The sequence below is a fragment of the Canis lupus genome, chromosome 8, assembly GCF_048164855.1.
Source record: "Canis lupus baileyi chromosome 8, mCanLup2.hap1, whole genome shotgun sequence".
Classification (NCBI taxonomy): domain Eukaryota; kingdom Metazoa; phylum Chordata; class Mammalia; order Carnivora; family Canidae; genus Canis; species Canis lupus.
The window spans coordinates 63583973-64710471 of record NC_132845.1 but is presented as its reverse complement, the minus strand read 5'-3'; the positions used below and the strand labels follow the sequence as shown (position 1 = coordinate 64710471).

General features: G+C 42.7%; 1 protein-coding gene, 5 long non-coding RNA genes and 3 pseudogenes across 36 annotated transcripts; 4 read left to right on the top strand and 5 right to left on the bottom strand.

Annotated features, from left to right (window-relative positions):
- Positions 1–16088: 16088 nt before the first annotated feature.
- LOC140638831 (uncharacterized) lies at positions 16089–22650 on the bottom strand. 13 transcript variants are annotated; one of them, XR_012035787.1, is made up of 6 exons: positions 22349–22650; positions 20329–20434; positions 20026–20197; positions 19346–19927; positions 18444–19090; positions 16089–17929 (listed from the first exon to the last, which is right to left on the bottom strand). It is a non-coding gene; the product is annotated as an uncharacterized lncRNA (long non-coding RNA). The 13 variants fall into 13 exon arrangements; XR_012035788.1 differs by lacking the exon at positions 22349–22650 and adding an exon at positions 21670–21743; XR_012035786.1 differs by lacking the exon at positions 22349–22650 and adding an exon at positions 21265–21629.
- A 35381-nt stretch (positions 22651–58031) lies between these two features.
- LOC140637666 (uncharacterized) lies at positions 58032–95265 on the top strand. Its single transcript, XR_012034731.1, has 2 exons — positions 58032–58281; positions 94067–95265. It is a non-coding gene; the product is annotated as an uncharacterized lncRNA (long non-coding RNA).
- A 104063-nt stretch (positions 95266–199328) lies between these two features.
- On the bottom strand, positions 199329–1094982 carry SDK1 (sidekick cell adhesion molecule 1). 18 transcript variants are annotated; one of them, XM_072836827.1, is made up of 46 exons: positions 1093172–1093295; positions 736003–736162; positions 724637–724743; positions 722214–722361; positions 564366–564499; positions 445487–445598; positions 444581–444771; positions 435938–436021; positions 432404–432598; positions 429892–430008; positions 428265–428432; positions 426268–426370; positions 423938–424114; positions 414502–414638; positions 392634–392781; positions 391590–391730; positions 386584–386765; positions 360228–360343; positions 358249–358441; positions 351240–351338; positions 345239–345430; positions 342075–342196; positions 318149–318258; positions 316421–316571; positions 315582–315819; positions 306735–306850; positions 305457–305646; positions 303574–303672; positions 288712–288906; positions 285552–285753; positions 277769–277872; positions 275264–275334; positions 267111–267246; positions 265508–265567; positions 263377–263478; positions 244380–244495; positions 242187–242373; positions 240151–240288; positions 233745–233906; positions 232827–232952; positions 222100–222264; positions 219084–219221; positions 215783–215903; positions 215231–215360; positions 202946–203067; positions 199329–202111 (listed from the first exon to the last, which is right to left on the bottom strand). In XM_072836827.1, the coding sequence occupies exons 1-46, from the start codon at positions 1093278–1093280 to the stop codon at positions 202054–202056; spliced, it is 6372 nt and encodes a 2123-aa protein (XP_072692928.1). In that variant the 5' UTR covers positions 1093281–1093295; the 3' UTR covers positions 199329–202053. The 18 variants fall into 18 exon arrangements, with proteins under 18 accessions (XP_072692928.1, XP_072692927.1, XP_072692936.1 ...); XM_072836826.1 differs by having other exon boundaries at positions 199329–200609; XM_072836835.1 differs by lacking the exon at positions 1093172–1093295 and adding an exon at positions 1094838–1094982 and having other exon boundaries at positions 199329–203067.
- LOC140638830 (uncharacterized) lies at positions 273746–286355 on the top strand. Its single transcript, XR_012035778.1, has 3 exons — positions 273746–277367; positions 278429–278555; positions 281405–286355. It is a non-coding gene; the product is annotated as an uncharacterized lncRNA (long non-coding RNA).
- Positions 416724–435871, top strand: LOC140638828 (uncharacterized). Of its 2 annotated transcripts, XR_012035775.1 has the most exons (5): positions 416724–416921; positions 417143–417228; positions 417473–417563; positions 434626–434683; positions 435752–435871. It is a non-coding gene; the product is annotated as an uncharacterized lncRNA (long non-coding RNA). The 2 variants fall into 2 exon arrangements; XR_012035776.1 differs by lacking the exon at positions 417143–417228.
- LOC140638826 (dnaJ homolog subfamily A member 1 pseudogene) lies at positions 666067–717463 on the bottom strand (annotated as a pseudogene).
- Positions 761058–763798, top strand: LOC140638829 (uncharacterized). The gene is made up of 3 exons (XR_012035777.1): positions 761058–761431; positions 762445–762521; positions 763017–763798. It is a non-coding gene; the product is annotated as an uncharacterized lncRNA (long non-coding RNA).
- LOC140639272 (U4 spliceosomal RNA) lies at positions 894804–894877 on the bottom strand (annotated as a pseudogene).
- A 31367-nt stretch (positions 1094983–1126349) lies between the features above and the next one.
- LOC140639197 (small ribosomal subunit protein uS2 pseudogene) overlaps positions 1126350–1126499 on the bottom strand; it is an 877-nt pseudogene continuing 727 nt past the window's right edge.

Genomic DNA, 1126499 nt, shown 5'->3' with positions numbered 1-1126499 from the left:
CAAACATCCAGATCAACTATCCGGGGACCCACGCTTGGCACCAGCTTGAGGGCTGCGGACACCGCCTGCGCTTTAAATCGCCTACCGGCTGGCTCATCGGGGAGGCCAGTGGGGCATCAGGGCTGCGGCCCCTTTACTGCTTCAGTGTCCTGCTCATGCCTTCCTCCTTCAGCCAGGTCCCCTAGGAGAGGTGGCAACGTCCCCACATTTCCATCCTTTAATAATAATGGAGCATGAGAACCCGGACCCTCCCTGGTGGAGCTAACGGTTGGGTGGGAGCTGCAGACCTGAGTCAAGTGTGCATACTAGTAAATGCCGGGAGTCCCGTGAGGCAGTGCTGGGTGGGGACCTGCGAGTGTGCCCGGAGATGCCCCCCCTTCCCATGGGAAGCTTGGCTGCTTCCTCCGTTTTCCAATGGACCTGCACTCTATATATTGGGCCAATCACCATCTGAGTGAATTACATAGGTACACAGAGCTGGGTGTGTGTGTGGGGTAAGTAACACATTTTTATGAAAAGCTGTAAGAAGAGAACCTACTTGACGGAGAAGGACAATAAAAATGAGGTCAGGGATCCCTTCCCTAAGGAATGACACTTACTACAAGGATGATTGCCAGGGGGCAGGGGGATGGCATGCCAGCGAAGGAACAGCATGCCTTAAGGAAGGGAGCATGGAACCCTCAGAGGATTGATAGGTCACTGGGGATGGAAGAGAGAGTGATCACGTCAGCTGGACCCGATTAGGCAAAAAGAGGCTAAAGGGCCCTTTGGGTCATGTAGGGATTTAGGTCTTATCCCACCAGCCATGGAAACCACTGAGGGGTTTCTGGCAGAAGGGCAGCATGCGGAACCACATACTTGAAATGGAATCACTGGCTGTTGTGTGGAGCCTGAATCTGGATGGGGTGAGTGACTGCAGGAGGCCACTTGGGAAGCTGGTAGAGCCCAGGCCAAGGGGGTGTTCAAGGAGCAAGGTGGACAGAAGATGGGGGATTTGGGCAATATTTATATCATACAAAGGCATTGACATCCGCTCTGGTGGTAAGAGGTAAAATGGTGCAGTCACTTGAGAAAACAATATGGCAGGTCCTCAAAACATTAAACATAGGATGACCATACTATCCAGCAATTTGACTTCGATGTATAAAACCAAAAGAACGGAGAGCAGGGATTTGAAAAGGCATTTGTGCACCTATGTTCAGAGCAGCATTATTCACAACTGCCAAAAGGTGGGAGCCATAGTTCCATCAACACTTGTGGGATATGCAGCCAATGGAATATCACTCAGCCTTAAAAAGGAAGGAAACTGTCACCTGCTATCGCATGAGTGAACCTTGGCACTGTGCTAAGAGAAATCACCTGGCTCCAGAAAGGCAAATACTGTAAAATTCCCCTTCTAGAAACTTCCTAGAGTAGTCAGGTTCTTAGAGGCACCGTAGTAGAAGGGTGGGTGTCAGGGACTAGGCGAGGGTATAGAGGATGGAGAGTAAATGGCGACAAAGTTTCAGTTTTACAAGATAAAGAAGTTTTGGTGATGGATGGTGGTGATGGTTGCACAATAACGTGAATGTACTCAACACCACCCAACTGTATACTTAAAATGGTTAGGATGGGAAAATTCATGTGGTGTATCTTAAAACGCTCTCTCTCTGTGTGTGTGTGTGTGTGTGTGTATAGGGAGAGAGAGAGAGAGAGCCTGAGTCTCCCTCTGCCTATGTCTCTGCCTCTCTCTGTGTCTCTCATGAATAAATAAATAAAATATTTTTAAAAAAGATATACAAATGACAGATAAGCACAGAAAAAGAAGCTCAACATATCACTTTTTAGGAGAAAGTGAAAACAACATCGAGATATCACTAGACATCTATTAAAATTATTTAAAGGAAATGATGAAGTCAACCATTGTTGCCAACTTGGAGCAGCAGGTGCTCTCCTACATAGCAAGCGCTTGAGGAAATACTCTGGTAGTTTCTCATGAAGTTCAGCAACCTGACCTGATGGCTGGCAGTCCCATCACTAGGCTTTAACCCAAGTGAAATGAAAACTTGTGTTGACACAAGAACCTGTACACAAATACTCACCACCAAACACTGGAAACAACTGTCCAACTGAACCTCAACTGGGGAATGGATAAACAAACCGCCATACAACCACGTGATGGGATTCACTGCATCAATGAAGAAGAGCCAAGTGCAAACATACAAAACACCATGGATGAACCCTGAATGCCCTGGGTATACTTTCATTTATAGGACATTCCGGGCAAAGCGAAACTATAGAGACAGAAACAGAGGAGCAGTTGCCCGGGGCTGGTGTCTGGGGAGAGGCTGACCACAAAATGACATGTGGGGATGTTGAGGGTGAGGGGTGACTGTGATGGCGATTGTATGATTCTGTGTACCTGTCAAAAGTAGCAAAACTGTGCACTAAAAAAGGTGAATTTTCACTCTATGTAAATAGTACCTTTTTACAAATTAAAACAACAACAACAACAACAACAACTCTACAGAGCTTGTGTTTATAGACATCCCCTTCCCCAAAGATGAGGAGCCATGCTGCCCAGTTCAGAAGCCAGGAGCCACAAGTGGCTATTTACATGTATATTCTAATTCAAATGAAGTAAAATTAAACATTCAATTCCTCAATGGCACAAGCCATGTTTCCAGGGCTGGATCTGGAGATTTGTGTGGTTGCTGTGCTGATCCCTGCAGATAAAGGACATTCCCATCATTGCAGAAAGTTCTACTGGCCAAGCTGCTCTGAGGGTGGGGTGTGGCAGGGCTAATGCCTCTGCCCTCTCCTCTCTTTATCTTCCAACATCAGGAAGCATGCCAGGCAGCGCATGCCAGGCACATAGTAGCTGCATAAGACCCACAAAGAAGCAATGCCGTGGGCCCCCCAAAGCTCCAAGGGGTTCTCACTTGGACTGGAGTGGATGTGTGCCAAGCAGCAGAGCCCCAGCACAAGACCGGAGACTTACAGGACCCTCCGCCCTAGAGTTGGCTGGTCTCAAGGCAGGTGGATGGGGCTGAGGAGGAGAAGCCTCAAAGTCTGGAAGCTGCCGGTCCACACTAGAATCCTCAAGGGGCTGGATTAACATGCGGGAATGCCTGGGGAACCCAGACCCTTGTCTTCTCACACTTTTCCTGTCTGCTGAGTGTCACTTCCTGCCACGGCCATATCCTTCTGGGATCCTTCCCCGGCCCCAGTACTGCTTCCTGCCTGTTTGCTGAGTTGCGAGGCCCTCATGTCATGCAGCCACTGGACCTCTGGCCGTTACTAAGCGGGACTGCACTTCTGTACAACTGCAAAAGACAGCCGCAGAAGGACAGAGAGAGAGAGAACAGTATTCTATAGAAACACCTCCTTCCCCATTTGAGACTGCAGCCTAAAAATCCGAGAGTCATGAACCCTGTGTCTGGAGCTCACTGGGAGCAGGCTGACTTGTTTTTCTTTTACATCCTACTGGCCCCAGCTACCCTATCATTCCTGAAACACCAACACAGGGAGAACGGTGTCTGACTTTGACAGCACAGGACACTTGTTGAAACCAAGGCATGGGTGGAAAGTACTCTTGATGGAATACACTAGTGTGGGCACTTAGAAAAAGAGATAGGCTGTGGGTCGCTCATCTCCTGTTGTGTGATCAATGGTTCCAACATGCAGTGGCTTAAAACAGAAACACACGTGTCACCCCACAGTTTCTGTGCATCGGGAACTGGGGAGCGACTCTGCTGGGCAGTTCTGGCTTGGGTGGGAGGGATTCTCTCACGAGGTTGTGTCTGGCAAGATGTTGGTCGGGGCTGCATCTTCTGCAAGTTTGCCAGAGCCTGGAGGATCCGCCTCCAAGGTGGTAGCTCAGGCTCCTGGCAAGTCAGTGCTGTTACTGCCTGGAGGCCCGAGTCCCTTATCAGCTGGGTGACCTCTCCGCAGGGCCGCTCGAGCATCCTCCAACACGGCGGCTGGCTTCCCTTGGAGTGAAAGCTCCCAGAGAGAGCAAAGAGGGGGCTGCGAGGTCTTTTTATGATCCTCAGAAGCCCTGCTCTGCCATTTCTACAATATCCCTATGGTTACAAGATCAGCCCAATTCAGTACAGGACAGGACTCCACAGGAGCATGACCACCAGGAGGGGAGCTGAAAGGAGGAGGAGATGCTCCATACATCTATTTAGCCACCAGATGATATGCGGGTGATGACAACGGGAGCAGTCTGAAGGAGGCCAGCTCTGAGTTGGAGTTGAGGTGCCACATTAAGATGAAGCAGCATGAAGGTACGCTGGAGGGGCCAAAGACTTTGGAGCCTGCTCCTCTGTTAACCAGCTGTGTGACTGTGGACAAGTTATTTGGCATCTCTGGGCTTCAGCGTCCTCTGCTGTGACATGGACTTAGGGGCGTGTGGGAGAGCTTAAAAGAGAATATCAATGGGGCTGCAAGACCCTCAGGAACCCACTGCTGTCACTTCAAGAAAGGCAGAGTGTTTTACAAGAATAGACTTGGAAATGAGGAAAGCAAGACTCTGAGCCCCAAGGCCAGCTCCATGGAAGCTCTCAGAAGCTGCTCAGCCTGGCAGGCCTTACAAAGTCGAGTGCTCTGCACAGATTGCAAGGGGATGTGCACAATGGATGTGCCAGCGGATATTTTTTTCTGGTATTTACTGTGAAGACCTGATGGGCCTCTGGCAGGGAAACTCATGAGGAGAGTCAGGACCCCCCAGGAGTGAGTTTTTAGCTATCAGACTTGTCCTTGCTGAGCCTCCAGCACTGCATCATGGAGGGGTGGCCTTTCCTATACCCGCCCTGTGCCCCTGGTGCTTCCTGTTCTCGGGCTTGTGCTCTGGGAAGTTGTGGTTCTCTGCACCCACTGTCTCCCCAGTTTGTGGACAGAGGTTGGTCCCAAGGCCTTGCTTTTCTGATGGATCTAGGATGAGGCTGTTCATTTTCTGTACGTTCAGCCTTTCTCATGCAGCATGGATGGAAGTGATGACATCTCAGCTCCTGGCACGAGGGACTGGCAACAGGAAGTAATTGTAAGTGATCATTCAGCAGCTCTGTTTCTGCTTCTCAGCCGAGGTTCTGTGCCTCTACTCCCACCACTAACAGCTCAGTTCCCTAAGAGCGCAAGTGCCAGCTTTTCTAGAGAGCGGTCTGAAGGGCCCCATTAATCACCTCTGTACCTGGTGAACAGGATCAAGCCAGGTTTGCTGTCCTTGGGTTAGTGAAGCATTATAGTCTAGGGACGTGGTGACCATTCTAAGGCTGCACGATCCCGAATACATGCAGGAATGCCTGAGGGATAGTTTATCGCCCCTGTGTTTCCAACACGCAGCCACCAGCCACATGTAGCAATCGAGCATTTGAAATGTGGCTAGCCCAAAATGAGATGTGCTATAAGTGTAAAATACAGTCTACATGGATTTCAACTACTTAACGTAAAAAAAAAAAAAGCCAAATACTATTAACATATTAATAGCTTTATATCGGTTACAGTTTGAAATGATAATATTTGGGATATACTGGGTTAAAGTATAATACTAAAATTAATTTCACCTATTTCTTTTTACCATTTTAATGTAGCTCTAGAAAATTCAGAATTACATCTGTGCCTCTCCACTAACACACTGCATTTCTGCAGGACAATGTGTTAGCGGCCAGTGGAACTTCTTTGGTCCAATAGATGTTTCTGTCTTCATGATGATGCTTTCGATTTGTGTTTGAGCAGAGCAAGGGCTCCTAGCTATCAATTTGGTATCTCTGTGTGGTATGTATTTCTTCCTCTTTTACTTGTGAAATCTCCTTATGCAGGGTCCAAGCGGCCTGCGCCTGTAGCTGAATCTGCCTGAGGGAGGCGCAGATACCGAAGGAACATGCAGAGTGTCTGGCAAGCTGCATGCCGTGTCTGCCCTGGGGTGCTCTGGTTTTCAGCCACGGAAACCAACACTAGCCAACTTAAACAAGAAGGAATTTATCAGCGTGATACTGGGCAGTTCACAGAACCAAAGAAAGCCAAGAAAGACCCAGGTTTCAGAAAAGCATAGGAATCACCGGCCATGGGGATTTAGAGCAGCAGCACCCCAAGGCTGCTCTCTCTGCTGGGTGGGGGGTTGTGTGCGGCAGGGGCTGGTGGGGATCCATCAGCTCAGGCTTCTTGCACCATCCATTCCACACAGCCAAGCTGAGCGGAGCAGGAATGCCCAGGAGACAGAGGCTGATTGGCTGGCAGGGGCTCTGCTGGGCCCAGGTCTGGGCCAAAGGTGGGCAGCCCCTGAAGACGCAAGCAGAGGCTGGCTCTTCCTCAAAGCAAAGTCTGGCCACTGTTAGCGGAAAGGGGAGGGTGTGCTGAGCAAGCAGAAACAATATGTATTCACTGGCTCATTCCAACCCGATTTCGTCAGTGACCACTGGAGCACTCCGCCAATTCAGCTTTTTTTTTTTTTTTTTTTTAAGAGACTCTTAAGTTCATCTTTGAAAACTTTGAAACATGGAAACGTGTAAAACATGTACAAAAAAAGGACAGAATAATAAAATAGTCTCCACGGATCCATCATCCAGCTTCCACGAGGATCAACGTATATGGTCAGGCTTGTTTCATCTGTAAGCCATCCAGATCCTCCTGAATTATTTCAGAGCAAATCTCAGGCATTATATCATTTCCTGCAGCTCTGTGTGTATCTCTACAAGGGTTTTTTTTTTTTTAAACATAACCACAATATTATCACTCATAAAAGAATCCCAACAATGCTGTACTATTACCACATTTCTGGCCAGTGTTTAGATTTTCATTTTTTAGCAACTTTATGAAGGTGTAATCTCCATAGCAAATTCTCACAGTTAGTGTAGTCCCATCCCGTCTTTAAATATTATCTAGAACGTTTCTGCCACCAAAATGCTCCCTCATGCCTTTCTGCCGCCAGTCCTCACTTGGGAAAACAGTCTAGTGAAAAGTTAAACATACACTCAGCGTGCACCCCAGCACTTCTATCCCTAGGAATCTACTCGAGAGAAATGAAAGCACATGTCAAAGACTATCCCATGAATGTTTAGAGCAGACTTATTCATAAAACCCAAACTGGAAACGATCCATATGTCTATCAACAAGTGGGCTGATTTTTTTTTTTTTTTTACCAGCATATTCCTACAATCAAGCGCCATCAGTACTAACAAGGATGGACTGTTGATACATGCGACAGTGTGGATGAACCCCAAGCCTGGTGTTTAGTGAAAGAAGCAGACAGTGGAGCACATAATGAATGATTCTGTGCATGGGAAATGGGGAAGAAGGGAACACTTCAGAGGAGAAAGCATATCGGGGCTGTCTGGGTGCCCCTTCTGGGAACTCTTCCCTAGCCTCACTCCTCGGAAGCTCTAGCATAACCTTCCACACTGGAAGCTGGTGCTTTCAGTTCTGCAATCCCAGCTGCCCCCAGACAAGGGCACCCTAGGCTTGGCTACTTCCAGAAATAAATGTAGAGAGAACAAGATACAAATTTAGATACTAGGAAATATCTATCCTGCCCACATGCATGTTAAGGATCAGTATTCATGTCTTTTTCTTTTTTAAAGATTTTATTTATTCACTCATGAGAGACACACAGAGAGTCAGAGACATAGGCAGAAGGAGAAGCAGGCTCCCTGCAGGGAGCCTGATGCAGGATTAAATCCTGGGACCCCGGAATCACAACCTGAGCTGAAGGCAGGTGCTCACCACTGAGCCACCCAGGCGTCCCATGTCTTCATGTCTTAAAACAATACTTTGCTTCTATCATGTTCAAAGTTGTTTTTTTGCTTTTGTTTTAATCTGATTTGCTAGCAGATGCCAACAGGGAGGGAGGCATCATCACGTCTATTTACAACCGGGAGGCCACCATTCAGATGGAGTGGGTTAGGGGCCCTAGTCTCGTGGCTCTTGGCTTCTCATGTGTACCTATGGTGCAGGATCTTCTTCATGACACCCTGCAGCTTCACCTCCTCGTCCATCCTCATGAGGTGGTTAGAGACCATTGTTGTCCTATTTGACAGCTGGGAGGATAGAGACTCAGGCTCCAAGTGTCTCATCCCAGCTCACGGTAGCTGTTGGAGAAAAATTAATCAGACTTGTCCCAGAAGCAGGTCTCTTCCTTTGGCAATATGCCGTGTCATACTTTATTTCAGCTAACATTTACTGAGCTACTACCGTGGGCCAGGCCCTGTGCGAGGCACCTTGCACATCTCATTTCATTCTCTGAACAACCCTGTGAACACCATCACCAGCCCTGTCTGACAGCACAGACAAGGGAACAGAGGTTGAAAGAGGTGAAAGGGGGGTCATCTGTGGGCTGCTGCTGGTTTAGCTCCCAGACCACGGTGTTGTCAATTCCCACTTGGGCTCCTTGTAGCCTGCTTCTTGCCAGTTGCTGAAATTTATTAGTCGGAGGTGAATTTTCAAAAATACGTAAGCACAAAGTATTTCATCCTTTAAATCTTTCCTACAAAATGCTTTGTCACCCACACAGGTGACAATATGCCTCTGCCCCGACGTTAGGACAGCTGATGGCACACAGGTGCAGTGGGTGCAGGGACAGCCCCCTCAGGCTTCAGGTGCAGCTCCCACACTTAACACCTGCATGATCCTGGGCAAGTTACTCGGTCCCTCCCCATGCCTCAGTTTCCCCACTTCCTGTAAACCTCCAGATGGAATGGGGGTCATGGGTGTAAAGGCTCAGTGCAGCGCCTGGCAGGTGAGCCAGACCTCAATCATGCTACTCATCATCATCAGGCTGAATTGCCCTACTGCCATTCAGGAGTGGTCGACTGTGGTCAATGGTCACTAATTTCCTACATTTCAACCTAAAAGCGTAATTGGAACTCAAGTTTAAAAAAAACAAACCAAAAACAGACCCAAGTGTCAGAGTGCAAACTGAAATCCTCTGAGGTCTGAAGAGGGAAGATGACAGGAGCAAAAGCAGTGAGACGAAATGAAATTGGGACTCCACGGACTCCCTGCCACAGGGAGGGACTGCCTGGATCTCACTCTCCTCTGGACGTGCATTACTGTCGTCCCTGTTTTGAAGTGGGAGAAAAGGAAAAAGTGAATGCAGCTTCTCACATCTGGGAAGAAATTTGTAGCCTAGAGAAGGAAATGGGATTCAAGAAGCCCTGGCTTCCAGCCCAATTCCCAGCCATTTATAAAAAGTGCGGTTGTACTAGACACACTCGGCGCTGGGGTAATTGGAAGCAGATGAGATGTGGCCTCCTATTTTGTGTGTACCTTTGCAGCTGATGCGGCTCTGGGAGGCCGCAAAACGCACATGAAATGTGCACAGCCCAGCATCTCTTGGCTGTCCAGTACCCCCCCGATCAGATTTCCCCTCCACGGTTTAACCAATTAAGGCTTCAAAAGGGAAAACCAGCTGCCTAAGAGAGTTTTACAAAGCTTACGTTAATCGAAAAGATTAAATCTATAAGACATAATTTTGCTTCCCTCTTTTTATGTTTATCAGTGCCATGATAGAATGAGCTGCTGAATTTGAAGTGAGTGGGCATATTCACTTCTCAGGTTTGAAATCCTCCCTGGCAAGCATTTTCTTACCACACCAATAGTTGCAAATGTAGGTCCTAAAGGATATTTTGAATAAACCTAGAATAAAATGATAATCAATGTCTGAGGAAAGCACCAAATAAATAAAAGGTATCCAAAAAAAAAAAAAAAAAAAGAGTACAGGACCCAAGATTTCTGAACCTGTCTCAAAATTAAGAATGTAAACCCCAGGTTCCCACTTGGAAAAAGCCATGCTTGACCCTAAGCGCAGAAAGACAAATGGAACTTCTATAAAACCTTTCCTTTTGGGGACCACAATCGCTCAGCAGCTACCCTCTGTGGGCGGGCAGGTGTACTGCCCAGCCCCTCACCTACAGAATTTAATTAGCCACCCAAGATTTATAACGCTCCAGGGGGGCAGCCCCGGTGGCCCAGCAGTTTAGCGCCACCTTCGGCCTGGGGCGTGATCTTGGAGACCTGGGGTCAAGTCCCATGTGAGGCTCCCTGCATGGAGCCTGCTTCTCCCTCTGCCTGTGTCTCTGCCTCTCTCTCTCTCTCTTTCTCTCTCTCTCTCATAAATAGGTAAAATCTTATAAACAACAACAAAATAAAAAAAATAAAAATAAAATAAAATAAAATAAAATAAAATAAAATGCTCCATGGTAGAGATAATTCTCCTTTCCAGGATGCCAGAAGGGAAGCAGTGCTCGAACGAAGGGACCACCGTCAGAAGACCTGGTGTCTGGTCACAGCTCTGCTGGCAGTTGTGTGCTTGCTGGCGGTGTTGCAGGGTGGTTAATCATTACAGTCTGGAGTTAAAAGGGCACAACCACTGGCAGCCTTGTCTGTACCTATTCTGCACTTCCTCCTAATTAGCACAACTCTGATTTTGCCTGGGATGGTACGGAGCCCAGCTAGAACACGACATGTCTCCACCTTCCCTGAGGCCAAGGGTGGTGGTCATACAACATCACTGTGGTTAATGTATTTAACCAGAGGTCCCAGAGCTCAGGATGACCAGCAAACTGGAACAGCTGGCCATCCTCCAAGCAGGCTCTTTGAAAGCAGCAGAGGCTGCTCGCTGGTGCATGTCCCCTTTGCCTGTCCCCCTCTTGCTGCACAGGGTGATAGCCTGTGAGCTCCATTCTAGGGGTTACCATGAAGCATTGAGTGTGAAGACAAGAGCCACTGACTGATTTTAACAGACAAAACTTGATGTAAAGAACTGTGTGCTAAGGTATGAGGCCATGAACTAGGTAACTGAAGCATAAAAAGCTAACTCTGGGTATCTCTTGGAAGTGGCAACAAAATGAAGTGCAGGTTACCCAAGGGGACAAAGTGACAAGGTTAGAGTTATTGAAACTTAAGAACTTGGAGCAGTTGAAACTCTGGTTTGTGAGGTGGTGGCTGGCTGGTGCTGTGATTCTGAGGGGTCTCTCAGAAAAAATAGCAGACAGGTGCTGCAGTAAGGGGCAGAGGAATCAGGGGTGAAGAAACCTCCCTAGAACAGACCATAGGAACAGGACAGGTGGAGACCCAAATGGAAGGAACCAGAAGAAGGATGTTCTTCCTCCCTCTTCCAGCCTGGCAGGCATTGTCCAGCATCGCCTACTGGAAGATCTAAAGAGGGATCCGAATGGCTGAGCCCAAGTGTGGAGTGCAGCTTCCAGTCCCGACATCACAAAGCTGATGCAGAAGGATGGGTTTGGTGCCAGCAGGCCATAATTCCGTAACCAGCACACTTTCCCTGGTGACACTACTCACTCTCCCCTTACCCCAGAGGAAAGCACCACACCGACTTCTGCGTTGTTTTCCTGCTTTCCCTTAGAGTTTTATCATGTATGCATGCACCCCTGAATTATGGGCTGCATTTACCTGCTTTGAAGGTTTTTGTGACTGGAATGATACCGTTTAGGGTCTTCTGTGTCTGGCGTTTTACATTCAAATGGTTTGGACGATGCATCCGTATTTTGCAAGTGGTGTCGGCCATTCATTCCCAATGCTTTCTAGGATTCTGCTGGATGAACACACTGTATTCATTCAACTGCTGATGGATGTTTGCAGCAATTGACTCCAAGAACGCCTCCTGTCCCTGTATCCTGGAACACGTGAGCACACATCTCTCTAGGTGTTACCCAAAGTGTGGTCCCCAGAGCGGCGGCTTCAGCAGTACCTAAGGACTTGTTAGAAATGCAGATTCTGGGGTCCGACCCAGACCTTCGGACTCAAATTCTGGGAGCGGGGCCCAGAAGCCCTCCAGGGGGTTGGGACACCTGAGAATGAGTGTCCTTGGTTGTATATCTGGAAGTACACTTGGGAGTCACATGATACCCAAAATTCAAATCTCCTAGAAAATGTCCAACTATTTTCGGAAGCCTTTGTACCAGACTGCACTCCCACCTTCTCTTGCTCTGTATCTCAGCCAGACTTTTAAATTTTTGTCAGCCTGGAAGATACAGAGATACCCCATCATAGTTTTAATAGTACTTGTGTGACTTCTGATAAGGTGGAATACCTCTCTCAAATGTTTACCGGCTATCCAGACAACTTCTTCTGTGCAGTGCCTGGTCCAGTGTTTTACCCATTTTTCTCTTGGGTTGTCTGTTTTTTCCTCATCTGTTTGAAGCTCTTGAAATATTTGGAAAATGGGCCTTGGTTGGTTGTATACCTCTTTTTCTTTTTAAAATTTTATTTATTCATGAGAGAGAGAGAGAGAGAGAGAGAGGCAGAGACACAGGCAGACACAGGCCCACAGAGAAGCGGGCTCCATGTCGGGAGCCTGATACGGGACTCGATCCTGGGACTCCAGGACCGTGCCCGGGGCCAAAGGCAGGCGCTAAACCGCTGAGCCACCCAGGGATCCCCGGTTGTATACCTCTTGCAGGTATTTCCTTCCACTCCAAGACTGGCCTTCTCATTTTCATGTTCTTTTTGTTGCTACATATTGATAAGCAACTTCTTGATTTTAATTTAGTTTGATTTGTCATTATGTATGATTGGTGCTTTTATTTTTTTAAAAGCTTTTATTTATTGATTTGAGAGAAAGAGAGAGTGTGTGTGTGCATGAGCAGAAGGAGGGGCAGAGGGAGAAGCAGACTGCCCACTGAGCAGGGAGCCTGACAAAGTTGTGGGACTCGATCCCAGGACCCTGGGATCATGACATAAGCCAAGGGCAAATGCTTAACCCACTGAGCCACCCAGGTGCCCCCGATCAGTGCTTTTAATGACTTAAGAAATCATGAAGTCATGAAGATAATTCTCCTGTTGTGTCTTTTGAAAGTCTGTAGCTCTGCCTTTCACATTTAATTCTTTGATCCACCTGGAATTGACTTTTGCATATGATGTGAGGTAGAGGTTCTGCTTCTTTCACAGATGTGTATGTACATAATTTTCTTCACTCCACTGGCTGCAAACCAAGTCTTTCCCCTACAGCTCTGCAGGCCCACCCCATTCTGTCACACATTAGGTGCTCGCAGGTACATGGATCTGTTTCTGAGCATTCTGCTGTCTCCTCTGCATATTGGTGTATACTTGGACCAAGACTACACAGTATGGAATGCCCTACCTCCTCTGCTGCTGCCCCTCACAGCAGGATTACTCCCCTCAGAGGAGCACCAGGTACCCTGGAGTTGGACTCTTCCCTTGCCTCCATCTCATTGGGTCAGGATGAGTTAGCAGTTGTCTGTAATTTTGCCCTTGGCTCATGTTTCGGGCCCTCTCTCCAAATATCATCCCTTCCTCGATCAAGGCTCCTCTCAAATGCTGACACCTCGGATCACCGGCAGCCGGAGAGATTCCTTCCTTCTCAGATGCAGCCTTAGGTAGGTTGACTGTACATGTCCTGGGATTGTCGAAACAAAGTACCACAAACCAAGTGGCTTAGTCCACAGTAATGTGCTGTCTCACAGTTTGGAGGCCAGGAGTCTTAGATGGAGGTGTCAGCAGGGCCATGTGCTTCTGCAGGCTCTAGGGGAGGATCTATCTCCAAATTTCCCCCTTTTTATAAGAACCCCAGCTAGATTGGATTAGGGGCCACTCATTTTAATGAAGTACATCTGCAACAGCCTTATTCCAAGTAAGGTCACATTTTGAGGTACTAGGGGCAGAATTTCAACACATGACTATGGCAGGGACACAGCTTGACTCAGAATGATGACCATATAATTGATCCTCAGAGACTACGACACTCTGGAGAGTAAAATGGGGCTCCTATTGAAACTGTACCAGAATCATGACGTAAACCATGAGTGCTCTGGATGATCCAGGACAGGTGAGCCACCCTCTGCAGCGGGTGACCAGGAGATTCACATCACTCAAACATGTCTAACTTTGGCACTGGCTCAGTTAGAAGGCTTTGGCTATAAATAGCAGAAACCCCAGCCCAATGTGGCTCCAACACAGAGGGGATTTATGACCTCACATGTAAGGACTTAGGAGAAAGGGTGAGCCTAGGGTGTGTTGATTCAGTGACTCCGTGGTGTCGCCAAGGATTCCCTTTCTCTCCACCATGTGGCTCTGTGTCCTTGATGTATTGAATCACATGCTTTTGAGGTGGCTACAGGGGCCTTACAACCCCTATCTTCCCAAACTGGGATGTGGAGACCATGTTTGATTCATGTATTGCTTTTTAGGAACAATGACACTTTTCTCCTACTCCAGCCCACCTCCCTTCATGTCTTGTTGGCCAAAATTACCCTCTCCACCTGTGCCCAAACCACTTCCTGGCAAGGGGTGTGAAACTCGCCACCACACTTGTCTTAGTTCAGTCATGATCCTCTCTTATGAGCTGGGTCCTGCTTCTCCTGCAGTGGATAGAAGGTAGGTATCTGGACAAAATCAGGGTTCTCTTTACGGGAAAAGGAGAGAGGTCGGGAGGGAGCTACTAGGAAGGTAGCCAGAAGGCATTTGCCACAACAGGGCAAAGAACAGACATTGAGGACCAGCAGCACATCAGGGGTAGGATAAAAGGAGAGATTTTCATGGCTGCACATAGAAGCAAAAACTAGGGCCCTCGAATCTTCAAGGTGTTATTCTTGCTGGGACATTAATGAAATGCAATGTTTTGGGAAGCTGGCAGTGGCACTCACATCTCATTAGGTGGAAGGTGTGATCACTGAGGTTAGATGGTCTTGGTTATTGCCCTGGATGGAGATAATTTCACAGCAGATCGTGCTGCAATGCAGCATTGCTAACGAGTGCTGACGAGAAACAAGCAATCAGTAAAAATGCTTGTTACCAAGCAACAAGCCAGCACAAGAATGGAGTAAAGGGGACCTAAACGGGCCACAGAAATCAATCATCAGAAAAAGGTGGCATGGTGGGAGGGGTGGGGGGAGAAATATTGGAGAGCCATTTCAATGTCTGCTATACTTCATTGTAAAAAAAAAAAAATGACACATCTATTGATTTAGAAATACAATATATGTCCATTGGAGAAAATCAGGAAATACTTATAAGAAAGAAACTAGCCACATGCTCAACCTCACTACTGACTACTTTCAATAGTTGGGTGCATTTCTCTGAGAGTGCATACACGCACACACATGTGTGCACATGCACTGTCTCCTATCTGTTTTCCATGGTATTTCTCCACGTTATCAAAAATCCTTAGTTGACATCATTTTAAATAACTGCATGGTCCATGCATCGATCAATGACTCTTTGCAAAACCCCATAAATCTTTGCCTCAGAAGGCCTCTCACGGGTGGAAGCGGGGAGTGGAGAACCTAAGTTCCAACATTACTCACTGTGCTCACAGCCTGCATTGTGAAGGTAGGTCAGAGGCTTAGCTGGCTCCTGGTCTCTTCGTCACTGGGGGAAAGACAGCCCATGTCAAGGATGGAATGGGAGGAACGTGTCTGATTTGTGTGTGGGGGGGGGTGCCTCGTGGCAGGGGGTGGGGTGGGGAACCTGCGCATTGATTTGTGCTACAGACCATAAAGCAAAACATAAAACTCTCTAATTATTAGCAGCATTTTTCAAAGAGAAGAGCCATCAAGTGCCTGAGCCCTTCCTGGAACAATAGTGAGTTGGCCCCCCACTGTACCTTAAATTTCCTCCCTTTACTGGTATGATGGATCCTTAGGAAGCACTGTAGAACCATTATCATAATCATCTTTCCGATTAAGAGTGTCATTTTTTTAATTAAAAAAAAAAAAAAACCCTCACAACAGCAATATTGCAGAAGTACTTTTTAACTGCCCTGGTAGGATTTCCTCTGCTATTTGATCACAGCACATGCTAGGCTGGACTATCCATACTCCAAACATGGATGAGTGCCAGTCATTTCATTCCGTTAACCTTTAAGGAGTGAGCAGGCCTTGCCGATCACAAATCAAGCCATATAATCTGTTTCTCAGGCTTATTATTTGTGTGAGGAGAGCTCCTGCCCTCTTGGATTGCAGCACCTTATTGATCACCCAGTGCGATGATGCTATGTGTTCCCCCAACCTTCCTGTTGTCTGTACCAAACCTGTTTTAGATTCACAAGACAACTGCTATATCCACAGCGTGCCAAATGCTATACTTTGAAGAACGCTCCCTATACTGCTAGCCCAAGGATGATGCCTTTCCAATGAATTGTTGTATCTTTATTAATCATCTGATTTTCCAAGCTAATATGATGCATTTGTCTTGGATAGACTTCTGCCCTCATGTGAATGGATGGCACACAAGTGTTCTTTGAGCCAGCTTTTTTTTTCCCCTTCCTTCTTTTTTTAATTAAATTTTTATGAAAAAGAATGTGCTTTCATTCAGAGGCATAAAAATCTAGGACTATCCTCTGATAGAGGCCACAGCATCTGTACAGAAAAGCCATTTCTCTCTGCAGCAGGACGATCCAAATGCTGGCCCACAGATAACAGGTCTGCTCCTTGGGAAATGAAGACTTGTCTTGGTGAATGATGGCTCAGTGTTTGGCCTTGGTGTGTCTGTTTAAAAAGAGAAGCCAGAGGTGCCTGGGTGGCTCAGTCAGTAAAGAGTCTGCCTTCGGCTCAGGTCATGATCCCAGAGTCCTGGGATCGAGTCCTGAATTGGGCTCCCTGCTCAGTGGGGAGCTTGCTTCTCCCTCTCCCTCTGCCCCCACCCCCCTGCTTGTGCACACTCTGTCAAATAAATAAAATCTTTAAAAAATTAATAAAAAGAGAAGCCAAACTTCATATTTATAGAATAATGAATAATGCAATATTATCAGTTCATGCAGGATGGTGACATTAGAAGAAAAGACAGACAGAGGAGTTGAGAGTCAAGGTCACACCAGAGAAGGGAGAGAAATGAAAATATTTTTCTTCTGTCTTCCTAGTATGTGTCTGCTTAAAAAAAAAATCATTTAATTGGGTCTTTTTAGGTTTTAAAATAAGGAAGGGGCTGCGTGCAGGCTTGATAGCTCCCTCACCGGCCCTGCCTCCTACATGGAGCCTTTGGAGCACAGGAGGAGCCAGTCACATTCCAAGTCCCCCTCCAGCAGCCAGGCAGCGATTCCGGTTTGTTTGTGTGAGTCCGGGAGGCCCCAGCATCTTGTTAGTGTTAAACTGGAGAACGGTTGAGGAATCTTGCTGCTCAGGCCTCTGCAAAGCTCTTCCTGCTTAGCAGAGAGGTTTTGTTTGACTCCTTTTGGCCTCTGAGGCACCATAAGGGAGTGATTAATAGGGAACCACCTCGGGATTTCAATGGAGTGGCAGCATGAGCTCCCAGGGCCGGCAGGGCCTTTGTTTGGCAAAACACGGCCGATAAAGCCGAGGCGGGCTGCGGGCTGGGAGTCCAGTCATCGGCCTGCTCAGTTTCGTCACTGCTAGGCCAACCTTGAGACCCGTGCTGGTCTGGGAAGATTCATCTATCTGCATACTGGGCAGTGTGATTAGCAGGAGCTTTTTCCTCTGGGGCGGGCCCTCAAGTCTGGCTGGCAAAGTGGGAGGCCAGGCTGGGGCCCAGGGACCCTGTTCTCTTTTGTGCGATTCCACAGGCAAGAGAAGAGCAAAGGCTCCAGGGGTAGCGCTGAGGACGTGTAGTCCTGGGGGAGGGGTGAGAGGGCCCCTCCATGGAGGTGCTGAGGCGGCCGGACCTCCAGGTCTCTGTGGCAGGAAACAGAATACAGGCCTGTGATCAGGGACAAGGCTCCTAGAACCACAACAGAATCTAGGGATTGCTTGGGATGTGGGAAGAAGGGGACGAGGCATAGCAGAGTTAAAGCAGGAAGCCAAGCAACAGCCAGGAGGCCCAGGCCCAGAAACCATGGTCCAAGCGGGTCCCACACCAGCTTGAACTTTCCTCCGGTGCATGTGTCCCTGAGGCTGGATGGGGGGCATCCACAGGTAGTCCTAGTCACATTACAGTGAGGGGCAGTGGGGATGTTTCCCTTCCTCAGAGCCCAGACTCCTTCTCCTCACAGCTGCTGAGTGCCAGGCAGGATGGGAGCGTCCTGTGCAAATTCCAAAGTCAGGCGCTCAGCATTTGCAGAGCCTCTGCCAGCTTTGACCATGTGGGAGGCCCGACGCAGAGGGCCAGTGCTCACACGGCCAACAGTGATTTCGCTCAAGCACAGAAGTGCTTTGTGACAAAACTTCAGAAGCAATGGAGCATACCGGTTGATGTGGGGATTGTGTTAGCTCCGGCTGCTGTAACAAACATCACCACCTGGGGCCACTTACAAACAATTGACACCAACTTCTCACAGTCCTGGGGGCTGGGAGTCTGAGATCAAGATGCTGGAGGTGGCAGCCAGCACAGAGAAGGCCCCCCAGGGCTTCAATTGTGATAAGATGGTTGTCAGTATGCCACGCCCCCCATACCCAACTCTAAGAGGAGCTGCAGACACCGAATCCAACACCCGTCATCCACTGTCCCTCATAACCCCCCCAGCCCGCCCTCCCCATTGTATAGCTTTATGTGATAACCTCATCAGGATGCAAGTTCGGCCAGAAAACTCAACTCACAATAGTTTAAACAACACGGAAATGTCTCAGTCCACATGATTGGGATCTGGATGTAGATGGAATTTCGGAGTAGCTCAACCCCATGGCTCCAGCTCCCTCAGTCAACAATGAGGCCAGCTCCGCTCTCATCCTGTGGCAGCCTGGAAGCCCCACGGCCGCCACAGCTCACCCCCTCCCGTGGCATCTGGAGAGGAAAGGCCTTCTGTTCTCATGGCTGTATCTTAAAAGGGAAGAACCCTTTTCCGGAAAACCCTGTCAAATGGAGGCCTGACCTCTCCTAGATGGCTCAGGGAATGGTAGACAGCTACTTAGATTCCTGAATCACTCACCGTGTATGGTATAGACCCACCTGGGCCCAGAGCTGGGGTCAGCCCTCTGCCCCCTGATGGCTCCTTAATGGGTGAGGGCTGCAAGGGACAGTGGCCATAACATGGTCTGTTGAAAATGTTTGCCTCACCGAATCCTGTCCAGCTGTGCCCTGACACCAGTACTACGGTCATCTCCGCTTTAGAGGTGAATAAATGGAAGCACGTTGAGACACACAGGTAGGCAGGGAGCTCTGGCACAGAGGTGAAAACAGGGCCAGCTCCTGACCTCAATCCCGCTTCACAGTGTGGACAGGCCACGGAGGCAGGACAGTGAGTCACCTGGGGAATAAACAACCCCAAACATAAACCTACCGCTCCTCAGTCACATGTCTGAGAGCACTCTGGCCAACATCTGAGTACGTTCGTTCCTGCTATTTTTATTGTGTAATGTTTACATTTCCTCCCCCAACCTTCTAAAATTGAGAAATGTGACACACACGCAGAAAGGCACATAAACGTAGCGAATAATGTGTTCATTTTCTGTTGCGGTATAACAAATGACCACAAATTTGGTGACTTAAGAAACGTACTCACTGGGACGCCTGGGTAGCTCAGCGGTTGAGTGTCTGCCTTCAGCTCAGGGCGTGATCCCAGAGTCCTGGGATTGAGTCCCACGTTGGGCTCCCTGTGATGAGCCTGCTTCTCCTTCTGCTTGTGTCTCTGCCTCTCTCTGTCTCTCATGAATAAATAAATAAAATCTTAAAAAAACAAAAACAAACAAACAAACAAACAGAAATGCACTCACCTCAGCTTCCATAGGGCAGGAGTTGGCCCTTGGCTTTAGCTGGGTCTCTATCATCCCCTCAGGGTCTCCTGTGGCTGTAATCCAGGTGTAGGTTGAGCTCTGTTCTCATCTGGAGGTGCTACACTTTCAAGCTCATTCAGGATGCTGGCAGATGTGTTTCCCTGTGACTACATGGCCAAGGGCCATAGCTTCTTCCTGGTATCTGGCTGGAGGCCACCCTCGGGTCCTGGAGGCTGACTGCCCACAGTCCCCTACCACGTGGCACTATCCAGGGGCAGTTAACTTGGCTGTTTGCTCCTGCAAGGCCAGCAGGAGAGGCTGTCTCCAGTCATCACAGGAACATGAGCATGATGGGCGAGAAGTCCACCATCCTTCAAGTACAACATGACATTGTCAAGGGACTGACATCCTACCCCTTTCACTGATTTCTGTTGGTCAAAAGCACAAGACCAGCCCGGCCCCCACTCACCAGGAGGCTGTTGACTCATTGGGGGTGACCTTGGGGTATGGCCAAGTGGAACCCAGGTGAAGTGAACATCGATCACCAACCGCCATACCCACTGTCACCTTCCCTTAGAGGTAAGACCAGTGCTGAGCTGCAGCTGGCTCACGAGTACGAAATGATAAATTCTGTGGGCTTGCTGTTAAACAAACAGTATCAAAAATTAAATTATATAAGTTTACAGTGAAATCAGTACTATGGACAACAAAGTCTCAAAACACATTACTTCCCAATTATCCTACCGTGACCTATGCTCTGAAGATTATTTACCTCTATTGGATCCACATGCTGGAAACAGCGTTCCCAACCCCGCGCTCAGACACTCCACCTTGGTAGCCTGAACTCATCCATCTGAAAATTCTATATAGTTCAGAGCCTGAAGGTTGAAAAGGGTGTTAAACAAAACAAAACAGAATATGTGACAGATTATGTGTATCTGGCAAAGCCTAAAATATTTTGGCCCTCTGACCCTTTGTGGAAAACACTTGCTAACCCCTCTGTCTAGACTTTAGGAAGTAATAGAGAAAGTTAACAATGTAGTTAAACTAAACTTTGTGTCAAGCCTGTAGCCTTTCTATTGTAAACAGCACAACACATTGAGGAAGAATAGTATTTGTAAACCATCATCAAGAAGATGCTCGTACCACTGATGAAATTCCAGGGTCTTTTGGGCTTCACTTCTTACTTAATGCAACCTCAACCGTGTTCGTATCACCTATTGCATTTTTTTTTTTTTTTTTTTTTTTACGATAGTCACAGAGAGAGAGAGGCAGAGACACAGGCAGAGGGAGAAGCAGGCTCCATGCACCGGGAGCCCGATGTGGGATTCGATCCCGGGTCTCCAGGATCGCGCCCTGGGCCAAAGGCAGGCGCCAAACCGCTGCGCCACCCAGGGATCCCTCGTATCACCTATTACGTTTAATCCAAGTTTATGACATTTAATGTGGGAGGCTGGGAAGCAACTCCGTTCTGGACAATCACCGGGGGGATTTCAAGCACAGGCTGGCGGCGGGTGCAAGAGTCCAGCGAAAGCAAGCAGAAGCATTCTCGGTGCACCAGTGGACCACACGAGATTTACAAGAAAGCCTGCGGTTTAGGATCATTCTCAGCACACGGTGCTCGGTGCTCGGCGCAGGCCTGAGACCCGCGAATGCACGCGCCCCGCCCCGGCCCGGCCCGGCCCCTAGGTCAAGGCCAGGGCCTGACCTGTGGGCCAGCACTCGGGGGCTTTCCCGGTAACTCAGGCGGGCTGAGAGCTGCCCCCTTCGTGCCGAGGGCTGGGCGCCTGGGCGCCGTGGAGCGTGCAGCTGCGCGGGCACACCGTAGACATTCGGCAGGTGCTGCTGGGCGGGCCACCTGCAGAGAAGACTAACGGCTAACCGGGCAGCCAGCAGCGGCGAGGCGACTCAGCCTGTACGAGAAAATGGCAAAAAAAAAAAAAAAAAAAAAAAGGGGGGGGGTAGCGGAGAGAAAAAGAAGCCGGGGGAGGGGGGTGCGAAGTAAGCCTCCCCAAATCTTTTTGGAATCGCTAGGGCATGAAGTCAAAGGCGCGGGCCGGGGAAGGGGGAGCAACAGCGCCGGGCAGGCGGCAGCGGAAGCCGGCCACGTCACCTCCCCGTCCCGGTCGCCGCTGGCGCCGCCCCCTCGCAGTAACCGCGAACCGGGCCCCCCGCGAGCGCCCGCGGGGCCGCAGCGCAGAAGCGCCCACTCCGGCGGGGAGGGAGGGCGGGGCCGAGAGCTCCGCCTCCGAGGCCACGTGGACCCCGGAGGCCCCGCCCCCGGCCGCGGGGTCCCAGGGCCTCCCAGGCGCCGCGCGGGTGACCTTGGGCGGGTCGCCCCCCCCCTCCCCCCCCGGGACCCCGGGACGGCGGACGCGCTGTTGTCGCGAGGACGCAACCGACCCACGCCCGGCCCGCGCACAGACCGGAAGGCGCGTCGTGACGCGTTGTGCGCAGGCGCGACTCGCAGTGAGGCGCGGAGAGCCGCCGCCAGGGGGAGCTGCGGGCCGCCGGCGCTGTTGGGGGAAGGGAGGCGCCGCGCCGGGACCGGACCACGTGCGCACCACGTGGCGCACCCGGCAGCCCCCGACCGCGGTAGGGTGGCTGGGCCGGCCCCACCGCGCAACCAGCAGCCGGCAGAGGCGAAGGGACCGACCTCCCCGCTGGCACCCCTGCTGACCTCTGACCTCCAACCTCACTACCTTTAGGGTTACCCCTCGCCTGTGGCCGCGCGGTGTGTTTATAAACAGAGCTCCCGGCGGGGCCCAAACCCCGGATCCTGGATTGCTTACCGGGGAGCGGAGCCTCCCGCGCATGCGCCCCGCGCCTTCCGCGCAGCTCTTCCTGCGCAAGCGCACTGGAGGACGGGGCGCGCCGCTGTGCTGGCTGGGGACGTGTGTCCGGGAGGGAACGTGTGTCCGGGAAGGGGCGGGTGGCGGCCGGGAAGAGCTGGGCTCGGCGGCTGCAGCCCTGCCAGACCCTGCCCTGTCCTTCCCGGGCTGCGCCCCGTGGCAAGCCACCCAGGTGCCCTGAGCCCGGGCCTCACCTGTGAAGGGAGCACAGGTGGCAGGTCCGGCAGGTGAGCTCCGGACCTGCCCTGGCCGCCCTCCCTGGCCCACGTGGCCGCCCAGGGGAGCCTTTAAACACAGCAGACCGACCCCCCCCGCCCCTCCCCCCCCCCCCCCCCCCGTGCTGATGAACGCATGAACAAAATATGTTTACACGCCGCGGGGTACTGCTCAGCCTTAAACAGCAAGGAAGGAAATTTTGTGTTAGGAGTATTTCATCACAAAAAAGGAGGACAATTCTGACCTAAGCTAAGGGATAGGTGAACCTAGAGGATATCAAGCCGAGTGACGACTACTGTCGGAGCCCACTAACAGGAGGGATCTAGAAGAGACCTGCCCAGGGGATGGGGATTCTTTGATGGGAACAGTGTTTGGAATGATGAACAAGTTCTGGAGGCATTCAGGGGTGACAGCTGCACAGCAGCCTGAACACGCCTGATGCCCCCGAACCCTGCACTGAAGAATGGTTAAAATGGCAAGTGGTATGTGGTATGTGTTTTACCACATCCTCCTTGCTCAACATCACATCAAGTTCTGCCCAACAATACCCCTTTTTATGTTCTAAAAGGCCCCACCTGTCTCCTCATCCCTGCTCGCATCATCCTGAACCCCTTGGGTCCCAACTCGCCACCTTTCTTACCCAGAACACACCATCCTCACTGCTCCTTGCTGTCCTCGCTGATGGAAATGCTTTTCCTTCTTCACACAGCAGTTTCCTTCTGGTGAATTCATTCATTTAATAGACACAGATCCATGCTGATTTTCTGCTAGACACTATGCAAGACCAGGGGATGCACAGGTGATCAAAATAGGAAGGGACTCTCCTGAACTTTATATTCTGGCAGAAGGCATAGTCCATAAACACCAACAAAATGTCAGGTGGTGGAAGTGCTGTAAAAATCAGAAGGCAGCTGGGGACCCAATATCTAAGCTAGATCGGGTATAAGCCCCAGGGACTCTGAGTGCTGGCGGCTTGGGCTGAGACCTTCAAGATAAGGAGATGTCTGTGGAAGATGGGGTGGGGGGAACAAGGATTTTTCTGGAGAGAGAGGACAGCTAGTACAAAAAGCCCTGAGGCCAGAACCATTTTGCTGTGTTTGAGGAGCAGAAAAAGACCGCTAGGAGGTAGGAGCATGTGAGTGAGGAAGAGGTTTAAGAAACAAAGGCAGTGAGGTAGATGCTCCTGTTACTATAACTACGGGAAGTGCCCTCAAACTTGCAAGTGTAAAGCAATCATTTTGTTGGCTCACAGTTTGGTAGGTCAGGAGCTCATTTGGGGCTCAGGTAGGCAGTTCTTGCTTGGGGTCTCATGCGGTTGCCATCAGGTGTTGGGGGTGTGGGCTGGACGTCCCAGGTGGCTGGTTCATGTGGCTGGCAGCTGGGAGCTCAGAAAGGGTTGCTTTGGGCATGCCTACCTGTGGCTTCTTCAGCTTGGTGGCCTTAGGGTAGCTGGACTTCTCGTATAGAGAGGCTCCCAAAGGAACCAGGCAGAAACTATATGGCCTTTTAGAATGTATTCTCAAAAGTCTCAAGTCTTGCTTCTCTCGTACTCTGTTGGGTGGAGTCATGGATCCACCTCTTGAGGGGAGGAGTGTCCATGATTTTTGGAGCCATGTTTAATATCACTACACAGGTGATCTTAGCTCCTTTTACAGATGGAGAAAATAATGCCTAAGGTAAAGTGACTAGGCCAAGGTTGTAGAGCAGAGCAGGGCCTGGAGCTAAGAGTGAGGACTTCAGACAGCAGTGCAGGGTCCTCTCTCCCGTATCCATCCCACAGCCTCTGCTCCAGCCTTAAGGAACAGGGCTTCAGGATCCAAGTCCTCTGGACCCAGTTTTAGCTGAGATGTCTCCTCAGAGAACAGTCTTCTCCTAAAGTAGCACACAGCTGTCTGTTCATGGTCCTGTCTCATTATCTTCAGAGCCTTGAACGGTGGTTAACTGCGCTTTGCACTCTTCTGAGAGCTGCCTTGCTCCCATGCAGAGGCGTGCTTGCTGCATCCAACCAGGTCTTACCCACCAGAAGTGCTCCGTAAATCCTGTGGAAGGAATCTGTGGATTCAACTTTGGATTCATGCAAGCTTGTTTATGGGTTAAAGAGGTGGTGAGTCCGAGGCTTCAGTTGGCTGTGGGGTCCTACTGGTTTCTGGTGAGGAATTCTTACTCAAATGTGTGTGTGTTTACATCACACCCTTTGGTGGCAGCTCCTTCCTTACTGGCACCAGTGGTGGATTTTAGAATGAAGAGCATCCAGCAGGGTGCCCACAAGTGGTCTATCACTGCTGGCTGGCAAGGTGGGAAAAGCGAGCGGGGCTGTGGATCCTGAGGATCTCACAGGGACAAATCCCCAGGCCTCCATATACTTCATGTGACCTGTTCCCCTGCCAGCAGAGTCATGGTCCTGAGTGGGCCTTGAAACCTTGTAAGACACATGGTGGCCATCATATAGTCACGGGATCCCAGATGTGGGAGCACTTCTGCTCCAGCAGGAGCAATTAGGCCATTAATGCCTCTTGTTGCCCTAATGTAATCGTAAGGCAAGACATCTTAACTGAAGGATCTATTTTTAAAAACTTATTTCCCATGCCCACCAACTTATAATTTGCTCAGAATTTTATTTTTTTAAAGTTTTTTTTAAAAGATTTTATTTATTCATGAAAGACACAGAGAGAGAGAGAGAGAGAGAGAGAGGCAGAGACACAGGCAGAGGGAGAAGCAGGCTCCATGCAGGGAGCCTGACGTGGGACTTGATCCGGGGACTCCAGGATCATGCCCTGGGCTGAAGGCAGGCGCTAGACCGCTGAGCCACCCAGGCTGCCCTGCTCAGAATTTTAAAACCTTAGTTTTGGCCAAGCTTCTTCCCATTCTTTCTCTGTCTTCCAAATTTGGAGAAAACCTGTATCCATATCTGTATTTCTCTCTATATATAACTTCCAAAATCAATATCCCTAAATATCTATTCCTGGACTTTTGTCCTTTCTTCCTCCTTTTGTTCTGGTCATAACAAGTCTATCTCTCTCTTTCTCACGCGCACACACACAGACTAGGTACTATGTAACTTACTGACCCAGGGTTCCTGGATGTTGGTACCTGAGCTTGGAGAAGGAGCTGCAGGTGTGGAATTGCAACATCTAATGACAGTAGAGAAGAGTAAAGCAATGACATGCAGAGTGAGCTTGCAGACCACTCCTGGTCTGCCAACTGCTTACAGCTCCGTGACCAAAAAGTACAGACATTGGAAATAAACATTTAGAAACTTCTGTAGGAATTTGACATTTTAATGACATCTGAGAGTGGATCTTGTGGACTTGTCATCTGTTTTACAAACGCATCAGGAAGAGGCCCAAAGCCAGGTCCTTCACTGCACATAGCTTGGAAAGGACTGGAATAAGGAACTCACCTCAAATTTCTGGCCATGGCATGAGCCATACCTAGAAACCTACCATACGATGGGTGGGTATTTTTTTTAAAAATCAGTAGTATTCCTATATACAAGGAGCAGCTCTTCAGAAAATACAATGGAAGAAAAGATCCCTTTTGCCATGCAAAATAAATGAAGACACCCAGAAATAAACTAAAAAAAATGTGTAAAACCTGTAGGAATGATTTTGTCTCTTTGAAAACGAAGACACAAGAAACTTCCATGACCAAATCAAGTTTAAGAAGGACCCTAACTCACTTTGCAATAGGCCTAGAGGATATCCAGGCAAGTCACGGTATGGTTCTGGGAGCTCATGGCTTTTTGAAGAGACGTATGAACACATGACTGTGTCCTTGGGACTGCCTATTCTAGATACTTCATGAATATGGAATCATACAATATTCTTTTGTGTCTATCTGGCTTCTTCCACTGAGTGCATGTTTTCAGGGCTCATCCATGTTCCAGCACGTGTCAATGCTTCATTCCATTTTGTAGCCAAATAATATTTCATTGTACAGATAAACTGCATTTTGCTTACCCATGCATCTGCGGATAAACACTTGGGTTGTGTCTCCCTTTTGGCTCTTAAGAATAATGCTGCTGTGAACATGTACCTACAAGTATCTGAGGCCCTGTTTTCAATTCTTTCAAGTATACAGCTGGGACTTGCCAATTGCTGGGTCACATGGAAATTCCATTTCAACTTTCTGAGAAACTGCCAGGCTGTTTCGTACAGTGGCCACACCTTTCCACATTCCCAGCAGCAATGTAGGAAGGTTCTAATTTCTGGACGTCCTCAGTAGCACTCGCTAGTTTCCATTTTAAAAAATTATATCCATCCATGGTATCTCATTGTATTTTGATTTGCATTTCCCTAATGATTAATGATGTTGAGTGTCTTTTCATGTGCTAGTTGGTCATTTTCTCTGGAGAAAAGAAATGCCAATATATATTAAGAAAAAAATTAGTAAAATTTAATACAATATATTTTTTTGTGTTTTATCTTTTCATGACAGCCCAAGGAACAAAGTTCAATACGTATTTCAGCAAACCTTATAAACAATATTGCAAGATAACAGGAACCTATACAAATATTGGTTAACATGCAAGATAGACGAAGAGCCTAGAATCTACAACAGTCCTGGAATGGTGAGGGTATCTAGCACCCAGAACGTGACCCTTTTTAAAAAATAAAACACTGAGAAAATATTCTAATATAAAGCAAAGCCCTCAAACTTTGCTTGATGTTGGAATGACAGGGGAAGTTAAAAAAAATTCCTGATAGGCAGGTTGCACCCAATGGAGATTAAATTAGGGTCTCTAGGAATTCCCACAACAGCATTTTTTTTAAAAGCCCCACAGTTTGTTTCAACATGTAGATGGACCCAAGGACCAGCATTCTAGAACAGAGTATCTCACACTTGACTGTGTCTGTGAATCACCTGGGGAACTGGATCAAATGCAGGAAGTCTGGGGTGGGGCCAAGGTTCTGTTTTTAATGAGCTCCCGGGTGATCTGGACACTGCCAAAACAGGACTGCATTTTGAGTAGCAGAAATATTCCAGGTGATGCTGATGTGGGTGCTGATGTTTGTTGGATCACATTTTGACTATCAAGGGTCGACTGTGGCATAAGACCACAGCATCTGGGGTTTTGCTAGAAATGTCAGGTTCCACCCTGGCCCACTGCCTTGGAGGTGGCATGTGACAAGGTCCCAGGAGTTTGCCAGGCCCGTTACCCTGGGATAAGCACCGATGTAGGGTACTGCCCCCTGTCTTGGCCCTGTGGTCTCACCAGCTCATACTGGAGGGGATGGGCAGTGGATGTCTGGGCTTCTGGCTTCTGTCCCTGGTAACTCTGAACAACTGCCCATCCCTCCACCGCCGCCAAATGGAGAGTAATGATGAGTGAATGTTTCTTAAGTGTCCTGACCTTTCTCAGATTGAAAGCCCCTATTAGGAGGGTGATTTTGTGTTTGCTGGTCAAGTCTGCGGCACCTTCGATAATCCTGAAGAGCGCTCCAGTGCCCTGGAGATGGCAGTGCAGGATGAGAATTGAACAAGGCCATAGCTGCAAGACCCAGCGGCTCCTCCTGGACTGACTGAGGTGCCCTAGGTCCCCCTGTGATCACCAGAACTGGCCTGGAGTTCTCCGCGAGGTTCCAGCCCTGAGACCTGGTTTCCTGGCCATGTGGGGAGTGTGAAGCAAGCACCCCTCCCTGAGCCATCCTCTGATAGGACAATTTGGGTGGACGCTGGCAGGAGGTTCATGTTTATCGGCCAGAACAGGGGAGCATTCGATATTTGGTCAGCATTAATTGAATTGCCTACTGTGTGACAAGCAGCCTGCTAAGTGCTGGGGACATAGATCCAATGCAAAGAAAACAAACAGAGAGCAAGCCTCACCCATATCCATGTAAACTATGAGTAAGTGCTACAGAGGAGAGCTTCCTGGTGCTCAGGGCAGATATAAGAGTGCTGTGACCTCATCTAGGAGGCAAGATCTAAGGGATAGATAAGTAGCTCCACAGCAGAACAGGTGGGCAGGAAGCACACGTAGTGACTTTGAGACAAACCATATGCATGTCTGTACAAATGGCAGATTTCCCTATACTTTCCCCTTATCGCTAGTTCAAACTAGTCTGAGCCAATCAAAGCTAGAACTTATGGGACATTGTGACACTCAGAAAGCACATAAGCGTTTCTGCAGCAATGGCCCCAAATTTTGAGGAAATATCCACCTCCGAAATAATAAGCACATGTTCCCTGAGTGTGCACCATGTGTGAGATGTGTCCCGAGGTCATGTGGAGAAGCAACAGTCCGGCTCTTGTCTGCAAAGAACCACCGATTTTATCAAAAAGATTGGAAACTAGGCAGGAAAAGACAAAGAATAGGCCAGTGTGGTTTAGGAAGTGGCAAACAGGTGCTGGAGGATGTGTGTGTGTGTGTGTGTGTGTGTGTTTCTGTGGAGTTCAGAGGGAAGAGGGTGGGGTGCTGGGGAGGAATGGAGGTGGCCTAGGCAGGTGAGGGGAGAGGAGGCGGCAGGTGAGGGCAGTGTGGACAAGAGTCCCAAAGTGAGGTGGGCAGCAAGGCTGATGCTGGCAGCAGGGAGCCAGGTCTCTCTGGCTCATCCACCCCACTACCCTGAGGGAAAAGAGAAAGAACACCTCAGGGCCCACCTTACCGAAATTCCCCTGAAACTTCCAGCTTTATCTTAAAAATGCTCATACATTTTGCATTCTACTTTGTGATAGAGGCATGTTTAGCATAAAAATAATGTTTTGAATTACCAGCTAAATTATTAGAATTTTCTTCCTTAACACTTCAAGACAAATGGAGGTTTTGGGAAGGCAGGCATTTCACTGACCTACTCCTCAGCTGGACAGATGGGCAGGACAGAGCTACTTCCCTGGGTGCATGGGGGCCTATGGCCTGGGTTAAAATCCTGCACGACTTTCCCATGGGACCTGGTGGGGACGGCCCTCCTCCCAGTGGGGCCTGGGCTCCCTGAAAGGGGATGAGTCACAGGACCCACCTCACAGGTTCTGGTGAGTATTGAGTGAATGAACACATGGGAAATACTTAGCCCAGCAGGTAGCAAACAGTTGATCAGTGTTAGATATCATGATACTACGTTAGTCAATAAGTGGTAAGTGTTCACCACCAAGTTCACCAGCTGGAGAGAGGAGGGAGAGGCCTGGGTGAGGGACTCCAGGGAGTGGCAGCTTGCCCGTGTGCCCTGGAAATTGGGGTGTCATGAGGTGCAGCTGCCCATTGGTTATGGACAGATCCTTGTGTCTCTCTGAAATTCATCCGTCGAGCCTGGCCCTCAGTGTAGCTGTATTTGGACATGGGGCCTCTGAAGAAGAATTTAAAGTTAATTAATTCATGGGTGGCCCCTGATCCCATATGTTTAGTGTCCTTTTAGAGGGCTTCTTTCTGTCACGAAAGGTCACGGCAAGGAGATGGCCATCTGCAGGCCAGGGAGCGAGATCTCACCAGAAATGGGCTCTGCTGGGCTTGATTTCAGACTTCCAGCCTCCAAAACTGTGGAGAAAATATATTTCTGTGGTTGAAGCCATCCAGTCTGTGGCACTTTGTTTGGGCAGCTGGAGCAGATTAACATACCATTTAGAGGATAGGTGGTACACAGAAAGAGAATGTCATTTATTAGACACCTACTGTGTGCTATGCTTGAAAAGCTCTGCACGGATTATTTTTTTTAAGCTCAGAGAGGTGTATTCTGACTGCCTCCCGCTTCCCCCAGGTCTCTCCTTCAGTTTGGAATCATATGTTCTTTAGCTTATTTGCCCATTTTAATGGCCTGTGTGCATGTGATCCCTCTGCTGGATACTCAGCCTCTCAGAGTACTTGGCACAGATAGATGGTGGGTCTGGGTGCTTAAAGTACACAATAGTCCTTACCGAACCCTCGAAACAGTGAGGTAGGTGTTGTCTGCCTTTTACAGATGCAGAATCTGAGGCTGAGGGAGGGCAGGAGTGAGTGCTTTTTCTCACATGAACACATTTGGACAGCTGGATGGCAACCAGGTTCAACTGGCTGCAAAGATCTTGTGCCTCCCACCAAACCCTGCCACCTTCGCAGGGTGAGCTCACTTGCAGAAATGTTGAGTTTGCCGAGATGGTGGGTGGGGTAGGTGGTTCTGGGTGACGTGTCTAGAGGCTGCTTCCAGACAGGAAGGATGCTTGATTTGGAAAGGATGTCACTACGCCCTTCATCCAGGACTTCACATCCATGGAAGGTGGTCATGGGGGCTGTTCCCACATACCCGGTGATGGGATTGTCTACTATTTCTTTTTTCAGATTGCTTAAATTCTTCTTTATCCTGAGCTGATACCTATTTCCTGGTTTTGTTTTGTTTTTTTAATGATAAACAGGACAGGGTCACAAGGAGAACTGTGGGTCTCAAGACTCTTTCTCTTGCTTGACATCAACCCATTAATCAAAACTTTGCGTCTGGTCCTTCGGCCTCTCCTGAATCTGTCTCACTTGACTCGTCTCAGCTCATATTTGTCAAGCCCACCCACGGGAGCCTCCTGAGGACCTCTGCCAACGGTCTGGCTGAACCCCAGACACATGGTCTCTTTAGTCTCCTCCCAGGAAGGCAAATAAGCTTCCTCTGGTATGAATGGTCTCCGTGGATCCAGGCGGACCATCCACTTGTGCCTTCTTGTCCTAGGCTTTACAAGACTTCAGAATTTTTGCCCAGCCAGGCGTTGAGTTCTGCGGCTTCTAGAATCTGCCTTTCCTTGCTTTTCTTGCAGAGAGGGACAGATGTTCATCTCTCCTCTCCTGGCACCTTCCCACTCCTCGGGGCTCTCTGAGGATGGGGGCTACATCTGTCACGGTCACTGTCCTGTTCGCTGCAGCGCCCCCAGAGCCTGGCAAAGAGCATGTGCTCAGTAACTGTCGATTGGCCCTGTACTGAACTGATGCCAGTTCTGCAAAGGCGTCTGTGATGCTCCCGATGTCCCAGAATCCAGCCTGGCTCCTGCATTAGCTCTTCTTAAAACACAGCATATTATTTTTTGTCACTATAAAAGTAACACATATCTACTAAGGATCCTAAAAATAACCAAACAAAAGGCAGCCCATATTTCAGGGCTCCAAGGCAATGACCACCAAGACTTTCTTCCTGAGTTTTGGACTCAGATTTCCAGCTACTTGTAGAACGGTTCTGTCGGGGCGTCTCTCACACATCTCAAACCCTACCTGACCCCAATCAACCTCGTCGTCTTCCCCTTCACACTGCTCCCGAGCTCTCAAGATTGGCTAATAGCATCGCTATTCATCAGATCACCCAAGACAGAAATCTTGCATTATCTTCCATTTGATGCTTCCCCCCGCGCCCCCAATGACGTCCAATTACTCATCAAGACTTGCCTACTCTTGTTCCCTGGAATGTGGTTTCTCATCATTACCACAGCTTCCCTGGACTCTGAAATAGCCCCTTATCATTGCTCATTTGAATTACTGCAACCACATTCTTACTGGTCTCCTGACCTTTAACTTCTCCCACTGGGGCAATCTAATCTCTACCCTCCTGATGAGATAAGATCATATTATATCCCTCTGCTCAAAAACTTTCAGAGACACTCTATTTTCCACAAGAAAGTCCAGCACAACATTCAAAACTCCCCATCCTCTGGCCCAAGTCTCTGTCTTCATCCGCATCTTCTACTTAAGTGTCACCTCCTCTTTCAGAAAGCCTTCTCTGGTCTTCAGGGTCAAAATTAGCTCAGTTTCTCTCTTCTCTCATGGTGCTTTTGCCAGGTACCTTTAATAGGTCTTAGAATCACCTTATGGTTTGTCACTTATATCTCTTGCTCCCTCTCTGGGCTGGGAACTTGTCAATGCCAGGGACCACTTCACTCATCTTCGCGTGACCTGAGAGAATCACAGAATTGTTCAGGTTGATTTCAGCAAAGGATTCATCTGGGCCTAGAAATTTGAACTCATAAATCACAGATATGCCATCTGAGCATCACTTCCCTTCCCTGGAACTTTGGTTTTTTTCTTTTAAAAAGTTTTAAGTGGAAGTTTTAAATTAATTTGTCTTTTGGGATGCCTGGGTGGCTCAGTGGTTGAAAGTCTACCTTTGGCTCAGGCTGTGATCCTGGGGTTCTGGGATGTAGTCCCACATCGGGCTTCCCATGGGGAGCCTGCTTCTCCCTCTGCCTATGTCTCTGCCTTTCCCTCTGTGGATCTCATGAATAAAAAAAATATAAAAAAAATTAATTTATCTTTTGAGCATTTAATTTTTATCTATTTAAAAGTTAAGAGAGTGTGTATTTCCCAGTTACCCGTTCCCTCTGATTTTGCTTGAGGGCTCACTTGTCTCTTTCCCACTGGGTATAGTTCAGAGGCAGTGGGTGGGGTTTATCATTAGGTGCTAGCCCTCCGCCACAAGACCCAAACTAGACCCAGCTGGATGCTTCTTCCTCTGGAAACAGACCCCAGCAAAAGAACAAAGAGGCTGTGAAGTAAGTGGACTTCTCTTCCATGCCCCTTCTTATGGGACTTTCTTTCATCTTAAGATGTGCCAAACCGAGGGCTCCATGCTTTGTAGGGTTAGGTGACTCTTAGATTTTTGATGATCACCAAAGGAGATGGGATTTCTAGAGCTCCAAAGGGCTTTGCTAATAAACCTCTTCTTCCTCGTGGAACACCATATTTAGATGTAGCCCACGGTACTTCCAGCTAGCTCTCTGCCGGAGGCAGGCCTCGTCACTTTTCCTGGGCCTCTGTGCGGGCAAGGGTTAGCTGCTGGGGTTTGAGCACATGCAGTTGCCCAGAGCTTACAGTGCAGCATGGAGGGGAAGCCTTTCATATGGAGACATGCGAGCACATCTATTCATAATTTAGGTTTTATTTGAGGCACTGAGAAGGTGAGTTTCTCCTGGAAGCATTATAACAATAAGCAAGCAGAATCTCCAAAGGGGGACTTTTAGAAGGCAAATTGAAAGACCTATGTAATTTTCTCCTTTTCCCAGCCTATAGCTTAGCTTCCAGGAAAGGATGTGGTTTGCTTTCAGACACAGGTGACTGTTTACTAATGTTCCCTGGAGGAGGAGGATCTTCACAGGCGGGTGAGGAGACACCCATAACCTTGTGGGTGTGGTTCTTGCTTCTTAACTCTTGAGTTGCCTACGTTCATGCCTGTTTTCAAGCCTGGTTCTCCAGCTTCTTGTCAGTCCTGGGAGTCCAGAATTGCTCAAGAAGTTTGCAGGCAGTGGAAAAAGGGTGGTTTAAATATCAGACAGGCAGCTGGTTGGCTCTATGGCTCCACAGAGTCACTACTGTCCCAGACTCCTCCTGTCTTTCTTCTCCAACCAGCTTCAGTGTGTGGCTTCCATCCTCAAGTTCACAATGTCATGACTGCTGCTGCAGGACCAGCCATCATGTTGATATTCCATACAGGAGGGATGAGGAGGGAGGAGGGACAAAAGGGCATTGCCAGCACAGTCAGCCACTTAAAACAAAACAAAACAAAACAAAACAAAACAAAAAACCAAGAACTTTCCTAGAATTTGAGCCCAGTGGACTTTCATTTATACCTGGTCCTCCATAACAATGTCACATGTCACCCAGAGTTTTAAGGGAAGCTGGGAGGTACAGTTTAACTGGACACATTCCCACCCTGAATAAACCAGTTTTCTGTTAGGAAGGAAGAGAGAGAGAAGGAGAGAGAAAGAGAGAGAGAGAGAGGAAGGATGTTAGGTGGCCAAATCTCCCTCTTTACCTCAGCCCTCAACATCCTTCCTAGGACTCATTTTTTTTTTTTTTTCCTAGGACTCATTTTTGTTCAGATTCATTTGCGTTACTTTCTGTGACCTTCAACTAAAGAAAACTGACATCGTAATTTATTTTTTTCTTCTTATAAAAACAGTGCATTCAGATTTACTGTGGGGATACAGGGAAAATACAGGAAAGAAAAAAAAGATCAAATACCTGTAATACCTGTAATACCACTACCCAGAGGTATCATTGATAATATATTCATAACAATAAATACCGACTCATGGTTTCTAGCTTTTAAAAAATAAACAGGATCTTAAAGGGATGCAGCCTTCCATGACACATTTGATGCCTCATTTGGCTTCACCCTGGGGTCTGTGCGCTGCAGACAGGCCCATTACGGGGCTGGCCACACTGGTTGTTCATGGCTGGGCTCTGTTCCGACTGGTTAGTGCTCAGGCAGTAGTGGCTGCTCAATGTTTTTTGTAAATAAATGATCTGTTTTTTTTTTTTTTTTAAGATTTCATTTGTTTATTCATGAGAGACCCAGAGAGAGGCAGAGACACAGGCAGAGGGGGAAGCAGGCTCCTCATGGGGAGCCCGACGCAGCACTCGATCCCAGCTCTCCAGGATCACACCCTGAGCTGAAGGCAGATGCTCAACCACTAAGCCACCCAAGTGCCTCAATAAATGATCTGTTTTTAAAACACTTTTTATTTCGAACAAACTGTAGATTCTCAAGAAATTGCAAAAAAATATATGCAGGGAGGCCCTATGTACTACATCTGGTTTTCCCCAGTGGTAGCATGGATAATTATAGTACAACAGTGTACCCAGGAAATTGATATTTCTTGTACAAGCTGTAGAACTCACTCAGTTTCACCACTTACATGTGGTGTGTGTGTGTGCAGTTTTATGTAATTTTATCTCATGTGTAGATCTGGGTAACCATCACCACAATCAAGACACAGAACTGCTCCGCCACCACAAAGATCCCCCTCATGCTGCCCCTTTATGGTGTCACACCACCCACCTCTATTCCTTCTCCTAGAAACCACTCATCTGTTGTCCCTCCCTATCATTTGATCATTTAAAGAATGTTATATAAATAGAATCCTAGAACATGTAACTTTGGAAGATTGGCTTTTTTTTTCTCCACTCAGCATAATTCCCTTGAGATTCATAAAAGTTATTATGTGTATCAACGGTTTGTTCCTTTTTATTGCTAAGTAGCATTCGTGGTGGATATAACGGTTTCCTTGAAGGGTACTGGGTTGCTTCCAGTTTGGGGCCATTATGAATAAAGCTGCTATGAACAATTTGCATGGATTTTTGTGTACACGTAAGTTTTCATTTCTGGGTAGATGCCCAAGAGTGTGATTTCTGGGTTGTATGGTAAGTGCATGTTTAGTTTTGTAAGAAATCGTCAAATAATTTTCCAGAGTGGCTGGCCTGCTTTACGTTTCTGTCAGGAACGTATGCAGGATCCAGTTACTCCACGTCCTCACCAGCTTTGGGGGGCGTCCCTACGTTTTATTTTAGCCACTCTGGTAGGTGTGTAGTGATATTTCATGGTGGTTTTAATTTGCATTTCTCCAGTGGCTAATATTGACAAACCCTTCTCATGTGTTTGTTTGCCATCTGTTTTATCTTTTTCAGTGTAATGTCTTTTTGTTTCTTTGGCCCATTTTCCAATTCAATTTTTTTTCTTACAATGGATTTTTGAGCGTTCTTCTTAAATATAATCGAAATACAAGTCCTTTGCTAAATAAGTGGTTTGCAAATATTCTAAGTCTGTGACTTGTTTTTTACCCCCTTAACAAGGTCATTTTTTTTTCCTGTTGAGATATAATTGACATAAATTCACCCTTCTAAAGTACACAATCCACTGGTTTTTGGTGTATTCACAAGGCTGTATAACCGTTCCCACTATTAAATTCCTGAGCACTTCCATCACACCAAAAATAAACTCCAGACCTGCTAGTTGTCCCTCCTCATTCTTTCCGTCCCTCCAGTCCCTGAATCTACTCTGCCTTTCTGGATTCGCCTTTTCTGCATATTTCACATAAATGGAATCACACACCATGGGACCTTCTATGTTCACCCTCTTTCCCTCAGTATCATGTTTCCAGACTTTGCATGTCGTAGCAGGTGTTGGTGTTTTAGGCTCTTTTAGGACTGAAGAGTATTCCCTTGTGCGGATAGAACATTGTTATGAGTTGAATTGTGTCCTTCCAGGAGGAGATGTTGAAATCCTAACCCTCCGTACCTCAGAATGTGGCCTTATTTGGAAATGGGGTGGTTTGCAGATGCAACTAGTTGAATACAGTCATACTGGGGATTGAGCCCTTAATGACTGGTGTCCTGATAAGATACGCAGAGAGAAGCCGGCCATGTGATAGCAGAGACAGAAACTGTAGTGACGCAGCCCCAAGCCAAGAAATGCCGAGCATGGCAGGCCACCAGCAAGGGCTGGGAGAGGCAAGGAAGCTTCCCTGCTCCAGCTCCCGGAGGAGCATCTGGTCTCCGGAGTGTGAGCAGTACATTTCCATGGTTTGAGGTCGCCTGTTTGCGGGGATTTGTTTCGGCAGCCCCGGGAAGCTCACACACATACTCATTGTTTGAGGGGCATTTGGACTGTTTCTACCCATTGGCTGTTAGGAATCATGCTGCTGCGAACGTTCGTGGGGAGGTCTCCGTGTGGCCATATGCTTTCGCTTCGCTTGGCTCTGTACTTAGGAGGGGAATTGCTGAGTCATATGGCAACTCTGCGTTTAACTTCGTGTGTGTGGCAAAACACACGGAACATGAAATCTGTCGTTTGAACCATTTTAAAGCTCACAATTCGCTAAGTAATTTGCAAATTGTGCAGCCATCACCATGATGTAGTTCCAGAACATTGGCCCCAAGCTGAAACCCCGTACCCACTCCTCGTTCACATTCCCCCAACCCCTGCAAATCACTAACCCACTTTCTGTCCCTATGGATTTGTGATCCCAAGTATTTAAGTAGAATTCCACTGTATATGTCCTTCGTGTTTGGCTTCTTTCATTTATGCTTTGCAGCTCAACCACATTCTGGCATGAAGCAGTAAACACTTTATTCCTTTCGGGAATAATATTTTACTCTATGGATAGACTACATTTTGTTTATCTGTTCATCAGTTGATGGACACTGGGCTGTTTCCACCCTCTGGATCTTGCGAATCATGCTGTTATTGAACATTCATGCATAAGTCTTGGTTTGAATGCCTCTTCTCAACTCTTTTGGTTACTTACCTGGGAGTGGAATTGCTGGGTCAGTCTATGCAAAGGCGTCTGTAACCTGGAAGAGGGTCCTCGCCAGAACGCAACCACGCTGGCAGCCTGATCCTGGACTTGCAGCTTTCAGAAGGGTGGGAAATAAGTTTCCGTTGTTTTATAAGGCACCCTGTCTGTGGGACTTTGTTGTAGCAGCCTGAACTAAGACATTTTTACTTGTTCTTGGACTCAATTGGGCTTCCTTGCTCAGCAGTGTCTGTGAGACTCATGCATGTTGTTGGGGAGGTGGGTTGTTCCTTCTCACTGCTGTATCAGGTTCCATCACCAGAATACACCACATGCTAAAACCCATTCACTGTTGAGGGACGTCTGGGTTGTGTCCAGCTTTTGCCTGTCATAAATAAGGCTGCAGTGGATATTTTTGAAACATGCCTTTGGGTGCATCCAGGCCCTTATTTCTCTTGGGAGTAGGCGAGCTTACTAGGACATGGGGTATGTGGAGAGTTAGCTCTAGCAGGTGCATTTCTGAAGTAGTTGTACCATGTCGTGCTCTCATGGAATGGGAGACTCTACTTTTGCTCAACTTATTACAGAATTGTACTTTTTATTTGCATTTCTTTGATGTGTAATAATGTGGAACACCTCACAGGCCAGATTCCCACTTAATATTATCTATGAATAATACTATAAATAATCCTGAAAGGTTGGCATTCTTGTGTCCATTGGACAGATGGGGACATCTGGATGGCAGAAGGAGCTGGTGGCTTGTCCGAAGAAGAGCAGCTGGTAAATGGTGGATCTCGGGTCTATTCAGATGACCAAGTGTGCACTCTTACTTGCGGGACAGCAGACAAGCCTTGTTCTAGGAGAGGAACCAAGTCTTTTCCCTCTCAAACTGGAGGAAGACTGCTAGAACCCAGTGTAGCACTTTATTTTTTCAGATTAGCACTTTAATGACAAAAGCTCGGCAACACATGGGTTAAGAAGGCTGTTTGGGGAATAGGCTTTGTCAGTTATGGTGCGCTACTCCATGTTAGCAGTTGCTGTTACTTTTACGGGAAAGCATGTTCCAAGTTCCAAGCCAGGGACTGGGCCCTGGTGCATAGCCCGTGGGAGCACGTCTGTGTACCCAAAGAAAACATTACAACTTGAGTAATAGCAAGTCCTGGAAATGATGACAGCTGCTTGCAAGCTTGTTGCAAGCCACTTGCTGGCCTTTGCAGAAACCTGATATACAGGCATGTGTGTGGGAGGCAGGAGTCCCAGCCACAGCCATCTCAGATTTCGAAATCTCCAAGATGCTAGAATCCACATCCCCCACTCTTCCAGGTCAGGCTCCAGGAGCAAACACTCGGATGGAGATTGTCATGCAAGTCGTCTGTTAAGGTCTTGGTCTCAGGGTGGAAGGTGTAAGGGGGGCAGGAGGCAAAGAAGCCAAGTGGGGTCAGGGTTTTTTGGCAGTGTCCCAGAGGGTCTGTCCAGGTCAGGCAAAGGGACTGGGCTTTCATATTCAACGGCCTGTGTGTCACTGACCAAGGGCTCACCGGGGATGAATCCTCCAGGCACCTTTCAATTTTCGAATGTGTAGGCAAAGCAGCTGTGAAGGTACAGGCCATTAGAAGCAAAGCATCCTGAAGCCAAGAGAGGCCAAAAAAGAATTGTGAGACTTTGGGGGAGCTCAGCGCACGCTGTCATCCTACTGGGACATGGGGGACATGGAGTCCAGACTTTGTCCTCATGCTGTTTCCTGCCGGAGCATCTCCCTTTTGGAACTGGGGGGATGGGTGGCTGCCCATCTTGCTCACAGATCACAAACCACAAATCAACTTCATCAAACTCCAAGGGTGTGATAAATTGTTAAATGTGTACCGATAACTTGTAACATTTGCATTTCCTCCTGGAAACAAGAGGCCAGCAGTGCTTTCCCGTGACAAATGCCAGAAGCCATGGCAGCCAGAAGCAAGGACTCCTGGACACAGATATGGGAAGTCAGCCTGTTGACACAGCCAATCCAGGGAAGCTGGCTTTCCTCTGCAATGACAGCATGTACTATGATTCCCGGCAGTTTGGGAAAGAACATTCCTTCCGGAGACCATTTGACGGTTGGTCTGCTGGTTTTCTCTCCCTTTCTCTTGTGAAGCCCTTCCCTGCCCGATGCGCATATGGGATTGTCTACCATGGCGTTGTTTATTAGACTACAGCATGCTTATAGAAAAGAGCAAAAAGTATGAGTGTGTACGGATGGACAGATCTCCCCAGATGAGCCCGTCCATGTGACCACCACCCAACTAAAAAAATCAGAACCTCCCAGCACATTGGGAGATTCCTTGTGTGCCCTCCCCCTGCCACAGGGAAAGTGCTATCCTGACTTCTGATGCCAGAAGTGAGCTTTGTCTGCCGTTTACATTTTATACAAGTGAAATCACACAGGATGTGTGTTGTGGCTGGATTCCTTTACTCAGCGTGAACTTTATGAGATTTGTCTGTATTATGGTTTGTAAGAGTGGTTTGTTCTTTTGCATTGTTGCCCACGATGCTGCAACTTACTGATCCTTCTGATGGCGGATGGGCATCAGAGCTCTTTCTGGTTTGGGCTATTAGAAACCATGAGCATGAGCATGTTCTAGAACGTGCTTTTGGGTGCACGTAGGTATGCGTGCTGTTGGGGATACACCTGGTGGAACTGCGGGCTCACAGGTATTTGCATGTTCAGCTTGATTAGGTGCTGCCAGTTTGCAAAGTGGGGGTGTAATGATTTATACCGTCAGGACAGTACAGCAGTTCTGGAGCCTCCAGAATCTCACCAATGTTTGGTATTTGGAATTTTCATTTTACAACCCCGTCAGAATGGATGGGATCATACACTTCAATATTCTCCACCCTCAGGACTGCAACTGGTTCTTACAAATTCTTTGTGGGAATTAGAAAAAGGATAGCCCTGCCTTAAGATACTTGCCCGTCTCTGAGGGGCACCTGGGTGGCTCAGTGGTTGAGCAGCTGCCTTTGGCTCAGATCATGATCCCGGGGTCCTGGGATCAAGTCCTGCCTCAGGCTTCCTGCGAAGAGCCTGCTTCTCCCTCTGCCTATGTCTCTACCTCTCTGTCTCTTTCATGAATAAATAAATAAATAAATAAATAAATAAATCTTAAAACACAAAGACACTTGCTTCTTATGAAAATGTGATAAAAGCTGATTTTGTTAGAGCATGACATGTGACTGCCCTCTGCTGGAAAACTGTTGAAATTCACAGTATGGACCTTGGGATGCCTGAGATGGAACCCGTAGTCTCTTAGGTGTGGTATCTTTGGGCAGTGCACACCCTGGACAACCACACATGGTGACCATGCCATTCTTCACATTGGTCCACACACACTGGAGGTGATGAAGTGGAGGCGGCCCAATGAAAGCTCACAAAATGATGGTCCGCGGCTGACTCTTGTCTGCAGTTTTATTTGACCTACACAGGGGAAAAAAAAATCAAGATAATATTTTAAAATTTGGCAGATTTTGTCAAAAAAACCTGGAAAAATCCAAGAAAGTAGAGAAATTGGGCCCTCACTCCCAAGTTATAACACAGAGGCTCCTTTGTATGTGTCTCCCTCCAATTAGCTTCAATCTCCACCATGCCCTACTGTCCCCTAAGCCCAAAGCCTCTGTCAATGGCTGTAGCAAAATGGAACTATCATGCTAATGCTAGCACCATATTCCTTCCCTGAGTTTTCACTTATTTATGGGAACTGCTGCTAAATACATATAAATTTGTGATCACTAGTCTTGACACTGATATGGAAAAAAAACAAAAATCCATCCCAAGCTGATCATCAGATTGTGAGATAAAATAACTCCTATTTTCTCTGTGTGAAAATCCCATCGGACAAAGTTTCTATGGAATTATAGGGTCAAAAGGCTGGAGTTTCCTGGCAGGGCCTGCCCAAAGGGGTTGGCGCCTCACACACTGGTGGCCAAGCACTGGTGAGGGTGGAAGAATATGATAGGAGGGCTGGGTGAGTGGGTGAGGGTGAGGGTGAGGGGGTTGCATCTAGAGCTTGCTCAGAGAGAACTGGTGTCCCAGGGATCAGGGCTGTGGTGGTGGTGGTGGTGCTGGTGGTAGCAGCCTAACCAGTTGTGGGACTGAGACAGAATCCAAAATGTCAGATCTTTCTGTTACGTTGTTTTAAGCTAGTCTCTTCATTAACTCAAGAATTTTTCTATCTATCTATCTATCTATCTATCTATCTATCTATCTATCATCTATCTATTGGCATCTGGTGGCTAAATCAGTGAACTTTGAAGTAACTGTTTTGATAATTTTTGTTAAGTATGAAGATCATGACATTACATGTGTTTATTGAGCACTTACTACCTGCAGGCGCTATGTCATCTGGATCAGCCCTCACAACGATGCTACCTGCCCTAGTGTGCACATTTCATAAAGCCTTGTTTCGTGGACCTGCGTTACAGGTAAGCGGGCTGAAGCCTAAGGCCCAGGATCACACTCAGTGGTGGCGGGAGGCTGGCTCTGAACCCAGACCTTCCTGACTGCAGGGCTCCAGCTTCAGATGCCTCTGCTCTTCTGCTCAGATACTGTCTGACTAGAAGCAGACCTCGTAACTGGTGGCAGATAGAATCTAGGTTGGAAGCCGGTGCTTTGTAATAATTACAAATGTGTTGGTACGATACTGCTGCACTCTGGGAAATGTGGGTCTTTTTGATTTTGGGATGTCATGAACTTTGAGAGCCTACGGGCCAAAAAGCACCGATGTCCTACCTTATCTTCTTCTTACAGTGCCTCCCCAAGTGACCTGACACTTTGCACAAGGTCACACGGCCCGTCTGTGGCAGAACCGGAATTAGAAGCCTGGGTCCTGACTCATTGATTTTCTCCACCCGATATCAACCCTCAGAGTTTCCAAATCTGGCAGGCAGCAGAGCACGCTGCTCTTTAGAAAGATGAGCCAATTTACATTCTCGGCAGCAGGACGTGGGCTGCCCCCTCTCCTGGAGAGGCCTTTCTCAAATTGACAGATGTCAGCGGCCTTGATCCATGCGTGGCTTCTCCAAGCAGTCCTCCTGCTTGGGGACCTCGGCTCATCTTTGATTCCAGCCGTGGTATAGAGACAGCCCCTGCCGGCAGGCACTTGTGTTCCAGTAAGTTCCGTCTTGCCCTTGCTGCGAGGGCTCTGCTGGATAGCACGGTGGTAACCAGGCCTGCATTGTACCCTTGCAGTGGTGTGGTAAGGATCCCATGAGATATGGGCAGGGAAGTGTTTGGAAAAATAGTGCCATGCTGGGCAAACACAGAGCATTGTGATTGCAGTGGGTGGGAAAGCAGGCAGGAGGAGGAGGCAGATGGGAGGGTGTTGCGGTTTCTCCTCTGGAGTTGGGCCCAGAGCCTTCTCCCCGCTTCCCTCTGACATTGCAGGGCTTGCCAGGTTCTGTGCTAGCAAGTGGAGGGGGCTGCTGGAGCTCCCTGACACTGTGGCTCTGCGTGTTCAGCTGCACTAGAGCCTTCCATTTCAGACATCTGCCACTAGATTCAAGGAAAGCTTTTTTTAGGCCGCGAAGAGGTGATTATTTTGCATTATGTAAGAGTAGCCATCCAGGAGAATGAGAAATTTCCCTCTGAGAAGAAAATCAAGAGACGTTGCCTGAATCCTGTCAACTCTACAACTCACAGAGCGTTCTTCACCTTTATAGGGAAGGATGTTGGCGATGGGCAGGGGGAGGTTACATGTGAGGAGCCCTTCTCCAGGCAGAAGTCAAAATGGATTGGACATGTTCACTCATTTACTTCCTCATTAAAAAATAATGTTTTGAATACATGCCTTGTCTTATGCATGGACACAGCCCTTGGGGGTCCAAAGTATAGTTAGAAATGGATACCCACGCGAGTGACACAGTACTGGAGGGGCACCCGACCCATCCACAATAGCTAAGTCCCCGGGGAGACTGGAGCCTGGAATGCCTGGGTGGAGCAGAGCCCCCAGCCCATCAGGAACACTCTGGCGTTGGTTTGGCCCATGAGTGAGAAGGACAATCTTACTGCTTTAAGCCCCAGCACATTCCGGGTCGGTTTGTTACAGAAGCTAGCCCGGGTTTGATGAATTAGGTATTGGGAGCAAAAAGTGCAGGCAGGAAGAGAGGAGGAGAACTGACCCATGAAAGAGACTCCTTCTTTGGGGTCTGTGCAGTGTAGCCCCAAACATGCAAACACACAGGAAACAACATACTGACCACTAGGGGGCGCCCTTGCATGCTATGCATCAAAGGTCTCAAACTGGAAGCTTTAGGTAAAAACAGAAAACACACACACACACACACACACACACACACACACACACACACACACCCCATCATGCAAACAATTCCAGTTTTGCCTCAAATCTGCAAGTTTTGTATTTTTCAAAGAAGGTAACACTCAGTGATGTGCTGCCCTAGAACTTGAAAACAGATTATTTGGGGTTTGGATATGTTGACATACACCATGTTGTCTCTCCTATTTGCATAAATACATGATTTGTCAGCAGTTGCCTTCCGTCTCCCGACAAAACTCTGAACGTGTCAAAGTGATCTTAGACACTGTACCATACACGTCCCATATAAACCACTTGTACTCAGATCAGCATGTCAGTGCTGCCTCTGGGAAAACCCAGACTAAGACAGCCCACTGTGCTCACCAATTACACAGGACATGGTGATAAGAAAACTCATGACATTGAGGGCTTATTTAGAATTGTGTTTCCAGGTCTGGGACTATATGTCAACCATAGATCTTGAGAGTGCAGTGGACACTTGTGGTCTTATCTACTCAGGCTTCCGTTTTTGGATGGAAAAAAAGGCTGCCCCTTGTCCCCAGCCTGTGCCTTCAACATCCAACTAATGGTCACAATGGGAGCCGTCATGCTTGTTCAGCATCTGCTACTGACACAATGTTTTGCTCTGGAGGTGATTTCTGACCGTGGCTGGTCCAACTAGAGATGCCAGGTTGGTTGGAGTTGAGCATGGCTCTCTGGACCCCAGGGAGAGAAGCCCTGTGTGCCTCTGGCAAAGGAGATCTTCTCCCAGGTGACCAGGCATGTCAAGAAGGCCGACTGATGCCTGGATTCCTTCAAGTGTTCTGGTTCCTGGCTGTGGTCTGTTCTGGAGGCTACCCTCACCACTCCTGCATCCTTAGTATGCAAATCCTGTCTGCGGTTGGTTGTAACCCAGAGCCAAAGAAGTCCTACCTAACATGGAAATAGAGGCTCCCTGGAATCCAAAAAGGTTTGTCATCAAAGTGGGATCCAATTATGTTTATTAGTCGACACTTACGGAGTCTGGAGAGTAGAAAGCCTTACAACACCAAGAATCAGAGCAGAATGGCTTCAGCTCAACTCTGTCAACCAGAAACACAATTAATCAAAGCGGTGCATTTCCCAAGCTCCCTGTCAGCCTGATGCTTTACTGTATTGGGATATGATTTAAGAGGAAGCCGATGTTACAAAGCAAGGGGACTGGCGTGTGTTAAATACGAAAGAACAAACAAGGGAGGGGATGGGAGGTCACTCTGATTGCTCCAGGCTACATGTAAGGTTCCAAGAGTGACATTGGATCTTCTACCACCAGATGGGGAATCTAACATGGGACGTTTCCTCCCTGCTCCACATACAGCACAGCTTCCCAGAGAACAGGGCAGGCACGGGGCACAGATTCGGTGTTGGGCCCACCTGGCACCTTGCAGACATTACCTTGGATCCTCATGGTCGACTTCCTCCAAACAAACCAGGGAGCAGCTCATGAAGGAGGAATCACTCTCCTGAAATGCAAAAATATGGAGGCTTAAGTATTTGAAGTCTGAGTGAAGATGCTGGGCACGTAGGCGGTGCTCAATAAATACGTATAAAATAAATGAATGAGTGAATGAAGTCTAGACTTCCAAAGCTGCCCGGATTCAAAGGGAGGGGACACATGTCCCATCACTCCACAGGAATGTCAAGTTAATATTTTTCAAAAGAGCAGGTGGGATGGAAGATATGGCTATGGTCACTTTTGGAAAACACAACCTGTCTTAAACCCGGAGGGAGATAGTGACACTAGGGAGTCAAAAGATTTGGAATCACCCTCTGCCAATCCCACGCAGGGCCTGTGCTTATGATCTATGTAAGAAAGATGCAGTAGAAGGGGCGTGTCTGTGGTCCAAACTCAGCTCATCCACTTACTCCCAGAGTGGCACTTGACCTGCACCTCCCTGTGTCCATAACGGCAGGCATGTGTGATGAGAGGTGGCCAGGATGCCTGTAAGGGTCACTGCTACTAGTTCCGGCTGGTCAAGGCTGTTGCGAGGCCCTTTGCACGTCTTAATCACTGTGTGTACAGTCTGTTTGTGACATGCCCTGCATTGTTAGGGAGACTGACACTCTCTGGCACCAACTTTGTCAGGACAAGACGCATTCTGTGGGAGAGTATTGCCCAAGCAGGACCATTTGGGAGAGTCCTATGACCCAGAGATCCTGTGTTTGTTGAGAGAATAGTTTGGCACCAGGGAACCCCAGGAACCAAAACTGGGAGGGCACCCACTAGGGGTAGGTCTGGGCTTGGGACTTGTCCCCGGGTCTATGCTGTGTGCTTACAAAGTTAGAGTCAGGGGATTTAGCCTCTGACTCAGAGAAATTCCACGATTCTCTCTGGGTGTGCACTCTGTGTGTTCACGTTTCCATTTATGATCACTCTCCCACCACAACCTCTAGGATGAGTCTCTGTGTCAGGGCCAGGATGGTGTAGATTTTGTGTTCCGCCTTGAAAAGTGCGGTCGGACTGACTCTAGATTGCCCCAGGCACGGAGGGAGTGAAGGAGGGGGCAGTGCGGTGGGGGGCCCACACCATTGTTGGGACGCGAAGATCTGGACTGACCTGTGGCCAACACTCGAGCCATCTTCTGAGAGCAGCACACTGCGCACATTTTGTGCCTGTGTATTTCCATCTGAAGTATCTCTTTTCCTTCCCTAACTACCTCACAGGGGTATAATATGCCTGCAAAGTACTTTTTCGTTCATCAGACAAAAAGAAAAAAAAAAGCAGTACCGAAATAGAAGATATTATTAATACTGCACGATTGTAAAAACGGTGATCAGGGAATTGAGAATTAAGGCATTATGGGACAGCCACAGCAGTGAATATTTTAGAAATAAAACATACATGATAAAAGAATTATCAGAGCTGCTAATTATAGAACAGGGACTATTAAGGGAACAGAGGAAAGTCTGCACTGAGGGGAAAACGGGAAGAAAATCGGTGAACGGGGAAAGTGGAAACTGGAGCGGGAGAGAAATATTTATGTGCATCGTCTTTTCTGTTAGTGCCATCTGAGATGTGACAAGTGGAAGGGAAGGCAGTCGCTTGCAGAGGGAAGGGATCTTTGTTGAGCAAGAATGATTTATTGCCTATGTTTACAATGAAGTCAGTTTCATAGTGAAATCTGCGCTTGTTAGCGCGCAGTTCTATGAATTTTGACAAATAGATATTGTCATGGTCCCTCCCCCGCAATGAAGATCTAGAACATTCTAGCATCCCCCAAAGCTCCATCTCCACTTCCTCCTTTTTACTAACTCCTCCATCTACCATGATCTGCCTTTGGCCGCCATCACATCCTGGAGATGTCCTGCTCAAGGCCAGGAATGAATGGCTTCTTGATGACCAAATTCAGCAGATGTCCTTGAGGGGGTTAGATGTTTATTTGACTGAACGGGGCGAGGAAGCAGGTTGCACAGGACGGAGGCACAGGCAGGCACTGGTGGGGAGGAGAGGAGACAGGGAAGATTTCAGACCTCAGGGTCTTGATCCCCTTGAAGGGAGAGGCCAGGCTGCCCCATCTGAGTGACGAGTTTGGGACCTTGGATAAGGTGTAGGGAGGGTGGGGAGAGTCAGGAAGGATTAGGAGGAGGAGGGGGTCACACTGTTGGAGACTGGAACTGGTCTCTGAGTTCCATGCGGCCAAGGAAAGGGGCCGGTGCAGGGAAGGACCAGAGGGTTAAATGCGCAGCAGGACTGCGTGTCGGGACAGCTGCCAGGGACAAGTAGTGCAGATGCACAGATGTGGTGCTTTGTCAGCTTTGCCCACAAGACTCCTGTCACCAGGGACTTTTTTTTTTTTTTTTAAGATTTAATTTTTTTATTTGACGGGGGGGCGGGGGAATGTGCACAAGCAGGGGGAGCTGCCGGCAGAGGGGGAGGGAGAAGAAGGCTCCCTACAGAGCAGGGAGCTCTATGTGTGGCTGGATCCCAGGACCTGAGCAGAAGGCAGAGTAAACGACTGAGCCACCCAGGCGCTGCCACCCGGGGCTTTCTGAGTGCAGTGGGGAGGAGCAGGAATGGAGCTCCCATTTTCCAAAGCACCTGTCTACCCTCTTTCGTTTCCTGCTCAAATTCACCTTGAGCAGACAGTCCAATTAGATTCCCTCCGCACCTCTGTTCTATCGCCTTGGATGGGTGGATGCGTGCACACAGCTCTGACAAGAAGACTTCTAGTGTTTTCTGTCTCCACATCTGAGAGTGACCTTGCACAACTCACATGACAAGGCCGAGAGGCACACGCCTCCCCTGTTGTTCGGATGAATTGAGGAGGGAACTTCTCAGGGCCCTGCCCTTGTTTCTTCTCCACATACACTTGCTTCCTTGGTGACCTTGGTGGCACTCACAGCAGATGTCCAGTTGGAGCTCTGTCCTGTGCAGCTCCCGAGACCATCCTCTGAGAGTCTGCCCGGTGTATGGCTCCCCTGCAAACCCCATGCCCTGGCTTCCCTCCATGACCCTGTCACACCTGTCCGCCCCCACCAGGGCCCTGGTCTTTCATGTCCCTGGCGCACCTGTCCACTATTCATACGTGTCCCAGCCCCTCTCCGGGGGCACTGTTACACCTGCACACTGTGCCTTTCCAGGCAGATCTTGGCCGACGTTAGCATCTTCCTCAGCTATGGGCGGCCTCCTAGCCACCTCAGCAGAGAGAGTTCACCAGGTGTCTAGTGGCTGGTTGGGTCGAAGATCCAAGGTCAAGACAGAGCTGTCTCTTTGGGCCTCATTGAAATCAGTTCAGGCCAGACAGACCAAACTGACAAACTAAACAAAGCAACTTCCTGTAAATCAGACTCAAGTGACAACTCTCCTTGCCTGTGCGTGTCTGGAAGAATATGTCAATTTCATTTAGCCATTTTCACAGCCAGATGACCTAATCTAGAAACATTTTTTACTCAGTTTAAAACAGATTGTTCAGTTTATTTGTCATTCAAAATACTGAACTTCAGAGTAGTTTCCATAGACTCAAAATGCTGTACTAATGGTCCAGGATGAAGGTAGATCCAGGTACTCAGGGATCTGCTCACCCAGGGGAATGGGCGACTTCACCTCCTGATTACAAGCAGTTCATACCCAATGCAAAAAAAAAAAAAAAAAAAAAAAAAAAAAAAAGCTTGGAAAAAACCCCCGAAAAACAAACAAAACTTCCAAACCAACCTACAGAAAACACAAAGATTAAATATCTCTCATGTAGCCTGCCACCCAGAGATAACCACTACTAATATTTTAAAAGTAATCCTTTGGTTTTTAAATATATGTATTTATTTATATATAAATATATATTTATATATATTAAAAATGTATATCACTGTATGTATACACACACACACACACACATATACACCCATAGATACACACATACATTACGCATACTTATAGGATGATTTCTGGATAATTATAAAATTATATATTTGTATAAAATTATAAAGAGCACATGTTTATAGAGCTACTGGCTTACTCATCAGCACATTTGGATGTGTCCTTTCTTCTTTCTGCAATAGATTACGAATTTCTATGCATCACAAATAGATTTTCCTCAACATCAATTTCTACAATTTCTATAGCAATATTGTGTTAATTGTCCAATTATTTTTTCAAGGGGAAGTTTCTTGCGCATTCTTTCTATCCTCAGGCATGTTCCCACTTTCTATCTCATTTGGCTCTCAAGGCAACTGGTAAGGAAGTCTTCCTGCCGTTTTGCAGGAAACATGGCTAACAGAAGCTCTATGAAGCTATGTGTTTTTTTTACCTGGAGTTAGAATTCCTTGCCGGGTACCTCTGACTTTAACCAATATTCTCTTTCACTATATCTCAGCTGCCTTTAACTCACAGACAAATTAAAATTCTCCAGAAGTTATCTCTAAGGCGATTTTCACTTCTAAAATGATCTTTTAATAACTTTGAAGAGCCTAAGCAATCTCTCCAGACTTTAATATACATTTTATATGCAAACGATGCTGGAATTCATAAAGAAGTTTTATGTGTTGTCATGACTTAAATCGCTGGTTCTCAAACTTTGTTCCTTGGAGCTGGGGTGCCCTGGAGCCATCACAGCAAAAGGCAGAGAGGGAGGGGGGCAGGTGGCAGTGTTTCCTGTCCTTGTCCACTTCAATTATACCAGCTCTGATTGCCTGTGACTTTTCACGTGATGGAGGGGGGCTGTCTCTGATTATATCCATAGGGACATTCCTTTTGACAAAAGTGCTTTGCTGCTAATAAATAAAATACAACAGAATAAGATGTTCTCTGTGAGTTTATGAAAGAAAATTGAAGACCTCAGATTCTATAATGAGATGATTAAAAAGGCATGATCTTGCAATCCAGCCATACAGCCACACTCAGTCATTCCAAGGAACAAAGCAGATAATTGGTCCGTGCATGGTTTTAGGTGGCTTAGAAGAATAATGTGTACTATAAATAGGAGCACATACATAGATTAAAATCAACCTTGGAGGACAAGCAGAATAGAGCTTGACCCTGATGAAGAGCTGCTCTTGGAGTGAGGAAGAAACATAGAGAGCAACATGGGGACAAGAGCATCCACTTCAGTGGCTTCTGGCCACACGTGGCTCATGAGCACATGAACAGCGGCAAGTGTCACCAAGGCACCTCTGTGGGGGCTGCAGCGTAGGGATCGAGAGGCACGGGTAAAGGTGAAGGGTGTGGCGCTGCTCAGAGCACCTGGCTAACCTGGTAGCCATGGTTAGGACTTTGGACTTGGTCTTCAGAAAAGTGGAAGCCACTGATGGTTGTAAGAGGGCCTCCAGAAGGAGGGAGTGGTAACAGGATGTATGTGCAGAGACCAGTGCAGAGGGCCAGGAGGGAGAGGAGGACAGTGTGGGCTCAGACATGGTGAGGAAGTGGAGGGGAGTCAATGGAGTCTGGAGGTCTTTGGGAGGTGAAATTGGCAGGTCTCGGGTTAGGTTTGGTTACCCTGAGTAAGGAAGAAGACAGCGAAAGTGCTTTGTAAATGGAGAAACTGAGAACATGTTGGTTCTTATGAGCATTGAAGGACTATCTCAGATGATGAATCTTGCAGGGGTGTGTGTCTTTTTTCTAGAGCCTGGGTGAGAAAGGCAGGCATGGCTTCCATGTTTAGATGGTTTTATTTTATTTTTCGTTTAATTTTTTAATTGAAGAATAATTAACATACAGTGTTACATTAGTTTCAGGTATACAATATAGTGATTCCACAGTCCTTTGCATTGCTCAATGCTCATCGCATAAGTGTACTTCTAATCTCCTTCATCTACTTCACCCACCCCCCCACCTGCTGGCAACAGCCACGTTGTTATCTGTATTTAAGAGTCCGTGTTTTGTCTGTTAGTTTGTTTTGTTTCTTCAATTCCACATATATAAGTGAAGTCATACGGTATTTGTCTTCCTCTACTTCCTTTAGCATTATCCCTCTAGCTCCCCATCCATTGTTGCAAATGGCCTCAGTCTTTATGGTTGGATAATATTCCATCCTGTGTATTCACCACATCTTCTGTATCCATTGATCTGTCAGTGGATACTTGGCCTGCTTCTGTATCTTGGCTATTGCAAATAGTGCTGCGATAAACATAGGGGTGCATGTATCTTTTCAAATTAGTGTTTTCATTTTCTTTGAGTTGATGGTTTTGTTAATCAGCATAAGCACTGCCAGCTGCTGCAACAGATACACCTCAACATCTCAATGCTTGACTCCTCTTTAGGTCACAGGCTGATGTAGGCTGGGCTTTCTGGAGTCACTGCCAGGTTCCTTGTTGGGGAGCAGCTCTGCTGAGAGATGGGGTGCCTGCCTTGGGCATGCTGAGGTGGGGCAAAGTGTCTCTTCAGTAGACGCTGAGTAGCAGATTGCAAAGATGGCCACAGTGATATCACTAGTTCTGTGTGTTCTTCTAGAACCTTGCCTCCCTTCATCAGGGTCCACCTCACCTTCTGAAACTGAGCAGAAGGGATGCTATGTGGCTTCTGAAGCTAGGTCGTAAACATGGTGCACTTCTGCCTTGTTTATGGGACACTTGCTCTTAGATGTTGCCACCATCCTGTGAGCAGGCCCAAGCAGCCACACAGAGACCACACAGGGATACCAAGTATAGCTGCTTCAGTGGCCTGGTGATGTCTGAGCCAATGGACCAACTGCCAGATGTATGAGCAAAGATCCCCTCGGGTGATTTCAGCCTCTGGCCTCTAGCCGAGGCCCCCACACCGTGGAATAGAAGATCCTTCTGTCCCTGCTCTGTCCTGCCCAATTCCAGACTCACAGAATCTATGCACAGAACGATACCATTGTAGCTCTCAGGTTTTGAGGGGATGGGGCCTTCTGGGATGCCCCTGGCCTCTTGGCCTGCCCCGTGAAGTCTCACCTCCTCGCTGCCTTCTCTGGGTGAGGAGTCTGTGCAGGCAGCCGCTGTGAATGCCTTGGTTTGGTTAGGTTGAGCCTTATGTGGTTTTGTCCCGAGAGAGCCTTTGGAGCTGTAGCACACCCTCTAAAACTCAAACTAATTAAGCTTCAAATTAATTAAAAACATAAGGAAATTGATCTGAAGAGCAGTGCACATGGAGAGGAGAAATGAAGTGGAAGTGAAGCCCGAGACAGAGGGCCAGAGGCTGCTCTGCCAACTGAGGCCTTCCTGTTGACTGTTTCCAGAAAGGGCCCCTGCTGTTTCCTCAACGTCAAGATTCTGGAATGCTCCACCATGCACGTGAGGTCCTTGCTACTGCTTCTTGGAGCCAGATGACCAGCCCATCTGTTGGATGGAGGGAAAGCTGGCCTAGAAGAGGCCGCAGAAGTTACCCTTGCCTTGATGCAATTAGAAAAGGTCCTGATAAGGAGTGTTGCTCCCATGTCTACAGGGTGCCTGTGGTCCTGACCCATCACACGGGTGGGCTCATTCTGTGCCAGAGTTGGGGGGGGCTCAGCCTTGGGAGGGCAGTAGATGCCCTGAATGGTTCAGCCGAAGGTGGTTCACTTTAGGTGATGTGAATATCACCTCTGTGAATGATTGCAACATCACCAAAAACAGACACTAATGTCTCTGTGGTGTGAACACTATTATAAGTCATTGGACGAGGAGGACTTTGGGCTCCGAGGTGACCAGTCTGACTCCTGGCAAGTTCTGGGGGAGCCAGGATCTGAATCCAGGACACTTACCCTCAGAGCCGGAGCTTTACCCACATTCCCCATTGGGGAATGTTTTACAGGGAGAAGGAATCCTTCTTTACACAGACAGGGGAACATCCTTGGAGTTTTTTTTTTTTTAAGATTTTATTTATTTATTCATGAGAGACACACAGAGAGAGGCAGAGACACAGGTAGAGGCAGGAGCAGACTCCCTGCGGGGAGCCCAACATGGGACTCGATTCCAGAACCCCCGGATCATGACCTGAGCCAAAGGCAGATGCTCAACCACTGAGCCACCCAGGCGTCCCCCTTGGAGTTTTTTTTAAAGAAGTTTTCTAGAAAGTACTTTTCTTCTATGAGGAGAGGGGCCCATCCTCACTTTATTTCCCTTTGCCACGGCCACCTCTGCTTGTCTAAATGTTCACTGGACACTGAGCGGGATCCACAAAATCGGTCCCATCTGAAACCCAGAATCTGACTTGGGCTTTGCTTGGCAAATTAAGATTTAAGTCAAAATAACACCTGGGTGGCTCAGTCAGTTGAGCATCTGACTCTTGGTTTTGGCTCAGGTCATGATCTCAAGCCCTGCGTTAGGGCTCTGTGCTCAGTGGAGAGTTTGCTTGAGGTTCTCTCTCCCTCTCCCTCTGGTCCTCTCCACTGCTTGTGCACTTACTCTCTCTTTAAATAAATAAAATTTTAGAAAACAAATCTATTTCAAACACAATAATTATCCTGAAGTCACAGTTTCCAGAAATGAAGCTCCATGCAGGTTACTCAAGCTTTTAGAATCTTCTATCCAGAACCACAGGTAAGTTGGTATCTTAAGTTGATTATGTTCTACATGTTGATGGAGGTTGGGTTATACAAGGGGACATACCTTTGTCCAAATCAGTGAACTTGCATTTAAAATCTGTGCATGTTGTAGTATATAAATTTTACACAAAGGACAGTAAACAGATTTGGACTCCAGATAATGATATGCATGCCAATGTATCTAGGAAAAAGTGTGTTGATGTATGCAGTTTCTTCAAAATGCATCAAAAAAAATTAAGGGGGGGGTTGGGTGAAGTGATGGATAGATGTGTGAGAAGGTAAGCATAGTTGAGTGTTCATGGTGGAATCCAGATGTTGGGTAGATGGATGTTCACTGTAAAATTCTTTCAATTTTGCTACTTGTTTGAACCATTTCATGATACAGTGTTGGGGGAAAAGGCACCCTGGGACAGACTCGGTCCCGGGGGCCCAGTTTAGCAAGCCTGGTGCTGGTTGGTTTCCAGCTCCACTCTGCTCCTTGGCGGGGGGGGGGGGGGGGGGGGCCGGGGGGGGCGGGGGGTGGTGGTGGGCTGTGATGCAAACCATTAGCTGGGAATTCAGGGAACCTCTCTGTCCCGCCTGCCTTCCTGAGAGCCGTCAGATACCATTTCAAATATTTTTTAATGTTGCAGACATTCTCATTTCCTAGTGAGATGAAAATTCCCAGCTTAGGGCTTTTGCTTTTCTTCTGAGAGGCTTCTCAGCCTCTGCTTATCCCTCTGAGTCATTTCCACACTTAGTTACTGTGGCTCTATAATAAGTCCCATAGTAGAGTCTGACCCTCCAACCTGCTCCTCCTGATTTTCTCTCTCCTTCTCCAGCACTGCCCCATCCCTCCTGGCCCTCTGCACTTCCCTGTGAATTTTAGTAGACTTCCTTTAGAAAACGGTGTGGAAGTAGCTACCTAAGCTGAGCCTACTGATGCCCTGTCATCCAGAAATCCCACCTGAGGCATGCACTCAAGTGAAATGCAATGTTCCTGTTCAGCAGCGCTGTTCATAGAGGCCCCAAGCCCCAAACTGCCTGTCTGCCAGTAGGGAGACGGTGAGTGTGACGTGCACGGTCACGCTTCAGAATGCTACACAGCCATGAAAACGAAGGGATCACTGCCACACACAGACTAATCTCACAAATGTAATGGATCCATCCTGTTGTGATTGCTTTTATATAAAAGACAAAACCAGGGAATCCCTGGGTGGCTCAGTGGTTTAGTGTCTGCCTTCGGCCCAGGGCGTGATCCTGGAGACCCGGGATCGAGTCCCACGTCGGGCTCCCTTGGAGCCTGATTCTCCCTCTGCCTGTGTCTCTGCCTCTCTCACTCTGTGTCTTTCATGAATAAATAAATAAAATATTAAAAAAAGACAAAACCAGCCCCAACTCATCTGTGCTGTTGGGGTTGAGATAGAGGGTATGGTTTGGGGGGGGCAGTTAACTGGAAGGGGACCTAGGGATTTTTTGGGGCTCTGCTTACATTCTCCTTAATCTGATGGCCACATTTGGTTTGTGAAAATACACTGAGCTTTATGATTATCATCTGCGCACTTCATGTAGGTGATGCCTCAGCAAAAGGTTTTTTAAAAATGGAGGGGACGGGATCCCTGGGTGGCGCAGCGGTTTGGCGCCTGCCTTTGGCCCAGGGCGTGATCCTGGAGACCCGGGATCGAATCCCACATCAGGCTCCCGGTGCATGGAGCCTGCTTCTCCCTCTGCCTATGTCTCTGCCTCTCTCTCTGTGACTATCATAAATAAATAAAAAAAATTAAAAAAACAAAAAAACAAAAAACGGAGGGGACAAGGTGGCAGGGCTTCACTGCTTTCCAAAGGATACAGTAACCTGTCCCTCAGAAGCCCTGGGCATAGGGCAAATTGATGGCCTTGGACATGGACTCAGCCTCCATACAGCTCCTAGCAGCTGACCCAGGTGGACATGTGGTGGTCCACGTGGTTCCTCCAGATTCTGTCCTCTCACCTTTCTTTTTTTTTATGATTTTATTTATTTATTCGTGAGAGACATAGAGAGGCAGAGACACAGGCAGAGGGAGAAGCAGGCTCCCTAAGGGAAGCCCGATGCGGGACTTGATCCTGGGGCATCAGGATCACGCCCTGGGCTGAAGGCAGGCACTCAACCTCTGAGCCACCCAGGCGCCCCTGTCCCCTCACCTTTCATACCCTCTTCCTCTCTCCCACCCTGTCCAACAGGGAAGCCTTTCTGGTCTCAATGGCGGGATGCCTTCTTACCCTAGTCAGCTTGCTTCTCCAATCTCATTCACATATGAGAGAACATTCTGGGTCTCTGGGCATAGAATTTTGCAACTCAAAAGCCAAGAAAGGACTGTCTCATCTATTCATGTTGTCCTGGCACAGACTTGGGTGGGGGGTGTCTTATAAACAATAGACATTTATTTCTCACCATCCTGCAGGCTTGGAAGTCCAAGGTCAAGCTGCCAGATGGTGTGTTCTGGTGAGTTCCTTCCTGCTTCATAGATGGCAGTAGTCTCACTGTGTCCTCACAGGGTGGAGGGGGTGGAGAGCTCCTTGGGATCTCCTTTATGAGAACACAAACCCCATTCGTGAATCCCATTTTATAAGAACCCTCCACCTTCACCACCCAAGCACCTCCCAAAGGCCGCACCTCCTAATACCATCCCCTTTGGGGGTTAGGATTTCAACATACACATTTTGGGGGCCACGTTCAGAGCACAGTTATAGCTCACTCTCTTTCTGCATTTCTGCTTTGGCATTCATTATTGAAGCACAACCAGCAGCGCTGGGGAAATATCAGGCATGATAAAAGCACCAATTATGTTTTGAAATCAGGTGGAGGTGATGGCTACACCCCATTGTCAATGTACCAAGCACCACCAAACTGTACACTCTAGAAAAGTTCATTTTATGTAGTATGGATTTCACCCCAATAAGGAAAAAAAAACATTCGTTAATAATTCAAAAACAGTATCACCCTGCATTATGGCACAATCTCTGAACCAGGTGCAGGGAGTGAACCCAGCACCTTTAAATCCATCTTTGCTAATTGCGGTGAGCTCAGACTTCTGGCCGTGGCAAACCGACTTTATGTGATTAATTTAGCAAATGTCATGGTCAAGAGGACAAGCTGTGGAGCATACTGAATGGGGTCGAGGCTCGGCTCTGCCACTTATGAGTTCTGTGACCTTGGCAAGATTTCTGATTAAAAAAAGATTGTTCATTTATTATCAGCGCCCCGAGAGGGAATGCCTGACTCTTCTCCCATAGTCTGTGTTTAACTTTTAACGTCTCATGAACCTTCCCCCTGGGAAATGGCAGATCTGGCCACAAAACGTCCAAAAAGGAAAGAGAGTAATCAGAAGTCATAACATCCCCCAGATGATTCCTAATGCTAAAAAAAATGAACCATAAGAACGCCTCTGGGAGTCACAGATCCTGAAATTCTCTGTGCTTCGGTTTCTTTACTGGCGAATCGGGAGTGATAACCTGACCTGACTTGGTGCGGGTGTGATGGGACACGGGTGTTGGACGCCCGACCTAGCAGCTGTGAGCTTTGCTGCTCTTCTTGTAATTATTACCACTATTAATTCACCCGTCAGCTCTGAGTGAGTTCAGTGAGGGCAGAAAATTACTTGTTTTCTCCCACACTATAGACTTTGAATAGCATGCCTGGCATTCGATAAGTAGTTCAATGAGTAATCGAATGAATATTATTAATATTCAAAATCCAAAAATGTCTATGCTTCCATCTCTGGAGTCTGAGTTTGAGCCCGATCCTTCTGTTGCTCTCATATCCAGTTCCTGAATTCCCTGTGACCCCTTTTTGATGCCCAGCAGAGCACCCAGGAGACTCTGAGAACGTGCTCGTTGAATGAATGGCCACATCCCGGACACTCATTTGGCTCTTTGAATACAGAAGATTTTGATGAGCGTTACTTTGTGCTTGGAGATAAGTATTTCCTGGGAGTTGAGCCTGGTGGCATAGAGCCACTGATGCTCTGGGTGACTCTGGAGAGTGCAGGGTGGGTGGGACGGGAAGTACGCAGTTCTGACTGGCTCCTGTGTCGGGGACACATCAGCAGAGCAAAAAACCTAGTTTCTGTGTCTTTTTCCATGGATGGTCCGTCATAGCCCTTGCAGCGGGAGTCACTCATTGCACGCGGAAACCTGCCAGGACTGGAGGGCTGGCAGAGATGGCCAGCCGGGGGCGGGGGGAGGGGTGTGGAGGGTGAGCAGTGATTGCTGACTGGTGGCCAGCTGCGGAGCTCCGAGGGGCCAGCGTGGACAAGTGTGCATGGCTGAGGCTGCAGCAAACCCATGGCTGTGAGCATCTGAGGCCTGAGGCCTGAGAACCTCCCAAGAAGATGAGGCTGGTGACCCAAATAGACCAGGCTGGGGAAGCAGCCAGCGGTGGCTGACACACACTGTCTGTCACCTTCTACTTGGTGGCGATGTTCTATCTCCAGCTCCTCCTGCCATTTATGTAAGTACCTCTGACTTTTGCAGAACCCTACCTTTGTGCACGCTTCAGTGGTGGCCCTAACAGAGCTTCCTCTCGATGGTGACCCATCTGTCACCCAGGAGAAGGATGTTTTAACCTACTGCCCTGCCAGGTCAGTATGGGCAGCCCCACCTTCATTTTCTGATCAGCAGGTCTTGTTTGCCCAATTGTTTGAACAATTTAATTGCATTTTACGTTCGTATTTCACAATAAATTACCCAGTGCTGAAACTAGAAGATGTATTTTCACACAGTTTTGAAATCAAGGTGTCAGCACGGCTGCATTCCCTATGAGGGCTCTGAGGGGGGAGGTGGGGATCCTCTCCTGCCTCTTCCAGTATCTGGGCCTCCGGCGTTCCTTAGTTATGTCCACATAACTTCACTTTCTGCACCCCCATCTTCACATGACCTTCTTCTGTGTGGCACCCCATGTCTCATATCTTCCCTCCTTCTTTTACAAGGACACCCATCATCAGATAAAGGACCCACCCACAACCTAGGATGAGCTCATCCCAAGATCGTTAATTACATTCTCATGGACTCTGGTTCTGAGTAAGGTCAGATTCACAGGTAATCAGAGTCAGGACTAGGGCATATCTTCATGGGGGATGCCATCCAACCCACTACGACATTCTGGTTGCCCAGGGTGAGAAAAGCACTTGAATTGATCCTCATTCAGCGTCTGGCAGGTAGTTGGGTCATGTAGCCTGGAAAAGCAGGTCAACTATTTCCACTTAGGATTATGGCAGCGACTTCTGTCCACTAATGTGGCATTCCTCCCAACCTTGGTTGACCTATTTATGAATTTACACACACCTTTACAGAGCAACCCCTAATGTGTTAGATCTAGGCTCCTAGCTAGATTGGGTAGCTGGAGATCCCATCTGCGCAGCGGGGTGTTGGATGGGGTAAGGGGAAGGTTGGGTTGCATCCAGTGCCTAGAAGTGGGTGTTGAGGCCCCATGTGCAGTGGGCAGGCACTAAATTCTTAGTGACGACTCTGAGTGTGATAAGAAAAACACAGCTGCATCAGGAGATCCAGGCTTTCTATCATCCACACGTGGAATGCCATCTGGTAGGACTGAAGGGACAGTAGAGGACATGTATCCAGGAATGACAGCGAGGACAGATGTTGCAAGAAGAGATATTTACCCATTCTCTCCTTTAGCTAAAAAGTTGTTGGGAAGCAGGAGGTTCCTTCCCTCACCTATTTCTAAATCAGACTGATTTTCCTTTTAATACTTTTCATTTTTAGAGAGAGAATGAGAGAGAAAAAGTGAGAGTGAAAGGAGGGGCAGAGGGAGAGGGAGAGAGAATCCCAAGCAGACTCCATGCCCAGCACAGAACTCCATACAGGGCTCTATCCCCTGACCCTGAGACCATGACCTGAGCCAAAGTCAAGAGTCAGATGCTCACCTGTCTGAGCCACCCAGTCACCCCCAGACTGATTTTCCTGTTTATATGTCAGTGAAAGTTTTGATTCTTCATGATAACATCATTCATTAAGGAAGGCCCAATGTGGTTCTCTAGGGATGGTTGCTATCTGCCATTGAAATTTATCCCCCTTTGCATTTCCTTTGGGATTTGAGAGCCTGGATGGGTCATAAGCTACCTGGTTCTGCCTTTTTAAGCTTGGATTTACTGTCAGATGCAGCAACAGAGAATGTGGGCAGCAAATCCCCACGCTCACCCCTCAGGCCCTGAATCAGACATCTGAAAATTCTTCATCAAAAATCAGATTCAGACATCCCTTCTCCATATTCAAGTCCAGTGACCTTGAGCAGTCTTGTCATCTGTTTTTGCAAGGTTTTATCAAAACCTCTGACTCTGGAATATTTTTCAGGTTGCAAATCCAAAAATATGCGTAGTGTGAAAATACTACATTCTTGGCATTAAAACATTATCCATATTTATAATTAGCCTCCTATCTGCACCCAGTCACTCCCACTTCCCTGAGACGTCTCCAGATGTTCACTTATTTCCTAGGGTCACACAGACGTACCTCACGTTGTGTTTCCCACTTCCCCCCTTCTTCCTTCCTATTTCTCATATTATGACCTCAATTCATGTTGCTTCTCCTCTTGACTCTCTCATTGAGAAAGCACATCATTGCCGCTTGTGGTCACGATGCTCTGAACATCCGTCTTTTCTTCCTTCTCCTAAAACTGTTTTTGTAGACATGCCTTGATGATTCTGTTTCTTGTAAATTTTACTTCATGGGGCCAGAGATTCCCAGGGAGATATTAAGGCTGCTTAGAATAAAAGACATATCCAATAAGATTATGGGAAAAGAAAAATAAATCAAAGCCATGAAAAGGAACAAATAAGCTCCCTCAAGGACTAAGTTACTGTGATTAAATTTTAAATTTGGCACCGGAAATCCTATTGGTCTGGGCGATAAGGGAATCAGCATTGTCTGAGTCACATTATTTAATGGGGAATAAAGCTGGCCCATTTGTCATTTTCTGGTTTTAAACTACCTAAGGACTTTCTCAGTGGATGTCATACAAGGGATACTGAGCAACATAATGTGCAACACAGAAACGATCTCGACCTGAGAGGTTCCTGCTCCCCACCCCAGGACCTGGGACATTCCCTCCTTGGGGATGCTGCTGTGTGGCTCACCTAGAATGCCCCCCATGGGACTGATCGGGCTGATCGCCAGAGCAGAGAGGACGGAAGAGCCTGTTTCCTTGTGGGACCGCACCAGCCGAGCTCCTGCATAGACGCTGCTCTCCACGGAACTTCTGCTTACTGTTTGCACTGTGCGGGGCGGGTTCCCAGCCGACAGCTCCCTGGAGCCAACTCTGGGTTTCTGCTGATAAGACCAGCTCATTAATTTTACCTGGGACACCAGCAGGTGGGTTTTTGCACACACCTTATCCTGCTTTATGTGTCATGCAGCCTTACAACTCTGGCTTCATTGCTTGGCCCCAAATCACTACCTGGCCCGAAGGAAATCATCAAAAATGCTGCTGCTGCTGCTGCTGCCCACAACACATCAGCAAACCTCACAGCTCGCCTTGGTTTACCTGTTATTGGATCCCAGGGCCTTCTCTTTCGTGGTTTCTTCCTTCCTGTTGGTAGAGAGCACCTTCTTATTTGTTTTCCTCCCCAGCTTTATTGAGATACAATTTACAAATAATGTTTGAAAGCATGACAATTCGATGTGTGCATGTGTTGCGAGACACTTCCCACAAGAAGGCTGGTTAACACATCCTTTGCCTTACATCTGGATTTTTCTGAGAAGTGATGCATAGGAGTAAATATTTTTTCTTTTGGAACTTGCATGGGTGAATATAATTCTGCTTGATGGGTAGTTTAAGCATAGAATTCTGGGCAGGCCAGAACTTTCATTCTGAATTTGAAAACACAGACTCTTGCTGGGAAGGTATTTTTTTAGACATGATTCACATGTAGATCAGTAGTTGAGATAAAGCATATCGCTCTCTATAATGTTGGGGGTGCCTCATCCAGCCAGTTGACCAAAAACTAGGCACTGCAGCTTAGCCAAGTTGACCCATAAAATAAACCATCACAGGAACAAAAAGACATTCTCTATCCCCCCTTTTTAAAATTTATTTTTAAAGATTTATCTATTTATGAGAGAGAGAGAGAGAGAGGCAGAGACACAGGCAGAGGGAGAAGCAGGCTCCATGCAGGGAGCCCGATGTGGGACTCGATCCTGGGACTCCACGATCGCGCCCTGGGCCAAAGGCAGGCGCTAAACCACTGAGCCACCCAGGGATCCCCTCTCTGCCCCCTTTTAACCTAGAAGAGAACTCATCTAAATGTTGAAAGAGTCAACACCTCTGCCTTTTCTGGAACTGTGCTAGGCTACCACCAGATAAGTGTTGCTTGAGCTCCCCATTTTGCTTCTTATGGTTGCAGATTCCAGCTTAGTTTCATGGTGAAAATGGTCCTCCTCAGGAGAAAGTTCTTAGGTTTCAGACTTTCTAGAAACGGTGTCATAGGCCCCACCCAGCGCATGGCCAGGTCTACCCCAGGGCTTTACTGTCTGCTGCTAGGAGCACCCATGGCCAACTGTAGCTGGGGCAGCTCAGCTCCCTGGCTGATAGATTCAGCTTGTGAGCATCATGAAGAGGCTTTTGTTTTTGGCAGATGCAGATTCCCAGGAAAGCATCATTGTGCTTGGTATTAAGAGAAGAGCATCAAGGGAGTCCATGCCAGTGGTCCATTAAGATGTATACCCTGGAGTCAGACTTTTCTGTTCATAGCACCATCTTAGGGTAGCCTCATTTTCCTGGAAAGCTCTGGAACTTCAGTTTACTGGGCAGCCCAAGATTCACCTTTGGGGAATTTGCACATACTTGAATTTCTCTCAAGAATTGCCAACCTTCAGCAGTTATTTCCAAGCTCTAACTCTCCCTTTGCTAATGGTGACATCTCTGGGGATTTGAGAGGTTGAACCAGAGGTCTCTGCTTTACTTCTCTACCTTCAAAGGAGGCACCTTCTGGGTGAGGTGAGCAGGGAGGGAGTATTACTGAGGGGAGAGATGGTGTTTGTCTATCAACTTCAGATTTTAACCTTTGAATGAGTCGTGTGTGTGTGTGTGTGTGTGTGTGTGTGTGTTTATACAAAGGTAGAATCACTTATACACTAAAAAAGAGATGCTTTGACAATATTGAGAAATTAATGTAACTGAATGGAATGTACTAGTGGACATACAGACCGATTGTTGGTTGAGTTGTTGGCTCATCCAGCTCTGATGCCTCACCTGAGGCCTGGCCCCTGGGCAGAAGGTTAGGAGCTCACGTCCACAAGGCCAATAGGCAGAGTCTCACGCTCGGGCTGCTCTCTGCCTCGGATTTCCTTTCCCGCAGACCTTAGGCTTGTTTCTCAGATCCCATTTCTCCTTGCTGAGACCCTCGGTGCCCAATTACTGTTTAAGAACTCCTGGACTTTTCCCCTCTGAAAAGCAATACTATCCTTTCCGCTTTTCCCAGATCAACTCCTTAGTACATGCATCCAAGATCCACATTTCTGGGACCCTGTTTTGCACAATTAAAATATCATAATCACAGCTGAAACTCAGAGATGGGAAGTTTTGTTTCTGTTTTTTTTTTTTTTTTGTCTTTTAAGAGACAGAGGTGAAAACTCAGAACAAGTGTTTCTTTTGTTTTGTTTTGTTTTTAAGTAGGCTCCATGACTAGTGTGTAAACTATTTTTATTTTTTAAAGATTTTATTTATTTATTCATGAGACACACACACACAGAGAAAGAGAGAGAGAGAGAGAGAGCAAGAGAGGCAGAGACACAGGCAGAGGGAGATGCAGGCTCCATGCAGGGAGCCTGATGTGGGACTCGATCCTGGGACCCTGGGATCACGCCCTGAGCTGAAGGCAGACACTCAACCGCTGAGCCACCCAGGCGTGCCAACTAGTGTGTAACCTAATGCAAGGCTTGATCTTGTGACCCTGAAATGATCTGAGCCGGGATCAAGAGCGGGACACCCAACTGACTGAGCCACCCCGGTGCCCCACAAGGCAAGTGTTTTAATTGGCTCTGTCCTTTGTGGAGTGGCAGTACCATCCCCCACTTCTGTGTTGAGCTGGACAACTGGAAGATGAGTCCACCTCGTTATTCATTCATTCACTCATTCATTCATCTCTCATTTATTCATTCAACAAACATGCCTTAGGCTTATGTAAATCTGCTAGACTAAAAGAGGTCACTGGTGTCTTAATTCCCTAAATCCACTGGAATTCTAGCAGGGCTCATGAGCTCAATAATGACGATGCTAACTGGGACTTCAAACTTTTCCTCAGCTCGTTTTCCCATGTGGCCCTGGCGGTAATAATTCAGGGAGTTCTGAGACTTAGAGACAACACATGCACAAGCCAAACACATCAGACAGACAGGATTTACACAGTCCTTACAGACAAAGTAGGATGTCCAGTATCTGCAAGACTCAGAATTCAAGAGGGACTTAAAATTCTGTTTCCATATCTCCTGCTTTCTCTCCCTTCCTGTAAGACACCTCTGTGTAAGAGCTTCCCTCTAACTGCCAGGGAGAGGTAGGAAGTCACATTTCATGCGATCTGAGTCATTTCTGTCCCCGTTAGAAGTAGGGCTCTGTAACTTAAATTAGTAACACGTGTTGTTTCTTGCAGGGTTTTTGTGATTTTGATGAGAAATGTTTTAGGAAGTATGCTAGAACGTGGGGGTGAGTATTCTGGAAACTTACATTGTTATGGTGGGCTTGTTATGGTGAGGCTCCCATGGTGTGGACAGTCTGTTGAGAGCCCCTTGGGATGAGACCTGCTATAGTAAAGCTTCTGGAGCCTCTACTTCCTGGGATCCTGTGTCACCAGGTACGCATTTGTGTCCAGGCGTCTGTGTGTATGGGGGCATGTGTGTATGTGTGTGTGTGGATGTGAGCACATGTGCACGTGTGCGGTGCATGTACCCTCATGTAAAGGATTCGGGTCCCAGCAGTTGTTTTGGTGGGAGGAAGAAGATTCCTGCTACCAGTAGGCTGTGCTGGTTGAGGGGCAGACTCTCTTTAGGTTCATTAGCCAGGTCTGCCACCTAAAAGCTGGGGGATCTAACTATTCAACCCTGGAGGGCCTCAGTTTCCCCATCTGTGATGCAGAGATGATAACCGCACCTACCTGGGGGTGTTTTGTGAGGATCAAGGGCATTGATGCAGATGATGCTCTGATGCGACTCCAGGCATGAGGTGAGCCACCGACCCTGCTCTGCTGGCCAAGGTCACTGAGATTCACACTTCCTGAGCAGGCTCTCAGGAACTATAGAAGCAGTAGAGGTCACCCAGTTTAGCACAGGTCAGCTTGCTGAACGACTCAGTCACTGAGTCCTGAGGACATGCTTTGAGGTTTCAGGTCTTCCCCCATCCTTGACCCCTGTGATAGGAACAAATGAGTTTTCCTGTAAACACACTTTACTATATCAGGCTTATGTCCTGCCCCAACATGTGCCCATACCCTGCACTGTCCCTTCTTTGGGTCACCCCACTGTCCCCATTCTGTGTACACACTGGTGCTTTGGTTGGCTTTCCCATAAGCTCACTTTACTGTCCTCCTGATTTTTTAAAAGATTATATATTTATTTGAGAGAGAGAGAGACAGAGACAGAGAGACAGAGAGGGAGAATGAGCAGGGAGGAAAGGCAGAGGAATACGCAGACTTCCTGCTGAGCAGGGAGCCTGATGCAGGATCATGACCTGAGCTGAAGGCAGACACTTAACCAACTGAGCCACCCAGGTGCCCCCGTTTTCTCTATTTCTGTGGAGTTATGTCCCTGTCTCTAATAGAGAAATGAGAGTGATGGAATATCCTAGGTCTTACTCTCTTATGGTTTGGGTGAATTGACTTATCTTGAATTAAGAGCCAGAAGGGGGACACCTGGGTGACTCAGTGTTTGAGATTCTGCCTTTGGCTCAGGGCTGGGACCCAGTCCTGGGATCGAGTCCCACATGGGTCTCCCTGCGGGGAGCCTGCTTCTCCCTCTGTCTGTGTCTCTGCCTCTCTCTCTCTGTGTCTTTCATGGATAAATAAAGAAATAAAAATTTTAAAAAAGAGCCAGAAGGAAGCACTGGGCCTAGAGCCATCTGTTCCAGGTGTCACTATAGTCACGGCCATGGCCACATGGGCCAGAGCTTGAGCCTCCCTATTCCAGTGACTTACCAGAGGCTCACATCATTCTGCCTCACGACCGTGTGTGTGAGCCCCACAGGAGCTACTCCTGGTGATTATTTAATTGGTCTGTTTACAGAGTGGTGTGACCTCTGCACTCTGCGTCTGTTTTGGCCCATTCTGGCTTCTGTAACAATACCACAGACGGGGCGGCTCATACACAACAGACGTTTATCTCTTCAGTGTTAGGTGCCAGACATCTAGGGTCAAGGCTCCAGCAGATCTGGTGCCTGGTGAGGCCACGTCCTGGCCCAATCACCGGGTGATGAGGGTCACTGGGGTCTCCTCTATAAGAATGTGAATCCTAGTATTTAGGGCTTGTGGCCCCATCATTGCCTCAAGGCCTCCTAGTACTGCCACCATGGGGGTTAGGATTTCAACCTGTGAATTTGGGAGGGACACAAGCATTCCCACTGAGTTTAGAAGGTGGCCGCGCAAAACAGAGATGATTCCTTCATTCACGGATTCATTCAAATCTCCATGGCCACCGTGGTGCACTGAGAGCCCAGGAATGCAGAGATGAGCAAACTGTAGATCCTACCCAGGAGGGTCTCACGGCTTAATGGGAAAGACAGCAATGTTATTATTGTACATATGGTGTGACAAATGTCACCATAGCACATTCGTGAGATACCACCAGGTTTTAAAGGAAGAAGTCAGAAGAGGGGGCGTTAAACCCCCATGGTCCCATGCTACCTGCATGGGAAGTGGTCAGATGACTGCATTTTCATGGCACTTCACTGCCAGGATATCTGGCCTGTGGGACTCACCAGCTAACAGTGACAGAATTGAGAACCTGTCATAAAAGGTGGTGCCTCAGTGTTTCGAAGGAGCTTTTGAAATATTGAAAAGCATAAAGGCAAAGATAGCCAGCACCATGCCCTATTACTCAGAATCCAGAATTTAAACCATTTATGTGTTGCTATTCTAATTTCAAATAAATATTTTTTAATATTTAAAGGAGCTCGAATAACACGATAAAGACAAAGTACCCTCTATACCCTCTCCAGTTTCAATCTCTCTTTTTCTCTCTCCAGAGGCAGTATTATCATGAATTTGGTATGTATCTGTCTACTTTATTTAAAATGATTTCATCATGTTTCAATGAATATTTCTCTACAGTATTGCAGAGTATCATTTCATGCATTTTCAACCTTTACAGAAGTTCTACGTTATGCATAACATCCTAAAGCTTGCTTTTTAATACAACATTGTGTTTTCCAAGGCACAGCCATCTTGATACATATATTAGCTTATTAATTTTAAATGCTGGATGGCATTCTTTTATTGAATGACTGGTCTATGATTTGTTTATGAATTTTTCCTATGGATGGACATTTAAGTTGTTCCTACTTTTTGCTCTTACGAACAATGTTGCAAAAAGCACTGGTTCCAGAGCTCCTGGTGGAAGCCTGCAAATAGTTTTGGATTGCAGTTTTTGTGTTTTACCAGGTAATGTCGCATGGCTCTCCAAAGCAGTTGTGCCAATTTACGACCCAGTACCTTTTAATGCATCTTTCTATGAAACACTTGGTGTTGTCAGGCTTTTTGATTTGCTAGTTAAATGTATGAAATGGTAGCTCATTGCCAGCCATGAGCTGGAACTGGTCTGGACCCCCAGGAGAGCTGATCACGTGCAGCTTTTCCCAGCACTGGGTTCAGAGACGTTAAGATATTAGCTTGAGGGATCCCTGGGTGGCGCAGCGGTTTGGCGCCTGCCTTTGGCCCAGGGCGCGATCCTGGAGACCCGGGATCGAATCCCACATCGGGCTCCCGGTGCATGGAGCCTGCTTCTGTCTCTGCCTCTCTCTCTCTCTCTCTCTCTGTGACTGTCATGAATAAATAAATAAAATCTTAAAAAAAAAAAAAAAAAAAAAAAGATATTAGCTTGAAATTGGCCCTGATGGGAAAACCTGCACCACGGAAACTGGCAAACACTGCAAATCAGAATTTTCCTCTCGGACAGCCAGGTGATAAGCATTGACCAACATGACACTGGGGTCCACTTTCCTCCTTGAACCCCATGTTTTTGACTCCCAGGTTATCAGATTGAGGAGACTCCTCCTGTTGGTGGCTCTGAGTCCTGACACAGTGTAGATGTGGCAGCTGTCACTGTCACAGAATTAAACATGGGCTCGGCCACATGGCTGTTCTGGACTGAAGGGGACACCAGCAAGAAGCTCTCCTGGAAGCAAATTTTAAAATCTATATAGAATGCAATGGTCTCTTTATTGAAAGGAATGCAAACACCTATTTAAATACATCACTACCCCCCTGTTCTTAAACTCCTTTACTACAAACTCTTTTGCAGCGTTGTTTCTCTCATTTAACAGTATTTTTGGGAATTTGTTTTACAGGAAATGCCATAATCTGCATCATTCCTTCTTGCAGGTGCTGAGTATCCATTTTATGGATTTACTACAGCCAATCAGTCCTCTATTGATGGACATTTGGGGTGTTTCCCATCTTTTGCGTATATAAAAAATGCTATAGTAAATAGATTGATGCACAGGTCATTTTGCATTTTTGCTAAGGTGAATTAAGGATAGATTCATAGGTGTAGAGTTTCTGGGTAACATACAGAATACTTCTTTTGGGAAATGGCTTTATTGAAGTATAATTTATATACCATAAAATTCAACCACTGTTAAGTGCAGTGTTCAATGATTTTTAGTAAATTTATACATTCTGCATCCATCACTGTTATCTGGTCTTAGAACAATTCCATCACCCCCCAAATTTTCTTGTGCCCATTCCTAACCTCAAAGTCAGACAATTATTGATCTGTTTATCATCTCTGAAGCCCTATCCTTTCTAGAAATTTCCTATAAATGAAATTATTATGTAGACTTTTGGGTTGAGCTCCTTTCATTTAGCAGAAAGCTTTTGACGTATTAGTCCATGCTGTTTAACCTATTAGTAGGATCTTCCTTTTCTATTATTGGGTCATATTCCATTGTGTGGATATATCACATTTTGTTTATCCATCCACTAGTTGATGGACAATCAAGTTGTCTCCAGGTTGGGGCTGTTATGAATAATAGTGTAATAAACATTCTTGTACGAGTCTTTGGGTGCACATATGTTTTCATTTTTCTTGGGTAGATAGGTAGGAGTGGAATTACTGGCTTATAAGATAAGTGTACGCTTAACATTTAAAGAAACCAAGTATTTTCCCATTTTATATTCCTACTAACAGCATGTAAGAAGTGCTGCCCCTCTGAGTCCTTGCCACCTGACAGTCCTTTGTAGTATAGCTGTTCTAGTAAGTGTAATGGGATCGCATAATGGTTTTAATTTGTATCCCCTGTTGACTGTCTAGCATTTTTTACTTGTGATTATTAACTATTTGCCCAACTTTTTGGTGAAGTGTCTTTTCAAGTCTTTCACTCATTTTTAACTGGGTTATTTGTCTTCTTACTGAATTATGGAGGTTCCTTATATATTCTGGATACCAGTTCTTTATCAGATCCAGGATTTGAAAATACTTTTAGTCTGTGGCTTGTCTTTTTGTTTTCTCCGTGGTGCCTTTTGGAGAGCAAAGGTTTTTCATTTCAATAAAGTCGAATTTCTCCCTGTTTACAAGGATTGTAATTTTGTTGTCATATGTAAGAAATTTCTGCCTAATGCAAAGTCACAAAGCTTTCCTTCAATGTTTTTCTTCTAGATGTTTTAGGGATTTAATTTTTACATTAAAGCCTATGATCCATTTTGAGTTAATTTTTGTACACAGTGTGAGGTAAGGGTTAACTTTGTTTTCCCCTCACGAGTATTCAGCTGTGCCAGCACCATTTATGGAAGAGGTGAGTTCTTTCTCTGTGGGTGGCCTTGGCACTTTTGTAATAAATCAATGGACTACCTGTATGTGGTCTGTTTCATAATTTATTTCTTCCTGCTATGTATCTCTCTCCTTTCAATAAGCTTTTAAATATCCCTTGGGTGGAGTACCATTTAAAAAAAAATTGATCTCCTTTACTGTAGAATCTCCTCTTCCTTGGAATCTGGCCCAGGTATCCTTAAGGGTTGGGTAAGATGAGGTGCACACAGGTGTCTAGGATTATCCTTTGAAAGCATTTTCATTATTCAGCCCATTGCTCCCAATCCCAGCGGACTGCTGCCCCACTGGACACAGTTTATCAGGAATCTTAATCCTGAGCCAGGCCAGGAATCCACCCATCTCCTGTGGGTTTTGTCTTTCCATGGAGCCTTCCTGAGACCATAGAGATGCCTAAAATTATGGTGACACCGTCCTAGGACCCTCTGCTACACTTACAATATAGGGAGATAGATGCAGCACAAAGTCATGAAGTGTGCATATTTACGGCTAACATAATCCCATTCGAATTACAACCCATCTCCCAATATTTGTTTTTTATTCTTTTATTTTATTTTTAAAGATTTTATTTATTTATTCATGAGAGACACAGAAAGAGAGAGAGAGAGAGAGAGAGAGAGAGAGAGAGAGAGGCAGAGACACAGGCAAAGGAAGAAGCAGGCTCCATGCAGGGAGCCCAATGCGGGACTCGATCCCGGGTCTCCAGGATCACGCCCTGGGCCGAAGGCAGCGCGAAACCGCTGAGCCACCCGGGCTGCCCCATCTCCCAATATTTGGATCTTTGCTCTGTCCTAGGTGGCTGAGAACTGCCTGGATACCATTAACCATGCACCCTCCCCACAACAATCCTTGCTTATTCTGGAACCCTTCCTCTTGTAAAACTGGAGTTCTGTCCCCATTAAACCCTGACATCCCCCACCCCTCCCCAGCCCTCGGACCCACCTTTTACTCCTTGTCTCTGTGAACTTGGCTACTCTGAATGGAGGAATGCTTTGTAATAGAATCTCACAGCATTTGTCTTCTTTACTACCATGTCCTCAAAGTTCATCCCTTGTGGACCAAGTGTCAGAATTCCCTTCCTTTCTAAGGCCGAGTGATATTCTTTTGTACACATAGGCCACGTTTTGCTTATTCATTCATCCTTCAATAGGCACTGAGTTGCTTCCATCTTTGGCTATGGCAAGCAATGCTGCTGTGAGCATGGGTGTGCAAATACATCAAGACCATGATTTCAACTCTTGTGGGTGAATGCCCAGAGATGGAATGGCTGGATCATATGGTAATTCTATTTTTAATATTTTGAGGAAACACCATACTTTTTCTACAATTGCTGCACCAATTTTACATTCTCACCTGCAGTTCATGAGGGTTCCAATTTGTCTACATCCCGGCCAACAATGGTTATTTTCTGTGTGTTTTTCTCCCCATTGAATAGAAGCTATCCTAATGGGTATGTTCACTCCCACTTTTGATAAGAGACTCATTTATTATCTATGAGCCACTGGATTATAAAGATTGGTTCCAGATAATGATTTTTTTTATATTTTATTTTTTTATGACCAAAGACCTGACTGAGGTCAGGCAAGGCTTGATTCTTTGGATATCAACAAGTCAGTGAGGGTCATTTCTGGATCCTCAAACACCAGGTGATATTTTCATTACAAACCTCACCAGATATGTTCTATTTCACTGGCCAGGCTCTGACTCCTGCTGCTGCCGAGCCCCGTGCTCTGTGAACATGCTCTTCTTCCTTTTGCAACAAGAGAATAGCAGAGAGTACTGAACAGAGGGAGGATAAGAGAGCAGATGAAAGTTAGGGGAAAGTGAACTTATTTCCGAGCATTTCCACTGAAAGCTGGAAAAGGTTACTTTCTGTCTCTTTTCTTTCTCTTTCTTTCTTTCTTTCTTTCTTTCTTTCTTTCTTTCTTTCTTTCTTTCTTTCTTCTTTCTTTCAGTGAAATTGTGTGAATCCTTGGCTCCCTTTAATTGGGTGAGAGAGTGTTGAATGTTCTTGACAAGCTCATGGGACTGTTATAAGGATCAAATGAGATCGTAGATGAGCAAGTACTCAGGTTTGAAGTGCTACATCAATGTATGGGATTATTATTAATCTCTCATTGATCTCTTAATACAGAAAAAAAATAAGCTTCCTCCCATGGGATTTCCATGGCAAAGAGATGGCTGTGACTCTCCTTGCCCCTGCCACACCTCCCTTTCTCTGCTGGATCCAAAGTTCTGGCCCCAGAAATTTAATCACCTTTGAGATTTATTTTCCACTAGACTTCACTGAAATTGGAAGTTTCTAGTCTATTCTGAATCAGATGCATGTATCTATTTGGCTCATAGAATGTTTACAAATTATTCTATTTTGTTAGCAAACTACAGAAGTCAGGAGAATCCCAGACAAAAACCAAAAATTTAGGTTTCTGACTTTTTGGGAAAAATTGGAAAACAGGGGCACCTCGGGACAGCTGTTTCTACCTGGTCACAAAAGTCCTTTCCCCACCTGCCTGGCTCACTCTGGCTATTGGAACTGAAACTGATGTGAACCAAGAACCCGTGTAAGGATGGCAAGTGTGAAACCCACAATCTCTGGGGAATTGTGAGCAACACTGAATGGGTTTGGAGAATGTTTGATTTTGGGGTATGTGTGTGTGTCCCCCCTGGGGCCTGGATGTGGTCATTGTCCTCACCTCCTGGTGATTTAAATCCCTCCAAAATGCTGGGAAGCAAAGTCCACTAGTGGATAACAGTATCAAAGCTCAGAAAGATATTGAAAAATGGTGATTCTCAGGGTAAGCCTACCCTGAGTGTTCTGTTTTAAGAGGAAAAAATCCCAGACAACCTTGAAATGTAATTAGAGAAGAGGATTCAGGATGATGAGGGGGTCCAGAAACCAGTATATGGACTAAAATACTGGGATGATGACAGCAAGACGGTTAAATAAGATATCCCTGTGCCTCCAACAATATGGCATCAGTCCGTGGACAGAGGTATCTTTGTGGGAACCCTGGAATCCAGGTAGGAGACTGAAGCCTCAGCACAGTCCAAGACCAAGAAGAGGATTTTGAGAAGGAAGGGCTGAACCCAGGCAGCTGGTTCACCAACTGTGGTCTTGGCCACAGCCAAAAATAGCTCCATGCCCCTGAGACCTTGGCTACACCTTATTGCACTTGGTCCTGTCATCGGCACCAAAGGCCAAGGGACCTGGGAGGGTTCATGCCCACTCTTGTATGGGATAGTAGGCATGCAGACCTCAGTACTGGCTATGGACCTCGATGTTGTTGGTGAGTTGGCCCAGCCCCTCTTGGCCATGGTCAGGGTGCCCCTGGAGAGAAGCCCGCCAAACTCGGTCACACTGTAGATTCTGAAAGTGCCCAGAAATCTGGGCTCCAGAAATAGACAAAACAATCCTAAAATTTGTATGGAACCACAAAGAAAGCCCAAGCAGCAAAAGCAGTCTTGGGGAAGAAGAATAAAGCTGGAGGCATCACACTTTTTGATTTAAAACTATACTGCAAAGCTACAGTGGTCAAACAGCATGGCACCGGCATAAAAACAGACACAGAAACTGATGGAATGGAATTGAGAGCCCAGAAACAAATCCATGCATATATGGTTAACTAACATTTCACAGGAAAGCCCAGAATATTTAATGGGGAAAGAGAGTATTTTCAATAAATAGTGTTGGGAAAACTGGATATTCACATGTGAAAGACTGAAACTGGACCCCATCTCACACTATTCTCAAGGGCAAACTCAAAATGGATTGAAGACTTGAATTTAAAACCTAAAACTGTAAAACTCCTGGAAGAAAACAGGAAAAATCCCTATGACATTGGTCTTGGCGATGATGTTTTAGATACAACAGCAAAAGCAGAAGCAAAAAATAAAAAAAAGAAAAAAAAGAAAAAGAAAAAAGAGGGATCCCTGGGTGGCGCAGCGGTTTAGCGCCTGCCTTTGGCCCAGGGTGCGATCCTGGAGACCCGGGATCGAATCCCACGTCGGGCTCCCGGTGCATGGAGCCTGCTTCTCCCTCTCCCTGTGTCTCTGCCTCTCTCTCTCTCTCTCTCTCTCTCTCTGTGACTATCATAAATAAATAAAAATTAAAAAAAAAGAAAAAAGAAAAATAAACACACAGGACTACATAAAACTCAAAAGCTTCTGCACAGTGAAAGAAACAATCAACAAAAAGAAGAGGCAACCTACATAATGGGAGAAAATATTTGTAAACCATATATCTGACAAAGGGGTTAATGTCCAAGATACATAAAGAACTCACACAACTCAATAGCAAAATAATCATAATAATGATTGAATAAATAAAACACAAAGGACCTGAACAGACATTCCCCCCGCCCCCCCACCAAAAGACATCCAAATGATTCACAAGTGCACAAAAAGGTGCTCAACATCACTCATCACCAGGGAAATGCAAATCAAAATCAGAGTGAGGTCACCTCATATCTGTTAGGATGGTTGTAATCAGAAAGGCAAGAGATAGTATGTGTCCATGAGGATGTGGAGAAAAGGGAATCCTAGTGCTCTATTGGAGTGAATATAAATTGGTGCACCCACTACAGAAGGCAGTATGGAGGTTGCTCAAAAAATTAACAACAGAACTACCACATGATCTATCAATCTCACTTCTAGGTATATGTCAGAAGGAAATGAAATCACTATCTCAAATAATTGTCTGCACTTCCATGTCCATTTTAGCATCATTCACAGCAGCCAAGACATGGAAACAACCTAAATGTCCATCAGAGGATAACTGGATAAAGAAAATGTGGTATATACAATGAAATATTATTCAGCCTTAAAAAAGAAGGAAATCCTGCTATTTGTGACATGGATGGACTTGAGGCATTATGCTAAGTGAAATATGTCAGATGGAGAAAGACACGATACGATCTCACATGTGGGATCAAAAAAAGTCAAACTCATAGGAATGGAGAGTAGAATGGTGGTGATTAGGGCTGAAATGGGCAGATGTTGGCCAAAGGGCACAAACTTCCAATGATGTGGTGGAAATATTCTGGGGATCTCATATTCAGCATGGTGACTACAGTTAATAATGTTGTATGATATACTTGAAATTTGCTAAGAGAGCAGATCTTACATGTTCTCTCTCCAAAATAAAATTGTCATTATGTGATGTGATGGGTATGTTAACTAATCTGGTTGTGGGAATCATTTTGTATTATGATATTCAGACTTTTGAGGCTGTTGGTCTGTTGCCTTGTAGCACCATTGTTGCCAATGAGAAGGCAGAACCAAATTTGATATTTGTTCCTTTGTAGGCAATCTGTTTTCTCCTTCTGCTTTTTTAAATTTTTATTTATTTTTTTTATTTTGCCTGCTTTGTAATCTTTGAGGACTTTCCCTTTCATCCTTGATGTTTTGAAAGTTCCCAGTGGTGCGCTGTAGGTGCTTATGTGTTTCATGCATTCTGACCAACTTTCAGTGAACTCACTCAACCCCAATACTTGTGTCTTAATTTAACTCTGGATAATTTTATTATGAATTTTTTCCCTCCTTAGTTCCCACAATTCCCTACATATGAAATTCCTATTAGGTGGCTCTCAAAATGGTTTGATTATCCAGGAAGTAATTCATTTTTAGCTGCAGCAATCTACTGGTCATCTGCTCCATTGAGTTTAAAATATTTAGTATCCTATTTTAAATTTCTTCAACTTGTAATCGGTCCTTTTATAAAATTCCTGCCCCACCCCCAGCCTGGCCTGCACACACATATCTGCTTTACTCTCACCAGGCATTGCTTTATCTGGGCAACAAAATACTTTATGAGAAAACGGAAACCTTTTCGTGTTACCCAGTATTTGAAATAGCTTGAAAATTATGTATTCGTGGTTGACCTTCACCTTGGTCAAGTGGGGAAAGATCTGAAGAAAGCAATGCAGCCAGAAGTGCTACTATTTTAAAAAAATTACTCCTGTCAAGACTGTTATCAATCTTGAGATTCATTTTAAACTGAAGCAACCTGGGACTTATTCTATTTCCCAAAGAGAGACAAGTAAGCTAAATAGACATTGTCTAAAAAGCTTTAGGAACTCTGCCATTGCTGTTCTGACTTGTCACACAGCTCTATCTGTACACCTAAATTTAGATTGTTCCTTGTTATGAAACCAGGACGTTCCGTTTTTGTTCAAAGAGGAATGACACAGAAGTCAGTTCAGCTGCTTTTAATTCATAAAACAGATTTAAATTTAGCCGAGGAAATAAAGATGTTAATTACAGCATTATTTATAATAGCACACATTGGAAACAACCCAAGTGGTCAAAAAGAAGGAAAGCAGAAAATAGATCATGATACACTCAATCAAAGTATATTATGTAGATATAAAAAATGAGAGTTATGAAGATTCAGTGGCAAGATGGGAAATATTTCTATAAGGTTAAATGAAAAACGGGACATAAAATTGGATGTGTACTACTGTTATAACTATGCATATATGCATAAAATACACTTGAAAATGGGAGGATATAAAAGGAATATAAAATAAAATGTAACGAATTGGGATTTTTTTATGAGGGAATTTTTTGTTCGTTTTTTAATTTTTTAAGATTTTATTTTTGAGCAATCTCTACACCCAACATAGAACTCGAACTCACAATCCTGAGATCAGAAGTCGTATGCTCTACTGACTGAGCCAGCCAGGCTGCCCTTGTTTGCTTTTTAAAGCCAAAATTTTGTGCTCCTTTCTCTTATGTTCATTTATTTTGTTTCTTAAATTCTACATATGAGTTAAATCATTTAATATTTGCCTTTCTTTGACTTATTTCACTTAGCATAATACCCTCTAGTATTGTGTACTTCCCAGGCACATCTTTGCAAATGGTAAGATTTCATCTTTTTGACGGCTGAGTAATAGTCCATTGTGTCTGTGTGCAAGCATGAGTGCAAGCACGCACGCGTGCACACACACACACAGACACCCTACATCTTTATACATTCATCTGTTGGACATCTGGGATCTTTCCGAATTTTGGCTGTTATAAATAGTGTTGTTATAAACACTGGGGTGCACATACCCCCTCAAATCACTATGTTTATATCCTTTGGATAAATATCTAGTAGTTCGATTGCTGGATCATGGGGTCGCTCTATTTTCAAGTTTTTGAGGCAGCTCTATACTGTCTTCCAGAGTGGCTGTACCAGTTTGCATTCCAGCCAACAATGTAAGAGGGTTCCCTCTTCTCTGCATCCTTGCCAACATCTTTTGTTTCCTGGCTTATTAATTTTAGTCATTCTGATTGGTGTTAGGTGGTATCTCACTGTGGTTTTGATTTGTATTTTCCTGATATTGAGTGACATTGACCATTTTTTCATGTATCTGTTGGCCACTTCTGGTCTTCTTTGGATAAATGTCTGTTCATGTCTTCTGCTTATTTCTTGACTGGATTATTTGTTTTTTGGGTGTTGAGTTTGATAAGTTCTTTATAGATTTTGGATACTAGCCCTTTATCTGATTAGACATTTGCAAATATCTTCTCCCATTCTGTTGATTGTCTTTTAGTTTTGTTGATTGTTTCCTTTGCTGAGCACAAGTTTTTTATCTTGATGAAGTCCCAATAGTTTATTTTTGCTTTTGTCTCTCTTGCCTTTGGAGATGTGTCTAGAAAGAAGTTGCTGTCGCTGAGGTCGAAAAGGGGAGGTGAGTGGAGAAGATGGGTAACTGAGTAATGGTCATTAAGGAGGGCACTCGATGTCATTGGGCACTGCGTGTTATATGCAACTGATGAGTCATTATATCTCTGAAACTAATCATACATTATATGTTGATTTTTAAAAAGCCAAAATTTTATAATCTGAGATTACTTTTAAAATATTATATTGGGACACCTGGGTGGCTCAGTGTTGAGTGGTTGCCTTCAGCTTAATGCATGATCCCAGGGTCCCAGGATTGAGTCCCACATTAGGCTCCCCGCAGGGAGCCTGTTTCTCCCTCTGCCTCTCTCTCTGTGTCTCTCATGAATGAATAAATAAAATCTTTAAAAATATTTATTATTAGGAAAATCTTTAGCAGAGAAAGGGAATATGATGGAGAAGTCAGTGGCCAGCCAGGAGTTCTGGGTTCTGCTCTGTGTTTGGAGTGCCCCTGAACTGCTTCAGCTTTTGTGTTGCCTTTGGGCTATTTTTTTGTTGTTTTTTCCACCTCATTAGATCATATCCCATATACTTTCTATACTTCAAAAATATTCTAACGTTCTGGTCTAGTATCATTATGTATTTATTTTCCTTAAAATTGTATTTTCTGCCATTTCATGGGATTTGGAGTCAGAGGAAAGTGATGCTTAGTACAGCATTTTGCTTTGTCTCTCTTGTTTATGTTTTGTGGATTAATCAACAATAATAAAGGCAGGCTTATCCACAGTCTTTATTCTTCTAATGGTAATTCTCCCATAAATCTTTGTTGCATCATGAAGCCTCACCGATTGTTTCTAGAGACTTAGCTTAACCCAGGAGGCTGGCACAGAATAGTGTATGCTATTTCTAACTAAACTGTAAGATTTATTTCAGTCTTTAATAATTTCTTTCCTCTTCGAGTTAAATAAACTTTGTATTACTCATGGTATTGATTATAGAATCTTGCTCTTTGCTCCGTGTAGCTTGGGCAGGAGGAAATGTTAAGCATTGATTATGTAACATCACATTGAAAGTCACAACTCGTGGGCTCCGCTTTCAGCTGAGACTCCAGCTTATAGACCAATTTAATCTTATTGTGTCAAGTTTTGTTTTACTTAACATGTATTTCATGATGGCCCAGCCTCTGTGTTGGCCAGCCTGGACCTATTCATTAAAAGAGTCAGCACCAGTGGGTAAATATTCGTGGCTGACTAAACTGTGGGTTTTTAAGATGGCAGTCCCATAGCTGTCCTTCTTTGAATATGTGGCTACTAGAAAATTTAAAATAACCTATGTAGCTTACATTTACATTTTGCATTATATTTACATTGGACTGTGCTAAAATAGAGAATCCAAAAATAGATCCATACATGTGTGATTAATTACTTTTTTGACAGAGATGCCAAGGAAAGCCAGTGGGGAAACAGTCTTCCCAACAAATGGCACAACAGTAATAGGATATCTGTGTGGGAGACAAGTGAGCATCATATGACAGACAATATGAACTCAGAATGGAACATAGACCTAAATGTGAAGGTAAACCTATAAAGGTTCTAGAAGAATGCATAGAGCATGCAAGAATTTTTAAAACAGGATACAAAAAACAAATTATGAAATTTTAAAAAATGGATAAATTGGACTTTATAAGATATTTAAAACTTTCTATTCGAAAACATTATTAAGTAAACAACAGGGCAGGTCACATAATTGGAGGGCTTTTTGTTTGCAATATTTGTAATATGAATATTTTACAAAAAGGACTTGAATTGTATAAAAATTATTACAACTCAATAAAAAGAAGATGAATTGCCAAATAAAAAATGGGCCAAATATTTGAAAAGATAATTCACAAAAGGTGACATTGTTGGAAGACAAATCTCCATGGATTTCTTGTGTTCCTGCATAGCCTAGGCCTTGAACAAAGAACATACTTGAATAGCAAGCCTGTACTGGAGGCTAAAGAGAATATGCCACCAGAGAAATTTAGAGAAATACCTCCCTGGTGATGTCTCTGGGTAGGAAAGATATAATCTCCTTCGTCTTTTTGAAATACTTGCTTACATTCCAGGGTAATGAATAATCTTTCTCTTCAGAGGAGAGGATAAGCAGATATGCCAGCAGCCACATTAAAGGTCAGAGTCTTTTAATTTTAGGGTCCTGTGGTACACCTCTGTGCACGTACAGATAACATCTGGCCCTCAGTGCCTGGCCCTGTGGGAATTAGGGTATGGGGAAATGTACAAGATGCTGCTCTGTTTATCATTTTTGCTGTCAGTAATAAACTCTCCCTGTCTCTGCCCCAGGGGTCTTGTGTCCTTCTGTCAGGATATGTATATAAAATTGTGGCAAACTAAACAGTTAGCATGCAAATAGGGTAAAAATCCCAGGTCCTTCCCAGATTCTGACTTAACACTTTCGGCAATGAGGTTGGAATATGGCCTTCTAGATGAGGCAGATGAGGGCCCCAAAGATCAATTAATGGAACTTGAGGGAAGTTCATGAGAATTGGTACTTGAGGCTGCCCTGGTGGCTCAGCGGTTTAGTGCCGCCTGCAGCCCAGGGCCTGATCCTGGAGGCCGGGGATCGAGTCCCATGTCAGGCTCCCTGCATGGAGCCTGCTTCTCCTTCTGCCTGTGTCTCTGCCTCTCTCTCTCTCTCTCTCTCTCTGTGTGTGTCTCGTGAATAAATAAATAAAATCTTAAAAAAAATAAAGCTGGTTTATAAAAAAAAAAAAAGAGAGAGAATTGGTACTTGACACCTTGACCGACCTGTATGGTCAGTTGTGTCCTCCACTTTGTTGTCTGTTAATAGGATGGTTTGAAGGTGGCTGCAGGGTTGAAACAAGTAGCTCAAATAGTGCTTTTGGGTTCTGTCCTCTCCTCCAGGTAGAGGGGAAAGGGTTGTGCATCCCAGAGCTGGCTCTGGGTGCATTATTGGCATGGAAAAATTGGTCAGTTGAGCGACAAGCAGTTGTCATGTTGTTAAAACCTGGATGCCAAAGACACTTTGTCCAGTTTGCCCTCTGCCCCTCAGCCGCTTTCAGGATGGGGTACGGTCTCCCTGTCCCAGATCCTATAAGACTGCCTGAATATCTTGTGAGGAGAGGATCTCAACTTCTCTTTCCTTGTTGGATATGGGTTCCTGAGTCACTAGCCTACCTGGTCCCATGAGGGATGGGGCCCTAAGCAAGGTAGGGGAGGGACAGAGACACTGTGATGGTTTATTTTATGGGTCATCTTGGAGGCTGTGTTTGGATGAGATTAACATCATAAGTGGTGAACTCTGAATAAGTAGACTGCCCTCTATAGTGTGGGAAAACTGTATATAAGGAAATACAGTGCGTTAACCCCCCTGCCATTTGCTGTCAGAGTCTTGTGGAAATGTCTGGCACCTCAGTGAAATCTTTAGCTGTTGGGGACAGAACAAGTATGAAGATCTTGCTAATTGTAGCCTTTGAGCTCCAAAGGGAGGCAGCCTCCCCCAAGAGAGATTTCCACCCCCTCGACTGCCAGGTACCCTATGGGATTTTGGACTTGCTGTTTGGACACAGTTGCTAGATATGTGACTTTTGAAAAATAGCTATTAACTTGCTACTGAGCTCTTGTGGAAACTGGATGCCTGACCTCTAGATGTCTGGGATTAGCTGGCTGATACTCCAATTTTTAGGGAGTGGGTCAGTTGAACTCTATGGCCAGTAGAAGGGCCTTCACGCCTTATTCAATGGACATGGAACATTCAAGCTGCAGATAGCCTGGCCCCAGATGTATTTCTGCTTTGTATGAGAACATGGCAGCTATCTTTGGGGGAACCTTTATCTCCCACTCTGGTGCCTAAGGACAAACATAAATTGCTAGCTCTTTGGGGGTCCACATAATTTCCTCTGAACACCCAGGCCTAGCTAAGCCGACACCTGGAAGTGTCTGCTAGGGTAGAGAAGCCTTGGCATGGGCTGTGCTGGCTGAGAACAGACAGGCCTGCTGCACCAGCGAAGGCAGATCAGACTCTCAGACCAGGGCAGATCAAGGACATCCCAGCTTGGGGTCATGAATGGTGGAAACAGATCTTGACTGCTGATTGAACTGGTTGGATCCCTCCTGGAGTTGCCCGTGACAAAGGCCATGTCAGGGGAGGGACAGGATTCCTGTCGTGGATGGTAAGGTCTGCATTCACCTGGCACTTGCTTTATTTTCTGACAAGACCCATGGGAAGCATGAGGTAGATGAGGCCTGAGACTTATTTTCAATTTTTCAGAAACAAAGCCATGTGAACATCCGAGGGCATGCCTTCTTGTGCATGAGAGGAAGTGTGGATCCAGAGAGACAGAGCTGTAGGGTTGGAGGGTATGAGAATTTAAAATGTTTACAGATGCTGATAAATTGCTTTCCAAAGTAGGAGACAAATGTTCTCCTCCCCACCCCATCCCGCCCTGTGCTTTTCAGTATAGGGTTTAAATATAATTTACTAAAATATAGAGCATCTGACTTATGTTTTATAATACTGTTTTTATTTGAAAAGCTCTAGGAAGCCTAACACCTGATGCGTTGCTTTTCACACAGAAATATTTTCAGAGCACCTAGTCTCTGCCGGACGCTGTCCTAGATGTGAAAACGCAGCTGGAAGCAAAACAAAGCCCCTTTCCCGTGGAGCTTCAGCTGGGAGTGGGTCGAGTGAGCAGCACAGAGCATGCCAGCAGAACAGGCAGGGGCCGGCGCTAGGAGGAGAAGTAGAACAGATCCAGAGGGTGGGGAGTGGATGGGGGCAGGGGGCACCATTGTCTCTAATGTGGTGCCATTTGAGCAGCAATCAAAAAGAAGTAGTCAATATTGGAGGATCAATAGATATTGACTAAGTGAATGTACGTTGTATATAAAAAATTCCCCACTTAGAGCAGCATGTGTCCAGGAGATTCCACACACAACTGGCTCCAGCCAGCAGCCACAGATCGAGGACCGTGGGTTTGGACATACCCATACCCTGCTTGGACCAAACAGCGTTTTTCAGACCAGGGAGCGATGGAGCTTGTTTTAACCAAAGGTGCATACACCTATGGGCTCATTCTGTTCTAGCCACAGCAGAAGTTGTCAGTTATTAATTAGCCCTCCCCTGTCCAGAATTAAAACCTCGAATATCTGCTCAGTGCTTTTCTTCACAGGCCATGCTCCTACTCTGCGTTTGAACGGACTCTGCTTTGTACATGTTGTTTAAGCTCTCACAGTCTTTATTTATTTATTTTTAAAGATTTTATTTATTCATTCCTGAGAGACACAGAGAGAGAGAGAGGCAGAGACACAGGCAGAGGGAGAAGCAGGCGCCATGCAGGGAGCCCGATGTGGGACTCGATCCCAGATCCCAGGATCACGCCCTGAGCCAAAGGCAGACGCTCAACCACTGAGCCCCCCAGGTGTCCCTCACAGTCTTGTATGGGACTGTGGTATTTTTTTGATGGTATCCATTTTGTTTTGTTCTAAATAAAATAAAGATACAAGTAGAGTCAAAGATGTGAAAAGGTCGAAGTTGATTTTTACTTATCTGCAAAGCCTTGCAGGTGTGAGGATTAGTTTAATTTTGGTTTCTTTGTTGTCTGTGGTCTCTAAATATTTTTCCTTACTGCCACTGATCCGTGGTGAAACGTGGTGCCCTGCATCCTCACTGGGTCATACCTTGACCCAGGTTGAACGATGACCACCAGTGGAAACTAACCCCCAAAAGCCTTTCTGAGCAAGTCTTTAACCCAGTGGAAGGCCAGAAAAACATCTCTATGAAACTGGGGAAGCAAGAGACAGTTTACTTTCTGTAGCAGATGAACTGCTAGAGGTTTGCAATGGGGCTTTCAGTTGACTGGGTTTCTGAGGAATGTTATTCTGGTGCTGACCCAGCGTCTACTTGGCTGCTCCGGACGCCCAGTGAGTGGATGTGCATGGAGCCAAGAGCTGAGCCATGACTCAGCGACTTTTGCTTATGATGCTGAAGATGTTGGTTAGTGTAGTATCACTTGGGGCACAAACTTTGTCTTCATAGCCTGTAGTACTATATTATGCCATTCAATAAGAATATAAATTGAACATGAAACAGACTGTCCGATGCCTCATGTACTTCAAAGTAGAATTTATATATTATGCGGCTCTCTAATATAAATTAATATTGTTGTGTTATGTTTATAATATTATGATATAATAGAATAGAACACAACATAATATAATATTCATAGGATGACTTGGTTGTTAGGTCATCTCGATCCTTGGAGGAATAGCTTTAAATCAGATAGAAAGAGCAGAAATCCAATTTGATTGTTAAATAGCTGAGATTTAATCCACCAAAACTTTGCTCACTAATTAGGTTGGAACTTTGCGTCTTGAGCTTTAATGAGCACATAAATCAATGGTGATCCTGTTTAAAATGCAGAGTCTGGCTTGGAATGTCTGGGATGGGCCCTGAGAACCTGCGTCTCTCTGACCAGCTCCCTGGTGGCTGGGTGCCGCTGGCCCGTGCACTGAATTCTGAGCAGCAGGGGCTCAGGGCCTCCTCGTGGCCAGCCTGGAGACACTGGTGTGCCGGCCATGGGTTTCGGGGGTTGAGATCTCTCTCTGCAGCAGGCCCCAGGGCAGCTGGAGCCCCTGCACAGCCCCTCTTGAACCAAGAGCAGCCCCTGCTTGTACTTTAGCCGTTCTGTTTTTCTACGCATGTCACATGGGGCTAAGAATGAGCTTTGGCTTGAGAGACATTGGACCATATGTATCATCATCATATTCTTTAGATTTCAAGGAACAGAAAACCACAATCCAAAATTATTTTGCAGAAGAGAAGACATTGGTTCATGTATTTGGAACACTTGGGAATAGGCCTGGCTTGAAGCATTTAAGTGATGTCACCTAGACCCAGTGTTTCACTACATTCTCCTGGTTTCACTTATCACCAGTGGGGGGCGGGGAGGGTTGGCCCCCTTGTGTCACACATGTGCAGACTCCCATCTATCCCTGACAGGCCCCAGAAGGACGGGCCACATCAAACCTTATGTCCTCCAAGTTGCAAACCAGAATCTTAGCAGCTTCTTACTGTATCTGATTGGCTCCTGTTGGGTCACAGGTGCCCATCCATGCTTATATGAATCACAACTGTCAGCAACTAAATTATGATGGAATTGTATCTCCCAAAGAGATGCTGAAGCCCTAATCCCCAGTCCTGTGAATGTGACCTTATTTGGAAATAGGGTCTTTTGCAGGTGTAATTAGTCAAGATGAGGTCTTGAGGAGGGGGGGGCCCTAATCTAATATGGTTGGCGTCCTCATAAAAAGGAAATTTGGGCACAGAGACAGAAGAACACACAGAGAGAAGACAGAGATGGGGGTGGTGCCTCTAGAAGCCAAAGAACACTTAAGATTGACAAAGCTGGAGACCCTCTCTCACAGCCTCAGGGGACCCCACCGTGCCATACCTGGCCCTTGGACGGCCAGCCTCCAGATGGAGACAGTACACGCATGTGGGTTCAGCGACGCAGTTTGTAGACTTGTTCAGGCAGCCGTAGGAAAAGAATGCTGCAGGGTAGGGTGGGCCCACCAACCTCTGGACTGTCCACCCCATGGCCACCCCGGGGCTGCCCCTCCTTCTCTGCTCTGCAGGCTGCTCCAGCTCCTTCAAGCGCCCAGGGGAGCAGGTGTGAGCACTCATCACACCCCTGAACCTCCAGCTGGAACTCCTGGGGCCGGGGGTGGGGGCAGCTAAGAACCCAGGCAGCTGGGCCCTGGCCTGAGTGTCTGCTTCCCGGAGGCCTGGCTCATGTCATGGGCACCCCTGACAAGTGCCCAGGCCATGCCGCCCCTGCCACTGTGAGGACCGTGCTTTGAGAAGCCTGCCTGAGCCGTCCCGTCCTCAAGTCTCCCTCATTTGGGATGCCTGGCTCGAGGTCTTACTCTTCCCCGCCTTGTGTGACTGCTCAGACTCCCTTCCCATCCCGGCCAGGCTCAGCCTCGTTTAGAACACAATAGACGCGCAAATTGCCAGTTGGTGTCTAGATTTGGAAGGAAAAAGCTGAAAGTCTCTCTGCGGTTTGTGCGTCAGCAGACGGACCCTTTTACCCACGACATCTTTCCTTTCGGCGTCCCCAGCATTGTTCACGTTTATACACATTTTGACGGGCCCCACCGCGGTTCCCGAGAACCCGGCCTAATTTATAATGTTAGAAAGTAAAATTGCACTTGCTTTTCCCCGAGATTTGAAGTAAGGAGTCATTAGTGTAAGTGCTGTTGCTCTTCGGCAGTCTGAGGGCCACGGGGCCACCGCTCCTCCACTGGTGGCGTGTGTAACAGCTCAATGACCGGCCCCCTGCCTGCTGCTGGCCACCGGCCATTGCCACATGTCTTCTCAAACGGAGGGAAAATGGGCTCTGTTCTTCCTCAGCCTGTAGCACCCGGGCTGTGGGGCCGGCCGGTCCCTCTGTGGCTCTGACCCCTCCGGGCTGGCTAGGACTAAGGGATGACATGCTTGCCCCGACTGGGGAAGGGCCCTTCCTCTCCAAAGAACCTCAAAACAGAATAAGGGCTTGGTTAACAAAACATCAAATCTGTGCTTTGTTTGCCCAAAAAGGACACCCAATTTACCATGCAGGCAGGGCTGGCTTTTCCTTCAGGAGGAATGAGTGGCTATATAGGGCTGCACAGAAACGCTTGTTGACTCAGGAAGAGAGGAAGTCGTGTCAAACACCTGTGTTAGTGGAGGGTATGGCAGGTCCAATCGTTGGTCACCATTCCTCACTTTCCCTGAGTGCTCCCTCCTGTGGGCTTCCCACCCCCCCGCTGTTGGGCATTTGCTCTGGCCAAAGGGGCATTAGCAGACATGACACGAGCAGGTACCTCGCGTGTGCTGGTATGATTATGCATACACTCTTGACCTTGTCCTTCTACATTGACAGAAGAGCTTCCCCTAAATTGCTTCTGCTCTTTAATCTGGACCCCAGGCGAATGCACGTGGTGCAGACTACAGTTTGAATCCTACAGGTGTCCGGGAGAGAGGCCAGCCTGACCCAGAGACCCCTCGATGACCCCCAGCAGACCTAAAGAAATGCCTGCCATTTTTCTTTGCCACTGAGATTTTTGTGGCTGTTCCGTTACACAGCAACTGCTGACTGGTACAGAGGCAGAGGCACTGATGATGAAGCTGAGATGCAAAAGAACAAAATTTTATCACTTCAAATTTGTCCAGACGGGCCCTGCTCCTGTATCAGGAATCATAGGTCCATGCATGGATTTTTCAAACACCAGACTCGTTTTTGCCTCCCTCGTTATGATTTGCAGGATAATGATGTCATTAAACAGCTTTTAAAACTTTCATATTAGCCAAGTGATGGGATCGTAACCAACACTTTGGCGAGATTTCAAAACTGAAGGGGAGTTGTGAGGTGGGTTCATTTGTAATAAAATGAAATGACTCGGAGGTTTTAGTTTTCAATTATAAAAGTTCTAGTGCCAAAGGCTCAGCTATGCAATTTAGTCCTTTGCAATTTTCACTAATATCTCCTTGGTACTTGACCCCCAAATACCGAGCCAGTTGATGCCCGGCTGTCGGGGAGTCTGCTGATGCACAGGGCTGTGGGTGGAGCTGGGGAAGGAACGTGAGCGAAAATGCTCCCCGCTCTCAGGGAGATTATAACTTAGAGTAAACCTGTGCTAAATAGATCAATTATTCATTTAAAATGCTGAAAGAGCTTTCACAATGAGCTCTTTAGGAAACTTCTTTTTATAAACCATTATAATGATTTGTGTTTATTTTAAATAATTTACCAAATATAAAAAGGCACAAAGAAAATACAGCTTGTCAGTAATCCTAACATTCACATAACCATTATTAGCATTTTGATGAATAACTTCTCAGACATTTTTTTCCCAACACATATACAAGGTAATTTTGTACACACATTTCCTTTTTTTTTTTTTTTAAGGTATTATATTGCCTTTTTCACTTAGTATAACACAGCCCACTTTGCTGGTCAGTAACATGATCTCTGGCATAATTTTAGTGGCTACAAAGTATTCCTCTGCAAGGATATGCCATGATTTGCTTCATCAATTTTCTATCAATTTATTATATCTGATTTTCTGGTTATAAAGAACAATGCAGTTAATGTCCTCACACGTTTGCATATGTCCAACGGTCCCCTTATGACCTGAAGGCAAATGGCCATGCATGGAATTTTTAGGTCAAATGTAAGCTTTTTTGTATCAAGCACTGAATATATTTGGGTACATAGACTTCCAAACTCTCCTGTAAATGTCTTCTCGAAACAATGTTAATTATCTTGATTAGATGATTATTTCACAATTCAAATGCATAATGAATCCTAGTCTTGTCCAAGGCAGTTCTTTTCAAGTTTCTTTTTTAAAGATTTATTGATTTATGATAGAGAGAGAGAGTCAGAGAGACAGAGAGGCAGAGACACAGGAACAGGGAGAAGCAGGCTCCATGCAGGGAGCCCGACGTGGGACTCGATCCTGGGTCTCCAGGATCACGCCCTGGGCTGAAGGCGGTGCTAAACCATTGAGCCACCCAGGGATCCCCCTCTTTTCAAGTTTTTAAGTTGGTGTGAAAAGGTTGATGTCCTCGTGACTCCATCAAAAACTTCGAGTTTTGGTTCTTTCCCCTGATGTCGGTCAGTTCCTCCCTTCGCTGTAGGAAGCTCTGGCTCCGAGGGACAGTCCTGCACATGCAGGGGGACGGCACAGGCCCCATGATGTCTCTCCGAGGACCTCAGCTCTAACTTGCTCTGTACACCTCAGGCATCTCCTCCCAGCCCACTGGCCCACAACAGGGGTTGTTTTCAGCAAACCAGCACTGGTTTTCTCTGAACAGCTGGAAAATTCCAGGGGTTGAAAACAGGCAGCCGGTAGACCCCCTCAGTCCCCACTGCTCCCCATAGTGAAGGCTCCTTGCTTCACCCACTTTCATTCCTGCCTTGTTTCTCTGGGTACATGAATGCGGTTCTAGATTTCCTTTCTTCGGGTTTGCAAAGAGAGGGTGTTACAAGCGAATAAGGGACTCTTAAAGTGAATTATATACGCAGTGGATTTCACAGAGCTTTGTAGGATCCCAGGGTCTGGAAGGAAGCACTTTCCACCTCGATGGGGAGTGCTTTCCTCTGTGTCTCTTAGTTATCCTCTCTTCATGGGTCCCCTCTGGTCCCTGAGTCCCACGTCTGACCCCGTGGAAAGTGAAGGCAACTAAAACAGGATGGAATATAGGAAAAGAAGAGGTAAAGGCAGATGGAGGATGTGATAAGTGGCTTCTTCTGGCCCTTCTAATGGAGTAGCTCAAACTTGCCCTTCCCCTATGGCGCCTATGATTCTGTCTGGGGAGCCACATGGGGGCTGGTGCAGGACACCGACCCCCTCGTCCAATCCAGGCGGTGTCCACAGCAGCTGGTGACTTAATAACTCGCTCTGAGGGTAGGGGGGCTGTTCTCATGATGCCCACTCTTTCCCACCCCGTCTCCTGTCTCTAAGAGGCACATCTAAAACATAAGGCCCATAGAGGTTGAAAATAAAAGGATGGAGGGAAAGACTCATTGATAATGGTTTTTGCATTTTTGTGCTTTTTGCTGTTTAAAATGTCCCCAAAGCAGAGTGCTCGTGTGTGCATTCCTACTGAAGTGCCTCAAGGTTATTTGCAGAGAAAACATGCAAGTTAGTTAAGCTTCATTCGGGCATGAGTTATAGAGCAGTTGGCTGTGGGTTTGCTGTTAATGAATCAACAATATATATTAAATAAGGTGTCTTTAAACAGAAATACACATAAAACAAGGTGATGTATTGATCGGTTGATGAAAATGTTGTGACCAGAGGCTGGCAGCGACACAAGCCGGCTCCCCCCAGGGAGCAGTGGTTCGGCGTTCACTAACTCAGAGTTCATGATGACTTTATAAAACACAGACGCCGGAAGAACCAACATCAACTGTATTTGTTAATAGCATTCTTTTATTTTTTAAATAGTAATAATTCTTCATTTATAACATGATTTATCTGGGCCTTATCTCTTTTTTCTTGAGCAGTCTTGCCAGAAATTTATCTATACTGGTTAGTTTGGGGTGTTTTTTTTTCCCCCCTAGAAAGAATCAACTTTTGGCTCTTTTACATTTCCAAGTAGATTTCTCCTCTAACCCACAAGTTATTTAGCAGTGTGTCATTAAATTCCCAACCAGTGTGCATTTTTTTAATTTGTCTTTTTGTATTAGCTTCTGGATTAATAGCCACATGGTCGGAGGACATGGGCTGTGAGCATATGTAGATGCAGGAAAGACACTTGTTTGTACTACGAGAACCGAAGTAGAGGCAGAGAGAGGGCTGGCTTGCTCAGCTGCAGCCAAGAACACATGTATTGTCTGAATCCCATCTTTGGGACTGTGTCTGTGTCCCACACACCCAAAGCTCTGCACATGTTTATTCTGAGGTTACAAATAGGTTTCAATTGTATAGGCAAATTTGGAAATTTGGAATATTCGGACAAGGAGGATTGACTCTATGTGCCAACAATTTTTTTTGGAGACAACTTTTTTAGAGCAGTTTTAGGTTTACAGCAAAACTGAGAGGGAGATGCAAAAGGTTTCTCATCCACTCCCTTCCCTGCCCCCCAACACAATTCCCACCATCAACATCACTCACCAGGATGGCACACCTTTTACTGAGAATGAGTTATAATGACACATCATCATCACCCAAAGTCCATGGTTTGCCTTAAGGTTTGTCCTTGGTGTTGTACATTCTATGGGCTTGGACAAATGGATAATGACGGGTATCCATCATTGTAATATAACACAGAGTATTTTCACTGCTCTGAAAATCCTCTGTGCTCTGCTTTTTGACCTCTCCCTCATCCCTGACCCAAGAAACCACTGATCTTTCTGCTGTCTCCATAGTTTTGCCTTTTCCAGAATGTCACATGATTGAAATCATATGGTATGAAGCCTTTTCAGACTGGCTTCTTTGGCTTAAAAATATGTGTTTAAGTTTCCTTCATCTCTTTTCATGGCTTGATGGCTCGTTTATTTTTAGAGCTGAATAATATTCCTGTCTGAATGGGTCACAGTTTATCCATCACCTACTGAAGGACACTTTGGTTGCTTCCACTTGGACAATTATGAATAAAGCTGCCATAAACATCTTTGAGCAGACTTTTTGTAGGGGCATAAGGGTCCAATTTGTTTGCGTAAATTTCCAAGGAGCTCCATTGCGGGATCCTATGGTAAGGGTGTTTTTTTTTTTTTCTTTTTTAAAGATTTATTTATTTGAGAGAGAGTGGGAGAGAGCAAGAGTGAGAGAGAGCACAGAGGGAGAGGGAGGAGTAGACTCCCTGCAGAGCAGAGTCTGACTTGGGGCTCCATCCTAGGACCCTGAGATCATGACTGAGCCGAAGGCAGACACTTAGCCGACTGAGCCACCCAAGTGCCCTGGGTGTGTTTGGTTTCATAAGCAATCACCAAACTGTCTTCCACAGCAGCTGTGCCATTTTGCATTGCCACCAGCAGTGAATGAGAATTCCTGTTGCTCCACATCCTTGACAGCATTTGGTGTTGTGGATTTTGGCCGTTCTAATAGATGTGCAATGGAATCTCATTGTTGTTTTAACTTGCATTTCCCTGATGACTCATAATGTAGAGCACCTTTTAAATGCTTATTAGCCATCTGTAAATATTTTGCTGAGGTGTCTGTTAAGATCTTTGGCCAAGGTCCACTTTTATAAAGATGAAGTAAAGCACTGAGCTGAGAAGATCTGAAGAATTCAGTCTAATTCCTGGACTCAGTTAGACTATAATCTGAGGGAGGGCGAAAACTTGTGTTTTAGTTACTGCTGAATGTCGAGCCTAGAGAACGGTGCTAATCACATCTGCCCTATCTGCTGAATGAATCTTGATCATTAAATAAGACATTTGTGCATTTGTTCAGGAGTCAGCAAATGTGGCCTGTAGGACAACTCTGGTCCTCAGAATGTCATTATAAATAAAGTTTTATTGGGATATAGACACACTCATTTATGTGTTGTCCAAGGCTGATTTTGCACTATAATGGTGGAGTTAAATATTGTAAATGGGACTGTTTCCACAAGCTTTTGAAAACTCTTTACTATCTGGCCCTTTACAGAAGTTTAGCCAGCCTTGGATTATCTGTCAGATAATCCTGAGCTGGGCAGCATTTTGGAGAAGGAATGAGGCACCTATTTCAATTCCTCAACACTTCCTTTCACTTTATGTATCATTGATTTAGTCACACATTGTACTGAGGCTTCAGATTTTATGGACAGCTAGGGAGCCAGCATCTCTTTCCTGTGTTCAGTCTGGTAGGCTAGAAAGATAGGTTTTTATACAGGTCCACGATCCTCATATGTAACTCTGCAATTCAAGAGTTCTGCAAACTGAAAGTTTTTTGGAACTGTTTTGGTTGCAAAACCTGACCTGAACTGATGAGAGACTATTTATAATCATTATTTTCCCCCACTTAGTCTGAATATTCATGTGTTTTCCTGTGGAAATATTAATGGGTTTGATTACAGGGTGTTGCCCCTGGAGCCTTCGGGGTTTTTAATGTAATATAGAGCATATGCAGTGCATTATCTTTTGAAAGCTGCAAAGTTCTGAATTCCAAAACACATCTGGCCCAAGGGTTTCAGAGAAGGCATGTGGGCCTCTAATGGCAACATGACATGATACAGTTATAATTCAGTTGTAATCAGTGCTCAACATCTAGCGGAAGGACAGTTCTGTGAAGGTGGGGTTTGGGGGACTCGGGGAAGCAGCACTTGGTGGGCACCTGGCAGCTGAGTCTGGGCTGTGAGCACATGTAAGGGATTCAAAGCACTTTGGGGAGAGACAGAGGAAGGATGGGGCAGTTGTGGTGGAAGGAAATGTCTGTTTTTTCTGTTTTTGTTTTTGGTTTTTGTTTTGTTTTGTTTTTACGGTTTCATTTATTTATTTGAGAGAGAGAGTACGAGCACAGAGGGAGAGGGAGGGAGAGAAGCAGACTCCCCATGGAGCAGGGAGCCCAATGCAGGACTTGATCCCAAGACCCTGAGATCATGACTTGAGCTGAAGGCAGATGCTTAACCGACTGAGCCACCCAGCCATCCCTGGAAGGAAATTTCCGACTTTTCATCTCCAAGCAAAGTTGTGACGTTCATAACTACACTGGTGTTCTTCTGACCATGCTCCCGTTTCCAGACAGTCAGTGGTCTTGAGCTGGAGAAACTCCCCTAACCACACTCCAAAACGGGGTCTGCGAGGACTCTGTGCCCCTGGAATGACAGAGAGCCTCCCCTCCCTTGCTCCTGATATCACCAGCCCAGGAGTCAGTGCTGGCAGCATGTTGGGGGCTGAGCCTGAGCTGCACGTGGGCAGGGAGAGTGAGAGCCCAGCACTGCAGTCTTCACCCCTTCCCACCCCACTGTGAAGGGGGGTCCTCGCTGAATGCTCAGAGGGGCCCAGATGCTCTCTGAGAAGGATGAACAGCAGACTTGGGAGTGTGTTGGAGAAGCAGGATGACAGAAAAACAAAATGGAACCAGAAAACCAATGAGATCATCCACTACTGTTTGGTGTTGGTTTTTCCTTCTTGTGGGTGTCAATCTTTAATCTTTTTTTTTTTTTCTCTTCTCACTTGGGATCAAATTATGCTTTCAAAAGCTAGTCATTTTTTATGGACTGATTGAATGACTTCATTGACTTGAAAGAACTTTCTGCCAACTGCCTTTAATTGCTTTTTTTCCTTTAAATCAAAGGTGCTTATATTCAGTCCTGGATCTGCTCCAAATTAAGTGATTATACGTTGTTGTCTCTAATTTCCTCCAAGTAAATGGACTATTCACATCCCTGCCTAAAAGTAATGACCCATTCACAGAAGGAGCACCTGTCAGTGTGGGTGATTGGCTTCCTGGGGAAGGGAGAATTTGCACAGGTAGGAAACTCCCTCAGAATTCTTATAGAAAGGACCAAAAAAAAAAAAAAAAGACACAAAAAGGTAAGAGGAATGGTTGGTTGCTAGGATGACAAATTAAGAAGCATGGTGGCTGTGATCAAGTTGCTTTTCTTTGGATTCAATTCACTAAAATGTGGGGAAGAGACTGAGCACTCATCTTGCGTGTAGCAGAGCCATCAAGGAAGACTTGGTGATACCCCTGAGGAGGCCAGTCCTGGGGGAGGCATGGCTCCAGTGCAGACACAGAGGCAGCCCTGAGGCAGGCGTGATTGGGTTTAATTACCAATCACTTGATGCCTCAAGTGGTGATGCCATGTCTGGACTCATGCCCATTCTTCTAGCTTCCGTAGGTGCAGCTTCCTGCGTGATACCAAACCCTTTGGAAAGTCAGTTTCTGGGGTGCCCCAAAAAGCAAAGAATACAAGTTGTTATCATGAAATATAATCTAGTTAGAACAAATTGCCCAGGCATGAAGGTGAATTAGCTACAGAGACGCCGACTGGCGGGGAACTGCCTGATTTGGTGATTGCCATCTGCTCAATTATCAGGGCGATAATTATTTGAAATGACCTTTCAGCCCATCTCTAGGAGAGCACAAGAGTAAATATATTCCCCAATCCATTAACTGTTTTTTTTCTTCTAACTTTTGTGTCTTAGCCCAGATCGAATGCAGGGAATTTGGAACAAACAGACAGACTGGATGGAGACACACGGGTGCCTGCGTAAGGAGTTAGGAAATGCGCCCCAACAGGTGTTCCTCGGATAGGAGGGTTCTGACTGATGGGGACGGGGAGGAAAGAATCCAAGAAGGTATCGCAACAGAGGGAAGAAAGAGGAAGCCAAGTTCCTGTCTTGTGACAATTGTGCTCTACTCCAGAGCCCCTCGCCTCCTGCAAACATTGCCTCTGTTGGTGGCCTCAGGGGACATTCCTAGAAGCCCAACCTGCAACACGGGTGCCTTCCCTAACCTCCTCTCCCCGTCTCCCTCCAGTGTTTTCAAGATGGCACCATGTGAGGCGCCAGGGAAACAGTGCTGCACCAGAAGCAGATGTGATTCCCTCAAGGCTTGCAGCGTAGAGGAGGAGACAGAGAAAGCCCTTGTGAATTATGAATAAATCATGTAAATACAGACTGTGACCAGCTACAAAGGAGAAAAGGCAGTGAAGTAGACCAGCAGATGGAAAATGCCTTTTGTAGGAGCTAAGGGTGAGTTTCTCAAGCCAAGGCTGGGGGAGAAGGAGCTCTTCTTGCAAAGGAGGGAGGTTGTTCCGAGCAGGGGGAGAAGCAGCAGCAAAGGTCCTGTGGCAGAGTGCCACCGGATGTGTTCTGGAAACTAAAGACAGAAGCAAATGTGGCTGCAATGACATTTCATAGGTGATGGATTCATCTAGAATAGATTTCTTCAGTGGTTGTTAAGTTCCCTCAGCATACAGATTGTATCCAGTAATTTCTGGGAATTTCTCCAATTGCTAGAGCAAAGGGAGCACACAGCGGCAGTGAAGAAATATTCATGGAAGGGATTTGTTAGCACCTTTCCAGAAGTGGCTTGGGAGGCTGACATGCCCACCTTTGGCTTTTCCTGCAGGTGAATTATTTTTCTTGTTCCCATGTTGGGAAGAAAAAGAAGTAAATGAATAGCATCTATGAGAGCATGCCAGGGCCTTATGGCTTTTATTTAAAGACTTAACATCACCCATTTGCAACATCTTCATTAATTTATGAGGTTACAGTGCTATTTGTTACCTAAAACTCTTGTAGAGACATCGTAGGATGGGAATAAATACGAAAATAATTATAATGATCATGTCTTTTGAGCCTAGGGTCGGTGAAAATAAACCATCAACTGTTTCAGCCTATTTGCTCGACTGACCACAAACTGCTGCTCTGTTGTAAGTAAGTTCAGTAATGGAAAGCTTTGGAGGCATCAGGAATAAAACATAGCACTTGGAGAGAACTTCATATAAATTAATGACATCAGGGAGTGATCCCGGGATCTGGGATTGAGTCCCATGTCGGACTCCCTGCATGGAGCCTGCTTCTCCCTTTGCCTGTGTCTCTGCCTCTCTCTCTCTCTCTCTCTCTGTGTCTCTCGTGAATAAATAAATAAAATCTTAAAAAAAATCAGTGACATCACACTGGAGGTGGAGAAGTGATGGATAAACACCCAATATATATGGTAGCTGGAGGCCAGTCTAAACTGTGTTAGAAGCTGGGCTCCAGAGGCAGACCCAATCACTGCTCTGCCATTCATGGCTATCTGACGTTTGGAAGTCACTCAAACTCTCCATGACTCAGTTTCTTCATTGATGAGGGGACAACTTCAGTACTGCCCACCCTCACGGCATAATGGAGCCTGTTGGCCAAACCTGATTTGACACCTGTATGGGCTGTGAGCTAAGGATGGTTTTTGCATTTTTAAATGGTTGTAAGAACAAAACAAACAAAGCCCCAGAAGAATAGTATTTTGTGACACGTGGAAATTGTGTGAAATTCAAATTTCAATGTTTGTAAATAAGGTTTTGTTGGAACACAGCTGTGCCTGTTGGTTTACATATCATCTGTGGCTGCTTTTGGGTACACAGCAGGGCAGGTAGTTGGAGAGAGACCACATGCCAACAAAGTCTATGGTGTTCTCACCAAACCAAGCTGCCCATGTTTTGGAGGTGCTAGTCTGCACCTGGCTGTCTGCAACACGAGCTGGAGTTTGATAGAAACCGCTCTTCATGCCACTCAGTCAGAGCTGCAACAAAGGTTAGTGTACAAATCATGTTGTGAACACTTAACTATTGAGCAAATGAAGAGTAAGAATCACACCAGAAAAAAAAAATTAGTCAACTTGAAACACACACACACACACACACACACACACACACACACTCTTTTAAGTATGGATTTCAATAACAATATAAAAACAAATCACAAATAATTTTAATTTGTTCGTTGAGTTCAGCAGGACCTATATTTTCTTTTTTTTTAAGATTTTATTTATTTATTCATGAGAGGCACAAAGAGAGAGAGAGAGAGAGAAAGAGAGGCAGAGACACAGGCAGAGGGAGAAACAGGCTCCATACAAGGAGCCCGACATGGGACTTGATCCCAGGTCTCCAAGATCATGCCTTGGGCTGAAGGTGGCGCTAAACCGCTGAGCCACCCGGGCTGCCCAGGACCTCTATTTTCTAATGGCTAATTTTTGAACATGTATCAGGTTAATAAAACCCCTTCTTAACTGAATATCTCAAAATGAAAGTTTTCATTGCATCTGAAACCAGCTTTCTTTGTAACCAGTGCGCATGGACATTTTTGCAGCATTAATTTGCAGTTGTGTGCTCTGTTGGGGCTGGAACTTTACCTTCACATGACCTTCCGTGTTCACTAGGTTTTAGGCTCAGGCAGTCTTAGCGTTTTACCATGTTCTGTTGGTGGGTTTTCTGTGACTTGCAGGAGTGGGGCCAGGGCACACAGGACTCTCAAGGATGGGCATCCAGTGGTGCATTCCCGCAACATACTGAGCCATGATGGCTTATCAGAGAGTTAGGGCAGGATGTTTCTACTCCTTTCCCTGAAATGTCTGTTTTAGGTAACTCATGGTCTTCTTCTGGAAATTTGAGGTTCTGTGGTTTTAGTTTTTCCAAAAATAGTTTCACTGTGGCTGCTTTCCAGAGTCCCAGGCAGCTGCCTTTGGATGTAGGGCTTATTTCAAAGAAATAGCAGTCATGCTGCTTGGGACAGTTTTGCCCTTGGAATGGATGTATATTCTGTCTGGGGTCTTGGTGCAAATAGGCAAATTCCTTCTGCATTTCAAAGTTCCTAATCAGCCAAAAAAATTTAATGGGTGCTCACAGCGATGTAGTTAGAGATGCTAGAATTTCTAATACAAAGGAATCGTTGCCCCAGTTCCCGCATGGCTCACGATTCAGAGGGAAAGAAAGGATATTGTGGACTTGATTCTAAAGAGTAAACCACCGTGTTATCACAGGACATGGAGATGGAAATCTTCTATCTTAAGAGTTTTGCCAGGACAGACAGGTGTTGTCTGGTGGTTCTGTCAACAGCTCGTATAAGAGAAGGCAGAGGATTTACACGGGATTCGAGGAGATGGGCAGGGGAGTGTTCTTTGGAGGCAGAGGATTGGTGTGCCTTTGCAGGAACACGTGGGGGAACCTGACGTGAGCCACATGGAGTGGGTAGGTATCAGAGTCCCTCCTGAGAACGGCAAGGTGACAGTGGTGTGGAGTGCCCCCTGGCAGCAGGGCAGAGAATGAGGGTGCCTTGGGAACAGGCTACTCCTCCAACAACCTGATGGGCCCAAATGCATGTGCTGGAGGTGGTGGTGGCAGCGAATGGACAGTGACCAAATGTGGACTCAAGCAGTGAACCACTTGGAAGGTGACTCTCCTCCTAGGAAGGCTGCCTGGTGGGCAACATGGCTCAGCAGACAGGCAGATTGTAAGAAGTCTGGGGTCATGGGAAGCAGTCAGATGGAAGATGGACTGCCTGGGCCAGGGAAATGTAGTGAGATTTCCAGCAGGGAATACCTAGGGGAATCCCCAAAGTGCTTGGGGTCATCACTCTCAGGGTTCCACAGGTAGGTTTCAGAGGTTTTCCAGACTCCATGGAACTGCAGGCAAAAAGTTTACATGTCTTTTTTTTTTTTTTCTAAGATTTTATTTATTTGTTCATGAGAGACACACAGAGAGAGGCAGAGACACAGGCAGAGGGAGAAGCAGGCTCCATGCAGGGAGCCCGACGTGGGACTCGATCCCGGGCCCCCAGGATTGTGCCATGGGCCAAAGGCAGGCCCTAAACTGCTGAGCCACCCAGGGATCCCCCAGAAGGTGTGCAGACTTTTAAAGGGCACCACATCTGAGGTTCGGATCACTACCTTTCTCACGAGAGACGCACCATTATAACTTTCAGAATTTCCCCATCACAGTTTCTGAAGTGGCAAAGAAGAAGCAGAACACTAGACAGAGTGACAGGAAGAGGCATCTGTGGCTCCTTCAAGCGCTGACCTGCTCCGCCTGGTGTGTCTGGAAGCCAGGGCTTCCCCTGATCACAGCGGCCCCCAGCCCAGCCAGCCTCACTCGTGACCCGTTTCACCTTCACCAGAGGTGTCTCTTGCAGGAGGAGGCGCGAGCCACCCGGAAGAATGCTTGCTGTTTGCCTTTTGACCTTCCCTGCTGCCAGCTGCATCTGCATCCCTTGCCCTGCTGGCGGGAGCAAGGAGGAGAGAGGAGCTCAGCTGTCAGGGGCTTCGTGTCAGGAGTGTCAGGCCCTTGCGGCTGTTTTCCCCAATTAGAGTGTTTTCTGGATGGTTTGCTTGAGAGCTAGGTCACCACCTGTTCAGCTTTCTGCTTTTGAGAAAGCCCTCCAATTCTCTCTGTGTCTGCATTTAAGTATTAGAAATAATCCCTCTTGTCTACTTTCAACTTTTGATTCAATTTGGAAAAACTGAGTGTGTTCTAAAAATATGAATATGATTGTACTAGTTTCCTAAGCATATTTATGGTGCAAGCAGCTTCTAATGTTTAAGAACAAAACAATAGATAGGAAAAGATAGAATTTAACTTTGCCTTTGATTTTTATAAAATGTGTACATTCACTTATTTTTTTTACATTCACTTATTTTTAAATTTATTTTATTTTTAATGATCTTTCTTTTTTTTAAGATTTATTTGTTTATTTATTCATGAGAAACAGAGAGAGAGACAGAGACACAGGAAGAGGGAGAAGCAGGCTCCATGCAGGGAGCCGATGCAAGACTCGATCCTGGGACCCTGGGATCACGCCCTGAGCTGAAGGCAGATGCTCAACCCCTGAGCCCTCTTCCTGTGTAATCTGGAACCTATTGGAACCTATTGGAAAAATGGAGATCACATTTTGCTCAAGAACTGCTCATGTTTATTCGTTGTTCATCCAGCAAGAAACGTCTCTGTCCTAGCAGAGAAAGGGTCATAGGGAACAATTTAGAAAATGGGATTTGGGAACTCTACCTTGATTTTTTTTTTTTTTAAGTAGGCTCCTTGCTCAGTGTGGAGTCCAACGTGGGGCTTGACTTCATGACCCTGAGATCAAGACCTGTTCTGAAATCAAATCAAGCTGGTTAGATGCCTAACCAGCTGAGCCACCCAGGTGCCCCACTACAATTACATTTGAATCAACGTGGGGCTACTTGGCTACATACGTCTCTCTCCATGGCCTCTGTGATGGTCTTCACCTCATGGTGCTCATCGTGGGTCCAGCCTCTTCCCTTTAGGAGTCATGACAGAACCGACAGTGCCCTTCCCAAGTGATCCACTGGCTTTGGTATTTAAGACGGAGTTCTTATTGGTAGGAATCCTACTCATTTCTTTAGGAAATACTTATAGGGCCTGAGTATGAATGCCACACTATGGAGGCTGAATATACATGGAAGATGCCCTCTGTCTTCAAGGACCCAGTATGTTCCTAGGGAAGGTAAAGCATGCCTACCGATAAGTATTATCCAAGGTGTCATGGGACAAATGTTACAGGACATCTGTAAATGTTATAGACCCCTGGGAAGGCAGAGCTGACTTCCAGCCATATATAGGATTTGTGGGCCTCTGAGCAGAGCCTACCTGAAATCTAAGCATCTTCGGTTCCTCCAGGCTTCATTTAATCTCCATGGGAAATGGATTTCAACTATGCTGTTGTAACAAGAAGTATTTTCTTTATTGTCAGGTGGCACTGTAACCTATAAAATATCATCTTTCTCCATAGTCTTGAAGAAAATAGCATCTTCCAGACGTTTCCTTTGGGAAAGGCAGTCTCCTGCGGGTAGCATTCCCACCCCTACTACCTCATGAGCACAGAATTGGGTCTGGGGCGTGTCCTCACTAGAGACAGGGTGCTTTGCCTATGCCCACTGATGGCCTCGCATGGGAGCCCTTTCCCTTGTGCAGACTCAGCACGTGCTCCTCTGCTCTGCTGGAACGAGTGTGTCATACGGCATCTGGCCAATCTCACTGCTGCATCTGTCCCCTTGGGGTGAGGGGACAGGGCCCTCCCATTTCAGCACAAGACAGGCACATGCGGGCCAGTGCCCAGCATTGGCTGCCAGGAGGGACCGGAGGCCACGGGGGACGGATGCCCACTGCTGAAGCTGATCTTGCTAAGCCTCTTCTCTATATGAGCAGAGCATTCGGCCCAGCAGCTGACTGCGTTGTGTTTTCCTTGGCAACTCTGATGCTAAGACGCAGTGCGCACAAGTGCTTGGACTTCTATGCCAGGTGCTACATGCCCAGCAGTCTCACCCTGTAGAGCGCCCTGTGGAAGCGCTGGCACAAGAACACCCAGCAGGGAGTGAAGGAAGGTGAGGAGCCATATATGCAAAAGAACTAGAATATATCAGGTGTTACCCAAGTAAGCCATATGTCATCGGTGGCATTTCGAGAGTCCTGGCCCAGCTGTAGGATACATGGAACTGCTTTTATTTCCTCCAGCAAATAAGTTCCAGGCCCATAAATTTCATGGAACTGTCGCTGGTATGTAAATGAGAAACTCTGACCAATAAAGTTGACAGGAACTCAGGATTCTCAAATCTGATCTGAAGAATCACACAGAAAATCTAAGACTTTGCCCCATCCCCTCATAATCATGAATTTAGATCAGGATTCTCGGTCCACGGGGTGGAGTTATACTGAGGCTCAGAATGAAGTGAACTTGGCGGTTTTGCTTCTCTGTTGTCAGAACATAAGGACCAGTGTGTGACTGGGGTGGGGGGACTATTGATCCCTTGAATAATCCAAGCATTGGGTGGAAAACTCATTTGTAGATTAGTTATCATTCTTAGAAAATTGTGCTTAGAAATTGGACTCTTTTACTGCCTTGCAGTTGTAGAGGAGGAGGGAGACTGATATTTACAGGTCAGCAGGTCCCAGGGCACGTGTCAGGCACCACACGGACAATTTCCATACCTGTTACTGTATTCCTAATACCTCTGATTTAGAGAGGGGAGAGTGTGGGGCCCAAGCAGACATGTGGGAAACCAGCCCCACTCACATTCAGCTTCCCAGAGCCCTCGTCCTTGAGCCCTCTGCTAACCTGGCAGTCGGAGATGTAGGCTCTCGTGGGAAGCTAGAGAGGACCATGTCTGATGTCAGTCCTTTTCAAGAATTTTAAAGGCAGCCAGCTACACAGGTGTAGGAGAGACAGATGTCACTTGGCAACACTTTTGTGAAAAAGATCTCTGAGTTTCTTAAGCTTTCTTCACAAGCTTAATTTGAGCCAAAGTGTTTTGTAACGTCCAAGCAGCAATACTACTTCCTGTAAACAGATGGATAAATTGGTCCTTAATCACAGGAACTGATACCACCAGTAAAATATCTGTTTTCCGGAATGCATTGAGAGTGTTGAGTTCAATTTCTCCTTTATACTTCAAGGGAGACACTGACAAATTAAAGAGAATAGTGAGGTAGGGGCCGAGTCTGGAAAGCACATGGGAAAGGAAGAAAGGAACTCAGACATTTGTTTGGTAAGGGCTAACGTGCCTGAAGGAAGTTATTGGGTAGAGGATACTTGTTATTCAACAAGTGTCTAGAAAATACCTACTGTGTGCTCAGCTCTGCTCTAGATGCCAGGATACAGCAAGAAGCAAATGGATATGATACCCACCATCAGGTAACTGGCATTCTGGGGGAGGTTGGGGGGGGCACAACATAAGACAAATAATTAAGCAGTATGCTAGATCGTAGTGAAGTGGGATATGGCCTGTGGGGGGTGGGGTGAGGTTGAAATTTTAAATGAAAGGGTGAGGCAGGACCCTATTGATGATGTGACACTGGAATGGGCCTCCAAGAGGTGAGCAGGAGTACCACCTGGTGATGGAGGATGAGCACGCCAAGCAGAGGGGCAGCTAGAGCAAAGGCCCTGAGACACAGTGGCCTGACCTCCAGCAGTGGGGCAAGTGGGTGAGCAGAAGGAGGAGGGGTGGGGCCCGAGTCAAGGAGCTCCTTGTGAACACTGCCCTGCATGTGAAGCTAGGACCTTGGAGGATGTGGGCAGTGTGGAGGCCGGAAGGGGAGGCTAAACCAGCAGAAAGGGGACGCGGGCTGGGTCCAGGAGTGGAAGTGGTGAGGAAGGCGTCAGTCTGAAGGGGCTGTGAGGGCAGAGGGACATCAGCTGCTGCTGAGTCCTCACACTTTGGGCCTGAGCAGCATCAGGACGGAGCCGTATTCACGGAGCTGGGAGCACATGAGGGTGCGGTAGCCTGTTGGAACTTGAGGGAAGGAGGTTGGATTTCATAGTGTGCAATTCTTGGTGGAGTCCACAGAGAGCCATTGAGATAAATCGGCTGGAGAGGTGGGAGAGGGGGAACTGGCCATGGCCCCAGAAGCAACATCAGGCCCAGTGGGTGATGTTTACAGGAAAGAGCATCTGCCCTCCAGGGTTGCCCACGGTGGACCCTTGTCAACAGGGCCCTCCCCGTACCAGACCTGGTGCAATGGAAAGTGATGTGCACATTTACCATGAACATCGTAGTGGGATTTTTGCAGCACATGGAAGGTGGCGTGGGGAGATGATTTATGAGGTCACTCACAGCCCTAAGACTCTATCATTCACTTTGTCGTGGGCTCTGTGAAAGTCGCCTGCAGTGGCCACAGAATCGCTGGGTGCAAGGACATCTCGTGCCAGTGATAACATCAAGACAGACAGATGCTCTTGTGGGAAGCCTCTGTTTCCGCCGTGTGTTCTTTTTCTTTCTACAATTGTATTTACATTCCCAGCTCTTCTTCTTAAACTGTTGAATGTAATCCAACTCCCCAAAGAAGGACAAGAATTCTTCATAGGATCAATAAGCAAAATGGAAAGAAAAGCGTCAGAAAGAAACCTGCACAGTAAGCAGGGCCTCCTGGTGGAGAAGAGACAAATGTTCTTAAATGAATAATGAGGATGAAACTCATTCTCAGATGGTGCTGTGCGGGGTGCTCACAGGTGGAGCACGAAGGGCCGAGGAATCTTTGTTTCAGAGGAAGGAGGATTTTTGGGAGCAGTGGAGAGCCATGTCGGGAGGGAGGCAGAGTCACAGCATCACTTTCAATTAGAAGCAGCTGGAGTTTCAAAAAATAGGCCTGGTGTTTGGTATCGTTTCTCACAAATATTATTTTTATATTTTGGCCTGAGTTATTCACGTTTCTGGCATCACCACCCCATTATGCCCTTTTATTTCCCAGAAGGCAGGTATCACAACTTCAAACGATCACATTTCCTTAATGCCTACGTTGTTTCTTGCCTGTATCCTCCCTGAAATGTACGTTCAACAAGGAACCTTAAAAGCCTTCTCTGTCTTGTATATGTATATGGCTTGGCATTTCATATATGCTCCATGTGAATGTGTTTACTAAATTTGATTTTATGTGGTTGAGGCTCTGAGACCAACCTACTTTTCCAAGTTTGGGAGGGGGGTGAAGCTCTAAGATGGGCCCTAATTAAGAGATATTCTCTGCCAGACAGCAACCATTCCCTCTTTTGTTTACTTTCCACTTTCAAGAATGGAAAATGGCCAGATGTTGGCTTTCCAGTTTTGTTTTGTTTTTTTCCACAAGGTATTGTTCTATATCATAATCCTAAGGGAACACACTGATGGGTGTCAACAAGTTTTTCCTCTGGTGATAATACATAAATGACCTCTTGCCGCTGCCCCTATTTGTTTCTTACTTTTGGGGTCATGAAGTCTAGAGTTGCAGCAGCCACCTTGTGACCATGAAGCAACAAGTATGAGATCGAAAACTCACATTCTAGAGATGAAGGAGCAAAAGAATGGAGTGATCTTGGATCTTTGACAACTCTTTTAGCTAAGGCCAGCCACCACCGAAGACACTAAGTCACAAAAGAGTTACTAACTTGTTTAGGTTCACCTAGCAAGGATTGGGCCACCAGAATTTGGCTTCAAATCTGTGTTCCAACCAATTCTAATTTCCTGTGGACTTTGCACCCATTGGAGGTAACTGATGAGAGAAGTGCCAGCCTTGTGGGTTGGGTGGGTATGGTCTATAACAGATGTGGAGCAGCTATTTCCAAAGTGAGTTTACCTCCCCCTGGTTCTCTGGGAGGTTCACTACTAGCACCAGCTGCCACTGACAGGGAAGCCCAACTAGGACCTGCTGAGAGATGGCACGGAAAGATCAGAGGTAGGCATCCCAGCAACCGGCCCAGCAGGGGTGGCAGTGAATGGCCAGCATCAGCTGCCAGCCACAGGAGTGAAGCTGACTCTGTATCTGTGCCCTCCATGTAGCTATCAGCCATATGTGGCCATTTAAACTTCACAACTGAAATTAATAAAGTTTAAAATTCAGCTCCTCAGCTGCACGAGCCCTGTTTCAAAAATGCTTAAAGGCCATTAAACACACAGCTTCCCAGTTTGCCCAGCTGAGGCCTCAGACCTGGTGGAGGAGCAGAGATGGGAGACAAGCTGTTCCAGATGACCTGTGTCTGGATTCCTGAGACCCATGGAACCTGGGAGCATAGTAAAATGGTTACTTCCTGTCTCTATGTTTGGGGTGGCTTGCTGGAACTCCAAGGAAGGGCATGCTGGCATTAGCACAGCTGGATGTGCACGGGCAGTGCCCCGGGACAGGCACCGTGTCCCTGCAGCCTTGTACATCTGTATAGGAGTTGGAGGGGACACGAATTGCTTGGCCAAGGTTATGGCTGCTCCTGTGTAAAACGTCCTGTTCTTGGATGCCGGTTATCAGGGATGTTTGCATTCTGGCTTTGTTTTGGCCATGGCCTTGGAGGCTCTCTGTGAGTCATCAGCGGCTGGGTCACCTAAGAAGGGTCATCCTGTGGACAAATTGGTTTGTACTGGCACCATTTTATTCCCCTGTCTGCCACTAACAGAGGTTACCAGTGATTCTTTTTTGTTGACTTTTGGATAATAGCAAAATATATATATATAAATTTCACCTTGGGTGTAGTAAAAATCACATATATTTTATAAATAGGAAGGCAGTTGCTATGACCAAGGTGTTTTTTTTTTTTTTTTTTTGGCAATAAAAATGAATGTGTTTGAATGTTTTTTTTTTTTTTTCCTTCTATGATGCATCCTGGCTATCAGAAAATCTGTCACTTGGAGTAAAAAATCAGTAAAAAGAATACAGAAAGCTGTTGATTTGGAGTAACATTTAAAGTATAGGAGACAAAGCTTAGATCTATTATAACTACGTTTTTGGTAGCTATTTTTCTCTGTGAGTTTCTTCCCACCTGTAAAGTGTGCAGATGTAGAAAGGGGGGGGTGTCTGAATATGGTAGTGTGCAGCCCTTGCCACACACTCTGCTGCATCCAGAAAGATGAGTCACAAGACCACTGACGCTGGCTGAGTGACTGGCCCAAGGGAGAATGGCTGTGTCTCCACTCCTTTCTTTTATGGTCATCTAGAACATGGGATGCAGTTCGGCGGAGGGGCTGAAGCATAGCATGTGTGTAAACGGGGGTAATAAAAAGCCTCTGTGTTTTACACACATTCTGTTCACAAGCTTGGTTAAGAAGACATCAAACAGAGAAGGAGCTTTAAAGATCTCTATCTGTATCTATCTAAAATACTATGGTGGTTAATTTTATGTTCACTTGACTGGCCATGGGATATCCAGATTGAACATTGTTTCTGGGTGTGTCTGTGAGGATGTTTCTGGATAAGATGAGCATCCGAGTCAGTGAACTTAGGAAAAGTAGATGGCCCTCCCGAGTGTGGGGGAGTCTCACCCCATCCTTTGAGGCTCCTGGATAAAACAAAAGGTAATTCTTCTCCTCTTCATCTTCCTCTTCTCCCTCCACCCCCCATTCTAGTCTGGTAAAGGTTTAGTAAAGGATGCAGAGAATCCCATTCAGTTCCATACACAGGTGCCGAGCATGGGCTGCGTGCAGGTGTCAGTCCAGGTCCTAGGGGTGCAGAGGCCAAGACCTGCTCATGGGAGCAGCTGTTCACCCACTCTGGGGTTGGCCCCACACTCCTGCGACACAGCACAGCAGGCCCTTACTGGCACAGAAGTCACTATCATGATTGCTGTGATCTACTTCCTTTGCAGGGAGGGCCAGCTAGGAAAACAAACCAGGATCATTGAGATAATGCACTTGTTATCACTATTTCCTCCTTTCTTTCTTGATGAATCCATGTTTGTTGTAGAAAAGTCAGACAATAAACTCGACAGAAAGATATAGAAGGGAAATTGCGAGAATTCTGTTCCCCCAACCCTGCAGCCCACCTTTAGTGTCTGGAGATTTTCTCTTCGCTACCTATTTCCATGCAAATGTGCGTGCAGTGTCTACAACATCAGGATTACACTGCCTATGTAATGCTGTGATCTGTTTCTCTTTTTTAAAAATATATCTACGTCCCATGCAATTTTCTTTGAAATCAAAAGAACTTTCTAACCTAATTCAAGGAGAACAGAATGAATAATCAATGCTTCTTATGCTTATTTGCTGGTTGAAATTTTTAAAGATATGGACTTTTGGGTAAGGGTCACAGAATACAAACCTATTATCCGAAAAGATGTTATTAACTGGAGGATTTAAATAGGTTCAGCAAGAAAAGGAATTGACAATATGTGTCTCTAAAGGGTGCCGTTTGTGTGGCTGGGTCAGTTCTAAAACAACTCTTCCAGATGCGAACCAAGAGTACTGAATTTAGCTAGTGGAAGCAAGAGGGCAGTCTGTAGTAAATGTTCTCTCCAGGATCTCTTTATTAAAATTTAGGAAATCCTGGCTGGTGCTATGGGGTTAAGGCCCTAGCATTTCAGAGTGAGGGTGAGGGACACGCATGATTAGTGGTTGCTATGGACTGTTTGAGTCTCCTCCAAATTCTTATGTTGAAATCCTGAATGTGATGGTTTTAGGAGGGGCCTTTGGGAGGTGACTAGGTCAGGAAGGTGGGCCCTTCTGAGCAGATTAGAAAAACAGGAGGTGGCTTGTTTCCTCCATTTCTTTCTGCCACGGAGAGGACATAGCAGGAAGGCATCCATCTGCAAACCAGGAAGAGGACCCTCATCAAGAACCCAACTCTGCAGGCACAGCAGTCTCAGACTTCCAGCCTCCGGAACAGCGAGAAATGAATGTTGGTTGTTTTAGTGCCCAGTCTAGAGTTCCAGACTGTTCCAGCATCTGCACAGAATCAGATGGTGGTGAACAGAGGGGTGAGGCAGAAGGCACTTGCATTCATGCGCTGTGACTGTACACTGTGTGGTGCTGCCGTCTGGGGGCCTCCTAGACTGTGCTGGGTCCCAGTGACTCACTAAAAGTCTCAGGAACCAGAAAAGATCCTACAGTCACAGTTAGGGTTTACTGCAGTGAAAGGGTGCTAGCTGAAATCAGCAAAGGGAAGAGGCACATGTGGCAGCACTTCCCATTGTCCCCTTGCAGTGAAGCCTTACAGACAGCACCGATTTCTCCCAGCAACGATGCATGACAATATGCGTGGAGCATTGCCCACCGGGATGCTCGCTCATGCCTTGGTGTCCAGGGTTCTCCTTGGGGGTCTGTTACATAGGCATGGCTGACCATCCATGTGGTTGAACTTAGTCTCCGGCCCCTCCAGAGGCCAAGCTGATACTGTGTAGCCCAGGGATGCCCCCATAAATCATGCTGTTAGTGTAGACTCTGGCAGGGCCCAGGGCCTCTACCTAAACAGGCACTCTTATCAGGCAGGACATTCTAAGAGCTTTAGCAGTGACCTCCCAGGAGCCATTCAAAGGCAAACCTTGAATATGCAGGGTCTGGACATCCCAGACGTGCTGCTTAACCCTCTCCAGCACGGGCCTCCCATGCACCAGTGGTTCCCTATCCATTTGCACTGTAGTTTAGGCTTTGGTCTTGCTGTCTGTGCCCTTGACTTGAAGTTTGTTCCAGGGCTGAGATGACACGATAAGAGTGACCTGACAGGGATTCCCTCCTGCTCAGCTGCTTCTCTTATCTTGCTCTTGAATTGAATTCAGAAACTAAGATAGGATATATATATATATTTTATATATATATATATTTTTTTTGGGGGGGAGGCAGGTGGTGATGCTCTGATACATTGATAGGCAAAGAATAGCTGGCTAAAAAAGGGAATGCAAGCTAAACAGAAGCAGAAAAGCTTGGATTATGGTCAAAATATAAGGGAGCTATTCAGAATCTCATGGAACCACGCAGAATTGGAAGGGTTTAGACTCCCCGGGTACTCGCATGGTTTAATGAATACAAATGTAGGCAGTAGTACAAGGGAGAGATCACTAAAACGATGGGATTGTGATGTGGTGTTGGGGAATAGAGCTCTATTTTTATCAGGATCTTACTGTTTATACCTTTAGTGTTCTAGTGGTTCAAATCATTATTATGATCTCCATAAAAGGCACTTTTAATAACTGTCACAAGTATTTTCCCTAGGTGACTTGAAGAATTTTGCTTGAGAAAGTCCTCAAGGTGAACAAAGAATACACACACACACACACACACACACACACACCCTTCCCATGTCACACACATGGGTTTAAGGAATTAAACACCCAATATCAGACTCCATTTTTTCTTGAAGCATTCAGTAGACAACAACCAAGTCCTCATTAAAAATGATGGAAATGCAAATGAGAGCCTCACTTACCGGTTGGCAACCCTTGGAGAGACAGAGTAGGAAACACTGGTGAGGATTTGAATCAGTAGGAATATTCATGAACTGCCAATGACCTTGCAGGCCAACAGCCAAGCAAATCCAGTGCTGGGGGCAGGGCGGGTCGCCCACACCCAGTGGAGAGCTGAAGAGCCACCTCAGGGCAGGGGCAGACCCTGGAGGGAGCCTGGCTCCTGGTCCGCAGGGACTCCTCTGAGAACATGCACAGCAGCTGTTTCTACAAAGGCAAAAGGGTGGGAAGAACTTAAGTGTCCGTCACCAGGATATCGGGCCAGTGCACCCTGCGGGCCTCACAATGGATACCACAGGGTGGTTCCTGTGGATGTGGATGGACCCTTTTCCAGTTGCAGGCACCTGTAATGGGGGCCCAACTAGCCCCCGTGCAGCCAGGTGAGAAGTTAGCAGCCCCTGAGAGCCATCTCCCACAAGGGGGGTGGAAGTTGGTGGCTACGGAACTGGCTGTCCTGTCCTGTGCATCTCTGAGATGCCCTTGTGGGGGGAGCCCCAGTGTCTGTGTCAAGCCGCTCTCCTTTCCCTTGTTTATTTGGAGGTGATCCAAAGAGGTGTGTGTGGGGGGAGAGACTTATTATTATTTATTTATTTATTGCTTTTTATTTATTTTTAAAAAGATTTTATTTATTTATTCATGAGAGACACAGGCAGAGGGAGAAGCAGGCTCCATGCAGGGAGCCCGACGTGGGACTCGATCCTGGGTCTCCAGGATCATGCCCTGGGCTGAAGGTGGTGCTAAACCGCTGAGCCACCCAGGCTGCCCTATTATTTAATAGTTATCACTTATTACTATTATTTTTATTTCCTTCTAGATAAATGACCGAGCCCCCAATCCTTGTCCAGGGTTGGCCTTTGGGAAAACACAGGCTTAGACATAGCTGGCAACATGCTGTCTCTGGGAATATTCCAGCAATCCTTTGCAGATGTCCCACAGGCTCCACTGCAAGAAGCATTAATTGTCCTTACTTCACTCGGTTCTCTCAGCTGCCCCCGTACCCTCTCTCTGTAGCCCCCAGCCAGGAGAGGAGGGCTCTGACCTCCCAGATGTGCCCTCATCTGTCTCCAGACAGGAGGCCCTGTGGCTATCAGCTCTGCTAACTTGCTAACTACTTGACGAAGAGAGGTTTATCTCCACACAATGCCTTTGTGCAATCCTGCAGCTCTTATTGTAAAAATCTCTTTTCCATTCTTGGATGTTCAGATACCTTAGTACAGGCTGGACTTCTATCCAAACAAAAGCATGCAGTTTTACCCAAGCGTTTTGATAAAGGATTTTATTCACTTGTGTCCCCTCATCCTCACATTCTAGAGTCTGGCTATCCCACAGATTGGGAAGGGGTGTCCCTGCCAGGGTGACTTATTTTTTAAATAAACGTGTATGCAAGATACAACACTATATCTGTAATTTGCTTCCAGGTTAGTAAGGACCAGTCAGATAAATTATTAAGGATGAAATAACACAAAAACTATTCAGTGATCCTAATTTTATTTACAGTAGCAGTTAATCAAGCCGATGTCATTCTAGCTGAAACTGGTCATTTAAAAAATTTATTTATTTATAGATTTTATTTATTTATAGATTCTACAGTGGGCAGAGAGGCAGAGGGAGAGGGAGAAGCAGACTCCTGCTGAGCAGAGAGCTGTAGGTACACATGTACATACGTATATATGTGGGGCTCAATCCCAGGACCCTGGGATCATGACCTGAGCTGAAGGAAGACACTTAACCAACAGAGCCACCCAGGTGCCCCAAAACTGGTCATTTTAACAAGTGTAGGACAAAGCCTAAAAAGGACTTTGAGTCCCCAACATATGACTGAGTGATGTTAAGAGCTGGGTGGTCCATGTCTTTCTCTGTTGCCTCAGTCTCTTCTGGAACAGCAAGGATTGTAAAATGTAGTAACCACACATTTTTTTTTTTTAAATCTCAACTGGTAAAATTATGAAATGAAAAAACGATACTAAAATATAAATAATTTTAAAAATATTTAATTTTGTGGCTGACAAATTAGGTTCATTATCTTGGTTGGATTATAACATACAAAAACTATTTCTAAAACATAAATGTTTAAAAAAAACCCATGAAAATCTATCTGCATTAAAGGAAAAACAATTTTAAATTATTTATATTTAAAGATTTATCTGTAATATATTTAAGGTCATGTTTATCTGAACACTAGGTAATCACGTAGGAAGAATAATTGTCCCTTGGCAGCTATTCATGCATTTCTGTTTTTAGCCAAATCTTCTCCTAATGCGACATTAATATTATTTTTCTGAAAAACAAAGTTTTTCAACGTTGTTCTATTTTATTTTTCATCAGATTGCCTGCAGACTTCTTTGAAGTGGTTTTTATGGTCCATGAATTTGAAATCCTCATCCCCTTCAGTCAGTCCTTCTCCTTTATTTGTAATGTTTTAGATTGCAAGAAGACTCCCCTGTGCAGGTGCTGAGGTCTCTGGTGAGCTCAGGACAATTCCAGTGAACGGAGGCCACGATCAATTCTATTACTTTTGTGTTAAAATGTATGAACATTTCAGTCCAAATTTTTACAGATCCTGTTTTTTGCTTCCATTCAGAATATGTTCTATTGACAAATATTTTTATGAATCAAAGTTCATAAAGTAACTTTATGATTCTTTCGAGTGTTTTGCTGATCAAAGATGCTGGGAAATTGTATGTACTAAGTATCGATGTATCTAGTTAAAAATAGGAGCTTCCTCAAAAGAGTCTTCCTGCAAGCTTAGGTATTCCCAGACACAAGTTTAGAATTTTAAAATGAAATCTTGTCATGGTTTGAACTCATATTATTTCAGTTGTTTACTTCCGCGCTTGCTTTTGTGGGAACACATTCAATACCATCCTGATTGCTGACTTTATTTTCAATAATTGCATTTTGCTAAGATCTTCAAGTGCTGAAGATCTTTTAGAACTCCTTGATTACTTTAATTAAATATTTCAAACTGATTTTTTTTAAATGCACCCAAGACTTGGAGGATTCATATATTTACAAAAAGTCACTTACCAATGTAGAATACTTAATTTTCTCTAAAGGTTCAAACATTTCTAAAAGTGCATCTATGGGAAACAAGGAGACAAGAGTGCTGAATTTTTTTAAAAAGTTTCTCATCAGTTTTATTTTAGCATTTTTGTAGTTCAGTTACTCTGCACATAAATAAAATACTGTAAATTGTGACAGGCACAGTTTCTGTTTGTGTTGGCAGGATGTTGCCACATATTTGGAAATAATTATGAGTGTACCACAACCAAGATGCAAGCATAGTTTTGCCCCACAGATCTTACAATATGGTATGAATGTTGTTTTTACCTTGATAGCGTTCTCCATCAAGTGTGTATTGATTATCACAGTCCCCACAATACGTATTTCCAGTGTTTAATTTTTTTCTTTTTTTTTCAATGTTTAATTTTTTAACTGTAGTTTCCACGGCATTTGTTCGCTATAGTTTTAGATGTTTCACCTTCAACAGCATGCATTTTCAAAGGGAATGGAAAAAAAATCAAACTAGTCAGAATGAACCAATTTTCTGTTAGCAACTTCTCATGGCCCTGACACAACACTGGTGTCATGTAGCTGCCGTGAAAATCTTCAGCTGAAGAAGTGAACACATTAGCAGCTATTGGTCACTTCTGTGCATGTGATAAAACAAGGGAGTAAAAATGAGCAATACTAATTCAGAAGAATGATCATTTGATCTAGGGGGAAAGTCATCCTTCAAAGATGAGTATGTAGGGCAGCCCCGGTGGTGTAGCGGTTTAGCACTGCCTGCAGCCCAGGGCGTGATACTGGGGACCCGGGATCGAGTCCCATGTCGGGCTCTCTGTATGGAGCCTGCTTCTCCCTGTGTCTCTGCCTCTCTCTCTCTCTGTCTCTATGAATAAATAAATAAAATCTTAAAAAAAAACAAAAAACAAAGATGACTATGTAAATGCACATGCACGTGTTGTTACATTGTGTCTTGGAGCAAAGTTCAGTGGGAGTGAGCTTTTGAAGCAGATGCTGAGCTTCTCCAGCAGGTTTGTCTTTCCAGTTTGCCAGTGGGAGGTGCCATCACAGGGCCCCCCGTGGTGGGTGGTCATTGTTGACAAGTATGGTGTGTCAATGGTCTTTGTCATCACCTTTCAGGAGAAACGGAAATCTAATTTGTATTAAACATGCACGTTTACTTTTTATTTTCAGTTTATTGCTACTCTAAGAGTTCGCTGAATAAAAAAAACCATTACCAAACAATACTACATTACTAGCTGTTGATTTACTCTGCATAATAAATGTCCACGCTAATACAGTAGGAATGTTCGGGTTATTCTAACACACCTGCCAGCAGGGCTGCACACTCTGTGTTTCCCACAGGAATTTTTCCTGCATCTCTGCATTTCTCACTGGCCTCACCAAATGGGGACCTGGTAGTTAATACCTTCTGCAGCCAAAGTACAGACAGCTATGCTGAATTCTTTCCCCTACCCCCAAACTGGAAGCAGTTGGCTGTGTCTAGCTTCTCCTGTCTGAGTTTACTAATTTACTTAAATAAGTACTCATGGTACTTATTTACATTTATTTATTTATTTATATTTTTTAAGTATTTTATTTATTTATTCATGAGAGACACACAGAGAGAGAGAGAGAGAGAGAGAGAAAGAGAGAGAGAGAGAGGCAGAGACACAGGCAGAGGGAGAAGCAGGCTCCATGCAGGGAGCCCGACGTGGGACTCGATCCCGGGTCTCCAGGATCACGCCCTGGGCCAAAGGCAGGCGCTAAACTGCTGAGCCACCCAGGGATCCTTTTTTTATTTTATTTATTTTTTATTTATTCATGAGAGACACACAGAGAGAGAGAGACAGAGACACAGGCAGAGGGAGAAGCAGACTCCCTGCAGGGAGCCCGATGTGGGACTCGATCCAGGGACTCGATCCAGGGACTCCAGGATCACGCCCTGAGCCGAAGGCAGGTGCTAAACCGCTGAGCCACCCAGGGATCCCCCAAATTTACTGTTTTATTGGCAAGCCGGCTTTGTTTGACCAGTGAGTTCCCCGCATGCTGTCCTTGGGAAAGGTAACTGGTTGTGCTGGCAATGCCTGGGAAGCAAGGGGCGGATTATCACTCCGGGTGCTCCATGCGTGTCCACACACTGCTGCACGACAGTTTCCAGTACACCCAGTCTGCTTTCCCAGTGGGCTTCTTTGAATGCAGCCGCTGTAGCACTGTGTTGTTAGAAGTGAGAAATCCCAGGCACAAGCTAACCTGGGACAAAGGGTGTAAACTGGTAGTTTCAGGTGATACATAAATACACAGATGACAGATAATACGCAGATTGCATACAGATGATAGATGGCACAGGTAGGAGACAGATGATGGGTAATAGACACATGACAGACAGTTTTGACAACTGTCAATTACTTCTAAAGCCAATTATGCTCCAGCTGACCACTGATACGTGGCAAATCTGCTCTTTTGTGAGAGGTGTGGTTGTACTGTGCACTGAGAAGGCTTCTATGCTAGGAATTTATGATTACCCTGAGTTTTAGTTTCCTTATTTTAAAAATGAAGCTAAGATGCACTTCCTGGTTGTAATATGAAGGTGTGATATCGAATCAGATGATGTTTATGAGCGTGCTTTGAGAAATGTGAAGAAAAGCATTCCCTCTTCCTAAGAGAAGGATGTCTGATGTAAGAGCTTGGTCATTCCAAACTGCGTCCTCATCTCTACCTGATGTAGCAGGGAGGAAAAATACAGTATTTCTCATTCTGGTGAGACAAGAGATACAGCATAGAGATGGCTGTTTTGCTATATTCTTATATGTGTTTCATCTTCTTCCAACTAAAATATACTATTTATCGTGTTTGATTTTTTTTAAAGATTTTATTTATTTATTCATGAGAGACACACAGAGAGAGAGGCAGAGACACAGGCGGAGGGAGAAGCAGGCTCCACGCAAGAAACCCAACGTGGGACTCGATCCCGGGTCTCCAGGATCAGGCCCTGGGCTGAAGGTGGCGCTAAACCGCTGAGCTGCACAGGCTGCCCCTGTGTTTGATTATTTTAAAAAAGATTTCCTATTTATTTACTTTAGAGATAGAGGGAGAGAAGGGGAGTGGAGTAGCAGAGGGAGAGAGACAAGCAGACTCTGTGTGGAGCCTGACATGGAGCTTGATCCCATGACCCTGAAATCATGACCTGAGCCCAAGTCAAGAGTTGGATGCTTAACTGACTGAGCCACCAGGAACCCTGTGTTTTTTTTTTTTAATTAAAATATTTACCTGAATATTACCTACATGTAATTAAAAAATCAAATAGTATAACAGTCTTATATGGAAACCTAGTCCTCCCTTGTCCCAAGTCCTATTCCTCACAGATAACCACTCATAATGTTTTTATAGCAAGATACACATAACATAAAATTCACCACATTCACACTGTTGTCCATCCTTTGCCGCCTTCTGCAGAACACTTTGGTCTCCCCACATGGAGACTCTGTCCCAATTACACTGACCCCTACTCCCTTCCCCTCCCCAGCCCCCTGGCAACTACCATCCTACTTTCTGTCTCTGTGAATCAACAACTCCTGGGACATTACAGAAGTGTGAGCCTACAGGATTCGTCTTTTGTGACTGGCTTATTTCACAGAGCATGACGTTGTCAGGTTCATCCCTGTTGTAGCAGGTGCCAGGATTGCCCTGCTTTTTAAGGATGAGTAGTATCCCATTTACATGTAAATATAGGTATAAACGGAATGTGCTATTTATAAAACACCATATAGAGAATGTATAGACCACATTTTGGTTGCCCATTCCTCTGTCCAGGGACACTTGGGTTGTTTCCACCTTTTGTCTAATGTGAACAGTGCTGCTGTGCACATTTAGGCTTTGGAGTAAGTGGTACATTCAAAACCTAGGTTTACATTAGTGGCCAGCCAGTCCCTGACTAACAAGATAATTATTCTCCAAATCTTGACCAAATTGGATGTTTGGAGATCACAGCGTTGCTCCTTGAGGGTGCCCACTGCCCGGAAAATTCATTACTGTGAGTGAAGCCACGTGGTGGTAAAGCAAGCCCTGTTGAGGGATTGGCAACATCAGGAGGTGTGAATCTGAGTGGAAGCCCACAGTGGCCTCAGATACAATGAGGTGTACTCGTTCCCAATTTCTCTTTCAGGTGCTGGAGTGTCTGGGGGTCCAGAATCCAAGCGATGCTGTGAAGAGTCTCCCCATCCGCCTCCCCACCTGCCAGGAGGGGAAGCCCATCAGCAGGGAGGGACTAGGGGCGACAGGATTCAGTACACCTGTCAGCAAACCTGGCGAGGAACCGCCTAGGGCCGCCGCGGACGATCACAGATCAAAGTAACCAGAGATGATAAATGAAGTTGTGGTGGAATCTGGAACCTCCAGGGCCCCAAAAATGCTGACTCCTTTCCAATCCCTCCACTCAGGGAACCTTAGAGGTACTGTACCCGTAAATAGTGCTTTTGTGGACTATCATTTTTTTGCATTTCTCAGCAACACAGGTGAGTGGCCAGGCAGATGCTGCTCCTTTCCCTTTGGGACACAGGTTTTGGGGAGACATAAACTATGCTGTTGTGATTCAGGGGCAGGACAGTGACCTCATCTCTTTGCACAGTCTCATTAGATATGTAGGCCCACTCCAGCCTCAGGGGATGAAGGGACATTGCCAACCCTGCCCTTTTGCACCCCTGGGCTCCAGCAGCACTCGGGGAGACACCGTGACCCCTTTCTCAAAAGAAAGTTAAGTGGGCAGAGGTGATGCTGTTCTGTTTCCAGAAAGAAATCCCTCTGGCTGATGAGCCGGAGACAATGCTTGTAAAGGCTAGGGAAACTCAACGACCCCAAGACTAAGGGCATCTTGGGTTGGATCTTTATTGTCCAAGAGGACAGACTGTTGGGGAAAGTGGAGGGAGGGCATACACAGGGCCGGAAGCATGGGCTAGGACCGGCCAGGTGTTTTCTAGAACCCCTGTGGAGCATGAGTGACCGGCTCCATATAGCCATGGCCACTGTTGGCTGAACAGGTAGGTGATGCTCTATAGCACCTTTTGGCAACCCCGAAGCCTCCTTGTCTGTGGGCTTCTCAACATCATTTTCATGGTGCATCTTCCACTGTGTCTCCATCTCCTCTCCTCGTGACTCCACTGGTTCCTCCTCTTCCATTTATCCTCTGGTGTTGCTGTTCCCTGGGGTTTGGGCCTGGGTCTCTCTTCTCCTTGCTTTAGGTATAGAATTCCAGTGGGTATTCCACAAGAAAAGAATAAAATCCTGAGGTGAAGTGACTGTGGGAGGAAGCAGGTTACACATCAGGTTTCTCCTGGCCATCCTGGCCTGTAGGAGAGCATCAAATCTCCCCCCGCCCCCCCTCCCCCCGAGGTAGGATCCGAGGAATCTCCATATCAAGGTTGCTTACATGACCTGCTAGCATCCTGTTCATCATTCTGACAATGCCAGCTGTCCCTTCCCCTGGGACTCCCAAATCCCTTCTTTCCACCCCAGTCAGCTAAGCCCTGATCACATTCCTACTGCAGTGTCTCAAATGTTAACCCATGCAGACACTCATGTAAAATGTGGCTTCTTAGGAAATGTGGTTTCCTACTCTGGGTCTAATTTTTCTTGGGAGGCTCTACCTGGCTGGAATCGAGGGTGGGAGGGAAACTTTACATTGCTCTAACCAGCCTCTGCCACCCTAAATACCATCTTTTGGGCGAATATTCAATCTTCCCTCATCCCTGATCTCCTAAGAGGCACCTGTGGGTACAGGGGCATCCTCATCCAGGGCACTGGGTCAGGAGTGCCCCTGGCCTCACACCTGCTGGTCTCCAGTAAGAAGGGCTGCTTTGCACTGTGTGCATCCTCTGGCTGGTGTCCACTGCAAAGTCATGCTCCCTGTCCCACTCCCAGGATTCAGCTAGTACCTGAAGCTTATTCATAGCTAGGATAATCTATGTTCTGATTTCTAGCCATGCTTCCAGGAAGCCTGGCCAGTGCCATTCCCAGCAAGGTGGCTCATGGTAGGGTTGGTACTGAGACCCCCATCTCGTGTTGGATACCAGTGATGTCTCACTTTGGTATCATTGGCATCAGAACTTCTCCAAAACCAACTTATCTGAGCCATGGATTTCCCAAACAGAAACATTCTAAGACATGAGATAGCTCAACTAGGCAAAACATTGGCTTCTCAAACAATGGTATTTATCAAAACTCCTTCTAGATCCTTGCCAAACCTAAACTATTATGTCGAGGACTTTGTACCATCTCAGTGTGGTCCCCCTATTGGACAAGAGCCACCCTAAACCACTGAAGACAGGCAATGGGCTAGATGGTGACCCCCAAAAGATATGTCCATGTCAGTAATTCCTGCAATCTGTGAATATGACCTTGGCAGATGTAATTAAGGATCTTGAGATGAGGAGATCATCCTGAGTTATCTTAGTGGCACCTGAATCCAGTGACAAGCGTCCTTACAAGAAACACAGAGGCAGGAGAGAAGGAAGCACTGTGGCTGTGGAGGCAGACTGAAGTGGGGTAGCCACAGGCCCAGGAGTGCCAACAGCCACCAGAAGCCAAGGAACAAAGGATGGATTCTCCTCTAGGGTGCCTGAGGGGAGTGTGGTCCTACTGATATTTAATTTTGGGCTTCTGGTCTCCAGAACTGTGGCAGAAAAAATTTGTTTTCTTTTAAAGCCACTCAGTGTGTGACAGTTTGTTACAACAGCCACAGGAAACAAATACAAGCCTCAACATCCAAACCTCATCCACGACAACCCTTGACCCCTCATCTGGGGCATAGCCAGCTGAGGAAGGGTGATGAACAACTGCCAGGGGTTGTAAACTCAGCTCTGCTTGGTCAGCACCTACGTGTGGGCTTCTGGTAAGTCCATGGACAATCACTCTTTTCCTTTATCTTGCATGCTTTGTCTTAAGCACCGAGTTACTGTGGCTCCCAAGACCCTGCACAGAGACCACCCTTATGAGTGTGAAGACGTACATGAAAGAGAGAAAACCATCCTGAGAACAGCCCTTCACATAAGGTCTCTCTTTGGGATATACTTGCATTCGCTCTGAGGCATCTTGGTCCAGAAAACTGATGAATTAATTCATCTGTTATACGTTTGCGGGATGTACTTTTTGTTTGTTTACATAACATTTTACTAAGATTCTTGGGAAACTAGATTTAGTAACTAGAGTTAGTAGTAGCAAGGAGACTGGAGAATACTTAAGTAAAACAGGTTGAGTGGGGGAGAAAATACACATCCAGAATGTGCATGATAGATGCTTCGTGGCCCACTATTATGTTAGTACTGTTGATGCTTCAGCCGATATTATGTCGCCTCCTGCTAACAGCAGTCACCACCAACAAAAGGAGGATCACGGCATGCTTAAAAACACAAAGAAAGGGAAGGAAATGTGGACACTTCAAGGCCTCCTATTGTGTCAGGATCGATAAAGATAGCTGTGGCACCCACACACCCAGATCCTCCATGGCAGTCTGGCTTTCAAATGCTCATCTTCTGTGTTGTAATTTAGCTACAGGAAGAAGCCCAGTTAACCATGAGGATGATCCTTTGGTCTGTTCAAGAAATAGCTAAGTGACACCAAGTGGAGAGTCATGGATTTTGGACATTTTTTTTAAAGCCTTTATTTATTCATGAGAGAGAGAGAGAGAGAGAGAGAGAGAGGCAGAGACACAGGCAGAGGGAGAAGCAGGCTCCATGCAGGGAGCCCGACGTGGGACTCGATCCCTGGACTCCAGGATCAGGCCCTGGGCTGAAGGCGGTGCTTAAACCGCTGAGCCACCCAGGGCTGCCCAGGATTTTGGACTTTTGACACTATACTACCTGTGACTTGGGGCCAGTCATTCACCATTTCCCAAATCTGTTTCTTCATCTGTAGAGTAAGAGTGGTAGCTGGTAAGGGGTAAATGAGTTCACTCATGTTTAGGGAGGATTGTGTGGAGAATTCGCCATGTTCCTCTTCTGTTAATTCTCAAACACTGTCGCTTAGAACTCAAGGATCTTCCTTTCAGCCTCTAGCCCAAGGGAAACTGGATAACAAATCAAATCATGGAATTCCAACTTTTAAAGAACTAAAGACTAGATATAAAGTAGAGAAATTTAGTGTAAATATTGTGGCGTCAACATCCCCAAACTTCATGTCGCTCTGGAGGAAATACATCTCTGAATCGGTGGTGGAGGGTGGCAGTTGGAAAGAGGGCAGAAGTTTAGATGTTTGGGAAATTTCTGCAGCCCACATCCTCTGCCAGGTGGACAAAAAGGAGATAATCTGGAAAGTTTTGGGATCTGAGCATAGAGGGGGTGCATACATACACTCCTTCCAACTTGGGAGGAGTCTTCTTTGTTACACGGAAAGTGATAATTACTACAGCCTCTCTCCTGGTTACTTCTGGGCAATCTTGAGCATGCTACTTCCCATTTTCATCTGTAAAATGGAGACTTTGACATCAGTGCCCACCCACATCCCCTTGGCCCTACAGGGGTCCCCAAGGGTAGGTCCTACCCTCACTAGCAGTTCTGTGTCCCCACCTGAGTCCACTCTCATGCTACAGGAGGGTCCCTGGCCCATGTACGTTAATGCCCCAGGAGAGACCCTTGGCCAGTGCAGGAAGGGGGCTGTGGATGAACACCCCAGCTCCCTTGCTGCTGGGGGGAGGGCACTTCTGGGTGTTGTGAACAGCCTCTCTGAGAATTCTCACAAGAATTCTCTCAAGGGGATAGCCTTCAACTCATACACCCAGTTATCCATCTTCCTTCTCTGTCTCACTTCCCCACTCCCTGGCTGTGCTCCATGGGGCCAAAATACTTGTACCTAATTCTTTGTCTCAGGCTTTGCTTTACAGACAACTCAACCTAAGACAGGGACAATAAGCTGCTCTCTGCATCATTGTCCTGATCAACTGAGGTATCGTGGGTAAGGGTTAGTTCTCTTTCTCTCAGGGAGACTGGCCAGGAGTGCTTGGAGGTGAAGGTGCTGCCCCTGACACACCTTATTGATGGGTGCTTCAGCCATAGTGGGGCTTGGTCGTGGGTGACTTACTGCACATGGAGGCCCTTCCTCTCCCCTCCCTCCCTTCCTCTCTCCCTTTCTTTCTTCTTTTCAATTCATCTTGTGCTATTTCTTTTACATGGAAGAAACAATACATAAACATGGAAAGTTCCAATTTGAACAAGTTGATGCATAAACAGAATGAGCTCAAGGAATAGCTTCCCAGATACCTATAATCAAAGTCTTTCTTTGCTTGGTGGTTCCTCTTCTAAAGAAGCAAACTGTACCATACTGATTTTAGGGAAGGCTTTGCAACCTACATAAAAGGAGGTTATGAAAACACCTGGACATTCAGGCTATGAGTGGTGAGAATTATTTGGGGCTGGGGCAGGCAGGCAACAAATGAAATAAGGAAGCCAAAAGGCAGTTCAGTGCATCTCCTTCAGCCTGAACGGCATCAAGCTTCAGTGGGTTCTAAGTTACTCGTAGCTGTGTCCCGTGAAGTTATTATGAGCACCAGATTAGCAAATTCTGGACTTTTTCATGGGGAAGTAAAGGGTCAAGTTCCTGCAAGCCTCTGGTCCCATTTTTGTCAGTTGGTCAATACGTTGCTTGGTGTTATGTGTGTTTGTGCTTATGGATGCCTTAGTTAGGGTCTGTAACTTAGCTGATTTGTTAACTTTGACCTCTGGATGACGGCATTGTAATGTAGACCTGAACAATGCTCACCTAACACATGTGCCTCGTCCGTAAGGCACAGGGCAGCCTCCTGAGCTTGGAAACATGAGCCAGTACCTCAGCGCCACGCCTGAGGGCTGTTTTAATAGCAAAATTCCCAACAGAAAGCACAAAAAATGTGAATTGGGTACACTAAATAGACTGTGAAGAGGACACTTGTTTACAGCGTGACAGCTGCCACAAGCAGGCAGAGCGTGGCCTTGTTCAACTACAGCTGGAAACGCATGCACCGCGTGACCAGATGTGACTGTGAGGGGCCAGGCTCTGTCCCCTCTGCAAGCTCACACAGCAAAGTCCCAAGGTCGAGCACCTCAGAAAGTGACTGGACTAGGAGACAGGCCTTTAAGAGGAGACTGAGTTAAAATGAGGCACTGGGATGGGCCCTGATCCAACCTGACTGGTGTCCTGAGGGGAGACTGGGGGCACACAGACACACCAGGGACACTTATGTGCAGAAGAAAGGCCACGCAGCACACTGGCAGGAAGGTGGCCGTCTGCAAGCCGAAGAGAGGCCAATGCTTGATCTCAGATTGTGGCCTCGAGACCTCAAGGGAACAAATGTCTGTTCTGTGATGTTTTGTCACAGTGACCCCCGCAGATGGACAGGAGGCCCATTTGGTTGCTGGCCTACATGTGTTCCTGGGTGAGCACAGAGGCGCTGTGACCATGATTGCGGGGGGCGGGGGGGTTTCCAAATGATCTTAGAGAGGATGCAGATTCCTGAATACCAAGTTCACACATGGTAAGGGTCAGCTGGATGGCCGCTGAGTCCAGTGCCCAGAATGTTCCATGCTGCCACAATCAGGAACCCAGGCTTTGACTGAAACACAGTGCCCCACAGAGAACAGGACAGGATCGTGGAGGTGTTGAGTGGGTAAAACAGGGCCCAAAGTAGAGAATTTCTCACCAAGAGCCCAGCTTGGTTAGAGTTCTGTGGGGTTTATTGTCTCTCGACTCAGTTACATTTCAAATTCCTTCCACAAATGTCATTTACTTCATTTTAAGTGCTGAACATATTTTAGGGGGTCAGAGCCCAATAGAGGAAGTAGGACAACCTGAACCGGGGCGTCAAGGATCCCTCCAACCCCCACCCATGCAGCAACGCCACATGGATGGGCACCTGGTCATAGACCCCTGGCAGCCACAGCACTGTGCCACTGAGCATGGACCACTGTGACAGCCTGACCCACAGCCAGACAGACACATCCCCAGGTTGTTTCCTAGCAGGAATCAATGATTTACACGGACACATCTGCCCTCTTACTGGCAACCCTCAGATTGTTGGCTGGGACTTCGAGGGTGACTGGGAGGGGTGAACAGTTCTTCTCATGATTCCCCAACACAGCAACCTCCTGACACCTGCCCCGTCACATGTGCTGCAAAATCAAGGATGTGGACCAGCTGGAGTCCCTCCTTAGTGACACCTGACCGTCCCATGTCTGGGTACAGCAGAGAGCCTTTCCCTTCATTCCCTCAACTGCACATCTCACACCACTTTCTGATAGAAGTGCACCGACTGCTTAACCGACTCTTTTTATTTTGGACAAACTCTCATCACTTTAGCAAGGACCCTTTTTTATGAAATGCAATAATTATTTTAAAGTCACCGAGGTGCAAAAGCATATATTCTAAAACTAGATTTTTCCTTTTTCTAAGTTGATTGATCAGCAATTTTTAAATAGATAATACATGCACAAGTTTCAGAAATCAGAGGATATAAAGCAGTACATAAGGAAAACCCTCCTTCCACCCTTGTCTCCTCTACATAGTTCTTCCCTAACGAGGAAACCGATCTTACCTGTCATCGTATATACAGACACATTTCCACACAACCTGTTACATGCAGGTGACCAAGCAGTGTCTGTGAGCGCATGCACACATATGTGCATAGACACACACATGTGCTTGGAGTGTAAGCAGATTTTTGTTGCATATCTTGTTCATTCGGCCACTCTCATTATTTGCAGATTTTGTATTTGGGAATTTGCCTACTTGCTAAAATCTATTTGTAACCCCCAAATCATACTCATGATGGTTTGTAGACACTGACAGAGCAGGGAGAAATTTGAGTCTTTCCACATTTTCAGCTGAGATCCAGCAAAGCTACACTCTGCTTTGTTGTCACTGTTACTGTTCTCTTAGAGAATTAATTCTTCTGTTATGTATTCTAATTAGTGATTGTTTTATACCTTTTAAATCATCTTTTATAGAGTAATAGTCTATTCTTTTTTTGCCTGTGGCTTTACAGAAGTGTAAGTCTCCTTTTCTACTTGTAATTCCCGTTTCGCCCTACCTCCTCTGCTGATCCTCACCATTCATCCTGCACTTCCAGAAGAACTTCTCTCTCCAGGGCTGACCCTGACTTGCAACAAGCCAGGGTCCTCTTTTGCCAGAAGTCTCCTTTGTGGCTCTTCCTGTGGTGTGTGGCTGTGGTTGGCCCTATTTCTTGTCTGCCAAGACAATCCCAACCAAAAGAGAAGACAAAATGGTGACAGCAGAGCTTACCAATGAGGTTGGGCAGGGCCTGAGAACATCACTGAACCTCTGAACCGGGATGAGCTCTACTTTTGGATTTTTTTAAAGATTTCATTTATTTATTTATGAGACACACAGAGAGAGGCAGAGACATAAGCAGAGGGAGAAGCAGGCTCCTTGCAGGGAGCCTGATGTGGGACTCGATCCCCTGACCAGGATCACACCCTGAGCTGAAGGCAGATGCTCAACTGCTGAGCCACCCAGGCGTCCTTATCTTTGGATTTTTGTAAGGAGCCAGCTTGACTTGACCTATCTGGCTCCTACACGAAAATCTTCCCCAGTGCCTCAAGAATGACCCTCTACTCATCCTTGCAGCCACTTCTTAGGCCTCCATGTTACAGACCCTCCACTCTCACCACCTGCAGACTCTTGCCTGTGGGTCCGGAGTAATAGTAGCCACACAGGGTTCACGGTCCCAGTCCTCTCCACAGCCTGCCTAGAGCATCCCACTGACTTGGCTTGTAGCTGACTTTCTGAATTTCCCCAAAGGAGCCATTCGCCTGCTCTGTGCTTTGGGGGGACCGCTGAGTGATATCTCCTTGATCTCCCACCTTTGTCCTCCATCTGTTCATCTTCCCAGCTCACCCACATGTGTGTAGGGTCCAATGCCTATAATAAACCCTTATCCCATCATACTTGTGGTGGATCTGCTCCCCTGACTGAACCCTAATGGATACAATAAGAAAAAATGTGAAATGGTTAAAATCTCCAAGGTGGTTCCTATGATTCACAATATGCTAGGAAGCTCCTAACTCCTGCTAGGAAGGTCCAATGACCTTTGGAACTCTTCAGCAGTTGCTGCTATTGTGCATGAGGCAAGGTGAGCAGGAATCTTGCCCTGAGTGCAGAATCTTACATTTTGGTCAACTGATATTTTGTCCTTTTTTTTTTTTCCTGCTTGGAAGATCTCAGCCTACTTACAAGACCTTTTTTTTTTTAAAAAAATTATTTATTTGAGAGAGAAAGGGAGAGCAAGAGCAGAGAGAGGGGCAGAAGGAGAGAGAGAGAGAGAAGAAGACTCCCCACTGAGTAGGGAGACCGATCAGGGGGTTTGATCTCAGGACCCTGAGATCATGACCTGAGCCAAAGGCAGATGCTTCACCGACTGAGCCACCCAGTTTTCTCTTTTTCCCCTTTCCAGTTCTTTGTTGACTTTCAGATCCTGTCAGCCTGGATGACATTATCTGCTTCTGAGATCCTTGGTCTGTCTATACCAGCCAGAACCTAATGAGCAGGCCTCATCTGGAGGTTCTAGCATTTTTAAAGTTGTAATTTCATTTATTATTATATGGATTTCAGGTCAAATTTTTCTTCCACTATTTCCAAGTCTCTCTTTAATCATTTTCAGGTTTTTACATCAGGTTTTTCTGCATGGATCGTGGGGGCAGATGATGCTCTGGTTGTAAGAGGGTGCCGGGTGGTGTGACCCCAATTTTAACTCCATTCCTCAGTAGTCTTTCCCCCAACATCTCATGCTTTAGTCAGACTGGTGGCAGATTCATGGATACTGCATACCCCTCTTTTCTGCTTAAAAGGCCCTTTTCCCTCCCGGATCTGCCTGCTGACTCTCAGTCTAGGTCATCACCCTCTGGGAAGGCTTCTCTGGCCCCCAGGGTGAGCAGAGCCCTCCACTCTGTCCCTGGGTCTCTAGCTCCTCGCTCCTGTATGTGAAACAGTACCTCTCCAGGTTGTGCATCTATGTACAAGTCAGTTCCCCTACTCGACTGTGAGCTCCTTAAACATTGGGACTTTTGAAAATTAAGCTTTTAAAATCTTTGCACACCTAATTTGGGAGTAATATAGGTGCATATTGGTCAGCTACTGCCACAAAAACGTTGCATAACAAATAGCCCCCAAACTCACTGGCATTCAGTAACAAGCATCTACTTCTGGTTCACATGTCTGCTGGTTGGCTGAGATTTGATCCAGGCTAGATTGGCTCTGTGTGGTTCCAAGCATGCATTCAGTTCAGGTCTGTTCTATGTGTCTCTTTCTCTTCTGGGATCTTTATTCTTCAGGGTTACCTGAGGCACATCCTTCACATGGAGATGGAGTGCAAGAGAGGAAGTTCAACTGGATGAGCGTATTTTGAGCCTTTGCATCTCACTGCACTGGTCCAAACGTGATGTATGGTTAAGCCCTGTGTCCAGTTGTGGAGAAATCCTATGCCTATGCCTGCCATGAAGCTATGGCAAGGATGTGGATATATGACAGAACTACAGGGAGTAAAGAATTCACACCAGTGATTCAGTCTAACCCATGGTACTTAAATTATTTGTTGCATCAACAAATAAGGAACATTCAAGACATTCAGGACGATTCCCCACATTTGTATAGAATTTAGCAACTGCAAATTTACATACATGTGAGACCAAACTTCGGGAAGTGGCTTCCAGTGTGTCTCCAGCGTCCCCTATCTATTTCTAAAGCAGCAATGACGGTCTCAACCCAACCCGGAAGGTCCACATTGTGGGGCTCAGCCTTGTAAACTGACAACAGTCTTATCTGATATTGTCTAGCCGCATCATGGAGCTACACAACCCAGCACCATCTGGGTTATCTCACGTCAGCCCTACTGTTTCCTCCATTAACATTCCCACATGCATCAAATAGGAGCAAAAGGCTGAAACCATATTAAATTTTTGGAGACCATTTTATTTTATTAGACCATCACAAAACTCATCGGAAGATGAGTTTTGGCATATGCATGGCATTTTAAACAAAAGCTTACAAAAGAGCAAATATTTTGGTTCTTTATTGTTCTTTTCTTAATATTTATTCTTTTGATTATTTGTGAAATTCTATTAAAGAAAACCGAGGAAGATGGGCCCTTTCCAGCTCCCAGCCCACTGACATTAATCCTGGGGATTTTTATGCAGTGAAATTTGTTTTTCAGGTTCATTTTTGTCGAGTTGGTGCAGATTTTTCCTTCACAATTTGTAGAGAGGCAGAGGTCAGGAATCATATGCATAAATATTTATTTCCTAAACAGTTAATTCTTACTCTAAAAATGATTTTGGATAGTTGAGAGGAATAAATTTTCATTATGTAGCAGAAAATGTTGAATAATTTAATCGGCATTTTCAAAGACCTGCCTATGAAATAAAGGTAAGGTGCATAAAGAGAGGATGTTAGGGACTGTTCAGATGGGCGAAATCTGCCTGGTACTGAGGGTCAGAAGGTGACAGGCACGGACAGAAGGGATCACATCAGGGAGTGACTACAAAACTGCTAAACCTACTGATCTGGTCCTCATCAACTGAAGCTGGAGAGGAGAAGTAATGCGCAGTCATATCACTAATTACCAGTGCTGGGAGGTTCGGCCCTCCAGCGTGTCTTGTATACTTCGCTCTAGAGGGCAATGCTCCAGTACTTGCGGAAGGAGATGAGGTTTTGCTGGGAAGTGTCTCGTTATCATCATTTTCTAGAAAAACCACATGAACTATTTTAGGGCAATCTTTCTCATTGCCAGGGTGCAATTGCACCACTACATTTTATAAAGCACATAATGAGTGCAGGCATTCTTAACAAGATGCTCAGCCTTGGCACTGCTGACCTTCCTTGTTGTGTGGCCGTCCAGGGAACAGTGGGGTGTGTAGCAGCATTCCTGGTCTCTGCCCACCTGATGCCAGGAGCTCTGATGCCTCAGCATGACAACCAAAAATGTCACCAGACATTGCCAAGTTGTTCCTTGCGGGGGCTGAGCGCCGCTGGTTGAGAACCACCGCTCTAGGCCAATCTAAAAACAATTATGTGGCTGGTAATCAGGAACATGCAAATTAAAACAGGAATTAAATATTATTTACTCTACTAGGTTTGCAACCACATTAAGTTGGATAATGTAGAATGTTGGCAAATGTGCAGGGAAACAGGTTGTTCCTAGCAGGAGCGTTGGAACAGGTATTTTTTTGGGGGGGCACAATTGGTAGTTTCTAGTAAAATTAAAAACGTACGTATCTAATGATGGAGACCTCCTTCCAGTATCAGCCCAGAAGAAAAAGCAATACTTTTAGATGAGGAGGCATTTAAACAACGTTTACTTCAAAATTACTTGTTAGAGTGAAAAATGGAAAGCCTACGTGTCCGTCAACAGATCAGTAGCTAATTATGCCACTGTGACTGGTGCTACTGACTATTTTGCAGCAGCTAAAAATAATTAGGTGCATCTGTGTGTACTAATATGATGGAACAGCAAGACACAGCATTAAGAAATAAAAAGCAGGTTACCAAATGAAAAGTCCAGAATAATTTCATCTATGTTATGCTCTGACACACAAACACCCCATTTTCTTCAGCTGCACGTTTGTGTATGTAAATAGGAATACATAGAAAAAGATGTGGAAACACTGGGGAGCAGCAGGGCCACTATGGCCCCCCCACACCTCCTTTGCCCTGGGGATTAGTGAGAGTTTAGTGGTGAGTCTGGAAGAAGGATGGGGGTGGAGGGTTAGTTGTGGATGAAGTGAGGGTTTTGACAGCCTGCTTTTCAGAGCCTGCCTTTCAGAGCCTTAGCAGCGGCTGAAGAAGCAGAGGAAGAGGGGCTCTGAGGAGAGCGAGCAGGGGGAGGTATTTGGGGAGACAGTGCAGGGCAGCATTTGTTCAAAAGGAGGGCATCATACACACGTGTTCATAGCAGCATTATTCACAACAGCCAAAAGGGTGGAAACAACCCAAGTGTCTATGGATGGATGAATGCATAAACAAAACAGAAACCATCCAAAGGATACTCTTCATTCATAAAAAGAAAGAAACACAACACCCACTATGATGCAGATGAATGTTAGAAACATGATACTCAGGGTAAGGAGCCAGACACCAAAGGCCACATGTCCCATGGTTCCATTTATATGAAATGCCCAGAGTAGGCAAGTCTATAGAGACAAGAAAGCTTACTGGTGGTTACTGGGGGTGGGTGGGGTGGGGAGTAATTGATAATGGGGGTGGGATCTCCTTTCAGGGTGATGAAAATGTTCTAGGATTAGACAGCTGTGGCTGCATAATGCTGTGGATGCCATCACATCCAGATGTGAGCCAGAGCTGATGACTTTAACGTGATTTTGTTATGTGAATTTCATTCCAAATATATACAATTTTAATTAAAAAGTATATTTTTTAATAAAAAAATAAATAAAAAAGTTCTCACTTATCCTGAGAACAAATGAGGAAAAGAGCCCAAGTGACTTCCGTAATACCAGACCTCAGGGTGAACGCTTTACGGGGTTCATGTTTGTTGTCAAAGACATGGAGAGATTTTCACTATTAGTTAACGAAAGGCAAATAGTTGGATTCCTGATAAAACACCAAGGTAATAACTCAACTTTACCAAATGCTTGGTTGAAAAACATGGAGAAGGAGCTGACTCGGCCCTACCTAGAGTAGAAACAGTCTCGAAAACAATCATGTGATAAGCAGAGTGTCAAGGATGCTTCCCATTTAGGAAAAACACAAAAGAGGGATTTCTCAACCCCCAGGGAAGCTCCAAAGAGAAGGGAACTCCTGAGGTGGGGATTTCATTTTGCTGGGGGGTGTGGGGGGGTGGTTTGGAAGGGGAGAGGCTAGGGCACCTTGAAGGGCAGACAGAAGCACCCAGTTCCAGTTTCCCTTGCAGGTGGACCTCCAAGGGGGCAGGCAGAAGGGGAAGGCTCTCTGGGCTCCAGCACATCTGCTAGGCTCCCGTCATCTGCTCCTTCATCCACTATCGCATGACAGTTTTGGGTCTCTCTTCAAATCCCACAGCCATTGTCCACCCCACTCCCACCCTCATTTTAAGAAAATGACTTTGTGTCCTTCACCACTGAGAAATCAGAAGCCACCAGTTAGAAACACCTCTGACTTCCCAGTTTGTGTCCTCAGGTCTCCCTCCTTTCTGCCTGCTGCGCGGGGGCTGGGGTGGGTAGCTATCCCAAGTTAGGGCCTGGCCCGCCCCTGGCCCCCATCCCCCACAGTCTCCCATGCTTTACATCTTACATCCATATGGCATGTTTGTTACAACTGATAAGCCAACATCCTAGGTTATTAGTAACTCAGGTCCGCAGTTTACATAGGGTTTCCTCTTCGTGTTGTATATTCTATGGGTTCTGGCCAATGTGCAATGACACGCATCCACTGCTACCATATCATGCAGAGTCAGTTTTCTGCCCTGAAAATCCTCTGGGCTCAGCTGCTTGATTCCCTCCTCCACCCGGCAACCACTGATTGTTTACTGTTTCCACAGTTTTGCCTTTTCCAAATGTCATATCGTTGGAATCATAGAGCGTGCAGTGCAGCCTTTTCAGGTTGGCTTCTTTCACTTAGCGATATGCATTTAAGGCTCTTCCATGCCTCTCCATGGCTTGATGGCTCATTTCTCCTTATTGCTGAATAATATTCCACTGTCTGGACGGGCCATAGCTTGTTTATCCATCACCTACTGAAAGGCGTCTTGCTTGCTTCTGGTTTTGGGGCAACTCTGAATAAAGCTGCTGTAAACCCAGGTGTGGGGATTTGCCCTGTTGGACCTCCACAGGGCAAGATCGACTCCTCATTCCTGGTCCCGCGGCTCGTCCTCCACTGGCCTCTCTGTCTTTCTGGCCTTTCTTCCCTCATCTCTGACTCACTTCTCAGCTCGGCCCAGTCCTGCCGCCTCTCTTCGTGCTTCAGCGCTGAGGTTCTCCTAGAATGTCCCAGGAGCAGCGGCAGCTGAGAACCCATCAGGAATGCGTCTTGGACCCCCTGATTCAGGCAGTGGGGCTGGGCCCGGCTTCTGCGTTGTGACGCTCTCCCTGCTGATGCTGATGGGCATCTGGGTTTGACGACGATGCTCCTAGACAAATAGCTCTGGGTTGTCCCAGCATGTCCCTGCTTAAAAACCACTCAAAGACAATGGGACACCCCCTCACGCTCCCTGGAGCAGACTGAATCAAACAGACAGGCAAACGCACCCACACATAAACACGCACACCCCTGTTCAGAGCACACTGTTCGCAAGGGCCAAATGGTGGAAATAACCCCGCTGTCCATCGATGGATGGTGGACAAACAAAATGTGGTGGGTCCATTCACACAGCTAGTGTCACTCAGCCACAGGTGATGGAGCACCGACACGTGCTGCATCTGGGAAATGCACTGAACTGGGAAAACAGGAGGCTCCGCAAGAGAACCTGCGCACAAAGGAGCCCGCGGTGTGGGATCCCGTTTACAGGGAATGTCCAGAATAGGCGAACCCATGACAGGACTGGGGTGGGGGTGGGGGTAGCAGGGTGACAACTGAGGTGGATGGGACTTGTTGAGATGAGGAAGATGTTCTAAAGCTGATGACGGCTGCACAGATCTGTGAATATACAAAGAGCCACTGAAACGGTACACTTTAAATGGATGAGTGGTAGCTCAGTGGAGCTGTCCAAAAGGAAACACTCGAAGGTTCCCCCATTGCTTTTATTACCAGGCTGGGCATCTCTGTGGCAGCCTGTGGAGGGCAGCCCAGCTAGACTCCACCCTGTTCCAACTCCTCTGATGCTGCCCACATCCTGGGCCCTGGCTCTGCCTGGCCTCGCTACCCTCCTTTCTCGGGGTCCCGTGTCTTTTCCTGTTTTGTTTCGTTGGCGCCTGATTCTCTCCCAAAACCCTAAGCTCCACTGAGCCAGGCACCAGCTCTCCTATCTGCAGCACCAAGTATGGTGCCTGGCACAGTGCCTGGCATGGCAGAGAAAGTGCTGGAGAAATACTAACCACATTAACTAATATTAATGGAAATGCTAATTTGCTTCCACACACCTGGGGGGAATGCATCAATATTCTCTAAATGTGTGCAAAAAATCATTATAATTGCTTTCTTTCTTCTTAGCTGAGAATAAATTTCTTATAATTACCCATCTTTTGAGTTGGAAATAAGTTTGGAGGAGACACAGTCATTGATTGTATCAGGCTAACCAGCCCATAATCTGAGCTGACCTTTTCGTCTGTAGGCTCCTGGTACTAGAGGAGCGGAAGGACGGGCGCTTAAGTTGGTAATTTTATAGACACTCAAACTAGAACGTGGAAGTACCCCCTTCATTAGCCTGTCTGTTGAGATCTTGACGTGAACTTGTCAGACTTACTCATGTCAGTCTTAGGTCTCAAGACATGTATTATTTCCTGAGAATCTAAGAGGGTCACAGAAAAGCATGAGAAGGGAGGATTGATGTCAGGGCAATAAATTTTCCAAAGATAAAGTCAAACAACACTTACAAAGATATTCTCTGACCCAGCCTCTGTCCAACCACCAGCCTGTATCAGCCTGCGCAGGCTACCATGACAAAGCACCACACACTGGGTAGCTTGAACAATAGATGCTGGTTTTCTCACAGTTCTGGGGTCTTAAAGTCCAAGATCAAGGGGTCAGCAGGGTCAATGTCTCCTGAGGCCTCTCCTTGGCGTGTAGACAGCCATCTTTTCCTGTATCCTCATGTGGTTGCCCCTCTGTGTCTGTGTTCTGACCTCTTTTTTATAAGAACACCAAGTTCTACTGGGTCAGAGTCCACACTAATAACATAATTGTAATTTATTTACCTCTTAAGAGATCCCATTTCCAAGTAAAAGCACATTCTGAAGTACTGGAGGTTAGGGCTTTAACATTTGAATTTGAGGCAAAGACACAATTCAGCCCATCACACCATCTATGTGAAAAACCAACAGACAAGGTCAGAGGGGATTTAAGCGTACACATATAACTCTTTCTAGAGTAATGGCAGAATTAGATATTCTTTGAATGATTTTTGGATCAAAAGTAGAGAAAACATGCCATTACTCAGAAGACACATACTTTTATCAGTATGACATGTTTACTTACTGTCTAAATAAATTTGAGAGCAGCCTCCACAATTTTGGTAAATGTGACAACATAGTCACTGGTACAACAAAGATACGTAGCAAATGTTTAAAGAATTAATCAAAGACCTTCTCATCAATGGCTGGCTCACTGCTATTATAAACAAAGAATGCTTCTCATCTGACGGCAGGATGGGACACAGTTCTATTCTCTTTGATTGGGCATCTTCACATGCCTTTGGATGCAATTTCTCCCACCTCATTTTTCAGCCCGCTGGCTGGTGAGAGTTTTCAAGCTGTGCAGATTGGTTAAGATATATTTTTAGGCAAACAGAGCCTGTGGACTTCCTTGGGTCTTTTCTCACAAAGGATCTCCAACGGTGCTTCACCTGGCTAGGGGCTGGGGCTAAATTATCCTACTTAACATCTTTGCTAGTTTTTGAAAAACAAAAAATATTTTGCCTCTAGGATTTTCCTCAGCAGAAGACCTAGGAAAAACCCCATTTGTTCCATCCAGTATGCTTATGGAATCACTAGTATTTGCCAAGCATGATGTAAGGTGCTCATCTGGCTGGATCCCTCATCTTGTCTTGATTCAGGTCAAGTCTCTCCATTAAGCAGTGAAAAATTTCTAGATGTTTCTCAAAGGTGGCCCAAAGATTTTAGTCAACTGGGACACTTATTAAAAATTCATATTAGAATTCTCTTATGAACATATCTGTGCTCAATCCCTCCATGCTCCAATAATAATAATAATAATAATAATAATAATAATAAAGACTAGTAAAAAATGCAAACTTCATTTTCAGCAATGAAGGTGAACTCCAACACAAGGGTAGATTCCCCTGAAAGCAGCTGCATTGTGACAAGAGCTGCTAAAAGCAAATGGAGACATGCTGAGGACACAGCTAAGTGGTGGCAGCCCAGATGCTACAAAGCTCAGAGAATACCAGCAAAAACACTGTTCTGGAGGGCCAGAGACACACCCTGATGGGCAGATCCTTTCATCTACTGCTCTGATGTGGGCAGGAAGAAAAGAGACTGACAAATGCCCCCAACTAAGAACCACTCAGGTTTAGAGATATCTGCACAAAGAATCATGAAAATATGTCATATTACAGGAAGCAATCTGTTCTTTTTTTTAAAATAAATTTATTTTTTATTGGTGTTCAATTTACCAACATACAGAATAACACCCAGTGCTCATTCCGTCAAGTGCCCCCCTCAGTGCCTGTCACCCATTCACCCCCACCCCCCACCCTCCTCCCCTTCCACCACCCCTAGTTTGTTTCCCAGAGTTAGGAGTCTTTATGTTCTGTCTCCCTTTTTGATATTTCCCACACATTTCTTCTCCCTTCCCTTATATTCCCTTTCACTATTATTTATATTCCCCAAATGAATGAGAACATATAATGTTTGTCCTTCTCCAATTGACTTACTTCACTCAGCATAATACCCTCCAGTTCCATCCACGATGAAGCAAATGGTGGGTATTTGTCATTTCTAATGGCTGAGTAATACTCCATTGTATACATAAACCACATCTCCTTTATCCATTCATCTTTCGATGGACACCGAGGCTCCTTCCACAGTTTGGCTATTGTGAACATTGCTGCTAGAAACATCGGGGTGCAGGTGTCCCGGCGTTTCATTGCATCTGTATCTTTGGGGTAAATCCCCAACAGTGCAATTGCTGGGTCATAGGGAAGGTCTATTTTTAACTCTTTGAGGAACCTCCACACAGTTTTCCAGAGTGGCTGCACCAGTTCACATTCCCACCAACAGTGTAAGAGGGTTCCCTTTTCTCTGCATCCTCTCCAACATTTGTGGTTTCCTGCCTTGTTAATTTTCCCCATTCTCACCGGTGTGAGGTGGTATCTCATTGTGGTTTTGATTTGTATTTCCCTGATGGCAAGTGATGCAGAGCATTTTCCCATGTGTATGTTGGCCATGTCTATGTCTTCCTCTGTGAGATTTCTCATCATGTCTTTTGCCCATTTCATGATTGGATTGTTTGTTTCTTTGGTGTTGAGTTTCATAAGTTCTTTATAGATCTTGGAAACTAGCCCTTTATCTGATATATCATTTGCAAATATCTTCTCCCATTCTGTAGGTTGTCTTTGAGTTTTGTTGACTGTATCCTTTGCTGTGCAAAAGCTTCTTATCTTGATGAAGTCCCAATAGTTCATTTTTGCTTTTGTTTCTTTTGCCTTCATGGATGTATCTTGCAAGAAGTTACTGTGGCCGAGTTCAAGAAGGGTGTTGCCTGTGTTCTCCTCTAGGATTTTGATGGAATCTTGTCTCACATTTAGATCTTTCATCCATTTGAGTTTATCTTTGTGTATGGTGCAAGAGAGTGGTCTAGTTTCATTCTTCTGCATGTGGATGTCCAATTTTCCCAGCACCATTTATTGAAGAGACTGTCTTTCTTCCAATGGATAGTCTTTCCTCCTTTATCGAATATTAGTTGACCATAAAGTTCAGGGTCCACTTCTGGGTTCTCTATTTTGTTCCATTGATCTATGTGTCTGTTTGTGCAAGTACCACACTGTCTTGATGACCACAGCTTTGTAGTACAACCTGAAATCTGGCATTGTGATGCCCCCAGATATGGTTTTCTTTTTTAAAATTCCCATGGCTATTCGGGGTCTTTTCTGATTCCACACAAATTTTAAAATAATTTGTTCTAACTCTCTGAAGAAAGTCCATGGTAGTTTGATAGGGATTGCATTAAACGTGTAAGTTGCCCTGGGTAACATTGACATTTTCACAATATTAATTCTGCCAACCCATGAGCATGGAATATTTTTCCATCTCTTTGTGTCTTCCTCAATTTCTTTCAGAAGTGTTCTATAGTTTTTAGGGTATAGATCCTTTACCTCTTTGGTTAGGTTTATTCCTAGGTATCTTATGCTTTTGGGTGCAATTGTAAATGGCATTGACTCCTTAATTTCTCTTTCTTCAGTCTCATTGTTAGTGTATAGAAATGCCACTGATTTCTGGGCATTGATTTTGTATCCTGCCACACTGCCAAATTGCTGTATGAGTTCTAGCAATCTTGGGGTGGAGGCTTTTGGGTTTTCTGTGTAGAGTATCATGTCGTCAGCGAAGAGGGAGAGTTTGACTTCTTCTTTGCCAATTTGAATGCCTTTAATGTCTTTTTGTTGTCTGATTGCTGAGGCTAGGACTTCCAGTACCATGTTGAATAGCAGTGGTGAGAGTGGACATCCCTGTCTTGTTCCTGATCTTAGGGGAAAGGCTCCCAGTGCTTCCCCATTGAGAATGATATTTGCTGTGGGCTTTTCATAGATGGCTTTTAAGGTGTCGAGGAATGTTCCCTCTATCCCTACACTCTGAAGAGTTTTGATCAGAAATGGATGCTGTATTTTGTCAAATGCTTTCTCGGCATCTAATGAGAGGATCATATGGTTCTTGGTTTTTCTCTTGCTGATATGATGAATCACATTGATTGTTTTACGAGAGTTGAACCAGCCTTGTGTCCCAGGAATAAATCCTACTTGGTCATGGTGAATAATTTTCTTAATGTAGTGTTGGATCCTATTGGCTAGTATCTTGTTGAGAATTTTTGCATCCATGTTCATCAGGGATATTGGTCTGTAATTCTCCTTTTTGGTGGGGTCTTTGGTTTTGGAATTAAGGTGATGCTGGCCTCATAGAATGAATTTGGAAGTACTCCATCTCTTTCTATCTTTCCAAACAGCTTTAGTAGAATAGGTATGGTTTCTTCTTTAAACGTTTGATAGAATTCCCCTGGGAAGCCATCTGGCCCTGGACTTTTGTGTCTTGGGAGGTTTTTGATGACTGCTTCAACTTCCTCCCTGGTTATTGGCCTGTTCAGGTTTTTTATTTCTTCCTGTTCCAGTTTTGGTAGTTTGTGGCTTTCCAGGAATGCGTCCATTTCTTCCAGATTGCCTAATTTATTGGCGTGTAGCTGTTCATAATATGTTTTTAAAATCGTTTGTATTTCCTTGGTGTTGGTAGTGATCTCTCCTTTCTCATTCATGATTTTATATATATATTTTTTAATAAATTTTTATTTATTTATGATAGTCACACACACAGAGAGAGAGAGAGGCAGAGACACAGGCAGAGGGAGAAGCAGGCTCCATGCACCGGGAGCCCGATGTGGGATTTGATCCCGGGTCTCCAGGATCGCGCCCTGGGCCAAAGGCAGGCGCCAAACTGCTGGGCCACCCAGGGATCCCTCATTCATGATTTTATTAATTTGAGTCTTCTCTATCTTCTTTTTAATAAGGCTGGCTAATGGTTTATCTATCTTATTAATTCTTTCAAAGAACCAACTCCTGGTTCTGTTGATCTGTTCCACAGTTCTTCTGGTCTCAATTTAGTTGAGTTCTGCTCGAATCTTTATTAACTCTCTTCTTCTGCTGGGTGTAGGATCTATTTGCTGTTTTTTCTCTAGTTCCTTTATGTGTAAGGTTAGCTTCTGTATTTGAGTTCTTTCCAGTTTTTGAATAGATGCTTGTATTGTGATGTATTTCCCCCTTAGGACTGCTTTTGCAGCATCCCAAAGATTTTGAACGGTTTTATCTTCATTCTCATTGGTTTCCATGAATCTTTTTAATTCTTCCTTAATTTCCTGGTTGACCCTTTCATCTTTTAGCAGGATGGTCCTTAACCTCCACGTGTTTGAGGTCCTTCCAAACTTCTTGTTGTGACTTAGTTCTAATTTCAAGGCATTATGGTCTGAGAATATGCAGGGGATGATCACAATCTTTTGGTATCGGTTCAGACCTGATTTGTGACCCAGTATGTGGTCTATTCTGGAGAAAGTTCCATGTGCACTTGAGAAGAATGTGTATTCAGTTGAGTTTGGATGTAAAGTTCTGTAGATATCTGTGAAATCCATCTGGTCCAGTGTATCATTTAAAGCTCTTGTTTCTTTAGAGATGTTGTGCTTAGAAGACCTATAGTACAGAAAGAGCTAGATTGAAGTCACCAAGTATAAGTGTATTATTATCTAAGTATTTCTTCACTTTGGTTATTAATTGTTTTATATATTTGGCAGTTCCCACATTCGGGGCATATATATTGAGGATTGTTAAGTCCTCTTGTTGGATCGATCCTTTAAGTATGAGATAGTGTCCCTCTTCATCTCTCACTACAGTCTTCAGGGTAAATTTTAGTTTATCTGATATAAGGATGGCTACCCCTGCTTTCTTTTGAGGACCATTCGAATGGTAAATGGTTCTCCAACCTTTTATTTTCAGGCTGTAGGTGTCCTTCTGTCTAAAATGAGTCTCTTGTAGACAGCAAATAGATGGGTCCTGCTTTTTTATCCAGTCTGAAACCCTGCGCCTTTTGATGGGGTCATTAAGCCCGTTCACGTTCAGAGTTACTATTGACAGATATGAGTTTAGTGTCATCATGATATCTATTCAGTCCTTGTTTTTGTGGATTGTTCCACTGAACTTCTTCTTAAAGGGGAATTTGAAGAGTCCCCCTTAAAATTTCTTGCAGAGCTGGTTTGGAGGTCACATATTCTTTCAGTTCCTGCCTGTCTTGGAAGCTCTTTATCTCTCCTTCCATTTTGAATGAGAGCCTTGCTGGATAAAGTATTCTTGGTTGCATGTTCTTCTCATTTAGGACCCTGAATATATCCTGCCAGCCCTTTCTGGCCTGCCAGGTCTCTGTGGAGAGGTCTGCTGTTACCCTAATACTTCTCCCCATAAAAGTCAGGGATTTCTTGTCTCTTGCTGTTTTAAGGATCTTCTCTTTATCTTTGGAATTTGCAAGCTTCACTATTAGATGTCGAGGTGTTGAACGGTTTTTATTGATTTTAGGGTGGGGGGGGAATCTCTATTTCCTGGATCTGAATGCCTGTTTCCCTTCCCAGATTAGGAAAGTTTTCAGCTATGATTTGTTCAAATACATATTCTGGCCCCCTGGCCCTTTCAGCGCCCTCGGGAACCCCAATTAAACGTAGGTTTTTCTACCTCAGGCTGTCATTTATTTCCCTTAATCTATCTTCATGGTCTTTTAATTGTTTGTCTCTTTTTTCCTCAGTTTCCCTCTTTGCCATCAACTTGTCTTCTATGTCACTCACTCGTTCTTCCACCTCATTAACCCTCGTCGTTAGGACTTCTAGTTTGGATTGCATCAAATTCAATTGATTTTTAATTTCTGCCTGATTGGATCTAAATTCTGCAGTCATGATGTCTCCTGAGTCCTTTATGCTTTCTTCTAGAGCCACCAGTAGCTGTATAATAGTGCTTCTGAATTGGCTTTCTGACATTGAATTGTAATCCAGATTTTGTAACTCTGTGGGAGAGAAGACTGTTTCTGATTCTTTCTTTTGAGGTGAGGTTTTCCTTCTAGACATTTTGCTCAGTGCAGAGTGGCCAAAAACAAGTTGTATTGGGAAAAGGAGAAAAAGAGAGAGAGGAAAAAAGGAAAGAAAAGAGAAAAAGAAAAAAGAAAAAAGGAAAAAAAGAGAAGAAAAAAGAGAAAGAAAAAGAAAGAAAGGAAAAAAGGGGTAGGGGAAGCAAACAAATCAAAAAGCAAGCAAACAAACAAAGAACAACAAGCAAACAAACAAACAAACAAAAAACCCACGGGGGAGTATCTTCTGATTCTGTGTACTTTAAGTCCCTTGGCTTCCCCTGGAAGTTGTCCGTCTAGCTGGTCTTCTGGGGGAGGGGCCTGTTGTGCTGATTTTCAGGTGTTAGCACTTGGGGGAGCGGCTCTGCCCCCTGCCTGGTGCAGGGCTCAGTGGGTGTTGTTTACCCCGTGAGGCCGCAGGAGGAACAACCCCAGTGGCGGGGCCAGCTCTGGAGCCCTGGATTCAGCCCCCCCAGTAACTCCGGAGCTCTCCGTCTGCAGGGCCTAGAGGCTCCGGGGCGGGGCCACTGATCTGCTCAGCTCGGGGCAGGAGCGTCCTCGCTGTCCTGGGCCCTCCCAGCCTCTGCCTGTCCCGTGGGGAGGCCGGATCCTGGGCTGTGTCCCGGCGTCCTGTGTTCCGGGGCCTGCGCTGTTGGATTTGTGCTCCCGCCCGCAGCCCCCTCCGCGGAGCTGCAGCCTGAGCCCCTCCGAGCTGCTCCGGGTCCCGCCGTGCGCGCTGCAGCCCTTAGGGAGCTCGGCCGCGGGGTGTGGGGCTCTCCCCGGGGCGCAGGTGTCTGTTACTGTCCCAGGGAGCCCGAGGGCATCCCCGCCCTCCTGGGGTCCTGCTCTGACTCCCTGCGAGCCCCTTTCCGCCCGGGAAGGTTGGTGCAGCTCCTGCTTCTCCGGGACGGGGCTCTCCTGTCCTGGGGACACTCGCCCCGGCCTCAGCCCGGCTCCTCGCGGGGCTCCTCCCCCTTGGAGGCTTTTTATTTATTTATTTTTTTTTTTTTTTAAGATTTTTATTTATTTATTCATGATAGTCACAGAGAGAGAGAGAGAGAGGGAGAAGCAGGCTCCATGCACCGGGGGCCCGATGTGGGATTCGATCCCGGGTCTCCAGGATCGCGCCCTGGGCCAAAGGCAGGCGCCAAACCGCTGTGCCACCCAGGGATCCCATTTCTTTATTTCTTTTGCCCCGTTTTCCTACCTGATAGAAGCGCGAACTCTTCTCACTGTAGCATTCCAGCTGTTCTCTCTTTAAATCTCAGGCCGAATTCGTAGATTTTCAGGATGATTTGAAGGTTATCTAGGTAATTTGGTGGGGACAGGTGATTTGGGGACCCTACTCTTCTGCCATCTTGCCCCTCCTCCCCCGAAGCAATCTGTTCTTGTAGCAGTTCATGAGTAAGACCTGGCATCACAAAAGCCTACAAGGCTACAATGCTATGGGACCTCCCTGCCTTAACTCATTCAGTAATGAATATACACACATATAAATATATACATACAAACTATACGTTTGTGTATATATGTCTATACATATATACACACACCTACATATTATGTACTAAAAGAAAAACAGCAGCAAACACAAAGAATGCTCAAGATATTTTGCAATATACATTAGTTTCCCATTGCTGTCATAAAAAAAATTGCTACAAAATTAGTGGCTTTAAACAACACAAACTTACTACTTTATAGTTCTGGAGGTCAGACATCTGAGAAGGGAGTCACTGGGCTGTGTTCCTTCTGGAGGCCCAGAAAAGGACTGTCTTTTCCAGCTTCTGGAGGAACCCACATTTCTTGGCCTATGGCCTCTTCCTCTAGCTGTAAAGCCAGAAATGGCCAGTTGAGTTTTTGTTGTTTTTTTTTTAAATCACTTTGTTCTCTCTCTTCCACATTTAAAGGTGCTTGCGATTGCATTATGCCCACTCAGATAATCCAGGGAAATATTCCTATGTTAAGGTGATCTGAATAGTAACCTTAATTCCATTTGCAACATTTATTCCCCTTTGCTACAAAACACAGTATATTTACAAGGTCCATGAGTTAGGACATGAATATTGGGGGGGGGGGCATTATCCTGCCTACAGCACCACAGCAAACTGAGGAAAACTGTTATCTGCAAACAAACATTGCACCATGAGTTTTTTAAAAATTTAAGCAAGCAATCTTAAATAAAGGAGATGGCAAATACAATGTCCAAAACATCAGGTGAGAGAGAAGGAGGGTAAAGTGGAAGGAAAAAAGTGGAAGAAGGAAATAAAACCACCTCAGGGATGTGGATGGAGCTGGAGGGTTGGGCAAAAGGGATACTGTCAAAGCTAAAACTAATACAAAATAGCAAAGTTGTAGCCTCCCTCTCAAGTAGAGGACAGAAAATAAATCTAAAAGAGACACAGTTTTAAAATGGGAGTACAGAGTAGATAACACAGAAGTTACAACAGAAGAAACTACATAAACCAGAAGAAATTACATACATATGTTGTAACTAGAGTCCCTGAAGAAGGAAACCAGAAAGGAAGAAATATTTGAAGATACAGCTTAAGAAAATGCCTTTGAAATAAAACAAGGCTTGGGCCTGTGTAAAGAAAGAGCATACCATGGTACCTGGAGTAGTTAATGCTGGAACATTCCTAGCTGGTTACTAAACTTGCAACATAAAGAGAAGCTCCCAAAGGAGTTTGGGCAGCCATGTAAGAAAAAGAAGGCATGGAGGAAAGAAACCCACCGCAGATCTCAGATGTTTTTTATAGTAACACTTAAAGCAAAAGAGGTGAATGGGGAGAGAGAAAGAACAGAGAAATTCTTACATTCTCATGGGAAGAGGATGTAAGCCATGATCTTACAACAGTTCTTAAAGTATAAAGGCTACCCACAGAAATACCTCTGACATGAAAGAACTAAGAAAACATCATTTTATTAGTCTTTCTTGGGGCAATTACTAGAGGATCTACTCCAGCCATGCAACATGCACCCAGAAAAAGAAGGAAATGTTTCAAATTCTTTTTATGAAAAGAGCATAACCTTGACATTAATACTCTCTGGATTGCAGTGGGAGCAGACATGGTAATGGTAACAATAAACTCTCACTCACAAATGCAGATGCAAAAATTCTAAATAAAACACATTAATGGCAAGATCTCATTCTTTTTTATGGCTGAGTAATGTTAATTATACTTCAATAAAAATATATTAATGAACTAACCTAGTAATATTTTCAAATCCATCATGACCAAGTATATTATTATGAGAGGAATATATGAATTCAATTTCAGGAAATCTAATAAAATAGTATAACTCGAAGGAAATGAAGAGATCATCTTTATTTTAGGCTAAGAAGGCATTTGAAAAATTTCCATATCTATTCCAATTAAAACAAAAAAAAACAGGGTTAGATACATCCTACCTTATCCACCATGGATATGTAATAAAATATATTTATCCTAGCTCAAAATCCAGCATCATTTCTAAGGATAACCCCCTAACAGTGTTTTCACTAAAATCAGTAACAGGATGCTTGCTTTTACTATTATTAATATTGCACTGGAGATTCTAGCCTATGCAAGTAGACAAGAGATACCACCTACAGTCTTGTCAAAGGGATGAAACATGTACCTAATCAATCCTCTGGATCCAGCTGCCAATTTGCAGGAAATACAGAGACTAGAGGGTCACACTGAATTGCACTGTGGGTTGCAATCAGCCAAAAATACCCCAGAGCTTTCCACAGGTAAGTTATAAGAAATAAAAAGGATGGAAGGGAAATCATGAAATTAAATGAGACTTAAAAGTCATAGCATGATTTTTTAAAAGTGGGAAGACTGAATTATAGCGTGCTAGAGATATGCACTGGGTGACCAATCTATTCAAAAACACAAGGAGGTGATGGCCACCCAGCTCAGGAGAGTGGTCACTTTGTGGAGGTTGGATGTGGCAGCAGGATAGCTGAAGATGGTTTCTGAGGAGGCTTTTGTTGTCCTGGGTGCTGTTTACAAAGGTGTGTGCCTTAAAATCACTCATTAGGCTATATATCTCTTTTGTGCCCTTTTCGGTACCAATGCATAGAATTTTATTTTACAATAAAAAGGTTTAAAACATGCCTAACTCTGCATGTTATAAGCCACCATAAAACTATCAAGTCAAAAGACAAACTGCAACACTGTGTTGGCACCTTACATTAGAAGCAAAGCACTGAGGAGTTCCTTCAAATTAATAAGAAAAACTGCCAAAAGTTTGTTACAAACTGCCAAAAGATATGAGCAAAAAAGCTTAAAAATATATAAGATACTGCGCTCCACTTGTGGGGGTATCCACTGACAGTGCTCGTCAGTATTTCTGCATCCCCTATTTTCTGGCCCCTGTGTCTTTGAGGTCATGTGACTGGCCCTGGCCAATGGCATTCAGCAGAAGTGAAACCTGTCACTTGCAGGTGGAAGCATTAAATGCCAGTAGAAGAGGATTCGGTCCTCTCCCCTGCTGCCAATATGGTCCTGGGAGCACGTTTACTGTAGAGGAGCAGAAATGAACCATTACATGGAGAACAGCTGCAGGGACATCACTGAGTTCCACCAGGGACTTCATGTGAGCAAGACACAAACTCTTTCTGTTCTAAGCCACTGAAATCCGAGGGTGGTGTGTTGCACTGCATCACCTAGCCTGAGTGTTACAGATGTCCTCAGTGTACCCTGTGACAATTATTATCTTGGTCCAGACTAGGGAGAAAAATGCTGCTGTTGCCAGCAGTAAGTCATCAACTGCATCTACAAAGTGGAGAGGCTTCTAAATGCAGCTGATAAGATGAAAAAAATGACAACCATTTTCGTAAAGCGGCATATCTTCATATTTCAAAATGCTACAACACAGACAATAAGTTTTGATGACCACACGATTTATTTTGTGATCTCAACAAATGCACTCTATTATGAAAGAAATAGCCGACACTTTCTTTATTTCACTTATTTATTCAACAAATATTTATTGAGTGCTTACTCTGAGCCTGGCACTTTGTGGGTGATATATCAGGGAATAAAGGAAGTAAAAATGCCTTCTGGCCTAGAGTTTACATTCTAGTGGGGAGATATGGACAGTAAACACACATGGTACATAAATAGGGAGCACAGAGTGACAGAAGGTGTTAAGGGCTAAAGGGAAAAAATAGAGCAGAAAAAGAAAAATCAAGAATGCTGGGGGAGGTGTTGGTACTTTAAATGAGTAGTCAAGAGAGAACTTATTGAGAAACTGACCTTTGAGCAAAATTTGAAAGTAGAGAGATGCTGAGCCAAATGGCTGCCCGAGGAAGTGTGTTCTAGGGAGATGGGGCAGTCTATGCAAAGGCCCTGGGACAATGGGAGGCTGGAATGGAATGAATGAAATGTGAGTGAGAGACAGAAAAGGAGAGAAAGAGAGACCAGCTGGAGGACCCTGCAATAAGCCGGCATACAGAAGCAAGGGAAGGGATGTGGGAGCTCAGATTCTAGGTTCCTACTTTCAAGGGGGAGGCTACAAGATTTCTTGATGGTTTGACTATGAAATGGGTGGGGGAAAGAGAAAGAGAAATTAAGAATGTCTCCAAGGTTTTAGTGTTAGCAACTGGAAGGAAGGAGACCACCAACTCAGGAAAGATCCTCAGTGCAGTGGCCTTGGAAAAAATCAGGAGCTCAGTTTGATATGTCAACTGTGAGATGCCTGTTAGCCAATGCTCTAGTTCTTTGTGGCTGCCCTAACAAATTCCTGTGAACAAGGTGGTTTAAACAACAGAAATTTCTTCTATCACAGTTCTGAGAACTAGAAGTCCAAAATCCAGCAGGAGGTCCAGAAAGAATCTCTTCCCGGCCTCTTCCAGCTTTGGGGTGATCGGTATTTCTTGGTCTGTGATGGTATCATGCCAGTCCCCACCCCTGTGGTCACAGTGCTCTCTCCTGTGTATCTTTTATAAGGGCACTTGTGATTGGATTTAGGACCCACAGAGATAATTCAGGATGATCTCATCTCAAAGTCCCTCAAGTATATCAACAAAGACCCCCCTTTTTTTCTAATTAAGGTCACATTCACAGATTTGAGGGATTAGCACACAGACATATCTTTTGGCGGCCACCATTTAGCCCACATGTCTTCAGTGGTTTAGGGTGAGTCTTTCAATGGGGAGACCAATCTGGGATGGCACAAGGTTGTCCATGTAATAGTTCAGGTTTGGTAGGCACAGTACAACAAGGACATATCCTTTGGGTAAATCCCTAGCAGTGCAATTGCTGGGTCATAGGGTAGCTTTATTAATAACTTTTTCAGGAACCTCCATACTGTTTTCCAGAGTGGCTGCACCAGCCTGCATTCCCACCAACAGTGAAAGAGGGTTCCCCTTTCTCTGTATCCTTGCCAACATCTGTCATTTCCTGACTTGTTAATTTTAGCCATTCTCACTGGTGTGAGGTGGTATCTCATTCTGGTTTTGATTTGTATTTCCCTGAGGCCGAGTGAGGTTGAGCATTTTTTCATGTGTCTTTTGGTCATTTGTAGGTCTTTTTTGGAGAAATGATTGTTCATGTCTTCTGCCCGTTTCTTGACTGAATCATTTGGTTTTGGGTGTTGAGTTTGATAAGTTCTTTATCGATCTTGGATACTAGTCTTTTATCTAATAAGACATTTGCAAATATCTTCTCTCTTTCTGTAGGTTGTCTTTTGGTTTTGTCACTGTTTCCTTTGCTGTGCAAAAGCTTTTTATTTTGATGAAGTTCCAATAGTTCATTTTTATTTTTTTCTCTCTTGCCTTTGGAGACATGTCTAGCAAGAAGTTGCTGTAGCCAAAGTCGAAGAGGTTGCTGCTTGTGTTTTTTAGGATTTTGATGGATTTCTGTCTCAAATATAGGTCTTTCATCCATTTTGAGTTTATTTTTGTGTAAGGTGTAAGAAAACAGTCCAGTTTCATTCATTTATATGTGGCTGTCCAGTTTTCCCAGCACCATTTCGTTGAAGAGACTGTCCTTTTACAAACATAGTGATCCAAAAAGGCACCTGCACCCCAATGTTTATAGCAGCAGTGTCCACAAACTATGGAAAGAGCCAGATGTCCATTGACAGATGAATGAATAAAGAAGATGTGGTTACACACACACACACAGAGGAATATTACTCAGCCATCAAAAATGAAATCTTATCATTTGCAACAAGGTGGATGGAACTAGAGGATATTATGCTAAGCGAAATAAGTCAATCAGAGAAAGATACTTATATGATTTCACTCCTATTTGGAATTTAAGAAACAAAACAGAGGAGCACAGGGGAAGTGAGGGAAAAACAAAATAAGGTGAAATCAGATAGGTAGACAAATCATAATAGACTCTTAACTCTAGGAAATACACTGAGGGTTGCTGGAAGGGGAAGGTGATGGTGGGGGAGATGGGGCAACTGGGTGATGGGCATTAAGGAGATCATGGGTTATGATAAGCAATCATGGGATATGATCATGGGTGTTATATGCAACTGATTCATCATTGAACTCTATCTCTAAAATGAATATACCATATATTAATTAATCAAATTTAAACAAAAAAAGACAAGGGTCTAGAATGAGTTTTGATAAATATACAGCTACTTGAGAAGCAACTGTGTTGCCCAGTTAGAAGGATCTTTTTGGGAAATCTATGGTTTAGGTAACTGATTTTGAACAAGTTCCTCAAGCAAGTAATGAGTCCTTCAGCCATATGTGCCTGACCAAGAATTTCCAGTTTCCAGTTAGGGCAATTAAGCTGAGTGCTTAGTAAAGCTGGACTCAGCTTTCAATGGGGCAAGATGAATATCCTGACCTCCTGCCTCCGGGCCAAAGTCTTAGAGCAGAGGCATGTTACACACAAAGGAGAAAGCTGACAGTAGAGAGCCTCTGCCGTGTCTCCTGCTCTAATTCTTGGTGGATATTGCTTCTACCAGGGGGTCCACATACCCCCAGGGTAGGGTTACTATAGCAGGGGACAATGATACCACCTATCCATGAAGGACAGTCCTTTAAGTGGAGACACCAAGTCATATCAGATATTACCTGTTAGCTACAATACCATAATGTCTTTAGAGCTGGATGAGGTCGTCAGGTCATTTGCTACAACTCTTGCATTCTCAGGGAGGAGCCCCAGGGACATAAGAGCAACAATCTCACTGCGCTTATCCAGGGAATTAATGAGGGCTGGGTTTCAGATCCCAACCTTGGTCCTCTCCGTTACGTCTCTGCATGGCTGCCTGCAGATCCACGGAACTAACACTTAGAGCAGAGTACTGTTTATGAAGGATTTTAGTTATAGGCAACAGAAATTAAATCTAGTTAATTAAAGCAGAAAAGGAAATATAGAGGGTTTTAGGGAGCTCACAGATCTCCATGAGGTCTAAGAGTCAGGTATAGAGGCTGCTGTGCTGTGAATAGTGCCCCAGTTCATACTGGCTGGAAGATGCTGTGGCTCCCACCCTGCGGCACGGACAGGTCTGCTTTCCCCACTGGTCTCTTCGGTCCCTAACACTATAGCTTTGGACACTGGACATGGACATGCTGTGCTATGACCATTCTTGGAAGACTGTTCCCATGAGGTCCCTGCTCCTTTTCCTACTGGCTCTGATTCCAAGCTGATTCCAACCCCTCCCTGGCTGCCTGGGAGATGTGAAAGCAAAGAGCCGGCACTTTCAGCCTGTCTGATGGCGGGTCTAGAGGCACCTCTGCCTGATTCTTCAAACACAGAAAAGATGCTCAGATGCATGAAGGCCAGAATTAGCAGCAAAGTTCCCAGCAAAAAGCTGGGATGTGTCCACTTGGGATAGTGACAAAATAATCACCCTCCTAAAACACAATTTGAGTCACATCACACTCTTAGACCAAAACTTCCAGTGCATCTCCTTTAGTGGCAAAACAGTCCCATCACCTGGTCATGGCTCCATGGTCAGCTCCAGCCTGCCTGTCCAGGCTAGCTCTCGGCAGAGGCCCCTGTCCTCCTTCTGCTTGGCTATAATAGGCCATTTCCTAGCCCCACTTTCCCTGTTCGTTGTTGTTGTTGCTTTAGTAAAGTTTACATACAGCAAAATGCACAAGTCTTAAGTATTATTATCTGATGAGTGTTGACAAATGCAAATACCTGTGTCAGCCAAACCTCTATCAATACCCAGACTTTTCTATTACCCAAATCATTCTCTCATGTCTACTCCCCAGTCAATCCCTAGAAACAACTACTGATTTGCTTTCTGACACTACAGATCTGTCTGTTCTACAATTTTACAGCCACGGAAGTCCTTTTTTCACATCCAGCTTCTTCCACTGGCAAAATGTTCGTGAGATTTACCCACGCCTTTGTGTATGTTCGCAGTTAGCCTAGGGTTTCTGCTTAGCGGGACAGCATGAAGTGGTCCCCGGCAGATCACAGAACAGCTGGCACCCCCAGCACTTTCACCTGAACAGGGATGGTTGTGATCCCTGAGACTGGCTGAGGAAGGAGGGCAGCTGGTCACAAGGGTTCAGAACCACCTTGGAACCATGACAGTCAGGCCTGATTTTTGTCGTTACAACTGAGACGCTCTGGGTAAAGTTCTGTTTGAGGGAGAAAAGAATTTCTTCTCTATACATCATGTGGGGGAACACAGGCTGCTCCCCTTAGGTAAGCGCAGGAGTTAAGTTCACTGTTCTCTGAACTAAGTGCACCCTCCAGAGACAAATCATTTTCATAGTCCTGGGAGTTTGAGATTTTTAGCAAGTCAGCGAACAAACAAGTGGCTGCCAAACGTCAAGCGTGCATCAAACCTCAAGACCCCATCTGCAGGGGCCCAGGGCCTCCCTGGGGATACGAGAAACAACACTGGTCAGGAGCCCTTGCTGCGTTCCCACCGTGAGCTAGACTTGGTCGCGTTCATGGAGGGCGGGTCTCCCAGGAAGCCCCAGCAGCTCTCGCTGAGCCCTGTGAAACACAAGGGGAAGATGTGAGGCGGGTGACACGCGAGGTAAGCTCACCGTGGGGTTGCTGCCTGTGTTTCTGCATAGTCGGGGCTTTCCGGGCGCATGCTCCAGAAACTGGCCATCCTGGATGAGGAACAACTTTGGAAGTTAACTGCGAAGTAGGAGGATTCCAGAGACATTCGCCTAATTGTGGGGCGGGGGGAGGAGTGGCCCAGGCCCCCCAGTGGGCTGGGCGAGCGTTCCCACGGAGCCTCTCCGGGCGCCACCTGAGCTTCCGTGCGGGCCCCTCCTCACTGGTGGGTGCATGTTTCCACAGGGGTACAAACACAGCCTAGGGGTCCTGACCTGCAGACCGACAGCCTGCGCGGGGCCCAGGCCCGCCCCTCCCACACCACAGTCCCAGGTCCTCTATCCTGGCGGAGGCAGGGGTCTCCGCACTGCACGAGATCGCCCCAGACCCGGGCTCCTTCGCTCCTGAGGCTCCCTCATCCCTGGGCTCCTCTCTGCCCCGGACACACTGGAAGCGCCACTACCGCCGCATCTGCATTCCAAAAAGAACAGCCTCATGCCGGACAAGGTGCACGTCCCTTCTGCTCGCTTCCCATTGGCCCGTCTTAGTCACCTGACCACAGGGAACGCAGAGCGAGGCTAGGAGAGTCCCTTCTGCTCACTCCCCATTGGTCCCTCCTAGTCACATGACCGAAAGGCGCTGCGAGGGAGGCTGGGAAATTCCCTTCTGCTCACTCCCCATTGGTCCCTCCTAGTCACATGACCGAAAGGCGCTGCGAGGGAGGCTGGGAAATTCCCTTCTGCTCACTCCCCATTGGTCCCTCCTAGTCACATGACCGAAAGGCGCTGCCAGGGAGGCTGGGAAATTCCCTTCTGCTCACTCCCCATTGGCCCCTCATGGTCACATGACAACAAGGTGAATGGGGGTTGGGTGGGTGGAACAGTCCCTTCTGCTCACAACCCTGTAATTGGCCTCTAATAGTCACGTGACCACATGATGCCAAAATGGACGCTGGGAGGTGTAGTTTCCACGTGGGTGGTCCTATGCCTGGCTGAGACTCCATTAACTTGGGGAAAGGACAGGAAGATTTGGGAGGACCAGGAGGAGGCATACAGAATCGGTCTCAGGCAGCCACATTCATTCCGGAAGGCGATGGACTAATTTAACGAGTCACTTTATTCTGGTTAGGAGTCAAGGACTTCGCCTCTCGGGAGACGGTGGGAAAAGGGATTTCTCTGGGGCATGAAGAGACTGCGGCAAGCAGCGATTTAGGCTGGTGGCGGAGAATTGGCTTGATGAACACGATCCGACAAGGAGGGGAGAATGCATCTGGGCATCACGTTGCTCTGGGCAAAATGTGAGCTGGTTTTCCTGCACAGAAATTGGTCCAGAGGCACCTTTCCCAGGATTATAAATAATGATACTATTAAAAAAGGTGAACCTTTTAAGGGATGCTTGGGTGACTCAGTGCTTAAGCGCCTGTCTTTGGCTCAAATCGTGATCCCAGGGTCCTGGGATCTAGTCCCGGCATTGGGCTCCTTGCAGGGAGCCTGCTTCTCCCTCTGCCTGTGTCTCTGCCTCTCATGAATAAATAAATAACATCCCTTTTTTTTTTTTTTAAGGTAAACACTCCAGGGAGGGAAGGTGTAAGTGGCACTGCATAAATGCAGAGAGCTCTCCATGCACAACCCATGTTGGGCCCGGCAACCATGACTCACAGGGAGGAAGACTGCAGAGGCCTGGAAGGTGCGCTGTCAGGGGTGCCGTGACCCCCGCTATGGGATCTCCAGCCCACTCCAGTTCCTCGAGGCTGTGGCTTGCAAGACGAGACTTTCTCTCCAGCATGCAGATGTGTGGTATTTTCCTTCTGAAGCAGATTGCTGGTCTCAGGCCGGAACGGTGCACACCCGTGTTCCCACAATGTAAACCACCATCAGGCTAAGTGTAGACATTTTGTGATGCATTTAGATAAGGTAGCGTAGCATGGCTTTCTTCCAGGAAAGCCAACATTCGGGACATCCTCAGTAAGCCAGGTACCCTACCGGATGCTGAGGATGGGGTGTTCCATTTTACAGGTATATAGCAGACTCACAGGCCTCAAGTGTCTTGTTCAGAGTCACTAAGACATGAAAGTGGTCAAGTGGCTTGGGAGGATACTCACCTTCTTCCTTGCTAGCAGGAACTACAGTTTAAGGCTGCAACACACCCAGCCCGAAGTGATGATTTATGATTAAGACAATCATGATAAAGCTGTTTTCCAGTTCCTCAGGCCCTCCTGCAGTTAGGGGGAGCCATGTGATCCAGTTATGATCCATGAAACCTAACAAAAACACTACTATTCCATGTGGCTCTGAAAAGGCCTTTTGCTTTTTGGAAAAAAAAAAAAAGTGGTGGCTGGCAAATGTGGCTCGCATGACTTCTTACACTTCTTCTCATTGCCTTGTTAGCAGATGTAGTATTTGGTGCTACTGCAGCTGTCTTGTGACCATGAGGAGATTTTTAAAAAGGAAGGAAGGGAGATAGGATAGAAAGGAGAGAATGTAAGGAAAGAAGGGAGGAAGTGAGGGAAAGATAGAAATGAAGGAAGGGAGAGAAAGAAGGGAAATGATGAGTCTCAGACTTAACCAACCTGGGGCCCTGGTGACATTATTAAAGCAGTTAAAGCAATGCCAGCAACTGCCTTCTCCGGATTTCTGTAAGATGATCCTGTCTTTTAAAAACTCATGTTGTCCACATTTTCTCTTAATTGTAGCCCAATGCACACCCAGTAAAGTAGCAGAGCAGAGTTGGACTGTCTTCAGAGCTGTCTGACCACAGAGTCCTTATGGTTTCCACTCTACCATGGTAGCTGCTTGGGGAAAGACTCCTCAGCAGGTACTTAAAATCCAGTGGAATATGGCAAAAATGTCATTCAGGCTGAAGGAGTCACACGCATGATGCCAAGTATCACCTTGCTGGGTGAGAGTCACCTAAATTCTCACTCAGCCCCAGGGGCATGGTGGTCTCAGAGCTGTTGTATTTTTTAACATGGAACAAGCATCCAAAGAGAAAGGACTTTTTCTGACCTGGCCTTGGAAGTCACACAGCATCACTTCCAATTCATCCCATTGGTCACAGACAACTAAGGTCAGCCTTGCTCTGGCTGGAGAGACATAGAATCAAAGAATTCTAAGCAAGTGTTTTTACAACCAAGCACAATCATTTGGAAGAAGGTTCTGCTGGAGAACCATCTAGAAGGGAAATGTTTTGTTAGCCAACAGCACTGTGCTAAATGCAGAGATGCCCAGAAATTGTAGACTATGTTTCCGAACAGCCATTGTCTTTTTTTTTAGTTAGAAAATAATACTGTTAATTGTGGAAGATTAGGAAAGCAGCAAGTTAAAATCATGCCGTACGTAATGTCACCTGAGATAGAACCATGGGTAACATTCTGGAGTGTTTCCTTTCAGTTCTTTTATCCCCAAGATAATCTCAGACCACACTTAGTTCTGTGCCAGAAATCAAACCAGATAGGGGCTGGTGGTGTCACTGAAGCCAACATGATAGAAAGACTTAGGGAAAAGAACAGCAGGTGCCAAGGCCCTGAGGTAGTGGAGGATCTGGTATGTTTGGATGAGAAGGGGTTCCAGTGAGCCTGGAGTGCATTGCATTTTAGGAAGAGGCATAAAGTGGGGTAGATGTCATCAAAGGCTAGGCTACATGGGGCTTGTCTGCCTTGGTAAGGAGGGTGGATTTTAAGCAGAGTGGGGAAAGGATCCAATTGAAAAACAATTTCTCTGTGTGTATTCATTTGCCGAGGCCACCCTAACAGAACACCACAAATGATGTGGCTTGAGGAATAGAAGTGTGGTGTCCACAGTTCTGGAGGCCCCAAGTCTGAGGTCAAGGTATCTGGGAGATAGGTCCCTTCTGAGGCTGAAAGGGAGCGTCTGCTCCAGGCCTCACCCTCTCTGCTTCTGATGGAGCACCATCAATCTATGGCATTCCTTGGCTTATATGGGCATCACCTCGATCTCTGCCTTCATCTTCGTGGCCTTTTCTTGTATGATGTCTGAGTCCAAAGTTCGTCTCTTGAGGACACTGGTCATATTGGATTAGGACCTGCCCTGATGACCCCATCTTCACTTGATCATCTGCAGAGACCCTATTTCCAAATAAAGTCACATCACTGGTACTGGGGGTTAGGGCTTCAACATCTTTTGGGGGTAAAGGGTACAATTCAACCTATGAAATTTGTGTTGTATAGGTAGATGAGTTTGGGAGCAGGAGTGCAAGACAGAGGTCTGACTTCATTCCCTGAACATTCTTCTCCTCTTTTCCTCCATGGTTGGAGGCCAGAGGCAGGCAGAGTCCCTGCAGGGCTGACAGCATCTCCACAGCTGCCCTGCCCCCAGCCTGCAGTTATGAGGCTCCTGGGAGGAAATTGGGCTAATAAAGGTCACCAGGGACAGGCTGAGCAGCAATTACTGCAGCCCCCCTCCCCTGCCCGAGGACTCAAGGTCCAGGGTTCCCACTGGGTGTGAGCCTTGTTCTGGTCCCGCCACGGACCCTGAATAACCGATGTTCATGGGACAGGGTGACCTACACCTTGCTGGCAGGTTTGCTTTGTCTGCTTTGCTCTGCATCTTCATCTTCATCAACGGCCCAAACCTGGTAGTCTCTTCCCAGCTCTGATTAGAAGAAAGCCCTTTTTGATCACACTTAAAATTCAACATCATAACTCTTGAGAGAGGAAATATTTAAGATCCTGACATCCTGCATTGAGATAGTAAATCCATGTGGTTCAGCAGGGGCTTGAGGGATGGGACTCTTAGGGCCTGAACTGTGACCTCCCTGAAGTCACACTTTACAGTCCTAATAATGGCCAGTATCTCATAAGGAGACTGTATCTGCAGGAGAGGGCTGTGAAAGAGGTCATTAAGGTAAACTGAGGTCACAAGGGCAGGTCCTAATCCAGTCTGACTGGTGTTCTTGTAAGAAGAGGAGACCCAGTCATTCACAGAGGGAAGGCGATGTGAAGGGGAGAAGATGATCATCTCCAGGCCCAGGGAGAGAGGCCTCAGAAGGAACCAGCCCGGCTAGTACCTTGATCTTGGACTTCCAACCTCAAGAACTGTGAGAAAATACATTTCTGTTGGTTAAGGCCCCCATGTGTGGTGCTTTGTAATGGCAGCCCCAGGACACTGATACAGGGACACAAGATGGAGAGATTTTGATAGGGAAGGTATAAAAAGGCTTAGACTGTAGGGTCTACCCTTTGGCAGCGGCTTTATAGAACACTTTATAGAAGCAATGTATCTTGGCTGCTTGTGTTGTGAAGACAGTGGTTTGGGTTTGCATGCAGACCTCATCTACCCATTCTTTTCCATTGTTTTGGTCAACAGGGATGAGAACTTCATTTTCTTTCTACATAATTCAGTCCCAATATCAGCATTTTTGGCAGTAGGGTCACCTACTGGCCTTAATTTTCTATCAATGACCATTACTGGAGAATATGGGTTGTGCCAAGCTAGAGGCTAGGATATCTTTGTGTGTAAATGGCCAAAAGCCCCAGTGCCACACAGTGGGTTTGGGGGATGGGCACCTGCAGTTCTGGTAAGATGGAGGCATCGGGCCACTATTCGCATTCTGAGTTGGACAACAAATCTGTTGCTCTTGGAGAAAAGTTTTTTGTTGCTGTTGTTTTTTTTTTTAGCTATTTGTTTGAACTTTGCTTTTACTTTTGGTCACCTGGGGGCAGAGCTATCTTTTCATAAGATGAACCATATAAATTCCCCAGGAGATAGGTGAGAGAAATCCAGCAGATTTCTAGAAGGGAGGACTATTTTAAAATAAGGGGTTGAGAGTGCATTTCACTGGAAAGGGAAGGAGAATAAAAATCCTTTTATCCCTACATTAACTCTGGATTCTGAAGTCTGAAAAGAAAGTACCGCCAAGGTCTCCCCATTTCTCCCAGATAAAGGACCTGGAGCCACGTGACTATTGATTACAGACCTTGGAAAGGCGGAGAGGGAGCCGAAAGTCAAAATGAAGGGCCATCAAATAAGGAGAAATACATTTTTCCTCTATTGAAATAAGCTCTGTATTTTAGCCCAGCACTCATTTGGAGATATAATTAACGTTGGGCAGGAGGACAAGACAAATCACAGCAAACTGATTCAGCAGAAATCATATCGGAGCTGGTTATTGACCTCAGCAGGGGAGAGAAAAACCAATCATGGAGGCTCGTAGCTGCCAGTAAATGAAATGCACCCTCCCCACCCCCCCCTCAACACAGCCCTCTACTTGGGATGAACAATTGTTAATCTGCGCGCAATAAAATAAGAACAGCACATAAACAATATTCAGTGTCTTAAAAAATGAAACCATTAGTATAACTACATATGCTGCTCATCCTTTCCCTCCTGAAACGTATGAGAAATTCCTTTGCCAGGGCCAATTAGAATCTTCTACCCCTTGTGCAAGAAGGCGACTCATTATAGGTGACAACATAATGCTAAAAAGATGCTTAGAAATAAAATCCAAGCTGTAATCATTTGGCTGAATAAGACTCCCTGGCTTGGGCAGCCTCCTCTATTTGCTGAAAATCCTCCTTTCCACAAAGGTTATGTCTCTGTTTACTATTTATTATTGTGTGCGTGTGGTTGGCTGGTGGTGGTAGTGGGGGGTGATGGACGGGAAACTCAGTCCACAACTTGGGTGTGCCAGAAATGTTTTATGTCTTCAGTGTCTTTAAATCAACTTAATTTTATCTCCACTTGGCTGGTGGGAATACAAGAGGCATTTTTTATGACATTCTCCCACTGTAGCTTCTTCTAGAAATTGAGTCTTGCCTTTGGAGTTCCAGGTGGGGGCAAAGACAGCTGAGAGTGGAGACACCCTCTGCCAGCTCCTGTGGATCCTTCAGAAGCTCTCTTGCTGCCTCTGAACTAGGTTTGGGGTGAGATCCACATCCCTGGGACATCTGTGGCTGCTGTCTCTGAGGTTGGGGCACAATTTGGAGTGCCCCTGCCTGCCCTGTAGCCTCTACCCCACATGCCCAGGAGATGTTCCTTTTTTATCTGAGAGAAACTCTCTGTCTCCACATTTCCCTCTTGAGGGAAATTTGTTTGCTTCTCTCTCCGAACTCTATATTCCCAATGAGCTTAGGCTCTTGAAACTAAACTAGGTTGGGAAAAAAGTATTTGGCAAGCATTTCTTGACTCCCTTCCTGCACCAAATCTCTGGATGCTGATGGAACCATCAGGGTCCATGGCTTCCACTGCGTAAACTCTGCATTTCAAAGTGAGGACTGTTGCATTTCTGTTTTCTGACCTCTCCTTGTGTCTTGCTAGGCCAGCTCTTAAAGAATCAATAGGAAGAATCAATACATGTGCATCTAATGATGTGATCTAATGTTTTTTAATTAATGTTTTTGGAGTTGGCATTGGCATCAACCTTCTTATCAAAAATGGAAGTTTATATATAAGACTATGGGTTTGAGATAATCCTTGAAGGACCTCGGCTATAGAATCAGAAGGATCCTGGAGTATTCGGATTATGAGACATCTTTAAAAAACAAGCATGTCTCTGAGAGTCATTTGTTTATTTATTCAACCCAGTCTAGAAGCAGCTGGAAATTTCATGAATATGAATAATTCTTTCAAATCAAGCAGGATTAGATAAAGATATGCTTGGGCATACAATTTAGATGACGGTAATGAAGCCATCCTTTGTAGATGAAGATAATGTGGCTGTCCTACATAGCAGACAGCAGACAGGGTTTAATTATCTTGCCAGTAAAAGTAATGGATTCGCACTAATCTGTGTTTCTCTTTTACTTCTAGTTTCTAAAATCCACTTCAGGTTCCAGTTCTGGATATGATGGAATAACACTTCACCTGTATTTTCCACTGAGTCTAGTAATAAAATCAGAATCATGGAACAGCTACCGGAGGACCCTGAGGATAAAATAGTGCTGAGCAGACTGGGGAAGAAGATCAGGATTTAAAGTACCTCCAGTAGTAGCGAGTTTGCCATTTTCCCCTCCAGTGTCGTAGCTGGAGACCCACATGTGAGCTGGGGCACAGGCAGAGGGTGCTCAGGGGAAGCTGCTAGCACTGGCTCTAAGTTGAAAGAAGGGACTCCTAATCCTCAGAAAGTACAGTAGTGTCCTGGGCTTCCTTTTCTTTCTTCCTTCTTTTTTTTCCCCATCCTCTCATATCCTGGCCCTCAGACAATCCCAGAGGTGATGGCTGGTGAAGGGGCCAGCAGGAGTCCAGACTCAGGGAGGGGAGCTTCCTTCTAAATTCAGTGGAGCTGTGACCCTCAAAAGGGCACTGACCCCAGGGACTTTTCTTTCCCTGTCCTCCCTCTACATGGATCTACATGCAGTCTTGATTGCAGAAGTGGCCAGCTGACTGTAAGGACTGGGGCCTTCAGCTTTAGCCAGAGGACTGGAAAGGGGAGCCTCAGAGAAGCAGAATGCCTCAGTACATTTAAGGTTGAAACCATACCAAGTACACTTTCTAACAATAGTAGAATTAAATGAATGATTACTGACAGGAGACAACTTGGGAAACTCATAAAGGCACTGAATCAAAAACACACTTCTAGAGCAAAGAAGGGCAAAGGAAGAAATCATAAACAGAATCAAGAACTATTTTAACATGAATGAGAAAAAGGTGCAACATGCCAGAACTTAAAGAATGCAGCTGAAGAGTACTTAAGGGAAAGTTCTAGCAGTAAAAAACAAAGAGGAGGGATGATTCAAACCATTCTAACCTTTCCATCTTAACATACAAGAAAAAGAAAACCAAGCAAAACCCAAAGCAAGTAGAAAGAAGGAAATCATAATGAATAGAGCAAAATATGATAAAAGAGAGAATAGAAAATCAATATAAAATATCAACAGAACAAAAATAAGTTCTTGAAAAGATCAACAAAATTGACAGACCATACGTAGACTGGCCAAGAGAAAAAAAAAAAAGAGTCAAATTATTAAAATCAAGACTGAAAGAGTGGGCATGCTTAGGGACTTCACAAAAATAAAAAAAGATTATAAGGGAATTCTGTGAACAATTATAGAGATAACCAACATAACAGATGAGAAAGACAAATTCCTGGAAATGAGTAAACCACCAAAACCATCTCAGGAAAAAAATAGAAAATCTGAATGACCTATAGCAAGTAGAGATTGAATTAGCAATAAAAGTTCCCAGGATGAAAAGCCCACAACCAAATGGCTTCACTGGTCAATTCTGTAAAACATTTAAAGAAGAATTAACACTAATGCCTAACAACTCCTCCAAAAAATAATAATAAGAAGAACATTTACTAATTCTATGAGGCCAGAATTACCCTGGTAATTCAGTATCATTACCCGGATACAGAAACCAGACAAAGACATCACACACACACAAAAAATACCCCAACACTACACATCTATATCCCTTATGGATAGAGATGAAAAATCCGTAAAAAATCTTAGTAAATGAAGTCCAGAAACATATGAAAAAGATATCCTATGACCTGTATACCAGGAAAGTGAGTTTGGTCTAATATATGAAAACAAATCAATATAATAAAAATATTAAGAGAATAAGGGACATAAACCATATGATCATCTCAATGGACATAGGAAAAGCATTTGACAAAATCCAATACTCTTTCATAATTCAAACACTCAATGAACTAGGAATGGAAGGGAACTTCCTCAAACTGATATAGAGCATCAATGAAAAACCTGTACTTACGGCAGTTATTAATAAAAAATTGAAGGATTTCCCACTAGGATCAGTAAAAAGGTCATTATGCCTGCTTTTACCATTTTTGTTCCACATTTACTAGAAACTTCAGCCAGGGTATTTAAGGAACAAAAAGATATAAAAACATCCAGGTGTGAAAGGAAGAAGTAAAACTATCTTTATTTGCAGAGATATGCTCTTGTATTTGGAAAATTTCAATCAAATACACTTTAAAAACTCTATTAGGACAAATGATGAGGTTAGCAAGGTTTTAGGATAAAAGATACACACACACACAGAAGTCACTTGTATTTCTCTACACTAGTGATGAACAATCCTAAAATAAAATTATAGAAAACAATTCCTTTAATAATAGTGCCAGAAGTATAAAATAATTAGGAGTACACTTAATAAAGGATGTAGAAAACTCATACACACTAAACTATGAAACATGGTTGAAAAAAAGTTCAAAAGATCTAAAGGAATGGAAAGACATCCCATATTCATGGATTAAAAGTCTCATATTATTATGATAGCAATGCTTCCCAAATTGTCTACATATTCAGTGTAGTCCCTATCAAAGTCTCAGCTACCTTTTTTTTTTTTTTGGCAGAAATCAACATACTCATCTTAAAATTCACACGGATATGCAAGGCATCCAGAATAGCCAAAACACTCTTGAAAAAAATAATAAAAATGAGTTCTAACACTTTCTCATTTGAAAGCTTATGACAAAGTAACAGTAATCAAGATAATGTTGTACTGGCATAAAGAATGACATTTGGATCAAGGGAATGAAATTGAGAGTCCAGAAATAAACCCTTATGTTTATGGTCGATTGATTTAGAAAAGGCCGCCAAGACAATTCAGTGGGAAACAATAGTCTTTTCAGCAAATGATGCTGGAACAGGTAAATAGCCACATGCAAAGGAACAAAGTGGACTCCTTCCTCACATGATCCACGGGTATTAATTCAAAGGGATTATAAATCTAAGTGGAAGAGTTAAAACAGCAAGTAGGAGAAAACGCAGGAGCAAATCTTCATGACCTTGGGCCAGCCAGGGGTTCCTTAGATATGATACCAAAAAGCACAAGCAATAAAAGAAAGAGATAAATCTGACTTTATCAAAATTAAAAACTTCGGAGCTTTATTTATTTATTTATTTTTTTAAAGATTTATTTATTTATTTATTCAGAGAGAGCGAAAGAGAGGCGGAGACACAGGCAGAGAGAGAAGCAGGCTGTACGCAGGGAGCCTGACGTGGGACTCGATCCGGGGTCTCCAGGATCACACCCCGGGCTGCAGGCGGCGCTAAGCCGCTGCGCCACCGGGGCTGCCCAACTTCGGAGCTTTAAATGAAGACTTCAAAAAAGGGACGAGACAACCCACAGACCAGGATAAAATGTTTGCAGATTTATATCTGCAGATTTATATCTGATAAGGAACATAAAACCTCTTACAACTCAGTAATAATTGATTTTTAAAAAATAACCCAATTTTAAAAACACAAGCAAAGAACCTGAACAGATATTTCTCTGAAGAAGACATATAAATGGTCAAAAAGCATGAAATGATGCCGAACATCATTACCATTGGGGAAATGGAAATAAAAACCTCAATGAGCAACCACGTCCCACTCTCCAGACAGCTGCTGTCACCAGGATAGATGACACAAAGTACTGGCAAAGATGGGGAGAAATCAGAACCATCGTGCAGGGCTAGTAGAAATGTGGAATGGATCAGCCACTTTTGAGAGTACTTTGGCAGTTCCTCAACATGCTAAACACAGAGTTATCGTCTAGCCTGGAAGTTCTGCTTCTGGGTTCATACCCAACACAAATGCAAACACAGAAACTTTGTACATAAATGCGCACGGCAGCATGACTGGTAATTGCTCCAAAGTGGAAGCAACCCAAGTGTCCATCTACTGATGACATTGTAATACGTGCTATATCCAGGCCATGGAATTTTTTTCAGTGATGATAGCACAAAATGAATTACTGAAACATGCTACTACGTGGATGAACTTCAAAAATATGTTAAATGAAAGAAGCAGTCACAAAATACCATCTTTCGTATGATGCCCTCTATCTCAAGTGCCCAGAAGGCAGCAGATCTATAGGGAGAAAGTAAATTAGTGTTTGGGTGGGGTTGGGGTTGGGGTGGAGGTGACGTGGGGGGTGAATCCCAAGGTATACCTGGTCTCTGTTGGGGGTGATGAAACTATTCTAAAACTTGATTTGTGATGGTTGCAAAACTGAATATACTAAAAACTATTGAATTGTACTCTTTAACTGGTGAATTATATGGCATATGAATTCTCTCTCTCTCTACTTATGCATACATATATATTTAAAGAATCAGCTGATTCCGGCTGATTTCTTACGACCTCTTTACGGTTGACATCAGAGTGTGTGAGTGTTAAAATATCACAATATTCTGGGCTGAGGTCTTATTGGTTAGACCTCATACATGGCAGGTGTAATGGCACTGGGCTTTGGCCCTGCTCATCATGATGGAAGCCTCCATTAATTTGGGCAAGACCCAGCAGGTCTATGATGAGTACTGTCAAGCCCCAAGCAACCCCAAATCCTACCCTAGTTGGAAGTGCCACCTCTCGAGATGACCGTGGGATAAGCCTGCTGAAAAGTAGAAGTCACATCTTAGGGGTGCCATGGTGCACAACTCCAGAGGGCACTGTTCATGTCATCTATGTAGGTGGTGGCTTCTTGTGTGAACGGCTGGAGTACTGCACAGCATAGGAGCTCACAAACTGTGTTTTTACGTACTCTCTGAGAATTCTCTAAGCAAACAATTGCCACCAGGGAGCTATTTATTTATTCCCCGATATTCCTGTGGTCATTTGAAACCGAGGGAAAGAAGACGGTATACTATACTGAAGCTCATGAAACCTCCCTAGGTTTATGACTTTTGCAGCTTCTGGTTGCTGCCACCCTGTACTGCTTGTGGCCCCTATGGGAAGAAGAGCAGAGACTTGAAGACATTGCCCATTGTCAGAGCTGTGGTCCCTATGAGGTGTCTCCTGCTGATGACTTCGGGGCTGGACAGACGATGGAAACATGAGATAGAACACAAGGTGTGGGGAGGAGGCAAGGTTGAGGCCAATCTCCAGGGTCTGCTACCCCTTGGGTGGCCAGCTTGCACTGTGCCACATGTCCCATGAGATATGGGGCTTCTCTTGGGGGAACATGTTCAAAGAGAAACAGGGAGCCCCTGCTTCAGCATCAATATTTGTGTCAGCTGTGGTTTGAGGTCCTGATCTTCTGGGGGCGTGAATGAACATCTGAAGTCCTAGGAAAATGTCACATGGGGGGTTCCTGAGGGCACCCTGGGGGAGGGAGATGTATTTCATCAGCCATCTCTTCCTAGTTTCACTTTTATGCACCTCCCTCCCATCGCAAATGACCCTGGTTTGTTGCAGTTAGAGGGAGTGCTACAGCTGCTACACTGTTTCACACTTCCCCAAACATCTAGACTTGGAAGCCATGGTTTTAGGACCATGAATGTACATCCAAGTGAAAGAAAAAAAAAAGTCTGGAGTAGGTGGTGGGATAAACTGGACAGAATGACTGGGTTCATAATGCAGCTGGGTAACATGAATCACATTATTTTGTTTGGCTCAAAAACAATCCTAAATCTTGATTATCCGTGCCTCAGCCACCCTCCAGAACATTTTAGTTCCTCTCGTCACATGATGACACAGCCTGGCTCCCCAAGCTAAACAGGTTTTCGGATTTTAGAGTTACATTTTGTAAATTTTCACTCTCTAAGAATTTGGGTCATTCTGTGCGTTATTCAGGACTTTCCGCTGTGCATGTTCATTTGCTGTGGCCAAAGGGTGGAAAGTAATCCAGGATTACGTGCAGCCAAATTCAAACGCCGAGGAAGAGCGTTTTTCCATTGCAAGCCAGTGGCCTTGGAGGACCAGCTCCCTGCCTCTGTTGTCCACGGGGATGCCCCGGCCTCTGGAGTGTTCCTCTGGTTTCTGACAAAACACCTACCATGAACCAGGAGTGACAACCTCTTCTGACAGAAGAGACAGTAAATTATCGACTAGGAATCAAAAAGGAAAGAAAACCCATGGAAATGTTTTGTTGTTGGTAACAGTTCAGTTTTGTTCCACATAGCCACACGGGACTTAACGTGAACCCTGGTCTCCATCGTTAGAGACGAAGGTCCTGTGTCCTCGTCCATCTCCGATGTCCATCTGTTCTGCTTTTGCTTAGTTTGGATTTTTACTTGATTGTTTTCACCTGCTCATGAAAATATGGGCAGTCTTTATTTCACTTGGAATATCTACAGATCTTTAAAATCGAATCGTGATTTTCTGATTATAGGGTCAATTTGTATTGATAGTAGAAAATTGAGGAGATGCACAAAATTGTGGGCAAAACAAAAATTGCCCTAAATCACACTTCCCCAAAGCCAGCGTTCCCATCAGAGCATTTACTGGGCTCTTATTTCCCACCATTGCACATGATTATCAAGTGTCTGCTGTACATCAAGCACTACTCTGTTCATTATTTTTTCTGTGCATTTGTCTCTGTATTTACTTATTTCAGATTCAGATTTTGCTTTCTTCCCTGTACTGTTTTATTGCTTGCATTTTCCCATTGGAAATTCGGTAGTGTTTTCACTGGTCTGTAGGATTGTCATACAAGCTTATCATGGTTTATTTAACTGTATACTTAATTTTACATATTTAGGAGATTTCTCATTTCTGGTCATAACTCATATCTGTATCTAAACCTTTGTGTGTTTGTTGTATTGTTACTTGGGCATAAATTGCTAAGTGAGATTCCTAGTCCAGGGTATAATAAACATTGTGTATGTATATGCCCCAGTGCAGCTGCAGAAATACCGTGGGACTTTCTCTTCTGTGAATAGTCGAATGAAAAGTTCCTTGTCATCGCAATTATACTCACATGGGATGCCATTTTCTTTAAAGCTTCAAAATTTCAATTAAAAATTATTTATTTGATAGAGAAAGCAAGCACGTGCATGCATGAGCGGGGCGGGGGGAGGGTGGCGTACAGGGAGAGAATTCCAGGCAGACTCTTTGCTGAGAGCAGAGCCTGATGTGGCGGTTGATCTCATGACCCTGGGATCATGTCCTGACCAAAATCAAGAGCTGGGTGCTGGGATGCCTGGGTGGCTCAATGGTTGAGCATCTGCTTTCAGCTCAAGGTGTGATCCTGGGGTCCTGGGATCGAGTCCTGCATTGGGCTACCTGCTCAGCAGGAGCTTGCTTCTCCCTCTGCCTGTCTCTGCCTCTCTCTCTCTCTGTGTGTGTCTCTCATGAATAAATAAATAAAATCTTTTAAAAAAAAGAAAAAAAAGAGTTGGATGACCAACCGGCTGAGCTACCCAGGTGCTCTGAAATTCTGATTTTTAACACTTCATTTTGCATTGGTTTTATATTTTTGATGAATACATCAAATTTTGTACATGTTTGCTAGCTATTTTTTCTAGTTAGAAATGGCTTTAAAGCCTTTGTTTTTCATGCACACTGCAAATGTTTCTTCCCACTTTGTCTTTCCACTTTTAATTTTGTTCACGGGGTTTTCCCCCCTAATTTCGGGATGTTAGTATAATTCCATTCATCTCTGGTGCCATTTGTTTCATGTTGTTATGCCTGGAAAGTCCTCTACCTCAAGGCTCCCTGTATTTTTTTCTAGATGTTGGCTTGGTTTTTATAGTTAACTCTGTAGCCTAACCAACATTTATTTGGTATATAATACATGGAAGGAAACCAATCACTTTCATCCATTCATACCCTATCTTGCTGCATTTCAGCAGTGAATGGTGGGGGGCGTGAGATGCGCTGGCAGATACAGAAATAATGATGAAGGATCTGGGGCCATGCTGCTGGGCTTCATGCCCCTCAACCTCTCTGTGATACTCCTAACATGCAGAGAGTGGTAGAGTTGTTAGAAGCATTAAATTACTATTTTTCAATAGTTCTACTTTTGAGATGTAATTCACATACCTATGAATTCACTGATTCAAATTGTATAATTCAATGGTTTTTATTTTTATATAATTTTTTGAAGATTATTTATTTGAGAGAGAGCGAGCGTGAGTGAGGGAGGCAGAGGGAGAGGGAGATTCTCTAGGAGACTCCCTGCTGAGTGCAGAGACAGATTTGGGGCTTGATATCATGACCCCGAATTCATGACCTGAGCCAAAATCAAGAGTCAGACACTCAACTGAGCCATCCAGGTGACCCTGTATAATTCAATGGCTTTTAAATACACTCATGCACATCTTTCTGCATCCAATACCATAATTACCACAATCGATTTTAGAACATTTTTATTACCCAAAAAAGCCTATTCTGGATGTGTTTCATTTGGATGGAATCACACGATAGGTGGTCCTTTATGATAAGTTTCTGCCACTTGGCATGTTTTCAAGGCTCCTGCATGTGCCAATACCTCATTCCTGTTAATCCTGAATTCTGCTTAACTTCATGGGTATGCAATATTTCTTTTATTCATTCACCCAGCTGATGGACATTTAAGCTGTTCCTACCTTTTGGCTGTTATGAATCATGCTGCTATGAATATTCCTGACAAATTTTTGTGTCGCTGTATACTTTCACGTCTCGTGGGCATATACCTAGGAGTGGAATCGCTGGGTCCTAATGTCACTCTACTTCTGATTGTTTGATGAACAGCCAGGCTGCTTCCCAAAGTGGCCGCACCACTTTATGTTCCCATCAGCAGTGGGTGAGGGTTCTGATTCCTCCAACTCGTTGCTGTTTGATGACAACCATTCTATCTGATGTGAAGTGTTACCTCCTTGCGGTTTTGATTTGCATTTTCCTGATGACTAATGAAGCGCTGGCCATTTGTATATCTCCTTTGGGAAAAAATAGAGAATATATAGACAACCATATCCTTTGCTTGCTTTAAATTGGGTCATTTGCTTATTATTTAGTTGTAATAGTTCTTTATATACTCTAGATATTGTCCCTTATCAGATCTAGATTTATATCCAAGTGCAGACCCAGTCTGATGTAGGATTAGCAATATTTTTTTCTCCCATCCTGTGGATTTTCTTTTCAATTTCTTCATGGTGTCCTTTGAATCATAAAAGTTTTAAATTTTGATGATACCTTAATATATCTATGTGGTCTTTTATTGTTTACTGTTTTGGTGTTGTACCTAAGAATCTATCCTAATACAAAGTCACTAAAATGTACACCTATGTTTTATTCTAAGAGTGTTATACTTTTAGCTCTTATAGTTAGGTCTCTGATCCATTTGGGGTTAATTTTTATGAGATGTAAGGGTTCAACATTCTCAGCACCATTTGTTGAAGAGACTATATTTTTTCCCCATTGAATAGTCTTGGCACCCTTCTCAAAAATCAACTGCCCATAGACCTAGGAGTTTATTTCTGGGCTCTCAGTTCTACTGCACTGATCTTTATGTCTATGCTATGCCAGCACCACGCTTTCTTGATTGTCACAGCTTTGTTGTAAGTTTTGAAATCAGGACAAGTGAGTTCTCCAATTTTGCTTTTTTTCAGGACTGTTTCTGCAATTCTGTGTGCTTTGAATTCCTACGTGTGTTTTAAGATCATCTTGTCAATTTCTTCAAAGAAAGGGATTCGGGAGGAATTTCGATAGGGATTGTGTTGAATCTGTAAATCACTCTGAAGAGCACTGCTCCCATAAAAATATTAAGTCTTTTGTTCCATTAATATGGGATAGCTTTCCATTTATTTAGATCTTTAATTTCTTTCAACAATGATTTATAGCATAAAGTGTGAATGTTTTACACTTCTTTTATTAAGTTTATTGTGACTTTTAAAAATTCTTTTTGATGCTATTGTGAATGGGATTGTTTTCTTAATTTTTGGATTTTTCTTTGCTCCTGTATAGAATTTTAACTGATTTTTTTTAATTGATTGGTCTTGTATCTTGGAAACCTGTTGATCAATTAGTTAATATTTTAACCAGCAAGTGTCTGGCCCATAGTGTGATGTAAATGCTTAAAATAATGAAATAAAAATAATATAGTGAAATGCTCAAGGGACACAACAGAATGGTTCCCATGACTTTTTGGCATGGTAGAACTTGGGCTACTTTTTCAATTTCTTCTACACTTTTTCAGTTATTCTAAATATTCTTGAATTAAACTTTGGTCATTCATAGTTACCTAAGGAGTCATTAGTTTCATCTAAATATTCAAATATATTGGTTGGATAATTAATAATGATTAATTGTAAATCCATGGGTATTCTAACAAATATTGGGAACTGGATGACAGAATGGGGAGAAAGACCATGCCTGTTTCTTCACCTTATGTACAGGAGCCAACAGACATTTTATTTTTACTAAAAATAGTGGCTCAATTTTTATTTTTTCAAACCAGCAGTAATCAGTAAGGGAGAATTAAAAAACACTTTTAAAAAAATTTGAGTGTAGTTGAGACTAAGGAAAAATTTCTAAGTCCAGGTGGAGTGACGTGGTCATGGCACAGGGTTGTTCCCGGCCTGTGGACCGCCACTGCTGTGTCATGCTCATCGGTTTGTTTCATGTTAACGCCATGTCCTACTCCCATCACCTTCCTCCAATCCTATCATGGGTGAATATTCTTTCAAAGTGTATCTTTTTTGTTTGTGTTTTTGCAAAATGCACATTGCTTTGTGTGGCTGGGTTTTTAATTTATATAATTGTTTTGTGCCCTATTACCACTTTTTCTTTATGTTTTTCACTGGGCAACATGCACATAATTAAGATCCACTCATGTTTCTGTTTATACCTCTGACCTGCCAACTCCTAATGGCTGTGTTATGCCATACTGTGTGATCCACCCTCCCAGCATGGCTTCTACCTCCCGGGCATCACCAATAATCCTGCAACATCCTCTTGTACATGCCTTGTGGACTGTAAGAGAAGCGCTCTGGGACATGTTTTCTGGGGCGAGACTGCTGTGTCATGGTAGTGAGAATTGTCAGTGCTCTTCACATTGGCTGCTTCACTCCGTACTGCCACCAACAAATCAAGAGGACTCCTCTATCCCATCCTGCCCAATAGGAATGATTGAATTCACTAGCATCCCCAGCTAATGGATATGTGGATCTGACCAATAAGAGGTCTGGCCCTTACCCCTCAGCTCCGGGAGGTGATCTCAAAGCCCTTGGCATGTCGTGCCTGATAGAAGTGTGTTTGTTTCCCCAGGGACTTTGAGTCATGCCAAATAGTCACAAAGATATGAATTCGGGTGGGGGGCTGTGGGTCTTGCGTCATCAGCTTGAACTTCAAGGGGGGCGGAGACAGAGGTCAGCCAGCAGGGAGTAGGTCAAGCTTACGTGATGGTGCCCCAGTGAAGTCCCTGGCTCAGAGGAGCTTCCCTGGCTGGCAATGCTCTGCATATTGTCTCACATCATTATCAGGAAAGTAATGCTGCTCGTGACAACCAGAAGCTCTGTGCTTGGAACTTTCCTGGCTTCTGCCCTGGGCTTATTTCCACTTGTGTCCTTTCATTGCACGGAACAATTCCCATCAGCAGAACAGCTTTCTACGAGTTCTGTGAGTCCTTCGACAGATCATTGAACCTACAGGTGTTTTGGGGGTCCCCTGAAATTGTAATGGGTATCAAAAGTGAGGGTAGCCTTATGGACGGTTCCCTGAGAGTACATTCTCAAACCAGCCCCGCTTCTCCCTGACACAACCCAAAGCCCACAGGGACTTCCAAATGGAATATGACTAAAAGTAGAGAGTGCTGTGTCTCTGTGGTCTCTCTGCAAGACTCCAGGAGAATGACCCGGAATGGGCATGACCTGGGATGACCTCACACCCAGGAGTGCACACCTCACTCAATACAGTACCACAGGGAGGGCTGCCTTGGGCTCCAGCAGTTCCCGGACATCTGTGCTAAAGTGAGGCCCAGGCAGGAAGAGAGGGAGCATGAGAGAATGGAATGTCTCTGCTCCTGGACATTCATATAAATTCCAGTGATTGAAAAAAAAAAATAAATAAATTCCAGTGATTGAAGGAGGTCATTGGGTACATCACTCACTGCTCCCCTGTGCCTGGTACGTCCTAGGTGCCCTGTCAGCCTACAGATAACACACATCTTCACAGGGCACCTGCAGTGTGTGAGGAACTGTTTCAGGTTTCATGGGCTAAGCTGTGTCCCACCCCACCCAAGATTCGCCTCTTGAAGTGTTAATCCCCAGGGCCTCAGATTGTGCTTGAGTTAGGAAATTGGGTTGTTCAGATGTCATTAACTGAGATGAGGCCATGCTGGAATCAGATAGATCCTTCATCCAGCCTGATTGGTGTCATGACACAAAGGATGCCACAAGAAGAGACATGCATGGAGAATGCTATGGGAAGGCTAGAGTGATGCCACCACAAGCCAAGGAGCTCCCAGAAGCTGGGATGGACCCCCCCCAGTGCCTTCAGGGTGAAGCGTGACTCTGCCAACACCTCGGTCTCAGACTTTAGGCCTCTAGACTGTGAGACAATATTTCTGATGGTTAGGTCACTCATTTGGTGGCACCTTGGTATGACAGCCCTACCAAGGTTATATGATGCAGAATGGAGATGGATGAGGGGCATGGCAGGCAAGGTGTGCATTAATCCAGGGTACATGGCAATGGGGAGAGGGAGCCGTTGGGGCACTGGGCGAGCCGGCAATGGTTGCACCAAAGAGCTGGCATCTCAGGCAGACCTTGAAGGTTGGTGGTGCATGGCAGGCAGGGAGGAGTGAATGGCCAGCGGGGCAAAGGAGTCAAGGTCGCGGGTGCAGGCACATCTGCAGAAGACAGACGTGTCCTGGCCACGGAGCCAATGAAAGGGTGGACGATGATGAGTCCAGGAGCCGGGCTTGCTGTGGCCACGTACTCAACCGCACGGCTGCTCCGACCACGACAGGCTTTGGCGCAAAGGCTGGGTCTGCCTGGATTGTGACATGCTTGTTCCTGGTGAGTACAGAATTAATTCCTGCTGTGCCTGACCTGTTGTGTGAAGCGATTTAGTAAAATAGGTTCCAGGTGATTCCTCTGGTTGTGACCAAGAGGATTTATGCAAAAAAGGACGCAGACTTAACATCCTTCTTTGAGGCTGTGCTTGTTACGGATCCAGCTCACACATGGGGCTGCTAAATCTTCCTTGGTTCGCTGCTCGCCTGGGCTCGGGATGCCTCCGTGCCTGCCTCATTTGTTAGGCTGTGACCCCACAGTGAAGCCAGAAGAGGACTTGCTCATAACCACAGCTGGAAAATTAAATTTTATTTTCAACACATCTTTACCCTTCTTGCTGCTGATTTGTCTGGCTCCAAGCCAGTCTCCCTATGGCTTTGGTTTTAATATGTGGCCATAAACCCCTTAGTGTTACAGCCACTATAAGCTGGTCCTGGTGTCACTTTCCTCAATGCAGTTAATTAAATTCCGAGCACAGTGTGCAAACGAGATTGTAAAACTCCTTGGCTGGAGAGAGTTGGTTGGATACATCCAGGCGAACACTCAGATTATCTTTTTACAATGGTGTCAGCACAGAATGGGTGGAGGCCATCTGGGATTGGACAGGAAGTAACGCTTCTAAGGTCCTTTCAGAAATTCCACGATGCTCCCACCTTTAGATATTTACCTAAGAGAAATGAAGACACGGCCTGTGAAAGGCTGTCCCAAGAATGACAATAGGATGTTAGTGGTTTTAGCCCCAAACTGGAGACAATTTAAGTGTCTGTCAGCAGGAGAGTGGATAATAAGCAAACTGTGGTACATCCACGCCATGGACTATTGCTCAGTCATAAAAAGGGACAAACAACAGAAAATGTACATACTGGATGATTCCATTGTATGAAATCTATCGGCCAGCAAGACTAATCTGTAGTCACAGAAACCAGAACCCTGGCTCCTTCTGGTGCGTGCAGACCTGCCTTGGAACAGGTGCACCCCTTCCTGGGGTGATGAAAATAGTCCATGTCTTGACCATTGTGGTGATAGCATTGGTATATATGTTTATCAAAGCTCAAGCTTGATCAAGTCTGCACTTATGACCTGGGCGTTTCACTATATGTAAATATTACCTCATAATAATAAAAAGTTCCATAATGATACAACCCTGAGAGTTACCAGAGATTAGAGTGCTCAGCTAACTTACCTCTCAGGACAGGACTCCTCCGGCTCCAGCCAGTGCATGGGATGGCGGAGTAGACGGTAGATGGGGATCATCACCAGCATTCCCTCAGGAGTTTTCTTCCAGACCCTTCCAGACATCCCCCTGGAGGTAGAGCCTGAGGGAGTCATTCACACCGTGACTAGATACTCCACCTGGAGGAGAACCTCGCAGGTGGGGGCCGCCTGCTGGAGGGAAAGGCATTTATGAAGTGGCTCCTGAATGAGCCTGGTTCTGATGCTAAGAAAATAAGGAATTCTATCTTTCAGAATTCTACATGGGCCCATCTGTCTGCCCAGGACCGGTTAAGTGACTATCTGTGGAGCAGGTGCTGTGAGCTGCTGGTCACACTGGGTGGAACCGACCCCGCAGCTCATTGGACATCAGGTGTTTGTGAGAGTCTCTTCCACTGGGTTAGGGGTGGTTTGGGCATGAGATGGAAGCATACTGATTGCCTTTAGGGTTGGTATAACCTTTCCTTTCTCAGATGGTCCATGCTTATATGCTCCGCATTTCCCTGGGATGGCCAAGTCAACATGGCCAAACGAAATTCTCCATCTCCATCAAACTGTTTTTTCAGATTCCCCTTCACCCCACTTTTGTCAGTGGTCCAACCGTCAACTCATGGCCTCAGGCACAAAACCTAGAAGTTTTCCTTGATTCTTTCTTTTAAAACATATCCCAATCTAACACATTGGCAGTCTCATCAGCCCCACCTCCCAAATATCTCTTGAATCCAATAGGTTTCTTGATGTCCACTGCTGCCTTCTTTCCCACCTGGACCTTGTCCTCCTCACTGGCTTCCCTGCATCCATTTTTTGCCCCCTTCACCTATCTCATCACATCACCTGGCAAAGGCTCATGGGGTTTTATAAGCCAGAGACAAGAGCTCATAAAAGCCAAGCCCCTGAAATTACAAATCAAAACCATAATGACATACCACTTCATATCCATTAGGATGGCTATTATAAAAAAAAAAAAAACAACCAGGAGCATCTGGGTGGCTCAGTTGGTTAAGCATCTGCCTTTGGCTCAGATCATCATCTCAGGGTCCTGGGATGGAGTCCCAGGCTGGGCTCTCTGCTCAGCGGGAAGTCTGCTTCTCCCTCTCCCTCTGCCCCTCCACCCCTATTCATGCTCTTGCTCTCTCAAACTCTTAAAAAAAAATCCCAAGCACACAGACAACCCAGCCAATAACAAGTGTTGGCAAAGATGTGGAGAGATTTGAATACCATTTATTGCACCATTGGTGAGAATATAAAATGGTATGGCCACTGTGAAAAACAGTATGGCAGTTCCTCAAAACATTTAAAACAGGACCACAGAGCCCAGCAGTTCCACTTCTGGTTATACACTCCAGAGAACTGAGAGCAGGTTCTTATTTGCTCACCCACGTTCATGGCAGTAATATTCACGATAGAGAAAAAGGTGGAAGATCCCCAAGTGTCCACTGATGGATGAGCAGATAAATATGTCACACACACACACACACACACACACACACACAGATACACGCACGCACACAAATGGAATATTGTTCAGCCTTTAAAAGGAAGTAATTCTGATACTTGCTCCCACATGGATGAACCTTGAGGACATGATAGTCATGAAATGAGGCAGACACAGAAGATAGTACTGGCCGAATCCACATCTGTGAGGTCCCAGAGGGATCAGATCACAGGAAAAAGGAACAGGATGGGGCCGGGGGACCCCAGGCTGGGACAGGGAATGAGAATGAGTGTTTAATGGGTCAGAGTTTCAGTTTTATGAAATGAAAAGCTGTAGAGATGGATGGTAGAGGTGGCTGCACAAAAGGTGAATGTGCTCAGTGCCCCTGAACTGGTCACTAAAAAATTGTTAAAATTGTATATTAGGTATATTTCACTCCATTTTAAAGAACAAGCCAAGTCTCGATCTGGGAGGTGCCCCTGGGCACCTCTGTGACACCCACTCTGGGGGCATGGTTGGCTGTGCGGAATTCCTGGCCCAGCTAGGCATGGAGCATTGGCTCTAGGAAATCCATCGGGTCCTGCCCAGAGCTTGAGGGGGAGAGGTGAGGATGGCAAAGCTGATAACAACCAAGTCCTGGTCGCTGCTGGCTGCTCCCACGGGGAAGGGGGCTGCCCCCTGCTTCCTAGCCACCTGCCCGCCCGTGTTATATCTGGGACCGTCCCCGCAGAGCCAGAAGCTGGCCACCCCTGCTCTGGTCTGCTACCTGTCTGCAGCCCCGCACCCCCACTCCCTTTCCAGAGCCCAACTTCAGCAAAAATACTAAGTATGAATTTATTTTTATGTGAATTACTTTTTAGATTTATATATATTTTTGAACATTCAAAAATGTTATAAAGAACATAAACCAATACTTAAAATATATGTTATTGTGTTTTTCTTTCTTCCTAGCCTTTTCTTGAGCATTGTTTAGAGAGATAAGCTAAGACTGTGTGCACAATTTTGTCTTTCGACGTTCTCCACCCAGCATTTTCATTTTGGCATTTTCCCACACTGTACCAATTCCTCAGCGTGCCATTGGCAGCACCCATTTATATCACTCCTGCTTTGTTTCTAATATTTGATATTTTGCAAATAATTTTCCAATAAGCAAATGTTCTTGAGAATCTTTTTTTTTTTGTGGGGGGGTACACATTTCTAGTGACCATATTGGAAGAGACTTCTGGATTGTGCTTTGGAAGGAGACTCACCAGGTCAAAGGTGGGAGTCCTTTTACAACGCCTCCCACACAGTGCCACGCTGTTCGGCTATTTGAGTAGGCTTGCTTGCCATGTATTTATTCTATTGTAAAGTTGTATACAAGCATGATTATTTTCTTGGTAGTAGCAGGGCTCAGACAATTTTTTTCAGTGAGTGTGAACTGAACACTTCTTACTTTCTTATTTATTTTTCACTGTCTTCGAGGGAGTCTGTACCAATTTACAGTTTCACAGAGTGTTCATGCCTCCAACTCTCCCCATGTTTCATATATGTATTTAATGTCTATAATACATATTATATAATAGTCGTATAATCGTTATTATATAGGTGTTATAATATATGTTATTTTATAATATATGCCTATTATAATACATAATAGTTAATAATAATTCAAAATTCCAATTTGATAGTAAAAGACAGCATTTAAAAGATTACATTTCTGGTTACTAGTGAGGTTGAATGTCCTCCCATATGTTTATTTACATTAGTGTTTCTTGTTTTTTGAACGTCTACCTGTGGGGCCTGGTGTTCTTACTGATTCACACAAGCTTTTCGTAAATGAAGCCTAGAAACGCCTCATTTGTCATATTTTTGTGGACATTCTGTCCCACATCACTTGTTTGCAAGTTTAATGAAGTGGACCAATGGTGTTCTTGGGTTGTCTCTCTCCTCCTCCTGCTGGCCTCCTTGTGCTCCGCTCCCGCTTCCCGAGACGGTCACCGTGAACAGGTGCCGTGAGCACACCACGTGGGGGCGGCCGGGGTGGGACGTGGGACCACGGGGAGTCTGGGCTCTCCAGACCCAAATGCAGGTAGCGGCTCAAGCGTGGGTCTGGGCAGGCTGCGTGATTCATCTCCGCATCAGGGAGACGTGCAGAACGAGGTCCGTCCGAAGGCGAAACGAGAAATGTGAAAACACCCAGCCCTCGTAAGAGATCACTAGAAGCTACAGCTCTGCCTTTATAACCAGCCCCAAATGACTAGAAAGGGGCTAATGTATGATCGCATTTAACAGTGGGCAATGCTGTGTGTTGGACTGTGTCCTCCAGAGACATGTGCTGAGGTCCCCACCCTGGTTCCTGTTTGGAACTAAGGTCTTGCACATGGAATCTGGTTGAGATGAAGTCATGTGGGATTCAGCTGGGCCGGAATCCTGTCTCTGGGTCTTTACAAGGAGGCCGCGTGAAGTCACACCGGGAAGTAAGGCCACGTGGTGGTGGAGGCAGTGGTGGGAGCACCCCGGATTGCTAGGGCCACCCGAAGCTGGCCTTCTAGCTTCCAGGAAAGCCAGAGGCAAGATCCCTGGTGTTGTAGGGCCCTGGTCTATACAGTGTGCTGTTATGGTGGCCACAGGGACTGAGGTGACAAAGGAGGGGCCTGGCCTGTCTGGGTGCTGTCACACAGGTCATGGAGCTGCCTGTCAATGCCTCGATGGCCGCACCTTGCCCCCTGCCTGGTCTTCAGCAGAGGCGCTGGATCGATGCTGCCCCCTGCCAGGCCTGCATCCGTGGTTACGGCAGAGTCTATGCGATCACACCCACCTTCCCTTCAGCAGACCGCCTCTGTGTCCTGCTCACTTCTCCGCTCCTCAGCCTGCCACCCCGGCACCAGGCTGCTCGGGCCACCCCAAACCTCCCTGAGTCACCAACATTCGGGTTCAGTTCTGGAGACCGCGGCAGCTCTGGGGGATGCTGGGAGCTGGCTTTCCTCACAAAAGCTCTGTGCCCGTTGAGTGTGCAAGACCCACCGGGGCCAGGATGCCTCCAATGGCCTCAGCTCAGCATCTGGAGGCACCCAGTGGTGTCAATCCTCCTTAAGGTGCTGATTGCCACCCAGGAAGTCCAAGCCCTGCTCGTCCTGGCAGCGGTGCAGGCGAGAGTGAACGGGGGAGGCGCATCAGGGTCTCCATGTGGGGGACGGAGTCCAGGGCAGGGCCTGAGCATGTGTGACTGAGCAAGCCTGGATGAGACAGCGTCAGGGACATGTGGGTCTGAGACTATAGGAGCACAGAGTGAGGGCTATGGCTGAGACTCAGGGGCTCCCACATGGTCCCCTGTGCTGCCTCAGCACCCTGAGGACACCACAGAGCTCCTGCATCATTCTCTCCCATCTCATGGACGAGGGAAGCGGAGATGACAAAGGCCCTGAGGTCACATGGGAGGCCAGGGCCTGTGCAGGCCGGGTCCCCGCTCTGAGCACTGCAGCCTCCTCTACCTGTGTCACCTTCGAGCATCATTTCCATTTTGGTAGCTGGCCGGGAGGACAGCATAGCTGCCCTCAGAGAGGGTGGTGGCGAGGTGAGAACGCACAGCAAGAGGAGAAAGCCTCTTGGGTAAAGTAACTGGGTCTGCTCAGAGGGACCTGCTGCCAACAGAAAGCTTTTTCTGACTCATGAGCCTCGTCATTAAAGGGACACTGGTGTACTGCATCGGGGGGTAGGCGGGACAATCCTGCCTGGATTGGCAGTACCCAAAATACCTTTAAAACTTCTCTTTGCATTATTTTTCTTTTATCCTCCAAACGAATACCTATTTTGGGGTATGCTTTGGGATGTACATAATGTATTCTCACAGTAGTATATGGTATGCTTCATAAATAAGTAAATACACATACACTTGTGGTGCATGCTCAAAATACTGTTGCTCACACAGGCGTGCAGGCAGCTGAGCTTGGAGCCCCTGGAATACTCTGGGTGTGTATATTAGGGCTTTGCTCTACTTTAATCTGCTCCTGCAAAACCACAGTGCAATATGCAGAATTTTTTCCTAGTGATGTGAAGCATCTTCTTTTAGTTCTTTATTTGTAAGCCTCAGGCTTGCAAATTGTTTTCCCACACTTGATCTTATTAAATGCTCCCAGAAGCCTGGAGGGGCGGGCGGGTCTCGGGTATCCTCCAGGGCAGCCGTGAGGAGGGCTCACAACCGGAGGTACCCGAACTGCATTAGGATGGGAGGAGTTCTTTGTACCTTGAGGAGGAGCAGAGGGCTCAAGAAATGGCATGTGATCTCCACGGTGGCGGTGGTGGCAAACGCCACGTGAGTTACTGATGGGATCTGCTTCCACACCAAAGGAGATGCTGATGATGACATCCCGACTGAAGGCCCCCCCCCCCCCAATCCTGAACTGAAAAACATGAATCAAACTTTAAGGAAATAAAGCAGAGGCAGCAAAGTGGCCAAGAGCATCTGGGGGCACCTGGGTGGCTCCGTACACGAAGTGTCTGCTTTGGGCTCAGGTCATGATCTCGGGGTCCTGGGATCGAGCCCTGCACTGGGCTCCTTGCTCAGCAGGGAGCCTGCTTCTCCCTCTCCCTCTGCCCCCAGCTCCTTCTCTCTCTCACTCTCAAATAAATACATGAAATCTTTAAAAAAACAAAACAAAAAAGAGTATCTGGCCATCTCGTCACCGCACCCCTCAGCCAACTTGCTGGCCCCTGAGCCCTTGCTCGGAGCTCAGTGGTGTTGGACTCACGGGGCAGATCAAGAGAATAAAGGAGACCTTCTTTCCAACATGAGAGCCCATGGTGTAAAGGCTGCTTGGTGCAGTGAGTGATGTTGTGACGTGAGTGTGGGAGAGCCAGGGGACACCCAAATTCTTGTCTGGGGGTGGTGGGCGGCTGTCTGCTTCTCTGCAGAGGGTAGAAAAAGGAATGCATCGTGAAGGTCAGTGTCAGAAAGAGCTTCATGGAAAAGGTGAGCTATAAGTTGGGCCTGAATAGTGGGAGAGAATTTCTGTAAGTGGGACAGAACAGGGGTGCGGTGAGCATCATCATCTATTAGGGAAATGCAAGTTAAGGCATAATCGGCTACCCTGGTGCAGCCCACCAGGTGACCAACAACCGGCTCTAGGACGTGCTGGCAGGAATGAGCAGCTGCTGGGACGCAAAGACAACACTGATCGGAATGCAGACTGGCCCTCAGGACTTTGGGAAACAGTTATGTGGTTTCTCCTGAAGCTAAACACATATACCTGCTCATGACCCAAGAAACCCTCACCCGAGTAGGTACCCAAGAGAAATGGGTGCTTACGTCCTTGAGAAGACATGTCCAAGATCTTGTGTAGCAGCGTTAACTATGAGAGTCCAGACGGGACGCTGCCAACCATTCACGAACAGTGGGATGGGGCGGGTGGGGTGGGGGTGGTGGTACCTGGGGTCTATTCCCAGGGTGGATGCAGCCACACGCGGATCTCTCTCAGACATGACACAGAGTAGAGGAGAGCGGATGAGTAACAGCAGCAGGACAGCACTAGTGCGTGGTCATGTTTGCACGGAGTTCAAACACAGGCAGTGCTCGTCCATGGTGAAGTGTAGAGAAGTAGTGACCTGGCAGGGGGTTGGGGTGCAGGGGGTGGAGGACAAGTGGCCATGAGAGAACCTTCTGGAAGCTGGAGATAGTCTATATCTTGACGTGGGTGATGGTTACACAGGTGGGAACACAGGTAAAAATGTGCCCACTGTCTCCTGGAGATTTGTGTGGTTTACTGTACTGGAGTTATTAGCTCAATAATACTGGAGTTTTAAAAATAACCAAAAACTGGTACACCTGGGTGGCTTAGTGGTTGAGCATCTGCCTTCAGCTCTGGACATGATCCCGGGGTCCTGGGATCAAGACCCACATCAGGCTCCCCACAGGGACCCTGCTTCTCCCTCTGCCTGTGTCTCTGCCTCTCTCTCTGTGTCTTTCATGAACAAATAAATAAAATCTTTTTTAAAATAAAAATCTTAAAAGAAATTAAAAAAAGAAAAATAACCAAAAATAATAAAGAAAAGACAATTCAGGCAACAAGAAAGAACCACATGCGCAGTAATTCACTGGGAGGAACTTCTTCCTTTGTTTTGAGGAAACCAGAGTCTGATCGTTTGAGTTATTCTCCTCCTTACATCCTCCCCGAAGCAGAAATACACACCTCTGCAAACACGTGTGTCCACGTCGGTGCCTGGCTCCCATCCTCGTCGCTAAAGGCTGTAACATGTCATCCGTCCTGGGCTGCGGGGGAAATGCTTTGAAATGCATCAGTATTCCAGAGCAAAATCGCCCTTTCCTTGAAGCTTCATTGAGCAAGATGTGTTTCGGAGATTGGAAATATGTAGATTTATTTAGTTTCTAAAACAACACCCTGTACATGAGGGCCACCGAGCGAGTCTGCAGAGGGAAGGATTTGAAACTGTTTTAACATGCAGAAAACTGTGGGCCGTGGCTGTGGGGTGCACCTGTCACTCCTGCTGGTCGGGCGGCGACAGAAGAGGGCAGGCATCTTTCCTGCTGTGAACTTTCCACGGAAGAGGAGGAAATAGCGAGTTAGGAGCGATCGCCGGGGGGGCGCGGGGAGGGGCACTGGACTCGGGGCCCGTGGGAGGCCCTCAGTGGTACTCACATGTTGCAGGAGTAAAAGGAGATTAAGTAGAACGTCCAAAGTCTTTTTTCTGCAAACAGCACGGAGTCAGCTCTGGATAAACCGTCCAAGCTGGAGGACTTGACGTCCCCCTCTGGCTCTGGGGTTCTGGCCCCGCGGCCTCCCTCCAGGGAACCCCACACGTCCAAGGCACACCGCATTCCCTCCTCCAGTCTCCCCGGCAGGTCCTCCTCTAGGCCCCGTGCTGACAGGTCTTCACGGGTATGTGCTGAGCGTGGTGGGGAGAGGTGAGGCCATGGGGTGCAGCAGGGATTTGCATTCTCAGAGGGGTCAGGGCTGGGGCGCGGCCCCATATGTTTGTCCCCTTGCAGAATCCCAGGCATCCACCCAGGATGCACGTTTGCACAGCTAGATCCGCCTCTGTGCGTGGCGGCCTGCCTGCAGGTGCCGGAGCTAGCAGATGACCGAGGCCTTGGGTCATAATTTCTGGCTCCAGTAAAATCCTCACATATATTTTTTATACCTGTTCTAAATTCATTTGGGCTCTGGGCCTCTGAGGCCACGCTAATAATGTGCGGGGCCGGGAAAAGGCAAATGGGGCTCGGCTGGCCTCATACTGTCGTCTATAAAAAGGGGAAAAGAAAACCCTGAATATTTATGCCTGGGCTCTTGGACCCAAACCCCCTCCATCCATCTTGCTCCAATTCCCGGACGCCGTAAAGAGCCAGCTGCCGCCCCTCTTTCCCTGATGGCCCCACCGCTCATGTCCACGGATGCATTCCCGGCCACTTCCTTCCCGGTGTTTGACACCAGAAACTCTCCACGGCATTTGGTGTGGGGAAGCATCTGGGGGCACGATCCGAGCCATCCGGCATTTGGTCACTGGTGCTTGCATGGGTAACCAGTGCCAAAAAAGACATTTGGGTGCTCGAGGATGCCTGCTTTCGAAAGTTCATGACACGCACCTTGAATTTACAGATCTACATCAGTGCCTGTTTTCACCAAAGAGGATTTCTGCTTTTACAAGAAAAGCTGGTTCCTGTACTGAATGTAGGCCATTGTGGCTTACGAAAGGTTTTATAGAAACGCCTTCCTTCCTGTTACTAGGGGAAACCTGCATCTAACACAAACCTTCCGTCAGCCACCACTGTGGAAGTAACAGGGGATTCAGGTGAATTAAAAGAGGCATGACATATTCTGATTAATTCAATTAGAGCAAGAAAAAGACTTTTATTTCATTGTGGTCCTTAAAATGTTTCTGGAGCTTGAAGTGACTTCCCTGCTTCTGCAAATCCCATCTACAAACATAAATCTCTCTAGGACGAAAGGATCATCTTAGTTTAAGGAATCACCAGGCCAGAGAGGAAACCGGCCCGAATTCTAGATGGAGGGGTATCTCTGGTGCGCTGGCAAACGTTCATCGGCTGGCTCTCCAAGGGTAGAGGCTCCGATTTGTGGCGTTTACCAATTTCATGGTGTAAATACTCATGCATGGCGGACTTCAAGTGGCCAGTGTGATGTCCCTGAACATGAGTGGGGATGACACGTGTGTAATTGGCTCTTACAGCTGGTAGGAGCCAGCAGGTGTGCCACTCACAGGAGAATTTTTTTTTTTAAATTTCAGCTATGAATTTATTCTGGCAGTAGAAACTGTCTTTTCCTTTAAGATGCTTTTAGTTGACTAAGAACTAGTCCAACAAAGCTAATTGTGGAGCTTGGAGTTTCACATTCATTGCTCTCTGCTGGCCTGGATTGGACGGTGTTGCTCACTCATCCCCCACCTTCCTTGTCCTTGAGGAAGGGCTCGGCTGCTCACCCAGTACAGGTTCCCAGGTTCTCCCACCTTAAATTCATTCCTCTCGAGAGGAGCTGCTCTTTGAGGTACTTTGCATAAAGTTGCATGAGCCCACAAGAGGAACCTCTTCCCAGAGGGGCAGGGCCCAAGGAAGCTCCTCATCCCCAGCTCCAGGCCGGGACAAGGGAAAGGCACATGAGTTCTCCGCTGCTGGCTGTTCCTGTGTCGTTGGGATCCGCCTGCAGAATTCCTAAAACACGCTTCCCTGAGTCCCCCTGGGCGAGGGAGGGGGGAGCAGCAGGATGCAGATGAAGATACAACAAAACATTAAGGCCACCACTATCCTTACATTTGCAAACTTGAGTCCTCTGTACCTCCTCCTTCCCCCACCCTGCCCTTCTTAAAAACGGGGATTCAGGTATGGCTAACCCATTTTGGTACACACATTAGTGATGTAATGATGTTGTCCACATTTGCCTACAATCTAAGAATTTTTGTCAGATGGGGAATTTGAAGTCAGATATGTAGTTTGTTCAACTGAGAGAAGCCAGAAAGAGGAGAATGTTCCACTCTCAGGGAGACCCCCTGGATCCAGGTTACCTATGCTCGCAGAACATCCAGGGTTCTTTCCCTGCGGCGCCGCTAGACACAGACAGACGGCATTTATTAGTGTCTGCGTCTGCTGCTGCACGGTAAGTAGTATGTTTAGGTGTGTCCTTACGGCGCGGAGTAAAGCTGTGTGGGAGAAAGAGAAGCCATGTGGAAGAGGATGGCAAGGAGGAAGGAAACAAGGAAGGGAACCTAATGATGGAAAATGAGAGGAGTTTTAAGACCCTGACACCCCTCCCCACCTGCCCAAGCATCTCCCTGTCCCCTGCCCCCAGCATCCCTCTGTCTGCTCTTTGGAGCTAGCTTGCCAAACACTCACCTCCTGGAGCTTTCCCACTGGCGAAGGTCCAGGAGATGACAGTTCTGAGCCAATTCCATTTGTCACCCTTGGCGAAGATGAGGCTTGATTCCAAACTTCCATTTCAACCCCAGCATTCTAACTCGGATTAAGTGATTGAAAACAGGTGCAGTTTGGGGCAGAGAAATGGCTTGGAGTTTCTCCAAGGAAGGATTAGATGCATTACCAAGAGAAGAAGAAGAAGAAAAAAATAGTATCAGATCATATGTGATGCTCCCTCTTTCCAGAGCATTCTGAAGGAGCGTGGTGGCAAGATGGCGGGTTTGAGTGCTGAGTGCTGACAGCCAACACTGAACACCATGTGGCAGGCCGACGAACCCCTGTTACTCGTGTCCTGGTCTCAGACGAGTTCCGTCTGCTGAGCTAGCTGGTCTGTTTCTTTGCTGGGTGGTGGTGGGGGGTCAAACTGGGGAGACATCATGAGGCAAGAGTACTTCTCTCTACGTAACAGGCCTGAGGGAAGACTGTTGAAATCTTGCATGAAGAGGAGATAATCCCTTGGACTGTATAATCATCTTGGAAATATGAGGAAACCCAACTATCTAAGGGGACTGCAGCTGACTTGAACCAAATTTGAGGTTGGGAACCAGATTTGGGACCTTGACCACTAATAAGACATTGAAAATACGGGAAAGAAATCTGGAAAATTGACATCCAGCATGACTCAAGGTTGTCTGATGTTCTATAACTGTGCTGAAGGCGGGAGGAAGGATGTTAGGGAAGGGATTAAAATATGGTCTTGACCTGAAACTCCCCATCAAATTACTGTCCAGTGGTAGAGATTTAGTTGTCACGACCGGTGGGGGTGAAGGAGATTTTTGGACAGAGGCCTGCTCGGGACTCCCCAAAGCCCCCATCCTGGAGACCGCTGCGGGTGATGGCTCGTAATCCACTGAAACCACTCAGATCCTGGCTACCTTGACATATGGCTATTTTAACTCCAGCAAAAGGATAGACGGTGTTACTCTGGATGTCACCATTGGGTATATCGAGTCATTTCCACATTAACCTGCCTTTATTTTCCAGAAATGACTGCCAATTTACAGGCAACTGCTCCAGATCTTAGATGCTGGCACCGTTGCAAAAAGCCACACCATATTTTTCAAAGCCATCAGAGTATGAAATGAACCTATGAATATGAAAAGGGGCTTCAAGCCTATTAGCTGATGATTAATTCCTATCTCGGGTTGAGAGGGAGGGATAGGATATTACCAGCATAGAAAGCTCATTTAACTAGCTTCTGGTCAAGAACACGCATGAGAGAAGCAACCACGCTTCGGTTGGTAAAAAGGATGTAAAACTCCTTCACCAGAACACACATGAAGAGGAGAGAACCCAGGATGACCAGGACGGGCTGTCTGCCTCTGTAGATGCTGCTGCAGACACCAAGACCAAAACAAAACGGGCAATGCCATGTTTATAAAACATGCCTCTAGCCAAAATGTCCTGGATGGCTGGCCTGGCATTTTGATTATTTCTTCTCTGAGAACTTTAGTATTATGCAAGCTCCTATCATTTCCCCCTTTATACCATTAAAAAATCTGACTATTCAATTTTAAGGATATAGCCTATTAGGATTTCTCTCACCATCTTACTTCCAACCACTTGCCATTTTATCAGGCATCTTATGCCCCAGTTGGATGAAATCCTTAGTCTTTACTATATGCAGAATATTCCAGTACCTTTTATCCTCACTTAGCTTTGGGACATGTAATCCTAAGAGGTCAGTTTTAACAGTTTTGGCAATCGTGATCACCACCACGCAAAGTAAGATGTAGACCTAGAAAGGCATGTTCCACTTGCCACCCAGCTTCCCACCCCCAAAACCACCTCCTGGTTTCTATCACCATGGATTTGTGGTTTTTTTTTTTTATCTGTTCTTGGACTTCATAGGATGACATCATATTATTTGTATTCTTTTGCTTCTGGCCTCCTTTATATGACATGATGTTTGTGGGATTCACCCACACTGTGTATCAATACACAATACGTCAATAGTTTGTTTCTTATTGCTGAGTAGGATTCCATTGCCTGCAATTTGTTTATCACTTTCCGAACTAATCCACAATTTATCCATTTTGTGTTGATGAACATTGGGATTTACGGACAAGGCTGTCATGATCATTCTTGTACCCATGGTTTGTTCTTAATGTATTTTAATTTCTCTCCACTGAACACCCAGATAAAGACTTGCTGGGTTATAGGTAAATGTGTTTAATCTGATTGGTCCTTCTATGTGGCTGAGCCATCTTACATGCCCACCAACGACATGGGGGTTCCAGGAGCTCGGAATCCTCACCAACAATTGGCAATGCCAATTTTTTATATGGTTAGCCACTGTAGTGGGTGAGAAGTGCTTCTCTCCTTTCTGTTTGGCCAACTGCTCTTCATCCTTCAAGATGGCTCAGATACCTCCCTTTCTGTGGGGCTTTCTGGCTTTGCTCTGTTCCCTCCAGAACTGGTGTGGCCTTGGTTCTGAATTTGAACCATCTGAGAACCGTCTCCTTCCTTCACAGCTGTGAGCTCCCTGAGACAGAATTTTGTATCTCTGCCCCTCCAGTGCCTAGCTAGCAACGTGCCTGGTTCATAGCAAATGCCCAAATGAGTCTGATGAATGAATGAGGAGTAGAGACAGAGTTTGAAGCTGGCTTCTGATTTTGGAATCTTGGCATTTCTGGGGGCACCTGGGTGGCTCAGTTGGTTAACTGTCTGCCTTTGGCTCAGATCATGATCCTGGGATCCTGGGATCGAGGCCAATGTTGGGCTGTCTGCTTGGTGGGGAGTCTGCTTTTCCCTCTCACTCTGCCTGCTGTTCCCCCTGCTTATGCTCTCTCTCTCTGTGTCAAAATAAAATATTTTTTAAAAAAGAAATGTTGGCATTTCTGATTCTTTTAAAAAGGGAATTTCAAAAGACACTGGGGTTAAACTGTATAAAGTGTTATCAATATATTGATTGATGGTGTCCAATACCGTCTTCCTGTCCTCAAATTCCTTAGCAGATCACATTGGGCAGCAGCACTAAAATTTGTTTTGTTTGAATCCTAAGAGGGTAGAGGGAGAAAACAAAGCCTGGGCAGCACTGTCTACAGCACAGAGTGCTGCCTTGATTGTGCCTTTCATATGGACCTTTAAAAAAAAAAGATTTCATTTATTTCTTCATGAGAGACACACAGAGAGGCAGAGACACAGGCAGAGGGAGAAGCAGGCTCCATCCAGGGAGCCCGATGTGGGACTCGATCCCAGGACCCGGTATCACAACCTTAGCTGAAGGCAGGCAGATCCCCAACCAATGAGCCACCCAGGTGCCCCCATATGGACCTGTTTTAACGAAGAAGTCAGCCTCCGTGCACACTGGAGAAGTTGCTCGTCGTACTGTGGGGCAGAGGTCGCCTCTGCTTCATCCTCATGGCGATCACCGGCCATGGTCACCTGGGCCAGCAGGGTTCCTGGCTGACTCCGTGTTCTCCATGCCCTGACCCAGTGTGTCATATGTGAGTGAGACCAACGAAGATGGCACACAGTGGCTGGAGTCCACACGGAGGGAAGGCCACACGGCCCACTATCAGGAGGAGGAGTGGCGTCAAGGGCTACAGTTTCATCGTCCCCCCTCCTTTGCAAGCAGGACTATGAGACTCACACCTCTAGCCAGTGTGCAAATGGACCGGGGCCTCAGGGCTGCCCCACTGCGGTGGGCCGTGGGGGTGGGACAGGGGTGGGGGAAGTGGATGCCACCCTGACATGGGCCATGATCCAGCATCAATTCTCCCTGAAAGGTGTGTATTTTTTTGTGCTTTTTTTTATCATTACACATATAACCCACAAATATATTTTCTTTTCTTTTTTCAACGTTAGCAGCTTTATTGAGATATAGCTGACATACAACAAACTCCATACATTTATAGGACAACATGAGATACTACACACGCATACAAAGTCATCCCCACAGTCAAAGCGGCCACTATATCTGCTCCCCGCAAAACGTTTCTTTAAATCACTCCCTCCTGCCCACCACGAACTGTCTCTCACCTGCCCATCCCCAACAAAAGGACCTGCCTTTGGCTGCTATGGATTTGCCTGCGTTTCCTAGAATTTAATATAGGATAAGATCCTACAGCACGTTCTCTGCTTTGCCTGGTTCTTCACTCAGTGCGTTTGTTGGTTGAGATGTGTCCGTGAGGCTATGCGTACTCTACCTGCCGTCTACATCCTTTCTGTGCCTGAGCAACATCTCCATACGAATGCGTCACAGCTGGTTTCCCGGCTGATGGGACATACAGGTTGGTTCCACTAAGTACCCTTTCATTTTCTGGGGCAAATAGCTGGAAGGCCTAAATTATATTGTATGTGTGTATTTAATGTTTTTAGGAAACTGTGAAATTGTTTTCTAAAGTGGTTGTACCACTTGACATTGCTACCAGCAGCGTACATAACACTGGTTTACAAGTCAGCTGCTTTCATTTTAGCCCTTTGGAGAGGTGTGTAGGGGTATCTCACTGTGATTTTTTTTTAAGATTTTATTGATTTATTCATGAGAGACACAGAGAGAGAGGCAGAGACACAGGCAGAGGGAGGAGCAGGCTCCTCGCAGGAAGCCTGATGTGAGACTCAATCCCTGGACTCTGGGATCATGCCCTGAAGATGCTCAACTGCTGAGCCACCCAGGCATCCCACTTATTTATTTATTTATTTATTTATTTATTTATTTATTTATTTATTTATTATTTTCTTTATTACTGTGATTTTTATTTTTATTTTAAAAAATATTTTATTTATTTATTCGAGAGATTGAGAGAGAGAGAGAGAGAGAGAGGCAGAGACACAGGCAGAGGGAGAAGCAGGCTCCATGCAGGGAGCCGATGCAGGACTCGATCCTGGGACCCTGGGATCACGCCCTGAGCTGAAGGCAGATGCTCAACCGCTGAGCCACCCAGGCGTGCCGACTAGTGTGTAACATAATGCAAGGCTTGATCTCGTGACCCTGAGATGATCTGAGCCGGGATCAAGAGCGGGACACCCAACTGACTGAGCCACCCTGGTGCCCCACAAGGCAAGTGTTTTAATTGGCTCTGTCCTTTGTGGAGTGGGATCAGGCCCTGGGCTGAAGGCGACTCTAAACCGCTGAGCCACCCGGGCTGCCCTATTGATGTCATTTTTAAAACGGTCACAGATACACAGGGAATTACAAGGTGATCACAAAGAGTTCCAATACACCTTCACCCAGTTGCGCCCAATGGTTTCCTCCTATACGGCAAAATTGCAGGCCCAGGAAGCTGACACTGGTACGACGTGGGTGTGTAGCCCTGTGTGCTACAGAATAGCACATTCTGGATTTGTGGAACCACCACGGCAATGGAAGCACAGGACTGTTCCATCGCCACAAGCTCTCTCTCCCATACCTTTTCACAGTGACCGCCATCTCCCACCACCCATTCCTACACCCTGGCAACCACAGATCTGGTTTCCATCTCTAGAACTTCGTTGTTTCAATGTTGTTACATGAATAGGACCATACTCTCATCTTCATACTCATGCAGTACTTTGACGAGATAGTTTCTTTTCTCGTACTGTCCTCATAAAATTTGTTGGCAAGTGTTTTTACCTCTTCTGTTTTTTGGAATGGATTCTACAGAATTGGTGCTAATTTTCTTTAGATATTTGGTTGCGCTCTCTAGTGAATCCATCTCAGTGTGGGAAATTTTTTTATAGGATTCTTGAAATTAGGAATCAATTTCCTTGATGCTACGAGGCTATTCACATGATCTATTTCCTACTGAGTGCCTTGTGGTAGTTGGTCCTTTTCAGGGAATTCATCTACTTCATCTGAGCTGTCAAATTTATGTCGGTAGAGGTGTTTGCAGTATTCCCTTATTATCCTTTTGACGTTTGCAGAATCTGTAATGCGTTCCGTCTTGTTCATAATAATTGTGTCTTTTTTATTAGTCTTGCTGGAGGTTTGTCCATTTTCTTATCTTTTTCAAATAACCAGCTTTTTGTTCTACTGATTTTTGTTGATTGTGTTTTTAAAATTTCTTTGATTTCTGCTCTTACCCTTATTATTGACTTCCTTCTTCATATTTTCATTCATATTTAGTGATATGTACCTTTAAAACTTCCCTGAGACTCCTTTGACGCATGGATTATTTAGAACTGTATTTTTTAGATATCAAATATTTGGAGAATTTCCTATTACCTTTTAGTATGGATTTGCAGTTTGAGTCCAATGTTCTCAGACTATGTACTCTGTACAGTTTCAGTGCTCTTAAATACAATGAAATTTGTTTTATGGCTCAGGATATGATCAATCATGGATAATGCTCCATGAATAGTTGAAAGAAATGTGCTAGCTTTGAATGGGGTTTTCTATAAATGTCAATTCATCCTGATAGTTGATGGTGTTGTTGAGCTTTTGTGTAACCTTATTTTTTTTTTGTGCGGTTGTTCTTTTTTTTTTTTTTAAAGATTTTATTTATTTATTCCATGAGAGATACACACACAGAGAGAGGCAGAGATACAGGCAAAGGGAGAAGCAGGCTCCATGCAGGGAGCCCAACGTGGGACTCCATCCTAGGACTCCGAGGTCATGACCTGAGCCAAAGGCAGATGCTCAACCACTGAGTCATCCAGGTGCCCTGTCCAGTTGTTCTTTCAACTGTTGAGAGAAGGGTGTTGAAGCCTACGACTAAGATTGTAGACTGGTTCTTTTCTCCTTTCAGTTCTATCAGTTTCTGCTTGTTATATTTTAGTTCTGTTGTTCAGTGCACACATATTTAGGATTGCTGTATCTTCTCACTGAACTGACTCTTTAATCTAACGTCTCTCTGTCTCTGATAATTTTCTTTGCTCTGAAGTTTACTTTATCTGGTTTTATATAGCCATTGTTTTTTTAATTAACATTTTCCTCTTCTTTTACTTGTGACTTGCTTATTATATTCAAAGTAACTTTACTATAAATTATAGAACACTACATCAGAAACTAAGTATATACTATATGTTGGCCAATTGGATTTAAATTAAAAAATTAAGTAACTACTACAGAGAGCAAATAGTTTGGTCATCCTCTCCCGTCAATCTCTGGCTTATACTTGGTTTATTTAGATTACTTAATTTTATGTAATTACTGAGATCTTAGCACTGCTATTTTATTTTTTGTTTGCAGTTTGTTCTGCCTGTATTATGCTTTTCTGTTTGCTTTCCCTGCCTTCCTGGGGGTTACATGAGCATTTTTTATAGAACTCTGTTTATAGGAGATCTCTGGGTGGCTCAGCAGTTTGGTGCCTGCCTTTGGCCTGGGGCGTGATTCTGGAGTCCTGGGATCCAGTCCCACGTCGGGCTCCCTGCATGGAGCCTGCTTCTCCCTCTGTCTGTGTCTCTGCCTCTCTGTCTCTCTGTGTCTCTCATGAATAAATAAAATCTTTAAAAAAAGAACTCTTTTATTTGTCTACAGTGATTTGAATCTCTTTCAAAGTTTTTTAGTCATCGATGTAGAGTTATATATATATATAATATAAATATATGTATATGTATATTAAGAGTCACATGCATGTTACATACATCCCATGTACATAACTTACCACAGTCTATTTGTGTGTTGACATTTTATGAGTTCAGATGACGTGTAGAAACTTACATCTCTTTTCATCCCTTCCCCTCCCCATTTATAAAATAATTATCTTAAATATTTCTTCTGCTTATAATGAGAACACATTAAAAAGTGTTACCACTTTCGGTTAATAAGTTGGAAAACCCAGAAGGGAAGAAAGTCCGTCATATTTACCCATGTTTCTTTCTGCTTCTTTCTTCCTTCCTAAGGGTCCCAGGGCTTCCCCCCCCCCCCCCCCGCCTGGTTTCATTTCCCTCTTGTCTAGAGTTTCCTTTAACAATATTCTTCTACAAAAAACAAAACAAAACAAAACAACAACAACAAAACAAAACAATATTCTTCTACAAATCTTCTGGCTACAAATGCTCCTAGTTTTCCTTCATCTGACACTGTCCTTAATTCCTCCTTTGTTCCCAAAGGTTACTTTTCGCTGGATATAGGGTTGTAGGTGACAATGCTTTTCTTTCAGCACTTGGAAAACATTCTGCCATTTGTTCCTGGCCCCCGTGGTTTCTGACAAGAAAACACTGTCATTTGAATGCTTTTCCCCTAGAGTTCATGTCCCATTTTGCTCTCGAGATTTTTCTTTGTTTTTAGTTTTCACAAGTTGGACTATGACGTGTCTTGACATGGATTTCTTCGCATGTATCTTTTTGGGGTCACTCGGTTCTTTGACATTTATATCTTTTACCAATTTGGGGAAATTTCAACCATCATTTCTTTAAATACTTTTTCACCCCATACCCTTTTTCTTTCCTCCTTCTGGGACTCCAATGATTCAAATCTTTTATTATAGATCTTTTCTTGTAGCTTCAAATGTCTCTGAGATTCTGTTCATTTTGTCTTTCAGTCTGTTTTCTTTCTGATGTTTGGGTTGGGTAATTTCTATTATTCTACCTTCAAGTTCACTGATTTTTTCCATGTATCCTCTCCATTCCTCTCCCTGTACTGAGACTTTAATTCAATCATTGTGTTGTTCATTTGGTTGTTCCTTATAACTTCTAATTCTTTGCTGAATTTTTCAATTTTTTCATAATATTTGTAATTGCTCATTGAAGTGATTTTTTTTTTCCTTAAGAAGGCTGCTTTAAAATCTGTGTCAGAAAATTCTAATATTTGGGTCATCTTGGTGTTGGCATCTGTTAATTGTCTGTTCTCATTGTTTATGATTTTCCTGGTTCTTGGATCTGAATCTCCTTTAAACCTTGTGTTTCACCTGGCCGCCTCTGACACCAGTCCAGACAGGGGAGAGAGACAGTGTCTTCTTACTGCCAGGTGGGAGTGAGAATCCAGGTTCTCCACTTGGCTTCCATTGTCTGCTGGATGTAGAGGTGTTTCTTATTATAGTTGAGAGAGTGGACTTTCAGGCTCCCTGTTGATACCACTCTGGACAGGGGATGGATAGACACTTCATTACTGTTCTCCAAGTGGCTTCTCCTGACACTGGATGGTGGTAGAAGTCCTGACTCCCCATTATACTCACTTAGCACCACCCACACGCTTGTTGGGGAGGTGGAGGGCCTCTGTGTTACCTCTAGGTGGTGGTGGAAGTCCAGCCTGCCCGTGTGATCTTGGCACAGTCTCAGCTCTCTCCTTGGCCTGATCTGAAACCACCAGGTGGCAGAGGGAGGGAGAGAAGGTGGTGGGCCATCTTGCCCCAGCCTGGTAAGGTGGGAGTCTGAACCCTCACTCTGTCTTTGCTGGGAGGAGTAGGAGAGCCACAGTTTTTTTCTGTGGTATTCAGCTGGAGTAGAACAGTCATTGTCTAAAATGTATTTACCTACACGTTTGCACCTACAGAAAAGTAGTACGGTTTTGCTTCTACAAGTAGTCAAAGGCTGACTATATTGTTCTGTAATTTGCTTTGTCTGTTTATTTATTTATATTTATTTATTTATTTATTTATTTATTTATTTATTTATTTATTTATAGTAGGCTCCACTCCCTACATGGCATGGGACTTGAACTCATGACCCTGATGTCAAGAACTGAGCTGAGATCAACAATCAGATGCTTAACCAACTGAGCCACCCAGGCTCCCCTTGCTTTGTCCATTCACTATGTCTCAGGAATAAATGGGGACTATCCCCATTTATTTTAACTGCTGTTAAAAAGGGAAATGTTTTCCATATTATAAATAAATGTATTTTATGTAACTACTACTGAATAACTTCACATTACTTATAATTTTTTTGCTATTATAAATGATGGTGCTATTACTATCCTTATTCCCGGCTGTTTCAGCACAATCCCAGACTGGGCAAAAGTACTGACAAGTCACATGTCTGATGAGGAACTTGTATCCAGAACACATAAACAACTTTTAATACTCAACAACATGAAGACAACAGAGCTCTGTTTAAAAATAGGCAAAGGATTTCAATAATCATTTCTCAAAAGCAGATAAATGAATGTATATGATGTATGTGGAAAGTTGCACCACAACACTGGCCTCTGGGGAAATGCAAGTTAAAACTACAATATACTATTTTATGCCTACTGAGGTGGCTTGGATAGGAAAGACATGATTACAAGTGTTGACGAGGATGTGGAAAAATGAGAACCCTCATACTTTGATCATGGGAATGCAAAATGGTGCAGCTACGCTGGCAAACAGTCTGGCAGCTCCTCCAGATGTTAGAGTTGCCCTACAATCCAGCCATTCCACTTGTATGTATACACTCAAATGAAATGAAAACCTATGTCCACACAAACATTTTTACACAAACATTCATAGTAGCATTATTTGTCATAGACAAAAAAGTAGAAATGATCAATGTCCATCAACTGCTGAATAGATAAACAAAATCTGGTCTAACCATACAATGGAATATTATTTGGGAAAACAAAAAGGGATGAACTACATGCTACAGCATGGAATGATTTTGAAAACATGACACTCAGTGAGAGAAATCAGGACAGCAGGCCATTTGCAGTATGATTTCATTTCTATGAAGTGTTTGGAAGAGGCTCATTTGTAGAGACAGGAGGTAAATTAGTGGTTGCTGAGGCTGGGCGGGGGGGTGGGGGGGTAGGCTTAGGGAGAGCTAGTGAGTGGCCGGCTACAAGATCTCCTTTTGGGAGATCTTTTGAGAACGCTCTACTGCTTGAATAAGGTGATGGTTGCACAACTCTGTACACTATCAACAGGTGAATTCTATGGTGTGGCATGCCAAGTATTTCTCAATAAAGCTATTAGCAAAACCCGGCAGTGGGCCTCATGCGGCCTCTGGCTGTGGTTTGCCAAGCCCTGATGTAGACCAGTGTGACCTCACCCTCACCGGTCCGACCTGGCTGTTCTTCCAGACTTGCTTGCTTGTGTAAAACCCAGTGACCTGCCCATGAGGCTTGCAGAAACCTCTGCCCCTTAACAAATTCTCGGGAAGCATTCGTGGTACAAGCCAAATAGCACAATGGGCTGTGCTCTGGATTTGCTCATGTTTTCTCCAAAGAGCTATGTTTATCTTCTTCTCTCCCCATAAACCTCATACTTTGTAAGATATTATCCACTTAGAAATGTCATTCCCTTTTCCTCAAAGAACAGTATGCTTAGCTCCTTTGAGTTTGTGGTGGAAGGCTGTCTTTCTCCTGAGGCCTTAGTAAAAATGAAAACTGCCCTCGCCCCAATACCCCTCACCCTGTTCCACTTCTTCTTCTACTTCTATCACACCTATCACCCTGAGGAGCCTCTGCAATATCTGGATCGCTTATTGCTTATTTCTGGATCCCCTCACTAGGAAGTCGGTTCCACAAGAGGGGGTGTGTTCCATCTTGCTCAGCAAGTACTGAGACTTCACATCTGTTCAGAAGCAAGTGACTGTTACCGAGCACTGGCTTTCCTTTTTGTTTTCCAAATAAGCTACTACAAGAATAGCTGCCATCTCCTGAGTATTCCAAGCGTCCACATTTTATAGATCGGATAACTGAGCTTGGCATCCGTAGGAACCCAGCCCAGGTAACACAGCCGGGAAAGATGGGAGCCGGGTGTGAACCCAGACGGCGGGTCTCTGGAGCCCATCCCTCAGTGCCCGCCAGGGTGGGGCTGACCCCAGCACGGCCTCGGTAAGGAAGAGGAGGTAATTTTCTGTTGGGACCTCTGGCAATGCCTAATAGGAACGGGCAGTTTAGAAACAAGTCATAGACAGTGAGAGTCTATGGCTCCAGGGAACGGGTACTAATATGCAGGTGCATTTCGATTTAGACGCATGTCAACAGTCTGTTTGCTCGCACACTACAGTTACAATCAGTGGGTGGGTGCAAGCCTGGGAGGAGGATCGCCCCAGGACTGCGACTGCATCTGCCGTGGGGTTCCAGCTCCTGGAGACCCTTATGGGGTTTATACTGGGAAGACACCTCGGCAAAGGCTGTGCCTCTAGGGGACGGAGGCAAGCACAGAAGTCTCTTGATCCCAGACATCTTGCAATGTCCTCATCCTCTGTTTGGCTGCTTCCTGCTGACCTGGCTCTTTCCTGAGCCCGGCACGGTGAGGAGTCCCTCCTCCTGTCAGCCAGATGGGAGCAGGGTGTCAACAGAGGGTAGACAGATTGGCAGGTGGTGGTTTTACCAAATCACCACCACCTCTCTGAGCGCAGATAGGGCATTGGGGGTTGCGATTACGATATCTTCATCTAACCGAGTGCTTTGTCTTGCCCAGCATTAATCTTCTGGCTTTCCAGTCATCTCTGCTTGTAGCCACCAGGATTCTCTGCAGCCTCATTGAGATTCTAGTGTGTTTCCAGTTTGAGCCGAGCTGGATTCTGAGTCACTCAAAGGCAATAGAAAATTCAGAAACCACATTTAGTGGTGATTGTTCTTGGCATGATGAGAGCCCATTGTGAGTAGAGGCTGCTACTAAGGAGGCCAGGAGGAGGAGGACATGATGGGAGGTTGGAGGGGGGGTGGGGCAAGAAGGGACAGACAGGGCAGGGGGAGAGCGGGGCTCGGCTACCTGTGTTTTCAAGTCATGAGTTCAATACACAAATATCTCCAAAGCTTCATTAATAATATTAAGAAATGTATGATACTTCCCAGTATCTAAAATTCTAAATGAAAGATGGGATTGACCCAAGGTATGATTTCTTAGCTGAAAGAGCATAAATTGTTCCAAAGCCAGGGTGGTGGATTTTGTTTTGAATGGGGTTACTTTTGCCTAAACCCCTACAAGCAGGAAGGGGTTGATGGTGAAGGCTTGGCGTGGTTGGCATGGGGCACATTTGATCCTCCCGTGCACCCCTGGGTGGCCAGGGCCCCCACTGGAGGGGGCCCCTCTGAGCTGGTGGTCATGGGGACAACAGGAATAAAGTGACAATCACTTATCTTTGGAGACTTCGGATTGCTTTCCCACTCACTTCTCACTTATGTCTTCAAACAGGTTAGTGTTATGTTACAGAAAATAAATATATCGGGGCACATTAGCGATCTTCCCAAGACCACGTGGCTAGGTCATGGCCCACCCTCTTCAATTCATGTCTGTGACCAGCGCCCAGAAGCCCACAAAGGACAGGCACTGGGGTGGGGGCGTCAGCCTAGATGCCCTGGCACTCTTTTCCTCTTCTGTTTGAAAAGATATATATGTGTGTGTGTGGTGACAACTTCAGATAGCGCCAAGGTTAGAGGCAACCACTGTTACCAAGTTCATGTCCATCTTTCCAGAGATGGCCTCTACACACCCTGATGTGTGTGCATGGGTGTGCACATACACACACGTGCGTACACACACGTGAGAGCACACTTATTTTTGCTCGTAAGGGTATAACATGAAGATTGCTCTGTGCCCATAGATGTCATCAAACAGCTGCGTAGGCTCCAGTGTGTGGACATGGCAAATTTCATTTCCTACCTCAGGTGGCCTGGGGACATCTGTGTCAGCACCGGGCCAGGAGGGCTGAGTCTTCAGGTCCACACAGGAGGCGAGTGGGCACTGTGGGGTGGATGATGAAGGGGCCTTCCCCTCATTGGCATCCCCAGGACACGGTGTGGCCTCTCCATCTGAGATGCCCCTGGAGACCTTCTGAGGGGCTTGTTTGGGTTTCTGTTGCTTCCATCACACTGTATCCCTGGAGCAGCCAGTCCCCAACCTTCTGGGCCTGAACATTCTTGAAAAAATGTTCCCTAAGACAGAGAGCACGGGACTCTCAGCTGCAGGCTTTGGGCCTCCACCAGCTGAATGGGACTTTCCTTTGGGCTCTCTTTGGGGACCCCAACTGGGCCCCCTAAGTCATCAAGCTGATTATACCATCTGTTGGCTGGAGAATCCCATAGAAACATCTCAGAATGGCTCAGAAATATGATTTTTTTATTAAAATATTTGAACCTGGATCACATTCAACCCCATAATGTAGTGGTTTGCTCAATGACTGTAGAATATGGTCTTATCTGAAGAGAAGCAGGACATTTTAAGACCTTGGAGCCCAAAATTAACAGCTTGGAATTTTCGCCCATGCTGGCTGTTAATTGACTTAAACCATTAAAGGGAAAGAAATTTTGGCAAATCCTGAAGCACTTGTACAAGTGAAGCCACGGACACAATCAGACCATTTAACAAGAGGCATCTGGCGAACCAATCATTCTAGGAAAGTGGACTATTTAATCAGAAGGTTTGCAAGAGCTTCTGTGCTTCCCAAAAATGGTGTCTGAGAACGGTTCCACTTGGAGACAGAACCGAACCTCTAAAACCCACTGTGAATGTCACATTAACAGGCAACCAGTTCATCAAAATTCAGTTTTCTTAGGAAATGTGGTGAGGCCTTGTCACCAACCTCCAAACCTCTTTTCTGCTTTGCCTTTTCCTTGGCACTATGGGGCTCGGTGCCCGAGGTCAGAACCGGGGTGAGTAGAGTCTTGGTGGGGTCACCTCTGATCATCCCGAGGCGGAGGCTGCAGGGTCAAGGCCACCCGTGATGCAGTCAGCTCAACCCCCTGGCTTATCTTTGCTGCAGGTGGATGCCCGGTGAGGTCCAAGGTGGGGCTTCGGGGCTGACAGGGTCCCCCCTCCTGGTCAGGGTCAGAGGCTGTGGCTGCGTGGAGGAGGAGCCACAAGCCCACAGGTGTGCCGGCAGGAGGGCACTGTTTCTGTGTCCTCATCTGCATGAGTCAACCCCAAATACTCTGGTTGGGTGGGCATAACACTGCAGACCTACAGGGATAGAGCCCCACCAGGCTAGGGCCATTTAGAGACAGTTCACAATTTTCACTGAGTGTTTTTTTTGTCCCCCAAATACCTCATTTAGCAGAAAACACACTTCAGGCTTCCAGCCATAGCTCACTGCGAACAAGGGCCCTCCTTGGTTGGCAAATCGTTTCAGTAACGACCCACTGTTTGCCTTATCCTGAAGCCCAGCCACACTGACCTTCCCCTGAGCCCAGGCAGCAGTGTGGCTGTTACTCCTCGGGGTGGGGGGCCCTTCTGCAGCCTCCGCAGCCCCACAGGCAGGCCCCTTCCTCCCTGCAGGTGCAGCCCCGGTGCTCAGAGCTCAGGCCTGAGGAGGAGGAGGCCCTGCCCCAGGTGCAAGAAGCAAGGTTCTTCCACTGCAAACACGTGACCAGTCTCAGGTTAACCTAAGCAAACGGAACTCATCGAAAGAACATTGGGAGCTTGCCAGGTCGACAGGAACAGTTTGGAAACTGGCAGAAAGCAAGACGATCTCCCAGGAGAGATTCAGAGGCCCCTCCAGCTTGCTCTTCTGTTACTGTGCACAGATTCACTGTGCATGGAGAAGTCAGCCACGCCACCCTCGGCCTAGCCTGGGCACTTGTCGGCCATCTGGGAGGTGGCCTGGGGGACAGGGATGCCCTAGAGTCAGCGGGGGTGCAGGAGTGCTGGGAAAAGCAGCCAAAGTGCGAACCACCCCGGGAGCCCAGGTCTGCTCAGAGGTGCTTTGCTGAGGGCCTTGCCAGGGGCCCCAGCACCCTAGCGGTGTCTAGGTCCGCATATCCTGTGGATGGGGCTCTCGGTGAAGTCGAGGAGGACGCAGAGGCCCAGTTCCCTTCCATGGAAGGCTGACTCCTGGAGATGCAGGTCCCTGCACCCCTGCAGCCCACCACCACCACCCGCCACCCCACCCCGGCTCCCAGGGCCACGGATGTGAGCTCTGGGCCGTCTGGGGCCAGGCTCTGCAGGGCTCAGGGTGTAGGAATCCCTGGGCTCCTCACAGGCGGGCACGGGCCCCCAGCAGGCCACCCTTCGCTGCTACCCCTTCCCGGTCCCCACCCCCCACCCCATCCTGCCCCCAGGAGGCAAGGAAGCGCAGTCAGGCCTTTGCGTCCGGGACTCTCACCCATGTTGCTTTTCCTGCCTAGGGCAGTCCACCTACCTGTCACCCACACGGCAGTGGGGGTATCTGTTCCCGGTGATAAATGTTGCGTTTACAAAGGCCTCCCATGAACTTTCCCACGACGACAGTCACCACGACGAAGCTTTCCAGGCACAGGCCAAGCAAACACGCACCTTTTATCTGCGTGCAGGAGCAGAGCACGCGGGGACACGGAGCCTCCCGTGCCTGCACACTTTTGCGCAGGTGCCTCTCCGCCACGAGGCTCCAAGCTGCGGGCAGGGACACCAGCTTCCCCAAGGCTCTGCGTCCCAACCTCCTGGGAGAAGCTGAGGGGGAAGCAGACCCCCGCCCTGCAGCCCCAGCCACCTGGTTCGGAGCCCGACCTGCCCCTCGCCGGCTGGCTTCCCCGGGCCAGGTGGCTGCCCCTCTCTGGGCCTTTCCTCATCACAGACTGGAGCCCTGACTGTGCCTGCGGCACCAGGGCCTGCGATGAACAGGCGAATCTGGCAAGCGGTGGTGTTCAGTGACCATCCGCTGACTTGGACACGCAGCCACAAGTCGGACATCCTGGGCACAGAGGGAAATTCGCAGATTTCAATTTCATACTTAGGGAGGGTGGAATGTAGGCGGTCAGTGGCGGGGAAAAGAGCAAAATGAAAACGTTCTTACCTCTGGCTCGGTGATGGCAGTGCTGGCTCCTGGAGCAAGAGGGCAAATTGGAACTCCGGCCCGGTGCCCCGGTACCCCCAACCCCCGTGCTCCCTGGCCTTTTCCCAGGCTGGCCTGCCTTGCCTGCACATGGGAATCACCTGCGGAGCTTTCAAAAAAGAAGTGGGTGTCTGGGCCCAGCCCCTAGAGATCCTTAGTTGGTCTGGGTGTGGCCGCAGCCCTGGGATTTGTGCGCACTCAGTGATTCACAGAGTGCACAGGGTTGAGAGCCCCCCTCCGAGGCTGGCAGGACAGGAGAGTGTGGGGGGCCACGCCTCTCTTGGGGGCCCTGCCCAGAGGGGAGACCTTGCCTGGGCCCCACATTCCCACCAACCAAAGCTAAGTTTGGTAGGGAGCAGTCTCCTCTCTGGGCTCTGGGGGCCTTTTGGGGGCACGGCCAGGTGGTGGGGCTACATGGCCAGGTGCCCCTGGTGCGGGTCTCCCCAGGAGAGCGTAAATCCCTCTGAGCTCAGCCCCGCTGTCTGTGCATACCTGCATCTCACCAGGACTGGGGTCAGGGACCACTGCGTGTGTGGTTTAGGACTTCACTGGGGCTAATCTTTACAGCCCTAGAATTCATGAGTCATTTCATCGATACTTGTTAAAGAAAACCACAAGCACGTAAGGAACAAAATGATGTTTTTATTAAAAATCATACCCATAGCACCTCTCTGTCTTCCTACAAGATTTTTTTTCTTTTTCCTTTTTTTTTTTTTTTAAAGGACATCTGGTTTTCTGCACAATTCCAGAAAACATTGTTGGGAAAACTTCAGGACTGACCTAAGCTCTAGAGAACCCAGAAGGCGACGACGTTGAGAGGAGATGAGCATGCCTTGGCAGACTAGCTCAGTTCACGGGTGGCTACAGTGTCTCTGCCTTCCTGACCCGATCCATGCTATAGGGATGCTGCCCTAAGGAGAGCCCGATTGGGATACGCGGATGGATTGCTCATTGGGAGAGTAACTACACTGTGTGCCAAGGATTTGTAAAAACTAGAAACCATGCTACGTTCCATTGCGCAAACACCATGCTTCAATCCAGTCGTGATCAAGTACAAGCACAGCATCAAAAGAAGTTTACAGAGCGTGCACGTGACCCTTCCTCCCGGCGGCGTGGAAGTTGTACCTGGCAGAGGGCCACTTCCATCGCTTTTGGGGGGTGTGGGTCCCCACACTGCCCTAGGCCACACCGTCCTCTGCTAAGACATTTCATTCAGCACTCCTTAAAGCATGGCAGTGAGAGAAGCGGAAGGGAAGGCTGGAGGAGGTGGGGGTTCGGTTTGGGCTGATTTATCCAGGGGGAGGTGCACGAGGCCATGCCGATGTGCTTAATGCCCGTAGCTGCCCCTGCCGCTCACCTGTCTGGGGAGTGGTGCCCTGGTGCCTGGCAGAGAGGGCCGGCCCCGTGCATGCCCAGCCCTGCAGCCCCCACAGAGAGCACGGCCTCCCCGGGCCACTTTGCTGGCCCACCCTCACACGGGAAGGGCAGCTCAGCCGTCAGCACAATGTCCAATGGCCCATACGAGGGTGGGCATGGGATGGGGGCTCGGCCACTGCTCCCTGTGGGGCCCCTGAGTGATGTCACTACAGAAGGCGGCAAGAAGAGGACATTTCATCTTGTCTTAGTTAAAGGAATGTGGTTCGTTCGTGTGATGTATTTTTTTCCTCCCTGAAGTAAAGGTGAGAGGCCGGGAAGTGACACTGGTCCATGTGCATACTGCTCGGGGAGGCACAAGCCTCACTGCGAGCACCTGCTCTTCCTTTGGAGCAGTCTGCCGAGGGCCAAGGGCTGGGCTGGAGCGCAGATGCCAACAGTCCATAAGCAGCCAGTGTAGACTCAGACAGACGGTTCCACACAAAGTGAGTTCAGGGAAGGTAGAGAAAGCACGGAAAATAGAATGAACCTGAAAAAAAAGGTGTCGTGTCGTCGCAAAATCCCCAAAGCAAAGAACACACCTCAAACCAAATCGTCCTCATTCCAACACGTCATAACACTCTTCCCCCATGGTTTAAAGCAAAGTCCATATGGCTTAGAGAGCGAAGTGCACGGAAGGCGGTGTTTGTCCGCGTTCTCCACTGGGCGCCTGTCTTCCAAGAAGCTCAGTTTGTAAGCCTTGCCGTTTCCTGCCCCCTTGGCCGCTGACTTGGGGCCGAGAGGAAGGAGCGCCTTGAACCCAGGGCGCGTCCTGGCCGGTGAACTGTGGGCAGTGATTCTCACACACAAGTGGCTTTGGGCAGAGCATCAAGGATTTTTGGTTTAGAATATTTCTGCCTCCACTCAGAGAAAGAAGGCAGGACACAGAGAAGGAAGGAAAAGGAGTGGGGGGAGAGAGAAGGAAAGGAACCCTTCCACACCCTCTTGTTTTGGAAAAACTGAAAAGGGGCTTTTCACCCACCACAAAACTCTCCTTGGTCTCCTGGGGCCGCAGGAGGCCGCTCTGAAAGCAGGGGGCCCTGTGGAGCTATAGAAGGAATACAGCCGAGGAGACGCCACAGGCTGTCCACGTGGCCACGACACAGGCTCCCCCACCCTCAGGGCGCTGGCAGGCCACTCGGGAAGACTGCACCTGCCTTGTTGCCCTCGGCCTTGGGGTGTCCACAGAGTGGCTGGGCACTGTCATGGCCCCACTCCCGCTGGCGAGGTGGGGACACCCGGCCCCCCGAGCTCTGGGCGCACTCCTGCTGGCACCGGCACCACACCCCGCACACCCGAACCTAGGCTCAGGCCTGTCGGGTCGGCCACCTGCTCCTCAGCCCTGTCAGACACCTCTCGCAAGAATAATGTGATGGCTGGAGCCGCAGCTACAGTTTGGACTTTCAGATTTGCAGCGTAGTTCATGCTATTTTCATGTAGCTGAAAAACGGAAACAAAACAATAGCAAAGGGGGGAAAAGCATTTCCAGAAACCCAGTTAAGGCTAAAAGCTGGGCTGGGGTCGGGGAAGAGAGAGCAGCAGCCTGGGGTTGGGCAGCGGGCAGTGGGCAGCGGGCAGCGGGCAGGGTGGGGAGCCCGCGGCTGTGCCAGGGGAAGGCCGGCGCCCACGAGCGCTGCAGGCCTGGCCAGGGGGGCAGTTCGGGGCCTCGTTTGCTCAGAGCTGTTTTGCTTTATTTGGAGACACTGACGCTTTTCGTCTTTCTCATGTACAAAGCTAAACAATTAATAAAAAGGCACCTGGAGACAGCAGAGACTCATTCATTTCATGTGACATATTTTAAAAAAAGATAAAAAGATTTAAAAAATACTCTGGTTAACAATGCACACCTCTTACACAACAAGCAATTCTGCAAGCGCCGTCTTGTTCTCTCTGGGTTAGCGGGGTTGGCTGTGTGCTGTGTTCTCGGGAAGGAGCTAGCTTGCTGGGTGAGGCCGGCGGGGCGCCTGCCAGCCCTGGGGGTGGTTTCCTGCTCTGCACCGTCGGGTTTAAGGGAAGAAAGGAAGAAAAGAAGGCCGGATAGTTCACCACGGGAATGACACAGGGTGCCAACCACTGAGTCGTCACCGAGTCAGGGGACCCCACCTCGCGAGCTCTGGCCCCCTCGCCGGGAACTTGACAGCTGATTCCTTGCCTAGAAACTGCGGGGGAGAATATTTTGGAGGTGGATGCGGTCGGGTGGAAAAGCGCTGAGCCCAGCGCAGACTTCGCTCTGCGGACCCCAGGAGGCAGCGAGAGCCCAGCCAGGGGTGTCACCGATGGGGACCCCGGCGCAGCTGGTTCTCCGGAGGCACAGGAGGTGGAGAAGAGGAAGGAGCGGCCTGGACGCGGGCAGACAGCTCCCTGGACCCCTGCTCTGCCTCCCCCGTAGCCTCCCTAGTTGGGCATCGGGGTGGACGAACCCAGGGCTGGGGGGGGTGTCTGAGGTCTTCCCGCCATTGCACCACTGAAATACACCTTCTCGTAAAAAGAAAAGAAAACAAAGAAACCCGCTTCCTGCAGCGATGTTACAAAAAGCCGTTAAAAAAACCTTTCTAATTGAAATCTAGTGTCCACAAGTAGGTAAAATCATCACTTATCAGAATTCTTTTTAAACAAAAGCTTGAGCTCAGTTATTGGAGTTGATTGTCTTAACAAAAGTAGGCTGGGAGGTCCGCGGAGGGCCCCCGCTGGGGCCGTCACACGAAGGAGGAGAAGCCGGTGAGTGGAGTCCTGGCGCCGGGGCCCGCGGGCGCGAACACGGCGCTCTGCGTGGTGACCACCGTGTGCAGGTGCGGCCCCGCCTCGCCGCCCGCCACTGCCTCGTACCTGTGCGGGGCGCGCCCGCCCGGGGCCCGCCGCTTCCACGAGTTGTAGTAGGTGGGGTCACTCATGTAGTGGTTGACGAAGGAGTGCTGGGGGGGCACATCCTCGGACTCGGAGTCGGTGCCCTGGGGGGACAGCAGGGTGTGAGCGGGCACCCGGGAGGGAGAGGACAGCCTCTGGGGGCAGGGTGGGCATGGGGGGTGGGGTGGCCTGGAGGGAGAGGGAAGACAGCCACAGGGTGGGTGGGCATGGGGGGTAGGGAGGCAGGGGGCGGTGCATGGGAGAGGGGAAGTGTGGCCATGGGGGCATGTGGGGGGCAGCCATGGGAGACACCGGTGGCCACAGGGGGAGGGTGGCCACAGGCAGCAGGGCTGAGCCAGGAGTGGCCAGGAGGCAGGAGCCGCATTAGTTACCCAAAGTTGGAAGGTTCGAGTCAGTTCCCGCCCTCCTCCCCTTCCTCCCCTAGGCCTGCCCTCCACAGGAGGTCCGACCCCACTTCCCCAGCCTGCCCCCACCCCCAGACACCCAGCTGAGCTCAGTGTCTCCACTGCATTTACAAAGGGAGGATGTGCTGTCCCAGCTGTTCCTGAGCTGCTGGACCTAATCCCTGTCTGTCCGAGCCTGTCCTCAGGAGGGGTCTACACTTCAATCTCTGCCCAGGGCAGGTCTACACAGCCTCAAGGGGGTGCTCTGTGTCCACATGGGGCAGAACTGCATGGTGGGAGCCAGGAAGGCCCAGCGTCCTCAGCTTGCCCCAAAGGGAGCCGGCCCTGACCACATGTGGGGGTGCAGATGGGGTGTTCTCTGTGGGATACACATTTCTATGTGATGTCTCATGCACGCAGACCTCTATGGGTTGGCTGCCAAGGAGGGAGGCCCTGGTGAGCCATGATGTCTAATGTCGCCGTCCACCCCTCCCTCCCCAGGCCGGAGAGACCTGATCCTGGCCACACACTACAGAAGAGCCTGCCCTGTTGACGTCTGAAGGTCAGTCTGAGAGGCTTTCTCTCCCTTTCTTTTAATAAAATAAATCAGGAGTTTCCAGTAAGAACATTTAGTCCACATAGCTTCTATGTTCATATTCTTAAAGCCAAACTCGATTTCATGGTTTTGGGGGTTGACTTTAAATTACTGAGAGCACTGCTAACAGACAGTGGAGGCTGTTCTCCCAAGAGAATGGACGCTCCTGCTTTCCCTGCCTCAGAGGTGCTGTGTGGTTCTGGGAGCTTCCTGCACCCCTGGGAGCCCTGCCACCTGCTGGGGTGGAGCCGCAGGCTGGTCAGGCTCTGCTGCCAGGCCCCACTCGGAGATGCCCAGTCCCTATACCCTGAAAATACAGCAGGTTCCTCCATGCACCCCCAGGGACCTAGCAGAGGCCTTGGACACCCTGAATATGCCAGAAATGGGTCCAGAGACATGACCTCGTCCAGCTTTCAAGTTCAAGGTAGGAAACAGGAGCCTGTGGCTGGGTAAAGCCTCTCCCCCTCCAAGATATCTCCCCACCCCGGGGCTCTGTCCTTGAAACTCTGGTGCATCTCTTCTTGAGGCTCTGATGCCTGAGCTCTGTCCTTCTTTGTCTCCCTAGACGGTGTCAGGAGGCCCCCAAATGCTGTCTCAGAATCACCAGGGAGCTTTGGGGAGAGCACAGATTCCTGAGCGTGGTTCCTGCTGTCTTGATCAAAAGGCTCTGGGGTAGGGCCAGGGAATGTGTCTTCCTTAGAAGCTCCTGCTCTGCCAGGCTGGAGTGAGGGTAGGGAAGGGGGGGAGAGCTGACTGCTTGCCCCCATCTTACATGTGGTCTGTAGAGAGACTCATGAAAGCTCTGAGCCATACGCCTGAGCCACTCTCCTCATCTGATGGGGAGGACATGGCCCCCATGCAAGAAGCTCTATCCGGGGACTAACAAACAGTGGCCTCCACTCAGGAAGCCAGGCCTGTGTCCCGCAGGCCTGTGAAAGCTGGTGGCCTCTTGGCTATGCAGAAGTCCCTCGTGGACGTGGGCAGGGGAGCCAGAGACTCCTGGGATTCTCCAGACACAGGCTGAAAATCTGGCTCTCACTGGATATTTACAGGAAAGTAATAGTAAGTCACAGATTCAGGACTTCTCAGGACATTAAATGTAAACTGTTTATGTTATGGCACAATCAACTGCTGGCAGCTGAATGCATCTGTGGTTCCTCTGCTTTTTTTTACTGAGTCAGAGCTCATGTAAATGCGGGTCAGATGAATGTCCCCTCCTGACACATCCCAAGATGCAGAGAGTATCCAGCTCTTCCATAATGAGACAGTGATGGTGACAACAGAGCCATCCAAGAGGAGCTTCTTTTTAGCAGATGCTACTGCAGACAGAGTGACCCCCTGCATGATCTCTGACACTGCAGAGTGGCCTGTGAGGTGGGGATTTTATTCCTATTTTAGGGGTGAAGAGAGAGGCTCAGAGAGCAGGCAAGCTGCCCGGTGTCCCAGGAGGGGTGGGAGCCCTGGAGCCCTGCAGCCCGGAGGCTCCTGCTGCCTCAGCAAACATGGAACTGGCTCTCTGCTCCAGCTCTCCTTTGCATCAGCTGATCCCACTCACACCGGCCCACCCGTCAATCTCAGACCCACCGTGCTCTGAAAGCCAAAAGCTGTTTTCGTGACCTCATCTGGTGGCGAAGCCTGACTTGCGTTAGGCTCATTTGGCAGCTAACCCTGAGCTGAACTGATGTGAGACTATTTAGTGTGAATATCCTTTGGTTTTGCTGCAGAAATGCTAAGGTGTTTGATCAGAGATTGCCGCCCTGCCCCTGCTGGGGACTTGACATAGTATCTGATGGATTCCTGCACCTGAAAAATGCTGAGTTCTTCAATGGTTCTTCTGGCCTTGGGGGTTGCTGATAAGAGATGGGGCACCTGAAATTCTAGTAGTTAAGGTTTGTTCTTCCCCTGTTTTCCAGAGGCTTTGAGGGGCTTACGAGCTCTATGTATACCAAGACCGGCAAGGACGAGAACAAAGGTCACCTGAAGGAAGCAGGTGGAATCTATGTTATTGCCCCCAGAGTTGGGTTTGTTCCTTCTGAGACATCCATCCTGGTTCTAAGAAGCTTGGGAGAAGAGAGCTCACGTGGAGGTATGTCAGGGAGAGGAGGAGATGCATTCCTCTCTGGAGAAACGCAAAGAACACTCAGGATGATGACAGTGGGGATCGCACACTCGGGTCAGGGGTCATGGTTTTCTGGAGATTGAACATATGGTTCAAGATTTTCACCCTCTTCACACTGTACCCTCTGGTGCTTGGAGGCCGCACCGTCCCAACCATGAAGGATGTGCATGAGCACAAATGTGAGAAGGAGCAATTGGATTCAATCTCCTTGTTTTGTGTCTGAAAGAACCAAGACCCCCATAAGCATGTGACCTTCTCAGGGTCATAGTGGCGGGCGACAGAGTGGGGCCAGACCCAGCGCTGCTATCACAGCTAAGGTGGCAGAAATAAAGCCTTTTTAGAAACACTTTGGTACATTTTCCAGTGCAGCTGTATAAAAGGTTAGAGGAACACTTTACAAGGTAGGCCTTCTGTGGGGTCTCTGTGTTGGGGGAAATGGCCATAGGCAGATGTCGCTTCAGCACACCTGTCTGGCACCCACATCTCCCCCTCTTGCTACCCCTGCCCACCCTTCCTCCTGCAGCTGTTGGCCCATGGAAAAGTTAGCGCATGATGGCCAGGTGGCAATGCAGGGAGAAGGGGTGTCTGGTCTAGAAGGGACTCTCATGTTCTTGCAGGAGGTAGCCTCTCCCCAGGCATGTCCAGCCTGGCTTAGAGGATGGATGTGTCTCGTGTCCCACATCTATAGGCCCATTTACTTGACGAACAGTCTCACTGGAGACAGCTCAGAAGCTACATCATTGTATGTTCTCTCAATCATGGACCTCAAAGTCCTACAGTTATGGAGAGAGGGGTCTGAGACAGATGTGGGTGCTGAGAAGAGGCCTCGACAGGAGAAGTTGGGTGGCTGTCTGGCTCACAGTGATGTCCCAGTGTTTGTGTGTGGGCTTTGACCTTCCCAAATGAACTTCAGGAAGTGATCCTTCTCTGCCTTGTCCCTCATTAGTGATTGGCTAATGGGCACACATGTGATTTGATCAGAGCCAATTGGAAACCTCCCTGGGACTCTTTGCACTTCATCTGGAAGAGCAGAGTTCTTTATGTGGCAAAGCTGGGCACCTAGAGACCCAGCCAAGAGCTTCTGTGAGACCACCCTGCAGAAACACAGGAGAAACAGGAGCCTAGGAGTGGAGGGTCACATGACACATAAGCTGGGCCTCCTGGTTTCTGCTCAGCCCTTGGCGTCTCCTCTATGAGAGAGCACTGGATTAAAATGCCATCCTTCCTCCTGCTGCTGCCTGTTCTGTTTATTGTTTATATGACATTATTATTTTTTAATGCGGATATATTTTAGTGAGTTAGGATTATTGACAAAAAGGCAATGCTGCAGGGTCCTTTTTTTTTTTTTTTTTCTTTAAGTTTCCTGTGTGATACGAAGTAGTGAAGTGTGTTGGTTTCCCAGGAAACCACAGAAGGACAGCAGGTGATTGGATGTGGTGGCAGTTTCTAAAGGTGCACAGATGCCTGGCAAGCAGCTAACAGAGATAATCTCAATACTTTTGGTATTATATTTGCAAGATGAAAGAGTCAAATATTATTAGGGAATTAATTAGGTATGAGGGGGTTGGTCTAAGTTGGTTGGAGCAGGAGAGATTTTGAAAACCATTTATTTGGGTTTCGAGAACAATTTTTATAGTGTGATCTGAACAGTAGTCCTGATATAGTTCATAAGCAGTCGTGTGAAAAGCCGGTGACAGACCCTCTTATTCCTAACTGGAGAAAGATAAAGAGCCACAGCGTGTGTCATGCGACAGCGAGAGCCTAACTCAGAGTGGTTCCAATCAGGCAGGTTCCCGTGCTCCTGTGAACCTATCTGCAGAATTTCCCCTTTAAGCAATATTTCTGAAAATGGTTAAAAATATACCCTGGGGAGAAAAGGACAGCATCGCTAGTTTCTTAGTGAAAGATTAACTTCACAGAAGAGCTCTTCCAGCCAAGACCTTGCAAGGTTTCTGCTTCCTCATTCTCTTGAGCTCTGCAGAGGAGGGTGGGCAGGAGGGGAGGGCATTACCCTCCTCACTCCTACTTCACTCTGTGTCAAACCCTTGGCAAAGCCCAGGGACCAGACTGTGCCATACTCTCCACCACTGGCATCTCAGTGTGCAGTGTCTTTAAACCCAGAAGCTGCCACCGGTCAGGAGGGTTAATATCAAATCTAAATCGAAATACAAGGCACTCATTAGTTAGTCCTATTTGAGATAAGTGCTTCTGGTGTATTCTGTTGCTATCCACCACTGGTTTGTTCTTCCTGCTTATCTCTCTAAGGGCTCTGTCTACAGTTCTATAAATTGACTCTGTTTCTGTGAATTTGAGGTTAAGGGACTGGGCGGAAGTCATCACTACATTTACCATCAATTACAAATGCAAAAGGCATTTCCAGAATGGCTGGTGAGGAGCTAGCAGATTCTCTTCCTGGTGGAGCAATGATTTAACTGGGGAGAGTGATTTTATAAACAGGCATTTATAGTCTCTGAAAATAGTGGCAAGGACATATAGCAAATGGAGAAAGATTTATTCCAGAAAAATCTAAATTTCAGTAAGAACAACAAGAGTCGGAGGCACTTGAACTGTGACCTGCATCACCCGCCTCCCCACTCCCATCCCCAGCTCAGTGTGATGAAAGCTCTATCTCAGGCAGGTATGGCTAAGAGAACCAGGTTCCCTTCCTCACCCTGTCCTCACCCACAGGCTGGATGGTCTATACCACTTGTGGCAGGCTGAGAACACTGAACCCCAGTTTCCTTGCCTAAACTGGCTTGTAGGGAAGACATTTTACCCTGGGAAAGGCAAGCTCAGAAGACCAGGGACTACCATCTCCACCCAGTGCCCTACTTTTACAGCAGGTGTGTCACTATGGGATAAGAGGGCCACTGTCTCCACCCTCAGCTTTGGTGCCATGACACAGAAGTCCTGCACAGTGGGGAGAGACAGTCCATTAGAACAGAGAGCTCTGGAGGGGATGGCTTTGTTTGTAACAGAGCATGCCTAAGGGCATTATTGAAAATAGCAGAGTCCTTCAGGATGAGAAATTAAGAGGAAGTTGTTAATTCCATGATTATAGCAAGCGAAGTAATAAACCTGCCAGAAGTTTAACAGAGGGAACCAGGGAAAGAGACATAGCTCAGGAGAGCCCTCTTGGGATCAGAGCAAAATTCAGATTGACAACATCTTGCCTCTACAAAAGGGCTGCATTTTAATTGGATCAAGCCATGAAGTAATGTATAGCCCAGGGCACTGTGAAAAATAATTGAGTCAACAAGTGGTGGAGGTTAAAAGCTGGGTGTGATACCAACCATGACAGACCATCCAGAATCTTAATTGGGGGAGAAAAGGGTACAAAGAGAGCCTGGCTGGGACCATTGTTATCCCTGGTATTCAGGGGGCCTGAATGCATCCCCAAGGCTGCATCTCTCAGGAGCGGCATCGGAGAGTCCACACTGTGAAGGCACCGGATTTCCATTGAACTACTCCAGCCAAGTCACTAAATAAGAAATAAGCAAACAACAAGAACAATCCTTGGGGTGGAAGAGACCAGTATTCCAAATTGGTACAATATATTAACTAAAATGACCTGTTTTCAAAAAAGTCCAGGAGAGTGTGTGCCATACAGGGGACAAAAAGCAGGTAGCCTTTGGAGGAGGCCCGAATGTTGGTTGGCAAAGATTTTGAAAGCAGCTATTATAATCTATCCATAGAACTAAAGGAAGCTGTGTTTAAAGAACAGAAGATGACAATATTGCACCAAGTAGAGACTATCAACAGAGACAGAAATTATTGCAAAAGAACCAAATGAGAAGTTTTGGCATTGAAAAATACAATAGCTAAAATGAACAATTCACAAGAAGGACCCTGCGGTCTGCTGGGTCTGGCAGAGGAAAGAATCAGGGCACCAGGAGATATTGACAGAGATTATGCAATCCAAAACACAGAGAACACACACATACACAATAAAGAGCAACCACAAAAGGAAAGAGCACCTGATAAATGTGAGCAGGTGCTGGGAGCACGACCACATGAGCCAGTCATGACAGCAGTGAAATGAGAGGAGAAGGCAAGAGGCAGAAAAACAGGGGAAAAAATGACTTCAAACTTTCCAGATTTATCAAAAGCATTAATCCACATGCCCAGAAAGCTCCACAAACACCCAGTAAGAAAAATGGAGCAAAGTCCATACCCAGATGCCTCACAGTAAAAAAGACAAAGACAGAAACTCTTGAGATCATGGACAAGGGAACTTGAATAATAGTAGGAGTTGGCTTCTAATCAGAAAAAAGCTGGGGGACAGAAGGCAATGGGGTCGATGTAGTCAAAGTGTTGAATAAAAACTGCTAACCAAGAATCTGTTCAGCAGAACTACTTTCAAAAAATGAAGGTGAAATAGACATTCTGAGATAAACAGAAATGGGAAAATTCACTGTTAGCCAACGTGCCTTACAAGAGACACTAAACGAAGACTGTCAGGTTGAAAGCAAGTGACACAGACAGAAGTTCAAATTCACATGAAAAGACAAAAGGAAAAAAAAAAAAAAAAAAAAAAGAAAAGACAAAAGGTATCAACAAAGGTGATCACACACAGGTAACTATAAAAGATAGTATGACTGCATATTTCTTTTTCTTTCTTCTTTTATCTGAGTTAAAAAGCAATTTCATAAAATATGTATATGATTGTATTGTTGGGCCTATAATGTATAGAAATGTAACATACTTAACAATAATAGCATAAAGGAGGAAGCTGGGTGAAGAAATGGCACCCAATGGTGACTTGAATCCACAGGAAGAAATGAAGAGGACCAGAAAAAGTACATAAACAGGCTAAAGTGGTAAACTCCAGAAACATACTTGCTCTCCTTTCCTCTCTTGACTTCCTTAAAAGACATATAGTTCTGTAAAGTAGTAACTATCAAAATGTATTCTTGAGTTTGTAACCATATGGATATACGGACATAACATGTATAATAATAGCATAGAAAGGGGAGGAGGCTGTAGAGCTGTATAGGAGTAAAGTTTCTATATATCACTGAGATTTAGTATAAGTCTTTCTTAAAAAAATATTTGTGTGTGTGTGTGTGTGTGTGAGAGAGAGAGAGAGAGAGAGAGAGAGTGAGCGAGCGACAGAGAGACAGAGAGAATGCACTTGTGCATGAGCCAGGGTAGGGGGGCAGGGCAAAGGAAAGAATCTCAAGCAGACTCCCCACTGAGCATGGAGATTCATGTAGGGCCTAATCCCAGGATCCTGAGACAGACCTAAGCCAAAATCAAGAGTTGAATGCTTAACCAAATGAACCACCCAGGTACCCTAGTATAAATCTTAAGTGAATGTTGATACTAGAGCAACCAGTAACAAAAATAACTGGAAAAACAGAGTAAAAGCAAAAGTTAAGCAAATTAAAATGGTACATTAGAAAATTTTCCTTAAAAAAAGAACAAAGTGGGATGCCTGGGTGGCTCAGCAGTTTAGCACCGCCTTCAGCCCAGGGCCTGATCCTGGAGATCCGGGATTGAGTCTCACATCAGTCTCCCTGCATGGAGCCTGCTTCTCCCTCTGCCTGTGTCTCTGCCTCTCTCTCTCTCTCTCTCTGTGTCTCTCATGAATAAATAAATAAATAAAATCTTTTTTAAAGAAGGAAAAAGTAAGTGGGGGAAAAAGAGGAATAAAGATATGAGACATATAAAAGACAGTTGTCAAAATGCAGATGTAAATTCTACCTTAGCAGTAATTACATTAAATGTGAATGGGTTAAACAATCTAGTCAAAAGGCAGAGACTGGCAGAGCAAAAAAAAAAAAAAAAAAAAAACCCTGATATGCACCAGCTACATACTGTCTATAAGAGACACATTTTAGATTCAAAGATACAAAACAAGTTGAAAGTGAAAGAATGGAAATGATATACCATGTCAACAGTAACGAAAAGAGAACCAGAGTGGCTGAGTAATATCAGACAAAGTAATCTTGAAGACAAAATTGTTACCAGAGACAAAAGAGACATACTATACTACTGAAAGGGTCAATCCACCTAGAAGATGTAACTATTATAAACATATATCTACCTATGACAGAGCCGCAAAATACACAAAATTAAACTGACAGAATTGGAGTGAGAAATAGACAGTTCAACAATAGCTGGAGACATCAATACATTAGTGGATGGCAGAAGGTCAAAAATCTAGGTGACTTCCACGGTGCCGTAAATCAGCCAGGCCCCACAGACAGAGTACTCCACACAACTGCAGAGTAACATGCTCTTTTCAAGTGTGTATGGAACATTCTTCAGGCACAGACCATAAAACAAGACCCAATAAATTTAAAAGAATTTAAAATATACAAAGCATGTTCCTAGGCCACAGTGGAAGAAAATTAAAAAATCAGTAACAGAAGGACATTTGGGAAATTCACAAATATGAGGAAATTAAAAACATACTCCTAAATACCCAATGTTCCAAATGGGTGAATTGTGTGGTGTGTGAATTACATCTCAATCAAGCTGTTTAATAAATGTGGTTCACAGCAAACTCCCATCTGAGCTGGCACTTCTGAGATGATGAACGTCCCCAGGTCCCTCTGTTGGGATCCCCATGAATATTTAGTGCCTACAAATCTCCCAAGTGTACAAGGTTCAAAGACAGGATCTAGCAAGATTATAAAGTGATGAACTCTGGAAAAAAAGATGGGCCTCACTGTTTCTACCCAAGGACCCAGAGAGAAGACAGAAGCCAGGCATAGGAATTCTCAGCTGGACTCCATGGGGCTTCAGCTGGAGGCGACTGTCAGAGCTTCCTCGGAGGGGAAGGATCTGGACCTCCAGATCCTAGATGAAATTCTGCATGTACATAGAGAGAGCATCTACACCTCTCATCAGGTTCCTGATAGAGCTCTTGACCCAGAAAGCATTGGGAACCTTGAGAGGCACCTGTGGGAATTGTAAAAGGAGCCCCTTCCTCCTAGGACAGGGCTTGCTGAGAGAGGAGGGCCCGCCCCTCTGGTGGGTGCTTAGCCACAGTCATAAAGCTAGGACAACTCAATTCTGTGCAACAGGTCTTCTGGGCAAGACAGAACTGGGAGCCTGGCACTCAGGTCTGCCTCTCAAGGCTCCCCCACTCCCACACACCATCAGCACATCCAGGGAAGACATAAAAACTTCCATAAGTTTCGACTCTGCCCTCTATTATATGAGGATCATCACAACGTCCTTGCAGGATTTAGAATCAATTCCACACCCCTCTCTCTGACACCTGCCATCCTCCCTTCTTCCCTTCCTCCCTTCTCCACTCTCTGTGCCTGTGTGTGTATGTAGGTGTACATGTTTTGCACATATAGGCATGTATGTATATGCGTAGCTCAGTGCCTCCAAAAAAGCTTTAAATCCTCCATAAAAAACACCTAAATTTGCATCTCAAAACAACCTACATGTGTGAGAGGAGAAATAGGCTAAATGCTCCCCATCAACCCATTTTGAGAATGCTTTCATGAACAGAGTTCAAAAATCATGCGTCCAAGTCTGGCTACTGTAGGAATGGGTGCTGAGCTGGAGAAGACGGTGGAGGCCAGGGCTCAGCCAAGCTCGGGATGACCTCAGACTTAGTCTTGCTGGTTGGCCAAGGAGGAAAATTGCTCTACTTCATGCGGCTGGTATGAGCATGAAATCAGTGTGCTGGCCCATAGTAGGTGCTCAACTGGTGCCTAGCATCTGTTGGACTGTCACTAGGTCGACCTGCACGGCTAATATGTGAGGGCTGTGAGCACTGAATGTGGGGTCTGAATGCCCTAAACAGCCTCAGGCCCCAGAATTACAGAAGACACCCCTGGCAGGTGCCATGCGAATGCGTTTCTAATTGCTGAACCAGAATTGTCTGCTGCAAGGCCATCCCTACTCATTCCCAACACGTGGCTTTTGGTGCAAGCAGCTAGACACAGCATGAAAAGAGCTGCTATTTCCTTATCACAAAAAGGCAGGTCAGTTTTGCAGCATTTCACTTGACAGCGCCTTGATTTCAGACAAATGTACCTTTCTGGACATCTGCAGCACTGCTTGCTGTTTTCCCCATGCCCAAGGCTGAAGTACAGACAGGGCGCCCCGTGTCCTCTGTAAACAGAAAGCTCGAAGCAGAGCAGACTCCGTGTCACACTGAAGCCCACCTGCTGTCCCCTCTCACTTGGAGTTCATGTACAAAGCACAATTTAAAAGAAGCCATTTTATTGAGCCTCGGGGCTTAATCAGGCCTGAATTCGGGTCCAAATGAAGGTGAGACTTATTTTAGATTAAATATTGATTTAGCGTATGAATGCCAAGAGGTGGGGCAGCAAACAGCTTGGTGATTTTCCTCTCTCTCAAGACTTGGCATATGTGAAATAAAAAAAGTTTAGGACTGATAGAAGACCACCTCTCTAATTGCCACTTCAGCTGGGTTTGCTCATGTAACGCTGACACAGCACCGCTGTGGGGAAAGGCACACCCGGGGGTGGAGGTAGGGGGAGTGCTGAGCCCCTGGGTGGTCCTCCCCCGCCTGCTCCCCTGACAGAGGCCTTGCCCCCGGGTGTGCTCAGCTTCACGCTTTAACACTCAGATGCTCAGCAGGCTTCATACCTGCAGGCCCCTGGGTCCTGGGTGGGGAGAACCTCCTGGGGCAAGATCTCCCTGGTGCATCTGCTCAGTGAGGACAGGGACAAGTCAGAGCTCACCAGGCCCTGTACCTGTCCCAGAATGGCACTGGCTCATCCCCCTTCACAGAAGGAAGCCAGGCAGGTGGGAGGGGCAGGGGTTGCGGCGGGGGGTGGGGGGGGGAGCGGTCCCAGATAAGTTGGATTTGGCAGGCTCAGGCCATCTGCCACTCCAGCTGGGGTCTAGACACCAGGTTCTACAATCACCACCAGAGATAAAACACAGTTATTCCTGGAAGCCAAAAGGAAAGTGAGCCAGCTTCAGGATCAGAAGCCTCTGGGCGAGGTAGTGACCTGAGAGCTGGCTGGTACCAGGACCTCCAGGCCTGAGGAACTGAAGCACCATACTTTACTTATCTGCAAAAAGGAGTCACTCGCCCCTGGCCCTGCTTCCCTGTGCGGCTGCGGCGAGACTCAGCTGGGACCAGAGGGCACCTTGGGATGGCAGAGGGCTCCTCCCGGAGGCAGGGGATGGCGGCCACAGCCACTGACCTCTGATTCTGAAGCGTCCACCGACTTCTCCTTGAGGTTGGCACTTTCGGTCAGCACAGTTCCGTTGTACTTGTTGCAGATGTCTTCATCTGAGTAGTGCAGCCCGCCGGGGCTGGGCCGGGGCGGCGACCTAGGGCAGGGATGGGGCCGCCAGGGATGGCGGGCGCGGGCTCAGGGCAGCTCTGGGACACAGGTACCTCCCCTGCCCCACCCTCTGGCCTCCTGCCCTGCTCTCTGGCCACTGTCATGTCAGTGGGAGGACATTGCACAGCCTCACCAGAGGGCCAGCCCACAGAGGACCAGCCTGGGGTGGCCAGGCCTCCCGAGACCACTCCCCTCCTGCCTGGGACACAGCTTCCTTTTGTATCTCCAGAAAAGGATGCAGATGCCCTTCGCCCCTGCCATGCTCAAACCCCTAGGCTCAAAGCCACCCTGCTGGAGTTTGGGGGTGCCCATGGACACGGTGACATCGTGGCTGGCACCCCCAGCCCTGTCTGGTTCAGATCTGTGGGCAGATGTGGCACACTTGAGTTACGGCTGCTGTGTCCCTACCTGGTCCCATTCTTCTTCGAGAAGGTGTTCTTGACATTGAGGTGACGGCTGTTGAGTTCCAAGGCAGCAAACCCCCCGTTGTCCAGGGTCACAGACTCCTCCATGTTGGAGATGCTCTTACCTACAGCCGGGACGGGAGAATGGGTCCAGATGTTCCAGTAAAGGGCTGGCTGCAGCTATGCCGAGCCCCCGCTGCCGGCCTACAGGTGTTCACGGGCTTCCTGCCGAAGCAGAGCCCAGAGCTCCCTGCTGGAGCTCACGAGGCAGGCAGAGGCGTGCTGGGGCCGAGGCTGCGTGTCCAGGACAATGGCGGACATTTCCGTGTTTATGTTTCCTGATGCCAAAGTACTGGTATTCTTACCGGTGTTTTATGAAAGAGTCTTCAGAATGCATAAACTTTTTTAAAATCGGGAAATTAAATATTTAATACATGTCAAAATAAAAAACTCACGGCCAGGTAACAAAATAGTAAGTAGAAAGTAGATTTACAGGGAGTGATAGCAGAGGGAACAGGGTATTTTGGGGTGGAGAAAATGTTCTAGAATCGGCTGTAGTGATGACTGCACATATCTGTCAATATACAAAAAGCCACTTAAAAACAAGTATATAAATACATATGAAAACATATTCTGGGCAGCCCGGGTGGCTTAGTGGTTTAGCGCTGCCTTTGGCCCAGGGTGTGATCCTGGATACCCGGGGTCGAGTCCCACGTCGGGCTCCCTGCATGGAGCCTGCTTCTCCCTCTGCCTGTGTCTCTGCCTCTCTCTGTCTCTCTCTCTCTGTCTCTCTCTCTCTGTCTCTCGTGGATAAATAAATAAAATCTTAAAAAAAAGAAAACATATTCTAAGATATATCAGCAGATCAAACAAGTAACAGTGAAGTTGTGAGAAACCAAAGGAGCAGTAGAGTTTCTGATGGCTTCTGTCCCATCCAGGCTGTCCCTGCGCTGGGGCTGTCTGCCCTCTTCCCCCAGAATTCTCTGGGTTATCCTGTTCTTCCCGCAGCTCACAGAATGTCAAGGACCAGAGGGAATCTCCCAGGCCTCCTCCTTTACTCCCAGAGGCCCTCAGAGCCTCCCGCTGTGCATTTTTTACATATTTGCTTCCCTATGATCTGCCTTACACACACACACACACACACACACACACACACACACACACACACACCCTGGCTGGACACAGCTCCTGGAGGCAGGTGAGGACCTGTTTTTCTCCTGCTGTCCCAGCCTTCAGGACAGGGATCTGCTCCAGGTTTGTTAAGAACCTCATGGCGCCCTCTCTGCTATGAGCCCAGTACCCCTGGACCGGCCCAAAAGCTGGAGGTGTGCAAGGGGTGTGCAGCAGAGAAAGAGGACAGAACCGAGATCAGCAGGTGGGGGACAGAACTGTTGGCTGGCACGGATCAGGGCAGATGAGAGGGTGAGCAGGTAAAAACTGCTCTTGGAAAGGAAATCCCATGAGGACGGTGGTGTGAGGAAGCGCAAGAAGGTTCTGCACGGCTCCAACAGCAAGGCAGACATGCTAGGAGACAAGTAGCTTTTTTTTCCTAGGCTTCAATTATGATGTTAAATTAATACTCCAGGGTGACGCGGAGTATCAGAAGCTGCAGGTCAGATCTGTCTTTTCAGGCCTGTTTTCCAGATGCAGAAGGAGAGTGAAAAGCGGGGAGATTTTCTATGCGCCAGACACAGGATTCTGTAATAGCATTAACTCAGTAAAATGACATGCCATTCATACATAGTAAATCCCACAGGAATAAAATCTGATTTACGAACACTTGTTAGAAGTGAATTTATACATAAAAAAATAAATCCTTTCTTGGAGGAATGAATTGCTTAATGTTAGGAAAGCAAATGGCGAGGTGCCTGGCTCTGTTAACCCTCTAGGCACAGTGAGAGATGCTGCGGTGGGGGTGGGGGTGGGGGTGGGGGGGTCAGTGTGGAGGCCAGGGGAGCCGCTCAGCCCAGTGCCTCATCCCCAGCGGCCCACGTGCCCACTCGTCTGAGGGAGAACCCCATTAGGGATCTGCCTTCCTAAGAAGCAAAGGCAGGTGGGCTGGTGGAGAAAGCTCCAGCTGTGTGACCTGTCCTGCCTCTGCAGTGACACCAGAGAGCTGGTCATGCATGTGGCCCAGCTACAGCTGTGTGGGGTGGGAACGGTCCAGAGCACAATTACATTCTAGTGGTGCAAAGAACGGGTCTCAGGGGTAATTATGACAATTTTTTTAAAATTGAGGAGAATAGGGACACCTGGGTGGCTCAGTGGTTGGGCGCCTGCCTTTGGCTCAGGGTGTGATCCTGGAGTCCTGGGATCGAGTCCCACATCAGGCTTTCTTCATGGAGCCTGCTTCTCCCTCTGCCTGTGTCTCTGCCCCTTTCTCTATGTCTCTCATGAATAAATAAATACATTTTAAAAAAAATTCTCAAAAAATTTAAAAAAATAAAATGCATCAAGTGTACTAATCTGAAGCCTTTGGAGTGTTTTGTGTTATGTGTATAACCCACCGTTGGCATAGAGATACAGAACAGAGCACTCCCAGAACCCCGAGGGGTTCCCTCATGGAGCTTCTCTGTGCTTCTATGCCAAGAGACAATCACGTTTTGTCTTCTAGAAACCCCCACCCATTTGGGTTGTTCCTGACCTTCCTATATATGGAGTCCAGCTTTGCGCCATGTCCATTTGTCCATTTCTCTGATGGGGGTGATCCATGCAGCAACAAGCACTTATTGAGCACCTACTGTGTGCCAGGCCTGGCCCTTATACTGAGGAATGCAAAGGTGAGCCAGGCGTCAGAGGGCTGGAAGCTGGAATGAGGGGCATGAGGCGAGGGATAAGCTGGTCTGTGGCTGTACCCATAGAGTGTTTCCACATGTGGCTCCAGGAGCCACACCTACATTTCTGAGATGCACCCAGCTCACTGTTCTCGTGATACTGAGTAGTGTGATTCATCTGTTTGACACTTTACAAGTCCTGTGAAAAAATACTGTTGCATTTGGGCAGTGGTGTAGATGAGGCAACAGACTGAGGGAGGCCCAAACCACCCACATGACGGATCCAAGACATAAGGCTCATTGGCGGGCAGAGCCAGGTCCAGAACCTGGGTGTGCTACGCCGAGCTGCCTCCCAAAGGAAATCTGCTGCACCTACTTTATCACCCACAGGCCAACAAAGACAGAGTGGATGCCCACACCATGGATCCCGGGTGGAGAGAGAGAGAGAAAGTCAACATTTTGGCTTCCCAGTGCCCCGGCACTTTTGGAGGCGGGGGGTAGGGGGTAGGGGAGTCAAGGCAGGCGTCCCACCTGTGCTGCAGCTCCTGTATCTTCTATTCTGTCCGTGCAAGACCAGGGCAAACACCACCAGCAGGATGACTATCAGGCTGGAAAGCGCCATCACCAGGAGAAACCACCACTCCTCGTAGAACGGGGTTTCCACTTGAGCTGCAGGGCACATGAACACACGGTCACCCATGACAGACTCCTGCCACCTGTCTCCAGACCAGGTGGTGGGGCTTCTAGTGCAGGGGGGTGAGGGAGGGTGTGATGGGCAGCCCTGGAGTCACAGGAAAGATGAACCCCCCACCTGAGATGGGTTAGGTGGCTGATTGGCTGGCTTCCCAGACATAAGTTCGGCCACGATGGGCCCCTCAGTGGGCTGCTCCTCCTCGGTGGGAACCGGCTCTGGCCCTTCTGGAGCCCAGCTCCTGTCTCAGAGCTCGCCCTGTCCTTGTCCATCCACCACCCTTCCCGTGACTTCCCCTGATTTCATCTGCTTACAGCTGGTGTCCGGGGTAAAGGGAGGAAGGTGCCTCCCAGTTGGCCCCTGGGGCCCCTCACGCTCTCCACCATGGCCACCACCCTACAACCTCTTTCCAGCAGCTTCGCCTCTTTCTGACTTCCCCCAATCCCTTTTGCACATTGTTGCCAGAGAGATCTTCCTCCGATGGAAACCAACGGTCCCTCCCTAAAAGCCTTCAGTGGCCCCACATTAGCCACAGGGCACAGTCCAAGCCCGTGAGGCCCCGTGGTCTGACTCCTGCTCACTCCTGGTGCTGGATCCCCACCACACCTGTGTAGAAACCTCTCGTCGAAAGCGTTCCCCACTGGCTACCTCTGCCACAGCAGGCCTCCCCGAAGGCCGGGGCTGTGTTTTATTTATTATGTGCCTCCAGCAAAACTGAGCAGAACAACTGGCCCCATCCTTGGATATGTTTTTTGAGAGACAAACAGAAAAGGTTCATTTAAAAGTTGCTTTGAAGAAGGATATCCTTCTTGCTCATGTTTTATTCTGTTTACAAAGAACAGAAAAATGGGAAATGTTTCTTGGTAGGTGCTGGCTGGCCGTCGGGTCCCACTGGTGCCTTCCACATGCCCCCCTGCAGGGGAGCTGGCTGGGAGGCAGCGGACACAGGACGGAATGGAAAGCCTCTTGTGGGCAAGGCCCACGGTCCACCTCCCAGCTACTGAAGCCCACAGAAAACACATCTACCTTGTGCTAAATCTCTCCCTCATGGAGAAAAATGTGTGCACACTGGGGATAAAAGGGGGGGGGTTGTTGACTTTGGATCATGCAGCTGCACAGGGCTTCTTGGGAGATGGCAGGATTCCAAATCCAAACATGTGAGTGGTTTTCAGGCTGCACACAACGTGCTCCATATAATGAGCCAACAAATCCCAACTGACCACCCAGTCAGGCCTGGAAAAGAAAGGCCTCGGTGGCCGCAGGAGGCCTCCCGCCCAGGGAGCACCGCAGATCTGCCGTCGGGCCCGAGGCGGAGCAGACAGGTGCTGACCTGTTGGCTGCTCTGAAGGACGCAGGAAGCTGACCGCAGCCCCCCAGCTGCCTGGCTACCAAGAGTGTGCAACGGGCTTTGGGGGAACGGCGTGCCCACGGGCCCAGGAACAGAAGGGCGAGGGGGCCGTGTTCTCCCGCAGGAACCAGCCTATGCGCTCGGCTGCCTTCGTGTGGGACAGCGAAAGGCTCTGTGCATTTGGAATTGCTTTACGTGGATTTTTTACAGAGGAACCGAGAAGCGCAAACCTTGAATCTCTCAATTGGGGTGATGGGTGCCCAGGGATTCCTTATTCTCTTGTCTCTCTTATGTTAAACTTTTTATAAGAAAAATGGAGGAAATGAGAAAATTTTGATTTTTTCTAAGTCTTACTGTTAAGCAAGCTGGCAGTGTGCTGGGTCTCCTTCTGGCTGCCAGCCCCGCGGGGCCCCAGCCTGCCCACGGACACTGTGCTTCCTCCAAATTCATGGCAAAGAGCAGACAAAAGACGTTTTCAATTTAAACCAGGGTAGTGGGCAGCTTAAACGAATCTACGTGCAGGGGAAGTACGACATGTCACTCTTGATCAGAGGGGCGTCAGTCTGGTTTCTGGCCTTGCCTGTGCCCCTGCCTGCGCCGCTCTGCCAGCTACCTTCCTGAACCACCTTCATGCTGCTCCCTGCGATCCCTCCAGCTGCTGGGCTGATCCACTGTAGGGCCCTGGGTGGCATGACACTGTGTTTTGTGGGGTCCTCGCAGGGGGGGTCCTCCAAGCCGCCCCCGTAATGCCAAGTGTAGCTGGGGTTGAGGCCGGCCTCCTCGGTCCTCCCTGCCTGGGGTCCTGCTGCTGGGACTTTATCTCTGCTGCTCCTTTCTCCTGTGTCCTCGCCCCTATGCACCCCTCACCACCCAGCTGCACGGCCCCCCTCTTCCAAGAAGTGCTTCCTGGCTCCCGGAGGGCACTTCCCCCCATTGCCACACCTCTTGCCACATGGCTGGTGAGGGCAGCTAGTCTGTCATCTCTGGGAAAGAAGGGGGCTCATCATCCCAGGTGGCCCCTCAGCCATCTCGGGGGAGGCCCTGATCAAGCACAACTTGGGTCCGGCAGCTGCTGGGGTGGTCTCTGCATTTCAAGCTTCATACAAGGCTCCCAAGTAAGGAAACTTCAGCCAGTGGGAGGGGCTGGGGACTGCACTGGGCCTGGGGATGCCTTCACCCCAGACAGCACACTGCTTAGCTCAAGCTGACTGCTCTGACTCTGGCCTGGGTCTCTGATTACGAAAAAATGAGACGGAAATTAAGACTTGCTCAAGCACAGTGTGGTGAGGACAGTGAGGGGTCTGGTGGTGGTGGTGGTCACATGGGCTCGGGTGTACACCTCTCCCCACCAGCACCGTGTCCTCCAGGCTGTGCCCCCGTCTCCTATCGAGTCTGCACAAAGCCTAGTGCATCCCTGGTTCTTTCCACCGTGGCTCCAAGTCACCCCCTCCCCCCTGAGAGGGAAGAGCTTCGCCCTGAGAGTTCCTTCCTCTGGCAGGGCTCCCTACCTGACACGGCCATGGAGGGGCTGCTGGGCTCCCCATAGCCCGCCTGGTTAACGGCCACCACCCGGAACTCATAAGTCACTCCCTGCCTGAGCTTGTCCAGGCTGACGCTGTAGGATGTGGCACTCCGGGGGATGTCCTTCACAAACATATCCCATAGGCCTTCATCTGAAGAGACAACAAGAGAGCAGAGGTTAGGTTTGCTTTTTTCCTGCCTTTGACATGGCGCCTGCCCTGCTGTGGATTCATAGCCACCCTGGCTGAAGGCCCCTGATTTGAGAGCCAGAGGCCAGTTAAGTAGCATGGGGCGGGGGGCTGGGGAGGAGGCCAGCCTCTCCCATGGACAGACTCTGCTGAAGCTGCAGGCTAGGCAGTGCTCCTGAATGTTCTCCTCACCATCGGATCTCACCAGATCCCACTGGATCCCACCAGACTCCAGGCCTCCTTCTGGTTTCTGACTTGTTGTCATCTTCTGTTGTGGATTTCTGACTCCCTTCTGGCTGGCTGTGGTCCCAGCCGCAGTGTGCACCCCTCCTCAACTCCAGGATCTTGCCTCCCTGGCCCACGCACTGATCACCTGCCCTCCTGTGCACCCCTGCCAGGCTTCTGGATTCTTTGGAACACCTGGGGGGCTCCCCTTGCATCCTAACTGGAAATGACAATATCACCAGGGACCCAGAGATGACTTCACACCACAGTGTCTTTTACCAGCCAGCTTGCCAGTGCAGTGAGGCCATCACACATGCCACGCAGCCTTGGAGCAGACATGTCACTAGCTCTCCAGCAGGAAGGGTGCTCGTGACAGCTGGCACGGGGACGTGGGCTCACCCCGGGGACTCTGACCTAACCTTGCACACCACACTCCCAGAGTGTGAGGGCATGCTTGCTGCCCTCCACTCTGCTCATCCTTTGGGGTGGCTGCTGCCTCCAACCTGCCCTATTCCCTTTTTATTCTATGCCCCAGTGCTACCAAATCCAAGTGTAAATTAGACAATTATACACTGAATTTTGAAGAGATACTTGCACACTCGTGTTCATGGCATTATCCACAATAGGTGGATAGTCAAAAGGTAGAACAACTCAAGTGTCCATCAACAGATGAACGGATAAACAAAATGTGGTCCATCCGTACTGCAGAATATTATCCAGCCTTAAAAAGGGAGGAATCTTGGCACCTGCTCCAACACGGATGAACCCTGAGGACGTGGTGCTCTATGAAAGAAGCCAGAGAGAAGAGGACAGACGCTGTGTGATCCCACTTCTAGGAGGTCCCTGGACTCGTCAAATTCATGGACACACAAGAGTAGACGGTGGTGCCAGGGGCTGGAGGTGGGGGGGTCAGTGTTTAATGGGGACAGAGTCTCAGTTTGCAAAGATGAAGATGTTCTGGAGACAGACGGTAGTGACGTCTGTGTAACATTGTGAATGTTCTTAACGCCACCGAACTACACATTCGTAATGATGAATTTTATGCTATGTGTTTTTTGCCACAATAAACATACACGTTTCAAATTTATCTAAACCTTGACATGTAGGAAAACGTTCATAAATTGAAATTAAAGCCACAAAGTTAGGATGCAGAGACACAGGAAGAAGCCAATAGATCTGATTCCGGGGCATTCTACCAAAGGGGCAAGGAAATGTGATCAGCGATGTCATCAAAATTGCAGAGACAGAAGAGCACTGTGGCTGAAGGAGGACAGAGTCTGGAGCTAGAGAGTCCTGGCGCCAAGCCTGGCCCCAGCACACCTCAGCTGTGTGACCTGAGGCAGAATTGCTAACCTCTCTGGGCTTCAACTGCAGAATGGTGACAACCAATGGTGACAACATAGATTTGTTTTGAGGGTTAAACAAAGGTAATACTCATAAAGTGCTTCTAACAGTGCGGTACACAGAGCAAGCAGCGTCCTACAAAGTGTATATAAATCCAATCTCGAAGGAGGTGGTTTGGTAAAAAGTGGGCTCAGAGGCCAAAATGTTCATTTGAAGTACTGATCCTCCATGAATTACAATTTCTTTTACAGGCACAGGTATGTGATCTTTTTAAAAGACCAGGAGATCTGGAGAGGAAAGGCACGTTTGAATATGCATGCGCACATGCTGACAGCCTTCCGGGGGCTGAGGGTTATCTGGCTCCAACCTTATCATGCACCTCGGAACACCAGATATGCTCAAGTGGATTAGCCCAACAGTACACAGAAAGAAAATTGCTAGTGTATAAGTCCGTATTTGCATAGGATTTAGAGTTTGCACCGATTAAGTCCTTGCAGCCACAGGTTAATGAAGGAATGGCTGTGAATGAGATTTTAAAGGTACAAATTTCTGCACAGGCAGAAAAATAGCATGATGATTATTTATTTCTAAACATTCGCATTTATACTCCTTTCTTACCAAGGTACCCATTACCATTAATAATGTCAAAATGGCAAGCCATAGCTTTAAGTCCACCCCTCCCTCCGCCTGCCCCAATAGATTGAGGTTTGCACATGGAATAACTGCTAAGATGTCCATTCTGAGTTTTGCACAAGAATAACCTTGGAATAATGGGTCCAGAGGGAGCATTTTCTCTACATATGCTACTCCCTGTGCCTCGGGAGCACTATGGCTCCATCTTCCTCTCTGCTGCCTTCTACCCACCCACACGTTCATCCCACAGATACTGAAGTGCTCACTCTTTGCTCAGGCCCTGTCGGGGAATTAGGTGAGATTTCTGTTCATATAAGCAATTCATAGTCTAAGGGCAGGGGTGGAGGCAAATCAACAAGGTCACTTCTCCTTTCTGACTCCTCTTGACCTCACTCCACACTCCAGCTTGCTTCCTACCAATGGGCTTTCTGAGCACTCCTTCACATTTACCTATTCTCATCATTGGGTCCTTGAGTTTTTCAAGAGTTCAGTAAATATCTATTGATGTGACCCATCTCCCCATCCATCCATCTCTCCATCCATTCATCCTTCCACCTATCCAGTCATCCATCCATCCACCCACTCACCCTTCCTTCCTTCCTTCTACCATCCATCTGTTCACCCACCTATCTGTCCATGCATGCATCCATCCATCCACCATCCATCTACCATTCATCCTTCCATCTATCCAGTCATCCGTCCCATCCACCCATTTATCCTTCTTTCCTTCCTTCCTTCCTTCCTTCCTTCCTTCCTTCCTTCCTTCCTTCTATCCATCTACCCTCCATCTGCCCATCCATCTATCCATCCATACATACATCCACCCACTTACCCTTCCTTCCTTCCTTCCTTCCTTCCTTCCTTCCTTCCTTCCTTCCTTCCATCTGTCCATCTATCTATCCATGCATCCATACATCCAACTATCCATCCATCCATCATCCATCTGTCCATCCATCCACCATCCATCCGTCCATCCATCTACCATCCATCCGTCCATCCATCTACCATCCATCCATCCATCCATCCATCCATCCATCCACCCATTTTTGTATCTCCATAGCCCTTTGCAGGGCCTGGCACAAGCAGGCTTCTAGTAAATGCCTTTAGCACTTACTATGAGCAAGTCATGAGGAAGTAGTCTAAGGGCTTTAAATGTTGACTGAATTATTCAGTCGTTTTTCCTCTAAGAGGACAGACAAGAAGCAACTGGGTAGTTCAGTCAGTTGAGCATCTGACTCTTGATATTCAGCTCAAGTCCTGATCTCAGGGTGGTGGGATCAAGCCCCATATCAAGGTTCTGAGCTCAGTGCAGAACCCACACTCTCTCTCTCTCCTCTGCCCCTCCCCTCAACTCTCTCTAACTCTCTCTCAAATAAATAAAATCTTAAAAAAAATAAAATAATAGACAATTTTATGCTGTAAGAGACTCAAGAAAAAAAGGGCTCTTTTAAAATTAATGTTGCTTAAACCATTGCAATTAAGGGACTTGTGTGAAAGGTATTCTCAGACTGTTCTGAGTAGGTCTGAACTCTTCTGGAGTGGGTTCTCTGAGTGTCTTTTGCATTAATGTTTCTGTAATGCTTTCCTGCTACTGAAGAAAAAAAATTATTTCCTCTTCCTCTGCCATCACCTAAAGGCCACATTTTATTTTAAGCGCTCTGTCATAGCTCCAGGAATTGTGTTCATTTTTCAAAAAAAAAAAAGTTTTAAAATATTGATATAGAATCTCAACACAGAACAATTTAGCGATCCGTTTACATTGAAAAATACTGGGGGAGGGAGAGTCATAGCAAGAGAATTTCCTTCTGAGCTAACAGAAGAAAATGTTCTCGTTTTTATTTTGCTAATTTTTCTTTGCCAAAATTAGCGCATTCGGCATTTCAGACGTCGCTTGTAATTCACTGGGCGATCTGTCTATACTATCATTTCCATCGTGGTCCTGAGTGGGTAAGGAAAGCCTGCCAGCTGTTGAAGCGTCCACTCTGTGCCTCCACCGTGGATTGTTTTTCTCATTTGTTTTATGCCGTTAAATATCTCAATAAATCAATGATGGAGAAAAGTATCTCTACAAATTAGGGGGGAAAATAACATTACAGAACTATTAGCTATAATGAGGTTTGTGCAACTGATTTTCCACGCACCAGGATAATCCCCAGCGCCGGATTCCCATCTCAATCAACACGTGGGAGGCACACATGCCTTTGTACATTTTACGGGCCATTCTGGGGATCCAGCTCAGCCAGTCCTTAGACCACAGGCGAGGCTCACCCCTACCAGGAGGCTCAGGGGATCCCAGCCTGGTTTCCCATTCCCACTCAAGGAGTTCCTACATTACCATCTTGGGTTTCTCAGGATGGAAAAGAGTCGAAATGTCTTCTGAAGCTACATTCCTGAGTGTCTGATGCCTGGTGCCATGCTTTGAATGTCCTGGGGGTCCTACTGACCTTCAGGATGGGGGGGGTCCATGGCGGGGAGGGAGCCCAAATCACACTTATGTGTGGGGTTCCTGGATGCCCAAGGTAACACCTGCTTGGACTTCTGCTTCTGAAACACCTGCCAGGGAAAGGACACCCCACAAGGTAAGCAGGTGGGACACCGCTGAGAAACTTCCCAAATATTCCTAAATGGATCCCAGTGATCACATGTCCCAAGTCGGGCTGACCTCAGGGGAGGCGATGAGAAGCCACATTCTGACTCCTCAGTGGTTTGGTGTTTCTTTGAAGAATATGAACTCTTTGGGGGCACCTGGGTGGTCCAGTAGTTGATTGCCTGCCTTTGGCTCAGGTCATGATCCCAGGGCCCTGGGATCGAGTCCCACATCGGGCTCCCTGCATGGAGCCTGCTTCTCCCTCTGCCTATGTCTGCCTCTCTCTGTGTGTCTCTCATGAATAAATAAACACAATGTTAAAAAAAAAAAAAAGAATATGGACTCTGCTTTGTCTTTGCTGCCTCGACTGCGTTATCTGTGCCCTAAACACAGGAAGTGGCTGAGAGTAAAGATCCCTGAAGAAAGAACCCTTTCGCACCTAAATAGGTTTCGTTGCCTTAGAACAGACCTGCCTGCAGCCGACAGAGCGAGTCTGTTTCCATCTCGCAGCCCCCGCCTCTCCCCCGCCCAGCGGCGGGAGGCACATCTGCTCCCAGACAATGTCCTAATAAACCTGGAAACATGAACACTTCTCTCCTGAATTGAGACAGAGCCCAGCTCAGGCACATCCGAGGGTCGCTCAATTTATCCCTCCAACGCCCAGAACCGAGCTGCGTGCCGCAGGTATTCAGACAGACGCCAGGCCAACAAAAGTTTGATTTCATGGACAATTAAACAGGGTCTCCATGCTGAATGAAACTGTCACTCACGGGCCCCAGATTTCTGGTTCCACTAACTCACGCAACCAACAACGTGACTGTCAGCCTGCAGCTCTGAGCAAATGGAGGCCTGTCAGCTGTTTATTCCTTAAACACTGCCTTTTCTCTTTGTATCGGTGGTCAGTCTCAGTCTGAAATTTAACAGAAGCAGGGGGTGCTCATGCACGGGGCTAAATATCTCTGAGAAGAAAAAAAAATCACCTTTTATCTGATCCTGGTTTAAGGAGGAGACAGAATGAGGTGGATGTCTAGAAGCAAAGGACACCTGTGCCGGGTGAGCTCAGGAAGAGGAGGCCGCAGCGGATACAGGGGTGGGTGTGAGGCGGGCAGGACTGACTGCCCGGCCGGGGAGGGTCAGCAGCCGGCCGCCGCATTTGCTGACTCAGGGATTTCTGTGAATTTTAAACCTTTGGGAAAAGGTTGGTTTTTTTTTTTCTTTGTTCGATTGAAAAGTCCCAGGGCCGAAGACCCGAATGAACAAAATGAGTGGGGAGGGAGCTGGGAGATGCTGGAGGCGGGGGGCAGGGGGGGCAGGGTGGCGATCAGGGACCAGAACTAGGGGCCTGTCCTCCTGCTGACCAGCTCTCATCTCTGGGCTATCTACACTCATTTGTGAAAAAGGCAGAACAATGTCTGCCCGCACCGAGTACGTCCTAAATATGAATTTCACGGCTGCTTCGGAGGGGAAAATATATTTATAGTTCCTTTCGTGCCATTCCAGTCTATTGTGTAAATATGTAAATTCGGTTTCGTGATCTACACAATAAACTGCCTTGGGATAATTTGTGTAAATAAATCATCTGCATAAGCCCACTGCATAGTTTCCTCTGCCTTCCAGGGAATTTTGCAACACCGACGAAGAGGAAACGTACGCACAAGTGGAGACATGCATCTTTGGCAAGGCTGTCCTTGGGTCTGCACTCACTGACCGTCCTTCCCAGGAATGTTCCAGCCCGAGATGCAAATCTCATAGCTGGGATCCCTGGGTGGCACAGCGGTTTGGCGCCTGCCTTTGGCCCAGGGCGCGATCCTGGAGACCCGGGATCGAATCCCACATCGGGCTCCCGGTGCATGGAGCCTGCTTCTCCCTCTGCCTATGTCTCTGCCTCTCTCTCTCTGTGACTATCATAAATAAATAAAAATTAAAAAAAAAATCTCATAGCTGCTGTTTGGTTCTATCTCCGCGTTAGGACAGCATGGGGAGATCCCACAGAATTTGTAGGGGTTACGGTGACCATGCAGGAGAGCCAGAGGCTGCTCTGCCATCTGCCCCCACCTGCCTGGGCTGCCCCGGCCCTGCTGGCCACCTCACGACACCAGCCACTAGCTGACGAGCCACCTGCCTCCCGGGGGCAAGATGGAGATTTGGCTGGGTGAGAAGATGGCACGCCGAGCAGACGGGCGGGTGGGGGGTGGCGAGGGGCAGGGGCCACCTAACACAAAGTGGCTCAGGCTCCCCAGACACCCATTGGGGAGGAACCCCCGTGTGCTGCATGGATCCCATCAAAAATAAGGCCTGCTCATGAAAACCTGGGTCCATCTTACCAGATCCGCGCTCCCATTGAAAACCACTCCCCTGCGAGGAGAAAGTCTTGCCAGAGAGCTTCGGTGGAGAAAATAAGATAGAGCGTTTAATGTTTTGTGTAATGAGGCCTGTAATAGATGACAGCTGAGATCCAAAGCCCTAAGGCACCAGCAAGGTGTTTAAATATTGACAATCCATAAAAGCATTTCATTTGCCTCTGAGCTGCTGCTGGCCCCAGTCACCGGAGGCAGGAAGCGCCCTTCCGAGGGGAGACAGGGAGCCCCGCAGCCGCTCTGGTTCCGTCCACGGTCTGAAAGGGGAAATCTGTCTCAGAACAGAAGTGGAGGCCAAATTTTTAGCGCTCATTGAACAAGACAGCGTCTTGGAGGTCGGTTTCCTGTCACATCATAGTCCCTGGGGGCCGGTTTCCACATAGCGGCACCAACCTGCCCAGTTCAGGGTCCTGCTGATCTCAGGAGGTGCCCATCTGGCCGAGGACCTCGGGGTACGGGGCTCCATGAGAAACCCAGGCCCGCATCCCAGTTAGCTCGTCTTCACACCACCATCCACGCTCCCTAAAGCTGCATTTCTGGCCAATAAGCAACCCGCTTCCTTCGTTATGGTGGATGAATGAGCACATGATAACCCAAAGAGAATAGCTCCCCAGGCAAGCCTGAGAATCAATACCTTCTCTTTACTCAGAAAGTGCCAGAATGTGCTCTCCACTGTTCAGATTCTGAGCCCATACACCCGTGTCTGGCTGCTGATGTGATACATTCCCCACGGCTGATCTCTGACACGAAAATGCTCGTTTCGAAGATGTGCTGTTGCACTTGATTGAACAGGACACCATCCATGGGATATATATATTTAAAATCTTAAGCTGAGCTTTTTATTTTGCGATAATTATAGAACCCCATGCAGTTATGGGGAATAATGCAGAGAGATACCATTTGCCCTCTATCTGGTGTCTGCCAATGGGATCATCATGCAAAACAACAGCACCAGCATCACAACTGGGAAGTGACATTGACACAGGCCAGACACAGAGTGACCTGCACCCCAATGACCCCACTGTGGTCCTCTCACAGACACGCATCCAGTGGGGTTCTTAACACTCTAGTCGGGGACCAAGCTCTCAGGCAGAAGGAAATGAGTTGGCAAGGGTCTTCTGTGTGTGTATCCTCCAGGGCCTCTTATCTTTCCTTGGTGCCACAGACCCCTTTGGCAATCTGCTGACACCACACCTCTTCACCTCTGAGAAGGTGAAGGAACACCTTCTCAGAATGACTTTAATGCATAAAATAAATTGTAAAAGGAATCAGTTATGTTGCTGATGCCTATAACTACCTAGAGGTGACTAGAGGTTCACAGCAGCCCCATATCACAGATATTCAGATCCTGTGAGTCATGTGCGGTTTTTGTTGCACTACCTGGTGGACTACATACATGGTTCTTTGGAATATGGGGTACAGAGGCTTGGATTTTGGTGAGTGCCACTAGGCCAGGGTCACACCGGGTAACAAGGTCCGGGAAGCGTTCAAATGATAAGGTCAACCATGCTGGGAAGTGCCTGCCAGTCCAGGATGAGATGGAAAGCAGTGGGATTTCTATTGCTGACAACTCCACAGTTTCTACAGCTACTTATGTGGTTTCCTACCTACTGTTGTGGGTTGAATTGCATCCCCTCAAAATTCATGTGTTCAAAGTCTGATCCCCAACATCACAGTATGTGATCTTATTTGGAAATAGGGTCTTTGCATGTGTCAAGATGAGGTCCTGAGTTGGGGCCCTTCCTAATCCTGTATGACTGGTTGTCCTCGTAAAAAGGAGAAAATTGAGCACAGGGACAGAAGGGTACAGAGGAAGAAGGCAGATATGGGGGTGGTGCCTCCAGAAGCCAAAGAATGCCCAAGATTGACATAGCTGGAGACCCTCCCTCACAGCCTCAGGGGACCCCACTGAGCCACACCTGGCCCTTGGATGGCCAGCCTCCAGATGGAGACAGTACATGCATGTGGGTTAAGCCACCCAGTGTGGGGTCCATGCAGCCAGAGTAGATGAACATGCCTGTGTTTATAAGGGAAGGAAATGCTGAATTTCAGTTAGAGGTCAGTGATGTCCATGGATCTCCGTAATTCTCTCAGAAGCCCTTGGTGGGCCTGGAAGCTCACAATGTAACCTTTGCAATGAATGCTCTCCCTAGATTTGGGGAGAAAAGCGTCGAGTTGCTTCTCTGGTGTCAGTGTAGCTTCTGCAGCCCTCGACTGGGCCCAGACCTGACCGGGCCTGTATTCCAAGCTCCTGCCAGTCTCTGCAAGGGCTCAGGAATTGGATGTTCTCAGCAGAGAGCTTGCTGTCTGCTCTCGGGGCCACCTGCTTCCAGAGGGATGGGGGGGGGGCCAGTGGCCACAGAAGGCCTGTCACTGATTTGAGACCCTCCACTTCCAGAACAGACCAAATGCCTTGCTCAACACAAGCTACCAGGACCCCTCAGCCTGACGCACTGAATGTGTGAGTGCTTGAGCCAAATAATTCTTCATATTGCCTTTAACAGATGCTGTTTTGGTCTCAGGCACCAGATTTTCTACCTGGAAGTTTCTAGGAGGTGTTTACAACTAGGAATCTCTCAAAAGCAGTTTGGCGGGCAGTCTGTCTGGCACAGTGATGTATGTGACCCTGCAGACCTTCCCTCTCGGTCCAACAGCTTCTTTAAATATCTGACTGCAAGGATGCCTAGCACCATGGACGGGCTCTGGCAGCGGGCTTTCTGCATGCAGCCCTGGCGCACCGTGTTTTTTCATGCTCAGATACTTGCATGACCATCTGAAGGTTACAGCGGACATGCTCAGTGTTCTCTGCATTTGGTGACACCCTCTAGCTCCAAGGAGTAACATCCAGCTCAGTGCGGCAGAAATTGATTTTCTAATAATGTCCGTGCTTGGTTATTACTGTTGAATGGGAGGAAGAGAGCAAAAACCCTCTTAGGGCACACAGGGTAGGGAATGACCTTAGAGTCATTTCAGGAGCCTGAAAATGGGGCAGAGGACATGTAGGCTTCCTGGGAACAGGCATCTTCATCATGACCAGAAAGGAGCAGGACTCTGTCTATCCGGGTGCAAACACACAGAGCCTGGGATGAGCCCCTGGAAGCACTCTTGAATCCTACTGATGAGTTGGAAATGTCTCTAAGTGTCCCTAAGTTTGCATGTACCTATTTCTGAGGAAGACGATACCACGTTCCCAGAGACCTGCACTGTGGCGCAACATGGAGAATCTCAGACCCGCAAGGTGGTGGAGGAGAGGGAGAGAAGGGCCCGACATTTCATCAGGGTGCCCTCATCTCTGTATCGTTAGGGAAAGGCTGAGAGGAGCCCAGGGGCTCTGATATTCAGACTCTGGGGTTGGGAGGTACCCAGACCCCCCCCCTTACCTGAGGGCCTGGCCTCGATGACGTAGCCAGTGGTGGGTGTCCTGCCTGCGTTTCCCTCGGTCCACTGCAGGGTCAGTTCAGAGGCAGACTTCGTGACCAAGACATCTCTGGGGGAGCCCGGAGAGCCTGTGGGATCAAAGAGGCAGGGGACGGTAGAGACTGGGACAGGTGGAGCCAGGCCTAGGTGGCTTAGCCTTGCCACATCACACTTTTCTCATCCTAGATGTGGGAAGGCTACATGGGTCTCTGGGATTGACCAGATGGAACAGAGATGAGCCATGCCATGGGCCCAGTCCTGTGCCTGATGTGCAGGGGCCTTGTGAACCTAGATTCTGCTACCCTCATCTTCCTAGGTGCCCAATAGTTTAAGTACAAAGCCATGTGGCTCCTCATCATGATGTGAACACTTCAAACTTCTCTTGTGTATCTGGTTGACAAAATTCATGTGTGTTTGGGGTGCCTGGGTGGCACAATTGGTTGGATGTCCGACTTTTGGCTTTTGGCTCAGGTCAGGATCTCAGGGTTGTGAGGTCAAGCCCTGAGTTGGGCTCCGTGCTCAGCAGGAAGTCTGCTTGGGATTCTTTCTCCCTCTCTCTCTGCCTCCCACCAGAATAAATAAATAAACCCTTAAAAATTCACTTGTTTTCTCCCAACTTTTTCAGAAAACAACCCAAAACGTTACATGTTTAACACCTAAGAATTTGCTCATCTATATTTAACCAGTCCATCCATAAAAGATGGTGCTAGCACATGCTTTTGAAGTCACCCATGCTGCCAAAATGGTCCTGTGTTCCTGCCCACTCTGAGTGGGCCACGGTCGCTTAGCTGACGGCGAGGATGGACCCCTAGGTGGAAGGGGCACACCACTCGCCTCTGGCGCTGTACTGGGCACAGGCCCCACCACAGAGCTCCACTTACCCTCAGCTGGCCCGGCCGTGACATTGGCTTGCAGTTCGGGCCCGTAGGCAATGGTCCGTGCTTGCACGCGGAAAAAGTAGGTGACTCCTTTGGTGAGGTCCCGCACCTTCAGCCAGCGCTGCCAGTTCCCGTTCACGTCCACCGTTACCACCTTGCTCACCCCTGGAACCAAGAGCAAAGGCCAGGAGAGGGCCACATTTAGAGAAGCAACCGAGCACCAACTATTTCTCCATGGCAACAGGGACAGCGTCCCCGGCTTGCTAAGGAAGTATTGCTTACAATTAGGAGGAGTTTAAGTGGTGGTAATAGCCAATTTTCAGCACAGATACGTGTAATTAGTGTTTAAGTCTCATAAGTGGTGCTGGCAAAGGGAAGACCCAGCCTCATGGTGCCAAGCGGGGAGGTGGCCCAAGTGTCCCACACAGCACTGGGAAGACCGCCGTCCTCCTGCACCCAGGTCACTCTCTCCTCCCCTGCGCTCTGAGCGGCACCAGGATCTGTGTCGCTTGCATAGGTGACCTGGAGCTTCCTGACTTCGGAGAAGAGAACAGAGAAGAAGATGCAGGAGTTTTCATTTCAGCTAAAAGATGGGCTTCCTGCAAGAGGGGTCTCCAGCCCAAATGAGTTGGCCTAGCTGTGGCCTAAAGAACTCAAGCCACTGGTGAAAACTTTATCTTTGGATTTTGAAGCATTGATGAAGAAAGGCTGTCATGGCAAATATCGATGCCCTGCACTTGGAGAACCATGAGGACAGGGAGACATTTTCACTCCTAAATACATAACTGAAGCAAAAGTGTAGCTGGTAATTAGAAAATTGAGATTTAACATCGGGAGAGGAAGACACATAGTAAAAATTATACAAATGCAGCATTTTTCCGGGACAGAAATGGGGCTCTCTGATTAAAGTTTGAAGGTGATGTGTTAGAAAAAAGTCTTGTAAGCTCCTGACACAGCATGTGGGTGTCTCTGGGCATCCCTCGGGGTGGGGCGATGAAGAGGTGGCCCCTCTGACACTAGTCGGCAGAGCTGGTCGGGAGTGCTTCCCTAGCACCTGCCCCTGCCCCCGCCCCCGCCATTGGCCAGGCGCTCAGCGTGAATGGACGGGCCTGGGAGGTCATGGCTGGGCCTGCCCTCAGTGTGGATGGTTGGTGCCCTCGGACCCTTCATCCTTATATCTCTGTGACCTCAGAAGAGCCCAACAAAGTGTTAATGACAAAACGGGTTCATCCTTCAAAGTCATCAAAGCCAATGTCTTTCAACCTACAGTTGTCCAAATACCTTCCAGCTGATTCACTGTTTTCATATTATGCCTTTTGTAGAACACTGATTCAGCTAAATGATTCTCTTCCAAACTATGTCAGAATGTTTCTGTGTTTGAGTGACCTCTGAATTTGAGTTTTTCTATTGAGGAACAGGGCCCTTTCTGCCCAGAGAACCTGCCCTCACCTTGCGTGGCTCAAGAAAGGGGCTTCAGGGTGACAGTTTGCACATACAATGACCACCATCAGCAAATGGATGGGATCTTTTTGGATATAAAGTTATTCTGGATGGCACCCCTCCTTTTTTTTTTTTTTAATTAAAAAATGCCTTTCTTTTCCCCAGAGCAGAACAAACCCATGTGCAGATTTTGTGAATTCCAACCCACTAGGAGGTAGAGTTAGTCTGGCCTCCCCTGCATCTCAACTATGTCAGAATCTTATTTATTTAGTCAATTTTTAAACCGTGCCCTGCTCTACAAAGCCCCGGGGTGCAATCATATAAAATACTACCATTTAAAACATTTAAAAAAACATAAAAGTAGCTTTTCCATAAAATCCGTTCCCTAAAACATGAGAAGTGGCTCATGCTCCATGTGGTTCGGTGCTCCCCACCGTGACCAGGGGGCTGGCCAGGGGCGGCGAGGGGTGAGCCAGGCCCATCTTCCTGATGGAGTGACCACAGGGCCATTGGCACTGAGTGGATGCTCTGCTCTCTGCTCCCTTGGCCAGGGCTGATGAGCATCTGGCTAGCCCGGAGTCTGCCCCGGAGTCTGTCCACGTGTATCCCAGAACCGCCAGGGCCCAGGCGAAGAGGCAGGAAAAACAGCCAGGAAAATCACTACCGGCTGACATCACTGTTGTACAGCTTTTCCTCCATCTTCACCACACAGGCATATCTATGTGTCTAAGCACACATGTCATGTCTTTGGCAATCTTCACCAAAGGACTGGCATTACTGCAGATTAGTGCGATTCTAGCCCTTGCTAAACATGCCTGATGTTTTCACTTCATTTGCAGCCACATCTCTGGGAAACATTCTTGGAGGCATTGTGAAGATCTGGAAATTGTTCAGAGACCCACTTGCTACTTTCCTGATTTCCTACTGGGAATCCGGATAAAACATGAAGGAGACAGGGGTTGGTTTTCTCTAAGACACCCCCCACTCAAGAGGCCCGTACACCGAGCTGATGGGCCAACTGCTGCCCTTGGGAAAGGGATGCAGCAAAGGCTTTGTGGAGGAATGAAGGGGGCCCCCACCCCCACCCCGGGAGAGCAGGATCTAGGTATGGAGGTGGGACGGCGAGGGCTGGACCAGCGGCCAGAGATGCTGGACAGTTTGACCTCCGCTGAGTGTGTTCCCCGTCACTGCCTTCTCTGGCTTCGTCCCTGAGCGTCTTGTCCTTTTCATGATATAACAGCATAGTCCTGTGGTCAACTGACATTTCCCTTCCCTCTTGCCAGCCAGAAGTCAAAATGCCCCAAAGGGCGTACGGGCAGAGAGAGGGCACGGGCAACCCTCTCCTGCTCTGAGTTTCTGCCCTTTACTGGCCTGTGTTCTTTTCTGGGCTGGATGGGGTCAGGACCTGTGGCTGCTGTCTGGCCAAGCCAGGGGCTCTGGCAGATGCCATCAGACCAGACAGGCACATGGCGGGGGGGGGGGGGGGCATCCTGAAAAGTGATCCTGGCATTAGTGGCAAGCAGTGACAGCCCGAGAAGGTCAGGTCACGGGGTCGACCACGCGGCACTAAGGAACAGGGCTGGTGAGCTGGTGGCCAGGGACATGGGAGGACCTGGGGGCCCATGACTGGCTTCACCCTCAGCTGGAGCAGGGGTAGTGCTGCTTCAGGATGGCTTCTGCAGTTGACACAAAGAACCCTCAGACTCGCGGAGGGCCTGGCTCAGTGGCGGCTTCAATGCTTCCCATCACCCGCCCTGGGCCTGGACCAACCAGGAGACATCAGGGAGTGTGGGATGCGCCGGAGCCATCCATCCATGGTCCAAGTTTGGGGGTCTGGATGGTTTCTTCTCTAGCACCCAGGGGACTTGATGAGGCTGTGCACCCCGAGATTCTGGAGAAATGCATGAGCCACTAAGCGAAAGTGCTTTCTCCTGAGTTCAGAGAATAGCACACTCACTGCCGAAGCAAGGAAAGCAGGCAGGAAGAACCAGCCCTCTTGACAGACAAGAGACGATGCTGATGACGGACAGACTTATTCCTTGTGGGAAGAGGCAAAATAGTTGCAATCAAGTGACTCTGCCTATTGTCACTGGAGGGAGAATGACAAGCGCCACTGGTGGCCATGAAATGCTTTGATGACCACTCCTGCCGCTCTTGGCGGTGTTCACTGCGTGTTTACTTGCAGATGTGCAAGCACTCCAGACACATCCCCATCACCGTGGCTTTCGAACCCATCCACTGGGGTTCAAACCCCACGCGTGTCCGCATTCCTTACCTGCAGGCCCTGGGATGTCATCTTAAGGGCTCAAAGCCTGATTTCTTGTGAAATGCCAGTAAAAGTGGCCCTGACACTGTGCAGCTTTGTGAGGACTTGGAGGGCATATCTGCAGCTACTTTGCTTGGGCCTGGTTTGTAGTAATCCCTACCTCAATGCACCTGAGAGGTGGGCATGTGCGTTGGGGCTGTGTCTACAGGGAGCAGAGAAAAAGCTCATGTCAGCTGCGCATGAGGGACCTGAGTGTCTAGCTGGTGTCCTGTGAATGATGCCAACATTGCTGTAGAACGGCCACGTGACCACAACCCTGACAGCACCAGGAAACCACATGTGCAGGATCATCTCTCTGGAGGGGGAGGCAAGGCCATGGGGACAGATGTGTTGTGAGCCAGCAGGACTCTGGGACATCAGAACTGGATGTGTGGGGGATCACGAAGCAGGGCCCGCCATGGCTCACAACCAAGTGGTGATGATGGCCATGGTCTTGCCTGGCCAGCAAGTACTTTTTTACAAGAGTAGGGGAGCCAGCCTGGGCACCAGACCCAGGGGTGCCCACCACAGAGTTTCTAGAAATTCTACAAACCCATCAATGTACTTATTTGAATAAATCACTTATTTGAGGAAGTATGGGAAGACTACTGTCTTGATAAGGAAGGACTCTAAGGTCACTCAGGACCACAATTCTTGGCAATCCTTTCTCCTTTCCATGTCACTAGTTAATCTGCAGGGTTGGCTCAGGAACCAGTGTGTGTGTGCAAATGTGTGCGTACATGGGAGGGTGGAGACAGTCCTGGGCAGCAGGATGGATGTGTCCAGTGGCTCCCTGCCCTTTGCCCATGCAGAATGAGCATGCACAGAACCTGGCTCCTTCTGGGCCCGTGCTGCTGGGACTCCAACCCTAGCCGTGCCCAGGCCACCTGGTCCCCAGCCAGGCAACCGGTACTGAAAAGAACACAGCATGTGCGGCCATGAGCCCTCTGCCATTTCACAAACTATAGGCCTGCCCTATCTTTACTGTTATTTACCAAAGTGCCTCAATTGTCTGAAACTCTTCCCTCACGTTTTTGCATCTTTGATTTGGGATTGATGATGCAAACGTATTGGGCCGCAGTTTACTGCAAGCATTTTTTCTTTCTTAGCACTTCATAAAATAACAATGAATCTTAGAGTCAATAATGGTATTTTAGATTCAATGACATAAAATCTAGTGCTTAAATTTTCTTCAAATCAACCCCCTGTTTTACTTGAATGTACTTATTTTAAAAGGAAACTTATCATGGCTTTAAATGGAGCGCCAATATTATTTGATGTGTTGGTTATATTTTTTCCTCCTAGACATTAAATAATCTATAATGTTTACAGCCTGGCTGTGTGTTTTACCAGGGGAAGCCCGCCCTGGGCTAGTCTCCCTTCCCTGGCCCCGGTGTTGGGCACACAGTGGGCGAGAAAGGATGTCTGTGGACCACTCCAAGAGCACCTCAGCTGTGTGTGGGGAGGAGGGATGGGTATACCAGAAATCGAAACAGCGCCAGAGGCAGTAACACAGCAGGAGCAGAGCAGTGCTCCCCAATGACAGAACCAGGGTACGCTCCTGTCTCTGCCCTCTTCCTGTGCAGTCGGAGGCTCCCCCGGGGCCCCACTGCAAATATGTGCATCCCTGGTCCCCATTCCTCACACCGAGACCCCTGGCTCCAAGCCCCTTCCCAGGTGCTGTGGCTGCTGCTGGTCTTCCCAGGCCTAGGGCCACAACCCCTTCTCTCCAGAAGCTTGTGTATCTTCTCTTTCCATCTATGATTCATCTTTATGCGTTAGTCACTGTGTCTCTCAGGCTCCTCTGTGTGTAAACGCTTCCTCTGCTCTTCTTGGAGGGTCTGTGCTGCTTTTGACTGATCCTTGGAAGTTTGGAGCCAATCAATAAATCTTTGCAACCCACGGCGATGAGACTGTGATTGTAGCCAGAGGGACCCTGGTCTGTGTGAGTCAGACCCTCTCAGGGCGTTTCCACCACAGCCCTCATGACCCAGCCCGTTGCTCTCACACGGCCTCCTCCCCACTCCTCAGGCTTGACCTCAGGATGCTGGACCCCATCCCGCAGTGGCCTGTGGAAGGCCTGAGCTTCCCCAGGAAGGCCTTCCCCCAGGGGTTCAGCACACCTGGGTCCTCACAACAGTGGTCACCATGGTATCGTGGATTGTTTGTGGGTAAGTTGGTTCTTTTCTCACTGGAATACAAACTCATGGATTCAGGGAAACAAGGATCTCGACAAACAATTCGGTAAAGATCCCTGCTTCCCTGGATCTATAGATTCCAGCATCTAGAACAGTACTTGGCATGCAGAAGTTGCTTCATAAAGACTCAAGTGAATGAATAAATGAGGGTGACAGCAGAAAAATCTCTGAGGATGGTGGGTGGTTAGAGGCCCTTCCAGGACGCCCACAGAAGCTGATGGGCCGATGCTTTCTGTGTGGTCTTAACAAGTGGTGCCCATGACGACTAAGATCTCAGCAGAACAGGAGAGAAATGTGAAAGGTCAAAGGGTGTCCCATTGCAAGCCAGTTGGGAGAGGCCTGTGCTGGAGCCCAGGGTGCAGAGGCTCACAGGCATCCAGCGGGCACGCTCCTCACCCTGCAGACCTTGGAGTGCCGTGAGCACACCTGTGAAGCCAACCCTCCCTGCGCTCCCCTCTGGCCTCACCTTGGACAGGCGCTAAGGGCTCGTAGACCACTCGATAGCCCTGCAGGACGCCGTTGGCTGCCGCCGGTTCGCCCCAGGAGACATTAAGCGTGGTAGATGTTATTTCTGAGAACGCCAAAAAGCTGGGGGTCCCAGGAGCTAGAGGAACACAGCATAAAGGGACTTTGAGTAAAGCTCCTTTATAGATCATTTACATATATGTCTACGCCTCCACATAGAATGAAAGTGTTACTAGATGTTATTTTCAACTCAGTAATAGTCTCCACGCAGTGGGATGAAAAGATTTATGGACCATCTCCAAACTTCCCAGGATCAACCAGAAACCTGGACCCTCCTGAGAAGAGCAGAGAAAATGATGGGGTTTAAAAACAAAGGAGCCTGAGAGACGCAGGGACAAAGGCATTAAGATGAATAATAGATGGAGGCGCAGAGGGAAATGCAGAGGGCTTCATTTCCCGGCCACCGAGGCCGCTGGAGGCTCTGCCCACTTTCTTGGCCTCACCCTGGAGTGTGGGAGGGGGCCCAGTGAGCCATCCTGGGCAGAAGCTGCCTGTGGTTGCAGAGGGCCAGGCATGTGGTCAGGATGCTGAGCCTGCTTGCTACCCCTTGCCTGGGCTCTGGGCGGGGGCAGTGCCCAGGACTGCCCCTAGAATCACCACCACGTGTCCCCCAGCTGCTCTCCCTCCAGTCACCCCTGTGACCTGCCAGGTCCCTGGTGCCCTGGGAGGAAACAGGGGACCCAGCCTGGATTCCAGAAACAACTCCTCCCCACTGGATGAGGCCCCGAGGAAGCAGCCCTTGCATGCTGGGCAGGGCTTCATAAAGAAGTCTTTGCTTGACCCCAGGAGATGGAGCACCTGGGGGGGTTCAATGCTTGAACCCACAGACTGCCCGGGAGCCCTGAGTGGGACAGGTCTCCTTGGCTTTCTGAGCCTTACACTTCCTGGGTCCCACGAAGTGCCTCTCAGATCCCCGGGACGAGCACTAAGCTGCATTCCCTTGGAATTCCTGACCACTTCCTAATGACCTCCAGGTCACTGGGAAGCTGAGAGCCACAGGAGAACAAGTGCTCGAAGCTGCTTCTGGAGAAGAGCCTGAACCAGGCCCTTCTGGATCTGCATGCCCTGGGTTCTGCCCATGCGGGTCCCCATCTCTGTGACTTCCTGGAGAACCACTTCCTAGATGAGGGGGTAAAACTCATCAGGAAGATGGGTGGCCACCCCCCAGGCTGGGCTGGGCGAGTATCTTTTCAAAAGGCTCACTCTCAAGCATGACTAGTAGCCTCCGGAGACCAGCAGCCTTTGAGGGGCTCCTCTGGCACCTTCCCACCCCTCAGTGCCAGGGCTTGTGCCTGAACCTTTTCCCCTGCAGCCACCAGGCAGCTTTTTAACCATCCTGGAGCCCTTTCCCAAAACATGGACCAAATGGAGATAATAAAGCTTTTTGCAAGAAACAAAACAAAACAAAACCTGTGTGTGTGGAGGTGAGGCCACAGGCCATGTGACACCTGACAATGAAATGCTTTTAGGCCAGTGTCTGAGAGGCAGCTGTGAGCCATTCCAGGTCGTTTGTGGCCCCGAAACCCAGGGAGTGCCCGTACTGTGGCCTGGGCTCAGTGCACTGGCACTCGTCCCCTAGGGCTGTGGACATGTGGAGCTAAGAGCCCAGTAAGAAGCTCCCTGAGGGAATGGGAAGGAGGCCTGGGTGCAGATGCAGAGCCTGCCTGCCCTCTGTGATCCTGGAGAGTCTGGAGGGAGGCACACTATGCTCACTGTTGTCTCGCGGGTACCAGGGGCCCCACCACGCAATAGGCCAAGGCCAGCCCCTGGGGGAAGCAAATGAATCGCATCCAGGCCTGCCTCTCTGGAGATCGAGATCCCCTGGCACACATCGGCATGTGTTCTGGGTCAGGCGAGCAGAGAGCTGTGGGGATGGAGAGGAGGGGCCCCTCGTTTGTCTGGGCTCAGGGGCTACTGTGGCCATTGAGAGGGGTGCCCTGTGGAAGCCTGTGGGTTGGAAACACATTGCTCTCTTACCAGCTTGATGGGTGCGCCCCTGCCTGGGGTCACTCTGGGGCCCATCTCCGGCGGCATTGAAGGCCGAGATGCTGACCAGGTATTGGGTGTGGCTGGTCAGGTTCTTCAGCTTCACCATCGTCTCCGGCAGGAACAGGACCTTCATCTTCTCTGTTTCGTTCTGGCTCTCTGCCTCCCAGTAGTAAACCTGTTGGAAAGAGCCAGAAGTCGGAGGCAGGTGGTGGAGGAGTGGCTGCCCCTGTTCCTGCGCCTGTGGGAGACAGAGGAGGCCCGAGTACAGGGTGATTTGGGACCTTGGCCCGAGCATGCCAGCCCCTGGGTCGGGCTATGCTGTGGCATGGAGGGCAGAGAGTCTGGGTGGGGGGGCGGGGGCTGAGGTCAGTGCCAGAGGGAGGGGAACTCTTGGCTGCTAATAGCGTTGAGGAAGCCAATAATTTGCATTTCTGAGTTGTTCTTCTGGAGTTTGAGCTTTGCCTAACTGAATAAAACATAGGGGCCTGAAGATGGGAGTGGCACTTTCTCCTAGGTGCCTGTAAGTAGAGTTCCTTTTCCCTTCCAGAGCTTAGTGCTTGTATTTACGGCCTGCCCCTTCCCTCAGTCTCCTGGAAAGGAGGGAGGCCAAGCACACCCACCCCTGCACCAGCCTCTGCAGAGAACAGGCACCCGAGCCTCTACACTGTGCTCCCACAGCAAGCTGACATCTGAGTCTTCAATCAATGTGGCAATAAAAATAATATGAGGAAGGGACCCCATTGGGCTCAGCCCTGTGGTGACAGCCCCGTGTGTCTCCTAGATTCATCTCCTGTCACCACGCTTGTATGTACTCGTGGGCGGACTTGATGCCCAAGTACAACGGCTGGAGGAGGCTGCCAGGATCGCTTCCCCGGACGGCTGGCCGAGAACCACCACCTCATGCCAGGGCCAGCCAGACTGCACGAAGACGAGACTCGCCCGTGCATCCGCCTTGGCTCTGTGGGCTGAAGCCTGGCCAGGCCCTGGGAGCTGCCCCCCCACAAGGTGGCAGGCCGCTGAGAGCCAGGGACAGCATTCCTGCCTCCCGTGTGGGCCTGCGCTCCTGGCCCTGCTGCGCTCACCCTGAGCGGGAGCATTGCTCACTTGCACCAGCAAGTCGTGGTGCAGTACTCTCCGAACTGTGCCAATCCAACCCTGCGCTTGGATAGGCCTTACTAACGTGAGATCAATACCCAAGTTCAATGTCTTTATCATTAAGGAAATTAGAAAACATATTCTGGACATCCATAAATAGCATTTTGCCTCCAAGCTCACAGGACTTCCCATTACCTCATCAATCATTGGAACAGCCCTGCCGCGGAGGAAGGTGTTTATTTTCATAAAACACTGACAAAAATCATTTTTAAATGGACATTTAATTGGCCCGATAGTCATCAGGGCAGGCTGGCCCACAGAGGCTGATGACTGACCCAGCTGGGCCACCGAGGAGTCATTCAGGAGAAGGAAGGGGCAGTTTGCAAGGGACGGGCCCGGGGCTGCTTTCTTCAGGGTGGGTTTAGCTGGTCCTTCTGAGTTCTCTGCACGGACATGGCCTTGTAGACGGCTGTGGGGGCTTCCTGCCCCGCACAAACCTGCTCTGGGCAATCACTCATCAGCCCGCTGCCTTTCTTTTGCCCCACGTCTGCAATATTTAGCTAATATGACATCATAAGATTTTAGTGTGATGGATCTCAAACTGGGCTTCCTAGGAACCCCAACCCCTGGAGGAACTTGTTAGAAATGCAAATTCTTGGCCCTCCCAGCCTGGACCTCACGAAATATCCAGTAGAAACCCGAGGGCAGAGCTCCACTAGAGAACCCACTCTTTTTAACCTGCCCTGTTTTATTGTCAGCAAAGATACTGGATGCTCCTGGCCGGGCCTGGGGTGGGGTGGCGTGGCTGCTGGGCACAAGCCAGCGGTGCCATGAACCAGACCGTCACCCCCAGGCTGAGAGGCCAGGTCTCGCTAAGCCTGCTACAGCCGCTTGGTATTGTCCATGGCTCTCTGCCCTGATGGCCAGCTGTGTGTCTGCCAGCAGGACTTAGAGAGCCGAGGGCAGCAGTCCTGGAGTGTGACCAGGGTTCCAGTGAAGCCCTTAGGAACCCTGGGGATTTGGGCCACTTATCCTGGCCTACAAGTGACCTGGAAGGAAGAAGCAAACCATGCAAAAGGGCATTGCCTTGTAGCCCTGGATGTTCCCATTCTGGCTCTCCGGGGGCGGCGGGTCCCACGTGACCTCCAGCTGGCTGGCCGTGAGCGGGGTCACTTGGATGTTCTGCGGGGCCATGGCCGGGGCTGGGGAGAGAGGAGCACAGAAGAGGAGCTGTGGCGTCTATTGACACGTGCAGGACACCTCACTCCAGAGTGGGCTGCCTGAGAGCCTGCCCTGGGCCACTCAGCTTCTAAGCCAGGGAGCGCTGCAAACCCTTCCCAGAATCACGTCTAGAGATGCATAAAATACAATTGGAGACACAATTAGCAGAGTGTTAAAAAACAGAGGTGTGATCTGGTCATCTGCTTGCCTCGGGAGTGCGACGTGAGGCTATGCTGGCGGGCTGACCTAAGGGCTGCTGTGGGCATCAAGGTGTGATGAGTGCTGGAGGATCCGAGGTCTTTGCACCAACTGTGACTCGTCGCTGAGAGAGCAGCAGGACCTGCGGGCCCTGTGGGGTGTGTTGCGACATTCACAGTGGAGGAGGCACTGCATTTTGGATGGAACATGGAGAAAAAAGGCATCTGTGTGCCCATTCCAGGAACCTCTTGCTGTGGTGCCCTGTTCCCCGGGTCTGCAGGCGCAGGGCTGCCCTTCCAATGGGGACAGGAGCATAGATTGCACGGTTCCCCCTGCCCCTGCCCCGAGACCCCTTATGGCTCAAACTCTGAGGACCCTGTCCTCCTGCCCCTAGGGCCACACTGCCGGAACGGTGGGGAGGACACCGTGACTGCCTGCTGAGCCGGACGGAATGTGGGAAGCTGGGACAGCACAGAGAGCACGTGTGCACACGCAGAGCACATCTCCTCTGTCTGCCAGCTCCGAGCCGTCTCCGAAGTCCTCGCCCCACACTTGTGCATGACAGGCTGCTCCCTGCCTCCCGGGAGCTACTCCCTGTCTCCCGCCCGCCCATGCGTGCACCCCAACAGGTCTGCGCTGGGCTGGGCCCAGAGCCCTGGGAGCCGTCTGGGGGCCTCGGCCTGTGGGCCCAGGGGCTCTGCCTTTGGACTCAAGTGTGTTTCCAGGCCATGCATGGAGACGACTAAACAGCCACTGTCCACTGTCTGAGGGTGATAGCCCTGTGCCCTGGCTCTCAGGAGAGAACGACCTTCGAGGCTCACCCCTTCCCAACCCCCCCACCCCAGTGTAGAATAAAATAGTAATTAACACCCACTCAGCCTGACACCGACTATTTATTTTGTTCTAACTGTGTGGCTCCCATATTATCGCTGCCCACCCTGCCGTTAATGGAAATGTTAATAACCCACACCAGGTTGTTGTGACAGATGCTCGGCCTCATTATCAGAAATTCTTATTTACCGCTCCATTAAACAACAGAATCACACAAAAAAACAATTCAATCAAAACTAACTGGAGGAATTTTAACAGCCACATTAATAATCCAAAACATAAATAAAGTTAATGTCTTTTGCATGTTTGCCATCGGCAACTCTATCGCAAAATTACTGTTGTACAATTAAAACGTGAAAGGCAAAATTGAGCACGGCCATTACCCCGGTAGTCGGTTAGAACTGTCTGTGCGCGGTGCCCCCCCAACCCCAGAGTCTCCTTTCCAGACCCTGGGGCCTGAGACTTTTCTCTGGACACTGAGGGCCACAGAAACTAGGGCTTCTGGGGGCTCGCGGTGGCCCCCGGAATTCAGGGGCCATGTGCCTCGGGGCTGCGGTTGACACGCGCTGGACAAACCCTGCTGGCCCCGTGCACGGGGCAGCTGAGCCACACGCGCTGCCGTCCCCAAGCTGAGATGCTCTGATGTGCCCACCAGCTATTCTGCAGCACAGAGCTCTTGTGCCATAAAAATGCTGCGGGTAACAAGGACTTTTTTGATGCTGACACAAGCAGGGAAGAGAGAAATGTGTGTAAACACAGAACAGAGCATGTCAGTTTCAAGATGTATTTTTTTGGCTCCTGAAAGCTTCTGGGTCTCCACGCCCGCAGGACGACCTGACTTAGGCACTGCTGTTTACCAGCCCACATGCAGTCTTGCTCATCATCGAGCGTGTTCGTGGGGAACTGATGGAACGTCTCGTGAGCCCTTGTCGGCGTGTTCTCCCCCTATTTGCACCCGTGGTGTATGGTAAACACAGATATCAGACCAGAATGCTTTCTTAACGTGCATGAAATCAGTTTCAAAAGGCATTTTAGCACAGCAGCGTGTGGCATGTGCTGATACACAGATTGCTCACAGGCAGCACTAGAAGGGGGCTTGCAAAGGTGGAGGTGCAGAGTGGACACTCTCCACGTGTCTCACATCAGGGCTGACGATGCTGCCACACAGCAGGGATCCAGTCCTTTGTGGGTGGCTCCTGCCAGCCTGGCCACTCAAGAGAGAGCGAGTGAGAGAGAGAGAGCAAGCGAGAGACAGAAAGAGAGAGAGAAAGTTTGCCAAGGCAGTGACAGAGGAACTCTGAGACTTCTAGAGTCACCCTGCACCTGAAGATTTCTGGAATCTTCTGGGATTCTGATTTTTCTGGGGACTCGACACTGGCAGGCAAGCCCCACACAGCAGGAAAGGCAGCACTTTGTCTATCTCATGTGACCCCCAGGTGGATGTGCTGCCCCCGCCGTGGCCATCCAGCATCAGGTGGAGCAACAGGCAGTAGAATAAAACGGCTGTGCCTGGCTCAAGCTCAACTTGCTTAGCTCAGCGTGCTGGCTCCTGGCTGCCTAACTCCGTGCCCACCAGACCCTGAGTGGACCTGGTCACTCCTGGGTCCTGAGCCACAGACCCTCCCACGGCACCTGCCATAAGGTGAGGTAGCTGGACAGGCACAGTGTAGCATGCTCACAGCATGGAAAGAAGGAGAAGACAGGTCTGTAAAAATATTTGGTAGATGAGTGCACACTTGAGAGAGCAACAGAACATTTTCTGTGCCATAGGAATTAACTCTGCAGACTCACTCACTACTCAAAATACCCACTGCCTTCCTATAGGAGGGTCATCTCTCTCCTAAGGGGGCCCACATGTCTCCCCTCTCTGATCCTAGTGTGGTGATGACAGGGAAGCAATAGCGACACGTGGGCAGGAGTGACACAGACCACCTTCCGGCAGAAGCTTCCAGAGGATTCCCCAGCCTGCTACCTCCTCTCCCCACTACCACCTGACCAGCAGGTCCCACACGGGGGCTGATCCTTCAGTCTGTGTCTTGGAGAGAAGACTGCAAGAAGCGGGAGAGACACAGCTGGCCAGGAAGGACGGGGCATGTGAGAGAGAAATTACTGCTGGTGATTAAGCTGCTGGGACTCAGTGGCTGGTTGTTGCCACAGCGTGATGTGCAACATCTTCCTGAACGTAGACCAGGCCCTAGGCTTGATGCTGAGGGGTGGGTGGATCCAAAGGCACAGTGACATGTGTAACAAGAGAGAGAAATCACAGTAATGATGATATAGGGTGTAATTGTGAGGACAGGTTAAAAGGGCCATGAGAAGTCATTTCTGGCTGGGGGGCACGGGGTCTTTCCTGGAAACCGAGTATCCTTCAATAATGGGGAGAATTCAACATGTGACAATGAGCCAGGGAAGCAAAGGCTAATGTAAGAGATGAGAGTGGGAAGGGCAACAGGTAGGGTGTCTGTTGGGGTCACATCAGACAGATGGTCACCCAGGTGCCAGTGCCACCTGGGGCCATGCTGGGCATCTGCTAGTGCTAGGCCATGCTAGGCCATGCTAGGCCATGCTAGGCCACGCTAGGCCACACTAGGCTATGTCAGACTGTGCTAGATCATGACAAGCCATGCTAGGCCATGTTAGATCACGCTAGGCCATGTCAAATAGTGCTAGGCTATGCTAGGCCATGTCAGATTGTGCTAGATCATGACAAGCCATGCTAGATCATGCTAGGCCATGCTAGGTTTCTTTTACTTTCTGTAACCCAGTGATTTATTATTTGGGTAGAGCAATTTTTAACTGATAACTTGAGGATCATTGCTAATATTTGCATATAACAAGAGAGGTATTTGTTTATATAATAAAAAAAATTATACACATTCATCAGTTCACTTTAATGACATCAACATTTTTCTGGCAAGCAGTTTTTCTGATGTCCTGTTGAAGTCAACAGGAACTAGAATTCTCTAATGTAGTTTATCTTCTCAGCAAACTTTGCCAACACAATCTGTTCCTCTAAGCCAGGATACCTGGAGACAGACTCCAGCTCTGGATAATTATCTAACCTCTGGGGTCTCCGTAATACATAAAGGAGGCTTAAGTGGATCATAGTTCTTCAACTCAGTGGGGGACAAGTCAAGACAGAACAATGAGTCAGTGCAAGAAAGTGGAAAAGGAGGGGACTCTCAAAAGGCGAGCAGAGCCTGGAAACACAAAGGCTTCATTCACTTCTGGGCAGGGGCACCATCCCCAGAAGAAAGACAGGAGAATCACTGCCGTCACCGAACATGAAGTCCAAGGCTCAGGGCTTTGCAGGTGGCCGGGCGGCTGCCAGCCCTGCCCTGAGAAACTCTGGGTCTGTAAGCAAGCCTTCAGTTAGACACCACACAATAATTTTTTTAAAAGCCTATAACAGAATTCAAAATGAGAAGACAATGTTTTATAAATCTGTAATGAACACAAAGACATGGATCTCCTTTTCTCAAACCAAAGTACCCCGTCTCCAGGAATCCACAGGGCCTTTTGCCCTAGATGAGAACACCTAGTTTGCCGGCTGCTGGGGTCGCAGTGACCCATCTGCAGGGCATGAGCACAGTGCTGAGGGCGGCGCGGGGGTGCCTGTGCAAGCCTTCTGTCTGGGCTCACCTCACCTTCCTAACCCCAGGAAGTGGAGCCACCTTTCATGTAGGGGAAGACCAGGGTGAAGAGAGGCCTGGCCCCAGGTCCTGACTCACACCACACTCCCAGCCTCTCGGCCTGGCTCCCAGTACAGTGCCAGGGGAGGGAGGGGGTTCAAGGCCACATTCCTGGGGTTTCTGGAGTGGCTGCCCTGCCCAGCTCTATCTCACACAGCCTGATGCCTTTCCCTTGAGCTTAAATGCCTGTCTTTTCTCCAACCACCTCACTGCCAAGCCAGAACCAACATGACTCTAAGGAAGCTTAACAAGAGGAATCAGGAAATGGGTCCCAAAAACTGTTCTTAAAAACAATCAATGCCATGGACTCCATGCTGCAGAGGTTGCAGGTGGGAGGTCATAGGAAAAACCCTGGGTGGTGAGTTTTAAGATATGGGCTCAGACTGTAGGGCTTGGGACACAGGTCAATCTCTCAGAGCCTCAGTTCCTTTAATAAAATAGAAGAAAATACCAGATGTAATGGGTTTCAGAGACGAAATGAAGTACATTTTGAGAAGACAAAGTTTAGTGGCCAGCAAGGAGGAGGCATTCTGGAAGGTGGCCTGACAGAGTGTCTTGCTCCAAGCTCACTCCCTGCACTCACTGTCCAGTGAATCGCCCAGCAGGGGCAGATGGTGCACTGGTCCTGCATGGGTTGTGTCCCTGTAGGGACTGTCACCATGTGCTGACATGTTAAATGTCTCTCCCCTTGCAGTTCCTCCACGAGCCAGGAGCAACACAGGTCTGTCCTGGGCACTCTGCCTTCCACAGCCTTGGACACCAGCATCTTGGCTGGTGGAGATGCTCCACGGTCCCACCTCCTGGTACTCACACCCTCCCTCATGTAATCCCCTCCTGTGAGTACTTGTTTCTGACCAACAGATCGTGGCAGATGTGGCAGGTGGTGGCACCATGATCGACTTATAGGACACCGTGCTTCTCCACAACTAGAGCCTGTCCTGCTGGCTCTCTGTCCTGTCCTCTCATGCACTCACTCTGATGAAGCCAGCAGCCATGGAGATGCCCCCCTGGAGAGGCTTGCCGTGGCAAGGAGCTCAGGGAGGTTTCTGTCCACTGGCCCATGAGATGGAGGCCTGCCAACCACCACGCAAGTGAGCTTAGAAATGGGTCCTTCCCTGGTCCAGCCTTCAGATGAGATGGCCGCCCTGGCTGCCAATTGGATGAGACCCAAACCAGAGACACAGCTAAGTTGTGCCTGAACACCTGGCACTCACACACTGTGATGTAGCACACGTGTGTTGTTTCAAGCAGCTGTGTAGGGAAAATTTGTTATGTAGCGATATAACCAACAAGCATGAGTTCCTCTACGAACGGCACCCAGCTGAGGCCCAGTCGCTGTACATTCTGGGCTCTGACAAATGGGCCTGAATTTGGGGTAGCCCCTGTGCTAAATGTGGGATTTCATGGTGTTTGAGCGATAACCCACTGTTGTGGCCAACCCAGCCCAGACCCAGCGCAGGGCCTGGCACTGTGAGTTCAGAGGAAGACGGCTGCCCACCTTTGGGATGGTAGATGTGTTGCAGGAATTACAGGAATCTGGAGCAGTGTGGGGATTTGAGAGGGTCTATCACTGGTGCCTCCAGAGCAAGGACAACGAGGAGATCGGTGGGGTGGGTGGGGGCTCAGACAGAGTGAGCTGGCCCATGTGGGGAGGAGGAGGGGTGCCCCAGGCCCAGAACTAAAGGCAGCGAAGCTTCATCAGCTTGAGATATGGGCAGTCAGCTGTCACATGGCACTGAAACCCTAAGATGCTGGCTTTACAAACTGTGGTTTAAGAATAGTTGTTTAAATAAGAAGGGGGATTGGGGTCCCTGGGTGGCTCAGTCGGTGAAACGTCTGCCTTTAGCTCAGGTCATGATCTCAGGGTCCTGGGATCGAGTCCCATATCACACTCCCTGCTCAGTAGGGACCCTGCTTCTCCCTCTACTCCTCCCCCTGTCCATGCTCTCTCTCTCTTTCTCTCCCTCACACTCTCTCTCAAAATAAATTAATTAAAAAAATAGGAAGGGAAGTTGAAACCAGAGTTTCAGACTCATAATAGCAAACACATTTCTCTCACTGGTATTTCATTGATTAAGGTGAGTGCTGGGCACACCCAGCGTCTGATCCCCATCAGTGATGCTCTCTGCTTTCCATCGTCCCTGATGCCATCAGCAGCACGGCAGCTCAGTTGCTGCCCCACCTCTGGCAGGAGAAGCAGCGGTGAAAGCCACTCAAGCAAATCAGCTATGTGGCCTGCACCTTTTGTTGGGTTTTCCTCCTTGCCTGTAGGGTGAGTTCCCATCAGAGCAAGGCCCAGGCCCCAATAGGCCATGACTGCATTGTGACCACCGGCGGTCTGTGTACCACAAACCACAGTCCCCAATTGATCAACTGTATCCTACGCAGTTTGTATCTGCAAAACTCAAGCTGGGGGGGAAGATGTTTGTTCTCGTTTCACACCTTAGAAAACAGTCTGAAGGGGCTTAAGCTGTTTATCCCAGAACAGGTTGGATGTGAACTGGAGTCTGCATAACTGGAAGGCTCTGCTGATCTTCAAGGACAAGCATTAGGAAGCTTTCCGTGGGGGTGGCCCGGGTGGTTCAGCGGTTTAGCGCCGCCTTCAGCCCAGGGCCTGATCCTGGAGACCCGGGATCGAGTCCCACGTCGGGCTCCCTGCATGGAGTCTGCTCCTCCCTCTGCCTCTCTCTCTCTCTCTCTTTCTCTCTCTGTCTGAGTAAATAAAATCTTTAATCTTTTTTTTTTTTTTTTTAAAGGAGGAAGCTTTCCCGTGAAGAGCCAGAGAACACTTTAAGTTTTGAGGGACACACGTCTCTGTCGCAGCAACTCAACTCTGCCTTTGTATGGCCAAAGCAGCCACAGGCAGAATGTAAACGAATGGGCATCTCAATAAAACTTTATTCACAAAAACAGGCACTGGCTGGAGTTGGCCCCTGGGCCTGGTCTGGGGACCCTGCTCTCTGAATCAGTAAAGCGAGGATGCAGGGCAGGGCTGGGAAGAGGGTCCTGCTAAGCCACTTGGTCAAGTACAACGAGTGCTGGAATGTCCCTGGCCGCTAGCCTTATGAGCCCGTCCCCATCACGTAACCCTGGAACTGCCATACATGAGAGCCACCAGGTTCTGGCCGCTCAGGACGCTTGTGGAGATTGAGGGAGAGGTGAGTCTGCACATGCTTGGGCAGGCAATGGGGGCCCTAGGGAGTCTGGGGAGGCAGGTGACATGATGCAAGAAGCTCCAGGGAGAGTGAGGCTGGCCCAGACTGGCTTAATCCATGGTTTTCTCAATTTTGAAAACCTACGTCCTTCTCTTCTGATTCTGATCCCAGTAGGAGTTATTTTATAAGAAAAATAGCTGCCTTGGATGAGGTGGCCACACTGGTGTGTCCTGCTACCACTGACCAGCTGGGCATTCTTGGAGAACCCTCTGGAAGCTTCGGTGCTTCAGTTTTTCTCACCTATAAAATGAAGGTAAACTCTGAGCCCTGCACCTGCTGGGATGCAGAAAGTCTGAACTAAGACAAAGGACACTGCAAGAGGGGGACAGGGTGTCTCCCCGCAATTCCCACTCTTCTCCTACATCCCAACATCAGGACCCACTGTGTCAGACCCCCAGAGTTCTCCAGGAGAAGCTCTAGGTCAAAGGAACAAGGTTTAAGAAGTAAGTGTACGAGTAAGGCTGGGGAATTAGGTCCCCAGCAGGGAGAAGCCTCAGCAAGCATCCAGCCTTGGAGAGCTGGGGAGACACTCCGGGGTCCGAGCACTTTCAAATCCACTGCTTCATCTGGTGCTGCCAGAAGCCGGGTTGGTGGCACGAACACCCCGTCCCCATGTGGCCAGTCTGCTTAGTCACACACGTGGCGATGATGCTACCCTCCTTCCCAGGATGACCCAGTGTCTATGCATCCAGCAGGCATGCCAGACCACACGGGGCTCTGTAAGGTGCGAAGGCCCCACAGCCCGTAAGGCTTGACCCTGGACACCCTCATCCACTTAGAGATCCCAGGAGAGGCCATCTCTCTCCGCCCAGAGTGTGGGTTGCTTAAGGGCAGGAGCGGGTCTTCCCCGCTCAGGGGCCTCTTGAGCTGTGGAGTGAGTGGGCTCTCAGCAGAGATGTCTCCACCCATCACCCATGTGGTACTGAGAGGAATGTCTTGAGAATCTGGCCGAGAACTTGGTGTCTGGATTGCGTGATGTTTGGGATCCTTTCCAAAGAAAGCATTAGGCCTTCGAATATTCTCTATAACCTTCCTACATCGATGGAAATTAGGTTATTAGAAATGTCATTTATCTACCAACATTTCCTAGGCCCCACGTCCACTAGGGAAGGCAGTAATCCAGGCTGGGAGGCTGCACAGGGAGCACGTGGCACAGAAGAGGGTCACACAGAGCTGGAGAACCAGGTGACGCTCATAGTGGCCAGAGATGCTGCTTGACAGGAAGAGTCCCAGTGCTGGTCTCAGGACCAGATTTTATATTTCCCCTACAGACAATGGGGATCTACTGGGGGGTTGAAACAGAAATGGGATGGGATGAGACTAGGTTGGGGAAGGATCCCCCGCACAGGGTGGGGAGAGTGGGGGGCTGTGGCGATTCTGGAGGTTTCCATGGGTCCCCATGGCACCCCAGCACTGACCAGGCTGTGGGAAGTGCCCTCCTTTCCTGCCTCCTCTTCCAGGGCCGTGTCTGGCTGCACTGCCAGCTTAGTCTTCGGGTCCCTCCTGCATCAGCCGCCCCCTCGCCTGCTCAGCACCCCATCCCCCCCATGCACTTGCAGGGGCTTTTGAACCAACACAGCTGCTTGGTTCCATTGTCTCCTTCCCCTGTGGCCTCAGGATGGGGTGTCCTGGAGTATGGGATGCTGAAGACAGCCTGGAGGAGGCAACAAAGGGAGCAGGCCCTCACAACTCTCCCTGGCTTGAGGAGAGGATGGGCATGCTTCCCACTCCCTTACCAATATCTGCCCTCCTGCTAGGGCCAGGCACAGCGATGCTAGAGGATGCCCCTCTGCGGGGACTCTCCAGTCTGCACTCAGAGGCCATGGCTCCTCAGGAGTTTGTGCGTCAAGGTTGCAAACCACATGCTGTAGCCCCAGCAGGTGAGAAGGAGCCCCAGGAGCTCCCAGCACCTTCAGACTGAGTGATGGCCTCTGAGCATCCACGGCTCATCTGGGAGCCAAAGACAGCAATCCTGCCTGGCACACAGCAGGCTGTCACGTCCCAGCAGATACTCGCTCTGTTGTGATCACCTGTGTGTGAGTCCATGTCTCCACCTGCACACCATGCAGTCCACCGCACAAGAGACGGGACCTGTCACCTACGCTTCATGTTTTCATGCTGTCACGACTCTGCGTTCCACCCATTAGTTATTACCTGGAGATCACAGTAGGTGATGACAGGGAGATGCCGTGGGCCAAAGTGCCATCGACTCTGGGCTGCACACCGTCTCAGGCCAGCAGAGCTCCAAAGCCTTCTCTTGTCACCTGAGGCTGGAGCCCTGCTCTACGTGTCGCTAGGGGGAGCTAAGACAGCAAGAAGCGGTGCCATCTCTCTCTTCCTCCAACCAGCAGCAATTAAAAACCCGGGACTTACAGGAAAGGTAGGGCTCGCAGTTCACAGTAAGTTTCTCATTCTTTAAAAATGAGCCAACCAGGGATCCCTGGGTGGCGCAGTGGTTTAGCGCCTGCCTTTGGCCCAGGGCGCGATCCTGGAGACCCGGGATCGAATCCCACGTCAGGCTCCCGGTGCATGGAGCCTGCTTCTCCCTCTGCCTGTGTCTCTGCCTTTCTCTCTCTCTCTGTGACTATCATAAATAAATAAAAATTAAAAAAAAAAAAAATGAGCCAACCACACGTTCCAAGATGCTTTGCAGTCTTGTGAAGCAACACTCAGGCCCAGAGCGACCTAAATGGCCCCTAAAGCACCCGGATGACTATAGTATGTGACCGTCTGTGTTCCCTTTTTGGCAAAAGTTGTGACAAAGAACAAAGGTCCCACATGGGGTGGGCTGCTGACCTGACCTCTCATGGGCGCTTCCCACTGGCCTTAGGAGAAAGTCCTGACTCCCTCTTTTGGAGGAGGAACCAGTCAAATCCTTTTTTTTTTTTTTTTTGAAGCCATGCCTCGACAACCAGGTGGGCCTCGGGGCCTGGCTGCCACATGCGGGCCAAGAACAAGCTGTCGGGCTGACAGAGCTCACAGTGACAACACTATGGGGAGGAGTCTAGCAGGTGACCGGTGGGGAGGAGCCAAGTGCAGCTTGGGGAGGTGAAGTGGGGGGGGGTGGTGAAGGGCAGTTCAGAGAGGGACAGCGAGCAAGATGACCGCAAGGCACACTTTCCCGCCTGTTTAGAACATAATACACATTCTGGAAAACCACCAGCAGAATTTGCCAAAATGATTATAAAGTTCCTAAAAACGGCTCAGAAGTTCTGGAAAACAAAAAGTAGGGCAAGCACCAGTGTAGACGAAGAACGTATAATGAAGTGGCGTGACAGCGGGGTTGGCGGCACCGGGGGGAGCGCAAGTCACAGGAACCTGAAATGCGCTTGAGAACCTTGGGAAGAGAGGTCAGTCCTGGGGTGGCATCTCTTAAAACCATCCACCCACAAGCTCTCCTTGACCAGGCACCGAAACAAATCCGGAGGCATTAAAGAGTTTATGGGAAAACGGAACCGTGAAAAGTTGGGAGACACTCCAGGTACTTGCTGGGCTCCTGGTCAGGAGACGATGCAGCCGAGCGACGGGTTTGAACATACAATATTAACACACTAAAGTGAGTGGAAAAGCAACAGAAAGGGGAAACAACGGGCCACAAGTAGGGTCGGACGGGATGTGCTTAATGCATACAGAGCTCTGACAATCCCCTCCAGGATGCTAAGACCCCATGAGAAACGTCACCATGTACAGTCACGGTCATTTAATGGCAGAGTAGTGATTTAAGGGTCTGCGGATGGAACAGTAGGGAGATAGATTTTCACCTGACAGATGAGACAAGATCTAAAAGTGGAAGCAGAGGGGCCATAAGACCCGTCCTGGTCCCTGTTGCACGAGGTGTCAATGAGTTTAAGTTTCTCCAGACAACAAGCGCTCCTGTCCTTTGAGCCAGGGACTCTGCTTCTGGTATTTTCTCCCAAGGAGACAATCAGCGAGGTTGTAAAAGATTCACAACACTGTTCACAGAGGCTTCACTTATGACAGCAAGGCCCTGCACCCGGCACCCCGCACCAGTGACCCCACCCACGTGAAACAGCAGGAGTAACCCCAGGGGTGGTTTGCAAGGGTTCCCACCACCTGGACCCAGCGCCGGCCCACCCCATTCAGTACCACCTGCCTCATCCAGGGAGGCATCACCTGGCCCTGGCCCCCATTCCTTATACAGCAGTGAGCCCCACTTGCCTGCTCCCCCAAGCCCCTCCTATGGAGAAATTCTGGAGTCCCTGCTCCTTCCAGCCCCAGGAGGAGGCCCCAGCTGCCATCTCAGACCTGACTTAGGTCCACCACTGCCAGACCTCGATGCAAGGGGCAAGATCTGGAGAAGCCTCTGGAGGCTAAGATGAGGCATCTTCCCTGTCCGCTGAAGGGCTGTGCCCCATGCTCCCTGCAGAGGCCATGCCCTGGACCAGCGGGACAGAGGGGACTGGCGGGTGTGGAGGAGTCTCTAGCCTCTCCCTTGAGCAGGAGCGGCTGTGGCTGCCCTCAGAGCTTCCATGAACAGGCGGGCACACGTGGGTTACATTCACACACATTCATAGGAAGGTGCTGGAGACGCTCACGGAGGGAAGGAGACACAGCAGCCAGACTCAGGGGAACAGGTGGCCTCAGGCAGTGGGCAGGAGAGAAGGGCTGCACAGGCCTGGCCATGCTGACTCTAGGGGGATGAGACCTGGGGGTACAGTCCCAGTCTGGCTTTGCCTGGGGCTTACTGTGTGCCGAAAGCCCTTGGGAGTGGTGACCTGCCACCCTGGCCTACTTCTCTAGGTGGCAATCTCTATGATGGCAGCTTTTCTTGGTAGAAAGTCAAAGGGTGAGACTGACCTGTGTTTCCCGCCCTGGAGCAGGACCACCTCCCCAAGAGGCCCCTGCCCATGCACCCCTCCCCTCCATGGTAGCCTGCCTTTCCCCAGGGGCCCAGGGGCCCACGGTTCTCCTCCCCCTGCGTGCCCAGTGATAGCTGGAGGCCCCACAAAGCCATCCAATGGCAAAGTGGACTGACTACTGACTTTGTGGACTGTGCAGTGTGGCCCATCATCCGGGGACCAGACCAGAGTTCTGGGCCCATGGCCAGGCTCTGAGCATCAGGTGTGAGCGGGCTAGCAGCTCAGGCCTGGGCCAAGCACTCGGCTGCCTCAGTCACTTCCTGGGCCAACACTACTCCTGGCCGCCATCACCCCATCTGCCCAGAGCTTTCTGGGGTTTACACTGGCTTTCCTCTCCTCTGCCACGACCAGCTTGGCTCTGTAGATGGGCCCTGTTTGAATTGGGAGAGGGAGCACATTCTGCCTGTAGAGCTAGCCCGAGGCTCAGAGGGGGAGCAGCGCTAGACGCTGTCAGGAGCTGCTCCCTAACCCTCCAAAGTGCAGATGGACCTACAGCTGTCCGTGCATCCCTGGGCCAGGCGCTAGGCCAAGTACCTTTCATGCTCAGTCTCACTGAATCTTCACCATGACCCTATGACAGAGGCACCTGGGCCTGCTGCCTCAGGAATCACACCCCAGTTCACAGGGGCTCTAGCAACACCCATCAGACAGCTTGGTAAGAGCCCACCAGCTCCAGAGCCCTTGGCCCTTGGCCCTCGGCCTGTGCAGCGGCCGTCGGCAGCAGATGGGAGCAGAGTAGAATCCAGTGGCTGCCAGGTCCTGAGTGGGTAGCTGGGGTGGCAGGCCAGGGCAGGCACCGATGGGACGAGGAGCCCCTGCTCTGTGAGAATGGGGCTGTCATGCCCCTTCCCTGGCAGCAGCGTGTGGGTGGGGTGGTCTCTGCTTCCACAATCCCCACCGTCCGAGCAGGGAACAGTGCTCTGCCCCCGCTGGCCCCCACAGAGTGTTCAGGGTGAGGTCAGTTTCTGGTCAAAGCAGAACAACAGTCAGAATAAAAAGCCTTGGACTTGGTTTGGGGCCAGTCAGGTCTACTGTGCCATGTTTTGTTAGAAGCCCTCATGGTTTCCGAGCTCCTGGGTCCTCAGATGTCTATCCTCCTTGAATGGGCAGGGGTGACAGGGCAAACGGGAGCTGGGGCTGAAGACTCCCCACTGGGAACTTCCTGTGGGTCCCTGGCCCCGGGGGTCCCCACCCTCTGGGATGCTGCATGCTGTCATTTGTCTCTGGTGTCTGTGCTTCTGAGCAGGGGCGCCAGGCTTCAGAAAGGAGATTCCTTTCTGATCTGCTTGTGTCCCTCCCTCCCCACCCCTTGCCACAGCGATCCAGGCAATCCAGAGTCCCGAGGATGTCGGGGCGGGGGTGGGCTATTGGAGGGGCTCTCTGATTCGTGGAGCAGAGAGCACAGACAGACCACAGTTGGCAAGTGCAGAAAGCTGTGTGTACAACGTGTTCCGGACAGAGGAGGGAACGCACAGGCTGTGCCTGGAGAGGAGGAGACCGCTACTCCTCACCCGCAGCCCCGGCCCCTGGCCCGAGGTGTTGGCCCTGAGGCTGGGCTGAGGAAGCCTGGGGATCTTCCCAGAGATGGGAGGCAAGACCAGGGATTCCAGGCGACACAGCCGGAATCTGTTCCAGGGCAGAGTAGCCTGGGAGGCCTGGAAACACCGCGAGGTGGTGATGTGCCCACCCGTGTCTCAGGGCAGGAGGGTAGCCTTAGCCTGAATGTAGAGGCCCATCCTTGAGTAGCACGTGGCTTGAAGGCTGGAATGTGGGCAACACCTGGAACCTGGGAACACACAGATGGGCCTGGAGACATCACTGGGGACCGCTGGGACAGCAGCTGTGTCCAGATATACACGGTCTCTGCACCTCTCTCAGAAGCAGCTCTGGCCACTAGGCAAACACTGCCATGCACACTGCTGCAGGAAGCACCAATTCTCCCAGGATCCTCCCTTCCATTTGGTTCATATGGCCCAGGTAGAGATGACATTGTCACTTGCCTTTGGGGACCTCAGGCCATTGGCCACTGCATCTGGTCTGCAGATGGGTGTGTCACTATAGGCAAACTCAGGAGAACCAGTGGGTTTCCTCTGCAGACATTGTTGAAGGGAAGCTGCCTTTCTGGTGCCTGGAGTTGCAGGGGCACCGTCACAAGGAGCCTGCCCAAGATAGGAGCAAACTGACAGGAGAGTGGAGCCAAGAGGGGACATCAAACCAGCCAGTTAGGGTGCTGGATCCAGCCATACTTGAAGCTGTACCCAGGATCTTCAAGTTTTCTGTTACTTGAGTTAAGAAATGATTGTTTCAGCTTAAGCCTGTTTGGGCTGGGCTTTTATCTCCTGTAAACTGGAGTCCACACTGATGTGTAATTTTCACCAGTTTAATGCTTGGGCTCAGATATCAATTTCAATGAGAAATTTCCTCAAAATTACTTTGTCTCTGTAAGGTGAAACAGACTTAAATATTGCATATTTGGGCTAGACTCAGAGGCCTACTGTAAACACCTTGCTTTACAAATGAGGCCAGGGGGAATCAAGTAACTCACCCAGGGTCTCAATCTGTCATTCACAAATACTGATCCACCCTGTGCGGTCATATTCTGGGCAGGACAAGTGTGTTAGGGGCAGGTAGAGTCAGCATGCAGACCTCAGTGTCCTTAGACTTAGCTCACAGCACTCATGTACCATGATGCCTCAAGGCTGGGGCCCAGAGTGGTTAAGTGACTTGCTCAGTAACTGAGAGCCCACTACGCATAGCAGACTCCCCTGCGGCTCCAGAGTGGCTAACATGTACACTGAGAAGCCTGCTTCCCTGTCTTCTCCACCCAAATACCAAAGACTTCCTGATTTTAGCACCTGGGGCCATGGCCCTGCTCCTTCCTGGGATCTACATCTCAAGGCCCAGAGCAGATCAGTGCCCGTGTCCACCTGACATGGGCAGGCAGGTCTCGCCCTTTCTCCCCCAGGGTGCACAACACACCGTCTCCTGGTGTCCCCTGGGCTGCTCTGCCTCGGTGCTCTGAGTCCTCGACTGGAAGGCTGTACCCGCATTTTGGTGGAAGGAGCCAACATACAAGTTCCTTCCCTAACTCCATCCCTGCACCCATCTGAGGTTGTGTGAGGGGAGCAGAGCTGCAGGGCCATGAGCATCCGATTTTTCCTGTGTGGTTCTTTTGAGAGTCCCCTTTGCACAGATCCTAGCCCTTAGCAGGCTTCTCTGGTCCCTGCTCCCGCTGCTGCCTATGGGCTCAAGGGCCAGCATTCCACCTGCCTGCCTTCCAAAAGTGTGCTCCTGCATCCTGGCCAGCACCGCCGCCCCCTTGCCCAGGCACTGTAGGAGGCTTGGGAAGGACACTCAATGGAGAGACACACCCACTGCACAAGTGTGTGGGTGGCAGCAAGGGTCCTGGGGTCACAGCTTTCATGGGGCAGATGCCACCATCACTTGTCACCTTGCTTCAGGATGAGGCATCTCTGTCCCCCCCCCCAACTTATTCCCACCTGCTCTGAGATGTGAATTCCACCCACTTTGTCTCATCCCATCTGGGGGCTTCCCAGGATCCTGCAGCTGCTCTCCTGCCTTGTCCTCATGGGAGTGTTTGGGGACCTCTATTTGCAGGACAGTAAAGGCATTTATGTCCCCTCCAGTCCTAAGCTCAGGATGAGGAGCATTTTGAGATGAGTGGTGGTGGTCCCATGAGGAGGAAGACCAGACAGTCCCATCCGATAATGAAAGGCAGAGATGTTTTCACAGTGCCCGAGGATCTGGGCACAGTGGAAGACACCTGGACATATACCTGGGGAGGGGCTCAGAGAGAGCTTCCTGGAGAAGAAGCCCCCGGAGTTGGGTCCTGGGCCGGGACAGGAGGAACTGGGGTACGAGGGTGAGCAGTGTTCCACGCACTTTGAGTACAAGACTGCTCAGGAGACTTTAAAAGCACTTCTTAGCACCTCCTGCAGGTGCACTGAGCGACACAGCTGGCTCCTCAGAGAGAGTGCATCGGGTCAGATGGTCCAGGAGTCCAGGCTGGATGGGTAGGGCCCCCTTTCCCTTCTGGGGGTTATAGGACCCAGGAGGCTGATGGTGGGAGATGTGGGGAGACAGCATGTGGAGCAGGTGCGTGCCAGGGGGAGGCGGGCCCTGAGGAGGGCCTCTAGGGAAGAGCTGGGGAGTGGACCCCTCCCCGAGAAGGCAGGGTGATGAGGGGCCCCGGGGAGCAGGAGGAGCCAGCACCTGGCCTCAGGGCCTGCCTGGCTCCCCCCCCCCACCCCCCCCAGCCCTGGCTGCAGCCTCCATGGAGCCTCCTGTCTGCTCGGATGTGATGTCAGCTCAGCGCTGCTAGAGAATGCCCAGTGCCTCTCCTCACAGAACTGGGATGGCGGGGACAAGCCAAGTGTCCATCCATGGATGGAGAGAAACAAAACGTGGTGCATGCCTACAGCGGAATGCTCCCCAGCACCCGTGAGAAGGGACGAGGGGTGGACACGCACTCTGAACCTCAAAAACGTGTTCGTGAAAGCAGCCAGCACAAGAGCACAAATACGGCGGGATGTTCAGAACTGGAGATTCACAGGGTCACTTCGGGGCTGTGGCACCGGGGAAGAGGGACGGGGAGGGGGGACAGCTGGTGGCCACGGGGCCTCTCTCTGGGAAGGGGGAGCTCTGCCCATGTGGGGCCTGACAGCGGTGCTTCGGGGTGTTGGGGACGGCAGACTTCACACTGCAGGCATTTTACCCAGAGACCACCGACCTGCTAACGCGGCAAGGAGCGTGCAGCTGGGCTTTAGGCCCATGGCGACCTGGCTGGCTGACAGGCTCCTGGGGCCTCCCTGGCTCTAGTCCTTTCCTCTGAACATCTGCCCTCACCCCTGGGACTCAGGACTCTGGCTCTGCCTCCAGTACCGGAGGCCTTGAGAGTAGGCCACTGCCGGGCCGTGCAAGTGCTGTGGGTTCCAGCCAGCCGGCTGGGTGCCCCCCCTCAACCCACCCCTGTGGTGGCCAACCTGGGCCTAGATGCCAGATAGGACTGGAGCCCTGCCCTTCCAGGAAATGTGTGCCACGTCCCCTCCCAGCCCATGCTGCTGCTCGGTCGGCCTCGGTGGGCTCCTCTCTGAGGCAAGGTGCGTCTGCCCAGCCCCCACCCCACAGGCCCTGACTAACCCCTGGGGACAAACGTACAGAGACACCAACAGAAGCTACGCTCCACACATCTCAATTCGCTCATTCTCACTTGGTGCAAATGTCGCTTGACCATTCTAGAAAAATCTTGCTAAGTTACGCCCCCAGGAGTGTCATTTGGTTTCTAACAGTAACGTCTCTAAGTTTCAAAAGGTCACCTGACTCGTTTCTGCAGGCTGGCCCAGCGGCCGAACCTCCATCTCCGGCAAGTCTGGGATTCTGTCCTCAGAGGGAATTCCGCTGGCTCCTGGCCTGAAGCACGCTCCCGACTGCCCCAGCTGATGCAAGCAGGACCCCGGCAGAGGCAGAGGGGAGTGGGCAGGGCCCTCAGGCGAGAAGGGAGCCCGATCTGCTCTCAACACGACATGACGTCTCTCTGTGAGCCTCCAGAGAAGGGACAGGCCTGGAAACAAACTCAGGGGTCGCATCTTATCTAAAAGGGGTGTAAGCAATGATCCATATGGGCTTTCAGAGACCCGAGAAGGGGCCATTATCAGGAGGTCAGGCTGACGTGGGTGCTGGGCCACTGCTGTGGCCCTGCCAGGGACCATGGGAGACTGAGCACAAACATCCCCGGCAGATGCCAAGGTCCCCACATGCCCAGAATCCCGTGGAAGCAGCAGCTTCTCTCCTGGAGCACGTCCTGGTACTCACAAGGGCTCCGGGTTTTAAATAAACCTTCTGGTCTAAAAGCAAGACTGGACGGCTTCCTCTGGCTGCCAGGATGGCCCAGCCTTTGGCAGATCCCGTCCTTCCCAGTAGTGACCTGGAACCTCCTGGCCCGCCAGCACCTCAACACGGGCACACTGCTTGAGCCCTGAGAGTGCCAGACCGGGCCTTCCGGAGGGCACCCCTGCCCGGAGCTTACCGGCCTCGCCAACGAACACCTCCACAGGCGCGCTAGCCGGGCTCTCGCCGATGATGTTGTAGGCTGTCAGGATGACCTCGTAGCGCCGGTATTTCTTCAGATCTACAGGCGGAAGGAGACAGGGTCAGCTGGCCCAGAACCACCTCCCTGCCTTGGAACCACACGGAGGGGGTCCATGTCTGCCCAGGAACCCCGGGGCAGGCCGTGGGGGATCCCCAGGGGCCTGCGGAGTGGCCTCCTCCTTCCCTGGCCCCGGAGTAACAGCCACGGTGCTAAGCAGCAGACCTGTCCCACTCTGCGCTCAGGATAAAGGTGGCAGCAAGGCCCTGTCCCAGAGGGAAGAATGGAGGCGCCACAACCTGATGCAGGCTTGCCTTTGGTCCGGACTCTTTCCATAAGAACAGATGGAGAAAGATTCCAGCATTTAAGGGGGAAATATCCCGGCAACGTAAACGCCTCTGAGTTTTTAACAACTGCGTCCTGGGAACACAAGGGCGTGTGAAGCCATGTATATAGGGTTACACAGGCCAAGCACGAGAGATAGGGTGAAAGTAGCTGATTGTGGAACCTAAACATTCTGGAAGGTTCTCCTGCTGGTTAATATTGCTTCATCATTGCTTGGCTTGCAGGGGAGGGGGCGCTGCCCAGGTGTGGCCCCCTGAGCGAATGGTGACTCATGCCAGGCTTCAGATGTTGCCTCCCAGGGAACCACTGGTTAGCAGAGGTTCAGTGAATGGGAACACAGGTTCCTGCCCCCGCTGGCTTTGGGATGTGCCCGCAGAGTGGGGCAGGGACTGTCCCTCTCCTCCTCTCAGCCTTGCTGAAGCTGGGCTGCCTTCCGGGGTGCATGCAACGGCTTGGCCTGTCAGTGCCCATCCGGGACTGTGCGGCTCCTCAGTGTCAACTGAGACAAGCCAGGGTGGACATGGACACTGTCGTGGTCAGGTCCCTCTCCTTCTTCATGACCTGACTGTAAAGCCGGGAGTGAGGTCCAGCCAGGGAAGCCTCATCTCTGGAACCCAGGCTTCTGACTCTCTAAGCTGCTTCTGCATCAGGAACGTCGCAGGAGACAAGGTGATGGGTGGAGTGGTGGCTGGATGGGGACATGGGACGGTAGAGCCATGTTTGGGGGAGTAGTGTGGAGCTGAAGATGGCTGGTGTGCTTCCCACCCTGGCCCCAAGGGCGGGGCCAGCTACCCAGCACTGCTGGGGATGCAAGGGGATGCAAGGGGATGGTGCTGGCAAGCCCTGCAAGAGTGCCCGCACATAGTAGGGCCTTGGGAAGGGCCAGCTCCTCTCCCTCCCTTCCTTTGTTCACGTTCCAGTCCTGGAAAGTTCGCCACATGGAAGGGAGTCACACTGTGGAGCCCCCTTAGCCCTGCATTTGGACCATGGAGCCCTTTGAGGACCAGGAATGCGAGGACAAGCAGCGTGCCATGGTCAGAGGCAAGGGACGATGAACGGGCAGCCAACGTGGGGTGAGTGCATGCCGTGGGGTGCTACTCAGCCTTGAAGAGGAAGGGTTTCCCGTCTGCACCCCCCAGGGATGAAGCTCGAAGGGGAAGCAGCCAGACACGGCAGCACAGGCATTGCGTGCAGTCCCTGGAGGCCTCAGGCACAGGGACAGAAAGGAGACGGTGGGCGCCAGGGGCTGGGTGCAGGAGGGTGTGAGGGCTTAGCGGGGACCGCGCCGCACCTGGGAGGAGGGGAGGGCCCCGAACGTGGCCTCTGATGGTGGCACAGCAGCACGATCGGGCTTAATGCTCCTGAATTGCATGTTCAGAAATGGCTACAATGGTAAATTTTATGCATGTTCTAACACAATTAAATAAAGAGTAAAAGGAAAAAGCAGAAGGGAACCAGACAGGCAATCTGGCTCCTTCGGACTTTCCCAAATTCTAATGTCAGCTGTCAGGAAAACCCCTTCCCAGCCTCTGCTTCTAGAAGTTTCCTTTCCTGTCTCCCTGATGGTTTTGGTGCGTTGAGGAGCATCGTTAGAAAGGGGGAGTTCCAGAAATTAGAGCCATTAATCCAAGCTGCTTTTCACTTGGTCCACTGAGAGGCCAATTGGCGCCGGCCCCAGCCTGCCCCGCGGTCACGGCGCCTCCCGCTGAAGGCGGCGCGCACTTACGTGTTAATTCATATGTCGTTAACGTGGAGCTGCTGTTCACGGTCTTGAAGCTGCTTTGGGCTATTAGGGGTAAGCAAAGCAGAAAGGCAGTTAGCACGCAGGGAACAGTTACTGCAAATGATGTCTGCAGGAACGGAGGGCTGGCGCCTGGCTCGGAAACCGCTGCCTGTCCACACCGCAGCCTCTACACTTTCCATTAGCTCTCTGGGCTTCCTGTGCTGCTTCCCGAGACAGCCGGGCAGCCCGGCCCGCGACAGGTGGGGCCCATGCTCACCCTCTGACGGAGTGGATCACACTAGTTATCTGGCACATAACGCAAGTAACACTAAAGAAGACAAGAAATGGGTTTCCCCCAGAGCGGTAACTTTTCCAGATACCCTGCGGCAGGCAGCAGGCACAGCTGTTGGCTTACCTGTGCTCAGGTAAGAGCCCTACTCTGATGGGGGTGAGCCAGCCACAAAGTGCGCCTGAGGCCAGGTGTATGGACCTAACCGCATCCTGGGTCCTCTCACTTTGTTGTTACGATTTCACTACAAAGCCCAGGGAAATACTGTCAGGCTCTCAGCATGGAATTCCTGGGGGTGGGGATGGGGTGTGTGGCCAAGAGCATGGGAGACAAACGAGCCACAAAAGAGCACCACTCCTGGGATAGGCAGGGTGTGGCTGCTGCCGGTCTGCGGCCCCGTGGCCCCAGCAGGCCCAAGGCACAGCCTGCTCTGGGGTGCCAGGTAGCCGAGAACAGGGATGTGGTCCCTGAGCCACACATTCTGAAGCTACAAGGATGTTGAGGGGTAAGAAAGATCTTCTGTGACAGTTTGGGGGATGCCCTCTGACCTCCTGAGAGAGGAGGATGGGGGAGAGCCAGTGGCCTTTCCAGAAGTTCTGGAAGCTGCCTCAGCTGCTGTGGTATCCGAGTCATACCTGAGCCAGGGGGACTGGAGAGCATGGCTAAGCAGGTGGATCGTTCTGGGTAAGAGGAGCCACCACTCCACATGAGGGCTGTGTATGCGCCAAGAGGCCGGGGAGCCCCCTGACTTGACCCCATCAGTGCAGCCGGCACTGACGGCCTCTGTCCATTCCCTTGGTCCTCTGTCCACTGCTCCACTTGGTGCAGCAACATGATGACCCTGGAGGGCCTGGCTTGTCTCCTCCCTCCCTGCACGCCCCCACCAGCCTCATGCAGGCAGGTGCTCCTCGCTGGCTCCATCCAGGAACCCCTTGGCTCTCCCCATCTCTAGACCATTTAGCTTTCCCAGGCCTTGTAAATCACACCTTCCCTGTGTCCTCGGTGAAATCCCTTCCCCTTGACAACCTATTTCAAATGGTTCCTCCTCCACTGTGAAGCCTCCCCTGATCTCTGCACTGGGTGGAAGCCACCAAAGCGCAGGAGCCCTCTATGGGCCACCATCTCTCTGTGCATGCCTGGGCTTCCCCAGAGACCTGTCCACTCCAGTGGCTATGCTCACTGGAGGCAAGCCACATCTCCTCTGACCCTCCAGGGCATTTCCCACCATGCCTTGTAGGTAATGAACATGCACAGAGGTTGCTCTCCTGGGTGCGCAGCGTGGTGCCTGTGCAAGGATGGATGGGGAAAGCGTCTCACCTGTGAGCTCGGCCCGTAAAGCCGAAGGGGTTTTGAGTGTCTTGGACACAGTGGCTGCGGATGCCTCTGACTCCAGCTCCCGGTAGTAGATCCGGTATCCCTGAAGAAGGCCGTTCAGGCTCTCATCTCTAGGAGGCTGCAAATAATGTAATGGTCAGCCCACGGGGCATGGCCACCTCTGCTTCAAGTTGAATCAGCCAACGGCGGAGGAAGTCAGTGGTTCTTGGTTGCAGACCAACAGGTGGTTCTTGGTTGCAGACAAAAAGGTAGGTGCCATGTTCATGAAGAGGAGTGCAGGGAGCTCCAGGTAGAGGGTCAGGTTTTGAGAGCCTGGGTTTTCTGGCGCCTGTGTGTGGGCACTGGGCATCTTATCCCATGTGCAGCCCGAATATTTGTATGAGCCCCGGGCTAAGGCAGGGCATTATGGCCCAGGTCGCAGATGGGTGAGGAAGCTGCCCTTGCCTGGTGAACCCAGAACTCAAGGGGAACTATGCATATGGGCTGGTTCTGCATCATCCACTGGCTGGCCCCACACTGTGTCTGATGGCTACCCAGGCTCGTGGCAGCCCACTTACTACTCTGCACACCAGGTCACCCCCACTCTGCCATGACTCAGACCTAAGCGGGAACCCCTGTGGCCCCTCCCATGTCGGCTGGCATACACAGGGCCTAGGGTAGGGTAGGGTAAGTGCTCATTCGATGTTTAGATACCCTGTGGAACATGAACAGTGGTAAGACAGGCCCTGAGGCTCAGAATTTAACCCACGATGGGATGCTCATCCCGCTCACCGGGATGCCCAGCCCACATTCTCCCTCTTGTCAATTTCTGTTGATTAATGAGTTTGGGGAAGGCTGCAGCCACCATAGTGCCAGTCAGGGGTCAGGGTGTCTGGGACCCCTTTCTCCCCTGGGATACTCAGCAAATAAGGACAAGAACCATCAAGGCTGTGACCAGACAGATGAGCAAAGTGCATGCCTGGCACCCTGGTGCCAGCAGGGTCATGAAGCTTGTCCAGAGACAGAGATGCACACTGAATTTCCTGAGACTCCTATCCTGTGGTCTCTAGGGTGCCCCCAGCGCCTTAGTAAACTCTGTCCTGGTCCCACAGTAGAGGCCACAGCTTTGTTGCAGAAAACCCCCCTTGTTGTGGGTTGAACTGTGTCCCCTATAAAAATAATGTTGGTGTCCTAACCCCCAGTACCCTTGGATGCCACCTTATATGGAAACAGGGTCTCTGGAAGTGATGCAGTTAGGAGGTCACAATGTAGTAGGGAGGGCCCTAATCAAATGGCTGGTTTCTTTTTTGGAGGGAAATTTGGTTTTATTTATCAAAGTTTTCAATGCACTTGCAATTACACACTTCTAGAAATCTACCCGCCATAGATGTTTGCATATATGCAATCCTGAGCAAATACATGCTTAGGCTGCCAATCCCTCAGTAAGCCCCAAAAGAAAGTCTCTCTGGGTCTTTTCAATGACACCCCAAAACAACAGGACTACCTTCAAGCTTGGAGGTCACTAATGGCAAAGCTGTTTGCAAATGTATTGGCAAACTTTGGACAGATGAACATGAACAAGGTATTTTAATAGCTAATTCAGACAGGGAGTCCAAGTTTCTACCAACTTTGATGAAGTTCCACATTATCAGTTGCTATAGATGAAGACAAAGCATATTTTGAGAAGCAACTTAGTATCCAGCAATCATTTGACAAATACTGAGGCAATAAGAACACCCAAAGGTCCTTCTAAGAGGAGGGAAGTTTGGACACACCCACAGGGAGAGCTTCACGTGAGCATGGAAGCAGAGGCTGCAGCGATGCATTGAGATGTTGTGACTTATCAGAAGAATATCTAGGTAGTCGCTCAGATGAGCAAGATATTTTTCTATACACGTCTTTGGTCCAGAGTGGCAAAGGTGTCTCTTGTCATGTTAATGAGTGACATTTAGATGTCACCTAAGGATATGGGCTGGCCTCCAGGAGAACCAACCTTGTGATCAGAAGGTCCCACCCTGACTTCTGGGGAGGGGAGAGGTGCTGGAGGTTCATTCGATGGCCAATGACCAATACTTTAATCAGTCATGCCTGTGTAATGAGCCCCCACAAAACCCTGGAGGACGGGATCCGAAGAACTTCCGTGTCGGTGAAAACATGGAGATGCAGGGAGAGGGGCACACCTGGAAACCCCCCATACCTTGTCCTGTGCATCTCGTCCATCTGGCTGTTCCTGTTCATTATGAGCTATATCCTTTCATAATGAACCTGATCTCATCAATAAGATGTTTCTCTGATTCTGTGAGCTGCTGTGACATATTGGTCAAGCCCAGGGAGGGGGCCGTAGGAATTTCTGATTTACAGCCAGTTGGTCAGAAGCACAGGTGACAACAATACTCATGATTGGCGTCTGAAGTGGGGGGGCAGCCTTGGGGACCAAGCCTTTAGCCCGTGGGATCTGGTGCCTTCTCCAGGTAGAGAAAGGAGGTGAGAACTGGTGGTGAAGCCTAGTCTGGGGAGTAAGTGACAGGCTGGGGTTCTCTTATGCATTTTACTATTTTATTAAATTTCCCCCTTTCTACCAACTTTGATGAAACCTTAGTGTTTGAGAGGCCTGGCGTATGACTGTGAGGGTGTACCCTTGCGTCCCTCGTATCCGGGGTGTGCCCCCACCCACAGACTGTAGTATGCCAGACCCTCCCTTACACGGGCTGTTGGTGACAGGGTTTGTGTTCAAACTACTCCCTGCAGCACTCACAGAGCTGCCCTCAGAACAGCTTTTAGGTCCCTCAAACCCTGCTTTGAACACTGGTTCTAAGGAGGTAGGGGCCCTTCAGCATTATTGCTGATTGGTGCCAGATATGGTGTCAGTGGGTGTGCCTCCCGCAGACGTGGATCATGCGGGGACTGTGTGCATACACAACGTGCATACACGCTCGTCTCTTCATAAGAAGACAGGGTGGTCGAGGCAATTGGCCACCTCAGCTCTAAGCCTGGTTTTCTGACTGGCCACAGTGGAGAATGAAAATCCTAATCCCACAAGGCATCCTTAAAACATGGCTATTACAGCATTGCAATAGCTTATTTAACCCCCTTCTTCAAGAAATACGGTGCATGGAAAAGTTGGAAAAAATTGATGTGTAAGAATTGGTTTCTCTTCGTCCTATCATTTAAATTTTACAGAAAGGGTATGGGAAGTGACCTCCCGCCAGGAGGGCAGAGTGACATGCTCCTCAGATCCCAGTGCCTCTGTCCCTTGGGATGGTGGCTCGGTGCCCGGATGTGGCCGTGGGGAACCGGGAGAGCTTGGAGCCCTGGTGTTTCCCAGCAGCAAGGATGGGTAACCAGGCAGAAGAGCCCCTGCTGGTATGTGTCTGCTCACACCACATGCACCATGGGAGCTCAGGGGGTACCATACGTGGATGTCTCCTGTCCACATCCAGCCTTCCTGGGTACGCTGGGAGTCTCGGGCCATCCTGGCTGAGCACCCCCAGGCACTGTGCTCGAGTGGAGCAAGGAGGCAATGGCAGGGGTTTGGGCAGCAATGATGAGACACACTGCAGTTCCTTCCCTGGGACCTGAGCTGACCTGAATCCATGAGATGAAGAGGCCAGTGGGCAGAGGACCCTTGAGCGGCTGGGTCTATTTAAGTACCAGCACAGCAATGTCACCACTGGGTCACCTCCGCAGCCTCCCTCACAGTATAGTCGGACCCCCCGTAGGAAGGCTGTGAAGCCCCAGGGCCTGACTCTGTAGAGGCAGAGGCCTGAGATTTGATGGCTTGAGGGTAATTCGCTCTTCACACAGAGAGAAGCTGAGGTTTAACTCACCACAATTAACAAGCAGGAAGTTGGGAGTTTGGTCACTGGGGACCAAACGGGTTTCTGCAAATAGGCAGCAGACACTCCATATACATTCTGGGGCCAGCGGGTACAGGGGAAGGGCCAAGGCCACGGATCCTGGGCTCATGAAAGTTTCTAGCCAAAGAGGAGAGATTGATTTCGAGGTGCAAGCAGAAGAGGCTCCACAGAGATTCTGGGACCTGCCTGCATGGGACTCAGAATTGGGCTTAACCACACTTTCCATTCCTAGAATTTGGAGTAAGCCCATCTGTCCTTTGTGAAAGACTCTGGATGTCCTGGGAGGTGTCTGTAGGGCAGCTCCATGTGCCACACAGAGAGTTCTAGAAGCCATGGGCCATGTTTAGGCTCTGGATTCAAGTTCTGGCTCCTTGCAGTGTGGGATTCAGCTGGTGGCTCACCCTCCCAGGCTCAGCTCTGTAACCATGGTGAGTGGAAATCTGGCCAGATTGTCTCTAGAGCCTCCTGTGACTAAACAGAAAGTTCTCTTCAAGCCACAGACCTGTTATCCAAGCCCTTGGCCCTGGCCATACTGTGCCTGATTCCACGCTGTTTCTGATTCCACGCTGACCAAAGGCAAGGCCATGTCTGTGTTTTTTTGTTTCTATTTCCCTGCAGCATCTGTGAGAGGCTTTGGTCACGGCAGATGCTCACTCAGTGCTTGTGGGAGTGAGCTGGATTTGCTGATGTCCAAGATCACCCGATTTACAGTGACTTTCATCCTGGACTGGCCATCTGCCCAGAGATGCTTGAGTGCAGGAGGCCCTAGAAAATCTGGCTCCAACATGCCTCCCTTTGATGCCTGGTGCTGAGTCTCAGGGGCTGTCACACCTCTGGGACTTTGTGACAGCTCTGGGTGATCCCCAGATGCCTGTCTCTGCCTTTTACCTGGGATATGTGTGTGGGAGCATTCATCCTACAAAACCCAGTCAAAAGTCCCTCCCAGCTCCCCTGGCCAGGGCTAATTGCTCCCCCTCCACTGTCTTCCCATCAATGCATCATAGGGCTCAACGCCGGAAACAGAAGTTCTGTAAGGCCTGGAGTCTGTCTTGTCCACCTTTGGGTGCTCGGCACCCTACACATGAGCTGGTCTTCTGTGCATGATGGAGTCTATGTGAGAGAAGGTAAAAACCCTAAATACGTCCTGAAGAGGCCATGCTGCCTACTCCCTTCTGTCCAGGCAGCGGTCACGCTCTTCTTAGTAAGGCTTCTATTACAGCATCGAGTCCACCCTCTGCTAAGTCCAACAATGTGCATGATATGATTTATTGCTAAGATTTTTTTTTTTTTTTTGCTAAAAAAAAAAATGGCCTCAAAATCCACTTAGGGAAGTCTACAGCCACACAAGGGGGACTGCACTTGCATGACAGGCTATATGAGCCACTGGAAGTTTCAGAGCAACCAGCTGAAGTGTTGTGACCAATTCAGAAATGCTGATGTCTATTATGAGCTACATTCAGTGTGAACACAATACTGCCACTGTCTAGAACACACGCTCAAATCCTTAGATTTCAAATAGCACTGGACCTTGTGAAAGGCAGAGATTGATTATCCTACCAGGAAAAATCAAACCTGACAGTTTCTATGGAGGAGACATTTAAGTGGGTCAGCAGCCTTGAAATTACAGACGGTGTTTGCATTTTTAAACAAATTACTGGGAAAAAAGGGGGTTTACAGGTGAAACATTTAATTTGGAATGCAAATCTATATTTAAACATAGTGTCTTTGTTCTATTCACTCTGATTTAGTAAATTACTCATAATTTTAATTATACTTCAATTGCCTGGCAGTTGACAGGCATTTATTTGTACAATACATCATATTGACCACCTCCTGCTCTAGGCTTCTTGCAATTAGTTTGTTCTACTGGGCTCCGAACAGGGACAGCTGATGGACACACATGCCAAGTTTCTTGGGTACAGCTACCCGCCACTCACAGAGCTGTCCAACCGAAACCACGGGGCTCGGAGCTCTGCATGCTTGGGGAGGGGGTGGATAGGATGGCGGGGGCCTGCAGCCACTGTGTGGAAGTGATGGTCCGTCCCAAGCCTCTGTGCTGCCTTTATAGAAAAGGAGCTTACCTAGTTACTGGCAAGTCAAAGGCCGTGTCTATAAAGAAAATGCTAATTTTGTGGTAGAATTTAGCACTTTTCTACTTGCCAGTAGAAAAGACCAATCTTTGGTTGATTGAGTTAGTGGAAAGTGGGAAACAGAAGCTCTTGGGACCTTGAATTTCCATTTGGAATGTTTCTCACCGGCCCTATTGGGAGTCCGGAGTGTGAAGACCTAATGGGCCTTGCTTCAGACTTTGGAGGTCACCTTTGACCTGTTTTTACAGAGGAAGAAGAGGGAGCCAGAGAGGCCTGTTGGGGCTACAGTCACCCATTGGCAAACTGGGGCCTTTAGACCTAGAACCAGGCCCTTTGTCACTTAACTGGGGCCCCGAGATAAGCTCAGGGGACACGGCTTTTCAGAGGCAGGGATGGCAGCTAGTGCCCATCCTGTCCCCACACTCTGATGAGGCTGGAAACTACAGAACACCAGGTAGCAAATTTCCATGTTCATTGGGAGACATTTGAAACTGTCTCTTGATCACCTTCAAGGGTTCCCTCCGAGATGCATCACTTGGCAGTAGAGTGAAGAAGGGGCCCACAGCCACTCCAGCAATATCCAAAGATTATGTGTGTTTCACGGAGCCCAGCTCTGTCCCTCGTGGAGCAGCTGTGTTAGGTTCTGTTCAGTTGAACTGCATGGAACTTCCACCTGCGCTCCTCACTCCTGGTCAAACTGCACATGAGTGGAACTAATATCTACTGATGCCACTGAGTTGCCACATAGGGAGAGGCAGCGGGAACCTTCAGTAGTTAGGAGCCACCACCTGAGAGTTCAGGAAGCCTCCTCATGGCTGGCGTAGGCTCTCCAACCCTGGTCTTCCTGCCCTGACTTCCTACCTGTTAGCAGCCCCAGGCAGCCAGGGGGTGCTCCTGACTTGGCACTGCTCTCCCCTTTGCTCCTTGCTGGGCACCAACTCTCACTTGGAGGGGTCTCTAGCATGCTCTGTCTCAGCCAACAAGGCCCGTGGAAGACAGGCTCCCTGAGGGCGCCCATAGGCCCACCCATGCTGTTTGGCCCCTCCCTTTCCAAGGGAAGTCCTGCCAGCCCTCCCCTCTTGCCAGCCTCTGTTTCCAGCAAAGCACGGCCTCTGCCTCTCCAAGGCCATGTCCAGACCACAGTTTGCACTTGGTTCCAGCATCACCTGGGCCCCTACGTCTCCTGACCCTCAAACTGTCCCCTCTCTCCTGCTTGGTCTCTGTGTGATGCTGGCACTCTCCTAGACAATCTCATTAACCTGGAGGGAGAAGCCCAGCCGCACAGACCCCTCTGTGGACTGCCAGCCTGCCGTGGTCACTCCTAGGCAGACCTCACCTCACTGTGGCCATGAACACAGACCATGGCACCTGCTCCCACTTCCCTACCCCATGGTCCCCCAGCTCTAGGTGCTGTGCTCCCCCTCCCCAGATGGCCACCCCATTCTGGCCTCAGGAACTCCCCTTCTTGGCCAGAGCTCCCACGACATTCTCATCACTGCCCTTGGCCCTGCCTGTTGGTGTGCCGTGCCTATCTAACCTGGCTCCAGCCTGGCTCCTGAACCCGACACCCCCACCTGGCTGAGCCCCCTCCCACAGACGCGATGAGCACCCTCTGGGCTTGCCCTGGGACAGGGCAGTTCTCCCCTGTTATTTTTGTCTTCAATGCACACTGCTGTTGGCAAAAGTACCCAAATCAGAAATAAGGCAAACAGAGGGTAGAGTATCCTTTCGACATCATATCCTAGTGCTATTCACGGCCCACCAAGATTACTTGCTGGTCTAGGATAATGTGCCTTGATTTGACTGTTCACTGAGGATTAACACCTGGGACGTAGGGAGGACACACGTAACTCCATGGGCATTTTGTCTGGTTGTGAATGATTCCTGTAGAGAAGATAACTCCACCAGCTGTGGTTTCCCAGCCCTGCAGGACACCACCCAGGTTTTGCCTGTGCTGTGGAAGCCTCGCTGGGCCACCCTTTCCCAGAAGCCTGGATGCTCTGCACCAGCCCTGCTGTCCTGCTGGCCCTCCCTGGTGGGCTGTGCTCAAGCTCCTTCCCATGGTGTGGGGCCCCCTCCCTGTGGGTCTGTGGGCCACACTGTTTCCTCTGACTTGCCACCAACCCTCCGACGGTGGGGGTCAGCCCGTGGTCAGGTTCCAGCCTCCGACGCTGGTTTAGGGAACACCCTGCCCTTCCCGGGCCCTTACCCGCCACTGGATCAGGACAGAGGAGGTGGTGTGCGGCGTCACAGAGATGAAGCTTGGAGGCTCTCCCGGAACTGGAACCCGAAAAAGAAGAAAGCGAGGATTAGCTGGGTCTGCTTGTACTTGCCCGCTGTTCTGGAGCCAGCTCTCTTTCTGTTCTGGCAAGGAGGCAGGGCCCAGGCCTGGCAGGGGAGGGGGACTCGGGAGGCCAGCACCAACATCCCCGCCTCCCTCCCTCCTTCTCCCTTCCATGAATGCCCTTGTCCACCTGCAGAGCCTATGCCCACCTGGGTGGAAGGGACCTGATCCTGGGGAAGGTGACAACATAATGCCCTGCCTTCACCCCCTTCAAACCCGACTGCACCCCCTGGCAGACCCACACAGAGACACACAAAGGTGCTTGGCTCTCCTCCCTGGGGACCCTGCCTAGGGAGCCCCCTGCTGTCGCATAGCTTCTCAGCGGCCCACATCCCTCTCTCCAGGAGAGGCATCATGTTTTTGAGGCACGTAGTTCAGAGAGGCTCTGAGCAGGACAAAGGATCAAGCCAGGCCAGAGTGCTCTGGCTTCATACTCTGGACGTGACTGCCATGGAGGGAAGCTGACTGCTGGGGGTTGGGGGACGCTTGCTGAGCTTGGGCATCGGTGGCGGCTCTACTCTGCTCTCTGGAGGGATAAGGTCAGTTTGGCTCTGCCCGCGGATATACCCTGCAGGCTGGAAACTGCAATCCTGCAGCCATCCGTGCATCTCGTCCAGTGGACCTCTCTGACACCCCCTCCCTACCACTGCTCCCACTGAACCTGTGTGGTCCTGGCTCAGCATACTGGCTTGGCCTTTCTGTGGCTGCCTGCTGTAAGGTCCTGACACTCCAATAGTCAGTGGGTGCAGAGACCAAAGCTGCTCTCCCACGCCCTCCGCACTCGACTACCTGAAACTTGGTCTCTCGGGCACCCGCACTGTGAGTCTCTTCTGCACCTGCCAGGGCACCTGGCCTCTGGGAGACACCTGCATCAGCCGCACCTCCAGCCCTCCATCCTGCCTTTTGGGGAGCCTCTACCTAATGCACCCTGGCCTCCCACTCGTCTGTCTGAAGTCCACAGAGTATCACGCAGGATGACAATTATGGGGAGGGGTCTCAATATTCCAACCACCATGATAGGAAAATGTTTATCAGCAGACCATCCATCCATTGAAAGCCCTCCATCCTGTCCCCCCAGCCCAGAGCTCCCGGAGCCCTGCAGTCTGCCAGTCTCATTGAATCTGTGATTCTGGAGACAATACAGTGCAGACACAATGCAGTCAACTGCAAAGAGAAATTGCAAATCTCAGAAGAGGGAGATAACAGCATAGGTTCATCAAAAGAAATGATTTAAATATCAAAGGATTAAGACAGGGCTTTGGGAGCCTGGAGTGGTCCTTGGATGTTTTTTTCAAAACAGGCCAGTTCTGAGGGGGCTCTGTAAGGGCAAAGGGAGTCTGTGGTGTCCTGCTCACTGGCTTGCCATTTCCTCAGTGACTCGCCAACAAAATTAGCTTGTTGTGTTTGCTTCTTTCTTCTAAGAATTAGCGCTTACTTCCAAATAGAACCTCAGCTGTGTTAAATGTAAGATTAAAATATGAGCCACAAAGACAACCATGGTTTCTCGAGGGGCCTGTCCAAGCGGCAGGTGCCCTGGCTGTGCAGCAGAGGAATCTCTGCTCGAGGCCAAGAAGCTGCTGGAAGGGCTTCCGCATCCTCATCGGCTGGTTCCTCGCTCACCTGAGGCCTCATGTTGTTAAGGCCATGCTCCCAGGCTATAAAAGAGGAAGATGGAAACTTGGGGAATTGGTACTCAGTGCTGTCGGGTGGTGAGGGCTGAGGCTCACAGCCTGGAATCCAAGCCCCGGCATCTGTTAAGCAAGAGCAATCCTCCTGCCCTAAAAGTTGGGCCTACCACTGGGCGTGTTGGATGCCGCTGGCTCCTGGTGCTAGGGCCTGGCAGGATCAGCACCCAAATTCACCAGGGATCTTCAGGCCTGCTCCTCTGAGGTGGGAGACAGTGGGTAAAAACCACCTGGAGCTTTCAGGGGACCTCACCTCCATCACTTACCTGTGCTTCTGTCAAATGGTAAAGCTGCAGAGTGGTTTGTGAATAAGGAAAAATGGGGAAACCTCTCAAAACCCAGCTACCCTTACACATTTATTTTTAATGACCCTATAAATTATTCAATTTCTAGGATGCTAATGGATCGTAGGGGATTGGAAGCCAATCAAAGAAACCTCCATTCCATTTGGGAAGCCCTTGAAGTTGGCTTCACAGCCACAGGCTGTAACGGGGTGCCCCGAGCTGTCTGCTGCTAATTGAATTCTATGCTCGCCAGCCATTGCCTGATCCCCCTTGGGTGACCCCTTCCTGGCTTGGGATGAAAGCGGGGCCTCTCTCCTTGGGAGCCCAAGTCTCCGGGTCCCAAGGCGGCAGCTGGGAAGGGGCCAGTATCCGCACACCCGCTTGGGTCCCAGCTGGCTCACCATCCTGCAGCGTGGTGACTGCGTCCGTCTCGGCACTGAAGTCACTGTCCCCAATATCATTGGTGGCTTTCAGGCGCAGCTTGTAGGAAGTGAAGGGCCTCAGCCTGAAACACAGAGGAGCCATGAGTGCCTGAGCCCTTTCCCTCTGTCCCGCCCCAAGCTCCAGCCACAGTGAGCGGGCAGCCGGGAGGAGGTGTGCTCAGGGCCCCTCAACCAGCGCTGCCCAGGGGGGCCCTCAGCAGCCAGCACTGTCTTCTGAGCGGGCCCCCGGGGACAGCAGGGTTTCCAGACGGAGGGCAGCGTGGAACTTCCCAGCCCGGGGTGGCGGCTGTACTTCGGGCTCCTCCTGTAATTAGAGCCCCTCCTGCAAGGCAAATCACCGCTCTCTGAGGGACGTGAGAATTTCTCAGGAGGAGCTAATTACTGCAGCCCTCAGGGATTCAGGGCGTGAAACGAGGGCGCCTAACCACTTCCTCGCTCACCCACAAGCACTCCTTTGTGGAGGTCCGCACCGGCCGGCCGCCTGGCTCCAAGGCCTGCCCCCCTGCCCCGCGTCCCCACCATTTGCCAGGCGGGACACGGCGCCAAGCCCTGGCCAGGCAGTGCCCAGTTAGGCGCCCAGCAGCTCTTGGGGGAGACTCATTGTGATTCCTATTGCAGGGATGAGAAAACAGAGGCTTGGTCGCATGAAGTCCCTTGCCCTCTGCCAGAGGACCAGCCATGGCTTGGCCAGGATGGGAAGAGGATCTTGCCCTGAGGCCGTCCCTCCACTGTACCCAAGACCGAGGTAATGTCAACTGTCCATGGGGGGAAATGCGCCCACTTGCCTGCTGACGGGGACTTAAGGGGCAGTAATGCTCCGGGCGCACCACCACTTAGGCCCACCTCCCTCCCTCCCTCCCTCCCTCCAGCCACTGTCCTGTGCTGAACTCTGTACCACACAGACTCTGGACAAACTTCTAAGCAGATGACGCTCCCGTCCTCCTCGGGTCCCTGGCTGGCCTGCCCCTGGCTGTCCTTGCCATTACTTCTGAGAGAGCAGATGAGGAGACCTCCCGCCCTTGCCCCGCTGGCAGCAGCTCTGTTTCGGGCCAGGCCCAGCCCCTGTGTCCATCTCCCAGACCAGGAAAGCAGGAGCGGTCTGCACTCCGCCTCCCCGTCCCTCAGGTCCACACTGCCGGCTTCCTCAGCTACAGTAGATAAAGGCCTTGCCGCCTCTAAGCAGGTCCCCTGTCCTCCCTTCCAGACCAATCTGTAATCTCATGGGTTTCAACCCCGGAGGCTCTGAGGAGCCCTTTAGGAGACCAGGGGGTCCCCAACTCCCCTGCATGAGCCAAGAGCAGCCCACTTCCATTTGGTTTGCAAGTGGATCTGGGTAATACTTTGCCAGGAGGAAAGATTCTACATTTTTAAGCAATGATAATAACCATCTTTGGACGTATCTTCCTCTAATTCTGTTTCTGTACACCCTCCTGCTTAAGACAGGATTACGGGATTCTCTGTCGGCCAGCATCTCAAAGGATGCTCTTCCCTCAAGCCCTCTGCCCCGCCAGCTTGCCCAGCTGTGGCTGGTCTGCGACCGCAGGCCTGTCTCCTGGCCTCTCTGTGCCCCCACCGCCCAGCTAGAGAGAAGCAGTGCCGGGCGACCTTGCTTTGGCCCTGGCTGTCCTGGGTGCTTCCAAAGTTCCACCCTTAAGAATGATCTTTATACCCAGTTTCCAGGGGAGATATCCTTTATTAAGACAAATAACTTTCCATCTGTTCCTGGCTTCCTAGGAGCTACTTTATCTAATTCTGGTGACAACCACATGGTTTTCTTCTTTGGTTCCTGCCTCACCCACCAGAGGCCCCACATTTGCATTAGTTTCTTCTCCTCGGATTAGAAGGCAGTGCAGGGCGGTTGCCAGGAGCGTGCACTCCGGAGCCAAACTGCCTACACACTAACCCCCACATAACCTCGGTGGGTCGGTGTGCCACAGGCTCCTCACCTGGGCTGACTGGAGCGCCGACGTTGCATTTAGGAGAAGCACTAGGAAGAAGCTCTGGCACCCACTGCGTAATCACTGAATCCTGCCTGTCCTCCTCATCAGGACCCTCTGACAGTAGCTCGAGTGGCTCCAGGAAGAGCCTGTCCCTGCACGCCATCCTCTAGGCCTGTCCAATCCTTCACCAACCCCACCTTGACAATTGTCTGCGTTTCCCACAGAGACAGGGACAGAGGTGGCCTCATTTATTGCTTTGTGTGACCCTTGTCCTTGTATTTAGTGCTCACGTTCATTTAGCATATGACATTCAGGACATGTGTCAGCCCTGTCACTGATCCTTCGTGTTTAGTACCTCACTGTTGTCGAAAGCTCTCGGAGTCTGAGGCTGGTGCTGAGCCCTCCTTTCCCACCTGGGGCACAGAGCAGGGGTGCAGCACATGCCTGTCAGGTGGCTGGAAGAGTCAGCCTGGTCTGAGGTCAAGGGGAGAGTACCAGAGAGCAGGAAGCAGGTTCCCAGCGTTGGGCCTGTTTCCTGGGCTTGTGCCATTCACAGAACCATTGGCCTTCTGGGGAGCCGCAGGGCATACCAGGGGCTCAGGTGCAGGGGCTTACCCTCGCCTCTGGGTAAGAAGCCTGCCAGGTGCCCTAAAAACAGGCCCAGAGAGACTCAGCAGCTGTGAAGGGAGCCCGATGAGAAGTGACAACAGCTTGCATGCCCTGCAAGCTCATCCTGCCCCTCCTCCTCATCCCTGCATAGCTGGGCCTTCGGACCACTGGTCTACTACCCCCCCACCCGTGCTCCTGTCATGCTCCCCCCTGGAGCAGAGCAGCACTTCAGGGCTGATGACCCCTGAGGAAAGGCACAAATCATCCTGGACGCCCTCCCTCAACACCCTTCAACACCTGTAAGCTCCCTATTCACTTGCTCAGGCCTACCTCAGGGTCAGCCCAACCAGAATTCAGAGTCTGGTCCTGCCACCCCCCAGCCTGGGCCAGTCAGTGACCTTCTCTGAGGATCCCAGAGCTGCTGTGACAGTCACATGACATGACCTTCTTATGGAGCATGGTGGATCTAGGCACACAGTGAGCAATTCCTAAGCATCATCTCTTCTTTCTCACGTTCCCAAAGGCTTTCCCCTGTCCCCTGCCCGTGGCAACCTCACTGTCCCCAGACACACCTGCCACGTGCAGACTCCCTTGGCCTCTTTGCACCTAGCATCCCTTGCCTGCCAATTTTCTGCCTTCTGAACTTGGACACCGGCTGGATTTAGGTAAACATTTGAAGTAACACCTTTATCTAAATTCTAGCCATCCCAAACTGAGGAAATGAACAGATTTGGGTGGCATGGCACCTCACTGTCCAAGCTCGCAGGAAGGAAGCACAATTAGAAAGCAAGCTCGTGCTTGACCTGTGTGCCATCGCTACCCTCTTGCCTGTGTTTAGCTCCATGGCCAAAGTACTTGGCTGGGGGTGGTGTGGATGCGGCTTCCAGTCCCTGTGCCTCCCATGGAGCCAGAGGCAGAGTCTCATAAACAGAAGGAGCTGCCTAGATTCATTCGCCTGGTTTGGTTATAATAATAAAGCAGGAGTCCAGATCATTTTGGAAGCTACCTACCACTGCCTTTATGTATTGATTTATTCACCTTTAAGGTACTGAAAAGATCTATTAAGAACTCAAGATTTGCATCACAAAGAGCAATGAATATAGAACCATGCATAATATCCTTGGCCAAATTTACCTGCTTTTCACATGACTTCATTTTTAAAGATGACACAGAAGAAGAAAAGAAAGAACTGGCCGTCTCCCAATGGAGACGGGGCCAGCATCCTGGCTTGAATGGAATCCCTCTTGTTCCACATGTAATCCCCTTCTGCCCCCGTGGTTGCGTTCATAGTGTCCCCCGGGGATGCTCAGAGGAACAGCAGGACCTGCTATCAGTGGGTACAGGACCATCGCCTGAGCTCACACTGCCGTTGTTGCCATCCTAGTGACACCCAGAATGTCCATGTGGCTCTGGGCTCACGGGCCACCTCCTTCTCAACTGTACTGCATTCCCACTAGGAACGGATGCTGCCCTGCTGTCCCTCAACCCGGCGCCTCCCCTCCTGTCCCCACACCCACTAGATGTGGGGACAGCCGCTCGATGCAGATTGTTAAACTTTTTGCTTTGAACTTTTGTTTAAACTTTCATGCTTTCTGGTCATTAGCAGACTTCATGAAACTGGCAAAAGTAAATCGTGAAAAAAAAAAAACACATAGAGAAAAAGAAGGAGAGAGCAGCTCTGCGGCTATGGGAATGGGAAGGAGGTCATGTCGTGGCAATGTGCAAAGCTCTGCTTTCCTGGAACGTGATGTGTTCCTGCTGGCGGCCAGAGGGGGCCCTGGAGGGGCCCCACCACAGCTTCTCCCACACCAAATCAAACGTCTGCCGGGAGCATGGGCCCCTCCTTTCCAATGTGAAGTCCCCTGCACTCCATTGGTCTGTTTGCTTTTAGGAGGCCCCAGGATAGAAAAGGCCACTGGATTTTGTTTTTCTCCTTTCTTTCAGATGGTTACACAAAGGAGTGATGCTATTTTTTTTAATCCCTAAGCACATTCTGATGAAGCTACGCACCCAGTGCAACGGAGTGTGGTTTATGAAGCCATCTGGTCACTCTTGGCCATGCCACCCGACCCTCAGGGCCTCCTGGGGGAACTCAGGGCTCTGGAGGGGGTGGTGCAAGGGGCTGAGAGCTGGGTCTCCCAGGTTGTGTGGCTGTCATTCAGAGGGGGAGTGGGATGCTGGTAGGATCTGAGCGGGCAGAGTGGGACTACTTGGGATTGCCTTCTGAGATGGCAGCTGGGTCACTGCCATCAGTAATGGAGGCAAACCTTGGGCTCACAGAGCTGAGAGGACCAACAGGGTCACCCCTCCATCTCTGTCTTCCACAGAAGAGGGAATGAGGCTTCACAAGCTAACATGGACTTTCCGCGGCCCCACGGCCACTGATGGGCAGACAGGTGGTGAGGGCTTGCTGCCTAGGTGACAGCAACCGATTCTTCACCAGCCACAGTGTGTAAGTTAGCTGGGTGGTCTGTGGCTGTGAGGCTTTGGGCTATGGGCCAAGCAAATGTCCCCAGAGCTGGGGACCCTGAGGGCCTCTGGCTGCCACCTGGGGGAGCACGCTCAGGACTACACCTCTACCTCCTCGTGTGCAAGGTCTGTGTGTCTGCAGGCCTGCTGCCGACAACGTATAGGGCAGCACGCAGAAACTGCTTAAGAGGAGAGGCTGTCTAGCATTGGGGTGGCAGCGGTAATGATAGTGACAATCACAGTAACCACGGTGGGAAGAGCCCGTGGGAGCTTTAATGCCCTGAGTTCCCAGACCAGGTCACAGAGGTGAGCATCCAGTCCTCTTCTCCTCCGGTGAAGAGTGAAATAAAAGATGTAACTGTAACCAGTTTTCTAAAGGTCAACTCCCTCACCACCACACACATCTGAGCTACTGTGGCCCCTTCTAGTGGGGAGCCAGACGGTGCCTCCAGCCCTGCTGGAAAGAGTACCTGTGCTTGGGACCTTTCGCCCTCCACTCAGAGGAGCCGTGATGGAGGGGGTCACTGTGCACCGAGCAGATTTGGGCCCCGAGCAGCTGGAGCTGTAAGCTGATGAGCTGCCTTCCTTCTTGGACTGTCACCCTCTCTGAAGGCACAACCTGGGCATTAGGTCCGGGAGCCGCGATGGAGATGCTGGGAGATCCAAGCGATCTGCTTGGGGCTGCCCCACCCGCGGATGTGCTATGAAGGTGAACGCTGGACACGTAGCCGTGCCTCCCGGGTGGGCAGTGTAGGGGGGCCGCCACGTCCTGGGCCTGGTGCCACCAGGCACCACACGGCCTCCAAATGGTGCCACAACCCCGAAGGTGAGTGCCAAGGAGCTGCCTAAGACCACCACATGGCAGGTGGCTGGAAACCAACCTGAGCCTGGATAGTCTCCCTTCCCATGATGCCCCAGTGTGACAACCCACCTGTGCATCACGCGTCACCTCAGTCACATGCTTACGCGGAGCTCCTTTTCTCTATAAACCTTGCTGTTGCCGTGTGTCAGACGCAGTGACAGAGCCATGCATCAGCCAGCCCTCACCCCTCCCTCACAGCCTGAACTGTGCCCAGGGTGGGAGTGGGGATGCCTGAGGATGCAGGCTGCTGCAGGAGCCCCCTGACCCCCGCCGCCCCAGCTGCTCCACAACCCCCCTTCTGCTCAGGTTCAGCAGAGTGCAGAAGCAGAGCCTTGCAAAGGAGGAGGGTCAGGAGATGCTGGGGCTGCAGTGAGTGTGACCCTTCTGACCCTCAGCTCTCCTCTGCAGAATGGGGATGATGATGTCCCCCACTGGGCCATCATGCAGGGTCAATGAGAAACGTGTGTGAGATTTCCCAGCACGGTGCCCAGGTTGGGGGGCAATGAGTATGTGTTCTGTCTGAAAGGTGAGAGGAACGCTGGCAGCCTGAGAAATGGGGTCTTGGCCTCCTCCACCCTCCCCATGGGAGCTACTGGCCAGGGTCCTGGAACCCTCGGAGCCAGTGGGACTCACTCCTCAGTGGCCCCCTCACAGCCTGATGTGAGCTTCATGGAAAGTGACCCATGTCAGGGCCAGAGAAGGAGGACAGGGAAGACGCCCTGCCAGCTTCATGGACAGGCCTGCCCACCGTTCAGACCCAGGGGGCTTCTGCAGGTGCTGTGAACCTGCACAGCCCGGGCCCCCCAGGGAGGGATGCAGGGCCTGAGGTCACTTCTGAGAACTCTCACCTAGATGGTTATTTAGCCCTTGTCCCCCAGCATAGAGGAGGTGCCTGGTCTCCCATTGTAGAGGGGGGTACCCTCATCCCCCAGCATTGAGGGTGGTGTCCTAGTCTCTAACTATAGTGGAGGTTGCTATAGACTCCCACCATAGAGGGGGTGCCCTGGTCCCTCACTGTAGAGGGGGTGCCCTTGTCCCCCAGCATAGAGGGGTTGCCCTGGTCTCCCACTGTAGAGGGGGTGGCCTCGTCCCCCAGCATAAACGGCAGTGCCCTGATCTCTAACTATAGAGGGGGTGCTCTGGTGTCCCACTGTAGATGTGGTGTCCTCATCCCTCACTGTAAAGGAGGTTGTCTTCTTCCCTCACCGTAGAGGGGGTGCCCTCATCCCTCACTGCAGAGGGGGGTGCCCTAGTCTCCTACCATACAAGGGGGTGCCCTTGTCCTTCACTGTAGAGCGGGGTGGGGAATGAGAAGGGGCCTAAATAAGACCGTGGGTGCCAAGAGCTCAGCTGTGGTGGTCAGCATCACTCCCCTCTGCCTTTGCCTGGTGGCTCACTCAGTAACTGGATAAATGCTGGGTTCTCATGGTGCAGTGGGGATGCCCCTCCCATGTCCCTGATCGGCCATCATAGTGGATGACAGCAGGAGGGGGAATTATCTGCCTTGTTGACTAAAAGAGAGAGCACAAGAGAAGGTGCAACCCTCTCAGCCCGTGACACCCCTTCCCCACACCTCCCCTCCTCCACATCCGCCTCTTAGGGGATAGGGTGATGGAGCCTACATGTCCAGGCTCACTGTCCCTGTCATCTGTGCCTCATCCATCCCTGGGACCCGGAGTGTGCAAGCCGCCTGTCCAGGGCATGCCTGGAAGGACAGACCCGGGGGAGGGGCCTGAGCAGGCTCCAGGATGTGGCAATCCTGGTCCCTGGCACTAGAGAGACGTGAGCGGTCAGCCTTCCCAGTCCTGGGCAGGAGCGGCAGGGCCCATTCCCCGGGGCACGTCCGCCTGGCTCTGGGTACCTTTCGACAGCGCAGGCTGTGGCCTCGTGGCTGATGGACGAGGAGTAGGTCTGCCACTCTCCGCGGGGCAGCTCTCGCACCTGCACCGTGAAGTAGCGAATGGGGGAGGCCCCGTCGCTGCCCGGGACCCACTGGAGCCGGAGGCTGCGCGCAGTCACTTCTGCCTGGGGCACCAGGAGCTCCCGGGGGGGTGCCGGTCGCTCTGCAACCAGAAGAGAACAGACCAGGGACAGGTGAGGGGCTGCTGCTCCACATGAGATCCAGCATGGGGACTGCCAGCTGCACACGAGCTCAGACCATACGGAGACGATGCCCGGGCACCTGCAGCTCTCTCACTGCTCACCCTGGACCCACCCAGCTTGGATTGGACTGGACGCTCTGGCTTGCTCCCCGAGTGCTGCTCTTGCAGAGACAGACAGACAGACAAGAGGGTGAGCCCACACATGCTCCTGGACGGCCACACGTCCCTGCGGGCGTCACTGAGGACACCTGGGCTCTCCTGCGGACTTTCCCTCTGATCACAGGCTCAGCGCATCTGTCAGACTGACTTCCTCTCCCCAGAAGCCAACTGGAGCCTGAACAACCACAGTGTCCTGCTCAGCTCCTCCAGGGGCTGTCGCCACTGCTCTGTGCCTACAGCGCTGGTGACTGGGAGCGCAGGAGTCTGGGACCAGGCCCCTGAGCATGGATCGTTACTGTGGTGCGTCTCCTCACCCCATCGATTTCAAGAGGGAAACTCCACAGAGGGAGGAATAATTGTTTAATTGTTTATCATGAAGATTATCGATCCTGTTGAAAATGTGTGGTGGGTAATAAAGCAGCAACTGGTTGCCAGCCTGCAGTGAGGGGCGGGAGGAGCTTTTCCACCTTCTGTGGTCGGCGCTCCTCTGGGAACACATGCTTGGGCTGCCCTGTCCCTCCTCGGCCCGTGTGACAGACAGCCCTGCGGCCCCTTGCCAGCTGCGAGGACCACGCTCCTGGGCATCGTGGCAATTGGGGAAGTCCTGCTGGGGGTGGTCTGCAAGCCCTGGCCCAAATCCCCTAAACTCTATGGGCCCAAGGCAGGTGGAACAGGTGGTCAGGGCGTGGGCTGGGTGTGGGCATGTGTCCCCTAGCCCCAGCAGCAGCAGCCCTGCTGTGGACCAGGGTGCCTCTTGGAGGGCACTTGTTGTTAATGCTTCCACTTGGATTTAAGTCACATCAAATCTTTAGCAAACCTGTGTCTTGTCCCAGTGCCTCAGAAAGTGCTAGATTTCCCTATGGGCTTCATCACCATTGAGGAAGAAGGCAAGAGTCTTTGGGAGAGGCACTCAGGGCCCTAGCTGCTCCCTCAGCCCTGGCTGCTGACCCCGACCACGTCCCGGACAAGGAGGAGCCCGAGGACCCTGGCCACCACTGCAGGAGGGGGTAGTCCCGGCACCAGTGTCCTCTGTCCAGGGCCCCTGTGCTGGGACCATGGGCCAGACAGCATTGTGTGTTGATGGTCAGGGGCCCGAGTATGCATGGCTGTCTCCCCATCTGCTTCACGCTTTGGCATCTCTGGTGACTCCAAGCCTTCCATCCTCCAGTTAACAACAGAGGTAACGGTAGCCAACGGAAGAAGGGCTACGCGTTTGGTGCCGCTGGGCAGCTCCGGGGTGGGCATTGTCCTCCTCCGCCACCTGGGGCTCAGAGGTTTGGGGTTTGGGGACTCACAGCAGGCTGAAGGGTTTGGCCTTCCCCTGGAAGGCATGGAGTCCTTGGAAGATTCGAAGCCACAGATAGGTGATGACAGTGTCCCCCCCGTTGGCCATCAGGAGGGTCAGCCATGTGCCTGGGCCAAGCAGCCCATTCCTGGGCAGCCAGACATTCCACCCAGTGTAGCCACCGAGCTGGACCTCAGCAGGCTTTTGCACCTTGTAGGGCATCAGTTTCCCCACCCATTTGACCTGCTTGTGTGGGAATTAGACAGAGAAGTGGGCTGCAATGCCTGGAAGGTACCAGAATGTGGTGAGGGCTCAGTGCACGCCAGCCTCCTTTGCCTTCTACCTTTTGTAGATTTTGGATTGGCCTTTCAGATTGTTATTCAGGCACCCTGGGGTCAGCTCATGTGTCCCTTAGATAGACTGCTCTAGATCTTGTCATAAAGTGATGATGCAGGCAGCAGTGATACTGGCTCCTACTCTGAGCATGGACATCGCACCAGCTCTGGGCTGGAGGTCTGATGGTCATGCTGGCCCTCGGAGGCCCTGCGCTGACCCAAGTGCTTGCTAAGAGGTCACCAGGTGGTCGTCAGGGCAGAGAAGGGAAGGGCCTTGCCTAGGGTCACACAGCTCCAGAGCCTGGTGCTTGGGGACTCCTAGATGGGAGGTAGGGTAGGTCATCTCTCTGAACATACCCATGTGTGCAAGCGCCTTCCTGTCCTACTCTTTCCTGAGACTGCTGGGGTTGGCCCTGACCTCAGAACCTGCAGTGGCAGCCAGAGCTGCTTGCGTACGAGGCCCCCAAGGCCCCCAAGGCCTTGTAGCAGTGGGCCTGGAGAGGGAGCCTGCCAAGACAGAGTGCAGAGCGAGGCTCCAGGGCATGTCAGGGGCTCACTGAAATGGGAACCCGCAGCAGATTTCTGCGGGAAGAAGTGGCCTGGGGGTCTATGGAGGGTGTCCTCATCACTGCCTCACAGCTGTGTCCTGGGCAAATGACCAATCTGTCCGGACTCCCCTTTCTCTTCCATAGAATTGGGCTCACAGCGCTTTCTTCCTCAGGCTTTGGTGAAGAGGTACCAAGCCAATGTACCTCGCCAGGGCTTGGAACAGAAGAGGCGTCCATGAGGACAGAACTCCCTAGGGCTGCTCAGTACAAACTATGTTTATTGAGGATCCGCTCAGCTGGGCACGTGGTTTTGAACATCAGAGATCAAGTGCCTGGCTTCAGGCAGCTGCCCTTAAGCACGGTGACTCGGAGCAACCCTGGGCCAGTCACACAACCTCTCTGAGCCGCGTCTCCATCTTTAAACCTGGGATGTTCTTGCCTGTCTGGTAGATGCTGGGTTGTGTAGACATGGTAATGTGCCCGGCTGCAGGTGTGGCCACCCAGGGCCTGACCCAGCAACCTCCAGGCTCCCACTCAGGCCCACTCTCCTCCCTGTAGCACCATGACAGCGGACTTAGGCCTGGGGTCTTACCTCTCTTCTCAGTGGTGATGACGGTGGCCTCCAGCGGCTCCCCCCAGCCCTGCCTCGTCTTGGCCGACAGCCTGAAGACGTACGCCGACTCCGGGGCCAGCTCGGTGGCCGTGAACTGCCTCACCGTGGCGCCCACCTCCACCGTGGTGAATGTGTTGGGGCTGCTGCTGGCCAGGCGGTAGGCGATCTGGTACCCTGCGGGGCGCAGGAGGGCCATGCATCAGCCACGTCCCCGGCCCCCAGCACAGATCCCACATCCCCGCCACCCCCACCATCACTCTGCTTTGTTTCTCCTACTTCCTTCCTTCTCAGCCAGCATCTGGGATGGACGGCAGAGCCGCGGTGACAGACGGAGCCTCTGAGCGCTGGGCCCCCAGGACCCTCCTTCTCCTTCATCTTTCCCGCCAACAAGGGGTGGGAACAGTTTCACCTTCCCCGTGGCTGCAGGAGCCCAGAGAACGTGATGGGAACTAGCCACGCTCCCGAGGGGCAGGCCCAGCGCTCCCTGCCATTTCTGTTCCTTCTCACCGCTCCCACCACCTGCCCTTCCCCTCCCAGGGCCAAGGGCAGTGCCTCCTCCTAGAATGTTCCCTCAAGTGTGCCCTTCTCACATGGTTACTTGCCCTTCCTCTGGGTCATCTTTCCCGTCTGCCCACGGGTCCCAGCCTTGGGAGCAGGAGCTGGTGCTGGGGTGGCTCGGTTTCCTGCTGCTGGCCCCTCTTGTGCACCCACCCCCCAGGAAGCCCCAGTGTGGTCCCCGAGCTGGGGGCTCCCCTGCAAACAGTCCCCCTCCCGCGAAGGAGGCAGCGGGGTGTGTGCAATCAGTTCAGGGGGGCTCCCACGGCTCCAAACGGCTCCGAACGGCTCCTGAAGTTCCTTGATTATCAAGGGATTATGGTTGATCAGACGTTATTAATGACTGAGCCTCCCAACCAGGCTGCGCCCGCATCTGAAGAGGCAGTGCCAACTGTCAGCCCCAGCCCGGGACCCAGCACGCACGGCCTCCTCGCGGGCGCAGACAGCTGTGCTCCTACGCTGATTAAAACCAGAACTGGCGGGGTGTGGTGGCATCCACAAACATCGATGACAGCCACCATGCTCAAGTTAAACAAAGACCTCCCGGGGCAGGGGGCGGGAGGGGCAGGCCGGCAGAGCGGAACTCTGTCCTCCACCGGCTCTGCCTTCGCTGGCCTCCTGGGGGTGGACAAGGCCTCAGTAATTCCACACTGCCCGCCTGCTTCTCCGGGTGAGACAGTCCTGCTCCTTTGTCTTCCTCCTTGAACCGTCTTCGGCTCCGTTGTGCCGAGCTACTGGCATCTTCCCAGCTGCTGCACTTTGTCATGTGTCCAGCCACATAGGGAGCCTGGCCAGCCATATGTGAGGCCACGCGATCAGGTGTGGAGTGCGCCCAGCATTAAACCCCTGACCACTGCTGGTCCCCATCATCAGTACACAGACTGGAGGTACAACACACCCTGCCCTGTCCACGGTGACGGCCATTCACAGGCCTGGTGTTTGTACGACTCTGAGCTTGGCCCCTGAGTGGCTGTTACAGATGCTACTCTGCCTCTCATGGCCTCTTCTCGCCGGGACAACCAGCTGTCTCCCGGCTACCAGGGGTGGTCCAGCTGGCCTCCAGCCTCTGGCCAGGGTGTCCTGCTAGACGCCTGTCCTTTTCCACTAAGTGACTGATGACCAGCAGCATAGAGAAGCCAGGTCATCCTTCTCTGTACTCTCCTCCCACCTTTCTTTCCCTTACCCAGTTGTAGGTGGGATGCCTGGGATTTGGGTGCTACAGGAACCTTGTCCTGAATCTTCTGAGACTCTAGGGGACCTGGCCTCCTGAGGGTGAGGGCACCATGGTCACTGCAGCCACCACATGGGGCTCTCCTGCTGACCTCCTGGCAGTCCTTACCCCTCTAAGCCCTCACCATGGCTGGGACAGGTAGCCTATGCATCCTTCCTTGGCCATGAAGCTCTACAGCTCAGAGAGGGTAGGTGGTCTGCCTGAGGTCACAAGGTAAGTAACCAGCAGAGCCGGGACAGGAGCCCCATGTCTGTCTCACTTTCTACTGAGTCATCCTCTTCGTGCAAGGAGAAAACATCCACCCCAATCTTCCAACAAAGGGAGAGTCCCCTTGCCAGATGCTGGATACTCGAGACCACACATCTCAAGTGCCTGCACCACACGAGCGTATTTCTGAGGGAGAACAGCCTTCTGTGATGTGATGAGCACATGCTTTGGAAGCGCACCTGCCTGGGCTGCGATCCAGGCTCCAGGAAGTCTCTGCTGTGTGACTGGACATGAGGCTGTATGAGGCTGTGTGAGGGGGCAGCAGGAGGGGCTTCGTGGGGATTGGGGTGCCGCCGGCCCGCCACGGGAGGGGAGGTTCACAGGGCCCCGGCACAGGCTGAGTGCTCATGCACACTCATGCACACTCACACACACTCACTCTGTAACGTGACTACAAAAAGGACCAGAGGTAGTTCTCCACCAGTCTCTGTGGCTGCAGGACTCAGGGTTCCCCTCCAGTCCCTCTGCCTGCTACTCTGGACATCCTCTGTGATGCAGCCTCCAGGGAATTTCATCCTTAGGGCCTCTGGTCCTCACCCAGCCTGTCTGACTGCTCTGGGACAGGGGGGTGAACACCAGGCAGCAGCAGCCTAGGGACGAGACCCAGAGAGACATGGAGCTTGACCCAGACAGCCCCTTAGGAGCTGGGGACAGGTACCTAGACGTGGGAGGGACACCCCAGCCCCACCAAGCCTGTCTCGTTTGCTGTGTGCTGCGCACTCTGCAGTGTCCTGAGGCTGGGACCGTGCTTCTAGGGCCCCCGTCTCTGGCCGGCTGCCTTCTGGCTGGAACGGGGTCTCTTGTCCTGGAATTAACATTCATCTTGGAGAACTCCTAGCTTTAAGCTGCCTTTTTTTTAATGAAGGCATTAAAATGTTATATTGCGATGTTTTGTCATTACTCTTTGAATTGTATTATACTCTCATGGCTCACAAATAACACAAGAGTGTAAGGAAGTAGTTTAAAGAGATCTCTTCCCTCCCAGGCCCAAGATTGCCAGATCCCCTCTGCTGGCTTAATGTGCATCTTTCTGGTGAGAATCAGACCATGCAGAGGTGCTAAGGCATCCATGAAGAGGCTCCATCCTTGTCTGAGCACACGGTGGCATAGCGTGCATCCTTGCCCTGTGCTGGGCTCTCCAGCAGTGTCTCTGGGACAGCGTTTGCTCTGTCAGATGTCTGGTCCTTCTCAAGTCTTATCATCTGCTTGTGGTTCTTCTAATATTCGTGCCTGAGCGTCATGACATACTGTCCCTGATGGTCATGATGTTGGCAAGGTACTCAATCCCTCATTCTTCCTACAGCCCCATGGACTCCTCCCTGGGCATGGAGGTGAGGTCAGTGTGTTTTCTCCTCTGGCTCGTCAGTCACACACTGTTGATTGGTTATAGTATTGCTTTTATTTCTCTTCTGGTCTGTACTTTTAACTCTTGAATACATTCCTAACTCTGTTATCTGAGCTATTAACTCTGAACTCATCTCTGACACTCACCTGCTGCTATGAAAGTTATGTAAATCAATCTTCTTAAAGCATCTCTGACCTCAGTATGTCCCCCTCAGGCTGTTACGAGTTGTGTTATTATTTTTATGTTATCAGGATTTGCAGTGGGACCATGGATGAATAGCGATGCCCCTTCAGCAAATTTAAAGCGGTGCACAGGATGGATCAGAGCTTGGGTGGAAGCCAGCCGCTGTCCCAAGGCAGTGCTGCCCCAGTGGGGTTGCCCTTCATACACAGAGGCTGAAGCAAGCCTCATATAGGACTGTGGTCTGCCAGGGCTCTTGGTGGCGACCCCTTCTTCCAGCTGAGTGCTTGGAGGAGGGTCAGTCTGTGCCCAGAACAAAAGCAACTAACCAATGTCATTAACACATGCATATTCCTACACTAGAGAAAGGAAATAAGGAGCTACTTTGCAAAGACAAACTGAACTTTGCAATCAAGGGCAGAGGCCACACTGGCAGACACAGATGTCACATATAAGAACACGAGCAAACATAATATTTTTAAAACCTCAAGAATGAGGTGTGACCCGGTGCCAGTGAGTTCAGCCACCTGAGTATCGTTCCTGGTGATGAAGAGATACCAACACCCCTCAAAGAAACAGAAATCAACTTTGTACTATAAGCAGGCTAATGTTCATACACCTGACCTCAGGGGCTTGGGCTTTGTCTGTGTACATGCTGGATTTCTGGTTTGGGAGAGCTGAACAGGTTTTGTCTTCATGGGGCAGGAACATGTGCCTATACATCTAAGAGAACGAGGAGAAGCAGAAACCACCTGCTCGCACACACTTTCTCAGCATCTGTAGTGGGCAGGAACCTGGCCATGCATGTGCTCGTCTTGGGGAGACTTCCCAGGTCTCCTGGAGCCCAAGACTGCTTGCACCTGTAGCCGGCAGGCTCTGACTCCGAACTCAACACCTAGAGTACTGGGAGGTCCTAAGCCAGGCTTCACTTCCAACCCCAATGTGATCTCAGCTTCTCATTTCTAGCCACCAAAGTAGAGTAGCTTAGGCTGCCCCCAGATATGCCATTTTTACATACTGATTATTTTGGATTAAACTTACTTAAGAAATGGCCAGTGCCAGAAGGACACTCAGAGCCTCCTCTGCCTCCACCCCCACCCCGGGGAAAAGGTGCCTTCGCTGATTTGGGAGGAAGAGAGGCAGCGTTACCAGCAGCCTCGGGCAGTTTAGGGCTGGGTGGCTCCATAAACCTTGGTAGCTCCCTATTTACCACCCTGAGCCCAAACCCCTTGTCTTATCAATTCTTCTCAAATTTACTGTTTCTTTGACTCAGAGGCATTAAAAACAGCCTGTTTTGGTCACTTTCAAGCTTCTTATCTTTGGGGCTCCTGTACATACAAAATTAAATTTGTTTTTCTCCTGTTCACCTGTCTTAAGTCTCAGACCAGCTGTAGAACCCAGAAGGGAAGAGGGAGAAGCTCTCACCCCTACACCACGAATAAAGAAAACAACTAGCCCCCACTCACTAGCACCTCTGCATTTCAGGCACAAGATATAGGTCCCATATTAGTGGCCCACTTTACTCCTGAGGGCCAGGCGGGAAGCCAGTGAGCAGAGGACAGGGCTGGGTCTCCAGGGTGAGAGCCCCATTCTGCCCAGGAGGCCTGCTGCTTCCTGCAGCTCCCTCCTGCTCTTAAATGGTAGAATCCTGATGATTCAAAGAAAAGAGAGACAGTTGGGAAATACACTGATCACTCTAGGATATTTGCGAGGTGATTGTGAGGGACTGGGAGAGACTGCAAGGCATTTAGCAACAGCCAGGGGGTCGAGGAGTTGTTTCGGAAAGCAGACAGCAAATCTAGGGCTGTCTGCAAGAGCCTTGCAGTGCCTGCATTGGGAGTAAGGTCAGGGCAGTGGGTGCAAGTCCCCTGCAGCAGAGCCTGGAGTCAGAGCCGCTGCTAGGTCTGGGGCGAGCACGACAACCTGTGAGGGACAGCCCCAACCTGGTGCGATGCCAGAGCCCTCTGCCATCTGAAGCCAAAGCACCAAGGAGGGTAGAGTATGTGCCAGGATGGCCAGTGACACGAGGCCCAGGACCCTCTGAATGTCCCATTCCATAGGCTGCCATGGGTCATCGTTGGCCAAGCCGGCCCGGAGATGAATATGGAGCCGACTGAGCAGGGGCAGATGCCCCTGGGAGCTCTGCCCACACTAGATACTTTCTGTTCTGTGGATGTTGCTGCCTGAGGGACCCAGTCAGCTCCAAGACAGCCCAGAGCCAAGAGTTTTCTCAGGAAGTGAGCCCAGGAAACAGAGGAAGCTCACAGAAGGTGCAATGAAGCAGTTGTTCTGCCAGGCCCCCTCTGTCATCCCTCGAGCCCCCAGCAGTCATGGGGGCAGTCACTCCTCCAGAGGCCTGGCCCCAGGGCAGAGGGCACCCTAGGGCACAGCGCACTGCTGGCCCCTCAGACACTGCGGGATTGGCCATGGGTAGGGGGTGCCGGGGCCCCAAGGGCTGACCACGCACAGAGTATCCGCCACAAGGTGACTCTGGACCTCACTGCCCAGAGGTCCCTGTTAAGTCAGAATCTTAGCGACTGTTTGTGATCATCATTTTTCTACGCATATGAACTTGAAACAGAACTGATTTTACTCCAAATGCAGGCCTTTCATTCGTGTCTTCTCACCACATCTCTAAAGCATTATTCTTTTTCTTCAGAAACGTGGGTTCCAATGCCTGTGTAATATTCCACCACATGGACCTGCCCCTTAGCACTGGGCGGGAAGGGGCGTGTTTGCAGCAGGACTTCCTTGGGCTCCTCCACCACCGAAGCATGAAGACAACAAGGCCCACTTCCTACAGCCACTCCAAAGCAACGCATGGGACAGCAAGGCACAGTGTCATCTGTGTGCAACTGCAGGAAACCTGGCTCATCATCTCTGCCTCTGCTCCAGCTCTCATACAAGCCACTGGGAGAAAACCCCCAGCCTGTGGGTTATATTTGTACCTTCCTCTTATTTGCCTTAAAATCAGGGTGATAGTCTCCAGTTCCCATTCTGTGGCCTGGAGAATGTGAAGACTGGCACCTGACACATCCTTACCACGTCCTAGACTCAATGCACAGTAGAAGAGAGCCTCTTCCTGTACATAAGTGGCAAAAGGGAGCAGCTGAGAACCCATTCTTGCAATTGTGGAGAATAACGAGAGAATGTTGAGGAAGAACAGGGTTTCGATGGAAAAGGCTAGTTATATAATTACAGTTAGAGCAAGATCAGAAACATTAGCATGCTGGATGTCAGCAATGCAAGGGCAGAAGGCTGTGCTGGGTGTTAGGAAAGAATGTACAAGCTGAATCAATTGCAGGAGGAAAACATGGCCCGAGTGAAGTCTGATTTGTAAGGTTATGGGTGAATTATGATAATACAGACATTCAGAGGGTCAAGACCAAGTACAAGCCACAGTGATCCAAGGCTAAGATTGAAACTATGGTGTGAGAGAAGCTTATGTTGTCTCTGAACATGCCCAGAAGATGGAAAAGACAATGTGCATCTAGAAAATCAGAATCGGGAAAGGGCATGTGTTTCAAGCCCAAGACAAGTTCTAGAACCTTCAGCTGCAGCAGATGCAGAAAGAGGTTCTAAGATGCTGCTGTTTCTGGGAGCCTCCTTGGGGGGGGGTCTCAGCTGCCTCAGTCAGATGGGGTGACTGTAGACAGACACCCAGAGCCCTTTGGGGGAGCTGCATATAATGCGTTGGGTGGTTGCTGGCCTCTCCCAGGTTGTGTGCTTCCTGGGGCAAGCGAAAGGCACCAGTCTGAGAGTCGCCTGTTCAGTGGCATGTCACTAGGGCCTGATGCTCAGGGGCGCGAAGCCAAGGCCTCCAGTGGGACATGGTGCTGCTGACTCCCTCGGCAGCCCGTCGGTGGGTGTGAGTGGTGACAGCCCTGCCAGCACCCACTACTTGTTCAGAGAGCCCAGCAGCAGAATGGCCTGGGAGCACCCAGCCCAGGCACTGTGTGGCTTGTTGGCTTTACAGCTTATCTGCTTGAGGGCTGGGGGTGGACAAATGCAACAGTGGATCAAAATTATGTATTTGCAAACATGGATTATATTCACTTGTGCTCCTAATTCTCAGCAGAGTCCTTGCACACCCTTCTGTAATAAGCTAAAGGTAAATGTTAGGCCATCAGTAGGCAGGTGGAGGTGGGAGGAGGCTATGTGTGTGGCAGGGCAGACCCATGTGCGTTTAAAGAGCACATGCATCACGTTAGCTTCATAGCATTTAAGGGAGTGTGGAGTAGTCAGGGAGTGAGGGAGGGTGGCTGTGCTCAGGTGGCTCCCGCCGCATCCCCCAAAGGCAGGCTCTAAATGCTAAAAGCTCTCCACAGTAAAATATTTACGCAAATAAGCAAGTGTTTTTCCCCGTAGGCGCCTGGTGGTGTTTCATGCTGTTAATCTTTTTTTGGAAATGCAAGAACATGTTTTGATATAGATTACAAAAGCATGGGCTGCAGAGGTGTTTATATACTCGGAAGGCCGCGCTGCCCGAGTGGGAGCGTTGATTTAAGGTCTCTGGGTGTGAAGCAAGTCTCGTTTCCCTTTCTCGCCCACGAACGCCGATCTGAATCTTTAGAAACTGTTTTCTCATCCTTCCTACAGCATCTGCAATTTGGTGTGCCAGCTATAATAATATCCAGGTGACAGGTTACCCAGACAACATTTGTTACCATTACAACAGAAGATGCTCAGATGTGGTGTTTTTCTGCATTACGGGCAGACATAGCACTATTTTACTTTTTTGTCTGCTTCGCCATGGTTGGAATGCTCTAGGTATTTAAATGCTACCCTCTCCTTACCTGAATGGTTATGATTCTTAGTGATCCCCCCCACCCCACCACCAGAGATTACAGGTAAACTCCCAACTTCTGAATGTCCCTTAGGAGCATCTCATAACCTGACTCCAACCTGCCTTTCCTGGTTCTTCTCCTTGTCTTGTCTGTGCAAACCTCTGCTGAGGGCCAGCTAGATGCTGGCACCAGGCAAAGCTTTGGGTGACAAGGAGAAATTCACTGGCCCAGAAGACATGGTGAAATACTAAATAGCCATGCACTTGAGCGAACATCTGTTGAGCGCTTACCACATGGAGGGTGTTTTCGTAAAGTCCTGACGTACAACTCATTCAACCCTACAAGGGAGTATGAGTGTTGTTCCCATTTCAGAGATAGCGAAACTGAGGCACAGGGAGGCTTAGTAATGTGCCCAAATTCACCAGGCTGGGACACTGCATCTGCAATTTTGTCCACACTGCCCTCAGCCTGTCCGGAGCATGGTACAACATAGGGGAGAGTAGAGCCAGCACCTCAGGGTTCATGAGCTTATCATGTAGAGCATGCTGGCTGGGGATGCAGGGGATAGAGAATCATGTCACGTGGGGCTGTCAGAGAAGCTTCCTGAAAACAGCTGGTTGCATCAACTCCCAAGAGATGGTGAGGTTGGGCCTTTCCTCTCACTGTGTCTCACCCTCTGCAACCTGAAGAGGCCAAGCCCTGTCGACCCTCCCGCATGCCTCAGTCCTGCTGCGAGTCTGGGGTGGGAAGAGGGGCCGCCACTCAGAGTGAGGAGCTGAGGGAGCTACAGTGGCCCTGAGAGGCCGGATGTACACTGAGCCCGGCCTATAGGGTCTGTGTGCAGGTGACAGCACCTGTTTCACCCACCGTGGAAATGGCAGATGACCAGAAGACACATGTTTGCAGTCTACATGAAAGTTTCTGTGGCCAAAATGAACAGGGGGAACTTCTGCAACACCTGTGACTGTGAATGTTGTTTATGATCCTGTTAGTTGGTGTTTACTGGGCTAAGTTGTCCCGACTCCATGTCATGGCACTAAAACAGTGGAGCCAGACCTCCAACTCAGACTTGGACTTTGGGGTCAGGTCTCTTAGCCCCTTGGTACTTGGATGGCACCAATGTACAATGGATCTGAGAGCCACGAAGGAAGGGGTAAGTCTCTGAGAGAAACATGGCCAAAGGATGTTTTACGGGCTAAACTGTATCCCCCCAAGTTCCCATGTTACAGTTCTAGCTCTGAGCATCTCTGGGTGTGACTGGATTTACAGGGAGTATTGAGGTGAGATGAGGTCACTAGGGTCCTGGTCCAGTGGAACTGGTGCCCTTGTAAGAAGAGGTCAGGACACAGACACGCATAGAGGGGCAGCTACCTGAGGGAGGCTACAGGGAGGACAAGGAGACACCGGCTCTGCCCACACCTGGATCTTGCACTTCCAGCCTCCAGGGTTGACAGAAATAGATTCTTGTTGTTTAAGCCTTATGCTCTGTGGTTCTCTATGTCAGCCCAGCAAACGAGTACAGAACATCAACTGGAAATTCCCAAAAGTAAAAAACAATAAAAGCCCCTTATGGCTAGTAAACTTTAAAATGTCCCCCCCCAAATATTCTGCTTTTAATCTCAAACTGGCCAAGATAAAGAAAACAAAGCATTAATGTCAACATGGTGAAGCTATGTGGACACCCCCATCAGGAGTGCTGACTGATACAGCGTATCTGGAGGGAGAGTGTGAAATGTAGATGAAGAACCTTGGAAATGTTCTAGCACCTTCTCCCAGTTATTCTGCTTCTGGGCCTGCATCCTAAGGAGATCATGAGAAATGCTGTGAAGATTCACCTCTAAGCACATCAGTCACATCGTTATTTCTGATTCCACAATTTGGGAGATGATCTGTATTTTTTTAATTTCAATTTTAATGTATTTGCATTTAAATGCTATGTTATCAGGATGAATGTGTCTGTACCGTGGAAGTCCAAATAGTAACTGAAGTATACAGAGAGTGTCTGCTTTTGGCAATGCAGTAAATCAGATGTCCCAAAACATCTTTCTATTAAGTCATTCAAAACTAAGAAGTATCAAGAAAAGAAAACCTAAATGCACAATTGAACTGGGAAGAGAGGCAGAGAAATTGTAGAGATTGACAAGGAAACAGGAATAACAATACAGAGAGGTTGAGATGAAGCCCAGGGCAGCCCAGGGATGGGAGCAGCTGACAGACTGGCTGGGGAAGCCGCTGGGGAAATCCAACATAAAACCACAACGAGACACCAGAATGGCAAAGAAGTTTAGATTCTGAGCCTATGGAGTGTTGGCAAAGCTGTGCAGAGCCATGGGGATCCTCACACATGCTGGTGGGAGTACAAATTGGTATCACTGCTCAGGAAAATGGTCTGGTGTCATTGTGCAAAGTTGAAAGCATGCCAACTCCATGGCCCAATGAGGCCATTCACGGGTGTGGCCCAGGGAACCCTTCCACATGTGCTCCACGAGGCAAGCACCAGGACACGTGTGCTGCAGACATGCCAGAGGTGCCGCACACATCCCGGTTGGGTGTGTGCGGACACGGACAGCCAGGGTGTCTATTTAGCAAAGATTCATGATGTGGGAAGAGAAGAGCAAAGTCACAGAAAAACACATGAAAGGAGTTTATATGAAATCTAAAAACGTGCAGCACTAATATTAGATTTTTTAAGGGTTAAATTTAACTCTAGAAAAATCATACAGAAAACTAAAGGAGAGATAAACCCAAACCCTCTTGGGGGGACTGGCGCTCTCTGTCATAGATTGGGGAACAGGGACACGTGCAGTTCACTGCCTCTACATCATACATGTGCTAGAATGAAGAGAGTCCTTTGTAAGTAGGATATATTTTATAATTAAAATGTTAGGAAAATGATTAGAAGAAAAAACATATTAATGTTATTTTGGGGTGATGGAATTGTGGGTCATCCTGTTACTTGTTTGAATTTTCTATTTTTTAGAAGTTTACAGTGGATGTGTTATTTTTATTTTATGATAGTCCTTTTTTATCACAAATCTTTCAAACATACAGAAAATACTGGGAATAATATAGATCAAATACCAAATATTCATTGCACCAAGTGAAGAAATCTTGAGATTTTGCCAAATTGGATTTTTTTTCATATACAAGAGAAGATGAGACAAAGTTGAAGCCGTCCTGTAGCCCCACTGGATCCTCCTCCTCAGAGGTAACCTCCCTTCTCAATTCGGGTTGAGTTCCTGTCCACGAGTTCACACTTTCACTATATGCGCGGACCCAGAAATGACAGATAATAATGCTTATAGAGTTGTTAAATGTACGGGAGCAGTCTCACACTGTGTATATTCCTCTGGAACTTGTTTTCCCCCCAATTGGATGTTTGTGAGGCTTACTCATGTTGATATATATAGATCTTGTTCTTGACTTTATCTGCTATTGTGTTTTCTGCTGTGTGAAGAGCCCACGATACACCTTTTTGTAGCCTGATTGATGGACATGCAGGTATCCGGCTCCTTGTTTGCCCTGTTATTCAAAGTGGTGCTGCCAGGACCATCCTGGTGCGCTTCTCCTTGGGTACAGGTGAGAGAACTCCAGGTTTGAGACCTGACGGGAAGGGCCTCTGGCATGCAGAGTGCAGGCCTGCTCACCTTGCCCAGCCATCACCAGATCCTTCTGCGGGATGGTTGTGCTGGTTCAAACTCCTAATGGGAGCATATGAGTGTGTGTGTTTGCCCACTAGCCCGTCTCTCCTGGGTATTACCAGACTTTCTATGGCTCTAGGTGTAAATGATGCAAAATTCTATTCCACTGTGGTCTGAATTCTCTGTTTGTGGTGTTTTTTGCAATTAGAGGCACAAACATTAGAGATGCCCTTAAAAGTAAGTGATGAGATTTTACCTTTGGACAGTGAGACTCATGGGATGATGCTGGCACCACCAGGCAGGGATGGGTGTGGAGGGAGCTTGTGGGTAGAGATGCCATTGAATGTGACTTTAAAGGCACAGAAGGGACAAAGGACTAGGCAAGCACAGTGGGCTGGCACTGGCTGAGGCCAGAACCTCCCCATGTTTGCAAGGAGGACCCGGGATGAGTAGTTCAAAGCCATGGCTACAAAATCAGCACACATCTGTCTATGGTAAGAGAGAAACACATGTGAAATGCTCACTTGCCTCCCAACCATCTCCTGTGGGGACCTCCTGTTAGAATGATTCCTATCAGCCCAAGATGGCTACAGTGAGCACAGAGGTGGGCACAGAATGAGCACCAGCCACAGTACTGGGGCAGAGGGCAGAGGACAGAGGCTGAGAAGGGAGCAGTGGGAGCAGGAGCTACCAGGCCTGGGGTGGGGATGGGCGCTCCCTCCTCAGCAGGCCAGGGAGACCCTACTTCTTTGGAGATTCCAGGTACTGGGACAGGTTGGAATTCACATTTTGTGCTCCAGAAATGTTTCCTGTCTCACAGCAAGCTGGTGATGCTTCCTGGATCATCAGATGTTTAGCCCTGCTCTGTCCAGAAGAGGCAGCAGCTGGCGTATGGTGCCCAGGAAACCTCTGGCCTAGCCACGTGCTACGCAGACCATCTCCCACCCCAGGCCTGGAGCACAAGGTGCAGGGTCCAACAGGTGTCTGTGATCCCGTCTCAACCAGACAGGATCACACTTCCGCAGCAGCTTCTTCGGTGGCTCATTGTGATTTTAAAGTAGCAAGAACCTGCAGTTCTGAAGCTCACCCAATTCAGAAATACCATACTCATGCAAAATACCCCACCTAGCAACTCCAGAAATCACACAGGAAAAGTCAGATGAAGGAGGGCCACAGTCTTTGCGAGTAGACAACTTAGGGACACCGCTGGCCCTGTCTTCCCATCTTCATGAAACAAGAACTCAAAAAATGTTTGCCTGTTTAGTTATTATCTAAAAGGCAAAACTGAGTATGTCACAATGCTGCTCAAAGTCCTTGGGTGACTCCCCACTGGCCTCAGCACAGATCTTTTAAAAAAAATATATCTTGGGGGCAGCCCGGGTGGCTTAGCAGTTTAGCACCACCTTCGGCCCAGGGCAGGATCCTGGAGTCCTGGGATCGAGACCCATGTCGGGCTCCCTGCATGGAGCCCGCTTCTCCTTCTGCCTGTGTCTCTGCCTCTCTCTCTCTCTCTCTCACTCTCTCTCCGTGTGTCTCTCGTGAATACATAAAGGAAATCTTAATATATATATATATATTTTTTTTTTAATGAAATGAAACCCTTTTCAAACCGAATCTTAGGAGCCTAACGTCAGAAGCACAGGTGTAAGTGGTGAATTTTTACTGTCTACCTATAAGCTCAGGTTTATAACCTTACTGTAAACCACCCAGCACACAAGCTAACACATTTGGGGGTCTGCTGCAGGTTTGGATTAGGGATATATCCTATGGGAGTGCTGGCCTGGGTCTGGAGAGTATACCGTGCCTGGTGCCCTGGCCTTTTGATGCCTGATTCACACATCTGGGCCTCTGGGCACTGCCTGTGTGGTGTAGCTGGCCATCCCCAGTAGTCCCCAGCCTGGCCAGGCCCACGTCTCCAGGCTTGGATCTGCCTATACTCAGACAGGCACAAGGCATTCCATCTGGCTGAGTGGATGTCCCTCTTCCCTTTCCTTCCTCCAGGACGTGGGAGGCCACCTCCCTGCAAAATCCAGCTCCTGCCTTTGGTCCAAATTGGGGACCTGCTTGTGGGACATGTCACAAGCCTTCATCATGTCACCTATCATGTTGCACCTGTGCCTTTCCCGGATGGCACCTGAGTGACTTGCATCCTGAGGACAGGCCCATCTTATTCACTCCTTACTGCCCGCCATGTACATGGTGTTAGGCATATGGGCGGCCCTGAATTTGTTATGGTGAAAGGCTAAATATAAAAGGGAACTGATGATGTTTTTTAAAATAAAACTTGCTACCTTTGGGGAACTACGAAACATGAAGGCTTTTCATCAATGCTATCAGAGGGGCCCCCCAAGTGAAATGTTAAAAGTAAACAATTTCCCGGGGACCCAGGGCACACAATGCACCCTGGAAACTTCTTAAAAAGATTAGGTGAAGGCTCTGCAGCAGAGGATGCTTCCTGGTTCTGGGGAGCAAAGTCCAGGTCTCTGGCTCCCGTGAAAAATGAGCCTGCTGTTTCCTGGATACACATAGAAACAGCCTGGTTATTTCGGAGCTGAAGGAAGGACCAATTACAGATGGTTTTGTTGTGAACCATGAACAAATGGAAGAAATTCTGGGGTAACGAAATGTAAATTTCAGTCTGCAAAGAAACTTCAGCACAAAGCTCACAAAATAGTAGAGGGTCCTCACTTCTTAGCATAGAAAATGCTGGGCTGTGGCAGGCAGGGTTTTTTTTTTTTCCCTAACCTCTTTGACATGTCATAAAAACAGATGAAATCAATCTAATTGCTATTTCCCTCTGAGCTATGATCTCTTTAATCACGACCGCTTCCTTACCCAGAATGATGCCATTGGGCTCCTCCGGCGGCTGCCACACGATCCGCACGGACGTGAGTCTCACTTCTGGGAACACAAGCCTCACTGGTGGGCCTGGGGCTAGAGAAAGTAGAGCAAACCCGTGATCCAGGTGCCACCACTGTATCACTTGGGGACACGACAAGGTTACATAGGACTCTGTGGGCTGGCCCAGCATTCACTACTATGGGTGACTCTGTTCATGGATGAGGTACTCCAAGGCTGCAAATGACTTCTGGAATCTAGCTGGCTGTGTGGCCCCCTTAGTGATTTTGAGAAAATACCTCATTTTGAATCCATCTCATCTGCTGTCCAAGTTCCAGAAGGAGTGCTCACAAACTGCTGGGAATCCTGTGAGTGCAAGGTGTGTGAAGCCCAAGGCCAAGATCTTGCCAATCTGGGCTGAATTCTTTTTGGGGCTTGACACCTGCTAACAGGTGTTAGATAAATCAGAACTTCTTGTTGGAACTTAACTGACTGGTTCCCAGATAAGAGGCAATGAGTAGGGAACGTGGAATACAGAGATGAAATGATGTGTGTCACAGTCATGTAGAGGCTGTTGAATTCTGCCTCTGGCTATTAAGTTGAGAATAGTATTTCAAAATTTAAGCCTTGTGTTTAAATAAATCTGTGACCCTTGCTTTTGGTAAGAGGCTTGCATGCCAGGACGGATTTGCACAAATATGCGAATGTTGACATCAGCCTCAAGTGGCATCCTTTCCCTGTGCTGTCCCGAGGCTGATCATCTGGATTACCCTGAAAAGAGGGAGCGGAAAAGATGCTTATAATTGCACCATGGGAGAAGAAGGAAAATCTGTGACTTCTAGTCTCTACTTTAGGACGAAACACTTGTGAATGACCAAGGTTTAAGGCCCCTTATACTTTCAGTTTGTGTAACCTGGGCTGCCATGGCTTTGCATAGTTTTGCAAACAACCTTGAGGTCACTGCCCCTTCAGACCTCAGCCCCCCACCCCCACTCCGAGGCCCTGCATCCAGGAAAGGACTAACAGGAAGTGTGCAGAGCTCTTTCCTCTCCTCGAATGAAGCCCGGCACTAGGGCTGTCTCCCAGTAGAACACGGAGAATGGTTCCTGGAGAACGTTCCCTGGAGAACGGTTCCCGCTCAGCAGCCAGAGCCCCGTGGAGGCTGATTTAATGATTTCAGTGGACACGTGTAAGGAAATCGATAGTTTTTCCACTTCTGCGAGAAGCTTCTGATCCCTAAGGTGGGTTTGGGGGGGGGCAGGGAGAGCAGTTATTTCCCCCAGAATACACCTCCCTTCCAAGATATTTGCTACAGTCAGTGTAACAATAAAAATGTAAAAGAGATAACCTTTAAGTGTTTGACATCTGCAAAGTGGAAAAACATATTTGCGGATGATTTAGACTTCCATAAAAACAGAGCCATCAAGATGTACTTGTTATTCTGGCCTGGAAACAGGGGTGCGGGGCACTCCGGGGGCCCATGGAACACACTGTACTCCATGCGGGAACTCCTATTGACCTTTTGGCCTGCAAACGATGGAGGCGGGTGGCACAATGAAAACCCAGGCGGGGAGGGGGGTTCTTAGCCAGATTTGTGCAGACACCGCCAACAGGAGCGGCCGTAGGTTTTATGGCCCCAGCCCACCGGGCCTTTATAGCACTGCCTCTTGCAGAGTTACGGCTGAAAATCTCATAGGTTCATAATTAGGCTGTAAAAATTCACTCCAGGCTGAAATTGGCCATATAAACACTCAGTGGCTGAAAAACAATTCTGTTTTGTTTTCCTCCACTGAAATAAAGGGGGGGAGTGGTTTGTAAATTAAATTAAAAATGCCAACCATCCAGATTTTTTGGGTTATCCAAGCACACCGTCACCGTACCGTCATCCTTGGTCCGCTCCAGGATGAGGGGAGAGCTGGGGACTCCGTTCCCGATGCGGGTGAATGCCAGTACCTGGAGCTCATACAGCACAAACTTCCGAAGACCTGCCAGCAGTGCCGACTGTGAGTGGTTCCCTCGCACGACATGACTGCGGGGCTCGGGATCCAGATCTTTGGCCCGGAACAGAACCTGGAGCATCAGGACACAAGCCCACGGTCATGACTCTGCAGCGTGCCAGGAGCGGCCTCGGTGGTCATGGGGGCTTTCAACCACAAGGCTAGCACCAGCCAACTGTGGTTTCTCCCCCAGAACAGCTGTGTTTAAGGCGTAGGGATCTTGTTTCCGTACGCTGGTATTTTGTGGGGAAGACAGACCCCAGAAGAGAAACCCAGCCCGCAGCTAGGGGAGCGGCCCCTGAGCCATAATTTACAAGATCTGAGCACATAGCAGTAGCCACACCAACTGCAGACCCCAAAACCAGGACTCAGTTATGAACAAAGACATTTTGCTTCCTACAGAAGGAGCCAGCGCCCCACTCAGGGTTCCCAGCTTATTGGGAGGTTGGGCATCTGCTTCAGGAGAACTGCTTTAATCCACCTGAACAAAAACACAAGTGGGTGAGTGCAGGTCAGACTGGACCTTGGGTGGCTCAGTGGTTGATCGTCTGTCCTGGATCAGGTTGTGATCCTGGACCTTGGGTGGCTCAGTGGTTGAGTGTCTGTTTTTGGCTCAGGTTGTGATCGAGTTCCACATTGGGCTCCCTGCAGAAAGCCTGCTTCTTTCTCTGCCTATGTCTCTGTCTCTGTCTCTCTCTCTCTGTGTGGCTTTCATGGATAAATAAATAAGACCTTTAAAAAAAATAGACTGGACCCAGCAAGGGCTCCCAGAGAGGCAGGGAGACGTGCAGGGAGGCGAGAACACCGACCCAGCATGTTCTAGCCTCAGAACGCAGCTTACAAACTAAAATCCCCTTTCCTTCTCAGACCAACCTCGGAGCTAGCTACCATGATCACTCCCATTTTACAGGTCAAGAGGCCGAGGCCAATTTAAGTCACTGGCTCCTATCAGTGCCTTGCTTGGGAGGTTAGACCCAGGCCTCAGCCCCAGATTGGGAGGTTAGACCCAGGCCTCAGCCCCAGATGGTAATGAAGTTTAGAGAAGTCACAAGATGTGCAAATCACAACTTGGGCTGGTGTGGGAGGTCCGTAAGACCATGCAAGTGCGCTGGTTCAGGGGACTGACATGTGGTAGCACCTGCGCAGCCTATGCACACATACCTTGTAGCCCAGTATGAGCCCGTTCTGGTCCTGTTCGGGCACTGAAGCCCATGTCAGTAAAATCTGGGTGGAGCTGACAGCCTCTGCAGACACGTTTTCAGGGGCCGCTGAAGGAACTGAAAAGGATGAGCAAAAAAGATCGGTAGCCAAAGTCCAAAGGTTTCTAGAAATAAAGGTCCACTTTTCACTCAAACAATCAAGTTATCTTTGAAAGAGCAATGAATTCTGAGCGTTTTGGAGTGATCAGATTAAGCCTGTGGAGGTATAACAGAAATGTAAATCTTTTTCATATTAGCGACAAATTCCACAAATCCTGGGTATTTAGGAGCTCAATTTTACCTGAATCCACCCAGCAAGAAAATGTGCTTGGTCTGTTTTTATATTAACTTTTGGGAGCTACAGACTTTTATCTCAGATGGGAAATCCTCACTCCCAGACACCAGTTGAGTGACATCTGTAAATGCAGTATTCTGACAGGGGGCTGGGGGTGTAGGAGAGAGGAGGTGTCATCATGAAGGGGAGGAGAGGGAAGGTTTCCTAGGTCCCAAGCGTGCATCCTGTGCTAGAGGTCTTCAGATCCACACTTGCATCTAATAGCCACAATAGCCCAGCAAGGCAAGGTGATTAGCCCCATTCTGCAGATGGAGATACCAAGGCTGGAGGACGCTCCATACATCCCATTCCAGTGAGTGCTTTTTTACAACAAGGTGGGCCCGTGGAGGCGAGCTGTGGACCTCTTGACCCATGTACACGTAAGATGATGTCTTTATCTCTTCTGTGTATGGATGTGACTGAACCTACATTAATTTGTCATATGCATTTGCAATGGTCCAGATAGAATGTGTAAAGACAACAGTTAAGCTTTAAAAGGCTTTATAGTCGAGATAATCTCAATTTGCTTTGATAATTTGCTTGTGAGCCCATTTAAACTTTATGCAGATGGAAAAGATAGATCCAGAGTCCCCTGGTAAAGACAGGTGATGCCCCGAGCAAAAGGCAGCTGCTGGCTGTGGTGCCACCTACCATCCTGCAGGGCCTCCGTGGTCAAAAAGGAGGAGAAACACTTCAGGTTCACTGCGTTTCATGGCGAGTAATATGGGATAGGATTTGGTATTTTACTCAACCTCAGGACAAGCCCGCGGGAGGGATCACTCTGCAAAGGGGGAAAAGGGGGCTCTGAGAAGGCACATGGCCTGCCCACATCACTAATAAGTGGCAGAAGCCAGGAGGTCATGAGGTGTTCACAGGGAAGAGACAAGCTCATGGGCTCTGCAGCAAACTCAGACTCCACAAGACTCCTGAGCCGTGTGACCTGGGGAAGCTGCTCGATTCCTCTGTGCCTTGATTGTGCCATCTGAGAAACAGTCAAGCAGAGCCCACACGTCCTGGAGCCCATCTTCTCCCTCCCCCATCCTGGTACCCATCACTAGGCTCCGTAATGAGCAGGTGATCAGCGGCTCTGTTCGAAGACAGTAAGACAACACTATGATCTCCTTGCTCTACGGAAGGAGGGGGAGCGAAAGGCTACCGAGCACCCTGCACCCTCAGTGTCTACTCCGCAGGCCCACCAGGGCTCCACAGACTAGGGGGAAGTAGTGCACGAGCACACTTCAGAAGCAGGAACACTTCGCTCATGGGGGCTCTCTCCACCCTCCATCCACAGACCCACTCATTCATTCATTCATTCATTTATTCACACAAGTGCTCCCTCCTCGAGCAAAGTGACTGGTCGTAGCTAGGTCAGTCATTTACTCTGAACACATAAAATGACAGGGTTTGCACAGTAATGCTGCCCTCCAACATTTGATTCCGGATTTTCTTCACTGATGTGATTTGGTCTTTGTTATGGGTTGGGTTGAATTGTGTCTGCTGCTTCCTAGCCTTCATAAACTGAAGTCCCAACTACTAGTAGGTCAGAATGTGACCTTATTTGGAACTAGGGTCACTGCAGATGTCATTAGTTAAGATGAGGCCATACTGGAGTAGGCAAAGGAGCATGGCCCTGCCAACACCTTGGTGTCCAACTCTTGGCCTTCAGATGGTGAGAGAATAAATCTTTGTTTTAAGCTGCCCCGGTCTGGACTGCTTTGTTATGGCGGCCGCAGGAGACCAATACTGTCTTTAGGAAAAAAGTGCCAGGACTCACCTGTTACCTTTTCTGGAAGCACGGCCAGGTCACCACCGCAGTCAGTGGTTCCCGCAGATAGGGATCTGCTGAGGGGACACGAGCCTGAAGTGAGGCAGGGCACTTTCTGGTCCCCAGAGAGGGGAGTCATAGAGGCAAAGGCCTGGGATGCTAACCCTAAGACAGGGTGACTTCTCCGGCCTCCACACCCCAGCAGTGGTCTTGTCCTCTGCTACTCACCACATGACCATCTTCAGGACTCGGGCATTAGACTGGCTGCCAGTGGAGGCAACCAGCATGTCCCCAGAACAGAAAAGCCACCTGTTTGTGTCTGTTTGCATTAGGGTTCAGGGGTCTTCCTCATACTTTTGGAGAGAGAGAGAATGCTGGTCAGCCCACACCTGGTAGATACACTTCTTCTTCCCAAATATGTCAGTCAAGAATCATTCATTTGGTTTGCCAGTCATTCAATAAAACACTTTTATCTGAGAAGCTAAGTGTCACAAAAAAGAATATTTTTATAATTTCAAGTTTACTCAGCCCTCTAAGGGAAGTGTGCTTGCCACCCATGCCTCTATGTGTCCCTAGTGTCTTCTGGTGGTGGCTTCCACAGGGCTCATTCATGCTCTCCCTGCCCGGCTAGGGGCTCCCACCATGGCAGTCATGAGGACATCACTCACACATATGCTTATTTTATTTAAAAAAAAATGAGCAATACACTGCTGCCTCGAATCAACTGTGAATTAAAGGAGTCACGACTGCACGAAGGAAAGGTAAACCTACAATTTGTCTGAATTTATTTAGAGTAAGATGAGAACTCCAAAGGTATTGCGTGCTCATGATAGCAGTGCTGTGTTCTGAGAACTGTTAGAGAAAGGCAGAGAAAGGCCACTATCATAGCAACACAATGGGTCCGCCTCTCCAATCCATAACTGTTTCCTGCAGGCCAGTCTTTGACGCCATGAGTGTTCAGTCCTCACCGTGGATCTACAAATAATAATGATTTTCCAGGTGTGGTAATATGTGCACCCCTTTCCTGAAGGGTACCCACAGCCCCGGAGAAGGAAAGCCAGCTGGTGAGAGGGGTGATCTGTACGTGGCACCCAGAGCTCAGCTGGGTCTCCAAGGACAGAGCCACAGAAAATGGTGGCGTTCAGGATGACAATTTCAGTGAACCAATCTACCATTTTGTAACAGAGGACCTATGTTTTTAAGATTTGGTTAAAACAAAACAAAAAACAAACAAACAAAACAAACACCTTTCCCATTATCTGGTTTTGAGGGAGATTCGACTCCCTTTCCAACCTGTCATCTCATGTCTGGGAGCAGTCCCAGAGATTCCCTTTCATTAAGAACAATCCTGATCAAAACACTTCTCTTTTCCTTCGTTTGCTCTCACTCCTCTATAGGATTCCTCACTGCTCAGTCTTTTGATTTTTAGGGCCACATTTATCTTATAATATATCATAATAAATCATAGGATGTCATGAAACTCAAATTGTAATTCAAAATAGGAAATGTCATTTAAATGTGGTTCAAAATGTTCTGCTCTGTTCTTCCCACACCAGCTTCCTGTATGCCTATGACTGTGTATAGGTACCCATGTGTGGCCATCTCCATGAGACACGGGTCTGCACTTTCATTCTCCCCATCAACTGCACTCCACCACTGGGGTTCACCACCCCTGCATCCTCTCCTACTCCCCCCACCCAGGGCTGAGTGGTGCCTGGCAGGGTCTTTTCTCAGAAGGGGTGATTTCTTCGCTGGGGAGGCCATGTGTTCAAATTCATCAGGACCAGGGAAGGCAAGACATCAAAACTGCTGTGACAGGGAGGGGCTTGCTCATCAGAGGTGAGGGGCTGCCCCCAGCAGGAGGTTCTGGAAGTGCTGTTCAGATGTGGAGGTGCCAAAGCCCCACAGGACCAGCAACACTGGAAGGGGTGCCAGAGAATGCCCCAGGTTGGGGAGGAATGATGTCTGAGCACCAGTACTCTTGGGTGGGGGTGGGTGGGGGGAGAACAGCCTAAGATGGGTCCTGAGGAGCTCACTTTTCTAGCATTAAAAATGTCTGAAGTCTGAGTCATCTCATCTAGAAATGAAGAACAATAACCCTATTATTCAATTTATGATGAAAACACCTGCAGAACTAAAACTCTTCTAATTGAACAAACATCCCATTAAAAACTAAAAAAAAAAATGTAAGTCAGAACCCTCAACATAAGAAAGAATGTGATAGTATAGAGCAAAACTTACATTGCAAGAACAATTTTTACTCTAGATCAAAAACTTTCTCATCAAGTGAATGATCAATGTGGCAATAATGAAATCAATGCAGTTAATTCTGGAGGCTGGTTATGATTCTCCTTAGCCACACGTACATATGTTTGTGTTAGATTTTGTCAACCAAGACGAAAACAAACACATTATGCCTTTTTTTTATACAAAAGCTTTACCTTGATATTACAAATGGTATCATTCAAGAGGATCGCCTTAGAGTTATTGGGTAGGAGATGATGCAAGATTGTCTGAGGAGAAGAGGACTAGAAGAAAGCATCTGGAGTGAGTTTATGCATAGAGTGATCTCCTTAGCATTCTCTTGACCACTGTAAAGGGAGCTTTGTGGCAGCAGCAAAGATTTTTTTCAAAAATACAGTCTCATCTCAGCATTTTGCCATTGGTTTACTTTGTTTTATAGGAGTATTCTTTGGAAACTTAACAAAACAGTATTATTTTCTATTTTTATTATTTTATTAATCCTTATGTGTCATTTAAAGTTTACAGTTTTCTGAACAAAATCCTTGAAAAGTAATGTAGCCAAGTGTAAAACTTGAGGTTAGCAGTTATTTCCTCTCAGCTTCTTCAAGATTATTCTTATTCCATTACGATTCCATTGCTCCATTGTCTTCTAGCCTCCACTGATCTTGAGAAGTCCACTTCAAATTGTCTTGCCTTCTGGATATAAGATGTCTTCACACCAAGTGTTTTTAAGATTTTCTCTTTGGCTCCCATGCTTTACAGTTGCAACATAATGCATTTTGGTGTAGATTTATTTTATTTATTCTGCTCAGGATTCACTTTTCTTCAGTCATCAATTCTGAAACTTCTCAGCTATTATCTCCCATATTTTCTTATTCTCCTTTCCTCCTTCCTTCTTCTCTGAGTCTTATTAGGTATAAAGAGGACCTTCTTATTCTATTATTTATGTCTTTTAGCTTCTCTACCATGTTTTCAGTCTCTGTGTCTTTGTGCTGTATTTTAAGTTACTTACTCATATCTAGCTTCCAGTTTGGTAATTCTCTCTTTAGCAGTGTCTAAATTGCTTTTCACTAATCATAGTGTTTTATTTTCAGTGGCTGTGTCCTATATGTTTTTCTTAAAAAGCATTTTAAAATTAGCATCTTAATCTTTACCTAAAGTTTTAATGCTTTCTTTTCATAATTTAAGACTACAGTCTTATTTTATATTTATTCCAGCTCTATTGTGATATAATTGATACACAGCATTTTGTAAGATTAATGTTACAGTGTGTTGATTTGAGACACTTATGTACTGCAAAAAGACTACCACCGTAACATTAGCTAACGTCGCTAACAATCACAAAATTATTGTTCCTTTCTGAGAACATGTAAGATCTACTCTCTTAGCAACTTTCAAGTACATAATACAGTAGTATTAACTATGATCACTATGCTATACATAATATTACTTAGAACTTACTCATGCTACAACTTAAAGTCTTTAATAATTTTAAATATACTCATTACATATTCTCTTTCATACTAGTATGTATTTTAAAGTAATCAGGACCCTATTTCCTTCCCTCTCATGATTCTTAGTCATGGAAAAGTATCTCCTTGTGTGTTTGAAAATTGTGTCCTCATCTTTCAAACGTTGATCTTTATTTGGGACAATGTGGCTGTGGTGATCTCTCTCCAGAGATGTTTCCTTCTTTGGTTACACCGAACGTCTGGCCTTGAACCATGTTTCTATTTCTTTTATCTTTTTTTTTTTGTCATTTAAAAATTTTTCTGTTTTGTTTTTGGAGGACAGTGAAATGATTTATTGGGGTGTAATATATAATATTTCAGGAGGAGTGGGTCACTGTTTCCCCTGGGGTAATATTTTCTGGTCAGTGAGGATGCTCCTCAAGGCCCTCCAATGATATATGAAGTACACAATCTCTGAACCATACTTATTTTAATAACAATTAACACTGTTATTGTCCAGCTTTTTCAATTTTATGTTAACCACCTTGGGGATTGAACTGATATCACATTATCTAATATCACTAATATCACATTTGGATTTTCATTTTCCTGGCAGTGAATAATGTTGATTAAGGATCCTTTCATGTGCTTAACTGACCATTAGTATGTCTTCTTTGGAGCCATGTCTGTTCAGATCCTTTGTCCAGTTTTCATTTTTTTATTAAGATTTTATTTATTTATTCATGAGAGACACAGAGAGAGGCAGAGACATAGGCAGAGGAAGAAGCAGGCTCCCTGTAGGGAGCCTGATGTGGGTCTTGATCCCAAGACCCTGGGATTGTCCTGAGCTGAACGCAGATGCTCAAATACTGAGCCACCCAGTTGCCCCCCTTTGTCCAGTTTTTAATTGGGTTATATTTTTACTGTAGAGTTGTAAGAGTTTTTTTATATACATCTTTGATACCAGCCCCTTATCAGATGAATGATTTGCAAGTATCTTCTATGACTGGAGGACTGTTTTTTTGGTTTTGGTTTTTGTTTTTTTACTTTATGGTATGCATTGAAGCACAAAGGTTTTCATGTTAGTAAGTCTAAATTTTTCTTTTGTTGTTTGTGCTTTTTGGTGTCTGGAATCATGTTTTACATTAATTTCTTTTCTAGGAGTTCCTGGACCAGACAGAGTAAATTCAGAACCCAAACCTGATTTGGGCACAGGACTTAGAGTTACCTTTTTTTTCCTATTTAGAGTTCAGGTGGCTAGGTGGACACAGATAAACTATCCTGGCAGAGATTTTCAATCTCCCCTTTCAAAGGGGGCACCAGGAGCTTTGTCTACATGCAAAGGCCCTGATTCTAACTCCCTTCCTTGTGTAGACTCGTGGCAGAACCTCCAGTTCCTGGGTGGGCACCATGTCCCAAGTCCTGAAACTCCTGGGATGGATGCACCCGTGCCCACCCCGCAAGGCAGCGACAGCACCAGCTCAGAACCTACTGCTTGAGTCCCTTTGTGCCTCTGACATCTGCGGACTTTCTCTGTTTTTCTAATGAGGACATCAATAAATTCTAAATCTCAAAAAATTATATTCTGTCTATAATTTTCTAGTTAGTCACAGCAAAGATTTTTTAAAAAGTATTTTCTCAGTCTGTCTGCCTATCACTGGGGTTAGAACAGTCCTCTCAGAATGTTTCAAGTCCTCTTCTTTGTCACAAAGACTCAGAGACTGAATAGAGCTTTTTAGAAATCCAAGTGATCACATAGCCACAAGCTGAGCGTGGTGCCTCAATCTTTTGTTCCTAATGTAATAAAATCTACAGCCTGAAAGAAAGCCAGGAAGGCATCTGAGGCAGCCCCAGCTGCTCCAGCGAACCCCTCTTTAAATATCAGTCCTCTTGGAAGAGGCGTGTATGGTACATTTCCTTCTTTTCAGGAGAGAACCCTGCCATTTCAGACCAGGTGGAAAGAGCTGGTCTGTGTCATGGTGTGTCTTAAACGTGACACCAGCCCTCTCTGTCACTCCACAAACTCAAACCAGGCTAACGAGGGTCCTCCAAACCACAGGTCAGCACTCAAAGGCCTGCAGGTCAGCACAGACTCCTGAGGGCTGACCTGAAGTACTTTCCCTTTCCTCCCTGGCAACCAGCAGCAACCCTGAACCTGGGGCTCTGTGCACAGGGGAGGGTGCCATTGCTGGACAGGTTTTAGGGGTCAGGCGTGCCTGCTCTTTGCTCTTTCTTCTTCCTTGGGTAGCTGGGCACAGATGAGGATTAGGCCTGTGGCATAGCACAGTCTGGGTCCTTGTATCACAAAGAAGAGAGCCACCAGTGAACAGAAACACCTGTCTTCCTCGGTGATGAGTGAGAAATGAACCTCTATTGTGTTAAAGCAACTGAACCTTCGAGGGGCTATTTGTTAGTGCAGGAGACTATCTTAACACATCCCACACACTACTTTGTCAAGAGGAGGTCTTGAGGGCCTTGTGTTAAGACATCCGTAGAATCCCTATACACTTGGGGCACCTGGGTGGCTCAGTTGGTGAAATATCTGCCTTTGGCTCAGGTTGTGATCTCAGGGTCCTGGGATTGAGTCCCGCGTCGGGCTCCCTGCTCAGCAGAGGAGTCTACTTCTCCCTCTCCTCTGACTCTCCCCTCTGCTCACGAACACACTCTCTCTCAAATAAAGTTAAAAAAAAAAAGAAAATAAACTCTTGCTTATTATCACTGATAGTGAAAATTACACCTAATTTAAAAGATAATACCAAGAGTCCAGCCCCCCCCCCCCCGCCCCAACCGTAACATCCATGATTAATTTCAAATTAGTGGTGTGGACTCCAATGACGTTTTACTGAAACTACCATCGAGATTGATGTAATTACTGGGTTAATAAAGTGTCAGCATAGACTCGGGGTGGGGGCAGAGCCAATGAGATGCAATGAGAGGACCGGGGGACACCGAGCTCTGTCTCGGGAGACACAGGTTGGGGCTGAGCCTCCGGGGCGGGAAGAGCCTCCTGCTCACCTGACTCCCGCGTGCGGCCCCGCACTGCCACGCTCCAGGGCCCGGCCCCGATGGCGTTGAATGCCTGCATCTGGAGCTCGTACTCCGTCCACTCCTCCAGCCCCTCGATGGTGAACTCCCTCTCCAGCCGGTCGTTGATGACTTGTGTGAGCGACGGAGCCTGGAGGTCGGGGCGCCAGTACTTAATCCTGTAGCCCACTGACTCGGGGTTCCCGTTGTACTGGGAATCGGGCAGGGGCTGGAAGCAAACAACAGCCGTGGTGAGCGGGCGTCTCCAAACCGCCACCTGTCGAGGTCCTCCAGTGCGGGCCTGTCTTAGGAGGCCAATCCCGCAGAAAATATTTCCGGGGGCAGGGGGGATATTCTTAGAACCTTTACTACATTTCTCCCTGGAACTTTTCTTCTGTTAATTAAATGAAATCCTGTCAGTAACTTGGGCTGGACGTAATTTCTTTTAATACATTTTGGCTTAATTTTGTGGGGGAAATGTTCTGAATAAATATCAGGCTGGCTCTCCTACAAATATTGAGTATTGCCTCCATGTTGACCTAGCTTAAGGACTTATAGGTCCAACCTGGGGCACTGCTGGCTTCCCTCCCCCAAAGAATATTCCTCAGCACCAAGAAGCCTGTGAGTAATGCTCCTAATTAACAAGATCTCCTGGGCTGGTCTGTGACCCAACAGCAACTGTAAAATGCAATACTTTTGGGTTTAACGAAGAGATAAGCTTTGCCTCGGACAAAGCCATGACTAACAAAACACTAAACTCTGGCTTCACATGCACACCATGAATACTCAAGGCGACTATCCCTGCAGCCCACTCCCAGCCCCCAACTCACCACCCAGCGGAGCCGTAGGCTGGTCTCACTGGCTGTTCGCACGGTGACGCTGGTGGGAGCCACGTCAGGGGGCGCCTGCAGTGTCTGGATGACCCGGGATGATTGGCTGACGGGGCTGGAACCGACAATGTTCACCTGCCTCATTCGAAATCTAGAGGGAGAACCATGGGCATGGTTATTCTGCAGGAAAAGACAATGTGGAGAGATGGATGGAACAAAAACCCATAACCTTCTCAGAAGGTGAGGCTGTGTGTCCGTCTGTGTCATGAAGGCTGTTGCTCAAGGATACCTTCTTTCCACTTGGTTTCATTAAAAATGCAAATTGCATATTTGGCCCTTTGGCCTCAAAGCCTCCCAAGAACAATAAATTTGTTCCAGTGCAAAGATTTTAAATTCCCAAGTGAAGCATAATGGGATGGGTTACATGGCCAGAAATCTGTGTCATCAGATGCCATCAGCTGATTCATGTTTAGGGTAGGGTCAGGGGATTAGCTGTCAAGGGGCCAAATGACAGCCTTGACAGTCTGGTGTTTCAGTGAGCACAGGTGCCTGCACCTAGGGGATGAGCCCTGGCCCCAGAGTCCACACCCTGGGACTCGGACCCCATTGGTAGCTGAGACCTGAGGCCAATCATCTCCTTTCCTATAAAACGAGGTGGGGTGGATGTGCTTTAGAGTCTTGATGAATGTTCTCAGCTCTCTCTTCTTTGTTTATATGTACAATTTCTTGGAGTGAACTTCTACACAAATGTGCCCTGAGCACACATGCCTGTTCACCACAGAGGCTGGAAGAAGACAGGGACAGGGGTCTCTAGTCACAGTTTCTGATCTTCAAAGCAATAATATAGCTGGTACCAGCTTCATGTGGTAAGCCTGAAGCCCCTGTAGCTAGTTTTTTTGAGAAATATTTTCCTCTAAAAATGAGTATATGGTGCCCTGATTATCTGCTCTGGTCTCAGGGAGGATGTCACAATGAACAGGAGCTGAACAGCATCTCTTATTAAGCATTGTTTTAAAAAGCTCTAATGTCAGTATTATACCAAAAAGGATGTTCTTCACGAAGATGTCATGTCACCTTTTACTCTCTGAATTACTCATTCTTAGTCTTTTACTCCCTGATCTTATGGAACGTATCTGTTCTGGCAGAACAATGACATTATCAAACTCAACATCTGATGATAACTGGAAATTTCATCTCGGTCAACGATCTTACGGGAAGTTATAACGTCTCTAACAGCTTGCGATTGTGCGACCCTTTGTTAAGGCCAAGGATTTACTGCCTGGATAGGTTTCAGGATCAAGGAATTAAAGGTTGCATGGCAGGTTAAGTGCTTGATTAGTGAGCCCCGCCACTCCTGGGTCCTGGAAGGGGGAAGCAGAAGACGTTCCCAGGACAGCCGCCCTGTTTACACACAGCATGTTAATAGTCCCAAGGGGTTGTAGAATTTATAAGGAAAACCCCACATCTCGGCTGCCTGGGGCTCTTAGTTTTGAGCCATTGCAGCTAGCGTTGACGGAAGGAGCACTGCTAACCTAGCATCGGGGATATACTCTCTCCAGGAATGATACTCAGCTGTGTATCTTGCTCCTAAGGTTCAATGTACTGTTATTACCACTTGGAAATGTCTCAATTACATGCACATAACTGGGTTTTGTTCTTGCTGGCTGAAGCCATCTGTTGGAGTTGCTAGCCTTCTTCCTGCGGCAGTTTATCACTGGCTCCTCTCACCTGTAATGAGTATAGGGCGTGAGGTTTGGGATCTCCAGCGTCTGGGCATCAGGCTCGTTCTCCTCCTCGTAGAGGCTGACCCACTCCTCCTCATCACCGATGGCTCCAACCTGTGGGAAAGAAGATCCTTGGATGGGATGGATGAGCTGCAGAGCAGAGGCTGCCATTTACCGGATGTGCAGCTGCCTGGTGTGCATCAGGCTATGCAGACCCACCCCGTGTCCTCCATAAGTGGATCTTGCACACACACCCTCAGTCTAAGCCCTGGAGCTATGGCTCCTGCTATTCCCTCAAAGGTCAGGACCTCACATACTATCCTGTCCTTCCTCTTGGTTGACAGGTGAAGACCCAAAGAGAGGGCCAGAGAGAAGACTTGGTCAGGGGGACTGACCGGGGGACTCAGTCTCTCCCTGTTCCGACCCTGCCCATTCCTATCCCAAACACACACCAAAGATCCAGCGCAGGCCTTGCACAGAGAAGGACTGCCTGCTGCCATGGGAGCTAGACCAGCAGGCCAAATCAAGAGAGCCATGAGGGGAGATATTGTGACATCATGTCAGCCAGGAAAGCCCTAATTCTACCACACAGGTTTCTGCATTCCTATGCCAGGCACACTGGGCCTCGTGCAGCCTGTGTGGCTCTGGGGGCCCCAGCAGATGCATATGGAGGGAAGGCTGGAAGCACCAAAGGGGTTTCAGGCCAAACAAACTGGGGTGAGGTGGGTCCGCCTAGGGCCCTTTGCTTTTAACACATCGTAAATGTGTCAAATGACAGCGCAGAAATGTGCTCGTGAAGCTTGCAGAGGACCAGTCGGCAAGGGCCAGGTGGCTAGAGGATGGCATAAGAATTTGAGATCTTGGAAACCTGGAGGAAGGTCCAGGAGGGCATAGAGGAGGCAGAGTGCACACAGCTGGGCAGCCTACCTCCTCCAGAAGGCTACATGCAAAGTCAAAGCTCTAAATACTCAGCGTTGAAACATGGAAACAGTCTGGCAGTTCTCAGTAAGTTAAACATAGAATGATCCTATGGGCCAGCAATCCTACTCCCAGGCAGACACTGAAAAACCTGGAAGCTGGTCCCCTAGCAAGTATAGGAGCACATATGTTCACGGCGGCTCTATTCTCAACAGCCAAACGGGAGGCCACATGGAGCCCGGCTGGTGGATGCACAGATAAACACCTGTGTAGCGTCCATGCGGGGAAGTACTAGCCAGCTGTAAAAAGGAACCTACAGTGCGGTGTCCTTGAAAACATGAAGCCAAATAAAAGAAGACCCGAGAGAACACATTTATATGATTCTACTTCATACCATTTACAGAATAGGTAAATCCACAGAATCAGATGCAGGTGGGTGGGTGCCAGGGGCTGAAGGAGGAGAGAATGGGCAGTGACTGCTGAATGGCATACTGTTTCGGGGCGCTGAATATATTTGGGAACCAGGTAAAGGTAGTGGTTGCACCGTGAGTGCACTCACTTGTGAACCATGCACTTGAGAACAGTTAACTTTCTGTTACATGAATTTCACTTCACTTAAAAAAAATAGTGTTAAAATAAAATGTGGGACAACTGGCCAGAAACGCATGGGGAGAAAGATCCGGAGATCAGAGCCGATGAGTAGCTGGGGAGTCAGCGAGGCAGCTGAATGGGGCAGTGAGATCAGGAGATGGAGCAGTTTACACAGCTGGGGGCCGGGTGCACAGCCCCCAGGACCACTGCATCAGCTCCAGTCCCTCCAGTCCTCAGCACTGCAACCCCCAGCGGAGCCCCCAGACCCTCACTTCAGAGACATGGAAATGAAAAAAGGAGAAAACGGATGTAGATCGAGGATTGATCTGAGTGGCACAGAACACCTGTCTTGGAGAATGGGAGTTAGACGAACTATAGAAACAGTGCCAAGTGCCCCCAGGGCCCACGGCTGCCACCTGCCTCCTCCACTGTCCCCGCGGAGCAGGAGAGGGCCAGGAGGAGAAGATCGCCAGCGCTGACCGCGGCCTGGGTCTGTGCAGTGCTGCTGGTGTGACGTTGGGGGGGCACTAATGTCCACTCAGGAGCCCGGCCTGGGGCTCAGAGTCCAGCCGAGAGGAGATGCAGTAGGTGTCTGTGGGATGAAGGGCAGAGGGCTGAGAGAGGAACCATGGGGCTGGAGGAGGTTAGGTCCTGTCACGCCACAGCTGCACACCAGACAGCTCCGCACGGCTCCCAGACACCCTCCGTGCTTCCAGATGAGGGCCCCGGGCACAGCAGCGGGGTGGGGAGGCAGGGAGGCGGGGAGGTGGGAGGGCTGGGACCAGATTCTCTGCTCAGTTAGCATTATTCTAGGCGTTACCGAGATTTATGAATGCCTTAACGTCGAAATGTCAACAACCCAGCTGAACTGTATTGAGTGTGAGCGCCCCCCCAAATGGGGCCTCACAGCGTGTAGTGGTTTCTGAGGCCCAGGGAGAGGGATCCGTGAGAGACTGAATCAGAACATCTATACTATTTCTTGGGAGACGTTTAAGAAAAAAGAAGGAAAGGAGGAAAAAGAGAAAAGGAAAAAGAGATGACTTCAGTTTCAGGGCAATCAGTTCAAGACCTTTTATTCACAGCTCCATCCCAGGCTGAGATGCTGTGGAGGGTGCTGGCAAGCAGGGTGGCCGGTGCTCACGGCTCCGGCTCTGAGTGACCCAGGCAGGCGCAGGCACCTGCTCACCACCGTCCAGCCCTGTGGTGCCCTTGCTGCTGGCGTGCATTCGCATCCTTCCACGTCAGTGCGTGTGTGGGAAAAACCTGCACGCTAAGTGCCACTTATCGTCCAAATCCCCAGGCCCAACTGTGGAGGCCGCTGTGCTTCTGCAAAGCCACTCCTTCCTTTTCCGCCTCTCCCCGGGCCCCCAGCGCCACCCCTCCAACGGTGGATGCTCTGTTTGAGCTCCGGGTGCAGATGAATACTCCAGGCTAAGAAATAGTGGGGCCTGGTGCCGGCAGGCTCTGGGCCTTGAACCCCAACATGTTTGGATTCCATCTATCTGGTTGCCTCGCTGGCCTACAAGCATTCATCTGCCAGCCTGGGGGGCTGCCCTTACCCCATGGACACCCACTGGCCTGCCTGGGCACCAAGAGCTCAGGGTGTGGCCTTGGTTGACGAGGCTCAGCAGGAGGCCTCAGCAGGGTCAGCAGAGTCAGCCGCCCTGGGTTCCACAGCCTGTTTTACCCACATGCCTGAGAAGATTGGGGGAGAACTGGCACGGCCTCCTGCTGATGCCTTTGGAGGGACAGACACCCACTAGCCATCCATGGGCGATGTAAAGGCAGGACAGGTTGAAGCCGCAGGACACCACAGGCTACTGCGGTTCTTTCAGAACACTGGTCTGCAGCTCCATTGGCAGAGGGTCCGGGAGATGCTCCACTGCCAGGACGTGCGTGGGGCCAGCAGGATGATGATGCCTACTTAGCTTCTCCAGGGAGAACCCCTGGGATTCTCTGAGGAGGGAAGGCTCTCCTTCTGGAGCTCCACTGCCCTGCTGCTACTCTCATGTCCACGAGCTCCAATGTGCTTTTTGAAAAGGTCGCTGCCGGCAGAGTGCAGACAGGGCTTCTATTTTGCCGAGGGTAGCCGCCAGCTGTAGGGTGAGGATGAATGGCTGGGGACACCCAAGGTTACACTTCCCTGTCTTCCCATGGGGTGCTCTGTCTCCTTTTTAAAAGACCTGGATTTGAATGTGTGGCAAATCAGTGGCGAGCCCAGGTGGGCGCCGCATGGCTCCATTTGGCTCTTTCTGCCACCCTCCCTGCAAAGCCAGCCTGTCATTACCTGGAGGCATCACTTAGTCTCAAACACTTGTACCTTACACACCTGTACCTTACAAATGCTCTTCCCTCTCTCTGAAGTGTGCGCTCCCCCTCCCTCTCCAGTCCTTGCTGCTGATGAGCTCCTCTGGAATCTGGAGTGCATCTGGGCCTTTGGGAGGCTTCCGTGAACAACAACCCCTGCCCCCGTGTCTTCCCAGGCTGCTAATTCTGTGCTGGTTAGGCATCTTCTGCATACCTGACACACAACAGAGTGCTCCTCCTACCTGTTGCATCCCCTTAAAAACATGACATTCAGAGGAATACACAGTATGTGTCAAAGATTCCTTTTGCTCACTGATGTGGAAACCAGAAAGGTGCTAACACTGGTTCAGAGAATACCAGACTCAAAGTATTGAGTATATGGAGTCCAAAGTATATGGAGTCCACCAACAAGGACACTGCAACAAGGTGGCCAAGTTAGAAGTAAAACCAGTTATAAGAGCGCGACGATCCTAACTTCTGGGTGTGTAACTTTCAATCTTCTACAAGGGTCACATCTAACTTCACAGAGGGTGGGACAAATCATAAACAGTAAGACAAACACAATTATAGTTTTCAAGACAGATGAGCTGTAGGCAGGCTTCTGAAACCAGGCCCTAGTACAGGAGTCAGCACACTACGGCCCGAGGGCCAAATCCTGCCCACCTTGTTTTGTAAATAAAGTTTTCTGGGAACATGGCCACACTCCTTGGTTTGTGTTTTGCCAGTGGCTATTTCCATGCCCCGTTGGTAGAGCCATGTGCTTGCAGCAGAGACCATCTGCCCAGAGGCCTGAATTATTAACTCTCTTGCCCTTTACAGGAAAAGTTTGTCAACCCCTGCTCCAGTGTTTTCACCAAAAGGACATGCAGTCCTACCTCTGCCTCCGTTCTGAGGTGTCTTGCCGTGTTTATTCTCCCTTTTGTCAGTGTGAGAGCTGCCAGGCAGATTCTGGGTCTTACTCCTCACCGAACCCCCAGCATCTCCCCCAGGGTCCAGCCCCACTGTTGGCTTGTGCACAAATGAATATACAGCGGCCACGTGCATGATTTCAAGATCGGTATTGAAAATGGGTTTTCTTGCGCGGAGCTCCAAAAGCAAATGATTACTGAAAATGTGATTTTACTTACGGACCTCTGAAGGTGGGGAGGGGCGCTTAAATTTCTATAATAAAAGGTTTACATTTTGATCTAAGGAGACCAGAATTCTTTTTAGTGGGAAACAGAAGTCTTTTAACACTTGCTGGGCTCCTCTGGCTCTCTAGTTAGAACACGACAAAGTGTTCTAGAAGTAACTGGCTGTTCACTAATGATGCGCTGGACATACCGTGTGGCAGAGCTCTTTAAAGATGAAACAAATCAGAGCTCCATGGGGAAGCTGGGATTTTGACAGGTTTTTTTTCTTCTACTTCTTTTAAAGCTAACAAACAGCACTTTGCAATACTTAATACAAAAGCAGAAATGCCACACATTTCAAATACCACTCATCGGGGGGTGGTCCTTAGGACCCATTAGGGAGCTGCTGTCCTTCCTAAAGCACCAGGACTTGCTGCCCTGATCACGTTCCTCCCTAAAGGCTCCGACTGGCGAGTCTGCTTCCCTGTCTGGCTGGGAGGCTGGGGGTTCATTCAATACCTGGGGGTCCCAGACCCCGCCACCCTTATCAAGTGGGCTTTTCCACCAGAGCTGCACCTGTCTGTCCTAGGAAAGCCTCTGCAGTTGGGGTGGCCTCCGAGGAGGCGGATGGAGGACAGTCTTCCCCAGGCAGGACTGCCAACACTCTGCCGAGGCCCTGGTGGCCACAATGAAGTCAGTGTCCTGGAGGCTAGGAGATGAACGGCTACTCTGAGGACGGTCATTAACCTCATTCTATGAAAGGCAACAGCAGACCGAGAGCAAGCACAGGAACCTGAGTCTGTTCCTATGAACAGGGAGAGGAGGGAGGACGGGGCTGGGCAGGAGGAGACAGCTCTCCTTTCATCCCCAGCTAAGAGAGGGAAAAAAGATTCTCCAAGAATCCATTCCATGGAACCCCACCAAGCCACTTGCACCCTGCTGGCTGAAACTCTGGTGTCAGCAGGAAACCCTGCCTGTCAGGCAACTTCCACAGTTACCGAGTAGCCTCTTGTTCTGAGGGCTGGCCCCCATGTCCCCAGCTGAGTGCAGCCCCCCAGTGAGGATGGGGGGCGCACAGGGCATCTCTGCATGGCGCTGCTGGCAGGTCATGCATGACCAGGAAGGCACTTGGGCCTGAGCGAGGTCCCCAGTTCCCAAAACATCTACGATCCTGCTGAGTGGTTGGGAAATTGTCCCTACACTTGACCAAGGAGGGTTCATGCTTTGCAACAGCCTGAGCTGTGTTCCCCAGCCCTCCCTCCATTCACAGCCCTGCTGGCGGGTTATTTATTTATTCTTTCCTCATTGTTTAACATTCTCTCCATCTTCAGATGCAGGAGGAGTGGGAAATGATGGTTGTGTCTTCTACTATGTGGGGCATCAAGAACATTGGGTTCTCCTGGCCTCCTCTGGCCTCGCAGTTGTCTCTTCTCTAGAAGGTTCCTCTTGTGCCTCCAGTGACCTCTCCTTTGTCTCCCTCAGCATCGGTCTCCTTCCTCCCAGCATTTGGTGTCCCTCCATGGATGGCTCAGACCCCCGTGTGTGGCTTTCATTCTTACTGACCCCCAGGCAGACGCTTCTAAATTCTGGTCATCTCTGGGCCAGTCTGATGGCACTGGGGCCTGCATCTCTGTGAAGGAGCTCATTCCTCATCAGTCACCCTGCACAGACCTCTGGTCCTGTACAGGCCCCAGAATGCTAGGGCCTTGGCTGCCGCAGCCGTAAAGGAACATTCGGCACCAGCAAGGTCATCCCTGCCGCCCCACACCCCAGGCATCCTGAGTCTGTGCCCACCTGGTCCTCCCTGTCTCACCTCCCCTGAGCTCCCTAGGCCTCCCTCATCTTACACACAGTCCCCAAATGCATCCCCTCCCAAAATCTCCTTCTAGGGACAGTTTTCCCATGAAGTGTTCCCCTCCCATGAAGAGGCTGCTCCTGCGGGTCATCTGGGCCCCCCTGACAGTCCCCATTCCAGGATCCCGGGTTCTGAGCATGGCCGCCTCAAATCTGGGGGCCCCTTCCCTCCCCACACTTGCCCGGGCTTATTTCTGAAGCGCATGTGGTCTCCTCTATGTCTGCGCCTTCTCTCTCATTAGACACAACACCTCTCAAGGGCAAACAGGAATGCTCACACCTCCCTGTGCCACTCAGCAGGATTTTGTGCCACTTCCAAAGATGCTGAAATGTCCACGAGGACTTGGGCCCCATCATGCTCAGAGTGGGGTTCAAGGGGAGTGGAGGGGAAGGCAGGGGGGCGCAAGAACCAGCCTGCTACCTGCCTTGTGATGTCAGGACCTCAGCCCTGCCTGTAAAGCAAGGACAGCAGCGACTTCCCCCGAAGGTCACGGGAGACTCTGATGGGATGGGGTATGTGAAGGGCATGGGGCACCCCAACACATGGCACTGTGCTCCGACCCCAGCAGCTGGCTTCCCACAGACACTTGTAGCCAGAAGCTAACCAGGCCGCTCCTACCAGCTGCCCTTCCTGTCGCCCATCCTGCTTAATCACACACCCTGGCTCTGCAGCCACTTCCCCGCAGGTGTATCAGCCACACTGCTGGTTTCCCTATCTGATCCCTGACATCTCGGGCTTTGCCCGACACTGGGGGAGCCACCCCAAGGAGGGACTCAGCCAAGCCCTAGAGACAGCCAACAACTCACCTGAGGCACCTTTCAAATGTAAACCACCAGTCCAGAGCCCATACCGTACACCCTCTTCCATGGGCTCTCACGCTCTGGCCCACTGTCCCGCTGCCCTAATCACCCAGGGTCAGGGATCAGGCAAATAGCCATTGTGCCCTGGAGCCCCCCGAATCACTCAGATTAGCCGGTCCCCAGCCTGCTCATCCTAAGCCTGCTCACCTCGCCTCGCCCCTCCTCCCTGCAGAAACCACAAGCAGGCTCTCCCCCCAACAGTGCCTCCTGACCAGCCCTGATGCTTCCCCGTGTGGCCCCACGTGGCATCCCAGGCCCCCCACTCCTGGAACTGTGACTACGACTATATTTTTAGTGAGTCATTTCCTGATCTGCTGGCCTCACCACACCTGAATAAAAAACTTTATGTTTTAAAACAACAAGTGCCATGCAACTTCCTACCTCTGCCTTTCATGCTGCAGTCCTCCCTTCACCCTGCCATCCCCGGCATCCCCCCCGCCCCCACAGGAGCATTCTGTGGCAACTGCAGCCTGGCCCCATCTGCTTTGGGTTCTCTTTCAGCAGCGCGCCTCATCTGTGTCAGCCAGATTATAGGTCAGCTGTCCCTCCTGCATCCCCCCAGGCTATGAGGTTCTGGAAGTCTTTAAAGTCTAACATTGCGCATGAGACCCCAATCCTGTAAAACAGTAGGTGCTTAATAAATGCTTCCTGGGTGAATGGGTGACTGAATGAAAAAGTACAAAACCTGATGACCAGAAAAATGAAAGAGGGGTGGACCTAAAAATCCAACAAGGGAATTAGGATGGAAGATTTTGAGCGGTCCTCAAAAAGAATAGGAAAATATTTCTCGTAAAGTTTAATTTGGTTTGATGGTTGTGACTTATCTATACATTGACCTCTATTTCCTGAAAACGACACTTGTAGTAGAATGTTTCCCTCAGCCCTACCTGCACTGCCACTGACAATATGACATTTTCTGCTCTGTGGTATTTTTAAAAGTCCCATAACAGGACCTAGAAGGATCTGATAGACTAATGAACAGGATGTCCAGTTTGAACCATTCATCTTCTATAGATTTCCCATGCTGGTCAAGAAGTGAAAGAGAAAAGTCATTGTCAGGGTGTTATTAGGGATAATCAAGCCAACAGTTAACATTCTGAACTATCCGAGTGTGTACTTTGCCACCGCCTGTCACTTGGGGCTGGCGCCCCTATGCTTAGGCAGAGGTATTGGCCCTGAATAAAGAGAGGCCCATCTCGGCACTTTAATCCAGGTGACCGAGTCATTGGTGAAGGAGCCATAGAGGCTGGTGACAGCCCTCCTCTGTGTACTCAACAGACCATTCAGAAATAATGTCACTCTTTTTCTTCCTATTATGACAAAGAAATTCAACTACCGGCAGAGCATATTACAGCTGAGATGCTCACAGATTCTTATGAAGGGGGCCACCAGCAGCCCTCACCTCCAACCATGAGGAGGAGAGAGGAGACAGAATTAATGACTAGAAGTCCCCACCTACAGATCTCACAGTGATGAGACAAAAAACATCTGGCCTATGACCCTGCAGGAGACAGACACGCTGGAAAGCCTTTCCAACATCAGAGGTAATAGCCAGTTACATAAGAAGGGGAAACGCTTTGAAAGCATGGGAACTCTGTCCCAACTGGCACTTGTGCCATGACCACCCCCCACCAAACCCCCCTGCCAACAGGTAATGGGCTTCTCCTGGCACCTCCTTTCACTTTGCAGGCCCTGTTTTGGGTCAGAGGTGAGCACTGGGAACAGGACATGCAAGGTCCCCAGGAGACTCTGTAACCATGTAACCAATGGAGAAGAGCATTTCTGTGACAAAGCTGAGCAAAGTGAGAGGCTCTGGGCCCTCCTGGCTCGTCTGCTTCTCAAGTGGGTGGGCCTTCGCTTGGAGATAGGAGCCCCGGGCTGCGCTGGCCTTGGTGGGTGTGGGGTGGGAACAGGCCACCCCTCTGCGCACATGGGCTGGCCTGCACCCTCTAGGCCAGGTGAAGCCTGAGTGTACAGCACACTGTGGGGGATGTCCCCTTGCTATTCACGGCCTCATTTATACTGGGGAAAAGGCCAGGGAGAGCCAGACTGGACGTTTTTCAGGCTGTGGGATTCTGGTTCTGCGTGAGTGAGTTCTAAGTACCAGCAGCTTATTCTCTGGTACTCTCAACTGACACTCTGGGTGTTTGAGCCTGGGCTGGCTTCCAGTCCCGGGAGCTCAGGCCTCTTCCCAAGCCGCACACCCTCCCGTCACTGTCACCGGGGACTCAGCCCTCCTCAGTTCTCTGACCACAGAGCACCTCCTGCCTTGAACTTGCCTGGGCCCTGGTCCCACTCTGACCTGGGCCTGGGCCTGCTTGACTGTCCAGGTGTTTCCAGGCGTGGCCCTACATCCTCCCTGTAGGCCTCCCCAGGCACACAGCCTTTCCTCAAATGCTTGCCTTGACTTTATTATTTTTACTATATGCTTCATTTATTAAGTGCTTAGCATGTGTGAGTCCCGTGCTAGAGCTTTCAATGCATTGTTCTTCCCACCACGTGTCCCAGTGTGCGTGGGCCTCACCTTCTCTGGCCAACTAGTGTCCACGGACCCTCTGACAGCCAGCAGCCTGGAAGCCAGCCCGTCACAAATGTGCTGATCGTCCTGTTTTGGTGCTGGGCTTTGCTGGTTGGCCTGTCCCTCTCCAGTCTCGCCTTGGGCCTTAGGGGCCCTCACCGTCCCACCCATCCTACAAAGGTCAAGGACAAAGCTGCAGCTTGGAGGATCTTATTGCAAGAAACCTCAGATCTCTCTTAGCCTCCACATTTCCAAATTTGCTCTTTAATACTCTGATGGATTCTTAAAGGGAAAGAAATCACTGAAAATAGTGATCATTATAGAGAAAGGGGACAGTTTAGAGCAACACCTTAGGGGAACTGATTATGCACACCTCCACTTTCAGTTGCAAGGTCTTCATAAATTCAGCCTCTTCAGAGCCACAGCCGTTTGTTTCCCCCTGTAAGGCTGGGACATGAGTGTCTCTCCTACTTGTCCAGGTTGGCACAGGACAAGCTCAGCAAGGACCACAGGGAGTGGACAAAGGTGCAGAATGGAGGTAAATCCAGCAGAGCAGAGAAGAGCTACAGTTCCAGAATTCTCAGGCAGCACACTTGGCTTTGAAGCCCCGGAGAACTTGGACATGAAGAGAAACACCCAGGCTGTTTGGGCTTCTACTTGGGAGGAGAGAAAGTCCACCTGGACGTCCTCCCTGCAGGTCACCACTGGGAGAAATTCACAGCGAGAGGCCTGGCTTGGGCAGGTTAGGGCACATCTGGTAAGCGATGCTCATAGGTAAGCCTGCCAGCACACGGGAGGTAAAGCAAAGCCTAGCTGTCCACTCATCAGCCCGTGACCCAGTCTCTCAGTGGGAAGGGCGCTGGGCAACACAGAACATTGCCTAGCACCTCGACTTCTTCCAGGAACACTTCTCTCTGAATGCCACCGCCGTGGACCCTGGGGCTACCTGGGCCATTTGTGATGCCCCACCTGCTCCATCTCCACTGCTCTTTAGTTACTGAGAGACCACAGTTGGATGGGTTGTGCTTTATTTTATTAGGCCATAACACTCTCTAAAACAGGTCCTTTTAAGAAAAGGGTACTATTATGTACAAATAAGCACTACATGGGCTCTCTCTCTCCTTCGCATTTTCGGAATGAAAACAGTTTTATCTGTGCCACCAGCATCTTCATTACAGGAAACCTGCTCGAAGCAGCCTTTAGAGAAGACTAGATGTTATTTTGGCTTTTAGAGCACAGCGAATGGCTGCAGATGGCAGGGGTTTACGGAGGGAGTGAGAAGGCAGACAGAAACAGCAAATGAAAACATATAACACTTGCATTCTTCCCTTCTACATGCACCATAAAAATGTGGGAAGAGATGTTTTGCTCACTCTACAGTCAAAGGTTACTAATTAAACAAAGCATTACTGAGCCAGATATACCTATAAAAGCTGCTTTCTAGAACTTTAACCTACATCTGAGCATCAGCTTACTACAGGGCCTTGCAATGCACTCCTCCAGGGATTAGGGTCTTTCCTTCCATAATTCACTGAAGATAATGCTGAGTGATACAACCTTCCTGGTGCACTTTAAAAGCAGTCAGAATTTAAAGGAAACTTTTCTGCAAAGATGGTATGATTGAGAAGCAGATCAAAGGGAAGAAAATACCATTATCCTGCCATGAAGTGCTTGGTAGAAGCCAAATCCTCACATCTGGAAGGCTGCTGGGCTGTTGCCTGCCCTGACCGACAGACGTGGGGGCTCCTCGCAATGGAGCACAGATGCCATTTCCTTCCTGGGCCTCCACCACCACCCGAACTGGTGCAGTCCCTCCTTCCCACATTCTGCCGGCACCCGGGGCTCACTCTGAAATCACGCCCTGCTTCCAGAGTGATGAGTTGGATGGCCAACTTCTCACTGGACCTGGTGCTCCAGCATCTTACTCCTCTCTGAACTCTGACCTGTACCAGGCACAGGGCAAGAGGCTGGGCCAGGGATGCTGGAGTCTCAGGGCACAGAAAGCCTGGGTTCAGCTTGCATCCATCCAAAGAGAATTAAGTGAGGAATGTTCTGGAGGTTTCACTTAAATCAGTTACAGTCTCAAGGGCCCTGTTGCTCTGAATTTAGGAAAGTTGGAGATTGCCTAGACCACAGAACCCATGACATGTTCTCAGAAAAGTAACTGGTGAGTTGAAGAGAGGCTTCATGGAGGGAATGTGACATGAGTGGACAGTACACATGAAGGCTAGAGACATGGCCCCTGCTGCCCGGAGGGCTGGAGGGTATTCAGAGGAGACTGCATTTGCAAAGTACCTCATGCCTAGATAAGGCAGAGGCATGCACATCTCAGGTAAGTAAACATGACAAAGTATTTTAATTTTCTAGCAACCTCTCAAGACAGGTATTAATATCCCTGCTTCACGGCCAAAGATCCTGAGCTGGGTGGCCTGCCTGAAACCACCCAGCTGGGACCTGGAGGAGCTGGGATTCGAGGTCCAGTCTCTCTGACCCCAGTGCCTGTGCCATTTGTCCTCATGTCACTGACCATTTCATCCGGGCACCGTGTATCCTTGGGGAACTTTGGCCTTTCCTGGGGGACAAATGGGACGGTGAACCATGGGAGGTGGCAAATGCCCAGGAGGTGACACGGGAGAGGGGCAGGATGGGGTTTCTTGAAGATCTCGTGGCCAGAGTCCTGGCACTAAGAGTGAGAAGAGGAGCTGCAGATCTGCTCTTCCCCTGGCTGAGGTGTGAGTGTTGGTAGGTGATGGGGGTGGTTTGGAGTGTATGCTGCCTAGAGTGTGCTGAAAACTAGACTCTCGCCCAGTAGTGAAGTGTCTGCCAAGGCATTTAGAGAGACTCCCCTTCATTAAGTTTTCAGGGCACACCCTCTGCAATATGCCTTTGAGGTCAGTAGGAACAAGTCACAAATAAAAGCAGGATTGGTTTGGCAAAAATTTTTTAAAAAAGGATATTCATATTCATGCTAGCCTTTGCAGCATCATCATGAAATAGTCTTGGGGATGACTTACTGTATCACTGAAAACCAGTCCAACATGTTCAACCAAAACTGAATGGATTAGGACAACATAAAGAAGGGTAGCAGTCTATCGATGTAGTCAATCCAGATGTTTGAGGAAAAAGGCATCTCTTTCATGTGGCCAAGCAGTCACAGGAGCAGGGCACGCTGGCTCTGTGACAGAACCAGCTCAGGGCTCCCAGCACACAAGCAGTGAAATGTCCATTGCCTGTCTTCTGTCTTCTTTCTTGGCCATTATTCTGTCCTAAGAAGCCCAGAAAAAGTCTATAATCCTTACCTTCTGGGGTTTGGAACTAAACTTCTTTTTATAGATGAATGATTACTCTCTGGGAACATTTAAACACAAATGCTTCGGATAATGAGCTTTAGGGGGAAAAATTCTCTTTTGGTTTTGAAGTTTCAACTATCTGCACCACTACCAAACTTTAAATTTTTTTTTAAATTTTAAAATGCCTTAGAATATTTGTAGGGGGACTTCCAGTTCTGGCAATATGACAGACAAGATAACTTTTAAGGTTAGCCTCCTGCCCCAAAGCCAGAGAAGTGCTAGTTATGGTACAATAGATGCCTGGTCAAGTACTAGGGGAGCAAGGGACTTATCCAGAGGCTGATACATGTGGGAAGTGAAGCTGTGACCAAACTCACAGCAAAATCTAAGCAAGCACTTCCTGAGGGAGAAGAGACCTGTAATAATCACAGCCTTTGAGGATAGAGAGAAACACAGTGGACTTGAAATACTGGACATAAGAACAAGTACGACTGGTTCAGAATTAAGGAATTTTAGGATCCTGTGCCACTAGAAGGAAGAGAGACATAATGATTAACTTTAGATTCTGATAACCTACCTTTGCATGTTAGGTTATTTAGGACAGTTGGTGGTGGGAGGCAGGGTCAGGACCTGCGCAAAGGTGTCCAAGCTGGTGGAAACCCACTCATGTGGGAGGACTGTCCACATACAGGGGGATTTGGCAAATAAATAAACAACTGAGGTTAGTGGGAGCCAAAGAAAGGCTAGTATAGATGTGGAAAGGAGTGGCTTGAATAAACAAGCTGGAGGTACTAAACTGTATTTGGAGGTGCTAGTGTGAATGAGTGGTTTTCAGCATATGTAGATAGACACAGAAATAGGCCAAGGTGTAGATGTGTGTGCACCTGAGGGTATGTATTTCCTAGCTGCAGGCACTTGGAGAAGGCCTGAACATAGTGACATCCAGTGGCAATGAGCACATCTAGTGCCCAGATCTTGGTTTCTAAACACTACTCTCCATTGAAAAGATCCTAGTTCCTTGGAAAAATGGCTAAAAACAGAGAGGAAAGAATAAAAGGAGTTTAGAACACCTTGTTGTGCCAGAACACAAGTGTATGCTTAGAGTTACAGGGGCATGCGAGGAGAACACGAGAACCAGGTAGAAGGGCGGGAGAGCCAGAGCACCAACATAAGTGATGATAGCACTGCATTAGTATCTGCTAAGTAAAGAAGGAATCCGTAAGTCTACACTGAAGTCAACAAATAAATGAACAAATGAATGGGATGAAAAAACTGTCCACTACAGTAAAAGTCCAATCAATAAATGCAGAAGAAATAACTGAATTAGGTCACTATTTGGTGCCCTCATTGTGCTAATTATTTCAGTAAAGAAACTTTAGTTGATGACAAAACTAGTGGATGTGAGCGGGAAGGGGAATGAGATTTTCACAGTATCTTGCAGCGCCTCCCACAGAATACTTACTGTGAAGGGGAGGAAAGGAGCTCTGTGTGGAGAAACCAGGCAGATGCCGTTTTAATCACGTGAGCTAATTAACTCCACCAATCATGGGACCTACTGATGTCATATTGAACCCAACAGGTTCAGTGCAGGGTGCAGTGGGAGAAAACCACTTCTGTGACATTCTGAGCAAAAAAGGATGACCTTGCTCTAATCATAAAGAAATTGTACAAATCTGAATTGAGGGATATTCTAGGAAATGAATGGCCTGAGCCCTCAAAAGTATATAGGGCATGAAATCAGGGATTGGTGGGGGAATGAATCCAGGTCGAAGGAGATGGGAGAGCTGTGACAACCAGGGACAGTGTGTCATCCAGGGCTGGATCCTTTTCCCACCGAGGACATGTTGGGACAACTGACCAAACTTGTATGGAGTCTCTGAGTCTTTGTAGTATTCTTTCGATTTTTCTTTAGTTTTGAAATATTTTTGAGGTGAAAGGCAAAAGTGAACTTCAGGGAAATCTCAAACTCCTTTAACCAACGGCTACAAACTGAACCAGTGGTGAGCATAGCAGCCTGGGGCGCACCCCCGGGGAGTCTGTGTCGCTGGCTATGGGCACTGCACCCCAGGACCTTCACTACATGGGACACTCTCAGACAGATCTGGGGGAGCATGACCGCTGGGGAAAGGCATGAAACCTACCCAGACCATGCTTCCCTGGGGAAACTGGAGCCTTTAAACCCATGTGAGGAGATGTGGAGAGGCTAGATCACCGTGTTTGCTCGGAGATCCAGTGCCCAGAGTCCCTGTGATGGGACCAGCACAGCAGAGACTGTAGCTTTTTAATCCACTGTGCCACCTAGCAGTTATCACCCATAAGGCAGTGCCCCCAGTCCCCTACTCGTTAAGGCTCAGCCAGGACTGGGAAACCCAGAAAGCCTTGGGATGATGCCCTAGAGGCTCTGGGTCTGAGGCCAAGTTCTAAGTCAGCAGCCCTGCCCCTCACACTGCCTGGAGGGCAATCAAATCTTTGTTTATGAAAACTGGTAAGAAAATAAACTATTGATCTTAAAAGCCAAACCAACAGCAAGAAAAGGCCAAGTTCACTTGCGAACATGAATACAATAATCTTAGCTCCAAACCAAACCAGACCGCCATCGTGATCAAGCTGTGTTTATACCAGGAACACTGGAATGGTCAAACATTAAAAATATCAACATATATCATCCTTCCAACAGAGAATGGAAGAAAAACCATGAACATATCAATAGATGCAAAATAATGTTTTGATAAAAATAAACATTAATGATTTTCTTTAAATCTTAAAAAGCACAAAAATCAACTCCTAGCAAACTAGGATTAGAAGAGTTGTCTTAATCTGATACAGGCTAGCTATAAAAATAAACAAAAATACCGTAAATTGTACATGTTATAATTAATTATAAAATCTTAAAAAAAATCTTAACAGAACTTCTTGAAAGTTAGTAATAAAACAACAGTTCTATCATGGCTCCAGTTCAATGTGCTATGGGAAGACCTCGCCCTCCCACTGAGCTTACAGAATAAATAAGTTAAAAGAAACAAAAAAAAAAGAGAAACAGAGGATATGAAGATTTCAAAAAAAGAAACAAAGCTGTCACTATTAATGGATGATAGGACTCCTCTGTAGAAAGAGAGAGTAGAATTAATAAAGTAAGAAGAGAATTCTCAAGAGTTTCTGGCTATACCCTCTCCCACAGGCTGAGTGGCAGCTTTGTGCTGGTCATTAAAAGAAGAAAAATATTCAAAAATAAATTGTTATCCTATATGCCAGCAGAATGTCAGAAAATGTAATGAAAAATCACACACACATTAATTAATCCTCATGGTGATCTTGGAAATGGTATTGCTGACCCCATTTCACAGGTGAGGAGATTAAGGCTCATAACGAACTTAAATACATCAAGGCTCACAGAGCAGGGAAAGAGGGTAGCAAGAAGTGGAGCAGGTCTACCTGAGGCAAAGCCCATACTCCTTCCTTTTTCAAAAAAAACTTTTTTTTAAAAAGATTTTATTTATTTATTCATGAGAGACACAGAGAAAGAGGCAGAGACATAGGCAGAGGGAGAAGCAGGCTCCCTACTGAGCAGAGAGCCTGATGTGGGACTCGATGCCAGGACCCTGGGATCACGCCCCGAGCCAGAGGCAGATACTCAACTGCTGAGCCACCCAGGCGCCCCTCCCATACTCCATCTATCACAGTTTTTGAGGCACGCTGATTGCCCTGGACTTTTCCTGCATGTTTCAGAGCAGAGGGAATAGCCCAGTACTTTTGCCAAGAAGAAAAGAGCTGACAAAGATGTACAGGCCATGTTCCTGGATAGAAGTCTCACCATCCTAAGACATCAATGAGAGTTGCCAGAAAAATCCTAAACAAGGTGAGTGGTGTGTGTGCATGTGTGTAGCTGCAGAGGTGGGAAGTGGTCAGAAAGCGCTCAACAGATATTCAAACACATTTTAAAGCCTCTATTATTAAACAATGTGGTATCAATGCATGAATAGCCAGACTAATAGAACAGAATAAAAAGTTCAGGAATAAACCCAAGTGCACATGGGAATTTAATATCACAAATCAGTGGGAGAAAAAAATGAGACTTTTTATTAAATGGCTTTGGGATAATCACATAGCTATTTTCAAAATTATAAAAATGGATTCATACCTCACTCCACATACAAGGGCAAATTTCAAATGGTTGGCGAGCTAAATGAAAAAAGTAGCTTTAGCAGTGCTAGGAGAAAGGTGAATTCTTTTATAACCTAACGGTGGGGGAAACCTTTCTGTGGCTGACAACCCAAAAGCATGCAAGAAGTGATGGATAAATTAGACTTCTACTTCTTTTGGCATGGCAAAAGAATTTACATAGACATTCATTGTCTCATCCAGCAATCCCAGTCCCAGGAATCCATTCCAAGGATTCAAGATGACTATGCAAAAGACCAAAGACAACCTTCTGGGAGAATAATGCCCCCACCTTGGAACTCCACACTCTAATTCCTGGGACCTGTGAGTACAGTTTCCTGACATGGCAAAGCGACTCTGCAAATGTGATTAAGGTGAAGAGTTTTGGAATGGGGATATTATCCTGGATTATCTGGGTGGGTCCAGTCTATTCACCTAAATCCATAAAAATGGCAGAGGAAGACAGGAGGCTGGTCACAGACAGGAGATGGAAGGAGGAGGAGGAATGGACCCATTACTGCCAGCTGGGAGGGTGCAGGAAGCAGGGCCACGGGACAAAGAGCATGGTGGCTGCTTGGACACTGGGGATGGTGACAGCCAGGCTCAGTTCTAGGACCACAGAGGGTGAATTCTGACAATACCTGAACCAGTAAGGACATGGATCCTCCTTTAGAGCCTTGGGATGGGGATGGAGCCCTGCTGACACCCTGATTTTAGCCCAGGAAACCCATATTGGATTTGCGACCTACAGAACTGTGAGATAGCACATAAGTATTGTTTGAGCCAAGAAGGTATTGGTCATTTATGATGGCAGAAAGAAAAGGGGTGTGCACTGCGGGTGCCTCCCCTGCAGCAGAGCCCCAGCTGAGTCAATGAGCTCTGGCACACAGACATGGGGAGGACTGTGTCTGTGGGAAGGGATGAGGAAGATCTGCCTGCAGGATCTTCAGGACGTGCTGTCAGGTGAAGAGAGCTGGGGGCAGTGTGCTGCATTCTGAGTGAGAAGAGAGGAACCCACTCGAGTGTATTTGCCAAAAAAAAAAAAAAAAAGGATAAACCAAAAACCTAATATGGGGCTTTTGGGGGACAGAGGCCACAGAGTGAAGGGGGAAAGAGGAACTTCTCTGGATACACCTTTTCTGTGGTTTTGACTTTGAGCCGGCGTGAATGAGTTACATGTTCGAAAATAAATTTCAATTATTTTAACAATTTTTTTTAAAGTTAAATGATTTTTAAAGAAGGCAGTCATTAAAAATGGAAGCAAAAGAATGAAACAAAACACAACCCTGAAATGAATGAACCTTGGTTTGTATTAAGTTGTAATTATTTTCACATAAAGAAAATAATTTAGAACTCAGTATTTTGACCATACATCGGTAGCGTAATATGGCTCAAGGACAAATACTAACACCGCATTCAGTAGTCTTATTGTGAGTAGTACCATTGAAATTATCATTGTGAAACTCTTGATACGATAGTAGGATAATGAAAATAAGTGATGATGTTAATATTTCTAAAAGCACAATTTTAGAAAAAAATGTATTTCAACTGTAAATTCCAAGTTAAAGTTATCTTAAATTTGCCTGGAAATAGCAGCATGAACTCATGATGTTTCCTTTTTCTGTCCCTGGGAAAGGTCTAGAACGTCCAGCTGGAGGCAATGAGCACCCCTTCTCCGCCCTCAGTGCCCAGACTCTGGTCTTTAAACACCATCTGACACTTAACGAAACCAGGTGGGAATGATCCATCTGAGCTTCAGCTGCAGGACAGGAAGGCACTGGATGATCCCGGGACATCCTGCTGTGTACGAAGTCATCAAAGATTGGTAACTCCATGTCAGAAAGCCCAGAACATGACATGCTCCCCACTGGCCAAGATGGGTCAAGGTTAGATTCAGAAAGAATAATGACTGTAGGTGATTGAAGTGCACTGAATATATTTTTAAAAACTATACTTTCATATTGATAATTTAGGGGAAGAGATAGTAGAGATGAGGGAGGGAGGGAGAGATGGAGGGAGCAATGAATGAATGAATGAATACTGGGATAAGCGGGGACCAGTTCCTTACTCTGAGGCTGGGAATTCAGGAAAAAGACTCAGCATTTATCCCACCTTCCTGTGTTCAGGGTAACTTGACCTGCCTGAGGGATGAGGGGACACACTTCTTTTCAGATGACAGAAAATCACCATTTTGAAAATCTTAGGAAAATACTTCACTCAGGAAAGACCATCGATGGCTGAGACCAGTAAGTGTGAGGTTGAGGGGGGACCTCACAGCATCCTTGGTGTCCCTGAGAGTGGGATGCGCGGCCACTGTGTGTCCTGGCGTGCTGCAGAGTGGGGCACATGGCACCATCTGGGGACCGCATCAGAGTGGCCCCAGTCTGCAGCAGTCAGTCCTTCCCCACGGCCCCACGTCCTGGGGTTCCACCCACATTCACCCCTGGGCCAGAGGCAGGGGACCCTCTTCCTGATGCCATCTAATGGGTCTACATCATTCCCCTCCTTCATCTCATCTCCTGGCATTTTATCTTCTCACATCATAAGAAGGGTAGGCACAGGACAGTGAGCCGTTCTGGGAGAGAGACCACATTCACACACCTTTCCTACGGTATGTTGTTAGGATTGTTCTATTTTACTTTTGGTTATTGCTGTTCATCTCTCATGGTGCAAATGTATAAACTAAACTTTGTCATAACTATGTACATCTTGGGAAGAACACAGCACACACAGGGGACTGCACTACCCTGGTTTCAGGCATCCCCTGGGGGTGTTGGGATGTGTCCCCCGAGGATATGCTCATTGAGGATTTGGAGTGAACCTTCCGTGTACAGGAAACAGGAGGCTGAGGAGCCAGGGACAGCCAAGGAGGTAAAGGGTGCCCCTCTGATGCAGGACAAGCCAAGGGACAGCTGACTGGGATTCACAAGCCATTGCTGGGGCTGGGCCAGGGGTAGGGGGAGGAAACTTCTAGGGGTGATGGATTTGCTCATCAACTTGATCCTGGTGATGGTTTCACAGGAATGCATACATCTAGGTCAGAGCTTATCAAATTGTATATGCTGGAAATATCAAGTTTATTATGTGCCAATTAACCCAATAAAGGTGTTAAGAAATTTCCTTAAACAGTTTATGAGTCAGGACAACCAAATGCATAGTGTCAAGTTTGTGTGGATCTGGTTTTCATCAAAACCACAGTAAAAAGATGTTCTTGGAAATTTTCAGGAAATTTGAATGTGGACTGATTATTAGATGATATTAAGGAATTTTTAAGTACAATAATGGCATTATAATTTTAAGAGTATGGATGTTTTAATGTAAAGGTTTTCTGAAGGAAATATAGACATACAGACGAGTATGCCAACCACAGGTGGACAGACAAGATAAGCACATCCCAGACTGAAAAGCAACATTCCCAGCATTTGGGAGGCTCTGTCAACCCCTCCTGTACTGCGGAACCACAAGGCCCCAAGGGGAGCTGGAACCCCAACACCAAAGATGACTTCTTGTTTTGGAACTTATTATATAAGTGGAATCAAACAGTGTCTACTCAAAATGTGTGTCTGGCTTTGTTTGCTCAACATTACGTTTGTGAAATTCATCCATATTTAGTTTGCACATATAGACAGAGACACACCCTGAAAACTTCATGGTGAAATGACATGTGGTCTGAGATGTGCTTTAAAACACTACAGCTGGGGATCCCTGGGTGGCTCAGAGGTTGAGCATCTTTGCTCACGCCTTTGGCTCAGGGGGTCCTGGGATTGAGTCCCGCATCGGGCTCCCTGCAGGGAGCCTGCTTCACCCTCTGCCTGTGTCTCTGCCTCTCTCTCCATGTCTCTCATGAATAAATAAATAAAATCTTTAAAAAAAGTAAAATAAAACACTACAACCAAATCAAACCATCATGCTGTATGCCTTAAACTTAGACCATGATGTATGTGTGCCAATTATTTCTCAATGAAACTGGGGGGGATAGATGTATAGAGGTGTATACAGATATAAAATTAGGTCTATGTGTAGCTATGTATCTATAAAGAAGTTAAACTAAGCAGATTAGCCACTGATGTTATCATTCCATACACAAATATGACCATGTAATTTTGCATAAATGACTTCATATAAGAGAAGAGATACTACATTTGATCTGCTTGTTTGTGCATCAAATGATATGCACGTGAACATCTTCCTATGTCAGTGAGTCAATAAACGTAGACTTTGCCATTTTTTCATAGCTGCATTTTATGGCATAAAAGCATTTAAAAAAAACACTTCAGCAACAATAAAAGGGGAACTAGATGGATCTAGGTAATGGAACAGGTGAAGCTAGATCATGGGCATGTAAGAGTTTGTTTTGTCATCGTCTTTCCTCTTGGGTATGTTTAAAACTTTTTAATGTTAGAAATCTAAGGACATGGTTGTGGGATGGCGGTGCAGAGCAAATGTGCTGCTGCAGAGAAGCTGCTCTGCGTCCACCATGCTGATTCCTCTTCTCAAGGAAACTAAGACAGTTCCCAGACCCCGTCTTGTGTAACTGGAGGTTCACGACTGAGTTCTGGTAAACAGAACACAGACAGGAGTAGTCTGATCCTGGCTGGCCCTGGAGGCAGGGAGTAAAGGCCTTATTTGGGAAACCAGAAGACGTTGGCATTTCCATGCCACTGCAGCCTATGTGAGTCTCACACACAGGTCTGAAGCTTGAGACCTGTGTCCTTGGCATGCACAGGGCTCAGCTGTCCCAGGACAAGGGATGCCAAGGGCTGTACCACGGGATTCTGTCTTCCCTGCCCAGCTATTTCTGATGGACCTTGAGACTCCAGAATTGCTTTTCATGAGATAAAGTGATTTTTCTCCTCCATTTTCCTCTATGTGTTTTAAAGTTCACTTTTATCATTTTGGTTTTCATTCACTGGGGACCTATGTTTCCTTTTTTTTTAATTTTTTTTAATTTTTATTTATTTATGATAGTCACACACACAGAGAGAGAGAGAGAGAGAGAGAGGCAGAGACACAGGCAGAGGGAGAAGAAGGCTCCATGCACCGGGAGCCCGACGTGGGATTCGATCCCGGGTCTCCAGGATTGCGCCCTGGGCCAAAGGCAGGCACTAAACCGCTGCGCCACCCAGGGATCCCGGGACCTATGTTTTCAATTTGATGTGAGGTAGGGACATTCTGTTGATTTTTTTCCTAAGAGTCGTTCTAGCCCCTTTTATCAATGGGACCCAACCAGCTGGTTTGCACTTTCAGATTCCTGCGTGTCAGTTTTCAGAAATAGTTTCTTTTCTTTTTTTTTTTTAAAGATTTTATTTATTTATTCATGAGAGACACAGAGAGGCTGAGACACAGGCGGCAGAGGGAGAAGCCGCTCCATGCAAGGAGCCTGATGTGGGACTTGATCCTGGGTCCCCAGGATCACACCCTAGGCTGCAGGTGGTGCTAAACTGCTGCGCCACTGGGGCTGCCCTCAGAAATAGTTTCTTAATGAAAGTTTTGAGGATGTATGTGGACTTGGTCCCCAATTTATGGCCAATTTCCAAAAGCAAGTCTTTCAACAGAGCACAAGCAAGTCTTACAACAGAGCACAAGCACAGCTCCAAAAGTTACTGGGATTTTACTAGAGACAAGAACTGTTCTGACACTATACTCTTCCACACTTTGTCTCTTCAGCTTTTTATCTCCTGCTGTTGTTGGAACATGAACTGTGCCTTGTGTGGTGCCCCAGCCCCATGGAACCCCATGCCCGTGACCCCATGGGATCTGCCCCCGGGCTCATCCGAACCCAAGCCTCCCACTCTTCTCCACACTTGCTCCAGCCCTCGGGCCTCCCTGCCAGTCCTCGACTGTGACGTACATGTTCTTTTCTCCCAAGACGGAAATTTGTCCTCTTTGTGTCCTGCCTGGAACAGTGCTTGGGAACACACCTGCTCTCTACACAGGGCGCGTTCATTCACAGGATACACAAGTTGTACCAAAAAAAAATCTTATTTGTACATCTGGTAGCTTATTGTTACATGGAATTAAAAAGAAATAAATCAACTATGCCATTCAATTTAGGTCCCTATTTGGAGCTGAAAATTGAATGTTAAGCCTTCTCATCATTTCTTCTATGGTCTTTTCAGACCCCAACCTAACATCCTGTCTCTTACCTTTCCATATCCTGCCCCTGGCAGCCCATCATCTCCAGTCTCTGGCTCACATCCGGCAAACTTGACCGCCTCTCAAACCCCCTGTCCTGAGAGTCTCTGTGCCCCTAACCAGCCATTCTGCAGAGCATCAGTCCCCTGTCTGGAAACCCTGCTGTCCACTCCCAGGAGAGCATACCTGGCCCTCTACGATCCACCTGGAGATGGAGGTCTTCCCATCGTAGCCTGGTCGGAACTGCAGCGTGGCTGAGCGGGGGCTGATGTTGGAAATGACCAGATTGGATGGGGCGCCAGGGAGCTCTAGAGACAAAGGAGAGGGAAAATGTGGAGATGCAAGTTCCAACAGCTCACGAAATGCACCAAACATGTCAGTAAGTAAGTGGTTTCAAAATGCCTCGATTTGTTTTCAAAACCATGTTAGTGAGAAGCCTGCTTGTGGGAACATGACCACAGCATGATCCTTACTTTCTGGGGTCACCCATCAGGCATCATGGCCTCTGAAGTGGGATGAGGACATATCCCATGTGGGGACACATTTTCACGTGGCCTCTGGATGATCCACTCTGAAGGTCAGGACTCACTCATCTCTGTGCACGGCAGGTTATGGTTGAAGGACGAAAGGATGAATGGATATCATTCTTTCAGGCTCCGAAAAGAACACAACCAAATGTCCACCCTCCCTTTGGTGGTGACCATGATGCTGGGGCAAGCCGAGTGGGGTGGGCGGGAGAACGCAGGTGCCACATTATCTGCTGCCAGGTGTGTTGGTCCTGAGCCTTAGGCTCCTGGGTCTGGTTTCCAAGACAATAGCATTCAGGTGAAAGTGCAGAGCCCTCCCCACTCCGCCTGAGTTCAGTTGCTCCGGCAACTAAATGGGAGGAGGGGGGCTCTGAATGGGCTTTCATCCTGTGAGGTTACCTGGGGCTTGAGCCTACTCACCGAATACGGCTCTTCTGGCTGGCTGCTCCCCCAAAGAGCCTGTCCCACTCAAAAGTGAAACATCGTGAGTTGGAAATGGCAGGGGCTCTTATCTTACTGTGCTACTCTAGAGAAAGACAGTGGGATGGAAGGGAGGGGGGAGGGATGCCAGGCAGGGAGTGGAAACACTTTGCTGCCTTCACTGCTCTGGGGAACACCCTCGGGTCCTCCGGAGCTAGGAGTGCTGGAAACCAGGACTTGCACAGAACAGTAAAACCACTTCAGTGATCAGGTCAGCACTGGCACAGCCTGGGTCTCTAGGACCTCGAGGGGCCTTTCCACGTCTCATTTAATGAATCTGAAGCAGAAAATGTTTACATTGAAGGACAAGTGACTCTTGTCTTTGGATGTGTCAGCTCACTAGATCCTTTAAATGGTGCTCCAGACATTAATGGATGTGCACTTCAAGCTCAGCAAGCAGAATACAGTCCTCCTGAGTGATGGTCATTGTGAGATTGCTTCCAGCCGACACTCAGGGCACTCAGGGACACCCCGGGATCCATCCCTGGCTATGGGGGACCCGACCTTGACGTGAAGCAGCAGCACCTCCACTGCTTCCTTCACCTTGGTTCATCAAAGTTCACTGGGCGCAGTGGGGCCCTGTCCTCCTGGTGTCCTCATTCTGCAGGTCCACCCGCCTGGACTGAGCCCAAGCATCTCAGGGAAACCGGCTCACACATGCCAGTGCCCCAGAGTTACTGTTACTGTCAGTCTGTGTGTGTGAGATGACTCTAACAATGACACTTTACAATGCCAGCATCACTAGGTATTAGAGTGTTATCAATGTAGGTTTTTTTTTTCTTTTTTCTTTTTTTAAAGAGAGAGAGCGTGTGTGCACAAGTGGGAAGGGGCAGGAGAAGGAGAGAGAGAATCTCACACAGGCTCCAAGCTCAGCCCGGAGCCCATGATCTCACAACCCTGAGATCATGACCTGAGCCGAAATCAAGAGTCGGATGCTCAATCAACTGAGCCACCCAGGTGCCCTGGAGTGCTAACAATGTTTTAAATGTGTGCTGTGGGAATGCACTGTTTGTGTAGAATAAACAAATCTTTCTGTCAGCCAAAGACTTCTTTCTTTAAAAAAGTAAACTTATTTTGTAAATGCCTTTAAGAAACACCGGATTGCCTTTGAGTGTGGTCCCCGATGAGCAGCATATGCACACCCAGGGTACCTGCTCCAGAGGCAAATCCTCCAGCCTTGCTCCACACTTGGCAGCCTAGGCATCTGCTTTATGAGAAGCCCCTGGGACACTGCTATGGGTGACGGTGGCCAACTGCTGCCTCAAAGGGAGGCTACTGGCCTCCAGACAGTGTCCTAAGAGGTCACCTTGCTCAGGGGAGAGTGAATGCTGTGCCCTCATCCTTCTGCCACCACATAGAGCTTGTAGGGCTGCCCAACTCTCTCTGGATGCAGTCTCTGTGAGGAGGACACACGCATTCATGTGCATGTTTCTTTCTTTACTGTATGCATTTTATTTGCTTTGCATCCCGTGCAGATCATGAGTGGCCCCCTTCCCAGAAGACAGCTGGGCTAGGAACATGGGTCTGGAGGCGGATGGTGCTAAAGGAGGACGTGCTGATTTCGGAGGGAGCTTCAGGGCTTTAGCCTCAAAGACCAACTGACACAAGGCCAACAGGCATCTTCTAAAGAGCAAGAGCCCCACAGCTTTAATTTCAGAACTGAACCGAGAGCCCCAAATACCTCTTCACATTCCCTTGTATTTGTGAACTCCCAGGAAAGACACTTTTATTTTAAATGTAAATTTTAAAATTAGAGAGGAAAGAGTGAAGTACAGTTCTCTGAAGCCGAAATGAGTGTGCTGTGTGTTTAGGGAGATAATCTGAATCTCAGAAAGGACCGGAGGGTACGGGCAGCCCATGCCCACATCACAGAGTGATAGTCCGCAGCCACTGGCACCCACGAACACCCTGCTCTCCCTCCCACCGCCTCCTACTCCTTTTTCTTATCTCAGACCAAATCTCCACTGTTTCACTGAGTGAATCAAGGTTTATGCTTCCTATTCTTGGTTTTAATATCGACGCCTCCTACTGCTCGCTCTTGGAGGAAGCCTGTGTCTCCGTATGTGGGCCCTGACTGCTGGTCTCCCTGGAGGGCAGGACTTTGGGGCCAGCTTGCTCTCTGGGGCACAGAGAGCACACCCTCAGTCCACACCTTAACAGCAGATAAGGCTGGAGGACAAGGCTGACGTTGAGTCCTAGTACACTTGCCACCCCACTGCCTCGGCAGATAGCAGACACCCATCTTGTAAAGGACCCTGGGTGTGCACAGGGCTGCCATCCACCCAGAGCGCCTGCAATATCTGAGCCCTGCCCTTAGAGACACGGCAGCAGGGTTTTACTGACCTGGGGGCACTCCAGAAGAAATGGTGGATGAGGTTGCCAGGCCGGCTCCCGCAGTGGTGACAGCAGCCACATCAATGGTGTAGGTGGTGAGTGACGACAACCCTTTGATTTTGTACTCATGAGTTGTGTTACTGAGGGTGTGGGTGAGCCGAGAGCCGTTCCTACCGTACACCTCCCAGGAAACCTGGTAGCCTGAGGAGCGAGAACACAGGATTAGCAGGGCCACCTGTGAGCTGAGGGTGGGGCTGGATGCCACTGTCGCTGTCACAGAGGATCTAAAACAGCATGAAAGCCCAGCAGATGTGCTGAAGCTGGGAGAGAACCTGCTGCTCTGCCCACATGGACTCTGAGCTGGGCCCCTCCTCTGTCCACAGTGTCCCCGTCCCCCTGACACCTGGTGGGCTGTGGGAGCCCGGGCCCACCTGCGGGTGGTGACCCTGGCACCCGAGCTGCCTTAGGGAAAGATGAGTGACGGCGCCAGCCTGCAGTGCTCAATTTCACCTCATGGCAAAATGTGGATGCATTTCATCAATATTTCCGTTTTTATACGCTGATATTTTCATTATGCACTGCTCTAAATCAGGAGCTTGCTCCTGGGTTGCAACTAATTTGTGGAAACACTGCCACTTTTTCCCTCATGAAGTGATTGATAGAAGCTCTCTCCCGTGTAAAGTGCTTTCTCTAAAAAGTCCCTCTGCCTAAGCGCATGAGTTCTGCTGCCTCCCCAGTTTCTGAACCCTCTGTTTTCCTGCCAAAATCTGATTTTTCCCTGGTCTCTGTTCAGTCCAGTGGGGCCTTGTGACCACAATTTATTCAGCCTTGGACTCCACTGCTATTTTAAGCTCAGAGAAGAAAAGCCCCAGCAAGATCCTGAATTGACCCCCATGGAGGGGAGTTTATGTGGTTAGAGACCCTGCAGAGGGTCTCCTAAAGTGGGAGACACTGATGGAAGGCGGTTGAGGGCCCAAAGGAAAGGGGAACTGCTGAAAACACTTGCACTTCCTTCTTTCCAGTCAATAAACTCACAGATACCGAAACACCAAGAGGCATCTTAAAGCTCATTCTGATGAAAGCAATAAATATGGTTAGAAACTTGCACTTGCAGGTAAACAAGAATTTAAAGAGTATCTCGGGACTTTAATATTTTGAAAAAAAAATTAATGTCAGAAGCTGCTGCCCATCTGCGGTCCCACAGCCCAGCTACTCCCTACTCCAGGACACTAGGACACCAGGCCCCCAGGCTGACAGGACATCCAGGGGGGAGCAGCAGATGGGCACCCGGCTGCCGGCCACCTCCCTGCACATTGCACCTCCCCTGTTACCTTCTGGTCTCTGCACAGGTCCCTGTGCTCTGCTCAGCCCATCTGGGCTGTGGGCTGCCCACCTGCCCCCAGACCTCAGTGTTCCTACTGGCTAACCACCCACTGCCCTACTCCCTCTGGACCCCAGACTCTCCCTCCTCATTGCCCACCCGCCCCACGTCCAGCCTCCGTGCCTCACTCAGTGTGCCAATCAGTTCTTTTTATTTTGTTAATTCAGAATTTCGGATCTAATCACACAATTAAAAATCCAGCCTTCTGGGCAATGAGTATGAACAGCTTCAAGCACACACAGTGCTCCCAAAGTTCCTGTGGCGTTCTGAGCACTTCGCTGACATTAGTTCATCTAATCTCATAGCGGAACTGCGAAGTCACTACCCTATTTATAATGGAGAACGCCAAGGTGCAGAGCCGTTTGTGAACTTGCTGGAAGCTGGCAAGGACTTCTAGGGTTGGCCGGGCCCCACACTTCCCATGGAACCTCCCGAGGCCTTCTCTCCGAAGCCTTGATGTTCACGAGCAAACCCGACCACTCCCCTGACCTCAGAGGTTTCCACCGAATACATCAAGAGACAGTTTGATCCTCAGGGTCATCCCTGAATGTACAGGAGGAGAAGACTTTGCTTTATGTTTTGTTTTTGTTGTATGTTATGGTTTTATTTGCTTAATTCTGTTCTTCATCAGAATTTACAAAAATACAGCACATTGTTTGTCACAGTGACCTGGAATCCAAACTTCCAGCACCCTCAGTGGGGGCAGCAGCGCTGGGATCTGCTGTCACATTGGGTATGTGGCTGGGCTGCTGTCGTGGATGCAAAGCCCAACGGCCCTCACCTCCTCAGGAAGGGTGTAAGGGAAGCAGTGCCCTGAGGCATGGCTCTTTGGGCTGTGCGTGGATGTCTCACTGCCTGCTCTAGCCTGCGGGGGGAGGGGCAGCCCCGCCAGCACTGGGCGTCTTCAGCGGGGGTCCTCCTTGCTCCCAACGCTGCCTGAGACTAACGACCCCAGGAGCTTCAGAAATAATTTTCTGTTGATCTGCAGTAAATTCTCTACAAGAGAGCAGTACATCCAATCACAAGCTGTCTGTCTGCATCCAGGCCCTCATAAATCAGAGTTTACGCAGGGAGAGTGGAAGATGCTGGAATTTACAATAAGCACAGTGGGCAATCTGCTCTTGGGCACTCTGCCCCTCCTCAGGATGGCCCTCTCTTTCTGGCCCCAAACTGACAGGGTGGCCTGGGGCTGCTCACTGCGCTTGGGGCTGACGAGGTACGGCTGGCAGCAGGTGTCTGGGGCATCGGGTGCCCCGTGCAGAGGACCAGGCCTGGCCGTTGTCATCTGCCCCAAAGCCGTTCCAACAGCAGCTGCGTTAACAGGAAGGCTCCAGGATAGTCTGTGGTTTCCCGAGGCTGGGTTTGCCCATAGACCAGGCTTTTCTTCTGCCTCTTGGTTAGCTACTCTGCCTGGAGCCTGGGATAGACCCTGTGGTGCTGCCTGGAGCCCCGTCAAGGGAGGGTGTGGAACCGTCAGTTGGGGGCAGAGCATCTGGGTCCAGGGAGGGCCTTGCCCAGGGCAGGGGTCACTGGGGCTGTGGCTGGAGAGATGTGCAGCTAGGCCTAGGAAACCACAGCCGTCGGGTTCAGCTCCCGTAGGCCCTCTTCCTCTGCAGCCTTCACCAGAGCTCCTGGGACCCCAGACAGATAATGGCACAGGTCAGACACAGCGAGATGGGGACCGTGTGGCTGCTGAGAGGGACCAGAGAGCACTGCCCGCAGCTCTGAAGTCGTAGCAATGCCTCCAACCCAGGTCCACAGCACACAGGAGTCAGAAGGCCAAGCTCCACGTAAACTATAGGCTGCTGCTTGTAACTACACGTATTTGTTTAAATAAAATAGGAAAATGAGTTCATTAAGCTCTATTAGCTGGCGAGAACAGAGGATCATAAATTGGAAGTATTGGCAAGCACCACTCAGCCGGGAGATGCTGGCTCTGCTCAGTGATTACGTGTGCCCATGGGCTTCCCTGAAGATTTACACGAGGAACGAGGACCCAGTGCATATCTGAAGGAAGGGGAGTCTCCGTGTCCATTCGCCTACCAAGGAACCCTAGCCAGATTTCTGGGACTCGGGTCCTGAAACCCACAGGCCAAGCAGGCAGCCGCGGACGCCCCGGCTCAGAAATCAACAGTGAGCAAGCGCAGCTCTCATTCCGGCCACAGCACCGACCAGTCCCTGAGAGGTCTGAGCTGGAGCTCTTTGCTTTCCAGGGCAGCCTCCTTCTACGCGCTTCTGGTGTTTTTGCTTTTTTGTTTTCCATAAGTGCAGCCTGGTTTGCTTTTTCCTCCCTTCGCATGGCTTAGAGCAAAGTTAAACCAACCAGGCTTCCTTTCTGCCCATCCCCCACGTGACTCCCCAGCCTCTGCTCCAGGCAGCAGGAGGCCTTTGTTATTTCACACACTCACACTTGGGATCCTGTGCTGAGAGGCTGCAGAATACCGGCCAGATCCTGGCTCCTACAGTCCCCTTTCCTGGAGCTGCAATATTATTGACAGTGGGTATTTCAAAGCATTAGCTCTGAGGACCGAACCAGACCCATACATGTACTCTGGTTAAAAGTCAGAGGGAGAGGAGGCATCAGGGCAGACGTCCCAGAGGACATAGTGGCCGGAGCACACCATTCTGCAGGGGGTCGGGAGGGGCTGGCTCCAGGGGGTTTCCCCACTAAAGGAGAGAAAAAGGGAGTTTAGGGGAGGAATGCAGTCCCCAGGCTATGCCCCAGGCGACTGGGGACACTGTGCGGAGGCCCAGAAACAGCGTGGGAACATGGTGATGCTGGGTGCCTCTTGCCCGTGTCCCCGGGATGATGGAGACCTCCAGCCTTAGCTGTTCCCAATTTCAGGATCAGGGCGGGCCACGTGTCTTTGCACACACCTTGTCTTTGCAAAGCTGAGGTTCTGGTGGTGTCTGTGATACAGAGGCAGGTACAGCATGAAGACCAATGTGGGGAATTAAGGAAATGAAGGTGGTGGGTCCACTCTGACTCCATGTTTAAGAAAGTGGGCAGAGTCAGATTCCCTTGGGAACATCAGAAACACACAACATATTTGTGTGAAGAAGGAAATACAAATGTTTTTCTTTCTGTTAATTTCAAACAGCTATTAAGTTGTTAGCATATTAATCAGCTGTTTGTACCAAGTAACTTGACAAACAGCTGTCAGGTGCTTCTTTGACCCTGGGGACCTTGAGAGACTTGGTGAGAGACTGTCACCCCAGGAAGACGGGAGCCTCTGGGTTGGGTTAGGAGCAGGGTTCGAATCCCATTGCCGGCACACTGAGGATGTAGAGGCCAGAATACGGACACTTGCATCCCTGTGCTGGCCTGGTTGTCTGCTGGCCATGTGACCATAGGACATTGCCACCCACGGTGGCGGACGGAGATTGTAGGAGGTGTTTTGTCTGGCTGTTTGAACAAGATCCTGTAATACTAAGGTGCTTGCCTGTGGATGTACCCAGGGTGGCCCTTGATGCTCTCCAGACATGGGGTTGGTAGAGCCGTGGGAGCTGAACCCCGAGGCCAGGCATCAGGGACAGACATCATTCTTGGACTCTCTGGTACACCTGTTAGCATGAGTGGGCTTCTGGATGGCTGGGCACATGAGGGCTTCCACGGGCAGCATAGGCTGGTTGGCTGAGGGACAGCGGACACAGCTTAGGCTCCTGGCGGACTCAGAAACAGGATGGACATGGCTCACTCAGGAGCTGGGTACTCCTAAAGCCTCAGGGTCCAGGCTTAGGGGGCAAAGGCAGGAGCCCTGGATATGACAGGAGGTTTTGCAGGTAGAGCCCCAGAGAGCACCTGCCACAGAGTATGTGTCCCAGACCCAGTGGCTGAGCAGTGGGAATATGAGTGGCTGGCTTGACATTTCAAGTAATGCTTGCTAAACAGAAGGGGCCTCTGGCGGCTGCTGCCCTGGTGCCTCCTCCCAACAGCCCCACGAAGAAATGGAGGGTCTGAGAGGTAAGCTGAGGCTCCTACCTTTCCCTGAAGTCAGAGCCACCCAGAAATTTTTTTTCAAGCCAAGGATAAAGCTCTCTGAAAAAAATCATCAAAGCCCTACAAAAGACCCCTACAGCCTGAGGGAGTCTGTCTGGGGACATGGCAGGCTGGCTGTCCTCACCTTGGGTCCCCCTAGGGCACTGAGCCAGGGCACCCAGGCTTTGCTGTCGGGCCCATCCTGGCCGGGGACGGACCTGGCCGTGGGCTGATTTGCAGTGTTTCAGTGAAGAGACTGCACACGGTGGACTTCTGGTGCACGACTGCTAAGGAAGGGCCTCTTGGGGCCTGTCTCCTCTCCGCATGGCTAGGAGAATCGTGGGGGACTGAGAGTGTGAGGGGATGTGCCACAAAATGCTGAGTCTCCCTGATCAAAGGCTTTAGAGGTTTGTTAAGCTAACATAAGGAGGCCACAGCCCATGCAGGGCAATGCCCCCAGGAGGTAGGGTCCTGGGGACATGGTATTGGGTGTGGTGATGGAGCCTTCTGCCCAAGGTCCGGCAGACATGCCGCTTCCTGGAGAGGCCGTGATGCCCTTTTACCCGGCCAGCTGTGTGGCTTCCAGCGATGCCCATCTCCCCCATCGGGGCGAGTGTGTTTTTCCTTCTCCCAAGCACAGGGATACTCACCTGTAATGATTCCATTCTTCTCCAGGGGCTCCTGCCAGCTGACCTTTAGGGATGTGTCCAGAATCTCCGTGAAACTCAGATGTCCCACAGCACCTGGTTCTAGCAGGTAAAAATAAAGTCATCTGTTAACACAAGAGCCCCTTCTGTCCAGGTCAGATTTGTGTGGAAAGTTCTAAGCAGGGAAGGGAGGCAGTTCTAAGCGGGGAAGGAAGGCCAGCGCTGGGCCCATAGGCCAGAGTCATAGGCAATGCCAGTAAAACCCAGAAGGGGCAAGGGAATTCGAGGTGTGAAAGGCATCCTGGCTCTGGGCACATAAATAATTTTACTCTGCTGCATCCCAGCCCCGCCAAGAACCTTAAGACAGGTAGCAGGAGATTGATACACACTTCCTTCTCCTTGATCTACTCTAATGAGAACAACCAGGCTGCCTGGATCCTGAAAAGCCACGGCTGGCGCCCTATGTCCTTGGACATGCCTTGCAGCCGAGTGTCCGGCTGGCGTGTGGTCACTGCTCTGTGCAGCCAGGGCCGGCCCACACCCAGCTCCATCCAGGGTGATGCCCTCAGGCCTGACCTAGAGCTCCAGGCTCCACGCCCCCACCCCTCCCTGAGGAACCCCACGGTGGGGCAGGGGCAGGATGCTGTTCCAGCAACAGTATGCTCCTTCACTAGGAGTTTCTTTGTGGGTGACTGTTCTCCCTACTGTTGGAGGCAGAGGCGTTTCTGGGTCTGAGGCCTGTCCTGGACGTCAGCTGCTACTCTTAGATATCTCACTGTCTCAACACAAAGTCATTTCTGAGATGAGCTTTCTGGCACTTTGTAAAGCACCCAGAGATAAAGTCCGAGAGGCCCAACGTGAGGTGAATAGTCCAAAGTCATAGACTCTCAGGGCCCAGACCCCTCGTTGGCTTTGTAGTTGTGGCATCAAGGCCAGGCCGGGTCAGCGAGGAGGCCAGCAAGGAGGCATTGGAGGAGGATGCAGAGCCCCCGCTGGCCCTGTCCTAGAGCTGCTTCCTTAACAGCTCCAGGGGCAGAGACAGAAGAAGTGCTTTATAGGAGACTGGAGTCTGGGACTGAGTGGGTATGGGATGTGGGGATGAAACAAGGGACGGGGACAGAGATGGGCTCCACTGTTGGCAGAGCCAGGCATGGGTCCATCAGTTACTTCCTCCAGCTGGTGGGGCTGCTTGCTGGGGTTTGCTCTGCATGCCTCTGCCAGGCCCCACGGGCCTATCCTTCCCCATGCCCAGAGTCCGAGTCAGGGAAGAAGGAGGGGAGGCTCGTGGGGCAGAATCAGAGACAAAGGAGGAACTGAAGGAGAATGGAGAGGAGCCAAGGAACCCATTCCCTCAGCACAGACGGATTAGGCAGGAGCCCCAGGCCCCTTGGAGACACCAGGCTCCTCCTGAGAGGCTGTGCCTCTGACTCCCCCATCAGGCCCTGAACATGCCACACTGAGGTCTTTTTAATCATACACAATTCAATCTTTCAAGTTTAAAATAAGAGAGCATGAAGACAGGGTCATCCTCCCGAAGAGCAGATTTCAGGGGATCCCTATGGAGAAGCCTTGTTCCTGTTTGGGCCATTGTTGCCTTGTCTGCATAGATGGCGGATTCAGTACCTGGGACTCAGCTGATACTTGGACAAAGCTTCCTAACACAACTTCTAATTAAAAAAAAAAAAGGAAAAGAAACAGTCTCAGCAAATACGCTCATCTGGGTGAAACTTTCAAAAGACGTTTTATGGATAATCTCAAACACCCACAAATGCCAGTCTCCGAGCCGGAAACACGGTAAAATAGAACGGCTGTCGAAACCAGCTCATCTTCCTCCAGTTTTGAGTTTCCAGAAAGACATTCTGATGGATTTTCGAACTGACTTGTTCTTTTTTCGATCGATAGAGCAGCAAAGAAAGCTTTTTGCTCCTTTTATATTCTCAGTGTTTCTGCTTCTTGGATTCTTGCCCAAATATGCTGTCCTCTAGCTCTGCTGGAACCAGCTGGCAATGTCTTGGCTTAGAATTTATATTCTGTTTCCTCTTTACTGCATTGCCTGCCCTCCCCACCCCACCCCTGAGTTCTTATTGCGTTGGAGCTTCGGAAAAGGAGTCCGGCTGGATGCGGATCGAAGTGAGGCGCCATAACCCCGAGAGCTCGGGTGGCTGTGCTTCCAGCACCCACGGGGCCATCAGCCCTACCCCAACCTTTCTGTGAGATAGTCCACACTCCAAACAGCATCAACAGGTTCCCCAGCTACTGAAAAATTGTGACTGCATTAGAAAACTCTAAAAGTACAAGATCACTTCCAGTTTTCTCAATTCCCAAGAAAGAAATTTCCAGTTTCTCCTTTTCCCTACTAATAGTGGGCAAAAAATGCATTTAAGGTTCAGCTTCCTGGCCACAGAGCTTAATGGGATATTTTTCTTTCTGCTTGTTTAACTGGCAACAATTGAGGTTTTTCTTTTCGCAAAGAATTCCGCCAGGAGTGTTCACTCTTTTCTTTGGAAGGAGTTACCTTCTTCTGCCACTTTGTATTTTTAATAAATATCTTCTGAAAGTGAATTCTGATATCCAGTTGGACCTGGCTGTGGCTTGAGCAGAGACATTGCCCTTGCCTCTTCCTCAAATAAGTGAAATAGAGGAAAATCCCTCACCACTGTCCACGTAATGAAGCGCTATAAGGAGGATGCTCATGAACTTTATCCCCATCAGCTACCTCTCCATCCCATCAAAGGCGTAAGGGGGCTGGGTTGTGCTTCCCTACAGATGACTGCACACAGTACACTTCACCCAAGTGAGGCTCCCTCTTCTTTCCCTGAGACCCTACGTGGCCCCCTCTGCACCCTCGGTCCCACATGACCAGGACAGAGCCCAGTGGCTGCGCCTGTCTCTTTGCTCCCTTGTCTTAGAGTTTGCCTGCCTGATCCCTAAGGTGACTTCATCTGCTTAGGCGGCTTTACCTGCTAGCAACCCTGTCGCTCAGACACCCTGAGATGGAGTGGATTTCAAATACTTCTGTCTGTGGTTAGACCACATATTCAGTTGCCTTCCCTAACCCGTCCTTGGAAAGTAAGGTCATAACTGTGACTTGCTAGGACTCCCAGATCCACTTCAGACACGTAGGCCCAGAGGCCCCACAGCCACCACATACCTCACGTGTCCCACATCAGCCCGGTGTCCTCACCCTAGACCCATTTCCCACATTTTGATCACTGACATCATCAACTCTGCAGTCACATAATCCAGAGCATGGTGGGTCATCTTAACTCCTTTCTCCTACTCCATAGCCCCGTGACATGTCTTTAGGTTCCATGTCCTCTCACCACTGTCCCCACATCATGGGCTCCCTTCTTCTCAGCTTCCTTCATCTTTACCTCCACTGCGTCCTCACAAGACCCCTACACAGAACTTCTGGAACATGGATTCATTCAGATAACCCCATCATGGAGAACCTTCTGTGGGTCCCCAATGCCCAGAATGTCTTTGTCCAAACTTCGCAGCCAAGACTCTTCTGAGTCAGTTCCCAACTTCTTTTCTGGCTCGTCCCTCCCTCGCTTCCACGTGCTGTGCTACTGCCACACCAAATAGCTCGCTCATGTCCTCTCACACTTGAGTCCTCTTCTCACCACGGTGAATGCTGCTTCTCCCACATAGAATGCCCTCAGCTGTTCTCTGCACGGAAAGCTATCTGTCAAGAGCTGCCTCAGCTGCTGCCTCCTCCAATACTCACCTGATGCTCCTCCACAACGCTTTTTTGCTACTCTTCATGAGCAGTGTCAGCCACTTCTCCAGACCTCCTCTGTGGCACTGGCCTCAGACACGTGCCTCATGTCAGACTAGGCTATAAGCTCGAAAGGCAGAGGCCTTATCTCTGCAACCCTTGCACTGCCCAGCTGGCTACTTCACACAAAGTAGGCATTCCACAGACATCTGAGCGTAAATGTGCATAGCTTGTCTCTGTGTTGGACAGATGGATGAGTGAACCAATCAAGCAACATTTAATTATAAGATAATTATGTAGAAATGAGACTTGATGAGATAAGCATACTTTAAAAAAAAAAATGGAAAAGCTGAAATTGATCAACTGGCTCCTTAATCCTAAACTCTGGTGGAGGGTGGTATATAAAATATATAATTGAAAAGTAGGTTTTACAGCAGAATACACATTATTCTTTTCAAGCCCTCATGAAACATTCACCAAGACTGATCACATGCTGGGCCCTAAAGCAAACTTTGATAAACTTAAAGGGATTGAAATTGTATAGTGTGCTGACAGCAGTGGAATCTGGTTAGAAATCAGTTGCAGAAAGACAACAGGAAAATCTCCAAACACATGGAAACTAAACAGCACACTTCTAAATAACTCATAGGCCAAATAGGAAGTCTCAAAGGAATCAAAGTATATAGAACTAAGTGAAAATGAAACCCAATATGTCAAATTACATGGGATGCAGCTAAAGCAGTGTAGAGAGGAAAATTTATAGCCTTAAGTGTTTGTAAAAGAAATGAGGACAGGCCTCAAATCAATAGTTTAAGTGTCTACCTCAAGAAATTAAAGGAAGACCAAGAAATATACTCAAAACAAGCAGAAGGAAGGAAATATTAGCAGCAGAAATCAATGCAATTGAAAATAGGAAAACAATGGAGAAAACTCAATGAAATAAGAAGCGTTCCTCAAAAAAAATCAATAAAATTGACAAATCTCTAGGAAAAATGACAGAAATAGAAAAAGAGATCAGCAATATTAGGGATGAAACAAGGAACACAATAACATACCCTGCAGCCATGGGAGGAGACTAAGGGAATACTGCCAGGGGTGTTATATGCACAGACTCAACAACTTAGAGGGTCAGTTTCTTGAAAAATCAGACTGCGAATACACAACCAAAATTAAACAGACAACCGAATAGTACTGTAATCATCGGAGACAATGAATTTATAATTTAAAAGCTCCCCTAAAAGAAATATCCAAGTCCAGAAGATTTCACTGGAAATTGCCACCAGACATTTAAAGAAGAATTCATACTGACTTTACACAATCTCTTTTAGAGAGCCAAAGAGGGGCTGGGGAGCCTGGGTGGCTCAGTTGGTTGAGCATCCAACTTATGGTTTTGGCTCAGATTATGATCCCAAGGTTGTGAGATCACCCCTTCATTGTGCTCTGTGCTTAGCATGGAGTCTGCTTGAGATTCTCTCTCTCCCTCTGCCCCTCCCCCTGCTCAAGCACTCAAATAAATAAATAAATAAATAAATAAATAAATAAATAAATCTTAAAGGAAAAAAAAAGAAAGCAGCAGAGGGGAACAATACCAAGCTTATTTTATGAAGCCAGCCATTACCCTGACACTTAACCAGACACATAGTAAGTACAGAAATCTCTCTTATCAACCTGGATGCAAAAAAATCACACACAAAGTATTAGCAAATGAAATCCAACAACATAAACAATAATTACAAACTAGGACCAAGTGGGATTTACTCCAAGTGTGCAAGGCTGGTTCGACATTTGAAAATCAATCTGCTCTATCAACAACTCGCCGAAAAAGAAAAACCCACAGAATCGTATCAGTCGATGTAGTTGCAGCAGCTGATAAAATGCAATGGTTGTAAGGAGGTCACCATCCAGGGGTGGGGTGAGAGCTGTTGCTGAAGGTTATGATGAGTGTGAGAGGTTAGGGGTCCAGTAATAGCTTCTCTGGGAAGGAAGTGAGCTCACCAGGAACACAGGGTGGGTAGGGAGTTGCCACTTTCAGATGAGAGACACCTGGGTGCATTTGTGGGTTGACAATAGGGTCAGACTCCATCTTCTGAGAGAGGCAGTGGGGTGAGAATGAAGGGCCTGAGGGGGGAGCTGAGGGGGAGGAAGCTCATCTTGGATGGCCATGACCTCTGTACATGTTGCCTCTGTGAGCACAGCAATAATGAGGCCTCAGCGAGTAGGGCCCAGCCACCGCACCATTGTGCCACTGTGCCATCTGTGGCACAGGAGGCCAGCCATACCCAGAGTCCCGTGGCCTGGATGGGAGGACAGACAAGTGGCAGCCCTGGGTGACTTTTTCTAAACATGTACTAGTTTCAATTCTCCTTATAAAGAGAGTACGTATTCACAGCGAAATGAGAACATGGGGCAAAATCCAAACAAATGTGGAGAATCTCCATGATCACATCACATAAAGATAACAACTGTCAGAATTGTGACATCTTTCCTTCAAGGTCTCTTCTCATCTCAGGTAGTTTTATACAAGTGTGCTACTATAAAATTTAGATCACATGTAGTTTTACATATTTTTTTTCACCTAACACTAGATCATGACAATTTTCTCTCAAAAGTTTTTAATAATGACAAAATGTTTAGTATAATGTCATTCTATAATTTTTAAAATTATACCCATCTGGGACATTTGCATACTTTTCTTTCTTTCTTTTTATCCCATTACAAATAACCACAATGAACCTCCCTGTATGCGAGTCTTAGTGTACATCTGCGGTCATTTTCTCAGATAGCTTCACTAGATGATGCTTTCCACAGGTGTCAGCTGGCCTGGAGGCCGAGAAGGAGCTGGTCTGAGCTGACCAGATGGAGGTGATGGCAAGTCAGGATGCTCAGAGGAACTCAGGAGAGATGCCCCAGGGAGGGTCAGGGAAGGCATAGCTGGGAGGCCTCATGGGGTGTTCAAGAAGAAGGTAAGGGGATTGGAAGTTGAAATCTGTGGATAGAGAAGTTCAGCAAGACCACAGGTGGACACATGGCTGAGTCCAGACTGTTTCTCTTGCCCTCTGAGATCTTTCCACTAGCCTGGCTTCGAATCCCAGAAACCACTTTCTGCCACTCATTATTAATACTGCCCATGACCTATCTCACTAGGGTGCACAGTCTGTGAGCACTCTGAGGACATGAAGGCTCCTCATGACCCTCCTCGGACCTCATCCAGCACTGGCAGTGAGGTAGTCTGGACCTCCTTGACACCTGACTTCTGACTTTTGAGAAGACACATGGCAGAGGAGTACTCACTATCTTCGTGAGTCCATATGAGCTGAGGTGTGCTTGGAGGCCCATCCCCTGGAGTGGTGAAACACAGAACTGATGCGAAGTAAGCAGTGAACTTCTTCAGATTTGTTATATACCCGTGGTGGACTCCGTGGAAATCTGGTGCAATGGTGACCACTGTGGTGGCCTCGGGGACTTCAGCTGGCCATGCCAGGAGCTGTGAGGGGACAGGTGGACAAAGAGATCCTTTTAAACTGCACATCTTCACTCTCAAGTCTGTATCCAAATTTTTATCTTGTAATTACTGTATCTTCAAAGAAAGCAATGTCATGATTAAGAAACTCCATAAATCCTACATTTTATAATCTCACTTAAAAATATGGAGTTGAAAGGCTATCTCACAGATAATTGTACACAAATATATACATTTGTATATATTTTATACATGTATATATAAATAAAATATCTACTTTAAACATGTTGGAATTATAGACACTCCTCAAACCTTCACTTTCTCTTCACTTAAAGATGTTGTGGAGCATACATGTTTTTTTTTTTTTTTAGCACTATGCAATAAAGACAATGCCATCTTTACTTAACTTAATCGGTACAATAAAACAAACACAATTATCAACGAAACATGAACACAGATATTTTTTCCAGATAGGCACCTACTCTGCCTCAGAAAGAAGCCCGGGATTCAATGAGAATGAATCTTAATTATTTATGATTTATGTCACACTAGTTTTCTGAAAATAATTTAGGAAGTCGATCATAATTTTAAAGAAATATAGTATACATACATATTCCAAGGGAAGTTGTTTTAATGTTTGGGCAACATTATGTATGAGTGTGACTTTTAATTCCTTTGATACCAAACATTTCCAGGGTTAATTAGGTCTGAAGGTTGACATGCTGCAGGACACAAAGCGTATTTATATAGATCAAACCGACACTGAGCCATTGAATGAATGCTCCAGTCTTGCCAATAAGACTTGACAGGAAAGTCAAGGAGGCAAAATCATCTTGGTTGATCAATATGATTTTCTTTCAAAAAAGCTTCTGAGTGTAGATTCCTCTGGGGGAATCTAAAAGGAAAAGAAAAGGCAGGGCAAATTTCTAGCTACATCTGCCTTTCTAGTGAAAACAAAAAAGTGTTTTTGTAACTTGAATCCAAACGGGAAAAAGAAGTGAACCACGTGTCTAAGGAAATAATACTCTCTGAATTTGAAATTACCAAGAATTCAAGCAGACTAGATAGAGTCTTTTCTCCATAAAGGTCTTCCCTGAGCTTACCTGCTATTGCAGAACACTAGTGACTGTGATGTAGGTAAAACCAAGACGGGATCCCAAGTCTAACCAGAAGATGATCTAAAAGGCACGATGAACTACACTTTTGGAAATTGCATCCAAATACATCTATGAAGGTAACATATTCTGGTCATTAAGGAAAGTTATCTGGAGGTTATATAGTGGGAATCTGGGTATCTAATTCAAGCCAGGTAGGTGCCCTGAATTCACTGGTCTTGGTTCTATATACAGAACTCTCTCTGAACTTGAGACGGGGAGGGAATAAATATCTTTACCTGACAGAAATATCATTCACTGCATCTAGCACCCTTTGTTCTAAGTCTGGTCCTCTAAGAGGACTTCTCTCCAAGAAGAAGTGGTTTGTACAAATGCTGATTCCAATCAATTGAGATAGGTTTTCCACTGCTAATTTTAAAATAAATGGCTTTTCTCAAAAGAAATTGCTCTGTTACGTATGAACCATCCACTTGAAAACTAATAATTTGAGTTTTTGAACCAGTAGAGCAGATAAGGGCTTGGATAAATGGTGACCCCCTCATCCCCCCTCCCAACCACTAGCACCAAAGCCAACACACTCTGTAACTTGATGCAATGGGTTCTTTATGAAATGAGGAGTGGGCAGCCTTCTCATTGGTCACAAGACCATGACATACCAGGACGGCCACCCAGGGGTCTGAACTAAGTCCATGTACCTTATATCCCTGGTTGATGCCGTTGATGAACTGCTGAGGTGGGGGATTCCAGAGAAACTGGATGGTTGTGGAATTCACAGCTTCCATCTGCACGTTCTGTGGGGGCGCAGTAGGCACTGTTCCAAGGCAGTCGTGGAAGACAGCAAAACAAACGGTAGGAGGCACGGTAGGGAGAAGAGATGAAAAAGAAACTCTTAACTGCCACTCCTGATTCACAGGCCATTACAGCATTGAGAACAGGGAAGTGTGATGAATGTTTCTGGAAGCTAATAGTGGCATTATGAAGAAAAAGAACTGGGTTATTTCTCATCTTGTGCTGGAGAATTCTTTAAGGTGTTGGTGTAAAAGTGGACTGGATCATCTCATTCCACGGGTGAGGCTTTCCCAGGAATCCCAAAATAAAAAGCTAATAAAAGTGGGAGTGAATGGGTGACGGGCACTGGGTGTTATTCTGTATGTTAGTAAATTGAACACCAATAAAAAAAAAAAAAAAAAAAAAAAAAGCTAATAAAAGCTTTCTCTGGTTCATTTCTCAGTGACTCAGTGTTTGAGATCCAGGCAAGGTTTCGAGAAACCCCTTCCCCCCTAGGTACCACCATGTTTCAAGCCCATTTATCCTTCGTATGGGAAAAAAAGCATCCCCTCCCATATGGATTGTTCATTCATTTGGAGACTAAATTTCTCTTTGTCTATTACAGGGATCACCATTTTGTCTTCCTGTTATTGACCAGCTACACCAAATGGCCTGCCTTCCAGGAAGTCATGTTGGCTACTCATGCAACTGAAACAGGTGCATTGTTCTGTGGAGCAGCAGACACCTAGGACAGAGCAGCCAACTCTGCCCTATGAAAGCATGGAAGGCTCTGGCCAGGAGGCACCTAGACTAGGTCTGGCAGAAATGTCTGAAGAGGGAAGGCCTTGAGAAAGGCCTTCTCCATTGGGGAAATAGAGTGAGCAGGACCTGGGACTATAAAACCCCGGCATACTGTGAGGAAACAGTGAGCATGACTAGACATGGGGTACATGGGGGCAGCTGTGCTGAGGATGTAGATAGGTTGCTTTGGGCATTGCTTCATGTGCCAAATACAATGGTTGATAAAGTACACGGCAGACCATCAGGAATCCAAAGGGTTTTGAAAAAGGCAGCCATGACTGGCTGCTGGAGGACAAGAACCTCACTGGCCTCGAAGGAGGGGATGAGCCCACTGGCTGTGACATCCAACTTTCTGCAAAAGAAGGTCCTGTTCTTTCAGAGCTTGCTTCAAAGATAAGACACAGAAGCCAAAAGGATCCTCTGGCTCAAGGTAAAGACATAAAGACAACAGTTTCCTGGCACAGAACACACGGGGACAGAGCATGGTACTGTTAAAGATTACTAAGCCTCTCATTATTCTCTTCTCCAAAAGCTCATCTCATTAGGCAGAAGTGAAAAAAGCATAAAATTCACCCCAGCCCCTCAGTGTACTCCTCAAGTAACGCTCTTTTCCCAGCCGCTCTTGATGCTGGCTGCCAGGCCAATAGTCTGGTTCCCCACTCAGCATTTGTGGATTAAAAATAACTAAATAAAAATGGCCAGGGGGGATCACAGTGCTGAGGATGTAGAATGCCGGGAAGAACGTCACTTCCCAGTACTGAAGCTGAACTAACTACTAAATCTTAAATTTCCTTGAGCCTGGAGGAAAGCCAAGGTCAACAAGGCAACCAGGGAGTCTGAAATGTTAAGAAAAGATGGGCCTCTTGGAGGGGTGAGGGTGCAAGTGCTGGCTCACCTGCGACAGAGAAGGATCAGGGGACACTGTGCAGCCAGGTAGGGGAAGCTCAGTTAAAATTTCTAATGAATCGCCAGCACCTGAATGCGGGCTGGCAGGGCAGGACAGAGCATTCAGAGGCTGCAGATGCCCAGACAAGTTCGGTGCTACCGAGAAATGAAGGAGGGAATTACAAAGGCCTTCCCATTGGAAGCCAAGTGAGCCAGGAAGCTATGGAGTAATATGTTTAAGGTACTGATGGGAAAATCTATGGTCCCAGGGTTCTTGTCCTGTGAAAGCACCATAAAGGCGTTTTCAGGGAGATGCAGATGGGGAGAATTCATTACCAGCACACCAGCACTGTGAAAAATGCTGGAGGAACATGATACCAGACAGACACCAGGCCTAGCTGTATGCAGAGAAATGGTGATTTCCAGAAACAGCTAAGATGAAGGCAGATAGAATGGATTTCTTTTCTTATTTTGACTCACTCTCAAATATAGCTGATAGTTTAGAGCAACAAAGGTAGTGTTTCATCAGGACCTGTAGCGTGGGTACGAGTGAAATGAGTGGTCCTGACAAGATGAGAATTGGGAAGGAGGCTCTGGAAGGACACACTGACCAGATTCTTACATTATGCATATGGTATGCCTCAAGATAAACTGTGATTCATTAAGGATGTCTGTCATAAACTCTGGAGCAATCACTAAATGAGTTTGGAAAAGATATAAAATAAGGCAAGCATGGGGAAAATGATGTAAATATGAAAATACCTAATTAATCCCAGAGCAGGTAAGCAAAAGGAGCAGAAAAGGAGAAAACAGGAGAGGGATCAAATAGAAAGCAATTGTCTAGATTACAGATTTTAACTTTATCAAGTCACATAAAATGTAAACAGTCCATACATACCAACAAAAGACAGGCCATCGGATGAAAAGCGAGACCTGACTTTGTGGTGTCTAAAAGAATCTCACTTTAAAGGTGAAGACATAAAGAACTTACAAATAAAAGAACAGAAAAAATACACTCTGAAGATATAATCCCTCTGGAGTACAGAGGGGCAGCACATGGGATTCTGCGGGTGATGGAAATAGTCTGTGTCTCGATCACGGTTGTGATCGTGGACTATGTGTGTTTATCGAAACGTACACAACTGTACCTTAAAAAGGGGGAATCAATAATTTTCTGTAAATTATATCACAGGGAATCTGACTTTTAAAAACTGCTGTAAGGGGGCACCTGGGTGGCTCAGTGGTTGAGCGTCAACCTTTGCCTTTGCCTCAAGTCATGATACCGGGATCCTGGGGATCAAGTCCCATATTGGGCTCCCCGCAGGGAACCTGTTTCTCCTTCTGCTTATATCTCTGCCTCTCTCTGTCTCTCATGAATAAATAAATAAAATCTTAAAAATAAAAACCTGCTGTAAGTTTTTTGATACTTTTCTCCCACCATGAGGTGATATCTGTGCCTGGGATCCTGGCATGCGGGCTCAGCAAATACTCTGCCCAGGACCCTGACACCACCTTGGCTATCCTGGGGGAGCCCAGCCTCGAGCCTTCCCTGCCATGGCCCCGACATGTGAGAGGATCCATGTCCTGCCCTCCAGCCCAGCCCAGCCACCCTCAGACTGGGGGCCTCCCCTCCGGCCCCACAGCACCAGGAGGTGCTGTAGGACAGTGGTTGTCTTAAACCTCTAGTTGTCTCCACTGAAAGAAGGGAAGACATGAAGAGGGAGAGACGAGGAAGGAGGAACAAGGAAAGGGAAGAAAAGTATCAGGGGCACCTGGGAGGAGACTCTGACGTGTTGGCTGCTTCTCCCAGAAGCCTCATTCTGCCCTCCCTTCTCATCAGCTGGGGTCACATCAAAGCACCAGGTTCAGAGTGGCTCTGCCTGCGGCACCCCTGCATCACAGCCCGTGAAGCTAGAGGCACAGTCCATCCCAATGTCCCAGGAAGGAGTTTCTGGAGCCCCAGAGTCCTTCCTCTTGCCCACCTGGGGCTTTGTCCAAAAAAATCACCAGTTGTCCTAGCCTTCCTTTGGCTTCTTGTCACCCTAATTATTGTCATCGGAAATGACTCATGAATACAAGGACGATGGAATTACAAATTCCCTAAAGTGAAAGAAAGAGCTACAGCCAGAAAATCCTTGTCGAAAGTGTTTCCAACAGAGGCTGAGAGGCCTTAATTATTGAGGGCTATGGAGCCCTCCTCTTGCGAGGAAAGGCTCTGGCCTTGCTCCCAGGTAGGGCTTCTCTGCAGTCTTCACAAGAGATCTCAGTGCCTCGGTGGCCTCCCATTGCTCCCAATAAGGCCTCCAGGGACATTTTCTCCCCAGATAATTAGCATTTAAAGTGCAGTTCTTCCCTTGTCCCTAACTGCAGACCTTGAAGAGGTCTGCTAAAGTGACAGGTGTTATGCTCTTTTGTAGTTTTCATCGCTCAAAAAGAAAATTCATTTTTTCTAGATAAATCCCCCTACAGTGATCCTAGTACACTCTCAGTCTTAAATTCAACACAGCTTTAACTCTGTCTTGATTCTCACAGCCAAGGACAAGGAGCCCTGTCGTGAGCACCTAGCACCCATGCTCCCCTAACAGGGGAACGGAGAAAGCACATGAGCAGTTTTAGAAACAGGAATTAATCTGATACAGAAAAGTCTGTGGCCGGGATAAAGCAATGGCTGAAGTGGGATTTCTTGGAATGGGCAAGCAGGAGGCACCACATGGCAGAGGAGCACCAGAGTTAATGATGTCTTGTCGATTCTCCACAGTGGTCAACCGCTGTTCACAGCCGCTGAAAAATTTACAACTATTGCATTACATTTGAAAACTTTATCTGTGCATTGCATACTACTAAGTGAAATATGCCAATCTGAAAAGGCTACATCCTGTGTGATTCCCACTAGAGGACATTCTGGAAACAGCAAAACCACAGAGGTAGTCCATTAGTGGTTGTCAGGGGAGGGGAGGGAGGGACGAGTAGGCAAAACACAGGATTTTTAGGGCAAACTATTGTGTATGATGTCACAGTGGATGCACGTCATCACACTTTTGTCAAAACCCACAGAGTTTATGGCACCAAGAGTGAACCCTGATATAAACTACTGATTGTGGGTGACACTGATGTATTGGTGTAGTTCAACAACTATAACAGATGCACCACTCTGGTGGGGGATAGTGATGGTGGGGGAGGCTGTGATGGGTAGGGGGTACGCAGCCCATGGGGAACTTTTGCACCTTTTGCTCAGTTTTGTGGTGAACTTAAAACTGCTCTAAAAAACAAAGTCTATTAAAAAAAATAAAACTAGGGGCACCTGGATGGCTTAGTTGGTTAAGCAACTGCCTTTGGCTCAGGTCAGGATCTCAGGGTCCTAGAATCGAGTCCCACATCAGGCTCTCTGTTCAGCAGGGAGTCTGCTTCCCCCTCTACCTCTCTCTGCCCCTGCTCCCCGCTTGTGCTTGAACTCTCGCTCTCTCTGCCTGTCTCAAATAAACAAATGAAATCTTAAAACAACAACAACAAAAAACTAGACATGACTTTACTATGCACTTGCTGAACCCAGCCATTGTTACACATTTTTCAGGAGCATCTGCAGGGAGGTCTCAGAGCAGCACAGCCCACAGCACTCTCCCCGACATCCCCATTCACCCAACCTCTCAAGTTCACTTTTACGGTAGTTCAAGCTGCTTATCACCAGTGAATTTTGTAGTTATTGTTAAGTGTGCATGGAATTTTTTTTTCAATTAATTTGCTAGTATTTTTGCCTGGTCACATATAGAGGGCGTGTGTGATTATGCTTATTTCCTGGTGTTAGGTGTTCCTCAGTAAAATATGAATGACTTTTAAAAAATTCCCTTCTACCTCCTTCCCTTTCTTTCTTCCTGGCTAGTCATGTAAATTCAGCAAGATCTGATCCTTGATGGATTTCAAAATGAATCCTTGGTTTTAGAAATTTAAAAATGTTTTAAAATAATAAGCTACATAAATAAATCAACTCATTAAAGAGGACTGCAGCATTTTACAGCTTCAAATAATTGACTTTTTGAAATATTTGGGATCAGAGAGTACATAATTAATATTTATAGGTCATGAATCTTTCAGAATTTTAGTTCTTTAATCAAATAGAAATGAATGTGTCAATATTGCCTACTGCATGCTTTTTTTTTTCTTGGATTTTTCAACTCAACTCATTTGAAAACATCCTTAAGAATGCATGCAGCCACAACTTTCTGAAAAGCTGATTTCTGAAGTCATTAAGCCCACAGTCCACTATATGTACTTTATATTTAATCATATAAATATATATTAAAATCATTTATGTCTGTATTAGTAATACCATTTTATATTTATAGAGACATATTTCCCCAGCATAATGAACAATTTTCTAATTAAAGGGAGTCATTGGGACGCCTGGGTGGCTCAGTCAGTGAAGCGTCTACCCTTGGCTCAGGTCATGATCTCAGGGTCCTGGGTTTGAGCCCCACATTGGGCTCCCTGCTCAGCCTCTGTCCCTCTCCCTGCTTGTGCTTGCTTGCTTTCTTTCTCAAAAATAAATAAGTAAATAAAATCTTTAAAAAAATTAAAGGGAATCATCAGGTAGTAAAAGTCAGATAGTAAAAGAATTTTCTGCCCAGGGAATGTCATGGCGATGCTCTGGAATTGAGATTTGCATGCTCAGATCATCTTCTCCTTTAGCCTAAATTCAGTATCTGATGGGAAAGGAATTGGATGAAGTGATGATGCCAGGCAGATCATGCCAGCACCTTTCCCCCAATAGCTGATCTTACCCAGAAAAGATTAGAAGTGGGAAACTGGATGCAGCTACAAAATTGGAAGAAAGGGTATTTATGAATTTGGTTACAACTGTATCAGATTGAATATGAGAAGTTGGTTACAACATCCTGCTGTTGAGCACTAAAGCCAACACTCCTCCTTGTAGCTGCAGAATCATTCCTCTTGTCAGATTGTGTAGAAGCTGTAAGAGACATGTCTGGGACCAATGGAGCACGGGAAATAGGACAGGTATGGCTTCTGAATAACACTGGTAGAAGGTGTGTGGATGACATGTCAGATGACCCAGGGACAGACTTAGTTGGAAGACTATTAAAGCAAAACTTTCTGATTAACTCCTTCAAAACAAAGAGTGTTACTTATGTTGTAAAATCATATACCTGTGTTAGATTGAGCATCCTGTTTGTGAGGCATTTCCTGTATAAGCTTTACTGGGGTGCTTAGTAGATACACCCAGAAGGAAGTGAGGAAGCCAGGACAGTGCAGAAGAGGGCATCTAATCCCTTCCAGTTGTCCTCAACTGAGGCCAAGGGACTGGGCTTTTCCATGCCCAAAGCAGCCAGCCACTAGCCAACCATAGGCTGACCTGGGGGAGGAGGTGGGAGGTTCCAGAAGGGTCACAGCAGTGAACCCTGAGCAGACCCTGTGCCAGTGCTGGGGATGGGGAGGCGGCCCAGAGGCAATGATCGGGACCGGCACCGCAGTATACCACATATCAGTCATGCTAGGAAGGATGATATGGGCAAAAAGCTAAATGGATATTGGGAATAAGTAAGGTGTCAAAGAACACATTTATAAGTTTAATATACCAAAGCTAACAGGAAGGCATAAAGATTGTACTGCAAAAGTCAACCTGAAAAGCCTCAGATTCAAGAAATTCATTGTTTTATTCAGAGACATTATTTGTAAGAGGTGGCCTGTGGCCTTGAACTCTTTATTAAGGATGCTATTGGGATGGTAAATCTACTAAAATCCAGGACACTACAGTCCCACCTTTTTTTGTTGTTGTTGTTTTGTGAAAGACCAAAAAAAAAAATGGCATCCCTTTTGACAAAAGGATGTCTTTTAGGGTTTGATGATAATGCTACATGTCAGGTGAGGTTAGAACTATCAGTATCATCCATCCATGATGGAGGCTTTGCTGATTTAATGATCTGAATGAGTTTGTCTCTGGGTCATCTAACTGCCATCCGTTAGTCTTCTAATAGCATTACTCAAAAGTGGGAACTTCGCTGTTTCCTATTTCTTTTGTTTTTTTTTTAAGCTTTATTTATCTGAGAGAGGGAGAGGCAAGAGAGAGAATCCTCAGGCAGATTCCCCACTGAGCGTGGAGCCAGTTGTGGGGCTCAATCTCATGACCCTGAAATCATGACCTGAGCTGAAATCAAGAGTCAGATGCTTAACGGACTGAGCCGTCCAGGCGCCCCCCTACCCGTTTCCTATTTCAATTGCAGATGGAAGCCTATGGGCTGTCAGAAAGAAGGGTCCCAAGTGTGTGAACTAAACAAAGCACTGTTATTATCACTGTTGCTATTAGTTTTGGTGACTTGGAGTCACGTTGAAGATTTGTGGAAGCATGAGTTATTGGCACCAACAGTGGTTCCATTAACTGACACTTCTGAGCACCTGAGTGGACATGGTTGAAACCTTGTAGAAGCATCCTGACACATACGGGGGTCAAAGCAGAAACTCACCTTGGTTATGGAGTTAACTGTGCACTGGAGAGAACAGGATCAATTTTATAATTCTAAAGGAGTCACTGTTTGAACTCTGAAGGGAAAATATTAAGACTGGCAACAACATCTATGTAGAACCATAGAAATACTCATTATTTTGAAATACTTGATATGAAAAACATTTGCTCAGAATCCAATCCATTCACCTCAACTCAAAAAAACGTTCAACATTATGTCTGTCAAAGAAATGAAAGGAAGAGCTGTTAACCTAAAGAAACATTATGCCCGTAAAGTGCTATTTAAAGAGGCTGAATTATCTGCATTCCGGTTAATGGCAAGGAAGAAGTTTCTCCTAACTGGGGAAAAGGTAATAAATAATCTTCTAACATGTGACTACCTACTTGTGCAAATACTTTCTCGTCAATGGTAGCTTCCATGTATTGGAAGAGGTTAAAAGTCTGCATGCAGTCTGAATGGAGCCATCTCAAGAATAAAACCAGATATTAAAACCATGACGTTCACCAATCAAGGTCAAGTATCTCACAATACATCTTGAGAGTTCTGATTGGGAAGGTTTATGCAAATTCATTATATAATAGTTTCTCTTATATTCTCCAAAGGTGACCAATGAGGCTTAAAAAAATACTGTTATGAATCCACAGACTGACAGGTATTTGAAGCATTTCACTTCATTGCAATTATTAGTGGTATTGATTTTCATATTTTCCCATCTTTAAGTAGGGGGAGTCTCTCCAGGTGAGGATGAGTCTTTTTGACAAGCTGTCCCTAACATTTAATAGTTTCTTTGCTTTCCGAGAGGTCAAGATCTTGCAGGCTCATCTTATATATTACCTGCTGGATACCTGACCTGGAATCTCTGTTTACTTATCCAAGAATGCCTGTGGTTTTTTTTGTGTGTGTGGTTACTGGGAAGCCCAGGGCTACTGCATTGGTTCCTATATCTATGACTTTTTTAAAAAATTCTTTTTTTTTTAAGACAAAATCATCATACTACTAATTCAAATTCAAAGTTTCAACTTTCAACAAAAATCTCAGTTCCCAATAACATCAACATAATACTTCTTTGCTTTACCTCATAACTCTCACGCAATAGTCTTAAAATGTAAACCCAACACCATCATTACCATGTGACTGCTGATAACAGTCTCAGACCTTTTTCTCCCCATTTTTTAAAAGATTTTACTTATTTGTGTGTGTGTGTGTGTGTGTGTGAGAGAGAGAGAGAGAGAGAGAGAGAGAGAGACCCCAGGATCATGACCTGAGGGCAGATGCTCAACCGACAAAGCCACCCAGGTGCCCCCCAGTTTTTGTTTTTATGCCTGGAGTATATCCTGTTAGGGATGTATAGTCAAGTAATCATAGTTTAAAGTGACTTGAAGTAATCGCTTTCTGTTTGGTTATGCCACCAATTTAATATATGCTTGTATTCATTTCTTTGAATTTTACCTTCAATTTTTTAGTATTTTACAAATATTTGTAAGTTAATTTAGTTTTATAAACAGATAGATAGATGGTCTCAAAGTTACTAAGAAGCCCTATTTCTGCTATTATGCTCTCTTCTTTCTCTGCAGGGATACCGTGGAATTTCTAGGAAAACCTAGAAAGCAGCACAGCACAGTGGTTTATGAGCCAGAGTCTTGCACCAGGACCTTGGTGAGGGCCTTTCAGTAGGTCTCGCCTTACCATGGAGGTGGACAGTCTCACGTATGGGCCTTCCCATCTTTCCATTTGTTTGCAAGTGTCTCATTGGAATAAGTTTCTACAAGTCAGGGGGTTGACGGTTTAGCCAGGTATTGGCATCAGGAGTTCTACCAGTTTGGGGTAGAACATGAAAAGGAATTAGCAATATTTTTAAATGAGACAGATAATTTGCATTTTGACATATTTAAAACTTACAAAGCATTTGAAGTAATGGAAAGACTTTCCGCCCCAAACTGTTTGATAGTGAGCTACCAAGGTAAGTCCCTCAGTCCCCAGAATCTGTGGCATGTAAGTCATAGAAAGGACATTGACCACCTGACCACAATACAGCCACAGAACCCAGAACATCAGAACTGCATCTTATCTACAATTTCTCCTGTTTCTCCTGTAAGGTCCTCCCCTCCATGGTAGTAAGAATCCGGTCCAGATCCTGTGCTGCTTTTACTTTTCACGTCTCTTCGGTCTTCCACCTGGGGCTGTTGCTCAATTCTTCCTCGACTTTCACAGCCTAGGCATTTCAGGATATTACAGGCTAATTATTTTCTGTGTATTGTCCCTCGGTTTGTGTGTGTCTCGTGTCTTTTCTCAGGTAGGTTCCAGCTATGTCTCTTAGGAAGGGGGAGCACAGAGGTGGTGCTCTGTTATTTCATAGAGTCCTCTCTGCTGCACGATTTTGCTTTGTCCCATCATGGGAGGTTCACTTGAACCCTCTGTTGCCTGAGGTTTCTCCTCAGCAGAGTTATCCCTGTCCCTCTGTAATTCCTATGCATTTTGGGAGGAGATGCTTGGAGACTACGGGTACCCGTTCCTCATTAAATGTCCTCCCACTAACTGCGGCATCCACGGATGTGTGCTGATTGACCTATCAGTATTCGTATCATGTTGCTTCCCCACTAGCACTGAGCAAGCGTGTCTGTTTCAAGTCTTATCACAGAATACTGTCAGATTTTCACATTTTTGCGAAAATGATAGGTGAGAAATGGTGTCTCTGTGTAGTTTCCTTTGTGCTCCTCTTATTATTGGCAAAAGTGAGCACCTTCTCATGTGGCTAAAGGCCACTTGCACTTCTGTTAATTCTCTTATTTCTTGACCTCTCTCTTTTGCTTACTGGTCTTCTACTTCTCTATTTTAAAACTCTTAATAGACAGCTTAATATACAGCTAGTAACGACTTCTCTGGGATATAATTTGTCTGCTGTTTATCTTTTTTTGACATACAGAATACTTTAGCTATATAAACATATAGTGAAATTTATCAATTTTTTTTCATTTATTGCTTCTAGATTTTAAATGATAGAGAAATTTTCCCTGCTTCCAGGTTATACAGAATTCACTGTTTTCTTCTAGTACTTCTGTGGGTTCCTGTTTTTAATATGGATCTCTCTGACCCATTTGGAATGCAATGTTGAATCTGGTGTGGAGAATGGCTCCAGTTTCATCTTTTCCCATAGAGTAATCCACTTACTTCAATACTACTTATCAACAATTGTGTTTTTGGTTAGTCATTTGAGATGCCACTGTTTTTGTGTACTAAGTTTTCACATGTAATTGAGTCCATTTCTGGATTTCCTGCTCCTTTCCATTCATCTTCTGTTCCTGCACTGATACTGCACTCTTTTAATTACAGAGCTTGGTAATATATTTTCATTCCTAAAGGACTAGTCCACTCTCATTGCTTTTCCCTTTCAGGATTTTCCTAGCTATTCTTGTTCATTTCTTCTGGATGAACTTTAAAAATGAATTTCTCTAGCTAGAAAAAAGATTCTGATACTGTTTTTGTTGAGATCATGGGACATTTCTAAATTAAGGTAGGGAGCACACAATCACTGTGATGATAAGTCTCCTCACCCAAGAACACGATGAGACTATCCATTTGTTTGTGTCTATTTGTATGACTTTCAGAAATATGTGTAGTTGGACATTTCTTGTTGAGCTCACCCCCAGATTTCTTTCCTCTCTTTTCTTTTTTAATGTTATTCAGCTATATTGAAGTGAGGCCTTCTCTCTGTTCTTTTTTTTTAAATTTATTTTTTATTGGTGTTCAATTTACTAACATACAGAATAACCCCCAGTGCCCGTCACCCATTCACTCCCACCCCCCGCCCTCCTCCCCTTCTACCACCCCTAGTTCGTTTCCCAGAGTTAGCAGTCTTTACGTTCTGTCTCCCTTTCTGATATTTCCCACACATTTCTTCTCCCTTCCCTTATATTCCCTTTCACTATTATTTATATTCCCCAAATGAATGAGAACATATAATGTTTGTCCTTCTCCGTATTATGCTGAGTGAAGTAAGCCTTCTCTCTGATTATAACTTCTAGCTGTGTTTTGTTTGTGCTCATGGAGTCTCCCATTTCCTTATGCGGATTTTGTAACTGGCTAGTTTGATAAATTCTCTTATCATTGACAGTAGTTTCTCCATGGGCTCTTTTAGTTTTCAGATATCAAATCTTATTGTCTGTAAGTAGAGATAGTTTTAGCACTTCCTCTTCAGGTCTGGTGCCTCTGATTGCTTTCTCTTGTCTACTGCTTTGGTGAACAGTCTCCCTGCAACATTCAAGGGTGGTGGAGACTGTGAGCAGCCCATCATTCCTCATTAGCAGGAGCACCTGCAGTGCCTCCACATTAAGCGAATGGAGAAAACAGACTTGGGGGCTGAGGTACATATGCCATTTATCATACTGAGTAAATATGTATGAATTCCTATTTTATTACATATTTTTACTATGGAGAGGTGTTGAATATTGTCAAATGCCAAAACTGCATTCTTGGATTAAACCCCACTTGCATATGATCTACTACTTTTTCACATGCTGTTTGAGTTTTGCTTGATAATTTTTGCATTTTTGCATCAATATTCATAAAGTGGAACACCAGTTTGTAACTTGGCTTCTTTGATACAATCTTTGCATTCTCTGAAATCATTTGGGATTTTTCGTGGCCTACGACACACTTGATTTTCATAAATGTTCTCTGTCCCCCTGTAAAATGAGGTGTATTTTCTCTTGTCAGAGTTCACAGTTGGTACATAAATTCTACCTTATTTATCATGTCATTTAGGTATCTATACTGTGACTGATTTTACTTTTTGTCTACATCTGCCTTGGGCTGAGAGACATGTTAAAGTCTCCTTTCATTAGTGTCTCTGTTTTCTTTGCATCTCTTACTGTTTCTGCTTCATGCAGGTCATTGCTACGTTCCTAGGTTCATAAGTGAATGTTACTACTTCACAGTGAACTGCAGCTTTTGGCATTATGACATGCTCTCCTTTCTCTTTTTTTATTTTTTTATATATGAGATCTAGGGGCCAGAAATCAAGATTATGACTCCTGCTTTCTTTTATTTGTATTTGCCTGTGTATCTTTTCTACATCTTTTTACTTTTCTACCTTTCTAAGTCTCTTCCTTTTGGGTATCTTGTGTTTATAGTACCAGTTAGATTTTGCTTTGCCAGCCAATCTGGAAGTCTTTTTTTTACAGGCTAATTAATTTCATTATATTTATTGATATAATCAATAAATTTGGCTTCAGTTCTGTATATTGTATACACACATATGTTACATACATATTATAATTATACATATGCTTATTGCTATGTCTCTGTGTATATGTACACATGTGTATGATTCACAATGTGGTCTGTTTTCTTTTTTGATATATTTTGGTAATTAGGAATGTTTGTATTTTTGTTCTAATATTTACACACACACACACACACACACACACACTAAAGTATTTACATAGCTCTAAGTCCTCTTTTTTGATACAATCTCTTGATTCCCTACTATAGGCAATATTGCAATGTATTCTTTCCTCTCTAGAAACACTGTGATGTGATCACACAAACTGATGATACAATAAAACACACCAGTTCAATATACAAGGATTAGTATAATGTGCTGGAAGACTTCTTATTTTGGCTTCAGATTCTCATTTACACAAAGAGATGTCAGCTTTATCTCTGGTAAGGGCATGCTAACACAGAAGTACACATGCGTATGTATACGTCTATGTGCATATGCATGTGTAAATGTGCATATGTGTACTATTATCAAACCAGGTCCTTTCTTTGTGTTTATGTGGTGAGTATAGGTTTGCAATCCCTGTCTTCATGGAACTTAGAGTCTAGTGGGATATGCAGACATATGTGATTCCATGTAATAAGTGCTACTCGGAAGGTCAACACAGATTTCCTTCAGGTAGACTCTATGGAAGAGACAGTTCCTGAGCCAAATCTTTAAGTATAAGTAGGAATTGCCAAGTGAAAATGTGGTTGGAAAGTTATTGGCTGAGTATGTGCCTGAGTCTGTACCTAGGCATGGACACAGATTCCAATACATGCATTTGACTCAACATCATGGTTCTGTCCTATGATATTATGCTCACCAGATCTTTGATACATAATGCTTCCTCTGTGAAGCTTCATAGAGGCCAGGGCCATGCAAGACACCCAGATGGGTACAGATCGAGTTGTATAGACTGGAAGAGGAGATGCAAGGGCCCTCGAGGCCATGAGATCACCTGCAGCACCCAGATGTGTGGTCCCTTAGCTACAGTTGGCACAGCTTCTCAGACAAACGTCCCTGCTCTTTAGGTGATCTTGCACCTCTGCTATGCCTGATAAAGGGGCTTTTCCTTATGCTCAACTAAAATCTTGCCTTCCACAACTTGGGCCCAGTGGTCCCTTTCTGTCTCCTGGGTAAACTGTCCCTTGCACATAAAGCTGTTGGACTATTTGAAAATCACAACAATATCCAGTTAGGCTTTACTACTACTGGCTAAACAAACATCCTGTTTCTCTTTGTTTCCCATACGGCAGGATTTAGGGAGCACTGCCCACTGTGTACTGGCTGTCTTCCTCTGAAAAGCCTTGGTTTTCTTATCATCCCTCAGGGCAAGGCACCTGGAACTGAGCTCAGTGCTCCAAGAGACATCCAGCCAAGATACGATTCCATGGTATTGTGATCTGCCTTGATTTGGAAATATGTGATCTACACAGGGAGATTAAGATTATAGTCGTAGTTCTCCTTGGGTGACTCACCTTTCCCCCAGTCTTTCTATGGTGACAGTTGGCAAGTCCTATCTCTCCATCCCATGGTCACATGATTGGTGTGTTTGTGCGTAAATGTAGTATTTGGCTTCTATGTCCCAACTTGATTTCAACCATCAATCTAAGAAAGCAATTTATTTTTTATTTCTGAGCTGAGAGAGAATACATGAATTACCTCAGCTGTGACACCTGAATATATGATAGGCATGCCATATCTCTGTTCCCTCCAAGTCTCTGACAGAAGTGCTGGCCTAGAAGAGCCAGAAGAACGATGGGTTTTACACCTGTGAGTCAGGTAAATTGCACTCTATGGGCAAAGCTGAGCCCTGGGAACACATCTAATTATTTTCATCATCCAATCCATATTTCCCCACCTTAGCCACAAGGGTACTTATTTCATGAATTAATAAATGAATGAATGAGGGATGCCTGGATGGCTCAGCAGTTGGGTGTTTGCCTTTGGCTCAGGGCATGATCCCAGGTCTGGGGATCAAGTCCTGTATGGGGCTCCCTGTGAGAAGACTGCTTCTCCCTCTGCCTATGTCTCTGCTTCTCTCTGTGTCTCTCATGAATAAATAAATAAAATCTTTAAAAAATGAATGAATGAGTGGAAATGACTATGGTATTTGGATCTACTAAGTCAGTAGCCCTCCTCCAAAAGGAAAAGAGGTTGGTAGGATATGGCTAATTCTGAAAGACGAAAGGTGAGTCCTAGTGACTGCTTCCTGAGAATTACAGAGCCATGTTTCTCTACTCCTCTGCCCTTGAGGTGGAAGCCACAGTCTGGCCCTCTAGCGAGTGTTTTTACAGTTTTGGGTATGCATTTCTTCTCTGGCCATAATTTCTCACCAGTTTCTGTTGAAGATGTTCTTCCTATCCTTTGGGATGACACCTATCCCTTGTCAGAAGCCTATTGTTCTAACACAAATCCCATTAACCTTGACAGATCAAAACGACAAGCAAAGGTTCCTGAAATATGACCAGGCTACTGGGCTTGAAATAAGTGGGGCCCTCGTAGTCTTACTTCCTTCAAAAATGCTGGAGACATAATGTGGAAAAGAAGCTATTCTGAGATCCTGGTCTTCTCCAAACATCCATGTTATCCTCAGTGACAACCTTGGTCCATACAACTCACTCCTTCTGAGGAGCCATTGACCACTGCGTGGATCTTCCTTTCTTTTCCAAGTCATGACCTTTATCTTAGGGAAGACTCTAGCCTCCTATCCAGTCATCAGAGTTTCTAGAGACACAGCTGTAGCTGCTCCTTAGAGACACTATATTTCTACATTCCCCAGCACACATGCCTTGGCTCACAGAGATTACTGCTTTTCTTTAGCATATGGTCCTGACCCTCCTTGGGCATGATCCCCCTTTGAAAATGCCAGAGACATAAATATGGAGAAGAAGCTGTTAGGGTTGGTGGTTTCGACTCCTTGGTACCACCCACCAACCCCTTGGGGAGTGGTCTCAGATTAGAGTCATCAGAATCATCTGGGGGGGGTGGGGGGCGGAGATGCCTAGGTGGCTCAGCAGTTGAGCATCTGCCTTCAGCTCAGGGCATGATCCCAGGATCTGGGATCAAGTCCCTCATTGGGCTTCCTGCAAGGAGCCTGCTTCTCCCTATGCCTAGGTCTCTGCCTCTCTCATGAATAAATAAATAAATCTTTAAAAAAAAAATCAGGGATGCCTGAGTGGCTCAGTGGTTGAGCGTCTGATTTTGGCTCAGGTCATGATCCTGGAGTCCCAGGATCGAGTCCCACAACAGGCTCCCTGCATGGAGCCTGCGTCTCCCTCTGTCTGTGTCTCTGTGCCTCTCTCTATATATCTCTCTGTGTGTGTCTCTCACGAATAAATAAATAAAATCTTTTAAAAAATAAAAAAGAATCATCTGGGGGAGCTCGTAGAACCACGAATCATAGACCCTATCCCCCAGACTTTCTGACCCACTGGATCTGAGGTGACCTGAGAATTGGCATCTCTAACAAGTCAAGCAGGTGCTGCTGGTCCAGGGACCAGACTTTGAGAACGACTGCTCTATGGCATCATTTCTGCTTATTTTCTCTTTCCCTTCCTGCCCCCATCCTTCCCACGGTTATCACTTTCATTCCATCTAGAACCTGGTTAATGGGTTGGCAGGAAAACCCCACTTGAGCTCACAAGCCTCTTTTACACCTTTTCTACCAGGAATGTGTGTTGCTGTTAACAACCCAGAGAATCTGAGATTACGCCGGGTGAGCACTTTTCCTGGACCATTCTCTGCGGCTGACAGAGTAGGTCTCAGGCAAGCGCTCAAACAATATTATGCAAATTATGTAAAGCTTATGTGCAACACCCTTGAGTAAATTCTAGTCTATCATCACAATTCATCTGTGACCCAATCTACATATATGGCAGAATCGGTTTACAGGAATTGTTAATCTAAAGAAAGCTGTGCTGACCACAGAGCTATCTGACATTGTGGAGATTCACAACATGTCAGATACAATGAAGGACATGACACTAGGAAGTGCCAGCATAGAAATTCGTGGGATCTCCTGGGACAGGGGCCATGGGTATCCAGGTCTCTCTGGTAGGACAATTATTGTCTTCTGTACCCTGCTTCTTACCCTCTGTCAGACTGGTGCAAACCCAAGCTAAAAGTGCCAGGCAGCCCCTGACCATGCTGCAAAATTAGCTGAACCTCACATGGAATGAAATTATGGTGCTTCACCTGATGCAATTTTTATCTATTAAAGTAGCACTGCCTTATCTGCTACAGATAAACCAGGAAAGTCAGTGTGCTGCCGCAGAAACAGTTTATCCTGTGTGGCCCTCAAGTGCGCCTTCAGTTTTCCCAGCTGATGAGCAGCATGGCATGGGGCCATTAGGGACCCACCTTGCCTGGGAAATGGTCTCCTCCCCTTGGACCCACTTGCTGCCGGGCTGGCAGCAGTGAACAGTGGCACCTATGTGCTACACAAGGGCGCATGGGTCTTTATGTCTTCATGACAACTGCACATTGTTTTTCATTAGCCTTAAAGTAGATGATTTCAAATATTAAGGACTTGTAGTGTCTATCTGGAACTTAGTGGGGATTCATGGGCATCTATGGGCATCTAGTTCTCCAGGCAATCCTACAGAATTAAATGTATATGCCTTTCAAATAGGGGAGAAGCAAGCTCATTATTTGGAAGAATTACTGGCTACGCATTGCTGCATGGATGTATATATTACAATTTGTGTGTCTGGTGTTATCGTTAATTCCAGATCGTTATAGGCTGTGGATGAGTTCTTGTGTTGTTATGGTTCTTGCAGTTTTGATACACCTGAATGTTCCCATCGAATTAAACATTCCTAACACATTATTAGGATAACAAATCTTGGACAAGTAAGCTTGAGTGCCTTTTTTTTAATGGCCTGAATAAAAAAATACCTTAATACTTTAAAAGCTTTGCATGGCCCTTTCTGAACTTATTTTCCCCATTTTTTTTTTTTTTTTTTTTTGCCAGGCATTGAGGCGAAAACATGTGCGACCAGTTTTCAGGCTAGGGAGGTACGATGTGTGGGGCAGAGCAAGCAGCCACTGGGCTTTCCTTAGCACTTCTGAGATAAGAAACAGCAGTGGGGGAGGGAGGGCACCAGGTTGAATATGTAGATTAACTTGGCACAGCATCAGAAACTGAATAAGAAACAAGAAGCATCTGTCTTTAATCAGACATCTATTTATGCCTTGTTTATTTACATATCAGGCATTGTGCTTGGATTTGGGGATACAGATACAAATCAGACAAATCGGACACAGCCCCCACCCTCGGAGATTTCCCAGGCTAGTAGGGAAGACCAGTCTGTACCTGACAAATAATATGCTGGCCACCGCAGTTTAAGACTGGTCTGATTTCTCCCTGTGTCTCCCAGCCGTAGCTGGGAAGCCCTCCTCCCTTGTGAGGTCATCTGCACAGATTCAGGTACTAGAACCCTCTTCCAGTCCCCAGATCTTAGCTTGAGCCCAGGTGGGTCACCCCACTCATGCCCCCACCCGGACATGTGTTTGGTCTTTTATCATTGATTTCCGTCGTCACCCTCAGGGACCCTGATGCGTCCTACAGGCCAGTGAGAGCCTCTTCTGACAGGGAGGCAAGATCAGCAGAACCAAATGCCCTGTGTTGCTTGAATTCAGTGTTCTTCAAACTCCAGGTCACCAATGCATTAGCAGACCAGGAAATCAATTTAGTGGTCACAGCCAGCGTTTGTTAAAGAATGGGAGAATGAAACAGAATGAAATAGAAGAGAAAATATCAAAGAACATCACACAGTGTGTAAAGGTGACTACTGTTCCATGAATCTTTTGTTTCAGCTGTGTATGTGTGTGTACATGTGTTTGTGTGTACATGTGAATTTGTGTGTGTATGTGTGTTTGTGTGTATGTGTGTGCTTCTGTGTTTGTGTGTGCATGTTTGTGTATATACTGGGTTTCCATATCAAATAGATTTCCTATTGTAGACTGCAATCCAAAATGTCCACAAACTACTGCAAATCCACCTGCCACGTGAACACAAGTAAGATAAGATCTCACTTCCTTTCTATTCTATATTCAACCTGCACTGGAAACCTGGAAGTAATTTCGGTCCATGTTTGATACACGCAGAATGAAAAAAGCACCATTTGTAGCATTTTCCAGCTATGCGACTCTGGGCAAGTTAGTTACCTCTCGGAGCTGCCATTTTTCTCTGTGAAATAGGAACAACAATGCTTGCTTCTCTCTCTCACGGCTGTCGCGGGGGAGGTGGTGACCAAGGTGAGGCATGTCGTATACATGCACAGCAGAGGGCAACAAAAATTGGCATAGAGTGGCTTCCTCCAAAATGCCAGTTTCCTATTCTTTCCTTTCCTTTCCTGAAAATTCTAAAAGACTGAATGAAACCCATTCCTGATGGAACACCCCACATCATTTTGTTCAGTTCATACTTAATGTAGGTGATTCTGGGAGAATCTGCAACATTATCCTATTCTGTAGGCACAGCCTGAGGTCTGGAAAGTCTTAAGGATTGAGAAACAAATCTTTCGTGCAATGCCATTTATGCCACATTGAGAATTTCCCAAGAGGAGACACGAATGGAGCTTGCAAACAGAGTGTTCATTTATAACCCTTACTTTAGGAAACCTTTCAAAGCCCAAGTGAACATTTAGGAGCTTTTACTAATGTTTTAGAAATGTGGATAACCAAATGTTTTTTCCATTTCTCTTTAAATATGAAATATTTCTCTTTTATTAGAAGGTAATGTTCTGAAACTGGGATAAATCATTATAGCACAAAAATACCTGTTACAGGAAGAAAAATGATAAAGAAATAAACCAGAAAAAATTAAAACCTTGGTGTGTTCAAAATGATGATTTATAGTATAATTTGTCTTTGGACCCTTTATAGAAAAAACTAACATCTGCATCTTTGTGAACACAGTTAAGAAACAGAAAGAAGCTTGCGTATTTTAGGATGTGGGTGTCACCCTGCACACTCCAGCAGGAGTCCATGCTCAGGCTCACTGAAAACCTCACGATCACCTGTGTCTGCATAGGGCTTTTGAGGGGAGCTGAACTGTTTTTAACAAAACCTGAATTTGGAAGCCAAACACTGCATTGGTGTTGGATTTGGACCACTCATTGCTTCAATTGACTACAGGGCTCTGCTTCTCCTACTAAATGATAGGAAAGTTGCTGAAGTCGACATTGGCAGTAAGAAAAATGCCTGTAATTATACAAGACGTTTAGTTATGCAGAACTTACACGCTATGGCTTTTTCCACTTGCTACGGAAAGCATATTGATTTCCAGAGCATTCTGAAAGAAATTCAAGAGTCAATTTAAGTTATTTTCCATTTCATCTTGGGTAATCATGATGGAAATGTGACGAGTGGGCTCCACGTGTGCTGGATTTTAGGCTGCAGTTCCTATTACAGGAGAGACTTGTCCTCTTATCCACTGTAAAGTTCATGGGGCTGGGACTGCATTAGGGTTTTGCTGCTCCATTTGTAGGTTAATTATGTTGCATCTGAAAACACCTAGAGCAGAAGAGGTCATGGACGCCCTGCTAGGAAAACCTCTTCAGTGGGATTGGTGGACAAGAATGGTGGATGGTGTGTGTGTGTGTGTGTGTGTGTGTGTGTGTGAAGAGCAGGGGGAGTGAGAAAGTTTATATTGCATAATCCCCACATGTCCAAGGCATTAGCCCATCGAGGAGGCGAAGAACCAAAGTAGACAAACCAGGCATTTTTAATAGCTCTCAATAATAAATTGGGTTGAAGAGAAAAATGGGCTATGTGACAGGTGAATAGTAGGTTCAAATTACTTTGGGGATCGATAGCACATCCTATTGAACTCAGGGTACAGATGACTTGCTCATATTCCTTTGGGAGCTTCTGGGAAGTAAGTATACTCAAGAGCAAGCCTGTGTGCTCAGCAGCAGGCAGGCCACCTGTGCCCCCCAGGGGCTAATGCCTGCCCGTGTCCCCAGGTCTGCTGCCTGTGGGCGCCTGGCTCTGTCCCCATGGTCAAGGCCGTGACATCCGTGAGCTCTTTGAGAGTGACCCTCCACCATGTCATGGCGGTGGGAGCAGCACCAGCTCTCTCTGGCATTCTGATGCTTTCTCAAGAGGAGCTAAATCCGAATTGCTTATTAAAGTCAGGACAAATTACATCTCATTTCCCCTGATGGATCAGGCTTGCCGCTTGGCTGGAGGGAGGAGGAAGAATCAGGCGGGCTGGCCGGAAGCTTTATTCTTCCCAAAGCTGGGTGTTTCCTGCTGCTCCTGTGCTGTCCTGACAGACTCCAGAATTATGTGCATAAACGTCCCAATAATTTTCCAAATTAGGCTGACAAATCATTAATTTTATGAGTTTTCTCTTCCCCTCTAATAGGCGTTTACAGGGTTCTCTTTTCAGCTTCAAGGGCCAGTTTAGTCCTACATGCTTTGTCAACCCATGGCCCTCACAGCCATGGGGCACCCCAGGCTCGCTGAGAGGGGCCCCCAGTGGCAACAAGCACACCCAGCTGGTGCCCAAACAAATGGCAAGTGGAGGACCCTTGGGCCTGGTTTCCGTTCATTCTTCCCTGGGCAATTCCAATGCAGCCATAAGCCAGAAGGTCATAGGATTTCGTATCTAGAAAATACATATCCTCTGGGTTTGACACCTCAGCAGGGGCCGCTGTAGAGAGCGAGCAAGGCAGAAACTGCCAGCTGCCCTCCATGATTTCTTCCCCCTTCCTCTCTTAGCAACAGGCAGAAACGCATCCAGCCACAAGAGCACCTTCCTAGACTTTCCAGCACAGAGATACTCCATGAATTGTCAGCATAAGTCAGCAGCAAATGAAGCTTCTAAGAAAGTCCTCCAAATAAAAGCAAACTTCCAAACTTGGCCTTTAGGCATAACCCTGTGCCTTCCCCCTTCCAGAATGTGCATGTGACATCTGGCATTCCAGTAGCCAGCTTGCAGCCAGGAGGCAAACGCTAAAGGTGGCAAAGCAAAAAGGAGCCTGACTCTCTGGTGGCCATGGAGCTGCCACAAACACCCTGTACAGCCCAAGGCCCACTCTTGATGGGAGAAAGATAAAAACACACCTCCACTGTGTGTATTTTGGGTTTGTTTCTAGCATCTTGACTCCATTTCTAACCACTACAGACAGCTGAACCCTAACTCCTCTGCTGCAGTCCCATCACGTAGACCCCAATAAAGCCCCTTGGCACATCGATGGTGCGTTCCTCTGAGTCTCTTGACTGGCAAGTCTTTGCAGCATGCTCATGACACTGATCTTGTGGACAGGTGGGGAGTGACTGCAAGGCTGGCTTCTTCTGAGTTCCTGTTTCACAAACGTTGGTCTTTCTTCCCGGGCAAGGTTGCAGGTCCCCAAGACTGACGGCATGTCAGGTGTCTTCCCTACTCTTGCTTCTGTGACCCATCATGCAACCCTGAGCATACAGTAGGTGCTCACATCAGTTCTTGAGATTTTCCCATAAGCAGAGAGACCGACCCCATTTCTTCCTGTACAACTGCCACTGCAGAAACATTCAAATATGAAGTAGATGCTGGGTGTTGCCACAGAAGGAGGAATGGGGCCAGGAGCAGCAAATTAGTATCCACGTAAGAGTTCAGGGCTTCTCAGGTCTTGCTGTGTGATCCACCTTGTCTTCTCTCACAACCGCCCATAGAGGAATCAGGGCAGACACCGCTACAGACGATCATTTTATAGTGGGGAACGCGAGGCTCACAAAGGTTGATGTGTTTTTTGAAAGCAGATAAGTAGCAAATATTGAGCCTGACCCTGACAGACTAGCAGGACAGGGCTGTGTCTGGATAGATGTGGGTGAGAGTGGGTGCAGGAAGACATCTCACAAACCTATGCTCTCTATCACCATATCCCTAAATTATTCAGGGCTCCTGCTGTTGCCATTTTTCTTCCTAATGCCTCACCTTCTAATCAGATCATTTTTTATCTGGTTTATTCCACCCCTGCTCCAGACTAGGCCCCTACCCCCACTCTCCAGTTCTTCCCAACTACATGTCTAAATCCTCTCTTATTTGTGTCCTGTCTGGGGTAGGAACATTGGTTCAGAGACAGAATTTACAAGCCGGGTCCCCTCTGCTCAGTTGTGGGTGGTTGACCAGGATGCTCCCGAGGAGCAGGGCTGGGCCAGCGCCGTGTGAGTGCATGTTATGCTGGGGGGGCCGGCTGCCTCCCCCATAGACGTACCCCTCCCGACACCTGTCACATGCCACAGCCATGCCCAAGGGACAGTATCCCAATGCTGTGGTCAACAAAGGTCTCACTACCAATTTGTCCTGGGGCTCAGGCTTGCCCCTCAAACAAAGGAGGGTCAGGGTGGGCCATGCATCCTGGTCAAGACTCAGAGGCTGTCACAAGCCTGAGAAGCTCTGTTGAGTGGCCAAGGGACGGGTGTAGGATTAGGTGTAGGGCAGTCTGGAAACAGCCATGAAATGACCCACTGCATTCCAGAAGCCCAGGGTCTTTTTCCCACGGACCTTACAGTCATGTGAGTGCACAGGAAGAGTCTAAAACACGGGCAGAGGAAAGGGATGTGTCCCCCCAGATGGAGGACAAAGACGCCCATGTTTCCTGAGGTCACCCCAAGGTTAGGAGGGACTGTCAAAGCAGAAATGCCTGCATTGAAGGAGAATGTGAATTATGACCATGTCCCCTGGGTGTGCCTGCAACCTGCTGGGGCTCCAGGCTCAGTGCTCCAATGTCAGCCATGCAATGCCCAGACAAAGGAAAGATAGCCGAGCTGCATAAACTGAGCTATGGACAGGAAAATCCACACACTGGGCATCATTCAGGGATGTCAGTTCATCAATAGTTTCTTTAAAAAAGAGCAATATTATGAACCATACTTGTGCAGAGAGCTAACAGAAGTCAGGGGCTCACCTAGAGGAGGAAAGCAGATCCTTCCACTGAGCGGAAGCATCTGTAGTTAGCCTCCCCATCAGGCGGATCCCCTGACCCAGAGTGGGGGGCCCGCACACCTGTCACCTCTGCCTAGCCCCGCACACCCCGTCATTTCACACCAGCTAAGTTTGAGCTAGCCAGGGTTTGGCTCCCTAATGTGTAAGTGGCTTCAAGCAAGCCTGCCCTGTTCTAGCCTGTACCTGCCAGCAATCCGAGGCCAGGGCTGGGCCCCAGCAGTCCTCATGCCCAGGCCCAGGCCCAGGACAGGGCACAGTGGGAGTGTGGGGCTTGTCTGCCCTCCTAGGACAGGCTGTTGAGAGGTGCTCAGAGGGAACAGAGGGAAAGCTAGTTTAAAAACGATGACGCACCACCCAACATACCAACCCACCCTTCTCATGGCCAGCATCAGAGCTGCAGAGAACTCATCAATTCATGGCCCAATCATTGCCCTTTGGCCTGGGTCACTGTGGTTGCTGGGGTTCCCCCTCAGCTCACCTGCAAGCCCACTGACAGGTTTGGCCTCCTTGTATAGCATTTTGCTCCCGTCACTCACTGCTCTCAACCTTTAACGGCTCCCCAGTGCCAATTGAGTCAAAGCCAAATTCTAAGGCTGCAAGCCCTTCTCTGCAAGGTGGAGATGTACTTCCCTGCACTCTGCATGGGACTCAAACTCACCAGTACTAAAATGAAGCGGTCTGAGTTAATAGCAATAGGGGAGTGTTAATAGCAATATTCATTATTTTAATTATTTCCAAATTTATTGTTATTTTATTAAGTAGATGAATTAAAGCAAACATTAATTGTCCAGGTGCTCAGCTGCCTCCATTTTTCTGTGGGTAATCAAGCCTCATGTGCAGATGAGTGGGTCATCCCTGGCTGTCTTGCATTTTAAATATTTCTGCCAGTGAAATATTTCACTACGGAAGCAGAACTGACTGAGCTTCATTTATAAAGGAGGCTTTATGGACTTAGGAATGATGACAGACAGCCAATCGATAAGGGGTGATGATAACAGTATGTAATATCAAGGAACATTAGGTCTCTGGCATGATTTGGGGAGAGAAGTGGGCAGTTAGAAACCTTATCATTTGAAGAAGGTCAAGGCCTGGCGGCAATAAAAATGCCTATGCAAATAAACTCACACCTGTGAGTCAGAAGAGGCTAAAACTGCTGAATGAAAGAAGTTGTCGATTTTGTGGGGAGACGGCCTCCCTGGATGAGGACCTGGGTGCTGTGGGCACACATAGCTATGCCATGACAGGGTCCGTCTATTCCTGTTGATGGTACCAAGAGCGAAATGTGTTTGGGGACACCAGCTCTCCCTGTGGCTGAGACCCGGGTCCTCCAGAACACAGAGGGGGATCAGTCTTCAAATGATGAGGTTGGGTCGTAACACAGAAGGTAGGCCCCACTGGCTTTAGGACTGCCTGGTCATTTTTGGAGGGGGCAGTGAGTGCGGGGACAGGTTTTTTACTGATTTAGTAAATTGTTTGGCTTGTGTAACTGAAAAAGAAAACCAAAAAAAAAAAAAAAAAAAGTACCAAGTTGCAAAATCCTTTACCAATAATCATAGTGCATTACTAAAGACAAAATTCCAAATAACCATTCTCTTTGAAAAACATTCATAGTATCCTCAGGACTCCTGATGGAATATACCATCATTCCATTCAGAAACAGGTAGTCAAACAGATCTTTTCGAGTAGACAGTTCCTGGCCTTAGTACCCAGAAGAAAGCAGATAGAATGTTCTCTGTGTCCCTTCCACAGTATTGCCATAGTTTAGGGACAGAGAGATTGAGTTACATAGTTGATGAGTTTCCTTCTAATTGTTCCCTAGAGGCTCGAGCTCTTTGATTTTTATTTCTTATATGCTCTAGTCAAACGTAGTGTGTCCTACTCCCCAGCAAAGATCGGCCAACATGGCAGGAAGGCAAACTCACCTCCTTGTAGGGTGTACTCGGTCACGGCCCTGCTGAAGACGCCCAGGCCTGCCCCGTTGTAGGCTGCCACCTGGATTTCATACTGCGTCCAGATGATCAGCTCTGTCACTAGGCAGTAGTTGACTTCTGGGCTGGTGATGTTGCGCTGCTGGTGCTCTCCTGGCAGGCCAGCCAGGCGGTACCTGCAACAGAGCATGGAGAAATAGTTGGAATCAGGGATCGGGCGTACCCACAGTTACGCCGCATGGTCAGAGGGAAAGGAAGTGAACACACAGGAGTGAAGCTAGAGCTCAGCCCCAGACCACATGGCTTCCTAAACCAACCATTCCAAAGAGATGTCGTTGAATCTCACAGAGATTATAAGCTCTGGGCAAAATGGAACTGACATCTCAACAGTGTAATGGTTAAGGAGAAAGGATAGCTTTTTACGTGTAGCTCATCCGGGGAGCACAGTGACTTAGTACCAAAAATCCCAGACATGATTTCTGCCTGGGTGTTGCCATAAATGACAACTTGGGAGCACACTTTTCTCCTGTGGCTCTGAAATGTGGGGAGAAGCAGAAAAGCTGTGGTCTCCTGCCTCTTGGCCTCCTCTTCCATCTGGGGGTTCTAGATTTGTTCACAAAAGTCCCAGAACCAAAATGAGTGGCTCTACATGGTGTTCCCACCTCTAAAATACTGGTCCAGTGCTAAGTAGGCCAAGCTGCTCTTTAGGGGATCTTTGCAGACAAAATGGGTGAAGGGGTCAACTGTATGGTGACAGGCAGTGGCCAGACTTGGCATGGCAATCACTTTGCAGTGTAACAAAGTGGAATTATTATGGTGTACAGTGTTATATGCCACTTTCTTTTTTTTTTTTTAATTTTTATTTATTTATGATAGTAACAGAGAGACAGAGAGATAGAGAGAGGCAGAGACACAGGCAGAGGGAGAAGCAGGCTCCATGCACCGGGAGCCCGACGTGGGATTCGATCCCGGGTCTCCAGGATCGCGCCCTGGGCCAAAGGCAGGCGCCAAACCGCTGCGCCACCCAGGGATCCCCTATATGCCACTTTCGATGTAAAAAAGGAAACATGTAGAATAAACAATCCCCCTCCCCACAAAAGACATAAGTTTAAAGTTGTATTTATTTTAAGTGATGTACAGGACTCTAGACTGAGAAAATGTATAATTTAAGAAATTGCCATGTACACTACAAAAGGACTTTTGCAGCACTATTTGGGATAGCAAATGGTTTTTCCGATTTTGTTGTTAGAAGTGAATTGGTTTCCCAGGACAGGGCAAGGGGTATGTGCTGGGAGTAACTGCCTTGGTTATCATGAAGCTTCAAAAGCACCCAAATCCTGGCCATGAAGTGGCTCTTGCCCTGGGAAGTGGCTTTGGGAAGACGTGGCTTTGTTTGATGAGTGGGGAGGAGTGGAAATGGGGGGAACCCTGAGTGAGGGGACTCTTGACAACAGGTGGGGGTAGGGATCCCCACTGACACTGAGCAGCACCGCGGGCTGCAGAGTCTGGCCCATCCCAGGTGGGGCCTCCAGCACAAGGGTGAAGGTGAGCATGGCTGCTGCCATTAGGAGAAAGAAGGAACCCCTAAACTCAGGCCTTCCAATGGAAAACAGCTCTCTGAAGAGAATGACAGCTGAAAATATGGTATGGAAGCATGGAGAAGGCAATAAAAGGTTCTTCACGAAAATCCAGATTTTCTGAGGGCAGTCTTTCACCTCCTCTTGCTACAGACCATTTGTACAGGTGAGGTCTGTGTGGTGGGAGAAACACATGATCAGGAGCGGGCAGCATGGAATAGCAGGCAGGTCCCAGGCCTCCTCATATCTCCTGCCTCAAGGTGGTAGCAGCTTGCCCGGTGGGAGGTGTGGGGGAAGGACATGCTCCTTTTTGGCAAAAACGCAAGCTAATGCCTCACACCGCTTTGTTGCTTCATATTCCATCCACTGCTGACACCTACTGAACTGACATTCCTTTACTGAATGGCCTGCACCAAGCAAGTGTGGGTGCACTTCCTAGCAGCGGTTCAGCTTGTTTATACGACATCATGGTTTTCAAGGCAGCAGCCCACAGGGAGAGAGGCCTCTCATCGAATAACTCATATGGCAGATATTCCCACTTAAATTCCCCGTCTGCAAAATAAATGGCACTGCGACAATGAGACAGCTATTTGGAAGAAGGCAAGGATCGGCCCCACTCCCACAGGGGCACCAAGGTTATCTGCATATAAATGGCACCCAAGACCACTTAGGACCAATATGGTACATACTGGGCAAGATTGCTTACGAAGAGCTCATTAGTGTGGACTCATCAGTACCCAGTACACATTCCAAGGAAAAGCAGAGAAGTTGGCTTCAAAAAGCTTAGGTTGGGAAGAAGACTGATGAACTAGGTGGCCTCCAGTAAAGCTTTAATTTCTCTGAGCCTTGGTTTTTAACTCTCCAAAACAACAGAATCATAATGGCGTTTCACAGGATTGTCACAAGAATAAAATCAAACATTGGGTGCCAAAGAGATGTGACCGTGTAAAGCACCCTGTAAATATTTATGGTTTGAAAACACTTCTCATCTAGGAAGTATGCTAAGTGAAGAAACTAAGCCTGCATGAGCCATATCCTTTCCTAGACCTCCGTTCATACGATCATGCAAAACAAACCCTGGGATTCATGTCTTGGAAACAGGCTGCCCTCCTTTCTGTAGCAGGCAGGCTGGTCCACTCTGACCCATGGCTCAGGGTGCTTTTGTAATATTCACAGGATGTCTGGGAAGGTCACAGTTAATAATGAAAGTGCAGGGCATTGTCCTCTGACTGGTAGGATATGTTGCCCGGGAGACTGTCTTAGACAGAACAAGATGATTTTTTTTATATGGAAATAAACAGGAGAATGTTTTTAAAGGACATAACCCCTATGCTCCTCTCAAAGAAGCACCCTGCCCATTATTATAAATATTTTATGACTGTGCACACATCCTAACTACTTCTTATGGCTGGAGCCACGAAGATGATTTATTTCCATTTTGTTCTTCCGTGGATTCTGTTGTACATCTGACACAGAGGCTTGTGCCCTGGAGGATACACACTTACAAACAGTGCTGATTTGCAGGCCGGAGGATTATTTGGAAATGTTTCCAAGCAAATTCATTTTGGCATGGGTCTTTAATTTCTGAAAACTTTGATATTCACAGGCCTTGGGTTAGTGCACACTCATTTTAGGACTTTCTTGATTTAAAACCCTACATATACAGACACCCTCTTTCCTAGCACTCGACTCTACTGACACCATCACAGAAAATCCTTTTAACAGTGATAATCCCACAAAATAGAGAAACGTGCAGTTCCTGATGGGGCCTTGTAACATCAGAGAGATTTTATTATTAAACTCCTCACCCCGAGCTTGGTTCTGCAGGCTGACTTTTAAAGTCCTTACTTGGAGTCTGGAGCATGAGGAACCTTCTCTGTGTGCTCAAGAAAAGACAAAGGCAGACGGGATGACAAATGTGCATAGGGCTGGGAAGGGAGGGCAAGGAAATTATTTTCATTAGCTAACAAGCTTGGGACAAGAGTGACAACTGGAGTGAGGGGCAAGCAGCACACAGAGACAGGAAATCAGGGCCTATGGCAGTGGGAAGCCCCAGCCTGTTTTCTGGAGGCTGAGAACTGCCCTGAGCCCATAAAGGTCAGATCACAGTCTCTTGTTGAAAGCAGAGAGAACACTTGGGGGGCAGAGTGACCAGAGGGGCCCTGAGTGCTCCAGCCACTGTGTACCCCTAGGGATGGCCACATTTAAACCACTTCAGATGCATAATTAGAGGATAATCCATATGCTTGTGGAAGACCCAAGAATAGCAGTGAAGTGGTTGTGATGGGCTAATATGACGTACACGTGGAAAAAGAAAAGGTGTGTTAAATGACGAGTAGAGGATTATAGCAGTAGATACTGGAAGGAGCAGTCCTCCATATGCAAAGAGAACAGAGCTAAAGAAGCTACACTTCTATAACTTTTCACATTTGTCTAAGACATTACATTTAGCTACTTTAAACCTTTGTTAACCCAGTATTTTCTGATCACATGCTCAGAATGGGCATGGGCCAGGCACTGGGAGGAAGATAGTGATGGGACACCCACAGTTCTCACCCCATAAGGCTGGGGAGGGAGACAAAGTGCATGTCGATGAATGAATATGTCCATGGCTATCCCGTCTATTAGAAGAGATTTCCTAAGTACCCTTTAATATCGCTTTGCTTTTTCCTGTTCACTACTTGTGTCAACAAACCACTGTAATTATCACATGTGGTGAAAGAGTAGCAGTAGTTTTGGCAAAACAGATTTCTTCTTTCCAACCCAGTCAAGTTCTTGTAGAGTCCCCACAACATTCTTAGAAGCCTGACTACCTCTTATAAGGCAGAGAAAGCAAACTGGCCATCCTTTGGGCCTTATTTGGCCTTTGATGTGTGATTTTGGGCTGCCCAATGTTTCCAAACATACTGACTTCATTTCCAACATTTAAAGACTGTGAGGTCACATGTAGAAAGCTAGATTTTTAAAAATTTCTTTGAAACATTAGAAACCTGGCAATACTGAACAACATAGTAGCTAGCATAGTAACAACTGGTTAATAATGAAATCAACTGCATTATTATTAATTAAAAATGACTCTATTAATAATGCATGCCCCTGGTTTAAAAAAAAGGAAACAAAGAAAAGAGTTAGAATGAATAGCACACCTTGACACCACCTCATAATATCTCTCTTCATTCTTCTACCACAATGTAACCATTGATACTGGACATGCTATGGTTGGATATGAAGAGGCCACCCCTGCAAGGCTGCCCATGGTCACTTGTTTGCCATAGTCTCTACCACTCCCTAGAATCTGACACTGGCCAGATTCTCTTGATGACTGTTGGGCTTCTAGAGACCTTTGAGTTTGTGACCCCAGCGAAACAGACCCCTGACTCTTTATAATGACAGTCTAAAAATGGCCAAACACAGGTTACTTGCCTGAGGATGTACCCACGCAGCACCCCATTGTGCTCTGTTTCTGGGGGCGGCTGCCACTGGACCATGATGGACTGATTGGTACGCCCACTGGCCACGATATTCTTTGGGGGAGCACTGGGTGGCTCTTCAGGTAACATCAACCTAGAAATAAAACAGGAGGAGAGAAAGAGAGATCAGCACCCGATACAAATGGTCCCCAGTTGCCATCTCTGGCTGAATCTGGGGCCTAATGATTTATCAAAATCAAGCGATAAATAAAGAAAAGCACACAGCTGATCAAACTCAAAGGACATGCATGAAATAGGTACAGCAAATCAACATAATAGAGAATCAGTTAAGCCAGCAACAGGAAGACACAGGAGGTGACCTTGTTCTGTCTAGATAACCCACAGCACCCCCAGTCCTAAAGGGATTACAAGCCTGAGTGAGCCAGGCTTCAGGTCCATAGCCTGAGACTCCTTTCAAATTATTTTTTATTTGGCTCTTTCACTATTTCTCATCTCAAACTCCCACATTTTGAAAAAAAGTCCTCTGGATCCCAACTATGCCACAACTCAGGTCCAGTGAATGCTCAGGTCGGTTGGGAGGGCACACTGGAGCACCAGGTCACATCTGAACAGGCTTCCCAGCAGCCACCCCAGGGCTGGGGGAGTATGGGGACCGCACAGAAGGCACTGAACCCTGCTCAGTGTTTGCCTGTCAGGATGGTGGCACCAGCTCCCATCCTGCTGGCAGTCAGGGTGGAGAGAGGACATGAAAACACTGTCAGCTCCTCATTTCATGTGTACAGGAGGCTCTGCTCTCAGGAACACTTGGTGTCAGCACAGACTTCCCTCAGAGCAATTAAGGAAAACCCAGCTAGCCCAACACATGAGCGACTGTGTTTCTCTCTTCATTACAGCCTTTCCTGCACACAATTCTGCCCATATCCAAGGGATGGAGGTTGATTACTTCGATCAAGCTCCTCCTCCTGACTGGATGCACGGTTTCGCTTTCAGGCCCATGCTCCCCCTCATCGGCGCTGAGGGCTACACCATCACACACCTGCTTGTCTCTGCGCTGTACTGGCCCCTGCCCACTTGATTCACAGCACACACCCTGAATTGATAGGTGCGAGCTGGAGTCAGTCCACGCACGGTGATGCCTGTCATCTCAGGGCCGACATTTGACAGATGTACTTTCCATGGAGAGTCTGAAAGAATGAGTAAAACGAATTCAGAATCATATCAGCACATGTCTGAATGACAGTAAGGGAATGCAAAATACATTCCTATAAGTTCTCTCTTTGGTTTTCCTGGGCAAATGGAGCGGTTGTCCCCATTTAACAGACGTGGAAACCAAGACTCGTGGCCACGTGGCTAGCGCTTGGTAGCCCCTGGGCCTGCCTTTAAACTTGGGCGTCCACCTCAAGTTCAGTGTACCTCCTGTCATACTCATGCTGCTGTCAGCAAGTAAAGGAACTGTTCCTTCAACCTGCCTACAACACTTTGAATGGAACCAAAATATTCCTCATTCCCGTGTTCTCTGTCAGCTCACACGGTTAGGCAGATTGCAGATTTGTCTCCCAGAAAAGGATGCCGCACATGTCACCAAATGATAAATAAAAACTATATTCATTAACATTTTAATAAAAGAGGAAATGAGCATGATAAAGACAGATGGGCTGTGCATTTTGCAACCCATCTGCGTGGCGGCCCATTACAGCACCGCACCCCTGAGTGGCTTTGGCTGGAGAGAGACGTAATGAAATTCACAGCTAGTTTAGAATATCTTTGCACCCAGCTTTCCGGCAGGTGTGGAAGAGCGGCTCTGCCAGCCAAATGGGCTCTCGCATGCAAGGCTTCAGAGGATTCTGCTGGGCTTCTACACCTTGGTGGGATTTTTTTTTCCCAGAGTTTAAACATGCTTTTTGGCCTGATCGTTTTATAGAATGATGCCCTGGAATGAACAAGACCTGGCAATGACTTTGAACACCCACAGTCACTTCTCATTTGGAATTGTCATGATGCCTGAACTGCATTTTCAAGTTATCAGTGAAGTGAAATTGGGGGGTTCTTGTGGAAATCAGACCGTCTGTCTCATTCTCTGGACGTGGTGCTAAAATCCCTTTCACCCACATCGGAGATGGTCAGAATGAGGAGATGCATGACTTCCACTATGGCGTTGGGCAATGCTCAGATTGCAGACAATGCAATGGGCACCCTCCACACACAAAATCACTGCCACTTTGGCAAAAACCTAAAGACCCAACTGAGGATTCACAAGACTGTGCCAGGAGCTCATCAGAAATGCACTCTGCTTCCTTATGAGTCACAAAGACGTAGCCACAAAGTGCTACGAAATGAAATGAGACTCTCAAGAGCAACTCGTATTGACTATCATACAGAGCCGTCTATCACCAAGTTGGAGTTTGTTAGCTGGATTCCTCGACAAAAAGTTATGCTGTTCTGGAGCATGATGCCAGTTGGGCTACAAAGGCTGAATCTTTTTAATTATTTCAAATAAAGCTGCTTCCAAAAATGGCTTTCTGGGAATGCAGTCCTCACCACCAGCTGGGCATTTCAGTGTTCTTGGCTTTTGATTTTCAGTGGTATAAGTAATCTACGGTTGATGAGGATCCCCCCGCTCTTCATGTTTCCTTAAAAGTGCAATGCGTGCATCCCCAATTAACTATGGAAAAACTCACACCAATTTCTCTTTTTGCTCTGGGAGTCTGAGACCCTTCTAGAAGCATCAAATAGCTCATGGCGATTTGGTTTGCTAAGCATGCTCCCCTACAGGAAAGAGCCATTTGTCCACATAGATAATGCAAGAGCCTTCCTTCATATCCATGTAACTGGTTGGTGGGGAGCAGTGCTTCTCCCCGCCAAGTCACACTTCATAGAGATGGTTTTCATTCTGAATACAACAGATACAGAGTAGTCACAGTTGGCTACAGCTCTTCCACTTACAGTTGTTAACTTTTGTTTGAGCACGTCTATAAAGGGGAAGCAAGTCAAAACCACAATGAGATCCACATCACGAGCATTGGGATGACTACTATAAAAGAAGCAAGAAAATGGCATGTGTGGCCAAGGATGTAGAGAAGCTGGAGCCCTTTGTGCGCTGTTGGTGGGGATGTGAAATGGTGCGGCCGCTGCAGAAACCAGTATGGAGGCTCCTCAAGAAGCTAAAAATAGAACTACCATATGATTCGACAATTCTACTTCAAAATATATACCCTGAAGAACTGAAAGGAGGGTCTCAAAGAGATATTTGGTATGAACTCATGTTCATAACAGCATTATTCGTAACAACCAAAAGGTGGAAGCACCCCCAGGTGTCCATCAATGGACAGATGGATGAACAAACTGTGGTCCACCCATACAGTGGAATAGTATTCAGCTTTGAAAAAGAAAAAATTGACACCCACACCCACAACAGGGTTAAACCTTGAAAATAAGGCCGTCACAAAAGGACAAGTAGTATAGTATTCCACTTACAGGAGGTCCCTGGAGGAGTCAGACCCACAGACACAGAGCCAGGGGTGGGGGGAACGGGAGGTGGGGAGTCACATGTAGTAGACTCAGGGTTTCAGTTTGCCAGATAAGAATTCTGGACTGGTGGCATAATGTGAATATACACCACTTAACTGTACATTTAAAAATGGTTAAGATGGTCCATTTTATGTTATGTGTATATTATTACAATGACACATTTTCTTCAATGGTGACAAACCAGGGAAATAACGTATAGCTTCTGAGACCGTCATTGGTCTGAAGTAAGAGCTGTGTGCTGACCCATCAGCGCAAAGCCTGGCCCATGGTGGGTACCTGTGCTGGAGAGGCCTGTCTGTCTCCCATGGCCGCCTCATCCCTTGCCGCCTCCCCACCCTGTTCTGTGCCCTGGACAGCCTGCCTGGCAGGGCAGGGGCTCTGTCTTCCTCACTACTCAGGGGCCCCGGACTATCTCATTCTTCACCAAGAGGTTCTCGCTCTTCTCGTGGGGGCAGCGCCACACCACCTCTCCCTCTCTCCCTCTGGGCTTTGCAATTCCCCTTGCCTGCGTGTCCTGAACCAGCCAGCTACAGCACCTCGACTGTTCTAATTTAATGCCACTTGCTTCCTGGGGGGACCCCGACTAATGGCAGTGCTTAATAAAACTTACCTTCCGTCCCTCTCTTTCTGCAGGTCTCAGGGTTTGTAAGCGAATGGCTCACCTGCTCAGCCAGGTACAGAGTATATGACTGCAAGGTCAGGACGGTGGCAGAGCCCACAGACGGAGACAGTGAGGGTCAGCACCTGCCGCCGCCTTTCCTGCTTCCAGCACCCTCCCTCCCAGGTGCTGCCTGGTGGGACTCAGAGTGTGTAACCCGAGCAGTGGGATCAGCTGCCCAGTCTGACTTGGCAACAGGGTCTGTTCCTCTGCCCTGGACCTGGGGCTCCATTCAGTCCTCCGGATGCATCCACAGAGCTCTTTATTCATTCTTTTCCCACTCTCTACTAGAAGATAAAAAGTCTGGCCGGAAGAGAGATTAAACCGAAAACTAATACAAATGAACTCGATCCATCTCATGGGCACTCTGATTTGTATTTTTTTTTAAAGTGGTTTGGGAAGGATTGGCTCATTCAGAAGCCTCTGAACTGCAAGCTTGCTGAGAACTGTTAAAATTTAAATAGCAAGTCTGTTCCTGACAATCTATAAGCAAAATCCCTTTAAAAGATTCTCCTCCTGGTCCTCAGAAAGGAGTTCTACAAGATGCTTGTTGTCAGAGGGGCTGGAATGTGGAAGATTCTTTTGATAAAGGAAACCATCCCATAAAAGTTTCAATAGCTTTTTTCCTTGCCTTCAGAGATGCCTCTTGCTCCTCTGATCTAGAAGCCTAAGGAATTTTAGTCTTCCCCAGTCAGGCTATTAAACAAACCTCTGCTCCACATGGGCATCACTAATCTTTTGCTCAGTTTCAAGTGCCCAGAATCTGCGAGGAGTTAATCACTTCTTCGGTCTGTCTGTTGGTGAAAAGCTGGTGGTTTTCAGTCTTCACAAATGTACTGGAAGATTTTTTTTCAATAAAAAAGAGCCTTACCATATTCTCAATTAAAGGTATCTGAGGAAAGAAAATGCTTTCTCAAAGAAAATTTTAATTGCCAAAAGGACCATAATTATTGACACCTGACATCTGCATGGCAGCACGCAGTTTGGGAGTGCATCCCCATCTGTAACCACAGGAATCTTCTTGGGGAAGAGGTATTATCTCCTTTCTTATGATGAGGAAACCAAGACTCAGGGATGTGTAAATAACATCCTCCAAACCTTCCAGGCTGCCACTTCCCAGACTCTGGGACAAATCGAACATCACTAAAAAGCAGAGCAGTTGGGCCTCCAGTATCTCCTTGTGAGATGCAGTGGGAAGTATCCAGCAACATCCAGCCACCACTGACATTAGCACACATTTTTTCTCTCTCTCTCTCTCTCTCACACACGCACACATACACACACAGACACACACGAACACACACGCACACATGTGATCCAAGGAATCACACAAAAACCAAAGCTGAATGCAAATTCATTCTGATCTCTTGTCAATTAAAAAGAGAGATGGAACAGATTAAATGACACCAGGAGGAAAGAGTTGGCTTGGGACATCCTGCAGGACAGATGTCCTGGCCTCTGCACCAGACAAGAGCAGGGGACAGAGAGGTGGGGCTCTTGTCAATGAAGAGACAGAACCACCAAAGCAATGGATGGACCTTGTTTGGATCTGGATTCAAAAGTATCATCCATGAAAGGTCAATTTTTAAAAAGGCATTTGAAGATGACACAAAGAAATAGAAAGACATTCTATGCTCATGGATTGAGAGAAAAAATATTATTAAAATGTCTCTATGACCCAAAGCAATCTACACATTTAATGCAATTCCTATCAAAATACCAACAGCATTTTTCACAGAGCTGGAAAAAACATTCCTAAAATTTGTATGGAACCACAAAAGACCCTGAATAATCAAAGTAATCCTGAAAAAGCAAAGCAAAGCTGGAGGCATCACAATTCCAGACTTTAAGCTATATGACAAAGCCATAGTGATCAAGACAGTGTGGTACTGGCACAAAAACAGACACATAGATCAATGGAGCAGAATAGAGAACCTAGAAATGGACCCACAACTATATGGCTAACTAATCTTCAACAAAGCAGGAAAGAGTATCCAATGGGAAAAAGATTAAGGTCCTTAAAAATGGATTAAGGGCCTAAATGTGAGATAAGAAACCATTAAAATCCTAGGGGAGAACATCGGCAGTAACCTCTTCAACATCCACTGTTGCGACTCCTTTCTAGATATGTCTCCTAAGGCGAGGGAAACAAAAGCAGAAGTAAACTATTGGAACTTCATCAAAATAAAGAGCTTCTGTACAGTGAAGGAAATAATCAACTAAACTAAAAGACAACCTATGGAATGGGAGAAGATATTTGCAAATGACATATCTGATAAAGGGCTAGTATCCAAAATATGTAAAGAACTTATAAAACTCATCACCCCATAAAAGTTAAAAAATGGGCAAAAGACATGAATAGATGTTTTTCCAAAGAAGACATCCAGAGGGCCAATAGACATATGAAAAGGTGCTCAACATCACTCATCATCAGAGAAATGCAAATCAAAATTGGAATCTCACACCTGTCAGAATGGCTAAAATTAACAACACAAGAAATAACAGGTGTTGGTGAGGATGCAGAGAAAGGGGAACCCTCTTGCACTGCTGGTGGGAATGCAAGCTGGTGCAGCCATTGTGGAAAACAGTATGGACATTCCTCAAAAAGTTAAAAATAGAAATACCCTATGATCTAGTAATTGTACTGCTAGGGATTTACTCAAAGGATACAGAAATACAGTTTCAAAGGGGACATGCACTCTGATGTTTACAGCAGCATTATCTACAATAGCCAAATTATGGAAGCAGCCCAAGTGTGTATCGACTGATGAATGGATAAACAAGAAGTGGTCTATATATACAATGGAATTTTGTTCAGCCATAAAAATGAATGAAATCTTGCCATTTGCAACAAGACAGATGGAACTAGAGAGGATAATGCTGAGTGAAATAAGGCAGAAAAAGACAAATACCGTATGATTTCATTTATATGTGGAATTTAAGAAACAAAACAAATGATCATGGGTTGGGGGAGAGAAAAACTAAGAAACACTCTTAACTATAGAGAACACACTGAGGACTGCTGGAGGGGAGTTGGGTGGGGAGGAAGGGTGAACTGGGTGATGGGCAGTAAGGAGGGCACTTGTCCTGATGAGCACCAGGTGCCACATGTAAGTGATAAATCACTAAATTCCACACCCACAATTAACATTACACTGTATGTAAACTAACCAGAATTTAAATAAACACATTTAAAAAAAGCAGTTAGGGACATTTAATTTTGTTGCATGTGATGTCATTACTTGAGCTATTTACTGAATCATTTATGGTTGAAATGATATAATGTCTGGGATTTCCTTAAAAATACCCTAGCAAAACCAAGCAAAACACAGGTCGGGACTTGATGAAACAAATATGGTAATATGTTAATGGTACTGAAAGTGAGCGCAAGAGTTCCCTGTACCTTTGTGATGTATAGCACTTTTCATAACAAAAAGTTTCTAGAAAGGGACTGTTTTATCACAACATTGCCAGCATTGAGCGTTGTGACCATCTTAAATCCTGTTTGGCAGATGAAATATGCGATTTCACTGATGCTTTGCCTTGTATTTTTTTATATTAATGAGAATGAACAGTCTTGCATTAAAACAACTTCCCTAGGTTACAGAGCAAGTTAAGTGAAAGAATTAAGATGCACATTTATTTTTTTCCCTAATTCTGATTCTACTGCTGTTTTGGCTACAAGTGTTTGCATACTGCATCTCCTAAAATATAAGCTGTAAGTTATAATAATAATATACATAATGAATACCACCCATTTAAATAGCCACCCACAAGATAAACTCCATTAAATCAATTTTACTCACTGTTAGATGCTTTGCACCTAGAAGAATGTCTGACATAGAGCAGGAGCTCAAAAAATAGTTCAGTGAAAGTACCTGCCGTGTCCTGGGCACTTGGGGTGACTTTATAAGTACACAATTAACCTTCACAATAACCTTGTGGCAGGTATGAATATCCTCATGTTCATATGAGCAAAGGAGGTTCAGAGAGATGAATCAGAGATTCTGGTCTGATCTTTCCACCTTGGTAGACACCCCCAGATAAAGGCAACTTTGTTTTGGACTCATTACTGGTCATAGTTAGTATTCAAGCTTGCAAGGCAAGGGTATAGTCACAAGATGACCCAGAAGCAGAGCAATGCTCTTGGCCCATCTTTCAAGGGTTTCAGCCATGCCACATTTGTGAGAGGCTCTTCTTCCCCACACTGGGCTGTTCAGACACTGAATGTGAGTACTCTGGGCTTCTTAGAAAGATACCACACACTTGAGATGGGTGAGAATCTAGCCCTGGGCACAAATTAAGTTGCTCTTCCCAACAGTTAAAAGGCCTCTCCAGTATCAACAGTGGTAAGGATGCTGATGGCACTCTCCCCACCCATATGAAGGGACAGGGGGTGGCACCACCTTGGCGCTCTTTCAGAACTCCAGAAAGCTGGTTTAATCATCATAAAAATATCCTCAAATCCCAACCTACTGACATCCTACAGAGCACCTGAGCAGCACACCTCAAAACTGTTAAGGTCATCAAAAACAGGGAAAGGTTGAGAAACTGCCCTGCCAAGAGGAGTCCTAAGGAGACACGATGGCTAATGAGGTGTGGTGTCCTGGATAGGATCCTGGGGCAGAATGAAAAACTGAGGGAATTCAAAGAAAGCATGGACTGTAGTTAATAATAAAATGTCAACATTGGTTCATTAATTGTGACAAATGTACCCATGGGTGCAAAATGTTCATAATTGGGGAAACTAGGTGAAAGGCTTTTGGAAATTCCCTATCTTCACAATAACTCTGTAAACCTAAAACTGTTCTAAAATCAATCATAAGAGAAGAAAAGGTCCATCAGGAAGGGGATCAGGAAGGGAGTGGATCAGGAAGGGAGGGACAAACTGTGACAAGCAGAGTGCGACCCAACCTGGAAGGCCCCTGTGCTCTGCAGAGGGAGAGAATGAGGCTGGGTATGTGACTCACACAGGTAGGCACGGACAGCAGACTCAGAGCTGCCGTGGGGCAGATACGATGGTCACAGTGCTCAAATAGGATGTCACCAGCACTGTGACCCTTCCTGATGCTGGAGCCTGGACAATGGGATGTCCCAGATGCAGCTCACTTGTAGCTCTTGGTGTTTGGGGGCCTGCTGTCTTGGGATGGAGTGACAGCCAGGTGCTGTGTCCTCCACAGCTGTAAACAGTAGCACCAGCTGCCCATATGGTAGGAGTCTAGCAGCAGCACTGGAAGGAGGGACAGAGGGACCTTGAGCTCTCAGCCTGCATCTGCCCTTGCCCTAAGGCCTAGCAGAGGCCCTTCTGCTTCTGAATAGTTTTCCTTAACAAGACTTCCAAAACTACATAAGCCATCCAAAATCTGAGTCCACCCACAGAACCATATGCCCACAAAGTAATGTGAGAAGGTAAAAAAAAAAAATATATATATAATATTATATATAATTACATATAAATTTTATAGACACATATTATTTATATATCTACAAAACACATCACAAGATACATATTCATTAACAAAAACTTGGAAAATAGAACATGAGAAAAAGTGAAACAAAACAGGCATAGATGCATTCCCCATTTTTTTTTCAAACCATTTTCATGCTTTTTCAAGTGGTTTGTGCTATTACTTTCAAGCTTTTCAGAGACCACTCCGGCCTCCATTTCAGCATCCAGCTCACTGAGTTACTGAAATTAATTTGGTGGGATGATCACCGTTTGCTTCTCTACATTCAAGTACCCTAAAGTTCCTGTCATCATGTGAACCGAGAAACGTGGTTTTAAGGGCTGGACAACAAATAACGTGCACGCCTGAACAGCTCAGCTGCTCTGCCTGAGAGTTAATCCCCTCCAAGCCCCTCCATTCAGGCGGGGGCAGGGACTCACAGGCAGGCACAGCCCGTGCTAAAGAACAGTTTCTCTCAGCTTATTCAAAGCTCATCTGGATATTAAGAGAAGCACAGATAATAACTAGTTCTGCAAAGGTTAAAGAAAGAAGACTCTTTTGTAGGGCTCTGGTTAGGAATTGCTATGAGACGAGAGGACTTGAATTTGTAGCAGTGCTGCAGAGTCAGGCGTGGCTGGTAGACGGCACATTTGTAGAATGGGCTGTGCTCGCGAAAGGAGACAAAGTCCTCAGGATGGACAGGATGCCACAAAAGCATCATACATATCCAAAATGAGTGAATTGAAGCACAAGTTTGAAAGAATGGTGTGACTCAGACCTGCTCATGGCAACCCTGGGAGAGAAGCCTGAGGTCACAGGAGGGATGGTCATAACCTGCTTGGTGGCATGGGGGAGGCCCACAGAGATCCACCCGTCAGGGAACTTCCTTGGCCTGGGAGGGGGTAGGCAACAGGTGGCTCTGTCCTACCTGAGACAAAACACCCAGGAGCAGACAGTTTAAGTACAGTTTGACATCCTCCATTTGGGAAGGGCTTTCTCTGTTGTAGACTTCTTTGGAGCAATGAGAAAATATACAAGGCCAGAGGGAAAAAAGGCACCAAGTTTGACCTTCAAAGTTAAGAATGAAAGCGCTGAGCATTTGGGAAATAAATGAGCCCCCCTCCCCTCACTGGGGAACACAGCCAAAGCAATGCTGGGAACAGGCTTTGGGACCTTACACTGTTCACATCCAAGGGCCTGGGGCCTCTGAACTGTGGGTAAAACTCCAAATGTGCCTGAGGCTTAGGTCCACAAGGGGACACACACTCCTGGTAATGGGCTGGGCACTGAGTTGGGGAAGCAGAAGCCACAGAGGTTGGGAACAGGGATTGGACGGATCCAGAAGTGTAGGCGAACTGGGCTGTGGGCAGGAGCCATGTCAGGATGGTGGTGGTGCACCCCATACAACTGGTCAAACCTCAGAGAGCTCGAATTGTGGCTGGCAGGTGACAAAGTAGACACAGGTTGCCCTCTCTGCATAGAAGCTGCCCCAGCCTTACGGAAGACACATCACTGGGGCCACTCTGTATTTCGCACTGAGTGGTCACAGCAGGCAAACTGGTGCAGGGATTTACATCGGCGTGTGGGACAGGCTCTGAGAGAGCCTGCCACGAGGTGAGCACCAGCAAGGGCTGTGGGAGAGACCTCGGGTTCCCTGCATCTCACCTGAGAGCAGTGAGCTGAAAGGGAGTGAACCCCCAAGCCCTCCACCTCTGCCCCTTTCTGGGCCTATGGCACAGCAAGATAGCAAAGATGAGTAAGTGTCTGTGACACGCTCTGTCTTCCTGCATGGACTTTAAAATGGGAGCAAATGCCATTAATGTGAAGGTTCAGTATGCAAAAGCCCAGAGAAAAATGAGCTGAGACATAAAATACTTCCTAACAACTCTGAGGCTATTAGTAGATACCTGTGTGAGCTATGTTTCAAAGACAGCATTAAAACGATTTGAAGTATAAAGAACAAAGTCTTTGCAATTTTGGCAAGCAAAACAGCACAAAGCCCGTCAGCCTTTAAGCACATAATAGCAAGTGGGGATGAAGATGTTGAACATATTGTGTAGTGCCAGTCAGGAGCGGCCTTCACACAGGAGCAAATGAGCTCATGGAGAGCAGTGTGCAAGATAGCTGCCTGGCCCTTTCTGAAAAGACTCTGTGGCCACAGAAGAAAGAGCTGAGCCACATGGCTTAGAAATAATCACTGTGAAGGATGAAGCACCCTTCCTGACCCCGCCAAAGATGCTGGGAGGGGGTTTGGGGGAGGCCCTGGGCCCCAGAGGATGCTCCCCCAAAGCTGATCTTAGCCCAGCAGCTGATAGAAGATACCCAGCTCAAGAAAGCTGTGGCCACTAGAATTTTCTATGCTCCAGGAAAGACACATTGCCTGTAGGAAATTGCCACCTGAACCCCAAAATATCATCTCAGACTCAGCATGCTCCAGCCTAGTGAGCTGATGATCCATCCAGATCAATGCTTGTCAGTGGGTTTGCAGTCTCCAGGCCCAGCCCCTAGTTCCCAGGCCTCCTTCCTTCCAGGGAAATTCAATCACCAATTCAGAATAAGCAGCCTTCCTGCTCTCTTCCATCGCCTATGAACCTCACACCGACAAAGGACAAAGCTGCCTTCACACCAGCATCATGTCAGCCTGCCAGTTCAGGTTGTTCTCACGCGGCATTGCTCAGTGATCTGGTATGGCTCTTTGGAGAGGAGGACTTTGGTCTAGCATCGCTGGGGCACTCCGTGTGTGTGTGCACATGCATATGTGTGTGTGTGTGTGTGTGTGTGTGTGTGTGCATGCACAGAGAGAGAAGTCTAGTGCTTTTAAAGAAGACACACCTAAAGTGAAAATACACATAGAATTGGATATTAAATGAAAATACAAATAAACAAATCTGAAATCATTAAGGAGGAGAAGACAGAGCCATGTCTTAGCACCTGGGATGACTCAGGTCATCCAGCTAAGCACTCAGTTTAGCTCTGGGTTTCCTGGAGACCAAAGGGAAAAGGGACTGGATGGCAGAGTTTGAAAAGGAAGCTGCTAAATCACTCGGGAGAAACAGGTGTTTTCTTGGTGGCATAGACACCCACCACATGGATCCTCCAGCTGAGACACCTTAAGAGATGCAGAAGACCCAGGCATGTCCTCCCAAACTCACGTTTTTTCTAGCATGTCTTCAAAAAAGAGGAAATGTGGTATTAACTCATGGAAGAGAGTGTTCCTTTCCAAGTGAAGGAAAAATACATTCATTTGGAGTTTGAGGCTCAGGAATCTGGTGTCATGATGGTGACCAAGTCCCTTAGCGTGTCACCTCCAAAAGCTATGTGGAGGGTGGGACCTGGAGCACCTGGGTGGCTCAGTGATTGAGCGTCTGCGTTCGGCTCAGGTCGTGGTCCTAGGGTCCTGGGATGGAGTCCTGCATCGGGCTCCCCACAGGGAGCCTGCTTCTCCCTCTGCCTGTGTCTCTGCCTCTCTCTCTCTGTATCTCTCACAAATAAATAAATAAAACCTTTAAAAAAAAAGGAATTTGCCTCAAGGCTGTGGAGCTGAGGATATTCATGTATAGAAGTTGTGAGGTATTGTCAAACAGAATGTTGTTATTTTAGGAATAATTTGCTTAGAAGAAATTTCCTTAAAAATATTTTTAAAATCATAAGAATCATGAATGGGAAGAATATACTAGATCATAAAGAACTTGTTTCTAATCAATATCCTGTTCATTTATATGAAGTTCAGAACAGGCTGCATGGGGAAAGAGGGCTGTTGAGGGCTTGCCCTTGCAGGAGGAGGACAGGCTGACCTGAGCCACAGAGGAACTTCCCCGTGGGTGGAAACGTTTTGTACCTTACCTGAGGTATGAGATACATGGTATAAGTGTATTTGTAAAAACTCACTTAAGATCCCTCAATTTCATGATATGCAAATTATATATCACTAAGCAACAAAACCCCGGTATCATATGTAACAGTAAACCCCTAGACATTCCACTGAGATCAGAGGACGAACAAGAGACTCACAACTACACTGATTATTCTTTTAAATTATTCTGACCAACCTGGTAAGATTTAAAAAAAAAAAAAGGAAACAGTAAGTGTTTGACTGGAAATTCATTAGAATAGTAAGAGGATTGACTGGAAATTCATTAGAATAGTAAGAGGATCTAGAAAGTGGCTGGAAAGAAGACAAACACCCGAACATCAGGGCTGTTGCAGTACCCCAACAATGATGAGCTGGCTATAACATGGAATGGATGGAATAGAGAGAAAACCCTACCTGCAGTAGGAACAGGACGGAATCTTAGCACAACTATCACAAAAACCTGCAAACTTCCCTATGGGATGTAAACAAAGAGCTAACGAAATGGAGAAGCTGTTATCTTCTGGGTAGAAAGACAGATTCTCCAAGAAGTCTGTTCTCATAAAACTCATTGTAGATTTAACATCACTAAAAAGACGATGGTACTATTATTGAAACCTGACAAAATAATCCCTACTTTTTTTTCAGAACAATAAACAGGTGACAAGAACTAGCAAAATTCTGAAAAGATGAAGGAACTTGCTTTATCAGCTATTCAAACATGTTTCAGAACTGAAACAGTTAAAATAGAGACCAGGCAGGAAAACAGATGATGAATCAATGGGTCCAAATAGACCCCAGACAGACCTTGATAGAAATAGGTCTTTCAAATGTATAGAAAAGGGAAAAAAAATCCATAAATAAATGGGTTGTTCAATGAATTGTGTTGGGAAAATGAGGGTCATTTGGAAAGAATAAAAATCATATGCCAGAATTTTCATATAAATTCTGGATGAATTTCAGTTAAATGTATGAAAATGTAAAGCTTTAAAAACAAGGGGGAAACTTATAATAATGTGAAATCTATGCTTGTGTTGAAATATGCAACCAACATAAAAGTAATGAAAGAAATCACAGAGGAAGATATCAATAGATTTAAGTACATAAAAATCAAATACTTCTGTATGTCAAAAAGTAATGCACAAAAATTAAAAGTAAAAGGCAAAGTGAAAGAATATGTGTCAGAAATGACAGAAGAAACCCTAAGGCTCTGATACAAAACCAGAGGAAAAGAAACTGATAGATCATAGACAGGAAGCACAGAAAGCCAAGGAACTTGGAAAAATGTATTCAGCAGGACCAGTAATCAAAGAAATGTGAAGTAAAAAATCTTCTGAATGGAAACTTTCAGTATTTTTTGCAAGCTTGGGAATAGGAAAAATATTCTTAAAAGTTTCCGTCTGGATATTTTCATGTGTTGGTGTCTTGCCTTCATTGTGCCCTAAGGGCCTGATTTGCCTACTGGGTAATTCAGCACTGCTGGGGCAGGAGACCTAGGACAGTGCCCCCTCCCCCGCCCCCAACCCAGGGGAGACCTGGAGACTGCCCACAGAGAAGGTGACCTGGGACAGCGCACTTCCCCAGAGAAGGGGACTGGGAGACAGTGCCCCAGCCAGAGGGGGAGACCTGAAGACAGTGATCTCCCCAGAGAAGGTCGCCTGGGATAGTGCATCCCCGCACTGGAGTAGGAGACCTGGGACAGCCCCACACACACACCAGGAGGAGACCTGGGACAGCGCCCTCACCCAGAGCAGGAAACCTGGGAACAGTGACCCCTGGAAGGGAAGACAGGGGACAATGCCCCCCCCAACACAGAGTGGGACAGCTGGGACAGCACACCCCTCCCCAGAGAAGGTGACCTGGGACAGTGATCCCCCCAGAGAAGGAGACCTGGGACAGTGCACCCTGGAAGGGGAGACAGGGGACCCTGCTTGGAGGAGATGGGACACAGAGGGGCTGGGACGGGGAGAGAATCCTTAGACAGGTGGAGCCTGGTTGTCTTGGCCCTGGCTGCTTGGTGTTTGCAGAGATCCATGAGCAATGCTTTGTTGCTAAAGCTTAACAGGCAAAGCAGTGAGTGGCTGGAGATAAATCTGGAGAAGCAGGTGGCAGGTGGATGATGAATAGCGCTATATACCATGCTAATCAGCCTTGAATCTATTCTTTAAGCAATGAAATCTCTATGGTGGAATTAGGGCTGGCAGTGTGGCTGGAAGATGGGCTGGGGACCAGTCTCCAGGCTGTGTTGAGCCCTACGCTTGGGGAACGACAGAGACCATGAAGGAAGTCCGGGCTCACACCCTGCCCCACTGCGACACCTCCTCTGAGAGGCCTCTGAAGGGCTTCCAGAGGTGGGACGGGGGCTTCACTCAGGCACATGTACATTTGGGGGGCTCCAGTGGATGGCTCAGGGAGGGCAGACCTGAGAAGGCTAACTGGAAGGACAGGCGCTCTGGGGATGGAGAAGTGTAATGGCTTGGATACACATTTAGGAGGCAGAACTTACTATTTGTGGGGGCAGGAATGGTGAGTGAGTCAAAACGATGTCTGTGTTTCTAACTTGGAGAAGGAACAACTTCAGGGGAAATGGGATGAATCTATCTTGACTGTTTGAGTTTGCGGAGCCCATGGGACAGCAGGGTAAGAATGGCTGGGGGACATGAGGTTATATGCATCTGGGGCTAAGGACTGAGGTCTAGGTGGCAAACATGAAATCAGGGCATGACAGCACATGGGTGACAGGTGAGCCACAGTGGCACAGGGTCATTAGTGGGGTCCCAGATGGAAAGCTCTGGGGACTGAGCAAGTAAAGTACGGAATGCCAGCAATTTAGGGGAGGATGGGAAACCAAGTCTCCAGATGAGTCCGATGGAATGGCAGACACAATGGCCCAAGAGACGTAAGAATAATGGGTAAGAAGCAAGAGGGCGGTGGGAATCAAGCTAACAGCTGCTCGGAGGACCATGACTGTTCAGGCATCTGTCCTTCAGATGATGTTCTGGCCTCCGCCGAGAAGTGCAGGCGTTATGGTGGAGAGATGAGGAGGCAGCAGTGATCCTTCGGTGAGGTGAAAAGAGCCAGCAGGGAAGGAGGGCTGGCAGACAGAAGGTGGGCAGGCATGAAGTCCCAGAGGACATGGGACAGAGGGGCTGGCTTTCAACTCACAAGGGACCATCCTGATTACTATCTCTCTCTGTGCTTCAAGTAATTTCTAAATTTTTATTAGTGAGCATGCCTAACTTTAATAATAAAAATGACAATTTATCTTTTAATTAAATTCAAATATTTTTAACATGAGATGGCAAAACTGTGAACACCCATATTTATTAAGAAAGGCTGATAGAAGAACTAAGCCTGGGTTTTTGCATATGTGTGGTTGTTACCTGCTTACCGAGAGACCTGCTAAGGTTTAAAAAAGATTCATAGGAAAAAGGCAATCTTTCTAGTTAGTGAAAGACCTCAAGGGTTCGTGTTATCAGTGGAGTAAATGCCTTGGTCTCACATGCAAAGGTTTCAGTCTGAGGATTAGATTAAGACAAGGATTGCCTCTCCCAAATATCAGGGTTATCGCACAAGCTCATTCCATGAGTAGATGTGTTTCTAATACCATATGAGGCCAATTCACTCATCTGAAAGGATCCAATTCACTCATCTGAAAGGATCCATTTTTTAAAAGTAAAATCATGGCTCTCATCCAAATACAAAATGAACATGTGCTAAAGATTTTAGGTAGATCACTAATTCATGAAGGAACCAGTAAGGTGCTAGGACTATCTCAAGATGGAATTCAAAGAGCACACTCTGAATTTACAGCTAGATGCAAAACTGGGTAATATCTACAGAGTCATAACCGGTTAGTACAAGAACTGCTTATAACCCAGACATTTTTTTTTTTTTACAAATTTTTAACATCCTTTATTGATTTAGGGGCCTAACAGGGCAGCATTTGGTTGGTCATTGAAAATAATACATCACAGTGCTGACAAGTGATCCCACTCACAGGATTTGAGGATGGAAAGGACAACCTTTGGATGATGTTGCTTAGGACACTTGCTCTTCTTATTAACAAGGGTCCCTTCCCACATCGTGGATGGAAGATGGCAAGAGTGCAGGGATGCTGAGTGGCTACTGAGAACTGAACCATGAGAACAGATGGACCAGTACATAGTGGTGCATCATTAAGGAGGGAAACCAGCCCCACTTTCCCCACAACTCCAGGAAACTTGATTAGCTGAGCCACTGCCTCCATGAACACACCCCTCCCCCCCTCAATTTCTTTCCAATGTGGAGACAATCTTTTGATCTCATGGTGCAAGGAACTAGGGCCAGGAGTCCAACTCTCCCTGTTCCAAGCTTTAAGAAGGTCAGGACAACAGTTTGATTTCCTGCATTCTTAGGCTGGCAATCCATGAGGCTCTGAGATAAAAACTGAGGTCTTAGGGCATTTGGCTTTAAAAAATATTGTCACCAATCCACAGTAAATGAAACTTGGATTCTTTAGAAACAATACTGCACCTCCCTATTTCTATTTATAGCCTCTAATCAGTTGTTGTTGTTTTTTAAATTAATTTCCCCCTTCTTCTGTGCAAATGCAAATGGATGAGAATTATTTGCATTACTCTTAAGTTTTGTACTATCTACAGAGTTGTGAAACAGCTTGAAAGCTGTGAAAAGTGTGGGTCTCTATAGAGGCAGCCAGCCCCAAAGGCTGCTGGATGAGACGCCTGGTAATGTGTGTTTGATCTGTCTCTGAGTCCACTTCAAAGCCTCTCACAGTTTCTTCTGGCAGTCTCCTGCGTTGTTATCATAATAATCTCAAAGAAAGATTATTTTTGATCCAACTCAAGGAGCACTTAAGAGACTGGGCCAAATGCTCTAGCTGTTCACCAGAATTCTCGACCAGTTTACAGGGTCCTTGCTATCAAGGCCACGAGAATCCCTGAGCTCTCTTAACCCAGGAACCCCAGAGTCCCCTTGCCCGTGGACCCTGTGTGCTCTTAGCCCCCAAGACGTGTACCTAGAAGCAGGCTGTGGACATGGCTGCCCTCTTTGGGCCCCAGCTCAGCAAGGAGAACTATCAAACTCCAGAGAGGCGATCCTCAGGATGCCTGAGAGGCCCAATGTGCTTTCTGCAGAGAGTTCTGACTCCAGGCAAGAGCACAAAGGCTCAAATGAAACTCCAGAGCTCTGCTTCATAAAAGCTCTGGAGAGGCCCTCTAGTGATGTCTGGCATGTGGCAAGGGCAAGTGTTGCAAAGGGCCTGCCCCTGCCACAGAACCATACCAGTTTGGCCCCTGCAGGAGCCATGGCTTCCAGGAGAATGGCATCCTCATCAGCCTGCCAGGAGAAGCTGGCTGCAGAAAGTGTCCCGAGCAGCCGGATCGATGGACTGCTGAACGGAGTTATTCAGAATTATCCACTTGCATAGTACAGAGTGTAGGCCAAATATTTCCATTTTAGTGTATTGCTGCTAAGCTGTTCTTTCTGACCATAATTAGCTAGTGGGTTCAGCTGTTTCTTAAGGGCACTGCTTCCTAATAAAAATAAAAACCAGATCCTTGGCCTGGGGGACAGTGCTGGTCTTCCCGTTTGCCGCAGCAGGAAGACAGGCAACCATGTGACTGGCAGTGATGTGAACTATTTCAGGAAAGCCCACAGACTTATTTTGCATAGTAGAAATCAGAATCATCCCAGAGATAACCATCTTACCACTCTGGCTTCTTCGTGTAATAATAATACTTTGAGCAACAATAATAATAATAATAATAGTGTAGAATACTCTAGAGTAGTCTACACTATTCCACATCACAGTCTCTGAAGGAAAAACAGATGGGAGTCTGAGCCAGCTCCAGAAAGGTCCAGTGGAGAGAGCCAAAGGCTAATGAGGGACTTACGATGTTCTTAGAGCCTTTCGAAGTGACGTGAAGCCACTGAACCCCACAGAGTCAACCTGTGCATGCCAGGCTCTCCGCTGGCTGTCACAGATACAAAGAGAACTCGGGCCCGGCCTGCCCTTACGGGGGTCACAGTCTTGCTGGGAGACACACACACAGACCAAGAACTATTATACAGTACCAAATACTCCAGGAGAAATATATCTAGGGGTGTAGGGACCCCGAGGAGAGAAGGACAAAGCCTGCCTGGGCATGATGGAGTTCTGAGTCAAGAAGAGATACGGAGGAGAGCCATAGTTGAGCTGTGGCACGAAGAGCAAGAGAGATTCTCCCCAGGCAGACACTCCTATAGCACTGGGCAATGTCCTGGCCCCACTCCCCTCTTGTCCCTGTAGAAGCTGGCTGCTCTCTCCGCGCCTCCATGTTTATGCTTTGGGGCTTTGCTGATGCTGCCGCCCCCTCTGCCTGGCCCAAGTCTTGGGGCCTGTCCACTCTGAGGGCTCTGTGATTCACCTCCCAGCCGGTCCCTCTCCTACCATGCTCCCACAGCAGTGATACAGAGCTCAGCGGGAGCTCGTTACATGGCCCCATGTAGAGATGAGCCTGACCTTCCCCTTGCTGTTAATGCCTGGAGAGCAGTCACCTCAGCTCTGCATCCAGCACTGAGAAGAGCACCTGGGGGAAGCAGATACCCAGCCGGAATTTAGTGTTGAGTGAATGAATGCATGGGTAGGACGAATGTTTGCGTAGAAAGCCTGTGTCCTACTCGGGCAAGATGTCTGACTGAAAGAACTTATCACCCATGCAATCTGTTGAGAAAATGGTGGGTATGGTGTGTTCAAACAATGTCTTATTTTCATAAACCAAGGGTGGTGGAGCACTTGTCATTTGGGAGAGGGTCTAAGACTATAGCCTGAGTCCATCCCAAAGGTGCTTTTCCAGAGAGATCCATTTCAGCTCATTTGCTGAGTGCCTACCTGGTGTCAGGACCGAGGACACAGAGATGAGGGAAACCTGGTCCTGGTCTCAAGGACATGGACACCCAGCGGGACTCGTGTTTGTCTGAATTTGAATGGCTAGAGTTCTGTTCATGTGTCTCTGTCTTCACACAGACCATCAAGCCCTACGTTTCTTACAGGCCGCATGACCATGAGATCCTCAGGAAATCCTTATTTTCTCAGAAAGGTTATTTTAATAAATAACACCAATGCCTTCCCACTTTGACCAGAGCCGTTGGGCTGAAGAGATGATGGACGGCGGCACACAGACCAGTTTCCATTCATACTCCTGCCCCACAATTTGGGGAAAGGGACCAGATGGGCCATCAGAGAAGTCCACCAGAAAGGGGAACCAGGAGCTGGATCTCAGGCACATGGTTCTCAGATGGTGCTCAAGACTGAAGCCCACAGAGAGAGCCATGGGTGTAAATTTAGAAACCCAGGAGATGGAACTAAAATATTGCTTCTGGGCTCTCCCTCAGTGGACTGGTTCGGGAGCTGTCCCACTCAAATAAAGGCAGCTTCGCAAAGTGGGTCCCTTTAATCTCCACACAGACGGAGACCAAAGTGCACCATCGTGGGTCGGCATTTACCTTAATGCTGCTGCAGAAGTGCCGTAGAGGAGAATGTGCCCCATGGAACTTCTTTGTAGATGCCTGATACTCATTAAGAGGCAGATAGCCCTGGGTGGAACCCACTGTCACCTCCTACCAGCTATGTGACCTCGGCCAGTGACTTACTCTGCATGTCAGCTTCCTCTGTTGGGAAATGAGCGTCACACAGGGCCTGCTGTGGTGTGAGCATGTGATGATCTGAAGGAGGATCTCACACACGAGACGAAGGGGAAGTATAAAAGATAATTAGAAGAGACTTGGTGAGTGAAGTCACTAATTATAGGAAAAGCGGACGGGTAGGCTTGGGAAGAGCTGTAGCAGAGCTGTGGGACACCTCCACCTGCATGGGTAAGCAGTGCCAATGAGCCACTTGGATTTCTGCCAGGTTGACTTGGGTTTCAGTGGAGGTACCCCAAGAGAGCACCATGCCTAGCTGTCCTGAACAGGGACCCATTTATGATAACAATAGCATGACAAGACAAGCCATGGGCCCCATTACATTGACCATAATAAGAGTCCAGCTCCCTGTGGTCTGGCTCACTGTCCCTCAGGGGAGGCCCGGGAAGGAGTTTGGAATAATGCATGAGATAATATAATAAAGGGAGGATGACTTTGTTGGGTAGTAAAAGCGTAAACTGAACTGGTGTGCAGGAAGGCTTCTTCTGGGAGGTTCTGGGTAAGCATGAAGGGTAACAGTCCAGCCCTGTGGGCATTCCAACCAAGGAAACCAGGCCTGTGAACACAGCCAATGTGAAACCAGTGCAGTTGGCACATGCGTGGCAAAGAGCAGAGTGGCAGGGGTGGGGGTGGTGGGGTAGATGACCCCACTTGGGCTCTGAGGGTGGTGGATTTCATCCTAAGCCCTGTGGGGTATATCCAGGGAGGACACATCCTTCATATTTTAAGACCAGTGTTTCTGCTTGTGTAAGAACACTTTGGAATAGAAGAGTAGTAGAAGCAGGGGGACCAGTTAGAGGCTGTCCTGGTGAGAGAGACGGGGTCTACAGAGCTAGAAAGGGAAGCAGGGTCCAGCTCATCCTAGAACACAAATCCACAGGGTGGCTGAACTGCACTGGAAGCCTGGGCCCAGTGAGGGAGAAAGAGCCGAGGACTGTTCTTGGCCTTGCAGCTCGAACAGGCCTCACTAAGGGTGTCTAGGGGTTGGAATCAAGATATGAAGGCCCACAGGCCCTGTGGTGAGGACCCTCAGGGTTAAAAGGAGTCAAAATCACAGTGTGAAGAACTCACACTGGAAGCATGTGTGAGACCACTAGACAGAGATGAGGAGGGATGATGCTCTGTGCAGGCCTCCCGAGGTCTGGATAAGGATGCTGGAGACCAAGATCTTTTTTGGGGGGAAAAGATACCCCTTGAAATCACAGGTGTGCACCTGACCTCCTAAGAGGAGGCTGCCAGAGGCAGAAGAGGAGAGGCGCTGGAGAGCACATTCCATGGCCTGTGGAGAGGACATAGCAGCTGCGGGGGCTGGAGCAAAGATAGGATGTGCTGGCTGGGGCCAAGAGGGGAGAAGGGAGGGTCCTGGGAATACTCAGCATGCTCGACACCAGAGGAAGCATGCAAAGATGCCTCACTCCCAGCCAGGCCCAGGTGGAGGCTTCACTTCTCACGCCCGAATTAGGCCTGGGGACAGGGGTGTGCATGGCCTCCCTGGGGAGCCCCCAGATCTGGGCTCTCACAGGAAGCTCCCCAGGCTCCCTTCTCATCAGTCTCAGGTTTCCACGTCCCCTTCTATCTCTCCTGAAGCCAGAGCAGGGATTTTCACTGAACTCTGTAAAGCATCATAGCATTTGACTAGTTGTTCAGGGTCTGAGCCCGAAATAAAGGCTGAGGACAATAATCGTGCAGAGAGCAATGTGATTATCATCCAAGGCGACAACTCTGCTTCACTACTTACTGTTCTCAGATAGCTCCACAATGTAATAGAGCACCGGGCTGTTTCCATCAAAGGGTCGAACCCAGGACAGCATCACGGTGTGGCTGTGGGAAGAGTTCAGGGTGGCCAGCAGGTTCTGAGGTGAGTGAGGCAGTTCACTTGGGTACAAAGGAACAAAAAGAGAAGACAGTGCATATCAGAGTCGATGGTTAGCCTGGTTCCTATGCCGCACCGTCCTGGTGGGCAATGTTCAGAAAATGGGAGAATATAAAGTATGCCCCAAACACAAATACTGAAACCCCAGAGCTCCCCGCCACCCCAACCCCAAACCCTTCCCTGTTCACAGTGTTGTTTTCCTACCAAAAGAAATCTGATCAAATCCTTCTGGTGGAGATTACACAGCAGATGATTCCATAACTTAAAGCGGGTGGGGAGGGCCAATTTCTACACAGTATGTTATTTAATTGAGAAAACCTGGGTCAGCAATTAGTTCTTAGAGCCCAAAGCTATTAATGGAAATGCAGGAAGCCGTGTAAACAGTCAAAGGCCTAGGAAATAAGATTTAACATTAAAGTTTTGGACACTAGCATGTGAGGTCACACCAGCCAAAATGCCCACATGTATTTCTAGAGAGGGGCTGGCTCTTTATTGACAGCATGGAGCTGTGCTGTCGTTCTGTCTTCTGCTGGGTAGCAGAGTTTGGGGGAAGGACTCAGGAGAATGTGGAGAAAACTCTAATAACTCCTGGAAAAAGCAAATAACACATCAGCAAGGCTATGGAACGGAAGCACAATTAAAGCAAATGCATACTGAAGACTGTATATTGGGACTTACTGGTGACAAAACTTTAAATTCCAATGGCATGATTTCTACCAGCAAGTGTCTGCAGCTGTACAATCCTAAGGACCTTTCCATCTCACGGATCTGGGAGCAGCACCCTGTTATGTGGCTTCTAGAAACATCCCATGCGGTGCTGAGAGGAGGGTGCTGGGTGGACCTGATTCACCCATTGGCTAGTTTTTGGTCTCTCTTAGGCATCAATTACTGCTGGCCCACGTAGGTCAGCACTGAGAGCCATAATTATACTTGATATTTTTAATTTAAAAAATGTACTCATTACACTGTGAAATTTATTAAGCTGTTACATACTCACAGCCACCTAAGAAACACAGGTCTCTATAACCCAGGCACACCGTTAATAAACAAGCTAATATTTCCAGTGTAGACTGAAAGTTTAAATTAGTACACTAAAGAATCAACTTGAGCTTGAAATGTTGGCTTGTTTTCTCTTTAATTGTGAATGAGGTTCTAAATCAGAGAGGGAGTGAATTCTCCAGTAACTGATTCTCCCTTAAATTCCCAGTGAAGATCAATATGAAGGAAATGCCAGGATAAAATACCTATTTTTCTCCCACGCCCCATTTCCTATTGAAATGAGTTTGTTCTGAAACAGACCAAAGTTGTTCAAACAGTCCCCCCTGAAAACAAACCAAGATACACTTGGATAAATATGTCCAAATAAGACTGTGGTATCATACAGAGTTGGTCTGGTCTTTACCCAGGTTGGAATCTCCTGAAGGGCTGTCTTAGCTGTTTGTGGGGGGCCCATAGGGCCACAGCTAAGTTTATGCTGACGGTAGCACTCACGGCCACGAGTGTCCCAGGAGGGGACTCGTCAGGCTGGACCAACCCTGTGGTTAGAGCTTGGAGTGAGCAACATCAACCAAACCTTCTGATCTCCTGGAAGCAGAGGGGTGGGAGCTGGAGAGTGAGCTCTGTCATGTGGCCAGTGATAGTGACACCCCATAAAAACTCTGGATGCCAGGCTCAGTTGAGCTTCCTGGTCAGTCATCGGACATCTGCATGCCGGGAGGATGACGTCTCCTGAAAACGTGGAAGCTCTGTTTGTGGGACCCTCCAAGACCTTGCCCTGGCCTCCCTTCTGGTGTCTGGACCTGACTTTATCCTTTATGATAAGACTGAAATCCTAAGTAGGGCCCTTGCCTAAGTTCTGTGAGTTGTTCCAGACAGTCCTCCTTCCTCCTGGGGGGTGGGAAGCTCCAAAAGTTGGTGAGTCAGTCAGAGCCAAGGGTCACCTAGGAGCCATGGGGCGGTGGCTGGGGTCTGAGGTGAGGAATAATGCCATTCCCCCAGGGGTGCATGCTGACTCCAGGGGCTTAGAATTGCCTTGTAAAGATTCCCCTAGAATGTGAGGTTCTCTGACACGACAAACACTAGGAAGACTGACAGGGCAGGTTGGTGTTCTGGGTCACTTTTCACATGTGAAACTGCCCCACATGGGCCTGAGGGGAACCACCCTCCGTGTATGTGTAGCCCCCTGGGTTGGAAGCGGCCACAGAAGCTGTGAGAGGCTGGAAGGCCCCAGGCTCACAGAGATGAGGCACTGAGAGGCTCTGAGAGGATCTTACAGTGGGCAGGAGGCAAGTTCAATGACACTTTCAGGGGAGTGATCTCTGGGGCTGACAGTGAGCCATGAATCATTCTTCTCACCAGAACCACCATGTTGGTTTGCTCATCCTTCTTTCAGTGGTTACACTCCCATCTCCACTCCCTTGTCCACTCTCATAAGTGCCTAAGTAGTAGCCACGTCTCACCTACTGTATCTTAAGAATGTCATAACATCATCCCCTCATTTCCACAGATCAGCCTCAGCCCAACCGACATCACTTCTTCCAAGACCCATAACACACAACCCTCTGGATGGTCCTGCTTGCTGCCATCGTACAGGTCATGCCATGAGCCACCCCCTGCATCACTATGACTCCTTCCCATCCCACACTGGATGTCCCCTCCAGCAGCTTCCTGAGTTGAGCCATTCTGTGACCTGTGTGTGGGCACACATGATGTCCCATTGCCTGAAGGCTCATGCCATTCAGAAAATCAGCCTCCAAGGCTCAGCCTCCCTCTCACCTTTGACTAATTCTTGAGCAGCACCAATCACTTCTACCTCTTTTACGATTGCAATTTATAGGTTTTTCAGTTCACCAAACATCTCAAAGTCCTACAGAAACAGGAACTCCACTGCATCCTGTCTGATTATGGATCTGCCTCCCTTCTCTAGGGTAGGAAATTTCTCTTCCCTCTTCTTTGCCTCTTTTCCTTAACCTTGGCATTACCAATGCCGGCACAGAGTGGGCATGCAGTAAATGCGGGATGGATGGATAAATCAGCCAACACAGGAGTGGATGGGTTAACAAATGGCTTAACACCTTGCAAGCCTGGTGCCATACGTGGAGTGTGGGCACACGGAGAGGCTGCCACTGCCCTGCTCTCCCCAAACTGAATTTCTTAAGAAGGGGCACAAGGTCCACATACAGACTGGGACAGGGTAAGGCACCTCGGATCAGGAGCCACAAGATGGTTCTGAAAATGTTGGGTGGGAATGCAGGTCGGGGCTGCATCGAGGGTCACCTTGTGGGGGCCACATGGCTGGAGGAGTCAGGACGGGTGGAGAGGGAGGAGAAGCTCCCTTGGACTGGAAGGATAAGGAAGGGGAATGGCCTGCTGAGGGCATGGGTAAGACTGGCGGGGGGATGCTGGGGGCACTGGTGGGAATGCAGGGTTTGCACTGGGTCACAGAGGAGGGGAAGTAAGAGACACAAGTTAAAAATTTCTGGGTTATCTGTGTGACACTGGCTCTCTAGGGCTGGAACCCCAAAGGCAGCTCATTGGAAAATGTCCCAGGGACTGGACAAAATATCATATGACATCCGCATAATGGTCAGGAGAAAGGACAGACCCCAAGACAAAAGCTGAGCTAGAGGTTAAGGAGCCAGGGATCCATGGCCAACATATACATCCAGGCTCTGAGAGAGGATGGTGGGGGTGCACTGTTTGCTGGGGACAAGCTTTGCAGGGTGGCCATGCTGGACCTTGAGTTGGGATGAACTGGACCCAAGGCTGTAGAGGGACAGGCCCCTCCTGGACAATAGGAGTGTTTAACCTGGTCCCTTAAACACTACTGTGTCTCTGCACACCTTGTCTTATGGTCTTGCAAGGGCCACACTGGATCCAGTTCTAACTCTTAAAAGTACATCTTTCCCATAGCTAGGAAAGTATGGGATCTTACACTCCATTTCAGATCATGCTTCTCTCAGCCAAAAATGAGGGCTAAAGGGACATCTGTGTGGCTCAGTGGTTGGGCAACTGCCTTTGGCCCAGGGCCTGATCCTGGAGTCTCGGGATTGAGTCCCGCATCAGGCTCCCTGCATAGAGCTTGTTTCTCTCTCTGCCTGTGTCTCTGCCTCTCTTTTTCTCTGTGTGTCTCTCATGAATGGATAAAGAAATCTTTTTAAAAAATAAAATAATATAAAATAAAATGAGGGCTAAGAAATGATCCCTGTGACAGGTGACCAGACAGCTTTTTTTCTAAGGGATGGAGCATTTTGTGGATTGTGGGCAAGTTACAGCCACTTCTGGAGTGAGAGGGTACTCCTCAAACACTTGCCCCTGGAGGATGCTTGTGCAGTCTCTCTGTCTGCCCCTCAAAGCTTGCTGATTCTCACTCCGCATGTGATTCTAGTAAGAGGGGTTTCTGGCGTCCCTCCTCCTAGCTGCTCAAAAGCCACCAACAAAAAGGCCCTAGAGCCTGCAAAAAATGGCAGCCAGAGGCCTGAGATGGAGGGAAGATTGAAAAGACTTTGGAACCGTGAAGACAAAGTAGCCTTGAGACATTTAACATAGGAACAGGGAGCCAAAAGCCGAGTGGTGCCCAAGGACATGACATGATGAATCAAGAAATAACGAGCCCCCCTCCTCCACTGCCCCACAGAGTCTTCACAGGCTCACAGTCATGCCCAAGATGGTGGCCCAACACACAATGTGATGTTTTACACACATCACAGGACTCAGAGTCAGAAGGAAACTGAGATTTTTCCTAGTTCCAGCCTCTGTCCTGTAGAAAAAAACCCTCTGTAATATCTCCTGTGTTCAGTATTACCCGTTTCTCAATGCAAATAGCTTTTTAATATGGAAATGTAAACTGTTTCTTTAAATGATAAGTTTTGGTTATCAGGAAAATTAAGCTTTGTGCAATACTTGACTGACCCATCAATAACCAATAAATGAGGCTTTAATATATTCTGAATTCATTTGAGAGAATCTTATCTAATAGGAATAGATTGTGTCTTGGCGTTTCTCTGCCAACTTTGAAAGGAAATAAATGATCACCAGAGTGACTCACAGACAGGAATATGCAGACAGGGTGACAAATGAAAGGGATCTGAGAGCAATGGGAGTGAAGCAGGTGCTGAGTCACTCTGTAATTTCAAGAAAGCTAGGAGGGAAGTCCCCATCAAATGAATTACACTGCAAGACCATCGGAGATTAACAACAACAAGGAACCAAGACTGTATGGGAAGGAGATTAAGCCAAGTATGTTTGGGGAAAACAGCTTTGAAAAAGATTTGAAGCAATTGGCAAAATTGTGGCTGTAAGGGGACTTACGATGTGATAGAGGGTCAGGTGAGTATTTTTCTATGTGGAAGCACTGCCCCTTTAACACACAAATGATAACCCGGTCAAAGCCATCTTCTCTGACTTCGCTCTGTGGATGAAGATGGTGGGGGCCTGACAACTTTATAGAAATGGTATTAAATTGTTCTCTCCTTATTATGGCTTTGTCAGGTGTAGCTTTATTGAGAGAAACCTCTCCCACTGCCTCCAAGTCTGGGTCTGCAAGTCTGCTCCATAAATTAGGTTTTCTCTGTACTTAAGGCTCCTAAGAATTAGTCTCTGATCTCAGAAGGAAAGATTCAAAGCTAATTGGGTCTTTAAATGATTAATAATTACTCTATACATAAAGCCCTAGAAGCCTGGTCCCCCTGGTGTGTTCAATACAGCAAGACCCTTTGGGGGACGCTACAAACACACACCCTCTGCTTTAGCACTAGCAAACTAGTGGGAAAGACACAGCCAACCAATCAGTGACGGGCATTTCATGATGACTTGCATGTGGTTCATTTATAGGGAACATCCTGGGACCGTGTGGATTTGTGGGAGCCTTTTGTGGAGGTGATGAAGGCAGACCTCTCATAAATTAGTCCTTCTCCGTGATACCAATTACACAAGCCTAGTTCAACCTCATAAGGGGGGTGAGGCTCACTCTGACATTTGTTGGACATTTATGCACCTGGCACCATTCCAGGCATCAAGGGCTTAGCACCAAACACACAGACATAGTGTGTCCGACACATACCACAGAATGTGGTAAAAAATAAGGCAGGATAAAAGAGAAACTTCCTGGTCCCGGGTGTGGGCGGATTGCTCCTGATGAAGGAGTAATGGCACTCCTGCTAAGACGGTGAGGGAGTAATAGGAGCTATGATTTATTGAGTACCCACCTGAAGCTGGGTTCCAGGCCAGGGTTTTACAAATGCTGGTTTGGTCAAACATGACAGCCCTATAGGGCAATGATAACAGGTACAGCTTGCAGTTGAGGAAACCGAGGCTGAGACGTGGTGGCTAACCTGTCCATAGTCACTCAGAGCTGGAGAGGGGTGTCCAGTCCCAACCTGGCTGGTGGGCAGCACCTCCCAAGGCACCACTGGCCCCTGTGGCCCACCTGGGACCGTGCCTCCTGCTGTGTCCGCCCAGGCTGGCGCAGAGAATGGCGCTGGAATATGCTACACACACCCTCTGCTTTAGCAAAGCCCACTTCTGATGCTCCTCATTTCTATATGTAACAAAGTAGCTTTTAACTCAAGTAGGGAGGCAGAGGAAGCAGGCTTTCAGCCTCTTTCAAAGGGCACTAGTTAGCTGTAAGTACCTCTCAGTCACTTCTGCAATATGAGACTCCTTCCACCTTTTTTTTTTTTTTTTTTTTTTTTGTCATCTGAGTAAATCACAGAAATGTTACTGAGCTTGATTTGAAAGTTCTCTGGGAAGCACAAAATGCCCTGCAATGGTGACTTATGACTATTATCATTACTGTTGTCATTACTGATGTCGTAGAGTTAAGACCTATTTGGATCTAAAGATAGGCCACGCTATAACCTACGGCTCCCTCAATTCATTCAGATTTGCAAGAGTGGAGTGTTTATTACACTCACAATTCACAAGGAACCACTGTCTTCCAAATCAGTTCTGCAACTCGGTTGTACCTAAATTGGTTTGAATCACAAATCTGCAAATATTTCTATATTTAGAGATGAGGTGTTTTACCATTACAGAAAGCCTATTATTTTATAGATACAGCAACATTTGCTGAAAAATGTATTTTACTCAGAGGAAATCAAATAAGCAAATAGAAGGGAAGATATGTAAATCAGTAGAATATAAAAACTGTGCAGAATAAAAAAGCATGCACTGTATTGGAAGCATGCAATTTGGCTTCTGCTGACAGAGTCTTTATGAAATGCTAACACTTATTTATTTGATACGAATGATGGATGATCTAAGAGTTCTCAAAGGTAGTTTTAAAAATGTGAAGAGCACAGTGGATTATGTGAATTTGCTGGTCATGTACTCCAGTATTATCAAAATAAAAAAAAAAAGATTTTTTTTAACATGACAAAAGGAGGAAAGATGGGAGGAAGAAAGACACAGGGTCAGAGCCAAACAGGGGTTTGTTTGGGCACCAGGGGCCTCCACAGTGGCTCCACCAGGGCTCTCCACAGTGGGATCTGACCCTGTGCCCTCAGGAAGAAAAGCCAGGGGCGTGTGAGTCTCAGAGGGAAGAACCAATCAGAAGGAGGACCAGCCAATGGCCAGTCACCTACACACATTTATTCATTCATGTGTGCCTCAACTGACCAACATGTATTTATTGAGCCCCTATGGTGTCCCAAAGCACTGCCAGACACTCATAATGCCAAACTGTGCATGCCATTTTGGTGCTTCTGCTTCATAGGAAAGAAATGGTGAAAATGGGTGCTTTCCACCCAGGACGATCAGTGTTTTGACAGAGGGTACAAGCAAGGGCTGGGAGGCTGGGAGACACCCGCAGCCTGGTGTCCCACACAGGGGTGACCCTATGGCTGAGCCCTAGAGGAGGTGTGAGCCCTTCGGGTGGGAATGGCCGAAGACAGAAGCCAGGCTGTAGAGGCAGCAGCAGTCTGAAGCCCTGGATGGAGAGCTGGGCAAAAGTGGAGGGCAGAAAGGGCCCCGGGTCAGCAGGTCCAGGGCCCAGAGGTGGGCGGGGAGACCTGGTACTTCCACACACACTCAGGGAGCTGAAGGGGTGGCTGTACAGGTCCCCTGGGACCACACGGCATCCGATGTTCCGAGACTGACAAGGGACTAAAGTCTAGTCAAGGGGTCATCCTACAGAGGCCAATGAGGAGGTAGCATAGGGCTTTTCCAGGTCCTAGAGGCATCACATGAGGCTTTTCTGGACTAGATGCTACACGTTAACCCATCAAATCCCACCAACAGAGGCTAATGCAAAGCTGCCTGTCTGCTCATTTGCTCATGTATGCGTGCAACAAACACAGGAGCCTATGTGCTCAGCACGGAGCCAGCATTTTTCTCATTTTAATCCCCTTGGCTGGAGTCTAGGGATCCAAAGACAAATGAGACTTGGCCCTGTATGCAAACCGTTCACATTGTATATTCAGGGAGTGGCTTTTGTCTATAGAACCTATCCTGGATCAAGGTGGACAGAGACTAGTAAGAAAAACTTCTCAAAATTGCCTTTTCTAATGGCCCAGCACAGCCCATGTTAGCTGCTGGCCTGTGCCCCTGGAGCTGGCTGCCGCCAGGACACCAGCCCTGCTCTGCTGCCTTATTTCCAGATTTTACCGTTGCTTAGATGTGCTCAGGCACTGTCCAGGAGGACGCCGTTTTTAAAGAACAAATAAATATGTGTCAGAAAAAGAGGAATTATCAGCAGGCTCCTCAGCCCCTGCCCGTGAACAGAAAGCAGATGTACTAAAGAGCTCCCAGAGATAGAGGAGGGTGGTGGTTTCCCACCTGGGCCCAGGAGACCCCCAGGGAGTCCAGATCAGCTGCTTGTTATTTTCAGGATTTCCAGAGATTTAGTGGAAAGTGTCTGTTTACCCGCAGAGATGCAGCTGGCTCTGCCCTCAGCACAATGTTTTGTGGGCTCTCATGGAAAGGTCTCGCCTCAGTGAGCCGGCCCTGAGATTCCGACCGGAAGTGCTGATGGGCACCACATGGCAAAGTGGATGCAGTGTGGTAAATAGGGCCCACCATGACGTGGTGCCAAGTAGGAAATAATAAAAACAGACAGGAGGAGGAGGAAAACCAAGCATCAAATCATCTAAAAGAAGAGCGAAATTTTGAGGTTAATTTTGAGGTTCCAACAAACCTTGTAAGTGTATGCCTACAAGGCGTAAGGCCATGGCCTCTGACCTCTGGCTTGGGACCCACTGTGGTGTCAGGCATGTTAAGTGCCAGTCACTTGGAGTCGGGAGAGCTGACCATAGTGCTGCAGATAATGGGCAGCCAGTTAACAATACACAGAGGCAACACTCACATCACCTCCAGCCGGGCGGTTCTGGAGTCATTCCCTCCCTCAGAGATGATTTCACAGGTGTAGTCTCCGATGTCACCCGACCACGTCTGACTAATGAGGAGGGAGCCGTCCTTCTCCACCACAATCCTGGAACTGCTAGATGGGGTGATGACTGTGTTGTCCTTCTTCCAGACATAGCTGTGGGCCAAGCAGGGAGTCATGAGTGAGGCAAGATACCCAGTTAGGATCCAGCCAAGAGTCTAGAGTTAGGATCTGGGCTGCAAGCAACTGACCATCTTGTGAATGTACCAGAAGCCACTGAACAGTGCTCTTTCAATGGGTGAATTTTATGACATGTGAATAGATCTAAAAGAAAGAAAAAGGAAAAGCAACCAGGTATCTTGGTCACACTACAAAAACAGATATTAAAGTTATAAAGAGGTCAGTGAAGATCACTAAGAACATTGATCTGGTCTTTAGGTTTAGAGACAGGAAGTCTGTCGTGTCATGATCATACTTTATTTGTCATTTACTATAACTGATTTCACATTCCCACCCAGGAAGGTGCCTGGAGGAGAGGAGTGTTGACTGGATAGGAGGCAATGACTGTCCACAAACTCCTGAGTGGATCTACCCAACTTCTAGAAAAATAGATTATATCCCATGAACATGTGTTCTTGAAACCCAACCATTCTGGCAGATTGTCCTTAAAAATTGCATTTATTTCTCATTTGGTTCTTTATTTATGAAAATTTTAGCACATTTTTCTTTTCAAACATAGAAGCCATTTGGAACCTGTCCAGACTTTGGGTGTCGGTGAATGGGATGAAGGTGCTAGCTTTCCTTCCCAAAATAATTTGCTTAGATTTGCAAAATGTACCCATTTCTTTAAAGGTTTAATGGGCACAGAGCATAGAGATCAATAAACTGTTTATCTGGAACTACTCTGAGACAACAGACCTGGTACCCCAAGAAGGAAAGGAATAAACTGCTTACTTGAGGGTACAATGTTAGCTGCGGATTGTCCCTTAGGCCTGGTGCTCTTGGGACAGAGAAGCCCTGGGACAAAAAGTGCCCTCAGAGTGAGCAATCTAAGCCCTTCTCAAGAAGAGTGCTCCAATTCTGTCTGTCTAGTCACATATAAAAAGCTCCGAGAAAAACACACAGATCCAGAGGGATTCCATGTAAGCTCTCAGAGTAGCAGTAAACCAACTTATTTGTCCTTCTTTCTCTCTGGAATCATACTCCCAACCCATTTAGAAATGAATGAGTTCTTTTCTGGGCATGACAACTCTCTCTGAGATGGCCTCCATGGATTCTCTAGGTAATCTTGAACCTGTTAAGTTTTTGTTGGTTTTGCATTCAACATTCTTATGACTAAACCAAACTTGGTTGTTTGAGCTCTGGAGAACTCCAGAGAGCCAGGTGGAGGCACAGAAATTCACGATTTGCCAAACACCTGCCCAAGAAGAGTGAGAAAACAGATTAATCTCCGAATCCAGTTAATAATGTATGCAGCGGCAGCCACCTCCCTCTGCTCAGAGTGAGATGTTCCAGAAAAAAGGAAGGCATCACAATTCCATCCATTTGGCTAACCGTGTGCCTTCTGGGCTAAGGCCAGAGTGAAAATTCTGGGATGACTGTATCTTTCTTTCTAGATTGATTTTCAAGGCTGGTTCTGAAAATTAAAAACTATTCTGAAAGTGGCAGCTCTTGGGGAAGAACCTCACCACCCATAGTCACCCATGTCTGGGGCCGTGATTTACCCGGGGGGCCATGTTTTCCACCATGTCTTTCCTGTGTGAAAGCGGGAAAGGATGGGATATTATAATTCTTTAGTGGAGCTTCAAGACATCTAGTTCTCCTCTTTACGAGTATTTTCCTTGACGTGCACCAGGTGATTGTGGTTGCCTTTCTTCTGGGTGTGGGTCTCCCTTGCTCCCCATTTCACAATGAAACCATCCTGGAGCAGAGAAAACTCCTCCCAAGTATCACACAGCCCAGGGTAAACACTGCTGAAATCCTATTCGATCCCCCCGGATTTTTCTCTCATTAAGTATCAGCCTCTGACAAGTACGTTTTACAGATAGTGTATTAACCTTGGCAGAAAAATCATGAAAAGCTGCACTGAAGTCATGAAGTGGAACATAGCTCACTGTAAATAATACATAAGGCTGGAGTGGAAAATGGGATTTATGTGATTAATGATGGAGCCCAGGACCGTGAGATGTCGTAATCAGGGATCTGTGACTGAAATCAAAGTTCCCCAAATTCTGCTTTCTTATCTCCACTTTGGTTCCTAAGCTCCCAGAACATAAATGAGCCCCAGACACGTGAGTAACTGAGCTGACCGGAGAGTGATCCGGGGGTCGTGAGTGGCTCCGCAGCGCAGTGTGGCTGTGGTCCCCTTAATCACCACACGGTCCTCAGGAGGGTTAATGATGAACGTGCGATCTGTGAAGACACAAGTCACAGTTCAGACAAAACTACATGCTTTAGAGTTTCCTCCCTCAGAGGGTATGGAACTGGTCATCTGACATAAAAACCTCCAAGTTTTCTCTCATCTTGGCAAAACAAGTGTAAATGGAAGTACTGGGAAACACTCAGGGAATCGGAAGCCAGTCCTTCCCAGGCAGCAGCCACAGGAGTCAGGCCTGCCCTCCCCAAACCTCTAAGCCCTCTGAAAGACATCAAGAATGAAGATCATGTGCAAAGGTTTATTAGCTTCTGTAGTCTTAGGTTAAAATCTTTGTTATTTCCCAAGATCATTAACATTCTGGTCATTTCTGCTGTCTGCACAGCACTTCATGACTTTGCAAAGTGCTTCCATTTATATTGTTTTATTTAATGCTCACAACAACCTTGGGAGGGCTGTGAGAGCACTGCTCCCAATTTTCAGGAATAGAAAGTGGTGCTCAGACCCACAGTGGCTCACCCAACACCAGGCTCTGGTCAGGGTAGCGCCCAGTGTGCCCTGCAGCCACCACCCCCACAGCAAAGGCTCCAGCAAAGGCCCCGTGGTAGAGGTCCCCTGCCTGCACACCTCTGAGATGGATGCTGTTTTGGTCCTACAAACCAAAATGTGGGAGCCCGAAATGTGGGAGTCATTAAGACTAGTTGGGGCCCAGCCTGTTTGTAGTGGGGTGTCCAGAAAAACAAGTGAACTTTAGCTTGTTGTCTACGGGGAATGTAGGCCACAAGAGCATACCTATCAGTCTAGTGACATGAGAATGTGAATCTTTGCGGATCTACAGAGCTTTCTGGTGAGTGACCTACAAAGATATAGACATCAATTCTTCTCAAGTTGTTAAATATAAGGTTAACGTGTTAGAGACACATGCCAAATGGGAAGTGGTGGGCAGAGTGGGCCATGAAATGGGACAAAACTTCTCTTTTGGCACCTGATAATATGGTGGGGGGGGGTTGAATTTATTCCTTTTTAAAACTCCTGGTGTTTTTAGAATACCTAATAAATTAGTAAGGGTCATATGAAAGTGGACACAGACTATGTGATAGAGAGCTAAATGGTACAAAATAAAGCATGATAATTCAGTTTCTCTTCCGGGATCATATTTTCATAAATCCATTACTGACGCAAATCAAAGAGAAAATTAAAAATTTCCTCTCTTTAGATAGATAACCTTTATAAAAATCTGTAAGCACTGTCTTTTGCTTTTTTGAACAATTTTTATTTATTTACTATTATTTTTTTAATAAAGCTATGGATGAAGCAAAGAAGAAAAGGTATGCTGGCAAGTAAAGCTAAGAGTGAAAACTGACCAAAAGGTGGGGGGCTGGGAGCAGAAATACTTGGTTATGAATCCTTATGTCTGGGGAATAATCTATTCTCCATTTCAGAAAACTGTGTGCTTGATAAAGAAACAAAAGTTGGAGAAATAACAAAGATTTTTCTTCAGTTTGCTTCTATCATATAAAAAACACTCATATTTAATATACTAGGAGTGTTTTAGTGGGTTTTAATGATATTATTGAAAAAGCTTACTTTCTCGAAAATGTTAACTCTTGATGCTATTTCTTCTATGAAGCTCACAAAATTAACCCGCTTATCACTTTAGTTTTTGGACTAGTTTGGGATAATATACTCTATGGCACTGTTAAGAGTCACTCTTCTCACTCTCCTGAAACGTCCCCATTAAATATTTGAATACAGTTTCTAATTATGCTTTCAGAAACTGAAAAATTAATTACTCAACAGATTTCTATAAATTAGTTGTAAAAATAATCATTCTCTTATGATTCAATTAGAGAGTCCAAGGGCATATTGACATCCCTAAGCACAGCTGACATGGTGATTAACAAGAAGTTCCACATGGCCTGTGGTCCTTACTCCATACGGTCAGCGCTGCGGAAGCATTCAGGGACCCTTCCATGTTGGCTGCATAGCAGGTATAGTTGCCAGCATCCTGAATGGAGACGGGGGCAATCTGCAGACCCCCAGACTCCAGAAGCATGAACCTAGGAATCCGCACAGAACCACTGGCCAAAATATGCTTTCCTGAAGAAAATTAGAGAAGACAGGAGTGTTAGCACCAAAACCAAGAAAATAACTAGAAATAATCATAATAAAGTGGAAACTGTATGTACAAAAATAACCAAAGCAGTTCCTTTTAGTGTTATTTAGGATAACAAGACCAAGAAAATCTTAATTGTCCAAAATTGAGAAATTTGGTTAAACAAATTGTGACTCATGTATGCAACTGTTATTTTTGGGTGACTAAATCTCAGTTTCCTTTATATCTGTATGTATTTATATCCATATAAAGTTATTGTTATGTTCTGAACCAGGAGAAAAAACTATGTAGAACACAGAAGAATGCCCTCTCGCTTAGTGGCCTGCAGCTGCTCTGATCTTCATGTGTAAGAGCTACCATCTGAGGGCATGAGTTACACCCAAGGGAGGTGAGAAGCCTATGTAGGGTTCTCTGGAGAGACGACAAAGATGTAGGTCTTGAACTTTCACCCCAACAGGGCCCAGTGACTGTGACAGGTCCATTTACGTGAAGTGACACAACCCAGCACATATTTATTAAGGAGGGACTGTGTGTGCTGTTTGTTTAGTGACACGGGTGCTCACACGTGGAAGGGGCTGAGACTGCAGAAAAAGTCCTAGACGTGATGCTTCTCCTCACTGGGTCTGAAAACAGGTGGAACTGAGAGCGTCATGTGTGTCAAGTGAGCCGGAAGCATCTTTCTCTCCCTGTGTCCTACTTTATTAAAGCTCATTCCTTTGCCACCACTCTGCTAAGTGACACACAGAGAAGGCACCTTGGCAGAAGCCGGGCTTTGGTGTCTCTGCCTTTATTCATTTATTTATTTTAAAGATTTTATTTATTTATTCATGAGAGGTAAACAGAGAGAGGCAGAGACACAAACAGAGGGAGAAGCAGGCTCCCTGCAGGGAGCCTGATGCAGGACTGGATCCCAGGACTCTGGGATCATGACCTGAGCCAAAGGCAGACTCTCAACCACTAAGCCTTCCAGGCACCCCTAAATTGAAGTATAATTGGCATACATATCCTATTGGTTTCAGGTGTGTATCTTAGGCATCTTTCTTTCTTAAAAGAATAAGGATATTATTCTTAATTTTTAACAGGACCTTCATTTCATAAGTGGGGATCCTGGGTCCTGATGGCACTCCCCCAAATACCAGGGGGAGCCCCTTCACAAGCCTAAGGTGCCCTATGAAGGCTTAAGTAGGAAAATAAGGATAGTCACAGGTTTTCAGACATGTCTGTTTCATCATGTGGAGATAAACTCCATGAGGCTTACGGGGGCCTTGCCTGTCTTATTCATGCTGGAAGCTTTGGCATCTGGCACCTGGCAGGTGCCCCATGGACAGCTTCTAGTCTTTACTGAATGAATGAAGGACTGTGGGAAGGAAACGACATGAGCCTCAGCCCGATGGACTCATGTCCCATGTTGGTCAGGCTGTAGAGGCCACAAAGGCTACCTACCTCTCCTCCACGTGATGGCAGGTTTGGGGGCCCCGGACACCTCACACCTCAGAGTGGCTGTCATCCCATCAGTAACCGTGGTGTCCACAGGAAGCTGAGTAAATGCTGGAGCAACATCTAAGTGGGAGTGAAGAGTGAGATGCTCAGTGGACTGCCCCTCACTCATGCTCAGACTTGCCTGCTGGGGCGGCCCATATGGACTTTCCTAGGACTAATCACAGAAGTAAGTGCAGCGATGAAAGAGGAAAACCTTTCAAGAGTGACTATAACCTTCTATCATGTGTCCCCCAGGAGCTGCCTGTGTTTACAGCTTAAAGAGAAATCCAGTTTCATGATGTGATGGACACACAAGGGCAAGAGTGGGGGAGCCCCGAGAGTGCTGTTTTAGATGAACATTAATGAGATAGGAGACATTTATTTAGATAAATCTAACAAGTTCGCTTTTATTACTTTTAAAAAGTAGAAAAAGCTGATTTTTGAATATTAAAAATGACCCAAGAGATGACACTTTCATAAAATAACCAGATTTCAGGCACTTCATGAGGGATTTCCAGGAAGTGTCCTAGGCCCAAGTGTTGGGGGCTCTTCTTGTCCTTGGGGGACCGGCCTGGGCCTCCAGCTCCCAAGAGCCCTGAATCAGACCGAGACAGTCGGGGTAGCTCAGGCTGGCTTCAGCAAGGCTCATGTGACATTGTACTACTTTAATAATGATTACACTGGAAACCTCTGAAGAATGGGGATCTGCATGTCCCAAATCCTGTGCGGGCCCGTGTGGAGCCTGCACTGGGGGATTCGAGTGGATGGGATTCGAGACCAAAGCACTGGTGTTACCTCTCCTTTCACCAGCAGGAATCCCTACAGCATGTAAGTCCCACGGGTGACGCCCCTACAGCAAATCCCAGAGCCCACAGTTTCCCTCCATCTCTGGGGCTACCACGTGGACAGGACAGTGGCTTCCTACCAGGTCCCTGCATTGGTCGTTCTACACTCAGCCTTGGGTGCCCTTTGGAAGCTATAAAGGACACCTTGCCACTTCCTGATAAAATCCCTTGAAATCCACCCACTGGCTCTTGGGCCTTTGTCCTGCTTATCCCTCCAACCTACCTCCTACCATGACCCCTGGCTCCTCCTGAGACTGAGTCCCTACTTGTCTCCTTGCTCCCTGTGCACACATCACCCCAAGCCTGTCCCTGGAAGGCACTTGTAGCACCCCCCCCCCCACCTCACCCCATGACATGCACATCCCCCAAGACTTTGTACCTTTGGGCTTCAGTTCTGTTACCATCTCAGGGAATGTTCCCTGACCACCCTCAGAGAGGCTTCCCTGATCACCCTGGGCCTCGCCTATTTGCTTGTTTCATTGCCCTTATCCCTGACTAAATTATCTCCTCCTCTGCTGTCTCCCTACTTCATGACCTCTATCATGGAAGCACAAGAACCTCGCATGTCTTCCTCAGAGCTCTGCTCCCAAGCGTGACAGACCCAAGTGTCTGACACGGATGCTAAGTAAATGTTTGTTAAATGAATGAATTAATCTAACACTGTATGTTGACTATACTGCAATTAAAATAAAGTTAAAAAAAGAGAGGAAGAAAAAGTTTGCTCATCTGTGCCCCTCCCGGCTGACACTCATAACATATGCTTTAAATAATTCTAATTGATCGAAACTCAGCTTCCAGCTTAAGTACCCAATATTTTTCCTGCTGTTTGTAATGATACTGGTTTCCTATGCTCCAAACCAGAGGCCAAATTTGACCCCTGGGTAAGGTTCAAGGAAGTGACTCCTACTTGACCAAAATAGATGCATGGAATCCTTAAATTCATAAGTTCTGGTAGATAAGAGCCATCTGCATACTTAAATGATTTACTTTTTCAAATGGCTCTCATACCTGAGGATATCGGCATTTTGCCTCCAAAAGGGCAAACATGATTCTACTTTATTTTAGAAGAATAATATTACAACCATGGAGATGAAAAAGGAAACCCACAGATACAGTGAAAACCTTTGCCTTCATTTTATTTTTCAAAGACAGAGTGCCAAAGTATTTCTGCTAATGGGATAATAAAAGAAACTTAGAGAAGAACTATAATTGTTCAATAAAACTAAAATAGAAAATGAATATTAAAAATGGGGAAAAGATCAAAAGAAAAAGATTAGGGATGAACTATTCACTGAACAGTCCTTCTAGTTCTGTCCAGAAAAATGGAGATTTTTTTTCCCTGCTTCTCAGTAGAGAGGAGGGCTCGGCTCGCATGAGACCAGGTTGGACTCCAGGGCTTGGGGACAACAGGCTGTATCTGCTGCCCAGGGGCTTCTGTGGGGCTTAGCAAGTGGGCTCCTATTGGCCTGAGCTGTGGCTCTTCACAGATGGTCGCCTCTGGCCTCTGCACCCTGTCCATTGGCTGAGCAGATGCTGCCATTTTCTGAGCATATCATATACACAAAGGCCGGGAAGCTCTGGCCTGAGGGCCCTGCCTGGATGGTCTGGCTTTGCTGAGGGGCAGTACTCACTGGTGACATCCAGGTAGGTGTAGGTCTGGATCTCCCCTCCTTCATTACTGGCAAAGCACTGGAAGATCCCGGAGTCCTCTGGGCGCAGCTTCTGGATGCGCAGGCCTCCGCTTGAAAGCATCTTGTATCGGGGATTCTGGAGCTTGCTGATGGAGATGGCATCCTTGTACCACTGGAGGGTGGGAAGAGGGACTCCTGTGTGGAAGTAATTGGGCATTTGAAAAAATTAAATCTCAAACACTTTACATGAAGGTTGAGGTGAAATGTTTCCAAGGCTACGTGGCAATACTTCAGTGATATCTTTAGTCTGATTCCCTTTGTGCACCCTGTTCGGTGTTATTTTTCTCATTTCTAGGAAGAAGTAGACACGGTAAAGCAGCAAGAGGAAGGGCAGGGATGAACTCTTGATGCCGGGCTACAGATTGTTCTGGACCCACCCCCCTCCCGAGCCTGTGCTTGGTCTCTGCACCAGTCTGGAGAGAAAGGGATTCTGGCCATGACCGTGACAGACCTGGGGGCAGACAGGGATTGGGAGGAAGGTCCCTGATGCTCTGCAGTGCCTGACTCTGCCACTCGAGGTTTGGGGAAGGGCCACCAGGGCAGAAGACACATTTGGAAAGGAAGTAGTCATTGCAACCTTAAAAGGCTGTTGGGAAGATCAACCACATGAGCGTCCTGTCTTTTCAGCTGCCCCCTGCTGAGGATCTAAGCAGTGGAGGATGGCTGCAGTTAAAAAGATAAATGGGGGGTAGAGGCTGAGGAGACATGAGTGACATTCAACTGTGCACGCGGGAAAAGCTGCCTCAGCCCCCGAGACAAATGTGAGACCATCAGGTGGTGAGAGGTGCCATCTTTATCCTTAGTACCTGGTGGCATCCAGAGCTAGGCTAATGCTTTGACCAGGAGGATGGGAGAGTCAGACTGAGGCTGGGCTTGCCTTCTTCATCCTAACAATGTCATGGTGAAAGCCCAGGCCTTGGTCATTGGGACCGGAGCTCCATGCCACCCTGTGGGCCCGCCTGATGGAGGGTGAGGCTGGGTTTGGGAGGAAAGCAGCAGGAGACAAAGGACAAGCTCACGGGGGCAGAACCAGAGTTGTAAAGGATAGGACTGTCCTCAGCCTCAGAGTGTGAGGACCTCTGTTGCTTGGTTGCCACATGGCTGTGCCCAGCACACAGAACCTGGGCAAGGATGATGCACGGGACAAGCCCCAACCGTGGAGATGCCAGGCTCCTTCCCTGGGAGGCCTGTGTGATGAGCAGTAGGGGACACTGCTTCTGTGGCACTTCTCTGACCGTCCTAAGCCACCTAAGAGGGCTAAGTGGGATAGACATGACAGATTGTACACAGAAACTCCACCAAAGCACACAAGACAACAAAGTCCTGAACTATGTAGGGGGTGTGTACACTTGCTCTGGGCCCATGGGAAATGCACAGGAATGTCTAGGCTGGCTCTGAACCTTGGTTTCCCTACCTAGGAAATTAATTTAAACAAAACACCTCTCGACATGATTCATGGTGAAAAGCACACCCAAGTGCCTTGATTTCAGATGCTATGTAGGTGTAAGATGTCTTCTTTAATAAATAAAGTTAATGTGGAATATTTCAAGATAATGTATTCTCAGATTCTGTTCTTTGCCTTAATTATGTTTCCTGTCACTTTTCATTAAATCAGGAAATTAAAAAAAAATCCATTTCAAGGTAAAAGCATAACCAATTCATGTAAAATCTCCTAAGAGCAATTACATGATGTAGCTTTCATGAAGAGTAACCACTTCGCATGCTGCTATAGTTTCATTGTCAAAATTAAAAGAAAGCAGTAAATTATCTGATGGCAACGTTGAAAGGCCTGCTCAGTATATATTTACAAGTCTGTATTTAACAAGCAGTTTACCCTGTAGGAATCATGCAAAAGAGAACATTCTCTTGTCAAGGGAAGAGCTTAAGATTGTCATTTATCGAAAAATAATTGTTAGTATACAGGAACTGCAAGTCTTTCTATTTTGGGGTGATGTAGTGTTATTAACAGGAGTCTTATCCACTGCAGTAGCGTAGATCCTGGTTTCTAAAATCTGAGCACTCTAAATACTGTGGAGCTTCACTTCCAGACCACCACTGACCTTAGAAACCTGTGTTTATACCAGGAAGAGAGCAGTGCTACCCACAGCGAGGGAGCTATTTCCACATAAAGCTCACATTCCTCTCTCCCCACCCCTCCCCAGGATCCTGAACAGAGAAGGATGGCAGCAGAGCTGATCTGTCAGCAGCGAACTCGAACTCGTAAGCTGCCCCGGGGCTGGGAACCAAGCCCCCCAGGAGACATGCTCTGGGCCAAAGCACAGTTGGTAGAGAAGGGTGCCTACAGCAGACCCCAATCTCTGCAGGAGCCATCAGCACTGTTCAGAGGACACCCCAGCAACTTCTCAGAGATGGAAAATGGCATGCCCATGGCTGTGGATCGGTGGCATGGGTTCAAGGACCCAGGACCTTGGCTCTCCTGGAAAAGCCAGGTGCCGTGGCCAAAGCCCTTGCTTTGGTAGTTGATGGGTCTCGGTTTGGATCCTATCTCCGTTGCCATGTGACCCCTGGCAGGTTGTCCAGTATTTAATGAGCAGCTCCTAAATGCCAGATGCCCAGCCATGATTTTAAAAAGTATCTCATCTCATCTCCCTGGCTCTGTGCCTCGAGCATGTTACTTAACCTCGCTTTCTAAGGTCTTATTTTTGTATGTGTACTCTGAGATAATAGTATCTGTTTTATGGAGCTGTTTTGAAAATTTACAAAATTGTTAGTAATCCTTACCCTCTGAGCTCTTATAATAAAATATTCATCCTTAAGATGGACAGCTTAAACAAAACAAAACAAAACAAAAAAAGGTCCTTTTCACTGACAGTCTCCAGGGCACTAACATATCTTTTGTTAATGAAATTGCCTTCAAAAAGCCTGTCTCTGTTAGGGGGGTTAGTATAGTTATTTGTGCTGCCTGACAGGGTACTAGTGACAGTGGATAGCTCCCAGTCATGGCGTGGGGATGAGGGGCGAAATTACAGGAATAACAAAGAAAAAGCAACCCAAACCTGTAAAAGGAAAAAAGAAAAGAGAAAAAGTGAAGAAGATTTCCTGTTCAGAGAATTTAAAACAATCTCTCTTACTACAGAGCACACCTGGTCACCAGTCCCAATTACCCTGCAGACGAGAAAGTGTTTCCTGCCCTAAGTCCTGGGGAGTCATGTAACCAGGGCACTTGAAGGGGTGGAGAGGACAAGGCTGTCCCTCTCTGTCGAGACGGATGGGGTGAAGGCCTCCTTGTTGTCCTCTTGGGTGAGGATTACTATCTCTGCTTTGCAGGTGAGAATCAGCTCAGCAAAATCAAGGTCACCTTCCTCAAGGTCACATGGCCAGTAACTGAGTTCTACTAGGATCCAAAAGCCCTGTCACTAACATCACAGTCAATGTGTGTCCCTACGATGATGAAAGTGCCACTTCCATTCTTCTGTCTCATGACAGCCTATGGAGCAGCCTCCCCACACTCACCCATGGCTCGACACACGATGTCCACAGTTTCTTCCACTTCCACTAAAATCCGACTCTCGGGCTCAGCAGTGAAATACGGTGGCTCTTTAAAAAAGAGAAAAACAAAATAGCCCCTAAGCAAAAGGTGTATTTCGGGAGATCTGCAAGAGTTGGAACTCCTTTTAAAAACTATTTCTGGAAAGTTCATTAATCGCCATTGTACACACAAACTCAGAATTCAGTCCAAAGGTGGTTTATGTTCTAGGGTTTCAGAAAGCAAATTACTACTCAGGGTGATGGCTACTTTTCCGTTTACGGGCTTGAATCATGGAATATCTTAATTCACATTTTAGAAGGACTATCCCGGGAGGTTCATAAAAGTTTATATTTACAGCACAGTGTTTTATAGGCTAGTTTGTTTCAGTATCTAAACCAAACTCTGATGCGTGGAGCATGTCAAATAAAGCGCCACAGCCGGGGACGGGGCCTGTGTCAGGGAATGGGGTGGCCCATTAACATATTTTTTTAAAGTCTTAGCGGTTCTTCTTCTCCAAAATATAGATTTAATACTTCAATGGAAAGCTAAATAATAGCTAAGAGAAGAAAGAAAAAGGGCCTCTCATCCATCTTTAGGAGCAGAGAAAACTCCACCGCTTGTATATCTCTAGATACTCCCCTCGCCTTTTCAACAAAAAAATAGTGGGTGTATTAAACAGTGAATCTCCTTGGAGAGTAAATTGCAATATTTTTCCTCAGTTTATTCAGCAGAACTTCCACAGTGGCATGGGCAGATTCATCCAGTATGAAGGTGCTAGTGATTTCATTATTGTGGTAACAAAAGGCTGTTGTATTCACTGTCTGTGTGATAATTAATTTCGGGGCACTGTCTTCCTGTGTGGCTGATTTCCACTGTGGCTGTGTGTGATGTGGGTAGTGCAGCCTGGCATGCCTCTTGCACTGACCGGGTCTTTTTTTTTTTCAAGATTTTATTTATTTATTCATGAGAAACACAGAAAGGAGAGAGAGAGAGGCAGAGACACAGGCAGAGGGAGAAGCAGGCTCCATGCAGGGAACCCGACGTGGGACTCCATCCCAGGTCTCCAGGATCATGCTCTGGGCTGAAAATGGGGCTAAACCGCTGAGCCACCGGGGCTGCCCTGACCGGGTCTTTAAAACAGGGTCGAACACACAGGAGAGCAAAGAGCGATGAACACTTAGTGTTTCAAAGACACAACGAAGGAGAGAAGGCTGGAGGTTTCTCCATGGAGATGGAGTTTGGCACCCCGTCTGCGATGACCTGGGTCACTTGGACTCAGGTCGTCTGCCTGAGGCTGGGGCTGTATACTCGCCAGGAGGCTGCAGAGCCCTCTAATGGGTTTTGGGTGTGCGCGGACTGGGTTGAAAGACACACTGCAAAGATTCATGGTCTCTTTTCAAGCTGGTCTCCACTGCACACTCACATGTTCACATTCAGCCATGTTTCCTTCATTAATAATCATGACAGCAGCAAAATTTATATTCCAACTATACAGGAGCTGCATCTTGTCGCAGCCCTCGTGTGCGGGTCATGCCCTATATTCATCAGTGAATACTAAAGTCGATATCTACCTCCATGGTGTGATGAAAGGGATGTGAGGGGAAAAGAAAAAAAAAAAAAGACTAAGTGACAGAGTCAACATTTGCCCGTGGCTAATTACGGTTGTCCTTTTTTAAATTAAACATTTTATTTTGAGATAATTGCAGAGTCCCACACGGTTGTAAGAAATAATAGAGATCTTAGGCATCCTCTGATTTCCCTCAATGGTGACATCCTGCAAAACTACAGCCCAACATCACACCCAAGACACTGACAGCAAAACAGGGGACCTACCCTACTCTCACCTCCCTGGTTCTGCTTGTACGCATATGTGGGCACGCATGGGTGTGTGCAGGTTTGGCCCTAGGCAATGTCACCAGTGCGTGGGCCCATGTACCCACAGTCAAGAGGCAGAATGGGCCCATCACCCGAGGGTCTCACACGCTTCCCTTTTATGACCATGGCCACCCCAACATCCCATCCTTCACCTCTGGCAACCACTCATTTGTTCTCCATCAGTAATCCTATCATTTCAGGAATGATATAAGCATGGAATCATGCACAGTATGTAACCTTTTGAATTGATTTTCATTTGGCCCAAATCCCTTGGGATTCATCCCAGAGTTAGTACACTTTGATAACAAAACCCAGCACATATAAATGGTAATACCACCAGGACCAAAAGGCCTTCCCCCAGGCACTGGGCACAGATACTATCTGGCACCATGGCCAGTGTCCTGATGCCACTCTTCCTTATTCTGCAGTGCCACCCAGGCTCCCCCAAGTGCCTGGGGAGGAACCTAGCGTGGGGTCAGAGACAAGAGTGCTCATCACACAGTTGCCCGAAGCATGCTGGAGCTGAGCAGAGGCAAGGCTCTGGGGCAGGGACACATGAGACGCCTGGCCAAGGTCACTCGTGTGAACACTGCTATTCCCCATCCTAGACAGTTACCATGGGAGCCTGGCACAAACTCACCTGCCCCACATGCTCTGCAGTACCAACTGCAGGGCCGCCAGGCTCCTTGGGCACAGTCTGGAAGGGCATCCTGCCAACGCTTGCAAGGTGCCATCTCTCTCCTCTGGAGCCAATGATCAGGGAGGTTTTAGTAGCTGACAACTAGGAAGACCGGGAGTGGCGTGGGCAAAGCATGTTTGTTCATTCACTAATGTTCCCGCCTCATTCCTGAAACTTTTCCAGGTGGGTGAGTGAAGCAGAGTAGGTGCACAGCTGCCAAGGTACTGAAAGGCCCATGTGGCTTCTGATGGTGATTTTATTTCTTTTCGTACCATCCATGTGTTATGAGTTCTCTCACTGCTGACCCTTCATATCAACGTAACTCAACAGGTACTCAGAAGATTTTTTTCTCTTGACCCACAGCTACTTTTACACGTAGTCAGCTGCAAGGACAAAAGTAGGGGGCACACCAGGCATATCCACAATGAAAGGGCTATGGGTTGAATAATGTGTCGTGAATTAGTTGTCTTGTGCACAGACTCTTGCAACCAATTAACCTCCGAGGGGGAAGTGTGTGTCTTAGCTAATTGGCAGCAACCCTTTCTAGAAAGGGCACACTGCCAACATCGGTGCACACCAGACTTAAAAATTTATCACAACTGTAGCCAATAAAACTGAGGATTGAAACTCACACTTTTACCCCTCTTGAAACAAGATGAAGACATCAGAAAAACGTTCCCATCCCGTGTTGAGAAGCAGCCAGCCATGCTGATCATGCTCCACTGTCCTAGTCTCAGAACAGGAGATGGGATGCCTTCCAGGATGCCTGAACCTGGGGCCTCTGTCAATTCCCCCATTCTCCCAAATGCCAGGGCCTTACAGCACTCATGATGGCCTCATGGAGGCAGCTACGGCAAATGGTCCATGTGTCCCAAGGATTCCTCATGCTCTCCTGCCAAAGGCCTCACATGTAGGACTTACCACAAGACCCAAGGATGCTCCCTATTCTTTTCCAGAATGACCATCTCATCCCAGGGTGTGTCCTTGACTTGTCACCATCAGCCACACATGGTATCTTGGTCCACTGGGAGGGGAAGAATGGCCTCCAGGTGTTCACCTCCCTGGTCACCAGGACCTGTGAACACGTCCTGCTACCTGGCAAGATGGCCTCTGCAGGTGTGGCTAAGGGTGTCAATCTTAAAATGGAAAGGTGGTCATGGGTTGCTGGGCAGGCCCAGTCCCATCACCAGAGCCTTTAAAAACAGTGGCCTTGCTGCCGCTGGAGGAGGAGATGAAGGAGGGAATTCAGAGATCCACAGCATGAGAACTGGCTGGTGCTGCTGGCTGTGGAGAAGGTGGCCTAAGCCACAGGGAGCAGGGCGCCTCTGAGACCTGATAGTGGCCCCAACCAATAGCCAGGAAGGATGCGAGGACCCAGTCTCTCAATCCTATGCCCTGGATCCTGCCCATCCTGAGGAAACCAGGAAGCGGATTCTCCCTGAAAGCCCCCAGGAAGGTGGTCATCCCAAAGGCTTGACGCTGGATTCATCAGGCTATGGCAGAGAAACTGACGGAGCCCACCCCCAGGACTGTGGGGCCCAAGCAGCCCCACAGCCACACTGCCTCCTGCACAGCAGACACTCGCCTTGTTGGCAAATCCCGAGTCGGCCTTCAAGATCAGCCCTAGAATTCCTTATTTGGCAGGGTCCTCCCGGCTTCCTTGCACAGGATGCCCCCTCCACACTGGGCCTTCCTCGGAGAGTGCCTGGCACAGTTTTCGAGGAGACACTTTTTTTTTAAGATTTTATTTATTTATTCCTAAGAGACACACACACACACACACAGAGAGAGAGAGAGAGAGAGAGAGAGAGAGGCAGGGACACAGACAGAGGGAGAAGCTGGCTTCCCACAAGGAGCCCGACATGGGACTCGATCCTGGGTCTCCAGGATCATGACCTGAGCTGAAGGCAGATGCTCAACCACTGAGCCACCCAAGTGTCCCTCCAAGGAGATACTTAAAAACTATCTGCTAGAAGGAGAGCTACAGATTACCAAGGATCTTAAATCCTTGAAGCCCTCCAGGGGAGCAGGTGTGTTCCATTCATCTTTGCAAATCCTCCCTTCATCCTCTCTTGCCAGGCTGGCACTTTAGCAGTGTCCTGCACACACCGTGGGGTCCACAGATGGCTGGCAGATAAGCAAGGGGCAGAGACAGCCAGGGAGCCGGGAAGGACGGATGGTACATGAAGGCACACCCCTGTGGCTCCCTACCGAGTGCACCCTGCTCCGTCCCACAAGGTCACAGCTGGCCTGCCGATCCTGTATTCAGAGCAGACAACCCAAGCACCACTGGTGTTTGCCTCTGGGCTTCATGTGGTCCTAACCTGCTGTACAGGTAAGTTCCAGCTGTGACAGGGCACTGATGATTAACATGGGCACTGCCCATGCAGGCCATATGTAAAAGCGGGAAGAAGACATTTTGAGTTCATCCAAACCAACACAAATGGGTTATAAGACAGGAGTAGAGGGTTTGGCCACCACAGGGCTCTGTTCTGGCCACATGCTCAGATTCCCAGAGGGCCTCCGCCCCTGGTACTTGGTGCACGAGGTCAGGTGCCCCTTCCCACCATTGGTGTGCCCTCTGTGCTGCCATAAGCACATTGTGACAGCCTGCTTTCCACACCAGAGTCCTTGATGTGGGGGCCACGGCTACACACAGTGTAGAAGATGTAAACCCAAGGAGTAGTAGTGGGAAAGGAAGGAAGAGAAGGAGGGGAGGAAGGAAGGAAGGAAGGAAGGGAAGCATTTTATGTTGGGATCCAAACACTAAAGGGTAGCTCAGTCTCAGCTCTAGAAGACCTTCTGGAATAGATATACTTCTTGATTGTGGTATTCCTATCAGCCAGGAGATGATACACATAATCTGTGATTTTTTGATAGTTATGGTACTGTAACTCCTGAATGATCTGTGTATGCAAACCAGAACTGACCGAGACACACAGAGACTCACCCTGATGTGTGTCTGAGTGCGCTGTTGGGGGTGGGGGGTGGGGAGCCAGTGCGTGGGGATGCGGCCACTCACAGAAGCAGGTAAGTGTGTGAACAGCAGTGACAGGAGACAATGTCATTTGTGAGTCTGAACGGGAAGACATACACGCTGCTTCTCACTGAATCTGAGATGTTGCAGTTGTGGGTAAAAGCCATTGTCCTTTTACTTATCCCTGAGAAAAAAGGCTTCCAGGGATTGTGAGACACATCCTGATTTCAGGTACAGTAAAGGTGGAAAATGTGTGTCAACTAATTGTTGGTAAACAACTAATTCAATGCCACAGGTGATATAACTACCAAGAACTAATAAAGCTGCCATTTCTGTGCTTCTGTGGCCCAAACTACTTTTACTGTCCACAGTATGAACCAGTCTCATTTCCTACCTCGTCTACAGTTTATAGTTGTAGAAACTGAGGCCAACAGAGGCAGAGGAACTCGTTTGAGTCCGTGAGTGGTGCTGAGAGAGTCTGAGCCCAAGTGTATCCCCACAGCCCAGCCCATCACATACGGTGTGTGGCTGACCCCCAGGGTGCCCACACGCTCCGGAGCACAGCTGAGAGCAGGGCAACAGCTGGGAGAAGTGCTGAAGGACAGACAGATTCACCAACCAGGTAAGGTGAGTCCTGGGGCGGAAAGGCATTCATCTCAAGCACAGGCATGCACGGATGCTCAGAGTCTGATGGATGACACTCAGAGCCTTGGGTTGGCCTCTCCAAGAAGCAGACAGGAAGACAAGGTTCGCTGCCCCTGGTTTATCTGATAGGTGATAGAAACACCACCAGGAGAGGGAGGTGAGCTGACATGAGCATGCGACCAAGTCAGCTCATCTACTGGGGACACTAGAAGCCAGGGGGAGCACAACCTCCAGATTGCATCTCATCACAGCAGGGAGAGAGCGCCGCTATTTATCCACCTGTCCATTAGAGCCAGTTCTTCCAACCCATCTGGCTCCAGTGGCCAGATGGGGGTATGAGGAGGGAATGGTGGTGCCAGGAGTTGAAGCCAGGAGGGGAAGGGGGCCCGTCAGGTGTCTGCCTCAGCACGTGGGGTGTTGAGTGGCGCAGGGAGTCGGGGGCTTTCAGGGAGCAGGTGGACAGCAGGGCAAAGAGCCCAGGAATAGCAGCAGGCCGGAGTGGAGCAGAGACAGAGGGGAACGTGGACCCAGGAGGCCTGTGCCCCCTGCTGCATGGACAGCCACCAGGACTGCCCGCGGGATGACGCTGCCTGCGCTCCTGTTCAGGCCTTGGAAATTAAGCAAGATGCCAGGAGAGTTGACAGGCGGAAGAAACAGCCGCCACTGCCCTGTCTTGTCTCGTCAGCTGAGATGAAAGTAACTGAAAGGCAGCGTGTTTCCGCCTTCTGACATCCGCCTGCTTGCGGGGACAGCTCCCTGCCCGGCCTCATAGCGTGCAGGGGACCCTCTCTCCCAGACCGCCACTCGGGATTCACAGAGGTGCTCTCAGGGCTCTTCCCAGATGATTCCACCACAAAATCCTACCTGTCAGAGCACATCCTTGTAAATAAGAGGGAATGTAAATCAACATCATAAAGACACAGAGTTGTGTACCTTTCAAAGCTGGGACACAGAGCAATGAACAGTCTGCTTCAGAATTCAGTTGTAAGTGCAAAACCAAAGCTCATAACATAGATTCAAATATTTCTAAACGGAAGTATGATGGAAACAAATGTTCTAGTTTACGGGAAGATAGATTTCTTCTCTTGTTTAAATTACCTTACGATGTTTTAAGACAATCTAGTCCTGTCTCCTGGAGATTGACATGTCACACATTTTAATTTTGGTTCAATCTATAATGTGCTGTGCTCATGTCGCTATGGAAGGGCCGTCATGGGAAAGTCTTCACAGGGAATTGGACCTTGGTGTTGCCCTCCATGTGGAAGTACAATGAGAGAGGCAGCAAGAAAACTGGTTCAGTCCCCTCATGCGGAGTTAGCCACGACGTGTGACTCAAGGCCTGTTCTCCTGATACTTTAAAGATTTTTGTGCTTCATTCAGAGGGACCGACAGGCTTGTGTGTATTTGGTAGAGTTGTTTTCAGGCCACTCCTTTCATGATTGAAAGGAGTGATGCATGCAAGGCAAACTGCCTTTTATGCAGTATTTTTTGATACTCTTGCTCATTTCATAGGAAAATACAAGCTTTTATTCTTTTTTAGTTGGTAAAGTGGCAAACCGCAAAATATGTCATGTGAGGAGCCACTGGTCTCCCCAGGGCTCCTTGCTGATTTGACCTTTCTCATCCTTTTCCCTTCTTCCTGAAAAGGAGAGAAGAGGCAAAGATTCTGCTTCCTGGGGTCAGCTGCCATGGCACCTCTTATCTGCAGCGGCCACCACCCTGCTGGATGGGTCACGGCGATAGTGACCACAGCTACTTAATAAGACTAAAGGTATTACAGAGGCTGAAGAAGCATGAGAAATAAAGGCACTTGCTTCACAATGTAATGTAATCTTACCATAATCTGAAAGCACACTGAGGATCCCCTTAGCCACCGTACAACACACTCACCCTGAACATGGACATGTTCCAGTGTCTAGAGCGAGTCCTGTGTGCCCAATCTCATCTTCTTGCTCTCCCTGGACCCTTCACACATGTCCTGGGAAGCAGCTCTATTCTCACCTTTTAATTTAATAGAAGCTAGTATTCCAAAGGTTTTGTTTTGTTTTGTTTTGTTTCTGGGTCAAAAACTACCAGTAATAGGATAATCTCTGAAAACTGACTCTAACAGCCCCGTGAGGGCTACAGAGAAGCTTAGTGGCAAATAGGCCAGTACAAGAAGGGGATATATGTGACAAGGACATTGCTACACCACTCCCCAAGCTTGGTGATCATTAGTATCCAGAATAACATTTCTTGGAAGCATTTAGAACATCAGTGCTTTGGGTCTAGCAGGCTTATATACTTGGAAAAAGAAGAATGGGGTGAATCTGGAAGGTAGTCTCCACTTCACCCTCATTTTCTGAGTTACAAAGGGAGCAGGTGAGGCACGGATGTTCCCAGGCTGCTTCTGAGGCAGCACCGTGTGGGCTGCTCCCCAGGGACTGTGTGCCGTCTGCCGCCCAGCATTACCTATGATAGACAGAAAGGCTTTTGCTGTGGCTGCGTCGAAGGTGCTCCCACTCAGCGTTGCCTCGCAGACGTACAGCCCAGTGTCTGCAGACGTCGGGTTGCTGATGGTGAGGCGCCTCCCAAAGCTGTGGAGCCCACCACTGATCCTCACTCCGTTCCTCTTCCAGTTTACATGCAGCTCTTGGATGGGCCTGGGAGGACGCAGGGCATTAGTGACAAAGATGGTGAATCATGCAGATGGCAATAATAATAATTTCAGGCCCTCAGCACAAGCTTGACAAAGCTAATTCTACCAGGAACCATGGCGGGTTGAACAATGGACATTTAAAAATCAATCCCGATACGGCCTGACTCCCTTACGGCATGCATCAACAATACATTCTGCTCAAGGGCTATTGAGCAAGGATAGCTAATTGCAGCAGCAATGGACCATAAGTGCTAATGATTCCATTTGCTCAGGAAAAGAATGTTTAAAATAAATACTATTAGGGGACCTGGCTACATGGGAGGCACAATGACGGGAATGGTATTCTGGAGAGACCACTCACTGGGCCAAGAACACCCAGGACTGCAGAAGAGAAGAGGGATTAACTCTTTCCTTTGTATCCATGGGATTGAACTCCTGGCTTGAATTCAGCTGGACTCCCAGAGGCCCTCTGCCAGCACCCACAGCTAAACTGAAAGCAGGGCTTTCCAGTATAAATGGTACATTCAACGTAAGTACTGGGATACCAGGCTTGGAGATTCAGTTCCCCATCTTCCCATGCATGTTGTTCATGTAGACTTGGTGGACCAACCAGACCACCACTGCTAGAGGGGAAGCACATGGTGATGTGTCTTTCCACCAGAGTCATCTCATTACAGTAATAATGGATTCATATCCTCAGGGGATGACTAACCACATACCTGGCATTGGCTATGCATTCCAAGGTGATCTCGCTGGACCCAGCCACAACGCTTCTGTTGCCAGGGGGGACCACAATGACGGGAGCCATGGTTTCGGGTGTGCCAACATCTCCTATGGCAGAGAAAGCAAAAGTCCACGGGACTCTCCTAAGTATGGAAGATGTGAAGACTGGCACATAACAAATGTGGGATCATGTCAAGCCACTCTGATAGGACACCCGAATGTCCCAACCCCACCCCAACCATTTGTGGGAGCCCTTAGGTGTGGTCACTGTCACTGGTCTTCATCAGACTGTAGGAGTCTGCAGTGGAGTCCACAGCCTGTAAGCAAATATTATGACTGGAAATGAAGGGAACCAGAGCCTTACATTGACACCTGTACCTTGTGTGCATAAGGGCTTTAAAGTGGTGAGCATTTTCCAAAATGCTTGCTGACTTTATTTTTTTTATTGACTTAAGACCTTGCTTATTGAGTTACCTAGTCCACCCACTATTTTCAAATCTGCTCAATTCCACAAATATTCCATGTATCAGGCCCTCTGCTGGGCACGTGTGCTGTTAGAAAGTGGCCAGCTTTCTCACTTGGGCCCAAATTTGACTCCCTGAAGCAAACAGATTCAATCAACAAAGTTTTCTGTCCTGTGTACTTTCAATCCCTTTTTCTTCTCTGAAAAGTAAATATCCTGAATCCACTCTGTTTTTTGTGTATCAAATTATAAATAATTTAGCTCCTACTTCTGGTGACAAGGGAGAAAAAAATATAACATGTTTTTACTACTTTTCTCTAAAATACATGTAATATCAAAATTAAACTACCCACAGCCCACTTGATTGTTGTTTATGAAGACTGATCAAACATTTTTGGACCAGGGATTTCAATAAATGGTAGAGAAGGCAGAGACTGGAAATAAAAATAAATTTAGGTCCCACTAACGTGAAATGTTTCATCTAGTACCTGGCACTGGAGAGCTGTGCCCCTGTGCCTAGCACTGGGGACAGCTCTGGCAGTGAGGCTCTTGCCAGGAGCTGCAGTGGGGTTAGTGCTGCTAAGTGAGCACAGCAGGGAAAACAAGAACTGGCCCTGTCTGTGTTCTGGCTTCACTGCTTAAGTAATATGTGATTTTTTTATTTAAAGGTTCACATGGGAGCTTCTGGGTGGCTCAGTGGTTGAGCATCTGCCTTTGGCTCAGGTCATGATCTCTGGGTCCTGGAATTGAGTCCCATACTAGGCTCCCTATGGGACCCTGCTTCTCTCTCTGCCTATGTCTCTGCCTCTCTCTGTGTGTCTCTCATGAACAAATAAGTAAAATCTTTTAAAAAAATATAAAGGTTCATGTGAATAAAAAAAAAAAAAAAGCTTGATGTGGGCAGAGCTAACACATTAATTTTTTAACCTATACACTGATTACGTGGATAGAGACCAGTTTCCACGAGTCTGGGCCTCCCCAGCCTCTCTGCCTCCAAGGCGAGCCCAGCAGGACCTGAAAACCTCCTTCTGATGCTCTCTGCTACCAATGTCCTAGAGGCCGCTGAGATGCTTGTCGGATTCCTTGGGAGATGCCCGAGTGCAGATACTTTCAGGATGGGGCAAAGGACAGAGGCTGACTGCCAATCAGATTAACAATCTACCTGTCATCTGTGAAAGTTGCTGATGAGGAGAAATGACCTGAGAAGCTAATATTTGCAAATAGTTATGTGAAGTGAAGGAGAGCAGCAGCGAATGCTCAAAGGTCACTGAGCAAGGTGCTAATTTGGCATTAATCACCACTCAGCCACAGTGGCAGAAAAGGAAGCCCGTGCTCAGCACTTGTCACCGCCTGGGGAGGGAGGACAGGCCCTGGCGCACGTGGACCCTGGGAGATGGCATGCCATGCAGAGCAATGCCAGGGCTGAGCTTGCGGGCCCTCAGGGGTGCAGGGGACAGGGCAGTGCCATCCTGTCGTGGGTGCCAGCTACACCAGCAGATGGAGCAGTCCTTCGTTAGGCTTCAGACACAGCAAGTGGTATTTAAGTCACACAATATTCCCCAGGCGCCTCCCAGCGGGGTCGGCAGGACAAGTCCACTGACAACTCGGATTTGAATCAGGGCACAGGACACTTGTTGGAAAAGTAGGGGTAGGAGGTGCAGATTAACACATGGTTGCTCCTAGGTGGAGTATGTATGATACTGGTGGCAAGGTGATCTTGACTCCTGGGAGCAAAGCCATGCATTTGCTATTGACACTGCTGTCACAACTTTTAAGTAAAATTTTACCTAGTGCCCAGAAAGCAGATCTCCCAACAGCAGAGACATTGCTCATGACAGGACACCATGTTGGGGGCACTCTTCTGAAGCATTTAAATTTCAATTGAATTTGCTTGAGCACATGGGTGAAACAGACCAGCACAGAGAGGCTTCAAAATGCACCTGCCCCTGCATGACCACTTCACTTGTCACCTGGCAGCTTCGGTCATGTGGGAGATTCACTGTTATTCTGAAGAGACCCTGGGTCTCAGATGCAGGGGTCTGTCCTCTGGGCCATTCATCTTCAGTGGAGGAGACCCTGACCTATGAGTCCCTCTGCCTGTCCTATTGAGTGGCTGCATACAGTAGCGGGGTAGGAAGTAGATCGGTCTAGAGACAAACTATTAACTCTTCCCTCCATCTCCAGCTCCAGGTCATAACTGGCCCCTCCATGGCCCAGCCCACTCCAGCTGTCCCCAGGCATGTACCTCTGCCCCCATGGCCCCCACTCCTTCCTCCTTGAGCAGTTCTCCAGAAACTGGTTTCACCTGCCATCTGTGAATCCGTCCTGTCTCCTTGTCATTATGCTCCTCAGTCTCTTTTTCCTTTACCGCTTTTCAGAGGTTTTTTTTTTCTTTTTTTCAGTGAGAGGCGGTAATAGAGGTGCTTTATCTGCCATTTTGAACCTGCCATGCTGACTTATCTACCCATTTTTCCCCCCACATTCAATTTTTAGAAGAGAGATGTAAAGAAGAATATCTAGGCATTTCAAAAAGAATAAAACAACCTCTTTATTTCTGCTCTTCCATAGCACTGAGATACAAAAGCACTCAAAATCCTTAATGATTGGTTATTTTTTCATAAATATTTCATAAATATTCCACAATAATGAGTCACTGCTCCCTCCTCCACCAGGGATATAACCCCTTCCCTCAATGGTCTACATTAACACAACATGGTTTAAACGCTATATGCCAGTGTATTAAGAATTATTTCCGAGAAGAATGAAAACAGAAGGAAGCGGGAGGGGAATGCACTTTTCCAAAGCTCCCGCGTAGCCACCACACCTCCTACTAAATAAATGACTGCGAACGTTCAATCTAACAACAAGACAAGAGAGCTATTACTGCTCCCCTTTTACAGACGAGAAAATTGAGTGTCACATGAATTCAAATGGCAGAGAAAGGGCTTAAATAAAGGAAAGTCTCCATCCGAAATTTGTCAACTTCTTTTCCCATAATGATGTCTGCTCCTAATAGAGACTTGGATGGTGCTCAGTTAACCAAAAATTAAATTAACTAGAATGCTCCTTCCCCCAACCATTTCCTTGAGACTTTACTATAGTTTTTCACCAGAACACGTCCTAGGCTGGTTTTAGGTGCTTGGAAGTGAAGATGTGGAATCAGAAGAGGCTTTCTGCAGAGGTCAGCAGCAAATGGACCCCAGGCAGCTTCAGTGGAGGCCTCTTTGTAGTTGCGGGAACACAGCATTTGAGCCCGGAAACAGCACCTAATCCTAGTCAATCCCCCGGCTCAAACCCCTTAATCGCTGGAGAGCTGAGTAGGGAGAAGCTGTCTAGGTTGCATTTAATTAAAAGTACATTTAAAGAATATCAAATCTCTCAAACAACAACAAAAAGGTTCAAAGTTTGCCTGAACTCCTAAGCTGCAGAACTGCTACAGATGAAGGAGGATAAATGGCAGACGCCCTGCTGTGCTGCTTTATGGGGAGAGAGACGGGGGATCAGGAACCCAGGAGTGGTGGGGAGTGAGGAGGAAACCTAGCTATCTCTGGGATGCCCAAGCAGAGGGCATTCCAGGCAGGGGACACAGCGCTGAAGGGCCCTCACTGTACAGCAGCTCGGAGTGCTGGAGGGGCTGCTGGGGGTTGCAGGCTGGAGCCCAGAGGGCAAGGGGAGATGTGGGGCGAGGTGTGATGATGGGAGGGGTCAGCTCAGGGAAAGCCAAGTACCTGGGGAGACTTCTGGGCAATATCCTAAGGGTGGATGGGAAGGTACTGGAACGTTTGGGGCAGAGGGTGATATGATGTCAGTTTTAAGAATCAAACTCTGGAATCCATTGCAGGGACCAAAGGAGGGCAAGAGAGGTCAGCCAGGAACAGAGACTGTGTGCTGGAGGTGGAACTAGGTTTGGAGCATTTTTCAAGGGCAGAGTCAGAGCTTGTTGATGATTGGATATGGGGATGTCTGTGGAAGAGGAGCTGTGGAGAGAGAAGATGCCATTTCTAAGGGGGAAAGACCAAGCGGGTGGACTTTTGGGAAGCAGTTCAGGAACTGGGTTTTGGATGTATTGGATGGAATGAGATGCCTACTGATCTCTAGGGTCAGCAGCGACCCCAGTGTACTCCTTCACACTTGGGTTTTACCTTTCTGCTCCCAAAGTTCATTTTGTGTCTTGTTTTCAACACCACCTCTGCCCATTCCTCAAAAGATTAAAAATACAACTACCATATGATCTAGCAATCCATTTCTGGGTATGAACCCAAAGGAAAAGAAATCACTAACTCAAAGAGATGTCTGCACGCCCATGTTCAAGGCAGCATCATTCACAACAGCCAAGATATGGAAATGAACTGTGTGTCTGTCTGTAGCTAAATAGCTAAAGAAAATGTGGTGCATTTATGAAATATAATTCAGCCATGAGAAAGAAGGAAATCTTGTCATTTGGTACAACATAGATGAACTTTGAGGGCCTTGTACTAAGTGAGATGAGTCCGAGAAAGATAAATATTGTATGATCTCACCTACATAAGGAATCTATAAATGTGGAACTCCTAGAAACAGAACAGACAGGTGGTTGCCAGAAGCAGGGAGGAGGAGAAACCAGTAAAGGTAGTCAAAAGGGACAAACTTTCATTTATAAGGTAAAGAAGATCTGAGGATGTAATGTTAAAAAAAAAAAAAAAAGTATGTAGGCATCGCCAAATGTCCACTGCGTAGCAAAACTGTGCCCGGTTGAGAACCACTGGTTCTAGGTCATACCCCTGGTCAGTGATATGGGCAGGAATAAAAATGAATAAAAATTCTTCCTTTAGAGTAAAAAAAAAAAAAAAAAAAAACAACAGAAAAAAGAAAAGAAAAAGTAAAGGAAAGAAAGCAAGCCTTCTGCTGTGGAGTGATAACTAGATAGACTCTCCTAACTGGGGTCTCAACGTCCACCTGGGCACTCTTCCTTGTCCCAAGCACTGCAGCCTGCGGGCAAGCCCGGATGACCCCATTCAGACAGCTGCCCGGGAACGCCGCCCCCACGGGTTCGGGCCCAGCAGGGCACACCAGACTAATGAATGACATCCAGCATCGGTCTGGGCACGCGGCTTCCTGAGCCTCTCTAGGCCCAGCTCCGTCCTTACTGGGCAGAGCCTGGAACGGCCCGAGGCCCGAAGCAGGGTGTGCCACTTACCTCGGAGCCTAACACGCTCGGACATGCAGCTGGTCTCCCCCTGACCCATCCCCCCCGCCCCGGAACTGTCCCCATAACTGTGACTTCCTTGCTTCCTATTTCCTTGCATTCCACTGTGAGGAGAACACGCAGTGATGATGTGCTTGCTGTTGACCGTCAGCCCCTTCTTCTCAAGCTGTTCTGTTGGACACGTAGACATAGTGACGTGGGGTGCTGGCCCAGTCCCTGGGAACAGACTCCATCAGGCTCCCCTTGCCCTGCGCCCCTAATCCCTTGGTCCTTCTCACTGCAAGCTTCTCTCCCTGCCCCCAACTATCCGTGACGAGGTTCCCACGTGCCCAGCACCTGAAAGGCACAATTATGACGAAAACAGTTTTGAATCCAATCAACCTGGAAATGCCACCACAGCTCCTCATTGGGAACAAGGCACTGAACTTCTCAGAGTATTTGTCAAATGACAGGCATTTTGCAGGGCCATTACCAGGGAGGGTAGGCATCTGCATGTCCATAGGGATGCGCAAGGAGCCCAGAAGGCACTGTGAACCTGGAGGCTAACAGCACTATGGTGGGATTGAGAAGGAAGCCCTCATCCCACCCCCCAGCTCTGTGCCCCAGCTGCCTCTGTCTGTTTTGCCAGTGCTGTCCTCCCCACGGGGCCCTGTCCTTGCTCTTCCCACCACGGGCGTAAGATGAACACCCTGCAGCCCCATTTTCAGCACAGAGGCACAGCCTACACTTGGATCCTCAGCACAGGCACATTTCCCCACCCTCTTCTTACAAACATATCAACATCTCCTTAAAAAATACAGACTTGTCTCTTTCAGGAAAGAGCCTGTGCCTGAAAGCAGTGGGATTTTCTAGGACATCTGAGAAAGCGGATCTCATGTTTGGGTTTCCTCTATAGCACCACTGTCTTGAGTTTCCTGATTCATAGGTGGGTGCCCCTGGCAAATACGCCTCAGGAAAGCTTTGCAGCAGCCAGCTCCAACAGGGCTGAGGCTGTAGGCTCGGCTCCCTGCATGCCACCCCAATCTTCTCCGGGCCACACCAGAAAATAATGAGGTCGAACGCTGCCCTCAACCTAAAGGTGCTGAGTCACATTTGCCCTGAGATACAAAACCCAGGCACAATTGCCACATAAACATGTGCAAGATGAGCAAGCCACGCGCCCTTCTGACATACAAGTAGACTTCTTCTATGAGAGACGCCTTTGTTAGTGGAAAAAATGTTAGTATGACAGCTGCCACACTTTCTAAGATTAGAAGGAAACTCTGGCTCTTCGATTCTTAGTATGTCTACAGCTACAGGGTTTTTATTTCTGTGAAAATAGGATCTCATCAAGAAGCTGGCAGGTAATGCAATCTACAGGACTATTTGAAACCTCAAAAGCTTCCTGCTCCAAAAACAACTGGCCCCCAAATTTGGAGGAACAAAAGAGAAAATAGGGTTGAAAACAAACCAGGGAGTAAAAGACAATGAAGGCTCTCAGTATTGAGCAATCAATCTTTAGCTTTTCTTTTTTTAATCTTTGTTCAATACTATTAATAATAACATATATGGGTTGTGCTGAGCAGATGACATAACAGTTACAGAAATGCTTTAAAATTCAGGCAACTGGCTATTTGGACAGAGCAACAGTGGCCTCTCCCGAGCCAGCACCATAGGTGCCCTGGCTCCTCTGGCACATGGTTCTCAGCTCACTGCAACATCACGATGCGCTGGTAGGTCTATCTACCTTTGAAAAAAATTTTTTAGAGATTTTATTTATTTGAGAGAAAGACCACGAACAGGAAGAGAGGCACAGGGAGAGAGAGAAAAAGACTCCCCGCTGAGAAGGAAGCTTGACCCAGGGCTTGATCCCAGGACCAAGATCATGACCTGAGCAGACACTTGACAACCTGAGCCACCCAGGTGCCTATAGGCCTGTCCACCCTTTGGAATGAGGGACAAATGCACCATTCATCTTGGTATGAAACAGTGTGCCTTGGCCTTAACAGCCGTTTGGCAAGTACTTGTTAAATGGAGAATTAAGTCTTATCCAAATAGAACAGGGTTGGTTACCATCAGCAGAGCATCACCCGTTCAGGACAATGCTACAGAGCATCACAGCAGAGCATTACGGCTATATGACCACTACAGAGCATCACAGCAACAGTAACAATGCCCTATTTCAAGTGCACTGCAACCACGCACTCCACTAGCACTGGGGATTCCAAGTTTTAATGGCACGAGGTCAGTGTCATCAAGGAGGTGTGTTTAGCAGAGGAAGATGTCCCGTAAACAGAGTATCAACAGGTTGTTGGGCTAGAAGAGGAACAGGGAGGGGCATAGCAGGACCTGGTTGGTGTGTGGTGGGGAGCTTAACTCTTCCAGGGGAATGAGGAAAGCCTAAGCCATGTCTTTGGAAAATGGATAGGCACTCATCAGGGGGAGGAGAAAGGAAAGGAACAGGAACAGGAAACAAAGAAGGGGGAAACCCATCCAGCCTATGTGGAAAAGTGCAAGTCCTTCTGGAGGTCAAGGGGAAGTGGGTCTAAGTGTGGCGTGATCAGGGTCCACACGACCCGCGGACTCAATCCAGTAAGGAATGGAATTGTCACCAGAGGACCCTAAGAAGGGGGCTATAATGAGTAAGAGATGGAGGGATGACACAGGGAGGAGGTAGAGGCAGCTGGTTTATGCACAGGAGGGCTCCAGGTTGCTGGCTGGAGTGGTCTGGGTGGATGGCAGAGCGACTCGGGTGAAAACTTGGAAGAGAGAAGGATTGGGGGTGAGGACATGGGCAAGTTAGGATGGAGATACAGGAAGGAGTTTGCAGAGAAGGCTATGCTCAGGTGCCTGTGGGGGGTCTAGGGGGCAGGTGCAGGGAGCATGGGCTGGTCAGCGTGGGAGTGGGGACAAATCCCGAGACAGGAAGGCCTCTCTGGGAAAGCAGGGGAAGCGAGGATGGAGGGCAGGCCTGGGACAAAACCCCAGCAGCACCTTTGCCAACCTTTGATGGGCAGGCCAAGGCCACAAAGCACTGCGAGGGGAGTGGTCAGAGGAGGAGGTTATAACACTACAGAAATGAGACTTTGTGCCATTCTTTTTTTCCAGGTGGACTGGAATTCACATTTATAAAATTGAGGCTAAAAAATTCTGCTCAGCTTTTAAAAGATTTTATTTAATTTTATTTAAATTCAGTGAATTAACAAATAGTGTGTTACGAGTTTTGGAGGTAGAGATCAGATGCATCAGTTGCGTTTAGCACCCAGTGTTCATTGTATCACATGCCCTCCTTCATGCCCATCAGCCAGTTACCCCATCCCTCTACCCTCATCCCCTCCAGTGACCCTCAGTTTGTTTCCTATGGTTAAGAGTCTCTTAAAGTTTGTCTCCCTCTCTGATTTCATTTTATTTTATTTTTCCCTCCATTTTTCTATGTTCCTCTGTTTTGTTTTTTAAATTACACATGAATGAGATCATATGAGAATTTCTCTCTGACTTATTTCGCTTGGCACAATATCCTCTAGTTCTGTCCACGTCGATGCACATGGTAAGATTTCATTTTTTGATGGCTGAGTAGTATTCCATTGTATATATATATATACACCACACCCTCTTTATCTATTCATCTGTCGATGGACATCTGGGCTCTTTCCATAGTGTGGCTCTTATGGACATTGCTGCTATAAACATTGGGGTCCAAAGGCCCCTTAGGAGCACCATGTTTGTATCCTTTGCTCTGTTCAGTTTTTGAAGATGAATCTTCGAATTTGTATTGTGGGACAACTGCTGAGGAATGCAGAGCTATATGTAGATAAAAATCCTGATTCTCAGCAACAAGGGTTTCACTGCACCACAAAACATATGGAGAACCGTCGAGCTGGAGACATTCTTTGTTCAGTTTCTGCAAACGGGCTGGTTCTGACCCCTCTCAGCCTGCTCTCTGACAATAAGAAGCCTCATTTAATTGGTCAGTCTTTTGTGATTCTTGACCTTCTCCCATGCACAGCAAGGGATACCGGTGCTCTTCTGAGGGGATGGGTAAAAACAGCTCCAAGATATTCTATTTAAAGAAAATCAGGTGGCTTTTCTGTTTATCAATTGCTTTTGCAGCTACTTGGAGTCTATCATCCTTCCCTGCATTATTAAAGTGGCCTGGCAAAGGGATTAAGTGCTTTCCTGCCTGCAGAAGCATGGCAACAGGTACATCTGATCTCTTGCCACCCTGGGGAGCCAGCATCTCAACAGCTCAAATCCTGTAATGCTGAACCAACCCAGGATACATATTTTTAAGAGACTGACATACACATATATATATTTATATTTATATATATCTCCAAGAATTCATAGAAATCAATATTACTTTTTTCATTAAAATGTGCTACAGTGCAAGGTATGTCAGCAACAGACAGACCAGGTCATTCTCTAAGACTGCACAAGCTGATTTCCTCGCAGCAGAACCTGGGCAATGTCAATGGGCACTGTTTTTTGACAATGAATAAACGGCATGATTTCTTTCCTGATGGGGGGAAAAATAACCCTCTTCACTAAGTAGAAGGTTCCTCTACTTCTTACTTTGGCCAAGTTCACTTTTTAATTTGGAGTCAGCCAGCACCTGAAGAGGTGAAGCTGGAGTATTAATTTCTGGGTTAATAATCTGTTGTGTGTGGAGGTATCTAAGGATACTTTCCTGTTCTTTTAGATGCCATGTCCCTCATCATTTGTCAGCAGAACCTGGGCACAAACCACAATGGCATCACACCAGTGCAGGGAGAAGGCAGCGGGGGGTGGGAGTGGCACTGGCGGCATGCTTATGGGGGCAAACCCAATCACAAATGCTCTCGTGGTTTTCTGAAGAGGAGTGTGCACCAGCTGACTCGATTCTTCTTGTTTACTGTCCAACAGGAGGAGGGAAAGAAAAATGGGAGGAAATACAGCACTCTGGGCCATTTACAATTTTATCTTTACATGTACTTCCATTTTTATCTCAATACACTTCTGGACTTTTTTATAGACAAGAGACGATAAATAAAATAATATGACAGTTTGACAAACAATCCAGGAGTTTCTTTTCTTCTCATTTATAATATATTTGAAAACTTGCACATTTGGAAATGAATGGAATGTAACAAAGAATGTGTTTTCATCAGCTTTGTACTGGGCAGAGAAAAATGAAGGTAATAGAGATAGCTCTACAGTGGGCTTATTTATCTATTTATTTGGGGATGAGCGCAAATTGGTATACAGAAGACAGGATTTAGGAACTGCATGACTGGACACTGGAGTGATCCAAATATCTGATTCAAAAGATAGGAGCTGATAACCTGCCTTTTATTTAAACACATAAATGCATAATCTGCCACTTAATAGAAGAACCATAACCAATAGAAAAACTGGGACTATAAGCAGTTTGGGTGGGCCAGAGGGGTAAGATAATACGTTTTTCACAAGATTAGGTCAATTTTCTGAATGGCATTCTAAAATTATTGAGAATGTAATTAGGAACAATAACAGATTACTTTTAGCTTTAATGAAGAAATTCCCTTGAGTACATTTGCCAAACATGCAAATCTGGGCATGGAGTCAAGCCCACCGGGGCAATCGCTGCCCATCTGAGGCTGTTAGCAAGGACAATGTGAAAATGCAGACACCTTGGAAGAGGCCTCTGAAGGCTCAGTCCTCCTCCACCCCCCAAGCTGGAGGAGCTCTCTCGCAAAAAGTTCTCTTCAAAGTTCAAATAAGAGACACAAAATATTTAGAAGTTGGTAGATCTGTAGGAAGAACAGCATTGCACTTACTAAACTGTAAAGGAGGGATCAGAGCATTTGATTTTTCCCTAATGGCCACCAACCCATCATTTTGAGGATAGAAGCTATGCTGCCTGGTGATCTCTGCCTCTGCCGGCTAGAGAGCTCCATGACGAGGAGTTCCAGTTCTCCTGCCCTGCTCTGCTCTTCCCCTGGTCCTTCACCTACTGACGTACTGCTTGCTGGACTTGTTTTGTCTGTGTCTTATGATCTCATGAGATTGAAAGACCAGGAGCTCAGGCGTTATTATCAGTTCTGTTTGGGCCATACTCCCCCTGCCTCAGACAAGGCATGATGCTTACTTAGGTGTGCAGTAAAAACCTCGAGTGATCTCAGAGAGGAGGCCTGGGGACAAGTCCTTCCTTCCTGTGTCTACAGGAGAACTCCACCAGGCTGGACATAACAGAACTGAGGAGTAACATCTTCAGATCACGAGAGAGGTCTCATTGAGGACCATCCTACTCTAGACCCCTAGCCACTCTGCAAAGAACTCCCAGATATGCCAGCCGAGGCCAGGCCCCAGTGACCACAGACATAAAGCCAGCCAGGTCTTCTCTGGGGTGTCTTCCTCATGGCTCCATATTCCTGAGCTTCAATCACAGACCACATAGCAGCACCCTGAAGTATCCTGGCTGCCCCCTTCTGACAAGAGTACTCTCACCTATAAAACTTCCTCCATTCCTACCTTCCCCAACTCGCACTGGTTCCTCCTGAGTCCCGCCCATGTACCCGGGCCTGAGAACATGTCACTTCCTCCATGAAAGCTTCCCAAGCCCTTGGTAATGATGATCCTCCCTCTTTGTTATATGTGGTGCACTTTTTTATTATTGTGGTTAATATACATACCTGAAGGTTACCATTCTTAAGTGTATTGTTCTTTGGCATTATTAATTCGTGTTGTTTTACAACCATCACTGACATCCTTCTCCAGAACTTTCTCATCTTCCCAAACTAAAACTCTGTGTCCATCACACCCTGATCCCCTCTCACCAACTCCAGCCCCTGGCTCCCACTTTCTGCCCTCTGTCTCTGTGAGTTTGACCCTAGGTCCTCATTAAGTGGAGCCACATGGCATTTATCCCCTTTGTGACTGGTTTATGCTACTTAGTCTTCAAGGCTCACACATGCTATAACATTTGTCAATTTTTCCTTCCTGTTTAAGGCTGGGTAATGTTCTGCTGTATGGAAGGACTGCATTTGTTTATTCAAATGATTAGTGAAGTTGAACGTCTTTCCATGTGTTTGTTGGCCGTTTGTACGCCATCTTCAGGAAGGGGTCATCAAGTCCTTTGCTTGGTGTCTCAGATTGGGGTGCTGTTTGTCTAGTTGGTTGCTTGTTGTGTTGTAGGAATTCTTTACGGATTCTGGATATTAATCCCTTATCAGACATAGGGTTTGCAGATATTTTTCCTATTTCATGGGTTGCCTTTTTCCTCTGTTGATAGTGTCCTTTGATGTAAAACTTTTAAATTTTGATGGATTCCAATTTGTCTATTTTTCTTTTGTTGCCTGTGCTTTTGGTGTTGTAGCCAAGAGATCATCACCAAATCCAACGTCATGGACTTTTCCCCTGTGTTTTCTCCCAAGGTTTTACAGTTTTTGGCTTTTGATCGTTTTGAATGTGAATATGCTGAACACGGTATGAGGCGTGTGGTACACGTTTTACCTTTGTTAAAACCACTCTGTGGCAGGTGTTGTGGTGCCCTGCCTACAGTCTGTGTCACTCACCGCTCACATGCAAACCCAGGGCTTTCTGCTGGCTCCTGTGGGTTCCCACCTGAGGTTATTCTTTGGTCAGGGGTATGGTTGGTCGTTTGTACCAGTCTCAGCTTATCAGGCTTGGATTGGCCCTTGTGGGCCTTATTGTGATTGGAAAACACCCTTCAACAATGACCATTGGGGCTACTTTAACGAAATGAAGGTTTATTACTCACGAGACTTGGGAACTACACAGCATACCTGGGGCTATGCTGGCAGGCTACAGGTAGAGGGAGACTGAGAGAGAAAGAGAGAGAATGCACAGGCTAGGGGTTCTGCTTCTATTGGGGAAGAGGGTGGGGGCCTGTGGTTGCATAGGCTCACTCTTCAGAGATGTATTATTTTAAAATATTATTTAATTTATTTATTCATGAGAGACACACACACAGAGAGGCAGAGACAAAGGCAGAGGGAGAAGCAGGCTCCATGCAGGGAGCCCGATGTGGGACTCAATCCGGGGTCTCCAGGATCACACTCTGAGCTGAAGGCAGCACTAAACTGCTGAGCCACCCAGGCTGACCTTCACTGATGCATTTAAAACATAAAAGCAATAACTTAAAATACAGGAGGAGAAAAAATAAGTGGCCCAGGTGGTCAGTGATCAAAATCAACTCAGAGCTCTACAACACAGCAGCCTCAAAAAACAAAACAAAACAAAACAAAAAAAACACAGCAGCCTCAGTGTGGGAGGTGGTTTGGCTCTTTAGTCCTGTGGCTGGCAGTGTGTTTATTCCAAGATAGCCATCTTTGAAATGGGTGCCCGGGCATCACAGCTTAAGTCAGTCACTTGTATTACAAAAAGGAAAAACAAAAACACCTGTCAGGGCTTTCCACTACATTGGCATACAAGGCTGAGGTGTATAGACAGGCCAGAATGCCAGTATATTAATGTCCCTGAAAGTTGTTCTCAACTGATAAAGCATAAATGGCATTAAAGTGGCTTCTAATCTCTACTTGAGATCTCCTGGGTACTGAGAACAGGTGTTCCCAGAGGTGATGGGCTCACTGGTGCTCCCTGTATTGGTGTCTTGCTCTTCCCCATCTCCTTTACACACTCCTTTACCTGTACACACTGGGACCATGACTAAGTACACTACTGCCCTCACATCTTCATTGGACTTAAGCATTTAGTTTCTAGAGGGAAGTAGGATGAGAATCTCTCTCCTCCAAACAAGAGCATCTGTATAAGCATATCTGCTCCATCCACTATAAACTCCTTAAGGGTATGCGATGCTCATAAACCCCTTTATGCTCACAGCCCCGGCAAATATAAGTGCCTAATAGATACTTGACAAATTGAATGAACCTAACTCACAGTTTTGAAATAGATTTCAGTATCTATCCCTAAAATATCAACATCTCTTCCCAAGACAAGAGTTTTACATATAGGTGTCTGGAGAGCAGCACAGCTCGGCTCCTGGGGTATGTCTGTGACCATGTGCCAAGCTCACATCTTGCAGAAAAATCAGATGTTCTTTACAAAGCATGTGACTCACAAACAGAATCTGGAACTAGAAAAGTGTCTTTAATAGATAAAACCAAGAACAAAGAAATTCAATCCTGAGTCCCTGGAGAAAACAGAAAATTAACTTAACAAATGCTTTTGAGCACATGAGAGCAAGAAAAAACTAAAAAGGAGATAAATAAGAGAGAAAAGGGTCACAGTCTGTTCAGCAGAATAGATCTCGAAATCACAACTGTGCCCTCCTTAAAATACAATAAGGATCTTTAGAAAACCAGACTAAATTGAAGTTATTTTCCCTTGCTACAGATACTACTGTTCAACTCACGGACTAGAAATTACGGCAATCGAAGCTCAAGGTAAATTCATAGTCTATTGTAAAGAAGCCTGCTTGAGAAGCCATGCTGCTGGCGAATAGTCCCAGGGCTGTTAGGTTTTGAAGACTTTGCCTGATTGGAGCAATATAAAATAGAAAGCTTTGTATTTTATATCCTTCCCCAGCCATGTGAAAACACACAGAGCTGAGGGCCAATACTGGGAGAAACAGGTTTCTCGAGGCTCTGGTTCTTACCAGGAGCACTGCCCAAGGGCCAACAGATGACCCTCTTAATTTTTCCATATCAGGCTGATATCTTAATAAAACCAGAGCCTCTTAAGTTAGAAATCCAAAGTCAGATAAACCTCTCATTAACACATTTAGTGTTTTCACGAAACTAAAATTCTCAAAGGTGGTTATACACAGAACTGAAGAAAGATTTTATCAATCTTTGCATTTTCTTATGTATCCCCACCTTAAACACAAATATATATATATATATATATATATTTTTTTTTTTATGATAGTCACACAGAGAGAGAGAGAGAGAGGCAGAGACACAGGCAGAAGGAGAAGCAGGCTCCATGCACCGGGAGCCCGACGTGGGATTCGATCCCGGGTCTCCAGGATCGCGCCCTGGGCCAAAGGCAGGCGCCAAACCGCTGCGCCACCCAGGGATCCCTAAACACAAATATATTGATGAACATTTCCTCTGCCGTGTTTCTAGGTCATCAATTTCTTATTTAGTTCATCCTGGAGGAGGGCAAACTCTGAAACAGAAAATCTTGCCAATTTCTATCCTAACCATCTCAAAGCAACTGTGAAATGTAAATGTTCCCAAACAATAAAGAGTAAGTAAACAACTTGAGAGACAACCAAGTCCTTTGGTCATATGCATTCCACAATAAGTTCAGGAATGGAACAGCCTTCTGTTTTCTGACATTAGGATGAAGGAGTGGGGACTCCACCTTACCTCATCCCTAGGTGGGGCTAGCAAGGGTTGTACCCTTCATCAACATGGCAGCACTGACCAGTCCCAATGCACCAGGGCAAGTCCTGGGCATGGCCTCTTTGGTCATGTAGCATCCTGAGTGGAGAGCCCTGACCCCAAGCTGAATAAATAACTGGGCTCAGCATTTGGCTGCAGAACAGTGCTACATCTAGTCTGAGCACAAGGTAGGACAGAACTACGGCTCTTGGCTCTCTCTCTCTCTCTCTCCCACTTTCATCGTGGGCACTCCTCCCTCTCTCTCTCTCTGGGAATTAGGTGGGTCATTGTCCTTGATGAGGAGACAGCAAACAAAGCCACGGAATGAAGCAGAGCACTCAGATGCTTTGAGAGTGAAGAATGAGAAATCATAACTGTAGGGTAGTTCCCCTTCTGCTTCCCATCTCTTTTCTTTTTGTTGGAAGTTGCTATATCAGAATTACCCTTGGGTGTCACAACACAGGTACAAACAAATCAGGAAATCTTAAGAGAAGAAAATATTTCTTTTCCTGTCTGCCCTAGCTTCCATTAAATGAATAAAGTCAGTCCCACAGTGCAAGAATAGAATACTCAGCTAGAACAAGACATTTTCTGATATGACCCAAGGTTATCTATTTAAACCAACTGGTTCTCTACTCAATCTGTTATGAAGCAAGTTTTTTAAAATGTCAACACAATCTCATTTATATTTTGGTCTAAAATCAACACCAACAATAAATCTAAGGTTGATGACAGAGACAGAATATATAAAGCAGAAGCTGTGTATATAAAGAATTAAGTGTACAAAAACACAGCTAAGATCCCTCTTAAGATACATGCTTACAAATACATTATCACAAGTGTTATTGAGAGGGGAGTGTATTGTTGGTGGAAACATAAGAAGTCTGTTCACATAAACAGGAGGGCAGGTGAATAAAAAATAAAGTCCTAATCCCATTTATACAATTGTTCAAATATATCAAGAAAGAAGCTGGTCAGTGTGGGCCTATTTAAAATGTGGAAGGTCGATGATTACTCGGCAATTCTGGACTGGGCAAACTATCAGCTCAAACAAACGAACAGTAAGAGCTCATTTCACATACTTAGCAGCCTTCTGCAGTTTTAAAGTAGCGTGGGTGTTTGGCTTTCTGTAAGGTGGCATGAACAAAAGATTTATAGGGAATTTATAGGAAATCCAAAGGCAATTATGACAAATCATTAAACAACAGGCACTCACAAAGCTTCCAATAAGAGGATGCCATTTATTTATTTAAAAATTTGACTTAGTTTCTGTTCAATCCATGAGACAACTCATCAATAAGCAGTAAAATGCCCGATAAGCCTGTTCCTGGGGAAACAGGGAAAGGGGTTGAAGGAAGGACGGTGCTCTCTGGGTAACCAGCACGGGGTCACTAAGCCTCAGGATGCTTGGGGAAACTCACTGAGGGAGACAGAGGAACCTGGAATAGAAGTCAAGAATTCTCCCCAGAACTATTCTCCAGAAAGAGACACCTGCTTTTGGTTTAGTCTTTGCAAAGTGTCTCAAAGAAATAAATATTTCTTTATTTTGAAATTTAAGTACTGTCTGGGAAAGGCATGATAGCCTAAAATAACCTCAGTTGGAGCTTGTGGTGGTTCCTTGAAGGAGACAGTTTTTAGAAAAGGCACAGAAATTTAACACAAGCTTATTAATTATTTTCTGGGGCAATGACCTCTCACGTGTAAGTGTTGGTTATTGTTGTGTAAAAGACTTTTAAATGTCATTTGAAAAGCAAAATGTGAATGTGGTGCATCCACCCTGCTGGATGCTGGGCAGCTGAAAATATGCTGAGAAAGCTCTTCACAGGCCGACACAGAGGTCTCTAAGATACATGGATAAGTGAAAAAAGCAAAGTACTGCAAAGTATGTACAATCTGTTGCTCTTGCGGTAGGAAAGGGGGAAGAACTAAGACTACACATGCATATTTGTTTTTACATAAAGAAAAATAAAAAAAGAAAAATAAATAACAAAATAAAAATAATTCAGTAAGCCAGGTGAGGAAATCATTATTCTTTTACAACCAGATTTTTCTAAGTAATGGAAAAATCTTTGTCTATAGACGAAGATGCTCCTAAATAATGATAAAAGTAACCAGTCTTAAATACATTTATAAATATATTTTTCTTTTCCCAAACCTGGCCCAAAATGTGTTTTCCTCAGAGGGTCTTTTCTGGTTAATTAATTTCAACCCACTCACTAATTAGCTTAATCTGACATCAGTATTTTCAGTTTTCAGAGCACAGAAAACCACATATGGTTTTACAAATACTCTGAAGATCTTTTTATTTATGTCTTCTAAGTCAGCACTTCTCAACCCTTCAAATGAACGTGTGGGGCCACTTGCATACCCTGTGCACATGGAGTTTCTAAATCAGATTCTACATCTAATCAGCTCCCAAGTGAAGTCTGTGCTGCTGGCCACGCTCTGGTAGCAGAGCACCCACGTCATCGAAGGGAAAGTTCGAGCTATTCGGCACATGGCCAAGTACTTTATACAAGGCAACCAATTCCTTGCTCCTCAAAGTGGAGCTGGGACTAGAGTACAGACCTCCTCTGGGAGCTGGTTAGAGGGGCAGAGTTTTGGGCCCCAGACCTAGTGAATCAACACCTAATTGTTAACAAGCTTACTAGATGATGTACATGCTTATTCCATTTGAGAAATTCTGCACTCAGAGATATTATTCTTCAAGTAGGATTATAGTCACCTGTTCACCAATTAGGTCAAAGAAAACACATGAAAACACTATGTTCTCATGAACGTGACTTATTAGGAAGCAGTCCTGATGGGTGTGGAAGGAGGCAAGGCCTGGGATAAGCACTGGGGAGAGGCAGGAGGAACCTGAGATGAGCCCAAGGATTTCTGTGCAGCATTGATGTGCCCAGAGAGTCTAGACAACACCCGTCTGTGGAACTTCAGCCCAGCAGGAAAGGAAGCAGGTAGAAGACAGGCAGAGCCTTGACAAGGTAGGCATTCTGGAAGGCCAAGAGAGGACTTATGTGCACAAGGAAATAATTAAAATGTGGATGCCATGGTGTGCAAGAAGAGACTACTGGATTGCGTGAGCAAACACAAGTTAGGTTTCAACTAGGCAAAGAGGGCAAGGGTTAGGGAAGGTAGGAAGGAAACTGAACAATTACAGATCCCATCAGTGGAACATTTTCAGAGATTATAAGAATTATAGCAAACATTTATTTACTGCTTGGTATGGGCCAGACACTGTACCAATCACATTACACTTACCATTATGTATATTTTTTATTGTTCCCATTTTGACAGAAAACAAAGACTCCCAAGATAGGTTACCCACCCAACATCACAGGGCAGAGCTGGGATACGAACCTAGGGCTTTCTGGCTAGAATCTGTGCTCTTCACTGCTACCCCATCCTGACTCTAATGAAAAGGTCCAAGGTACAGCCATGCCTGAGGAGCAGAGGTAAAAACCCACAGAAAAGAGAATGAGGAACTCTGCAGCTGGAGCAGTCATTTCTGAGTGGAACTCAGGCTGATCTTCCTGGAACACTAGCTCCTCATAATCTTCCTGGAACACTAGCTCCTCATACTCAGACCCTGACAACTGCCCCAACGCCAGCCAACTCAAGCTTCACCCTTAGCTGGAGTGGAAGACATCACTCTGATGATGCTTGCCACAGTTCTGAGTTCTTTTCTCCCTCCTGGCTTGAGGGGAAGATCATGCTCCCCCATCCCCTATGAGTGGCGAGCACTCATAGGGGACGTGGCGATGTGACAGGTTTTGCCCATGTTTACGAGTGGACAAGACCTGGGGCATTTCCATGCAGACACATTCATGGAATGCGAGACCTCTGTGCCCTGTGTGAGAGCCTAAAGCCTCCTGTAGACATGGCTGCATCATGGAACAGTGGCATGTGTGACAGCCCGGATCTGAGTACCTTACTTACCATGAGCAGACCCGGGTCCCCTATAAGACCTTCAGTATGTAAGCAATATGAGTGAAAAGAAACTTTCTTGTCTAAGCCACTGAGATCTTCAGGGCTGTTTATTCTGACGGACTCACTGGACTTCCCCTTATATCCATCCCTACTCCAATAACCCAGCCATATTCTCCATGTTTCTTCAGTACCCCTGCTCAACAGCACTCACATTGCTGTTCCTGCCGGCCCGTCCTTGAGGGCCACTGCTTCTCAGCTGCTTGAAATGAAGGCTACATAAAATCAGTCTTAGAATTTCGTGTCTCTTGACCTGAACTGTGCTAAGCCACACTCTGGTAGCTGCCTTTTTATTTAAAAAGATTCATCACCATAATCAAATATTTGTCCATGTAGGTAAAATGTGCATATATTAATAAAGGTAACTTGTGAAAGGTGTTTAATTATGTCATAGAATTGAGGCATTTTAAACTAAATATTATTATTAGCTCACTATAGGGAATTATATACTGAAAGCATAACAAAAAGATTTGTTCAATTATCCAGAGAATTCAGACCAAAAAAATCTACTTGGACTTTAATCAGTTGGCTTGGCAGTCCTGATGGTTCTGGATACAGTAGATAATGACTATAATTTATGTGAACTGAAAATTCTGTTAATTTTCCTATACCTTTTTTGAAGTTATATCATTAATTGCTACTAATGCTTCCTAATCAAGATGGAGCCAGTCACCGAAACAATTAACCTATTTCTGAAGGTGCAAATGGAAAGATAATTCATCAATTTCCTAATTTTTTCCCCCTGCTGCAACACCCGCCTGGCTTTTGTCACTAAATACTCTTCTACTCGGAACACACAGCAGCCGCTGTCAGCAATCAGGAGAAAACAAAGAATGTGTTCATTTGTATGGGTCACTCCTGTAGTTTTGCGAGAAGAATAATCATTTGTTAACTTACATAAGAACCTCAGGTGTGACCACAATTCCCACTCTAAAGACATTCAATGAGTAAGATTCTCACAAAGAAATATGCCTCAAAATCCAATCTGTTTATGAAATTAGAGGATATTGTTTTTACTGAACTCTCTGAAGGGGCCTAGGGAAAGTTCAGACAAACAAGCTGGAGTGATGACGAGTAGGGGCTGTGGCAAACGAGTCCTCTCCAATGGCAGCCAGGGCCTGACTGTGCTCTATGGCCATGGCATGCCGTGGGCCCTGTTTGGTGATGGTGCCAGGGCGGGGTGGGTGGAGTCCTGAGGCCCGGCAGTCAGAGTTCTCACATTTTGACTGACCAGCTCTCTGTTTACCCACCCCTAAGCTTCTGTTCACTGTGGGAGAAGTAGGTTATGCTGTCTGTGGATTAAAGAAAAGAACATATGCAAGATGATTATAACACACATCTGGCACACAGTAGGTACTCACAAACTGAATGCCCTGAAATATCTGAGTAAAAACAGGATGTTAACTAAAGAACATTTACTGAATGAAAACAGATTCTCTTAAAAAGTCATGTGATTGCTTTGGAATGTCATATATTTTTAAAAGGGTTCTTAAATACCAACATGTTAATAACCTTTACATATATGTAACGTAAGGGCAGACCTGGTTCAATAAGACACCCCAGACCACGCTGTAAAATCTAAGGGAGAAAGAATGTCAGCCCCTAGCAGCCCATCATGCAAAACATGAGCCATTGGAAAGCCACTGTAGGTGGATCAGGAATTCATCTGTGGCCCGAAACCCAGTACTGGGTATTCTGAGAGGACCTAAGGGTGACCAGGAGATCTGGGCCGGCTTTCCTTTGCATTTAGGTTCCCAGGAGTCCTGCTGGAAATCTGGCTTTTGCCTATTCTCTCTGACAAACACTAGGAATTATTGTTCCTGTTTTACACATAAAGAAACTGATATATAGAAAGTCGAGCAATTTGGCCCACATCTCCTAGTGACTAAGTCGTTGAGCTAGAACGTGAACCGAGATCCACATGACCCAGGGCCTGTGTGTGTAACCACCAGCTTTACTGCCTCTTAGAAACCCCTTCAGGGACAGCCTGGGTATGAGCGGTGAATCTGTACTCAAGACCATCTCATGACATTTCTCTGCAACCAACCCCAGAGAACGGTGGGAACAGAAGACAATGATGAACCCATATTTTGGGCACCTGCTCTGCACCAGGCTGTCTACACCTTGAGGTCATTTTCGCTGACCCAGCTTGCTCTCCCAGCAATGGGAATTTGGATGAGGCAGGAGGTCCTCCTGGTGAAGACCATGGACAGGTCTGCTCAGCACCACGGCCACTATCCTTTCCACCCAGACTCCTGGCCCCGGGGCCTCCAGTGTATGTATTTGAGGTGGGGCTTATTCCTGTGAGCAGGTGGCACTGACCCCTCCCCCGGGAGTGGCGGCAAAGACTCCTCCCAGGCTCTGGGCCCACATGGTCACACGCTCAGCAGTGTGATTTGAGGACACGAAAGGGGCAAAGAGTTTGTAGGACTTACTATTGTAAACATTCACTTGTGGAAATACACAGCGTTGTTAAAACCACAGCTCCTGGGGTGCCTAAATGGCTCAGTTGGTTAAGTGTCTTCCTTTGGGATTGAGTCCCACATCCAGCTCCCTGCTCAGCAGGGAGTCTGCTTCTCCCTCTCCTCCCTCTTCCTCTCCCCCCTGCTCATGTTCTCTTCTCCCTCTCAAATAAATAAATAAAATCTTTAAAAATAAACATAACCCCACAGTTCCTAAAAGACAATTTTCATCTCATCAATGGGCAATGGGAGAAGAGCAGAGCAATGGCCAGCCTGTAGGAGATTAACTGGAATTTCTTTTCCACTTTTAGGGAAAACTTTGGGTGTCTTCCTAGCAGATCATAGAGCATATCTCTAGAGCTTGCCCGCAGCAGTTATTCACATCAGCTTTCCCCCCGAGACAGCTACAAATCCTATGACACTTTCCTTTAGCACTTCTTAAGCTGCAGAGAAAGGAAAGGATGTGTCCCAGAGCATCCTGCCCACTGCCAGGAAGCCCCGGCGGGCCTGCTGAGAGTCCTGCAGGATGGCAGACTGGCCAGTGAAACATGAGGCATCCATGGAAGCATCTCCTTGTGTTCCTTCACCTCTGTTCTATTTCTGGATTAAAACTGTTTACTTTAGTGACTAGAGATCATAGTGCTCATCTCTCCTGATGATGGACACACCATCACTCTTGTCAATTACAACCTGAGCATTAGAACAGGTTGTGTGTGCATCAGTGACTACAGCTTCCATCTGGAAACGTGAGCATACTTCGTCCTGTAAGCAAGCTCAGAGCGAGGGCTATCTCTCAGTTTCTCCTCATTGCTTTTCCTTGTTTTCCACGCCAGTTGTGTTCACAGAGGGTGCAACATTCCCAAGCTGTCGAGAGCTCTTTGCAGATAACGTGGTCCGCATTTCTGCCAGCTTCAGCGTTCTGACCCTTCCCTGGCAAGAGGGCGCCAGGCTTTGATTCTAAACCAGGCAGTGGTGAAGCCTGAGGGCACCTGGATTCGGCCTCACCGGCTCCTCAGAGAGCGGGCTGTCCCATTTCCTTTATTATATGCTCAGTGTAAGCAGATATATCTTTAAGCCACAACTGGACACAGAGAAAGAGGGAAAGTAAGCGGACAAAATTAATTGTCAACGGTCAAATTAAGAGGCTGGATGTAGCAGGTCATGGAGCACTTGAGACTCTAGCTGACATCCCCACATCACAGCCAGGTGAAAATTACCATGGCCATAATCAAGACTGAGGATCCAAGAGCGAAAGGACCAGGCGGGAGGGATACCTCCTGCCAAGGCTGCCCCTTCACCCCCATCACACACACACAGGAACAGGAAAACAAAGACTTGGAGTGGGAAGAATTACAACAGACAGGAGGAGGGGAACGGGTGAAGAAAGTCATTATTAACATCGGAGCCACTTGATAAACTTGAAAATTAACATGCCAAACTCCGAGGGATGGCTTGAGGGAAAACTTCAAACATGGACACAGCAGAGGGGCTGTGAGCCTGAGGGCATTGCGGTTTCTCCTTGTGTCTCCCAGGAACCTGGAGAACATCCTCAACACTATTTTCATTGCAACACACCAGAAGAGGCCCAAAAGGAATCGTGGGTGCAACGGCTCTTCATCTGGTTTGTGTACTTCAGTACACAAACCTCATAACCAGGACCACTGGTGATGTGCCTGAGCAGGTGAGGCTGTACTTATTAGCATGACATGCACCTGTTCATCCTGATGACTCAGCTATGTCACCCCAGGTCAGGAGTGGTCTCCTCCTCCCATTCCCACATCCAGAGCCACCATTCTGCTGAAGCTAAGTCCTGTTTGCCTCTTTTCCCAGAAATCATCCAGGGCCATAGCAGAAAACATAGTCCTCCTGGCCTCTGTCCTCTTTCACACTCCTCTCATCCCACTGTTAATCAGGCTGAGCCCTGCCCTCAGACACTTGTGGGGACCTGGCTTCTCCCCGTCCCCACAAGACTCACTGCTCCAGGCCGTCCTCACCTCCCACCTCAAGATCACAGCTTCCCACGGCCCTGTAAGTCTCTGAGGTTACAGTCCTCAGAGCATCCTAAACACTGTCATTACAAAAAAAACCCAAACTTCTGTCCCTAGGACATTTGAACTTACCTATTTTTGCACTTCTTAAATCCCTACAGAAATGTCTGGAGGATTAAAAAAAAAAAAAAGGAAATAAATGTATTAATACTGAGAATCAAGATAACCACTGTGCACAAAAGAATTTTTGCAAGAGGTCCTAAATGTGATCTGTCTGAGGCAGAGCCACTCTGATCTGAAACTCCCCACCTGTAAAAGGAAAGCCAAAAGGATGGCCCCCAGCTTCTGCTGGACAACCAAAGGAATGTCACTCAGGTCAGAGCACCAGGGAGCAAGTCAGAGCAGTCTTTGGGGCTGGGGGCCCATCTGTGACCTCCTCAGGACAGTGCACTGGGGTTGGTATGAGGAGCTAAACATAAACTCACACTTGGTGTGAACTCCCTCTGTACAGAAATCCGGTGACAGCAGGTGAGCAGCTCCCCATCCCTGAAGGCCATCACATCCCCAGAGGGCTTGTGAAGGCACAGATTTCCAGGCCCTGCCCTCAGAATTTCTGTACCAGTAAATTTGGGGTGAAGTCTGAGAATCCGCACTTCTAACATGATCCTCCTGGCCTGGGTACCCCACTTTGAGAATTTCCTGAGCACAGTGAGCACAGATGAGAGAAGAGCAGGGCCCTAGCAATCTCTGGATTGTTAAAACTAAAGAGGGAAAGAATTCTATTAGCCTTGAAATAAGACCATCTTCATCCCATTAGGGTGAACTATAGATACCTCACAACAATCTACATGTTCATTATTGTGGCAAAATAAAAGCTAAATAATCTTAATAATAAAGCGTGTAATGGAAAAAGTCCATAAGAAAGAGATCGATTAATTTGAAGACTATGAAGAGGTATCTCCTTTATAAAAAAGAACACTTCAGGAAATTTCCAAATCAAATTGATTCAGATGAATGAGAAAATCTGAATTGAGTAAAAGCTCCATTGAGAGAGGTTGATAACATCCTATAAATATGAAAACAGAAAGATCTTAGATCAGGAAAGATGTTTTTTTGATGAGAATACAAATTGCCAAAATTAAAAATGCAACAGAAGTCCCAAAGAACAGACTGGATAGTGCATAAAATCAGATCAGTGAATTTGGCTGGAATTGAGAGTTTTTCCTAGAATTTACAGAAAGCAGATTAAATGAGCTATGATGACTAGATGAGCAAAATGGAAGACTGATCCAACAGATCCAGTGTGAGCACAATAGGAATTCCAGAAGGTGAAAATAGAGTCTGTGAGAGAAACACATCCATCAAATTAACAATGCAGAAACATTCCCCGACGTGAACAAAGATTTGCATCTTCAAATAAAAAGGGCTTACTGGGTACCAAGAAAGAGAGAGCCACTATAGTCATACGCCAGCAAAGTGTCTGAGCTTCAGTACAAATAAATAAAACTTACAAAGAGTCCAGATAGAAAAAACATGGTATCAGCCAGAAGAAAACAAAACCCTTCAATTTCTTCTCTACAGTATGAAATGCTAGAATAAAGTAACATCTACAGCATTTAGTGGAGTTAAATTGTCAAAAACAACCTTTTAAAAAAATTTACATTTATCCTTTTTAAAAAATTTACATTTAATTTATTTTAGGTGGGGGAGCGAGGGAGATAGAGTCTAAGCAGATTCTGCACTGAGCACAGAGCCAGACTCAGGGCTAGATCTGATGGCCCTGAGATCAGGACCTGAGCCAAAGCCAAGCATCAGATGCTTAGCCAACTATTCCACCCAAGCGCCCCATCAAAAACATTCTAAAGGTGCCAGTCACTGGTCATACCTTTTTCTAAAGCAGTCTCACTGTTCCATGGGACACCCAGTGGGTTCCTGATAAACAGGGAAAAACCAGCCCTGATCCACAGTATTTGCTGATTTCCAAGGTGCAAGCACTCCCACCATGGCAGATCTTAAGCTGCAAATCTGATGTCACGAAGTGTGGATTTTGGAGGAGCCTCGGAGGAGACACCCACAGTCATCTCTCACTATTCCGCAACTGACCAAAACCCTTCTCTCAACCCCCAGGTCCGGGGGCTGCCCAAAGTTACCTGGCCAGAACTCATGATTATAAGAATCTGTTCATCACTCTAACTAAAAGACACAACTATCAACCACCAAAGATGTGTGGTTATGATATAAAATTGAGTCTGATGGCAAAAGAAGTAAGCATAAGAGGCTTGTGAAGAAGAGGAGGGAGTACAGGTGTGAGGTCACATGACTCCTGAGTAGCCAAGAAAGTGCTGGAAAAGTGCTCTGGGTTCAGGGAGTTTGTATTTCTGCCTTCTCAACCTGGGGGTATCTTGCTCTCAAGTTCCATGAGAACCCCCGCTTCATTTCCTTTTGTTCACATAAGCCCCCTGCCTTCATTTTTATATGGAGCTAGCAAGTCTGTATGGGTGTCTATTTCTTGTAACTCAAAAGATTGACTACAACATCCTTCAACATAACAGCTCCACTTCTAGGAATTTATTGTAAAGAGATAATTTTGATGTTCACACAGATGGAGCTAAAAGATATTCACCATTCTGTCTCTAACGGTGAAAATCTGGAGACAATCTAAATGTCCAACGGTTTAGAGCTAGTTGATAAATTATAAGTTTGCTTAAGAAAGCAAATCAGGCAGCTATTTAAAACGATACTGTAGTCAACATTGTATAAATAATGAAATATTAAGTAATAAGTCTTACAAAATAGTATCTATGATATAATTCTGTTTTGCTAAAAATGTTTGTTTTCTATTTGCATGAAACTGGTAAATGTTAACTGTCATGAGTCTGGGCTACAGAGTTGCAAGTTACGGATATCTTTTTTCTGCTTTTCTCATTTTTCCACAGTTAACATTTATTACTCTTCTAATAATAAAGAAACAAAGAAAACTTTCTGTTCCAATAGCCTCTTACTTATATCTCAGCAACAGGAAGCAGAGAGTTGAGCTAAAATTTCTAAGTCTCTGCTGCCTTCACCTGAAGACAGGGATGGTGCTTGCGTACCTGTGCCTGCAGTTCCTGGGACTGCCACAAGGGCACCGAAGCCACCTCGAAGCCTTCCTTACCTCAGCAAGGGTCTTTCCTCCCTCTTCATGCCATAGCTCCATAGCCCCTGCTTTGTGCTGTAGCTGTTGGACACTTGCCACCTACTGCTTCCCACCAGTATCTGTCCTCTTTCTTCACTATTCAGTATTGGCTTGTCCTTCACACATCCTCCCACCACCCTCTTCTTGGGCTATCTTCTCTGGGGTCATCAAAACCACCCTAAAGTAATGACCCCTAAATCTCTGTCTCCAGCCCCAGCCTGGTAGCTTAGGTGCCAATTGGCTTTCTGGAAATTTCCATCTTGGTTCTAAAACCCAGAGTATCAAAGCTGAATCCACAGTCTTGTTCTTCCTATCCTGCTTCCTCCCTGTGCCCTGAACCTGCTCCTGTGATGACCCCTGGGAACATCACCTGAGCAGCCACTCAGGCTGGAAACATGAAAGTCATAGAAGACACTGCCCTCTCTCTAGCCCCATAAACTAATATGTACAGATTCTACAATCTCCCCCAAACTCACAAGTGTATTCCTCCCTTAACCCTTACTGCTGCTATCTTGGCTCAAGTCCTATGACCTTGCATCCACATATTCAAAAGCCTGCCTTCAAGTTGGCCCACATGCTATAGCCAGAATGATCTTCCTTAAACACTCCTAGTTTTAAAATCCTTCCCTCTTGAACTACTGTGACTTGAAGAATAAAGTCCTGAAGTCTCAGTACACACACAGCACTATCTTTCCCTCCTGATCCCAGACCCCTCTCCCAGCTGCTGCAGGGGATCATCATCATTCCTGGGATGTTGTTGCCTGTCTGCACAGGGTTCTCTCTGGCTTCACTGTCCTTTCACCAAGCCCTCCCTGCTGGACCCCTGTATCCAGAAAGGCCAGCTAATTGTTGTTTCCTCTGTAAAGCCTGCCCAGATCTGGCACTTCCCTCGGGCTAATGAGGTGCCCCTCCTCTGTGACCCAAGAGCTCCTGTGCTTATACTAGTGTCACAGCACTGACCACGTCTCTAATTGTGGTTTTGCTCTCCTTCCCTTGGAGGACTGCAACCTGTCTGGGGTGCAAGTCTATCTGACATGTGAGGTCTTGTGCAGCCTGACATGTAGCAGGTCCTAACCAATTACACCTGATGGTCCCCAAGTAGACTCTAGGTCCCTGCAAGCTAATAACCATTAACTTCCCCACTGGGCCCACCACAGCAGTGTACAGACAGTTGATAAATCAGACTTTTTAAATGATTGAGATGCTGATACTCTTAGAAATAGAATCTATGGAGCATAAAACACATGGTGATATTTTGGTCAATGCTCTGATATTATTGATTCTCTCCCCAACTCTTCAGTTTACCAGGAGTGAGGGAATAACTCTGGTCCCCCTGACACCTCCACTGTTACCCTTCAACTGCCATCTGCCATCACTGGAGGAGGGGCAGGCAGGGCACATGGCCTCTCGGACTCCTGATCTGCAACATCAGAGAGGCCCCACAGCCTCAGCAAAGACAGAGTCTGACTTTAAGACAAGAGCAATGCTGGTAGTGCTGGTGCGCCCACAGGAGTCACAAAGCCAGAAATTCACCCTACATCTTGCCTTGCTCTGAAGACAAACCAAGTGCCGCTTGGTCACCAGCACACTTTCACTCTGGGCCGGGGGAGAAGCCTGGCTCCTGGGATCTGCAGGGAACACAGGCAGGGAGAAGGTGAAGAGAAGTAGAGGGTGATGAGGCAGCAAAGACAGATTATGTGAGAGGAAGTATAGTTAATAACAGTAATTATATTAGTGCTAGCATGAATTATTCATATTTAGTTAATAGTCATTGTATTAGCAATGATAGTAATAGTCATGAGTTAGTGGGCTAATGAGGATTGCATTGAAAGTTGTAATAATAATGGACAGAAGGATAATTCTATGCCCACAGATCAATCTGAAAAGAAGTGAAATATAACACTGTCAGTGATGTGGCTGTGTCCCTGGGAAAAAGGCAGTGAGAGGCATGTATGTGGAAAAGTGAGCAGATGAATCAGGCCATATGAAGGAAAGCTTTCCATAGAGCAGCTCATCTGACGTCATTCCTGGAGGCCAACTGGAGTGACACACAGTTGATCCCATGATGCCACTGTATGGAGATGGAGGATGCAGGGGCCCTCACTGCTCCTGGGACCCGACCTGCCCTGAGTTTGAGGCAGGAAGGCAGCACCTGCACCAGCAAATGGAAGACCCAGCAGAGGAAATGCTGCTGCCCTGCCTCTGCCGACCAGGTAGTGTCTACAAAACCACAACTTCCACGCAAGGCCTGTGAAATGAACTTCCTCAGGCCCTGAAATAGAGAACTAGAATTGCAACAGAGGCCATTTCAGCTTTACTGGGGGTTTGATCAGAATCCATGGGCCCTAACTCTACTCCTCTTCCTGTGGCGACCATGAACCCTGAGTGCAGGAAGAGGGGTGTGTGTGTGTACAAGTGGGAAGGTAACTTTGAAAGTCTCTTAGATGTCTTAGTCTCTCTCTCTCTTCAGACCTCCGGAAATAAAAAGCATGACTTACATTTTTAATTTTAAAGTAGGAGTTCCTCTAAGCCTGGGTAAGGGGCTTGGCAGCTTTCCAACAGGAGCCATGATGTCCTTCATACCACTTCTACCTACCCTGCAGGGTCCTGTTCATATGTAACTCCCGTCATGCCCCTGAACATGGGGTAGCTCTCTCCTCTGGGCACTCAGAGCATCCCTAGACCTCACTGCGGGAAGCCTGTTACATGCTCCTTACATGCTGGCTGCAAGGACACTTTCCATCTCCTGTGGGGCAGAGACCCTCACACCTGGACACCCCACACTGCACTCGCCCTGCAGCATGCACAGGTCCTCACAGAAAGCAGAGGCTCAATAAACATTAGCTGAATGCATGACGAACAGTGACTTGAAATAGAGACACTTGTGCACGAGACAATGGATAGGAATTTGAGACTTAATGCTATCAACCGTTTGATTTTCATGCAGTGCCAAATTAGATTCAAAATGATAAGCCTGAAAATAATGTTGTATGCATGTAGTCCATGCCACAGACTAAATCTTTCTATTCTACTTCAGGAGTCCTTTGATAAAAACCAATTGATTATGCTGTATTTGGTTTGTTAAGGGGTGATGGTAGTGTCTTCAGATGGAGAGCTGCCTTAGGCCTGTGAGCCTTTGGGCCCAGGAAAGTCACTGAAATGGAGATATGCCATCAGGCATCAAGCCTGAGGAGACTGGGGAGAAACTTGGTAGGGCAAGTGTATGTCTGTGCCTAAGTCAGGAATTGCTGGAGAGGCTAAAATCCAATGTCTGTCTGTCTGTCTGTCTGTGTCTACTTATCTATTATCCATAACTTTTCCTCTTTCATCACATGGAAGATAATACAAAGTGTACAGAATTTGGGAGGAATATTGTTAAATTTCTCTAATACCTAATAAATCAGTAAAAAATTGCTATTTGGTATTTTTCCTAGAAATACAATGCATGTGTGTATGCATGCACATGCACACACACCCACAGAGACAAAGTGTGTAATACAGGAAAATATGAATAACCCCAGCCAGTCTCTAAGTGATTATTTGAGGTCATGTTGAACCTTACCTTGGAATTGCTTAAAATGACAGATCTGTGTATAACACATATAAGCAGTCAACTTTCAATTGTCTTTAAAGTCTAGGGCAACAGGAGTACAAATAATCCCTGTTTCTACCAGAACATTAAAAAGTAACAGGATAGACTTCTGAGAGTCCAGCTCTCCTCTCATTTAGCAGACAGTATGGGATAAATATATGAACAAACAGTAGATTGCAAAATAAAGAAAAAAAGTAAAATATCTAAATATCTAATGAATAGTTATCTCAAATACACCTGGCCAAGTCAGGGTTTTTAATGGAGTGCTCCAGGTAGAAGGTGCATACAAAGTGTGAGGACTAAGGAGTTGCAATGTGGCTCAACACTAAGCTCCTGAAGGCAGTTTATCGATTTTCATAACTTGGAGTTGGCTGCAGGGAGAGAGTGCTTGGATAGAATATGTGCTTTCCGTGCACCCCAGGACAAGGACTCCCTGCTCCATCTGGGTCCTTCCCTCATGGCCACAGCCACCAGCTTTGCCAAACTGATGGTGAGAGTTGGGGAGAAAGGAGGCTCATCCCACTGCCTGCCACTGACTGATGGTTCATTCTGTTATTTGAAAAATATCCTTGACCCCTGAGGCTCCAGGGGCCTCATAAGCACAGGGTCTGTAACGGTGAGTAATCAGTGACTCTGAGATTTCCAAGAGACACGTGCCTCACAAACCAGACCAACATGGCACACGGCTCAGGCTCACTACCTGCAGCCTGTCACCAATACCCATGCAAAATGGGTCAGTCTTAACAGGCATTTAGACCACCAAAAATACATACTTTTGGAGACTTCTGATATGACTTCTTTTTAAAAGTTCAAATGACGCCAGGGGTCTCATTGAAATTCTCAAAAAGCAAGTAAATTAACCAATTAAATTGTCTGGACGTTTTCTCATCATTCCATTTAGCTTTTAATTACCCAAAGGGCTAGAGCTGTCAGCCCACCTCATGGTGTTTCTCGCAGATTCCACTATCAGTTTGCCCTCAAGCAAAACATCACTGTGAAATGAGACTTGGGAGAGCACACTGCATGTGCAGGAGCAAGCCTCAAAGACCTGCCTCCACCATCTGACCGTCCTCTGTGAACCTCGCGGCAGCTAAGAAGCCTGTGTCTGTGTGGCCGTTGCAAACATAGTATTTCTGACTTCCAGAAGCAGGAAAACACCTCAAGTGGCTAACCTCACTTTATCTCATCTCTGCACAACCTCGCCGTGACTTCGGTGCAGTCTCTCTACGTGTGTACATATGTATGCACATTTCTTCATTTCCCTGAATTTCTGACATAGTCTGTGCCTCCCCGCCTGTTGATCTCAGAAAGGGGAATATTATAACCATTTAAAAGATTTGACATGAAGCCAATAAGATGAAATAGCATAAGCAGATAAGCAGAGAAAAGGCAAACAGGGTAATGGTGCAACTTACCTGCACCTAATTATAATAAAGGCATAAATGAACTGTGTAATGCGCACACTTTAAGCCACATATGAGGATAAACTGCAAATGGGCTTTTGCTAAATGCAAAATGTGAAGCTACCTCTAGTCTGGGCTTCTGAAATTGTACCTTACCTTTCCTCAACATTTGGAGGGGACTCTTCTATCTTTGCAATGAAAGCAGGGAGCTTCTGGAAAAGCAGGCACTGCCAAGGAAGAGTGTGAGGTACAACAGGACAAGCTCTGGGATGCGGCCCTAGCACTGCCACACGTGTCCTCTGGGACAAGCCAGTCATCCTCTGGGCCCTGTTTTCTCTGGCTCACCTGATTCTCACATGGCACATCAAGAGGTGAACAGAAAAAAAAGCCAGGGTAAAACATGAAGGAAAACCCAAGAGAAATGGGTAGAGGCCAGCATCGGTCTTGCCCCAGATCAGGTTCCTTATTTTCACCACACACAGAGGTGGCAAGAACAGATGAAGAGATAACTGGAGGTGAACTTACCCAGGCAGGTTTCAGGGAGCTGAGGGTTTTGATGAGGGAAGGGTCGCTACCACAGCATTGATACATTCCAGGGAAAATAAAGACGGGTGTGGGGGCCCAGGCAGAGGAGGAAGGTCAGAGGAAGGGAGAGAAATGGACAGATCAGAGGAGGCCAGAGACCTAGAGCTGCCCCTGAACCAGGGAGCTTCCAGGTGATGCCCTGAGGGGTGGCCTCGCCCTCATCCTTACTGACACAATCCCTTTGGATCACAGATTTGGGATTTAGAAGGGATGGGGGAGAGCCACCTGGAGAAACTAGGAGGGTACAACCTGCTTTGGGCTTGGCCTCTTCCCTCTGCGGCTTCTTGGGCCCTGCATGCCCACATTGTTCATCTGCTGGGACGGCCAGGGCAGGGCCGAGGCACATGCTTCCTCTATCTCTCCAACAAGCCAGTGGGTAAGGGAAGCAGCCAGGGTTCCCCGCGGCCTTCTCATTGCCCAGACCCAGAGGTGCTCCTTCTCTGTGCCCCCGCTGCCTGCCTGCTGGGAGGAGGGCACAGCCAGACGAGGACGCCCTAGAGGCTGCTGGGGGCTGTGCTGGGGGCCTGGTGTCCACAGTGGGCTTTCAGCACCAGCAAGCGCTCCTTTCTTCCTGGGTCATGGCCAAAGCCTGTCACCGTCAGGGTTCTTCCCTCTCCAGAATGCAGCACCCCTGAACCATATTTTGTGGAATACTGGTGTCGCACTTGTTTATTTGTCTACACACACACACTGAGGACTTACTAGGCACTGTTACTGTGAAAAAGAGGTTTCGTGGTCATATAAATATAAGAACTCTCCTTCTCAGAATTCACCGTGTGCGCATTAGCATACAAAAGCAAAATCTGAAAGACAGGAGGGCAGCTTCACTTCCTGTGTCTGAGGAGACACAATCTGAAGCTGAGCCCCCGGCGCCCCCTGTGCACACCAGACCCACCTCCCTAGAACAGACCCAGTTGCCATCACAGAGCTTCCGTCTTCACACCCTTCCAGGATGACACAGGATCCAAGCTCCTCCGGCACCTGCTCGTCCTGCACACTTACTTCCTGCCCTTTGTTCCAAGCAAACGGGCCACTTGCCCTGCTCGCCGTGCCACCCCCATTCCTTTCCTGGGATCTTCTCCCCCACCTCTAAATTCTGCTTCCTCCCAGTCTTCAAGATGCATCTCAAATGTCTCCATAGCCAGATGAGCTCTTCATCCCATCCCTTGGGTCCCTGTATGTGCACCTTGGCCCCAGATTACTCCTGTAAGACACCATCATGGGGGAGTTCACATGATCCCCATGAGCGCCTCCAGCCCGGAGCCTGTTCCAGATGCATCCCACTCATTCTCATATCCATGTGACCTCTCTCCTCCAACACCTGATAGAAAATGGGACAAATTATGGTCCAGTAAAGGAAGTGGCTGGCCTGGGCCACTTACCAGCTGGAAGACCTTGAGTAGGTCACCTAAGTTCTATTGCTGCTATTTTCCCTCATGGGGAGTACAGACATGGTGTCAGATAAGCAGGGGTTTGACTCCTGCTCTTCCACAGGCAGCCATAGTGGCTGAGTGAGGGCATGTACATTCAGGTTGAACCACGTTTTATTTTCGTGTCATTTCAATTTCTGTCCCAGTTAAAAAAGACAGGCCCCACAGAAATGCCCTGGCGGGGCCACTCTAGCCACCACAAAACAGGGAGCTGGCACAGGGTCAAGGGCACATCTTGCCAAGGCCCCACAGAGCCAACATAAGGAGGGCAGAAAGCCAGGGGAGCCATGATGTGAACCTGAGGAGGGAGGAGCCATGGGGTCCCCACTGAGGAAGAAGCCCACTGTGCCTCACAGCATGTGTCACGTTTATGGAATACAACAGGACGTCGATTATCCAGACTAATTGGGGATTTAACGATCTGAATAATCAATTTTTCTGGGTAAGTGCTCATGATGGCTTTGAGAGGAAGAATCAACAGCTATTCAGGCAGAAGGGCCAAAGGCTGGTCTTTCAGGTGACCTGTGCTCCAGAAAGTTACATTGAGGACTACTTACAACAGGCTACAACGGCAGGGCGATAGGGAAATAAAATGCTCACTTCTACACCTTCCAACGGGATGTGCCCAGATTCCAAGCTCGGACAAAAAAGCCCCGCTGGGGCAAAGCGCAGACCTTAGAGGCTTGGGAAGGCTTCCGACCAGGACCATAGCACCAATGTAACAGAATGGTTTAGTCAGTTAATACTTCCAGTAACCTTGGAAAGCTCAGGCACCTTCCAGAATACTAAGGAAACAGATTCCCTGGCCAGAAGAAACCGGCCTCTTCAGGCAATATTCTGCAACAGGCAGTTCTTTTCCCTACACGTGCAAGTTCTCCCACACAGACAGCCTTTATAGGCATACTACAGTTTAAAAATGTGCCTCACATGAGGCAATTCTGAACAGAGGATTGTGCTGTGGTGAGGCGGCAGCACAGCAGAATAATCTGGTTTTGTTTCGTCTCTCTGAAATGTTCCGATTCTCTCTCTGCTATGGTTCTGTGAGCTGGAGAGAGAACAGAGGTACAAAGCACTGCACATTCCACCGAAAAATAATGTGACTGCCTGCTGATGCAGCAGGAGGCAGGAGCCACTCATACAGCATCTCATTGTTTTCTCTGCAAAGAAACAATGCTCCCACGTCAGCATCACCCAAAAAGTGAACAGTCCTTTCAGATGGTCTTTCAATCCATGAGTGCTTTCATTATTTTTATACATTTTAAATGAACCTTACCCTTGGTGTCTACTTCCTCTCATTTAAAATAGTCACTTCTCTGGGGGGTATAAGTGTGCAATGATCGCTACTGCTCATTTATGGTTTCAAGGATGTGTTTTACATTTAACTTTTACTCAAAAGGGGCTGACTTATGTCTTAAAGTATATTATTTTAATCAAGTAAGGTACTCAAAAAAGATAAAGCCATACATCATTCAAATTAAGAGAAAATTCTTTAATCATTGAACTTCTCTGTGGTAACTTTTAAAATATTTAAATCTAGAGGATCCTGGGTGGCTCAGCGGTTTGGCGCCTGCCTTTGGCCCAGGGCACGATCCTGGAGACCCGGGATCAAATCCCACGTCGGGCTCCCAGTGCATGGAGCCTGCTTCTCCCTCTTCCTGTGTCTCTGCCTCTCTCTCTCTCTCTCTGTGTGTGTGACTATCATAAATAAATAAAAAAATATTTAATCTAGAACATGCATATTTCTTTATTCTTAGACATAAGCTCATATTACATAGTGCATACAGAGCAAATCCAAATATACACACTTGATATCTGGAAGATAATGCACTGGGCACCAAGAGGACCACGCACATGGCTCCTGCCTTCTAGGTGTATCACCAGCCTGTCATGTTTGGGAGAGCTGGGACACACTAAAGTAAGAATGGTGGACTAGCGCTGCAAGGTGGCAATGCCGATCTAAGCAAAAGCCACAGCAAGAGAATTAGGGATAATCCTTGGGATGTGCCCACCCCACCCTATACTGGGTGTTTCTCACACTGGCTGATAGCATCACTCACAGAGCAGATGGGGCATGTGCCCTGTGGCAGAGGCAGGAAGTAAGACTGGAGTTACTGGTGGCCATGTGGTCCCCACTGAAGACCCTGCTTGAGAATGGAGCCAAGCTAGAGGACAGATGAGCCTGACAAGGAAAGAAACCTGGTCTGTTGAAATCTAGTATGTGGGCCTAGCTATGTGTGAAGACCATCTGCCCCTGGGTCCTTCCATTACCTGTGACAAGAAATTCCATATTTATTTTTAAAGTGACTTTCAGAAAACTCAGGACAACCAAGAGGAAAATGGGCCAAGATGGACAGCCAAAGGGCTGCCTTCCTAACCTATTCCCCACCCCTGTCTGGCTGGGCAGAAAAAGACCATCCAGATACAGTCTCATGTTCAGCTCCTGATGGACCATCCTAGAACTCCAAAATGACCTACAGTGGTAGAAAGAATATCTTACAGAAGGAGGACACTTCAAACCATGTCTCTCAAAAGCATCTTATTCCTTCTTCACTGAAAGGCATCCAAAAAATGGTTTCTTTCCCTTCTAGATCCCCCAAACGATGCTATCTTTCCCTTATACTTGCTCTAGATACCTGGGAAGACATGGGTAAAATATATTTATTATGTATTCACTTACAAAAGAGAATGATCTCCCTTTTGACATCAATACATGTATTAAAAGTGATATGGAAGAAAGAGACAATAATCTAATGGAAGCTTACATGTGATAAGATATGACCTGCTGCTAGAGTACTTAAAGAAAGGGACTGTAGTAGCTGGTTGTGTTGGCTGGAATAAGCATCAGAATATCCTGAGATGTCCATCACAGTCTTTATGGGGTTGCTGCATGGGAATCACTAAGCTGTTTCCACATGACCCACACATTCTGGTCACAGCTGACTGGACCTGGGTGGCCATCTAGCCAGCAGCCTGTAAGGTCTCTGCCAATGCTGCCAAGGCTCATGTCAGGTGACCAGACCAGTACTCCTCGACCTGGATGAAACAACCTTCCCTTCAGTCCTGCCTTCCTTATCTCCACATGTGCTTATGCAATGAATGTCCCGTCACTTGCTGGAGCCTAGATGAATGTTTGCTTTTTGCAGCCCAGCATTTTAGACACCTGGCACCCTCTGGGTTAAGAGCAGAGCTCCACAAGCATGTGCTTGGCTCTGCTCAGCCTTCCTCACCCTGTGCCATCATCTTTCCTCTGCCTGTCTCACTGACTAGGACCTGTGTTTTATTGTACTGCTATCATAGAACCGAGCACACTGTGGGTGCTCAGTAAATGCTTTTCAAGTTAAGGAAAACTAAGCAGCAGTCAGAAGAGCAGGGAGAAAGACTGGGAAGCAGTGTATTGAAGGAGTGAGTATGGTATCCAGGTATCACCGCATACCCTAAACAAACAAACACCCACCTGAAGGAATAATAAAATAAGCAATACATCCACAAGCGCACAAACTATTTTAGTTCCATCTAATATCACACTGGATGCACATGGTGCACACAGCTGAGCAATACATAATAACTGGGCAATCTGGGGCTAAGAAGTATTGGTTTAAACCCTGAATGTCCTAAATGTTATCCAAAATAGAAGCAAGTTAAGATAAGACCCTCACTACCTCTGCTGTTTGAGTGCTACATCTCTATGACTCATTTTATTTTTTTAAGAACATATTTTTAAAAACCATAGAATTACCATATGATGCAGCCATCCCACTCCTAGGCATATACCCCAGGGGCCTGAAAATAGACTAAGACAGATAGCTGTCCATGAATGTTCACTGCAGCACTATTCACAAGAGCCCAAACCTGGAAATCACCCAAATATTTATCGACAGGTGAATGCATAAGCAAGTTCTGGTACATTCATACAATGGAACATTATTCAGCCATAAAAGGAACAGACTTCTGACATGTGCTACAAGGTAGATGAACTGGAAAAATGTCATGCTAACTGAAATAAGCCAGACACAAAAGGACAAATATTGTAGGATTTCACTTATATGAAATATCTACACTATGTACATCCCTAGAGGCAGAAGTTAGATTAGGGGTGAGCAGGGGTGGCAGGGGAGGTGGGAATGGGGAGTTATTACTGAACACATGCAGAATTTTTGTCTGGCGTGATGAAAATGTTTTGGAAATTGATACTGGTGACAGTCACGCAATATGAATGTAGTTAATGCCACTGAATTATACACTTAAAATGGTTAAAATGTCTGTGTTATATACATTCTACCACAGAAGAAAAAGAATATATTTAGATTTCTGATTTTAGCAATCATGAGCCCTACTCCTGGTATAAATGCATAAAAATCTAGGTGAAATACAGGAAAGACATTTAAAATTCAGAGTTAAGCTTGATAGAAAGAAAAAGACAAGTAGTGTGTGCCAGAAAATAACAAAGATCAAAAAGACAAAGAAGTACCACCTGTGTTGTGTGGGACTCCTTAACTTGAAAAATTAATTTAAACCAGTTTCAGATCAATAAAACCATTGGGACAGTGGCCCAAAGAAACACAAAACCTTTCCATAACAACACATCTACTATCCATGAAGGTAAGAACTGATTACTAATGAGGATGAGCTCACCCATGGACGATACGTAGCTACCATTAGGAAGGGCCAATATATTAAACAGCAGGCTTCACACACCTGAATTTGAGATAATGGAGTAATCTGAGAGACACTGCAGAATAAGGAAGTTTGAAATTATGAAGAACAAATGAAAAATGGAAATTCTTTTATTTTTTATTTTTTTATTTTATTTTATTTTTTTTTGAAAAATGGAAATTCTAACAAAAAATACAATGATATGAAAGACAAAAGGTAGATTTTGAAAGTAGCAAATAGAACTTCCACAAGTGAAAAATGCAGCCATCAGAATAAAAAATTCGAAGTAAGGATAAATGCCAGATAAGACAGAGCTAACGTGAAAATAATTGAATGGAAGACAGATCAAGGAAGTTTCCCAGAATGTAGCAAAGACAGGTAAAGAGGTAGAAACTATGAAAGTGAGGGTAAGAGAAAGCAAGGTGAAATGAGGAGGTCTGAGATACATTTACCTAGGTGTTCTAGAAAGAGAGACAACCAGAGATAGAAAAGCAATATTTGGAAAAAGGAAAAAGCTAAGAATTTTGGAACTGATAAGACATGATTCCTCAGACTTAAGGAGCACAGTGATTGTGAAGTAGAAGGACATAAAGCACAGAGTGAAACTGCATACAGCAGAGATGAGGAGAAAATCCTAAAAAGCAACCATAGAGAAAGCTGACTTGCAAAAGAATATTTGAACTGGCAGATTTCTAATCAGAAAGATAAAGTGGCTAGAAGAAAATAGAGTAGTAGCATCAGGGGATTAAAAGAAAGAAAACTATCAACCTAGAACTTCATACACATCTAGACTATCATTCAGCATCAAGGTTAAGATCACTTCCAACAGCACACAAATGTGTGTAGCAAGTATGCACTGAGGCATTACTTATAATCGAAAAATACTGGAGATCATTTAAGTATCCATATAGAGGAGACAGGCAGAATGAAGTGCGGTACAGTGAGCATTATAATGCTGTAAAAAAGAACGATGAAGGCCTCCGTGAACCAGTGTCAAGGACAGTAATTGGAAATAAAACAAAATGAAACCAGATGGTGATGAGTATCTAAGAAATGAAATGCTTATATTTTTATTTATATAATTCATATGCCATAAAAGTCACCATTTCAAAGTCTACAAGTGAGTGGTTTTTATCATATCTACAAGGTTTGGCCACCATCAATACTACCTAATTCCAGAACATTTCACCACCCCAGAAGAAACCCTGCACCTTCCAGCACTCACACCCCATTGTCCCCAGACCCTGGAAACTGCTAATTGACTTCCTGTGTCTATGGGATTCCCTACTCTGCACATTTCATGTCAAGGAGATCACACAGCATGTGGGTCTTTTGTCTGGATTCTTTCACATAGCCTAATGTTTTTGAGGCTCATCCATCTTGTACCATGTAGTAGTATTTCCTTCCTTTCTGCGGCCCAATAATATTTCATAGTGTGGACAGGCCACATTTTGTTTATCCAACCATCTGTTGTGGACACTGGGTTATTTCCACCTTTTGGCGATTATGAATAATGCTACTAAAAACATTCACATATCACCTTTTGGGTGAACACATGCTTTCTCTTTTCTTGGGATATACCTAGGAGCAGAATTGCTGGGTCATATGGTTAACTCTGCATTTAACTTTTTGAGGAGCTGTAAATGTATATCTATACAGCTGCACCACTATGGTCCCATAAGCAGACATAAGCATTCCAATTTCTCCTCATTCTTGTCAAAACTGGTCATTTTCCATTTAAAAAATTATAATCATCATCCTAGTGGGTGTGAAGTGATATCTCATTGTGATTTCTTTTTTGTGTGTGTGATTTCATTTGCATGTCCCTAATGACTAATGAGGTTAAGCATTTTCTCATTTGCTTACTGACCATTTGTTTTTCTTCTTTGAGAACTATTAAAATCCTTTATTTTTACCTTAGATTGTCTTTTCATTGTTCAGTTGTAAGAATTCTTTATATGTTCTGGACAAGATTGCCAGAACATATGACTTGCCAGACATATGACTTGCAAATGTTTTCTCCCATCCTCTTATATGCTTATTTTCACAAAAAGAAACATAGAAAGGATATACCAGGAACTTATGAAGCTGTGTATGGTGGGGGCATGGTTGAGAATGGGGTATAAGTTACAGATAGGGAAGGGGTAGGACTTCTCTAAGTGTGTCTTTTTGTGTAGTTTTGACTTTTGAACTATTCTGATTTATGTTTCCAAAAATATATTACTGAATCAATGGGGATAGAAAAGTTTTCCTACAATTAATTCATGTAGAAATGAATGAACCTAACAGTCCATCAAATATATAACATAATACACAGAAGAAAAAAAAGAATTAATCCAAGAAAACTTAGAATTCAGTATCTGATTATAACCCTCAAGAGGATATCTTCTAAGCACAAAAAGAACAAGAAAGAAATCTTGAATTGTGCTTAGTGACTCTGAAGTAGGTGGTTGTATTGGTATGGCAATTCCAAAACAATTTAGTGTGAACTGTAGGATTGAGAAAATGAGTAAATAAATTAATGCTATTGGAAATTGGTTTTTTCATTGTGGAAGAAGGGAATACAAATATAAAATGGGGAAGAGAAGAAAAAATCGTAGGATATTGATACTGAACTGGAATTTTGAGATGCCAGTATCAACTCATTATTAAAACAAGAGCTTCAGGCATGCCTGGGTGGCTCAGTGGTTGAATGTCTGCCTTCGGCTCAGGGCGTGGTCCCGGGAGTCCCAGGATCGAGTCCCGCATCAGGCTCCCCTTGAAGAGCCTGCTTATCCCTCTGCCTATGTCTCTGCCTCTCTCTCTGTATCTCTCATGAATAAATAAATAAAATCTTAAAAAAAACAGAACTGCATATATATATGTATATGTGCATACATATACATATATACACACATACACATAATATACACTTAAAAAGATAAAAATACAACATGTAGTTATTATATATCATACATAATATTATATATATATTATATACCTATCCTTGTTCTGTCCACTGAAAGAGTCTAGAAGAAATAACACCTCAGTAGTAATGAGCACACCTAGTTCCCAGATCTTGGGCTCTAGGGGCCACACCCCACTCAAAGGAACCAAGGCTTCTTGGAACTATGGCTGACACCAGGGCTCTGGCAGGGAAAATTCAAGGTGAGGCTGGAACACTTTGTTCTGCTGGAAAGTGAGAAACACTCAGAATCAGATCAGAGCACATTGAAAAGATAGAGCAGACACTTTGAATGAACTCCCACCAACCAAACATGGATCACTGGAGACTCAAAGTAAGTAATTGCAAGATTACATCATATAATATTGAATTAATAAAAAGAACACACGGGGCCCTTGTAAAGAATTTTAAGGGTGGAGATATGGAGAAGGAAGGGTAGTTCTTTGCAAAAGAGTGTTAACCTAACAAACACAGAGAGATGGTGGAAGTTCAGGGTATGGTTGTGGTGGTACCCAGTTGTCATGGTAGTATCGGACTGAGGCAAGAGTGTTCCCGGAAAGTTGAACAGCCGTGTACAGACTACTGGGCAACCCAGGAGTTACAGAATGTTGAAGTATCACCACACAGATTTCTAACTAATTACAAAGGTGAAAGGCACCTTCATTTTTGGAGAAATCTGCTGGACTCCATTTGACCAAGTAATCACTTCACCCAAAATCATCAATAATGAGACAAGTGATACCCAGCAGCTCTGGTGTAGGGCACAGTATCACCAGGATGTTTCACCTGAACCTAATACAGATACATTCAAGATTGAAGAATAGCCTACAACACAGCAGATCTGAACTTTTCAAAAACGCAGAAGACCAGGGTAAGGAGACAAAAGGACATGAGAACTAATGCAGAGCATGATCCCTGACTGGATACTGGAACTGAAAACAAGCTCTGAAGCTCTTTATTGCTATAATTAGGGACACTTGGATGTAGGCTATATATTAGATAATAATGCTAAATAAGTCCTAAACTTTAAAAAGTGATAATTCTGTTCTGGTTATGGAGAAGAAGGCGTTTTTGTTTGTTTGTTTTTTTGTTTTTTTTTGAGAATGTTCTTTATCAGCGTCTATAGATGCTGGAGTATTTAGGGTGGAGGGGGTCTATGACAAATTCTCAGATGCTTCAGGGGAAAAAAGTGTGTGTGGGTGAGGAAGAGACACAGACATACAGACAGACAGACAGAAATACAGAGACCAATACACAGAGACAGAGAGAGACAGAGAGGAAGCAGAAGTGCCAAAATGCTCACAATCACTGAATCTAGCTGGAGGGTGTAAGATACACAGTTTATTCTTCTTACATTTCTGCAGGTTGAAACTTCCCCAAATGAAAGGGGAGAATGCGAGTGAGATGAACTAAGATTTCCAGGCTTTCCACAGGAAGCGACTTCTGTAGGAAGTACTTGTAGGCGAGGGAGGAGGGGCCGTGAGAAGCCATGAGGAGTAAACCATGTTGGCAAATCTAAATAAACATTAACTGTGAAAAGTAATTTTGTATATTATTATAATTAACCTGGGGATTAAAAGCAAGACAGACCCAACATAGAAGACCATAGAGAGAGGAAATATAGGAAAGAGTTTGATTAGTGTGGAAGTTGGAAAGTCCATTTATATTCAGAAAGTGCTGCCTAATTTTAGACTCCATTAAGTCAATTGTGCATGATAAATATTTGAGTAACTGCTTTATAAAATTGAAATATTTATGTAAATTTAAAAACACACAAATGCTATTCTATAGAATCATGGGGATGGAAATGTGTAATAAAATAGGAAACCCTGGATTAGGAGGCACACCAAATTCAGGTTAATGAATCAGCAAAGAGAGAAGAAGGGGTGGGAGGGGTTTGTTTTCCCATAAAAGCACCTTATTTAAAATGTTTGTATTTGTTACATGTTGGTAGGGTACACCAGTACCAAATTACAGCTTCTTCCGTGTCAGAAATATTCCACAGTTAAAAATTTTAAAAAAGAATCCACTCACATACTTTCAATTCATGCGGTTGGGCAGAATGTGAGCAAGAGAACCAAAGGCTGAGGGGAGAATTGCCATTTGCTCTGACAATTTGTGCAGTTGAGATTTGCATGAGACCTGCGGGGAGCAGGGTTCTCCGGATCGGGGATGGCCCCTGGAGGAGTGTTAGCCTACAGTGACACCTGAGGACATGTGACAATGGACAAAGACATCAGGGCAGAGAGAAGCAGGGGGGCAAAAACAGATGCAACACAGCAGGACATTCAGACCACGGCCTGTGGTAGGAGGGGGAGGTGTCCTAATCAGCCTAGACCGTGTAGAAGCAGCCACTCCATTTCCAGAGAGCTTACCCCGGGACCAGAAGCCAAGCTGCGGGCTTTACCTGCATTTGTACTCAATCCCCCCAACTTCATACAGACAGGGAGACAGATGCCCAGGGAGGATGGCTAGTTCTCTGCAAGTCACATGGGACTGAGAGACACAGGACTTGCATACAGGTCCTTCTGAGCCTGGTATTCAAGAACCTTCAACAGAGGAGGGCATGAACGATGTGCCTTGGAAACTCCTGGTGGATGTTCTGTGGCAGGATACTTCTATAGAGGATTGAGAGTGTGATATCAAAAGTGAAGCCTGGGGATCCCTGGGTGGCGCAGCGGTTTAGCACCTGCCTTTGGCCTAGGGCGCGATCCTGGAGACCTGGGATAGAATCCCACGTCGGGCTCCCGGTGCATGGAGCCTGCTTCTCCCTCTGCCTGTGTCTCTGCCTCTCTCTCTCTCTCTCTCTCTCTCTCTGTGTGACTATCATAAATTAAAAAAAAAAAAAGTGAAGGCTGGCTTGCCAGGCCAAGGAGGGCGAGCACCTGTTTACCAAAACCATTCTCATGTACACTGATGCTGACGCTGCCAGCACATCTGGGAGGATTACAGGAAAAATGATATTTTAATACATTTCTCATAATTGAAACTGAAACCAAAAAGAAGCCTAGAATTGTGCTGATATAATAATAAAATGAGGCATATACGAACTGTTTTACCTTACTGTATAACTGGAAAACCATTAATGCAGAATTTATGATAATTCATTTAGGGACTGGGCTAAAGAAAATCTACATTTGTATAAAAATAAAATTTTCTCTCAGCAAATCAAAAATATAAACAAGATATCAGAGAGTTGAGAACTTCTTTGCACTTGTAAATGAAAAACGTTCACTGAAATAAAATCACCATCTATTTATTAAAACATGTTCCCAAAGAGCTCTAATTGCTAAGACTTAGTTTGACAATCAAGCATGACAAGATGCCTTGAACACAATAAAACTAAAATTCTAAATTAGTCATTCAAACTTTTTATGAATTCAGATGACTTATCATTAGTTAGAATTACTGAGTGCCTGCTCTTTTGTTTCAGGAGCCATTGTTTTCCTAAGGACAACAGCATGTAAAAAGCAAAAGACAAATGATAAAGTCAGAAAACACATTGGCAATACACATTGTCTAAAACCAATCAAAAATGGGCAAAGTGCATGAAAAATAAATAATTTTCATTGTCTTATTTTAGCTATCACATGCATATGTAATTTTCCATATTTTATCTGAAGTTTTAAAAGCTGGTTAAACAGAATTCTTGGCAAAGAAATGGGAATGACGTAGTCACAAGGCCACAGGAGGAAAAAGTGGAAGGTTTCTTCTGGCTCCGCTTTTGCTCGCATCACTCCTTTCACCTGGGGAACCTCTCCCACTGCAATGCGCCCGACGGTGCCTGGCTCCTGGGCCTGTGGTCCATTGCCAGCCCTTCACCCCGGCTTTCCTGGATCGTCCCCAGCCAGAAACAACCCGGCTTCCCCAATAACGGAGGTACCGGAGCCCTGCTCCTCCAGCCATCCCAGCTCCTGTCACAGCCAAGGATGCTCCTGTGCGGACTGCGTAAGCTCACTGCTGAGAGCCAGCCGCCCACGCTCACCCTGCCGTCCACCCACGCTCACGGCCTACACGCCCCTATGCTCCCTGGCACCTGTGTGCGCGTGTCTGCATGTGGTAAGCACAGCAGTGGTGCGCTGGAGCAAGGCGGGGGGGGGGGAATCAGGGAAGGAAGAGCAGAGAGAGGAGGAGGGAGAGAGAGAAGGAGAAGGTGAGAAAGAGGAAAGAGAAGGAAGGGAAAAGGAGATGAGAAGGGTGAGGCAAGGGGATGTGAGCACAGGTGGCCAAACTGCATCCCTCCGTGTGCTCTTCTTCCACAGGGCTACATGAAAATGCATGCACTCTCACACACCTACAAACACAGACTGGACAACGTGGCTGCTTGGCCGTGTGCATCTGAAGAATTTTAACACATTTGTGGAACATTTAGAGAACACAGAAGATAGCATTTTTCATAGTCGCTGAAAGGTGGAAGCAACCCAAATGTTCACTGACAGATGAGTGCATAGAGTGTGGTCCACACACATGTACAATGGGGGTTCAGTCTTTAGAAGGGAGGGGTTCTGACACGTGCCAGGCAAGGATGAACCTTGATGACGTGATGCTGCGGAAAAATCAGCCAGACAGGACAACTGTGATCCATCTCTGTGAGATCTCCAGAGGAGTTAGGTTCATAGAGTCAAGATGTAGGTGGTAGCATTGAGGGGAGTGGGGGGCAGGTGGGGAGTGAGTGTTTCATGGGGACAGGGTCTCAGGTGGGGAGATAAAAAACCTCTAGGGGTGGATGGGGGAGCAGGTGTGAATGTACTTGGTACTACTGAACTGTGCACTTAAAATGTTTAAGATGGTAAACTTAGTTATGTGTATTTTACTACAATTAAAATTTTTTATTTAAAAGGCAGGTGGAGAGGACTTTTGCTTTCAGCCATGAAAGAATAAGAGGAATCCGATTTATCCTGCCACCTTAACCAGAAAATCAGACAAAATATATGAAATGATGATTTTTAGATGCTGGACCACTGGCCTCATCACAGGACAGTGATCCCTGAATAAAAGAAAACAGATGGGTGCCCCAGCTCACTACTTTAAATGGGTTTCCAGCCCAGTGGGAGGGAACCCAAACAGATCCCAGTGGGCCTCCTGAGTTGACACAGAGTCGTGCCGCAAGGAGGCTAAAGACTGTGAGGGCAGAACCCAGGGAGGAGCCAGTGTACAAATAGCCCCGGAGACCTGCCTCCAGTCTCTGCTGAGGGCTGAGCTGTGCACCTGGAGTCTGTGTAAAGCAGAAAACCACCAAGGCTGAGGGTGCTGAGAGAATGGAGGAAGGAGGCCAGAGCCCAACAAGGCCAGAAGGTCTGTACTCCCACGACGCCAGGCACTGGATACTTTATCACCAGCAGACCAGTTCTTCCAGAACTGTTAAAGCAGTGCCTTAAGACAGAAAGAAAAGGATGCTAGACAGAAAGCTGGATGTACACAAGGGATAAAAAGAACCATAGATGGTAAATATGTGAATAAGAAGTTTTTGCTTCTCATTAAAAGAAGTTCTTTAAATATCAGAGGATTAGTAAAGATACAGAAGACTGGGACAGCTTTATAACCTACGTGACCTAAGTGATATTTACAAAACATTCCATCCAAAAACAGTAAAATACAAATTCTTTCTAAGTGCACACAGAACATTTGCCAATATATTCTGGGTCATAAAACAAATCTCAATAAGTGTAAAAGGGTTGAAATCATGCAAAGTATATTCTCTGACTACAACAGAATTAAATCAGAAGTCAATAACAGAAAGCCACCTGGAAAATCCCCAAATAGTTGGGAGTTTAACATCACACAAATAACCCATGGGTCAAAGGAGAGATTACAAAGGATATTAGAAAATATTTTGTCATGAATGAAAATGAAAATCCAACATATTAAAAATTTGGGATGCACCTAAATCAGTGCTTAGAGAAATATGTACAGCCTTTATATTAGAAAAGAAGAAAGGAAAAAAAAAAAAGAAAGAATAAAGGCCTCAAATCAGTGATCTAAGAATCCACTTTATGCAACTTCAAACACAAAGATCACTACGATTGGAGAAGGAGAGGGAGAGTGAGCTATGGTGCCTAGGTCCTTCAGGGTGTTGGCATTTGTCCTCAGGCTCACTGGTTCTTAGTGGCAAGATGGTTGCACTGTCCCCAGCTTTACAGACTTGTTACAGGCAGGAAGAAGGGGGAATGGCAACGTGGTGCTACCCAAGTCTTTCTCTCTTTATTCTATTTTTTTTAATGTTTTTTTTTTTAATTTTTATTTATTGATGATAGTCAGAGAGAGAGAGAGAGAGAGAGAGAGAGGCAGAGACATAGGCAGAGGGAGAAGCAGGCTCCATGTACCGGGAGCCCGACGTGGGATTCGATCCCGGGTCTCCAGGATTGCGCCCTGGGCCAAAGGCAGGCGCCAAACCGCTGCGCCACCCAGGGATCCCTCTCTCTTTATTCTAAACAGAACATTTTCCTGGCAGTCCTACCTAACAGACTTCCACTAAATTCTCATTGGCGAGAACTCTGTCACATGGTCATGTCTAGCTGGAAGGGCCTTGGGACTGCACCCTGGGCCAGGCAACCTAGTGTTGACTCCATAGGTGAAAGTACCAAATTCACCATAAATAGCATACAAAAGTGAGGATTAGCCTAATTATGCCCCAATAACCAAACATACGAATCAATTGTTATGTAGTGATTATAAAATTGAATCTATGGGTACCAAGCTCCTGAACTACCTTTTTTTTTTTTTTTAAATGAGACACACAGAAAGAGGCAGAGACATAGGCAGAGGGAGAAGCAGGCTTCATGCAGGGAGCCCGATGTGGGACTCGATCCCAGGTCTCCAGGATTAGGCTGCTGAGCCATCCAGGCTGCCCCTGAACTACTTTTTATCATGATCTCTTTCTTCAACTATAATGGTTTCCCTCATACCTGTTGGGTATTTTGTGCTATTCTTCGTATCCTATAATAGAAACTTACATCATTTTCAAAGCAAACACAACAAAAGACTTAGAAGAATGAGGGAAACCTATACTGTCAGGGATATGTTGACAACAGGCAGGTATGAAATAAGGATAACATCATTCTTCCATTAACCCCGTATATAGTAAAGCACATCTGTTTTCGTGGATTCGATGCCCTGACATTGTAGCTATCCAGGGAGATGCTCCCATGGATCTCCAGGAGATCCTGATGCATCACAAGGCTGCTAAGGCAGGCACAGAAATCCTTTCAGTAACTGAGTCTACCTGGGGAGTTTTCTTTCTGGAAAGGCTTTGTGGGAAGGAAGCCCCTTCCTACCCCATGGGGGCCTGGCGCTAAAGTTCTGCAAAGGCTGTAAGGAGGTTTCCCTACAGACACAACCCATAGCTTCCCTGCACTCATCAAACTCCCAGGTGCAGACTGTGATGCCCCCAAGCCCAGAAGGCTAAAGGGAAGCTATTAATTTAGCAGGAGCCATGCACATTTTAAAACTGCTCCTGATTTAAGTTACATGGAGAAGTAAATTAAATTTTATGAAAGCTTTGACTTTTAATACTATCAGCAGTATATTAAAATGTTCTGAAGATTATTTATGATACATATTTTTTAAAACTGGTCTAACTCCAATGATGGAAAGCATGAACAGCTCCAAGCATGAAGTACTTAAAGCCCTCCTTGCCATATTTAGAATGGGGGACCTTGGGAGACATTGCTTAAGAACTTCCCATGTCTTTCGGTGAAATTATTCTCATACCTTACCCATCGCTGCAGTGGTGGCCATGGCAAAACCAGTCAGGATCATTGTCACTCAAGCTTAGAGAGGCCCAGAGAGGAAAATGCTGGGCATGTGGCGAGGTGCCACAGGTGGTGCTTAGAGCACATCTGCTCCTGATGCTTCTACCCGTGTAAAACCTGCATTCCTGGAGTAGACCATGCTTCCTGTAAGGCAGCTGAGTTTTATATAAATATTGTGGGAGTTAGCTGTTCCTTTAGAATGCTAACATGGTTTGCTTGATATCTAAAAATAGTGATTTTTTTTTTTTAAAGAAGTTTAGGTTGACTTGTATGGGGATAAAATGCTGAGTTATCAACCCCCACTTTAAAAATAAGTAAAGAAATAAGTGACCATTGCATAAATATCAGAAAGATGATATATTTTCCCCTTGTTCTCCACTTCAGAAAGAAACCAACAGAACTTGAAATTTTCTCTCCCTGTTTGATTAGATTAAGTCTTTTAGGGACCCACTCAATAAGTTAACCATTCTAGAACATTAAAGTAGACACTGGCAAGTAAGAAATGCACCCTAATGGAAAGAATGAATACATGGTTTATGATACTATGATTAAGAAATCCATTGAAGGGAAACCTGTAAAATCCTTAATAGCAGCCCAGGGAATCAAAGTTAGGCAAAAAATGTCAACTGACAAGTGGGTGGTCCAGGAGCCAGGGTCAGATAAGGTGAGGACTGGGATAAGTGAGTGGGGTCATGAAGTCACCACCATCAGGAGAGGGCAGGGTGAGGCCCAAAGCCAGGGAAGCCAGCCAGGGGGCAACAGGTGAGAGCTGTGGGCAGACTCTGAGTGTCTGTGGAGATGTCCAGAGGCGTCCAGAGTGCGACTAACCCTGTGGGCAAGAACTCCAACTTGGAATTCACCCTCTGTTCCTTCACCTCAACCAGAGCCACTGGAGCCGTTTACAAGAGGAAAGCTGGGCGGGCGACGAGTGCAGGAAGCCTGACATCTGGGGGACACTGGGGGATGGAAGCTGCCCAGCCTAAGAGTGTTGGGAGGGTGTAGAAGGCATAGGAGTTGGCTTCAGGCACTCGAAGAGCTGCTGTGTGAGGCAGAGACAGCAATCTTCCTGACAGTCACTAGCACTAGCAGGTTCCAGCACATTCGTTCTCATGGGGGGGACCGTGGGGTGCAGGTCATGGTAGCTCATGTACAGCTAGGTGTCCTGAGGTCAAAAGGCACAAGGCATCCTTCCCACAGCCACCCAAATGGGAAGCCGGCAGAGCAGGGTTCAGAACCAGGCCGTCGAGTGCCCATGCTTCTAACAGCTTTGCTTTGCTGTCCCTGGATACAAGTGGAACTGGGGCCAGAGTTCACTGGTGAGGGTCCGATTTTGACTATCCACAACAAAAACTTTTCTCACAATACAAAATGTACAAAATAATAATTCTAACAACAGCCCTATGAGTGAGGTTCCATTATGTTTGTTTCCTAGGCAAGGAAACAAACCCAGAGAATTTAAGATGGCTCATGTTCCACATCTGGTAAATGGCAGAGTGAGATTAAAACTCAAATCAGCCTGATTCCTAAACTGATATTCTTTCTACTGCAGCCCCAGCTCCTAATGGTGTAGCAGGCTCCCCACCACGGTTTAGCAGAGAAAGCATCATCGTCAACAGCAACCCAAGGTGCCATTTAATCCAACACTCTGCTAATAGTTGAGAAGGACTTGAGATCCATGGAAGGAAAGCTGCAGGCATAAGGTGTACCTGTAAGTGGTGGCTAAGCTGAAGCCAGAACTCACCACCAGGTTCTTTCTGCTGGACCGAGTGGGATGCACAGCTGGATGACTGCCTAGGCTGGAGCTCTTCCTGTCTGTGAATTTTATCATGCCTATGATTCTGCCTCTATAAAAATGCAATCCAGCGTTTCTGGATGATTCACCACCAGGTTCCTTTATGGAGTCTATAGCTATGAGAGACTGTACCACTTGTTCAAAATCATTTGCTTCCACCCTGCCCTTATGGCAGCTCCTTAGAGGGTGAAGGGCACATCCCACCCCATTAACTTTGGGCTTGCCATGTACCTTGTGGGAGGAGGTAACGGCATGCCAATTCCCAGCAGAGGCCTTCTCAAGTAGTGTGGCTTTCCACTTGCCCTCTGGAGCTCCTGCCCTCCACCACTAGTAGAGCACAGTCCAGATGGTGGCTGCTCATTCAGCCCAGTCTTGGCATGAGAAGGCATGGGGAGCATAGCCAAGCTCAATGGAGCTGCAGCTGACTCACAGGAATCTTAAGTGAAAAATAAATATTGGTCGTTGAATGCCACAGAGATCTGGGGCGTTGTGAAGTTACTGCAGTAAGAGCTGACTGATGCAGTGATTGGTACACAGATGTAGGGGCTGCCAGAACACAAAGCCTGATACACAGGGCACTAATTTTGGGTCTAGGTGATGGGAAGCCAGAGAACTCTTATGGGAAGTCGGAAAGATGGCAACCCAAAGTATGCAGTACTGGAACAGCTGGCAAAAAAATATCACCCATGATAACTTAGAAGGCAGAAAATGTACCTACTGAACTTGTTTCAAAACAGAATGTTACCAGTGTGAGTTGGTTGTTACAGGATGCCTTTACATCCCATGCAGGAAAGAAATGACCCTTTCCCTTCAAAAAAATAATTTCACTGCTTTGCAAACACCATTGAAAGGGAGTGTAGAAAATCCCCCAATTCCAGGACTTGCAGTATTTGAAAATGGAACTATTTCTTGGCAAATCAAGGGTGGCTATGAAGGCACAGCCTCCCAGCAAAGGCCAAATCAAAGGGATGGCTGTTACCTGCTCTGTTGGAATGTCCAACTAGGTTAGTGTGGCCTCGATGAAATCTCTCAGTTGCACAAAATGGCCTAGGGAAAGAGACCCAGAATTTGGTCTCTTGGAAGCAGCAGGAACTCAAAGTACTTGTGCTTGAGTCTACAGAGAGAAAGCCTTGGGATGGAGAGAACTGTGAGCCCTGCATGCATGTGAAGCTGCCTGCAGCCACAGATGAAAACAAACGCAGTGGTTTCATGAAGCGCTGAACATACTGGAGCCTGAATTAGAATAGGCTGTGACTACCTGAGTTCTAAAATTACCCTTAGCTTCCATCTTTTCTGTGGAAACAGGCTAAGAAATCTGCTTGGCTGTGAGGGAAGGCCTATCTCCTCGTGCCCTCCTCAGAGGCAAGCAGCAGACTGGGTTCTCCCAGTGGCCTCATTGAGGACCAGTCCTCACTCTTTGTGTCCCTAGGGGCCTCCAAGTATTTCCCCAGCAGGATATTAGGACTCACATGGACTGTTTTTTTTTTTTTAAGATTTATTTATTTGTTTATGATAGACAGAGGGAGAGAGAGAGAAAGAGAGAGAGAGAGAGAGAGAGAGAGAGAGAGAGGCAGAGACAAAGGAGGAGGGAGAAGCAGGCTCCATGCCGGGAGCCTGATGCAGGACTCAATCCCGGGACTCCAGGATCACGCCCTGGGCCAAAAGCAGGTGCTAAACTGCTGAGCCACCCAGGGATCCCCTCACATGGACTGTTGTGGGGCTTTCTCCCTTCCTCCAAATGGGAATGCTATTGAGTTCATCTTGTGTTTGTTCCAACACTGAATATGGGGGAAAGAAGGAGAGGAAGCAGTTAACTTGCTTTTTGGGTTCATGAGAAAGTGGGTCAAGAGGAGCTATATCTGGATATGCTGTGGATCTTGACAGCCTGAGCTTTGACACTGATGCCATACACAGACCTATGATACTTCTAAGCTGTTTTGAGGTAAGGAGGAGTATATTTCCATGTGGGAAGAGAGTAAACATGTGTGACTAAGAGGGCAGAGTGTGGCAGGCTCTATCACATGCTCACAATCATTCTTCATGTTCCTGCCCATGCTGTTTTCCTGGCAAGCAGGGTATACAGCGTTGCCATGTTTACTTTGGCCTTGGGCATGTGACCTGCTTGAACAAACGGAATAGGAGATGAAGCGACAGTTGGCCAGTAATTCCCAGCAGGAGCTTTAGGAGGCATTGTGTGTTTCTGCTCACCCTCTGGAGCTTCTTCTTCTTTTTTTTTTTTTTTTCTTTCCACCCTCTGGAGCTTCTACAATGAGGAGCACATGACTCAAATAGTGGCTGTTCCACCAGAGCCTGGGTCCCCAAATAAGAAGCATGTGTACCAGCTAAGTTGAGCCAAGCTTGGCCAAGCCCAACAGAGCCACAGCTGACTGGAAGACCCACAGTGAGAAATAAATACTCACTGCCTGAACATTTGTAGAATATTTATTATCACAGCAAAAATGACTAATATAATATTCAGGCATAATAACTACAACAGACCCAATGCTCCCTGTAGAGGCTCAGTGTCATCTTCTCTCATGATTTTCATTCAGCAGCTTTATTCAATAAAAATATAATCTGAGTCACACATGTAACTTTAAATTTACTGGTAGACATAATGAAAAAATAAAAAGAGGTAAAAAGCTTGCAAATATATTTTATCTCACCCAGCATATCTAAAATATTGTTTAAACATGTGATCGACTAAAAAACATAAACATGAGCTAGTTCATCTTTTCTTAACTAAATCTTCAAAACTAGAATGCACTATGTACTTGTAACATATTGCAACGTGGATGAGCCACATTTTGAGTGTTTGGCAGCCACATGTGGCTAGTGGCTCCCATGCCAGACAGCACAGGCCTATGGAAAGACCCTTCTTCCTGATTGGAACTTCCAGAGTGAGGGAAATGCCTGGTCCTAGATGCATTGAGGCCAGGATAGGGAGAATCACTTCCCTTTAAGGCTCAGTGTCATCATCACCAATGTGAGGGTTTGTGGACATGAGGCACCTGTCCTTGTATTAAGAAATATGCAGGAATTCGGGATCCCTGGGTGGCTCAGCGGTTTGGCGCCTGCCTTTGGCCCAGGGCGCGATCCTGGAGACCCGGGATCGAATCCCACATCGGGCTCCCGGTGCATGGAGCCTGCTTCTCCCTCTGCCTGTGTCTCTGCCTCTCTCTCTCTCTCTGTGACTACCATAAATAAATAAAAATTAAAAAAAAAAAGAAATATGCAGGAATTCAATGAAATACTATTTATATCCTTTAGGATTCTATCATCTGGCTGGATTCTGGAGGCAGTCCTCAGACATCACTTTCAGCCTCCATTCTTAGTAGACTTCAGGGAGCCAAGAGTGGCTTGTGTGATTTTTTTAAAATTTCAAGGTCTAGAGGACAATAAGCACTATGGGTGATTTTGTCAGGATCCTTGAAGTAGTATCAGTAGGTCTCATTTAAAAATTAGTAACAACACAGGGCGCCTGGGTGGCTCAGTGGGTTAAGTGCCGACTCTCGATTTCAGCTCAGGTCATGATCTTAGGGTTGTGGGATGCTCTATGCTGGGCATGGAGTCTGCTTAAGATACTCCCTCTCTTCCTCTCCCTTTGCCCCTAACCCTCTCCTCCCCTGCCAACTCATGCCCTCTCTCTCTCTCAAAAAAAAAAAATTAATAGCAACAAAATTATATTATTCCCATACATCCACTTAAAAGAAATCAAATTTCAGGGGCGCCTGGGTGGCTCAGTTGGTTGAGCGTCTGACTCTTGATTTTGTTTCAGGTCATGGTCTGAGGGTCATGAGATCGAGCCCCATGTCAGGCTCTGTGCTGAGCCTGCCTGGGATTCTATCTCTTCCTCTGCCCCTCCCCATCTCTCTCTTTCTAAAAAAAGAGAGAGAAAGAGAAAGAGAGAGAGATGAAATTTCATAGTTTCTTCTTAAGTTGTAGCAATTTTCAGAAGTATGCATAGATTCATCTTTAGATAAAATGAAGAAAACAAACATGAACATAACATTATATAGAATAAAAAGAGAATGAGTCAAAAGAGGTGAAAACCTTGCTAATTGTGCACCAGTAACTTACAGTGGAAAACACTGTTTCTCATAATACATGCATTCTTCCTCTTGGGATTTTTTTTGTTCTTCGGTACAATGCAAAATTGAAATCTACTGTTCCACAAGTCCTGATAACCCCAAATTAGATCTACGCTAGAATTCTAAGATCCTATTCGTGTATAATTTATCAAAGTCATTTCCACTGTGGTGATATTGCTATTGTTTTGCGATGATATACTGTACAAAATGCCATTATCAAGGAATTACATTCTGTGAACAATGAATACAGTAGTAGTCTGTTAATACATCACCATTGATTTATTGGATACATTTTCTCTTTGGGCTTTCAAAAGCCTTTGTCAACCCACTCTACACCAGGGCAAATAACAGCATAAGCTCTCCAGAGGCTGGGCGCAGTGGGGGTCCTGTACTGCTCTCAGTGGAGGCTGCCACCAACTCCATCCCAGAAGCCGATGGCCAGGCTGTGGGATAGGGCAGTGTTATGAGAATAGCATCAGATTAAGGGACAAGTCATTCTCATTTGGAACGAGGAATTATATCCACAGTTTTCACAACAAAGAGCCAAGGGAGGACAACAACCTGGGAACAGCTGTAAAGTTATGATTTCCTTCTTTATCATCAGCTGGAATCTGTGCAAGTCAGGCAGAAGGCACGGTGTCTGTTACTCACTGATGAGAGAGGAAAGTCAAACTTCAAGCATCCATTTCAGTAGAACACATCCAAGGCCTCCCTAAATCTGTTGGTCTTCTTTTGGCTGAATCGTCTATTTTTTTAAATACCCTTTGGAAAGTATTTGTACATCTTTTGTGTTAAGGTGATAAAAACTACATAATTGTCACTTTGTTTTTCTGTAAAACAATCAGATGGAGCAAAGAAAGAGACTGCCAAGTGTAAATGAAAATTTGCAAGTTCCTACACCAGCAGACCTCATATCAGGTGCTGGGGGGGTGGGGAAGAAAGGAGTATCTGAATGCATTTTTTAGTTGTTGAGGTTTCAAAACAGCTGTGCAAACAACTGTTGATTGCTACCCCATGATGATATATTTCATGCCAAGGAGATTGATCTGTAGCCGTAACTTGGAGAGAGAGAAGGGAAAAGGTGTTCTAACTAATATGATGTACAGGATGCAGGGTATTCATCACATAAAGAATCCTCAGGATAGGGGAACATGACAACATGCTTTTTTGATTTGTTAAATAACCAAACAAATATATCTTATTAGTAATAGCAACCGTGGCTCTGGGCATTTCTGACGAGTTAATGAGCGACTGACATTTACAGCCCACGGCAAAATTCTTTCAGCCTTTTGGAAACCCCCAGGAAATGCCCTAGGCGGGCCTTGATCATGATTGCTTAATTATCATTATTGCTCTGACTGGGGAAGACAGTTGTGGTGCTCACTAGTGCCCAGCTGTCCCTCCCCAGCCCTTTCTGGGCACTCGGGGCTGCACTCCTCAGCCTCCTTGTGACTCCTTGGGGCCATGGGACAGGGCTGGGCCAATACAGTGGAGATAGAAATGGCATTATCATTTCGGGACTGAATTAGTGAAAGCCCAAGCAGGAATGTCCAGTTGAGTTGCTCTTGTGACCTGCCACAGGTGCTGGTGTGCTTGGGATAAGGAGACACAAGATCAAGGCTGCCTCATCCCTGAGTTGCCACGTGGTCCTGCAGGGGGCTCTGTGGGTGAGAATCAAATCCACGTGTGAAATCACTGGGATTGTGAGCTTGTTTATAACAGCAGCAGAGCCAAGCCTATTTATTACTCAAAGTTTGGATTACAAATGCATCACTCCAGCAAGCATATTTGCTAGGCTCATCGGTTTCCCTTCAACCAGGCTGAAATATCTACTCTTTTGCGGAAGTGAATACCTCTTTGTACCTCAAGCGCCAACTTCTGGGGTACAGGCAGGTGCCAAAGACATCCAACCTAGACAGAGGCAGGTACGAAGCTCACAAAGCAACTACTGAACTGAATTTCAAGTGAAATATCTGAATTGGCAGGAAGGAGGGGAAGTTCCTACTGCAGGAAGAACATCAATGACTCACAAGTGTTACCTGAAGCAAGTTACTTAGTCCACTAAGACTGTTTTATTATCTGTCAAATGGAAATAATACGACAACCTAATGCAGACAATGCTGTAAATGTGGGCCTCTAACCAATCTCACCAACCCCCTGTGGCCAACATCTGGATCGTGATGCCTGCCAGCCTCTCTGGTGGCTGGAGCCTGCCCTGCCTTCATCCAGAGGCCACATATGCCAGAGAATCAGCCTCTGCCCTGTGCAGCTCTCAAACAGTGGCTGCTAGGAGAAGTTGTATAAACACCCGGGTTCCCTCCCTCAGCCCTGTACTGGGACAACCACACAATACATGTACTAGCACCGAGCTCTGGTCTTCCAAGTGCTGCCAAATAATGAACCTCCAACTGGCAGCCTTGCCTTCTCTGTGTCACACGTCACTCCCATCCTAGGACTGCCTCCTAAATGAACTCCTTGCACTGAAATCCTTGTCTCCTGGGATGCCTCTGGGAAGGTAAAAGCTCAGAACTCAGCTCAGGGTCTAAGTGGGAGAATTCAAAAGGAAACAACATGCAAAATGTACTCCTGTACCCTCTCTTCAGAAAGAGCTTAATAGATGTTAGCATCTGTTATTGTCATTGTATTTATGATGAACTCTGGGAAGACATGAGGGATAGGAAAGGCTTTGGTGGAACTCTATGCCTAATGAAGGTTGGCATAATGGTATAACGGGAAATGAAGGAGGCCAGGGGTCAACTAAGTAATTAAGCAGCATCTACCGTGTTCATTCAAAGATGTGATGATGATGCCAAAGCATTCGCCAATTTAGGTGAGAAACAAGGCACACCAAATTCTCAGTGCCATTAAGAGGAAAGGGTGAAGGGCCGGGAGTGGCAGCCAGGACGGATAGCCGGGTTGCTACACCCAGCTGACCTGACGCTGGAAACCATCATGGGTGCTCAGTAAGAGACACATACCTAAAAGGCTTATGTATAAATAAACACCCAGTGTATAGAGGTCTGCAGTGCATTCTCTACAAAATGTGAGGACTGTGTGTCCTGAGTTAGTTCCAACCCCATGCCCCCGTGCGGTCAGCCCAGAGTTGCTGCACTCAGGGACCCAATCCCACCGGCATCAGGGAGCTAACCTTCATTAATTCACAAAGCAGCCAGCCCTGAGTAACTGTCAGTTCATTTACAGTTCTCCCTCGAAACCAGCCATTGTTGGCTGTCACAACCCAGCATGTCAGGCCACCCTCATTCAGAATCCTTGTGTTACACTTACTGCATTCAAATCAAGCCACAGCAGCCTCACATGTGGGCAGGTTCAGCTCAGGGACACCTGACCTGTGCTCCCACCAGGAGGAGAGCAGCCCCTAGGGGCTAGTGTCAGAGAAGCCCAGGGCCCAGGTGGTCAAGGGAGGGCACCTTCCTCCCACCCTAAATATCTTCCAGTTTGTCCACCCGGAGTGACACGGGCCAAGGGCGAGGAGAGGGAGAGAAGCTCTCACCCAGCCCAGCCTAGGTTTCAAGGCCAAGGCCCATTCATCGGTAGAGAAGCCCCTCTGCCTAATCTGTAATGACTTAAAGGGGAAGGAGACAGGGTCACCTTTTCTTCTGGGACATCATAGGTGCACCTTATTTATAGAGACCAAGTGTGTTGGCCCACATGAGGCGGGGCTGCCCTGTGCTCCTGCCTGTGTTGGGCCTCCCCTCCAAGCAGCACTGCTCCCTCCACCCTGAGCCTCCCCACGGAGGCACTGTCCTCAGCCTCTAGCGTCTGTGGATGTTAAATAACAGTAAGCATAAAGTCAGGCACCGCACTGAAGCTCTCTGGAGACTAAGTTTCCTCATCCAGGAAGTGGAATTAACTCCTCCTTCTGCTTGAGGTTGTTGTGAGGCGTTCGAGAGAGGCAGATGTCTGCAAGGGGTGCCCGGTACACACACTTATGTCAATAAACAGCAGCAACAACAACAAAGGAGAATATCCACTGGATTCAGTTTCCAGCACACTGAACACTCTGTGTGGGGCACATGGAATTCAGATGCCAGAGGCCCTCTGCTCGGTGAGCCCAAGTGTGGAAATAAAATCAGCACAGCCATCAAAAAGCAGTAAACAGAGAAATCACTTAGGAGACTGTACACCTTATTCAGGGGTACAGATGCTATCTCTGGAAGGGGAAATAATGAAGGATTTATCTGTAGGGGTGGTGTCTTGAGTGCACCTGTGTCTTAAAGGTAGGATTCTGGAGGCCATGTGGACCGTGAAGAAAGGGAAGGGGCTGGGGGTAGCAGAACCATGATGATGCTGCGTCGGTGAGGACGATGAGGTCCAGGGTGGCAGTGGGAGGAAGGGAGGGCCAGATTCAAGACCCCTGTCTCCAGATCCCAGGCACAGTGATCTCTAGCTGGATGCACAATGGGAACCAGGTCTGCAAAATAACTTAGGTTATTGGTTCTGCTGTCACGATGAAGTCCACATTTCTTAGAAGGGACATAAAAGGCCTTCCTATCCTGGGGCCATCGAAATCCTCCCTTGGCCCATGTGTCTGGCTCCCTGGTTACTCTTCAGGGTGACTTTCTAAAACTCAGCTTTGCAATGAGGCACCTCACATGATAAAGAGCTTTACACACACACACACATACACACACACACACACAGATGGAAGACACACCTGTGACTGCCCCAAGAACTTCCTCTTTCAGACACAACCTCTTATTGTGAGACCAACTTCCTTTATATAAGTTCCTTTGAGATAGAGCAAAGGACGATACAAAAACGGCCGTACAAGTTGCTAAAATTTTAAGAAACATTTTCCCCCAAAATAAATCTTAGGAGAGCTTCAATATGGAAAACAGAAAAGTGGGAGCCTCATCGGATAAAGCATGTGTGGGGCCATTCCTGGCACCCTGCCCACTAGCCACCCAGCACATCTGCTTCATCTTCTCCAGGACCCTCGGGCTCTAGTGAACCCTGAAGAAAAGGCTCTGGGCCCTAGAAGTCATGCTGTAACCCAGACTGACAGCTCCTATGCTCCAGTTTTTTATGAGGGTCCCATCTGTGTGGCCCTCCCAGCCAACACATGTACCAACTATGGAGATGGAGCAAGTGCTCTGTGACCAAAATGATATTTGAAGGGAACAAAAGGCAGAATTATGGTATGCATGACTAAATTGTTTTCTGCATCCATGCGGCATAGTTCAGAGGAAGTATAAAAGTCTAAATTATAGAATATTTTTTTAATAATCCAGTTTCATTCATTGTAACTGCTCAAATGAATTGCTAACAAAGTGGTTCCAAGGAGAGGCCCTGCTAAGCCTGCTTTAATGACCAAAAAAAAAAAAAAGGGTTCATTTGTAAATAGTGACATCAGTGGTATCTGAATCTTTAAAAAATAGTTTGTTCGTGTAAGGAGGCAGAACATGCCCCCTACGATGCTATTTATATTCTAAATTAGCTCTGTGTACAGTCTTCTCACAGTACAAGGGTAAATTTCATTCCAGACCAGGCTAGATGGTCATAAATTCTCACTGAGTAGAATCCAAGAGGAGGTGTTTACTGAATTCAAGCACAAATTCTAGAAGGCCAGAATTGGTATTTGGGGTCATATTACAAAGGAGAGAAGAAAGATCAGAGCCCTGAGAGAAGGATGCCTTCAGGATAAAGAGAGTCTCCTGGTGAACACTGGCCTTGACCTTCACTCCCAGCATCCCTTAGCCAACCTGCCTGCATGCAGCATCCCAGGAATGGAGGGCATCTCGGGAGGTCTACTGCCACTCCTACCTGCTAATCCCTTGATGAACCCCTCAACATGGAGGGAAAGTACATGGACAGCTCAGGAGAAGGTGAATCTAACACATTTTTAAAGACCTGTGAAAAAAAAAACATTTATATACACAATCCCTCTGGTGTGCAGGCTAGCTGTAGAACTGCCCTGCTGGACTGTTCTGCAGCCACGTCCCTCAGAGGGGAAGAACATCCTCCCGTTTCCAAGGGTGAACAGCTAGCCACCTGGTTATGCATGGCCTCCTGACCGTCCCATAACTATATGTGGCTCTGAAGCCTGTGCTCAGTCCTGCCTCCAGTCCGACCTTCCCCAGGATCGATGACCCAAGATGCACAAGATTTCCTAATGAGTCCTGCCCTCCCCTGCCGCAGTTCAGAGCCATGGCCGGCCTTGCCGCAGGAGCTGGAGCCTCCATAGCACCGGTGCTTGCTCTCAGCCCTCTGTTTTGTGACTTTCTGTCAAGGCTGTGTCAGCTCCTGTCATGTCACCTCGAGCAAGAGAACATGTCTGGGGGAAAACCAAATAAGAGAGGAAGTGGGTGGAAGAAGCACAAGCAGCCACCTGGGAATGGGCTCAGGTGCTTCTGAGCTGAAAGGATTTTTGTTTTTCACTTGCCTGCATGTTCTTTAAAAAAAACAAAAAACAGGGCATTGTTTTAAAATGTCACCACGCCTCTGTGCCTCGCTGCACTTGTATTTTGATCTTGGCAGCACTCCAGGGAGGCGTTGAGTTCACGCAGGGCCACATCCCCGCTGCTGTGGTCGTGGGCAGTCGGCTGTGTGGCCCACGTGCTAATCACAGGGTCAGGCCCTCCTCACCTGTTGCCCGCTGCTGTGGCTCTCTCCCGAGTTCCTCAATCTCTCATGGCTACGTGTAGCTGGTCTGCAGCCCCAACCAGCTGTTAGGAATTTATTTCTAATAGAGCTAATTTTTAAAAATCAGTCCTGCTAAAAATTGAGGCATGCCTGACCATCTTGAAGTTGTGGGACAATACTCTTCTCCCTGCAGAGCAGAGCAAGAATTACGTTCATTAAAAATCGTTCCATAATGACATCCTTACTATCAAAGGGCACAGAGATGATTGACCTTGGCATCTAGGATTAAGGCAGCATTATTTTTCTTGATTACCAGCTGCAGAATAGAAGGGAAATTATAAAGCCATTGAGAGGATTAATACAGCCTTGATCTCTCTCTCCTGGCTCTTTATCTCAAGTGATTAAAATTCTGCAGAAAAAAAAAAAAATGGTCATGTAGCATACGCCGGCTGCCACAGACAGATACAGTATCAGCTCCATGCATCAGCTCGCCATGACAGCCGCGCAAAGGTTAATTATGCATGCTGTATATAGTTTTAATCACTTTAATCAGAGCACTGTTCCACTACAGACTAGGCTATAACTTTTCTACAAGCAGGGGAAGTACTTTGGGCATGGCGGTGTTTGTATGAGGGAAAAAAAGAGAAGAAAAATGGTACATTAACCACAAAAAAGAAAGATAATGCAGAAGCTATTGACTGAACAACAAGATTAAACCAGGTGTCCATCCTGAACACTCCCAGAATGGCTAAGTGAGACTTCAGGACTGGCCTCCGAGCACACAGCTGGAGTAGGCTGCTGGCTGCTGTGGGGAGCTAGAGCTCTGAATCTTCTCTGCCAGAATTCCCGGGCACAGCCTGGCACCTGAGGCAAGGCATGGCCTCCAGGAGTCAGGGGGTGAGTGTGAGGGCAAGTGCTTCCCTGATCACCTTACAGGCACTTCTCATTCCCTGCAGGTTCCCTGATGCAGAACACATGGTTTGTTGTCGTTCCTCTACCATCATCTAGTATCCTCGAGGTCAACACCAAGTAATGGCGGGCGCCAAAACATTCAGACCTGGGTTTGGACCGACTATGTGCAGCAACGTACTCTCAATCACATACTGTTGCAAACCACCATGTTTACACTTCAAATTTCTTGGTTTGGTTTCACCATCAAAGACCAGAACTATTAAGAGCTTTTCCAGTGTTGTGGATACTCTAAAAACCAGGCAATTTATTACACAAAGAATATTGAGAATTCATTGTCCCCGGAGAACAGAAGAAGCAAGATCAATGGGTACATTTTCCCAAAGAAACATGACTGACCATCTGACATAAAAGTTGTAGTCCAAGGGACTATCAGGACAATTTTACATTTTTCATTATAATCACTTGCATTAAAAAATGCTAATAAAAATATTTTTCTGATCTAAACCTGGGTGGCAATTATACAGGTGCATTTCCTTTATAATAATTCATTCAGTTGAGATTTTTTTACTTTTTTGTATGCATATTATACTTCCATTAAAAGAAAACTTAAATGTCACAGGGTAGTCCTGAAGTTAGGAGAAAAATAATGGATCTTCCAGGACTATCCTACATAGGAAGATGGGGGAAAAGGAAAAGTGGCTGGCAGGACTCAGAATACTCTTCCTCTCAACCCTGTGACTTCAAGCCTCACTGTGTGCACCTGTAAAGAAGTAGGCTACCCCAAACCCCAAGATTCTGAAAAATGCAGTTTTGAAAAAACTTGCTTTGTAATTAAAAGCATTTGTTTCAAACTTTAATATGAAGACATTTTTTTAAAGGTGTTAATTTTAAGGAGAAAATGCTTTTAGTTATCAAAGAACATAGAAACATTTTATTTTATTATAAAACCCCTAAATATGGAAATATAGACATTACCTATTCGTTAAGGGGAGTATAATTTGGAACCAACTTTTCCCAAGTGAATTTGGTCACCTGTTTTATTATTTAAATACACATTCTCTCTGTCCAGCAGATTCACATCTAGGAATGCATTCTAAGAAAGTGTGTACAAATGAAAAGATAAACATCTAAAGCAGTTCACTGGAAGTCCACTGATGGCCATTAACCCCAGTTGATTTAATTTGGAAAGTTCATATAATGGCATTCTATGATGATGTTATTTACTGACAGGACATTTGTGATAAAGCAATTGAGTGAAAAGGAGGTTTCAACACATCATGTTTAGTATGTTCCCATTCTCATAAACATGAGAACATCCTTTTTTTTTTTTTTTTTTTTTTAATTTTTATTTATTTATGATAGTCACAGAGAGAGAGAGAGAGGCAGAGACACAGGCAGAGGGAGAAGCAGGCTCCATGCACCGGGAGCCCGATGTGGGATTCGATCCCGGGTCTCCAGAATCGCACCCTGGGCCAAAGGCAGGCGCCAAACCGCTGCGCCACCCAGGGATCCCAACATGAGAACATCCTTATATAAAAGGATAAACTTTGAAAGCTGACAGTGGTTAACTTTGTAGGAGAGGATTACGAGTGACTGCATTTCTTTTCCATACCTTTTCTGTATTCTTTCTTTCTTTCTTTCTTTCTTTCTTTCTTTCTTTCTTTCTTTCTTTCATTTATTTATTTGAGACAAAGAGAGAGAGAGAGAGAGGCAGAGACACAGGCAGAGGGAGAAGCAGCCTCCATGCAAGGAGCCCGATGCAGGACTCGATCCCGGGACTCCAGGATCATATCCTGGGCCAAAGGCAGGCGCTACACTGCAGAGCCACCCAGGGATCCCCCTTTGTTTTATAGCTTCACAACAAAAATTTAAAAGGAGGAAATCACCTAAAGATTTTTAGCTGGAAAATAGAGAAATGTCTCCATTAGATATAGTTTACGTCTCTTAATCAATTAACTAACCCCAGAAGGATATGAATTTGAGAGTAGGCATATGGAAGTATGAGGCAGCAAAGAAGCACACACTCTTTCTCTGTGGTCTGAAACCTAACAATGTCATAACAGCAGCTACCTTCTGCTGAGGGCCTCTGTCTGCCAGGAACCACTGTACTTCAGGCAATCCTCTTAACTCTACACAGCAGAGATTATTATCCTCACCCAGGAAAGAAACCAAGGCTCAGAAAGTATGGCTGCTCAGTGCATAGAGAGTAAAGAAAGGCTGATATCAGCTGCCGTGGGTCAGAGCAGTCTAGGGCTCAGGGGCTCTGGCAGGTCAGATGGCCATTGTGATTAGTCAGACACTCATCCTGATAGATCTGGTGGCCATTGTGATTGATTAGGGTATGTTCCTGGCCATAATTTGAATCCAGAGTGTCTGATTCTAAAGCTGGATCTTTTAACTGTGCCATTTATAATATGAACACATTGCCTCTGAATCTAAGAATTAAGGTGTCCACATAAGAGAGAGAAGGGGTAGTGGGAGGGAAGCTATTTACTTAAAAAAGTCTTTGCTTTATGAAAAAGAGTAGAATTCATTTAAAAAGAAAATCCCCATTAATATTACAATAAATTTAGGGACCCTGTATAAAATATGATAGAGCTGTATTAAAATTCTAAGGTTTGGAGGTATCTGGGTAGCTCAGTTGGTTAAGCATTCAACTCTTGGTTTTGGCTCAGGTCATGATCTCATGGATAGAGCCCCAGGCTGGACTCTGTACTTGGGGGGAGGGTCTGTCTGAGGATCCTCTTACTTTTGTCACTATGACAAAAGAAAAGACAATAAGTATCCGTGTCCCTTCAAAAACTCTTTCCTTTGGCCACTTAAGATATTCCATAGCATTGCATTTTGAGTTTTGAAATCTGAAATCTCAAATGTAATTTTCAGTATCTTAAACTTGAGATGTCTTAGGATGTTATGAGCTCTCTATGCATCTAACAGTTTTCACATCTTAAAATTATAAAAATAACACCCAGATAAAAAGCACTGTTTTGCAACCAGTTACTAAAAACATCTATTCGCTTAAATAGAACAAGCACTGGTAAGAAGATGTTTACATTGGATTCCTCCTGTCTTGTTGAGAGCCCAGGAAATTTAAGTCATGATTCCTTCCACATCTCACCATACAAGATCCTCAAAATAGGGCTTGTAACACTGGATGTCAAAAATGTTTCTTACGATTTTTAGCTGATCACAAATTCCCAATCTGAAGGAGATTGGTGAAAATGGCACCCAAAAAAGCTAGAGATAAGAAGAAAAATTGGGGAGATAGCTGTCATAATGCTGGGACTCTGACCCTTACCCCAGTTCACCTCAAGTCAAGTGACAGTACCTCTGGGAGAGTGTCCATGTGTCCCTGGCAGTTTAGGGGAGACAGTAGACTGGTTTATCAAGGCCCAGGGACCAGCTACTGTGAATGCAGCTCTCCTCCCTCCTGAGGCAGCAGGACCACCACAGTGGACATTTCCTGTAGATCATGTAAGAGCTTTTACAAGAGAAATGCCTGGAGAACAACAGAAGAAAGAAGCCAGGAGCATAGCACCTGATACCTAGGGGCTGAGAAAAGGGACACAAAGACACACAGGTGGAGGACATGCAGTTTTTCGTTGTGAGAGACGCTAGGGGAATATTCCCTGGCATGAATGGGACTCAGGAGTATCCTTGGGGCTTTCACAGGAGAATGTCACTTTAAATATCTACGCCAGTTCAAGAAAGTACTGGTCAAGTAAGAACTTTCCTGCATCCTTTCTTTATACTCCTTCTCCTCACCCAACCTCTAGCCCTTTCTGGCCCTATCCCTAATCTTCCCTCACCCTAAACTGTGAGGGTTCAGTAAAAGCATGGGTAGCCTGGAGGGACAGAGGAGAAGCCAGTCACAGTCCCTTCTCCCACTGTAGCCAGTTCAACTCAAGCCTGAAAGGGGAGGAGGGTTAACTAGCTCCATAGCATTTCCTGTATGTTTTACCAGATGATCTCATTTCTGAATTGGTGACTGTCCAGAGTATTCAAGTGAGTGAAGGACTATTTATTGTTCTGAGAGATTTGAAAGGGAAATGGCAGAAACTGGGTACAGGGAATCTCTAGCTTCAGGTCCTGCAAGTAGAGACCTGGAAAGACCATCACTCCCACTCACAACAAGGAAAACACTGGACAAAGGGCAAACTGACAACTCTTCTTGAGCCGGCCAGAGAATAGAAGTTGCAAGGCAAACAACTCCAAATCTTTTTTCTTTTTAAAAGATTTTATTTACTTATTCTTGAGAGACATAGAGACAGAGGCATAGGCAGAGAGAGTGAGAAGCAGGCTCCTTGTAGAGAGCCCAATGCAGGACTCAATCCCAGGACCCTGGAATCATGACCTGAGCAAAAGGCTCAACCACTGAGTTACCCAGGTGCCCCCAAACCCCAAATCTAGAAAGAGATAGGCACCTCTGTTGAGAAACAGGACCCAAGCATTTGCTCATTTGGGACAGACACAACTGAATAGGACTCAAGCACAGCTGAAGATTCGGCTAAAAGTTCTAATGAATTGCCTAAGGCTGAGAGTGGGCTAACATGAGTGTGTACCATCCCAGGGGTCATAGACAGAAAGGGGCTAATGGCCTAGTGAAGGGTTTTCCTCCAGGAATCCAATCAGGTGCTCACAGGGAGGGTCAATGGGGATCCTAAGAAAAGCTCCCTCCATGGTGCTGGCTGGGGCTGGGGAACAGCAGGCACTGCTGAAACTGCCCAGATTTCTTTCTTCTGTCCCCTGAAAAACCAAAGTCATAATATATAAGGGAAAGAACAACAAAACATGGCCTTAAGGCACTGCAGGAAATGTGGTGCACCTGGGAGGGGAAATGGCAGCCATCACTACTAATGCTCTAGCTCCTAAATCCCCAAAGGAACAATAGCCTTAATAGACATGAAGAAGAGCAACAGAACCATAGCCTGTGGGCACTATGTGAATCCCACTAAGTAATCCTAGTAACCAGGGCAGGGAAGTGAGGGTGGGGGGTGAGGGGAAACTCTACCCCAGAAGGAAGACTGGAACATATGCTAGGTCAGTAGGATACTTAGCAGAGAAGCCTCAACAACTTATAAGGGCCACAAGCCTGAGCCTAGGTTCACAGGGCCTACCTAAGAGTGAGGCTTAATCAGACCACAGCAGAATGCCCTCTGCCCCAGTACTCCACCCCACACTAAAAACCAGGGAGTACAAATAAGTGAGGAATACAACTGGAGATTCTGCTAAGAGACAGGTTCCCTCCAGGGAGCAGTGCAAAGAGAATACTCAAAGGCAAGTGGGAGCAGAAAGGGGAACAGAAAAGCCCTTGGAAAATGAACTCACGCTGTAAACACAAGATATCACTAAAGGAATTTGAAACCTCTAGTGGAATGAGGGCAACAACCCTAACAATGGCAAGCTTTAAACCCAGCCCAATCCCTGACTGAATTAACACACCCTCATACTAAAGCACTAGCAGAAGAAAAGGCACACTTTCTCTGAGCATAAAAAAAAAATGGTACCTAAGTATCTACCATATGACATGGTAGCTTTCGACAAAAACTATGAGGCATATGAAAGAGGCAGAGAAAAACACTCCACGAAGAGATAAAATAATCATCAGGACTGGACTTAAGAACGATGTTGATGCTAGAACTATCAGACAAGAAATTTAAATTAACTCTGGTTGATATGTAAAGGGCTCTAATGGAAAAGGGAGATAACATACAAGATCAAATAGGTAATTTCATACAGAAATGAAAACTATAAGAAAAAATTAAATGGAAGTTATAGAAATAAAAATAAAACAGTATTGTGATGAAGAATGGCTCATGAGTACTTCTGAAAGAAAAGACAATTGAACTTTAAGAGCGATAAATAGAATAACAATCACCCAAACTGAAATTTAAAGAGAAAAAAAAGGTGATAAAACAGAAGAAAGCATGTAAGAATTTTGGGAGAATACGAATAGTCTAACATATACATAATTGAAACCTTAAAGACAAAAGGAAAAGAAAAGAAACAGTTGAAGAAATAATGGCCAAGCATTTTCCAAAATTAGTGACAGACTCCAAACTACAGATCCAGAAGCTCACAGAACATCAAAGAGCATAAAAGCTAAACTATATTTAATATATTAATATAATATAATATAATATAATAATATTATATGAATGTAATAGTTATAAATAGAACTATATTTAATATAGCTAAGCTGTATTCAAACTGCTGAGGACCAAAGACAACAAATCTTGAAGGAAAGAAGAGGGGAAAAAAGACATTACCTACAGAGGAACAGGAAATATCGAAGACTTCTTATCAGAAACCAGGAAAGCAAGACAACAATGGAATTTAATCAAATGTTGAAGGAAAAGCAATGTCAGTATAGAATTTTATACCAGTAAAACTCTCCTCTCAAAGTGAAGAAGAAATAAAGACATTTCAGGAAAAACAAACAACCCTCTCCTCCAAAATTCAGAAAATTATTGCCAGGAGACCTCTGATACAAGAAGCATTAAAGAAAATTCTTCAGGTAGAATATGATAGATATAAGGAATTTTGATACATACAAAGAAGTAAAGAACATCAGCAAAGGAATAAACGAAGTTAAAATAAAATAAGGTACATTTTCTTATTTTTAAGTTATCTAAAAGACTACTGTCTAAAGCTGTCATAGCAACAATATATTGGTTGGTAGCTTATTTAAATATATTGTGTGTTGATAGCACATTTAAAATTAAATATGACAATAGCAGTAAAAGAGATGAGAGGGAGGAATTGGGAATATTCTGTTTTAAGGTTATATGTGAAGTAGTACACTATTATTTGAAGGTTGACTCAGATTATTTTGAAATGTATATTGTAAACTCTATTGCAGCCATGAAAAAAGGTTTGCAGAAAAGAGGTATAGTCAATGAAACCAAAAGATATTTTTAAAAATATCAATAAAAGCAACAATTTATAAGCAAGCTGATTGAGAAAAAAGAAGACACAGATTACAAATATTGAATGAGAGAGGAAAACATCAGTGTTGATACCATATACTTTAAAAGGATAATAAAGAAATACCACAAACAATTCTATGTCAATAAATTTGGCAATTTAGAATTTTTAAGGACCAATTCCTTGAAAGAAACAAACTATCAAAACTCCCTCAAGGAAAAAAAAAAACATGAATAGTCTTATATCTATTAACAAAATGCATCTGTGACGGTAAAGTTTAAAAACAAAATGAAACAAAATAAAATTCCAGACTCAGATAGTGTCACTGGTGAAATCTTCCAAAAATGTCCACTCTCCTATGTAACTCCTATAGAAAATAGAAGAGAAGGAAATACTTCTCAACTCATTTTATGAAGCCAGGATTATTCTAATATCAAAATTAGATAAACACATTACAAGCATAGTAAATTACAGAAAAATATCCTCCATGAATATAGATGTAAATATTTTCAACAAATTATTAGAAAATTGAATACAAAAATATATAAAAGTGTACAAAAGAATAATATATTATTACCAAGTGGAGTTTATTCCTGTATTGGAAAGTGGGTTAAATATTTTTTTTTAAATCTACGTTAGTTACCATATTAACAGACTAGCTAAGAAAAACGATACAAACATCTAAGTAGAAGCAGAAAAAGAATTTGAGGAGATGCAACATTCATTCATGATCAAAACTTTCAGCAAGTGAGAAATAGAAGGGAACTTTATTAAACAAACAGGATATCCAGAAAAAACCTGTACAGCTGACATCATACTTAATAATTAAAGACTGAGGACTTTTATCTTAAGATCAGGATCACAGAAGAATGTCTTCTCTCACCATTCCTATTCAGTCCTAACTGGTACAACAAGGTAAGAAAACGCAGTAATATGGATCAGAAAGGACGAGATAGAACTATCTCTCTTCACAGATGTCTATGTGGAAACTTAAAGAATCTATGAAAAAGTTCTGAGAATAAGTGAGTTTAGCAAGAAGGTAGGATACAAGACTAATATGTGAAAGTCAACTGCATTCCTATATACCAGCAATGAACAAGGTGAATTTGGGGGAAGGGGTAGAATCCATTATTTACACTAGCACCAAAAAACAAGCAAACAATAAGGATAAGAAATACTTAAATATAAATCTAACAAAACGTGCAGGATCTGCATGCTAAAAACTATAGACACTGATGAAAGAAATCAAAGACTTACATAAATGGAAATGTATACTATATTCATGGGTTGGAAGTTCAACGTTGTGAAGATGTCAAATTCTTTCCGATCTGATCTATAGATACAATTCACTATCAATCAAATAATCTCTACAAATATCTGACCAGTACATTTCCAAAATATCAAGGACATGAAGTACAAGGGAGGAATGAGAAACTATTACAGATTGGAAGATACTAAGGAGACATAACAATTAAGTGCAATGTGACAGCCCGGAGTGGTTACTGCAACAGAAAAAGAACATGGAGAAATAAGTGAAATCTGAATAAACTGTATTTTAGTTAATGGCCATGTACCAAAGTTAGTTTCTTAGTTTTGATAAATGTAAAGTGTTTATATAAAATGTGAATGTTATGTGGGAAACTGGATAAAGTGTATACAGAACTCTCTGTACTAACTGTGCACTCTTCTATAAACCTAAAATTACTTAAAATTAAAAGTTTACTTTCTTTTAAAAATAAGTAAATGCCATCTGCTGGAGATTTCTCCCAAAGGGTCAGGGAGAGACTAGTCTAAGGAAAGTTTTTTTTTTTTTTAAGATTTTATTTATTTGAGAGAGAGAGAGAGAGAGAGAGATAGTGAGAGGGAGAGCACAAGTGGGGAGGAGAGGGAGAAGTAGACTCCCCGCTGAGCAGGGAGCACAACATGGTCTTTATCCCAGGACCCTGGGTTCATAACCTTAGCCAAAGGCAGATGCTTCACCGACTGAGCCACCCAGACACCCCTAAGGATAGTGTTTTGAAATGATATTTAGAGACCAGAATACAAGCTATTTACCTAAAAATGTTTACATCCTTCTAAGTTCTACTTGCTCAATGCAACAGTTATACCCATATTGAGGACTTATTTTATTCCTAATAACCACCATCTTCCCCCTGGAAATTGGCACATAAGTTCAGCTGCCTTAGCTTAAAAGAGCCATGTGAAACATGGGGAATTATTAAGAAATTATTTGATATATTAGAATGAGAGAGTTAAGTTTAATATATCAAAAACTCACAGAAACTCTGGCCCCTACACTGTAATATCTTTATGAAGTTTTTTTTTTTTAAGATTTTAATTTATTTATTCATGAGAGACACAGAGAGAGAGGCAGAGACACAGGGAGAGGGAGAAGCAGGCTCCATGCAGAGAGCCTGACGTGGGACTCGATCCTGGGTCTCGAGGATCATGCTCTGGGCTGAAGGCAGGCGCTAAACCACGGAGCCACCCAGGGATCCCCATCTTTATGAAGTTTTTAAAATGAAGCATTGTATAGCTTTACATAAACTTGTCTGAGTGCTGACAAAGACTTTGTATTAAAGAATACTGCAAACTGAGTGGGGAGAAAATAAGAGAGGAAGACAAACCATGAGAGACTCCTAACTCTGGGAAAGAGACAAAGGGTTACAGAAGGGGAGGAGGCTGGGGGGATGGGGTGACTGAGTGATGGGCACTAAGGAAGGCACTTGAAGGAATGAGCACTGGGTGTTATATGTTGGTAAATTGAATTTAAATACAATTTTTTTTTAAAAACTACAAAAAATAAAGAATAATGCATTTTTAAGTGCATTTTATTATTTTGATCATTTTTTACTTTTAATGACAAAAGGACATTTATACAGAACCTTTTACATTATACTTAGATGGACGATCTGAAATAAGTCCCCAAGATATTTTAGTTGTAATACTCAGGGAACAGTAAATATCAGATGGCATTTCTTTTGATAAAATTATTTAAACAGAATTTTCACTTTCTACCCCATGGGAACAAAAGGAAGCCACTTGTGATCTGTAAAAGGTTACAGGCTCTGTGTCATGTTGGCTTTTAATTTAACTGTACACTTTAAGCCTCCTCCCTTTTGCTGGGCAGCAGGATATTCCCATGCCTAGGTGACTACCAGAGAGCCAATGTCTTGCTCCAGGAAAGGTCTAAAAATCTTAAATTTCAAAGAGTTAAAAATAGCATGTCTACGTTTTCTTATTTGCAAAGAAAATTCACCTGGCCTGTGGAAGCTGAGTGCTGTGTGTGCAGGGGGAGGAGGAAAAGAAGAGGTTGCTGAGAACTAGAGTCAGTGGCTTTGTTCAGTTGTGTTGACTTCAGAAAGCTGGGAGCTTGCCCTGACTCCTAGCCACCCTACTTCTCTCTGGGCTTTGCTCTCAATTGAGATCTTAGAGAAATGAAAAATACAGCAGTGCCTAAATGTGCACAGTGCTCATTTCCCCTTATTTTTTAAAAAAAGAAATCTTCAATTGACAATGTTCTACAGCCAAGTAGAATGCCCCACACAGAATGACCGGAATTAGCTTTGTTTTTCCCAAATGAGAAATGTCAATCGACTTCATATTTCCTGTTTGTATTATTGCCCTTCAACAATGTAACACAGTAATTTACACTTTCTTATATAGAGCAATGATACTGTATGTGTCAGTTATTCATCTCAGGCAACAAAAAGCAAACGATGTAGAAGTTTCTGTCCTGAAGGCTAAAATGATGCCAAACGAAACTCCTTTTATAAACAGCAGCTCTTGAACACATTGCTATGTGTGCAAGTTAACAGAGTATTTGCAGTTTAACTTTTGTTATGGGGGAAGGTATATGCTATTGCACATATAACTTTTGTGCACAAGAAACCTTTAGTTTCTGAAGAAATATAATAAACAGGAGTGTTGGTTTACATTCATGCTAATGTTTGATATTAGGATGTAAGTCTAGACTCTTTATCATGGTAGAATGAAGAATTAAAATATGAGTAGATGCTTGTAGAAGGAAAGTATAGAGGGAAGAATAGGGTTTGACCATAGTAGCAGATCATATTATATTATCTGGTTATGAAGACTTCCACATATTTTTAAATATAATAGTAATGCAAGTTATGTTTCCAACAAAAATAGCAAATTTATTAACCAGATGTCACCCAGTCTGTAAAGCCAACTTTGATAAGGTAGCTTTCTTTTCCTATTTCTTTTTTAATAAAGGCTAGTTCCTCTGTACAGACAGTTTTAATCTCATTATATCAAGGGTCTGCTTGATGGTATTTAATAATCACTGCACTTCCCTGCTCTGACAGTACCAGTCACTGCAGTAAACTAAGTAGCACATTTTTCAGAGTCAATGATTGGTGACAGGTTTGTTTATTGTTCATTAATAAACAATAAACGATAACATTCCAAGTGGGTAATGTCAGGTTACTTGATTGTATTTCTTTCCAATTTATAAGGCTGACCTATGACTCACCAGTTTGGGCATTTCTTCTTAACTTTACATGCCACTCACGTGCAATCCATCATGGCAGCTAAATATGCCAGGATTAACATTCTGCTAAACATTCTAATCAAAATTACTCCTGAGTTATGAAATAGGGTTTTTTTTAATGAGCTTTATGTAATCTCTGAACTCTGATCATCTCTGGAAAGATAGAAAGGATAAGTAATGTCTGACAAAAAATATTTCTCTCTTCCATAAAAGAAAAAGAACACATTAATACTGTGGTAAACCATGCATAGCCAATGAATGATAGCTAAGAAATAAAACACACTATTATTTCTAAAGAAGATTGTGATTAAGATAAAAAACATCTCAAAGATGAAAAATAGCCTAGAGATCAAAAAGTGTATTTAAGTTTTAAAAAATGTTTTAATCGAGGATCCCTGGGTGGCTCAGTGGTTTGGCACCTGTCTTTGGCCCAGGGTGTGATCCTGGAGTCCTGGGATTAAGTCCCACGTCGGGCTCCCTGTATGGAGCCTGCTTCTCCCTCTGCCTGTGACTCTGCCTCTCTCTCTCTCTCTCTCTCTCATGAATAAATGAATAAAAATTTTTTAAAAAATGTTTTAATCAGGGGCACCTGGGTGGCTAGTTGGTTAAGCATCTAACTCTTGATTACAGCTCAGGTCATGATCCCATGATCATAGGTTCAAGCCCTGTGTCAGGCTCTGCACTCAGTGTGGAGTCGGCTTAAGATTCTCTCTCCTCTCCCTCTGCCCCTACCGCAGGATGTGGGCACATGTGTGCACACTCTCTCACACATGGATAAATCTTTAAAATAAAAATGTTTTAATCAAAAGGAGCTCAATTTTTATATATCTCTAATCCTTAATACCAAAATGATCAAATTCTAATTTCTTAATGTGCTTGTGGAAAACACATTTTCAATGTAGAGTCCATTTTCACTCTCTTGGGTTGAAGGTCTTTTATTTGTCAGGTGGTTTGAACTCCTTTCCTTAGACAGACTGACCAAAGCTGATTTTTATTTCATTTGAATCTAACATGATAAAATCATTAAACATGCTTTTTCTGTGTTTGGTTTAACCTTAATTTGCCTTCATTCTGTGTCATCACTTGGAAGCTCATGACTTTTCTATCAGCCCCAAGAATGAAAATCCACACCCGTATACACTGGCCTGTTTACACTCCCCTAGTGCCTAGCCCATCACTCTTAACTTGCCCTAAGGACAGAGGAAGAAGGTGATGGGCATGTCCCTCCAGTCTGAATCCCTGCAGGTAACCTACAGCCAGGTCACCCCACTTGGGGTACACTCACTGTCTTGGTGACTCAGCTCCCACAACCGGCTGGATCAAGTCCAAACTCTTCAGCTTTCTCCCCAACTGCTTCTCCTTTGTTACCGTCCTTAAAACAGGACATGTTGTTCCCATGCACATGGGACAATGGTATGCTCCCCCAGTTTAATCAGCTTGTTTTATGTGGATGCCAAAACCAAAGTTCAATTTCTCCCTTGAATTAATCTGTGGTTTATGGATTCTTGGTTGTGAGAGCCCATAACCTCTCTTGAATTGAGTGAAATGTCGAGTATGTGTGTTGGTAGCCAGTCTATAGCATTCATCATCTCAGACTATACTTCACCTTGGTAGCTACAACCCAGCTACTCTGGCCTTCTCTCCTTAAACCTAATAAATTCCTTTCCTCCTGGAGCCTTTGTACTTTTCTTCTGTATCCATACTCATCATTCAAAGCATGCATTACTCTCTAGAATGACTGCAGTTAGATACTTGTTGACTTGCTTGTCATCTGTCTTCCACTCTGGAATGGGTGCTCACTAGAGCAGGTTCACCTTTGTCCTGCTCACTGCAGAATTCCCAGAGCCTGAAACAGGCTAAAGGAGTAAGAGATGCTCAATCAATACTTGCTGAATTAATGAACACCTGAATGAATCAACTTTTCAAAGTGGCTTGAAATCTAAGAAACCTCTGATTTGGTTGTTCTACATGATGGAAATCAGCCTCCCAATAATCAAAAAGGCTGTATGTCATATATTCTAAAATATCTAAAAAATCAACTAGCATAATACAATCATAATCTTCTATTCTTTGTCTTCTGATCTATTCTTGTGGATCCCTTTCTTTTCAAATGTGCATCTGAATCACCTTTCAGATATGCATGTCGCCTTGTTCATTGTTTTTCAATGCATATTTAAAGTTTGTTTAAAGTTTGTGTTTAACTTATGATCCCAAGGGCTTCCTTTCCTATGAATTCCAAAATAGCCTCTGGAAAGATGTGAGTGGTTTCTGGGGATCTTAGATTGTACTTAAGTGATGCAGAAGAAAATCCACAAAACTGGTGTGTTAAGAATAGACGTGAAGTGGCCTCCTGGGTCTAGCTGGCTGCTGTTCTAGCCTTTCTTCCTGCAGGCAGAAGTTTTTGTAAATGGCCAAGTCATATGTGGAAAAAAAAAAAAACAAAAAAAAAACCACCACCAACCAACCAACAAACAAGCAAAAGCCCCATTGAGTCTGTGGTCCTATTTCTACCACATTCCAACATCCCTCCAAAGAGAGATGAATGAAATGCCCTTCTGTACCCCCCTCAAGCTAATTCTGCCCTCACTTTTCCAGGAGGATCCACACATCTAACCAAACCTCTGCTTTTACCACCCTCTTATCTCCCCTACTCCTGTCCACTTTTTAGGGTCCAATATGACTGCCTGTAAATCTTGTCTCCTTGGACATGCTGTACCCCTAAGACCAGGGGCTGAGACATATTCTTGTTTCAGTAAAACATGTGGGAAGAAATGAAGCCTGGGGTCAAAGGGCAGAGGTGTGAGTAGTGGGAAGCTCCATAAATGAACGGAGAATGTGGTCATGGCTAGCAACTCCCAGATGCCAGTAGCTGAGATCAAGTTCAAGCAGGGACAAAAGATAGTCTGTTAAATATGGAGGATTCCTACTGGACAAAATATTTCTAATCTACTTCTGTTTTTTTGTGGAGAGAAGTCCATTCTTGATGTCTTTCTTCATCTCTCTCTGTCTCTCGTTCTCTTCCTCCCTCTTTATCTCCCTCACTGCAGAAAGAGATAGAACTTTAACTAATTAGTGAATTTGGGAAAAATAAATAAACAAGATGTTTAGCTTAGCTCCTCACTCTTTCCTACATGGCTATCCCCAGAACATACACCTGCTTTGCTCCTTCATGTCCCTTGTGGCCTAGCACATGTGCAGTCTAAGACTGAGTGGCTACATTCAACACTTGTTTTGGTGTTAGGAAAACCCATGTTCTTGCAGATTTTAGCCGCATTTTCAAACTCTGCCTTATTAGTTATAAAGATAATATTTTAACCTCTTATCCACCCAAGCATTTGTCGTGTTCTCCAACAGATTAAGAACTTGGGTTGGATGGAGAAAGTGCTGTTTACTGTGCTCCACAAACTGTAACAGTTGTTAATATATATTTATTTTCTCTCCTTCCCAAAACCCTCCTAAAATGATAGTAAAAGATTTTTAAAATTATAGCCTATAAGTATAGTGCAAAGCAGAAGAGGAGATATAACACATTTTTGGAAAAAAAATGATGGGAAGGTACAACTCAAGTGCTTTTTTGAAATGCCTTTATTTTAAAAAACATTTTTAATTTTTTTAGAGGGGGAGGGGCAGAGGGAAAAAGAGAGAATCCCTTTTTTTTGTACATTTTTTAATTGGAGTTCGATTTCCAACATATAGTATAACACCCAGTGCTCATCCCATCTAGTGCCTCCATCAGTACCTGTCACCCATCCCCCCGCCCACCTCCCTTTCCACTACCCTTTGTTCGTTTCCCAGATTTAGAAATCTCTCATGTTCTGTCACCCTCTCTGATATTTCCCACTCATTTTGGAGAGAGGGAATATTAAGCAGGCTCCACACCCAGCATGGAACCCGATTGCAGGACTAGATCCCACGACCCTGAGATCATGACCTGAGTTGAAATTAAGAGTCAGACACCAGGCACCCCTGTTTAAGATACCTTTAAAAGGTGAGGCAATTGGGGATCCCTGGGTGGTTCAGCAGTTTAGCGCCTGCCTTTGGTCCAGGGTGCAATCCTGGAGTCCCAGGATCGAGTCCCACGTTGGGCTCCCGGCATGGAGCCTGATTCTCCCTATGCCTGTGTCTTTGCCTCTCTCTCTCTCTCTCTCTGTATCATAAATAAATAAAAAAAAATCTTTTAAAAAAATAAATAAAAAAATAAAAGGTGAGGCAATTTACAGTGTAGAATCCAGAAAAGAGGCAGACCTTGTAGAATGCAGGGGTCACAGAAAGTTTGGCTGAGCTCAAGGCTGGAAATGTTGCATATCTCTATACAGAGTAATTGGAGCCTTCTTTCCAAATTTTACGTAAAAAGAATCTCTTTGCTGCATGTGAAAATATTAGAGGCGAGGCAGTTCTAGACAGAATCGTATTAAAAATGGACCATTCAAGGGGTACACACACACACACACACACACACACTATGGAATATTACTCAGCCATAAAAAAGATTAAAATCCTGCAACAACAAAAGATGATCTGCAACAACATGGATGGATCTAGAGGGTATGATGCTAAGTGAAATGTCAGAGAAAGACAAAGATCATATGATTTCACTCATATGTGTAATTTTAGAAACAAACAAATAGACAAAGAAAACAGAAGAGAGCTACTAAGAATCAGACTCTCAACTCTAGAGAACAAACTGATGGTGACCAGAGGGGAGGTGGGTGGGAGGAGGAGGGAAGTAGATAATGGGGATTAAAGGACGCTTAGGATGAACACTGAGTAATGCATGAAGTGCTGAATCACTATATTGTACACCTGAATCTAACACAACAACACTGACTGTATGTTAACTATACTGGAATTTAAATGAGAAACTTAATAACAACAACAAAAATGAAAAAAAAGCCAGCCAACTACTTCATACCCATTAGAATGTCCACTATGGTTAAAAAGGAAATTAAGTATTGGCAAGGACGTGGAGAAGTCGGGTTCCTTAAGTATTGCTAGTGGGAATTTAGCTGTTATGGAAGGCAGGATGGAGGTTCCTCAAAAAGTTAAATACAGAATCATGAGATGATCCAGCAGTTTCACGCCGGGACACCTGCACCCCGATGTTTATAGCAGCAATGTCCACAATAGCTAAACTGTGGAAGGAGCCTCAGTGTCCATTGAAAGATGAATGGATAAAGAAGATGTGGTTTATGTATACAATGGAATATTACTCAGCCATTAGAAACAACAAATACCCACCATTTGCTTCAACGTGGATGGAACTGGAAGGTATTATGCTGAGTGAAATACATCAATTAGAGAAGGACAAACATTATATGGTCTCATTCATTTGGGGAATATAAAAAATAGTGAAATGGTCCAGCAGTTTCAATTCTTGGCATGTGACCAAAAGAAGTGAAAGCAAGGATTTGAACAGGTACTTATATAGCCATGTTCACAGCAGCATGATTCATAGGAACCAAAGTGGAAGCAACCCAAGTGTCCCGGACAGATGAATGGAAAAACAAAATGTGGTCCATATATATACAAGTGGAATATTGTTCAGCCTTGAAAAGGAAGGATGTTCTGACACCTGTTACAACATGGATGAGCCTTGAGGACAGTATGCAAGTGAAAGATGTCACAAAAGGACAAATCCTGTATCTCACCTATATGAGGTACTTAGTTCACCAAATTCACAGACAGAAAGTAGATTAGAAGTCCTGGGGAATGCAGGGAGGGGTAACAGGTATTTATTTGTAATGGGGATAGAGTTTCTGTTTGGGAAGATAAGAAAGTTTTGGAGGTGGACAGTTGTTATGGTTGCATAGCAATTTGAATGTGCTTAATGCCACTGAATTGTATATGCAAAAAATGGTTAAAATGATAAATTTTATGTCATGGATATCTTACCACAATTTTTTCAAAATAGGGACTTGCCAGGCAATCAGGTGCTGAAAAGGGCACTAAGCTATCAGTAGAAATGCTGAGGAGTGGGAAGTAGTTTCTTGCAGAACTCCTCCCAGAAAAAAAATGTTTAGTAAATCCATTTATGTGAGAAACAGGGCACTCAAGGGGCAACACCTGGTCCTGGCATTCCTCCTGACATGTTTGCATCATTTTGCCAAATAGAATACTACAGTGGCTCTGGAATATGGAGCTAAGAGAAAGATGCTTCAGATACACAATCCATAATCCAAACTCCAGTTTTGTCAGAAAAAGGCTGACATTTCTGGTACATGTAAGGAATATCACTCACATGCTATTCACTGATATTGTCGAACAAATAATTCAGATGATGACCTTTTCCAAATTAAGAATTAGGAACCATTATCTGAAAAAGGGATCTTCCTGATTTGTAAGTATGAGACATGTAAATATGAAACAAAAAATCTGATAAGGTTGCAAAAGTTATCTTTAGTTAGACACTTAACACACAGCTTTATTGAAAAGAACAAATTGTCAAAAATAATCCCATTCTAAAAAGACATGGTCATCGTATCCTAAAAAGGCAGACAGATTGCACCAGGCTGGAGAAGCTCTCTCAACCAGGAGTTCTTCATCTTGGCTGCGGACTGGAATCACCTGGAAGTCTAACAAAGTACCCACACCTAGCATCTTCCCTTGATATTCTGATTAAATGGCTCTTGGAGGATTCTGGGACTTTCCAAAGCTCCCTGTGTGGCTCTAGGGGGCTGAGCTGTTCTAAATAAAGGAAACCAATTTCCTGATTATTGTGCAAGTAGATAGATCTGTAGATGCAGTAATTCAAATAAGATGTTTGTGAAGGAAACTCCCACCACCATTGGCAAGGGGCTTTTTGGAAACTTGTTCTCACAAATGTTTATACAAAATAATTCCCTGGAGCCTTTGTTTTATGCTGCGTCACTTAGAGCTGATAGCTGGCGTCTCCTGGATGCAGACTCACCCTCGCTCTCAGAAGGTCTGTGGGAAGGGGCCCTGGAGCCAGGAGCTCCTGCACCTCACCAGCTGCTGGGACTGTTTTCCACAGAAGAACCTACCTTTACAGCGGGACAGATAAACATAAACTTCTAATTCAGTAATCAGGACAGATAATTGCATCCTCCTAATTGTCTTCTTTTTTCAGCTTAGGTTCACATTGATGGGAGACGGTAAAATTAGTCCACAAGCCATGTGAAGTTTGCTACTTTGCTGATTAAAGCCTTAATTGATTCAGAATGTTTTACAAATCAATCTCTGTGAATCACTTCAGGCAAACCAAGGCATCTTAGAAAGAAGTGTTAGCCCCAAACAGGATCCTGAATGAGCACCAAATAACAGACAGCCCTTCTGGTGAAGACATTCAAGTGCTCCATGGGATGAAAATGAGTCTTGCTTTCTCTCATTTGTGTTCAAATTACTCATTCCATTTCTTTTTGGTGGTACCCAAGCAGCAGGGGGGTCAACTAAACCTCTTCAGTTTGAAGCACACAAGCACTCCCTAAACCCAGAAATGTCTATGTGGTGATTACTACCCTCCTGCAAGTACCGCGATGCAAGCACTATAACAAGGACATACAGAGATGTTGATTTTACAACAACATCAAATGAAATGGGTGGATTTTGTTCACAGAAAACAGCTCTCACTTGAGCAACTATCAGTAATCTTTCTCCATCTGTATGTGCGGTGTTGCACCAAACTTTACACAAAAACACTGCGTGCTGGACACATAGTAGGTCGCCTGGCTGGCCTCTATTCAAGAACATGAGGACTTTTTCCAGTTGACATCAGTGTGAACAGCCTTCCATATACTCCCCTGTGATCACACACAAGTATTTCTCAGAGCAGTGAACCAAAGAGGGACAAAGCATGGAAACCATCCTTCATTATAACAGATAGGATCTAATTGCTTATTGAAATGCTCTTCTATACAACAATTTACAGCATTTTGAAAATTCCATTATCATATCCCCTGCCCAACAGTGGATATCAAACTTCTCAAATGTTCAACAATTTAATGAGTGAAAATTTGTACTCCATTTTAATTTGTATTTCTTAGATGAAGAGTGAGATTGTTCATCCTTGCATAAGCTTACTAGCAATCCATATTCACCTGCTATCAACTGCCTTGTCATATCCTTTAGTTACCTTTCTTCATGGTGATACTTCTAGAATATTAAGTCTTTGTAGATTAACTGTGTTGCAAATATTTACTTCCGGTCTGTCTCTTAATTTTGCTTATAGGGCTCCTTATTACAAGGAGGTTTTAATTTTTGATGCAACATTTTCCTAGTTGACTCACTGCTTTACATTTTTATTTCTTAAAAAGGTCTTCACTAAACTAATATTTTCTAAGGATTTACAGTTTTAAATTTACATTTATATGTTTAATTTATTTGGAATTTATTCTGTTAAGTATGGTGTGAGTGACAGAGGGTGTCAAGGACACTGCACTTGACTCAGTATTAATTCAACCCCTAAAAAACTGGTATAAACCAATGACCAGGGCAGCCCTGGTGGCTCAGCGGTTTAGCACCGCCTACAGCCCAGGGCCTGATCTTGGAGACCGGGGATCAAATCCCATGTCAGGCTCCCTGCATGGAGTCTGCTTCTCCTTCTGCCTGTGTGTCTGCCTCTCTCTCTCTTCTCTGTGTACTCTCATGAATAAATAAATAAATAAATAAATAAATAAATAAATAAATAAAATCTTTAAAAAAAAATAAACCAATGACCATTTGGCTCTTTCCTGGTGACCATAGTTGCAGTTGATCTAGTAAAACAAAAGGGAAGGAATTTTCATGGTGTGGCTTTGTCTCCTGATGAGGAGGCATGGTAGCATGACTGCTACCAGCAGTCACCTTGATTTGGGATGAAGCTGATGCTGAGGATGCTACAGTAGAAAAGCAAGAAGAATCTGGGGTCCTGATGAAATATGCATGAGCCACACCAGGCACCTGCTCTGTGTTTGGACTTGGTGATAACAAATCTCCTTAGAGTTAAAACCAAGTTTGAATGGAGGTTTTCTGTTGCTTCAAGTCTAAAGTAACCTAATTGAGAAGTGGATTTTACCACATATAAGTGCCACTACCCTGAAGCCACCAAAAATAAAGGCCCCAGAGAATGAGACATCAAAGAAAAGCCACCTTACAAGGAGACCTCTAGCCCAGACACTCGGCTGATAACAGGTGGGTCAGAGATAAACCTCTCAGCTAAGTCATTCACCAATTCATGAACCATAAGGTTGTGAGCAAAAAGAGAGGTTGTTATAAATAACTAAATATGGGAATAGCTGCTACCCTAGATAACCAAACAGTACATTTGTACATGCCTGTTCCAATGTGACAAATTTATTACCCTATAACAGGGATATTCTTTCCTTTTTTTCACAGCCCTTGTGAAGCTTGTGCTGGTGACTTGTGCTTCCAGGAAGATGGCTTAGACACATTTTCCCCAATTCCTCCTGCTAACAAGCACACCTGAAAACCCTAGGCTTTATGTAAAAAAAAAAACCCTGAATGGAGGGTGAAACATCCTTTTGAAGTTTTTCTACATTCTGTCCTCATCATCCCTCTCCAGAGAAAGCCATGGTCAATAGCTGAGTGTGATTTCTCTCTGGATCTTTTCCAATTCATTTATCTGTATATGCATGTACTAGTAAAATGTATAAAGGACTGTCTTGTGTTTTTAAAAATAAACCAATCAGGGGTGCCTGGGTGGCTGAGTAGGTTAAGCATCCAACTCTTGATCTCAGGTCAGGTCTTGATCTCAAGGTCTTGAGATCAACCCCTGCATTGGGCTCCATGCTGGGCGTGGTGCCTACTTACAAAAAGAGAGAAAGGAAAAAATAAACTAATCATACTATATGCATTGTTCTATGACTTTCTTTTTCCACAGAAAAATATGTTTTGGAGTTCGAGCCATACTCATATGTACAAATCTACCTCATTACCCAGAACGGATCTGTTGTATCCCATCATATGGAGGTACAAGGGTTTATTGAAGGCTTCCACATTCATTCTTTAATAAACTTTGTAAGTCTCAACATTGTACTGAATTTATAGATTAATCTGCGGAGAGTCATTATCTTCACATAATTGACTTTTTTTTCCATTCATGAACATTTTATACCACTTCATTTGTCCCTTCTTTCAAAATCTTCAGTGAAGTTCTACAGATTATGTATGTCTTGTTGGATTTATTTTAAAAAGTATTTAAAAGTTTAACTTGCTATAGTGATGGCATGTTTTAATTTTTATTACCTTTCTGTCTTTTCTAAATTGCTATTCCTGATGAACAGAAAAACTGTTATTTTTTTTCTATGTTGATCTTGTATCCAGGCATCTTTCAGGGCTCTCTCATAAACCCTAATCCCCAATAGATTATTTTAGATTTTCTGTGTCAGCAATCACACTGCCTGAAATAATGATATTCTGGCCTCTTTATAGTATCTATAACTCTTTTCTTTCCTACCTTTCTGCCACTACCTCTACTCCCCCACCTCCCACAGTTATTTCATTTACTGTCCTCAGGCTAATATAATAGCCAACATTCTTGCCCAGATCCAGACTTTGAATTCAAGTTGTTTCTAGTAGATTTTTGTTAGATACCCTCTATTTTGTTAATATGCTTTTCTTCTATTCCCAGTGGCTAACTTTGACAATGAGTGGGAATTGAATTTTTTCATAGTGTAATTCTGAACCATCCTTCTGTTTTCATGTGTTGAGCCTACCATATTAATTATGACTGTCAGACTGTCTTGGTAGAGACCTTTTCAGCATGAAATCTCCTTTGTTGTTCTTTTTCTTAAAAAAAGATCTATTGATTTATTTTAGAGAGAGTGAATGAGAGAGGGAAGGGGCAGAGGGAGAGAGAGAGAATCTCAAGCAGACTCCATGCTGAGTGTGGAATCCGACTTGAGGCTTGATCTCATGATCCCAAGAGATCATCAGCTGAACTGAAACCAAGAGTAAGAGGCTTAATGACTGAGCCGCCCAGGCACCCTCTTTGTTTTTTTTAAAATACCATTTGACATGAGTTCTAATTTATCTAATATCTAATATAATATTATTAAATCAGATTGATTATGGTTAATATTTGTCTGATATGTCTTTGTGTCTCTTTACTTCAACCTTCCTACTTTAAGTGAGAGAATATTTCCTGTAAATAGCATATAATTAACTGCTTCTTAAAAAACCAATCAGAAAGGCTTTGTCTTTCATAAAGGTGAGTTTAAATTAGTCACATTTACTGAAACTACTCATCTGTTTGTAGTGGTCCTGATATCTTGTTTCATATATTTATTTCCCATGATTCTTCATTGTTTTTTTCTAATCCTCTTTTCCTATTCTTTCTTGGATTGATCTGATTCATTCCATTTTTTCCTCTAGTGATTGGAAGCTATGCATTCAGTTTCTATTCTTCTAGTGGCTATCCTCAACATTTTAACGTTTACTTAAATAAAATAAATTCCAAATAAATTAAACATATAAATGTACTTTTTCCTTATGTCTAGACTCAAGGTATGTCCTTCTCTTGAGCAAAATAAGAAAATTAGTACACTTTTTATTCATTTTTCCACCACTCCCTTCCTCTCTTCAATACCTCTCATTGTTGATGATCCTTGGAATTTTGTTCTGTGTTGACAGTCAATATGAAACATTCTTTAGATTTAATAGTAAGGTTTAGCAAATTCTTTATTCATTTTTACTTCACTTGTATGTAGATTTTCTTACTGCTGAGATATATCCTTTATCAATTCTTTCCAATGAGTAGGGTAGCAAATTTCTGAGACCATGGATGTCTACAGATGTCTTTGTCACTCGAAAGACTATGGCATAGAGTTTTACATTCAGTTATTTTCCCTCAGTATCTTGACTAGAAGTATTTTATTTTTCCTTTCAGGGCTCTTTTAGAATATTGTGCTGGGACATTTGTTGCTTTTTTTTTTTTTTTTTTTTTTGCTATTTCTACTTGTACTCCATGATCTCTTTATTTTGCTTTGCTTGGATTATGGAGAGTCCCTAATACTTCTTTGTGTAGCACGCCCTCTCCCCCATCCCACCGCCCTGCCCTGGCCTTCTCTTAACACAATGTCAGCTGTATTTTCTATGACCGTTAGCTTTTTCCCATCTACATAATATCTCACAGTCTGTGGCACATTCTAGGAGGATTCCTAACCTCGTTCTCCAATTATGTCCACCATTTTCCTTCATCTACTGCATTTTTGTCTCAATGGCCAGTCTTTACTTTCCAGGATGGATGAAATATTTTCTTGTATCGTCCTAAAACAAGAATCTGTGTCTTCTCTATAGTTCTGTTCCATTTGCTCTCTTCAGGGCTTCCTTGAAGGAGTACTCTCTGCTGAGTTCGTGTCTCTCTTTCCAGCTTCCCAGGTGCCTCGTGCCCCTGGATGTTATGCCCATCTTTATTTGGGAAATTTCACCTGAGAGCATCTGGCTGTGCCTATCCACTGCCATGGGACAAAGGGTGGATACACTGCTGACCAGGATGCTTACCTAGATGATCTTCTGGAAGAAGCACTCTCCTTTCCTCCTGGCATATGGCCAGAACCGACCACTCTTGGGACTCCACCCCCAGGACACACAGCTTTCACCATAGGCAAATGCATCTGGCCAAAGGGTAGGTGGGATTAGGAAGTACAGTGCATAGAGACTCCTATGGACAGAGCTGCCGGAGCTCAATCAGTCTCCCTGTGTGGGCACTGGGTCCCACCGACTCCCTATCTCCCACTCCAAGTGCTTCTGCCACCCTTTGTAGGCTTCCTCTCAGGCACTCCCACTTGCTTTTGCCCTCTAGGAATTCCTTGTAATATATTCCTTTACATCCTTTCTGTGCTCTCTATCTATCTATCATCCACCTGTCTTCTTTTTTGTTTCTATTATCTGCAGCGAGAGGGAAAGACTATGGTAGAGTCTTAGTCTGCCATCTGGCCTAACCTCTCAAATACTCTTTCTGTATTTTCAGAAGAAAATATTGCAAAATAAAGTCAACCTGTCATTTTTATGTTTTTTAATAAATACAGGCACTCCAAGTACATGACTCTTTAAAATTTCATGAGCAAAATATTTCTTAAGTTACATTCCATTCTCATTGTCTGTATTCTGGGATATGGTCACCATCTACCCTAGGATATCAGATCATCTTCAGTAGTTAATAATAGGTACTGGTAATAAGTACAGAGACTTGAGGTGAGGAGATGAGAGAGGAGACATAATTAACATTTACAGAATGTCTATGTTCTAGGGGCTCTAATTACATAACCTGATTTAATTTGCACAAATACTCTGTGAGGTGTGGACTGTTATGTTTATTATTCACGTTTTACAGATGAAGTATCTAAGGCTTGAAGGTTGCAGTAACCTCCCTACACTCACAGGACTGGGAAGAAGAGGTGAGATCAGAACAGAGGTTAGATGATTCCCAAACCCTGCTCCTCCACCAAATGGGGCATCAGATTGGGCTCCTACAACTTTCCTAAAAAGTAAGATTTACCGTATCACTCTCAAGAACTTTATTCCTTGGAGTTATAATCCCTATTCTCAAATTAAGAAATGTATAAGGCTTTATTTTTTAAGAAATAAAAGTAATGCATACATACACATGTACATATACAAAATCTAATTAGAAAATTTTCCTATCAAACCTTTCAATTTTAAAATAACTTGATTAAAAAAACACACAAAGATTGTGCAACGTAAGACAGAATAGGTTATGAAGTCCTTGAAGACAATCATATTTATTACTATATCCCCAACAGCTGACACTTAATAAATGCCCTCCAAAACTGTTGAATAAATGAGCAAACTCCAGAACCTACACTCAGGACTGCAAGAGCAGTCTGAACAACGGATTGCTTTCCACCATTCCAACACAGGGCATACTCCAAGTGGCGCACACCCTCTTACCCACGCTGCTGTGCAGGACTAGTTAGTGTAACCACAAGTTAATGTTCTGACTTCACATGAGGTGATTCCCTCTGAAGGACTCAGGTTGTCAGTGACTACTGTGACAAGGGTACATAGTATTTAAAGACAAAAGAAATGTTTTTTCTTTCCTTAAATAGCATGTTTTAAAGGAAAAGTCAATAAACAAAATAAATTGTACCTCTCTCACCTTTCACAAGACTCCTACAACTGATGTATTTCCAGTTCTGAGCCCTGTACCCACAGCAAGGCACCCACAGCTTCCAAACAGGCAGGGTGGCTTTCAAAGACATTCTGCCCTCATCCCTCTGGGCTGGTCATTTCGATGCTTCCACAGGATATTGGCCAGAACCATCTTTGTAATCAAAATTTCAAAATAACTTCAATAATCCCAAGAAAGGGCAAGAGTAGACCCCTGGGCTTGCACATCACTCATCATGAATAAGAGGAACCAGAAATTCTTATTTTTGGTTGTCCAAAAAATGCTCTACAGAGCTCTGGTCCAAAACAACACTTCCTTCTCCTTTTGCTCATCTAGATTAATTCTATTTCTACAAGCAAGCTCTCAATGCACCAGCAGCTATAAGTAGTTTAAAATATACCTCAAACATGTATTTCCTATTAGGGACACATTTTTCTCTTATTTGTCAAAATCTGCCAGGGGTATGAATGAACTGCTTTACTTATAGATCTTATTCTTTAATAACAAAGCTTTAAATCTTATTTTTCTTCCTCTAGGGGGTGTCTGAGGCAATTCAGCCACTTAGCCTCAATGTCCAATCCTTCTCCAAAGGCCACATCCTCCATGTCTACCATGCCCACCTATGAGGACAGTCTCCTGGGAGACTAAGTAAAAACATAAGGAGGCTTCCTGTAAATCACATCCACCTGCCCAATGCCAGTGACTGTCACTTAGTGAATGAGGCACTTCTTAAAAATACACATCTTCATAGCACTTGTATGATTGGCAAGTTTTCAAATCAAAGATATTACTTATCTAAATTATTATTTCCTTGGGATTGGTATTTTCAAAATATAGCTCCATTAAAGGAAACACTGATGACAGAGTGAGAGTGATATACACATGATACAAAGAAGCATATTATGCTTCTATCTTTATGGAAATATGAAGCATAAATTAGTTTTAACTGAGATTTTGAATATGCTAAATACTTATAACATCAGTAACATGAAGCCTAAGTTCAATATCAGTTTCTTAAAAAATATGAAAAAAGGATAATTCCTTCATTAAAATGTTAATTATCATCTAAATAATTCAATTCCTAAAAAAAGACTATATCATATCTTCAAGAAAGACATTGTTTCCTAAAAGCTTATTATTCATGGTAGATAGTATCTTTGTCTGCTTTTAACAAGCTTTAAATGCATTTTAATAAAACGATAATTTTTACTCCAACAAGTGAAACTTCCCACATATATTGTGAGTTACTAATAACACACACATATGGGTTTTTTTTTAAGCTGGTCCATCAGACAATTTTTAGAAAATTGTATTAATAATAGAAATAATATACAATAATTAAAATAAGATAATAGTAAAATAAGTGTCACTGTACTTAATTCTAAAAGAGTAATAAATAATAATTAAAATAAGAATGACTTTACTACATGTCAGGCCCTGCTATATACTTTACATGGACTTAATGAACAACCCACACACTCCTGTGAGGCAGGTGTCACTGTCCCCCACCATGAGACAGATGAGGAGCTGAAGCAGAGGGGATGCTTGGGAGCCCAGGAAGGCCATGTACATGCTGGCGGTGCAGCCAGACTCAGGCAGGGGGCCTGTCCCCATGGCTGGTATTCCTCACCCCAATGGGCCACCCCTGCTAACTTGCTTTGGGTACAGGACAGCAGTATGGAAGACAGTGACTCAATTTTAGAAGGATATGTCTTCCATATTTTTTAAAAGATTTTATTTATTTGACATAGAAAGAGAGCAAGCAGGGGGAATGGCAAGCAGAGGAAGAGGGAGAAGTAGGTCCCTCCTGAGCAGAGAGCCCAACATGGGCCTCCATCCCAGGACCCTGGGACTAGGACATGAGCTAAAAGCAGACGCTTAACCTACCACCCAGGCGCCCCCTGCCTTCCATATTTTAACTTGCTAGGCAACATCGAACAACCTGCTATGCCTCAGGTTCCTACCCAACTTGTGAATTATTGGTAATTTCAACTTGTGAAAATATATATTATTATTCCTAACTTCTGAATTCTCTTTCTGTAAAGCTAATACGTTACTGAGGTGCCAAACACTGCTTTCATAATTAAAGGTCTGTTGGCTTCTCTAGTATACACTCCCGATGGGCTCTGAACAGCTTTTTAAAAAAGATTTATGATTTTTGAAAGTTACATAGATAGGTACAATAAGAAGAAAAGAAAAGAAACCAATGATCCTACTACCCAAAGGACTGTGTGTTGTATTATAGGTAATGGCTGCTATCAGCAACATTCCAATCTATTATCAAAATGTGTGCCCTGTCAGAATCATTCATCAAAATGAGTTTTACTTTCTGTTTTAAACTGAAATTCACCAGTCAATATAAGGCTCAAGAGCTCTTCCACATTCATAATATTTTTCTTGCCATATTCTCTCAAGTCAAAAGTTACCTTCTCAATGAATACAATATCAAACTATTTAAATAGATTTTCCTCAAAAAATGATCTTCCTAAAGAATAAGGAATTTTCTTACAAATATTCAAGAATATTAATTTCTTGGCATCTGAGACTATCCATTCCATTCTAAGTAGTATGTGGGGCATTGTGCTTAACTTAAGAATCCAAGGTCAGAAGAGAGGTAATGTCTGGAAAGGAGCTAAGGCCTTGACAGGTGAGGAAGGTACACTGACTGCCATGTGGGAGGCATTAGGACAGAAGTATGAAAGTGCTCAGGACTAGATACAATTTCAGAAGAGGGGACGTGTGAGCCATCTTAAAGATGTTGAGGGCAGAAATAGGGGACTGAGGGCAGGCTGGGGGACTTGTTCAAAGAATAACAGAGTAGGAGAGGGGTGCATTAATTTGGGGAGAGGAGGGAAAATTTGGAAAAACTGAAATTCTATATACAGGCTAGGACAGGTGTGAATAGTCTTAAATACAGGCAAAGAACAAAGATTATAAGTTCTGAAGAATGGAAATAGCATGTTTTAGAAAGAGAACTCTGCTGCCTGGTGTTGGGTACCTGCCAGGGACAAGAGAGGAGGCCACTGCTACATCCAGAGTATGGTCTTCAAACCAGGGCACCTCTGCCCTGTGGGTAAGGTGACCTAAGGGATGTTCTAAGCACAGGCAGTTTTAAAAGAACCAATCTCTAGATACTCAACTTCCATATGTATGTTTCCCTAAAACTATCTGCCTGAGAGGTCTGAGCTTCAGGCTCTCCCTCCTGCCTTCCTCTTCACCACTGCCCTGCCACTTGAAAAGGAAAGGCTAATCTCTTTCCATACTGAATGGTAAGGACTTGCCACGTTGAATAAAACCCTTCTAGGTCCCAAGCTGAAGAAAGAATTTGAGTTCCTTTCATTTAGGTGCCAAAACACAAATGCCCTTGAACCCATCTCATTAAGAGATGTGTTTCCACTAAAATTTTGTTTAACATTTATAAAATTTGTAATATACATAAGGGTATTCTGATTGACCCTTGCAAGAAACTATGGTAGGGTGGCCAATGACAATTTTTGAAGCATAAAAGAACATTAAATTGGGATAAAATTCCATTGGGCAGGGGAGCAGAAGTCAATAATGTACCAGCACCACCTCCAAATGTCCAAGAAAACATTTTTCACATAACTCTGGAAATAGATGTTGACATCAAATCACTATGGTAATTAGCTATCCATTCAGAAGAATGAAGTGACAGTTTTAATTGTCAATACTTATAATATCCCTCACAACCATTTACACTTATGAAAGTCATTAAAAATGTGCAAGGAAAAAAATGTGCAAGGAAGTAGATGGCTTTCACAACTTCTTTCAGGAGGAAGACCAGCAAAAGTGTCTGGAGTCCCACTCTGGAGCCCTGGAGACGATAAGAGCCTGAGCATGGCCATCAGGATGCAGCAGGAAACACGAAAGCACATGGAAGGCTGAAATACTGGGCTTTGCTGCTGCACAGGTTGGAATCCTGCCTCCACCACTTACTAGTCTTGTGGCCTTGACTAGCACTAGTGTGTGACTAGCACTAGCACATCTGCAGGTTCTGCTATAAAATACCTCCTTCAGCATAGCAAGATACAGGCCCCAGGAAATGCTAAATAAAATTACTACTATTTCAAAAATAGAACTGGGTATGGGAGCCTCATGGAACTAGGTGAGGAATTTATGATGATCCTCTGATTTCCAGTTCTAGTGAGAGAGCACAGGGTCTGGGCAAGAGATGAGGCCTTGCCTTACGCAGACATTGGTCTGAGGAGTCCGTGGGACATCTGGCCTCATGAGGCCCTGGCAGCAGAGTGCACAGTCAATCACCTAAGCATACCTCGGGCTCCAAGCCTCAGTGATTCATGCTAACAGGAAAGTGCTTTGAGGCAAGGACAGCTCCCCCACCAGGGCATTTCATGGGGAGGGGGTGCAAAAAAGAGAGTCAAAGAGAAATACTGAGCAAGAGCTTCCTGCAAGTTAGAAAAGCTAGAGGAGGGGGCGCCAAGGAGGGCAGCCAGCCCCACTGCCCAAGATCTAGAGACCACTTCTGACCTGTCAGTGGCAGTGCCAGTGAGGGCCAGACCCCAGAGGACCTTGGAAGGCGAAGGCTCAGGACCAGGGAGTCTGAGGGTATCTGATGGCAACCGGGGGTTCAGACAGGATGTGGAGAAGGCACAGACTGTGCCTACAGGTTTGCAGCAGGGAAGGGTGAGGGGACAGAAGACAAGGCAGAGATAAACCCTGGAGAAGACAGGGTCAGGGAAGTGGGGGTGGGGGGTGCAGGTCTCAGGCTGGATCTGGAGGGGGCAGCCCCGGTGGCTCAGAGGTTTAGCGCCACCTTCAGCCCAGGGCGTGATCCTGGAGACCCGGGATTGAGTTCCACACCAGGCTCCCTGCATGGAGCCTGCGTCTCCCTCTGCCTGTGTCTCTGCCCCTCTCTCTCTCCGTGTCTGTCATGAATAAATAAATAAAATCTTAAAAAAAAAAAAAAAAAAGAAATACCTCTCTGGGACAGGAGGGAGGCAAACAGGATGTGTCCACACAAATGATTTGGAGGGACTTTGTAGAGTGATGGCTAGGTTTTTCTCAAAGAATTGGGCAGGTGACCAGGAAGCTGGGGTTTGGGGGATGAGCATTCAAATGTCAGCTCTGCTGGAAGATGGGCATTCTACATCATATTTGGAAATGACCTATTGCAGATAAACTACTTAAAGAAATGTCCTTCTCTTTTTCAAATTAGAGGGCCGAATTCCCTTAGCACATTTAGAATTCAAACCTTATGCTCTTATTTTTATGCAATAAACATAATTTATAGGAAATCCTTATTGAGATCCCTTTAAGCAGTATATTAACTACATACCCAAAGGGACAAGCCAGCATGTTTTTTCCTGTGTATATGTACATGCATGTGGTTGGGTGTGTGTCCCCTGTGAGCTCTTTTTATTATTCAGCTCATGAAAATGAGAGTATCATTTATCAGCAACCTAAACTTATAGTTAACAAAATTTCTATGGCTCTCTTTCCTCCTGCTCTGTGTAAGTTACTCTCATTTACTTCAAACAGAAACGCATACGCGTTATCAAGAAATACAAACCCACCCTTCTTCTTTAAGTAATTGGGAATATGGCCTAAAATTATTAAATTGGATTTCTGTAAGGTTGTATATAGAAGAGCAGTTCAAATAAAATATCATTTCTACTGAACTTATTTCAGAAACCACAATTTCAATTCTGTTTATACTGATGGATCCAGTCACTTTCTAAATGTATGCAGTAATTTTCTCTATCCACTCAAATATGTTATTTTATTTGTATTATTTTGAGGCTTGTGAAGCAAGCAACCTGTTCAGTGTTAAATAAATATTCACTGCAAATGGAATTTAATTGACTAGAATGCATTTGTTGAGAAGAAAAAAAAAACACATGTGTCAAGAGAATCCTATCTGGAATGCCAGAGGGAGACCCACAGCTTAGGGACACTGAATCAAGAACTGGATTTTTTTTTTTAAAGGCAGGTTTGTGGCTCTGTTTTCAAGTGTGAGCAGCATGCCCAGCATGTACAAAGGTGAGGCCCTCTGACCAGCTCTATAGCTGCTCCTGCCTCTGTTCTGCTGGTGGGCTTGGCTGGGACTTGGGAGTCTCAGATGAAGCTTTCACTCTTCTCCCACCCTCCCTCCTGAAGTAGCTTTGTCTCCAACTCTGCTCCCTCCCTCTCTGCTGTCATCAACTGGGCATGTCCGTGAGAACTTTCTGGGTCACTGCTCTGAGCCACCCCGGTGCTTGGGACCCCCTTCTCTGCAGATGCACTGAGGGCTGTCCTGCCTCACCTCTCTGGACCAGGCCATTAGCCCTGTATTTTATGTGATAATAGATGTTCTGCTGAAGCATATATTCTGACTAATAAAGTATTATGCTAAAAGCCCTTTTCTTAAAACAACAACAACATTTATTGGGTAAGTAATGAATGGATTAATTCAGGAGGTTCTACTCATAATGGATTTTAAATACAGGATCACACATTTTATTAAAATTAAGGCTCTTGTTTAATCAGACCAAAGCAGAAATGTGGTAGGTAAATAGATTTGACTTTTGTCTCCAAGGCCTTAGGCAAACATCGATGTCAAATGCATGCTGAAGAGCTGCATTAAGTGGTACTTTTAAAAGTGTTTTTTTTTTCTCTCTCTCTAAATTCTTTATTATTGAAATTATAATTAAGGAAGTGGATATTTCTTTGGCTTTACTGAAATCTGGTTTCATAGTTGTCTGTTGCAAAAGAGATTAAGTGGCATGAAGCTGGCTATCTGGGGAAGAAGATCAGTAAAGGTGTCCCCTGAGGGGACAGGACAGCACATCCGGGCCCCTCCTAGGTTTTAGTCATTAGTTTGGGGTGGACCTGATACCAGATTGAGTCTAATGTTCTCCTCTCATCATCTACCCATCTGTACTTTTCCCTAGGCCTTTATGACTTAGAATTTTGACTGCCATTCTACGCTGGGCTAAGACAATGTTTAGTCAGTATAGCATTTACATAACCTTTGCATATATATCTTCATATATATATATCTTCATATATCCTATAAAAATTTAATTTTGTCAGGCCCATAAAACAAAAGTTTTGGCTCATAGTCCACTTTTTAAAGATGAGAAAACTGAGGCTCAGATCACCAGCAGCCAAATGCCAGCAGAGCTCCACCCCACAGTGGGCTCTCTCTGAAGCAGATGCACAGTCTTGACCCTTAGTCTGGCCTTATAACAGGGCCCTTTTTTCGAACATTCTCTGAGTGCCCATGATAGTATTGTTTCCTTTCTTGAAGAAACTAATTAATTTTCATCAAAAGTGTTATGAATAAGAAAAATCAGATGTGCTTAAAAATGAATTAAAACTAATGAAGGAATATCATCAATCGAAAACAGGGTGATTTTAGTTAATTCGGAGAAGAAAGAGCCAAGTCCTACCTGCAGGTGATAGGGTTTTAACAATTTCTTCTTCACAATAAAAGCTCTTTTTTTAAACAGCTAGAGACGTAGTTAATAAATCATATCCTGTCTGTAGTCATAAAGAAGACCATTTGAAAGCAGAATATTCAACTTAGTTCAGAACACAAAGCAATGTGAGCCCACATTATGCGGAATTCTCAAGTAAATATAAGTCAACAGAAAGTTGAGTAAAGTGGTCCTGGTTTTCCCTGTGGGATTAGCATCGGGCTCCATGTTACCAGGAGAACCGACCTGCAAGCCTATTGGCCCAGCTGCAGCTCAGCATTAAGTCAAGGACATGGGAAAGGCATGGCTGCCCTGAGCTACAGAAGCTCCTCCATCACCAAGTACCTGAAAGCTGCTCATGAAATTCATTTTTTCCTAAGTCCCACCTGGCTGAGGGGCATAGGTGGGTGCTAGCTGCATCTTCACCAAATAGGACTATGAGTTGGGCCCCCTTCCTTTCCATTGTTGACCTATGTTCTTCCGAGAATCCTTTCCAGTGAAACCCATTTGGTTTATGCTGGACCTCCAAGAATAGCACAGAAAATTTCTTGGCTGTACTTGTGTTAACCACAATGTTGTACCATATTTTCTTTGCTAGACAGCTTCAGATAGTCCCATCTGCACTGGGGTTAAGCATTGTGAGGGAGGCACATGCCAGTGGCATTTCAGCTGGCCTGGTGGTTTATCTGGCTGGGTGACCCAGAGCTTCCTCGCAGTGTTCAGCTGACCTATTCCAATTGCTAAGACTGTCCACTGTCTCTTGCTGTTGGATATGAGGCAGTGGGGACATACCAAGAGTCACTGGGTTTCAGATTCCTCCCTGCCCCTCTTGTGTGGCAATGCTTGAGCTCTTTGTGGTCACTGGTGCCAATCCCACATGCTCCCATGCATCAATCTCTGGCCTTGTCTGTTGGTCCAAGGAAACCTGGTGTACCCCCTGCTAGAGGCACTGTCTCCCATGCTGCAGAAGCTTCAAGGGAGCAGAGCCCAAGGTTCAGGAATGGGGAGCATAACCTCAGGACTAGGATGGGGGGAGGATTCCCCTTTATCAATATCTTCACAGAGAACCCCCAGATTATGCAAGCACATTTCAGTTGGGGCCAGCACATGGTTCTGACCCACCTAGGAATCAGCCCCAGGGCTTTCACTCCTTTGTCATTTGGTTGTAAGGACCCTTTCCCACGGAGGCTACAGTCATGAGATGGGGAGGAGGTGTCAGTGTTAATGAGGTGAGTGACAGGGGAATAGGGGGTTAACTTTCATGTAACTACTGCCTTCCCTACCTGGCTGGGCCTGGCCAAGAATATGCCACCTCCACCTGATCATCCCCATGACCTAGAGGATCTCACAATACTTGGCTTATAATGGGCAGTTCTGGGAACTGGTCACCTGGTGCTCAGTGTCTATGAGGGCCCAGAAACTCATTAGAGTGAGATGTCTGTCCTCAAATAATGAACAGTTCTTTGCTGCAGAAGGAAAGGGCTTGCTTCAGTCTGGGGCCCCAAACTGTAACTCTTCTCGGGCCTGTCACAGACACACACAGAATCCCTCTCCAATAAGGATGCCTCTGACACCATCAGATCTGCCGGCTCAAATGATGTGAGCCATGGGGGAAGTCTGCACCTGAGTCTACTGGGCAGCCCTCTCTGATCTGGTCCCTCTCCTTCTCAAAACTGACAGCCTTCTGAATCACCTAATACATAGCTAGGAGCAATGTTTCCAAGGACTGTATGTGCACGTGGCACAAGGAAAGATATAAGGTGCTATCAGGTTATGCCTGTAAAAAATCGATCATACAACCAGGGCCTCTGGTAGAACAGATGCCTGGGGGTTGGAAACAGGTGGAGCTTGGGATGGAGGTTTAGCAGTCACTCTCTCATTAAGCTGAGCATCTGGGCATCCATCTCCTAGCCATCTCCCTAAGTTTACTTGAGGCTCAGAGCTGGTCCATGTCGATTCTCTCTAGAGAACTCCTTCTCAAATTTTAGTGAGGACCAGAATCACCCGAGAGTTTGTTAAAACCCAGAGTCCTGGATCCTACTCTCAGAGATTCTGGTCTGTAGGTCTGGGGTGGGACCCTGAGAATTTGCACATCTACCCAATGTCCAAGTGATGCTATTCTGCCGGTCCCTGGACCATCCTTGGAGCAGCTCTGCTCTAGAACTTTGCTATTCAACCAGCAGCAGCAGTAGCAGCAGCTTGTTAGAACTCCTGTCTTTGTCAAACCCGAATGTGCATATGAATCTCCTAAGTATTTAGTTCAGATGCAGAATCTGACCCAGAAGGGCTGAAGTGGAGCTCAAAATGATGCATTTCTAACAAGTACCCAAATGATGCTTATGTCCCTGGTCCAAGGACCACACATTGTCTTGAACCAAATAACTCACAGGCCTGGCTATATAATAAAATCACTTGAGTGCTTTAAAGAAATGTCCTAAAATACCATGGACTTTCTTCAGAGAGTTGGAACAAATTATTTTAAGATTTGTGTGGAATCAGAAAAGACCCCGAATAACCAGGGGAATATTAAAAAAGAAAACCATATCTGGGGGCATCACAATGCCAGATTTCAGGTTGTACTACAAAGCTGTGGTCATCAAGACAGTGTGGTACTGGCACAAAAACAGACACATAGATCAATGGAACAGAATAGAGAATCCAGAAGTGGACCCTCAACTTTATGGTCAACTAATATTCCACAAAGGAGGAAAGACTATCCACTGGAAGAAAGACAGTCTCTTCAATAAATGGTGCTGGGAAAATTGGACATCCACATGCAGAAGAATGAAACTAGACCATTCTCTTTCACCATACACAAAGATAAACTCAATATGGATGAAAGATCTTAATGTGAGACAAGATTCCATCAAAATCCTCGAGGAGAACACCGGCAACACCCTTTTTGAACTCGGCCACAGTAACTTCTTGCAAGATACATCCATGAAGGCAAGAGAAACAAAAGCAAAAATGAACTATTGGGACTTCATCAAGATAAGAAGCTTTTGCACAGCAAAGGATACAGTCAACAAAACTCAAAGACGACCTACAGAATGGGAGAAGATATTTGCAAATGACGTATCAGATAAAGGGCTAGTATCCAAGATCTATAAAGAACTTATTAAACTCAACAGCAAAGAAACAAACAATCCAATCATGAAATGGGCAAAAGACATGAACAGAGTTCTCACAGAGGAAGACATAGACATTGCCAACAGGCACATGAGAAAATGCTCCGCATCACTAGCCATCAGGGAAATACAAATCAAAACCACAATGAGATACCACCTCACACCAGTGAGAATGGGGAAAATTAACAAGGCAGGAAACAACAAATGTTGGAGAGGATGTGGAGAAGGGGAACCCTCTTGCACTGTTGGTGGGAATGTGAACTGGTGCAGCCACTCTGGAAAACTGTGTGGAGGTTCCTCAAAGAGTTAAAAATAGACCTGCCCTACGACCCAGCAATTGCACCGCTGGGGATTTACCCCAAAGATATAGATGCAGTGAAACGCCAGGACACCTGCACCTCAATGTTTATAGCAGCAATGTCCACAATAGCCAAACTGTGGAAGGAGCCTCGGTATCCATCGAAAGATGAATGGATAAAGAAGATGTGGTCTATGTATACAATGGAATATTACTCAGCCATTAGAAACAACAAATACTCACCATTTGCTTCGACATGGATGGAACTGGAGGGTATTATGCTCAGTGAAATAAGTCAATCGGAGAAGAACAAACATTAGATGGTCTCATTCATTTGGGAAATATAAAAAATAGTGCAAGGGAATAAAGGGGAAAGGAGAAAAAATGAGTGGGAAATATCAGAAAGGGAGACAGAACATGAGAGACTCCTAACTCTGGGAAATGAACTAGGGGTGGTGGAAGGGGGAGGTGGACGGGGGGTGGGGTGACTTGGTGACGGGCACTGAGGGGGGCACTTGATGGGATGAGCACTGGGTGTTATTCTATATGTTGGCAAATTGAACACCAATAAAAAATAAAAATAAATAAATAAAAAGAAATGCCCTGAACCAGCCCCAGTGATTTTCATGAGCACCTAGTGTTAAGAAACTGTCATATATTTAAAATATTTTATTCTAACTTTGTCACTTTCATATGACTATTGTTAATATACTGGCCCAGCATGTTTACAGCTTTTGTTAGATTTGTCTTGTCTCTCTGACCTCTGGTTTTCCCATTGTCCTGGCACCCTTGGCAGGACCCTTTGGAAGTTCTCATATCCCCTTCCTCCAGCTTCACCTTTCATTTACAAACCAAGCATACAACTCATATGGGGTATTTTTTGCCAATTTAATCCATAAAAGAATTTTGAAAAACTATATCTTCCTCACATAAACTTTACTTTAAATATTTATATTTAATTCTAATATATTTTAAATGAAACTTTAGATTACTCTTTTAAATGTTTCCAAAGAGAACTAAGATTATGATTTCATACCAACTAACATTCATTCTAAAATTTCCTTTTTTAATACCTGGAAATTTTACATCATTCTTTTTTCTCAATTCACACACAATTTTATTTACTGTCATGTTATATTTGAAAGTCTTTTATCACACTTCTCTGTATAAGAAAGGATAGATGTTTCATTTTTTTTTCCAAATTCCATGACCTAAAAACTCTAAATGTTAAACAATTCTGATTGGTCATCCATTATAATTATTAGTAATAATAATCACACCAACATTTATCATGATAAATTTTGACAGATATTGAACATGAAAAAGGACAGTTTTATTGGAAATCCATCTCTTAGTGGATGAATGGGGCTTTTTAAAAAATTAGTTCATGTATTCATAGATGAATATTATTTCCAGCTAAAATGAGAAGGCGTCCAGTATCAATTTTATTTCCATTTTTTGTTTTTATAAGTGTATGCATTGAGAAAACTTATTTTCATAAAGAAGCATATGGAGTGGAAGGAGTTTGTTAGAACAGTGTCAATTCCTTGATATCATTCCAATGATGATGCCCCAAATCACACAGTAATTTATCATCAAACATTATTTTTAATGATCTATTGGCTGACAATTTGATGAGGTCCTCCTTCAATTTTGTTGAAAGCTGGGAACTGCAAGCTGCCTGACTTTCAATAGTATTTCTTACCCAGTTGTTAAAGTCTCAGCACTGGCTCGTCTTTGAAATTGTCCTTTGTCTGGCAAGCGGAGGGCTTGACAGTCCGGAACAACAGTCCAGGGAAGATGAGAGTGTCCTAGAAGGAACGCCCCTCTGGGCTATGAAGGCAGGTGAGAGAGGATGTCATGGGAAGAGGCACTTCCCTGGGTACAGCCCTATGATATGTGTGTCTGTAGTGGAAGCCAAGTTCCTCAGAGCATCCATCAATGCAAGTCCCTGCAGTGACAGCCCTGATTAGAGATCCCTGATCTAGATTAGCCCACCAGGAAGTGGGGAGCAGCACTGATAGACCATCGCCCAAACTCCTACCTGCAGGTACCAAGCAGACAGGCAGCACAACCCTATCAGGCAGCATGAGATACTCTCCACCTTCCTTGTCTAACTTTTATTTTCCTAATTTTGATAGAGACTGGGTAGATTTCTCTACTATAAGAGAAACAAGAAGATGAACATTGTAATCAATCGTGTCTGGCTGGTCTCCTTATTAGGGACACAGCCTGGGAGAGTTGGGCCCTGGGCCAGAGGAAGGGATGCACCATGGAAAGTGAGCTATATCTACTCAGCTCAAGCTAACTGTGTCTGGAGGGGATGTGGATTCAGGTCACCAGATCATCAACATTTATGTGGAATCCCCTGGTTTTTAAAGCATTATTCCTATTTCCAAATAGTTATGTTTGGGCCCTCTGCTAGTACAGAGCTTTATTCTTACCTTGGAAGCTGGAGTGTCAAATGTCTGTGATAGAGAAATCTCTGTGGCCCCCAGGAACCCCTACCCTTTATTGGGGTGGCCTTCCTCCCCAGCTCCTCATTCTACGGCTCTTACTGAACCTTAAGATCATATTAAATATCAGCTCCTCAGGGAAACCTTCCCGGTCTCCTCAGACCCAGCTGGGTGCCCCATGCTTGGGTTTCCAGTTATCTGTGCTGCTTTCTATCCTGGCTCATATGCTTTTGCTTGAATCATCTCTTTACATTACCATCTCATCCTGGTTCCCCAAGCACTCAAGGCCTTGCTCAAGGCTTGGTGCACAAGAGATAGCCTAGAAGTAACTGTGGAGTAACTGTGGAACAAAGTGATTGAGATTGCCATGTACATCCAAGCAGGCTGTGCACTGACTACCCACTTTTAGGGGTGCCATTAATACAGACTACTACAGACCTTGAAAATATGAGAGGCACTTGTGTCGCATAAGTGATGGACCAACCATATGTGCTCCCAGCACAAACTGCTCCATAGCCCAGACCTTTGGTAAATGAGCCTTTGGCATCTCTCCTGCTTTTATGTACACATGCTCTCCAGGGGCCCTGGGAGTCAAAGTATTGCTGCTCATGCAAGCCTTTACCACTCCTAGAGAATTCCATCTATGATGGGACACATGGATAGTTTCCAAGGGAATTCTTTTTGTACATCTGCAATAATTTAGGGGCACCTAAATTTTAGGGTGGCTCAGTTAAGTGTCTGACTCTTGATTTTGGCTCAGGTCATGATCTCAGGGTTGTGAGACCAAGCTCCACCCAGTGTGGAGCCTGCTTAAGACTCTCTCTCTCTCCTTCTGCTGTTCTCCATGACATGCACCCCCCCACACACTAAAAAAAAATAAAGAAAATAAAGAAAGAAATCTGCAATCATTTAAAATCCGCAATGAATATTTTTCCCAAATCCTGCACTCCATAGGAAAACAGAAGCCTCGCCCCCAGAGAATGTGCTCACCTATGACCGTCCAAACTGGGAAGGTGGGCCCGGCACAGTCAGCTCATTAGGTATTTTTTTAAATTGGATGAGTTTCTCTCAACTTTTAAATACTGGCTCATGTATTTTTAAGGTATTGTGTGGACTAAATGAAACACAGCCCATGTTTCATTTAGTGGCTAAAGTGACGTATGATCTAGAGCAAGACTGTACCTTAGGAAAGAAACTACCACAGGGATGAGGTGGTTGTTAAAGTCATATGTGGAAGCCCTAATCCCCAGTGTGTATTTGGAGAAAGGTATTGTGTGGACTAAATGAAACACGGCCCATGTTTCATTTAGAAGGCTAAAGTGGACTTATGATGTAGAGCAAGACTGTACCTTAGGAAAGAAACTACCACAGGGATGAGGTGGTTGTTAAAGTCATATGTGGAAGCCCTAATCCCCAGTGTGTATTTGGAGAAAGAGCCTCTAAGGAGGTAATTAAGGAAAAATGAGGTTATAAGTATGGGGCCCTAATATGATAGGACTGGTGTCCTTATAAGAAGAGGAAAAGGTATTAGATCTCTCTCTCCTGCTCTCTGTATGCACAGAAGAAAAGCCACACATGCAGAGGAAAAGCCATTGGCAAGCCTGCAGAAGAGATGAATTCTGCTGGCACCTTGTTCTCTGACTTCCAGCCTTCAGAATTGTGAGAAAAGAATATAAAGTCATCGGTTTAGAACCCCAGTCAGTGGTATCCTATTGTGGCAGATCTAGCTGCCTGATGTCATAGTTTTAACTTATACATCTGAGTTACTTTATGTATAAGTATATAAGTTATATACATAACTTAAATGTAAGTTATAAGGAAATCAATTTTTACAAATCACATATTGAATGGCTTAGAGATGAAGAACCTATATTAATAGTCCATTTGTAAAGCAACTCATCTTTTAAATTACAGTCTGACATACTGGGCTTGCAGAGCATGGGTGCTAGCATTCTTTCTGGTGGTTCAGGCAGTTTTGCCCACAGAAGGACCCTGGTTGTGAGAATAATGAGGCCCAAGGCTTGAAGGTTGTAATTCTACTGACTGGTTCTATTTCTCACCTAATCCATCTTTTGAAAAATTTCCCTATTTTCTCTATATAAGTCTATACCACTGGCCATTTAAATAAGAAGTATTATAGGTCTTCCTCCTAGAAGTATGCCTTCAACATATACAATATACAATCCTGCATATCTTTATATTTACCAACCCAGTCTTTTGCAGCAGGCAAAGGATTAGAAATGGAAGTGGCAGAAATGCAGGATGAATGGGACAATTGCTACTCCCTAACTTAGGACATCCCACACCATATTAAGCATGCTTGTTTGCCTTTCTGTCCCACCAACATAAGTTGTGATGGCAGAAACCACTCTATCTACATCATTGTTATACTGTCAATGTCCCACACAGTGCTGGCATTTACTAAGTACTTGATAAATACATGTTGAGTAAACAAATTAAAGGCTGGATTGGTGGAGGATAAATCTGGAAGAAGCATGGCTTTAGGTGAAATGTTCAGGGACAGGAAAGGGATGGAAACACAGGCAGAGACAGGCCTCCTGAGGGAACTTAGGAGAAGAGCCTGCTTTGGATAGGAAATCTAAGAAGACAGGCAAATTTAATTTCCCAGTGAAACTGTGCAGCGGCACAGTGGATGTCATCCTCAGGGCACAGTGTCCCGAGCACTGCGTCAGGCTGGGCGCCCTCAGCAGCAGGGCCAGCTGGATGAGCAACACTGCCACACAGAGGGAAGCCAGAGAGTGACCAGCGGGCCAAGCGAGGTCACGCACAGGAAGAGAGGAAGTCAGTAACCAAGGACACGCTTGGGGACATGCCTTTCATTTCAGGGTACCTGACTAAATCAGACCAATAAGGTGAGCATATAGGAGGCAATCGGAATCTTGTAGTCATAGAGGACTTATATCATTTCATGCAACTTTCCACTTGAAGACTGAATGCTCAGACTTGCATTCTGGTCTGGAGATAACATTTGATCAAAATGATACATAAAGTCATAAGAACGAATGAGTTTTCCAGGGAGAAAACCAAATGGCAGGAAAACAAAATAAAATATTGCACCAAAAGTCTGAACAAAGGAGCATCCTCATAATTGGGGGTAAGGAGAAGCAGGAGGAGCTATGAATGCCAAAGATAAGGAGCCAGACGAAGGACCTAGACAAAGCTGGTGAGCAGGTCCAAGAGAAGGCAGAGACGGAGGGAAGATCAGGACGGGGTAGGTCCATGGAGAGCCATGTGACCCAGGGTGGAGGAGCAGAGATGAGAAGGCAGTGCACTGAGTTCTAAGTGCTCTCGCCCTTTCACTGAACTAGCACTCCTGAGGCCCTGCTGGTTCTCAGGCATGCTTCTCGCTACTTGGGGGATGAGAACAAAGGCCAACCCTCATGGAATGTGCATTCTGGTAAGAGATTAAGACGGGACACTTACTAGAACAAGTGTGTCAGAAACGAAATGAGTCTGGCTGGGGGCCCTGGTATCGAAAACAAGGAGCGAACAACAGGACAGCAATTGCCACCATCCTTGGTCGTAGAGAACCTCCTTGCCTTCATCATGTCACTGGGGGTAGCATCTCTCCAGAAATGAACTAAAAGATTATAGAGTTCTGCTAATGATCCTTTTCCAACCTGGGAGCAGAATTTACTGCTCGCTGGCCTGTGCTTCCACAACACTTCTACCTACGTCCTCCCACTGGGCATTCCACACATCACATCCCTGTCACTCACTCGCGCCCGGCCTCTGCTGAGCAAAGCTTGAGCTTGTGAATGGCAAGAATGTGTGTCTTAACTCATTTAGTTTTCTCAGCATCAGGCACAATGCTGGTACATACTAGATGCTCGGTGTTTTCTGAATGCAACAGCAGAAATTAAATCTGAATTTTTAAAAGGAGGGATTATATACTTTGGAACAGAAATGAGATATGAGGATCCTAAAGATGGAAAGGAATCACACTGCAACCTTTCCAGCAGCTGCTTGCTGTCTAGAGACGAACAGCAGCGTACAGAGGAATGGTGCCTGGTGACTCCAAAACAGCAGTCGAAGTATGCAGGATGTTTCCACAATGATGAGAAGTGTATTTTTTTTAATGAATCCCTGAGTATTCTTTCAGGCTGGACTGATATTCAAAATATATACTGACCAGCAGTCAAAACAGAAGCTGGTGGGGGAATAACAGCTCGGTACCCATCTGTCAGGTACAGACTTAAGAGGTAGACATGATCCAACTAATCTTCATGCCAGTGCAGGGTTCAGTTAACTAGAAATCCTAGATTTTTATCAAGAACACGCTTACTGTCATGATTTTTTGAATACTATAACTAAAATGAACAAAGACATGAAAGGCTCAGAACATTGCCTACTCATTTTGTACTTCTTTATGATAGTAACATTTTTGCATGATTTTTTTCTGAGGCTATTTTCTCATTTCAGAAGTTTCCCTACATAGGCTAAAAAAGTGAATCCACGTTAACTTTCTGAAATGACCTGGTAACTAAAGGTCAACTCCTGCATATGGTCTCATACATAAGTTATTCTGATGAAGGTGCTTCCCAGAGTCTTAAGGAGTAGAAAGGGAGAAGTTTGAATTCTGAAGCACCTTTGTGCTGGAAACCTTCCCACTGGAGAGCAAACTTTGGTATAATCAACCCTGTCTGCATTAACATAGTCACAGAGTGACATCCTGATGGGGAAATAAATTAGAATGTGCTACAGTCTGTTGAGGGAAGTGAAGGGAGCAGCACAGTGTAGGGCCTGCCATACCAAGTGGGATACAGCCCCCAAATCCATTCTCAGTAAATGGAGCAAACAACCAACGAACCCCAATGGGCCAAATGAGTGGGTCACCAGGACTGGCTTCCTGCCTTTCCAGCTCTGACACGGACTCCTAAGTCCACATTGGGGACCAAATGGAATACCAGCTATTTTTTTGGGAGTTTCACTAGGAGCTTATGCACCTCTGGGTTTACTGTCTGAATCTTGCTTGCTAGGAAAATCACAAAACCATGACAGCCTTCAGACTTCCCAGATGGTCATTCAGGTGTATAGGCAGGGTAAACCAGAAAATTCTCAGCTCATGTTTTCCTACTCTATGGAACCATGTAAACTAATAGCCTTTGGGATTCCACCTGAAAATGCTACACTAACCAAACATTCCCGGGCAAACAGCAACAGACAATGACAACGAGCAATCGTGTTTCTTACAGCCCCTGTAACTTGCCTTACCAAAGACACAGCTACACTAGGCTCTGTCGGTAGGAACTGACTTTGTGCAAAAGGATATTCACAGAGATCATGAAAGATGAGAGGGTACAGGTGGAATAGTTAGCTGAAAGAACAAAGAGTCATAGGTGGGGCTATTGCTAAGAGCTTGCTGATTAGAACATACAAGGTCAGGTGCCTGGGTGGCTCAGTGGTTGAGCCTCTGCCTTTGGCTCAGGTCGGAATCCTGGGATTGAGTTCTGTATCAGGGTTTCCCACAGGGAGCCTGCTTCTCCTTCTGCCTCTGTGTGTATGTGTCTCATAAATAAAGAAAAAAGTCTTAAAAATTCAATTGGTTTTTACACCTCAGATACAAGGGTTGTGGAAAAGCAGGGAGTCTGGATCGCTAGATTTGGTAATGGTCTTCTGAGTTGCCCAGTGACCTTTTACTTTAACAGATGCTTTATACCTGATTTTCTTAAGGCTTGATTTAATGTTCACAAGCACATTGTAAAGATCTACAATTTTAATTACCTGCTATAATTGCCTTCCATAAGAGCCAAAAGAACATCATTTACAGTGATCAGCAATAAAACATTATGACGAAGTTGTAAAGGAAGAATGGAACCATTATCAGAAGGTGACCAGTTGTTAGGCTGCAAACAGAAAAGCAGTGACCAGATTAAGAACTTTCAACATGAGTTTAAAAGCCAGAAATGATCTGTAATATAAATAATCTCAACAAATAAAATGATGAAAATCTCTTTGGGAGCAGACAGACTGGGGTTGAAAGTAAAGCATGTAATTAACTGTGTAGCCTTATACAAGCTATTTATTCCCTTCGTTTGCTTCCTCATTTGTAAAATAGGTATAATACTGACCCCATAGGGCTTTTTAAAAATGAGGGCTGAGATTATGTATAATAGTTACACAGAGAGACACTCAGTAAATGACAACTGCTTCTCCTATCACAGGGCCCTGCATTTTCATGTCCCCTCTAAGTTCTGATGTTGAAATCCTAACCCCTGCCTAACCCCTGATGTGGAGACAGGAGGTAATGGCATCAGGAGGTGGGGCCTTTGGTGTATAATCAGGTCATTAGGATGGAGCCTGCGAAGGAGATCAGGGCCCCTATAAGAAGAGCCCTTCCTGCCGTGTGAGGAGGTGTTGAGAAGTCTACAGCCCAGAAGAGGGTTCTTACTGGAACGTGACCACATGGGCACTCCTCAGCCTTCGGAACTGTGAGAAGGAAATGTCTGTTGTCTGTGGCATTTTGCTGCAGTGGCCCAAACTACAATCACCACTATCACATGCTTTCATCACACATTAGGCTAGATCATGACTTCCCAACCTTACCTGACTGCTCAAAATCAACATTAGGATCCTGAGTATCAGGCCTGCCCTCCAGAACACCGCCTATTACTAAAGAGGTTGGTTGCACTTTCCACATTCCCTCCAAATCAGAAAATCATCTATTCTCATTTTTCTGAAGGATGAACTACAAAGACTTGCCCAGGAAGTCAGACAATGTGGAGCTTGCAAACCTCAGAAGTTCTGAAGGAAGACATGGAATAGGTGTTTCCTCAGAACACTGAGCCCATTCACAAAAGGAAAGAGGACATCAGGAAGAACAGTGTGTGATTATCTCATCCAAAATGGAGTAAAAAGCTCACACACCAGGGAACTAACCATGGTCGTCATCTGTATCCAGCTACTGAGTAAACATAGTTTTTCACAGAAAACTCTATTTACAACTAACAACTGGTTATGTGGCCTCTTCTCAGCTCATAACCATGAGATGGCTAGGATTTCCCCAGACGAGATGGGTGATGGATGTATGTTAGAGCTGATAAAATGATTGCAAGGAAAATTCAATTTTCCATCCCCCTTGTTTGTGCCCTATAAAAATTGCTTATCTTTTCATATCAATTATAGAGATAGGGAAAGCAGACAAAGCACTTCCATGAATGTGGCATCTGAAGGGATCTGGGCTGGTAAGGTACTTACTGCAGGAGTGAGTCACAGTGTGGAGTCCCTTCCAATACATGACAGGTTTTGAAATGTTATGCTTAATTATTAAGAGCCTGCAATGGCAGTCCGCCTGAATGCGGGCATGTGGCTATTTGTTGGTTAAGATGAAGAAATGAGATCCCACAGTCAGGAGGAGAGGTGGTTTTGAAAAATAGTAAAGATGGGCTTTTGATGGAGTTTTAAGATCTGATTAGGTAAGTCACTAACAGATGACAATTTGTGCCCTTAAGGAATCATCTCATATTGGGAGAAACAAATGAATACCGATGCTTTGTCTACTGAATCCACCTGGCCCACTGCTCCCCGCTGTGGCTTACTCCCAGTGCAGAATCTGCTGCAGCAGGTCCCCAGTAATGGCTGGGAAGATGAGGACCACTGTGCATGTCACTGGGGCAGACCATGTCTTACTGTATATCGTGCATGACAGGTGACAACATACGTGCTGTTATGGATCGTAAGTTACCACCGGTGCTGTTCTGTCAGTGCTATTTCCAACCCCCCAACACCCTTCTGCAAACCTGTGCTCAGGGAGGCGGAGTCTCATCACAGCCACCACATGTACCTCTGTTGGTTGCAAAAGGGTGCCAGCCTCTGAGCTGTCTGCGCATATACAATATGCTGACTTTACTGAGACTGAATGTTTATTGGGAATGGTTCTGGCATCAAAACACCCTCTCTTTTAATTTTTTATTTTATTTTATTTTTTTAAGGGGCATCTGAGTAGCTCAGTCAGTTAAACAGCCTCCCTTTTTAAAACAAAACCAAGCTCCTCTGAGGTTTGAGTGCAGAAAAGCTCTTAACCAAATCTTCCATACAGTGAGAGGGCTACTTCCCCTGAGCTCGGCCTTCTCCTCCTGCTTCCCTCACTTGGACTCTGACACCAAAGCACACCCTGCATCCAAAATACATGCTGTTCCCTTTTTACAGGAAAACCTAGGTGGGTTGGGGCTCAAAGAAACCCTGTCTTGAATCCGTAACTCCACATTCACTATTTTTGTAATTCTGGTGGATCCCTAACTTCTTGGGGCCTTGGTACCTACAGCTTTGAAATGCTCTTGATCACTGACTCAGGTGGTTATGGAATTTTAACATGGAAAATGTGAACCACTGATCTAGAGCTCAAGGCTCATCATGGCCCTACTTCTGTCTTTCCCTTGGGGAAATCACTGAACAGCACATTTATTTATAAATTATCATCAAATCTGCATATAGCTTGGAATAGTTTCTGCTCCTACATCACCTAGAAGAATTTTGCAAAACCCCGTGTTATTCCACAGTTGACGTTAACAATGTTAACACCTCATGTTTTCCAAGACCAATTTGAAGGTCTACAGAGAACAGAATTTCTCATGTATTTTAATATTTGACTGTGCTGGTATATTTTAATAAAATAGAAGTCTATGGCACTCTTTTATGTGTCCAAAGGAATCTAGATATTTTGATATCAAATCGAAGATTTGATACACATCACCTAGCACTGAGAAAAATACATGACTTAACTCTAATGTTTAGTGCCCAGAAATCTGACCTCATTCCTTTTTCTTCTTGAACCTGTATTTTTGTTCTACACTTCCCACAGAATTTTATTCTAATTTATTACAGTTAATGATTTGAAGTATTTTATTGATCACCCTATCATAGCCTCTGATAAAATATGCATATAAATTAAAATTTCCCAGCAACCATATGGCTCTGGAGTTGAAAAGAAAAGTTATCTTGGATTGAGTTACTGTTACAATTTTTATTTGTACTCAATTAATCAAAACACATGTATAACCAATTTTGATGAATATTACATATAAAAGAAAAAAATCCTTGAAAATATATCTCTCTGTGAAATGGATAGAGGTTTACCCTGATTCTAATCCTACTTCTTTTTTGTAAATACAACTCCTATGAAATTATGTTCATGTAGAAAAGCAGGTGCCAATGGAAGGAATTCTATTCAAGGATTTCTCTCAATTCTTTTAGCCCCTTCTGAGTTCCACATGTAATTTATTAGTTAGGATAGATTACTTCTTGTTCCGATAACAAATAAAGCCTGGAGTCTCAGCGCTTAGCACACAGAGGTTTATTCCCTACTCTATAAAGCCCCTTTCCATCAGGATGACTCTCCAGGGCTGCTCTTCCCATGTGCTGATTCAGAGATCTGGGCAGCTTCCAGCCTGTGGCTCCATCATCTCCAAAAGTGGCCTGGCCATGGGGGAGAGTGTGAAGGTGACTTGCTGTCTCTTAAATCCCTGGCCTGGAAAAGACCTGAAAATGTCTTCCTGTCTTACAAGTAGATGCTGTACTGTATTAGCAATCTTCAAAAATTATTTGTAATAAGATGTCAACTGACAATGTGTTTGGGTCCTGCCTCATTTTGTAGACAGCAAGAAACTGAAAACATCTAATTTGTAAAATGATTTATTTCCCAGTTATTAGAGTACTTCACTTGCACAATTCTGACACTGACAGAATTCTCCCTTTGTTTGGCGCCTGGACATTTATTCCCTCACATAAATGCTTGTATTAAAGATTCAAGATGTGTGTGTGACTTGTACCCTGTAAGAGAAGCAATCGGGGAAGAGAGCCCCTGGAACTCAGGCACACACACACAGACCTGGTTTTAGGAAAACAATATGACAGCACCTGGAAATAGATTGTCCAAAGATTAGATGTGCCTGCTTGCCCCCTCAGAAATCTGCATGCCCCCTAAGAGGTCTGCATTATCCAGTGTGAAGATGGCTGCTTTGGGAGCCTGGGGATACTGGGCTATCCCAAATTCACTCAAAAGTTGAGGGCAAATTACAAATCACGGTTTAACCTAATTTCCTAAGATCTACCAAGGAAGAGATTAGGCTCAAATCAGCCACAAAGGGGAAAAGCAGCATAGGAAAAGAAGATGGGTGAGAGCAGGGGTAGGGAACAGAAATAACATAGTTTTGTCTTGTGGGCTGGGGAGAGAATTATGGCCTTATTATTGTCTCCATCATTTTTGTTCTTTTCTTTTTTTAAAGCTGAAGTCCGGTTGCGAACCACCAGTTGTACCTGATTCTAAGCCTATTGTTAACCCATATAAACATATATCTGAGGTTCAGAAATGAAATATTAGAATTGGCATTTTTATCTGTTTTTAAATCAGAGAGCTAAGAAGAAAACCGATCTTTAATAATAATGCCATTTATTATGCAGATCAGGTCTCCCAGTGGGATGGCCCCATGTCATACACTGTAATGCACGTTATCTCAAGGGAAGAGCTAAAAATGCTCACTTTCAAGAAGGTGGACAGGATGCCTTTGTGTATCTGTCTTCTCTCAGAACTCGCCAATGAGTAGGTGTACTTGTGTATACTGGACCCTTGAACAATATGGGGGTTTGGGTTGCTGACACCCCACACAGTCGAAAATCTGTGGATAACTTCTCCAAAACTTTACTACTAATAGCCTACTGTTGCCAATTACATAATGGTCAACTAATATATGTTTTGTATGTTTTATATATATAAAACATACAAAACACACACACACACACACACACACACACACACACACACATATATATATATGATGCTGTAGTCTTACAATGAAGTAAGCCAAAGAAGAAAATGTTATTAAGAAAATCATTGGAGGGGGATCCCTGGGTGGCTCAGCAGTTTAGCGCCTGCCTTTGGCCCAGGACATGATTCTGGAGTCCCAGGACTGAGTCCCACATCAGGCTCCCTGCATGCAGCCTGCTTCTCTCTCTGCCTGTGTCTCTGCCTCTCACTCTCTCTGTGTCTCTCATGAATAAATAAATAAAATCTTAAAAAAAAAAAGAAAAGAAAATCACTGGGAAGAGAAAATGCATTTGTAGAACTATACCATATTTGTAGAACTATGCCATATTTATTGGAAAAAATGTGTGTATGAGTTGACTTGTGCAGTTCAAACCTGTGTTCCTCAAGGGACAAATATATTTGGTTTTAACTAAACTAACTCTCACAGAACAGATTGTTGGATATAAGTGCCCCTGGGAAGAAGCACAGACCTGAGTTACTCTGAGCACAAATGAAGATAACAAATGGCAGCACCAGGGCTTATGTCATGTGCGGGCTCCTCCTCAGCAACGATGCCAGATAAATAGTTCTCCTCAAACAGGTATCACAAAAATTCATCCAAAAACTAAACATCATTAGGAAGACCACAGAAAATACGGATTTCTACTCACAAAGTGTCTATTGTGCCATGAGACATCAACTAAAAATAGAATATATCTGGAAATTAATTAAGGGGAACCTCACTAAAGTGGGCTCAGGAGGCTAGAAGGGGAGGGTGGGAAGGGGGAGCTTACCACTTGACATCAATGACAGGAGGAACTGTCAATTATAGAGCCAAGAGAAGAATGGTCAACAAGAAAGAACTACAGAGCCCAACAGGGAGAGATGTGCAATGTATCTCCTGCAAGAAGTCAACCACCCTGTGCCTGGGTGGCTCAGTTGGTTGAGCATCTGACTCGTGGTTTTAGCTCAGGTTGTGATCTCAGCGTCATGACATAGAGCCCCGAGTCACGCTCTTTGCCTGTGGAGAGTCTGCTTGGGATACTGTCTCTCCCTCTCCCTCTGTCCCTCCCTCATTTATTCTCTCTCCTAAATAATCTTTAAACAATGAAACAAAACGAAAAAGAAATCAACCATCCCTGCAACTCAGCCAATCAGGAATGGTCACCACTATGAACTCTTGCTTTTCTCCCATAGACTTTTGTTTACACTCTGATGCAATTTCCTCCATATTCTCCAAAAACAATGTTCCTCTTTTGTTTCTTGGACTTGCCTAAGGTTTTGCCATAGTTTGCCTGTCCTGAATTGCAATTCTCTGTTATTCCTGAATAAACCCACTTCTGCTGGTAAAATAACTTATTTTTTTTGAGATTAATAAGATGGTCATGATTAGCAAGATACTTAAGATACCATTTATTTCACCTTTACCTCTTTTGTATGATAGTTATGTGCTTAGAATTTATAAACAACTGAGCATGCATATGTTAGGGGTGAATGCTCAAGACTTATTTACTGATGGAGGGCCTATAGAATTGCTTTAGAGATCATAGCCTATGCTCAATTCTGCTCATGATCAGCTCCAGGATGCCAGGACTGGAGCATGTCTTATGCTTCATTACACACCCCACTTAGAAGGTTCAATGCATCCCAAATGATTAACTCATTTCTCTACCGTAAAGTACATTTCCTGTTTATGTTTTTGAAAATTCTGACAGTAAAGTTCCATGTAATGTATAAAGCTAAATTGATTATTTGTGCTATGGACACTGTCTCTAGATAGGTTTCCAGTAATATTTCAAATTGTTCCTATTGCTTTGGGAATCCAACTCATGTCAGAGTACACTTGAAAGGCATCTGCCTTGCCCCTTTCTCCCTGAAATATTTAAGGCACAAAGAAAATAAGAGAGAATTTTATCTGGGCACACAAAAGCCATGTTTTACAGGGTGGTTCTCTCAGAGGATGGTTCCTGGACATTATTCTCAGGAATCCACTTTCAACTACTAAACATATATGAGGTCTGCAGTTAAATTAGCATTATAGAGGACAAAAGAATGTTAAGTGGTCTTCAATATGAAAAGCAAGGGTTTGTCAGCCTAAGGGAGGATCAGCTGAAATGATATCCTATCTGCTGATGTTGTTTGAAGAGGAGGCATTAAAATGAAAGGTGAAACACAGGAAGGAGACAGGTACCGCTTCCTTTTCAATCCTCCTCCCCACCAGAGGCTCTTATTACACTGTACATCTTGCACATTGGGTCAGAACTGGTGATGTGTCAAGGTGTGCACAGTGGCATTTACACAATGACAGACTAATCATCATCAGAATTCCTCTCATCTCCTGACTGTACTCTTTTTTTCTGATTTTAAGAAGAAACACTTATTCACATATTAATTCAGTTCAGAAGATCTGATTCACAAAAGTTAACTCAATGTAAAATCTTCAAAGTGAAAACCAAAAGCAGGTTGACAGGTTTATAAAGCTTGCCTGGGTCTGACCTCAGAATAGAAACGTCTACTCTCCGGTGAGTTCAGCCCATTCTTTTTCTAGCACGCACCTGAGCTGCAGGAGCCAGCTATGAAAAATTCATGCAGGACGTTTCAACAGTCCCACCTATGTCCTTAACATCTGCTGGCTTCACGTCACATTAAAACTTCAAAGTGAATCTACCCTGAGATGGCAGCAAGCTTTCACTGGGGAGCAGGCGAATGGATAGTTTGGAGATGGCCTCTCCTTCTGGACAGGAAATATCTGTGCAGAACATGCTGCAATTTATCTTCTTAGCCACACAAAAGGGGAAGAAATGTAAAGAGATAATAATGCCATCAACTAAACATTCAGAGAACAGCAGGTGGCACAGGGAAGGGGCTGCATTTCCCTTGTAATTGTCAAGCTTTCTTAAACATTTATTTATTTTTATCTGAATCCTCTCTATCTTTTGCTTTCCATAAGCTTGAAGTGTAATCAAAACCTTGAGCAACTGAGAAGGTGGTGAGGTTCTGAACTCTCAGGTCCACTGTTGTTTGGGAAGATACACGATTTCCTCCTGTTAGCTGGGTGTTAGGGCATCACTCACATAGATGCTTTTTTTTTTTTTTTCCCCACATAGAGGCTTTGAGACAAGGCTGGCCCCTGGGAGCTATTCACTTGGACTGCTGTCCTGCAGGAGGAGCAGCTTTATTATTATGACAGGTAACAAGAGGTGGGGCTCCCTGGTGCTCTCTAATTTTAAATTAATTATGGTATGATCCACTAGGAATTTAATTTCCAGTACCTTATCACCTCAATCATATTCACTAAAGTTCCTTGATGCTGAGGAAAATTTATCTTTGTTAAATGATAATTGGCTATAATATCTTTTGATTCTTCAGAAATGCTGGCTGGCAAGTTTTTCAGAAATTTCATCAATCTTGTTTGGTGTTTTTAACAAAGCCTACCTCAGAAAAACAAACAAACAAACAAACAAACAAATAAAAAACAAGTTGTCTAAGTCTGCAGCATACCCTATATCCTACTACCAGCATGAACAGGTCCTGAGGATACCTAATCTCACGGTAAACTTAGAGGTGTTGTACCTCTGCCCCTCCCCAGCCCCATCTAGTACTGGTGGTGGTCCTGAGTACAGGTACTGTTGCTGATAGCATTTGATGCAGTCCAGAAAGGAACAATCCTTACACATACAATTCTGGCAGCTTCTGCAGATTTATCAATATTTCTGATCTTTAGAGGTTTCAAAATAGAATTTTTAGTGAGAAAATGCATAATTGAGTACCATTTAACTTTTAGCTAAATCCAATATGTCAACAGAATGTTATCCTGAAAAAATCAAAATAAGGCTGTTTCCTCAACCTTCTGACTCTTCACATGTTAGTTGGTCCCAATAAAAAGCAAAGAATATATAAGGAAACAGTATGCAGGTTTTCTCCCAAGATTTAAAATAAGTCCATCCACATCATCAATCTTTTTATATCTCACCTTCTAAACATTTTACCTGGTGCCAATGAAAAGATAAATATATACAAGGGAACAAAATGCAAGACAGTTAATTATAATATTTATAAGCTGTTTCCAATATTCTTCTTGGTTGGAGTAGAATCTGAAGTTATTGAAAAAGAATTTACATATTCCAATTATCTAACGCCCCGGTACTGCATTAGGATGGCAACTTGCAAATTCACTGTATTAGTTTTATTTCCTACTGGCCTTTCTAGAAGAGGCATGTAGGAAAGCACAGGTACAGATGATTTCACAACTCTGTGATGTTAGCATCGTGTTAACCAGGCTACTTGAGGAATTTTTTCCCCATCTTCCAACAGGCTCAGACCAATTTCCTTGCTTCTGACCTAGAATTCTACCAATATGGTCAATTATTATACTGGTATGTATATCACAATTGAGTGCCTAATTAATTTTCTAAACAATAAATGGCTCTAATTGTAAAACTCAGAAATCACTAAAATAATCAATTTGATAATATAATTTCCATCCTTTATTATCAATAGTCTTGATAAGTCACATTTATTTCTATTATGATTCTTGATTCAGAGGGTCCTTTAAATAGCAGCACATCATGGCCTGTAGTTTGTGAACCCCACACCCAGTCAATGCACCTAACTCTATGGTGACAGCCCAATCCACACCCTGTCTGTGGTCTGGAGATCAGGATTCAACTCCTAGGAATGGAGATGCTGACGGAAGGATGATGGCCACCCAGGAGCATTTACCAGGGAGGTGACAGGCATGTGAAAGCACTCAATGAATCCCGGGGTCTCCTGCCCCATGTTTGCTACGGACATTCACCTAGTCAGTCCTGCTTGGCTTCACGCAACTATCCCTCAGGGAGTATGAGGAGCAGCCACTAGGATCCTATCTGAAGTACCACATGAAACTTTTCAAACCACTTGAGGGGAAAGCCATTCCTTTGAGGTGCTTCTTAAAAAGATGACATCTACTATGAGACAGATAAACTCATTTAATTCCCCCTTGTTTTATGTGATCATCAAATTTTGAAATTTACAACCATTTCCCAGCTGTGTGTTCTCAGGCACAGAGTCACAGCATTTCATCCCATGAAACATCACTCTGCCAACAGCTGGTTACCTGCCCTGTGAAGTGCTTGCTTTCATCTCTTTTAGCTCAGAGTTTTTGTTTCTGGACACTTCCCCCTTCTCCAGCAATCAACTCTGGTAGAATTTTAGAGCCTCCTTTCAAAGTCCAAATGTTTAAACTAAGTTTCCTCAAACTAAAATTTCCTTAAATAAACTGAAAGTGTAACTGTAATTGGTGTGTATTCTCATCATGATTCAGTTAAGTCAGGTAGAAAAAATGGTCAGTAGATTATAATTAAGAAATACTGCTAATTTCGGGTACCTGGGTGGTGCATTCCTTTAAGCAACTGACTCTTGATTTAGGCTCAGGTCATGATCTCAGGGTCATGAGATCAGGCCCTGTGTCAGGCTCTGCACTGGGTGTGGAGCCTGCTTAAGATTCCCTGTTTCCTTCTCCCTTTCCCACTACCCCCACCTGCATTCTCTCTCTCTCTCTCTTAAAAAAAAAAATACTGCTAATTTTAACACAATATATATATTTTCTCAAAGATTTTATTTTTAAATTAAACATAACCTGTGTTTAGTTTCAAAGTTCACAGATAAAATTCCTTATGAATCAAGGTTTTTTGTTATCAAAAACAATATGCAATAGCAGTGTGTAAAAGCAAAAATAATTTTTTTAAATCCCCCAAACTAACAGGATCTTGCAGTAGGAATTATCTGTTGTGCCCACATTTTCTGCATAGCACTTCAAAGAAAGCAACTATTGACACTGGATCAATGTTAAACCATAGCCACTATCTTAGAGATTTATTGCAAAATGCCCCATGAGACATATATTAATTAAATCAAGATTTTATTGCTTTCAGAATTATCATTTGGAATTTCAAAACTCACTCGCGATGCTCAAGTGAATGAGTGGGCTGGTCTTGTTCTCTCCATTTCGCTCATTGACGGCCTGTGCATAGTAAGCCCCGGTGTCCCCCGCTGTCGTAGCAAGGATCACCAGTTGATTTTCCAGCGTGATGGCTCTGTGTCAGACAAGAGACAGTGTCAAAGGCACTCCATAGAACTTCTGGTTTGTAAGGCAAATTAATTTAGTAAGCCAAGAAAGAAATGTCCAGGGTTTATAAAAAGATCTGGAAGGACAAAAGCGAACGTATGGGCGGACCTCAGAAAGATGGCGGTGGCTAAGCCTTCTCTGCCCCGGGGTTCACACTCCTGTGGGGAGCCTCTGAGCCCTCTGACCCTTTGTTGTTATGAGGAAGACAACATTTTGGAACATATGTATCCAAGGTTTGTTAAAACACAGAGCTTCCTCTGGGACTTTGTAACAAGTTAGAAGACATTCCAGAAGAGCTAGTCTTTTGCTTTCAAGCAGGGCTGTGTGATCACACAAGGGTCACAAACCTCTCAGGTGGAGGACTGCACTACCCCAAACCTGGAATGGGAGCAATTTCTTCCACCTCCTAAGGTGCCTCATTAGAGCCTCTATACCTCTATTTCTCGACTAGTGGGTAGAAGAAAAGTTGCCAGTGGGCATGGTGTTGACCCCTTCGATTTGATTTTCCATCTGGGCCACCTCCTCACATTCCGGAGGTGCAAACAGTCTAGTCCATCATCACTGAGACCTTCTCGTATACCCTAATTCTACTGCAGAAAGGAATCTTGGAGACACATTTGACCCACTACCTTCTCTTTAGAAATGAGAAAACTGAGGTTCAGACAGGTCATTTGTTCAAGGTAACATAGCAAGGTGACAATACCGGAGGGAGGACCTGCCTTCCCACATGTGGACTGCTGCTCTGCCAGGCAGATCACACAGAGACTCACCAGATGACTTATTTAAAAGAGGAGGAGGAAAAAATAACAAAGATACAACTTCCATAAACCTAAGCAGCTTTTAATGAAAATATGTGTCCTACTGTCTTTTGCTCTTGCTAAAATTTGCATAATTTGTTAAAAGAAAACAAAACGATACAAAGGGCAGTCTGGGCATTGCAGGTAAAATACATTCTGAGCACCCACGTGCCATGTAGGCCCTGCTCTTATTCAAACGCCAGAAGTACCTGGGATCCAGACTGAATTGCTTTGCTACCCACAGGCTGTTACTTTACAGGGAATACGTTTCTTTGTTCATTTTAAATCCTAGATAGTCATAGCCCTTCCAAATTCAGATAAGATCTCTGTTCTGGTAACATAAAAAACATGCAAACTGTGTGACCTGTCATGGGGAATCTTTCTATGATAATCATCTTTTTCTTCCTGATACCTTCTGGAAAGCTTCTTCAGACATTCACGACTTTTATGCATTATACGAGATTATTTTACAAAGTTACTGCTTATTCAGGGTTCCCATAGGATATACTGCAGTTTGAGGTCTCTTACTAACTTATCTCCTCCCACTTAGGATAATTTCCCTATTAACAAGTTTTCAATTTTCAGTCCCATAAAAATACCTCAAAGAAGTTTTACTATAATTATTTATGACTCTTTTATAGATTCCTTTATAGAACTGTAGAAATGGTTCCATTTTATTTTAGTATATGTTACTCTGGCACCTAAAATTAAATATGAATATTTATTACACACGAAGTTATACATTTAATAGTACAATTTAAAAAACTGAGTATGTCATAACTTTTTTCCCTAACATCTGATTTTCGCCATCGTAATTTCAAATATGCCTATTATTTCTCAGAATTATTCTCCAAAAATGCCTATTAATTCTCTGTATTATTTATGACATTGTCTCAAGGGTACTGAAAATATAAAGTACATAAGGAATAAAAATATTAAAGTTTACATCCATTATAATTTGTATCTTTAAGCTCATTTTTTTCTTCTAGGTTTTAATTTCTAGACCATCTTAAGTCAAAATTTATAAAGAAAAACTTGTCTATGCCAAAAAAGACAGCACAAAAATGCCAAAGCTTTCCAGAACATTAGATTAATGAGGATCAGTTCCCAGGAAGACTTTTTTCTTTCTTCCTATCCAGCTCTTTCTGAACAGAACACTTCCACAAAAGAAACTGAGTTTAAAATGAAAATTAAACAATCTAAGGACATTCATCTTAATTTCAGATAATTCAGATAATTGTTATAATGCTTAAGAGAAGAGCAATTTTTAAAGACACTGAAGTGGGTACCATGCATTGGTTCTCTGAGTCCTCCCTCACAAACTGAATCTGCTGTGTTCACACCTTGCCCACCACCACATACGTGAGGAAGCTGGCCTACTCCTAACACCAGGTTTGGATTTTGGTCATCAGAGGCCAGTACAGGTACCGGTGCCATCTAAGACATGAGGAATTGGCATGGGACTCAAGCTGCCCGGTTGGACAAAGGGGAGAAGCACGCCTGGGGGAGAGCCCTCACCCCTGCTGGAGGCCAGGCCGGAAATGTGCTGTCCCACATTTGGCAGCCGGCAGCCACCGTTGCAATGCTGAGGAAGGCAATGTGTAGGCAAAAGCCGGAAGAGAGAATTTTGAGAGTCAGAGCAAATTAGATAATAGCCTGAAGGTGATGATATGAAAGTAAGCTAAATGATCCTTTAGCGTTACTCTTACATGTGGTCCAAAAAATATTATGTGGAAATGTTGGGATCCCTGGGTGGCTCGGCAGTTTAGCACCTGCCTTTGGCCCAGGGTGTGATCTTGGAGTCCAGGGATCGACTCCCCCGATGGGGAGTCCCTGCATGGAGCCTGCTTCTCCCTCTGCCTGTGTCTCTGCCTCTTTCTCTCTCTGTGTCTCTCATGAATAAATAAATATTTTATTTATTTATTTTATTTATTTTTTTATTTTTTTTATTGGTGTTCAATTTACTAACATACAGAATAACCCCCAGTGCCCGTCACCCATTCACTCCCACCCCCCGCCCTCCTCCCCTTCCAACACCCCTAGTTCGTTTCCCAGAGTTAGCAGTCTTTACGTTCTGTCTCCCTTTCTGATATTTCCCACACATTTCTTCCCCCTTCCCTTATATTCCCTTTCACTATTATTTATATTCCCCAAATGAATGAGAACATATAATGTTTGTCCTTCTCCAATTGACTTACTTCACTCAGCATAATACCCTCCAGTTCCATCCATGTTGAAGCAAATGGTGGGTATTTGTCATTTCTAATAGCTGAGTAATATTCCATTGTATACATAAACCACATCTTCTTTATCCATTCATCAAAAAAAGTAGCCCTCAGGCTACTGAGGTGGGCGCTGACTTCTGACATTTATTCCATATCTTCATTTTATAGTAGTAATGTGATTTAAAGAATTAACCCTAACCAGTCTAAACCAATCATGGTAATCCCTTCCCTCTTGCCACGACTGACAAGAGGAAACCAGGCTTGAACCAGCTGGTCCATGGCAAGTATCTGGTGACTATCATTGCACTTAGGTACCCACACCTAAGTGAGTCCCACCAGATGAAAGGGTAGGATTTTTATTCCTTGGTTGGGGGATCAGGCTTTTTCTCCCTCTACCACATGTGAATAAGGAAGCATGCTGTCTGGGTGTTCATAGTGGCAATTGTATGGCCTGGAAGGAAACAGCCTTAACATGAAGTTGATGATGCTGGTGGCCGGAGAGAGAGAAAACAAAGTCCCTAGGTCCTTCATCTTGAGAACCTGAGTTAATGAACCAACCATACTGCAGCCCATCCTATCTCTGGGCTTCCTGTTTCGTGAGATGATGTACTTCACTCACGTTTAAACTTGTTTAAATAGGGGTTTCTGTTTCTGGAAGTCATATGAATCCTGATACAGATGGAAAACAGCATATGCAATAGCATCCATCTGGGGTTCAAAAAAAGAAGAGTGTGTCCTCAGTGCACAGAAAATAATCTTCTGTGTATATTTCTCTATATGTGTATATATAAGATGGTAACAGCAGTTAACTTTGAGTGGTAAGATTATAACTTGTTTTCTTTTGATCTCTGTATTTTAAAACATTTTTCCGCAATAAATCACTTTTGTTACAGAAGAACAACTTTCAAAATGAATGCAAGGGCATGTGTTTAATATTTTGCCCAATGGATGCCTGGGTGGTTCAGCAGTTAAGCGTGGATCAAGTCCCACATCAGGCTCCCTGCATGGAGCCTGCTTCTCTCTGCCTATGTCTCTGCCTCTCTCTCTGTGTATGTCTCTCATGAATAAATAAATAAAATCTTTAAAAAAATACTTTGCCCATGATGCAGACTACTTGGCTTTTTTATTACATAATTCCAAAGTACTAATTTAAAACTTCACATTGACTTTACAGGAAAATTATAACATTAAGCCAGAGAGATTTTTCTTTTATTTTCACATTGTTAAAATAAATGTATATATGGTTTTACATAAAATTATTTCCTTAGTCTTCCCCATCTTAATTCTACATTTCAAAATGAAACCTTCTAACTTCCAGTTCTGTGGGATAGTAATAAAAAAAATAGCACAGAGATTTAAAAGCTCAGTGCACTATGGCTAAGATGGACCTGAGCTTGGAAAAGCAGAGCGCTGGATTCATGAGAACACATGGAAGGGTTGCTTACTGCTGATGGTAAGCACATGGATGGTTCAGAAGATGACTCATTTGAAAGGGCACATTCCAGGTGCTTTCAGCTCTGCACTTGATTTTCTTGAGGCAGTTGACAAAGTAAGAATTCTCTATTTTGGTAAAGTTAAAACCTCAGAGGAGATCCCTGGGGTCTTTGACCATCAGCTCTGGTCAAGATCACCCATGAGGGGAAATGCCCCTGGGTGTCTAGGTCCAAGGGCTTACACACTTGATGTATGGAGCCGGTGGGGGTGCAAGCAGTGGGCGTGTCTACAAGTGAGCTTCCTGCCACACCTGCCAATGTCCAGGGGATATCACATTCTCAATGCCACAAAGAACACTGACTTTCCAACCTGTGGCACTCACATATTAATTATGGAAGCACCAGCCTGGTAGTTGATGAAAACAGCTTACACCTCTCCTCACAGCTGCCTGTGACCAGGAAAGAAGGTAAGGATAGATGTTCATCCGGATTGCCATGGGAAGAGAACCAAATAATTGTACTCATTATTTAATCAGATGTGAGTCCCCAGGCCTAACTCAGAGTGGAAGGCATATAAGCCTGAACCATGTACACAATGCCCATGTCCCATGGAGCTTAGATTCAGTGTTTTTATAAACTATAAGAAGTAATACGAACACTTCATGGACTTTCCCTTAAGAATGGGAAGATGCAGAGACAAGGAGGGGTCATTCAAGCTTTCCACCAGCAGAGTTACCATCGTGGTCCATGTCTTGCCAAACATTTCAATTTAGTACATGCAGGGCCTCTTTTCTAAAGCATGTATAGTTAATTTCATTAGGGAAAGTATATGAGGAAATATAATTAAATTTATATAAATTCTTCAAACTAACATTCTATTCTACGTTAGCTGTCAACTCTAAATTAGAGATACAAGTGGGGATACGTTATAGGATACGACTTCTAAGATGGTAATTCCCTTAAAACCATTTGGATCTGAAGCATATTCAATACACACATGTTCTGCCTTAGACACAGTTGCCCCCTAGCATTTAAGCACAGAGACTGATAAACAATATGTAACCAATATATGCATGTTAAATGAATAGAAAGAAGAAAACATGCACCTTTTATTCATATTCACATTTTTTCTCTGACTGCTCATTTTTGAGCTTGCAACTCCATCTTGGTGCCAATATGCAGGCAAGGAAAGGAGTAATCCAACCATTTAGTGAGTCTGCATGGAGCACCTGTACGATGCGTGGCCCTGTCCAGGGAAGGTAACTGGGGAATACAACTACTGAACACAGGGAGGTGGCTCAATGGGAAGAACACATCCAAAAGACAGAAAAAGAAAATGGTAGATCTCCGAAGTCTCAGATATATATTTTATAGAATTCTAAAGGAGTAGAGAAGCCAAAGAGGCAGCTGAAAATGTGGAGGTCTGACCACATCTATCTTCCTGGTGACAGCTGCTTAAAAAATAAAATGCAGATGAGATGCCATACAGAAAGATAGGCAGGTTTCCTACCCCAGAATGCATGTTCTAGTTCAGGAATAGGAGGGCTGTTTCTGGAGGTGACATGGAATGAAGTACCATCCTCACCTCAGTTGAGCCTCCTCCCCACATGTTTCACCTTCCACCTGAAGCTCTGGTTAAGGGCTCTATTCTGTACTGTCCCAAAGGACAATGCATCCAACTTTCCCCCAAACTGTGGGCCTGGACTGGGGCCTCCCAGACTGCTCACTAGGAGCACAGCACTGGGTGAGCATCAGGGTCAGCTGGCCTAGCTGTGGCAGAGAGGGAACTTCAGTGAGCCATAAAGAGAAGGAAAGAAGGACACCCTCCTGAGTGCACAGTATCTGTCTCTGAATAAAAGCAGAAGGGACACCAGAGCTCAGAGCTCATTCATCTTCTCCAAGACCAGCTCCTGGAGGCCTGAGGTAAAACATGGCCTGCCTTCAAATTAAAATCTTAAGTGGTCTACAGAGAAGACATCCTCTGTTTCTACCAAGACAAGATGATTACAGGTGATAGGCAGTAAGTCCACAAGTAAACCTAGGCGGAAGTAATCACAATACTCTGGAATGATAAAGAAAGGTCCTTGAAATGTGCAAGTGTGACCTGGATGAATCAACAGGCCTGGAATCAGGTCTGGCTCTGCTTTGTTCCTTCAGGCTCACTACTTGGTTTGGTCATCTGTGAAACAGGGGTGACAGTACTCATATCAAAAGGATCCTCGTGAAGTGCAAATCAGGCAGTCACCTGAGTGGGACTGACACTAGGTCTTTCGCTCAATGTTTGCCGGGTCTGAATGCAGGTGGGATGCATATGGATGGCAGGTGGGATGCATATGGATGGAAGGTCGTCAAATAATACATGCAGTCAATAGGAATACATCCTCCTTCTAGGGCTAGTATCAAATACTTTTTAGAGTTTTAGTGAACAGACTACCCTGCAAATATGGCCAAGTCACTGAATTACCAGATTAACGTCATAAAATCATCCGAAGCTGCTACTCCCTAAAGTCATGTGCACTGGAGACAGAGTAATGCTCTGGCAAAGAGGCCCAGAAAAGCTACATTTGCAGGTATTTCCACCCACCTACCACTCCAACTGCAATACCTACGATACAAGACTTTAATGCTAGGAAATCCCTGGCCTCTTCTAAACACATATTGATGTGTCATAAACAGAATCGATCCTTTTCCTGTTGGAAAGATACCGGACAACAGGAGAGATGGGAAAGAAACAGAGAAATTTCAGGGTAACCTGATACAACTGATGGGGTATTCCATCGGGGATTTTCACCCAGGAGAAACATATTTATTTATACAGCAGTGTTTCTTAAAATTTCTAGATACTTTTACTTATTTAGTTTTCAGAGTTCACTCATTTTATTTTGCTTTTTATTTTTTTCTGGCTACTTTTAAAAAGCATTTTAATCAATTTATACTCTATCCAGGGCCTTGTGTTATTTTAGTTAGTGGTCCCAGCTCTGGGCACAAATAAGAGGTCATGCCCAAATTCTGGCATGGTCACGTGCAGGAGAATGAAGTTGAATGAGGAAGCTTCAAACAGAGTTGAAGTTTAGGCATAAAAATTCCCAGCCACTTTTTTGTTTAGTTTTGTTTTTATTTCCTGCTAAAACAAAACATTTAGAAAAAGAAACAAGATTCAACAAAATGTGTAGAATGTGTAGTCAGGTCCTTAAACATTGGAATTTACCCAGACTGTAAAATCCACTCAAACCAGAAACCATTAAAAAAGACGGCAGAAAGATATATGGCACCTGGATAGGCCCCAGTGAAGCCCTCCCCAGAGGGGGCTCTTCTGAGATCCTCTCCAAATAGCAGACAAATCTGAACTAAGTTCACTTTATATATAGCATAATAAAAACAATACATACGTCAGCCCAGAATTAAACGAGCCACGGCCAAGTGAGATACTCTTGCCTGAACTGATGGCATGCGGGATGGGGAACTGCCAAGCAAGTGGAGGCCCCTGCAGGGCATGTGCAGTTCCCCTGCAGCCCCTGTGACTGCCAGTCACCCCCACTCAGCTATCTCTGCCTCGTAGGTTGTGTCAGGAAAGCAGAGGCTGGCAGTTCAAGCATCCAGACAAGTCAGATCTCCTTTTCTTCAGAACAAGGCACATGGAGGCTTTCTTCCTCCTGCAGAACAGGGGCAATGGGCAGAGCACTTGACCCTGGCTCCACATGGTAGCACCTGTGTGGGGTCATGTCTTCGTGACAGGATCAAGCACAAGGAGTAACGGCCGTGAAAAAGAGAGCTTCTTGAAGAGCAAACAATAGCAAGGAAGGCTGTCAGATCACTGGGGGACAGACTGCTTCTGGAACGTTCTCTCCCTTGCAAGTCAGTCACAGCATTAGTTCCCTCTTTAAAGGAACATAATTATTACAAAGAGGTTCTACTCTTTGTTAAACTGTCTTTGATGACTAAGGGACAAAGCTGTGCCCGCAGAGCACACATGGCCACAGCAGAGTCACATGCCTCGAGTTTTACAGCTGGCACTCAGTGTAAAACTGAGTGGTGGTGCCCCTCCACGTGCTCCTGGAACACACACACACCGCAGACGATGGGGTGAGAGCCTTGTGCTCCAGGACAGAACTCTGTCAGCAATGGAGATGAATATAAATCTAGAAGAATACCCAACTTTCTTTTAACTATTTTTTCTTCTGGAAACTACCAGTACAGGCCATGGCATTTGTGTATAAACAGACACTCCATCATACGACCCATGAGCCTTCTGCTCTTACACACACAGCCTGGCAAACAGGCGCAGGGAAATGGTAAAACAGTCAACAGAGAGCAAGTAATTTATAAATAAGGCCAAGAGGTATTTAAAACCCAGGGTTCCTAAACTAAACCCTCAGAAAGGATTACTGCATCCCTTGTTAATGCAAAATGAAAGTATCCCCTGGGAGAGGCGCCACCCCTTTACAAGCTGGGCCAAGGGCCCAGGAGGCCTTGCATTATTTACCCTGCCCTGGGAGTTATTCCAAAGATGCCAATCAGTGAATCCAACAGAACCATGAGCCATAGCTGGGAGATGGACACTGGTGTTTTTTCCTGAGTTCTAACAGCCTTTTCTGAGCTCCCTTTCAGCAGGGGTAAACCTGTTTGTTCCAGATGTGTCTCCTTGAGAACTGACCCCTGGCCACTCCTCATTTGTCCTACTACCTGGAACTGCTTATAGTTTCACAGAAGGAGCAAGAAGCCCCTTTCAACTAGCCTCCTCCACAAAACTGCTCTGCCCTCCTCACAGGATGATAAGATGCAGACTTTACTGAGCATGTTCTCTGGGCCTGGCCCCGGTGCTCAGTGCTCCGTACCCATTACCACATCTGGTTCTCCCAGCACCTGGTGGCTGCCACCAAGAAGTGGACAGAGGGATCACTGCAGGAGAGCCCTCCTCCACCCACCTGGCTGTGGGCACTGAGCAGGCTGCTTGTCTATCGGTGGGAATAACAAAGGCACCCATTGCTTAGCGTTGGCATGAGAAACCAATAAGATTACATAAAGGCTGAGTAGTGCAATGCCTGGCATATGCCCCCAATCCTAAAATGCTAAGCTACTACATCAGCCCCATTTTACAGACAGAAAACAGAAGCTATTAGAGGAAAAGAAGCTTTCCCAAAGAAAGTGGAGGAATCAAGACTCTAACCCAGTCCTTTCTACCCCACCCACCCCAAATTCTCTCGAGTTCCCTCACCTGAGTCTAGCCGCCTTCCCTATCCCTAGACCTGTTGGGGCATGAGGCCAGAACAGCATTTGACACAATCCTTTGTCCCGGCACTCAAATGTGTTGCAGCCTGAGTGTGTACCTCTCCCTCTCTGTCTCTCTCCCCTGCTTCTCTCAGACTCACATCTGTCTCCTCAGTAGCTAAGACAGTGTCCAGCATGAGGCAGAAGCCATGGAACTGGTGATACACCTGGGTTTGTCAAAGTCCCATGTATTGACACTTAGCAGGAGGAAAACTGCCCCACAACAGGCCATATCTTGATGGAGGAATCCCGTGCCTCTGTGGTATATAAGCTGGAGGTGAGGGGTTCCCCTTCCTATCCTGGCAGAACCTGAAAGCCAGGCCTCCTTGATCATTCTGTTGGGAATTACCTTCCCCACTAGATCCAGCCATTGCTTCTGCTAACAAGAGGCAGAAATCGGAGGCTTGGGGTCGACTATGAAGATTAGTGATCATTTCCTTTGGAGACAGGCAATCTTTTTTCACAAGAACTACCCACTTCAGACTTTCCCAGGAAAAGCTTTATAAAATCATTTGATTTGGACATTAGGATGTATCTAAAATGAGAAAACAGGCAGGCAACTTCAGATTTGCCAAGGTAAATGGAGATATGTGCAAAATAAAGCCATAAATAATTTAAAGAGGACCATTTTGGGAAAGTCTAAGAATATTGAAAACATTATTAACCATGACAATACACCTGTGAGATACAGTCAGTGTGCATATTTAGGTAGTATCACTCATAGTGCCTAGACACCCCACATGAAAACGAAATGAGGAAAATGGATAAAAATAGAAAAAAGGGTAACAGCTGCTTTTCCCTACTGTCTCCACTTCCTGTCATTGTTAATGATCATGCAGTTCATTTCCATGACAAACATAACACGGTAACATAAAATGTAATTGCCTCCATTTGTCTTCCTGGAGAACCGCACTGTTGTTCGTTAGGTGCTGATGTATTTGTTCTCAGTCCTTGGCCACGTTTCTCAACAAGCATTTCAGGTATGCCAGAAGCAGTTTTCAGCCAACACCCTGGCCCAAAATGATCACCGTGAACCAGGCACTAGGTTTGAACAGAGTGAAAGACTACAGCAGATTCTTTGCCAGAGCTACCCAAAGTTAAAGCCCTGTGAGATTCCCTGAAGGAGAGGCCAGTCTTGCAGGGTGAGAGGCAGGAATAGGTGTGACCCAACTCTTAGCCCCAGTGTAGAGTGTATGCACTTTCCCTGAGTCTACAGAATAATGGCCCCAGAGCTGGTCACATGCTAACCCCCAGAGCCTGTAAATATGTTACCTCATACAGCAGAGGAACTCTGCAGATGTGCTTGAGAACCCTGATATAGGAAGATGATACAGGATTGTCTGGGTAGGTCCAAGTAATCACAAGAGTCCCTAAAAGTAAAAACAGTCAGGAGAGTCAGAGCCAGATAGAGATCTGAAGGTACAACTCTGTTGCTTGACAATGGATGAGGGGCTACAAGTACAGGAACACAGGTGCCTCTAGAGCTGGAAAGGTAACAGATTCTTTCCCAGACCCTCCAGAGGAATGCAGCCCTCCAAACACCATGATGTTAGCCTAGTCTGACCCATTTTGGACTTCTGACCTCTAGAATGGTAGGAAAATAGATCTGTGTTGTTTTAAGCACTACGTTTGTGAAAATTTATTACAGCAGCCAAAGAAATGCCTTAAAAACTTCAGTTCTCTGGGCTCTGTTTCTTTATCGCTGAAATGAGAGATCTTTACCTTTCTCACAGGGCCATCTTGTGTATTAAAAAATAAGTTTGAAGTACATACATGTGCTGAGCATATATTTACAATGTGTGTCCCTCTATCACACTGCAGGACGGATGCAGAGCTTCCTTTGATCAAGGGTCGGCATCCACATACTTATTTGTGGTGAATATAGAGAGAAGACTTTCAATCAAGAGCATCTGCAATCTCTCTCCTCCTTTCCTGCGGGGCCTTACCAAGCAATTTGTGCTAGCAGCAGAGTCTAGGGAAGGGAGAGTGTTGTGAATTCACACCAAGGAGAGAAACACAAAGTCTAGAATGAATTCAGAAAGGAAGAGGGAGAGCCAAGAGGCCAGGCCAGTGGGGAGAGGTCACTGGGAGGAAGAAAGGTGGAAAGAAGTTCTGTGGTTGAAGGAGTTCTGGACTTCTTTGAAAGACTGGCAGTGACTTGAATTGCTTTGACAATTTCTTTGTTGGATGGGCCATATTATATTTTTTTTTTATTTTGCCACCATCAGAGACTAGTACAAGATGTTTCATTCATTCATTCACTCACTCACTCACTCACTCACTCACTCATCTAACAAATGAATATTGAACCCTTACTAGGGAATTTCCTTATAGGTAAGAGAATATCAAGGAGTTTAATTAGGTACCACATTCCAGCAGATAATTGTGGAGTCATGCAGTCTCTCACAGTGGTTAAAACTGATGGTTCCAATTCCTGATACCAGATGTGGTCTCTGAATGCCATTTCCACATGAAGAAACCAGTTCTTTGTGGAGAAGTGGTTTGTGATGGGTCTGTGCCAGGAAATGTACAAGATAAGCCTTGAACATGGTGTATCACACAGGCAGGAAACCATCAAAAGCTAGGTCACATCTCAAGGACTCAGGATTCAACTAAGGAATTTCCCAGGACCCTAAAAGGGCATGACTTCAGCATCATAAATCAGAAATGAAGGTTTTAGGATATAAGGTAAGCAAGCACACAAAAACCAACTGTATTTCCATGTAATGGCAACAAACATTTGGAAACAAAAATTAAAAATATAAAATCATTAACAATCACTCAACAGATGTTAAAATTATACTTACATGAAGATCTGACAATCATGACAAGGACTTATATGTGAAAAACTACAAAAACGATGGAGGAAGAAAACAAAGTTCTAAATGGAAAGACATACCGATTTCATAAATTGAAAAACAACAAAGATATTGGGTTTTTTCCAAACATATATATATATTTGATGTGATTCCTATCAAGCTCCCAGAACCATTTTTTTTGTAGCTATATGAAAGATTTTTCTAAAATTTGTGAAACAGTATAGTATTGGTAGATAAACAGATACACAGATCAATGGAACAGAATACAGAACCTAGAAACATACTCATAGATGTCTGTCCAAATGGTTTTTCACCAGGGTGAAGACACAGTTCAATGGAGCAAGAAGAGTCTTTGCAACAAATGGTGTTAGAGCAACTGGACACTCATGGGGGAAAAAATTAACCTGAACTTAACTCTCATACACCTTCTATAAAAATTGACTCATAATAGATCTAAAAGTTCTATGTAAAATGTAAAACTATAAAATTTCTAGAAGAAATTCAAGAGAAAATCTTTGAGACCTATAGCTTGGTGCTGAGTCCTCAGATATGACAACAAAAGTACAACCCATAAATGAAAAAAAAAATCAATAAACTAGACTTGAACAAAATAAAAACTTCTATAAAGGAAGAAAAATCTTCTAAAGCAACAGACATGTTACAGATTGGGAGAAAATATTTGCAAACCACAAATCTGATATAAGAACATATATCTAGAATATAGAAAGAACTCTCAAAAGTCAACAGTGAAAAAAGAGCAATCCAATTAGAAAACAGGCAAAGGACATGAAGAGACATTTCACTAAAGAGGATAACGGATGGCAAATGAGCCCATGAAAAGATGCCATTAAGGAAATGCAAATCAAGACCATGATAAGCTATTACCACAGACCTATTAAAACAGCTAAAATTAAAAATGGTGATGTGGAGAAACTGCATCTTTCATTTGCTGCTGGTGAGAACATAAGATGGTAAAGCCACACCAGAAAATTGGCAGTTTCTTAAAAAAGTCAAACATATACTTACCATTTGACCCAGTAATTGTACTCCTGGATATTTATCCCATATAAAAGGAGAATTTACATTCACACAGAAGCCTATATATATGCAAATGTTCACAGCAGCTTTATCTGGAATAGCCCAAACCTGGAAACAACTCAATGTCCCACAACAGGTGAAGAGTTAGACAAACTTTGCTACCACACTGTAGAACACTACTTAAGCAATGAAACGGAGCTACCTGTTGATATACGCAGCTTGGATGGATCTCAAAGGCACTATGATGAGTGAAGAAAGCCAATCTTGAAGGGTCACATACTGTATGACTTCACTTATATTATTGTTCTTGAAATGACAAAATTACAGAGATGGAAAACAGGTTAGTGGTTACTAGTAAAGGATGTTGTAGGGGAGGAAGCAGCATTTGGGAGATCTCTGAAGAGGTGGGGCATCTCTGTGTCTGTACTGCAGTGGTGGGTACACAAATATGCAGCACATGTGATAACAGAGCACAGGACTAGAGACACACATGGTACCAATGCCAATTTTCCAGTTTTGAAATTCTACTGTATTTATGTAAAATATAACCACTGGATGAAAGATACATGGGGCCTCTCTGAGGAAAGATGATTTTTTTGCAACTTTCTGTGAATATATAATATATAATTATTTCAGAATAAAAACAAAACAAAACCAAAAAACCATGCCAGAGAAAAGCAAAAGAAGCAACAGTCCTAACTCATTCTGTGGGATAGAATGGTTTGGAAATGAAAACCAACAAGCTGTTTTACCCTACTAGAGCATACCAGTGGTCCAGAGTTCTCACTGCAGTTTCCTAGGAGAGACAAATGGTGGAATTTGAGAACTGAATAATAAAACAGGATGTGCCACATGAAACCAAGTTTGGAAGATCCAGAGAGGCCCCAAGAGAGGATAGGCTTGGTGCGTTACAGGATGTCCAAGGAAGCCAAAGAGGTGAGAGCACCATGTCATCCAGATTCTTTCAGACTTTATCAATGGGAAGCCGATTTCTTCTTTGATCAAGTTTGAAGACAGACCCCCGGGGCTGAGGAGGAAGGATTAAAGGTTCAGTGATACTGTCAGCACAGTGACAATCAACGGTGGATATAAAAAAGTACATAAACGTAATTACAAGAATGCAAAATGCACAGCTGAGGCCAGTTAATGAATTTAAGAAAAAAAGGAACTGAACAATTCTATAGACTTTCAGGGTCATGAAACAGGAATTTATGCTTTTAATTATAACCTTGCAGTGATATTGAAAAAGAATAAATTATATGCACTATGTTCCAAAGAAAGGTAGAGACATATTAGAAAAGTTTTCATTAAAGCTATCACAAAGAAAAAGAAAAAGTATGCAAAAAAAAAAAAAAAAAGAAGAAGAAGAAGAAGAAAAAGTTATGGTGTTAAAAAAGTTATGGTGTTAAAGTATTACGTTTGGCTATTTAAAAAAATACTGTTATATGAAATAGCTAATTACACAAGAATGCCCCCTAAATGAAAAAGGGATGTATCTTATGTTGTCATCTCCATTTGTGTCTTCCTTTGCTCCAAAACGCTCAGCTTAGTATAGCTTGTTCAACTGTGCTTGGATGTATTAGTAAAATAAAGGAATTTGCTAAAAACTATATTTCATGTACATTTCACTACAAAGATCTGAGTTTGGGACATTTCAGTTAGGGCAGGAGGAATAAAGGGGTTGACAAGAAGAGAAAATTAAAGGGAATTAGCTTAACCAGAACCCAGACTTGGGACAGGGACAAGTCAAGGAAAGGCGAAGCCAGCCGGCTGTTATACCTGGGCTTCCAGCATGCCTCTGCAGGTGGATAAGATATCTCAAAGGGCACAAAGGACTTTCTTCTTTTGATGTAGGAATAAGCTGTGTAGGAGTGATACTGAAAACTCTGAATACTGTGGTCCTTTATGAATCATTTGCTATGTGATAGCAGAGGAAGCAGCACTTTGCTTTACAAAAAGAAAAGATAACTCACAGCTAAGAGCATATCAATGCGGCTGGACATTTTCACCAATGAATAATAGGAATAAAGATATGTATATCATTACTCAAATACCAAACTGGCTAAGAGGTGACAGGACAAGATTTTTTAAAATTTTTAATTAGAAAATAGAATCGCTCCCTTCCCTTTAGTTCATCAGACTATAAAACAAAAAGCCTATCGTACTAAAGCCTGCTCATACACGGTTGGGGATCCGGTGCTAAATCCACACCTCCATTTTAATCTAAGCAAAGTCATCTGATTTTTATTGTACATACTTGAAGGTTTTAATGAAGCCCGTGCAAAAACCTAACTAGTTACATCAGTCTGGGAAAGGTATATTGTTCCATCTCATAGAGACAAGGAACCAAAGCTTAATCCAGAAAAGGAAAGAAGAAAAGTGTAGAATAAAGTTAGAAAAAAACATGAACTCAAGTACCCATGATATAGCCAATCTAGTCAGTAAGATAAATAAATGTCTAAATAGATACCGAAAGCAGAAAGCTCCAAATTCATCATCCTGAAGAACAAGTAAACCCAGGCAAGGGTAGAGAGAAATTATGGAGCCTTGTCTGTCAACCTACAATAAATGATATCTAACAGGGTCCTGTGCCTTCATGGAAAAGCCAAAAGAGGCCTTAGGAGAAGGTAGGGACACAGAGAGGTGTGCCACATTTTCAGGTAAGATAGTTACTGGATTACAATGATACAATTTCTTTCCAGATTTAGTTGAAAAGTTTAACAAAGTTCTAAAGAATACCCCAGTCAAACTTTCTGAAAATTGAAGATATTTTTTAAGTTTGTAAGAAGAATGAAAAAGTAATAAAAGACCCCAAATTGTTTTTAAAGGAAGAATAAAGATTCTATTAAGTTTTAGAATGACAATAAACCCATACTATTATAAATAATGATTAAATAATAGAAGATTGAAGGAGGAAGGATAAACTTTCCTTACAGGAGGATTTGGATTACTAAAGGTAGAAAGAATGGGAAAAACCTCTGCAAGGAATTCACAGAAATAGTTAATGCAGGCAAGAGCCACTGATGAATGGTAAAATTAGTGAGCAGAACTTTAAGGAAAAACAGGATATTTGTATAATCGCAGTATCTACCCCAAATATTTATTGTTTGTGGTGTCTTTAACTTATGTTCACAAATTCTCTCCAGTGGGTGGCTTGCATGTCGCCAGACCAAGGACACAACAAGGGAAAGAAGAAACAGGAACTTTACAGGGAATGCACCCAGCTGACATCACCTGGACCAAGTGACCAGGGTTGACGTCAGCAGCAATCACTGGCACTGGTGTCATGGGCCCTGATTGCCGAAGTGAGAAGTTCACCCTCTGGGATTCTTTCTCCTTTTCTATAATACAGTCTAAATATAAGAAAACACTAGATAAGGGATCCCTGGGTGGCGCAGCGGTTTGGCGCCTGCCTTAGGCCCAGGGCGCGATCCTGGAGACCTGGGATCGAATCCCACGTCGGGCTCCCGGTGCATGGAGCCTGCTTCTCCCTCTGCCTGTGTCTCTGCCTCTCTCTCTCTCTCTGTGACTATCATAAATAAATAAAAAAAAATAAAAAAAAAAGAAAACACTAGATAAGCCCAAATTGTGGGACGTTTTATAAAACAACTGGCCAGTGCTCCTCATCAAGAATGTAAAGGTCATGAAAGACAAGAAATGACAGGAAAGTGTCACCGTTTGGGGGGAACCAAAGAGACATGAGGACAAGATGCCATGCAGGGTCTGGGAACCTGAACCAGGAACAGGGCATGAGGAGAAAAACTAGGACAATTTGAACAGAGCCTCTAGTGCAGTCAGCAGCATGGTACTGAAGTGAATTTCTTAGATTTGATCAAGGCACCAGAGTCAGGTAAGATGTTAACAGTAGGGAAAGCTGGGAAAAGGGAATGCCAAACTCTCCTACAGCTCTCATTATCACTGTAAAATTATTCCAGAATAGAAAAGTGCATTCAAATGAAAGTGAACAAAAATGACAAAAAGTTGACATCTGTACAGACAGCCTCCAAAGAGACCATGACACACACACAATTAACACACAGAACAGGAAGAGTGCAGGTCACCAGGATAGGAAGAGATGATTCAACAAAACATCAAGGAAATACTAGCAGCCATTCAGGAAAGAAAATTAGATCCTTACCTCATGCCGTACAATGATATAAAATTCCAACGAGAAAAGAAATTATGAAAGAAGATTTTACAAATTATGACATGTACACGCAGTATGTCACAAACCATTTAAAAGACTGAATTGAGGGGCACCTGGGGGTCTCTGTCAGTTGTGTGCCCGACTCTTGATCTTGGGGTTGTGAAATGGAGCCCTGCACTGGGATCCATGCTCAGTGAGGAGTACGCTTGAGATTATGTCTCTCTCCCTCAGTCCCTCCCCCACCTCTCTCTCTCTCTCCTCTCTCAAAAAAAAAAAAAAAAAAAAAAAAAGACTGAATTGGAGCAATACAAGTTGAGTTCAATGTATAGGAAAGCATATAATATGTCATCCAATTTTTACAAATGGTGGCAATAAAAATTGTGTGTGTGTGTACATGTGTATGCATGCGTGTCCGACTACATGACTATACAAAAAAAAAAGAGAGAAGATAGAGTTTAGGCTACCAACATGGGACGGACAAAAAGAGAAAGAAGAGAAGCAGGGAAGGCAGCAACAAGGAAAAGAGGAAAGGATGTGCTAAAGAATACAGATATGAACATATTTATGCACACTTAAAATTATGATGTATGTGTTTAAAGCTATTACATTTTAAAAATTAAACATTATATAAAACAAGAATAAAATTTAGTTAAGAACCTAACAGCTAAAGGTAAATGTACTTTTACATAGTATGAAAACTATGTAATATAACAAAGGAAGATTTATAAACCTGATGACATAATATTTGTAATTTTAGTTTATCTAAAAAAAACAAGAAAATCAAAGGGCAAACTGGCTAGAATGCATAAAACAAACACAAAATTCATTAAAAGATTAAAAATGAATATCACACATTTGAAAAGTGCTCAGCATGACAAATAACCAAAGGAAAACAAACAAGAACAGTGAATAAATATGGTCATCAAACCAGAGGGGCACAGACCATCCAGGGGTTAAGACCTCAGTGGCTATGGAGAGACAGTCAGAAGTGGCTGTGTCCCGATGTCTGCTGAGGTGGGGCCACCAGGAGTGCTCTGGGCTGGGGGGTCCAGGCTGAATGGGACCAGCACCATGCTGGGTATGAGGCACAAAGCATACCCCTATCTTCAGGGAGCTCTGCTTCCAGTGAAGGACACCAACATGCAAACAGTAAAGTATCTCAAAGCCTCTGCTACCTTCTAGTTCTTTTTTAAGGAAAAAATGCTTTTTCACTGCCAAAGAAACCTCTCTCTTTGATGCCTCTTCAATTTTCACTGGTCATCTGTGGGCACCCCATTCTCTCATTCATCTTCCCTTTACTAATCTATACTAATTGCAGAAGTATTTTCTCTTCCTTTCATCATTTTTCCTTCCTCCCTAACATGTCACAGGAAGCAGAACTTAGGCCTCAGAGTGAACCCAGAGAAGGAAAAGAAGACTGCACAGACTGTCATGCTCCATGTTACTGGCCCCCCGGTAGGCCACCAGGGCCCACAGAACAGTCCGTGGTTTTTAAAGCCAAAGGTTATAAATTCTACTTCCTTGCATTCTCATGATGTCTATGTACGTGCCTGATCATGAGTCATTACCTTCCCAGAAACACATTTTATGAGAGCTGAAGCTAGATTTATTGTTCTCACTGATATTATTCTGAGTGTAATCAGTCAATTTCACAGATTTTACTACTTGACTCAAGGAAGAATACAAATGGGTACAAACCCACACTTGTGACTTTATCCTGTAACCATGTGGTGTTGGGAGAACACCTGCCACTCCCTAGAGCTGACACTTTAGAAAGGGACATTTCACATCAGGTCTCAGCTCCCAATCTACCATGATGGGTTATAACACGGGTGTGTCACTTTTCAATTCACTATAATTTAACTTTTCATGATAAATACTAGAAAGGGGAGAATGCCAGCTCAAAGGCAGACACTTAACAACCAGATGCCCCCCAGTGAGGGTTGAAAGAAGATTTTCCTTGAGTGCAGCCAATCCTCCTCCTGTTGCTCTTTATAGGCACCAAACGCCCCTCTTGGGCTCCATTTCTGAAGGAGTTCTATGCACTTTGTATCTGTTTCTAGGCCCTTACACTGCCCTCTCTGTCATAAACTCACAGACATATTTGTAAGACTTGACTGCTCTTCTGTAGGAAGGGCCTGGGGGTGTGTGTGTACTGACAGCCAAGTCTTGTATGGCTCAGCATGCTGGGTGGCATCAGTTTACAAGACATCATATCCAATATTCCTATACAGAAAAAAAAAATCACAGCATAACACATTGTTCCATGGAAGTGTGATGCAAGGTGGAGGAGGCTGAAGGCTGAGTCCCCACTAACAAAGTCCATCTCCCACGTGAGGACTTTTGGGTGTGGCTGAGAGGCCCTGGAGTCAGGCAGCTGGCCCACTAACCTTGGACAAGCTACCTGATCTCATCAAGGCTCCATCAGCCACCTGGGAAGCAGAACACAGATGCTTCCTAGGACTGCCAGAGAGAGGATATGACTGGCATGGGCAGAGCATCCAGCACAGAGTTCTTACTTCGTAGCCTAATAGTAATGACAACAGCAATACAATTCTACAGATATTTTTTATAATCAGCCGCCCACTCATCTTTCCTTAAAGGACAAGTTGAGTACCTAAGAATTCATGTAAGGTGACATAGAGTCTAAAGCAGATGCCTTCTGGGCCTGCTGTATGGAGGAGTGATGATGAGGTCCAAACCCTGAAGCAGAGTGGGGTGTGCCCCAGAGCTCCTCCCCTTGCTACATGTTATTTTCCTGCCTTCATTCTTTCCTTTTTTTTTTTTTCACTTTCAAGAGTTTTCCAGCCTTACTAAGGTATAATTGGTATATTAAGATCTTTCCTTTATTTAAAAAAAAAATTACGGAAAAATGAAAGGAGCAGCAGCCAAAATGGGCATGTTAAGTAGGAAATTCAGGATAATGTCTGTGACCTGAGGCTGGGCTACCTCACAGGGCCAATGCCTTATGCCTTCAAACTGCAAGCTGGTAGATGGGCATTCATGACACACACCTTTAAATTCTTTTTGTAGAATTGAAATAATTTATAACATATTTTTAAAAGGAATTAGATAATAAAACATAAAATGAACTCAAGGAATATACTAGAGAGATTTTATAAAGATAGCATGTTTATATAGAGAACACTGATGGTTTCCAGAGGGGATGGGCTGGGGGCTGAGGGCATAGTGGGTGGGAATGAAAGAGCTCACTTACCATGATGAAATAAGATAAAATGATAAAAAAGATAACATGTTTATTAAAACTAGGACAACTGGGGGACACCTGGGTGGTTCCGTGGTTGAGTGTCTGCTTTGGCTCAGGTCATGATTCCGGGGCGGGGGGTCCTGGAATAGAGTCCTGCATCAGGCTTCCCATAGGAAGCCTGCTTCTCTCTCTGCCTATATCTCTGCTTCTCTCTGTGTCTCTCACGAATAAATAAAATCTTTAAAAAAAAAAAAAAAAACAACTAGGACAATTGGGCTTGTGCTATTCTAGGATATCCCACTCTCACACAAAGGCTTCCAGAGAGGATTTTCTTGCTCTCCCAAGAGCAGAACAGGGAGGGTCCTGTTCCCACACATCCCTTTTAAAACTTAACAGGGAAGGGTCCTAATCCGGCTCAGGCGACCAAACTTTGGTTTCCAAGGCAACTGCAGCCAAGTAAGAATGCAGCCCTTCCCCCGCCCCCCTGCGGACTCAGTCCCTTCCCCTTCCATGATCCCAGGATAACCGAGCTGCACAGCCATTAGCGAACCGGCATTCTGAATGCTGACACCCATTTATACTTTAAATCCCCCTTCCAACAGCTCACTAAGTGGCAGAGGAGTGGAAGGTTACAAAAGATCCAGTTTATAGCTTCCCAAGTCTGAGGAAAAAACAAGATTGCTGACAATAGCTATAGAGCAGACAGACAAGGAGGGAGCGAAAGCCATAAAGGGCAGAGGCTCAAGGGTCCACTTAAAAGTTTGCACTCAGAAAGGAACGTAAAGACTAAGGCACACGGAAGACTTTCACAAGCTAAAAGTGATCATCATTGTATGAGGAAAGATTTGGTGTTAGTCATGTCAATGGCTGGGCAGGCTTCTCTTTGTAGAGCATGAAGATCTTCAAATACACACAGCTTTTCTACTCATTAGAAAATACATCTGTGTAGCTGATTAATCTATTAATAATGATCACATCTTTTCAAAGAGGAATATAAGAAGACAAGATTCAAAGCTAAATAAGTGAATCATTTATAGGATCTTACAATAGTGAAAGATTGCCTTCAAATTTAGAAATTTTTCTTTTATAGAAACAGACCACAGTATTAAACCTATACCCTTTACATGTTACTGTTACTTCTTTTAAAAGGACACTGGGCAGAGATTTTCATAAAAAGACCACTCTTCTTAATAGTAGCAATTGAATCCTCGTCCTGTTTGTAGGATTCTAGCCTTTGACCTTTCTTTCATTATTTCCCACATAATTCTGTGTGTTATTGTGAATTTTTTCTTTCCCATCTAAGAAAGGCTCAAGGTAGTACAATGTTAATATTTCATTGTTTCAAAGCTACACCTAAATGCATTCACTAAGCTTTCTCTGTCAAAAGCTAGACTAGAATATGTGCAGAAGAGGTTACAGTGTATTGGAATATAAGCAGGAGTCCGAAATGGCTCTGATATTAAGTAAACAAGCTCAAAGTGAGATGTACAGAGAAACAGGATGTATGGATGGATTAATGGATGGACGGATGGATGGATAGATGGACAGATGGATGGGTGGGTGGATGTGTGGATAGATGGATGGATGGATGGATGGATGGATGGATGGATGGATGAATGGAAGATGGGGTGGGGAGGTGGGTGGGTAGATGGGTGAGTGGGTGGACAGATGGATAGATAGAAGGGTGGGTGGATGGATAGGTGGGTAAGTGGATGGATGGATAGAAGAATGGGTAAATGGATGAGTGTGTATGGGGGTGGATGGATGGATAGGTGGGTAGGTGGATGGATGGATGGATGGATGGGTAGATGGGTGGATAGAAGGGTGGGTAGATGGGTGGATAGATGGGTGGGTAGGGGGTGGATGGGTGGACAGATGGATGGACAGAAGGGTGGGTGGACAGGTGGATGGATGGGGGGTAAGGGGTTGGATGGATAGATGGGTAAATGCACAGATAATAAGTGGATAGATAAATGGATGGATGGGGGAGAGAGAAGAAAAGGGCATTCAAATGGACAGTGGGAAAGAGAGTAACAGCATAAAAGGCTGGTTTTTGTAACTCATTTATTCATCAACAAACAAGGGTCAGCTCTCTGCTGGGCCTACTTGGCAGGGAAACATATGACACAGCATACCTTCAAGAAAATATATCTTAGTAAGGCAAATGAAAAAATGAAGCCTTCAGTGTTCACTAGAAATGATAAGAAGAAAGGGAGGAGGAATGCAAGAAGGGATAGTGGGAGTGGAACATACAGGCAGGTGCTTAGGCACTCTGTGGTTCAGGAGTGCAAGGCTCCCATCCTCAGAGGCAGCAGAAGGTTAGGATCTAGCTATTAGTGACAAAAAGTAGGGTTCCAGGACAGTCTGGAGCCAGGTATTTCTAAGAGGCCTACTTCAGGTATCTGGGAGCTTTGCTCTGGGTTTGGCCAAAGGATCCAGAATTGATTACATCCCTGGAGCACATCTTGCACTGATCACCCCTGAGTAAGGTCTATTTCAAAATGGATTCTCCTTTCAGAGACAGGGAAATGGAGGCTTCTTGCAGCTGAGGGGGCACTTAGTGTGAGTCCCTGCCGGCATCATCCCACTCATTCTCAGACTGGCTCTTGAAGGAATGAAGAATCACATCAGCTGCCTTATTCTACTACCTAGTCGGATCTGGAACACTGTACTGCTTTGGCCTCATGACCAATGGGCCTAGAGGAACCTTAGAACAACAGTGGTCACCAAGTCTTTCCTCATGTCTGTATCATGATTCGGTCCATATGACATGGTTTCTGCCACAATTCCCTCATAGTATTTGAAGCCCTGACATATGTCTTATTTAAATCAGTTCCCAAGGGCTAACTGCTTCCAGATTCTCGAATTACTAGCTGTAGTCCTATTAGGTGGGTTGATCTAGTGACGTAATGCTCCTGCTTACCTAAATTTTGGTTTTGTCTACCAGCTCAGCCCTCAGCAGTATAAGCTATGGTTGCAAGGGTTGCTTAGCCAGCATTTACATAATATTTACCAAGTATCAGACACTGCTCAACCCCACAAACACAATGTATTCCTTATAATTCGCTGGGGGCTAGGCACTGTTATTAGATATTAAGGCTCAGAAAGGCTAAGTAACTTGTCCAAGGTCACATTGCCAGTGAGTGGTGGGGCTGTGATTCATACCCAAGCACAGGCTCTGGAGCACAGCTCCTCTGACCACTGTGAAAACTCTAGCTAATTTCCCCACCTTATAACCCTCTCTGACCACAGCAGTCCCCTGTCCCACCTCTTTCCTGGTCCCCAAGCCCACTCTCAGGGACAGTCACTTTCATGTCTTTTAGCCTTGGCATTTGTTATTTGCCTCTGTGTGGGCCAGTTGCCAATGATCTCCCAGGCCCAAACCCACCCTGGGATGGTCCCCTGCCCTGAGATGCTGGGCTAGGGCTCTGCAGACTAGTTGCAGACTCCTTTGCCAGCCAGGAAATGGCTCAGTTCTGTCAACAATCAGCCAGAGAGGCACTGAAAGCCAGAAGAAGGGAAGGGACTCCTCCTAATCAGCTGTTGGGGCTGTTGGCTGTGGCAGTGAGCCCCAGGAGCCCTGCCACTCCACTCCCCAGCTTCCTGAGCAGCCTGTTTCCAGGACTGGCCAGGAGGCCCATGTAGCCTGAAGATTCAGGCCCAATCTCTGCCTCTTCATCTTGTACTGGGAGATGCCATGTCCTTATAAAGTAATGCTTTCTGAGGGGCATTCAGAGAGCAATGCTCAGTACAGCATACAAATAACCTAAAGGTATAGAGATGATGTGCAGAAAACAGTGCAGCATGCAAACTTCTAATGGAAAGCATTATAAAATATGGCTTATTTGCCTACAGGAGCTAATTGTATTTCAAATGCAGATAAGGTGGCCAATATCACAGATGGTTACTCCACTTCATCCCATTGCCCTGTGGCAGACACTCCTGCTCGACAGAAGCTAGAAAGCTCAAGACTGCATGTGCAGACTCTAGGTTTCACATGTCAACTGCATGCATTGTTGCAGGTGGTAGAGAAGTGAGGGGCTCACATGTCTGCTGCTTCTCTGGACAAGCACAGACATGGGAGTTTCCCGTTGTGAGCTGTAGCAATCCAGAGGTTTGCTCTACCATGGAGCTAGCAGGCTGCACAGGTAGCCTCCGCTTCCCATCCCAGCAGAGGGAGTGTGGTCCTGGGGCCAGCACCTGTAGCACTGCTTTGAGACTACCCACCAGGAACCCCACTCCCCGTAGAGGGCCAATCCCTTGGCAGTAACCTGGGAATCATTCTCAAGCTCCATCCAGAGCCTGCCCCTGAAGCCCTCCTGATGGCTCTGTGAGCACCTACCTCTCATTCACTTCCTGTCTCTGCTGACAACTGAGGGTGGTTTCTATCTGTCTGTCTCTGACAATGGCAGCAACAAAACTGCTGATCCTGAGGGAGGAGTACCCCAATGAAATGACATCTTATGTTTAGAAATGCTTTTATGCAGAACTTCCCCAAGCACCCAAATGTCTGAGGCATAGTAGAGAGAGCAGATATGTTACATTTCCTCCAAGTGGGTTAACTTCACTGGGGTTTTAGGAGTGCATCTCTGAGTTAACTGGCCAACAACATATAAAGAAAGGGCAAATGTGGATACGGCCAGCCTAAAAAAAAAGGAATCATCACCTAGAGGAACAAGTCTTACTGTTATAAAAAGGTACTTTGGGAATCCCTGAGATACAGAAATTGGGGGAATCAGAAGAGATTTTGCACCAGTGTCTTAGAAAAACCAATGTTTTAAAACTAGTTCCTATAAGTACTTATTTCTTCTATTTATATAGGTTCATGTCTAGGCTAAGAAAATGCTCTTCAAACCAGTGAAATAGGACAAATTCAAATATGTCTTCAGTGAAATCATTTTTACTTTGTTGCTATGCTTTGCCATCCTTGCCTTTCTGTAAATGAAAGAAATATTTTCTTGTACTTTCCCGAGTTAATCAGAATTTAGATGCAGATATTTATTTATTTATTTATTTATTTATTTATTTATTTATTTATTTATAGATTTTATTTATTCATGAGAGACAGAGAGAGAGAGAGAGAGACAGAGACATAGGCAGAGGGAGAAGCAGGCTCCATGCTGGGAGTCTGATGTGGGACTTGATCCTGGGACTTGATCCCAAGACTCGATCCCGAGACTTGATCTCAAGACTCCAGGATCATGCCCTGGGCCAAAGGCAAGGGCTAAACTGCTGAGCCACCCAGGGATCCCCCTAGATGCAGATATTTAGAAAACAGTTTTGTCAAGTATAATTAGCATTCAAACAATGCCAGAAAATTTAAATTAAGTGAGCAAAAAAAGGAAAGAAGATTAAGGACCACATACATGCAGAAAAGTTTTCTTTATGGGATTTAAAAAATGATTTCAATAGTGAGTCTTTTCAGGGATGAGAGAAAATGACAATGAACATATTGTCAAGAGAAGTCACGTTTCTTATTTGCCACTTGAGAACAAGAGCAATGTTTTCGTCAGCCACCACCAAAGTGTCAGGGAAACTATCAACTTGGTTTGAGCAAATGCAGACAACACAGTTTAAAACCTACTACTACTTCCATTGCTATTGTTTTAAAAAGCTGATGCAGAGTTCCAATGATGGTTACATGAGCCAGTGTATTTTTGGAGGAAGATAAGAAGAGCCAAAAGGATCTGTAAGGTACTAATTGTAGAGTAGCACTACTTATGTATGTTCAAAAAAAAATTTTTTTTAAAAGAAGACCAAACTGTAAAGTACTCAGGAACAGGTAAGCTTACCCTTTTTCTCCCTGTAGGCTGGATGCAAGCATGCATTATGTCAGAGAAATAAAGACCATAAAAAGCATTTATCGTATAAAGTTCATTTGTTATCAGAGCAAACAGATGGCACATGGCTTCAGTCCATCCACTGTACATGAGAATAGCTTCACTAATCACAAGACAGCCAGTGGTATCCTTTGCATCTTTAACTGCATCCTTTAATACAGAGAGGCTTATAAGGGCACTCACTAGAATCTTCTCTCCTTTTATGTTCCACATACATGACTGCCACTAGGCCAGAATTTAAGATCCTGAACCCAAAACTATCTGGTATGTGTTTAGGTGGGAAAGAGAAAGAGTACTAAGTAGCAGCTACAAAACAGGTGGTCTATTTCAAGTGTTACCACTCTTCCTCTATCTTAGAATAGCAGGCACTAGAAAACACTATTTGACCATGCAACAGTGGACAACACCGGTTCCTGACTGTCCACGAAGATGGCAGTTCTATGAGAGGACTGAGCCCCAAGTCAGCCTCGATGTGCTTCTGTGAACCTTATAAATGTTGCATACTGGAAGGAGTGAAGGGAGAAGGAGAAAGATAATGAGGCCAACAGACAGAACCCAAAGAGAAAAGCAAAACAAGGGAAACAATCTGCCCTCTGAGTGCTCCATGGTGATACTAGCTTTTCCTGCTCGGAACACGTGTGTGTTACATCCCTGATCACAGCCGTAATATCTGACAACACCAGAAGACAAGATCCATGACCTAATAAAAGGGGGCAATTCGCTAAAACTGTGTTTATCTGAGATTCATACTGTATTTACTCAATATTTACCTATGATTCCGTATGGGGAAGCATGATTAGGTCAGTGATGTGAGTTCCAGGGGGAGCACCAACCATGGGGGGTGGCTTCTGAATCTGTGGTGCTATGGGACATTTTTGAGAGACTGCCTGCTTCTTCCTTATGCTCTTCAGACGCAGAGCTTGGAAGGGTGCTTGTAATCATGGGCAATTGTGTTTTTCAAGCTAAATGTCTGCTCTTACTGAGTAATTTCCCAAATGTATTCTGTTTCCTACCCCCCTTTCCCTCCAGCAGACAATTACTTTATGAAGCATTTACACCATTATTCTGTTAACAAAATAATTATTTAATTTGTAATGTTTTCCTACATTTTCTTTCTTGTTTTCACATTTTCTAAGTGGACTGGCCTCAGCTGATTAACTATATAATTTTTCCCCCAGATCTTCACTTAGAAGATTTCCTTTTAAGTGGCATTAAAAGAGATGCTGTATCAAGATCATCAGTATCCCAATATGAAAACCGGTTTTCATTCACGGATGCTTACACAGAAACCAGGGTGGACTTGCCTGACTTTGCGTTTGCCACACTAAAAGAGTGTGACTTCATAAGCAAAAACCAAGTGCTCTTCAGTGCCTCCTATCTATCTTTAGAGCCATCTGTAACTCTGCTGGCTGCAGCGCAGAAGACAGGTATGCCTGGCCCTCACCCACTCAGGGATGGGTATTTACTGCAGACCCTCTTTAAACGACGTTGGCCCTGAAGGAGTAGCTTCCCAAAGCTCCAGAGAGACACTGTGGCTAACTTCAACTACGCACTACTTCTAGTCAGAATTTCTCAGACCAGATGGTACCCTTAGTCTTAAAGGCAGTGTGTTAATTTTTTTGTATCAATCAATTCAAAATAATATAATTAGAGAAGAAACTTTGTAGAATTATTAGCCAAATGATAAAAAAGGAACATCCATAATTTAATACTGTCTTTGTTAATTTCATTTTACTCCAAGACATTCAATTAAAGTGTCACACAACGAAGCTGTGGCTGCAGTGAAATCCCAAGTCCTATTAAGTGTCAAGGATGTTAAACGTACAAAACTAACAGATTCTTTAGTCTGAAACCATTCAGGTGCTTTATGGCACTGCCGGCTAACCTCCCACCCAAGTAGCGAGTAGTGTTTCACCTGGAGAGGTGCTCTGCAATGTGTAATCACCGAAGCCCTTGAAATAATCGACCCCACAGGGCCCCTCAACCTTACTCAGTTTACATTAAATAATTATGAGCTCATCATTTTGTTCTAGCTTATGTTTAAAGCCAGCCCTTTCATCAAGTCTATTCTGTTAAGCTTAAATATATTTCAGTTTATGGATCTTGCTAGATTCACGTTTGATCTAAATATACTGGAGCCTTACTGGAAACATATGTGGTGTACTAGGCAATAATGAAATATGAAATACACACTCATGTTTTCTATGCATAAATACAGATGCATGTAGGCCGTCTGTTCGGATGTGTAGAAATAACTGTTAGGTGGAACAGACACATTCTCTGACTATATTTGTCAGATATAACAAGATAAAGAACATGAACTTTAACACAGCCAGCTAAATGGAGTTTCTCAAGGACATTTTTGTTCAAAGTCCAAAGCACTTAACAAAAGAATTATTTTTAACATCTAAGCCATGAAGCCTTGTTCTAACATAGAGCATCACCTTGCTTCTTTGTGCTAAAAGATCTTTTTCATGAAAATGCTATTAAGACATGGACTAATGTGAGTACAGAAAATTATGGCTTTGGATGAACCTTCTTTATTACTAGGGAAAACAAATTTTCTTGGATGTAGAAAAATCTCTCATCTTATGCATGGGTAGTTGTCCCCAAGATGGTGGTCATAATGTCATGGAAAATGCTTGGCACCATTTGATTTCTCTGAACACAGGCAAAAACATTTTCTTTGCCTGAAAGGAAAAGGAGAGAATCATGTCCAGAAAGACTTCCAGCCAGTCACTTAAATCATACCATGTCAACAAAGGCTAGCTACCAAACAACTATGTCCATTGTCCCCTGCTGATCACTTCTCAGCAGGAAGCCAGCACTGATACAACCAACAACTGGGCTGGGGTGAAGGACTGCATCTCCTTTCATAATCTCCTTAAAGTAGCAATACTTTAAAGACTTCTGCAAAGTCCCTAAGCTTCAGAAAGTCAGTGCAAAATAATATGTAAACACATCATAGGATGGCATGAAAAGCTGTAAAGTGACAGTTAATCAAAAACCTTGGCAAGATTTCTCTGGGCTCAGGGTAGCACATGAGTTCCCTATGAGAGGGAACAGGTGGGAGAAAGAGGGGTCAGACTTGACAAGTCTGTAGTGGCAGCATCAGTACAAGGACACAAGCCTTGGTTCTGGTTCCAGCTCCACCATGGATCTGCTAATCCACATCAGAGGATATTCCCCTGCCTATAAAATGACAAGCACACTACCTGCCCTGACTACCACCCAAGGTGAGGATCAAGTTGGATTATATGAGTAAACACTCTGACAGCCATAAAGTCTTATTCAAACATTAGACTATTTGTAAAAAGACTTAGGGGTATCTATTAAGCAGCATACTAATAAAAGCAAATTAGCGCAGTCATCTGAATATAAAGGATGGGACAAAAGTCACTTGAAGATCAAACTTCTGTTTCACTTATGTCTGCAGTTAAAACACTCATTTTGTGTGTCAAGTGTTTTTATCATGATACAAAGTTTGCAGCCCTACGGTGACACCTTTATCTCGTCCTACAGAAGTGCCAAGGGTGTAGAGAGTAACGCCAGAAAGGGTGAACTAGGAAATAGGTTCTAGACAAAAATATCATCATTATTAGTGATGAGGAGGCCAGTGTCTGAGCTGCTGGGAAAGCGCAGAGATGAAAATGAGCAAGTGCTGAGTGGGGAATAGATACAGATCTCCTGCTGGATTGGCATTCACGCAGGTATACACTGCTCTCAGTGATACAGCTCTCTGCGTGTTACCATGGAGATTTTGAGAAGTTTTACTATATGGTTATGCAAGACTATTTCATGGCATTCTTAGGTCTCTGTAACAAAACCAAGGTCAGTTTCTGTTGTATGCCCTTCCCAGATTCATCCTTGGCCAGGAAACCATCTAATAGGTATGTGGTTTAGTTCTCTGCTTTCATTCTTCCAGAAAAAATATACATTAGCAAAGTACTTCCTTTTCTTTTTTTTCTAGTGGTTGTTCAGGTTCTTTATTATTGGCCATTAATATATTTACTTTGATCGACTGCTATCATAGTGATTGCATACTGAAAATCCATGCTGGATGCTGGGTGGTTTACACCCAGGTCTGTATCATTTCCATCCAAGCTTTATAGCAACTCTGCAACAGGTGGAGGAGGGCACATGGTAGAGAAGGGTTACACAATCATCCACCAGACCTGGTTCTTCACGCGGTGTGAGAAATGTCAAATGAGATAGAGAAACTGGCCTGATTTGTTCAGGTGATAAAAAGAGAGGCCTTAAATGATCCAAAAATGAGTCTAAATGAGTATCTTTTCAGGATGTATTTGGGAAGCAGCATGTGGGTACTGTATGTATGAAAAACAAGTCTCTGTGCTACCAAAACACCCTGTGTGTACAGCTATTACTGTCCTCTGCACACTGGACTGAAACTGCTTATAAGTTTATCTCCCCGAAGGAGAGAAAGCTCCTCCAAAGCAAATAGCTTTCACTCACTTACTTGCTCTCATATATTCACTCAACAAATGTTTATTGAGCACACATGGTCTATTTCCTATCATATTCACTACCCAAGGGACTGGCCTGAGACCTGACTAAGGCACAGTAGGTGCCAAATGAAGGATACTAGGGAGAACACCGGGTGGGGAATAGAAGACAACTGACTAGGACAGCAAATAGGAACATGCTTTGTGAATCATCGCAAAGACTGGTCACAAGCAATTAGGTTGTAGGAGAAGGAGAATCAAAGACATTAATCAAATAATTATTTCATTTAAAGAGGTAATAATGACTGAGCATAAGAATTAACAGGAAAAAAATGAAGAGAATAAAAATGTCATGGAAGGCTGGAAACTACTTTAAAAATATCAGCCTGGGGATCCCTAGGTGGTGCAGCGGTTTGGCGCCTGCCTTTAGCCCAGGGCGCGATCCTGGAGACCCGGGATCGAATCCCACGTCGGGCTCCCAGTGCATGGAGCCTGCTTCTCCCTCTGCCTGTGTCTCTGCCTCTCTCTCTCTCTCTTTCTGTGTGTGACTATCATAAATAATAAATAAAAAAAAATTAAAAAAAAAATCAGCCTGCATGGCCTGGGCAGACAAGCATGTTTGTCAAGGATAGAAAGATGATGGGCCTGGGAAAAGCCTGCTAACAGATAGTAAGGACGGGCTTCCCTGGAAGGTTGGGAAAGCCACCCAAGCAAAGCCACAAACTGCTTCAGGTAAAATGTAGAACATGAGGTTGAATCGTATGCAATTGCCAATTTCAATTGCTTTTGATCTACAAACTGGCCACTGCACAGGGTTCAACTTAATAGAATTTAAGATGGCCTAAAAAAAGGCAAAAAACAGTGAAGAGAGACTATTAGGAGCTCATAAGAACAAACACCCAGAACTATTTCTAAAAACCTCTAATTTGACCTGTATTTACTGAAAACCAGCACACGCAGAGCAGCGACCCAGGTATCCAAAATAACTGAGACTGAACATTCGAGAAGCGGATTTCTTCCAGGACTGGTGCTGCCTGCAGAGCTGACTCTGACAGCCAGCATCTGGGCACTGTTCAGCCTTCATGACTCCTTAGCTTCCTTTCCTCCAGAAAGGATTACCACAGAGGCAACAGGCTCCCCTCAGAGAAGAAAGCATGAGTTTGACAATTTCATAATCTCATTTAGTGGCTCATCATGGTTTGTCAGACTGCAGATTAGAGTTACCAGGATATGAATATCACAATATAATTTTAAAAGCTCAGGCAAAGAATAGAATTCAGAAGATCATAAATCCTGGAAAAACACCTCCAAGTTTTAGAATTATATTTTAGATTATGAAATCAATGAATACTTTCCTTAGAAAACTTGGAAAATGCAGAAAACTGTCAAGAAATAATCTGGCAGGGAATCCCTGGGTGGCTCAGTGGTTTAGCTCCTGCCTTTGGCCCAGGGTGTGATCCTGGAGTCCCGGGATCAGGTCCCACATCGGGCTCCCTGCATGGAGCCTGCTTCTCCCTCTGCCTGTGTCTCTCTCCTCTGTGTCTTTCGTGAATAAAATAAATAAAATATTTAAAAAAAAATTTTTTTTTAAAAAGGAATAATCTGGCAAAGAGACCAATTTTGTTTGTTTAGAAACCAAACCCATTCTATGAAGCAAAGAGAAATGCCACAGATGTCGGCCTCTGTAAGCAGTCCCCAGACCGGTTAAAGTGATTCAGAACCCAAGACACTAACACAATCACTCATATGGGTGGCAGGGAGGAGGAGGTAAATTTATTACAAGAATGGCCTCCATTCTTCATCCTCCCCTGGATCTATACTCTTTGCAATGATTTTGAAGTGCCTGCACTTCATGAGAAGATGGAACCTATCACCCGTTCCCTGGAATCTGGGCTGGTCCTGTGAGCTGTTCTGGCTGACACAATGCAGCTGAAGGGGTGGTGTGCCAGTTCCAAGCTGAGGTCCGCTGTTCTACAATGCTGCAACTGCCATGTAGACAAGGGCCAGCTGGCCAGCTAAAGGATCAGAGACCACACTAGGAAGAGGACTGCTGCCTCCACTGAGGCTGCCCTCCATTGGCCCACAGCCAGTCAATCCCCACATGTTTGGGAGAGCCAGTTTGGATCAACAGAACCACCCACTTGACCTTCAGCTGACCACAACCACATGTTTGAGCTGAGCTCAGACCAGAAAACACACTCAGGTGACTCAGAGATGCATGTGCAACAATAAATGTTTACTGTGAACAGGAAGGCCAACCATCTGAGACTCTAGAAGGGAGGAAGATAGCATGACACCTTTATCACCACCCCAACCAACAAAAGAGGGTGACTCCAGCTTAGTTAGTGTTGCCCAGTCCCCAACATGGCAACAGAAGGCAGTCAAGGCAGTTTCCTCCCTCTTGTGAATTGGACAAGAGTCCCATCAAGAACAAAATGTGAGCCCAGTGGCTCCTATAAACAGGCAAGAGGTCCATTAGTCAGAAGCCCACTAAAAAAAAGCAGCCAAAATAAAGGCTTTTCTTCCCTACCAGGCCTAAGATTCCTTTCCTCACCAAGAGATAGCAGCAGGTGGCTGGCAGTCAGGACAAGGGAGATCTTTCCCCAAATACCCAGGCTGGAGAGTCCCATTGTTCTCACAGATCTCACACCTCCTCCATGTAGTCAGGCAGCACAAACCTGGGAAGTGCTTTTCACTCCCAACAGGCAAAGGAATCCAATCAAAACAAGAGCTCAGTATCAGAAGTTCTGTCCTTTCCCCCAAGCTGAGGAATGCTCTCCCAACACAGAGGTGCCAGGCAGCCCAACCTAGGAGATCTCTTTCTGTCCCATTAGAAAGTATCAGAAAACTAGTGGGAGACCCAGAGGCATCAGACAAACCCAGCAGACTGAAATAGCATCACAAAGGCTCTGAAAATCAAACTGTCATTGTCATAAATTTGCCCATGCAAATGAAATGACCTAATTCTTTTAATCACAGATAACCAAAATTCAACCAAGATTAAATAGACAACCTGAGTAGTCCTATGCCTTTAAAGAAATTAACTTCGTAAAAAACAAACAAAATAAACCACAAAAACCAAAAAACTGGAGAATTTTACCAAACACTGAAAGATGAATTAACACCAATTTGATATAATCTCATTAAGAAGATAGAAAAGAACACATCAAACTAATTTTATGATGCCAGTATTACCCTGATACCAAAACCAAAGATGGCACAAAAGAGGAAAATTATGGATGAGTATCTCTCATAAACTCTGATGTAAAAATCCTCAATAAAATATTAGTGAATTGAATCCAAGAATGTATAAAAAATTACATACATATAAGATGTAGGACTTATACTGAGTGTGCAAGTCTGGTTCAACATCTGAAAATCAATTCATGCAATCCATTACAGACAGGCTAAAAGAAAAATCACATGATATCAATTGATACAGAAAAACCATTTGACAGAATGCAACATTCCTGATAAAAACTCACAATGAGTTAGTATAGAGTGGAATTATCTCAACTTAGTATCTATCACAAACCTACATCGAACTTGATACTTAAGGATGAAAGATAATGTTTTTTCTTGAGGTTGAGAGTAAGGCAAGGATGTCTGCTCTCACCACTGTTATCCAGTGTAGCACTGGAAGTTCTAACCACCACAGCAAGGAAAGGAAGAAGGAAAGTAAGGAAAGAAGAAGAAATAAAAGGCACACAGATTGGAAAGGGAAAAGTGAAATCATCTCCATTTGAAGATGACATGGATATGTAGAAAATCCCAAGGAACCAAAAAAGAAAAAACCTCCTGGAACCAATAAAAAATTGAGCAAAGCCACAGGATACAAGATAAACACACACAGAAATCGATTACATTTCTATTTCCAAATACTAACAATAAACATGTAGAAGTTACAATTAAAAACACAGTATGATTTACATTCCAAACAAAATGAAGAACTCAACTATAAACTTAACATCTATAGAGTCTGTATACTAAAAATTACACAATGTTGATGGAAAATCAGAGAAGAGCTAAATAAATGGAGAGACACACTGTGTTCTTGGAATAGAAGATGCTACACAGGAAAGATGTCGGTTAGTTCTAAAGAGGTCTGTAGGGTTAGTGCAAATATGGTCAAAATCCCAGCAAAAATTTTGTTTTGCAAACAAGAAATATAAAAATATGAGCGATTAACTTTTGACAAAGGTACAAGAGTAATTAAATAGAGGAAGGACAGTGTCTTTAACATTTGGATATTCATAAGGAAAAAGAAAATTAACCTCAACCTAACTCTCACATCTATACAAAATTAACTCAAATGGATCATGGACTTAAATGTAAAACACAAAACTACACAACTTTTAGGAAAAAAAATAGGAAAAATACTTTGGGTCCTAGGACTTGGTGAAGAGTTCTTAGACTTGACTCTAATAGCATGATCCAAAAAAGAAAAAAAAAAAAGATAAATGAGACATCATCAAAACTTAGAACCTTTGCTCTGTGAAAGAGTCTATCAGGAGGATGAAAAGACAAGATACATACTGGGAGGAAATATCTGCAACCCACATATTCAAAAAAGGACTAGTATATAGACCATATAAAGAACTCTTAAAACTCCAAGAGATAATAAAAAATCAATTAGAAAATGGGCAAATAAGGGGAGCTTCAGTGGCTGAGCTGGTTAAATGTCTGACTCTTGGTTTCAGCTCATGTCATGATCTCAGGGCCAAGGGATGGAGGCCTGCATTGGGCCCTGTGCTCAGCAGGGAGTCTGCCTGAGAGTCTCTCCCTCTCCTACTTGTACACGTGCATTCTCTCTCTCTCCTCTCTCTCAAATAAATAAATAAATATTTAAAAAGAAAATGGGCAAATGATATGAAGACATATATTAAGGGAAAGGCAGATGGCCAATAAGCATGTGAAAAAATATTCACATCATTAGCTATCAGGGATATGCAAATTAAAACCACAATGATACAGAAATGCTCATTCATCAGGATGGCTAAAATGCAATGACAATACCAAATGCTGGCAAGGATACATGGAAACTGGATCACTCAGACACTGCTTATAGGAATGTAAAATGGTACAGGTACTCTGGAAAGCAGTTTGGCAACTTCTTATAAAACTCGACATACAGCTGCGATGAAATGCAGCAACTGCACTCTTGGATATTTATCTCTGATAAAAGAAAGCTTATGTTAATACAAAATTTATACACAAATGTTCACGGAAGCTTTATTCATAATATCCCCAAACTATAAATAACCCAGGTGTTGTTCAGTGGCTAAATGATTGAACACACTGTGGTGTATTCATACCCTGGAATATTACTTAGCAATAAAAACGAATGAACTATTGAGACACAAAATAGCATGGATGAACTTCAGGGACTTATGCTGACGTCTAATCTCAAAACCAGTATCAAAAGGCTACATGAAGGCCATATGATGCCATTTATATAACCCTGAAATGATGTAACTATAGAAATGGAGAACAGATTGTGGTTGCCGGATGATAAAGGGGATGAAGTGGAGTCAGTACAGGTGAGGTGGCTACAGGACAGCAACAGGAGGGCCCCTTGTGGTCTGGCACCATCTTAATCGTGACCGTGGTAGAGGCACACGAGCCTACACATGATGAAATCTAAACGCGTGTGTACGCGCACACGCGCATGCACACACACACACACACACACACACACACACACACGACGAGTACAAGTAAAACTAGGGAACTCAAATACAACCGGTGAGTTTTTTCACTGATGATATCCCAGCTGTGACACTGTTGTACACTTAGGCAACATATCACCATTGTGGGAAGCTGGGTAAAGGGGACACGGGATCTCTCTGTATTATTTCTTACAAGTGCATGTGATTCTTCAATTATTTCAAAATAAAAGGATTCATTTAAAAAGCTCTATTGTCCAGAACTGTGTAGAACTCTGTGGAAGACACAGATAGGGCACTTGCAGTGAGCAATGCCACTGCATGTCCCTCAGCACACAAATTGTGAATAGACCCGCTGGGGACTGACAACCCCCCAAGGAAGTGCTTCATTCTATTTTGTGGTGTTCCCACAGCAGGTGCACCAAATAGGATCTTAGGGAGGGGGAGGGAAAAAGTGGAGAAATGACAGTTTGGGTCATGGGAGAGAGTAGAGGGAAAGAGGGAGAACAGGCTTCAGAGGGATGGGCCTGGGGGCTTCAGAAAAGGTGAGTGCTGCTGACTATTTCTAGTCATGTTTTCAGGACTCCTATAGCTGTGTACCAGAACTTTGGGCTCTGCGTAAGGCAGGGTGTGAAAATGTCTGGCAGTATGTGAGACCATGCATATACTTCACTGCAGACATCCGGTGGTGCTAGAGTTTTCAAGCAGCAGCTCTAAACATTCCAAATGTAGGACCCACACCTGCATGCTCCTATCAAATTATCAGATAGCCTCTGAGACGGCTGCTGGGCCAAGTAGTACTGAGAAGTTTCACAACCAAGACTTACCTATTGAATGCCATACTGTCTTTGAAGTTACTGATTTTTTTATTTCATTTCTTTAAAATTTAAGAATCAGGATGATCATGAAATATTTAATTGGCATGCAAAATCTGCTATATGTGCCCATGACAATGTTCTCCTAAATCTGGGGGCCTTTACCCTCTAGTTTTTTTTTTTTTATGATTTATTTTAAAAAGAGAGAGCATGTGAGCAAGAGGAGGAGCAGAGGGAGGATAGAGAACTGTTAAGCAGACTCCCTGCTAAGTGCAGAGCCTGACACAGGGCTTGATCTCACAACCCTAAGCCTGGGACCTGAGCTGAAATCCAGAGCCAGATGCTTAACTGACAGAGCAACCCAGGCGCCCCTACCCTCTTTATATAGTACATCTATGCTACCACATGCCCTTCAAAACAACGTCTCAAGTGAAATTTGGGTAGAGGAGGGTAATCATTGCTACAATGGCAGACATAGCCATCATAAGGAGAACAAAACTAACCAGCCCAAGAATGGAGGGGGTGTGAGTGACTGCCAGTCTGCGGGTAGGGGCCAGGACCGCACTGGGCTTCCACGACTGCTCTCTGCTCTCCAGAGGTGCGAGCAAGGGTGGAAGCAGCAGTGCCGACTCTTCCCTGTTCTGAGGGCTATAAGGGGAGTGTTATCCAAATGACACAAATAGTAACTTGTCCCAAGTAAGTGTTCAGAAATCATCTCTCCTTGCTTTGATAAGAAGCCACCCCCCAACAATGATAACTTTGAAGGAGGAAAACTGTAACTTTGTCTCTCTGCATTTTTTTGTTTCCTTCTAGAGAACTCCAAAGTTTTCTTGTCTTGCTTTGTTTTATGAGGAGGCACATCACAGTTTTTTTTTTTTTTGAGGCATTATCTCAATTTTATTTCAATTTTAATCACTTTTAAAATGATAGCTTCCATAAATGTGCATCTTTTGTAAAGTAAGATTTCCTGTTTTTGTCCTACATGTACCTTTTCCTAGTCAAAAGTATCCAGTTCTAGCACTTTTTGTCTTGAATCTACAGATTTTTTTAAAATTTTTTATTGGTGTTCAATTTACCAACATACAGAATAACCCCCAGTGACCATCACCCATTCACTCCCACCCCCCGCCCTCCTCCCCTTCTACCACCCCTAGTTCATTTCCCAGAGTTGGCAGTCTTTACGTTCTGTCTCCCTTTCTGATATTTCCCACACATTTCTTCTCCCTTCCCTTATATTCCCTTTCACTATTATTTATATTCCCCACATGAATGAGAACATATAATGTTTGTCCTTCTCCGACTGACTTACTTCACTCAGCAGAATACCCTCCAGTTCCATCCACGTTGAAGCAAATGGTGGGTATTTGTCATTTCTAATAGCTGAGTAATATTCCATTGTATACATGAACCACATCTTCTTTATCCACTCATCTTTCGACGGACACCGAGGCTCCTTCCACAGTTTGGCTATTGTGGCCATTGCTGCTATAAACATCGGGGTGCAGGTGTCCCGGCATTTCATTGCATCTGTATCTTTGGGGTAAATCCCCAACAGTGCAATTGCTGGGTCGTAAGGCAGGTCTATTTTTAACTCTTTGAGGAACCTCCACACAGTTTTCCAGAGTGGCTGCACCAGTTCACATTCCCACCAACAGTGTAAGAGGGTTCCCTTTTCTCCGCATCCTCTCCAACATTTGTTGTTTCCTGCCTTGTTAATTTGCCCCATTCTCACTGGCGTGAGGTGGTATCTCATTGTGGTTTTGATTTGTATTTCCCTGATGGCAAGTGATGCAGAGCATTTTCTCATATGCATGTTGGCCATGTCTATGTCTTCCTCTGTGAGATTTCTGTTCATGTCTTTTGCCCATTTCATGATTGGATTGTTTGTCTCTTTGGTGTTGAGTTTCATAAGTTCTTTATAGATCTTGGAAACTAGCCCTTTATCTGATATGTCATTTGCAAATATCTTCTCCCATTCTGTAGGTTGTCTTTGAGTTTTGTTGACTGTATCCTTTGCTGTGCAAAAGCTTCTTATCTTGATGAAGTCCCAATAGTTCATTTTTGCTTTTGTTTCTTTTGCCTTCGTGGATGTATCTTGCAAGAAGTTACTGTGGCCGAGTTCAAAAAGGGTGTTGCCTGTGTTCTTCTCTAGGATTTTGATGGAATCTTGTCTCACATTTAGATCTTTCATCCATTTTGAGTTTATCTTTGTGTATGGTGAAAGAGAGTGGTCTAGTTTCATTCTTCTGCATGTGGATGTCCAATTTTCCCAGCACCATTTATTGAAGAGACTGTCTTTCTTCCAATGGATAGTCTTTCCTCCTTTATCGAATATTAGTTGACCATAAAGTTCAGGGTCCACTTCTGGGTTCTCTATTCTGTTCCATTGATCTATGTGTCTGTTTTTGTGCCAGTACCACACTGTCTTGATGACCACAGCTTTGTAGTACAACCTGAAATCTGGCATTGTGATGCCCCCAGATATGGTTTTCTTTTTTAATATTCCCCTGGCTATTCGGGGGTCTTTTCTGATTCCACACAAATCTTAAAATAATTTGTTCTAACTTTCTGAAGAAATTCCATAGTATTTTGATAGGGATTGCATTAAACGTGTATATTGCCCTGGGTAACATTGACATTTTCACAATATTAATTCTGCCAATCCATGAGCATGGAATATTTTTCTATCTCTTTGTGTCTTCCTCAATTTCTTTCAGAAGTGTTCTATAGTTTTGAGGGTATAGATCCTTTACCTCTTTGGTTAGGTTTATTCCTAGGTATCTTATGCTTTTGGGTGCAACTGTAAATGGGATTGACTCCTTAATTTCTCTTTCTTCAGTCTCATTGTTAGTGTATAGAAATGCCACTGATTTCTGGGCATTGATTTTGTATCTTGCCACGCTACCGAATTGCTGTATGAGTTCTAGCAATCTTGGGGTGGAGACTTTTGGGTTTTCTATGTAGAGTATCATGTCATCAGCGAAGAGGGAGAGTTTGACTTCTTCTTTGCCAATTTGAATGCCTTTAATGTCTTTTTGTTGTCTGATTGCTGAGGCTAGGACTTCCAGTACTATGTTGAATAGCAGTGGTGAGAGTGGACATCCCTGTCTTGTTCCTGATCTTAGCGGAAAGGCTCCCAGTGCTTCCCCATTGAGAATGATATTTGCTGTGGGCTTCAGTCTAGCTCTTTCTATACTTGATAGGTCTTCTAAGCACAACATCTCCAAAGAAACGAGAGCTTTAAATGATACACTGGACCAGATGGATTTCACAGATATCTACAGAACTTTACATCCAAACTCAACTGAATACACATTCTTCTCAAGTGCACATGGAACTTTCTCCAGAATAGACCACATACTGGGTCACAAATCAGGTCTGAACCGATACCAAAAGATTGGGATCGTCCCCTGCATATTCTCAGACCATAATGCCTTGAAATTAGAACTAAATCACAACAAGAAGTTTGGAAGGACCTCAAACACGTGGAGGTTAAGGACCATCCTGCTAAAAGATGAAAGGGTCAACCAAGAAATTAAGGAAGAATTAAAAAGATTCATGGAAACTAATGAGAATGAAGATACAACCATTCAAAATCTTTGGGATGCAGCACAAGCAGTCCTAAGGGGGAAATACGTTGCAATACAAGCAACCATTCAAAAACTGGAAAGAACTCAAATACAAAAGCTAACCTTACACATAAAGGAGCTAGAGAAAAAACAGCAGATAGATCCTACACCCAGGAGAAGACGAGAGTTAATAAAGATTCGAGAACTCAACGAAATCGAGACCAGAAAAACTGTGGAACAGATCAACAGAACCAGGAGTTGGTTCTTTGAAAGAATTAATAAGATAGATAAACCATTAGCCAGCCTTATTAAAAAGAAGAGAGAGAAGACTCAAATTAATAAAATCATGAATGAGAAAGGAGAGATCACTACCAACACCAAGGAAATACAAACGATTTTAAAAACATATTATGAACAGCTATACGCCAATAAATTAGGCAATCTAGAAGAAATGGACGCATTCCCGGAAAGCCACAAACTACCAAAACTGGAACAGGAAGAAATAGAAAACCTGAACAGGCCAATAACCAGGGAGGAAATTGAAGAAGTCATCAAAAACCTCCCAAGACACAAGAGTCCAGGGCCAGATGGCTTCCCAGGGGAATTCTATCAAACGTTTAAAGAAGAAATCATACCTATTCTCCTAAAGCTGTTTGGAAAAATAGAAAGAGATGGAGTACTTCCAAATTCGTTCTATGAGGCCAGCATCACCTTAATTCCAAAACCAGACAATGACCCCACCAAAAAGGAGAATTACAGACCAATATCCCTGATGAACATGGATGCAAAAATTCTCAACAAGATACTGGCCAACAGGATCCAACAATACATTAAGAAAATTATTCACCATGACCAAGTAGGATTTATCCCCGGGACACAAGGCTAGTTCAACACCCGTAAAACAATCAATGTGATTCATCATATCAGCAAGAGAAAAACCAAGAACCATATGATCCTCTCATTAGATGCAGAGAAAGCATTTGACAAAATACAGCATCCATTTCTGATCAAAACTTTTCAGAGTGTAGGGATAGAGGGAACATTCCTCAACATCTTAAAAGCCATCTACGGAAAGCCCACATCACAGTTTAGAGCCTAGAGTCAGGCCTCTGACTGCCTGGTTGTAGCCCCAGCAACTCTGCCTAAACCTGGTTCCTGGGCCCAAGACCTGGCATCCCTGTGAAGTTCCTGCCGCCTGGGGTAGCTGGCAGCGAAAGGATCTGAAGTCTTTAGACAAGAATGGTACCTGTGTCCAGTAGGCCTTAGTTATCATGGATTTCACTTTGTGTCAAAATGAGTAATTACAATGAAAATAATGGGAAATAAAGAGGAAGAAACCTTACCATACCCTTACTCTCTCCAGTTTCCTCCTCGGGGGCTCTCAGCACCTTCTTGGACTTTTAAAAACACATCTTTCTGGGCTGCTCTATTCTCATTCTCCACAGTGGTGATTTCAAACCTCCTCCATCGGCCCCCAGGTCACCTCCTTGAAGCCTTTCTCAGAGCCTAAGTGTGATTCCCAGCCCCAGCAGGTCTCATGGCCCTCAATGGGCCTGTCCAACCCTTTCTCCCCAGGGCCTCCATGGCAGTCCTGCAAGCCTGCATGGCCCCCACCTTCTGCTCTCCCATCTTTATTACCAAGGGACCTCTTTGATGACCATTCCATTCCATTCTTCTCTAAACTTCCCAAAATGGAGATAACTGTTTCTACTTCCTTCCTATTCCAAATTCCTCCTAAGATTACTAACAGGCTCCTAATTTCCAAATTCAAGCAGCAACTACTGGAATCTAACACTTCACCTTATATTACTACTTCTTTTTGGTGATATTTAAATACAACCACCTTTCGGTATGTTGTTGTAAAGGCAATTTCCTAGGCTTGCTCCAAGGAATAATCATTATCCCTTCATATCTTTAATTCCCAAGTGTCTACACATAATAGGCTCAATATATATTTGTTGTCTACTGAGAAATCTAATTCCAAAAAACTCATCAGAGCAACACAATCCCTAATTTCACCATTAATTACTATTTGTGATTAAAATAAGTAATAACCGGGGATCCCTGGGTGGCGCAGCGGTTTGGCGCCTGCCTTTGGCCCAGGGCGCGATCCTGGAGACCCGGGATCGAATCCCACATCAGGCTCCCGGTGCATGGAGCCTGCTTCTCCCTCTGCCTATGTCTCTGCCTCTCTCTCTCTCTCTCTGTGACTATCATAAATAAATAAAAAAAATTAAAAAAAATTAAAAAAAATAAAAAAAAAATAAGTAATAACCAAAAGCTATTTTTAATACATTATTTACTAAAACTCAGGCACTGTTTTGCATTATATGATTCCACTTAGTAATTATGACAACCATATTCAATAGGAATAATTACCCCCATTTAATGGATCAGAAAACTGAGGCAGAGATGTGACCTGTCTGGTAGAGCCAGCATAAAAAAATCAACCTGCCTTTACTTCAGAAATCTCACTTGTAGCTACCATTCTTACTTCCCAAGGTGAAAAATACAATAACATACTTTGTAATTCATGGTGGCTGGATCATTTTCTTGGAATAAAAGAACTTCCTAAGGCAAGAATTCAGAAAATGTTCAGACTGAGAAAAAATGCATAGTTTTCTTATTTTATATTAAACAATGCAAATCAGGTACTGAGGAGATACATATAACCATACAAAACAAGAATAATGCCCTCTATAAATCAATATGAGAATTTTGTACATAACTCAAGATGCCACTCCTCAAACATGACATTTCTATCCATCACTTGCAAATCTTGGCCAGTTGGCCAGAAATGTCATCTCTTGGGAAAATGCCATTTTAAAATAAATGATGCACTTATTAAAAACAAGTCCTTATGTTTTTTTTTAAACAAGTCCTTAAAAAATAAATAAAATAAATAAACAAATCCTTATGAAGCAAATGATTCTTTGCATTGTGATGTTATTGCTACTAGGTTCTGTATTTCAGTGAGGATGATGAGCTAAGAAGAAAATAAATAATTTAAACCATGATCCAAGAAGTATTCTCAATCCTAATGGACCCAATGCCCATGCCTTTACAACAAATATTTAATAATGCCCACTTTACTCTTCTGAGATGAAATTCATGGATAAAATAACCAGCCTTCATATATAATTTCAAAAAACCAATATAATACCTAAATGGCAATGGAAAGGAGGGGGAGAGGGAAACAATGTACAATGACCATGCGTTTCAACCTGAAAATGTATAAGCTCAATGACACTAGAGGCATAATAAGGTTGGTGCATGCTTGTACCTTTTTATAATGAATATGTCTACATGTAGAAATAGAAGTTTAAAAAGCATTCTATATGAAAGTACAGGAAGGGGATCCCTGGGTGGCGCAGCGGATTGGTGCCTGCCTTGGGCCCAGGGTGCGATCCTGGAGACCCGGGATCGAGTCCCACATCGGGCTCCCGGTGCATGAAGCCTGCTTCTCTCTCTGCCTCTCTCTCTGTGTGTGTGTGTGTGTGTGTGTGTGTGTGTGTGTGTGTGTGTGACTATCATAAATAAATAAAAATTAAAAAAAAAAAAAGAAAGTACAGGGAGACAAAAGAGTAGAGGTATCTAAGGTGGACCATAGAGCAAGAACCAGTGTTGGAAGTACAGAAATAGAGCATGTGACCATTGTACACATCAACACAGCAGCATCTCTCAGGCACATGCCGTGCTAAGGAGACAGACATAAAAGTGAGTGTATCCCTTATTTTCCATTCACAGGAAGTTCCTAGATGTCAGAATAAAAGCTACCTTCAGGGGGTCAGTCATCATGGAAATCTTTATATTTCTGTCTGGACAGGGTTTTCATGGATGTATATATATATTTAAAAATTCATTGGCAGTGGTGTCTTCATACAACAGATTATTATTTACCAATAAAAAGGAACTAACTGCTGGTATACTAAACAGCATAGATGAATCTCAAAACCATTATGCTGAGTTTATTTTACTCAACTGCTTATTTTACTGTACACATAAAAAGCATGAACATTCATAGGATTCCATTTATATGAAGTTCTAGTACAGTAAACTGATAGTTTTCAGATTTTTTGGTCTGAGTGTTATCATGCAGCCCTAAAATTATGATTCTGAGAACCCCCTGAAGCTCTAATTTATGTTGATATCTATTTCTATTTATCATATTAAATTTTAAACTGAGACACTTAAACATATTTATTAATTCATCAGAAATGATAATATCAAACTTTACATATTAATATATATTTTATGAAATATAATTATAGTTTCTAAAAAATCATTAAGAGAATGGTACTGTTTTACATTTTTGAAAATCCCTTTAATGTTTGGTCTAATAGAAGACAGCTGGATTCTCGTATCTGCTTCTGCATTCAATTTACATATTAAAATACATATTCATTACAAATTGCTTTCTTTTATTTCTCCTTACTATCAAGGCAAGGACATTATATTGATTTTCTGAAATTATATGTGTAGGCTTTTTTTTTAAATCTATGAATTTCATTGCAGAAGAATAAGGAAGTGTGATTAAATATTTGTTATTAAAAAGGGGGATTATTTTGTCCAGGAGGATTGAGAATAGTGCCTTGGATAATGTTTTAAGTACTTCTTCCTTTAGCTCATTATCCTCACTGAAATAAGGACCCTATCAGCAAGGACACCACCACACAAAACATGGGAACTGGGAAACCCCACTGGACACTCAGTAGGGAGTGAGATGGAAAAGGATAAGAAACATCTAAGTAGTATTACAAAAATAGTTTTGACCCTGTGATCTCCCTTCAAGGGTTTCATAGTCACCACAAATCCCAGACCACAGCGAAGCTGACCAATGACCACAAAATCCAGAAGAGCTGTTTCCTCTGGCAGTCAGGACAGGTTTGACGGGAAAGGGGCATCAGGAAACTGTTGAGGGTGATTGTGATTGTCCATAGTGTTGGGGCTTGCTATGCACACAGGCATGCATTTGTAAAAGTTATTCAAATGGTACACTTACTATTTATGCATAATTGTGTAAATTTTGCCTTTAAAAAAAGTAAACAAATACTGACTCTGGTTAATAGTACATGTGGTGAAGTGTTTAGGGATAAAGTGTACTAATGTTTGCAACTTTGAAATGCATCAAAGAATAAGATGGACTGGTAGAAAAACAGGAATGGTTGGACAGATAGACACATGATGAAGCCAACATAGCAAAATGTTAACTGTAGAATCTACAGTGGGTGTAAGGGTGTTTACTTTATAATCTTTCTACATTTGAAAATGTTTGTAATAAAATGTTTAAAAAAGTCATTGAGCTGTATACTTAAGCTTTGTGTACTTCAGTAATTTTTTCTTATTTTAAGAGAGAGAGAGCGAGCGAGCATGAGAAGGGAGACAGAGGGAGAGGGAGAGAAAGAATGTCAAGGAGCTCCATGTCCCAGTGCAGACCCCAACACAGGGCCCAATCTCATGACCTTGAGATCATTACCTGAACCCAAATCAAGAGTTGGACACTTAACCAATTGTGCCATCCAGGTGCCCCTGTGTACTTTATTATATGTAAGTTATATCCCAAGAAGAAATTTAAACTATTAAAATATTAAAAATACCAAGGTTAGCCTAAGTAGTAACAGGCTAGGCTTATTTGCAAATGGTAAGAGAAAGAAGAAATGATATTTATTGAAATAAAGTTCTAGACAAATGACACATTACTTAAGCGAAGAAATATATGGCATTCTCAGGAATAATGAGGGTTATTTTTAAATGCAATATATCAAAAATTTTCCATGTTGACAAGGGATTGGCTATGGATAAAGGATCCTAGAAAACAGCTCACATCTAAGGGCACCTGGGTGGCTCAGTCAAGTTAAGCATCTGACTTTGGCTCAGGTCATGATCTCAGGATCCTGGGATGGAGCCCTGAGTTGAGCACCCCTGTTAAGTCCTGCATTGAAACCTCACATTGGGCTCCATGCTCAGCAGGAGGTCTACATGTTCCTTTCCTCTGCCCCTCCCCCCCACCTCAGATAAATAAAATATTTAAAAAATATATATACAGCTCACATCTCGAATCCCTGGCACAGCCAACCAACATATCAGATCAGGTCTCTGAGACTTAACAGGGAAGAATCGAGAGGCTGTAAACACAATGACATTGTAGACTATGGGGGGCAGTCCCAGGAGAAGACTGAAAAACAGTGGGCAACCCCCCAAATCAACCACTGAATTATGTGATTTTTTAACCTATTTCATGGGAACATATGATGGCAATCAATGACATCTTAAAAATATTTATTGATACAGGTGCTTTTCTTTAAAATGTAATATCTTCACACTTCATGCTCTTCTACTAATTAAAAAACATTTGGTTCTAAGTCTGTTACAGTGAAATTCAAATCCCCTCTGTTACATATTTGCATGCCACAGCCAGAAATGAAGATGGATACAGGTGTGTTTTACTGGCAGCTCACACTCCACAGGGCATTGCTGAAATGGTGAGTGGCTCCTGGTAAAGTTCCCAGCAAACAAAGTACAATTTTCCCTCAATTTACTCAGTAATTGCATTTGTGGAGAATTTCAGTACATGTTAACACACTGCAAAAGTGCTATATGTTTATTTAAAAAATGGAATACTAGGCTCTATGATGAAGAGTTTAAAAAAAAAAACTCTGTAAACATCCAAGGGGACATGTGAAAGACATATGAGGGCACAGAGCCACCTTCATCATGCAGGACCATCCTGGGCCTTGCAGGTGGTCTAGCCTGGCTCCCATCCTCTCAATGACTATCCTCACTGGAGTCACTAGAAATGACTCCACCAACATCCCATAGGAGGCAGTACTATCTCTAGGAAACACTAATCTAAAGTGAATAATGGATTGTTGTAGAAACATTTAGATTTTAATAGCCTAGATATATTCCCCAAAATAGATTTAAGAGGCTAGCATGTGTTCATTTTTATCTCATCCTATCTTAAACTATTTTCAGTCTCTTTAAACAATCTGTGGTGTAGTTGTGGTTGAAAATAACACAACCCAGGAACCCTGGGTGGCGCAGCAGTTTGGCACCTGCCTTTGGCCCAGGGCGCGATACTGGAGACCAGGGATCGAATCCCACGTCGGGCTCCAGGTGCATGGAGCCTGCTTCTCCCTCTGCCTGTGTCTCTGCCTCTCTCTCTCTCTCTCTCTCTCTCTGTGTGTGTGACTATCATAAATAAATAAAATTAAATTAAATTAAAAAAATAAAAAGCAAATTAAAAAATATATCCCATTATCCTTCTTAATTTAAAGCTTTCCACACATCCATTCAGTTCATATTTTGTGTAATTGTGGTTGTGGTGTAGATATATTTCTCAGTACAAAGAAAGAGACTACATGTGCATTAGACCCGGGCCAGGTCCTCAGAGGCCAAGAGAACTCTGACCTGCATGACAAGTCAGGAGACAAACATGTCCTGTACACCAATGGCCCATAATGCTTGGGACTTGGTCAGTGACCACTGACTCCTCTACTTTGGTCCCCCAAATCCCTTCCAGATCAAGACCAACCAGAGGAAGCCAAATATGTTCCCGAAGCAGTCCCCTGGGCTGCTTCCTCCAGTGTCCCCAGGCCCACAGCCTCGGATCAGACAGTGAGTCTCTACTCCTCCCCTCACAGAGCTTTGCCACACCTGGTCCTGCCTCCCTATGCCGGCCTGCCTCTGTATGTCAGCCTGAAGCGAGGATGGGGCAAACTATGAATCAATAGCCTCTGTTTGTTCTCCTTCACTCTTGTTTTATTTCCACAAGAAGCAAGCCCACTTTATAAAACAAAGTCTTATCAGCAATTAGATAAAACATTGTCCTGATGCTAAAGAATCAGCAATGCAAGAAGTTCTGGGCCGCAGCCTAACAGTAGAAAGGACACTGGTGAAGCTCTCTGCATTGCAATTCACTTTCAAAACCATGAAACCCTTTGAACTCCTGTATTTCCTCAACTAACGCCATCATTGTTTGCACTCTCGCTGTTCACTGAAACAGGTACAATCTCGTCAAATGAGGCTTTCTTTCATCATGTCTGAATTATTCACTGAATGCTGTAAACGCCGATGAGGGACTCTGTTGTTGTGACTCAGAAACCAGGTCGGGGGCTGTTGGAGTCAGCAATCCTGGGAGGACTGGGAGAGGTAGGAGACAGAAAGGAACGATGGCATCAGGGCAGACAGGGAAAGAGGAGGAGTGGGAAGAGACAACTGGCTTTGTTTAGTAAAAGTTGCTTTTTCTTGAAAGGATACAATGGAATTAGTAATGGACTGCCTCCCAGGACAGATAAAATAATTTCACTTCACAATAATTTAATGTTTTAATGCTTCCTCTAAAAGAGTTTTCTTTCTCACCACCTATAACAGCTGGCCAAGCTATCTGAATTTCAGGGGAAATATTAATATAAGCTAAATTAGCTGATGTAAAATTAAATTATTCTGACAGAACAACACCAAGCAAAATTCGCTGAAAGAAGCAATAAATTAAGGAACCTTCTTAAAAATGCAATATTCAATTATAACTTAAATATATCCCTGGGGTATAAACCAAGACAATTGTATTAAAAAGTAATATGAATTTCTCAGAGAAAGAATTTCAGTTTGGTTGAATAAAACCTCTCCAAGAGGCAACTTCATTAGCCAGCATAACATCAATGTATGTGATGCTCCAAGACTCTTGGAGAGACTGGGTAATGCAGAACATCTTTTACAAGCAATTTCCATATGGCTTAGTCATTTATGCTTACACTTTGGGCAGAAGTCTTGAATGGAAAGCTAAGAGGAATACTAGAAATATCAAGTTTTCTTTTAGAAAGAGTTTCATCAAATTTTTTTTCGTATTTTATTTTTCTTCAGAATTTTGTCTTTTTAGGTAATGTTGAATTCTTCCTGACATGTTATGTAAAATATAGTACAAAGGTGAATAAAAGGACAGTTATTATTACCAAAGGGTCAAGTTCTAGCTACTTCAAGGCATACCTTTTAGAATATGTTATTTGTAAATCAGAGCCATATTCAGCCTACAAAAGCCACTTCACGAACCTAGGAGTGTCACCTCAAGCATCTCATTGGTGAGAAAAACTGCCATCATCAGGCTCCTTGGAACTTTCCTGTGATGAATGTCTATTTACAGAACAACCACTCACTCTAATACTGCAGGTTGCTAGGGGGAGGGTTAAGAGCCAACTGCATAGTCTGCAAGAACTTTCCTGTCTTGGGATGGCTGCAACCCCACCAGCCTTATTCCTGTTTTCTCTCCTACAAAAGGCTTCTGCCCTGCATTTCTCTGCTTTTGCTATTAAGATTATGTGGCACTAAGTCTAGGTTAGAAAATTTTCATTTCTTGTTTCTCTGGTACCGATGGTGATGTTTTTGCTTTTTTTTTTTTATTATTATCAATGATGTTTTACTACAATGAAATATGGCTTGAACATCTAATGTTTGTTTCAGAAATCAAGTTCATAAAATGACAGTTTATACTTTTTATTTCCAAATTTAGGTTATAAAAATAGGAAAGAAATTACTATGAAATTCCTATTGAAATTATACTTTTCCAGATACGTTAAGTTATAAACTAGTTAAGAAATCTAGCTTATGAATGGCTGTATCTGGAAATAGTGCCCCAACCCTTGCTTCTCTCAAGTTTTGATCATCACCCCAGACATCTTATTGATCTGACAAAGACCATGTGGGAGCTCAGTGCCCGTCTTTTCATTTAATTAGAGAATTCATAGCATCAGTGCTGATCTTTATCTTTTAGGGCCAGGGGCTGGGGGACAGTAATAAGGAAAAGTTGGAATTTAAAGCTGAGATAACACAGCTAAACAGAAAATATTCAAATACTTACAGTGTATTTATTACAAATACTGTTAAAATTCCAGAGGGAGAGTTAAGATAATAAACTGTGAAAACAAACGCATGCAAAATGGAATGGAGAAGCCATGAAGGAAAGGCTGTCATGCACACACCAGTCACTCCATGGCAGCCTACCTCACATGTGACAGCAGGAAGAAAAAGATCTCTTAGCCAGGAACAACCCAGCCAATGAGAAAATATGCCGCTACAACCTCGAACTCTCACTCTCTTCCAATGAACTTTCATTCAGAAGGACCCCTCCCTCCGTGTGCTCGTTTTCCTTTATTCCAGAACCCTCTCTCACTTTGTTCTCTGGACTTGCTTGTGCTTCAACATGGTCTGCATGCCATGAACTGTGGTTCTTCTGTTTACTCCTGAGTAAACCTGATTTTGCTGGCTAAACCACTTTTTTAGTGGTTGCAAATGTTGACAAGACTCACTACTTATTTATAAGTAACAAATCAAAGAGTTTTTCACACATCGTTTTCAATAATTTTTTTTTTGTTTTTTGTTTTTGTTTTTGTTTTTTGCCTCGGAAGATGAGTCTCTTGATTTGTAACAATAAAAATGCAAAGAAAGAAGTGAACCCCATACAGACCCCGATGAAATCTAAAATCAAACTCCCCAAAAAAGCAATTTCTATAAATGCTGCTTCTAAGGCCATCTCCTGGCATATTTTTTAATTTCTTAAACACAGAACTGCCCTTTGACCAAGAGTTTCAAACTTCTCTCAATGTTCAGTAACAAATAAAGTTTCCCCATGACCCTTGTTTTCTCATCTTGTTTGCATTTAATTCTATTAAAATCCTAAGGTCAGATGACATTAAAAGTATTGAGAGCTCTTGCAGAATAGTAGTTACATATCAAAGTGAAGGCACTGAAGCTGTGATGTTCAGGAAACCATTTAAATGAAAGAAAACCAAAAGAAAGGGGTCTTTGAAGTCTTAAGTATGCATTTAGATAAAAATAATTGATCTAATAAATTCATTACACAGATTGCAGTTCTTAGTAACAGTGAATAAAAGCTTACAGAACACAAGTGAACAAAGTCAGTTTCAGGATCAACCATCAGTCTGGGCAAGATGAAAACAAAAATTGCAGTATATGTTCATCCATATAGGCAGCAACGTAGAAAGTGTTATAGTTAACCTTTTACCAAAAGGTTGTTATGAAATGTAAATCATAGAAGGCAAGAGAAATTCTTTTTTGCATTAGTAGAGAGTTCACTTTATCCTCTGCTTACTGGAAATATGCCTCACATTAAATACTGTCTTAGTCTCACCAGTCATTCGTGATGTTTTTAAAAATTAGATGTACCCACACAAATTTTACAACTGAACCAGGGAAAGAAACAGAGGTAGGAACCAATTTTCCCAGGACTTTCAGGAAAGAGTGGTCACCAGAGGGAAGTGACCAGGAGGGCTATTGCAGCCCATGAGTGCCCACTGCTGAGTAAGGCAGCTCCAGGATCCTCAATAAACTCCTTCCTAGAACCTGTGTCAGCTGTGTCTGATCAGAGTTCTGCACTGTCGTCAATGAAGTGTTAAATAATTTCTTTTGAGAAAAAGGACCTTTCAAGAGAAAGCCTGTATGGCTGTCAGAGAATCCTCACTGGATAAGACTCAATCCTGTGAAAATAGTTCCTGCTGGACAGTTAATGATGACTAAGTTGCCGTTAGGCTTTTGAGAATTTAACCACACTCACTGTCCGCCCACTTCCCTGCCCCCCTTCCCCTGCCCCGCCCCAGGCTCTCCTTTCTTGCAGCTGACATATCTGGTCCTGCCCTTGTGTTCTGTTTGCTACACGCAGCATCCTGGGGTGAGCAATTGTGGTGAAGCAATGAATTATGAATGCAGGCACTGACTTCAAGGTTTATAGGACAGGAAGTAAAGAGGGCATCAACCTAATTTTATAGCCTCTTATTTGATACCTTGAGGAATTTAAAACCTTCAGAAGGCTGAAATGCACATGAAAACCATTGGCTGAAATTTAAGTTTTGTGTCAATGAGTGCCTAAATATCCTATAATGTCAAAAGGTTGGCAGCTAGGCAGGGAACAGCAGGGAGTGCTAGGGACCCAGGCTGGAAGGGGTTCCCAAGACTTCCCCCAGGATAGCAGCTGCCAGGTGCAGCTTCAAGGTACTGCTGTGGATGCAGGCCATTCCAGAAAGAAAAAAGTAAATGCTCAGAAAGGAAAGGTTCTGCTCATGTAGGAATATGAGATCTTTACACAAAAGAAGTCTGCTTCTCTTATGTGAAAAGAAGCTTCACATATCTCCCCTCTGCTCTGCAGTCACCACCATCAGGCATTCTCACATGATTTAAGCAGAAAAAGGTGAGGAGAAAGGTGTGAGTAGATGGCAGAAACAGGAATCTTTTATCCCATTTGACTTTACCAAATATCTTTTATTTCACTAGTATTACCTATAGACAACATTACCTACAAACTACACATTTAAATACTTTTATACTTGATTTGGCACATGAAAGCGGATGTCATAATTAAATAGTTTGCCTTACTTCTCACTTGTCTGCAATGCAATTAACACCTCTTTCACATTTTTTTTTTGTCCATCTACTCACTTTTTTTTTTTTTTTTTTTTTGCTTGAATGAAGCACCTTCTTTTGGAGATGCCTGTGAGATTTTACTAAATCTCTAAAATTTACTAAATTTTTACTAAATTAAGAACTAATCTCTAGTTCTTCTTAGCAGTGATAAACTGCTACTATTAAGTGATTTTTAACTGAAGCAAGTCAAAATATCTTATCTTCTGAGAGTAAAACATTCTTGCCACTTTTGTTCAATAAATTAGGTCAATTTTGTCCTGGGCAAATAAATCATGTCTTGGCCCCTAAACACACATCTTACCATAGGCTGTAAAAGTCAATGTGAACTTTGTATTAAAGAGTATAAAGAATGCTTGAATGTTAGCAGCAACTCCTGTTAAACCAAGGTATGTTGGTACACCCAGATGGGAAAGTGAGGTTTTGGTTTTATTTTTTTTCTTCTTTTTTGTTTTGACTCGGTCCAAATTAATGTTTATTGCTGCTTTTTACACCAAGATGGCTCCAGCCTTGGGGGTTACAGGGCATGTTACTGCCTCTGGTATATGGGAGACTGGAACTAAACCCCAGCCCTGTACATCAGGCAAAGAGGAACCCATGCCACTGTTCCTGGCACCCTACAAGAGGAAGAAAGGATACAAGGTGCTTTTTTTCTTCCTGCCACATCAGGGTTTAACTGTGAGCAAGCTGTGCAAAGGAAGGAGCTAGACTAAGCAGCAGGGCCTCTTCCATCATTAATCGGAACACTGCTTTCTTTTCTTATTTCAGATTAAGAGGTGGTGTTCTCCTCCTTTACTGCATTCATCCATTAGACCATCTGATTACATTCTGGAGGCACAGAATAGTGAGAATAAGATCTATCAAAATATTCCCATTACTGACATATTTCTATCTACATATGGTTTGTATCTTTATTCCTCACTATCCTCAAATTTATCCTACACGAGAATATGATTGTTACTGAATTTTTGCAGAACAGAAAAAAAGGCTAGATATGACAAACTAGATATCCTTGAACTATAGTGATGCTGTGAATAATATTGAAAATAAAAGCATGCAATAGCTGAGATTCTGAGTTGATGTATAGTAATTATATGGTTACACCAAGTACTTTTGAATTTTAAGATTTGTTTTTGCTCCCAGTCAAATAAAACAGGAATGAGATTTAATTCACCCTATTATTTTCCTATGGTAACAAAACCAAAATTTTTACAGTTCCAACACATGAAGCATGAAGAAACTGAACATGTATTAGAATCTCTAAAGCAGGACGCCTGGGTGGCTCAGCAGTTGAGCATCTGCGTTTTGGCTCAGGGCGTGATCCCAGAGTCTCGGGATCAAGTCCCACATTGGGCTCCTTGCATGGAGCCTGTTTCTCCCTCTGCCTATGTCTCTGCCTCTCTCTCTCTCTGTCTCTCTCATGAATAAATAAAATATTAAAAAAAAATTTCTAAAGCAGCTGTCTGAGGCTAGCTGGTTTCAGTTTCTCTCTCAGATCTATAGGATTGAATAATATATTTCAATAAAAACGTTGAAGCTTAAGGGTCCTTAATGGAAAAAGTGGATGCTGAAGGAGACCTCAAAGGGACAGAGCCAGCTTTAGCCTAGATGCTATGCCATCTAGCGGGTATTTGTCAGTATCATGTCATAAGCCCATTATAATACATAAAGACTATTCACTTAACTGCTCCAAGATAAAACTGAATGCATCTTTCTAATATAATACGTATTTTTCTAAGTGAACAGTAATACCTATCCATTTTAGGGAATTTAGAAAATAAAGGAGAATATAAAGAGCACCTTTCATCTAGCACATAGAAAATTCTGGCACAGCCACTAGAAGTTACTCTCAGCTTTTGCATGTGCATATATGTATATAGATGTGTGTGTATATATACACACACATAATATACACACAACTTTCTTTTTCAAAACTGAGATTGAACTGCACCTGCTTTTATTATTTCATATATCAGTAACTATTGTATCACTGTGCGTTATTAAATAATACCATGTAATATTGATGATTGTAAAGTTATCAAATGATATACAACATAATCATAGTCACTATGACATATAATATTGGCCATATACTCATTATCATTAAAATTACATAATGTAATATTGAATCACTGCCTTCTTTGAAACATTATTTTTCCTATCAGTTTCTTGTTTTGAACCTTTAATGTGCATGAAAAACCTTGTGCGATATGACCCCTCCTGCCTTCCCAGGGCTATCATGAGCCCTTCTGCTGTGTCCTCTCTGTCTCATCCTCTTGTTTCTTCATGCCTGTTTGACTGTTGGCTTCACACACACCACTCCTCCATCCTCCTCTCCCTGACTCCTACTACTTTCCCATGTTACAGTCGTTACTGCTTTTCCGAGAGCTCCCAGATTGCCATTCTGGGCACATTTGGCTACTCACACTCAGGCCAGGCTAAATCCTCCAGTGAAAGGTGCTCTTATCTCTAGTGCTTCCTCTCTGAACAGCACTGATCATTTCCTTCTCTTCTGTCTTATGAGTCTTTTATGTTTGTCTTGCCTTCAACAGCACACACTTGCTTCATTCCCTACCTACTTCATTCCCAGTACCAAGCATAATGTCTTAGCAAACAAAATCCATAGTGTGTCTGGGCAGTTTTCAGAATAAATTCCTGAAAACAGAACTCTCAAAAGTTATCTAATTTTAAATGCCTCCAGTAAATATTGCCATATATCCCTCCAGAAAATAGCATAGTAAGCATGATATTCCACCCTCAGAAGTACACACAAACACTAATTATTAGACCAGTATTTTCTAAATGGTGTCTTATTTAAAAATAAACATGATATACTACCAATAAGATGCTTTTTTCCATATAGTTACCTGCTAGTTGTGGTTCTTCTGTGATACCCTGTTTGTCAGTATATCTGCATCTCTCCATACCCTAAATTTATTTAACATCGTTTTCTTAGGGCAGCCCTGGTGGCGCAGCGGTTTGGCGCAGCTTGCAGCCTGGGGTGTGATCCTGGGGACCCAGGATCGAGTCTCGCATTGGGCTCCCTGCATGGAGCCTGCTTCTCCCTCTGTCTGTGTCTCTGCCTCTCTCTCTGTGTCTATGAATAAATAAAATCTTAAAAAAAACCAAACAAACAAAAAAACATCGTTTTCTTAGTTAGCCATCTGTCTCAATATTTTTTGAAAAGTAATTTCTATAATCATTCTTTGATATTCCACTTTTGTTGCTCTTAAAGTGAGCCTTTATTTTGTTTAAAATTTTTGTCTTATTATTTTAACTTATTTAGTGTCTTCAGAACTTGAGTGTTATTGTATCAAAGTGCCACATGTATCTTCTAGGAGTTTAACTGAAATTGCATTAAATCAATTTGGAGAGAAACAGTATCCTCACAATGTTGAGTTTTCCCATTCAGGAAATGGGATTATACAGTCAAGTTTTCATTTTTTTCTAAAGTTTGTTTGTTTGTTTGTTTGCTTATTCATGAGAGACACACACAGAGAGAGGCAGAGACACAGGCAGAGAGGAAGCGGGCCCCATGCAGGGAGCCAGATGCGGGACTCAACCCTGGAACTTCAGGATTACGCCCTGGGCAGAAGGCAGGAACTCAACCCCTGAGCCACCCAGTCGTCCCATCACAATTTCATTTGTATTCCTCTGTAAATTTAGACGGACTTCACAGAGGTCTTATACACTTCTTGATATACATGTTCCAAATATTACACTGTTTTGAGAATTTCTTTCTGTGACATTTTCTATATGGTTATCGCTAATTATACAGGAAAGATAGCTATCTGAAAAAATGTTAATTATGAAATAACAGGGGCTCAGTTGGTTAAGTGTCTGACTCTTGGTTTCAACTCAGGTCATGATCTCACGGTCATGAGATCCAGCTGCACACTGGACTCTGCTCTGAGCATAGAGCCTGCTTAAGATTCTTTCCCTCTCTTTTGGTCCTTCCCCTTGCTCGTGTGCTTGTGCATTCTCTCTCTCTCTCTCTCTCTCTCTCTCTCTCAAATAACTAACTAACTAACTAAATAAATATTTTTTAAAAAAGTAAACTGTGAAATAACACACTTTTAAAAGAGTATACAAAAGTAAGTATTCATATAACTATGGCCCATATCAAAATATAGAACCTTGGCAACATTTCTGCCTGGTGCCCCTGCAAGAATTACCCCTCTTCACACCAAAATGAACAACTCATAAATGCACTGATGCATTTCTTGGTACATTTACCATCTAGTATTCATCTCTACACATCATAATTTAGTTTTGCCTGTATTCTGAGCTTTATAAAAATGCAATTATAAAATAGCTATTAGAGATACTGACCTTTTAAATTAAGAATATAAAACTAAAATATTTTATTTTAGATTAAATTTATTCCTTCTATAATTCTCTTCCATTCTTTATGTAGATCAAAGTTTCTGACCTATATTACTTTCTTTCCCTCTAAAGAGGTTCTTTAACATTTCTTGCAGGCCAGGTCTATTGGCAATAAATTCTTCAGTTTTTGTTTGAGAGTATCTATGTTTTGTTTGAGAAAGTCACTTCTGAAGGATAATTTTTACTGGATACAGAATTCTAGGTTGCTGTTTTATAATATATATTTTTACATTTTTTAAAATTTATTTATGAGAGAGAGAGAGAGAGAGAGAGAGAGAGGCAGAGACATAGGCAGAGGGAGAAGCAGGCTCCATGCACCGGGAGCCTGACGTGGGATTCGATCCCAGGTCTCCAGGATCGCACCCTGGGCCAAAGGCAGGCACTAAACCGCTGTGCCACCCAGGGATCCCTATAATATATTTTTTTAATTTAATGCTGTAGTTATTACACTCTACTCTCTCCTTGCTTGAATGATTTCCAGCAAGACTTCTAATGTATTTCTTATTCTTGTTTGTTGCTAAGCAATGCATTCTCCCCACTCTTTTTTTCTTTTTTTCCAGTATTTTCTCCTTGTCCGGTTTTCTACAGTTTGGATATGATTTGCCTAGTAGTAGACTTTTTTGGGATTTATCCTAATTGGTGTTCTATCAGTTTCCTAGAATAGCGATTTGGTGTTTATAATTAATTTTAGAGAATTCTCAGCTATTATTAATACAAATAGTTTTTCACTTTCTTCTTCTTTTAATGTTTTCCTTATTCTTATTATCATATGCTATACCTTTTGTTATTAACAAAAGAACAAAAGTTCTTGGATATTTTGTTCCCTTTTTTCTTTTTTCCCCCTTACATTTCAGTTTGAGAAGTTCCTGTTGCCATATATTCAGTCTCATGGGTTTTTCCCTCATCCATGTCCAGACTACTAATGAGCCCACCAAAGACTAATGAGCCCATGAAAGACTGTTTTATATTTCTGGCATTTTTTGTAACAGTATTTTTTTTTCTTGGCATTCTCTTTGATTTTCTTTGAGTTTCCATCTCTCTGCTTATACTATCTGTTGCTGCATGTTTTTTTTTTTTTTTCATTAGGCCCTTAAAATAGCAATCACAGTTATTTTAAATTCTTTGATAATTCCAAAATCTTTCTCATACCTGAGTCTGGTTCTGATGCTTGATTTGACCCTTCAGACTGATTTTTCTTGCTTTTTATTTAGCATGCCTTGTAATGTTTTTTGAAGCCAGGTAAGACAGATGAATAACAGAAACTGATGTAAGGAGGTGCTTAGTATGAAGTTTTATATCTGCTAGCTAGTAGCTAGACTGTGTTTGACATTTGCTGTCACTGGAGTGCCAGAAACAAGTTCTCTTGTTGTTGTCTAAGCTTTCCCTGTTGTCTTCAAGGTCCTAAAAACTTCTTAAGTAGAGCCTGTGTCTTGCAGACTCTCAGTTGTTATCCACTGTAATTACACTGTAATTACACTGTTATCCCTGCTGATTTGCCGATAGGTGTTTGGAAGGAAAAGTATCTACAATCTTATGATTACATCTCAGTTTTTTTAGTGGACCTAAGTCCTAGGGTTGAGACCTTAAGAAGTACATCTAGGCCATTTTTCTCTTCCTTTACACAAGAAGGCTAGAGAGAGGCTGCAGCTGGCTAATTGCTCTGCTCCAATGTTAGATAAGACTCTAGTGAGTTAGCCAGAAGAATGTTGAAAAAGAAAACCAAAGCTGGGGCATCATAATGCCTCACTTCAAGCTATATTACAAAGCTGTGATCATCAAGACAGCATAGTACTGGCACAAAAACAGATACTCAGATCAATGGAATAGAACAGAGAACCCAGAAATGGACCCTCTACTCTACAGCCAACTAATCTTCAACAAAGCACGAAAGAATATCCAATGGAAAAAAGACAGTCTCCTCAATAAATGGTGTTGGGAAAATTTTACAGCCACGTGCAAAAGAATGAAACTAGACTATTCTCTTATACTATACACAAAGATAAACTCAAAATGGATAAAGACCTTGTGAGACAGGAATCCATCAAAATCCTGAGGAGAACATAGGCAGTGAACTTTCTGACCTTGGCTGCAGCAATTTCTTGTAAGGCATGTTGCTAAAGACAAGGGAAACAAGAGCAAAAATGAACTACTGGGACTTCATCAAGATAAAAAGCTTCTGCAGAGCAAAGGAAACAGTCAACAAAATGAAAAGGCAACCTACAAAATGGGAGAAGGTATTTGCAAATGACATAGCAGATAAAGGGTTGATATCCAAGATCAAACTCAACACCAAATAAACAAACAATGTAGTCAAGAAATGGGCAAAAGACATGAACAGACATTTCTCAAAAGACCCACACACGACCAACAGGCACATGAAAAAATGCTCCACATCACTTGTCATCAGGGAAATACAAATCAAAACCACAATGAGATACCATTTACACTACTAGTGAGAATGGCTACAATTTACAAGACAGAAAACAACTCCTACACTGTTGGTGGGAATGTACTCTAGTGCAGTCACTCTGGAAAACAGTATGGAAGTTCTTCAGGAAGTTAAAAATAGGGCAGCCCAGGTGGCTCAGCAGTTTACTGCCGCCTTCAGCCCAGGGCATGATCCTGGAGACCTAGGATCAAGTCCCACGTCAGGCTTCCTGCATGGAGCCTGTTTTTCCCTCTGCCTGTGTCTCTGCCTCTCTCTGTGTGTTTCTCATGAATAAATAAATAAAATCTTTAAAAAAAAAGAAGTTGTTAAAAATAGAGTTATCCTATGACCCAGCAACTGCACTACTGGCTATTTACCCCAAAGAAACAGCTGTAGTGAAACGATGGGACACTTGCACCCCAATGTTCATAGCAGTGATGTCCACGATAGCCAAACTGTGGAAGGAGCTGAGATGTCCTTCAACAGATGAATGGATAAAGAAGATATGGTACATACGCACAATGGAATATGGCTCAGCCATCAGAAAGGATGAACACCTATCATTTACATCGACATGGATGGAACTGGAGGGTATTATGTGGAGTGAAATAAGTCAAATGGAGGAAGACAATTATCATATGGTTTCACTCACATGTGGAATATAAGAAATAGTATAAGGGGCCATAAAGGAAGGAGGGGAAACTGAGTGGGGAAAAATTAGAGAAGAAGACAAACCATGAGAGACTCTTAATTCTGGGAAACAAACTTAGGGTTGAATGAAGACGAGATGAGTGAAGGAATGGGGTTATTAGGTGATGGGCATTAAGGAGGGCACATAATGTGATGAGCACTGAGTGTTATGCTATATGTTAGTAAATTGAATATAAATACAGAAAAAAAAAGAAACACAATTTGTCAGCGGTGCCAACCAAAAAAACAAAAAAAAAAGTCTGCTTCTTGGGTTGTCTCTCTACTCTCCCTCATCCCCCTTGTTCATTTGTTTTCTTTCTGCATTGTTTTTAGGTGAAACTAGATTAAATGGCCAATATCCAGCAATTTCCTATTATTTAAACTATTATGTAGTTGGTATAGTTCTAAATGCTTTACATATCATTTTCATTAATCTTTAAAGCAACTCAGTGAAGTAGGTACAATTATTATCCCCACTTTACAGATGAAGAGAACTTTTACAGAAAGGTTAATCTGCCAAAAAATGTATAGCCAGTATGTGGTGGAGCTGGGATACAAACCCATGCAGTCAGGATATATGTTCTTCATCACCACAATATAGGAACTCTCAAATTAATAGTTTTCAATCAATTACATTGGATTTTTCTTGAGAGACAAATATATCATTTGCCAACAATGACATATTTTTTCTCCCGTTTTCTTTTCCAATAGTGTTATTACTACTTACCTTGTCAAATTATATTAGCCATAAATTGGTGTTCTGTCCTTTCTATTTCATGCATTAATTCTGAAGTCACTAAAAATGTGCCACACTTACATACACTGCTGTGGCATAGAAACTGCAACTCAAGAAAACATGCAGAAGATTAAGCTCCTAGTCAACAGACTTGGATATTGGTAGTCTCTCTAAGTCGGTAACCAGGTATATCTTTGGGAAGTCACTTACTGTATGCTCCTTGGTTTGCACAATAGTAAAATTAAAATGATCAAGAATGCCCATCCCAATAGTTCAATCTCTTTCTTTAGTGAATTAGTGACATAGTAACATGGGATAAATGAGATTGTAAATGCTAGGGCTCCTAACTTAAAAGCTTTATATAATTTGCATAAATCTGCATACTGAGTTCAAAAGGCACAAATCTGTAATACTAAAGTTAATTAGGGCAAACTAATATTATATATGAAACTAGTATTCAAGAATAACAGATAAAATACAGAGTAGTTTTAACAACCCATTGTTTTAATCATTTCCTGATTAAAATAGCTAAAATAAGCTTCCTACCCATATGGTACTATCAGCGGGGTACGCAACTCACACAGACCACCGCAGGAGAGCAGAGTAAAGATAAAGAGTGTTTCAGGGAGCTGGGATGGCATAAGACTGTAGATTACTGCTCAGTGCTCCAGCAATGTAAGTGGGTAGACAGAGTCTTCCTAAAGTTCTGAGTGCTCCAAAGACTCTGAATAGAGTAGCTTAAAACACTGCAGATGGTCCTACAGTTGGTGGAAGGCAGACTGTCCCAGCAAACCCTTAACACCTGTCCATACCTGATTGAACCATAGGACATCACCTGAGAGAAGCATCTTCAGAATAGAGTAAAAACTTCTGAAAATGAATTCTTCATTAAATTAATGAGAACATTGCCAAAACCTTTTTCAGAACTCTGGAAATTAATTAGGGGCTTACTATAATCCAAGGAGTGTTTATTAAAGAAAAACAGATGACCCTTGTTAAAAACAGGACATTTTGGGTGTCTCAACTTGGCCTATTCCTGTTCCCTCTCCTTGCTTCCACAGAATCCTGAAAACCAAGAGCCTTGAAACTACAGTACCCATAAAAACCAAGTTGCCTTGAAGCCACCAAGCAGAAAAGAAGAACAGTTACTATTTTATCATTCAAGAAGCTCCCTAGAAAAGCTCCATTCTTAGTGTTTGCCTTTATTTGACTTAACTCAGACCTCACTCTGTATGATAAGTACTATCCCTAGGGCATTTGTTGAAAATAATCAGTGACACTTGTTCAATATGCAGTAGCCTGAGGCAGCAATACCAGTGGGGGTTGGGGGGCTACCAAGAAACAGATCAAAGAATTTAAAAGGTAAAAAACAGGGAATGAGACATCCATAGGGAGTTTTGAAAAGTTCAGACATATTCCAGGAAATTTAGAAGGCCACACAGATGTGCAGGACTTTGCACATATGCAGAAAAGACTTGAAAAAGTCCCTAAAATTTCACCTCTGCAAGAATTTAGCAGTATGTGAAAATTAATCAATATAATATATTAACAGAATGAAGGGGAAAACTACATTATTATCTCAATTGATGCAGAAAAAGAACTTGACAAAATTCAATCTTTTCATGATAAAAATATTCAGTAAAGTGGAAATAGAAGGAAAATTATCTCATAATAAACATAGTAAGATCATATACGAAAAGCCCATAGCTAACATCATACTTAATGATTATAGATTGAGAGCTTTTCCTCTAAAATAGGAACAAGACAAGGATACCCACTTTAAGTCACTTCTATTCAACACAGTATTTTAAGTTGTAGCAGAGCAATCAGGCAAGAAAAATAAGAAAGCATTCAAATAGGAACAGAAGTTGCAAAATTATCTGTTTATAGAAATGATCTTCTATAGAGAAAATCCAATGATCCCACAAAATAAATAAAAATAAATTTAAAAAAAATTTAAATTAAAAACAAAAAATTTAAAAAACACCCTGTAAGAACTAATAAATTCAGTTAGGTGGTAAGAAATAAAGTCAACACACAAAAATCAGTTCCATTTCTATACACCGACAATGAACAATCCAAAAAGGAAATTAAAGTAATTCCACTTAAAATAGCATCAGAAAAGGATGAAATACTTAGGAATTAATTTAACCAAGGAGATGAAATACTTGCACATTGAAATCTGCAAAACTATCGCTAAAAGAGATTAAAGAAGACACAAATAAATGGAAAGACATTCTATGTCTAAAGACTGGAAGACTTAATATTATTAAGATGTCAATATTACCCAAAGTGATCTATAGATTTAATGCAATCACTATTAAAATCCCCATGCTGTTTTTGCAGATATAGAAAAATCCATCCTAAATGTCATATGGAATCTTAAGGGACCCCCAAAACTCAAAACAATTTTGCAGAGAAACAAAGTTGGAAGTCTCACTCTTCTTGATTTTAAAACATATTTCATAACCATAATAATTAAAATACTGTGGTACCAGCATAAACACAGAGACCCATGAAATATAATAGTCCAGAAATAAATCCTTTCACATATGTAGTCAACTGATTTTTAACGAGGATGCCATGAGTATTCAATAGGGAAAGAACAGTCTTTTCAAAAAATGGTGGTAGGAAAACGACATCCACATGCAGAAGAATGAAGCTGGACCATGAACTTATTACCATATACAAAATGAACTTGAAATGGATCAAAGACCTAAATGTAGGACCAAAAACTATAAAATTCTCAGAAAGAAAACAGAAGAAAAACTTCATGAAATTGGATTTAATATGATTTCTTGTATATGATGCAAGAAGCATAAGCAACAAAAGTGAAAACAGATGGGGTTCCCCTACAGGAAAATGCAAATCAGAACCATGAGATCACTTATATCCACTAGCATGACTGGTACCCAAAAGAGGGAAAGTAACAAGTGTTTGTGATGATGTGGAGAAAATGGAACCTTGTTAAATTGGTGGGAATGTAAAATGGTATGGCCACTATGGAAAACAGTGTGGCAGTTTCTCAAAAATTAAAAATAGAATTATCCCATGATTCATCAATGCCACTTTTGAATACATATCCAAAAGAACTGAAAGCAAGGTCTCAAGAAAATATTTGTACACCCATGTTCTTAGCAGTATTAGCCAAAAGATGGAAGCAACCCAAGTGTCCATTACCTGATGAATGGATAAACAGAAGGTGGTCCATACATATAATGGGATATTATTCATTCTTAACAAGTAAGGAAATTTGGGGGTGCCTGGATGGCTCAGTCAGTTAAGCATCCAACTCTTGGTTTCCTCTCAGGTCATGATCTCAGGGTTGTGAGATGGTGCCCCACGTCAGGTTCTGTGCTGGAGGATGGAGCCTGCTTAGGATTCTCTCTCTCCCTCTTGCTCTGTTCCCTCCCCTCCACTTGCTTGCTTGCTTTCTCTAAAACAAAACAAAAAAAAAGTAAGGAATTTCGGACATATGCTATCATACAGATGAAATAAATCAGTCACAAAACAACAAATACTGTATGGTTCCACTTACATGAGGTTCCCAGAATAGTCAAACTCAAAGAAACATGAAGTACAATGGTGGTTGCCAGGGGTTAAGGGAAGAAAGGAGCAGAAAGGTGGTTGTTTAATGGGCACTGAGTTTCAGTTTTGCAAAATGAGGAACTTGTAGAGACTAGGTCCACAACAATGTGAATATAATTAACCCTACTGAGCTGTAGTGTTAAAATGGTGAAGATGGTAAAATTATAAGTGATACATACTTTACCACAACTAAAAATTTTTTTAAATAAATGAAAAACAAATAAAAATGGATATACAATGAAGTAAATGAATGAAACAAAATTAGTAGAAGCACAAAGAGAAAATCTAGAGGGTCTTCTAGGACCTGATTCCATGCTCTTCCTGACTTCCAGCTGGACTCCTGCCCTAAGATTCTGAAGATACCTCACAGTGTAATGATAAATTCCCCTTGGGCTTAAACCACTTTGAATAGTTTTCATGCAACCATAGGAGTTTTAACCAGCATGTACACAGAGAGGAAGGTGAGGGACATTTGAAACTAAAGAGATGTTGTTTACTTCATAATTCTGCCAAGAACCTGCTTTGTGCTGAACCTGGAAAATACAGACTCAGGGATGAAACACTCGGCCCAAAAAAGATGGCTGAGACTAAAGATATTACAATTTGTTTCCAAGAGGAAGGCTTTTCACCTCAAAAACTATGTAGTAGATTAAGTGGCTTAGATACACATCAGCCACACTCACAACTGTCCCCTACATATCAGAAATAATTTGGCTTCCAGCCTTTGATATTTACATTTACTTCCTCCAATTGGAAAAGAGCTAGTGTTTAATTAATGGCTATTTCATTTGATCAAGTTTTAGAATAAACATTATTTAAACTGCAAATGGAAACTAATTTCAAATAATATCTTTAACTGATATGTTTAACCTCTTACTGAATTACTGACAATACTTACAAAGCAGCTCCATTACAAATTTTAAAATGAATCTCTATTCAAGTATCATTTTTATCATTTACAGTGAATCAAAGTCAGAATACAGATTTCATGACCTTTTATTAATTTGGATAGATGTGTATAAAGACAAACTCAACATTCTTTTTCATCTAGTTATGCCAATGTTGATTCATCCTCAAGCAGGTCACAGAATTCAGGTATCCCTCCCCCAGTTTCTTCCAGAGAACCAACTGTGCATTAGGCTGCTGCTCAAGAGGGGCAGAGTCTAATGATAGAAATAAATTTTAAAACAAATATAGTTAAATATCAGCATGATCTCATAGGTAAGTGAAGAGAGCTACTGCTTCTTAATTCCAATTACCTGTTATGAGGATGAAACAGATTCTATGAACCTTCATCTTACTGGAAACTTGGGCAAGAGGAACAGAGCTTTCAGTATAGGCTCAGCCAGGGCATGTGGCAGGTCTGCATCAACAGTTCCTGACATGTATTCTCAGTGTAGATGATCTGAAATATCTTGGAGCCTTTTGCAAATTAAACTCTCGAGGCCTACTCCTCAGAGAGCCTGAGGGATGTGACTCCAGACCAAGTGTCCTAGGTCATCTTGATTTGCATTCAAATTTGAGAGCCATCTGTCCTGAGAACAGTCATTGTAGGGTGTGAGGACAGGATAAACTCCATGCAGAGAAGACTGTGCGACAATACCTTTCTGAAACACCGTTAGGGGGAGACTCTTCCATCCCTCCACATTATTCCATTCATTTCTTCATTCAGTAATCGTGTACTCCTCTCTCTATTGCTAGTCACTATACCAAGGGCTAAGGAAGCAAGAGCCAAAGCAGACAGACATAGCCTTGGGCACTCAGGGACTGGGGGGGTGATACAGATCAAAATGGGTTGGGGTTCTAGGAGGCAGCCAGGACACCAGCCACAGCTCGGCAGCCACTTATCCATCAGTGCTGTGACCCCAGAGTGAGAAAACCTAGAACATGCAGCTCTGAAGAGGACCAAGTGAGTTGATTTAAAGCAAAAAGCAAGCTTCTATTACCTGTGGTCTCTACATATCAATGGTGAAAAAATAACTCATGAGACAGTCTCTGTTGAATGAAATACTACAAATAATTTATTGTGTGCAGAATCTAACTGAACATTCAGAAGGCCTCCCAATGTAGTTAACTATTTTCATAGATAGCATCCTGTTCAAGTTCTGGGAAACTAAATTTGACCCAAGAAGCCTATTTAAATACACAATGTGATAAACTGAAAGATCCTTTAAAGACCAAACACATTACAAGGGTAGCCATTCATAGTCATAAACACCTTCGTTTCAAGAAACTTGCCAAAGTCTTTTATGCTTATCATTGTATGGCCTAATGTGTGCTCTATTTATTTGGGGAAAAAAAATACAGAGCCCCAGGGATGGGATTACTTGCCAACATGTAGAAAAATGACCAAAATGCAAGCCTGTAATTCACGAGATCACGTCCTAGAAACTGGGTTGTCCCGCTAGACCCATGGTAGACTTCTAAGCAAGGTACTCCTTCTCTACAGCAAGGATGGCCACTTGAAAAAACATTGAATAGCACATAATTGAATAGCACATAAGGTTAATCTAATCGGCACCCCAACAGTCCAGTGAGGGTTAAACCTTCAGCTGCTGCACAGGCTCTGCCTTGTAATGCTTATCGTAGTAGGTATGGAATCCTAAATTGAAGGATTCACATCCTCTCTGCTACTAAATTCCTAGGCATTTCAGTGCTTCAATTAAATAAATAAAGAAGACATATTGCAAGGATTAATTAGTGGTTGCCTCTCAGTCTCACGTGGAGAAAGCAGAGAAATGTTCTGCTAATAAGAATATAAAAGTAGAGTTATTAGCACTGAATAAAGTATATGTGGCTAGACAGACTTAAGACTGAGAGAGGACTGATGGAAATGAGTAAGTATGAATGGTATAAAGCAGTATAAAGTTTTAGAAAAATCTTCCTTGCCTTTACCTTACCATGGGATTTTAGAAAGTTCCACTTTATTCTATCTAAATAGTTCCAAATGATATGTCAGCTCTCTCCTGAAAAAGTGCAAAAATGTATTTTTACATTCATATATGTTTATAAATTCTTCTGTGTCCATGTGATCACAACAATTTGGAAACAGGCAGTTTTCCCATGCCCTACTGGCAAAACACACAAACAGCTGGGGTTGGTTCCCTAGTTCACTATTTTGTACCATATACTCCTAAAAACCAGAAAGCCAAATGGAATGGACACTTCCTTCATCATTTCATTTTAAAAATAAAATTAGCAGGAGGCTTTTCTCTATGGGAATTCCATCCTGTTTTTCTTCATAAATCTATATGCTTCTTTTATTTAGTTCTCTGAACATGCTGCATAAGAGTGGTGTTTGTATTCCTGGGGTTTCTGTCATCATTATGTAGGTGACAGAATGATCACAGACAGAATGGGTTAAGAGATAGAAAAATTATCTACTTAAAATGCCTACTGAAGATGTCCACTGAGATGGATCTCAACCACTAAGTAGATTAAATAATGTGCTTTTCTCCAAAGCAACACTATCAAAAATAAAAGAATATGCAGGAGAGGGCAGCCTGGGTGGCTCAGCGGTTTAGTGCTGCCTTCAGCCCAGGGTGTGATCCTGGAGACCCGGGATCGAGTCCCATGTCAGGCTCCCTGAGTGGAGCCTGATTCTCCCTCTGTCTGTGTCTGTGCCTCTCTCTCTATCTCTCTCTCTGTGTGTGTGTGTGTGTCTCTCATGAATAAATAAATAAAATATTTTTTAAAAAAGAATACGCAGGAGAAAAGTCATTCTGACTACTAATAGGTATCAACTGGCTTACTTAGTATTTCACCAGTTCTGGTACATATCTGCCTCCCTGTATCTACTTTCTGGAGTAATGTCCTCTTTTATGGATGCTGGACTCAGTAATGTGACTTACTTCACAGTGCTTCAGTAGCAAATGTAACACAAGTGGCAGCTTGAAAAAGCACTTGTGAGTTTCTCCCTTCTCTCTTGGATTCCTACTGTGAAAACATGCCTATGTAAGCCTATGGAAGGATATGGTAGACATGTGGAGGAGAAATGAGTCTATCTGAGGTCATCCTTGATCAGCCATTCCCAGGCATCCTGCTATCCATGACCATGGATGTGTAAGTGAGCTCAGGTCAGCAGAACAACCTAACCATCCCATAGACTCATGAGAAATAACAACTTTGAAACCACTAAGTTTGGAAGTGGTTTGTTACACAGTGATAGCTAACTGATACACTACTCAATGAAAAAGCAGAAAATATAAATTGAGAACCAAAATTATCAAAATAAAAGTTATCCTGAGGTTCATCCAGGATATGATGCTGTATTTCAAAGTCTGGTGGCAGAGCCATGAAAGTGCCTCTAGTTTGGGAGCCAAAGCAAAATCTTCAGGGCCAGAGTGTGGTGGGTACAACTGCCAAATAGCTGATTTACATCTTCTCACTCCCTTACCACATCTGAGGCTCTTCTACTTGGCTGTCTCTTGATCTGTTTGCTCTAGCTAGTTTCCTGGAAGGAATGTGGGCCTTAATTTTGTAAGTAAGGAAAAATGATCTAAGATCTGGAAGCCAAGCCACAACTCTCACATGTCATTGGCTTCCTTCCCAGAGAAAAAGGCCATTTGTCACCTCATCCTCTCAGTCCTGCTGCCAGGACACTTAATCTTCTGATCGGCTCTTCCCACTGGCACCAGTCCCCTCTCTGACTTCCTAGAGTCTTCTCATTCACATCTCTATTAGCCTCCATGTCCTACACTCCTGTCATTTCACAATCTGCTCTTTGAAAAAGTAGACACAGATGGTCCCAGAAGATTCAGAGTCTTGGCAATAATCTCCTCTATCCACTGACTTCTCTCCCAAGCTCCTACTCTAAAGAAAGCAGCCTGATGCCTCAGCAGCCAGATTCCTTAAATGACAGGCGATAAGGCATAAAAAGTAGGGGAGAGCCCACACCTTCATTTACAGACGTTTAATAAGCAGTCATTCACTGTGTGTGGATTCAAGATATCCCTTCTATATCCCAGACTGACCATTTGTTTAGCTACAGATGTGAGTATTTTCTAGGTCACCTATGTCTCAAAGGAATCCTCATTAATTATCCCCATTCCCAAGCTGTAAGCCATTTCCCCTTATGAGGACAGAGATTTCCTTCCAGCGGCCATCAAATGTATATGCAACCAAGCACTAACTAGAGACAATATATAACAGGCCTCACACAGGTACGTATGGTTTTGTTGTTTTTTGAATGTTGTGATTAACAAAATAGAAATTACTATAAATATTGCACTAAATCCATAGTCACTGTATGTGTGTGTGTGCATGTATACATATGCACTAGAACAATTATGCATTTTCTCAATTGTTGGATGATACGAAATCCATAATTATGTGGGACTCCTTAAAGTTTTTGGTCATGGAATAAAAGGTCTTCATGTTCAAACCACTGTTCTAGAATTATTCTAGAACATTCTAGTAGTTTCATTCTTAGGTTGACCTAGGGTCACATTCTCTGGGGTAACTTAACATCTCTCAGATTCAACCAAATATAAACAAGTCTCAGGGTCTAGGGGAAAGTGTGCAGACAAAAACTGGAAACAACATAATCAATCATGTGTTTCTCAACCCTGGCACTATTGACCCTTTGGCCTGGATAGCTCTTTGCTGTGGTTGGCTGTTTGTGCACTATAGGATGCTCAACAGCATCCTTCACCCTTCACCTGGCCTTCACCCACAGATGTCAATAGCACCCTGTCACCCAGCTGTGACAACCAAAAATGTCCCCAGATGTTATCAAGTACCCGAGGGATAAAATCCTCCCCTGCCCCTGAACCACTGATCTAGACTACCATGAATATCTGAAGATAGTACTACTAGAGTGAAGGCTTCCACATAACCCAGTAAACTGTATGTTCCTTTGTGAAAGACTTTTTTCCTTTGGGCTAATAAGCACTTGAATATATGAATGTTTGCTTCTAAGTTGAAAACAAAACATTACATGATTTACAAAGATAAAAGACACTTAATTTCACTGGATCTCAATCCATACTTCCATTAATACTCTAAAATAGTTTGATGCTGTGTTAAAATAAGTGCCAATATTATTTAGGCAGGACAGTGCTGCCCACTGAGACTAAACTAAGTTATCAAGTGGAATCCTACACTGTCAGAAGCTAATCTGAAAAACTAAGGTCACAAGGTCCAGGGGGATTCTATATTCTCCCTCAAATTGTCTTCCTTCATAATTTTTAAATACAAATTTTCCTATGTATCTTGTTGACATGAGCAGAGTCATTATTTTTTAAGATTTATTTATTTGAGATAATGAGTGAGAGAAAGAGATCATGTATATGCACATGAGCAGGGTGAAGAGCAGAGGGAGAGGGAGAAGCAGAATCCCTGCCGAGCAGACGCAGGGCTCAATTCCGGGATCTCAGAATCCTGGGATCGCGATCTGAGCTAAAGCCAGACACTTAACTGACTGAGCCACCCAGGCACTCTGAAAGATTCATTCTTGAATGTAGTCCTTTGGATGGAAATTTGAGGTTGCTGTATGCTGCATTTCTTCTACAAGCTATAGAAGGACTTTTGTTGTCGCTGTTTCTGTTTAGAAGGTCTGGTTTGTCCTAGGCACTAGACTGGTGCTTGGGATATATAATTCTCAGTTCTTATGGCACAGGCAGATGTACTCCCTAGTGATAACACAATAGGACATGTGGTAGAAACAGAAGAAAGAGCTTTCAGAACATATCCACAAGTGCTCAGTTCTGTGCGAAAGCTTGGAGGTTATAGTCATAAAAGACATCGTCTCTGACTGAAAGTTAATATAGGGGAAATTTTCAGATAAAATAAGAGGCAATATCATAGGCTATGGACAATTAAAAGCTCAGAGTTCTAGGGAGCAGGATTCCAGAGAGGTCAACCTCTGTGGCAGACAGAGCTACACCTGCACATCATGTATCCTGGCAGTTGGCAAAGGCAGACCAGTAAAGTGACAGATCCAGAATATTTTCTCTGGAAACACTGGCTCCCTCTCAAATATATATCTGCACTCCTAGAATAGCCTTTGGAATTTGCTAGCTCATGACTATTTAATCTCTCCCCACACCTCCCCTCAGTGCTATAAGGCCCTCCTCTACTGTTGACTGCAAAGCAATTCTTAGAGGAGTTCTGAAGTTTCCCCCCATGTGTAAAAGAAAGACCATAATTCTGATATGTTGTGGAATCATAGTGTGGGTCACTCAGCTAAGAGATAGGTGAGCACTTCCTACCTTCCTTCCTAACTCAGTTCTCAATAAATAAGTCTTGTTTCCAATATTGTTTATGGTCTAATAAACTCACAAAATTGGTCAGATTCAAAGAAATATATGTAGAAGGAGATGAATCCTGAGGTAGTCTTTGTGGTATTGGTAGGACTAAAATAGGTAAAAGTAGTAAAGAAAGGGGGAAATACACCAACATTGCAGTGGAGAAACCAAACACACACTTGAGTGAGGTGGTAAAGGTCAACATCAGCAGGGAAGAGTCATGTTGACAGGGTGTGCCCTTGATGAGGGCATATGATGAGAATGTCACATTACTTCTGTGGTCCTTTTTCCACATACTTATAATCTCTGTCTAACCATCAGAAAAAAATATTAGAAAAACCCAAATTAAAGGGCATTTTACATAATATATGACCAGCATTAGCCCAAAACTGTCGAGGTCATTAAAAACAAGGAAGTCTGAGAAACTATCACAGATTGGAGGAGCTTAAGTAGATAAGGCAAGTGTAACCATGGGGTGCTGGAGGTGATCCCAGGACGGAAAAGGGACATAACGCAAAAACTAAGCAATTCTGAATAAAGTATGGATTTTGGGTAGGGCAGAACCAGCCTCAGGAGAGGACAGAAATAACACGTTTGGCTTTGGTGCCTGGTGGTGGACATGATGGTGGTAAATTTTAATGGTAAATCCAACATCACACTTTTCTTCCAGAATACAGAGCAATGGAATGAAACCATTTCCTATTTAGGGATTCTGATTACACATTAGATCAGTAGACACAAACACTGATTAAATCAATATGGCAACAAGGTTGCCTTTTAAACTAAGAGTAACTTGCTCCTCTATCTGCCATGTAAACAACCAGTGAGGGATACTTTTTCCAATGCCTATTTACCATGCAAGTGAAAATTTTAAGAATCAATTCCCTTCAATAGAGGGAAACATTGATGTCTCTCTAACAGCAAGCCAGCTTTCTTGTCACAAGCATGTCACGGCTGTAAAGACTGAAAGGCATGTTCCCGGGAGTGTCACTTCAGAGCCCTATCTTACTCATGATCTATTTATCACAGAGACAGGCAATTACAGTTTGATTAGTGTGTAATGAATGGCATTTCTTTCCAATATATCTTAGCAAAATGAGTGAACAAAAACCTTTTGTTGTGATTTACACCCCTCTGGACTACCCAGGGAAGGGTGGTTAGTGATGAGGTGTTAGGTGAAGGGAAGATCTGGGCCCGGTGGTAGACAGTTTACTAGAAACATGGAACCAGGGATCCCTGGGTGGCGCAGCGGTTTAGCGCCTGCCTTTGGCCCAGGGCGCGATCCTGGAGACCCGAGATTGAATCCCACGTCAGGCTCCCGGTGCATGGAGCCTGCTTCTCCCTCTGCCTGTGTCTCTGCCTCTCCTTCTGCCTGTGTCTCTGCCTCTCTCTCTGTGTGTGACTATCATAAATAAATAAAAATTAAAAAAAAAAAAGAAACATGGAACCAGGAGGTCTTCTGGCTCTGTGGTGAGCTGTGACTTCCCTTAGCTCCTGATGCTGTCAGAGAACCCAGAGTGTGATATGCCTCACTATCTACATTTTAAAGTTTTTGAGGTGTTAAATGTGTAAATCTTTTAAAACTTCATTTGTAATCCTAGCAATGGTTCAGTAACAAAGAATAAAATCAGAAACAAGTGCAATACAATAGATTAAACCAAATAAAAACAAATATTCCAGGAAATTTACTAACAAAATACAAAATGAAGAATTCACTTACTCCTTTAAATGAAAACATGCAAAGAAGTAACACTGGGCCTCAGAACTTGCCATAAAGTTATTCCAAAAAAATCAAAACCAAAACACTACTATCCTGTAAGTAAAAAATGCCTATAGCTGAGTTGCTATTTCCAATTTTTTTTGTTTGCATCTACCATCTATCTTAATATCCAAAACTCTTAACTTTGTTCTTCATTAACTGATCAGAATTAATAGATTTTAGTAAGCCTCCCTCTAAATCCAATCCTTAAAAAACAAAGTCTCTGTCAATACAGTGGCTGTCCCTTTTTGCTTGAAGTAGCGTGAAGATCCTTACAAACTGGGTGCTGGTATTAGGCTAATATGTTCTTGGCCAATTACTTCTCAGATTCTGAGACTCTTTCCCTCTGAAGTGAGAATTCCTACCTTGTCTCACAGGATGCTGGGCTGGTAGAAGGTGATATGGCTTCAAGCATACTTAGAAGATCAGCAATTTATTTCCCCCTAAAGAATTTTAATAGTATCCCTCTTGCTCTGAGATATTGGCGCCTGAATACAACCTTATTTTTCTCAAACCAGTCATTATTTTGTGATGTAAGCATGTTTCAGCCCAGAATCAATTGACTGTTCAATACAATTGAATTCCTTCTGCAGTAATTTTAGAAACTTTATTACAGTAGTAAATTGTGGTTTCAAATCAGATGTCATTCATGGCCAGACTTACAGGGGGGAAGACTACCGACCATATACTCTCAGGCTGGCATTGGCAGTTTTTTTTTCTTCCAATGGTCTTGGTTTGGGCAACTGCCAAGTTGGATGGCTTTGGGTTGAATTGCTGGGAGCGAGGGCTTCGTTACCTCCTCAGTACGGCTGCCCTCTCTTACTGGGGCTTGTGTCTCTACTGGTTATTTATGTTAGAGAGTGGAAGACAAGGGATAGACTGAAGTTTTGAAATCACAGTAATGTTATTGATGGTATTAGTGATCACTTAAGGGGTTCCTTAATTATAGATTCCTTAATTACAGAATCTTGTGTCATTTTAATTGGAAAACTTTTTTTAAATGTTAAATTTGTCAAAACCTTTTGTTGCAGCCAGGATCTCAGCTTGTGAAACTCCCAGGAGTGGCACCCAAAGACTCCTGTCCTTAACCCTGCATTGTTCTATCTCTCTGGTACATTTTTGTGGAATTTCCAAATGCCCTAGCAAATTTTCTTTCTTGACTAAACTCTAATCAGAAAAACCAATTCCTCTACCAACTGAAAGTGAATTCTAGAACTATTCTTCTAGAACTAATTTCTAGAACTACTTTCTAGAACTATTTTTCTCCTTAAAGTACTTTTGTAGGCCCATATTTTAGGGGAAAGAATACAGCTAAGGAGGAAAGTATAAGCAAATGCAGCTGAAATAAGCTTCCACGGCAGCTGGGGTGGCTGTCCACCAAAATCCTTTTTTTGTTTGTTTCCACCTGGGGAAACCACTCCCTGGCCAGAAACCGTATGTCCAGGCCCTTTCTCAGGTAGGTGTGGCCACATGACAAGTTCCCTTTAGTGGAATGCTGGCAGGGATGATGTGTGTCACTTCCAGGCCAGGATTCACTAGAGAGGCACTCCTTCAAGCTCATCCTCCCTTCCAAAGCAGTGGATGGAATGGCAGAGTGGAGTGAGCCTATGTCTCTGAATCGCCTCATGGAAGCCAGCAATCTGAGGACCAGGAGCATCTCTTCTGAGCTTTTCTATAGAACTATTTCACTGTGTCTGAGTCTCCTTGTCACCATAGCATGACAGAGTACATTGTAAGGAACCTCACTTCAGAAGATGTGAACGCAATCACATAAAAAGTTTTCTCTTGACCTCACCTCTGGGCACACAAATAAATTCTGCTCAGATATAATAAGCTGACAGTGCAATAGAATGGCTACTTAATATGCTGGGCTTTACTTTCTAAAAGTGTGAACTGTCTCCTTACAATACTCAACCTTCAATAATAGAGTACAGTTAGAAATTCAGGTTTTATAATGAAAAGTTATATTATCATTAGGTCAACAAAACAGATCTAATTCTCTCACTGATTTCTCTCATTTTGTTATTACTGTGTGAATAAAGAAAACTGAAGTACTCTTTTTCAACTTCTGCACTTGTTAAATCAGCAAGACACTGGAGCAGCCCTCGCAAGTTTATTTTAAGCAACAAATACCATATTTTTCAAGAGCTCATATTTAAGACATAAAGATTTTGTCTAGTATTTCAGAAAAGTACCCTATGATTTCTACAGTGATCATACAAATTTATGTCGATAACTCAGCACATTATTTACTTTCTCATTTTGAACTCTTAATTTATTACTCAATAGAGACAAAGGTAAACTTTGAGTTCAGAAGTTTTTTATTTTAGAACACATTTGAAAAAAGCCTGAGAACAGAATTATATAGTCACAAATATCTTTCTAACGGATACACTATCTGGCCTTGCAAAAGTTACTTAACCTTACTGTTTCTGTTTCCCAAGTGTGAAATTGAATATTATATGTTACCTCTTTCTTCTCCGAAAGAGTAATGTGAAGTTTAAAATTTTGTAAAGCAATTTCAAGGTGAAAGGAGTTTATAAATACTAAGTACTCAGGCTGCTTCTCCTCTCTGCCTTGGGGAAATACATATTTCCTGAGAGTGGAAGAGAAAAGGCCAGAAGGGGAATGAGTGTGTTACCCTGGAAGCCAGAAGCTCATCTGCTCCAATGCTGGCATGACCCAAAGGATGGGTTGGGGGATATGTGATAGTCCCTGTCTCCAAAGACCCTGAACCAGGGGTAGGGGACACTTGCTTTGCCAGCACACATGCCTGGGCACTGTGGGGTGGGGAGGTGCTATTAAATACATTATGGCTCTTAATTAAGCACCCTTGCATAGCCAGCATTGGGTGGTGTGCTATGGAGCATACACAGTGCCTCTGTAAAGAGCTCCCAATTCTGAAAGAGCACACAGACATAGGAAGGAGGCAACATACAGGGCAAGGCGCTCCAGCGTGCTTGCCCCCAGTGGTATTCCCTTTGGCAAGTGGGAGAGCCAGGTGGCTTTTGCAGATTAAAAGCTTTGCATATACTGCTATACCCTGTGCAGATTTCCTGGGAGAGCCACATTTTCATGGCTGCAGTGCTAGAAGATAGAAATTGCTTTGACTATTTCTTCAGCTCAGCCATTCTCTCTGTTCTGGGGTTCCTGTCTTTTTTTTTTTTTTTTTAAGATTTATTTATTCATGAGAGACACAGACTAAGAAAGAGAAGCAGAGACACAGGCAGAGGGAGAAGCAGGCTCCCTGCAGGGAGCCCGATGTGGGACTTGATCCCGGAACCCGGGATCATGGCCCAAGCCAAAGGCAGGTACCCAACCGCTGAGCCACTCAGGCATCCTGGGGTTCCTGTCTCCAATGGTGGCTTCAGCATAGGATGTGGCCTTCAGACCTCCCCTTCTTCCATCAACGCTACCAAGCCAGAACCTTCTTTTCATGTAAATTCTCTTAGTAAGATTTACTACAAATAATTAGGAGAAAATCAGCAGATGACTAACATACGAGGGAGAGTTGAAAGGATGGCAGACAGTCCATGAAGTTGTTCCTAATCGTAGTAAAATGGTGCGGAGTACATTTCCACGAGCTTCCAGCTCTGGGTTCTCTTTTCTTATGGGGCTTACCTCCTCCTCCCTCTTCTTCCCCTTCCCTGGGGAGAACACAGTGCATTCTCCAGCCCTGTCCCATCTTCCTCTAGAAATTCCAGATTCCACTATAGCAAACGTCTGGTTCCAGCAGAACTGGCAACACAGGTAGTTTGCATCATAAGGGGACACCAACAGAGGTATGAACAAATCCCTGCAAGACCAACTCCAAAATTTAGAAGCTTATACTTTGAAACCATATCGTCATTTGATTTTTACACATCCAAATACCATTTGTAATAATAAAAAAAAAACCTCCAAATGTGAAATACAGAGTTTCATAAAACGTTGCAAAGAAATGTACTAGAAGTTACTCCCCCTAACCAGGTTGCTTTTTATCATGAAAGAGTGCTGGATTTTTTCAAATGCTTTCTCTGTGTCAATGGATACACTCATAAGGTTTCTCCATTAGTCTGTTGATATGATCGATTACATAGATCAATTTTCAATATTGAACCAGCCCTGCATACCTGGAATAAAATCCACTTGGTTGTGATTTAAAGTTCTTTTTATATTTTGCTGGATTCAATTTGCCAATGTTGTGTTACGGATTTTTGCATTTATATTCATTAGACACATCTGTTGCTAGTTTCTGTTTTTGTGACTTTTTATTGGCCTCATAAAATGAATTGGGAAGTGTTACCTACTTTTGTATTTATTGGATGAGACTGGGTAAAATTGGTTTTCATTCTTTTTTTTTTTTTTAAGATTTTATTCATTTATTCATGAGAGACACAAAGAGAGAGAGAGAGACAGAGACATAGGCAGAGCAGGCAGAGAGGGAAGCAGGCTCCTCAAAGGGAATCCAATGTGGGACTCGATCCAGGACCCTGGGATCATGCTGAGCAGAAGGCAGACGCTCCACCACTGAGTCATGCAGGTGTCCCTGGTTTTCATTCTTTAAATGTTTGGTAAAGGTCTCCAATGACAAGATCTGGGCTAGGACTCTAGGGAGAAGGAGGTTAATTACAAATTAAATTTCTTTAATGACTGTGCTGCTATTCAGATTATCTCATGTAGGTTAAGTTTGGGTACTTTGTAGTTTTTGAGAATTGGGTCCAATTAATCTAATCATGCCTGTATTTTTTTTTTTTTTTAAAGATTTTATTTAGGGCAGCCTGGGTAGCTCAGCAGTTTAGTGCCGCCTTTGGCTCAGGGCATGATCCTAGAGACCCAGGATCGAGTCCCATGTCGGGCTCCCTGCATGGAGCCTGCTTCTCCCTCTGAGACACACACACACACACACACACACACAGAGAGAGAGAGAGAGAGAGGGGCAGAGACACAAGCAGAGGGAGAAGCAGGCTCCATGCAGGGAGCCCGACGTGGGACTCCATCCTGGGACTCCAGGCTCACGCCCTGGGCCGAAGGTGGCACTAAACCGCTGAGCCATCCAGGGATCCCCCTGTAGTATTATCTTTTTAATAGTTGTAGGAACTGTAGTAATATCTCCTATTCATTCCTAATATTAGTTATTTATGTCTTCTTTTTTCTTTTTCTGGTCCTTAAAGTGAGTCCTTAAATTATTGATTTGGGAGCTTTCCTCATTTCTTTTTTTATTTTTTAAATATTTACTTATTTATCTTGGCCGGGGGCATAGAGAGAGACAGCATGCAAGTAGGGGGAAGGGCAGAGGAAGAGGGAGAGAGAGAATCTCAAGTAGACTTCACACTGAGCACAGAGCCTGATGCAAGGTCACCCTGTGGTCATGACCTGAGCCTCCAGAACCAAGAGTCAGACACTCAACCGACTGAGCCACACAGGCACCCCTCTTCTTATCTAATATAAACATAATGCTATAAATTTTCCTCTTAGCACATCTTTAGATGCATCCCACCATTTTGGTCTTTTTGACTTGATTTTCATTCAGTTGTATGTATTTCTCTTATTTCCTTTAAGATCGTGTCTCTAATCTATGAATTATGTAAAAGTATGTTGTTTAATATCCACATGCTTAGAGATTCCCCTATCTTTCTGTTATCTAATTCTAGTTTGGTTCCATTATGTTCATAGAACATACTTCATATGATTCCAATTTTTTAAGATTTGAACTGAGGTTTGGTGTTATGAGCTAAGATAGGTCTATTTTGGAAAATGTGCCATTCTTTAAAAGAATGTGTATTGGGTAGAGTTGTTCTAAAAATGTCAGATCCTGTTGGTTGGTTGATGGTTCAGTACTTCCAGATCTTTGCCATCAACTATTTCTGTCAATTGGTGAGAGTCCCCAAATAGAATGTGGCTGTGCCTTTGTCTCAGGTCAGCTTCTGTTTCCCACACTTTGAAGTTCTGATGTTTGGAGCACACACAGGGAGGATGCCTATGCCTCTGTGGTGGGAGTCATACTTTCATCCTTAAGTAATGTATGGTTCTTCCCTTTGTAATCATCTTTGATCTAAAGTCTAACTCATCAGATAGTAATGTACTTAGTCCTGCTTTTTTTTTTTTTAAATTGGTGCTTGCATGATATAACTTTCCACTTGCTACTCTCAACCTATATAGATGTCATTATGTTTGAAGCGGCTTTTGTAGTTACGCAGTTGAGACATCCTCTCTGCCAATCTCTATCACTTAATTGGTGCATTTAGAGTGTTTATTCACTCTCTTGTTTTTTCTTTCACTTCTATTGCTTTACTATAGGTTTATTGAATGATTTCTAGGATTCCATCTTTATTTATAATGGTTTTTAGTATACCATTTTGTGTAGTTTTCTTAGTGGTTTCTCTAATTATTACAGTAGACATAAATAACTTGTACCAACACCCCACTATTCAGATGAAGTATGGAGAGTCTGTTCCCTTCCTCACTGCTTAAATATAAATGTCTTAAGTACCCCTCTCCATACACTTAGCACTTCAGATGGTATTATATTTTTTTCTTCAGATTCCAAATATAACGTTAGAAACTCATAGGAGAAGGAATCTGTACTGTTTACTTTCATCCAACCTATCTCTTTGTTCTTTCCTTCGTGCAGCCTCAAACCTCCTTCTCTGCTCTTTCCTTCGTGTTTGGAGAGCCTTGGTAGGCCATGCTTCAAGGACAGGTGTTGTAATGACAGGCTCTCTGAGTTGCCCTCTTCATTCCTGAAGGACATCTTTGCCAGATGTACATACAGAATTACCAAAACTGGAAGCTCCTTTTGTCAGCCTGAAGAGCTTTAATTTTGCTTTACCTTTTATAAGTATGATACATCTTTGAATTGATTTCTTTGATTTTTATCTTCTTTGCCATCCACTCCACTTCCTGAATCTACAGACTGGTGAGGGTTTTCCAGTCTGGGAAGGTTTTAGCCACTATTTCCCAGAAGGCTTTTCCAGTCCCACTCTCTTGGTCCTTTCCTGCTGGCATCCCAACTACCTGAATGTTAGATCACAGATTGTGGAGGACCTCTTTTGTAGGTCTATTTTTCCTTTGTTGTTCAGACTGAGTAAATTTTGTTGATCTGTCCTCATATTCACTATATTCTATATTCTATCCTTGTCACCTCCATTCTTCTACTGAGCTCATCCACCCATCTATTAATTTTGATTATTGGATATTTCAATTCACTAATTTCTATGTGATTATTTTTTTATTCCTTCTTAGCTGAGAGTTTTCTATTTCTTCAGTTGTTTAAAAAGAATCAATAAATTGCTATTGAAGCACTTTTATGAGGGCTGCTTTAAAATGCGTACCAGGCAATTTCAACATCTGATTCATTGCAGTGTTGGCTATAGTTGACTGATTTCTCATCCTGGTTCTTGGTATGGTATGATTTTCAATTGTATCCTGGACATTCTGGATATTATGTTGAAACTCCTGATCCTATTTAAATACTTTATTCTAGCAGGCAAAGCTAGGCTTTATGTATAAGGTCTAGCCGACTTTTGTGTCTGTAGCTCTAATGATAATTTATTTTGCAGAGCTATTCAGGTCTCCTCCGTTCTATGGGGTCTGCACAGGCTCCTACTCTATGCTTTTGGCTATCTGTGGGGACAGAAGGTGTTTCCCTAGGCTACTCTGTGTCACTGGTTCCAAGGTGAGGGATACCTGGTCCTGAACTGAGAAAGCTTCTTTAGGCCATCAAGTGCTAGTAAGCTTCTCAGTCACAGTCTTGGCTAGTACTACCTGAGGAGGGAAGCCCACCTGGTCCACCTTCTTCCACTGGGGATGGATCAGAAAATGCTGAATCAAACAGTTTTTAATTTAATAAAAACTCTGGTAATATAACGTTCATTCATTTATAGTCTGCAGTTTGCAAAAAGTGAAATAAAACCTTAAGTTTGCGATTATATTTGGACAATTTATGACATTCTAGTATACTTGTGAGTAGTGTAGTTTAATATCTGTCATTAACTAATACTAATTACATGTGCAATTATTTTGGAATATAGTGAACAATAAAGACAACTACAGTCTTAGCATTTAACAGATTTTAAGTCATCATCTGAGAGGTGGAACCGAGAGATGAGCATTCTTCCTACTTGATTCTTCACTTATTTTTTGAGTTTTAATGGTATATAATATTGATTCACAACCTAAAAGATCAGAATTATAATCAATCTGAGCCCACACTGCATTCTCACAGAGCCCATTTTAAAGTCTAAAAAATGGTGTCATTCATTAATTTCATTGTAATTTGCACTTAATTAGAACCTCCCCTGTTTGACCCTTATATACAAAACAATTCATTCTGGCACAATTGGGAAATAAGATAACTTACAAGAGCAAATTTCTCAGACATTTAATGCTCAATGCTTCAAGCATAGAAACTTGTTTTAGAATGACTATTTAGAGAAAGTTTTGGAAATTAATTGTACAGCAGTTCTCTTCTTTCTTAAATAAAGTGTACTGATGACATTTAACCTTTTTTTGATGTCTCTGGACCATTTTCGCAATTTGTAGATTGTTCTGTAATGTAGTGATAATGACACCATCTACTTACATGATATGTACAGAACACATAGCACTTTAAGAGCATCATCTTACTCGTATGAAATAGGCAAATAGAATAGTTATCAATCTCAATTTGGGAGGAAACAAAGTCTCAGGGAAAGTGAATGACTAGCCGATAATTAAATAGCCCATCAAAAGGCGGAAAAGAGGTTCAGAAAGCTAACATTCACATTGTGCTTTTATAGACAGAGCACTTTTCCTAAATATTTTTTCACATAATTTAAATAACACTCATTGGGGATGCTTGGGTGGCTCAGTGGTTGAGCGTCTATCTTTGGCTCAGGTTGTGATCCTGAGGTCCTGGGATCCAGTCCCACATTGGGCTCCCTGCAGGGAGCCTGCTTCTCCCTCTATGTCTCTGCCTCTTTCTATGTGTCTCTCATGAATAAATAAAATCTTAATAAACAAATAAATAAACAACACTAATTACTACCCTTCATATTTTATATGGAAACTGAGGCTGGGAGATTTAAAGCAATGGTCTGGTCACAAAGGGAGCAAAGCAAGGTCTCTACCTCCTGATCCTGGGCTTTCTGTAGCTCGGGAGTTTTTAAAGCCCTTTGGATCTAAAGTCCAGAGCTGCTTCTGCTGTACCATATCTGCAGGGTTATTCACACCTTCATGATGTGGCTTCAAACACCAGCCGTTCTGTGATCCCCGGCTCCGCATTCCACATTCTTCCATCCCCTCTGCTGCCGCGGGGCTGCTGCCTCACTCCTTGCTGCTGTCTGTACCCTAGACTCTCACTGTTTCTGATCTGATATTTCAAATGTGTTTGTGGACAGAGATGAAACAGCCTTTGAATTAGGGTCTGAGGAGCTCTCCCTTTTAAATCAAGCCATGAATTACTGTGACGTCTCTCTTGGTTGTATAAAACCTGCTTTGCTGATGTCTGGTTTTCATTTATGTTCTTAAAGGCAGTGATTACAAGGTATAGGACTCATTAACAAGTGACAGGTTGTGACTATATCATCTTATAAGCAATATTACACAATAATTAGTTAAATATTAAATTGAGGAGTGGTTTTGCTTTCAAGGCTAGGGTATTCTCCAGATGAAAGCTCTAGTTCACATTCTGTGACTTAACGATCAAACACTATTACAGAAAGCTGTGGAGAGATACCTGATGACTGAATGGATCTTACTCTAATCGAGTTGACAAAGGCTTAAAAAGGTAAGTTTTTGTACTTTCTGTTATAAATACTAACATCTAGACCAAGCCTCATTCAATGGTAAGAGGCTGTGTTGGGGAGAAAGAAGGAAGGGATGTCTAAGATCACGAAAGCAACCAACTCCTGAGGGGAAGCAGAGAACGTGTGTGATCATCTGCGCCTTCCCTCCCCAAACCCTTTCTTTCTTTAAATTCTTTGGGAACCTTTTTTCTCCCCTGAGGATTTTTCCACGCATGGACAGAAAAACAGCCACAACTGTACTTTACTGAGAGTCTCAGTTACCAAAGGACTTTGAATTAAACATCATTATCTTTCTATCCTAACAGAGGAAGACAGTGTCTTCACCATCAGTTTGTGGCCAGATACAGGCCACTTTGAAGCAAGTGTTTGTCTCAGGGGAGTGGTGGAACTTTCCAGCTTGTGGAGGGGTTCCTGGAGCCCTCTACTGCCTCCCATGGCCTGAGACCCCTGCTCCTGCAGGCCAGCTCCAGCCATGGCCCAGGTGACAGTCTGTTCTCCCCTGGCCACATGGATGTCTCCTTGGTTCTATCTCTCCCTGAAAGACAGGTTTGGGACTAAGACGACAATTGGTATTCTGGGTACTGAGTGTGTGGGTCTGCACCTTCATAGAGGCTTTAGGAAATGCTCTAACCTACAGGAGGGGACGGAGTGCTATGACTAAAGGTTATGTGGGGGAGATGCTGGGAGGTACCTGGGCCCTCACAGAGCCACTCGGTGGATATCCAGCCACATGTAGACTCAACTCTTCATGTAACCTTTTCTGACCCTTTCCCCCAAAACAAATTTCCATTGTGTCCAGGTATATCTAGTGTGTATTTCTAACAATAGAATTACTGCATGCTATGTGTCTATTTACATGCCCACTGCCGTGTAAGTCATGAAGCCAGTGAAATGTTATTCATCTTTATAACAATGGATGACAAATATGGTTATGACATTATTGAGCACTTGCTTTGTTCCCAACATAAGCCTTTCACAGACATTTTCTCACAGAACCCTCCCAATAACTTTCATGTAGATACTGTCATTAATCTCAATTACAAATGAGGAAACTGAGCTTTAGAGAGAGTAGATAACCTGCCCACATAAGACAGCCACCAGAGAGAACTCTCCTGGAGAGTCAACCATGCCAGACTCCTCCCAGGCCTCTGCTTCCCATGGCAGCCAAGCTCACAGATAGGAACAGGTCCTACCCCACTGAATGGATGCTCAGAATAAACGTTGCGCTCAGAATAAAATTCCAAATGATACAAATGACCCAAAGAGTCCCAAGGAGTCTAGTCTCTGCCCTCTCCAACCCTACTGCTGGGAGGGACTCTTCCCCTGACTTACCACACTCCCATCCATTTATTTCCTCCTGCTTCTCTAGTAAATTTAGCTCTTTTGCTCTGGAGTCTCTGAGCTAGCCAAGTACCTCTATGGCCTAAAATGCTCAGACCCTAGGTATTTGCTGGCTCATTCTTAAACTTCTGAAATCTGTGCAAATGTCACCTATGAGAGGAGCAGCCTTCCTTGACCATCCACCAAATTACCCACCACCCATGTTACACAAATCTATTTCCTTCATACAGTTTCTAGCCATCTGTAATTCTCATTTATTCATTTATTGTCTCCCTCATTTAGACCTTATGTGGTCAGAGACATGATCTGTCTACTCTCTGATGTATCCCTAAAGTATAAGCCCAGAACTAAATAAACATTTAATGACAAAATAAATAGGTCCTTAACAGCAAAGTTGATGGAGAGTAAAGGATCCCTAATTTAATGGAGAGTATTTTCATTTATTTATTTAAAGATTTATTTATTTATTTTAAAAAGAGCAAGCAAATGACAGGGGGGAGGAGTGGAAGGCTAGGAAGAGAAGCAGATGCCCCACTGGGTGTGGAGCCTGACATGGGGCTCTGTCCCACAACCCTGAGATCATTATTTGAGCTGAAATCAAGAGTCAGATGCCTAACCAACAGGGTTACCCAGGTGCTCCTGAGAGTTTTTCCATTTTAAAGGAAAAAAAAAAAAAGAAAAGTTGCAAGACTGTTTAGAAGTACCTTTGTGATGTCTAAAAAAGTCAAATCATTTCATTTCCTGTGATAAAAGAGATGGTATATCAACTTTCTTAAATTATATAATTCGAACTTTTGGACACAAAGCTATTCTACCTTCTGAATGATAATAAAAATTGCTATCAAATTACAGTTAATGAACTCACAAAAGCACCTTCTGAGAGCTCTCTGGAAGTAAAATTTAATTTTTAAAGTTTGAAAATGACATGAATGTAAAAGAACAGCTTTCAAATATGCTTGATATTTTAGAGAAAAATCTCTATATTACTACATGAAGCCACAGTAATGAAGGTATCAGCCAGGTATATATTAATGGTTAGCATTCAATAAGCTAGATAACAGCATAATGCAATTTGAAAACAAACAATTAAAGGCCAGTGCACACATTCCCAGGGCATTTTCTAAGATGCAGATGGAGGCTGGCTCCTGAGACTTTTGACCCAACCATCTCCCTGTTGCTTTCTCCATGGATCAGGATCCCTTCTGCTCAGGCACTAGCACAGCCACAGTTAACGTGGGATGTGCAAGCACTCCCACCTCTTTGCCTCAGCGGCCACTCTTCTAACATGTGACAAGACACAGTAAGTGTATAACAAAATCTAGACACTAGACAACTATTGCAAAGCACTGAAACAACCTGTTCTCATATCAAAACTAGAAACAACTCCAATCAGAGCTCTGTCCTTAATAATGCTAAAATGTGAATTTTAATAATAAACAATTCTATTTGAGCAATGGATTTTCTTTCTGGGATGGCATCGGATAACCAAATAACCAGCGAACAAACACATTCCTGTGTGTCCAGTGGGTGATGATCTCACATCAGGGTGGTCATCCTGAGGGACACAGAAGTATTTCACATGACCCCTCTTATGAGAAACCCAGGTGGGAAAACAAGATGCAAACATGGGACAGAGTGGTATGCTAATTACAGCATACCACTGGCTGTAAGTATCACAGAATCCATCACTGAAAGAAAAGACAAATGTCAATTCTCTATCTGTCCTGAAGGGATTGAAAATGGGAAATATGTTATAAGCAGTATCTAAAGTTTAGTAAGAAATGTTTAGAGTTTTAATAAAATCTCTTTATCTACAGTCAAATAATATATCAAATAATTAAAAAATAACGTATCTGACATAAAAAAATACAAAGAGGAGGAGAATATTCAAGTCTCGGGGCATCCAGCACATATTTTGTTCCACTGAGCTTCCAGTTAAGCTCATCCCTGAGGTCCTAGGTGTCAAGCATCAGAAGAGAAAACCTGGAATTTCTAACCTTTGTACATTCTAGTGAGCCAGGATCTCCCCTTTGATTTTACAAGTTTAGTTCCTCCCACAAAGTAACTAGAAAGGTTTGCAAAAGCCAAATATCAAGATAAAGATTTTACTTAAAAAACAAGGAACCATTTGTTGATGCAACCCAACAAACACACAAAATTACACACAACAAGGGAGTGACCAAAGCAAACTGCTTGGGAAAGGGGACAACTCTGACCAAAACAATATCTAAGAAGACTGCTTTTTAAACACAAAACATTTTATTTTGAAATACTTATAGATTCATAGGAAGTTGGATAATGAGTACAGAGAAAATCTGTGTGACTTTCATCGAGACTCCTTAGACACATCTTAAGTGCAGTGTAATGAAAAACCAGGAGGCCGACATGGGGACAAGGGGTGGCACTTTATTACATGTGCAGCTAGCCTCTCCTATCCAGTCAGGATGCAGAACTACTCATCACCACAAACACCTCCCTTGTGCTTGCCCTTAGAGGACATATCCACCCTCTCCCCTCACCTGATATCCACTAACTGGTTCTTCAAATATATAATTTTGTCATTTCAGGAATGTTCTATAAACACAGCAGTATGTGACCTTTTGAGACAGGCCTCTTTCCATTCAGGATAAGTCCACAGAGATCCACCAGAAGGGGGCAGATAGGTAATGGTTCATTCCTTTATAATGTAGAATAGCATTCTTATGGGATGGATACCCCACACTTTGTTTACTCATTGTCCACTCAAGAACATACAGATCATTTCCAGTTTTTGGCCACTATGAACAAGGCTTCTGTGAACAGGTGGGTGCCTATTTTGTGCAGATGTAGGTTTTCATGTCTCTGGGATGAATTGCTATCTTACAATCAGTGTATGTTCTGCTGTTTGTAGAAACTATCAGACTATCTTCCAGTGAGGCCAGTGAGACAGACTATCTTCCAGTGAGACATTTTACCTTGTCACCAGCAATGTCTGATCGACCCAGGTGTTCCAGATCCTTGGAGGCATTTGCTATTTGTCAGTACTTTTTATTTTAGCGGTTCTAATAGCAACATAGGGATATCTCATCGTGGTTTTAATTTGTATTTCTCTGATTGCCAGGAGTGTTGACTAGTTTTCATGTGCTTGTTTGCCATTTACCTGTCCTCTTTCATGCAATGTCTCCTCAGTGTTTTGCCCATTTCAGAATTGGGTTTTTTACCACAGTTTTGAGAGTTCTCTCTGTATCCTGGACATGGGTGCTTTCTCAAATATGTGGCTGGCAAATATTTTATTGCAGTCTGTAGCTTGTCTTTTCATTCCCTGACAGGCTTTTTAGCAGAGCTAAAGTTTTAAAATTTGAAGAATTCCAATTTATTGCTTTTTTTCTCTTATGGACTGTGCCTTTGGTGGCATGCCTAAGCACTCTTCACCAAATCCTGACCCCAGATATTTTCTCTTCTATCTTCTGAAAGCTTAATCATTTTACATTTACCATTTAAATCCAACATATTTTGAGTTAATTTTTATATGAGGAATAGGGTTTAGGTCAAGGTTTACTTTTTTGCCTAGGGATGTTCAATCATTCTAGCAATGCTTGCTGAAAAGACCATTATTCTTCCTTTGTTAAATTCCTTTTTATCTTTGTAAAAAATTGGTTGGCTATACTTGTGTGGCTCTATTTCTGGGCTCTCTGTTCTGTCCCATTGATCTGTGTGTCTATCCCTATGCCAGTACCACAGAGTTTCTCTTACTGTAGCTATGTAGTAAGAATTCAAATTGAGTAGACTGATTTTTCCCACTTTGTCCTTCTTTTCAACATTGATTCAGCCCCTTTGCTTTCCCACATAAATTTTATAACCATCTTTTCTATATCTACAATTTTAATAGAAATTGTATTAAACCTACATATACATCAGTTTGGGGAAAAATTGACTTCTGTCCATCCATGAACATGGCACATTTTCCCATATATTCAGATTATTTTTCTCATTAGTACTTTAGAGTTTTCTTTCTTTTTTTCTTTTTTACTTTAGAGTTTTCAACATCAGGCCTTAAACATATTTTCTTAGCTGTATAACAAATTATACCTTTTTAAAGCAACTCTAAATATATTTGTATTTCAATTTTCATATGTTTATCATACTATATAAAAATGTTGATTTTTGTATACTATTTTGTATCTTATGACCTTGGAATTTTTTTTTTGTAGAGATTATTCTAGGTTTTTTTTTTTTTTTTAATAGATTCCTTGAAATCTTCTAGGTAGATCATCATGTCAACAGCAAATACAAAATTATTTTTCTTCTTTTCCTATCTGTGTACCTTTAGTTCCTCCCCAGCCCCATTTGGAGCTGGCTACAAATCCCAGTGCTGTTGAAGGGGTGTGGGGGGAATGGACACCCTTGCCTTATTTTTTATTTTTTGACACCCTTGCCTTATAACCACACCTGGGGGGAGTACACTCAGTGTGGCACCACTGAATATGATGTGAGCCATAGTTTCTGTACACACTACTCATCAAATTGAGAAAGCTCTATTTCTAATTTATCAACAGTTTTTTTAAGGAATGGGTGTGGATTTTGCCTAACAACTTTTCTACATCAATTGATCTGATCAAATGACTTTTCTGCTTTAGGCTGTTAGTATGCTTGATTGCAATGATTTATTTTTGAATACTGAACCAGCCTTGCATAACTGGCATAAATCCCATGTGATCACTATGTATAATTCTTTTAAATATATTGCTGAATTCTATTTGGTAACAATTTGTTAAGGCCTTCCGTGTTTGTACTTATGAGGAATACTGGCCTGTAATGTTCTATGTGTGCATTTGGGTGTGGTTTTTCTGGTTTGGGTATCAAAATAATACTGCTGATTCATAAAATTAAGAAGAATTTCACTCTCTTGTATTCTCTGAAGAGATTGGGCAAAATTGCGGCAGGGAGGGTGGTTTGTTTTTGTTTTTATTTTTAAGTTTGGTATCATTCTTCAGTGAAACTATCTGGGCCTAGAGATTTTTTAGGAAGGTTTAAAATTTTGAAATGAATTTCCTTACTATTTGTAGGGCTTCTCGAGTTGTCTAGTTCATGTTGAGTGAGTTGTGGCAGTTTGTGTTTTTTGGGGAATTTACTTACTTCATCTAACTTGTCAGACTTTGCATGTAGGGTTATCCATTGTGTTCCATTATTTTCCATTTGATACCTGGGGCAGGTGATGTGATGAGCACTGGGTATCTGACATGCCATCACTTGTTTCAGCCCAGATATATGTTGTGTCCTCTCTCTTTTCTGTGTTAGTTTAATTAGAAGTTTGCCTATTTTGATTTTTTTTTTTACCTAGCTTTTTTTTTTTTTTTACATTGATTTTCTCTTTCTCCTTGTTCATCTTTGTTCTTTTCCTTCTTTCTGCTTGTATTGGGTTTACTTTGCTCTTGTTTTTCTAGCATCTTAATGTTGGAGCTTTGATGGATTCTAAACTTTTATTCCTTTCTGATATAAGAGTTTAGCACCATAAGTTTCCCTCTTCATCTGCTTTAGGTGTGTCCCATTAGTTATAATATGTTGTGTTTTAATTTTCCTTTAAAGTATTTATTTTGTGTCTTTGACCCAACACATTCTGAAATGTGTTGTTTCCAAGTGTCTGGATATTTTCTTGCTACCTTTCTGTTATTAATGTCTAATTTGATTCAGTTGTGGTGAGAGAACACACTCTATGATTTCAATTATTTTATTTTATTTTTTTTTATTTCAATTATTTTAAACACGTTAAGGTTTCTTTTTGATGCAAGACAATGACTATTTTGGTATATCTTTAATGAGAACTGAAAAGAACGTATACTTAGATGTTGCTGAATGAAGTGTCCTATAAATATCAATTAGATTCTGTTGGTTGATAGTGTGGCTGAGTTATTCAAATCCTTACTGATTTCCTTACTAGTTGTTCTATCCAATATTGAGAGAGGGCTGTTTAAGTCTCCAAATATAAGTGTGGACTCTGATTTCTCCTTTCACTTCCATTAGGGTTGTTTTACATATTTTGCAACTCAATTGTTACACATATTTGGAATTGCCATGTCTTCCTGCTAGACAGGCCCTTTTTCATTATATACCTTCTTTGCTCTAAACTCTATTTTAGCTAATATTAATCCAGCCAGTCCTGATTTCTTTTGATTTATATTTTCATGGCTTTTTAAAGTACTTTTACTTTCAATGTACCTAAAACAATTATTTTGAATTTAGTTTATTGTAGACACCACATAGTTGGGTCATGATTTTTTAAAAATTACCCACAAATCTCTGTCTTTTCACTGGTATATCTTTACCATTTATACTTACTGCAATTATGGATATTTTGGGGTTTAGGTCTATCATTTATTTTTTGTCTGTTGCTTATTTTCTCTATGTTTTCTTTAAAAAATTTCTCTGATTTCTTTTTTGGCCCCCTTGAATGTTACTTGAATATTTTTGAAATTCTATTTTTGATGTATCTGGGGTTTTTGAGTGTATTTCTTTGCATAGTGTTTTAGTGGTTGTTCTAAGTATTACATTTTATTCACATAACTTACCATGGTGTGCTAGTGTCAACATTTTACCAGTTTGAGTGAAATACAGAAAGCTTACCTTGCTTTAGATTCCTTATCCTACCCCATGTATAAGATCGTCATAAATATTTCCTCTACATTCCCTATAAGCATTTTGCAGTGTTGTACTTTTTGCTTCAACCATCAAACATAATTTAGAAAATTCACAATTATCCTTAAACTATTCAAAAAAAAATGTGAGAGGAAGGAAAGCTTCCAAATAATATTCTATGAGGCCAGAATTACCTTGATACCAAAACTTGACAAAAACACCACAAAATAGAAACCTACTGGCCAATATCTCTGATGAACACAGATGAAGAAAACCTCAACAAGGTATTAGCAAACTACATACAAAACATTAAAAAGATCATTCACCGTGATCATGTGGGATTTATTCTAGGGATGCAAGGATGGTCCAATATTTGTAAATCAATGTGATACACCACATCAACAAATTGAAGGATAAAAATCATATAATTATCTCAATAAATGCAGAAAAGTATTTGACAAAATTCAACATTCACTCATGAAAGAAAACTCAACAAAGTAGAGTTAGAGAGAACATATCTCAACATAATAAAGGCCATATGTGGAAAACCCACTGCTAACATATACCCCATGGTAAAAACAAAACAAAACAAAACAAAACAAAACAAAACAAGAAAACAAACGTGACAGCTTTTCCTCTAAGATCAGGAATAAGACAAGGAAGTCCACTCTTAGTCATCACAGTACTGGAAGTCCTAGCCAGAGCAATTACACAAGAAAAGGAAAAAGGGGCATGCATCTATGTTGGTAAAGAAGAAGTTAAAATGTCACTATATGAAGATGACATGATGTTATACATAGAAACTCCTAAAAACTCCACAAAAAAACTAAAAGTAAAAGGAGTTCAGTAAAGTAGCAGGACACAAAATTAATATCCAGAAATCAGGAGCATTTCTATATGTTAATAACAAAGTAGCAGAAAGAGAAATAAAGATGTGGTATATACATACAATAGAATATTACTCAGCCATCAGAAAGGATAAATACTTCCCATTTACAGTGACATGGTTGGAACTGGAGTGTATTATACTGAGCGAAATAAGTCAATCAGAGAAAGATACTTATATGGTTTCTCTCATATGTAAAATATAGAAAGCAGCCCAGAGGGTCATAAGAAAGAGAGGAAAAACTTAATAGGAAGTCATCAGAGAAGAAGAAAAACCATACGAGACTCTTAACTATAGGAAACAAACAGGGTTAGTGGAGGGAAGGCAGAAAGGGGGTGATGGGCGTTAATTAAGGAGGGCAGGTGATGTGATGAGCACTGGGTATTATATGCAGCTGATGAATTACTGGAAACAAAGTATGTACTATAGGTTGGCTATTTTGAATTTTAAAGAAACTAAAAAAAAAAAAAAGAAGAGTAATTAAGAAAATAGCATTTACAATTGCACCAAAAAGAATAAAAGACCCAGGAATAAACTTCTAAACAATGAGGTAAAAGACCTGTACTTTGAAAACTATAAAAAATGATGAAAGAAACAGAAAATGACACAAACAAATGAAAAGATATTGCATGTTCATGGAGTGGAAGAATTAATACTCTTAAAATGTTCATATTATCCAAAGCAATCAACAGATTCAATTGTAATCCCAATCAAAATACCAAAAGCATTTTTTTACAAAACCAAAACAAAAAATACTAAAGTTTGTAAGGAACCACAAAAGACCTTGAATAGCCAAAGCAATCTTGAGAAAGAACAAAAAATCTGGAGGTATCATAATCCCAGATTTCAAGATATACTACAAAGCTATAATAATCAAAACAGTATGGTTCTAGCACAAAAATAGAAACATAAATCAGTGGAACAGAACAGAGTACCCAGAAATAAATTCATGACTACATGGTCAATTAATCTATGAAAAGGAGGTAAGAATATACAATGGGGGAAAGACAGTCTCTTCAATAAATGGGGATGGAAAAACTGGACAGTTACATATAAAAATGAAACTGTGCCACTTTTCAACACTTTACACAAAAATAAACTCAATGTCAATTAAAGAACTATATGTGAGACCTGAAACCAAAAAAAAAAAGAAAAATCCTAGGAGAGAACACAGACAGTAATTTCTCTGATATGAGCCATAGCAACATTTTTCCAAATACGTCTTCTAAGGAAAGGAAAACAAAAGCAAAAATAAACTATTGGAACTAAATCAAAATAAACGGCTTTTGTACAGCAAAGGAAATCAGCAACAAAGCAAAAGGCAATTTACTAAATGGGATATTTGCAAATGATAAATCCACTCTGGGGTTTAAATCCAACTATATATATTAAGGACTTACACAACACCAAAAAGCAAAAAATACTTTTAAAAAATGAGCAGAGGACCTAATAGACACTTATCCAAGGAAAACACACAGATGGCCACAGACACATAAAAAGATGCTCAATATCACTAATCATCAGGGAAATGCAAATTAAAACCACGGTGAGATATCACCTTTTATCTGTTAGATGGCTAACATAAAAAAGACAAGAAACAACAGGTGCTGGCCAAGATGTGTAGAAAAAGGAACACTCATATGGTGTTGATGGGAATGCAAATTGATACAGCCACTCTGAAAATCAGTATGGAGATTCTTCAAAAAATTAAAAATAGAAATACCATATGATCTAATAATTCCACTATGGGTATTCACCCAAAGAAGATTTAAAACACTAATTTGGAAAAAAATATGTACTCATATGTTTATTGCAGCATTATTTACAATAGCCAAGATATGGAAGCAACCTTAAGTGTCCATTGATAAACAAATGGGTAAGGAAGGTGCTACACACACGTGTGCATGTGTGTGTGCACACACATACACACACAGTGGAATATTACACAGGCATAAAAAAGGATGAAATCTTGCCAACTGAGATAACATGGATGGACCTGGAGGGTATATGCTAAGGAAGATAAATGAAGCTGAGAAAGACAAATACCATGAGGAATCTTTAAAAAATGAACAAAAGGCAGAATCAGCCCTGTTAATACAGAGAACAAAGTGATGGTTGCCAGAGGAGAAGGGGTAGAGGGTGGGAAAAATGGTTGAAAGGCTTCCAGTTATGGAATGAATAAGGCACAACATGGAGAATATATAGCCAATGATATTGTAATAGTTATGTACAAGGACAGATGGTAGCTACACTTGTGGTGAACATGTTGAATTGTATAAACTTGTTGAATTACTATACTGTACATCTGAAAATAATGTAACATTGTGTGTCAACTATACTCAAAAGAAAAAAGAACATTCATATGGAAAAAGTAAGTCTATCTTATTCATCCATTTTGTTCTGTTTTTTCTTCCTGATATTCTAAGATTCCCTCCACCTTTTTTTCCCTTTACCATTTCTGTTTTTTAGAGTGCTTCCTTTAACTATTCTTTAAGGGTAATTACCATAACAATACTCTGATTTTTCATCTAAAAGTGGCTTAATTTTTCCTTCATTCCCAATAGTTTTACCAGATACAGAATTAGTGGTTGACAGGTCTTTTCTTCTAGTACTTGAAAAATGTTCTGCTACCTTCTTATGCTCTCCATAGTTTTTAACAAGAAATCTGGTGTCATTAGAATTTTTTTTTCCCCTATAGGTAAGGTGTTATTCTGTTTGGCTGCTTTCAAACCTTTGTCTTTAGTTTCAGAAGTTTAACTATTATGTTTCTTGGTGTGCATTTCTTTAGATTTATGGTACTTGTAATTCACTCAGATTCTTAAATTGTAGGTTTGCATGTTGAGTCAAATTTGACATTTTTCAACCATTGTTTATTTAAATACTTTTTTATCCCCACTCCTCTTTCTTTCCTTCTGTGATTCGGATGACACAAACATTAGATTCTTTTTTAAAAAAGATTTTATTTATTTATTCATGAGAGACACAGAGAGAGAGAGAGAGAGAGGCAGACACACCAGCAGAGAGAGAATCAGGCTCCATGCAGGAAGCCTGATGTGGGACTTGATCCCAGGACTCCAGGACTATGCCCTGGGCCAAAGGCAGATGCTCAACTGCTGAGCCATCCAGGGATCCCCCAAACATTAGATTCTTTTTGCCACAGTCCCAGAAGTCTCTGAGGCTCTAGTTTTGTATTTTTGATTCAGTCTTATTTTCTATGTTGTTCAAATTAACTAATTTCTATTTCTATCTTAAAATTCATGGATTCTTTTCTTTGTCCTCTCCTTTCTGCTGTTAAGTATGTCCACTTAAAGGTGTTTTAAGTTGTGTATTTTTAAGTTCTAAAATGTTTGTTTTGTACTGCTTTATCTATTTCTTTGCTGAGACTTTCCATTTCTTTCATGTGACAATATCCCCTCTCCCTCTTTATTTCCAGCATGCTTGAAATTGCTCATTGAAACATTTTTATGACGGTTGCTTTAAAATGCTGGTCAAATATTTCTAAAACCTGTGTCATGTTGGTGTCTGTTGATTATCTTCTGTCATCCAAGTTGAGACATTCCTGGTTTTTGTTGTGGTGAATGATTTTTCAATTAAAACATGGGCATTTTTAAAAAAGATTTTTATTTATTTATTCATAGAGACAGAGAGAGAGAGAGAGAGAGAGGCAGAGACACAGGCAGAGGGAGAAGCAGGCTCCATGCAGAGAGCCTGACTTGGGACTCGATTCAGGGTCTCTAGGATCATGCCCTGGGCTGCAGGCAGCGCTAAACCGCTGTGCCACCGGGGCTGCCCAAAACATGGGCATTTTGAATAGCATGCTATGAAATCTGGATGTTACCTAAATCTTCTCTTAGCCAGTCTCTTTTGAACTGCTTTGGTGGAGGAAGGGTAACCCTTCCCCTCATTACTACCAGGTGTGGGTAGAAGGCTCATTAGTGCTGGGTTGGGGTGGGGACTCAGGCCCCAGACTAGGTTTCCATTGATACATCTCTGGGGAGGTGGAGAGAGGTCTGCCATTGTTCCAGATCTTGCCTCCAATGACACTGTCGGGGAGGGGTTTCTTATTACCAATGGTGGAAGTGAGAGTCTAGTAGACATTACTCAGTGAGAAGAGAAGGGTACCTTGGTAGCACCAGGTCTGAGAAGTCCAGGCTCCCCTGGACTGATCCCCTCTGGAACCAGGGAGGGATCTCCTCTGGAACCAGGGAGGGAACTCATTACTACCCAGAGGGATCTAAGTCTTGGCTACACACTCAACTTCTTTTTCACCACTACAGTCAAGGGTGGGGGATGGAGAACCTCATGACAGCCTGGCAAAACTGGAAGTCTAGGCTCCCCACTGGGTCTTTGCTTGTGGGGTCTGTGGGTTTTCCCACAGAGTTTTCTGTGGTGTTTACTGCAGTGAGGTGGCTATTGTCTAAAAGTTTTTTGTCTTGACAGGCTGTTCTCTTTTTATGGTCTTTTGGCTAGAAAGGGTAGGGTTTCTTGGAAGCTTTTATTTATATATGTGCACTTTGGCTTCTCTGGCCCCCAAGCTAATAAATATGAGGAAAACATTAATCTCAGGGAATCCACCACTGTGTCACTCATTGAGTCTCAAGGTCCCCAGGCGGTCCACCTCCTTCTCCACGCCATTCAGAGTCTTCTTGTGGTTTTCATATAGAACATTCAGGGATTTCAGCTGTCCTTTGAAGGAGGAATAGAAGCAAGTGTGTCCACTCCATCTCTCCAGAGACATGAATTGGGAAGATTCTCTTAACAGTTTTTCTTTCTCTTCCACACATTAATGATCAGCAAAATAACATTCAAGGATCATTAGCACATAGAAATGCCAGAGGAACAATAACAACAGAAAAGCCTACACAGGAGTGAAACAGGAAGAAGAAATGAATATGAATAAATTATTAACTCTACATCAAGTTTAGAAGTAAAAAAAAAAAGTGCTTCATATAAAGTTTAGCTTAGGGCAGAAGATATGAAAGAATGGCAGAGATGGTGAAAGAACTGGAGCCTGATTTGGGGCTCAATCTGAGAAGCCTGAGATCATGACCTAAACCAAAATCATGAGTTGAATGCTTAACCAACTGAACCACGCAGGCACCCCAGGAGACTTTTTTAAGGTTTCATGTCAACGTTTAAGGCAGCAAAGTGGAGGAGAAGTTCTCCACATCATTAGCCCAGTATCGCTCAATTCCATTAGTTGAAGACAAAACCTAATTGCTGAGAAAAAGCAGAGGCAGAAGTTCCAAATCAGCAACTGACATCCTAGAGATACACTGTGAATTACAGCAGGAGAGAAAGGGATGAGTAATTAGCACTACACATATTTCAGTACCGTGGCTTTTCTTATAATTAGCAGTCACATAATTTGAAAACCACCTTGTACAAAATCATTATTATTTTCCAAAAGTAACAGGAAAAAAAAAACATAACAAGGAATGGTTGACATTCCCTTCATTCATTCTACCTCGCTTTATTATAAGAGTTGGTCAAAGACAGCTAGAGGAAGCAAATCAAGAAAATAAAAGATTTCTTTCACATTGCAGTGGGTATACCCCTTTGAAGGTCTTCAAAGAACTTCTAAACTACAGCTTCCCTCAGCACCACAGTTCTATATACACTTGACACATTACTTATGTTTTCTTTTAGGGATTGCAACTGTAAGTATTAGAAGTCTCCTGTCTGCTGGTGTTGACACCCTAGGGTGTTAGAAACAATGAGATGCTCCTCCTTTAGTGGATCAATTTTTATAATTATATTTTAGTATTTAAATTTAATAAACTAGTATAATAATTAGATAAGTCATAAAATAATCAAATGTTATTTATTTAATTCTTTAATTTTCTTAATGTTATTTAATATGTTAGCAGCTAGGAAGGACTAGAAAGAATTTCTAAATAAACCTAAAAACAGACGGTGTTGCAAAGGAAGAAAGAAAAGTATACTCTGGAGAAAAAGAAAGTTGGACTACATATTTCAGAGCACCATCACCCAGTCCTGGGGCAGAAAATGAGAATTAGCAATTGGTGAGGGAGGAATTTTCATCACCCCTGGTCAGTCCTTTGATCAACCACCAATCATTCACTACCAGTGCACTCCACACCCCAAAGGAGGCAGGCACAGCAACACGTGTCCTACAATCTGCAGAAGTAGAGTGTGTGTGACCCAAGGAGTCTGAGGCAAGAAGGCTGGTTAAGATCACAGAGAGGAGCATGGATTTGAACAAGCACAATGAATTGCAGGTTCTATCTGCGAGTACCAAGGCAGAGAGAAGAGTATAATATGTAAGTTGAGGACATCATCTCTAGGAGGCCACTAAAGACATGAGAACAAGAAGGAATCCAGGGAGATTGCTCAGAATGGGGGAAAAAAAAAAGAGGGTCAAATAAAGAATGCACAGGAACACCAACATTTTAATGACAAGGCAAAATAGTAATTAAGAGAAAGAGTTCAAGGAAGACAGACAAAAAAATAATATTGAGGAAGGCAAAAGAGATGTGTCAGAAAGCTGAAAGTCATAGCAGTTCCAAATGCTGCAAAAGCCAAAATAATGTAAAAAGCAGACACTGTCCATTAGCTTTGGTAACTGGGCTGTCAGTACAGAACCAAGCAAAGGCAATTTCAGTGGTGTCTTCTGAGTGTTAGCGCCAATCATCCTCAGTGTCACCCACTGCACACACTGGCTCCTGGCTCATATTGTCTTCTCTGTTTACATCCAGCCATTTATATTATTTGAATTAATAAACACATTTTACAAAGGCAATGGGAAAATGTACACATGACATAAAGCTCAACTAAATATATTTAGCTGAAACACTTAATGCGTTGGCAATACATTTCTCCATGTTTTGTATTTCTGATTTTGTGAGGTACTCACATCTAAGTATGGCATCTTGCATCTAAGTACAGCAAACTTATTATTCAGCTGTTAAAATTATTTTTTTATGAAGTTCTTGATAAATGAAAATACTCAGGATATAATCTTACTTTGAAAATATTTACAAAATAGTTTATTAAATAGGATCTCAATAATAAAAACATACATAAAAGAAAGTAAACATAAGACAAAATATTTGTAACTGCCTATAGAAAATAGTATTATGGGAGGTTTTTTTCTGCTGACTCATATTCTTCAGCATTTATGTAAGTATGTGTTTTGTATAATTTTACTAATCATGAAAAGGAATAATTAAAACCTATTAAAAGACAGAATCAATTTCCTGTTCTCCCACAAGTGTGTAGTAACCAAGTTCTTCTAGGGAAATACCTATTTAATTTGGGGTGTGAAGCAGCTATACATCACTGTGCCTTAGAAGAGAGCTGTCTTTCAACAACTCTAAGATTACATGCCATAAATATTTTTAGCAACCAGGAAAGTGTGAGTTCTACAGGAAAGTCGCATATTATAGTGACTCTGCCTCTAACGTGTACAGTGCCCAAAGAGTCACCGTGTGCTTGCTTTCTTAGACAAAGTATTTGCATACTAAAAAAGTTTCAGATTTTGATTAATAAGATGATGAAGAGACAGTAGAGCACTGAAAAGCCTATTATTGTAGGGGGTGTGCTTGTACATATGTCTATTAACTTTTCATTTCGTAAAAGTAATGATTTGCAGCAAGGATGCATGTTATTATGAAGAATCCTGCTGTTCTAGTGCACTGTTTCACAAACTTGCCTGATGGTATGAATTACCAAGGACACTTGTAAAAATGTAGATTTCCGAGCCCAACCTCTAGAATCAGAATCTCAAGAGAGAGGGTCTAAAAAATCTGTATTTTTTAAGTTTCCTGGAACACCAATCCCAACAGGATCTGAGTATTTTCCTGAGAGTGTTTTAAAAGCATCTATTGAACCATTCACATTCCCAATTTCCTACTTTCCCCTTTGCAACTATTCCCATCAAATTATGCACATGCTTTCCAGACTAGCATAAGTGCCGATGATAATCAGTGATCTCCAGGTCTGTAGCTGTCATTTCAAATTTCACTACCTGTCAGTCCTCCTTCCATGCATCCTTGCAAAGTCTGCTAGAAGTCAGCTGCTATCCCATTGCCACAACTGGCCACCCACTGGTTCCATCTAATTGAAAGTGCCCACAATATCTACATCCTTTTAGTCACTAATTCCAATCCTAGATTATTTAATAATCAGAAATGTGACAAAAATTTACACTTTCATCATCACATCAGTTCCATCATCACATCAGGTAAAACAAAACAAAACAAAAAACCAAAATACACAACAAAAATCAACAGGATATAACTGGAATGTGACCAAATAGAGAATAGTTAAATAATTTATGGTACATAACTAAAAAGTCATTCAGCAAACCTAAAATATGTTTTTAAAGACTATTTAATAGTATGAAAAATTCTCACTATTTAGTGATCATTTATTTATTTTTTGAGCTTTTATATTTGAGTTTATTCTTCATTTAACTTTTAAAACACTACTATAGTTGAATATTAAAACAAAAATGATAGCAAGTAGTGAGCCATGATTATAGTCCTTCACTCATCCACTACTACATATAAAATGCCAGCAGCAGTGTTATTCACCGGCCCCATTAAGAGGCCCCATTCACTGACCACCACCCCTAGGATGATGTTCATCATCCTCATATGCTTCCCCATTGTACTGGCGCCGTCTCTCCTGATTGGGATCAAAGTCCACCAGTTCTACCTGGTCCATTTCATCAGCCTCTTCTACTTCTTTCCTCTCAGGTAGGAGTTTTTCCAGCAAAGAAAGTTTATCAGGAGAGAGAGCCGTTCTCGGGGAAGTTTACCTTAAATTCGATGATTAGGTGACCCTTCTCATATGGTCTACGATAAATTGGCATGCCTTCATTTAGCACACACTTGATATCCCCATGCTTGACAATCTGACCTGGATGAGAGGTGATGATGTCAAGAGTAGATATTGGCTTTTGAAAGCCACACAGGGCTTCAACCAGCTGTATATCCATACATATGAAAAGATCTTCTCCTCCTCGAGTAAAAACAGCATGGTCCTTCTGATCTAAAACAATGATAATATCTCCTGATTCCAGTCCTGGTTCTTGGTCTCCCTCACCATGGAATGTTATCTTCTGGCCATCTTTCATGCCTTTGTCAATATGCACTTCTAAAATCTTCTTCTCTCGAACTATCTTCCTTCCATTGCAGCTTTTACATCTATCTTAGGACTGATCCGTTCCCCATGGCCCTGGCACTCCATGCACACAGATTGAATTTGCTGAACCATTCCAGGTCCTATCTGATGAATTCTTATTTGCATTCTAGTACCTCGGCAATTGGGACAACATTCGACTGCTCCTTTCTTACCACCTCGGCCTTCACATTTATCGCAAATCACATTCTTTTGCAGAGCTAGTTTTCTTATTGTGCCATTATATAAATCTTCTAAGGTTACTGAGAGCTGATGTACAACATTTTTACCTCTCCGTTCTCTCTGTATCCTGCCTCCTCCTCCAAAACACATATCAAAGAGGTCCATGGGGGAGCCAAAACCACCACCAGCTCCACCTTCTTTAATTGCCTGTTCTCCTCCTTTGTCATATAATTCCCTTTTCTTTGCATCAGAGAGCACTTCATAAGCTTGAGAAATCTGTTTAAACTTCTCTCCTTCATTTGGATTTTTATCAGGGTGGTACTTCAAGGCCAGTTTTCTGTAAACCTTTTTCAATTCCTCCTGGGTGGCATTAGGTTTGACCCCCAAAACATCGTAGTAAGTGGTTTCTTTCACCATTTTCTACAGCCGGTGAGAAGGCTGAAGCCGGTGTGGGGAAGCGGAAAGGAGCGCGTTGCTGGGCGCAGCTTGGGCCGCTGCCGCTCCTCCGCATCTCACCCAGCGTTCTGGAAAGTTCCCTTAGTGATCATTTAAAGGAAATAGCAAAACAATATACAATATGGCCCCAGATGCATGCACATGCACACACAAACAGAAACAAAAAAGGGGAAGAAAATATAACAAAATGTTAACAGCAGTTATTTGGGGTGATCTTAGATTATGTTTTCTTGATATATTCCTATATTTTCTAAATTGTCTATAAGGCCTTGAGCTCACAACCCTAAGTAAGCTAAGAGTTGGTCACTCAATCTAGATGACCCCAGAAAGAATTATTTAAGAAAAAAAAAGTAGTCAGAAATTATTTGGAGTCTCTGAATAGGAATTAAAATTACAATAAAATTTATTTATACAATTGCTTATTTGGCTCCCTCACTCATCCATAAATAAAATTAGAGTAGGAATTATATGCATCTTGCTCATAGCTATACTCTGAGTGCCTGGCACATTCTAGGAAGTGAATAAATATTGATTATGAATAAATGAAAGAAAGGAGGAAAAACAGGAAGGAAAGGTAAGAGGAGGGGAATGAAGGAGCAAGGTCCTGGTGAATCTGACAGACAAGGAGCTTGTCAGTCAACTTCTTCAAGCATCCTTGCTGCCTAGCTGCTGTCTGGCATATAACATATCCTGAACATGTTGTATACATGAATACATAGATAAACTGAGATTTACTTCTTTCAAATGTTTTTCAGCTTTACTGAGGTATAATTGACATTGGAAACTGTAAGGTATTTAAAGTATATATCATAGTGATTAAATATATGTGCACCTCATGAAAGGACTCCCCCATCTAGTTAATTCACACACATGAATTCATTTTACCTGTCAACCTGATGGGGCTAAGAGATGCCCAGACAGCTGTCAAACACTTCTGGATATCTGTCAGGGTGTTTCTGGAAGAGATTAGCATTTGAATCGGTAGCCTGGATGAAGAAGATCTGCCTTCTCCAGTGTGGGTGGGCATCTTCCAATCTGCTGGAGTCAGGGTGAATGCACTCTTTTATCTTGAACAAGGATAGCTGTCTTCTCATGCCCTCAGACATCCATACTCCTGGCTCTCTGGCCTTCAGAACCACAATAGGAACTTATACTACCTGCTTTCCTGGGTCACCAGTTTGCAGATGGGACATCGTGGCACTACTCACCCTCCAAAACTGTGGGAACCAATCCCTCCTAATAAATCTCTTAAATATCTCTATGTATCATATTGGTGGTTTCTCTGGAGAACCCTTACTAATACATCCAATTCCCTCCAACAGCATCCAACACCCTCTATCATCATGCCTCGTCTGTCTTGGCATCTTCATGTTCTCCAGCCCCAAACAACCATTGCTTTTATCACCTCCATATTGTATTTCTCACACAACTGCTATTGACTTCTCCCGTCCTTCCCAAGCCCTGTTTCTTTACGGACACCGTTAAGTACAATGTTCCCACCTGATTTTTCATAGCCTACAAGATGCTATAGATTAGACGTTATATTATCTCAGGGTCCCCTGTACTTTTCCCTCAGTGTTTATCACAATGCAGTGGCATCATTATTTTGTGGTTAGCTGCTTAATGATTGTCTTTTCCACTCTGCTATAAGCAACTCAAGAGCAGGGATCATATGTCATTTGCGTATTGCTGTGTCCCCAGACCTGGCCCAGTGCTTGGCACGAGAGCAAAGCTGGGTTCCAATCTCCAGGGAATAAGCCTGTGGATAAGGTCCAGTGGGAGAAAACAGAGGGAGGCACACCTATGAAAGGGGCAGCCCTAGGATTCTTTCATAGGCCTCTGGCCCTGTTGTTGCTGCTTATCTTTTCATGAAACTTAACCATCATCAAATGAACATATTACTCTACTATTGTTGAATATGTTCTACTTTAGGAGAATGTGCTCAGAGGGTGCCACTCATCTCCTTACATACCTCCTACTCCTCACCCTCTCCTCCCCAAAGCATCCACACAATCACTTATTCATCCAGCTCCTCTCTCCTTCTCAAGGTTAATCTTCTTGCTAAAGCTACACCCCTCCTTTCCCTTTTCCTCTTCCCATCTGTCATGTTTTCCCATCTCTGTCACCCTCATGCATCCTTCCAGCCTGGAAGAGTGGGGAACTCTCCAGTATCTCCTTATTTTCTGCTTCCCTTCAATGCCAAAGTCCTGGAAAAACTGTCTCTGTCTGGAGCACTCACCTCCACCCCACCCACACACTATTATCATTTACTCAGTTTTTTTTCAATAGTTACTATGTGCTAACAATACAGAAGCCAAAACATTCCCAAAAGTTGCAATAAAGCACCTTCCTGCCATTGGTGTCCTCAAGCCCCACACTCCCCTCATGGGCAACCCTGCTAGCAGTATCTTATGTATCTTTGCAGAGAGCAGATGTACACATATATTATTTGTATTCTTTTATTCAAATGGAGGCATTTGTGCATTTTTACCCTTTGATTCTCCAATTTAAATATCTTGGAAGTATCTTACATAAGCATATCCAAAGCTTCTTCATTCTTGTCCCCTTTCTTTATTGAAGTAAAGTTGACATACAATATCCTATTAGTTTAAGATTTGCTTAATTAAGCCAAGAACAAATACTACGAGCACCTATTGCTTTTCTCCTCTAACTTGATGGTGTCCTAAGCACAACTGAAGCCAGATCTCACAGTAATGGATACGCGCTTGTGTTGCTGCTGGACAAGCAAGGTCACAGTGGGAAAATCAATAAGATTGGTTCCCATGGATCATGTCAGATAATAATCTTTTTATTTCTTTCTAAAATATCATACCACCAGAGAACATTTGTCTTCTACTTTTTATTGTGAATACCACTGCCTCCTTATGTAGGTTCCTGAGAAGAGGGTATGCTTTTTCTGAACCATTTCCAACATGTGGTTGTTCCATGGAACTGTTGTTTGTAGATTTCTATAGCTAAAACAGGGAAGTTGCCCATTTTAGTCCAAATTTCAGTCTGTGATTCACCTTACACTTCAGGGAATAGCCTGACATCATTAGACATTAGCCATTTTTATTCTATGGCATTGTTACTCTGCTTTATGATAACCATAAAACTTAAAAATTTGAGCCATTTCTTTCCTTCACAAGTCTGAAATTCAGAAATTTCTAATTGGTTTTCATATACATTTGAATTTATTCATGTTCAAAGGTAATTCTACATATGAAACACTGTTGTAATTGTCTGAAATAAATTGGTGAGCTTCCTGCTGCTAAATAATAAAAAAAAAAAAAATGAGAGACGAGTATCTTTTTTTTTTTTATCTTAAGTTGAAGAAATTTTCTTCCAAATGATTTTCCTTGAAGAAGAAAATTATCTGACAAGGACAAACACATTATATTTGAGTATTTCTGGTGGGTCACAGTCTTGTAAGGAAACATTAGCCCAGTGAATTGCTTGTAAATCCAGGCTAACATATTAGTGTATTTTATTTCTAAAGTGTTTTGAGACCACACATTATGAAAGGTGTTATATAAATGCAAAGTACTACTTTTAAATTAAATTTTCTTGGAACTCAAAAGTCATATGGCTTTTATTAATGTAAAGTTTATCTTGACCTTGCAGCAGAGAGTATAATCAAGTTGAAAAAATATTGGTATAATGTTATAGGGGTTAAAACTAATGTGGAATCTTATAAAGAAGAAATGCTTTCCTACTTTCCAAACAAGATTGACTGTGTGACACTGGCTTGGTGATTTATCTGTAAAAGTTATACCATGATCTCATAATTCAATATTGGTAGGGATGCTCAATGCATGATTTATTGGGTTTCTCTTTATCCTAAATGCCAGCAAAAGAAACAGGCTATCCAATGGGCTTACTTTTTCATTTACTACATGTAAAATGTGAAAGAGAAGCAATATGAGAATTGTAAAAGGATAAACCCTTGCTACTATCACTGAAAATTAACAATAAGCCTCAAGTGAATTATTACAATTTTGGCAAACACAAAGAAAATTCTATTTACTCATGGCCCTCAAAGAAAAAAAAAATTACTGTTATAGCAAAAAAAAAAAAAAAGTCAACATTGTCTGGTGCTTGAGACAGGAGTGTAACATGTCAGTTCACAGTAGATTCATGGTAATCACCACGTGGAGGCTCATCCAACTAGTGCTGGACATAATGTGAGAGCCACGAGGAGCAATGTGGATCGCTTCATTGACAGCCACCAAGCTGTCTATCCCAGCTGACATCCCCTATTTGTTCAAAAGGTTAGATCTGCTCTGGGTTATAAACTGTAAACCTTTCCTAAGAGTGTAATTGTCACTGGGTACTTCTTCAAGGCAATATTCTAAGAAATGGACAGATATATTTATAAGAACATTTAGGAAATATATTTTGTAGCTTAACAGCTCAAATAAAAAACATTCATCCCTACAAAGATGATCAAAACAAGTATTTTTAAACTGAAAATATTTTTGTTTGCAATAGAAACATGGGTTCTGGCTGTCAAAACATTTCTAAATAAAACATGATTTTTGCAAAAGATATTCAATTTGGCAAATATGTGCTTGTATAGAGAGACTCAAAGTACTTTAAAGTTATGGACCCATCAAAAATAAAAATAATATTTCCTATTATTTACTAACTCTATGAAAAGAACTGAGCAAAAGCTTCATATTTATCACTAATTTAATCCTGGTTATTATTAAATGTGTGAAACAGATAAGAAAGCTAAGGCCTGGGGAAGTAATTTGTGCAAAGTTTCATGAACAGTTGAAGAGTGGGACTGCACTGACTCGCAAGCGGTAATAATAACAAAGAAGTTTAAGAGACTTTTGAAAACAGTTCATTTTCTCATAGAATAAATGCCTAGGGGAAAGGAGCCGAGGACTAGAGGTTCCATGATGTCAGTCAACAATTCTGTCCCTTCTATCCATGAAGGGAAGCTAGGAAACCAAGACACAGAATTAGTGTAATTTTTCTAGAGGAAGGCTTGGCCAACATTTTCTATAAATAACCAGACAGTAAAAGTTTCAGGTTTGCAGGCAAATGGTCTCTATCCCAACTACCCGCCTCAGTCCATGTAGCTGGAAATTATCCAAAGATGATGCATGATGTCCACAATAGCCAAACTGTGGAAGGAGCCTCGGTGTCCATCAAAAGATGAATGGATAAAGAAGATGTGGTCTATGTATAAAATGGAATATTACTCAGCCATTAGAAATGGCAAATACCCACCATTTGCTTCAACATGGATGGAACTGGAGAGTATTATGCTCAGTGAAAGAAGTCAATCGGAGAAGGACGAACATTAGATGGTCTCATTCATTTGGGGAATATAAAAAATAGTGAAAGGGAATAAAGGGGAAAGGAGAAAAAATGAGTGGGAAATATCAGGAAGGGAGACAGAACATGAGAGACTCCTAACTCTGGGAAACGAACTAGGGGTGGTGGAAGGGGAGGTGGGCGGGAGGTGGGGGTGACTGGGTGACAGGCACTGAGGGGGGCACTTGATGGGATGAGCACTGGGTGTTATTCTGTATGTTGGCAAATTGAACACCAATGAAAACAAATTTATAAAATAAAAAAATAAACAAAAAACAAGGATGATGTATGAACGAACAGGTGGTGTATTGACAGAAACACAAGGCTGGCAGAAGGCAGGGGTGCCAATTGGCCTCGGCCAGCTGTGCTGACCCGTTGCAGGGCAACCAGGACTTGGCACAGGGGAGAGCAGGTGAAGTAGGTGCACGTGGACAGAACCACGGGCCCACTGGGAAAGCTGACCGGCTGCCGAGCCTGGCACACACCCATCAACAGAGGCAGGACTCACACCTAGACCTGGAAGACTCGGAGCCCATGCTCCCAACCACAACGCTACTCTATCGTCTCACCTCCTACAACTTCAGCTCAGAAGCCACACTCATGAAAGCTGGAAGGTACTCTGCACACTGCTCCAAAACAGGAAGATTTTAAATGAGGAAACTAAGGCCTGGGGAGGACGGGACTTTGTAGAAGTCACAGGGCGAGTCAGAAGTGGAGATGCAACTTGTCTCCTATTTCCCTTGCACCACTGGTCCCTCTCCTGCTTCTCATCAGACGAGAACAGCGGCAGCCCCAGCATTTAAAGAACAGTCAGGAAATGCTGTCTATCCAGCCCCTGCATCATTTCTCATGACACCCTTCAGTATAGACAACTGCAGGTGCTGGATGGGCAGCACTTCCTGACTGCTCTCCACGATTTTAGAAAGGCTTGGATCTGACCTGGGTTCTCCTTCTAGCTCTAGCGCTTCTTGGCTATGTGACCTGGGCCCGAGAACCGAGCGGTATAACCGCAAACCACCAGCCTGGACCGAGCGCCTCCTGCACACTGCACTTCTCTCTGAGATTTTATAAAGGCTTGGAACACTCCAAAGAAACACTCAGACAGCCTCAGGTGCTATAAATAGCAATAATACAATTAACGTGGTGTACACAGCACTCAGAAAGGAGTTAGGAAGTGGCCGCATCATTACCACAGTAAGCACTGATTGTCCTAAAGCTCTTAATGCTCCAGCTGCCCTGAATGTCGTTAAAAATAGTTTCCAGAGTAGTTTCCTTTTGGAAATATTCTAACCTTTGGAGTAAAATCTAACATCTTTGATGAACGTGGCATGGCTCCACTCTCATTCCCTCACTCTGGGCTATTGTGGGCTCTATACTCCGATTATCAATGTGCTGAGCCCAGTTCACAGAAAAAAAGGAAGTGATTCCCATTGTGTTTCCAAAGCAATTTGAAACTAGAAAATTTAATTACGATTTTCCTTTTTTCCATGCATCCTGAGAAGCCATAGAAAGTAGAACCCCATCTCCCTTCTGTCTTTTTCAGGGAGAGACAGTTATCTAGAAAGGCAAAAGTCCTTCCTGTACCTTCTAGAAGGCCAAAGTCCTTCCTGTACCTTCTAGAAAGGCAAAAGTCCTTCCCATACCTCCCTTCCTGCTTCTTCACAAGTGACTTCATACAAGTTAAGTTCAATGCCTACCTTGAGGCTATATCCCAGGAGCATTCCTTCCTTTATCCATTCAATAAACACTTTAAAAAAACTTAACCTTTTTAAGATAAAAGCAGATTCCACTTCAGTGGTAAGGAAGAGTCAGCACACTGCAGATGCAGAGCATCCCCAGCACCTCAAGGACCCCCTGTGATGGCCTTCACAGTTACCAGCACTTCTCCCCACCTCACTGACCCCTGGCAACCTCTAATCTGTCTTCCATCCCGTTAACTTCATCATTTCAATAACGTCATATAAACAGAATTATACAGGATATGGCCTCTGGGGTTGAATTTTTTCATCACCTTAATTCCTGGAAGAATTGTTGCCCCAAGTTGTTCATTCCTTTCTATCGCTGCATTGTAACCTGCAGCTTAATTAACGTTACCAGTCAAGGGACATTGGGTTTTTTTCAATTTTTGGTGATTATGAATAGAAAATGCCATGAATATTCATGTACTGATTTTTATGTGAACATGATTTTTCCATTTTCTGGGGAAAAAATGCCCATACGAAGTTGTGTTTGTTTTAAATGCTGTCATGCTTCAGTTCTGAGGCCCCGACTAGAGGCCAGTCAGTTCCTCTAGAGCAGTGGGTGAGACCACACCCAAACACGTCCCTGATGGGGCTCTCATGTGTTAGGACCACTCTGCACTAGCCCTCATTGCTCTGGGGCCAGGCACCAGCAAATAGGGACAGACTCCAGATCTGGCAGGCCACTGAATTATGCAAATTAGCCAATGCCAAGGTGCCCAGGAAACCTGGATAACCCCACCCTGCTTGACACAGTATCTGCCCTCCACAGCTCCAGCTTGCAATTCCCTGCATGGCTTTCCTGGGTCCTGGCCTTCTCCTGTGGAGTTGTAACTATGACTCTGTCTTTCTACCTGTCCCAGGGTCAGCACATTGTTTCTAGCTATGAATCAAATCTTTAAATCTTATAGAACAATCCAAGAGTGCATTTGATGGGTTGTAATTGCGTTTTTAGGTTTATTTAAAAACAGCCAATTTATTCCCATTAGTTGCTGTACCATTTTATCTTTCTGCCAGCAAGGTATGTGAGTGATGATAGTAGGTTTCAGATTTTTTCTTTTATTTCTTGATGCTTTTTATCAATTTAAGGAAGTTCCCCCTTCATTCCTAGTTTGCTGGGAGTCATCACCAGGAACAAATGCTGAAATTTGTCAAAAGTTTTTTCCTGCATAAATTGATTCAATCATGTGTTTTCTCTTTTAGACTGTTGACATAATGGGTTACATGAATTGACTTTCAATGTTGAATCAGCCTTTGATAGATAACTGAAGTAAATCCTACTTAGGATATGTAATTTGTTTTCTACGTTGCTGAAACTGATTTAATAGTATTTCTTAAAGATTTTTATGAGTAAGGGTGTGGGAAATATTGGTCTACAGATTTTACTTTTTTTTTAAACTGCCTTTATCTGGTTTGGGTATCAAGGTCATATTATTCTCATAAATTGGAAAGTATTTTCTCCTCTCCATTTCTTTGGATGTGAAATTGTCATTCTTTAAAAGGTTCATAAAACTGGGTTATCTTCTCTGGCAACTCACTTCAAATGTGATGACACTGGAAACTGGAGGGAAATCCCCCTTTCAGGCAGTTTTTCATGGCAAATTCAATTTCTTTATTGGTTATGAGACTATACAGGTTCTCCATTTCATCTTGGTTGAGTTTCTGTGGTTTTTCCTTCTTGCGGAGTAGTCTGTGTCACCTAGGTGATCAAATGTATATGTGCAGAGTTCTTCATATTATTCCTCTCATTTTTTGCAGGGACTATTGTGATTCCCCTTTCATTTCTCATATTGGTAATTTGGTATATTTTCTTTCTTCATTATCAGTCTTGCTGTGGGTTTGTCCACTGTACTGATCTCTTCAAAGAATGAGCTTTTTTTTTTGGTCTTTTTCAGATTTTTATACAAATTCTAGTTAGTTAATATATAATGTAATATCTGTTTCAGGAATAGAATTCAGTGATTCATTATTTACATACAACACCCAGTGTTCATCACAAGTGCCCTAATACTCATTACCCATCTAGCCCATCACCCACCCACTTTCCTCCATCAACCCTCATTTTGTTCTCTATTGTTAAGAATCTCTTATGCCTTGCTTTCCATTCTTTTTTTTCCCCTTCCCTTATGTTCATCTGTTTTGTTTTTTAAATTCCACATGCAAAAAAAAAAAAAAAAAATTCCACATGCAAGTGAAAACATTTGTCTTTTTCTGGTGTATTTTACTTAAATACACACTAGCTCCATCCAAATTGTTGCAAAAGGCAAGATTTCATTCTTTTTTTTTTTAAGATTTTATTTCTTTATTCATGAGAGACAGAGAGAGAGAGAGAGAGAGAGAGAGAGAGGCAGAGACATAGGCAGAGGGAGAAGCAGGCTCCACGCAAGGAGCCCGATGTAGGACTTGATCCTGGGACTCCAGGATCACGCCCTGGGCCGAAGGCAGGCACCAAACCGCTGAGCGACCCAGGGATCCCCCAGATTTCATTCTTTTTGTTGGCTGAGTAATATACATTCCATTGTATATATACACATCTTTATTCATCAGTTGATGGACGCTTGGACTCTTTCCATAGTTTGGTGATTGTTGGTAATGCTGCATTAAATATCAGGATGGAGGTATCCCTTTGAATCTGTATTTTCATATTGTTTGGGTAAATGCCTAGCAGTGCAACTGGAACCAGCTTCCTTTAATATCAATTTTTCCACCATTTTTGTTTTCAGTTTCATTGGTTTCTGCCATGACCTTTATCATTCCCCTCCATTTCCTTTGGGTCTATTTTGTTCTTCTTTACCTAGTTCCTTGAGGTTTATTTAACTGCCTTTATCTGGTTTATTGAGACTCTTCCTTTTTGTAATGTACGCACTTCAGGCTATAAATTTTCCTCTCAGCCCTGTTTTAGCAGCATCACAAAAATTCTGACATTTTGTATTTTATTATCATTCACTATTCTGCATTTTTTAAAAAAAGTTCCTTTGGTTTTTTTTTTTTGATTCAAAGACAATTTTTAGAAGTGTGTTAATTTCCCCAGGTTTGGGGGATTTTCCTGTTGTCTGTTATTGACTTTTGATTCCACCATGGTCAAAGAATATTTCTGTATGATTTCAATCCTTTTCATTTTTTGAGGTTTGTTTTATGGCCCAGGATAATGTTTATCCTTGTGAATGTCCCATGTATACTTGAAAAATCCATTTACTTTGTTTTTTGTTGGGTGTTTTATATATGTTAATTAAGTTCTGTTGTTTGGTAATTTTGTTCTCCATCACAGCTGATTTTCATTGGCATGTTTATATCATTTACATTTACTATAATTATTGATATGTTAGGGTTTAAATTTGCTATTATTTGTTTTCTGTTTAATCTGATTGCTACTCTATTTCTCTTTTCTTATCTCCCTGTAGGTTATGTAAACATTTTTTGGAATAGATAGTGATTTCTTTCTAGTGTTTTTCAGTACCTTGCTTTGTATAGTTTTCCTAGTGGCTGACGTAGGTATTACAATATACATATATAACATCACTCCAAGTGAAGTTTAAAAACCTTACTTTCACTAAGATCTCTTTACTTCCTCTACTTTTTTAAGGTAATTAATATTTCCTCTACATTTACTAGGCACCATATCAGATGTTGTTATAAGTTTTGCTTCAACCATCCAATAACGATTTAAGAAATTCAAGGAAAATAGAATAGTCTGATACAATCTACCTCTATTTTTATGCAATGTTCTTCTTTCCTTTCTGAGGTTCCATGTTTTCTCCTTTTATCATATTTTTTCTGTTTAGAAAATTTCCTCTAGCTATTTCTTAAGGATAAGTTTGCTAACAACAAATTCCCTTAGTTTTTCATCACCTGAGTAATGTCTTGATTTCCCTTTCATTCCTCAAAGATATTGTCACAAAATATAAAATTTGCTATCGACAGTTCTTCTCTTTCAGTATTTGAAAAATGTTCTGCCACTTTCTTCTAGCACTCACGGTTTCAGATGACTGTTGTCATTAGAACTCGTGTTCCCCTAAAAGGAATATGTCATTTCACTCTGACTCCAAGACTTCTCCTTTTCTTTGGTAGTCAGAAGTTTAATTATAATATGTCTTGGTGTGAATTTCTTTGCATTTATCTGATTTGGGGTTGCTCAACTTCTTAAATTTATAGGTTTATGTTTTTTGCCCAATTTGGGATGTTTTCAGAAGTTATGTCTTCAAATACTATTCAGCTCAACCCTCCTTTTCCTCTCCCATGGTGGGTCTTGATGATATGAATGTTAATTCTTGTTATTGTCCCACAGAACTTATGGATCTCTTCCTCCCCACCCCACCCCCAGTGTATCTTTTCTCTGTTGCTCAGATTGGGTAGATTCTTGCTCTATCCTCAAGTTCACTGATTCAACCCTCTATCACCTCTCCTCTGCTACTGAGCCCAAAGAGTGAGGGCTTTTTTGGTTATTCTCAGTTCTTTAATTTCCATTTGGTTCTTTTTTGTTATACTTCTTTGCTGAGCTTTTCTATTTTTTCTTTTCTATGAAGAAAATTAATAATTATTTTTGGGAGTACTTTTATGATTAGCTGCTTTAAAATCTTTTCCAGATAGGGGGGCCTCTGTGGCTCAGTTGTTTAAACATCTGAATCTTGATTTTAGCTCAAGTCATGATCTCATGGTTGTGAAATCAAGCCCTGTGTTAGGCTTCATGCTGGGTATGGAGCCTGCTTAAGATTCTCTCTCTCCCTGTCCCCCTCCCCTCCCCCTTTTCTAAACTATAAAACAAAATAGAAATAAAATCTTTTCTAAGTAATGCCAACATCTGATTTCTTTCTGTATTAGTGTGTTTACTGGCTTTTCTTGTAAAAATTGCGATTTTCCTGGTTCTTGGTATGATAAATCATCTTCGTTTATAGCCTAAACATTTCAAATAAAATATAATAAGACTTGTAATCTATGTAATCTCCTTTTTGCAGGCACAACCTTGGTTATTATGTAGCATAAGGGCCATATGGGTGTGTATGTATAGCTTTGCACCAGGCTCCGCCAATATTACCCTAGCAAAAGGGGGGTAGAGACTCCAACTACCTCATTGCCTCTGAGAGAGAGTAAAGATCAGCTCTGCTATGAGCCCCACAACCACCAGGAAGAGGGAGAAAAAGGCTGACTGCTTTGTTGCTGTACAGTGGAGCTAAAGCTCCTGCTCCACTGGGCCCAGCTGAAACAAGTGTGGGGTATAAGGCCTAACGGTAATTAGCTCACCTCTCATCAGCTCCTTTGGTCTCTTTGCTGTTGTGTTGGGGTGATGCTCAGCTGTTGTAGAGCCCAATGTGAGGGAATCAGAGCATGAACTATTTTCACTGGGCAGAAGATGGAGGATCAGTTCCATGCTCAGTCCTGCCAACACCACTCAATGGGCAGGTCAGAGTACCTGTTTTGATAGAGTGGAATAGGGGCAGAACACTGACTTTCACATGATGAGGCAGTGGGGGAAGGAGGGAGCTTTTTTCCCATTCCTTAGCTAGAGTAGCACAGATCTTATCAAGAGAAAACTCTTTTGGTAGGCCACCCCTTTCCTAGACCTTAGGCTAGAAGCAATAGGCTTTTCTTGGAGCTTTCATGAGTGTGTTGCTGGTTCAGTCAGAGTATCTGCAGCTCTTTGTTCAGGATACATGGGTAGTAGTAAGAAAACTGGGGAAACTTGCCAACACCTTGATCCTTAAATGCCAAAGTTCCCAGGCATGCCTCTTCTTTCTGCCTTTTACAAGACATCCTATGTTTGTCTGCTGTGGTGTATCCAGGGAATTTTAATCATAAGAGGTGGATATGGGAGCACTGGGGCAACTCCACCTTGGCAGAACCTGAAGTCAATAAATAATTTCTGAATGCCTGTTATATGCCAGGCACAGATGAGTTTCTTGTCCTCATGAAGCTAACTAAATCTTAAAAGATTACACAAAAAATAATGGTAATAATCTGTGATGAGTGCTCTCCTAGGGCATGCCAAAACCTACCTGCTCTCCATAGAAATCTTTTTACTTCTTCCAGTCTGAAATTGTTTTTTAACAGAGCTTAAAGGCATATATCTCTTAAAAGTAAAAGGCATATACAATCATTCATTTATTAAACAAGCACAGAGAATGTGTAGGGTCCTGTTATAGATATTGGGAAAGCATTAGAGAATAAAATAAAAAGCCTTACACGGACGTGGCTTACTTCTATTGGAAGAAACAGGCAAATGCAATAAACATAATTCATAAGAAGTCTGAAATCTACATTCATTCAATCAATTCACTCAATGTCAATGTCTTACCAGGTAATACCTTGCCTGAAAATCACTCCCAGTAATATCTGGTATTTAATTTATAAATCCAGATGTCTTATTTCAGATCCTTCTGTTTTGAGAGAGGAGAGAGGAGAGAGGCTGAGTGTAATGGGTGGCATTGTGGAGCTGATGTGGGAAAAGAATTCTCAACAAAGAAAAGAGAGAACACAGGAAGCGATGCTGAAGGCAGACATCCCTGTGTGTGGAGGGTCAGAGCTTTCACTGCAGCAGACAAATGAATGCTGACCCTAGACAGTCCAGCGCATACATGTGCCTCGGTGGGAGGACTGCCATCAGCTCTGTTCCAAATCTCAGGACACTGTGCATGATTTATGACAGCTTCATTATGAAGCAGCTTTTCCCCCTCTGGAAATGTTAATTTATGAATCACGAAAACTGCCACTTTCATCAATGAGCAGCAGCTGTGGCATTGCTGAAAAAGTATTCGAATCATAAGACAAGGTTTGTGTTTTAGCTCTGTTGTTTAGTAAAACTTGGGGTAAGATCCTTGTTTCCTGGTGACTAAGTTATCTCATCTGTAAAGTGAGTATAATCATATCTATGCTGCCTATCATCTCCCAGAGTTGTAAGGAAAGGTAAGACACTTTTTGTAAATTTTAATGTCTATTTTTAGCATCAAAATTTTCATCTGGTGATCTGACATGTAGATCCTTTAAAATTCTATTAACCAAACAATTGCTTTAACTGATATAAGGCTTTTTAGAGTTCTTCTTAGCTCATTCAGTGATTGTCACTGGCTATTACTAGTAATGATGCTATTAACGTTGGTGTGCATGTTTTTGTATGGTCCTAGTTCTTCACTTCTCTGGAATAAGTGCCAGAAGTGTGATCACTGGGTCATACAATAAGTGTATTGATATTACTGATAAAATGATTATAAATCCTTCAAAAGATGTGTGGCTTGCCCATACTTCCTCCCAGTCTACGGTTTCTTGCTTCAACCTCTTCACAGCATCTGTTACACCGCAAAAGTTTTCAGTTTTGATGAACCCCAATTTATTTACTTTTCTCATTTACGAATCATGTTTTTGGTGCCATGTCTAAAAAATCTTCACTAACTCCTAGGTCCTGAAGATTTTCTCCTATGCTTTTTCTAAAGACTTTTCACAGGCTTACATGTTATACTTACATCTAAAGTGCACTGATTTTTTTTTGTTTTATTTTGCATAAGGTATGAGTTTTAGATTGAGGTTCATGATTTTTGCCTGCTGATGCTCAGTTTCTCCAGCACCATATGCTGAAAAGATTATTTTTCCTCTGCTCAATTGCTTTAAGCTTGTAGTAAAATAAACATAAAATTTGTCATTTTAACCATTTTAGTGTACTATTTAATAGCACTGAGTATATTCACAAAGTTGTACAACCATCACTATTTCTACATATTTTTCAACATCACAAATGGAAACTCTGTGCCCATTGAACAAGCCTCCCAATCCTCTCCTCTCTCAGCCCTGGTAACTTACATTCTACTTTGTCTCCATGAATTTGCCTGTTCTAGATAACTGCTATAATTGGAAGTATACAACACTTGTCTTTTTGTGCTTGTCTTTTTTCACTTAGCATGCTGTCAAGGTTCACCCATGTTGTAGCATTTTTCAACAGTTCATTCCCTTTTATGGTTGAATAATTCCCCAATGTATAGATCACATTTTCTTCATTATTCAGCCACTGATGGACACTTGAGTTGTTTCTACTTTAGCTATTATGAATAACACGGCTATGAATAAGTGTGCAAATATCTGTTTAAGTCTCTGCTATCAATTCTTTGGGGTACATACCTAGGAGTAAAACTGCTGGACCATGTAGTAATTTTATTTAATATTGTGAGGAACCACCAAACTTTTCCACACTACCTTCACTATTTTACATTCTCATCAGCAATACACAAAGGCTCCAATTTCTCCACATCTTCACCAAAATTTATTTCCTGATTTTTTTTTAAAGTAATAGCTGTCCTAATATTCGATAAAGGAGGAAAGACTATCCATTGGAAGAAAGACAGTCTTTTCAATAAATGGTGCTGGGAAAATTGGACATCCACATGCAGAAGAATGAAACTAGACCACTCTCTTTCACCATACACAAAGATAAACTCAAAATGGATGAAAGATCTAAATGTGAGACAAGATTCCATCAAAATCCTAGAGAAGAACACAGGCAACACCCTTTTTGAACTCGGCCATAGTAACTTCTTGCAAGATACATCCACGAAGGCAAAAGAAACAAAAGCAAAAATGAACTATTGGGACTTCATCAAGATAAGAAGCTTTTGCACAGCAAAGGATACAGTCAACAAAACTCAAAGACAACCTACAGAATGGGAGAAGATATTTGCAAATGACATATCAGATAAAGGGCTAGTTTCCAAGATCTATAAAGAACTTATCAAACTCAACACCAAAGAAACAAACAATCCAATCATGAAATGGGCAAAAGACATGAACAGAAATCTCACAGAGGAAGACATAGACATGGCCAACATGCACATGAGAAAATGCTCAGCATCACTTGCCATCAGGGAAATACAAATCAAAACCACAATGAGATACCACCTCACACCAGTGAGAATGGGGAAAATTAACAAGGCAGGAAACAACAAACGTTGGAGAGGATGCGGAGAAAAGGGAACCCTCATACACTGTTGGTGGGAATGTGAACTGGTGCAGCCACTCTGGAAAACTGTGTGGAGGTTCCTCAAACAGTTAAAAATAGACCTGCCCTACGACCCAGCAATTGCACTGTTGGGGATTTACCCCAAAGATACAAATGCAATGAAACGCCGGGACACTGCACCCCGATGTTTATAGCAGCAATGGCCACGATAGCCAAGCTGTGGAAGGAGCCTCGGTGTCCAACGAAAGATGAATGGATAAAGAAGATGTGGTTTATGTATACAATGGAATATTACTCAGCTATTAGAAATGACAAATACCCACCATTTGCTTCAACGTGGATGGAACTGGAGGGTATCATGCTGAGTGAAGTAAGCCAGTCGGAGAAGGACAAACATCATATGTTCTCATTCATTTGGGGAATATAAATAATAGTGAAAGGGAATATAAGGGAAGGGGGAAGAAATGTGTGGGAAATATCAGAAAGGGAGACAGAACGTAAAGACTGCTAACTCTGGGAAACGAACTAGGGGTGGTGGAAGGGGAGGAGGGCGGGGGGTGGGAGTGAATGGGTGACGGGCACTGGGGGTTATTCTGTATGTTAGTAAATTGAACACCAATAAAAAATAAATAAAAAAAAATAAAAAAAAATAAAAAAAAATAAAGTAATAGCTGTCCTAATAGGTGTTAAGTGGGTATCTCTTTGTGGTTTTGATTTGCATTTCCCAGATGACTAATGATGCTGAGCATCTTTTAATAAGCCTTTGGCCATTTGTGCATCTTCTCTGGGTAAGTATCTATTCAAATATTTTACCTATTTTTTAATTGGGTTGGGTTTTTTTATGACTGAGTTGTAGGAGTTTTAAAAAATACATATATTCTGGATATTAATCCCTTAGCAGATTTGAATTTGATGTATCTATTAGATTTCCAAATGGAGATATTTCATAGGCATGATAAAATTTATAGCAATAACTCGCAAACTGTGGCCTGTGGGACCCAATCCATCCCAGGTCTGTTTTTTGGTATGTTCCAAGCTCAGGGGCCTGAAGTCACTGTACCTATATCCATAGAAGTCAAAAGGGATTCCAAAAGCTCCCTATGCTCTACCATTCACATTTTTGGCCAATTATCTGGCTTTTCACAAAAGTGTTAATCCAAGTATGCCCTTTATCCAGTGTGGCTGAAGCCAGCTTCTGTTGGCTAACATGTGCCAATTTTATGCTTTTCTATCTAAATCCATATGAAATGACGCCATGCTGGTAGTTGAAATCTGCATTGGTGGGAATGTTTACACCATGGAAACTGGAAAATGCTACCAATTAGGACTTTTCCTTACTAAAACACAGTTATTCAACATTTAACAGCAAGCACATCACAGCCTTTATTCCTGTTGATGGGTAAAATCCCAGAATCTCTCGTTTCCTAGACATCTCTGTACCTCTCCTGCTTTACTATGTCCCTCACTGGTCCCATATGCCTTAACCACTCTCAGCTCACCTATAGGACTCACAGTTGAAGCCAAACCAAAGCCTCTGTCTGGTCGGTCCACCTCTCCTCTGAACGTCTGCTTCTTCATCTTGCTCCACTTGGAATCTGATTCTCCCCTGTTGACCCTCTAACCCTGTAGCCCTCTCTAGACTTCCCATAGCCTCATACACTGGGCTTAGAGCTAAGGCAGTTTTGGCCATTTGTGCATCTTTTTTGGATAAGTGTCTATTCAAATATTTTACCCATTTTTAATTTTTTTTATGACTGAGTATATCTTAGCTTCTCCACTCTGTCCAGTCCACTCTACCTTCTTCTTCCTTACCTGCCTCCATCTCAAAACCTCATGTGATCTGACTTTATTTCCCACTATCCCTTCATCTTCTAGTCAACGTCTGACGCTGTCTCTCTCTTATTTTTTATGATCTATCTCTTGACTCACAATTTCCACAGGCACATTGATAGTCCTTCAATCCACATATGATTAGTCTGTGCTGTCCCTAGATATTTCCTCATTCTCTTTTTGCCTGAACAGATTTCCAAACTTCTAAAGTCCTTAAAAACTCTATGAACAAAGAAATCTCTCTGTTATCACCTATTAAAACTCTTGAAATAATCCCTTATTCTCTACAAAATTATATATGAGCTTTAATGAGGTAAGAACTTTGTTCTTATTTCTAAGAATGATTTATAATCATTTTATCAATAACATCAATATTCAAGAGGTACTTAGTACTGAATTTTATAATTCTCAAATGAAATCAATATTTGAGACATATTTTCCTACACATAGGTGAAAACTATTGTTAGCCATATAATGAAGTGACCATGCCAGTAACCAAATACACAACACAGCAGGAATACAGTCATGAAGAGAAGTTCATGTTGATGATGGACCTTTTATCTTCTCACAGTAAGACAAAACTGCTTAATGCTTTAGGAAAGCATAACATTCAAAATAACATAAGACAGAAATAAATGAAGATGACTATACCAAGGCATCTCACAATGGTTCTGGATCAATTCACATGGCAACATGCCAGCAGGACTGAGGTCTGCCAATATTTTGACATTTTAAAATACTGATTATAAGTTATTAGGAGCTTTAAGATTATCACAGGAACTAGTAAACAAGGAGAAAGGATAGGATACTGAAAAGAAGAATCCGTTAACAAAAACCATATGACTCAGGGGAGAAGACTCTTCCAGAAGGCTAATGCTTTCATTTTATCTTTCTTCTCTATTGACACTGTCCAGCTCTCAGACATTTCCATCCAATGAATGATACGATTGATCATGAAGAGGTCCCAGAGGATTTATTATTGCAATGCTTCATTCTAGTTTCACACTTCCATTCTATCAAATGTAGTCAATATCCTGTCTGTAGGATGAAAGTATTGCAGATAAAAATCAATTCCCTTTGGAACTCATTTTCTGAGAAGCTTGGTGTATCACTGAAATTTAGGAACCACTGCCTTTCAAACTGGTCAAATGCTACAAAAAGGTATCTTAGTACTGTAGGAATTTATTTACTACCAGCTTGAGCTATACCATAGCCAAAAGAAGTAAAAGAAAAAGTTTATCCTCTAAAAATTATAGGAAAAAAGGAAAAAGAAATCACTTAGAAACCCTAAAAAGTATATTGAAAGACGTACCTAGAAAAAAATTAAATAGTTTTGAAAATTAGAGCTTTTATGACCAACTTATTGCAGGTAGTCCAAGGTAGGTACTCAGCTAGGGTCTGTTGGGGCCCGAGTGTGTCCCTGCACACTCAGAACTCTCTCAAGTTCTCTCAGTCCTTCATATCATCTCCTCATGGAGTCAATTCTAGAGTCCATGGATGAGATTACTTCTGGACCTTTCTGAGCACTGCTTTCCAGTGCATCTTTTTCTTATCCATATGTCCTCTCTCTCTTGATGATGCCTCAGTTTTTGTCTTAAGAATTCTCAGCAGAAGGGTAAATTTAGATAAGTTTAGTTTTTCATATTGGCCTACATCCAATAAGGCCAAGAAACAGGAAGGTACTTCAAGGTGTTTAGGATAGGGTGGAGTACATGAATAGCTTGCCATTGTAGAATAATGCATGGTACACATTCAAGATCATCCAGCACTATGGAAACAGGACTGGTGTGGAAGCCATTTGAGGGGATATTTCCATTCTCACTGGAAGTCATAGGCCTCCTGTTTATAATTCTTGCCCCTCAATCCTACAGTCCTTCAATTTACACAGTCACTGCACCATGACCCACCATTCCTCAGAGTTACCAAGAAAATTTCTTAAAGACCTCAGGAAATTTTATAACCCAAAGCACTGTTAAGCCCTCCCAGAAGCCCAAAGTGACTTCAGAGTAGCCATTTCTCAGTTTCCAAGTCTTCCTGCTTTTAGCTATAAGCAACTGTTAAGTATGCATTTATCAGTTGGAAAGGGAACAGTCAGTTTTAGCAGATTTCCTCACATTATTAAATATAAACAACAAGCAAGCAAACAAACAAAAACCTTCCTAACCTCACAGACATGTTGTGAGACCCAATTAAATTAGAAAAAAAAAAAACCTTATAAAAATGGTTTCAAGATTTCCCACTAGTGTTATAGATTTCATTTCCTGCTTTTACTTTCTACTTAATTTCATTATAAAACTCAATAAAAATGCTTTCGATTTTTCAGGACACTCTCTCCTCAAGGATTATTTTTTCTGAATGACAACAGCAGCAGCAACAACAAAAAGTATCTTTAACTGGCTACCTACCTAGAGAAAGACAAACTTATTTTAAATAATTTTAACTTGGATTTTTTTTACCATATTAGCTCAGTTTTCAACTTGTTACCAGGTATGGCAATGATCATATAATTATACAGACTATATATTCTTCTCCTATATATTGAGAAAAAAAGGGATAAATATCATAGTTTACATATTAAAAGTCCATAATAAGAAAAGGGATAACAACCAGGGCTACATTCACTAGGTAATATATGGATATTAGTCTATTTTATGGGGGAACTAAATTGATTCCATGTATTTCTTAGAATTCATGATTCTAAATATTAGAAAACAGGTTAGAGATTTCTTTGATGTGCCTATATTCGTAATGTAGAGTCAAAGGAGCTTTAGAGAACATTAAGTCCAATTTTGTCATTTTTCAGGTAAAAGACCAACGCCCAGAGAGGGGACGTGACTTGCCATTTAATGGGAGAAATAGAACAAAGGCCACATCAGATTCCTAGAAGATTGTTTCTTCTAAGAATACTTAGGGAGCACTAACTGCAAACAAGATCAATGCTGCAGAATCAGTGATGATGCCACACAGTCCAGTCCTCATCCTCAGACAGCTTACATCCTAATGGGAGAAACAAACTTCAAGTAATGAGTTATACCAAGACCTGTTAATAACTACTGCAAAGAAAGATGCAGGGATGTGTGTTATGAGAACAAATAATAGGGCACCTGACTTGCTGGAACTGGGAAAGTTCCCTAGAAAAAGTCACTTTTGAACTGAGTATGGAAGAGCGACCATATAATTTACTGCATAAACCTGCAGTAAAGGGAATACCCTAAAAAGACATGAACTGGCTCTGTCCTGGGCAAAAAGGTCCTCCTGGAGCAGAAGGATAAGTCCATATTAACCAGATGAAATAATGGGAGTATTCTGGGCAGAGGGAAGAACACATATGAATTCCTGAGTCATGAAGAACATGGTTCATTCAAGGAAATAAGCTAACATCTACTGGAGGCTTACTAAATGTCAGGCACTATGCTACCACTTTACACATTTCATCACATTTAATTCACACACACTCCTACAAAGTAGACACTAATAATTCCATTTCAAAGAAGAGAACCCTGATACATAGAAGATCAAGAATTTGTCCAAGATCATAGCCAGAGTAAGAAAAACAAAACAAAACAAAACAAAACAAAAAAACCTAAGATTCAAATTCAGGCAGTCTGACCCTAAACACTATAAATCTGACCATTATACAAAGTGGCTTGGCTGTCTCTGAAGAGACAGAGATGAAGCAAAGAAATCAGGCCACATGAAGAAGTAAGGAACCATATTAGGCCTTGTAGGTTACATTAGGGATTTGGTTACTCATTCAAGATACTAATGGATTTTAAGCAAGGGACTGGTACCATATTCACATTAACAAATTATTCTGTTCAAAACATGAAGAAAGGATTAAAAAACAAAAGCAAAAACAGGGAAACAAGTTATAACAGTCAGGCAGAAATTTATGAGAGATAAAACAGTTTAGCTAGAGATGGTGACAGAGGTGGACACAGAGATGTGAGTGAGTTTGTGGGATATTAAGTGGTACAATAAAAAGAACCTGGTGATTGGCCAGATATAGTAGTGGAGAAAAAGAAGTATCAAGGATAATTCCCTGGTTCTGCCTTGAACAATTGTTGGGTGGTTATCTACTTGAAGAAAGGATTACTAGATGAGAGGCAGGATCTTTGTGAAGTAAAGCAGGACAGAGGGAGAGCAGGGTCTTTTTTCTTTTTACTTTTTTTTCATTTGTTTTTTCAATGTGCCTTTGAAAAAGATCTAGGAAAATGCCACAAAGAAGGTATTGAATATAGAGGTTTGAAGGTCAAAGGAGTAGCTTGGGATGGATAAATAAGTTTGCAAGTCATCTGCAAATACTACAGTTGGTAGGTGAACTATGGACTTATGTGAGATTACCTAAGAAAAGAAAATAAGGTGGGAGGTAAAGAAGTCCTAGGACCAACTACTAAAAAAATCCAATATTTAGAGGAAAGTGACCTGGCAAAAGAATCCAATAGACAGGAAAAGCAAATAGGACTGTGGTTTTATGGAGGTCAGAAAAAGAGTGTGTCAAGAAGGAGGAAATGAACCAAATGGTCAAGTAAGTCAGCTAAGTTTAAGTGGGGTAAGAACAGAAAAATGATCCCATTTTAGTGGGAGCAGAAGTATAATGTCATGAGTTGATGTGAGAAAAGGAGGTGAAGAGATACTATAGAGCCTGCTCATGTTCTAAATATTCTAATAAAGAATCCTATAATGTCATATGTCAAATATACCTCAAAAAACTTAATTTTTTTAAAAAGGGATTCTGTAAGTCCAGAGTCAATAAGTATTTATGTCATTTCATTAAACAAAAAGAGAATTTTGACAAACCTTTACTACCTCTGCTCCTACATTTCCATTTTATTATGAGATTTTAGTTCCAAATTTTTAAGTATAAAAGATCAACATTCAATTAGACTAACCAATACATTTTACCATTTTGTTTTTCATTATCATTCCTTATATTCTACTTTTTTTCCTGATTTATTTTTTTCTTATATCCTTTTTAAATTCTTTCAAAGAGGTTTGGCAGATGGTAAACTTTTTTAAAGATTTTATTTATTTATGCATGAGAGAGAGGCAGAGACATGGACATAGGAAGAGGCAGGCTCCTCACAGAGAGCCTGATGCAGGACTCGATTCCAGGATGAGGATCAAGCCCTGAGCTAAGGCAGATGCTCAACCACTGAGCCGCCCAGGTGTCCCCGGATGGTAAACTTCTTGAGGCATTATCTGGCATATTTTAATTCCCAAATGGGTCTCAACAATATTTCCTACATGACATGCTCATCCAGATCCTTGCTACTCCCTCATAAACAATGAAGTCTTTTCTCTTGAACCTGGGCAGGCCTATATGACTATCTCAACCAATAGCATATTGGTGAAAATAACACTATGTGACTTGCAAAGGCAGTCATAAAAGGCAATACAGTTTATAGCTCTTCCTCTTGGATGCTTGCCTTTGGAATCTAGCTATCATGCTCTGAAAGAGCCTAGGCCAGATGAAGAGGTCTATGTGGAAATGAATTGAAGCCTTTGGTCCTCAACCCTGCATGAACTACCCATGCAGAGTCAATACCAACTTGCTGGCACAAGAGGAGTTATCTTGGAGAAGTCAGCTGCCATTAGCTGAGCTATCTCAGCATGTGGAGCAAAGATAAGCCTTTCTACTCCTACTCAAATTGCAGATTTGTGTAAAAAATTTTGTTTTGTTTTGTTTTGTTTTAAGCTACTAAACTTCAGGGTGGTTTATTAAGCTACAATAGCTAATAAGGGCACATTGCAGGTCTTAAAATGCTATTAACACCCCTCTCCCTTGCAGGCAAAAGATAATTTGGCTAGGTATAGAACACTAGGTTTCTGCCACTGAAAACTTTGAAATTTCTTATAAGTTTACACAATTACCTTGAGACCCACCAGGGGGTCCAGGAACTTAACTCTGTGAAATAAAAACTGTTTGCACATGGGAAGCCCAGGTGGCTCAGAGGTTTACTGCTGCCTTCAGCCCAGGGGGCAATCCTGGAGACCCAGGATTGAGTCCCATGTCAGGCTCCCCGCATGGAGCCTGCTTCTCCCTCTGCCTATGTCTCTGCCTCTCTCTCTCTCTCTCTCTGTGATGACTATCATAAATAAATAAAATTAAAAAAAAATAAAACATCGAGAAAATATTCTAATATAAAGCAAAGTCTCTGCCTCTCTCTCTCTCTCTGTGTGTCTCTCATTAATAAATAAATAAAATATTTTTAAAAAACTGTTTATACAAAAGCCTATTTATGAATGTTTATAGTAACTTTATTGTAATTGCCCAACTGGAAATATCCCAAATATTTCAACTGGTGAGGCAAATAACACATTTAGATACATACACAGAGTAAAATACTCCTAAGGAATAACAAGGCACAAATTACAGGCATACCCTAGAAATACTGTAGGTTCAGTTCCAGACCATGCAATAAAGTTAATATTGCAATAGAGTAAGCCAATTAATTTTTTGGTTTTCCCAGTGCAAATGGGAAACGAAAAGTTATGTTTACCCTATATTGTAGTTGATTAAATGTGCAATAGAATTTTGTCTTACATACCTTGATTAAAAAATACTTTATTGCAGAAAAGCACTAACCACCATCTGAGTTGTAATCTTTTTGCTGATAGAAGGTGTTGCCTTAATGTTGATGTCTTCTGTTGTTGGCAGTGGCTACAGGTTTGGGCGACTGTGGCAAGTTCTTAAAATAAGACAATACTGAGGTTTACCACATGAATTAATTAATTCTTTTCATGAAGGATTTCTCTGTAGCATGTGATGCTGTCTGATAGTATTTCACCCTCAGAAGAACTTTCAAACTTGGAGTCAATCCTCTTAAAACTTGTCACTGCTTTATCGACTAGGCTTATATAATATCCTAAATCCTTTGCTGTCATTTCAACAATCTTCATAGCATTTTCCCTAGGAGTAGATGCCATCTCAAGAAATCACTTTCTTTGCTCATTCATAAGAAGCAACCTCTTATCCATTAGTTCCTGAAATTGCAACAATTTAGTAACATCTTCAGGGTTCCACTTCTAATTTTAGTTCTCTTGCTATTTTCACCACATCTGCAGTCTCAGGGAATAGAAAGGCCCAAGGGCAGAAGAGAGATGGAGGAAATAGCCAGTTGGTAGTCAAAGCACACTCAACATTTGTTGATTAAGTTTGCCATCTTATATGGGCACAGCTCATGGCACTCCAAAAAAAATTATAATAGTAACATCAAAGATCACTGATCATAGGTCATCATAACAAATATAATAATAATGAAAAAGTATAAAATGTTGTGAGAATTACTAAATGCTATTAGAAAAATGGCACCAACAAACTTGCTCAATGCAAGACTGCCATAAACCTTCAATTGTAAAAACCCCAATATCTACAAAGTGCAATAAAGCAAAGCACACCAAAACAAGGTATGACTGTACTGATAGACACAATACAGATGAATGGAAAATGTACTGATAAGTGAGAGAATCCAGATTCAACAGACTATATGCTATAAGATTCTGTTTTTAAGATGTTCAGAAAAACTCAAAAGTATATGAGGATTAGTGATTGCCAAGAGCTGGTGAGGGAAGAGTTCAAAGCACAAGAGAATTTTTGGTGTGAGGGAAGTATTTTATACCTTTACTGGGGTGGTGGACTAAGAACTTCATGTGTTTGTCAAGATTCACTGAACTGTACCCTAAAGAGGGTGAATTTTATACCTTAATTTTTAAAATTAAGGAAAAGCATGTTATTTCTGGGTAGAAAAGACTCAGGTAGGAAGAGATTGGGAGAAAGATGTGCCTTCTGTCCCTTGTCCATAACATGAAGACACAGATCTCCTGGAACTGGAGCACAGCCACATTCAAGAGGATGGGCATAGGGACACAATGTGCTGAGCCATATGGGACGAAGGCAGCATTTTGTTTCTCTCTCTCTCTGGGCCTCACACCTCTCATTTCCCTTTTCCTGGTAGTACCTTGTCCCATATTGATGTAGGAATGAGTTAGGGGCAGATGGAGCTAGGCAGGGAAAGATAAGGGAAAGGCCCAGAGTCAGGCTCCTGCCCAACCCAAGAAAACAGAGATAAGACAGTAAAAACAGAGAAAAATAATAAACCTGGCTCCCTAGCTCCAAAATGTTAGGGAGTATCTCCCTTTAATGGCCACAAAGAAATCACAGAAATTCACCAGACCACAAAGATATCATTAAGGTGTTATCTCAATAGTCCCTGCTCAAACCAATACTGCACAAGAGTCTCAAGGCTGTGGGCTCCCTGGCTAGGTTCTCAATAAAAGACTGCCACTAAAAGCCCTCAGTGGTAACCCTATCGGGACCCCTCTGACTTGTGAGAGCTTTCTCTGTATCTCTGCTTAATAAACTTCTATCACTTTGCTCACTTTCTGTTGTCTACAAGATTCATTCTTCAACTCTGTAAGACAAGAACCAAGCTCTCCTATATCAATATCACCCTTTGCAGAACTGCTTCCTGTATGTATTGTGGCTCCTCTATAACCCCATAACTCCAAATGATATGTGGCTTTGGTTTTTCCAAGAAACAATTCTATGGGCTTCATGGTGTCAGGATTTCTTAGCACAGCTTTCTTTAAATATTATGATTCGTCAATGACCAGACAATGATTAATTGCTACTTCAGAGGAAGGAGTCAGGTGGTTCAAACATGGCCCACCAGGTTCTGCCCTTCAGTAGGAAATGGGATTATAAGGCATTTCCTGGAGAAGTAGGAATGAACTGGCAAGATTCATTACATGTCATCAAATAGGATTCTTTAGAAGTTATAGATTTAATGGACCCAGAGACAGGGTAACTGAGACAAAGAAATGACCTAATTAACCAAAGGTAAAGAAGTGAGAAAAAAGATGTGTTTCAAAAATATCAAGTGGCCTGTTCTGCCTAAAGCACAATATTTTTTGTAGTAGGACTTAAAAGAGATAAGCTGGGATATCCACGTGTCCCTGGGTGGAGAGAGGGAGCCAGAGGGTCCGGGGCAGGAGCTGAAAAACTATGAGACATAATATCTCAGAAGAAAAGGCTACTTTCAGAACTAAGGTGGTAGAAGTTGATTCAGTTATACTCTGTTCTTCCTGATGGAAGAGTATAATTAGTGAGGGTCAGGGAGTAGGCCGGGTCATCATGCAGCCTGAAAAAAGAGTGGTTCAAAGAACAAAGATTTGGCTGTGCTTCTCTGGCCAAATCCAAGAGAGAAAAAGAGATTGATTTGGATGCATACAAAAAACCCAGGTAGACTGCTGAAAAGATAGAACAAAGTGTCTAGCCTCACTGTGGTTCAGAATAAATATTTGTTAAAATGTCCTAGCTCCTTTTGTCTGCACAGAAAGCAATTTTGTAATACCAACTTGGCTTCCTAGATACTGTGATACTGAGAGAGTGGCCTGGAGAACAGATATGAATATAATGGTTGTTGGAATGTGCTATTCTTCATTGTAAATGGGTGTTTGGCTCTTACATTACTCTCCTTCCTCTGAGTAGGATCAATTCCAAGAATTCAGACAAAAAGTTAAAAAAAAAACAAAACTCCAACACTTTGGGATGTGCAGAGCTGAGGACTGATTCTGGACGTGGTGATAATCGCTCTAAGAGCCAGCTAATCTTCCCTGATGAGATGTTATCTCTTCTTGGTGAAGCTACAAATAAGAACAGACTTTTGAGTAGTTCTAAATACCAGAAAAATAGAAAAAAAATTTAATCATGAATGAATAAGTAACACTGTGGGAATATTTTAATTCACTATACAATTACCAGAGTAATATTTAGGAAAATCTACCTACGGAAGTAAAATGGACCATGAACTGGAAGAGGAAGGTAATAAAGTAATAGCCAGTCAAAAAAGAATAAGAATGTAAAATGATGGTGGGTGTGGAACAAAAGGAACAGAAAAGAAAGAAAAGAACAGATAGGGTTTTCCTTCATGACAAAAATCAACATTATATAAATTATGGACTCAACTGTGAAAAGTGAAATCCTAAGGCTTTCAGAAAACAATTTAAGAGAAAATCATCATGCCACAGGACAGGGAAAGATATCTTAAATAGAACTAAAAAGGGAAGCCCAGGTGGCTCAGCGGTTTAGCGCCGCCTTCAGCCCAGGGCCTGATCCTGGAGACCCGGGATCGAGTCCCATGTCAGGCTCCCTGCATGGAGCCTGCTTCTCCCTCTGCCCGTGTCTCTGCCTCTCTCTCTGTGTCTCTCATGAATGAATGAATGAATGAATGAATGAATAAATAAATAAATAAATAAATAAAATCTTAAAAAAAAAAACTAAAAAGGCATTAACCATAAAGGACAAGACTGATGAATACAACTATAGTGAAAGTAAGTTCTTCTCATCAACAGACACTCAAAGAGGAGCGAAAAGGCAAGCCACAGAGATATGGACTTGTGCCCAATGTCTATAAAGAACTCTTACAAATCAATGAGAAAGAGATAGGTAACCTAATGCAGAGAATGAGCAAAAAATCTGAAGATTTAACAAGCACTTCACAAAAGAGGAAATACAACTCACAAATGAACATATAAAAACATACTTAACCTCATTAAATAATCAGGAAAACGACAATTGAAAACCATTGTGAAGTGTGACTGTACACCCATTGGATTGGCAAATATTTAAAAATTTGACAATTCCACATGCTAAGAGTTGGAGCTTTTAACTCCTGTGATGATGGCGGGAATGTAAATTGGTTCAATCACTTTGAAAACTGTTTATAACACCCAGTGCAGGTGAAGATAGGAATCCCCAATGACCCAGTCATTCCCATGCATTCCCATGCATCAGGAAGCATGTGCCAGGGTATTTACAGCAGGGACATTCATTATAGCCATAAATACAAACAATATTAACAATCATTCACAATAGAAAGATAAATTATGACATTTATACAATGGAAAGTGATACACCAGTGAACATAAAAAAAACACCTTACAAATGACAACATGGACAAATCTCAGACACACAATGTTGAATTTAAGAAGCAAGATTTGAAAGAATACATTTTATTTGATGCCAATTGTTTTAAAAGAGGTATAAGTAGTAAACTTCTAAAGAGCAACAAGAAAGTAGGCCCATAAAAGTCAAGTCTTCTGGAGAAGATAGGTCATGTTTAGTGTTAAAATGAGAGGTGGTCACATAGGTGTTTGCATAATCATGTCTTGTTCTCTACACTTATGTTTTCTGCATTTTTCTGCATCCATGTGTATTTCATAACTAAAGTACCCTTTCCTCCCCCTGTCCTACCCAGTAGGAGAATCTGAAGGAATGACAGTTAATGTAATGCAGGGGAAAAATTGAAGCAGGAATTGTCAAGCACAGAACCTATGTGACTGGGAAGCCATTGGTGCCGTTAGTTGAACCAGGGACATTAGCAGTATAGCTGGGTTGCAGAAGATAGATAACAAATTAATGAGTTTAAGGTAACAGTGTTTTGATACTTGTAGAAATACAGAGAGGTTGAAGAAGAAACAAAGGCAGATATGAGAGTTACAGTAGTAAACATGTTTAATTTTTTTCTTAATACTACCACATTGTATTAATTCCACAGAAATGCTTTTCTAAAATAAAGTAGTTTATATAAAATAAAGCAGAGAGGTGACACTTTACATGTGTTGGTTGTTAAAATCTGAATGCAATGTGCCTCTACATCTTAACTGAAAAAAGCGAGGAAGAGTGTAATGAATTATGGCTTGTTGGAACATTAAACCTGCAAGTTCTTTCACTTATGTGAAACTCCCAAAGTTACTGCAGGGCATGTTCCTGTAACACTATCAGTGGTAACCAGAACTACCAGTCCTCATGAGTCAGCTACTTATGGTTTTCCATTTAGCCCCAATTTTTCAAAAATAGCTTTAAAAAAAATCATTCTAGGCCAAAATGTTGTTCTACAAACTACTCATAAAAAAAAAATAAATGCATTATCATTTTAATAATGGAATAAAGAGAAGCTAGAGTCCCAAAGATGCATTTTTGATAATAATGTAGTTATAATAAAATTACATTTGAACAACTATATAACCTTCATGGATATATATTTCTCAAATGAGAATTTACCTACAGTTAGGTCAGAATAACCTGGCAGGGTACATAGATAGGCATAAGAAATTGCATATGTCATCATTCATTGGGATTTTTATTTCTTTTATCATTTATTTTTCTTCTGGGAGCACTTAATCAAAAAACAAATCCCTACCATACAATTTCCCAGACTATAAGAGCACCCAAACTAACAAAGCACAAGTCCTTAAAGAGAAAAGTAAATTAAAAATGCAGTTCAATCCCAAGCTTAAAAAGAGCATGAAGAGTGTCACATGACTGCACCAGCAAACCTTGCTAGTAACTCAGTGGATACAGATAAGTGGAAGTGTGAGGCATTTATCCCTCATTTCCATTCTGCAAGACCTGAGTTAGAGAAGGTGAAAGTCAGGAAAGTCTCCACTGACATCGTTAACATGTGTTCTCACTCTTTCATTTCTTAATTTCCACAAATGTACTTAACAGACACATATTCTGAAAAGAAAAGGTATATATCAAACAATTCTTTCAAATAAATACCAATAACTCCTATGTATCAGGAACTAATTTAAGGTATGAGGAAACATGGGCAACTAAAGCATGGTCATCAGCTTCAAGAAAGTCAGACAGAGTGCAGACCACTCCATCACATGATTGATAGGCCCAACAATGGAGGGAAGGAAGAACAGGTGACATGGGACTACAAAAATCCTCTGCACCTGGTCTCAGGGATCAGCAAGGCTGAGGAAGCGATATGGAAGATGCAGTCTGATGCCAAACTAAGCCACAGTCGGGGGATGGCATTATACGCAGGGAAGAGCATTTAGAATGGTCTGAGACAAAGAGAGCCTGGAGCAGGTGGGGCAGCATAGAGTGTGGGTATAGCTGTGGCACTAGGGTGAGCAGGCCAGAGGGAAGCAGAAGCCAGAAGACCACAGCTCAGACTTCATCCTGAAGCCATGGGAAACCACTAAGGCTCTTTAAAGCAGGGGGTCATGTGTGACTTGCAGGAAGGTCTGCTCAGCCTCCAGGGTAGAGGCTGGACTGGCGGGGGTGGGGAACAAAGGACAAAGTTGGGGATCTGGAGATCAGTTTAAGAGTTTTTGCAGGAGTCGAAGCAGAAGAACTGATGACCTAACCAAAGGTGGTGGCAGGGGAGGAGGAGAACTTTCTGGCTGACTGGGATTCTGAAGGTGAAGCACCAGAAGACTCCAAGGAACATGGCCTAAAGTGTTCTAGATTTCCCGGCCCCTTTAGTCTGCCTCTATCACTAAAAATCCATCTAAATCTGTTAACAGAGGGAAGAAAACCAAGGCAAACAATAGTCAATATTTCAAATACAAATAAACCGTTCATCCCTTTTCTCTCCAACTCTGAGCAGGGTAGCACTCGAAAGGCATCATCAGTGTCAGACTAAGGGCTGCTTTTTTCAGAGGTCCTGCTCCATATCCCAGAACAGCCTCAAAGCACCACTTCTTGCTGCTGCCTTTGGCTGTAGCATGTGATCTCTCCCAAAGGTAAGTGAGGCAAAGAAGGGAGGGAGGGAAATGAAAAAGATGAACTCACACGGTATCAGGCTCAAGATAAAGCTCATTCCTTCACTCAAGCATTCATTAAACCAATCACTCCTTCTTGCCCACCCGTGTGTGTATGCAGGAGATGCAAAGGTGAACAAAATACATCCCTGCCCTCAAAGAATTCCAACCTAGCTTGACTTAAGGTAGTAGTAGTGGAAACAGGAATAAAACCAGTGGTATTCATTTGTATTAACTGATATATTAATTCATAGAAATTATCCCGTATGTTAAAGAAAGCTTGCAGAATTTGCTTGAGGCTTTCCATAGGTCAGGCTATTAGTCGTTAAGTGTGGTGGAAAAGGGGTTGAGGCATCGTTCCAAGGTAGAGAGGAGACTGGAGGCTCTTTGGGATGCATAGTGGGTCTTCCTGCATGGGGGCATGTGCCAAGAAGGCAAGGGAATTCAGGTCTGAAACCTACTTCACAGATGAAAGGCCTATCCACAAGTTTTTTATAGGTTTGGGGAAAACAATAGAGTGAAAGTCCACTCTTTCATAGAGACTTATATCATCAATTTATTTCTCTACTTTCATGCGAACTCAAGTATTTCTGAGTCAGGCAAAAGAATCCAACGAACTTATAAACGTCTTAATCATTCTGGTGTTAATCTGATCCATATCCTTCCTGAAAATGGTAGACTGTTCTTTAAAGTCATCATTATTTTTCAGGTATGAGGATAGGAAAGTACAATTTGGATTTCTCGGAGGCAGTATTCCTTTGTCTGAGAGCCACAGCAAGATGCAAGTTGTTAGAGCTCATGCAGATTTTATAATTTCTACAACCAGAAAAAAAAAAAAAAAACAACGAAGTTTCCCTAGAAAGAAATATAAGCATACCAAAAGCTGAATCATACCATTTGTTTTCCAAATTTATAAACACAACAGCAAAGGCTTTAAGATGACCACAATAAAGCGCACATATGAGAACAGAGTATACCTATTAGGTTTTCTCATTACACTTTTTCACAGCACAATTGCATTTTAGCTGGAGTTGCCCTGAACTGTGGGAGCAATTAATAGCCTGGCATTTCTCATTATAACAAGTTCTGTGACTAAGAGTATCCCAGTGACACAGCTTGGTGGAACCCCTCTGACTTGCCTCATATTTTACATCTCCTTCAAGGCTTGTGTGTTTTTGTCAAGCATTCCACCAAGAAGGAAGAAAAATGTCTCCCTGTGAACATGAGGGAAACGTTCACTGAGCTCATTTCAACAGGTGTGTTTCAACAAGTGTGAGTGTTGTTCAGATGGAAAATTCTCTAGAAAGGTTGTAAAAGGCGTGACCTAGTCACCGGCTACTCTGGGAGACCAAGATGAGATACCGAAGTCATTGAAAATCTTATAGCTGATTTTTCTCAAATCTACAACACCTAGCATACTATGGAAGCATATCAAGTTTTCTAGAGTGACAATGATATATTAGTCAGCAAAATAAATACTTTGAAAATAAATTAAATTCTGTCCACAAAATATTTCTGCCTTGCTTAGCATTTACAGGATAGTTAGCTAATGGTAGATTTCTTTCTCTACTTTTCATGCTTCCTTACAGATGCAGAGCCTTCGACACTAGTAGGTAAAATGTGTAACTGGCTTTAACATGGTAACTTTTATACCCACAGGAGCCATCGACAACAAGCAGTGTGGCCAATCACCTGGTTTGCCAAGGACGTTAGCAAATGTGAGAGCTAAGCTGAGGTGGTCCTGGGAAAGCGAACAGGAATGAGCTGGTCACCTACATGTCACACATGCTCCCTTGCTAGCCACATGGTATAAACAGTATCTGTTTCCTCACCTGATGCAATGTTTTCTTGTACAAATCTCTCAATTCCAGCACGAAGCTCTCAGAGAACAACTTCACAGAAAGTAAACAAACAAAACCATGACAGGGAGACCCAAATCAAGATGTGTCTCAGACATAAATTCAACTTCTCTAAATGGTTTACCTACTTAAGAACTTAAAGAAGAAATAGGATGCATGAAACAAGCTTTGGTTTTTCTAATATCCCTCTAAAATTACCCCACTTGGAAGACAGAAACATGGATGGTTCCTTTCTCTGATCCAGAATGTTTTATTAGTATTATAAATCTTACTCTAAAAGTCAGTATCATAACTTCACTCACTTTATATATGGATAAGAGTCAAAACCTTTTACCACTGTAATAGATTTTAAAATATGGAAAAAGGGCAGCCTGGGTGGCTCAGCAGTTTAGCGCCGCCTTCAGCCCAGGGCGTGATCCTGGAGACACTGGATAGAGTCCCATGTCAGGCTCCCTGCATGGAGCCTGCTTCTCCCTCTGCCCGTGTTTCTGCCTCTCTCTCTCTCTCTCTCTCTCTCTCTCTCTGTCTCTCATGAATAAATAAATGAAATCTTAAAATAAAATTAAAAAAAATAATAAAATAAAATAAAATAAAATAAATAAAATAAATAAAATAAAATAAAATAAAATAAAATAAAATAAAATAAAATAAAATAAAATAAAATAAAAAACATCTGGGGTTCTTGGGTGGCTTGTCGGTGAAGCATCTGCCTTCAGCTCAAGTCATGATTCCAGAGTCCTGAGATTGAGCCTCACATTGGGCTCCCTACTCATGGGGAGCCTGCTTCTCCTGCTGCTCCCTCTGCTTGTACTCTCTCTTTAATATAAGAAATATAATCTTTAGTTTGAGTACATTAACTAATTTAAGACAAAATAATCTATGTATTCTTTCAAAGTCCAAAATGAAATCAAATGTGTATTAGCTGACATTATGTGCATATACAAATACATACATATCTATGCATGTATACATATATGTACATACATGTTTGTGTTTATTTATATATGTACTTGTGTATAGACATGTATGTACACATGGATGTGTGCATGCACATATATACATTTATATACACATGCATGTATAAATGTTTGTATGTAGACATAATGTGTGTATACATGCACTCACATATATGCATCTATATTTACATGTGTATGCCTGTGTGTGTACACATGTATGCAAGTATGTACAGATGTGCATGTGTGTATGTATGCAAATATTACATAATACCCATGACACACATTTCAAGGACACAGAAACCTAAACACCTGTGCTCTCAATAAATGAGCCACTCTCCTGACCTGGAGACCTGTGAATTTCTGACACCCTTGGTAGGGCTTTGGGGACTCAGGAAAGACTGTCTGACTCTTAGTACCTTCTCCATCTTGTTCAACAGAGTATTGAAATAGACAAATAGGGCAGCCCGTGTGGCTCAGCAGTTTAGCACCCCCAGGGCGTGATCCTGGAGTCCAGGGATCGAATCCCACGTCGGGCTCCCTGCATGGAGCCTGCTTCTCCTCTGCCTGTGTCTCTGCCTCTCTCTCTCTCCCTCTGTGTCTCTCATGAATAAATAAATAAAAAGTCTTAAAAAAAAATAGACAAATAGCTTGTTCCTTTTGGGCTTGAAGCACAAAGCACAGAAAGGAATAGGAGGAAATGACTCTACTCCAGATCTCCTACCAGAAACATTCCTCTGCTTCCTATTCCATTACCAAAGAGGATGGGTCCGTCCTCAATGAGCGCTGTGACATATCCTGATCATATCTTTAAAATCTTCACAACTTAATTACAGCTCACTCCATAAGACCTATTTTACTACTGCTTCATTACCTTCATCTTACCCATGGCTATTGAGAATTTGGACTTCTATTCACATAAAGGATTAAGGAAATAACTTTCACGCCTCCAGATAGGATGAAAGTAATCAGAAATACAAAGTGAAATTTTGCTTTGGAGGATTTACTTGACAAGAACTAACACTGAGAGAATGATACAACCATTCCTCTTCCTTTATTTGAAACATTCAAATTCATAAAAATAATAATGATAGTTAATGGGAACTACAAACAGTTATGATAGCCATCTGTGACCCTGGAGCTGGTCCAAGCCTTCTAATTTCACAGGTGATGCCCACCCTCCAAAGAAACAAATATTATTATGATACCAGCATCATAGATAACAGAGAGGTTGAGTAACTTGCCCAAGGTCACACAATTATGAAATGGCAGAATCAGGGCTTGAACACAGGCAGGCTGATTTCAAACTCTCAGCCATCACTCTGTGTTGCTTCTTTGTGAGCTGTATGTATTATCCTCCTTAAAGATACTAAAAAGAGTAGTAAGATCATAGAAAATGCTAAGACCAGGGCATTTTCCAGTAAATATTTACCAATAGTATTTTTCTATTTTAATCATTAGATGCTTTTCAAAAATTCCCTGATTGCCACAATTCCTTATGTCATCAGTAGATCAAATAAATTACTAAATTTTATCTGGGGCATTTACAATGTATTTAAATTCATATGGAGTTTGTTAAGATGAAAGCCAGACATCACACTCACAACCAAGGACCAGAGATAAGCCAGTGGCAGGCTGTCAAGTCCCCCCTCTCTCCAACTTTAATTAATACAGGTACTGTTGCACATTCATTTTCATAGACAGAATTCTTAATTTTTAACTAAATGTAGTTCAAGAATATTAATCCATAGATAGTGGCTTCAAGCTGTATTATGACTTCTTTGTCCACATCAAGTTTGAGAATAAGAAAAGGCTACTAAGATTATTGACAGTAAATTAGTTTTTCAAAGAACTTGGCATGACACAGGTTTCAGATAGAATACTAAGCTCAACAAAGTATAGGTAAGTAAATGGTAATCTGGATCTTCAGAGTAGGCAATAATGGTTTAGCAATGACTTTACTGAATGAAAGGTACATGTGAAAATGACTGTGAACACCCGTACACTTCATGTGGGTAATTTTTCAACACTGGAAACTGCTCACCATAGGTAACTCCCAGAACTGCTTCATGCAGGGAACTACAGACTCTGATTATGCAGGTCAAGTCTGCACACTGCAGTATGACTGAAGGACAACATTTTTCTCTTGGATATAATAATTTACCCTGTCTAATCATGAAGGGACACAGCCAGACTGAAGAGGAAAAGGCTCATGCTCTCAAAGATGAATGAGTTCTAAGGATTCCTCCCCATTTATAACCTTCCAAGGTAAAACAGTGCAATTCCGTCAGTGGTGATAAAAACCAAGCACAAAAACACGAAGAAAAATCATTCTGGGTGAAGTGTGTACTAGTGCTATGATGGTTGTTTGATCCCAAACTTTCTAATCTGTCCACACACATTTTTTCCAGAGGGCCTCCTAATCTGTGTTTATGACAGAGAGGGAAACTGGACTGATTCCCAGCCAGGCAACACAGCTGCATCCACTATGTGCAGGTTTTACCAAGAAAGTGGTGAAAGCTATAGAACAAAGGGCTTACCCCTGGCTGTTCCCTTCTACCTTTCTTTCCTGTGCTTTGCTGATCTCTTCTTCCTCTTCCTTTGTTTCTACTAGACTTCAAGACCACGTGTAGGCTGAAACCAGGTAGAAAGTTCTCTTCTTGGAGATTCTACAACATGACTAATCCTGGCTACCCCTCCCTTTCCAGCTGTCTCTTTCTTCTCGTGGGCATCTTATTCCTTGATCCTTCACTAAAGTTGGAGTTCCTCAGCTGCTTCTCTTCTTTGCTGTCTAATATCTCTCTCCCTCGAAAGGCTCATCCACTCCTGTGGTTTTACATACCAACATGTACACACTACCTGCATATGGATGGCTCCCAATTTCACATCCCCAATCCAGATCTGCACTGGAGCTCTAGACACAAGATGATGTCTCCATCTAGATTTCATAAACATCTCACATTAAACAGGTCCCAAACCCAGCCTTACCCAGTTGTCATTGTTTCAGTACATATATACCCAAGGAATCAAATCAGAAACAAGAAGCTTGACTCCACTATATACCCACTCCATCTGTAAGTCCTATTGTTTCTACTTTTTAGTTATCCTTATTTTAATATTTATTCATACCATTGCAATTGATTTATTTTTTTTATTTTTCAAAGATTTTATTTATTTATTCATGAGAGACACAGAGAGAAAGGCAGAGACATGGAGGGAGAAGCAGGCTTCCCGTAGGGAGCTTGATGCAGGACCCCATCCCACGACCCCAGGATTATGACCTGAGCCGAATGTAGACGTTCAACCACTGAGCCACCCAGGTGTCCCAATTCTGCTTTAACTTATTACTTTAATTTGTCCATTTTCCCCTATTTCCTCTTTCCCATCTTAATTCAGGCTATGTAAGCTCCTCTTGCCAGGATGTTTGCAAGAGCTTCCTAAGTATTGTGGTTCTACTCTTGCCCCCTTACTATCCATTCTTCACAAAGCAGCCAAGTTTTCTGAAAGCCAATCAAATCACATCCTCCATATCTTACTGCTACACTTGGAAAAAAACCCCAACCCCTGGCCATGCACACATGACCAGGACTCACTGACCTCCTCTGGAACTACTTCCCCCTCCCATAGCACTGTGACCATGCCAGCTTCCTTTCAGGTCTTACATATCACTAGGCTCTTTCCCATTTCAGTTTCTTGGCAATGCTGTACCCAAAATGTCCAGCCCCATTTCTTCATATTGTTGGCTTCTTCTCTTTCTTTTTATTTTGTTCTAAATATTATATCCTGGAATAGGCGTTTCTCATCACTCGATTCTCTTTATGTGCTTGTTCACTAGCCCATTTTTTTGGTCTGCTTCCCCTTACTACTGTAAATCCTGTGAGAACAGGGACCTGTGTAACATCATAGGAATACCTGCCAGAGTGCCCAACACAAAGGAAACATCAGACAAATGTTTGTTAAAGAAATGAAGGACATCTTTTCTTTACCCTGGTAGAATTTAGCTCAGGAAAGATACCAAAAAAAGATCCACTAAAATGTTTAATGATGATCAATAAAAGAGGTTAAAAAAAATCAATTGAATAAAGACCACGAAGTATCATAAGACCACATAGTGTATAATTCCTTTTATATGAAATGTCCAGAACAGACAAATGCATAGGGATGGAAAGTAGACTGACCACTGTCAGCGCCTGCGGGGAGGGGAAGAGGAGTAGCTGCTAAGGCATCTGGGGTTCTCTTCTGAGGTGGTGAAAATGCTCTGTTAGAGAGTGGAGATGATCACACAACTCTGAATATACTAAAGACCACTGAATTATACACTTTAAAAGGTGTATTCTTTAAAAAGAATTTATGATAGATGAATTACAGCTCAATAAAGCTATTATTTAAAACAACAAAAAGCCTACACAGGATGAACTCCGAAGAAATAGCTACAATCCCCCCTCACTAGATTGTGAGCCTTTCAGAACCAGGATTGTGTTATTGATCTCTTTATCCCCAGAGCCTCATGCCTGCTGACTAGTGGACAGACCGAGTGGATGAATGACAGCTTTGACATTAGGGACTGTCCTCTGGATGCAAATGTTCAAGCAATTGGATCTTAACTAGGCTTTGGTCAGATCTGATTACAGCAAGGAAGGAGCCCACATGAGAAAATGAGTCCACATCACATAGGATACTTTGTAACTCATCATAGGCTCTTCTGTTACCATATATGATTACCACAAACAAAAATAAAAGTGCTATGAGGTAAGCAGGCCAGTTTATTATCACCTGTATTTTACAGAGAAAAAAAAAGTAGCCTACAGATGCTGCAGGCTTGCCATGGGGCACCAGATGCCACATGCCATCATGGAGCCGAAGCAGGGGTGCCAAATGCCCAGCACAGGACCCCTTTTGCCATATCAAATCCAGTACAGGCAAGCTGAGATCAGCTATCATAAACATTCAAAAATAACCAGAAAGGCGTCATTCAGGTGCTGAACCATCCCTGGCTCTATCACTAACATCATATTTGACCTTAAATCACATAGCCACTTTCTTCCCCTGTGCAGTCATCCACAAAATTGGTGTGATAAGACTTCCTCTGCTTCCTTTACTTGAATGCCATGAAGGTTTAGAGCAGTCTTGCAGAAAGATGAGGAAACGCATGACCCTCCATAGCACCTGCATTGGCTGCACATCACTTAGCCTACCACTAGGAACTTCATCCTAAAGCCAGCCAGCACCTTCCCTGGCTCACTGGAGCCTGGCCAACAAACGGGCAATGTGTTTTCACACTGCACATTCACAGGACTGCTTTTACCCCATGTCATATGTGACAGAGCTGAATCCCTCAATTAAGCTGGGCCTGCCCAGAACTAGAAAATGCTTAAAGAATACAGCTGGTTCTCAGTCAGCCCATGTGCTTTCTAAAGCCTATTCTGTTCTTCAGCCAATCTCCATTTATGTGGGGTCTTCACCTCACAGTTCATGCTCCTCTATTGCCTTTGGAAACGTAATCTCAAGGACTCTGTAGGGTATACCGTACCTGCCCCCATCCCTGGAAATGCTTCCCTTCTCACCTATGGACACAGGCTGCCAACTGTAACCACACTTCTGGCCAAGCTGACCTGGCCCATCACTCATCTGTCTCATTTTTCTGTTTCCCCTGGGCCCCCAACTGCCTCAATTTCTGCATGTCACAGCCTCTTCAAAGTCCTAGCCCTGAAGTGCATACACACCCTAGAAGAGGACACATAGCATGTGACTTTCCCTGAGCTCTAACCACATCCCTTCCTTCCTCTGTTGTGTGAGACAACTTCACTTTGGTAGCCAAGATTTCTGCCTAAGGACTCTAGGGCAAGACCAGATGAGACCTGGCTTGCCATGACACAGAACCCCCAACGTGCCCATATAAACTGAACTGCACTCTGACTCTTGGCTCTCCATGGATAAACAAGATGATATGCATCCTGGAGTATCACCAGAAGCTGCCCTTAGGGACCATGTCCTATGTCTGGATTAGAAATGAAACAGTATTACAAAGTTTTCTTGACTTATTAACTACAACAGTATCCCCTTGGGCAGAGTCCAAAGCATATTTCCTTCCTAGGGAATTTGGTGCTTCAGGAGTAACTTTCATGGATGATGCCAGGGCAATTGGTTACTTGTTAAAGGGTGGCGCAGCAGTTTGGCGCCTGCCTTTGACCCAGGGCGCGATCCTGGAGACCCGGGATCGAATCCCACGTCGGGCTCCCAGTGCATGGAGCCTGCTTCTCTGCCTGTGTCTCTGCCTCTCTCTCTCTCTCTGTGTGTGACTATCATAAGTAAATAAAAATTTAAAAAAATAATAAAATAAAAAAATAATAAAAAAAAAGAAATAGACAAGTGAATGAATAAGTGGCCGGTATTTGGGAGACAGTAAGTAGCAGTGATACTAATAATCCAAAAGAGATGCAGGTAAAAGTCACTTACATTTCACTGTGTAATGAACTATACATTAGATGCACAGGCAGCACTGCTTCCCTAGTTACCCAGCCAATATTAAGACTGGCTGAAATTTCCCAAGGACATTATAACTGGGGAGAGCTGAGGAAGTGAACTTATTGTATTCTGTATACCAAGTACCACTTGTCTGAGGACTAAAGATTCATTATGAAAACTACCTAAAACTCCACAGTTCCAGATGAGCTGATAAATAGTTGACTTTCAATACTAATGCATGTTAATGTGTATGGAGAGTATAATGAGCAGAGGTTGAAATGATAAAAAAAAATAGCACTATATTACATTTACATCTATAATCTTACCCAACATGTTCCTTGTAGGAATTCCAAGAGCTTGATAGGGTAGCTACTACTGTCTCCACTTGAGATGTCCCACTGTATTACCTTTGTTGGTAATACAACAAAGGTAAAGGACTTGCCCGAGGTCACACAGCTCCTAAGTGATGGAGCTCAGACTGGGACCCTAGTCTTCTGAGTCTTAATTTAATGCTCACTGTCCTGCACCATCTCCCCAGAATGAGTAATAAATACTATTTACTTATTCATTCAGGATATACTTATCCATTCATCTAATAAACATTCACTATTTAGGATGACCAACCACTGTGCTAAGTTGCCAAGCCTTCAAAATCAAAGAAACAATCCAATTAAAAAATAGGCCAAGGAGCTGAGTACACATTTTACCAAAGAAGATATTCAAATAGCCAAAAGGTACATGAAAAGGTGCTCAGGGATCCCTGGGTGGCACAGCGGTTTGGCGCCTGCCTTTGGCCCAGGGCGCGATCCTGGAGACCCAGGATCGAATCCCACATCAGGCTCCCGGTGCATGGAGCCTGCTTCTCCCTCTGCCTGTGTCTCTGCCTCTCTCTCTCTCTCTCTCTGTGACTATCATAAATAAATAAAAATTAAAAAAAAAATTTAAAAAGAAAAGGTGCTCAATATCACTGATTATCAGGGAAATGCAAATCAAAATCACAATGAGACCTCACCTCACACCTGTTAGGGTGGGTATTATAAAAAAGACAAGCAGTAACAGGTGTTGGAGAGGAGGTGGAGAAAAGGAACCCTCCTGCACTGCTGGTGGGAATGTAAAGTGGTGTAGCCTTTATAGAAGGCAGTTTGGAGGTTTTCCAAAAAATAAAAAGTAGAACTAGAGTACAATCCAGCAATTCCACTCCAGGGTGTATATTTGAAGAAATGAAATCACTGTCTCAAAGAGATGTCTGCATTCTCTGTTCACTGTAGCAGCATTCACAACAGCCAAGACATGGAAACAGCCTAAAGTGTCCATCAACAGATGAATGAATGAAGATGCAGTATATACTTATACACACACACACTCACACTACATATATGGTGGAATATCATTCAACTTTAATGAAGGAAGAAATCCTGCCATTTGTGACAACATGGATGAACCCAGAATACAGTATGCTACTTGAAATAAATGAGACAGAAAAAGACAAATACAGTATGATCTCACTTATACATAGAAACTAAAAAAATCTGAATTCATAGAAAGAAAACAGATCAGTGGTTGCCAAAGGTGGGGGCAGGGGGAAAAAGGCTGAAGGGGTTCAAAAGGTATAAACTTTCAGTTGGAAGATAAATAAGTTCTGAGTATGTAATGTACATGGTGACTATAGTTAAGAATGCTGTATTATAGGGGCGCCTGGATGGTTCAGTTGGTTGAGCACCTGACTCTTGCTTTTGGCTCAGGTCATTATCTCAGGGTCGTGAGACTGAGCCCTAGTCTGCTTGAGATTCTGTCTCTCCCTCTTCCCCTCAACACCACTCATGCTCTCTTTCTCTCTCAGAAAAGAAAAATCCTGTATTGTCTATTTGAAAGTTGCTAAGAGAGTGGATCTTAGGGGCAACATAAGAAAAAAGTTGTAACTGTGTGGTGATGGATGTTAACTAGATTTATTTTGATCATATATTCACAACGTTGTTCACCTAAAACTAATACAATGTTATATGTTAATTATATCTCACTAAAACTCAGGGAAAAACACAAAGGAAAACTTTCCCTTGCTTCTAGGTTTTATAACTAGTAGCAAACAACCAATAATATGCAAGGGGGACAGACAGATATATTACAGCTACAAAGAAATATTATAGGCATTTAAAGAATACCTCTTGCTCAGATTGTGGTCATTGCAAAATGTAATGTGGATACCGATTTAAGTGCTAAAAAGAGAGCAAAGTATGACGCAGGTAACACATTCTAGGCTTGGCAACTTTAGAATTTATTGTTCATTAAAACTGTATTTTAATTATCCTAGTTTTAATTAAAGTATTATGTAGAGTTGGTGAAATGCAATTATGTGCAACTGACTTGAGATGTATAATAGGCTAATATTTGTAAAGAAATGCATTATTGTCACTAGATCTGCTCATGTAAAATGAAGTGGTATTTTATTTTCAAATGAAAAATTGGTACATAAAATATTAAAGTCTTGTCATTAAACACTACACTGCCAACTCAAATGGAACCAAGTAATTCTAAGTTCCCCACCCCTGCCCTTTGGCTATTCACTTTGCTCAGGAATGGTTCCCTGGCTGGGATATAGCCTTATCCCAAAGCAGTAGGTACAGTAGAAGTTGCCCACACAAGTCAAATAAAACTTACTACACAGAAGATCCTCTAACAACCTTTATCATGTCCATCTGCATCATGTGGTAGTGCCAGCCTCATTGTCAGTGTGGACTACCACCAGCTACACCCCATCACCTGATCAAATGGTGTTTAAAGAGTGACCTTTCATCCAATAGTGTCAAAACTGCCTAACAATCTGAAAGGAAACATGAAATTCTCATAGCCATCTTGGCTCTCCTCCCATTGTGCACAGCGGGGTCTGGTTTGAAGCACTGGATGGTGAAAACTTAGAATTCTGTAGGCCATTCACTGAAGCAAAGTCATGCTTCCCATTTCTGTCTACAGACACTGATTTGCCTGCAATAATATCAGCTCAGACAATGGGACCCTAATAATCCTCCAGGAAATTCCCAGCTGTCTTCAAGTTAATGCTTTGCTAGAGGGAAAAACAACCTTAGCTTGACAACATAAAGGCCTCCGGTAAGCCCAAGAGTCTTCTTTGGCATATCAAAGTCCCTTTGGACACCTCTTTTTTTTCCTTACCTCCCCCAACTCTCGAATATATAATTAGCCATTCCTTATTATAACCCAAGGGCAGCTCTTGGTTAAAAGCCCATGGGGGCTGTCCCCATGCTTTAATAAAATCACTTTTTTGCACCAAAGACATCTCAAGAATTCTTTCTTGGCTTTCAGATCTTGACCCAACACCACCACCAATGCTACTCAAAACTACATCACTAGGACTCCTTCTCCTGCTGCCATCTCAGGTGGTTGAGCACTCTCCTGCTTTGACCTTGGTGACTCACCTTCTCACCTCTGCTGAAACTTTCTCATGTGACATCTCAGTCCCACACTCAGGGTCACCCACTCGGCCTTGGCAAACCCCATGAAAGTTCCATTTCATGGGGAACAGAGCCTTCCCCATGAAAGCTTCTATGTGGGACTGCTCCAGGTGGGTGAGGTTGCTGGTAAGCATGAGAAGAGAGAGCACAGTCAAAGGAGGGTGGGACCCCACTGGCCTCAGCTGTAGCTGCGCTCAACTCACAGAAGGACTTCAGAGAGGTCTGCCTGAAGCTATGTGTCACTGGACAGTCCAGCTGTGGTGACGTGGCAAACATAACTGCTGGCCTGATCTCTCTCCCTCCCATATACCCATTCTCAGATTCCCTAAGGTCAAAGTTCACCCTACAAAAATTTAACTCAGGTCACCATTCTGCATTGTATCACCTACTCTCTCCCTTCCAATGGGAGGAGGCACTTGGCTTCTGGGGCTGGAAGGAGTGGCCAAGGTGAGGAAGAGAGAACCTGGGGGCCTAGTGTAGTCACTTTCACTCGCTTCTCCACTCAATCATTCCTCTACTTCACAGACTCCTATAGTCTGACTCTGCCATATAGGACCATCCCACAGACAATTCGGAGACAACTGAGAGCCATCACTCTCTTGCAAACACCATTGACATTCTTGTTTTTCCACTCCCATGTGACAGGAAAACTTCACCTTCTCTGAATCCAACTAGCTGTCTTTCCTACAACTGCAGCAGTACTTGTAAGCCTTCCTGAGAATTCCATTACCACAAATTGCAACTATGCACATGCACTCAAATGGTCCCACGAACCTAGCGTGTTTCTCCATTTGCTTTGACTCCCTGGATGATCCAATACCTTCCTGTCCCTTCTGGTGCCATACTCCACTCTAAATTTATATCTCAAAAATAAAATAAAATAAAATAAACTTATACCTCCTCCCGCTATTCACAGAAGAAAGAAAAATCTATAAGCACTCAATTTCCCACAAGAGCATCTGCCAAATAACATGCAACCACATGCCCATTAGGCATCTGTTATTACAACGGAAGCTCCCCTTGCTTTTCTTGAAGGTTCCCTGCTGAAGGGCCAACTGCATACGGGTGTAAGCCTGTGGACCCCACCATGCCAGGGCACTCTCTCTCACGCTATTTCTGTGGGTGCCCAGGCTACCTGACCTCTCATTTTCTCTGGATTTTGTTCCTCTAGCTTTACTCATCCTCCCCTGACTCTTCAATTTCTCCTTTTCTCATGGAGAACTTTCATTAACATATGAATATTTTCTGGTATTTCCCACCTTAAGAGAAAAACCACCCTACCCTCCTTGATCTCAGGTACCCACTGTGGACACTCGCTGAATCTCTGCAGCAATTCCCTGTAAAAAAAATATGTCCAAAGAACTATCTCCGCTTAATTATTTAAACATAGTAAAACTCCAATTACTAAACATTTCCTAGTTAGGAAAAAAAAAATCAAAGATCAACATTCCTAAGATTCTAAGTCCTTTCTAGATTCAGAGTCCTTTTTCTGCAAGCCCACTGTTGGTAGGTCTCTCAGTAGAGCTCTCAGAAACATAGGTTCCCAATCTTGTCTGAAAATATCCTCACATCTCCCTCAGTTTAGGACACGAGTTTAGCTGGATATGGGATTCCATGATTTTGAAGCTATTAGTCCATTATCTTCTCCACAATCGCTGTCCACTGAGATCTAATTGCTGTGCCTTTGAGGCAACCTGAATAACATGTACTGTTGCTGTTACAATTTCGTCTTTGTCTTTGAAGTTCGACAGTGACACTATAATATGTCTAGATTTGGATATATTTTCATTTATTCTACTTGCAGCTTAATCTGCCTTTTGACTCTGAGGATCCATCATTTTAGGAAATACTATGACAATTATCTCTGAATGTTATCTCCACTCATTCTCTCCATTCTTTCCTTCCAGACTCTTCTTAGAGCTCAAGTGATTTTTATATCCTCTTTATCTCTTAGCCTGTCTTCTGCATTTGCCATCTTTTTTATCTCTTTGTTTTATTCTGAGTTTTTTTTCCTCATACCCACCAGGACAGTATTTTTCATTTTAGCTGCATATTGTCTGCTCTTTCATGGATTCAACTGACTTTGTTAATAAATAATTATATTTATCACTTCAAGAAGTTTAGTTTTTTCCTATTTGGTTCTTTTTAAAATCAACACATTAAAAGGTATTCGACATCATTAGCCATTAGGGAAATGCAAATTAAAAACACCATGAGTTATCATTACTCACCTATCAGGATGAGTAAAATAAAACACAGTGAGAACAGTAAGTGCTAGAGAGGATGCTGAGAAACGGAATTGCTCAGACACTGCCAGGGGGAAATATCATGGTACAACCACTCTGGAAAACAGCTGAGTGTTTCCTTACAAAAACTAGCCACTGAATTCCTGGGCATTTATCCCAGAAAAACGGACTTCTATTTACACAAAAACCTGTACACAAATGTTTACAGAGCTTTATTCTTAACACTGGAACCCTGGATACAACCCACATGTCCTTCACTAGCAGCTTCACAGGCTGTGGTTCGTCCATACCATGGAACACTACACAAGGTGAAGCAGTCAGGCAAGGATACGGACCGTGATGGGAAGCAACCAGAGAATGAGGACGAGTGAAACAAGTCGACCCTAAAACACTGCATGATCCCATTTACACAGCATTCTCTAAGTGATGAAGCTATAGAAATGGAGACCAGATCTGTGATTTTCAGGGAGTAGGGCAGGTGTGAAGGCCAGAGGAAGGGGTTGTGGTTACACATGGGACACAGGAGGGACCCATGGTAATGGGGATGTGTCGTGTTTTGACCTGTTGATATCACTATCCTGGTCCTGACATGGTGCCACAGTGTGGCAAGATCTCACCAACTGTGGGAACGGGTTAAAGGGTATATGGGCCTTCCCAGTATTATTTCTTACAACTCCATTTGAATTCACGATTAACTCAAAATACTAAGTTTATTTAAAAATGGAGAAAAAGGACAAATACTGCATGATTCCACTTACATGAGGACCTGTATGAGGGAGAGAAAGCAGAGGGGTGAGTGCTGGGGTGTGGAAGGTCCAATGGGGAGTTACTATTTAGCAGGGACAGAGCCTCAGTGTGGGACCAAAAAGAGTTCTGGACATGGATGGTGGGGATGGCTGCACAGCAGTGGGAATGTACTTAACACCACAGAACTGTACACTGAAACATGGCTAATAGTAAATTTTATGTGACATGTATTTTACCACAACCTCAAAACATTTTCCAAAAAAACCCACCAACTCCTGCAAGGACTCCCTACTGGATATGGAATAAATCCAGATTCCTTTGAAGACTCTGATGCCTCCAGGTCCCATGTCCCTCTTCCTTTACCACTCTCTCTGCCTCTTTTCCACACCCTGACCACAGGAGAGCCCCTTCAGCTGAGCAAATACAACAAGCCCTTTCGTGGGTTTACAAGTATTTGTCCTCTCTGTCAAGAATACTCATCCTCCAGAGAGAGGCTGAGAAAGCAGCACAGCAGAGCAAGTGTGGGGCATGACACTGACCAGCTGCTGGCAATTCTCCCCCTTAGGCTCCATCAGTAAAGCAGGGATAGTAACGGGAGGACTCATTGGGCTGCTGGGAGGATCTCAGGAATCATTCCATGGAAAATACTTAAAACAATGCTAACATTCAGAAATATTAATAATTATTGTTACTAAATATCACCTTGAGAATATCACAGAAATTATCCAGACACAAAAGATTTCATATTCTATGATCCTATGCATAAGAAATTCTATAATAGACAAACAATACTATGGTAATAAAAATGAGACTAGTGTGCAGGGCTGGCAGGGGACACAGGAGTACTACTTGACTGGGCAGGAGTTGACATTTGTCACATATTTGTTAAAATTCATCAGTTTGTGTGAAGATCTGTTCATCGTATTGTACATAAATTATACCTCAATAATGTGGTTATTAAAATGTTGCTTGTGCAAAGCAGCTGTCCTCGGACACCCAATGTAGAGTTTAGGACAACTCTCTCCCTCTCCTGCTTAGCTCTCTTGTCCCCATCCCTCATGGTGCTCCTCCTCCCCTGAAAGTACCCCATTTATTAACCTGTTTCTATGCAAGGTCATAGTTCATTGATGGCAGGCCCTTCAATGCTCATTCTCCTTTCTGCCCCTGACAGCTGGAACAGTGCCTGGCACAAAAGTAGCACTCAGTAAATATCTACTGAATGCATGAAGGAAGACAGAGGGAGAGGCAGAACTGGCCTGCCCTTCTGCGAGCATTGCTGAACGTGAACACCAGAGAGGACTTCAGTGGTCATTTAGCACACCTTCCCCATTTTGACATGAGAAAATGGAAGCAAAGCAAAGTAATTTGCCCAAGGTCAGAATTAATGGTGGAAGCAGGTCCAGAGCCCACATCTCCTAGTCTTTTTCAGTTGTACCAAATATGGCTCAATTCACACGTATAGACATACTCTATAAACATTCACAAAATGCCTATAAAATATAATATAAAATTTTTAAAAGCATATTATTTTGAAAGCCCAGTTAACTATAAAAATATTATTACAACCAGATCTACTTCATCCAAGCATTAAGTTGTGACTTCCACTACAAGTGCTAATTTAAACAAATCTTTCTTGAAGCGATTGAAATGAAATGGTAATAAGTTAATGGACATTCAAGTATTTAAGCATGGACAATTATGAGTCAGGCTGTTTGCACGTTGCCTGGGATGCTGTTTACTGCCCATACTTCACAATTCACATCTTTCCTGGCAAGTCATCCTGCAAAAGCTGACTGGAGGTTGAAATATTTAATCTATAAACTTTGCATTCCCCAGAAAACACATGCAAGTACACTGTGCTTCCACATTCTTGTCAGGTAGGCTACAGCATGCAATCTGAGCACGAGAACCTGCAATTAAGCAAAAGAATGGCACTGTACAAAACAAGTTTTTGCGTCCTAATCTGATAACTGCCGACATAAATTACCTCCTGGAGGTGAGAGAAATATTGCACAACTTCAACATTCACATTTCACATTTTGAGAAATAAAAGGAAACAAAGAACATATATCAAAAACAAAATAACATAGAACAATTTTATTATCAAATTAGACTATATTTATAAGACAAGGCTATACTCATCTTTGATATGCAAAGGTAGCAAACTAACTGTTTGGATTCAGTAAATCAGAAAAATAAACATGCATTTTTTTCATCTTCTTAGATAAATAAAACCTATAATCACCTATTCAAAATTCTAACTTATTCTCATTTCTTTCAAAGTATTGTCTGCCTTTCCCAAGACACATTTCTCTTTCATCAATAGCATTTTTTTCTTGAAGTTCGTTATGCTTTCCTCCCCCCTTTTTGGTGAGTAAGTTTACAAACATTACATGACTTTTCTACAGATTTCTTCATACATTCAGCCATTCCAGGAGTGCATAACTTGCTACGTAAGACACAGTTCTCAGAACAAGGATGTTTTCAATGGTCAACACCCAGGGGAGGCTAAAACTACTAGAGGACATGACCTAACATGCTGCTTAAGGTCTTGACTCTCACCCCGTCATGTCTGAAGGCAAGATGAATGAGCGCTGCCAGCAGCTGGCATGGGCCAGTCAGGAGGCACTGGCATTTAACGCAACAGTGCCAGTCATGAGACTTTGCCCTTCCTCCTCTGTCCCACCTTCCCAGCTTCCAAGTCCCCTCCTCTTCTGTAGCCTTCTCCCTGCTCCACCAGGTTACCTGACATAGTCACAAGCTCCAGGACATAGGAGCTGACATCCCTGGGAAGCCATTCAAGTGCTGACCACTCTCTGCTCTTCAACCTCAGAGCACAGCCCCAGTAGCCCCTACCCTGTCTCCATCCCTATTGTCTCCTCCTCCCTTCCCTTCTACTCGCTTGGTTCTAGAATTCTGTAAGTACTCTAGTGCATGGGCTTTTAGCTCAGCCAGTGCCATCCTCTGTGACCTGCAACCAAGAGCATCTCAAAATGATAAGATGGAGCTATTTATTTGGGCTTTGCTAACTGACTTACGTATTTCACACAGAGCATTAAAGAGTTTTAAAAATCATGAACACGCTAACCCACAAGTTTAGCTTAGACCTCTTTGCCTGACCTTCAGTCTGATACAAACAACTATCTTATGACCGGATCTTCTTGACCATTTACTATGTATCTCAAACATGTACAAAACAAATTTTAGACACCCTCCTCCCCCAATACAGACAAAACTTGCTTTGCCTGCAAATCAACTCCCCCATTCAGGAGACAGTTAAGTCCATGTTATCAGTTACTCAGGCCAAAATTCTTAGAGTTTTCCAATGGCTTCTCTCCTCTCCTACCCCACATCTAATCCAGCAGAAAATCCTATTGATTCTACATTTAAAATACATCTGTATCTGATAACTTTTCACTACCTCTCCCCCAACCAAACTGCTCAGTCTCAGTCAGCTGAACTACTGTGGCAAATGCCTAATGGGCATACTGGTTCCTGATTCTGCTGCCCCGTAGTCCATTCATCACAGAAGTCCTAACAGAAAAATCACAATGGAGATCGTACTGCTGCTCTGCTCAGATCCTCAGAGTAAATGGCAAAGTCGTCACTCTGGCTAAGTAACCTAAGTCTAGGAACCAGCCCAGCTACCTCAGTGACCTCATCTCCAGCCCTCTCCCTCACTCTACCCTGTCTGCTCCTCCAACACACTGGCCAGTCTCCTATCCCAGGTGCTCTTCTCACTGATTTACTCCCAGGCCTCCTCCCCAGATTGGTTCAGGTCTCTACCCAAAGAGGTGATTATGGGAGAGGACTTCTCTGATTCCACATCTAAAATAGCAACCCAACTGACCCCTGCATTCCCCACTCTGTCCCTGCTTTATTCTCTCTTCACTATTACCACCAGCTGGCATGTCATTGGTTTTCTTCCACTTGGAGATAGGCTCCCTGAGGACAAGAACTTTGTTTCCTGCTGCATATCTGGTGCCTGGAATAGTACCTGGTATGTAAATACCCTCAATAAGTCCTCAGTGAATGAATGGGGGGGTAAGTAAAGCCCAAACATCAATTGGAACTTTTTTTAAAAAAGATTTTATTTATTTATTCATGAGAGACACAGAGAGAGGCAGAGACATAGGCAGAGGGAGAAGCAGGCTCCATGCAGGGAGCCCAATGTGGGACTCGATCCCGGGACTCCAAACTCATGCTCTGAGTTGAAGGCAGATGCTCAACCACTGAGCCACCCAGGCGTCCCATCAATCAGAACTTTGTGAGTTTTACATTTAGCCTCATTCTGATGTGAATGTGAGGTAGCTCACGTTCACCACTGGCACATTCGTTTCAGCTACTTTTCTGGGATAATGATGGATTTCTGCTGCTCCTTTTGCTACACAACTTAAGCCTCCTTATTTAACAAGTATGTAGCTCAAGAATCAAGAGGCTGCAGTGGTGAGGTGCTGGGTTCTGCACATGGCAGCTGCCCTCTTTCTCCTGCTGCCCCCACCCTGTGCTGTACAGACATCATTTCCACCCCATCCCCCACTAGGTCTCTGAATGTCATAAAGCCCATGCCTTAATTGGAAAACCATGTTTGCCTTCTCTTTTGTGAAAAAATTCTCAAGTTAGAGACTTATAGACCCAATGCAATGGATAAATAATACACTTGCAGGCATGCTCAACGCTATGTGGGCACATGTTTCTGTGTGTGCCTGTGGCTCACGGCAACCTGTACTATTTCAAATTGAAGGCTGGTGTTCTTAAAAGGGAGAAATAGGAATAAAAGCAGTATTTGGAAAAATAAATCAAAAGAAGAAGGCTCAGCAAAATAAAGTGAAAAGAAGAATTAGCTTAGTGCAGAAGACAGCTGAGACTTAGAGCCAGACAGGCCTGGGGTGGAACCTCAGCTCTGCCATTGGTCAGCTGTGTGTCTTTGGGTGAGCCTGTTAACATCTCTAATCTTCAGTCTGATCTCTAGAAGCACAACTAACTATACTCCTTCGGAAGGCAATTGTGAGAATCAGGGAAGATGTGTTTAAAGAAGGTACTCATAAATAACAGCTGCTGCTAAAATTATGAATAGGCTATTCAACTGACTTTTCAAGTTAGGAAACATTAAAATCATTGTTTCCCTTGAAAATGAAAAAAAAATCACTTAATTGTAAGCCAAAAGCTCACATTCCGAAGGTCATGGTTTGGGGGTAGGGGGAGGAGTTGGGAGAGTGCCTGGGGGCTGAGTTGTTAAGTGTCTGAGTCTTGGTTTCAGCTCAGGTCAGATCTCAGGGTCCTGGGATCAAGCCCAAGTAGGTCTCAGTGCTCAATGTGGAGTTTGCCTGTCCCTCTTCTTCTGCTCCACACCGCACCCCATGTGCTAACTCTCAAATAAATAAATAAAATTTAAAAAATATATATTAAGGAGATGGGGCTGGTAAGATGAGGCTCCTCCTCCCCATGGCAAAGGACCATCTCCCCAGCTGTGTTAGGGAACTGACAAGCTTACAGCAGGTACAGAAGCTTGACCTGTTTCAGTATGAAACACTTTGAGCCAAATGTTTCAGTGTTTAAATGACAACACTGGTGGTGCACAACAAATCTAATGCCATCTGACTTTTGTCTGCCAACCATCTAGGCAGGGGTCATGCAGAAATTCCCTTCCAACTGCTGTCCAAAGCCGAACTTTATCAGAAGTGTAAAGCAATGTATCTTTGAATAAATTTATGAAGAAAACCATACACAAATTGATTTATGACATCTCGCATAGCAGGTACTTAATAAATATAGAGGTGATGATGAGGTAGAAAATATGAAACAAAAGGCCTTACGAACGTGGAAATATCCATAACCAATCTCTCCTAAAATAAAGGATTACAGGCATATTATTCTGAGATTGGAGATTTATCAATAGCTTCGCATACCATTTGTTTGATAGGACACTAAGTTAAAGCCTACTTAGCATCTTTACATTAGTAGCTCAACAGGAATTAAACAGTCTTTAGAAAGACTGAAAGTAAAAAAAAAAAAGCTTAAAAAATTAAGAGTGGTTATTTCATTTTATGTCCTTTCATACTTCTTGAATAAATGTTGTCTTATGATTATGGCTAGACCACAAGTCAACAAGTGAACTGCTATGCAGCGGCTTGCTCCTGAGTTAAACTAATCCTTCTATTGTGGACTGTGCTCCCATTGACATTAATTAGAAGCTCCAATGTTGGAGAAGAAGCTTAGTTCAATCTACCCACCCTCCTAGCAACCATCTTCCCCAGCATTCATCCCAAATTGGCTGAGGCACACCATGCTCAACACTAGAACCTTCCAAAATATTTCACAAGAGTCTTCCTCTGCTATCTTTTGTTCAGCCTAACAGTCTTCTAAAGGATTTAAAATTGATCCCTGTTCTTTGTCTCACTGACCTCAAGAAGCATCTGTTATCACTGGAAACAATACAAATGTGGACAAGCAACTCTTAACAAAATAATAGGGAAAGCAGTTATCCCATTTTCTAAGGTAATTAGTCTTTTACTAAAATGTTTAAATATGGCCTGTCTACACTTCGATATTTTTCCTGTTTCCAACAATAAGAATAGAAACATTTGTTAAATAAGCTCAAGAATGGTCTGGGGTCAGGCAGGTTCAGATGCCCAGGCAGAAGAGCCATGACACCTGGCTTCGAGAAGGGATCCCACGGATGGGCAGGTATGGGAGAAAGAAGTTTACAGGTCACAGTGACTTTCAGAGTTACAATGAAAACCTATCCCATAATCATCTTATATATATCCTTTTTGGAAAAACAGAACAAAACAAAAGCATTTTCTCCTCATGAATTTTTGTATGAGTGCAACCATCTGATGGCGTATTTGACTTTTAGCCCAAGCTTATAAGCATTTCATGATTCTTTTAGAAATGTTCATCCCTGAAATGTTTATATTTAGTATATTATCCTTAAATTGTATTATAAAATGCCCAGTTATGAAATATATACCAAATGTTCTTTTTAATCACCTCAAGCTCTAAATGAAGAAAATTTGTTTGGCATTAGATAAATATCTTGAATGCAGGATAGGCAGGAACACCTTGAAATAATGCTTAACTAATCACAAAGCAACTCTTCCGCAATAGATGGACGAACCACTAATTAGATGAAGGGAAATAAAACTGTCACGGTAGGATAAAAGGATAAAGAGAAATAAGCAGTAATTACTGTTTTATCGTCAGAGAAAGTAGTATCAAACATGGCTCAGTAAAAAGAAAGTAGTATCTATACGTAAATACTAGCACTCATTAAATTAGTACTTGGAGCTAAACACAACTCAGAGATGATAATGACATCTCAAAAAGTACATGCAAGAAAGGGAAAAAAACGGACCATAATAACTGAGTAAGGGTGCTTTATTCAGGGCACACAACCCACTCAAGGGTAACTTTACATGATGATTTCTGTAAACTGCTTGAACATTTCCAAGCCAAGTCTTCCAAACAGCTGCTTAGTAAAGACTGGGGAAGGACTACCAGAGTATGTTATTCTTTTCAAGGCTTAACTGATACAGTGAAGTTCATTAAATAATATGTAAATGATGCCAACAAGTGTAATGAGTTATATTTTATAGTTTGGGGCAACTTACATTCTGTGGCTGGGAATGATCTTGTGCCCTTCTCTGAACCAAGTCACTTGTGGCCTCGGGCAGCTGGTGATGGGCAGTAAGTTGAGAACCGCTGCATGTCCTTGAGACACTGTTTTCCTCTGGTCTGTATCCATGAAATTTCCCATATCTGCAGAGAAAAATCAGACTTTTTAAGTTCTAGAAAACTTTTTTTTTTGGGGGGGAAGGGTCAAAGATGCAAATAACTATATATTACAGCAAAGTCACTGACATTGCTATAATTAAGCAATAAGATGAGAGATTGAGTGGTAATGCTGATGAATGCAGATCAACTGGTGAAGTGAAGCATGAGACAGAGCCATGTGCCTCCAAAGTGCCCATGAAATGCATTAATCAGCAGAACTTCATGGTCTTTGTGTCGCTGCAACAATACAATGAAACGTTTGCAACTGATTTTAATATTGGAATAAACAGTGGAAAGGGATCCACCACAAAGACTGTAATGAAGCACTGTTAGCTATCACCCCACTCCCCAGGGTCTCAAGCTAGTTCCACTCAGGCAGCCATGGTCCCCTGTTCAGTTTTTTTTTAATTTGGGGCAAGCAGGCTTTGTTCCAATTCCTGTGGTACTGGTTAACAGCATTCTTAAAAAATGAGGGTTCCCAGGAAAAAACCCAGTCATTAGAATGTAGGTATAAGAAGCCAATTAAAAATTGTAAATTGATTTGTAACATTTGAACCTTTCAAAAACTGTCTTTGTTATGCTTAGATACAGATATATGTGTATACACACATACAGCATACATACTATGTCCTTGTCTCGAAGCATATAAATTTGGACAGTCCACAGAAAATCTCTATTATCCATGGATTTTTTATTCAAAGGAAATTATTTCCTATGTAATAAGCAGATTTAATATTCTAGGAAAGAGATGAAACTAATGAAACATTAGGAAAACAGTCACGTTTATTTTCAAAGTAAAACTTATTATCAAAAAGAAGGAGAAGAGATAAGAGAAAATCTAAGAGCCAGAGATAAATGATAGAAACAAGAGTATAAGTAATTAACCAAAAGAAGCCCAAAATTTAATATTACATAATAGAATTTAATACATTATAATAAATTCCAAACTGCTAACCTATTCAAATATGTTTGGGGTATTGATCTGAACTTTGCATTTATTAATTATGTTTTCAATTATTCAATTGAGTAGAAGTTCTAAATTATTCTGCAGAAAGATTTAGCTGAGTGACTTCACACTTTAGAAAAGTTCAGCCTCCCTAATTAAAAACATAACTAAACATGTACAGCATTAGCACCTCACCTGGTCATTAGTAATTACAGAATAGGAGAGTAACGAGCAATTATTTTATTCGATATAATAAGGCTGAAAACTATAGGCCTTACCTGTGGTCAAAAAACAAATAAGAAAATATTGTCATCGTTGGTTGGCAGGCCAATTTAGGAGCTCTCTAGAGTTCTCTCAAATCTGTCATAACTTTTTTTTTAAGATTTTATTTATTTATTCATGAGAGACACAGAGAGAGAGAGAGAGAGAGAGGCAGAGACGCAGGCAGAGGGAGAAGTAGGCTCCATGCAGGGAGCCCAATATGGGACTCGATCCCGGGTCTCCAGGATCACACCCTGGGCTGAAGGCGGCGCTAAACTGCTGAGCTACCCGGGCTGCCCTTGACATGTAATTTAAAGCTTCATTACACTTTCTGCTTTCTTTTAAATGAGGAGACATTTTAGTAGTAAATTCAAAATGTAATAAAGCAGATAGGCCATTTTAGATGGACTCGACTCTTCACAGATTTTGGACTACAAAAGTACTAAGTAAGTATTTGCATCAGTCAGCTCATCTCTCCAATTCCTCCTGAACATGACATCAAATGCAAAGTCCTTGCATTCTGGTGTCTCCTTCAGTTACTTTTACTCCAAAATGGGTCTGCCCCACAGAGAATTCATCAAGTCACTAACAGTAATACTGTCTAGGATGTTATTATGCACTTTTTTAATTGTGTGGCTAAAGGATTTCTAAACAATTTCCTGGAAAGAACTGGTTATGAACTGATAAAACTTTAACTGGGTTTAATTTTTTATTTGAAAAACACATGAACCTGAGTATCATAAATGCTAAGAGCAGCTGATCATAAAGCAGAAGGCATCTAGTTAATTTTCTTGTTTTCTCTCCTGCACAGGGCCTGACAAAGTTCCTTACTGAGTGGCCAGGAGTGGCATTTACCTCATTAGCCAGGTCACCATCGGAACAGCCTTACTGGCTGTTTATCTCCCAACAACTTTAGCAATTATTCTATTCCCAATAGAATCCAAGACAGAATCTCAATTCCTACAATGGTTAAAAGTGATTTTGATCAACATTTTCCACAGACATTTTGTTTCTGTTATTCATCATATGGAGACTTTTCCAATGCACACATACATGCGACTTGAACTTCTGATCTTCTCTGCAAGAGAGCTCCCATCCTGTTCCGCACCACACAGCGGTAAAACCCAGCATCAAGCCTCTGTAAAGACGGGATAATATACCTGCCAAATACCAAAAAGAAATGTTAATGGTTTTATATCCAGAGAAGTTCTAGCATCACAAGTGCTCAACAAATATTTTATTTTTGGTAAACTAATGTTTATTCAGTCTTTCTCTGTAGTCAACACACCTCAACTGCAATTTATCTGGGAGATTACATAATAGCTGTCTGTCTCCCCAACTAGGCTGTCAAGAGTACATGAAGCTAGGTTCTAGACCTGCCTTGTTCATCACTATGCCTCTGGCAACCAGTACACTGCCATGCATGTAGTGGATAACACTCACAACGAGATGAATAAAAACAAATATTAAATAGCTATAGGTCATTACACTTAAACTAGACCTTTCAGCTACAAGTGTGTATAATTCTTTCTCTCAGAATCTAAGTTATTTCTAGAACTGGCAACAACCTTTACATCATAATGTGTTGTGTCACTCTACCTAAAAATTCAAACAATGTTTACAGGATGAGATACAGGTGTCATCAAAACAAAGAGAGCAGTAGCATCATGACACATCCCCTCTGCACTTACTGCTGTAGACCTCCAACACAATTCATACACTTCCCTCACTTTTCCACATATGGCCCTGACATTAACTTTAAAAATGTTTTGGGTAACTGAAAGGTGATTTCATAGGTATTTTCTATTGCTGTGACTTTAAGTAATCACGTCCTTCAGATCAATGCCTTTCTAAAAACTTCAGGAACATTTTATAGAAGGAAAAAAGTAGTTAGAGGATACAGTTTCCATAAAAGCTCTGCTTTACAGGTTTACTGTTAGTTTTATAACTTAGGATATTTTGATATCCATAAGCAAGTACAATTTATAACCAAGGACCACTTGAAGTGAGTTTTACAGCCCCAGAGCCCAAATATTTTACAATACCTAAGAAAATACATTAATTGGTTTCTAGGCCACGTTCACAAACACACAAGAATAAGGCTGCATCCTGGATACTTTTTACAAATAGGAAGTTGCCTACCACAAGAAAGAAAAGGGAAGCTAACATCCAATCTAATGGAAGCCTATTTCCTGAAAAAGAGAAAACTCAGTGATGCTATCCTTTATTATAAAGATGTTAATAGTTATCTTCAACTTAAATATACTTCTCACAAAGGATAATCAGAGAAACTTCTAAAAATTAGGTAAAGAGCACCATGTATGGTATGCTTTATTGGCTCAGTTCCTAAGCATAGCTTGAAATTGCTTATATTCAACTGATTGCTCATCTTCAAGTATGTCCAATTAACCTGAAAAAGGAACTTAAAGGCATAATTTTTAGTGAATAAAACATTTGGACAATATAGGTAATTCAGCACTAAGCAAATATTAATCAAAGTATGTTTTCCCTCTGATAACCATCTTGATATTCCCATGACAAGATTAATAAAATCTTTTATGAAAAAATATTGCTGAGTTTTAATCTTCAAAATTTTATTCTGAGGAATGGCTCATCTCAAACAAAAAATTAATTAGTGTGGATAATAAGAATAATATCAAATTGAACACAAAGAGTCAATGCCATTTATTTAAATTACAAATCAAGACTAGAAGGACGAGCAGCTCTGTCACATACTATGATCATAATAAGGAGGAGTTTTGAGATTAAGTTATAGTCAACAAAACTTTTTGAAGATGAAATTACACAAGTTATGGGAGTACATATTTGAGAAACTACATGAACAGTTTCATCATTGCAACATTTCCATATTTATATAATTGTTATCCATTCCATTTTCCCTTTTTTTGTAGTATCCTAAATAGATTTTAAATTCTTATGAATTTCTATAGTAATCTTATGTACTAATGCACAAAAATAGCAGTGTTTTCAAACCACAGGGAGGAGCAGATACAAAATTGAATATTAGGCATATGCTGTTTTGTACCATCTCTTTAGTCTAATGTCTCACCAGGGAAAAAATATACAGAAAAGTTGCAAAGTACTCCACCTATTACAGGAATTCCTACACAAATTATGTTCACCTAACAGATGGGAATATTCACTGCAAGCCTATTGTTTATAAACACACATTTTTAAGCAGAAAAAGTTTCCTGGCTCTTTATAAGAAAGTATGATAAAATCTTAGTACCATATGCCACTAAAATATAGAAAATGCCTGCTCCTATTTCAAATAAACACAGCAGGGAATGTTTGTATTCACTGTATAAAAGCAGAATTCTACTAGACAAACAGAACATTTTCCAGGGCTAGTTCATTATCAGGAACAGCAAATTAAAGAAAATCAAACACAAAATCACAGCAAAACCAAGAGTTTTAATGTCCATTTCTGCTAAGTAGGACAATACCTCAGTTCTGAATTGCCTCTCAGATGAGCCACAAGAACCACCCCAGAGTTTCCATAGCAAGCAACTCTAGCTCCATTTCAGTCCATAAACAACTGCTTGACTAGCCCTGCCTGAAGTGAACATTTTACACTTTTTTGTCTGTCTGAGGTCTACAACTATTTTCCTGTGTTCTGAGAATTTTTTACTTGGTGAGTCTCAGTGGAGGCAGACTCCTGGACACAGGATGAGACAATGCATGACCACTGGCCACATGTACTCTGGATTTTTAGAACTGAGGCTGGTGATGCACAGGAATAGGACTTAAAGGAGACAGAAGTGGTGCCACGTACAGTGGAGCCTGTAACCAGGGGAGCACTGTGGTGTCTACTGCCAGGCAGGGCAGTGGCTCAAACAGCAGCATCCAGGCTCCAGTTGAACTAGTGCAGGACTCTTGCAGGACTGGCTCTTGGGCTGATGTGGCTCTAGCTGCCTCATCTCACTCCCTTCCCAGTGCCCAGCCTGCCTGGTGATTGATTCTAACAGCAACCCAAAGTCCATGCAATAACTTCCTGTTCCATTTCAATAAGAAAGAGTTTGTTTCTGTGGCTTGTCCTAGAATTCCCCAAATATCTACACTACAGGACAAAGCCAAAATAATTTCAGTTGAAACTTCTGAAGTTACTAAGCACTTACCATGATCACAGGAAAAACTTAATAATGCCTCTTTGAATCCTCTCTCTTTAAAAAATCATGGCTTCCTGGTAAACCAGTAAGAATCATTAGGTGATTAACAGTCCCTCCAAAACTGGGATAAATTAACCTGTTATGACTTTTACTGAACATAAAACACTAAAATTTTAGAAAATATCTGACACTATACTGCCTGCTTGCAGACAAGCTACTATGGAGCAGTTCTTCTAGCAACAATAATATAGTATGACTGAGGACACAGGTCTACAAAGACCTACTCTGGTTCTGAATAATGAAGGCACATCTTCAGTTCTTCCTCTCAGGTCAGGCAATATAATTCACAAGAGAGAATTTTCATGCTCATTAAAATTAGATCTAAAGCTTTTTCTTTTTCTTTGAATGGGGGTCCACATCCATTTTATGCCATTCCAGGTAAGATTATTCCCCATATCTTCAAACCTTTTATGCTGGTATAAAAATATCTATTTTGCATGAAAACAAACAACTAAGTTCTATTATAAATTTTCATATCTTGGCCCAAAGCCCAATCTTATATTCACAGTGAAAAAAAAAATGGTTAAGGAAAAAAACAAACCAAAACAAAACCTGGTAAGCCATTTATACTCTTGGAACTAATTTGATTCTTCTTTTGGAGATGTGAGGAGAAATAATTAGGCTTTCAATTTTATTTTTATGTTTCCTTTTATAAGTAAGTTTCCTATTTTTATAAGTACATGAAATTAAAAAGAATAATAGTCAAAAGTGGGATCAGTCTATAACTTTTTTCACAAGTAAAATACTGAAATGAGAAATCCAGACAGAAACATGTTAAGAAAAAGATTAAAGGACCCAGAGCCTTAAGCAGTGTGGGACTATAAGGGATTCTACTTATTTTAGCCAAAATGTGTAATGCTAGTTCATCTGAGCCAAAGTACAACTGCTGGGCAGTTCAAAGAGGACAGAATCAATGAAGAGTTAACCAGCAGAAGAGTGACTATAAAACAAGTCAGGAAAACTGAAGCCAAACAACTTGGGGGAACTAAGCCCCTTGTGGGAAGACCCAGGCAGGAATCACACTTAGTTTAATGGGATGATAAGAAACCAATTGGTTACATGTCATCTAACAAAAACAGTTCTCAATTAAATAGACCTTTCCTCCTGATGAGTAGGGGGCAGAGCAGATTAAAAACATAACACAAGTAGAGGAGTTTTTCCCATTGCTTAGCGATGAAGCATAATTACATGCTTTGTCTCTGGGTCTTAAGATTTTTAAATACTGATCTTGTATCCTTCTAAGGATACACTGCTAAGTCCATATATTAGTTTTAGCAGCTTTTTAATAGATAATGTCACATTTCCTACATAGATGATCATGTCACCTTCAAAAAAAGATATTTTTATGTCTTCTCTTAAAATCAAGATGCCTTTTCTTTCTCTTGTATTTGTTTTCCTCATTGCACTGGCCAGTAAATCTGCTCTTGGGATCTGCAGAGCTTCCTGCATTGGTGGGTTTGTAGTTTTCATCAAACATAGAACATTTTCAATATTATTCCTTCAGGGATCCCTGGGTGGCGCAGCCGTTTGGCGCCTGCCTTTGGCCCAGGGCGCGATCCTGGAGACCCGGGATCGAGTCCCATGTCGGGCTCCCGGTGCATGGAGCCTGCTTCTCCCTCTGCCTGTGTCTCTGCCTCTCTCTCTCTGTGTGACTATCATAAGTAAATAAATTAAAAAAAATAAAATAAAATAAAATAAAATAAAATAAAATAAAATAAAATAAAATGATGTCCTTTTAAAAAAAAATATTATTCCTTCAAATATTTTTCTGCCCCTGCCTTCTTTGGAATTCCAATCACACATACATTAGGCTGGCTGAAGCTGTCCTCTAACTTGTTAATGCTCATTTCATTGTGTTTGATTCCCTTTTTTTTTTTTCTCTATCTGCCTTTCATCATGGATAGTTCTATTGTTATAACTTTAAGTTTACTAACATTTTCTTTTGCAATGTCTAACTGATATCCCATCCAATGTGTTTTTCATCTCAGACATTAGAGGTTTCATCCTCACAAGTTTGATTTCTGCCTTTTACTATCTTTCATGTATGTATTTGGATTTGATCACTTGGAATATATTTATGATGTTTCGTTGTCTTCCTCTACTTTTAACATCTGTGTCAGCTTTGGCTTGATGGATTAATAGACTGTTTTTCTTGTCCTTATGAGTCATACTTTTCTTCCTCTTTATGTGCCTGATAATCTTTGATTCCATTCTAGACATTATAGATTTTATCCTGTTTGGCGATGGATATTGTTGTATTTCTATAAATACTCTTGAGTTTTGATCTCCGAGGCTTCAAAAATACTTGAAAGTCGTCTGACCCTTTCTGGTCTTATTTATAAAATCTGAGGCATGATCACAGTTGTATTTGGTCAAGGGTTAATAATTCCCACTACAAATCCAAGATAATTCTGTATCCTCTATCCAATAACCCCATAAATTATGAGGTTTTTTTGATATGCCTGTGAGAACAGCCCACTCCCACTCCCCAAGGTGGTGAGCATGGTAAGTACTACCATCACTTCTGGGCAGTCCTCTCCCAGGCTTGGGGAATCTCCTCATGTGAATGTGCTGATGAATATCCTGCCTAATACTCAACATAGAACCTCTGCAGATCTCTAGTTCTCTCTCTCTCTCTCTCTCTGGTATTCTGTCTTGATCTCTCTGGATTCTCCAATCTCTTCAACTCAGGAGTCCTCCAGACACTTGTGCACCCCCGTGTCTGGGCCATCACCTAGAAATTCTTGCACAGCATTAAAGCTGGGGAAATCAGAGGGCCCACTGATTTTCTGTTTCTCTGGCATCACCACCTTTGGCTGGCTAATATCCAGTATCTTGAACACAACTGTTTCATATATTTTGCCTGGTATTGTGGTTGTTTAGATTTCCTATCTAGGCTTCTCTTTTATATCTCTTAGGTTTTCTACTTCATGTAGGTTCTTATAGAGGTTATTCCCAAGTATTTGATCATTTTCATTAATATTATGAATTTTCTCATCTTTTTATAAAACATAAGAAAAATTACTTCATACTTAATTAACCATTTCTATTTTCTTATTGAAATAAAAAAAATAATCATCTTTCAAACTTCTATTGTTAATACTGTCACATAAATTGAACCACAGAGATAGGCCATATAAGGAGATGGTAAGATTTTTAGCAATTCACAGTATCCAATTATTTTTCCCATTAGAATAATGAATCTCATGCCTACCACTAAGAAATTATGAGCATACATATCTATTCATATATATATACACATATATATACACACACACACACATACACACACACACACATACATATATATTTATTTCAAAGTAGAAAATAATTGAGGAACATTTTCTGGGGGGTTAAAAAAAAAGAGACAAATCTCCCCACAACAGCTATATAAGCTTGGTTTAATTGTTGAACTACTACAATTTTGCCAATACAGTCACCTGTACCTAAATGTGAATACTAGCATCAATATGAAAAACATCTGAAAATCGCTGGTATTCATTGTGCAGTTTGCAACATATGCAGCAAAGGAAATGCTATTTTTGATCAAAGCTGGAAAAGCTGAGGTTATATTATGTGCCCTTTATAGGATTAGTATTTTCTACTGATACCAAAGTGGGGGTGGAAGAAGAGAGACTCAATTTCAGAGAGAAAACAGCTACCATTTTCATAAAGTAGCCATGTTTTTCAATTTGAGACTGAGAATGGTCTCATGAAGGTTAACATATGATAGCTGAAGGTGCTTACTGGAAGGAAGTAGATGAAAGAGTAATTTGAAAAAATAGCATGAGATTTTTGGACAGGTTTTATATCTAAAAAAAAATGATGACAAAATACAATGGATCCCTGATAACCCATCTCAGTGTCTGAAGCCCTCAGTGAAAAGTATATAATTTATCACATCTACCCAAACCATTCTTGCTTTAGAATAACCCATTTCTTCTAAGTTTCTAGTGAAATGAGAATGAAGCATCTATCTCATTTTAATGGTCCCTATATGAAACACCCCTGCAATCTAACTTCAATGACCCACAATGCTTAGTCTTCCTGCGAATTATTCAGTGTGCTAAATTAACAGGTAAATCTGCTAGTGCAAAGAGCAATGCATAAAAAGCTCCATCTCCTTCCATATTTTAAAGTGGGCACCAAAATGGTTTTATCATAAATCTAAATAGTTGCATATGTAATAATGGCATGGTGTCTGCTATAGCATTTTTTTTTTTTTAAGATTTGTTCATTTATTTATTTAAGAAAGAGAGCTGGGCAAGGGGGAGAGAGGAAACAATCTACAAGCAGACTTCCCACTGGACATGGAGCCCCAAATGGGACTGGATTCCAGGACCCCGAGGTCATGACCTGAGCCAAAACCAAGAGTCAGCCACTGAGCCACCAGGGCACCCCTGATTTAGCATTTAATTTTTTATTTTTATTTTTATTTTAAGATTTTATTTATTTATTCATGAGAGACACACAGAGAAGTAGAGACACAGGCAGAGGGAGAAGCAGGCTCCATGCAGGGAGCCCAATGTGGGACTTCCCAGATCTTGGGATCACGCCCTGAGCCAAAGGCAGACGCTCAACCACTGAGCTACCCAAGGCGCCCCTGATTTAACATTTTAATATAAAACTGTTACACTTGTTTTACATGTATCTAACAGAATCTAAATAACGGTTTGAAATCCACATTATCCATTTTTTATTAATGAACTCTTTAACAGAACCTTCATATTGTTCCTTTTTACTCTTTGAACTTGAGCCGTAAATCTATTTACCCCATAGAATTTTATTCTAATGTAACATATTTCTTTGCCTGGAAGATACTTATTGATTATCCATCATACTTCTCTGAAGTAAAAAATACACATATAATTGGCAACTTAAAAAGGATGTCCTTTGATCAAAAGATTCTAGGTGCTTAAAAAAATTCTGTATTATATGTTCATTGTAATTATTACACAATCAAAACAACATAAATGTGTTAATTTTGTAATATAATTATTTAAAAGTTTAGAAAGAAAATGTGACTCTTAATGACAGGAAAGTGGCTGTTTCTTTTCAATTACATTTCATTGAATGGGAATTATTTACCATTAGAATAAACAGAAATGGATAGAAATTAACAACAAAGGAAGGTATTGACCACATTTTTGTGATCATTTAAATGTTCATTTAAATCTAACGAGTACATGGAAGAAGTAAATAAACAAGGGGAGAAGAGGCTGAAGCATAGCAGCAAGCAAAACACAGGAAAGTAATAAAATGGATATGATTTAGACTATCAAATAATCTTTTTTGCAAAAATTGATGAAAGTTACTTTTGAATAAATGTTGGAGAAAACACGAAGCCCTAACTTTCCTCTCCTGCATGTTCCTTCTACATCAAGATAGAACACTGATCTGCTGGAAGTAAACAGCACTTTTTACCTCCTCCTCCCTAAGATCTGCAACTAAGGCCTTACCAGGCTCTTCTCATTTCAGAGGGTGAAATACAGACAGACCGGGCTTCATAAAAGAATATTTCTCAACTTCATTTTTTTCTAACAAATCCTGAATATTCTACATCTACTCTGTGTAAATGGAAAACCCCCAGGGCGCCACTGTGAGTTTGCCACCTAAATAAAACAAGGTGCCTCTGCCTGCCATGGATCTATCTTGCATATGCTCTTTGCTTTGTTCTTATTACATGTTCCTTAAGGCACAACATATTCTCTAATAACAGTTGGATAATGGGAAAGGTGGGGTTGTTAACAAAAAATTGGTATAGCTCTTGTTGCCCACCTATGCAACATATCCAAATTTTTAAAGATGCAAAATTGGTCAGAATATCCCATTTCCAGTGTCTTCCTTTCCCCTAAATGGACTATGTGAAAGGCAAATAGTTCTGGGGTTGTTTAAAAGAGCCTAACATTTTGTTCAATCCAAATATCCTGAACTATGGACTTGTCCTGCAACCTTGAGATGCAGTTCCATAGGAAGACAAAGACAGGGAGAGTGAGCCTTCCTTCTGTGAACTAGGAAAAAGAATAGAAAGAGGGTAGGAAAAGAGAACCATAGGTGCCTACACAGAGACATGTTCTTAGCTCAATCTCAGAAAACACATATTTGGAAACTGAACATCTAGAAAACAAATCCTTTTTCATTATCCATGCCCATGTTCCCCACTTTGAAGACCATTGTTGTGGATCACTCATTTCACTACTTTTTATAGGGAAGAACAACCTGGAGCCTTCTGAAACCTCATTCCTTTCATCCTGGGACATACAAAACATTATGTCATTTCATTTTTATGAGAATCCTTTGAGGTGGGTTTTATTACACCCATTTTACAATGAGAAAAGCAAGATCAAACTGGTTAGGTCGCTTGTCCAAAGTCACAGAAGTTAAACGGAAATATTTAAATTCAAGGCACCTGCTGTTAGAGCCCATTACTCACATGTGTTCTCATTTCTAAACTTGCTTTTTTTTTCTTTCTTAGGCCCCTCCTACAAAACTAAGTCCTCTAACACCTCATTATAATAATATATAATGTCCACTAGGATTTATTAGATTGCGTGGGTCAGGAAATAAACTGTTTTATCAGTAGAGCCTTTTAATGCTTACAACACCACAAATGAGGTATGATCATGCCCATTTTACAGATATTGGTGGCTTGCCTGAGATCACATTACTGACACTAATTGGTAGTCAGCTGGATTCAAACCTGGGTCTATTGATGTCAATATGCTCTTAACTATTATGATAAATTACTTCCACAACAGCAGACACTCTTACTCTTATTAGGCCTAATAATCAAAGAGGAGGTCACAAATTCTAGTGTCTACAAAGAGCAGATGGATAAGGGACCTGAGCATAGCAACTGTGTCTTTATGTGGTATGGGGACCAGAGTGCTAAGAAACAAAGAGGCTGTGCCCTTCCTAAACAGTAGCACAGGCCAGTGCCTGCTTCTCTGTGGGGCAGCATTGCCATGGCTAGTCAAGAGGGACCAGATTTATATGGAATTTATTTCTGACTAGTCAAGAGGGACCAGATTTATATGGAATCTTACAATTGTTAAATTCTAGCAAGCAATTAAATATATTCTGTGTATATATCTGTATATATTTTCAACTTATTTTTTAAATCTATGCACACATACCACATTCTGGACAGGCTGGATGTTGTTCATGGACCATCATATAACCTCTGACTTAAAAAAAATTATGGTTTATTTATTTAAGTAATCTCTACATCTGACATAGGGCTTGAACTGACAACCCTGAGATTAAGAGTCATGTGCTCTTCTAAAAGCCAGCGAGACACTCCTAACTTCTGACTTTCAAGGTGAGTGATGGGCTAATGCCCCATGTTGAGAAGCCAGCCCATTACTCTATTTAAATTGACTGCCAGCCAATTCTCTTATTTCAATTCAGTAAGAGCATGACATTGCTGACTTGGGGACCTCTTGGACTTTTTAAGCAGTCACTAATTCTCTGTCCTACTTAGACCTACAGCATCTGTTATAATAATCCTCATACAGAAATGGAAGCTAATAGATTCAAACCAGAAAGATCTGAGCACTGCAGGGAGACAGGGAGGTTTGCAAGCTGGTGCTTCTGGTCCTGGGAGAAGCCACACCTCAGGTGTGACCTCACCTCGGCCTCCCCTCACCTCAGAGCTTGTTCTCTGCCCCCAGCACCATGCTTACTCCTGCACCCCACACCTAGCACATGCAGGAGTTCGTATACAGCTTTTTGGGGGGCTGGAATGAGAGGCTCTCCTCTTTCTCCCCTCCTCCAGCTCCATCTTCTCCCTTCCCTGACTCTAAAAGTTAGCCAGGTAAATTTTCTGTTGACTGCTCAGAGCTCCAAAAGCTACTGATTTAAAGATCCCTGTTTAAACATTCATGCTTGTTAAATACGAACAATACTGGTGGGCAGGGCTGTTGCCATAAGACAGCAAATTTATCATGCTAAAGCTATTATTTGCATTCCTCTGTAACTATAGCTTTTTTTAGTCTAGTAATTTCACTAACGGGCTTCCTTTTACAAATTTAATGATAAGACTTCCTAGGTGTAAATACAATGTAGATCAGAATATTAAATCACATTCTAATTAATTCTATTCTTTTAATCCAAATGCATTAGAAATTCAATCAAATGTTTTCACCCTTTGTGCTATTGTGGCCAATAAAGCAAATATTCTAAACACATCAACCTGAAATAGAATCTTATTTTCAAGCAATCAATTACTTATATTCGCTGGTATAGGTGGTGAGCTCACTGTCATTGTGCATCCACTTAAACTCCAAAGGCCAACTCCCTTCTGCAAGGCAAGTAAGAACAAGGCGGTTGCCTTCCAGGTGAATCTGGGGTAAGCCTGGCTCCGTTTTAAAATACGGCACAACATCATCTGAAATATTAAAAAAAGAAAGAAAAGTGAATGAAGTGCACATGAAAACACCATTTATCCAATTAGTCAATCACTTATTTAAACAGATCTAATTTTAAAAAGCATAAATGATGGCTACTTAACCCAATTAAGTAGCCAATAATCCTTGACCCCTTAGAAGCATGTAATACCCTAGATGATATTTCAGAAAGCCAAGAGCTCAATAATCAGCACCATTTGAAAACATTTGACAAGTTTATCCAAGTTATTTCCATTTATGATTAATACCTGTTTAACAAAGGGGCATACTGGGCAATTTCTGGTTATGCAAGCCCTGGTTTTAACTAGGCATTATATTTTCAAAGTAATAGCCAACAGTCTATATGTAGGCTCTAAAGGAAATTTCTTCATATAATCTTCACCTGGTTAAAAAAAAAGTAATTAGGATAAGCAAGACTAACATGCATACATAAATGACAGGAATCACCAGCTAGCTTCCATCTCACTCTCTCTCACACACACATATCCTGTCTCTTTAGGGCCTTCTGGTGGGCTATAAAACTGGAAACCTATGTGTATTTAAACAACAAAATCCTACACAGCAATGGGAATGTAACAATTATTGCCACACACGCCCTCAAAGATAAATATCAGACATATGTGGAATGAAAGAAGCCAGACAGAAAGACGTTTATAGCATATGCTTCCATCCAAAAGTTCATCAAAGTTAAAATCCAGGCAAAACCTATCTGCAGTGTTAGAAGTCAGGATAAATGTTACCTCTGGGGGATAGGAACAGTGTAAGGGTGTAACAAGGTGGCTTATGGTGAGCAGGCTAAGACCTATTTTTTGATGTGATTATATGGGGCACTTAGTAAAAATTCACAGAAATTATTCTATGTAAGATTTGTGCAATTTCTGTACATACACTTCAATAGTTAAAAATATATAAACATGAACCTGGGGCACTTAGCTTGTAGTTTGGGCACCATTACTAATTTTCTACATGACTCTGCACTATAATAAACAGAGTTACGACTTCCCACTTTTCAAATATGATCCCCTGGCACAACTGCCTCATCTACTCCTCTCTCAGGCCCCTGAACCCTCTCTACTCCTACATAAACACTGGTCACACTCTAAGTTTGAAATCAGGCTGAGCCCTTTCCTACATGGAGCCTTCCTGTGTGCTCCTTCCCAGCCCCCATGCACCCCTCAGTTCTGTGTGAGCTGACTCGTTCTCATCCTTTCATCTGACAAAAATCTCTCCCCACCAACATGCCCCAACAAACCATGACATTTTTTTTTAAACCATGACATTTGTTTCAGTCATGGCACTTATAAGATCTCGAAATTAGAGTGCTTGTGGATTACATCAACACACTCTATGCCTTATTCTTGACCACTTCTGAATCCTAGCACCTAGAATAATGCCATAGGCAAAGTAGACACTGAATTAATATTTGCTGAATAAACAGAATAACAGCATAGATAACAGCAGTTGCTAGTATTCACTGAGTATTTACTATGCGCTAGAAACTAAGTGCTTTGTATGCACTACCTTATTTAATTTTCACAAACACCCTATGAGACAGATGCCATTATTATATTCCTTTTACAGATGTGTACAGGGAGACCCCACAGAACTAAGTAACTTGCTCAAGGCCACCCAGATTGTGAGTGGTGAAATCATCATTTAAAACTCAGATAATCTAAAAAACATTTAAGAATTTCAAAATAAAACTCAGATATCTGCTCCAGAATCCCTCATTTCTATATATTACGATTCTAAACGTCATGAGTTTATCATTAAGGAAATCTTCTCATGAACCTATATCTTAACTTCAAATTTTGGATAAATTTGTGGAATTTCTAAACTGGCTCTTAAATTACTGTATTTTTAACAAATTAAGCATCAAAGAGCATATTAACAGTGCTAAAATTGAGACTGTATTTTTACATTACACTGTAGTGCATATAGCTGGTTTCCTTTGTACTTAATATATAGAATTTATTTTTTTCTTAAGATTTGAGAGAGAGAAAAAATAAAAAAAATTAAAAAAAAGATTTGAGAGAGAGAGAGAGCACATGTGCATGTGCTTTGGGAGAAGGCGCAGAGGGAGACTCCATGCTGAATATGGACCCCAATGCTGAGCTCGATCATATGACCCCGAGATCATGATCCAAACTGAAATCAAGAGTCAGATGCTCAACCTACTGAGCAATGCAGATGCCACAATATATAGAATTTAAATAGTTGACCCTTGAACAACACAGAGGTTAATGGCACAAATCCCTCACACAGTCAAAATCCAAATAAAACTTTTGACTCCCCCGATACTTAACTACTAATAGCTTACTACTGACTGGAAGCCTTACCAATAATTATAAACAGTCAATTAACACATTTTGTATGTTATATGTATTATATAGTCTTACAATAAAATAAGCTAGAGAAAAGAGATGTCAAGAAAATCATATGGAAGAGAAAATATACTTATTTGTGATACAAAAACCCACATATAAGTGGATCTACCTAGTTCAAACCCATGTTGTTCAAGGGCCAACTGTATAGAGTTTATTTTGCTATTGTTCTCATCACTGCATTTTATTACTATTATACTGATAATATAATATTACCAATCTCTTACTAGTATTCATTCAAATAATTAAATGTTACATTTCATTTGGGATAAGAGCCTATATAAAAATATTTATCCTACTAAGATGTCATGCAGAAGCTAAAACATCAGTAGGGTCCAAAAACTCAAGTATACCATGTGCAAAGGCCCTGTGGTGGTAGTGAACATGGTAAGTGACCCTGAGAAGTACAAAAGACTGAAAAGCAATTCTGTAGGCACAGAGAAGACAGAGTGAATGGAGGCAGAGTGAACAAGGTCTAGGCCTTACATGGGGTTGCAGGCAAGGCAAACAAACATCCTTGTTTCCATGTCATTCCTGTGTGATTTTCAATGGCACCACTTCACATTCAAAAGCGGCCTGTACTAATGATAAATTATACAGCCACCCTACCCATTGGCCTTGGTCAGAGTAGTGCCAGTGTTATGATGATAATGGTGATGAGCTATTATCATAGAAGGACAGCAGACAGCCTGTGAAGGGACTATGCTGTTAAAAGCTCATCTGGCTGCACTACGGAAAAGGAATTAAGAGGAACCAGAGCAGTAATCAGACCTGTTAGGGCTACTGTGGTGATCCAGGCAAATACTCTCAAAGGTGACTGTGGTTTGGGCCAAGACAATAGCAGTGGTTGTGATGGTGGATAGAGATGGAGAGAAATGGGTGGCTTTCAAATAATATTTAGGTGGCAAAAAAAAATGAGTGATGGACTGAATATGGGACTGAGGGAGAGAGATGTCAGGAACGATTCTTAGCTTTCTGACTTGCAGGATCTTCTGTTCAATACACACACACTGATTCTGTTATTAGTGCTGGGAATAAGTCACAGTTGCTGTCCTGTAAGAGGTCTACTGTCTAGTTCTGGTGCAGGAACAGAGATGGCAAAGTGTCAGGGACTGTGACTGAAAGACCAGGAGGGCAGTGGATCCTTCCACCAAGCCAGGGTGCTGCTGCACACCACCTGCTCTGACAGTGCTGCGAGAGAGCATCAGTAGGCTGACTGCCAGCAGTGACAGAGTGTCCAATGTCCCTCTTTGCTACATGCATCAGTTGAAACTGGCCACTCTCATGGCCTCATAAGGCTGAACTGTGAGGACTGTAGCTTTGACCCCTGGGGGTTGACTGAGCTGTATTCATGCCCAGCCGTTTGCACTATCCTTAAAAATGGAGAGAGAATGGTCACTTCATATGGCTCTAACATCCTACAATGAGGCATAAAAAATACATCTTTTGAAATAAAAAAGCTTCAAAATAGACATTCAAAAAAGTGAATCTGGTTATATACTTGACAGACAGCATCATCAATTTAATATATTATACAACTGTTTTAACTGTAAATGATACTATAATTCAGTTTTTCCTAGAATTCATACTTTACTAAACATGCCTATACTCTACAAACTATGCTGCATACTCTGATCTAGCAGGAAAAGAAATCTTCATAAAGAGTAGTTGGCAAGGAAATATCTTGTGATCCAAATGATCACAAAAGTGTGGTTAGCACAGACACTAACATTTATGATAGAAGGAAGGGAGGCAAATACGTGTCAGTGTTCTAGGATCTTAAGTGTGTAAGCTACAATCATTATACGAGTACTGTAATAAAGATTAGCCAGTGTGCAGAACAACAGGGTTATCTCTCTGAGCCTAGCACTATTTACCACTGAAATACATGCAGGTGATGAAATTAAGAGAGCATAAAGGTAACAGAGCACAAAAGCTCTGGTGACAGAAAAAGACATAGAAGGGTTGGTATTTAGGTCTACACAGACCCATACAAAAGCATGTGATCTTTATATACCTTAAATGGAACAGAGAACAGTCTGCAAAGATCCATAAAAACAAAAATGATGGAGTTACCTCTGGAATAAGATCATTGAACTCTGACCTGGGGAAGAGTTAATGGTCTACCTGGTGCTCACTGAAGTAGGGGTGTGTGTGTGTGTGTGTGTGTGTGTGTGTGTGTGTGTGTTTTCCTAAGTAGTGACTAACAGTTTTACCTTTCCTTGGGAAAAATGAGTAGATATTAAGTATGCTTCTGTGTCCTTACAATGAACACTGTAAGACCCTAGAATGCACTACCATGAAAAACCCTGATATTTCCATTTTCACATATTTTTAAATAGAAAATAAATCATTTATGAACAAGAGAGTCTCATCAGTCTGGATAACACAGATTTAAGAGCCATTCAAAGGAGATGAATGGATGTAGTGTTCTCTCAAGATAACATCACCATTTTATGATGTAGAAGTCACTTCCCTAAATGGACTGTTAAGGTTCTGACATAATGTAAATGGATTTAACTTTACCTATCGAATGTGGAGATAATCTTCTGCTCATCTACAAAGGGACCACAACCCATGTGCCACAGTAAAGATCATTTACTTCCGTGGGAAGCCAGGGGATAAGAAGCTCTGAAACAGAAACACGTCCTATGACTCCAGGTTTTCCTACCATGAAGAAGGGGGAGCTTGCCATGGGCTTTAATTATCTGCTCCACAATGGAAAACCATGGATCTACCGTCAGAAACTCTCTCATGGGAGAACAGATAGAAATCAACTACTACTTGCCAAGTCCAACTTCAAGATCTGCTGTGACTCTGCCAACAAGAGACGTAAGCCAGCATAATGAGCATAATGGTGATCAGTTCTGGGACCTCACATTTCTCCTCCACTTAAAGTGATAATGAATATGAGAAATAATAACTTCCACATAGCAGAGGAGCCACATGCACCACAGGCAAAGGGGTTCTAAGGCCACACATTCTGGTAAAGTGAGGATGAGTGCTATTAGGCGTTGGTAATCAGCAGTGTCAATCAGGCAAGGGTCCGGCGGGAAAGATTAGAAATCACAGCGTGAATGGAGCAATCAGCTGGAGCAGGACCTTTTATTACTGAACTCTGCTTTTTCGACAGCTGAATTTCCCAAGGCGGCTAATCTTTTGGTTAAAACCACTAATCTTCCTTTCAAAACTTCTTTTATATCAAATTCAAACATTTTCATGCCCCAAGCTTATGAATTTACAACTAACAGAAAGTTTTATTTTTCAAATCCCAGTGAGAAACAAAAGCACAGGGCATAATGTATCATTTGTGAACACCTATTCTGAAAAATACAGGTAGAAGATCCTTTACTGGTAAATACAGTCATTCAAATCCCAGCTGCTGGCAGGTCATTATGTACACCTACTGAAGCTGGGAGTTCAATCTCACAGTGTGTTGTGCTTTTTCGTAATAGTAATATTAATCTTTTTAAAGGCAACAATTGTACATTTCAAGTGTATTTCTGAGGTAAAAATGTAAATATGACCAGGTATGCTCTACTAGAATTAAATATGCAAATATGGAAAGGTGCCCTTCAATGATGTGAGATGATCCTTTAATATAATTCCCTTTAGACCAAATCCTCCACATGCTTTAGGACAAGTTTATTCAAGCTGTGCTTTCTGGGACCACCTACAGAAGCCCTTGGTAGCTACAGGTGAAATGAAGGAGAAGGAGGCAGCTCTATCATCAGAGCTAATTCTCAGGCTTTGTTCTCCTAGCTTATCAGAAATATTTATAAATACTTACCAGTGAAAGACTTTCAGATAGAGTAGGTTGTATCATTATATTCTGTGGGTCTAAAAACTATCAGCCAACCTCTCTGTATGTCACTTTATATATTTCTACTATTGCCTTATAAAATAAATGAGTACGAGAAATTTCAGAGCAAAAGGTAGTTGTAACTGAATATATATATGTGTGTGTGTGTGTGTGTATATATATATATGTATTTTTAAAACATAATAAAAACCTAACATGATGACCACAAACATAGCGTGTTTTTCATATTTATACTCTAGAGCACGTCTGATGGGGTGGGACTGCAAGTTTCACTGGAAGCCAAGTTGCCATTCTGCACTTCAGAGACAGGAGACCCTTACTACCCTCCCAATGTCCACAGAGCACAGCACAGAAGAGGCACAGGCAGAAGCACATGGTTGCTGCTGCTCTGTGGTTACAAAGGCCCTTCTCTCTTCTCAAGCATTCACTGAGTGTCTCCTGGTTTCTCAGCACTGGGACACAGCTGGTCCCCACCCTAAGGAGCAAAAGTCCAGGAAGTGAGATGCTGGCCAACAAGCCAAGAGCAGTATCAGGAGGCAAGAGGGCAGAAGCATGGAGCCATTGCCTGAGAGGGGCCTTGATGAGTTCACAGCCATGGACCTCTCATGGCTGAAGTGTCTACAAGTCAGCAGAGGAAGCGGCTGAAGGGGCGCCAGTGCCCAAAGAGCCTGGAAGAGCCTGACTCAAGCTTCACAGAAGATGAGACTCCAAGACCTCACAGAAATGTAAGGGCTCGGGTATATCTGTCAGTGCTGCTTCAGCTGCAGAGGCTTTCATGGGCATTGGAAGGCCTGTTAGAGAACTGTCCCATCCTTAATGACAAATGAGAATATTTTTAGATTATTGCACTCCTCCACCTCAATTAGGAAGTAACCTTGTCCAAGCTTGTGTATGTGTTTGTGCCTGGTTGTGAAAGGTGAGCAGTGCTGCAGGAGCATTCTTGCAGCCCTGGGGAGGCCTCTGAGGGTGAGGGATGATGGCCTGGTGTGGGGTGGCAGTGACTGCTAAGCTTGGTCTAAGACTGACCTGGGGAAGACAGGGGCCAGGATCCCTGAGCATACCATACCACATAAGCAAATACACCTCACTCCTCTGCTGGGGCTCTGTCCCACTGTCTTCTGGAGGGCATCAAAGTCAGAAAGGAAAAAGCAGGACAAAGGTCACAGTACAGATTCCCAGGTCTCACTATAAAGTCATCATTTAGGACTCAAAAGTTTGACTAGGAAACGTGGGCTTTTCTCTGAGTAGTGTGTCTGTAGTCTTCTCTTGGCATCTAGATCTGTGCATGTGAGAACCAGAAAGCAGGAGGAGCCCTCAGGTTTCCATTAAACAGTACTGCAAACAGCATGATGATGCATTCAGTCCGGGGGACGTCAAACGGGTTATCTCTGTTCTCTCTAAAATCAATGCGAATTAACAGCATATTTAAGGGAACTCATGGGGTAAACCTACCCTTCCAATATTTTCCCCTAAGAAACCATTCAAGCTTTCAGTGAGATTAATATACAGTGAAGCTTATGGTAGGAACATAAATGGTTGTGTTTATGTACTCGTTTGATCCTGCACTGTGCTAATATATTTCAGCATATAAATTAATAATAATAAGAGGCAGTGGGATACAAGCAATTTTCCTATTTCTCCAAACTGAAATAAGCTTCCAGCTTTCCAGTATTTTATTTCAAAGTACAATTGCACTAAATTGTCATTTCTATGGTTTGTAGTGAAAAAGTATGACCAACCAAAATGAGAGAAGAGCTATCTGAAATAACCAACATTTTCCTCGAACATGGTACAGTATTTCTTTCAAATAATCCTAAAAGTCTAACTCAGATTAAATAAAAAGGCTGAAAAGCCCAAGAAAAGAAATTCAGAGGTGATATACATTGCCCTGCTTAGATATTTACAGTGAATTTATGCCACATGTGTATTGACATCAAAAGTGGGACTCAAAAGATATCTAAACAGTGAAGATTTAACTTTAGACCAAGAAAATTATATGGGAAAGGAACTTTTTAAGGATATCAAAGTACCAATAGATAAGGCCTATTGATTTTAGCAAAGTTACACGACAGAAAGCCTCCTCAAAGAGAAATACTCGTGTATGGTGGCAGCTACAGAGAGGATCCTGGAGCCTACCACCCAGGTACACATCTCAGCTCTAACTATTTCTCTAGCTCCTGAACTTGGTAACCCTGCCTCCTACACTTGGGTTTCCCAATCAACAAAATAATAGAACCAACTTCTTTTGCAGCATCAGAGCTCAGAGTTTCTGATCCCAGGACCCCTTTACAATTTAAAAAAATTATTAACCCCAAAATTCTTATGTGAGTTATATTTTTCTATATATATAAGAGTAAAACTGAGAACTTTTGAAATATTTATTAATTCATTTAAAAATAGCAACAAAGTTATCACAATGTTGTAATAACACAGCTTTGAAAAAATAACTTCCCTCCAAAACAATTATTGAAAAGAATGGCATTGTTGGTTATTTTTTTTCAAATTTTTTCAATGTCTGGCTTAATAAAAAATGACTAGATTCTCATTTGTGCTCTTGTCTTTAATCTCTTGCAGTACGTTGTTTTAATTGAAGGACATGAAAAAAATCCCACCTCCCACAGACATGTAGCTGGAAAAGGGAGGAGTATTGTGAATATTCTTGATACTGCACCAAAACTGAAGGAGTAGAAAGGTTAGTTGCCATGTAGGATCTGTAACTCTTATCAGTGAAAATCTGGTGCTCTCCTACATTTAGAATCTTTAGGCCTATCTCACACTTTGAGGAGATCTCTTATGTCTGTATAATTTGTTGGTTTACTGAGTTATGTAGCTCTTCCAAATGTTGACATATTTCGTTATGCAATATAAAAAATATTACACATTAATACAGCTCTGTAAGTCATCGGAAAAATCCCTAAATTATAATGGGAACTGTCCAGCTCAGGGTGGCATATACAACATTCCTACAAGTCTAATTTTTACTTACAAGCTCAATTTTTAGGGGTACTTGGGTAGTTTAGTCGGTTAAGCATCCCACTCTTGATTTTGACTCAGGTCATGATCTCAGGGTCACAGGACTGAACCGTGTATCAGGCTTCACACTGAGCATTGAGCTTGCTTAAGATTCTCTCTCTCCCTCTCCCCACCCTCACTTGTGCTCTCTCTTTAAAAATAAAAGAAAAAGAAAAAAAAAAAGAAAAAGAAAAAAAGAGAAGCAAAACAGAAAATCAGATAAAAAACCTGGTTTTTCAAGGAAAAAAAGTGTAAAGCTCTATCAATATTGAAAGAAATTTTTAAAGGACACAAATCATCAATACCAGCAATGAAATAGGTGATATCACTACAGATCTTGCAGTAACTAAAAAAGGAATACAGTGAGTAAACTCATTAATTTGAGAATTTGGAAGATGTGAACTAATTCCTGAGAAACTATAAACTACAAAAATTCAGCCAAAATGAAATCCATGGCCTGAACAGTCCTGTAACCAATTAAAGAAATTTAATTTGTAATTAAAAAGCTTCTGAAAGAAAAATCTCCAGACCCAGATGGTTTCACTAAAGAATCCTATCAAACATTTAGAGAATTAACATTAACTTTACATAATCTTGTCCAAAAACCAGAAGAGAAAGAAATGTTTCCCAACTCATATTTTGAGCCTAGTGTTACTCTGATATAAAATCTTGGCAAAGATAATACAAAGAAGTCAATTATACACCAATATCTCTACTGAACTTAAGACACAAAACTCTTCAACAAAATATTAGCAAGTCAAATACAGTAATGTATTAAAAGAATTATATATGAAGATTGAGTGGAATGTATTCCAGGTATGCAAGGCTGGTTCAAAATTTGAAAAATCAATCAGCATAATTTACCATATCAATGAGATAAAAAAAAATCTGTGATCTATCGGTTGTGACAGAAAAAGCCTTTGACAAAATCCAACACCCATTCATAAAGTTAAAAAGAAAAAAAAAACACTCTCACCAAACTAGGAATAGAGAGGAACTTTTTAAAACTTTATATAGAAAACCTACATCTAATAGCATCTTAGTTAAAATCAAAGACTAAATAGATTCTCCTAAACTTGGTACCCAGTCAAAAATGTCTGTTCTCATCAGTCCTATGCAAGGTCTAGCCACTGAAATAAGGAAGAAAGAAAATAAATACATTAAAGGTATACATATTGGAAGGGAAAAATGAAATTGTTCCTATTTGTAGATGACTTGACTGTAGAAAATCCCGAAGAACCTACACAGGCACACACACACACACACACACACACACACACACACACCTTCTAGAATTAAAAAGTAAATTCAACAAAGGTACAGGATATAAGATCAACACACAAATCAATCACACTTCTATAAACTACCAATGCATAAGTAGAAACCAAAATTAAACACAAAATACTATTTACAATTACTCCAAATAAAATGAAATTCTTAGGTATAAACTTTATAAAACATACCATGATATTTATGCTGAACATTATAAAATTCTGATCCCAGAAATCAAAGAAGAGCTAAGCAAATGTTTATAGATATATCATGTTCATAGATTAGAAGACTCAACATAGCAAAGATGTCAAGACTGTATGGTATTACTAGGAGATAAGAAGAAATTTGAATATCAATCAGTCCAGAAATTCTAACCACTGTGTAACAGAGTTGCAGAAAAAGAAAACAGAGTAAAATAAAGAGGAAATTATCAAATTTGGATACACAAAATATTCCCTTAATTGAAAGACAAACATTCAAATTAAAGAGAATACTGAATATACAGCATAATAAGCTAAAAAAAAAAAATCCCCATATCAGGTTACACTGCTATGAGATTTCAGAGCATTGGGGATAATGAGAAGCAGCTAAAATCTTCAAGTCATAAATAAGTAGTTCATCTCAAAAGATTAGAAATATGAATGTCCTCTGACTTTTCAACACAAAGTGTGAAGTCAATGGAGCAACCGCTTCAAATTTTGAATAAATATTTGCAACCCAGGATTCTACATTCAGTCAAATTATCAATTAAGCATGAAAAGATACATATATTTTCATATTAGTACATGTTAACACTTTCAGGGCCTCAAAAATATTTCTCATGCATACTTTCTCAAGAAACTACTTAAAGATGTACTGTACTAAAATTATAGTACATATTAAGATGAGAAAGAGTTGGAATTAGGAAATGAGATACATGTTGGAGAAGAGCAAAGAAAAGGGCCAAGAACACATTTGTATGGAATACCTAGAGCACACTTAGGTAAGGCAGGAAGAACATGTGGATGGATGACTTCCAGAGCAACATCTTTAGGAACAAAGAAAACCTGATGCTTTGGGGTAGATAGAAAAATTATAATCAGTAATAGGAACATAGACAAATAGATAAGGGGGGTGGGGTGGGGAATGAAGTAAATATTAACTCCAGAAAGCAAAATATTTTAAACAAGAAAGGAACTGTAATTACAAAATATTGGACAGAAAATTATTTAAACATTTTACATTGCTTTAACTAAAAATTTTGAAACAATTATATTTGGAAAACAGGGGAAAGCAAAGAAGTTGTATCATATAAGGATGTGAAATCCTCACCTTCATAACAAAAAGCCAAAAAATAGGGGGAATATGATAAAATTTGATAAATCAAGAGCTAGCATTCAACTAAAAATAATTTAGGGAGGAGTGGAACAGGGCACTTCTGATGTTTTCCCTTTAACAGCCTTCCAATTCTATTTGATTTTGGTAAAAATTTCAAGTGACTTTAAATATGAAATCAATTGTCACAAATAGCCTGATCTAAGTTAGTGGTTATACTGGAAGTTTTCACCTAAAGAGTGAAGCATGCTACAATCAAGTTAGAATGAAAAGAGAGAGAGAGAGAGAGATAAAGGAAGAGAGGAAGGGAAGGAGGGAGGGAAAGAAAAGAAAGAGTATGATATTGGCAGAGAGACAGACACTTTAAATCAAAGAAATGAATAGAGAACCTAGCAAAAGCCCAACACAAGTACAGCCAACTGATTTTCGACAAAGGTGAAAAACAAATTCATTAGAGGAAAGACAGGGATGTGTGGGTGGCATAGTTAGTTAAGTGTCTGACTCTGGGTTTTGGCTCAGGTTGTGATCTTAGGTTCATAAGAGAAAGCCCTGCATCTGGCTCTGTGCTCAGGGCAGAGTCTGCTTAATTCTCTCTCTCCCTCTCTGTCTCTCCCTCTGCCCCTCCTGCTTGTGCTTTCTCTCTCAAATAAACAAATTTTAAAAATAGAGGAAAGATAGTCTTTAAAACAAATGGTGCCAGAGCAACCAAATATCCAGAAGATTAAAAAAAAAATGAAACTCTAAGCTTCTTACTTCATATGAAAATTAACTCAAATGCGTTATGGGTTTAGGTGTAAAACCAGAAAATTGTTAGAAAAAATATTGGAGAAAATCTTTAAAATCTACAGATAGGCAAAGAGTCTCAGACCTGACACTAAAAGTACAATGTATTAAAAACAACAACAAATTGAATCTTACCAAAATTTAAAACTTTTGCTTTGCCAAAGTCATTGTAAAGGATAAAAAGACAAGCACAGATTAGGAGAAAATATGTCCAAACTACATATCTAAAAAAGGACTATTATCTAAAATATATAAAGAACCTTCAAAAGTCAACAGTACAAAACAAATAATCTAAATAGAAAATGGCCAAAAGATAGACATTTCACTGAAGAGGACCTATGGAAGTCAAATATACACGTGAAAAGATGTTCAACATCATTAATCATTAGAGAAAATCAAATTAAAACCATAAGTTATCAGTATATGCCTATCAGAATGGCTAAATTTAAAAACAGTGGCAACACCAAATGCTGAGTGTAAAAACAAAAATAAAACTGGATTACTCATACACTGTCTGTGGATGCATGAAGCAATATAATCATTCTGGAAAACAATTTGGCAGTTTCTGATAAAACTAAACATGTATCTACCATACAGACCCAGCAATTGCACTCTTGGGCATTTATCCCACAGAAATAAAGACTTCTTTTTTTTTTTTTTTTTTTTAAATTTTTTTTTTAACTTTTATTTATTTATGATAGTCACAGAGAGAGAGAGAGGCAGAGACACAGGCAGAGGGAGAAGCAGGCTCCATGCACTGGGAGCCCGACGTGGGATTCGATCCCGGGTCTCCAGGATCGTGCCCCGGGCCAAAGGCAGGCGCCAAACTGCTGCGCCACCCAGGGATCCCAGAAATAAAGACTTCTATTTACATAAAATCCTGTACAAGATGTTAATAGCAGCTTTAGTCAAAAAAGGCAAAAACTGACTAGAACCCAAATGTCCTTTGAAAGGTTAATAGTTGCACAAACTACAGCACATCCAAACCATAGTATACCACTAGGTAACACAAAAGAACAAACTATTGATATACGCAACAATCTAATGAATCTCCACAGAATTCTGCTGAGTGAAAAAAAAAATCTAATCCCAAAGGTCACATACAATAGGATTCCTCTCATATAACATTGCTGAGATAACAAAATCATAGGAATGGAGAACAGATTAGTGGTTGTAAGGGCCAGAAATGAGAGTAGAGGGGCAACACAAGGGATTCTCTATGTTGACTGCACTGATGTCAGTTGCCTGGTTGCCAACGGCTGTTCAAGATATTTCTATGGGGAAAAACTGAGTAAAGCGCACAGGGGTACACAGGATCTCTCTATATTAGTTTTAATAACTGTATTTGAATGTACAAATATCTAAAAAAAGTTTAATTAAAACAAATGCACTGTAAAAGTGCATTGTTAAGGACTGAATATGAAAGCCACAATGTGGAAAAAATTATTCTGGTTACATATATCTAGAAAAAACTTGTATCCAAATTATATAAAAATATCCACAACTCAATGATTAAGATGCAAAAAAACACATAAGTAAAAGGAGCTGGGGTGTGGACTTCACAAAGGAAAATATACAAAGAGCTAACAAGCCCACAGGAAGTGTTTAACACCATTTGCCACCACAGACTATATGGCTCAATTGAAGAAGACAACACTAAATGTAGGCAAATGTATGTTGCCATAGCAGCTCTCCTCTACTTGGGGAAAAGGTCAATTCCTTATAAAATTAAACAAATATCTACCCAATGACCCAGAAGTACCAAGCCTAGATAATGCTTCCAGAGATAATTCTTGAAGAAAGCACACATCCACATAGTAAGTTTACATAAATAGTCATGGTAGCATTATTAATAATACCCTAAGCTGAAAACAAAAGAGATGTACATCAATAAAAATGAACAAACTGATAAACTGAACACCATGGAGGAATTTCAGACATCATATCATGCTGGGTGAAAGAAGCCAAGCATAAAACCGCCCATATTACATGACTCCCTTTATATGAAATTCAAGCACAGGCAAAATTAATCTATGTGAAAGGAAATCAGAAAAATGGTTGCCTACAGGGACAGAGATTGATTGGAACAGGCATGCATGAGGAAATCTGCTGGAGTGACAGAAACGTTCTCCATCCAGACTGAGGTGGTAGCTGCATGAGTCTAGATACTTGTCAAAATTCATTGAATTGTACACTTCACATCTGTGAATTTCACTACTTACAAACTTTACCTCAGTTAAAAGTTCTTAAGGCATACATCTATCTACCATTTCAGAATGGAGACACACCTTCCTCAGTCCCTGCCTTGCACTGCTTTAAGGCAGTAACTACTGACCACACTGGTGGTCAACGGCACTTTAAAACGCTAGGTCCTGCATGATCATGCTAAAGACCTTCCTATCTGTTACTGAGCTTCGAACCCTCCTAGTACCATTTAACTCTTCATGTGCATCTGATCTACCAATAAGATGGAGGCACCCATAAGATTCTAGTTCCTATGTGTACAACTAGTGTTACTAACAATTATTGAGCATTTACTGTATACCAAGGAAGAAATATTTTAATAAGCAAAATCTTAGGTATTGCCCACAACAACTGCATCAGATAGAGGTCATATTTTTATGCCCATTATACGAATGAAAAACTGAGAAAGAGATTAGGTAACTTGTTCAAGACCACAGAGATAGTAATTGGTAGTATCAAGGTCAAACCTTTCTTGCTTAATTAATTCCATGATTATGCACTCTGCTCATTGGCCTTCTGGTTCAGAATGTAAACTAAAAGTGAATAGAAAAAAATAAACAGAAATAGAATTGCATGACAAAATACTAACATTAGTGTTGGTGAGTTTTATATCAGAAAGAGTGATTCATGTTTCTGTTTCAAAAACCACAAAAAATGCACCAAATATGCCTCTTACCCAAGATCAACCTATGGGCAGATAAGCACTATTAGAAAAACCATCAAAGGTAATCAGTGCCCTAGCCATAGATTTCATGCAGGTAACATTCAATGGACAGGGTAAATTGAGATATAAAAATGAACATATACAATTTCCTACAAGCAAAACTACATAAACTCACCAATACTACAGAAAAACCACTGTTAAGTGACCAGCTGAATAGTCTACATAATACAGTCAAGATGGGGAGGTGGGGGGAAGGACCACCTTTAAAAAAGGGGAAAAAATGACCACATCTGACTTCAATATTCTAACATTTGCTGAGAACAAATTGGACCTCACTGTGTGGCAACAAAGGCATTTTCTACGTTACCAATTTAATTTGTAAAAATTAAAACACAAAAGTAGAGATGAAACCAAACAAAATGATCTCTCTACACATAAACCTATTAGGAAGTGATTAAACTCGGGATCCCTGGGTGGCGCAGCGGTTTGGCGCCTGCCTTTGGCCCAGGTTCAACATCAGTCATCAGAAAAATCAAAATTATAAGGGGATAATCCATCCCAAACCATTCACACAAAGGGTTATCATCAAAAAGACACTAGGAATTGAAATTCTCATACACTGCTGGTGATAATATAAGGTGGAAATAGTCTGCCAGTTCCTCAAAACGTTAAAACAAGAGTTACCATATGACCCAATAATTCCATCCCTGGGTATATATCCAAGAAAAATGAAATGTGTGGGTTATGTCCACACAAAAATCTGTATGTCAATGTTCACAGCAGCATTATTCCTAAGAGCCAAAAAGCAGAAGCAACTCAAATGTCTGTCAAGTGATGGCTGGATAGACAATATGCAGTAAATATCTACGCAAGGGAATATTATTCAACAATAAAAAGGAATTAAATACATGACCCATGCTGCAGCATGGATGAGTCTTGGAAATATGTGGAATATAAGCAGCCAGTCACAAAGGACCATATGTTCTATGACTGCGTTGATATGGATGTCCAGAACAGGCAAATCCATACAAAGTAGATTGGTGGTTACCTGGCAGACAGGAAAGCAGAGCCAGGAGGGGGTGGGGATGGCAAGAGACCGCTAGTAGGTAAAGGGATAATTCAGGAATGTTCTAAAATGTTAAGAATCTTGAATTGACACTTTAAAGGATGGACTTTATGCATATAAATTCCATCTCAATAAAGCTGTTAAAATAGTTATTTAGGAAATAATAATAGTTATTTGTGTTAAGCATGTAATTACTATTACTTTTACTTTCTTACAGATGAGGAAACTAAGGCACAAAAGAGTCAAGGAAGTTGCACAGCTGGGAAGTGTCAGAGCTGGGACTAGTGTCCAGGGGACCTGTCTGCAGAATTCATCCTCCTGCCCCCTGCCACATATGCTCTTGAAAAGAGCCAAACTTCTGTGTGTGGTATCAGCCGTGGCAGGTGAGCAGGAGGAAGGGCTAGAGGGACACAGGAGAGATGAGAAACAGGGAAGGACAGTTGCTGTAAGTTTGCACGTACAATCTTGAAAGCTAACAGGCTCCCCAATAGCTAGGGTTACCCTCTTATGGATCAGGTTCTTGGACAATCTGGGGACAGGATGGAAAACATCATGGAAAGGTGTCTTGGAAGTTTTCTTCACAGTAATCATGTTCCAAACAAGGAGAATTATACCAAGATGAGTTAAATACTTTCAGAGCCACCAAGGTCTCCAACTAAAGCAAAATTTGAGGAAAGGTGGGAAGCGATGGCCCAGGCAATGTGGTCTACACTGACCCCAATTCCTCCACACTAAAAAGGGAGGCAAGGGTTGGCAGCCACTGGCCAGGGCCCCTGCTGGAAGCCCTGCATGCTGAGAGAAGCAGCATTTCTGCCTGAGAACATTCTTAAGGTCAACAAATAAGCCTAAGATGAGTAAACTCTTTAGATAGTACCTAAACCCTAGCTTGTTGTCACAGGTACTAACTCAACTCAAATACTACCCCCCCCAGGTCAATGGAAGCAAGCTCTCTACTGTACCCCCATTAAGTTCCAGTGGCAACACTATTTTGCATGGGCATCAACAATATTTTTATAGAGGAGCTCTCCTCTCCTAGGTCCATGTCTCAACTCCCTGTAAGCCTGAGAAGGAAAGTGGGGCAGGAGGGCATGGACTCCAGATTACTCATCCCCAACTGGCTCCTTTCCACCTTCACCCCAAGGACATTAACAAGCCATGAATAAAAACCCTACACCAAACTAGTTAGTGCTTCAAAATGGTACAGCAAATATGGACTTTCAAATTGTCAGATAAAATGTTTAAGATGTGGCAGTCTAAGCTGTTTCTGGATTTGTGATTTGGCCAAGTTTCTCTTTGTCTGAAGAAAGAGGTGACATTTACCCAAACAGGGCTCCCACAGCAGGAGTCCCCAAGCTCCTTCTGCCTGCTGTGTATTACACAATGGCATGTAAAGGAAAGTCTGGTGGCAGTTCAGAGAGGAAACAGAACACCAAGATAAGGGATCCCTGGGTGGCGCAGCGGTTTGGCGCCTGCCTTTGGCCCAGGGCGCGATCCTGGAGACCCGGGATCGAATCCCACATCGGGCTCCCGGTGCATGGAGCCTGCTTCTCCCTCTGCCTGTGTCTCTGCCTCTCTCTCTCTCTGTGACTATCATGAATAAATAAATAAAATCTTTAAAAAAAAAAAAAAAAAAAAAAAAAAAAAAAAAAAAAGAACACCAAGATAAGTAAACAGAGGAAAAATCCAGCTCAGGGAAAAATAAATAAATAACCTGCACCGGGCAGAACTCATCAGCAGCAATAAGCAATACACAAACTGCATCATTAAAATGTCGCAAGAATGACCAGGCGGTAGACAGAAAGAAAAGGGCAGTAGGTGGAGTTATAATTATCTGGACTATTAAAAGGCTTAAAATAGAGGCAGTTTCTCAAATTTGCAAGGCTTGAACCTTGAGTGCTCCTTCTCATTCTGCAAGGATTCTGTTATTCTGAAATGTTTGGATGTAAGGGGGAGCGGGAAATGGCAATTATATTTTTAAATGGCGTGTAATCTTTTTACCATAGATAGCTGACATTTTATAGTAAGACATTATTTTCATTTCAAACCGTTGGGTGATTCTTATAATGACTTGAGGAGCTCTAAGGAAATAAAGTGCCAGCAGGCGGTCAGTCAAATACTAAGAAATTCCTCACTCCACAGGCAGTAATCAGGTTGAAATACTTCCTCCATTACTTCCAAAAATAGAGCAGATAGTGATATGTAGGCCTTCTTGGTTTCAAAACTATGATTTCCACAAATGGTAAAAAATATATTTATTTGTTTTTGTATGGAACCATCAATAGCCTTGTTTGTAATCTGTATCAGGGTATCCAAGAAAAGTAGCTTTGGAGGGAAATTTATTTAGATCTTTCCCTCTAAAACTTGAGACCCCATCATAGGCTTACTATATATGATCCTGATACACCAACAAAAATTGGAGAATCACCAATTTCCTCTCTTTGGACAAATTGTGCAAGCATTTAAAAAATTAGCCTTGTGTTTGAAATACAACAATAGCATATGTGCATCCTAGTCCATCCATGTACACACACACAAGCACACACACATCCAAATGAGTTCAAAGATGTTGGACAGCTCCAGTACCAGTGGCCCCAACATGACCATTTCCCACCTTTTCCACCAATCAGTACACAGCAGGCCCACTACAAATTCTATCAAGAAATCCACCAAAGGCCTTTGGTGCATGTTCTTTCAAAAGAGAAAGCCCCAGCCATTACTGTGATTGTTTTTCTGAATGTCAGTGTGAGCAGCCAGTACAAGATATTTCTTTAATTTTATGACTTTCACAACGTACCCAATGCCAAGGCCTCTGGGCAGACACACAAAGGACATCCAGAAAGGAATTAATAATTCGAAGGCCTCCCTTAGGTGGCCAGTGATCCTCCCCACGTCAATCAGATGAAAGTACTGAATTAACAGCTAGGTCCTGCCATACCCTGCAGGCTCAGAACAGTTTAAAAAGGGTCTACTGGGAGGTTTCAAAAACTTGGGTCCTGGCACTCAGTATTATGATGCTGCAAAAGGAAAAGGGTAATCCTTACAGTAACTGCCATCTAAACATAAAAACTTGGGAGATAAAGGTCAGTGCTTTAAATTGCCTGTAAGTTGATCTGAGCTGCCTGCCTCAGAAGACTACAACTCTAAAGTCCAAATGCTAAAATGCAGAGCTCCATCTATAAAGACATAACCAAATATAATTAAAGAATGATTATAATATAAACAGTGGTTCTTAACTCTGATGCACATTAGAACCTCCAAGGGAGTTTTTTAAAAATGCTGCTACCCTGGCTATGCCCCAGGCCAATTAAATCTAAATGTCTGGAGTGAGGCACTGGCATGGTCTCCCTTGTGATTTCAACGTGCAGCTAAGGTTGGGGACCCCTGAAAGGAGCCAAAGGATATGACACACAGTTGAAACTAGCAATCTTCCCTAAAATATGTTGACTTTTTTTTTTTAAGATTCTATTTATTCATGAGAGACAGAGAGAGAGAGAGAAAGAGAGAGAGAGAGAGAGGCAGAGACACAGGCAGAGGGAGAAGCAGGCTCCATGCAGGGAGCCTGATGTGGGACTTGATCCCGGGACTCCAGGAGCATGCCCTGGGCCGAAGGCAGGTGCCAAATCGCTGAGCCACCCAGGGATCCCCTTGACTTTTGATTGTAATTAATAGAACCCTGCTGCATAAAGCAAGAAGTTGCTGACTTAGTGATTTCAAATTTACTAAGTATTCATTGTTTAGAAGCTAAACAGCATATTTTACATTGTCAATTCACTCTTTGATATCATTTACCTAATTAAGTTTGCTGTATAATTTTAAAACAATGTTCCACAGTTTGATTTTCCAGTTTATTCATAATCTGCCCTCTTGTATACTGTCTGCACCATCATCCATTCATACTTCAGTTGAAAGAATGGCAAAGGACGTGGAAACAGGAAAGGAGGTAAAAATTCTAAATCTATTTCTTTACTTAACAACTAGAATTATGAAAGACTATGTATGTTACTACTTCAAATCCACTGAAGTCCAACTTATACCTACAAGTGCCTGAGCAGGTAAAGAAACTGGACAGGCACCCTCAAAGGTCTGGGAGCAGTCTGAAGCCACCTGCTACAGGTGATCCACTTCAATTTCAGTTTTTAATTTTATAAACCCACCCACAGTTCACCCTCTATCCCTAACATTTATATTGATACTGACATCAAAGCCAACTTTCCACTCATTACCACTTCTGCATATATTCTAGCATTTAGCACTGTACAATTAGCTCAATAAACACAAAATTCTGGTTAAGTAGAGACTATAATGAGCACAAATACTGAAAGTTTGGATAATCCCTCAAATAGTGTTATTTTGGGATTATTTTAGAATTATAAGATATTATTATGTAAGTAATATCACAATGTCTTCAACGATTTATTCATTTATTCATTCATTCATTCATTCATTCAAGAACAGGGGAAAAGAAATGAGACAGGTAGGGAGTGAATACCAAAGCAGACTCCTGGCTTAGCATGGAGCCCTACACGAGGCTCGACCTCACAACCCCATGATAATGACCTGAGTCAAAATCAAGAGCCAGACAATTAAGTGACTGAGCTACCCAGGTGCCCTGTACCACAGTGTCTTCAAAAAAACAAAAACAAAAACAAAAACAAAACAAAAAAAAAACAGTAGTCACAGCAGCCAACACTAATACTAAATGTAAAAACTGAAGGAAGACATTCAGACAATGCAGACAGTGCTGATGAACAGGATGACTTATGGCAAAGGACCCACACACCCATGAGATCCAGTTTTGTTATCCCTCTGGGTTTTAGTTTGCACATCTATAAAAGGGTATTATAACATCTACCCTCACAGAGTGGCAAGAACTGAATGGGTTATCGTCTGCACAACAGCTGTGAACTAATATCAATACAAATTAACTCCTGCCCTCACATCTGATTCAATGTTTCATGTCAAGAAACTAAAATCCCAAATGAAAAGGAAGTGTCTCTTGTAGTAAATGACAACTTCAAAATCATTTTTGACAAGCAGAAGCCATGTGAAAACAACTATGAAGAGAAAGGAAAACAAATCAAGTGCACAATTTGACTCTCTTGTATCTTTTATTTGGTTCATTCAAAAACAGTTAATTCAAAGTAGCTCTAATTTTTTCTTCAGGTTTCTCATGTGTAATACTTAATTCTAGAATGCAGCAAGAAGAAACTAAATCAACTCAATACAGATGTTGATAAAACCTGATCAATTTAAAATGAATAATTCAATCAGAGAGGTATCCAAAAGGTTTCATTAATTTTTTTAAACACCTTTCTTAAACTTAACATGAAGCCAGTGACTGAAGAGATTTCCATCACCTCCACAATGAATCTGGGAGCACACCCACAGGACCCCAAGACCCGGCACCCATCCAGCACATTCATCATCTTCACACAAGTCACAGAAGAAAAACTAATGCTTTGAGCCAGGCTCTTTTAGAAGTAGTTTTCTTAGCCAGAAGCTTTTTCTCGTTGTACGTTCTTTTGTTTTTGTTTTTTATTTCCTAACCTGCTATAACCTGCAAAACTGTTCAGTACAGACTGTGGTCATTAGTATATTACTGAAATATAGCTTGATTTACACAAATCTACTAAGTATCTACAGACTGAAATAAATACTGCTAAAAGTATGATGTTATTGATCTGACATTATACATCCTACAGCTGAGCTCTTCACCAAGTCACTCTATATGTAAAGTAACAGGAAGACTTCAAGAAGCCTTATATTTGACAAGATAGTGACAAGTTACTTAATTTCTCTGTAACTCAGCTTCCTTCTCCGTAAGATGTGAAAAACAATAAACAGCTCTTGGATTCCCAAAAGATTCACCTGGGGTCCCTTTAAGTGCTGAACATCCCTGGTACATTTGAAATAAGATTCAATTTACAAAGAATTGATTTACCCATAGCTTTTCAACAGCAATTCTGTATTGGCACAGACATAAGTTTATTGGATCAATGAACCATCCAACACATTTTTATTGAACACTTAGTACATGGAAAGTATTGTGTCAGCTACAGAGAACACAAAGGAGAAGACAGGGTCCCTGCCCTGGAGAAGCTTACAACTTGGAAAAGGAGATGTGATGAACACACTTGGAAGGCTAGATAACAATCCAAGAAAGGTCATGGAGCACTGTGATGGTTAATTTTATGTATCAACTGGACTGGGCCAAAGAATGTCCAGATAGCTGGTTGAACATTATTTCTGGATGTGCCTGTGAGGGTGTTTTGAGAAGAGATTAGCATTTGAATTGACAGAGTGAGTAAAGCAGATGGCCCTTCTCTTCATGGGTGGAGATCATGCAATAAACTGAGGGCCTGAATAGAACAAAAAGACAGGAAAGTTGGATTGCTTTGCCTCTGTCTGACCAATGGACTGGGACACTGCTATTCTCCTGTCCTTGGTGGTTCTGGTTCTGTGGTCTGTGGATTCGGGCTAGAATCTACATCATCAGCCCTTTCAAAGTAACTACACCAGCTTTCCTGGCACTTCTCAGCCTCCATAATCATGTGAGCAAATACTTATATCAATCTCCCCCTTTCTCTCTGTTTCAGATAGATACATGCTGTTAGTTCTATCTCTCTGGAGACCCCTGAGTAATGTCAGCAGCAAACGCTGAAAGTCTCAAACCCCGTGACCCTCTGAGCACTGATCTCTGCCACCTTACCTTCTTTCACCACTCCCACATACCTATCTTTGGTGTCAGCCTGACTGCCCCATCCTCAGTTCTTCCTGCTGTGTTATTAGGACTCAGATGTTGTGTCTGTACCCAAAACCAGCCTTTTCAACAAAATTTCACATAAGCCCAAGCATCCTTCCCCAACCTACCCTTGGCCCATGCCCACCAATGCCAATAGCCAAACCTCTGTACTGTGCCCACTGCCCTCTCTTCCCCTCCTCCAGCCAGCAATTATGCTGACTGCTTCACCGTGGTGGTAGCTATCTCTATTTGGACCCTCACTGCTTTCAAAAGAAATCTCTCATGGAGTCCTTATCACATTGGCTCTCTCACGCTCCTCCAGCATGTCACCTCTGCAGAAGTGGCACCATCTCTGTCTCCACGGAGTGCTTTCCCCTTGTCTGCACAAACATTAAGAAATCCCCCATGACATCCAGATGACAGTTAAGGTTACTCTCTCCTTGGACAGAGAAATAAAATTGCTTCTCTTGTCCTTTCGCGCATACTGTGAGAAGTCCAGAGCCCTCCTCAATTTTGCTGCTAATCACCAGAGATGCATTCTCAGGGTCACATCAGCTGTTCACACTTGCTCAGCTTACTGCCGGTAGCCTCAGGGTGGGGGTTCATGATGTCCCAGTAGAACTTAGCCCCCTTTTTTGGCATTATTTAAATTCCTCCTCTTTGCTCCCCCTGCCAAGGACACTCATCTGTGCGTAGACACACAGAAAGTTAGAACAACTGAGCAGTGGTTCTGCCCTCTGTCCCTAACAATCACACACTTCTCTGCTCTCCCAGGCCAGGCCACTCCCGAAGTCAGTCCCCTCACTTTGGAAAACACACCAATTCAGCTTCTTCCCTCCCCACCTCCATCCACTCTGGAGCCTCATGTGCCTACTAAACGAAGACCATAAAGTCTGTCTCCTTGGACAACACAAGAATGGCAGATGCCCTGAAATGTGAGTCTGCCTTGTAATCCCTCTGCCACTAGTCTTGGAAGGTAGAAGAAACGATTTATTTCCCCACTGACAAAAATTACAGCACAGCTTTGGAGGTGAAAGTGGCTATAACCTGCTCTGCCTTTAGGTTTTAACCCTCTCATTTACTTGACCCTTTCCTTACCCCTGGATGTACCTTCTAGCTACTCCCCTCCCACTACCAAGCCTCGAATCTTAGCACCACCAGAGCAGTGCCTACTGTCCCACCTAGAACTGGCCAGTGACCTGTGCTTAAGGCCACCCTCTTCCTTACAACACTTGCTCCTCCAAATGCTCAGGGTGCCACTCTTGCTTCTGTTGTTGGCCCTCGTTCAGAGCTGCTCCTCCTCTCCTCCCAGGCCTAAATGTCCCTATTGCGCATGTCTACATTCCCCCCACCCCCTGCATCTTTTTAGCCATCTGTAAGAGACCTCCCCCCCCCAGATCTTGACCTCCAGTTCCTCTATTCCCAGTTCTGATTCACTTCATCAACTACCTACTTGGCATTTCCTGTCCTCCTTGTTCTCCCTATTGTTTATCTGGACTACTGGGAAGCTGGTCATCCTCACTGCTCAGTGCCACATCTAGCCCATCAGACCACTGCTGCCCAAGGTGAGCCCTGGGAGACATCAGCCTCAAATGGTCAATGAAAAAGGGATTTTGCCTTTGTCCAAGTCCTCCAGAACGGAAAGCCTGAGGCAAGGACTACATGCCAACACTTAATTTGGGAAGTGTAAGCAAGGTAGAACATGTTTAAGAACATAGACTCAAGATAAAGAGAGATGTGAAGTAATGGGTCATCCTAGGTGTGGCGATGGCACAGACTCAAAAGTGTATCAGTTCACCTGTTAAACACATCCAGGTACATGGGGGCATCTCTGGAAAGTTTATAGAAGCAAGCACACTTTGGAGGAGTCCACAGAAGAAGAAAAGATGGGAAATCCACCAGCCTGACTCCCAATTTCCACTGATGGAAATTCATCTCTTGAAGAGGTAATACTCCCTGGACACCCAGCCCCTTGGGAGCCACTCTGGGAACATTGGGGGTGTGACATTTCATTCAAGTCCAGACATGGAGAGGCAACTAAATCAGAACTGAGCCCAGAGTAAGGGGCCAGGCAGGGCTGGGGCTGTAATTTAAATCAGGCAGGGAGTGCTGTGCAGACAGTACCTCAGAAAGAAAGAGGAGGTCAAAAGAATCCAATAAGGTATCCCACTTAGGTTCCATGGTCAAATATGTTTGAAATAGCACATAATATATCCCCCTTCAAAAAGTCACAAGGCATATTAAAGGCTCCAAGAAATCTTCTAACAAAGACTTATTTCCCAAACTAAATTAAGCACAGAACCCTTCTGGCTCAAAATACCCCAAATGAGGTTTGTAGAAACATACTTGAAAAAATTATTCAAGTCAACTTACGTTCCCAGTTGCACAAACTTTAAAAACTTCTCCATCACCAAACATCTTAGATGAGCATGGATGCCTCCAAGATGGTGAGGAGCAGGGTATCTGACCCCACATGAGGCTTCCAGCCATAGACCATGGGCATGTAACCTTCAATTCCAACAAGACTTAACCTCTTACTGCTCCACAGGTCCCCAGGCTTTCCCCTGCTGGTATATTCTCTCAGCTGCAAATGCCCACCATCTCCCACCCACCCTGAATTGATCTGCTGTCACATACCCTGCCTTCTCTGCACCACTTCCTCGGAATGTACAGGCGGACACAGTCTTCCCCTGAGCCATTCCCTGTGTGCCAACCTCTCAGAGGGCACGTGGGACTTTTTGCCACTTATTTAGTACTTGTTTTATTCTCCTTTTCAAAGTTTAGAGGCTCAAAGGCCAGAGACTAATCTGTTACTCATTTCTGAATCTTAAGGAGACCCTCAAGTATAGGGTCTTGCACAGAATAGCTGCTCAGTGAATGATACAGATATAAGTGCTATGAACTGGAGAGAAACAACCTCTCAAAGACATAAATACAGTTGTGGATTCCAATGTTTTAGCTCCTCACAGATCTCTAGTGATGGACTGCTGACTCTCCTGTGTTTTAACACTGTTCTAAACAGAATCTGATTTCAAGGTAAATAAAATATTCTTTATGAATCAGTCACCTTTAAGAGCAATTTGGCACCAGAATAAGAAAGTTTCTAAATGGTAACATAATAAACTGAAAATTTGTTTACTAAGAAAGCAGTTTACTCCCAGAAAGATGGAGAATGTTATTTTAGAGCAAGAACTGCCAAATTTACATACTCTCAAGCATAAATGATAATCCTCATTAGTCTGAGAGCTGTAAGCAAGGTCCTGCTGATATATGGCCCGCTTGGCTACCGCCAGGGCCTAAATGTAAGAAACAACCAGAGGCTTGAAATATGTTTACACCAATCTATCCAGGGTCTCCAATTTGGCTTCTTTATCAAAATGCTTTTATTCCCCCTGTCCCCCCTGCCCACCCTCCTTGAAGCCAAAGCCTGAGTCACAGAAGGGAGGACCTCAGGACACAGTCTGCTGTTGGGCTTGTGAGTTCCTAGACATGTGCCCATAACCTGTGCTGTTCTTTTACTGCCCTCCACAGCCCTCCCCTGTATGCTGAGTTTTCCCCTGTGGCACCCAGAGATCCCATGGAGCAAAGCCACAGGCCACAGAGCTGAGTCGAGAGAAGACACTGGCACTCAAGTCCATTACTTTCAATGAAGCCCCCTTTTGATGAGAAAAGTAATTCCAACTACAGGGAAAATATCTGAAGTGCATTCATACAAGGGAAGGGGGGCAGGGAGAGATCCTCAGCACCTCTCAGCATTATAAGGTAGTGGCCGCCTCTCATCAGTCCTGACAGCCTCAGGTTTCCTTCATACTTGGTTGCCTGTCTCTGTGGTCTGTGGGCTTAGGCAGGATTGCCTGAGAATATAGGAAATGAGGAAATTCTGACTCTGCCTTCAAGAAGCTTCTACCATGGTTGAGGAATGACATAACCAAACAAAACATTATTGCCAGCCAGTTCCCTCTTTCGTAAAAGAGAGAATGCTTTCCTCACGGGAGTGCTGAAGAATAAAGTTCAGTTTATTTCACTTCAATTGAACTTAACAGACATAACAAGCACTAAGCACAGCTCCTGACAGACAGGGCTCCATAAATAGCAGAAACATGAAAGAGTTCCATGGGGTTTCTACGGAAGGAGGGAAAGTTCTACGAAAAATAGCATAGAAGGTTGCACTGGAGCCAGGAAGGCATGAAAGAGCCCATTCCTGGGACACACAGACCCCCAGAAGCATGACAAGTCCAAGGTGGCCGAGTGATAGCACTGCCCTAAGAGCTCCCAGAGCCACATCACCAGAGAGCCAGACCCCCTGGTCTGCTGCTACAACCTGCCGTCCCTGGGATGCTGGGTTGGGCACCTCCTTCTCCTTGTCTGTATGATGGTGTCAATAATAGGACCGACCTTGGAGTACTGTTACTAGCTATCGCTATTGTTACTGGAAGGAGACGACTTGTAGAGAAGCCTCAGGAAAGGAAACACACGGAGAGCAGTGGTGGTATTGCAGTGAGTCTGGGATCCAGATGGAGGAGCACAGGTTTAATTTAGAATGGGCTCAGGGGCAGGGGAATCTCTTCGGTGTGGCCAGGCTCTGGGGGGATTCATGTGCAGCCCAATCTCTGCAAGGTGGACCTAACATAGGAGTCACGTCAGTAGGCAGCCACAAAGGCACACGCAGAGGAAAGATGATGAGAGCCTGCCCATGATGGCAAAAGTGCAATTGGAGGCATGCCAAGAGGGTGCCTTCCCAGATTCTTGCCAGCCAGCAGGGCAATCAAACCACAACTCTCCATGAGCAGCTTTAGGCAGCCCAGCAAAGGGCTGCTGACCTCTGTATGATTCACAGGTACCTACCTTCCACCTGAATCAAGGAAGCATCAAGAACAAAATGTGGAAACTCTAGTTTCTAGGACAATAAAGAAATACACCTTTTAGTTTCTGCACATAGGCTTAACAGGCAACATGTAGCCACACACAGGACCATGCCTAAGTGCCACAGGTATAAATACGCCATGTCTCCTACACTAGAGAAAATGGAAACTTAATTACCACTTGTTTTTGGTTTGGTTTATTTCTAGCAAGTTAAAGATCTGGCATCTTTACTACAGCCTGACTAGAATACTCAATAATGAAGTTATTTGCTAGACCAGAGAGGGAATGGCGTCCATGAACTGGGCCAGTTCCCTAGCAGATCCCATGGGATAGTGTCAGGGATGGGCAGTTATCACCACTGCCATTGGCTGCAAACCGAGACTGGCTTTCCCTAAGGAGGCAGGTGAGGCCGATCTTGCTCCACAGGCCTTCCTGGTCCAGAGTCAGACTGAGGTGTCTGGTGTCCTTCCAGGAGCCCTCACCTGGGCCAGGCCACTGTCACCCTGTAAACAATGGTGCCTTCTGGGGCCCTGCTTGAGGGGGATGGCCATAACAGAGATGTTGGAATAGCACAGCATTATCATTCTACATTATGTATAATGATCCATAAGAGATCCAAGGCACAAGTGGTTTGATGGAAAATTTTGTTTAGAGCTAGAAATGATCATGTAGCTTTCTCTAATTACAATTTTAACTCTGCTCTAAAACATAAAGTCAGACTTGTCATTTTCCTCATTTTTCCCTTTCTTTTCTCTTTACCTCTGAACATAGTCCAGGTACACAAACACAGTCATAAGAGTAGCAGGAACACTGAATCACTGCTGACCTGGGTCACATGGGGAAAGACTGGGCAGAGATGAAAGGCTTCATCTCCTATTTCTCTTGGCCATTCATGGGCCTCACTGGGGAGCTTGCACCTTTAATAAAAAATAAATAATAGATTTACAGCCTCTTGGTTTGTAACAAGACAAATGCTATTGTGTTTTGGGTTTCAATGATACATGATAGACTGGGAAGCTTGGTTTTAATTCATTCCCATAACTTTAAAAGAACAAAGAAAACCTGATGGGCTTGAATGCTATTAATAAGTTGATGCCCAAAACTTTCTCCAAACAGATTTACTGCCTTTACTAAGATGGTCCCTTTGAAGCTCCTACTTAATGGAATTCTATTGTTTACCTCTAGATTTATTTCACTTGATCTTGAAAAATCAAAAGCCAGCTGAAGCCACTATTTATAGCCATGTGGGGTTTTTCTCCTCCAGAAAATGTATAAATGTATTCTTTTTGCTTAAATAAAAAAAAAATGAGATGCTCTGGATTGAATCTTTCTGTCCTCCCAAAATCCACATGCTGAAGCCCTAACCCCCAGGAGATGGAATCTGGAGCTGAGGTTTTGGGGAGATAATGGGGATTAGGCTGAATCATGAGAGTGGAGTCCCCATGATGGGATCAATGCCCTTTTAAGAAGAGACACCAGAGTATCCTGTATCCTCTTCCTTTCCCCACCACATGCCAAACTGCAGGGAAGTGGCCTCTGCAAGCCAGGAAGAGAGCTCTCACCAGAAACCAAGTGGACCAGCACCGCAATCCTAGACTTCTAGCCTCCAGAACCGTGAGAAATCTATTTCTGTTGTCTGAGCTGCCCGTTGCCCCAGTCTGTGCTATTCTCCTACAGTGGCCCAAACACACACAGATGTCAGTTCAAACTTGGGACCTTTCTTCTGAGACACAAAAAAAGGTTTCTTTGGCTCCTCATGAGGATAAAGCAGTAGTAACTCAACAACTTGAAGCAAGTAGAAGAAGAAACTGAGAGAATTACTCCCCTGTACTTGGAGACACCAGTGGCTCCAACAGGACAGCTCATGCTCAGACATTTGTTATTCACAGGAAGTGCCTTTTACACTCTTAATTTGTGAGCCTGTCCGTTATTTCTTTTCTTAATCCTAGAACTCTACAGTCCTCATTCCAGTAGATTTTCTTTCCAGCTTCCACCTCTTATCACTTTTTTCTTTATTCCTTTATTTGGTTTAGAAGTTGGTATGCTTCATACCTTTAAATGAAATGTTTTCCTTCTGAGTTTCATGAAGCCAGGTTGAGCCACGCTGCACCCATTACTCTCTACCCTGTTTGAGCTGCATGGAATGCCCATGTGTGGAGGGGTGGGGCATGGAGTGGGAGCAGAGGTCTCACTTTGCAAGTGACAGGCACCCTGCACACAGCACTCACCAGAGTTAGGGGTGTGGGAAGAAGGCTGCAGATGCTTCTCAAGTTTATACAACCTCAGCAACAAGAACATTGGCCTCACTGGCTACCTTGAACCCAGGTTCTGGCATCAGTGAACAACAGCAGAAATGTCAATTCACATACCAGATCGAATCTAGGACTAACCAGTCTGGTCTGCTCTGCAAGGAGAGCTGGGCGGCCAGTCTATCCAAGTCATCAAAGTCAACTATTAGGACTCCTGCTCTATCTTCAGAACCAAAGTGAAAACACCAGCTCTGCAAAGAATGACACCTAAAATAGAGCTCTTTCTTTAATATGTAATCAATAAATGCACTGAGAATTGATGAGGAGATCAGAAAAAAAAAAAAAAAGATAAAAAACACAGTGTTTAGGTGTGGCCTCATTACAAATTCAGGTTTCCTTCCTTCCTTCTTTCCCTCTCCCCTCCTGTCTGTCTGAACAGAGGCTTCCAGGGGTCTCCCTGAGCCCAAGAACAGAACAGACAAGCCGAAATCGAAATCACCATGGCACCTGGCCACAATAGAAGGACATAGCCCAGTTCCCAGAAAGCCTTCTATTGTTTAGTTAGCTTTGGCCCTGAGCTAATCTGGATAACCCACCCAACCCCTGGGGACAGGATCATTTGGTTATTATTCTTTCCATTCAAAGGCTGGCTCTGGAGGAAGCTCGCTAACCAGATGCCAGGGTGACTGAAGAGACACTGCCACTGTGTCTTCACCTGAGTGCTACAGTTCCCCAGTGGCCAGCTGCATCAACTGTCCTGGGACATGGCTCCCTGACGCCTGCTCTTCCCTGGGCCAGGAGCAAATAGATGCAACCCATTTCCTGTTGATAAACCCCAGGCCTGGCCCAGCAGAGAGGGGCCCTCTGCTCAGTCCCTTCGACTCACAACTCTGCCCACTGTCCATGCCCCAACCACAGCTGCTCAGCACCAACCCCCTTGCAGAATCCCAGCCCTGGTTCCACAGTGACGAGTCCATCAAGATGGCCCATTCTTGACTGAGACCATGGAAAACTTTCTAAGTTAAGGATTTTGTCAGATCCCGGCAATATTTAAAATTAATTTATAGCTCCTCCACTGCTCTGGGATAAAGCCCAGACTCCATCAGAGCAAGCTCAAGGCACTGTCCAAGCAGCACCTACTTGGCCCTCTACCCTCACCCCCTCTCCCTGGGCTGTACACACAAGCTCCAGATGCTCTGTACTTTCCCTGAGTGGTCACACAGGATGCTGCTTCTGCTAGAACACTGCTCACCTCCAATCCTGCTCTCATCAGCTTCCACCCACCTTTCAAGGCACATCTTCCTGTACTCTTAGTTCAGGGGAATACAACCAATTGCACCCTGGACTTCACTCCTTTCATACTTACCACTGTTTGGCCTGTGCACTTGCATAAATGGTCCATGTAACTAAAATTTCTACAGGGGCACTGAGGATGTCTGTCAGGGTCACAATTAAATCCTCTATACCTTCTACTGTGCCCCAAACAAAACAAGCATTGGATAGTCATGGATGAGTGGCTGCCCATCTTCTCTAAAAAAGTTGACCAAAATAAAAAAATAATAATAGAATAATAGAAGCCACCATTTATTGAGCTCATACACTGTGAGGCAATTTGCTAGGCCTTTTTATGTGTTTGGCTTATTTAATCCATGCTCTTTCTGGTACATTCCAGTGGTCTCCGCTATGGTCAGTCTGTGAAGTGTGTCTTTCTAGAACACATGGGGAGAGATTAGTCCAGTCAGATATGATGCCTATGCCAAGCCCAGGTTTTCATACCTATTATGAATACAATCTCTACACTATTGCCCCGAGGGTCTAGAAGATCCTAATCCCTAATAATAGGCTCCACATCCTCTCTGATAAGGCATTTTTGCCTAGGACTACCACAAATTAAAACACCTTACTTTACAAAAATTCACAAAATACCACTACACAAATTAAAGGTTTATCAAAGTAATAGAAAAAAGAATGTAAATTACTTAAAATTAGGAACTGGTGATTTATTAGTCTTCCTATTGTCTATAGTATTCTGATAGTCAATACCCAGTAGATGTGTGGTAGACTGACTTTAAAAAAAAGATATTAGTCCCTTCCTGCTGACCTGAAAGTTTAATTTAACAGGTCAGTGCTCTTCCTTTGATGGTTAGGCAGTGGTAGTTAGCCAATTAATCCTGTGTACTTGGGAGGTTCAACAAGGAGATTTTGAAGATTTTCTAACAGGATAGTGAGTAATTTAGGTAAGAGGAAGGAATAAGTGAGTAAGAAAAGAATGACTGAGGGCTTTTTAAGGGCTAGGCACCGTTTTTAAAGATTTACCAATTAGCTTAAAAAATAGATTTAGCTCAATATTAAGACAACAGATTACTTTACATCTCTTCATAACTCACACCAGAACTCCTTGTCCAAGTTAAAAATTTGATCCTATTCTTTGATCACCAAGAATGCTATATTTGGTGAGCTCACATTTCTCAGAGCTGATTATTTTAAAAAGGGTTTTAGATGAGCTACTAATTTTGAAAAGATGTGTATTTGGGATTTCCTTTATAACAAACTCCTAAACAAAAAGCTGGTTACCAATAAAGATAGCTTGGAAAACCGCCAGTAACATCACAAACAAGATTTTGCAGGTTGATAATATAAAACATCCAGAATAAGTTGAAATATACAGAGAAAGGTATTCCAGCTATTGCATTTAAGTAAAAATCAGCTTCAATAATCCAACTCTAAATCAAATAACAGGACACTTAGCTGAAATATTTAAAACAAACATTCCGATGGGAAAATCTTAATTTCATTAAATATATTTGAGAAAAATATAAAATATCAGCTCCCTGGGAAAACAAAAAACAAATTTATGTCCCGTAAGTACAAATATCTCAGTACATGCTCTGACAGGGAAATTTTTACTACAGATGGTAAACACATAAATCACCATAGATTAAAGAAGCATGCATGAAAAGCAAGCAAAATGAATTCTAGGCATTTATGTATTGACAAAAATCACTGAACAAAATAAAGAACATTAATTTGTGTTAAAATAAAGTACTTTGTGTCACAAAGCTTGCAACGCCTTTGGGGACCCATCGGTGCAGGAAATCACACCTACTCTTGCCTGCCTCAGCACGCCATGCTAGGGAAAATGAGCAGGCCACTGCCATCTGTTGACTGCGACAGAAGTTCATGATCATGTTTTATAAACAAAACGATCATTAGAAAACAAGAAGTACCTCCAGATAATCCAGAATTTGAGAGATTCTCACAGAAGCAATAGATTAAATGGGAATCCTCATCATCGTGAGAGGAAGACAGTAGTTTGGTGAAAGGGCAGAGAAGCAACACCCTAAGGCGTGTCCCAATCCAATTGGGTGCTGGTGTTACACAGAAAATGAAGCACCAATGGTTTCTGTCTCTCCTCTGTCAAACAATGGAGCTGTTGTACAGGATTTAGGATTGTGAGGAAAAGAGAGTGAGAAGCAGAAAATGTTGGTCTGAAGGCCTGTGAAAGACACTCTGAGCCACAGCAAAGGAAGATGGTGGTTTCTGACACATAAGGCACACCAAGGAACACAGGAAAAGTGTAAGTGTTAACTGCATATCACAGAAAACAGACCCAACAAGTTTAAGGTCAAAATCTTCCTCCGAAAGTAACAAATTTGTAATGCAGAAGGACAAAGTGAAAATTTCCTTCAGTAAGTGCAAATCAGAAGCCAATGACTGCTGAGTGCACAGACATAAAGCCCACCCAGCCCAGGATTGCCGAGCCGTCATTGAGAATAGCACCTTCACTTCTGGTCCTGGCTTCTGTGTCAGGGCCACCTCACCACCTACGTGGACAGGTAACCCTCTGGGACTCTTCATAAGGCTTTATAACCAGGACACTGCTCATTAAAACACCGTGGCCACCACATCAAACTTCTCAAGAACAAAATCCTCTGGTCCTGGCATCATGAACAGCTGTGCTTCTCTGCAACAAAGAATCTGCTTTACCTGATGAGTCTTGGGAAGCAGAGCACAAGCTGGGATTCCCTTGTCCTATGGGCTGCTGTGTAGCATCACCACTAAAATCAGGTGCCTTCAAGGCAAAGGACCTAGACTCTGCATCTTTCTACGGTCTCACATCCAGTTCTAGTATGTGGGCCTACTTTTGTTTTTCTTGTTTTTATCATTTCTAACTGATGTATTTTCTTTGTACTATTTGTATCATTTCCCAGTTTTAAGTGCATTTTAAAACTGAGGAAGATATAAATTTTAAATGAGTAAATAAATATAAAAATACAAACTTATTAATTTTTCAAATGAGAAAATTAAGGTCCAAAGAACCGCTGATAGCAATATGCAGAAAAAACATGCCATGCTAAATACTCAGTAATAAATTAGAACAGCTCAACTAAAAATAAATGTTTATTTGTATAATGAAAAAAAGATAAACAATTTGTCTAATTCCTTTGAGAAAATATTTTCTATTTATTTACAACGTAAAATGGATATATGCTCCCAAGTCAGAACCAAACTCATTGGAATCTGAATGGTGTCTGAAGGGATCTGGTGACCAACAATACCCATCACAGATAATCCAAATGAGGTCAACATAGAAAAAAAAAAAAAAAAACACTTTATGTTAGGAAATCTGATAAAGGTAAAGTCACCAAAGGTATATATCACCAAAGGTAGAGTCATTAACTGTAAAGTTCTGTCTGCCAATGGTCTGCTCTTGCTATAGACTTCTGGTACAAATAATTTCTGAGGTCTTTAGGAATGTGGTACTGAATACACTTGGGGGTCATGAAATACTTATCAGAAAGAAACCCAAAGGATACCAGAAGGTCAAAATTCAACTAGACAAAAACTCCTTGAATGTTGACCATTTTAGGGATTGACAGATGAACCACCCACAGTCCCTGATCAGAAGAATCTGAAATCTAGTGAGAGAAAAAATTTATGTACACCATAATAGAAAATATAGTGGTGATTACTATTCTGACAGAGGTGTAGAGTCATGGAAGCAAAAAGAGGGATGACATTTTCATCTGAAGGGAAGTTAGGGAGGACATTATCAGAGTTGTCTCATGTAGCTAACAAAGATTGATACAATAAATGAACTGCTCTTTATGTTATTAGTGACTCTGGTTCAAACAACCAATCTCTTAAGGATCACTCTCTTGAGATCATGTAGAATGAAAAGGTAAGTGAACGACCCAGATACTGGGCAAATTTGAATCAAAGTACCATGAAAACTAACCACAGCTTTATTGTTATCTATGACATGTACTATCACCTTACACATTTCATTACTTTTGTTGTTGTTGTTTACTGTGATAGTTTAGCTCCACCAGGGCAAGGATTTTTGCCTACTTTGTCTAAATGCCAAGACATATAATGGGCATTCAGTACTTATTGAATGAGCAAACCAATGATACACCTTAAAAAAAAAAAAGGTATGCACCAGGGGCACCTTGGTTGGGTGTCCAACTCTTGGTTTTGGCTCAGGTCATGGTCTTGGGGTCGTGGGATTGAGCCCCATGTCGGGCTCCATGCTCAATAGGGAGTCTGCTTAGGATTATCTCTCTCTCCCCTCCCCCCCTCAAAATGGTAAATAAATCTTAGAAAATTAAAAAAAAAAAAAAACCTTCATATCAGTCAATCCTAAGTTTTGTTTCCAGGAACAACGCTATAGTGACATCTGTCACTCACTGCCAATTTATGATATACCACACACTCTTCAGATTCTGTTGTAAATTCAAGCCATCTAATCCTCAGGACCCATGGGCAAGTCAGGCACAAAGGGATCAACATCTTGCCTGAGGCCAGAGCCAGCAAACCAAAGGGCACTGCTTTCCCTCTCTAAGCAGATGACCCGAAATGTGACCCAATAAATAAATGTAAGGATGTTCATTGTACAGGTTTTTAAAAACCCTAAAACAATCTCCTGTATTTTGTGGGTATAATTTTATTTGAATGTGCTCTTAAAAACCATATATTCAGGGCACCTGGGTAGCTCAGGCAGTAAAGTGTCTGCCTTCGGCTCAGGTCATGATCTCAGGGTCCTGGGATCGAGTCCTACATCAGGCTCCCTGCTTAGCAAGGAGCCTGCTTCTCCCTCTCCCTCTGCTTTTCCCCTTGCTTGTGTTCGCTCTCTGGCAAATAAATAGTCTTTAAAAAAAGAAAAACAAAAACTGCATATTGTTCTGTGTGCATGTACTTTTAATTCAAATGAATGATGGTACTATGCTACTCATCCCATTCAGCAGCTTCCTTTTCCAACATTGCTGTGTTTTGTGACACCTCACACCTTGCTCAGTGTACAGTAGCCACAGTTGCTTCTGATTGCTCCCTGTGCATAACCACCACAATCTACCCAGCTGCTCTCCTAGATTAGCACCCAAACTTCCTGCCTCTAGAAACAAACATTGCCACAAACACCTCGTCCACCTATGTTATTCAGTTACTGACAACATCCTTAGGACATATACCCAGGAGAATAAATTGAACCATTCTGTGTTCCTAGTTTGATTAAGAACTTCCAGGCTGTTGTTCTCCATTATAGCCACAGAAGTCTACATTCCCACTAACACTGCATGAGAATTCCTATATTCATTTTTCAGCTAATTATTACTAGTTTAATAGTGATTATCACACTGTTGCCTCCATTCTTATTACTCTGGTTACTAATGAGTTTGATGACTTCATATGCTGGCAGCCTTCTGGTTTACTCTTTGGTGAAATATAAGCTCACATGCCTTCCTTCTTTTTCTACTAGGATTGCTAACTCCTTCATACCATTTTGAAGGAGTTTCTTGCAGTTCTAGACATCAACTTGCTATTATTCTCTTACAGGTTTTGGACATTGCATATATCATCCCCTGCTCTGCTACCTGGCCATCTGTCTACCAATGCCTTCATGACATAGATATCAAAACTTAATCAAATTTGTCAATTTTTTCCCTATCACTTTACGCTTTTGTTGAAGTTTATCAAATTCTTCAAAAACAGGGATCCCTGGGTGGCGCAGCGGTTTGGCGCCTGCCTTTGGCCCAGGGCGCGATCCTGGAGACCCGGGATCGAATCCCACATCGGGCTCCTGGTGCATGGAGCCTGCTTCTCCCTCTGCCTACGTCTCTGCCTCTCTCTCTCTCTCTGTGACTATCATAAATAAAAAAAAATTTTTTTAAATTTTAAAAAAATTCTTCAAAAACAAATTTTGGAAGAGATTTAATTGAATTTAAAGATTAATTTAGGAATAACTTAAAAAAAAAGGAATAACTGATTTCTTCCTAATACTACATGCAAGAGAATAAAAAGTCTATTACATAATCTTCTTTGTTATTAAAATTAAAATTTTCTCTGAAAAGATATGCAGTCTTGATTAATTTGTAGATACTATATAGTTTGTTGCTAATATGTTGTTTTATTACATTTTTAGTTGTAGTTGAATACTACTAATGAAGAGAAATTACATTGATTCTTATAGATTGAGCATATATACCCAATGTCACCATACTTATTAGTTCTAATAATCAGTTTATTACATTCTATTAATCGCGATGACCTTATTATCCATAAATATTATCCTTTTATTCCTCCCAATACTAAGCTTTTCTTTCCTTTTCTTCCTGGATAGCATTCCTCAGGACATCAATGCTTGGCCAAGCAGCAGCAGAGATGGTGAGATAATGTGGCAGATACTTCTGACTGAATCTTTCAAACTCCATTCCGTTCTACCTCTATCTAGATGGGTCTGAAATCCAGAAACTACATCTGGATCTACTTCTCAGGTTTCCTTGCAGATAAGGTTGTGGATGCAACTTGGAATCTTGTCACTTGAGAGGCACTCTCCAAAGGATTTTGGAGGAGGGAGGCAAAGCAGAGGATGCCCCCACTCCAGTGGATGCTAGAAAGCAAGGATGGGAAGATGTGCTTGTCAGGCCAGAGTCTGCATTTGGGTGTCTAGTTATCTGCTTGCAGGGGTAAAAAGTGAATGGTAATGAAAATGGCAGCAGCAGCAGCAACTTCCTGTCTTCTGGACCCCAACTACTGTGGGGTGACCTTGAGATCGGCCCCCAAACTCACTCCTCCAAGCCCTTCCAACAACTTAAGTACCTAATGCACTACATCTCTTTCTGTCTGGAAACCAAGAAGGTTTTGTTGTTTCCTGCATTAAACTGTGATGGACAACAGTATATTTATTCCCAGTATTAGAGGGAATCGTTCAAAATTCTCCATTAAGTTAATCTGTGATATAGGTTTTGGCATGAAACCTTAAAAAAAGACCCCTTCCCTTCTTAATACATTACCTATGTGTATTTTTAAAATCACTTTATCAAGTGCTTTTGCTACACTGTTTGAGATAACCACACTTTTTCCTTAGTTCTCCTAATGGGCAGGACTGCATTTATCAATTTTCTGATAGTGGCTTCAGGAGCTGGACATTGTTTCCTATACCTTCTACTTTCTGGAAATACTTGTAAACGATGGTAAGTGATTGTTTCCTAAAAGTTTGCCAGAAAACACCTATAAAATCCTTCTGGATATTTTGGGGAAAAAAGTCTTTGACTACATGTCTATGTACTTGTCTGATCATATGTTGATCTAATCGTGTTATCGATTTTTTCTCATGGCAATTTTGACATTTTATATTTTTTTCTGAAAATATATTTTATTTCGTTTTTTCCCAAAATTTATTAGTATGTAATATTTGTTCCAATATTTTTTATCATTTTAAAATATCTTTGGTCTATGGCTATATCGTAATTTTTTGTTCATTTTTTTCTTCTGATTCAGTCTATCCGAGATCTTATTCAGCTTTCAAAGAACCAGCTCTTGATTTTCTTAAACTTCTGTATCATTTAATGTTATTATTCTGTATTTTATTGCTTTTAGTACTTAACTTTATTTCCTTCCCTCTTGTTATTGGATTTTGTTTTGTTGTTTTTTTGTTTTTGTTTTTTTTTTACCAACTCTCAAGAGGACTGCCTGGCTCACTTATTTTTTAACTAACCTTTCTTGTTTGCCAACAAATGTAAGACTTTAAAACCTGTTTAAGCACCACATGGACTCCATCTCACAGTTGGGACATTTTAGTTCTCAAAAGATCACAATTCCATTTTTTATTTCCTTTCTAACCCTAGGATTATTTAGAAATACGATATTTAATTTATAACCACAGGGATTTTACAGGAGGCAGGCTGTCATGCTGGTAATTCCTTGTCATGTGGTGCCATACTGATGGACCCTGAAGTTTATCACTCCTGTTCACGGGCTTCCTGGATGGCATGACAATGGCTTGCTCTCTGTAACCATTCCCTACAAGCCCCCAAATGCACACTCTGTTGACTGTCCAGTTTTAGGCATACTTTTAATAGCAAGTGCTCACTAATTGTTGCATCCAACTCTTCTCCGTGTCTGCTCATTTTTTCACAGCAGGGTTTAGGCTTCTGAGAGTGGAGTGTTGAAACTCTCCCAACACAACTGTTGATTTTCTCTCTCCCTCTCTGCAGTTCTGTTGTTGCTTGGTATATTCTCAAGCTGAATCATTAGCAGTCCATATTTCCAATGAGTACACTGTGTTCTAATGCTCCTTTAATCAGTCTAGAACATCCCTCGTTCTCTCTTATAAGTTAAGTTACCTCTACTTTCCCTGGGTTCCTGTTGATGTAGATCTCTTCTCTATCCTTTTATTCTCAGCCTTCCTCTGCCTTTCTTTTGAAGTATGTTTCTTGGAGAGAACTCATTTCTGCATCTTTTTTTTCCCCTTGGGTCTGAGAACTCCTCTTTATAAAAGATAACCCGGTACCATACATCGTAATTACTATCACATTAGATGCTGGCCACTCTTTTCATATTTCCCATTTAGTGTAGTCCTTTGTCTTCTCCTCCCCAACCCACCCCTTCCCTATTTTGGATTAGACAAAGCAAGTATCTTCCTGCTAGTATAAAAGCCGTACCTCTGTGTTTTGTGAGCGTAGTGGCCCCACAGACAAGTCTCTTTGGTTTCCCCTCCACTCAATACTGCAGATAATGTCTGGAATCTCAGTTCCAGGTTACTTGGCCTGTGGTCTCTTCTCTTTGGTTCTTGACATTTTTAAAGGTACTGATAAAGCTAATTCCCATATCAGGACCCACAAAATGGAGGCCATTCCCATGGACCCTATCCACAGCACAAATCAAATCCTAAGCCAGCCTGTGCTGTGGGAAACACCTATCAGAGAAACCTAACACATACCAATCACAATCGTCCAGCAACACTTTAGCTAGCTCATCTTAGTCCTAACCTGTCAGACCCTGTCTCAGCTCTGCTGCTTCCAACACTCTACCAAACTGCTCCAAATCCCTAAGGAACTGCATTCAACTGCCTGTAAAGATCCTAGTAAACAATCCATTGACTGTCTTCCCTTGAATAAAAGACATCAGACTTCAAACTAAATTGGATTATTCTGTCATTTGACAGCATCAATAAACATTCCTAGGGGACCTGATCTTCCTTACTTCCCATGTCTGTTGGAGATGCTCGCTTGTTTACCACCTTGCATATTTAAATACTTCCTCCAAACACACTTCAGCAGAGGTCTTCATACCTAAAGCCTAAGGACTTGTACAGCTGAAGATAATTATGCCCTCATGTGTGTATGACAATTCGGCTGCCAATAAAAGCCAATGTATTAGGAAAGTCAAAAGCAGAGCTTAGTATAAACAAACATAATGCCACTGAATTGTACACTGAAAAATTGTTAAAATGGTAAATTTTATGTTATGTATATTTTACCACAATAAAAAAAAAAGAGAGAGAGAAAAAGAAAAAGCTTTCTTCTAGACTCTCATGACACTCCTGGCTGCCTCCCCATTTCCCAGTGACAAGAAAATTCAAGCAGACTTCAATCTCCACAAGGGGTCCTCATGTTTTTGTTGTTCCTAGCACTAGAGATTTTATACTTTCTCAAAAGTTAACCTGGGATGAGAGCGTCAGGGTCCATGCTACTTTACTTGGTTGGAACTAAAAGCCTGTGTACCACTTTTTGCCTCTAAAACCTACACTGGAATAGGCCATATTTTCTATGATGATCATATCCTACATGAATAAACAGAAAATGCGATTCCAAAGCTAGGGGTCAAAGCTGATAATGGCAAGTTATTTTTGGAAACTGTACAATATGGTCTGAAGTCCTCAGAGATAGGATCTGCCTTGCACACGAAATCATTTTTCACTAGGGCACCAGGTGAGTTCCCAAACATCCACATTATAATACCCACGTGAATGCTGGCTCTGAGGCAGCATATTGCGGCATTACAGCATTGCATTCTGTCCTAGATCAACTATGTAAACATAGCTGTAGATTGTTGAATAACACAGACCTAAAATATATATTATGGTTGCATATTTTCTCTGTATTTTCTCCACTGGCATTTTTGTTAATCTTTCTCAATACATTTTAACAAGAAAATGGAAGCAAATGTGAATTTAAAAAGAAAACCATGAAAAGAAAGTGAAATATTCATAATTTACAGGTTCCTTGTAAAAACATTTTCCAAATGCAAGGTCAGCCTAGAATGAGTCTTGTTTAAATACATATTCGAAAAACTTACTTAGCTTACTTGTTAGAGACAGCATATCCTGGAAGGAAACACAGGCTCATTGTAACGTGGCCTCTGACAAAGTCTCCTGCAGCTTCCATATGTAAAGGTGGAAAATCCATGAGGCGGCCACAGAGGGAAACACTAAGTAATCAAATTCAAATTTAGGGGTCCAGTCTTGATTCAAAAACAGTTTACTGAGCACTTCCTATGTACCAGGCACTGTGCCTGGCCAGCAACTAGCACTGAAGGAAAACAGATGTGCCACAACCCTGAGAAGCAAGTCTCCTCAGGAGTCACTTGCTCAGGGGAGACCCAGTCCCAGTGGTCACTGGGATGTTTAGAGTCTCAAGGACTCTCAAGTTCTGAAATCATACTTACAGCTTCCAGTAAGGGGAAAGGCACTGGGATATGTGGGAATAAACAGCCAGGAAGGAGATGGTGTCTTTGCTTTCCTCCACGAGAAGTTCTGTCCCTGATGCCTGAAGAATGCGACAGTCACGGACAATTAGGTGGGTGACTCCAGAAAGTTAGCACAATGTTGCCCAAACATCCGAAAGAAAAGAAGTAAGCCTTAGACTTTGGGAGTAAACACTAGAGTTCTGAATCAGAGAAGAGAGTGAGGGACAGTTAAAAAATAGTATTCTAATAAAACTCTGGACACAGATTAGGAAAACAAAGATTTCCTGGCATGCCTGATATATATTCCATGCCATCCTATGCCACTCTCCTCAAGTTCATGATCTAGAGATATATTTTTTAAGAGAAAGAGGGGGCGGGGGGAGGAGATAATAAATGCCTTCAAGACATAAAACAGATGGTATATCAGATACAGTAAGTTGTCAAGGAAAAAATAATAAAGTTCAAGGAAAGGGGAGTGTGTTTGGTGGTAGGTGTGAAGATTTAGGATGAATGAAGAAGACCTAATACAAGCATGACTTCTGAGTAAAGATCCAAATGAGGTCCAAGAGCTAGCCATCTGGATCTTTAGTCAAAGAGCAGGTCTGGTCGAGGCAATAGCACATGCAAAGCCCTGAAGCAGCAGCAAGCCAGGCACACTGGAGGCCAGAGTGTCTGGGCCAAGATGAAGGAGGTGAAGTTCCAGTGAAGGCCACAAATGGCATGCCATGTAGAGCACTACCATGGCCTGACACATGTGTTCATGCCACCACGTGAAGAGGGGGCTGGGCCAGGGGAGACATACACACCAGGTGAAAGATGGCAAAAGATATACTGAGGCATATGAAACATTTTAAGAGTTTATTTCAGCAAACCTTGATTGGAGCAGCACCAAATGGTGAGTGGTCAGGAGCCCTCTGCCCCTGGCGCCAGGGGAAAGACAGAAAGTGCAGAAGCAAAGAAAAGGCCAAAAGGCTAGTTGGCTGTTTACTTCTTTAGTGTTTTGATTTTGTAACCTCAAGGCATTTACAGGCTTCAATTTCAGTATACTTACATAGGCTGCTACTGCATTAAGGCTGTGTCAGTTGAAGGGCCTCCTTGCCAAATTAATTTAACAGAGATAATGATGCCAGTCTGGTAGCAGAAGGGGTGGTTACAAGTGATCACATTCAGGATATATTCTTAAGGTAGAAACAACAGTATTTCCAAATAAACTGGATATAAACTGTGAGAGAAAGAAATAAATCAAGAATGATGCAACAGTTTTTGACCCAAAAAACTGGAAAGAGTTGCCATGAACGAAGATGATGAATTCAGGGGTAAGGAAAAGGTGGAAGGCATAAATTTGGCTCATCATCATATTGAGAGTCCTCAGAAAGGATGTAATTAATTGGACATCTGTATTTTTCAGAAGCAAAACAAATACCCAAACATAGGTTAGTTAGGGGGTATTCAGGATACATACAGCACATCTCCCAGAAACATATTATTTTAGGGTAAATAACATTTAAAATAATTTTACAATTAAATAAACATTTCTAATATGAAGCAGAATTCAAAATTTGTATGAGTTTTTAAGATTAAACACCAGACTTCAAAGAACTGTGCTTGTGACAGGTTGTTTTGAGCTACATTCTGGTCTCCTGGGGCTGTGTATTTCTCTTTTCTGCCAACACAAGTTTTTCTGTGTTCTTCCAAGTCCTGAAGAACTTAGTACTTTTTATGTTTATTCAACATCAATCATCTTGAAACACTGATTGAATGTCAAGCACTATACTGAGAGTCAGGGCTAGCATGGTGAACAGAACAGATCCCTGCCCTTATGAAGTCTACAGTCTATGTTGATGATACTAGGCTCACCTGTTCTTGTTTCTGTTTAGACGGGTTTTTAAAGGAAAAAGCATGGTGTCATCTTTGTCTATACTTTACAGGATTACCTTGAAGCTCAAATATTTATGACTGCAAAAACAGTTTAGAAACTGTAAACAGGTATGCAAGCAATGTGAACAGACATTGCTCTGAAATGGGGCTGCAGACATAAAGCAGAATTACTGCAAGATACTCTGGATGAATCAGAGAAGAGTACAAATGAACAGCTACATCGGAGTATGCTGATTAGTACATCTAGGCACTGAGTGGGGCTCCTAGATGTGCTGGCACTAAAGAAAACCTTACAGCATGTGTTTTTTCATTTCCTAACAAAAGTAACATAAAATTTCAGTGGTAGACAAAGTACTATTTTCTGGAGATGGACCCAAGCAAGGTTCCCATGGGTCTTCATGTAAGCCATGCTGGACACCGGGGTGGGCAATCACAGTCACTACCATTTTATAAAGGCTACAACTGCACTGCTCAAATGGGGCCTATGCTGATGAGCTCTGAAGTCAGAGCACACAGGGGCAAACTAATGAATCACCACGTTCTTGCAAGAATCAGTATCCTACACCATTCAGGTTTTATTCCCAAGTGCCCATCTTATTTTGTAGTAATAATCACTTAGATACCATAGCTAGGTTCAGCATTTGAGCCATAAACTAAAAGCTTCAAGGAAAATATCTTCAGTTGGAGAGGATATTTGTGTCTTCTATTTGCATTCTTAAGTTCTCAAAACACACATCCTATATGTAACAGGAAGCTTTAAAGCATTCAGCCACAGCTTCTCATACCCATTACTCACAGGTCTGAATTCAAATAGTCTCTGCTATGAGACCTCAACTGTGGTAGAAAAAAGCGACTATGTGAGGGGCACCTGGGTGGCTCAGTGGGTTAAGCGTCTGATCCTTGGTTTCAGCTCAGGTCATGATCTTGGGGCCATGGGACAGAGCCCTGAGGTGGGGCTTTGTGCTTCATGGGGAATCTGTTTGAGGATTCTCTCCCTCTGTCCCTCCTTCACACACTCACATTCTCTCTCTGAAATACATAAATCTTTAAAGAAAAAAAAAGGGGGACCATGTTAATTTGTAGTGGAAATTTATTTGCCTAGTAAAAATGTATATTAAAGGTTTATAAATATTATGCCTTGTTCAAATGCTACCTTTGAAAACATTCTGATAGTCTCCTAATTTTGATAGGCTGGTCATTAACAGAAGAGAAAAATTCTCCTGAACTCAAAAGCTGAACAATTAGGTCTAGTCTTGAGTCATTTTTACATTCATGATTTAACTATCATTTAGATGTTCTGCCCTGATAACAACAAACACAGGCTGCAGTGGTAGCTCCTGGCTCCCAGTGGTCACCCTGTTGGCCATGTCTGGGTCAGCCTTCATATGCTCTCCTCCCCTCCTTCTTCATGTAGGAGCAATCTCTGGCTCCCTGTCCACACAACTCGTGCTGCACCAACCATCACCCTTTGCCTGATGATTGGAAAATGGTCAGGCATGTGACCCAAACCAAGCTAACTTCAATCTACCCCAAACTTTTTTTTTTAAAAAAAGATTTTATTTATTTATTCATGACAGAGAGAAAGAAAGGCAGAGACACAGATAGAGGGAGAAGCAGGCTCCTCGCAAGGAGCCCAATGTGAGTCTTGATCAATCCCATGACTCCAGGGTCATGCCCTGAGCCGAAGGCAGATGCTCAACTGCGGAGCCACCCAGGTGTCCCTACCCCAAACTTTTTTCAAACAAATCTCAAATAGTTTCTTTCCTTCTCACTGAAAGACTGTTAGGCTAAGATGCTGAAGGCCACCATATAGTAGGCAGTATAGAGAATGCTCATCAGCAGAACTTGAAATTTAGGAAGAAATGGAAATAAAGAGTACGTGTCCCTGGTCCCAGTCACCCCAGGGCTCTCTTGTCCTCTCTGCAATTCCTTTGATCCTATGACCTACTCTAAGATCCTTCCAAGAAATCCTTTATGCAGCAATTTCTTTGAACCATATGAAATTACTATTTCTTTAAGTCAAAATGGTCTAATCTGGCAGCCATTCTGGCAGTTTTAATGGTTCTTCTTACTAAGCTATGTCCAGTTTTTGCCACAACCTAAAGAGTCTTCAGTGACTATAACTGCCAATATTTAGTGGAACTTTCAAACTATGTGACAGAAATAGGAAAACATATATATATATATGTATTACCTAATATTGATCATTGCTGGTAAAGATAAAAGATACATATGTACACACATATATATACACAAAATACACTTTTAAAGCTACACATAGAAGGATTCACACGTGATTGCACCAAGCTATTAGCAATGCAACGTCTCAGAGTAACATAGCAATACACAGATATGCCACTGAGAATGCAGGCTCTGGAATCACTGTCAGGATTCAACTCCTAAAGGAAACAAGTTAGATTTTTTTTAATTGGAAATTTTATAGCAGTAATTGGAGATATGCATGCAGTTGTGAGAAATAAAAGAGATCCTGAGTACCTTTACTCAGTTTCCTGCAATAGTGACATTTTGCACAACTACAGTAGGATATTGGGACCAGGACTTACATGGATATAATCCATTGCTTTTACTCGGATTTCCCAGTTTAACATGTACTTGTGAGTGTATGTGTGTGACACTATACAATTTCTGCACATGTGTAGCTCATGTGTCTATCATGACAAGGGTCCCTGGCATTGCTCTTCTGTAATCACAACCACTTCCTCCCATCCGTTTCCTCAATGGTTAGAAAACACTTCAGATGATCTATTCTATCTTGTTTGAATTCCGGTGGTTTATAGTTGTAGACAAATTGTCTGTTTCTCCTTAGTCGGCAGATACATGAGAAAATGCTGTCCCTTATTATTCTTTTAATGGCTTCAGGATCTGTAGTGTTATCCCATTTCATTCCTGATATTAAGTGATTTGTGTGCTGTCTCTATCTTTCATCATGCTAGAGGCTTACCAATGTTATTTTTTTTTGCTTTTTTTTTTTTGCTTTTTTTTTTTTTGCTTCTTGGATTTTCATTTTTCTTTTCCTATTTTCAATTTCACTGGCTTTTGCTTTTTATTATTTCCTTCCTTCTGCTTACACTTAGATTTGGTTTCTTTGTTCTTTTTTTGGTCTTCTTTTCCAAATTTCTTGAGGTAGGAATTTAGATTACTGATTGGAGGACTTTCATCAATTTTTATATAAAATTTAGTACTATAAATTTCCCTCTCTAAACTATGTTAGCTGCATCACATATACTTTAATATGCTGTGTTTTCATTTCCATTTGGTTCTAGTATTTTTTTATTTCCTTTAAGATCTCTTTGACCCATATATTATTTACAAGTGTAAATTTTTACCTGTCTGGAGGTTTTCCTGCTGTTCTTCTGTTACTGATTCCTCGTTTGACTCCACTGTGGTCAGAAACACACTCTGAAGGAATTCAATTGGAATGTTCATGTTTTGAACATGCCGAAGTCTGCTCTATGGCCCAGGACAAGCTCCACCTTAGCAAGTGTCCTATGAACTCTTGATAAGTCTATATACTGTCATTGTTGAATGGTATGTTTTAGAAATGCCAATTAAGTCCAATTGGTGATTGGGTTGTTAGGCACTTCTATCTCCTTGGTGAGGTTCAGGTCTACTTTTATGGACTATAGTTCCAAAAACAGCCTAATTTTCATAGCCCTTAACACTGTTCTTTTGGTCTGCTTTATTTATGTGATGCCAGTGAGACTCCCATTGGTCCTCCTGGTGCTGAGAGGGTAGAAGTTTCCCCAAGCCTGGTTGCCCCATATGTCACAGTGAAAAGGAGGTTGATCAGGCCCACAGACTTTTTTTTTTTCCTGAAAATATCTTGCCTTTTTTATTAATCATGTCATCTAACACCAATTAAAAAAACAAATATGTGAATATGATATAAAAATACGATCCCAGAATTAACACTTTGTTGCAGGCACAGTTATCTCACAGAGTATATGTTTGGAGGGCCAGGGGGAAGGAGTTTATTTTTTGTTTTTGCTTCTCTTAAAAAAATCCACAGCAGTGCAAGTAGGGTCAGGAAGGGAGTGGGGAAGGATTCTTTAGCAGCAAAATGCCCAAGGTTCTCTAATCACAATTAAATCAACGGATACTGGATTTAGGGGAGAAAAAAAGATGAACGGGATGCTGCCCAGGCCCATTTGTCATCAATCACTAAAAGACTTCCGTTGCAAAAGCCCCAAATGGCGACACGTGAAGGACGAGCTTTATTACACAAGCAATTGTAAAGTGTGTCTCTCAAGCTTTTGATCATGTTTATCACTTAAATATATGTACAGGAATTGGACTCCTCTTCTCATTCACGTCCTTTCGGATCTCCACCGTCTGGTCACTCTCAGGGGGCTCTCAGGGTCTTCTGCGGTGCTGGGCCTCCAACATCTGAACAGTGTCTCTACCAGAGATGCCGCTTCTGGTTGCATGGCTGGCCTTGGCTGTGTCGAGCAGAGGGTGGGCACGGGGGATGCTTACTAGGACAGGATCCCCCCTTATCTGTGCCTCCTGGCCACCTAGTGTGTCGAGGCAGGAGAAATGAGTCCCAGGTCCATGTGGACAAAGGGGCTACTCAACTGGGTGATTTGTTGTGGTACTATCCTACAGCAGAACTGCCTGATGCCCAGGTTTCTCTCAGTGAGAAGAGATATCTCAGGCCCAGCAGGGAAGGAGATCACATGCCCTAGCTGATGAACACTGGAGGGGCTCCTACTAATCTTTTTTTAAAAAATTTTATTTATTTATTCATTAGAGACATACACACACACACACACACACAGAGAGAGAGAGAGAGACAAAGACACAGGCAGAGGGAGAAACAGGCTCCATGCAAGGAGCCCGACGTAGGACTCAATCCCGGGACTCCAGGACTGATCCACTCAGTCCTGGGCCGAAGGCAGGCACTAAACCGCTGAGCCATCCAGGGATCCCCTATTAATCTCTCTTGCTGCTGATGTCAGGCTTGTTCCAGTCTGACCTAAAGAAGGGGGGAGAGGGTGCCCCCACCTGAGCTGCCTTCTGTTGCTAATTTAGGGATCAAGAAATGCCAGGTATGGCTGGTTCTTCCTGGCTAAGGGAATGTGATTGGCTCTGCCACTCTGTGGTTCCTCCAGTGCAAAGATCACAAAACCCTTCACCTTTCAGTCCTCCTTTTTTGCCTCCATTATTTCTAGGGTTTATAGTTGTACTTAGTAGGAAGGAGGAAGGTGAAACAGATCTATACTCTCTTGTCCAGACCAGAAGTCACAAGTTTCTAACTTAAGTCTTAGATTCATCACTAGAACACAATGGTCTCATAGACTGCAGTGAACATGAAATAGATACCACATGTAAAGGTCTTAGCTCACTTACTGCTTCCTATGAAATAAGCACTCAAAATATTAGCTATAGTTACACAATAGAAAGCAATAATTAAATTTTGTGAAATACAACATATGAAAAGGCCAGAAGGAAATCCATTAAATAATTATACTTCTAGATGGTAGGATCATGGGTACTTTTAAATTGTCCTCTTTTATATTTCTCTGTATCTTCCAAAGGTTCTACAATTAGCAGGTTTTAGTTTGAGGATAAAAACCATTTAAAAAATAATGATAGGGATCCCTGGGTGGCGCAGCGGTTTGGCGCCTGCCTTTGGCCCAGGGCGCGATCCTGGAGACCCGGGATCGAATCCCACGTCGGGCTCCCGGTGCATGGAGCCTGCTTCTCCCTCTGCCTGTGTCTCTGCCTCTCTCTCTCTCTCTGTGACTATCACAAATAAATAAAAATTTAAAAAAATTTAAAAAAAATAAAAAATAATGATAATCTAAATATGTACCTTATCACTCTTAAGGTACTTAAATACTTCTTGCACGATCTTCAGATACAGGAAGGAAGATGATGAATGCTACAGCAAGGTCTACACCTTCCTTTTCTGCGTTTGAGACAGAACAAAATGACTGGGCTTTGTTCTCAGAAAGCAATCATTATTTCAGTCTTTCATTTCCCTTCACCCCTAGACTGACCTAATTAGCGCACTGCGTGACAGCTAAGATAAACAGCTTCACACGATTCACAGCCATGAATAAGGTTAAGATCCTACTCTGTGGCCAGTCCAGCTCAGAAACATTACTCAGAATTCACTCAACAGAAAGGAACTCTCTGAAATGTGATCCAGCAAAATGAACATAATTGCTCATAAAGAGAAAAATATGTATCATGTACTAACATACCAGCAAATTCTGCCTTCCTTTCAGACTGTGTCAGCTAAGATGTGAGTGCAGAAGAGTCAGGTAGAAACCCAGCAGGCTTTGGAAAGTGGAGTGGCCCCACGGGCATTCACTCAACAGATAGCTCCTGAGGCCGCAGTTGTGATTTATTTCAACCAGAAAACCTGATCTTACCCTTAGGAGTTGTATCAAACTGAAATCTGAATGAAACCAATGCTCAATCTTTCTAGCTTAAGAGTTTTTTAAAGCTTAGTAATAAGATTCACAATTTCTAGGTCTAAATAATTCCATTGAGAAAAATTTTCTATATGAAAACTTTTAAAGATGTTTGTTATATAAAACTTCTAAATTTAGGGGAACAGTGAGGTCAGCTAAATCGATGTTTCTGAGTTTATTTTTGGATAGCATTAATCCAGAAAAAAAGGACAGAAAAGGCATGCAAGCAAGCTGGTAGTTTAACTGACTTGAAAATTATTAGCATAATGGTGTATAAATATATACATAATTATCCCATTTTGAAGCAAGAAAACTTCACTGAAGGTTGTGTCCAACTTTAGGCTTGGGTGACCTATAAAGTGAGGGAGAAACAATGCAGCTGACTTCCCATTTGGATTTGAGCACTTTTACCAGGATAATCTTGGCAGATTGTATTATGTATGAATATTAAAAATTCATTTTATTTCAAATATCATAGAATAGTACACAGATGCTCATTTTAAATAATTCATGTACACATCAGGTGCTGATATAGTAAAGTAATATGACCTATATTAATAAATACTGCATCATCAACACAGATGTGCTTTGTTTTTGTTTTGTTTTGTTTTGTTTTGCCCAGGTTGTAACTCTAAAAAAACATCTACTCCTGGCAAACAACTGCTACAATATATAAAACACAAAAGAACAAAAAGGAAAAAGTTTTTTTTAAATGGAAAAGAAAATTTAGTTTGCATGATTTAACAGTAGGTAAGGCCATTAAGTGGGTTGTTCTTTCTTCTACCATGCTAAAATAATTAAAAGCTGGTTGAGTTTATCCAACACTTGTATAATTTATTTTAACCTCTATTTCTTTTAAGAATCATAAATGGTAAATGAAGATTTAAAATGAACCAATCATGTTCATTTCAACTAGGCTTTTGACCAACATTGCCAAAAAAATTATAAAAAGCATATCTTTTAAACATTTCCTAGAAATATCAAAACATGAAAATAGAAAGAAATATGACAAGAGTTCTTTTGTTTTTCAATTTTATTTACTCATGAGAGACACACAGAGAGAGGCAGAGACACAGAGGGAGATGCAGGCTCCCGGTAAGGAGCCCGATGTGGGACTCAATCCCTGGACTCAGGATCACGTCCTGAGCTGAAGGCAGACGTCCAACCGCTGAGCCACCCAGGCATCCCTATGACAAGAGTTCTTACAAGAAATCTTTTCTTTCTTAAACCATCACTTGCCATAGTAATAATATTAACAACTACACAAAGCATTTAAAATTTTACTTTACATTTTAATGACTATGGAAAGTTCCTGAACATATCTGTCAATTAAATATAATTAGTACAAGAGAATCACTGACTTGTTCCATGTGTTCTAAAAATTCACATTTCATGGCCACTTATCAAGTGTAAGGATGTAAGAAAACTCAACTATTAGTCATATGGATAGGCATATAGATAGGCAAAGAGATATTCTAATTAACTCTATTCCAATAAAATCAAGGAAGGTATGATAGTAAGTATCCAGCAATAACTAAGGAGAGGTTCTATGGATGGAGGGGACATGACCTATGTGCTCTAACCAAGTGGTCCTCAGGACTACTCTAACCTAATTATTGGTAACATGTGCAATATCCATAATTTTCCCTTTGTTGTAATACATTGATTTTGAGTATACTAATTCATCTGCAGAGTATATTAGAAACGAAAATGCAAAGAAGTAAAATATAAAGTTTAAAAAATTCCAGGCACTGATATATTGTGGGGTTGTTTAAACATCACATGATACCTAAAATTTGCAGCCTTTCTAAAAAATCATTGGTCTTCTGTTATCTCAATACATACTGAGATACATATGTATATAAATATATTGAAATACATATGCATGTGTATATATTTATATGTAAAGCTAAAAATTCACATTGACATTACAAATATTATCAATGTGGTAACTGTGCTGACTTTTAACATTTTATATACTTAAATATTTATTTTTAGATGTGAATTTCAGGAGACTACAAATGAAGCTGCATTGTTTTTAGTGTTATATGCACCAAAATAGAATTTTTTCCATTCTGGCTAAATTTAACTGGCTTATGCAAAGAAAAGTAAGTCATGATTATAATCTGTTTGCATATTAATTGGTCTGCAATAAGAAGAAGGACAATAGTAAAAAACAATGCCTTCATGTGTATTAATAAAACTGTTTACAAAAAGACTTCAACAAGGGTTATTGTTTATAGCCAACTTGAACAATGCCTGTACTTTTCACCTTGTAGTACAGTAGGCTAAGTCTGTGCTAAAAAGTAAAAACCAAAACCCCCACTGCGCAGACCAGGTAACTGTTCACAGGATGCAGACACTCTAAATTTAGTCTGGAGTACACTGTGATTGATGATGCACCTCCACCCTTTTTCATACAGAATACTGTAGGACATAAAACTCCCTGCCCTGAAAAGAACCTTCTTTTATTTTCCTTCGGCACTAGGGATAATATTTAGCACAATATATTATTTTAAAACTTTAAGTAAAATGACAACTCACAAGGAATTCTATGTACATCAAATAATTCATGAGAGGTCATTATTTCAACTCTGTATCTTGTTGGTTGCAGATGAAGGTACAAAAAAAGTATGTGGAAGAAAAATAAAGAACCTGTATCAACACTGTGGTGGCTTCCACAAAAAGAATGTACCCTCACGGAAGACCAGAATTCGTAGAAATCACATTTCATGGCCTTCTGAATCAACACGGTAAATTCTAGATTCTGAACTGTGTGCATGAAAGGTAACAACACATAGGAATAAGTCTTAAGACAGTACATGTTTTTATACAACTTGGAAGTATAATGTACTTTCACTGAGTCGATAATGGAGAACAATAGAAATCAAGGGGCCACAAGCTTTGCCAAGAGACAGGATTCAGAAACTGTGAAGGTGCAGGGCTTTTGGTGATGGTACCTTTGCCACAAAGACACTATGGAAAGCAGAATCCTACCACTGCTGTCTTTTGTGACAGCATCCTAACAGAGCCCTCTAAATAATGCTAGAGGAGACACATGGGCTCAGAGAAGTGCTATTTTCCTCATGAGCTTATTAATACGTTAATTTGTAACAGATGATAAAAGGGATACAAAATATCAACTACACATTTCACAGGAAGTCCAAAGTTCATTAGAAACTGGCCAAAAGGGCAGCCCTGGTGGCACAGCGGTTTAGCGCCGCCTGCAGCCCAGGGTTTGATCCTGGGGACCCTGGATCGAGTCCCACATCGGGCTCCCTGCGTGGAGCCTGCTTCTCCCTCTGCCTGTGCCTCTGCCCCTCTCTCCCTCTCTCTGTGTCTCTATGAATAAATAAATAAAATCTTTAAAAAAAAAAACTGGCCAAAATAAAACGAAAATAAGGGCACAATACTTCTAACAAATGATAATCTATCTTGAAGAGAAAAATAGTAAGATACTGAGTACACCAATAAAATAAAATCATTCAAACCACACAACGTTTCTGAAAAGCAATTTAAAAAAATAATTTCCAGGGCAATCATGGGTGGCTCAGCGGTTTGGCACCTGCCTTTGGCCCAGGGCGTGATCCTGGAGACCCCCGATTGAGTCCCACATCAGGCTCCCTGCATGGAGCCTGCTTCTCCCTCTGCCTGTGTCTCTGCCTCTCTCTCTGTGTTTCTCATGAATGAATGAATGAATGAATGAATGAATGAATAAAATAAAATAAAATAAAATAAAATATAAAATAAAATAAAATAAAATAAAATAAAATAAAATAAAATAAAATAAAATAAAAATTCATTTCCAGGGGCGCCTGGGTGGCTCAGTCAGTGGAGCGTCTGCCTTCAGTTCAGGTCATGATCTTGGGGTCTTGGGATGGAGCCCTGGGTAGGGCTCCCTGCTCAGCAGGGGCTCTGCTTCTCCCACATCCTTTGCCCCTCCTCCCTGCTGGTTCTCTCTCTCAAATAAAAATTCTTCAAAAATAAAATTCATTTCCCAAAGCCTTCAAAATGTGAGTATCCTTTTGACCCAGCTATTTCACTTCTAAGAATTTAACCAAATAATCATGCCTCCGTTTACCAATTTATATATGAAGATGTTCATCATAGCATTATTTATAATGACGAAATGGAAACAATCAAATGTTGAGCAACAATCAAATGTTATTTATTTCTGCTTTAGGAAATAGAATGACAACTAACAATATGTAGCATGTGGCTTTTTTTTAAAGATTTTATTTATTTATTCATGAGAGACACAGAGAGAGAGGCAGAGACAGGCAGAGGGAGAAGCAGGCTCCCTGCAGGGAGCCCAATGTGAGACTCGATCCCAGAACCCCGGGATCATGACCTGAGTCAAAGGTAGATGCTCAACTGCTGAGCCATCCATGTATCCCTGTAGCATATGGCTTTGAAGTGAGTCAGAAGTGAACTTGAATCCTACCTCTATGACTTACATATTTGGAATGTTTAGAATAACTTACCTGAAATTAATTTTTGTACACAGGATACAGGCCTAAAATTATTTTCCTCCAAAGTATGGTTATATCAATGATATTTATTAAATAAACTAACTTCTGTGAAACGATTTTTGCCAGCGTGATCATACATCAGATCTTCATATATACCCAGATCTTTATTCAATTGATCTGTTTCAATGTTAATTCAGTTATTTGTGGATAATTGATAATACATAGTGCAGGGTTGATAACTGTCCCACACGAAAATTTTCAAGAATTTGGGGAAAATTTTTTGATTTATTATTTCAGTAGTACTTCAGAAATAAGTTATCTTTAAAAGAATAAAAAGAGGAGTGCCTGGGTGGCTTAGTTGGTTAAGCATCTACCTTTGGCTCAGGTCATGATCTAAATAAAGGTCCTGGGCAGGCTCCCTGCTCAGTGGGATTTCTGCTTCTCCCTTTCCAGTGGACTCTCCTCCCTGCTTGTGCATGGGCACTCTAGGTCTCAAATGAGTAAGTAAAATCTTTAAAATATATCTAAAAGAATAAAAGGAAAAACCTTGGAGGGCAAATTTGGTTGTGCTTTTTAATATTTTCCAACAAGGACATGTGAGTCAACATGATCAGAGAAGGTTTTGAGAAGGAGGTAGCCAGCTCGAGAACAAAGTAGGGAAGCAAAAAGCCATCTTCTAAGACTAAGGTGTATCTGTGCCCTGAGAGTGTTGATATGCTCATATCTTCAAACTAGTTTATGTTCTTATTCTTCTATCCTGGCTTACTTTTTAGAAGCTCTATATGATTCTAGCCAGTCAGGTAAGAAATATTTAAGACACGTGTTATGAGATGATCTATGAGACAGTCAATATGAAGGGACTGGGTAATATTATTGCATATAATATTATGACCTGGGCCAGGGATTCTCTATCTTTTTCAGGAATGAGGATTTCTTTTTTAACGTCAAAAATCTAAACAGAACTCATATGGTAGTAACTTGCCTTTTAGTATTCATTGGCTGAAAAATACATAAAAACTATTGAAATTGCAGTAAAGTTTTTATATAAATGGGTTATATTACTCATAATGGTAGCTAGTATATATAATTATACTTCATCATCGAGCTCAATCTATTATCCAGATACACTTTTTGCCCATTTAAAATCAAATTTTATTGTCAAAAATTAATTTGTTTACCAGATAAATTGTTCTGACCTACAAAATTATTCTATATTTTCTATTCAAATCAATAAAAATTATAACTGATAAATTATAATTTTTATTTAATCTTAAATTTTGGTTTATTAAATCACTAGAAGTAGAAATAAAAATGTTAATAATTGCATTCAATATTAATTTCTAAACCTACTATTACGTATAACTTTAAAACCTTATGAATAAACCATAATAAAAATATCTAAAACTCTAAGAATGGACAAGGTCACACACCTTAAAAGAAAAATGGCAGTGCTGGTCAACTATGTATTAACTATATATACTATACATTTTAAAGGTGAGATTCTCAGAGATTTTCCTCACCAAGTTCATTTGGTTCAATCAAAAGTGCTCATCCCCCAAATCCATTTGTAAACTAACTCCCAATGTGATAGTATTAGGAGACAGGGGCTTCAGAGAGTGATTAGGTCATGAGGGTGGAGGTTTAGTGCCCTTATAAAAAAGATGTCAGAGAACTCCTTTGCCCCTTTCACATGTCAGATCACAGTAAAAAAAAAAAAAAAAAAATGACTGTCCATGAACCAGAAAGGGGACCCTTAATAGACACCAAATCTGCCAGTGCCTGACGAAAAACACGTCTGGTGTTTGTAAACTACCTGGTCTATGGTAGTTTAAAGCAGCCTAAACAGTCTAAGAAAATGATTTTTTGTATCTTTCTGGTATTTATAATTTTAACTTACTGACATGATGAGTTTTAAATGCTGTAAAATGAGTAATTTTATACTTTTAATTTTACCAAAGGTTAAGAGGCAGATAACCTCTTGAGTCTATGAAAGGATAACTTTACTCAAATGCACTAACATTACAGATTTCTATGTTTCAGGATACTACCTCCACAATAAAACAGTTATACATCAAAGAATGACCAGGGTCTTCTTGTGAAATGATGGTCTTTATATGGTACAGAGAGACAGCCCACTGCAACCTGTCCTGCCCTGAATTCTAAATGTCCCCTTCATACACTTGGTACTAGACATAAGCCACATTTGTGCTGCTTGTTTTCTTTCCATGTCCTGCCCTCCATTCCTGTGCACAGTGCCCTGTATACATCTGAATACACATTAAGCATTCATGGTTCATAATATGTAAGATATTGTAAGAGAATGTTTTTACAGAGCATAACTCTTTTTTTTAATGGCTCTATTATACAATCTTATCTGATGCTATGTGAGCTCAATCAGTTATGACCTTCATTTTCCACAAGAAGGAAACAGAGGACGGGGGGGGGGGGGTTAGTAACTTACATAAAGTCAAATGTTTATTACATAGCATCACAGTGCTTTAAATCCATATATTTCTACCCCATTTCCTTCTTGGACATCACTGCTGGTCAAAGTGTGGTCCCAGGGCAGCAGTCTCACATCTCCTGGAAACCTGTTAGATATGCAGATTCTCAGTCCCCACACCAGACCTACTGAAACAAGCTCTAGAAGAAAGACCCCTCAATCTGGGTTTTGGCAAATCTTCCAGACAACGCTGACACACACTCTCACTCTGGTGAACCAATGCTCTACATTGCAGAGATTCAAAGTTAAAGTGCTTATCTAATTATGTGAAGACTTTATGAAGAGTTGTTAAATTCTTTAAATAACTAGGTCATACTAATTTGTATTCATTCTAATACAATCTATGTTCAAAAGAATGAGACAAAAACAGAACACACATGTATTAGGTACAAATTTACTTTGTCCTCTGCTTCTCAGCTCTCCAACACTATTTATTAGCCCACCCACTTGCACAGGTCTCACCAAAATGAGCAGAGCAGAGGCAGGAGTTCTCAGAAATGCCATCTTGCTTCAGCTGCTCCCACCAGCAGCAATCCCCTGTGCCAGCTCATGAGATGCTGAGCATCTAAAGGTGTTGCAGGCCCCTGGGCACTGCGGGAGAGGGCTGCCAGATGGTTCTAATTCATTCACTGAATAATCACATATTGCCTGTGAGCATATGCTAGGCACACAGGACACAAAAATGGCCCCTCATCCTTCCTTGACAAGTTCATATGTGAGTGGGGAAAAATACACTCAAATAACTAGTAATTAAATTAAGCCTTGAGGGCAGCCCGGGTGGCTCAGCAGTTTAGTGTCACCTTAGGCCCGGGGTGTGATCCTGGAGACCCAGGATCGAGTCCCATCCAGCCCCCTGCATGGCGCCGCCTTCTCCCTCTGCCTATGTCTCTGCCTCTCTCTCTGTCTCTCTGTCTCTCATGAATAAATAAAATCTTGAAAATAAACAAATAAACAAACAAATAAATAAAGCCAGCCTTGAAGGATGAAGAGTAAGAGTTCCAGCAGTTGAACAGCTACAAGGAAGCCCAAACTGCACCTTGCTAGAATCAACTTCACATTTCTTTTCCCAAATTTTCAGTTATGTCGGCCTAAAATTGATTGTTAATAGTAGGCCATTTGGCATTCTGCCAAACTGCTTATTTGGTGCACTGCTACAATTTTCCAAACCCCTTCATCAATTCTCTGCTTTCCTGTTTATTTTTTTCCCCATCCCAAATAGCTTTGACACCAGCGACTGTTCTCATTCTGCACAATGTGGTAATGTCTCTAGCAAAAAGTTATTACCAATCAGTTAAAATTCCCCCCTAAAGTTAGCCTTGGTTGGAAGATGTCTGTCAATGTGTGGTTTCAATCCTGCTGCCCACAGAATGTTCTGGGCCCATGGTGGGACTGCATGTCCTGCCTGCTCAGTCAGGTATGGCACCTTCCTTCAGCCAATGAAATGCAAGCAGAAGTCACAGGGCTCACTTCCAGGCAGAAGCTTAGGAGCCTGTGAGCCACATACTTGCATTGCTGCACTTCCTCCTGACATGTATCAGCAACATTTGATACAGTGACTCCTCCAACAACCTACAACTGCACTGAGCAGAAATCCCCTTGCCCGATCACAATGGATATGTAGCCTAAGCATGAAATAAACTGAAATTTTATAAACTCAGAATCCCAGGGCAACACTTCCTGGGTGCCTTGCTCTGCCTGTAAGGGTGCTGGAAGTCTAAGGCTGCTTGATCCATGCTACTTCCTACACTGTCTTGGCTGACAAAATGCGGTCTGCTCTAAATTAAGTTGCAAAAGAAAAAAAGAGAAGTCTTTTAAATTATTCTGGCAGTTATAAACTGTTGGAAACCCAGACAGATACATATGGTCCTTGGAAAGTGAAGAATTTTTACAGAACTATACTAGAAAATTTATAAGCAGTCAAGCATGTCTCTGTAGGCATTTAAAAATGAAATTGATGCTATAAAGGCCAGATAGTCAAAAGCATTTACTAAAAGAGAAAAAAGCCTTTAGCCAAGGATAACATAATTTATGAGCAAAATAATTCAAATACAAAAACTATACAATTGTTACAGTTGAGGAAGGAATTAAACAAGTTGAAAGCAGAGACCGCTAGTGGTAACCATCTATGCATAAAGAAGTGATCATTTCTCAAAAACAAAAGTTCTTCTTAATGATAAAAACAAAAACTATATAACTCAGGTTGCTGTTGGTGTTTATACTATCAGATAACTAATCAATGAATATTTTGAAGTAATTTAGAAGCTAACATTCATTAAAGCTCTGAAAATATTATCTTTTTGCACAGAATACACCAAAAATGAAATTCAAACCAAAAAACATCAATAGAATTTAAAATGCATTATAAGAATGAAGTTCTTATAATTCTTGCCCATATCTGTAAGCATGCACAGCACAGTCTCAGAAACATACTGAATGCCATTCCAAAGCTTTTCTAAAAATAAACAAATGGCCATCTTCTAGGTTTTCAGACTTGCCTTTGTGCAGTTGTATCCCCTCTTGATTCCCTACTATTAGGAGTGGCTCCTGAAAGGATACTGCTAGTCAAGTGCAGACCATGAGAAAAGGAGTCATCCCCCGCAGGACCTGCCTAGCCCATCCTGCATGGGCTCCTTTCAGTCTGGAGAGCTCCACCTTATTAGTAAGAGTAGCTGCCCAACAGGGTAGGAGTCTGGCCTTGTGGCTTTACTCACAATCACAACAGATAATGACTGTATGCATAAAAAAGAAATAAAACACACTGAGTAGAACAGGAAGACCAAGGAGAATGGGACCTCTTTCTTCAAAAAGCCAAATCCTCTCACAAGTGCCATCTTGATGATAACTCCTCTATGCTGATATCTCATTTTTTTCTAGAAACATTAGTTTATCAGTTTTTAAAAATAAAATAAAAATGAGGAATAACCTCAGTTAGCTTGGAGACATAGCTCATGTGTTGGCAGGAAACTTTTAAACACAAATAGGAATGACTCCTAGGCTTGTCCCAGATGTGAGGATGACAGCAGCAACAAGAAATGCAAATTCACATAAAGGCTAATCTCCCAAAGGAGGCTCCTAGCACCAAGGAGAGGGAGGAGCACTGAGAGGATAGAGGATGCTCTCAGTAAGGCTGCCCATCCCCTTATTTCTGGTCCCCTTTTCAGGGAAGCTTCTGATGCAAGGATAAATCCTTTTTTACTTTCCTTCTCAGCGTTTTCCTCTTTGATTTTTTTTTCTCATTTCTCCATTTGCTCTTTAAAAAGGCCCCTTTTGGGATCTCTGGGTGGCTCAGTGGTTTAGTGTCTACCTTTGGGCTCAGGGCATGATCCTGGGATCGAGTCCCAAATTGGGCTCCCTGCATGGAGCCTGCTTCTTCCTCTGCCTGTGTCTCTGCCTCTCTGTGTCTCTCATGAATAAGTAAATAAAATCTTTAAAAAAATAAAATAAAATAAAAAGGCCCCTTTTGGGGCTCTTTCTCTTAAGGTACTTCTAGTAAACACATAATAAAACCACCTCCAAATTACAGAGAACAAACTGGTGATTGCCAGGAGAGAAGATGATGAGCGAGATGGGTGAAGGGTATTCAGAGGCACAAACCTCCACTTATAAACTAAGTTACAAGGATGAAAAATACAGCATACAGAATATAGACAACAGTATTGTAATAATATTGTATGGTGACAGACTGTAACTACACTTATCATGGTAAGCACTGAGCAATGTATAGAACTATCAAATCAACTGCTGTACACTTGAAACTGATGGAACACTATATGTCCATTACGCTTAAGTAATAATAAAAAAAACTAAGCCTATCACATCACTTCTAAGAGAGGTTCAAAGAGGTACAGTATCAGATTGCCAATAGCTACTGCAAGGCGTTCTTATAGAGTAAAATATCTTCTATCTTAATGTTTTAAATATTTTTCCTTTAATATGTTTATTGACTACAATATTCCCAATCTTTACCATTTTATTGGTGTTCAATTTACTAACATACAGAATAACCCCCAGTGCCCGTCACCCATTCACTCCCACCCCCCGCCCTCCTCCCCTTCCAACACCCCTAGTTCGTTTCCCCGAGTTAGCAGTCTTTACATTCTGTCTCCCTTTCTGATATTTCCCACACATTTCTTCTCCCTTCCCTTATATTCCCTTTCACTATTTTTTATATTCCCCAAATGAATGAGAACATACACTGTTTGTCCTTCTCCGACTGACTTACTTCACTCAGCATAATACCCTCCAGTTCCATCCACGTTGAAGCAAATGGTGGGTATTTGTCATTTCTAATAGCTGAGTAATATTCCATTGTATACAAAAACCACATCTTCTTTATCCATTCATCTTTCGATGGACACCGAGGCTCCTTCCACTGTTTGGTTATCGTGGCCATTGCTGCTATAAACATCAGGGTGCAGGTGTCCCGGCGTTTCACTGCATCTGTATCTTTGGGGTAAATCCCCAACAGTGCAATTGCTGGGTCGTAGGGCAGGTCTATTTTTAACTCTTTGAGGAACCTCCACACAGTTTTCCAGAGTGGCTGCACCAGTTCACATTCCCACCAACAGTGTAAGAGGGTTCCCTTTTCTCCGCATCCCCTCCAACATTTGTTGTTTCCTGCCTTGTTATTTTGCCCCATTCTCACCGGTGTGAGGTGGTATCTCATTGTGGTTTTGATTTGTATTTCCCTGATGGCAAGTGATGCAGAGCATTTTCTCATGTGCATGTTGGCCATGTCTATGTCTTCCTCTGTGAGATTTCTCTTCATGTCTTTTGCCCATTTCATGATTGGATTGTTTGTTTCTTTGGTGTTGAGCTTCATAAGTTCTTTATAGATCTTGGAAACTAGCCCTTTATCTGATATGTCATTTGCAAATATCTTCTCCCATTCTGTAGGTTGTCTTTGAGTTTTGTTGACTGTATCCTTTGCTGTGCAAAAGCTTCTTATCTTGATGAAGTCCCAATAGTTCATTTTTGCTTTTGTTTCTTTTGCCTTCATGGATGTATCTTGCAAGAAGTTACTTGGCCAAGTTCAAAAAGGGTGTTGCCTGTGTTCTTCTCTAGGATTTTGATGGAATCTTGTCTCACATTTAGATCTTTCATCCATTTTGAGTTTATCTTTGTGTATGGTGAAAGAGAGTGGTCTAGTTTCATTCTTCTGCATGTGGATGTCCAATTTTCCCAGCACCATTTATTGAAGAGACTGTCTTTCTTCCAATGGATAGTCTTTCCTCCTTTATCGAATATTAGTTGACCATAAAGTTCAGGGTCCACTTCTGGGTTCTCTATTTTGTTCCACTGATCTATGTGTCTGTTTTTGTGCCAGTACCACACTGTCTTGATGACCACAGCTTTGTAGTACAACCTGAAATCTGGCATTGTGATGCCCCCAAATATGGTTTTCTTTTTTAAAATTCCCCTGGCTATTCGGGGTCTTTTCTGATTCCACACAAAGCTTAAAATAATTTGTTCTAACTCTCTGAAGAAATTCCATGGTAGTTTGATAGGGATTGCATTAAACGTGTATATTGCCCTGGGTAACATTGACATTTTCACAATATTAATTCTGCCAATCCATGAGCATGGAATATTTTTCCATCTCTTTGTGTCTTCCTCAATTTCTTTCAGAAGCGTTCTATAGTTTTTAGGGTATAGATCCTTTACCTCTTTGGTTAGATTTATTCCTAGGTATCTTATGCTTTTCGGTGCAATTGTAAATGGGATTGACTCCTTAATTTCTCTTTCTTCAGTCTCATTGTTAGTGTATAGAAATGCCACTGATTTCTGGGCATTGATTTTGTATCCTGCCACGCTACCGAATTGCTGTATGAGTTCTAGCAATCTTGGGGTGGAGACTTTTGGGTTTTCTATGTAGAGTATCATGTCATCGGCGAAGAGGAGAGAGTTTGACTTCTTCTTTGCCAATTTGAATGCCTTTAATGTCTTTTTGTTGTCTGATTGCTGAGGCTAGGACTTCCAGTACTATGTTGAATAGCAGTGGTGAGAGTGGACATCCCTGTCTTGTTCCTGATCTTAGAGGAAAGGCTCCCAGTGCTTCCCCATTGAGAATGATATTTGCTGTGGGCTTTTCGTAGATGGCTTTTAAGATGTCGAGGAATGTTCCCTCTATCCCTACACTCTGAAGAGTTTTGATCAGAAATGGATGCTGTATTTTGTCAAATGCTTTCTCTGCATCTAATGAGAAGATCATATGGTTCTTGGTTTTTCTCTTGCTGATATGATGAATCACATTGATTGTTTTACGGGTGTTGAACCAGCCTTGTGTCCCAGGGATAAATCCTACTTGGTCATGGTGAATAATTTTCTTAATGCACTGTTGGATCCTATCGGCCAGTATCTTGTTGAGAATTTTTGCATCCATGTTCATCAGGGATATTGGTCTGTAATTCTCCTTTTTGGTGGGGTCTTTGTCTGGTTTTGGAATTAAGGTGATGCTGGCCTCATAGAACGAATTTGGAAGTACTCCATCTCTTTCTATCTTTCCAAACAGCTTTAGGAGAATAGGTATGGTTTCTTCTTTAAACATTTGATAAAATTCCCCTGGGAAGCCATCTGGCCCTGGACTCTTGTGTCTTGGGAGGTTTTTGATGACTGCTTCAATTTCCTCCCGGGTTATTGGCCTGTTAAGGTTTTCTATTTCTTCCTGTTCCAGTTTTGGTAGTTTGTGGCTTTCCAGGAATGCGTCCATTTCTTCTAGATTGCCTAATTTATTGGCGTATAGCTGTTCATAATATGTTTTTAAAATCGTTTGTATTTCCTTGGTGTTGGTAGTGATCTCTCCTTTCTCATTCATGATTTTATTAATTTGAGTCTTTTCTCTCTTCTTTTTAATAAGGCTGGCTAATGGTTTATCTATCTTATTAATTCTTTCAAAGAACCAACTCCTGGTTCTGTTGATCTGTTCCACAGTTCTTCTGGTCTTGATTTCGTTGAGTTCTGCTCGAATCTTTAAGAACTCCCTTCTTCTCTTGGGTATAGGATCTATTTGCTGTTTTTTCTCTAGCTCCTTTATGTGTAAGGTTAGCTTTTGTATTTGAGTTCTTTCCAGTTTTTGAATGGATGCTTGTATTGCGATGTATTTCCCCCTTAGGACTGCTTTTGCTGCATCCCAAAGATTTTGAACGGTTGTATCTTCATTCTCATTAGTTTCCATGAATCTTTTTAATTCTTCCTTAATTTCCTGGTTGACCCTTTCATCTTTTAGCAGGATGGTCCTTAACCTCCACGTGTTTGAGGTCCTTCCAAACTTCTTGTTGTGATTTAGTTCTAATTTCAAGGCATTATGGTCTGAGAATATGCAGGGGACAATCCCAATCTTTTGGTATCGGTTCAGACCCGATTTGTGACCCAATATATGGTCTATTCTGGAGAAAGTTCCATGTGCACTTGAGAAGAATGTGTATTCAGTTGAGTTTGGATGTAAAGATCTGTAGATATCTGTGAAATCCATCTGGTCCAGTGTATCATTTAAAGCTCTCGTTTCTTTGGAGATGTGCTTAGAAGACCTATCGAGTATAGAAAGAGCTAGATTGAAGTCACCAAGTATAACTGTATTATTATCGAAGTATTTCTTCACTTTGGTTAATAATTGATTTATATATTTGGCAGCTCCCACATTCGGGGCTTATATATTGAGGATTGTTAAGTCCTCTTGTTGGGTAGATCCTTTAAGTATGAGATAGTGTCCCTCTTCATCTCTCACTACAGTCTTCGGGGTAAATTTTAGTTTATCTGATATAAGGATGGCTACCCCTGCTTTCTTTTGAGGACCATTCGAATGGTAAATGGTTCTCCAACCTTTTATTTTCAGGCTGTAGGTGTCCCTCTGTCTAAAATGAGTCTCTTGTAGACAGCAAATAGATGGGTCCTGCTTTTTTATCCAGTCTGAAACCCTGCGCCTTTTGATGGGGTCATTAAGCCCGTTCCCATTCAGAGTTACTATTGAGAGATATGAGTTTAGTGTCATCATGATATCTATTCAGTCCTTGTTTTTGTGGAATGTTCCACTGAACTTCTTCTTAAAGGGGAATTTTAAGAGTCCCCCTTAAAATTTCTTGCAGAGCTGGTTTGGAGGTCACATATTCTTTCAGTTCCTGCCTGTCTTGGAAGCTCTTTATTTCTCCTTCCATTTTGAATGAGAGCCTTGCTGGATAAAGTATTCTTGGTTGCATGTTCTTCTCATTTAGGACCCTGAATATATCCTGCCAGCCCTTTCTGGCCTGCCAGGTCTCTGTGGAGAGGTCTGCTGTTACCCTAATACTCCTCCCCATAAAAGTCAGGGATTTCTTGTCTCTTGCTGCTTTAAGGATCTTCTCTTTATCTTTGGAATTTGCAAGCTTCACTATTAAATGTCGAGGTGTTGAACGGTTTTTATTGATTTTAGGGGGGGGATCTCTCTATTTCCTGGATCTGAATGCCTGTTTCCCTTCCCAGATTAGGAAAGTTTTCAGCTAGAATTTGTTCAAATACATATTATGGCCCTCTGGCCCATTCGGCGCCCTCGGGAACACCAATTAAACGTAGGTTTTTCTTCCTCAGGCTGTCGTTTATTTCCCTTAATCTATCTTCATGGTCTTTTAATTGTTTGTCTCTTTTTTCCTCAGTTTCCCTCTTTGCTATCAACTTGTCTTCTATGTCACTCACTTGTTCTTCCACCTCGTTAACCCTCGTCGTTAGGACTTCTAGTTTGGATTGCATCTCATTCAATTGATTTTTAATTTCTGCCTGATTAGCTCTAAATTCTGCAGTCATGAAGTCTCTTGAGTCCTTTATGCTTTTTTCTAGAGCCACCGGTAGCTGTATAATAGTGCTTCTGAATTGGCTTTCTGACATTGAATTGTAATCCAGATTTTGTAACTCTGTGGGAGAGAGGACTGTTTCTGATTCTTTCTTTTGAGGTGAGGTTTTCCTTCTAGTCATTTTGCTCAGTGCAGAGTGGCCAAAAGCAAGTTGTATTGGGAAAAGGAGAAAAAGAGAGGAGAGAAAGAAGGAAAGAAAAGAGAAAGAGGGAAAAAAAGGGGGTGGGGGAAGGAAACAAATCAAAAAGCAAAGCAAAACAAACAAACAAACAAAAAGAACCACGGGGGAGTATCTTCTGATTCTGTGTACTTTAAGTCCCTTGGCTTCTCCTGGAAGTTGTCCGTCTAGCTGGTCTTCTGGGGGAGGGGCCTGCTGTGCTGATTTTCAGGTGTGAGCAGTTGGGGGAGCTGCTCTGCCCCCTGCCTGGTGCAGGGCTCAGTGGGGGTTGTTTACCCCGTGAGGCCACAGGAGGAACAACCGCAGTGGGCCGCAGCTCTGGAAACCTGGATTCAGCTCCCACAGGAACTCTGAAGCACTCCGTCTGCAGGGCCTGGAGGCTCCGGGGCGGGGCCGCTGATCTGCTCAGCTGGGGCAGGAGCGTCCTTGCTGTCCTGGGCCCTCCCGGCCTCTGCCTGTCCCGGGGGGAGGCCGGATCCTGGGCTGTGTCCCGGCGCCCAGTGCTCCGGGGCCTGCGCTGTTGGATTCGCGCTCCCAGCCCCTCAGCCCCCTCCGCGGAGCCGCCGCCCGAGCCCCCCCGAGCTGCTCCTGGAACCGCGCAGCCCCCCCGCACGGAGCCTCTTCCTCTGCCCGAGCCCCTCCGCGGAGCCGCCACCCGAGCCCCTCCGAGCTGCTCCGGGTCCCGCCGGGTCCCGCCGTGCGCGCTGCAGCCCTTAGGGAGCTCGGCGCACTCTCCTGGGCGCGCAGTTGCTCTGTTACTGTCCCGGGGAGCCCGAGGGCATCCTCGCCCTTCTGGGTCCTGCTCCACCTCCCTGCGAGCCCCTTTCCGCCCGGGAAGGTTGGTGCAGCTCCTGCTTCTCCGGGACGGGGCTCTCCTGTCCTGGGGACACTCGCCCAGGCCTCAGCCCGGCTCCTCGCGGGGCCCCTCCCCTTTGGAGGCCTTTGTTTATTTCTTTTTTCCCGTCTTCCTACCTTGATAATAGCGCGAACTCTTCTCACTGTAGTATTCCAGGTGTTCTCTCTTTAATTCTCAGGCTGAATTCATAGATTTTCAGGATAATTTGAAGGTTTTCTAGGTAATTTGGTGGAGACAGGTATATTAATGCTATTTTATTCAAGCAATATAGCATGGGCACTTGTGAAATGACAGGCATGATGGCATGAACTGAGCATATCAACACGCTTCCCCATCACAGCCCTTACACACTGGGTCCTGATCTTGTACAGACCCAGTACTATGCCCTGAAGCATGGGAGCAAGGACCATGCTGGATACACAGGCCTGCAAAAAGCAGGGGCATGCTCATGGTCTCTACAAGGCAGAGGCTGAATAGGATATTTTTGATACACTGGACCATCCTTCCAACCTTCTTGGGAGTAAAATAATGTTCTGCTTTATGTGAGACTTTTACAATCAGTAGATTTCTGGCCAATGCTTTTTACTCATGGAATATCTCAACTATGTAATATATCAGGCCTTGACATAATAGAAATTTATCACAAATTACTTAAAAAACTCATTCTGAATGAAACTGAGTTTGGCATTATCACTACTTATCCAACAGTTAGATTTTTAAATCAATATGAAATATCTTGAAGTATAAGATAGTGTTGGATTTTTAGTTTATGAAGGCTTAAGTATATATCTATTAGCCCTTCTTCCCTTAAAGATTTTTTGTTCCTTTGTTTGAATGAAATAATAAAAATATATAAATACATTAAGTTCATCAGACTGTTAAGCTAAATGCCTAATAACACACTGGGTTAATAGTTTATTTTCCTGAGTCATGCACTAGAGTGTATCTGTCCTACTGAACAGATTCGATCTATGTCAACAATCATTTGTTGAAAAGCTCCTCTATGTCAGATACATGCCTGGATGCAGAAATTAACAACACACACACACACACACACCTCAGAAGCATGTAGCCTTGCCAAAAAATAAATTAAATACCAAAAATATTATTTGAGGGCACCTGGGGAGTGCAGTGAGTTAAGTGCCTGACTCGGTTTTAGCTCAGGTCATGATCTTAGGATTGTGAGACTGAGCCCCATGTTGGGCTCCATGCTCAGTAGGGAGTCTACTCTGCTTAAGATTCTCTCCCCCTCTCCTCTATATATGCTCGCTCTCCCTCTCTCTCAAATAAATCAATCCTTAAGATATATATAATTTGACAAGTGCTGTATCTATGGCACATACAAAGAATTATGGGAATAACAGTGAGGGGATGCTAAGGATAGCTCTAGCATGACTGACATTTTCATTTTCAACTGTCCCTGAAACATAAGAAGGCAATCAGAAGAAAGAGAATCTGAGTGGGTGGGACATTCCTAAGCCAAGGCAGACACATGAGAAAAGACAGGGAGGCACGGAAGCCCACAGAATGATCAGTGTGTGGCACAGATGATACCCATTAATACCCACTGCAGCACAATGATAACAGCACATCAATCTGAATAGCTTTGAGCATATGGAAGTACATGGAAGGACCTCAGTAAATGGGTTTTGTTTGTCCGACTAGATGATTTCTAACTTGCACAAAGCACTGATCAAATTTACAATTATAAACTTTTTTATATCAGCAAATAAAAATGAAAATATATTCTATTAGTCCAATACATTAGACAGAATATACTTTGTTATACTCAAGGAGATACTTTGTTCAGTTTGACTTAAAGTGCATATGTCACTTGAAAAACACTGATCAAGTTTAGCAAATAGAAATAATTATGACAAATGTTTGAGAGACTTTGGAAATCTGTTCTTTGGTAGATAACATGACAGAAAATTAATATTGGGACTTTACTGGGCTTCCCTCCAATAAAATAAAACCTCCTGGAATAGGATCTACTGTCATAATTCCCTCCAGATACACAAGATGAAGGCCCATCCTTTCATGGTGAAGACATAAAAAGAGTGGTTTCTTTGACAGTTTCATGTAAATCCCTTGAAATATTTTAAATACTCCTTTAAAGTATTATATCACAGATATATGAATGATGGTTTTTAAAATGTCAAATTAATTTATATGAACTTGGGACTCTTTTTGTAAAGCTTTAAAGAAATAACTTAAAAAACAACTTTGATTCCAATGATGCCCAAGTCACAGTCTGGACTTGGGCACTTAGAGCAGACCAGATCCAGCTGCATAACGCAAACATGAATTCTCTCTGAATTCACAACTGACTCACTGTGTTCTCTAGGTATGCGATGTCTCCACACTATACAAACACATCACAGCAGATCTCCATCCACCTCCCCCAGAGTCCTTGGAAGTCTTCCCTTTCTTAGATTCAAGTTCACTGCTCCTGTCGAGCTGTTTACTTGCTCTTTGTCAAGCTTGTTAAAGGATTCCTTTTCATCCACTGCCCTTCATATGAAAGTTCCCAGCAGCCCAGCCCTCTACCTATTTGGTTAACTAAAAACCACAATGTAATAAAGGCCTATTCACCAAATCTGACCCAAATCCATATTTCACTGTTTCCTCAAAGCACTACAAATTTAAATTTAAAAATCAGGGTATTTAATATTACCATTTGGAGTTTGAAAAACTGGGAGCTCTGTCATCATGTCTACGGGCTGTGGCTGAGCAGCAACTGCCCCCATGAGATAAGGCTCGTGCTCTCTAAACCACCCTGTCTACCCTGATGCAGAGCCAAGCTCCAGCAGCAGTTTTTCATCCTAGAATGGACACTCTCCATTCATCAGTTTGGATACTGCATGCACTGAGCTGATGAACTAGCCGCAGCAATATAACCAATAATTTTTGTAACCTCACTCATGCCCATGACTCACCTCAGTGTGGATGATAACTCAAATGATTCTATGATAACCCATGGTGATAACTGCCTCATTGAATCAGTCTATACTTGTTATTGAGCACCCATACATTCCATGAATTATGCCAGTAACCAGAGGTTCAAAGACCAATGAGATGTGGTCCTGCTCTAGATGAGTCTGCAATTCAGGGTAGGGGGCCAGGCAAATAATCAGTCTCTGCTAAGCTTCAGTCCAGTCTCCAGACAATTAGGACCTCTACCCACAGATACTCTAATGCCAGCAGAAACTCAGCCTGTCTGGCTTAAAGCTCCTGCAAGAAGTCCCCTCCTGGGCACTGCAGGTGGCAAGGGCAAAGACCATAGCCTCTCTCACTTTTCCATCAAATTTGATATTAACATACACATAATGTTTTAAATGAGGCATACATCACATCTTTGAAGGGATTTCTAAAAATGAAGAACCAACTGGATGGTCTTTATAGCCATGTTCCAATGTCTTGGTAAGTACAAGTAAGAGGATGCCCTAGCTACTGGCTCCCTAAAAAGCCTGAGCATGTGGAAAGAAAAGTTTAACCACCTGGGAACTAGGTGACATAAACAAAGAGGAGGGAACTACTGGAAAACCTTTCCTGTGGATCTTCTTGTACCCCTAATAGTGACATGGAGTTTTCAACATACAAATAACAAAACCAGAAGCCATTTCTTATGAACTGAGCCAGAACAGTTGGTGACTAGGTTGAAAAAGCAGAAGGGAGATGATGCCAGTTTGGGAGACTGAAAAACAGAAAAGGATGCAACAAAAGCATGTTCAAGGAGACCCCTTCTGCATCTTGGGGCCTACAACCATAAAATTGTACCAGCAGTATTAATGTGTTTGAGGTTTCTTTCTTTTTCCAAAACTCTTTGGTTCTTTAAAACATTATCCAGCCACCATAGTGATTTCCTCTCAATGGGCCTATGACATTCTGGGCTGAGAAGCGTCTTAAATTCCTATGTCCTAAACCTTATCACAGAAGCCGCTGTGCTGGCAGATACAAGACCATGTGGATCTAATCAACTGCTGCACAAAAGGAATGAATACCAATTCCTTGGTGACATCCAAGCTAGTTCACAATGTGACACCATCCCCCTTTCCAGGTAAAGGGGGGGGGGGTGCCTTAAGAATGAATAAAGATAAGTTGCTGACAGGGTAACAGGAAGATGCTTGGAGTCAAAATTCCATTGATCTTCGAAAAATACAGAAATTCAGTACTTCTAAACTTGCCTCAGAATTAACAGAAACTTATTAAAAGACAAAATTAACAAAAAGAGACCTATTCCTAGACTGATTTAACAAACAAATAGGACTTCCAAGATAAAGATGACAGACTAAAAGCATGTATTTACTTCTTTTTGGAAACATCATTGAAATGATAATGAAAAGATTTTCTTTTAAAAGTAAAGAGAACACAGGAGAGTTTGTAAGATAGATAGACAGAAAATGTTACAGCCAACAAAAGATGCCTGAATCCAAAGCTAGCAAAAGGGATTCTAAAAGCAAACATGATTTATGGTGCAAAATCCCCAGAGGATTGCTGGGGGGGAGGGGGGGCTGACCTACACCTGAAAGAAGTGCAGAGGGGGAAATCAGAAAGATTACTAGTGTTGGAAACTACATCTGAAACTAATTATGTACTATGTGTTGGCTAATTAAATAAATAAAAAGAAAAGTAAGAAAAGGGGAAAGGAGGAGAGGAAGGAGAAAGGCAGGGAGGTATGTAGGTTGATTAATTAATTACCAGAGAGGCAGTTAAAACACAACCGGCAATTGGATGTCCTTTCCCACTACCCACAACCAGGTGCTTGCCCTCTGCCACTCAGGACGAGCTCTGAGATTAACTCTCTACAGAGGGGAACACAAGGACACCTGGACTCAGGAAACTAACTCCAGGAGAGTTGTGGTCCCACAACCTCGTAAAAAGAGGAAGATTATCTGAACGTATGTATACATATCACAACTCAGCTTCTTGAATGCGGACAGCCAGCCTATCATCCTCTAGACAGGAGACAAACAGAATCTTGTCCAGGGAAACTGACCTGCTCAATGGAGAAAAACCTAAAGATACCAACATCTTAAACCAAGCTCCCAGACTCAAAGATGCAGTCAGACCTCCCCACAGCCAGGGTTCTGGCAGCAAGCACAATAGTGAAAACTGGAATTTGTCCTTTTTTTTTTTTTTTTTTTTTTTTTTTTTGTAACAAACTTGCAGTTTGCTGTACTTCTCACTCCTGCAGTACCACATTGTTGTGGAGAACTCACATCCCAAGGAGTAAAGTACAAATTCCTGAGCATAACACTCAGGGTACTTCCCAACCAGAGACTCCCTCACTTTCTGACCTTATTCCTATCACAAGGCCTACAAAAGCCATATGTACAGAGTCAGGGAAAAGAGCTGTGGGCTCAGACCTGAGACCAAGCCCTGGTTCTGGCACCTCCTAGCTGTATGCCTTTGCTCCAGTTAAACATTAAGAAAAAAGATGAATAGTAGGCATTTTTAAAGTTGTGATGAAGATACACAAATACAGAGATGTTTAATGAAACAGACACAGAAGAGTACCTGGAGTGTGATTCCATTCATATGATGCTCAGAACGAAAGAAAGTAATCCACATGATAGGTGCCAGATCAGCAGTGGCCTGGATGGAGGGGAGGAGTTGATTTAGAAGGGATTTGAAGAACGTCTATGGGATTATTGGAATGTTTTATATCTTAAGTGCAGTGGGTAAAAAACTCATCAAGGGGTATAGTTAAAATCTCTGCATTTTAGTATATGTAAATTATACTTCAATTAAAAAATAAAGAGGAGGGAAAAATAACAATAAAATATTTTTAATGAGGTATGATTTAATAGTCAATAAAGAATATGGTTTTATAATTCAATTAAACAACTGCCGATTGATAATTACTTCATAATAGCACAGTACTTTTTATTAAAATAGATTTTCACAATAAAATGTCAATTGTTAAAAATATGAAATATACGTAAAAGCATAAAGAAAGGAAAAAGTCACTTCAAATTCACCACCTAATATACACATTGTTAATGTTTGCTTTACTTCATTTTCCTATGCACAGATTTTTAAAAAACATCCTGCCAGGGCAGCCCGGGTGGCTCAGCAGTTTAGCGCTGCCTTCGGCCCAGGGCATGATCCTAGAGACCCGGGATAGAGTCCAACGTCAGGCTTCCTGCATAGAGCCTGCTTCTCCCTCTACCTATGTCTCTGCCTCTCTCTGTGTCTCTCATGAACAAATAAATAAAATCTTAAAAAAATAAAATAAAAAACATCCTGCCACTATAATTCAAACACACAGGGAAACAGTGTAAATTTAAGAAAAAAAGAATTAAAAATGAAATTTCTTATTAATCTGTAAATTATAGCTACTAGATATTGGTTAGAAATAAATATGTTCAGGACTATGTTTTCATAAATTGATTTCCAAGATGCAAGGGGAAAAAAGTAAGGTGCTAAATAGTACCTGTACTATTATTTATGTGCAGATATACTGACACAGGCATGAAACATTTCTGCAAGGATGTGCAGAAACTGTTAGCAATTGTGAGCTCTGTCACTGCAGACTTGTTTGCTTGTAATCGGTTTTGTTTTCAGTGTAGGTGGGGGCAGACTTTTATTTTTCATTTTATACAGTTTGATAACGTCAATTTTCCACCATGATACATGTACACACATATGTACATATGCAAATATACATTATATGCATTACCTAATGATACATGTATTACTTTTTTTTAAGATTTTATTTATTTATTCATAAGAGACACACAGAGAGAGGCAGAGAGACAGACAGAGGGAGAAGCAGGCTCTATGCAGGGAGCTTGACGTGGGACTCAATCCTGGGTCTCCAAGATCATGCCCTGGGCTAAAGGCGGTGCTAAACTGCTAAGCCACCCAGGCTGCCCACATGTATTACTTCAAAAAGAAATTCCTATACAGAAATATTTTGTCATATAATAAGGGAATATTACAAAGCTAAGTAAGTAGTATAACTCAAACTGGAAAAGCCTTCTTGTTTCTTAGTTCAGCTTTCTTTCCACACAGTATTCACAGAATACAAGGTAATCAAATGTTAAAATTAAGAATGAGAGTCATAGGGCAGCCCTGGGCTCAGTGGTTTACTGCCACCTTCAGCCCAGGGCATGATCCTGGAGACGCGCAGACCCGGGATAGAGTCCCACGTCGGGCTCCTTGCATGGGGCCTGCTTCTCCCTCTGCTTGTGTCTCTGCCTCTTTCTCTCTCTGTCTCTCATGAATAAATAAATAAAATCTTTAAAAAAAAAGAATGAGTCATAAACTTATAAATGAAACATTCAATGCTGTATATAATTAGAATTGTATACATTTTGCTTTTAAATTAAACCAACAGATAAACAAAGGATTCTTTATAGCCTACCAGTTTGTTTTAATATAATAAAAGAACTATCCACACTTAAAACAATCATACTAATGAAAATTAATGTCCAAGCTTTTTATTTTATTAGCTTCGATAGTCCTGAAATAAATTGGTGAATTTTATTAATTTAAACTACACATTTTTCTCATATTACAAGACACTTAACATCTATTGGTGAAATCATTTTGAGAAAACATCACTACTCCTTCTATAAAAACATTGAACTTTCTTTCTGATATCTGTTTTTTACACCAGTTAAAAAATTTAAATTATTCTTATATGAAATAATTTCCAAACTAAGTATTCAAAATGAAGAAAATGACCCATTATCTTATCCTAATTACGAGTCATGGTAATGAAGTATCACTTAAGAGAAGTTCTCAAAAAAAAGAGAAGTTCTCAACCACAAGTGGCTAGCAATTCCACCAAAAGAAAAAGTGTATATTGTAATTCGTCAGTCTAAACCTAATTAACCTCTGAATTATGGTAAGCTTTGGGGAAGGAGAATTGTAAAAAGCACCCAAAAACAACTGCTCCCATCTAAAACAAGGCAGGAACTCTCTCTTGATTCTCCCAACAAAATCTACCAAACCAAATACACTGCAGATAACATTAATATTTAAAAATCAAAACAAAAAGTTTTCAGAAGTTTTTAAGCCTTCTATATTAATTTAATATCTAATATCCCTAGAATTTAAATCTTTCTTATGTTTAATTTAAATACCTTTCTAATTTTGCTATTAAATAAGGAAAATTTAATACATGAGAACTAAATACACTGACAGGTGGAGAACTCCAATGAAATAAGATGGATCACTTTGAGGGGGAAAAAAAGCACTTCACTTCCATCTATGTGCAAGTGGTTTATGACCAACAGACATTGGAGAGAAGTCTCCAACATAAAGGACAGAGACCAAAAGAAACAAATATAAATAATGGGGTGCAAAATAATTCAACATCTGTATATGATAAGAACTCTTGATAAAGTGGGTATAGAGGGAACATATTTCAACCTAATAAAGGCCATATATGACAAACCCACAGCTAACACTGTACTCAGTAATGAAAAACTGAAAAATATTTTCCTCTAAGATTAGGAACCAGAGGAGAATGCCCACTTTCACCACTTTTATTCAACACAGTACTGGCAGTCCTAGCCATAGCAGTAAGACAAGAAAAATAAATAAAGGGCATCTAAAATCAGAAAAGAAGAAATAAAATTGCCACTATTTATAGATGACATACTACATTTATAATATCCTAAGGAATCTGCCAAAACCTATTAGAACAAATAAACACATTCAGTAAAGTTGCAGAATACAGAATCAATATACAAAAATCTGTGGTGTTTCTATACACCAATAACAAAGAAAAAAAAATTAAGGAAAAAATCCCATTTTCAACTGCATCCAAAAAGGTAATATACCTAGGAATAAAGTTAATTAAGGAGATGAAAGAGACTGAAAACTCTAAGGCAGTGATGAAATAAATTGAAGACGACACAAATAAATGGAGACGTTCAATGCTCATGAAAAACATTGTTAAAATGTCCCTACTGGCCAAAGCAATCTATACATTCAATGTAATCCCTCTCAAAATTCTAATGGCATTTTTTTCACAAAACCACAATAATTCTAAAATTTGTATAGAATGACAAAACATCCCAAATGCCCAAAGCAATCTGGAGAAAGAAGAACAAAGCGAGAAGTATCATCTCCCTGATTTCAAACTATGCTACAAAGCTACAAAAATAAAAACAGTATGATACTGGCATAAAAACAGACACAGATCAGTAGAACAGATTTGAGAGTCCAGAAGTAAACCCACAAATATACAAATAATTAATTTATGACAAAGGAGCCAAGAATATACAATGGACAAAGGACACTCTCTTAAATAAATGGTGCTGGAAAAACTGATCAATTGCAAAAGAAAACCTGGCCACTATCTTACACCTTACACAAAAATAAACAAATGGAGCTATATTAAACCAAAAAGCTTCTTCATAGTGAAGCAAACCATCATCAAAACCAAAAGTCAACCTACTAAATGGGAGAAGATATTTGCAAGTCATCTACTTGATTAAGAGGTTAACATGCAAAATATATAAAGAACTCATACAATTTGACAATAAAAGACAAAGAACCTAATTTAAAAATGGGCAGGGGATCTGAACATTTTTTCAAAAGAAGACATACAGATGGCTAACAGGCACATGAAAAGATGTTCAACATCACTATTAGGGAAATGTAAATCAAAACCACAATGAGATATCACTTCACACCTGTTAGAATGGCTACCATCAAAAAGACAAGAAATAAGTATTAGAGAGGATGTGGAGAAAAGGGAATAATCATACACTGTTGGTGGGAATGTAAATTGATGCAGCCACTATGGAAAAAAGTACGGAGATTCCTCAAAATATTAAGAATAGATCTACTACTACATGTACTAGCTCTTCCACCTCTGGATATTTTATGCAAAGAATATGAAAACATGAACTTAGAGATACGTGCACTCCTATGTTCACTGTATTATTTACAAGAGCCAAAAAGGTGGAAACAACCTAAGTGCCCATCAATATATGAGTGGATAAAGAAGATGCATACAGGCACAATAACCATAAAGAAGAATAAAATCTTGCCACATGGATAGACCTTAAAGGTATTAAGTTAAAAGAAATAAGTCAGAAAAAGAAAATACCATACAATTTCACTCATATAGCATCTGAAAAACAAAGAAACAAGGCAGTACAAAAACTCATAGATTAGACTGTTACTAGAGAGTAAAGGGGATGGCGGAGAGGGGAATGGGTAAAGGGAGCCAACTGTATGTGATGAATGGAAGCCAGACTTTTGATGGTGATGACTTTGTAGTGCATACAGATCTTGATTTTTAAGGTTGTACCCTTGAAACTTATATAATGTTACATATCAATTTGACCTCATTTTTTTCTCCATCTATTCACACTTTTTTTCTTTTTTTTTAATTTATTTTTTATTGGTGTTCAATTTACCAACCTACAGAATAACCCCCAGTGCCCGTCACCCATTCACTCCCACCCCCCGCCCTCCTCCCCTTCTACCACCCCTAGTTTGTTTCCCAGAGTTAGCAGTCTTTACATTCTGTCTCCCTTTCTGATATTTCCCACACATTTCTTCTCCCTTCCCTTATATTCCCTTTCACTATTATTTATATTCCCCAAATGAATGAGAACATATGATGTTTGTCCTTCTCCGATTGACTTACTTCACTCAGCATAATACCCTCCAGTTCCATCCACGTTGAAGCAAATGGTGGGTATTTGTCATTTCTAATAGCTGAGTAATACTCCATTGTATACATAAAACACATCTTCTTTATCCACTCATCTTTCAATGGACACCGAGGCTCCTTCCACAGCTTGGCTATTGTGGCCATTGCTGCTATAAACATCGGGGTGCAGGTGTCCCGGCGTTTCATTGCATCGGCATCTTTGGGGTAAATCCCCAGCAGTGCAATTGCTGGGTCATAGGGCAGGTCTATTTTTAACTCTTTGAGGAACCTCCACACAGTTTTCCAGAGTGGCTGCACCAGTTCACATTCCCACCAACAGTGTATGAGGGTTCCCTTTTCTCCGCATCCTCTCCAACATTTCTGGTTTCCTGCCTTGTTAATCTTCCCCATTCTCACTGGTGTGAGGTGGTATCTCATTGTGGTTTTGATTTCTATTTCCCTGATGGCAAGTGATGCAGAGCATTTTCTCATGTGCATGTTGGCCATGTCTATGTCTTCCTCTGTGAGATTTCTCTTCATGTCTTTTGCCCATTTCATGATTGGATTGTTTGTCTCTTTGGCGTTGAGTTTCATAAGTTCTTTATAGATCTTGGAAACTAGCCCTTTATCTGATATGTCATTTGCAAATATCTTCTCCCATTCTGTAGGTTGTCTTTGAGTTTTGTTGACTGTATCCTTTGCTGTGCAAAAGCTTCTTATCTTGATGAAGTCCCAATAGTTCATTTTTGCTTTGTTTCTTTTGCCTTCGTGGATGTATCTTGCAAGAAGTTACTGTGGCTGAGTTCAAAAAGGGTGTTGCCTGTATTCTTCTCTAGGATTTTGATGGAATTTTGTCTCACATTTAGATCTTTCATCCATTTTGAGTTTATCTTTGTGTATGGTGAAAGAGAGTGGTCTAGTTTCATTCTTCTGCATGTGGATGTCCAATTTTCCCAGCACCATTTATTGAAGAGACTGTCTTTCTTCCAATGGATAGTCTTTCCTCCTTTATCGAATATTAGTTGACCATAAAGTTCAGGGTCCACTTCTGGGTTCTCTATTCTGTTCCATTGATCTATGTGTCTGTCTTTGTGCCAGTACCACACTGTCTTGATGACCACAGCTTTGTAGTACAACCTGAAATCTGGCATTGTGATGCCCCCAGATATGGTTTTCTTTTTCAAAATTCCCCTGCCTATTCGGGGTCTTTTCTGATTCCACACAAATCTTAAAATAATTCGTTCTAACTCTCTGAAGAAAGTCCATGGTATCTTGATAGGGATTGCATTAAACGTGTATATTGCCCTGGGTAACATTGACATTTTCACAATATTAATTCTGCCAATCCGTGAGCATGGAATATTTTTCCATCTCTTTGTGTCTTCCTCAATTTCTTTCAGAAGCGTTCTATAGTTTTGAGGGTATAGATCCTTTACATCTTTGGTTAGGTTTATTCCTAGGTATCTTATGCTTTTCGGTGCAATTGTAAATGGGATTGACTCCTTAATTTCTCTTTCTTCAGTCTCATTGTTAGTGTATAGAAATGCCACTGATTTCTGGGCATTGATTTTGTATCCTGCCACGCTACCGAATTGCTGTATGAGTTCTAGCAATCTTGGGGTGGAGACTTTTGGGTTTTCTATGTAGAGTATCATGTCATCGGCGAAGAGGGAGAGTTTGACTTCTTTTTTGCCAATTTGAATGCCTTTAATGTCTTTTTGTTGTCTGATTGCTAAGGCCAGGACTTCCAGTACTATGTTGAATAGTAGTGGTGAGAGTGGACATCCCTGTTTTGTTGCTGATTTTAGGGGAAAGGCTCCCAGTGCTTCCCCATTGAGAATGATATTTGCTGTGGGCTTTTTGTAGATGGCTTTTAAGATGTTGAGTAATGTTCCCTCTATCCCTACACTCAGAAGAGTTTTGATCAGAAATGGATGCTGTATTTTGTCAAATGCTTTCTCTGCATCTAATGAGAGGATCATATGGTTCTTGGTTTTTCTCTTGTTGATATGATGAATCACATTGATTGTTTTACGGGTGTTGAACCAGCCTTGTGTCCCAGGGATAAATCCTACTTGGTCATGGTGAATAATTTTCTTAATGTACTGTTGGATCCTATTGGCCAGTATCTTGTTGAGAATTTTTGCATCCATGTTCATCAGGGATATTGGTCTGTAATTCTCCTTTTTGGTTGGGTCTTTGTCTGGTTTTGGAATTAAGGTGATGCTGGCCTCATAGAACGAATTTGGAAGTACTCCATCTCTTTCTATCTTTCCCAACAGCTTTAGGAGAATAGATATGGTTTCTTCTTTAAACGTTTGATAAAATTCCCCTGGGAAGCCATCTGGCCCTGGACTCTTGTGTCTTGGGAGGTTTTTGATGACTGCTTCAACTTCCTCCCGGGTTATTGGCCTGTTCAGGTTTTCTATTTCTTCCTGTTCCAGTTTTGGTAGTTTGTGGCTTTCCAGGAATGTGTCCATTTCTTCTAGATTGCCTAATTTATTGGCGTATAGCTGTTCATAATATGTTTTTAAAATCGTTTGTATTTCCTTGGTGTTGGTAGTGATCTCTCCTTTCTCATTCATAATTTTATTAATTTGAGTCTTCTCTCTCTTCTTTTTAATAAGGCTGGTTAATGGTTTATCTATCTTATTAATTCTTTCAAAGAACCAACTCCTGGTTCTGTTGATCTGTTCCACAGTTCTTCTGGTCTCGATTTCGTTGAGTTCTGCTCGAATCTTTATTAACTCCCTTCTTCTCTTGGGTGTGGGATCTATCTGCTGTTTATTCTCTAGCTCCTTTATGTGTAAGGTTAGCTTCTGTATTTGAGTTCTTTCCAGTTTTTGAATGGATGCTTGTATTGCGATGTATTTCCCCCTTAGGACTGCTTTTGCTGCATCCCAAAGATTTTGAACCGTTGTATCTTCATTCTCATTAGTTTCCATGAATCTTTTTAATTCTTCCTTAATTTCCTGGTTGACCCTTTCATCTTTTAGCAGGATGGTCCTTAACCTCCACGTGTATGAGGTCCTTCCAAACTTCTTGTTGTGATTTAGTTCTAATTTCAAGGCATTATGGTCTGAGAATATGCAGGGGACGATCCCAATCTTTTGGTATCGGTTCAAACCCGATTTGTGACCCAGTATCTGGTCTATTCTGGAGAAAGTTCCATGTACACTTGAGAAGAATGTGTATTCAGTTGAGTTTGGGTGTAAAGTTCTGTAGATATCTGTGAAATCCATCTGGTCCAGTGTATCATTTAAAGCTCTCGTTTCTTTGGAGATGTTGTGCTTACAAGACCTATCGAGTACAGAAAGAGCTAGATTGAAGTCACCAAGTGTATTATTATCTAAGTATTTCTTCACTTTGGTTATTAATTGATTTATATATTTGGCAGTTCCCACATTCGGGGCATATATATTGAGGATTGTTAAGTCCTCTTGTTGGGTAGATCCTTTAAGTATGAGATAGTGTCCCTCTTCATCTCTCACTACAGTCTTCGGGGTAAATTTTAGTTTATCTGATATAAGGATGGCTACCCCTGCTTTCTTTTGAGGACCATTCGAATGGTAAATGGTTCTCCAACCTTTTATTTTCAGGCTGTAGGTGTCCCTCTGTCTAAAATGAGTCTCTTGTAGACAGCAAAAAGATGGGTCCTGCTTTTTTATCCAGTCTGAAACCCTGCGCCTTTTGATGGGGTCATTAAGCCCGTTCCCATTCAGAGTTACTATTGAGAGATATGAGTTTAGTGTCATCATGATATCTATTCAGTCCTTGTTTTTGTGGAATGTTCCACTGAACTTCTTCTTAAAGGGGAATTTTAAGAGTCCCCCTTAAAATTTCTTGCAGAGCTGGTTTGGAGGTCACATATTCTTTCAGTTCCTGCCTGTCTTGGAAGCTCTTTATCTCTCCTTCCATTTTGAATGAGAGCCTTGCTGGATAAAGTATTCTTGGTTGCATGTTCTTCTCATTTAGGACCCTGAATATATCCTGCCAGCCCTTTCTGGCCTGCCAGGTCTCTGTGGAGAGGTCTGCTGTTACCCTAATACTTCTCCCCATAAAAGTCAGGGATTTCTTGTCTCTTGCTGCTTTAAGGATCTTCTCTTTATCTTTGGAATTTGCAAGCTTCACTATTAGATGTCGAGGTGTTGAATGGTTTTTATTGATTTTAGGGGGGGATCTCTCCATTTCCTGGATCTGAATGCCTGTTTCCCTTCCCAGATTAGGAAAGTTTTCAGCTAGAATTTGTTCAAATACATATTATGGCCCTCTGGCCCATTCGGCGCCCTCGGGAACACCAATTAAACGTAGGTTTTTCTTCCTCAGGCTGTTGTTTATTTCCCTTAATCTATCTTCATGGTCTTTTAATTGTTTGTCTCTTTTTTCCTCAGTTTCCCTCTTTGCCATCAACTTGTCTTCTATGTCACTCACTTGTTCTTCCACCTCGTTAACCCTCGTCGTTAGGACTTCTAGTTTGGATTGCATCTCATTCAATTGATTTTTAATTTCTGCCTGATTAGCTCTAAATTCTGCAGTCATGAAGTCTCTTGAGTCCTTTATGCTTTTTTCTAGAGCCACCAGTAGTTGTATGATAGTGCTTCTGAATTGGCTTTCTGACATTGAATTGTAATCCAGATTTTGTAACTCTGTGGGAAAGAGGACTGTTTCTGATTCTTTCTTTTGAGGTGAGGTTTTCCTTCTAGTCATTTTGCTCAGTGCAGAGTGGCCAAAAAGCAAGTTGTATTGGGAAAAGGAGAAAAAGAGAGGAGAGAAAGAAGGAAAGAAAAGAGAAAGAGAAAAAAAAAGGAAGAAAAAAAGAAAAAAAAAGAAGAAAAAGAGAAAGAAAAAGAAAGAAAGGGAAAAAAAGGGTGGGAGAAGCAACAAATCAAAAAGAAAAACAAAACAAAACAAAAACAAAAAACAAAAAACCCACGGGGGAGTATCTTCTGCTTCTGTATACTTTAAGTGTCTTGACTTCCTCTGGAACTTGTCCGTCTAGCTGGTCTTCTGGGGGAGTGGCCTGTTGTGCTGATTTTCAGGTGTTAGCACTTGGGGGAGCTGCTCTGCCCCCTGCCTGATGCAGGGCTCAGTGGGGGTTGTTTACCTCGTGAGGCCACAGGAGGAACAGCCCCAGTGGTGGGGCCAGCTCTGGAAACCTGGATCAGCTTCCTACAGTAACTCTGGAGCTCTCCTCTGCAGGGCCTGGAGGCTCCGGGGCGGGGCTGCTGATCTGCTCAGCTCCGGGCAGGAGCGTCCTTGCTGTCCTGGGCCCTCCTGGCCTCTGCCTGTCCCGTGGGGGAGGCCGGATCCTGGGCTGTGTCCCGGCGCCCAGTGCTCCCGGTCTGCGCTGTTGGATTCACGCTCCGGCCACGTAGCCCCCTCTGCGGAGCCGCCGCCCGAGCCCCTCCGAGCTGCTCCCGGACCCGCGCAGCCCACTCCCCACGGAGCCTCTTCCTCCGCCCGAGCCCCTCCTAGCTGCTCCGGGTCCCGCCGTGCGCGCTGCAGCCCTTAGGGAGCTTGGCCGCGGGGTGTGTGGCTCTCCCTGGGGCGCAGGTGTCTGTTACTGTCCCAGGGAGCCCGAGGGCATCCCCGCCCTCCTGGGGTCCTGCTCTAACTCCCTGCGAGCCCCCTTCCGCCCGGGAAGGTTGGTGCAGCTCCTGCTTCTCCGGGACGGGGCTCTCCTGTCCTGGGGACACTCGCCCCGGCCTCAGCCCGGCTCCTCGCGGGACCCCTCCCCCTTGGATGCCTTTTGTTTCTGTATTTCTTTTTTCCGGTCTTCCTACCTTGATAGAAGCGCGAACTCTTCTCACTGTAGCATTCCTGGTGTTCTCTCTTTAAATCTCAGGGCGAATTCATAGATTTTCAGGGTAATTTGAAGGTTTTCTAGGTAATTTGGTGGGGACAGGTGATTTGGGGACCCTACTCTTCCGCCATCTTGCCCCTCCTCCTCTTACCTCAAATTTTTAAATTGATGCAAGCAACAGCAATGAAGAACGAAAAAATTAATATCATCAAATAACTTAGAAAAAAATGTGAAACACTGGAGGAAGCTAAAAAGGTGAACAATAGGAGAGAAAAATAAATTAAAATAGGCGGATCCACCCAGCAAGCCCAACAGGAAACTCTAGCAAGAGCCCTAAAAAGAGATAAAAGACCAAGAAAAGGAGAAGGAAACTATCAATGAACTAATACAAAAATAAGAATTTCCCAGGACATGAATTTCCACATTTCAGGATAAGCAGAATACCTGGTACTATTTTTCATTATAACCTTACATTGCTAATTGGCTTTATTTATTGAGTACATTTATTAAATTGATAAAAATAAAAATATTTAAAGCACTGCTTATAATATAATCCTTTACTGTCTGGAGAATATGCAAAATTTATTTGGACATCACCCTCAGAATAATACAATTTATATACTGAAGTCACATAAAAGCTATCCTTTAACGTCTCCTTTACAAAAGTCACAGTAATTTTGTTTCCTTAATTCCTTATCAATGAGTCTTCTTATTCAACTTCTCCATTTACTTAGTAGACTCCACATCCTTCAGGATTAAACCAGGGCCATGTAACAGAGATGGAGAGGAGGGAAGTTTCTAGAGATACTGAGGCTGTAAACCAGGCAATTAGCAACTCCTAGAATGGAGAGTGTGGAGAACTTTGGATGATTCTCTGGTTTACAGGCTAGGTAAGTGGGCGAGTAATGAGAGACCCAAGGAGAAAGAAAATAGACTTTTTTTTTTAAACCTACCAAGACTGATGACAATACTCATAATCATTATCTGGAATTAACATTGTACTTACAGTAGAAAAGCATGGACTGGGAGACAGGACACCAAGTCCTAAATCCTAGGTATCATCAAGACTTAGTTTGTATAAACTGGGGCGATTCCCAGAATGCTCTCTTAAGGCTCAGTTTACTCACCTGTGAGGGAAGGCGAAGGTACCAGGTAAGACCTAACATACCATGAGTCAGTGACCTCTCAGCAGCCAACCTTTCAGAACAAAGCTTTATCCAGAAGTGATCTGGGGAAATGTGAATACCAGACACAGCTGGTGGAGAAGAACAGTACTCAAGCACCTCACTTGCGACCCTGTGCCCTCACTCTAATGGTCCTGGATTCTTATTTACTATAAACAGTAATTCCTAACAACTTCAGTTTCACAAGCCATGGAGAACAAAAAGCAAAGCCAGAGAAGATGCAATACGAGTTACCAGAGGTAGATACAACAGCCAGAGAAACAGCAGATTAATAATCCAACCAAGAAGAAAAAAACTTAAAAGCAGGCATAACGCTCAACTACTTCATGTTAAAAATAGCAGTCCTGAGTCATCAGAAAAAAAAAAAAAAGATTAAGTTACACTGAGTATCCTCTGATTAAGAAAACGTATAAAAGTAAGAAGGTAGAAACTGTATAATATATTTTATAAATATTTCCATCAATAATGGTTAGATTTAAAAGATTTTAGTCCTTGAAGGTGTAAGATTCAGTTACCTGGAAAACTAATTTATGATCAGTTACTTGGAAAATTCCATCTTATTCTGGAAAATGACCAGATAAATGGGGTGTCACTGAATGTGCTACTTTAGTACAAATAAATGAATCACATTTAAAACAAAAGCCTACTTAATTTCTGGACAGCTTATTTTACCTGAACTGTAAAATGTTTCCTATGAACTCCTTGTATATTTAAACTATTAATGTGTAACATTTTACACTGCTCAGATAAGCATCATATATAGTAAACCAAAATCACTTCTTTTTCAAAAATAAACTCTCCAATGTATCACTTCTACAAATGTCAGTACCCAGGTGGAAGCAAAAAAAATAAGTAATGGGTTTAAGTGAATTATCTACACTAATGGGGAAGAAAATAGTATGGATGATACCAAATAATGAATACCTAAAGACCACTTACATTTTGACATCTGGGATGTGTTAACTGACACAAATTCATTCTTTATAAAATAACTACTTTCTAACCAACCTATATTCCTTCTGGCTAGACTAAGAGTATGGCTAGGAAAATTGGGTCTTTATGAAAATATCTGAAAGACAACTGCTCAAATTGCAGAATAGTTTAAATTCAGTTTTTTAATTTTAAGAAAGTAAAAGTTAAATTTATCCTCAATTTGGCATTCCAAATATCCATTATTCAAATAAAGACCAAATTTCTGCCACATTTCTCCCAACCCATAAATAACTGAAGTCAGATAATCATGAACACTTCAACATGAAACTCAGGGTAAGTAAAGGGCTTTTACTAAGCATTAAAATAGGGCTGAGATTAAGATCAATCCAAAATGTGTCCCTGAATTATTCAAGTGAAAATGTAGACTTATCAAAAAGATCCACATTTAACACCAACTAAAAGCCCCACGTAGTCTGAGGGTCAGTCCTTTGGCCTGACAGTCGGGAACATATCCAATATGTAGACTAGAGTTCACATTAGTCAGATCTTGTTAGACTCTTAAATGAATGATTCATTCACTGGTACATGAAGCAGAGCTATTTTAGAAGAACATTCTAATAGCATAATTCTAAACACCAGCCATATCATTTCCAAACCAATGAAAATTCAACAGGGATGATCAACGGTACAATAAGGATATTTCATGGAGAAATGAATTCTAATAATATTTAGCTCTGACCTTCTGGATAGTTGTCTGTTTTTTTTTTTTCTATGTTTTTATATACAGAGAAACAACAGGCAAGCAATTCTTTCAGGAAAGTTTTTATCAGATAAATCTGTTCATAGATATAATTTCATAGACCCACTAGTATTATTCCTCATGAACTAAATGAAGGCTGGTATTCCAGGTGTAGATTGATCTACTGTAGCTTACATTTTTATTTCTCATTCATGCACATTTGGTACCTTCATATTTCAAGATAATCTTAAAATAGAGGATTTTCCTTATAAGCATAGCTACTTGAAAGTATGACTGTGTCAGTAATATCACAAGAAAGAGGAATATGCTTTTCCCTCTGTCGTTCATTGTGTCCATGTACTTCTCCTCTATGAAACATAAGTCAATCTTTCAAATTCTAGTCCCTCCTTCTTCTTTCCAACTTGTTTTACTTATTTCTCTCATGGCTAATAATCATTCCAAGAACCAGTTTCAGTAGATGTCCTCTATAAGTTATCACACAGATTAATAGTATGATAAAAAAAAATACTTTTCTTTCAGTAACTTGGAAAGGCCTAAAATTTTAGTAAGGATTAGCCACCAAGAAAAATATAAAATCTAGGAATTTTCATTCTTAGTGCTTAAGCAGGAGGGTAATGAACGTCTGTAAGAGATACCACAAAAACAGTTCTTGCACGAGAAATATCTAACTCCTGCTCTGAGGCAAGTTGAAATGGGTATTTTCTAAGACTCTCATGTGTCATCATTTTAAAACATATATAAATAAAGTCATTGCCATTTTGAGCTGATATAATGGGCACTTGCATCCATGTCATTAGTGCAAATATAAATTGGTGCTACGTTTGGGAAATACAATTTAACAATGCTTTTCAAGAATCCTTACAAGTTCTTACTTTTGGATATGGTTATTACATTCTTAGAGCTCTATCCCAAGGAACAGACTTAGGTATAGAATTTTATCCATACAGGTGTTCATCACTTAAGAGTAAAAACTCAGAAATCTGAAACTACACAGTGTTTGAATTATGACTTATTCATATGATGGAACACTACTTTTTTACATTAAATGGTTGCTTATAAGGAATGTTAAAAAGAAGGGGGGATGGCTATGAGGCATATTATGTTTAAAAAAGCAGGACACAGAATTGTATGTATAACATGATTTCAACTATGTAAAACTATGTCAGTGAATAATTTGTTTTTGTCTTTATATGTTATTATTATCTCTACAAGGCACACATTTCTCTTAAATTCATGGGGAAAAATGATGATCATTGTTGCAGAGGTGAATTTTATTCTGTATTTTAGGTGTAACGAGTTCCTGAATGGCTGGGCAGGAGAGAGGTGAGTGAAGACTATTTCACTGTGGCTCAGGAAAACTATCTGCATGGCTCTCTCTAGCTGCTAATATGCTCTCCAGGTCTGTAAGGGGAAGACCCCAGGTTAGATGGAAGGAAGCCGTTGTAAGGAGGAAGGCATTCTGCTGGCCCTAGACCATGACACAGTGGCCACCCACAACACAGCCCCCACAAGTCGCTGAACAGACCAGTCCCAACAGAGGGGTCAAAAGAACTGATAACCCACCATTCCTGGGAGCAATCCCATTATACTTTAAATACTATGTTTGTTTGTTCTCTTGTAATCTTCAGCCACAACACTTAAGGTTACCAAACATTATGCAGATTCTTAATCCCACAGAATTTACTCCATGCGGTGAGCAGATTCAAATTCCACCTCTTAGGACTTCCATACTCTGCCACTCACCACACCTTAGGGAATGAACCACTGGCCATGCCCCTGCATGCACACTCCTGGTCTTCTCTGAATAGTCCCAGACCTTTTTTCTGTAACTGAAACCAGACTGACCCCTGAAGCCCTTTGTAGGTGCCAGCTGTTCTATCTCCCATACCCCAAATGCCATTGCCTTGAAGATGGCATGCCACAGCTGGCTCCAGATCTTTCTCCTCACCCAAAACTTTCTGCAAATTTGAAGAATTAGCCTTAAACCATTTGGATTATTTTCCTATTGCTGCTATAACATATCACCACAAACTAAGTGGCTTCAAACAATACAAATTTATTACCTCACAATCATGGAGGTCATAAATCTAAAATGGGCTTCACCAGGCTAAAATAAAGCTGCCAGCAGGACAGTTTCCATTTCCTTGCCTTTCTAGAGGCCTCTTGTGTTCCCTGCTTCGGGGCCCCTTCCTCCACCTTCAAAGCCAGTGGCTTCTTCAGTCCCTTTGGCTCCACTGCCACCATCACATTGTATCCTCTAACTCTCTGCTGCCTTCTTAGAGGCACTTTTGTGATGGTATTTGGCCCACCCAGACGTCCCAGAATCATCTTCCTATCTCAAGAGCCTTACTGTAATCACGTCTGCAAAGTCCCTTCATCACGTAAGGCAAATATTCATATTACCCTGCTTACCAGACCACTCCACTCTAGCTGGTTCTTGCTAAAACCAGCTACTTACCCTGTGGACACCCTTTTCCCTTCACTGGTGAAAATTTTAGCACTGAGGCACTACTTTTTTACCCCTTTCACCATTTCTGCCACCATGCAATATGCACAAAAAACATCATCCATCATGCTAGACTCTTAGTTCTCTGCTGTTATCATTTCTGAAGAACTTCTCCTCCCACCCAATTTGGTCACCTCCTTCCATCATTAAATGCTAGTTTAATTAAACTCTGCTATATTCCTGGCTCATCTGTTCAATTAGCAAGATCACTGCATTATACAACCGGAGCTGCATGTAACAGGCAGTCCTGCTGATGCATCTCCAAAGAAGAACTGGCTTCCATCAAGACCTCTGATCCACTGACCACCAGAAAACATCTTTACTGGTCATTCCTCTGCCCATGTTCTGTCTCTCAACTTCTGCCCAGTTTAGATTCTATGGCAGTCATGCCCTTACATGAGTCATGCACTTGTAAGCGCCCCTAACTCCCTTGTCCCCTCTCCCTCTATCACAGACACCTGAAAACCCAATACCAATTAAACCCAATGTTCTACTCCTGCCTCACTCACACACAAATGGCTGAACATGGTTTGTGAAAGTCACAAAAGTAACCTGTCACCTGAAATGCCATCTTGACAATGATGAATACTAAAATTATTTGCAGCCATAACTTCCTAGAAATCTAAACTCCTATAGCAATGAGGACACCAGTGCCTAGGTCTTGGTTTCTAAATTTCATCTTCCATGAAAACGGAGCCAAGGCTTCTTGAATGAATAGTTGATTCCAGCATTAATACAAGATGAGCCTGGAAAATGGATTTGTTCCAGGAAATAAGGAAGTCCTCAGAATGATGGGGGCATGTCAGAAAGTCACAGGACCCCACTTGAATGGGCTCCCATGGACTGAATCTTGGGTAGTTTGAGCATCAAAGTAAATAATGGTGGTAACAGATACAAATAAATACATAAGCAAATGGTGGAGAAAAGGAAAGTTCTTCCTTACAGCAGAATGCCTGCTAATAAATGTAGAAGGAATGATGGAGTTAAAAAGTCCCAACGTGGCAACCCCCACAGCAGCGGCTGATCGATGTGAGGGTCATCAGTGGACACTCCTGTTGGTGGGCAGATTTGATGGGCAGAGAAGATTGGAGCCGTCTTGGGGTGTCTCCTCTCAAATATTCATCAGTCATAAAGGGAGACACCTTGTGACCAGGTGCTCATGGCTAATGCTGCCATGGGCAGAACAGGTCGACGTCAGGTGCCTCCAGGTGAGAAGTGCTATGAACACTATCAATCTGTGCTATTTCTGTCGAAATTCCAGCTTGAGTCTGGCTCTAAGGGAACACAAGGCAGACTCAGGTTGAGGAACGTGTTGGAGAGTAAAAGGTCCAAAATGTGAGCACTGTGGAGACAAAGAAGACTAAGAAACTGGTGAGGAGTGAGAGACAGGCCAACAAGACACAGCATGTGGACAGAGGAGCAGAAAGGAGATGGGGAATTGGGGTGAGGGGGTCGGTGGAGGAGTTGGGATGGAAACTGAAATGCGAACACAGTCTATGGACAGAATACATGGTGCCATATAAACACTCATTTCCTGATTCAGAGGTTTCTACTGTGGTTATGAAAGGGACTAATCTTGTTTTTGTGTGTTTTGGTTTTTTGTTTGTTTAGCAAATAAGCTCACAACCCTTCTCTGCTAAAAATCCTCTACTTTAAGGACCAATCCTCCACTTTAAATAAAATCCAAACTCTTTACTATGCTCCATTAGGCCCTTGGTTGGCCCCTGCTGTATCTGCACCTTCACTTTCTTCTACTTGCCCCCGGCTTGACCACCGTCCAGCCACTCAGACACTCCATGCTAGTTCTGCTCCAGGGCCTCTGCACCTGCTGCTGCCTTCCCTAAAATGTCCTTTATTGCATGACATTAATTAGGTCTCTACTTGAACAGCACCTCTCTCAAGAGGGAGGCCTACCCTCACCACATCCCATGTCTTCAGCTCTGTCTTCACACACTATCTGTAGCTCTATAATGAATTTACCGTGTGCTATATGTCTCCCACAACTGAATGTAATTCTTACAGGGGCACCATATTCATCATGGTACTACCGTTACTTATGTGCCTAACACATTGTGGGCATTTCATAAATATTTGATAAAGTGGCACATTAACATAAATGTATACGTAACAAACTTTTGTGAGAGAGAAATATAAGCATTTAAAGACGTAGAATCACTATAAAGAGCAAAATAACTGAGTTGGTGACTACTAGCAACATCAAGACCAGACCACCAGACCAGAGGTGTACCATTAAGAATAGAATTTATGTAATTATAGAATCCTAGAACTGAAGATAGATTTATAGCAATTTAACTGACAACCTGCCACGTGAACATTAAAAAAAGGTAAGCAAAGTCTCAAAAATAAAGACTTTCAGACCTGCCCAAATGACAAATATCTTCATAATAATATAAAGCTAAATCGGGAAGACATACATAGGATTCAAAAATGCATAGTGGTTTGTATGTGCATCAAGAATGAAAATCAAGCAAATAAAAGACCATCTATGGTTCTATGCAGCCATGAAGAAAAGAAAAAGAAAAGAAAGAACCAGTACACAAATGAGACAGATTGATGGCATGAAGGAAAACCTGACAAAAATAAATGGGACTGCAAGAAACAATCATGATGGTGAAAAAAAGAAATGAAAGCAACCATTTCATCCAGCATTCTTGAGCAAAGTGATGGAGGAAAGTATAGCAACTAAAAATAAAAAGTCCACCAAATAACTATCTGCAGACAGTGGGAAAAAATCCAAATATATACAGAATACGTATACTCACATTACTGAATATGGGGAAAATACAGGGTATAAAAAAAAGGCTGATAAAATTTCAGTCTAAAAACAACCATTATTAAATGGAAGTTGCAAAATCATAGGTGCAAACACTGACTTTACAAATTTTCTCCAACAGATGAAAAATATTGCCAGTTTATAGTGAAATAGGAATCATAACAAAAGCCTGTGATAAGTCCTATAATGTAAAATTGGATGGTAAAAATAACAAATTCTATAAGGCCGTAATGTGAATTATTTGTTAGCAGGGGTATATTACTGTCTCATTAATCTCTATCCCAACCCCATTTTAAATCCTTGGTAAAATTTGAATTTTACTTAAGTGAACAAAATTACATAGGAAAAAATTATTACATTAAATGTGATAGGCCTTTTTTGACCAGAGAATAGTGAGTTAGGGAATTCCAGGGAGAAGAAATCATCCACAAAGCAACCGAAATAGGAAATAACAGGGCATATAGGGGAAGCCACTGGAAGACCAACTCTCCATGTGGCTTCCATGTTGATACTACCTATTCCAGAAGCCATCCCTTTACAGACATGTGTGACCTGAAGAGAAAAGAGAGGTGACAGGAATTAATCCTGGCCTGATACAAGAATAAAGACCTTTGCAATCAGAAGGATACTGTACATATAGCAGCTACAAAAGCATTCTCCAGCTTGCTGATGCCACAGGACACTACTGAGTTAATTCCACTCAGCAAACAGCCACACTTACAGACTACCAAGGCAGTGAATGCAGTACACCATCAACCTTCTCAGATAAGAAAAGGACATGGGCGCTAAACAAACTTAGAGTGAAGAGGTTTTTTCCTCAGCACAAATGAGCAATCTGCCCAATACAAATTTACTAGATGAAAGAAGGCAGAGACAGAAGAAAATGACCCAATGTGCCCAGAACCCACTCCTGGTGGCTTGAATCCATGGGGAGATGTCGACTCTAGGTTACAAGAATAATCTGCTCCCTTTTATGTGTCAACGCCACTTCTGCTCCCAGGAAACTGACTGTATTTGGAGAAAGACACACAATCATACCAACTGGGCTCCCTTTAAATTCATGACCACAAACTTCACTTGGGCCCCCATGCTGCCTGGGAATCCCACCCTCTGCTCTATGTCCCTTCTCACTCCCCTAGATGAAAATCATAGACCCCTCTCCTCAGACCTTATTGGTGGCCTGTTCCTGTTTCTGAGAAAATATGCCATCAGGAGAGGCCTGCATAAGTATGCATGACTTCTACCCATCTGCCTGTTTCCATACCTGTATATCTGCCCTTCCTCCTGTTGCTTCAAACTGGCCATGCTCCCATACAAGGCCAACACCTGCATCTGAGATCAAAAACATAATTCCAGGGGCACCCAGGTGTCTCTGTGGTTGAGCGTCTGCCTTCAGCCCAGGGCGTGATCCTAGGGTCCCAGGATCGAGTCCCACATCAGGCTCCCCACAGGGAGCATGCTTCTCCCTCTGCCTGTGTCTCTGCCTGTCTCCCATGAATAAATAAATAAAAATCTTTAAAAAACAAAACAAAACATAATTCCAGCAATTCCTCCCTCCCTCTCTCTCTCTCTCTCTCCCCCTATTGTTGACTTCTCCCTCTCTGCTGGATTTTTCCTCCTGGGCCTACACCAATAAGGCCAAGCTCAATATTTGAGCATCACTGTCCCCTCATTAGACTCAGCAGCAGTTGGCACAACTGACCTTTCTTCCCTGGCTCCCAGGACACCATCCTCCGTATTCCTCCTGCCACTCTGGTTGTTCCGTCCAATCTCCTTGTTTCCTCTTTATCACCCAAATCTCTAAATATTGGAGAATCCAGTGTTCAATTCAAAAGACCTCCTCTCGGGACACCTGGGTGGCTCAGCGGTTGAGCATCTGCCTTCGGCTCAGGGCGTGATCCATTGGTCCCTGGATCGAGTCCCACATCGGGCTCCCTGCATGGAGCCTGCTTCTCCCTCTGCCTATGTCTCTGCCTGCCTCTCTCTCTCTGTCTCTCTTGAATAAATAAATAAAATCTTAAAAAAAAAAAAAAGACCTCCTCTCTGGTCTACCTTCATGCACTCCCTTTGTACTATGTCCTTTCCTGGTGGCCTTAAAGCCTTTTGTTATTTGATGATCTCCCATTCTCTTCCCTAACCTGGACCTCTCCAGAACATAACTCAGATTTGTACATCCAAATGCCTGGATAACTAAGGGATGTCTCACAGCAAATATGTCACCCTTTAACTTATTGCTCTCAGTTTCCCCATGTCAGTGGACAGAAACATAATTTCTCAGGTCAAAAATGCTGAGGTCATCCTTGGCCCTTTTTTTTTTCTTTTACAGGCACATCTGTATATGGGCATGTGTATACGTGCACACACTCTGTATCTAATTTGTCAGATCTTGTTGACACAGCCTTTAATATAGATCCAAACATCTTCTCCCACCATTTCTACTGCTCACTGCACATGGTCCAACAATCTCCCTATCTTTCTTGTACATCACTGAAATCACCTGATTGACCTTCCTCTTTTCATCCTTGTCCTTTCACTCTGTTCTCAACATGGCAACCAGTATAACTGTTAAAATTTAAGTAAGATCTTGCAATTTCTCCTCTACTCAGAGTTCACCAATAGTTTGCCCACTTATTCCAAATAAAGGCCATTGTCTTTAAAATGCTCCAGAATGGGCAGCCCAGGTGGCTCATCAGTTTAACGGCACTTTCAGCCCAGGGCCTGATCCTGGAGACCCAGGATTGAGTCCCACATTGGGCTCCCTGCATGGAGCCTGCTTCTCTCTCTGCCTGTGTCTCTGCCTCTCTCTGTGTGTGTCTCTCATAAATGAATAAATAAAATCTTTTAAAAAATTAAAAAATAAAAATAAATAAAATGCTCCAGAAGGCCCTACACACTGTAGTACCCTGACCTCACCCCTCATATCTCAGAGCTATGGTTTTTGCTGTTCCTTCTTTCTGGAAAGTCCTTCCCTCACATCTCCACTTAGTTTTTGCCCTTCCTTCTTATAGGTTTTTGCTCAAATATCATCTTCTCAGGCAATGTTTATTGAATGAATGAGTCAATCAATGTTACCAACAAGGCTGATGCACTGACCATACAGGCTCAGGTCTGGCACTGCAGGATTTCAATCCCTGTGATGGAATCACAGGCCAGGATGAGAAGGCAGACCTGGAGGAGACAGATATGCAGAGATACCTAGTTCTCAGCTTAAAGCAGGGCCTAGACCCACAATCACGGTAAAATGTTTGTCATGAAAATGAGTAGAAAACCAAATGCATAACCGTAAGACTGCTAGTGATGACAACATTAGAGCCAAGAGACTTAAATTATTTGTTAGAATATAGATGAAATTAATCATCCAGTTACACTGCAGAACTGCTGCTCAAAAATGTGACCTAGCACTGGTGCCAGTCTGCACACTGTCAGAACAAAAGTAAGAATAACACTTAGAAACTTTGTGGCAATTTGACTTTGCTGTGACACTTCAGTGAATCTGATCAGAGTATGTCAGTTTGAGTTCCACATGGTGTGAGCTACATACTAATCATGTGCTGAAACACCATTAATCAGTCCGCAATGGAGCAGAACTTTTAAGACAGAAAAGTCAGGGGCACCTGGCTGGCTCCATTGATAGAGCATGCAACCCTTGATCTCAGGGTCGTAAGTTCAAGCCCCACATTGAGCACAGAGCTTGCTTTAAAAATAAAAAAATAAAGATAAAACAGGAAAAAACAGTCCTTCATCACAGTTTGAGAAACACTGCTATAAAGTATGCTTTTTCAGTATCCAAATGCAAGCATCTTTCTGATTATCCACCAGATAGTATTTCTTCCTTTAAATATATAAAGAAAATTAGTATTTGCCTTTCACCTTTTTTATTAAGTCAAATGTCTATTCAATTATCTTGGCAACATATAACAGATTGCAGTTTGGAAACTTTAAGGATATTTTGGGTTTTGGTTGTTTTTTAACTGACACTGATAGGTTACATGTTTCAAAGAGCTTTCTGATATCAAAGGTTTTCCATTATCTCCTTTCCTAAACCTCCTCAGTCCTCTATCTGTCCCCTATGACACTTCTATCACATTACACTCTAATTATTGATCCAATCATCTGCCTTCTCTATTGGAGTGTTCTATCTGTAAGGGCAGGTACCATGTCTGAATGATAAAACAGCTTTATCCCCATACCTAAAATCATTCCTGGTTCCTACTAGTTGTTCAATAAATACCTATTGAACAAATGAATAAATTGATCTTGTGTAGATAAGTGAATTACAGGTGACAAAATTTGGAGGCCATCAACTGGTAAAAGGGAGGAGGACATGTTTCCTATAGAGGGGAACACAAAACAATGGTCTAATTCTCAGCTGTGCAAGTGAATGAGCTTTATTCCAGAAACTCACAAGCCTACCATTGGACAAACCTGATGAAATGGAAGTAGAGTTTTGCAAGGGGATGAAAAGTAAAAGAAAGTATTAGAAATACAGTAATTTATGATAATAGCAAATACAATAAAGAAAGTTTCCTTTGAACTAGAATGTTCTCCCCACAGTATTCTTGAACATTTATTAGGCACTTGCTAAAGCAAAAAACATGATGAGAGAGGAGAAGGGTGGGGGTGGGGGAGAAATACATTATAATTACTGGAGCAGAACTAACTCCTGTCTGAGCTAAAGGTTTCTAATTTTCTTTTGCTTTTATCTTCAAGCTTGATGAAAAGAAAAAGTAGTTTTCACATTGTTGCAAATCAAAAGTCTGACTGGTTGTTAACAACCAACACAGCTTACTTAATATTTGATAATTCTGATTTCTGATACTTAACAAGTTTTTCTCCTGCTCTGGGAGGCTAGGCACCCAAGGCCTGCCCATTTTGCATTTTTCATTCTGGTGCATTGTATCCACTGGGTTATTGTCAATGCTGTGATATCTGCATATTATCAGGGATAAACATGGTGAAGGATCAAAAATGACTCTCTCCAGGATTCTTATACATGTTTAATAACCTCAAAAGATGGGTAGCTATTCATCAGGCAGACAAGATTATAAAAAAGGGCCACTTGCATTCACTAATCCAATACTTCTTTGCACTGAGTACTTTCTGCTGAGTACTCTGGGCCCAGAGTAAGCCACCTCAGAAATCTCTGTCCTAGGTCTCTGTGTATCCTCCCCCACCACGTTAGAAGGCATGTCACAGCACAGACTACATCCTCTAGGATCCAGTCCTAGACACTTCACTATATATAGAAACACATAAACTGTTAACTGAGAAGAAAACACGAGATTTCATTTATGATTTACAAATGCTTTTGCAGCATTTTCTGGCTAGTTAAAATTATGTCATTCAGGTCAACTGCTTACACAGTTTCTTAGGAGATTTCACATTTTCAAATTTTCTCAAAACTATACAAATATTGTCATTTTTAATTTAAATGTAATACCATAAAAAATTTTTCCCTTCACTTAATCCTGATCTACAACATTTGTCTCATGATACAAATGTTAAAGGTATACCAATTTACCACTTTGTATTAAATTACAAATTTGCCTTGAAGAGGGTTTTTATAAAACTAATACCCGAGTTCTGTATCATATAATTAAATAAGTCAAACTAGCCTTTAGGGACCTCTTACTTTGAAATGAAATTTTAGAGCCAAAGAGTGCCTGTAACCTTTAGTGAAATCATGTCTAAAATGCTAGACTGAATTTAACAAATTAATCAGATCTCCTTAGAAAAGGCTATTTACATTTTTTTTCTTAAAGATTTTATTTATTTATTCATGAGAGACAGACAGAGAGAGAGAGGCAGGGACAGAGGCAGAGGGAGAAGCAGGTTCCCTGAAAGGAGCCCAATGTGGGACTCGATCCCAGATCCCAGGATCACGCCCTGAGCCGAAGGCAGATGTTCAACTCCAAGCCATCCAGGCGTCCCCTATTTACACTTTCTGACATGAACACTTATGAATGCTTGTGAATCTCGATCTCCCCAAAAAGGATTTAAAAAAATATTTTAAAACAAGACCATGTTTTACAAAGGGCATTGTGAGCCTTTGAGCTGGGACCCCAAACAAACATCAGTGATCTAGAGTGTGGTTACCCCAGGTTGTCGACTGGCCCTTAGGCCTCTGGCAGTTTAGAAGAGAATCAGAAGACCTCCAAAGGTCAGCCCAGGTGATCTCAATCATCAATCATGATTTAATAAGCATTCATGGCTCCTTCTTAAACTTCATAATAAGTACTGGGACAGCAAGATACTCAAGTCCCTGCATCCAAGGACCCCAAAGTATTTATTGTATGCCTCACATATAAATTATGTCTTTAAAAACTAGTAAATATATACATTATTTATTTAGCAGGAAGATTATTCAGCTTAGTTTAAGCAGTGCATCTGAAGATTCACTCAAATTATCTCTAAGGAGAGCTGCAGGGAGATGGCATTGGATCAGAATTAAAGCACAGAATTGGGATCCCTGGGTGGCTCAGCGGTTTGGCGCTTGCCCTTGGCCCAGGGCGCGATCCTGGAGACCCGGGATTGAATCCCACATTGGGCTTCCGGTGCATGGAGCCTGCTTCTCCCTCTGCCTGTGTCTCTGCCTCTCTCTCTCTGTGTGACTATCATAAATAAATAAATAAATAATTTTTTTAAAAAAAGCACAGAATTTTGCTTCTACTTATGACACTGACAAGCTGAATGATCTTCACAAAATAACTTCAGATTTCTCAATTTCAGCTCTTCATATTCAAATAGAAAAAGCAATTCTTTCTATCCTGAAAGTGTTCTGAAGACAACTATTAGAAAAGTATATGAAGCATTACAAGTCTGACACAGGAGAAAAGTTCATCACTCTTACCAACATCACAGCCTTAACAAAGAGAGAAAGAGAGTGATTTACTATATACAGTAATACCAAAAGTACCATCAATGAAGGAATTAATGAAGTATCCTCTGCCTTAAAATCATAAGTCTCATGACACCGATATTTAAGATGACCAAAGTAAGAAGGGCTTGATGATAATGGTCCAGACTGGGGACTCTGTGCTCAGGTAACTGCAGCACCTGACCAACAGTCCTAACTCCACCTTCCACCTTCAATCCATCCTGCATATCACTCCAACACTAATTTTTCACTAATTTCCTCATACTACTTTCTTACTCCACAACTAAGTGGTCTCCCATTTTGGAAATTATACCTAAATTCCATTTCCTGACCAACCCTTCTACCATGAATACGTATTACTTCCTGGTATCTCTTAATTAAGTCAATGAAACCCCTTCACTGCCACACCAACACACCATGCCCAATCCTCCACTGTATTCGTTCGGGTGATCAAGTGCTTCCTGCCTTCTATTAACTCCTCAATCCTTAAAATATCAAAACCCAAAATACCCTGAAAGGACCCACTTCAGTGCTTCCTTCTGTATAAAGCCTTATTTTCCATCTCTACCAGTGTTACTTTAAGAATCATAAAATTCCAACATAAGTGTTTATCATAAATGCTCTACAAGTTTTTACCAACTCCTGTGTCAGGACTGATTCTCTTAATTTCTGGGGCCTGTTACTGTGACTAACACAATGGTTATGTGAGAACAGGTTTATAAGAGAACAGGCTCACTGTGTTAAAAGAGCAGCACCCAAAGACAGTCATGCCCTAACCCTTGAAACCTATTAATATATTACTTTACAAGCCAAAAAGGATTTTGTGGAATAATGGGTAGATTATCCTGGATTATGGGTGAGCCTAATCTAATCTTAAAGAACAGAGTTGCAACGGAAGGGAAATAGAAGATTCCCTTGAATGGGACGTGAGCTGCTGTTTCTGGAGAGAGCCAAATGGTTTCCCATGTTTCTCTTGTTTCCATGAGAAGGAATGTGGGCAGCCTCTAGGAGCAGAGATCAGCCCCCACTGAAAGCCAGCAAGGAAATGGTTTTAGGCCTACAACCTCAAGGAACTGAAGTCAGACAATGTGAATTAAATGAGCTTGGAAGCAGATTCATCTTCAGAGCTTTCAAAAAAGGACTTAGCTCTGTTGACACCTTGATTTGGGCCTTGTGAGACTCTAGTTGAGCCATATTGACCTAGACTTCTGAACTACAGAACTGTAAAATAATAAATAAGTGTTGTTTGAGCTGCTGTCTGTGCTAATTTATTATGGTAGCAACAGGAAATGAATCTGCTAACAACTAGGGCAGCACAAGGTCAAATAAGAAAGCACACAGGCCAAAAGGCTATTACGGACATGATATCCAAACCTAAATGGTTCTTTAAATGTTGGTAAATTGGTCAGATAAACATTCAACATGCCCAGTTGAACAGGAGTAACAACAAAGAGTAGGCTTTATGTTTCAGTTTTTATTGGAAACCTTGGGGCAAGTTTCATAGCCAAAGTGAATTGTAAACTAAGGGAATCAAATGTATCAGAACTATAGTACATCCTGGGCTATTTGCTTCAACTGCTTTTGAAATAAGGTGAGAAACTCACACTGAAACCCAAAATCAAACAAACCATCCCCTTAAGATCCAATCCATTTTCTTTGACAGGGTGAGAGGTACATTCGAACATGTCAAATAACATACAGAAAGCTTTACAAAGAGTTTTGCTATTATGATTACCATACTAATGCAATACCATCCAATGGCTATCTAAACAGGGCGTGAGAGTTCTTAACTCTTGACAAACTGTATACAGAAAATCAGTGGAACCAGATAGTATTTATCCAGATGTTGTAGAGGAACACAGAAGGAAACTATGAATTTCTTGGTCAAAATCCTGAAGCCAAAAAAAAAAAAAAAAAAAAAATCCTGAAGCCATGCCATTTACAAGACAACTATGCTAAAAGACAAATAGGAAATAAATCTAACATCTACAAGAAAGGCTCCAGAAAAGATTCTGATAACTTGATATCTAGTATCTTTACTTACTTAACCAGCACAATGACAAGAACATAACTATAAGTAAAACTTTTAATCTAATTAAAATAATTTTAAATAACTTTTTTCCCCAAACCCAGAATCATACGCTCAATGGAAAAAAGTTTAGTAAATAGAAAATCACACACACAAATAAAATCACCAATAATCCCAACATCCAGGTTAATCAGTACATTATTCTGTCAGGTGTTTTCCTAATTCATACAATACTTATATTCCAATATATGTGCATTAATACTCTTTCTATTAAAATAGTATTATACTTATTTCAGATTTAGCACTATGGAAAGTATCTTCTACAACTTGATTTTTTAATATCCTCACAGAATTATATGATTCCCTTATTTAATAGAAATTTCTATGCATGGAAATATAAGAAGATTCAAATTTTTTAATCTTTTACTTATTTTTTTACACACATCTCTGGATATAACAGAGGCAAAATAAAATTCTGGCTTTACCACACACTAGCTCTGTGATACTACAAAAGTCACTTAGCCAAAAAAAAAAAAAGAAAGAAAGAAAGTAAACAACACAGTACTACCCTCACAAGGTTATGGTGAGTTAGATAAGTTAAAATATGTAAAATGTTTACAACAGTGCCCAAAACATGGCACACAACAGAGATACTGCCTATGATTGTTAGTATTTCCTACAATAAATTCCAAGATATGTAATTACTACGTAGAAGGCTCACACTTTTAAGAATTTCTAATATGCACTAGAGAAAGGAGAGTATAAAATTTTTCTCTAGAAAGGAGAGTATAAAATTAATTACTCACCCAAAAGAAATGTATTTTCCATTTAAGTTAGCACCTTAAGTACTCTTTCACTTACTTTGTCCTATTCTTGGCCTCTGGATTCAGACCTGGGAGACAGGAAGAAGCCTTTCCCCTCTTCAGAATATTGGCAGATTTTTAGACTTTCCACCGGCACTCACATTTCATATCTCCTACCTCCCTACCCTAATCTTTCCTCTTCCTATATATTCTGGATAGTTGACAGTCTTAGTCTCCTAAAATAAAAGAAGAAAGAAAGGAAGGAAGGAAGGAAGGAAGGAAGGAAGGGAGGGAGGGAGGGAGGGAGGGAGGGAGGGAGGGAGGGAGGAAGAGAGAAAGAGAGAAAGAGAGAAAGAGAGAAAGAGAGAAAGAAGGGAGGGAGGGAGGGAGGGAGGGAGGGAGGAAGAAAGGAAGGGAAAGAAAGAAAGAAATGTATTTTCCTGCCTCATAAGACTACTGGGTAGAACCGAGCCTATCTTCTAAGCAAAAATAATACTATAAACACATGTATCATAATAGCTCACTAAAATACTTTGAAAGATAAATGATGTTTTGATAAGAAATGGCCTAAAACTATAACTTAATTTGGTTCTTTAAACACCTTGGTAGGTTTTTCCACTAAAACGAGAAAGGGCACAAAAATGAACCAACAAAATGAATTACCTTTAGACTAAGAAAAAACATTTAGTCCCTGGCTCAAGGTAGCATAATAACAGGGAGTCTGTTTTCTGGAAAGAGCAATTTCAGCTGTAGTGTCAGGTGCTAGAAAAATGGTCTTATTTAATGATGAACTAGGAGAAGAAACGCACAAGGAATTCTCCAGATGTGCTAGGAAAAAGAAAGCATTTGGTGGTGGTAAAATTCAAAGCTAATCGACCATGTAACATAAAAAAGCTGAGCGCCTTGTCAGGAGAGTGGTGGGTATCAACACCAACAACTTGCAGGTAACACACTCAAGATAATAACTCAACATACTCCAGAGATGACAGGCCCCGAGCTATGAGTCATGAAAGATGACACATTTGTGGCTCCCTAAGTGGTCGGGGCTATTTCCTAATGAAACAGACTCAGTAAGTTTCTGCTGAAAGCATGCAAAAGTGATGAGTATCATCAGGAAGAGTATTTGAAACACAGAACATTACTTGACTTCCTCTTCTAAAGAACCATGGTGCCTTTCTACCTCTGATGCTGTATAGAATCCACACAGGTTCAACTCAAGAGGAGATGGAGGACATCAAAAATAAGCTAACATAATCAATAGGATATGAGGCCCATATAGAGATAGATTAAAAACATTAGTGCTCTACAAGTACAAGAGTAAAATGGGCATAACCAAAATTTTATGTAATGAACGTGACTGAGGCACGGGGCACTCCTATTACAAACCAAAGATCTAGTTTCCTGACTGCCAGAGCAGTTGCTGCTGTTCATTCAGGGGTTTAGGAGTAAGCTCCTTCTAGAAATGATTCAGACTAAAAATTTAAGTAGGCTCACTAAGACTTTTCACTCACTTAGAAATGATGTATACAATACAGGTCACAAAAGATAATCAGGGCTGCTGCCTTGTAACCCCAATGCTCTGAGAGGACATAGCAAAGGCAAGCATTCCCCACCAACCTCCCCAACCAAAAAGCCTCTGATAGTCAACATCAGAGAGCTACCAGCAGGCTGATGTGACCCAACATGGCATGTCACAGCTCTTACGGTGAATGCTTTCTTGTGTCCCCAAATTATGGGTAATGAAGTCCATTACAGTTAATGAATCCTTTAAAAAGTACTTTTCTTTGATTTTGTATCAAGTTCTTTTAAAGTACAAATGTATAAAACTAGATATATTTCAAGTTGTTAATTGTCAGGCAATAACCATAGTTCTTCACACTAGACTTCATGAACTTTTTCAAATTATCATTTATACAAACCCGTAATAACTCATTCGAAAGGCTATTATACCCTAATTAATATATTTTTAGAACACTTTGCAAAAGTATTGTTAGTAGTAAACTAGAAAATGACTTCCTTAGGAGGTCATGGAAGCTCTAAAAATATTTCATTTAGAAATCAGGAGTATTTTCATAGATGGTTTGACAACTATTTCCTTATTTCTTAAAGTATAAAACAGCCTTTTAAAGTTAGACACTTAAAAATTGCTTATTGTTGGGACACCTGAGTGGCTCAGCAGTTGAGCGCCTGCCTTTGGCTCAGAGCATGATCCCAGATTCCTGGGTTTGAGTCCCACATCGGGCTCCTTGCATGGAGCCTGCTTCTCCCTCTGTCTGTGTCTCTGCTTCTCTCTCTGTGTCTCTCATGAATATATTAATTTTTAAAAATCTTTTTAAAAATTGCTTATTGTACTTTCAATTATTAGCCTATGGAAACTAAATTCAAAATATAGAAGTTTTGAGTTAAGAGAATATAAAATACATGTCATCAAGCAGGATGTGGTTTGACATAGGTAGCTTCCATTCAAGGGTTGTGTCTACATACACCTGTAATATACTATATGTAGATGCATGTATGTTTAAACATAGTATAAATGTATAATATGTATAGTATATATAATACGTATATAGTACATAATGCATATGTAAAATATATAATATGTACAATCTGCATATTATATAATATACATTATATAGGCATATACATAAATGTGTGTGCCTATTTTGAAAGTAGACCAAAACAAGAAAATATCTTCAAGTTAAAAGAACAAAGGAGTTCTAAAATTTTCTTACTTTTTCAAGTTTTTGCATTAATGACTTAATACTTCAGTTCTCATCTAATGAATTATAACAATTAATAATGAAATAATTACATGTGCAGAAAGCCCTTCTAATTATACTACATGAACATGGTGAACACTATTTTTCATTAGCTTTGTTTCAATTTTCAAAAATTTGTCAAAATAAGGTGATTTACATCTTTGAGGCTGTAATACAGATGCATTTGTAATATCAAGTACAGCTGATCCTTGAAGGCAGGAGTTGGAGGGCCAACCCTCAGGTAATCAAAAATCCATGTATACCTTTTCACTTCCCCCAAAATTTAACTACTAATAGCCTACCATTAACCAGAAGACTTACTGATAACATAAACAGTTGGTTAATGCATATTTTGTATGTTATATGTTTTATAAATTTTATTCTCACAATAAAGCTAGAGAAAAAATGTTTCTAAGGAAATCATAAAGATGAGAAAATATATTTATAGTATTGTACTCTATCAAAAAAAATTCACATATAAGTGGACCCACGCCATTCAAACCAATATTGTTCTAGTGTCAATTCTAACTTGTAATTCGGAAAATCAAGTGATTTATAAAATCAAGCGAGTTGAAAAACAGTGCAAAATGTGCAAAGCAAAATTTATATCAATGTGGTTTTTTGGCTAAACTTTTACACAATTCTGAAATGACACTCAAATATAAAAACAAGAAAGTTACCTGTTGTTTCAGTTTTAAGTTATAGAGAACACAATTTTTTTTTTAAGATTTTATTTTATTCATGAGAGACACAGAGAGAGAGGCAGAAACATAGGCAGAGGGAGAAGCAGGCTCCCTGCAGGGAGCCTGATGTGGAACTTGATCCCGGATCCCAGGATCACGACCTGAGCCGAAGGCAGACACCCAATAGCTGAACCACCCAGGCGTCCTCAGAGGACACAATTTTATCAAAAACACAACTCTGAGCATAAATTATCTAGCATTTAACTGTATACTATGTATTCTTAAATGAAATCATTCATGAAGTTACAAGTAGAGTCAAAACTATAAATTAAACATAGTTTCAGTCCTGCCATTATCGTATCACTGCCATTAGAAACATTAAGGGCCTTATGTACATGGATTTGTGCCAAGCAATTCATAAGGATGCACTATTTGCCCTCCAGAATCTTGCCAGTCAGAAATCTCTCTCTTTCTAAATTCAATTTAGACAGAATAGAGAAGAATGTTCTTTTCCTAAAATATGTAAGTCTTTCCTCCTATGGGACTATTTCTCAGGATGGTCCCAAGAGGTAAGAGTCAGCACTCAGTCCAAGACATGCTTACTTTCACAACAAAGCAGAATGAGAATTCACAACTCCAGGTCTGAACTCTTCCCAAACAAGTCCAGCCTTCCCTTTGTCTCACCCACCTTCCTTGCCCACAGAATATACTGGGTGACATCAGGGTTAAATAGTATCAAAGGTACCTTCTAAGTCCAATAATGCTTCATCATAAAACTTTGCATTCAGGGATGAAAACAGCATAAAGAATTATTTTTTAAATTAATATTAGAAATGCTGCCTTTCCTTTAATTGTACATAAAATAAATGTTAGAGAAAGAGAGAGACAGATATAGACCTAGATAAATAAAAATGAGCTGGAGCAGAGACATCTACTTAATTAGCCCAATATTCATTCTCCCATTTCTCCTCAGTAATATAACTCCTGATTTTCAGCTGGGCACAAGACACTGCATCTTGTCCCATGGGCCTAGAGTTCTGGCCAACAAAATGCAGTGTAAGGACTGTGAAGAAGCTTTCAGAAACCTTCAAAGAAAGCTGAGCATATGCTACTCATCCTGTGTTCTTCTGTTCCCCTCCTTCCTGTACGCGGAGACATATGACACTTGGACAACAGCACCCATCTAGGACCAAGAAGAGACACATTGTGGAAGATAAAGCAGTGAATCACTAAGAGCCTGAATCCTAGTGATGGTGGACTCACCGTATCAGCCCTGGACCACCTATCTCTCAAAATTTAAGAGAGAAATAAACCTCTACCTTGTTTAAACCACATGTACTTCTTAGTGAAAGAAGCTAAAGCTAATCTGATGGATATGTAAATTTCCTACAAATGTAAGTTTTAACTATGTATTTTCTCTTATTTCATTAACAGAATATACAAATTAACATATAAAACCTAACCCAAGACACAATTGAAAATTATGCACCATATTTAATTTATGAGATGCAAAAATGTCTATTGTAAATCTCTTGCAGAAAAAAAAATATTCTTGGAAATTAGAGTAAAAACATACAAACTCCATTAGAAAATGAGTCTGTAGACATGTGCTCTGAAACAGATAAACTCTCTTGTCCAGCTCTTTCCTTTTCATTTCTAAAATACTAATATTTTCTTTATATTGTTTGCTATAATTTTATCTTTTAGCCACATGACTCTTAAGTCTTCATTAAAAGACACTAAAAATCACAGAGATTTGAATAAAGAGATTTGCTATGCATGGGAAGACTGTTTTTTAAATGTCAGTTATTCCCAAATTGATTTATAAGTTTAACACAATTCCAAACAAAATCTCATAATTAAGGGAAAATGCAAATATAAATATCAACTTTCTGGATGATGTTTCTATGTTTCAAAGCAACAGAAGAAATCATAAGGGAAACCAATTAATCTACTTTGACCATATTTTCTACCAAACTCAAAATTTGCAATCAAACTAGCTTAAAATGAAAAGCAAACCACAAACCTGGAAAGAAAATATCTGTAATAAATATGATACAATATAATTTCCTCAATGTAAAAAGAGTCATAGCAAGTTAATAACAAGTTGAGATCATGAAAAGACAATGTACAAAACAAGAAATACAAGGGGCTAATATGTAAGTAAGTAACTTTTCATTAATATTCAAAGACAAGTAAACCCAAACAAAAAAAAATATGTCTTAGTAGAAAATTAGATTTTTAAATGGGAATTTTACAAGAGTAGCTACCTAAGATTGAATGGATATGGTGCTATCATGCCGGGGGAAAGCCACACAGCTTAGCCAATGGAGAAGCAGGGGCTCTGGAGGAGACAGACCACAGGAACCATGAATCCTGAGCTCTGCCTTCATCATCCTTCTGGGCTCAGTTTCTCTAGCAGTAAAGCAGGAAAAAAGCACACATGCACGCGCGCGCACACACACACACACACACACACGGGATTCTTGGATTTAGTGAGATTTAGTGAAAGGAAACATCAGAAGTACTGAGTATTGCCTGGCACAACTGAGAGCTCAGTCATCATAACTATTATTATTTTTATTCATATAATATTTGGAAAGCAACACTGTAATATGCATAAAGATCATCAAAAAGGTTTCTACTCTCCAAACTACTCAACTTCTAGGAATGTACTCTAAGAAACTAATCCAAAATACAAGAAAGATTTTTATGCACCGTTATTTTAATGGCAATCCTATTTATAATTTTTTAGAGATGAAGATAACCAAAATTTCTAAGAATAGTTGAACATTAAATTTCATTATAATCACTCAGCTCTTAGAATGACAAGATCCATTTCTATCAAAGCAGGAAGAATAGATTTTATTTTGATGTTAAGTAGGGGTGGGAGGAGATCACAGAATTATATTTACCCCAAATGTCACTTATTCATACAAATAAGCACAGAAATAAAGATTGAAAGGAAATAATACTATTAAGAGTAGTTGTCTCAGAATGGTGAAATTATGGTTGGTTTTGCTCAGCTTTGTAATAAAGAATTTTTTTTTAAATAACGGTTAGCTACTGTCACATATCACAATTACCAAGTAAAAAAAATGGATTAGAGGGCATTCCACAATGTTAAAAAATCAGGAATAACTGCTAAATAAACATTTCAACAAGCCATTTAACAGAGTCTGACAATTTGATTAGCAAATTTTACTTTTGAGTTAAGTGTTCATTAAACAGGAAAATTTTAATGTAAAGCACTAAGTGAAGTAAAATGACCCAAATAATTATTGAATTTTAAATAATTTAACTTCGAGGAACTGAAATTACTTTTGAACTACACTTTTATTTAAAATTTTTATCCTTGAAATCAAATGTAAAATCTCAAAATACAAATAGGTAAAGATATCACTCAGCAAATGAGAAGAATCATCTTAGTATAGTTTTCAGAATATACTAAATTATGTTATAAATGCCCAACAAGAAAAAGAAAATTTGCAATCAGCGTATTAAATTAACAGATGCAACCTATGTGAACTTCAGTAGAAATGAGCATGGCCTGGGGTTACTTCCCACTTCTCTCAGATCACAAGTCCATCACAGAAGCCTGTTGGCTCTACCCTCAGAGATGTCCTTGTCACCCTGGCCCCGTCCCTCTTCTGCCTGGATAACTGCACTGGCCCTGGGTCCCAGCTTAGGGCCTCAGTGGCCCTTTCCTGTTGGTCCTGTTACTTCTTGTTCTGATGGCTTCCCTTTTTAAAAAAATATCTTTATTTATTCATTCATGAGAGACAGCAGAGACATAGAGGGAGAGGCAGGCTCCTCGCAGGGAGTCCAATGCTGGACTCAATTACTGACCCACCCGGGATCATGCCCTGAGCCAAAGGCAGATGTTCAATTGTTGAGCAACCCAAGCGTTCCTGATGGCTTCTTATCTTATGCAAAGGAAAAACCAAAATCCTCACATAGGCACTCATGGCCAAAGCTTCTGTTCTCTCTCCAGGCTTTTCCTCTATGGATCACAGCTGTCTGAAGCCTATGGACTACTACTAACTCCTGGGAACCTGCTGAACATTCCTTTGCCATCCTTTGCACTCAGAACACTCTTTACTGAAAAACTGCGCTGCACACCCCCTCAGTCCTCTCAATTCTTTGCTCAAATGTCACCATCCTCGTGAAGCACTGAAAACTGGAGGCCACTCACCCCACCACTTACTCCCTGCTCTTTTCTTTCCCCATAGCACTCCTCACCTTATGCCATACTATGTAATTTATTAATTGGGGCTCAGTGGTTGAGGACCTGCCTTTGGCTGAAGTCATTATCTCAGGGTCCTAGGATCAAGTCCTGTATCAGGCTCCCTGCAGGGAGCCTGCTTCTCCCTCTGCCTACGTCTCCGTGTCTCTCATGAATAAATAAAATATTTTAAAAATAATTTCTTAATTATGTTTATTATTTAGTCTTTGTCCCCTCTAAATGTTGCTATTAAGTAAACGTTCAGAAAGGGTAGGAGTTTGGGACACTTGGGTAGCTCAGTGGTTGAGCGTCTGCCTTCAGCTCAAGGCATGATCCCAAGGTCCGGGGATTGAGTCCTGCATTGGGTTCCCTGTGAGGAGCCTGCTTCTCCCTCTGTCTGTCTCTGTCTCTCTCTCTCTCTGTTTCTCATGAATAAATAAATAAAATCTTTTTTTTAAAAAAGGGTAGTTTTTGTCCATTTGGTTCACCAATGTCTCCCAAGCATTGAAAATTTAACTGGCACATAGTACATGCTAAATAAATATGTACTAAATGAATGAAAAAAGTGGTACATTTACCATGGTGCACATGCTTACCACAGGAAATATGCCTAGAAGTAAATGCAAAATGTTACACTTCTCCTTTTAATACCAGTGACACTTACTCTGTGCACTGTTAAAGGTGATTATCGTGATTATCATCATATATCAGGAAACTATTCTCATTGTGGAGAAAAACATGCACTGGAATACCTGAAAAGAATGTCTGAAAAGAAGGATAAAGACATTCCTTCCCCAAAGCTAGCCTCTCATTATCCTTCAATTCTTCATTTAATCTTCCACCTGCCAGGCTAATTCCATCTTTTCTTAAAAGCAAAAATCTGAGGGGCACCTAGGTGGCTGAGTCAGTTAAGTGGCTGATTCTTGGTTTCAGCTCAGGTCGTGATGTCAGGGTCCTGGGATCTGGCCCCCTGTTGGCTCTGCACTCAGTGTGGAGTCGGCTTGGGATTCTCTCTCATCTCTCTGTTCCTCTTCTTTCTTGCACACACGCTTTCTCTCTCTAAAATAAATAAATAGATCTTGGAAAAAAAAAAAAGGTAAAAACCTAAGCATCAGCAGCCACTTGAAATACTGTCACAATCAATCACTGCCATGGCCAGCAAAAGGAAAACTTTGAGCAGCCAAGACATTATAACACCTGTTCTGGCAACAGAATTTTCTGTGCATATCAATTACAAATTGAGTATTCAGCCACTGCTTCCCTATGAAATCTTAAGCTAAAATATGTTTTTTTTTTTGTTTTTTGTTTTTTTTTTAAGATTTACTTATTTGAGAGAGAGCGTGCAAAAAAGAAAGAGCACACGGAGAGGGAGAATCAGACTCTCTGAGATGTGGGGCTCGATCCCAGGACCCCAGGATCCGGAACCTGAGTAAAGTCAGATGTTTAACGGACTGAGCCAGACACTGGCTTTGTTACCACTTTGGGCTCTGCTCTTCCCTTGCCATGGTGACTAGCATCGCATAGTGGTTTGCAAGGGTGAATTAAGCTGCAGGAAAAAAAAAAAAGAATCCCCAGATCCCAGCACTAGGAAAATACTGAGAGGTCTACTTTTGATGAGGTTGTCTCTTAGAGAACCTAGAGGAACAAGACTGTAACTGAAGCCTTGGTGAGCTCTACATCAGTGGTTCTTCTCAGCCACAGCTATACCTCAGAGTCACAAGTGGAGCTCTGAAAACTACCGGCTCCCTCCCACAGAGGTCCGGATCCTCTCATGCAGCCTGAGTTAAGAACCACTGATCTAACTCACTCTATTCTCTAAAATTTAGACTCTCAACACTCATTTTCTATGTGTATTTCATGGACTCCTCTGTGCCTATCGTTTTCCTTTTCTTGTATAAATCCTCGACAGGGCCAGTGGTAGAGAAAACCTGTTTGCATGAGCCTGCCTTGTGACATCAAGTGGAGACTGTCATGGTAAGCAAAGAGGAGGTTGTAGTTAAGGGAAGTGACTTGGAGACAGATCAGCTCTACTCCATGAGGAACCCTCAGTCACACTTCAGCTTTTTGGATTTCAGATTTGGATCTGCAAAATGGAGGTTACAGAATGGCCTCCAACACTGTGGTCTTAAGAATTTATTTTTTTTTAAAGATTTATTTATGATAGAGAGAGAGAGAGAGAGGCAGAGAGAGACACAGGAGGAGGGAGAAGCAGGCTCCATGCACCGAGAGCCCGACGTGGGACCCGATCCCGGGACTCCAGGATCACGCCCTGGGCCAAAGGCAGGCGCCAAACCGCTGAGCCACCCAGGGATCCCCTTAAGAATTTATTTAACAAACCCTTCAACAGCAATTACTATGTGCCAGGCAGCTTTAAGTGCTTTACAAACAACTCTGAGTATGATCTTCATCCCCATTTCACATGTGAAGAAACTAAGTCCAAAAGGTAACAAAATATGCTAAAGGTCACATCTTGGTAGAGCTGGAATTAAAACCCAAGCAATTCTGGCTCCAGGGTTTGCCTGAGAGCTCACATCATTAATACTGGAAATACAGCACAATAGGAAGTCCAAGGATCCAAGCCTCCCCACTTCACCCCCAACATCTGTCACAACATGGTACTGGGAGGGGGAGAAGGCATGTCACTGGGCCCAATCCCACTGTCTAACATAGACTAATATTACTCAATATTCTGACTGTTCCTTCGGGGTGGATTTTGTATGTGTGTGAGTGTATGTGTACATATCTAACAGGCATGTGCACACACACCCCCCTCATTCCACAGGCTGCCACATAATGTTGAATTCATCACTACTCCCTGCCTGATAAGACCACCATCACTGCCACAGCTATTACTAGAACATTCTAGCTACTAAAACATTTTAGTTGTGTTTACTGTTCAAGAGCAGAAAAATAGGGATGCCTGGGTGGCTTGGTGGTTCAGCTCAAGGTATGATCCTACAGTTCCTGGATCAAGTCACATGTCAGGCTCCCTGCATGGAGCCTGCTTCTTCCATTGCCTGTGTCTCTGCCTCTCTCTCTCTCTCTCTCTCATATGAATAGATAAAATCTTTAAAAAGAGAGAGAGAAGAATAAACTACATGCCATATTCAATAAAATAATTAACTTCCAAATGAATCTTATTCATTCCTTCATTTGTTTATCCAACAAATACTTACTGAGCACCTACCAACAGAAGCAGTTTCTGCCATCAAGGATCTTATGATCTAATTAGGGAAACAACCAACTTTGGAGCAAGGCTAAAGCAATACATGGCAATTTTCATACAAGGGCTTTAAATGTTAAGAGAGAAAAGTACCGAACACTTCGGAGAATTAGGAAAAGATTCTTGGAATTAGTTATGGAAGGTACAATCTCAAAAATGATACTGTCAAAAAGGCAAGAATAATGATTAGCTCAGTTTATGGGATACTGAGCTTGAAAGCCTGATGGACAAGGAAGTGCACAGCCAGTTGTCTACCTGAATCTGAAGCTCAGAGGAAAGTGTGACCAGGAAAAAAAAATATTTGGAAAACAGCAGCATGTGGGTGATAACTGAAGTTACTGACATATGGCTAAGCGAGAGTGTGTTGAATTAGATAAGTCAAAGGCCATGAAAGATACTCCAATAATCACCAGCATTTATTACCTGGGAAAAGCAAAGAAAACTGGACAAGAGAAAGCCAGAAGGGAAAGAAGAAAGGTACAAATTTATTACCTCAAGACAGTCAAGGGAAAAGAAACTCTGAGTCAAATGCCACCAGAAATCAAGTGAGATTAGTGCTTGAAAAGTCCACTGATTGAAGCAATTGAGACCTGTGAGTAACCCTGGTGAACACTATTGAGGGGGAACTACTAGGTGAAAGCATGAATGGAGTAGATTGAGAATTAAGTGATAGCAGGTCCAGCCCCAGCTATTTAAGACAAGGAGAGATTAGCATACTTAAATGCTAATTGGAGGAACTCAGTACTGAAGAATGTCAACATAAAGGAGAAAAGGAGATCATCAGTTGAATAATGCATTCGACAAATATTTATTAAGCAATTACCATGTGTTGGGTTTTGTTCTAGATGCAGTGGTACAGCAAAAACATGGAAAAGTTTCTGCATTAATTAAGGAAACAAAAAATTAGGAAGTTAAAGAATAATAATAATAATAAATAAGAGATTCTCAGATAGTGTAGAGTAACTAGTACTTTACCAGCCTTCCTGGAGTAAAGAAGTAGAAAATGGAACAAAATATAAGGACCAACTGTTTTCTGTCTCTAGTCTATGAAGCATGAGAAAAGAAAACAAATGAAGTGAGCCCTATACTCTTCTTGGGTTTCTGCCTAGAGCCATTTACTGAAGCATGGCATGGGAATGGTAACCCAAGCAGAGCACCATGGTCTCATCAGCTGAGGACAGTGATGAGTGGAGTTGGTGGGGGAGAAAACTACTGAGGAGGAGTTCTATAGAGAAAAAAGTCCAGAAATCTATAAATGAGTCCCTTTAACTCTCTGTCTGAATACTAACCTGTACGTGTGTAGGGTGAGATTCCAAGAAGGGCAACTGGAGTGCGCCCAGCTTGAAGACATCAGAGCCCCACAGGAACCTCCCTCAACACCCGTGTCACTTACCAGGGACCTTAGAAGGGGTGGATTAAGAATTAGAATTAAGCTAAACAGGGTTGCCTGTGTGGCTCAGTCAGTTAAACATCAGACTCTTCATCAGGTCTTGATCTCAGAATCATGAGTTCAAGCCCTGCACTGGGCTCCATGCTGGGCAGGAAGCCTACTGAAAAAATAAAATAATTAAGCTAAACAAAGCCCACCATAAAGACTCACCCAAGTAAACCACAAGTAAAGTCTGTCCACCAACAGGACACAAAAGACAAGATAAAGGTTAAAGACATGTAATGTAATCCGACAAAATAAAAAGACCTACTTTTTGAAAGGAAATGCAACTTTTAATCAGGAGAAAAATCAGACAATATAAACAGATACAGCAATGACAGAGATGATGGAATTAATAGATAAGGACTTCAAATAAATGCATAAATATATTTGAGGATTTAAAGGAACAAAGAACATAATGAATATAGATGAAAATATAGGGGGAAAACATACAGAGTTGAAAATGAAATGAAAAAGTCACTGGATGTGCTCAAAAGTACATAAACAGAGAAGAAAAGATCAGTAAGTTTGAAGACAAGGCAATAAAAGTGTACAGATTGAAGCATGGAAAGAAGTCTGAAAGAACTAATCTGGGTAAACAGAAATCAGACATACTATACACAGAGAAATAGACTATAGTTGTCATGGGAGCTCTGAAAGAGGAAAAATAATATAAAGATATAACATTTAAATTTTAGCAAATGAGTTAAAAATATAAGCCCATATATCGCAAACATTGATAAACCCCAAAAGACCAAGACACATCATGATGAAATTCCTTAAAGATGAGTGACAAGCAGAAATTTTTACACAGTGCTGAGAAGGGAAAAACCAGATAAATTATACACAGGGAATACTGAGTTATTATTAACTTTTCATCAGAAACAATACAAGTCAGAAGACAATGGAAGAACTTCCTTAGGAAAAAGAAAAAAAAAAAAACTATCACCTTGGAATTCTATATCCACTGATAATGTCACTTAAAAATAAAACTAAAGGGCAGCCCCTGGGTGGCTCAGTTGTTTAGCACCGCCTTCAGCCCAGGGTGTGATCCTGAAGACCTGGGATCGAGTCCCACGTCAGACTCCCTGCATGGAACCTGTTTCTCCCTCTGCCTGTGTCTCTGCCTCTCTCTCTCTGTCTCTCTCTGTCTCTGTGTGTGTGTCTCTCTCTTTCATGAGTAAATTTTAAAAAATAGAACTAAAATTGGTTTTCAACTAAAGAAATGCTTAGAGAATTTGTTTTCAAAAGACCCAAACTGCCAGAAAAACAGGCAAAAGAACAATGCTACAAGGTGCTAACCTATACCTACCAAAAGGAATAAAAAGCATCTTAAGTGGTAAATACAGATGAATATAAAACAAATTTTTTCATATTTTTTAATTTCTTTAAAAGAATTGAGAGTTAAAGCAAAAACAAACTGCTGTAGGGCTTGTAACATATATAAAACATAAGAGATGGTAACAGCACAAAGGGCAAGAAGGGGGAAATGAAAGTAACCTACTTTAGTGATTATCTTTCACATGAAGGGATAGATTAAAGACAGACAATAAGTATGTGTATTGCAAACCCTAGAGCAATCAGTAAAAAAAAAAAAAAAAAGGTCTAGTTAAGTAAGACAGATAATAGGTTATACTTAAAAACAATCCATAAGAAGTTTAGAAAAAAAGGAAAATTTCTATTTACTTTCAAGCACATACTATCTGTATATTTTAAGAAAAATTACTCTAATAGTCAAAGAGACTTACCATATTTTTTAAAAGCCCTCAAAAATCTAGAGTTGTATATCACCACCTGAAACTTACTTATTTTTATTTATTTACACTTTTAAGCAAAGTGCATAAGAGGTACTCAATAAATATTCAGTGAATGAATGAATTGTGCTTTTAGCCTAATACTTAAGAAATTATTATCTAACCCAAGGTCTAAAAATTGACTCCCATGTTTCATTCTAAAAATTTTATAAAAAAAAAAATAAAAAAAATAAAAAATAAAAAAAAATAAAATAAATAAAATAAAAATAAAAATAAAAATTTTATAGATTCAGCTATAAAAAAACTTTGAGTTAATTTTTGTGTTGGTGTGAGGTAGGCGTCCAAATATTCTCTTCTCATGCATATCCATTTGTCCCAGCACAATCAACTACAAAGACTACTCTTTTCTCCATTTAATTGTCCTGACACTTTGGTTCAAAATCAAGTGACTACAAATGTAGAGGTTTATTTCTGGATTTTCAATTATATTGCCTTGATCTAGACGCCTCCCCTTATGCCAGTACCATACTGTCTTGATGACTGTAGCTTTGGAATGTTTGAAAGTGAAAAGTATGAATCCTCAAGCTTTGATTTTTTCAATATTGTTTCATTATTCTGGGTCCCTTGTATGTCTATGTGATTTTAGGATCAGCTGGGTTGGGGATCCCTGGGTGGCGCAGCGGTTTGGCGCCTGCCTTTGGCCCAGGGCGCGATCCTGGAGACCCGGGATCAGGTCCCACGTCGGGCTCTTGGTGCATGGAGCCTGCTTCTCCCTCTGCCTGTGTCTCTGCCTCTCTCTCTCTGTGTGACTATCATAAATAAATAAAAATTTAAAAAAAATTTTAAAAAAAGGATCAGCTGGGTTGAATTCTGTAACAACAACACAAAGACTCAGGGATTTTTATATGAATTGGTTTAATCTGTACATCAATCTGGGGAATAATGCCATTTTAATAATATTAAGTTTTCCAATCTATAAATATTTCTTGTCTTTAACTTATTTAGATCTTAATTTCTTTTAACAATGTTTTGTAATTTTCAGTGTACCAATCTTGCACTCTGTTTTTATTAAGATTTCACTTTTTTCAATGCTATTTTAAATGTACTTGTTTTTCTCAATTTCACTTGTGGATTGTTCAACATTATATACTATTTTTGACAAGACTCAATCATCACTAGCTAAAAATTAATAGTATGAACTATTATGAATACCATAAAACAGATAATCCAATCCTTACAAATATGATGGCTGAAATTCCGGAGTCTTAATATTTTTTACTCCTTCTCTTTCCCTAAAGCTGATAAATTCTTAAGAACCTTGTAATTATGTATAATTTAAATATTTCATGTTAATATTCACTTGCTATTTGTAGGGAAGGACAAGATTGTAGAAAACATATCAGTATCTCCATGTAATTTTAATTAAAAGACAACTAAAACATAAGATGATACAATGGATTATCTAGTCCACTGTGCTGAACATGATACATAATATTAATGACAATAGCATCTATTTAGGGAATTCCAATTTCACAAAGAACAAAATAGTTTACAAACATGAGTTCATTAATCACTACAATACTGGAAAGATTTGGTAGGATCAGGATTAACACCTTCATCTTAGTTTTATAGCCAGGAAAAGTGTGTTATATAGAACAAGTAAACAATTTCCTCAAGGTCATTCAGAAAATCCGAAGTTGATGCTGAATCTAACAAAAGTTCCTTTCATTTGTCAAGGAAATAGAAATGGCTAGCTTATCTAAAATGTGTAGTTTTAAAAGTGTATGTGAATCCACATTTTGTTTATGTGATCATGCTTTAAGTATATTAGAGGTACTGTTAATAAAAAATCATCTTATGAAAACATTTTATAAAAAATTTTAATTAAAACAATGAATGTTTAAACTCTCTGAAGAAGCAATCGTCAATTAATGAGCCTTGTGTACACTGAATTTTCATCTCATAGGTTTAATGGTAATGACTAAATAAACCCTAATTATAACATTCATGTTTAATCATAGTAACCAAGTGACAATGAGTTTATGTATAAATGGAATTTTTGTTAAAGATTTGTCTATCACTAGAATTTCAACTATAATAAAAAACAAAGTAATAAAGAACAAACACCTCTAATATGGGAAGTCAAAACAACAAGCAAGAATAGGAAAAAGCTAAAATGGATGCAGAATACTTTAAATTTCCAAATGTTTGTAAATCAACAGGAACTCATGATATGAACCTTGGAGAACATCAAAAGTAAGAAATATTTATTTCTCAGTATCCCATTGCTTTTGGGAGCTGGTGCATTTTCTACAATAATATGAAAAGTTAAAATTACTGCTCTACTTCAAAAAAATTAAAAGGAAGATTATGATAATTATGGACCAGTACTGTTTACTTCACTAACTGGTAAGATCAGAGAACAAATTAATGAATAAATCATTTTATAATCAACTAGATAAGTACTGGATCAACTGAAATGCTATGAAAAAAAACAAATTGCTCCAGAACAATCTGCATTAATACTTCATCTATTTAGAATTCTATTACATGAATACGTTAGGTTTCCAGAATACACTCAAGAATACAAAATAAATAAAAACATGTTTCTGGGTCATGGAAACAGATGCCAAAAAAAATCCACACATTTAAAGCATTTTATGCACAGACCAGTCCCTTAGGCTGTCACTCAGAATCTAACTGTTCTAATTTCAAACAATCCTAATCAAGATTTTCCCCAATTCTCTAGCCTATAGCAAATTGGACAGCAAATGAGAGAAGAGGAAAAGGAAGAAAACCAACAACTAAAAGCCAAGTAAGGAATTAAAGAAATCTTCTCTAGGGAATCTCATCAATCCAGGAGGAGTTCTCTAAAGATACTAACCATGAAAGCTGACCCAAAAAAGAGCTCAAGCAGATTACCCCACAATGACTCTCACAGTTAATATGTCCCACTCACAGGCTCGGCACATTCAATCAGTACTGTATCTTAGCCTGCTGGCTTGTACCATAAGCACATATCCAGGATTAATTAATGGAAAGGCTTCAACAGAGAAGTTAGAAATTGAAACAATCATAAGGCAAATAAAAGCAACACAGGGAAAACAAAGACAATAGAGAAAAACAAACCTAAAAAAAAGAAGAACTCATTACAATTTTCAGAGATACAGTAAAAATATTGCATCTATTAAGAGCAGGTTGCTATGAAAAGGAAAAGAACAAAAAAAATAACTCCTGAAAATTAACAAAATGAACAAAATGATAGGGGGGAAAAAAACAGAATTGGAGGATGAAATTAAAGAAATCTCCCATTAAGTAGAGCAAAACATCAAAGAAATGCAAAAGAAAAGAAGAGAAATAGAGGGCCGGTCCAGGAGGTACAACCTCCAAATGATAGGAATCCCAAAAGGATAGAAAAAAAATAGAGGGGACAATATCTTAAATTATTCTGGAAAACTCAGAACTGAAAAAAATCAGCTTCTGGATTACAAAGGACCCATTGAGCACCCAGCACAATGGAAGAAGACTGATCCCCACAAAGGCTATCAATGGGAAACTTCAAAACATTGGGGATAAGAGAAATCCTTATAAGTAGCAAAGAAAAATTACAAATCACATCAAAGAATTAGGATGCAGAATAGTTTTGAACTTAACAATACTGGAAGCAAGACAATGGCATGGTACCTTCAAATTACTGACAAAAGTGATTTCCAACCAAGAATTCTCCAACCTATCATTCTAAAAATGAGGGTAGAATAAGAAATTTTTAGATATATAAGATCCCAAAAAATTCATTTCCCATGCAGCCTTCACTCAAAATACTGTAGATTGTGCTTCACCAAAACAAAAAAGTAATCTAAGAAAGAGGGAAATGTGGGATACAGGAAACATGAGATCCAGCACAGGTAAGAAGCAAATGGTATCCTCAGAACACAGTGAAGAATGATCCTAGGATCCAAACTATACAATTAAAGAGGGAAGTGATCCAAATTTCAGCAATGTGACTCAAGAGATAGACATGTGAGGACTGTTACCACAAACCAACTCCCCCAAACAACCCTTCTTTTAACTGTCTTTTCTACCTGAACACAAAATGCTCAGGTGAGCCTGACCCAGATTCTGATATGTACTTGGCTTTTCCTAACCACAAACTGATGGAAGTGTCTACTTTACCCCACCACCAACTCCCAATTCCACTTTGATGCCTTTATCCATGGAGGGCATGCCTTTACACTCCAATGGCTACTGTGGTCTACCATGGAAAGCTGGGGTTGGTACACAGAATGCAGAAACAGAAAACAGAGAAGTGTTCATCTCCTTGCCATATTTCTGCCAGGCATCTAACATGTGACCCACACAACAGCCCTGTTTTGACTACCATAAGCCCTGTGCTCCCCAGGACTCTTTTGTGACCTCACCCACCATCCCCAGAAGGAGCTTTGTAAACCCCCAGGGGTAATGAAGCCCAGCCATGACCCAAAGGTTCAGTTCTGTCTAATTATGAGAGCCTACAGTGGCAACACTGTCCTTCTCAAATAGCAACCTCATGGTTAATCTGTAAGGAAGACCAAGGAAACATTATGGGGTTTACCTCTGAGGGTGAGGGAGAGGGAAACAACAGAAGAGGGGCACAAAGATAATGATAATGTTTTATTAATTTGGAAGCTGAATACTTAGCTGTTCATTCAATATTATTCTTTAAACCATAACACACATTTTACATACTCTTCTTCACGTAGTATAAACCTCACAATTAAAAAAAATGAAAACAAAACTAGCAAACCAAAAAAATAGTTAATGCATTAAGGAATGATTGGTTAATAAGCCCCATTTTAACAAAGCAAGTTAGTGCCTTATTAAAATGACTGGAAAGCCACAGTACTCTCATAATAAAGGAGCAGTGATGTTTGTAGCAGAGATGTTTGAAATAAGTGATGTTTGCAGCAGAGATGTTTGAAATAAGTACCATCTATAAAAAAAATTTTTTTAAATGTAAAAAAGAGCAGGTAGCCTAATAAGGCACTTAGGTAAGTTAGTACTGTATATATGACTGCCACTCATCAAATTAAATCATAGCATAAAATAAATCTGGAAAGATGTCCATCTTAAAGAAACCATTTAGTGCTGAATATAATCTCAGAAAACTAGATTTTCCAAAACAAATAATTCTAGAGGCATCATCATAACCAGGAGTTGCAGAAAGGGAACACTTGGCTGAATGTTTATTTGTATTATAGTGTGACATGCCAATATCAGATTTATAAAAACAGTATAAAACACCTACATTTTAATTAAATGTTGGATTTCCACATGTTCTTATCAATTAACAAAAGCTGGCTCCAAATCAATAGTATTCACTCCCAAATTGAGCTTTAACATCCTGTATGGCACCTGGTCGCCTAATCTGCCATGGAGTAGGAGAAGTGCCTTTCCGAAGCCCAAAAGGGAGATCTGGGTTGGAGATAACCATGCAGAAGCCATGAGCATACAAATGAGAGCAGAAATCCTGGCTATGCATGAGATTATCCACATAGAGTATCAAGTCAAATAAGATAAAGCCCATGCATCAAATTCCAAAACATTCCAACACTGAACAGGTGAAGGAGGTAAAGGAGCCACAGTGTCAGTGAAAGTGGAGGAAAACAAGGTGAGAGGAGGTATTAGGAGGGCAAGAAAGGAAGATTCAGCTGATAATCAAACAGTAGCCAGTAGTATAATCAATCTGTTTCTCCTACACAATGTGCCAGGCCTCACATTAAGCACTTGATGTGTATTACTTCACTTAATTCTCACAGCCACGCGATGCAACACCTACCATCATCACCCCAATACAGAATCTAGAGACTCTAAGAGATGCACTCAAATCTAGCAAGCCGAGAAATAAGGAGGCCAAGACTAATAGCCAGTACACCTAAGTTTTCAACTCCTGCAAATTCTAACAAGAGATATAAATTCAAACTATGAGTACATATTCACATACAGTCGTTAGAGTATAAAATATTCCTCATAGAAGCTGACATTTTTCAAGGCAAGCCACAAGTTTTTTCAATCCCAAAACCTCACACAGACAGAAACTAGGATTAATTTTACAAATCAAAGCAAGTTTCAAGAATGAAGGTTTAAAACTTCGAATTAAATGTAGGCCAACTTAGCCTTAGGGTTTTAAATGACCAACTTTTGAGGGCTGTTTTCTTTAAATCAATTATGATCGATATAAGCCAGATGGCTGGACTGTCAAACTGGATAGAGCTGTCTGCATGATAAGGTCACTGCATCTGTCACTGGGAGACTCTGGGAAAAGTGTCACATCCAGAAACCCCCTAACCTCACAACTCACATATCGGAGAGAAGTCCATCAGGGATTAAGATGTGCAGTAAGGGGATTAGATGGGGTTACAGTGTTTGACAGTGTTTGTCTGTCAAATTACTGTTTGCATTTTTATTTGTGGGAGTAAAGAGAGGAAACAAAATCAAAGCTCTCCACAGCCTAAATGGCATCTAAGGGGTTTATCAAGGTATGTGATTTTATTCCTTCATCTTTAAACCACTTTTTACCCCATCTTACTACAAACAATATAATCTTAACAGGCGCCATACTATGTCTGATACCAGGAAGGATAGTGCCATAATTAAACGTTATTTCTGTGAGGATATGTGTGCTACAGGTTGAGACAAGATCATATGTGGTATAATATTTTAATTTGCAAACCATCTCACTCCTGCGGCTTCAGAGACTCGCTCTGGAACAGCAATGACTGGAAAGCCACAGCACGTTCATAATAAAGGTGCATTGATGTCTGCAGCAGAGAGCTACAAGAGTGATAAACATCATCTATCAAAAAAATAAATAAATAAAACATCAAAAAGAGTAGGTAGCTAGACATTCCTCATGAATACTGTACTTATTCCCACAGAGGCACCAGACCCCTTGTGTACTTTTCTATTTCACAGTTTCAGCACTATGGAATACTACATTTGGGGCAAAATAATCTTAAAAAGACAAGAGTAGCCATCTTGCTTATGTAGAGGTAATATCCTTGCTGGAAAATTTTGGGGGGCCTCTCTTCTTAATTAAGCTACAGATTCAAATGAAGCCTTAGGAATAAGCTCAGTCTTGTCCATTAATAAACTTTCCTATTTAGAAGGATTTTAACTCTTGTATTTGTTGTGAACATTTTTCACTGGAAAAATGACATGAGCAATAACAATAATTATTTAATCATTCTGTGCTGATAATGCACAGGGATAGAAAGAGGAATGTGGAGACTCAGATTGTTTGGCTGCTTTACAATCACAATTAAATCAGGTGACCTCTAAAACGGAGTCTGATCATGCACGACTAAGCTAACTGTGGGAGGTAAAAGGATTTTTATCTTCTAGCCTGTATAAGAAATTAGGCAAATTTAGCTTGAATTTGTATACCTTCACTACACTAAATGAATTAACCAATGGCCCATTTTTTATGCTTTCTGAATGTAACAAATGAAACTGAATTGAGAAGCAAAATATTCAGAATCTAGACATTCTTCATAAAACAGGGAAATTCAACATGTAAAAATTCATTATTCTAAAATTTATTAAGCATAAGCCAATGCATTACACTTGACCTGAAGCCTGTTTTAAATTTTCACCTTCGCCAAACAACTGTTCTATTTTTTTTTAAAGATTTTATTTATTTATTTATTCATGAGAGAGAGAGAGAGAGAGAGAGAGAAGCAGAGGCAGAGGCAGGCTCCATGCAGGCAGCCCAATGTGGGACTCGATTCCAGGACTCGAGGATCACGCCCTGGATCGAAGGCAGGCACTAAACCACTGAGCCACCCAGGGATCCCACACACAACTGTTCTAAACAACTTATTTGCTAAAGCAAAATATGATTTTCCCTATATTTTACAAATAGGAAGCAAAACAAAAAAGATAAAGTAGGTATAAATAACCACCTTCTATGATGCTGATAATACAAAGTTAAGACAGACCTTGATAACACAGACAAGCTATAGAAACTTTTAAAAATATATAATATATAATATCATATATAACTGTATACACACACAATTGAGAAGCCATAACTAATGATAGTGAGGATGGTAACAAAGACTAACACACAGAGTACATGACACCACTAGACTCTATCCTCAGAGCTTCAGATATGCTAACCTCTTCACTCCTCCAGCAACCCTCTGAGACAGGTCCTGTGTTACAGCCACTTTAGTGATAAGGGGCAAGGCTGGTAGAGAGGTTTAGACTCAATAGAAAGCAGGAGTTCAAGACCAAGCCATGTGCCTCCCAGAGTCCAAGCTCTTAACCACTATATCATTTCTCTTCCTTGATAAAAAGCTAATGAATAACGTTATTTCATAAGTAAGACTCTCTTTGATTTTATAGTGACAGGTCATTTGATAAATATGTTCTAATTATAAACACATTTTCTCTGGAATTTTTGAATTGAAACTTTGAGAAGTATAGGTAAACAGATCTATAACAGAATAAGACATGAACTCAGGAGAGAGCTGGTGTATCATTTCCATGGCTTCCTCATTTTAAGAGCCTCCAAACTCTGAGAACAGCAAGTTCAATGGCACACAGCTATGATGGGACACAAAGTGGGGCCTGTGCAGGGCAGTGGAAGAAGCCATGCTGACCAGTGATGCAGCCAAAGTCAATGGAGATCTTGTAGGAAGTATGGCATCACCACCACTGTTTTTAAAGAGAATAATTTTGTCTATCTTGTGGAGAGCCCAAACACAGAAAAACCAGTAAGAACTGTTACATGCTCCAGCTATGGGCTTGAACTAAGGCAACTATAAACAAGAAGGTGGTCTCACTGAGAGAACAGTTCTGAATCATAATATGGCATCATCAGCAGACTGTGGATACTAACAAAAGCACAGAGATTGTGCTAAAGCTTCAAGCTTGAGAGATGGATAGTGACATCCCTTGTTAACCAAGACAGGGAATGCCTTGGAGCACTGCAGACAAACAGAAGGTTTTTAAATACCTTTACTACAAATTTAAAATCTGGGGAAGCTCCTTTTCCTCATCTGAAGAGTTCTCAAATATAGACAGAATAAGTTCTTCACTGAAAGATACCATTTATGAATAGGGAGAAGATGAGATCTGTAGGTAGCAGTCCAACTTCTAACAGGCAGTGTGAGTTCTCACTCACAGCACCAGAGTTGGTAAGGCTCTCTCACCACAGGGAGTATGTTAATTCCTATAGTTAACAAAGAATAAAATATTTTTAGTCCAACAGGGAATAAATTATTCCCAAAAAGTACCCCTGGAGCAGTTCCCAAATTTTCCTCCTAAGACAATAAGTGTTCTTGTCCCACTGGCCCTTGGGATGTTTCCCCAAATGTACTAGTACTATTCTCTCTTTTCCTGGGGCACCTGGGTGGCTCAGTTGTTTAAGCGTCTGCCTTCGGCTCTGGTCATGATCTCAGGGTTCTAGGATCAAGTCCCACATGGGGCTCTGCTCAGTGAGGAGTCTGTTTCTCCCTCTGCCTCTCCCTCCTGTTCTCTCTCATTATTTCTCTCTCAAATAAATAAATGAAATCTTTAAAAAAATTATTCTCTTTTCCCATAAATGTGTTTGAGTCACAGTGGGTTTCAGGTCCTAGACGAGAGGAGGACAGTGCTAAACATTAGCCTATAAAAGATAACGTCCTAGAAGTCAAAGTCAGGGTGCAGAGACAGATATGAAACCAAGGGACCAAGAAGTAGAGAGGCCCACATATCACTTCTTGTACACGATAAATGTTTACCGAATAAAGTATATGTAGTAATCTCTGAATTATGCAGCATCATCAGTGAATGAGCTAATTCAGAGTTACACTTTACAAATGTTTGCTCTTATTTTAAAGATTAGGTTGAAGTTCTAGTAACTTCGGTGATTTTGCCAGTATAATCCTGGATTTCTCTGACAGAGTATATAAAACATAACCTCTTTTGAAAAATTCATAATTTCTAACACTAATTTTCTTACTATAACATAATGTTGATACCTACAGAAGTTATTACTGACTCAGAGCTCTTTACCATCATCATCAATGTCCCCAGACTAGTATAATCCCTTCTTCTCTTCCAGGTATGATGCCCCTCTCATATCTCACTGCTCCATCTAGCACTATTCATCACTCCCTTCCAAATTCCTATTTTTAATCCTAACTGTAATAGAATAACATATAACAAAACTTGTTAAAATTATTTATAAGGTAAAAAAATACTGATTTCAAGGTTAAAAAATATAAGTCATCCCTATGCAATCAAAAGGAGACTTTAAATAATGATGTTAAATGTCTGGGGGAGGAGGAAGAGGAATTTGATTTCTCCTAGGTTCTTGGAACATATTTGACTTCTAAATAAACTGGATGAAAGTTTACGAAAAAAAAATCTAACTTTTCAAAACTCACCTAAATATAACACAAAACTGGACTCTCTCAATGAACAGTCTATACCAGAACTTATTCTTTTGCCTGCTCTGGCTATAACAACCCGTTGAAACATTTGATGACTTGTGAGCTGCCTGAATTAATATTTCCAATTCAAACTGGAAGGCTGGATGAAGGATTTGTAATGGAACTTTGGTGCCTATTCAGTCTGGTCATTCCTTGTAGAGACAAATTCAGACTGATCTACTATAGCAAATCCAATGTTCTGTAAGTCAGAGAGGCTATGTCATAAGTGAGAAAGGATGATGAAATGCAGTATTGGTGAGCTAACACAAGAATGATTCTTTTAACCTTGCAAAAGAGAAATTGAAACTGAAAAGCCTTAGCATTGCAAAAGCCCTGACTCATGAAGATAGGATTCATAAAATTCCTTCTATAATTCTCCTTTTCTTTAGTTATCTAAATAAAAGAATAGTCCAAGAAAATCAAATTTCTTGCTTAATTATGACTATTTTATCAGTGTGGGTATTTCCTCGTAAAGATGTACAAATTAGAAATAAAACAATACTCTGTAGTAAGAACAGCATACTATACAAAAAGTAATACTTTTCATTCTTTGAGAACAAAATCCATAAGCATAATTAAAATCTGAATACAATAACTCAACAGACTTAACTCTGGTCTTAAAGATTAAATCTCAGAGTTTTAGCTCCCAAGTAATGGCAAGGATGGATAGATGAAAAGTAGACACATTATAATATCTTAGAAAACAGTACACATATAAACTACTATTATTTGAATATCAAATTCCCAGTATTTTCTCAGCTCATCTTTAAATACAAAAATTTTAATCATTAGTCAACTAAACACTAAATTAAGTCCTGTGTTCAATCAAGAAGAGCAAGCTAAACAGCTGCATCTTTTTGTTTGCCATTATTGTCAATGAGTTAGGACTTTGTTTTATAATTACAGTCTTAATAGGATGTCAAGATGTTATATAACAAACAAAACATCAGTCAACCAGGAAGCAACAGGGCGCTTGTTAAATGTGAACTGTGTGATCCCGGAGCAAGTCCACTGTGTTAAGGAGGAGGAGGAGCACCAATGAAGAAGTACTTATTGCCACGTTGGCTGTCCACACATGCTTTTGGTAAGGTCACCCCAATTTCACAGACACATCTGTCAGCCACCAGCTTTTTAATTAGAGACATTACTCACAAATCTGCCCCCCCCCCCCACAGACACACAACAAACAATTTTAGCAGAGGAAAAAGTTTGAGATGAGCAAAGAAGACTTTTGGAAAAGCTCAGGATTTAAATACGTGGTTATTGTTTTTCTCATGTCCCTAAAAGGCATGCATTTGAGGAAATTTAAGTTTTATCCTGACAAATGCCCAAATCACATCTGGCTTTGCAAATGAAATGAACACCTTGCAGGGTATCCATAAAGCAACAGGAAGTCCATGTAAACTGAATAAAATGTAATGTGTTCCATAAAGAGGATTCTAAATGCCAGTTTCATAAGAGCACCTGTATTCATTGCATCAACTAAATAGTGGTCAATAAGATACTGTTATTTGCACTAATTACTTTTTCTAATTCTTAAATTCTGTTCAAGAACAAGGAATCTTTAAGTGGCTACTTTTTTACTTTGATTATACAATTGTTGGCATATAAGAAAAAGCATTTGGCTTGAAAACAATGTTGGATTTATTGCTCTGATTCATTTAAAAAACCATAACACTCATGTTACATTCAGCGGAGCAAAGATACAATATCTAAAGTTCTACCTCAGCTAAGAATGTGTGTACTGCCTTAATTAGTAGCTGCAAAAGACTTCAGAAGAGAGAGCTATATGTTTATTTCTTTTTCTAAGTAAATCTCATCAGGCAAAATTAGGTAATTCCATTAAAGTTAACATTGCTATCACAAGGGTTTATGAATGAGGTGGGGGAAGAAATGCTTTAATCTTTAATTCATTTTACAGGCAATTCAACAACATACTTCTATGACATCTACCAATAAACAGTAACAAGTGCATTGTTCAAAGCTCTCAACTGATGGTTCTCACCCTTGGCTGCATACTAAAATCATCTAGACACTTTACAAAATACTGATGCCTGGGTTCCACCTCCACAGGCTTTGATGGGAGGCAGTCTGAGTAAAAGTTCCCCAGGTAATTCCAATGCCCAGAGGGAACTTGCACTCTAGGTTTAAGATGGCTCCTCAGAAATTCTAGTCTTCCCAGTAACCAAACAGGGATCTATTTGCAGTTCTCCCTGTGGAGACACCATATTAGGAAGATAGGCTGATCTTTCTAGCTGTGGTTTTACTGTACATTTTCAACATGGGAAACATCTGAATGGGAGCCAAGAGAGCCCCTTAACAAACAGGGAGGCTTAGAAATCCTGTTCACTTAAAGGCTTCATACTCCCATCAAAAGCTCAGACTTCCACTAGGCAATCCAAAGAAGATCCTTGTCCTTTTCTCCTATAATCTATAACATGGGGAAACATTGAGGGATAGAGCAAATGTGCATGGTGCAAAGGTGTGAGGAAGGGGATCAATCAGTTGGTGGCTATTTCCCACTGCACTTTGGGGCCCTGAGATGAATGCCGCACAGGAATAAATGTCAAAGAGAAGCAAATTTGCCTGTGGGAATGCTGGGCAGGGAGAATCGACTACCCTCCTAGTCTTCGAGAGTTTGAGGAATGCCTCAGGAAAGGGAATGTGCTTCATTAGGCCTAAATCCCTGCCCATACTTGGGATTGGGACTTCCTGAGAAAGGAGGATGAGGGGCTGACAGACCACCAAGTCAGGTGTGTGGGCTCAGGCAGTGTTTTCTATTCACAAGTCATTTCAAGCAGTTGAGTATCTAGGCATCTAGTTGTTTTCCTGTGTTCACCCTGAATTCCACTCCTGATAGAAAGTTAAATGGAGGTGGTAGAAACCATACCATTCTATATGGTAAATCTTTAACACAAAATAAAGTCTCAAAAAAAGTATTAGAAGAAAAGGAATGGCAATCTTTAAAATGATGTATAGAACTCATGAATGGCTGGCAATCATAGGTTCTCAAATATTTGTTGAATTAATGAATAAATTTGTTCTATGTCAGATGTGATCCCTAGGCCAAATTTCATACCCTCTCCCTAAGAGTAACAAAACAATCCTGAAAGAGCTGTTAAGAAATATAAATCCTGGAAATTCATTTCTCTTCTGCTAATTGGTATCAGTGATAAGGACTATTAACTTAAAATATGCCTATTTTCTATGAAGAGAATTTAATAATCCATCATTTATATTAAATTACCTGGACACAAAGTAAGGAACCTAACAGTTATAAGGTTAAACAGTTACAAGATACACTATATGAGTAGTAATAATTTTACTTAAGACAGACTTTTCTTTTTTTTTTTTTTTTTTTAAGATTTTATTTATCCATTCATGAGAGACACAGAGAGAGAGGCAGAGACACAGGCAAAGGGAGAAGCAGGCTCCATGCAGAGAGCCCAATGAGAGACTTGACCCCAGGACCCCAGGATCACACCCTGAGCCAAAGGCAGATGCTCAACAGCTGAGCCACCCAGGGGTCCCAAGACAGACTTTTCATTTAATTGGTATGTACGTCTAAAGAGAAATAATTCCAGCCTGAAAGCAAGTGATAATATATCATTTTTGTGTATTCTCTCAACGAAAAAGAAAATAAAGAAATGACCAGTAAGCGCAAAGCAGGTAAAAAAAAAAAAAAAAAAGTTCATCCTGAGAATTAGTTATCCAAATGTATTAGCCTTTGACTATTTTATGTCACTGGCAATATCATTTCTTCATGACAGGACTCATTTAGTGACACTACAATTCCCATTAATTCAGGATTTTACAACAAACTTGAACTAGTAATTAGTTGGCATGAATCCTGCTGCATTACCATATATACTTTGTGAACAATTTTAATAGGACCACCTCATCTGTATTCACACAATGCTGTTAGACCGATTATTTTTTATATGTTGCCTTAAAATAAATCTATATTACTTTTCACATTAGAAACTTTTCCATTACAAATATGCAGGAAAAAGATTTTAATAAAAACAAACTAGATAGTTAATCCCATCTTGAGTTATACCTCAATCTATCTTTAAGATATCTACCTTTCATTAAACACACACGCACACACACACACACACGTGTCTTCCCAAAATCCTAGGATTCTGAACTATAAGGAAAATAGCAAAAATATGTATCTAATATTCTAATAGTAATAGAGAATTTTATAATCAATTTTCAGTGGGGCAGCAATTATTTATTAAAGACAAAAATCATACCAAACTTTCCATGGCAAACTCTATTTATAGCCAAAATGATGTTTGTTAAACTGCACCTTAAGGAATAAATATTCCAAATTAAGTGCGTAGATTATTCAGTGACATAGCTGATAAAGTGTTCCACTGTGTGGACAATAAAACTGGCTTCCTGCCCAACTGCCATCCCTGCATCCTCTGCTACACCCGGGCTTTAACTTACTCTCAGAACCTTGATTTTGATCACTCTGCCCAAGGCCTGTGCTCTTCAGGAAAGGCTACTGTCAAATCTGCCAGCCACAACTTACTCTATGGCAGCAAATTGTTACTGCACTTGCTACTCACAGTGGTCTCCTTCACAGTGACTGGTTTAGTAATGGGCCTGTGATACAGTCCTGGTGACTGAAAGAGCTTGTGGATTTACAGGAAGCTCCTGAGAAGGCCTTACTCACACAAACCCTTAAATGGGGATTCCTGTTTAGCCTCTGGTCATTTTCTGTGCAAGCTGTCCTGAAATCCTGAAGAAAGCCAGAATAGAAGAACAAGCCCAAGCTGGCAGGCTAATAAGAAGGTGAGGATGAAAAAATGGGGGAAATGTAGGTTTTTGATGATGTTATTGAGGCCGCTCCATTAACAGTCCCTAAAATTACTCTACTTAGGCTTGTTTTGTTGTTAATAAACTTCTTTTCTGCTTAAGCCATTTTCAGTTGGTTTTCCACTATCTGTAGCTGAAAGCATCCTAACTGATGACCACTCTAACGGGCTTCAAAAATCATTTCACAATCATAATACTTACAAAACATGATTATATGTGTCATAAACTAATCCTCAATTCAAAAGAACAAATTATACAGATCAAGATTTCTGAAGATATTTAAAACTGAAATTCACAACAAAATAGCTAAATAAGGGAAAAGAAATTTTAATTCTCAAAAATGAAAATCACTTGTCAAAGCAGTTACAGAAGCGATTGCAAAATCTTTAGAAAATAATGATAGTAAGAATAATACATTTCAGAAAAAGAAAAGATAGGAAAAGAAAAAAGAAATAAAGCCAGATTTATAATCAAAAGAGCATAAAATTGAGAAGATGGGAAGTAGTTAATCATTTAAAGATATCAGAACACAAGCAACAATAAAATAGAGAAAGACATATAAAAATAGATGAATTTGGAAAAGAGCTAAAGGAGCTGAGAGAGTATCTTTGAAGAGGGCAGGGAAGACACTTTCAGCTCCCTCTAATGAAAAACAATTAGAGAAAGCACAATATGCAACAGTATGAGTAAGCAAAACGTATAACCTCAGAAACAGATACAAAATTTTAAAGGACATTACATTCAGGAAACATTACAAATTCTGAATACTTTACCGTTTCTCATTACGTGCCCTGAAGGAGACTTTCCTAATCAATATCCTGCCCTTGAAATTAAATGCTAAGGAGTAAGATTTTTGTTGGGTAAGACTTAGCTTTGGAGAGTCACAAGGCATTATAATTTCCAAGGTTTTTTGTGGGTTTTTGTTGTTTTTGTTTTTTTTGCCTCCCTGGGCACCCAAACCAATTTGCATAATATTGTCCTTGTGGAGAATACAAGCATTAACATTAAATATAATGTTTTAGAAAAATAAGGACTTTCCAACTGATTCGAGAGAAAATACAAGAAATACCAAAAACAACAGGTAAAGTTGTGAGAGTTTTCAATTACTACCAAAAAGATTAACAGACAAGAATGATATTACATATAGATAATATCTAAATTTCAGATTCTCATAATCCTTATGCTAGACCAGGAATTGATAAACTGAGAGAAAGGGCCAATCCTGGCCTCCACATGTTCTTACACAGTTTTACTGGAATACAGCCCCATTCTACCTGTTGTCTAAGTCTGCTTTCACACACAATGGCAGAGGTTCAGTAGTTCTGACAGAAAACATCTGGCTCACAAACCCTAAAATATTTATTATTCAGCCCTTTACAAGAAAATATTATAGACCATAAAAAGATAGTTCATACAACATTTGCAATGCAAATACAACCTTTTTGCACTTAATACAATAGTTTTAATATGCATGTAAGGTAAAAACTTGATAGAGGATAAGACAGTTAAGAAAGGCAGAGAAGGGATCCCTGGGTGGCACAGCGGTTTGGCGCCTGCCTTTGGCCCAGGGCGCGATCCTGGAGACCCGGGATCGAATCCCACGTCGGGCTCCCGGTGCATGGAGCCTGCTTCTCCCTCTGCCTGTGTCTCTGCCTCTCTCTCTCTCTCTGTGACTATCATAAATAAATAAAAATTAAAAAAAAAAAAAAAAAAAAAAAAGGCAGAGAATAGTCTACTTGCTTATCAAACAGATAGAATGTTCAGAAAAATTAAATATTAGGACAAAATAATATATTCATTCATTAAAGAGTTATTAAACCTCTTTAAATGAATGCAATGGGTTAGTTAAAACATAGTTACAAAAAGACAAATGCAAAAAATAAAAAAATAAAAAAAAAGATAAATGCTATCTATTTACCTGTAAAACCTTACTCATATACGTGTCTGGGGATAAAGGAAGAAATAAAGAAAACTTTGCATTTCCTTTGCCCATAAATAGTAATGAGCCTTTACAGAATAAAGACTGGGTAACAGCTTGAGCAAGGTCAAAAAAAAAAAAAAAGCATAGGATGCATTTACTAGAAAATGTAAGACAATGAAAAGAAGTAAACAGTTTTTAACTCAGAAAATGAGAAAAAAAAAAACCTCACAAATCCAAAGAGGAAAGTAGAATAAATCATTAAAGACAAAAGAAAAATGAATCAGGAAACAAAAATATCAGGACATCTGAAACCCGGGTGCTTTGAAATGATCAAGAAAACTGGCAAAGTTTTGCAAGTCTAATTAAGAAAACTGAGAAAGTTCAAATAAACTACAAGAAATGGAAAAGAGAACATAACTTCAAATTTGAAAAAGGTTATCTTTCTATTATAATATATAATTTTAAAATCTAGGCAGAATGGATAAAATTTTAGGAAAATGTACTAAAAACTTCATAAAATAAAAACATGAACAGACCAAATAATCCTACTAAACTAAACTAAATGAAAGGTAATGATTGAACACTAAAAAAGAAAAAGCACTAAGTTCAGATGGGTTTTGGTAGTTTTCTAAATCTTCAGGGAATAGATAATTCATATGTTATATAAAACTACCTTAGGACAAAGAAAATGATTTTTTTTTAAAAAAGCTATCCTTTTTTAAGAGATCAACATAACTGGACTCAAGCAGGATGAGAACAGAAACTTAGATGGAAATAGTATTTATGAACACGGATGTAACATTTTTAAACAATGTATGATTTTAAAGCATAAAAGCCAGGAATGCCTGAGTGGCTGGCTCACTCAGTAGTTGAGCACCTGCCTTCATGCCCAGGGTATGATCCTGGAGTCCCAGAATCCAGTCCTGCATCAGGCTCCCTGCATGGGGCCTGCTTCTCTTTCAGCCTGTGTCTCTGCCCCTCTCTATGTGTGTGTCTCTCATAAATAAAAAATAATAAATAAATAAATAAAATAAAATAATAAAATAAAATAAATAAAATAAAATAAAATATAAAATAAAAGGAAGGAAGGGAGGTAGAAGGGAGGGAATGAAAGAATGAATAAAAGCCAAGTGTTGTGAAAATATGAAAGCCAGCCATGTGTTGTGACCACATGGGGTTTTATCCAAGGCACATACTTAAAGTTCAACAATTAAAAAGGGAAAATTTTTAAAAGTGCCAATGGTTTTTACTGCATTAATGTATTAAAGGAGAAAAAAATCCTAAGATTATCAAGTAGAGCCTGGGATATCTGATAACATTCCACTCTAATTCCTAACAATGCTCATTAGCAAAACCAAATAAAGGGCATATACCAGAAATCCAGAGAAAAATTTACATTTATTGGTAAAATATTAGAAGCATTCATTAAAAGGAAGAATAAAACAAGGAGATATGCTCTACTTACTACAAACCTACAATGTATTCATTGGGTACTACAATAAAATAAAATTTAGAGCTATAAACATGGGAAAAGACAAGATTACCATAATCCACAAATATGAATATTCACCTACATGATCAGAAGTAACCAAAACAGAAAAAAATAAGAAATTTTGGCAAGTGGACCACAAAAATCAATAGCTTTCTTATACCTCCAAAATAGCCAATTTAAGAATCTAATAGAAAAAAAAGCAACATAAATGCTAAGGTGGGTATAAAACTAAAAGAAATGTTCAAGATCTTTATGAAGACAACTATAAAACTTTACTGAAGAACATAAAAGAAGCCCAGAAAATGAAAAGATACACTGTGTTCAAAAATGGTGAGACTCAATATTGTAAAGGTGTCTGTTTTTTACAAATTCATTGATAAATGTAATCCCTATTCCTATCAAAATTCAAACATGCTTTTTCAGGAACTTGACAGGCTAATCCCAAAACTTACATAAAATAAATAATATGTAAGAAAATGTTAAAAAGAACAATGAAAAAGTGTGAGCTACACAAAAGAATACAAAGGCAACACAGCACTGTCTTAATATGGTGTGATATTAATACAGAAAGAATTAACAAGCCTCAAAACCATCAACATCATCATTGTTGCCATGGTCTTCATCATAGCTAACCTTTACTTGGCCCTTGTGTGTAAGAAACAGCCTAAGTTTATTACATAGATAAGCTCATTTATTTCCTACAACAATCCATTAAACTAGATGTTTTCATTACCCCACCTTACAATTGAGAAAACTAAGACACAGAGAGGCTAAGTAACTTGTCTAGGGTCCCACAGCTAGTGTTCTGCAAAATCTGCATTCAAGCTCAATACACCTGCTCACAGTAACCGCCATATTATCCTGGTATAGCTCATGAAGTTCCAGAAGTAAAGAAGGTAAAATTTCCAATCAATGGACAGATTGAATATCGTCACATACCTCTCTACGCTCTTCTGCTCCCTGCTCTGTACCCCGGGAGGCTGGCCTGTTGGATACACATAGGTGGATCCTCTAGGTTAAGGGACTTCTTCTGGCCCCTCTCCCATCCCCAGAAATTATCCCCTATCAGTTGCCACTAGGCTCACAACATCCCTGGACAAAATAGCACAGCTTCTATCAGATGGCCTTTCCAACTCAGCCCTCCCAACATCTATTTTCCTCTTCCTTGCCCTTATTCCTCAGGGACTCTTGGTGTAAAAAGCAGTTGTTAACTGCTTCAGAGTATGACAGAGTTCTTTTCCATTTCCCTAAACTGCCACACATCTGTGAAAGTCCCTTTATTAAACTCTTCTCAAATTATCCCTGTTGGCTAGCACAATCTGTTTTCTGTCAGGACCGAACTGATATACTGAGAAAGGATCAGTTCATCAAATCAGCTATCCTTTTAGGAAAATGAATGGTTAAAGCCCTCCCCCCCCCCCCAGCACTCAACAAAAAATATTCTAGACAAATTGAAGATGGATAAATTCAAAGCAAAACTTTATAAATATTAATAGAAGGTATAGGAAAGTATTTCACAACCTCGTGTGAGGATTCTTTCTTTAAAAGACATAAAACATAAAACATGAGAGAAAATTTTAGTGAATTTAATGACATCAAAATTTTTAGTTTTATTTTTTAAAGATTTTATTCAGTCATTCACGAGACACACACAGATAGAGGCAGAGATACAGGAAGAGGGAGAAGCAGGCTCCCTATTGGGAGCCTGATGCAGGACTCAATCCCAGAATGCCTGGATCATGACCTGAGCCAAAGGCAGACTCAACCACTGAGCCACTCAGGTGCCCCAACACCAAAATTTTTAATTTTGTGTGACAAAAAATAAAAGCCCACAAATTTGGAAGGAAGAACTTGTAGTATAAGAAAGGATAAACAATTTAAGCATGTAAAAGAATTTCAAAACACATATGGAGCAGTAAAGTGAACAGACAGGTTCTACCAAACATACTGCAAATCTCCAGCAATAAAATGTACATTACAGTGGTTTAATTTTACAGACAGATGACAGATCAGACCCCCTAAACTACACACCTACTGAAAACAATTAAAAATGTTAGATGAAATATTTCAAAGAAAGGTATTCTAAAATGTATTTCTGGTTAGGTAAGAGTATAATAAATCAATGGGGGTGGGGGGGGAGTGGAAGCTGGACCATCTCTGAATTCCAGGGGCTTGAAGCTCTGGTTTGATGATTGCCTGAAGCATCAGAAATGAAGTCTATGGTCTCTATAGAGAGGGAAGCTCAAAAGAGACATCTGAATTAAGTTGGAATCCCCAAGTCCTTTGACCATGCGTGTAAAGGTGAGTGAGAAATAAATCCCTGTGTGGAAGAGAAAAGCAAACAAGTCTGATTTACTGAAATAGAAAGGAAAGTGCGTCCCTGAGAATTTATAACCACCAGGGGGCTCACACAAGTCTGCAGCCCAGGTTCCAGCTACATTATCAGGAACTCCAAAAACAGCCTCAAGCAAACAGCTTTTAAATGTAGCCTTCAGGTAGTTGTGGCCCTGAGCAACTGGCAAAAACAAATGCAAATCCCCTCTGGAGGAGAGCAGTTTCAACTCAGTAAAAGCATTACTGAAGGCAGCCAAACAGAAAAACAGGTAAAATAGATTAACAAGCAATTCACACAAGACAAAAATACATGTAATCAATAAACAGAAAACACAGAAAAACATGCATAATCTCACCTTACTAACCAAAGACATGCAAATGAAAACAATAATGAAACACCATTTTACCCACTTTATCAGCAAAATTTATGAATCTCATATTAGGTACTAACAAGGATATAGATAAACTGGATTCTCACATGTTGCTAACTCATTTATTATTCAACAAATATTTATTGTGTTCCTAATATATACTTGGTATCATTTCACTGAAAACACAAAGTCTGTTTAGTTTGTATTCTTTAACCAGAGCCAAACAACAAATAAACAAGTACATATTAAGGGGAGAGAGAAGAAGGGTGGAGAGTTACAGACTTCAAAGCAAAATAAATCAGGGTAAGTATATAGAGCAAATGTTTTCTTTAAATGACCAGAAAGTAAGCATTTGATGCTGAGCAGGCCAAATGGCCTCAGTCACAGCTATTCACCTTTGACAATGTAGCACAAAAGCAGCCACACAAAAATATGTAAATAAGTACGACTGTGTTCCAATAAAACTTTATTTACAAGAACCTGCACAGGGCCATCTGGCCCTCAAACTACAGTGTCTATTACAGAATGAAGAGCAAATAATTTGTTTTTTAGTCTTTTTAATCTATGGTACAAGTTTCAAATATAAAGAAAGTATAAAAAATAGTCTAAGAGTTACCTATATACCTAACAACCAGTTTGAAATGAACATTTTGCTATATTTGTCTTATTAATATTTTGTTGGATTACTTCCAAGTGAATGCCAGACATCACGATAGAGCCTCATGCATACTCACAGCATGCATCTTCTAAAAATAAGAATATTTTTCTATATAATCATCCCTACTGTCACAGATAACAAAATTAACAATAATTCATTACTTTCATCATACCCTCAGTCCATATTCAAATTTCTACAAATGTCTTAAAAAAAAGAAAAAAAACTACAGCTGGTTTGAATTAGGATCCAACCAAGAGTGATATATTGCATTTGGTTATGAGCTCACTCTGAAGTGAGTTTTAATCTGTAGTAATCTTCATTTTTTCCCCCATAACAGATGAAGAGACCAGAATAGTCAAACGAGAGACTGGCAGGCCTTAACGGATTTCAATTCCACTCTGAATTGTACACCTCAGAGAAATTTTCCAAAACACACACAAAGAAATAAGAACATTTTTGTTATTAATAGCAAAAAAGTGATAAAAAAAAATCTAAATGTTTATGGATAAAGAATGAATGACATGCTATTATTTATTCATAAGACAATTTCATATAGCAGTTAAAAGTTATATGTTATATCCACATGTATTTACATGGGTAAATCTAAAAAATATGGCAAATAAAACAGCATTTAAGAACATAGTATACTATGTATATATTTTTTAAACTATACATTCATAAAGTAGTGGATAACACTACTGGAAACAGTTTCATAAATGTTCACCTTATAAAAATATGTACATAATAAAAAACAAAATAAATCAACAAACTAATCTAGATCCTCCAAAAGCCTCCCTTGCAATAAAATACACAAAGTCAAATATTTGAAACTCCTTTTAGGTGCATAGCAAAGCTTGCAAAAAAGAAAGGAACCCCTTTTCAAAGGATAGGGCAAACAACCATAGAACATAAAGTTGGAGCACAGGGGCGCCTGGGTGGCTCCATCAGTTAAGTAGCTGACTCCTGATTTCACCTCAGGTCTTTATCTCAGGGGCATGGGACCAAGCTTCCTGTCCAGCTCTTTACTCAGTGGGGAGTCTGCTTCACTAAAGATTCTCTCCCTCTGCCTCTCCCTCCATATATATGCACATGCTCTGTCTCTCTGAAATAAATAAATCTTAAGAAAAAAAGAAAAACAACACATGGAGCACAAACTCACATGGCTTCAGCTGGCACAATCCCAGAATGTAGAGATCCTGTTTTTAACAACCACTCAAAAAACAGAAGACAAGACCATGGGTCTATATAAAGTGGGAACTCCTTAAGATTTTATTTATTTATTCATGAGAAACACACATAAAGAGAGAGGCAGAGACAAAGGCAGAGGAAGAAAGAAGCATGCTCCATGCAGGGAGCCCAATGTAGGACTCAATCCCCAGCCCCTGAGGGATCATGGCCTGAGCAGAAGGCAGAAGCTCCACCACTGAGCCACCCAGTCATCCCTAAAGTGGGAAATTATAATCAATTCAGAGCTACTAAAGGTCCCTAACTTTCTGTGAAAAGATAAACTAGCACTAATACTAATAATAAAATAATAAAATAATAATATAATAAAATAATAAAATAATAAAATAAAATAAATCACAAAGCAGATAAAAAAAGGCACTTGTCCTTTTTGGTCTTGGTTCTAGACAAGGTGGGGGAAAAAATATGTGAATTTTAATCACAAACTGACCCTCACAAATGATTGGCATTTAACTTTATCCTATCTATGTGACCCAAAACACTCTAAATAGAAAAATTAACTTGATGTAGTCCCACTCTGGTAGCCATTTCAAACATATAACAGAGAAAACATAATCATCTCTAGAGAAAAGCTCCCTTGACATAGCCCTCACAGAATTTTTATAATTAAAATCTTCACAATAAAAATTATAAGGAAAGAAAGCATCACAGGGAGGGTCAAGAGAAAGGAAATATAATAATCAGACTCATTAAAAAAACTTAAGACATACATAATGTTTAGATACAGAACATGAGGTACAGTATTCAGTATGTTTTTTAAAATAACAGGCAATTAAAGCCACAAGGACCAAGAGATAATGAAAATATGACCAAGCATATTTTATAAAAAATACACTTTCTAAAAATAAAAAAATAGAATCACCTAAACAGCAAATTAGAGACGGCTTCCAGGCGAGAATTTCTGAGCCAGGAGATGGTAAATAGTAAGTAACCTAGAATGCAGCATAAGACAACCAGAACTAAAACACATGTAAGAGCACTCCAGAAGAAAATTATAGAGGGGAGAAATAGCAACAGCAAATCTTCCAGAGTTGATGACAGACCTAAATCCTCAGACATGGGAAGTACAACGAATCCCAATACAATCAAGATAATTATAAAGAATTTACACCTAGACACATTATCATGAAACTACAAAAGCCAGTCTTAGGAAAAGGATCCAAATCACAGAGAACTTCTAAACGGCAGTAGTAGGAACTCAAAGAAAAAAAGAGTATGACACATAAAGAAAGGACCTGTTAGTCAAAAACAAAAACAAAAACCCAGAAGGATGCTCTGAAATGCAAGACAAAAAGCTGGGTTAAGAAAATAGCAAACACGGTTAATTCCAGACAAATATGACCATACAAAACAACAATAATAATGATACTGCTTTTGGTGTTTACAAAAAAAAATAAACAAAAAAAATAAACAAAACAGAGAGAGAGAACTAAATATACTAGAAAATAAGAATGTGGAAGAAAAGTGACAAGAATTAAAATCATGTAGTGGGCCTTAGAGTGTTAAGGAGAAGTCTTTAGACTTCAAGTATGCATGTTAAACCATTCAGAGCAACTACAAAAATAACAGAAATATCTATTAAATGGAAAAAAAAAATAGTGGAGGAGAAAGGAAAAGGAGAAAAATTTTAAAAGCCAAAGGGGGACAAAATAAAATGGAGAAAAACAATGGTAAAAAATAATCCCAAATATATGTAATACTCCTAAGTATATTATTGAGTTCTCTAATTAAAAAGTATTGTCGGGATCCCTGGGTGGCGCAGCAGTTTGGCGCCTGCCTTTGGCCCAGGGCGCGATCCTGGAGACCCGGGATCAAATCCCACGTCGGGCTCCCGGTGCATGGAGCCTGCTTCTCCCTCTGCCTGTGTCTCTGCCTCTCTCTCTCTCTCTCTGTGTGACTATCATAAATAAATAAAAATTAAAAAAAAAATAAAAAGTATTGTCAAACTAAGTAACAATTCATAATCTACAGACATGATGACTACAAGAGCCACAAAACATAAGCATATTGAAAGACAGAAGTGGAAAAAAGGAAAAAGGATAGAGCAGGGAAAGACTAACCAGAAATCTGATGCAAGTCTCACTGGGCTGACATGGGCAGAGTTATACCCCTTCTGGAGGCCTTAGGTAAGAATTCAATTCCTTGCCTTTTTCAAGTTTCTAGAAGCTGCCTCTATAATTTGACTCATGGTCCCTTCAGCAATAGTTGGTGGAGTATTTCTCATACCACTCTAACCTCTTCTGCCTCAGTATTCCACATTCAGGACCACGGTGATTATACTGGGCCTACCCAGAAAAACGGGGATCATCTCCACAAATTAAAATCACATGAATAGCTACCTTCACTCCTTCTGTTACCTTAATTCCCCTTTGCCATTTAAGTTAACATATCCACCGGTTCTGGAAATGAGGATATGAACATTTTTTTTTTTTTTTTTTGGTGGGAGATAGGAGGGAGGAAGACATCATTCTGCCTGCCTATTAACACAGCCTCAAAATTTATAAAGAAAAAAAAGAAACAACTTGGAGAAATTTACAGATACATCATTTAGTGGAATGTTTTAACATATTTCTCTCAGTAATTGCCAGATAATCAGACTAAAAACAATCATTAAAGATATTGAAGATTTGTACAATATAATTAAGCTGATTAATAGATATTTTTAGAACCTGTATCCAACAGTTGGAGAATACTCTTATGCAAATGTAAAACATTTACAAAAAGTGACCACATACTGGGCCATAAAGTAAGTCTTAAGAAATTTTAAACAATCAGCTTAATATACCTCAAATTCAAATTAGAAATCAGTATTTCAAAAAACAATAAGGAAGTTTTCACTTAACATATACCTAGGGGCACCTGGGTGGCTCAGTGGTTAAGCATCTGCCTTTGGCCCATGCTCCCTGGGGTCCTGGAATCAAGTTCCACATCAGGACTCCTGCAAAGAGCCTGCTTCCCCCTCTACCTAAGTCTCTGCCTTTCTCTCTGTCTCTTTCATAAATAAATAAAATCTTAAATATATTATATATATATATATATAAATAATTCATTGATTAAACAAAAAATAATTGGTAAAGTACTTACACATGAAGAAAATAACACCTATTAGAACTCCCAAGAATCAACAATAGTGACAGAAAATCTATAAATTTAAATGCTTAAATTATTAAAAAAAAAAAAAGCTGAAAGCACTGAACTAAAGCATCTAATTTAAGAATTAGGAAAGGAACAACAAAATAAACCTAAGGCAGAATAAAGAAAATAAAAGAACAGAAATAAATTAACTGACAAAGATTCAACAGAAGTTCAACAAAACTTTTGATTGCTTGAAAAGCTTAATAAAATTGATAGGGATGCCTGGGTGGCTCAGTGGTTGAGTGTTTGCCTTTGGCCGAGGGCCTGATCCTGGAGACCCAGGATCGAGTCCCACATCGGGCTCCCTGCATGGAGCCTGCTTCTCCCTCTGCCTTGTGTCTCTCCCTCTCTCTCTATTTCTCATCAATCAATAAATAAAATCTTTAAAAAATAATAAAATAAAATTGATACATTTCTAGCAACACTGACCAAATAGAAGAAGAGAACCCCACACAAAAACAGACAAAAATACAGATGTAAAATTCCACAGTAACTGTATATTCAACTTTATTTGAATTTTATTTAAAGAGAAAATGTAAATATAACAATCATGGATTCTTTTTCCCATAATTATATTTGTGTGTGTTTAAATATTTCCTCCAAATTAAAAAAAAAAAAAAAGGAAATGAGTGAAGACTTCATGGACAACAGCAATAATAATAATAATAATAATAATAATAATAATTGCCTAATAACACAGTAACAAGAAATGTGGAGAATTTACCTCAAAAACTTAAGGAAATAAAAATATCTGATACACAGATATTTGCCACATTCTGGGACAGTAAAACCTAATAACATAAAGATATCAAAACTCCCAAATTAATTTATAAGGCAAGTTTATAAAATAAAAGGGATTTTAACCAAAACTCCAAGGAGTTATTGTGAGGCCATTTTTAGGCAAACAGGCTTGTGCAATGCAATGTAGAAAAGGTCTACAGAGACCCCTGGCTGCACACAGACCCATCAGATGACCCACCTCTAAAGATCCATAGGCCCTAACTTACAACCCAGCACAGTTACCAAAAAGGGCAAATGTCATATAACACCATACCTCCTCACCCTCCCCTTTAAAAGCAGCCCCCACCCACTGCCTCCATGCTGAAGGCCTGTGTTTTGCTGTCCTGCCCACTGCTCCATTGGGATATACTCAATAAACTTCTGCCTTTGTTCTGCCTCAAGTGAATTCTTTTAGTTCTGTGCCACTGGCTACATCTTCACATCCTCCCCCCGCCCCTGCCATGAGGACAGATACCACATTTAGACAGCATAAGTTATTTTATAAAACACAAAATAATTCTGAAGCTAATTCTAGAGTAAATGGAAGGTAATGGCCAAGAAATTTTGGGAAAATAACAAGGGAGATTTGCCCTAAAAACATTAAAATGTAATACAAGAAGATAATGCTTTAAATTTTTTTTTTACTGATAACAGGGATTTAAAGACAAATCAGTGGAACAAAAAAGAAAATCTACAAGGGTAATGTTTCATAAGAAGTATGTTATAAATTGATGGAAAAGGATACACTCTTTTGCAAAGAAAATACAGATACATTTTTATCCAACTTCTCATTGTACACATTAGATAAAAACCATGAAGCAAAAATGAATCATTAGGATGTTACCTGTTGCAAACAAGAAATCTATCACAAATGGCTTAATTGTAAAGTACAAAGGTAGGTTATGTTTCAAAGGTTCATCTTGACCAAAGTTCTGGTTCCACTTTTCTGCTCTGCATCTGCCCTCATCAGCATGTGCCAGCTCCTCCATAGTAAGGCTTCCGTCACACCTATGTAATCTCAGTCCTTCATCTGTAGGCCTCCTCATCTATAGTGGAGCTGCTCTTCCTCCAACCACTGCCTTAAGTCCTAGTTCTACATCCAACTCATAACAGTTCCTGGAACAAAGAGAATGCCCCACAGTTGGACTAGGTCTGAATTCCATTCACTGGAAGGGGCCTGGGATTCTGCCTTTAAATTCAACCAAACATAGAGCTTGGGTGAGGTCATCCAAACTAAACTGTAGTTGCAAAAAATGGCTGGGGAGAAAGAACTAGAGGTTTGAAAAGCTTACTACAAAGGGATTGACAAATTTAGCTATACAAAAATGCTAGATTTCAATACAGAAAATAAATCCACCACTTACAAAATGAAAGGTAATGGCACAGTAAGAAAAATCATATATATACTGAAATAAAATAATGGTAAATTCCTATATGATCCCAAGCTTTTGGTAATAAAATCTTGGAGGATTTTACTAACCTATATCATTTGGCAGAAAAGTGGAATATAGATTTCAACAACAGTAACAAGATGATAATTTAGAAAAAAATTAGATCTGCTTTAAAAATATATTAATACTGAAATCACTATGACCACTGTTTGAAAATACAGCCATATAGTGTTGGATGTTCACAGGTAACAGTAACTAAAGGAGACTGTCTACATGGAAATGACATAGTGCTTTGGATCATGGAATCCTGTAATGTACAGGTCAATGACATTAAAGAAAGCCATAAAGGTGGAAACTGATCAAAGAAAGAATATTACAGGAACAGCAGAAAATATGCTTCCACATGCATATTATACATTTTAAGAAGCACTCCAAAACCTTTACGAATGAGACAGAATATAAGTAAAATTAGTCACTTTATTCATAAGTGAGGAACACTATTTTGAAATAGGTTTTAGATTGGTTTTGAAAACACAGATTTTAAAATATACAGAGCTTTTTCCATGATAAATGGAAGTTTTAATTAACAAAAGATAATAAGCAGGATATATAAACAGGCTCTAAAACTAAATTAAAGATACTAAATTATGGTGGAATTTTAAAGGGAAATTCAAAATGTTGAGTTAATTAATGTCTTTGGGCAGAAATCATATAGAACAATGATTAGTACCTTACGGTGCCACAGGAAACTACAGAAGAACTAAGGTAATTTTTTTTAGCACCACAAATCCAGTATGAAACCACACATTTTACACAAAGACTATCACGTGCAGGTATAATATATGTCAGTCTTTAAAATGCATATACACCATACAAGCTGGACTTGACAAATAAATTTCTAACTTTTTGTTCAAATCCCCCATAAGACTTTTACTCAGAGGGGGGAAAAACTGGATAACATAACAAGTACTACCTAAATCTTTTAAAAATCAAACAGAGAGAAATAACTACTTTCCAATAAAACATTAATAAAATAAATTTCACAGTTGAAAAATAAGTACAGGGAGAAGAAAACAACATGCCAAGCATCTACCATGCTGCCTACTGCTAAACCAAGTGCCAGGCAGTGAGTAAGACACAAGTGCTAACAGAGGAGGACACACTGCTCTGGACAGGCTGCAATACAAAAGCAGGTATGGCCTGAGAGATCCACAAGGAGACACAGCAGTGAGAAAGTCTTCCCAGAGGACTTTAGAATGAGCAGTAGTTTTCCAGAGAGAGTAAGTGGAGCAGGTAATGCCACAGGCTTGGGAAGGCTGGCAGGGAGCACGGAGCAGTAATTCCTGGCAGAGCAAGTAAACAAACCACACCTGAAACACAAGAGAAGGCAGCTGACAGCTCAAGAGCAAGAGGGACAGTGTAGGTTCCAGGTCATGCTGGACCTCCCTATAGGCCATGTGCTAGAAGGGACAGTGGAAAGGAACTCAAGAGTCTTAAGCTAGCGAATGGCACAATTAAGTTTGTTTTAAAAATATTGTCTTGGTTGCTGCATACAGGATGGACTGCAGAGTACCAGAGTGAAAGCAAGGACATAAGTATGAGGTCATTGCAATGACCCAACTGAGAGACAGCAGTTGTGTGAACTAATATGATGTCATTACAGGTGGAGAAAAGTAGGTTAGAGAGAAGTACAGGAGGTAAACGTGGCAAAATAGTTCCATATTAGATCTAAATTATGAAAAAGAGAGAAACATGTAGCTAGATGGCGGATGGTGCCATCAACCAAATTAGAGAACCCCTTCTGAAAGGAGATCAGATCAGGTTGGCGTCAGGGTGGCAGGGAGAGACTGAAGTTAGTACTGGGTTAGTACTGGGCATGAAGTGCCTAAAATATCTTGTGGAAACGTCAAGTGGACAGGCAGACAACCCTCACACAATCCCACAGCAGGCACTGACCTCATGTTATAGGAGGAAAAATTAAGGCCCAAAGAGGTCAAGGCCTTTGCCTTAGGCCCCAGAGCTAGCAAACAGTGGAGGGCATCTTATAACCCAAACTATTCTATCCTGAAAGCCCAAATCCCTTCCGCACTCCTTCTTTGCTAAGGTGGCTAGGAATATGTAAGAATTTGGAAAAATGGCCTAAGCAAAATAGAGGCAAGACAATAGTCTAAAAATGATTGCCTAATTTCTACCACACTCCCTGAACACTGTGTCATATACATGAACACCTTATTTTGGGAGATAGGGCTCTATGTTGAGGAAGAAGCTGGAAGTGGAATAAAGGTAACTAGAAAAAGAAATGTGTTTAAGTAGTAATTCAAGATATATTAGTAGCTGAAGCTGCAGGGAAAATGTAGTAGTAAGTGTATAGAAATGTAGAGTATAATTCAGAAGGCTTTTCTGGAGGTTGTTTTAGGATTGCCAACATCCCACTTAGTGCAGGAGTCCCATCTAGAGAGGGGTGGGCCCTCCAGGGTTTAAAACTCCACAAATATTCTTCAAAACAGCCTAAAGTTTTGTTTACGCTATGCAGCTACTAGTAACGCCCCCAACACATGTCTACAAGAGGTAGTGATGAAGTAAAACTGTAAAGCATTTTAAGAGGTACAAGCCACTCAATTACAAAAAGCATTCACACAACTTCACTCATCTTCTGCATGTTCTTCTAATTGATTCTCCTGATTTGGGGAAGGATTTGGGGCAGCAACAGCTTTCTGAGAGATGGGGTGAAAGACCCAGAGTACGAAACCTCAGTTTGAGATTTTGCTTCACTTACTTTAGCAAATTATTTCACTGATTTGCAGTTATGTTCTTTTCATCTTGGATCAGAGTCAATCTTGACCTAGCTCACAGTTGCTGTGATGTTCCAGCATATTGGTATATATGAAAATATTTTGTAAGCCAAAAGGAGCCATGCAAATATAAGAAGTAATGACACTGATGATGATGGAGAAAGGAGAGTAGCAAGAGAAAAGAGAGGAAGAAGAGAAGGAGGGAAGGAAAGGAAGGGCCTTTCATTTTCTTCCATCAGTCATGCTCACAGATATATCTTCCGTAGCACTGCCAGCAACCACAATGTGTGCAGCTGTCGCCCTGAGTTCCAATGCTGGCACTACTGTTATCCAGTATGTAACTTGAACAAGTCACTTGCCTCAGTTTCTTCAAATAGACATTGAGTAATTCAGGCTGAAGTTTTAAATTCTGAAAGGTTTCTGGTGCTCCATAAACTTTAATGAAATAGAGATTCACTTTCTTTAAAATTTAAAGGGTAGGAGCACCTGAGTGGTGCAGTCAGTTGAACATCTGACTCTTGGTTTTAGCTCAGATCATGATCTCAGGTTTTCCAGAGTGAGCCTGCATCCAGCTCCATACTCAGCATGGAGTCTAAGACTCTCTCTCCCACTCTAAAATAAAAAAATAAATCTTTGAAAAATTTCAGAGTAGTATCCCATTTATTTCAAGGCTTCATCATGGGGAAATAACCATTTTTAAGTACAGAATTAATAACTATCAGTTACAATATATTTTGTGAAGGTTTAACAAATAATCATAGATATTTGTTCTTTTAAAACATACATATTACCTTTGTCTTGTATCATTCCCTAAGTTATCAGCCTCATCACTCTAACTAGATAGCGCATCTCCTCAGAAGAAAAATCACTAAACATTTTCATTTCCTTTACACTGTCTAGCAACATAACAGGCACATGCCAGATGCCCAAATGAAATTTGTGCCAAATGTGTAACATGTAGAAACTGAACTGTTCCTTTATAACCCCTCTACCTGCAGCAAGAGGAAAAAAAAAATTATGGCTAACCATGGAGTTCTGAGGGTATCTCAAAACACAAGACGCAAAATAATATTTATAATTTTTTTTGCCAACCAAAAGTACTGGATAGAACTATAGATTTACTAACCCAAAACACAGTGGGGCAGAAGCCTGAGACAGAGGATGAGGAAGCATTTGCGTACAATGTAATGATACCACTTCTTTTGCAGAAGCAAAAATTCAGGACATGAAGATTACAAAAGTGAGAAACTGACTCAGGAATACAGTACATGCTTCAAGTAACAGTGACTGTGGTTATTTAGGATTTAGAGTTTGGTTTTTTTAAGAGGAAAATAAGCCCTTTCCACAAACCAAATGCAACATACTTCAATATTTGTTGCAGAGAAACTGCATATTACCAGTGAGGTTTGGTGAATGAAGGTGAACCAGGCCAGTTGTGCACTAAGAACAAAAAGTCAAATGGACTATAAAAAGTTACACTATACAAAGCTTATTTTGTTCTTGCCTACTAAAAGTATTTTATCTGTCTTTACATTATCAGTCTACTTGAACACACACTGATCTTGTCTGTGTAAACAGCATTTTTTCCTCACTTCCTTTAAATATTTTAGTCAAATTGAAAACATAACATAAATATGCCAAATTGAATTTCATCTGAATTAGTTGAAGAACACAAACTGACTGCTCATATTGCTAACTTTATTAATGACTCCTTAATTAACAAGGTTTTAAGTACCTGTAGTTTGAGGATTAACACATATTGAAAATAACGGTGAGAAATAACCCAATTTACAATATCAGGAGATGATAATGATTTTGCAGAAAGAAACAAGGTCTAATAAAAATAATCTAAGTTCCTAATACCACTTACTGACAATCACAGCTTTACATCATGCTAAAATTACATATTTATCTCCTCATTAGCAACTAATCTCACTTATTCTTCTTGCCAAACCAATTATGAGAAAATTTTCAGACTCAAAGGAATTAATAGGACACTTGGACCTCTCTCAGTCTTCTCATGACTCAAGTAATTAGCAAGCACTTGTATATGAAATCCAAATGGTTTTCCTAAACTAATTAATGAAATGAAGGACATCAAAATGTTATCAACTCATAGCAACTCAAGTCCCATATTCCAATAGTCCTCAAGTAGATAGAATAATTGCCAGATGTTGACAGGGTCTTTCTGGTCAACTCAGAGATTACTCAGGGGGTGAAAATGAGGAGGGAGAAAGAAAGGTAGTTTCTTATCGAATACAACAAACTATTTATGTGATAAAGGAATACTTTATAGGCAATGCTCTGTATATTAAACAGCTTCTGGATCCACCAACTCTTTAAGCACATAATACAAGGTAAATAAATGATTATAGCAGAAATTTGCATTTATATGATATTTTCTTCCAAGTAGCTTAAAAAACACAAGGCTAAGCTACCTTCTCAAAATTTCATAAAAGCTTGGAATTTCTGAAAAGAAATTTGGAAAGTTTGATTCTCTGACCAGCTCCTTATTTTCTGTGCCCTTTCAACCATTCATTTCAGAAATCAAACTGTAACCATGCGTTAGACTTTCTTGTTGCCTCTTCTCCTTCCACATCTCCAAACTTCAATTAAGAGTTTCCATTGTACCGCCTACAGGTTTTTCTTTCTCCTCAAGGTTTTCTCACTGACTGACTCAGCGGTTCAAAGCAGACTTTTTACAGACATATTATAGGTTATAAATTAATTTCATTAGCTGTTCTTAATCTCTAATTTTTTAAAAGATTGAAATTAATAGTAAATCAGGAATTCAATTTAGTTTGAGTAGAGATTTTGTGTTTTTTAATGAAAGTGAAGCCCTTCGAGAGATCTTTAAATAGTTGTACATCGCTATATATACATATACATATACTATCCTAGATAAGGATAGTACATCGACTTTCTCTGAAGCCCACGGCATATCAGATCCTACAGCTGTTAGGTTTGTTCCTAGTAAAGAGTACAAATCCAGAGCCTGGCTCAAAATAAGCACTGCATGTGTGTGCACGTGTGTGTTTGAGTGTGAGTGTGTGCGTGTGTATGTATAAAAGGAGGGAGGGGGTTGGCATATACATCTCAGAAATCATTTAAACCCTAGATTCAGAAAAGAACAGTTAAAAATTCCTTCCGTGATGCTAGCTAGGCCCCAACAAGACAGAGAACAAACAGAACTTCATTCATTTCTTCTCCAGAGACACTAGTAATACTAAAATAATGGTAAAATTAATGGGCAGAAGTTGCTTCTGGTCATTAGTATTTTTGCCTGAAATCTGTGAAACAAAAAATATTCCCTCATACCAAGTAAACCAAATTTCTGAAATCTTTAACCTATGATTAAACCACTGATCAACATAGTTATTTTCCCACTTCTTAATTCAGAGAAGCAGCTTCACCTGATCTGAAATCTCAGGAAGCATTTTCAATTTCTTTGGGAAAATGCCTGACAGACTTCTTTTTAATCTCCCTTTAGATAAAGCTCTCTGAAGATCAAAGGGGCCTCACTCAGGCAGATGTGTTTTGCTGTCAATGGTTAAGAGGGAAAAACAGACTTCAAGCAAACTGCTCAGAGAATCCTTAAATAATTAAGCATTAAATGGAGAATATAAAGTCTTCAGAAAGGTCAATGGATAAGGAAAAGCATGGCATTCACTCACAAAAAAAAAAAAAAAAAAAAAAAAAAAAAAAACACTTCCTTTAAACCAGGCTAGAAATAAGCCCTGACTAGAAAACTAAATCACAATGAAATAGACAAACTCTTCATAAATACTCAAAAATACTGAAATAAGTAACCTAATGCTACTCACTGCACATCTTCAGTTCTATTCTACTAAAGAATATCTGATGAAATCACTTAACTGATGCAAAATTCCTAATTTAAAACCAGCCTGTACATTATCATAAAAAATTTTCCTTAAACCTAACAACTGTATTGTTAATAAGTTATTCTGTAACTTCATGTTACCAGAGAAAAGCCCCAATTGTGTAGAGTTATCCCCCAAAATGATATCAACCAACTTCTATTTATATCCTTTCAGAAGACATGTATTGGGCACAGTATTTACTGTGTTACACTAGTAAAAGAAAATATGCTTGTCCTGGACAAGAATGTCTTACATGAAGTAGGAATAAAGGAATGTTCAATATATATATATATATATATATATATATATATATATATATATGTATGTAGATACATGTATATATATATATACCTGAACTTTTTCCCAATTTGAACTAATGATTTCTCTGTACTTTATTTCTTCCATTCAAAAATACTAAGATACATGGGCAGCCCCGGTGGCGCAGCGGTTTAGCGCCTCTCTCTCTCTCTCTCTCTCTCTGCATCTCTATGAATAAATAAATAAAATCTTAAAAAAAAATACTAAGATACATATTCATTTCTTAGATTACATTATAAATGTCTGAGTCAGGGAACTGCTTAAATCCTCATTAAAGAAATACAATAACAGTAATAATTACATCACCTACATATGACAATTAGAAACTCTAGAAAGCTTAAAACTATATAAAAGCAAGATCTGATAACTTTGTGATGCATTTTCAGATTTCTTCAAGCAATGTTCCAGTGCATAAGCTAATAGATAAGGTCTTTTTCTTTGGGAAAGAAAGAAATTTTCATTTAGAGAAAAGGATATTTTTTTTTGAAAAAAGATTTTATTTATTTATTCATGAAAGACACAGAAAGAAAGAGAGGCAGAGACATAGAGGGAGAAGCATATCCTTGCAGGGAGCCCGATGCGGAACTTGATCTGGGGACTCCAGGATCATGCCCTGAGCTGAAGGCAGACGCTCAAACACTGAGCCACTCAGGTGTCCCTAGAGAAAAAGTTTTAATTAAATACTGTCCAATTTAAAACACAACATAAAATTATGTTCATTTTTAATCCTAGCTCAAATTATAAGTTCAAAAAATGTAGAAAGAAATCATTAATGAAAAAATTGGTTATAAGACAAATTCTTAAAGGTTTCGACAAACTTTGTGCTTAAAAAAACCTTGCAAAGATAAGCTATGATTTCTATTCTATTTCAGTAATAGATACCAAATTTAAAAGAATTTACTATGAAAATTAGCTGAAAGCAGACAAATTCACTCAGGTGAAGGAATATCTAGCTCTTTTTCCCAAAAACCTATTAGATAGCTATTTGACCAGGTACAGTTTTTACGTATATCAAAAGTACAGTGAACAACAATTTTTAAACACCATCAGTAGGTCTCTTAATTACAGGAATAAAAATATTTTCCTCTTCTTGAGAAATGTAAGTGGTATTTAACTCCAATTTAAATGTTGATCCATATACAAATTTTACTGTCTTTAATAGCAAATTTTAAAAGCATTTTTTCTATTATAAACAGTTCTTATTAAAGAAAAAATATTTTTATTGATCATAAAAACAACACGTTCCCCAAGAAGTACAGAACAAAGTAGAAAGTACTCCAAATTCTACCACCCGGGTATAATCACATTTATTAACATTCTGATATCTTTCCTTAAAGTCTTATTTACTAACTATATGTATTTTTTCAAATGTACACATGATGTGTGTGTGTATGTGTGTAAAAAGAGATTTTTACAGCCTATTTATCAAAAGAACTAGAAAAAAAGACACTAATAAAAAAGAACTACATGTTTACCATGGATGGTGTATAAATATTTCCAATTTCAAAAACTCAATACTTCCTGTCATTTGGTATAAATCTAACACATAGTAGATTAGTCAAAATCCTTAGGTATGATAATTCCCTTTATGTTGTTCAATTCAACTTGGCTTTGGAGAAAGGAGTGGGAGGATACTTTGTGCAATTCTCTTGACAGATTATCATAATCATTTGGATAGCTCTGCCATTATAAGCAAATGCCACAAGAGAAAGGAGTCAGTTATTATTTTAAATGATAAGCGAGAATGACAAGCAATTTCATATGAACTGTGGCTATGGAACATGGCTCAAAAAAGATATACTCATGCATTCTGAGATAAGAGTGGATGAAGATGAGAAAACCTGACAAAAAAAAACTGTAAGACTGAGCTCACAGCCTAAGCTATAGAACCCAAATGGTAAGACACAACCCAATCAAATACTTGTTAGGACATAAACTAGATCAGAACCCCCGTGACAGAATAATGTTCTCCAGGTAAGCACCCAGCATTTCTCCAGTATCACAAAGAGTGATTCGGTGTTGTACTTTCTATCAGTATTTTGGGAAGTACGTCCAGGGCCTCATTGTAAGGTCAACATCTGCATCCATATCCTGTAGAACACAGCTCCCAGAACTACCATGTAAAGCTAAGAATTTGCTTAATGGCACTAAGGCTCTTCCTATCCCATGAACTAAACAAAGTAAAGTTTCCCAAGAGTTTAATGTCCCAGTGTTTCCAATGATAAGAGTAGAAGCCAAGGCAGAGCTAGTAACAAAACCTCATCTTCTTAGAGTTGTCCATTTGAGGAGAGAAAAACCACCACCTCCTGAAGTAGCATTCAAAGGGATCATGTCTGTGCTTTACTATCAGTCCAGAGAAACAGAGTGATGGAAAATTAGTATAGCACCTTTTATTCACAAAGGATTTGGTCACATGAGCACGTCTCAGGTGTGGTTAGTAAATCCTCTTCTAAATTCCTACAGTTGGTTAGGATTTTAGACCAATGAATAACTCAGTGTTGACTCCCTGAAATGCTGTATTCATAAGCTGTAAAATCTCTACTAACACCAATATAATGCCCTAAACTGGTTCAACAGACACTCTTTCCAGACCTTCCAAGTCTGCCTGAATGGTCAGATAAGCACTAAGAGAATACAGATCTACCTTCCTTTATGGAACTTCCCGCTCTCCAAAAAGTAATTAATCAGGAAGAGTATGTTTACAGTACATAAAGAGCTTGATCCCACCAATAACTCAACATTACACAAAATTCAGCAATTAGAGGGATGTAAAGCCATGCAAAGAAGAAAGAAAAGCTTTTATAGGTATTAAATAATAAGAAAAACCAATGGTTAGGACAAGAGAGTATCTCTACCAGAAATACCTCTCAACTTCAGTATTCAACTGCTGAAATCTCAAATTATGCTGAGGTTTTCACTGTTTTCTATACCCATTTCTCCAAAATTTTTCATTTTTGGTTTAAATAATTTTATTCCTAGTTGGATTTGTTTTTTTTTTAATTTATTTTTTATTGGTGTTCAATTTACTAACATACAGAATAACCCCCAGTGCCTGTCACCCATTCACTCCCACCCCCTGCTCTCCTCCCCTTCTACCACCCCTAGTTCGTTTCCCAGAGTTAGCAGTCTTTACGTTCTGTCTCCCTTTCTGATATTTCCCACACATTTCTTCTCCCTTCCCTTATATTCCCTTTCACTATTATTTATATTCCCCAAATGAATGAGAACATATAATGTTTGTCCTTCTCCGACTGACTTACTTCACTCAGCATAATACCCTCCAGTTCCATCCACGTTGAAGCAAATGGTGGGTATTTGTCATTTCTAATAGCTGAGTAATATTCCATTGTATACATAAACCACATCTTCTTTATCTATTCATCTTTCGTTGGACACCGAGGCTCCTTCCACAGTTTGGCTATCGTGGCCATTGCTGCTATAAACATCGGGGTGCAGGTGTCCCGGCGTTTCATTGCATTTGTATCTTTGGGGTAAATCCCCAACAGTGCAATTGCTGGGTCGTAGGGCAGGTATATTTTTAACTGTTTGAGGAACCTCCACACAGTTTTCCAGAGTGGCTGCACCAGTTCACATTCCCACCAACAGTGTATGAGGGTTCCCTTTTCTCCGCATCCTCTCCAACATTTGTTGTTTCCTGCCTTGTTAATTTTCCCCATTCTCACTGGTGTGAGGTGGTATCTCATTGTGGTTTTGATTTGTATTTCCCTGATGGCAAGTGATGCAGAGCATTTTCTCATGTGCATGTTGGCCATGTCTATGTCTTCCTCTGTGAGATTTCTCTTCATGTCTTTTGCCCATTTCATGATTGGATTGTTTGTTTCTTTGGTGTTGAGTTTGATAAGTTCTTTACAGATCTTGGAAACTAGCCCTTTATCTGATATGCCATTTGCAAATATCTTCTCCCATTCTGTAGGTTGTCTTTGAGTTTTGTTGACTGTATCCTTTGCTGTGCAAAAGCTTCTTATCTTGATGAAGTCCCAATAGTTCATTTTTGCTTTGTTTCTTTTGCCTTCGTGGATGTATCTTGCAAGAAGTTACTGTGGCTGAGTTCAAAAAGGGTGTTGCCTGTATTCTTCTCTAGGATTTTGATGGAATCTTGTCTCACATTTAGATCTTTCATCCATTTTGAGTTTATCTTTGTGTATGGTGAAAGAGAGTGGTCTAGTTTCATTCTTCTGCATGTGGATGTCCAATTTTCCCAGCACCATTTATTGAAGAGACTGTCTTTCTTCCAATGGATAGTCTTTCCTCCTTTATCGAATATTAGTTGACCATAAAGTTCAGGGTCCACTTCTGGGTTCTCTATTCTGTTCCATTGATCTATGTGTCTGTCTTTGTGCCAGTACCACACTGTCTTGATGACCACAGCTTTGTAGTACAACCTGAAATCTGGCATTGTGATGCCCCCAGATATGGTTTTCTTTTTTAAAATTCCCCTGGCTATTCGGGGTCTTTTCTGATTCCACACAAATCTTAAAATAATTTGTTCTAACTCTCTGAAGAAAGTCCATGGTATTTTGATAGGGATTGCATTAAACGTGTATATTGCCCTGGGTAACATTGACATTTTCACAATATTAATTCTGCCAATACAAGCATCCATTCAAAAACTGGAAAGAACTCAAATACAAAAGCTAACCTTACACATAAAGGAGCTAGAGAAAAAACAGCAATTAGATCCTACACCCAAGAGAAGAAGGGAGTTAATAAAGATTCGAGCAGAACTCAACGAAATCGAGACCAGAAGAACTGTGGAACAGATCAACAGAACCAGGAGTTGGTTCTTTGAAAGAATTAATAAGATAGATAAACCATTAGCCAGCCTTATTAAAAAGAAGAGAGAAAAGACTCAAATTAATAAAATCATGAATGAGAAAGGAGAGATCACTACCAACACCAAGGAAATACAAACGATTTTAAAAACATATTATGAACAGCTATACGCCAATAAATTAGGCAATCTAGAAGAAATGGACACATTCCTGGAAAGCCACAAACTACCAAAACTGGAACAGGAAGAAATAGAAAACCTGAACAGGCCAATAACCAGGGAGGAAATTGAAGCAGTCATCAAAAACCTCCCAAGACACAAGAGTCCAGGGCCAGATGGCTTCCCAGGGGAATTTTATCAAACGTTTAAAGAAGAAACCATACCTATTCTCCTAAAGCTGTTTGGAAAGATAGAAAGAGATGGAGTACTTCCAAATTCGTTCTATGAGGCCAGCATCACCTTAATTCCAAAACCAGACAAAGACCCCACCAAAAAGGAGAATTACAGACCAATATCCCTGATGAACATGGATGCAAAAATTCTCAACAAGATACTGGCCAATAGGATCCAACAGTACATTAAGAAAATTATTCACCATGACCAAGTAGGATTTATCCCTGGGGCACAAGGCTGGTTCAACACCCATAAAACAATCAATGTGATTCATCATATCAGCAAGAGAAAAACCAAGAACCATATGATCCTCTCATTGGATGCAGAGAAAGCATTTGACAAAATACAGCATCCATTCCTGATCAAAACTCTTCAGAGTGTAGGGATAGAGGGAACATTCCTCGATATCTTAAAAGCCATCTATGAAAAGCCCACAGCAAATATCATTCTCAATGGGGAAGCACTGGGAGCCTTTCCCCTAAGATCAGGAACAAGACAGGGATGTCCACTCTCACCACTGCTGTTCAACATAGTACTGGAAGTCCTAGCCTCAGCAATCAGACAACAAAAAGACATTAAAGGCATTCAAATTTGCAAAGAAGAAGTCAAACTCTCCCTCTTCGCCGATGACATGATACTCTACATAGAAAATCCTAGTTGGATTTGTATGGGTTATAATACTGGAAAGAATTATGACAACCTCTAGAGAATGTCATTGGTCATCAAAGGTGACAAACTAGACATGAGAGCCTCTGCTTCACCACAAAAGCCAGCCCATATCATCAATCAAAAAGTTCTGAGTATCTGTCCTCAGAATTCCACACTTGATCTTAGTCAAAAGGCTGAGAAGCGATGTCCTCAGAATTCCAGTGATCACTCTGAGTGGAGACCAAACTCCAATTTGCACTGGGAAGTTCTCCAGCAGCAGCCTCTTTTATAAAATTAGCTCCACCACACTCAAATTTCTGACTCTTAATGCTTCTAAGAGTGTGTGCATTCCCTTTTCATAGGTCTTCCTCAAGCATACTACCAGCTAGCAAAATGTTAGCCTAAGTCACAGAGGATATATTATTTTTTTAAACACTCAATATAAACTATAGTTTGATGGAAAATTCTAAAGGAAAAAAATCACAAACATTTTCCTCCAGATAAGAGCTAATTTAACATACAATATAAAGTCATGATATATTCTGTAAAAATTTGCTATAAAAACATGGAACTGGGAAATAAGTCACATAAAACTGAAATGTATTTCGACCAAGATACTTTATAGAATGTTAAAAACATACTATGAATCGTATTAAGCAAATATTTATTGTATATTATAAATGTTGGCTTTAAAAGCATAGCTTTTCTAGGCATGCCTGGGTGGCTCCGTGGATTAGGTGTCTGACTCCTGATTTTGGTTCAGGTCATCATCTTGGGGTCCTCAGTTCAAGTCCCACACCAGGCTCTGCATTTGGGCATGGAACCTGCTTAAGATTCTTTCTCCTTCTGCTCCTCTGCTGCCTCCACTCCTTCATTGTGCTCTCTTAAAATAAATAAATAAAAATACATAAAAGAAAAGAGAATGAAAAGTCATGTCAAGTTTTAAGTTTACTATCTTACTAACAATGGAAAGCAAAAGCTCCTCTGTCCCAAAAAATTATTTTAGAGATGCCTGGGTGGCTCAGCGGTTGAGCATCTGCCTTTGGCTCAGGGAGTGATCCCAAGAGTCCTAGGATCGAGTCCTACATCGGGCTTCCTGCATGGAGCTTGCTTATCCCTCTGCCCATGTCTCTGCCTCTCTCTGTGTGTGTCTCTCATGAATAAATAAATAAAATGTTTTAAAAAATGATTTTATATACTTGAAATGTGTATATTTTAGTCAGAGAAAGATGTGTTAGTGTAACAGTATTCAGAAATAAGTACACAAAATATTTAATTAGCAATAATTGCGTCTCGGATAAACCTCATTGGCTACGATACTGCCACTGTGCAAAGCTACACAAAATATTTAAGTGACTGGTTAAGACACAGTTAAAACACCCTAAAGGAGGATGAATGTTTTTAGGTTACAGCTGTGGAAAAAGGAGAGATTAAAAGTAAGAACATATTATATCCACTTGGCACTCTGAGATGGAGGACATGGCCCTGAGCTTACAGGTGCCTGGAGTGAGATTAAAGGAGAAAGATGGGGCCCACATGCCTGGAATGTGTCAAAGAAGCCAGTCCAGGTGCTGAGGTCAGCATTGTATTAGATCCTCCTCGTATAGCCAGTTACGGAAGAAATGTGTTAAAATCAGACACTAACATGGAAAAACATAGGGGAAGACTGGCATTACAGGAGAGACAAGCAGAGATGAGGGCTCACAAGGCCTAAGCCCATCATTTTTTCCTTAAAGGTAAAATAGTTTAAACATGCACAGAAAACTCACTCACTTTAGAAAACCAGAGGTTACAAAGACTCCTGTAGTAATAATCATGATTGTCTGATGATTTACTGGCACTTAGTACGGGCTAGACTCAGCTATGCAATTTTCATTTATATTTATATATTACGTACAAATATTATCCTCATTTATTTTCTTTTTAGAGAGGGAAGGGGGAGGAACAGAGGGAGGAGAAGAGAGAATCCTCAAGCCGACTCGATGCTAAGCACAGAGCTAAAAACAGGGCTCCATCTTATGATCCTGGGATCATAACTTGAGCTGAAATCAAAGTAAGACACTTAATCCACTGAGCCCTGCCTCCATGCACTTCTAATATCCCCATTCAACAGATGAAGAAGAAAAGCTTCTAGAGAAACTGACCTCTGTAGAAGCTTGCTCAAGGTCACATAACAAGTGTGTAAGAGCCAGGACTCAAACCCCAATCTATCTGATGCCATTCATTCATTCATTCTTCATTTATTCATTCATTCATTCCTCGTTTATTCACTCATTCAGAAGTATGTCCCAACCATACAATACTAAGTATTTTGCAGCATGAAGGTTAAAATGGGGGTAAAAAAAGGACACAGTTCTTGGTATCATGGGGAAAGAGACATTCATCAAATTACCACGAAATTAAATGTAAAGCTATATGTGTGCAAAGGACCATGAAGGACAAGGAAAGCCTACAAGTCCTCATCCAGTCAGGGAAAACTTCCCTGTGGAAATGACATCTGTGCTAACATTTGAAGAAGGAAAGTTAGGTGAGGGAAAAGAAGAAAGAAGTGTAAATCCCCCTAGCAGAAGGGAGCAAGGCACTCAATCACACATCAGAGGAAAGGAAGGGATAGTGCAGGGAGGTAAAATCCAGACCACAGAGTCCATGTTAAGGATTTTGGTCTTTATCCTAACAGCAATGGGAAGGCACTCAAGAATAAGGAGGTGGGGTAGCGTGGTATTATTTTTATGTTTCAGAAATCCCAGTGGCAATGAGTGGCAAACAGACAGTAAGAGGACCAGAATGGATGAGACCAAATCCACTAGAAAACCACTGCAGTTTTCCAAGAAAGAGATGGTATTAGTTTGGGTTAGAGTGGCAGCAGCGGAAAAAGAGGACAGGATAAGTGGGAAAGACATCTGGGAAGAAAAACCATAAAATCTAGGGATAATGTGGATAAGGCATTAAGGATGACTACTAAGTTATGTAGTGCTTGACCAAGTAGAAGAGGTTGGCCTAGTACGTGTTGAGTTTGCAGTACCTTAGAAATACCCAGGTGAAAATATCGAGTTGATGGTTGGATAGAGAATATGAGAGCTCAGACAAATTTCTGAGTCATCAATATATATACACGAAGAGGACAATCCAAACCATGCTCATCTAAAAGCTTAATACTGACTGGGAACAGTAGTAGGACTAGCTTTGGGGAGCTCCAAGACCAAATGGCTAGTATATAATGATACTCAGCCCCCCCAAAATATGGAGAGTTGGAAAGCAGGAAGAAAACCAAGATAGAAGGCTTATTATAACTATTTCAAAAGGACTCAGAGACTATTAGTGAAAAATGCTACTGGGAATTCAATCAAGATGTGTACTGAAGAACAACCTTTCAGCCTGGTTTCCCTGAGGCCACTGATCATCTTAACCAGAGCAATTTTGGTAGAATGATGGAAGCAGAAATCAAGTTAGAAAAATATGAGCTGAGACAGCAAATACATACAACTCTTTCCCAAAGTTTGTTGTACGTGGGAAGAGAGAGACAGAAGTCAATAGCTACGCAGACATAGAGTTGGAGGAGGGCATGGTTCTTTTTTAATACAGAAGAGTCTTGAGGATGTTCAAATGCTTGTAGAACTGTTTTAAAAGGAACAATTGGAATTTTAGGAAAGGAAAAAGATAAAAAATAAATTGATACTGCACATTTCTTAGGAGGATAGAACAGGATGGAATTCCAAATTCCAGTGGAGATAACGGACCCTAAATATTTAACAAAAGGAGGAAATGTTGAAGATGTATGTAGCTTAGTCATTTCTGGAAGTAAGATTTTGAGGGGGTTTTTAATCTGGTGGCTTCTGTTTCTCTGTCAAATATAAAGTGAGCCAACAATTGAGAAGATGGGATAGAAGAAGGATAGAGAAAACTTTGAGGCAAAAAAGAAACCTCATAGGGTGCCTGGGTGGCTCAGTGGGTTAAATGTCTATCTTCAGCTCAAGTCATGGTCCCAGGATCCTAGGATCAAGCCCCGCATCTAGCTCCCTGCTCAGCAAACAGCCTGCTTCTCCCTCTCCTTCTGCCTGCCACTCCCCTGCTTGTGCACACGCTGTCTCTTCTTTTCTATCAAATAAATAAATAAAATAATGTAAAATAAAATAAAATGTATTTTAATTTTTTTAAATTAAAATAAAATAAACCTCAGAATAATTTAGTGATGACCTAAGTCAAACAACTGCTAAGTGCCAGGAGGATTCTAATCCACATCTTAAAACTTGAATTCAACCCTCATGCTACTTCATAGCAGCTGGTGCTCTGTTCTCTGGCCCTTTAGGGTTTTTTTTCTTCAAGTTATTTTCCCCAACTCTGACTCTTGCACAAACACATTCTGGCTAGTGAAATCACAAGACTTTTCAGGGAGATGTGGATGCTGGCTGAAACTTCACGTGCTTATTATACTACTCAGGGTGATGGTTTTAAATAACAGAGTTCAACTTTAGATATACCTAGTAGGCAAGGAATTCATTGGAATAAGACCATGATGCTCAAAGATTGTCACAATGACTGGAAAACAGTACTCTAAAACTGGACAAGAATAAAAAAAAAAAAAAAAAAGCTAGAGAGAAGCCAAGAGCCAAGATTCATCAATAGGAAGTCTACTTTAGGCAATCTCTCGGTCATAGAGTTTGAACATTTCTTTTTTTTTTAAGATTTTATTTATTTATTCATGAGAGACGCACAGAAAAAGGCAGAGACACAGGCAGAGGGAGAAGCAGGCTCCATGCAGGGAGCCCGATGTGGGACTCGATCCCGGGCCTCCAGGATCACACCCCGGGCTGACAGCAGTGCTAAACCTCTAAGCCACCAGGGCTGCCCAAGTTTGAACATTTAACTAGCTTGCTCTCCAAATTCATTTGTACGACACACGAATCATCATACATGACAGTTAAACTGAACACTTCACAAGCCATCAAAATCATTAACATCTGCACAATCCAATTAAATCCTATGTTTCAAATCAGCTGTGATTTGTTCTTAAATGTTTATGTATTATTTATAATGTAAAAGGAGATATTTCTCTATCAAAAATAAAAAGGCTGCTCTTCAGTTGAGAATCCAGTATAAGATTTCTTAGTTTAAAAATGCCAGAGGTACCTGAGTGGCTCAATCAGTTAAGCATCCAACTCCTGATTTCAGCTCAGGCCATGATCTCAGGGTCGTGAGACTGAGCTCCAAGTTGGGCTCTGCACTGGGCATGGAGCCTGCTTGAGATTCTTTCCATTCCTGCCCCTCTGCCTCTCCCTCACCTCTCTCTGAATGAATGATAAAAATGCTACATGACAAGGAACAAAGCAATGAGAAAATGCAGATAACCAGAACTGGTTTCTATAAGTAAGGTAAATAATTTTAAGATTCATTCATTCTTGAGGTACCTGGGTGGCTCAGTGGTTGAGCGTCTGCCTTTGGCTCAGGTCGTGATCCCAGGGTCCTGAGATCAAGTCCTGCATCGGACTACTTGCAGGGAGCCTGCTTCTCCCTCTTCCTATATATGTCTCTACCTCTCCCTCTGTCTCTCATGAATAAATAAAATAATAATTTAAACAAAGATTTTATTTATTTATTCACGAGAGACACACACACAGAGAGAGAGAGAGAGAGAGAGAGAGAGCAGAGACACAGGCAGAGGGAGAAGCAGGCTCCATGCAGGGAGCCTGATGTGGGACTCGATCCTTGGACTCCAGGATCACGCCCCGGGCCAAAGGCAGGTGCTAAACTGTTGAGCCACTCAGGGATCCCAATATAAATAAAATCTTTAAAAGAAAATTCATTCCTTCTCCAATTTATAATAATTCCACTATTTGGGCCCTTAAATTACTTCTTTTAACTGATTGATTCACAATGACTAAATGAAGCTACTTGACATCACAAACATAGTTGACCCTTGAACAACACCGGTTTGAACTACAGGGTTCACTTAAATCTGGTTTTTTTCCAATAAATACAATACAGTACTGTAAGTGCATTTTCCCTTCTTTATGATTTTTTTTTAAGATTTTATTTATTTATTCATGAGAGGCACAGAGAGACAGGCAGAGACACAGACAGAGGGAGAAGCAGGCTTCCATGCAAGGAATTTGACGTGGGACTGGATCCCAGGTCTCCAGGATCACACCCTGGCCTGAAGGCGGCACTAAACTGCTGAGCCACCCGTGCTGCCCTTTTCATGATTTTAATAGCGCTTTCTTTTCTTTAGCTTACTTTAGTATAAGAACACAATATATAATACATATAACATACAAAATAGGTGTTAACCAATTGTTCCTGTTATTGATAAGACTTCCAGTCAACAGTAAGCTATAGTAAGTATAGTTATATGCATATTTTTGATTGTTCAGGGGTTGGTGCTCCTAACCAAGAGTTCAAGAGTCAGCTGTATTCCTAATTATTTTTAAATTGGCACATTAGGCTAAATAATATAATCTATAAAATAAAGAGAGGGGGAATGGAACATTCAAATCATTAAATTTGGGAACCGAGTGAATGAGATTTTGTATACATCAAGTGATATGACCTACTAACATATTATAAACTACCAGACCTCCTGCTCTTCTCTAAAAGCACATTTTCAAATTCCTTCCAAAGACTGAAAAAAATCATTTATAAAATCTGAACTGTCATCAAATAACAACAAATCTACAAAAGCAATTTCCATTTTTCAATGACATAAACACCTATGGTAAAGATATTTACTGATTCAGATTCTAAAGCAGGGTTTCTGAAATTTAATAATTCAGTAACTAAGCCTTCTCAGATAAAGTAATTCAATTCACCAATTTCCATCTTTTCCAGACTATTCTTATGTAAGGCATAACTTAATCATACCAAAATATAATACAGCAAGCAGGTCACAGTATGTGACCCACATGCACTACAGTTATTATCCCCATTTACCATTTGGCTGATGGAAATTTAGAAAGCATTTTCCAATTATACAGATAAATGCCATTATGCCTAAACACTCCAGGAAGCAATAGTTTGTGGAAAAAGGAATGCCATTTACCATCCTAAAATATCACCAGATCTTAATACATTAAAAAGAAAGAAAGAAAGAAAGAAAGAAAGAAAGAAAGAAAGAAAGAAAGAAAGAAAGAAAGAAAGAAAGAAAGAAAGAAAGAAAAGACGTCAAAATAAACACTTATTCCAAAATTACTTAATTTTAAAATGCTGGACAAAAAGCAAAAATACTCAAAATTAAAATCACTTTCTTTGCTATCTAGAAACAGGCAAATTTCCAAAAACTAACATATTATTTATTGAGAAACCTCAATAAATGTGACTGACACCTTCTTCTACCTACACAATATTTCTCTCTCCTCTTCTGCTAAAAGAACCCCAGTCAGGTCAAATAGCAGTAGAGAGGGAGAAGAGGCCCTTACCCAGGCCAAGGATAGGAGTTACAACTGGTTTAAACAAGTGGTCACTATGGTGACCTCACCATCCTTAATTAGTGACAGGTCCAGACAGTCTGTGGGACTGAGTTCTGGCCAATAGCAGTTCTCAGTTCTGGAAGCAGTGATCTGTGGGATGGGGGCTTGGGAAAGCACCTGCTTTCTTAGTTTTAGAACAGAGAAAAAAAATAAATACATTCTGCAGTCATCTCCCTTCATCTCTTGGCCCTTCTTCCTACTTCCTGCCTGAAATAGGCAAGTGTTGCCTCAACTATGAGGCAGCAAGCATAGGGACAAACATCAACATAGTAAGGAAGGAGAAGCAGAAAGACATTAAGAGCCTGAGTTCTTGATGGCACTGGGGAGCAGCTACATCCAGCCCTATCCTGAATATCTGTCAACTTTAGATAAAGTTTAAAACAAAGCAGGGGATCCCTGGGTGGCTCAGTGGTTTGGCACCTGCCTTTGACCTGGGGCATGATCCTGGAGTCCCAGGATCGAGTCCTGCGTCAGGCTCCAGCATGGAGCCTGCTTCTCTCTCTGCCTGTGTCTCTGGCCCTCTCTATCTATCATGAATAAATAAATAAAATCTTTTAAAAAAATAAAAATAAAAATAAATAAAGCAAAACACAGGGAAGATTCATGAGTTTCAAACCATTTGGAACCACATTTCAAAGTGATAAAGTATATAAAAACTTCAAAACTCAAAGTATACCTTATGTAAAAAGGGGTGTAAGAATCTACTACAAATATAATACCAAATTCCTACTAAGTAGCCAAGATACTCCAAGGAATAAATAGACAAAATCCTTTGCACTTTTGTCTTTAAAAATGCAAAATTTTAAATATAATATACTAAAGTCATGCATTAAAAGATACAGAACTGTAATGATGTCAACTGTCCTCAAACTGACCTTTAGATTTAATGCAATCCCATTCAAAATCTTAGCAGAGTACTTTTACGTGTTGGTGTGTGTCTGTGATTTGACTTTGATTTTACAAAGTTACAAGGAAATACAAAAAAGGTCAATAAGACAGTGTTGAAGAAGAACAAATTTAGAGACTTTCATTACCAAACATAGAGGCTATTTATAAAACTAGAGTCACTAAAATAGTGTGGTAATCTAAAAGGCAACCTACTGAATGGGAGAAAATATTCGCAAATGACATACTGGATAAAGGGCTAGTATCCAAATCTATAAAACTTATCAAACTCAACACCCAAAAAACCCAATAATCCAGTCAAGAAATGAGAAGACACGAACACACATTTTTCCACAACAGACATACAAATGGCTTATAGACACATGAAAAATGTTCAACATGACTCAGCATCAGGGAAATGCACATCAAAACCACAATGAGATACCACCTCATACTGGTCATAATGGCTAAATTAACAAGTCAGAAAACAACAGATGTTGGCAAAGATGCACAGAAAGGGGAATCCTCTTACACTGTTGGTGGGAACGCAAATTGGTGCAGCTACTCTGAAGAACAGTATGGCAGTTCCTCAAAAAGTTAAAAATAGAACTACCCTACAACCCAGCGATTGCACTACTAGGCATTTATCTAAAGGATACAAAAATAATGATTTGAAGGGGCAGATGCACCCCAATATTTATATAGCAGCAACATCCATAATAACAAAATTACATAAAGAGCATAAATGTCCTTCGATAGATGAATGAATAAAGGTCCCTCCCTCCCTCCCTCCCTTTCTCTCTCTCTCTTTCTCTCTCTCTCTCTCTCTCTCTCTCACACACACACACACACACACACACAGAGGAATATTACTCAGCCATCAAAAAGAATGAAATCTTGCCACTTGCAAAGACATGGATGGAACTAGAGGGTATTATGCTAAGTGAAGTAAGTCAGAGAAAGACAAATACCATATGATTTTACTCATACGTGGAATTTAAGAAAGAAAACAGATGAACACAGGGGAAGGGAAGAAAAAATAAGATAAAAACAGAGATGGAAGCAAACCATAAGAGACTCTTAACTACATGTCACAAACTGAGGGTTACTGGAGGGGAGATAGGTGGATGGGGTACCTAGAAGATGGGCACTAATACGGGCACATGATGTAATGAGCACTGAGTATTATATGCAACTGATGAATCACTGAATTTTACCACTGAAACTAATAATACACTATATGCTAACTAAATTGAATTTTAAAACATAGTGTAGTAATGGCACAAGAAGAGATAAAAGATAACAATAATCTCTACTTTCTTAAACAAATAGAGTCCTACATAAACAAAGTCTCTTAATTTATGACAAATGTGACAATGTAATGCCTAAGAGAAAGGATGATCATATTAATCATGATGTTTGTGCCCAGACACATATATGGAAAAAATAAATCTTTTTTTTTTTTTTAAGTAGGCTCCATGCCCAGCATGGAACCCACTGTAGGGCTTGAACTCCTGACACTGAGAACGAGACTGGGCTGAGATCAAGAGTCCTGAGCTTAACCAACTGAGACATTCAGGTGCCCCTGGAAAAAATAAATCTTAACCTCTACCTCACACTTATATATGTAAAAGCCAATTCCAGATAGACTATATACCTGTTAGATTATTCTGTTTCTTTCCACGACTCTGACCATAAAGATGCTTTATAAAAACATATACATACATATATACATACACACAAATACATATATATGTATATATATAAATATATACATATATATTTATTATGAGGGAAAGACGTGGGGAGAAAATAATATCATAGAAATAATACTATACTAGCAGACAAAACACCAAGGAAGTGGTAAGATCCACTGAAGGAATCTCCCTGTGTACAAAACAAAAAGTAAGAGAGCTCTACAATAGAAGAGGAAAGACAATTAGAAGATAAATCCAGGAAACATACTCCCCAATAGTAGTTCACTTATTCACTCATTTAACAAATATTCATTGCATAGAGTACCTACTTTGTAAAGACAGTGTCCTAGGCACTCAGGATGAAACAATATACAAAAGAGACAAAAATCCCATAAAGCAAGAAGGGAAACACAAGGGGAAAGACAATGAGATTTTCCCGGGACAAAGATCCAGTCCAGTGCCACAATGCCACATCAAGGCCTACTAATGCAAAGTTTTAAAACATCAAAGAGAACTATCTAAAAGTAGTCATATTTTTGTAAATCAAATACAAGAATTTAAAAACAAATACAAGAATGAGAATACATTTTATTTCACAGGAGAATCACTGGGGCTGTAAGGCAACAGGCAAGACTGAAATTTCTGAAGGAAAATGATTTTCAGCCAAGAATTTCATACCTAGACAAGTGTGCAAGTAAAATAAAGGCATTTTCAAAGATCTGAAGTGCATAAAAGCTTCCTTCTTACAGATGCATTCTCAGGAAACTCCCAGAGGGTATGCACCAACAAATAAGGATTGAAATAAGCAACAGAGAGACAGCAAAGGAGGCTGGCAAAGGAAGGAGGCAGAATGGTGGTGATGTGCATCCCACGATGGGAGCTCTAGAGAAGGCCCATGGAGCAACCAGCTCAGATTGAAGCCCAGATCACAGAGGAACATCTCCAAGGGAAAGAAAAGAAGAAATGATTTTAAAAAGAAAAAAATGGGAAATGATAAGCCAACTGGTATGTTTGGCCATTTTAAGCTCAACTTCATGCATTTTAGTGATAAGCTAATAACAGGTAAAAAGTAAACCAAGCAGAACAGAAACTTGTGAAGAAAAGAAATTTCCTCATGGGATACAGTATGCACCAGCTAGAAACAATGAACAGTCATAAAACGTAAGCACCATGTTCTGATTCAACCAAAAGTTATAAAATTGGGATGATGAATGGAGGGAAGAGGAAAATGTAAATGGTCCATATGGGAAGAGATTGGGAAAGGGCACAGGAATCAATTAAGAGAGTTATATCCTCATCATGCAATACTTCTGAAAGGCAGAAGGAAGAAGTGAATTGGTCAGGGATGCCAAGACTGGAGGCATAACAAAATGGTAGGTGTTTTATGAACCTCGACTTAAAAGAAGAAAGCAAACCATGCCTGGTGTTTCTCCTCTTCTAAACTAGCAAAGGAGGCAGCTAGGTAAGCACATTTCTCCCCTTGATTAACAGGAATCCCAGCAATGACACCATGTAAGCACAGCACTGTCAGAAAGGGGGTTCAGTTAAGAACCTCACTGATAATAAGTGGCGGGAAACAGCATTCCTCTTCCCTGCCAGGTCTGAGTGCCCCTTCTTCCACTCAGTCATCAAGCAGCCCAGAACAGAAAAGCACCTTCTGCACTTTTAGGAGGCAGCAATAGGAATCAGTGAAAGGCCCAGAGGCACCAGATTTTTTTTTTTAAAGGCATTTCAGCACAACAAAGGCTCTAAAAATTAAAGTGTCATTGGAACCACCAACAAAAGTAGACCACGACCCAAGTGCTGAACCTAAACATGGTAACTATCAGTTAAAATAAAAGGTATAAGTAGGAACTAACACTTGACAGCCAAAATATCCAAGATACAATTAAAAATCATAAATCATACCCAAAACCAGGAAAATCACAAAATGAGAAAATATTATCAATCAATGCCAACACTCTAACACACGTTAGAATTTTCTGATAAAAATTGTATTTATTTTTATTTTTTTAATATGGTTGATACGAAATTACATTAGTTTCAGGTGTACAACTTGAATAGTTAGTGATTCAACTTTTCCATACATTCTGCTGTGCTCCCTACAAGCATTGCTATACAACACTATTAAAATACACTGACTATATTCCCTATGTTGTGCCTTTTATTACCATGACTTACTCATTCCATACTGGAAGCATATACCGTCCACTCCTCTTCACCTATTTTATTTATTCTCCCATCCGTCTTCCTCCTGGCACCCACCACTTTGTTTTCCATATTTATAGGTCTAATTCTTGCTTTTTGTTTATTTGTTTTGTTTTATTAAATTCCACATATAAGTAAAATTGTATGGCATTCTCAGTCTATGTCACTTAGCATAATATCCTGTAGGTCCATCCATGTTGTCACAAACAAGAACTCATCCTTTTTGTGGCCAAGTAATATTCCATCGTGTATGTGGTGTGTATGTGCAGCATATCTTCCTTTATGCCTTTGTCTATTGCTAGACACTTGGGTTACTCCCATATCTTGGCTTTTTTAGGTAATGCTGCAATAATCATAGGATGCATTTATCTTTCTGAATTAGTCTTTTCATTTGGTGGTGGGGTAAACATTCTATAGTGTGATTATTGGATCATATGGTGCTTCAATTTTTAATTTTTTGAGGAACCTCCATATTGTTTTCCACAGTGCCTGACAAGAATTCTAAAGTAGCCATCATAAAGACACATCACCAAGCAATTACAAATTCTCTTGAAAAACATGAAAAAAAAAAAGGAAAAGATAATCTCCAAAAAATAAAACAAAATAGAAGTCATAAAAAAGAAACCAAATAAAAGTTATAGAATTGAAAAATACAGTAAGAGAAATTAAAGAAGAAACTTCCTGGAACCATTCAATTGGGAAAACATAGATAAGAGGATTGAAGACTGAACCACAGAACTTACTGATCAGAACTACACAGAGAAAATACATAGCCTCTGACTTCCAGCACAGTAACAAAAGTTCTAAAATTTGTATCATTGGAGTCCCAGAGAGAAGAAGTTAGTGGGCTGAAAGAATATTTTGAGGAAATAGTATTTCCCAAATTCAGCAATAGACATAAATCTACAGATTCAAGAAAATTAATAAATCCTAAACATAATAAACCCCAAAAAAATCCACACCAAAGCAAATTAATGAAAACTAAAGGAAAAAAAAACCTGAAATCAGTGCGAGATTAACAACATCTTACTTATAGAGGAATAACAATTCAAATGACAGATTTCTCAAGCAAAAACTGTGGAGGCCAGAAGGAAGTGACATATTCTTCAAGTGCTGAAAGAACAGAACTGTCAACCATAACTTCTATATCAATAAAATCTTCCTTGAAGAATGAAGAGGGAATAAAAGCATTCTGAGACAAAGAAAAACTAAAAGAATTTATGACTAGCAAACTTCCCTTAAAGAATGTCAATCCTTCCCCCACTTACTGATCTATTAGTTTAGCATGATTTCTCTCATAATCAAAGTACAAATATACACACTGTAGACATAGACAAGATTTCTCAAAAATTCCTATGCAAAGGTAAAAAACCTAGAATAGTTACAATAATTTTGACAGAGAAGAACAAAGTGAAAAGAATCACTCTGCCCAATATTAGGGCCTACAGTCTATATTAATCAGGATTATGTGGTACTGGCAGACAGATATATAGATGGACGGAACAGAACAGAGAACCATGAAAAACGCACATGCAAATATGCTCGACTTTGTTTTTCAAACATGTTAAAACAATTCAATGCAGTAATAGCCTTTTCAACACATGGAGCTGGAGCACTTGGATATACATGGGCGGACGGGGTGGGAGTGGGGAGGACCTCAACCTAAATCTCCAATCTTATGCAAGAATCATCTCAAAGTAGATCACAGATTTAAACATAAAGCTTAAAACTCTGAAAAAAAAAAGTTTTTTTCATTGGAGAAAATCTTCAGGAACTAATTAATGGTAGGCAACAAGTTTTTAGACTTGACTCTTAAAAGCACAATCCATAAAAGAAAAATTGATAAACTGGACTTCATCAGAATTGAAAACCTTGGCTTTCTGAAGATCTTGTTAGGAGGATGAAAAAATCCCCAGACTTTGAGAAAATGTTTTCAAACTACATATCCAACAAAGAACAAGTGTCTAAATATATAGAGAACTCTCAAAACAACAACAAAAAAATCCAACTATATAATAGGCAAACAATATGAACAGACATCAAAAGATGTTCAAATCAACAGCCATTAGGGCAATGTTAAACCACAACAAGCTATCATTATATACCTACAAGAACGTCTAAACTCGAAAATGATGATAATACCCAATACTGACAAGCATGCAGAGAAACTGTATCATTCATATACACTGTTGGTAGAATATTAAAATTATATAGCCACTCTGAAAAATAGTTTGACATTTTCTTATAAAACTGAGCATGCAATTATTCTACAACCCAGCAACTGCATACCTGGACATTTATGCCAGAGAAACCTACACATAATGTTCACAGCAGCTTTACTGGCAATAGTCAAAAACTATTGACTGGAAATAAACTATTGAAAATAAACAAGATGTCCCTCGATAGCCAAATAGTTGCACAAACTGGTTGCACAAACTGTGGTAGATGGAGATAGTGGAATCCTCTTCAGCAGTAAGAAGGAATGAAACTACTGATAAATAGAACAAGTTAGATGATAACCAAAGAAATTATGCTGAGTGAAAAAGCAAATCCTAAAAAGTTACATACTATGACATTTTTGAAATGACAAATTAGAGGAATGGAAAACAAACTTGTCATTGCCACAGATTAGGGACTGGGGCGGGGAGGGGTGGTTATGAAAACACCACAGGAGGGATCCTTATAGGAAGAGAGCTATTTTGGATCTTGACTGTGGAAATACGAACCTACATCTGTGATAACACTTCATGGAATTTAATGCACATGCATATACATATACACACGAGTACAAATAAATCTGGGGAGACCTGAAAAATTTAAATGCATTATTAACAAAAATTAAAGTTCATTTTTAAAGGGATAACTTCAAAGAAAAACATGTAATATTGAAATGAATGATAAAGATGAAACTCCAGAAACTGAGTTAGTTTTTATGATCTGACTATATCGATTTTGTCTTGGAACTTGATTTCCTTTTCTCTATATTGTATTTATGTATTATGTATTATGAGGCACTGCATAGAGCCCCAAAAATGTTGTAGAATAAGACATGTATAAATAAATTGCCAACCAATCTTGTGTCGAGGTTTATGTAAGAAAGACAAAAACAGTTATTTACCATGAATAGTAAATAAATTATAATGAAAAACTTAGCATTTTAATGAAAACGACAAAGTTCTCCATATTAAAAAAAAAACAACACATAACCTATACTTTCTAAAATTTCCCTACTTTTCTCCTCTCCCACCATACAGCCATGCTTTGTAACAAAATGGAGTAATGAACAAGATTATTTTATAGACCTAGACTAACCCAGGTCAATAGTTAATCCAAACAAACCTGAATTACAGTTCCAGAAGAACTAAAGAACACTACTGTCTCTCAGTCCAGTAAAAAATGCTGCCCAAGTGTCAACTTGAGATGCTAGGTGTCATCTCACACTGGCTGCATGTCAAAGAGTGCAAACAGGTAGCCCCTCCTTCTACACGAACATATGTCCAGTGTAGAAAGGTGAGCACCTGCATCAGAATAACCCAGGTGCTTGTCAAAAATGCACATTCTTCCATCTGAAGCCACCAGATCAGTTTCCTGTGGCTGCCATAACAAAATACAAACTGGGTGCTTAAGACAATAGAAATTTACTCTTTCAGGTTTCTGGAGGCCAGAATTCTGAAGCCAAGGTGATGGCAAGGCTGCCCCACTCTGGGGGCTCTGAGAAAAAGTTTGTTCCTTGCCTCTTCCAGCTTCTGTCACTTGCCAGCATTCCTTTACATGTGACTACATCACTCCAGTCTCTGCCTTCATGGCCATAATGCTTCCTTCCTCTTCAGTCTGTCTTCTCTGTGTGTCTCTAATGACATTTGTAGTGACATTCAGAGCCCACCCAGATAATCCAAGATAATTTCCTCATCTGCAGATCCTGGATGTAATCACATCTGCAAAGACTCCTTTTCCAAATATGGGAATATTCACAGATCTGGGGATGTGATGTTGAATATTCGGGAGTGGGAGGGGGTCACTTTTCAGCCTACCACAGTTACCCAATCAGGACCTCTGGTTGTAGGGACCACAGCCAAAGTCAAGTTTCAGAGCACTTGTCATAAGCACTGGGAAAGGCGTCTGCTGCAGTATCAAGGCATTTGCCCTACTCAGGCACTGGTATAGGGATGTCATATTAGAGACATGGGGGTCTAAGTTCTGCTATGGTTCCAGATATCCATGGCAGGATGAGGACAGTGGGACTGTGGCTGCAGGGTCAATTCTATCATGGTGTCAGAATGGAGGTAAGGCAGCAATGCATAGCATTAAAAATTACAAAAAAAAAAAAAAAAAGGTGGTCACACGTGATTTTCTGATGGTTGATTAAGGTGGAAGGTTAACTGACATCATTAGGGACTTCCCAATGGAATATGCTCTGAAGTGTGGGGGGGAATCAGAAAACAAAAAGGGGGGGAGGGCTATCTCAGCAGCAAGAGGGATCTGATTATTAAAAAATCTTGTAAGACTTTTAGAAAGAATAAACAATGAGGTTACTAATAGGGTGGAGGTGGAAGGAAGATAAATTCCCAAAGTCACATAACTATGTATATCTCTTCGAATTCTAAATGTCACCATATACAGGACATCACTGTAGGAAATTTTTCTATAATATAACATAGCACACTGGAAAAAGCTTTTCATTTTTTTAAATGTTTGCAAGACTGCATTATGATGTTAGTCATGAAGCAAGTAAACACAAAATTAAGAGTTTTCTTAATGTAACATGTTAGTAGTAAAGATTTTTAGTAAATGTACTTTCAAAATAACTTTCTTGCCTTTTATTTTCCATACAGCAACCACAAGATTAACTTTATTCCAATGATGCTTACAGGCAAGAATATCCCAAGGATTCAAAATGAATAAATCCATGCTATTAATGTGTAGGTACATCACTTCAAACCTGTCAATTTCCAGTATCAATCACCTGCTTCTAGAAAGCAAAAGAAAGAAACCAGACCCTCAGTAAAAGCAACATATGGCCAGCATCTAAGAATCTCAGATATCCGTATCATCCCAGAATCCTTAAAAAAAAAAAGTACTCTCGTTCTGAAAAGTTTAGATGAAATGCTACCATTCTGGAAAAAAAAAAAAAAAAAGTAACGTGGCAAGGGCCTCAAAAATGTTGAACAGAGAAGACACAAAAATGCCCATAACTTGATTATTCTTAATCACCTAAGTCAGCCATAACCGTTGATAAACTTACACAATTTAACTCAATAAAAAATTTAATCCTCTCTTCCTGGTACTAAGATACACGTTTTATTCATTCTAATGAGTTTTGAGCAAATTATTTTTTCTATATACAAAAAAAAATCAGTATTACAGTCAGAGCTCATAAGCAAAGAAACCTGTATACTATGCTAACACTCCCATTTGAAGTCTATTTTCTTGGCAGCTGCCCAGAGCAACACCTTTATGTGCTTCAGCAAGTCTCTTACTATACTGGTTTGACTGAATACAGGTGGCTTTCAAATGGTCGGTTAGTTGAAAGAAAAAAAAATGTTAACATTTTGAAGGAGAGCAGGTCTCCTAGAGGCTGATGGAACTATTTAACTTTATACATGTACTGTTCATCAAATATTTACTTTAGCCTAAATTTCAGTAAATTGTTCAGTCCTATGTTACATATAAATTCTCAGTATCAAAACATTTTACACATGATGAAAGACTGTGGAAGTTGGATTACATACACTTTATTCAAATTCCACGTGGCTGCATGACTGGTAGGACCCAGGGTGGCGGCGGCCCTGCACAGAAGCATGGGTGCCAACGCAGCCCCCCTCCACCTGTCCTGAGTCCCCTTGCTCTCCATCTCCTCTCTCACCTTCCTCAGAAGGCACTCCTCAATTCACAAAGGAAAATGCAGCTATCCTTGTTCTTACCATTGCCTGCTCTGCCTCCGACCCAAACTTGCCTGTACCTTATATCCCATCCTTTTCTTCCCTCTCACCTGCAGATTCTGTGGGAAAGGGCTCCCCATTTTTACAGAGCTCCATACTCCCTCATCTCTTTAGGAACTTCACATCAATCACCTACCTACCTCATCACCTTTATTTTTACTCTAATCCCTAGATTTAGGGCACTGCCCAAGTTTTGTTCATCTGACATACACACCTCCCTCAGCCTTGCATCATCTCCTTCCAGCTGCTGTATTGTCTACTCTTGTCAACCTACCGAAACAGATTAATAGTATGCTTGTCACTACTTTGCTTATCATTCTCTGTGCAATCCCTATAAACTGCCATTTCTCAGTGCCACTTCAGGAACCTGTTCTGGCCTACACCACTGACAACCTCTTGTGTTGCCAAATCCAACAGATGCCCTTACCAACTGAGCTGACATGAAATCTCTGTGCCATCTGACCGCGGTGACAACTGCTTCCTTTCAGAGAGTCTTTCTCTTCTGGCTGTTCTCTTCCTATTTCCTTCCTACTTCAGTCACCCTCTCAGGGTACTCTCCCACATCTTAAATGCTGGGGTCCCTGTCTTCATCTTCAGCCCTCTTCTCTTTTCATGCTGTTATTCCACATCTGTAACCCCATATACTGGCAGGATTAAAAACTCTCTCCACCTACATGATAACATCTAAATCTTCAATTTTCTCATGTGTCTAGGTCACATCTATTCGGCTGCCCATCATCATTTCTCCCCAAAGGCCTCAGGATGTTTTAGTCCAAAACTGAACTCAATATCTTCCCATTCCCAAATTCATGGATCTAGTTTTCATGGATCAAATCCCCATATACCCGCTTACTCTAAACCAGAAATCTAGGTATCATCCTAGCTTCCTTTCCTTCCTTCCTTATCCCAAGTCCTAGCAATGGTACTTCCTGAAATCTCTAAATACACTTTACAGTTCTCACTGGGATTATTATGCCTCTGCCTTAGCAGTTTTCATGACACTGGACTTAACAACATCTTATCCATCCTTCACTAGATCTCCAGAGAAAGCTTTTTAAACAGAAGATCTGAAAAGATCGCCCTCCTGCTTAATATCCTGCATCAGGATAAAATCTAATGTCCTTAGTTTGGAGTTAGAGGATTTTTAAGACCTTACTACTAGGACTCTCTACACATCATCTCTCATAATGAGAAACATGTGTACATGCAAATACATGCACTTGATATAATTATACAGAACAACAACTTGGAATTTATCCTAACATTACAGTCAACTAGTTCTTCAATGTCCCCATGTACTAATACTCCTATCTGAAAGCTTCTCTCTCTCCAATCATCCTCTTTTTGCCTGGCTAATTCTTTCCTTCCTTTTGAATTCAGCTCTAATGTCACCACCTCCAGGGAGTCCTACAGACCCCACACACCCAGTCTGATTTGTGTGTGCCTCCACTACACTCTCATAGCAACCAGAGCACTTACATAATTGTTAAAGCACAGTATTGTGATGATACAACATACTCGTTCATTAGCTAGAAGAATCCTGGAAAGACTGTGCTCTTCATCACTGTTTGCCACAGCCTCACGAAATGCTTCCAGCACAGCTGATGCTCAGTAAAAGACAAAAGAAAAAACAAATGAGTCACACAAGTCCCTTTGCTGCTTGGTATCTTTTGAGTTTTAATGCTGGATATCCACTGTAGATTTGGTTTTGTCACGAAATATAATAATGTGAGAATACTTACCTATAATAAGTATTTATCAGAAACACATTATCTAATAGCTACATACTATTCCAACCTAAAACACAGCATATTCTATTTGCTTATGCACTTACTGTCAGATAGTACAGCAGTAAGGACTCTTTGTACTACAAAATCCTATTTCTAATTATAAAGATGAACTATCATAACTATGTTACACTATACAGTCAAATATTCTCAAATCTGTAATTGGCAGAATTCTCCCAGTTACCTCCGTATTAGAGATGCAGAAGTCACCTTTGTATCTCCTTCACTGAAAGAGGATTTCAACCACCTTCATTCTGACCTCAGTTTGTACTTTCTAACTGATTAAGTTCTTTCCAGCTTATCTCTAACTCAGGCAAAAGATCTGGCAGGCAAAGCATCCCATAAGGAAACCAAAACTGCCCCTTAAGCAACAAGGACTGCCCTGGCGCCAGCAAGACCCAGTGTGACTGACCCTGAGACAATCATCTACCTGACCTTTTCTGTTCACCTGCTTGTACTCATCAACCTTTATCCCACATTTTCCTTATGTAAACCTAGAAGTATTTTCAGCACTCTGCAGTCTCTGAGACAGTAGTCCACGGTCTTCTAGTGTTGGCATCAATTAAATAAATTCTTATTTCATCCATCACTCATCACTCATCTCTCTGCCTTTGGATTCTGTCAGCAGTGAGTGGCCAAACCTGGTCTATTTGGGACTCCCCAAGCCAGTTGCTCTTGCACACATGGGCCTCAGCTACATCACTTGTAGGAGAGTGAATAAACCCAATTAGCATTCTCCAGCAAGAAGATTTTGTAAAGCATGATATTCTATTGCCAAGCCCAATGACTTATTTCCAAAAAGTATGAAAATAAGATGTCTGGATTTGGTCCCATGTACAGAGCATACTTGAAGGATGAATCCAAAATAAAACTGTGAAATAGTTGCCTACAGATCTCTGCATAGGTACAGCTGCAAGGTACTTGGACCACAACTGTAACACAGCGTTATTTGGAAAGCCATCCCTGTGTAGCTTATGTCATCGAGGAAAAGACAGGCCTCTATGAACTTAATTTCTCTGTTTGAGGTGAAAAAAAATTTCTTTCTGATATTTAATAAATAACTTTCTTCATAGTGCTTACATGGTACTGCTTTTGTAGAAGCTCTGAATGAATATCACAATTTTTCCCATTTTTTTTTTTTTTACCCAGGGTCTTAAAATTGTTAAGTTACATCCTGATTAGTGGATTTGTTCACAGCAATAATCCTTCTTGTACTTGCAATTTTGTCAGCAACAATAAAGAGTATCAGGTAGCATTTGACATTTGAGAGCAGAGAAATAACCTTTTCAATTTACTAAATCCTGCTTTTAAAAAGTCATTACCTTACTGAAAATGGGTTAAGCTGGAGAAGAAATGTAATCATTTAAATATTTTAAAAGAATACTGATGGCATTTAAATTCAGAACGGAAAGGATGGTTTATTTACTAAATGGTATTACTATAATAAATGGCTAGCTATCAGGAAAAAGGTAAAGTTTGGCCTCTATATTCCACAATTATAAAAGTAAATTCCAGGTGAATTAAAGATCTCTATATAAAAAATATGACAGTGATGTTCACAATAAAAGAATTTAGGAAAATGTCTGTAAATATTAGGATGGTAAGAAACCCATAAAGATATAAAGACACATAATAGTGATAGCATTTATTACTACTTTATTTATTAACAAAAAATACCACAAACCACTCCAAATACGTATAGACCAGTTAAAAAAAAAAAAAAACTACTTCTAAAATCAATGATCATCAAAGAGTTAATACCCCAGATTTAGAAAGCACTCCCACAAACTGATAAAAGACAACTGGAAGGAAAAACAGGCCAATAACATAAAGAATAAGTTAACAGAAGATCAAACTTAAGTGGCCAATAAATATCAAAAGATGTTAAACTCTACCAAAAATCATAAAGTGCCACTTACAGCAAAAATGAGGTACTGTTTTTTTCTCATGAAATTAGTAACGATTTAAAAGAGAACATCTAGTGCTGTTAAGGATGTCAGAAAATGTACAATCTCATATGACACTATTAGAACCACAAATTGCAGTAAACATTTGGAAAAAATGGGGATGCCTGGATGGCTCAGGGCATCATCCCAGGGTCCCGGGATTAAGTCCCACATTGGGCTCCCTGCGAGGAGCCTGCTTCTCTCTCTGCCTGTGTCTCAGAGACTTTCTCTGCCTGTCTCTGTCTCATTCTCTGTCTCTAATGAATAAGTATTTTTTTAAAAAAAATTTGGAAAAAAATACAATATTTATACAAAGTATATATATCCTTTGACCTGTAAGTCTCATTATCAGAAATCCACCCTTTGGGAATAAAACCACTGCTGTATAAAACTAAAGACGCATAAGTAAAAATGTTCATCTCCTCACTGTTTGTAATCACGAACAACTGTTTATATAGCAACAAGCAATACAAAATCCCATAATAAACTACCCAAATGTCCATCAACAGGAATGACTGAATAAATGGGACACATGCATACTTTAGATGATCTATACTATAGTTAATTTTAAATAACTTTGAATTATGTCTATTATCCTGGAAGAATGAGAGAAGATAAAAGATGTGAAGACTCATATACATGGAGAATGACCCCATTATGAAGCATATAATTATTGTTAGTGGGGTCCAATAAATGTGAATCGTATATAAGTATATGTAAATGTGTGTTTGTACTTCTTTGGGCATAGAGAAAGGTATGGAAAGACAAGCTCTACAATGTTAACATTTGCTGGGGAAGGGAAGAAAGGATGGAGGAGAGGAGGTTGGGGAAAAATAATTAACTTTTCCTTTATAACATGTTAATTGCTTCAATTGTTAGAATTTTTTTTCCTTTGGTAATTAAATGAAGAAAATATTAAACACAAAAATGTCTCCTCTAATGTAGTTTAATGTATAATATTTAGTATATTAAAACAGATATAAATACTGAATTATAAATCTGCTGAGCAGAGAACACTTTTTAAATGAGATTTATCCTATCTGAATCCTCAAAGATTTTAGTAAGATTTCAAAGTTCAGAGCTCTATAGTCTGCCACTTGCACAAAAAAAAGGCAAGAAGTGCGACAAAAAAACCCACTGCAAACCCAGATTCATTCATGTATCAAACTGGTTCACTAACTTTCCCTTCACGGAATTCATCTGCCTTTTTTTCAACTTTTTTCTGGAAATCTGTTCTATTGATTACATGGTGTCTAAAAAGATTACCTATGTAACTACAAAGGCTGAAAAAGATTTTGAAGAGAATAAATTCATGGTAAAGCAATAAGCTGAAAAGCAAACCTACTTAACACTACAGTTTAACATCTGCAAACACTTGTAGCTAAAACAATACCCTGGAATATTAACTTGACTCTGTGTATTGCCAATGATTTGATATTAGTTATTTCTTAGGGATTGAATTCCAAAACAGTTTAATCTTGTTTGAAAACAAGTATTGCTTCAAATTATTAATTTGTTTTACAAATGCTATTTTACAATACATTGTAAGGAATCTACTCAAGAAAATTAAAAGCAGAGACTTGATAAATCCAATATACTTGAGAAAGTTTCTAAAAGTACGCTGGTTGCTCTTAGTCATAATTCTTTTGAAGATCCTACTTTAAATATAAGTCACATAAAGCACTAATAAAGTAATTTTAATTCTGCTGTATGTGAAGGGCTGGTGGAAATTTTTACAAACTCTTAAGATTTTCTGCAATACACACAAAGATACATAAAAGAAGTATAAGTTAAACTGGATAAACGTTACATTCTCCTAGAAGAAGAGTTTATTCTGATTTAATTTAATGTCCAAACTTTATTTAAAAGACATAAAATCAAGGCGCCTGAATGGCTGAACGGTTGAGCGTCTGTCTGCCTTCGGCTCAGGTCGTGATCCTGCGATCCGGGATCGGGTCCCACATCAGGCTCCTGGGAGGAGCCTGCTTCTCTCTCTCTCTCTCTCTCATGAATAAATAAATAATTATTTAATTAATAAATAAAATAAAATATAAATAAAATGAAATAAAATAAAATAAAATAAAAAAATAGGGACGACTGGGTGGCTCAGCAGTTGAGCATCTGCCTTTGACTCAGGGCATGATCCCAGAGTCCCGAGATCGAGTCCCACATCGCCTCCATGCATGGAGCCTGCTTCTCCCTCTGCCTGTGTCTCTCTGCCTCGCTCTCTCTGTGTGTCTCTTGTTAATAAATAAATAAAATCTTTAAAAGATAACAGAAATAAAAGACATAAAATCATTAAACAGAGCTTCCTGATTTCCAGATCCAAACCAAGAATTATGTCTTTCCATTATTTCTGCAAATACAGCTAAAAACTCTGAATATTATATTTAAAACAATCATTAAAAGCAATCTGAAAGGCAAAGAAAAGAAGTCAGACTGGACCTCAGGATCCAAAGAACGACATGACAGTACATTCCTTGGTTTTTCTTTTAGGTTCATCCCATGCTGGAGGAGATGGCAACTTAGAAAAACCAATGAATGCAGACCAAAAAAAAATCTCCAAGCAAAACCTGCCCTTTCTCACTAAAGGACTAGGACAGGCACAACATAACAGATATAAAATTTTAGACAATGACTGCTCTACTCCAAACACTACTGGAAAAACACAAACTCCTTCCTATAAGCAAAATCCAACTGGGCTGTCTACACTGCCATCCCAGCCTAAGTGAATGGAGGCAGTGCTCCCCCAATCTCCGGAGGTGATATCAGAGAAGATGAAGGACTTCCATTACCACCCGCACTAACAAGTTCCAGCCTCTGCAGCTGAGTAACATGGGCAAATGAGGACCACTGCTTTATAGAAAAGGTAACTCCCTCCAACCAAGCTGCATTTTGGCCTATGGAAAATGAAATAGTAATCACTGATAGGAATCTAACATTTGGCTGTGGAGTGTGTGTGTGTGTGAGTGTGTATAAATATACACACAGCTAGGGAGGGAAGCATGAATGTGGATGCTCTAAAGAGAACTAACCAGCTGAGAAAAATAAAGGAGTATGTCCAGTTAAAAATGGGCTGGTGACCCATTTTTAAAAGAATTTTGACAAACTATAGTTTTCTTATAAAAGGAATGGAGTTTTCTTGTTCCCAGATGGTGTAAGTTAAGAATCTTCCCTCTTCTTAGAACTACCTACTACTAGGATGTCTTGGTGTCTCAGCAGTTGAGCGTGCTCAGGGCATGATCCCAGGATCCTGGATCGAGTCCCACATCGGGTTCCTTGCAGGAAGCCTGCTTCTCCCTCTGCCTGTGTCTATGCCTCTCTCATGAATAAATAAATAAATAAAAGCTTAAAAAGAAAAAACTACCTACTACTATGTCTTGAATCACCCACTCATTAAACAAATATGTATTATCCTAAACTCAGAGATACAAAAACGAGTAAGAAAGAAAAGGGGAAGAGAAGGAGGTAGAGAAACCAGTTTGGAGAAAGTAAAATCAAAGTGACATTAAGGACATGTGAAGTTGAAGATGTCTGGGAGACAACCAAGTGGAGATGTCAAACAGTTATTTCTAAGAGATTGAGTTCAAATACAGTTTAATCTGGCAGAGAAGCACAAATACTAGAAGACCACTCTACTGGAAAGACCACCCAAGGAAGAAAGCAAAGAACTGAATTCTGAAAATATTCATCATAAAAGAGAAAGGAACAAACAAACTTGTCCTTAACAGGAGGATAAGCAAACAGGAGAACAGCAATGGGATAAAGATTCCTGAAGAAGTGAGAGAGCAATAGTCTGTTAAAGAGAGGGTTGGCACAGGTGGGAAGGCAGCACAGTGGTATTTCTGGAATCTTTCTGCTTCTTGTCAGGCTTCCACACTTTGTGGCAAACAACTATAACTGCTCCCTAACCGCCCTATCCCACATGCACTTGGTCTCTTTTCATTCCATGCTCCAGTGGTAACCATAAAGATTTGTTTTATCAAAACTGAAATACCCCTCCAAGAGTTTCCTTTGCTTTGGTAGCACAAAGACACATCTCCTGAAATTGGTTTTCTGGACCCTGCATGCTCTCTTAACTAACTCTCCAGAACCATCTGTTATCTGACCCACTGCCCTCCCTGTTCCTTCTCTAAGCGCCTCAAAGTGTGCTAGGTGTTCTCTCCCACCACAGGGACTCTGCACTACCTGCTCCCTCTACCTGAATACCCTTTCCCACCCTTCTCACCTAGTCAACTTCACATTGCAATTTAAGTAGCAAATCCTCAAGAAAGTCTTTCTTGAACTCCAACATCAATGCCAATAAAACGTTCCTGCCTTTCAGAACATCAGCCACAGTTAGAATTGTTGGTATAACTATTTGTCTACCTCCCTCTACAGTGTAAGTTACTTAGAGATGCTGAAAAACTGGGCTCATTACCGCCCAGCACTGACTTTAGTGCCTAACATACCATGAGCTCTTGATAAGGACTGCTTGACAGAAGAGATGAATGGCATCCAGGAGCAAGGGCTGGTGATCACTAGTGAGCACAGGCACTAAAGTCAGAAACACCTGATACAACCTCTTGTTTATGCTTAGAAGTTCATCCGCCGTCTGAATAGTATTTCTCTTTTATATTAAATGCCACATTATATGATAATGAATAATGCTCTTTTATTATCACACCATTTCTGCTGATGATATTCTGCATACAAGTCTTCAAGTCCTATGGGCAGATCACATCCCACTTAGCTTTCACTGAACTCAAAATTAGCTTTTTGCACTTTATTACGGAACTTCCAATGGTGATATCACTAGCCTGATGACATAAATTTATAACAAAGAATCTAAAACTAAAAGCCATTATTCTTGCTGACCATCAAATAAAAATAGATTTACTACCTTCAAGGTCACTAGGGGCTGAATTTAACAAATTCAATTTCCCCTTGGCAATCACAGATGAAGAAAGTAAGTACAAATCAAACCAGTATCAAGGCTTCTGTAGCTCCTATTTATGCCAGCTGTATGAGAAATATTTAAACTTGGTATTCAGCTAGCACTATGAATTTTGTAACTAGTCATCATCCCCTTCATTAATAAGCAGTTAGTGACAAAAATCACATCACATCATCTGCACAGTTAATTACAAGCTGGAAAATATTCAGGGTATACAAATTTTATTAGCATAGCTGACATCTGTCAACTATTTTGGTTAATTACTCCTGAATTTGGATTTTAGCCTTCATCTATTTCAAATTTTAATATATTTGACATAAGCAGTTTTCAAGCAACTATTATCTCTGTTGAGTCTTTTTCCTATTCCAATTCTAAAATGGTCAGAAATAAACACTGTTAGCTCTCATACTGACATAATAGTTCATTCTGCAGCTAAATAAAATAAATTAATTGGCAGAATACTATCTACCACATGGTTAAATTTTTTTGTCAATGCTTATTAAATACTCCCTGCATCACTATTTAAGACATAAAATATTTTGAACTCTCTAAATTACATGTTAAGGACAGAACCCTAAAACTTTTCTCTTTAACTTCAGGATAGAGCAGAGCATTTGGCTTTCGTTCTTAGAGCCTGGATATGGATAGGTTGTTTGTACTGCTTTGTAAGTAAACATGTTGCCCATCCCTCCTCTAGTCTGAGTCAGTTGTAGTTCATGAGGGCAGGCTTCTTGGAAGAAACTCCTCTGGAAGTAGAGAAGAAAGTCAGCTGGGGTGAGAGAGAAGATTAGAAAGTCAGAAGGGATGTGAGCAGGGAGGCCAACGAGCAGAACCATTAGTTGACAGAAAGCAAAGCAAAGCAAGAGCAGTTCACAGACTATACAGTCCCCATTTTTACAGGTAGGCAGTGGTTAACAAGAACACACAATATGAAAGATAAAAAGTAGAAAAAATATACTATGCCAAAAACACAAACTGTACCAAGTACACTGAGCCCAACTATTTGCTTTTAATTTCTCCTTGACAATTTTCTGTATCCTTAAAGACGAGAGGCTCAGAGCAACTAAGTCTGCACATTTGCAAAGGCAGAGTGGCCATCTGAACCCAGGCAGCCTGACTTCATGCCCTCAACCACACCATCACCCTCGTTCAAAAAGACCGATTCTCCACACTAGAGAATAGAATAGGCCTGCTGTCAATGACAAATATGTTCCCACTTGTCCTTGAGGAAATGGTAGTTAATCTGCAATGACCTGGTCACCATTCCATTTGCTGTCTTCATATAAGTCAAAGTTTAACCTCATTACTATAATTGACACTCCTTTAGAAAAATGTACAGCCCCAACAGGAAAGGCTATATTCTATAAAACAACATGGCTATCTAAATATCTGTGGTATTCTGACCTCTTTCCTTCACAACTGGAATTATGTTATTAATAATGGTTTAATCTTTGTTGCATGTGTTATTGTATCTTTCCTGCAGAAAACTCCCAAGGAAGGGTAGGTGATTAGGGGAGGATTTGTATATTCTTGGATCTGTGGTTTAAATCGATCTTAATCTCACACAAAATGCCCTCCATCTGGTGTGGTGTCAGCAGACTAGAGAATACATATTTACAGTCAACCAGCATCTGTGGGACAAAGATGCTTGTGGAGGACTCAAGGCTCCTATTTTGCATAAGGCATCTAATATTTAGCCACCTCATATTAAATGAGAATTATGTGAAGAACTGATCGGGTGAATTAAGCAAAAAGACCAATCGCCAGTGTTGTGCTTATCTGAGAGGCACCCTGAGCATCCCTTGTGCTTTCTTTACTCATCAGTAAACCCAAATGGCTTGCATTTTAAACCTAGAGAATGGTTTTAAATTTCAAATACCCAGAGTCTCTGTTCATGGTTTGAAAGACTTAATATTGTTAAGATGTCAACTCTCCTCCAAACTGACATATACATTCAGTGTAATCTCAATCAAAATCCCAGCAGACATTCTGGTAGAAAATGATAAATTGGTTCTCAAATTCATATGGAATAGCCAAAACACCTCTAGAAAAAAAAAAAAGCTGGAGGGCTTCTGCTACCTGCCTTCAAGAATTATTACAAAGGTACTGTGCCATTATCGCAGGACTAGTGTAAGGAGACAGACCAATGGAACAAAACCAGGAGTCCAAAATTAGGCCTACACAGATGTGGACAATTTATATTGGAACAATTCAATAAAAAAGTAGAAAAAAATGGATCCATACCTCACACTATATACAAAACTTCATTCAAAATGAACTATAGGCCTAGATGTAAAATCTAAAACTATAAAACTTTTCAGGAAAAAAATTAGGAGAAAATACTTACGAGATTAAGTTAGACAAAGATTTCTCTGATATGACACCGAGAGCACAATATACAAAAGAAAAATTGGAAAACTGGATTTCATCAAAATTAAAAACTTCTATTCCTCAAAGGACACTGTGAAGAGTGTGAGAAAGTGAGTTACAGACTGGGAGAACACCTGTGAAAAGTATGTACCTAGTAAACTTACTTTCCAAAGAAATAAAGAACTCTCAAAATTCAACAAAGAAAACGACTCATTTCAAAACAGACAACATATTTGAAAAGACGCCTCATCAAAGAAGATAAACAGATGGCAAATAAGTACATAAAAAGATACTCAAAATCATTAGTCACTAGGGAAGTGAAAACTAAAACCATTAATGAGATACTTCTACACACTTCTTTATAATTGCTAAAATTAAAAAGCCTGACTACAGCAAGTGTTGGCATGAATGTGGAGAAACTAGAACTGTCCCAGAGAACATGGTATGACCACTTTGGAAACAGTTTCTTAAAACACATGCCTATCATATGACCCCACCACTGCAAAACTGTTTTGCTCAAGAGAAAAGGAAATACATGTCCAGATAAACACTTTCACTCAAATGTTCACACCACCTTTATTTGTAATAGCTCAAACCTGGAAACTGTCCAAATATCAAGAGATAAATGAATAAATTGTGGCATCTTTACACAATGGTATAGTTACACAACAATAAAAATGAACAACCAATACATGTAATAACATGAATGAATCTCAAAATAACTACACTAGATAGAAAGATACACTGTTTGCCCCCTCTTTTTTTTTTTTTTTTTTTTTTTGAGGTGGGGAGAGAGGGAGTGAGAGAGAGAATCTTAAGCAGGCTCCAAGCCCAGCAAGGAGCAGGATATGCGACTTGATGTGACAACCCTGAGATCATGACCTAAGCCAAAAATCAAGAATCAGAAGCCTCACCGAACAAGCTGCCCAGGTGCCCTATCTTTATATAAAACTCTAGAAAATGTTTTCTAAAAAAAAAAAAAAAAAAAAAAAAAAACTCTAGAAAATGCAAACTAATCTGTAGTAACAAAAAGTAGACCAATGATTGTCTAACAATGGGGCCATATGCAAAGAACCTGAACTACAACTCTGCTCAATGAAATATGGGGGCAGTATATATATGTTTACTATCTTCACTGTGGTAAGGATTCCTAATATAACCGCATCAAAACTTACCAACATGTATATTTAAAATATTTTCGGTTTATTGTATGTTAATTACACCTCAAGAAAGTTGTAACTAAAAAAAAAATAGACCAGTAAGGTTAGTTTAGGAGTCCATTAATATCTTATTCTTATCTACTTTGGAAGCTTCTGGCACAACAAAAGGGCCCTCTGGTAAGAAAGGAGGTCTTCCTGTATGTAGTTAGAACTGTGTTGGCCATCTGACACCTTCCTCTCAGAAAGAGGATGGCTTTGAGTCATTATAATAAAACTAAATAATGTATGAAAATATTTCTTTTCTGTTCTATAAAGCAAACTATAACTCGTCCAAAAGTGTACCAGGAACATTAAGAAACAAATTTAAAAAAAAATTTTTAACCCCACTATTGAGTATTAACCAAGCTGACAGAGGATACTCCTTGGCAATAATGACTCACAGGGTTTGTAAACAGATTGGGTATGAGTTATTCATATGCGGAATTTGGTATTTAGCTTATTTATCTTCACATATAACTGATCACTGTCCACTAAGTCAGTCTTAGGAAAGGTTAACCACACCCCCAAACAATTTCATATTATTCTTGACTATTTTTCCACAAGTTTGTAAGGAATACAATAGTGGTCTCCAATGGAACAGCCAGATCTGGTGTTTGCATGCTCCTCATGTGTAATCATGGTTGGGAAAGGTCCACTTTATTGTTTTTAAGAAAGTGGCACATATTTTGGATGGAATGTTCACTCTTAGGAAACAAAGTTATTTATCTTCTAAAATGAGTTAACTATATAGTGTCTAACCAGCTGAGGTTCAACTAAAAACTACCATGCACTATACATTCAAAATGCATAACAATTAATGGAAAGGAGAAATAAACAGTGCTGACAATGAGGAAATTTGTGAAGAATAAACTTTCAGGATTGGAATATATAGGGATTCCTCGAAGTGAGAGGAGACCAGTCTATGGAGAGAGAAATTACAAATTTAAGTAAAGAAATAAAGACTCAAAGATGAGGTCCCATGGCAACTAAGTGACAAGCCAGGAAGTGGACCCAGACAGCCTGCTCCAGAGCCAGACTGCCCATTGTGCATTCATGCCATCAGTGACACTGACACATGGGCAAGAGGCTTTTAAATGGGACATTTCCTGAGGCTGGCAGTGTCTCAACAGCTGTCTGCAGTATGCAAACATTTTTGAAGCCTCTCATATAGAGATTGTAGGACCTAGAATATGCTATGCCTTAAAGACAAATTATTTTGAATATACGGCACATTCTGTCCTTTAATGAAGGTGTTGAATTTAGCTGGAAGACAGATGACATAACTATAAAATGAATCCTTGTTACATATTTTTCTGAAGAAGTCATATTCATTGGGAATTTGAACTAACAACTTCAGATAGGTCTCAGTACCAAGTTCTGGCTTAGTGTTAAATATGATGGATAAAAGATTATCAAAAGACCATACAATGCAATGTTTTAATAGTACTGTGGGGGAAGGAGGATCTCAGCAGCTCTGGAGGGAAGATCAGTTGCCCATATAAACCATACAGCCTTGGTTAAGTTAATCGTTCCAAGTCCATTCCATCCTCTATAAAATGCAGAATAACCACGTCTGCCCTAACAAGATCTTGGGGTTAAAATGGTCAAATGAGATAATGTAAAAGAGATGGTCTCGTCTCTCACTCTTGTAACATTATTTCTTTCAGGAATGTCACTGTATGATTTCTTCACCAGTAAACTTCAATACTATAAAAGCTGAAGCTTCTATTCAGCCAAAGCTTCTACAAAGCCATCTGAATAATTGTTTGTTCTCCTTAACCAAATCTAATTTAACTGCTAACATCTAATTGGGCATTACAAGTTTCATAAATTTCCACATTAAAGAAAAAATTTTGCTTTTCATATATTACAAAACATTTGTGTTATTATGTTAAATCATTCTATTTAAAAAGTCAAATTTTGACCTTGAAAATAATCACTTTCATCTTTTATGCCACCTCAAAAGCCACCCCTCAATTCTGGGAAATAATATTAGAAGTTTTTTTTTTCAAGAATCATTATTACTTATCACTGTTAGGTTTTCAAACCTACTGTTTGCATTAGATTATCTCCTTCACCCTCAAAGGGCACTAAGCAATAAAAGTGAAGGACTACAATCAGATGGCCTGTATGAGTAAAAAAACAAAAAACAAAAAAAACAAAACAAAACAAAAACAGATGGCCTGTACTGATTGTTAAGGAGTGTATTAATGGTCTTTTAGTGTCGTAAGATCTTTGGAAAAGCAATGTTAAACCAGACAGCACCCTACAGGATTGATGAAGAGGGGCTGCTGACCCCTGGATATCTAAACTCAGAATGTTTTGGGTGTTTGGTATTTTGGGGTGTTTTTTTTTGTTTTTTTTTTTTTTGTTTTTTTTCGGTGTGATTAGGCTATTAAACATTCCAATTTTCTATATTTTTATTCAATAAATAATGAAGATGTAGTTTCATTAGACAACATTCTATGGTGTCTGCACAGTTTCCTGGAGAAGATAGAGGAGTTTTTTAAAATAGGCTCGCATCTTTCTGCTTTCATTTCTGACTCTAGATCATAGGTTTTAGGGAAAGAGGGAGAAAGTGAACACAAAGGTTCTGTTCTAATTTAAATATTTTTCACAATTTAGTACTAATTACTTCTTTTAAGGTTCAATCACCTTCTAAATGCTACATGATAAAAAGAAGAGAAAAATATTACATGGTTCACAGCCAAGAACATTAATAAAAGTACTTTCTCAAGTTTAATCATTATTTTCATTTTTTATTTAAAATTTTTCTTTTTTATCATCTCAGTTGCCAAATTTCAATCTTCATTGATTAAAAACACAGCAGAATTCCTTGCATACAAATTTATTCAGGTTTGCAAACATTAAATCATCATTAGATTAGAATGACAAGCATGACAAAATTAATACTCCAAAAGAGGTTCAGGGAAATATAAAGTCTAGAATGTATTGAATTAGGTTTTAAATTGAACCCATACAAGCTTAAGTTCAATGAAAACTAATATTGCACACTTTTTAATCAATTATTTCATAATCATCTCCCTAAATCCTTTTAATTTACCAAGAAATCCTATCTAAAAAGTTTTCTAAAGTCAGCCTAAAATACCATTGAAATGCAAATTGGATCTAAACTTCTACTAAATCCATCAAATGATACCTTATTTCAGTTCATCAAATAACTCTCTATGATTGAATGTAAAATATGTCCTCAGTGCTCATTAGTGTTACAATTAAAATCCATATTATATGGCAAACAAAATGACACAATTATTTGAAACCATTATGAAGCTAAACTCTTTAGAATAACTTACCATGTAAGCCACATGATGCTAAGCTCATTTACAACCTTAAATATATTTAGACCTAATTTCCAAATCTAACATTTAGTTGACAGCAACAGTCCTGCCTTTTTAAATACTTTTAGTGGAGAGAAAACTCATCATTGGTTCCATTATACAATCTTGTGGCTAACAAGTGATTAGAGGGCAGAGGGCAGGGCAAGAAAGAGATGTTTGAGAGTAGTCACCATAAATCCCTAAGAAAGGAGGAGGTCCCTGGAGAGCAGCCACAGATGATGGGGGGTGGGGGGAGGAGTAAGTCAGAAAGTGGCTAAGGTGGGGCTGGGGGAGGGACATGCCCAACAGCGCAGATAGGAGCCGTCCATCCTTTAGCCCCTCTGTGAGCAATAGCCCCCTTACTAAGTCACATGTCAAAATATGTGCATTTGAAAATAACACTGAAGAGGATTTCTAATGTAGTCTTTTTTTTTTTGTAGTCTGTTTTTATGCTTAAGTATAGTTTGCTTTTCTCCCAGTTGTTATCTTTCATAACATAAATAGTGAGAAAAGGATTTACACTGATAATACAAAGAGGCTTGCGTAAAAGTGTTAAGAATCACAAAAATAAACTAAGTTAGAAATCTTTCATTCATTTGAAGCTGAATAGATGGTAATTAACTGATCAAGATAAGAATTATAAAATTTGGCACCTGACTCTTTGGGATGTAACTTCATGTCTTATTAGTGGGATCCAGATGGGGACCTGACAAGCAAAAAGTCCCTCTAAAATTGATCTAGATTTTTAGCCCATCAGCTTTCCTCTGGAAAAACCACCTGTGAAACAAGAAAACTTAAACATTGCTGGGCTGCCTGGGTGGCTCAGTCAGTTGGGCATCCAACTCCTGATTTGGGATCAGGTCATGATCTCAAGTTTGTGAGATTTAGCCCTGAGTTGGGCTCTGCACCGGGCATAGAGTTGCGTATGATTCTCTCTCTCTCTCCCTCTTGTCAGAGAGGGAGGGAGGGAGGGAGGAAGGGAAAAAAGCATGGCTATGAAAGGGGTCTATTGCAATCTATGTCTAAGTTTGCTGGGAGTCAACAGGGAAGCAATGAAAGGCTCCACCAGGATGTGCTCTGTTTATGCAATTCAGAACTCCAAAAGCAAACAGGTTTCAGTTGCTGATGGCAGCAACCCACATATCACGGGGAAGTGATATAGAGAAGCAGAGGTAGCACCATCTGTGTTTGGTCCAGCTGACCTGGGCTGGAATCCCAGCTTGGTCATTTAACTGGAAAATGACCTTGGATGAGTTCTTGACATCTTTGAGCTATACCCGCCCTAACATGTGAAATGGAGATGATACTTACAGGGTTGTGAGGATTAAAATAAAGACATATGCAATCTTCAACACTAGAGGCTGCCATATAAAGAGGAATCGTTTCTTGGCCAGTCTTTAGTGTTGCAATTCATTCAGTCATTGTGCTAGAATTTTTTTTCTATATAAAGAGGGAGAGGAAATAAGGGAAGGAGAGAGAGAAAGAAATTGGAGATACAGATAGATACAGATGGAGGGAGGAGAGGTAGAGGAATAAGGAAGAGGGAGGAGGAACAGAGAAGGAAGGAGGAGAAGTGGAGAAAGGAGAGGGAGAAAAGAATATATCAACTGATTACAATAATCTGAGAACTTGCCTTACCTTTCTCAGAGAAATAACACAAATGTAATCCAACCTACCCATCTCCCCAAGTACTGAAATGACTAAACCAAACACCAGTTTGCACACACCTTTTGAATTGTGACTGTAAACCGGTGATTGACATTTGCTGTACTCCGAAAGGCTAGAGAATTTACCTCTGCTTTAAGATTCATTTCAGGCCAGCTGAAACTGAGGACTGAAGCAGTTAACCAGATAGTTTCGGCACAAACAGGCATATTCTCTGGCCTCCATGTGGTTTCACTTGGATTTGTTGAATACTGGGCCATCACATTTGGAATCACCTGGTCAACATGAGTTACACTCACTGGAATTCCTAGGGATATGTTTTATAATCAAGATGGAATTCTGAGAAAACCTTCCTGTAAAATGAATGGAAAACTAGCTTAACTTGAGTAGAAATCTAAATACCAATATAAAAGAACTCTTAAAAATTCTAGTCACTGTTTCCTGTAAATGAATATTTGCAAGTTAGTAATAGCCTACTATGAATTTATCTATTAATGAGGTTCAGTCATGAAATTCTTTGTGGAAAAGGTAGTACAGCAGTGTTCACCTTCAGACTAGCTTGGGAGAGACTCTTTTAGATGGAGAAAAACAACTTTATTTGCGGATTGCAAGCAAATTTTGTTACCATATTTGTGGAGGGAAACCGAATTCTTCAAAAGCAACTCAAATGTAGTTATTAGACTATTTCCAACCAAGTCAAGCAATATGCCTCTATGACAATTCAGGGAGCAGTCTACACTGGGAAGGCAACAAAACCAGTTACTTTGAAGATTTAGGTACTTAGTCTGTGTCTCTAGCTATTTAATCTCTGAGCTTCAAGAGTTTCTTTTTGTGAAATCCAGCAAAACATATTTCTTTCCTATAGTAATATACTTTTAAATAACTAAGACTGTTATGCAAATTCAACATAAATATATGACAAACTACTATTGCTTCCTACTACTTTAATCCTTTGAGCTTGTTTACATGTTAGCTTTTAGGATATTTCACCCTCTGGAGAACTAATTCCCAAGTAGGCATAAGATTTCCAGAGTACAAATCAAACCTTCAACACTGCTACATCAAAACAGCAGCAGTAGAAACTGCAACGGCCTACAGTCATTTCTGACTGGGTCAAGATGACACAGTGCCAGTGTGAATGTCAACTCAGCACCAGCATCAAAATGCCAGGACCAATATGATGATACCAGTGTCAAAAGGACAGCAAATATATGGCAAAACTGGCACTAATGTTATTTTCATACTTAAAAAAAAAATTACCCTAAAATCTAAGGTTTGGTCATATTCTTCATTTACTTTAGCCTGCAAAACACTATTTTTGGAGTATTTCACATAAATTTACTGAGCTCTTAAAATAATTCTATGAGACTTTTTTTTTCCTCATTCTATCCAGTGGCTGTATTTTTTAAACTGGTATGTATAAATTTAATTTTTATCAGTTACAGTTTAAACAATTGAGAAGAGGTTGAGTGTTAAAGGAATTCCAAGGAGAATCTTTTAATAAACCACAGGCTTCTGGTATTTTAAAAAAAAAAAAAAAAGCCACTCATGATTTGTATAAAATTTTCCTTATTATTCAGCTGGTGCAAACCAAAAGGTACCTATATATCTATCAGGTAGATCCTATTCTACATATGAGGAAGTAGACTGGGGTTAATGTGCTTTCCCAAGGTCACAAAACTAGTCAGTTGCAAAAATAGATTATATCTCAGAGCTCCAAATTCCCTATCCTCCCCTTAGTCCACTGGGCCATGCTGCTTTTCTGACTGAACTGGAAATAGATTATAATAAAAGATTACCATAAAAGTTTGATTCTTCCATTCACCACTTCATGAACTGCCTTTACAAGTACAATACTGAAAAATTGATTTGGCATTCACCTTTGATATTTTTCACTGCAATGAAGCAGCACAGAATGTGACTAAAAGGTATCTTCTCACTCACAGATATACCAATGTCTGTGTCTTCAGATTACTCACCTAAAGGATCAGCACGCTATTAGGATCCTGGCTAAGTAAAATGGATACATTTGTTTAGAACGATCTTCCAGAGTTTTCAGAGCGAGTCTACTCCTGGTCCTTCTTTGTTTCATAGTTCTTTGGGAGTCATTTATTATTAGGAATTCTTTGGATGTGGAATTTTAATTGAAAACACAGAATGTGTGGTGATAATTTTTCCTTAAAGTAGTAAAACAGAAAGCCAGAAGCAAAAAAGCTAAATACAACTAGTGGTAACAGACATGAGCAGACAGTTTCCATTCTCCCTCTGCTCTGGTTCCAATAGAGAACTGAACCCCAGCGGCAGGTGAGGAGGGCAAGAGTCAACTCCCAAGTCACAGACAACTAACTGTACTGGTGAAGGAGACCTATCTAATGATGGAGGCCTATCTGTGATGGGATGCCTAACCAATGATGTAGGCCTACCTAACGGAAGTCATTCTGTCTTTTGGATTCTGGAATCAAGTCTCAGAGACAGTGATTAGGATCCGCTCATCACTGAAACTGACAAAATATAAAACCATGACCCAAGAGGCAGTCATGTAGGACTATATGCTCAGAGGTCTAGGGCAAGCCAGTCAATGGAAAGAAGAATGAGGCAGACAAGCAAAGAAAAGTTTGTTTCAAATGACCTCAAAGCGAGAGAGGCAAAGGTGACAGAGAAGAGGTAGAGTAGAGCTAGGTAATGAGAGAAACTACTGAGTATCTAACAGAACCACAGTCCCTGGTCCTTCTGGGGCCTGGCAATTCTGTGATACACCCACCGCAGCCTTAGAGTTGGTGTCTCTTTTTAATAGAGTTTGTTTCTGTTACTTGATATCAAAAGAACTTTACTGATTAAGGCAGTCTCAATACACAAAAATAATTTATTAAGAACATGTGAATGGTCAGAAAAATGGAATGTAGAGCACCAACCATCAAGTAGAAATGAAGATAGATTGCCATTCCTGCCCAGATGTAAATATTTACTAAGTTATCAGAGCTCTTATTCATCTGTAGTATGGCTGATTGGAAGGGCTGCCCTCAAGTTAAAAAGCAGTTACTAGGACTCCTATGATGAGACTCAAAATGTAGTATTTTATACAAAAATTATATGCATTTTAAATAGTATAGAAATACATATATAAAGAGATACAGAGATACAGATACATAGATAGGCATATAAAATAGGCTTTTGTAGTATGGACCAGGTACCAAATCACATCTTCAAACATACTTCCACAGAAAAGTACATTCTGAGATTCATACAACAGGTGTCGTTCAAGATCAAAGTGCAAGATACACTCTGTAAATATCTCTTTTAATAATGTTTTAGTCTGGTATCTTTTACTTAAGAGCTATATGATATATTAAAAGGAGTCTGGGGGCACCTGGGGGCCTTCCGGGGTAGTGGTGGAGGACATTGGTTAGCATCCAACTCTTGATTTTGGCTCAGGTCATGATCTCAGGGTCATGAGATCAAGCCCCGCATGGGATGGGGCTCCTCATTCAGCGTAGAGTCCACTTGGGATTCTCCCTCTCCCTCTGCCCCTCCCCTGGCTCATACTTGTGTGCTCTCTCTCTCCTCTAAAATAAATAAATAAAATCTTTAAAAGGGGTCGGGGTTTAAAAAGAAAATCTCAGCTTTACTACTTACTAGTTCTATAAACTCAGAAAATTTACTTAATTTTTCTGAGTCACAGTGTAACAACCACTAACAAGGTTTTCATGAGAATTACATAGTTAATAAGTAAAAGTCATGCATAAGGCCTGGCTGGCATTTTAGAGACACTAAATAATGCCTCTTATTTTTTCTTTAATCATATTTTTTCTCAGTCTTCATCTTTCCAGGATTTAGTAGTAACCCTTTTGATCCACCTCCATATCACATCTCTGCTCCACCCATGAACAACTACATAAAAAGACTAACTTCGCTAGCTTTTCAGTCCATAAATCACTACCTAAGTAACAGATATGTAATCATGATCCATGACCAATCACATCCCTTCTTGCAAAGCCTGTGGGTGATGGTCATTATGAATCTGTTAGCTCATGCTCAGAAAGCAAAGCATGTAGCCACATTGCCTCCCTGTCTCCCAGTGATAAATCCATTCAACATCTTTCAAAAATGGGTAATCCAAAGAGACTATTGACCCAAACACAGAGGAAAGTGCAGCAAAGAAACAGAGTGGTAAAACTGGAAGTGAAATTTGAATTAGGCAGAAATGGGGGTTAGAGAAGCAACAGCTAACCATGGGAATGTTGACATCATCACCATTTAAAAGACTGGATGTGCAGCCACAGAGACTTAGGCAAGTCAACTCATTTATCAACATAAATGAGCAAAAGGTTGAGGATGTCCAGAGGAAGTGATGCTAGCCAAAAAATGTTCACATTAAAGGAACCCAAGGAGGTATGTATTTCATAACAATGAAAGCAAAAAGGATTAAATGCTGGAAGCCAAGCCAAACCTAGAAAGGTGTATGAAAATTCACTAAGGCATAGCAAAGTTGCTCCATATTATATGTTACATGACAAGATGAAGAAGGGAGAAATTGTTCACAACACTCCTGATAAATTTTCAACTTTCAAAATTTCTACTATTTTACATTACAGTGTACTAAATCAACATTAGTTTTACTATGTTTACATTTACCTACACATTTATAACAACAGCAACGGAGTTTTTAACATTCTAACAAAAAATTTTAAAGGTCTGGAACTACTATAATCATTCCCATTGGTTATTAAGGTCACTTTGCACGGTCTAGCCTGTACCATTGTTGTTATGCAAAGCAAGGGCTGCCTGCACATCCTCCAGAAGGCTATAGCAAAATAGAAATGATGTTTATACTATATCTATTGGGAGATGAGGTTGGGAAGATAAGCATGGGCTAAATTCTGAAGAAGGTTAAATTCTTTTAATGCTGAAGATTAATTACAAGTTCCTTAAGGATGACAGGTAATCACTGAAGGGATTTAAGGAGAGTGGTAGGGCAAGATCTGTGCTTTAGAAAAATAACTTAGCATACTCGGCAAGAAGGACTTTAGGAAAATTTTACTAAAAGAAGCAGATGAATTAAGATTAGGAATCTCTAAACTAAACCTGTGTCCTTCGACATGGAGAAACCATCTTTAAGAAATATTTAAATGTAGAAATGACCAAAGGCAGTGGCTAGAGACAGGTGCTAAGAATGGCTGTGGCTGTCTAGCCAGTGTCATACTTGCTGACATCTGGTGAAAGCCATATGCCAGCTACTACCCTAAGGACTTTACATCTACCTATTAAACTCAGCTAATCCTCGTAACAAATTTAGGAGATAGGTTCTCTTACTATCACAGAGAGACAAGGAAAATGAGGCAAAGAGAAGGTAAGTAACCTGCCTGGAGTCACACAGCTATTAAATGACACTGCTGGGACTGGGACTCTAGACCAGGATTGTCTAGAGACACAATCTGAATCCACTATCATCCCACTCACCTAGGGGACCACTCTCTTTTCATCTTTTCATCTATGGCTGCATGTAGAGCCCTCCTGTGCTGTCTGCCATCCCACCCCTCAGCAAGCTGCCTTCGTTACTTCTGCCCTTGAGCAAATATTTATTCACAACCACTATGTGACCAGCACTGTCCTTTTAGAGGTTCCATTTAAATCTAGCCTGGATCAATTGTTTATCTCCTGACCAACCTTTTCTTCCACACTGTAAGATGTACAACTCCACAGAGTAAGAGGAAAAGAAGGACCACTTATGTGAGAAGAAAATAACATAATTTCATCATTTTATAATCCCTCTACCTGTAATTTGTCATTTATAGAGCAAAAATGTTTGTAAGAGGAAGAAAAGCACTGTCTGTGAAACTATTTTTAAACCACTTGAGTGCAGCTTTCCATTCTAGGTGGGCTCCTACCTCTCCCATGCTGTTTTTAGAAAGACAAGTCTTCCAAAAAGAAAGTGTCTTGAACTGTGGGCAAAAGATCCTGGGCTGATTTGTTTTTATACATTTCTAGGATTTCCAATGTAATCTGCTAATGTTCTAGACAGGACTGGCTTTTTATATTTATTTTCCCCAATTAATGTCATATTTTATCATAAGTATCTTTAAAATTAAACACATATTTCATTTTCCCTCTCCTGCCTAAAAGGTAGATTACAGTTGCTTTAGTTATTCCCATCAATGGGATTCCCATTATATAAGTTTGTTTTCTACTCCATTAGCTGAGCTATTTATTGAGTTACAGAAGGGATTCAGGTGAATTCCAGAACTATCTAACAAAAGAAAAGCAGATCTATCACATGGGTATTAAGCTATATTTTAGTTATTCAGTTTATGCCAAAATACAGAAAATTGGTAGAAGATGATAATTTAAATGGGTTACCAAAGAGTTTCTCAGAAATCAATCTCCCAATCATAGATTTATGCTCAAAGGGAAAAATAGTCATTCAGTTCTTGATTTATATCAGTCATTCATAAAAGTCTTCAACAGATAAGGGCCATAAATCTGCTCTCTGTAAAGTATAAATCAGTGCCACAGGAGGGTAACACAGGCCTGCCTCCCTGAGATCATTCAGCTGTTGAACAGCAGCTTACGGGGGCGAGGAGGGGGGTAATTTTTAGTTCAGTAGTTCCTACAACTTTTCTATCACTTGCAAAAGAGCTGACAATTTTATGACAGTCAATAATGGGAGGAAAAAAGGCCTCAAGGTTTGAACACTTTTTCCATAAAGAAGATGTGGTAACTACATTAATAAATAAACACTTGAGTTAGCTAGAAATGGCTTTATTCAGACGTGGCTACTTTCAAAAAATTAAAAACATTTTGTTGTCCATCTTAAATATTTTAGGTTTTTTTTTTTTGTAAAAATAAAATGTGTTACATAGAAAAGTAAACAACTGCATATTAGCCAGACTATCAGCAGACAATGATTAAATTTTGGTGCAGTAAAATTGAGACATATCCTCACAAATCTCACATTTTTTTTCTTTCCTTGATAATACTAAAGTCTCCTGTTTGCATCAGCATGAAGAGATTTCCCGAAGTATCCCACACAAGTCTCAGTTCATAAATCCCTTATACTTGAGGGTGGCATAGCTAGGTTCAAATGTTTAAGGACACAATTCCAGAGAAAAGATTTATCTAAAGGTAAAGTCTAAAGGTAGTCCATAAAGACATCAAACATCTACAGTAAGCTGCCTTATTAGCACACATTTGGGAATAAAATAATTCATCTTTTTACAATTTGTTTCAAAATGAACTATAATATTCCTAAAATATGTATTTGCCAAGAACCAATTATTCAAAATGTATAATGGTTTTACCTTTTTTTACTCTATTATTTACCAAGAACATAACATTAGACTACTTTTACAAGGTTGAATAATAGTTTTCAGAGCAAATAAATTGATACAGCATCTTCTGTCTGATCTTCTGGTTCCTGGTTGCCCAAAAGGAATTTTCCTAATCCATTTAGACATCAAAAGCAAAACTAACCCTAGTTTAATTTACTGAGTCCTATAATACTTCTTAGAAATATACTTCTTTTATATTCAGAATTCTCTGTATGGGAAATAAAAACAAAAAATAAAAGCAACTGACTCCATGATTAAAACACAACTAAGGGTCTTTATTGATTGGCTTTTCATTCCTGAAATTGTTTTTATGTTCTCACTACCGCCAAAAAATCTATCTTATAAAATCATAGAAATTTGCTTATCTCAAGAAATTCTCCCTGTTGAAGATTCAATTAGCTCTGCTCTGTACTCCCTTTGCTAAGCAGCCAATCTGCTCAAAAGTTCATTGTTCTTTTGATAGGAATCATGAAAATTAACTACATATTCTCCTCTTTCAAAGACAGAAAGCTCAGGTCTTGGTTCCTCAATAAAAATTTTACTCTTCTCTACCATCTGATATAAACCAAGCCAACTATATTGGCCATAATAAAAAATGTAAATTATTGGAATCATTTGTGTTTAAATTTTCTTGGGAAAAGGATGACAGCTTTCATCAACCAAATTATTCTTTTCTCTTTACATGCTGGATCCATAATAGTTTCCTTTCATTCCTTATTATGATTACTCCCCTAGACATTTCAATTGAGGAGAAAAGGGAAGTAACAAAAAAAAAAAAAAAGACTGAAATCAATCTATTTGTAATATTAAAGAATACTTGTTATAACTTAAGCAGATGTATAAAATTGGCCTGCCCATTAGTATCTCTGATAATATGAAGGGAAAACTGAGATAAAAATAAAATACTTAGCACAGAACCATGCAATATTTAATAAATGCTACCTATTTTTATGATTACTTTTGAAAAGCAGATTGTTTCTGGTATGTTTCCCTGGAATGGCTAGTGTATCATAGGTACCATTTCCCACACCTTAAATATCCCCAGGCCCCAGGTTTTGCCAGAGTAGATTTTTCTTTTTTTTTTTTTTTCAATTAATTAGAAATGCAAGTGAATTCAGAAAGAATTTTTTTTTTTACTTATAAATGTATTATTAAGAAAAACTGTCTATGTTCTACAGATTTTTCACTCAAGGAAACCACTTAGCTTCACAATCTAGTAACAATTATTTAGATTCAAGTTCCATTGGCTGCATATAAGTTATTAGTTCTTTTCTATTAAAGTGCATGGGCTTTTCACCTTTGATTTTGTTGCTGCCTACAATATTCTCTTAATTTTTTTCTGAAAGGATTCATAGTTAGAACAGTGTGTACAAATATTGATCCATTAACCACCTAACAATAGTTTAGCTAGGTATAGAAATGCTAGGGCCTGAGCTGCTTCTTCTAGAAGGAAAGCTGTTTTTTATTTTCATCAGGTACTTGTGAAATTTCCTATTTTGAAATTCAGAAATCTCATTATAGGTATATCAAAATTATTTCATTATATGCCTTTTGTTACTGCTGTTGTTAAGCCTCATGCTTTCCCATTTACTCTTTGATCTCAAGCACCATCCAGTCTACTTAATTCCCCCATTCGGCAACAGTGCTTTCCATCTTCAAGAATTCTTTCCCAAAGTCAGGTTATTTCTTTTTGACATCAGTCTCTTCTTTTATACATTCAGCACAATGAAAATTTCATAAAAAAACTTACCAGGTCTCAACTTAAATGCCATTCATGTAGTATCCAGTGTGGACCCAAACTAAAACCTAGGCTATCTGGCTTTTATTCAGGATAGTCATAAAAAAAACTAGGGCAGCTCTGTGGAAAAATAAGGAAGTAGCACTTAGATTCCACAGGAGAGGCTCAGCCACTCTAGTGATCTTAAGTTGACTGAATTGATAGCTCATCTAAAGAAGAACTTTGCTCACTTTCCAAAAGCATCTCAAGTACCCAGAAATCAAGAAGGAAAGACACAGCCCCTGGAGAAGCGCTATTATTTGAAGTTAAGAACAGGTTCTTGTAAACTCACAGTAGTCTAAATGTCATCTCTAAATTAGAGAAGGAAAGCTGTCTTGTAGCATAACAACCATTGCCAAGTCCACAAAATTACCTTAGAACAAAAGGATACCTCACTGCCTAATGGTGTTAATTTCACACACTTTTACAATGTAGAACATGTCTCTTCTCTATGTGTTTCATTACATAATATAACCACTGTATATATGGTAGTCAGTGCTGAAAATTAAACTTTATCTAAACTAGTATCAATAATATGAAATTTTTAACATATTCATAAAATATGTAGGTCAAAATGTTTTCTATCAAAAATTAGTAAAAATATGAAATGCAGTCTTAAAAAAACTAATTGTGAACATGACAATTACTTAGTAACAAAATTCAACACTGAAATAACCAGAGGTAGGTTTAAATACAAGAAAACTTTGTTTAAAAAAAAATCATTGCTAAAAGGCTTTACTTTGCCCCCCTCCTTTTTTTTTTTTTTTAATTTTTTTAAATTTATTTATGATAGTCACAGAGAGAGAGAGAGAGAGAAACAGAGACTTAGGCAGAGGGAGAAGCAGGCTCCATACACCGGGAGCCCGATGTGGGATTCGATCCCGGGTCTCCAGGATCACGCCCCGGGCCAAAGGCAGGCGCCAAACCTCTGCGCCACCCAGGGATACCCCCCCCTCCTTTTTTGTATATGATTTATCGGAGTTTGATTTGCCAACATATAGTATAATACCCAGTGCTCATCACGTCAAGTGCCCCCTCAGTGCCCATCACCCAGTCACCCCAACCCTCTGCCCACTTCCACTTCCACTATGCCTTGTTCGTTTCCCAGAGTTAGGAGACTCTTATGTTCTGTCACCCTCTCTGGTATTTGTCACGCATTTTCTCTCCTTTGCCCTTTATTCCCTTTCACTATTTTTTATATTCCCCAAATGAATGAGACCATATAATGTTTGTCCTTCTCCGATTGACTTATTTCACTCAGCATAATACCCTCCAGTTCCATCCACCTCGAAGCAAATGGTGGGTATTTGTCATTTCTAATGGCTGAGTAATAGTCCATTGTATACATAGACCACATCTTCTTTATCCATTCATCTTTCAATGGACACCGAGGCTCCTTCCACAGCGTGGCTATTGTGGACATTGCTGCTGTAAACATTGGGGTGCAGGTGTCCTGGCGTTTCATTGCATCTGCATCTTTGGGGTAAATCCCCAGTAGTGCAATTGCTGGGTCTTAGGGCAGTTCTATTTTTAACTCTTTGAGGAACCTCCACACAGTTTTCCAGAGTGGCTGCACCAGTTCACATTCCCACCAACAGTGCAAGAGGGTTCCCCTTCTCCACATCCTCTCCAACATTTGTTTCCTGTCTTGTTAATGTTCACCATTCTCACTGGTGTGAGGTGGTATCTCATTGTGGTTTTGATTTGTATTTCCCTGATGGCAAGTGATGTGGAGCATTTTCTCATGCTCCTCGCCGGGCCCCTCCCCAACTTGATTCTCCCCCCCCACCCACCCCCCACCTTCCTACCTTGTTAGAAGCGAAAACTCTTCTCTCTGTAGTGTTCCAGCTGTTCTCTCTTTAACTCTCAGGTCGAATTCATAGGTGTTCAGGATGAAAGTTATCTAGGTAAGTTGGTGGGGACAGGTGACTTGGGGACCCTACTTCCTCCACCATCTTACCCCTACTTTGCGGTTTCTCCTTTGGACTATCACTTAAGCAGCAATGCAGTAAAACAATCTAAGCATTATGCTTTAAAAAATAATTGCTCTGAAACGTGGTAAATTCTTCCAGAAAGATTCCCTTTATATTTAAACAAATAGGAATCCCTGGGTGGCTCAGCAGTTTCGCACCTGCCTTTGGCCCAGGGTGCGATCCTGGAGTCCCGGGATCGAGTTCCGCGTCAGGCTCCCGGCATGGAGCCTGCTTCTCCCTCTGCCTGTGTCTCTGCCTCTCTCTCTCTATGTCTATCATAAAATAAAAATAAAAATAAATCTTTAAAAAAAAAAGAAAAGAAATACATTGAGAAAACATTTAGTTTCTCTAAAACAAAAACTTATTATAATCCTACATGCTGTTAAGCCACATACCAAGCTCTATAAAAGACAATGTATGTCCTCCAATTAAGCAAAACCTCCCCTTACCGCTCCCTAAAATACTTTTTTAAAAGATTTTATTTATTTATTCATGACAGACACAGAGAGGGAGGCAGAGACAAAGGCAGAGGGAGAAGCAGACTCCATGTGGGGAGCCCAATGTGGGCCTTGATCCCAGGACTCCAGGATCATGCTCTGAGCTGAAGGCAGAGGCTCAACCGCTGAGCCACCCAGGCATCCCTCCCTAAAAGAGTTCTTAGGCTATTAAAAGCCATGATAAAGAAGATGCATAGACATATAAAATGCACAGGAGTTCATTGACATCTAACTATTTGAGCATCTCTTCTACATACAGTAAAATTATTTGATTACTGCTCTGAAAGAAAAATGAGAAAGGAAAAATGCAAAAAGAAGATCAGAAGGGTGTCAAAACCATCTGAGCTATAAAGTCTTCCCTGTTGCTGCCAATCCATCAAACTGTGCAAAATAATTTTATTCCACCAAACCTCTTAAAATCTTTTACATTAAACAATACTTTAAAACTCACCAACCTCCCCCCCAAAAAACAGGAAAATTTTAATGCTAATATGACAATACTGTTAATCCTGCTATAATATTATTACTAACATTTTTAAATTAAAAAGACATCAAATTGAATATTAAGTAGCATCTTGTTTTTACTCTAGGGCATTCTTTTCTCTGCAATAACTATGGAAGGCACTCCAGAGTGCCACTGACAAAGAGGTTTGAGTGCTAGTGAAATACTTCAAAAACCCAATGCTTTGGTGGCACATTCACAACCACAGGGGCTGGATATATTTCTCATTATCTACTTCTGAGTCACTGGTACATCTTGAACAGCTTTGCATATTTTCCAATTTTACTTATTTATCTTTGCTTTTCCACATTTCGCCCTTTTGATTGTGGAACTTCTAGGCAGGGATTATACCAGGCCACATTGAGCTTAGTTTTGTTCTTTAGAGAAAGCTGTTAATTCTCTTTTAATAGTGTAGCATATTTCTTCAACACTGGGAACTTCAATTCTTAATGCATACACAGGTAGTTATCAACCTAAAGACAGATTATGTTCCTAAAGCATATGTGTAAATCAGTTGTTGGAAGTAGGAATATATATTCCCATGTGATTAACACCATGAAGGGTGATGAGGATTCCTGACCAACATTCAAAAAATCAAATGAATCCACAATGAAACTCCAAAGAAGTTTAGAGTTCTAAAAGAACACAAGAATCACAAAAAGAATTGTGATCACAAAATAATTCTACAGAGCTGCTGATGGTGCCCTGGAAAGCTTCATGCATTACAACACAGCAACTTCCCTGTAGGCCACCCTGGTGGGAGATAATGGAAGCCTCTTCATGGGTGTTTCGCCTGAGAGTCACACTAAAGGGAATAGGTGCTCTAGCTTCAGGGGTGAGAAAAAGGGGCTCAGGATGAAGGCACAAGAGGGAATGGCCACCAATCCTAAGTGCTGACTTTATCAAGTTCCCACAAAGAGGTGGTACCATTACAGTAGTTAAGAGCGTGGATCCTGGGACACAGTATATGCAAAAGATGCAGGAGCTGAAATAAGCTTGCTCAGCTGGAGAAAGGAAAAGGAGGTCAGACTGCATGAAGAAGAGAAAGTGTCATGAAAAGATGAAAAGACGTGGGCAAGGACCAGGACGTGCTCCAAACTCTGGTCAGACTACATGAAGCAGAAAGAAGAGAAAGTGTCATGAAAAGATGCTGGAGACATGGGCAAAAACCAGGAGGTGCTCCAAACTCTATCAGTTCCACAATTTTACAAGGAAATGGTATACATTCTACCCTACAGCCACAGCAAGAGCCTCAATGTCCAGGTGTCTAGTTCACTGTCCTGTTTTTTCTAACACAGCAACATGCCTCTACTGCATTATTCCACAACTGAAGAATCCTTCATCTATAACTCAGTTCTTTCAGTTCTTTTTTTCTTTTAATATCCGTGAAATGGGATGCATCTTATAACCAAAGACATCTTACAATTAAATAGCAGCCCTTTTTATTGAGACATAAAATAACACTGTATCTCTTTAACACTGGGATTCAATTAAATATCAATTAAATATAGTATCTGTTTTTATTTATTTTTATTTTTTTAAAGATTTTATTTATTTATTCATAGAGACACACAGAGAGAGAGAGAGAGAGGAAAGAGAGAGAGGCAGAGACACAGGCAGAGGGAGAAGCAGGCTCCATGCAGAGAGTCCGACGTGGGACTCGATCCAGGGTCTCCAGGATCACGCCCTGGGCTGCAGGCAGCGCTAAACCGCTGCGCCACTGGAGCTGCCCTAGTATCTGTTTTTTAAAGTAAAATGCTCCTACCCTGAGTAGATATTTATTTGAAGGAAGGTAAACTACTGAGGTACTTTTGTAAGTGAAAATAAAAGACTTCACTATAAAAACAGCTACCAAAAATATGATCTGATGGAGTCCCTTAGGATTGTAACTGTTTTATGGGTTCAAATAGGTCAGATCTCTTCTAAAAAGCAGAGTAAATTCCTATACTGCCAAGATGTTGAATGAATTTTCTGCAAGACTTAATTATAAAGAAACAAGTCTCAAAAACTGTCAGGGATGGTAAAAATTGGGAATCTCCCCACTACCAGGAGAGAACAAGGAGTGCACAGGAAATGCATGGCTCTCTTGGTTCTAACCAACTAATAACCGGCAGGGATCATGACAGATGGGGCATTAGATCCTGGGCTGTAGTAGAGAACTGGTGGTATACAATATCCCCAATAGGTTCCAGTAAACTCTGTTAGAGAATGTAACTTAGGCCGAAAGCCAAAGTGGGCTCCCTATGTCCTTCCTCCTGAGGGTGGCCAGGTTCATGGAGCAAGACTTAACTTTATATACCACCCCCACAGGAAGGCTAACACACAGAAACAGTACAGATCAGGCTAGCGCTGCCAGGACCCTGTCTCCCCTGGAAGTTACTGCCTGAAGACAAAAGGCAAGAAGTGAAGGAGAGCCTGTCTACCTGTGAAGCACTGAGAAACAGAACAGAGGCGATGTAGAAACACAGTACTTTCACCCATATTATTTTCAGGCTCCGAACTTTACAATTTGCCATTCTTTTTCCCATGAGGAGAAGAATGAAGAGAAACGAGGGAGAGACCCAACGTGGAAACAGAGTTCTTTCCCATATAAACATAAAGAAGGGAGACCAACACCTTCCTGAAAGTAAAAATTTTAGTAGTATTCCAAATCTGATCTGAGGTATCTTTCTTTCTACAACTACCTGACTAAGCTGTGTAATTTGACACTTGATACAACAAAGCCATAAAGATTTATAGGATTCATAATCATTAGCTTGACAACAATGATAAAATCTACTATCATAAAATACTCCATACTTTAAAGGAGACAGCAATGACTTTTGCAGCAAAGATATCTTTGATCCTGCTTATTTGCACACACCATCTGCTTTATTAGCATGTCATGTCACAAAGAACTGCTCTTATAATTGCAAGCCTCATATTATGATAACACTAGCAGAATATGAAGGTATGGAAGAGACAGCACACTAAGAGGGAGAGAACAGCTCATTTATTTATCCTTGCCCTACCTTGTCCCAAAACAATTTAAGTGGCCTAGTATTCATTTGCTTAGCAATTCAAAAATCTGTTTTCTTACTTATATGCTATGCATATTATACCAGACAAAGCAGTAAGAAAAATAAGGGTTTTTTTTATTCTAAAGAAATTGACCGTCTTGTAACAAATAATCCGTTAAATATATAGTAAGGAGAAATGGCAAAGATTTTAAAGTTCAGGAATAGGGATGCAAAGCAACCAGTACACAGTTTGGTGAATGCCCTTCATAGCCATTTTAGTACTATTTCAAATGCACAGCAGTATACAGCATTATTTTATGATTTTCTTTTTTTTAAGATTTTACTTTTTTATTTATTCAGAGAGAGAGAGAGAGAGAGGCAGAGTCACAGGCAGAGGGAGAAGCAGGCTCCATGCAGGGAGCCTGATGTGGGACTCGATCCTCGGTCTCCAGGATCACACCCCGGGCTGCAGGTGGCGCTAAACCGCTGCGCCACCAGGGCTGCCCTGATTTTCTTAACTTATATAGATGATGTTACACTGTATCTATCCATTCTGCAACTCCAGTTTTTCCACTCACCTGTTTTATGGTTTTAAGTCTGTTCCTGCTTATCTATACACAAAGATGCTATACACACAGAGACACACCTGCAATACAGTCTTCCACTACTGGATTATCACACATTTTATTTTCCTTTCCTGACCAATATATACTGAGGCTGCAGCTCTGCCCTAGAACGCTGGAACCTCATTTTAAATATATTTCTGTGGCATGTGCAAGTTTTCCTCTAGGCCATCTAACCTTCCAGATCTTCAATTTGCTTTCTCAGTCAGTTACTATGATGAAAAAAAAAAAAAAATACAAAGGCTATAAAGCACTTTCTAAATAGTCAAGTTCTACATAACCTTAAAAAGTTAAATGTAGATTACTATATGATCTGGCAATTCTACTGCTAGATATATAACCAAGAGAAATGAAAATATCTTTACATAAAAATTTGTACATGAATATTCACAGCAATACTAATTATATTTATAATAGCCCAAAAGCAGAAACAATTCAAATGTCCATCAATTGATGAATAAATTAAATGTGACATCATCCATACAATGGAATATTATTCAGCACTGACAAGGGGTGAAGTACTGATACCCACTACAACACTGATGAACTTTGGAAATACTGTCCTAAGGGGAAAGGGTGGGGGAGCCAGTCACAAAACATCACATATTTATGATTCCGTTTATATGAAATAACATATAAGAGACAAATTCATAAAGACAGAAAGTCAGTGGTTGGCAGGGGCTGCAAGGGGAAAAGAATGGGGGGGTCATTTCTAATCAGTACAGGATTTCTTTCTGAAGTGATGAACGTGTTCTGAATTAGATGGTGAGAATGTTTGCATAACTTTGTGAGGCTAAAAAAATCACTAAACTGTGCACTTTAAAATGTTGAATTTAATGCTATGTGAAGTATATCTCAAAAAATAAAAATGCTTTAAACTTAAATTGCCCCAGGTAGGAACTGTGCCTTATGCATCTTTACATCCCACAAAATATCTTGTATATAGTAGGTTCTCAAGTTATGTATTTGCTACATCAATATTATGGCCACCAAGAATCTCATCACTCCAAATTAGTTGGAAACTTCACCCCTAGACTGTCTCAATTTATATCTGCTCTCTGATTTTAGTAAGATGAAATGTAATTCTTATTAAAGAGGGTAGAGAACATCCTATCATAAATTTAGTGAGTTCTTAGGTTATGGGTATTCATAGTGTACCATCTTCTAGTACTTGATGAAGAGTGAAAATCTGGGAACAAGAAATCCCAGGCTGGGTCACAGATGGGAGTGGGGGGAGGGGGCAAAAACAGGGACAATATCTGTCCAGGGTCCTGAGTTTAGCTCCACAATCCTCCCACCCACCACCTACACATGCACACAGATGATCTAAATTGCAGAAAACCTGATTGTATAAAAGAAAATTTATTTAATGGCAATTTACCTAGTCTGTTTTCTGCTTTTGATGAACTTTGAAACAACACACTAATTATGTATATCATTACAAGATAAATTATTTGTAGGTTTTATCAATATGAGAGTTCCTCCATTCCTCATTTAAAGTACATTTATTAAGTACCGATTATCCAAGCAACAGGTTCATACCTAGCAAACCAAATTCCAGGCCTTGTCAAGCACTCACAGACATTAAACAAGTTAAACTCCAGAATTCACTGTATGTTGTTCTCAAGTTCTAGTCAAGTCAGCTTAGTCTTTAATTGTGGAGAGAGCAGACACACACACACACACACACACACACACCAGGAAAAATAAGATGAATTAGTATGAATAATAGAAATCACTGCATTATAGGAGAGCTTTTCCAGGTTAACATTAGCACACTGTTCATCATTTCAATGGTAGTGTGTGTATCTCAGATTTGCTGAGAAGCATCACAGATGTGTGAGATACCTGAGTGGACCTCGAAGCTGACAAATGACAAATCAGAATGCTCTATCAATAAAATGTATGGACTGCAAAAGGGGAGGAAATCCAAATTTTAGCTCCCAATTATATCATTGAATCATATGTTTCTGCTTCTTACGATCATACTTACACAGCCCATTGTTTTGGCTTCAAACAGAAATAAATTTAATCTGTTAACAACAAAGAGTGACTTAGACTGCCTTTCGTCAGACCGCCATGCAGCACAGGACAACACTGACCAACAGATAATTTCTGAAGCTCTCTTGTCCCTCAATGTGGGAACTACAGGATCTTTGTCTTATCCTCTCATTCTAACTTCTCTGTGTCTTAACACTGGTCTTCTCCCTTTTCCCTTTGTACCTCCCTAGCAGCTCTCAAAACCCAAGCCTCATCCTCATCTTCCTGTAAGATTTTCTATTATCATATTTGTTATCAAAAAGCTCTTCTTCCAGTGTTTTGTAAGGGCCCTGTCCATTTGACATTCAAAACAACATCTGCATCAGGCATTTCATCCTTCAGCTTCCCTCTACACCACACAGCCTCTGCTGAAGACCTTACTGCCACAAAGGAAGGAAACAGACAAGCATGGTTTAAATTCTGACCCTGCCACTTACTAGTTGTGTCACTTTTGACAGAGTAGTTAGGTTGCTGGAGCTTCCTCTTCTACAAAATGTGTATAATAATGCCTCTCTCCAAAGAGATGTTGGATCAAACTGTGATGATAATGACAACACATATTGTGTCCCAGATATGTTAAGCACTTTACACATATTAATAATTCATTTACTCCTCACAAGAATCCTACTATTGCACCCCTTTTAGAGATGAGGAAACTAAGGCACATAAAGTATATTCACAGAAAACCTCTCACAGTAGCTAGGAGGCATTCAATCAATAGTGGCTGCTCTCATCAATCTCTATGCTGTGGCTCTCAAACACGTATCCCATGAGATACCCATCTTCATTTTCTTCAACTCTGCTGGGGGATTCCCAGACCATGTCTCACCAACATAAATATAACAATGTCAAAAACTCATGCTCCAGGGCCGCCCTGGTAGCTCCGTGGTTTAGCGCCACCTTCAGCCTGGGACATGACCCTGGAGACCCGGGATTGAGTCCCACCGTCAGGCTCCCTGTATGGAGCCTGCTTCTCCCTCTGCCTGTATCTCTGCCTCTCTCTTCTCTCTACATGTCTCTCATTAATAAATAAATAAAATCTTTAAAAAAAAACAAAAACAAAAACAAAAACTCATGCTCCATTTCCTCCAGACGACACATGCTTCTAGGCCTCTCAGGAGGATGGAACTCACCAAGGCTTTAACCTGCAGCCATCCTCAGCGCCCCTCTCCCCTGCTGCTGTCCAGTCCAGCCTTCTTCCTACTTGGAATTCTCCTTTCTCAACTTCCACTTCCTTGACCTATGTCCTACCTGAGGGCTGGATTCCAGAGCTGAACCAAAGACCCTTCCAGAACCAATCCATAACTTACATAAAGTGTGATGTAAACAAGAAGTGGCCACACCTCAAAGCCTATCCTTTTGGGATGTCTGGAAGCAACAGAGGGTAAGAGGCAGAACCAGATTCCCTGATGGAGCAGGCAACCAGATGATAGACACAGAAGCAGCTGTGTGCACAAACCATCATCTGTTGTTAGAGTCAACAAAAGCACTGTTGAAGTAACCTTGACAGAAACATAATAAAATCTTAAAAGAGACCATCGTGAGGAAAAGGTGGGATGAAAGATCATGAAGATTGGGGAAATCTGAGCAAGGAAAAGGAAGTGGAAAAACACTAATCCATACTGAATAAAAAGCCACATTAATCAGAAGTCAATGGGTCAGTTTACATTACCCAGTTTTGTTTTTATGTCATGAAAAAGGAAGCAAACTCCTATCTCAAGAGTGGGGAGGGAGAGAAGCTAACCCTAGTAATGCCATTCTTATAGGCTTCATTTTAGCAGCCTGACAAGCCAGCACTATGTGCCTCCAACTGTCAATAGGGCTGACAGAACCACTTAAGCTAATTAATTAGCTAGGTCTTTAAAATGCAATGGGAACTGTACATCAGCATCACTTAATTATTGCAAAACTGGAAACTGCTAAATAAATATTGCAAAGCCTTCAGTAAATAAATGGCATTGCCATTCTATAATGCATTATTATCAAACATTAGTGAATGTAGTTGAGTATGCAAAAGCAAAGTTCTAAAAGCAGAATTTAAAAATTTATATTAATATAAAACAATTTATAATTAACAGAGTAATCTATGGTATTGTCCAATATATCAACTGTAAACAGTTAATTCAAGTACACGTCAAATCAATAAGTTTATAGAAACATGCTCAAAAACATGATCAATTCAACATACAATAAGCAAAGAGTAACTGGCTAAAACCTCCTTGAATAACAAGATAAATGAGATACTAAAATATATTAAATATTAAATATTATTCTTTCAGGAATTTATCAAATGGGATACTGTATGGAATTTGTTCATAACTCCTCTAGAAATAGCCAGAATGTAAATTTTTTAAATAAAGCCACAGCTTATTATCAAAGACTATAAAGAGGATAGTTAATAATATAAAATAGAGGAAAAGCAACATTTTAGTCATAAAATAAATTATTTGAACCAAAAGAGTGAACTGAACTATGGGGGCACCTAGATGGTGCAGTCAGTTGAGCATCTGATCTTGATTTCAGCTCCAGTCATGATCTCAGGGTCATAGGATTGACTCCCACATTGGGCTCCACACTGTGCAGTCTGCTTGGGATTCACTCTCTCCCTCTCCCCTTCCCACTGCACTTGCACATGTACTCCCTCTCTCTTTCAAAAAATAAAACAAAATTTTAAGAAATGAAATATGGCATTCTCCAGGTCATAACAATATACTAGTCTTTACCAGATTCTTTCTGTCAGTGTTTCCCAGCTCCTGCCGTACTATCTCACATAACACACATGGCACCTGTTGCGAACAGGACAGCTGCCTCTCTCTCCAGAGCTGAGTACCAAACCTGGCACACAGCACTCCTGCAATAAGTACCCATTAAAGGATTTGTTTACACATATGTTTCTGCCACAAACGCGGGAACTTCCTGAAGAGAAGGAGCAATTCTTCCTTATCCTTGTATACCAAACACCTAGAACAGTGCCCAACATATAATATGCAGGCAAGGAATGTTTGCTAAGTGAAAGATCTTTATTTTCAAATTACAGCATCCAACTTGGGATTTTATAATGCAGATAAGCAATGTATGTCCCTCAAATTAAGCTAATTTCTGGAAAATAAATTTATTAGATGAGAGGATTGGTAACCCAAGGTCACACAACGGAATAAACTTATTTCTGAATGTAAAGATGCTGCCAGTCTATTTTTCCCCTTCATTTATTTGTTCTTCCATTCATATTTTTAATCGCAGATATTTAAGCACATTGCTGACATCAGGCAACCATGCTCTGGGCACAAAAAAAAAATATGTTACATTAGGCAAAATCTGTGAAGCCTGGCCCTGGGCAAGAGCCCTCACAGAAGCTTTGTTTCCTATCAGTCACTAAAAGAACCAATGTTTGGTAATGACTATTTGTTTGAAAATCCCTGCTGGGATCTATCAAATTTTTAATACAATGTTCTAGAAAGCCAGTGAATTCTGAGTAAGCTGTGAACTTCAGGAGAACAGAAGCCTTGTAGAATCTTCTTTGACCCCAAGCGTCATTAGAGCAGACCAGGATTCCTTGTCTCAGTTCACTGTGTATTTTGGGAGATTTGTTTTTCCCTACCCATTAGGGAGGGACAGAGAAATTTTGGGTGGAAAAAAAAATCTCTGCCCTTTCCTCTAAGGTTCTTGATTCCATGGATAACCAAATGTCAGTGCTTCAACCACTTTGCAATGTACTGGACCTTGTCTACAAAGAAGTAAAAATTAGAAGAGTTATTTTCTGCTTTTCTGTTTTAGTATAAAAGTGGACTCCTTACATTGTAAATGCACTGTTCATTTAATTTTACAAACTGGAAACTTCTTCACCAATTCATCAACTAACTTTCTAAATTCATTCTCTGTGTATATCAATGCTTGTATATGCATAAATATAACTCTTCATTTATGTATGTGTACACTTATTGTGGACACTGTATGTGTCTTATACACAAAGTCTTTAATGAATGATCAGAGATTAATATTTCCTCATAAATATTCCTTCTTCTGAAACACATCCAATAACTGGAAGACTGGTCTATTCTAGTTTCACACCCCTGTGTGTATGATAAAGCTAAATGCTTTCCATATGCTGTTTCATTCAATCTGCAATATGATCCATGGAGTGAGAAACCAAAACTCAGGTGGATTCTTGAATTGGCCCAAAGTGAAGAAAGAGAGGCAAGATGTAAATAAGATCTGTCTGATCCTAAAGTATCTTATCTTGACAATAATACACCAAGGGGAGGAAGAAAAGAGTCCAGCAAGTCCCCCTCAGACAGGACTAGCAATTCCACAGAAAGAAACAAACACATTTGCTACTTAGGTACAAACCTGAAGTTATTTATACGGTCCGGGATATACGAAGACTGTTCCCACAGATTTTATATATATTAACATATGTGGTACATATGCATTTACACACCTATATGTGCATTTTTAAGACCAAGATTTCAGTGTAACATACACATCCAAGTTCTATGCCAAGAGAAGTTTGCTCTGGGAGATGATAACTAAGTTCACATTTCAATGTATCAGCTTTAAAATGGGGGCAAGGAAATATCAGAAAGGGAGACAGAACGTAAAGACTGCTAACTCTGGGAAACGAACTAGGGGTGGTAGAAGGGGAGGAGGGCAGGGGGTGGGAGTGAATGGGTGACGGCACTGGGGGTTATTCTGTATGTTAGTAAATTGAACACCAATAAAAAATAAATTTAAAAAAAAATAAAATGGGGGCAAAAAAAATCACCCGAATCAACCACTTTGGCTAACTTATTTAAGAGTTCTTTTAGAAAATTAAACAAACCTATACTGAGGAAGAAAGAAATGAAATAAAATCCAGAGTACTGACTATAACTTTCTCAAGGGTCCTGACCCTGCTCTATCAACCCTGCACTATACTGCTAAACTTTTCTATAAGCTCAACTAATGATGCCACTTTCATTTCAAAATCCTTCTCTGTCTACATATTACTCCAATATGAGATAAATTCGGAAGCTTTCAAAGGCAAAAGCCAGGTACAGTAGTCAAGTACAAGACTAAGGAGATGCACGGATTGTAGAGAACTGGGAGAGCCATACCTGTGAAGGTGGTTTGACATCGTATGTTCAGGATAAACACTGAAATCAGTACTCACCCCAGGGGCTACTTGTTTCCACAGTGGTCTTGCTGCTTTGTTAAGCAATAAGGCTTTGGGGATTTCCGGACAGGGCATGTCCAAGTTTCATTCCCGGTTATTCTACCCCAGCCCTCAAATTTCAATTTGCAAGGTACTTTCTAGAGCTATCAATATGCCACACTTAGTCCTTTCAGAAAGTATTCAAGAACTGAGGAAGGTTTTACAAGTGAGAAATAGGCCAGTTCTTGAATAGAGCCAGTTTCCTTTAACAATGGGAAAACTGAGACTTGCCAAAGTCACAAATGTTGCTTGTAGGCAGGCCATGATCAGAACCCAGCCCTCTGGCAACTAGTTCAATTTTTAAATCCAACTGTTATGTTCAGAATCTTTCTGCTCCTCTTACATACATGGTCCATTTGAATATTTTCATTTACTTAATATAAACATTGGAATCTCAATATTATGTACATTACAAATTAACAAAGTTACAGTATTTTAAACTTCATTCCTTTGAAATACTCCAAAACAGCTTTTACAATCTTATCCAATCAAAACACATTTATTAAAACACCAATTACAGCAGCATTTATAAAAGGATCCCATACTCTATCTCTGGACAGAACTTAACCATTTACCAAGGCTGCAGTTGTTCAATCTCGGAAGTAAATGACCTCAGTCATACAAAAACACTAAAAAGAATCAACTGGCTCTCGGCCCAGAGAAGCTTTCAAACCCAGTCCAGAAGTATATAATAATTCTAAACATCTCAAACTATTTTTCCAATAAGTATTCTTGCTCCTTTAAACTAATGTCAAGCTAAAGGCAGATGAATACATCATCTAAGTAAACAAAGAAAAGTCGACAAACTGCATTAATATTAACACTATCAATTCTCAATTACCTGAGAACAGATAGACACAGATACATATTGTACTGCTTTAATGCAATGTGGAATATGCCACTCCACTACCCAGAGAGATGTGCAGAGCTCCCACTCTGAGCACAAAAGTGAGCAATTCATATGGAAACAATCAATAATACCAGACTGTTTTAATAAATAGTAACCACTGAGCTATTTTACACCAAAAACCTGGTATGTTGTTGGATCTCCCTTTCTAATTATTCTTTTGCTCTTTTTATTCTTCATTCGGACAGCTAAGTATCATCTGTCATTTTCTTCCTACGTGCAAAAGGAATTTTTGTTTGTCTAAGTCATTACCTAACCAAGCACTCCTTAAATTAGAACCCAAACATCTGTTTTTCAGTGATTTTATGACTCTGTACCACAAATAAAACAAAACATTGTCAAACAGTCACAGTATTAAAACAATGAGATGGACAATAGTAACTAAAAATTTTCCAGTATTAATTTCCAAACATTTGAAAGAAACAATCATTCATTACTTTTATGGGGGGGGGGGGAAGTAAAATAAAATCACAAAATTTTAAACTAAAGGAAACAGAATTCTCTTAATGAATAAACTAATGACAAAAAGAGGTACGGAAATGCTGGTTTACGTAATTTATAATAAACCAAAGTATGCATAATTAAATCTCTATCAATCCGAAGCCATCACATTTACATAAAAGCTAAAATACTTTTATTAAATTTCTACACAGAGTTATAACACAATCTACCATTGGCTTCAGAATAAGTTTATATTAACTAATAGATTCAAACTTTAAACACACTGGTTTCTATTTTTAACCTACACAAATAGGAAGGGAAAATTGCAATCAAAAAGAAAAACAACACTGTGATTTAAACACCTCAAAATGTCATCATAAAATGGCCCTTATGAAAAAAAGAGGAACTACTTTGAATTATTTGCTTTTCATAATGCATATTCTTATTTCACTTGGAAAATTAATTGTGTTTTGTGTATGACCTTTAAAGCATCATTGTCACAGCTTGATGATAACATCCAAATAATTTCAATAAAACATCTACCACAGATGGGAAGTAATAAAATCATAATAGAAATACTCAAACTTTATAATAGTATCTAGGAGAATTTCTTTTCTAAAACTTAGTCTTTACCTCTTCATAAATGAATATTGTGCTTCCAAGTGAATTTCTTAGGAAGACACCAATAAAACCTATTGAAGTGCCTCTCCCATTACTCTCTGAATAGCCACACTTCACCATCCTGTGTGTCTGATCATTCAATTCTTCAGACCTCATTAACACCTTTCTTGAAAATCTCAATTAGATCTTACACATATCCCCTGCATATCCTACTAAGTACCAGATACTAAGCCACATGGAGCTTTCTCTTCTTTAAGGTCTTTTTGCATTTATTCTCTGCCCATTATTTTCTGTAAATGACACCATTTTATCATTCATGATTTGCATAAAAGCCATACCTCACAAGCCAGATTGAGTTCCATAAGTTTTCTGCTTTAGATTTTCTACAATGGCTAGCACAAGGTACACAGGAGCAGCTGCTCATATCTCCTAAGTGACAAAAGCAGTAAAGATATCAACACAAATATATGCGAGTGTGAATAAAACTCCTAGCAAATGCCATGCACTGGCATTTAAATGTAAATAAATAATGATAAAAATTGAAAGGCTATATATTTGGACAAATGGCATCTGCTTTCATGTGGACCAATATTCAAATATTCTTTTATATTTTAAGTATTTGAGAAACTAAAGGGTAATTTTTATAGTCAAACATTAGTAGATCTAAAATCATCACAAATAAGTATTATTCCTATTGTGTAAACAGGGAAACTAAGGTTCAGAGAAGTAATGTAACAGACCAAAGAATAAATAAGTAAATCTAAAAACCAAACAAGTCTTCACAACCAATGAAGCTGGTTTGGGCTATTGTGGCCATGAGTGGCCTTGCTATCTTTCCCAACAAATCATAAAATTACCATTTTCTATGGATTCCACATAGGAAAAGTTTTGGGAATACTGTCTGACCCTATCAATACTGCCTCTACAGAAGTTTTTCAATAAATGAAAAATTCTCCAATGATGGTACTGCCGTTTTCAAGACTGCATGTTGACCCTTAAGATACATTCATTCTTTACTACACCTTTGTAAAAAAAAATAAATAAGTCTAGAGTTATGATACCTCTAGCTTTGTTTTTTGTTTGTTTGTTTTTGTTTTTTTTTAAGATTTCATTCATTTATTCAGGATAGACACACAGAGAGAGAGGTAGAGACACAGGCAGAGAGAGAAGCAGGCTCCATGCAGGGTAATGTGGGACTCAATCCCAGGACTCCAAGATCACTCCCTGAACTGAAGGCAGAGGCTCAACCACTGAGCCACCCAGGAATCCCTGCTTTTTTTTTTTTTTCAAAATTGCTTTGGTTATCCAGGTTCTTTTATGGTTCCATACAAATTTTAGAATATCTTTGTTTTAGTTTTGTGAAAAATGCTGTTGGTATTTTAATAAGGATTGCATTAAATTCATAGATTACTTTGGGTAGTATATACATTTTAACAATATTCTTACAATCCATGAGCATGGAATGTCTTTCCATTTCTTTGTGTTGTCTTCAATTACTTTTGTCAATGTTTTATAGTTTTCAGAGTACAGGTCTTTCAACACCTCTTTGGTTAGGTTTATTTCTCTTTCAACATCTATTTGGTTATGTACCTTATTATTTCGGTGCAACCATAAATAGGACTGTTTTCTTAATTTCTCTTTCTGCTACTTCATTATAAGTATATAGAAATGCAAAAGATTTCTGCACATTATGTATTCTGTGACTTCACTAAATTCATTTATCAGTTCCAATGGTGTTTTTTGGTGGATGTGGGACCCAAGGAATTTAACAAAAATCCCCTACCCCTGGACAAGCAGGGCAGAACTAACTCCATTTTGTGCTACACTCATCATCTCATTTATAACCCCCACATGACCCGTTTATTGCTTAAGGCAGTCCCACACCCTAGTCAAGCCGTTGACCACACCCTTACCGGAAACCAGCTCATACAGGAATGCGCAACCCCTAACCGCCAAAGAATGTAAACCCCGTCTTTTGCCCGCCAAACCTGCACGCCAATTCTGACCAGAGTGATAGGCTAGTTCAAACGGTCACTATAGGGTAAATTGTAATTCAATTTGCCACCTGCGTGTGGACTGACATGACTATGCAACTTTCTGTGTGTGTTACAATCTCATTGGCCACTGGCCCCTATAAAACTGCTATGCCTCTTAACCTCGGGGTCCAAGTCCCTGCTCTGCTGTGTGGGTATACTTGGACCCAAGCTCAAGCTTGTTAACAAACCCTCATGTACTTGCATCGGTGTTGGCTCCTTGGTGGTTTCTCAGATTCACAATCTTGGGCACAACAGTGTTCTGGGTTTTCTGTATAAAGTATCATGTCATTTGCAAAGAGTAAAAGCTTACTTCTTCCTTACTAATTTGGATGTCTTTTGTTTCTTTTTGTTGTCTGATTGCTGTAGCTAGGACTTCCAGTGCTATGCTTAATACAACTAGTTGAGAGTAAACATCCTTGCCTTGTTCCTGACCTTAAGGGGAAGCTCTCAGGTTTTCCATTGAGTATGATATTTGCTGTGGATTTTTCATGTATGGCCTTTATTACATTGAGGTATGTACCCTCTAAACTTACTTTGTTGAGGCTTTTATCGTGAATGAATGCTGTACTTTGTTAAATGCTTTATCTGCATCTACTGAAATAAGCTTATGGTTTTTATCTTTTTTCTTATCGATGTGATGAATCACATTGATTGACTTGTGAATATTGAACCACCCTCGCATCCCAGGTATAAATCCCACTTGATTAGAGTGAATTAATTTTTTAATGTATTTTTGGATTTGGTTTGCTAATAATTTGTTGAGGATTTTTGCATCTACGTTCATCAGAGGTCCTGGCCTATAAATTTTTTTTTTTTTTTGTAATCAAAACAGTATGGTACTGGCACAAAAACAGACACATAGATCAATGAACACAGAACAGAAAACCCAGAAATAAACCCACAATTATATGGTCAATTAAGCTTCGACAAATTCAGGAAAGAATATCTAATGGAAAAAACAGACAGTTTCTTCAACAAATGGTGTTGGGAAAACAGGACATCAACATGCAAAAGAATTAAACTGGATTGCTTTCTTACATCGTACACAAAAATAAGTTCAAAATGGATTAAAGACCTAAATGTGAGACCTGACACCATAAAAATCCTAAAAGAGAACACAGGCAGTAATTTCTTTGACACTGGCTATAGCAACTTTTTTCTAGATTTGTCTCCTAAGGCAAGAGAAACAAAAGCAAAAATAAACTACTGGGACTACATCAAAATAAAAAGTTTCTATACAGCCAAGTAAACAGTTAACAAAACTAAAAGGCAACCTACTGAACGGGAGAAGATATTAGCAAATGGCATATCTGATAAAAGGTTACTATTCAAAATATATAAAGAACTTCCACAACTCAGCACCTAAAAAACAAATAATCCAATAAAAAATGGACAAAAGACATGAACAGATATTTCTCCAAAGAAGATGTACAGACAGCCAACAGACACATGAAAGGATGTTTAGCATAACTCATCATGCAAATCAAAACTACCATGAGGTATCACCTCCCACCTCAGAATGGCTAAAATAAAAACCACAAGAGACAACAGGCATCGGCAAGGATGTGGAGAAAAATGAACCTTCTTTGCACTATTGGTGGGAATGCAAACTAGTGAACCCACTGTGTAAAACTACATGGAGGTTCCTCAAAAAGTTAAAAGCAGAACTACCATACAATCCAATAATCACATTACTGGGTATTTACCCAAAAAATACAGAAACACTAATTTAAAAGGATACATGCATCCCTATGTTTACAGTAGCATTATTTTCTATAGCCAAGTTATTATGGAAGTAGTCTGAGTGACTATTAACTGATAAAAAGATAAATAATCTGTGGTATATATATATATATATATATATATATATATATACACACACACACACACACACACACACACACAAAATGGAGTATTATTCAGCCACAGAAAGAATGAAATCTTGTCATTTGCAATGACATACATGGAAGTAGGAGGTATAATGCCAAGCAAAATAAGCCAAAGAAATACAAATACTGTATGATTTTACTCATACATGCAATTTAAGAAACAAAAAAAAAAATGAGCGAAGGAAAAAAGAGAGACAAACCAAGAAACAGTCTTAATTATAGAGAACTGATACTTGTCAGAAGAGAGGGAGGTGGGAAAATAGGTGAAAGAGGTAATAGGGATTAAGAAGTACATTTGTCATGATGAGCCCAGAGTAATACATGGCATTGCTGAATCACTATATTGTACACCTGAAACCAATATAACACTGTAAGTTATACTGGAAGTAAAATAAAATAAAATTTAAAGAACACTCATTCTTTAAAATGAAAAAACCATAATTGTTTAAATTTCCATTTTCTTAGTTACCTTTCCATTCTGGTCCTACCTCCATGATATTACACTCAACTCATACTCACTCAATGCAGTTTTGGGTATTCCCCCAAAATCTTCACATCGTAATTCCAAAAAACTTTTCAACACCATTCTTTATGTCGTGAACACCATGCTTTAAGTACAAAATTCAAAAGGGTGGCATTATCTGGATATTTATCAGATTCCACCGACAGCTCCTGTATGTTTACTAAACCCAACAGAGCACAACAAGAAACTGAGGGCTATCAGAATGCAAATGGCAGCAGGGATATAGGGAAGGGAAGTATTAGAGAACTAATCATCTCAAAATGGCACTTGTGGCTATCACCTCATTCATAATCACCTGTCTTGTCCTGATACAGGAGTTAGGCCAGCTAAGGCAGCCCACATGTAAGACTAGATAGAGATATGCCCCACTACATAATTTCTCTGGCCGTTAAAATGTCTTTAAAGCTGAGGTCAAAGCTTTTTTATAAAATTCCATTGCATAACAAATTCCCCATCTCACATGTTAATGTGAAAGCAAATACAACCATAAAACATCTGCTTGTGTGTGTGTGTGTGTATATATACATATATATATGTATATTTTAAAATTATTTGTCTTTTCTTTTTTTTTGTTTTTTTTGTTTTTTTTAAATTCTTTTTTTATTTATTTATGATAGTCACAGAGAGAGAGAGAGAGAGAGAGAGGCAGAGACACAGGCAGAGGGAGAAGCAGGCTCCATGCACCGGGAGCCTGACGTGGGATTCGATCCCGGGTCTCCAGGATCGCGCCCTGGGCCAAAGGCAGGCGCTAAACCACTGCGCCACCCAGGGATCCCTCTTTTCTTTTTTTTTAAGACTTTATTTATTTATTCATGAGAGACAGAGAGGGAGAGACAGAGGCAGAGACACAGGCAGAGGGAGAAGCAGGCTCCATGCAAGAAGCCTGACGTGGGACTCGATCCGGGGTCTCCAGGATCAGGCCCTGGACTGAAGGCGGTGCTAAACCGCTGAGCCACCGGGTCTGCCCTGCTTGTGTATATATTTTCAATAATGTAGCAAAAAATAAACTCACTACTCCAAAATAAAACTGGACTTTAATTATAATAAATATATCCTCATTCTATCCCTAGGTCTGCCCGTATCTAAGATGACCACTATCTGTAATCCTATACTTTTTATAGTATTTTTGCATAACGAAAATGTGTTTTTATGTATATGTAATGTATTTACACAGTTGTTTCTAAGTTTATAAAATCTGTAAATGGTATATAATCTTCATGGATTTACAATTTTCATTCACCTGCTATTAAATTCATCCATACTGGGAGCAGAGGCAAAGAACTACCAGAATAGTGAAATGAGGACCTGCGTAAATGCTCTCATCTATAAAAACAATGAAAATGCTGGCACAACTGCGAAAATCAACTTCTCAAAATTCTGGAAATTAACCAAAGGCTTAATGAAAATCTAGCATTATCCTAGAAAAACTGCTGAGTCTTGGTTAGAATAGGGGAGTTGATGACATTTTAGTATTGTCTGCTGTATCCTCCTCTCCTGAGCTCTGCAGTAGCCTTAAAAACAAGGAACCTCACAAACCAGCAGCCTCCCGAACACAGTAAACTGACAAACACCTGTAGCTCTGCAGCCTCCAGGTTTAGATCTCCTCAAAAGCACCATCTCCAGAACAGTCACCATTAGATCTATCTCAGCTCCCTGAAAAAGCCCATTCACGAACCATTATTATCCGATGTCACTCAGAGCTCACTAAATAAGAAAGCCCTATCCCCAGGTGTCTGTCAAAAACAATTAGCTGCAATTGACTACCACCACCACTACTAGGTCTGTCCTACCAGTTGGGCGAACACGAGTCTTGCCAAAAATTTAAAGGGAAAATCTATGGAATAAGATGCCACAAAAAGATTTGGGTTCCCAGGTCTCCATACACATATGTAGGGCTATGTTCATGTTCAGAAAAAAACTGAAGAGGGCCCATGTCTCTCCCTTCTGGATGACCCTGAGGTCCTATACTACCAGAAAGTATACACAGGCAGACACAAAAGTATCTGAGTGTTGAAACTTTGAGAGCCACTCAGCACACAGCACCACTCACAAAGGGCTAAAAGATTTAATGGCAAATGGAATTTAAGGAAATCTCTCTCTAATCTTCAGTTGACACTAACCAAACTAAGCAGAGACTTTTGTAGCTAAACACAACAAAGAAGAGACTTTAGAGGATTAGTTCAAAAAAGTCACTACACAAATAGCAGTAACACAGGAAGATATCCTGGGGAGGTGAGGAATTTTGCGTTCCAAGGTTTATACATTACATCATTTAAAATTTCCAGTTTGACCAAAAATTTTTAAGATGTGCAGTGAAGCAGGAAAGTACACCCCATATGGCCCATACATAAATAAAAGAGCTATCAATAAACTGTCCCTGAGAAAGCCCAGACTTTGGACTTCCTGAACTAAGGCTATAAATAATCTATCATAAATATTTTCAAAAAACTAAAGGAAATTATGTCTAAGGAATTAAAGGAAAGTATGAAAACAATGTCTCACAAAATAATATTAATAAAGTGACAGATGTTATAAAAAGGAACCATATAGAAACTCAGCAGCTGAAAACTACAACAACTGAAAGGAAGTATTCACTACAGGGGCTCAATAGCATGGATGAACCGGCTGAATTAAGAACCAACAAATTTGAAGATATCTCAATTGAGATTATCCAGTGTGAAGTACAGAGCAAGACTGAAGAAAAATAAAACAGATCTCTAGGATATCAACAACTATACAAAGATATGCACACCAGGAGTCCCAGAACAATAGAGCAAAATGAGCAAAAAGTGTATTTAAAGAGATACTGGGTTTGCAGATTTCCACTCCAACATATAAAGAAGTTGAACATCATTACTTACATTCTCTCAACAAGAAAATGCTGAAAAAAAAACTAAAAATGAGCAAATATTAGACACATCAGATAACTGAATTCACAGGGCAAGCAGCTGTACCAAAAACTAGAGGCACAGAATCACAGTTTTCTAGGAGGAAAGCCACTAAAAGCCAGTAGCTGACTTAAGTTGAACCAGTAACTCAAATGGTGATTGACTAATTGCTCAAGGCTGAGCATAGAGTAGAATGAGAGGGGGCCCACTATTAGGATGTTCCTACATTTTCACAAGTTTTACCTCCTTGAGCCCTACTGGGTTCTCCCAATGAAGACTGAAGAAAAAAATACAATATTCATCTGGCAGGAGGAGAAGAAAAGCAGTAGTTCTAAAATACACCCAAGAGAAAAGTAACCATTTGAAATACTCCCAGAGCATTCTGTCTCCTATAACAAAGACCTGCCCTCAAGGGAAACAATTTTCCAGAAGAAACTGACCTGCAAGAAAAATAATTAAAAACCCAGTCCCGGGATCCCTGGGTGGCGCAGCGGTTTGGCGCCTGCCTTTGGCCCAGGGCGCGATCCTGGAGACCCGGGATCGAATCCCACATCGGGCTCCCGGTGCATGGAGCCTGCTTCTCCCTCTGCCTGTGTCTCTGCCTCTCTCTCTCTCTCTCTCTGTGACTATCATAAATAAATAAAAATTAAAAAAAAAAAAAAAAAAAAAAAAAAAACAAAACCCAGTCCCTTCCAGAATCCCTGCCTCACATAAGGGAAGAAAGCAATGCTAAGAAAGTCTCCAAAGATCATATCCTAGAGACTAAACTTCCCTAAAAAATAAACAAAAAATAAAAATCTTAGATTTGATCATAAGATTACAGAATGGTTCTTTCCCACAATACCTTATCACCATACCTACAGGTCTCCAGGAAAATAACTGGATTACAGCTTTAAAAACTACAAGATACACACTCTATTTAGGAAGGAGTTTCTAGAGGTGCACAAAAAAACAAAAACACAAAAATACTAGGGCGGGGGGTGGGGGATAAGGATATGAAGAAACTAAAGGCTCTAACACTTATAGTAGTTACAGCAAACACTAAACCTACCTCCAAGCCAGATAAACATAAAACCTCACACTAAACCCCTACTTACCACAGATCATATTACACAGATAACACTCCCAACTTTCAACAAAAGCTATAAAGACACTAAAAAGCAAGAAAATAAAGTCTGAAGGAACAAAGCAAAGCATCAGAACCAGATTCATATACAGCAAATTTTAGAATTATCAGATGAGAAAATTAACTATGATTAATATATTCTAAAGGCTCTAGTGGAAAAAGTGTGTAACATGAAGAAATGTAAGCAAAGAGATGAAAATGAATAAAACAAAATCAAAAAGAATATCAGGATTCAAAAACACTGTAACAGAAATGATGGCCAAAAAATCTTGTTTGATTAAAAACATTAAATTACACACCCAGAAGCTCAATGAACTCCAAAGAGGTTACCCCAAAAAGATCTACACCTAGATAAACTCTTACATTACTGTCAAACTGTTGAAACAGAGAATCTTAAAAGCAGAAGAAAAAAAAAAAAGACTCATCTGCTACAAGAGATCTTCCATAAAATTAACAGCCTACTTCTCATTAGAAACCATGCAGACTAGAAGAGGGTAAAGTGATATATTCAAATTGGTGAAAGAAAAAGACTATCAACCAAAAATTATATCTCCAGCAAAACTATCCTTTAAAAACCAAAGTTAATTTCACAGATAAAAACTGAGAGAATGTGTGGACTAGCAGACTTGCTCTACAAGAAATATTAAAGGGATTCCTTCAATCTGAAATAAAAGGAAACGAAATCATATCTCAAATCCACATGAAGAAATAACACCAGGAAAGGACTTTACATTGGTAAATATAAAAAAGAGTATAATTGTATTTGTGGGGAAAGGATCAGAATGTATGGAACACAGCTAATGCAATATGTAGAGGGAAATTTATAGCATAAATACCTATGTTAGTAAAGAAGATTTTAAAACCATCTAAATGTTCACCTTAAAAGGTAGGAAAAGAAAGGGAAAACATATTGAAGGTAATCATAAAGAAATAATAAAGATAAGAGTGGAAACTAAAGAAATATAAAACAGAAAAATAGTAGAGGAAACTAATGGATTTTCTGTAAAATAAACCTAATGAACCAAGTGCAGGTTCTTTAAAAATACTAAAACTGACAAATCCTTAAGTAGACAAACCTTTAGCAAGAAAACACAAACCACCAAAATCAGGAGAGATTACCTCTGACCCTCAGAAATTAAAAGTATTATGAGGAAATACTATAAACAACTTTGTGCCAATGAATTCAACTACTGAGATGAAATGGACAAATTCCTAGAAAAATAACAAATTGCCAAACTCAAGAAGAAATAAAAAATTTGCACAGATCTTTAGCAAGTACAGACATTGAATAGCAATTTAAAGTCTTCCCACAAAAAAAGTCTAGGTCTAGACAGCTTCACTGGTGTATTTTATGAAATGTTTAAAGGAGAAATAATACTAATACTCTATTTAAAAACTCTTCTGGAAAGTAAAAGAGAATGGAACACTTTCCAATTCATCCTATGAGGCCAGTATCACCCTGACATCAAAGAAAAAGACATGACAAAAGAAAAACACACAACAAACACTAAAAACCAATATCCCTCCCAAATATGGTTGCAAAAAATATCAACAGATATATTAGCAAACCAAATCCAACAACACATAAAAACCATTACAAACCATGATAAAACAGGAAATCTCCCAGGAATACAGCTTGGTTTAAAAGCTGAAAATCAACTGAAATAACACACCATATTAATAGAATAATGGGCAAACACCACATGAACACTGTAGATTGTGCTTTTGAAAAAACCCAACACCCATTCATGGAAAAAAATCTTAAACTTGAAGTAGAAAGCAATTTCCTCAACCTGATAAAGAGTATGTACAAAAAACCTATAAAAAATACCATACATATAATGAAAACCTGAACTCTTTTGTCCTAACAAACAAGGCAAGGATATCTGCTCTGATCAATTCTAGTTAGCATTGTGCTGGAAGCCCTATCCACCCAAAACAAATAAGTGGCATCCAGTTTGTAGAGGGAAATATTAAAACCTTCTTTTTGCAGATGGCATAATCCTATACACAACAAATCCTTAGGAATCCACACATACACACCAAAAAAAAAAATAAAACACCTACTAAAACTAATAAATAAGTACATCAATGTTGCAGGATAGATAATACAAGATCAACATACAAAACCAATTGTATTTCTATATGTGAGCAAGAAACAATCTAAACATGAAATTTTAAGGATATAATTTAATTCATTATAGCATTAAAATGAATAAAGTATGAATGAATTTCAAAAGTACAAGACTTACACTCTGAAAATTACAATTAAAGATCTTTTTCAAAATGGCAAGACATTCAACGTTCGTGTATTAGAAGAATCACTTTAAGATGGCCATTCTCCCCAAGTATATTTATAGGTTCAATGAAATCCTTATCAAAATTCCAGCAGCCTTTTTAACAGAAAATGGAAGAATCTAAAATGTATATAAAAATGCAAAATATTCACCATAGCCAAATCAATTTTTTAAAAGATTTTATTTGAAAGAGAGAGTGCACAAGCACGGAGAGGAAGAAGCAGACTCCTCCCTGAGCAGGGAGCCTGATGTGGAGCTCAATCCCAGAACCTTGAGATCATGACCTGGGCAGAAGGCAGAAGTTTAACCAACTGAGCCACCCAGACGCTCTGTGAGGTTTCTTTTTTCTACCAGCCATGTGCATAAGATTCTGTGGATCCATATATTTTCCACCTAAACTCTGGTTTGAAACTTAAACCATGATGCTACTAGCTACAAATCTACTCCATTCATTCTGACTGCTATATAGTATTCTAGTGTATGAGTAAGCCACAGTTTATCTGTTTTTCTGATGCATAATTTCAATGTTTATCCATTTTCACTCTTAAAACTGTGCTGCAATAAGTATTTCTGAATAAACTTCTATGAATCAAGTGCAAAAGTTTCTCTAGGGGAGACACCGGTCACAGGAATATACCAGAGTTCCTGTTTGCCCTATCTTCTCTCTCAACATCTGGTCCTGACAGTTAACAACCTGATGGACATTGTTTCAAATTGTATATCACCCTTCATGAGTAAGATTGAACCTATCTTTATATATATGTTGGATATTTAGATTTCTTTTTATGCAAATGGACTAGTCCTACTCTCTTCCTATTTTGATTCTGAATCATGTCTTTTTCTTATAGGTTTATTAGCGGTCCATGATCCATTTTAAATACGAATCTAGCAGTTACACTTGTTACAAGTCTACTATGTGGTCTACCTTTAAAATATTTATGCTGGGGATCCCTGGGTGGCTCAGTGGTTTAGCGTCTACCTTTGGCCCAAGGCGTGATCCTGGAGTCGGGGGATCAACTCCCACATCAGACTCCCTGCACGGAGCCTGCTTCTCCCTCTGCCTTTGTCTCTCCCTCCCTCTCTCTCTCCTCTCTGTCTCTCATGAATAAATGAATAAAATCTTTAAAAAAATATTTATGCTGTGTTTTGGTCATATACAAGGTTTTTATTTTAGTGTATTTTATGAGTTGTAGTTATTATTTGAGAAAAGTTTCTCAACCCAGATACTGAAAAATACACTCCTTCTGTATTTACTTCAAGAATTATTAGAAGTCTGGGAACTTGGATGGCTCAGTTGGTTAAGAGTCTGACTCTTGATTTCGGCTCACATCATGATCTTGACCCCATGACAGGCTCTGTTCTTGGCACAGAGTCAGCCTGGAATTCTTGGCCTCTCCCTCTGCCTTTGCCCCTCCCTGTGCTCACACTTTCTCTCTCTCTGAAATAAATAAATCAAATATTAAAAAAAAGATATTTTAGAAGTTTGTTTTTCATACTGATGGCTTTACCAGGTGATATATATTTTTTACCCTAATGTATGGTAGGGATCTAATTTTTTATCTTTATTAATAACAATGGCCAAGTATGTTGTCATAATTCGTAACAGTTCACTCTTTATCCCAGTAAACTGTGATGCCATCTCTATAATGCATGCAGTTCCCACATATATGTGGGTATTTTTCTGGCTCTCTGTCCTCTTCCACTGATCTATTTTCTATCCCTTTACCAAAAATACACTTTCAAATACTAAATTTTATAACCAGAGTCGAAAATTAGTAAGGTACAATCATTTTTCTTTTTCTCTGTATTTTGACTATTCATGGCTCTCTACTATGTGAGTTGTAGGAAGAGTTTGTCAAACCATGTGTAAAGAACATCTATTAGTACTGTATAGCTAGAAAAAGCATAAGGACAATCTCTACAAACCACTATGGAGAAATCTCCATATACTGTACATACTGTTTTGCTTATTGTGAAGTGAAAATGTAAAAGGCAGTACAGTGTTTATAATCAGTCTTCTTGATGGCATAAAGAAGAAACTAAAATTAATACAAATAGAAAGGGGACATGGAATGATCTCTTTGTATATGTCTTGTTTCAAAATGGAGACACTGAAACCATGTAATAGTACATCATTTTCAAAAATTAAATAAAAACAAAGAAAAGGTAATTCCTGAAATAGAAAATGAACTAAATTGTTTATCAAGTTGATAGTAGAACCACATAGAAAATCATTACTTCAAGTTACTTTAAAATACTGAATTTTGACTGTACCTCTCTCCACGGGGATATGACCTAAGGTGGTGGGGGGGGAGGGAAAGAACTGCAAAGAAATATTAAATGGAATTCTAAAGCCTTTTTGTAAATAGAAATATTGATAGTTATTTTTAAACTATTATTGTTATATCATAGGATGAATCAAATGAGTAGTCCCCAAAGAGAAAAGGGATGACAACACAAAAATCAAAGAAACCTTACTAACCTTTCATTTGAATTAGAAGTCTCAGTTTTTCACTTAAAATAAATGTATAGTATTTATCATTATATTACTATGAATATATATGTATGCATTTGTATATGGTTTCAGATAGGTATGTGAGTCTTTGTATGTATTTCCTAGTTCCAACCACTGCAAACACCAAAAAGCAATAACCCAAACTGTGGCTTCTAAACACTATTTCCAGTAAAAGGAACAAGGTTTTTTTTTCTTTCCCAGAAATGACTGATTCCAGGACTAGGTCATGAAACACACAAAGTGAAACTAAGAACACCTGTTATTCTAGGAAGCAACAAATCAAAAAAAAAAAAAAAAAGAAGAAGAAGAAGAAGAAGAAGAAGAAGAATCATCATCTCAACAAAATACTAACAAACAAAACCTAAGAGCATATTAAGAATTATAATCCATGACCAAGTTGGAGTTACCCATGAATGCAAGAGTGTTTCAACATCAGAAAATCAATCAATGTAACCACATTAATAGAACAAAGGAATAAAACCATGGGATGATCACAACTGACAGGAAAAAGCATTAGGCAAAATCCAATATCCTTTCATGATAAAATACTAAAAAAAAAAAAAAAAAGTAGGAATAGAAGGCAAGTTCCACAAAATGATAAAGCACATTCACAGAACACCCACAGCTAACAACATTCTCAAGGGTGAAAGACTGAGAGCTTTCCCCTTAAGATCAGTAATAAAACAAGGATGCCCACTTTCACCAGTTATTCAACACTGTCCTGAAATTTCTAGCCAAAGCACTTAGACAAGAAAATAAAAGATATCCAAAATTAGAAAAAAATAAGTAGTAGATATCTATTTGAAGATATGATTCTATTTATTAAAAATCCCCCAAATCCATAAGATATTAGAGTTAAAAACTTAATTTGGCAAAGCTGCAGAGTACAAAGTCAACATAAAAAAAATTAGTTACATTTCTATACATCTGTTACAAATAATCTGAAAAGGGAATTAAAACATTTCATAAATAGCATCTAAAAGAATACTAGGAATTACTTTAACCAAGTAAGTGAAAAAATTATATACTGAAAACTACAAAATATTGCATTACTGAAAGAAATTAAATAAGATCTAAATAATAGGAAAGACATCTCATGTTTATGGATCAAAAATTTTAATATTATTAAGAGGTCAGTACTACCCAAAGTGATCTACAGATTCAATACAATCTCTATCAAATGCCAAGAGCCACTTTCACAAGGAATTGCAAAGGGCCCCAAATAGCCAAAACAATCTTTAAAAAGAAAAGCAAAGTTGGAAGGGACATACTTCTCATTTTAAAAGTCACTAAAAACCCACAGCAAGCAAAACAGTGTAGTACTGGCATGAGGATAGACAGATAGACCAACAGAATAGAACTGGGACTCTAGAAATAAACCCATATATCTATGGCCAAATGAATTTTGACAAGGGGAAAAAATGATTCTTCCACAAATAGTGCTAGGTCAACTGGATTTCTGTATGCAAAGTAATGAGGTTAGACTATTCTCTCATGTAACATACAAAAATTAACTCAAAATGAACCAACAACCTAAATATAAAAGCTAAAATCATTACACTGTTAGAAAAAAACATAGAGGTAAGTCCTTATGACCTTGGATTTGGCAGTGGATTCTCAGATATGACAACAAAAGCATGAGAAAAGAAAAATAAATTGCAATTGATCAAAATTTAAAACTTCGGTGCATCAAAGTATATTATCAAGAAAGTGAAAAGATAAACTATCAAATGGGAGAAGATATTTGCAAATAATATATCTAATTATGGTTTAATACAGAAATATCTAAAGAACTCCGAAACTCAACAACAAAAAAACAAACCACCCAATTTTGAAAAGGGCAAAGGACTTGGATATTTCTCCAAAGAAAATACGCAAATTGCTGAGAAGCACATGATAAGACACTCAGTATCATTGGTCATTAAGGAACTACAGATCAAACCCACATTGTTCATCACTTCATATCTACATGAATGGCTAGGGTTTAAAAAAAAAAGGAAAATAACAAGGGTCAGCAAGGATATAGAGAAACTGAGACCCCCATACACTGTTAGTAGAAATGTAAAATGGCAAAGTCTCTCTGGAGAACAGTTTGGTAGTTCTTCATAAAATTCAACATAAAATTACCATATGAATGAGTGATTTCAATCCTAGATGCATATCCAAAAAAATTTAAAACAAGGACTCATATCGGCATGCTAATGTTCATCACAGCATCTTTCACAATAGTCAAAAGGTATAAATAACCCAAGTGTCCTTCAAAAGATGAATGGATACACACAAAACGTAGTATATACATACAATGGAATCTTCAGCCAAAAAAAAAAAGGAATGAAATTCTGATATATTCTACCTAGTGGATGAACCTTGAAAATATTATGCTAACTGAAATAAGCCAAACACAAAAGGACAAATACTGTATGATTATGCTTATATAAAATATCTAGAAAAGGCAAATTCATAAAGACAATAATTCAATTAGAGGTTGGTAGAGGAGGTAATGGGAAGTTATTGCCTAATTTGTTTGGAGTGATGAAGTAGTTTGGAAATAGTGGTGATATGCTGCATAACAACGTACATTTAAAAATAGTTAAGATGACAGATTTTATGTTATATATTATATATATATAAAACACCCATCGGTTTCCATGAGTGCTATATATATATATATATTTTTTTTTTTTCTTTTTTACCACATAAAAATAATGAAGTTCTATCAAAAGGTCACAAGATCCAACTTAAAGGGCCCAATTGGCCAACAATGTGACAATTTGAGTATCAATAAAATCAATGAATAAAAGAGATTAAAGATGTCAAATATATAAAAATGCATGAATCAATAATTAAAAATTTTTTAAATCCCTGGTCATCAGTAGAATTTCCTAGGATATTATGGCAGATTAAAGATGGCTGAAAATTCTTTCCTTCTCCAGGAATTCTGAGCTGCCATGAGAAAAGTCCAACTGTTCTAGAACTGCCATGGCTAAGGGAATATGTACAGACTCTCTGATCAACAGTATCAGGTTAGTCCATGCTTCTCATCCATCAAGATGCTGGACATGTGAGGCAACCATCTTGGACGCTCCAGATCTGCACATCCACCAGTTAAAAACTTTCTTCCACATAGAACATAACTGCCAGTCAAGCCTCCCCAAAACATCTGACCTATCAAATTATGATGTATAATAGAATAGTTGTTTTATGCTCCTTGAGTTTTGAGGTAAATTTTTATGCAGCAATAGACAGCCAAGCAGGCATCAGCTCTTTACTCTGAAAATTGATAAAAGAAAAAACCAAGCATTTATCCTATCTTTCTAATATAAACTATTTCAGGGTAACTAAATAGCTAGTGAGGTTAAGATCTACAAAGAAGTCTATTTAATAAAAGCATAAGGAATGATATAACTAGAAATGCACTGTTTTTCAATCCCCAAGGAAATAATGATTTGGGGCAATAATCAGCAGTGGATGCTAAAGCCTCAGGTAGAAAAAGAGAGGCACCAGATTCATATCACCAGGACACACATCCAACAAATAAACTGCATAAAATAAAAATGAGAAGGCCATTATAAAATAAGAGGCAAAATGCCTGGGCGGCTCAGTGGTTAGCATCTGCCTTTGGCTCAGGTCCTGATCCCAAGATCCTGGGATCCAGTCCCGCACCAGGCTCCCCACAGAGAGCCTGCTTCTCCCTCTGCTTATGTCTCTGCCTCTCTCTGTGTCTCTCATGAATAAATAAAATCTTTATTAAAATAAAATAGGCTTAGGGATACAGAAATAAAATAATCAAATATAGTGTAAGGACCATATTTACCACCAGATTCAAATAAAATAACTACAAAAGCTTTTTTGGAGACAACGTAAGAAATCTGAATACAGATGGAAAATTAGATGATATTAAGGAATAAATATTCATTTCTTTGGTATGATAATGGACTAGCAGTTATGTCTTTAAAAAGTAAATACTAAGTTAGAGATTACAGGTAAAAATGGCATGACAATCTCTGGACCTGTTTTAAGATTCTCCAGGAAGGTGGCCTGGATGGCTCAGTAGGTTAAATCTCTGACTCCTGGTTTCGGTCAGGTCATGATCTTAGGGTCATAAGATTGAGCCTGAAGTGGAGCTCCATGCTCAGGATAGAGTAGAGTCTGTTTGTCCCTCTCCTCTGCTCCTCTCCCAAACCCACCCCATCTGTTTCCATGAGTGCTGTCTCTCAAATTAATTTAATTAAATCTTGAAATTCTCCAGAAATATAAAACAACACATTCTCCCCCCTCAAATCCCAAGCACTATAACAAGATTGCCAAAATGCTGGTAACTGTCAAAGCTGGATGATGGATGGACACGTTACTATACTGTTACTTTCACGAAGTTTAAAAATGTGATGAAAAATGTTTTAAGTACTCAGTTATTGACTACAACAGAATTTATGAAATAATGTGGGGACTGCTATCTTTATCATATTGATACTTTCCATTGTAAATGTGGAATATCAGTGCATTTATCTATTGCCTCCTTTTATACCTTTATAAAGGATTTGTGGTGGGTTTCTCTGACTTCATGGTATATTTTGCTACTGTGAATATATGATAAGTAATCTTTTAAGAATATTTCTATTGTTTGCTAAAAGAATACATTTATCTACTTTTAAATAATTTTTAGGGATGCCTGGGTGGCTCAGCAGTTGAGCGCCTGCTTTCGGCTCAGGGCCTGATCTTGGAGTCTCAGGATAGAGTCCCACATTGGGCTCCCTGCCTGGAGCCTGCTTCTCTCACAGCCTATGTCTCTGCCTCTCTGTGTCTTTCATGAATAAATAAATAAATAAATAAAATCTTTGAAAAATAAATAAATAAATTTTTAAAGCACATTTTGGGTTATTTTTTTGCGGGGAAAAAATATTTTATTCTACAATAGAAAAACTAAAAGGAAAAAATAACTTCTGAATGTACTTCAAAGCAAAATTTCCAGAGACAACTCTATTCCACAAAATAAGGCATCCTTTCACATCTGGCATTGCTCTAAGCAACTGCTTACATTCAAAGTACATTTCTAAGTCCTGCACAGGGGAACAAAAGGTCATGTGGGGTTGATAGGACAAAGGAAAAGAATGATAGAAAAATCATTTTTAAGAGTTGACTTCTGTGGAGTCTATCTATGATTTCCCTGGCCAGTCAAGGGCAGAAATTACAAGTAAAGAAACAAATTGCAGAAGACCTGACACCACTTTATGCAACCTTCCTTCTAGTTCTTTCTTGTCTCTTCTCAGTTTGATATTAATGTTGATTCCATGTTCAAGATCGTTTTACTCCACTCTAAATCTTACCTGGAGCAAAAGGTTAGGAATTATCAAGGAGCTATGGTAGCTAAGTTAAACCTCCAGAACTCCAAATTTTTAAGTACATAGTAAACACTGACCCTGTGAAAAAGTGACATTTTCTTTTTTTTTTGTTTGTTTGCTAGAGTCCATTATCTAATTTTTACTTGTCAGAAGATGTATTCATTTCCTAGGGCTGCTGTAACAAAATACCACAAAGTAGGTGGCTTAAAACAAAAGAAATTTATTCTCTCTCAGTTCTGGAGAACTGAGTTCCAAGATCAAAGTATAAGCAGGGTTGGTTTCTTCTTGGGATCTCAGAAGAATCATCTGTTCCATGCCTCTCTCCTGCATTCTGGTGGTTGCCAACAATCCTTAGCTGGGGGCATCATAACTTCGATTGCTGCTTCTGCCTTCACATGGCATTCTCCCTTGTGTGTCATGGTGTCCAAATTCCCCTCATCATATAATGACACCAGTCATTAGATTAGGGACCACATAGTCTTCTATGACCTCATCTCAACCTGATTAGATCTGCAAAGACCCTATTTTCAAATATGCTCACATTTATAGATTCCAGGTAAACATAAACTCAGGAGAACACTGTTTAACCCAATACAGGAGACACAAATAGAGTTTCTAAAATACTAAGAGAATACATATATCTTAGACAGTTTTACTTAGATCAGTTAAGTCAGTATCAGTGGTAAACATTTTGTTTTGTTTTTTAAAGATTTTATTTATTCATAAGAGACACAGAGAGAGGGGGGCAGAGATGTAGGCAGAAGGAGAAGCAGGCTCCATACAGGGAGCCCGACATGGGACTCAATCCTGGGACCGTGGGATCACGTCCTGAGCCAAAAGCAGATGCTCAACCACTTAGCCACCCAGGCGTCCCCGTGGTAAATATTTTGAAAACTGATGAGCAAATTCAATCTCTTGTACACATGACATATGTTTAACACTAAATAAATAAACAAGATTCTCTACAACCCTCATATTCAAAGTATGGTCCATAGGTCCATAGCCTATGGTCCATAGGCTGTCAGAAAAGGCACACCAGGACTCTTAGGCATACACTGAAACCATACTCCACAGGTAGAATTTCTTCCTGCACTTTACCATATATAGCAAGAAGAAATAAAAGTGCAATATCAGATGGCTTCACAGGTGAATTCAAACAAGAGTTAATGCCTAGTCTTCTCAAACTATTCCAAAAAAGAGAAAATAAAGGAAAAGTTCCTAATTCATTTTACAAGGCCAGCATTACTCTAATACCGAAACCAAAACAAGACACTACAAAAAGCGCGTGACAGAGAGCTATAGGCCAATATCCCTGATGAACATGGGTACAAAATTCCTCAACAAATTATAAGCAAATCAAATCCAAAACTACATTAAAAATCATTTACATGATCAAGTGAGATTTATTCCCAAGACACAAGAGTGGTTCAATATTCACAAATCAGAGAAAGGATAAAAACCATATGATCATTTCAATAGATGCAGATAAAGCATTAAACAAAGTACATCCATTCATGATAAAAGCCCTCAACAAAGTAAGCTTAGAGGAAAACCCAATGTAATAAAGGCCATATACATGAAAAACCCATAACAAACATCATACTCAATGGGGAAAAACTGAGAGCTTTCCCCCTAAGGTCAAGAACAAGACAAGAAGTCCACTCTCACCAGTTTTACTCAACATAGTACTGAAGTCCTAGCTACAGCAATTAGACAACAGAAAGAAACAAAAGGCATCCAAATTGGTAAGAAAGAAGTAAAGCTTTCGCTGTTTGCAGACATGATACTCTATGTAGAAAACCCAAAGACTCCACCAAAAAAACTACTATAACTGATAAATGAATTTAGTAAAGTCCCAGGATACATAATTAACGTGCAGAAATCTTTTGCATTTCTATACAGGAATAATGTAGCAAAAAGAGAAACTACGAAGACAGTCCTATTTACAATTGCATGAAAAAGAATCAAATACCTAAGAATTAACCAAGAAGGCAAAAGAGCTACACACTGAAAACTTTAACCAGCTGATGAAAGAAACTAAACAGAAAGATATTCCATGCTCATAGACTGAGAGAACAAATAATGTTAAAATGTTCATACTACCCAAAGCAATCTACAGATTTAATACAATCCTTGTCAAAATACCAAGAACACTTTTAATAGTAGAATAACCCTAAAATTTGTATGGTATCACAAAAGACCCAGAATAGCCAAAGTTATCTTGAGAAAGAACAACAAAACTGGAGGTATCACAATCCCAGATTTCAAGATATACTATATAAAGCTGTAGTAATCAAAACAATATGGCACTGGCAAAAAAATAAACACAAAAATCAACCTAACATAACAGAGTCCAGAAACAAACTCGTGCTTTTTGTTCAATTAATCTAAAACAAAGATGGCAAGAATATCCAATGGGGAAAAGGTAAAGGTGTTGGGAAAACTGGACAGCCACATGCGAAAGAATGAAACTGGACCACTTTCTTACACCATACATAAAAATAAGCTCAAAATGGACTAAAGCCTAAATATGAGACCTGAAACCATAAAATTCCTAGAAAAAACAGAGATAGTAATGTCTTTGACATCAGCTATTGAAACATTTTTCTAGATAGGTCTCCTAGAGTATGGGAAACAAAAGCAAAATTAAATAGGGACTACACCAAAATAAAAAGCTTTTTTACAGTGAAGGAAACCATCAACAAAACAAAAAGACAACCTACTGAGTGGGAGAAGATGTTTGCAAATGACATACTCAATGAAGGGTTAATATCCATAATATATTCAGAATTTACACAACCTAACACAAAAAGATAGTAATAATACAATTAAAAATGAGCAGAGGACCTAAATAAACATTTTTCCAAAGACAGACAGATAGCCAACAGACAAATGAAAGGATGCTCAGCATTATCAATCCTCAGGGGAAATTCAATTTAAAACCACAATGAAATACAACTTTATACCTATCAGCTTGGTTAAAATAAAAAACGCGAAATAACAAGTATTGGTGAGTTTGTGGAGAAAAGAAAACCACCTGCACCGTTGGTGTGAATGCGAATTTGTGCAGTCACTGTGGAAAACAGTATGGAGGTTGCTCAAAAAATTAAAAATAGTGGAGCCTGGGTGGCTCAGTCAGTTAAGCATCTGGCTCTTGATTTCAGCTTCAGTCATGATCTCAGAGTCCTGGAATCAAGTCCCATATCAGACTCCATGCTCAGTAGGGATTCTGAGGATTCTTTCTCCCTCTCCCTCCGCTTACCCCCTCTCTGCTTGCTCTCTCTAGAATAATTTTTTTTTTTTAATTAAAAACAGGGGCACCTGGGTAGCTCAGTGGTTGAGAGTCTGCTTTGGCTTAGGTTGTGATCCAGGGGCCCTGGGTTCAAGTCCCACATCGGGCTCCCCATGGGGAGCAAGCTTCTCCCTCTGCCTATGATCTCTGCCTCTCTGTGTGTCTCTCATGAATAAATAAAATCTTTTTAAAAAATTAAAGACAGAATTACTTTATGAACCAGAAATCACACTACTTGGTATTTACCCAAAGAAACAAAAACACTAATTCAAAAAGATGTATACACTCCATGTTTACTGCAGCATTATTTACAATAGCGAATATATGGAAATAGCCTAAGTGTTTGAGAGGTAAATGGATAAAGAAGATTTAGTGTATATGCATACAATGGAATATTACTCAACCATATATGAGAATGAAATCTTCCATTAGCAACAACATGGATGAACCTAGAGGGTCTAATGCTAAGTAAAATAAATCAGAAAAGACAAAATACCGTATTTTACTCATGTAGAATTTAAGAAACAAAACAGACTTTTAAATACAGAGAACAAACTGGTGGTTGTCAGAGGGGAGGTAGGCAGGAAGGTGAAATAGATCATGGGGATTAAAAGTATATTTATCTTGATGAGCACTGAGAAATGCCTAGAATTGCTGAATCACTATATTGTACATCCAAAACTAATATAACAGTATATGTTAATTATATTTGAGCAAATAAAAAATAAAAAGAAGAAACCAAATAGTACCTTCAACACTTTGCTTAATAATGTCCTCAGCTCAGAGCACCTGGGTGGCTCAGTGGTTGAGCATCTGCCTTTGGCTCAGGTCATGATCCCGGAGTCCTGAAATTAAGTCCAACATAAGGATCCCTGCAGGGAGCCTGCTGCTGTCTCTGCCTCTCTGTGTCTCTCATGAACAAATATATAAAATCTTAAAGAAAAAAAAAAGTCCTCAGCTATTCAAGTTCATTGCTTGTACATTCCACTTTCCATAAAACCATAGAACATAATTCAACTAAACTTTCTGCCAAGATAATAAAAATCTGCTTTCCCCAACTTCCATAGCATAAGCCTTGAACTTCCATATTTCTACCAACAGTCCATTCAAGGCAGCCTAAGTTTTTTCCAAACATGTATCTCAAAATTCAATCCTCTACTCAATGACCATTTCCAAGGTCACTTCTACATTTTTAGGTATTTGTTACAGCAGCACCCCACTTCCAAGTACCAAAATCTGCATTAGTCTTCCATTGCTGCTATAACAAATTACCCACAAATCTATGGCTTAAAACAGAAATTTGTTTTCTTAACAGTCCTGGAAGCCAGAAGTCCAAACGTGAATATAAAGGGTTTGGTAAAGTTCAAACGTTGGCAGAGTTGTATTCCCTCTGGAAGCTCAAGGGGAGAATTCAACTCCTTGCCTTTCCCAGCATCCAGATCTGCATCATTTGCATTCTGTGGTCCATCACCCCTTCACTCATCTTCTAAGTGAAGGGTATAGCATCTTCTCTAATTCTGCTTCTGTTTGTCACATGGCCTTCTTGTCTTTTCAAGTCAACTAACTCTCTGCCTCCCTCTTATACGGACACTTGTAACCAGGGATAATCTCACCATTTCAACATCCTCAAAAGCACATACAGCTCATTTCACTATGGAAAGTAGCATTCACAAGTTTCAGGGATCTGGCCTACATATCTTTGGGAGCCATTATTCAATCTTCCCAACTAGACAAGAATGCTACTGCCCCCTCCAGTCCCTTCCTTTTCCTCTGCCCACAGTCCTCCCAGAGCTGAATCCTTCCTGTTCCTCTGTCAGCGTTTGGTTAAAATGCCACTTCCACTGTGAGGCCTTCCCAAACTGCCCTATTTAAAGTTGACCCCATCTCTATCACAGCGGTGATTCTCTATCACTGCATGCTGCTATTTCTTTCCCAGGAAACCACACATCTTTTGTTGATGCTATTCAGTGATTTGTTTACTTGTTGATCAGCTACCTTTACCATTGGAACGTAAACTCTATTTGGGCAAGTTATGTTCTCTTTATCCTCTCTATACCCCAGCATCAAGCATGGTCCCTGACACATAGTAGATATTCCATAAATATATGTCAAATGTGTAGGATAGAAATCCCTTAAAGTAAGATTTCATGTTCCATAAAATACTATATAATATTTATGTGATATATATACATATACATACATAAAGCATGCATAAAATTCTTTGAAATTTTAAAAAGTTAGGAAGGAACAATTATGTTTCAAACTACACCCACCATTCAATTATTATTACTTGACTGTGTGGTGGGTATTATAAAGTCCACATTTAATAACAGAAAAACTCAACTTTACTTATTAAGATTTAATAACATTCTTCTTTCTTACTTCAGTCACATAGCATCTGAGAGATGAGGCTCTGTAGCTGGTAGAAACCTCCAAACATTAGAGCCTATATGAGAACATAACCAAAGCACTTAGAATGAGAAGAGAATTTAACAATCAACATTGTACAATCTCCCTGTTTTATAGCTGAAATAACTGAGGATCAAAGAAGCTATACTGTCAGAGTCAAAAATGTAGTCTAGTCACAAAGCCAGAGTCTCCAGGTTCCCAAGCCCCAAGCTGCTTCTATCAAAATAGAAGTACAGAATCAAATTAGGGCAATATATGTTTGTAAGAACGTAGTGGTTTATAGCATGAGCTACAGGGCCAAACAGCTTGGGTTTGAATACGGCTCTCCCACTTAATAGCCAGGCAACCCTGGGCAAGTTATGTACTTCCCATGTGACATGGTTTCCTTATCTGTAAAATAAGGATGAGTCTAGCTACTATGCAGCACTGTTATAAGGATTCAGTTAATTCCAGTATGCAAAATTCTCAGACTAGTTTCCAGCATGCAGTAAAAATGCATGAACTTTATCAAGCATTATTTTATTAAGCAATATACTTTTTGCTATGGACACGTTTCTGTTTCCCCGAAATTCATATACTGAAGCCCTAGTCCCAAGGGTGATATTTGGAGAGGAGGCCTTTGGGAGGTAATTAGCTCATGAGAGTGAGGCTCTAATGAATGTGATTAGCGCCCTTTCAAGAGGAGACAGAAGACATGATCTCTCTCCCCTCATATGGGGATGCATCAAGAAGATGGCAGTCTGTAAACCAGGAAGAGGACCTTAATAAGACACTGAATCTTTCAGTTCTTTGATCCTAGATCCTCGATCCAGCCTCCAGAAGTTTGAGAACTAAATGTTGCTGTTTAAGATACCCAGTCTATGGTATTTTATTGTAGCAGCCCAAACAAACATATTTTTGCACATATTTTTGTGTGCAAACACAAAAGTGAAAAACAACATTTGCCTTCAAACTACAGAGACCTGATGTAGGATAGAAATTCCACCATGACTGGCATATGCAGCTCTTGTATGAAGCAGTAATTGTTAGATTCCAATTTCATTAGGATATAGTCTGAGCAAAAAAGATGAGCTTGTTCCTAGTGCCAACCGCCAAAAAGGAGAGAACTGCAGATGTGAAACAGACACCATGAGGGTGAAGCCATGAGGGGAGGCAGGAGAAGACAATCAGCCCACACCTGCTTTGAGGAGATGAGGGCCCTCTAAAAGCAATCTTGGTTGGTGGAGGATGTGGTTAAAGATGATCTGTGCTTGTGAAGGCAAAAAGACAGTTGGAAAAACCTAAGTGATCGCAATGCAGGGCCCCAACATAAGCGTGTGCCCTGCCCAAAAGTGCCCAGTTTCAAGCACAAGTGACAGCTGAAATCATGCCCTGGCACCGTGCACACCAGCTATAGCTGGTTCAGCCTGGGGAAGGAGCCATGTGCCTACAAGGGACAATCCTTTGTTACTTGTCAGCCCAGAGAAAACATATGCTCAAAGTGGGGAATCTTTTTCTTAAATGCAAAAAGGCACTTATATCCAGTCAGTAGTGTGAACTAACTGAAGATGAATATGCCAAAGCCCTACAGCTAGAATGCCTAAATGTATGATTCAGAGTTCTCTCTGGGTGTTCATCCCTTCATTACTCTGTAGTACTCAGTAAAGATGTCCTTAAAATGTCTTAAAATGTCAACATATGGTGTCTACTTTTGGGCCCAAGTGTTAAAAGTGACCAACATACATTCTCTCCAAAGATAAGCACAGTGGCAGCAGTTGTGATTAACAGAAAGCCCAGAAGAAACGAAGTCCCTAGGACTGACTGACGCTAAGCCATCCAGTCCATGTGTACTCCCTGCCATCACAAACCAAACTGAAGGCCTGATTTTGATTTCATTATGAAAGCAGCATTTCCTTGAAAGAGTGAATGGACATTGTTCCTGAAGGAAGAAACTTGTACACTTTCAAAAGAGTTCAGTTGTGGAGGAAGAGAAAACTATCTCAACAGAGAACATGCAAAAGAATTTGAACTTAATGAAGGGCCTAAGAAAAACTAGACACTCCATCTAGATGGCTCTTCTGACCCTGAACAAGATAAATAGACATTTTATTGAGAGAGAGAGAGTGTACATGAGAGCAGGGGTGGGGTGGAGGATGGACAAAGGGAGAGAGAGAATCCAAAACCGTCTCCGTGCCTACCACAGAGCCCAACATGGGGCTCGATCTCACAACCCCAAGATCATGACCTGAGCCGAAATCAAGAGTCAGACGCTTAACCAACTGAACCACCTATACTTCAAACAAAGTATTTTAAAAAGGTATGTTTTAAAAGTATTGCAAAGTCGGGGATCCCTGGGTGGCTCAGCAGTTTAGTGCCTGCCTTTAGGCCAGGGTGTGGTCCTGGAGTCCCAGGATTGAATCCCGCATCGGGGTCCTGGCATGGAGCCTGCTTTTCCCTCTGCCTGTGTCTCTGAGTCAGTCTCTCTCTCTCTCTCTCTCTATATATATATATATATATATAAATTTAAAAATTAAATAAGTAAATAAATAAATAAATTGCAAAGTCTATGTCATAAAGCTATATAAAGCTAAACCATGTTCTTACAAAACCTTAATCTAAACTCTTTAAAAAAGTAATTTTTTTTATCTAAAGTGTTAAGAAATTCCTGATACCCAAACTTATAATCTGCATAGTATACTAAAAGTATCACCACGAAAAACATGATTCATTTCTAACAGATACAACAGAAAATCAAATGATCCACATCTTCAGATATCAGTAACCTTACACTATACAATGTTATTATTAAAATTTGACTAGATGCTAATGCATAAAAGGAGTCTTATTTCTACCACAGAATATTTTTGATGTTATCAATATAATTTTAAAATAAATAGCTCCATTATTTTTTATTGTTACCTACTCAATGTGTCAGGAGAAATATTTTCCTTTTTTTTTTTTTTAATATTACTGGCTAGTGAAAACATGTAACATTTTTACCATACCTTCCTTCATGTAGGGACAAAGATCTCCATGCAGAAAGGGAAGAGAGCATACATGTATTCTGATATGAATTCTATTAATTTTATAGAAGCTGATTAGTTCTAAGGCGCTAAATTAATGGGTATGAAAACCTATACAAGCAAACACAAATTCGCTCCAATGAAATTGTTAAAATTCATAATTACAAAATATTGTAATACCTTACTGATATCCATAGAATGTGATCTTCATTTCACTTTTATATATACATATATTATATATTTATATTTATACTTATATATAAATATATAAAAAGCAGGGAAGGAGGATTAAGATACACCACAGGGACAGTTTTTAGGTGGTCAGAGAAGCAAGTGGAAGCAGAAAATCACCATGTGTGGAAGAGACACTAATAAGTACAAAGGATCTCAGGCTAAAAGCATAAAGATACTACTCTTCATGAGATTTTAGTTTTCAGACACTTTGGAGGAAGGTTTTATGTTTTTCAACAAGAATGAGGAAAGTCCATTCATTATTCTTCATTAACAGGAAAAATGCATTTTTATATTAATTGTTTTTAAAAAAAGGTCTTCAGAAACAAAATGAAATGGATTTTCTAATCCATCATATATATGCAATGAAAAATTTAGGTTAATCACATTTGTTTTTTAATAGAGTTTTGCCCCATATTGGGATCAATAAGCATTCATAGCATTATTTCCAAGTAATTAAAATAAGTTTTAATATACTCTACATATTACATTATTTTCCAATAATCCTACAAGATAAGTATTACCTTCCTTCATAGATATGATGATGAAAAAATAGATGAGAAAAAATAGATTCATAGATGAGAAAAACAAGCTCAGAGAAAATCTGTAACTTGCCTAAATAAAATCACATCAGTGGGAAATGGTAGAATGTAGGCCTGAACCTCAATGTCCTGACCCAAAATCCAGAGCCTTTACTTTTGACACACTTAATACTGAAATAGTACAGAAATTGTTGGTAGTCTCTCTTTAATGTTTCTAGTGTCCCTAAAAAGATCATATCCATTTACATACTTGTGAATGCACACCTTGTTGAAGCTGGTGGTATGGTTTTCTGCATCTTGAAGAAAGCAGTTGGGAATATGCCATGGACTAGTAAGATTTTCTCATCACTTAAATATTTTCTGATTCTACTATCTGCTATACCTTGCAGGTATCATACAGATCAAATACATGTGCCTATGTGTGCATACATCTATGTGTGTATATACCTTTATAAAAGTGAATATTTGTTTATACAGGTGGACTTATCTACATGTGTATGTATAAGTATAGCAGATAAACATATTTGCTACATTTGAATGTTTGTACAGTATGTCCCAAAATAGTTACAGAGCACAAGGTCAGAGCAAATGCTTAGGATTTTCATATGTATTATATGAAACAAGAATTTCCATCACCAAATATATTTAAGAAACACCAGATGAGACAAAGCTAAATTGATTTGTTTGCTTCAGTTTTTCCCAGATCTTTCAATATTTTCATGTAAACTGATACTTCTAAAATCATACAGCATGCAGTCTTTCCCAAATTTTGAGAAACCTTTCTGAGAAACCATCTCCTAGAGAAATTAGTATTCTTTACACAATTCTTCAGGATATATTGCTATTGAAAATGAAAGTATATTCCAGTTAACTCTTTTGGAACCTGGTCCTGACTACAAAACACTAAGAAGTATAAAAAAATTAAAAGACAAAGTTTAATAAGATAATAAAATTTAGCATTTAAAAATATTAATACTAATGTTATTTAATATTAGATATTAAAATATCAAAGTTCTCTTTGATAAATAACTATAAAGCAAGTTTCATTTCAGATATGCACAGTGATAATTGTGCATTAATTCTAATCATATAAGGCCTAAGCTAAGTCTGTACAAAATAAAAACTGACTCTATTTATAAACCTCAAGTAATAACTCAATAGTTCTATAAAGTACATGTATAATAAATGATCATAGTTGCATTTTGGAATATAATCTGTTTCACTATCTCATATTTTGAAATATAAGACTCTACTATGGCTCTTAAGACTAGCTTAAAGTCCTTTCACTGAAGAATTTAAAAAATGTTCCCTTAAAACATAATAAAGGGTAGTGTGTACTGTTGTCCTCTGGATAAGGCCATTTGTCCAAGAAGGACTAGTCTAGTTATTTATTCAAATAATACTGGCAGTTAATAGGCTCTATGCATCAAAGATGTTTGACAATCATTAACCTTTTAGGGCTACAGTAATTTGTGCAATTAACTTGGGGGAAATTATTTTTCTCAGTCACATAATTAATTGTCTGTGCCCTTCTTAAAAGAAATCTTGTACCTCACTAAAAGTTATGTGAAAATACCAAGACAAGGGGTGCCTGGGTGGCTCAGTCGGTTGGACGTCTGCCTTTGTCTCAGGTCATGATCTCAGGATTCTGGGACAGAGTCCCACATCGGGCTCCCTGCTCAGCAGAGAAGCTACCTTCCTCTTGTTCCCTCTGCTTGTGCTGTCAAATAAATAATTTTAAAAAAAAATCTTAAGAAAAAACAAATTACCAAGACTATACAGTTTAAGATTAGGTCCTCATCATAGACTGTACAATTAACTAAATACTTTTCAAGTGTTTCAAATATGCATGCAAGCTGACAATATGGAAGCCAAAAAAAGATGGCCAGGCATCTTCCACAAGCTTTGTAAATAACCAAATGCTACCACAGACATAACTTCATATCCTTTTAATGAAGATTTTTTTAATAAGAAAAAAATTCCTATCTCTTAGTTCAGATTTTCACAGGAGTTTTTAACTGAACTGAGAGTATGTAAATTCAGAACTAATGTTTTATTAGTGAAGTGAGAGAGTGGGCGATTTACTTTTAATTAATACCACTGACTGATACCTGTGGGTGTTCACAAGTCAGAGATGAAGTGAGAGAAATTCCTGCCCTTCACCCAACACAAGCTTAGGAAATGGAAGAGGATCAGGCTGATCATGAATCAACGACTACATAATAAGCCAGAAACTACTGAATTAAAAATGAATCCACATTTCTTAAGTGACTACCATTCACTGAATCAGATGTGAATAATATAAATATGTGTATATATTTGATTTTATATATACTTGATTTTCAATCTTTCTATGATTATGGATTGCTTTTAGAATCAGAAAAAATGTTCTTAAAAGAAGCTGATGTTTACTTTATGGTTTGGCTTACAATGATTAGATAGACATAGGTACTAAAATGAAGATTAAACAAGCAGGCTAACAACTATCACAGTTTAGTTCATTTTTATATTTTATTCATATTGTGAGAGAGTAGATTTGTAATGCCTGCTTTCTTATTTTTGCCAATATTTCCAGTAGTTCCCCAGCCCCATTTTGATTTGTTAGTATAGTCAGGAAAAGTTAACGTCATTATCAAAATATACTCAAATTTAAAGTAAACTAAGTGTGTTACTCAAAAATAAGAATGTGATAATTTAAAAAATCAGGATAATTAATACTATAAATATTTAAAACTGTTTCAACAGATTATTGCAATTAAAATACCTAGGATAAGTCCTGGCACAACACAGTCCACTGACCTTGGCAAATATTTTATTAAGTATGTTAGGATGAACCATATATTGCCAATACCTTCTCACAGGCAATTTCATATGATTCAGTCCACAGAGAAGTACTTAACACCACTCTCTGGATTCAAGAGATAGTTCAAATCCTGGTGTTACCAGTAACTAGTTGTGTGATCTAGAACAGGATGTTTAAATTACTTAAGCTTAGGTTCTGCCATCTTTAAAATAGAGACCATAATAATAATAATGTCTGTCTCCTAGTACTCTCTCATAAAAACTGAAAAATAATGCAGAGAATATGCTTAGCTTTTTGTGTCAGAGCAGGTCCTCAACAAAGGTTAGTCATTATCATAAATTGTTTTAGACACAAAACTATTAAACGTGTCTTAACTGCTTTTTGTATAAATATATAGTTCAATACTTCTAAAGTACTCTTAGGTGTGTATTACCACTCAAAAACGTCAACTAAAATTCTTTCAATCCTTTCTATGAAAGGTAATGGTACTGAACAGAATGGCAGGACTCAACATCATTCAATGCAGGTTCCCAAACCACGGATCAGGCTCTTAATGCAGCCCAATTCCCCACGTTTCACTCTCCCAAATTCTTTACAATGCTATCAGTGATCTTTGTCCATCCTCTCCAGACTCCAGGCCTGGCAATCTCTCTCCTAACAGAGAGGATGATGCCTTTTCTCACACTTCCCAGGGAAGACAAAAGATAAAAGGTTACTTCTCATGTTCCCTGTTGCCAAGCTACAAAGATCCCTCTGTCTCCACACATCTTCCTTCTTTCAAGCTTATCCTTCCCCCCAGGCTCTAGTTCTCAACACCTTCCACCTCTCTTGGAGAATACATTCTTTCTATAATCTCCTCTGTCAAAAAACACCTTCACTGTTCAACCAGTCTCTAGTATCACCTTTCTAGCACCCCATCCATCTCCCCACTCCAATCATTCCTCTCACTTTCCCTGCCCCTCTACTTTGCTTACAATCAGTTTGTCTTTAAGATTCATTTACTGTCACTGCTTTATCCCTCTTTCACTCCATAGCCTATGGCCACCACTGAAAATAATCAATGGCTTCCTTTTGCTAAACCTCAAGTTCATACCTTGGTGCCGGGCATACATGACACTCCAGCACATAGAGTAATATAAATTCTGCCTTCTTGCATCTCCCTGGGCTTGTGTATCACCACACTCTGCAGGGAATCACCCTCCAACCGTTCACTCATGGTCATTCCTTAGTGCCCTTTGAGAATATATATCCCTCTGTTCCTTCAACACTGAAGTTCCTCAGGGTTCTTTCATTGATTTTCTTATCCTGTATACTCCTCTGAACAATCTTAATCACACCCTTGACTTCCATTACCATCTATAAGTAACTCCGGTGGCTGACACAGCAAGTTGCCCAACCAATGTCCACCCTGTTCCTTATTAATTTAAACTCTGTTTTTGCATTAAAGAGCAATGTGCTCTTTTAGAAACAAAGGCTTCATTTCTCGGATATCCCTGTAGTTAAATATAGATGGTTCTGGACACATTTCTGGCCGGTGGTATGTAAACAGAAGTCTAACTGGTGCAATTTCTGTGAATGCTACTGTTTCTGATAAAAAGGACAATACTAATTTCTAGAGATACAGCAGCCACTCTGTTATCACAAAGTCAGAAGCCATAAAAGGATGGTAAATCAGGAAGTCAAAGACTGGCTCCTTTATGGCATGTTTAAAAAAAAAAAAAAACAACTATCCATATCCTAAACTTTAAGAAGTTAAAATTAAGTGTAAACATTGCTCTCTTTAAGTTATTTAAGCAACTGTTTGAGTTTAGGTTACTTGCAGCTGAATATAATCCCCAAAACAAAACAAAAGTTGGCTAAATTGAATGCCAACTCCTCAAACACACATGCTAGGCCTGAAACTACAAGCTGTTATGCAGACACTTCAATGTCAAGGTATCCAATATGCAGTTTTCCTGTAACTCTTCAAATACTATTTGTAGGATACAAATATTTAAAATATTTGAAGATTATGAACCATTTAACAGCTTTAAAACAATTATGAGACACTAATAAGAACTCTTAAGTATAAAGTAATTTTCTTAAATTGTATTAGTTGGTTTTCCTACCAAATAGTATGCCTCTTCCATTAAGTACATATTAATAGCTTTATAAAATTGTAATGTATACCCACCCCTTCACCTATTAACACTCGGCATTTTTTAACATATAAACCAAACCAGAAAATGAACAGTTTAAGAACTTTTTTTAATATAAAAGCAATCTACATTTATAGAAAACTTGTAATATACAAATATAAAAAAGGTCATATCCACCTCCCAATGATAATGTTTTTGGTATTAGTGTATTTATTGCCTTCTAATTTATGATTTGTAAGTTTGATGCTTTTTAATTTTTTTTTTTTTGCTAATTTTCCATACTCTTTGAGGCTTCCTAGTTCAAGAGTTTATATCTTTTTCTCTTTTCAAAACTCTAAGAAATGATAGAAGAAATATACAATAAAAATAAATCCACAGCAGGTGGAAAATACTCAGGAATAACAGCAGTGGACCATGTTCCCCTTCCTCTATAAGGTCTTTTCACATACTGTGCCCTCATCTACTTGTTCTTCTCTTCCTTCCTATCTCAGGTCAGCTGTTTCTTAGTCCACATAGAATTTCAGGGCAATCTCTCTCCCAGTAAGTCTGCCCTTTCGTATGGCCCCACAGTGCAAATCAGTTTCTCCTCAGAGAATGTGTACTTGTGAGTCCATTATTTAAAGCCCTCTACCCCCTGAGACTATAAACTCCAACATGATAGGCTCTGTTTCTCTTTTGCTTATCATTATTTCCTAATACCCATCACACTATCATATGTGAAACAGATGACTGAATTTCTGGAAAAAAATCTAAAACTGACGGGATACAATGATGACAAATCTAAAGAAACACAAGGAACCTGTGACAGTTGAAAAGTTTCCCTAGCAGAACCTCAGAACATGCTATTATCAGTGCAGTATGAGCTAGAAGAGGGAGCAGACCACAGGTAATTAGTCAAGTAGTTGACTGGAAAGTAGAAGAGCTGAGTTGGTCCCCCTACTTTAAATGCCTGACTCAGATACTCACTCCAGGAAAGGGGTGGGTGACCATGGGCATAGATACCTGACAAAGGGGCCCTAACACAGAAGACAGTCAAGCTCACAAAGGGACAAAGTAAGTGGATCAATTTCCTTCACCCAGCAGGCCAGCTCAGTGAATCCCCTGCCACATGTCCCCTGCCTTCCTCTGAAAAGTGATCTCAAGTCAAGCTCCTGAATTTGAACTTGCATTTGCCAACAGTGACGGAGAAATTCTCCCTTGAGCTGAGGAAATACACTCAGTCATAGTTCCTTACCTAGAGATGTGAACAGAAATGCAAGTAACAAAAAAACTTTTGAGGTAAACAAATAGCAGGAAAGAGAGGCACTAAACTAATACCTGGGAAAGATAGTGAAGGGGTTAGGAGTTACAAGGATGGGTTTTTGGAGTCTGGATCTGAATCCTAACCATGATTTCAGCATTTTGTCATGTGTAAAACAAGGACATGTGCACACTCTTTACCCAGGAGCAAAGAGTTAATATAGTAAGCAGAAGAAAATTTAAAATCTCAGAAAAATTCATGAAGATAACACACACAAATTAAGAACAGGTATTCTGAGCCCAAATGTCTACTTGTCCTCCTACTAAAGGCCTTGTGAACTGACAGAAAAGACTTCTGTATTTAAGAAAAATTGAAGAATCTTAGAACACAAAAAAATGATACCAACAGATCAAATATTTTATGGATGCCTAGAAATCATAAAAAATGCGGGATCAAAAATAGAAAGGACTTCTAAAGGTTAAAGCAATGATAATTTTGGCCCCAAACAGAAGAATGAGAGCAGTACTCAAGGTATCCAAGAGAAGCTTCAGTTCAAAGTCAACAAATATAGACAAGCAACATTGGCTTGATATGTTGATTAAAAAGTAGAGATTCAAACAGATGGACAAGCAACATCCCACATACAACCCGAAGTGGATCATTTATCTAGGGAAAGCTCCCAGATGTCACAGTTTGAAAAGAAGACAACAACTCCAAAGCTCTGCAAAAGACAGGGATGGGGATGAGGGGAGGAAAAGTATTCCCAGGCATAGTTGCTGCTTCCAAGGCACTGAAGCACTCCAGAACAAAATAAAGTCCTTCTTAACCCAGCTTGCTTGCCCATTTCTATCCAGGCAGCACCCAACAGGGAAGGCACAAAAAAAAAAAAAAATGTGCTCCACATTCTACATGGAAGGTGTAGGAAACCCTCCCAAAACAAGGAAAGAAATACCTGGGAAAACAAACTTATATCCCTGAAGAGGAAACCTACTAGTTAACCTAGTCCTCATTCATAACTATGAACAGTTACCCAAGAATCATCAGTCAAGCCTTGGAGATCATCTAACATGAGAGGGAAGAAGCAAGATTAAAAAAAAACAACAACAGAAACAAAAAAAACCCAAAACACCAACAATTTTCCCTGGAAGAAAGTCACAATCAAGGAAAGTGAAGTTAAAAAAAAAATTCTATTTGGTATCTTCAAAAAGATTCAAGAGCTACTGCACTCATTACAGAACAGACTCCTGGAAAAAGAATCAGGAACAACAGGTATTTTTAGAAGTTAAAAGTAATTGACAAAATAAAACTTTTGAAATGGAGTTAAATGTTAGAACAGACATGGCACAAGAGAGAGAAGACAACACTGAATTGAAAGTAAAGGAAATTACTATGGGCACCTTGCTAGCTCAGTTGGTAGAGCATGAGACTGTTGATCTTGGAGCTGTGAATCCAAGCCCCACATTGGGTATACAGATCGCTTCAAAATTAAAACAAAAAATTAAAAGCTAAGGGAATTATTAATACAGAGAAGAAATAGGGATCCCTGGGTGGTGCAGCAGTTTGGCGCCTGCCTTTGGCCCAGGGCGCGATTCTGGAGACCCGGGATCGAATCCCAAGTCAGGCTCCCAGTGCATCGAGCCTGCTTCTCCCTCTGCCTATGTCTCTGCCTCTCTCTCTCTCTCTCTCTCTCTCTCTCTCTCTGTGACTATCATAAATAAATTTAAAAAAAAATTTTTTAAATACAGAGAAGAAATAAAGATTTAAAAAATAAAATCATAATGTTAAAAAGTAGAGAACAGATCCAGGAGGGTCCAACAGAAATTTCTGAAAAGGGAAATAGAAACAAGAGAGGCAGGAAACAGAGGCAGGGAAAAAAGAAAACAAGAAGAAATTTGACCAGCCCAAAGAGTCATGTTGAGTTCATAACAATATATACATCTTTCTGTAGCATGGAATACATTTATACAAGTAGAATTGCGAAGTCACACTTTTTATCTGTACTTTGAGACGTATTGTGTGACCGCCCTCCAGAAAGAGCAGACAAATCTACATTCCTGCCCGTTTTCTAACCTTCCTGCAGATCCAGGAATCTTTTTAACCTCCTCTGTCTTTTTAACCTCTACCAATCTGATATGAAAGATCACATTTTACCTTGTTCTTAATTATATTTCTTGGATAACTACTTTTCATTCCTTCATCAGTATTTCTACTTTGTGAACTGCCTGTTCACATCCTCACCCATTCCATCTATAAAGACAGCAATATTACTTATTTTCAAGAGTTTTGCTTTTTTAAAGATTTATTTATTTAAGGTAGAAAAAGAGACCGAGAGAGAGCACAAGCAGAGGGGAGGGAGAAGCAGGCTCTCTGCTCAGCGGGAAGCCTGATGTGGGCCTCAATCCCAGGACCCTAGGATCATGACCTGAGCTGAAGGCAGACACTTAATTGACTGAGCCACTCAAGCACTTCTCAAGAGTTCTTTAAGAGATATTGCTTTTATAATACAGGTTGCTCACATGTTTTCCTAACTTGCGGTTTTTCTTTCATCCTTACTCATATCATTTCCTTGTCATAAAGTAGTTCTGGATTTTACTTTATGGATTGGAGATTTCATATTCATAATTAGGAAATCCTTTTCTATCCCAACAACATCATTTATTTGGGAAGTGCTGTATAACAAATTACCCCAAAACTTGGTAGCTTGAAACAATAAACATTACCTCACAGTCTTTCTGTAGATCAGGAATTAGGGAACACCTGAGTTCTATGGTTCTGGTTTGGTGATCCTCATGAGGTTCAAGGTAAGATGTCACCCACAACTGAAATCATCTGAAGGTCTGACTGGGATTGAGAGAGCTACTTTTAAGATGGCACACTCTCATGGCCATAGGTTGATGTTGGCTGTTGAAGGAATCAGTTCCTCCCCAGATGAGCCCCCCCCACAGGGATACTTGAGTGTCCTTATGATATTGTAGGTGGCTTCCCCCAGACCAAATGATCCAAGGGAGCACAAGACAGAAATTGCAATTTCTTTTATAACCCAACCTGGGAAGATGAAGACTATCAGTTTCATAATATCCTTTAGGTTACATTGATCAGCTCTATCCAATTATGAGAAGGGACTAAAAAGGGTGAAAACACTAGGAGGCAAGGATCATCAGAGGCTATCTTAAAGGCCGGTTACCACCTATTTTTTTCCACCAATTTAAAATAAAAAATATTGAACATATACTCAACTTCCATATATGCTTGGGTTTACTTCTAGACTGTATTTTATTTTCCTATTACTGCACCAGTATTGTAATGATTTAATTACAATTTTATCATAAGTTTATGATGTGCAAAGGCAAGCCTGTCCTCATTGTTCATTTTCTAAAATTTTCTTCACAACTCACAAATATTTACAGGCATACCTTGCTTGATTGCACTTTGAAGGCACTGTATTTTTTTTTTCTTTTTAACAATTTGAAGGTTGATGCCAACCCTGCATTAAGCACCATTTTTTCAACAGCATTTGCTCACTTTGTGTCTTTGAGCCACATCTGGGTAATTATCACCATATTTCAAACTTTTTTCACTATTATTATATTTGCTATGGTGATCTGTGGTCAGTGATCTTTGATGTTAATATTGTAATGTGGGAGGGCATCACAAATCACATCAATGTAAGACACTGAACTTAATAAACGTTGTGTTCTGATTGCTCCAGTGACCAGGCATTCCCCCCATATCTCCCTCTCTCTCAGGGCCTCCTTATTCCCTCAGATACAATACTGAAATTAGGACAGTTAATAACTCTACAAGATCCTTTAAGTGTTCGAGTCACATATCTCACTTTAAGTTGAAAGCTACAAATGAGGGATGCCTGGGTGACTCAGCGGTTGAGTGTCTGCCTTTGGCTTAGGGCATGATCCTGGGGTCCTGGGATCGAGTCCCACACCAGGCTCCCTGCATGGAGCCTGCTTCTCCTTCTGCCTGTGTCTCTGCCTCTCTCTCTCTCTCTCTCTCTCTCTCTCTCTCTCTCTCTCCCCTTCTCCTCTGAGTCTCTCTTGAATTTAAGAAAGAAAAAAAAAAAAATCTTTAAAAAAAAAAAAAAGCTACAAATGATTAAGCTCAGTGATGAAGGCATGTCACAGTGAGACAGGCCAAAAGCCAGGCCTCTTGCATACCACATTCAAGTAGAATATACAAAGGAAAACTTCTTCAAGGAATTAAAAGTGCTAGTCCAGTGAATACATGAATTATAAGAAAGTGAGGGGATACCTGGGTGGTTCAGCGGTTTAGCACCAGCCTTCGGCCCAGGCATGATCCCAAAAGTCCGGGGATCAGGTCCCACATCAGTCTCCCTGCATGGAGCCTGCTTCTTCCTGTGCCTGTCTCTGCCCCCCACCTCTCTCTCTTTCTGTTTCTCATAAATAAATAAAATCCTAAAAAAAAAAAAAAGTGAAACAGCCTTATTGGTGATATACAGACCAAACTAGCCACAACATTCCCTTAAGCCAAAGCCTACTCCAGAGCCAAGCCCTAACTCTCCTCAATTCAATGAAGGCTAAGAAAGGTGAGGAAGTTGCAGAGTAAAAGTCTGAAGTTAGCAGAGGCTGATTCATGAAGTTTAAGGGAAGAAACCTTCTCCATAATATAAAAATACAAAATGATGTAGTAAATGCTGATATAGAAATAGTAGGCAATTAATTATCCAGAAGATCTAGGTGAAATCATTACTGAAGGTGGCTGCACTCAACAACAGATTTCAGTGTAGATTAAACAGTCCAATATTAGAAGATGCCATCCACGACTTTCAGGATTTTCGTACCTAGAGAGAAGTCAACACCTGGCTTCAAAGCTCCAAAGGACAAGCTGACTTTCTTGTCAGGGACTAATACAGCTGGTAACTGTATTGAAGTTGAAACCAATGCTCATTTAGCATTCTGAAAATTTTAGGGCCCTTAAGCATTATGCTAAATCTACTCTCCCTGTCCTGTAAATCCAACAACAAAGCCTGGACGACAATGTATCTACTCGCAATATGGTTTACTGAACATTTTAAGCCCACCATTGAGACCTACTGCCCAGAAAAAAAGCTTCCTTTCGGGATCCCTGGGTGGTGCAGTGGTTTGGCGCCTGCCTTTGGCCCAGGGCACGATCCTGGAGACCCGGGATCGAATCCCACATCGGGCTCCCAGTGCATGGAGCCTGCTTCTCCCTCTGCCTGTGTCTCTGCCTCTCTCTCTCTCTCTCTGTGGCTATCATAAATAAATAAAAAATTTAAAAAAAAAAAAAAAAGGCTTCCTTTCAAGATATTACTACTCACTGACACTGCGCCTGGTCAAACAAGAGCTCTGATGGAGATGGGCAGTAAGAGAAATGTTTTCATGCCTGACACAATACCCATTCTGCAGCCCATGGATCAAGGAGTCATTTCAACCTTCAAGTCTTACTACTTAACAACTGCATTTCACGAGGCTATTGCTGCCACAGACAGTGAAGTCCTCTGATGGTTCTGGGAAAAGTCCATTGAAAACTTTCTAGAAAAGATTCATCATTCTAGATACCACTAAGAACATCCATGATTCATAGGAAGAGGTCAAAATATCAGTAGTGACTGGACTTTGACAGAAGTTGATTCCAACCCTCATGGATGACTTCAACACGTTCAAGACCCTGTGGAGGAAGTCTCTGCAGATGTGATGGAAATGGCAAGAGAACTAGAATCAGAAGTGGAGCGTGAAGGTGGAACTGAACTGCTACCATCTCACACATTAATGGACAAGGATCTCCATCTTATGGATTAGCAAATAAAGTGGCTTCTTGAGATGGAATCCACACTTGAAGATGCTGTGACAAATCACATAAACTGAGCGGATAAAGCAGAAGCAAGGTTTGAGAGGATGCCCCGTCTGAAAGAAGTTCTCCTGTGGATGAAATGTTAACAAACAGCATCAAACGCTACAGAGCAATCCTTCATGAAAGAAAGAGCCTATCAGTGCAGCAAACACCACTGCTCTTATTTTAAGAACTTGCCACAGCCACAACAGCCTTCAGCACCACCACCATGATCAGTCAGCAGCCATAAACATGGAGGCAAGACCCTCCACCAGCAAACAGACTATGACTCCCTGAAAGCTCAGATGATGGTTAGCATTTTTAGCAATATTTTTAAAGTATGTACATTTTTTTAAACATAATGCTATTGTACACTTAATGAACTATAGTATAGGGTAAACATAACATTTGTATGTACTAGGAAACCAAAGACTCTATTTGACTTGCTTTATTACAGTATTTGCTTTACTGTGGTGGTCTAGAACTGAACCTGCAACATCTCCAAGGTATGCCTGTATACTTGCAAATGAATTTCATATTTACTTTATTAGAATGAGAGACCAGACTGATCTCTACAACAGTGCTGCGGGTTGCTGATAGGAGCTGTGTTAGGAAACTGCCTATACAGCATCATAAAATGTCACATGTATGCTACTCCTAAAACTTGTTTTAAATTATTATGCATTTATTCATTCACCAATAAATATATATTTAATGTCTACTATGTGGCAGATAGCATCTAGTAGGTGCTAGATATAAAATGGTGACCTAAACAGACACAGTCTCCATTCTCTGAAGGGAGTGACAAGCTGTAACAAAAAACCACATAATGTAAAATTATAGGTAAGTTCTATATGAAAGAAAAGCAGAACCTGAACTGGTGAGCACAAGGGACCCAATTTTGAAACGTCAAAGCTCTCTGCAGTGTCACTTGAGATCTGAAGGCTGAATGAGTTGACCAGGTGTGTGTGGTAATGAGTAATGAGCAAAGGGAATACCATATGCAATGGGCCTGGGGTGGGGAAGAACCTGACGTTTTCAAAGCAATGAACACTTTCATACACTTCATTTGTAAACAAGCACCCTAGCAAATTGCTTCTAATAGTTCATCAGTTGACCTTTTTTTTGTTTTTCTAACCATATAATATCTTTGAATTGCAATAATTTTACTTCCTTTCTGTCCTTCGCTGTTTATTTTTCAGTATCAAATTAACATTGTGTTGCACTTCCAAAAAATTTTCTCAGTGGCTCCAATAACCTTATTTGGGATATTTAAATAAACGTTTCTAGAGTTATGCTGTAATAAGTAGTGTAGACTTTTTTTTTTTTTTTAGTAGTGTAGACTGTTAATTTGAGACACATCTTCGACTACATTAAGATGGAACATACCCTTAAATTCTTCTATCCTTGTTTTCCTTTTAAAATAATAGGTATTAAATTCTATCAAATAACTTTCTAACACCTATTTAGATTATAGACCATAGAAAACCATAGTTTTCTGCCATTGATTTGTTTATAATTTCAATGATACTGTTCTTATTACTAAACAAAATTCCACTTGATATTTTTAAATTAACTGCTGGATTCTAATTTCTAAAGTTTAAGTTTCATTATCAAAATCCTGCAGTTGGGAAAATAAAAAAGGAAATTTCTAGACTGTCAGAATTCTATATTTTGAAATAAAATCTGTCATCTTTATAATCTGCAATTCTGCCAATACAGCCTACAATGTGTATTATCATACATCATGTGCTATCTTCTAGGGCTACCTTTTTATTTCACTACGTATCCCTTAAGATCCATTCAACTGCACAAAACAGAAATGCCAACTCTAACTTTCAAAAAAAAGGAAACTGACCATCTCACATAATTATCACTATGGAGGTGGAGCTAGTTTTAAGGCTCTTTAGTTCGGAGACCCAATGATTTCAGAAACTCGGGTTCTTGCCCCCTGCTCTGTCATCTCAAGGTAGTACATTTGTCATCGGATTGGCTCTCTTCCTAATGGTGTAGAGGCAACTGGGTGTGTTCCAAAGCAAAGAAGTTTCCATTTCAATAAAGTTCAATTCGTCAAATTCTTCCTTCATCTCTTGAGGTTTTCATGTGACATCTAAGGAAGTATTTGCCTGGCCCTATGTCTTCTAAGAGTTTTATCTTTTGAGCTCTTATATTTAGGTCTGTGACACATTTTGAGTTGATCTTAGTGTATGTGTGTGAAGCAGAGCCCCAGACTCATCTTTTTGCATGTGGGTATCCAACTGTCTCACTTGTTAAAAAGCCCATTTCTTCTCCACTGAGTAGTTTTTTCAACAAATGGTACTGGAACAATTTCCTTCCCATTAATTGGCTCTTAGACTAATTAGCTCTGACCACTCACTAGAGCTAAGGAGGGAATGCATTCCTGACAAAATCAGGAATCTTTTTAGGAAGAAGGCAAGGAAAAATGGATGCCTGAAACACAACCAACAGGGTGGTAAAAAGTTAAGAAAAAGTTTCTCATCTCTCTATACTCAGGAAGAATAAGTACCATAGTTATGATCTGTTTGGCAGAATTTAGCAACAAAACTGAGTGTATGTGTGCTGAGAGGAATTGCTAGCTCTTTAATCCTCACTTTGCGTTATTAATACTGCCAATCTTTATGAGTTTTCTCCACTCAAGTTAATCTGAGTAACTTATATTTTCCTAGAAAAGTATCCATTTGAGTTTCAAATTTATGAATATATGTTGACTCTTGAACACGTTTTAAATGGGCAGACCCATTTATATGAGGAATCTTTTCTATTAGCATGTAGTATATGTCTTTTATGATTTTAACATTCCTTTTCTCTAGCTTATTGTAAGAATATAATATAACATACAAAATGTGTTATCAATAAGGCTTCTGGTAAACCACAGGCTACTAAGTTTTTGGAGAGTCAAAAGTTATATATGGCTGACACCCCCTTACCCCACAGGAAGGGTCACATAAAATACATTTTTTCCTAATTAGCCTTTCCACTCCTAATTTTTCATGTTTTGTTTTTTGTCTCAATTAGGCTAAAGTATCTGTTATAACTAGAAATAACACTTAAATTTATCAATTGTACTATTATTGTTTTCTAGTATTTTTATGTTTAATAACTTTACATATTTTTTTAACATCTGGAGCTGAAATGCTTGATTTTTCTTCACTTTTGCTAAGAAACTTAAATGTATTACTTTCCCTCTGTGTTCTGCTTTCATCACATCTCCATGTTTTTGTTTTGTTTAAAGATTTATTTATTCATGAGAGAGCGAGAAAAAGAGAGAGGCAGAGACATAGGCAGAGAGAGAAGCAAGCTCCTTGCAGGGAGCCTGATGTGGGACTGGATCCCTGGACCCAGGATCACACCCTGAGCCAAAGGCAGATGCTCAACTACTGAGCCACCCAGGCATCCCACATCTCCATGTTAATATGCATTTTCCATAATTTTTTCTAGGGATTTCTTCTGGACATTTTGTTAGTTTTGCCTTCCTTTTTGATCCAATCAAGTTATTTAGGAGATGGGGGCACACAAGAATCTGGGTTTTTAAATTTCATGTACATTTTTGAAATTTCATTGTGGTTAAACAATGTTTTTGGACTATTCTCAGTTTGCTGGAAGTTTAGATTTATGATCTAGAAAAAAAATTTCCCTGGGGCCCAAAGAAGACATCATTTCTATTTACAGGTAAAGCTCTCAATGTGTATCTCTTAGAGCAACTTTAATGATTAAGTTAGATAAGAATGATAGAGGTTACGAATACTCTAATCTGTCCAAAAGAAACATAGTAGTGTGTCTCATTACTCTGCTTTTCCTTGTGTTTTCCAGTAATGTTTACTATGATATAACCTACCCCATAAAAATTTTACTGTGGCTTATACCTTTCATCTTCATGATTACTTCTGTCCCATTTTAATCCTTTGTCTTGCAATAATAATAAAATTTCTATGTTCTCTTTGTTGGCATTTACCAGTTTCCTTCAAGTTTTTCTGAGTTATCTCAGTTGAAATGTAGCTTTTATAAAGGATATAGTTGGATTATTTTTAGTTTTATGTTTGGTTGGTGGATTTTTAATTCTCTAATTATAACTTGGGGTTCATTATCCTTTGGATGACCCAACTTCCTGATCAGCTGAGCTGGCCTACCCTGGGAGCCTGTGTTGCTAACTGCCAATCACAGGACATGCAACATATATGCATCCTCACCTTCCAAAAGGTCAGGAGGCTATCTGGCTTCACACTCTCCCTTCTAAGTCGAGAAATAAGCTAAAATCCAAAAGTGGCCTCCTCCGTGGATAAGTATTTATATAAGTAGCTTTTTAAGGGACGAAACAGCCCAAAAACAGCCATTTGATTAAATATGAACAATTTAGCTGAATATGGTCACCAGGTCAGATTTTTGACATTTAATAGACAAGATACTGAGACAAACCTAATTTGTGTTCCTTTGTAGGTAACCTGCTTTATCTCCTGGGCTTGTTTTATCCATACAATTCAAATATTTTTCTAGGATAGATCTAAGTAGAAACCTTTTCTCATTATTTCTGACTGGTTCTCAGGGGACCCCTTTGATATTTACTCACACTCTTCCCTGGCACAGGAAAGTTCAATCACAATTTCCCTGATTACTGCTTTGGTTTCCTGCTCTTAAACACCTCTTGAACTGTTATCTGTTGTCCATATCCACTTTTCACACAAACATCTTTGTCAGTTTCGCCCCCCTCCATTCTGGAAGTATTCTCAAGTTTTTCATCCATATCACTCTTCCACTTTTCTCAAGTGTCAAGTCTTCTCTTGATGGTCTTTAATATAAATTTTAAATTTTACTACAAGTTTGGTTTCCTTGTATTCTTTTATTTCCAACAGTTTTAACATTTCTGCTACCATCTCATCTTGTTCCTCAGGGTTCTCTAGTTTCCTTTTTACTTGAGGCCATGATTTTTTAAGACACAAGATTTACACTAGTTATAAACTTCTAGTAAATTTGCTTACATGTAATCATTTTCAGAAAGAGGTACTTTGTCTTCAAAGTAATTCTTATATTTTAGAATCTTTTCAAAAGCCACATGCTAGGCCTCTTCTGTGTCCTTTGAGCACGAATTCTTTTTAGATCTTATGTTCCTGTAGACAGGCAACATGTACTTAGTTTCCTCAATGCCCACTAAATGCTGGCAGGTTCTCCCTCTCCGATTGAAATTTTGAAATGAGATGTGTCCCATTCTCAGCTTGACTGGTAGTGTGTGACACACATTCCTTCTAATGTAAACATGTGAACAAAGTACAACTTCCTACTCTGACAGGTACTTCTGTCAGCGGTCACATGCACAGTACATAATACATGAAACACATGCACCCACAGCCCTCCCATTTAAAAAGCTTTCCTTTAAATTACATGAATTTCAGGTTGTGGTATACCCTCAACCATCTCCTCCTAGCTCCTGTTGCTGGGTAACACATTGGGAGTGACAGTTTTCAGGTGAAAATAAACAATTAGTGGAGATGAGGAAAAGGGCAGGTTAAGGACAACTGGTCTGACTGGCTCAAAAGTCTGCAAAAGACAAACTTTTGCCACTCAGCACAATCCCTATAATTTCCTGAAGTTAGGCATGATTTTTATCAATGCCTAACTTCAATCAATTTTTAAACTTTGTTAGGGAGCTATTTACCCTGTTCTAGTTCAGAAGCAGAACACGTGCTATAGAGCCCAAAACTAGTCTCAACCACATTCAGGAAGTTTGGCACATGGCACTTGCTTTACAGTGCAACTGCCTGTTTGTCACCTTTACAGATTTTTAATGCAACCTGGGAAACGGTATATTAGGCCCAAGTAGTCTGCACATTACCCCAGAAATGTCAGACCTAACACTTTAAGTAACCACACCATCATCCTTTTTAGCGAGAACTGAGATGATAGGCTGCACTTGTGCATTTAATACGTATTTTGCTTAAAAGACAAGGCTACTTTTTCACATCATTCTCATGTCAAGCCACAGACTTATAAAGAACAACTGATAGCAATTGTTTTCTCATTCCCTCAGGGGCTAATATTCGTGTAGCTGTCTCTCTTGGTTGGCATACACCTTGTACTGAAAAAAAGAGCCATCTGCCTTGCTATCTAGAAAACATCGCTTGTCTGATATCCCCCTGCCAGCAAGGAAACTGCTCTGAAAAGCCACGTATAAAGCAGATTCACTTTTGAAACATTATTACACTACCAGAATCATACTAAGATCATATACCATAATTCAATTTAAAATCAGGTCTAAATTCAAACTTTATCTTAAGTCTATGTTCATTCTGTTTATGACTATTCTGAATCTGAGTGATTCAAATAATAATATTAATGATACATTTTAAAACAGATTGGTTTTAAAAGTCCCTTTTACTCAGTAACATGCTATGTCCCATGGAGGAGCTGGTACTTGAGCCAGTAAGGCTATAGGTACTCATTTTTAAGTGAAAAGAAATGTACCACAGATTTCATGGGTTTAATTTTTCATTTATTATGAGAAGACCAACTTCAAATTTCTAAGTTATTCAGAGTTTACTATAATCTGTAATGTTTTATTAATTTACAATTCTTCACAATCAGCTTTGGTAGCAACATAAATTAAGACCTGAAAAAACATTTGATGCTATTCTCTCATATGAAATCATTTGCAGGACACCAGGTGGCTTCAGTGTTTGAATGTCTGCCTTTGACTCAGGGCGTGATCCCAGAGTCCCAGGATCAAGTCCCACATCGGGTTTCCTGAATGGAGCCTGCTTCTCCCTCTGCCTGTGTGTGTGTGTGTGTGTGTGTCTCATGAATAAATAAAATATTTTAAAAAATAAAATAAATTATTGGCTTCAGTAGGAGATGTAAAAAAGATTAAGACTAAATGTTGGTCTCAGAAAGCTGTTCCATAATTGAGAAACTTTGATTTCCTTTTCCACTGGACCAGAAGACCCTATATGCCAAGGTTTGGCAAGCTCTTCCTGTAACATCCAGATAGTAAATATTTTTGGGTCTTGCAAATCATAAAATTTCTGTCACATCTATTCAACTCTGCCATTGTAGAATGAAAACAGCCATAGACAATACATAAACAACTGAGCATCGCTGCGTTTCAATAAAACTTTATTTACCTTATTAAAGAGGCAGCAGGAAGCAGCACAGAGAGAGCAAGGAGGTTTAACAATCTGGACAACACAATTTCCCAATATTAAACAGACTTCTTGACTCTTATATGTGAAACAGGGAGCAACATTTATATTGTTTAGTAGCTATCAGATTTAAGTGTAAAAGCCAACTTTTATTCAGCTCTTGCATGTGTCAAGCACTGATTGTAAGTGCTTTACATTAATTGCTCACTCAATTCCCATAACAACCCAGAAAAATCTGAAATAAGGTGTTTAGACATAAATGAGATGCCAGGTCATATCATGCTGCATTTCACTTTCACTAGAAGAAATCTTGAATAAAAGGGAAGGTATATATGGAAAGGCCCAAATGGCACATGCTTTGGATTCAAATAACAGACTCTACAAGTCCTCAAGAGTTCTCAGTGTAGTTGTCTGCTATTACTCTCACTGGTTAGCCCTTTAGCTCCACCATCCCATAACCCAAACCTTTCCATGACAACTTTATATCTCAAATTATCAATTTAACTCAATGCCCTCTAACCTATGCTGCCTGTTGTTCTTCAATACCATCAAAACTGGGTGGAAATATGGTAGTAAAGATATCAGATTTGCAATCCCCCTGATAAAATTTGGAACTGAAATGCTTCCTACAAAATTTTTAAATGTTTAAACAGTAGCCTAGCAGGAAGACGAGTAACTTTGATGTCAATAGCAGATACACAGAACATTCTTTCAGGAAAGCAGCTTAGGAACAGTTTCTTCTCTCAGTAATGCCTAAAAATGATCAGCCTTATAGAAGTGATTCAGAAATATTTAACTAAATTTTACATATTTTATCTGTTTCATACTTTTTTTTTTTACTCACAGATGCCCTTATTAAGTTTACTTTTAGTTGAGGATAACAATATACTTGCAAAAATGTGACAGGACTCCTTCCTGCTGCAGATCATTTTCTCTTAGAATTATCACTTAGCTAGTGACAACAGATCTGATGATGTGATAGTATCACTGTTTAATGGTCTTTCTGCAATGTTCATCCTCAAAGGGAATATTGTTAGCAGCAGCATCCAATAAATAGAAATTTAACCATGTTCTAGTTATTCTAATTTTCCAAGAAAAAAACATTTTCCTATCTACTCTTTTTATGCTGTAATAATAGTGTACATTAAAAGTAAAGTAAATAAAACCTAATCATCATCATCCAAACAATGTAATGATTTCCCAGGAGGTACATGACTCAATTACCCAACTTTATAGTTAATGGGAGTGATATTAAATTCAAAGAACAGCAAGGAAGTAGGCAGTTAAACAAGTCAAAGGGCTGTTAAAATATAATGGTCTAGAACAGGGGTTGGCAGACTATGCCCCATGACCCATATCTGCCCGCTCTCTCTCTCCCCAATTTGCCTGTTTTCATAAATAATATTTTATTGGAACACAGCCATGTCTGTTCATTTACATAATGTTGATTTTATGTTCCAACAACAAATGTGAATCATTGTGGCAAACATCATATGTCCTGCAGAGTCTAAAATATTTACTTTTGGCCCTTTCCAAGAAAAGAATGAAAACCTCTAGTCTAGACAAGGGATCCAAGAACACAGACTATGGAAAGTAATTACAAAGAAAACAGGGGCATGAATGCAGTTCTACAAATGACAAGTTTAGGATAGATGAAAAGCCAGTCGTGGCATCTGTGATTCTGTGGTATAAGGTGAAAAAATTCATCAACACAGGACCCAGAATAATGCACTGTAAGCAAGAGCTGGTTTGAAATACAGCCCCAAAGGTGAGCAGCTAGAGAATGCAAACATGCAAAGTAATTCTTGACTTCTTTACCCCATCTACGTAGAGCATACACATAAAGATCGAGAGCATATGAAATTACAACTATAAAAAAGGTTCATTTTAAATAACGTGTCCACCCAAAAAACAAACCAGAAGACAAATGGCAAACCAGGATATAACAATTCATTTCCTGAGGGGATAATATTCCTTTCTCTTTAAAAATCCAGAAAGTGGGGATCCCTAGGTGGCTCAGCGGTTTGGTGCCTGCCTTCGGCCCAGGGCATGATCCTGGAGTCCCACGTGGGACTCCCTGCATGGAGCCTGCTTCTCCCCTGTCTGTGTCTCTGCCTCTCTCTCTGTGTATCTCTCATGAATAAATAAATAAAAACTTTAAAAAGAAAATCCAGAAAGTACCACAACCCTGGTAAGAAAAATAGGCAAAAGACAGGAACCAACAGCTGACAGAAGAGAAAGCACAGACATTTTAAGATGCTCCACTATACTCATAAGAGGAATGTAAATTAAAACTACACTGAGACACTACTTTCCACCTATCTGGCAAAAATCCACTCTCTTGGCAAGGTTGAAAAGAAACTGAAAAATCACCAACACTGTTGAAGTAAAATTCCTGTAAACGGTGAATTTTGAAACATCTAATAAAATTACATATGCAAAATTACACAGTACTTATGCAGGTATAAAAGGTGCCTGGATGGCTCAGTCAGTTAAGCATCTGCCTTTGGCTCAGGTCACGATCCTGGGGTCCTGGGACCGAGTCCCATGTCTGGCTCCCTGCTCAGTGAGGAGCCTCCTTCTCCCTCTCCCTCTGCCTGCCACTCCCCCTGCTTGTGTTCTCTGCCAAATAAATAAAATCTTTAAAAAGGAGGAGAAGGAGGAAGATCTCTCAATGTCTATGTACTATTACAGAGCAATATCCAAGATCTATTGTGAAATTTTTAAAAAGTGGTGAACAGAGAATATAGAATATTCTTTTGTATGAGAAAGATAAAAAATATGAGAAAATATGTATTTATTCTTATTTTTACAAAAAAATTAAAATAAAGGAATACTAGGAAGGAGTGAAGGGGTTGGAGATGAAGTGAGAACTATCTAAAGATAACTTTTTACTTAATTTTGACTTTTGAACCTAAAAATGTACATATGTGTGTATACATTTGTATATTATATATACACATATATCAATATCTATGTATATGCAGATTCATAAACATACAAAGAAAAAATGCAGAGGTAAAGAAATGGAAATGAGCCAATATTTACAAGAAATGGGTAAAATATCTACAGAGAGTTGTTTCAAGAAACATTTACACTCACTACTGTGTACATCCTTTGTAGTATATACTGAAAGTACTCCTTTAAAAAAAAACGGCAAAAATATCTTGAACTTTAGTGGTTTTAATATTGTATCATTTTAAAACATGAATGTATACTGTAAGTTAAGCAAACCAGAATTTTCAGGAAAAGAAAAGGGATAGAAATATAAAGCGAAAGAAGGGAGGAAAAATCTGCTAACTTCAAAATACAAACCAAACTCAATTTCCTAGCTCTGACCATGAAAAGAATTCTAAAGCAATGGCCTCCTATTGCATAGCATCCATATCTTGGTTTCTGAATATCCCATCCCTCTAAAAGAAACCAGGGCTTCCTGGAGAGAATGCTGGCTTCAGGTCTTAAAGTATAAGATAAAAAGTGACATATCGCAATTGAAAATGAATGACATACTTAAAGCCTTAAAGGTTTCTAACATCAAGAGGCATTTCCATCACCACCTTACTCTAGCAATCTACTCCTATATAAGTTACTCCAGTTCATTTTCTGCCTTCTTCAGTTGCACTGGCTTTAGATTTACAATGCAGCTTTGTGGTCTTTTATCAGCAAGGTCACAGGAAATAAGAATACACAAAACTTTTATATGCTAGTAATGGACAAAAAATTAAAAATACTATTTTCAAATGTCCCAAAATTAAATACTTAATTTACAGGCCTTATATGCCAAAAACTAAAAAAAAAAAAAAGAAAAAGAAAAAATGCTGATAAAAGATATCCAAGAAAAGGTAATGGAGAGATACACCATGTTCATGGATTGAAAGACATTCCAGATATCACTTATCCCAAAACTGATCTAAGAATTTAATGCAATTCCTATCAAAATCCCCGAAAGGTATTTTACAGATACAGAGAAGAGTATTCTAAAGTTTATATGGAAATACTAAGTAACAAGAATAGCTGAAACAATTCTGAAAAAGGAATAATCAGTATTTGATTTTAAAACATTATATAACTACAATAAGCAAAGATTGTATTATATTGGCTGTTAGATACATAGATCAATGAAACAAAATAGAAAACAAAACAGATTCACAAACAAACTCCAAATGATTTCTGACAAGTACAAAGCAATTCAACAGAAAGGGGGAAAAAGCCTTTCAACAAATGGTCCTGAAGCAATTGGACATCCACGGGTAAAAAAAATGAACCTCAACCATGTACAAAATTACTCTAAATTGATCACAGACTTTAACATGAAACAGAACTATAAAACTTTTAGGAGAAAGAATTATAGGAGAAAATATTCAGATCTACAGCCAGGCAACATGTTCTTAGACTTTTGTTTCCATAAAAAGAAAACTGATTAATTCAATTTCACCAAAATTAAGAATTTGCTCTACAAAAAAACCTGTTACAAGGATAAAAAGAATCTATAAGTGAGAGAAAGTATTTGTAAACTACATGACTGAAAAAGCACTAGTATCTAAAATATATTAAGAACTCTCAAAACTCAATAGTAAAAAACAACCTAATTAGAAAATGGCAAGACACATAAAGAGATGTCCCCAAAAAGGATCTCCAAACTACAGATAAGCAAATGAAAAGATGATCAGTGTTAGAGAAACATCAATTAAAACCCGAATGAAGTATATCAAAATGGCTAAAATAAAATGACAACATTAAATGCTGATGAGGATGTAGAGAACCTGGATCATTCATACAATGTATGTGACAATGCAAAATGGTACAGCCACTTCAGAGAAAGTTTCTCAAATATTACACATTCAACTAACATACAAATAACGTTTATACCCAACAGCCCATTTTTATCACAGAAAAATGAGTTTGCAAAATAACCTATACACAAATGTTTATAGCATTTTTACAAGTAATAGCCAAAACATGGCAACAACCAAGATATTCTTGATGGGTGAATCATTAAACAAACTGGTGTATCAACAGCATGGATTACACTCAATAATAAAAAGAAACTAGCTATTGGTATACACACTAAGCTGGATAAAACTCAAAGAGAATTATGTCGAGTGGAGGAAAAAAAAAGATAATCCCAAAGGTTACATTGTGTAATACTCCCTTTATTGAATTCTTGAAATGATATAATTATAGAAATGAAGAACATATTAGTGGTTGCCAGGAGTGGTGTTGTGGGCATCAGGAGGAAAAGAGATGTGGCTATAGAGGGGTAACAAGAATCCTTTCAGGGAAATGTTCTGTATCTTGACTGTATCAGTGTCAGTATCCTGGATATGACACTGCTCTATAGTTGTCAAGATGTTTCCATTGGGAGAAGCTTGGCTAAAAAAAAAAAAAAACACAGGATCTCTGTATTATTTCTTACAAAAGCTATCAATCTATAATTACCTCAAAATTAAAATAAATTAAAATAATTTAACTGAATAAAAGAAATTTAAATGGTGAGTTACAAATGTTTATTTCCTAAAATTAGCCAAGCATTTATTAGGAGTCTACTAAAATAAGCACAGAAAACTTCGAAAGAAAATATTAAAAAATAGTCTCCAAAAGTACTTTTCAGATGGTACATAAAAATGTCTTCCAGGAAGAAAGTTGGTTGTATATTTATAAAACTCTCAATAAGCATTGTTTTCCTTAATTATATGTTTCAATACTATTTCATACTGTAGTGTTAGTTTACAAAATATATGCAAACTTTTTATTTTCTAAAATTTAGTGGATTTTAAATCCAGAGCTTTCCTTCAGAAGTCAAAGAAGAAAAAAGGTAAGTTATACTTTAAAAAAAAAACACTTTTAAACCTTAATATTCTAAAGCAGCTTATAACGTTATCAGAAAAAAATATGAAAAAATGGCTTTTTTTTTTAGATATAGTAACTAACTCAAGAATAATTAAGAATTTGGTGTTGTATAAGTTTTCTACTGCTGTATATTTGTATTCAAACACAATTACCAAAATCCTATTCAAATAAGAGAAGATTCAACTGGGTGTTTGAAAAATCCTCCCCAAAAGGAGTCTTCAGGGACCCCTGGGTGGCTCAGCGGTTGAGCTCCTGCCTTTGGCCGAGGGAGTGATCCTGAAGTCTCAGGATCGAGTCCCATATCAGGCTCCCTGAATGGAGCCCTGCCTGCCTCTCTCTCTCTCTCTCTCTCTCTCTCTCTCTCTCTCTCATGAATAAATCTTTTTTTTTTAATATCTTAAAAAAAAAAAAAAGGAGTCTTCAAAAAGCCTAGAAAAGGTTAAAAAAAAAAAAAAGGTTGCAATTACACTCAGCTCACACACATTTGTGTACTACACTGTGAAAACAAATTACACAAAGTCATAATCAGCCACCCAATTCCTCAGGGATATATAAGGTTCTCCCGGGGTTAATTTCATCCAGATTCTACAGTAAGAGTTATTTATCATAGCATAGTCCTCAGATCAAATGCTATTACAAGAACTAGGTCCCTTCACTCAGGAAAATTATTTTTCTTTCCTTTCCTTCCTGCTTTAAAATTGCAATAATAAACCTTAAATCCTTTAGGTCTGAGAGGTTTGCAATAAAGTGTGGTACCAAGACATAACTCATTGTAGAGAAAATGAGGACTGCCATTGAAAAATTCATCTGCTCCAAGGTATAGATCTGGAATACTTAGGACAGGTTTTTAAAAATGCCGGTTGTACATACAGCTCATTTTCGTTAGCTATTACCAGTACAGCATTTTAAATAATCACCCTGAAAAGTTCACTAGTTATTTTGAAATTGACTGAGATTAGAAACCTACCCAGCTATACTGGTCAAGAAACAATTATAATGCTCCACATATTTTTTCTCTAATAAACATGCAATAAAGATCTTATATACTTTGCATAATCAAAGGAAAATTCTGGCCAACAGTTCTAAAAAGTAGGCAGCCACAGAGCAGTTTATCAAGAAGCATAGTTAGCTCTTAACCTATTTGAAACTGCTTATAGACATTCATAAATAATTAAAGAAATAAGAGATAATCAAATTGTAGATTTAACTGGAGTGAATCAAAAGCAGACAAAGGATGAACAGAAAATGTGCAGGACATGAAGTTAAGAAACTAACCCAAGGAAGGAAAAGACAAGATTAGGAAATTAAAATACAAACAAGAAAATCCACCAGTAGATGGAACATAAAGTAGAATCAAAGAACAAGAAACAGAGGTGCTACAGAATACTCTTACCATAAATGTTTAGAAAATTAGTATTAATTCAATTGAGTTTTAAATTATTAATTTAAAATTATTTAATTTTAATACAGAAACAACTATAATATCAGAGATAACCAATCATATATCTTTTCTAAAACTTTGGTATATGGTTAAGATTATCTTTTGATTGGGGCTCCTGGGTGGCTTAGTAGGTCAAATGTCTGACTCTTGATTTTGGCTCAGGTCATGATCTCAGGGTCATGAGATGGAGCCCCACACCAAGCTCTGCACTCAGCATGCAGTCTGGTTGAATTCTTTCTCCCTCTGCCCCTCCCCTCACTTATGCATTCTCTTTCCCTCTCAATAAGATCTCTAAAAAAGGGGGGAGGGGGCACCTGAGTGGCTCAGTGGCTGACAGTGTGCCTTAGGCTCAGGTCATGATCCCAGGGTCCTAGAATAGAGTCCCACATCAGGCTCCCCAGGAGGAGCCTGCTCCTCCCTCTGCCTGTATCTCTGCCTTTCCTTCTGTCTCTCTCATGAATGAATAATTTTTTAAATATTAAATTTAAAAAATAAAAGATTATCTTTTGATCACCAAATTTCTTAACGTGTCACGTTAAAATTCAACTAAAGTGGAAAGATGACAGATATGACAGTGAACTCACCATTTTGTTTCTTCAGCACATATGTTATAAATGCCAACCAGAAGCCTCGTTATTCAAATGTATTAAGTTGCTCTTCCATATTAAACACATCATGTAAGACATAAGCAGAACCATTTTCTATACGAGAATTCCCCAAATCAACACCTCTCCTCGTCCCCAGTGGACTCACAATTTCCTAATAGTACAGTCCCCTTCCTCTGGGGCAGGGGGACAGCTAACGCAGCAGACTCTGACAGGATAAGAGCTGCTCTCCCACTGCTCCAGAGTCAGGCAGGCCAGGTGGTTGGGAATGCAGCCACAGAACTGGGCCAGGGTTACAAAATTTGAGACCATCAACCCAGCACTAGTTTGTCATATAGTCTTGACATGTTTTAATACATACAGGAAAGAAAAGTTTGTTTCAACAGCAATCGTTGACATGCAGTCAAATTTGCTCCAACATGTACATATGCAAAATTCATTAACATTATAGGTCTAGTGTTTGAACAGGCTACCCTGAGCTACACATCTGTATAATAGTGTTCCTGTAAAGTCTACTTGCTTTAAAAGATCTGTTGTCTTCTGCATTGGTCTAATAAGAATCAGCCCCAGCCAGCACTGAAATTTAGATAACCCAGAGCTTCCTTCACTCATTCCACAAACTGTATCCTGAGCACCTCCGGGGCAGGTACTCCACAGGGACTAGATACAATGGTGAACAAAACTAACTTGACCCCCCAACTCTCTTGAAGTTTACATCCTAACACTAAAGAAGCAAACTAACAAAAGTGGTTGAATATCAAAGAAAGAGTGCTCCTTCCGGTCTAGGAATGCTGAAGGCCATGAAAAAGGAAAGAACACTTGTCCTCTTGCCCCTAGCATAATGTGGCTTGCAGAGACAACACATGGCAGAATGGCAGATCCAGACGTAAAATGGACAAAGTGTTGCTGTATTTTGCTTATAAAATTTCTTTGTGGAAGTGTCTGTTGCTATAAATGAGGACAAAAACCCCAGGGGCAAGGCGAAAGCCTCAAAATTCACTGAGCTCAACAAAGAGGACTTTCCTCAATTTGTCCTGAGACCCTAAGGGTCATGGCTATAGTATGAATTCCTACCTCCAAGGCTTAATTACTGAATATTATTCCTTTTTACAGTGACTTCCAAAATGCCCTGAATAGTAGCATCCCCAAAGAATTCCACAAAGCCTAAAGATACGGTCATGAATTTCATCAACTTTTGAAAGTAAGGTTGTAATAAGCTCAACAGTGAGGGCAGGCACTGCTCTGGAGTTGGTGCAACTGCTCTGGCATTTACACGATATTCCCAACAGCGAGCCCCCAAATCCCCTGGAGTATAATGTCAGCAGCACTGAGACCACATAGTAATTCTATTCTGAGAACAGACATTTTTATAGAAGGTATTCAAAATGTTTTATTTGAATATTTTTCTGGGATCCCTGGGTGGTGCAGCGGTTTGGCGCCTGCCTTTGGCCCAGGGCGCGATCCTGAAGACCCAGGATCGAATCCCACATCGGGCTCCCGGTGCATGGAGCCTGCTTCTCCCTCTGCCTGTGTCTCTGCCTCTCTCTCTTTCTCTCTCTGTGACTATCATAAATAAATAAAAATTAAAAAAAAAAAAGTTGAATATTTTTCTGACCAGGTGCAAAATGAACTCAACCACAAGCAAGCAAAAAACTAATAAATTTTAAAATTAAAAACTAAAAGCCTAGACTCTGTGATTCTTTTAACAGTGGCCTAACAGCATTGTTCCTAATGTGTCATCTTCCTTAAGATATCATTTGTACTTTTTAATTCTATGTGGAAAAACCACCACAGGGGCACCTGGGTGGCTCAGTGGTTAAGTGTCTGCCTTTGGCTCAGGTCGTGATCCCAGGGTCCTGTGATCAAATCTCACATCAGGCTCCCCACAAGGAGCCTGCTTCTCCCTCTCCCTGTGCCTCTGCCTCTGTGTCTCTCTCATGAATAAATAAAATCTTTAAAAAGGAGAAAAAAAAAAGGAAAAGCCACCACATAGCAGGGGAGCAAGCATGTCCTCACCATGCAAGTGAGTAGCCCGGGAGTGGAAGGCCTCTACCTTGGTGGGAACCAGATTCCAGTGACGTCAGGGCTCCTGTCCCCTGGCTGTACTCCCTGTGTGTGCTGCATTCTTCCCAGGAGCTCTCCCACAAAGCCAGGAAGAAGGCCAGTTGGCAGCCCACACACAGCCACACACAGTTAGCAATCCAAAAAGAAAAGCCAGTCCCTCCTTGGGACTTCTGTGTACAAGTACCAAATGGGACTCCAGATGACCTGGTTGTTCACATGCCCATCACTTGAACTAAGTGATGAACTTAGTTGATGAACTTAGTTGATGAACAAGATAAGTTCCACACTAGGGGAAAACAGAAGGGGCACAACAACAGACAGCTTCCACCAAACCACTGCACTCAGCACTCAAGCATGTGCACAAAGTGTAAAATGAAGGTGGGTTCTTTGCAAAAAGAACCAGAAGACAGAAGAAAAACCATTCTAGACAGAAAACTATAGATGCTACAGCCCACTACACTGATTTGTCAAGTTTTCACTTTTACAAAAAGTAAAATCTTTTTTGAAGATCTTACCTTATTATACAGAAGCAAATAAAAAAGAAAAGAACAGAGCTGGAAAAGTATGAGGAACTGTGTCTTCCTCTGACACACATACGCCTACCTGCATTCCTTATCCCCAAAGTGATACCCCAGGTAACTCCTGAAGTTGTGAACATTAGTCGAAAACCAGGCTCTAATTTAGAGGTTTCTGGGGGAAAGCTGCACTAACTTTCCAAACCAGGCCTTAGAAATGAGTGTACCATATTCTCCTCTATAACAATCATTATTTAATCCTTGTTTGCAACTAGAAAGAAAAACTTAATAGTTAAAATGTTTAATGCTTTTATTAATGCTTAAAATTCATCACATTCTGGCTCCATTTAGAAAGCATTTTTATTTAGTATAGTGCAAGTACACATAAAGGTCTCAGAAACCAAGTCCTCCAGGGGATGACTACCAACTGGTTTAATTTTCAAAATCGATATCAATGCTCAGAGCTGCTATCACCTTCAATCCTACAGAAAATTCTAGGTGCATAGTAATTCCAGACAACACTTAATTCTATTTAAGACTGCTTTTATAGAAAAACTTCTTTATGAGTCATACCTTAACTTATGCTGTAAGCTTGAAAGAACATTTAATGATTAGATTAGCTAACTGTTCCAGCTATCCTCCCTTATTAAAGTAACTGACTACTGAAACAAATTGTCAAAGATCATCAATTCTACTACTTCATCTAGAGATAAATGGGAAAAGCTTACACATCAGTCTATGAATATCATTAATGATTTAAAGTTTTATTACGCTATGCTGTTTGTGTTACTATACAGTCTTTTAAGGCAGAACTCAACATGAATGGGTAAGAAAAGATATGCTTACTCCCAAATCATAAATCTAATAGCAGAAAAAGTTTATGGTTTATCTTTCTGTTTTCAAAAAGATACAGTCATTGGAAAAGATATGCTCAGTGGTAACATAATACTATGTGCACTTCCCAGGCCATCCTAAATCATGTTCCTAACTCTTTACTCATTAAATCTGTTTGCCTTTCTCTTGTGTCCCTCAGGTCACAGCTATATAGTATTTAAACAATCTGAGCACTTGTGCCATTAGTTTAAAAACTTGGTTCTGTGGGGTTTGTTGTTTCTGTAACACATTCAAGAAAGATTAAAAGAGAAGGGAAAGGTAGAAAGAAAGAGGTGGATGGAGACAGGCAGCAGAAAAACAAGAAAAAGTGTGAAAAAAAAAAGTTTGATAAAGAGGCAAGAGAAAAAGACACAAATACAAAATGTCACATTCTCAGGGCACCGGGGTGGCTTAGTGGTTGAGCATCTACCTTTAGCTCAAGTCATCATCTCAGGGTCTTGGGATCGAGTTCTGCACTGGGCTCCCCAATGGGAGCCTACTTCTCCCTCTGCCGATGTCCCTGCCTCTATCTCATGAATAAAGTCTTTAAAAAAAAAAAAAAAAGTCACATTCTCTAAGACCATGAGTATGAACATGTACATCAACAGGACTGTCCAGAGCCTCTAAAAGATTAAATTCTGATATAAACACATGATTTCAAGGGGAAAGAAATTAGATGCTTAAAAAGATTAATGTGGCCAAGCAAGTATTTTTCTGATGATCTCAGATTTTCAAAAGAAATGTTGAAAAAAAAAGACATCATGTGTATAAAAGAAAGGCAAATTACTGATACTAAAATCAGGAAACTAAATCTCAGAATAATATGAAGTTTTCAAGAAATGAAAAAAGTTTTATTTAGTTACATCACATTGTAACAATTTTAAAAAACACATAACTCTACACCTACCTGTTTTGACAAAGAAAATAATCTTCAGAATCCATACAGAAAACATGAGAAACTAAAAATCCAAACATTGGTGAAAACAGTGAAAGAATGAATCTCAGACACTCTCAATAAACTACAGCCTCCTAGCTTGTTTAAATCAAAACATAGGAATTTGAGGATAATATCATGGAATATCTGCCCTAATCTTTACAGAAATGGTAACACACTCCAGGGCTTCTGGGAGCCAGTAGTGTGCCACTTCCCCATCTATGCGATGATCGCATAGGTGTTTATTTTACAGCTGGTTGAAATGTACATCTGCTTTATGCACTTTATTTTTCCTGTATTTCACACACACAAAAAAAATTAAGAGGTACAGATGACTAGGAGGGCAATGTTGCCTCCATTTCCAACCTACAGACAGACCTACTGTCAAGGAAGATTTTCACATACTACAACCCTTCATAAAACCTAATGAAACTGACATGGGGGGCCCCACTCTACAATGTCATGAACCCCCTCTTTCAGCAGTGTTCCTCAACAGGAGCCATAGTCCATAAGAGCTTTGCAGTGTCCCACTCTCACAGTGCAGGCCTCATGGTAAGGGGACAGGAAGGCAGGACAGAAGAATATTGTGAATGCTGGGACAACTGTGCAATTTCTAACTTTGCAGAACCAGACATCAGAAGAATTAGTTACTAGATAGATACCCTCTAGAGGACAACTCTGGGGATGTGCTGGAAGTGTCTATGCCCTCTCAACATGGTAAGTTAAGAATATGGAAGGCATAAAACAGTAGATTTAATGGATAATGAATCTGGGCATGATACATAAATTTAATTCAATAAAATTTCCGAAATTTTTTTAAAATACAGATAGTAAGGATGGTAAAGGAATAAACTTGTGGACAAGTAGGTAGGAAACTGAGGGTGTTTCCACCACAGCTTCCATTTCTCCTGTGAAAGGCACATGGGGGAAGCCTGTCTGCAAACAGTGGATGTGTTGAGATAGTACATTTTCACCTACAGAGGTCTGTATTGTAAAACTAAATCCATTATCTATGTGAATCACAATCATTTATATTTTAACAAAGACTTATAATCTAATTTTAGAGAATATTCATGATCAAGTTTAAAATATAAGATATTCTGAAATCATCAGTTATTTTTTTAAACCTTGCTGCATATCAACAGATCAATGAAATTACCACCTAGAATGACTGAAAAAGACAGATGTGGCCAAAAAGGTCCAATACCAGTTTAATCAAAGAATGAGAAAATAAATGAAGACTTGTTTATAATCATATGATTAGAAAGTAGACCACTTTCACATGCAGATGGTTCCAGACTTAATGATGGTTCAATTTAGGATTTTTCAACTTTACTATAGTGCAAAAGCCATATGTATTCAGTATAAACCATACTTCAAATTCTGAAATTTGCTCTTTTCCAGGGCTAGCAATAGCAGCATCATATTTTCATGATGCTGGGCAGCAGTGAGCCACAGCTCCCAGTCAGCAGTGCCACAATTAGCACTGTATTAGTGTAACCAATACACTTATAACCATCCTACGCCCACAACAACCATTTTTCACTTTCAGTGTAAATGAATTACGTGATATATTCAGCACTTTATTATAAAACTGGCTTTCTATTAGATAACTTTGCCCAACTACAGGCTAACGCAAGTGTTCTGAGCACAACTAAGGTATGCCAGGCTGAGTGAGCTATAATGTTTGGTAGATTAAGTGTATTAGGGATCCCTGGGTGGCGCAGCGGTTTGGTGCCTGCCTTTGGCCCAGGGCGCGATCCCGGAGACCCGGGATCGAATCCCACGTCGGGCTCCCGGTGCATGGAGCCTGCTTCTCCCTCTGCCTGCGTCTCTGCCTCTCTCTGTGTGTGTGTGTGTGACTATCATAAATAAATAAAAATTAAAAAAAAAAAAGATTAAGTGTATTAAACACATTTTTGAGTTAATGATATCTGCAACTTACACAGTCTTATCGGTGAGTAATCCCAACATAATTCAATGAACACCTGTACATGTTGTCTGGTAAATTATTTTTAAGCACAACAGAGAGAAGTCTTTAACCTTGTTTAGTCCAGTAGTTTTCTTGTTCAACTTTGCTTCACTCTACTTCATTCTGAGATATTTAAGCACAGCAAAGTCAATCACATTTTGCCCTTATCCTTCAGAATATGTATTTAATAAGGGCAAGAGTTAACGCCTTAGCTAGCTGGGCTATTTAAACAGTCTACTCCAGACTTAGAAAGTCAATATGAATTCCCAAAGAAATGTAATTAACTGTGATTTAATAAATGTGTGACTTTGATATACATGAGAAAAAATACAGATGATCATCTGATTTAGTTTTTTTTAGAAGCTGTTAAAGCATTAAATGACTAAAAATGTTCTTGCAAATGAAATATGAAGACTGTTAAATTTAACTTTTATGATGCTTCTTTTATCAACATTTTTACCAGCAAATAAATTTCTAGAATTATCATAAGTACCAATGAAAAACAGTGTTCAGAAACCACCTTTTCCTTTATGTTCAACTTTCCAGACATAAACATTAAGGCCTAAAAATTAAGTCATATTCTCCTGACTTGTCCACAGCCATGGTATTCTGTCTCAAAAAATAATCTGAATCTTGGTGAAATGGACAGTGGTCTAAAACGTTAATCTGTAACCCAGTTCTACAATGAAATGTGTTACCTGGGAAAGTTGGTCAACCTCACTATGGCCCAACATCATGGAATCACAATAAGGACCAAATGAAGTGCCCTGTGGAAAGTACACTGCATGCAGGCTGACCCAAAAGACGTGCCCAAGTACGTCAGACCACTTCCATTCACCAGAGAATCCATTCTGAATGGTCTTTCACCCAACAACAAACATGAAATAAACATGACCCCTATGGCTGTGATTCCCATAGCATGTGTATGTTCATGTAATTATTATGGTTTCGTTCATGACAGAGTGGAAGTATCATCATTTGTAACAGATCCAGGAGTAGTAGGCAGCCCCACTGGGTATTCAGAAATAGACAATTCTGAGATGCACCATCAAGGAAACCACACACAAGGCACAATTTATAAGAGCCACACATTTTTTTAATTTTACCAATAGCAGAAACATAGAATACGGAATAATTGCAAGAATTATAAATATCACTTTTATCTGTTATATTTATATCAATTTTTGTTTTATTTTTAAGTTATAGTTATTTAAAAAAAATAGGAGTCATGTTCCATATATAAATCCAAATATGGACTACATTTATATGAATTATTCTAAATGCCACCAAGTTTTAAAATAATGCCAAAATGATATTAAAATTTGTAAATTTATTAAAATTTGTAAGCAGTAACCCAGGATTTAAGGTTTTTCCATGCCACCAATTACATTACTTACATATCCACCCTCTACTCAAAAAAAGGTACCAATGACAAAAATAGATAACAAGTTAGAGAAACTGCCTCAGGAAAAAAAAAAAACACTATAAATTGGCTTAATTAAAAATTAAAGGTAAATTAAAATTAAAACTAATGAGCCAATGGGACATGATCACCAGAAACACATATATATCTACCTGACATCTAACATACGTTTCTATCCTTTGTTTTTCTTTTTTTTTTTTTTTTTATCCTTTGTTTTTCAAGACAGAGCCTTTCTACTCCAACAAACTATTCCCACATAATAGCATATCCCTGCATCCATGACATGACAAATTATTTCTTCAACCTGGCGTCTGGTCTGCTTTAGATTCTTTCAAACTGTAGGCCTGTACTCATTTTCTTATTAGAAGTGGGGAATGCCTGAATCCTTCTGAAAAGGAAAGAGAAAGGGAGTGTAGAGGGCAGGGGAATAGATTTCTCTAGATCACCAACAATCGGTAGCAATGGACAAAGTCCCCTTCCTTTTCCTCAGACATTTCTTTTCTCAGAAATGAGAAAGGGTAGTTAAACCCCAAACCTGTGCATGTGTGCCTCTAAAGGCGCCTCTGTTGCCATTATTTAAACACAGAAGTAAAAATAACTACTTCAACTTGTCTGAGCCTCAAATTTCCTTAAGCAGCTAGCCCACAGTCACACTATAAGCTCAGCTAGTCTTTCAGCTCTAGGTAAACAAAAAGAGGCCACTGTGAACTAAAAGTAGCATATAAATGTTCTATTTCTAACAAATCCACAGACTTCCTGGTCATGTCACACCCTCTTGCCACCAGCAGGAATGAGGTTTCCCCATGTAGCTCCGAGATTTTCCTAATCCAATTTAGATGATCACGACCCTACAGGTAAATTTTCAAAAATACTGGAGTTCTCTGGAATATAGAAGTATCAAATACTTGGGCATTGGGGCACCTAGGTGGCTCAGTGTGTCTGAGCCAAAAAAAAAGTGGCTCAGAGTGTCGGCCTTTGGCTCAGGCCATGATCCTGGAGTCTTGGGATCAAGTCCCACATCAGGCTCCCCATAGGGAGCCTGCTTCTCCCTCTATGTCTCTGATTCTGTGTGTCTCTCATGAATAAATCTTTAAAAAAAAATTTTTTTTTCATTTAAAAAAAATTTTTTTAAATATTTGGGCATTAAGAAAAATACACATACTGACATTTTTTAGTTACTGTGTCCAGCAGCACAGTAATTTTTTTGGTTTTTAAATAACAATTTTTTATCCTTCTGTTACTTTTATATAACTTTATTAATTTATCAGACAGTTGCAAGTATATTCCTTAAATTTTAAACACATAGGGATTTTCCTGTTATCTTTTGATTATTGATTCTTTGCCTAATTCCACCATACTCTACATACTCTACAGGATTTCAAACATTTGTTAAGACTTGCTTTACTAACCAATGTCAAATGGTCCATATGTGCTTGAAAAAAACAGGTTATACAAGAAGCATAAGTAATGTTCCATGTATCACTATTAGGTCAAGCTTGTTATTCATGCTCTTTAAATCACCTACATCCTGGAGTGTCTGGGTGGCTCAGTGGGTTAAGCATCTGCCTTCAGCTCAGGTCATAATCAGAGAGGGAGAGAGTCCTGGGATCGAGCCCCACATCGAGCACCCTGCTCAATGAGGAGCCTGCCTCTCTCCTTCCCCCTCTGCAATTCCCCCATGCTTGTGCTCACTTGCTCTGTCAAATAAATAAAATCTTTAAAAAACTCAGCTACATCCTTTTGAATTTCCTGTCTGGGGACACCTGGGTGGCTCAGCAGTTGAGCATCTGCCTTTGGCCCAGGGCATGATCTCAGAGTCCCAGGATCGAGTCCCACGTTGGGCTCCCTGCATGGAGCCTGCTTCTCCCTCTGCGTGTCTCTCATGAACAAATAAATAAAATCTTTTAAAAAAAATTTCCTGTCTGCTAGGTCTATTAATTATTCAGAAAAGTGTGTTATATTCCCAAGGAGTGTGAATTTGTCTATTTTCATGTCTCTGTAGATTATCCTCATATAACTCACACCTATATCACTGGGTACCTAAGTTTTCATAGCTGATGAACTGAACATTTTACCATTGTGTAGAGATTTTCTTCATCTCTAGGAATGCCTTTTACCTTAATGTCTCTTTGGTCTTCATAGTTATACAGCTTCCTTTTGATTAGAATAAATCTCTCAAATATAATTTTCCATTTTTCTTTCTGCATCCTTATGTTTTAGATGTGTTTCTTGTAAACCTAGCATCTTCTTTGATTTAGGTTTTTCCACCCAATCTGAGAAACTCTATCTTTTAACAGAATCATCTAGTCTACTTACATTTATTGTAATTACTAACATTTGAATTTATCATCATGTTATTTTGCACTGTTTTTCCTGCCTCTTCTCCATTGTTTCTCTTTGTAGAAGACAATGGTACTAAGGTCTATTTTTTTTCTAATTTTCCCCTCTAGTGTTCCTTTTGAGTAATGACAGTAAATTATTAGGTAAATAAAATGATTCATCAATTTTTATTCTTACGTATATGCTTGTTTTCTCATTGAGATACGGTAATGTTTAGCTTTCCTAGTTAATAAATTCTTATGCTTTTTGCTGTTAGCAAAACACAGAACATAAAATCCTTATGAAATTTTGCTACAACTAACCATCTGGTTTTTAAGATTAACCAATCCACGAAAGTACAAGGCTACCCCATTAAAAATGATAGTAGTAGACTCAAAATAACTGTTTAGTAGTAGACTCAAAATAACAGTTACCAAGCAGCTTTGAAAATTGTTTTTATTCTTCTAGTTTTATCCAATGAAACTTAGTTATGTTACCACATAATATATATCTATGTATCAGACATTACTGATCCTTGCAGCAACCAGATGTCACTAATTGTGTTTACTCTCTCATAATTCTTTTTAACATCAAGCCCAAAATAAAAATCATCTGAAGCCAAATTCCTCAGAAACAAAACTCTTTTCACTTTTAATAGAGGAAAAATATAATTGTTTCTCTCATATTGTAAAGTTTCAAGCCAATTTCCACATATATGATTGTGATAAGTGAATAAACAGGTGCAAAGTTTAGCATTATAAAATGGAGCAAAATTAATAGGACATGTTTGGCAACTATAAAAGTATAAGCTGAGACATCACTGGGAAGAGGCTAGCTGGCCACAGCCAAACGCCATACACACCAGCAGTCCAGGATAGGATCCTCAGTCTTAAGGCCCAGAGACCTTTTCACAATTCTAGAGTTGATCAGACTCAGGAAAAACACCTCAAAGAGGCCACACAAATTTAAAGGCAATAAATCATATAAAGCAAAATGATATTTTATTATATTACTAGTCGTTTACAAGAAAATGAAAAACTACCAAGACAACTGAACACTGTATACTTTTTCTTTAAAGATTCACTTGAGAGAGAGCAAGCATGCATACATGCGAAGGGGCAGAGGGAGAGAGACAGGGAGACTTCTTGCTAAGTGCAGAGCCAGACACGGAACTTGATCCCAAGACCCCAAGATCATGACGTAAGCCAAAGTCAGATATTTAACTGACTGAGCCACCCAGGCATCTCTTAACACTGAATACCTCTGATCACTGCAATCTGTCTTCATGGGTGGGCTACACTGGAGAGCAAGTGGTATCAAATCTGCACTCAGTAAACTGGAATCACGACAAAGAGTTATTTACTGGTTTCAGAAGTTTGTGCTATCATGTTGTATCCATTCCACTATAAGAATATGCCTGCCCTAGGATACCATCTCCAATAAATCAACCTCTCTTCAATAGGTAATGCTCAGACAGACACGGACAAAAAAATTATTTTTTAGCTCATTGCCAAATTACTTTTTCCTTTGTGGCAATATTCATCTTGTTACTGCTTTTTAGATTATATCATTTACTGATCTGGGGAGTCTCTCACTCTTTCCCTTTGATCCATTATATATTGACCAACTCAAAACAAGTTACCCCTCCCAAACCAAACTTACTGTTATTGGGACACCTCACCTCTCTGTTACTAGAGAAACAGTAGGACAGCTCCTTTCTGGACATCTTGTTACTCACACTCAGGTCCAAGAGTCAAGGAGAATTCATCTTACAAACCAGAGTTCTTCCTACCACCCTCTCCCCAGTCTATCCCACCCTCTAGCCTGAGGAGCTGACCTCCTTTTCAGATGAGAGACTCCAAGAATGACTTTCCCATTAAGTAATAATGAGTCAAAGTCTGACAAGGGTAAGACCCTGCTCTTATCACAGAACCACAGTTCTCATAATACCAAAGTCATATACCTACATACATGATGTTTTTTTTTTTTAACTGCAACCATAGGGCAGCTGAAGGCAATAGACTGAGAAAAGCAGCAGCAAAAGTAGGAAGAAAAGAGGATATAGAAGGGAAATGAACACAATGCCAAAACTAAAGTTCCAAGATACTGCTGCCTAGGTGATAAAAATGAGCACAAAGAGCAAGCTAGCCACATAAACCCTATGCTGACACATATAAAACTGTGAGAAGTGCCTTCCAGAGATAGGACAGAGCCTAACAACATGAGAAATGAGGTGAAGAGTGTCAAAATATTGTATGTGTTAAATGGCTTATTACAATTGCAACTTAAAACTGGAACTCTACAGATAAATCTTCTGTAATGAATAATACAGCAAAAGCTATCCTCTATTCAGTGTTTGCTACTATGTCCTAGACACAGCACTTGGCACTTTTTATCCCCTACTTCATTTCATCTGCTCCAAAAGTCACACTGATGAGTAATAAAAAGAGCTCACATTATTGAGTTGGTACTCTTCACAACAACTTTATGAATTAGGTACTAGTATTAATTCCAGCTTACAAGTAGAAAAAAAGCAGAATCAGAGAGTTTAAGCATAAAGTCACACAGCTATCAAGGAGTGAAACCAGAAACTGAACCCAAGTTTTAGTGCATAACCTAGGCACAATGACTGTTTAACCCACTATTCCATGTTGTCTCTGACATAAACATCATCCTCACTTTAGAGATAAGAAAAACAGAGAAGTTAATCTACCAAAGTCTCATAAAAGTACAGGGTAAGCTAGGATTTGAAACTGCTTCATCTTCATTATTAAAACAATACCTTCTCTCACCTAAATGTTACATGTTTACATTATTTATGAAACATGATTCTTTAAGCTCAATCTCCCTTTGTTTTCAGAGGCTCAAATCTACTTTCCAAAGAGGGGGAAATTTCTGTAGTGTGTAAGTGACGAGTTACTAAACTACACTCTAATGCATAAATTATTCCCTGGGAATTAATAAGGTACTTAAGAAACTTGTATTAACTCTTTCAGGTCACAGGGGTATCATTCAGTGAACTGAATTCTTAATTTACTAAAATGGTACCCGAGAGGTTCAGAAGCACATAACTTCCTCTGAGGGCATGGGGAGAAAAAAAACTTGTAAAACTATTTAGGAATATAAACTAAATTCAGAACACAATTAAAAACCAAGCTACAGGGAAATGCTGTTCTAGTGGATTAGCTCCTGGCCCTCAAGAATTTGGCAGAAATAAAACTAAAGGAAAGTCGGAAATACCTTGGTCTTCTGGATAGGAAACCATCTTGGTGAGAGTATTTGGACCCAATGTTTAGGGTGTAGACTTGACTGATTCATCAGAAAGCATCAAGATTTGGTCTTGCTTCAAGTACTTTTGGCAGAGTCAGCAGGAACATTAGCTTTAAGGAAGAGTCTCCAGGTTTCCAACTGGTGCCACTACCTTCCCATTCTTTCTTTGCTGATAGTTCTAAGCTATCAGTCTGTCTTTCAAGAATACATCTTCTCACTGTCTCATGGTGATAGTACATCAGTACGCACAAGTCTCCTGCAATCGAAACCTCACTGTATGTACTGTATACTAAAGACAAAATAAACATTACTAATGCCAAATGAAATATGCTCCTTAACCTATAAAGCTATTGCTCCACATACTAGAGAATATCAGAAGATTTATATTAAGTGTTGTCTGTAGCACATAAAATGCTGAAATAACATTAAAAAATCATTTTTGGTTTGTGCAAATGGGGCAGAATTTCTTGGATCAAGTGACATCTAAACAGAGTCTATAAGGGCGATTACAACTTTAAATAACACCTAGACACAGGAAATACAAGAAAGCAAAAGAAATAAGCAAATGAACAGAAGTGAGAAGTCATTAAATCTTTCAGGGACCAGCAAGTAAAAAATCTAACTGCAGGCTCTAGCATCTGAAGTAAAACTTTCTCCAATTTCCTTATTAAAGATTAAGAGCAAAGATTTCTCTCAGCTTCACAGATACCTCTTCCTATATGTCTCACTGGCTTTAAGATTCTGATGTCTTTATCAATATTCTCTTTTGGTATTTTTTGCCATATCTAATTCAAATAAAGACACAACTAGCCATACTTAGTATGGTGTAATTTTTCTTTTCCAGCATTCATTTTTTTTAGATTTCTTTTTCTCAAAATATGCTTACTTCTATAATATTGCTATCTCTATAAGATCAATGCTTTTAAATCTCCTTATTTCAAGACAGGAGTAGTGACATGAATACTCATTTGCTAAAGGACCACATTACACCTGGTTGTGGGAAGCCTACTGTTTTACCTAACCATTAAGAAGGGTTACCTTCCAGAAATCCAGGCCTCTGGCATCCCTGAAGACCTACAAAAAATAATCGAGAAGTACAACACTTCTTCCAATGGTGGTGGTGAGGTGGCAGCTGAGGGGTGGAGAAGGAATCCTTAGATTTTACTCTGCTGAACAGTTTGGCTCCACATTCCAGAATAAGATCCTGTATTGTCTTACATAACCAAAAGCCTACCTAAGTGAACTTCCCAAAGCAGCATTTTGTCCTCAAAAAGGTGACTTCAGATTCTACCTCTAGAAATGCAAGAAAACTTCTACAAATTTAGTCAAAAACTTTCCAACAAACAGAAGTCCAGGACCAGATGGCTTCTCTGATGAATTCTACCAAATATTTTAAAAAGAACTAATCTTCATCTTTCCCAAACTCTTCCAAAAGACAAAAGAAAGGGAATACTTGCAAATTCTTTTTACAAGGCCAGCATTGCCCTGATACCAAAACCAGAAAAAGACACAAGAAAATAAAATTACAGGGCCAATATCTTTGATGAACACAGATGCAAAAATCCTAAATAAAAATATTAGCAAAGCAAATTCCAACAATACATTAAAAGGATCATACACCATGATCAAGGAGGTATATTATTCTAGGGATGCAAGAACAGTTCAACATCCACAAATCAACATCATACGCTTTAACAAAATGAAGAATAAAAACCATATGAGCGTCTCAACAGATGCAGAAAAAGCATTTGACAAAATTCAACATTTATTTAGGATAAAAATTCTCACTAATGTGGTTATAGAGGGAATGTACCTGAACATAATAAGGGCCACATAGGACAAGACCACAGCTAACATTACACTCAGTGGTGAAAAACTGAAAGCTTCTCTTTTAAGGTCAGGAACAAAAAAAGGGCCCACTCTTGCTACTTTTATTCAACATAGTATTGGAAGCCCTGGCCAGAGCAATTAGGCAAGAAAAAGAAATACAAAGCATCCAAATGAGAAAGAAAGAAATAAAACTGTCTCTATTTACAGATGACATACAATATATAGAAAACCCTAATACTCCACCAAAAACTTTTAGAATAAATTCAATAAAGTGAATACAAAAATTAATTAAGAATTAATTAAGAAAATAATCCCATTTACAATTGCATCAAAAAGTATAAAATACCTAGGATAAATCTAATAAATCTAACCGAAAGACTGGCAGACTGAAAACTCTAAGACACTGATGAAAGAAACCAAACAAGACACAAATAAAACTGAAAAGATAATCCATGCTCATGAACTGGAAGAATACTGTTAAGATAACCATCTACGAAAAGCAATCTCAGAGTCAATGCAATCCCTATCAAAATTCTAGTCACATTTTTCACAGAAAGAACCAAGAGTGCTAAAATTTGTATGGAACCACAAAATACCCTGGATAACCAAAGCAATCCTCAAAAAGAATAAATGATGGAAGCATCACACTTCCTGATTTCTAACTATCAAAAAGCTATAGTAATCAGTACAATATGGTATCTACATAAAAACAGATATATAAATCAATGGAATAGAGAGCCCTGAAATAAACCCATGCATATATGGTCATTTAATTTACAACAAAGGAGCCAAGAATATACAGGGGAGAAAGGATAGTCTCCTCAATAAATGGTGCTGGGAAACCTGAATAGCCAGCCACACGCAGAACAATGAAACTGTAAGCACTTTCATACATCACTCACAAAAATAAGCTTAATGGATTAAATATTTGATCATAAAACCTAAAACCATAAATCTCCTAGAAGAGAAGTAAGCTCCTTACCATTAGTCTTGGTAATATTTTGAATTTTTACCAAAGCAAAGGCAACAAATGCAAAAATAAACAATTGAGGCTACATCAAACTAAAAAGCTTCTGCAAGGCAAAGGAAAACCATCAACAAAATGAAATAACGTATGAAATAGGGGAACATATTTGTAAATCATACAGCTGTTAAGAGATTAATATCCAAAATATATAAAGAACTCATACAACTCAACAACAAAATAAACCATCTGAGTAAAAACCAGGTAAAGTACTTGGACAAAATTTTTCCAAAAAAGACAGTATAATAGCCAACAGGTACATGAAAAGGTGTTCAATATTACTAACCATCAGGGAAAAGCAAATCAAAGCCACAATGATGTATCAACTCACAGCTGTTAGAATGGCTATTATCCAAAAGAGATAGCTAATGCTGATGAAGATATGGAGAAAAGACTACTTCTGCACTGTCCATGAGAATTTAAATTGGTGCAGCAACAATGGAAGACAATTTGGAGATGTCTCAAAAAAGTAAACATAGAACTATCATATGATCCAACAGTTCCACTTCCGAGTATTTATCTGAAAGAAATAAAACCATTAACTCAAAGAGATTATCTGTATCCCTATGCTCACAGCAACATTATTTACAATAGCCAAGACACAGAAACTTCTTGCAGGACTTCTATATATAAAAAACATTGAGGTTAGTTCCCCCCCCCATGTAATTATGACTTGCATTTTATTATAGATTTTATTTTAGTATTTTATTTTAACGATTTTATTTGAGAGCTTGTGTGTGTGTATGCAAGGAGGGGAAGGGAGATAGTGCATGAGCAAAAGGGGAAAGGGCAGAGGGAGGAGGAGAAGCAGGTTCCCCATTGAGCAGGGAGCCAGACTTGGGGCTTGATCCCAGGACACCAGGATCATGATCTCAGGTAAAAGTAGATGCTTAACTGACTGAGCCACCCAGGTGCCCCTCATTACAGATTTTTAAATAAATATTTTATTTATGGAAGACTTGAAGTTTTGTTGCTGAACTTTGGAACTCCATCGAACCTGGTTTGATAACTACACTGTGGTATGTGGAAGAAATGTCATTATAAACTACATTTTGGGTTTGGAGGATTTTATTTTTTAGATGATTTATTAGTTTAGTAAAAAAGCTCATGTTAATAAAAATGTATTTTCTGGTTTCTTTAGGATCTGGCTTGTTTGAGGTTGACAGTATTTCCACAGATATCTTCATTTCAAAAGAACACATTGATTGAAAAAAGATTTTGGGATATAACATATGTTAAGAAACGAATGAGAATTAAAGACTGAGCTAATATTTTAATTAAACATAAATATATCATGGAAACAAACAAAAGTAGCTGTCACTTTTTTGAAATCAGTTTTCCTGGAAAAAAAAATTGTAGAATCCTATTTAGCGATGCAAACACATTAAGTATATTTTACTTATTCCTACAACATGAGTTTTCATTTTTCCAAAAAATTCTTCTTAATCTGAAGATAGGAGTATAGTAACCTCACTTATCAGGACCTGTGATATGTTTACAGAACCTAAATTCCAGAATGGATTCTTAAAAAGATCTTTCAGCCTGAATTCTTTACTTTGGTCATGCCTTTCCTTTCAGTGTTTCTGTGGAGTGTCTCCTCCTCAGTCATAAATGACCTTGTAGTGTGAAATTTAGGAGTCTCCTAACAGACTTTTATTTGGTCAGAGAAATCAGCTGTGTGAACAGGGTGGCTGAGCCTAGCCCTGCAAGAGTGTGTTTACCTTCCCCAAAAAAACAACTATGACCTTAAAGAGGATCTGCACAAGGAAAACACTATATAGGTTTGTTTCCAAGTTCACTTTTTGGAAGTTACTATGCATATATACTTTATAAACCAATTTATATAGAATATATAGGAACTATGTACATTGCCTACAAATAAGTATGATGCTATCACACAGATCATTCAGTGAGGTTTTAGTTGTCTTTTTCCTTCCTTCTCTCCCTTTCCCTTGCTTAATACATATCCCTCTATATTTTTCTCCATATCATATTAACACAAATACAGAAGTTTTATTAATAATAACAGAATTAGAATATATACACATTCCTGCAATTTGATCTTCACACTCAACACCTCTCGAAATTTCCCCCCAGACATAGGACACAGCTCTAGTGCTTCTATTTCATGGCTGCAGATGGTCTGCACATACCATAGCTTATTCAGCCATATCTTGATTAACAGTCATTACCTTTGCTTTCTATTGTCTCTGCAAGCAATGGCACAATAAAACGTTCTCTTGCATCACTTAGCATGTTGGCAGGTTTTTCCAAGACAGTCACACAAGTGGAATTGAAGTCTAAGGATGTATGTGTGCATGTGATACATACTGGTATATATGCACACTGTGTAAAAGACTCTCTTAACTGATGATGCTAGATTGCTCTCCCAAAAAGCCATATCAAATTATGCTGCCATCTTTCCTCCACATCCCTACTGCAACCAAAAGGAGTAGCTTTTTAATTTTGCCTGGCCTAGATATCACTTTATTTTGAATTTTTCTTCTGACTAGTGACTACTAGTGAATCTTAGCCACTTTCCATGTTGGTGACCATTTATATTTGCTTCTTTATTATTTGATTAATCAGATTTACCCACTTACCTTTGTTTTTTTTTTTTTTGTTTTTTTTTTTTTTAAGATTTATTTATTCAGAGAGCGCGCGAGAGAGGCAGAGACAAAGGCAGAGGGAGAAGCAGGCATCACACAGAGAGCCTGATGTGGGAGACTCGATCCAGGGTCTCCAGGATCACACCCCGGGCTGCAGACGGCGCTAAAGCGCTGCGCCACTGGGGCTGCCTCTTAATTTGTTTTCTTAATGTCAATTTGTAAATGTCACTTGAATCACAGATAGCTTTCTAAATATATTTTTCTATTTTAGCCTGAAAATGTTAAGATTTCATATCATTAAATGTGCTGCCACTTATTTCATAATTTCCAAGTTTCCAATCTTGTTTAAAAAGATCTCCCTGGTTTGTGGGGGGTGGAGGGGGGGGGTATGAATCCCTATAGAAATCGGTATGGAGAACGAAAGGGACCAAATTTCATTACTTCTGACAAGTTGGGCTTAAAGCATGGAGTTCTAAAGGTCAGTGGGCTTGGCTCAAATACAGCCAGGACACACTGAACTGCTCTCAGAAAGAAGACAAGCAAACAAAAAAAAAAAAAAAAAAAGAAAGAAGACAAGCAAACAGTCCATGGACATAAAGACTGAAAAAGCAACCTGAGGAGTACCTGGGGCACACAGTGGGAAGATTATTTGCTCATCTTGGAGCATGTATCAGAGAGACAGCATTCACAGAGAGATCTCCAGGAACAAAGGAACTAGAAGGCCCCATTTCCCTCCCCCACCCTCAGCATAAGCAGCAGTCACCTACAGGAACCAGAGCAGCTCCTACACTTGGTACCTAACTTGCTTACACCAAGCCCTGCCCCTCTCCATGCACAGTGAAACCATCCTTCCCAGTCACACTCACCTCAGTCCCAGCAGAGCAGGTCCTCCTCCCCTCAGAAGGCATAGGTGACTTACCTAACACAGAGAAACAGGCACAGGAACTCAGAAAAAAAATGAGAAGACAGAGAAATTTATTCCAAATGAAAGAACAGAACAAGGCCATGACCAGAGATCTAAACAGAACAGATATAAGTAACATGTCTGATGGAATATTTAAAGCAATGATCATAGGGATATTCACTGGACTTCAGGAAAGAGTGGAAGACATCAGTGAAAACCTTAACAAAAGTTTAAAAAAAAAAAACCCATCAGAGAGTTAAAAAAAAAAAAAAAAAACTCAGAGATGAAGAGTGGAAACACACTTGATGCGGTGAACAGCAGGCTGGAAGAAGCAGAGTGATGAATTAATGACCTAGAAGACAGAGTATTGGAAAGTAATCAAGTTCAACAACACACACGCACGCACACACAAAATAAGGACTTAGGAAACTTGGTGACTCCATCAAATGTACTAACATTCATATTATAGGGAATCCCAGAAGAAAGAAAGGAGCAAAAAATTTGAAGAAATAGCTGAAAACCTCCATAATCTGGGAAAGGAAATAGAAATACAAATACAGGAGGCATAAAGAACCCCCAACAAAATCAACAAAAGCAGATCCACACTATGACATACTGTAATTAAACTGGCAAAATACTGTGATGAAGAAAAAAAATTTAAAGCAGAAAGACAAAAGACAATAACCTACAAGGGAAACCTCATAAGGCAATCAGAGAATTTTCCAGCAGAAACTTACCAAGCCAGAGAGAATGGCATGATATATTCAGAGTGCTGAATGGGAAACTGCAGCCAAAAATACTCTATCCAGCAAGGCTAGCATTAAGAATGGAATGAAAAACATAGAGTTTCCCAAACAAAAACAGTTCATGACCACTAAACTAGCCCTCCAAGAAAGATTCTGACTGAAAAGGAGAGATCAAAATAACCGAATGTGGGTGGGAAACACAAAAGCAGTAAAAATGAATATTTATGTAAAAAAATCAGTCAAGGAACTTACAAAATAAAAAGCCATAAAATATAAAAACATATACCTAAAATGTGCAGAGGAGTAAAAAATGGGCTCAAATGTAAACAAACAACTTAATACAGACTGCTATATGCATCAGATCCTATATAACAAACCTAATGGTAATCACGTTTCAAAAATCATTAATAAATATGCACAGAATTGGGGTCCCTGAATGGCTCAGCGGTTTAGTGCCTGCCTTCGGCCCAGGGCGTGATCCTGGAGTCCCAGGATTGAGTCCCACATTGGGCTCCCTGCATGGAGCCTGCTTCTCCCTCTGCCTGTGTCTCTGCCTCTCTATCATGAATAAATAAATAAAATATTAAAAATAAATAAATAAATATGCACAGAATAAAGAGAAAGACACCCAAATATAATTCTAAAGAAAATCAGCAAATCATGAAAGAAAGACAAGGATCAAAGAAAGTGTGCAGAAACAACCAAAACAAAATGACAATACATACCTATCAACAACTACTTTGAATGTACATGGACTAAATGCTCCAAACAAAAGACATACAATCACAGAATAGATTTAAAAAGAGAGAGACAGAAGAAGACCTATCTTCTCTCTACAAGAGATTCATTTTAGATGTAAAGACAACTGCAGATTTAAAGTGAGGAGATAGAGAAATATTTATCATGCAAACAGATGTCAAAATAAAGCCAGGGTAGCAATACTCACATTGGACAAAACAGACTTTAAAACAACAATTTAACAAAAGACAAAGGAAAACCCTATATAATAATAAAGATGAAAACAATCCAACAAGAACTAACAATTATAAATATTTTTGCACCCAACGCAGGAGCACCCAAATACATAAAACAGTTAGTAACATACATTAAGGAATTATTCCATAATAATAGTAGGGGATTTTAACACCCCCACTTAGATCAATGGATAGATAATCTGAACATAAAATCAACAAGAAAGCAATAGCTTTGAAAGACACACTGGAACAGATGGATTTAACTCCCACCAAACAAATGTCCAGGACCAGATGGCTTCAGAGGCAAATTCTATCAAACATGTATAGGAGAGTTAATACCTACTCTTCCCAAACTATTCCCCCTCCTCAAAAAAAGGGGGGGAAACTTCCAAATATATTCTATGAGGTCAGCATTACCCCAATACCAAAACCAGATAAAGACACCACACACACACAAAACAAACTACAAGCCATTATCTGATGAACACAGATGCAAAAATCCTCAACAAAATACCAACAAACCGAATCCAAAAATACATTTAAAAAATTCACACAATCAAGTGGGATTTAGTCCCAGGTTGCAAGGGTAGTCCAATTTTCACAAACCAATTGGATATATTCTATCAGTAAGAACCAAATAATCATTTCAATAGATACAAAAGCATTTAACAAAGTACAGCATCCATACATGATGAAAATTCTCAACAAAGCAAATTGAGATAAACCATACCTCAACATAATAAAGGCCATACATGAAAACCCTACAGCAAGTATCATCCTTAATTGGAAAAAATTGAGAGCTTTTCCCCTAAGGTCAAGGACAAAACAAGGATGTCCATTCTCACCACTCTTCAACACAGTACTGGAAGACCTACCCACAGTAATTAGACAACAAAAAGAAATAAAACATACCCAAATCAGGCAGGAAGAAGTAAAACTTTCACTATTGCAAATGATAGGATACTCTATAGAGAAAACCCAAAAGCCTCTACCAAAAATCTGCTAGAACTGAAAAATGAATCCAGTAAACTCACAGGAAAATCAATCTAAAGAAATCTTTTTCATTTGTATATGCCAATAACAAAACAGTAGAAAGAGGGCGGCCTGGGTGGCTCAGCAATTTAGTGCCGCCTTCAGGCTGGGGCCTGATCCCGGAGACTCGGGATCGAGTCCCACGTTGGGCTCCCTGCATGGAGCCTGCTTCTCCCTCTGCCTGTGTCTCTGCCTCTCTCTCTGTGTCTCTCATTAATAAATAAATAAATAAATAAATAAATAAATAAATAAATAAATAAATAAATAAACAAACAAACAAACTTAAAAAGAAAAAAGTAGAAAGAGAAATAAAGCAGTACGTTTTACAATTGCACCAAAAATAATAAAATAGCTAGGGATAAACCTAACCAAAGTAGCAAAAGACCTATAACCTCTAAAAACTAGGTACAGTGACAAAAGAAATTAAAAACAACACAAAAGAAATGAAAAGACATCCCATGCTCATGGACTGGAAGAACAAATATTGTTAAAATATCTACACTAGGGACACCTGGGTGGCTCAGCGGTTAAGCATCTGCCTTCGGCTTAGGGTGTGATCCCTGAGTCCCAGGATTGAGTCCCACATCAGGCTCTCTGCATGAAGCTTGCTTTCCCTCTGCCTATGTCTCTGCCTCTGTCTCTCATAAATAAACAAACAAACAAACAAATAAATAAATCTTCCAATGGGAAAGAGACAGTCTCTTCAAAAAATGGTGTTGGGAAAACTGGACAGCAGTATGCAAAAGAATGCAACTGGACCACTTTCTTACATCATACACAAAAACTCAAAATGGATGAAAGGCCTAAATGTGAGGCTTGAAACCATTAAAAAAATCCTAAAAAGAGAATACAGGCAGTAACTTGTTTGGCATTGGCTATAGCAATTTTTTTCTAGATCTGTTTCCTAGCGCAAGGGAAATAAAAGCAAAAAATAAACTATTTGGACTACATCATAATAAAAACCTTCTGCACAGAAAAGGAAACAATAAAACAAAAAAGCAACCTACTGAATGGGAGAAGAAATTTGCAAATGACAAATCTAATAAATAGTATCCAAAATATATAATGAACTTATATAACTCAACATCAAAAAAATAAACAATCCAAAAATAAAAAATAAAAAAAAAATAAATAAACAATCCAAGCAAAAAATAGGCAGAAGACACGATCAGACATTTCTTCAAAGAACACATCCAGATGGCCATAACACGTGAAAAGATGCTCATCATCACCACTGGAAAAACACAAATCAAAACTACAGTACGGGGATCCCTGGGTGGCGCAGCGGTTTGGCGCCTGCCTTTGGCCCAGGGCGCGATCCTGGAGACCCGGGATCGAATCCCACATCGGGCTCCCGGTGCATGGAGCCTGCTTCTCCCTCTGCCTGTGTCTCTGCCTCTCTCTCTCTCTGTGTGACTGTCATAAATAAATAAAAAAATATTAAAAAAAAAAAAAAACTACAGTACGATACCACCTCTCACCTGTCACAGGGCTAAAACAAAAAACACAAGAGACAACAGGTATTGGCAAGGATGTGGAGAAAAAGGAACCCTCTTGCACTGTTGGTGGGAATTCAAACTGGTGCAGCCATTGTGGAAAACCACATAGAAGGTCCTTAGTAGTTAAAAATAGAACTACCTTATAATACAGTAATCACACTCGTGGATATGTACCAAAGAATACAAAAAAAACCCCACTAACTCAAAGGGATACATGCACCCCTATGTTTACTGCAATATGTATAATAGCCAAATTCTAGAAACAGCCCAAGTGTCCATCAATTCATGAAGCAGTTATATACATAATGAAATATTATTCAGCCATAAAAAAAGAATTAAATCCTGTCATTTGCAACAAAAAGTATAATGCTAAGCAAAAGAGGCAAATACCATATGATTTCACTCATATGGTGAATTTAAGAAACAAAACAAATGAGCAAAAAGGGGAAAAAAAAAGGGAGAAAGGCAATCCAAGACACAGACACATAACATTAGAGAAATAATGGTTACCAGAAGGGAGGTGGAAGGTGGGTTAAATAGGCAATGCAGATTAAGACATGCACTGCTGCAATGAGCACTAGGTGATATATGCATCCTTGTACTGTACATCTAACCCTAACAGAATACTGTGTTAACTGGAATTTTAAAAAATAAAAAGATCTCCCTATTTTATCCTACTTCATACATAGGTCTCTGAGATCATCCCATATAACTGCTGTCTTTTAACATGTAATTTTTCAATCTAGAATTTGCTCATAAGATTTTTAAAATATTTTTAAGTACCTAATTTGATTTTCTTCCAGATGGGTGGTTATACCACCATCACTGATATATACTACATTTTCATGTATGCTTCTATCTAAACCTGTCTTCCTTTGACCTGTTTTTTACTATTCCAGCACTAAAACTATACAGATAAAGTACATGCTTTTATACAAAAATGGCAAACTCTTCTTCAATCCTTTTGATTCTGTTCTTGACCATGTTTCAGGCATTTATTCTTTCACATATACTTTAAAATCATTTTGATCAAATCTATACTCAAAGGTGTATGCAAGTTTTCCACTTCCTAAAGGTTGATTCTGATCATTTCTAATCAGCCAGAAAATGATTCCTCTTAATTTTGAAATCTTTAATCTGTGATTTTGTTACAATAAACTTGTAGTACTCTTTTCTTACAATTAAGACTCTTCTGTGTATGTGACTGCATCTTTTTTGTTTCCACTACTACTTTTATTCTTTTTTCATCAGTATCATGAAGGAGATCTTCATTTTGTTAGTCTTCTCAAAGAACTGGGATTTAGATTTATGTATCTTTTCTACTTTGTGTTTTCCATTAATTTCACCTTTTAACTATTAATTCCTTCTTGTAGGTTTATTTCAGTTTATAGGTATCCTAAATGCTTAGAATTGGATATAAAGCACAGGACTTGAATATACATTTCTCCAGATAAACTCACTAAGCACATGAAAATATGTTCAACATCATCAAATCATTAGGAAACTGGAAATCACAGCTATAATGAGATAGTATATCTCAAAACTCTTAGGATGGCTACCATCAAAAGTATTGGCCAGGATGTGGAGAAATTGGAGTGCTTGTGTACTACTGGAGGGAATGTAAAATGGTACAGCACATATAGAAAACAGAATGGTGAGCAACCCCAGTGCCTTAGCGGTTTAGCGCCGCTTTCAGCCAAGGGCGTGATCCTGGAGACCCAGGATCAAGTCCCGCATCCGGCTCCCTGCATGGAGCCTGCTTCTCCCTCTGCCTGTCTGTCTCTCTCCTTGTTTCTCTCTCTCTCTCTCTCTCTCTCTCTCTCTCTCTCTCTCTGGCTCTGGCTCTAATAAATAAAATCTTAAATTAAAAAAAAGAAAAACAAAACGGTGATTCCTCAAAAAATTAAAAATAGGATTTTAATACTCCCAACAATGTCACCGCTGGAATTTTAAAAATTCCAGAAAAGAACTAAAGGCAGGATCTTAAAGAGATATTTGTACACTCATATTCTTAGTAGTATTCACAATAGCCACAATCCAAGTACTCATCAAGGGATAAAAGGATAAACAAATGTCAGGGGAGGGTGTATGTCTAAAACATTTAATGAAATATTCCATCTTAAAAAGAAATTCTTAAAAAAATAATAATAAATTCCAGGGGCACCTGGGTGGCTCAGTTGGTTAAGCGTCTACCTTCACCTCAGGTCAAGATCCCAGGGTTCTGGGATTGAGCCCCACACAGGGCTCCCTGATTAGCAGGAAGTCAGCTTGCCCCCACTCCCCGATTTGTGCTCTCTCTCAAAATCTTTTTTAAAATATTCCGAAATATGATACTACATTGATGAACCTTGAGAACATTATACTAAATGAAATAAGCTAGATGTAGTAAGATGATCCCACCTAAATGAGGTACTTTGCGTAGTCGAGTTCAGAGACTGAAAAGTAAATGGTGGCTGCAAGAGGCTGGGGGAGATAAAAGGAGTTCTAGAAATTGATTGCACAATGTGAATGTACTTAACACTACTGAACAGTACACTAAAAAATGGTCAAGATGGTAAAACTTATGGCATGTGTATCTTACAATTTCTTTTAAAAAATTTTTTCGTGGTTAAGTTCTTCTTTCTAGTCATTTTGCTCAGTGCAGAGTGACTAAAAACGAGTTGTACTTGTTAGAAGCTCAAACTCTTCTCTCTGTAGCATTCCAGCTGTTCTCTCTTTAAATCTCAGGTCGAGGGCAGCCCAGGTGGCTCAGCGGTTTAGTGCCGCCTTGAACCCAGGGCCTGATCCTGGACCTAGGATCGAGTCCCACGTCAGGCTCCCTGCATGCACCTGCTTCTCCCTCTGCCTGTGTCTCTGTGTCTCTCTCTCTCTGTGTCTCTTGTGAATAAATAAAATCTTTACAAAAAATAAATTAATAAATCTCAGGTCAAATTCATAAGTTTTCAGGATGATTTGAAAGTTATCTAGGTAAGTTGGTAGGGACAGATGACTTGGGGACCCTACTCCTCCTCTGCCATCTTACCCCGCCCCTTACTAAAAAATTTTTTTCAATTGCTAAAAATCTTTTCAATTGAATATGCAGGTATGGAGAATTTTTTAAATTTGTTTTAATACTGAATACATTTAATTCTATAGATTTTTTCCCTTACATATAGTTTGCATTGTGCTCTATAGGCTTTGGTAGGCAGTGTTCTTTGACCGAAATTCATTAAAATTCACACACATTTCTAATTCTTTTGTTGAGAGAGTGATCTGGTAACTACCCATCTTCACCACCATATCCTCCTTCATAAATGCAAGATTTTACCAATTCATAATGTTTGCTATAATAATGCTGAGTGCTTCCAACCAAAGTTTCAACTAACCTGATATCAATATTGCCATTCCTCTTTTGATCTTTGTATGGTATCTTCTTGCACATCTCTTTATTTCCATCTTTAACAATTGGGTTTAAGTGTTACTTATAGGGAGGCGGGGCAAGATGGTGGAGGAGTAGGGGTCCTTAACTCACCCAGCCCCACCAACTTACCTAGATAACTTTCAAACCATCCTGAACACCTACGAATTTGACCTGAGATTTAAAGAGAGAACAGCTGGAACACTACAGAGAGAAAGGTTTTTGCTTCTAACAAGGTAGGAAGGGGGGGGGGATGTTAAAGGATCAAGTGGGGGAGAGGGCCCCTGAGGAGCCATGCTAAGGCTGGGCAGTGAAAGCCTCTGGGACAGGAAAGCCCAGCCTCGGAGAGCAGAACTTTAAAAATCCACACTGGATTCTTCCCAGACAGGCTAACTAAGCAGGGAAATTGAGCAGAATCACAGGAGGGGCAGTGGAGTCTCCAGTCTCCTGGAGTCACTAACAGAGGAAGTGCACACCCCAGGGGAGAGTGCACCACAGACTGTGGGCCCAAAGGGGTAAAGGGCTGGAGCACTCACCTGGCAGGGCCTCAGGGAGAAGCCAGTGGGTTAGGCGGCAGCTCCAGGAGTGGAGGCTACACCCCACTGCCTTCAGGAGCCATGGCCCCGGAAACACGATTCCAGCAGCACAGGCCCCGGATCCCAGGGCGCTGGGCAGATACAGCCCAGGATCCTGCACTCCCCTCCCAGGACAGGCGGAGGCAAGGAGGGCACAGGGCAGCAAGGATGCTCCTCTCACTGGGCACCCCCAAGCTGTGCAGATCAGCACCCTCCACCCCTGGAGCACCCAGGCCACTGTGAACTCGGAGACTGTGGTTGTTACTGGGGGGAGATGACTCCAGAGCTGGAGAGCTGGCCACCGTCAGTGTTGTTGTTCCTCCTGGTTTCACCCTGTTCCTGGGGCAGAACAGGGCCCCCAGGGAGCAGAGGCCTCACAAGATAAATAGCTCCCACTGAGCCGTGCATCTGGCAGGGAGTGGGGCAGCTCCCCCAGGTACACACACCTGAGAATCAGCACAGCAGGCCCCTCCCCCAGAAGACCAGCTGGAAGAACAGGGGAAGAGCAAGTTCTTGACCAATCAGCACTGGAAAGCTCCGGCGGAAGTCTAGGTATTTACAGTATTTGGAACCAGAAGATACTCCCCCTTTTTTTTTCTTTCCTTTTGCCAGTATAACTTGTTTTTATATTAGACTGTAAATTTCCAATTTTTTTCCTTTTCCCACCTTAACTACAATACCTCCTCTTCATTTTTAAGATTCTTCCTTTATGACTATCATATTTCTACAATTACAGGACCTAGATATATTTTCCACTTCTAGATTCTCTTCAACATACTCAACTTAATTTGGGGACATATACAAGATATTTTGTTTTGTTTTTTCTTTTCTCTGCCTCATTTTGTTCTACAATGGCAGAAGTTAATACCTTCTAAAACATGACCAGCATGCACCCAGAACCAAGTGGCATACCATGCTGGTTCATTCTCTGAGATTCCTCATTCTCATTCTGCCCCCCTCTTTTACCTCATTTATGTTTTGGTGGTCAGTGTTGGGGCCCTCTACAAATACTTCTGATTTATATAAATTTGGGACAGAGCATCTTCTAATATACAGAACTTAATATATTCAGAAACAGAGGATCACCCTCTAGAACCCCTCAGATAGACTACATTCTCCCTCCACTACAACTTCATCACTAACACCATCTCCCAGTCTCCCCCCACTTTTTTTTTCTTTTCTTTTCTTTTTCTCTTCTTTAGGATTCCTGGCCTTTTATTTTTTACTACTTTCTTTTAAAATTCGTTTTTCACTTTAGTGGTCCTTTTATATTTCATTCTGATCTTTGTTTTCAATTTCTGGTTTCTGACCTTGGCAGAATCATCTAGGGTGAAATTTACTTAGGTCGTGGTTGATATTCTTGATGCAGCCCACTCATACAGACCCTCTACACTGAGCAAAATGACTAGAAGGAAGAACTCACCACAAAACAAAGAATCAGAAACAGTACTCTCTGCCACAGAGTTACAGAATTCAGATTACAACTTGATGTCACGAAGCCAATTCAGAAGCACAATTATAAAGATACTGGTGGCTCTGGAAAAAAGCATAAAGGATTCAAGAGACTTCATGACTGCAGAATTTAGATCTAATCAGGTCAAAATTAAAAATCAATTAAATGACATGTAATCCAAACAGGAGGTCTGAACGACAAGGGTTAATGAGGTAGAAGAATGAATGAGTGACATAGAAGACAAGTTGATGGCAAGGAAGGAAGCCGAGGAAAAAAGAGAAAAACAATGAAAAGACCATGAGAAAAGGCTAAGGGAAATAAATGACAGCCTCAGAAGGAAAAATCTAGGTATAATTGGGGTTCCAGAGGGCGCCAAGAGGGGCAGAGGGCCAGAAAGCATATTTGAACAAATCATAGATGATAACTTTGCTAATTGGTGGAGGAAAACAGGCATTCAGATCCGGGAGTTAGAGAGGTCCCCCCCCCAAAAAAATCAATAAAACCACTCAACACCTCGACATTTAATGGTGAAACTTGCAAATTCCAAAGATAAAGAGAAAATCCTCAAAGCAGCAAGAGACAAGAGCTCCCTAACTTATATGGGGAGAAATATTAGATTAACAGCAGACCTCTCCACAGAGACCTGGCAGGCCAGAAAGGACTGGCAGGATATATTCAGGGTCCTAAATGAGAAGAACATGCAGCCAAGAATACTTTATCCAACAATGCTCTCATTCAGAATAGGAGAGATAAAGAGTTTCCAAGATAGGCAGAAACTGAAAGAATATGACCACCAAAACAGCTCTGCAAGAAATATTAAGGGGGATTCTGTAAAAGAAAGAGGAAGCCCAAAGAAATAATCCACAAAAACAGGGACTGAATAGGTATTATGATGACACTAAATTCATATCTTTCAATAGTAACTTTGAACGTGAATGGGCTTAATGATCCCATCAAAAGATGGAGAGTTTCAGACTGGATAATAAAGCAAGACCCATCTATTTGCTGTCCACAAGAGACTCATTTGAGGCCTAAGGACACCTACAGCCTGAAAATGAAAGACTGGAAAACCATTTACCATTCAAATGCTCCTCAAAAAGAAGAGGTAGCAATCCTCATAACAGATAAATTGAAGTTTATCCCAAAGACTGTAGTAAGAGATGAAGAGGGACACTATATCATACTTAAAGGATCTATCCAACAAGAGGACCTAACAATCATGAATATTTATGCCCCGAATGTGGCAGCTGCCAAGTATATCAATCAATTAATAACCAAAGTAAAGACATACTTAGATAATAATACACTAATACTGGGAGACTTCAACAGGGCACTTTCTGCAAATGACAGATATTTTGCACAACATCTCCAAAGAAGCAAGAGCTTTAAATGATATACTGGACCAGATGGATTTCACAGATATTTACAGAACTTTATATCCAAACGCAACGGAATACACATACTTCTCAAGTGTACATGGAACTTTCTCCAGAATAGATCACATACTGGGTCACAAATCGGGTCTGAACTGATACCAAAAGATTGGGATTGTCCCCTGCATGTTTTCAGACCATAATGCCTTGAAACTTGAACTCAATCACAAGAAGAAATTCGGAAGAAACTCAAACACGTAGAACTTAAAGAGCATCCTGCTAAAAGATGAAAGGGTCAACCAGGAAATCAGAGAATTAAAAAGATTCATGGCAACTAATGAAAAAGAAGATACAACCATTCCAAATCTTTGGGATACAGCAAAAGCAGTCCTAAGAGGGAAATACATTGCAATACAAGCATCCCTCAAAAAATTGGAAAACACTTATACACAAGCTAACCTCGCACCTAAAGAAACTGGAGAAAGAACAGCAAATAAAACCTACACCAAGCAGAAGAGAGTTAATAAAGATTCGAGCAGAACTCAATGAAATAAAGACCAGAAGAACTGTATAACAGATAAAACCAGGAGTTGATTCTTTGAAAGAATAAAATAAACCATTAGCCAGCCTTATTAAAAAACAAAAGAGAAAAGACTCATATTAATAAAATCACAAATGAAAAAGGAGAGATCACAATCAATACCAAGGAAATACACTTTTAAAAACATATTATGAGCAGCTATACACCAATAAATTAGGCAATCTAGAAGAAATTGATACATTTCTGGAAAACCACAACTACCAAAACTGGAACAGGAAAAAAACAGAAAACCTGAACAGGCCAATAATGAGGTAGGAAATTGAAGCAGTCATCCAAAACCTCCCAAGACACAAAAGTCCAGGGCCAAATGGCTTCCCAGGGGAATTCTATCAAACGTTTAGAGAAGGGCAGCCTGGGTGGCTCAGCGGTTTAGTGTCACCTTCCGCCCATGGTGCGATCTTGGAGACCCAGGGTCAAGTGCCCCATTGGGCTCCCTGCATGGAGCCTGCTTCTGCCTCTGCCTGTGTCTCTGTTTCTCATGAATAAATAAATAAAATATTTTAAAAAAAAAGTTTAAAAAAGAAACAATACCTATTCTACTAAAGCTGTTCCAAAAGATAGAAAGGGATGGAATACTTCGAAACTTGTCTTATGAGGCCACCATCAGCTTAATTCCAAAACGAGACAAAGACCCCACAAAAAGGAGAATTATAGACCAATATCTCTGATGAACACAGATGCAAAAATTCTCAACAATATACTAGCCAATAGGATCCAACAATACATTAAGAAGATTATTCACCATGACCAAGTGGGATTTATCCCCGGGATGCAAGGCTGGTTCAACACTCACAAAGCAATCAACGTGATAGATCATATCAAGAGGAAAAACAAGAACCATATGATTCTCTCAATAGATGCAGAGAAAGCATCAAAAAAGCAGCATCCATTCCTGATCAAAACTCTTCAGAGTGTAGGGATAGAGGGAACATTCCTTAGCATCTGAAAAGCCATCTACAAAAAGCCCACAGCAAAAATCATTCTCAATGGCGAACACTGGGAGCCTTTCCCCTAAGATCAGGAACAAGACAGGGATGTCCACTCTTACCACTGCTATTCAACATAGTACTAGAAGTCCTAGCCTCAGCAATCAGACAATAAAAAGAAATAAAAGGCATTCAAATGGGCAAAGAAGAAGTCAAACTCTCCCTCTTTGCAGATGACATGATACTGTACATAGAAAACCCAAAAGCCTCCACCCCAAGATTGCTAGAGCTCATACAGCAATTCGGCAGTGTGGCAGGATACAAAATCAATGCCCAGAAGTCAGTGGCATTTCTATACACTAACAATGAGACTGAAGAAAGAGAAATTAAGGAATCAATCCCATTTACAATTGCACCCAAAGCATCAGATACCTAGGAATAAACCTAACCAAAGAGGTAAAGGATCTATACCTTAAAAACTACAGAACGCTTCTGAAAGGAATTGAAGAAGACACAAAGAGATGGAAAAATATTCCAGGCTTATGGATTGGAAGAATTAATATTGTGAAAATGTCAACGCAACCCAGGGCAATTTACACATTCAATGCAATCCCTATCAAAATACCATGGACTTTCTTCAGAGTTGGAACAAATCATCTTAAGATTTGTGTGGAATAAGAAAAAACTATGAATAGCCAGAGGAATATTGAAAAAACAAAACCAGAGCTGGGGACATCACAATGCCAGATTTCAGGTTGTACTACAAAGCTGTGGTCATCAAGACAGTGTGGTACTGGCACAAAAACAGACACACAAATCAAGAGAACAAAATAGGGAACCCAGAAATGGGCCCTCAACTCTATGGTCAACTAATATTCAACAAAGCAGGAAAGACTACCCACTGGAAAAAGGACAGTCTCTTCAATAAATGGTGCTGGGAAAATTGGACAGCCACGTGCAGAAGAATGAAACTAGACCATTCTCTTATACCATACACAAAGGTAAACTCAAAATGGATGAAAGATCTAAATGTGAGACAAGATTCCATCAAAATCCTAGAGGAGAACACAGGCAACACCCTTTTTGAACTTGGCCACAGCAACTTCTTCCAAGATACATCTATGAAGGCAAGGGAAACAAAAGCAAAAATGAACTATTGGGACTTCATCAAGATAAGAAGCTTTTGCACAGCAAAAGAAACAGTCAACAAAACTAAAAGACAACCTACAGAATGGGAGAAGATATTTGCAAATGACCTATCAGATAAAGGGCTAGTATCCAAGATCTATAAAGAACTTATTAAACTCAACAGCAAAGAAAGAACCCAATCATGAAATGGGCAAAAGACATGAACAGAAATTTCACCAAAGAAGACATACACATGGCCAACAAGCACATGAGAAAATGCTCTGCATCACTTGCCATCAGCAAAGTACAAATCAAAACCACAATGAGATACCACCTCACACCAGTGAGAATGGGGAAAACTAACAAGGCAAGAAACAACAAATGTTGGAGAGGATGTGGAGAAAGGGGAACCCTCTTGCACTGTTGGTGGGACTGTGAACTGGTGTAGCCACTCTGGAAAACTGTGTGGAGGTTCCTCAAAGAATTAAAAATGGAGCTACCCTAAGACCCAGCAATTGCACTACTGGAGATTTACCCCAAAGATACAGATGCAGTGAAATGGCAGGACACCTGCACCCCAATGTTTATAGCAGCAATGTCCACAATAGCCAAACTGTGGAAGGAGCCTCGGTGTCCATCAAGAGATGAATGGATAAAGAAGATGTGGTGTATATATACGGTGGAATATTACTCAGCCATTAGAGACAACAAATACCCACCATTTGCTTCAATGTGGAACTGGAGGGTATTATGCTGAGTGAAAGAAGTCAATCGGAGAAGGACAAGCATTATATGGTCTCATTCATTTGGGGAATATAAAAAATAGTGAAAGTGATTATAGGGGAAAGGAGAGAAAATGAGTAGGAAGTATCAGAGAGGGTGACAGAACATGAGAGTCTCCTAACTAGGAAATGAGCAAGGCATAGTGGAAGGGGAGGTGGGTGGGGGGGATGAGGTGACTGGGTGAAGGGCACTGATGGGGGCACTTGATGGGATGATCACTGGGTGTTATATGTTGGCAAATCGAACTCCAATAAAAAATAATATAGAAAAATGTATTACTTATAATCTACTCTATTAAATCAATTTCTAATCCCATCTTCCAATAAAATCCAGTCCATTCACATTTTTAAAATTATCATTGTAGATTGATATGCAGTTGTAAGAAATACAAAGAGGTCCCCATTCACTCTTGATCAGCTTTTCCACAATGGCAACTTCTTGAGTAATCAGGTACAATACCATAAGTTGGGATATTACAAAGTCAAGATGCAGAATACTTTCATCACAAGGATCTCTTCATGTTGCCTTCTGTAGCCACATCCACATCCTATACACCCTCATCCCCACCCGAAACCAGTAACAAGTTCTCCATTTCTAGAAGTTCATCTTTTATGAGTATTTAAATAATATCACACAGTATGTAATGATATTACATTATCATGTAATCTGGGAATTAATTAAATTCGGTAATTTAAATTAAATTCTTTCAGTATATTAATTTAAATGCAATGTAGAGATTTATCTTCAACATGAGTATCAATATTTTGTTCTTGACTAGTCATCATGATATAGATGCACTATGCTTTGTTTCATCATTAATTCACCCACTGAAGGACACCTGGTTTGTTTCTAGTAAGGGGGTAAACAAAGCCTTCTTTTTAAGATTTTATTTATTGATTGATGAGACAGAGAAAGAGAGAGAGAGGCAGAGACACAAGCAGAGAGAGAAGCTGCAGGGAATCTGATGCAGGACTTGATCCCAGGACCCTGGGACCACGATCTGAGACAAAAGCAGACAGACGCTCAACCAATGAGCCATCCAGGTGCCACAACAAATAAAGCTTCTATAAACATTTCTGTACAAGCATTTATGTGACTGTTTTCTTTTTTTTTTAATTTTTTTTTTAATTTTTATTTATTTATGATAGTCACACAGAGAGAAAGAGAGAGAGGCAGAGACACAGGCAGAGGGAGAAGCAGGCTCCATGCACCGGGAGCCCGATGTGGGATTCGATCCCGGGTCTCCAGGATCGCGCCCTGGGCCAAAGGCAGGCGCCAAACCGCTGCGCCACCCAGGGATCCCTATGTGACTGTTTTCATTTGTCTATGATAAATATCCACAAGTGCCAACACCCACATCCTGATGGTATGGCCTGCTGCACATTTACTTTTATAAGAAACTACCAAACCATTTTCTACAGTGGTGGTTCCTACTAGCAGTGTAGATGTAATGCTGTTTCTCTGCATGTTTCCCAGTGTTTGGTGGTGTCACTTTATTTTACCTTCAGCAGTGGTTTCTCCTGGTAGTTTTAATTTCCCTAATGGCTAATAATGTTGAATGTCTTTTTCTGTGCTTATCTGCCATTTATATGTTCTCTTTAGTGAAATGTCTGTTGATGTCTTTTGCCCATTTTCTAATTGGTTTTTGTTACTGCTGAATATCGATAGTTCTTTACATATTCTAGGTAATCTTTTGGCAGATGTATTTGGTCATAAATGTTTTCTAACAGTCTGTAGCTTTTCATTATCTAACATGGTCTTAACCAAGAGCAAAAGTTTTTTTTTTTTTTAAGATTTATTTATTTATTCATGAGAGAAACAGAGAGAGAGAGAGAGAGGCAGAGACACAGGCAGAGGGAGAAGTAGGCTTCCTGTAGGGAGCCCAATGAGGGACTCAATCCCAGGATCCAGGATCACACCCTGAGCCGAAGGCAGATGCTCAACTGCTGAGCCACCTAGAAGTCCCAAGCAAAAGTTTTTAAATGGGTTCCAAATGATCAATTTTTCTTTTGTGGATTGTGCTTTTAGTCTCAATACTAAGAACTCACTGTCTAATCTTGGGTCCTGATGACTATTTTTTTTCCCCTGTAAGTTTCATAACTTTGCACTTAAATATGATTTTCAGTTAATTTAAGGTACAAATTCAGATCAAGTTTCACCATTTTGTCTATGGATGTCAAACTGCTCCAACATCATCTGCTGACAAGGCTATCCTTCCTTCATTGAATCGTTTTTCCATCATTATCAAAAATTAATTGAACATATTTCTGTGTGTGAATTTCTTGGTTCTCTAGTTCATTCCATTGATCTATTTGTCTAACCCCCTGTCAATACCACAACCATCTTGATTACTCTAAGTGCAGAGAAAACTTTAATATTAGAATGATTCTAACCACTTTGCTATTTTTTCAAGATTGTTATTCTGGGCGTATGCCTACAGAATTTTGAAAATCTTGCCATGTCTACAAAAAAACCTTATGATTTTTACAGAAATTATGCAAAATCTAAGTAAACCTAGGGACATATTTACTATATTAAATATTCTAATATATGAACACAGTATGTGTCAACACTTATCTAGCTCTTTAATTTCACTGTTTTGTGATTTTTCAGTACAAAAATCCTATGCAACCTTACACCTAAATATTTCATATTTTTGGAACAATTATGAATTGTATTGGTTAATTTCAGTTTTCATATGTCCTTTGTTAGTAAATAAAAATCAGATTGATTTTTGTGTATTTATCTTGTATGCAACTGTGTTAAGGTCACTGTTCAAGTTTCTTCCTAACATTCCTTAGGATTTTCTATATAAATAATAAAGTAATCTGCAAAGAGGGGACAGCTTGTTTAATTATTTTTCTTGCTTACTGCAGTGGCTACAACTTCCAGTACTATTTAAATAGCAATGGTGGGAGTACACATCTTGGTCTTCTTCACAACCTTCCAGGGTAAGCATTCCACCCTCACCATTAAGTATAGTCTTAGCTGGAGAGTTTTGGCAGATGCTATCTAGTTCAGGAAGTTCTCTATTCCTAGTTTTTGGAGTTTCTAAATCATAATGAATGTTGGATTTTGTCGAATGCTTTTTTCTGGGCCAACTGATAAGTCATATATAATTTTTCTTCTTCAGCCTGCTGATATGGTAAATCATATACTGATTTTTAAATGTTGAACCAGGCACAGATGCCTGAAATAAATCCTACTAAGCCATGTTAAAGTTTATATATATAATTTATACATATATAAAGATTAAATTTGCTAACCTTTTGTTAAAAATTATTGCCTCTAAGTTCATGAAAGATAATGGCCTGCAGAATTCTTTTCATATATATTGTCTTTACCTGATTTTGCTGTTAGGGTAATTCTAGCCTCAAAAATTGAGTTTGTGAGTCTTCCCTTCTATTTTCTGGAAGAGACTACATAAAAACGGAATTTTGATTCCTCCTGTGAAACCATCTGGCCCTGAGATTCCTCAGGATCTTTTTAACGACGAATTCAATTTCTTTAATGGCTACACCACTAATTCAGGTTATTTCATCTTAATTCAGTTTTGGTAAGTTTTAGTTTTTAAAAATGGATTCATTCCCTCTAAGTGGTCTAATTTATTAATGTAAAGCTGTATCATTTCTTTATTATTCTTTTAATAGCTGCAGGATTTGTAGTTTGTGATGTGTTTTCTCCCTTTTTATCTCTACTGGTCTTGCTGCAAGTTATCAATCTTATTTTCCAAAGAACAATTTATTTCACTGATTTTTTTTTTCCTTCTTAGTTTCAATTTCCTTCCTTCTCCTTGCTTTGGGTATTTTTTCCCCTAATTTATTGAGGTTAAGAGTATGGGTTACTGATTTTAAACCTTTCCTCTTTTCATATAATTATTAGGGACATTTTTAGTGCAAATGTCCTGTACTCCACTCCTGCTGGACAGTGGCACTCCCAAGGAAGAAAGGTGGTAGAGTCAACTCCCAGCTCAGCCCTGCTGAAACTGTGTACCAGAGGTGGGTTCTTCTGATATCTGGCTGGAGCAGGGTGAGTACCAACACAGAATTTTCTTAGACCATTCTTTACTTTCACTTTGGCTAGGGAAAGGCTCTTCTTGGAGTTTTTGCTATGCTGCTGACTGTTCAGGGTTGGAGGCTTCTGCAGCATGCTGTCTAGAATGCATGGGAGACAATAAGAAAAAACTAAAGAACCCACCCTCTTGTCATTTCTAAAATCCCTAAGTTCCGAGACTGTCCACCTTCTTTCCACCTTCCAGAGTCTTCCTATGCTTGTTTGTTGTGTTACCTCCAGGAGCTGTGGGCTGTAAGATGGTGGAGCCTGGAGTAACGAGCTGCTTCATTTTGACAGTCTCTGGCCCACTCTTTTTTCTTTCATCTTTGTATCATTCCTTAATGCTTACTGTCCCTTACTTATAATCAATCACATATTTTACTATTTCTTACAAACTGCCCCTCCCCAAAAGACAATCTTTTTAAGATTTTATTTATTTACTCATGAGAGACAAACAGAGAGGCAGATACACATGCACAGGGAGAAGCGGGCTCCATGCAAGGAACCTGATGTAGGACTCAATCCCAGGGTTCCAGGATCACACCCTGGGCCAAAGGCAGGTACTCAACCGCTGAGCCACCCAGACACCCCCCCACAAAAGACAATTTAATCTTCAATCTTCCACTAAGACCTTTAAAATAATTTCAATGTCCCCACCTTCCAATGAGCAAACATGTGGGCACCCATGTGCCAAAGGAAACATAAAACAAAGCAAAATTGTTCCTGACAATGAATCATTCCAGTAGGGGATCAGAAAAATAGATATATACTAATTATGTACCTATTCCCTGTAAGTTTGGGGGCAGGGGTTGTTGGGAAAACCAATGTGGAAGAAGTTTAGTAAGCTAGACCGAGACAGGAAGTACGGTCAGAAAGACTGCCAGGATTATACACACAAAGCCTTGTAGGCTATACTAAGAACTTTAAATCATATTCTAGGTGAAACGGTATTTACATGCTAAGTAAGCAGCAGAAAGGCATGATCTAAGAACTTACTCACTCTGGCTGTCAGGTCAAAAGAGTCAAGTGAGGGTAACCATTTAAAAGTGATGATGGTGGCCTAGGATGGCAACAGTATGATTACAAGCGGCAGTTTTAGCACTTAGTGGGAAGGCAGAACCAACAGAAAATGTTAATGGAGTGAATGTGAGAAATAAAAGAGAAGACTGAGGACAGCTCCAAGGTTCTGGGCATGAATTACTGGGTAAATCATAATGCATTTTAGTAAGAAGAAGTGCACTGAGTGAGGGGCAGAAGGGCAGGAAGAAAACAATCAAGAGTTTGGTTTTCAATGTATTAGACACCTACAAGGAGATCAATGTAGGCCACTAGAAGCACAAATCCAGACTTCTGGGAAAGGCTGAGGCTAGAGATAAACTAAGGAAGAGACTGCCCTAAGAGAAAAAAAGAGGGACTGAGACCTGAGGCAAGGAGAGTAATCAACAAAAGAAACAGAAAGGGTTTCGATCCCTGAGACAGGAGAACATGTCCTGGACTCAGTGAAAAAAGGTTTTTAAGAAGGAAAGAATAATGTCATGGTGTCAAATGCTCATAAGAAGTTGTTTCTGAATTGCCAGAAAATTTTTATTTCTCTCCTCATATTTATTCTCTGCACTTCCTAGACCCCAATTCCAAGAGCCTCTGTGTCCCCAGAGACTTTGCTAATGCTCACTGCCTCTCTCCTACATGCCACAGAGTGGTGCTGCAGCTACTTGCTGCAATTTGAAAGTAATAGGAGATAAGGCCAGAAGAATGATTAAGTGGAGTTCACATCCAATAACAGCTTCATTTTCCTCTCAAGCTTAGGCTCATCATCTGCTCAAAGGGACCAGAGTGAAGTGGAACAGGAATTGCTGTGTTGGTCAACAGAAGAATCTCTCTCTCAAGGACAAGTGAAAGGACATAGAGCAATTTCAAAGAATCAGCAGCTTTAAATAGAAACCACACATTTGTGGAGAAGACCAGACTGACTCAAACTACTCCAGCCTTCTATTAGCAAACCACAGAGACTGGAAAGCTAAAAACCACATTTCCCAGCACTCATGCTACTGGTGTTCTGGACTGGACTTAAACTGTATCAATCATATCATGATAAACATGAATCACACAAAATATAAATTTGTATGATCCAATTGAGTTATGACTGAATCTGACTTAAGCAGGGAGCGAAACAATGTGACATATCCATCATGCTCATGTGGATGACAGGCAAAACAGCAAGACTGTGGGGTCAGGAGCCGATCAGCAGCATCCACTTCAACAGTGTGCTTCCTGGTCAGGCTAGAACATGAGCTCCCTTGACAGGTCAGGCTAGAATATGCCTTTAAGCCCCCCTTAACAGTTCAATGAGACAGTTAACTCCCTGTGCTAAATCCCTTGTTTAAAGTAGGAAGAATTAGATCCTGTTCCCTGACCAATACAAACAAGTCTTCAGAGTTGTTCCAATTCACACAAAAGTATGGAGCAATGGGGCTACAAAAGCAGATAAGGAGGAGTCTATGTGGCACAGCAGATCAAAAAAGAGACAAAGATGTTCATTAACATGACAAAGTTCAAGGTGCTGATTTAAAAGCTAGATATGGAAGGAAATAAAATCACAACCTAACCAGAAGTCAGAGATAATGAAAAACAGGAAAACATGTAGTAGCCCAACCAAAGGCAGGCAGAACCAGAGTGAGCATTCCATAGTTGCAGTAGATACTTCTTGGACCTCACTCAAGGGTAACATAAAATTATAAAATGTAATGAACATCTTCTCAGAAACTGAATTGCTCCATTCATTCTATTCATTCTGCTCCCCATTAGTCAGTTGACTCCCTAGAAGTAAGAAATTCCAGATATTCCACAAGTAGATTTTGAACATCATAATTTTGCCAATAATTAGGCCCATCAGTTCTGTGCATTTTGTTCTTCATTAGGAATCAGGTACCCCCGGAGCAACAAAACCACAGAAAACATACTAGCTGCTTTCAATTCATTAAACAAGAGAGCTAGGGTGCCTGGGTGGCTCATTTGGTTAAGCGTCTGCCTTACACTCAGTACTTGATCTCAGGACCCATGTCAAGCTTCCTTGCTCAATGGGGAGCTTGCTTCTCCCTCTACCCCCTGCTCATACACGCAAATTCACACACTCTATCTCTTGCTATCTTTCTCTAATAAAATCTTTTTAAAAAATTTTTAAAACAAGAGATATGAACTCATACACAGTGTATCTGTGAGAAAGCCAAAGTCAAATACACAACCTGGAGGAAGCAGTCCCTTCCTTTCTTGGCAATGCCCTAACAAAAGGTTATGATGTATTGAAAAAGAGAAATCTAAGAGCCTTTCGTAGACAATGAAACTCATTCCCCAGGCTCAACTTAGCCTGCAATTCTAATCAGTGGTAATGTCAAAGTAGTAAGCTGAGTAACTGTTTAACTTAAAATGTTAATATTATTTAGGTACCTTTCAAAGATATAATGAGAATCAATATAAAAACTTGACAGATTTACCAAAAATATTTCTTATATCTACTCTCAGGAGGAAGGGAAGATATTTAGAAATAGAAACACCATATTAGCTTCACGTCAGAATCTTTAAAAGTATTACTGTCCCCTACAGCACATTATGACATTCCTAGAAACTGTCCCAACCTCTACTAAAATTTAATTATGAAATGCAGATTCTAAAGCCTAGAAATATATAATTTTTTCTAAAATAGCACCCATTTATATGTATTATAAATGGCAATAAAATTTGTTTTTCTAAACAGATAACAGATTGCATTATCATTCCTTTATAATTACTGACTTCACTTATTAAAAATGTGAGAGAGGGCAACTTTTAAGTTCCTGAATCCTACTGAATTTTATATCCCTTTCACCCACAAAATAAGAATTTTTATCTACATAAGATATAACACCAGAATAATAGGAATAACGTGAGAACAATCTACAGTGCTGACATTAAAGGATGAAGCCCTGCTAGGATTAATTTGTACAGCTCTAGTCATATTTCTCAGTAAGCCGTGCCCTATACTTATCTGGGGGAAAAAAAATACAGAGATTTAAAATCACAATATTAAAGAAATATTTAACTTTCTGTGTATGACCAAAATCAGTTTAAATCAAAATTTCAGTTATCAATTAGCAGCCAAAATTTTAGAGATGCTACCTTCTAAGACAATAATAGTTTGGATAAGGTATTTTTTTTAACTTGCAATAAATTAATCACCATCTTCTCTTAGTGTAAAAAATTCAACTTAGGGCAGCCCGGGTGGCTCAGTTTGGTGCCTGCCTTCAGCCCAGGGCCTGATCCTGGAGACCCAGGATCGAGTCCCACGTCGGGCTCCCTGTGTGGAGCCTGCTTCTCCCTCTGCCTGTGTCTCTGCGCCTCTCTCTCTCTCTGTGTGTCTCTCATGAATAAATAAATAAAATCTTAAAAAAAAAAATTCAACTTAATCCTACTCAAAATAAGGCACAAGAAAGCTACATTCTGAATTTGCAAAAGTAGATTTTTTTTAGTCCTTAAATGTAAGCAATAACAAGTTTTTTACCATAAATATGCAAAACTATGTTGCAAAGTCATATTTTATTATGAAAGCTAGATTTTATGAAAATACCTTTGAGTCTATTTCCAAGTAAAACATCTAAAAGTCAACTTATTGGTACCGCCTTAAAATAAGATGCATCTGAGATTATCTTCAAGGAATAAGTGATTGAGATAAGAAACATGTTGCCAGGCAGCCCCGGTGGCTTAGTGGTTTAGCGCCGCCTTCAGCCCAGGGCATGATCCTGGAGACCCAGGATTGAGTCCCACGTCGGGTTCCCTGCATGGAGCCTGCTTCTCCCTCTGCCTGTGTCTCTGCCTCTTTCTCTGTGTCTCTCATGAATAAATACAAATCTTTTATAAATAAATGAATAAATAAATAAATAAATAAATAAATAAATAAATAAATAAGTATGTATGTATGTTCAGATATGAGACCAAAAGTACAAGAATAAGATGCACTAGGCTTCATCAAAATTAAAAACTTTTACACTTTAAAGAATAGCATCAAGAAAGTGAAAAACCAACCCACAAACAAGAGAAAATGTCTAAAAATTATATACCTGATAAGACAGTTTTATCTAGGATATATAAAGAATTATCACAACTCAAAAATAAAAATGGGCAGGGCAGCCCGGATGGCTCAGCGGTTTGGCGCAGCCTTCAGCCCAGGGCATGATCCTGGAGACCCGGATCGAGTCCCACACTGGGCTCCCTGCATGGAGCCTGCTTCTCCTTTTGCCTGTGTCTCTGCCTCTCTCTGTGTGTCTCTCATGAATAAATAAAACCTAAATAAATAATAATAAATAAAATGGGCAAAAGATCTGAATACATGTTTTCCCAAAGATATGCAAATTGCCAATAAGCACATAAAAAGATGCTCAACATTGTTAGCAATCAAGGAAATGCAAGTCAAAACCACAATGAGGTACTACTTCACACCTATTTGGATGCCTATAAATTTTTTAATTTTTTAAAAGAAAACAAACGTCGGCAAAAATGTGGAGAAATTGTACTCTCACTATAAACCGTTGGTGGGAATATAAAATGATGCAGCCACTTTGAAAACAATCTGACAGTTCTCAAATGCTTAAATATAGTTATGACATGACCCAACAATCCTACCCCTAAGTGTATACCCAAGAGAAATGATAAACTACATTCACACAAAAAGTTGTATATGTTAGCATTACTCACAATCACCAAAAAGTATACACAAACACAAATGTGATATAGCCATATGTGATATAGCCATATAATACTATACAGCCACAAAAAAGAATGGTGTACTGATTCATGCTACAGATTAATGAACCTTGAAAACATGATGCTACGTGAAAGACACCACATGCAAAAGAACCACAAATAGAACTCCATTTATATGAAATGCCCAGAATAAACAGATCTATAGAGACAGAAAGTAGGGTTAAACTGATGGAGGAATTATAACTAAGGAATGTGAGATTTCTTTTTGAGGTCATGAAAATGTTCTAAAATTGTGTTTGTGGTTTCACAACTGAATATACCAAAATTATTGATTTTTACATTTTGAACGAGTGAATCATATCTCAAATCTGTTCAATTAAAAAAAGTATATAAACAAGGGGCTTGTTTCCTCCCAAGGAGATCAAAATGAGAAAAGAAATAATCTGTTTCTTCCCAAAGTCATAAGAAGTGCCTCATGAGGGGGATTCCAAAGGTGTGGGAGCAGAGAACCTGAGCCTACATGAGTACCAACAGCTGTAGGCAAAAGGAAAATATGGCTCAAACACAGAAATTTTTCAAATTTAAATTTGTCATTAACAAAATAAGACTTTAAATGAAAAAAACTTAATGTTTATTACTGTATTTAAAAACATACCTATTTTAATGCCAAGCAGAGCAATAGAGGAAATAAACAGCATTCATGAGCACAATCAGTAAAAAGGTAACACTGGTAAGACCTTTTTGTGGGTAATTCAAGACTATTGATATGTTTAGCTCTATAAATCCAGCACTACCATGTTAGAAATCTACCTGTAGGGTTTTCTTGCAAGAATAGGTCAAGCTTCATAGACAAAGATGCTTACTGCATGATCATTTTTTTTGCATGATCATTTCTAAAAGCAAAATGAAAAAAAGCCTTTAAGTCCATCGAGGACTGGCTATGAAAGTTAACATATGTATACATGGAATACTACACAATGACCAAAAAGAAAGTAGATCTATGTGTGCACTTACAGAAATACCTCTAAGATGCATACATGAAAAAGCAATAGAGACTGTATGTTCCTATCCGTATAATTTAATAAACACACACATATATTACTGATATGAATAAAATTAGAAAAATATGCAAAAAATTAATAGTTATCTTTGGATAGAATGATTGGGGGAAGCAGACTTTCACATAAGACTTTTTCCTGTTTTTTAACCAAATTGTTTTTCTTTTTATAAATACATTATTTAACCATACTGCCCTTCACTCTATGTAAAGTTTAGGGCATAGCTTACAACACCAGCAATTTTAGATCACTTGAAGTAGGATCCTCAACATGACTTAAAATGAAATCATCACCACTATTTACAAGCACCTTCGATATCTATGCTTAAAAGCAAATTCAAAAAGGTCATATATGTAGACTTCAAATAGGCATGATTCTGTTTTATGATACATTACTTCATTTCTAATTATTCAATATAACACTATAATGCACTAATCAGATGAAGTGAAAACATTTAAAAATATCTTGTCATTTGCCTCTAAAAGACATCTCTATTTAACTGATAAAATATTTCAACTCTGTATTGCCATTTTAAGAAAAATGTTAAACTAGTATAAAATAATACCATGCAAACAACATGTTATTTTGGGGTAGTCATAATTTCAATATGTTCTACATATTAACCTAATTTCACAGCCTCCAAAGGGATAAACAAGTGTTAACTATTGTCCTCTTTTACAAATACATATAGTGATCAGGTATCAAAATACACAGTACATCATTCAACATAAATAAAAATAAAGTTTATAAAAACCATTATAGGGGTCCCTGGGTGGCTAAGTCAGTTAAGCATCTGCCTTCAGCTCAGATCATGGTCCCAGAGTCCTGGAATCATGCATCGGGCTCCCTGCTCAGCAGTGAGTATGCTCCTCTCTCTGCTCTCTCCCTGCTTGTTCTCACCCGCACACATGGTATCTCTAATAAATACAATCTTTAAAAATATACACATATAAATAAAACAAAACTTATAGGTGCAAAAACCCTTTGGGCTAGAAGCGTTTCAAATTTCAGACTTCTTTGGATTTTAGAAGAGTAATAATACAATACATAACATCCCCTGGGGTATGGGAAAGCACACCGTAATCAAACACATTACTATTTCTGCAAAGAACTGTATGAATATTCACACCAAGTGGAATAAATAAAGACATCTGTTCAGGTCAAGTTTTGCCTCCAAATGAGTTATGAAAAGTATTTCAAAAAAATTTTTTTTTATTTTGAATCTATGGGTATGAGATTGTGGGCCTAAACTGAGCAGCTTTCTGGCTAGAAAAACATTTTTTTCTACTGAAGAGCATTTTCTTATACAGCAGAATCAATTTAAATATCAAAGTTAAGTCCTGGTTTGGAGAAATGGACATATGGAGCAAAACCTGACAAAGATCATCTCAGGGTTTCCCAGAAACCCAAAAGCATCATTTGCACCACATAACAAATCACTTGCTTTCATCAGCAGTATTTAAACAAAATCAGTAAAAGTATGAGGAGCCAGAGATTAATTTATTGCTACTTAATTAGCAGCTTCTCCCTTATCCCTGAAGCCTCTCCGACTTGACACATCTTCAGACAGTTGTCGTCCTTCACCACACTCTTCCCTGTTTTGTTTTTCTCCAAACTAAAGATCCCCACCTAGCTACTTCAACCATTCCCTATATGACACTAATCCCTAATTTCATCACACTGCTCACTCTTCTGGATATCCTCATTTGTCAATGTCCTCAAAATGTCACACCCAGAACTCAATGCTGCAGATGTTATATGACCAGCACAAAGTCTAGTTAATTTTCCTGGAACTGAACTTATCCTTACACCTAACATCTTAAGATTATTAAACCTAAGTGCTAAATCACATTAATGTAATTAATATAAAGCAGAGAAAGAAAATCAACAAATTCACTATTAAATTGGGTACACTTCATACCCAGTATGTATATAAAAGGATACTCATTCTCAGTAATAAGTAGAGATATAAATAAAAATGAGATATTAAATAATTCAACACAAATTAAATGAGAATATGTCCAGAATTTGCTTCACATAAATGGGAGGAAGGGAAATAGGTACAATGTAGATGAAACACGATTAACCATGAGTTGAAATTACTGAAACTGAGTGATGGGTACATAGTCTACCATTGCTAAATGATAAATTAAAGCAATAAAAAATAAATGAAGTAAAGATAGAGTGGGGGGAAATGCTATCAGTTTGCATATTTCAAATTTTCAGTAATTTAAAAAATAAACTGACAGCAATGCTGGGGATAAGATGCGTACATGAGAACCTAGTGAAGAGTACAGTAAAACCTAGTGATATGAAACAAAATGGATGTACTTTCTGACCAGCCATCCTCCTCAAAGGTGTTCATCCTAACTGAGGTGACTATCAGACAAATAGGAAAACATGTATACCTAACCATATCCATCATATCAGGATTTAAAATGAAGAACTAAAACTTCCATGTCTATAAGACTTAAAAAAACATCAGTGGAAGATTACATATCTATTCAAAATAATGGTACATGTCTGTATTTATAGATTTGAAAACTGACAGATTTGATCCCAGTTTGATGTATATGTACCCTTTCACAAACATACATAGACACAGATTGCTGGAAGCTAGTTCACCAAAATATCAACAATGGTTTTACTAGGGGAGGAACATTTTTTTGGATCTGTACTTTCTTCATACTTTCCTATAATTCATAACTTTTAATGAAAAAGTATCATTTTCCCATTAGGATGGGAAAAAAACACAAACCACCTTAAGTTACATTAAGAGATACTCTACATCCACCACACACACACACACACACACACACACACACGCATGCACAAAATACGATTCTTTTTTTCTAGAGTATGTATGGGCACAGTGACATGGTCTTTCCCAGTTCTCCCAAATACAGATTTACTCCACGCACCTGAGTCATGGTTTCTAAAAGCCTGGTGCTTTGATTATAACAACCTATGTGATTTTCCTGTTTATGAAAAATTACCCCAAAGAAAAAAGCTTTCTTAATATAATCTTAATTCCCAGGAACCAAAGTGATACTAATTATAGACAATAGAATATAAAAGTAACTCCATCATAGAAAGTGTCCTAAGGGATTAAAGTGCATATCTACAAAATAAGCCAGTTTCTTGTGTAAAATTACTAATATTCCTAAGTAATGTAGTTTTATATATATATATATATGCAAAAGAGTACTAGAACAATTGATGAATGTCTTATAAATAATCCTCAGACTCCTTTATTTTCTCTATGAAGTTTTCCTCAAGTAATTTTTCATGAGTGAGGTTAGAGAAATACAGAGTAATAGGTTAAGATGCTACATATAAAAATTAGGACATTATATACAAAAGATTGAGATTACTAGAATACATGTAATTAGAAAAAATAGGCTACTGATGCTCAGATCATGAATCCTTGCATATCAATGTTTAGAATACAGTCTCCTGCTTGAAGATCTCCAACTTATCAATAAGAGCACTATATTAGAATCTGTGGGGGGGGGGGGGTTCTTTTTTTTAAGATTTTGAGAGAAAGAACGAGCAACATAGAGAGCAACAAGCTGGGGGAAGGGGCAGAGGGAGGGGAGAAGCAGACTCCCAGCTGAGCAAGGAGCCTGGTGCGGGGCTCGATCCCAGGACCTTGAGATCAAGACCTGAACCAAAGGTAGATGCTTAACCAACTGAACCACCCAGGTGCCCCTAGAATCTGTGTTTTAGGATGTACTTGTGAAATTCAAGCATCATCTCCAAAAAGTAATTGGGTAGAGAAATTTAAGAAGCCATCCTTCTCAAACAGTCTAGGCTTTGATAATGGTTATGATAAAATACAGTTTCAGAGACACATAAACAGGTATTCCAGCAGTCTACCACATTATGAGGCTGGAATAGTTTCCTAAAGCTTGTTCTCTCCTAAAAAAGAAAGCTGGAGGGTGCCCGGGTGGCTCAGTCGGTTAAGCATACAACTCTTGGTTTCAGCTCACATCATGATCTCAGAGTCATGAGATACAGCCCTGCATCCGACTCAATGTCAAGTTAGCTTAAGATTCTATATAACCTCCCCCTCTACCCCTCCCCCTGCTTGCACTTGTGTGTGCATGCATGTTCTCCCTCTAAAGTAAGTGGATAAATAAAAATCTTAAAAAAAAAAAAAAAAAGGAGAGTTCAACATGGAAAACTTGTCCTCTGTTAAAACAGTAAAATTAAACTGGGAAGAAGAACTTCCTTTCTAATGTGTGACTTTCAAATATATCTAAAACTTGTCTTTTACTATTTTCTGGGCACAGGCTTAATAAAATTATACAAGAGAACAGTAAGAAAATCTAGTCTTAAAATATAAAAACCAACAACCACCTCAAATTGACCGCATTAGTTTAACTTTCCTAAAGAAGAGTCTTCTAATCTCTAACAACAAAAGAGCTTACTACTGCTTTGCGTGCAAAAACCATTTTTATAACTAAAAGTTAGAAAATTGGGAGTTTATTTCCTATTACTGAGAAGATAAAGAATCTAGCTCCACATCACCTTTGATCATTACATCTCATCCTCTGCAGCAAACTCTAAGAGCTACCTACTCTTATCACATGCTCAAAAAAAAATTTATTTTAGAATTAATATCTTTCATTTTACTTTTTTTTAATATAGCTACAGAAAATTTTATTTTTTTTAATTTATTTTTTATTGGTGTTCAATTTACTAACATACAGAATAACCCCCAGTGCCCGTCACCCATTCACTCCCACCCCCGCCCTCCTCCCCTTCTACCACCCCTAGTTCATTTCCCAGAGTTTAGCTACAGAAAATTTTAAACTACATGTGTAGCTCACATTATATTTATTTTTTATTAGTGTTCAATTTGCCAACATATAGAATAACACCCAGTGCTCATCCCATCAAGTGTCCCCCTCAGTGCCCTTCACCCAGTCACCACCACCACCACCACCACCACCACCCCGCCCACCTCCCTTTCTACCACCCCTAGTTCATTTCCCAGAGTTAGGAGTCTCTCATGTTCTGTCTCCCTTTCAGATATTTCCCACTCATTTTTTCTCCTTTCCCCTTTATTCCCTTTCATTATTTTTTATATTCCCCAAATGAATAAGACCATATAATGTTTGTCCTTCTCCGATTGACTTATTTCACTCAGCAAAATACCCTCCACGTCGAAGCAAATGGTGGGTATTTGTCGTTTCTAATGGCTGAATATTATTCCATTGTATACATATACCACATCTGCTTTATCCATTCATCTCTCAATGGACACCGAGGCTCCTTCCACAGTTTGGCTATTGTGGACATTGCTGCTAGAAACATCGGGGTGCAGGTGTCCCAGCGTTTCACTCCATCTGTATCTTTGGGGTAAATCCCCAGCAGTGCCATTGCTGGGTCATAGGGCAGATCTATTTTTAACTCTTTGAGGAACCTCCACACAGTTTTCCAGAGTGGCTGCACCAGTTCACATTCCCACCAACAGTGCAAGAGGGTACCCCTTTCTCCACATCCTCTCCAACATTTGTGGTTTCCTGCCTTGTTAATTTTCACCATTCTCACTGGTGTAAGGTGGTATCTCATTGTGGTTTTGATTTGTATTTCCCTGATGGCAAGTGATGTGGAGCATTTTTTCATGTGCTTGTTGGCCATGTGTATGTCTTCTTTGGTGAAATTTCTGTTCATGTCTTTTGCCCATTTCATGATTGGGTTCTTTCTTTGCTGTTGAGTTTAATAAGTTCTTTATAGATCTTGGATACTAGCCCTTTATCTGATAGGTCATTTGCAAATATCTTCTCCCATTCTGTAGGTTGTCTTTTAGTTTTGTTGACTGTTTCTTTTGCTGTGCAAAAGCTTCTTATCTTGATGAAGTCCCAATAGTTCATTTTTGCTTTTGTTTCCCTTGCCTTCATAGATGTACCTTGCAAGAAGTTGCTGTGGCCAAGTTCAAAAAGGGTGTTGCCTGTGTTCTCCTCTAGGATTTTGATGGAATCTTGTCTCACATTTAGATCCTTCATCCATTTTGAGTTTATCTTTGTGTATGGTGCAAGAGAGTGGTCTAGTTTCATTCTTCTGCATGTGGATGTCCAATTTTCCCAGCACCATTTATTGAAGAGACTCTTTTTTTCCAGTGGATAGTCTTTCCTCCTTTGTCAAATATTAGTTGACCATAAAGTTGAGGGTCCACTTCTGGATTCTCTATTCTGTTCCATTGATCTATATGTCTGTTTTTGTGCCAGTACCACACTGTCTTGATGACCACAGCTTTGTAGTACAACCTAAAATCTGGCATTGTGATGCCCCCAGCTATGGTTTTCTTTTTTTTTTTTTTTTAAGATTTTATTTATTTATTCATAGAGATGCAGAGAGAGAGAGAGAGAGAGGCAGAGACACAGGCAGAGAGAGAAGTAGGCACCATGCAGAGCCTGACATGGGACTCGATCCAGGGTCTCCAGGATCACGCCCTGGGCTGCAGGCAGCACTAAACCACTGCGCCACCGGGCTGCCCTGGTTTTCTTTTTTAATATTCCCCTGGCTATTCGGGGTCTTTTCTGATTCCACACAAATCTTAAAATAATTTGTTCCAACTCCCTGAAAAAAGTCCATGGTATTTTGATAGGGATTGCATTAAACGTGTAAAATGCCCTGGGTAGCGTTGACATTTTCACAATATTAATTCTGCCAATCCATGAGCATGGAATATTTTCCATCTCTTTGTGTCTTCCTCAATTCCTTTCAAAAGCGTTCTGTAGTTTTTAGGGTATAGATCCTTTACCTCTTTGGTTAGGTTTATTCCTAGGTATCTGATGCTTTGGGTACAATTGTAAATGGGATTGATTCCTTAATTTCTCTTTCTTCAGTCTCAGTGTATAGAAATGCCACTGACTTCTGGGCATTGATTTTGTATCCTGCCACACTGCCGAATTGCTGTATGAGCTCTAGCAATCTTGGGGTGGAGGCCTTTGGGTTTTCTATGTACAGTATCATGTCATCTGCAAAGAGGGAGAGTTTGACTTCTTCTTTGCCCAATTGAATGCCCTTTATTTCCTTTTGTTGTCTGATTGCTGAGGCTAGGACTTCTAGTACTATGTTGAATAGCAGTGGTGAGAGTGGACATCCCTGTCTTGTTCCTGATCTTAGGGGAAAGGCTTCCAGTGTTTCCCCCATTGAGAATGATATTTGCTGTGGGCTTTTTGTAGATGGCTTTTAAGACATTGAGTAATGTTCCCTCTATCCCTACACTCTGAAGAGTTTTGATCAGGAATGATGCTGTATTTTGTCAAATGCTTTCTCTGCATCCATTGAGAGGATCATATGGTTCTTGTTTTTTTCTTGCTGATACAATGAATCACACTGATTGCTTTAAGAGTATTGAACCAGCAGGCATCCCGGGGATAAATCCCACTTGGTCATAGTGAATAATCTTCTTAATGTATTGTTGTATCCTATTGGCTAGTATCTTGTTGAGAATTTTTGCATCCATGTTCATCAGGGATATTGGTCTATAATTCTCCTTTTTTGGTGGGGTCTTTTTCTGGTTTTGGAATTAAGGTGATGCTGGCCTCATAGAACGAGTTTGGAAGTATTCCATCTCTTTCTATCTTTCCGAACAGCTTTAGAAGAATAGGTATGGTTTCTTCTTTAAACGTTTGATAGAATTCCCCAGGGAAGCCATCTGGCCCTGGACTTTTGTGTCTTGGGAGGTTTTGGATGACTTCTTCAATTTCCTCCCTGGTTATTGGCCTGTTCAGGTTTTCTATTTCTTCCTGTTCCAGTTTTGGTAGTTTGTGGTTTTCCAGAAATGCATCCATTTCTTCTAGATTGCCTAATTTACTGGCTGCTCATAATATGTTTTTAAAATTGTTTGTATTTCCTTGGTGTTAGTAGTGATCTCTCCTTTCTCCTTCATGATTTTATTGAGTCTTTTCTCTCTTTTTAATAAGGCTGACATGCTCAAAATATTTTAAGTATTATCTTTTTATACTTGCATCTTAAAAGCAACTTTTTAAAAAGGATTAAATAGTTTAAAAGCTTTATTAAATTAATGTGCAAACAAAATTCATTCAAAAGGGCCATAGGAGGGACACCTGCCTGGGTGGCTCAGTCTGCCTTCAGTACAGGGCATGGTCTTGGGGTCCCGAGATTGAGTCCCACCTCGGGCTCCCCTCAAGTAGCCTGCTTCTCCTTCTGCCTATGTCTCTGCTTCTCTGTGTGTCTTCATGAATAAATCAGATCTTTAAAAAAGGGGGGGGGGAGCACAGAATAGGTAGGCATCTGGGGTACTGGTAATCATTCTAATAGTTTGATCTTGATATTAATTATATGCATTATGTTCCATTGTTAAAATTTATCAAGTAATATATTATTTGTGTACTTTGGATAAAAAATTTACTTTAAAAAATATTCTGCTTACAATCAAAACAATCTACTGTGATTTCAAATGAATCATGTTTTCCTATAATAATACATACCAGATTTCATTATGAAGATTAACAGTCCATTTAAACTCATTTCTCTCAAGCTATTTCTACATTATGACACATAACATGATTAAAATCCTTGTCACATATGAAGGAGTTAGGAGACCACTTGAGGAAATGGAAATAGGTCACATAAACTTAAAGGCAAGAAATGACACTTTACAAGCTAAAGCAGAAACTACCTAACCTGTCAAAACATCACTCAACTATGAACACAGAATAGGTAAAATTTTAAGTGTCCCACCCCAATCTCTAGAACCCATGGACATGATGACATCATTCCTGTGTTTAAGTTATATCTCCTAGCACATTTGACCTTCAGATAGGGCTATTATCCTGATGGGTCTGACCTGGACACATGAGCCCTTACAAGCACATAGTTTCTCTGACTGAATGCAGAAGTAGCCAGAGATTTTCAAAGTATGAAAAGAACCTGATGTGCTATTGCTGATTTGTAGATGGGCTACATGAAAAGAAAGACAAGTAGCCTCTAGAGGCAGAGAGTAGCCCCAGCTGAGAGCCAATAAGGAAATGGGACATCAGTCCTACAACCACAAAAAAAATGAACTTGATTCAACAGCCTGAATGAGCTTAGAAGTGGATTTTTCTCTGAATTCTCTGGATATACTATGATCTACCCAAAGCTGTCCTACATTAACCATGTATTTTCTTCCTTTCACAGCAAGCTGTGGAAATTCATTAAGCACAGGCCTAAATGGTGATGAAGGAAAAAGAATTATTCAATGTATTCATTCATATTCCACAAGTATTTATTGGGTTCCAGTTGTGTACTGGGCACTGTGCCAGGTGCAAGGATTATATCAATGTATAAAATAATCTTTGAAGTTCTCAGACTAGCTCAAGAGACTATTATAATCAACTATAATGAGGAAGGTACAAAGATAGGGAGATTCACAGGGTACTATGGAAACAATGTAGAACACAGAGAAATCAGAAAAGGCTTTGTACAAAGCAGCAGTGATGCCTGAGCTGAGACTTAAGAAATGACTTCAAGGTTGCCTGGCTAAAGGTGGGGCAAGAAAGAGTCTAGACAGCAGTTTTCAAGGCTAAAGAAACCTGCAAAACAAAAGCAAGGAGCCAAAAACAATATAGTGTGTTCTGAAGAAGGGAGCAATAAAATGGAACCACCAGCAATTCAGTATTTCAAGGTGCCAAGTGAAACCCGAGAAAACAAAAAGATATCACACTGTAGAGCAAAACAAGGCTCAGATTATGAAGATCCTTGAATGCTGTTGTAAGAGTCATTATAAGCAGAGATTCATGGTGAAATTTAGGTATTAGAGGTTGTATAGGAGACGAATTTGACCAGAAATATGGGCAGAAAGTTCAGTTAGAATGAGGAAAGATTTGAAAAATATTTTAAAGGAGTAAAATCCATAGGCCTGCAAATCTGAATCATTGGCTGTGGCAGGGGAGAGGAAAAGAGTCAGGGAAGGAAGAGACAGACTCAAGATAAGTCTCAGGTTTCCAACTCAAGCAACTCAGTAGATGATGTGGACACCAAGTGATGGAAAATACTGGCTGAAACTAGACGAGTTTACAGAATAGCAAACAGGTTGGAAAGGTGTTCAGAGATGTCCAGAGGCTCGAGAGCTTTTAATGCTAGGCTCAACTTGGTCAGCTTTGGAAAGCTAAGCAAGGTTTTTAAGACTAAGAGGGCAGACCTCAGGTACCTTTGAAAAAGTTGTTAGTCACTGCAGTGACCCACATGGTAATGGGGGTGAGGGGGCACATACAGGTGGAGACAGCAGAAAAACTGGAGATGTATGTGCAATATTTCCGTACAGAAACAATGAGGCCCAGCAAGTGATGAGGCAGGTAGGCAAAGCAAGGGTCTGTGTCACATTTTTCAGTAGTCAGGAAAAGAAAAATGTTTTCGTGTATACATTTATTCCACGAATACAAATGCTTACTACAGATCAGATAGAGCACTAGATGATGCACTAACAATTCTGACTTGGGGGACACTGTATTTGAGGTTCTGGTAGGATGAATCACACCCCAACTCAGATCAGGGGCCAGAGTGAGGAGATACAGATGAAGTCATCTGTTTAGGAATGATTGCTGACAGAGAGTAGATGAAATCATAAGGAAGAAAAGGCCAGAGAGAAAACCCCGAGGAATATCCACACTTACGGGTGACAAGGAAGAGGAAGAAACAGCGTAAAACCTTACACATTAATTTACACAAGATACTTAGCTGTAACTAACTGGGCATGAAATAAGTTCAAGTCTCTGATAAAAACACTCCTTGGTTTCAAGGAGTCTATACAACAATAAAGAAGAGTTTGTGTGTCCGTAATTAACACTAGATGAAGCTTCTGAGTACTAACAGTGAAGCTGCAACAAATAGCATAGGACATGGGGCACTATTCTATTCACCTCTTAGGTGAATTGGGGAAGATTTCACGAAGGAAGAGGCATGAGTTCACCCTTCAAAGAGGGAAAGTAATGTAAACACCGACAATAGGATAACAGAATAAAGGGAAATTAAAACCATTAATGATGGTGGCCTTTAACATGTATTTGGAGTCAATCTTTCCAACTACTCTTATTTGTAAGAGAAAACGATAGTCAAAAAGTTTGTGTAGCCGAGAGAATGGGTTGTGGCAAGGAAGAGACACTTTTCCTCAGTCTGATACAAGTGCTTCTCAGAGTTTCCTATGACCAAGAATCAAAATCTAACATGGATATTCACTGAAATGTTTAGATTTTCACTTGAAAATAATAGATCCATTTATGTGAAGTGGAACAATCACCTCCTGTAAAACACTGAGTACTCATATCTGGGGCAGCAACTGTTCTTGGTGAACCATAATGATGACACCATACAGCAGTTCTTATAGGAATAAAGAAATGTTAAAATGTAATGATAGTACAAAGGAAAAAGTCCAGGTAAGAATAAGTGAGTTTCTGGGCAGCCTGGGTGGCTCAGTGGTTTAGCGCTGCCTTCGGCCCAGGGAGTGATCCTGGAGACCCCGGATTGAGTTCCTTGTCGGGCTCCCTGCATGAAGCCTGCTTCTCCCTCTGCCTGTGTCTCTGCTTCTCTCTCTCTGCTTCTCTCATGAATGAATAAATAAATTCTTTAAAATAAAAAAAGAATAAGTGTGTAAGAGATCGTATTTAATGTTATGGGCCTTTGCTGCAATAATCTTATTTCTAAAAATCTAGCACAGATAAACCAGCACAAGTGTGAAAATACCCACAATGTAAGATTATTCAATATAGACTATCTGCAATAGTAAAATACTTAAAAAAAAAAAAAAAAAAAAAAAAACAAGGAGCCTGGAGATTGGCTGAATGAACTTGGTATAGCCATACACTGAGGTACTGTTCAAAGAGAGCAGAAGGAGGGTGGGAGGAAGAGAATCCCTGTGCAGTAATATGGAGAGATTTCCAAATTATATTATTAGGTTGGGAAAAAAATCCAGTTACAGAAAACTGTATAATATGTTACCTTTTATACATGCTGAGAGGAAATGAGAATATATTTGTATATTCACTTATATTTGCAAACAGAATAGGGGAAATAGAAGCAAGAAACCAGCAACAGAATGGGAAAAAACACATTCACATCATGTATCTGAAAAGGGCTTAGTATCCAAAACACAAAGAATTCTTACAACTCAACAAAGTGCAATTTAGGGATGGACAAAGACAGAAGAGACATTTCTCCAAAGACATCGGACAAATGTCCAATGATCATATGAAAAAGTGCTTAACATCATTGTTCATTAGGGAAATACAAATCAAAACCACAATGATATACTACTTCACATCTTAGTATAACTAAAATTAATTTTAAAAATAAATAAATAAAATAATAATTTTAAAAAAATAAGTGTTGACAAGGATGTACAAAATTTAAAGTTCTCGAAAAAAATTAAAATTTCCATACATTGCTGGTGGGAAAGTAAAATGGAGCAGCCACTGTATAAAGCAGTTTGGCAATTACTCAAAAATTTAATATAGAATTATCATGTGATCCAGTAATACCACTCCTAGGCACTTACTCCAAATAAATGAGCACAAGTTCTCATACAAATACACACACTTTTACAGCTGCATTGTTTGCAACAGCCAAGAGGAGAGAAATAATGCAAATATCCACCAATGGAAGAATGGATTTAAAAAAACTGGCATATTCATATAATGGAATAGTTAGCCATAAAAAATTATATATTAAGTGCTGATACATGGAACATGGATGAACCTAGGAAACACCATTAAGTGGAATAAGCCAGACACAAAACATCTCCTACTGTATGATTACATTTCTACGAAATGTTTCTAACAGGTAAATCCATGCAGACTGGTAGTTGCCAGGAACTGGAAAGGGGAGTCTGAGCACTTAATGGGTACAGAGTTTCCTTTGGGGGTGATACAAATGTTTTGGAACTGCATAGAAGCAGATGATTGTGCACCACTGAAAAAATGTACTGAATACCACTAAACTGTTCATTTTAAAATGGTGAGTATGTGAAGTTTGCTTCAATTAAAAAAAATTTTTAAAGAAAAGCTAATTAATATGGTTTCCAGTGACAGGGCAGGGGACAAAAAGGCTGGAGGGATAAGGGTGTAAGCAAGACCTCTCCCCATGACCTGTACATATGTTTATGAAGTAACCAAAAATAACTCCACATTGATTTTACTAAGTTTTAGCTTTAAAAAATGACTTTTGTCACAACATGACAAAAAAAATGAGAGGAGTAATTTTTTTGAAAGTAACTACAAATATCTTAAGATCTTTAAAATATCTTTAAATTTTAATAAGGAGGGGAGGGAGAGTGATGTGATCAAGATGTCAACATAAGTTTTTCCTGACTTCACTCCCTCTAACAACAAGAACAACTATTCAAGAACAAGAACAGCAAGGAGAGAACTCTACAACACTAAGGTTAATCTGAAGCACCCCCTGCACTGCAAGGTAGACGACAGACTGCACCAGAAGGGTAAGAGAAGCAGCTATAAATTGACTACCTTGCCCATCCCCAAGCCAGCAAAGCATCATGTCTGCATCATGTCTCCAGGGATGTCTCCCCTGAGCCTCTAGATCCTCCAATGGGAAAAGATAATGCAGGGAGGGACAACCAGCCATGCCCCCCAGCAGTGACAGTAGCTATGTGGAAGCCACTAGTTTAACCTCACCACATGAGGACTGTAAGGGACTCTACAGGGCTTAGTCACTGTAAATCAGACTGTAACAGAGGAGCAGGAAGGAGAAAGTAACAATCAGCACAAAGATCTTGGCAGACTGAGTCCATACCCACAGTGCCTAAGAAGTAATCTGAACCAGCAGGCTTTGTTCATCTATAGAACAAAGTCAGCAGAACTGTCCAGGGAACTCTACAGGGTACAGACTGGCTTGATTCAGATCCTCAAACAAGGATTTTGTTAGCCCTAGAGTCTGTCTACCTACATCCAAGTAAGAAGCTGAGTCACAGTCCCACCCACTGTAGAGTGTCTCCTGGCCACATCTGGTGGTGGGAACACCTGAAAGCCATGCAGACCAGTGGCACTCAAGCCAAGAGAAGGGCAGGCAGAGCTAATAGTCTGCAGAACAAAACCAGTGGACCTGTTCAGCCAAGAACTTAGTGTGTGGGCCAACTTAGGTTGAGATAACAAAGAGCATTGCTGGCTTTACAGCTGCTTCTCCCACTGTGCCCAGACAGGGAAACTAATTCACAGCCCACTCACTAATGAACACAGCCTCCAGCCTGCCCAACCAGAAAATATAACCAGAGCACATGGGAAATGACAGCCCACCCAACAGCCCTGCTTGTAGTGGCACTTGAACAAAGAATACAATCCATGGTTTTCCCCCTGTGATGGCCTCACATGTCCAGGGAATTCAGTGCACACTCTTGCCTGATTGAGGCCCTGGGTCCTGTCTTGCTTCCCATAGCCCAATCTAGGACTATAATACCCATCCCCAGCCACAGGGCCTATCCTAAAGTATCACTTCAGTTGTGTCCAAGGCAGCAGTCCTAGATCTAGCTGTTCTCCAACCTCACAGGTCAAAGAGTTGCCTCACTCAAACATGGCAATAGCAGACCCCACCTGCAAAAAGACATGACCAAGAGGCCCAGAAATCCAAACTGAGCTGACTGGTGAAGATCAGTCTCCACCTAAGCATGCCTAGAAAGCCTGGAAAAGAAACCTGATTGCTCAAATGAGCAGAAACCAACATAAGGAATCAAGGATTATCAAGTACCAAGTAAATAGGACACAACAAGCTCTAATAACCTATTTAAAATATGGAAGCCTATGAACTATCAGAAAAAGAATTTAGAATAATCCACTGTAAAAAGTTTAATGAGCTAAATACACAAGCAACTAGAGGAAATCAGGAAAACAATGTATGAACAAAATGAAATGAACTAAGCAACAGACATCAAAACAAAACAAAACAAAAAACCCACAAAACAGTAATCCTAGAGGTGAAAAAAATGGAGTAAATCAACAGAAGGTTTCAAAAGCATATTCAACCATACTGAAGGAAAAGAGACCTGGAAGCTAGGTCATTAGAAATTACCTGGTTAGAGAACAAAAAAGAATGAAAGAGTGAAGAAACTCTGAGACTTACAAGACATAATGAAAAGAAACAATATTCACATTATGGAAATTCCAGAAGGAAAAAGAAAGGCACGGACAGTATTTGTAAAGCAATAGTTGCTGAAAAATTCCTGAATCTGGTGAGAAAAAGACACTCAGATACATGGGGCCCAAAGGACCCCAAATAGGTTGAACCCAAATAGGGCTACACGGACACACATAATTATTTTGTCAAGTCTTAAGGAATTTTAAAAGTAGCATAAATAGAGAAGTTACATACAAAAGACCCTCCCCCCTCCATTAAACTGTTGGCAGATTTCTCAACAGAAACATTCAGGCCAAGAGAGAATAGGATAACTCATTCAAAATATGAAACAAAATAACCGTCAACCAGGAATATTATACTTGGCAAAACTGTCCTTCAGAAAACAATGAAGACTTTCCCAAACAAATAAAAATTAAGGGAGTTCATCATCACTAGACCTCTCTTTCAAGAAATGCTAAAGGGAGTTGGGTCAAAGAAAAAGGACGCTCATCAACATCCTAAGAACATAACGTAGCATAAAACTCACTGGTAATGATAAATATATAGTCAAAGTTAGAATCCATAATTTGGCAATGACTGCATAATTTACTTATAACTCTAGTTTGAAAGTTAAAATGATCAGTAAAATTATCATAATTACAGCAATATATTAATAGTTATACAATATTAAAAAATTTAAATTGTAATAGTAATAACCTAAAGCATGAGACGGAAAAGTAATAGTTTTAAATTTTTATTGAGGTTGTTATCAGCTTGAAATAATAAGGTTATAATTAAGATATTTTATGTAAGCCTCATGGTAATTGCAAAAGAAAAATCTATAGCAATTATACAACAGACTACGTAAGTCAGAGCATACTACTATCAAAAGAAATCAAAACCAAAAAAGCAGGTTAAGAAACAAGGAACAGGGCAGCCCCGGTGGCGCAGCAGTTTAGCGCCGTCTGAAGCCCAGGGCGTGATCCTGGAGACCCTGGATCGAGTCCCACGTCAGGCTCTCTGTATAATGCCTGCTTCTCCCTCTGCCTGTGTCTCTGCCTCTCTCTGTCTCTATGAATAAATAAATAAATAAAATCTTTTAAAAAAAATAAGATATAGTCTTAAAAAAAAGAAACAAGGAACAATGGATCTACAAAACCATCAGAAAACAATAAACAAAATAGCAATAGTAAGTCATTACCTACCAGTAATTACTCAAAATGTAAACACAAATTCTCTAAGCAAATGACACAGAATGGCTGAATGAATTAAAAGATTCAATGATATGGTAGCTACAAGAGACTCACTTTAGCCTTAAAGACACACATAGACTGAGTGAAGGAATGAAAGAACTCGTTTCAAGCAAATGGCAACCCAATAAAAGTAAAAAAGTAAATATATTTGTATCAGACAAAATAGGCTTTAAAACTGGTAAAAACAAAGTAAGTGAATGCATAATGATAAAGGGGTCAATCAAAATAAATTAATTTTAAGTATTTATGTGCCCAACATCAGAGCACCTCAATATATAAAGCAAAACCTAACAGAGCTAGAAGAACAAACAGTAACATAATAATAGTTGAGGGCTTTAATACCCCAGTCTCAACAATGGATCTATCATCCAGGGAATCAATAAGGGAACAGATTTGAACACTACAGACAAAACAGACCTAACAGACATACAGAATATTCTATCCAAGAGCAGCAGAATACATTCTTCTCAAGCACACACGGAACATTTTCTAGGACAGACCAAATGTTAGGCCACAATATAGCTCTCAGCAAATTCAAGAACACTGAAATCACACTAATTATTCTGAACACAATGGCATAAAACTAAGAATTGTTAACAAGAGGAAAACTGGAAAATTTAAGAACACATGGAAATTAAACAATACTCTCCAAACAACCAATAGATCAAAGCAAAAATTAAAAGGGAAATAAAGTCTGAGACAAATCAAAAAGAAACATACCAGAGCATACAGAATGTAGCAAAAGCAGTTCTAAGAGGGAAATTCAGAGAAATAAATGCCTACATTAAAAAGAAAGATCTCAAACAACCTAAGTCAATGCCTGAAAAACAAAAGAATGTATCAAGCCCAAAGTTGACAGAAGGAAATAAAGATTACAGCGTAAATAAAATTGAGGAAAAAAAAAAAAAAAAAGCCAAACTAAACCTTGGTTCCTTGAAAAAGAAAACAAAAGTGACAAACCCTTAGCTAGACTAGCCAAGGAAACAGAGGACCCAAATTAACAAAACTATAAATAAAAAGGAGACATTACAAATGATACCACAGAAATACAATCATAAGAGGCCCCCATGGCACTTGGCGGGATGAGCACTGGGTGTTATGCTATATGTTGGCAAATTGAACTCCAATAAAAATAAAAATAAAAAGAGGCCCCCATGAACATGTACACACCAAACATTAATACATTAACAAGATCATACACCACAATCAAGTGACCTTTACTTAAGGGATGTAAGAATGGTTCAACAAGTTAATCAACATAATACATCACATTAAAATTAAAGATAAAAATCACATGGTCAAAAAAAAATAAAAATAATAAAAAAAAATAAAAAAAATCACATGGTCATCTCAATAGTTGCCAAAAAAAAAAAAAAAAGCATTACACAAAATACAACATCCATTTAGGATTAAAAACTCTCAACAACGGGGGATCCCTGGGTGGCTCAGCGGTTTAGCACCTGCTTTTGGCCCAGGACGTGATCCTGGAGACCCGGGATCAAGTTCCACATAAGGCTCCCAGCCTGCTTCTCTCTCTGCCTGTGTCTCTGCCCACCCCCCTTTCATGAATGAATAGATAAAACCTTAAAAAAAAAAAAAACTCTCAACAACGTAGGTACAGAGGGCATGTACCTCAACATAAGAAAGGCCATATAGGACAATCCTACAGCTCACATCATCCTCAACAGTGAAAAACTAAAAGTTTTTCCTTTAAGAACAAGAACAGGAAAGGATGGCCACTTTTGCCAGTTTTACTCAATACAGTATTGGAAAGCCTAGCCACAACAATTAGGCTAGAAAAAGAAATAAAAGCCATCCAAATTGGAAAAGAAGTAAAACTGTCATTACTTGCAAATGACATGGTACAAATATAACCAAGAAGGTAAAAGATTTGTATACTGGAAACTGTAAGGCACTGACAGAAATTGAACAAGACACAAATAAATGGAAAAGTATTCCACGTTCATGGATTGGGAGAATATTGTTAAAATGTCCATACTCCCAAAGAAATCTACAGATTTAATACAATCTTCATCAAAATTCCAATGGCATACTTCTTAGAACTAGGACAAGTAATTCTAAAATTTGTACAAAACCACAAAAGATCCTGAACAGCCAAAGCAATCTTAAGAAAAACAAAGCTGAGGTACTATGCTCCCTGATTTCAAACCATACTACAAAGCTACAGTAATTTTGAAAGTATGATATTGGGGGGGGGGGGGTTGGAAGGGAGCACACAAAGATCAACATAAGAATCTAGAAACAAACCCACACATATATGGACAATTAATCTACCACAAAGGAACCAATAACATACAAGAAAGGATGGACAGTTTTCGTCAATAAATAACGCTGAGAAAATTGGATAGTCACAGGTAAAAAGTGAAACTAGACCATTAACTCAAAATGGATTAAATACATGAAAATAAGACCTGAAACCATAAAACTCCTAGAAGGAAACCTAGGCAGTAACTTCTTGATATCAGTCAGACATCTTTATGGATCTAACTCCAAAGGGAAACGCAAAAATAGATAGGGCTACATCAACCTAAAAAAGCTTCTGTGCAATATAGAAAACCACCATCAAAACAACTAACCCACTGAGAGAAGATACTTGCAAACCGTATCACTGATAAGGAGATACTATCCAAAAAATATAAAGAACTCACACAATTCAACAACAAAAACTACAATTTAAAAAAATAGGCAGAGGACCCGGATAGATATTTTTCCGAAAAAAGAAGATGGTCAACAGGCACATGAAAAGATGCTTGACATAACTAATTATTGGGGAAATGCAATTCAAAATCACAATGAGATATCAACTTAAAACTGTGAGAATCACTATCATCAAAAAGACAAGAAATAAGTGTTGGAGAGGATGTGGAGAAAAGGGGACCAGCAGTGTTGCTGGTGGGAGAATTGGCACAGCCACTATGGAAAACATTATGGAGAATCCTCATGAATAGAACTACAGATGACCCAGCTATTCCAACTCTGGGTATTTATCTCAAGAATACAAAACACTACTTTAAAAATACACAGGGGTCCCTTATGTTTACTGTGGCATTATTTATAATACCAAAATATGGAAACAACCTAAGTGTCCACTGACAGATAAATGAAGAGGGGATATATTTATGCAATGGAATACTACTCAGCCATAGAAGAATGAAATATTGCCATCTACAATAACATGAATGAACTTTGAAGGAATAGTGCTAAACAAAATAAGTCAGAGAAAGACAAATACTATATGATTTCAGTTATATGCAGAATCCAAAAAACCAAATGAACAAAATAAAATCATAGATCCAAAGAACAGACTAGTGGTTACTAGAAGGTAAGGAGGATGAGCTAAATAGATTAAGAAGTCAAGGGTATGGCGATGGATGGAAACTAGACTTCTGGTGATGATTGTTTGTAATGTGTAGTTTCTAATTATAAAGCTATTATACACCTGAAACTCATCTGATTAAAAAAATATAATTAAGTACTTAAGATGTAACATACAATATGATGACTATAGTAAACACTGCTCTATGATATACAGGACAATCATTAAGAGCAAATTCTAAAAGTTCACATTTTGTAAACAGAAAAAACTTGTTTCTTCCTTCTTTGTATTGTATCTATATAAGATGATGGATGTTGGCTGAACCTACTGCAACAGTCATTGCAAATATATGTAAATCAAACCATCATGCTATACATCCTAAATTTATACAGTGATGCATGTCAATTATTTCTCAATTAAAAAAAAAAGGCATGCTTGTTGTTCATGTAAATTGACCATTATACTGATTCAATATCAATCAAGTAAATGCCTTGAGTTCTTCTTGAAGGTTCTGATAGCCACACCTCGATTATAGTCCTGGGTTGAACCCCCAGAGCCAGGGGTGGCAGGACAGGCCATAGCTCACTATCCCGCAGGCTGATGATCACGCAGGAGTCCTTCATCATTACTGCACTCCAAGAAACCTTATGTGCTCTGAAATAAACCCAAATTAAGTGATCAAGGAAAATCAAAGATGATTTTCTAATTCATTTTTACTTTGATTTTGAGGCTTCTAAAAAAAAAAAAAAACTCAAAAAATTACATAGTATAGGGACGCCTGTGTGACTCAACAGTTTAGCATCTGCTTTCAGCCCAGGGCATGATCCTGGAGTTCCAGAATTGAGTCTCACATCAGGCTCCCTGCATGCAGCCTGCTTCTCCCTCTGCCTGTACCTCTCTCTCTCTGTGTCTCATGAATGAATGAATAAAATCTTTTTTAAAAAAAAAATTACATAGTATAATCATTCTTCTGGATCTTTTCTTAAAGACTGAGTTTCAAAAAAAGAGATTTTCTTTTCACATACAATAAATACACTTATAATAGTTTTCATTTCAAGAGCCTTCAGTTAATATGCCCTGAAGTATCTTTAAATTTTGAAACAGTAAGGTATCTCTAAATCCTGTGTTATATTAGCAAAAGTTAAATTTAAGAAAAATACAGAAACTTCCAAGAATTTCATGATCCTCAGTCAGACTCTTCAGGATACATTCAATTTTTATCAAGCACAGGTTTAAAGTAAGACTGCTTAGCCTTAGCCTATATTTTCAAGCCATACTTTCCCTGACAGTATCAACACACCAATTTCTCTAATTCCTGATTATCAAAAACATTTTAAACAATTTTTTTGTCAAGTTAAACATTATGGTTTGGTCTTATTCTATAAGCAGCAAAAAAATGTATGAAACATCTTATTTCCTTTTTTTTTTTTAATTTAACTGGTGGTTTTTAAGATTTTTTTTATTTATTTACTCATGAGAGACACAGAAAGAGAGGCAGAGACACAGGCAGAGGGAGAAGCAGGCTCCATGCTGGGAGCCTGAGGTGGGACTCGATCCCGGGACTCCAGGATCATGCCCTAGGCTTAAGGCAGGCGCTAAACCACTGAGTCACCCCAGGATCCCCTCTTATTTCCTTTCTTAACACAGATGAGTACTGAACAAATTCCATACCTCAAGTAGTAGGACTTATTTTGAGATGGTTGTAACAATTACTCTTTAAAATAGTGCAACTGCTTAGGATATAGAAGATATTTGACTAGAATCTACAAAGACTGTGAGCTGGCACCACAGATTTGATTTCTGATGACTTATTTTAAAGAACCAAAATGGGTCAAAATGTTTCCTCTATCTTTAGGGTCTTCATATACCAACCAAGAGAAAAATCAACCAATATCAAAACTACTTTTTTAAAGAAATAACAGTGATGCTGAAATACACAATTCTGAACTCTCAGCAGTGATTTACAGGAACAGGAGTTCTCATTCTGTATAATGTAAAAACATTTTCAGTTTACTTGTAGCTTTCTCCACAGATTTCAAGGTATTATGTGTAAAATAATAACAAGGGATGTGGGTACAGAAGAAGGCTAAAACTGCAAAGGAGGGCAAACATCTGGAAACTAGAAACAACTGTCTAGAATGTCTCACTCTTTGGGCGTGTATATGCATGTAAGGGGGCTGGGAAGGGAGAGAGGGGAACCTGTATGCCAAGCAGAATCACCTGGAATCTCTTAAACCATCAGAACAGAATGGGAAAAGAGGAAAGGAATCTGGAAGAACTGTTTCAAAAGGGGCAGAAGAATTACGTTTCTGCCACATAATCCTCCCACCACTTCTGGGCAATTCTATGAAGCAAAGAGAAATTGTCTCCCTTTCTCAGAAAGCCTTGGTACACGGTCAAGCCATCACTTCTTTAAATGTTCAAATTTTCAGAAAAGTAAATTGGGGGGAAAAAAGATTATTAAGAGTAAGTTAGATTTAGGCAAATGGAAGAGGAAATCAGATTTTTAATATAGAAAAAACAGTAGCAAAAGTGAAATTCTTGAACAGAACATTACAAATGTATTTTAAGTGCTGCATTTCTATATATTTCCTTCAATGATTACAGTTCTATAGCAAAGAGGCAATTTGAGTCCGCAATAAGCAGACCAGGGACATGCAAGCCATTACCAGGTACCCTGGTTGTGGATAACCAATCCTTGCTCATCACTGTGGCATACAATGACAGACACTCAAAAGGGACAAGAACATTACGATTATCAAACAGTGCAAAGATGCATCACTCAAATAGTGAAAACGTATCAGGGCCAAGAGGCCAAAAACCACTCCACTACAGAGCACAAAAGAAACCTCTAAAATGTAAGCTGGCTTGCTTAGATCACACCAGCTGGTAAGTATAGATGGAATCACACTGTTGTGAATTAATATCTTAAATTCACTAGGTCTAAACCTCCAGATGCTCTTACAGATACTCAACTCCCTTAAAAGGGTCTTACACAAATATTTCTAGGTGCAGCAATCCTGACAGCTTGACAGACCCCTGTCAAGTGAGATCCATGCATCCCCTATGAAAAGGGTGGGGGCATTCCCAGTTAGACTTCTTATACCCTGGGATCCCTGGGTGGCGCAGCGGTTTAGCGCCTGCCTTTGGCCCAGGGCGCGATCCTGGAGACCCGGGATCGAATCCCACGTCGGTCTCCCGGTGCATGGAGCCTGCTTCTCCCTCTGCCTATGTCTCTGCCTCTCTCTCTGTGTGTGACTATCATAGATAAAAAAAAATTAAAAAAAAAAGACTTCTTATACCCTGAAGCAGAACATTAAAATAGCCCAGTAAGGCAGCTCATCTAGTTTATAGACACCGTTATTTTTCTATTTTATACATACCACACGCTGCTTACCATTCCCCATGAGGCCCCACTGCCTCTGACTTTTTGTTATCCTAACAGTTTTTAGCGAACAATGGGGTTGCTGTATCACCACCCTCCCCATGCATTCTCCTCCCTATTGACTGGCCTCCCAGGGCCAGTCCCAGACAGGCCCACACCCTGAAGTGCCTCTGTGGCATCTCAGCCCTACATTGACTACTCTCTGCCAGTTGCCATCTGTATCCAAATCTCAGTTCTATCCCAGCTGAAATCCCAGTCACAAAAAGAATCATTCTGCCTAGTGACTTGAAAAATTTCAATGGCTGACATTAAATTCACTCTGGAGTATCATCAACAGAAATATTCCTTCTCTGTGAAGTTTTATAATAAACCACAACTGATGGTACCTAATGCAATGACAGAGATGACATGATAGGTCAGTAAAGTCATCAATAAGCTAAGAAATCTCAAAAAGTAAAATAGGTAATGTTATTTGATGACAGAAGAGGGAAAGAATACAATGGATTGGAAGATCAATCAAGGTAAATTAAAAGGTCAAGAAATATGTAATACCTTCTGTGTATTTTACTTGAAAAAGGAGAAACATATTAGGGGTTCATCTGATCTGATAAATTAATGAGCACAATAACAGCTATGATTTATTAAGCAAGACACTGTGCTAAATGCTTTACATACATTATCTCTTTTAATCCTTAGAAAAACCTTGTAAAGAGATGCTACCTTTTCATTTTATAAAGAAGCAACTGAAACACAGGTTATGTAACTTGCCCAAGGTCACATACCTCATAAATGGCAGAGCCAGCATTTTAACCCAGCCCTTCAACTCATGACACTATCACATTACAATGCCAGTACACCATAGCCAATGGCTTAAAAGCACATTTTCTACGTATTTAAAAATGAGATATCTACATGTGCTAATGTGAAATGATCTCTAAGATACAGTATTAAGTGAAAAAAAGACAAGTGTGCTGAGGCCAGTCTCCAAGGTAATAGTATGCTACCTTTTGCATAAAGTCAAAGGGCTGGGAGAAAATATATACATGATTGCACATACAAAAAATATCATCGAAAAAATATTCAAACTGGGAACAGTGATGGCCTCAAGCAGAGAGGACCAGAGGACTGAGAATCAGGAAAGAAGAGCCTTTTCACTACATATACTTTGGCATTGTATGAGTTTTTAACCAACTCATGTAACTTTTCACAAGAAATAAGCACTACATAATAAAATACAATATAACTATTAAAAGCTAAAATCCTATAATGAAGGATGGCTTACACCTCTCCTTGCTTACCAAGACTAAATAAAAGACTTATGGACAACAAAGACACACCTCTTTCAGTCATGCACGCTTTCTAGGTGTTTTCACCTATGAAGAGTCCTATTGCTACTGCTCACATCCTAAACATAGACCAAACATGCTGCCAAACATGGAAAGGAGAACATGGGAGAAGAGAGTGCAGGTAAGGACTCTTAGGGAAGAGAGTGCAGGTAAGGTAACCTTAGTGAGACAGCAAAGGAACAAGGAAAGCCACTCAGAAATCTTCAGTAGACAGTCAGGAATGAACAGAGGCAAATGGACCCTGGCAGGCCCAGGGAACACAACTACAGATTAAGCTGAGCTATAGAAATGGGGAAGAAAAATGAAGTCACAGAACCACCTAAAAGCAAGATTAGGAAAAGGAGTTCCCACTCTCCAATTAGCCTCAAAAGTGGAAAGATGAAAACAAAGTCAAAACACAATTTCATTTGTTGAAATTCGATGAATAATATGCCTGCTCGTAATCAACGTATGTTCCTTTGCTTGCCTTAGAGTACTTACTTTTAGAACTTCTATAATTTTATAGTTACATGGTTCAAAATTATTGGCAATGCTTATTATTAAATATCCCCATCCCCATCCTTTAAAAGATATGGGTACCATTTGCTCACAGAAAAGCAGCTGAGTGGCTTAAGAGGAGAATGTACTGAGAAACAGACGAGGAAAAGCAGAACATCTGTACTTAAGGATAGGCAAGAATCAGAGCAGCTCTGGGGCTACAGAGATTCACAGAGCATCATGAAAACAATTGGAGAGATGACACAGAAGAGAAATGGCTAACAGAGGCCCCTGCTGTTTACCAGGACCATTGTCAGAAAATGATACATTTCTATAAGCCAGGTGCCACCCTAAATCTTGCCTGCCACACTACCGCATTCATACCTAACACTCTCTTAATTTATGATGCATCTAATATAAATGCATTAAGTTAATTTATGTAAAATATTTCAAATTAAAATTACTCCTAATCTTTATTTACAATTATATCCTTCAAGTTTTTTGTACATAATACCATAAAAACTTCAATTTATTGAAGTTTGATATTAGAGTTGTTATTGGGAGAATTTGACACCAGTGTCATAAAATAAAGATCAAGCAGCACTAACCAGATATCGATAGTACAAATGTGTTTATCCATCCATCTTTCAAAGTAGTTTTTGCTCTTCCAGGGAGTCTATCATTTAAGATACTGCATGTCTTTTCAAATAAATGAGCAAAATAAGACCCAAAACAATAATTTAAGTAAGTTCCCTCCAACAGAAAAACACACCAAAATCTCAGGTACCCAGTAATGGAATCTCAGCATGAACCATTAAACTACTTTAATACCATACTCCTCCTAAAATCCACTAATACTGCATTATGGTTAATAACTTTCATAATTTTTTTAAAGTTATAAATGCATACTGTTTGAAAATTAGAACATTCAGAAATTTTTCCCATAACACAGAGACACACTTTCCAGACAGGCTGGTCTGTTCATTCACACTTGCTGCATAGATTATAAAACAATTTTCTGTTTCTGACTTAATATTACATCCCCATTACTTTTTAAACCTATTATACTTTTAAGATTTTATATTATGTATTTCAAAAGCAATCTAAGCCCCATTATAGACAGAAAATAGAGAAAAGTAAAACAAAACTCCCATATTTCTACTCACCAAGAGACAGGCTGGTATTAATATTCATATCTCAATGTGCTGCCTCCCAGCCCCTTTCCTGTTTATGCACGTATAAATGCCCCCATATTAGAGAAACTCCCCACCACATGTGCTCAGATCACATGCAGAGGGCAGCACAGTGCCAAGACTAAGAGCAGGAGCTCTGGGGTCAGCCAAATCTGTTCCAATCCCAGGTTCACTACTTATTAAGTGGTGACCTTAACCTATCTGCACCCCAATTTCTCCATCCACAGAATAGAGCTCTAACAAGGCCAGAAAGATACTACATAGAAAGGCGCTATTGCAGTACCCAGTGCAGGAGAAGCACTCAATAAAGACAAGCTATTACACTGTACAAATCATGCTATAATCTCATTTTTCACTTAGCGTATTCTGAACATCTTTCCATGTCAATTAGATCCACTTCTAAAACATACTTAATACCAACACAGTATAGGTAGTTTTTCCTCCTGTGCTGCATCAGTCACTAAAAAAGATGCCAGAAAAATTCAGATCCTCATCATTTTGGTCAGGGTCACCCACTGCTAACACATATAGACAGAGGATACCAACCAAGCCAACCTGTTCCCTGAAATGGTGGAATGAGAGTCAGAACAGGTCAGGACTTCCAATGTTTCCTCCCAAGCTAATTTGGGAGAAATTACAGAAAAAATGAGGTCTGGCTGGGGTTTTGTTATTTTGGCTTGGTTTTGTATTTTTTTTTCCCCAAACGTGCTTATTGTCAATAGTATCTATGATGAAATTCCATTGATTTACCCAAAAACAACTTTTGACTCAAAGAAATTGTGGTTTAAAAAAAAGAAAACTTAAGCTGCATCTGAAGCTAATTAAATACTAAATTATAAATTTTCACTCGCTACATCTCCAACACAGAAGCAACATCACAACTTATGTTTCTCATACCTTTGATTCCACAGAGAACAGCAGTGAGAGATACAAATGACCTCTTTCTACCTATCATATTGTGACACTAGATTTAAGTAATTTTTAAAGACTGGTGGTTTGTTGGTTAAAAACAACCAGCCAATAATATCAAGTTGCCACAAATCACAAATGTCTACATTCTCACCTCTATTAATTCTGATCCACTGAATTTCTTCCTATCTTAACAATGTTCCTCTATATGTATGCTCTTTTTCAAATGTTATTAAAAGTAGTTTATCCTTGTGCATTTAACCTAGCTCCCTGCTAAGTAAGATCCAAGTTCAATTTTTTTCACACATAAGACCACAATTCAGAATGTAAAGGCGGCCATTTTGGAATGTGCTGGCTAAACACAAACATCTTGATGTTTGGTCCTTCTACCTGGCAAAATACGGTCAAAATTCCTCACTCTGGTTGCTCGATTTCTTTCTATCTGAATCTCTGAATTCCCAAGTCCTAATGGGAACCCCCAGACTCTAACATGGCCTACTTGTATCCCTGTATCTTGCTGAAGCTCATCTCCCAGGCTCTAAACCGTTCCTACAGCTAAAGGGCTCTTCACCATCAATTATCCTGTATTTTGTCAGTGTGTCTCCACCTCAATAAGCAATAAGCTCCATGAAGGAAGGAATTGTGTTTTATCATTGTAGCTTTATTGCTTTACAGTGTCTTGTTCCCTCAAAGCCCTCAGTAAGCACTAAATGAACTCTGCTGCCCTCACTCTTATACTAACCTGTCCACTCTACATCAGTAGAAACTGCTAATGCCCACTTTTCTCAAACCACAGGCATATAAAAGAGTAAATCTGAGAAACTGCTTCCTAACACTTCACATTTTGCTATTTTCATCTCACTCCTTCTTCTGGTTTCAATTCCTTTCTTCTTAAAGTACACCTTTTACTAGTTCCTCCAGCTAGAGTGATCTTTGTCTTTATCTAGAAAGACTTTAACTTACTCCTTAATATTACTGTGTATGGACTCAAAAGGCCTGCCAGTCTGGACAACAGTTTTCCTGAGGTTGGTTCTATCTTGTTTCTAGTGTTTCATCTACAATATGTCTAAGTATAAATTTATTTTTATTTAGCCTGCTTGGGGTTCACTGTACTTCTTGGAACTCAGAACTTAGGCCCTGCATTTATTATGGAATTTTTTTAGTCATTATATCTTTAGATAGTGCCTCCCCCCATTTTCCTCTTCCTGGAAGCTTGCGGAAGGCAGTAACAGACGTTCATATTAAAAGTTCATGAGTCTCGGGGATCCCTGGGTAGCTCAGTGGTTTAGCGCCTGCCTTTGGCCCAGGACACGATCCTGGAGTCCCGGAATCAAGTCCCGCATCGGGCTCCCAGCATGGAGCCTGCTTATTCCTCTGCCTGTTGTCTCTGCCTCTATCATAAATAAATAAATCTTAAAAAAAAAAAAAAAAAAGTTCATGAGTCTCAACAACTCATTTTCCATCTTCTCACCCTTCAGTACTTTATTCCAAACAATTTCTTCAGACCTCCTTAAAAATCAGTAGTTTGGGATCACCTGGGTGGCTGAGTCGCTTAAGTCTGCCTTCAGGTCTAATCTCAGGGTCCTGGGATGGAGCCCCACGTTGGGCTCCCAAGTCAGCAGGGTGTCTGTCCGCTTCTCCCTTTCTATCCACTCGTGCTCTCTCAAATAAAATCTTTAAAAAAAAAAAAAATCAGTAATTTGCTCAATTATACTACTCAGCTGTTTTACCTGTCTACTGAATTTATTTTTAAAGACCATAATTTTCATTTCTCTAAGTTCTCTTTGGTCCTGTTCCAAATCTTCTAATCTGTGATGTTCTTTCATTATAGTCTTAATTATAGTCTTATTCCTTGTATCTCTAATAATCTTAACCAAGGAACTCTGTCTTATGTCCTGCAAGTACTTCTTGGAGTACCAATTCTCCAACTTAAAACACCTGTCCACTCTCCTTTATACTGATTCATCTCCTTCTGTAGCTGGCAATTTTTTACTGCAAGTTCACCTTTAGCATGAACTGTTTCTTCACTGAGAGTCCCAGGTTTTTCATTTGCTCTGCAGGACAGTTTCACACTTATTTCTAAGGACTCCACTGGTTTCCATAGTTCCGTACCATGTTTCATGCTAATGTCTCAGCTTAAGGATTAGTTTGCACTGTAAGAAATGTTAAATTTTAACCCACCCTCAATGTGATGTACAGCTTTGGGATTCAGAGGTTTCTCTTTTCACTTCTAATTACATACAATCCCAAGAAAGACACGTTTCTTTCCACTTTCTTGGACCAGGTTTTTCTAGTCTTCTTTTCACAGACGGACATCCTTCTAAGTTTTATGTAGGAAGACCTCAACCCTACCCTCCTTCTTCATGGAGACCTAAGGCCATGTCTCCTATTCCTTCATGACACCTTCAAGACCAAAGCCCTTGGAGGCTGCATCCAGATCTGAGACCAGAGCAGGCCTTGAGCTCCCTATTATAATGTGGGCTTTGAGTTCTCCTTTCACTTCTGGAACCTGGGATTTCCTGGTCTTTCAGACTCAGGAATCCTTTTGTTTGCCCTTAGGGTATTTTGTCCACAGTTTCCATGTGTTAGTAGCAAGGTATGAGTAGAAATCTTCCATTCACCTCTGGTGGCAATGTTGCTAGAAGCCTGTAATAGTCACAGAGTATGAAACTAAAATGATCACTTCAGAAAATTGTGGTGATTACTTACCGTTTTGCCAGATGACAACAGCCAACTTTTTTTCAGCCTTGAGAACAGTTTCCAAATTGGAATAAATATTCCCAAGGCATTTTAAGATCATTTTGTCACTACACACTCCAAATGTCTTGTTTTTTTTTTTTTTTGAGAATTTCAACAGATAATTTCAACAAAGAACACACCTGTAGATTCCATTTTCTCACTACCCATTCATTCTGTAATCAACTTCAATCTGCTTTACAGTCCTAGAACTCTAGTGAAATTATACTCAAAAAGATCAACATTTCCTGCCTAATCAAATCCAGTCTTTTCTTGCTCATCTTAGTCACCTACCCACAGCAATACTACTCCAATTTTGCCACCCCACTATCACCCCAGTCCAAATACTTACTCCAATATTACCACCATTCTCTAACTTACTCCCATCACTCCAATCTCTTCCTCCATCAATTTATAAAGTCATAACCAGGTTAAATCACTATGCTCCAGTCATGTCTACTGTTCACACTCCCCACTCTGCCCTACAGTGGCTCATTAATATCTAGTACTATACGAAAATAGGTGAATGAGGCACGATTCCTGTCCACAAAGGTATAAAGAATAAGACCACCACCTAGCATTGACCAGATGCATGCTATGTACTTGCTAAGGTGCTAAACACCTTACCTGAAACCATATCAAATGATCCTTACAGCAGCTCTATAAAGTAGATGCAATTACTATACTTACTTCAAGGATGAGAAAAAGTGGTAAAAGATGACTAAGCAGCCAACTTTGGAAGCACCACTAGCAAATGGCTGAGTAGGTTTTATTTTAAGCCAATATCATTCTCTTAAACAATAGGCTATAACTTCTCCACAAATATTTACAGCAAAAGCCCAGATCTCACCTCTGACAGAAAAGCATCTATTTAATACCTTCTTAACACCTGTTTGGATACCTCATAAATACCTCGCATTAACATATCAAGAACCACAATCAGGACCCTACAGCCCAAACTGAAGTAGTCCAATCTCAGCAAATGATTGCACTAACCAACTAGTCATGCAATTCAGAAACCTCATCACCCATGACATATTCTCATTCACCTTCCATATCCAACCTATTACCTTACCAAGTCCTGTCGTTTTGGGTTTTTTGTTTTGGTTTGGTTTTTTGGGGGTTTTTTTTGCCTCCTAAATCGGTCTCTACAACATCTACCTCTGTCTCTCTCCAACACTACCCAATATAGCCCAAGCAAACACGTTCTCCAACCTCAGCTGCTGAGATAGCCTAACTTATGTATCATTCTGGTTTTTCCAAATCTACTCTCAGTTTTGCAACCAAAATGCTTTTTTTTCCTTTTTGAGATTATACTTTTAAAATATTAATTTAACCATTTCACAGATTTTAGACTCAGGACCAAAGTTATAAATCAATCTTTTATTTAAGATTCTGAAGCATTAGAAATGCAAAGATTGACGATAGCTGAATTTGAGTCCCAACAGTAAAGCCAATTTTCACTAACAGTCAAGAATGACACCAACACAGGAACAGAAAGAAGCAAATTGAGAGAGGATGACAGGACAATACCTGAGAGGTTTTGAACACTTGGCTCTAGTTATTCCTAAGGTGGAGCTGAATCCTAAATTTGCAAAGTTTCAGGGTATTCTTGTTACACTGTGATACCCTAGGATGTCTCCAATGAAATCCTTTTTTTTCTTAAGTAGTTCAGACTGAGTTTCTACCTTCTAGCCAAGAATCTTAGTTAAGAAAAAGGAAAGAAAAAAACCTTGAAAGAGCCATGAAGACAGACTTAGAAAAAGGGGACATGCCTACAAGGCAAAATAAAACAAATTCTACATAAAATAAAAATACCTTTGGCCAGAAAATATATAAATATGTTCAATGTTTGTAAACTCATGTATCTCATTTAAAAGGTGTTAAATAAAATACTGTAGGTTAAGAACCATGTTTTCTTTTATGTTCTGCAATTGTCACAGTTACTATAAAGCTAACTACTGAACAAAAACATTAGAAGTAAAAGCATAACTATACAGTAATATAAATCATAAAGTTGCATATTTGGAAATCTACTCCCTCCAGGAACAGTTTATACATGTGTTTGTGTAAAGGAATTGTCTTATTCTAGTAACATTTTACTACTATTCTATTTGCTGGTTGTTATTTGCATTGTCAGGTATAAACTCACCCTGCTCATGGCCAAATATTTTATGTATTACGTAAGTATACTGAAAAGTAGTGTAACCATGGAAGGAAAAAAAGTTAGCTGTGATAACTACAGATTATATCCTCTATAAACACTTTTTCTATTGCCATCTGGTGGTTCATGTATTAAATCAACACTGACACTCATTGTATAGAAGGGCTTTGGTCCACAAAATAAAAATTTCCTATCCTTTTTCCACCACATGTAACACCTAGGGAGAAGGCAAATAGAACCGACCTTTGCTTTGAAAATAGGCCCTCTTTGATGAGTAAACCACAGATATACAAAATAAATTAAAGATCACACTAAAAAACCCACAGAAACTATACTTCTGGAGATGATCATTCTTATCTAAGTAGGTTATAAGCTATGAAACCCTTTCTTACCCGAAATCTAGCTTTTTCCTAACTAGTCTTCTATTTGGATTGCTAAAATTCCCTCCCCAATTACTCTTAGTAAAGGCAACTACTGGGGCACCTGGGTGGTTAAGCACCCATCTCTTGATTTTGGCTCAGGTCATAATCTCAGGGTCATGAGCTAGAGCCCCATGTAGGGCTCCTCACTGGATGAGGAGCCTCTGTTTAAGATTCTCCCTCTACTTCTTCCTCTGACCCTCCACCATCACCCATGTGCTCTATAAATAAATATGTATATACATATATACATACATAATGGCAACTCTTCTTGGCATAGCCAAGCCCTTGGTTACCTCCCTATATTTTTTTTTTCTTGGAAAGATCGTTCATCTTTGTAAAATCAAGCTTACATATCTGACAGCTTCCAAACTTGCATGATAAGAAATCATGTCTAGAATACAGAGGAGAGTTCTGAAAGGGAAAAGTGGTAACAGAACAGTGCACCAAAGGTTAATTTTGTCCGTGTAATATGTGCCCACAAGTCTAGTCTATTCTCTACAGCCCATATCTCCAAAGGTTGGCCTTATCAGTTAAAATATATATATATATACACTTAGCAAAGCCAAAAACAGTGCATGGGCTATAGTCTTATCCTATGTTCAACATACTAATCTGCTCAGCAAATTAAAAGATTTACTTGACTGACACATATTGTCAAGAAATTGGATTATTTGATAGCTGTTATCTTCAGTAGACACTGTATATCAATAGAGTGCCAGCTAAGGCTGTTAGAGTGAAAAATAGTTTTTATGTTAATTTGGAGACCCTTTTGATTTACTCAAGTCCCTAAGGAATGCAATTAACTAACATAACATTAGGTTGAGCACAGAAACATCAACAAACACCATCTACCAATCTCTTTAAATTACTGACGGTCACTGTCCTAGAAACATAAACATTCTCATATCCATCACTATTTCATATCTTTTTAAATTTCTCTCTGTATTAATTACCTCCAGTAGATTTCAATTGCTCTTGCCCTTTCTTCTTAAAGCCATTTAAATAAGTAAGCATTTCATATTTTTAAGGAAATTTATTTCTCCAAACTGCAGGCTTACACTGATAAATTATGGCACTAATTCATTTCACAGAACCTAAAGTTTTGAACATGAACCATTTTCAGGCTAGAGTAAATACATCATGTGCTAGACGGCAGAAATACTATATTGCATCTTAGTTGTCTTTGATACTATAAACACCCTGGAAAAAGTAAAATGAAGAGAATTAGGTTCGAAGAGCTAAGGCACATGGAGTTCCAGAATCCCCAGATAGCAGACACACTTACAAAGTCTGGTAAAGGGCAGAAAGGATATGACAACATACAGAAGATCAAAGAAGCAGAGCAGGGATGCCTGGGTGGCTCAGCGGTTGAGTGTCTGCCTTTTGCTTGGGGCCTGATCCCAGGGTCCCAGGATGGAGTTCCACATTGGGCTTCTTGTGAGGAGCCTGCTTCTCCCTCTGCCTATGTCTCTGCCTCTCTGTGTCTCTCTCATGAATAAATAAAGTCTTAAAAAAAATAAAAAATAAAAAGCAGAGAACCATTTTGAAGATCTAGTCTAACCCCCTCCTTTCACAGGTGAGAAAACAGACCCAAAAAGGCCAACAGACTTACTCATATTGCAAGTTAGAGTGAAATAAAAACCAGGTCTACTGACACTCAGCCCATCGCCTTTTCCACTCACCACATCCAGGTTTCCAGCAAAACTTTACAAAAATATTCTCATTCCCACAAAAGATTGTAGGGACAGGGGGAAAGCTAAAGCTTTAGAGATGCCTGTCAAGGGATCCCTGGGTGGCTCAGCGGTTTAGCACCTGCCTTTGACCCAGGGTGTGATCCTGGAGTCCCGGGATGGAGTCCCACATCGGGTTCCCTGCATGGAGCCTGCTTCTCCCTCTGCCTATGTCTCTACCTCTCTCTCTCTCTCTGTCTCTCATGAAAAAATAAAATCTTAAAAAAGAGAGAGAGAGAGAGAGAGAGAGATGCCTGTCAAGAGGCCAGACCACCTGAATACTAGAATAGCAAATCTAAGTAACTAAGGTTTCCTAAAGAAGTGCTCCCATAACATCATTTATTCATTCTTAAATTTGGATATAGCAAGAATAGTGTTAATACAATGAATCTCTAAGACTAACATATTTCTCCAAAACTGGTCTCAGATCCAGGATCAAGTGGCAAGTAAGTATCTGTCCAACTCTGACAGACTTCTGCATTTCAGAGATTCACTGAAACCTTAAGACTAATTTCTATGTGCTAGTACAAAAGGATGGCAGAAGGTGCCATATTCTCTGTCCCAGTTGACCAAATATATTGGTCTATCAGGATCAGGGGCACAAATGTTTATGCCCTTTTTATTAAAAGATCTACAAATATTTTTAAAGATGTAAAATTAAAAAAAAACATTTTATAACTAGGTTCTCAGATAACTATAATACAAAAAAACTATGCAAATGAAAATGCTGTTACATTAGGCAGAAATGTATCATCACTTAGTAAGAATATTTGACCAAATAAAATTTAAACATCTTCAATTTTTAAGAAATAATTCTACTTTAACTCCCCTTTATAATATACTTTTCAACCTGATTTTTATTCCCTACCCTCAGCTTTACTCACCTTGCATGGATTTGGACTTCAAGAGTCTACTCTTAAAACTATAGCTTTTAGAGATACCTGGCTGGCTCAGTTGGAAGAGCATGCAACTCTTGATCTTGAGGTTGTTAGTTCAAGCCCCATGCTGGGTATAAAGATTATTTAAGATTAAAAATCTTAAAAAAAAAAAAAAACTATAGCTTTTATTACTTGTAGAAATTTAAGCTGTGACCTAGTCAAAATCCAGTTTCTCTGTCTTCCTACTCACTCTGAGTCTGTTCCTTTCTGTGGAGTCAGTCAACCAACATAACTCGTCTCTGATCTAGGGGACACCAAGAAGAGGGCTCCAAGTCCGTATTTCAGAACAAAAAAAAAATGCAAGGATTCTGAAGAGTGGAAATAATATAAAGGCAACTGGTAGGTAGAATTTAACATCTTACTTGATTCCACTTAATTACGCATCTAACTGGTCAGAGTTCCACTTTGACCTCAATATTTATGGGCACAGGAAACTTCCTAGTAAGGTATAATCCCAGTATGTAGCTAAACTGAATCAGGGTAAGGTAAAAGGCGCGCTAACAGAAATTCTGTGCCTCACAAACCCCACCTCTTTATTTGCATATAAAGGACTTGAATGCAGCTAAAAGAATTTTCCAACTGTTCCTCAAAGAAATGGCTGGTACCCTCCCAGCGGTCAATTCTGGGGCGTTCAAATCTGCCAACAAACTGCCACAACCTATTCTCAGTTGGAATTTGAAAATTACAGTATGAAAAAAAAAATTCCTTTGTGAAGAAAAACTCCAAAATGGCAACAGTCATTTTACTATGGGAGAGAGGTGGGTATATGGAAGGGGTTATGCATATTTCCTCTTTTCTATCTTCTGAATTATCTAATGGGATTTAACAATGACAAGCATAAGTAAAGTAACCTGAAATTTGAGGTCCAGTAACAATATTCAGAAAACATCAACCACCATGTTTCCTTAGTATTGATCTGCTTGCTCTCCCTTCCCATAGAAAACTCCAGATTACATGGAAGGCACCACAGCCTAGAGGTTATGAACAGACTGTGGATCAAGCAGCTTGCTTCCCATTTTGGCTCCATCACTACTAGTCTCAGGACCTCAAGCCAACTAGTTAACATCTCAGTGCCTCAGTTTCCCCAAAGGTAAAATGAGTACAAAATGCTACCTACCTCTCAGGGGTTGTTGTGAAGAGTAAATGAGCCTACTTATAAAGCACTTAGTGCTTGGCACATAAGAAGGGCTCAATAAAGGTTAGCTACAGGTGGCTATACATAAGGCTGCATAGAGAGTGATAATTGCTTATTACTGGATTTACAAGACAGTTACCAACCAAGTGGCCAGTTGCCATCTGTTAAACATGCAGTGGTCTAATAAAATTTAATCAGTGAGTATCTGAGCATGCACTTAGTGTAGCACTCTGTATGAAGATTCTCCAGTGAAACAGGTAGTCTGGAACTCAAGTTCCAGATCAAACTCAAACAATGAAGTTGAGAGAGAAAGGGGGTCTAAAAAGAACAGGAGAAACCAAAAGCTTCTGAGGTAATGAAAGCATAAAGCCCCCAAAAGAAGCTAGATTTGCAGCAAACCCAATTAGCACAGTTTTGTGACTTCAGCAAATCAGGGACAGGGAAGCCTAATTAGTAGACTTTACCTAAGCCTGGGAATTGGCCTGAGAAAAGTAGTCCAGGTAAGCATCTAGACCACATGGAGTCAGACTAATGATGACACAGAACTGAGTGGAATTATGGAACTGGCCAACGCAAGGAGAAAACCGGAGCACAAGATCCAAGCATCACCTGTGGAGCTTTTTTAAATGCACAAATTCATGCTCCAGAGATTCTCCAGGTCAAAGACAGAGCCCAGATGATTGTATTTTTAAATATCACTGGTGATTCTGATGCATACCCCACACTAAAACAAAGTAGGAGCACAACAGTAGAATAAATAGAATAAGTGATTAAAAGCTGATTAGGTTAGAGAAAAACTTCAAAGTTTGAGATCATGAACATGGAACAAGTTTCAGTAAAAGGTTCAAAGTGTATAAAGGTCACTGGAATTTGCGGGGTACTAGGATACTACAGAACCACAAGGCCAGCAACAAGGTTAAAAGAGAATTTGCATCATGTAATCTCATTTAAGGGTGAGAGCAATGGGTCTCAATCTTGACTGCACATTAGGATAACCTGAGATTTTATTTTATTTTGTTAGATTTTATTTATTTGTTCATGACACCCCTGGCCGAGGGCGGCACTAAACCGCTGGACCACCTGGGCTGCCCAGGATCACCTGAGTTTTTAAATCTGATGCCCAGGTCAAATCTCAAACTGTAGGAAAGAGATCCAGGCTCCAGTATGGTTTAAAGCTCCCGTGACTCCCCAAATTGGAGAAACATGGAGCTAGAAAGGTTCCAGGAAAACACCAGGTGACCAGAATGAGGAAAAACATAAGGCAATCTAGCGCAGTGCTCTCCAACCCCGTGTTTATCAAAATCACTTGGAAAGCAAGCTATGGTTCTACAGGATCACCAAATTCCCCAGGTAATTCTGATACATACCAAAGTTCGAGAACCATCACTCTAAACAACTGGAGATGACTCCAAAGGAGAAACTGAGAACTATGAACCCCAGGGCAATAACCGAGAAGGGCATTTCTACCTCATTCAGCCTGATGAATATAAACTTTTAACACACGAAGCTATAATGAACACAGGAGTCTATATACTAGACGTTACCAGAATCAATAAGCCTATCAAAGGTCTAGCAGTAAAACTAAGGCATCAGAGACTAAACATATGATACTTATGACCCAGCCATCCTTCACCTCAGAAGACATCCTTCTAAAACACTCAGGTCTGGGACTCCTGGCTGGTTCAGCCCGTGGAGCAGACAACTCTTGACCTCAGAGTCAGGAGTTCAAGCCCCATATTGGGTGTGGAGCCTACTTAAACTCACTCAGGTCTGGATCCTTGGTGGACAATATAAAGAAGGCATGCATTGCCACCTACCTTTCAGAATTAAAGACTTAAATCTTTAGGAATCTAGAAGTGTTATAAGCACACCAATCAGCAGAGTATAACTCCAAAATTCTCATAACCGTACAGAAAGAAACCTCAAGACATTATAGTTATATTTGGCAGATCTGAACCTGGTATTTCACATAACAGCCAATTATGCAACTACATGTAAGTTTTACTAGTCAGTGTTGCACTTTTCTCCCAAACTATCAAGAGCAAGCCTAACCACATGAAACACCATTAGAAAAAAAACAGAGAAATTAGGAAATGCTTTACCTAGTTACACAGTAATATGGTCCTTATGACCAGTTCCAGCTTCCTGTTAAGTATTCCATTTAGAATGTTACATTTTATCTGATAAGATTCAAGAAAATATATTCCCTTGCATATGACCAACTCATCATCCCATCAGAAATCTCTATAGCAGCACCAGAATTTTCATTTTCAAGATACATGAGCTTTTGTCAAATGGTGACATCTCCCCAGTAATATGAATTTTCAATATGATATAAAAAATGATGGATATATTACACATTTCACAGAGCACAGAGAACAGAAGCCTGTCAATGAATTTAAAATTTGTGACAACCCATTTGAAATTTTACACTAAAAGACCTGTACACTTTCATAAACCATATAAATGTAAAACAGGTACCAATGTTTTCCCTTGCAACAAGGAATAAAATATTCCTAACAAAGTTTAACTGTCGCCTTAGTGCATTTTAATTATGTATTTTCATTAGCATTACAGCTGTAAAAATGGGACACATTTTTCAGTCTTAAGAGTGCAACTGATGACTTGAAATTCTTGTACTATACTTCAAACCCCCAAATTTCCCCACCACAATCATTTGAACTTGTGCACAAATCTTCAAATAAATGTACAGGGCTTACTGCAAAGTGCAAGTCACTGTTTAAAAAAAGGGGGGAAAAAAGGAAAACAGTAATAAACACCATTTCTATTTTAAAAGTCAGCCCTAAGTGATGTAGATTTCTTCATCCTAACCTGGCTGGCTTCTCTAGCAATCTACAGATCCCATTTTACAAAATGACTTAATAAACGCTTTTCTACCCAAGTCAGTTATTAGGCAAAAAGCGCGCGCGCGGGCGCACACACACACACACACAGAGACACGAGTGAAATGAAAATTTTCCTAGCTATGGAGTTTACCAGAAACATGGCAATTTGTTTTCACGCGGCAACACACGAAAGCTGGTGCCAGGAGAGCCCCGGGGAGGGGTCGGGGAGGCCGACGATTTAGATACCCTGAGGTCAGCATCCACAGGAGAACCGTGCGTGAGTTGCTCCACCAGCCGGGGACGGTTGTGAGTTCACGCCTCGTAGACCTGAGTGCATCCCAACTGTTACACGTCCCTCCGGTGGACACCGCGCACAGCTAATTTAAGTTTAGGGCGCTGGTGGCCGGCACTGCGAGCTCCTACCCGGGGCGGCGGCGTTCCGCGGACGCCGCTAAGGGACACCGAGGCCACCAGCAGCAGGGGTACGCGCCCCCCCCCCCCCGCGTTACACACCTCCCGGGAAGGACGCGCCTAGGGACCCGCGGTTCGGCCCTCGCCTCCCAGCGTTACCCTCTACAGAAGAGCCAACCTGGGCGGAAACGGAGGTTCACGGCCAGAGGGTCTCTAACAGCACCTGGACTGAGGGGCAAGCTCCCCCGGCGGCCGGTCCTCGGCGCCGCGGGCTGCGCTGCCCCTTGGAGGCCCCCCTGCGCCCTCGCCGGGAGCCCAGGAGGGGGACAAAGCGGCGGGCACTCGAAGTTTTGCTCCCGGCTGTCTACAACACACACACCCGCCCCCTCCTCAGCCTCCCCCCCTCAGCCTGTCCTCCTCAGGCCCCCTCCTCGGCCTCCCCTCCTCATCCCCTCCTGTCTTCTTCAGCCTCTCCTCCTCAGCCTCCCCCCTCAGCCTCCCCCCTCAGCCTGTCCTCCTCAGCCTCCCCCCCTCAGTCCCCCTCCTCAGCCTCTCCTCAGCCTCCCCCCTCCACCTGTCCTCCTCAGCCTCCCCTCCTCAGCCATCCCCGTCAGTCTGTCCTCCTCAGCCTCCCCCCCAGTCCCCCTCCTCAGCCTCCCCCTCCACCTGTCCTCCTCAGCCTCTCCTCAACCTCCCCCCTCCACCTGTCCTCCTCAGCCTCCCCCCCTCGGTCCCCCTCCTCAGCCTCCCCCCTCCACCTGTCCTCCTCAGCCTCCCCTCCTCAGCCATCCCCGTCAGTCTGTCCTCCTCAGCCTCCCCCCCAGTCCCCCTCCTCAGCCTCCCCCTCCACCTGTCCTCCTCAGCCTCTCCTCAACCTCCCCCCTCCACCTGTCCTCCTCAGCCTCCCCCCCCAGTCCCCCTTCCTCAGCCTGTCCTCAGCCTCTCCTCAGCCTCCCCCCCCTCAGCCTCCCCTCCTCAGCCATCCCCCTCAGTCTGTCCTCCTCAGCCTCCCCCCCTCGGTCCCCCTCCTCAGCCTCCCCCCTCCACCTGTCCTCCTCAGCCTCCCCTCCTCATCCTGTCCTCAGCCTCCCCTCCTCAGCCTCCCCCCTCAGCCTCCCGCCGCGACCGTGCGGGGTCGGGACCCGGGCAGGACCCGACGCGCGCCGCGCCCCAGAGGTCCCGCGGAGACGCCGGCCGGCTGGCTGCGCGCCCGCGGGGGACGCCGGGCTCCGACGAGCGGCGGGGGCCCCGCTGCTCCGCTCCCGCCGGCGCCCGACCCCGCAGGGCGCGTCTGCCGGCCCCTGCGTCAAGCCAGCCTCCCGCCCCGCGGCCCCGACGGCTCGGGCTCGCCCCGGCCCCGCGCCCGGACCCCGCGCCCGGACCCCGCGCCCCGACCCCGCGCCTACCTTGAGCCAGCGCCCGGAGCAAGTGCAGCTGCAGCGCCAGGAGCGCCCACCATCCGCGCCGCCGGCCCGCGCTCAACTTTGTCGCCGGCCGCCCGCCGCGCTCCCCCGCGTCCCGGCCGGGGCTCTCGGGCGCCGCGCGGGCTCCCCGGGGCCGCCGCCGCCGCCGCTGCTCGGGGCCGGGCGAGGACCCCCGCGGCCGCCCCGGGCCCGCCGCGCCGCCGCCGCCGCCGCCGCCGCCGCCGCCCCGGGCCATGCTGAGGAGGAGCCGCCGCCGCCGCCGCCGCCGCCGCCGCCCGCGCCCGGCCTCGGGCCCCGCGAGCGGGACGGGCGGGCGGTGGCCGCCGGCCGAGCGGCAAGGTGCGGGGGCCGCGGGCGGCGGAGGGGCGCGGCGAAGTTGTCAGCGGGAGAAATTCCCGTCACGCTGCCCCCAGCGCCCCCGCCGCTGGGGCACCCCTGCCGCCGAGTCTCCGGGAGGGTCCGGCGGGCGCTGAGGAGGAGACGCCGCCGCCGCCGCCCCCGCCCGGCGCTGAGGAGAAAGTGCGCCCGCCCGCGCGCCGGCGCTCGCCCTCCGCCGCCGCCGCGCCCCATTCACAGCCCGGCCGCACGCGCCGCCCGCCCGCGCCCGCCGCCGCCGCTGATTGGCCGCGGGGAGGCGGCTCGCGGGCCTCGCGCCCCGCCCCCACGCCCTCGCCTGTTTTCAAACTCGCCGCGCCCGCCCGCCTGGAATTTCGCGCCGGGCCGCCGGCTCGCCTCTGCGGCTTCCCGCGCCGGCTGCGCCCCCTAGGGACGCGCGGCGCGCACTGCAGGCCGGCGCGGTCCCGGCACGCGCTGGGCGCACGGCTCGGGCGGGGGCTGCGCGGGCTGCGGGGGCGGGGGCGGGGGCGGGGGCGGCCTCGCCCTGCGCGGGGCGTGCGGGGCGCAGGTGGGCTGGCGGCGCCGTGCGGCGGGCGGGAGCAGGTGGGCGCGCCCCTCCCGGCGCCCCTTCCCCGGGGCCCGCCCGCCCGCCCGGGCGGGGGCAGTGGGGGCTCGGGTGGTTACGCGCCAAGTTACTGTGGCTGCAGACGGGAAACACGCGCGGCCCGGGGTTCAGCTCTTAGCCACAAAAGGCACCGCGGGGTGTAGACCCGCCGCCTGTTGCCAGCAGTGGACGCCGGCTTCCGAGAGGCGTCCAAGGTCATGCGTGGCCTGCGGGGCCCACAGCGCCGGCCGCTCCCCGCACAGAGCAGGCAGGGTCGTGTCTGGGAAGGAAGGGCCTCCTGGGGGAGGGAAACTCTTAGGGGAAGGGGCCCTTATGGGGAGGGTCTTCTAGCTGGAAGGGCCCCCTACGGAGAACTTCTCCAAGCGGGGAAGAACCTAGGGTCCCCTAGGGAGAAGGATCCCTTGGGAGCAAGGGTGTCCCTGCGCCAGGCCTGGGGAGCCCGCGAAAGGGGCATGTAGGGCGGGGCGCCCCAGCTCAGCTGCATGTGGTAAGCATTAGCAGAGTTTATGGGGTGAGCTAAGAGCTCTGGAGGCTCGGAGGCCAGTATTTTTGTGGGAGGAGGCCTGGAAGGTGACACACACACAGTCTGATGCTGTTGGCAGTCGGCCTGGAGGAGCCCCGGGGCATGTGATGATTGAGATCTTGTAAGTGGTGATGGCAGCGGGACAGGGCGTGCGCGCCCCGCTCCAAGCTGGATCCCCAAGAAGCTCTGGGCGTAGGTTTGCTGCGTTTGCTCCGTGTACTGCCTCATGCGAGGTTAGGGCAGAGCGGGGGCTGTCTTCCAGGTTCCTGCTCGGGAGCTAGGTCCTGCTGCCGGAGCACCTACTGTGTGCGCTGTCCACCCTCATTAAGTCTCAAGAATGAGCATGTGAAGGAAAGATGGCGAAACTGAGGCCCAAGGGCAGTAGTAGCCAAATGGTAGAGGTGGCCTCTGACCTAGATCCGTTCCCAGGGTTCTGCCTCCTTCCCACGCCATGCACGGAGGGCCAGAAGAGGGAGAAGCAACCCAAAGGTGGCTGTTCTTAGGGATCCCTGGGTGGCTCGGCGGTTTAGCGTCTGCCTTTGGCCCCGGGTGTGATCCTGGAGTCCCTGAATCGAGTCCCACGTTGGGCTCCCTGCGTGGAGCCTGCTTCTCTCTCTCTGCCTCTCTGCCTGTGTCTCTGCCTCTCTCTGTGTGTCTCTCATGAATAAATAAATAAAATCTTAAAAAGAGAGAGAGAGAGAGAAAGGTGGCTGTTCTTGAGAACATAGGGAAGCACCTGCCTGACAGAGCACAGAGGCGCCCTTTGGGCAGGTGCATGAGACTGGGAGGGGGCGTGTCTATGTTTATTTTCCATTGCAACAGCCCTGGGTCTTTTCTAAACCCCTGGGCTATATGAGAGCCTAGGGGAGAAATAATACCTACTGTGCACTGAGCACTTACTGTGGGCCAGCCCTGAGCAGGAACATCATGACACTAATCACCACCACTACCCCGTCCCTGTGTGAGAGTTGCTGTCACTAGTACAGCTGGGGACACAATGGCTAAAAGAGGTGAAGCTGCTTTGCTGGGAGATTGGGAAAAGGGGTAAAAGTGGAGCTGAGGGCTTTGAGGTCCTAGTCTCCCTAGTTGTGAAATCTGGGCAAATTGCTGACTCTAAATTCCCATAAAAAGTTAGAAATAATTCCCATCTCACAGGGTTGCCACAAGGGAATGAGATAATTCACACTCACTAAATGGTAGTTTCCTGTTCCTCATACCAACTTGGCAGTGCTGTCCCAAACTACCCTTGCTCTGCACACCAGTTAAGTCCAATCCATATTTAACCTTTTCCTTTCAAATAGAAATATATGCCCATTATTTTCCTTGCAAATAGTGAGCCACGCCCATATGCCCTTACAGCAGAGGCATGAATGTGGCACTGGCAACTTCTTGACTTCAGAACACTTAAAAAAATGTCCAGAGCTTCTTTTACTACAATTTATTTTGCAATTCAGAGAAGGTTTTGTGGAAATTTTTTTGGAAATTGGAAAACCTAAGCCAGTATACAATAGGTTGTAAGAGGAGTATTGGTATCACTGCTACCCCCAAAGGTCCTCCAATTGTTTATTCCAGTATCATCCTGGGTCAGTGGGGCTCTAACTTCGCCTCATCTCACAGTTACAGGGACTAAGCTAGGGCAGTTTATCATACAGCAAGTAACCATGTTAAAGCCAGAGTAGGAATCAAGCCCTCCTGAGTACTTAATTCTAAGATTTTTTCCCCCCACCAAACAATGTTGCCTTTTACATGCCTCATTAGACAAGGGTCTTAGGGGTGTGTAAATAGGATGCAGCTATTCATTATAAAAAAAATAATAATAATGCAGAGAAGCCCCTTTATAATCCTGAGAAGAGGACTAGCCAGCAAAGAGCTGGAATATTTCTACCTAAAACAGCCAAGTAATCTCTCCATTTAATTTTATCCAGCCCAAAAAGTTCTCAGGGAGAGAACACTTCATCCTTATATACTTACCTTTAAAAATCTATAGCCACAAATATAAAAAAATAAAGAAAATTAAAATCTTTAGCCATATATTCTAAAAGACCATAAGATGGAGGGATTTTACTGACTTAAGATTTTACCCAGAACTGACTGACTTTTCTTTTAAAAATGAGCTGTGGCTATCTCCTACTTTCCAGAGCAAAAGTTAGGATTTCCCCTGCTTAATTAAAAAGAGAGAGAGAGTTTTCAAATGATCATTTCAGTGGAGTTAGAACTGCCAGTGAGGCCACTTCCCCATTGTCATAACCTAAAGCTACGCTACTCCAGGTGTGGTTTACCGGCCAACAGCCTCACCTCAGAACTGATTCAAAACATAGCATCTCAGGCCCCTGCAGAAGCTACTGAATCTGACTCTACATTTTAGTAAGGTCTCAAAGTCATTTATATATTTTTTTAAAAAAGTGATTTGTATATAAATTAAAGCTTGAGAATCACTCCATATCTCCTGAGTATTGAATAAACATGAATACAGCTCTCTTTTCTGTTCTCTTCCTGTCTTCATTTTCCTTTTGCTTCATTCTGTCCTTTTTTCTCATCCTTTGCTCTTAATAAGTCATGAGATAAAGAAACTTTTTAAACTGATAGAATTATGATTTTTTTGTTTTAAAAGGAAATATGCAACTTCAGAGAACACCAACAGACTCTACTGTATACAAATTAAAAACTAAGAACATCTGTATGGCACTGGGGAAAAATGTTGAGAAAGTATTAATCTCTCTACATATAAATAGCTTCTGTAAGTCAACAAGAAAAATAGAATAGAATAATCCCTGTAGAAAAAGGGGCAAAGAACTGAACAGGCAAGTCAGGGAGAAATACAAAGGGAAAAAAAATGTGTTTGAAAAATACCCAAAGAAATTGATCCAAGAAATGCAAATTTAAAGTAACAGGGCTTATAAAAAATGTTAAAGCACTGAGAAGTGTTACTGAGGGTATATGGAAATGGACACTGATACTATTGGTGGAAATATAAATTGACAACCTTTCTGGAGGGAAACCTGCAACTCGTAGCTAAATCTTTTTTTTTTTTTTTTCGTAGCTAAATCTTAAATACAAATTGCCTTTGGTCTAGCCATTCCACCTCACAAACACAGAGATATATGTCCAAGTTTGTCCATTGCAGGATTGCTAATAATAGCAAAAAATAGGAAGCATCTAGGAAGGTTAAGTACAATATGGTACATCCACACAATAAAACTTCATATGACTGTTAATGAAGTAGAGTTAGAAGCCTTGATGCAGAAATGTTCACTATATTCAGTTTTTTCTCTTAAAGTTAGAAAAGTATATATAGAATACACCCATTTATGTTTATTTTTTTCTGTAAGGATGCAAGCCAAACTTTAATAAAATGTCCTTCAGGGGACATGGAATTGTATGCTCTTCTGTACTTCCTAAATTTTCAAATGTGAATTGTATTTTTTGATAAAAAAAAATAAACTAATGGAGTTAGTTTAAGCAAATGGTGATAAGCCTAAGTCCTTTCTAACCTACAACTCATTAAGAAGTATCCCTTATGGGTTCTCAGTGGTTCTTCTGAGAAAAATATTCCCCAGTCCTATTAGAGGACAAGTTGCAGCATGAACTTGTCCGCAAGGAGATGGTGTGCCCTTCCACGTGCAAATCAAGGCAATGGTCGTGGGAATTCCTGGCAACTGGTTTCCACAGTCTTCTAATGGTAGGTCTACCCTCTCTTCATGCCTCAGTAACTCATTCTAACTCTTTGCCAGCTGCTAATCCCATCCTACTGTCACCTTTGTTCCGTAGCCTGGCAACCCATTAAGGAGCTACCAGGTGCTGCTTTTGATCCCTAATAGGGTGTGGGCTTTGATTACCCTAGAGCCCATTCAGCTTTCTGAGAACTTGTTGAGAAGCCAAACTCTTGTGATATGTTCTTATTAAGGAAACTAGGAAGAGAGGTACCAGAAATATACCAAGTCTCCAAAAGGTTCTACTAGCCTTCTCTAAAAATAGCTATAATTCTGACTGCCTTCAAATGTATAAAGCAGAAATTCTTCCAAGTGTGGACTCAGACCAGCATCAGCAGCATCACCTGGTTAGAAGTGCAAATTCTGGGGTACCACCCCCAACTACAGAAGCAGAAACTCCAATCCAGAATCTCTGGGGGTGGAGCCAGCAAGCTGGTTTAACAAGCCCACCAGGTGACTCTGATGCTTGCTGAGAATGTTTGAGAACAATTGGTGGAAAGTAATTCCTTCCCTTCTTAAGTTTCAACAAGTATTTATTAGTTTCCTGACTTGTGCCAGCCCCAGGGCTAGCTAAGCAAGAGGGAAATAAACAATTACAGTAATCCTATGATAAGCAAAAGCACTTAAGGGAACATCTGAGAAGAATCTCACAGCCATGGGGAATCAGGGAAAGTTTTCTTGGGAAGTAAAGTCTAAATAGAAGCCTGAAAGGATAAGTAGGAGTTGAATCAACAGCCTGAAAAAGAAAGCAGGATGTTCCAAGCAGAGGGAACGCCATGTGCAGAAGCTCAGTTTGTGAATTTGAGCATGAGAACGATGAAGCCCTCCTGAAACTTTTTAAACAGGGGAGTTTCATAATCAGTTATGATTTAGCCACATCATTCAGGCCATGGACTGGGTTAGGGTTAGGGAATCAGAAACCAGGAGGCCTGAGAGGAGACCATTGTGCCATTTAAATAGGAAATGACAGGGACCTTTGGAAGGGAGAGAAGAGGCAGATTGAGGAGTTATTTAGGAGGTGGGATCCATAGATAAGATAGGTTGGTATGGAGGATGATGACACATGTTTTCCAGCTCAGGCAGCCAGAAAAAAATGACCATTTGGTTTCTTAAGAGAGTGAATGCAAATAGAGGGACAGAATGGGAGGGGTTGGGGTGAATGGGAGAGACACCTGATCTGGTTTTGAATCTGTTAAATATGAGATGTCTGTGGGGTGTCCACACACAGATATGATCATTGGACAAGAGGATATTAGGGGGTAAAGCCAACAAGGAGGGAACAGAGACAGGCAGCAAGGTGGAAGAAGGTGGCGCCCCCATGATGGGAAGAAAGGTGACTTCGAGGAATCTACAAAGGCAAATATGGCAGGAACGTTAAGAAGCTAAGGACTGAAAAGTGAGTCCTGGATTTAGTGATTAGAATGCCCTCCCAGGCCTGTGATGGCAGTTTTGGTTGGAGCCTGAAATGACCCCAGGTAGGAGAGAAGCAAGAGAGGCAGGTGACATTTTTAAGAAGTTTGAGTGAGTGTAGACAATGGTGAGATTTGGGCTTGAGGCAATTCTCTTTTCTGTAGAAAGGGAGACCTGAGAGGAAGGGTCCGGAATCGATAGCTCAGGATCCTAAAGACCCCCAAGAGAAGTCGTGGCCCTTGGACAGGGGATGGCTCTCCAGTCCTCTGCAAAGAGAGGTCAGGGGGATGGGTGGGGGACACAGCTTCATTGATGAATGGTCAGGCAAAGCTAAGGAAGAGGTAGCTCATATTTTCTTCTTTCTCACTCTTCTATTGCTCTCTTCAAAGAGGACCTGACTATTTTAAGGATAGAAAGAGGAAGAGAATGGACAGCCTTTGAGAGTAGAATGTGGAAGGTTTGAGATATTATGTTGGAGAAAGGGACAGACTTTAGCAACAGATTCAATTGACATCTCCACCTGGTTTTCACGTAAGCACTTTATTTAATCCTCACAGCAACCCCTTTGAGGTAGGAAGTATGTGTGTGCACTTCACAGAGGCTCAGTAAGCTTAAATCATTTCCCTGAGGTTACCCAGCCAGCAACAAACAGGTAGAGCTGGAATTTGAACCCATGTCTCCTGACACCATCTCCTGCCCTTGGAGTAGGCAGGACACAGACTGTACAGTCAGCATGATGAGAACTGATCAAAAGGGCATCTCGTTTAAAAGAGGAAGTTCTAAGTCAAATAAAAGAAAGCTCCTACATCTCATTGGGGAAAAGACAGGAAGTTGAACAGGGGATTGGGGCTGATATTAAGCCCAGACAACTGCCTGAGGCACTCAGCAACTCGGTGTCCATCCTCAGGATCAGTCCACATGGGGAAACCTCCAGTTACCAGCTAAATTGTATCCAGCCTTTCTGCAATGTCCTTCCCCCACCCTCATTCTGTACTCTGGAGCTATATACAGGTAGCACCACTGTCCCCTTGCCTAACATAGTGTGTGGGGCACTACAGACAATAAATACCTCTTGGCAGAATAAATGGTGGAAGAAGCTCTGGACCAAACACTACGAGGGCAGGATTTTAACCTAGTTCCACCATCCACCAGCTGAATATGTTTGAATAAGCTACGGTCTCTCTTTTGGCTCAGTTTCATCCCCAAATGAGCTGTGAAACAATCACTTTTGCTCACAGGGCCTGGGGGTCAGGAGTTCAATTAGGACACAGGAAGGAAATGGCTAAGGACTAGAATCCCATAGAAGTTTTCAACCAATGTCTAGCACCTGAGCTGGGACTGACTGCAGGCTGGCCTCAACTGGGACTATTAACCAGACCACACATATATGGTTTGGGCTTCCTTGCAGCATGGCGGCTGGGTTCCCAGAGGGAGCATCTGAAAGGCAGTTTGCCTGATGCTACATGGCCCTTTCTGTTGTAGCCTTGGAAGGCATTCTGCACCACTTCCACTGCAGTCTGTTGGTGGAAAGCAAGTCGCTAAGGTGAGCCCAGATTTTAGAGGAGCAATTAGACTCTACCTCTTGATGCAGAAGAGGCAAAGTCACATTGCAGAAGAGTAGGCAACATAGAGGTATTGTTATAGACATTTTGGAAAATACAATCTGCCAGAGATACTGCCTCAGGGCTCCATTAGTTACTTGGAGGAAGGGCACTTAGCGAGTACTTTTCTCCTAGACCTGCCATAGAAGACTGTGGAATCAGATTACAAATACAAAGCCCTTCACATATACTATTCCTTCTACTAGGCAGACATTATGGACTGAATAGTGTCCCTCCACAAAAGTCATATGCTGAAGTTCTAACAGTACCTCAGGATGTTATTATATTTTAGAAAGTAATTAAGTTAAAATGAGGTCATTAGGGTAAGCCTTAATCCAATCTGACCGGTGTCATTAGGAGAAATGGAAATTTGGAAACACGAAGAGACATCAGCGATGCACACACAAAAATGACCACCATTTAAAGAGGCAGCATGAGGTTGGCCACCTGCCAACCACAGAAAGAGGCTTCAGAAGCAAACTGCCAACACCATAATCTTGGACTTCCAGCCTCTAGTACTGTCAGAAAACAAATTTCTGCTGGTTAAGCTCCCCAGCCTGAGCAAACCAATTCAACGAGTGACTAGGTCGCTTTAGCCATGTGGGCACACTATCCTAGAAGTAAGACCGATTAATAGCACTGGACCTGCTGTTCTTGCTTATAGGACATCTTCTTTGCGTGCCTGCTTACCTTGGCATTTCAGCTTCAACTGGGATATTTATTTATTTTAAAGATTTTATTTATTTACTCATGAGAGACCCACAGAGAGAGAGAAGCAGAGACACAGGCAGAGGAAGAAGCAGTCTCCATGCAGGGAGCCTGATGCAGGACTCGATCCCAGGACTCCAGGATGATGCCCTGGGCTGAAGGCAGACACTAAACCACTGAGCCACCCAGGCATCCCAACTGGAATATTTATTATGTGGCATTCCTCCCCTCCCCAATTATGGCAGTTTACCTCCAATTGTCCTTCTAACTGCTTTTTCCCTCTCTTATGGGGCTTAGGATCTTTAGTAAGAAATTTGGGGTTTTGTGTATAGCTTTTACCTTTTGTTCTTCTGAGGTATATTTAATTCAGAAGTGAAACAGTTTATTTGCTTTGTCATTCTGAAAAGTTCTTGGCTGGAAGACACACGTGACAATAGAGTCACATAAGGATTGTGGGCAGTTACTTGGTGAATCTCGTATGGGAAAAGTCTTTAGAAAGTTCATATGCTTTTCCCCAAAATTACACTCCTATAGAAATATTTTTAAAATGACTGACAATGTGGAGATTCGTGTGCAAGAATGTTTACCTCTGCATTGTTTGTAGTAGGAAAAAAACAGAACTCAAATGTCTAAGAGTAGGAATTATTATATATTATGGCTTATCTACTTTGTGGAATACTATAAAATCATTAAAGTTATATTTTTCTCTTTTTTTTTATTAGAGACAGAGAGAGAGAGAGAGAGAGAGAGGCAGAGACACAGGCAGAGGGAGAAGCAGGCTCCATACAAGGATCCCAATGTAGGACTCGATCCCGAGTCTCCAGGATCGGGCCCTGGGCTGAAGGCAGCGCTAAACCACTGAGCCACCAGGGCTGCCCTAAACTTATATTTTTCAAAGAACAATGACATGGGAAAATGGTCAAGATCATATTAAGTGGGGAAAGCTATCTGTACCATTTTTCTTTTACAGAATTTGGAATACATGGGTATATATTGGGGGGATGGATGGAAAAATAGATAAACATTTTTTAAAAAGGACTGGAAGTAAATGCACCAAAATATTAAGGGTGTTCATTCCTTATAGGACCATAGGGTGGTTTTATTTTTTCATGAAATTTTTCCTTAGCTTCTAAGAAGCTTAAGATGAATACATATCATTTTACTAGAAATGGTAGGTAAACAAAAATAAGTTGTGCTTTAATGTGGAGGTAAGACTAGCAGCTCTTGCCCTCCCAAATGAGGAGGGAACAGCCTTTGCACAAACTTCTACTCATTGACATTGGGAACTTTTAGTAATGCTGCTTCTCTCTACATTCTCTCCTTCCTTTCTCTTTTGTTTACCTTCTTTTCTCAAAAAAACATACAACTGAGCCAGCCTCTTGGCCCCATTGATTTCATTCTGGGACCAGGAGTGGCAACAAAGAACATTTGGTGAGGGGACAAAGAATTACAAAATTTGAGAGCTAGAAGAGGTCTCAGAAACCATCCAGTCCAGCATAGTTATCCTGATGTCAGCCAGAAAAGCAAGAGATGAGCAATGGAACATCCCAGTTTGCCATAATAAGTCATTATGGGTCTCTCAACCATGAAGTTGTCTGAATCATTTTAGAAACTATTTGTATTTTCAAGTCTGTACTATTTCCATAAATATGCTACCCACTGCAGGAGGCACAGGATGGGGGGACGTGGTTTAACAGCAACACATGTGAGAAAAGGCTCCAGGCTGTTCTGTCGCTGCCTGTCACTCTCTGGGATTCAGCCATGTGTGCTGGGGGTCCCGGGCTATGGTAGGGTCAACACGGTTGTGCAGAGAGCAAGACGAGCTGGCCAGTGCTGGGCCAGGTTGACCACAGCTGGAGCAATGTGTTCAGTAATTGGTGGCACAGGTTAACAGTGGCAGCCACAAGCTAGAGCCATAAATCTAGTGAAATGGTTGGCACAATGAAGGATCTGTAGACTAAAATGGAGAACACTTGAGGTGAGTCTGGGGGCTGTTTTTTACACATCCGACTCAGTGCACATGTTATTAGACTTAATTTTGGCACTGGGGGTGGGGATGGGCCCTATTCAGTGGTCAGTTGAAATTCAGTGAAGGGAGAACTTTCTAGCATTTGGAGCTTCTCCCATACTGAATAAGCTACTCTGATAGGTAGTGAGTTCCCTGTCAGCGCGGCAAGTAAAGACCCAACAGCCAGGTTTCAGGAGTGTGGTGTAGGAGAGAAAGCACCAGGCAGAGGGTCAAACTCAGTAACAGAGTTAAGATTCCTATCGACTTCCCTTCCAACTCTGAGGTTCAGTGTCTTCTATTCTATTTTATTTGGTAACACTCTGTCTACACTGTGCCATATCCACACAAAGACTTCTATGTAAACATTTATGGTGATTTTGTTCATAACAGACCCAAACTGGAGGCAAATGGAATATCCTCAATAGGTAAATAGATAAAGTGTACCATGGCCCCACAGTGAAGTACTATAGATGGATGAAAAAAATTACCCAACTCCCGATAGATACAACAGCAGGGATGGATCTCAAAAACACAAGGATGACAGAAAGAAGCCAGACACCACAATGTCCCTGTGAGGCTTAGAACAGGCAAACCGATCTACAGCAATAGGAAGCAGATTGGTTGCCTGAGGTGGGGGATGGGGGTGATTGACTCCAAAGGGGCACATGGGAGCTTTTCTGAGGCGACAGACATATTCTGCATCGTGACAGTGAGGTTAGTGGGCATATACATTTGTCAAAGCTCATCGAACTATGCGGTCACAGAGTGTTTAATTGTATGTAAATTTCCCTCAAACAAAGTTGATTTAAAAAAAAATGCGATGCTTTGTACACAGCAAGATTTTAGGGGGCTTTCTTTTTGCGTGAAATAAACGTTACTGAGTATTTCTGAAACATGGAGCGGTTGCCTCCTCTCTCCAGTGTTCTGAGATGTGGTCCAGTATCCTGTGACCCTGTTCACTGCCTCGACACCTTTCAAGGATTTCAGCATGGTACTTGTGTCCTCTTCAGCTGTCACTTTTCCATGGTGAAGACACCTGCCTCCCCACCATGCTCTTCCCTCTCCCAGGCCATTGCAGCTGGCTCAGGACATTCCTCATCTCCATGTGTCCATCTTGGGATACACAGAATATCTCTCCATCTGTGCATCGCATAAATAGTTATTGAGCACCTACTCTATAAGACGAACTTCTGACTTTTGAGGAGCTCACTGTGCAAGAGGCCACCTTTAAGCAGATCATCTAAACACGTTTCAGAAAAGGCACTTTTAACTCTGAGCAGTGATGGCCAGCCCTGTTGGGAAAGGTCTCACAGAAGGAGGAGTCTGAGTTGAGATTGCAAAGGTACTAGGAGCTCACAAGATCCTGGTCCTCTCTGCAGATGGCAGGCAGCACCACTTTCAGAGGCATGGGATTACAAAGAGAGAGCAGAGAGAGATAAGAGGAAGTCCCAGCACTGAGGTAGAGGGCATGGGGAGAGAACGTTGGAGGATGAGGCATTCCATAAAGCAGTGGGATGATGAACTGTCCTTAATGACCTGGAAGGATCCAGTACTCCATTCTCATCTTGGCTGACATGTTCCAGAAATACTGCACAGTGCCTCCTCCGTCCTCTCCTGGAGTCGCGGCTGACAGCTCCAAGTTCTTTTTCCGTGGATGCATTACCAGAGTTGGCCCCAGAGAGGCTGGTTTGCCACTTCCCTGCCCACTCACTCAGCCCTGAAGACCTCCTTCCATTTGTCTCCATTCGCCTGGCGTCTCGATGCTCAGGAAGGTCCAAGGTCACGTGCTGAGTCGCTGACTTCACCGGGCATGTTTTCTGCCATATCATTTGCAAAAACATCACAAGGGATCATTTCCTGGGCTCCTCTCTGGGGGCCCCACGGTTGACACTGTTTGGGCCGTGGTTGCCTGTTCATCTCTGCTCTTTCTCCCTTTGCCCCTAAGTCATTGTCTCATCCATTAAGGAACCCCACCCTGACCACTCCATACTGTGCCAACTGAAGGTTTAAAAATAGATTTTGGTGCAGAATCTTGTCCAAGGCTCTTTGAAAACCTCAATTATTATTTCCATGTGTTTCCTTTTGTATGTGTTTACTCCCTAACAGAAATATTATTAGGTTCTATTTCCTGTACCTAAATAATGATGCTTTTCTACCTTTGTTTCCTTTGGTGTTGAATGATCACACTACCTATCATGATTCATCATTTTGCCCAGAGAAGAAGTGATAATCACTTGACCATTCGTTGTGCTAGAAGACCCCTCCTTGACATTGAACATCCTGAAGGCCCAGGGCATCCTTAACATGAAGATGGTCAAAGAGATTTATTTATTTATAAAAATATTTTATTTATTTATTCACGAGAGAGAGAGAGAGAGAGAGAGAGAGAAGCAGGCTCCATGCCAGGAGCCTGACGTGGGACTTGATCCCGGGGCTCCAGGACCACGCCCTGGGCTGAAGGTGGCACTAAACCGCTGAGCCACCTGGGCCGCCCAGTCAAAGAGATTTAGACAAGCCATTTGCAAACACTTTTTTTTTTTTTTTTTAAGTAATCTCTACCCTCAATGTGGGGCTTGAACTCACAACCCTGAGATCAAGAGTTGCATGCTCTACCGATTGAGCCAGCCACATACCCCACAAACTTTTTTTAACTGAGGAAATTTTGTTCAACAAAATCTTAAGGGTAAATGTATCCATTCAATAAATAATAATTTTAATGCCTATTCTGTATCATGCACTTTTCCAGGTCCTTGAAATATATCAAGGAACTAAACAAAGTTCCTTACCTGTGGAACTGATACACAATAGGGTAGGGAGGGGAAGAGGAGAGAGACAAGGCAATAAGTACAATAAATAAATTACATTGCATATTCAAGGATAATAGGTGTGATGGGAAAAAGAAAAGGTAGAACAGAGAAGGCAGTGTATCCCCATGGAGAAGGTGACATTTCAGCAAACACCTGAGGGAGGAAGGGAGGGAAGGGTTGAGCATGAGGATTATCTGGGGAACAGTGTTGCAGGCAGCTGGGAAGGCTGTAAAAGGGGAGCCTGCCTGCAGGATTCCTGAGTAGCCAGGAGGCCAGTGTGGTGGCGGAGAGGTCAGCAGGTGTAGGAGGAGGGCTGTCAGGCCCGTGATAGGAACCTTAGCTTTGGGGAGTTACAGCAATGTTCTGAGCCAGAGAGTGCCAGGATCTGAATTACATTTAAAAGGTCCATTACATAATCAGATAATAGGGAAGCCACTCTGTTTAAGGGGAAGAAGAACAGACTTCTCAATAGGGTGACCCCAAGCTCTTGGGGATCTGCAAACCCCTCATTGGTTTCATCCCCAATGTCACTGTTTTGAAACATAGATTTTATTATAATTTAGATATGGCAAGGTCAACAGATCAAGAGATGATTGCCATTGAAAAGATAGTTTGTTACTCACAGTTCCAGGAGGAGGCATACTTTCTGCCACACTGATCACTCCAGGGAGTACCAGGATTGGTCAGGAGGCAGAGGGAGGAAAGAGAAATATGGGCCAAGACCTTTGCTATTGTTTTCTCACGAAGGAACGAGGGAATGGTCAAGGTAGGGGAATCAGGCTTAGTATGGCTAATTTGAATAATTTTAATGTACCCTGGGCATAATGGCTGTCTCTGGCTGTCCTGTGCCTGGCCCTGGGTGGTTGGGGCGGGGCGAGGGTTGTGGCCCAGAGTGCAAAAGCCCAAGGAGGAGGGGTTTGGGGAGTGAGCTCTGGGCTGATTGGTTTGTTTGTGAAAGGTTCACTCAAAGTGAGTTGTTTACTATCTCTAGGGATTGATTAACTTTGGGAGGGCAGCCCCTACAGGACCAGCACGTCCCCAAACTATCAAAGCATCAGAAACACAGAATAAAAAGGTATGATGAATACACAGTAGTCCTCATTAGTATCACTAAAAGAGTGTTAAAAACAGAATGACCCCAGGCCGATTGAGTCAGACATGTGTTGGGGGCGGGGGTAGGATATTGATGAGTCCTCTGTGCAGTGAATACCTCACACCAATTCCTCAGAGGGAAAGCAGGGGATGAAGGTCCTGGCTTGGCCACTGCCTGGCTGCGAGATCTGGGCCAGCCCACTTGTCCTCCTTAGTTTTCTCCTTTAGGAAAAGAAGGACAAGTTTCATGTAGATAAGGATCTAGAATGAAAATGTACTGTGGCTATAACAAGCTCTACAAATATTGTTGTTTGTATTATCTTGCAAATTTCTTATTCTGAGAGCTTTCAAGATCATCTCAATGTGGGACTCTGGAGGGATGTTTTCATCTTTTAACCTATGGCTGTTATTTTTCTATGTCTCGTCTAATTAGGACTCATGTACTTGGTCATCCTCCTCTAACACACAGGGAGTTCCCTATAGAACAACCAATGGCCCCTCATCTTTTTTCTTGGTACTCAGGGCTGCTGCTGGAATGCAGGCTCCCAGTAAGTTTTGTTGAATGAATGCAAGAGGCTTTGACTCCTAGTAGGTCAGTAAGACCTACTAAGACATTTGGCAGAAAAGCCAGGGAGGCCTTCGCAAGTTGCTAACCTTCTGATGTCAGAGGGGAAAAGGCTTGTTGCTTCTGAATGATTACAGCCATAGGGATGTTTTTTATATCTGACAGATGTTTGTTGAGTTCCTCCTAAGCACCAGACACAATTGGTGGGCTTGAGAATAGGACATGGTGCCTGTCCTCAAGGAACATATAGCTTAGGGTAAAATGTCCACAATGAATTTTAATACAGATGACTCTTCTGCTCTTACAACTCAACTGAGATAGGTTCCATTATAGGAGTCCACAAAGATCCACCAGTTGTTTCACTAGGTTTTCCAAACTTAAAGTGGGAGGAAGACAGCAAGCCATATTGATGAGACCTCTGTTATAAGAAGCCAAGAGGAAAAAGCCTTGTAGCCTTCTTAATAAAATAAGTGTAATGGGGCACCTGGGTGGCTCAATCAATGAAGTGTCTGACTCTTGATTTCAGCCCAGGTCATGATTTCAGAGTCCTGGGATCCAGCCCCACATCAGCCTCTGCACTGAGCACAGAGTCTGCTTGGGATTCTCTCTCTCCCCCTGCTCTTCTTGCTCCTGTGCACTGTGCTCTCACTCTTTCTCTCTTAAATAAATTAATAAATATTTATTTTTATTTATTTTTTTAAATTTCTTTATTTATGAGAGACAGAGAGAGAGAAGAGGCAGAGACACAGGCGGAGGGAGAAGCAGGCTCCATGCAGGGAGCCCAACGTGGGAATCAATCCCAGGTCTCCAGGATCATGCCCTGGGCCGAAGGTGGCACTAAACCGCTGAGCCACCCGGGCTGCCCAATTAATAAATATTTTAAAAAATAAAACAAATTAAATGGAATAGACGGAAACTGACCCATCAAATGAGATATTAGGTAGGCAGAGAGAGACAAATAAAGCCAGATTATATATCCCAATGCCAGAGGTCTAAATAATATGATGGCTCCTATGGATCGTTGGCAGCGAATGCAGATCTTAACATAGCTGGCACCTCGGAGAACTGGTGACAGGGGGACAATTGATGAGATGGGCTTTTCGGCCAATGTCTATGCCAGAAGGAGACAGAGGGTGGAGGGAGGGAGGAAAGCTGCCTGGAGAAGGAGGACACACAAAGCAGTGGAACTCCTGGACTTCCCTGATGAAGACTATGCCAGGGAATCCCAGCACATGGAAATTCCACCCCGTGTAACAAAAACACTTGGCTACACTCACCACCCACATACCTGCCTCCACCCACACTACCATACCCTGGCTGGGGACGACAAAGGCTGCAGAGAAACATTAACCGGGATGTGCAAGTGGCCCAATTCAGTCCAGTATTGATGGAAACCTTTCAACACTGTGCACAGATGGGCCCAGTGCATCATTGAATGGAAAGTAAAGGTCAAGTGGCTTTGAAGGTCACTGTCTTTTTTTTTTTTTCATTTCAAACGTACAGAAAAGTTGAAAGAATGGTACAATGAACACACATGTACCTTTCCGCTAGATTTACCAGGATGAACAGTGTGTTATTTCCTTTCCCTTTCCCTCCCACTTCTCCCCGCCCCTCCTCTCTCTCTCTTCTCTCTTTGATGAACTTTCCTGTCACCTCCCCTCAGAGCACTTCATCATACCTCTCCTCAAAACTAAGCACATTCTCCTATTTTACTGGATGCGGAGTCTCTCATTGAATTCTCATAGCACAGAGTGATCCCTGCAGGAGGCATTGCTGTCCATATGACAACACTGAGGATGACTCTGATACTAACATCACACCCATGAGAACCAACATGACCTCAAATGTCTGGTATACTTCCCCACCTGTTCCCTGAATGGCTTTTGCCCTGTCTTGTTTTCTCTTCCCTGCACCAGGATGCAATCAGGGCCAGCCTGCCATGTGTGCTTGCTCTGTCCCTTCAGACTCTCAATCTGGAGCATGCCCCACTTCTTTTTGCTTGCTTGCTTTTCTCAACATTAAATGTTTTGGAAGAGTCCAGGCCAGTTGTCCTTTCAAATGCTTCACTTTGTACATCTGCTGAGTGTTTCCTCCTGCTTCCATTCAGGCTAAACACTTGGGCAAAAATGAGGATTATATGGTTTCTCAGTGCTTCACATTAGGGCACACAGTGTCAAGTGGTTCTACCACCAGTGATGCAAACTTTGACCTCTTGGTTAAGGTGATGCAATGACCAAGTCCTTCCAATGGGTGATGGGGTAACGGATTCTCTCCAGCTTCTGGTGGGTTAGGACCCTGCCTTGACTAATAGACAGTGACTAATGGAGCTGGAAGTCATAGACAAAAGGCACCAAAAAATATACAAAATAATAATAATAGCAATTACTGAGCACTTACTGTCTATAAGGCAAATGGCTGATGTTTTTCATGGAGTGTTTCATGGAGTGTCTCATGTAATCCTTGTAACTACCCTGTAGTAGCTGCTATGGTCCACGTTTAACTCAGAGAGGGACAGTGATTTGCCCGGAGTCACATAGTAAATTAGGCAGAGTGAGGATTAAGTCAGGCATCTGACTGCAAATTCACATTTTAGCTATTGGGATAAATCACTTCCTAGTCATAGAACAAATTTAATGTCATTCTTGGGGAAGCATATCCCTAAGAATTAGCTTGCCTGTTTACCCGTTCCTTTTAAAAGGACAATATGGTCAAAAGCAGGCTCTAGGAAAACATGAAGGGAGCATTAAAAAGGATCAATAAGGCTGTAAAAACCAGAGCACTGTCTTAATATTACTTACTGATGAAAAGTGCCACGTTATAGAAAGACACGCAGACAGAGTTGTCATTTTACCCCTGCAGGTCTGATTTTCGTAAGTGGACGAGTAACATCCTTCAGCAGAGGCAGATCCAAGTTTTTCTGGAATTTAAAGCTTGTTCAATCTGGAGAGTCTTCATTAAGAAAAAAAGATTATTAATAAAAATAATAAGGAAGGTGAATATTTATTTAGAATGAATAAACCTCACCACAAATTAGCACATTTGAAAAAAATGACAAATACCACACACATCACAAAATCTAAGCCTTGGCAAGAAGCCTGCATAAGACTCTTGAAGCTTAGGGATCCCTGGGTGGCTCAGCAGTTTAATCTGCCTTCGGCCCAGGGCGTGATCCTGGGGTCCCGGGACCGAGTCCCACGTCGGGCTCCCTGCAGGGAGCCTGCTTCTCCCTCTTCCTGTGTCTCTGCCTCTCTCTGAGTCTCTCATGAATAAATAAATAAAACCTTAAAAAAATCTTGAAACTTAAACTGCATTCATATCCCAGAAATTCTGCTGTACTTTGGAGTTATTCCCAACTTTCCCTGCAAAGTCTGGGGGCCTACCCCTTGGAATAGTTCCTGGTCTGCCCTCTCTCACCAGCTGAGCATCCCTGTACCAGTCACTGTCATTTCCTGCCTCAACTGTTAGAATGGTCTCCCAGCTTCCCTTCTGACCCCTTTACCAGTCTGTTTTCCACCCAGCTTCTGAAACATTCCTTCTTAAAGGACTGTGACGTCACACCACTCCCTGCTCTCAACCCTACAGTTGCTCCCAGAACACTTAGCCCTGCCCTGTCCAACTCAGGAGCCACTAGCACATGCGGTTATTGATCACTTGCAATGTGACTCATGCAGCTAAGGAAATCCATTTTAATTTAATTTAGTTTAAATTTGAAAACTGATGCCCAAATCAATTGTTAGAAAACTTCTGTTTGGACAACCTGGGTATGTAAATCTAGTTTTTCCACTGTAAACTTATGAAATCTAAATACTGATCTAATGTTTCTGATAAAAATTCAGCACCTGAGTTAGTTGTGCTATAAATGTAAAATACATACCAGACTTCAAAAAGAAATAGTGTTAAAAAAAACAATGACAAACATCTCATTAATTTTTATATTGATTGCATTAGTATGTTAATATTCTGTATATATTGATTAAATAGCATATATTCTTAAAAATAATTCTACCTGCTTCTTTTTACTTTTTAAAATGCGGCTATTGGAAAATTTGAAACTACGTATGTGACTCATGTACTATTTCTTAGTGATGACTTGGAGTAAAAATGAATCAATGTCATTCCTATATGACCTGATTCCAGTTTTTCTCTGACCTTATCTCCTAAGATTTTCTTCATGACTACCAGGTACAGTTGTCCAGGTTGTAGCCTGTACAATAATGGCTGGCGGTAATTCTAGACTACCTAGAAGGTATGCCTTTTTCTAATTAGCACAAAGGTACTGTCTGGGCTGATAGATGCCCAGACTTGCCCCTCACTTTCATGCCATCCAGTTGGCTTTGCTTTCTTAGATTACATCAATCACATTCCTGCCTCAGGGTCTTTGGACTTGTCCAGAACGGAATGACATTCCCATTGGCTTATTCCCTGAATTGATTAAGGTTACCGGCTTAATGTCAGCTCTGCAGAAAGGCCTTCTATGATCACTTAGGGACACCTTGTCTGAAATGGCACCCACTCTCCCAGCCACTCTTTGAGTTGATCTGCTTGTTTCTCATAGGACTTACTGCCACCTGAAATTATATTGTGTATGTACTCACTTGTTTTTCTCTCCTCCTGGAATGTAAGTTATGAGGGTGGAAGCTTTGTCTTATTCACCAGTGTATCCTCAGCACCAAGAACAGAGATGGACACATAGTAGGTTTGTTGATGGAATGAATAGATTCCTAACTCAAAAGGTGACTGTCAGCACTTGATGAGGTACAAAAGTGCTCTGTAAATAGTTTGGATTGCTGAAAGAAAAAAAAAGAAGAACTTGTCCAAACAGCAGCAGAGAATTCTCTGAATAGAGCCAGATACAAAATTTCCCAGATTTTGTTGTGTGGTTTGCAAGAGACTCTCAAACCAATCCCATGAAAAGAGGCCTTTTAATGATATTAAAGAGGAAAGACTTCTAGAGACTCAGTAGGAAACTCATTTGGGGAGCTAGATTAATCTAGACACATTGGTTGTAATTAACGGGACCCCAACACATTAGCTCAAGGGAAAAGGGACTCATTGTCCCATACCTGAAAAGGCAGGTGGTGCCATTGGCTCTGGAGACCACAGAAACTGGTCTCTAGGGGTGCCAACCTCCTATTCATGCCCTACTTCCCAATTCCTCCCTGTCCCTTGACTTTTATTCTCTGGGCTTATTGACATCTCTCTCACCTGCTTTGAGTAGATTTTTCTTTCCACTGGAGAAGTGAGGAAGGGCCTTTTGCAGATCTGGATTGATTGTATGAGTAGAAGTGCCTCCTCCACAGGCTCTCTTAGAAAAATGTTGGGAAAGGATTCCAGTTGACCCATCACTGGACCAAATCATTGTGGCCAAGGGGATTGTGTATTGTGATTGGTGACCCCAGCCCAAGCACCAGGATGGAGCATGGGGGGAACAGTTCCCTAAGGGGAGAGAAAATGGTACTGGCCCAGCAAGATCCCAAGATGGGCAGTGGTGGAAACAGGGCATTGGCACAGGTCAGTCTGGCTCTGAAGCTGATACTTCAGTCACTAAGCAACACAACTCCCTGATCACAGACAAGGTCAGCATCCTGCCAGGAGAGCACAAACCACCAACCCAGTGGCTCACTCCACTTTTGAAAAGGATGGTATGACTAATAGATGTTCTCTACAGGGGAAAGGATGAAAAGAAATCAGTTAACGGATTGAATGGACTTCTAGCCTCGGTCTACAGAGGCTGTTAGAATGGCTTCTACAGCAGACAGGTACTAGATCAAACCATGGTCAATAGGAGGATGTTCTAAGCCAGATTGGGAAGAAGTAAAGGCAGATAAATCACTGCAAGCAGATGGCATCCACCTGAGAGAGCTGCAGGAGCTCAAGGATGAAATTGGGATGGTTGGTTGGCAGGAGTGTGGGACCTGTCAGTGCAAATGGCTGCTGTGCTGGAGAGGATGTCAGCTCACAGATGTGACCCTGGCCATAAGAGCACCCCAGCAGGGCCTGGGGGATTACAGCACAGATGAGTCAGGTCTCAGCCTCCATCTGGACCAAGCTGGTGGCAACTGGAGTAAAGAAGACAGGCCCATGGACTTAAAATTAACCCGGGGGGCAAGGAATGAATGGGATATGGGAGTAAGAACAGCCACACAGGTGCTGCCCAGAGCAATCACATCTGATGGCTATACTGAGGGGCCTGAGAGGGTGAGTCAGCATGTGCACAAAGGGAAATGGATGGTTCTCATTCCCATGGGCAATGCACAGCAGGCAGGCCATATATCTGAGAGAGAGTAAGTTTTCTCAGCCATGCTGTCCCGGCTCCAACTCCAGCTCTGCCACCAACTTAGATTAGGGAAATTTGGACTAGTTGTAAAACTTGGCTAAGCCTGTAAAGTGAGGATAATCACACTTCACTTCAAAGGCAATGTTGAGGATTAAAACTGGTAAAGAAAGCACCTGGCAGGTAGCAAGCAGGTAGGTAATAAATGGTGACCAGCATTATGCACCAAACCTGGGACCAAAGGACTTTCTAGCTAAGTTCCACAAAACCCTAGGGCCATTTTGGAGGGTCTTTGAGGAAGTTAGGAAATAAGACTCCAGACTCCCTATCTGTTTCCCCCAAATAGCTATGCTTGTATTTATTTTCTACACAAGATGCCTGTTGAGAAAAAAGTGTGGCATGGTGGAGTTCTCTGTCCCCTCACATCTGCTCCCATCCTCATTGGTGATAGGGTCATCAAACATAATTAGTGATAGTTCTACATGATACTAATGCAAATTCATTTGCTGCTAGATTTATTACCTCAAAAACTCTGAAGCATCAGTACCTTCAGTGCAGTAGTTGAGAGCATGAACTTTGGAGACACTGTGTAGGTCTAAATCCTAGCTCTGTCTTTACTGGCTGTGTCACTTTAAGCAAATTATTTAATGGCTCTGGGCCCCAGTTTCCTTATTTGTAAAAATGAGTTTTATTTTGATAATTACACTTGGCTCATAACAATGTCCTGAGAATGGCGCATTGGTGCTGTTAACTGCCACTGTCATCACTATCACCACCACCATCACCATCACCGCCACCATTACCACTGTCATCACCACCACCATCACCACCATCACCATCATCACCATCATCACCACTGCCACCACCGTCACCACTATCACCATCACCATCACCACCAACACCACAATCATCACCATTACCACTGCCACTACCACCACCGCTATTACCACCACCATCACTACCAACACCACAATCATCACCATCATTCATCTTTATCCCCATCTTTATCACTGTACCCACAGAAAACTGTGATACTCTCCCTTGCCCTCCAATATAGAACAAAGAACAGTAGCTTCCCTGGCTTTGACTGTGCAAGGAGCCAGATGCTGGAGACAGGGACTTTGTGGTGGGGACTGAGTTGGAAGGGGAGGCTGGAGAGTGGCTTGTGAAAGGTAGACTCCCCTTTAGCCTGTTTCTGAGGCCAATTCCAGAAGGACTGACAGACAACCCAGGAAGGAAAGGGCTGTTTTCTGTGTTGTGCCATTCCCTGAGCTCCTTGTTACTACACATAACCAGCTATTTCTCTGGTCCTGATCTACACATTCACACCATTCTGTGTGTCTGACCGTGGCACAACAATGGGGTAACTCAGGGGTTCGCTGCTACAAAAGGTTTGAAAAACATATGCTTAAATTTTCAAGACTTCAAGGAATTTTATTTATAAACGTCTTTTGAAGTAATTGGGCCCCTAACCAATTGAGATGAGGGCTGTTTTGACACAGTTGGGGAAGGACAGGGAGCAAGGAACAAGTGGTAGTGACAAGGGGACAGAGACTTTTCTCTAAAGGGAGATGCAAAGAGCAATAGTCTTGAAAGATCAGTGCCAGCCCCACTTTTATTTAATATTCTTTTACAGGAGCTGAAGGAGGTAGGGGGTGGATACAGAGAAAGCTCAGGGTTAACAGATAAAGGGACAAGGGATGGGAAATTTATGACAGGGAAACAGGAAGATCTTAAGACTCTGTGCAGGTGGGCAGGAAGGAGGGAAATAAGATCAAATGTGAGCAAGTTCAAGGTGATATACTTAATAAAATGGGAGCACTCGGAGAGTGCCCTCAGCATGCTGCTTCAGCAAAGTCACAGTGCTCCAGACATCACCAGGAAAAATATAAAAGGGGGAAGGAAGGCTGTCCATCACTTACACATTAATGTCACTTCTACATTTCCCTCCTGATTCCTTATATTTGGGGGATGTTCTGAGTTCTAGCTCAGTAAGGCATAGGATTGCCAAGTCTGGGAACAACTGAACTAGGGGACTGGGTCAAGGGGGGGGAGCCTGCTATCTGCTGAGCAGGCCATCTGGCTTGTTCAAGTGCTAATGTTCTTGTTACCTTCCAGAGGCTGACCTACAGAGAGGATAAAAGCCATAATGCTGCTATCACGTCCTGCGATACCCTATCAACTCAAGTGGTAGATGGCTGTGTTTTTCTCTCTAGAATGCTTGTGTGCAATCAGTGATCTCCCAGCCCCAGTGGCAAGATTTGTGAGCCACAAATACTTAGGATGAGCCAGCTTCAAAGCTACTTCCTATGTCTTGTGCCCTGTAGTTCAGTACGCAGTGTCAATTTCCCTGTTGTTTAGATTTCCAGTGTGAGCTCATTGCATGAATGGCCTGAGAGAACTCTCCGACCAGCTGGCTCTCTCAAATGAGCTCATTCTGCCTTTTTCACTCCTCTGTTTTCTTCCATAAGGCTGAGTGTAAGAGCAAAGGAGGGTTGGCTTTTAAACAGTATTATGTGTCATCTAAATAAATACATTTCACTGGGGAAAACATGCTAAATATGATATTCCCATGAGTCACAAAACAGCTGTGCTGGCTTTGCAGCATCAACCTGCTCCCCCATCGGTCCTAATGATCAGAGAAGAATGGAAGGGTCACATTTCAGAATGGGCAATCCCCAGAGAATTAGGAAAGCCATTCTAAGGGGGTCTCATAAACTGCCATGGAAAGAAAGTGTTATGGAAGAGCACCCAAATAAAATGTACCAAGGGCCCATATAGCTCAATACAAATTTGGAGTTCATGGAGAGGGAGAGAGATGGGCAGAGGGAGCTCTACAAAGCAGAATGATTACATCTCCCTTTGCTTTGATTCCTATTATGATTAAAAAAAACAAACAAATCAAACCCCACATGCCTTCTACCCCACCCATCACCACCACTGCCAAGTGCAAGGAATCTTGAGTTCACAAACAAATGGGCTAATATTTGCAAAGCCACTTTGTAAAATGCAGAGTGGTGTTGGCAGAGCCCAGTTGTCATTACTGTCATATAAATGACCACATAGGTTTGTGTCTCTCTCCATAGACTTGGTGTGATAGTGTGGGGACTGGGGAGAAGGGCTTTAGAATAGTCAAACCCCATATTTCTTAAAATGTCAGAGGGTCTTAAAGGATGGCTTTGGCTGTGACCATGTTCAGTGCCTTCAAAATTCAGGGGGCATGAAAAAAAAAGAGTATTTCATTTTACTCTCCCCAGATGGCAATTTAGTTCTGCATTTTCCTAACCTAATTAATGGGAGGCCACCCATGTCACTGTGGTGGAAGGCTCACTGTGACATTACCATGGTTTCCAGCTGCACTCGACAAAGGTGAGATTGCCTACTTTCTCAAGACACCTTTTCAAGAATACTTTGAGACTGCCCCCAGGAGAGAGCCAACAGGCAAAAGGTATAAAGATATTACCCTCAACTGTTTAGAGAGTTTTGAAGGAGATTATCCTAACAGGGCTGTCACCTTCAATCTTAATCCTTTTGGACCTCTATAAGCAGCCTATTGGCTCCCTTTACTCACATCTGAGAATGCCTCTGGCAAAGGTAGACTAAGGACATGTCAGAGGGAATGAACAATAAAGAGACCAGGTCTAAGATGCCAAGAAGTCCTCCGTGGTCCAGCTCTCCCCACAGCCCTGGCTTTGATTTTTGATGTTCCTTCCAGCTGCTCATGAATCTCCGAAGCGAGTCAGCCCTGATCCAGTGCTGAGAATTACATGTGGAATGTAGTCTTCAAAAAAAAAAAAAAAAAAAAAACTGAAATTAAATCCTTCTGTCCTTTGATAGTATCATTCAAAAGCAAAATTGTCTGCTCAATTATCCACAGTACTTTTTGCCTATGTAGAGAAAAATGACACACAACAGAGCTAATAAACTTAATATTATATTTTCAGAGGCATACACCCTAGAATATCTTTGTTAGTGTAATTAATTTAGTTGAGACGTGCCTACCAAGAAAATTTTAAATTATAGTGTTATTTGAATAAGTGATATGATTACAATAAACCAACATTTTTTTTAAACCCTCATATTTATTGTCAAGTGATAGGAATAAATTGAGAGAGGAATGCAAACATTACTGTGAAGGCTTGAACAACCACAATTTACTGCAAAGAGATAAAAACCAAACACCTCAGCCATATTATTGCCATAATTGTGTGCCGTATACCCATCTTGTAAAATAAACGGATCATGAAATGTGAGAGCACGTTTCAAAACATACATCGAAGGTGTTAGGGTGATTTTGCGTAGGCTGCCTGCTTAATTGTAAACTGTTTTTTCTTTCATCAGGAAGTGAAAAGGTATTAATTAGTAGTGATTTCTGGCAAGATTGAAAGTCCATGGGCTTTGGCTCAGAGGAAACTCTGAAAAAGTGCTTGCATCCTTCAGAGGTTCTTTTTAGTTTGGGGTTTCTTTTATTTATCTTTTTTTTTTTTTTTTTTTTTTTTTTTGCAAAGTATTAAAGGCATTTTGTTGTTTGCTAATCCCTGGTGTGGGCACACACTGGAAGATCCAAGATTTGATAAATACCCAAGTGGCTCAGGTTTTAACAAGGAACATTTCTCCTCTCACTCCAGGTGGCAAAGGGAAAAGCTAAGTTGTACTGTGTGGCTCCAGGGAGCTGCAGACGGGGGGATTAGGGCAGCAGCCACCGCACCAGCTGTCTCCTCCAACTCTAGAGGCACTGGCACCAAATTGAAATCTCACTGAACACTCCTCCCTTCCTTCCCTTCCCAGTGACTTGTTCCATGTCTTTTCCACCAACAGGTTTTTATTCTCAGCAGCCAAAATAATTTATTGGTTTCCACTGTTCTCCTTGGCTGAATTCTCAAGTACACCACCTCCCCCACTTTCTGGACAGACTCTATAATTCAGTTGGCATCTCATCAGCACCTTGCTGTTCTTCCATCCTTCTTTTCTCCAGAGTCGTGATTCCTTCTTTCTTCTCAAGTTGAAAGGGGAACCACAAGTAGAGAGACACTATCCAGTTTGGGTTAAACTGAATGGGGATTGAACTCTCACCACATTTTTGCTTCTTTGTTAAAATAAGCTCAGTATCTCCTTTTCATGGATAGTGAATCAACCTCATTAAGACAACAAAACGGCCCCTTTCATGTCTGTCAATGTCACGATTCTGTGTTTCTCACTCACAGGCGTGACTGTTCACGGCATTATCGCTGGGAGCATTTCCTGAGTTTCACGTTTCCTGTTTTACCTGGAGAATTAGGGTTGTCTTCTTGTTTGTGCAGAAACAGAACCATTATGATATAGGTTCTTGGGGTAGATGGGGAGTGGGGTCTTTACGTGTGGGCAATCGGTCCAGCAGTCAAGTTCAGACTGTCATCTTTGGGAATCCACCTTTCTAGGGAGACCACTGAGAGTACACATAACTCTGATGAGCCTCACCGCTGCATTAAAAAACAAAATGATAATCGGAAGTGAGAACGATTTATTTAAAATAGACGTCGAGTTTGGCTGTGGTCTGTGTAATGTGTGTGTGTTTCACACCACCCTCCTTTTTTTGTTTTTTTGTTTTTGTAGTTTGGACCAGAGACTTCCATCAGTCCATGACTTTCAATGATGGATTCCAGGGAACTGTGAGCAGCCAGTGGGAGCATCTGGCTGGCATGCCAGCTGCCCCGGAACAAGGGCCACCTTGTAGCCTCTACATAACAGGGGATAGGTGAGGGAGCAGAACTCGCCAACACTCTCATCACACAGGAAAAGATAACACACATCAAGAAACTCCAGAGTGAGGATGGGTGGGTGGCTCAGTGATTGAGCATCTGCCTTTGGCTCAGGGCGTGATCCTGGGGTCATGGGATCAAGTATTGGGCTCCCCTTGGGGAGCCTGCTTCTCTTTCTGCCTATATCTCTGCCAGTCTTTCTGTGTCTCTCATGAATAAATAAGTAAAATATTTTTTAAAAAAAACAAACCAAAAACTCCGGAGTGCTACATCCTCCCATTCCAGCTGCCGGACCCACCAGCTTGTACCTATAGCATATCATATCTCCGCATTTTACTGTGTAAGTTAACATTTCTGACAAAAACAATGTGAAGGAATTAACTTGTAAAAAATACTGGCGGCAAGTGAGGGACTGGAACAGGGCACCGAAGAGATGCAAACCTTGGACATATGGCTAAAAATAATGCCTACATCTCCCTTTGCAACTATAATTATTTTTACACCCTTGGTGAGCTGTCTGAGAGCTGAGATGGGAAGGCTGTCCCAAGCCTCTCCACAATCCCTGATACTTGCTTGTTACTTTATTTAAAACAAGACATCAGGCAAAGGAAATGGGAAACTGAGGGTCAGGAGGGAGTTTGGGAGCATCGTCAAATCCAGTGAAGCCGGTGGGACACCAGCTCCCTCAACAACCATGGGTATAGGATTCTGAAAACCATCCAACATTTAGATCTCCCTCCCCACAGCTTTGCAGGGCTCAGGAAGTGAATGATGTTCTTTCTCACGTCGAGTGTGGAGCCCCTGTCTTCCAACTGGATCAGCAGCCAAGGCAGTTTAGAAGACAGCCCCTCAGGATGAACCTCACTAACATAATACTGTAACAATGAAGCCAGCCATTAAAGAGAATACGCTGTAGGGTGCTGCGTGATTCCTTCATAGGAAAGTCAAAAACAAACACAATTAATTTATTATTGTGATAGAAGTCACAATGGTGGCTAATCTTTGTGGGGGTTATCACTGAGCGGGGACTTCAGAGAACCTTTTGCAGTGCTGGCTCTGGATTTATTTGCTTTGTAAAGATTTATCAAGTTGTACACTTGAGATGTGTGAATTCACTATATGTGAGTTACACCTCATTAGTTACGTCTTTACATGGTCTCTTTCTGGCTCTCCCTTCTAGCTCATAAACTATGAAAAATGTCAAACATACAGATATGTATACAGAATGATAGCTTGAATTCTGCAAACTGATGATTTAACTTTAACAGTATTTTCCTTCAAATCTTTTTTTTTTTTTAACTTTTGAAGAAATAAAACATCATAGGTAGAATTGAAATCTTGGACATATCTGTTTCTGATCCCATTGCCCACTCTCCCTCTCCAGAAGTAACCACCATCCTGCATTTAGCATTTTTCATGCTAAATTCATGTTTTTATATCTTCACAACATATATTGTGTAGCCGTAAAAGACACATGCTGCTGTTGTTTTGCAGGCTTTTAAACTTTATATAAATGGTACCCTATCGTTTGAGTCATTTTGCAACTTTCTTTTTCAGGCAAGAGATTTTTGTTTTAAGGCTTAGCTTTATGGATCCATGTACCTCTGTTTTCTTCATTTTAACCACTATGCAGTACTCCACTGTGAATGTAATTGAGACTTATTTAATTTATCCATTCTCCTAAAGATAGGCATTTGGGTTTAGGGGCAAAGACTGCTGTTTGCTTCCCAAATCCCCTTCCCTCTTTCTCGGTAACAGACCCCACATTATTCAGAAAGTGATCATTGAAAGGATCATTTCCTCACCTTCCTTGTTCCCAGATGTGGCCACATCTATATTCTGGCTTCCACAAAATAAACAGGGGTTCCTAAGTGGGAAAAAGAGTGTCAGAATGGGGACGCCTCAGTGGCTCAGCAGTTGAGCGTCTGCCTTTGGCTCAGGGTGTGATCCCAGGGTCCTGGGATCGAGTCTCACATCGGGCTCCCCGCAGGGAGCCTGCTTCTCCCTCTGCCTGTGTCTCTGCCTCTCTCTGTGTGTGTCTCATGAGGAAATAAATAAAATCTTAAAAAAAAATGAGTGTCAGACTGGGGCATGTCCTTTCATTCTACTTCTTTCCCTCTTCTCATTGCTCTGAATGTGGTTTTGATAGCTAGAGCTCCAGCACCCATCTGAAACCACAGCTTGGGAAGTTCCTTGAGAAATCCTGTTGGGATTAAATTCAGTTTATAAATTAATTGAAGGAGAATCAACCTTTATTCCACTGAAAATTCCTAAACTTGTATATGATTTACCAATGCAGTAAAACGAAACGAAAAAAAAAAAAAAAAACCCACCTCTGGTCATGTTTTGTACTTTTCTCCATGAAGTTTTTATGAATTTGATATATTCACAATTGGGGTAAATACTTTTGGTTGTTGTTGTAGTATGTATTTTTCTTCTATTTTGTTTGTGTGTCTTCTCCTGGTACATGTTTATAACTGGTTTCTTTTCTTTTTTTAAAGATTTTATTTATTTATTTATGATAGACATATAGAGAGCGAGAGGTAGAGACACAGGCAGAGGGAGAAGCAGGCCCCATGCTGGGAGCCCAATGTGGGACTCGATCCCAGGTCTCCAGGATCACGCCCCAGCCCAAAGGCAGGCGCTGAACCACTGAGCTACCCAGGGATTCCCCTCGAACCGGTTTCTACTGTTACACAAGAATGTTATTGGTTTCGCATTTTGATTTCACATCCACAGTACTGCTGACTTCCTCAGTACAGGATCTAAATTTCCTGATTTGCTCAGGACAGTCTTGGTTTTCACTTAAAAAAAAAAAAATTTATTCATGAGAGACACAGAAAGAGAGGCAGAGACATAGGCAGAGGGAGAAGCAGGCTTCCTGTGGGGAGCCTGATGTGAGACTCGATCCCAGAACCCTGGGATCATGCCCTGAGCGGAAGGCAGATACTCAACCACTGAGTCATCCAGGGGTCCTTGGTTTTCACCTGCTGTATCTGGCATCCCATTTGGCTTAGCATTCATCCCAAGTTACTGGTTTCTGATGAAGTGATATTCCTAGCGATTACATTCAAATGGTCCATAGTGCATTAGCAAACCTCATCTTTGTAATGCCAGCTTCTGAAATGGTATCATTCAAGCCTCATGGGAGACATCTTGGTCTTTGTACAGCAAATATTGAACACATGGTTTAATGTAAAGGAAGACCAGTGATAACCCCCCTTTCTTTTCCTGACTCTTGCTGTGTGTAAGGTAACTGACCCCACCCTTTATAGGCTAGCAAGCAGGGCACTGGCTTATAGAACAAAAGTGCTTGAACCCTCCTTGTAAGCATTGCAAGAATTTGGTTTGGCCATCATGATTATGCTAAATTTATAAAATTATTTCAGTAGTTTCCCTATTTTCCTAGTCTCTACAATAGCTTTTATAAAATAGGGGCTCTCTCTAGTCAATGAAGGTTTGTTAGAACTCATCTGTTAAACAGAATCAGGGCCTTCTGTCTGTGTGTTTGGGATGTGGGGGTGTGGGAGTAATGGCAGGGGTACTTTTGGTTGTTGGTTCCATTTCTTTAATTGTTGTTGGTGTATTTGGGATCTTTTAAACCTTCTTCAGTTAATGTTGGTAGTCTATATTTTTCTAGAAAACTATTCATTTTATCTAAGCTTCAATTTTGTTGACATAAAGTTATTCATTGTATCTGCCTTTTTTATTTTATTTTATTTTATTTTATTTTATTTTATTTTATTTTATTTTATTTTATTTTATTTTATGTTATGTAGGCTCCACACTCAGTGTGGAGCCCAACATGGGGCTTAAACTCATGACCCTGAATCAAGACCTCAGCTGAGGTCAAGAGTCAGATGCTTAGCTGACTGAGCCACCATGCCTCTATTTTATTTTATTTTATTTTATTTTATTTTATTTTATTTTATTTTATTTTATTTTATTTTATTTCCCTAATTAAAATAAATCTCAATGTATATCTGTTTCTATTCCTATCATTGTTTTTTATGTTTTTTCCAACCATTTTTTTTAAAGAAGCTGTTTATTTTCCTTCAAACCTCTTTCCATTTTGTTTGCCTTTGTGGAACAGCAGTTTAAGACCACTCAGTGGTTGCTCCTACCCATTCAGTGGCCCAAGCTGTGGGAGCTTCAGACCAGTCTTCCGTGGGAGGCTGAGTGCTCCAGTCTTCAGTAGGAAACTGCTAAATAGGCACAGAGGGCATCTGTCCCTCTTCAGGTGCATA

Coding starts and splice junctions, on each gene's coding strand:
- SDK1 (XM_072836824.1), bottom strand. CDS start 1,093,280: ATGCTGACCTCAGGGTATCTAAATCGTCGGCCTCCCCGACCCCTCCCC. Junction 305,647..306,734: donor GGCTCATACTGGGCTACAAG/GTATGTGTGCAT, acceptor CTGATGCTCCAG/GTTCTGTTCCGGGCCAAAGA. Junction 222,265..232,826: donor CATCGAGGCCAGGCCCTCAG/GTAAGGGGGGGG, acceptor TTGTCTCTTCAG/ATGAAGGCCTATGGGATATG.